Source organism: Grus americana, chromosome 5, assembly GCF_028858705.1.
Source record: "Grus americana isolate bGruAme1 chromosome 5, bGruAme1.mat, whole genome shotgun sequence".
Classification (NCBI taxonomy): Eukaryota; Metazoa; Chordata; class Aves; order Gruiformes; family Gruidae; genus Grus; species Grus americana.
Genome location: NC_072856.1, coordinates 1158442 through 2220139, shown reverse-complemented (window position 1 = coordinate 2220139; position 1061698 = coordinate 1158442). Strand labels below are relative to the sequence as shown.

General features: G+C 57.3%; 102 protein-coding genes, 3 non-coding genes and 1 pseudogene across 228 annotated transcripts in view; 56 read left to right on the top strand and 50 right to left on the bottom strand.

The window, feature by feature from the left end:
* The window catches only part of LOC129207014 (proto-oncogene Mas-like), a 3439-nt gene extending 1430 nt beyond the window's left edge, over positions 1 to 2009 (bottom strand). The window contains exons 1-2 of one of the 2 annotated variants that reach the window (XM_054827303.1): positions 1627 to 2009; positions 1 to 1086 (exon numbers count right to left, since the gene is read on the bottom strand). The exon at positions 1 to 1086 is cut by the window's left edge and continues 1430 nt beyond it. In XM_054827303.1, the coding sequence (XP_054683278.1) occupies positions 80 to 1048 (969 nt within the window). In that variant the 5' untranslated portion in view covers positions 1049 to 1086; positions 1627 to 2009 and the 3' untranslated portion in view covers positions 1 to 79. The remainder of the gene's footprint in view (positions 1087 to 1626) is intronic. The other variant, XM_054827302.1, reaches the window with a different exon arrangement.
* A 1660-nt stretch (positions 2010 to 3669) lies between these two features.
* Positions 3670 to 6316, bottom strand: LOC129207025 (proto-oncogene Mas-like). The gene is made up of 2 exons (XM_054827325.1): positions 5415 to 6316; positions 3670 to 4904 (listed from the first exon to the last, which is right to left on the bottom strand). Exon 2 carries the CDS (start codon positions 4876 to 4878, stop codon positions 3898 to 3900), a length of 981 nt encoding a protein of 326 aa, XP_054683300.1. The 5' UTR covers positions 4879 to 4904; positions 5415 to 6316; the 3' UTR covers positions 3670 to 3897.
* A 4583-nt stretch (positions 6317 to 10899) lies between these two features.
* Positions 10900 to 13052, top strand: LOC129207008 (mas-related G-protein coupled receptor member H-like). Of its 2 annotated transcripts, XM_054827291.1 has the most exons (3): positions 10900 to 11151; positions 11491 to 11911; positions 12147 to 13052. In XM_054827291.1, the coding sequence occupies exons 2-3, from the start codon at positions 11529 to 11531 to the stop codon at positions 12592 to 12594; spliced, it is 831 nt and encodes a 276-aa protein (XP_054683266.1). In that variant the 5' UTR covers positions 10900 to 11151; positions 11491 to 11528; the 3' UTR covers positions 12595 to 13052. The 2 variants fall into 2 exon arrangements, with proteins under 2 accessions (XP_054683266.1, XP_054683265.1); XM_054827290.1 differs by having other exon boundaries at positions 10915 to 11151; positions 11491 to 13052.
* A 2110-nt stretch (positions 13053 to 15162) lies between these two features.
* LOC129207542 (mas-related G-protein coupled receptor member H-like) lies at positions 15163 to 16656 on the bottom strand. The gene is made up of 2 exons (XM_054828632.1): positions 16528 to 16656; positions 15163 to 16252 (listed from the first exon to the last, which is right to left on the bottom strand). The coding sequence occupies exon 2, from the start codon at positions 16224 to 16226 to the stop codon at positions 15309 to 15311; it is 918 nt and encodes a 305-aa protein (XP_054684607.1). The 5' UTR covers positions 16227 to 16252; positions 16528 to 16656; the 3' UTR covers positions 15163 to 15308.
* A 1195-nt stretch (positions 16657 to 17851) lies between these two features.
* Positions 17852 to 21185, top strand: RHOD (ras homolog family member D). 2 transcript variants are annotated; one of them, XM_054828631.1, is made up of 5 exons: positions 17852 to 18951; positions 19601 to 19688; positions 19997 to 20106; positions 20235 to 20369; positions 20477 to 20644. In XM_054828631.1, exons 1-5 carry the CDS (start codon positions 18598 to 18600, stop codon positions 20642 to 20644), a joined length of 855 nt encoding a protein of 284 aa, XP_054684606.1. In that variant the 5' UTR covers positions 17852 to 18597. The 2 variants fall into 2 exon arrangements, with proteins under 2 accessions (XP_054684606.1, XP_054684605.1); XM_054828630.1 differs by having other exon boundaries at positions 20235 to 21185.
* Positions 21186 to 22737: 1552 nt separating this feature from the next.
* On the top strand, positions 22738 to 72617 carry KDM2A (lysine demethylase 2A). Of its 5 annotated transcripts, none has more exons than XM_054827604.1 (22): positions 22738 to 22822; positions 23232 to 23259; positions 24787 to 24891; positions 45424 to 45562; positions 46773 to 46851; positions 48250 to 48296; positions 48665 to 48843; positions 50499 to 50605; positions 51198 to 51291; positions 52967 to 53120; positions 54965 to 55080; positions 56193 to 56319; positions 57839 to 58257; positions 65140 to 65223; positions 67015 to 67281; positions 67482 to 67613; positions 67697 to 67786; positions 68696 to 69408; positions 70578 to 70741; positions 71083 to 71241; positions 71400 to 71615; positions 71751 to 72617. In XM_054827604.1, the coding sequence occupies exons 1-22, from the start codon at positions 22803 to 22805 to the stop codon at positions 71930 to 71932; spliced, it is 3621 nt and encodes a 1206-aa protein (XP_054683579.1). In that variant the 5' UTR covers positions 22738 to 22802; the 3' UTR covers positions 71933 to 72617. The 5 variants fall into 5 exon arrangements, with proteins under 5 accessions (XP_054683579.1, XP_054683580.1, XP_054683578.1 ...); XM_054827605.1 differs by having other exon boundaries at positions 22782 to 22822; positions 23235 to 23259; XM_054827603.1 differs by lacking the exons at positions 22738 to 22822; positions 23232 to 23259 and having other exon boundaries at positions 24670 to 24891.
* A 4170-nt stretch (positions 72618 to 76787) lies between these two features.
* Positions 76788 to 86855, top strand: GRK2 (G protein-coupled receptor kinase 2). 3 transcript variants are annotated; one of them, XM_054828284.1, is made up of 21 exons: positions 76788 to 77224; positions 78751 to 78827; positions 79506 to 79579; positions 79922 to 80023; positions 80265 to 80339; positions 80814 to 80875; positions 81171 to 81222; positions 81577 to 81668; positions 82036 to 82135; positions 82268 to 82346; positions 82484 to 82614; positions 82968 to 83062; positions 83139 to 83246; positions 83325 to 83391; positions 84086 to 84186; positions 84334 to 84400; positions 84484 to 84579; positions 84673 to 84835; positions 84942 to 85078; positions 85311 to 85424; positions 85689 to 86855. In XM_054828284.1, the coding sequence occupies exons 1-21, from the start codon at positions 77112 to 77114 to the stop codon at positions 85848 to 85850; spliced, it is 2067 nt and encodes a 688-aa protein (XP_054684259.1). In that variant the 5' UTR covers positions 76788 to 77111; the 3' UTR covers positions 85851 to 86855. The 3 variants fall into 3 exon arrangements, with proteins under 3 accessions (XP_054684259.1, XP_054684260.1, XP_054684261.1); XM_054828285.1 differs by having other exon boundaries at positions 76823 to 77224; positions 85314 to 85424; XM_054828286.1 differs by lacking the exon at positions 79506 to 79579 and having other exon boundaries at positions 77165 to 77224.
* Positions 86856 to 87900: 1045 nt separating this feature from the next.
* On the top strand, positions 87901 to 94179 carry ANKRD13D (ankyrin repeat domain 13D). 3 transcript variants are annotated; one of them, XR_008577324.1, is made up of 15 exons: positions 87901 to 88110; positions 88787 to 88922; positions 89012 to 89136; positions 89444 to 89489; positions 89577 to 89720; positions 90096 to 90285; positions 90483 to 90549; positions 90617 to 90698; positions 90971 to 91032; positions 91119 to 91249; positions 91529 to 91686; positions 91809 to 91927; positions 92732 to 92895; positions 93053 to 93132; positions 93494 to 93552. XR_008577324.1 is itself a non-coding variant. In XM_054827106.1 (15 exons), exons 1-15 carry the CDS (start codon positions 88021 to 88023, stop codon positions 93735 to 93737), a joined length of 1881 nt encoding a protein of 626 aa, XP_054683081.1. In that variant the 5' UTR covers positions 87905 to 88020; the 3' UTR covers positions 93738 to 94179. The 3 variants fall into 3 exon arrangements, 2 of the variants coding, with proteins under 2 accessions (XP_054683081.1, XP_054683082.1); XM_054827106.1 differs by having other exon boundaries at positions 87905 to 88110; positions 91766 to 91927; positions 93494 to 94179; XM_054827107.1 differs by lacking the exon at positions 87901 to 88110 and having other exon boundaries at positions 88786 to 88922; positions 89020 to 89136; positions 91766 to 91927; positions 93494 to 94179.
* Positions 94180 to 95136: 957 nt separating this feature from the next.
* On the top strand, positions 95137 to 101286 carry SSH3 (slingshot protein phosphatase 3). 3 transcript variants are annotated; one of them, XM_054827123.1, is made up of 14 exons: positions 95137 to 95241; positions 96094 to 96131; positions 96346 to 96511; positions 97005 to 97123; positions 97190 to 97261; positions 97376 to 97441; positions 97893 to 98081; positions 98452 to 98545; positions 98657 to 98785; positions 98859 to 98905; positions 99261 to 99407; positions 99860 to 100060; positions 100437 to 100692; positions 100778 to 101286. In XM_054827123.1, the coding sequence occupies exons 1-14, from the start codon at positions 95191 to 95193 to the stop codon at positions 101060 to 101062; spliced, it is 1860 nt and encodes a 619-aa protein (XP_054683098.1). In that variant the 5' UTR covers positions 95137 to 95190; the 3' UTR covers positions 101063 to 101286. The 3 variants fall into 3 exon arrangements, with proteins under 3 accessions (XP_054683098.1, XP_054683097.1, XP_054683099.1); XM_054827122.1 differs by having other exon boundaries at positions 96976 to 97123; positions 97190 to 97268; XM_054827124.1 differs by lacking the exons at positions 95137 to 95241; positions 96094 to 96131 and having other exon boundaries at positions 96361 to 96511; positions 97190 to 97268.
* Positions 101287 to 102991: 1705 nt separating this feature from the next.
* POLD4 (DNA polymerase delta 4, accessory subunit) lies at positions 102992 to 106608 on the bottom strand. Of its 2 annotated transcripts, none has more exons than XM_054828441.1 (4): positions 106508 to 106608; positions 105202 to 105437; positions 105016 to 105127; positions 102992 to 104887 (listed from the first exon to the last, which is right to left on the bottom strand). In XM_054828441.1, the coding sequence occupies exons 2-4, from the start codon at positions 105431 to 105433 to the stop codon at positions 104863 to 104865; spliced, it is 369 nt and encodes a 122-aa protein (XP_054684416.1). In that variant the 5' UTR covers positions 105434 to 105437; positions 106508 to 106608; the 3' UTR covers positions 102992 to 104862. The 2 variants fall into 2 exon arrangements, with proteins under 2 accessions (XP_054684416.1, XP_054684415.1); XM_054828440.1 differs by lacking the exon at positions 106508 to 106608 and adding an exon at positions 105732 to 106149.
* Positions 106112 to 108561, bottom strand: LOC129207472 (glycine N-acyltransferase-like protein 3). Its single transcript, XM_054828439.1, has 6 exons — positions 108431 to 108561; positions 108274 to 108355; positions 107589 to 107696; positions 107359 to 107479; positions 106693 to 106813; positions 106112 to 106616 (listed from the first exon to the last, which is right to left on the bottom strand). The coding sequence occupies exons 2-6, from the start codon at positions 108349 to 108351 to the stop codon at positions 106196 to 106198; spliced, it is 849 nt and encodes a 282-aa protein (XP_054684414.1). The 5' UTR covers positions 108352 to 108355; positions 108431 to 108561; the 3' UTR covers positions 106112 to 106195.
* A 221-nt stretch (positions 108562 to 108782) lies between these two features.
* LOC129207470 (glycine N-acyltransferase-like protein 3) lies at positions 108783 to 110460 on the top strand (annotated as a pseudogene).
* Positions 110461 to 110654: 194 nt separating this feature from the next.
* CLCF1 (cardiotrophin like cytokine factor 1) lies at positions 110655 to 121294 on the bottom strand. Of its 2 annotated transcripts, none has more exons than XM_054828437.1 (3): positions 121109 to 121294; positions 113706 to 113872; positions 110655 to 112220 (listed from the first exon to the last, which is right to left on the bottom strand). In XM_054828437.1, the coding sequence occupies exons 1-3, from the start codon at positions 121221 to 121223 to the stop codon at positions 111729 to 111731; spliced, it is 774 nt and encodes a 257-aa protein (XP_054684412.1). In that variant the 5' UTR covers positions 121224 to 121294; the 3' UTR covers positions 110655 to 111728. The 2 variants fall into 2 exon arrangements, with proteins under 2 accessions (XP_054684412.1, XP_054684413.1); XM_054828438.1 differs by lacking the exon at positions 121109 to 121294 and adding an exon at positions 120136 to 120540.
* A 1271-nt stretch (positions 121295 to 122565) lies between these two features.
* LOC129206704 (uncharacterized) lies at positions 122566 to 126198 on the bottom strand. Its single transcript, XM_054826406.1, has 5 exons — positions 126079 to 126198; positions 125613 to 125677; positions 125141 to 125226; positions 124067 to 124131; positions 122566 to 123509 (listed from the first exon to the last, which is right to left on the bottom strand). The coding sequence occupies exons 3-5, from the start codon at positions 125194 to 125196 to the stop codon at positions 122566 to 122568; spliced, it is 1065 nt and encodes a 354-aa protein (XP_054682381.1). The 5' UTR covers positions 125197 to 125226; positions 125613 to 125677; positions 126079 to 126198.
* A 306-nt stretch (positions 126199 to 126504) lies between these two features.
* RAD9A (RAD9 checkpoint clamp component A) lies at positions 126505 to 129652 on the top strand. 3 transcript variants are annotated; one of them, XM_054828341.1, is made up of 12 exons: positions 126754 to 126802; positions 127089 to 127181; positions 127280 to 127350; positions 127473 to 127607; positions 127729 to 127843; positions 127916 to 128015; positions 128223 to 128332; positions 128418 to 128524; positions 128601 to 128665; positions 128734 to 128835; positions 128960 to 129170; positions 129248 to 129652. In XM_054828341.1, the coding sequence occupies exons 2-12, from the start codon at positions 127148 to 127150 to the stop codon at positions 129344 to 129346; spliced, it is 1149 nt and encodes a 382-aa protein (XP_054684316.1). In that variant the 5' UTR covers positions 126754 to 126802; positions 127089 to 127147; the 3' UTR covers positions 129347 to 129652. The 3 variants fall into 3 exon arrangements, with proteins under 3 accessions (XP_054684317.1, XP_054684316.1, XP_054684315.1); XM_054828340.1 differs by lacking the exon at positions 126754 to 126802 and having other exon boundaries at positions 126960 to 127181; XM_054828342.1 differs by lacking the exons at positions 127089 to 127181; positions 127280 to 127350 and having other exon boundaries at positions 126505 to 126802.
* On the bottom strand, positions 129462 to 133138 carry PPP1CA (protein phosphatase 1 catalytic subunit alpha). The gene is made up of 7 exons (XM_054828343.1): positions 133056 to 133138; positions 131817 to 131948; positions 131386 to 131616; positions 130826 to 130930; positions 130453 to 130676; positions 130032 to 130166; positions 129462 to 129823 (listed from the first exon to the last, which is right to left on the bottom strand). The coding sequence occupies exons 1-7, from the start codon at positions 133108 to 133110 to the stop codon at positions 129713 to 129715; spliced, it is 993 nt and encodes a 330-aa protein (XP_054684318.1). The 5' UTR covers positions 133111 to 133138; the 3' UTR covers positions 129462 to 129712.
* Positions 133139 to 134831: 1693 nt separating this feature from the next.
* CARNS1 (carnosine synthase 1) lies at positions 134832 to 143258 on the top strand. Its single transcript, XM_054828879.1, has 10 exons — positions 134832 to 134874; positions 136825 to 136858; positions 137784 to 138015; positions 138308 to 138397; positions 138761 to 139248; positions 139618 to 139798; positions 140277 to 140362; positions 140947 to 141178; positions 141278 to 141549; positions 141766 to 143258. Exons 2-10 carry the CDS (start codon positions 136841 to 136843, stop codon positions 142990 to 142992), a joined length of 2826 nt encoding a protein of 941 aa, XP_054684854.1. The 5' UTR covers positions 134832 to 134874; positions 136825 to 136840; the 3' UTR covers positions 142993 to 143258.
* Positions 143259 to 145309: 2051 nt separating this feature from the next.
* Positions 145310 to 149461, top strand: RPS6KB2 (ribosomal protein S6 kinase B2). Of its 2 annotated transcripts, none has more exons than XM_054826932.1 (15): positions 145310 to 145432; positions 146223 to 146257; positions 146361 to 146481; positions 146592 to 146660; positions 146730 to 146877; positions 146964 to 147021; positions 147106 to 147206; positions 147294 to 147384; positions 147535 to 147625; positions 147787 to 147894; positions 147977 to 148039; positions 148129 to 148206; positions 148304 to 148411; positions 148572 to 148624; positions 148954 to 149461. In XM_054826932.1, exons 1-15 carry the CDS (start codon positions 145361 to 145363, stop codon positions 149120 to 149122), a joined length of 1365 nt encoding a protein of 454 aa, XP_054682907.1. In that variant the 5' UTR covers positions 145310 to 145360; the 3' UTR covers positions 149123 to 149461. The 2 variants fall into 2 exon arrangements, with proteins under 2 accessions (XP_054682907.1, XP_054682906.1); XM_054826931.1 differs by having other exon boundaries at positions 148512 to 148624.
* Positions 149462 to 149697: 236 nt separating this feature from the next.
* Positions 149698 to 151536, bottom strand: PTPRCAP (protein tyrosine phosphatase receptor type C associated protein). The gene is made up of 2 exons (XM_054828549.1): positions 151302 to 151536; positions 149698 to 150504 (listed from the first exon to the last, which is right to left on the bottom strand). The coding sequence occupies exons 1-2, from the start codon at positions 151302 to 151304 to the stop codon at positions 149878 to 149880; spliced, it is 630 nt and encodes a 209-aa protein (XP_054684524.1). The 5' UTR covers positions 151305 to 151536; the 3' UTR covers positions 149698 to 149877.
* Positions 151537 to 151969: 433 nt separating this feature from the next.
* On the bottom strand, positions 151970 to 156114 carry CORO1B (coronin 1B). Its single transcript, XM_054828547.1, has 11 exons — positions 156038 to 156114; positions 155232 to 155434; positions 155005 to 155127; positions 154768 to 154897; positions 154474 to 154655; positions 154182 to 154301; positions 154006 to 154110; positions 153775 to 153920; positions 153634 to 153691; positions 152948 to 153244; positions 151970 to 152616 (listed from the first exon to the last, which is right to left on the bottom strand). The coding sequence occupies exons 2-11, from the start codon at positions 155430 to 155432 to the stop codon at positions 152491 to 152493; spliced, it is 1488 nt and encodes a 495-aa protein (XP_054684522.1). The 5' UTR covers positions 155433 to 155434; positions 156038 to 156114; the 3' UTR covers positions 151970 to 152490.
* Positions 156115 to 156524: 410 nt separating this feature from the next.
* Positions 156525 to 158194, bottom strand: GPR152 (G protein-coupled receptor 152). Its single transcript, XM_054827804.1, has 2 exons — positions 158103 to 158194; positions 156525 to 157767 (listed from the first exon to the last, which is right to left on the bottom strand). Exon 2 carries the CDS (start codon positions 157749 to 157751, stop codon positions 156615 to 156617), a length of 1137 nt encoding a protein of 378 aa, XP_054683779.1. The 5' UTR covers positions 157752 to 157767; positions 158103 to 158194; the 3' UTR covers positions 156525 to 156614.
* Positions 158195 to 159036: 842 nt separating this feature from the next.
* LOC129207105 (calcium-binding protein 2-like) lies at positions 159037 to 162259 on the top strand. 2 transcript variants are annotated; one of them, XM_054827545.1, is made up of 6 exons: positions 159037 to 159490; positions 160502 to 160532; positions 160846 to 160989; positions 161086 to 161195; positions 161857 to 161980; positions 162104 to 162259. In XM_054827545.1, exons 1-6 carry the CDS (start codon positions 159242 to 159244, stop codon positions 162130 to 162132), a joined length of 687 nt encoding a protein of 228 aa, XP_054683520.1. In that variant the 5' UTR covers positions 159037 to 159241; the 3' UTR covers positions 162133 to 162259. The 2 variants fall into 2 exon arrangements, with proteins under 2 accessions (XP_054683520.1, XP_054683519.1); XM_054827544.1 differs by having other exon boundaries at positions 161833 to 161980.
* A 1166-nt stretch (positions 162260 to 163425) lies between these two features.
* On the bottom strand, positions 163426 to 163498 carry TRNAV-UAC (transfer RNA valine (anticodon UAC)). Its single transcript has one exon. It is a non-coding gene; the product is annotated as a tRNA-Val (tRNA).
* A 225-nt stretch (positions 163499 to 163723) lies between these two features.
* On the top strand, positions 163724 to 163808 carry TRNAR-UCU (transfer RNA arginine (anticodon UCU)). Its single transcript is given in 2 exon segments — positions 163724 to 163760; positions 163773 to 163808. It is a non-coding gene; the product is annotated as a tRNA-Arg (tRNA).
* Positions 163809 to 164346: 538 nt separating this feature from the next.
* On the top strand, positions 164347 to 164419 carry TRNAK-UUU (transfer RNA lysine (anticodon UUU)). The gene has a single exon. It is a non-coding gene; the product is annotated as a tRNA-Lys (tRNA).
* A 160-nt stretch (positions 164420 to 164579) lies between these two features.
* Positions 164580 to 171097, bottom strand: OSBP (oxysterol binding protein). Its single transcript, XM_054827055.1, has 14 exons — positions 170774 to 171097; positions 169471 to 169679; positions 168603 to 168850; positions 168305 to 168503; positions 167778 to 167880; positions 167638 to 167692; positions 167396 to 167527; positions 167068 to 167313; positions 166866 to 166986; positions 166617 to 166720; positions 166370 to 166465; positions 166092 to 166273; positions 165762 to 165982; positions 164580 to 165679 (listed from the first exon to the last, which is right to left on the bottom strand). Exons 1-14 carry the CDS (start codon positions 171085 to 171087, stop codon positions 165537 to 165539), a joined length of 2373 nt encoding a protein of 790 aa, XP_054683030.1. The 5' UTR covers positions 171088 to 171097; the 3' UTR covers positions 164580 to 165536.
* Positions 171098 to 171705: 608 nt separating this feature from the next.
* Positions 171706 to 181031, bottom strand: PATL1 (PAT1 homolog 1, processing body mRNA decay factor). Of its 2 annotated transcripts, none has more exons than XM_054827056.1 (19): positions 180934 to 181031; positions 180547 to 180658; positions 180233 to 180444; positions 180075 to 180152; positions 179157 to 179351; positions 178955 to 179056; positions 178554 to 178643; positions 178166 to 178377; positions 178004 to 178093; positions 177651 to 177834; positions 176660 to 176783; positions 176447 to 176544; positions 176297 to 176356; positions 175687 to 175835; positions 175058 to 175217; positions 174446 to 174601; positions 173668 to 173759; positions 172853 to 173002; positions 171706 to 172731 (listed from the first exon to the last, which is right to left on the bottom strand). In XM_054827056.1, exons 1-19 carry the CDS (start codon positions 180946 to 180948, stop codon positions 172710 to 172712), a joined length of 2301 nt encoding a protein of 766 aa, XP_054683031.1. In that variant the 5' UTR covers positions 180949 to 181031; the 3' UTR covers positions 171706 to 172709. The 2 variants fall into 2 exon arrangements, with proteins under 2 accessions (XP_054683031.1, XP_054683032.1); XM_054827057.1 differs by having other exon boundaries at positions 180075 to 180149.
* Positions 181032 to 182393: 1362 nt separating this feature from the next.
* On the top strand, positions 182394 to 190823 carry STX3 (syntaxin 3). 6 transcript variants are annotated; one of them, XM_054827063.1, is made up of 11 exons: positions 182394 to 182683; positions 184226 to 184306; positions 184393 to 184492; positions 184600 to 184674; positions 184824 to 184891; positions 185637 to 185745; positions 186083 to 186156; positions 186260 to 186394; positions 187442 to 187552; positions 189976 to 190084; positions 190320 to 190823. In XM_054827063.1, the coding sequence occupies exons 1-10, from the start codon at positions 182654 to 182656 to the stop codon at positions 190051 to 190053; spliced, it is 861 nt and encodes a 286-aa protein (XP_054683038.1). In that variant the 5' UTR covers positions 182394 to 182653; the 3' UTR covers positions 190054 to 190084; positions 190320 to 190823. The 6 variants fall into 6 exon arrangements, with proteins under 6 accessions (XP_054683038.1, XP_054683037.1, XP_054683036.1 ...); XM_054827062.1 differs by lacking the exons at positions 187442 to 187552; positions 189976 to 190084; positions 190320 to 190823 and adding exons at positions 187231 to 187341; positions 188019 to 188129; positions 188700 to 188835; XM_054827061.1 differs by lacking the exons at positions 187442 to 187552; positions 189976 to 190084; positions 190320 to 190823 and adding exons at positions 187231 to 187341; positions 188016 to 188129; positions 188700 to 188835.
* A 167-nt stretch (positions 190824 to 190990) lies between these two features.
* Positions 190991 to 192430, bottom strand: MRPL16 (mitochondrial ribosomal protein L16). The gene is made up of 4 exons (XM_054827065.1): positions 192297 to 192430; positions 191872 to 191937; positions 191591 to 191739; positions 190991 to 191485 (listed from the first exon to the last, which is right to left on the bottom strand). The coding sequence occupies exons 1-4, from the start codon at positions 192337 to 192339 to the stop codon at positions 191000 to 191002; spliced, it is 744 nt and encodes a 247-aa protein (XP_054683040.1). The 5' UTR covers positions 192340 to 192430; the 3' UTR covers positions 190991 to 190999.
* A 296-nt stretch (positions 192431 to 192726) lies between these two features.
* On the bottom strand, positions 192727 to 194961 carry CBLIF (cobalamin binding intrinsic factor). The gene is made up of 8 exons (XM_054827328.1): positions 194773 to 194961; positions 194458 to 194637; positions 194191 to 194334; positions 193945 to 194088; positions 193681 to 193856; positions 193147 to 193601; positions 192940 to 193058; positions 192727 to 192857 (listed from the first exon to the last, which is right to left on the bottom strand). Exons 1-8 carry the CDS (start codon positions 194843 to 194845, stop codon positions 192796 to 192798), a joined length of 1353 nt encoding a protein of 450 aa, XP_054683303.1. The 5' UTR covers positions 194846 to 194961; the 3' UTR covers positions 192727 to 192795.
* A 5119-nt stretch (positions 194962 to 200080) lies between these two features.
* On the top strand, positions 200081 to 202689 carry LOC129207178 (membrane-spanning 4-domains subfamily A member 12-like). Of its 6 annotated transcripts, none has more exons than XR_008577390.1 (7): positions 200100 to 200194; positions 200390 to 200509; positions 200623 to 200679; positions 200947 to 201078; positions 201635 to 201748; positions 201843 to 202040; positions 202274 to 202689. XR_008577390.1 is itself a non-coding variant. In XM_054827771.1 (7 exons), exons 1-7 carry the CDS (start codon positions 200105 to 200107, stop codon positions 202292 to 202294), a joined length of 618 nt encoding a protein of 205 aa, XP_054683746.1. In that variant the 5' UTR covers positions 200100 to 200104; the 3' UTR covers positions 202295 to 202689. The 6 variants fall into 6 exon arrangements, 4 of the variants coding, with proteins under 4 accessions (XP_054683749.1, XP_054683748.1, XP_054683746.1 ...); XR_008577391.1 differs by having other exon boundaries at positions 201642 to 201748; positions 201843 to 201926; positions 202274 to 202292; XM_054827771.1 differs by having other exon boundaries at positions 201843 to 201926.
* Positions 202690 to 210609: 7920 nt separating this feature from the next.
* LOC129207543 (membrane-spanning 4-domains subfamily A member 15-like) lies at positions 210610 to 212991 on the top strand. Its single transcript, XM_054828633.1, has 6 exons — positions 210610 to 210900; positions 211229 to 211348; positions 211596 to 211652; positions 212164 to 212319; positions 212473 to 212592; positions 212775 to 212991. Exons 1-6 carry the CDS (start codon positions 210730 to 210732, stop codon positions 212781 to 212783), a joined length of 633 nt encoding a protein of 210 aa, XP_054684608.1. The 5' UTR covers positions 210610 to 210729; the 3' UTR covers positions 212784 to 212991.
* A 276-nt stretch (positions 212992 to 213267) lies between these two features.
* On the top strand, positions 213268 to 215323 carry CCDC86 (coiled-coil domain containing 86). The gene is made up of 4 exons (XM_054828634.1): positions 213268 to 213498; positions 213916 to 214045; positions 214352 to 214426; positions 214896 to 215323. Exons 1-4 carry the CDS (start codon positions 213308 to 213310, stop codon positions 215013 to 215015), a joined length of 516 nt encoding a protein of 171 aa, XP_054684609.1. The 5' UTR covers positions 213268 to 213307; the 3' UTR covers positions 215016 to 215323.
* Positions 215324 to 216277: 954 nt separating this feature from the next.
* Positions 216278 to 218645, top strand: LOC129207046 (acyl-coenzyme A amino acid N-acyltransferase 2-like). 2 transcript variants are annotated; one of them, XM_054827351.1, is made up of 4 exons: positions 216278 to 216311; positions 216986 to 217456; positions 217591 to 217793; positions 218045 to 218645. In XM_054827351.1, exons 2-4 carry the CDS (start codon positions 216994 to 216996, stop codon positions 218630 to 218632), a joined length of 1254 nt encoding a protein of 417 aa, XP_054683326.1. In that variant the 5' UTR covers positions 216278 to 216311; positions 216986 to 216993; the 3' UTR covers positions 218633 to 218645. The 2 variants fall into 2 exon arrangements, with proteins under 2 accessions (XP_054683326.1, XP_054683327.1); XM_054827352.1 differs by lacking the exon at positions 216278 to 216311 and adding an exon at positions 216325 to 216400.
* A 1499-nt stretch (positions 218646 to 220144) lies between these two features.
* Positions 220145 to 224482, top strand: ZP1 (zona pellucida glycoprotein 1). Of its 2 annotated transcripts, XM_054827951.1 has the most exons (12): positions 220145 to 220338; positions 220602 to 220723; positions 220816 to 222037; positions 222209 to 222352; positions 222462 to 222646; positions 222745 to 222842; positions 223074 to 223201; positions 223279 to 223468; positions 223574 to 223724; positions 224031 to 224115; positions 224217 to 224338; positions 224417 to 224482. In XM_054827951.1, exons 1-11 carry the CDS (start codon positions 220179 to 220181, stop codon positions 224321 to 224323), a joined length of 2592 nt encoding a protein of 863 aa, XP_054683926.1. In that variant the 5' UTR covers positions 220145 to 220178; the 3' UTR covers positions 224324 to 224338; positions 224417 to 224482. The 2 variants fall into 2 exon arrangements, with proteins under 2 accessions (XP_054683926.1, XP_054683927.1); XM_054827952.1 differs by having other exon boundaries at positions 224217 to 224482.
* A 149-nt stretch (positions 224483 to 224631) lies between these two features.
* On the bottom strand, positions 224632 to 228922 carry PRPF19 (pre-mRNA processing factor 19). Its single transcript, XM_054827953.1, has 16 exons — positions 228781 to 228922; positions 228438 to 228587; positions 228209 to 228285; positions 227978 to 228119; positions 227777 to 227850; positions 227596 to 227658; positions 227448 to 227489; positions 227278 to 227352; positions 226935 to 227010; positions 226601 to 226710; positions 226279 to 226434; positions 226125 to 226194; positions 225879 to 225964; positions 225528 to 225698; positions 225244 to 225349; positions 224632 to 225105 (listed from the first exon to the last, which is right to left on the bottom strand). Exons 1-16 carry the CDS (start codon positions 228797 to 228799, stop codon positions 225008 to 225010), a joined length of 1515 nt encoding a protein of 504 aa, XP_054683928.1. The 5' UTR covers positions 228800 to 228922; the 3' UTR covers positions 224632 to 225007.
* Positions 228798 to 231546, top strand: TMEM109 (transmembrane protein 109). Its single transcript, XM_054826405.1, has 4 exons — positions 228798 to 229164; positions 229860 to 230104; positions 230272 to 230374; positions 230497 to 231546. The coding sequence occupies exons 1-4, from the start codon at positions 228798 to 228800 to the stop codon at positions 230865 to 230867; spliced, it is 1086 nt and encodes a 361-aa protein (XP_054682380.1). The 3' UTR covers positions 230868 to 231546.
* Positions 231547 to 232618: 1072 nt separating this feature from the next.
* Positions 232619 to 239593, top strand: TMEM132A (transmembrane protein 132A). The gene is made up of 11 exons (XM_054828615.1): positions 232619 to 232752; positions 233701 to 233915; positions 233990 to 234244; positions 234347 to 234720; positions 234819 to 234968; positions 235330 to 235522; positions 235619 to 235762; positions 235870 to 236072; positions 236429 to 236705; positions 237028 to 237219; positions 237328 to 239593. Exons 1-11 carry the CDS (start codon positions 232686 to 232688, stop codon positions 238453 to 238455), a joined length of 3198 nt encoding a protein of 1065 aa, XP_054684590.1. The 5' UTR covers positions 232619 to 232685; the 3' UTR covers positions 238456 to 239593.
* Positions 239594 to 239747: 154 nt separating this feature from the next.
* Positions 239748 to 242639, bottom strand: SLC15A3 (solute carrier family 15 member 3). Its single transcript, XM_054827396.1, has 8 exons — positions 242025 to 242639; positions 241371 to 241660; positions 241123 to 241282; positions 240927 to 241022; positions 240651 to 240819; positions 240414 to 240572; positions 240161 to 240319; positions 239748 to 240021 (listed from the first exon to the last, which is right to left on the bottom strand). The coding sequence occupies exons 1-8, from the start codon at positions 242562 to 242564 to the stop codon at positions 239867 to 239869; spliced, it is 1728 nt and encodes a 575-aa protein (XP_054683371.1). The 5' UTR covers positions 242565 to 242639; the 3' UTR covers positions 239748 to 239866.
* A 1592-nt stretch (positions 242640 to 244231) lies between these two features.
* On the top strand, positions 244232 to 250047 carry CD6 (CD6 molecule). 7 transcript variants are annotated; one of them, XM_054828167.1, is made up of 13 exons: positions 244232 to 244466; positions 245851 to 245928; positions 246739 to 246810; positions 246964 to 247272; positions 247388 to 247687; positions 247837 to 247905; positions 248037 to 248177; positions 248343 to 248471; positions 248564 to 248671; positions 248761 to 248841; positions 248969 to 249163; positions 249505 to 249603; positions 249734 to 250047. In XM_054828167.1, the coding sequence occupies exons 1-13, from the start codon at positions 244412 to 244414 to the stop codon at positions 249829 to 249831; spliced, it is 1734 nt and encodes a 577-aa protein (XP_054684142.1). In that variant the 5' UTR covers positions 244232 to 244411; the 3' UTR covers positions 249832 to 250047. The 7 variants fall into 7 exon arrangements, with proteins under 7 accessions (XP_054684142.1, XP_054684139.1, XP_054684143.1 ...); XM_054828164.1 differs by having other exon boundaries at positions 249439 to 249603; XM_054828168.1 differs by lacking the exon at positions 245851 to 245928 and having other exon boundaries at positions 249439 to 249603.
* Positions 250048 to 253376: 3329 nt separating this feature from the next.
* CD5 (CD5 molecule) lies at positions 253377 to 259086 on the top strand. 3 transcript variants are annotated; one of them, XM_054828177.1, is made up of 10 exons: positions 253377 to 253829; positions 254873 to 254911; positions 255270 to 255545; positions 255635 to 255697; positions 255963 to 256271; positions 257144 to 257428; positions 257687 to 257818; positions 258258 to 258311; positions 258660 to 258782; positions 258959 to 259086. In XM_054828177.1, exons 1-10 carry the CDS (start codon positions 253778 to 253780, stop codon positions 259042 to 259044), a joined length of 1419 nt encoding a protein of 472 aa, XP_054684152.1. In that variant the 5' UTR covers positions 253377 to 253777; the 3' UTR covers positions 259045 to 259086. The 3 variants fall into 3 exon arrangements, with proteins under 3 accessions (XP_054684152.1, XP_054684150.1, XP_054684151.1); XM_054828175.1 differs by having other exon boundaries at positions 258660 to 259029; XM_054828176.1 differs by lacking the exon at positions 254873 to 254911 and having other exon boundaries at positions 258660 to 259029.
* A 60-nt stretch (positions 259087 to 259146) lies between these two features.
* Positions 259147 to 266392, bottom strand: VPS37C (VPS37C subunit of ESCRT-I). Of its 3 annotated transcripts, XM_054828188.1 has the most exons (7): positions 266366 to 266392; positions 265822 to 266280; positions 264480 to 264588; positions 263501 to 263616; positions 263251 to 263422; positions 262777 to 262859; positions 259147 to 262516 (listed from the first exon to the last, which is right to left on the bottom strand). In XM_054828188.1, exons 4-7 carry the CDS (start codon positions 263591 to 263593, stop codon positions 261800 to 261802), a joined length of 1065 nt encoding a protein of 354 aa, XP_054684163.1. In that variant the 5' UTR covers positions 263594 to 263616; positions 264480 to 264588; positions 265822 to 266280; positions 266366 to 266392; the 3' UTR covers positions 259147 to 261799. The 3 variants fall into 3 exon arrangements, with proteins under 3 accessions (XP_054684163.1, XP_054684161.1, XP_054684162.1); XM_054828186.1 differs by lacking the exons at positions 265822 to 266280; positions 266366 to 266392 and adding an exon at positions 265531 to 265576; XM_054828187.1 differs by lacking the exons at positions 265822 to 266280; positions 266366 to 266392 and adding an exon at positions 264791 to 265362.
* Positions 266393 to 272661: 6269 nt separating this feature from the next.
* On the top strand, positions 272662 to 277101 carry LOC129207363 (pepsin A-like). The gene is made up of 10 exons (XM_054828185.1): positions 272662 to 272829; positions 273935 to 274128; positions 274461 to 274608; positions 275129 to 275246; positions 275441 to 275559; positions 275656 to 275855; positions 276104 to 276220; positions 276350 to 276488; positions 276621 to 276713; positions 276815 to 277101. Exons 2-10 carry the CDS (start codon positions 274073 to 274075, stop codon positions 276962 to 276964), a joined length of 1140 nt encoding a protein of 379 aa, XP_054684160.1. The 5' UTR covers positions 272662 to 272829; positions 273935 to 274072; the 3' UTR covers positions 276965 to 277101.
* Positions 277102 to 278249: 1148 nt separating this feature from the next.
* VWCE (von Willebrand factor C and EGF domains) lies at positions 278250 to 284142 on the bottom strand. Of its 6 annotated transcripts, none has more exons than XM_054828143.1 (20): positions 283958 to 284142; positions 283302 to 283396; positions 283126 to 283215; positions 282765 to 282893; positions 282549 to 282665; positions 282353 to 282469; positions 282014 to 282169; positions 281592 to 281917; positions 281429 to 281522; positions 281278 to 281360; positions 280959 to 281046; positions 280763 to 280848; positions 280498 to 280615; positions 279972 to 280057; positions 279683 to 279779; positions 279435 to 279517; positions 279164 to 279254; positions 278983 to 279065; positions 278772 to 278862; positions 278250 to 278652 (listed from the first exon to the last, which is right to left on the bottom strand). In XM_054828143.1, the coding sequence occupies exons 1-20, from the start codon at positions 284065 to 284067 to the stop codon at positions 278273 to 278275; spliced, it is 2520 nt and encodes an 839-aa protein (XP_054684118.1). In that variant the 5' UTR covers positions 284068 to 284142; the 3' UTR covers positions 278250 to 278272. The 6 variants fall into 6 exon arrangements, with proteins under 6 accessions (XP_054684118.1, XP_054684119.1, XP_054684120.1 ...); XM_054828144.1 differs by having other exon boundaries at positions 279683 to 279775; positions 279992 to 280057; XM_054828145.1 differs by having other exon boundaries at positions 282014 to 282142.
* Positions 284143 to 286504: 2362 nt separating this feature from the next.
* On the bottom strand, positions 286505 to 302722 carry DDB1 (damage specific DNA binding protein 1). The gene is made up of 27 exons (XM_054828117.1): positions 302523 to 302722; positions 301410 to 301558; positions 301175 to 301291; positions 299708 to 299929; positions 296645 to 296759; positions 296231 to 296328; positions 294725 to 294883; positions 294228 to 294311; positions 293935 to 294051; positions 293550 to 293652; positions 293329 to 293404; positions 293141 to 293249; positions 292787 to 292965; positions 292522 to 292685; positions 292325 to 292432; positions 291753 to 291960; positions 291553 to 291648; positions 291215 to 291326; positions 290552 to 290675; positions 290038 to 290202; positions 289550 to 289644; positions 289217 to 289387; positions 288664 to 288773; positions 288307 to 288476; positions 287863 to 287965; positions 287389 to 287512; positions 286505 to 287261 (listed from the first exon to the last, which is right to left on the bottom strand). Exons 1-27 carry the CDS (start codon positions 302581 to 302583, stop codon positions 287178 to 287180), a joined length of 3423 nt encoding a protein of 1140 aa, XP_054684092.1. The 5' UTR covers positions 302584 to 302722; the 3' UTR covers positions 286505 to 287177.
* Positions 302687 to 307314, top strand: TKFC (triokinase and FMN cyclase). Its single transcript, XM_054828171.1, has 18 exons — positions 302687 to 302796; positions 303316 to 303485; positions 303573 to 303762; positions 303837 to 303947; positions 304052 to 304233; positions 304326 to 304404; positions 304564 to 304653; positions 304790 to 304824; positions 304901 to 304985; positions 305066 to 305155; positions 305270 to 305386; positions 305586 to 305705; positions 305815 to 305952; positions 306331 to 306437; positions 306542 to 306645; positions 306736 to 306769; positions 306892 to 306981; positions 307057 to 307314. Exons 2-18 carry the CDS (start codon positions 303480 to 303482, stop codon positions 307207 to 307209), a joined length of 1731 nt encoding a protein of 576 aa, XP_054684146.1. The 5' UTR covers positions 302687 to 302796; positions 303316 to 303479; the 3' UTR covers positions 307210 to 307314.
* Positions 307315 to 307891: 577 nt separating this feature from the next.
* LOC129207373 (lysosomal membrane ascorbate-dependent ferrireductase CYB561A3) lies at positions 307892 to 311891 on the bottom strand. 4 transcript variants are annotated; one of them, XM_054828200.1, is made up of 6 exons: positions 311845 to 311891; positions 309626 to 309831; positions 309352 to 309560; positions 309118 to 309272; positions 308692 to 308844; positions 307892 to 308554 (listed from the first exon to the last, which is right to left on the bottom strand). In XM_054828200.1, the coding sequence occupies exons 2-6, from the start codon at positions 309807 to 309809 to the stop codon at positions 308434 to 308436; spliced, it is 822 nt and encodes a 273-aa protein (XP_054684175.1). In that variant the 5' UTR covers positions 309810 to 309831; positions 311845 to 311891; the 3' UTR covers positions 307892 to 308433. The 4 variants fall into 4 exon arrangements, with proteins under 4 accessions (XP_054684175.1, XP_054684173.1, XP_054684176.1 ...); XM_054828198.1 differs by lacking the exon at positions 311845 to 311891 and adding an exon at positions 311194 to 311335; XM_054828201.1 differs by lacking the exon at positions 311845 to 311891 and adding an exon at positions 311194 to 311333 and having other exon boundaries at positions 308692 to 308848.
* Positions 311354 to 314366, top strand: TMEM138 (transmembrane protein 138). Of its 3 annotated transcripts, none has more exons than XM_054828222.1 (5): positions 311354 to 311413; positions 312428 to 312663; positions 312743 to 312914; positions 313774 to 313849; positions 314090 to 314366. In XM_054828222.1, the coding sequence occupies exons 2-5, from the start codon at positions 312536 to 312538 to the stop codon at positions 314317 to 314319; spliced, it is 606 nt and encodes a 201-aa protein (XP_054684197.1). In that variant the 5' UTR covers positions 311354 to 311413; positions 312428 to 312535; the 3' UTR covers positions 314320 to 314366. The 3 variants fall into 3 exon arrangements, with proteins under 3 accessions (XP_054684197.1, XP_054684199.1, XP_054684198.1); XM_054828224.1 differs by having other exon boundaries at positions 313951 to 314235; XM_054828223.1 differs by having other exon boundaries at positions 311383 to 311436.
* A 327-nt stretch (positions 314367 to 314693) lies between these two features.
* Positions 314694 to 316033, top strand: TMEM216 (transmembrane protein 216). Of its 2 annotated transcripts, XM_054828229.1 has the most exons (6): positions 314694 to 314725; positions 314894 to 314995; positions 315116 to 315208; positions 315374 to 315575; positions 315662 to 315719; positions 315892 to 315945. In XM_054828229.1, exons 1-5 carry the CDS (start codon positions 314713 to 314715, stop codon positions 315675 to 315677), a joined length of 426 nt encoding a protein of 141 aa, XP_054684204.1. In that variant the 5' UTR covers positions 314694 to 314712; the 3' UTR covers positions 315678 to 315719; positions 315892 to 315945. The 2 variants fall into 2 exon arrangements, with proteins under 2 accessions (XP_054684204.1, XP_054684203.1); XM_054828228.1 differs by having other exon boundaries at positions 315662 to 316033.
* A 312-nt stretch (positions 316034 to 316345) lies between these two features.
* Positions 316346 to 327087, bottom strand: CPSF7 (cleavage and polyadenylation specific factor 7). Of its 2 annotated transcripts, none has more exons than XM_054828179.1 (10): positions 327057 to 327087; positions 326196 to 326314; positions 321716 to 321934; positions 321132 to 321235; positions 320641 to 320786; positions 318733 to 319141; positions 318510 to 318628; positions 318260 to 318428; positions 317957 to 318130; positions 316346 to 317842 (listed from the first exon to the last, which is right to left on the bottom strand). In XM_054828179.1, the coding sequence occupies exons 2-9, from the start codon at positions 326247 to 326249 to the stop codon at positions 317962 to 317964; spliced, it is 1389 nt and encodes a 462-aa protein (XP_054684154.1). In that variant the 5' UTR covers positions 326250 to 326314; positions 327057 to 327087; the 3' UTR covers positions 316346 to 317842; positions 317957 to 317961. The 2 variants fall into 2 exon arrangements, with proteins under 2 accessions (XP_054684154.1, XP_054684155.1); XM_054828180.1 differs by having other exon boundaries at positions 327018 to 327079.
* A 53-nt stretch (positions 327088 to 327140) lies between these two features.
* SDHAF2 (succinate dehydrogenase complex assembly factor 2) lies at positions 327141 to 329159 on the top strand. The gene is made up of 4 exons (XM_054828227.1): positions 327141 to 327243; positions 327636 to 327859; positions 328587 to 328696; positions 328867 to 329159. Exons 1-4 carry the CDS (start codon positions 327229 to 327231, stop codon positions 328995 to 328997), a joined length of 480 nt encoding a protein of 159 aa, XP_054684202.1. The 5' UTR covers positions 327141 to 327228; the 3' UTR covers positions 328998 to 329159.
* A 2954-nt stretch (positions 329160 to 332113) lies between these two features.
* Positions 332114 to 332974, top strand: LRRC10B (leucine rich repeat containing 10B). Its single transcript, XM_054828206.1, has one exon. The coding sequence runs from the start codon at positions 332114 to 332116 to the stop codon at positions 332972 to 332974; it is 861 nt and encodes a 286-aa protein (XP_054684181.1).
* A 6428-nt stretch (positions 332975 to 339402) lies between these two features.
* Positions 339403 to 369901, bottom strand: SYT7 (synaptotagmin 7). Of its 5 annotated transcripts, XM_054828155.1 has the most exons (13): positions 369606 to 369901; positions 357095 to 357198; positions 354824 to 354903; positions 353036 to 353167; positions 352226 to 352441; positions 348711 to 349079; positions 346664 to 346789; positions 343538 to 343673; positions 342746 to 343016; positions 342147 to 342316; positions 341548 to 341662; positions 341268 to 341467; positions 339403 to 339950 (listed from the first exon to the last, which is right to left on the bottom strand). In XM_054828155.1, exons 1-13 carry the CDS (start codon positions 369634 to 369636, stop codon positions 339846 to 339848), a joined length of 2055 nt encoding a protein of 684 aa, XP_054684130.1. In that variant the 5' UTR covers positions 369637 to 369901; the 3' UTR covers positions 339403 to 339845. The 5 variants fall into 5 exon arrangements, with proteins under 5 accessions (XP_054684130.1, XP_054684131.1, XP_054684132.1 ...); XM_054828156.1 differs by lacking the exon at positions 346664 to 346789; XM_054828157.1 differs by lacking the exons at positions 346664 to 346789; positions 348711 to 349079.
* An 18555-nt stretch (positions 369902 to 388456) lies between these two features.
* DAGLA (diacylglycerol lipase alpha) lies at positions 388457 to 467106 on the top strand. 8 transcript variants are annotated; one of them, XM_054828120.1, is made up of 27 exons: positions 390747 to 390763; positions 392558 to 392644; positions 392990 to 393211; positions 394271 to 394467; positions 406322 to 406453; positions 406725 to 406987; positions 413428 to 413499; positions 417428 to 417567; positions 427030 to 427168; positions 427694 to 427905; positions 430273 to 430374; positions 430943 to 431081; positions 434362 to 434449; positions 438737 to 438871; positions 439568 to 439645; positions 440868 to 440992; positions 442176 to 442332; positions 442660 to 442743; positions 442872 to 442949; positions 447080 to 447160; positions 449054 to 449196; positions 450732 to 450800; positions 451841 to 451913; positions 453010 to 453206; positions 453574 to 453703; positions 454395 to 454576; positions 456868 to 467106. In XM_054828120.1, the coding sequence occupies exons 9-27, from the start codon at positions 427074 to 427076 to the stop codon at positions 457793 to 457795; spliced, it is 3096 nt and encodes a 1031-aa protein (XP_054684095.1). In that variant the 5' UTR covers positions 390747 to 390763; positions 392558 to 392644; positions 392990 to 393211; positions 394271 to 394467; positions 406322 to 406453; positions 406725 to 406987; positions 413428 to 413499; positions 417428 to 417567; positions 427030 to 427073; the 3' UTR covers positions 457796 to 467106. The 8 variants fall into 8 exon arrangements, with proteins under 8 accessions (XP_054684094.1, XP_054684095.1, XP_054684098.1 ...); XM_054828119.1 differs by lacking the exons at positions 390747 to 390763; positions 406725 to 406987; positions 413428 to 413499 and adding an exon at positions 388457 to 388472; XM_054828121.1 differs by lacking the exons at positions 390747 to 390763; positions 392558 to 392644; positions 392990 to 393211; positions 394271 to 394467 and adding an exon at positions 395716 to 395822.
* Positions 467107 to 479227: 12121 nt separating this feature from the next.
* On the top strand, positions 479228 to 542284 carry MYRF (myelin regulatory factor). Of its 5 annotated transcripts, none has more exons than XM_054828111.1 (27): positions 479229 to 479526; positions 504648 to 504735; positions 505544 to 505870; positions 509330 to 509391; positions 514439 to 514739; positions 515242 to 515414; positions 515735 to 515858; positions 524589 to 524784; positions 525230 to 525306; positions 525582 to 525692; positions 526027 to 526117; positions 527683 to 527883; positions 528528 to 528636; positions 529077 to 529186; positions 530372 to 530532; positions 531039 to 531111; positions 531409 to 531497; positions 531675 to 531743; positions 532428 to 532508; positions 534310 to 534395; positions 534628 to 534789; positions 535576 to 535869; positions 536459 to 536546; positions 536885 to 536959; positions 537112 to 537214; positions 537799 to 537873; positions 538130 to 542284. In XM_054828111.1, exons 1-27 carry the CDS (start codon positions 479481 to 479483, stop codon positions 538214 to 538216), a joined length of 3459 nt encoding a protein of 1152 aa, XP_054684086.1. In that variant the 5' UTR covers positions 479229 to 479480; the 3' UTR covers positions 538217 to 542284. The 5 variants fall into 5 exon arrangements, with proteins under 5 accessions (XP_054684091.1, XP_054684086.1, XP_054684087.1 ...); XM_054828112.1 differs by lacking the exon at positions 479229 to 479526 and adding an exon at positions 493575 to 493758; XM_054828114.1 differs by lacking the exons at positions 479229 to 479526; positions 532428 to 532508 and adding an exon at positions 504233 to 504421 and having other exon boundaries at positions 535576 to 535681; positions 535781 to 535869.
* An 848-nt stretch (positions 542285 to 543132) lies between these two features.
* TMEM258 (transmembrane protein 258) lies at positions 543133 to 544249 on the bottom strand. The gene is made up of 4 exons (XM_054828243.1): positions 544181 to 544249; positions 543941 to 544050; positions 543667 to 543841; positions 543133 to 543279 (listed from the first exon to the last, which is right to left on the bottom strand). The coding sequence occupies exons 1-3, from the start codon at positions 544181 to 544183 to the stop codon at positions 543715 to 543717; spliced, it is 240 nt and encodes a 79-aa protein (XP_054684218.1). The 5' UTR covers positions 544184 to 544249; the 3' UTR covers positions 543133 to 543279; positions 543667 to 543714.
* A 97-nt stretch (positions 544250 to 544346) lies between these two features.
* On the top strand, positions 544347 to 547649 carry FEN1 (flap structure-specific endonuclease 1). The gene is made up of 2 exons (XM_054828184.1): positions 544347 to 544392; positions 545541 to 547649. The coding sequence occupies exon 2, from the start codon at positions 545542 to 545544 to the stop codon at positions 546682 to 546684; it is 1143 nt and encodes a 380-aa protein (XP_054684159.1). The 5' UTR covers positions 544347 to 544392; position 545541; the 3' UTR covers positions 546685 to 547649.
* Positions 547650 to 551901: 4252 nt separating this feature from the next.
* LOC129206702 (olfactory receptor 1052-like) lies at positions 551902 to 552870 on the top strand. The gene has a single exon (XM_054826404.1). The coding sequence runs from the start codon at positions 551902 to 551904 to the stop codon at positions 552868 to 552870; it is 969 nt and encodes a 322-aa protein (XP_054682379.1).
* Positions 552871 to 554915: 2045 nt separating this feature from the next.
* Positions 554916 to 557057, bottom strand: LOC129207371 (olfactory receptor 8I2-like). The gene is made up of 2 exons (XM_054828196.1): positions 556144 to 557057; positions 554916 to 554931 (listed from the first exon to the last, which is right to left on the bottom strand). The coding sequence occupies exons 1-2, from the start codon at positions 557055 to 557057 to the stop codon at positions 554916 to 554918; spliced, it is 930 nt and encodes a 309-aa protein (XP_054684171.1).
* A 3752-nt stretch (positions 557058 to 560809) lies between these two features.
* LOC129207385 (olfactory receptor 1020-like) lies at positions 560810 to 561811 on the bottom strand. Its single transcript, XM_054828230.1, has one exon. The coding sequence runs from the start codon at positions 561806 to 561808 to the stop codon at positions 560810 to 560812; it is 999 nt and encodes a 332-aa protein (XP_054684205.1). The 5' UTR covers positions 561809 to 561811.
* A 5460-nt stretch (positions 561812 to 567271) lies between these two features.
* Positions 567272 to 571790, bottom strand: LOC129207367 (olfactory receptor 1009-like). 3 transcript variants are annotated; one of them, XM_054828191.1, is made up of 2 exons: positions 571730 to 571790; positions 567272 to 568224 (listed from the first exon to the last, which is right to left on the bottom strand). In XM_054828191.1, the coding sequence occupies exon 2, from the start codon at positions 568208 to 568210 to the stop codon at positions 567272 to 567274; it is 939 nt and encodes a 312-aa protein (XP_054684166.1). In that variant the 5' UTR covers positions 568211 to 568224; positions 571730 to 571790. The 3 variants fall into 3 exon arrangements, with proteins under 3 accessions (XP_054684166.1, XP_054684167.1, XP_054684165.1); XM_054828192.1 differs by lacking the exon at positions 571730 to 571790 and adding an exon at positions 568639 to 568650 and having other exon boundaries at positions 567272 to 568198; XM_054828190.1 differs by lacking the exon at positions 571730 to 571790 and adding an exon at positions 568526 to 568541 and having other exon boundaries at positions 567272 to 568203.
* Positions 571791 to 573758: 1968 nt separating this feature from the next.
* LOC129206701 (olfactory receptor 1020-like) lies at positions 573759 to 574706 on the bottom strand. Its single transcript, XM_054826402.1, has one exon. It carries the CDS (start codon positions 574704 to 574706, stop codon positions 573759 to 573761), a length of 948 nt encoding a protein of 315 aa, XP_054682377.1.
* A 3735-nt stretch (positions 574707 to 578441) lies between these two features.
* LOC129206700 (olfactory receptor 1020-like) lies at positions 578442 to 584400 on the top strand. The gene is made up of 2 exons (XM_054826401.1): positions 578442 to 579335; positions 584284 to 584400. The coding sequence occupies exons 1-2, from the start codon at positions 578442 to 578444 to the stop codon at positions 584398 to 584400; spliced, it is 1011 nt and encodes a 336-aa protein (XP_054682376.1).
* LOC129207388 (olfactory receptor 1019-like) lies at positions 582397 to 583350 on the bottom strand. Its single transcript, XM_054828241.1, has one exon. The coding sequence runs from the start codon at positions 583321 to 583323 to the stop codon at positions 582397 to 582399; it is 927 nt and encodes a 308-aa protein (XP_054684216.1). The 5' UTR covers positions 583324 to 583350.
* Positions 584401 to 586645: 2245 nt separating the features above from the next.
* LOC129207356 (olfactory receptor 1019-like) lies at positions 586646 to 597456 on the bottom strand. Its single transcript, XM_054828174.1, has 2 exons — positions 596861 to 597456; positions 586646 to 587576 (listed from the first exon to the last, which is right to left on the bottom strand). The coding sequence occupies exons 1-2, from the start codon at positions 597454 to 597456 to the stop codon at positions 586646 to 586648; spliced, it is 1527 nt and encodes a 508-aa protein (XP_054684149.1).
* A 3904-nt stretch (positions 597457 to 601360) lies between these two features.
* Positions 601361 to 602371, bottom strand: LOC129207365 (olfactory receptor 1019-like). Its single transcript, XM_054828189.1, has one exon. The coding sequence runs from the start codon at positions 602369 to 602371 to the stop codon at positions 601361 to 601363; it is 1011 nt and encodes a 336-aa protein (XP_054684164.1).
* Positions 602372 to 609671: 7300 nt separating this feature from the next.
* Positions 609672 to 610586, bottom strand: LOC129207368 (olfactory receptor 5G3-like). Its single transcript, XM_054828194.1, has one exon. It carries the CDS (start codon positions 610584 to 610586, stop codon positions 609672 to 609674), a length of 915 nt encoding a protein of 304 aa, XP_054684169.1.
* Positions 610587 to 612659: 2073 nt separating this feature from the next.
* TBX10 (T-box transcription factor 10) lies at positions 612660 to 616256 on the top strand. Its single transcript, XM_054826400.1, has 8 exons — positions 612660 to 612702; positions 614790 to 614973; positions 615045 to 615146; positions 615227 to 615398; positions 615495 to 615650; positions 615721 to 615788; positions 615878 to 615966; positions 616021 to 616256. Exons 1-8 carry the CDS (start codon positions 612660 to 612662, stop codon positions 616254 to 616256), a joined length of 1050 nt encoding a protein of 349 aa, XP_054682375.1.
* A 77-nt stretch (positions 616257 to 616333) lies between these two features.
* TCIRG1 (T cell immune regulator 1, ATPase H+ transporting V0 subunit a3) lies at positions 616334 to 622903 on the bottom strand. 5 transcript variants are annotated; one of them, XM_054828150.1, is made up of 20 exons: positions 622869 to 622903; positions 622165 to 622338; positions 620882 to 620960; positions 620541 to 620770; positions 620347 to 620441; positions 620050 to 620176; positions 619885 to 619967; positions 619663 to 619756; positions 619369 to 619581; positions 618998 to 619148; positions 618780 to 618919; positions 618461 to 618618; positions 618296 to 618386; positions 618097 to 618215; positions 617724 to 617937; positions 617418 to 617534; positions 617229 to 617339; positions 616991 to 617111; positions 616720 to 616891; positions 616334 to 616625 (listed from the first exon to the last, which is right to left on the bottom strand). In XM_054828150.1, the coding sequence occupies exons 2-20, from the start codon at positions 622279 to 622281 to the stop codon at positions 616544 to 616546; spliced, it is 2514 nt and encodes an 837-aa protein (XP_054684125.1). In that variant the 5' UTR covers positions 622282 to 622338; positions 622869 to 622903; the 3' UTR covers positions 616334 to 616543. The 5 variants fall into 5 exon arrangements, with proteins under 5 accessions (XP_054684125.1, XP_054684127.1, XP_054684124.1 ...); XM_054828152.1 differs by having other exon boundaries at positions 622165 to 622309; positions 622869 to 622900; XM_054828149.1 differs by having other exon boundaries at positions 622796 to 622882.
* Positions 622904 to 623495: 592 nt separating this feature from the next.
* Positions 623496 to 625560, bottom strand: NDUFS8 (NADH:ubiquinone oxidoreductase core subunit S8). Of its 4 annotated transcripts, none has more exons than XM_054828217.1 (7): positions 625474 to 625560; positions 624712 to 624759; positions 624564 to 624626; positions 624372 to 624461; positions 624063 to 624235; positions 623832 to 623960; positions 623496 to 623733 (listed from the first exon to the last, which is right to left on the bottom strand). In XM_054828217.1, exons 2-7 carry the CDS (start codon positions 624749 to 624751, stop codon positions 623602 to 623604), a joined length of 627 nt encoding a protein of 208 aa, XP_054684192.1. In that variant the 5' UTR covers positions 624752 to 624759; positions 625474 to 625560; the 3' UTR covers positions 623496 to 623601. The 4 variants fall into 4 exon arrangements, with proteins under 4 accessions (XP_054684192.1, XP_054684195.1, XP_054684193.1 ...); XM_054828220.1 differs by having other exon boundaries at positions 624712 to 624762; positions 625474 to 625553; XM_054828218.1 differs by having other exon boundaries at positions 624712 to 624779; positions 625475 to 625521.
* A 55-nt stretch (positions 625561 to 625615) lies between these two features.
* Positions 625616 to 629193, bottom strand: LOC129206698 (aldehyde dehydrogenase family 3 member B1-like). Its single transcript, XM_054826399.1, has 9 exons — positions 629032 to 629193; positions 628195 to 628305; positions 628000 to 628120; positions 627743 to 627828; positions 627510 to 627591; positions 626992 to 627378; positions 626712 to 626878; positions 626413 to 626512; positions 625616 to 625998 (listed from the first exon to the last, which is right to left on the bottom strand). The coding sequence occupies exons 1-9, from the start codon at positions 629191 to 629193 to the stop codon at positions 625616 to 625618; spliced, it is 1599 nt and encodes a 532-aa protein (XP_054682374.1).
* LOC129207355 (aldehyde dehydrogenase family 3 member B1-like) lies at positions 628597 to 639438 on the bottom strand. Its single transcript, XM_054828173.1, has 10 exons — positions 639007 to 639438; positions 638669 to 638831; positions 635694 to 635804; positions 635449 to 635569; positions 635242 to 635327; positions 634907 to 634988; positions 634143 to 634529; positions 633739 to 633905; positions 633449 to 633548; positions 628597 to 630256 (listed from the first exon to the last, which is right to left on the bottom strand). Exons 1-10 carry the CDS (start codon positions 639150 to 639152, stop codon positions 630063 to 630065), a joined length of 1557 nt encoding a protein of 518 aa, XP_054684148.1. The 5' UTR covers positions 639153 to 639438; the 3' UTR covers positions 628597 to 630062.
* A 311-nt stretch (positions 639439 to 639749) lies between these two features.
* LOC129207351 (aldehyde dehydrogenase family 3 member B1-like) lies at positions 639750 to 648506 on the bottom strand. The gene is given in 12 exon segments (XM_054828160.1): positions 639750 to 640398; positions 642056 to 642155; positions 642373 to 642539; positions 642621 to 643007; positions 643343 to 643424; positions 643633 to 643718; positions 643871 to 643991; positions 644142 to 644252; positions 646868 to 647030; positions 647385 to 647578; positions 647581 to 647601; positions 648259 to 648506. Coding segments are annotated over 12 exon segments (1800 nt in total). The 5' UTR covers positions 648433 to 648506; the 3' UTR covers positions 639750 to 640204.
* A 2141-nt stretch (positions 648507 to 650647) lies between these two features.
* On the top strand, positions 650648 to 654101 carry UNC93B1 (unc-93 homolog B1, TLR signaling regulator). 2 transcript variants are annotated; one of them, XM_054828170.1, is made up of 12 exons: positions 650648 to 650680; positions 651070 to 651178; positions 651255 to 651396; positions 651493 to 651646; positions 651720 to 651881; positions 651953 to 652082; positions 652167 to 652260; positions 652362 to 652486; positions 652554 to 652736; positions 652819 to 653092; positions 653320 to 653438; positions 653554 to 654101. In XM_054828170.1, exons 2-12 carry the CDS (start codon positions 651095 to 651097, stop codon positions 653821 to 653823), a joined length of 1737 nt encoding a protein of 578 aa, XP_054684145.1. In that variant the 5' UTR covers positions 650648 to 650680; positions 651070 to 651094; the 3' UTR covers positions 653824 to 654101. The 2 variants fall into 2 exon arrangements, with proteins under 2 accessions (XP_054684145.1, XP_054684144.1); XM_054828169.1 differs by lacking the exon at positions 650648 to 650680 and adding an exon at positions 650730 to 650785.
* A 222-nt stretch (positions 654102 to 654323) lies between these two features.
* MAX (MYC associated factor X) lies at positions 654324 to 657549 on the top strand. 2 transcript variants are annotated; one of them, XM_054828226.1, is made up of 5 exons: positions 654324 to 654447; positions 654644 to 654670; positions 655627 to 655734; positions 656342 to 656465; positions 656555 to 657549. In XM_054828226.1, exons 1-5 carry the CDS (start codon positions 654412 to 654414, stop codon positions 656740 to 656742), a joined length of 483 nt encoding a protein of 160 aa, XP_054684201.1. In that variant the 5' UTR covers positions 654324 to 654411; the 3' UTR covers positions 656743 to 657549. The 2 variants fall into 2 exon arrangements, with proteins under 2 accessions (XP_054684201.1, XP_054684200.1); XM_054828225.1 differs by having other exon boundaries at positions 656336 to 656465.
* A 193-nt stretch (positions 657550 to 657742) lies between these two features.
* On the bottom strand, positions 657743 to 662214 carry FNTB (farnesyltransferase, CAAX box, beta). Its single transcript, XM_054828183.1, has 12 exons — positions 662064 to 662214; positions 661021 to 661085; positions 660726 to 660798; positions 660291 to 660382; positions 659701 to 659847; positions 659506 to 659589; positions 659314 to 659400; positions 659101 to 659230; positions 658831 to 658963; positions 658422 to 658533; positions 658229 to 658343; positions 657743 to 658110 (listed from the first exon to the last, which is right to left on the bottom strand). The coding sequence occupies exons 1-12, from the start codon at positions 662142 to 662144 to the stop codon at positions 658000 to 658002; spliced, it is 1230 nt and encodes a 409-aa protein (XP_054684158.1). The 5' UTR covers positions 662145 to 662214; the 3' UTR covers positions 657743 to 657999.
* Positions 662215 to 663719: 1505 nt separating this feature from the next.
* On the top strand, positions 663720 to 668284 carry RAB15 (RAB15, member RAS oncogene family). Of its 5 annotated transcripts, none has more exons than XM_054828212.1 (8): positions 663720 to 663947; positions 665439 to 665499; positions 665635 to 665695; positions 665786 to 665863; positions 665938 to 666027; positions 666490 to 666555; positions 666642 to 666849; positions 668159 to 668284. In XM_054828212.1, the coding sequence occupies exons 1-7, from the start codon at positions 663824 to 663826 to the stop codon at positions 666795 to 666797; spliced, it is 636 nt and encodes a 211-aa protein (XP_054684187.1). In that variant the 5' UTR covers positions 663720 to 663823; the 3' UTR covers positions 666798 to 666849; positions 668159 to 668284. The 5 variants fall into 5 exon arrangements, with proteins under 5 accessions (XP_054684187.1, XP_054684189.1, XP_054684188.1 ...); XM_054828214.1 differs by lacking the exon at positions 668159 to 668284 and adding an exon at positions 667725 to 667829; XM_054828213.1 differs by lacking the exon at positions 668159 to 668284 and adding an exon at positions 667287 to 667498.
* GPX2 (glutathione peroxidase 2) lies at positions 667719 to 668953 on the top strand. Its single transcript, XM_054828207.1, has 3 exons — positions 667719 to 667892; positions 667997 to 668329; positions 668429 to 668953. Exons 1-3 carry the CDS (start codon positions 667719 to 667721, stop codon positions 668777 to 668779), a joined length of 858 nt encoding a protein of 285 aa, XP_054684182.1. The 3' UTR covers positions 668780 to 668953.
* A 588-nt stretch (positions 668954 to 669541) lies between these two features.
* CHURC1 (churchill domain containing 1) lies at positions 669542 to 671509 on the bottom strand. The gene is made up of 5 exons (XM_054828242.1): positions 671397 to 671509; positions 671149 to 671284; positions 670620 to 670690; positions 669908 to 670005; positions 669542 to 669773 (listed from the first exon to the last, which is right to left on the bottom strand). Exons 1-4 carry the CDS (start codon positions 671433 to 671435, stop codon positions 669913 to 669915), a joined length of 339 nt encoding a protein of 112 aa, XP_054684217.1. The 5' UTR covers positions 671436 to 671509; the 3' UTR covers positions 669542 to 669773; positions 669908 to 669912.
* A 292-nt stretch (positions 671510 to 671801) lies between these two features.
* Positions 671802 to 691090, top strand: SPTB (spectrin beta, erythrocytic). 3 transcript variants are annotated; one of them, XM_054828103.1, is made up of 37 exons: positions 671802 to 671820; positions 673064 to 673147; positions 676532 to 676729; positions 676810 to 676961; positions 677166 to 677339; positions 677458 to 677549; positions 677631 to 677711; positions 677810 to 677925; positions 678129 to 678241; positions 678317 to 678504; positions 678587 to 678704; positions 679196 to 679354; positions 679430 to 679732; positions 679913 to 680063; positions 680155 to 681022; positions 681101 to 681238; positions 681321 to 682080; positions 682173 to 682375; positions 682460 to 682550; positions 682623 to 682769; positions 682894 to 683157; positions 683326 to 683541; positions 683628 to 683717; positions 683829 to 684104; positions 684890 to 685020; positions 685290 to 685494; positions 685581 to 685955; positions 686046 to 686290; positions 686368 to 686506; positions 686582 to 686666; positions 686770 to 686966; positions 687080 to 687189; positions 687550 to 687625; positions 689504 to 689673; positions 689755 to 689928; positions 690001 to 690043; positions 690519 to 691090. In XM_054828103.1, exons 3-37 carry the CDS (start codon positions 676582 to 676584, stop codon positions 690681 to 690683), a joined length of 6963 nt encoding a protein of 2320 aa, XP_054684078.1. In that variant the 5' UTR covers positions 671802 to 671820; positions 673064 to 673147; positions 676532 to 676581; the 3' UTR covers positions 690684 to 691090. The 3 variants fall into 3 exon arrangements, with proteins under 3 accessions (XP_054684078.1, XP_054684080.1, XP_054684079.1); XM_054828104.1 differs by lacking the exons at positions 671802 to 671820; positions 673064 to 673147 and adding an exon at positions 676365 to 676387; XM_054828105.1 differs by lacking the exons at positions 671802 to 671820; positions 687550 to 687625; positions 689504 to 689673; ... (1 more) ...; positions 690001 to 690043; positions 690519 to 691090 and adding an exon at positions 687663 to 687830 and having other exon boundaries at positions 672959 to 673147.
* A 69-nt stretch (positions 691091 to 691159) lies between these two features.
* Positions 691160 to 698401, bottom strand: PLEKHG3 (pleckstrin homology and RhoGEF domain containing G3). Its single transcript, XM_054828244.1, has 17 exons — positions 698048 to 698401; positions 697261 to 697586; positions 697057 to 697157; positions 696903 to 696972; positions 696777 to 696823; positions 696536 to 696686; positions 695973 to 696107; positions 695706 to 695888; positions 695530 to 695622; positions 695356 to 695442; positions 695200 to 695233; positions 695006 to 695116; positions 694801 to 694875; positions 694627 to 694665; positions 694498 to 694505; positions 694190 to 694384; positions 691160 to 693760 (listed from the first exon to the last, which is right to left on the bottom strand). The coding sequence occupies exons 1-17, from the start codon at positions 698217 to 698219 to the stop codon at positions 692156 to 692158; spliced, it is 3432 nt and encodes a 1143-aa protein (XP_054684219.1). The 5' UTR covers positions 698220 to 698401; the 3' UTR covers positions 691160 to 692155.
* Positions 698402 to 702603: 4202 nt separating this feature from the next.
* Positions 702604 to 729528, top strand: NUP160 (nucleoporin 160). Its single transcript, XM_054828106.1, has 35 exons — positions 702604 to 702827; positions 703018 to 703228; positions 704618 to 704840; positions 705070 to 705148; positions 705963 to 706077; positions 706815 to 706973; positions 707777 to 707854; positions 708081 to 708178; positions 708990 to 709074; positions 709536 to 709604; positions 710266 to 710349; positions 711242 to 711412; positions 711543 to 711642; positions 713282 to 713447; positions 714082 to 714197; positions 714301 to 714461; positions 715785 to 715918; positions 716250 to 716320; positions 717857 to 718016; positions 718679 to 718748; positions 721470 to 721568; positions 721890 to 722009; positions 722892 to 722987; positions 723099 to 723193; positions 723916 to 724012; positions 724099 to 724204; positions 724329 to 724489; positions 725009 to 725069; positions 725820 to 725930; positions 726742 to 726865; positions 727581 to 727682; positions 728010 to 728151; positions 728416 to 728541; positions 728805 to 728909; positions 729068 to 729528. The coding sequence occupies exons 1-35, from the start codon at positions 702625 to 702627 to the stop codon at positions 729152 to 729154; spliced, it is 4185 nt and encodes a 1394-aa protein (XP_054684081.1). The 5' UTR covers positions 702604 to 702624; the 3' UTR covers positions 729155 to 729528.
* A 656-nt stretch (positions 729529 to 730184) lies between these two features.
* On the top strand, positions 730185 to 742203 carry FNBP4 (formin binding protein 4). Of its 2 annotated transcripts, XM_054828126.1 has the most exons (17): positions 730185 to 730363; positions 730607 to 730687; positions 731845 to 731981; positions 732130 to 732319; positions 732527 to 732677; positions 732765 to 732885; positions 733143 to 733481; positions 733861 to 734071; positions 735878 to 735996; positions 738518 to 738622; positions 738934 to 739067; positions 739392 to 739489; positions 740047 to 740225; positions 740677 to 740907; positions 741043 to 741567; positions 741659 to 741816; positions 742027 to 742203. In XM_054828126.1, the coding sequence occupies exons 1-17, from the start codon at positions 730240 to 730242 to the stop codon at positions 742115 to 742117; spliced, it is 2994 nt and encodes a 997-aa protein (XP_054684101.1). In that variant the 5' UTR covers positions 730185 to 730239; the 3' UTR covers positions 742118 to 742203. The 2 variants fall into 2 exon arrangements, with proteins under 2 accessions (XP_054684101.1, XP_054684102.1); XM_054828127.1 differs by lacking the exon at positions 739392 to 739489 and having other exon boundaries at positions 740594 to 740907.
* A 267-nt stretch (positions 742204 to 742470) lies between these two features.
* AGBL2 (AGBL carboxypeptidase 2) lies at positions 742471 to 746534 on the top strand. The gene is given in 13 exon segments (XM_054828142.1): positions 742471 to 742617; positions 742689 to 742817; positions 743063 to 743239; positions 743325 to 743432; positions 743517 to 743667; positions 743744 to 744511; positions 744586 to 744748; positions 744875 to 745052; positions 745055 to 745200; positions 745284 to 745393; positions 745470 to 745536; positions 745652 to 745747; positions 745889 to 746534. Coding segments are annotated over 13 exon segments (2634 nt in total). The 5' UTR covers positions 742471 to 742487; the 3' UTR covers positions 746300 to 746534.
* Positions 746535 to 746691: 157 nt separating this feature from the next.
* Positions 746692 to 750186, top strand: MTCH2 (mitochondrial carrier 2). The gene is made up of 13 exons (XM_054828197.1): positions 746692 to 746892; positions 746979 to 747063; positions 747195 to 747301; positions 747459 to 747485; positions 747743 to 747796; positions 747939 to 747996; positions 748103 to 748154; positions 748250 to 748309; positions 748728 to 748821; positions 748972 to 749019; positions 749420 to 749487; positions 749808 to 749883; positions 749987 to 750186. Exons 1-13 carry the CDS (start codon positions 746806 to 746808, stop codon positions 750071 to 750073), a joined length of 903 nt encoding a protein of 300 aa, XP_054684172.1. The 5' UTR covers positions 746692 to 746805; the 3' UTR covers positions 750074 to 750186.
* Positions 750187 to 751570: 1384 nt separating this feature from the next.
* Positions 751571 to 753028, top strand: NUDT8 (nudix hydrolase 8). Of its 3 annotated transcripts, XM_054828210.1 has the most exons (4): positions 751571 to 751778; positions 751845 to 751977; positions 752263 to 752340; positions 752451 to 753027. In XM_054828210.1, exons 1-4 carry the CDS (start codon positions 751666 to 751668, stop codon positions 752703 to 752705), a joined length of 579 nt encoding a protein of 192 aa, XP_054684185.1. In that variant the 5' UTR covers positions 751571 to 751665; the 3' UTR covers positions 752706 to 753027. The 3 variants fall into 3 exon arrangements, with proteins under 3 accessions (XP_054684185.1, XP_054684184.1, XP_054684183.1); XM_054828209.1 differs by having other exon boundaries at positions 751571 to 751977; positions 752266 to 752340; positions 752451 to 753028; XM_054828208.1 differs by having other exon boundaries at positions 751571 to 751977.
* Positions 753029 to 753391: 363 nt separating this feature from the next.
* On the bottom strand, positions 753392 to 755852 carry NDUFV1 (NADH:ubiquinone oxidoreductase core subunit V1). Its single transcript, XM_054828182.1, has 10 exons — positions 755673 to 755852; positions 755501 to 755583; positions 755240 to 755410; positions 754972 to 755155; positions 754705 to 754894; positions 754325 to 754537; positions 754073 to 754239; positions 753920 to 754001; positions 753695 to 753840; positions 753392 to 753602 (listed from the first exon to the last, which is right to left on the bottom strand). The coding sequence occupies exons 1-10, from the start codon at positions 755724 to 755726 to the stop codon at positions 753519 to 753521; spliced, it is 1374 nt and encodes a 457-aa protein (XP_054684157.1). The 5' UTR covers positions 755727 to 755852; the 3' UTR covers positions 753392 to 753518.
* Positions 755853 to 755967: 115 nt separating this feature from the next.
* On the top strand, positions 755968 to 759182 carry CABP2 (calcium binding protein 2). 3 transcript variants are annotated; one of them, XM_054828204.1, is made up of 8 exons: positions 756447 to 756574; positions 756807 to 756976; positions 757078 to 757239; positions 757413 to 757443; positions 757544 to 757678; positions 757768 to 757877; positions 757963 to 758110; positions 758186 to 759182. In XM_054828204.1, exons 2-8 carry the CDS (start codon positions 756935 to 756937, stop codon positions 758209 to 758211), a joined length of 654 nt encoding a protein of 217 aa, XP_054684179.1. In that variant the 5' UTR covers positions 756447 to 756574; positions 756807 to 756934; the 3' UTR covers positions 758212 to 759182. The 3 variants fall into 3 exon arrangements, with proteins under 3 accessions (XP_054684178.1, XP_054684180.1, XP_054684179.1); XM_054828203.1 differs by lacking the exon at positions 756807 to 756976 and having other exon boundaries at positions 755968 to 756574; XM_054828205.1 differs by having other exon boundaries at positions 756441 to 757243.
* A 514-nt stretch (positions 759183 to 759696) lies between these two features.
* On the top strand, positions 759697 to 760782 carry CDK2AP2 (cyclin dependent kinase 2 associated protein 2). Its single transcript, XM_054828239.1, has 4 exons — positions 759697 to 760012; positions 760102 to 760202; positions 760292 to 760424; positions 760560 to 760782. Exons 1-4 carry the CDS (start codon positions 759922 to 759924, stop codon positions 760625 to 760627), a joined length of 393 nt encoding a protein of 130 aa, XP_054684214.1. The 5' UTR covers positions 759697 to 759921; the 3' UTR covers positions 760628 to 760782.
* A 273-nt stretch (positions 760783 to 761055) lies between these two features.
* Positions 761056 to 772390, top strand: PITPNM1 (phosphatidylinositol transfer protein membrane associated 1). 5 transcript variants are annotated; one of them, XM_054828108.1, is made up of 24 exons: positions 761056 to 761300; positions 761527 to 761622; positions 762078 to 762292; positions 762374 to 762495; positions 765004 to 765225; positions 765330 to 765644; positions 765855 to 765950; positions 766101 to 766208; positions 766318 to 766379; positions 766464 to 766708; positions 766971 to 767160; positions 767299 to 767406; positions 767542 to 767699; positions 767990 to 768168; positions 768594 to 768764; positions 768997 to 769146; positions 769229 to 769377; positions 769457 to 769567; positions 769801 to 769917; positions 770123 to 770271; positions 770379 to 770528; positions 770893 to 771076; positions 771366 to 771494; positions 771614 to 772390. In XM_054828108.1, the coding sequence occupies exons 2-24, from the start codon at positions 761545 to 761547 to the stop codon at positions 771878 to 771880; spliced, it is 3675 nt and encodes a 1224-aa protein (XP_054684083.1). In that variant the 5' UTR covers positions 761056 to 761300; positions 761527 to 761544; the 3' UTR covers positions 771881 to 772390. The 5 variants fall into 5 exon arrangements, 4 of the variants coding, with proteins under 4 accessions (XP_054684083.1, XP_054684084.1, XP_054684082.1 ...); XM_054828109.1 differs by lacking the exon at positions 761056 to 761300 and having other exon boundaries at positions 761392 to 761622; positions 771422 to 771494; XM_054828107.1 differs by lacking the exon at positions 761056 to 761300 and having other exon boundaries at positions 761394 to 761622.
* A 754-nt stretch (positions 772391 to 773144) lies between these two features.
* Positions 773145 to 775857, bottom strand: AIP (aryl hydrocarbon receptor interacting protein). Its single transcript, XM_054828178.1, has 6 exons — positions 775492 to 775857; positions 775194 to 775373; positions 774733 to 774921; positions 774371 to 774547; positions 774116 to 774257; positions 773145 to 773998 (listed from the first exon to the last, which is right to left on the bottom strand). Exons 1-6 carry the CDS (start codon positions 775588 to 775590, stop codon positions 773793 to 773795), a joined length of 993 nt encoding a protein of 330 aa, XP_054684153.1. The 5' UTR covers positions 775591 to 775857; the 3' UTR covers positions 773145 to 773792.
* An 826-nt stretch (positions 775858 to 776683) lies between these two features.
* Positions 776684 to 781863, top strand: LOC129206697 (antigen WC1.1-like). Its single transcript, XM_054826398.1, has 14 exons — positions 776684 to 776874; positions 777316 to 777449; positions 777536 to 777856; positions 777946 to 778263; positions 778341 to 778637; positions 778722 to 779036; positions 779232 to 779540; positions 779623 to 779931; positions 780038 to 780388; positions 780504 to 780647; positions 780729 to 780824; positions 780996 to 781079; positions 781352 to 781486; positions 781615 to 781863. Exons 1-14 carry the CDS (start codon positions 776684 to 776686, stop codon positions 781728 to 781730), a joined length of 3120 nt encoding a protein of 1039 aa, XP_054682373.1. The 3' UTR covers positions 781731 to 781863.
* Positions 781857 to 820793, bottom strand: LOC129207345 (NACHT, LRR and PYD domains-containing protein 12-like). Of its 7 annotated transcripts, none has more exons than XM_054828137.1 (9): positions 820776 to 820793; positions 820491 to 820595; positions 786999 to 787386; positions 784624 to 786325; positions 783933 to 784067; positions 783235 to 783405; positions 782839 to 783012; positions 782566 to 782736; positions 781857 to 782410 (listed from the first exon to the last, which is right to left on the bottom strand). In XM_054828137.1, the coding sequence occupies exons 3-9, from the start codon at positions 787105 to 787107 to the stop codon at positions 782158 to 782160; spliced, it is 2715 nt and encodes a 904-aa protein (XP_054684112.1). In that variant the 5' UTR covers positions 787108 to 787386; positions 820491 to 820595; positions 820776 to 820793; the 3' UTR covers positions 781857 to 782157. The 7 variants fall into 7 exon arrangements, with proteins under 7 accessions (XP_054684112.1, XP_054684115.1, XP_054684111.1 ...); XM_054828140.1 differs by lacking the exon at positions 820776 to 820793 and adding an exon at positions 819136 to 819214 and having other exon boundaries at positions 820491 to 820555; XM_054828136.1 differs by lacking the exon at positions 820776 to 820793 and having other exon boundaries at positions 786999 to 787438; positions 820491 to 820513.
* On the top strand, positions 789956 to 808498 carry LOC129206696 (soluble scavenger receptor cysteine-rich domain-containing protein SSC5D-like). Its single transcript, XM_054826397.1, has 26 exons — positions 789956 to 789989; positions 790726 to 791127; positions 791217 to 791534; positions 791612 to 791908; positions 791993 to 792307; positions 792503 to 792811; positions 792894 to 793202; positions 793309 to 793659; positions 793775 to 793918; positions 794000 to 794095; positions 794267 to 794757; positions 796077 to 796343; positions 798347 to 798427; positions 799325 to 799763; positions 804089 to 804409; positions 804499 to 804816; positions 804894 to 805190; positions 805281 to 805595; positions 805791 to 806099; positions 806182 to 806490; positions 806600 to 806950; positions 807066 to 807209; positions 807291 to 807386; positions 807558 to 807641; positions 807914 to 808048; positions 808177 to 808498. Exons 1-26 carry the CDS (start codon positions 789956 to 789958, stop codon positions 808290 to 808292), a joined length of 6648 nt encoding a protein of 2215 aa, XP_054682372.1. The 3' UTR covers positions 808293 to 808498.
* Positions 795123 to 800393, bottom strand: LOC129207344 (NACHT, LRR and PYD domains-containing protein 12-like). Its single transcript, XM_054828133.1, has 7 exons — positions 800270 to 800393; positions 797895 to 799596; positions 797204 to 797338; positions 796506 to 796676; positions 796110 to 796283; positions 795837 to 796007; positions 795123 to 795681 (listed from the first exon to the last, which is right to left on the bottom strand). Exons 1-7 carry the CDS (start codon positions 800376 to 800378, stop codon positions 795429 to 795431), a joined length of 2715 nt encoding a protein of 904 aa, XP_054684108.1. The 5' UTR covers positions 800379 to 800393; the 3' UTR covers positions 795123 to 795428.
* LOC129207343 (NACHT, LRR and PYD domains-containing protein 12-like) lies at positions 808424 to 814387 on the bottom strand. Of its 4 annotated transcripts, none has more exons than XM_054828130.1 (8): positions 814223 to 814387; positions 813562 to 813857; positions 811187 to 812888; positions 810496 to 810630; positions 809797 to 809967; positions 809401 to 809574; positions 809128 to 809298; positions 808424 to 808972 (listed from the first exon to the last, which is right to left on the bottom strand). In XM_054828130.1, the coding sequence occupies exons 2-8, from the start codon at positions 813668 to 813670 to the stop codon at positions 808720 to 808722; spliced, it is 2715 nt and encodes a 904-aa protein (XP_054684105.1). In that variant the 5' UTR covers positions 813671 to 813857; positions 814223 to 814387; the 3' UTR covers positions 808424 to 808719. The 4 variants fall into 4 exon arrangements, with proteins under 4 accessions (XP_054684105.1, XP_054684103.1, XP_054684106.1 ...); XM_054828131.1 differs by lacking the exon at positions 814223 to 814387 and having other exon boundaries at positions 808484 to 808972; positions 811187 to 811386; positions 811555 to 812888; positions 813562 to 814033; XM_054828128.1 differs by lacking the exon at positions 814223 to 814387 and having other exon boundaries at positions 813562 to 814032.
* On the top strand, positions 814641 to 842233 carry CEND1 (cell cycle exit and neuronal differentiation 1). Of its 7 annotated transcripts, none has more exons than XM_054828236.1 (2): positions 814641 to 814664; positions 832375 to 842233. In XM_054828236.1, exon 2 carries the CDS (start codon positions 832548 to 832550, stop codon positions 832938 to 832940), a length of 393 nt encoding a protein of 130 aa, XP_054684211.1. In that variant the 5' UTR covers positions 814641 to 814664; positions 832375 to 832547; the 3' UTR covers positions 832941 to 842233. The 7 variants fall into 7 exon arrangements, with proteins under 7 accessions (XP_054684211.1, XP_054684212.1, XP_054684206.1 ...); XM_054828237.1 differs by lacking the exon at positions 814641 to 814664 and adding an exon at positions 819066 to 819089; XM_054828231.1 differs by lacking the exon at positions 814641 to 814664 and adding an exon at positions 820214 to 820346.
* Positions 842234 to 845436: 3203 nt separating this feature from the next.
* On the top strand, positions 845437 to 866203 carry GATD1 (glutamine amidotransferase class 1 domain containing 1). 5 transcript variants are annotated; one of them, XR_008577275.1, is made up of 9 exons: positions 845437 to 845563; positions 846460 to 846536; positions 846920 to 847025; positions 847616 to 847723; positions 848336 to 848430; positions 849637 to 849730; positions 851556 to 851667; positions 860938 to 861109; positions 865946 to 866203. XR_008577275.1 is itself a non-coding variant. In XM_054826621.1 (8 exons), the coding sequence occupies exons 1-8, from the start codon at positions 845458 to 845460 to the stop codon at positions 860954 to 860956; spliced, it is 717 nt and encodes a 238-aa protein (XP_054682596.1). In that variant the 5' UTR covers positions 845437 to 845457; the 3' UTR covers positions 860957 to 861437. The 5 variants fall into 5 exon arrangements, 4 of the variants coding, with proteins under 4 accessions (XP_054682596.1, XP_054682598.1, XP_054682597.1 ...); XM_054826621.1 differs by lacking the exon at positions 865946 to 866203 and having other exon boundaries at positions 860938 to 861437; XM_054826623.1 differs by lacking the exons at positions 860938 to 861109; positions 865946 to 866203 and adding an exon at positions 852193 to 854846.
* On the bottom strand, positions 864169 to 871804 carry TALDO1 (transaldolase 1). The gene is made up of 8 exons (XM_054826620.1): positions 871579 to 871804; positions 868599 to 868722; positions 868013 to 868120; positions 867201 to 867332; positions 866582 to 866757; positions 866219 to 866416; positions 865022 to 865167; positions 864169 to 864401 (listed from the first exon to the last, which is right to left on the bottom strand). The coding sequence occupies exons 1-8, from the start codon at positions 871673 to 871675 to the stop codon at positions 864369 to 864371; spliced, it is 1014 nt and encodes a 337-aa protein (XP_054682595.1). The 5' UTR covers positions 871676 to 871804; the 3' UTR covers positions 864169 to 864368.
* A 1417-nt stretch (positions 871805 to 873221) lies between these two features.
* EPS8L2 (EPS8 like 2) lies at positions 873222 to 936590 on the bottom strand. Its single transcript, XM_054826234.1, has 21 exons — positions 936276 to 936590; positions 915599 to 915663; positions 914602 to 914657; positions 898260 to 898324; positions 894717 to 894878; positions 893670 to 893819; positions 893445 to 893524; positions 893168 to 893307; positions 890903 to 890982; positions 890295 to 890421; positions 889847 to 889935; positions 887678 to 887752; positions 886462 to 886610; positions 886164 to 886290; positions 885648 to 885763; positions 881824 to 881935; positions 880659 to 880766; positions 879065 to 879206; positions 876885 to 877068; positions 875872 to 876004; positions 873222 to 875537 (listed from the first exon to the last, which is right to left on the bottom strand). The coding sequence occupies exons 2-21, from the start codon at positions 915640 to 915642 to the stop codon at positions 875466 to 875468; spliced, it is 2211 nt and encodes a 736-aa protein (XP_054682209.1). The 5' UTR covers positions 915643 to 915663; positions 936276 to 936590; the 3' UTR covers positions 873222 to 875465.
* A 4269-nt stretch (positions 936591 to 940859) lies between these two features.
* On the bottom strand, positions 940860 to 948749 carry TMEM80 (transmembrane protein 80). Of its 6 annotated transcripts, none has more exons than XM_054826239.1 (6): positions 948667 to 948749; positions 946618 to 946789; positions 945460 to 945635; positions 944261 to 944333; positions 944055 to 944147; positions 940860 to 942762 (listed from the first exon to the last, which is right to left on the bottom strand). In XM_054826239.1, exons 4-6 carry the CDS (start codon positions 944331 to 944333, stop codon positions 942557 to 942559), a joined length of 372 nt encoding a protein of 123 aa, XP_054682214.1. In that variant the 5' UTR covers positions 945460 to 945635; positions 946618 to 946789; positions 948667 to 948749; the 3' UTR covers positions 940860 to 942556. The 6 variants fall into 6 exon arrangements, with proteins under 6 accessions (XP_054682214.1, XP_054682211.1, XP_054682215.1 ...); XM_054826236.1 differs by having other exon boundaries at positions 944261 to 944354; positions 945619 to 945635; positions 948667 to 948747; XM_054826240.1 differs by lacking the exon at positions 945460 to 945635.
* A 76-nt stretch (positions 948750 to 948825) lies between these two features.
* Positions 948826 to 972240, top strand: DEAF1 (DEAF1 transcription factor). Of its 3 annotated transcripts, none has more exons than XR_008577245.1 (13): positions 948826 to 949755; positions 950780 to 950877; positions 951281 to 951410; positions 952209 to 952355; positions 953162 to 953301; positions 954040 to 954105; positions 954984 to 955110; positions 956515 to 956643; positions 957403 to 957531; positions 961790 to 962040; positions 962934 to 963087; positions 969300 to 969365; positions 971075 to 971135. XR_008577245.1 is itself a non-coding variant. In XM_054826235.1 (13 exons), the coding sequence occupies exons 1-13, from the start codon at positions 949473 to 949475 to the stop codon at positions 971500 to 971502; spliced, it is 1761 nt and encodes a 586-aa protein (XP_054682210.1). In that variant the 5' UTR covers positions 948828 to 949472; the 3' UTR covers positions 971503 to 972240. The 3 variants fall into 3 exon arrangements, 1 of the variants encoding a protein (XP_054682210.1); XM_054826235.1 differs by lacking the exon at positions 962934 to 963087 and adding an exon at positions 971398 to 972240 and having other exon boundaries at positions 948828 to 949755; positions 971075 to 971164; XR_008577246.1 differs by lacking the exons at positions 969300 to 969365; positions 971075 to 971135 and adding an exon at positions 963322 to 969280.
* A 3563-nt stretch (positions 972241 to 975803) lies between these two features.
* DRD4 (dopamine receptor D4) lies at positions 975804 to 989452 on the bottom strand. Its single transcript, XM_054827259.1, has 4 exons — positions 989195 to 989452; positions 978398 to 978510; positions 976938 to 977485; positions 975804 to 976223 (listed from the first exon to the last, which is right to left on the bottom strand). Exons 1-4 carry the CDS (start codon positions 989450 to 989452, stop codon positions 976021 to 976023), a joined length of 1122 nt encoding a protein of 373 aa, XP_054683234.1. The 3' UTR covers positions 975804 to 976020.
* A 14564-nt stretch (positions 989453 to 1004016) lies between these two features.
* Positions 1004017 to 1007910, top strand: SCT (secretin). The gene is made up of 5 exons (XM_054826396.1): positions 1004017 to 1004105; positions 1005085 to 1005189; positions 1005466 to 1005570; positions 1006671 to 1006772; positions 1007799 to 1007910. Exons 1-5 carry the CDS (start codon positions 1004017 to 1004019, stop codon positions 1007908 to 1007910), a joined length of 513 nt encoding a protein of 170 aa, XP_054682371.1.
* Positions 1007911 to 1010105: 2195 nt separating this feature from the next.
* On the top strand, positions 1010106 to 1025619 carry CDHR5 (cadherin related family member 5). The gene is made up of 14 exons (XM_054828797.1): positions 1010106 to 1010297; positions 1010510 to 1010688; positions 1011603 to 1011653; positions 1011971 to 1012063; positions 1012189 to 1012284; positions 1013623 to 1013733; positions 1014096 to 1014272; positions 1014662 to 1014752; positions 1016316 to 1016413; positions 1017202 to 1017408; positions 1018453 to 1018569; positions 1019512 to 1019584; positions 1022071 to 1022222; positions 1023074 to 1025619. Exons 1-14 carry the CDS (start codon positions 1010219 to 1010221, stop codon positions 1023593 to 1023595), a joined length of 2046 nt encoding a protein of 681 aa, XP_054684772.1. The 5' UTR covers positions 1010106 to 1010218; the 3' UTR covers positions 1023596 to 1025619.
* A 7548-nt stretch (positions 1025620 to 1033167) lies between these two features.
* BUB1B (BUB1 mitotic checkpoint serine/threonine kinase B) lies at positions 1033168 to 1060965 on the top strand. 3 transcript variants are annotated; one of them, XM_054827886.1, is made up of 24 exons: positions 1033168 to 1033235; positions 1034188 to 1034350; positions 1035881 to 1035940; positions 1036185 to 1036329; positions 1037241 to 1037437; positions 1037540 to 1037718; positions 1037836 to 1038035; positions 1039941 to 1040035; positions 1042210 to 1042436; positions 1042718 to 1042830; positions 1044520 to 1044617; positions 1044906 to 1044958; positions 1045411 to 1045521; positions 1045756 to 1045840; positions 1046236 to 1046338; positions 1047539 to 1047825; positions 1048762 to 1048952; positions 1051025 to 1051171; positions 1051343 to 1051455; positions 1051742 to 1051903; positions 1052613 to 1052755; positions 1054265 to 1054436; positions 1054823 to 1054929; positions 1059017 to 1060965. In XM_054827886.1, the coding sequence occupies exons 2-24, from the start codon at positions 1034208 to 1034210 to the stop codon at positions 1059204 to 1059206; spliced, it is 3321 nt and encodes a 1106-aa protein (XP_054683861.1). In that variant the 5' UTR covers positions 1033168 to 1033235; positions 1034188 to 1034207; the 3' UTR covers positions 1059207 to 1060965. The 3 variants fall into 3 exon arrangements, with proteins under 3 accessions (XP_054683861.1, XP_054683860.1, XP_054683862.1); XM_054827885.1 differs by lacking the exon at positions 1033168 to 1033235 and adding an exon at positions 1033412 to 1033495; XM_054827887.1 differs by lacking the exon at positions 1033168 to 1033235 and adding an exon at positions 1033626 to 1033786.
* Positions 1060966 to 1061698: the final 733 nt, after the last annotated feature.

Below are 1061698 nucleotides of genomic sequence, written 5' to 3'. Positions count from 1 at the left end.
GCATCGTCCTTGTCTTACCCTGGCTCATGGGACGTCTCCGTCCCTAGGGCATCTTTTCTCAGAAAGGGGCTGCAGAGATTTAAACAACCGTTTCCATGGTGTTATTTCTGGGAGTTTCACTTCTATTTTGGGGCTCTGTTACGTCTTCAAAAGCCCTCTGGAAAGCAACCCTAACAGAGAGTGTGAACTTATCTGCGCAGCTCCCGGCCAAGAAGTAAATAACAGGGTTGATACTGCTGTTCACACAAGCGAATGGGAGAGAGGCGTCAAAGACAAAAACAGAAAAATCAAACAGTCTTAGCAAGAGCCAGTAACCAAAATCAGCAGTGAAGAAGGGGAAGCAGAAGACAGATAGCAGGACTACAACACAGAGCTTCCTTGGGGGATGTTGCCACGAACAGCACAAGACCCCGGCAAGAAGGGATAGACCGGAAAAAATCAGGGTAAGCACGCATAAGAGGTAGCTCAGGACGAAGACAATGAGCACCACAGGGCAGAAGTAGACGATCATGGTGAGCAGGAAGGAGAGGGCCCAGAGCAGGGCACATGCGAGCACTGGCAAGCGCCAGGAGCGGTGGCAGCAGCCGCGGGCCAGCAGGAGAATGGACAGAGACATCATGGCACTGAAGGCTGTCAGGAGGAAGACGCTGGCGGTGAAAGTGAAGAGGATGGTGATGTTCAACACAGCTGTCACACCCTGTGAGCCCAGCCTGTGACAAAAGCTCCCTGAGCTGTAAAATATCACAATGGCAATGGCGATGGAGAGGAGGAAGGTGAAGTTGGTGACGGCCAGGCTTAAGACGTAGACAGTGATGGGGTTCCTGCGGACATGGGAGCTGAGAAACCAGAGGACGGCTCCGTTCCCCACCAACCCGCAGAGGCAGATGAGCAGCGTGACAGGGACTGTGCTCAAGTGAGCAGCTTCACAGTCGGCCCAGTTGTAGTCATCGTCCTCATGCTTCAGCAGCCTGTGATGCCAACTCCTGTTGTATGCCATCCCACCAGGCTGGCTCCAGCTGGCAGTGCTGGTAGGGAACAACGTGCTCATTACAAAACCTCTGCTGCTGCTTCTTCCCCTTCACACAGCTGGAGAGATGAAAGGAAACAGAGACATGTCAGCAACTCTGCTGTCCCCCGCACTAGGCTTTTCAGATCTTTGCAGCCACGTCCCAGCTTCTACATGGAGGCACACAGAGAGAAATGAGGGACAGGAGAGATGGAAGACAAGATGTGGGGAGATGGGTATGACATGCCTGGCACAAGAGCATGTACAGAGGTGTAGCAAAAGCTAGGGAGATGCCTCCTTCCTGGCTTTGAAAAGAACAGATCTGGAGAAGGGAAATAATAAGATGAAAGGATTGTTCGTTGGGATGTCAAAGAGCAAGTGGGTTTGGGGTGGATGTGATAGAGGTTCTCAGGTGTCTAATATTATAGTTGATATTACTAAGCTGCTGGGTTCCTTCAGTGGGACACTCATTTCAGTATTCCCCTACCACCTTTTCCGACAATATTTATAGGTCTTAATATCCTAGAGACCACTATTGCCCAGTCAGATTTAGTGCAAATGCACCAACAAGTTCAAAACCAATGAGAGGAGGCATCAATTAGGCTGAAAAGACAACCCACCCAGAAAAGTCTGACCTTCTTTGTTCTCAGAGCCTGGATAACTTCACTGGAGCAGACGCTCTGCAGACTCACATCACGTCGCGCTCGCCAGCTGCTGCCTCCATGATGAGATCTTTGTGAGATTTCCTGGAATTATCACTTGGAAAACTGGACCGAAGCCTGCCTTGGTGAGCCTGTGCAGCGTCCAGCACGGGGTCTTTCTCGGGTCCTTTCACAAACCACTTTTCTCTGTGTTAGCCAAGCAGGTCCTGTCCTCAAGGCTTGCAAACGGGGAACTATTTCATCGCATTTGATAGTATCAGGGTTCTGGTTGTAATCTATTCTTGGCTTTGTACAGGAAATGACTAACAAAAAAGAGTCTTGGAAACTAGACCTATGGGAAAAGCAATTGTCTCCATGTCAGGTTCCTCTTTCGTTTCATTATAAAGCAACTCCATTCCTAAAATATTTGTGTCTCTGAACTGGCTTAACTTTTCTCCTATCGTTCCAGGGGTGTAAGATCCTGCACTATAAGCTTGGCGTTGCTCAAAAACCTCTATTTCTGATTCAGATCTAGGTTTGCCACTTGTATACCACAATTTCAGTGCTACATGACCTTCAATACACAGTTTCCAAGAGCATGCTACTACGTGCATCAAGGAGCTAACTGAATAATGAGATCTGTGCATGAACCAGAGCACAGGCAGAGAGCAGAGAGATGACTCAGGATTTCAGGAAAATCTTTTTTTTTTTTTTTTCCTAAGGAGAGGTGAATCAGTGCTTCTCACTTGGCTTTAGCCATCTAAAAGCGGTGGGTTTCATCTGAGTTGTCTTCTACACTCCCTTTGTAGTCAGTCAGCAACCTACAATGGTTTCCTCAGACAGGTCCATGCAGTTTTTAGAGAGTTGAAACTAAGTGAGATGATTCCTACCCACACTGACTGTGGTGAAGGTGGAATTCAAACAGCTCCTGTTGCATCTGGGAGCGAGGGGGTGCTCCTGCCGGGAACTGGCACGCCTGGGGACCCCAGGACCAAAACCGCCTCCTCTCTCCCTTGCCGATGCTGCGTTTGTGTCCCCAACTACGTCCCCTCACCAAGCAAACCCTTTCAAGTGCAAACAGAGTTCAAGTGCAAAAGAGTTACCCAGGGGTTTCTCAGCTTCTGCTTTTGTGGGCAACATCCTGAGCATGTTCACCTAAACTTTTGATTTCCAGCAAGATTTACAAACATCAGTTACTTGTTTGTTTCAGGGTTAAGTTTGTATGTGTTCAAAGGAAGCTACGTTCTGTAAATATTATGGCTCTGGTAGCAGTTGTTTATGTGTGTCAGGAAAGCTAATAAAACCATCTGGCAGGCAGAGCTCGACCTCCTGGAGCGATCATCTGTGAGAACTTTCCCCTCCTCTATTTCTGTCTCTTTTCTTGGGTCGGCCCTGGCAGTTTGCTCCACAGGCTCCTCCACCCAGTGCACAGAATTGCACTTTCCAGCGGCCGTCAGCCCCTAGCTGGCTGGCTGTCCGTCCTCTGACCAACCTGGCACGGTGCTGATCACCAGACAGTGCCTGTCCCTTCCTGCCTCCCCAGTTAAACCCCCTCGGCAGGGTGAAGGTTTGGCTGCTGACTGACACTGCCGGCTCCATCAGCCAGGCTGAGATGGGTTTTCTCTGCCAGACCGTGGTACAGGAGGGACGTCAAGCCGGAGGGAGCTGAAAACATCGCTTCTGTCCCTCACCATCACCTCCTCTGGTCTGGGGGCTTTTGAGGATCAAGGTAGTGAGTACTCAGTGCTTTGTATCAGGCACCAAGGTCCCAGAAGAGGGAAGAGGCAGGAAGAGCTGGGACATCTCCGTGCTGGGAAGCGGACAAAGTACAGATCGGGGGCCAGGAGTGTGACCGTGTTAACCCTGGAGAACAGAACAGATGAGGCAGGACCTTCTGGACCACGTTGTTTCAGCATTATAAACTCGTGGGCAGCGTGAGGGGACTGTCACAACTGTAATTTTGAGAATAAGCAAGGGCACCCCACGGAGCCAGCAAGGGAAGAAACCGCAATCACCAGTAAGTTACATGAAGGACGCTTTTATTAAAATAACTTAACAATAAGTTTGAGGTGGGAACCAGCCCTGCCCATGGAAATCTCACCAAGCGTGGCCGTGTCCTGGGGGACACACGACTGTCCACTACCGGTCCCGCTCACCCAGCTGGGCGAGGGCTCTGCTCCTACGGGTGCTGGCCCAGGGTGCAGAGGCAGGGCTGCCCCTCTCCAGGCACCAGTCTGCAGCCATAGGGGTTTAGGCAGCAATTCCCATCACAGGGGTCTCACCCACCTCTTGGGAATCTGCTCTATCTTCAAAGACCCTCTGAAGAGCCACTTTGACGGATCCCCTGAACCTGCATTTTCTGTAGCTCCCGACCAGGACGTAAATAATGGGATTCATGCTGCTGTTGACAGAGGCCAGCAACAGGCAGATCTCAAAGACAAAATTAATGTAGATAAAGTAGTTGAGGAAGATCTGGACACTGAGCGGGATGCCGAAGAGGAGGAAGAAGAAAACAGTGAGGAAGATGACAGTGTACAGCCTCACTTGATGGTGTTGCCAAGAGCTACGCCTAAGTTTGATGAAGAGTATCACGTTGGAAAGAACCATAAAGGGAATGAAAAAGAAGAAGTTGAGAAAGCACAAGGTTCCAAGAACCATCCAGCAGTGGTCAGAGTGCCCCAGGTCGCACACATAGTACACCAGCCCCGCAAGCACGCAGGCGAGGGCCCACAGCAGGCTGCACATGACGGCAGACAGGAGCTTCGGGCGGTGGCATCGGCACCAGAAGGGCCAGAGGACACCCAGACACCTCTCCACGCTGATGGCCGTGAGGAGATAGAGGCTGGTGCTGTACGTGAGCAGAACCATGGAGTGAAATAGCGGCAGCACCCGCAAAAGTTCTGGCTGAAAGCAGCTGAGCATGGGCATATGATATATTACAAGGAAAGCCGATGTGCAGAGGAGAAAGCAGGTGTCCGCAACGGCCAGGTTCAGGAGGTAGGCGGTGAAGGGGTTCCTCCCGATGCGGAAGCCGAGGAGCCAGAGGATGGCCCCGTTCCCCACCAGCCCACACAGGCAAATAAGCAGCGTGATGCTACCGGTGACGATTTCAGGGATGTGTTCTGCAAAGCACCTGGTCCCATTGTGTCCATCCCCATTGACCGTGCTCTCCATAGGCGCTGGGGACATTGTACGCCAGTCACGGATCGTGTTGTTGAGAAGTCGGTCCATCTTCCTCCTTTCTCTCTCGTGCTCAGCTGGAGAAAGGCAAGAGATGAAGGCAAAATTAGTGATTCTCAGTCCACAGTACTGTGAATGTCCCCTGGTTGTTCAGTCTTCCCCCCTCCTCCATGAGCTACAACATCTGCAACCCAGAGAACATAAGAACTGAGCAGAAAAAAAAGGAAAAAGGAAAAAGGGGAAAGGGGAAAGGGGAAAGGGGAGGAGAGGAGAGGAGAGGAGAGGAGAGGAGAGGAGAAGAAGAGAAGAGAAGAGAAGAGAAGAGAAGAGAAGAGAAGAGAAGAGAAGAGAAGAGAAGAGATCAAGAGAAATAGGAATAGGAGGGAAAAGCTTGGGCCCAGGGTGGCAGAAGAGAGACAGAGACCTGGAAGAGGGGTGGAGGAAGAAAGAAAAGACATGCAGAACCATTTACCCTTTAAGGACTGAAAGGGGCTGAGGAGGTGGATGGGAAGAATGGAAAGATCGAGGAAGAGCAGAGCTGCGTGCCCCAGCGACAGGAGCAGAGGTGAGCCCCAGACCCCTCTCACCAGGCACGGGGGGGTCCGGTGAGGGCAGAGTCCTGGCACAGCCTTGGTGTCCCAGAGCCACAAACTCCAGTCTTCTCTGTCAGGCTCGCATGTGAAATTTTACAAAGCTGCCACGCCAAAACCTTCCCAGATGAGATCTGGCCACCAGGAACAAGGTAACTCCATGATGAGGTTCCTCCTGCAGGCTCTGGTACCCTGTTTCTTCCTCAGCTGGACACCAAATGGGCCCTGGGACCAGAGTTGCAGGTTTCTGCGAAGGGGTGGGTGGCTGCGGGCACACAGACGTGCCAGCGCTTGGTCATCAGTTCTGACAGCAGCGGAAGCAGCTTTCCAAAGAGTCACCCTCACAGGACACATTGCAGACTGATCTGCTGGTTGCCTCAAAAGCTTCCTGTTTGCAAACCCACCATCGTGTTGAGCGTGAAATTACCGTCTTCCTTCTCATACGCTTCTTCTCTTCTGTGCCCGGCGGCAACGTCCCTGAGACGTTTTGCGGTTCCCATGTGTGCGAATGCCTCCTCTTTGCTGTCACACAGAAGCCACCAGCTCCCCACCCACCCAGGGAAACGCTCGCTGCCTGCCGGCTGTCACTTCCCCGCTTGCGAGAGCTGAGCTGGACGTCTCCATCGCCCCATGCCGCAGGGAGGGCGGGAGGGAAGCGGGACGGCGTGACGCACCCGGCCGGGCCCCGGGGACGACGCAGACCGCTGGACCAGCCCTCCTGTGATGCCAGCGGGCGGGCGGCTGCTCCATGCCCCCGTCCTCACGTCTCACCCCTGCTGAGGTTGCAGGATGCGGCGATGAGCCCTCGGAGGGGACCGTTGCTCACGAGTGATGTCTGCGGGGCAGGAGCTTCCTCCATGGCATCCTTTTTGGGGCCAGGGAGATCTGTCCCGCTTCCTTGTCTGCTGTACAGCAAATCTAAACAAACAGCCTGGAAGAAATCATTCGGAGATGTCCAGAGCAAGGGAAAGCAAACACAAACGGCTGGGAGAGCATCCATCCCATCCAGCCCCGGGCTGCGGTCCTGCCTGCACCTCCGTCCTAAATCCTGCCTGGCGGCAGGCAGAGGGATGGGGGGGTGCGGTGTGCTGGTGGGGTGCTCCGCTTCCCCTGCAACTTCCATCAAACGGAAAGAGAAATGATCCTGACGTCAGTTAACGGTCCTGATTTGGGGTGAAACCCGGGCTCCTCCAAATTCCTTAGTAAATGACATTTATTTAAATGATAATGAAACTGGACCGAAGGAGAGCTGCGATGTTTTAACCCGCCCCAACCGGTCCCAGCTCTTCAGCATCTCCGCACTGTTGCGCTTCTTTTTCTATTTAAAGGAAGGGTTCGACAGAAAATGAGATTCAAGGAGGGGGTGACTGAACCCCTAAGCAGGACGGTGAGAGCCCAGCCAAGCGTGAGGCAGAGGCTGCCGTGGGGACGGTTCATCCCGATGGCTGGAGAAATGTGCCCAGAAGTTATTTGGCTACGTTTCCCGATTGTTTGCAAATAATGTTACATGTTAAATGATGTTAATGTGATAAGTCAATAGCAAATAGTAAATAATAATTACTGCTAATAGTAAAGAGTAAATACTAAAATGTAGATGGTAAATAATAAAGTGTAGATGGTAGATAATAAACAATAAATAGTAAATAATAAATGATAAACAATAAATAACAATTAATGAGTAGCAAATAATAAATATGAATAGCAAATAACCAATAAATACAAACAACAGATAAATTAAGCTATAAATAAATAATAATAAATAACAGTTGTTGTTGTTGTTTTTATTATTAATGTGATCAATAATGTTGACGGCCGCTGCTTGGGGAAGCTCCCTCCTGCCAGGCACGGGGCCGGGCGACGCGGATCCCGACGGCAGCTCCTGGCCGGGGGTCCTGGCACACGCGAGGACACCCTGCGCGGTGACGACGACGACGATTACCGGACTGAGCGCCCGTTTCTTTATTTCACCTCGTGGCAGACCGAAATCTCTGCCTCTTCCTCAGGCTGGCAGTTAACAACTCCCACTGACGTGGCGACGGCTGCGCTGGGGACAAGGGTGACAAATTCCCTCACGCTGACGTTTTGGCATCGTTTGAAATGTTTCCGTTTCTTCTCTCTATGGTAAAAACGGGGAGAAGGGGGCGATATCGAGAAACAAACTCCCGGTCTTTATTTAAACCTGGGGTTTTGCCTGCTCCGAAGTCACGCAGTGCTCAGAAATCACTCCCACGAGTGAGCTCTTCTCATAACCGCTCGGGTTTTGCCCGGTTGCCCCCACAGAGAACCAATGCATTTCTTTTGGGCTGGGTTTCACCGGACAGCGCGGGTCATCGCCTCACGGCATCTCTTCTGCGCATCACCCCTTCCCTCCCAGGACCACCGCAGACAAGACTTGATCGACTTCTCCCTGGCAAACTCTCTGATTTGCTTTATCCCCTTTTTAGATCCCTGTGATCCCGGGGCGGGGGGGGGGAAACAAAAACCAAAACCAACAAAAAAAACCCGGCAGAAAGCAGAGTTGGAGACGGTCTTTTACCATCCCAGCTGGACAAAACACCAAACCACAGGAACATGTGTGCGAACTGGACTTAATTAATGGGCATTCCTCCGTCTGCAGCTTACGCTGGAGAGGACTCAAGCGGAGGAACTCATTTCCCAGCAGAAATTTCCCACCTTCTTCCAACCCACCCAGCAATCAAAGGGAACCCATACAATTATGAGAAATTAGAACGAAATTACAAACGGTTCTAACAGGGTAGTAACAGAAATATATATGATCGATAAAAAAGGGCAAGCCTTTCACCCAGGAGAGTTTAAATAGCCTAAGAAAAACTTAAAAATCTTAGTGATGAACTTCCAAGTGTCCCAGTGGTAACGACGCTGCCAAAGCTTGCAATAATTACCGCCGCCATCTCCGGTTTTCACTCCCTTTGCCCCAAATGTCCTTCCAACCACAAGTCTCCGAATTCCCCCTCGGCACCCTGCCAGCATCTGCTCTGGATGCGGAGGGAGCGGGCAGCATCCTTTGGGAAACCCCCTCCTGCCGGAGCAATGCGCTGGGCTGGCTGGGAATAGTCACCGCAGGCAACGCACCCCACCAGCTCTGCTGGGGAGGGGGGGGGCTTCTCCTTCAGCCCCTGCAAAAATCAACCCAAAAGTAGCTTTTTCATGCTAAAGCAATGTTAGGTTTAGGTAGAAAAAGACTTCTGCAGCTGCAGGGTGGGCTTCACTGTCCATCCTCCTCCTCCCAGGAAGGCAGAGCCTGCAGGCTCTGCACAGAACCCATCGCAGCATCCATAGCTCTCACCTCCCAGGAATTTGTTTGGGTTTTTTTTTTTTTCTCACTGAAACTCATCCAAATACGGTTCTGCTTTTATTTATTCTGCGACCAAGGGGTGATGCTGCCCACTTAAGGTCTGTTTTCTTAGGGTAAAAATAGACGTTTGGAGGAAAAAACTCTACGTGAGCTGCAAAATCTTACCGATTGGTGTTAATGACTCATCTCTGCCCCTGCAAGCACCGATGTCTGCGCTTGTAGGAGAGAAGGTGCCTACTGATACCGGAGCGATAAGGAAACCTCCTGACAACTCCTCCCCTGATTTTTTTTTTTTTTTTTTTTTTACTGATAATACTTTGTAGTTCGCACGCACGGCACAGCCTTGATTGAAAAGAAACGGCACAGATCCTTACGCATTTGCACAAGGAGGAAAGAAAAATCCAAAGGCACTACGTCACGAGAGAAAGGAGCTGGTCCCTCCAGCTCAGAGGATGTAACCCTGGCAATTAAGAATTGGCTTAAATTGCACAAAATGAGAGAATTTGGGGGTTTATGTAGAGGATGGTTCCCTGAGGTGTAAGAGCGGGTTAAACACTGTCACAGGTCGTGATATTCAGATTTAATTTTGCCATCTTTTGAAGAGGAGACAGAGGAAGGTGATGAAAAAAAGGAAGAGGGTGATGCACAGCAGCGTGAGACTTGGGGAGCTTTTGAGGTTTTGAAGTTAATTTAGCAAAATCCTGTGCTTTATTGTAAAAAAAAAGACTACAGAAAATCCCAACACACTAAATATTCAGCCTGAGCAGATTTCTGCTTCCTATGCACTTTATCAGGTAAACGAAGAGATTCAGGGAAAAAAAAAAAAAAAAAAAAAACCACTAAACAAAAAACAGAAGGCAGAAAACAGATTCTTATGATCCCCAGACGAACATCTCCATCTGCTTCACTAAATCTGATTGCAAAAAAATAGCCATTTCTTTATGAACTCCATGTACTGATTTGAAACGACAGCGCTGTTTTCAGCTGTCCTTCCCGTGTGCAGCAGGGAATTCCCAGGCTCCAGCCTGTTGTGATATATTTATCTATATTTTGCAGCTTGAGTGGTAGGAGGGAGGTGGATGTAAGCGTCGCTGAGCTGAAAGTGGGGTTGAGGGCAGCTCGGTTGCAGCCAGCCTGCCCAGGTAATTAGTGGCCGGGGAATAGAGGGCTTCCTCCCCGCTCCCGCAGGTCGGTATCGTGAAGCAACTCCAGTGCAACTCACAAGGACTCAGAACGTTATATTTAGCCTTAAAAGCAAAGCAAACAAACAGACAAAACCCAAAGATAAAAAAAAAAAAAAGAAAAAAAGGAGCCTTGAATTCAGCACACAGTAATCTCTTTGAGAGCAACCATGTAAGTTCTGAGAAACCGGCTGCATGCGCAGCACAGCAATTCGGTAAGGCAGCCGGAGGAGTTCGTTTCTGGATGTTTAAGATAGATACCTGAAGAATGAATGAGTGGGAGGTTTCATTCAGAAATCCTCGGGGCGCTGCCGATGCACGGTGCTACGGACACACACGCGTATGTGCCTGCTCCCAGGCCGTCCCCGTCCATCCCACCCCAGCCCAAAGCCCAGCAGCGCTGTCAGAGCCCGTGTTAGACTGACAAGAAATGTGAATTCCTGGCTCTGGTTTGAAGGTGTGCTCCCTTGGCCCGGGGGAGGTTTTGGCGACGATCTCCGTGCTATTCCCAGAAGAGGAGTTGCTTCTGAGAAACACCCAGCCGCCCCGCCAGCGCTGCCAGCATCACCAGTGCCGCCGGCATCACCAGTGCCGCCGGTATCACCAGTGCCGCCGGCATCGCCAGCACCGCCGGCACCGCCAGTATCGCACTGTCCTGCCGGAGGGGCGATGCCCCCCCGGGGATGCTGAGGGCTGGGGAGCTGTGCGATGGGTGGGAGGGAAATGAAGCATGGCAGAAAGCTGGCAGGAGAGGGAAGGCAGGCAGCGAGCAGGTGGGTGTCTGGGGAGGAGTGTTTCTAATCAGGAATAAATGGGGAGTCATTCACAAAATTCTTCTTGTGGAGCTTCTGGCAAAAGCCACTTCCTCCGTGGCAAAAAAAAAAAAAAGAAAAAAAAAAGAAAAAAAAAAGAGCAAGATAAATAAAAACAAGGAAGAGGAGCTCTGACGTAGCTGGAGTTACAAAACCACTCCAGGCTCCCCCGTGACCCCACTGCGGTGGGGGGAGCGGCACACACTGCCGAGGGGCGCGCTGGGGACAGAGCGCGGAGAGGGGCTGGTGGGACGGGAGCAGGGACCTCCTGGTGACCAGGGTACTTTCTTCTTCATGCAACTGTCCTGGGAGGATCCGATCAGGATATGGATCCCAAGGGAGCGTGAGATGCCAAGATACAGATGCTGATCTGCCCGAGCCAGCTGGAAAGACAACCCTCGCCTGCTGCTTCACCGAAGCTAACAGTTAAGTGCAACGTTTTCCTTCATCCCTACCCCACCTTCCTCTCCCCCAGCACCCACTGCCACCAGCTACGTTGCTCCCACCTTCCCCCGGGGACAGGCAGCGCTGTCCCCAGGTCCTCTCTCCGCTGCCCTGTGCTTGCCTTCTGCATCTCCTGGTGAACCTCCCTCTGCCTCCCCTCCCACCACCCTCTCCCACCCCCCAATGTCCACTGCTCCCCTCCCCAGCACGTCCCGCTTGCCCTCCACTGATGCCTTCCCAGCGCGAGGAGCTGGCGAGAGGCCGCACGGCTCAGCCCTGGCTTCTCCAAGCCACTAACTCCCCGTCCGCTCTGACCACAGCTGGGGAACACGTCCCACCGCCTGCCCAGCATCCATCCATGGAGGGGAACCACATGTCCCCACCTCCCGCACCACCTACACCGACCACCGATGGAGACGACTCGTGCAGGATAGAGGTCACCGACCTGGCCACAGACGGTGTCACGCTGCTCGTCTGCCTCTGCGGGCTGGTGGGGAACGGGGCCGTCCTATGGCTCCTCGGCTTCCGCATCCGCAGGAACCCCATCACCGTCTACATCCTCAACCTGGCCGTCGCCGACTTCACCTTCCTCCTCTTCATGGTCACCTCGGCCCTCCTCTACATGATGCAGAACATCTGCTCCACTGTTGTGTCCTTGATGTACCTGAGGTCGCTTTTCCTGCTCTCGCTGTTCTCCTACAACATGGGTCTGTACCTCCTGACGGCCATCAGCATCGAGAGGTGCGTGTCCATCCTCTGCCCGCTCTGGTACCACTGCCGCCGTCCCCAGTGCTTGTCGGCCTTGGTGTGTGCCCTGCTCTGGGCCCTCTCCATCGCCGTCATTGCTGCAGTGACTTCTCTGTGCCTGTTGCACGAGCACGAGCACTGCCAGATGGCTCTCATCTCCATGTACGTCCTCAACTTCCTCATCTTTGCCCCACTCATGGTCATTTCTAGCACAATTCTCTTCATTAAGGTCCAGTGTGGATCCCAGCAGCACCAACCCAAGAGGCTCTACATTGCTGTCTTCCTCACAGTCCTCTTCTTCCTCCTCCTCGCTCTTCCCCTCAGCATCTGGAATTTCCTGCAGCAGTTCAACTACACCAACGTGCCCTCCCAGATTGTTTTCCTGCTCGCCTGCATCAACAGCAGCATCAACCCCTTCATCTATTTCTTGGTGGGGAGCTGCTGGAGGCACTGCTCCTTGGTGTCCCTCCAGGTCGCCCTGCAGAGGGTCTTTGAGGGGCCGGAAGACAACATGGCATGCAGCAACAATACTACGATGGATGCGCTGGCCCCAGCCTGTTGAAGCCTTTCCACCTCTCTGCTTAAGGCCCCTGGGACAGTGGCTGAGGGTTTCCTTGAGTAACCAGATGAATAAATGTCTGCAGCATTTCCCCCGCCGTCACGCTCTCGCGGAGTAATTCTGCCCCCTGCAGAAGAGAAGAGCAGGGACATCGCCGAGGTCCATGCGGGGAGGGATGCTCTGCGGGGAGCATGCGGGAGCACGGCTTTCCTCCTCCCTGCCAGCCCACCGCACCTCCTACGGCACTATTCCCCCAAGGGGAACGTGCCCCAGAGGACCGTGTTCCTGAAAATCCCCTGCTTTTCGGGATGGGCATTGCCTTTGGGAAACTCTGACTCACGTTCGGGGTGGGGGAAAACCCGTTCGGTGTCCTAAGCCCCTCTCCCCATCCCGTGTCCCAGCCTGTGCAGCCCCTCTGAGCTCTGCTCCCCTCTTGCCTCCCGCAATGCCACGGGGGGGACCACTGCCCCTCACTAGGCTCTGCCGAGTCCCCCCAGCCGTCGTCCCCTCCCGCCGGTACCCGGTTCCTGTATCTCACTGCTGCCTGACACCAATAAACAGCATCATGCACCCCGAGCTGCCTTCGGTCCCTGTGCCAGCGCTCGTTGGCTTCGTCTGGGTCCTGCTGCCGGCCAGGGGGGCGGGTGGAGGGGGGGGAGACGCACACCCGACTTTTGCTCTCCGGAGCAAAAATGATGCCAACTGCCCACAGTTGGGACTGAGACGGCACACCCGGTGTGATGGGCCCAGGGGTGCAACGGTGCTCCCAGGCTGTTTTATTAATGCCACAGCAAGTATCTCCCCAAATATTTTTTTTATTATTTTGTGAGCCAGGTGAAGGGCTCTTCCTTCTGAAATTCTTCCTCTTCCCCGGCTTCCGCAGGCTGGAGCATTTCTCCTTTGTCAGCAGGCTAGGAGGGTGCAGCAGGAAGGAGAGGGGAAGTCCGTGGTCCCACCTTCCAGGAGCAGGGTGCCACGTCTGTTGGTCACCGCGGGCTCCACGGGGCGTCATTCACTTCCCTGTGGCTTTGCCAAGGTCTCAGCCGGTTGCAAAGTCTCCCGTCACAGCAATGGGGAGAGCTGTGGGTGTGAGAAAGATGGTGCCGGAGCCGGCAGCGGTGTGTCAGGCAGCTCCGGACCAAACACCATCATGTCGGGCCTCAGTTTCCCCCAGCGCCATCGCGGAGGCAGGAGGAAGGACCGTTGCCCATCCTCAGGCTGCCCTGGGGGACACCAGGCTGCTCGGTGCAGCCTCCTCCCGCACCGCCCCACGGGCACGTCTGGGGCTGGTGCTCCTCCTGTCCTGATGAGTGCGGACCCCCACCACATCCCACACCCCCCCGGCCAGCCCCACCGTGTCCTGCACCTTCCCGCCAGCCCCACCACATCCCACACCTCCCATGCCAACCAACCACGTCCCGCCCCCCCCATGCACCCCCACCACCTCCCACCACCCCCCCCCCCCCCCGCCAGCCCCACGCCTAAGGCTCCGGTGCCTCCATACGGGCTGCTCACCCCGGGACACCCCGAAAGGTTTGGGGGGGGCTGTTTCTTGGGGATACCCCCACTCCGCAGAGGTTCACCCCCGATGCCCCAACCCCCTGCAAGCCGCCCCCCCCCCCCCCCCCCCGCGATCGGCCGGAGAGGAACGAGAAGCGGCGGATGGAGCCAGCGGCGTTTATTGGGGCGGGAGGAGCGGGGCCGGGGCCGGGCAGGGCAGCGCAGCCCCGGCGGGAGGGACGGAGACTTTGCCGGGGTTTCCCGCAGGCAGCGCCCGAACCGGGGCGGGGGGAGACGGGGGCGCAGGAGCGGGGCTGTCGGGCACCGTCCGCCGGAGCCCCCGCACCGAGCCCCGGAGAGCCGCTGTCGCAGGGGCTGGGGCAGGAGGGGCAGGCGGCCCCCGGGAGGGGTTCCGGGGTTGTCCCCTCTGCTCTTCCCTCGCTGGAGGGCAGCAAAGCCCAGCGCTCCGCGCTCCGAGCCCGGGAGCGGGCGGCGGGACGGGGCACGGGCGGGATGGGGTGGGATTGGGAATAGGAATGGAGATGGGGTGGGGATGGGATGGGGATGGGGATGGGGATGGGGATGGGGATGGGATGGGGATGGGATGGGGATGGGAACGGGAATAGGGATAGGATGGGGATGGGGATGGGATGGGGATGGGATGGGGATGGGGATGGGAATGGGAATGGGATGGGGATGGGATGGGGATGGGGATGGGAACGGGAACGGGAATAGGGATAGGATGGGGATGGGATGGGGATGGGATGGGGATGGGAACGGGAATAGGGATAGGATGGGGAAGGGGATGGGATGGGGATGGGGATGGGGATGGGAATAGGAATGGGGATGGGGATAGGAATGGGAATGGGGATGGGGATGGAATGGGGATGGGATGGGGATGGGAACAGGAATGGGGATGGGGATGGGAATGGGGATGGGGATGGAGATGGGATGGGGAAGGGGATGGGATGGGGACAGGGATGGGATGGGGATGGGGACAGGGATGGGATGGGGATGTGAGTGGGATGGGGACAGGGATGGGATGGGATGGGGATGTGGATGGGATGTGGATGGAGATGGGATATGGATGGGATGGGGATGGGGATGAGGACGAGGATGGGGATGAGGACGGGGATGGGATGGGGATGGGACGGGGATGGAGATGGGGATGGGGATTGGGGATGGGATGGGGATGGAGACAGGGAATGCGGATAGGGAATGGGGAATGGGGAAGGGGTGCATCCCAACACACAGCCACAGGAAAGAGCAAGGGTGGGCAGCTGAGCATGAAGCCAGGGTGGGCGGCACGGCCGGTGTGATCACAGTGGCCTCTTAGCTGGAGATCGTGGTAACCCCCGTCTCTTCGAAGACCCTCCGGAAGGCAACCTGAAAGGACACCAAGGAGCAGTGCCTCCAGCAGCTCCCCACCAAGAAATAGATGAAGGGGTTGATGCTGCTGTTGATGCAGGCGAGCAGGAAAACAACCTGGGAGGGCACGTTGGTGTAGTTGAACTGCTGCAGGAAATTCCAGATGCTGAGGGGAACACCAAAGATGAGAAAGAAGAGGACCGTGAGGAAGATAACGATGTAGAGCTTCTTGGGCTGACGTCGCCTGGAGCCACACTGGACCTTAATGAACAGGATCACATTGGAAATGACCATGGGTGGGGCAAAGATGAGGAAGTTGAGGACGTACATGGAGATGAGAGCCATCTGGCAGTGCTCGTGCTCGTGCAACAGGCACAGAGAAGTCACTGCAGCAATGACGGCGATGGAGAGGGCCCAGAGCAGGGCACACACCAAGGCCGACAAGCACTGGGGACGGCGGCAGCGGTACCAGAGCGGGCAGAGGATGGACACGCACCTCTCGATGCTGATGGCCGTCAGGAGGTACAGACCCATGTTGTAGGAGAACAGCGAGAGCAGGAAAAGCGACCTCAGGTACATCAAGGACACAACAGTGGAGCAGGAGACGTTCTGCATCATGTAGAGGAGGGCCGAGGTGACCATGAAGAGGAGGAAGGTGAAGTCGGCAACGGCCAGGTTGAGGATGTAGACGGTGATGGGGTTCCTGCGGATGCGGAAGCCGAGGAGCCATAGGACGGCCCCGTTCCCCACCAGCCCGCAGAGGCAGACGAGCAGCGTGACACCGTCTGTGGCCAGGTCGGTGACCTCTATCCTGCACGAGTCGTCTCCATCGGTGGTCACCGTGGGTGATGTGGGCGGCAGGGATGTCTGGTTCAGCTCCATGGCGGGAGGTAGGATGTGGTCCCTGGCTGCGGTCAGAGCAGACGAGGGGTTAGCGGGACCCCAAAGGATGTGTCAGGGAGAGGGGGCCTGGTGATGTGGCACAGCAGGACTGGGCACGGGGGGTGATGGGAGGGATGGGGAGGCAGCTGCGTCACCAGTGATGGGCTGGGGGGGTGAGTGTGGAGGAGAGGTTGGCAGGGCCCCAAGGGAGGATGCACATGGGAGTGGTGAGAGGGGCTGCAGGGAGCTCTGGGGAGACGCGAGCAGGTCCCCGGGCTGGGCTCCGGTCCCGATCCCCTACCTTTCCAGGCAGCAGCCTGGGGCCGACCTGCCCGCACGTCCGAGTGGGGCACGCTCCCTCCCTCCGGCTCTCCTTGCCACAATCTTCTCAGATGAGGAGAACTTGGGGTCTCCGCATCCTCAGAAGACCCGAGCAGCCCGTCTCGCCTCCAAACAAAGCTGTTCTTTGGGGCGTTTCTGCAAGATCATGGGTCAGGTGGTAAGAGAGCACTGGGCAGTTTCAGAGACACAGGCTGCATCACGGAGCCTCTTCTCCTGTCAAATTTCTGTTGGTCTTGCGGGAAAGGAAATGTTTTGTTGGAGAGAATACCCCAGAGGATGACTACTGCAGCAGCTACATCTTGCTGTGAAAGAATCTCGATGCTTTTAGGATTCAACCTGATATCTCATTAGACTGGTAATTACCACCTTCCTAATTGTTTTATTGTGCTCCAGTCTCCTCCTCCCACCCTGCCCTGATGTTGGCATCCTTCTGAGTTCATTACTGCGTACATTTGCCTTCCAGCCTCCCGGCATGTGAATCGCCGCCGTCTCCCCTCCATCTTTGTCGTGCATCAGGCCTGGGTGGGAATTTGGTGTTTGAGCCATTGGTTCAGTCTCGCTCCGGCTGGTCCGGGGGCTGCAGTGCCGTCCCGGCCGGGCTGGTGCCCACCGAGGCAGCCGGGGGGGCCGGTGGCAGGAGAGAAGGGGATGCACCAGCCATGGGGCTGGGGGGAATGGCGGGGAACGGCACGCGTGATCCTCCCCGTCCCTCCCTGCGCCCCTATACCAGAAGCACCCGTTCACCCCTGCCGGGGCCTTGGGATGGCAGGGGAGGGCACCGACCAGAGGGGAGGGGGTCTTGGGGACCTCCAAGCTGGGATGTAGGGCCATGGTCTCTCCTTCCTCTCCAGAGTGGCACCGGCTGCCCTCTGTGTCCCCTCCGGCCACCGGACCTCCCCTCCGCGCTGGTAGGGGGGACACGGCCGGATGGTGGGCAAAGCACCCCCCGACACCGGGTGCCCTCTGCTCCTCCAGCAAGGGCAGAAAGCTGCTTCTTCGGCTCGTTAAGCCGGCTAATTGCCACTAGGACTGCTGACACCCCTGCCTGGCTCACCTGGGTGGCCGGTGCACCCACATGCGGGGCTCCCTGAGCCCAGGCATCACCCAGAAACACCCCACGTCCCAAATCCCTCATGTCTGAGCATCCTCTGAGCTCCCAGAGCCGGGCCAGGGAGGTCCCCATCCCAGAGGAGGTGGGCAAGGTCAATGTGGGGTCCATGCACGGCACTGTCTGGGCCCCTGGGAACAACGCCGGGCCGGCAAGTCCCCGAGCAAAGCGGGGTGTTGCTACCCGTCCCCGCCAGCGTGTCGGGGTCACCGGGAAAAGATCACGGGGTGGGGGCTGGCCGTGCCAGCCCGGTCCCACTGAGCTGGGTGCCAGGGATAGGGCTTCCCGGCAGGGCATGGCTCGGCACGGCACGGCAGGGCTGGGCGCAGCACAGCACATCATCACCTGGTGTGACGGAAGGGGATGTGGCACTGGCGGGGCGGGGGGGACGGAGCTGTGAGTCACCCCCCTCTTTCCCCGTGCCTCCCTCCGCCCTGGACTTTGCCTTCCATGGATGCTTGGGGCAATAAAACCCGGACTCCGGTGGGGCCGGAGCGTCGGGGAGGGCCCCCACCCGCAGCAGGCACTCAACGGTCAGGGGGCACACGCGTGTGTTTGTACGCACGAGGATGGGAGTGTGTGGGTGTGCGTAGGAGGGAGCTGTGAGAGTGCGAGGGGGAGCTGTGCAAGCATGCGTGTGTGTATGTGTGCATGTAGATGTGTGCAAGAGAACCTGCGTGGATGTGTGCAAGGAGGAGCCGGGTGTGCAAACAGGTGTGGGTGTGTGTGCAAAGGAGCCGCACATGTGGGATGGAGTCACATGTGCGTCTGTGTGGGCAACAGGCAGCTGTGCATGTGTGCGAGCAGGCGTGAGAGGGAGCGTTGCACACGCGTGCGGGAGGCAGAGGTGAGCAGCGTGTGCCACGCGTGCATCCGAACCCACCCGCAGAAGGGTCCCGGGCGCGCACAGGGAGCAACCCCATGCGTGTGCAAGGCGCCGTGTGCGTGAAAGAACGCCCGTGGGCACCCTGCCCGCCTGCCTGCGCTGCCCCGGCCGCCACCACCGGCACGGTCCCAGCCCTGACCGGCGCCGCGGGCGGGTCCGGCGGGCGGGGGCCGCACCCTGGGCCAGGCAGGTGCCTCCTGTCACCCTGTCCCCGTCACCGCCGAGGCCAGGCAGGCTCCGTGGCCCCGCCGGCCGCCCCCATGCAGCAGGAGTGTGGGGGACAGAGCCCGGGACCCCCCGAGGATGAGGTCAAGGCCGTCATCGTCGGGGATGGCGGCTGCGGGAAGACGTCTCTGCTGATGGCCTTCACCAGGAGGGACTTCCTCAAGGTACCGGCCTCCCTGTCCCCTGGGACCCCAGACCTGGTGGGACCCGGTCGTGAGTGGAGTCACTGTCCCCGAGCTGCCCCCCCCCCCCGCCAATGCAGACCTGGGGACGCTCCTGGGGGCGAAGGGCGGCGGACGCGGGACGGGACGGGCAGGGCAGCGGACGCGGGGTGGTTTGCGGCAGGACGTGGGGCTGGCGGGGCTGGGGCAGGGGGTGGCCCAGCTGGGGGCTGATGGGGGTCCAGGACGGCCCCCCCTCGGTGGGCGGACGGTCACCTCTGCCTTGCCTGGGGGGGCACGGGATGGGGAGCGGCGCCTGTCCCGCAGCGAGGGCACGTATGGGACCTGGGGGTGTGGGGAGGGGGGGCAGCCCACGGACACCCCAGAACCTCTCCCCCCCGCCCCCCCAGTCCCACCGGGGCATCCCGCCTGCCTGAGGCTGGGTGCTGCCCTGGGCTGGGGGGACAAAGAGCGTCCCCACCCCACCCGCCCCGCGGAGGCACCACCATCTCCTGCCTCCGTTTCCCTCTCTTGACCCCACGTACCTCCCCGTGCCCTGTCCTGCGCACACACCCCCACGGGGATCCCCTCCGCCGCTGCCCCCCCCCCGACGGTGTGACGTGTCTCACCCCCCCTCCCCATCCCCTGCCAGGCCTACACCCCCACCGTGTTCGAGAAGTACACGGCCTCCCTCCAGGTCGGCAGCAAACCGGTGAAGATCCACCTCTGGGACACTGCAGGTGGGACAGGAGGGGACAGGGCAGGCTGTCATACCCCACTCCCCCAGCCCGTGGGTTTCGGGGTGTCCCACACCCTGTGGGTCGTGCCTTGCAGGGGGGTCCCCATGCACTGACCGTGGGAGACGGGGGGGGTTAACCCACAGCCGGCCGGCCGCCGGTCCCGAGGATGTCACGCTCAGCAGCGCTGCGCTTCCGTCCCCAGAGCCCCATGGTGTCCCCAGGCTGGAGGGACAGGCATGGTCCCAGGCTGGGGGGGACCCAGCCCAGTAGGGAACTGGTGCATAATGGTCTGCTTTCCCACCTGGCAGGACAGGAAGACTATGACAGGCTTCGCCCGCTGTCCTACTCCAACACCAACGTTGTCCTCATCTGCTTTGATGTCACCAGCCCCAACAGCTACGACAACATCCTAACGAAGGTAACGCGGGGCGGGGGGGGGGGGCTGCCCCTGCCCTGCGTGTCCTCTTGTGGGAGGTGGCGTGGAGCCGGAGCTGCTGCCCGTCCCGTGTCCCCGTCCCCTGGGTGACGTGTGTCCCCCCCCCACAGTGGTACCCGGAGGTGAACCACTTCTGCAAGGGCATCCCGGTGCTGCTGGTGGGCTGCAAGACCGACCTGCGGCAGGACCAGGAGGTGCTGCACAAGCTGCAGGAGGGACGCCTGGAGCCCATCTCCTACCGGCAGGCAAGTGCCACCCCCCCCCCCCGCGATGGGCCGGGGATGCCCCCCAGCACGGGGCGGTGGGGGAGCCATGGCCCACAGGGGGGTCCTGACCCCACGGCTTCCCGCAGGGAGAGGCCATGGCCCGGCAGATCCACGCCGTGTCCTACTTGGAGTGCTCGGCCAGGTACCAGGAGAACATCGGGGACATCTTCACGGCGGCCTGCAGCGCAGCCTTCAGTGCCACCCACCGGCGCCGGCGCCGGAGGCAACGCAAGAGGGGCTGCGTGCTCTGCTGAGCCCCCCACCCCGACATAGCCCCTGGAACCTGCTGCTGTCCCCCGGGCTCGGCACAACGCCTCCGCTCCCGCCTGCCGCCAGACCTCCTCTGCCACCACCAGACCTCTGCTGCCACCGCTGCCACGCGCCTGTGTCGTCCCCCCCGCAAGCCGGCCCTGCGGGGATGGCGCTGCGCTCGCCGTGGGGTGCCAGCAGGAAAGCAAGAAACTGTCCCACCAGGGAACCCCGCGTCCAAGCATCCTCTGCCAGTCTGCCTGCACCCAGCCCCGCGGGCAGAGGGGGTATGGGGGCACAGAACTGCTTTTTTTTGGGGGGGGGGGTTGTCCCCCTTCCTGCTGACAGGCCGGCGAGGGAGGGGTGACACGGGGTGACTTTGATGCAGTTCTGCCATTAAAGCTCAACGCTCCTCAGCGCGGCACGGTCCCTGCGGGCAGGGGCAGCCCCGGCACGGCGCGGGGGAGACGGGGTGCTGCCATGGACCCTCTGCGGCCGGGCAGCCTCTGGGAGCGAGCCCCCTCCTGCTTTCTGCCTGGGGTGCGCGTATGCAGGTATATAGGAGTGTGCTGCGTGTATAGAGGTGCGTGCTGCGTGTATATAGGTGCATGCTGCGTGTATAGAGGTGCGTGCTGCGTGTATAGAGGTGTGTGCTGCGTGTATAGAGGTGCGTGCTGCACGTATAGAGGTGCGTGCTGCGTGTATATAGGTGCGTGCTGCGTGTATAGAGGTGTGTGCTGCGTGTATATAGGTGCGTGCTGCGTGTATAGAGGTGCGTGCTGCGTGTATATAGGTGCGTGCTGCACGTATAGAGGTGCGTGCTGCGTGTATAGAGGTGTGTGCTGCGTGTATAGAGGTGCGTGCTGCACGTATAGAGGTGTGTGCTGCGTGTATAGAGGTGCGTGCTGCACGTATAGAGGTGTGTGCTGCGTGTATAGAGGTGCGTGCTGCGTGTATAGAGGTGCGTGCTGCACGTATAGAGGTGTGTGCTGCGTGTATAGAGGTGCGTGTTGCACGTATAGAGGTGCGTGCTGCGTGTATAGAGGTGCGTGCTGCGTGTATAGAGGTGCGTGCTGCACGTATATAGGTGCGTGCTGCGTGTATAGAGGTGCGTGCTGCGTGTATAGAGGTGCGCATATGCATGTATAGAGGTGTGTGCTGCACGTATATAGGTGCGTGCTGCGTGTATAGAGGTGCGCGTATGCATGTATAGAGGTGCATGCTGCGTGTATATAGGTGCATGCTGCGTGTATATAGGTGCGTGCTGCGTGTATAGAGGCGTGCTGCGTGTATAGAGGTGCGTGTTGCATGTATAGAGGTGCATGCTGCATGTATATAGGTGTGTGCTGCGTGTATATGGTGCGTGCTGCGTGTATATAGGTGTGTGCTGCACGTATATAGGTGTGTGCTGCCTGCATGTATATGGTGCATGCTGTGTGTTTATGGTGCGTGCTGCACATATATAGGTGTGTGCTGCCTGCATGTCTATGGTGCGTGCTGCACATATCTAGGCGTGCCTGTGTGTGGGTGGTGCACATGTACCTCTGTGTTTACATGTCTGCATGTGCGTATGCGTGTTTATCTATGCAGGTGTCAGTGTGCGCGTGCGTATGTGTATGTATAGCTGTAGGTATATTTATAGACACATATATACGTGCGCTCTCGTGCACGTGTCCCCGTGTCTATGCATGTAGATCGCCATACGCGTGGCTGCGGGTGTGTACGGGTGTGCACGTGGGTGTGAAGCCCAGACGTGCCCAGGGGCGGCTGCAGGTGCCCACGCCGGTGGGTGTGCAGGCAGGGAACCCGGCAGCTGCCCACGGCGCTCCCCCCCCCCCCCGCGCCCACCGGGAGCATGCGGGGAGGGGGCGGGACCGAACGGGGCGGAGCCACGCGGGGGGGCGGAGCCAGTCCCCAGGCCGCGCGTGCGCGCTCGCTCCCGCTCCAGCGGGGCGGGGCCGCTGAGCTGCGTGCGCGCGCCCGCGCGGTGCCCCGGCGCCGAAACGGGACGGGCGGGGGGGGGTGGGGGGGGAAGGGGGTGCGCGGCGCATGCGCACGGCGGGCGGCGGGGGTGGCGGCGGGGGGGTCAGGGGAGGTTGCGGGCGGCGCAGGCGCAGTGCGGCGGCCGAGTCAGTGTGTATGTGAGACTCTGACGGGTTCAAAATGGCGGCGGCGGCTCCTGTGTGAGGAGGGGAACCGCGTCCCGGCCGGGGGGCGGCGGCGGCGGGGCACGGCGCGGCGGGTGGCGAAACCGCCGGCGGGCCCGGCACCCGGCGGCGGGGGGTGCGGCGAGGCGCAGCGGCGGCGGCGGCGGCGGTGGGGGGACGCGGCGCCGGGCGGACGCGGCGCCGGGCCGGGGAGCGGGGCCCGCGGGAGCGGGCAGCGGCCCGGGGCGGCCGGCGGGGCTGTCAGCGCCCGCTCACCGCGGCGGCCGCGCCGGGGGCGACGGGACGCGGGAGGGGGGGGGGCGGCGGGGCCGAGGGGGCGCGGGGCGACGCGACCGGCGGGCCGGGCCCGGGCCCGGGGCGCGATCGCTGCCTGACCCGGGGGTTCCTCCTCCGTCTCTTCTGTTTCTCCCCGTCTCGGCGCTAGAAGAGGACAAAGGCGCAGGAGAGACCTGGTGAGCCACTCGCTGGGGGCGGGGGGGGGGCCCGGCGCCGTCCCGCCGTCCCCGGCCGACCCTTAAGTTTCCGCGAGTCCCCTAGAGAGGGACCGGGCGGCGGGCGCCGGCCGTCGCCCCCGCCGGGTCGTGCCGCGGGCGGCGGGGCCGCTGCCCCGGCCGGGAGGGTGCGGGCGGGTCTCCTCTTCCTTGCGGCCCCCGGGAGGCCGGGCCGGGAAGTTGTTGGGCAGGGGGCGGCGGGGCGGGCGGCTCCCGGGGCCGGAGGGTGCCGGCTGACAGCTCCCCGGGGACTGACGTCCTGAGCGCCGTCCCAGGGCTTCCCCCGCCGCCGCTTTGTTCTGCCGGGCTGGGGTTGCCTGCCTGCCTCCCGCCCGCCCCGGCGGCGGGGGCGGGGAGGAGGGGGGGCGAGCCCGCGGCGGCGGGGCCGGGACGGGCCCGGGACGGGGCCTCTACCGCGGGGGTGGGCTGGGGCCGAGGGCTGGTTGAGCCGCGCCGGGCTGAGGGTTTACCCCGCGCTGTGGCAGCGGGTATTGCGAGCGGGCTGACTTGGTTGGTGTGTTGCACTCCGGTTGTCCGAGTGTTTATAAACAGAGTTTAACAAGTGTTAGCGAAATTGCCTCAGCTGAGCTGGGAAGCGCGGTCCTGAGCGGTACAGGCGGCAGGGATGGGGGAGATGCTAGCGGGGCTTGAGACGCTCTGCTGTCAAACCGGTGCTCGGAGGGTCGGGGAAGAGCAGGATGAACCAAGTTCTCTCCACGCTATGGTAGCGGTTCTGTAACACTACACGGTGTAGCAGGTTCCTTCCCGAAGGTCTGGCATAGGCATAGTCATGGGGATTAAGAGCTGCAGTGTACCTAGGCTTTGGTTTCTTCCTGTTCCTTTAAAAGAAAAAAAAAGTTTAGGTGCCATCTGACGCCTTGGGAGGTTTTCCCATGTTATTGTGTGGTGTCACAAGGTGGCAGATTTCGAGATCTGAACATGTAGGTCTTCTCAAGACAGGAGGTAGTCCCCTACCTGCAGCACCATACATAGGAGAGATCCCATATGCCTTCCCTGTTCATGGGAGATGTTCTGTACCTGTGTAGCTTCTCCCAAGTGCAGTATATCCAGAGGATGGAAATCGTGTTGTTTGGCGGAGTTGGTTCTCTAATACGTAATCTCCTGCTCTGGGGAAACCAGACTGCTCCCCAACTGCTGTTGAGTGTTTGATAGCAGCTTGCCTGTTTCATATCCCACTGTGGGCCAAATGAGCTGCTACTTGTGCTAGTAGTAGCGTGGAACAGAGGTCTTTTCCCAGTCTGAGACCTGCAGCTCATGTCATCTTACGGAACAGCTGGTAAAGTCATTTACCCTAGGTCATGCCTAAAGTTAGAATGGGAGCGTTAAAAGTTGAGGTGGGCTCATCCACTGTGTTCGCTTAGTTCTGCACAGTGGTATGGAATCGGCCTCAAAATGAGCAAGCAAAGGAGAGATGTAGGCGTCTTGTGTCTGTGTGCCCTGCTTCACACTTTCCCTCTGACTTCAAAGGAGGAAGAGGAGGAAGACAGCAGCCCTGGAGTGTCCTTTTCACTCTCTTCAGAAGAGTCGGAGATGGAGCCTGAGGAAGAAAGGATCCGTTACAGCCAAAGACTGGTCAGTATTGGCCCTTAACAATCAAATTCTGTTCTTGGTTCTGTTGCAACTGAAGAAAGAAAAGGCTTTTACTGGCAACAGGCTTAAACAACCCAAAAAAAGTGTTGTGGTGGATCACTGCAGCCTGCCCAGAAGCATTAGCTCAGCTGGCGGTGGGTTAGATGGCTTTCTTGGTCCTGTTTGTGTCACAGTGTTTGCCTTAATAAAGGGCACTTGGCTACTGAACTCTGGAAGAGGGGAGGGTTGGAGACTGAGTCCGGGTAAGACGCTTTGCAAAGCTGCTGGAGAGAAATGTGAAATGAGTGTCGGTGAAGTTTCTGGCACAGCAGGTTTTCTCCGTGTGTTTGTGACAAGCAGAGAAGCTGAAATACTGTGTGTTACCATTACGTTGGCCTGGACTTGATTTGAGTGTACTATGAAATCTGAGAAAACCAGCTTCACCTTCAAGCTCAAATTTACTTGTGCCTGTGCACACGTGCACGTGTCTCTTCCTGGTGTTTTCTTTTGGAGGAAACTGTAATTTGGCCCTGTCAGGAGCTCTGGCTTGTCTGATGTTTGCGCTGCTGTTCAAGGGACTGCACAAAGCAGTCTGGGAGTTGGGCCGTAACTGTGAGCAGTTTGGGAGCAGCTGCTCTGAGAGTCTGAGATGATATTCCTGGAGATCCCAGGGAAGGAAGGAAGCTGCTGTGTCTCCCGCAGGTCGGTTTCAAGTTGTTTTGAGGCAGTTGTAAACCCACTGGGAAGGGCGAGTGTCAACTCTGAGATAGCTGAAGCTGTGATAGAGTTCCTCTCCGAGTCACAGCAGCATGTGTACCCTCACCTTCAAGGTGCTGCCTGTAAAGGTAAATCCTTATCCTTTAATACTCTGAAATCATTTGGTGTGAGGCAGTGCGGTACTCAGTATTAAGCTTTGCCCTCGAGAGCGAGCAGTTCTTGTTGCTCTTTTGCTGCTGCTGGGTGCCTGGCCATAGAAAGGGTGCTGGGGAGTTGGAGCCAGTACGCACCTTGTAGGTGGCCTAGGGACAGAAATCCTCCAGCAAGAGTAGAAACAGTTATTTCAGCACTGGCCCTGTGGTGAAGGGGATACTGCGTAGGCTGTAGTTCATCCAAACACCTGGTTTACTGAAGGTGTGCTGCTTGGTGTCTATTCCATGTTTACTCTTTGCAGAGAGGATTCTCATACTGAATTATTTGGCGACAGGCATCTAGACTCTTATAGTCAGCCACCTTGGCCTGCTTCGGGAAACTGAAGTGACTCTGATTTGAAGTGGGTTTTAATCTTTTTTTCTGAGAGGATGCTTACCAAAAACCAAAACAAAAAAAACCCAAAAGCAAGCTGTAATAGATCTGTGGGCCCTTCAGGATGGCTTGTTTTCTCCCCCCAAGTGTTTTGGTGGATGCTTTAATTTGGCAATGCTGCCAAAAGCAGTAGTCCTGCCTCCTCTCTCATCCTGACGCACTTGTTCCCACAACTGCAGTATGCAGCTCATGGTGCTGGTTTGACTGGGGAGTGCCCGTTTCTATAGCCAGCAGTCAGGGGGGCAGGATGGCTTCTTGTGGAGGCAGTGCCAGCTTCAGAGTTTGGTTAAACTACGATCTTAGGTACATTTTGATCAGCTGCAGTAACCCAAAATAGCTGGACAAAGACAAGGCAGATGAAGGGGACTAGTGGCCAGGAACTTACCAGTTTAAAAATGCTTATAAACTCATAAATAAAAATTGTCAGGAAGAGTTGCTGTCCCAGTGTGGGTGACCTGGACTCCAGCAGAATGTGCTAAGCTGGATAAATGGCTGCACACTGAGCCACATGCTTAAGGGGTTTGGGAAGGCACATGGGCAGCAAGCAGAGGATGAGGCTCACCTTGGCTTTTGTGGACTCGTGGGCATGTTGTCTCTGCTGGCCTGCAGCCGAGAGGAGGAGGCGTGACCCCTGTGTGGTAGGTGAGGCTTACTTCATGCCTCCTGCTTCGCTTTTCCTGGGAACTTCCAGCTTGTTACGTTCTCTTGCTGTGTCAGTGATGCTCCCTTATTGAAGGACCTTTAAAAGATTTTTTTTTTTTTGAGATGCATACTTTCAAATGTGGGGAGCTGTTCTCTTAGCTAGTGTTTCTGGCCCTTGCAGAACAAGGGATCACGGGTGAATTATCCAGGAAGTCAAAAGTGCTGAATAGGACTTATTTGAATATCCTACTCCTGCATATGCCTTGGTCTTGGGAGTTGGTTTTAATATGCCTATATTAAAAAGTTTTAGGCAGTGAAACAGGTAGTTGGTAGTACAGTATGTTTCTGCTGCTGTAAGCTATGTTTCTTGTGTGTGACTGGGGATCAATGTGGGTGTGATAGCAAAAGAATAAATATATTTTTTAAAAAAATGAAAATCCAAATGTGATGGTAGTCCTACCAGCCAAACAACCTTGGCCAGAATAGTTTATAGTGGTGAAGGAGCTGAATTAATTACACGGGCAAGTAGCATGGTTTGATGGTACGAGTGGCCTGAGATGGCAAAAGAAGCTTCCTGTCTGATGTGTCAGGGTAATTAAACCAACAGCATCTTTTAACTGACTGGTTTCCATCAGGATGTAGAGGAAGTCTTGAGCGTTCTGTGTTATTTTATTTAGTGAGCGATACTGCTACCTTCCTCTGGTTCAACAAAAATTTGATCTGTGTACGTTTTCTGAATGGATTTGTCACTATTTGTGGAAGATCTGGGTTCTGAGGAGAAATTCACCTCTGCTTTGGATATAGCCACACTCCTACAAGAATTCTCTGCCAGTTCACACATTCCTGTGTAGTGTAATGACGCTTAGATTAGGTGGGTCGCACTGCTCTAACTGTCCTTGCTTCCTAGTTCAGGCTCTACATCCATGACTCCCAAGATTTTAAAAGCCTGGGTGAGTTGGTCTGGACGCAGAGATGTCCAAGGTGTCTTTGGGAGGATGTCTTGCACCCATCTAAAACAAAAAAAACCTGTGGAAGAAGCTTTGTCCCGGCAAGCTCTGGGAGGCTGACACAGGTAGGGGCAGGCAGCCTGTGAACGATGCCGCGTGAGCGGGGAAAGCGCGCACAGCAGCGGGTTAAGGGATGTCCATGGTCCTCACCCAGAGACTCATCTGGGCCTGCCTGCGCAGTGAGTAGTGGAGGATGGGACTTGTCAGGCACTGCAGAGTAGTTTTCTACTAAATCTGCGTATGTGGTGCTGCTCCTTGGCTCTATAGTGAGGCAGTACTTTGGGGATTGGTTTGAGGTGCTGGCTTTATAAGCTGTAGATGCGTGTTTTGCAGGCCCTTAATCAAGGAGCTGAAATGCTCTATTGTATCCTGTGGCCTGAGTGACAGTCCAGCCCTGGCACTAACAATGCTATGGTCCTTCTCTGAGGCTTGGAAGTCTTCCGCTGACTGTCACTGGGTGGTCGCCCCCAACCCCTGTCACACCAAGCTGCTCAGCTCCCCACGAGGAGGTCAAGGGCATGCTGGCACCTGGAGCACTGAGCCTGGACTACTTAAAGGCAGGAGCAGCAACATGAGCAGCTCCGGCTACGGCCTAACAGCTCTGGAGAAAAAGTTGAGTTGGTTTGATGCTGTGGTGCTCTGATACTCTGCCTGGTCCAGGCTGTCCAGCAGTTTCCTTGCGGAGCATGTTGTCTGCTTTGTGCCGCCTCAGTGCTCACCAGGATGTCCGTGAGGTGATCTGAGAGTCTGAGGAGAAACTGTTGCATGTATGTAACTTAATTTTTTTGGTAAGGTTAGATCTGTGTGGGGTCATCAGCAGGGAAGGAATGTCCTGGTGAATGTTTGGTAAGCTGGCTGGTACATCTCTGGAAACTGCTGCCAAAGGGGCTGTTTGACCCAACACTTTTCTAAAGATGTGCTTGGCGTGCCGGAGGTGAGGTGTGCGTGCCTCGCTGTCACAGCACTGAGTGCATGCGTGGTGCTCTGCTGAGGGAGGATTTCTCTCTTGCTCCAGTCTTCACTGCACATGAAGCTGCTTTACCTGTCCAGATCTGTGTGAATCTGTGGAGCTGCTGAAGGGCCCATCAGTGGGATGCAGGGCTGGTGTCTGCCTGCCTTTTTGCAGGGGAGTCATTGACTATTCGTGGGTGCTGTGGAAGTGTGAGGAAGTCTCGCCTTCTGTCTGCTCTGGGGCTAATTTTGTCAAGCCTTTACTGTGAACTGAGACTAGCAAGACTCTGTGAATTATGACTTGGGATTAGTGCATCACTGAAGTGGTGCTGTACACTTTCAGTGACAACACTCAGTGAAGGGCAGCAGTGTTGGATCACTTTGGAATGGCTTGGGGGAGCATAGCAGGAGGCTGCCATTCTCCTAACAACAAATCCAGCCTGTTGTGGTCTCTCTGCTGCTGTCAAGTCAGCAGTCTATATCTCAGGGTGTGGCTCCAAGTTAGGATTGCCCGTGTTGCAGAGCTGGTTTAAGAGGTTCTCTCCCTCCCTCTGTTAGTGCATTGGGAGCTGATGCCCCTGAGCTGAATGCTGCTTCAGGGAATTGTGGATCGTGCTCCGAGAGGGCAGGAGGGGGCATCCAATCCAAATTGTTGTCTGTGCTGGGTTAGTGAGCTAGCCGCCCCACCAGCAAACCTGACGAGACTAGAGAGGTGGCAGTCTGAGATGGGCAGACAGGGTGGGGTAGGAACCTCTTAAACTGGCTCTGCTGCTGGATAGAGCCTGCGGTGGAGCCTCACCCTCCCTCGGGGTGGTGGGTGCTCTCTGGGGTCGGGCACAGCTCCTGCTGAAGGTATTGTGGTGACCATCCCTGGCTGGGTGCAGTGGTACCCTTGGATTTGGGTGCTGAGGGTTGTGAAGGGAAATGGGCCTGTGGAGGAGGAGACGCATCCGCTGATAAATGCTCTGGGTGCATGAGCATATGGGAGATGAGGGGGGAGCCAGAGTATGAAATGCTGTCTCTCCCATCGCTTGGGGCAGTTCATGTCCTGCCTTAGCACTGTCCTGCCCTGCCCTCTGGTCAGATCCTTACGTGAAATTTGAGAGGAGGCCTCTGCCTGTCCTTACCAGCCAAAAACTGAGGCCTCTCCTGTAAACAGCAGTTAGCAAACCTGTCCTTACATGTTGGTGTCCACACTATCCCCTGGGCGAGAGTTCACATGAGCTTTACAGTATGTGGAGTCATCAGCTGAGGGATGAAGCTTGGGGAACGTGGAGGAAAAGGTTTCTCTTGCAGCCGTGTGTACTGTGGTGTGGAGCGGCACCAGCACACTCAGGTGTGCACGGCCTGTGCCTGAGGGGTGGCAAGGCTGGCTCTGACGGGTGTCCAGGGTCACAGTACCTCTAACCTTGTGGTTTCCAAGTTGTTCGTATCAGTGGTACCGAACCCCTTCAGCAGGATGGGGTGATGTCAAATGCAGGACACAACCCATGGGGTCAGGAATGCCCATGCACTTTGGTATCTACGTGACAGACTTGTGACAAAATTCCATCCCTTATCCTCACACCGCCAAGGGGATAGACAGCCTCAGAGCTGAGAGGGGAAGGTCAGCAGGGAGTGGGCTGCAGGCTGGCAGGACACAGCTTATGTCTGGTAAGATAGCAAAGAACAGGACGCAGCTGCTTGCCCTTCCTGTGTTGGTCAACCCTTGCTCTATCTTGAATGGCTCACACTATCCCAACAGTGGGATGCAACGAGTAATCCCTTCCCATCAGGTTCAGCCTGACTTCTTGTTTGTCCTCCTTGTGATGCCACATTAGATGTCCCTTGTGGTAAGGATCCCTTGCAGTTGCTGGTTTTTGTCATCCTCAGATCTTGGTGTGTTTGACAGAGGCCAGTCCTGCTGGATACTGGCTTTCCCAAGGCTGGTCCCATTCACTTGGGACTTGTACCTGTGTGCTGGGATGAGCCTACCAGTGTAGTTCCCTGCAGGTACTGAAGCATGGGATGAGAATCTGAGGGGTTGTACATCACCCCCCCATGAAACTTGACATTGGCAATCCCTTGCCCTGCCAAGTGATGTTCCCTCCTGTTGCCTGAAAGGGCTAGGAGTTTGTCTGCTAGAGCGCCCTGTGTGAAACCCTGCCTGGCCAAATGTCGCTCGTCTGCTGGACACACCTCAATTTCCTAGTCTAGACAGGACCAGTGCAAGTAAGGTAATTAATTTCTCCCACATGCCTCTGCCTCGAACTGAAGACACTACAAATGAGTCATTCCAAATGACCCAGGTGTAGTAATTGAGCTCTAAATAATTTAGGGACTGTTCAGATTTGATCTGGGCAGCTCTTTGGTGGAAGCTAGCAGCAACTGAAGGCTGTCCTTCGAAAGCTTTAGAAATCCCTGCGAGCATTTGGATCCTGAAAGATGCAAGAGCGTACTGGTCCCTGGGAGAACGTGTCCCTGAAACCAACTGGATGATGTTCAGTGTCAGCAGAGAAGAACGCAGGAGGTAAATATCTCTGCTGGTTTCTTACTGTCTCAAGCCTGGCTGTGTCTTGAGTGAAGCTGCAGTGAGCGAGCAGCCAGACAGTGCAGAAGCACTTGGAAGTTATTTGTGAGTTACCAAACAATATTTGCAAGTTGCATCTGTGTCTCCTGTTAATAAGCAGGGGTAGGTTTGCACAGGGTTATCCCAGCTGGAGGTGGTGTTAAGAAGTTAGGAGAGCAGCCCCATGCCCCCAGTACCTTTTTATTGTTGGCTAATTATGTCAGAAACCACCCAGACAGGGATCTACAGGTCACTGGCTGGGTTTTGGGGAGAAATGGCACATGCGGAATGGTGGCATGCTCAGAAGGTGAAGGAACAAGGTGGTGTGCTAACACTATCTTCTGAAAATGTATGAAGGGAAGCAGTTACTTCTCCTGAGGGTGAGATGTCTGGTGCTGCTCATGACAGAAGAGTGTTGCTGATTCCAGAGGAGGAAATGATGGGTGAGCTCTGAGTGGGTAGCCTGAGCTCTGGAAAGCTCAATATGCTGCTGGAGATGAGTTAATAGTTCACAGGCTTTCCTACACAATGCCTGACCTGCTTTTATTTGGATTGAAGAGGTTCAAGGCAAGTGGAAGATGAGGAGGAACGTGGCATACCACACTGAATCACTGCGCCTTGTCGTGCAGCTGTGGCAGAGGACAGTGCATCCGCAGCGTGATCCTGTGGCAGGAACTGGTTGGGGGCAGCTGCTGCACCGAAGTATGTACCTGTGTGCTCAGAGAACACTCGTCGTAGCTGAGCAGATCTGCCTTACTGGATGTCCTGCCTGTTCTTGGTCCTAGTGGAGAGGGAGACGAGAGTAGAGAAGGATTTTGCTTGGTTGCCTTGGGAAAAGCAAAAGAGCCAAGTGGAAGAGCAAGCCCCGTGGTAGGATGTCAGGGCCTATAATTAGATATCACAGATAGTAAGCTGTCAAGAGCGCTAGGAGGCAAGAAGGGTGGGGAGCATGTATCTCGGAACTGCAAGTGTTGCCTCCAGTTGGGTTGGAGAACCTGGGATCTCAGTTAAGTTTGATGTTCTTGGGGTGGGGGTCAGACAGAACAAACCTGTGCAGAGCCCTCCCACTGGGAGGGAGCAGTGGATAGGCGTGTGCTCCCATTTGGAAAATGGGATGCCACCATTTCAGCTGAAGTTAAAAAGCTATCTGTGACTGCACCTGTACAAATGTATCATCAAAAAGCCTGTCAATAAAATCTGAAACCAGCATCACAGCTATCTCCCTCCTTAGGTGGTCTCAAGCTAGTTGAGCTGCAGACTGAACTCTGTGCTTTACAAGTGTTTGTGCTGGTCCAGGCTCAATTCCTTTTTCTGGAGGGCTTAGGGTAGGATGTCAGCCTTTTGGGGGCTGTAGGGAACTTTGGTGTTCTTCCCTTTCCACAGTGGTCTGAACTCCCTGTGCTGCCCACCTTCAGGTACCTGCAGATCTCCCTTGGCAAGGATGCTAATGATTTTTGATTTTTTTTGAGGGTCAGGGAGTAGTGAGGGCATGTTCCCTCTCTAACTCACACCTCTCAGGTCAGTGCTGCCAAGTAGCAGCTCTAGGAGCAAAAGTTCTGCCACCTCCGTGCTGTATCTTGGGCAATTAGGAAACACTCTGTGCTGTGTCCCCCTCACCCAGCTAGAGGTAGCGTGCATGCTAACGGTTGCACCGCACTGGCTAATTTTCACTCGTTCTTGCTCATCTGTTGGGGAAATCACAGGGTCCAGGATGGCGTAATGAGAATGAATGTGAGCTGTTGTAGGTCACTGATGCTAGAAGAGCTCTGCTTATAAAGCCTGGAGCTTAATCTGGAGACACCAGAAGGGATGTGATGAACTAGAAGTTTTCTGTTTGCTGATCCTCCCTGTTTACATCTTTTCCCAGCTCCTAAGAACCAGGAGAGGAAGATGTGTATCTGTCGGCAGACGTTCCTTGCTGGCACTTGAGATGGTTCAGATAAACCAGGTGACAAAGTGTAGCCTGTGAATCCATGATGGGGGAGAGGAGATGGATCAGTTTGACAGGATTTCTCTGTGTTCTGTTTCAGCGCGTCCATGCTTGTGCATCTCTGTTGCTGTAGAAACAGTACCGGTAGTAAACAGCATGAGTTGGCTGTCCAGGGACTGTGAATCCCTGTGCAAATTCCAGGAACTTGAAGTGGAGGAGATTTTGGGCTGGGATCTGCCCGGGGTTGCAGGGTGGTAAGAAGAGACAGGTGGATTTCTGCTTGTGCAGCAGCAGTCTGACAGGGAGGTGTGTGCTCTCTGTAGTTCTTCCATCCGGGTCGGGTGCCTGGAAGGGTGCAAACCTTTGTGGCGCTGCATATGATGTGCTTGTGTGTGTGTGAGCGAGCTGGTGGCGGGGAGGACTGGCAATTTTTACTGCTGTCAACTAGAACAAGCCATATTGATAGTGAGGTGGTGAGTGGAGTGATAAACTTTCCTCCATGCACTACATTAAACACTAGTTGCTTTTTGTCTTTCCCTGGATCTTACATATTTTAGCTATCACACTGTACACTAACAAGAATTTTAATAAAGTTGCTCCACACACACCCCCCATACCGTTTTATGTTAAGGAAGAGGCTCTGGGGTCTAATCGTCATCTGTGGGTTTTGTTAGCGCTGGTCCTAAGGGTTGAGAACTGACTGCAGAATCATGCTGTCATGTCTTAGCCAGTCCTGACAGTTTGAGAAGAGGTCGCGTGATAAAAGGCACTGGGGGAAGGATCAGGACATTGCTTGATAGAACTGTTATCTAGAGAAGCAGATCCCAACCAGTGAGGCGCATTTTTGCTACAGATGAGATGTGGAGGGGATGGTCCTTTTTGATGTTTCCTCTTACCTTGTCTAACTTTTCATGAGGCAGTGGTGAAAGTCTGCAGGGTGAGAGAGAAGAGAGATGGTGCTGCAGAACTTGGAGAGGCAGCAAAGCAAATGCTGGAGGAACAATCAGAAGATGTAAGAGCAGAAAAGCCTGTATTTAACAAAAAAAAAAAAAAAGGCTAAGAGGCTGGCCTGTGCTTTTCAGTCCAAGAGTGCCCTGCTTCCTCCTTGCTTTCCCATGTACCCCGGCTCTCAGGAGCTGTAATCTTGGGATCGAGCTGAGGCAGCTGAAAGTGGAAAGGAAGGGGCTGGCAATGTCTGCTCCTTTAGGGTTAGGCTGCCTCAGTGTCTCTAATTCTCTGTGCATAAATATTTCCATGTGTCACTGAGCTCCTTTGCCCCATTTGGAGTAAGGAAGGGGCAAGTACTGGGCCTCTTGTGGAGCAAAGGGGAGGGAGTGGGTGCAGTGGTGGTGTAACAGTGCAGAGTACGGAGGAAATATTCTTCCTAGTAGATGGTTTCACACACTGTCCGTGTTCTTCCCAATGGCACTGGGTTGTTTTCCTTCTTCATAAGCATCCTGGGCCCTGTAACCTGCAATTCAGGCAGCCCGTTGCTATTCTCTTTAAAGGACAGCATCAGCTTAGCAGGAATTGCTGTACAACCCCCAAAACTTCCTGTGCTTTTGCTATCCGAGTACTCCTGTGGTCCAGCCTTGTTCAGTTTGTGCAATGGGATGGAACTAGCAACAGGTTTCTGCAGAGCTGGGTTGGGACACTGGGAAATTGGGAGGTTGAGCTCTTCCTCACTGAAAAATCCAAACTAGTCCTCTGAACTCCCAACGTGTTGTGGACAAAGAGGTGCTCTGCTGTCCCAAGAAGGAGTGAAGTCATGTAGTGTTGACCTACTAATGCTAGATCAGCTGCGCCTGTCTCGTGGCTCCATCTGTCCCTAGTTGCTGCTCTGCTGGGTCTCTGCCCACTGGTCTGTGTGGGCTAAGCAGCTTGGAGGTAAATGGTCCACTCTTTCCCCAGTGGAGAAAATGGGTTAAGTGCGTTTAATTTTCAAACCTGCCTTTTTGGAGAAGTTTGGTCTGCTTTGTTCCATTTGGGGGATGCTCTGTTGCCTTTGTATACAAAGCAAAAGGAGTAGCAGAGCTGGTAACGCTCATCTACCTGACCGCATAGCATGTGTGCTGGGGACTTCCTGGCAGGGAAAGGGCTCTCCACAGCAGGTTTTTTTCCTTGGATTCCTTCTGGTTTGGAAAGGGTGGGAGGTAATTAAAGGTGTTTGGAGGATTTGATGGGCCTTCATGAGCTTCTTCAAGCTGTCATAGAATCCAGGCAGGGTTTGTCCAGGTACCAGGGTGCTATGGCTGGTGGTGGGTATGGGCAGGCTGAGGGTGGTTAGTGCCATAAAAGCTGGTTGGGGCAGCGGCTGCATGTGAAATACGCTGCAGGTGGCTGGAGCGAGAAGCTGTATCCTTTCCTAGGAGCAGTGTTTCCTTATTGGGACTATTGCCAGACTCGCCCATCTGTGATCTGATCTAGCATGTTCCTCTGTCTCGTGGTGTTGCTGCTGCGGCTGGTCAGTGTGTGGTTTAGCGGCAGCTGCTGGAGTTCTCCTTGGCCCGTTGGTGCTGTCTCCCCACCTGCCTCTTTCAGCCTTGCTCCAATTCCCCAATTACTCCTTGTGTACATCCAAATTCGTAACCCAAAAGTGCAAACCAAAGTGTTCTCCCTGCTCATTCTGAAACACTGCCAGCCCTGCTCGTGATAGGAATCCCTCCTGGAGCTGTGAAGCCTGGAAGGGCTCCAGTTCTGCGTAAATTCCTGTTTACTCCTAGTGCTCTGAGTCTGTCTTTGTCCAGGAATGTGCAACCTGGGATATGCCAGTTCTGCTTTCCACATCCTGAGAGCAACAGGAGATGATGAGGGGCATTAAACCTGGGTTAAGCATGCTGGGTTAATTCTTTGGTCCCGGGCAGCAGAAGAGTTAGTTTAGTATGGCCATCTTATCCAGATAGTCATCATTGGTGGATGGGGCATGCAGAGCTGCTAAAATTAGCCACCTGCTAGCTTGTCCTAGCGTTGGGCTGGCCTCCAGGCTTGGAGGCAGATACGGCCACTGACAGGTTGTCCTGGATCTCTTGCTTGGGGGATTACGGCCTTCTCTTCAGATCCTACTGCAGGACCTCCTTCTAGCTGGATGAGTGAGGAGCCCAGGACTGCTTTATTGATTGTCTCTGGGGCACTGGCAGTTATTTGGCAAAGCAAACGGCTCTGCAGAGCCCAAATATTAACAGAATGACATGGGCCTGTCTCTGTAGGACCCTTTGTACCCCAAGGGTGACGCGAAGTGGTGTGGTTTAGTTATTGCTTCCCACGCTTGGGAGGAAGAGGAGCTGGGGAGAAACTGAAGTGATTGAAGGTGGAGAGGTGCAGAGGACAGAAACCTTGCTGCCTCTCTGCTGGCGGGGAAACACAAGTAACATGCTTGTGCGGACCAGAGCTTGGAGCCTAGGCCAGGAGCTGAGGTGGGAGGTGCAGGCTTGGAGGAGAGGAATATAGAAAGGAAAAGCTCTTGTGCTTAAGATAAGCAGTAACCCGGCAGCGTGCTGATTGGATGTCGTAATCTTTGTGCCTTGGTTCTTTACGCTGTATCTGGAAATACGTGTAAGGGAGTGTCTTCCCTGCATAGTCAGTTCTGGCATTGGCACCTGCTCTGTCCCATGGCGGCCTTGCTGCTTCCGTGCTTGTTTGTCCTCCTGCCAGGGGTTGCCTTTGCCTTATGCCTTCCTGGAGAAACGGGACCCTTTTCCACGGATATAATGGATCTCACGTGACCCTTGGGGGGTGGCTGTTAATTGCTGGCAGATCTCAGCACGGTGTTTTGGAGACTGAATTCTGGACACTGCTGTTTGCCATGGGTACTTGCTCAAGATTAAAACACCCATCAGCAAGTTTGGATGTTGAAGGTCTGGACTTATCTAGGAAAGAGCTATAGTTTTTTGCTGTAAAAGTATGTGAGAAGTTAAATTCATAAACTGAGGAGAGTTGAGCTTGTTGGTTTATTACCAATTTGGATACATTTCAGCAAAGTAAACCTACAAAGGGATGGGTGACAAGAAGGCACCCGGTGAGGAAGCTCAGTGGTGAGAGATCCACTGGTTAGTCAATCTGTTCTATACATATGCTGGGAGCCAGGTAGAAGTTATAATATCTGCAGTGAGGGGAGTTTGGAAGGAGAGAGTTCAGAAACAGGAGTGAAACTTGACTGTATTCTTCATGTCAACATCTTTCCTCTAAAGGAATAAGGGAGGGTTGTGGGAGGCTTCAAATCAGGCAAGCTGCTCTTGAAACCCAGCAGACAAAGGGGAGGAGGCACAGGGAGAGGAAAAACAAGTGGTGCTGTGGTCTCCTGAAGTAGAAAGAGCTGTGGCATATCAGGGGGAGGCTTCCTGGGGACTGGGGGATGGAGATTTTGGGAGATCAGGGAGGGAATGGCAGCAGACAGGACAGGAAGTGACTAAAATACTGTGGTGCTTGTTGGTTTCGCTCTGTAAATATGTGAGGCTCTTTCAGCGAAAGGACGGCTTGTTCTTTTTTCAAATGTGACCTTGTACTCGTTCTTCTCTCAAAAAAAAAAAAAAAAAACCCCACAGGAGAGTAGTCTTCTGGTTCTCTTCAGCCGACTGTCAGTTCCTTTGCCTTTAGAGGTAGCTGTGCTCCATCAAGGCAGCGCTTGCTGATGGAAAGAGGTGTCCAAGGAAGGGTTTTGAAGAGCACCGCTGTGGAGCTGCATGAGGTACTTCCCCTGGCATCTGTGGGAGAAGGAGACTGCAGGTGAAAGGATCAGAATAGAAAGGATAATACTGGAGCTGTCTGTAGGATTAATATTCGTGCTTCCTATTTCCTACATTAAGTGAATGGTACCCAAGAGGGCCAGAAATAAATGGTGAAGGACAGCTATCTTAGATGAGAATTGCTGGCTGGTGTTGGAGGATGAATAAACTGCCTTTATCTTGACCCTGCCTGACACAGAGAGAAAGGCTTTGGACTGTGTGTCTGTTCTTCCTTAGTAAAACTCTCATCAGGATGAAAAAATGCCCATATCCTAACACAGATCACAAAGATGGGGGGAAAAAAAGCAATAGTTAAATATCTCTGCGTAGTGCTGAGATTCTGACAGACATTTATATGTAATGTGCCTGACTTATTCCTTGCTTTGCTGGGGCTGAGCTTCATCTGGGACAATCACGGATGGCAGTTTTGGGGGTGTCTGCTGATCTTTCTGCAAGTAGCACGTCCCTGGCTGAACTGACAATTGACAGGGGGAAAACCTCCCGGTAGCTGAGCCACCCCCGGGAAGAAACGATTGTTAGTTGAAGAGCCAGGGCCGTGACTTGGTGGTGTGCTCTGGCGAGGCCTGCCTGGATGGGGGTGCAGAAGGAAGAGTTAGGAGGACTGTAGCAATTTGCTGGGCAGAGGTACTCAGCCAAAACCCAGCTGTGGGACAAAGGTAGGCAGCTCCTCCTGAGCAGAGATCAAACTTTGTTCTGTAGGAAGGATTTGTGCAGCGCTCTAAGTGTGTGCTAGTGGAAAGGTGACGTTGGCATCAGTGTGTCACGGCTTTGCGTGTCTCTTGCCCTTTGTAGGTATCACCTGTAGCCAGTTACTTAACCAGGTAGCAATTCCCTGCCATGGTGAGTGGGGATCAGAGCACATCGCCAAAGAAAGGGGTTTTGGAACGTCCCTGCACGAGCCCTGAACTTGTACGCTGACCACATCTGTCCTCGTACGGAGACCTGATTTGGGGAGCTAGGAAACCATGGTGTGTGTAACTGTGCCGTGAGGAAGCTGCAGACTCAGGAGGGGAAAACTCTGCTGCAGAGACTTGCCCAAAGTCCCAGCAGATGCTGCCTCTCCCAAAACGCGCGCTTGGAAGTGCAGAAGCCTTTCCTCCCTCCTGTCTGCTCTGCATGCACTGCAATATTGTTTTTCCCCACCCTCCCAAGACAACAATGACATGAAAGCGCTGTGGCCCCAGCTGAGTACACGAGAGGCGTTGTATAACTGATGGGAGCTATTTGTATTGTGGCAGCGCTTTTGGGTCCTCAGCCATGACTGGGATCCCATTCTCCTACATTCTGTGCAAATTAGGAGGCCAGACTCTTCCCTTGCCCACAGGAACAAGCGAAGCTGATCTGGCTGGGAGCGTGGAGCGGGTTTTGTGGCTGATGCTGTGCTGATGACAAGAGCATTAGACTTTGGAATTTGCTCAGCTGGAGGGGATGATCCTTTCCTTCCGTGTTCTGCGTCCCCATTTCCCCGTTGCAAAGGGATTAGAGTTTAAGGTGCTTCTGCCCATTTCCTTGTGTTTGCACCTTTGTGGTGTGGCTGCCTTCCATTTGCCTCAGAGGCTGTGCTGTGAACAAGATTAGGAAAAAGAGTCGGAATGTTTCTCTGGTCCCACAGTGCAGATCCATGGGTGGATCTAGCCGGAGTAAGGTGAAGTTTGTATTGCTGCTGTTTTGTGTAATGCGAGTCCACGGCAGGTTGGGCTGGTAGAGTGGCATCCTCTGAAACATGTTGTGTTTCTTTGGTCATAAAGCATCGAAGTTTGTTAGTGAGTGACCATATCATTTGTTGGGAGCAGGATCCATCCCCAAAACTGTAATTTGTGCTCAGGATTAACCAACACAAAGTGGTCTTGTGGCCCGAATGCCAAACTGAACAAATTTCAACTTTTCAGCACACTCAAAGGCCTGGCCTAAGCACTGGGGGAGGGCAGTTATTAGCATAACTGTTTTGGTTAAGTACATGGGTTTATTGTGCTCAAATAAAAGTGATGGAGGCAGGTTTACGCTGGTGGAGCTGGTTCCTGTTCCCCCAGGGGACTAGGCGAGGGACACAGCTGTGTGGCGCTGGAGCTGATCCAGTGGTTACCTCCTGCTGCAAGAGGAGAGGGTTCCTTCCTCTCCCAGTTTCCTCCCTCTGGTAGGTAATCATCAATCCCATCCATTAATTGCCCTAAAATGGTTGCAGACAATGCCAGTCTTCTCCTGGCTCAATGCTGTCCCACTTTAGCAAGTTTTAAGGTGTTCCCAGAGGAGTGACTGAGTGCTAGAGCTATCACCACGCAGGCAGCAGCAGTGACAGGGCACGGAGAGGGAGCTGGGAGGATGAGGAAGGGAGCAGAGGCTCCTCTGCAGAGCATCTCTAGCTCAGTCTGGGTCGTTCAGCCCTGGTGGGACTGCTTTTCTTGCTGGGACTGTACCCCCAGCATGAGTGCAGCATCCTTCTATGGCACCAGTGGGATCTGGATCAGGCCTGGCCATGCAGTCACATTTCTGTTAATTTAACTGGCCTGCACAATCCAGAGCCTGTGCTGGCTTGGTGCCACTTCCAGAAGGACAGACAATGCCTGATGTGGTGTGCAGTCTAGTAGGGCAGTAACTGTGTCCACTCCAGAAGCAAATCTTAAAGGGAGCTGTCAGACTGAGCTTGCGCTGGGTTAGTACTCAGTTGTGTGGCTGCAGCAGTCGTGGTCTGGGGGAAGCTCCCAAGGATGCTTATTCAGCCATGCTGTAGTTATACTTAAACCGTTTAAAACGTCTGTGCGTCGCCCTGTCTTTCCTGTCCGGGCAGCAGCTGTAGAAGAGTGCCTAGGAGCAAGCCAGCTAATGCCATCTGACGTTCCACCAGGATAAAGGAAATCTGAGCACGTCAGCCAGACGCCAGGGTCTCCGCGAGGTGATGACAGAGGAGGGGTTTTCCCAGTACATTGGTTAGCTACCTGCACGGTGCATTCGTGCTGTACCCTGCTGCTACCTGGTTTTTCAGGTTGCTGGTGTCCTTGGACAGGTGCTGTCAGCTGGCCTGCGCTGTTCTTTATTGTGAAAGATGTCTGCTTGAAACGGGATCGCAGCCGGTTATCACACCTCTGGCTGGAGCTGCATTCCAGCCCGGGTCTCCTGAGGTGAGAGGTTCGTGGTCAAATGGGACATGCCTGAGTTTGAGCCCAATGCAGTAACCTCTGTTGTGTAATTTAACTAGGAGCCCTGGAATACCATTCAGGATTCCAGCCTGGGAGCCAAATGTAAGTTATTAAGCGACTAGTTTGGATATAGCTGCCCCTTGCCAGCATTTAGCGTGCCAGACCTTTTTATCTTGTGAGGTTTTGTACCTAGGAAGGGGAAGTGAGCTGTTTTTCTCAAAACCTGCCAGCTAAAAGTGAGCATCTATAGCAGGTCAAAACCACGACCTTGTCCTGCAGTGTGCCACCACCCACCTGATTCCAAAGCAGGTGAGACCTGCAGACTACAGGGCCCAGCATCCTCTGCTTCATTATGCACATCCTCTCATCAACTTAACGACAGAGAACTGCCTGCTGGGGCTAGTAGTCTTAGGCCTTGTTTCCTAGGCTTGCCTGGGAATGGGTGTAGGTGAAAAGTTAGTCATGCGGGAAGGTTATTAGCGTGCTTGCCTGGACTAGGTGTGCCTTGAACTTCCCTGGTGTGATTTAGTAAGGAATAAGATATCTGCAAAATAATCTTAAATCTCCTGTAGTTTCTGTCCTTAAAACAGTAAGAGCTGTCAAAGGTGTCCCAGCAGGAATGACAACAGGCAGCTGATGTCTGACAGCAGCACAGGGCAGGATTTGAGACATGTTTAAGCTGGACAGGGTCTGCACAGCTAAGGGTCCAAACAAGCACTGTGACCTCTGCTTCTTTTTCTGAGAGTGCAGAACTATAAAGGGGAAGCTATAAATTGTGTTTCCTTGGTGTGTTTGCCCACGTGACCTAACCCTTCCACACCCTTGCGCAGCATTCTTCAGGGCAGAAGTGATTTGAAATGGTTCTGGGATGGGAATTGTTGTTGTCCAGCAAATGGGGTGGTTTGGGCTTCCCCCTTGCCTCCGGTGAAGGTGAGGAAGAGTCTGTGGGTGTACGTGGAGCTGGACCGGTTTCTTCTGTTGGACTCATGTGCTGGCCAGCCAGGAAAGCCCTGGGTTTGCATTCTGCCTGGCAGACCTCGGAGTGTGTTTTATCAGTGCTGTCCCTCCCTGGCTCGGGCAAACGCAGCAGCGAGCAGCACTTCCTGAAGCAGGCGCTGAGCTGGGCCGATTGGCGATGGGGAGAAGAGCGGGTGCTCTGGCACCCAGAGATGAGCGTGTCGCTGCCATTTGTGGGTGCTGTGCTGCCTGTGGGAGTTCAGCAAGGTCTGCCGTGGGTTAACAGGCGTATGGGAGCTGGTGGTGTAGCTTCCTGTCTCCCAAAGGTGGGGCCAGCACTGCTCTACCTGCCCATGCAGAGAGCCCAAGGGACCCAAACAAGGTCCTCAGTGAACAACAGCATGCCTGCTCCATCCTTCCTCACCATGGGCACCTTATGGTGCAGCCGTGCCAGGGCCATCTGGCTCCATCCCTCCTGGGCAACTGTTTTGGACTGTTTCAGACCACCAGCACAGAGGTGAGATGTGAGGCTTTGCGGTGGGAAGAGGCTCCGTTCCTCCCAGGAGCTGGAAGGCTGGCCCGGCCCCAGTTAGCTGCTGGATTTCAGCAGAAGGACGATGGATCCCAGAAGCTTGCTGAACTGGTGCTGGGGCCTGCCAGGGGAACCTGCGTTTGAAACAGGCCTTTCCCAAAACGCTGGGGCTTTTCAGCAAAAGCTGAGCATGAGGGTGTCTCTTGTGTGTCCCTAAATCCTGCGCCGCGCCCTCATTTCAAAACTGAGCACCACGCAGCGTTAACGGATTCAGTGATTTTTTTATTTTTTTTTTTCTAAGGGAAAGTGCTTTATAAGGTGGGCTCATCCTCTGATATAACGCAGCCAGGTACTCTTCTCCCAGTAATACCTCTGCATCTCTAACTTAAAGCTCTGGTGCATCTCCTGGAAGGAGCCGGTTTTGTTTTAAAGACAGAGTGACTGAGAATTTGGGATTTCCAGCCCTGGAATTGTGCTGGGAGCAGTAGGATGCATGGTCCTAGTGCCCGACAGCTGTTCCCAGCCAGTAGTTGGTGTGCACAGTCGGGCCCTAGCAGTGTGAAATTCAGTCTCCCAGGAGTATGTCGCTTGGGTTTATACAAATGTCTCCATAAAAGCCTACAAATAAAATTAGTTATATATTTGTATTGTTAAAAACAGTGAAAGAAAGTACTTCTGCCTGCTCTCCCTGTTTAGTGGGTGGCTTAGGATAAAGGACTGCAAACCCAAAACCCTTTTCCAACTTGTTTAATCATCGGGGGCATTCAGGCCCCTGGAGAACATTGATTTCAGGGCTGTTTCTGAGATGCCCCCATTCAGGCACAGCCTGTTGTTCCTGCCTTGCAGATGAGGTGTTTGTGCCCCTGTTGTGTTCAGGTTTCTGAGGGGGGAGGTTTGGAAAGCTAAGGAAAGTTAATGAGGTGTTAACAACGGGGAGAGGTAAGCTGCTCTACCTTGGTGTTAGGGAAACTACTTGATCACAGCCCTCTTGAAAGTGTGAGGCTGAAGTTATATGGCAGGGGGGATAGTCCCTGTTTTAAATGAGTGTCCTCCCATGCTCCTTGCACTACTTGAACTAATTAGTTTTAAAAGTATCTTTAAAGGGATTCCTTTCTCTTTCCCCCTCCCCCCACGCTGTTGAAATAGATAAGGCCAAAAAGAAGAGGGACAAGCAAAGCAATGTAGTGATCTGACTGATGGATGTAACTTGCTGGAAAGCATCCCGGGTGTGTTTAATTCAGTTTTGTCTGTGTGCTGGGCTGGGGGAGCAGGCAGGCCAGGGGTTAACGTGAGTGAGGCCAGGCAGGGCTGGGGCTAACTGCTCAGGGCAAAATAAACCCTCGCTCATTCAAGGGCTTTCACCGTCAAAGGTGGGCTTGTACCTCCTGGGACTTCATGTGGTTGGAGCAAGCCCTGCCTTACCCCTGGGTAAGGAAGACAGAGGTGAGCGGAGAGTGGCTTTGGGTGACGTCTGAGTCGGTGCTGAACTCCGGGGAGGAGATCTGCAGCTTCCTGCCATAGAGAGGGGAGTCCCAGGTGTGTGCCCTCACTTGGGAAAGGGCACTCTTGTCTTTTCCAGGAGACCCTAAAAGAAAGAAGAAATGAGCTATCAAACACGCACTGCTCCAGGCAGGGAGGTGTGCCGTGGCAGGAGGTGGTGCCAGGACTGTTGATGCACAGATGTGAGTGCCGGTCACCTCACCGGTGATGGAGAATTTCAGCATCACAGAGAGGTCCGTGGCTGGGACCAGTGGTGTTGCTGGGGATGTGATGCTGCTGTGCCTCCCTACTGCAGGCAGGTGCCAGCTTCCAGGCCCAGATGTGACAGTAGCTGCTGCATCACCTCCTGTCCCATCCTGTCCCTGGCTGGCTGCTGGCACAACAGTTGGTGTCACTGCTTTATAATGGGAGCGTCCCTAATTGGGGGAAGTCAGCTTGGCTAATTCAGACCAGGTTGACTTTTATCTGAGGGGATTTAGAGAGCATTCCCACGAACAGCTCTGCTGGAGCACTGCTGGCCTCTGGAGGGGTGGCTAACAGCTGGGGACAGTAATTTCTTCCAGATCCAGCAATGCTTGAGGAGGATGTCTGTCGGGAATCCCAGTACAGATGTACTTTTGAGATCCTTTAAGAAAAGGGTTACTTCCCCCCCACGCACACAAACAAGGGAATTAATCAACTTTTGTGTACAAGCATAGCCAAAGATGAAAACTTGAGAATTGTCTTCAGCATAAAACCCTTCCTTTATCAGCTGGTGTTCTGGTGGGGATTTAGATTCACAGATTTACCTCCAGTGCAGGAAATAATGATGCACCTGTAAAAATGGGAAACTGATTCTTTTTCCTTTGACCCAGTTATACTGAATGATCTCCCCTCCTCCTGTGTTTCTGTGTTAGCACTCGTTAGGAGTGAATTATCTGTCTCCCATACAGCCCAACTTGCACAAATCTGTTGGTTGTAGGAGGAGCAAATCTGATGTTTCAGTGGTATGTTTTGGATCCAGGACAGACATTGCCTAAATAGATCTTCTCTGGCTGGTCTCTCTTGAAAACTGATACCAACAGTGCTTTTTGAGCAAGAAACCTAGTGGATAATATAACTCAGTAATATAGGGTCTGTCTTCTCTGGGAGTAGAAGTGCATAGGCTTCCCAGGGATGACCTGCTGCAGGACAAGGGCTCCCCCAAAAGCCCTGGCTGAGCTCTGCTAGGTTGAGATGAGGCTCTGGGAAGGGAGCTGGTTCTTCTTCCTGGTCCATAACTCTTACCTTCCTTGTCTGTTCTTTCCTCAGCGTGGCACGATGAGGCGGCGTTATGAGGATGATGGCATCTCCGATGATGAAATTGAAGGGAAGAGGACATTTGACCTTGAGGAAAAGCTGTCCACTAACAAGTTTAACTCCACCTTCGTGGTCTTCATGGAAGGCAAAGGTTTGTGTTGGGACTGCTGTGCTGTGGTGTGTGCTACTGCTGTCGGTAACCAGACAGCTGCTGTGGTTGACCGCTTCTCCAGTGAGACATGATGTGTGAGATGACCTTTCCCTGAGCCTTTCGTAGAAAGCTAACAGTGATCGCAGTTGGATGTGCTCTTGTGCATCTGACTACACCCAAAGCCTCCCCGACTGCCAACTTGAAGGGCGATTACAAGGCAATTGTGGTGTTAATGAAATCCTTTCCCACTGTCCTGCGTTTTGCTGCCTTTTACTTTACATCTTTCTGTAAAGTTGGGAAAACTGTCTGCTGTTCACACCAGTTCTGTGCTTTCCTCCGCTGTATGCAAGTAAAGCGGTTTAACCCAAGTGATGCAGAGCAGGTGGGGGATGTTTCTACCTGCTCCCATGCGATTACAAGGCAGTCAGCAAGCAGCTTGAAGGCAATGTGGGGCATATCGGTAGAGGATCGGCTCAAGCCTGCTAAGCTCCCCTGCCCCAAGGGCTTGTAACAGGGAGTGTAGCGGGGAAATGGCGTGGAAGCTGCTCAGTCTGGAAGGCGATGAGCCAGTCTGCAGCACCACAGACTTGCTGGGACACATGGCAGCCAGGAACGAGAGGGTTCGCCTGGGTCAGCACCTGTAATTGCAGCCACATGTCTACTAGATGCTTAATTCAAAGACTATGTGGGATCTCTCCCCTTTCTTTCACCACACATACAGCTCATTGGGATGTCTTTTCACCGCACAGCCAGTGCAAACCTCATGAGGATTTACCGTGAGGGAGGAGCGTTTCTTCAAGGCCTCTCTTGCTTGGCTGTGAGCTTCTTAGGGAAGTGAGGACCAAAAACTGTGCTGTTCCCCTGTCTGGTGCAGCCTGTTGGAGCAAACATCTGCCTCCCTGGGGGGCCTGTCTGAGCCTTGTCAGCAACACGCACCATGCTGCTCACAGAACTGATGCAAAGGAGTTCCAAAATCTCCGAAGGGGTGTAGAAATAGCAAGGAACAGGGCTTTCTTTTGCTGGCTAGCTTTGCCACAGAGATATAAGGAGGTTCTCGGGCCCTGAACAACCTGATCTGAGTCTGAAGTTAGTTTGCTGGGAGCGGGGTTGAACTAGACATCTCCAGAGATCCTTTCTAACCTCAGTTTGTCTATAGTCCTCTGAAGGAATCTCTCCTAACACCTTCCTTCTTCTTTTCTCCCCGCACCAGACTTCACAGTTGAATACATCCAGCGGGGCGGCCTGAGAGACCCTCTCATCTTCAGGAGCTCTGATGGCCTGGGGATAAAGTAAGTGCCAGGGGCACAGGGCAATAGATGACTCTGGTCTGATTTCTTGCCTCTCCGCGTTGTGTGGGTTCTGATCCTGGTAGCTGGATCTGTGCTCTGCCAAGTTGGTATGACTGTGTCCCATCCACACTGTACTCTTCGTGCAGTGAGAAGAGAGAAGTATCTTCCACCTCAGTTATCCTGTTCTTACTAGTTTGCTTGGACTTAAAATGAGAGGACTGAATTGGCTGTAGGTGATCGCAGTCAGACCAAATGTCTGGAAAGTCCCGCTGCTGCTCTGATGCAACATCTGGCTGGGTTTCTTTCCTAGTAATATAGGCATCTATTGCCAGAGAGTCAAGCAATTTGTAGTATTTCTGGCATTTTCCAGAATTCCCACCTGATTTGCCCAACACAGTTACTTCTAACCTGCCATCCCTCTCTCTTGCTACAGTAAGTCAGTTAAGGTTTACAGCTTTGAGTCTAAAGCTGTACTGATGCAAGACTTTATGCTGGTTTATGATGTTCATATAAACATGCTATGGGGTGGTAGATGTAGTTTTAAGGCAAGTAATACTATGTCAAAACATTACAGCTGTCTTTTACAAAATTTAAAAAAAAGCTGATCTGATCCAGTGTTTCTGTTGGGTTGGGCTTTTTTTTTGGTTTTGATTAGTAGGAAAGTTAGAGGAATAAATTAGCCCTAGTAAACTTTGTCAGAGCCAATATCAGCAACACTGCTCTTAACTTCCTCACCTGGCTGTGAACGGATGGGCAACACCTCATCCAGTGCACGATGTACTGTACTGTGGTGAATTAAATAGGAAATTGTGCTGGGCTCAGTTTTAACTGCTGGGTGGTTTGGGAGAGCACAGATTTGATACTGAGAGTTACAGTGCGGGTGAAACTGGATTTCTCCTGAGTTTTTGGTTATTTCTCTGGGTCAAGAGCTGCTTGAATGGCTGCCTGCCCGTTCTGCCTGTGACAGCAGTGTTTGTACAGATAAGTATGCCAGTACAAACAGTTAGAGTAATTATGCTGTGTCAGTGAAATATACTGCTTGTACTGGTCTGGCTATGTCCTTTATTTTAGGATAATTCATAGGAGCAGTCTTTAAAATGAGAGCTAGGATTGCTTGCTTATTTGCCAGAAGCCGCTGTACGACAGCTCATGCTCTAGAGATGGTATATCTTATTCCTAAATCTGCTTCCCTTGCCAGAAGCTGGGCCCAGTGTTTCACTCCAGCACTCAGCCCAGACCTGTGCCCCCAGAGATCTAGTTGCGTGGTCTTCACCTGCACCCAAGAGGCAAAAAGAAGCACAATAGTATTTTCAGGGTGCCAGTGCTGGGGTTACAGGTGGGAAGGGTCTGCAAACAGAAGCACTTCGTGATTTTTTTAGCAAGGTGTTTGTCCTGCAGGATGCCAGATCCGGACTTCAGCGTGAATGATGTGCGGCTGTGTGTCGGTAAGTGTCCGGGGACCACAGTGCACCGCTGTTCTGCCCTGGGCTGGTAGGGAGGGATGGGGAGAGTCATCAGGTTTATCAGAGCTAGAGGTCTGGTTTTGTGGCTCCCCCAGTGTGCAGCTGGTGAAACCTGAGCTGTCCTTAGCCAGTGGGTCACAACTCTTACCTGCTTGAGGTGTCCGGTTTGACCTGAAGCAGCTTCTGTTTCAATGTGGGTACGGAAGAAGATGAAGTTATGGGAGAGGCCAAGACATCACGCTTGCATGGGTGGGTTTTTTGAGGAAGGATTTCATGTCTCCTGGAGTGTGTCTTCTGGGTGGTCCATTGTGCACAGGGACGGTTCCAGTGACGTCTGTCTGTTCTGGCAGGGAGCCGACGGATGGTGGATGTCATGGATGTGAACACGCAGAGGGATATCGAGATGTCCATGGCACAGTGGGCACGCTACTATGAAACACCGGAGGCTGAGCGGGAGAAACTTTACAATGTCATCAGCCTGGAGTTCAGCCACACCAAACTGGAGAACCTGGTGCAGAGACCTGCTACGGTGAGCGTGGTTCTTCTTCCACAGGAATGTCCTTTCCTTTGTACCTGTGGTCCTCTGTAGGCAAGGTACAGCCTGGAACTTGAATGTGGGAGGAGAGGGGCTGCTCCGTAACATGCATGGGCTCAGCCAGGGACGTCACTGCTGTGCTCTGGTAGCTGCTGGAGCTCATCCTGTGTCTGACTCGGACCTCATCTGCTACAGCTGATCTCACAGTCAGGCTGGGGCTGCCCAGCCTGTGCATCCCTCAGCTATAGTGACCATGGTCAAGTCCCTGGGGTGTCATTCTGCAGAGGGCTGACTTGTTCACTGGCTGTCAGCAATTAGAGAAATGGAAGTGACTGGCTGAGGAATAGAGTGAAGTAATCTGCTCCTGCTGGCTGGTGATCAAGAACAGGCACAGAGTTTGAACAAGCACCTGAGTTTGAATAGAGGTCAGATTTGCGCTCAGCCACGTGAGTGTTGGGGACAGGATGGGGACACTGGCTTCCAGCCTCTCCCAGTTAGCTGGATTTCACTGTCTACCAAGACTTTGGCTGTCATTCAGTCTTGGGCCTACCTTCCCTCAGTGCTGTGCACTGTGCTGCTCTGATGCTTGGTGCAGAGCCCTCTCCTGCATCCCACGGCAGTGATCAGCTCCGTAGTGGCTAAAGAGAGGTGCAGAGCAGAGGTGGTTTGCCATAGCGCATGGCCAGGTGTAAAACTCCAGCAGGGCCTAAATTGGACAGCAGAGCTCAGCAATGCTTGCTGCATTTTGAAAGATTAGCTAAAGCCGGGATGCTGGTTGAGCTTTTCCTTGGTGTTTGGAAACCATGGTCCCGTTAGAACAGCAACCCCTGTGTTCAGCTGGGACCCCAAAGGGTTGTGCAGCATGGCAGGGAGGTGCAAATTGCTGAAATCTTTGAGGGCGGAGGAGGCCAAGACTGGAGGTGTGCTGGAAGGGGGGCAGGAGGAAAGCTGGTCGCCCTTACTAAAGTGTGGAAGATGGGATGGACATCCTGAACTCCCTCTGCAGTTGATGGAGAGGAAGGGGCAGCTCTGTAGGGCCATTCACTTCTCTCTGTTAACTGTAGAGGGAGCCTGGACATCTCTACCTGTTCTGGCTGTCCTGAAGCTTAGCAAGTTGAATCCCACCCTAGCAGATGCTGCCCAGCATGTTTTTATGTAAGGCCAATGCATGGCAGTTTCTGTCTAGCCTCTGAGTAGAAGACCAGCATCCTGATACCATGCTTGAGATCTCACTGTGGTGTTTGCTGCTTGTGTGAATCCAGAGGCTCACTGTACAGCAACTGGCCCTAGAGTGCTTTGACATGTTGGGATTGCACCAGTGGCATCGGGAAGAATGCTGGCGTGGGGGGGACACCAAAAAGGGGATGTCATGGCCATTCAGCTAACACCAGGGCTTCCTTCCCTCCCTCCCTTGGTTCCATTGTTTGTTGTGGGTGTGTTGTGAGCTGGGCTGGCAGTCTGTGTGCAGCACCGCAGTGTCTTTGGTGGGCCAAGTGCAACCTGCATCTCACGAGTGCCCAGCTGTGTGTGAGCTGTGGGCTTACCAGGCAGGCAATAGGTGTTTTAGCTTCCAGAACAGCCTGAGGGTAGCAAAAGAGGTTACTGTGCCTCTTTCATCTCTATTCACGTCTCCCACCTTTCTGCTGTAGGTGGATTTGATTGACTGGGTTGATAACATGTGGCCCAGACACCTGAAGGAGAGTCAGACAGAATCTACGAATGCTATCCTGGAGATGCAGTATCCAAAGGTGCAGAAGTAAGTGACTTCCTGAGCTGTTCCAGTGGCAGCAGGCAGCAAAGCATCGCTTGGAAGAAAACTGCCTGAGGGAGAAGCAGTTTGTACTGAGGGGAAGTGGGAGGAACAGTCTGCTTTTTCAGTGGTTGACACCTGCAAGGACATTGCAGTTAGTTATTTAAACCCCTGCCAAACGCTGCGTGGAAGGGTAGTTGCGTGGCTTCTAGGAGCTCACTGCACTTTGGGGAAACTCTTGGTGTTCACCACCTTGAGACGTCTGAAGTCGGTTGAGCTGCTAGGCACTGTCCATCCTGCCCTGTAAGCCAGACTTGTGGCATGGGGATTTCTAGAGCTGCTGGGTGTGTAAGTAGAAAAGCTCTCCTCTTGGCTGGGCTATGTCTTTTTTGTGGGGATGTGACATAAATCCAAAGTGAGGTCTCCTGCAAACCACCACCTCCCTGCAGCTAAAGTGCTTAGAGCTGCAGTAATTGGCTTCTGGCACTGCTCTGAGCCACTGGCCTGGGTTTGGGCAGCCCACTCCCTTTGAATATGTTATATCTGCTCTAAAATGTGGATCACCGCTCATTTTCACCGTCATCTTGTTTTCCACCAGGTACTGTCTGATGAGTGTCAAGGGCTGCTACACAGATTTCCACGTGGACTTTGGTGGTACTTCTGTGTGGTACCACATCCACCGAGGGGGAAAGGTAGGAGAGCAGTCCCTGTTGGGACAAGTTACTGGTGCTTTAGGAAAGTGGCTTTTGGTCTCTTTGAACTGAAGGTTAGTGACAGGTCTTCACTACAAAACCCCTTGGGTGGTTTCTGGTGAGAAGTAGCTCTGAAACAGTGTCAGATCTGAGCTGCTTGTCTGGAGTCGCTTCCTGTAGCCAAGCTCAGGAAGACTGAGCCCCAGGCTCCATCGAGTTTGGTTACACCTTACAGGTGAGAATGTTGTATTTGTTGTCTTAGCTTTCAGAAAACAGATTTGTGATAGCCTGGGTGCTGTATCACTGAAGGAGCTAGCTAGTACTTGAACAATTAAGTCAGACACCCTAGCTAGCACTTCCGCTGCTGTAGAGAGCAGTCATGTTCAGAGCGTGACACCTAGTCAGTATGAAGTCCTTGCTGGGAAAACCTGCCCTCTGACTGCCGTTGGGTGTGTGTGGCTGCTGTCGTGTGATTCAGTCCATGCTTTAGCATTAACCACTATTACAGCATGGAAGAGCTTGCATTCAAGTTTTTGCTAGCTGCAGTTGTCAGCTCTACTGTAATCAAGGAAACTTTGCACTGCTGTCCAGGGAGGGTGGCAACGCAGACACTCATCATGGTACATTTGAATCAATGCAGTTGGAGCAGTAAAATCTGGTGGTAGCTTGGTTTAGTGGTATTAGGAAGAGCTGATGTGGAGGAAGGTATCCTGCAGTGCAGAATTTACCAAAGACAGGTCCCACCTCCTGCCCGGTGAAATGCACCTAGCTCCGAACTTAACCCCTGTGGGCAATTAGACCTCACTGCTTCTGATAAAAACCATCAGCCATCTAGGGCTGAATTCATCAAGGAGCCAGGAGGTAAGAAAGGCTGCCTGTGGTGGCTGGGAATCCCCTGAGAAAGAGCCTTGGACAGCGTCAGGATAGGGAGCTGTAGCTGCTGCGAGGGAACTGTCCAGCTGAAGGCGGCTGGATGGGCTCCCTGCACAGTCAGTAAAGGTGGATTGCTAGAAAAAACACCTCTTCTTCAGGACAAGTCCTGGGCAATTATTCCATCCTGTCTTTCTCCACTGACTTAGACTAGTTTCAGGGAAGGCAGCAAACTCTGCCCCACCTGAAGAATCCACCTTTCCTTGCAAAGGAGATGTAGCTGCCAGACTTCCCCAGTGATTCCAATGGTTTGTGGCTCCCCCAAAGGACAGGTTAAACATCTCTGAAGAGCCAGGTTGGGGATGGATATCTGCTTGCCACCTGTGTTGCATGGAGCCAGACAGGTGTAAATCTCTAGTTCAATTGTAGCTCTTACTAACATGGCAGAAATACGCAGGTAAATATCTCCTTTGTCTCTAATACTCTGGTGTCTTCAGTGGGCTTTGCATCTCTTGACACTCATGACGTAAATTATGCCTTACAGAGCATCCCAAGCTCAGTCTACCTGCGTTGCTCCATGCATCAGGTCAGGAAGGACCTTGTTCGGCAACTTGCCCTCTCAAACAGGAAAGCTGTTTAGGTCACTTTACTGGGAATTTCTGCAGGCTTGCATCCTCTGTGGATGGGGAGAGGAAGAGATTTAGATGTCTGGAGAGGGCACAGGGCAGGTTTGGAAGAAGCAGGGGGTAGTCAGTAGCTGTTAATTACGCGATGACTTACGTCCATGTGTTGTCTTTATCTGCAGATCTTCTGGCTGATCCCTCCTACGCCCCAGAACCTGGAGCTCTATGAAAACTGGCTTCTCTCAGGGAAGCAGGGAGACATTTTTCTTGGAGACAGAGTGTCAGAGTGCCAACGCATCGAGCTCAAGCAGGGCTACACATTTGTCATCCCCTCAGGTACTGCAGGGTGGGCAGGTGCATCCTGGTCTTTGCCAGGGTTGTGGCAAGAGGCTGAAACTCCTGGAACACAAGGAAAATCGGAACAGGCAGGATTTAGCTTCCTCCCTCATGAGTAACTGGGAGAGGGAGGTGCGATGTGACTCCATCCTCTTGTTTGCCAGCTCCCAAAACATGGCTGTCGTGGCACTGTGGATTCAGCCCAAGCGACAGGAAAGCTGTGACTGGCTTACATCAAGCTTGATCAATTATTAAAGGAGGTTTTCCCAGAGCCGGTCATGTTGACATGAGGAGCGGTGCACATTGAGGACAGAGGCTGGCCCAAGGCAGCACAGCTCCTCAGCTTCCAGGGTCGCTTGTGAAATCTCTGCAGAGTTATGTTCAAATTGCGAAGCGAGGAAGGGAGCTGGTGTGTGAGTTTAAGGAACAAGGTGACTGCTCTGGACATGAGGACAGACAATTGAAGTCTGAATGTACTGGAGATATAACTGGAAAGTATACAGCTAGAAGCAAGTGTTGGAAAACTCTGAAACCCGATAGGGAGCTGGAAGCAGTAACATGGAGAGACTGACAGGTAACTGCTTTGCAGAGGGCTTGGGTAAGGAGACTTTGAGGTTGGGAGTGGGAACACTCTCAAGAGTTAAGAGAAATCTTTAGCCTGACTTGGTTTAGCAAGCAGAATAATTGGAGGGCATCAGCAATGTCTTGCATGCACAGTTAGTACGGTGCTGTGCCAGAAAACAGTGAAGGCAGAAGAGACAAGGCAGGTGAAAAGCAGCTGAAGCTGGTTGTTTGCAAGGACTGGCTCACAGCCTTTTAGAACCTGCGATAGAGACCTGGGATGTCTGTAAAATGTTGTGCTTGCACTAGGGAATATTCCCTTGCAAGGAGGAAGATTGTTGCATCCTTTTGAAGGCTTCTAATAAAATTGTTGCATAAAAGTTGTGTCCATAAGACTGTCTCAGATGTCAAAGGCTACTGTAACCTGCTGTTTCATCTCCAACAGCAGCGCAGGAATAAGCTGTGTTGTAGTTTACAGCGGGACCAGGAACCGAAAACACCAGGGATTGCACAAGTACTCATTTGAGTCCTGTTATCATAACTGACGCTTCTTTTGAATTGAGTTGCCTGCCCTAAGGAAACCCATGCTGGAATTCCCAAAATGTTTGGCTTGGCTGGATTGCTTAGCTTTGGAGATAACAGAGCTGGGAGTTGAGTTACTTTGAGGGGTTTTTTTAATTGTTCAGACAGACTTTGGAAGACTGTTTTCCTTGTTGCTGGTGTTCTTAGGCCTAGCGCAATTAGAAAGCAACTTTGCAGAGACACCAGGATGACAAAAAGCTATGGACTGGAGGTGGACACAGGCACATGTGCCACCACAGGAGGATGCGAGGCCAGATTTGCAGGTGCATTTGAGTCCCCAAGTACAAGTCTGTCTCTAGCTCTTAGATGAGTCAAGTGAGTATTGAGTAATTCAGTAGTGATGCCTCAGAAGGGGTGGATATTGTTATGGTAATGCAGCAGTGTCTGTCCTCCTCAAAGAGCTGAGGTCTTTATGGTCCCGTTGTAGCCCCTCGCTGCTACTAGGGCTGGCTGATGTGACAAGGGGTCAGTAGCTAGTCTGTGTGTTTGCTGCTAACCTGGATGCAGGTGAAGGGTGCAAATGTCAGGATGAACTTAGCTGAGCAGTGTGAAGGCTGTGCAGATCTAGCAGTCCTGCTCTGAAGAGCGCAGTTTCTAAGAGATTGTAAAGGAATTGAATTAGTAGGGACTGGGCTGTCAGTTGTGACACCTTGACCTCACCTAGTTGCTCAGAGGGATTCTTCAAACTCTTTCTCTCCAAGGTTGGATCCATGCTGTGTACACTCCCATGGACACGCTGGTTTTTGGAGGCAACTTCTTACACAGTTTCAACATCCCTATGCAGCTCCGGATCTACAGCATCGAAGACCGCACGCGGGTAAGGACCTGCGGGAGAGCTGGGAGGACATGGCCTCCTGGGGTGGTGGGGAGGTTGCAGCCAGGAGCGGTGGTTGAGTCTCACCCTGTGAGCAGATTGTTCAAGCTCCAGTTGTCGGTAAGTGAGATGTCCTAGCCTGCTAAATGTCCAGGCAGGAACTTGGGCAGAGGGATGGCCTGCAGTGGGCACTAAGGCTTGTTATGTTCTTTTGTGCTGCCTGAAGAGGAAGGCAGCAACATGTCTGTGGGAGTGCATCCAGCGTGTTGCCTCTTCCCTTACCTGGCTGCCTTCTGCTGCTGCTTGGTGTTGATCTTAGACCTTGAGGTGGTCTAAGATGACTGAAACTAAAGGATTCCTAAGGTCTAGAGCAGAGAACGCTGTTGGCAAGTGGGTCTTCTTGCTTGCCTCTTGTGGAGATGTGGGTCCTGCAGTGCTCAGCTCCTGCAGAGAAGCCTCAGGACACGCCTGGCCTCTCCAAAGCAGTTCAGAGTGCTGCAGCAGGCAGGACCTGTAGGTTAGTGCTCCCATGTCATGCCATCATCCAGATCAGCTGAGACATAGGACAACAGAGTGTGTCCTGCTCCACCCCAGGAAGGTGTGAGGCAGGCAGCAGGGTCAGGGGCATCTTCTGCCTGCATGTGAATTGCCGGTGCTGATGTGACAGAGCCCCAGTAGCACTCTGCTGAATAGCTGAGCTGGTAACATCTGTCTTAATAGACTAACCCTTTCCCTCTGCACATACAAATACTGCTGTGCTGGGGCTTGAGAAGAGGGCTTGAACCATTATCTTCAACTGAAATCTTTTGTGGCATCTGCCACTTTTTTCCTTGTACTAATGAGAAGGAGATCTGGTGGGGAAGAGCTGCAACCCTAACAAAGAAGAATGGAAAGTGAGTAGTGCCTGGTCTCTGCTCTGCCTGGTGATAATATCCTTCTGCAAGGAGGAGAATTACATCAGGCTGCCAAAAGCATGAATGAAGCTGTTAAACATGTACATAGGTTTCCTGTCTCTCAGAAGGTGATCGCTCTGGTTTGAGGCAGCAGTATTGAGTTATCTCTGTGCAGCCCTGTGGTGAAGGAGGCCTAAGCAGATCCCCTTCCCTCTTTTGCAGGTCCCAAATAAGTTTCGTTATCCCTTCTATTACGAGATGTGTTGGTACGTGCTGGAGCGCTACGTCTACTGCATCACCAGCCGTTCGCATCTGACCAAGGACTTCCAGAAGGAATCGCTCAGCATGGGTAAGCCCCTTGCATGGGCTGTCCAGCCCTTGCTCCTTCCTCACCCGCATCGAAGCGGTTTCTTGCACCCTCCCGCTGGGGTACTGTCTGGCTCAGCAGTGCGGCGGGCAGGGCTGTGTGGGAAGAATTTGGGACCATCGCTTCCTCAATTTCACAAGGTGGTTTCTTTGGGTATTTCCTCTCTTTTCAGTTTGCTGTACTGAGCAGAGGGTATTGCCGACAAGCTGAAGGAGATGCAATTTATTTCTTTTCCTTTGAGCAAGAAGTCAAAACTAGCCAGACTTTTGCTTCCTCCTTTGCCTGTGCGACAGGCCAGGTTCCTTGCAGCTGCAAAACCAGCATACAAGTTCCTGGCCTTGCTGGTGCACGCAAAGCCTTTAACAGAAGAGGTGGAGGGAAGTTGCAGTAACCACCGCTGTGCTGTGGGCTGCAGGGCAGTAATGTTTTCTTGCTGATCAGGGCCTTCCTGCACACAGAGTTTAAAGTGCCATCAAGGGTTATGTGCAAGGGAGTGCAGGCAGTCTTTCGCAAAGGGAATGTTTGGCCTCCTCACAGCCAAGGCATGTGGGGCCTAAGCAAGAGGTGATTTCTTACCGAGACCCTTCCTCAGAGTGGGAGAGTGGTGGATAGCCTCCATCCAAGGCCCTTGAAGTAAATCTCTCTGCTCTCTCCTAAGAGGCTGTAAATGCTGACTCCCGGGTGCTTCTCCTTGCAGCCACAGCCTCTTTGGGACTTCGATTTCTGTCCAAGGGGCCCTAGCAGAGGGACACGGCTCCCAACTCTTGTCCTTTTCCTGTACCCCCCTTGAGATCTCCCTCAGCACTTGGTTTGGGAAGGGCTGTCACTGTTGTCGTCGTGCCTGGGGACCTCCAGTGCTTCCATTGCCTTTTCTCTACCACTGAGCAGTGTGAAGTGGGAACTAGCACAGAGAGCTAAAAGGAAGGGAGCAGGAGACGCTCCTTCCCTTTTACCATCAGGTAAGGGTGCTTTGCCATGCGCAATCAGGCTCAGAGACCTTGTGGTCATCTAGTAAGTCCATGTCCTTTCTCCCATCATGAAGGCAGGATCGAGGTCCCAGGTCACTCCCAGGATCAGATGGCTGGAGATCCCAAGTCCTCCAAAGCAAAGTCAGGTTGGACAGGGCTTTGAGCAACCTAAACTAGTGAAAGATGCCCCTGCCCATGGCAGGGGGTTGGACTAGATGATTTTTAAAGGTCCCTTCCAACCCAAACGATTCTATGAAATTCAGTCTAGGGTGTTGCTGTCTCCTCCTCTGGGCGATTTTTCCCATGTCCTGTGCCTCATCCTCCTACCAAAGGAGCCAGGAATGGGAAAGGTCTTTAGCTGTTCTTTTCTAGCCACTCTGTGCCCCATTGTTTCCTCTCTCCTTGTCCCCATGCGTATCTGTTGCTCTGGCACCTGTGGTAACTGGGGGGGGAATCCTCTAGAAACCAAACACCTCCTGCAAGTGATTGTCTGGCCACTGTGCTCTTCTCTCACTCTTTCTCCATCATGGCAGATATGGAGCTGAGCTCCTCAGACTCGGTAAACATGGAAGAGGAGGAGGAGGAGGAAGAAGAAGATGCAGCAGGGAAGGAACCCAGGCGACCAGTCACAAGACGGTCCATTCTCACCAGCCCCATAGCCAACGGTGCCAATGTGGACTATGATGAACTGGGCAAGAGCTGCCGGAGCAGCCTGCCGGGTCTGAAGAAGACCCCATCTATAGACTCTTCCGACTCCAGCCGGGGCTCTCAAAACGGCCAGGCCTGGGACCCCAACGGTGGCAGCCCACGCAAGAGCAGGAAGGTGCACCTGACGCAGTTTGAGCTGGAGGGGCTGCGCTGCCTCGTAGACAAACTGGAGTCGCTCCCTCTGCACAAGAAGTGCGTTCCTACCGGCATTGAGGATGAGGACGCCCTCATCGCTGATGTCAAGGTACGTAGGCGTGAGGGAGCCGCAAGTGCTGCCGTTCCTCGGGGCTGCCAGGGTGCATCTGCTTTCTTGCAGCATTGGAGGTGGAAAGGCGTTTTCCTATAGGGAAACTGCGCTTGACCCTGACTGTACCCCTGTCCTGAGGCAGGGGGGTGATGTGTCTGCAGGCTTGGTGTCCTCTTTGTTCTCTACACAAGGCTGATGTTGCACCAGCTGATGCTCAGGGACAAGCCCTGGCTTGGATTTTGGGTTGGGGCTAGCAGGAGCAGTAACTGCTCCCAGGCTGAGACTCCTCTGGGGACCCTCTGGGCCCTGTCTGGGTCCCTTATGGTTATCGGCGCAAGAGTGCTTGTTTGCGGTGCAGTTCGTTTCCCGTTCTGGCTGCGGACTCCTTGGGCTGCTGGACACTGTGACAGTTGGAGCCTTTTCCTTGCCCCGGGTGGATTTGGCCTTGTTTCTTTGGGTTGTTTGCACAGGATGTGACCTTAGGTTATAAAAGACTTTTCATTCCCCTCCCTGCGCTGCTTTACGCCCTGAGCTGTGTCTGCCAGACCTGTTGTGCTGACTCCATGAGCTTTGGTGTTTTAACACTGAAGTAAAAGTGTCAGCCTCGCTCTATTCCCCAGAAGTCCGTTTTAGTCCCTAAAACCACAATTCTCTTCTGCTCCCTTCCTTGCTGATCGTGATCTGTTCAGCTGCTTGTCTATACCGAAGCAGACATCCAGACACAGCCATGGGTGTATCCTGGTATTTGCCATCATGTTTCTTTTCCAAGCGCTGTCTCCTGATTATTTTTTCTTTTCTTGTGGGTCATTTGATAAATTCGGTGCTCTTCTGCATTTGGAGCAGAGGGTGCAGCTCTGGGGTTGCAGAGTGGACTGTCATTTGTAGGCCTAATCTCTCGTGGTGCGTGGCTGTGGGAGTGGGAATAGGTGCAATTCTGGTTTCCTGTGGCTTTTTCAAGTGCGCTGTGTGTGCCGTGGCCTACAGGTTCACAGTGCGTGTGTTTCTGAGCCACCGCGGACCATATGATGCTCTGGAGAAACTCACACTGAGCTGTGAGCGTAGTGTTTCACCCTTGGACTGAGAAAAGGACACCAGTGTCCTGCTTTGGGTGTTTTGAAGGCAGAGCATTCAATGTCATCGGTGTTCAGCTGGGTTTTGAGACCTGTTCAAAGGATTTGTTATGTTCTGGAGCTAATAGACCTGTGGCTTTGATGCGACCCACCAGCCCCTGTGTCCAGTTGTACCTCGCAGGTGAATCTGTGGGTGAAAGTCCCTGCAGTCTGGTCAGAGCCAACAGCTTCCCTGAAGGACTTGCTCCTTAGAGCTGGCTGTTCTCTGAGGTTCAGAAGTATCCTGAGCTGCAGGACTCTGTCCCTCAGGACCAGCAGCCTTCCAAGTAAAGCCTGTGCTACAGGGCATCCTCAAGTCATGAAGATCTGTAGCCATCAGACTGCAGTGGCTGGAGAAGATAGGACAAGTTTGTCAAACTACAGCAAACCTCTACTTTCAAAACTCGGATTTTCCTTAGGGGCAATGGAACTGGCAAGTGTAAGTAGGTTTATAAATCCTGAAAAGGGATAAGACATTCCTTGCTAAACCTTTTAACTGGTCTGCTCGCTGAAAAGCCTGATGAGTGAAGGTCTAATTTTCAATATCAACAGCTTGTATGGAGAGCACCTTACTTTTTTTTTTTTTTTTTTTTTTTTTTTTTTTAGGCAGGACAAGTTGTTACCAAGCTAGAGGTGGGAAGTGGCTATCCATGCATCTGTAACTCATGACGTGGGATACAGATCCTACTTCGGTCATGTCCCCTATGTAGGCTTCAGTATAACTCTCTCCTTTAACAGCTTTTGTGTTCTTGCACAACTGTAGCTGACTTTCCCAGAACACAGTCCTGGGTGTGTGTAAGCACAGCCCTTCCCTCCTCTGGTCTTGTTCTGATGCTCCTGCCTTCCCTTCCAGCTCTGAGGCATGATCCGTGTGGGATCCCTCATCCTGCACCACAGACCTGGATCCCTTCTGTTCATCCTCTGTTTCTGTGCTAGTAGAGAACTACAGCCTAATCCATTTTCAGTGACTTAAGCTAAAGAAAAAGTAGTACGTCCTCCACAGCATCTTAGCCTGACTCTGGGACCGTCAGTCTCCAGCAGGTATTCTTACCCTTACGTCACCAAGTGAGGTCATTAATGGACCTGGGATCTGGCCAGCAGGACTGTTGGGAAAGACCCACCCTAGACAAGCACAGAACCTAGGGGTTTTCAGCACTTGCCAACTTAGCTGCTGTCACTACGTAGCTGACTTCTAGTTAAGCAAACATTGCATTGTGGAAGGCTTTCGTGACTGTGGCCTGCGTGTTTGTTTGGTCTCTGTGCTCCCCAGGATCAGAATGTGGTGTTTTCTCCTCATAGAGCCTGGATGTGCAGGTAGTCACCTGGCACCTCGATCTGCCAGTCAGATCAAATGTCCCACCATGCTTTCTGCCACCTTCTGCTAACTAGTGTCCCCAGGCACAGACCAGGAGAATGCTGCCTTTCCCCACAGCCTCTTGTGTGGCGATCATGACTTCAGGATGCCTCTATGTTGGGTCATGTGGAGAAATAAGCTTCTGTTTACTGTCATGAATGGAGCCTGGAGCTGTGACATGGTGGGACATGACGCTTTGGATGTGACAAAGATATGCTTCCAGCTCCATAGCAGGAGGGATTGTCCGTCTGCTGAGACTTTGTAAACCCATCCTAGACAAGGCTGCATCAGGCGTCTTGAATGGGAAGAGCATGTTGGCACCTCTGCCTCTCCTTAACCGTTCTAAGCTTTGCTGTCTCCCTCAGAAAGCTCCTGGTGACACCACGTTGCTGCCTTCTAAACCAGTGACTAAGAGCTGCTCTCCACTGGCTTAAATGGGAGGGCCCACAGAAATCAAAAAGGTTTCTAGCACTGCCTCAGGAGAAGATCTGCCTTTGTGAAATGAGGTAGTGACACCTTGTAGAACTGATGTCTTCCTGAAAAATCTTCATTTGGTGATGCCTCCGTGCATGATCTGGATTGGGGTCATTGGAAAAATCATTGGCAAAGAGGGGAACTTCTGAGAGGTCCCATTGTCTTTTGAGTGCTTGCATCCATCACTTCTGACCCCTCTTGCGGTGCGCTGGTTTCCATCATTTAGGCTTCAGAGGAGCAGAATGGTTCACAAGGCTCTGGCTGTAGAGCTGTCAGACCTGCTCTTGGCTGACTTGTGGGGAGCTGAGCCCATGTTTGAACTATTCATTTGCTGCAGTGTCACCAAGCCCTGCGGCCTCGGTAACTGGCACAAACGGGTTATGTTTGGGCCCTGCGTGGAGGTGTTGGAGCACCAAGCATTGTAGAAACAAGAAAAGCCCCTCCCAGAAGTGCAGATCCTGTCTCCAGGACCTCATCTCTGGCACTGTCCATGTACCCAGCTCTGTGTTGCTTTGGGTCTCCCCGTGATCAGAGACATCTCACTCCTCTGTAAGCACATGTTACTCTCCTCGTCTGGTCCTCCTGTGGGTCACATCTGCCTGAAACATTCTCTGTGCCTCATGCTTTCCTTTCCCTGCCCCAGTAAATCTGCCAGCTGGAATCTGCTTTCCTAAGACAGCTTGTTTCTCCAGGTGCTCATGTGTAAGAGACGCAGCAAACATGTCAGCTTGCTGAAGCCCAGGGGGTGTAAAAGCGCTGCCAAGCACCCTTGGGAGGAGTGAGTGGTCTCGGGACACTCTACTCCCTTTCCGTGGCCGTGGGGAAGGTGGGCACAGTCCCCTGTTTGCTGCAGGGCAATGGGACATGGAGAGGACTTGGTGACGAACAGGGGCTGCTTCTAGCAGGGATGGATGAGGAAGGCCAGGGTGGATTGTGAGCTGTGCCGAAAGGTCCCCCTTGTTGGTGGGACGGCAGCACTGGCCACACTCGTGCCTGTGGATCAGATGAGACTAAACCACAGCATGAAGCGCAGAGCTGTGTGCAAAGTTCCCCTTCCCGTGCAAGTGCCAGCGGCGTGACATTCACGAGATGCCTGATGCTTCCATACTTGCTGCCCAAACGGGAGCTCTGCAGCCTGGAGCACACAGGGTCGAAGACTTCTCTGCCATCCTGCCTGACCAGGTGTCACCTTGGAGTGCCATCTGATGTGCTTGACCTTGGCAACGTGACGGAGGAGCCACCCTGCACATCCTCCACACCGGGCCAAACAACACTGCAAAGCTGGGCGTCCCCAGCGTGACGCAGACGGCGAGATCCATGGAGAGCCTGTGTCGGGGGCCCAGGGGTGTCGTCGGTGGTTCAGGTGGTGACAGTCTGGACCCAGGTGTCTGGTCGGTGTGGCCTAGTGGCTTCCTGGGCTCTCCAGGGGCAGGAGAGACAAAAGCTGAGGTTGCCTGTAGATGCTTTGGCTGCATCGGGTAGGCGTAGTTGCCGTTCTCCAGTGCTGCTTTGGAGAGCTTGTTTTATTTTAAGGGTTTCCTCCATTTTAATTGCGATGGTCTGTAGCCAGGTTGGGGGGGGTCTCAGGGAGCTGGGGCTGGTTGAGGAGGGGGAATCTTGCTTTGCTGGGTATGGGTTTGTCCCCCTCTAGTGGTTAGGTCACCGGTGGCTTTGGGACTACAGCTGCTCCCAAACTTGGCTGACGGGATGTTTGTCAGGGAAGGTTTGTGCATCCAGGTCGGGATGGTGCGGGTGTAGCCCCTGTAGCCCTCATGTTTTGGGCAGCTCATCCCCCTTTGCCTTGATGTAAAAGCCCTTCCTCCCTGCTCATGCCAGTGGTGTCTCCTAGATCCAGGTGGGTTCGGCTTCCAACACGAACCCCAAAAACCACTTTGGAGAAGACAAAAGAAAGGCGTCGTGGAGGCTGGGCGTGAGCAGGGCTGGCCAGGGCTCTCCACCGCGCTCTCCCCAGCCTGCCCTGGCCCTGGGGAGCCTGGCCCCGGTGTCTCCGATTGCAGTGGCGGAGGGAGGGAGGAAGGTGGGCCGCGCCGCCGGGGCCCCTGCGCCAATCCGTGCGGCGCCAGCCGCCCGTCCCGGCCCCTCCCGGCTCTGCAGCAGAACGGCTCTGCCCTCTGCTCGTTCGCTCGCTTTTTCTCTTCTGCCATCTTCCCGTTGCAAAGCATTGCTGGGAACCGCATGTGGGTGACGCAGCAGCATTGTTTCAGGCTCAGGAAGCTGCCGCTGCTGCCCAAGGGCTCGGGAGGAGCACGCGGCTGCCAGTGCGGCCGCCGGAGCCGGGGAGGAGCCAGGGGTGCTCGGGGTGGGGGGTGCGACTGCTCCCCCAGCCATGTCCCCGAAGACCAGGGGTCCAGCTCGGGTCCGCTCAGACTGAGCCAGCCCCTGGAGGTGTCTGGGGAGAGGGGGGGGGCCCCAGCCCTCGCAGTGCGGGCACCGAAACAAAGAGGGCTCGGCAAACTTCACCCTAGAGTCTCGGCAGCTCCAGAGGCGCAAGGTCAGGCAGCTGGCAACGCTCGCGGGATGGGGAGGGGACGCGGGGACGCTCTGGACCCAGCCAGGGTGGGAGGGACCACGGGGGGACCCCTGCTTCCCTGGAGGGGTCCCTGGCTGGTGCTTGGGCTCACCTCTCCCCTCCCCTTCCTTGGGGCGCGCTTGCCGGCGTGCCGAGTTCCTGCCGGCCGGGGGAAGCATGCGGTGTGTTAGCAGGATCCCCTCCGCCTTGTCCCCCCCCGGCCAGAGAATTGAGGGGTCAGAAGGGACAAGGGGGCTGTCACCCACCCCAGCTCCAGGCCAGATGCAGCCACGGGACCTGGGTGCCCCCCAGCCCCTTGCCCCCCCACCCAGCCCAAAGCATGCCTGAGCCACTGTCACTCCCCGTGGCGCCCCGGGTAGCGGGAGGGAGACTGTGTTTCCCTGCCCACACGCATGTGTGTGCGTGTGAGCCCCCAGCCCCTGACCTTTCCTTTCAGCGTGTGCTCATGGGAAGGCTGGCGGGGAGGTGGAAAGTCTGTAGGCAGCACGCTGTGCTGCTGGGGAGCGGAGAGGAGGCCACCGCTTCCTGCCTCCCGCAGCCGCCCCAGAAGGGTGGTGGAGTGCTGGGAAGCCGGGCTGGGGTTCACACCCAGGGAGCAGGCAGCCCCCCGAGGGGGACACCGGCTGGTCCCTGCCCTCGCCCTGCCTGGCAGCGGGAAGCACGGAGTGTAGGGATGCCGGCAGGAGGTTCCTGCCAGCGTAGCCATGGCAACGCCAAGTAAATAAAGCACCTTTGCAGTGGGCACATTCCGGGGGGGGAATGACCGTGGGGAGGGGGGCTGCGGTGGAGGGGTGTGGGGAGCGAGAGGGCTGAAACGGCCAGGCTGAGTGCAGGGAGCCCGCATCCGCTGAGAGTGAGGGTGCCTGTCGCGCCGTAGGGCAGCGTGCCCGTCCGGTTGGTGCCGAGGGATCTCTCATGGCAAAGTCAAAGCCAAACCCCGAGGCAGTGTGGGGGAGCAGCTCTTGGCTACCCGGCAGCTTGCGCCAGGCTACGGAGGGGATGCTGGGGCTGCACCCTCCTGCTACCCTGTGCTTGGGGAGGGTTGCAGATGAGGGGGCGATCCTCATGAATCCTCCTCCATAAATCCCCCTGGATTGCAAAAGCTTGGCGCTCTCCCCCTACCACCACACAGCGCGGGGGCCTCGGGGCTGAAACGCAGTTGATGAAAGCGCTCGTGCAGATCGACTCGACAGAGCTTGTCTGTCTAATGTGGGGAGGGATCGTCGCTTGCGGGCGTGGGTAGAGGAGGGCTCCTTCCCAGCCGTGTTTGAAGCATGCTGGCCTTGGCATCTGGTCGGAGCCTGCCTTGCTGGTGGGAGCCCTGTTTCACTCTGCTCACACCTGTGCTTTTTGTTTCTCCCTTTCCCCCCCACCCCAACTCTCTCCATTAGCTGCTGCTAGAAGAATACGCGAACAGCGACCCCAAACTGGCACTTACAGGCATCCCCATCGTCCAGTGGCCCAAGAGAGATAAGGTAGGAGCTGCGAGGAGGGGACATGGGTGGGTATTGCATGCAGTTGAGCTGGTAACTTGCCCTTGGCTGAGTCGCTGTCCACGACTGGAGTGCAGTGGCATCGCTTCCGTGTACCTGCCTCAGGAGGCCGAGCCGGCAGGCAGAAAGGGAGCATTGCAGAGGCACGCTGTGGGGCACAACCACCTCCACAGCACCGTGGGCAAACCTGTTTGCTGGCAGCGGTGGTCATCTCCCACCCTGCCGGTTACCCCAGCTCAGCCGCCGGGTGGTAACTGGGTCATCCCCAGCCGCTCTGCTCTTCAGCATTTCGGTCGTGCTCAGAGGAGAGGGAGCTTTGCTGTTGGTGGAAGGGCTGATCGTCTAAAGGGTGCTCTCCTGGCAGCTCTCCGGCTTGACGAGGTGGTCCTGGGTGGTGTGAGCAATGTTGTGTGTCAGGGGAATGTATGGCTATTGCGTTCCCTGGGAGATGAAGGTGTGGGGGTTAGTGATCAGCATCAACCCTGCCTGTTCAGTAGGCAGGCCAGCCCCTCACTGGTAGGTGAGCATGCCCCTTGGGTCCCTGCCCGTGCTGTAGCGTTGGCTCTTGCACCCTCAAGGAAGGCAGCTCCCTCCTGGGGGTCTCTACTGGCACATAGCAGCCAGCTTCTTAGGAAAGGGACCTTGCAGTGTGCCCCTGCCCTTCTTCCTCCAGCTATGCTTATAACCCAGGGCCCAAAGCTGGGCCAAGGCCCAGGCTGAACTCGCTGGGCAGATGGAGGTGAGGAGCAGCCTGCTGCTGGCCGGCCGGACTTCCCCTCTGCAGGCTGCCTTCCCACAGCTCCCGTAGGTCACTGCTTCCTTCCTGCCAGGAGACGGGCTCACGGGCAGGCGTATGGGAAGAGCATGACCCCATCACACTGGGAAGGGCGGGTAACACCCCGTCCGGAGACAAACAGGCCTCTCGGCTTGCCCTTTGGAGGTGCCTGTGCCTGCCTGCCCTGCCCAAGGGGATCCAGCGTGATTTGTTGGCCCTTGAGCAGCACAAGCATCTTGGGCAACTTTTCTGGGAGAAGAGACCTGGAGACGTCTGCACACTTTGGATGCAGCACTCAGCTGCTTGGCACATCCTCGACCCTGTCCTTGTACTGCATTTTTTGGGTGCCTGCCCTTCCCCAAGCCCATCAGCTGTGGTACAGGCAGCATCGCGGCCGGTCCCAGAAGGATGCTGCAGCCGGCGTGTTTGCTGTGAGGGCTGATGGGACACGTGGGGGCAGGTGTCTGCTGGAGAGCTGTGCCATCTCACCTGCGCTACAAACAGGGGTGCTCGGGTGTTCCCAGCACGCCTCGAGCTTGTGGGAAAGAATGACCAGAGCATTTGGGTTGGAGCTGAGCCCTGTCCCCTTGTGCAGCTGGCGGAGGGACCTGGGCAGCACAGAGAGAGGACGGCCTTTCTGGCAGCCTGGGTGGACTTTGTCATTCTTTGCCTCAGAAGGAAGGAGTGGCTGTTGTTGGAGCACCGCGATGCTTTTGGGACTCAGCAGCCCTTTTCAGACTCATTTCTGACTGTTGATGGGGGGCGGGAGGAAAGAGAGCTCTTCGTGTGGGGTGGCGAAGGCCAAGCTCGAGGAGAGCTGCCCGGGGCAGCGCCGATACAGGCGCCTTTGTCTGCAGAGAGGTGAGGGAGCGGGGCTGCTCTCCGGCATGTTATCTGAGGTCGCAGCGAGGGAGCTGGGGATCAGAGGCTTTCTGATCCAAGCTGAATGCAGCAGTTCACTTGTCTCACGCCACTCCCCTTTCTCTTTCTGTTGCCAGCTAAAGCTCCAGGCCAGGCTGAGGGTGCGCCTGCCCACCATCCCCATCACCAAGCCGCACACCATGAAGCCAACCCCCCGCCCGACACCCGTCAGGCCTACAGTCTCTCCCATCGTGTCGGGCGCCAGGCGGAGACGGGTGCGGTGCCGAAAATGCAAGGCTTGCATGCAGGGCGAGTGTGGCATGTGCCACTATTGCAGGGACATGAAGAAGTTTGGTGGGCCTGGCCGCATGAAGCAGTCCTGCGTCCTTCGGCAATGCTTAGCGGTGAGTCTGCGGCCTGATCCTTTTTTCAAAAGTCCGCTGCAGCCTGGCGGTAACTCTGTGTGGCCGATCAGGATCAGACAGAGGACGATGTTTGATTCTGGGGGGATAGTTGGCCCCTTCCCCGTGATTTGGGCAATGAGGTAGAGAGGGAGGAAGGCTGTCTCACCTTGCCCTGGTTTCACCCCTGCTTTCCTTTGTAGCCCAGGCTGCCTCACTCGGTCACGTGTGCACTTTGTGGGGAGGTGGATCAGAACGAGGACTCGCAGGACTTTGAGAAGAAGCTCATGGAGTGCTGTATCTGCAACGAGATTGTTCACCCTGGCTGCCTGCAGGTGAGCAGCACAGGCCCCGAGGGGCAGAGCGGGGGCTTGGCTGTGGGGAAGGACTGTTGCTGACTGTCCTCTTCCCTTTGCAGATGGATGGGGAAGGGTTGCTCAACGATGAGCTCCCAAACTGCTGGGAGTGCCCCAAATGCTACCAGGGTGACGACGCAGAGAAGGGCCAGGTAGGAGGCAAGCTGTGCTGTGGCAGGGCAGGACGTGTGTCCTCCACCCTACTGCATCCTGCTGAGGGGATGTTCAACCAGGGCGGGCTGCATGGGCGGGCTGGAGGGCAGGCAGGCACCAGTGCAATCCAGGGGACCAGGTGGGCAGCGACTAGTGAGAGCAGGGGTCACTGGGGGTACAGCGCTTGGGGGCCTGGCAGCATCCTGCCGCAGTCCGGGCCTGGTGCCCTGCAGGGGGGACAAGCTGACAGCCCCTTGCTCTCTGTCCCTGGCTCCCAGGGAGCCCGTCAGCAGGCCAAGGCCAGGTTCCTGCAGAAGCGGCAGGGGCAGCCAGGTTCCTCCACCAGGCAGCAAGCAGACTGCGTGCGGCGGCAGCTGGCCCGTTGGCGGCTGCCAGCGCTGCCCAGGACACCGGCCTACGTCTGCCGCATCGCCTGTAGGACCGTGCCAACTGCTGTGGATGGAAGTGCAGCAGCTAAGGCAAGCCAGGCGGTGGACAGCTGCTCTGGGGCACCTTGATCTTCTCCTGGGTGATGTGCATGCTTGGGATGCACATCTGCCTGGTTCCTGGGTCCCTCAGCACTTCAGGCAGATGTGATGAGCACCTCTGATCCCCACGGTGTCTTGTTCTGAGCTGTAATCCTGAGAGTTTCCGCTGCAAGGGACGGGGGACTGTTAGGCACGGAGGGGAAGCTGCCCCCAACCTCGAGGGACGCCCCTTTTGCAAAGCAAGAAGGAGAATGTTGGTTGCTGGTGTGGGTGGACTCTGGCCCTGGTAGTACTGGGCACTGCTGGTGCAGACCCTGCTGGCACCGTGCACGTTGGCCTGGGGAAGAGGAGAGGGCGGATGCACTCCCCAGGCCCGCTGCAGCTCCATCCCTGCTAACCTGCCGCCCCACTTCCTCACAGAAGCGGAAGGTGGAGGAGAGCGATGATGACACCGCGCAAGCCAAGGTGCTGCGGCCCCTGCGGAGTTGCGAGGAGCCCCTGACCCCCCCGCCCAACTCGCCCACCCCCATGCTGCAGCTGATCCACGACCCAGCGTCGCCACGAGGTGTGGTGACACGTTCATCCCCAGGAGCCGGCCCCAGCGACCACCACAGCGCCAGCAGAGACGAGCGCTTCAAGCGACGGCAGCTGCTGCGGCTCCAGGCCACCGAGCGAACCATGGTGCGGGAGAAAGAGAACAACCCCAGCGGCAAGAAGGAGCTGTCAGAGGTGGAGAAGGCCAAGCTGCACGGCTCCTACCTCACCGTGACGCTCCAGCGCCCCACCAAAGACGTCCACGGCACTTCTATCGTCCCCAAGCTGCAAGCCATCACAGCCTCCTCCACCAACCTGCAGCACTCTCCCCGAGTGGTTATGCGCCACGCACCCGCCAGGATGCCCCTGCGGGGCGGGGGGGAGGAGGAGGCAGCCGCCGAGGAGGATGAAGAGGAAGAAGAGGAGGAGGACGAGAACGCGGAGGAGGGGGGGGCGGCCCGGCTCAACGGCCGAGGGGGCCGGGCGCAAGAGGGCGAGGAGAGCTGGATGCAACGCGAGGTGTGGATGTCCGTCTTCCGCTACCTCACTCGCAGGGAGCTCTGCGAGTGCATGCGGGTGTGCAAGACCTGGTACAAGTGGTGAGTGTGGGGACGCGTGGCAGCGGGGGGGCACACAGCCAGGCCTGCCCACGTCCTGACCCCTGGGCCACGCTGAGCCTTGTGCCTGATGAGCAGCCAGAGGGGAAGGGGGAAGGGATCTCTCCTCCAGCCCCCTCAGTGCCCTCCCTTTGCTCCACACAGCTGGCACTTGCCAGGCAGCATTGCCCTCAGACCCGGTGGCCAGACCTGCTGGGTGCTGCTTCTGCCATACATGCAGGTCTCTGTTGTCCCTTCTACTGCCTTTCTCCTGTCCCCTCCATTTGGGAGATGGTGGCGGGCTGTGCTGTCCCCTGCCGTGTCCTTGCAAGGTGCCAATGCCCTTTCCTCACCCACCGCCCTGCGTGGTCCTTGCCCTTCCCAGCCACCCGTCCTGCCTCGGCCTCCCAGCAGGCAGGGGAGGGCAGACTGAGGCAGGGATGGGTTTGCTGGCTGGAACCGACTCGACTCGGGGGGTGGCAGGCCTGAAGACAATGCTGGCACTGGGACAGCTGTGGATGGAGGGCTTGGGAACAGACAGGGGACTGGAAACTGGGAGGTTTCTAACCTCCGAGCAGCGGGAATGGCACAATGGGAAAGGACTGGCCCGCTTTGATCGGTGGCTGGTGGGAATGGTGGGGTGTGGTGGCTGGAGGAGAGCGTCCCCTCACCTGCCACTGGTGTGGCATCTTCAGGGGCACAGCTCAGCTGCCATCGGGTCCTGGGTCTCCCCAGTCTGCCACAGGAGAGGAGGAGTTTGTGCCACCTCCAGGCTCTGTCGCAGCTCCCGGCGAAGCAGCGAGCGCTGCCGAGGCCGTGGGGTGGGACCAGGCTGAGTGTTTTGCCTGCTGGGAACAAGGATGCTTAAGATCTTTGCCCTGGTGGGAGGAGCACCCAGGAGGGGGCAAGCAGGCAGACAGCTGCGACTCAGTCTTGTTACGTGGCAGCAAAACCCAGCTGGGGCTGTTCTGGGCATTCCTGGGTGGCCGGACACCCTCAGCAACCTCCCTGCATGTTTGGGGAAACCTAGGGAAACCAGGCAGAGCAGCCTTGTTCTGTGGCTGGGGCCGTGCCAGGGCTGGGCTCCTCCCTGCAGCCAAGCGACCCATCAGCTGTCTCATATCCCAGGGGGTTCTTGGGGGCTCAACTTTCAGCCTTGTCCTCATCCCCAGGTGCTGTGACAAGAGATTGTGGACAAAGATAGATTTGAGCCGGTGCAAGTCTATCACCCCCCAGGCGCTGAGTGGCATCATCAAAAGACAGCCGGTCAGCCTCGACCTCAGCTGGACCAATATCTCAAAAAAACAGCTTACGTGGCTCGTCAACAGGCTGCCAGGTGAGCGTGGGCTGGGAAGGGGTCCCTACCTCTGCCACCAGCTTGCTCCAAGGCTTCCTGATGGCTGGACCACAGCGAGAGACAGGCTCTGCACCCTGGTACCTGTCAGCAGGAAAACTCCTAGGTGCCTGGATCCCATCACCCAGCAAGCAGCCGAGAGGGATGTGGTGTCCCGTGGCTGTGTGGTGACCTGTTCTTCAGAGAGCCCGGTTCCCTGTCCCACCCTGGGCAGGGAGGGGAGCTGCTTCCTCATGTGCCTGGAGAAAGGGTGTTGAGATCTGGGATGCCTCACAGCTGACCAAGCTCGTCTGACTTGTTATCTCTGTCCCATCTCCCGGCAGGCCTGAAAGACCTCATCTTAGCAGGCTGTTCCTGGTCTGCGGTCTGTGCTCTCAGTACCTCCAGCTGCCCCCTTCTCAGGACCCTCGATCTTCGGTGGGCAGTAGGAATCAAGGACCCTCAGATCCGGGACTTACTCACCCCTCCAACAGACAAACCCAGTAAGCTGTTGTCCAGGCTGCCATGGGGCAAGGCTGGGGCGGTGGTGACTGACGAGGATCCCCATGGGTCATGGGGACCTGGGTGCAACGCTGGACCCAGAATGCCCCGATGCAGCAGGGCGGATAGTCTGCGCTCAGCTTCTCCTCTCCCTTTACAGGTCAGGACAATCGCAGCAAACTCCGCAACATGATTGATTTCCGGCTCGCCGGCCTGGACATCACCGATGCCACGCTGCGGCTGATCATCCGCCATATGCCCCTGCTCTCCCGCCTCGACCTCAGCCACTGCAACCACCTTACGGACCAGTCGGCCAACCTCCTCACGGCCGTGGGCTCTTCCACGCGTAACTCCCTCACGGAGCTCAACATGGCAGGTGAGTACGCTGCTCTGGGTGGCCCAGGCTGGACTTGCTGCTCTAAAGTGGCTTCCTCCTCCCTGCCGGACATGGGAGCTCAGCTCCGGCTTTGCGGAGGCGTCAAAGCTCACTTTTCCTCTCATCTCCCCACAGGCTGCAATAAGCTGACGGACCAGGCCTTGCTTTACCTTCGTCGTATCTCCAACGTCACCCTAATCGACCTGCGAGGTTGCAAACAGATCACCCGCAAAGCCTGTGAGCACTTCATCTCGGACCTGTCCATCAACAGCCTCTACTGCCTGTCTGATGAGAAGCTGATCCAAAAAATCAGCTAGAGACCCTCCCCGGGGCAGACTGAGGAGAAGGAAAAGAGCCCATCCCACCCCTCTCGGAGAGCTGCTCCTCCACGTCCCCACCTTGCCCTCCGTGTCCTGCCGCTGCCTCCCACCTGACTCGGCAGGCAGGGCCGCTGCTGGCCTCACTCCACCGTCCTTCCTCCTCCTCCTCCCCCGGGACTTCTGCCGATGAAGATGTCCCGCCAGGCTGGCCAGTACCAGAGGAGGAACGGGCAAATGGCAGGGAGCCTCGGCCCGGAGGCTGGCCGCTCCCAAGGCGGAGGTTGTAATAAGAGATCTCTGTGCAGAGAAGTGGGGCACCCTCTTCCCCCAGCTTTTCCCCTCTTCCCCATCGTCTCCTTGCCTTGAAACACTTGTCACTTCCCCGTTAGCACAAAGCTTGAGGGTCAAGGTCTCGCCAAGGAATCGGGAGCAGAGCTGGAACAAAATGTACCCCTTTGTGCCACCACCAGCTCGTCGCTTGCCCCCCTTATGGTTTCCCTCGTCCGGCTGCAGGGGCTGTGATCAAACCCTCCCCTCCTCCCACCACTCATGCATCCAGGTGGCTCTTTCAGTAGCGAGGGCAGGAGCCCCGCAGCCAGGGTATCGCAGGTTCTCCGGCTGCAGGGCTGGCACATGCTGGCCAGGAGCAGGGGCTTTGCAGCCCGCTCTTCCCCCCCCCCCCCCCGGCCTGGGGAAGCGAGGCTGGGGGATGATCCGCTTCCGCTCTGGGGCAGCGCCAGCTTTCCTGGAGCGCCGTGTGTCCCGACGCAGCCCCGCACAGAGGTGATGGCCAGGGGCCGGGTGCCGGCTGGGAGCAGGGGAGAAACCACAGGTACATCAGAGCTCAGGGAGGACTCGGAAAGCATCAGCCAGGGGTGAGTGAGCACACGGAGGGACAGGAGCTGCCTCCTCTTCCTCCCCAGCTCCCTGCGCGCGGCCCGGCATCGTGAAGCACTCCAGGGCTGCCATGGCCGGAGGGGTGAAGGCTGCTCTGTCTGCCCAGGGTGCTGTTGGCCTGGGACCGAACTGGCACGAACGCCCCACTGCATTGTCCTCTCCTTCCCCCCCACACCCCCTTTTAGCTGCCGTTTTTTCCTTTGCAATGAATGGTCGGTCCAAAGAACCTCTCTCTAGGGCAGCAGAGAGCTTTTTGCACTTTAAAAAAAAAAAAAACACCAACAAAAAAACAACAAAAAACACAACAAAAAAAACCAACAAAAAAAAAAAAAAGGAAAAAAGGTTGGGATCTTCTTTTGGGTCACTATTTTATTTCCCTCCCTGCCCTGCCTGTGACCGGATGCTCCCCATCTCCCCTGGTGTCAGGACACCGCTCTCCCCAGCCCGGCCCCCTCCCTCGGCAGCGCGTACAGATAATAGCACAAACCAGCCCACCCCGCGTCCCCAGCCCCGGAGAGGACGGCCGAGGGGAAGGGGGGGTTCCTGCGGAGGGCAGCCCCCGCCGCCCCGCTGCTTCAGAAGCAATAAGGGAGGAGAAACGACCGCGGACCCTTCTGCCCAGGCGCAGGGGCCGGTGGCGCGTCCTTTCGCTCCCCAACTGGCGGAGAGGGATGCGAGGGGACGATTGCCACGGATGAATCCGGAGGGCTTTGAGCAGAAAACACCCCGGGCGAGAGGAAGAACCGGAGAGCCGGGCCCCCGGCCGCAACCGGGCGGTGGAGGCCTTCTGCCTTAGTCTCTCTTGTCGGTGGCTCCCGTGGAAAAAAAAACAAAACAAAAAACGTCGGAAGAATCAAAGCTTTTCTTTTTCCTTTGGATTGATTTTTGAGTTTTGCAATGAGAAAGAACAAAAAAAAAGAAAAACAAGAAAAAAAGAGAAAGAAAAAAAAAAAAAAGCTGGGGTAGAGCTTAGCCTGGAGCCAGGTGGGCGCAGGGTTCCCTTCGCTGTGCTCGGACCCTCCCTTGGGGCAAGCGGCCGAGCCGGGGGGCAACGAGCCCTTCCCCGGTATCCCCCACCGGCCGCAGAGACTCCGGCATCCGACCCTCGTCACGCCACCGGCCACCCCGGCCCTCAGCTGCGGGGCAGGGGGTGAAAATCCACAAGGAAGAAAAAAAAAAAAAAAAGAGAATTATATATATAAAAAAATCACTTAGTGATTTAAAAGCAACCCAGACTGCTCCCTAAAGACAACTCCTGCAAGAAAAATCAATATTGTTTAAAAGTTTGGTTGTGTTTTTGTTTTGTTTCAATTCTCCCCTTTCCCCCTACCCCCTCCTGGAGAAATATTGTAAATATATATTTTTTTGTTGGCGATTTAGAGTCCATCTCTGATGTTTGTGCTTTAAAAATTAAATGTAAGCATTAAGGGTAAAAGCAAACCAAGTCTTACGCTCTCTCAGTCGGTATGGTTTGGGTTGGGGGTTTCTTGTCTGGGGGCAGAGGGAGGGGAGCTAGTTGGCAATTTTTTTTTTTTGTTTCTTTTTTTTTGTTTGTTTTGGTTTTTTGTTTGGTTGGTTTGGTTTTCCTTTTTCTAAGCATTCTCCGATACTGGTTTTAGAGAGGATCTTTGCTCATAACATATTACCACAGGGATGGGAGAGATGTTGTGGGGGGAGGGAAGATACCAGCCTCTGAAGGGAAATATTTTGTTTCTTGGGGGTGGATTTTTGGAATAAAAAAAAAATTTGAAGAAAAACAAAACCCTGCGTCTCAGCTTTGCCCGTCGTTTGTCTGCAAGGGAAGCGGAGGGGACGAGGCCCCTCCTGTGCCCCCCATCCCCAGCACTGGGGCTTCCTCCGCCGCCCACGCTGCCACCAGAGAGGAAGCCTGGGGCACGGTCACGTGCGCCCTGAGCCCGGGGTGGCGGTGGCAGCTGTCCCCGTGTCCCCGTCATCTCCTGGGGGTGGTGGTGGGCAGCCATCCCCGCGTCCCGTCGCCTCCCGTCCTCCTCCTCCCTTGGGAAAACCGCTCCATCCCTATGGTCTCCGCAGCAGCCGCGTTTTTAGCGCAAGTTTCCCCCTTCCCCAGCTGACCCACCTCTGCGACCTCCCTGACGAGGAGCAGGCAGGGATCGCAGGCAGGGAGTGCAGGCAGCTCCCCCGCAGCCGGACCTGCCGGTACCTCGCGCAGTGTCGGGGCCGGCTCGGTGACTGGCTCCGCTTGGGACAGGCTTTATCTCCCCAGGCCGGGCAAGCCAGAGGCAATTCCTGCCTCCCCCAGCCGTGCCCAGGCCGGGCTCACACCCGCAGGGCCGGGCCGGCTTTCCGCAGGGATTTATTTCTGTCCCGTCCCCCCTGCCCCGGCAAGGCCGGGTTTAAAGGCTGGGAGGCCGCCGGGAGCAAAGCTGGGGCCGGGGCAGACTCGGTCAGCCACCCCAAAGGGCCGTGCCGGTCCCGCAGCTGCTCCAGGGCTGGCTCTGGGCCACAGGGCCACCGAGGTGACATTTACCGTCCCCCAGCCTCCTCTGCAGGGACGTCACGGTCCAGGCCCCCGCGACGGTTGGTGCTGTACCAACGGCAGCAAAACAAGCCCCCGGGCCGGGCCATTTGCATGTTGAGGCGCAGAGCTCGCTCTTCCGTGGGCGAACATCCTCCTCCACGGGTGGCTGAACCCACAGCCGCCCTCCCCACGCCTCGGCCCCGTCCGCCGGAGCATCACCGCGTGCCCACGCCGGCGACGCGACGCGCGCGGAGGCACCGGGGACCAAGCAAATCTCATCGCCCCGACCCGCCGCCCGTCCCCTCCGTGTGTCCCCTCCTGCCTGCGGTGCCACCAGAGCAGGGCGGCTGCCTCCATCGCCCGGCGCGGAGCCAGGGCAGCCGCCCCGCTGTGCGGCCTGCTCTCGACCCGGTTATTTTAAACTCCGTCTATTTATAGCCGCCCCTTTCCTGCCGAGCGCGCGGGCGCGTTGGCGAAGCGCCTCCTCGCCGCCCGGCTCCCACCCGCCGGGCTTCACCGCCGCGACGGTGCCCGGCCCGCATCCGGCAGCCGCCATGGCGCTGGTCCCTGCCCGCCCCTCTGCCCTCCCCCTGCCCCGTCACATGGCGGCGCGCACACGCGTGTGCACACACACACACAGACACAGACACGCGTGGTGCTGCAGGGCGCCACTGGCGTTGTCCTACGCGGTCACAGCCGGCGCCTCATGCGCGTGGTGTGACACATGGCGTGCCGCGCGCGGTGCCATGCACACGGTCACACCTGCTTGGTCACACGCACAGCGTTGTAAACTCGCACAGTGTCACACACCCACACGGGGTCATAGACACACACCGGGTCACACACCCACACGTGTCACACACCCACACGGGGTCACACACCCGCACGGGGTCACACACCCGCACGGGGTCACACACCCGCATGGGGTCACACACCTGCACCGTGTCACACACCCGCACCGGGTCACACACTCACAATGGGTCACACACTCACACCATGTCACACACTCACACGGGGTCACACACCCGCACCGTGTCACACACCCGCACCGGGTCACACACTCACACCATGTCACACACTCACACCGGGTCACACACCCGCACGGGGTCACACACCCACACCGTGTCACACACTCACACGGGGTCACACACCCACACCGGGTCACACACCCACACCATGTCACACACCCACACGGGGTCACACACCCACACCGGGTCACACACCCACACCGGGTCACACACCCACACGGGGTCACACACCCACACCGGGTCACTCACCCACACCATGTCACACACCCACACCGGGTCACACACCCACACGGGGTCACACACCCACACCGGGTCACTCACCCACACCGGGTCACACACTCACACAGTGTCACACACACAGTGTCACACTCGCTCGCCGGTGTCACGGCCACGCCCAGGTGGGCGGGGCGACGGGAAGGGCGGGGCGACCTCCGGGCCCCGCCCACGCTCCGTCCCGGGGCGGCACTGCCGCCTGTCACACACGTACGCGCACGGACACGCGCACGGACACGCGCACGGACAGGCGCTCCCCTCAGGCCGCCCTGCCCGCCCATGGCCCCCCGCCGCTGAGGCCGCGCCGCCGCCTGGGCCCTCCCCACGCCGGGCCGGGCCGGGCCGGGTCCGTCCCCGGTCCATTCCGGGTCCGCCCCCGGTTCCGGTTCCGGGTCCCGGTTCCGGTTCCGGGTCCGTCCGGGTCCGGTCCGGCGGCGGTGGGCGGTGGGGGCCGGTGGGGCCGGCGGCGCGGCGCAAGATGGCGGACCTGGAGGCGGTGTTGGCGGACGTGAGCTACCTGATGGCCATGGAGAAGAGCCGCGCCGCGCCCGCCGCCCGCGCCAGCAAGAGGATCCTCCTGCCCGAGCCCAGGTGAGGCCCCGCCGCTGCCGCCGCCCGCGGGCTGTCCGGCCGGCCGGCCGGCCCTGCGACCGCCCGCCCCGGCCCTGCCCCGGTTCCCCTTGTCCCGGCGCACCGCGGGCGCTGCCCCCGACCCGGCTCCCCGGCCGCGGCCCGGCCTTGGCTCCCGCGGTCGGGCAGGGCCAGGCGGGGCCACCGCGGCCCCGGCCCCGCTGCACCGGCCTCCCGGGCGCAGCCCGGCACACTCCTCCCGCTCAGCCGCCCCCGGCACGGCAGAGGCACGGCCACCGCCTCAGGCGGGCACGCTTGCCTGTGCACACACATGTCCCGTGCACACACATCTCCTGTACACGCACGCACACCCCTGTACGCATGTGTACACAGATGGGCGCAGGCACCCAGCCCGCGCACACCTGCCTGGGCGCACACACACACACGGACATCCTGCCTGGCGTGTGTACACACACAGACACGCTCTCCCCAGTACACGGTCACACCCAGCTGTGCGTGCCCTCTGTGTACACCCACTCACCAGGGCACACACCAGCCCTGCCAGGCACGCCCGCAGCTGCACCCGTGCCCTCCTGCAGCCGTGCGCTTGTGTATGTGCACATGTGTACACACGTGCAGAGTGCTGGGGGGCCTGCGTGCACACAACTCTGCTTGCACATGCACACACAGTGTACATCAGCACACGCAAGGGCTCCGCTGACACGCACAGGACCTCCGCCTTCCCTGTGCAGACACACACAGACACACACACGCGGAGTTGTGGTGCTCCCCGCTGCGCACGCCACCCCCGCGCCTGTGTCGCTGTCGTGCACGCACCCCCTCCTGCCCACGCAACCCGCTTCACAACTTCCCTTTGCACACCCAGCCTGCACCAGCCCTGCACACAGCCCAGCACACATGCAGGCACAGCCGGACCCGCACGGCACGGCACAGTGAGCGTGGCACGACACACCGCGTGGAGCACAACACGCCGCGTGGAGCACAACGTGGCACACAGCAGCACAACACGCCTTGCGCGGGGTGCAGGTGGCGCACAGCACAGCGCACAGGCACCCCGCACAGCCTGACGTGCACAACAGCCCAACACAACACCCGTAGCGCAGCCTGGCACACACCACCTGGCCCCCACACTCTCGGCACACACATAGCCCTGCACATGTGGGCACGTGCTGCCCCACTCCTCCCCAGGGAGCAGGAGGGGACCCAGGCATGCCACCCCAGTCCCCACCCTCACTGCCAGACCCAGGTCCCAGGCACCAGGGAGGCTTTTTTGGGGGTACCCTCCTCCCCAACCTCCCTTGGACCCCAGCACATGGGGCACCCTGTGCCTGACCCTTACTAAGGCCCAGCAGCGTGTCACACTTTGGGGGGGGGACACACGAGATGGGAGGACGTGCATGCCAACAGGGCTCGGGGATGCAGGAGGGGCAGGGGAAGGCATGCGGGGCACTGGGGGTGTCGGGAGCAGGGGGCTGCAGGAGGGCATGGGGCAGGTGGGGTGCTGAGCCCCTCCGGTGTCTCCCCAGCATCCGCAGCGTCATGCAGAAGTACCTGGAGGACCGGGGAGAGGTGACGTTTGACAAGATCTTCACGCAGAAGATCGGTGAGCTGGGGACACGGGGGCTGTGGGGGACACGGGGGGTGCACGCAGATGAGCACCTGCAAACAGGGACGCTCGTGTGCCTCACAAGTGCGGGTGGGCTGAGGGGCTGGATTGGTGACAGCCATGACAGCAGCAGAGGTCATGGCTGTTCCCCTCCGCCCCTGGCACAGCCTGGGGGAAGCGAGGGGGCTGGGCAGAGGTGCCTGGGGGCTGCGTGACACAACCCCCTGTGCCACGTTCCCCACCCCACGTCCCCCACCCTGTCACTTCCCCCAGCGCCGGCGCTAACCGTCCAGGGCAGGAAGCGCCTCTCACTTCCTCCCGCCGGCTCTGGCGGTTTCCGGGCACGTCCACCCCACAGCAGCCTGCTCCGCGGTGCCTGCCTGCACCCCTACCCCACTGCTCCCCCTCCACACCAACCTCCTCGCTACCCTATAGTGCCCCATAGCACCGCAGTGCTCCTCCCTGTGCAGCCAGTGTACTTGCCTCGCTATATCGCCCTGCCAAACCCTGGCCGGTCTCCTGCTTGTCACTTCCCCTTCCCCGAGCCTGGCACGGGGGTGGCCGTTGGGACAGGCAGGCCCAGGGGACATCCCTGTGCCCCTCGGCCTGGGCTATGGGGCACGCACTGCTGCTCTGGGGCAGGCACGTCTCACACCGTGGCTCTGTCCCTGCCAGGGTATCTGCTCTTCCGGGACTTCGCCTTTAACCAGGCAGAGGAGGCCAAACCCCTGATGGAGTTTTATGAGGAGGTGAGATGGGGAGACCCATCTGGACAGACCCCCATGGTCATTAGGAGCGTTGGGGGTGGGATTTGGTGCCCACAGATGTAGTACAAAGAGCATGCAGGGTACCCAAGGGAGACAGTGCCCAGGGGGCCAGGAGGTGACACTCCGGGTACCCAGGGGACATGGTAACCATCGGGTGCCTGTGGGACATGGTACCCAGAGGGGCTGGAGCCGTGGTTCCCGTGTACCAGGTTCCAGGGGCTGCCCAGGCTGCGCCTGTCCGGTGCGGGGTGAGGGCTGTGCCCTGGGGCAGCGCAGGCCTGGGGGCGGTGTGCCCCCGTGCCATGGGAGCTGTGCCCTTGCCAGATCAAGAAGTACGAGAAGCTGGACTCTGAGGAGGAGCGAACTGCCCGGAGCCGCCACATCTTTGACCATTACATCATGAAAGAGCTGCTGGCCTGCTCCCACGTGAGTGCTGTGCTGTGCAGGTGCTGTGCTGGCGCTACAGTGGGGTGAGGTCCCCAGAGCGGGTGGGAGGGATGTACCCCATGTTGCTGGCACCCAGTATCTTCAGGGGGAGCTCCAAAACCACCACCGACTCTCTTCTGGGAGCCACAGACCCAGCCCTGCCTGGCTCCCGTGGGACTGCCTTGTCCCTGTGCCCCCATCCCTTCTGCCCAGGGTGACACGGTCCCACCTTGCCCCACAGCCCTTCTCCAAGAGTGCCACGGAGCATGTCCAGAGCCACCTGAGCAAGAAGCAGGTGCCACCAGACCTCTTCCAGGTGGGCATCGCCCGGGACAGAGAGGGGGTCCCTGCCATCTCTGGTACTCGAAGGATTAATCCTTGCGGGGGGCTGGTGGTGACAGAGGCCCCTGGAGGTGGGGAGGGGTGTCTCAGAAGGTGTGGAGACCCCAAGGGATGGTGAGGGGGTCCCCAGCAGGTTGGGAGTGAGGGGGATTGTTGGGGGTCCCCATGGGGTGACTGGGGGATGGAAGTAACAGAGGGGCTCCCCAGAGGGTGGTGATTGGGACCCTGGGATGCAGAGATCCCCAGGGGTGGTGATGTTGGGGTCCCCAGAGACTCAGGTGACCTTGGGTGGCAGAAGCATCCCCAGGGGCCTGGCAGTGGCAGGGTGGCAGTGGGGATATGTGAAATCCCAAGGGTGGAGGAGACCTCACGTAATGATGGGACCCTGAGGGGTACGGGTGACCTGGGTGGCACTGGGGACCCAGCGCTGAGCCCTGTATCCCCCCAGCCCTACATTGAGGAGATCTGCCAGAACCTGCGTAGGGGCATCTTCCAGAAATTCATCGAGAGGTGAGATGGACGACAATCCCACAGGGATCAGGGTCTCCCAGCCCAGAGAGGGGCCAGGGGTCCCTTCTTAGATAGGAGCTCCGGGGGTGTTTGTCCCCAGACCAGGGACTCGGGGGGCTCTTCTCGTCCCCAGGTCTTGCCTGGGGTCTCTCTGTTCCCAGACGGGGGTCCCGGGGGGTGCTGCCTCCAGACAAGTCTCCAGACAAGTCCAAGGGGCCCTTTTGCCCTGAGATGGGTCTTGGGGGGGAGGTCTCTCCAGGGGCTCCACTCTTGCCCTCTCTGTGCTTCGTTGCAGTGACAAGTTCACACGGTTCTGCCAGTGGAAGAACGTGGAGCTGAACATCCATGTGAGCGGGGACCCCTGCGCCTCGGGGCACCCCGGGCACTTCCAGGGAGGGGAATGTGGGCACAGGGACAAAGCCACTGCCCCAGGGCTCACTGCCACTGGCACTCTCGGACGAGCACCCCGCAGGGGCACCCTCGCACACCCCCAGGGCTTTCGCTCACTCAGAGGTGGCTCTCCCTCACCTACCCACGCTCACGGGGGCATGTGGAGCGGCCTCTGTGTTCCTCACCCGAGGAAACTGAGGCAGGGTGTGGGACCCCCCACCACCACGGACACACGCAGCTCTTGGTACAGGGCAGGTGCTGCGGGACCCAGGTGTCCAGGCTCACCCCCACCTCCTTCTCGCCCCCTCCAGCTCACCATGAACGATTTCAGCGTTCACCGAATCATCGGCCGCGGCGGTTTCGGAGAAGTCTACGGCTGCCGGAAAGCGGATACAGGCAAAATGTAACGGGGGATGCACCGTCATGGGGGGGCCAGAGGGATCCGTCTGTGATGAGGGGGGCACTGGGGCTGTGGTGGTGGTCCCTGAGGGGGGATGTCCCAGAGGGCATCTGCAGTGGTGTTGCCGTGACGACAGATGTTGGGGGTTGCGGAAGTATTGCCATGGCTACGGGTCTCTGGAGGATACAGGGACGTCATGGCCGTGGGTGGTAGCTGGATGCGGTGATGTGGCCGTGGGTGCTGGTGGTGGAGGGACGCGACGGCATGGCTGCGGTCGGCAGGGCCGTGGCGACGTGGCGGTGGCACTGGAGGGACGTGGCGCCGTGGCCGTGGGCAGCAGCAGGACCCTGCGGGGATTCTTTACCCCCAGGTACGCCATGAAGTGTTTGGACAAGAAACGCATCAAGATGAAGCAGGGCGAGACCCTGGCCCTCAACGAGCGCATCATGCTGTCCCTCGTCAGCACCGGGGTGAGGGGACAAGGGACCGGGCAGAGCTAGCACCCTGGTTGCAGGCTGTGGTGTGGGCGAGGGGAGAGGGACAGTGATGGGGGGTGTCCCCGGGGCACCGCCAGCACTGCGTGACCCCGTCTCTCCCGCCAGGACTGCCCGTTCATCGTGTGCATGTCATATGCCTTCCACACACCCGACAAGCTCAGCTTCATCCTCGACCTCATGAATGGTGAGGCGCCCCGGTCCTGAGGGACCCCGGGTCTGATCCCTGGCTGGCCTGAGCCACGGGCTCAAAGCCCCCTTCCCGCACCATCCCTGGGGCGCAGAGGGCAGTGCCGGGGTGAGGACTGGTCCCTGTCGTCACAGGGGGAGACCTGCATTATCACCTGTCCCAGCACGGCGTCTTCTCGGAGGCAGAGATGAGGTTCTACGCAGCCGAGATCATCCTGGGCCTGGAGCACATGCACAGCCGCTTTGTGGTGTACCGCGACCTCAAGGTGACCAACCCCACGGGCACCCGCACCCCCAGGGGCATCCTCACAGGTGCCCAGAGGCCCCATTGGCATCCCCGGGCCCTGTAGAAACCCCCCCAAGACTGTGTGGGCACCCACAGGTATCACAGGCACCCACAGACCTCGCAGGAACCCCCTCAGACCCCATGGGTATCCTTGGGACCCCCACAGGCATCCTGAGACCTTGGGGAGCACTCGCAGACTCTATTGGTGCTTCCCGGTCCCACGGACACCCCCAGATCCCACAGAGCACCCCAGCCTGACCCATGTGGGCCCCCCCCCAGCCTCGCTGCCATGGGCAGCGCTTGAGCTCAAGGGCTGGCACGGTGTCTTGGCAGCCGGCAAACATCCTCCTGGACGAGTTTGGGCACGTCCGCATCTCAGACCTGGGCCTGGCCTGTGACTTCTCCAAGAAGAAGCCCCATGCCAGCGTGTGAGTGTGCCCACGTCCCTGCCCGCCCTGCCCGCCCGCCTGGCACGGCCCCTGACCCTGCTCTGTGCCCCCGCAGGGGCACCCATGGGTACATGGCTCCGGAGGTGCTGCAGAAAGGAGTGGCGTACGACAGCAGCGCCGACTGGTTCTCGCTGGGCTGCATGCTCTTCAAGCTGCTTCGGGGGTGAGCGTGCGGACGTGGGTGGGCACAGGCGGGCACAGGTGGGCACCACTGAGTTCCCTTCTCCCCTCCTGGCCGCAGGCACAGCCCCTTTCGGCAGCACAAGACGAAGGACAAGCACGAGATCGACCGTATGACCCTCACCATGGTGAGTTGGGGCACCCCGGCCTTTGCCCTGTGTGCCAGGGAGGGTGAAGCAGGTGTGGACAGGGCACGAGCACCCCCCGTGCTGCTGTGCCCCCCACCGTGCGCTGGCAGAGGCCTGGGGGGCACACGGGGTGTGGGTGGGGGGTCAGGGACAGCTGGTCCCTGAAGGTGAGCAGTACACAGAGTGTGTGTCCATGCCCACCTCTGCGTGCGTGTGCAAATGTGTGTGCAGAATGACAAGTGCATGTGTGCAAGTGGGAGTCTGCACGTGGGCGTGTTTGTGTTCACGCACGCCTGTCGGGGGGTAGGTTGCACACAGATGTGTTTGCAGCATCTGTGCTGTCCGTGCACACGCCTGTGGTGGTCACACCTGTGAGCCGCCGCACACTTGTGTGCCTGATGTGTGTGCACGCATCTCTGTGTATGTGCTTGCATGGGACTGGGTGTGCACATGCACGTTGCATGTGCGCCTGCCTGCATGTGCATGCATTGGTGTGCGCGCTCTGGTGCACAGGCATGTGTGAGTGTATGCATGCCGGGGTGTGTGCGCACACCTCCCCGTGTGTGTCAGTATTGTAGCCTGTGCACGTGCAGGTGTGCCTGTGTCTGTGCACACATGTGCCTCCCTGTCCCCGTACACACATGCTCTCAGTGCTTGTGTGCTCGCGGTGTGAGCAACCGTGTTTCTCCCGCAGGCCGTCGAGTTGCCGGACTCCTTCTCCCCCGAGCTGCGCTCCCTGCTCGAGGGGCTCCTGCAGCGAGACGTCAACCGGCGGCTGGGCTGCATGGGGCGCGGGTGAGTGCCGGCGGGCACCGTGGGCGCCAGGACGGTGCCCAGGGCTGGGGCGGAAGGCAGGCAGGGAAGGAGGGTGTGCTGGAGCGGCGCCCCGGACCCAGGGCTGCAGCCGGGAGCCTGCAGCGCTCACCCCACCTCACTCCCCAGGGCTCAGGAGGTGAAGGAGGAGCCCTTCTTCAAGGGCCTGGACTGGCAGATGGTTTTCCTGCAAAAGGTGAGGGACACAACTCCCCCAGCACAGGAAGGGGTACGGGGGCGCGGGCAGCCACCCCTCTAAAACCCCTTTCCCGCCTGCAGTACCCACCGCCCCTGATCCCGCCCCGCGGCGAGGTGAACGCAGCTGACGCCTTCGACATCGGCTCCTTCGACGAGGAGGACACAAAGGGCATCAAGGTACCAGGGCGGAGGGGGGCTGAGCGCAGTGGGGGGCTGTGGCGGCAGGCAGCCCCTCACCCGGCGATGCCTGCCTGCCTCCCTGCCCACCAGCTGCTGGAGAGCGACCAGGAGCTGTACCGCAACTTCCCGCTCACCATCTCGGAGCGGTGGCAGCAGGAGGTGACGGAGACCGTCTTCGAAGCCGTCAACGCTGACACCGACAAGCTGGAGGCTCGTAAGAAGGCCAAGAACAAACAGCTGGGCCACGAGGAGGGTGAGTGGGGCCGGGTGCCCCCCAGGTCCCCCCCTAACAACCCCCCCAGCTCTGTCTAGCCCGCTGGCCGTGCCACAGGCTGACCCTGCCTCTCCCCGCCACACAGAGTACGCCATGGGCAAGGACTGCATCATGCACGGGTACATGGCCAAGCTGGGCAACCCCTTCCTGACGCAGTGGCAGCGCCGCTACTTCTACCTCTTCCCCAACCGCCTCGAGTGGCGCGGGGAGGGCGAGTCGCCGGTAAGGCGGGCGAGGAGGGGGGCACAGGGCAGCACAGGGTGAGCACGGTGCTCAGCGGGCACACCTCCACGCTGGCAGACGTCAGGGTGTGCTGGGTGGTGCGGGGGGAAACGTGGGGTGAAGGATGTGCACAAGCAGGTGTGGCATTGTGAGGGGTTTGGGGGCATGCAGGGGGGGCTTGGGGGGACAAGGAGGTCTGGGGGCGAGGGCCGGGCTGAGCCTGTCCCCCCAGCAGTCCCTGCTCACCATGGAGGAGATCGACTCGGTGGAGGAGACACAGGTGAAGGAGCGCAAGTGCATCCTGCTCCGCATCCGTGGCGGCAAGCAGTTCGTGCTGCAGTGCGATGTGAGTGTGCGCTGGGTCACCCGCGCTGGCTGGCCACCATCCCCTGGGGGCACCGGCCACCCCTGACAGACACTAGCCACCTCCTGGCCACCTCCTGCTGGCCGCTAGCCCTGGACGTTTAGCCCTCCAAACCATCACAGGGCACAAATACAAAAGTTTGGGGTAACCCCACAGCCTTGGCACCCTGGGGAGCTCCCGACCACCCTGTACCCTGCCCCAGCACCCCGGGGAGCCCCGGCCTGACCCGTACCCTGCCCCACACAGAGCGACCCCGAGCTGGTGCAGTGGCGGAAGGAGCTGCGGGACGCCCAGCGCCAGGCCCAGCAGCTGCTGCAGCGGGTGCCGCGCATGCAGAACAAGCCCCGCTCGCCCGTGGTGGAGCTCAGCAAAGTGCCGTTCATCCAGCGCTCCGCCAACGGGCTCTGACCCCGCGCCGATGCGCCCGCGCACCCTCTTCCCCCTTCCCACCCCGCCTCTAATTTATTGGGTTGGGTTCCCGCGTGCCCCCGCTCCTTTTTGTCGTCCCCGGGCCAGGCGTTGGAGGACGCCCGGTGCCGGTCTCACCCGCTGGGTGCGGAGCGGGCACGGCTGTGGCATCGCTGTCCCAGCCCAGCCTCTGGCACAGAGCTGGCGCTGGGTACACGGCACAGCTCAGCACCTCTCCCCGGCGTCTTCCCCGATCCTCTACGAACTCTCCGGCTAAGATGAAGGCAGCCCCCGCGCCCCCTCTCCGTGCCCGCCCGCTTCGCCACGGCTGTGTGTGCCAAATGGGGCAGGTGGGTGCCCAGCTCCGGCCGGGCAGGGAACCGGCCAGCTCGTCTCACCCGTAGCCTTTGCCCACCTCCCTGCGAGCCGGAGCCGGCGTGCCCCGGCTCCGCTGTGCCCGTCGTGTGGGTGCCAAGTCCTTGGTCTGCGTGCGTGCGTGTGTGTGTGTGTGTGAGAGTGTGTGTGCCCGAGGGGACCCCCTGTAAATACTGTGCCATGGGTCCCCTGCACCTCCCGGCTGTGCCCCTCCTGCCACCCCCCTGGGTGAGAGGGGGGCACCCCCTGCTTCCCCCCAAGCTGCGGGGCAGCGGTGCCCAGTTGGGGGGCACGGGGTGGCTGAGGAGGAGGGTGCAGGTGGGGCCCCCCCCAAATCTGCCTCGTGTGACACTGGCCTCAGTCCCCAGCCGGTGGGTGTAGGGGCAGGGTGTCCCCCAGGGCCCCCACCCCCTGTCCCCCCCAGTCCCTGGCAGCATCTGTAAATATTGGTCTCCGGTTGGTCTGCTCCAGGGGCTGGAGGGGGGGCAGAGGGTGGCACCGGGCAGGGCTGGGGCCATTGATGAATGAGATTTTAATGAGCAGAGACGTGAGAATGCAAAAAAAAAAAAAAAACCAACAAAAAAGAGAAAATTAAAAAAAGAGTTTTTATAATAAAAACCTAGAAAAGCACCGTCCGGCTCCACCTCATTGCAGGGTGACAGAGATGTCCCTGTACCCACTTAGGGGCATCGTGCCCCAGGTCCCTGTCACCGCTGGGGATGTGGGCAGGGGGGGGCTGCCCGTGTGTGTCCGTGTTGTCATGTCGTCCCCCCCCAGCAGGCAGGGTGGCACTTTGGGGACGTTCAGGTGGGAGTTGTGCCCGTGCCCTGCGGGATAGTGGGGGTGCTGGGGGGTGAAAGCAGGGGGTCCCACCGCTGTCCCCCTGGGTGACCTTGGCTGTCGCCTTGCCCCGGGGCTGTGCAGGCAGCAACTCTCCTGCCCGCACCCCTCCTGCCCGCACCCCGCGCGGGCGGCACGTCCGGGGTGAGGCGCACCGGGCCGGTGTGTCGGCATTCCTGCGGCCCGGCCGGGCCCGGGGCTGGGGAGCGGCGGGGCCGGGGCCCCGGGAGACTCCCTGGGGCCTGATGAGAGGCTTGTGCCGCCGCCGCGGAACGGAGCAAAACAACTTCTCCTGCCCGGGGCGGGTGGGGGCAGCCCCAGCGCGGGGACCCGGGCCCCCGCAGCCCCCTTCCCCGGATTCCCCCGGGAGTCCCGGTGCTGCACGGGGCTGGGGACGGGACGGGGGTCCAGCCCGGAGCAGGGTGCACGGTGGTCCCGGGTACCTACTGCGGGGCTGAGGTCCACGGCGTGAAAGGGGAGGGGAGTCCCGGGGCCCCGCGGGGTACCCAGGAGGAGATGCCGGGGAGGGGGCAGCCCCCGGTACCGGGGCAGGTGCAGGGTAACGGGTGGCCGGCGCAGGGCGGGCCGCGGAGCCCCGGGGGCAGTCCCGGCGCGGATCAGGGAGGGGAGGGGACCCGGTGCCCGGGGCTCCCCGCTCGGTGCCGCCGGTACTTCTGGTCTCCGGTGCTCGGCGCAGGGTGCCGCGGGGGGGCGGTGGGGGGTGTCGTTGCCCTGCCGTGCCCCGGTACCGGTAACGGGGTCCTGCGCCCCGTCGTGCCCGTTGTCGGTTCCGGGTGCCGGTGCCCCGACCGCCGTGCCCGGTGCCGGCCCCGCCCCGCGCCGCCGCGCTGCGCCGCCGCCGCCGCCCCCGCGCGCAGCCATTGCGGGCAGGCCCGGCGCTGCGGCCCGTCCGCCCGCGCGCTGCCCGGCGCGGCCCCGGGGACATGGTGGCGGGATGGCCCGGCCCGCCGACACCTTCCCGCTGCACCGCCTCGTCTGGCACAACCGGCACCAGGCGCTGGACAGCGCCCTGCGCTCCGGCACGGTGGGCGCCGCCACCGGCAAACGGCACCGGCACCGGCACCGGCACCGGCACGGCGGGGGGGCACCGGCACCGAGAGCCCCCACCCACCGCCGGGCAGCGGGCGCAGCAGCGGGGCGGGAGGAGGGGGGGAGGCGCGGAGAGGGGAGCAGCGGGGACCCCGGCACTGGGAGCTGCGGGGAGGGGGGTTGGGATGTGAGGGGGTACCGGGAGCAGGGGAGGGGTGGGAGAACCGGGGACCCAGGGTGCGGGGACAGGGGGCTGGGCTGGGCTGGGGGCACTGGGGGAGGCTAGGGATAAGGGGGACTGGGAGCACTGGGGGGGCTGGTGGCTCTGGGACAGGGGTACTGGGATTATAAGGGACTGGGAGCACTGGAGACAGAGCGGGATTGGGAGACTGGAGGCGCTGGGAGCACTGGGGGGGCTGGGGGCACTGGGACGGGGATCGAGGTATCGGGACAGGGAGCACTGGGGGTATAATGGGGCTGGGGGCACTGGGACCGCGGGACTGGGGACAGGAGGACCTGGGGGCTTCAGGGACAAGGGGCACTGGGGGACGGGGACCCTGGGCCTTGGGAGCGTGGGGGCTGGAGGGATGGGAGCACGGGGAGCACTGGGGGGGGTGCGGGGTTCCTGGGGCACCCCAGGACGGCAGCAGTGACCCTGCCTGTCTGCGCAGCACGACGTGGAGCTGATGGACCCCCGCGGCCGGACCCCGCTGGAGCTGGCCGTGTCCCTGGGCCACCTGGAGTCGGTGCGGGTGCTGCTGCGGCACAACGCCAACGTGGGCCGGGAGAACGCCAACGGCTGGACGGGTACGCGGGCACCGGGGTCTTCTGCCGCCGGTGCCACCGGCGTGGGGGCACCATCACGGGTGCCTGGCTGACCCTGCCCCGTGTCCCAGTGCTGCAGGAGGCGGTGAGCACGGGGGACCCCGAGATGGTGCAGTTGGTGCTCCAGTACCGTGACTACCAGCGGGCGACGCGGCGGCTCGCCGGCATCCCCGAGCTGCTCAGCAAACTGCGCCGGGTACGGCTCTGCCCCGGGCAGGTGGCGGGTGGGCACCCTCCCAGCACTGGGGTCCCACTGGGAGAGAGGGGAGCCCCTGGACCCCCCCAAGTCTCCCCAGGGTCTCTGTCTCCTCCATGACCCCACTTTTCCCAGGGACCCCCTGCTTATCCTGCCAGGCCCCCACCAAACTCTCCCAGGTCCCCCTGATCCCTGCCCAGGACCCCAGTAGGGACCCCCATCCCTGCCCCCATTTCCCCAGGGACCCCCCCACTCCTCCAGCCCCCCGCATCCCCCAGCAACTCCGTCACCCCCTCGTTTCTTCCAGGCATCCGACTTCTACGTGGAGATGAAGTGGGAATTCACCAGCTGGGGTAAGCGGGGCCAGGGGGCCGCGGGGCCGGGGGCCAGAGAGGTGCCCCCCCCGCACCGTGCCGCTGACGGGGCGCGCGTGCCCGCAGTGCCGCTGGTCTCCAAGGTGTGCCCCAGCGACGTCTACCGCGTCTGGAAGCGGGGCGAGAGCCTGCGGGTTGACACCACGCTGCTGGGCTTCGAGCACATGACGTGGCAGCGCGGCCGCCGCAGCTACATCTTCAAGGGGGAAGGTCAGCTCCAGCTCCCGCGGGACACCCTGGGACCCCAGATACTCTCAGGGACCCTCCACTGACCCCAGGGATCCCTCCAGACCCCATACGCTATAAGTACTCCCCCATAAGGATCCGAGATCCCCTATAGGGACCCCGTGGGGACCCCATTTCCCCCTTCCAGCAGCGCTGGGGACCACCTCAGCCTCCACACATACCCTGCAGGGACCCCCAGTTCCCCACTGGGACCCGCAAGGCCCCCAGATAACCCTGAGATGTGGTGACCCCCAGGCTCGGGGGTGTCAGGGTGCCACGGGGTGCCAGATGTGGGTGCCTGGGGCAGATGTGGGTGCCGGGGCGGCCGCGGCGGGTGCTGACCCGCGTTCTCGTGCACAGACGAGGGAGCGGTGGTGATGGAGGTGGACCACGACAAGCAGGTGGTCTACACGGAGACGCTGGCCCTGGCCATGCATGAGCCCGACCTGCTGCTGGCGGCCATGCAGCCCTCGGAGGAGCACGTGGCCGGGCGGCTGACGTCCCCCATCGTCTCCACGCACCTCGACACCAGGAACATCGCCTTCGAGCGGTGGGCTGACACCCCGGGACGGTGCTGGGGGGCAAAGGGAGGGGAGGGGGGGGCCCGTGGTGGGTTAGTGGGAAGGGGCCGTGCGAGGGCTCGTGCAGGGAAACCGCACACAAAGGGGAAGGAAACGCTTGTGCAAGAGAGTGAGCGGCGTGCGAGGAGCCACCCCGGCGGGGGGCTGACGCCTTCTCCCTCCCCAGGAACAAGTCAGGGATCTGGGGCTGGCGCTCGGAGAAGATGGAGGTGGTCAGCGGCTACGAGGCCAAGGTGGGCGCAGGAGGGGATGGGGGCGACCCCCCCGGTGCCCAGCGGGGCTGACCCTGTCCCACGGCAGGTGTACAGCGCCAGCAACGTGGAGCTGGTCACCAAGACGAGGACGGAGCATCTCTCTGACCAGGACAAGTCACGCAGCAAAGGTGACAGCCCTGTCGGCCAATGAGGGAGCTTGCCTGCAGCTGGGACACGCCCCCTCCTGGTGCAAGGCCCGCCCCCTAGTGCAAGGTCCACCTCCTTCCTGGGTGGGACCTGTCAGGTGTGGGACAATGTGGGGTGTGACCCATCAGGTGTGGAACACCGTGGGTGCTGGGTGGGACCCATCCGGCGTGGGGCCCCGTGCGAGGTGTGACCCGGGGGGTGCCGTGCCCCCTGCCCGCACTACACCCCCGCACCCCCCGTCTCTCCCCGCCAGGCTCCAAGACCCCCTTCCACTCCTTCCTGGGCATCGCGCAGCAGCACGGCACCCACAACGGGGTGAGTGAGCGGGGCTGGGGGGGTCCCCGGGGTGTTGGGGGGTCCCCCCGGGGGGGCAGGGCTGAGCGGTGCCGGTGCCGCCGCAGGCGCCCGTGCTGCAGGCTGCCAGCCCCACCAACCCCACCGCCATCACCCCCGAGGAGTACTTCGACCCCCACTTCGACCTGGAGACCCGCAACATCGGGCGCCCCATCGAGATGTCCAGCAAGGTGCAGAGGTGAGGCCACCGCCCCTGCGTGACGCCGTCCCGGGGAACGTGGCGCCGGGATGGCAGGGAACCGATGCAGGGAGGTGACACGGCGCTGGGGGGGGGCAGGACCCCTGGGGACGGTGAGGTGGACCCCCAGGATGCGGCACCGGGGTGTAAGGACCTGTGGGGGGGGGGTGACACGGTCCCTGGGGACGCGGCACTGGGTGTCAGGACCCACGGTGGGGGGGGGGTCCCAGGGGATGTGGCACTGTTGGGGTCCCCGTGCCCATGCCGGTGCCCGGGCAGGTTCAAGGCGACGCTGTGGCTGTGCGAGCAGCACCCGCTGTCGCTGGCGGAGCAGGTGACGCCCATCATCGACCTCATGGCCATCTCCAACGCCCACTTTGCCAAACTGCGCGATTTCATCACCCTCAAGCTGCCCCCCGGCTTCCCCGTCAAAATCGGTGAGGGCAGGGCCGGAGGGGTGAGGTGGGGGGGGCAGGGGGCCTGTCCGGGGGGGGCCACTGACCCCTGTACCCCCAGAGATCCCCCTCTTCCACGTGCTCAACGCCCGCATCACCTTCAGCAACCTCTGCGGGTGCGACCAGCCCCTGGGCTCCGTGCGGGTCTGCGCCCCCACCCAGCCCCCCGGCACCCACCCCCCCAGCACCCAGCCCCCTGGCACCCAGCCCCCCGGCACCAGAGGTGAGGCTGGGGGAGGTGGGGGGCAGCGGGGGGCAACCTTGGCAGGGGATGGGGAGGGTGCCCTGGGGATGGGGGGGGTCCCAGGAGGGGGTAGGGGTCATCCCAGGGCTGGTGTCTGTGAGTGCGGGGTGCTGGGCAGTGGGGGGGATCCCTGGGCATAGGGTGCTGCTGGGTCCCTGAGGGGGGGGCCTGGGTACCACCAGGCTGCCCATGGGCACGGGGTGATGGGTGCTGCGGGGTGCCAGGGCCAAGAGGTGCCAGGGTCTGTGGGCACAGGGTGGCGTGGCCATGGGCTGGAGGTGCAGGGTGCTGTGGGGTGCTCAGGGGCACGGGACACCAATGGGTGTAGGGTGCTGTGGGGAGCTATGGGTGTGGGGAGCCCATGGGTGCTGTGGGATGCCATGGGGTGCCGTGGGGTGCTGTGGGTGTGGGGCGCCCATGGGTGCCGTGGGATGCCATGGGGTGCTGTGGGTGTGGGGCGCCCATGGGTGTTGTGGGATGCCATGGGGTGCCATGGGGTGCTGTGGGTGTGGGGTGCCCATGGGTGCTGTGGGATGCCATGGGGTGCCATGGGGTGCTGTGGGTGTGGGGTGCCCATGGGTGTTGTGGGATGCCATGGGGTGCCATGGGGTGCTGTGGGTGTGGGGTGCCCATGGGTGTTGTGGGATGCCATGGGGTGCTGTGGGTGTGGGGTGCCCATGGGTGCCGTGGGATGCCATGGGGTGCTGTGGGTGTAGGGCGCCCATGGGTGCTGTGGGATGCAGTGGGATGCTCACAGCACCCCACGGGCCGGCGGTGCGGCAGGCTGGCCCTTCCCGTGCGAGGTGGAGGCGGGGGTGTTCGAGGTGCCGGCGGGGTACACGGTGCTGGGCGCGGGGCGCAGTGAGCCCCTGCGGGACGAGGACGACGACCTGCTGCAGTTCGCCATCCAGCAGAGCCTGCTCGATGCTGGCACCGAGACCGACCAGGTAGGGCCACGCCCCCCCGCGGCTGACCACGCCCCCCCGCGGCTGACCACGCCCCCCGCGGCTGACCTCGCCCCCCCGCGGGCCAGGCCACACCCTTCTGCATTGGCCCCTCCCCCTGGGCGCAGGCCCCGCCCCTCAGCCCCGCCCCACCCCACAGGTGACCATCTGGGAGGCGCTGACCAACACCCGCCCGGGCAGCGACCCGCCCCCCTACGATGAAGACCTCCAATTGGAGCGGTGAGGCACCGCCTGCAGGGGCGGGGACTGAGCCTGCCCCACCCACCCCACCTGGGGCGGGGCCAAAGCGGGGGGGCGGCACCTTAGGAGTGTCAGGGGGGTGTGAGGCCCTGGGGGTGTGGCCCAGGGGAGGGGCTTCCTGATTGGGGGGGGCTTCCCACTCCCTGGAGGGTGAGGTCAATGTGGGTGGGGCTAACTGCAGGGGTGGGTGTGGCTAGCAGAGGGGTGGGGTGTGTGGAGAGGGGTGTGGTTCTCCAGCCCAGGGTGGAAGTGGGCGTGGCCAGTCGGGGTGGGGCATGGGTGGGGTGGGGGTGGGCGTGGCCTGTGCGAGGGGGCGTGGCCACAGCGGCTGTCCCCGCAGGGCCCTGCAGGAGAGCATGCTGCTGCAGGCCGGCCCCAGCGCCGACCCCCCGGCAACCGAGAGCCCCCCCGGGGCGGGTGGCGGCAGCGGCCCCCCGGTGCCCCCCGGCTACGGCAGCTTCGCGGAGCAGCTGCGGCTGGCCATGGCGCTCTCGGAGCGGGAGCAGGAGGAGCGGGAGCGGCGCCGGCGGGAGGAGGACGAGGAGCTCCAGCGCATCCTGCGTCTCTCCCTCACCGACAAGTAGCGCCGGGGCGCTCGGCACGGGGACAGGGACATCCCGCGTGTGGGGACACCCCACGCGGGGACAGGGACGCCCCAACCGGCACCGCCTCGCACAGGCACCGCCAGGCACAGCCTCGCGTGGGGACACCCTGGCGTGGGCGCCGTCCCGCACCGGGACACCCCGACTTGGGCACGGCCCTGCCTGGGGACCAGCTGGTGCCGGGGTGGCACCCCCCGTGCCGGGGACCCCCCTGATGTGGGCACAACCCCTGCACGGGGGGAATTGATCCAGGGATCCTCCTACCCCCGGGGATCCCCGATCCAGGGATCCTCTCCCGCCAGGCTCGAACCTCAGCCCAGGGACCCTGACCTGGGGACCCCCACCCCAGGGGGCTGCAGGGCCAGGCAGGGACCCCCAGGCCTCGTCCCTCGGGGGCAGTGGGGGGGCCCCAGATGTATGTACATATACATATACATATATATATATATATATATACACGGTTGTGTGCAGACTGTGCCTGGCGGGGTGATGGGTGGGATGGCCTGGGGGGCGGAGCCTGGGGAAAGGGGTGGAGCCTGCAGGAAGGGTGGGGCCCAGGTGATGGGGTGGTGCTGGTTGGGTTCCTCCCCTTGGGTCCCCCCAAATCTGGCCCTGTGCCCCCATTCCCCCCCTCCCCCGGGTTTAATTTATACTTCTTGGGGAGACCCCTGCCCAGGGAGGGGGTGCTGGGCTGGGGACCCACTGCTGAGCCACGGGGTGACAAGGGGCTCGGTGGGGGGGGTGTCCCAGGGTGGGAGGGGGTCCCCCAATCCTGGGGTGGGGGTGAGGGTTCCTGGGAGTCGGGGCGGGTTGGCACCCGCGGGGACACGGCCAAGGCACCCGGAGCGGTGCCGGGGTGAGGGGCTCCAGGGACGGGGGGATCCCAGGAACGGCTACCGGGGGGCTACCGGGCAAGTCCCCCTCCCGGGCCGGGCGGTCTGAGGGTTCCCCGTCCGGTGGTGCCGGGGCGGGGGGGTGTGCCGCTCCCGCTGCGGGCCGTGCCGTGCCGTGCCGTGCCGTGCCGGGGTGAGGGGCTCCAGGGACGGGGGGATCCCAGGAACGGCTACCGGGGGGCTACCGGGCAAGTCCCCCTCCCGGGCCGGGCGGTCTGAGGGTTCCCCGTCCGGTGGTGCCGGGGCGGGGGGGTGTGCCGCTCCCGCTGCGGGCCGTGCCGTGCCGTGCCGTGCCGTGCCGGGGTGAGGGGCTCCAGGGACGGGGGGATCCCAGGAACGGCTACCGGGGGGCTACCGGGCAAGTCCCCCTCCCGGGCCGGGCGGTCTGAGGGTTCCCCGTCCGGTGGTGCCGGGGCGGGGGGGTGTGCCGCTCCCGCTGCGGGCCGTGCCGTGCCGTGCCGTGCCGTGCCGTGCCGTGCCCGCTCCCGTCCGGGCGGGGCAGTGGCGGCGCTTCCTGGTGCGGCGGGGCGGCGCGGCGGGGCATGGCGCTGGTCACCGTGCGGCGGGCGGCGGGTTCCGCCGGGGGCCCCGCGGTGAGTGCGGGACGGGACCGGGGACCGGGACGGGCTCGGAACACCCCAGCGCCGGCGGCAGCTCGGCAGGGCCGGCCCGGAGGCCGCCGGGTGCTGCCGGGACGGGGAGAGGCTGCCGGCAGCGGGGGCGGGCGGGCGGTCCCGGCTCCCCGGGCGCTCCGGTAGGAAGCGTGGCTGCCCCGGGGGCTCGCGGCGGGGCCGGGGCGGGGGGGGGGGGTGCGGGCTGTCCCGGCTGCTCCCAGCGCCGGGGAGGGAAGGCTGCCCCGGTCGCTCCCGGTACAGGCTTAGCGCCGGTGCAGGTTACTGGGAGCCCAGTTGCTCCCAGCACACGTTGGGGTCTCCTCTGCTCCCGGCTGGGGGTTGCCCCGTAGTTGGGGGGGGAGGGGATGGGGGGGGGTGCGTATGGGCGGTTGTCCCCAGTTGTTCCCACTGTCCCCAGTGCTCCTAGTATCTTCGCTGTCCCAGTGGCTCCCAGTGCCCCTGCCTCCCCCCCGCCCCCAGTAACCGCAGGGCCTTATCAGGGTGCACAGCCCAGCTCCCCCCCCCCAGCGCACTTCCCCACTGGGCAGCACCCAGCCGGGGGGGGGGGGGGCACAGGGACAGGATCCCCCCTGGCATCCCAGGGCTGATCCCCAGGGATCTGCCTCCCCAGGGGGACCCCTCCCAGGGCCCCCACGCTCCCCCACAGTGGGGATGCCCCGTGCTGCCGGCGGGGTGGGTTTGGCAGGGTGTCCCTGACCCCCCAGTGCCAGGCAGAATGTGCCAGGGGGTGCTTGCCAGGCACCCCGGGCATGGTCCATGTCCCGGGGCATGCTCCCCCGGGGGCACTACCCCCCGACTTGTGCTTTGCAGAAGGAAGATGCACCCAGGCGCGGCCAGCTGCAGCGGCGGTGAGAAGGGGCTCCAAAGCCACGGGTTGGGGGGCACTGGGGTGGGGGGGGGGACACAGCTACCCCCTGAGGAGCATTTCCTTCCCCCGTGCTGTCCCAGCCCCCCAGTTCCCCCCCACCTCAGGGGAGCGCTCTGGGAGTACCCCAGCCACGAGGGCTAGGTCCTGCTGCGGGCTGGGCCCCACGTCCCGCTCAGGACCCTCCTGCCCCCCAGGCAGAGCTTCGTCATGGTCAAGGGGGCCGCCATGCTGCTGCCCGCGGAGGAGCCGCTGGTGGCCGAGCCCCCCCCAGCTGTGCCCCCCGGCCAGGCCCCGGGGCGGCAGGAGCAGCACCTGCAGCTCATGATGCAGCTGCTGCGCCCCCAGGATGCCATCCAGCTGGTAGGGGATGGGATGGGGATGGGGACGGGGACAGGAGTGGGGACGGGGACAGTGATGGCAGCGGGATGGGGATGGTGGCAGGGACAGGGATGGTGACAGGGATGGGATGGAGATGGAATGGGAAGGGGATGGAAGGGACAGGATGAGGATGGGATGGGATATGGATGGGGATGGGATGGGGACAGTGAAAGAGATGGAATGGGATGGGGATGGGGACAGGGATGGGGATGGGGACAGGAAGGGTATGGGGATGGGATGGGATGGGACAGGATGGGGTGAGGATGGGGATGTGATAGGATGGGATGAGGACAGGATGGGAACAGGACAGGACAGGATGAGCATGGGGGTGGAACGGGATGGGGACAGGATGGGGATGGGATACAGCCCAGCCTGCCCCGCAGTGTGCTTGATGCTCCTCCCCGGCACTGGGGGGCAGATCCCGCAGTGCTCACCCGGGGGTGCAGGGGGCACCCCTCATGCCTCCCACCCCCAGGCGGTGCGGCTGGAGTCAGCGCGGCCGCGGCGGGTGCGGTACCTGCTGGTGGTGCGGCCCGAGGAGGTGGGAGCCGAGGGGCAGACGGCGCTACTGGGTGTGGACTTCGCCCATGAGGGGTGAGCGGGGCGTTGGGGGGGGGTGCAGGGGGGGCGGCCGCACCCCCTGACCCCTGCCCGTCCCAGGGCCGCCCGCTGCACCCTGGGCATGGTGCTGCCCCTCTGGAGCGACACCCAGGTCTTCCTCGACGGCGATGGGTAAGGGGTAGGTGGGGCTGCTGGGAAGGAGAGGGGTTTATGAGGGTGGGGTTCACGGGATTAGCTGGGGCTGGGGTGCCCACCCTGACCCAAATGTCTCCCCATGGTGCCCAGGGGGTTCAGCGTGACGTCGGGGGGGCAGACCCGTATCTTCAAGCCCATCTCTGTCCAGACCATGTGGTGAGCGAACCCCGGGTGTGTCCATGGGCATGGGGGACGTGGGCACCACCGTGGGCACGGGGGATGTGGGTACCACTACAGTCATGGGGGACGTGGGCACCACCATGGGCACGGGGGACGAGGGCACCACCGTGGGCACAGGGGACGTGGGCACTGCCATGGGAGATGTGGACATCACCGTGGGCAAGGGGACGTGGGCACCATCATGGGCATGGAGGCTTGGGCACCACCACGGGTATCGCCAGGACACGGATGTATGGGCACCGCCACGGGCACCTGGGCACAGTCATGGGAACGGGGCCATGGTGGGGGGAGTTTGGGCACAGCCACAGGCCACCCAGCTGCATCCACCTGGGAGAGGGGAGGTGGCACCCACGTCTGGGGGTGCCCTGGGAAGGAGATGCGGGCAGTGCTGGGGCGGTGCGGTCGTGGCAGGGGTGGCGTGCGGCAGGGCCGTGCTGCAGGAGCTGCACCGCGCCTGTGAGGAGGCGTCCCGCGGCGGGCACATCCCCGGTGGCCCGGCGCTGGCCTGGGCCCGTGGCTACGCGTCGGCGCTGACCTCGGAACAGAGCTGCCTCAACGAGTGGCTGGCCATGGCCGACCTCGAGTCCGTGCGTCCCGCCTCGCCCCCGTCCCTCCGGTATGCCCCGCCCCTTGCCCCGCCCCCTTCAGCCTGCTGGCCAATGAAGCACTGCTGCTGGGCCAGGGAGCCTCAGGGTGGGGCAGTAGGGCGGGGCTTGTGGTAAAGGGGTGGAGCTATTGGGTGGGGCTGTGAGGGAGGGGCTCTGCTTGGAAGGAGGGGCTTGTGTTGGGGGCGGGGTCTGGGTTTAGGGTGTGGCTAATGGAGGGGGTGGGGTTTGTCTGGGCAGGGGTGGAGCTTCCAGTGTGGGGAGGGGCATGGGGAGGTGGGGCTTGCGCTTGGGGGTGGGGCTTGGGACTGAGGAGGCGGGGCCTGGGCAGGGCGGGGCAGGTGAGCGCCACCGCCGGTGACACAGTGCTGCGGGTGCCAGGCCGGCGGCGCCGGAGCTGTCGGAGCAGGCGGTTCGGGCGCTGCTGCGGGACGTGATGGCCACCGCCGACCTGGAGAGTGTCACCTCCAAGGAGGTGGGTGCCACCAGGCAGGGGCTCCCGGCGGGCCGAGGGCCCGGCTCGCAGGCAGGAGCGGGCAGGGGCAGGCAGGCAAAGGGCCGTCCCTCACCCCGCGGCGATGCCCAGGTGCGGGAGGAGCTGGAGCGGCGCACGGGGCACAGCCTGGCCCAGCACAAGGACTTCATCGACAACGAGATGCTGCTGGTGCTGGCGCAGATGGACCGTCCTTCCCGCGTCTTCCCACACCTCTACCTGGTGGGCAGCGGGGCGGGCAGGGCGGGCAGGGCAGGCAGGGCTGTCCCCACCCCTCACCGCTGCCACCACGCAGGGCTCCGAGTGGAACGCGGCCAACCTGGAGGAGCTGCAGCAGAACCGGTGAGCGTGGAGTGGCACGGGGTCATCTGGGGTGTCATGGTGGGGTGGCACGGGGTCATCATGGAGTGTCGTGGTAGTGCAGGTATGAGATCATCACGGTGGGTTGAGTATAGGATCGTCATGGGACTCCCATTGGCGTGAGCATAGGGTCATTGTGGCACACCCATGGGGGTGGGCATGGGTCTTTGTAAGGCACCCAGCAGGGTGGGCATGGGCTCATCGTGGGACACTTGGCAGGGTGGGTGCAGCAGGGCTGTGGCACGGCGGTGGGGTGGGCATGGGGCACTGTGGGGCACCCCACAGAGCACAGGCAGAGCCCCAACCCTGCGTGCCCACTGTCACCCCTGCACTGCAGGGTCACCCACATCCTGAACGTGGCGCGGGAGATCGACAACTTCTTCCCGGCGCTGTTCACCTACATGAACGTGCGGGTGTACGATGAGGAGACGGCCCAGCTCCTGCCCCATTGGAACGACACCTTCCTCTTCCTCTCCCGTGTCCGGTCAGTGGGGCCAGGGCAGCCCCGGGGCACAGGGGCACGGTGGGGTGGGGGCTATCGGGGGCACACAAGGAGGACATAGGGTATGGGGGGCACAGAGGGACAGGGGCAGGCTGGGGGGCACATGGGTGGGGGTGCATGGAGGGGTGTCTTGATGACTGAGATACCAAGGGGCACTGAGGCACTGGGAGCCCTGGGGACACTGGGAGCACTGGGAGCTGGGGAGCTCTGGGGCATTGGGTCTCTGGGGACACAGGGAGCCCTGGGAACTGGGGTCCCTGGGGACACTGGAAGCACTGGGGCACTGATACACTGGGGACAGTGGTAGCCCTGGGGGCAGGGGAGCCCTGGGGACATGGGGAGCCTTGGGGCACAGGGTGCCTGGGGACACCGGGGTGGCTGGGGACACATGGGGAGCACCAGGAGCTCGGTGGCAGCACGAGTGGGTGCCGCAGGGCCAGCGGTGGCCGGGCGCTGGTGCACTGCCGCATGGGGCTGAGCCGCTCGGCGGCTACGGTGCTGGCCTACGCCATGAAGGAGTTCGGGTGGCCCCTGGAACGGGCGCTGCGGCACGTCCGGCACTGCCGCCCCAGCGTCCTGCCCAACCCCGGATTCATGCGCCAGCTCGACTTCTACCAGGGCATCCTGCACGCCAGGTGGGCGGGGCAAGGGGTGGGGCAGGACATGCCCTGTGGGCAGGGTGGGTGGGGCATGGTATAACCACCCCCCTTTGGACAGGAGTGGGAGGGGCTTGTTGTGACCACACCCCCTTGGGCAGGGCAGGGTCTGCTTTCACCACGACCCCTTGGGCAGTGTGGGTGGGGCCTGCTGTGGCCACGCCCCTCTAGTTGCAGGTGGGTGGGGGTTCTATGGCCACGCCCTGATGGGGCAGGGTGGGCTTTGGTGGAGCTGCTGTGGCTGTGGGGGGCGGAGCCTGTGGGAGCCCTGCCCTGATTCAGAAGGGGTGTGGCTCCATGCGTGGGTGGGGCAGGGCAGGGGCGGGGCCAGCCGCTGATGGCAGGTGTGCGGCAGCCGGCACAGCAGCCTGTGGGAGCCCAAGGCGGCGGAGCAGGCGCCCCAGCCCGAGGAGGGCCCAGAGGCCGCCCCGGGGGACGAGGGGGGCCTGTCCCCTGCCCCCTCCCCGCAGCCCCCTGAGGAGGCGAGCAGGTCGGGACTGTTGGGGGCCTCCCGGCGCCCCCGCATCTCCCTCTGCGCCGTCATGCGGAGCATCAGCCAGATGGAGTCCCCCGAGCCCCCCGAGCTGCCAGTGGAGCCCTTCGCTGGGGAGGTGAGTGCAGGGCAGGGGCGGGGGGGGGGGGGGGCGGGCTGCGGGGTCACGGCGCTGGCTGAGCCCCCTTGTTCCCCTCCCACAGGTGTTCGCGGCTGCAGAGGCAGCGGGGGTGCCGGGGGTTGCCCCCCCAGGAGCACGGCCCTCCTCCCGGCCCCGCCGAGTGGTGCGCCAGGCCAGCCTGGATGGAGGCCCCGCCCCTACCTGTGACCACGCCCCCACAGACGACCCCACCCCAATTGCCACCAGTTGTGACTCCGCCCCTTCTTCCCATCCTGACCCTGCCCACTGCCCCACCCCTGCCTCTGACCCCACCCCTGGTGCTGACCCAGCCCCCCACCTCCCCTCTGCCCAGCCCACTGCCCCCTAACCAGGGGGCGGGGCTTGGGATGGAGCACCACTGCTGCCTTAGCAACATGGGGAAGGGGCGGAGCCTAGGCCCACTGGAGGCGTGGCCAGGGAGCCAGCACACCCCTCCCCCCAACACTGCCTGCACTTTGGGGGACCGAGGTGGCCCTGCCTCGACCCCCCACACACAGGGCCCTGCTGCCACCCCTCACTGCGCCAGCACTGAGAATAAAGAGTGGAAATGGCTGCCGCTAGCGTGGGTCCTGCGCAGGGGTGGCTTTGTGGGCAGTGGGGACAAGCGTGGGGCCTCCTGCGAGGCCTGGCCTGGCTGAGGCTCTGCTTGCCATCAGTAGGGGCCAGAGTAAACACATGGGCCGTAGGGCTGCACCCTCTGTGCGGGGAGGGGGAGGTGGGTGTAACCTCCTGCCCCCGGGACCCGGGTCAGACCGGGGCGGGAGTACTGGCGCCCCGCTGCCTGCCCCGCTGCCTGCCCTGTCGCCGCGCACCGGCAAGGCGGGCAGCACGAGGCTCCGGCGCCATCTTGTGCGGCGGACGATTACAATGCGCATGCGCCGTGGGGCGGAAACTACAACCCCCAGCGTCCCTTGCGTGCGGGGCGGGGTTCAGCGCATGCGTGCGGGACTCCTTCCTGGTTGCCATGGGAGCAGGGCGCAGGCCTTCCTCAGCCTCGGCGGCCTGGGCCGTGCCGTGGGACCGGGACCGGAACCGGAGGAGTGAAGCGGGGCAGGGAGCCGGCAGCCCGCTACGGCCGTAGCGCTGGAGCGGGCCAGGCGCTGGGGAGTCGGCAGGGGGGCCCTTGCCATGGCGCATCCCCAGTTCATCTACAGCGACTACTTCATGGTGTCGTTGCCACACACCGAGGCGGGAGCGGGGCTCAAGGAGCAGGAGGAGGCAGGGGCAGGCCGACGGGGGAGCAGCGGGAGCCAGGCCCTGTAGAGGCAGGAGCAGGACAGGGGCCTATGACTTCAGTGTGGTGGATGAGGGCACCTGCCAGACCTACCGCTGCGGCCCCACAGCATGGACACCTCTCCCCAAGCTCCATGAGTGCATGGCCTAGGCCTGCAGGTGAGGGCAGGAGGGAGGAAAGCCACAGACCAGGCAGCCTGGCGCTAATCAGCCTGACACCCAGGAGGGCAGAGCTGCAGGGCACAGCCTGCCCTGGGCTGCGAGGGCAGGGGTGTCAGCACAGATCAGGGATCTTCTTGAAGCTGGAAGAGCTGACGTGGAGCCCCACATGGAGCTAGAAGGTCGCCCATTGCCTCTGACTGCGAGGATGTGTGTTGAGGAAAGGTGTCCTGACCGGAGCCTGCTCTGAGGCTGTTTCTCTGGGGGGGTGTGTGGAATCCATCCCAGAGTCTTCCCCCCACCCACCCACCAGGCTGGGACTCAGCAGGTAGAGAGCTGCTGGAGTGTGGCCAGCAGAGCCCTTGCTGGCTTGCAGCCCACCAGGAATGACCCCCCCCTTGAGCAAGAACCTTGGACTGCTGGGCTCTGCCACCACCCTGATGTTTGCTCTGCTCCATCGGTCACATCTCTCAGCCATCACAGTGGAAGGGGTGATCACGGCAGAGGAGCTGGGCCCTGGGAGGAGGGGGGGAAGAGTGCTTCCAGCCTCTTCAGACCCCCTTCCCATGGGGGGACATGGGATAGAAGGGAGATACAGGCCATGGGATGGAACGAGGGGCTGCAGCACCACTGTGGGCTGTGCAGGGCATCCTGCCTGTGCTTTTGTAGGTGAGACAGGCCCTGTTTCGTCTTGGAGCCTTTCCTCACTTTGCCATGGGGTTAGGGCAGAAGCTCCTACGGCTGAACAATGCAATATGGAGGGCTCAGTACCTACTGTGTGAGTGAGCCCCCCACCCCATCCCACCCTGTCCCACGTGCCCCCCTCCCTGGTCCAGCTCTCCACCGCTCGATTGCAGACTTGGGATATAACCAATTCATTTTATTGATTAAGCAACAAATTGCTAGAGAGCTAATCAATTAAGTAATCAATAACCTGAATAATTAACAAACACGTCCTATTATTCATTTATGATTAAATGATTCTGCACACAGCAAAGCTACTAATTATGGCTCTTAATCTTAGGAATCCCACAGGACTGCTGCTGAATGACAGCTCCCACTTGTTCCTCCCCACCGCCTGGGAGGGGAAGGTCCCATCAGAGTCCCGATGGCCTGGGGGGGGGGGGGGCTGTGCCTGCCAGACTTGGCTCTGCAGGTCCACAGCACTACAATCCAGTCATCTGCACCCCTAATATCAGAAGTTCCCTCCCTGTGCTGACCTTTATCTGATTTTTATATCTTATTCCCCATTTTTCCATTTTGGGGCCCTTTTTGCTACCCTTCCACCTTCCTTTCTCCACCCATACAGCCTGCTTCTAATTAATTTTTTTTCCATGGATCCCAGTTTTGTTTCATCCATACCCAAATTCGATGTTTATGCTTTTACTACCTAAGTAACCTCAGCTTTACAAGGGATTCACCTGGTGTGGTGACCTAGGAGTAGGTGGCTTTGCTAACATCCAGCCATCCCTTTTCTCCCGAGCCCCGGGGTGCATTGGTGCCTGCCAAGGTGGCAGAGGCCAGGCGTAGGAGAGGAGAGCGGCAGAATCATCCCTCTTCCCTTCTCCCCACAGACGCAGAGAAGAGGAGAAATCCTGCCTGCAACTTTGTGATGCCGTTGGCCAGGGACAGGCAGGAGCACTGCGGTCTTGAGGTGAGCCCCCCCAGCCCCCCGACAAGACCACAGCTCCCGTGGGGTGCTTGTGGCATGTCACGCCGAGGGTGTCCACGTGGGACGAGGCAACGCCTCCTGAAGTTCATGGTCTGGGCTGGAGGCCGCAGGCGCTGAGCCCACCGCCCGCTCAGCAGCATTGTGGGTGGGCAGAGGTGCCCACCAGACACTCGTGGGGACAGCCCATGGCCCCCCTCCTGTCCCTTCAGCCTGCTGTGGGACATCCCATGTCCCTTCTCGTGTCCCCTCTCTGTCACGCTTGCTGGGGGGGCAGAGCTCTGCTGCTCTCCTGTCTTTCCCCACCCCACAGCTGTGGCTCACCTTTGGGGGAGCACCCTGACCTGGGGACCCCATCGTTCTCTCACCTTCCCCGTGGTAAGGACCAGTCCATCCCGCTGGCATGGGAGGGAGTGTGGCAGGCACAGGGTGCTGAGCCCATGCTGCATCCTGGTACATCCCTCTGCCACCCTGTGGGGGCCAGGGGCACCCATCCCTCCCGAGACCCCTGCCCTGTGTCCCTGGGGACTCTGTCCCAGGCCAGGTGCTGCCCCCGGTGCCAGAGCCATCTCCGGTGCCCACGGGGACAGCTGACCCCCCCTGCCGTGGGTCAGGCTCCCTGTGGCAGGGCAGGGGGGGGGCCTCTGGGGCAGGAGCACCCCCATAGTGAGGAGGGCTGTAGGCAAGGGTGATGCCTGTCTGCACCAGAACAAGGGGATCTGTGGGGCAGAGGGATTGCCATCTGCTCCGTGCTGGGGGGGGATCTGTGGGGCAGAGGACACTCTGTGGGGTGGGCATTAAACTCTGTGTGACTGGACAACCCGCCTGGCTCTGTCTGACGGGGGGGGATATGGTGCCCTGCCCTCCCTCAGTGCCCTGCAGCGGGGCTTCACCCCCCCGCCCCGGGTGCCCCACAGACAGCACACAGCAGCCCCCCTCCTTCACTCACACCAGCCTTTAATCCGCCCGGTGCCCCCCCGGGCTGCGGCACGGCTGCGGACAGGCCTGGGGGGCAGCAGACACTGTCCCCCCGCAACTTTCTTCCCTCCGGCGTGGGGTGCAGCGGCTCAGAGCGCGTACTCGTGCCAGAGGCTGTGGGGCACAGCGGGGGTCAGTGGGTGTCCGCTGCCCCCCACCCCTGCTCGGTGGGACGGATGCCGGCAGGGTGGGGGGCACTGAGAGAAGGAGGGGGTGCCCGGTGTCCCCCGTCCCACACCCACCTGTAGGTGACATCGGGGTTGTCCCGGTGCTCCAGGAGGGCGTCGCGCACGGGGTCCGGGGGGCTCAGCCCCAGCGCCTGCGCCCGCTCCCACCGCTGCAGGCGGGTGATACCTGCGGGAGGCCAGGGTCAGCGGGGCCGGGGGGACCCGGGGGGGTGGCTGGGGGGGGTGGCCGGGGGCTCTCACCGGTGCAGGGCCCGTACTCCCAAGCCAGGTCGAAGCGCCGCAGCATCTCCAGGAGGGTCTGGTCCAGCGGGGGCGGCGGGGGGCTCTCGTCGGGCGGGAGGGCGCGGGGCCGGGTCTGGGGGCAGCCCCTGCCCTTGTCCCTGCCCTTGACCCTGCCCTTGTCCCTGCCCGGGGTTCGCCCCGGTCGCCGTCGCCGCGGGAAGGAGTCGGTGATGCGCCGGGGCTGCTCCATGGCCCTGCGGGAGAGCGCGGCTGCGGCGGCGGCCCCGCGGCTACCGGGAACCGGGCGTCCGCCCGCCCCGCCCCGCCCCTGCTGGTCGCCGGGCGGAAGCGGCGGGGCCAGGCAGAGCTGGGGAGGGTCCCCGCCGCTGTCACCCCCATCTCGGCGGTCTCCATCAGCCCCGGTCTCTATCACCCCATGCACCGTCACCCCCGCGGTGGTCCCCGTCCCCCTGGGCACTGGCAACCCCCCCGGCTGTCCCTGTCACCCCCCGCGTCTGTCCCCATCACCCCCACAAGCCGTGACTCACGCCGTGCAGCCGTCACCCTCTGCCCCACGCAGCGCTCTGGCTGTCCCCCCTCCCCGGGAAGCACAGCCGGTGACCCACGGGTGCTGTGCCTGCCTGTCCCCACCCCCAGCCGTGGTGACACCGTCCCGGGGGGGGGACACACACACACACGGCAGGTGCCACCGGTGCAGATTTGCCTGAGGCTTTTCAGCCCTCCCTGGGGAGGCCGAGAATAGCCAAGGCAGGGCTGCGGTGCGTGTCCCGGCACAGAGGGATGGAGCGACTCCCCGGGGACGCAGCTGCATCCCTCGGCGGTGACACAGAGCCACCAAGCCGCGTCATGGCTGTAACGGCCAAGAAAACTGGTGCTGGAAGGAGACCCAACCCTATAGCAGCCATCAGAGAGTCCACAATGCTTTTTGATCTGGATTGGTTGTTCTTCCTTGCCCCACAGCCCTTTCCTGGGCAGGAACTGGGCAGGGGGCTCAGGGTCCGGCCCTGCCCAGGCCAGGGTTGTGCAGGATGAAGTGGCAAAGCCCAGGCAGTCGCTGGTGGCCCAGCTCCTCCTGCAGCCGCTGCATGGGCCGGTTGCCCGTGGCCGTGTGCCCGAAGGCGGGGAAGCCACGGGCCTGCGCCCGGCGAGCAGCTAGGGTCAGCACCGTTCGCATGTGGCCCCGCCGGCGGTGGGCGGGCAGGGTGTAGCCGTGGGTCCCGGTGCCGAAGGGGTCGGTCAGGGCCCAGCAGAGGGGCTGCCCGGCCCCATCCTGCAGGCAGAGGTTGGGGAAGCGCCCCAGCACCTCCGCCAGGTACCGCCGGCTGCGCGCGTTGCCCCCGTATGTCCACGTCTCGTTCAGCAGATCCACGTGTGCCGGGCTCAGCGAGCCCACCCGCACGTTGGGGTCCAGCCTGTGGCAAGGGTCGGCCATCAGCAGGGGCTGGCGGGGCTGCCCGCGCCGGGTCAGGGCGAGGTTGGGGGGCTCACCGGGGCTCGGGCAGGGTGCTGGGGTCGGGGTGCAGGTAGGTGTAGTACTCGGACACCTCCAGCTCGATGTTCTTGGTCCCCGCAATGGCCTGCGACACCGTGGCCACCCCCTCCTGCAGCCCTGGGGATGGTGCTGTCAGGGGTCCTGCTCCCCCAGTGCTCCTAATCCTGTCTCTGCCCCGCCCCCCATTCTGACCCCAGCACGCCAGTGTCCCCCCAGTGTCCCCAAGGGCACCCCACAACCCCAGTCTCCATCCCTAGTAGCCCTAGTCCTGCCCCTAGTGTGTCCAGCACCCCAATTCCTGCCCCCAGTGCCCCCCAGCACCCCCAAGTCCAACCACAATGGTTGGACCCTGCCCCTGGTGCCCCCACTAACCCCATCGCTGCCCCAGTGCTCCCCAAGTCGAGCCCCAGTACTCCCCAGTGACAGCACCCCTCAAACCCCTACCACCCAGTTGCCCACCCCAAGTCATGCCCCCAATGCTCCCCAGTGCCCCCAGCACCCAAATGCCTGCCCCCAGTGCACCCCAGCACCCCCAATTCCTTCCACCAGTACCACCCAATGCCTCCAGTTCCTCGCCGCCCCCCCCCATCACCAATGTCTCATGCTCCCAGTGTCCTCCCGATGCCCCCCAGGACTGCCCCCCCGCCCCGTCCCCAGGCCACCGAAGATGTGGAAGGCGGTGTCCCAGCGCAGGCAGCCGGGGGTCTCCAGCAGCGCCCGGTAGGCACCCACATCCCGGTAGAAAGCCGCGTGCATGTTCCGGTAGCAGTCATCCACCGGCATCTGCAGGGCACCCATGGGTGCCCTGAGCCCACCTGGCATGTGCCAGGGCACCGTGCCCCCACACACCCTGCGGTGTGTCCCCCCCATGCCCCACGTCCCCATGGGCCACCTCTCCGCTGCGCCGCGCCAGCACGGCGCCGAAGTGGGGCCACGAGTCCACCACGACTTCCAACTCCCCCGGGTTCCCCCGATTTATGTTCATCACGGCCCCGTGGACCTGCGGGGGAAAGGGGTCAGAGCTGGGGGGGGGGGCAGATTTAGGGGTTCCCCAGGGCTCCCCGAGCCGGCACAGCCCGGGCACACCCCACAGCACCCTGCCCTCCCCAGATAAACCACCCTCTCCCCATAGGGCTGGGTGGGGTGAAGGCAAGAGGGGGCGGTGCCTAAAGCCAGGCTGCCAGTAAGTGGGCGGGGTTAGGTGGAGTGGGGAGGGGCAAGCTGGAAGCCTGGAATTGGTTGCATTGCACGCTGCCTGGGCTGTGATTGGCTGGCTTGTATGGGGGGTCTGGGAGGGGATTGGCTGACTTGTGTGGACCTGGAAGGGGATTGGCTGGCTCAGAACCAAGCTGGTCTGGGATTGGCTGGGACAGAGTGCAACTGGGCTGGGATTGGCGGGCTTGGAGCCAGCCCTAGGTGCTGGTGATGCCCCAGAGCAGCCTGTCCTGGACTTGGGACACCCGGGGGGTGGCAGGCGGGGGGGGGAACACAGAGTGATATTGGGGTCCCTGGTGGGGTGAGAGTGGGGAGGTGACACTGGGGACAAGAGACAGGGGTGACCCCGGGGTCCCCGTCACCGGCAGGGCGAGGGGCAGGCTCCTCCGCAGGGCCCCCTCCAGGCGCTGCAGCTGCACCGGGCACGTCAGGATCAGCATGGTCCTGCTGAGAGACCCTACAATAACAAGGGGACAGGACCCCCCAGGTGGGGACCCCGTCCCCGTTGCCAGCACTCACCCCACAGCAGTCCTGGGGCCGTGGGTCCCGGGTGGCCGCGGGGCTGATGTCTGGGGACCGTGGGGCAGGCGGTGACACCAGCAGATCCCTGCTTCTGCGTGGCAGGCGGTGAAACCAGCAGGTCCCAGGGCCACCACCAGCCGTCACGGGCCAGCGAGTGTCCTCTGCCCGGGGGGTGGCCCATCACGGGAGCAGCGGGCAGGGTCCATCCCATCAGGCACCAGGCGCGGGGCCAGCTCTGCCCGTCCTGCTGACTCCTGGGGACACCCTGCCCCACAGCCCTGGGATCCTCGGTGTCACCACCTGCCCCACAGATCCTCGGTGTCACCGCCTGCCCCACGGCCACGGGGCCATGCTGATCCTGACGTGCCCGGGCCAGCTGCAGCGCCTGGAGGAGGCCCTGCGGAGGAGCCTGCCTGCTACCCTGCCAGTGATGGGGACCCCAGGGACCCCTCTGCCCCCACCTCCCTGACAGCGACCCTGGGGACCCCTGTCCCCTCCCTCCCCTCCATGCTGGTGATGGGGTCTCCAGGGTCCCCTGTGCCCTCCCCACCCAGTGCTACTGGTGACGGGGACCCCGGGGACCTCCATGCCCTCCCCTCCATCCCACCAGTCGCAGGGACTCTGGGGGCCCTGGGGACCCCTGTCCCTCCCCCCGCCACCATCCTGCTGGTGACAGGCACCCCGGGGTGCTCCCCACATATCCTGCCCCCCACACTGATGGAAGTTAGCAGGACCCAGGGCACAGCTGGGCACCGCAGGGGGTTGGGGGGGACCCGTCAGGCCCCCCCGTGTCCTGTCCCCCCCCAGCACTGATCCTGTCCTGCAGGTCCTGGGGGCTGTGATGACAGTGGCCCGGGGGGAACCCGGCCGCCCACGAGGTGCTGGTGGACTCCTGGCCCCATTTTGGCGTTGTCCTGACCCGCCTGCGCCCAGAGGTGATGCTCCAGGTGCCCCCCCACCCACCCTGGCAGCACCCCACACACCGTGGGGCCAGGGGGAAGGGGAGGGGGGACCCACGCTCAGATGCCGTGTGTCCCCCCCAGGAGCACGGAGACCCGGGGGACTTCTACACCAACCAGCTGACCGTGTACTACCGGGACGAGAGCGCCTGGCGGGCGCTGCTGGGGGGCACCGAGGCGGTGGGCTGGACCCGGGCCTTCCAGACGCAGGGTAAGCCTGGCATGGGACGGGGGGGGAGGTCCCGGACACCCCCTCCCCGCTGTGCCCCTGCCCGCGCTGATGACGCTGCCCCAGGGATGCAGGAAGGGATGTACGAAGCCGTGCGCGAGGCGGCCGATGCCAAGGGGCTGCGGATGGAGACGTACCGGTACCAGGCGCTGCTCAGCCCCCGGCCCCCCCGGCCCCGTGTGCAGTGAGTGCGGGGGCACCCAAGGACGCAGTGGCACCAGGGGTCCCGGTCACATCCCTGGGTGACACTGGGGGGGGGGTGTCCCCAAGCACATCCCCAGGTGCCATGGGGGGTCCCTGAGCACATCCCTGGGCGGCACAGGGGTCCCCAGTCACATCCCCAGGTGCAGCAGTTCCCCGGTGCCGTCCCTGCCGGGGGACGGGGTGCAGGTTCCCCCGTGTCCCCACCCCATCTCTGCGCTCTACCGCATTGCAGGGTGCCACCGGGACTGCGCCTGGCACCCGTGTCCCCGTCCCACGTCCCGCTGCTCAACGCCACGTGGGGTTTCGGGGGCAATGCCCGTAGCCAGCGGTTCCTGCTGGGGCTGGTGCGGGCGCTGCCCAGCGCCTGCCTGCTGGGACCCCCTGGGCGCCCCGTCCCCTGGATCCTGCTGGACCCCCTGGGCTGCCTAAGCCACAGTTACACGCTGCCCGCCTGGCGTGGGCAGGGCCTGAGCGGGGTGACGCTGGGTGCCCTGGGCCGGGAGCTGCACAACCGCGGTTTCCCCATCTACTGCGGGGTGCTGCCCCAAAACACCCCCTCGCAGCGAGCCGTCCGTGCAGTGGGCTTTCTGCCCCAGCCTGGCACCTTATACATGCTGGTGGTCACCCCCAGGTAGTGCCCGGGGAAGGGGGTAACCCCCCCTGGGATGGGGGTACCCTACGCTCAGGCCTGCAGGCAGGGAAGCCATGGCTGGGGGGGGGGATAAGGTGGGGTTACCTGCACCTGGGGAGTCCTGGCTTCCCACCCTGCCACCCCCCATACCGGGGCGGGGGGGGGGGGAACACCCCAACCCTCACACTGAGCTCTGGGCCAGCTACCCGTTCACCCTGGTCCCTACTGATGGCAGGCGCTGGCTCCTCGGGCCCCTCCGCCGTGTGGCACGGGCGGGCGGGGCAGGGGTGCTGGAGAAAGGCTTTTATTCGTTCATACAAGAATAGATCTTCTGCAATAAATACCCCAATAAATAACATCTCCAATAAATAAACACTCATAGACGCACCGGGACAGCGGCCCTGGGGCCCCGCCTCCAGCCCCGCCCACTGCAGCCCAGAGCCCCACCCCCTCAGGCCTGGTGGGCGGGGGGTCGCTAGGCAACCGTGGGAGAGGCGGGGCTTGGGCAACAGGGGGCGGAGCCTGTTGTGGGAAGGAGGCGGGGTTTGCGACACTGGCTGGTGAGCGGGGCTTATTGCCGTCCGGGGAGGGGTGGAGCCTATTGCTCCTGGGGCGGGGCTTGCTGCTGGGTGGGGCGGGGCTTAATCCTACGCTCTGGGGGATTGGTCCTTTCAGGGGTGGGCGGGGCTTGCACCCAGTCTGGAGCCCCCCGGAGGTGGGGCTTATTGCTGCCGTGGGGCAGGGGGAGGAGCCTGCTGCCCTCCCCAGCCCCACGGGTGTGGGGACGGTCCCGAGGGGATGGGGCACCCCGGTGGGGTGGGCACAGCATGGCCACGGGGACACCCTGGTGGCACCGGCCCCTGCCTCGAGGCACGGACGGTGGGGACGTGAGGTGGCTTCGGTGGCACTTTGGGGTCAGGAGCCCCATTTCTCAAGGCACGCTGGTGATGGAGGGGGGCGTGGGTGGCTTCGGTGGCACTTTGGGGTCAGAATCCCCGTCCCTTAAGGCACACTGGTGACAGAGGGGGGATGTGGGTGGCTTCGGTGGCACTTTGGGGCCAGGAGCCCCATCCCTTAAGGCACAGCGTGGTGATGGTGGGGCTGTGGGGTGGCGGTGGTGGCACTTTGGGTCAGCGGCCCCATCCCGCAAGGCACAGCGAGGTGGCGGTGGGGACGTGCGGTGGCCCGGCGAGGTGAGGAGCCCCATCCCTGTCCCGGTGAGGCGGGGGGGGGGTGTGTGTGTGGGAGGCGTCGGGGTGGTGGTGGGGGTGCTCAGAAGCCCCTCGCCTCCAGGCGCAGCGTGACCACAGCGGGCGGCACCTTCTTCTTGAGGCGGTTGAAGTCCTTGGCCGAACGCCACAGCCAGGTCTGCAGCTCCTTCAGCAGCCAGAAATCATCCATCTTCTTCAGAAAATCATTGGGGGCCACGGGGGTGCCGGGGGGTGCGGGGGGCCCGGCGGGCCCTGTGGGTAACGGGTAACCCAAGGAAGACATGACGCCGGCGATGCTGAGCACCAAACCTTGCAGACTGGAGCAGAAGTGACCGAGGCGGTGCCGCAGCTCGGCGGTACCCGCTTGCCCGTCCAGCGCCCGCAGGTAGCAGAGCAGCCGGCTGTAGGCGCGGTAGTTAGCGGCCAAGCGGGCGTTGTCGGTCAAGCCCCGCCACAGGTCCAAGTCCACCGTGGCGCTGGGCACCCGCTCGGCACGGGCCAGCCGCGGGGGGTTGAAGTCGGGCTCATTGAAGGGGGGGCCCAGGTAGTTCAGCTGCAAGGGGAGGGGGGAACGACACGGCTGTCAGGCATCGGGGGGTGCCACGGGGTAGGGGCTGCCCCCCTCATCCCGTTCCCCACATCCCAGGTTTTGGTGTCCCTGTGTTTGGACCTGCCCCCCTCCTCGTCCCAGGTCTCCATGTCCCCCTGCCCATCACGTCCCCCTTCCCGTCAGGCGCCCAGTCTCCATGCCCACCAGGCGGACATACCCATCGTGTCCCAGGTCTCCATGTCCCCCTGCACACCATGGCCCCTTGCCCATCACGTCCCCCTTCCCATCAGGTTCCCAGTCTCCGTGCCCCCCGCATCCCAGGTCTCCATGTCCCTGGGCACATTACATCCCCCTTCCCATCAGGTCCCCACGTCCCCCAGGTCTCCATGTCCCCCTGCCCACATCCCACGTCCCCGAGGTGGACATCCCCACCACGTCCCAGATCTCTCCATCTCCCACCCACGTCCCCAGCCTCCATGTCCCCGTCCCCATCATCCCCCCAGCGTCCCCATCCCTGGTCATCATGCCCACAGCTCCAGGCAGCAGACCTGGAGGCACCCACGGGTGGGGTGGAGCCCCCGCCCCCCCCCTCCCCTCGCACCCAGCCCCACGGCAGTGCCACTCTCGTCACCGCTTGGCACCCCACGTGCCGGCACCCCCAGCGCCGGGGGCATGTCAGGGCAGAGATGGGGAACCTCCGCGTGAGCCGGTGCTGCCGGCGGGCAGGGAGAGGCAGCTGCCTGCACCCCTGCCTGCACCCGGGGCGCAGGGCGGCTCCCCGGGCCCCTGCCCTCAGCCGATGAGACATTTCCTCGGCCCCCGGCACGGGTGTAGCCGGGCACGGCGGGGGGGGGGAGCCCCACAGCCCCCGGGGAGGGTGGGCAGCACCGGCACCGCTGGCGCTGGGCGAGGGCACGTGAGTGCAAACACGTCACTCGCAAGTGCACACGCGTGTCCAGGGAGACTGGCAGCGCTGGATGTGCCTTGTGTGTGCACGTGCACGCGTGTGTGCAGGCACGCGTGTGCGTAGGAACGCTGATGCACATGCGCGCGTGCGCAGGCACACCGATGCACACATATGTGCAGGCGCGCATGCATGCAGCCACACCGATGCGCACACACACACACACACTCACATGGATGTGCAGGCACGCGTCTGTGCAAGCACTCACACACATGGATGTGCAGGCATGCACACACGCAGGCACTCCGATGCACGCACACGTACGTGCAGGCATGCGTGCAGCCGCACTGATGCACACCTACACACATATGCATAGGCGCACGCACGCAGCCACGCGTCTACGTGCAGGCACACCAACGCACGCGTGTACACGCACACGTACGCAGGCAGAGGTGCGTGCAGCCACCCCGGCGCACCCCCAGGGAGCCGGGCACGGACAGGGGAACCCCCCCCCCCCCCCCGCGGTGCTGCGGGGCAGGGCAGGGGGGCAAGCGGGGGCACGGCGCGGGCAAGCTCCTACTCACGTAGGTACCGGCGAGGGTGCGGAGCTGGTGCTCCAGGTAGCGGGTCAGGTCGTAGGTCTTCTGGATGGACTGGCCGGCGCCCAGCTCCTCGGTGCAGTTCAGGGCGGGCAGCGCCGGCAGGTTGCAGAGCGCGGCGCACAGGAAGGTGAAGATCCCCCAAGAGTCTCCTGCGGGGACACGGCACCTCAGGGAGGGGGGAAACAAGGGGGTTTTGGGGGGGGGGACACAGACACGGGACACACACCTCCTCCCGCCCCTGGGCTTGGGATGGCAGGGACACCCCGGCTGCGGGCAGGATGCCCCGGCACCACGGGCCACCGCGTCCTTCGGTGCCGCCGAGCCCTCGGGGCCGCCGCCAGCCTCACCCCCGCGAGTGGGGAAACTGAGGCACGGAAGGGCTACGGGTAGTGGGGTCGAGGGGTGCCGGCAACAGGGCGGCTCAGCATCTTCGCCGGCACGGGGCGGCTCAGCATCCCCTGGCACAGGGCGGCTCGTGCCTTGGCACGGCCAGGGCGCTGCCGGTGCACCGGGGACCCCCCGCCAACTCCCGCCCGCGGGCTGCAGCAACAATCCTTTATATGGTCTGGAGCGAGCGCGGCTCGCTGCGCTCCCGCCGGGACGGCACGGCTGGGTTATATTTGGGCACGGCGACTCAGCCGCCACCAACGCCGGAGCAGGCTGGGCATCCCGCGGGGCTGCCGGCAGCCCTCGCCCCGGTGGGGACCCCCCCCGCCGCACCCCGCCGAGGGGGAACAGGGGGCGGGGGGGGTGGGGTGCGGGACGGGGACCCCGAGGGGTGGCCGGGGCGTGGGGGTGACCTTTGCCGAGGCTGCCGGAAACCGCCGGCCGGGTCCCCGTCATCGCTCCTGACGTCAGGGTGGCCTTACGAGCTCCGGCCTCGTTAGCCGGCGGTTGTGCAAAGGTCACAGCCCGCGGCCAGGATGCTCCCGGCCAACTGGCACCTCTCGGCACGCCGGAGCCGGGCTTCCCGGCAGCTCCTCCGGCGGGAGGACCCACCGCCGGCACGGCTCGTCACCGCGGGGCTCGGCAGGGCTCCCGGCGTGGGCAGCCCTCGTGGCAATCCCCCGGGGAGGCGAGGCCGGGGGGAGCCCCGCGGTGCCCTCGCACGTCACCGCTCCCCGTCACGAGCAACCGGGAGGTTTGGAAACCTGGAAGCGGCCAAGCGCCGGTGACGCACGAGGGTCCTCGGGGACGTCGTGGCTCCGGCCGTGCCAGCCCCACCGCAGCTGCCCCTGCACCCGCCAGCCCCCGCCGCGGGGAGATGCCCGGCTCCCAGCAGCGTTTGAGTGTGCAACTCCCCTGTGGGTGTGCAACACGCTGCTCACGTCTGTGATACACACCCTGCGAGTGTGCCACACGACACACACGCCAGCAATACACCCCCTGTGGTTGTGCAACACGTTGCTCACACTGGTGATACGCTCTGCAGGCGTGCAACACACAGCGCCATTGTACAGCGCATCACACAGGCCCGTGAAACACCACGCGTGCGCCCGATGGACCTTGCAGGTGTGCGACACCACACGGGTGTGCGATAACAGTGTGCAAGCGTGCAACATGCTGTGCACGGGTGTAAGACACTGTGCATGTGCATGATACACCGTGCAGGTGTGCAACACACCATGCAGGTACGTGACACGCCGTATAGGTGTGCCATACACCGTGCGGGAGTGTCACGTACCACACAGGCATGTGACACACCGTGCACGTGTGGGATACACCGTGCAAGCGCGTTGATGCACATTACGTCAGCGTGTGACACACCACGCATGCATGACACACTGTTTAAGTGTGCAACACACCATACAAGTGCATGACATGCCGTGCGTGTGTGTGCTGTGGCACGCACGTGTGACGCACCGCAGAGGTGTGTGACGCACCGTGCCCGTGCGTGACACGCGGCGCAAGCCAGCGCACACACACTGTGCGAGCTGGCGTGGGCGCCCCGACGTGCGGCCGTGCCCCACAGTGGGCACGTGCAGCCGCTTGCCCGTGGCCGGGTCCCGGCGTGTCGGCGCGTGGACCGTACCGCCATCCCGCCTTGCGTGCGTGCAAGCGCGTGTGGGACGGGCAGCAGGGGCAGGGCGGGGGGGGGGGGGACGGGGACCCCGCCACGGTGACTCACCCGCCCCCGGGTGTTTGCTTTGGCCGAGCCCCCGCACCGCTGGGCTGGCCGGACCCTCGCCCAGCACCGGCTCGAGTTTCCAACGCGGGATTTACACCAGCCCGGGCCCCGCCGCGGCCAAACCAAACACAGCCGGGGGAGCCGGGCCGGGGGGGGGGCGCGGGGCGGGGGGGGCCGGGGCTGGCCAGGGGAGGGATGGGGATGGAGCCGCCAGCAGCTCCCGGGCAGGTGGCTGGGCCACGGGGTGGAGGAGCGTGAGGATGAGGAGGAGGGAGGAAGGGCAGGGGCAGGTGCCCGGTGCACGGCCGATGGCCAGGAGATGGCGGGATGCACGGCACGGTGGCGGCACGGTGGCGGCCGTGGCACAGCCGCGGTCATGGCACAGCCACGCAGGTGGCCCAGCCGTGCCGGTGGCCGTGGCCCAGCCGTGCCGGGCGCCCCGTGGAGCAGCCACTCTCCCCTGCCCACCCCGGTCGCTGCAACTCGGGCAGAAAATGTCTGGGCACCGGCACAGACAATGGCGGCGGCGGCAGCCCGGCAGGGAGGAGGGAGGCGCGGGGCCGGCACAGCTGGATCCCGGTGACGTCGGAGAGGAAGAGCCCGAGGGTTTCAAAACCGGCCCTGGAGCCCGGCCAGGATGCTCCCAGCCCACGTAAGCAGCTCATGGCGTGGCTGCCCGGGGTCACCCGCTCGGTCCCGGGGGCAGCTGGCGAGCCGGGGCAGCCGGGGCCACGGGACCGGGCACCCCCCACCACCACCACCCTCGCCGGCTCCGTCAGGCAGCACCCCGGGGTACCCACGCTGCCGACGCCGAGGGGCTGTGGCAGGCGGCAGGACGCGCCGGCGGTGCCGCCAGCATCTCTCGCGCGCGTGGCGGAGGGGCCGTCGCTCGCCCGCCTTCGGCGGGATGCGTGCGGAGTCACGGGCACGCCGGCCGGACCCTTGCCCTCCCGCCAAGCCACCCACCCCCCCGCCAGCAGCGCAGGCGGCCGACGCCGGCCAGACCTCCCGGCCAGCGGCCGAGGCGGGAGCGCAGCCACGGTGCCGGGTGAGCTGTTCCCTGGGCATGCTGTGGGCAGAGCCGCCGAGGTCAGGAGCGACCACAAACCGCCCAGAGCCGCTTTCCCGAAACCCTCGTGCAAAGCGGTGCCCGGGGCGGGGGCGGCAGCCAGGAAGGGGGAACCCTCGCACCAGAGGCCCCCCCCCCCCACCTCCCCTTCCCCGGCAGCGTACGGAGCCGAGCCGGCCCCACGGCAGGAGCCGCCGTATCTGATGGGCCGGTGGCCAGCGGCGAGCGGAGCCCCATCCCACCCAGCGGCCCCATCCCCGGCACGGCGCTCGTGGGAGAGCCCAGCTCGGGAGGTCCCGTGGCGGCCAGGCACCGGCGGTGAGGACAACGTAGCCCTGCAGGCAGGGAGCAGGCAACGGGCAGTGGCCACCATCCCGGCTGCCTGCGACCCCGACCAGCAGCACTTAACCCTTCCCCGCACGCCATCACGGGGCGGTTTCGCAGCCCAAGGTGGCAGCCAGCCCCCACCCGCTGCTCCATGGGGCTGGGAGCGGGCGATGCCCATGGGCGCAAGGACAGACGGACACCTCCGTGTCCCCAGGCCAGTGGCACTTAACCCCGCTGTGGCCGGGGAGGTGACGCCGTGGCGTCGGGCAGGAGCAGTGGTGTGGAGCAGGAGGCGTGAGGATGCTCACGCTCCGTGTGTGCCCCGCACCCAGACATCAGCGGTCCCCGAGCACTGATGGGAGGGACACCCGCGTGTCCTTGCTCCCTGGAAGTGGCCACGGCCACCGCAGTGGGGTCTCCATCCCACCCCACCCCACCCCATCCCACGGGACACCACCTGCCCGCTCCCAGCCCACACCTCCATCCCAGCCCTCTCCTGGCTCTCAGCTCTGCCAGAGCCACCAAACACCCCCCCCCAAAGTGCTGCCTGCAGACCCTGCCTCGCCCCTGCCTGCGGCTCCCGGCGCCCACCATGCCCCGACTCTGCCGGGCCCCTTGTCCCCGCACGCTTTCCCGGCCAGCAAAGCCACTGCGCTGGGTGCGTGCGGGGCCGGGGAGCGGGTGGGTGCGCGGGGGGGGGGAGCACGGCCCCGCGTCCCCCCTCCCGCCCCGGCCCTGCCTGCACTCGCGGCGCTGAGTGTTTACATCCTGTCTCCTCCGTGTGTTTATAAATGCGGCCGCGCACGGGAGACTCCAGCGAGGCCGTAATTAGCCGGGCCTGGATTTCCCATCCGGCTCCAGCCAGCGGCACGATGGAAACACCCCCGCCGGCGAGGGGGGCGCAGGCCCCTAATCCCAACCAGACCCCGCCGCCCCGCACGCACACCCGGCCCGGCACGGCACCCACCGCCGCCGGCACCCATGAGCCATGCAACGCACCCCGGCTGCCTGCCCGCCCCGGTGCAGGTTGCAGAGCTGCGCAGCCCCCCCAGATCTGCGCAGCCCCCCCAGATCTGCACGCTGCCCACCACCAGCCCCCCCCCGGCACCCTCCCGGGTCTTTCACTGATGCCATCGCCGGCATCTCCCACCCAGCAGCTGCCACCGCACCGCGGGGACGCTGCCCGGCCAGGTTAGCGTGGGACTGGCAGCTCTGCACGGCCGTGCCCGCTCGGGACGGCCATGCCCTGGTGTCCCAGCCAGCCCCACGTCTCCCAGCACCCCAGCAAAGCCCAGGACACCTCCGTCACCCATGGGTCACGCACCACCCGGGGACACGGCACTGCTGGGCCGGCGGCTTGCCGGCACAAGCCAGGACGGCTGCCGCCCAGGTGTCCCGTCGGTGCCGGAGCGAGCACGTCCCCACGTGCTGATGCTCGGCAGATGGGCGAGGGACCACGGGCACCCTGTGCCGGGCAGAGGGGTGCCAGCCCCCAATGGCGCAGGGGGACGGGCACTGCCCCGGCAGTCGGGTAGGTAGGAGCGGTGCCGGGGGCGAGGCGGGGGGAAGGTGATTTATGGAGCTCCGTGCCACTTAGCAGGGCATAAATCTCCCCCCCCCAGCCCGGCCCTGTAAGCAGAACCCTCCGCATTTCCCTTCGGAGGCTGCTCGCGGGCTGCGCCTAATGCAGCCCAGATGTGCGCCGCCACCGTGCCCTCGCGCAGCCTGCTAAATAGGCACGGGGACACCGGTGCTGCCGAACGTCCCCAAGCCCTGACGGGGCCAGAAGGCTGGGTCGCCGCCGACCGGGGATGCCCCAAAACGGGGAGCGGGGAATGGGGCAGCTGGGGTTTTGCCCCCACGGCTCTTCCCGCTGTGCCAGGCTCGGCATCCCCTTTCCCTGCCTGTCCCGGCGCTGGCCGCAGGCCCCAGGGCCGGTTGTGCCATCGGCTCCACGGTCGCATCCATCAGCCCCGGTGGCGGGCAGGAAGGGGGAGAGGAAGGGGCGAGGGAGGGCGACGGAGCCGCCGTGGATCCCGGCCTCGCTTTTCCGGTTCCCCGGCGCTCGCCCCACTTTGCCCATCCTGCGTCACGCCAGCACCACGGGAGCTGGAGCCAAACCCGGTGTCGGCCTCGTGCTGCCCCGGTCCTGCCGGGTGGGAGCCCGGGGAGCCTCACGGCACCCACAGTTTGACCTTTTAAGGGTGTTTTCCAGCATTTTTCCCGTTCTTTCTGGGCGAGGAGCCCCCGACCCCGATGTGCCGTGGGGCCGACCAGCCCCCCAACCACCCCGGCTCTCCTGGGAGCCCCGAGGCGGCCGCTCAGGCTGGGGGAACAAAGCCGTCCCGCAGCCCCCGGGATGGTCCCCTCCAGAGAGCAACATTTCCCCTGCACCCCAAAATCCCGCTGCTGTCTCCCGGAGGAATCTCGGCCACTCTGGCAAAGGCGTTCCGAGGCAAACCCCAAAATCCAGCCCTTGGCAAGAAAAAAAAAAAAAAAAACCAACCAAAAACTCTTCCTGCCCCCCCCCCCAAATCCCGGCAACTTTCATTTTCCTCCCCTCTGTCAGTCCTGGGGTTTAATTCTCCGTGCTCAGCGGCGGTTCCCTCCCTGGTAATCACAAACATGCATGGAAAAGAGGGAACGAGAGAAAGGGAAAAAAAAAACAAAAAAACACACAAAAAAAAACCAAAACCAAAAACCAAAACCAAAACCTAGAGAGGGGAAAGTCTTAAATCAATCCCAAAGCCAGACAGACGTTTTAATCACATCAAATTAAAATCAGCAGTGGCTCGGAAAGGAGAAACCATGGCAGGCAGAGCGCAGGCAGAGCGCAGGCAGCCCCCCGCCCCGGCCCCGGCCGGCAGCACCCAGCGCCTCGGTCTTACCTGAGAGCTCCCCAGCAACATTTAGCATAGTCGGGGTGCAGGGTGGGATTGGGGGGGCGGAAGGCGCAGAGGGGGGGCGAGAGGAGCCCAAAGCGGGGGCTTGGCTCTTGCTCCGCGCCCCGAGCGGCCGGCCGAGCCCGCCTGCTCGCCTCTGCCCTGGCTCGCTTGCTCGCTTGCGCTCGGTCGGGGTTTGGGTTTTTTTTTTTGTTGGTTTTTTTTTTTGGTTGGGTTTTCTTTTTTCTTTTTCTTTTTCTTTTTTTTTTTTTTCCCTTCCCTCTCCCTATTTGTTTTGGTTTGTGTTTGCTTGGGTGTTAGGTGGAAAAAAAAGCTGTCGGGGTTGGGTGGGTTTTTGGTGTGTGAGTGTGTGCACAGTTCGCACCACGCTCCGGCTGCCTCGCTCGCCGCCTTTCCCCCTTCCACCTCCCTTGATTTGCTCTTTTGATTGGTGTCCAGGAATGCAAGAATATAAAAAAAAAAAAAAAAAAAGCGAGCTCGCATACACCCTCTCCAAGCTGCTGCCTCCCTTCTTTTCTTTTTTTTTTCTTTTTTTTTTTTTTTCAAAATTCAAGTGTTAAGCAGAACCAGGTTGCTTTCAAGAATGTATTTGATGCAGTTGTACACAAGAGCGGGCTCCATTCATTCCCTCCCTCTCCCCCGGCCTTTCCCCCCCACACCCCCCCCTTCCCCTCCCCATCCCCGGGGGTCCCGGCGCCGGGCAGAGGTGGGGAAGCTGGAGCCGAGCCCCGGCGCCGCGGAAGGCGGTGGGGAGGGAAGGGAAGGGGGTCCCCGGGGTGCTGCCGACCGGGCAAGAGGGGGGATCCCCCCCCCCAAAAAAAAATCTTTTCTCCCTCCTTTCGCCCCCCCCCCCCCCCGGCTCTGGCTCCCGCACGGCTTTTGTTAGTGGCAGCGGCGGGGCCGGTGCGGGGTCGGTGCGGGGATTGGGGGGGGCGTGGGGGGGTGGGATGTCTCCTACCTGCTCTCAGCTCCATGCGGGACAGACGCGGGGTCGGGGCGGTGGGTGCGTGGTTGGGGGTTCCCGGGCAGGGAGGCAGCGGTCCCGCACACCGGCCCGGGACTGCGGCTCCCATTTGCCGGTCGGAGCCCTCTCGCCTCTTCTCCTCCCGACGTGCAGAGCCGCCGCCGCACGCCGAGAGCCCGGTCCCCGAGGGGGGGGTCCGGGGAGGGGAGGTTGGGGGGGGGGGGGGAACGGGGCGAGGTGCGGCGGAGCGGCTCCTCTCGCCGCCCCGCAGCGGGGCCGGGGGGGTGTGGAGGGGGGGGGGGGCGTGGGGTGCCAGCCTGCCCCCCCCCCCCCGCGTGTCCCCCCCCCCCCCGCGTGTGTGTGTGTGTGTGTGTGTGTCCCCGCGGGCAGGGGCCGGGGCAGAGGAGAGGTGGAAGCGGGGAGGGGCGGATGGAGGGATGGGAAGGCGCAGAGACAGGCAGGCGGGCAGGCAGCGAGGGACGGCCGGTGCGAGGAGGGTGGCGGGACAGGCAGGCAGGAGGACAGGCAGGAGGACAGGCAGGCGGGCACAGCCAGCCCCGTCCTCTGCCGTTTGGCCGGCAAAGAGAAGGGGTCCCGGGGGAGCGCGGACCCCCCCGCCCCGGCTCGGCTCGGCTCGGCTGCCAGCGGCGGGGACGGGACGGGAGCGCGGGGACCCGCAGCGCCGCTGCCCCGCCGGGATGGCCCCGGGGCGGCGGCAGGTGAGCGGCCGGGAGCGGGGACGGCGGGGGGAGAGCGGCCGTCGGGGCCCCGCTCCCGGGTCCCGGCAGATCCGGAGCCCCCCTCGGAGCGGCGGCGGTGGCGGAGACGACTCAGCCCCGGTCCCGCCGCACCGGCTGTCGGGGGGAACCGGTGTCCCCGGTCCCGCGGGCTGCCCGAGCTCCTGATGCCCGCACCGACCACGGCCACGCGGGGACGGTGAGGGACCCCCTTCCCGCACACGCCCCCCCCCTCCAGCCCCAGTTCTCCCTCCTGCGGGGTGCGAGAACCAGCAGCCGCTTCCTTCCCAATTAAACCACCACCACCCCCCCCGTTAAGACGAACCCCCGACCCGGTGCCTGCGGGGACTTCGGCAATGACCGTGGCGTGTCTCATAACCCACGCGGGATGAGTGGGGTGGGTACCCGGGGCTCGGGCAAACCCCCCCCGGGGCCACGGGTGGTGTAAAAACCCAGCTGAGCCGCTGCTGGAGCCCGACATCCGCAGCAGAGCGTGTGGGGGGGGGGTGTGTGATCCCACAGCCAGACACACCCCCCCCAAACCCCTTCCCCTCGTGACCCACATCCACGAGTGGGTTGCTGCCACAGAGGCGAACGGCACATCTCCACAGCAGGCAGGGGAAGGCAGAGGGGGCTCTCTCGGCGGTGAGGGGAACGTCCTGGCCTGCGTTGGCTCCCCCGAAATAATAAAAAAAAAAAAAAAAAAAGCTTTGTTTAAAACAAAGGCGCTGGCCGGCCGGCGCTGCTCGGGAGCGCCAGGAGGTAACAGGCCGATTCGTTTCGGTTCCCGGCCCCGGCCAGGTCTGAGCCCTCCCGGCTCCTTCGCTGGCAGCAATCGCCTCTTCCCCGTTTTTTCCAGGGCACGGAACAGCAGGGCGCCCGCTCGGCGCACGCCGAAACCGGCCTTTTCCCCCCCAAATCCACAGGGATCCTCGGTGCCGAACACACTGGCCCCGGGTTTAGGGACCCCCCGTACAGATAAACCACGCACTGACACATGCTGCGGTGCTGCCGCGGCGATTTATTAGTTGGGAGCCAGAGATCCGGCGTTGAATTGGGGAGGAAGCACCCAAGGGATGCGCTCTGGGGTGGGGGGGCGGCTCTGGATCCCCCCCAGTTAAGATGGGGGATTTTCGGCACATTGCTCCAGCCCGGGCAATGCCACCGCTCACTCGCTGAAGGGAAGGCGACGCGGTGAGCCCTGAGGACCGGTAGCGTGCCACGGAAACAAGAAGGCTCCCCGGCACTCGCTCGGGGGGGGGGTGTGTGTGCCGCAGCCCCGAGGGGGAGGGTGGGGGATGCGGAGGTGACGGTGGGACAGCCCCCCGCGGCAGGACGGAGCTGCCCGGCTCCCCGGCAGCGTGCCAGAGGGGGTCTCCACCTCCACCCCTGCCCGCACAGCGTGGGGCCAGCGTCTCCGCTCAGCTCCCCCAGCCGCGGTGCAGGGTATCTGGTTTCCCCCCGAGCGAACAGCCCCCGCCGGCAGCGGGTGGGAAAAGCCGCTTTCGAGTCCCCCCGGGGGGGCTGTGGTTGCCAACCCGAGGGGGCCATCAAGTCCTGCCCGTCGCTGCCCTCTTCGCTCCCCAGAAGGCAGCGCCGAGGTCGTTTCTGGTGAGTTTTCCAGCTCCGCGGCCGCACAGCTCGCACTGGGCCAGCACCTGAGAGAGAAGAGGGGAGGAGGAGGAGGGTAACGCCACCAGTGGACGTGGCACAAGCCCCCCAGCCTGGCAGCAGAGCTGCAAGACTCCCTCCCCAGCCGGAGCCTTCCTCCCTGGCTGCCTCCCAGCTTCCCCAGCCCCATCTCCTCGGCCGGAGAGCCCCGCACCAGCCGGGGGATGCCGAGGTGGAGCCCCTGCACCCCCCACCCCGGGACGAGGGGAGCACGAGGCACAGGCAGGTCAGACCGCTGCAGAGCCCTGGCCAGGCATCCTCCTCCTCCTCCTCCTCCTCCTCCGCGTGCCCTGGTCACCAGCCCACAACGGCCCTGCGTGGGTGAGGCCGTGCCCCCCGCCGCCTTCGGGGACCACGTCACCGGCAGCGCCGTGGGCAGCTGACCTCACCTTCGTCCCAACCCGGTCAGCACGGGTCCCTCCGCCGGCGCCACTGCCGGCCCTGCCTCCCACTGCTGACCTTTGCGGCGGGCAGCTCGCCGCCTGCCCGTCCGCAGCCACGCCACGGCTCCTGCCCGCCCGCCCGCGGCCCCTCGCGCTCCTACCTGGCCCCTTCGTGACCACCAGCTCCGTCCTGGCGGCACCGATGTCCCGAGGCTGCACCAGAGCCCTGGCAGACAGAGGAAGAGAGACGAGGAGCTGCTCGGTGCCCTGGCAGAACCAGAAAGCCCGGCACCGGGGAGGGTTTTAGCCCCAAACCACCCACAGCCCCCCCCCGAGCTGCAGGCTGGGCAGGCAGGGCACCGTCCCGGCTCCTCGGTGGCATCGCTGGGGCGCAGGCAGGGGATGTCTCGGGGCACCGAACAGACGTTCGGCCCAGCGGTGGCGGGCGCCTGTCCCCTCCTGCTGGGCAGGGAGCAGGAGCCCAGCTGTGGCCGTCTGTCTCCCTGCGCTGCTGCCTGGGCGAGGGCACCACGCCATGTGCTCGGGACGCCGTGCCGGAAAGGAAGCCGTGGCTCTCGGGGGAATGGGCAGCCGCTGGCGGTGGGAGATGGCCCCAAGCCTGCTGGGTGGGAGGGGGCACCCAGGGATGGCAGGGAAGGTGACAGGGACGAGGGTCCTGGACCCCGAGGGGGTGTTGGGAGAGGCAGAGCGGGGGTGGGCTGAACCCGGGGGTGCCGGAGCCCCCCGAGGGCTGCCAGGCTCCTGCCCCCGGCCCGTATCCAGCCCGGTCCCCAGTGCCTCGTCAGCACTGGCTCAGGGCGGCCAGGGGAAGAGGGAGGGGTGCGCATGGCTTTGGCCACCGCTGAGGTGTGTGTGTCACGACCGCAGCCAGCTGCGTCCTATCCACAGCCCCATAAAACGCCGAGCCCCGAGGCCAGAGCCCCTCCTGGGGACGCCGGCTCCAGAGGAGCCCGGCTGCTGTTCAAGAGCTGGAACGGACACTCACACACAATCCCGTCCTCCTCCTCCTCCTCCTGGGAGGAAGGGGCCGGTAGCCAGTGCTCACCCCAGGGACAGAGCGAGGCAGATCCAGCCGACCTCGGGGGGCCGGACCCCAAGCCCAGGCCAAGGCAGGCCTGGGAGTCCCCCGAGCTCCCTGCCTGTGGTCCGAGCCCAGCCGCACACACGTGGCTTGGCCTGCAGAGCGGCCCTGCAAAGGCTGAAAGTTTGCCTACCTGGAGGGGACACGCTGCCGGGGGGCGTTGGATCTGAAATCCTGGACGCAGGGCATTCGGAGAGGCGCTGAGCACCAGCGGCACACCTGAGATGGAAAAGAGGGGGAGGAGAGGCCACGTGCTGGAGGACGGCAGCCGTGGGAAAGGGGCTCCACACACCCCCCCTCAGGTGCCAGCCCCACTCTGCAGGCTGCGCACTGGGGCCCCTCAGCTCGGGCTCCTCGGCCACCGAGCCCAGGAGGAGGGACTTGGGCAGCCGCTGATCCTGCCGCGGGCAGGAGCCTGCTGAAGGACCCCGCTGCGAGCGCGAGTCAAGTTCCTCGCAGCCAGATCCCCTGGCCTCCCTCGAGGCCCAAACCTGAGAGCCAGTCATTCTGGGCTGGCTGCCTGCATGAGGAAAGCGGTTTGGCTGAGCCCCCCCTCACCCAGCCTCCCCGGCGGGACCCCTTCCTCTCTTTTATTGCTTTCATACCCTTGCCCACCTCAGACACGGCGCTGGCCTTCCAGGGACGAGCTCCCCGCTTCCCACTGCAGTGCCTGCAGGATGGAGAGACTGTTAAGCGCTGCCAATCTCCACACCATCCCCGCTCGCCTGCGTGCGGCCACTGCCCGGGAGGCAGAGGCCCTCAGGCACGGGGCAGAGGTCCCCCAAACACCAGGCTCTCAGGAGGCACCAGAGCAGGGACGGCTCCACCAGCTACTGTGCACCCCTGTGTGGGTGCCCACCCAGCTCCGGGGAGCTGCAGCCCTTCCCAGCCCCACAGACATGGCCCACGGGTGGGCACTGGGGAGCACCGTGGGCAAGGGCTGGTGGCAGCAGCTTGATGGAGGGGGCTGAGCTGAAGGGAACGAGAAGAGAGGAGGAACCTCGTGGAGGGCAGCCCGACCCCGGGTGCCGCTGGGGGAGAAGGGGGAGCCAGGCGTGAGGGGACGCTCACCAGGGAGAAGGGGGCAGGGGAGCCCCAGCAGGATGCGTCCGGGGGGCAGGGGAGCAGGCACGGGGAGGCAGGCTGGGATCCCACGCAGAGCCGTGGTGCAGGATCGAGCTGCCAAAGCCGCTGGGGGGTGGCACAGGCCCCTCAGGGGACCCCGGAGGATCCTCCCGGGGGAGGGCCGGGGCCTGGCAGGCCGCAGGCAGGGCACAGACCCCGGGGAGAACCCAGGAACGAGTCAGGGAAGGACCCGGGGAACAGGCAGGCGGTCAGGCGGCAGGACGAGAGCCTGGAGACGGGACAAGGGCGGGCTGGGGCCCGGGGCCGGGCCGCGGAACACGAACGGGACCGGGCCAGGCCCCGAGAGCCGTCCTGAGGGGCGCACACCCGCCGCTCCGCCGTCGAAGCCCCATTGGCTGAGCCGTACGTCACTCCAACATCTGGCGGCGCCTGCGCTCTGCCGCCCAATAGCGAGCCACGGGGGGAGGGGGGGTGGGCCTGCCCGCGCGCGCGCCGCCGGGCGCCCGGAGCACGGGGAGGAACCGCCCTCGATCACGTGAGGCGAAGCCCGGCGCGAGAACGCCGGGTCGAGAACGCCGCCGAGCCGTCATGCTGCCGCGCCGACCAATCGGCCGGCGGCGTGGGCGGGACGGAGAGAGGCTCCTGCCCAATGGGAAGGCGTCTGGCGAGGGCGGTGCGGGAACGGGGAAGGTGCCGGCGCGGCGCGGAGGTGAAGCGGCCGGAACCACTGGGGGCTGGATAGGGAAGGGGGCGAGACCATTCCCGGGGCCGCTGGGGAGGCGGCACCACCGAGGGGCTCCGGGGCGGGGAGGGAAAACAGCTGCCGGGGCGGGAGGGGGAGTTCGGACGCGTCCATCGCGGCGGGGGGGGGGGTGGGGGGTGTGGGTAGGGCGGGGTGTACGGCGGTGAGGCCGGGCGCAACCATCTGGTGGGGGCGTGGCCTTGGGGGCGTGGCGGAGGGCGTGGCCTCAGCTCGGGGGGCGGGGCCCGGGCAGGCAGGCGCGAAGCCCCCACGTGCCCGCCGGGTCCCGGTGCCCAGCCCTGACCGCACGCCATGAAGTGCATCATCACTGGCGGCAACGTCAAAGGTGAGCGGGGACGGGGGGAGGGGATCACGGGGGGGGGCGTGGGGGGCACGGGGGTGCCCTGCCTCACCCCCCTCCTCCTCCTCACCCCCCCCCCCCAGTCCTCGGCCGAGCCGTGCACTCCCTGTCCCGCATCGGGGACGAGCTCTACCTGGAGCCCACCGAGAGCGGGGTACGGGGCACCGGGGTGGGGGGGGACTGGGAGCTGGGGGGGCCACCATGTGCCCCCCTCTGTCCCCGCTGAGGGGGACAGGCAGTGCCAACATGCTGTCGTCCCCCCCCCACCTCCTCCAGCTGTCCCTGCGCGCCGTCAACTCCTCGCGCTCCGCATTCGCCTCCTTCCTCTTCGCGCCCCTCTTCTTCCAGCTGTACGAGACGGGCGGCGCCCAGCCTGACAGAGAGCTCCTCCGATGCAAAGTCCTCATGAAGGTGCAGCACCCACTGCCAGCACCCTGCCTGGGCACCCCCAAAGCTCCCCGTTGCTCCGGGGGAGCGGGGGGTGGGGGGTCCGGGCACGGTGACCATCCCTGTATCCATCCCCTGCCCGCAGTCCTTCCTGGGTGTCTTCCGCTCGCTGCCCTCGCTGGAGAAGACGGTGGGGAGATGCCTCATCCTGCTCAAACCCCGGGCCAGCCGCCTCGTCGTGCAGCTCCACTGCAAGTACGGTGAGTGCCGGGCTGGGGGGGACACGCTGGCACTGCCGTCCTGCCCCGCTGAGCCGGTGCCCTCCCTGCCAGGCGTCACCAAGACCCACAACCTGACGTTCCAGGAGTGCGAGCGGCTGCAGGCCATCTTCGACACCCAGTGCTGCGCCAGCAGCCTCTGCGCCCCGGCACGGTGAGCGGGGACCGGCAGCAGCACAAGGAGGGGGGACGCTAGAGGGGACGTGGGGGGCAGGGGGGAATGGCAGGTAGAAGCTGGGGTGGCAAAGGGATGGGCAGGGGGCTGCAGAGGGGGATGAGGGCGGATGGAAGGAGGGACCCTGGCTGGTCCTGCGGGACCTGGGGGGGTTTGGGGTGCTCAGCCCACCCCCCATGCCTACAGGGTGCTGGCGGAGGCCGTGGTTCACTTCCCCCAGACACTGGCTGAGGTGACGCTGGAAGCCGGTCCCGGGGGCAAGATCAGCCTCCGAAACTATGTGGAGGATGAGGCAGGTGAGCCCTGCGGGGAGGGGGTGCCCATTCCCCGGCCTTGGGGTGCCAGCATGGCCCCCTCACCCACCTCCTCACCCCCCCCCAGAGCCGAGCAAAACAATGGTGACAGAGCTGTGGCTGGCCGAGGACGAGTTCCAGGCCGTAGCTGTGGTCCCGGGCTCCCGCATCACCTTCTGCCTCAAGGAATTTCGGGTGAGTTCCTGCCCAGGCTCCCCACCTCGAGCCCCTGTCACCCCCTGGCCCCCCTCAACCCCCCCTTTGTCCCCAGGGGCTGCTGACCTTCGCTGAGGCCTCCAACCTGCCCCTCACCATCCACTACGACGCGCCTGGCAGGTAAGAAGGGGCACCCTGGCCCCCCTGTGCCATCCCTGGCCCCCCCCTCAAGCCCTCTGTGCCCCCAGGCCGGTGATCTTCACCCTGGACGATGCCGTGCTGGAGGTGCACCTGGTGCTGGCCACCCTCTCAGACCCGGAAAGCGACTTGCAGCCCCCTGCGGCCAACGGGTAAGCGGAGCTTGTGTCGGCCTTGGGGGGTTTGACAATCCCAGCTCAGCCCTCCAGCTGCCATCAGTAGGGACCAGAGTGAACGGTCACCATTCTGCCCCTGCTTACTCGCTCTCTCCCCAAGTGTCTCCCACCTGCCCGGCCCGTCAGATGATTTTGGTGATGACCTCGAATCCTACATGATTGCCATGGAAACCAGTGCCTATGAGGGGGGCTCGGGGGTGCCCCCCAGCCCCACCTTCCCCCTGCGCACCCCAGGTCCAGCCAAAAGCGACCCAGAGGAGGAGGAAGAGGAGGAGGAAGGAGCCGTGCCAGGGACCCCCCCTCACAAAAAGGTCTGGGGTGGGCACGGGTGTGACTGGGGGCAGGGGCACGGGCACAGCCTCCTCCTCACCCCGACCTCTCCCCACAGTTTCGCTCGCTGTTTTTTGGCTCGGTGCTGACACCGGGGGGGCCCAGCCTGGCCCCCACCCAGGAGGTGCTGGCAGAGGACAGCGATGGCGAGTACTGAGACCCCCCCCAAAGGCGCGGAGCTGCCAGCATCCCACCCCTGCGGACCCCCCAGCCACCAGGACGGGCACCCCCCCAATCCAGCATCAGCCCCCAAACACAGGCACCCCCCCACGACCCATTACAAGTTTATTCCCAAAAAATCCTCCTGCCCCCCCCCCCACTCTCCACTGCCATCCCAGGGCTGGGCTCTGGGCTCCCCCCTCGCCCCGGCGGTCCCTGCCCTGGGGCTGGATTTGGTTTGGTGGAGCGTGGCGGGGGGAGGGGGCGGCAGGATCTTACAAATAAAAAATGAGTCGAAAGAAAAGCGACCTGATGCTGAGAGTGGGGGGACGGGCCCCAGCCGGGGAGGGGGGTGGCTCGTGGCTCATTTCTTGGCTTTGGCAGAGTTGCGGGGAGGGGTGACGGGGCGTCCCGCGGGGTTCAGCCCGCTGAACTGCCCGTATTTGCCCTTGTTCTTGTCGGCCGGCTTCAAAATCTGGGGGTGGGGAAAGGGATGAGTGGGGGTCTTGCACGCCGTGCCCCCTCCTGCCCCAGCTCCCTGCTCCCCCCTCCTGCCTTCAGGGTGGAGGCTCCCCCCAAACTCCGCTCTTCCTCCTGCCCCCCCCAGCCTCCCCTCCCCGCAGACCCCCCATGGTCACCACAGGCCTGCCCCCCCCACCCCGTGATGGCCCCCCCCAACCCACCTGAAATGAACACATAAGCGTTTCGTCCACGCTCATCATGGCGCCCGCGTTGTCGAACTCCCCGCAGTAGTTGGGCGCCGAGAAGAGGGTGACGAGCTGGCGCTTGGCAAAGAACTCGTAACCGTCCTCCACCACCTGCGTGGACGTTGGGGCCGGTGCTGAGCCGGGCACCCCCGGGGGGCGAATACCCACCCAGGGGTCCCGCCCACACAGTCCACACAAACCCCCCCCAACACCCCCAGGATCAAACATCCCCCTCAAGGAGGGCAAATACCTCTCCGGAAACGCCACCTGTACGAAGTGACGCAGCCCTAAGAGCAAATACTGCCCTACTGGGGGTATGAACGCCTGCCCCATACCCGACACCCACTGGGGACCCAAATCCCCCCACCCAGGGGTGCACCCGCGTGCCTGAGGGTACCTGGTGCGCCCGGCAGATGAGGTCCAGGTCGTGCTTGTGCAGGAACTTCGCCACCACCTCCGCCCCGAAGGTGAAGGAGACGCCGCGGTCATTCTCACCCCAGCCCTGTACGTCCTTGTCGGGGTCGGACCAGAGCAGGTCGCAGAGCAGACCCTGATCCGGCACGTCCGTGGGGCGCATGATCCGACGGATCTGCTCCATCGACTGCAGGTCGGGAGACAGCCCTGCAGGGACGGGGGACAGCGTCGGGTCCTGCCTATTCGGTAACAGCCCCCGTCCCCCCCTGGGGCACCCCCAAGGCACAGAGCTCCTGTCCCGTCCCCCCCCCCAGTCCCTGGTGGCTGCTTCCGCGAAGCCCCGGGGCCATGCCCACCTCCGTGGCAGCAGAAGATCTTTTCATCCACGATTGCAGCGATGGGCAAACAGTTGAAGCAATCAGTGAATGTCTTCCAGAGCTTGATGTTGTACCGCCGCTTGCCTGCAAAGCAGTGGGTGTGGGTGCCTGGTGCTGCCCCTTTGGGGGTACAGGGGCACGCGGGGGTCCCCATGAGCCCCCACACATGGGCTCGCACCCCCCTAGTGAAGCACTCGCGGCTGCCCAAAGGCCCACCAGTCCCAGCAGAGCTCTGGCTGCGCGGGGGCAATGCCATGGGGTGGCACTACGTCACGCAGGGGGTGTCCTCGGCGTGCAAACTCGTCGAAGAGGTTGGCGGGGGGGCACAGGGGTACAGAGGGGGCGTGGGACGCTCAATGTGGATGGTACAGGTTGGTTGTGGGTACGAGGGGGACACGGGGGTGGCAGAAGGACTCCCCCTGCTCACAGCAGCTGTAGATGGGGCTGGTGCAGGACAGCACAGGGACGACACCGGGTAAGGGGCGCGCGGGGATGGCAGAGGGGTTGTGGGGGGACATGGCCGCAGCCCAAGCACTCACACTCGTCATAAAAGCCATAGATGCGGTTGATGCTGGCGCACTCATGGTTGCCACGCAGCAGGAAGAAATTCTCGGGGTACTTGATCTTGTAGGCGAGCAGCAGGCAGATGGTCTCTAGCGACTGCTTGCCCCGGTCCACGTAGTCACCCAGGAACAGGTAGTTGCTCTCAGGGGGGAAGCCCCCGTACTCAAAGAGCCGCAGCAGGTCGTAGTACTGCCCGTGGATGTCACCTGGAGGGGGGGCACAGGGTGTACGTAGGACCCCAGCTCCCTACAGCCCCCCACGCCACCCTGCAGCAGGCCCCAGTGCTGCCCATCCACATCCCCGGGGAAGCACAGGGCCATGCTGGGATCCTCAGCCGGCCCCCATGCCCATTCCGGGGGCTCGCCCAGCCCGTGCCCGGCCAGCGCAGCACCCGGCCAGCCCTCACCACAGATCTTGAGAGGCGCCTCCAGCTCCAGCAGGATGGGCTGGCTGAGGAAGATCTCCCGTGACTTGAGGCACAGCCCCCGGATCTCGTTCTCCGTCAGCTGCACGTTCTTCCCCGGCCGCGACCCTTGGACTGGCCCCACCAGAGAGACAGGCATCAGGGACCCCACCAGCACCCCGCGCGCACCCCACGCAGGTGGGCAGGCATCAGGGCCATTGCACACCCCATGCCCATAGACTGGCAGGAGTGACGGACGAGAGGGATTTTGGGTGTCCCCCCAACCCAGAGAGGGTCCTGGCAGCCCTCAGGATGGGTGGGCATGGATCACCCCCTCTTCCAGAGCTAGGGGTTGTGGCAGGGCACCCCGAACCCAGATCCTTCCCCCACCCTGCTGCCTGCACCTCATGCCCCAACACACCGCTCACCCCCTAACGCTGCCCCCCCGCCCTATCCCAAATCCAGCAGCCCCCTTGCCAGCCCCCCACTCCCCTGATCCCCCAAACCCCCCAACACCCACCTCCCCAAACTTCCCTGCTGCTCCCCAAGCCTCCCAGCCCAACATCCAGGCTGCATCCCCTGCACAGCCCCCCAGCATCCAGGCCCAAAATCCCCAAGTCTACCTGCCCCCAACACACAGCCCCCACCCCTTCACATTCTCCAGCCCCCCCCCCACCCCCAAAGGCTCAGCTCCAGGATCTCCTCCCCCCCCCCTCGGGGTACCGGCCGCACCCCTCGGGGACCCCACCTGGCCCTACAAACCACTCCCCCAACTACCGCGGCCCAAGCCGCCCCCCATCTAGCCCGGGCCGGGGTTCGGGTGGGGGAGACCCAGGGTGACCAGCCGCTGCGGGGGCTGGAGGCTGTTGGGGGGGGCTGGGGCTGTTGGGGGGTGGGTAGAGGTTGCTGGGGGGGACAAGGCCGGTGCGGGGGCGGGGGGGGGCTAGAGGCCGTTAAGGGGGAACTGGGGCCATTGAGAGCGGCTGGAGGCCGTTAAAGGGGGTTTGGAGCCATTGGGGGGGGAATGGAGCTGTTGGGGGGGGGCTGGAGGCCGCTGGGGGGTCCCGAGGCCTTTGGGGGTCCCGAGACCGTTACAGCGAGGCCCGAGGCCGCTGGCGGGGCGGGGGGGGGGGAAAGGGGAAGGCGGAAGCCGTTGGGAGTTCCGAGGCCATTACGGAGGGGGGCCCGGAGCTGTTAGGGGTGCCGTGGGCGGGGGGGGCGGGGGGCGGCGGGTCCGCTCACCCTCCAGGAGGCGGCTGATGATGGAGTCGAGGTTGAGCTTCTCGGTGTCCGCCATGGCCGCCGGACGCTCCCGCCCCGCCCCTCGCGCCGCGCGCCCAGCGGGAGCGGCCGGCGGGGGCGGTGGGGCGGGGCGGGAGGCGCAGCGCCCCCTGCCGGTTCGGAGGAATCAGAGTGGTAGCGGACGGAGCGGGGAGGGGGGGCACCGGGGGCACCGGGACACGACGGGGTGGGGGGGGGGGCGGGGAGGGAGCAGGGGACACCCCGATACTGCCATCGGGGGTACGGGGACACCCCATTCCCGGTCTGGGGGAAACGCAGGCATGTCCGCCCGCGGCACAGCGACATGGGGACACCCGTGGCAGGGGGACACGGGGGACACCGGGGACCCGCATCCCGGTCCCGGGGCACGGGAGGGGGTCGGGGGGGGAGGGCAGGCCAGGAGGGGCCGGGGCAGATGGAGAGCCCGGGACTGGACTGTGAGGGGGCATGGGGTCGGGAGGACACGGGGGGACACGGGGGAACGCGGTGCCGGGCAGGGACCCGGTGCCCCCCCTTCCCCCCCCCCCCGTTTTGTTCCTGCTCCGGGCCCGTGGTGCCGCCGTTGTGAGCAGCACCGGGCTGTTGCTGGGAGGCTGTTGCCACCGGGGTGTCCCCAGGGGCACCCCAAAGCCTGGGCTCCCGCGGGCACCCTGGGCACGGCTCGGGGGGGGGCTCTGGGGACACGGTGCGGGGGGACACGGTGGGGGCTGAGCCCTGTTTGGGCCCCGGCTCGTGGATGGTGGCAGCGCCAGGCCTGGGAGGGAGGGAAGGGGTGCAGGCATCATGCCTGTCCCCCTGCCTGCACCCCTGCCTGCACTCCTGCCTGCAGCAGTCATTAATCAGTCCCCAAGGTGGGGGCCAGGTAAACAGGCGGCAGGGACAGATCGCGAGTGGCACCGGCACCGCCGCTACCCACACTGGGCTCTGCCGCGCCGTGCCGTGCCGTGCCACACTGTGCCACATGTGCTGTGCCATGCCGTGCTGCGCCACGCTGTGTCACATGTGCTGTGCCATGCTGTGCCATGCCGTGCCGTGCCGTGCCACACTGTGCCACATGTGCTGTGCCATGCCGTGCCATGCCGTGCCGTGCCACACTGTGCCGCGCCGTGCCGTGCCATGCTGTGCCATGCTTTGCCATGCCATGCCGTGCCACACTGTGCCACATGTGCTGTGCCATGCCATGCCATGCCATGCCATGCCGTGCCGTCCCGTCTGCCGTGCCATTCCCCACGTGTGATGCCATGCCATGCCGTGCCATCCCCCGTGTGCTGTGCCATGCCATGCCATGCCACGCCACGCTGTGCCGTGTCGTGCCGTGCCATGCCATTCCCCGTGTGCCGTGCCGTGCCATGCCGTGCCGTGCGGTCGGGAATAGCTCCCGGGGCGGGGGGACATTTCAGCCCTGACATTTCTGCTCCGCGGTGTCAGTTTTACAGCCGGCCCCGGGTGACCCCGCCGGGCTGTCCCCGTCCCCCGTCCCCGTCCCCGTCCCCTCTCCCGTGTCCCGTACGGTGCCACCCCGGCCCCGCCGCCCCCGGTCCCCGCCTCCCCGCTGCCCCCTTGTCCCGACACCCCAGTACCCCCCCGCCCCGAGCCTCCGCACCCTGCGCCCCCCCCCCCCCCGGGTCCCCCCGGCCCCGCCCCGCCCCTCCCCGGGGCCGCCCCGCCCGGGCAGGAGGCGCCGCCGCTACCGCCGGGACCGGGAGCGGGCACAGCCGCTGCACGGGGCGCGACAGCACCGGACACACCGACCGGCACCGCCACAGCCACCGCCACCGCCACCGCCGGTGGGTGCTGGCACGGGTGGGCGTGGAGGGGGCCCGTGGGGACGGGTGGTGCGTGGGTGTGGGTGCTTTTTTGGGGGGAGTGTGCGTGTGCACGCCCCGGGGGGGTGCTGGTGCTGGGAGGGGTGCAGGAGTAGCAGGAGGTCGGGATTGTGTGTGTGCACACGTGTGCGTACAACAGGGGCTGTGTGCGTGTGCACACGTGCGTATGTCTGCATGTGGGCACGCATGTTTGTGTGCATGTTTGTGTCTGGGTGCATGCACGCGTGTGCGCGTGTCTGCGTACGTGCATCTGTGTCTGCGTGTGTGCACGTGCGTGTGTGTGTGTGTCCATCCGTGTTTGCGTACATGCATGCATGTGTGCATGTCTGCACGTACGTGTGCATGTGCGTGTGCACGTGCGTGTGCATGCACATGCATGCGTGCATGTCTGCGTGTGTGCATGTGCACGCGTGCATGCACGCGTGTGTGCACAGAGCAGCGTGGCAGCGCAGGTGTGCAGGGCTGGGGGCACCCCGGGCTCGTGGGGCGGTTGTGGCCGTGGGGTGCGTGCCGGGGTGGGTGCGCACGGGACGGCTGTGCCAGGCGCAGCCGGGTGGCCGTGGGCGGCAGGGCGTGCAGGGCTCTGCGGTGCGGTGGCCGCGCTGGTGGCTCCGTGCCTGCCGGTGACGGTGACAGTGATGCCGTGGGCAGCTGGAGCTAAGCCGGGGGACGTGCGGCCTGGCAGCTCCACCATGCTGGGGAGAGGGAGACGAGGCGGGGGGGGGTGGTGGGGGGAGGCCGTGCCCAGCCTGGCCAGCTCAGGGACGGGGTGACGGGGGCACCCTGCCACACTGAGCCACCGCCCCAGGTCCCACCACGGCGGCGTGTCCCCACGGCGTCCCTACTGTCCCTTGCTGTCCCTAGGGACGGGGACAAGGCCAGGGGCAGGGGTGCAAGCCCTGGCTCGGGGCGAGGGTGCCAGCGCCTGGCGCGAGGTGCCTGTGCTTCCCCCCCCCCAATCCGTGGAGGGGACAATGGGGCTCTGTGCCGCCTGCTGTTGCCCGCTGCCTAATCCGGGGCACGGGGACGGGGGACGGGCACCCCGGGGTGGCACGGGGGGGTTTAAAGGCCAGAGCTGCCCAGTGTCCCTTGTGTCGGGCGTCCCCGAGCCCCGGTCCCCTGCGTGCTCTCAGGCCACGGCTCCCACCCCAAGGTACCCAGGGCAGGCGTGGGGGACACAGCTGGAGCAGCTTGGGGACCGCAGGGCCACCCCCCAGCTGGGGACGGGGGCTACACAGGGTGGTCCCCAGGCTAGGGGGGGGACAGGGACCCCTGTGGTTGTCCCATGTGTGGGTCTTGGGGGGTCCTTGTGCTGGCAGATGCTCACTGGTGGGCAGGGGACCGAGCCATGTGTCCCCCTACCCTGTCACTGGGTCCTGGCCACCCCAGAGGGACACCCCACGGGGCTGTAGGAGCTGGGCTGGGGGAGCCTGGGTGGGTGGCTGCAAGCAGGCACCGCTCAGCTCCGTGCCTCAGTTTCCCTCCATGCCCGGGTCTGCCAGGCACCCTGCTGGGAGCTGGGGCACCCCATGGGGGGGTGGGAGGGGTGGGGGGGGCGGGGAGGCCCCAGCTGCCTGGGTCCACACCCCCAGGGCACCTTGGCACCCTGGGGCAGGGGGTGCCCCCGGCTGTGCTGAGCTGGCGTGGGATTACACTAATCCCTGCTCGGGCTCAGCCGGAGCTGCCGGGGTCACCGGGGCTGGCACCGAGGGGACAACCGGGGGTCACCGGGGCTGGCACCAAGGGGTGCCCCAGAAAGGGTGCCTGGCCCCGGTGGGTGCTGCAGAAGGGGTGTCCTGGGCACTGTGGGGCTGGGGAGGGGGCTCCCTGGCTTTGGGTGGGGGTGGCCAGGGGGTGATGGGTCCCCGAGGAGCCCCGCTGACTCTGCCCCTCTGTTCCTTGCAGCCCCTTGTCACCAGGATGGTGAGTGACCCCCAGGTGTGGGGGGGGTCCGGGCGGAGGTGGGTGCCCCATCCCAGTGGGGCACAGCCCCGGTGGTGCCGGGCGCTGCCGTGGGGAAGCAGGCGGCGTGGCGCGCTGTGCCCACCCGCCGCGTGACCCCGCAGGGACAAGGGGACGCTTTGTCCGGGAGCTGGCAGCCCCGGCGGCTGGCACTGCCCCGCATCCCCGAGGTGGCGGCTCTGCGCCCGGCACCCGCAGCCCCCCAGCACCCTGACACCCCCACCCATGCGTGGGCAGAGGTGCCCTGTGCCCCGTGCCAGCCCCTGACCCCCACGGCTGCCCCAGCTCCCCCATGCCAACCCCTTGCCCCCATGTCCCCCATGCCAGCACCCTACCCCTATGCCCCCCCCCCGGTGTCTGCCTCGATGCCAGCCCCCTGCCAGCCCCTTAGTCCCGTGTCAGTCCCATGCCAGCCCCGTGCCAACCCGTTAGCCCCATGCCACCCCTGTGCCAGCCCTGTGCCAGCCCATTAGCCCCCTGCCAGCCCCTTAGCCCCCTGCCAGCCCCTTACTCCCGTGCCAATCCATTACCCCCGTGCCAGCCCCCTGCCAGCCCCTTAGCCCCCTGCCAGCCCCTTACTCCCGTGCCAATCCATTACCCCTGTGCCAGCCCCGTGCCAGCCCCTTAGCCCCCTGCCAGCCCCTTACTCCCGTGCCAATCCATTACCCCCGTGCCAGCCCCGTGCCAGCCCCTTATCCCCATGCCAACCTTGTGCCAGCCCCGTACCAGCGCCATGCCAGCCCCCTAGCCCCCCGCCAGCCCCTTAGCCCCACACCAGCCCCATGCCAACCCATTAGCCCCGTGCCAGCCCCATGCCAGCCCCTTACCCCCATGCCAACCCCTTAGCCCCATGCCAGCCCCATGCCTGCCAGGTGCCAGCCCCATCTCTGCCCCCCCCCAGCTCTCCATGGACCAGACCAGTGCGGAGCCGGCTCCGAGCCCGAAGGAGCAGGAGTGGGCAGGGCCGGAGGCGCTGTGCCCGGGCTGGCTGGAGGACGAGACCCCTGATGGCGAGGTGTCCGAGGACAGCGGGGACCCCGAATGTGCCACCCACGCCTACGAGCTGCTCCAGAGCGCCCTGCGCCAGGAGGGGCTGCCCCAAACGCTGGACCGATCCGCAGAGCCCCGCAAGGGTGGGGGGCACGGGGGAGGCTGGGATGGGGGGCACCGGGGCTCAGGGGGCTGGGAACTGGGGGTGGCAGGGACTGGGTGGTGATGGGGGGCATGGTGCCAGGCTGGGGACATGGGGGGTGGCAGGGACGAGGGGGCATGGGAGGGGCTGGGATGGGGGGCGGCAGGGACTGGGTGGTGATGGGGACATCGGGGGTGGCTGGGGACTGACAGCTGGGCTGGGGTGCCAGGGACAGGATGGCAACTGGGTCTGTCCCCCCGTCCCGGGGCTGTTAAGCCTTGCCTTGCTGGCAGGATTTGGCCCGCTGGACATGACCGTCTGCATCCTGGGCTCCCCCACCGCCTTCCTGCCCGTCCTGCTGGAGGGTGGCAGCCGCTGCCCAGGTGGGTACGGCCCCCCCTGTCCCTACCCGGGAACCCACAGCGGGTGCTCCCCACATCCCACCTGGCTGCTCCAACCCCGGGCCAAGGGGTCCCCCACACCCCCTTGTGTCTGTGGGACCCGGACTGGGAGGGAAACTGAGGCAGGGGATGCGGGTGGCACCAGCCCCCCCCGTGCCCCACATCTGCAGCCCCATTAACCCCAGTACAAACCAGTGCTGGCAGCAAATGCCGCCCCAGGGTGCCGGGGCAGCCGCAGCATCACTCCCCCCGTGCTCCCTCCCTGGGTGGGTGCCCCTTTGCCCCCCCCCACGGTGTCCCAGGGCAGGGGACCAGGGACAGCCGCTGCCCGCTGCCCACCCGCAGGTGCCATGGTGCTGTGCCTGTCACCCGCCTGGGCCAGCCGGGTGCCCTCGGAGACGTCCCCAGGTGCCTGGTCCCTGCTGCTCTCCCGGGGGGTCTCCTTCGAGGCGGGGGGCCACAGCGCCCTGGAGACCTTCGTGCCCCCCCGCCGGGCCAACTACGTGACGGGCACCTTTGTGGCGGGGGGCCCCGAGAGCGGCTGGGTGGGCGAGCTGGCCCGTGACCTCGACTGCCCCATGGGGGGCTCGGTCCCGCTTGCCCGACGGCTTGAGGACCCGCTGGTCACCCGCTGGGTGCTGGCGGCCCGTGCCAGCCTACCCGTGCCCCCCACCCTGGCCTTTGTCCTGGGGCCGGGGGGGCACCTGCCCGTGGACCCGGCGCCCCCCGGGGTGAGGCTGGTGCGGCTGGAGGACCCCCAGGGCCAGGAGAGCCTGGTGCAGGAGGAAGTGGGCGCCTTCCTGGGGGGCACCGCCATGGAACCCTACAGCCAGGTGGGCATGGGGGGACACGGGGGGGCACCCACGGGGCACGGCGGGAGGGGTCGGCAGGGATACGAAGGGCATCCATGGGGCACAAGGGCGGGGGGCACCCATGGGGCATGGTGAGGGGTGGGCAGGGACACGGGGGGACACAGCTGGGGCTCAAGGGTGGGGGGCACACATGGGGCATGGCGGGGTGTTCAGGGGCACCTGTGGGTCACACGTTTGTGGGGGTGTCACCGGTGACACGGGGTGGTGGGGTGGCTGTCGGGGTGGTGGTGGCACTGGGTGGCCCGGCGATGGGGTGGCACGGGGTGGCCCGGTGGCACGTGTAGGTGGTGGGGGCGGCCACGGTGTGGGGTGACACAGGGGTGTGCGCAGGTGGTGGTGCGGCCGGCGGGGTGGCGGTGGCGCGGGACGGGCGCCCGCAGCACCCACGGGAAGGCGGAGGGGGCGGCGGTGGCGCAAGCGGTGGGTGCCCGGCTCCGTGGGCTGCGGGAGGAGGACAGCGTCCTGCTGGAGGCCCTGGTGCCCACCGCCCACCTGCCCGTGCCCCCCCCACGTAAGGCCCCCGCCCTCGGGCGCCCACCACCCCGGGATGGGAGGGAAGGGCCCCCCGGGCTCCCCTGGGTCCCTGCAGCCGTGCTGGCCACGTGTCCACTCCCTGGGGGGGGGGGGGGGTGGCCACTGGGGCAACCAAACTCCTGGGCTACTGGGGCAGGGCATGAAGGTGCCACCACCCTGGACCCCCACGGTCCCCTGGGGTAGGGGTGGGGGGAAGGTGGCCACCCTGGACCCCCCCGGTGCCCTGGGGTGGGGGTGGTTGGTGGGGTGACCCCCTTTGACTCCCTACGGTCCCGTGGGGGTGGGGGGTGACAGTGGCCGTGCGGGTCCCCGCAGTCCCCCGGGGTCGGGGTGAGCTGGGGCGACCGCGGTCCAGCACGGGGTCCCAGCAGCCCACGGAGGGAACCGGGGGTGGGTCGGGCAGGGACCCCTGTCCCCGGGCGGCGGCCGTGCCTGCCCTGTCCCTCGCCCCCCAGGCAGCCCAGCCCCGCGGCTGCCCGTGGCCCTGCGCATCTGCACCCTCGTCTGCAGGTCCTGGGGGGACCGGCCCCAGCTCTGCCAGGTACGGCCCCCCCCTCGCCCCTTCCCACCCCCCCGGGACAGCGCACAGGCTCCTCCCCTTCGCCTGGGTGGGGCGTGGTGGGCGTGGCCGTGGGCATCCCCACCCGCGGGGGGGGGTGTCATGGCTGTGAGCGTCCCACCAGGCTGTGGGGTGGTGGCACATGTCCCCGTGCCATGGTGGCCCCGCATGTCCCCAAATGCTGGTGGCCATCCATGTCACCATACCTTGGTGGCCCTGTGTGTCCCCAGGCACTGGTGGCCATTGGTGTCCCCATGGCATGGTGGCCCTACATGTCCCCAGGCACTGGTGGCCATCCGTGTCCCCATGCCATGGTGGCCCTGTGTGTCTCCAGGCACTGGTGGCTGTCCATGTCCCCATACCCTGGTGGCCCCGCGTGTCCCCAGGCACTGGTGGAAGCCCATGTCCCGATGCTCTGGTGGCCCTACACATCCCCAGGCACTAGTGGCCATCCGTGTCCCCATGCCATGGTGGCCCTGCGCATCCCCAGATGCTGGTGGCCATCCATGTCCCCATGCCCTGGTGACAGCCCGCGTCCCCACGCCTGCATTGGCACATCCCCGCAGGTGGCGTGCGGCGTGGGGCGCGCCGAGGCACCGGTGCGGCACGGGGCGGCGCTGCCCCAGGGCCTGGACACCAGCCTGCAGCAGTGGGGGGTGGTGGCCCCCGGCCAGCGGCAGGCTCTGGCCACGCGGCTACAGGGGGCCGCCGAGGCCGCCATGGCCGCCCTCCTGGCCGCCGAAGCCGAGCTGAGCCCCCAGCAGCGTGGTGGCGCCCGCGCCCACACCGATCTCCTGGGTGAGTGCAGGGGGAGCAGCGCCGGTCCCCAGCGGCCGCCCCACGGCGGTGACATTGGCACCACGGTGCTGAGTGCGGCGTCCCCGTCCTCGTCCCCAGGTGTGGACTTCTTGCTGGCGTGCGTGGATGACACCCTGGAGCTGGTGGCCCTGTCCGCCAACAGCCAGCGGTGCCTGGAGACCTGCCTGCTGGCCGAGGGCATGGGGCGCGCCGTGGGGGAGCCCCCCGGTGACCTGCCCCGGCTGGTGGCTGAGGCCCTGCTGCACCGGGCGCAGCGTCACCTGGTCGAGGACAAGGACATCCTGCTCATTGGGGCCGGCGGCGTCAGCAAGAGTTTTGTCTGGGAGGCGGCGCGCGACTATGGCCTGAGGGTGAGGAGGCTGGGGTGCCGACTGGTGGGCACTGCCATCAGTAGGTTTCAGAGTGAACACTGGGTGGCACCCCGCACACAGCAGTCACACCGTAGCCGTGCCCACACCTCAGGCGGTCGCTCTGCTGTCCCAGTTGGTGTGGGGGGGTGGCAGAGCTGCGGGGCCAGGGTGGGTAACCCCCCCCACTGCCATGGTGACACCTCTCTGGGGACGCAGATCCACCTGGTGGAGTCGGACCCGGAGCACTTTGCGGCGGGGTTGGTGCAGACCTTCCTGCCCTATGACAGCCGGGAGCACCGGCGGGACGAGGAGCACGCGGAGCGCGTGACGGAGCTGGTACGCGCCCGGGGGCTGCGGCCCCACGCCTGCCTCTCCTACTGGGACGACTGCGTGGTGCTGGCGGCACTGGTGTGCCAGCGCCTGGGGCTCCGCGGCAGCCCGCCCGCCGCCATCCGCGTGGCCAAGCAGAAGAGCCGGACCCACCAGCACCTGCAGCGGTGCCGCCGGGGCCGCCCGCCGCCCGCCGCCTTCGCCGTGCCCTGCCGCCGGCTGCAGAGCCACGGGGATGTGGAACGGGCTGCCGGTGCCGTGCCCTTCCCCGCCGTGGCCAAACTGGAGTTCGGGGCGGGTGGCGTGGGCGTACGGTTGGTGGAGAGCGCCGGGCAGTGCCACGCGCACGCCGCCCGGCTCTGGCGTGACCTGCGGGACGACGCCGACCACCCGGGCATCGGGCTGGGCTGGGGCAACGCCATGCTGCTGATGGAGTACGTGCCGGGCACCGAGCACGACGTCGATTTGGTGGTCTTCGAGGGACGGCTGCTGGGCGCTTGGGTGTCCGACAACGGCCCCACGCGCCTGCCCGCTTTCCTGGAGACGGCCGCCTGCCTGCCCTCCTGCCTGCCCGCCGACCGGCAGGCGCAGCTGGTACGGGCAGCCCTGCAGTGCTGCCTGGCTTGCGGGCTGCGCGACGGCGTCTTCAACGTGGAGCTGAAGTTGGGTCCGGGCGGTCCCCGGCTGCTGGAGATCAACCCCCGCATGGGGGGCTTCTACCTACGCGACTGGATCCGGGAGGTCTACGGCCCCGACCTGCTGCTGGCGGCCGTGCTGGTGGCCCTGGGGCTACCGCCGGTGCTGCCCGCTCGCCCCGTGCCCCGCGCCCACCTGGCCGGCGTTATGTGCCTGGGCTCGGAGCACGGGCCGACCCTGGGGGGCGGCGGGGGGCTGGCGGCTCTGCGGGCGCTGCAGAGTCGAGGTCTCGTCCGCCTCAACCGCCTCTTCGAAGAGACGGCGGGGGCCGGGGAGTACGAGGAGCCCTGCCTGAGCGTGGCCTGCGGCGGGGCGACGCGGGCAGAGGCTTGCCTGCGCCTGCTGGGGCTCTGCCAGGCGCTGGGCATCGACTCGCCCCGGTACCCCGTGGAGCATTTCTTATCCCACTTCAAATAGCCCCGGGCAGGCAGCGGGGCCGGCGGGGACGCAGGGGGTGCAGGTACCGACCCGCTGTCCTGGCACCCCCCCCTCCCGCAGCCCCGCCGCCCCGGTCCCTGGCATCCCCCCGGCACCCCGTCCCGTGGCATCCCCCTGCTCCCCTGGACCCCAATCCCCTGCTCTGACACCCCATTCCCTAGCATCCCCCCCATCCTGGCATCCTCCCTACTCCCCCGCCACCCCCTCCATCATCCTGGCACCCCATCCCCTGGCACCCTCCCCATCCTGGCACCCCATCCCCTGGCACCCCATCCCCTGGTACCCCCGCCATCCTGGCACCCCATCCCCTGGCATCCCCCTGCCCTGGCATCCACCCCCTCCCCATCCTGGCACCCCATCCCCTCGCATCCCCCCCTACCCTGGCACCCCATCCCCTGGCACTCCACCCCCCCATCCTGACACCCCATCCCCTGGCACCCCATCCCCTGCTCCCCAACATCCCCCCTGGCATCCCCCCCTCCTCCCCTGTCCCCCCCCCTTGTCCCCCCCCTGCCCTGGCACCCCTGAACTCAGCCCCCAGTGTCCCCTGTCCCCACAGCTGGGGGGTCCAGTGCCCCTCCCATGCCAGGGGACACGAGGGGGGTGCTGACCCCCCAGCCCACCCCATGCCATCCCCAGGGCAGGGTCCCCTGTTAACGAACCTTTGCTAACGGGGGGGGTGAGGGCAGACACGACCCCCCCCCCCCGAGGCACCCAGGCCACCCCACCAGTGCAGCCTGGGGTGTGCTGGCACCCACCAGCACGGGGAGACCCTACAATAACAGACCTGCGTGGGGACACCCTGCAGTAATACACCTATGTGGGGAGACCCTACAATAACAAACCAGCGTGAGGGGGACCCTGCAAGAACAGAGCTGTGGCAGGGAGACCCTACAAAAACAAACCAGCGTGAGGGGGACCCCACAGTAAGAGACTTAGGTGGGGAGACCCTACAATAACACACCTTGAAAGGGAGACCCCACAATAACAAACTGACGTGGGGAGATCCTACAATAATAGACCTGCACAGGGAGACCCTACAATAACAAAGGAGCACCCAGGGATTCCCGGTGGTAGCAGAGCAGCTTCCCCCCCTGGGAAGAGATGGGGAGACCCTGTGATAAAGGGTGGTCACTGGGGAGACCCTACAATAACAAACCAGCCCCAGGGACCCTATATAACACCCAGGACCCTACAATAACACACAGCCCCTGTAGCCCCCATGACCCTACAATAACACCAGTGACCCTACAGTAACGCACAGCCCCTGTAGCCCCTGCGACCCTACAATAACACCAGTGACCCTACAATAACACCCAGCCCCTGTAGTGCCCCAGACCCTACAATAACACCAGTGACCCTACAATAACACACAGCCCCTGTAGCCCCTGCGACCCTAGAATAACACACAGCCCCTGTAGCTCCCACGACCCTACAATAACACTAGTGAGCCTACAATAACGCAGAGCCCCTGTAGCCCCCACGACCCTACAATAACACCAGTGACCCTACAATAACACACAGCCCCTGTAGCTCCCACGACCCTACAATAACACCAGTGACCCTACAATAACACACAGCCCCTGTAGCCCCCACGACCCTACAATAACACCAGTGACCCTACAATAACGCACAGCCCCTGTAGCCCCTGTGACCCTACAATAACACTAGTGACCCTACAATAACACCCAGCCCCTGTAGTGCCCCAGACCCTACAATAACACACAGCCCCTGTAGCCCCTGCGACCCTACAATAACACACAGCCCCTGTAGCCCCCGCGACCCTACAATGACACCAGTGACCCTACAATAACACGTAGCCCTCGCGACCCTACAATAACACACAGCCCCTGTGGCCCCCGCGACCCTACAATAACACCAGTGCCCTGCAGCAACACGCAGCCGTCTCGGCCCCACAGTACCACTAGTGCCCTACAAGCCCGCGTGGACCCCGAGCTGGGTCGGGGCGGGGTGGTGGCGGGGGGGGGGAAATCTCCGTCTCTTTCGGGGCGTTCCTCCCCCTTCAGCTGTCGTCACGGCGGCGCCGATGAGGTCACAGCGACGCGGCGGAGGCGGGGCAGCCCCGCAGCCCGGGGCCGAGCGGGGGGTGCCCAGTAAAGGCTGTGAGCGGCCGGCCTGGCTCTGTCGTTGTCCCTGCGCGTCCCCCGCCGCCGCCACCCCCCTCCGGGACCCCCGCGGGACTACAGCTCCCGGCGTGCCCCGCGGCGGGGATGCCGGGGGTCCCCCCCGGTGACGCGCGGGAGGGGCGGGGCCACCGGGGCGGGGCCACCGGGGAGGGGCGGGGCCACCGGGGCGGGTCCCTCCGGGGTCCCGGTGCGGCGCCGTCATGGCGGGGGTGTTCGACATCGACCTGGAGACCGAGGAGGGCAGCGACGGGGACGAGCCCGAGCTGGGCGCCGTGAGCCGCCACCGGGGCGGGGCGAGGGACCGGCACCGGGACCGGCTGGGGCGGGGATCGGGGACGGGAACCGGCTGGGGACCGGGGGGGGTGGGGAGGGCGGCACCGGGACTGGAGATGGGGGAGCGTGGACCGGGGATGGGGACGCGGCGACCGGGACAGGGACGGGGTCACTGGGACCGGCCGGGGACGGGGGACCGTGACGGGGGCGCGGATGGAGGCGGGCGGGGGGTGAGCGGCACCGGGACCCGGTGGGGACGGGGCGACCGAGGACAGCGGAGGGATGCGCCGGGGCCCGCGCGGTGCTGGGGACGGCGGGAGGGACGGGACGGACGGGCAGGAGGTTGGGCAGCTGAAGGAGGGGGGACCGGGACGGGCACCCCGGGGTCCTGCCGGTGGCGGGGCCGGGGGACAGCCAGGGGCCGGGGGTCCCGGTCCGGCTCCTCCCGCACGGCCGGGCAGAGGGAGGATCCCGCTGGGCAGGGCCCTGTCTCAGCCCAAAAACATCCGGCTGGGCCGGCGCACAGCACCTCTGCCTGCTGCGGGCACCCTGCCGCCTGCCTGCCTGCCTGCCTGCCCTGGGTCCCTGCCTGCTGCCTGCCTGCCTGCCCTGGGTCCCCTGCCTGCTGCCTGCCTGCCTGCCTGCCCTGTGTCCTCTGCCTGCTGCGGGTCCTCTGCCTGCAGTGGGGCTGCTGCCTGCTGCAGGCACCCTGCCTGCTGCCTGCTGCCATGGGTCCCCTGCCTGCCATGGGTCCCCTGCCCGCCACTGACTGTGGGTTCCCTCCCACAGGAGATGGAGCTGGAGCCCCGGGGGAACGGCCTGGAGTAAGTGGGGGGCCAGGCAGGGGGGGACAGGCAGGGAACAGGCAGGGGGGACAGGCAGGGAACAGGCAAGGGGTCCGTCCCCTCTCACCCGCTGTCCCCACAGGCCGGTGGGGCACTACGAGGAGATCGAGATCTCGGAGAGCAGCGTCAACAACGGCCCTGAGCACATCGGTCCCCACTGCTTCGAGCTGCTCCGCGTCCTGGGCAAGGGTGGCTACGGCAAGGTGGGGGGCACGGCACGCCGGGGCGGGGCGGGGGGGGCTTTGGGGTGCTCAGGGGGATCCGGTGCTGCCCGATGGCATCTCCAAACCAACCCCCTTCCCCGTTCTTCCAGGTGTTCCAGGTCCGCAAAGTGCAGGGCACCAACACGGGGAAGATCTTCGCCATGAAGGTCCTGAAGAAGGTAGCGCCGCCCCGGCCCCCCCGGACCATTCGGGGAGCCCCCCCCCCCAGCTCACCGCCTCCCCCCCAGGCCAAGATCGCCTGCAACGCCAAGGACACGGCGCACACCCGGGCCGAGAGGAACATCCTGGAGGCCGTCAAGCACCCCTTCATCGTTGACCTCATCTACGCCTTCCAGACGGGCGGCAAGCTCTACCTCATCCTGGAGTGCCTCAGCGGTAAGGGGAGGGGTTCAGGGGGGGACACACCAAGGTGGGGGGGCCAGGATGGCTCAGGGGGTCCCGCTTGGGGTGTCTTCTTGCAGGTGGAGAACTCTTCATGCAGCTGGAGCGGGAAGGCATCTTCCTGGAGGACACCGCCTGGTAGGGATGGGGAGAGGGGACATGGGGGGGGCAGGGGGGGGAGTGGGACCCCGATGCTGCTCACAGTCATCCCCACCCCCCAAGTTTCTACCTGAGCGAGATCACGCTGGCGCTGGGCCACCTGCATTCCCATGGCATCATCTACCGTGACCTCAAGCCGGAGAACATCATGCTCAACAGCCAAGGTAGGCTTGGGGATGGGGAGGGGGTTTGGGGGGGCACGGGGGGGGACTCTGGGGACGGTGCTGAGGCGCCCCCCCCATCTCCCTCAGGCCACATCAAACTGACGGACTTTGGGCTGTGCAAGGAGTCGATCCACGATGGGGCCGTCACCCACACCTTCTGCGGCACCATCGAGTACATGTGAGGCGGGTGCAGCATGGAGGAGGGGGGGACACACCACCCGCTTGTCCCTTGTCCTGGGCCCCCCCCCCCCCCGCCCTGCCCCCAGCTCAGGGCACACCTCCCCTGCACACACACACACCCCACACACACCCCCCGCCCCCCCCCCAGGGCCCCCGAGATCCTGGTGCGCAGCGGGCACAACCGGGCGGTGGACTGGTGGAGCCTGGGCGCCCTGATGTACGACATGCTCACAGGATCGGCAAGTCCCACTCCTGCTCTTTCCTCCCCGGGTGGGGGGGGGGTGGGGGGGTTGAAGAGGGTGGGGGGGTGGTCCCCGGGGGGGTGGGGGATCCCCACGGGGGTGATGCTGAGCCTTCCTCGCCCGCCCGGCTCTTCCTCGCCACCCGGTGCCTCTCGCAGCCCCCCTTCACCGCCGAGAACCGTAAGAAAACCATCGACAAGATCCTCAAGGGCAAGCTGGTGCTGCCGCCGTACCTGACGCCCGACGCGCGGGACCTGCTCAAGAAGGTACGGCACCCGCCCAACTTGTTTATGTAGGTCCTACCAAAACGCCATCTCACGCCCCTCTCCATCCCCCTTTCTCTTCCAGTTTCTCAAGAGAAACCCCAACCAACGGATTGGGGGGGGCCCGGGGGACGCGGCCGATGTGCAGGTACAGGCAGGGGCGGGCAGCGGGGTGGGTGGCAGGCGGACACTCCCCCCCCCCCCAGCCTGACACCCCCTCCCCACCGCTGCCTGCAGAAGCAGCCCTTCTTCCGCCACATCAACTGGGAGGACCTGCTGGCCCGCAGGCTGGACCCCCCCTTCAAACCCTGCCTGGTACGGCCGGGGTGGGGGGCAGAGGCAGGGCGGGCAGGGTGCGCGTTTTGGGGGGGTGGGGGCACCCACGGGAGCACCCACTGCCTGCCCCCCGCAGCAGTCGGAGGAGGACGTCAGCCAGTTCGACACCCGCTTCACCCGCCAGACGCCCGTCGACAGCCCGGATGACGCCGCCATCAGCGAAAGCGCCAACCAAGCCTTCCTGGTATGGGGTCTGGGGGGGGCAGCAGGCATCCCCCCCCTCTGGTGGGGTGGGGGGACCCAGCACCCACCGGTCCCTGCCCCTGACACCCCCCTGCCCGCAGGGCTTCACCTATGTGGCCCCCTCGGTGCTGGAGAGCATCAAGGAGGGGTTCTCCTTCCAGCCCAAGGTGCGCTCCCCCCGCCGCCTCAACAGCAGCCCCCGCACCCCTGTCAGGTACCCACGGGACCCCGGGGGGCACGGTGGGGCTGGGGGGGGCAGGGGGGCAGCGGGGTGGGTGCTGCGGGGCACAGCAGTGGGATGGAGATGGGGGGGTGCTTTGGGATGGGGGGGTGTTGGGAACGAGGGGACAGTGCTGGGGGTGCGGGGGGGGGTCAGGAGGATGGGGGGGCTTGATGCCCGTGGCACACGCTGGGGTTGGGGAAGGGGCTCTGTGGGCAGCACCCCCCCCCCCCGCCGCGGTGGGCAAGGGAAGCCCCTGGGGTGGGCAGCGGTGTGCCACGGGCAGGGGGTGCCCCCTCACCCCCCCATGTGTCCCCTCCCAGCCCCGTGAAGTTCTCCCCCTTCGAGGCGTTCAAGCCGGGGGCAGCGGGGGAGCCGATGGAGCTGGGGGCCAGCCTGCCCCCCCCGCCCGAGGGCACGGCCCCACTGCCCATCAAGACCTCCGTGGGGGCCAAGAAGCAGAAGGGGGGCCGGGGGCGGGTGCCCCGGTAGGGGGGGGGGGGGGGGGGGGGGGGATTGGGGGGGGGGGGAGCGTTACACGGGGGAGGACACCGGGTGCCGGTGGGGCCTGGTGCCCCCCCATGGGGTGGGGTGGGGGGCCCCCGCAATGCTGCTTCTGCTCTGGGCTGCCATGGGCACGGCCCCCCCCTCCCCAGCGCAGTCGTCCCCCCCCCCCCCATCATGGCCCCCTGCCCGCTTGCGCTGCTGTCAGGCGGGGGGTGTGGGGGGGGTGTTTGGGGGAGCGGGGCCCCCCCCAGGGTGTGGCCCCCTCCTGGGGTTAGGTGTGGGCCCGGCTGCTGGACATGTGCCAATTAAAAGACTTGATGAGGCCGTGGTGGTTCTGTGCTGGGGGTTACGGGGGCGGGGGGGAGATCGGCTGCCCCAGCAGGGTGGGGTGCAGGCTCCGCCCCCTGCACTGTGCCCCGCCCCTTATTCCCCACCCTTCCCCGGGCCCCGCCCCTTCCCCGGGCCCCGCCCCTTCCCCGGGCCCTGTCCCTTTCCTTTGGCCACACCCACTTTCCCCCGAAGCCACGCCCCCTCCGCCCCCTAACCCTGACAGCCGTAGCTGGGCAGAGCTGCTTTTTTATTGGCCAGTGCCCAGGCCTGTGCAGCCAGTCAGGAGCCTCCCCTGGGGCGGGCAGGCAGCGGACTGGGCCCTTCTGGGTGGGGCGGGGCGGTGAGGTCACAGGGCGGTGATGTCACGGGGCGGTGATGTCACAGGGTGGTGATGTCACAGGGCAGTGATGTCACAGGGCGGTGACGTTGGGCCGCGTGTCCCCCCACGCCGCGGTCCCCGAGAAGGCGTGGAGGTCGCTGAGCAGGGCCTCGGCGCTGCCCCCCGCCACCTGCCCCCCGCTCGGGGGGCTCTCCCCAACCTCCGGGGCTGCCTTGGCCTTGGCTTTGACCTCCTCCTCCTCCTCCTCCTCTCGCTCCTCCTCCTCCTCCTCTTCATCGTCATCTTCCCTCTGATTTTCCTCTTCCTCCTCCTCCTCCTCCTCCTCCTCATCCTGCGGCCGCTGGTCCTGGCTCCACGGCATCAGCTCTTCCTCCTCATCCCGGAGATCCGCCACCACCACCATCTCCCCGCCCTCGTGGCAGGGCTGCATGGCGAGGCCACCCCGTCCCCGTAGCTGGTACCAACGTCCCCGCAGCAGCGCCAGCACCCGGCGGCCCATGGGTCGGGGATGGTAGCGGCCGGACGAGACGCGGCAGAGATGGTGCCAGGCCACGGCCAACCCCACTACCAGGCAAAGCAGGAGCACCAACAGAGCCCCCACCGCCCGGTCGTTACGGCTCCCCACCGGTTCCCCCGCCGCCGCCAGCCCGGCCAACGCCAGCAGCACGGGTGCCGGCAGGCAGCGCCGCGCTCCAGCCTGCGGGTGAGGGCAACGGAGTCACCGCCATGCGCCTGGCACCCAGCCCGGTCCTTCCCAGCCCTGGGGTAGCCGCCCCATCCCGGAAAGTGGGGTAGGGCTGGGGCGAAGGGCAGCGGACCCTGGGGACGGGGCAGTGCCCCCCCCCGCCGGCGGTGCGTGCCGGGCAGGTGGCCAGCCGGCGCGGGGCCGGCCCTGTGACGGGAAGCTGCGGTTGGCAGGTGCCACAGCACCTGTGGGTGCTGGGGGAGAGGAGCAGGGTCCTGCCACCCCCGCACGGGGGGGTCAGCCCCCCCTTCCCCAGCTGCACAGCCCCACAGCACCCCTCACCCCTTCCCACAGTGCTGCAGCCCCATAGCACCCCCCCCAGCCATCGCTTCAGCCCCCCCCTTCCCCAGCCCCGCACCCACAGCCTCCACCCTGGGCCCCCAGCCCCACTGTGCCGCCCTCGCTTCCCCCTTACCCCCCTCAAAACCTGTCCCCCAGCTCCAGCAGCACCAAGCCCCATTGCCCCCCCCCCAGCCGTGCTGTGGGAGGGGGATCTGCCCCAGGGACCCACCACTGCTGTGGCCACCCCCCCGCTCCGTCTCAGCCCCTGCTGCAGCACCAGCTGCGGGGAACCACATTTGAATGAAGCACAGCCACCTCCTCCAGATTTAGCAGGGGAAACTGAGGCTGGAGAAATGCCTCCCCACCCCCCCTCCCCGCTCACTCCAATTCTGGGAGATGCCCCCCACCCGGTCCCCCCGGGTTCCAGAGGGCCCATCACCCATCCCATCTGTTTTTGGGGTGCTTACCATCAGCGGGTGCTGCCGGAGCGGGTCCTGGTGCTGCAGGCGCGAGCCGTGTTGGGGCCCCCCCCGGCGCTTCCTGTCCCTGTGCAGCGGATGTATCAGTGCGGGGGGAGGCGAGGTGCTGCACCCCCCTCGCCTACCTAAAATGCACCCAGGGCCCTGGAAACCCGGGGTGGCTGCCAGCCGTGGGGACCTGCTTTGCCCCCACCCTGAGCTGTCCCCCCACTCCTCACCATGACTGTGGGGTCACTGGTACCCCCACCCCATCCTGAGACCGCTGACCCCCCCCCCAAGGCTACACCCGGCTCTCTGGGGACCCCGAGGGGACCCCCTGCGCAGGGCGATGGGACACACGCGTACAGGGGTGCCCTGCCCCACGGCACAGTGCTGCTTTTGGGGGTGGGGGTAGGGAAATCCCCCTGGGGCACGAGCGGCCCCCGCCATGGCGCCCCGTTTCCTGCCTGAGGCGGGTGAGCTCGCACCCGAGCTCGCTCGCACCCGTGACCGCTGCGCCTTCCTGTCCCCTCCTTGTCCCCTGCAGCCATCAGAGCACCCTGGCCCCACAACGAGCCCCCCAACTCCATAGCAACCCCCCCTCCACGTAGCCCCCCCCCCCCCAAGCCAACCCCCCCCACGTCACCTCTGCCTCACCCAGCACTTTTCTTATAAAGTTCTTTATTTGGAGTGAAAATATAGTTTTTGACCCTGCACTGTAAGGGGTGGGGGACAACAGGGAGGGGGAAGAAGCCCCCAAAATATAAGGGGGACAATATTCCACGGTTGGGGGGGCAGATCGTGCCCCTGCCCCACAGGAAAGGGGGGGGAAGACCCCACCCCATGCGAGGAGAGGGGGTGCAGGGGGTAGTGTTTGATCCCAGGAGCAGCCCCCCAGCCCGAGGACATGGGAACGGGGAGGGGGCGAATGGTCCATGATTTGGGGGGGGGGGGGGCAGCACCCAGTAAGGCAATGGGGTTGAGGGGGGAGCTGCCAGAAGGGCGGCCAGCCCTCCCATGGGAGAAGGACCCGGCAGCGGAGGGGGGACCCCAGGGCGGGGTGGGAGGGCTCGGGGGACCCTGGGGCACAGGCATGGTCCCTGGCAGGTGGGAGGGGAGGGGGGTACCGGGGTGTGGGGGTGTGTCTGGCGGGGGGTGTCCCCGTCCACGGTGGTCCCTGAGGGGGGACGCGGGGTCCCTAGACGTGGCCGTTCTCGAGGCGGCTCAGCTGCTCCTCCAGGCGGGCGATGCGCTGGCCCTGCTCCGCCACCAGCGCCCGCAGCGCCGCCACCTCCTGCAGCACCTCCTCCAGCCGCCCGCCGCCCTGCGCGACACCGTCAGCCGCGCCCCGAGGGCCACGCCCCCCCGAGCCACGCCCGGCCCCACCTATGCAGACAACCCTGCCCGCAGCCCTGGCCCCACCCACAGACCCCATCCCACCCCCCGCCCCCTGCCCCACCCAACCTTAGACCCCACCCACCACCCGAGCATGGCCACACCCACCAATAGCCCCACCCACCTCCCCACCCTGGCCCCACCCAGCCATTGCCACGCCCACTCCAAAGACCCCACCCATTGCCCACCCTGCACCCCCTCCACAGCCACACCCACCTAGGCCCCGCCCACCCCAGAGGCCCCACCCACCCCAGCCATACCGTGGGTGCAGAGGGGCCGGTGCCCAGGGCCGGGGGGGCGCTGAGGCGGGCGGGGGCGGGCACGGCAGGGGGCGTGGGGGGCGGCGTGGTGGGGCCGGCGGCGGCGGCGGGGGGGCGGTTCTCGTGGAGGAGGGTGCGACGGTTCACCTTGAGATCCCGCTGCTTGCTGGGGACGTAGGCCTGCCGCAGGGACACCAGCACCGGCCCCGCCGTCCGGCCCGCCACCCACTCCTCCGCCTCCATCGCCGCCTCGGGGCCCGCCGTGTCGGGGTACAGGTCGTCCTGGAACAGATCAGACTGCGCCCCCCCACACGCAACGTCAGAGGGGTCAATGGGACCCTCCCAGGGATGCCCACGCAGACCCTATGGGGACCCCCACCCTGGCACCCCCCACAGACCCCATGGGGACCCCCACCCAGGCACCGTGTCCCACCCAGGGATGCCCACCCAGCCCCCATGGGGACCCCCACCCAACCTGATTGCAGACCCCCACACCCAGGCACCGTGTTCTACCCAGGGACCACCACTCTGCCACCATGTCCTGCCCAGGGACCCTCCGCAGCACCCACGGGGACCCCCACCCAGCCACCTTCCCCCTGCCAGGGACCCCGACCCTGCTGCCGTGCCCCGGGGCGGGGCGTCCCCGCCATCCCCACCACCCCACACCCCTTCCAGTCCCCACCGACCTTCCTTGGCACCGTCATGATGATGGGCTCACACTTGCGCTCGTGCAGCTTGTAGAACCTGCCGGGGGGAGCAGAGGGGGTCATGGTTGGGGAGGGACATGGGGGCCACCCCCTTGTCCCCCCTCATGTCCCTGTGCCCACCTGGCGATCTCGCACTTGCTGACGTCCAGCCCGCGCTTGGGCATCCAGCCCATGCCCCGCTGGGGCTCCTTGCTGGTGAAAGTGTTGAGGAAGTGGATGTAGGGTGGCTCCTCCGTGATCTCAAAGTACCGGATGCTCGAGTCACCCTGGGGACACGGCGTTTAACGGGGTTCACGGGTGTGGGAGCCGTTGGCGAGGGGTGGGGGGGTGGGGGGCACCGCCGGGCTGTACCTTGCCACAGACGTAGACCACGTTGGTGTCGGGGTCGTAGAAGGGCAGCAGAGCCCCGTTGCTGGAGTCCAGCTCCTGCAGCCCCATGGGCTCCTCCAGGTTCTCCTGCGGGGCAGCGCGTCAGCCCCTTGGGGCACCCCGACGTGGTCCCATGGGACCCCCGGGGTGCTCCTCACCGTGTCCCACAGCGCCAGCTGCCGCTCGCTCATACGGCTGAAACCGGTGGTGAAGATCTTGCCGTCGGCCAAGAAGATGGCCCGCATGGGCCGAGCCCCCTCGTGCGCCCGCTCCTTCTCCTGGGGAGGGGACGGGGGGGGTCACCAGCACAGACAGGGGCACCCAAGGGACACAGGACAGTGGGGAGCACCAGGGGACAAGGGCAGGGCTTGGGGGGGTCTCTCCCTGAGGACCAGGGCAGGATGGGGCGTTGGGGACAGGGGCAAGGTGACAGGTCCCCCGGGGACTCACGGCCACCACGGTGCCACGTCGGGGGTCGATGACGCGGACACTCTTGTCCTTGCAGGCGGTGCAGAAGCGGGCGCCGTCGCGGCTCCAGCTGACGCTGTAGATGAGGTCGGGGTGCAGCCCCTCCAGGCGGTACAGCTCCTCCGCCGTGCCCACGTTCCAGATCAGCACCACGTTGTCACAGCCTGGGCGAGAGCAGCGCACGCGCGTGTGTGTGTGGGGGGGGGGTCACCTCGGCCACGTGTCCCCCACCGAATCCCCGTCCCCCCGCCTCCCACCGCCGTGGCACTCCCGTACCTGCGCTCAGCAGGACGTTGCGGGCGGTGGGGTGCCAGGCGATGATGCCCACGCGCTTCGAGTGCCCCTCCAGTACCACCACCGGCTCCGTCAGCGGCTGGCTGAGCCCGTTCTCGGGGATCTGCCAGACCTGCCGGGGGCAGAGGGGGCAGTGGGCAAAAAGCGGGGGGGGTCCCTCGCCACGCTCCCGCCCCCCTCCCTGTGGGCCCCCTCCCCGCCGCCTGCCACCCCCCTCACCATGACGGTGCAGTCCTCCGAGCCGCTGGCGATGACGTGGTCGTTGTGGGGACACCAGTCGATGTCGAGGACGGGGCCCGTGTGCCCGCACACCGTGGGGTACGACTTGTCGATGCGCCCGGTCTGGGGACAAAGGGACAAAGCCGGGGTGGGGGTGGTGGTGCTGGGGGTCACCCACCAGCACGGACTCCCCTCCCGTGCCGGCACCCCGGTATCGTCACCGGTACCTTGTGCAGGGGCAGGACGAGGAAGGCGCCGCCGCCGCTGGCCTCCACGATGATGGCGACGAAGGAGGGGTTGACGGCGCAGAAGGTGCTGTCCCAAGTGACGCGGGAGACGCGGATGTCATCGTAGCACTGCTCCGTCTTCACCGGTTGCCCAAAAACGTGCCGGAATTTGCTCTGCCGCACCACCTTCCGAAACGACATGGCTGGGGCGCACCCCGTGCCGGGGTCAGCGCTGGGGGAACCCCAAAATGCGGGGCACAGCCAGGGACGGGGGAAGTGGCACAGAGCGCCCAGCTGTGGGCCGAGGGAATGAGGGTGCTCCCCGCCACCCCCCCCTCCCTCCGCCTCCCGATGGGTGACGGGGTGCTGGGGGGGGGGGGGGGGGGGGCTTGTCCTCATCCCCCGCCCCGGGTAAAGGGCGGCTCGGCCCCTCCCGGGAGCGGGAAGCCGGGGCTGCCCCGTGCCCGCCGGGCAGAGCAACCCCTCCCTGCCGTGCCCTGCCCACACACACGGGGATGTCCCTCCCGGGACGGGGACAGGGCTGTCCGCCTAGGCAGGGGGATGGGGACAGGAGGGTACAGCCCCGGCGGGACCGGGGCGAGGGGGACCGGGACGGGGGCCAAGGACGGGGCCGGGGATGGGGCCAAGGACGGGGCCGGCCCCTGGGCAGGAGGATGGGGGGGACCTCGGGGGACGGGGACGGTCGCTCTCGGTAAGGGTCCGGGTCCGGGTCCGGGTCAGTCCCCCCAGGCCGGGAGCCCAGGCTGCCGGTCCCGGGAGCCGGCAGGGCCCGTCCCCGCACTCACCGGCGGGCCGGGGCCGGGGCCGGGGCCGGTGGGAGCGGGCGGCGGCGCGCGGAGCCGGTAGCGGAGGCGGGAGGGGGCGGGGGCAGGAAGTGACCGGGACGGCCCCGCCCCGCCCCGCGCATGCGCCCCGCGCTCGGGGGGGAATTGGCGGGGGGGGGGGCGGAGCCCGGTACCGGGGGGCGCCGGGACACGTGGGGGCGGCGGGAGCCGCCACGGCACCGGGGGCAGCGGGGGCACCGCGAACCACTGCGGCACCGCGTGGGGCACGGTCACCCCGTGGGCACGGTCACTCCGTGGGGCAGGGTCCCGTGGGGCACGGTCACCCCGTGGGGCAGGGCCAGCACCTCGCGCGGTGGCCGTGCACAGGTCCCCCGTGGGCATCCACTGAGCCCGTCCAGCCCCACGCCGTGTCCCCGTGGGTGGCCGTGCCCCACTGACCCCCTGCCTGCGTGGGTGTGCACGGTGCTCGACCCACGCGTGGGGACCTCCCCAGGCGGGGGCACAGCGGGGACACGGGGGCACACCCAGCCCTGTGTGCCACCCCACAGCCGGGACGGGTGGGGATGGGGACGAGGGGTCACGGAGCTGCACGTGGGGACCCTGCGGGAGCAGGTGGCATGGGGGTCATGGGTGGCACGGGGGTCGTGGGTGGCACGGGGGTGACGGTGGTGAGTGGCACGGCAATGGTGGCAGCGGGTGGCACGGGGGTGGTGGCGGCAGGTGGCACGGGGGTGACGGTGGTGGGTGGCACGGCAATGGTGGCAGCGGGTGGCACGGGGGTGGTGGCGGCAGGTGGCACGGGGGTGACGGCGGCGGGTGACACGCAGGCGAGGACGGCCCGCGGCAGGCGTGTGAGGCGGTGGCAGGCGCGGGAGCCGAGCAGCAGGTACAGGCAGGGGTTGAGGCAGCTGCCGAGGTTGAAGGCCAGCCCCAGCAGGTAGAGCAGGTGGCCAGGGGGGCTGGGGGCCACCAGCTGCAGCAGCTGGGTGACCTGGAAGGGCAGATGCAGCACCACGTAGGCGCTCAGCGTGGCCACCACGATGCGCTGGAAACGGGTGGGCGGGCGGCCGCCTTGACCGTGCCGGCACCGGGCCAGCACCAGGGCGGCCCCGTGGCAAGCCACCACCACGCCGAAGGGCAGCAGCCCCTCCACCACCACCTCCAGCCAGCGCATCGGCACTTCCCAGCTCCCCCTCTCGCTACGGCACACCGCCACGCCGGGCAGCAGCTCTTCGGCCGACGACAGCGCCGCGTCCGGCACGCTGCAACAGCCCGCCACCAGCCAGGCGCCCACGCACAACGCCGCCGGTAAACGGGCCGGTCGCCGGCATCGGTACCAGAGCGGGGCGGCTACCAGCAGGCAACGGTCCAGGCTGATGGTTGCCAGCAAGAAGAGCCCGCTGTAGTAGCCCAAACCGTAGAGGAACTGGTGGAGGCGGCACAAGGGGGTGCCCAGCACCCACTGGTGACCGTGGGCCACCGACCAGATCTGCAGGACCGAGTTGGCGAGGAAGAGGAAGTCGGAGGAGGCCAGGCTGAGGATGAAGGCGGCCAGTCCCCGGCACCGCAGGCGCCAGCCCGTCAGCCAGAGGGTGAAGGCGTTGGCAGGGAGCCCCACGGCCGCGCAGGCCACCAGCAGCTGCCCGTCCCACGGCAGGGTGCCGGGGGGCGGCAGGGACAGGGTGGGGGGCGACGTGACGTTTGACGGCTCCATCGCCCAGGCTCCAGCACTGTGGGCAGCACGGGCGGTTCGGGATTGCGGGAAGGGGTGTCACCCCTTCCAGTGTCACCCCTTCCAGTGTCACCTCCTCCCGTGTCACCCCATCCTGCAGCACCACACCGTGACCCCCCCAGAGCTCCCTGACCCACCGCAGCGTGGCATTCTCCTGCCCCACCCTCATTTCGGGGTACCCCCCCATGCCTCCCATGGCCTGCGGCATCCCTGTCCCCCACTAGCTGTGCCACCCTGTGCCCACCCCGAGTCCATCGTGCCCCGGCTGAGCCCCGGGATACCCCACCACCCCCTGCCCCGGGGGTCCAGGGCAGTAAATAGTGTAGGACCTACCTTAATCGTTGGGAGAGCTCGGTTGGAGGCGGCGGGTGGGGGGTGCCTGGTTGTGGGGTGCCCTATATGCGCAAGCGGGTGGGAGGGGCTGCACTTTTGAAGCTCTGCCCACTATCCAGCCATCTGGGGGGCAGTGACCCCCCCAAAATCTCTCTCACACCCCCCCCCCCCCCCCGGCACTGATTCTGTGCCTGCGGGGAGCTCTGGGGGGACGACCCTGGGGGCTGGCCTCAGCCCTGCCTCAGTTTCCCCACCTGGCGTAGGGGTGGGCAGGGGGACCCTGCTGCCCGTGATCGGGCAGGGCAGCCGTTGCAGGCAGACTGGAAGCGATCCCGCTATCGCTGCTCAGCAATGGTGACGTGGGGCGGCGGGGGGGGGGCAGCCGTGGGGTAGGACACCCCCTTCTCACCAGCGGCCACCCAGTGCTGGCCCCCCACGGGGCAGCAGGTTGGGGGTCCCAGGGCAGCGGGGAGTCCCCCCGGGCAGGGATGCAGCCGTGGCCATGCCGGTGGGTGCGTGCGGGGGGCCGGTGTCCCCGCGATGGCATCTCCCCGATGGCATCGCCCCGTCATGCGCTGGCTTCCTGCTGCCACCCGCCCTGCAGCTGCTGAGCGGGGCCGATGGTATCGCGGGGACACGGGGGGGGGGGGGCCGGGGGCCTTCACCCGCCACGGCACCCACGGTTGTCACGGCTCTGCTGGGGGGGGGGAACGGGGCCCCGTGCTGGGGATGGGTGTCTGGGCTGGGGACACGGGGGGGGGGGGATGTGGGGTGCCAGTGTCAGGGACTTGGGGGGGTGCTGGAGACACGGGTGGTGGCCGTGGGGTGCCAGTGTCGGGGACGTGGGGGGGTGCCGGCGCAGGGACTCATAGGGTGACCCCGGGATGTCGCCGGGGACCCCACCGGTGTCTGGGGGTGCCGTGGCCGCGCGGCTCTGCCCCACGCGAGGCCGTGGAAGAGTGCCGGTGGCCGTTTCCTGTCGTTAATCACCGCTAATTGGCTTTGCCCTGCCCTGGTGCAGCGAGCCCGTGGGGGGGGGCACGTCGGGGCGAAAGAGGATTTCCCTGCCTCCTCCTTAAGGCTCGGCTGCCCCCGGGTCCCGCTCCCTGCTCCCTGCCTGCCCACTCGGCCACGGCCCCATGCCACGCACCCGGGGGGACAAGGGGACCCCCAAGGACACGGAGGCCCCAGGCAAGGGGAAAGGGGGGGAGGCGGGTGAGAAAACCCCCAAAGCCCCCGAAGACGGCGGCACCCCGGGTACCAAGAGCCCCGGCTCCGAGTCCCGGCACAGCAGCCACGGGCAGAAGAACAGCAAGAAGGGCCCCGGGGACCCCCACGCCGCCGCCGCCAAGACCTACTCCCCCTTCCTCAACACTGTCTTCGGCAAGGTGGGGACAGCCGGGCGGGGGCACCGGGGATGGAGGGGACACGGGGGGACAGGGTCAGGGGCACTCCGGGACCCCAGGGATGGAGGGGACACGGGGGCACAGGGACAGGGTCAGGGGCGCTCCAGGACCCCGGGGATGGAGGGGACACGGGGGCACAGGGACAGGGTCAGGGGTGCTCCGGGACCCCGGGGATGGAGGGGACACAGGGGCACAGGGACAGAGTCAGGGGCGCTCCAGGACCCCGGGGATGGAGGGGACACGGGGGCACAGGGACAGGGTCAGGGGTGCTCCGGGACCCCGGGGATGGAGGGGACACGGGGGCACAGGGACAGGGTCAGGGACGCTCCGGGACCCCAGGGATGGAGGGGACACGGGGGCACAGGGACAGGGTCAGGGACGCTCCGGGACCCCAGGGATGGAGGGGATGTAGGAGCAGTGAAGGTGGGGTTGGGGATGCTCTGCGGACCCCGGGGATGGAGGGGACGTGGGGGGCACAGGGACAGGGTCAGGGGCACTGCAGGACCCCGGGGATGGAGGGGACACGGAGCACTGGGGGGTGGTGTTGGGGACCCTCCGGGGTGCTGGGGATGGGGGGGACACCCAGGGGGACAGCCTGGGAAGGGGGAGCCGAGCCAGCAGTCCTCCTCGGGGGGGACACATGCTGTGCCCCCACCTCAACTCCAGGAGTATGGAGCACCCTCAGCAGCACCCATGGGTGCTGGGCAAATCCCATTCGGAGCCTGGGGGGTCCCAGGCTGGGGCAGCCCCGGGGTGGGTGGTAGGAGAGGGGGTTCGGGGGGACCAGGGCAGGGCGGGCAGGGGGCGCAGGCATGGGGCAGGGCAGGGCTTTGCCTCCAATCCCTCTAATCCCTCCCGCCGGAGTTAATTTTGGCCCACGCTTAACGAAGGTGACACCACGGTTTGCTGGGGGGGGGGGGGGGGGGGGGGGGGCGGGGAATTGGGGCTGAGCCGGGTCTGATTCTGCCCCCACCCCGTGTGTGCCCATCCCAGGAGCGGGAGCTGTCACCAGAGGAGCTGGATGGTGAGCAGGGGGGATCTGGGGGGGCACGGGGGGCTGGGGTGGGCCGTGAGCACGGGGGGCACGTGGTCATGGAGGGATCTGCCATGGGGCACAGCGCCCTGGGGACACGTGCCATGGAGGGGTCTACCATGGGGTGCAGTGCCAGGGGGACACGTGCCATGGAGGGGTCTACCATGGGGCGCAGTGCCAGGGGGCCACGTGCCACAGCACCGCATCCAGGGAGGGACCTGCTCTGGGGTGGCGTGGTGCCTGGGGGACCCCCCCCACGCCTGACGGTGTCCGTGTGCCGGCGTGTGCCCGCGTGTGCTGGCAGAGCTGCTGGATGCCTTCAAGGAGTTCGACACGGACCAGGACGGGTACATCAGCTACAAGGACCTGGGCGCCTGCATGCGCACCCTGGGGTACATGCCCACCGAGATGGAGCTCATCGAGATCTCCCAGCACATCAAGATGAGGAGTGAGCGTGGGGCTGGCTGCCATGGGGCTGGGGAGGGGGCCGGAGGGGCAGGGGACGGGGCGTGGGGCGCTGAGGTTGTCCCTTTCCCGCACGCAGTGGGTGGCCGCGTGGACTTCGAGGACTTTGTGCAGATGATGGGGCCGAAGTTGCGGGAGGAGACGGCCCACATGGTGGGCGTGAGGGAGCTCAAAATCGCCTTCCGTGAGGTACGGCCACCGCCACGGGGGGGACCACAGCTGTGAGGGTGACCACAGGCATGGAGGGGACAGCAACCTTGGAAAGGCCATGGTGGGGACAATGACCATGGGGTGACCACAGGCATGGCGGGGATGGTGACCATGGGAAGAGCATGGGGTGACCATGACTATGGAGGGATGGTGACCATGGGGGTGACCACAGGCATGGCAGGGACAGCGACCACAGGGAGACGATGAGGAGACCATAACCACTGGGGAACGGTGACCATGGTGGCGATCACGCTCATGGAGGGGATGATGACCATGGGAGGACCATGGGGTGACCATGACCATGGGGGTGACCACAGGCACAGAGGGGACAGCAACACTGGAAAGACCATGGTGGGGACAATGACCGTGGTGGTGACCACGCTCATGGAGGGGACGATGACCATGGGAAGATCATGGGGTGACCGTGACTGTGGAGGGACGTTGACCATGGAGGTGGCCAGAGGCACGGAGGGGACAATGACCTTGGGGAGACCATGACCATGGGGGGACAGTGACCATGGGGGTGACTACAAGAAGACCAGGGGGTGACCATGGGCCTGGATGGAGGGCGGTGGGGCCGGTGGGGAGGGTGACCCTCAACGTGCGGGTGCCGCAGTTCGATGTGAACGGGGACGGGGAGATCAGCAGCGCGGAGATGCGGGAGGCCATCGCGGCGCTGCTGGGGGAGCAGCTGAAGGCGCAGGAGGTGGATGAGATCCTGCAGGACGTGGACCTCAACGGGGACGGGCACGTGGATTTCGATGGTGAGGGCCCCCCGCCCCTGCTTTCCCTGCAGCCCCCCCATGCCTACGGCACGTGGCTGTGGGGGGGCTGCGAGGGGTGGCTCAGCTCCGGGTCCCCTCACGCCCTCCTCCCTCGCCCCGCAGAATTCGTTATGATGCTGTCATCCCGGTAACGACGCCTGGAGGCGGGAGGGGACCCCCCCTCAGCCGGCCCAACCTCTCTGCCAGCATTAGGGTTCAGAGTGAACAGCTGGAGCTGAGCCCGCAGCTGCAGACATGAGACACCCCCAACCCCCCAACCCCAAGACCCCCCGGGGGTGGCGGCAGGGCTGGGGGGGGGGGGCTGGGGGGACCCAATAAACTCCCTTGGTCAGCGCCGGAGGAAAGTGTCTGTGGTGGCTGGGAGGGGCCCCGGGGGGGACGTGGGGTGGCTCTGCCTGCAGGGTGGGGGGGGGGCACAGGCAGTGCCTGGGGGATGGGGGGGGCCCACGCGGGACAGGGACGGTGGCTGCTCCCCCCCCCCCCGCGGTGAGCTCGGTCACGGCACCCACGCAGCCGGTCCTGGGTGGGGGGGTGGGGAGCACGGGGAGAAGGGGGGGGCAGGCAGGGTGCAGGCAGGGCGCAGGCAGGGCGTGGGCAGGGTGCAGCAGGTTGCATGTAGGGTGCAGGCAGTGTGTGGGCAGGGTGCAGGCAGGGTGCAGCAGGTTGCATGTAGGGTGCAGGCAGGGCATGGGCAGGGTGCAGGCAGGGTGCAGCAGGTTGCATACAGGGTGCAGGCAGGGTGGTCTGTGCTCCTGCAGGCACGCAGTGCCAGGGGACCCCACTGAGGGACAGGCAGGGCTCAGGGGGTGCAGGCAGGGCTCAGCAGGTACAGGCAGGACTCAGTGGGTGCAGGCAGAACTCAAAGGGTGCAGGCAGGGCTCAGGGGGTGCAGGCAGGGCTCAAGGGATGCAGGCAGGGCAGGGCACCGGCTGCCAACCCGCGCTCTGCCATTGGCTGGATGATCTGACTTGCTGCAGCCAGCCGACCAATCAGCATCCCCAAGCCGGCTGGCCAATCAGCACACACCAATGAACGGGGGAAATAGCAACCCTCGGTGGTGTTTGCCCAAACGAACTGTCCAATCAGCATGAGGGAAGGCATAGGCTCGACCAATCAGCAGAGAGCAACGTGCTGGCCAATAAGCACACGTCTCCCGCGCCAGTTGGCCAATCAGCACGCGGGGGGCCCACGTGCCGTGGGGACAGGCAGGGCTGGGGCCCACGGAGGTGGGGGGACACGGACACGGCCGTGCCCTGCTCCCCCAAACCCGTGTCACCATGTCACCCCCTCGGGACCCCCCCCACCCGTGGATGTGCCCCCCTCGGGGGGTCCCCACCCACCCCACCCCCCTCGACTGGGTGACCCGCGCGGGTACCCCCCCGGTACAAAAGGGGGTCCCCAAAAAGCCACGTCAGGGCGTGGGGTGGCTCCACTGGGGCTCGAACCCAGGACCTTCTGCGTGTAAAGCAGACGTGATCACCCCTACACCATGGAGCCGGCTGGGGGGGAGCCCCCAGCCCCCCCAAATCCAGCAGGGGGGACCCGGGCGGGGGGGGGGGGGGGCACACACGGGGGACACCACCCCTCCCCTCCCCCCTGGTCCCCACCACGTTCAGCCCAGGGCTGAGCCCAGCCTGGGGCCAGGTCCCGGGACCACCGCGGGGTGCCCGTGTCCGTGGGGTGCCCCTGTCCGTGGGGGGTCTTGGGGGGGGGGCCGGGCGTGGCTCTGTGGCGCAAGGGAGAGCGCGTTGGACTTCTAACGGGGGCGGCAATTCAAAGGTTGTGGGTTCGAGTCCCACCAGAGTCGCTGCTTTTGCTGGGGGGGGGGACAACGACACACGGGGACCCCCAGAACAGACCCCCGTGGGCCAGCACGGGTGGTGGTGGTGGGGTGAGATAAGCCCCAAGGGCTGCAGGGTCAGCCCCAAAAGTTATGGGGTCACCTCTTGCAGTTAAACCTCCATGGACAAGTGTCCCTGTGGGTTTGACCTCACTTCTGGCCACCCGTGGGTCCCTTTTCTTGCAGGGGGGTGTGGGTGGGTGGGTGAAGTGCCCCATGGGCCTGAGGGGCATTTTGGGGGGGGGGGGGGCATGGGAGGTGTTGGGGGGACACAGAGGGTCCTGGGGCAGCAGGACCCAGGCAATGGGGACAAGGAGCCCTGTCCCCCGGTGCGGGGTGGGGGCAAGGTGGCACCTGAGGACCTCCAGGAACACGGGGTGGCCGTGGGGATCGGGGGGGGGGCACACAGTAACCCCACAGTGCTGCACATCCAGGAGGAGGAGGAGGAGGAGGAAGGCTGGGGAGCATGTGGCCCCCCCAGGCATCCCCCCCCCCACCAGGAGCTGCCCGGGTAGCTCAGTCGGCAGAGCATCAGACTTTTAATCTGAGGGTCCAGGGTTCAAGTCCCTGCTCGGGCGGTGCCACCCCCCCTTTTTGGGGTGCAGGACCACTGCAGGGGTTGGGTGAGCACTCAGCTTCCCCCAAAAGGGTCCCCAGGAGCAGAGGGTCCCCCAAGGATCAGACACACCACCCTCCACCACCCCCACCCCCCAAAAGCAGGCGCAGACAGGCTGGGGCATTCACAGATTTTAATTTAGTTGTTTTCCTGGAAGAAAAAAAAAAAAAAAAAAAGAAAAAAAGGCATCATACACCCCCACTTTTCAGGTTTTGGAGTGCAGAGACCCCCACAGCCTCCCCCCACAGCACAGCTCCTGGCCTCTGTAGTGTTTGGGGATGCAGGGGCCCCGGAGCTGGATGGGAGAGACCCACCCCTCCCCCAAAAAACCCAGGACCTCCCCCCCTTGTCCTAAACTTACAGGGAAGGCACCTCGAGGGGGAACCCCACGGCCGGGGGACACCCCGGGGGGGGGCCGGGGGACACCCCAGGGGTGCCGAGTGCCCACTCCCCTGGGGCACTGCAGAGCCACGGGCAGGAGGAGAATGGAACCCCGGTCTCTCTCTACATATATATAATATACACCTATAGAACAGGCTGCAGGGCAGAGCCTGCCCCCCCACCCCGCACCCCAATACCCTGGGGGCAAAGGGGAAATGAAAATGGGGAGAAGGGGGGGGGAAGAGACCAAGGCCAGCCTCGGGCTCGCCCCGCTGCGCCCGCCGCCAAGCAGAGCCGGCCCCTGCCCTCCCCGGGGGGCCATGCTGACCGCCCCCCCCGGGGGGGGCTGCCCAGGGCACTGTCGCTCCTGCAGCGGGGAAGGGGCCGTGGCCATGAACGAGTGTGGGATAACGGGGGGACCACCGAGCGGGCCTGGGGTGGGGGGGCCGTGCTGGCTCCCGCTCCCCACCCCGGCATCAAGGTCAGCGCGGATCGGCTAAGGCAACCCCGGCAGGCGAGCACAGCCGGCGCTCGTGGCGACGTGTAGGGACAGACGGGGCGGTTAAGACAGACGGACAGACAAGACGGGGCTGCGGCAAGCGCCGAACGGTGCCGACTCGGCGTAGCGGTTCTCCTGGCGAGCCGGCTGGCCTTCATTCACGCGCGCGTGTATGTGTGTGTGTGTCCCCCTCGCCGGCTCAGAAAATGTCCGGGCACAAGGTCCAGTCCTGCTTCTCTTTGCTCTCCCAGTAACCGCCCTTGTAGACGTGCGCCAGCTCCTGGGTGACGGGGTCTTTCTTGCGCTCGAACCAAAGCGGCTTGTAGGGGTCGCAGGGGGTACCTGGGGGGGCACAGGGAGGGGGGGGTGAGGGCCGCGGGGCCAGGGAGGGAGGGGGGTGGTGGCCATCGGGCCGCTTCCTTACCATCCTCGGTGGCCTTTGCGGCCTCGGCCTCGCGTCTCTTGCGGGAGATGCGTTGTTTTTCCTCCAGCCGCTGCTTCTCGGCGTTGGCTTCGTCCCAGCGGCCGTTTTCCATCAGGCGTTGGTCGGGGCGCTGGCGGCTGTCCGTGGGTGCCGTGCCGCTCTCCGGCGCGTTGAGCGTCAACGCCAGCTCCGAAAAGTAGTACATGTTCTCCGCGTACTTCCTACGCCAGGGGAAAAGGGACGGACACTCAGCTCCGCCACCGGTGGGATTCACACCCGCTCCCCCCCCTACCGGATTTTGGGACACCTCATCCCGTGTCCCCTACTCACGGGAGCGGGTTCCTCTTCCACAGCAGCACCCGGCTCTCCTCAGCCTCATGGGCTCTCTGCCGCCCCTCCGCTCCGTTGTCCCCGGCACCCAGCGTCACCTTGTAGCAGTCCATCTTCTCATCCCAGGTACCCAGCAGGACAAAATGCACCTTTCCCGTGGGGTCTGTCACCTCCCCGGTGACCTGCCGGGACAGGGGACAGCCTGAATCGGGACACCCAGGAGCCAGGGGCACCCCAGTGCGCCCCACGCCACCCTCCCAGCCTCCCCGCACCCCTACCTTCCTCGCCACGTCCCGCGAGAAGTAGCTGTAAGGAACGAACTTGAGGTTGCACTTATCGCCCGTCTTGTGATTAACGATCTCGATTTCACCCGACTGTGGAGGGAAGGAGGAAACGGTCAGATCCGGCCCACGGCCCTTTCCGCAGCGGCAGGGGAAACTGAGGCACGACGGGGGTTCCACGCCTCTGTACAGGACCGGCACAAAGGGTTCCCGGTGAGTCCCCGTCACCGGGGTTTCATCCCACCTGGTCTATCCAGAGTTTGCCCACGATGATGTTGTGCACGGTGGTGGTGACTTTTTTCCACGTGTAGTGGTTGCCAGAAGAGTGGAAGACGCAGTGGATGGTACCTGAGGGGGGGGGAAGTCACGCTAGGAACAATCCCCTGGCGCCTACCTGGCCCACGGAAACTCCGGTGATCCCAAACCTGCCCCGTTCCCACACGCAGCAGATATCCTCCCTCCTGCCCTCCATGCCTGGCACCGCGGAGCTCACCCAGAGGCATGATGGAGAGGTATTTGCCCCGAAACTTGCTGGTGATTTTAATTTCCTGGCGAAGCGTCCAACCGTGCTTGGAATCGGCGTGGTGGGCAGCGGCCGGCGGGTGGTGGCTCACCTGGCCGGGAGAGGGGACAAGTCAGTGTCGGCCGCCTCCCCGAGCGGGTCGGTGGGCCCGGAGGAGCGGGATCGGCGATACCTGCTCACAGAGGGAGCGGTAACCGTTCTCCTCCAGGCGATCCAGCTCAAAGGTTTCCCCCAGGAGGGGGTTGAAGGGCTTGCTGGTGCGGAAAACGGTGGTGGAGTAGGACGAGACGGTGAAGGCGGCCACGTAACACAACTGCTCCAGCGAACTCTCGCATTTGGCCGCCCGGTCGAGCAGTTCGTGGTACTCCAGGTCCTCCGTCAGGCGCTGCAGCATGGACAGGGGTTCGTTGAAGTTCACCTGTAGGGGAGAGAGAGGTAAGAGGGGGGGGAGGTCTCGGGGTGCCCACCCGCCAGCCCCGCCGGCCTGCGTCCCCACTCACTGGCATGGGGATCTTGGACAATTCCTTCCCGATGCAGTTCTTCATGATGCTCCAGAGGTTGAGGCTGTAGTTGGGTTTGTAGGGGATGTGCGTTCTCTTCTCCTTCTTGGTGTCTTCTACCTGGTGCTTGTACTGGGGGTGAGATAAGGGGGGCTGTGACCCCCCACCACGGGAACCGGGGCACCCCGCCAGCCCTGTCCCTCCACGGCACACGCTGCCGGCAGAAAACCCCCCCATCGTACCTGCTCATCCAGGCTGATGTCGCTGCTGGTGCCGCTGATGTTGCTGCCAGTGCGTCTGGTGGGGGGGGGAAGGAGAGGGGACAGTCAGTCCTGAGTGGGGCGTGGGGTGGGAGGGGGCAGCCCCACACCCCAACACTCACTTGTGGCCCATGTTCTCTGGCATGGCGATGATCTCCGGGGCGTCAAAGAACTCATTGTCATCGTCCTCGTCACTCAGGTCTCCTTTCGCAGGGCAGCACGGATCTGGGGGGGGGGGGGCAGGGGAGGGACACAGGGCAGCTGAGGCACTGAGTTCAAGATTTATCCCAATTTCCCGCAGCAGGACACTGGAGGGTCCCCCCATCACCCCAAGCCAGGCGAGGGGCCACACACCACCCCTGCTGTGCCAAGGGGGGCCAGAACAAAGCTCAGGAGGAGCCGGGGGGCAGAGCAAGGATGCGCGGGAGAGACCGGACAGAGCGATCGCTGGGGTCAGCGATGTGAAGGAAGCTGAGCCCGCCTCAGGGAAGGGGCTGGAAGCAGCTGGGGGTTACCCCGCGCACGGTGCTGTCAGCTTCCCCTATCCCTGTCCCGCACCGTCGGCCCCGTCTCACGCCGCTGCCGCTCACTTTCGCCCACAACCGGCCCCCAACACGCGGCGCAGGGGCTCCCAACGGCCCGGAGGTACCTTTGGCGGAGCCGCCGGTGCCGGATGTGCCGGCGGGCAGGACGGTAGCGCCACGGAAGGCCCTTTCCAGGTGGTTGTGCTGCTTGGCCAGCTGCTCCAATGTCTCCTCCAGCCGGATGCGCTGGTCCCGTTCGTGCTGCAGCGATTTCTGCCACTTCTTGCTGTGGGTCTGGGCCAGCATCAGAAAATCCCGGCAGGCCTGCGGGGAAACGGTGCCCCGTTAGCGCACGGTCTGTGTGAGGGGGTCACAGCCCCCCTGCGGGACCCCCCCTGCCCTGCCCTGCCCCACAGGACTCACGTTGATCATGGCGTTGGAGGTGATGCGGAAGAGGGTGGCTCGCTCGTTCACCTGCTTGATTTTCTCGGTGCTCTCGGCCGGCAGCCGGAGGGTCTCCAGCTCGCTGAGTGAACGTTGCAGGGCCGTGCCGTGCTTGGCGATGAGGTCATTGCAGGTGCTCAGATCCTCCACCTTGCTGGACAGGGTGCGCAGCGTGCTCTGCAGTTCCGTCTTGTCCGTCTGCGACACCGACTCATCACCAGAGTCATCTGCCAGCGGGAAGGGAACTTAGCGTGGCCCCGCGAGGCTGCCGGGACAGGCACAGCAGGAGGGCACCCCAAATCCCTGAGGGCTGGGAGCCGCACATGGGGTGCTCCTGGCCACCGCTACAGCATCCTGAACAGCAATGCCACGGCCACAGAGCACGGCAGGGAGCAGCAGCTCGGAGCAGATGGCCGATCTCCTGGCACACAAGCGGTCACGCTAGCAAGAAAGCGTGTGCCAAGGCTGCTGGTGGCTCCTCAAGCCGAAGCCGGGCAATGGGGAAGCCGGCTCTGCGTTGGCACGGCCGCAGCAGGCGCCTGGCATCCAAACCCCGCTCGGGGAGCAGCTGCCAGCATCCCGGGCCACGTGCTGCACCGCTGTCCCTGCACAGCACCCCAGCTGGGCAGGGGAGAGGGACGGGGAAAAGCAGGTTGCGTTTGATGATGAGCAAAGGGGCCTTGGGAACGGGAGGGAACGTGGGGGCAAAACAGCTCCTGGGCTCACAGAGCAGGACCCACATGGGTATAGCAGCGGGCTGACGCATGCTGCTGGGCCCCGGGGGGCTGGGGACACGCACACCAGCTCACATGGCGGCTGTGACGGCACCCCGGCACGAGGGTCCTACCTGATTCCTCCAGCATCTTCACGGCTTTGGCCTTGGCCAGCTCCAGCGCAGTGACCCAGCGCTGCCGCTCCACCTCCGAGCTGGCCTTCAGGTGGTAGGTCTGGGCTCCGCCGTTGGAGATGATGAAGTTACAGGAATCCTCCACGGTGATGTTGGCCGTAGCCAGGTTGATAGTGCCACGGCAGGTGTGACGCATCTCCGCCTTGGATCTGCACCGTGGGGAGGTGGGACAGGACCGCAGTGAGGGGACTGGAGATGCCCCATAGCCTGGAGGGGAGCCGAGACCTCGGGGCGGGGGGGGGGGGGAAGCTGTGGAGGGGCCTGGCATTCCCCCCCCCCCCCCCCCCCCCACAGGCAAGGCTATTAATAGGGCACCGGCTCCAGCCCCCGGCGGTTTTGCCAAGCAGCCGGCGTGGGGTTTCACCGCTGTTGCCAGAACGGGACAGAGACTGGCAGTGCTGCTTTGGGGGAAGAACGCAGGGAGGGGTCCGCAGCCCCCACCCCGGCTCCAGGCAGGGCTCAGCAGCGGCCTCGGGGCCCACGGTGCTCCCCTCGCGCTCCCCTCGGTGCCTCCAGCCCGGCCCGGGAGAAGGGTGAAGTCCCCAGCGTGGTTCGAGGCCGTGCCAGCCTGGCACACCCCTTCCACGTCACCGGGCCCGGGCTTGCCGGGTGAGGGAGCTGCCTGGGACACCCCCAGCCCGGCCCGGGGGCCAGGGCCTCCCCCCGCCCGCTGGGCTGTAACTGGAGCTGGCAGCTGCCTGCGGGCTCCGGTTCCCCCATGAATAATGGAGGGCTGGGGAGGGCCAGGGCCCCCACGGCCGGGCTCAGGTGTCCCCTCGGGGACCAGGCGGTAGCACAGTGCGGAGGGGGCTGGTAACGCCGCTGCCCCCTGCCCCTACCGAGCCGCCAGCCCGGTTCCCCCCGCCTCAGATCAGGGTCACGGGGGGGGGCGGCCCTCGGTGCCCCCCGGGAGGGGCCGCTCGGTGAGACACCGAGACCCGGCCAGGGGGAGGGGGGGAGCGGGCAGGGGAACCCCCTCCCGCAAACAGCCCCGGTACCAGGGCGGTGCCAGCCCTTCCCCTCCCCAACCGGTACCGGGGGCGACACCGAGGCCTCCCCGGTGTGGGGCTGGGGCGGGGGGGGGAACCACGCACACATCCCGCCCCCCCTCTCCGTGGCTTCGCGGTGGGAACAACGGGCCGGGCCCAAGGTCACGGGGGAGCCCCCCGCGGCGCAGGGAGGGGGCGAGGGGCAGTGGGGCCCGCCGGGGGCGACGAAACCGGGGCGGATCCCCGGTACGTACCGGTAGTAGCTGAGGAGCCCGTTGCTGAGCACGAACCAGCGGCGCTGGTAGCCCTTGATGTAGTTGGTCCATTTGAAGAGCCAGCCCTCACGCGCCGAACCGGACCCGGCACCGCCCGCTCCGGAACCGCCGCCCGCCGCCGCCGCCGCCGCCGCCGTTGCCGCGCCCGCCCCCGGGCCCGCCCCGCCACCCGCTGCCGGTGAAGGCAGGGCGGGGGCAGCACCGGACGCCGCGGGCAGGGCCATAGGGCCGGGCAGCGCTGCTGCCGCCACCGCCGGGCCGGGGCCCGCGGCCGCCGAGCGCAGCTCCGCCATCGCCGCCGCCACCACCCCCCCCCCCACCTCCCCGCCCCGCTAGCGTCACCCGCCCCGCCCCCGGCCGCGTCCCATTGGCGGCGACGGCCTCCGTGCGCACCGCCCCGAGGAGCGGATTGGTGCCGATACCAGCGCTGGGCGGTGCCTGCGGTCCCATTGGCTGCTAGCGCGCTTGCGCCGAAGACCGCGAGGCTGTGCGACCCTTCCCACGCTTTCTCACCGGTCCTTCGGTCCGTCTGTCCTCACTGACGTCAGGGCACGCTCGGCGTAGCGGTGACTCATCCCACGACCGAGGCTCCTCCCACTGCTCGAGCCGCCATTGGCCGAGACAGTACCCTGGCACGGGGCGGGAGGGGGGCGGTGACCTCTGACCTTTGACCGGTGCCGGTGGGGGGGGGGGGGGGGGAGCGAGGGCTGCTCCAGCGCCTCAAGGCCTCGGGCTGGGCCCGGGCCCCGGCAGGGCAGGGAGGGGGGCGAGGGCCGCGCTCCCCCGCAGCACCCAGGGCCGCAACCCTGCCCCCGGGACAGGGGGGCACCCCCTCAGGCACCCATGGGTGCTCGCTGAGGAGGGGGTGCCTGTGCCGCGTCCCCCTCAGAGAAGGAGAGGCCACACTCCCGGCAGTATACAATTCATCTTTATTTACAATACCCTATAAAAATGTAAATTTAGAAACTTTATTTTCATTAACCAGAAATCAAAAAAACCAAAAGAAAAAAAAAAAACCAAAAGAAAAAAAAGGGGGGGGAGGAAGCACAAAGAAAAAAAAAATAATAAATGAACTTTCCACTTGATCAGGCCGAGAAAAGTGGGGGGGGGCTGGGGAGCAGAGCCGGTTAATGCCAGGGAGGAGTTACTGGTTGTAAAATACCTACATGTGCAAATCTCTTTGTTTTTTTTTTTTTTTAAAAGCCAAAAAAAAAAAAAGGTAAAATTCCAACCCCACCGCATTCCCGAGGAGCAGAACAGCAGAATCCCCCTGGATTATTGGGAGGGCAGAGCACGGAGCTGCTGGGGAGCGGAAGGTGGGGGTGCAGGCGAGGAAAGGAGCCGACTGGCGGGAAGACAAGGCAAGTGTGCAAAAAAAATTAAAAAAAAAAAGATAAAACTGTGTGCGCGTGCACTCACGCTCGTGTGTACGGCCGGGGAAGGGCAGGGACGGGACCTCAGTGCTTGATGGGGGCTGGGGAAGGACCCGGGGGGGGGGGGGGGGGGGGGGGGGGGGGCAACCTACCACCCCATAAATGAAGCAGGGGGGTTTCTCCCAGCCCTGCAGCCCCCCCTTTCCAGGGCCAGCGGGGCGCTCGCCTTGCTCAGTAGTGTGCGTGTGTGTGTGGGGGGAGAAGCAGCAGCCGTTGTGGGGGGAGCGGAGGGGGCTGGGGGGCGTTCAGGCGCAGGAGGCAGACGCAGCATTTTGTGGGGGAGGGCGGGGAGCAGCCAAAAGAGCCCCCCCCACCCCCCCCAGCCAGGATCACGGGTGGGAGTCGCGCTTCCTGCCAGGCCGGGCGTCGGGGAGGGGGGTGGGGTGGGGTGTGTGTTCGGGGGGGAAGGAACCGCCTGCCCTCCATCCATCCGTCCATCCATCCATCCTCTGGGAACACTCCGGTGCCAGCGAGGAGCCCTCCTACCGGATCCCGTGCACTAAGCTGGTACCGGGGAACAACAGCGGAGGGGTCAGAGGACTCCCCTTGCCCCCGGTTTCCCCCTTTCCCGGTCCCCTCGCAGGACACGGCCAGGCTGAGGTGGGAGAAAAGGGTTGCCGCTTACTGCAATTTCGTCTCCAGCAGGTTCAGCTTCTGCTGGTCGACATAGCGAGAGAAGAGGGAGATCAGGTTCGAGGGGGTGGACACCGGTTTGGCCAAAGCCGCCTGAGGGATCCGCAGGAGCTCCCGGGTTGCCACGAGCATCAGCTCCGTCCTGCCGGAGAGGAGCACAGGAGAAAGGAAAGATAAGAGCTGTCACGTGCTCGGCGAGCCAGGGACTCTCCGACTCCCCTCTGGGGAACCCCGGGCTACGGTGCTGTGTCCCTGCGGGGTCCTGCCTGCGCTCGACAGCCTCACCGTGCCCCCTGCACCGAGACGCCCTGGCTGCTCTGCGGGGCCCACCGAGGACCGGCCTTCTCTCCCCACTCCGGCGCTTGTAACGCGGCGACGTGCCGTGGGCGCAGGAGCTTGCGGGGATGATTCGAGCCCCCGGGGCGGGGGACAGCGGTTAACGCCATATCACGCACCTTGTGCCACAGGCTAAGCGAGACTCAGTAATCTCGTATCTGCTCGGGCTAAAAGCGCTACAGCCGCTCAGCTGAGGCGTGACAGCTTCCCTGCGCCTCTGAGGGACTGGTCTCGACACGTCCCAAGCCATATCTACCGCCTTCTCCCTCTGCCTCGGGCCTGCCTTTCTCTCTTTCCTTCAGCACCGTGGCTGTTTCCAGTGCTGCTGCCGAGAGACCGTAATTAAACCTCTTTCTTCATCAATTCTGCCTCCCAAGTCCTTCAGACCCTGCACGGCGCAGCATCCGACCCCCCGACGGGCATCGCCGCCTCTCCCCCGAGCCCGAGGCATGGCCGAGGACGGGCGCTCACCACTGGTTGTCCTGCATTAGCTCCGTGTTGGCGTCCGAGCTCTGCAATTCCTCCCCGCGGCTCAAGATCAAGTACAGCAGGGACAGGCCGAACTGCGGAGAGAGACAGAGGAAGGGTGTCAGGGAGGAGATGTCCCACCAGTGTCATCACAAGCCACCGCTGGCTTCCTGGGGGCTGCCGTGCCTCATGAGGAAATCCCCGCAGTGGGGCACAGCGAGTTTTCCTCCCACCGCTCTTCCCCTCCGAGAATCACCTCTGCCTCCCAATCCTCCCACGGACCGGGAAGATCCCCGGCTGCTTTTGCAGCCCCCTGAGGAAGAGGAGGAGGCAGCTGTTTATGGGCCCAGGTCACGGCACGCATTGCGGATGGCTGCGCGAGCGACAAACGACTCCCTGCCCAGCTCAGAGGGACGTTTTCACAAACCCACCGCAGAGAAGCGGCCCTCCCGCGGGGATCTGCGGCCCAGCGGGACAGACGAGAGCGCGGGCTGTCAGACTGCAGCAGAGTCCCAGCCCAGCCAGCTAATTAATGTGCCAAACCCCCTCGTTAATCAGCAAGGGAAGGGGAGAACACCAGGAGCTGGCAGCCTGTGGTTCCCGTGTCATTCCTGCACCACGGCAGCATCCAGCTTTGCCATCCAGCGCCGGCAAGCTGCCGGAGAACTCGCTGCTTTCCCAATTTACGCCGAGACATCAGGAATTGCCGGGGTGGGAGGGATGAGACGGTCCCACCCGTGCCGGGGGGAGCAGAGCGAGGGAGAGGGGAGCAGGGGAGCACCTTGTTTTGGAGCACAGCAGTGAGGTGCAGGTTGGTGGGCGCCGACGCGGTCGCGCTCTGAGGTAGGTTCGTTAGCTGCTGCACAAGGCTGGTGACCGTCCCCAAGGGAAGGTGGTAGAGAACGTGCGAGAAGGGCCTCAACAGGCAGGGCAGCACCTGCGGAGAGAGGAGTTATTTTGCGGATGCTTCCATTTGTGTGGCCTATCTAAAAAACACGATTGCAGAAGACAGCTGAGAGCACGTCCCTCGGAAGACGCTGGCCTCTGCTCTCCATCTCTGGAAGATGGAGTCTCCCATTGTCACCCGATGAGTCAGAGACGCAGCCCTTCAGACAAGCGCTCGGCCAAGTGCCGGGCTCATTAAACAAAGGCACCGTTTATCAAAACCCCTCCCCGCTTCCTTCCCGGCGAAGCTGGGTTGTGCCGTGCCAGGAGCTCACAGCTCCTGCAGCCTCCCCAGGCGCCTCCGGCAGCCTCCCAGGGGAGGCAGAAACGACCGTCATTAAGGCCCACGATGTCATTTGCCGTCTTCCCCGCACAGGAGAGGAGATCTGGCTCCAGTTCCCTGCCTCACAGCGAGCGAGGAGGACCCCCCCAGCCCCTGGAACCTCACCTCGTCCTGAGCATCCTTCTTGATGAGGAAGGGCAGGTTTCTGGCCGTCGCCATGAGTACATCGGCCGCTTGCTCGGGTGACAAGAAGGGGAGGATCCGGGCAACGAGACGCTTCCCTTTCCGGATGCACATGATCTGCATGAAGTGGTCGTCGCTCAGCCTGTCAAGGAGGAGAAAAAGGTGCTGAACCTCAGCTAGGAGCACCCCGGGACACGCGGAGTCACTGAAATCCTGTGTCCTTTCCTTGCCCAGCTGTGCAGCGGAGGTTACAGGTCAGGCAAGAGGTGACAGACTGAAAAAGCAGGCACCCGGAGATGTGCCAGGGTACGGAGCTCCGGGCGGACACACGCTATTCCTAACACCCGACCAAGCTGCTGGGATGGAAGTTGTTATAGGATCATAACCACGGCGAGCGATCACGTGGGGAGGGGAAAATGCCAAAAAAAACAAATCGCAAGGAAAAGGAAAAAAAATAAAGGGTATTTCAGCCCCCAGTCCCCAACGCACCCCCAGAAGAGTTAATTTAACTCTTCTCTGGGTCCCTGGAAACCACCGTCAGCAGCTGCAAGCGCCCAGAGACTGTCTGAGCTCCCGAGAGCAACCGAGTCACAGACACCACCCCTGCTCACCTCTCCTGCCCAGGTGCCTTCCCCCTCAGATTGTCATACATATCACAGATCTTCTGCTTCCTCTCGCCCATCAGGGCCGGCCGCTCGCCCTCCAGGCTCAGGAGGTAGCGTCTCTCGTAGTCCTCCACGTCCAGGAGGAGGCTGTACGTCTGCGGGAGAGACGGCGATCACAGCAGGGCGCAGGGATCTGCTACGGGATCCGCAGAGATCCAGGACCCTCCCATCTCCTTTGCTGCTACAGGAACCGCGTCTCCTGGCCCAGATCACTTCAAAACCTCCTTCGGAGCCAGCGCGAGAGCGGACGGAGCGCCGAGGTGTTACTGCCTTACGGCTGCGGGTCCGCGACAGACCCTGCAAAGCCCGTCTGGGCTGGTTTGGGGCAGGGTGAAGGTATGGCCGGTTCCCAGCCCCAGCCTTTCTGCTCCAGGGCCGCCCCCTCTCCCGCAAGCAGGACCTCAGCTACCACAGAGCGCTGGTTTGTCCCCGGTTGGATGTCCGGAGGAATTCATCGGTACCGTGCCGCAGTCTCCCTGGCCCTTCCCTCGCCCCAGCCCGCCTCGTGCCCCACTGCAGACCTCCGAGGGCTGCGGTGGTCCCCCCTAAAACTCACCTTCTCAATCGTGACAAGGGTCTGGCGCCTCTTGTCTCGAACCTGCTTCTCCTTCGTCTCCTGCCGGGGAGGGACGACGAGTCAGGGCTGCGGGCAGCCTGCATGCCAGCCGCAGGGCCGCGTCGGAAGGGAGGCAGGGTCGGAACTCACGTCATCCTCGCTGCGGGAGGTCACCACCGCGTCGATCATCTTCCGGGGGTTGTTCACACTGGAGACCGTGAGTTTCCCCAGCGAGCCCTCAAACTGCACTGCAGGAAGGAGGGAGAAGGGAAGCAAAGGGAGTCAGTCCGGGCCCGACCCCACCTCACACCCCCCCCCTCCTTTTATCTCCGGCCCAGGCTGCGTGGGGAAAGGAATGCTTACCTGGCTTGTAGGCGTGCTCCAGCTTCGCCACCTGAGGCGTGATGAGTTTAGTGCGTTCCTTCTTGGGACCATCACCGTGGACTTCCTCCGCTGCTGACAACTTTTCCAGCTTCTGGAAGTAATTCTGAAGGAGGGAGAGGAGAGGTTGAGACCCCGGAAAAAACAGTTCTTCCCCCAGTACACGAGGGAACAATTGCATCCTCCTCTTTATCATCCCTCGAGATTACAGAGGTCGAGGTTCCTCCTCAACCCTCTCTTTCTCAATCCAAACAATGACGAATCGACTCTCCCTGTGAGGTCCCCAGCTCCCAATCCTTCCCAGCACACTCCAGTTACCACCATGCCTAAGCTGGGCAGCACGACGGATGGGACCTCCCACACCGGTGTTCACGCGCTCTTCCCATCCACCCAGGCCAATGTTCGCCTCTTTCGCAACGCCAGAGCTTTGTTGACTCATGTCCCGGCTGCGGCCACAACCAGTTCCTCTCCTCTACTGGGGACCAGCTCACCCACAGCTCTCGGAAAACCTCTGTCAACTGCAGAGCAGACGGATCTCCGCCGTCCGCACCTCTCCTTGCCAGCTCCCACCAGAGCCCAGACAACCAGCAGCGAGTGGACCGGACCCGTTTCACCTCCCGTATGGCTGACGACCGCCCCAGCCACGCTCCCAGCCACCCCACAAGCCCCGGTCCATTTTCTAAGCCAGGCGTCCGTCCTACGCAGCCGCGCCCTCCAAATCCATGCCACCAGCGTCCCCCAACATCTCCTCACCCCTGGAGATCTCGCCCAGAACCAGGAAAGCGGTTCTCCCCTTCCCTCGCACCCCATCCCTCTCTGCCTTCCTCCTCCAGCACGTTCCCTACGACTGGATCCAGGAACACTTCCCCCCGTTGCATCACTCCCGGCACTGGAATCCCCTTCCCACCCAACGCTACGCCGGGAAGACACCGGTCCCTTGGGGAGCATTAAGACGTTTCCCCCTCCCCGGTACCTGGTAGTAATAATCATCCAGGTAGGGATCAGTGCTCTGCAGCTGCATCATCTGGATCTTGGACACCCAGTCCTTCTCCCGCTGCAGCATGAGGTTGGCGTAGGGGTCTTTGCGCATCTGCTCCTGGTGGCTGCTCCGGTGGCCCCCTCGGTCCCCCACCGAGCCGTTGAGGCTCCGGTGCTGGCTGGCAGGAGGCAAGAAGGGCACCCGTGAGCAGACAGGAGCTACAGGAAGGGACAGAGAGCGGTGCACAGGCTAGCCCCGGCAGCACAACACCCACCCCGCAGCGGAGGGGCGATGCAACCCGCCCCAGGCAGCCCCTCTCCCAGCTCCGGCGCAGGGTCGGCACTCACTTTCGGTTCTGCTGTTGCCGTTGGTGAAGGAGCCGGCGGTGCTGGGGGTGCAAGTGGGTTGTGTCCGGCCGGAACATCTGGGGCTGGGGCCTGGGGAGAGCGGGAAGACTCAGAAGCGGCCGCAGAGAGCGGGCAGGCGGCTGGGAAAGGGACGGCACCTACCGCAGGCTCTGGAGGTGGGATCCGGGGCCCGGCGGGTGCTGCGGCTGCGAGGGAGGTGGAGCGGGGGGAGCCCCAAAGAAGGCACGAAACCCACTGGCCGGAGACATCATCTGCCCGACTCTGCCCTGGAGCAGCTTGGGATTGACAGAGGGGAGGGGGCTCCCAACCAGGCCTGAGACCCGGGCAAACTGGCTGGGGGACATTCGGCCGGCCTGGAAGGGCAGAGAAGGCACCCGAGTCAGCAGGGGAGGATTTGGGGGTAAAAGGGGGGTGGCTGCGTCTGGGACAGCCATAAAGAGCCAGCTCCCGCGGTCACCTGGAGAGAAAGGCAGGACCCTGCCCGCAGCGGGGGCCAGGAAAGCGCAGGGGGGAGCGAAGGGGGTTTTACCTGGGCTCCTCCGAGCAGCTGCGCTCTCTGCAGGTGGGTGAGGACGGGAGACACGCTGTGAGGAAACGGGTGGCCCAGGAGGGAGGAATTCTGGGGAAAGAGAAGGGAAGAGAGATCCCGGTCACAACCCCGGCACGGCTGACAGTGGGGAGACGTGACGCCGTTAAGACGAACCCCCGAGGTGCCCCGGGCAGGCTGGGACGGGCCAAGCTACGGATCTAGAGACAAGCCACTGCCCGGTTGTGCGTGACGGTGATGCGTCCAGCGCCATCGAGGCCCAGAGTTGCAGGTGGGAGGAAAGAAACGGGGCGTGGGGGGGTTCTGGGGAGGCTGGAAGACCTCCCAGCAACGGAGCTTTGGAGTCAGCACCCGCAAGGAAGGGGGCAGAGGGGGCTGCGTACCGGGACGTTGCAGAGCTGGTTGGGGGACATCCTCTCGCCGTAAGGAGCCGGGTAGCGCTGCTGCATGGTAGCTCGGATGTGGACAGGCTTCGGACAGAGGATCTAGGAAAAAGGAAGCAGCACGGTCACCCCGGCAGCTCCCCGGGGACCAGCCTGCGCCCTCTGAGCCACGAGAGGAGGCCTGGCAGGGGCGGACACGTACCTGCTGGTTGAAGTTGGGCACGGCAGCCTGCTTGGGAGGGGTGCCGATGGGGACAGCCCGCACGGGGGGGCTCCCGATGACAGGGGACGACGAACGCCGGGGCAGCGCCCGCTCAGAGGGGTCTCGCTCTTCCTCTCGAGCCTGAGGGGGTCTCTGAGGCAAAGCGTAGTCCAGCACGGACACTGATGGCATCTCCTGCAAGAGGAAGGGGAGAGAAAGCTCCTCCCAGGATAACAATCACTGACTGGGACGGGGAGGACCGGTAACGTGTGTCCCAGGGACGTTCCCAGGATGCGACAGCCACACCCTTCCTCCACCGCACTTCCCCGGGAGCCCCACGCAATGGCGGGGATTCCTGGGGACCCCCAGGCCCGCCCTGCGGAGCCCACGTCACTGCCAAGGCACCCGTTTGCAGTGACAGCACTGCCTGAGCACGGCGTGGGAACGCTCGGTGTCACCGCCGCGCAGGGTTCCCAGCCCTCCTTAGCCCTGCGGAGCCAGGAGAGGGCTGGCCGCGTGGCACGCTCCACTTGCACTTAAAAGCCTGAGTCTTAATTAAAACTGCAACAACAAAAAATCCTCTGCCTTGAGGCACTGACATTCCCAAACCCTGATGGGAGCCTCGATGTCTCCCAGACATCACCGGGATCAGCGATAACCCCCCGCCCCGGCTCTCCAGCCTCTGAGGTGGGACAGGGAGTGGTATCTAGGAGGGTCTAGGAACAAGGCAAACGGCAGCCACGCGGACCCAGCCGGAGGCGAGCAGAACGCCCCGCTGTCCCAGGCTGATCCGGAGATGCTCCCCAGCACCGATGAGCCTCCAGCGATACGGCACAACTCGCCCCTCAGCGCCCAGCTCACAGCTGCGGGGGCGTTAGGAAAACCACGACGGCTGCCGCTCGCATCCCAGCACCGTACCTGAGTGAGAAGCGGCCCCCGGATGCGCCGCAGGACGGCCGTACTGTCCCAGATACTGGAGTTCAACCCTCCAGGCTGCTAGAAAACAAACGGCGAGTCAGCATGGCGCTGCCGAGCCTGCGCCCACCCCGACTCCCCTCCCTCATCCCACTCCCGACCTGCGCAGGGGCCCGGGTCTGTACGGCCTGCATGATGGCGGGGTCCTCCAGCTCGCTGTCGATGACCAGCCTGGTCAGCCGCTCCGCCAGCGTGTCCTCGGGCTCGCCCAGCAGGTCCGCTTCCTCACCACCGGGTCCATCTTGCTCCCTGCTTGCCACCGGTTTGTCCTCCAGCTCCGCCAGCCGTTCGTGCGCCTCCTGCCAGTCGTCATCTGTGGGGGATACGCGGTGAAGGGGACGTGCACGGTACCGGGGGATGGAGGGGTTTGGGGGGCAGGGGGGTGTCTCGGGGCGGGGGTTTCACCCGCGCTCACCGACAGCCCCGGCTCCAAACGTATCATCGTTGAACTGGTCGATATCTTCATCTTCCTCCCCCAGGGCCTGGAAAGCATCTTCATCCTCATCCAACGGGCAGTCCTCCAGGGACTGGGAAAAGCGAAAACGGAGATCAGCACCGCTTTCCCACCCCCAGCCCGTTATACCTTCCCGGGACACGTTTCCCTCCACCGTGAGCCACACCGATCCCCAACACCGGCTCGCTTTTCCCACAGGCCCCACGGCAACGCGTCCTCATCGCGGGGGGGGGGGGGGGGAGCCCGCGGGGCGGGGGGGGGTGGGGGGGTGCGCCGGGCCGATACCGGCCCGGCGCACCCCCCCCCACCCCACCCCCCCCCGCCCCTCCGGGCCCCCTCCCCGCTCACCTGATACCGGAACATGGCGGCGGCGGCGGCGCCCACCGCCCGCAGGCTCCGCGCGGCCCGCTCAGGCCCCGGGCCCCGCCGCGCATGCGCCGCCGCGGGCGCACGCGCATGACGTCACCCACGCTCTTACCCCTCCCACCGCGGGAAAGGAGGAGGGGGTAAAGCGCATGCGCATAAGTAGGGCGAGATTGGGGGCGTGGACAGAGTTAGGCCACGCCCACTCGTGGAGCTTCAAGGCGTCGCTCCGCCCCCCCCGGGCTGTTCTTAAAGGGGCAGCGTCCCCTTTTCTCCCCGCGGGTTCTATCATTCATGGACGCGTGTGGGGCTTTACACGCGCACTGTTGCACACACCCAACGGTCGTACCTACCTGTCCCCTGCCTGCAGCTGTGTCCCCGGTTCTGTCCCCCAGCCGTGTCCCCCACCTGTCCCCCCATCCATCCCCGTGTCCCCCCACCCGTGTCCCCCCCACCCGTGTCCCCTGTCCCCAGTTGTGCCCCCTCACCCATGTCCCCTGTCCATAGCCATGTCCCCCAGCTGTGACCCATGGCCATGTCCTCCACCCGTATCCCCCACCCCCAGCCATGTCCCCCACCTGTCCCCCCATCCATCCCCGTGTCCCCCCACCCGTGTCCCCCCCACCCGTGTCCCCTGTCCATATCCATGTCCCCCAGCCGTGTCCCCCCAGCTGTGCCCCCAGCCATATCCATGTCCCCCAGCCATGTCCCCTCTCCCCCGCTGTGCCCCCCCCCAGCTGTGTCCCCATCCCCAGCCATGTCCCCTCTCCCCAGCTGTGCCCCCAGCCATATCCATGTCCCCCAGCCGTGTCCCCCCAGCTGTGACCCCTACCCATCACCATGTCCCCCAGCCATGTCCCCTCACTCGTGTCCCCTCTCCCCAGCCATGTCTCCCAGCTGTGCCCCCCCAGCTGTGTCCCCATCCCCAGCTGTGTCCCCAGCTGTGCCCCCAGCCATATCCATGTCCCCCAGCTGTGTCCCCTCTCCCCAGCCGTGCCCCCCCAGCTGTGTCCCCATCCCCAGCCATGTCCCCTCTCCCCAGCTGTGTCCCCATCCCCAGCTGTGTCCCCAGCTGTGCCCCAGCCATATCCATGTCCCCCAGCCATGTCCCCTCTCCCCAGCCGTGCCCCCCCCAGCTGTGTCCCCATCCCCAGCTGTGTCCCCAGCTGTGCCCCCCCCAGCCATATCCATGTCCCCCAGCCGTGTCCCCCCACTATGACCCCTACCCATATCCATGTCCCCCAGCTGTGTCCCCTCTCCCCAGCCGTTGCCCCGCTGCAGCCACCCATGGCAGGGTAGGACACGTTGTCGACGTGTGACCCCCGTTGGGGACCAGCTTCCTCCTCGCCTCCTCGCCTTGGCCACCCCACATCCGTCCCCGCCTCGCCGCAGCCTCCCCGGGGTGACCAGGGGCACCCACAGTCGTCGCCTTTAACGGAGCCGGTGTCCCCGGGTGTCCCAGGTGAAGGGTGGCTCCACCTCGTCCCTCCCCTCGGCGCCTTCCTGCCTTCCTTGTGCCTGTCACTGGGGATTAACGCAGGGACAGCCCCGGGCTTGGGGACAGGGACGGGGACAGGGCCACCAGCCACCTCCTCTGGATGTAGGAGGCCTCGGCCGGCTGGGGAGGACCGAGGGCGACATCCCCCATCGCTGCGGTGGGTGAGGACGGGGACCCCCCCGCGCCCCGCCAGCCCTTGGGGGCACCATGAAGGACCGGCTGGAGCAGCTCAAGGCGGTGAGAGACCCCCCCGCGGGGTGGAGAGGGGATGGGGGGGACACCTCGTGGGGTGGGGGGGTCCCCAGGGTGTCACGGGGATGGGGGGGTCCCTGAGACCCCACCCCATGGTGCATGGGGACGTCACGGGGGGGACCCGAGACCCAGGTCCGTGGTGGATGGGGACATCATGGGGATGGGTGTCACCAAGAGCCCACCCCACGGCGGATGGGGGTGTCATGGGGATGGGGGTCCCGGAGCACCCCCCCACGGCGGATGGGGGTGTCATGGGGATGGGGGTCCCGGAGCCCCCCCCCCACGGCGGATGGGGGTGTCATGGGGATGGGGGTCCCGGAGCGCCCCCCCCACGGCGGATGGGGGTGTCAAGGGGATGGGGAGCCCTGAACCCCACGGCAATGGGGGTGTCAGGTGGAAGGGACCAGCCGGGGGGGTCAGCCCTGTGAGTCGTTTGGGGGTGGGGAGGGTATTTTGGGGGGAGATCAACCCCCCAGACGAGGGCTGTCCCCCCCATGCTGTGGGGTGCAATGGGGAGACACCAGCCCCCACCCGGGCAGCGTGGGGCAGGGGCATCTGTCCCTTGGGGGGCCGGAAGCAGATGTGGGGTGCCCGTGGGGGCCAGCACCCCATCCTGTGCCCCACGCCTCGCCGCGCTCCCCGCTGCAATCGTCGCTTCCTCCTCCCTTTGCCCGCCCTGCCATGGGGCCCCGCTGCCCCCCGCTCCCTGGGGACCTCCCTCCCCCAATGTCACCCCCCCCCCTTGCCGTGGGGGGTCCCAGCAGCCCCCCAACCTGCACCCAGGCCCCGGCATGGGGCGGGCAGCCGTGGTGGGGAGGCTTGGCGGGGATTTAGCGGGGATTACGGAGCCATCAGATAAAACCCTTGGGAGGGAGGGAAGGGATTAATTTTATTTTTACTCCGGCAGGAGCAGGCGGGGGGGGTGGGGGTCCCCAGCCGGAGCCTGTCCCCCTCTCTGGGGACACCGCAGCCGGGCACCGGGTACCCCCCGGGGTGCTGGCGGAGCTGAATGGGGCGAGGGGAGACGGAGGGGCCGGGACTGGCACCCTGGGAAGGGACTGAGGCGGGAGCCTGTGGGCGGGGGGCCGGGCACGATGCCGCGGTGATGGGCGACAGCCGCCTTTGGGCCCCCGCCGAGCCCCGGCGCTGCTCAGACCTGCCGCAGGACGAAGGTCGGGGCCATAAAACCCTATCCCGTCCCCGTCCCCATCCCCATCCCCGTCCCTGTCCCCTCCCTCCGGCCAAGCCCAGCAATCCCTTAATTCCCTGGCCGTGTGTGGCCAGATGTGAGACAAACTCGTGTGTGTGTCGTCCCCCCCGCTGCAGATGTCCCCCCCGTGCCACCACGTCCCCGAGGCTGCTCCCGCCTCGTCCCCCCCCCCCCCCGACCCCGCAGAGCTGGGCTGGTTGGTGGCCACCCTGGCCCCGCGGGGTGGTGGTCACCCGGGGTGGGGGGGTGTCACCGGGGTCCTCGGGCGCAGGCAGGGTGGGTGCCACCCCTGAGCGCTGCCCGCCGTACCCCCGCAGAAGCAGGACGCGGACGATGACACCGAGGAGCTGGAGATCGCCGTCGACAACACGGCGTTCATGGACGAGTTCTTCTCGGAGGTGAGGGGGGGTCGGGTACGGGGCCGGGGGGTGCGGGGCTGCCTCCTAACCGCCCCCCCCCCCCCCGTCCTCCCCGGCTCGTCTAGATCGAGGAGACCCGGCAAAACATCGACAAGATCTCGGAGAACGTGGAGGAGGCCAAGAAGCTCTACAGCATCATCCTCTCGGCCCCCATCCCTGAGCAGAGTGAGTGTGGCGGCCGCGTTCCCCCCCCCCCCCGTCCAGGTCACGGGTCCCCTTCCCAGGGACGTTCCCACGGTGGCTTCCCCGTCTCACGTGCCGTGACCCCGCAGAGACCAAAGATGATCTGGAGCAGCTGACGGCGGAGATCAAGAAAATGGCCAACAGCGTCCGCAACAAGCTGAAGAGTGAGTGGCCGCGTCCCCACCGCTGTGTCACCCAGCCCCGTGGGTCCCCCTGACCCCGTGGGAAGGGCAGGGTGTGCTGGGGACACTGGGACCGCGGGGTCTGGTGGGTGGGGAAGGTCCCTGACGGGCTGGGGTCCGGCTCTCGCCAGGCATGGAGAGGAACATCGAGCAGGATGAGGCACGGTCCTCCGCCGACCTGCGGATACGCAAGTCCCAGGTGAGCTCCGGTCCCCGGGACCCGCTGCTGGGGCTGTCCCCACCCAGCACCCCCAGGTCCTGAGCACCCCATCCCACCGTCCCCCACGGGCTGGAGATGCGGCATGTCCCTGGTGTCCCCAGGTCTCCCACCTCTGTCCCCTGTCCCCAGCGGCACCCCGTCCCAGACACACCATGTCTGGGTGCTCCCAGGCTTCATGTCCCTCCGCCCCGTCCCCAGCGCTCCGTCCTGTCCCCCATGGGCTGGGACATGCCATATCTCGGGTCCCCCGGGTCTGTCCCCAGCCCCAGCACCTCATCTTGTCCCCTGGGCTGGGGCTGTGCCATGCCGGGGCTGTCCCCATTGTCACACCCCTGTCCTTGTTCCTGTCCCCTGGGGCTGGCAGGTGTGCTGCCTGGGGTGTCCCTGTCCCCTGGGGCTGGGACGCACCATGCTTGGGGTGTCCCCATTCCCACACCCGTGTCCTTGGTCCTGTCCCCTGGGAAAACGACCCATGGGGACATGCCATGCCTGGGGTGTCCCGTGTCCCCATCCCTGGGTCCTGTCCCCCGGGGCTGGGACATGCCATGCCCGGGGTGTCCCATGTCCCTGTCCCCATCCCTGGGTCCTGTCCTCTGGGGTTGGGACATGCCATGCCTGGGGTGTCCCGTGTCCCTGTCCCCATCCCTGGGTCCTGTGCCCCATGGGCTGGGGAGGTGCCATGCCCGGGGTGTCCCCAGCCCCACGTCCTTGTCCCCGTCCCCAGCACTCGGTCCTGTCCCGCAAGTTCGTTGACGTCATGACCAAATACAACGAGGCGCAGGTCGACTTCCGGGAGCGCAGCAAGGGCCGGATCCAGCGCCAGCTCGAGATCAGTGCGTGCCCCCTGCCCCGCAGGCCCCGCCCACCTCACCCGAGGGGCGGGGCCTGCTCCCACAGACCCGCCCCCTTTGGCAAAGTGGGTGGAGCCAGCCCAGACAGACCCCGCCCCCTTTGGCAAAGTGGGTGGAGCCAGCCCCTACAGACCCCGCCCCCTTTGGTGAAGTGGGTGGAGCCAGCCCCTACAGTCCCCGCCCCTTTGGTGAAGTGGGCGGAGCCAGCCCCTAAAAACCCCGCCCCCTGGCAAAGTGGGTGGAGTCAGGTCGTACAGACCCCGCCCCTTTGGTGGAGTGGGCGGGGCCTGTTCCCACCACCCGTGCCCCGTGCCTGCAGCCGGCAAGAACACGACGGACGAGGAACTGGAGGAGATGCTGGAGAGCGGGAACCCCTCCATCTTCACCTCGGGGGTGAGCGCCCGCCGCGCCACGGGGGGGGACGACAGCGGGGGCCGGGATCCCCCCCGCTGACGGTCTGTGTCCCACCCCCCCCCGTCTTCCCAATCCGTTGCAGATCATGGACTCGCAGATCTCGAAGCAGGCGCTGAGTGAGATCGAGGGGCGGCACAAGGACATCGTGCGGTTGGAGAGCAGCATCAAGGAGCTCCACGACATGTTCGTGGACATCGCCATGCTGGTGGAGAACCAGGTACGGGCTGCACGGGGACCAGCAGGGAACTGTGCACGGGGACCAGCAGGGAACTGTGCACGGGGACAAGCAGGGACCTGTGCACGGGGACCAGCAGGGAACTGTGCACAGGGATCAGCAGGGAACTGTGCACGAGGACGAGCAGGGACCTGTGCACAGGGACGAGCAGGGAACTGTGCACGGGGATCAGCAGGGAACTGTGCACAGGGACGAGCAGGGAACTGTGCACGGGGATCAGCAGGGAACTGTGCACAGGGACGAGCAGGGACCTGTGCACGAGGACGAGCAGGGAACTGTGCACGGGGACCAGCAGGGACCTGTGCACGAGGACGAGCAGGGACCTGTGCACGGGGATCAGCCAGGAACTGTGCACGAGGACGAGCAGGGACCTGTGCACGGGGATCAGCAGGGACCCACGCGTGAAGCCACGCAGGGAGCGGCACGCAGGGCTGCACAGGGCTCCGTGGGGACACAGGGTGGCACGGAGCCACGTGGGCACCCGCGCGGGGCCACGCAGGGCAGCACCGGCACCCGTGCAGGGGGACCCAGGCATGGAGCCACGCGGGGCTGGGTGGTGACTGGCACACCGGTCCCCGTGGGGCCACCCAGCACCCGAGGGGACCCCGGAGGGGGAGGGAAGGGCTGGCAGGGGTGCGCCCTGCGCCGCGGCGGTCCCGGCCCCTCTCTCAGCCCCTCTCTGTCCCCCCCATGCAATGCGAGGAGCCACTGTGTGCACCGGGGAAGGGTGAGTACCTGCGCCGCCGGGGCTGTGCCACGTGCCGTGGGGCCGTGTCACGGGGTCCCTGCTGAGCGTGTCCCCTCTCCCGTCCCCGCAGGGTGGGTTGCTGGATAACGTGGAGCAGTACGTGATGCACACGGCCGAGCACGTGGAGCAGGCGAACCAGCAGACCAAGAAGGCGCTCCAGTACCAGGGCCAGGCGCGCAAGGTGGGTGGGTGCCAGCACCCCTGGGTGCTCTCAGCGTGTGTGTGTCCCCCCCCCCCGTCTCTCTCTCTGCCTGTGCCCCGCTGCCCCCCGCGCCCCGTAGGGAGCCATGATCGACCGCATAGAGAACAACATGGACCAGTCCGTCGGCTTCGTGGAGCGAGCCGTGGCCGACACCAAAAAGGCCGTGAAGTACCAAAGTGAGGCCAGGAGGGTGAGACGGACTGACGGCTCCGGTGTCCCCCAGTGTCCCCTCCGCAGCCCCCGGCATTCCAGAGGCACCCCCGGTGTCCCCCTCTGTCCCTCAGCGTGCCTTCGCATCTCCCAGTGCCCCCAGTATCTCCCTGTATCCTCCAGTGGCCCCGCGAACCCCTCGTGTCCCCCAGCCACCCCCAGTGCTCCCCCAAATCACCCCAATAGCTTCCACTGGTCCCTGCTCCTCCCTTGTGACCTCCGTGGGGCTGGCAGCTCTGTCCCTCTCTGTCCCCCCTCCCCAGCCCTGAGCCCCCTTCCCACCCTCAGGTGTGATGAGCTGGTGAGGGCTCAGCCCCTCCTATCCACGTCTGCAGCATCTCTGACTTTTCTGGGCTCCTCTGCGCCCACCTCTGCCCTCCATGTGTCCCCCCCGCAACGGGGCAGGCGTAACCGGCCCCCGTCTCCCCTTTCGCCCCCTCCAGAAGATGCTGATTTTGGCGGCGGTAGTGGTGCTCTTGCTGGGGATAGTTGCCCTCATCATCGGGCTTTCCGTGGGACTAAACAAGAAATAGGTCCCGAGGCGGGGGCTGTGGTCTGTAAGTGTTTGGGGGGGGGGGGGGGCAGGGGAACCCCACCACGGGGCCACAGGACCCCGGAGGGCTCGGGGACGGTGAGCAAGCAGGGCTGGGCTGGCCCCGCCATCGTACCCTGCCCTGGCTGGGGTCTGCCTCTCCGGTGCTTCGGTTTCTGCTGCTGCCTTTGGGGCTGGGGGTGCTGGGCGCTGGGTGCCGGCTGGCGGCCTCGGGTCTGTGGTGCTCGGGGGTCTGCGGTGCTCAGGGCTCTGCGGTGCTCAGGGCTCTGCGGTGCTCAGGGCTCTGTGGTGCTCAGGGCTCTGCGGTGCTCAGGGCTCTGTGGTGCTCAGGGGTCTGCGGTGCTCAGGGGTCTGTGGTGCTCGGGGCTCTGTGGTGCTCAGGGGTCTGCGGTGCTCAGGGGTCTGCGGTACTCGGGGCTCTGTGGTGCCCAGGGGTCTGTGGTGCTCAGGGGTCTGGATTTCGGCTCCGTGCTTGGCTGTGCGTTCCCCGTGCCGGTCTGTGCCGTCCCCGCACGGCCCTGCTGCAGCCCCTCGTTCCCTTCCCCGCTGACGTCTCCCCCTTTCCCTCCTCCAGACGCTTCCGACTGTCCCAGCGGCGACGTCTCCCATGGGACCCTCTCCGGCACCGCGGCCTGGCCCCCCCTTCTCCCCGCTTCTCCCGGACTTGCTGCCCTCAGCCCCCACGTACCGGGTCCCCCCCCGGGCTCGGCACCGCTGCCTCTCCCTCCACCAAGGGACCCCCTTTGCCGGAGCGTTCTCCCCTGCCAGACCACTCCCTGCAGCCCCCGCTGTCCTGCCGGTCCCTGGGGGTCTGTCCTCCTTGTCTTTGTGTCCCCGACACGGGAAGGGGACAGGACTCAACTATTTATTTTCCCTTTGCTGATAAATCAACTTCTCCTGGTCCCCCATCTCTTGCTGGGGGCCGTGTCGGCACCGCAGGGGATGCGGCAGCCGGTGCCACGACCCCGGCGAGAGGAAACGAGGTGATTCGGTGGGGGGAGTCGAGGGCTGGACCCTCATGGGCGTCCCGGGAGGACGAGGGACAGGGACACGGTTAAGACAAGGGGTTTGGTGGCACCAGCAGCTGCCGGCAGGTCTGGCCACGCTTTGCTGTCTACCGTGCCGCGGCAGACGGAGCTGCCAGGGACCTTGTCCCCTCCTGGCCTTGATGTCCGCAGCTGGCGCGTCCCCCGACGCCGACCGCCCCGGCGCTGCGGGGAGCTGGGGCGGGAGGACGCGGCGGTTGCGGTTATTTAATTCCCGTGCCAATAAAGATCCCTGCTGATGCCCGCCCTGCGCCTCTCCTCTCCGCGCGCAACACGATGCCGGGGTGCTGCGGGGACAAGCGGGGTGCTGGCACCCCAGAAACCCGAAGCGGGGGGGCTGCTGCCCCCAGGCTGAGCACAGCTCTGGCTCAGCTTGCGGCAGCCGCAACATTGTGGCTGGGCTGGTGGCTTTGGCAGAGGACGTGGCGTCTGGGACCGGCCCCGGGTTTTGGGTGCTGTAGCGAAGCAGCCCCTCGGGGTGGAGATGTGACAGGGGAGCGTGGGGCTGGGGACACCCCAAAACCCCACGGACTCTGTCAGGCTGGGTCAGACCACCTTCCCCATCCCCCCGCGGTTTTGGGTAAGTCACAGCGATGGGGACGCGTCCCCCCGGTGCTTGGCCACTGTCCGAGGGTGACGCCGGCGCAGCCGCGTCCCGATGCTACACGCAACCAGCTCACACCTGTCCCGCTGCCTCCCCAGCCCCTCGGCCCCCTCCCCAGCCCCTGTCCCTGTCCCCCCGCCAGCCCCTGTCCCTGTCCCCTCTCCCCAGCTCCGTCTCACGTCCCCTCTCTCCCCGCGCAGAAGAAGATCATGATCATGATATGCTGCATCATCCTCGCCATCATCTTGGCTGCCAGCATTGGGAGCATCTTCGCCTGAGACCCCCACCCGCTGCCCTCCAGGTGACCAGGTGCATGGCGGGAAGGTGGCAGCGGGGGGTCCCCGGTACCCCCCTGCGCCCAGGGAACCGGCTCGGGTCTCAGCGGGGTCGAGCCGGGTGGGATTCCCTCCCCTTGGACTTGCCGACGCATCCGTAAGGCGCCGGCAGAGACCAGGCGGCCACGTCACGGAGGGATGGGGACAGCCGCAGCGGTGGGAGCCGCATCCCCTTCCTTGGCGGCCCCTCATCTTCCTCCCCGTTGCAGGTGGCCTTTCCCCCCTCCTGCCCCGCCGCCCGGATGATCCTGCCCGTGTCCACCTGCAGCTCCAACCATCGGAGAGACCCCGACCGCTGGTCTCAGGACCCTCTTGCCAAGCCCTCATCCCCGGAGCCTCGAGGACATCCCTCCGCCACAGCCCACGTGTCCCCGGAGGAGCGGAGACCACCTGCCCCGGCTCCCCCCTTCCCTCCCCACCGCCGGGCAAACGCCCCAAGGTCTCCCCTCGCTCCCCATCCTCAATTTGGCTGACGGTCGGTGGCCCCCACAAAAAGCGGCTCCCTCCTCAGTGGCACAGAGCGGCCGGAGGAACGGCGTTCCTCCCCGGGGCAGCGTGCGGGCGACGTAGAGGGCTCTGCCTTGCTCGGGGTGGAAGGAGAAGCCTCTCCCCTCGCTCGGAGCTCATCTGCGATGACTTCTCCGTCTCGCCGGCTCTTCGGATGTGCAGCTGCCCGCGCAAGAGCCCTCCTCCTGAATAAAGAGATCACCCACGCTCTGCTCCGGGGTGCTGCGCCGGGGAACGGGAACGGGGTGTCTCAGCGACGAGCCCTGACGCCGTCACCTCCGGGATGCTCCTGGCTCCGTATTCGCGCCTCTAAAAACCACAGCGGCCGTTGCAGGTTCTTGTGGGAAGGTTTAATGAAGGTGGCCCCCTCCCCAGCTGCTCGTTACACCCTGTGTTTCAGAAAAAATTTGCCCCAGTAGCGTCCCTTTAGCTGCAGGTCGTAGGGGCTGAGGTACTTGCGCATCCCCAGCATGTTGGAGGTGACGACGCGCTCGAAGGTCCAGGGGTTTTGGTTATTCAGCCTCTTCTCCTCCTCCTCCTGCCGCATCTCACGGAGGCCGTCGCGGCTGATGGGGACGGCGGGGAAGGGCAGTTTCTTGGCCACCTGCGTCAGGAAGGGTTTCACCTCCCCGAATTCGCAATGCCCGCCTACCTCCACCACCAGACGCCCGCTCTTCACCGCCGTCACGTAGTGATCGATGGGGCCCTTGCCGCCCCCCATGCGGTGTCCCAGGCTCTTCCGCGTCACCGGCTTGGAGGGGGCCGGCACGCGCCAGATGGCGAACATGGTCTTGGGGTTCATGCCGCGGCCGATGGTCAAACGGATCATCTCGAAGTGGCCCCAGTGGAGGTACCCGCCCCCCAAGGCCTGCGGGGAGAAGGAGGGGGCACCTCAGGAACCGTGGTTCCCCCCCCCACAAAACCCTTCGCGCACGCTCCAGCTGGGGGGGAGGCAGGTCCCCGGCCCGCTCACCAGGATCCCGTACTGTCCCTGGGTGAAGTCGGTGGCCTCCCGGGACGGGCCGCGGATGTCACGCAGCTGCCGAGGCTCCCGCCTGACCTTGGGCACCGCCGGCACCTTGTCCATGAACTTCAGCTTTGTCCTCTCTGGGAAGACGATACCTGCCCGGGGACGCGCGTGTGAGGGTCACCGGCCCCAGGACGCCCCGGTGGAGCGGGGCACAGGCGGCAGCAGATCGGGGGGTGCCCCCGCCATCCCCGGGAGAGGGTTCTCCCCTCGCGTGTCCCCCTTACCGCTGTAGTCCGGGGGCAGCACGTACTTCTTGAGGCCCGCCCGGGGGACGGTGACGCCGCCGGGACCTGGGGGACAGAACGGGGACTCAGAGCGCGGCCTGATGCACGGGGCGGGGGGCCTGGGGGCGGCCCCGCTTCCCGGGAGTGGCTCCGGCAGACTCGGAGAGACCCGCCCCGGATCCCAACATCCCCCCACGGCCACCACAGCCGTTCCGGGAGTCCCGGACCCCAACGCCTCTCGGTTCATACGGGAGGAGGCCCGGGCGTCCCGGTGCCAGAGCCCCCCCCCCCCCCAAGTCCCCGGCTCGTCCTCCGCCGGGACCCAGGCGCACGGGCACTCTCCCCCCACCACGACCGCCCCGAAGCCTCCCCGGGCGGTGAGCAGCCCCGGCGGCCCCGCGGAGCGGTGCCCGGGCTCCCCTGACCTCCTCCAGCCGGGAGCGGCCGCGGGAGCCGCCATCGCCACATCGCCGGGCCGCGCCGCCGTCAGCCCGGAAGTGCCCGTAGGACGCCGCCATCAGGTCCGGCTCTCAAAGCCGCCCGGCGAGGGACACGTCCGGTAAAGCGGTCCTTCCCTCCGGCGCACCCGGGGAAACGCGGAGGGGAACGTTAGTTCCGGGGGGGGGACCCATCCCAGCGGAATCCACCCCCCCCACCCGTGTCCCCCCACGATGTCGCCGGGCAGGACCCCCCCCCGCCCGGTGTCCCGTTGAGGCTCCAATACCCTCCCTGCAGCCTGCCCTGACCCTCTCCCTGAGGCCTCATCCCCACCAAGGGGCCCAGGCGCTGTGTCCCCGCGAGGGGCGGAGGTGGCGTGGATCATGGCCGCCTCAGACACACACACACACACAGAGCTCTGTGCTGCAAATGGCTCTTTATTGCCTTCATGGTGCACCCGGCCGGGCCTGGCGTCCCTCGGCGGCTTCAGTAGGTGCTGAAGACGGCCTGGATGTGCTCCCCGTCCTGCGGCTTGTAGGTCCCGACCCCTGCGGCGGAGGGACGGGCGTGAGGCCAGGGCGCCGCGGCCACCGGCACGGCCCGCCGTGTCCCCCACCCCGGGCTCCCCACCTTCCTGGAGGGCATCCCCGCTGCTGAGGAACTGCCAGTAGGTCCTGTCATCCGAGTTGGCGGCCAGCCCGTGGATGGAGATCACCATGGGGCCCCAGGATGTCTGCTCCGTCTGGAAGCTGCCAGGGAGGCGGGTGGGCTTGGGGCTCAGTGGGGGGACGCCATGGACCCCCCCCCCTTCTTCTCCCCGGCTCCTCCGGCTCTCACCTAAAGATGTTGGGTTTCTCCTTCTCCGCCACCTGCAGCACCTTGAGCAGCGTGGAGCCGCCCGGGACGCTCACCGAGATGGTGTAGTCAAAGTGGCTTCCCTGCAGCTTGTTGATGATGGAGTAGGACACTGTGATGGGTGCTGCCAGGACGGCGGCGTGGGTGCCCGGCACAGTGCCACGGGGACCGTCGTGGCTCTGGGCGGCAGCAGCCATACCTCTGTGAACCCCGGTTGTACCCAGCTCTGGGGTCAGGGGCAACTGCAGGCTCTGGGATGTGCCGGTGTTGGCGGCGCAGTCCAGGCCAGCCGCTTCCAGGTACGACTTGCCCACGAGGGCCGGCAGGACCTGGGCGATGGCCATGGGCTGCTGGTAGTTGTGGCCGTACACCACGGAGAAGGCCTGGGCACAGTCCCACTCCCGTGGGGCGTAAAACTTGCTCGTGGCCCCCAGCGCCTGCGGAGGAGGCAAGAGGTGGCGTGAGCAGAGTCGGGAGCGGGACCGGGTGGCCACGGTGCCGCAGCCCGCCCCGTACCTGCAGGGCCAGCCCCATGCTGTAGATGTTCCCGATCATGCCGTGCCCCTTCTCCTGCTCATCCAGGAAGCCGTTGGTCACCGTCGACAGTGCTTCCCGGAGCAGGTCCCGCACGTCGTGGAGATCCGTCTGGCTGTACGTGCACGCCAGCGCCATCACCGCCACAGCACGGGTGTCTGCGAGATCCCGGTGTCACCATCAGAGCTGCCGGGAGTGGGACGCTGCAAGCGAAGGGGAGGCGGCAGGGCCGGAGGGGTCCCTTACCCACGGAGAGGTGACTCTCGGGGCTCAGCATCTGCTTGGCCAGGACCACGGACGCTCCTTGGTAGCCACCTACCCCCGCCAGGCACAGGCCCAGGGCGTCCAGGCTCACGCTGTACAGGGTGGTCTTCGGGACGCCTTCTGCCTCTGCAAAATAAAGCACGGTGAGCTGACGGGGGGGGGGGGACGGGACCGGAGGGGGAGACATCTCCCCGGACACCTCGGGTCCTCCCTCCTGTGCCGGCGTACCCAGGCTGGCCATCTCCTCGTCTGTTTTTTGCTGCAGGACGTGGACCAGGTCGACGGTCTGCCCCAGCGCCTCGACACGCTGCGGGTCCTGGCAGGAGGAGAGGAGGGCGAGCACGTAGAGAGCCGCCTCTCCCGAGGTCATGTCTGCGGGGACGAGAAAACAACCGGGGAGTGCAAGGGGGGGTGCCAGGGCAGAGAAAGCCGGCGGTTCCAAATCTGCCGTACCGGGTCTGCCAGGACCGGTTGCACCCCCTCAGCCCTCCCTACCTTTCTGGGCTCTCTTCACGGCCTCCTCCTGTATCTGCTGGAGCAGCCACTTGCGGGCGTTGCTGGCGGTGGCCCCGGCCAAGTTCATGGCCAGCAGGACGCTGGGGTTCGGCAGCTCATTCTCCTGCACGGAATCCTCCAGGCGTTGCACCAATTTGGAGACCAGTTTTTGCGGGGCAACTGGAAGGAGAGGGGCCGGGCACACCGCTGGCACACCACGGGCACACCACGGGCACGCCGGGGACCCCGTGTCCCCTCCCGGCACCCCCTCGCAGGGTCACCGCTCTGTCTCCGGTGCGAGGGGCTGGCACTTACCGCAGTCGTGCGCGGCTGTGCTGCCCGCCAGGGCCAGCAGGACCCCGATGCTGAAAGCCACGCCGAGCATCATGTTGTCCTCGGGGCAAGCAGGTCCACGCAGGCCGGCAGAGTCCCGCGGACACTCGTCTCTCCCGGTGTCCTCTCCGCTTTTAACTGCTCCTGGTGCTCTTTTCCGGTCACCTGCCCCGGCACTGCCAAGCACCGCCGGCTTATCTGTGTGCCCAAGGGTGTATCGAACAGATTCGGAGGGTCACGGCCGTGGGGACAGTGATTTTTCCATCTGAGGTCACTGAAATATCAAGGGACCGGTTGTACCAGTTGAATATCCTGCGGGGCAGGATGGGATTCATTCCAGGGTGCTGAAGGAGCTGGCAGGTGTCACACGCACCCCCCCCAAAGCTCCTGGGTGGCCGGGAAGGTCCCCGGTGGCTGGAAGCTCTCCAGCCGTATCCAGTTTTACAAGAAGGGCTTGTACTTTCCAGGAAATGAGAGCTCTCTCAGTCTAACCTCCGTACCTGCAAAAACAATGGAGAAGGTCATCCTGGGTGCTAGTGAAAAATATTTAAAGGACAATGCCGTCGCCAGGCACGGTCAGCGCGGGTTGACGGAGAGAAAGTCCCGTCTAATCAATTTGATATCCTGCTACAATGAGGTCACCCGCCTCAGGGGTGATGGGAAGGCGCTGGATGTTGTTTTTCTGGATTTTAGTAAGGTTTTTGGTCCTGTCCCTCACAGCATCCTTCTGGACAAGGCGTCCAGCTGTGAGATGAGCAGGTACAGGGTGAGGAACTGTCTGGAGGGGGTGCGAAGGGGTGTAGGGGACGGGGGGAACATCTGGCTGGAGAGCAGTCACTGCAGTGGAACGCGCCGTTAGCAACTTTGCTGACAATACCGAACTGGGATCTTCTGTGCCTCAGTTTCCCCAGAGGCTCTGCAGTGGGAGGGTGCCCCAAGGACGTGCTCGTCACCCTGCGTGCGGGGACCAGCCTGCTTTTGGGGCGATGAGGGCACCTTCTCCATCATCCCCCTGCCCCAGGCAGGGACAGGGACCGGGACCGGGACAGGGACAGGGGCCGAGGGTCCCAGTTTGCGCCCTGGGAGGGGAAGAGCTCTGCAGAGCCGGGCCCCAGGTGGGTGCGAGGGGCTGGGCGGGGGCTGCAGGGACCACCCACCCTCCCATTGGGAGACCTCGTGGCCGCCGACCTTGGCCCAGGTGTAAAAGCCATCAGCTGGGGGCTACCCCTCCTCTTCCTCCTCCACCACAATGAAGGCTCTCAGGAGAAGGTGGTTTGTGCTCCTTCTTGCTGCCGTAGCCTGGGCGCAGGATGCCCTGGGTAAGGGGCTGGGGTTTTTTTGGAGGGGGGGTGCCCGGCTGCCAGCGGAGGAGGACTGCGGCCCCCTTTGCACCCCGGGCAGGGCAGGGCTGGAGGGGAAGCTGCCCCGAGCACCACGCTTGGGGTTGGAGCCAGGGGAAGCCCTGGGGTGGGTCCTGCACCCCCCCCATCTCCCCGTGGGGATACCTGAGGTGCCCTGGGGTGACAGCACCTATCTCCCTGTCCTCCCTGGGACTGTAAAGGCTAAAATGGGGGCACTCAAGGGGGTGTCTGTGCTGGGGGTAGCCTGGGGGTCCCTGGTGAGCTGGCTCAGCCCTCCCTCTCCTCTCCCTGCCGCAGTCTCGGTGACGTGTGGCCGCTCATGGCTCTCCGTGGCGGTGCCAGCCGGCCTCCTGGGGAGCCGCGTGGCTGGCGGGGAGCTGACGCTGGGGTCCGGCTGCGGGGTGACCGCCGTTGATGGGGACGGGTACCGGCTGGAGCACCCGCTGGTGGGCTGCGGGACCACCCTGGAGGTGAGGAACCGAGGTGGCCACGTGTCCCTGATGGAGCTGCTGCGGCAGCGTGAGCCTCCTCGGGGCGGGTGTGGGATGGAAGCGGGGGGACACCGTGTCCCACAGCGGGGGGGACGGCGTCAGGGCATCCCTGGCTGCGACTGCTGAAGCCCCTGTAGTTGGGAAGGCGCCTGTGCCATCGTTGTTGCTACACCCATGTGGTGGGTGACCCCTGGGTCCTGCCGTCCCATGGCGGGGGACCCCCAGCATCACCCACGGGCACAACAACCCCTTGTGTGAGGGTGGGAGCGCCGGTTAACGTGAGCGGGGCCATTACTGGTGACCTCAAACCTGGCTCTCGCCGGGTGCCGGGGAGTTTCCTGGCTCCTGGACACACAGCACCCTTCGCAGGGTGCTGGGGACAGGGAGGGGACACCCACCCTGAGCTAGGTGACACCTCCAGCCCCATGGCCACTCTTCCCCCAGCTCCTCCCGGACAGCATCCGCTACAGCAACGTCCTGCACTACCGTCCCTCGGCCCGGGGCCCCGTGGCTCGCGCCCGGCCCTTCTCCCTCCCCGTGGACTGTCGCTACCCCAGGTAAGCGGGGAGCCCCGTGGGCATGAGCCGTGGTGGGACCCCTCGGTGCCCATCCTGGGGTGTGTGTGTGGGGGGGTGCCTGCCTGCGGGGATGTGGCAGGCAGGGGTGCCCTGCCTGCCCTGGGAGCCTCCCCCCCCCCGCCCAAGCTCAGGGGTGCTGTCTGGCGCAGGACGGGCAGCGTTTCATCCGGGGCCGTCCAGCCCACCTGGGTCCCCTTCGGCTCCACCGTCGCCCACCGGAGACGCTTGCGCTTTGCCCTGGATGTGTATGACAGTGAGTGGGGGAGCCCCAGACCCCCTCATTCCCCTGTGTGTGGGGGGGTAATGGGTGGGGGGGGCACCCTCCTGCCTGGCCATGTCCCCCCCAGGTACCTGGTCCTCCCGCCTGCGCCAGCCCACCTATTCCCTGGGGGAGCTGATCAACATCGAGGCGTCGGTGGGTGCCCACCCCCGCCTGCCCCTGAGGGTCTTCGTGGACGAGTGCGTGGCCAGCCCGAGCGCCACGGCGCGGCTGAAATACGATGTCATCGCTGACAACGGGTGAGCGCTGGGGCTTGGATGCTGCCCCAAATTGCTGCTCTTCCTCCTCCCCAGGACCCTGCAGGGGGTGGCGGAGCCCGGGGTGGCGGCGGAGCCCGTCTCACCCCGTGTCCCATCCCGGTAGGTGCCTGCTGGATGGGCAGCTGGGTCGCTCCCGCTTCCTACCCCAGCGCGGAGACGGCTTCCTCCGCTTCCAGCTGGACACCTTCCTCTTCCCAAACGCCTCCGGCAGCCAGGTCTGTGCCGGGGTTGGGGGGTCTGGGGGTGCGGGGTGACACCCACCCACCGATGTGGGGTGGCTGGGGGGCGATGGGTGGGGAGCCGTGGGGCAGCTCAGGAGGTGCGGCAGGAGGATGCTTGTCCCTGCAGATCTATCTCCGCTGTCGCCTGAAGGCTGTGGCACGGGGGGCCGCCAGCACCCTCGGCAAGGCTTGTTCCTATGACCGTGTGGCGGCCGCCTGGCGCTCCCCGGACGGGGCCGACTGCTCGTGCTGCGGTTCTCCGGGCGGCTGTGGGGGCCGGCGGCGGCGCCGGCTGGCCGGTAGCGGAGGTAAGATGACCCCCTTGGTGGGATCCGTGAGCCCTACGGGGGATGCCGGTGCCCAGCGGTGCCTGACAGGGCTTCTCCTCGCAGGGCTGCTGGGGGAAGCCAGCGTCCGTCTGGGTCCCCTGGGGCTGCTCTCGGCTCTGCCCAGCTCCTCCCCGGACCCCACGGGGCTCCCCACGACGCTGGAGCCCGGCACAGCGCCGCCTCACCACCCCTCCGTCCCCGTGGTTCGGGGGGAGAAGAGGGACTCAGGTGAGTGCGAGCCCCCGCTGTGGTGTTGGGGGGTGACTGGGGTGACCCTGCTGTCCCCCCCTCATCTCGCCGTCTCTCCCTGCAGGGCCGGCTGTCCCCGGCACCACGCTGGCCATGGTGGCCATGTGCTCCATCCTTGCCGCTGTGAGCGTGGCCGGCTGCTACCGCTCGGTGCGGCATTACCGGAGTGGGCACCGAGTGGGGACCCCCGAGGCAGCGCTGGGGGAGCCCCATGCTGTGGCCATGGCCCCCACCGCAGCCAGCGCTGCCCGGGCCACCCCCGGGACCCCCCCTGCTCCTGCAGCCCCTGCCATCGTGTGAGCCTCCTTGTTTTAGAAATAAATCTGTGGCAGAAAAGCTGTGCCGGGTCAGCGTGGGAGGGGGCAGCGGTAGAGACCGCGTGCACCCTTGGGTGCTCAGGGTGAGTGGGTGGGGGGGATGTGACATGTCCCCAGTGTCCCTGTGTACCCTAAAGGGTCCCACTGGCCTCTCTGGGATGCTGCCGGACCACCCACGCCCCCCCACCATGCTGAGCCGTGCGGACCCTCGCCTGAACGGCCGCTCGCCACGTGGGCAGCGCCAGGCACAGGATGATGGCGGAGAGGTGACGCGGTGATGACAAGACCTTCTTGTCCCCTCCTGCACCCGGGGACCTTCCTGGGGCAGAGCCGGGCTGTCGCGCACCCCAGGCCCCCCCTTGCCTGGGGAAGGGGTGTCGAGGAGCTCCGCTCCCCACCGCCCGTGGGGATGGGGGGGTCCTGCCAAACCCCGTGTCCTGGCTGGGGGGGGGGGGGGGCGGGCAGCCCCCCGTGATGCTCCCTGCACCCCCGGCTCTGCAGGGAGGAGGCAGTTTGTGCCTAATGGCCCTTGATGGATCTTCCAGGAACTGGCTGCAGGGAGGCTTGGGGTTTTTTTCCTTGCTTGCTTTTTTTCTTTTCTTTTTTTTTTTTTTTTTTTTTAATTTTTTATTTCTATAAACACAGCTTGGTGCTGGGGGCTGCAAGCAGGGCTGGGGGGGGGGGGGGGGGGGGCAGCTCTCAGCAGGGCTTAGCTCAGCCAGGAGGTGTTTGTGGGGGGCTTTGGGGGCTTCTCCCCCCTTTCCTCACCTCCCTTTCCCGTGGGGGTGCAGTGGGGTCTAAGCATCTTTTCCCGTGGGTGCCCTGGACCCCTTTTCCTAATTCGAGGGGGGCAACACAGAGCAGCTTTCCCCCCCTCCCCATGAAGGGTGCCCCACTTTTCTCTCCCCACGGGGGCTGCACCCACGGGTGGGGTGGTTTTGGGGGGCTGCCTCTTCCCCCTGCTCCCCCCCCCCCCCCCAAATCTGCTCCGTGTCCCTCCGCCACTATCGACCCTGCGGGTTGGGGCAGCGGGGTTCACCCGTGGCTCTTCGCATCACGCGTGGGTTGGGCGGTGGCCGGGGATGCCGCAGCCTCTGACATCAATCGCTCTGCACCAATGGGCGCCTGCGGGGGGGGGGGGGGGGGCGGTTTCCACCGGGGACCGGGCTGCTCCGGGACCCGGGGGGGGTGGGGGGGTGGCGGGAGGGGGGCCCCCCCTGCTGCCTCCATGCCGGGGATGGGGAGCCTGCGGCTGGGCAGCCGCGCCGTGATGTACACGGCCGAGACCCTGCCCAAGGGCAAGAACCGAGTGATGGGGGTGAGTCGGGATGGGGGGGTTTGGGGGGGGGGGGGGGGCGGCTGGCACCCCTGGGAATATCTGCCCCCCTCCCCTCCTGCCTCATCCCCGAGGTTTCTGCTGCTCCCCCCCTCCCCGGGGGATGTCGCAGCTGGGGTCCCCCTCGGGGCGGTGGGGGTGAGTGGGTCCCGCTTCTCGCCCTGCCCCGTCCCGCAGACCATTCAGATCATGACCGGTTTCATGCACATCGGCTTCGGGATCGTCCTGACCACGCTCACCAACGTCTACACCTCCGTCTTCATCATCGGCGAGATCCCCTTCCTGGGCGGCGTGTCTGTGCGTAGCGCGGGGTCGGGGAGGGATGCCCGCCGGGGTCCCCGAAACTGTGTCCGTGGGTGGTTTGGGGGGCTGTGTGTGGCGGCTGACTGTCCCCTTCTCTCCCCGTGCAGTTCATCATCTCAGGCTGCCTCTCCATCGGGGCGGAGAAGAGCCCCACGGAGTGTGCGGTGAGTGTCCCCGGGGGGGGGTCCCCACAGCTGCCCCGTTTGCTGGAGGAGGGGGCGGGAGGGTGGGAGCAACTCAGCCCTGGGTGAAACCCGCGGGGGCAAAGCCGCGTTTGAAGCTCACGCCAGGGTTATTTCTGTCAACGAGCAATGGGAAGGAGGGAAGGAAAAAAAATAAATAATCCCTGACCCATGGCCGAGCCCCCAGGGTGGGGGTCCCCAGGGGCTTTGGGGTCTGACACCCGCCCCAAAGCCCCCCCGCGCCCGCAGGTGAAGGGCAGCCAGACCATGAACATCATCAGCGCCATCTTTGCGCTGCTGGGCATCGTTGCCTTCATCGTAGACCTCAACCTGAACGGGCTCTACCGCTCCGGCTTCGACTACTACAGCTATCTCGTCCTGGTAAGTGGGGGCACAGCCGGTCCCCCCCCCCAGCCTCCGCTTTCGGGGGAGCGGTGCCCGGGGCTGGCTGAGCCTGCCCAGATAGGGCTAAGCTTTTTGGGGACCCCCCCCCCATCCCCTTCTCCATCCCTCTGTCCCCTCTGGGGGGGTTGTCGTGCCTCCCCCCAGATGCTGCTGGGGCGGGGGGGGCTGTGCCGGGCCCCTCTGCAGGGTTCAGCCCTGTTGCTGTTTGGGAGCGGGGGAGCCCGTGCCCGGTGGCACCCCAAATGCTGGGGCCGTCTGCTGGCACGGCACCGTGCGCCCGACCTATTTTAGGCTGGTACCTCGGGAGATGACTCACGCCCTGCAAGCACCCGTTTCTCTCCGCGAGCCGTAAAAGCAGCGAGGCAGAGGGCTCCGAGCGAGACCTTGGCGCCCACGGAGCCAGGGCTGCGGTGCTTAGGATCGGTGGGAGACAGAGGAGGGGAACCCCAAAATCCTCGCCCCAAAACACAGGGTGGGGTCTACAGGTTTCCTCTTCCTGGGCGTTGCTGATGGGGCTTTCCCTGTCCTGGAGCTCGCAGGGAACGGGATTTCCATCGTGCTGCTCATCTTCACCATCCTGGAGTTCTGCATCGCCGTGGCCACCGCCAGCTTCTGGTGCCGGGCCACCCGCCTCAGCCCCAACGAGGTAGGGTGGGGGGGGCTGAGGGGGGTATGGGGGGTGAAAGGCAGCAGGGCTGGACCCCCAGCACCGTGTCCCCTCCCTCTTGTCCCCCCCCCAGGCCATGCTGATCGTGCCCAGCACCACGCAGGTGGACCTGGCGGTGCCGCTGGCTGACCTGCCGCAGCCGCCCAGCTACACCGAGGTGATCTACGACCCCAAAGAACAGCCCAGCTAGAAGCGGAGCCGGGGCTGGGCTGCCTCCCAGAAGCAGCATCCGTCCCCTGCCTGCATGACAGACCTCCTCCCGCTGCCACCGGTGCCTCCCACCCCATAACCCCCCCAGGAAAGCATGCCCCCCCCCCCCCATCCCCGGGGAGCACCCTGGCACCTCCGCCTCGCCGCACCCGGTGTCGCTCCAAGCGTGGGCGCGCACGGGAGGCGGAGGAGAGGCCGGAGACCCCATGGGGTGGTGGGTGCTGGGGGGCCACGCTGAGCCCCGTGTGTGTGTCCCCCCCCCCCAGAAGCAGCAGCTCTTGGGTTTCTTTGCAGCTGGCCACCCCCGAAGTCTAGCGAGGCGCTGGCCCTGAGGACGTCGGTGCGGGGTCCTGCCTCCACGCTCCCAAAAACCGTCCCCAGCCGGCTACAGCACCCTCCTCCCACTGCGCCGCAGGCTGGGGCATGCTGGCCCCCCCCTCCTGAAAGCCAGCCGGCACCCCGAATTTGTCCCCTCCCTGCCCGTCTCTGCGTTAGGCCTCAAAGAGGGGCTCTTCGCCTGCTGGCTGCTTTGGAGAAGGGGCTTCTCAGGGGAGCGGGGGGGGATTTCGGGACTTCCTGGGGTGTTTCTGCCTGTAAGTACCCAGCTGGCTGTGGGAGTCGGGGTTCGGGACCCCCTCGAGGTCTGGCGGCCCCGTAGCAGGTAGCTTATAGACGCCCCGACGTATGCCAGGAGCCGTGCGGGTGCTGGACCATCTACCTCGGCTGGCACCCCGCTGGCTTTATTTTCTCTTTGAAATAAACGCTCTGTCCAGCCCTGCGTCTCCTCGCTTTGGAGATTTCTCAGCGCGGGAGCTGCAAATCCCCCCTCCCAGAGCTGCTGGCCGTCGGGCAAGGGGCTCATTCCCCCCTGAATTCGGGGGTCTCCTCTGCCCATCACCCTCATCCCACTGCCGATGGTGAGATCCCCCTGGTACCTGCTCCCCTGCTAAGGAAACCCTAAATTCCACCCCCCCCCCCGTATCCACAGCGGCACGGCTCGCTATATTTAGCGCTGCCGGAGCAGCAGGTCAGCCGGCGGCGATGCCGGTGAGGGCAGCAGCTCCGTGTTCTTACACCAGCAGAGAAGCTGCCCCCCAAACCCCCCCCTCCCCGGGGCTGGGGCTGCTCCTTGGGGTGACACGGGGACACCGGTGGCACGTGCCCCCTGTTCCCACGAGGCTGCAAACGTGGCCGGGCGATCCCGTGTGATGGGAACGGAGCCGAGGGACCTGCTGGGTGTTCCCGAATCTCACCTGTACTGCCGCCCTTCCAAAATCACTCGGGTTTTGGCGGGGCGGGGGGGAGGAATTGAGCCCAAAGAGCTCTTGGGCCATTTCTAACCAGCAGAGAGGTTTGTTGGCTCCCGACGAGCTCGGTCCCGATTTCCCTCCGTAAGCACCCTGCGGCGGTGGGAACCCAACGAGGAGCAGGGCTGGGTGATGAGCATCCGGCAGCAGGAGAGCTCACGGAGCTCGGGACGGAGGTGAGGAAGGAAAGCCCGCCGAGGATTTTTTTTCAGAGGGGCTGGGAGCACCCTGGGGAGCTGTTGGCACCCCAAGGCGGGGGGGGTCTCCATCCTTGCTTGCTCCCTGGGGCATCCGTCCCCCTTGTTTGGGGACAGCGTCTGGCCCCAGAGCAGGGGCAGGGGGGGGCCTGTTTGAACCATCTCTTTATTTTCGGGTTAAATGTTTTCTGTCTTGTTTCCACAGCTTTCCACCCCCCTCCCTCCCTTCCCCTACCCTGACAGCGCTCACGCTGCTCAGCCAAAGCCTCATGGATTATTCACTCGCTGTCGGTTATTTCTGTTCCCAGCTCTGAAAAAATAATGAGCCGCTTCGGTAGAAAAAAGCCCCAGAGATTGGGGGAGCGGGATGAACAGCCTGTCTCTGCTTGCCCCGTCTTCATGGCCCATTACGCCTCCTCACCTGTAGCTCTGGAGCCTCCCAGCCCTGGGAGAGGGGGGGGGAACGACACCACCACGCAGCCCCTTCGCCCCCCCCAAACCAGGCTGGCGCATCCCTCTGCCTTTGCCCAGCATGGTGGGTCCCCTCCTTGCTCATCCTTTGCCAGCATCAGGCTTTTTTTTTTTTTTTGCTCCCCGCAAACCCGGAGCATCTCACCACCCCACGCTGAGCCACTGCTGGGTCGGGGTCAGCTTCTTGCTGCCAACTGGAAAACGTCCCTTCCCGTGAAATCGGGCAATTGGCACGACGATAACCCAGACCCCCTCGCTCTTTCAACCTAGGTTATCTTCCCGCAGCTTCCAAGGTTTTCTGCCGCTTCGCTGTATTTAGGAGCAGCTTCCTCTGGAAATGCAGAAATAGGTGGTTTAAGGCTCTGTGGAGAAGCATTTAATTTCTTTATGTGTTCTTCTATGCATTTGCAGCCCTGACCCCCCCTGGGGAGGAGCAGGTACCTCTCAGGGCTGGGGACAGCGGGTGGCAGGGACCAGAGAGGGTCCGGGGATGCGGCGGGGTGATGGGGAGGGACCCGCTCGGGGACGCATGGTGCTGGCGGGATGGCGGCGGTGACCGAAGGGCTGGAAAAAAGGTGACAACACCGGCAGGAGCAACGCTGGGGCAAAGGCTGGAGTGAGGACGGAGCCCGCCGGGGGCCGGGTACCCTGAGGGACGGCACGCTGAGTGCCCCACGGCCAGGGAGGAGATGCCACGCACCCCGGTGCTGCCTCTCTGCCGTGATGGGGAGGGCGGTGGGGGGGACCGGTGGAGCGGGGAGACCTCCATCCCTGGTGGCCTCTGGGCTCGGAGCTCCGTGTCTGGAAGCGGCTCTCGTTGATGGTGTCTGCCACAGCCGAAACCGTCCCCGAGGCAGAGGTGGGGAGCGCGGGACGAGCCCCTCTTGCTCGGCGGCACCGGCGCTGCTCGGAAAGCTTTGGCTCTCTTCCCCGGGGAGACACCCCCCGCCCCCCGTCACGCCGGACCCCCGCAACAGGCGCAGGGCCGACCTCCTGTGTGTCCCACTCCCTGCCCTGCGGCACCGGGGGATGCCCCCCTGCCTGCTCCTGGGGGTGGGCAGGGGCCAAGGGACCCCAGGGCTCCTCTTGGCAGCCCCCCCCCCCGGAGGGAAAAGACCCCTGGGGAGATGCGGGGGACAAGGCGCGGGGTGGCGGAGGGAAGGGCGGCTCTCGGGGGTCTGTGAAATGCTGGTGATGTGGGGGAGAGGAGCCGCTGGTGGAACGGGGCTGCTCTACACCCCTGGGTAAAGCTGGGGAGCGTCTGCACCCCAAATACCAGGTCTGGGTTCCATGTCTTGGAAAAGGGGGTCTAGGAAAGGGTGAGGAGGATGCCTGTGGGGGGCTGAGCGGGCGAGGGGTCTTCAGGATGGAGAAGATGGCTGGAGAGGAGAGCTGGGCGAGCACGCGGTGGTTCTCGGTCTCCGTGTGAAGTGTAGCAGCGAGGTGGCTGAGCTCAGTGCAGGAGGGGTCTCTGCACCCCCCGTCGAGGGAAACGGGGAGACTGGGACCCCTCCCAACAGTCCAGCCTCTCCGGCTCCATGGGGCGTCTGCACGGTAAGGGGAGAGGTCTCTTCTCCCGGGGTTTCCCTGGGGTGCAGCGGTGCTGAGTCCTGGCACCCCGGCTCCTCCGAGTGCCAAAATGTCCCAGGGTACGGGTGCTCGCTGGGGCTGGAGCTGGTTTTGGCATCCCACTGCTGGAGGACCCCTGTCCCCCAATGTGGGGGAGCTAGAAGTGGCACGTGGGTGTAGGCAACGGCCGCGGGGCTGCCCACGGAGCGGGGGGCTCGCTGTGCCTGCCGGAGCCCTGTGAGGGCTGGGGGAAGAGTTTGGGGGGGGGAATCACCGCGGTGGCCCAGAGGTGGTGGCTGTGGCCATGGACCGATGGCCTCGCAGCGGCTCTGTGGAGCGGGGCTCTGCCCATCGGCAGACCTGGCTCCCCCCCTCCTCCGAGCGCGTTCGCCACGTCGTGCCGGATGCGGAGAAGTGCCGTGGCCGTCCCCAGCCCTGCCCGCGGGGATGGCGTGACCCTGTGTCCCTCCCTGGGGACGGCAATGCCGGTCCCAGCCCTGTCCCTCCTGAGCTCCCCGCGGCCGGGCAGAAGCCAAAACCCACGGTGCCGTCCCGGTGGGCAGCGACCTCGGGGGTCTTGTGCCAACCCTGGCTCCGAGCAGGTCGCTCGGGGACGTGTCCCGTTGCCGGTGGTCCCACGCAGCCCAGGCCGCCACGGGGACTGGGGTGCTGGTGGGGGATCCCCCCCGGGTGCCATCGCCGCGGCAGGCGGCAGCTCCGGTGGGAGAGGAGGACTTTGAGGGGGCTTTCGGCGTAACCAGGCGGCGGACGGCAGGAGGGATGGGGGCAGCACCGGGGTCTGCAGGTAATAAACCCAACCGGGCGGTGGGGACGCTCGCCCTGCCAAAACCCCACCGCACGTCGGCGAAGCCTCGGAGATGTGCCGGAGCTTTTCTGCAGCGCCAGTTTTACTGGGGGGGGAACAGATTGAAGGCTGGAGCGTAGCGGGAAGGCAACGACGGACACGTCTGGGACAAGCTTTAGGAGCGATGCCGCTGCGCCCCAAATGTCACCGGTTATACCCTGCCTGGTGTAACCGGCCCCTGGCATCACCCGGGAGGGTGCGCTGCCCTTCGGAGGAGGGGTGGTTCAGGCTTTTACAGGAATTAATAAACCCCAAAACCTTCAGGGTGGTTTGACAGGGGTTTCACGGAACCAGACGCCGACTCCGCACGTGCCACGTGCGACAGCCCCTTGTTCGAGGGGTTTTCCACGGCGCAATCCCTGCTCCGAAAATTCATCTCCGATTGCCATTCCAGCTCCTTTCTCCCAATCTATTTCCCTCCCCGTTGCGTTTCCTCGGGGCGGCTGAATTCCCGAAGGTGCCAAAGAGAAGAAACATCCCACGGGCGCTGGAGCAGCCGTCTCGACCAGCCCTGCGCCACGATAAAGGGTAAGGATCACCCCAGCCCCCCGCCTGCCTCTGCCTGCTCCTGGCTCCAGCTTTCCTACGCCAGGATGGGTCACCACGGCGTTTAACACCCTCGGAGGAGGTTCCCTCCGTGGGATTTTGGGATACGGAGCAAGGATAACACAGACCGTGGTCCTGGGATGACAGAGCAGCGTGTTTCTGTCCCAGAAAACGTGGCTTTCTCGTTCTGGAAGCAGTATTATCCTAACAGCCCTGTGAGAAACAGAAACGTTTGGAGGCAAAGCAAAATGTTGGCTTTTGGTATTTTTATGGGGATATAAAGTTTTTCACAGGAAGCAGCAACTTTCTGTGCAAAGCATTTCTCCATCGCAATCTATTTTCTTTGGAAAAAAAAAAAACCCAAACCCCAAACCCCGAAGCAGGGCTTTTTGGGGTTGGAAAAGGACTTTTGGGTTCCACCAGGCTCGTAAACTTGTCCCGTGTGGGCGGGAGGGGATGCTGAACCCCCCCCGCCCTGAGCCTGAGCACCCAGCCAGGCTTCCCCCAGCCGTCCCGTGACATCCTAAGTGACATCAGATCGTTGTGCTGAAGCCGTCGACGTGGGAGTCCCCGGCCACCCGACCAGATTTCCAGCCGTGCCCGAAACAGCGTTCGTGGCGCCGACGTCTCGCCCGGCATCGCGCTCAGCCCGCGTACGAGCGGCTAACTCACCGAGCTCCCTCCCGGAGATTTAAAAGGAAGGATAATCAGCAAAGAAAAGATTTCCAGCTGTCAGGAGAGCAAAACTCAATCTAAAAAAAAAAATAAAAAAATCCAAGGAACGTGTTGTATATATCGGCAAAGCCAGAAATTCCTGCAAATAAAGGGCTGGAAAGCTCCACCGACCGGGCTTGCCGCTTCCCCACATCTGCTCAGCCAGACGCTTAAAAGCTTTACCTCCTCTGGCATCTGCTTCCAAAATAAATTGTAACATCCTACCTTGGGCTCCTGCCACCCCCAGCTGGACCTGGCTTTATTTAGAAAGGGAAAAGCACTTGGGTTTTTTTTTTTTGTGTGTGGGTTTTTTTTTTTTTTTTCCCCACGGATCCCTCGCTCGGAAACGGGATTTTGCTCGGCCACTTCACCAAACCCGGCTGCTGGGCCGTGGGCAGTCACGGTTGTTTCTGGCCGAAAGGCTGAAAAACTTCAGGAATGCTTTAGGAATCTGAAAATTTGGGAGGAAATCCACCGTAGCAGGCGGTTTCGGTTGGGAACACAAGCCATCGCTTATGCTGGAGGACGCCCTGCCCGGATAAAGGCTCAAGGGGGGATCCCAGCATTTCCACGGGTGCTAAAAGTGTTCCCTGACTCCCCCCCTCCTCGGGTGCTGCCGGGGCTGGAACGAGATCCCAGCCGGCGTGAGATTTGTTAGCATCGGGGTGTTGAGAGAGGCTCTCCCTCCGGAGAGACGCGCTGACGAGTTAGCAGGAGAAATGAAAGGCTAAGAGGCATCGGAGCGCGACGAACAGGCGCGGTTGAATCCTGTCCATCTCGGTTTTCCCTGGAAAGCCGTGGCGGCCAGTCGCAGCCCTTGACAAGGCCAAGCGCTCGCTCCAAAAAAAAAAAAAAAAAAAAAAATCCTCCCCGTTTCCCAAGGTGTGGGAGCGCTGGGAGGGCACAGACCAACTGTGCTCCTTCTCCTTCAAGGAGCTCGGGAAATGGTCGGGCTGTGAGGCCCCAAAATGGGACAGGGAAAGGGTGAGACCCTGCAGCCGCAGCTCGGCTCGCCTGGTGTCCTGCTCCTTCCTCTGCGGCACCATCCTGCTCCCGGGTGCGCGGCCATCGTCCCCCGTTTTTCTAGCCCACGTGGCAGGAATACAGAGCGAACCTTTGGAAAAAAAATCCCGGATAAACATAGGATCTGCGGGAATAACGTGGCCAGACGGCTTCGCTCCAGTGCAAACTCAAGAGCTGAGGACGTGGCCGTGCTGCTGGTCTCTCAGTTCTCCCAGGAGACACCGAGATGCGGCCGCTTTCCATCCCGTGCCGGGGTTTGGTACCACCGATCCCCTGGTTTTCCCCGGGACGGCCCGGGATGGGGGGGGGCTGCTGCCACTCACCCCTCGCAGGGGAGCACTGGAAACCTCTGCCGAGCTCTGGAAGATGCGTGCCTCCAAACCAGGCGTCTCAGCTCCCTCTAGGGCCAAAGGAAAGGAAAAGGCACTTCCAAAAGTTGTTCCACCTGCTTCTGAAGTTCCTTAAAAGTTCCTTAAAAGTTGCTTAAACGTTGCTTCTACCTCAGCCGGAACGGGGCCGTGGCGGAGCCCAGCCCTCCCTGGGTCTGCAGTGAGAGGCGCGGGCAGGGATGGGGGTGTTGGTGCCCCCGTGGTCACCAACGCGGTGTGACGCCAGCACTAGCTGCCTGCAGCCAAGCCCTCGGAGATGCCAGAACCCTGCACCTAAATATTCCCGTTCCACCAAGAAACAGCTCGGGTAAAGCCTCGCGCAGTGGTCGGACATCTTCCAAGGGAAGAAGAAGCCCAAGCGGGGTCCCGGAGCCGTGTCTGCCAGCCCCACGCCCTCCTCCTCGCTCCCCGTGTCCGGTCTCCCGGGTGGAGGTCGAGTCAAACCCCGTCCCGTTTGTCCCTCGTCCCTTCCGCAGCAGCAGCCCCTCCCTGGGAACGGGGGGGCTCCGTTCCTTTGTGCGATCCCGGAGCTGGAGCCCTCTGCAGCGCCCGGTGCTGGGGACATCACCGAGCACAGCAGAGGATGAGGGATGAGAGGGGACGGGACCAGCACCCAGTATCCTATCCCGCACCCATCCAACATCCAGGGAACCTGGGGGGTCCTCGCAGGCCAGCGTGGGGGACCCCGACCCTCCTGGCGAGCAGATGGGGACGGCGGCCACAAAGGAAATAGCTGTTTTCTGGCAAATGTGGAGACCGGTGGCCAGCGGATGGAGGAAGGGGCCCCCAAGCTTTGCCCCTCGGGAGCTCCTCGCCATGTGCGGTGGCTCCGTTCCCAGGCTGAGCTCTCATTTCCTATCGGAAACAACCGCATCTCCTTTCCCTTCGGCTCCCGCCGGACCTACGCTGGAGCCGTCCGGCACCGCACGCCGCGCTGCCGCCCCCCTCCCCGGCTCGCTGCTGCGGGTGGGCTGTCCTCACCGGGGACGGACCCGCAGGGTCGAGGCGCTTGTGAAGGAAGGAGAACTCCAAAGAAAATAAAAAGGCAATAAAGGAGCTGCCTTGGGACCTTTATAGACTGACGGGGTTTATAAAGTTTGTGCCACGTCCTGTTTCACTCCTTTCCCCCCCCCCCCCCCCCGTAAGGGAAGCTGCCAGGGCTGGGTGTCTCGTAGTGGCCCTAACGAGGGCGGCCAAATGAATCTCCAAGCACCTCATTAGGACGTCGCCAGCGCTGGCACGTGGCTAATTGCAGAGCTGACGCCCGAGGAAAGCATCCGCAACTGGGGATGGAGAGGATTTGCCCAAGACTGGGCAGGGGGATGTCTCCTCCTCGGAGCATCCCAAGGGATAAGTGTCCAACCCCTTTCCCAGGTTGCAGCGAAACCCTCGGAGGAGGTTCCAAGCGCCTCTCCCTTCCCTCCCCTTCCTCACCCTCCGCCTCGTGCCTGCAGGTGGGTGCGCGCGGGGTTTTTGCCACCCTCTCTCCCCTCCGTTGGCAAAGCCGCCTCGTTGAGCAAGAGCGACCCGATGAGATTTTCATGAACAAACTTCCTGCAGGGAGCAAAGGGCAGCGGGACCTCCTGGGGGGGTTCGGACAGCAAAGGCACTGCTAACGCGGCCGTGGGGAGGGGGAGGAGGAGGAAGAGGAAGAGGGCAAGCCCAGGCAATGGCAGCCACCACGGTGACCGATTCCGGAGGTGTGAGGATCATCACGGAGGTGATCCCGGCCACAGACCCCCGAGCGGCCCAGCTGACCTCCGGCTCCAGCCCTCCCGTGCCCGCCGTGACGTCGTTTCAAGTCAGAGGCTTCAGAAAGGCTCAGCCCAAGGCGCTGGGGGTGAGACGCGGCGTCCTGGGGGGAAAATGGGGCACCTCGGGGACAAAGCGGGGACCGAGCACCCCCAGGGACCATCCTGCTCGAGGTCCTCCTTGGCCGGGGCAGAGGCGGCGTTCGGGTCTGGCTCCCTTTGCTGGTTCACGCCAAGTGCCGGCACATCCAGCTGTCCCGAGTCCTTTCTCGGCACCAGGACGCAGTGTGACAGCGGGATCGGGGTGGGACGCGGCTGACAGCAACGGTGATATCCATCCTTTGCCGGTGCTGGCAGACAGGCAGCGCTTTGCGCCAAGAGTGACCGGGGGGATCCCTCTCCTCCGTCCTTCCCCAGACCATCCACATCTTTACCGGGATCATCCACATCTGCTTCGGGATCATCCTGACGGTGTCGGAGTACAGGACCCCTTCCCTCCCCGTGGCCAGCGGGGTCCTCTTCTGGCTCGGGCTCCTGGTAAGCAGGGACATGTCTGGCCATTGCCTCCTCACGAGGACAGGGGGATCTCAGTGGATTTGGGGCCAGATCCCCTGGTCACCAGGGTCTCCTCTTCCACCCAAATCTTCTGGCTGTCCCCTCTGGGTGTGCACGTGCGACCCCGAACACCAATCCGCAGCCAGAAGGGTGCTGTGACGTGTGGGATGGGTGACGGGGAGGGGTGCCTTGCTGCTGACACTCTCCTTCCTCTCCATTTTCTGAGCAGCTCGTGCTCTCAGGCTCTTTGCTGGTGGAAAGTGAGAAAAGAGATAACATCTTGCTGGTAAGGCGATCCCCCGCAGCCAGGCTGGGAAGGACAAAGCTTTATCCCTCTCGTTTTTTCTGCGAGTTCTGCCCCTTCCAGCGGCTGGTGGGACCCCTCCGCAGCCTGGATTCACCCTGTAGGGTCTGCAGTGAGGCGCCTAAAGTCTGTCTCACCCTTGGGAGGTGCCCAGTCCTCTCCCCATCGAGCAGAGGGTGGGCAATCCTTCATGCTTCGGGGCCTCCACGAGATGCTTGGGGCCTGGTGGAGTCACTCTCGGGTGACGGGGAGGAAAGATGTCATGGGAGGTGGCTGCCCTGGGTGGCTTCTCCAGGAGTAGATCTGGCCTGAGTTGGATAATCCAGCTTGGAGGTGCCCCTGCTTAGTCAGCTTGAAAAGAAAAACCCCAAACGGCCTCTCCTTCAGCTCTGGGGCATCTCAGAGCGGGTCTCCAGCCGGGTGGGCATCACATTGTCACCTGCACAGCTCCTGGTAGAAGGGACGGAGCTGCTGACATGAGGTGACCCACCAGGTAAAGATCTGCTGCGTTGTCAACATGGGGGTCATCCTGAGCACGCTGGTGGCCACCCTCCTCCACACCACAGCCATCACTCACAACATCCCCGGCTGTGACAACTACATGCCGTACCAGCTGAAAGCCGAGTGGTGCTTCAGTGCCGAGACCAAGGTAAAATCTCCCGGTTCTGCTCCGGCGATGGAGCCGAGCTTCCCGCCGCCACGCAGGACAAGCAAACAGGGCGGCTGTCACGCAGGACATGGGGGACGAGGGGTGCTGCCAACGAGCAGGACCCGCCGGGCCCTTCTGTTCTTCTCCTGGCAGATCCTGAGCAACGGGTTGGATTCCATGTTTGTCATCTTCTGCCTCCTGGAGTTCTGCGTGGCGGTGGCGGCTCTGGCCTTCGGTTACAACGCCGTCAGGCAGCACAACTACACGCGCATGGTGAGGGGGGCCGGGGACAGCGCGGGGCCCCGCCGCAGCCCACATCCCTGGGGAGACCTGAGGCGCTGGCTCCGGCGTTTCGACGGGACCGGGCCGGCATCGCCCACCCCCTTCTTTCCTGGCCCCCGGGGGTCTCCCCGCATGACCCCCAAAGCGGGATTTCCCCCTTTTTCTTCTCCCAGGTGCTGTAGCCGTGGCCAAGCCCGCAGCCGTCCCCTGGTAAGAGCCACCGCGCACCCCAGCCCTGCTGCAGCCAAGGTGCCGGAGCCCGGGGGGAGCCTCCCTGATGCCTGACGGTGGAGCCGACCCGAGCCCCCTCCGTGCCCCGGGCCCGGCCCCGAGGAGGAGGCCGCTGCCCTCTGTGGATTTGGCCATTAATAAAGGTCTTTCCCACCCAGACCAGGCCACGCGTCTCTCCGGGGCTCCCTCGGTTCGCACCGGGTAGGACTGGGATGGGGGGGGTGTGGAGGGCACCGGGCACCGGGCACAGGCCGCCGCGATGACGGGAGGATGGGCACCGGTACGGGTCTGCCCGGCACAAACATGGCGGCCTCCGCCAGGCGCCGTCGAGAAGACGAGAGGTGTTGCCCGACGCTAAAATGGCGGTCAGGGACTCGGCGTCGCCGCTCTTCCGCTCTGAGCATGCGCGCAGCAGTGGTGCGGCGCGTTTTTGACGTCATCGCACGGCGCCGTCGCGGAAGGGGCCGCGTGGAGGATGGAGGGGGAGTGCGGAGCGGCCCCGGGCCCCGAGGAGTCCGGCGGGGCCACCCCGGCCCCGGCTTCAGCCCCGGCCCCGGCTCGGCAGCGTCGGAAAGCCGCCAAGAAGCGCAAGGAGGCGGCGGTAGCAGCGATCCCGCGGGGCAGGCCCAAGTCGGGGCGGGTGTGGAAGGACCCCGGCAAGAAGAGGTGTGTGTGTGTGGGGGAGTGACACTCCAGGGCCCGGGGGGGTTCTGGGGGGGACAGGGCCGTTTTGGGGGTGGGTTGAGACGGGAGGGATGTGGGGTGGGCAGGGCGGCTTTGATGGGGCCGGGGGGGTGGTTCGTAGGGGGACCCTGAAGCTGTCCATAGACTTCAGGGGGGACACAGAGGGGAAAAGGCTGTTTTGGGGGGAGTCCTGAGCTGGGGGGGAAGGTTTGGAGGGGATGTCGAGGGGCTGGAGCTGCTGGGGGAGACTCTGGACTGGGGGAGGTTCATAGAGTTCTGGCCCGAGGAGTTTCTGGTGAGGGCCCAGAGAGGGTCAAGGCTGCGCAGGGTTTCTGAGAGCCGGGGGGGAGCTCGGCTTTGCCTCCCGTGGCTGCTGACACGGCCCGTCTGCCCGCTCAGGTTCTCACACATGATCCAGGACAAGGCCCTTCGCACCTCCTGGGCACGGAAGATGAAGGAGCGGCAGGAGAGGAAGCTCGTCCGGGACCTGGCACAGCAGCTGCAGGAAGGGAAGCGGAAAGAGCGAGAGGTAACGGGGCTCGGGAGCTGGGCCTGGGGTTCGGGACCCTGCAGGCAGCATCGCCCAGCCCCTCCATACCTGCTGTCTCCCTGGGACAGTGACCACGTTTGTGACAGCGGCACCCCATGGGGCAGGTTTGCTGTGCAGCCGGGGGTTCTGCTGTCCTGGCCCTCGGCCGGAGCTTCCCGCTCGTGCTGCCGTAGCCGTGCGGCTCCCTGACTGGCATCCGCACCAGCCGCCGGTCGATGCCGGTTTGGGTTTAATCCCCGAGGGAGGGAGGAACCTGCAGGGAATGTTTTTGTGCGGCTCCCGCAGGAGAAGAAGCGACGGCGGGAGGAGAATCTGAAGCGGCGTCTGGAGAATGAGCGGAAGGCAGAGATCGTCCAAGTGGTGAGTCCTCCTGGCTGGGGACGCTGCGGTGGCTTGGCAGACCCGGTGGCCTCCAGACCCTGGGCACTGGGGGTCCCAGTTCACTCCAGTTCCTCTCCCTGGCTCCTCCTTTGAAGGACACTGTGGGCAGCGCTGGGAGGATTGGGGAAGCCCAGCCAAGGGCAGCACCGGGAGGGTGTCTCCTCTACCAAGCAGGCTGCCGGTGTCCGGTGGGGTGTGTGTGTGGGGGACAGCTTCTCTTCCAAACTTGAGAAAACCAGAGAGGGGGTGACCCTGGGGATCACTGGTGACAGAGCAAGGGAAACTCGGCATCGACGGGGATCCAAGCACACTGGAGGAGCGCTCCACACGTGCGGAGGGGCCTGGCTCCGGCTGGGGTGGGAAGCTGGGAGCCCTGCCGTGCCCGGCCTGCCTGGCTCCCCCCCCGGCGCAGTTTCTGTGCCTGAAAGCCCCCTCCTCCTCTCCCCAGATCCGGAACCCGCTGAAACTCAAACGGGCAAAGAAGAAGCAGCTGCGGCGGGTGGAGAAGCGGGACACGCTGGCCCTGCTCCAGAAGACACCCGTGCGGCACAAAGCAGCCACGGAATGAGATGGGAAACGAGATACCGTGACGCCCAGCCCGGGCAGCTGGGGTTTCTGTGGGTCCTGCTCCTCTCCAGGGGTGTTTCCTCGGCTCGGCGGGCAGGAGCGGCTGCCCGGGCACCTTGGTGTTGGACAGAGAGCGGGACAGAGCTGGGGCGGGTTACGCGGCGCTGTGACCCGCAGCAACCAGCTGCTGGATTCCCCCCCCCCCACCGCCCCGTGAAGTCGGGGTGTTGCTGATGGCCGGGGGCTGGAAGGAGAACTGCTTCACTTGCCCAAATCTGCTTTTTCTTTATAAAAATGAATAGGAACAGACTCAGACTCGCCTCCAACAGCTCGGGGCGGGGGCAGGGGTGGGGGGTAGCGGCTCCATTTCAGGGCCTTCCCTCTGCCAAACTTGATCTCCCTCAGCCTTCCTGGGGTTGCAGAGCGCCGTGGCCCTTCGTCCCCTGAGGTTCCCCTTCCTCCAGGTGGGATCTCGCCTCCCTGGGACTGAGCCCCGGAGCCTGTCCTGAAGGGAGGGGACACATCTCCGCCGCGCTGTGGAGGCGGGAGGGCTTGCATGGTGCAGCACAACCTCCTGTCGCCCTTCGCTGGGGGGGGCTGGGAGGGGGGGGCCATAGCTGGAAGGAGGAGGCTCAGAGTGGGAAACCCACGCAAGATTTCTTCACCTTCCTGGTTTTTTTTTCTTGTTCTATAAACGCTCCTTTCTGCATTCCTGGGGAGGGCTGTGTCCGCAGCCTGCTGTGTGCCAAACCAGTGGAGCGGGAGGGGGGCCAGGGGTGTTGCTGGGAGGGGGGGAACACCAGGCTGCAGGGAGGATAAGCCCTTGCTTGTGGTGGGGAGCCCCGGCGTGGGGGGCACAGTGGGGCCAGGGCCCATGGACTTCATCCTGGGGTGCCAGCTGGGGCGGGGGGGGACGACAGGGGGGGACAGGGACGAGCTTGTGGCCCTGGGGGGAGCTGAGCCTGTCCCCTCCGAGGCAGCGTGAAGCACCGGGGTGGGTTAATCGCAGGGCACCCCAACGAGGTGGGGGGCAGAGCTCCCCATTGTCCCCACGGAGGGGGAACTTGGGGTGTTCTCCCCCCACACCCAGGGCATCCCGTGTCGAGGGGTGCTGCAGGCAAGGGGCGAGGGAGCTTTGGGGTGCAGGGGAGCCGTGGGGCGGCTGCCAGCCTGGCCGGGGTCATCGGGCAAGAGGGCTCTGCCCTCGCCGCTTCCTGGGTTAATGTTTGCCGAGGCGATATAAGAGCCCTGCCTCTCCCCGGAGCCGCAGCACCAGCCCAGCCCTTCTCCCAGCCGGGTAAGAGGGACTTTGGAGCCCATCATCGTGGCTTCAGGGCTTACCCAGGGCTTTGGTTGGAGGGGGCGACTGCTTTTTCCTGGCGCGGCGTACGTGGGCGAACTCGGCGTCTCTTCCCAGGGCTGGGCTGGGGCCAGCGTCTCGCCGGGCTCTGTGCCTGCTGCCGCGGCCTGCGGTGCCGAGGGGAGACAGGGGAATGGGGGGCTCAGAGCCCTTGGACCCCCCCTACCCCGACCCCCTACCCTGCTCCGGCCATGGGGTGCAGAGGAGGAAGATGGGGAGAGGGGACGGCGGGTGCTGGGGACGCCGGGGTTGGGGGGCAGAAGCAAAGGGGTGTCTCTGCAGGTGGCCCCGCTGCCGGGCAGGTTTTGGGGGGGGGCTGCGGGAGGGGGGGGTCGGGGCTGGGGAGGTGCCGGGGAGGGGCGCGGTGCTGCGCGTCCTTGGGGAGGGGACCGGGGAAGGAGGGATGCCAGCGGGACCGGCTGGGCTGCAAACCCCAACCCCGTGGCCCCTCGACACATCCCTGGGGCCAGTCCCCTGCGCCAGCCGGCGGTGGGCCACCAAGCAGCCCCCTCCCCGCTCGGGGGACACCCCACCGCGGTGTGGGGGGAGTGTGTGTGTGTGTCCCCAAGTGGAATGCTCGGGGGTGGGGTGACGCTCATCTCCGTCCCCAGGTTGCACCATGGCGGAGATAACGGTGACGCCGCAGTCCTCGCTGGCCGACCGGCCGGTGCAGGTGCAGGTGCGGGGACTGTCCCCGTCCCAGCTGGTCACCCTGCGGGCATCGCTGACGGACGAACAGGGCGAATGTTTCCAGGCGCGGGCTTTCTTCCGCGCCGACGCAGCGGGCGAGGTGGATCCTGGCCGCCACGCCGCCTTGGGTGGCAGCTATGCCGGCGTCTGGCCCATGGGGCTCTTCTGGTTCCTGCAGCCCGACACCCTCTTCCGACGTCTGGTCAAGCGGGACGTGGCCGGCAGCCCCTTCCTCGTCCGTCTGGAGGTCTTCGATGGCCTCCGCCTGGTCACCGGGCCCCAGGACCAGCCGCTGGCCTCCTGCGAGGCCGAGCGATGGTACATGGGGCCCGGCATGCAGCGGGTGCCCATCCGGGAGGGCAGGGTCCGCGGGGCCCTTTTCCTGCCGCCCGGTGAGCAGCGGGGCGCGGGGAACCCCGGGGATGCCCCGGGGCTGGGCAGGACCCCCCACCTCAGGGTGTGGGATGGCACCGGTGGGTCCTCTGCCCCCCCCATCCCCAGTGACGGTCTCTCTGGCTGCCCGCAGGACCGGGACCCTTCCCGGGGGTGATCGACCTGTTTGGGGGTGCAGGCGGCCTCATTGAGTTCCGCGCGGGGCTGTTGGCCAGCCGGGGCTTCGCGGTGCTGGCGTTGGCTTTCTTCGCCTACGACGACCTGCCCCGCGCCCTGACCCAGCTCGACCTGGAGTATTTCGAGGAGGCGGCTGAGCTGCTCCTCCGGCACCCCAAGGTGAGCAGGGATTTGCTGGGGACATCCTGGCCAGGGGAAAGTCCTGGTGACAAGGGACATCCTGATAAGTAAGATGTCCTGGGGATGTCCTGGTGACCATGGATGTCCCAGAGATGGGATGTCCTGGTGACTGTGGATGTCCTGGTGACCGTGGATGTCCCAGAGATGGGATGTCCTGGTGACTGGTGACATCCCGGTGATGTCCCGGTGAGCAGTGCTGCCAGCTGGCTCTTTCCCCCCCCTCCCTGCAGGTGCGAGGTCCCGGCCTGGGTGTCATCGGCGTCTCCAAAGGAGCAGAGGTGGCCCTGTCCATGGCCACCTTCCTCCCGCAGGTGGTGGCCACGGTGTGGATCAACGGCACGGCTTTCCTCCACGGCAACCCACTGATCTACAAGGACCTCCGCATCCCTCCCATCCCCTACTACACCGAGCGCGTGCTCTTCACGGAAGTGGGAGCTTTGGACAACTCGGCCATCTTCGCCGACCCCCGGGACCCCGCGTACAGCGCCTCGGCCATCCCGGCCGAGAAGATCCGGGGGAAGGTCCTCTTTGTGGTGGGGGAGGCCGACCGCAGCTTCAACAGCAAGCTCTTCGCCGAGCTGGCCATGGCACGGATGCCGCCGGAGAGTTGCCGTCTCCTTTCCTACCCCGGGGCCGGGCATTTGATCGAGCCCCCTGGCTCGCCCCTCTGCAGCATCTCCAGCATCCGGGGCACCCCCCGGCCGGTGGTGTGGGGGGGTGAAGCCCAATCCCACGCCAAGGCGCAGGAACACTCGTGGCAGGAGATTGTCCAGTTTTTGGAGCTTCACCTGGGTCCTGCCGCCACCATGAAGCTGTGACGGCTGCAGTGAAGTGGGGGGGGGGGGGGGGCGGCGGGGGGAAGGGGCTGGGTTGCCCCCCGGGCTCGTTGCCCCACTCAATAAATTGCACCCAGCCAGCCGGCGCTGCCTGGCCCTGCCTGCGCTGGAGCTGATATCGCTCTTGGATGAGGCCGTTAAAATTTTGGGGGGGGGGGGGGCTGAGGCCAAACCGTGAGCCGGGGTTTGGTGCCACGAGCCGGTGGGAGCTGGGGGGGTGGGTTTTGCCCCGGGAATGGCGAGGACAGCGGCTCCCGTGAGGCAGGAGGGGTGCGAACCCCCAAACTGCCGAGGCTGGCGCCTGGGCCGGGCTGGAGGATGGCAAACGGGCGGTCGGGCACGTTCACGCCCGGCACGTGCCGGGGCAGGGTGCAGGAGCCGGCCGTGACCGTCACACCGGCAAGGAGGAGGGAAGGGTGGGTGGAGGGGGGGGTGATTCGGTTTAGTCTGCAATAAAGATAAGGCCCAGAAGGGAAACTGTGGGAGAGGGAGGCAGAGGGAACCCACAAAGCGCTGTGCTCAGCAGCCACCGAGGGGACCAAGGTCCTTCCGCCCCATCCCGGGGCACCGGCGAAACTCGGCTCCGGCTTTGCCTCGTGCGCCATCATCGCGGTGGTTCCCCATCCTGCAGGGACCTCGGGGGACGAGCACCCCCCCCCGCCCCCCCCCCCCCGGCACAGCTGGCGGGTGCCCAGCACAGCTGGAGGGGGGAGACACGCCACGACCACCCCCGGGCAGCACCCAGCCAGGCAGGGGAGCGGGGTGCTGGTGAGCACCCCAGAGCAGAGGAAGGTGACGGCCAGGCCGGGTTTGGGGGGGGTGGCCTGGGGACCCCTGGCCCCACGCCGTGCTCAGGGCAGCAATCTCGATTCGCCGTTTGCAGGAACGGTTTCTCCCGACTCCTCGCCTCTGCGGGACAAAGTGCTCTTTGAAGGACTTTCGGTTCCAGCGGGGCAGAGCCGGGGGGAGCAGCCGCTGGACGGGGGGGGTGTGGGTGGATTTGGGGACAACTACCCTGTTCCTCGGCCCCCAGAGCTCCCTGGGGCCGTGCCGCAGAGCTTCCCCGGTCCCTCTGGGTCCCACGGCTGCCCGGCAGCCAGATGCCACCGCGGCCCTCACCGGCTCGTGGCAAACCCCAAGGCTGTGTGGCAAGTGGGGAGGTGGGCACGCGCTAGCCCCCTCCTCCCTCCCGGACAGCTCGGTCCAGCTGGGCATCCCGGCCGGTGCCGTCCCCATTCCCCGTTTGCAGGGACGGCGTCTCCTGTTGTGGGACAAAGCGTTTCTTTGAACAGTTTTTGGTTCCTCTCCGGTCACCCTGGCACAGCCACGGGACGTGACCGCAGGGCCGGGGGCAGCGAGGTCGCTGGCGGCAGGGGAGCGAGGAGCCCTGGGCAGGCACCGTCCCGGCACGGCCCCACCGGTCATCTGACCCCCCCCCCCCCCCCGCCTCCGCCGGGTATAAATCCGTGGTCCCCCCCGTGCCAAGCCAGGGAGAGCCCCGTGCTCCAACCCTGCTCGCTCAGCCGCCATGGGACGGAGCTTCTCCTTCCTCCTGCTGCTGCTCCTGCTGCCCCCGGGGCCGGGAGCCACCTTCTCGCTCCTGCGGTACCGCTACGACTGCGGGGACTACGGCATGCAGCTGCTGGCGTACCCCACGCGCGGCCGCACCGTCCGCTTCAAAGTCATGGGTGAGTGAGCTGGCGTGAGCCCCCCCCCAGTTCCCCTCGGGGTGTGCATGTGTGTGCCAGATTGCCCCGGTTTTACCCCAAAACCTGAGTTGTCCCGGGGTGCTGGTGCCCCGACGGGATGAGCCTGATGGCTTGAATGGGGTTTTTGGTGTGGGGCCGTGCTGCCCGGGAGGGTGTCTGTGCGCCCGCCTCCCCGGGGAGCATCACAGCACCCGGTTGTGCCACCTCACCCCCCCCATCCCGTGCCCACGGTGTCCCCGCAGACGAGTTCGGCACCCGCTTTGACGTGGCCAACTGCTCCATCTGCCTCCACTGGCTCAACACCGGGGCGGACGGCGCCGTCATCTTCTCCTCCGGCTACGATGGCTGCCACGTCCTGGTGAAGGTGAGGGTCCCGTCCCACCCGCGGTCCCTTCCCGGTGCCGGTGGGCCGGGGGGGTGGTGGTGGTGGTGACTGTCCCTCCCTCCCCGCCACAGGATGACCGCTACGTCCTGAGGGTGCAGCTGGAGGAGACGCTGCTCAGCGGGGTCCTGGCCGCCTCCTACGAAGTCAACATGACCTGTCCGCAGTCGAGCGACTACGAGACCCTCACGGACGGCAACGCGCACGCTGAGCACCGGGGCGACGGTGTCCGCCAGACCCAGGCTAACGTCCTCGTCCCCCTGTCCCAGCCTGGGCTCCTGCACCACGTGTCCCAGTCCTCCCTCACCCTCTCGGGACCCCAGCTCTCTCCCCAAGCCCACTCGGAGCAGGTTCACCCCGTGGCTCAGACCCAGCCGGTCCTGGTGCACCAACCCCAACCCAGCCTGGTTCGCCCGGGGCTTCAACCCCAACCTGGCCAGGCTCGCCCGGGGCTTCAGCCCCAGCCAGGCATCGTTCGCCCCATCGCCCAACCCCAGCGGGGCTTAATACGCCCGGGCGTGCAGCCCCCAGCCCAACTGGGGCTGCTGCGCCCAGGAGCTCAAACCCAACCGGGGCTTCTTCGTCCGGGGCTTCAGACCCAAAACCAGCCTGGGCTGGTGCACCCCGGAGCTCAAACCCAACCGGGGCTTCTTCGTCCGGGGGTTCAGACCCAAAACCAGCCTGGGCTGGTGCACCCTGGAGCTCAAATCCAACCGGGGCTTCTTCGTCCGGGGGTTCAGACCCAAAACCAGCCTGGGCTGGTGCACCCCGGAGCTCAAACCCAACCGGGGCATCTTCGCCCAGGGCTTGTGCCCCAAAACCAGCCTGGGCTGGTGCACCCCGGTGTCCAGTCTGGCTTAACGCATGCTGGTGCTCAAACTCAAGCGGGCTTCGTACGGCCGGGAGCTCAGCCCCAAAGCCAGCCGGGCTTAGCTCGCCCCAACCTTCAGACCCACTCCCAGGCTGGTCTCCTCCGCCCTGGGCTCCAGAACCAAGCTGGGCTGGTTCACCCCGGCTCCCAGTCCCAGTCCCAGTCCCAGCCAAGCCTGATGCGCCCGGCTCTCCAGAGCCAAGCCGGGCTGGTACACTCCGGCCATCACCGACCGGGTCTCGTGCACCCAGGAGTCCAGTCCCGACCGGGTTTGGTACGTCCTGGGCTTCAAGCTCAGCCCCAGCTGGGTCTGGTGCACCCAGGACTGCAGCCCCAAGCCCAGCCTGGCTTGCTGCGTCCTGGGCTTCAGTCCCAGCCCAGCCTGCTGCAATCCACGGCTCTCTTCTACTCCTCGGCAGGGGCAGGTAAACCAACGCGGTGGGATGGAGGGGCGAGGCCGGGGTTGGGTCCTCCCTGGTCCCCAGAGCGGCGGGTGACAGCGGCGAGGGGATGCTGGGGTGGGCAGGGCAGGGGGATGCTCAGGGCGATGCTCAGGGGGGGATGCTCAGGGCAGCATCCCCTTTCTGCCGCCCCAGGCACCCAGCTGACGCGGGAGCAGTGCCAGGTGGCGGCGGGGAGGATGCCCTGCGTGGCCCCGCAGGGTCGGGAGGCGTGCAAGCAGGCGGGCTGCTGCTACGATGACATGGACCGCGTCACGCCCTGCTATTACGGCAACACGGGTAGGACGCTCATCCCCGGGGACGCCTCGGCCAGCACCCGCCGGGGCGGAGAAGGGGAGCCGCAGGTCCCCGTTGCTCAGGCTGATGGAGTCGCTCCCTCGTGCCGCAGCCACCGTGCAGTGCCTGCTGGACGGGCATTTTGTGGTGGTGGTGCCGCGAGGCCACAGCACCCAGCCCTACAACCTGGACAGCGTGCGCCTCGCCAGCACCCAAGCCGGCTGCGAGCCCATCAGGGTGACGGAGACCTTCGTGATGTTCCACTTCCCCGTCACGCAGTGCGGCACCACTGTCCAGGTAGGGATGTGACCCCCCCCCCCACCTCCCCGAGACCCCCTCCCCAGCTGCTCAGAGCACGGGTGAGGACCCTGACCCCGCGTGCGTGTCCGCCCCAGGTGATCGAGGACCGGCTGGTCTATGAGAACCAGCTGATCTCCACCATTGACGTCCAGGGGTCCCCCCGCGGCTCCATCACGCGGGACAGCGTCTACATGTAAGGGGAGGGTGGGCGAAGCCGGGCAGAGAGCTGGGCCCCCCCTCAGCAAAACCCATCCTGCTCCCCCCTCTGCCTGCAGCACCCCGTCTCCCTGCTCCCACCGGTGCTCCGTGCCGGGACCGGGGACCCCTACAAGCACCCCAGGGGTGCTCACCCCTCCTTGGGCTGGGGGAGCAGGGGGGGATGTCCATGGCAGCCCCACGGCTCACCCCGCTCCGCTCCCTGCAGCCTCCAAGCTCGCTGCATCTACAACGCCAGCGACCTCCTGCCGCTCCGCATGGAGGTGGCCGTACCCCCCACAGCCACCCCCCTGGCCGTGCCGGGGCCGCTCGGGCTCCAGCTGCGCATCGCCACCGGTGAGCAGCCCACCCGCCGTCTCCCTCCCCACCGTCCCCCATTTTCAGCCCGCTCAGCTCCTCGCCCTTTCCCGCAGACAACAGTTACAGCTCCTACCACCCTGACGGCGACTACCCCTTGGTGAGGGTGCTGCGGGACCCCATCTACGTGGAGGTTCGCCTCCTGCAGAAGACGGACCCCAACCTGGTGCTGGTCCTGCACCACTGCTGGGCGTCCCCCAGCACCGACGCCGCGGCCGAGCCCCAGTGGCCCATCCTGGTGGACGGGTGAGCCGGGGAGGGGGACAGGACACACGCAGGAGGATGGAGAGGGACTGGAGGTGGGGGGCGGTGTCACCCGCATCAACTGAGGGTCCCCCTTTGCACGCCCAGGTGCCCCTTTGTGGGGGACAACTACAGGACGCAGCTCGTGCCCGTGGGACCGGCCTCGCCGCAGCTGCCCTTCCCCAGCCACTACCAGCGCTTCGTCATCTCCACCTTCACCTTCGTGGAGCCCCCCACCATGGCAGTGCTGGAGGGAGAGGTGAGGGGGGGCATCGCTCCAGGGGCTGCTCACGGGCTTCAGAGAGCCCCGGGGGTCCCCTTGAGCCCCCCGATGTTGGCAAGCCCTCATCCCAACACCCCCAAACTCCCCCCCCCCCCCCCAGCTGCCCGTGGTGCCGGCGCAGCGTTGCTGCCCCGTGCTGCCCTGCTCCCCCGTCTCGCTACGGGGAGCCCAGGCTGTTTGGGGTGCCCAGGCATGTGTGTGTGGGGGGGCTCCCTGGGGCACCTTCTCCAGGGACCCCCCAGCACCGCCGGCCTCTGACGCCGTCCCACCCGCGGCTTCCAGGTGTACATCTCCTGCAGCGCTTCCGTGTGCCACCTCGCCCAGCCCGAGCCCTGCCGGCCCTCATGCCAGCTCGGGGTGCCCTCACGTAAGTTGGGGTGCCGCCAGCTCCCCCCTGCCTCCTCGGCCGCGGCGGGGGGAACCTCCGCCTGTCCCGGCTTTCCACGCCAACCCCCTGCCCCTCCCCAGGAGCGCGTCGGTCTCTGGGGGACAAGGGGACAGCTGGAGCCAGGGGCACGGCCACCTCCCAGGGACGCGTCGTCTTCCCCAAGGTCCCCAAGCTGCGGCGAGGCTGAGCGCCAAGGTGCTGGGTGAGTGTCCCTCCGCTCCCGCACTGCCCCTTCGTCCCAGCTCTAACTAACTCTCCTCCTCCTCTTCCTCCTGCGCAGCTCCAGCCAGACACTGCCCGACATCTCTGGGCAAGCTGGAACAATAAAGCAGGGTTTATTGCCGGAGGCTGCGGTGGTGGTTTGTGTGGGGGACAGGAGGGAGGAGGAGGGTCCCCCAGAGCTGGCTGGGGGCTGCGACGTCCCCTGTCCCACCCTGCGCTGTCGGAGCCTCCTGGGTCCTTACCCCAGGGGGGAGAGGGGCTGGCACATAACACTACGGTGAATAGTTCTTTATTTCTTAATGAAACTAGATAACTGCTTACAAAACCTGCAGTCCTCGCCTCCCTCCCTCCACACATCCCCGCCGCAATCCCGGCCACAACCTTCCACCAGCGCCGGGGTTGGAGCCTTTTGTTCCATCAGTTACAATTGCAAAACAGAATCTAAAGCCAGAAAAAGACACAGACGAAACTGGAAAAGAAGAAAACTAAAACAACAAATCCACGAAGCACGGGGAAGGTGACACCCAACTTCCCCTCTGCCAAAAGCTACATCAGGGAAGCCCAGAGAAGTAACGAACCACTTCCCTCCCTCCCTCCTCCCCTCCCTCCCACCCCGACCCCCAGCGATACCCCGACCCCACGTCCGGGGCTACAGGCTGTAAAACTTCAGGCTCCGGTCCATGCCCGTTGAGGCGATGAACTTGGCGTGATGGCCGAAAGCCACCCCTGTGGTGAGGCCGCTGTGCTCTGCGGGAAGGGAAGACGGACCGCGGTTACGGCACGGGCAGAGCCGGTGCCGAGGAACACTCTGCACCCCACAGCTCGCTCCGCAGAGCAGGGAGAGCGTTTCCTCTCCCCCCCCTTTGCCCTCCCACAGCCCCCCACCTGTGAAGTGGAGGATTTCCGTCCACTGCTTGCAGATGTAGATCTGGACGTCCGTCCCGCCCAGGGCAAGGTAGGTGCCGCTCTGGTCGAAGATGAGAGACTTCACCTGCGGAGGGAGGAGGGGATCAGGCCCAGGAAGCTCCAAACAGCCTCTCGGGGTGCTGGGGGGGGCAGTGCCTCCGCATCAGGCTCCTCCAAAGTAGGGGAGCGCAGCCGGGAGCAGGACGAGGATGGTGGGCGCTGCCAGTCAGGCCATCGGGGGGAAAAAAAGGACGGTCACACACCTCAAAGTTATTGTCCAGCTGCAAGGTCTTGAAGTTCTTGAGCTTACGCAAGTCCCAGAGCTTGACAGAGGAATCGTCCGCTGCCGTGGCCAGGTAGTAGCCGTTCTCGGAGAAGGCGATGCTGGTGATGGGGCCCGAGTGCCCTGGGAAATTGGCCACGTTGGTGCGTTCCTGAGGATAAAGCAGTTGGAAATAGGCTGTCGGCGGGGAACCGCAGCTCAGCTCTGTTCATCGGTCTGCTTCAGAGTTAAAACAGGTGAAGAGAGACCGCGTTGCACCCGCAGCACCAAACCGAGCGCCCCCCAACACGTCACCTCCCCCCCATTCCTGCACACTCAGGGCCAGCCCTACCTTCAGATCCCAGATCTTGATTTGCGAGTCCATCGTTCCTGTTCCAAAAATGAGCCCGTCCGGGTGGAACTGGGCACAGGTGAGAGCTGCAGAGAGGCAGGGAGAGATTCAGAGGCTTGGGGAGACCCGACTTTTGTTAGCAGGCACCCCCCTAGAGTTCTTCCAAGCTCCAGGAGCCACGAGGGGCAGAAAAATCCCTTCTCTCCAGGCTCACAACAGCCCCTCCGGGGTGGGAAATATTCTTACCACAGCCAGAGCTCTCGTCCGTCACCTTGGTGAGGACGCGGCCTGTCTGGATATCTGAGAAAGCCCAGTACTGGAAGAGAGGAACAGCGTGTTGGGTCCAGCGGGGTGAGAAGCGGCAGAAGGGGGGGGTCTGTGGCCCGGGGACGGGTCTCACCTGGTCATCAGAAGAGCTGAGGAGGTAGTCGCCTGTCGCGTGGAGGCTCAGCCCCGTGACAGAGCCCTCGTGGGCACGGACAACCTGCACGCACGAGGCATTGGGCACAGACCAGATCCGGATAGTAGCATCGGGAGAAGCTGAGAACACCAAATCCTAGACAGGGACGAGGCAGGAAAGTCAATATCAAAAGACTTTTGATTCTTTGTATGACAGAGCTTCACCAGTCTGCGTGAGGTGGAGACCGCAGAAAAAGGCCAGAAAGGCCGATCTGGGGCAGCCTGGCTGCGAGGGAAGAGGCCGAACACGGGCCTGAGCGCACCTGAGACGGGTGGAAGACGACACTGGTAACCTTCTTGGAGTGCCCCTTGAGCGTCGCCAGGATCTGCTCCGAGCTCTTGTCAAAAACGATGACGTTCTTATCAGCCCCGCCTGAGAAACGAAGCAAGGAACGGTGAGAGACGGGAGTCTGTGGCCAACCAAGCCCAAGTCCACCCATCTTTCCTGGGAACCGCCGTCCTGAGCAGCTTTGCCACAAGGCCAGAGAATCCCTCGCGCCCCTCGTCCCACCTCTGTCCCCCAAAAGGGATCTGCTCCCAGGCAGCCGCGGGCGCTGACACCACGCAGACCCCAGCAAGCAGAGGTGGCTCCCTTACCGGTGAGGATCTTGTTGGTGTCGGAAGGACAGAGGTCCAAGGCAAGGATCCCCGGGATGCTGGCGCTGTGCAGCCCCTGCGCGAGGTAGGAGGACGCCAAATTAATGCCGCGAGCAAGAAAACGCCCCCGGAGGGAACTGAGAAGCCCTTGAGGGAGCCCGGCATGTTTCATTCCAACAGTGAGAGCCTGTGCAACAGCTACTCCAGCACCAGTCCCAGCTGGCACAGCGTCACAACCTTCTCCTTGCTCTGCCCAGCACCGAATCCGTCACTTATCGATGCTACGAAGAGCACGGGAGAAACCCCAACCCCCAGCCGCATGGGGGAGTTTTCAAGCACTCACCACATGCGAGGCGACCTGCCGGTACTTGCTGAGCTCCTCTGGCTTCACCAGCTCCTCCGGAACAGTCTTGCCTCTCTGCAAAAGGAAAATGGCGCAGAGATAAACATCAGCCTCTCTTGGGGAACGTCCCGGCTGCTGCGGTGTCTTTGGAGCGAAACAGGGCCACTTACCTTCTTACGCTCCGTGGTCAGCACCGTAGCTTTGTCTTGGAGCTGCAAAAGGAGAGAAGGGTGGTCAGAGACCGAGCGGGCTCCCATGGTGGGGAGGCCGGAGGAAGCTGCTGCTGAAGGCTGTAGCGGCCAAGCGAAGAGCTCTTACCTTCTGGATGATCTCAGGGGTCATGCCCGCAAGCTCTCCCAGATCCATGGACTCCCCAGCTCCCTGCGCGGGACAGAGAAAGGAGCTGGTTACAGCCAGAGAGGGAACACAGGGGAAACGAGGGGAGGTTGGCAGCGGGAGATCAATAGGAAAAGCGCCGAGATGGGCGGCGGGGACTCACCGCCACGTTTGGTTGGGAGGACGGCACCGTCTGGGGCACGATGAGGCCAGCCTGCGGCTTCAGGGTCGCCAAAGCTGCAGAGGCAGAGGAAGGCCGTGAGTTTATCAGGCGCCCGAAGGGGAAAGGAAACGGGGTCCTACCTGCTGCGGCTCCTCCCCAGCTCCCCCTCCCTGCCGCCCGCAGCCCCCCGCCCCACGTCACCTTCTCTGGCGGCGGTGACCTCCTTGGTGAGCCGAGCGATGACACGGCAAGCGGCGTCGTGCTGGTAGAGCGCGTGGGACAGCTCCTGGCGCGTAGTCTGCAGCTGCTGGCGGAGGGTGAAGCTGTGCAGCATGACGGCATCCTAGCGGGACGAGGCAGAGTCAGGCAGGGAAGCACGTTAAGCCCGGCGCAGGCAGCTGCCGGCGCTCAGCTCCGCTCCCCAGCACTCACCCACTCGTCCTGGAGAGCTTTCAGGATGGCCGGGATGCTCGTGGCAGATGGCGGCTTGGGTCGGATTGGGTGGGCGACTGCCAACGAGACAGCGCAAACGCATCAACCATGACCTTGACGCTCCTGTCGATGCCGCCCCGCTGCCTCTCCACCCCCCCCCGGCAACCCCAAAACCCCCGCTGCTTCCCCTGGGAATACCGGGACAACCCCCCGCCCCGCTCCCCGTTACCTTTGATGTCGATGAGCTGTTCCTCGGAGAGGGGCTGGTTGTTGACGGGGTCGGTACCATTCTCCGCGATGTATTTCTCGATCAACCGCCGCTCGTAGACGTGGTTGGAAACCGGGGAGACGCAGGGGTGCTCGGGCACCTCGTTGGAAACTGCGGCGGGAAGGGAGGGAGGGGAACGGGGGGTAACGGCACCGCTTTGGGCCTGGCGGGCCCTGCCGGCCACCGCCTCCCCGCCGAGCGCCAGGGACCCAACGGCCCGGTAACCCCACGGCCCGGTAACTTCACACACACACGCCCCCCCCCCCCCCCGCCCCGGGGCCTTCTCCGCCGCCTCCGCACTCACTAGAGCAGATGAGGGCCATGGCGGAAGCCGGGCGGCCGCGGCGCTCCTACTTGCGGCCCGCTCCGGTTCCGGTCTGCGGTTTACGGTTCTGGTTGTGGTTCCGGTTCCGGGCGGCGCGCACGGCCGCCGCGACGTATCCAACGGACTCACGCGGGCTCCGCGGCCGCCAACCGGAAACGGAAACGCTCCCGGCATGCACCGGCGGGAGGGAACGGCGCCTCCCGGCATGCCCCGCGCGCCGCCGCGGGACCACGCCCCCCACACCGCTTGGGAGGGGGGCGTGCCGCGTTGTCATAGCGACCGTGTCCCGGCATGCAACGGGCGCGCGCGGTGCCTCCGGACTACAGTTCCCGTCGTGCCCCGCGGCGGCGGGCGGCACGTTAGGTCTGTCCGCGCGCTCCGGCCCGCCCGGCTCCGCAGCGCCCCCAAGCGCCCCGGGGGGGGCCCGGGGGGGGGGATACACCAGGGTGGGGGGAGCGGGATTGGGGGGACCGGGATTGGGGGGGACGGGGGGGGGGCAGGATAGACGGGGGGGGTGTCCCGGGGTTGGGGGCACTCAGGGGGCTGGGGGGCTGGAAGGGGTACATCCCGCCGGGGGGCTGAGGGGGGGTCCCCAGCGAGGCGGGGGGGGGGTCACCCAGGGCACCCGGTGAGCTGGGGGGGGCTGGGAGCAGTGGGGTGCCCGCAGGGTCTCTGGGGGGGGGACAGCGATGGCTGCGGCCTGTCCCGGAGCACCCCGCTCCCTCCTCCAGGGCAGGGGGTGCCAGGGCCCCCCCTCGCCTGGCCCATGCCCTTGGCCATGGCGGGCGTCCCGGTCGGCTGACTCCCGTCCTGCGGGGAGCTGGGGCAGCTCAGCCGGGGAGGGGGCCGGGACTGGGCCCCACAGGCTCCCCTCCCGCTCGAGGGACCCCAAAGGGCGGTGGGGGGGGACGACCCCAGAGATGGTTCTGGGACGGTGCCATCGCTACAGCTTATGGCTGGCGGAGGAGGCCCCGGCACCGAGGGGGGAAGGCGTCAGCTGCTGGGGGGGGGCACTGGGGTCCCGCACTGCTCCCACCCTGCTCCCTCTCTCCCCACAGAGACCCCGGGGCTGGAGGCAGGACCCAAAATGGGGGGCGACGCGGGGCACCGGGCCTTGCTGGCCGTGCTGCTGTGGGTCCCCTTCCTCGCGGCGGCAGCGGGGGACCGGCCGGAGGACGGCCAGGACGGTTTCCAGGGCCGCGCCACCGCCGCCGCCGATGACCTGCTGTCGCGGCTGGGCCGAGCCGCCTGGGAGGCCCTGGAGAGCTGGGTGGGCCCCCAGCCCCTGCGCCTGGTGGTGGAGGTGAGGTCCCAGTCCTGCGGCGCACGAGGAAGCTGTTCCCTGGTGTCCCCTCCTGCCCCGCAGGGCAGGGACATGGGGTGCTGCGTCCCCCCCCAGTCCTTTTTCTGCGCGGTTCCCCCCCCCCGCCTCTGGCACGGCTGCCCCCCCAGCCCCATCTCTCTCCGCAGAGCCTCGCCGCCACCCTCTGGGTCGTGTCCTCAGGGATCTCGGCGGCCTTGACCACGCTCTGCAGGATCCTGGGGGATCTCCTGGCCGTGTCCGGCGTCAGCGGTGAGCCGGGGGGCCGGGAAACGGCAGCCGGCGGGGTGGGAAGCAGCTCAGCCGCGGGACGGGTTTGGCACCCGATGCCAACGCCGTGGCCGTGCCGTCAGTGACACCCGCCTCCCTCCCAGGGGACCGGTTGGTGCGTGCGGCGGCGCTGGGTCCCCGCGAGGTGCAACGGGTGCTGCTGTGGGGGCTGGTGGCCCTGGTGGGCTCCTGGCTACTGTCACGGCTACGGGGGCTGCTGCTGCCCGCGCTCCACTGGGTGAAACTCTGCTGCTTCCTGGGTGCCTTCCTCCACGTCGCGGCCTCCCAGGAGAGCCCCACGGTGCAGGCGGGGATGCTGCTGGGGCTGTGGGTGCTCTACGCCCTCCTGGGGCGCCTGGCGGGGCCCCCCAGCCCCATCACCCAGCTGGATACCGCCGTGCGCAGCCTGGAGTGGAAGGTGGAAGAACTGCGACGACGGCAAAAGTGGGGGGGCCCCCGTAACCGGGAGGAGTGAGCCCCCCCACACCCCCAACGGTGGACAGCCCGTCCCGCTGCACTGGCCCCAGCGCACCCCGTTGGCTTGGCTCCGTACCCCCAAGCATGCGCCTTCCCCCGCTGAGCCCGCACGGCCCTTCCTCTGCCCCCCAATGCTTCCCCACTTCTCCCTGGGGGCTTTGCTCCCGTTAGCCCCCCGTCCCAGGGGTGGACACCAGCCCAGGAGCCCCCCCCGTCCCGCTGGGGGCACAGAGGAAGGGCCCCCCCCCTCAGTGCGGCACCCCCAAAACTGGGGTCCCGCTCCCTGCGCACACGCCACAGTGCCTTCGCACGAGCCAAGAGTGCCTTCCCCCGGGGAGGGGGCGGGGGTCCTCCTATGGCCCTGGAGGCCCCCCTGTGCCCCCCCGAACCCCAAATCCAGGCCCGCCACGGAGGGGAGGACAGGACAGCACCCTGATCCCCACTCGCCCGGCCTGGCGGCGGTTGTGCCGGCTCTGCCAGCGGCTGGGCACACGGTGGGGAACCCGCTCCCTGCCCGGGGCGCCTCCCCAGCCCAAAACGGGGGCTCTGCTTGCACGGGGGGGGGTCACAGCCCCCCTCGGGGCCGGCAGCCGGGCCCTGCGCTCTTGGTCCTTGGATTTTAAGCTGCTTTTTAAATGGTTTTGATAAGTGTTTCTGAATAAACGTGGTTTCATCCCGGCCTGGCTCAGCTGTTCTCCCCACGGCGAAGGGGCACAGCGAGCAGCAAGCGTGGGGGCTCCCCTTGGGGGGTCCCTGCCCCCCCCCATTCAGGTTGGACAGACCTGGGGGAGCGAGTGGCTCGTTTGCGGGGTGCGAGGCGGGTGCTGTGCGTGTCCCTCTCCCTCTGTTTGCCGAGGAGAAGGAGGAGGGGGGTTTATCCATGCCGGGATCCGGCCCTTCTCCGTCCCCATGTCCCCATCGCCCTCCGGCCGTCCCTGCTGCCTTGCGCTGGCTGCTGTGCCCCCGGCCACGGCCGGCCTCCGCTCCCTCCCGTGTCCCCAGTCCCTCCCAGTGCCCTCCAGTGGGGGTGGCACAGGGGAGGATGGACACCAGTGGGGGTGAGAACCCCCTCCCTGCTCCGGGGGTGTCTCCACATGGCCCGTGGTGTGTCCTGGAGTGGGGATGGAGATGGGGAGCAGGGATGGGGAGCGGGATAGGGATGGGGATGGGGTGGGATGGGGAGTGGAATGGGAAGGGGGAGTGGGCATGGGGATGGGGAACAGGGATGAGGAGTAGGGATGGGGAACAGGGATGAGGAGTAGGGATGGGGAACAGGGATGAGGATGAGTGGGAATGGGGAGCAGGGATGAGGATGGGGAGCGGGATGGAAATGGGGAGCAGGGATGAAGATGAGGATGGGGATGAGTGGAATGAGGATGGGGATGGGGAGCAGGATGGGGACAGGGAGTGGGCTGGGAAGGGGGAGTGGGCATGGGGATGGGGAGTGGGGTACGGGAATGAGGATGAGTAGGGATGGGGAGCAGGAATGGGGAGCAAGGATGAGGATGAGGAGCGGGATGGGGAGTGGGATGAGGATGGGAAGCAGGATGGGAATGGGGAGTGAGGATGAGGATAGGGAGCAGGGATGAGGATGAGGATGAGGATGAGGATGAGGATGGGGATGAGGATGGGGATGGGGATGGGGACGGAGCGGTGCACGGCGCTGCGCAGGGCGGTCAGGGCCGGTGTTTAGGACCCGGCGGGACGAGGCGGCGCCGGTGCCGGTCCCGCCCCGGCCCCATTGTCTGGGCGCGGAGGCGGAGGGACGGGAACGGCGGCGCCGCTCGCACGGACGCGCCGCGGAGCCCTCCCGGCCATGGCCCCCGCACCGGCACCGGGGAGCCGGCTGGCGCTGCTGGCCGCCGCCCTGCTCTGCGCCTCAGGTGAGTGCGGCGGGGCACCGGCACCGGCACCGGGCAGCGCCGGCAGCCCCGAGCCGGGATCCGCACCCGATCGCGGGGGATCCCCGCCACCCCGCGTGGGATCCGCTCCCGCCGGGATCCCGCCATCCGGGGCGACCTGCCTCCCCGCATTCGGGATCGCCGGGATCCGCTCCCCTCCGCTCCCCCCCCCGCCCCCGCGATCCCCACGGGAGCCGCTCGCCCTCCACCGCCTGGGATCCCCCGCGACCCGGAGGGGATCCCCCCAGGAACGCGGGAGCCGCTGTGATCTCAGCGGGAATCCCCTCCCCATCCACACGGGATCCCGCTTCCCACGGGAACCCGCGATCCGCCTCGGTCCTCTCCTTCCCCCCCCCCCGGATCCCCCGCGATCTGCCCGGGGAGCTGCCCCCTCCCATGCCACGGGGGATCGAGTGGGATCTGTCTCCCGTGGGTAAGCTCTGCCCGGGCATCCTGGTGGGATCTGTTCCGTGCCCACGGGGATCCCTGTGATCCGGGTGCCCCGACCCTGGATCCCCCCACCCTGCGGGACCCAGCACCGCGTCCCTCTCCCCACGCCGCTGGCAAAGCCGGGCAGCCTGACGAGCGCCACTTCGTTAGCAGGGAGCAGGCAGGCCTCGGGGACCCCCAGCGCTGACCCTGGCACTAGTGGGGTGCCACGCCACCCTCCAGCACCCGCTCGCGGGGGACACGGCGGGCTGTGACGGTGCAGCATCACAAAAGGGGACACGGGGTGACCCTGTCTCCGAGGGGGGTGGGACGGCGGGGGGGGGGGGGAGGCTGTGCGGTGCCGAAGCCGGATTTCTTCTCGTGGCGCCAAGCTGGAGGCTCAGACGTGGAGGTGGGCGCAGAGACCCCCGCTCGCCGCCCCAGAGCAGCCCTTTCCCTCCACGGCCCCCGAGGCCGGTGACACGGCCCCTGTCCTTGCAGCGAGGGGCGACGGGGACCCCCCCGACCCCGTGTACCTACCGGCGGACCTGGAAGTGCTTGGCGTGCCCGAGTACTACCGGCTGCAGCGGGCAGACCAGGACCTGCCCGCCAACGCCTCCCTGCACGCCCGCACCGAGACCTACCTGCTGCTGCGGCACGGCTCTGCCGCGCAGCCCCTCGTCCAGGCCACCTACCCGCCCTTCAGCACCCGGCAGGTAAAATGGCCCCCGCCGCCCCCGCCGCCCCGGGGCAGCCTGTTTCCCCGCTACCCGTCCCTGTCTCTTTGCAGGAGGTGCCCACGGAGAGCCCCCCGGGGAGGGACGGCTCGGCAGCCTGGGCCATCCGTGCCGTCTCCCTCGAGAGTGCCGTGTCCCCGGCCGAGCCCTTCGCCCGCGTCCTCTTCCACCTGCAGGGTCCCGACTGGCTGCCTGGGCAGCGGGACCACCCCGGGGAGCGGGACCACCCCGGGGAGCGGGACCTACCCTGCGTCACCCTCCACGCACACCACCGGGGCCGGGTGGCCCGCGGGACCTGCCGCCTGCAGGTCAGTGCCACCCACCGGCACCGGAGCTCTCCCCCAGGGCCCCCCACCCCCTGCTCAGCACCCCCCCTGAGCTGGGGTGCCGCCGCTCTCCCCCCCCTCCAGGCACCCCTGGGCGTCTGCGTGGTGGAGCTGGAGATTCCCCCGCGCTGGTTCTCCCCAGCCCCGCGTAGCCGCCGCCGGGCAGCCGAGCCCCCCGGGCGCCCCGAGCCCCCCGAGCTGGCTGAGCTGCACTACGGCGTGGCGGGGCCGGGGGAGTGCGGCCGTGCCGGGGGCCGGGAGCGGAGCCGCGTCGGGGAGGCACCGTGGTACCTGGGCGCGCTGGAGCTGCGGGCGGCCGAGCCGGCACGGCGGCAGGAGGTACGGCTGGACGACAAGGTGCTGCTACGCGTGCCGGACGCCACGCTGCGCCCGGGGCAGCGCTTCACCGCCACCGTCACCCTGCGGCACAACTTCACCGCCGACCAGCTGACGCTCCGGTGAGACCCCCCCCCCGCCCAGGTGGGCGAGAGACCCCCGTGGAGAGTGGTGGGTGTTGGGGGGGGGGAACATTGCGTGACGGGGGATCTGCTGGCAGGATCAAGGCGAAGAAGGGGCTGCAGGTGGTGGCCGCCCGCCCCGGGTCCCCCACGGCCTGGACCGCCCAGCTGGAGCGCACCCGGGGCCCCAAGCACTCCACGGCTGTGGTGACATGCCGGCGGAGCGGGGATGCCCGCGGCGCCTGGAGGTAGGGACCCCCGGTACGGGAGGGGGCTTCTGCATGGGGGACCAGTGCAGCCCAGTAGTGCCCAGTCAGAGCAATGGGGACCTGCGCGTGACTCTGCCCCCATCCCAGTAAGACCCAGTCGGAGCAGTGGGACCTGTGCATTGCGCCGCTCCCATCCCAGTATGGCCCAGGGGGATCTGTGTGTTGCACTGTTCCCATCCCAGTATGGCCCGGGGGGATCTGTGCGTTGCAGTGCTCCCATCCCAGTAAGGCCCAGTCAGAGCAAGGGAACCTGTGTTTTGCACCGCTCCCATCCCAGTATGGCCCAGTGGGGGGGCTGGGGGGGCACGGGGCAGCCCCGACCCCCGTGCGGTGGGCGCAGGGTGGCCGACTCCGCCGCGTTCCTGCACCTGGACCTGGCGGTGGAGAACGGGACGGGGGGGCTGGCGCCGGCGCGGCCCCTCACCTGGCAGGTGGAGTACCCCGGCCAGGACCCCGAGGCCCAGAAGGACAAACTGGTGTGGGAGATCCAGGTGTCGGAGCGGGATGTCCGTGCCCTCGTCCCCCTGGTGCAGGTGGGTGCCCCCCACCCTGGCTCACTCCCCCCCCCCCCCTCGCCTCCGCTCCCCGGCCCCGTGGGGTCACGCGCTCAGCCCCGCTCTGCCCCGCAGGAGCTGGAGATTCTGAATACGGCCCCGCTGACGGGGGTCCCCCGCGCCGTGCCGGTGAAGCTGGTGGCGGTGGAAGCGGGGGGCGGCGTGGCCGAGCTCACCGAGCCGCCGGGCTGCGAGTCGGCCGACAAGCAGGTGCTGCAGGTGAGCGGGGCTCTCGGCGTCCCCCCGGCGTCCCCCACCACCAACCCGGCCCGGGGAGGGGGGGGTGCTGCCCGCTCCCCCCGCTCCTCTGCGTGCCCCCCACCCAGGTCTCGGATGCCTGTGATGTGGTGTTCGTGGGGGGCAAGGAGAGCCGGGGGGCACGGGGGGCGCGGGTGGACTTCTGGTCCCGACGCCTGCACGCCTCGCTGCGCTTCACCGTCTGGGCACCGCTGCTGCCCCTGCGCGTCCAGCTGGGCGACACCGCGCTGGAGCAAGTGCGGGGTTGGCGTCTGCCCGGCGGCCCCGAGAGGTGAGCCCGGTGCCCGGGGAAGGGGGGTGTCCCCGCCACTGCCCCCCGCCACTGCCCCCCGCCACTGCAGGAGGGAGCCGGGAGTGGGAGGGGGTGCTGAGCCCCGGCGCGCTTGTGACATGTACCCCTGCCCTGCTGAGCTCTGTGGCACTCGTGACATGTGTCCCTGCCTATTGAGCCCCACGGTGCTTGGGGCATGCACCCTTGCCCCACCGAACCCCATGGCACCCATGAGATGCACCCCCGCCGTGCCGAGCCCCCCGCGCGCTCGTGACACGTCCCCCCGTGGCACACACCTCGGCAGCCCCACTGAGCCCCACAGGGCCGGTGCCACCGGTGTGTCCCCCCACCCTCAGCGCCCCGGCGGAGGTGGAGGAGCCTGGGGAGGATGCCGAGCGGCGGGCGCGGGGCTGCCGGCCCCAGTACCAGCGGACGGCGGTGAGGGTCCTGGCACACTTCGTGGCCCACCCGCTCGACGGTGGCCGTCACCTCGCCTACCTGCCCGGCCCCGACTGGCTCCTGGATGTCACCCACCTGGTAGCCGGCCGGACCCGGGTGCAAGACCCCCGCGTGGCCTCGCTGGAGGGGGGGACCGTGGTGGTCGGCCGGGAGCCTGGGGTCACCTCCGTGGAGGTAGGTTTGGGGGCTCGCCTTTTGGGGAGGATGCGGGGGTTGGAGGGGGGGGTCCTGGGGGCAGAGGGGAGATGGGGGGTGCGGGGGAGTCCTGGGAGGGGGGTGGGGGCTGGAGAGGTGGAGGTAGGAGCCTGGAGGGGTTCTGGGGGCAGGGGGAGGGAGATGGGGGGCTGGAGGGGTCCTGGGGGCAGAGGAGAGCTGGGGGTGCAGGGGCTGGGGAGAGAGAAATGGGGGGCTGGGGGGCCAGGGCAGGGGTGGTAGAGGATGGAGACACAGAGACCGTGAAGTCTGGGGGCTCACAAGGTCCCCCCCGTGCCCTCAGGTCCGCTCCCCGCTCTCGGACTCCATCCTGGGGGAGCAGATGCTGGTGGTGTCGGAGGAGAAGGTGACGGTGACGGAGCTGCGTGCCCGGGTGGTGTCGGGGCTGTCCCTGACGCTGCGGGCAGAGCCGGGCCACCCCGCCGTGGTCACCGCCACCGCCCAGGGGACGGCCACCCTGCGTGCCCCCAAGCAGGTGAGATGGGCAGGGGGCTGATCTTGGGTGCTCGGGGAGGGTGGTGCCGGGGTGGTCCCCAGGTCCCCCGTGTCCCCATGGTGCCATCCCACCCGGCATCCCTGGCAGGAGGCGACGCTGACGGTCTGGCTGTCCTTCTCCGACCGCACGCTGGCCCCGCTGGAGCTCTACGGCTGGCAGGATACGGCGTTGACCGTGACCTCGCTGGACCCCTCCGTGGCCACCGTGGGGGTCTTGCCCGGGGTCCCCGCCGCCCGCCCGTGGGTGGTGGTGGAGGGGCCGGGGCGGGGGGCTCTGCTGCAGCTCAGCCTGCATCCCCCGGACGCCTGTCGCCGAGGCCGGCACCGGGCAGCCGCGCTGGCCACCGGCACCGCCTGGCTCGAGGTGGGGGCCAGCCGGCGCGCCCCCACCCCTGGCAGCCCCTGGCCCCGCGGCGGCCGTCCCCGGCCCAGCTCGCCCTTCCCGCGGGCAGAGGGGGCCATGTCCGGGGAGGCGGTGACGGTGGCCAGCGAGCCGCGGCGGAGGGACCCCGCCGGCGTGGGACCTGCCTCCACCAAGCTGCGGGGGCTGGGGTCTTCCTCAGAGGAGGAGGAGGAGGAGGAAGGCTATGGCCACAACCGCGCCGGCGGGGAGGAAGAAGAGGAGGATGAGATGGTGAAGGCTCCCGAGCGGGTGACCGACCTGGAGATCGGCATGTACGTCCTGCTGGGTGTCTTCTGCCTGGCCATCTTCATCTTCCTCGTCAACTGCATCTTCTTCGTCCTGCGGTACCAGCAGAAGGAGCTGCCGGATGCCGGCGCGGCCCCCTCGGCCCCCCAGCCCCACAACTGGGTCTGGCTGGGCACCGACCAGGAGGAGCTGAGCCGGCAACTGGACCGCCGGCAGCCCGAGCCCCCGGCCCCCGAGGCGGGCACTGAGGCCGGGCGCTGCTGCTGCGGGGTACCCCCGGGCACCGCGCCGGGCTCCGAAACGGGGGGTCCCCCCGGCACCGCGACGCCCGGGTCTCCCCTGCCCCGCAAGGAAGGGGGTACGCCGGGGGGCGGCCGGAGGAAGCGGGTGGAATTCGTCACCTTCGCACCCCCCCGGGTCCCTGAGGAGCCCCCCCAGCCCGCCCCCAACGTCCAGTCCATCCTGGTGGCCAGCGAGGATGACATCCGCTGGGTGTGCGAGGACATGGGGCTGCGGGACCCCGAGGAGCTCAGGAGCTACATGGAAAGGATCCGGGGCAGCTCCTGACCCCGGGGGGCTGCCCCCGGCCCCCCCAGCCCCGGGCAAACCAGTAAGGGACCGACCTCCTCCCCGTGCCGCCCCGGCCTCCTTCCCCTGCCTGCGGCGGGCTGTACCGCCCCTGGGGACCGCTGCCCGTCCTGCCTGGTGGCCCGAGCCCTGCCCCAGCGGGACCACCCAAGGGACCGGCCCCGGATCCCCGCAGAGTGTGTGTGGGGGGGTCTCCACTCAGCTCAGAGCATCCCCCTCCTCGGGGTCCGCAGCAGCCCCCCCCATACACCTCTCAGTGGCGTTGGGGAGGAAGCCGGGGTGTCCTTACTGCTTTGGGTCTCATTGCGACATTGTGTTCATAGTGATGATGATGATGATGAGTCCTGTGATCTGATCCCGGGGAGGGTCCCATGCCCCCCCGCCCCACGGGGAGGAGGGGGGGTGCGCACCCTCTCCCCCTTCACCCCGGCCACGCATCCGTTTTGTACGACTGGCATTTTCTACCCGTACCGCCCTGGGAAGGGGCTGCCACGAGGGGCTGTTATTTATGGAAGATTTTTAATTCTGACGTTGTTACAAAAATAAAATATTTAAAAAAGACAAGCAGTTGTCGTGTGTAACCCCCTTCCTCGCACCGTGGCGTCTGCTCCCACCACCGGGTACCGGCGGGTCGCATCCTGCCACCGTCCCAGGGCAGGGGCAGCAGGGATGGGGGATGACGGAGGCGCGGTGCTGGGGGCACCGCCACGGTGCTGTCGGCAGGGACCAGCTCTGCCAGGCACGGCTGAGCCCGCTGGGCTCGCGGGGACGGACATGTGCCCTTGACGTTGGCTCCACGTGGGGACAAACGTGGGAGCTGGTCACGGGAATGGCTCGGGGGCCGGTCCTGGCCCTGGCCCAGCCAGGGTGACCTTGGGGCAAGGGATCTCCTTCCTCCCCGTCCTGCCATGGGGAAAGGGCTGCCGCCCTCCTCCTCCTCCTCTGCCCGTCCAGCCCCATGCCCAGCACTGGGGCACAGCCCGTCCCTGCCTGGTCCCGGTCCCCCCCTCCATGGCCGGTCCCCGAGCCCCCCAAGCCCCGGCACAGTGTCTCTCCTGCAAGAGCAGCCGCAGGCAACGGGCCAGCAGGTCCCTTTATTCGGGGATGCCGTGGGGATGCCGTGGGGATGTCCACCCCTCCAGCCCTCCCCTAGCCCCCCAAACTCCCCCCGTGATCCCAAGACACCCCCAAATCACGAGAGCCCCCCGCACCCAGCAGGCTGCCCACGCTGGGCTGGCACCCACCCACCCTTCCCCGTCCCTTCCCATGGGGGCTCCAGCCATCCCCGCAGCTCCCCGAAAACCCACGGCACCACAGGGATGGGGTGACAGCCCTGGCTGCCCGGGGTCCATGTCCCTCCTGCCCCGCTGTCCCCAGGGTACCGCGTCAGTCATCCTCCATCCCCGTGCGGAGGGTGGGGGGCACCCGTCCGCGCCATCCGGCTCTGGTAGCGCCTGGAGATCCAGACGAAGAGCAGGCAGGTGATCGACTGGATCCCCGCCAGCAGGAAGAGGTAGTTATCCATGCGGCAGCTGTTGATGCTCCCTGCCAGCGGGAGGGTGGTCAGAGCCGGGGGGGGGGGGGTGTGGGGGGGGTGGGGGTGGTCCTCACGATCCCCCCCCGCCTTCCCCATGCCCCGCACCCCGTCCCCGCTGGCCACAAAGGGAGGTGACACATCGCTCACCGTAGTCCTCCGGGCAGCGCATCCACCCGTGGGTGGGCAGCGAGAGGAGGGTCAGCAGCCCCGACCCCAGCAGCGAGCCCACCCCGGAGATGAAGAAGAAGAGACCCATGACGGCTCCTTTCATGGACTTGGGGGCCTCGGTGTAGGCAAACTCCAGGCCTGCGGGAAAGCGGAGAGAACGTGGGGAAAGGTTTGAACCCTTCGGGGTTCCTCCGACATGCCGCGGGGCCGGGGAGAGGCGGGCAGCGCTCACCGGGGATGCCGGCAAAGAGCTCGCTGATGCCGATGAGCAGGTACTGGGGGACCTGCCACCAGACGGGCAGCGCGGCAGCCAGGTAGCGGTCCTTGCCGATGAGCTGCGGCACCATCTGGTTGCGGCGCACGTACTGCAATCGTTTCCGCTCCAGGATGCCTGCGGGATGCGGGCAGGGGGCTGAGCGCCCACCGAGACCCTGCCCGCGGCAGCATCCCACCCCAGCCCGGGTCCCACCTGCCGCGAGGATGGAGGCGAGGCCGAAGAACATGCCCACGGCCATCCGCTTGAGCGCCGAGGGCAGCAGCCTCCGCCTGGCCAGGAAGGGGTCAATGACGTGGTCCTTCAGGGGTACCAAGGCCAGCAAGACCACCACGTTGGCCAGGAGGAGCCAAGCATCTGGGAACTGCGGGGCAGAAGCGGGTCAAGCCCCAGCCCTCGCCCGCGGTGGGGAGCTCAGCACCTCATGGGACACCCCGGGTGCCACCCCAGCCCGTGCCCATCGGGTCTCACCGTGTAGTCCTGGAGGGTGCTGGCGTGGTCACGGCCGTGCTGGAAGATGCTGGGGATGTGGAGGTGCAGACCCTGCAGGTAATACGTCGACTGCATCTGAAAGGCAGTGGGACGGTGGCTCCACGGGCTCAGCTCCCGGACGGACTCACCGCCACCGGTGGTCCCTGCCCGGTGCAGAGCCCACCCCACACGTCACCTGGAAGTAGACCATCCAGTAAGGGATGAAGGTGAGCATCACGGGCAGGATCCAGGCCAGCACCTGGAAGTTGGCAAGGTCCTCTTCAGGTGAAGGGGCTCCGGGCTGGGCTCCGCTGTTGGGGAGAGGGTCCCTGGCGTCCCACCGGCGAGCGCTCAGCCTGGGGAGAGGGACAGCATGGGAAATGCCAGGGCTGGGAGGGCTCAGCACCCACGCCCCCCCCCCCCGCAGACCCCCACCCTTCTCACCTGGCCCCAGTGCCCCCCAGCCAGGCACAGCCACAGCTCTGCAGGGCCAACTTGATCATGGCAGAGACCTGGCTGCCCGTGGGGGGCTTTGTGACGAAGGTGGGGGTGGCCAGGAGGAAGATGAGGAGGGCCAAGGCCAGACAGGCGACGGGGATGAGGTAGCCGAGCAGAAAGCTGATGTTCTGCTGGACAAAGGCCACCACCAGCAGGGAGAAGACGGCCCCGATGTTGATGCTCCAGTAGAACCAGTTGAAGAAGCGCCGCGTGGCATCACCGCCCCGGTCCCTCACCTGCCGGCACGGAGGGACGGGCCCCGTGGCCGGCTCTCAGCCCCGGCAGCGCCGAACCTCAGCCCTGAACGCAGCACTTCTGCTTCACCCCCCGTCCCCCCCCACCCTCCCGCGTCCCCCCCGTGCCCCATCCCACCCATCACCTCCCAGCTTCCCTCCCTCCTTCCCCCAGCAAGGATATCCCAAGGGTCTCGAAGGGTTTGGAGGTGATCGGTGGGGTGCAACCACATCTCCTCCACCCCACGGGAGACTGTACCCCCCCACCTTGGCTCGGCACCCCACAGGTCCACGGCAGCCGGGCGCGAGGCGAGCACCCGGCCAGGAGGAGCCGGTTGGGAAGGGGCAGAGGGAGAAGGACGCTTACCTGGTCGGCGCCGAAGGAGGTGAGGTTGGCTCTGACGGAGCTGACGCCCAACGCCAAAAGCAAGAGACCGCCGTAGATGGTGGGGGCACAGTACTGCTCGGGGGGCTGCCCCCGGCACGTCCCACCGCCGTACCGAGAGCAGTTTCGGATGGTGTCGGCGAGTCGCTGCCCGCACACCGAGAGACGCCCGTCCAGCGTCGCGGTGACGGGCAGCAGGCACGCCGCCAGCAGGTACAGCGAGAAGCTGAGGACCACGGTGCCGTACTGACCCAGGTAGACGTCGGCCAGCCAGCCGCCGACGGGCGAGAGCAGGTAGGAAGCCCCCAGGAAGAGCAGGCAGGCACAGGATGCCTGGGTGCCCCCCCAGCCGAAGGTGCCGCCGGTGAGGTAGAGCACCAGGTTGGCCGTGACGCCGAAGAAAGCCACCCGCTCCAGACCCTCCACCGCCAGCACGGCCGCGCACGCTGCCCCGCGTCCCTTCAGGGGTGTCCCCCCCAGCAAGGGGCTCCGCTCCCCGCCGTCCCCCGTCTCCCCGGCCATGTCCCGTCCCGGAGCACCGTGACTCTCGGCGTCGGCTGCCAGCGGGCAGCGCGGCCAGGGGGACCCCGTCTCCCACCTCGCTCCCCTCTCTGCCCCCCGTGGCCCCTCTCGCCGGGTGGGCGTTCTCCGCTCCTGTCCCTCCCCATTCCTGCCGAGCAGACGCATCATATGATGGCTCGGAAATGAAAATCCCCGTCAGCCAGCGCGACTTCTCCTTCCTGGGGGCTTTCCCCGTGCTCCCCCCTCGGTCGGGGGCTTTACTCAACCCCCCCCCCACCCCGTCTCCCACCAGCCCAGCTGGGTCCTCGGCACCGAAGCCCCTCACTGAGGTTGGGGTCTCTCCCTGCTATGGGGGTGTCCGAGCCCCACGTGTGCCGGGGGATGTCGTGCGCCCACCAACACCCACCTGAGCCCCCCAGGGACGGCGCGAAGCCGGGCTGAGCCGAGCTCAGGGCTGCCACGCCGGCTGCTCCCCGGCACCCCCAAAATCTCTGACCAGGGAGCACACCCGGGGCGGGGGGGAAAGTTTGTTTTGCAGCCTGATTTCCTAAGGAAACGGGGCTGGGAGGGTGGCGTGTGCCTGTTTGCCTCTCGCACGCTGGTATTTTCCACCGGACTCAGCGGCGAGACAGGCAGCGCAAAGCTCTTAGGTTTCTGTAAGTTTGGGGGGAAAAAAAAAAAAATTAAAAAAAAAAAAATTAGTAGCTGAGAAAGGCAGGAAGTTCAGGGGAGTGAGCCAAAGGGCACGTACCCCCCCCCCCCAGCCCTCCGCACCCCCAAACTCCCACCCAGCCCACGCGAGTTTCAAGCCCCTCCAGCGTCCCCCAGCTCCCCCACGCCTGCGCACCCCCTCCCACCCACACAAGCCCCCGGGGGCTGCCCGGGGCAGGGGCAGAGCCCAAGGGCAGCGTCCCCCAGCCACAGCCCCCGGCATCTCCACGGCCCCCGGCCACCACGAGCCCGACCTGGCAGAGGGACCAGGGTTTTGGTGAACGCCACGATGACCAGCAGCCGGGCAAGGGAGGAGCCGGAGCCCGTGTTTTCGGCTGGGGTTGGGACCCGGCTTGTTCGTGATGCCCACGTCCCTGCTGCCGCCGGCCTCCCTCCTGCCGGGGCTTGGGGGGGGGGAGCCGGGCGGCACGTCTTTGGGGTCACCACGGCTTGTCCCCTGCAGGTTTCTCGTGCCACAGGGTGAAGGACCCTTCCATAAGCAGCGTGGGAAGGCGCCGGCCGTGTCACACCTGCCCGTGACCTCGCAAGCGTCCTCCTGCCCACATCGGCCCTGGAAAATGGGGGGGAGAAGGAGGGAGCCCCACGCTCTGCTCCATCACCCCGTGGGGGTCGCAGAGCTCGGGGGAGTCCGAGTCCCACCGTGTTGCCGGTGACGCTGTCCCACGTCCGTGACATGGTGGCACACCGGGAGCTGCAGCTCGTGGCTCCCGCAAGACCCGCATCTCGTGGGGCGGGGGGGGAGCTGAGCATCACCTGGGATGGGACCACCAGGTCCCCGTGGCTCCCGTCGCCCCAAGGGACGCCGCAGGCGCGTGGTGTGGTCCCCGAACGGACCCCACCTCCGCCCGACCCCCCGCTTCCCTCCCCCCCTCCCTCGAGCGTGCAGGATGGAGCCACCCCGCCGTTCTCCTCCGCCCCACAGTGCTGAGCTGGCTTCCTGCGCCCTTCAACCGCAAGCCGGGAGCCGAGAGCACGCAAGCGACAGGCAGCGCCGGGGCCGCATCCAAACCATGTCCCCGAGCCGCTGAGAGAGGCGGCGGGAGGACGGGACCACCCGACCCCCCCACCCCCTGCTCCCCACCCGCCATGGGGCTGCCCCACAGCCGCTGAGCAGGATGGAGGGGCTCTGCTTGCTCTTGGCGGCTCTCTTCGCCGCGGCGCCCGGACAAGGTACGTCAAGGTCCCCAACTTCTCCTTTCCCGTCCCTCTTTGCGTGCCGGGACCGCAGGACGACGGCTCTGCTGATTTCGGAGCTGGTTACCCCCTGCATCACCGGGCTGGGTCCCGCCGGCGCACACGGACGTTACCGGCGGTGGTTTGGCGCTGAGCGTGGGTGCTGTGCGAGCAGCTCTGCAAAGTCGAGCTTTTCTCCTTCCCGAGGCGCTCGCCATGGCCGGTCCGACCTCCGCCCCTCCTCGACGTGCCTCTCCCTGCCCGCTGGGAGCAAGGGAAGGGGGTCCCTGCTCGGGGGGGCTGCTGACGCTGGGGACCCTACGAGGGCTCTCGGGGCCATCCTGCCCGCCAGCTCCCACCCCCGCGGGGACAGGGCGATGCTCTGCCGGTGTTGGTGGGCACGGGCCAAAAACCCATCCTGCCTGCTTGTGTCACCTGGCATCACCCCGGGATGGTTTTTGGGGATGATGTTACCTGCTCCCCCCCCACCCCGCCGGCCCAGCAGGGTTTAGGGTGGTTTCACACCTGAAATGGCTGCCAGAAGCAACCTCGACGCCTCTGATCGACGGCGGAACGGTCGCCATCACCCTCATTTCCGCTAACGGCTCCTTCCCGCACCTTCGCCGACGTGCTGCCGGCTGCCTGCGCCCTGCCACCGTGCTCGAGGCACCGTGCTCCCCGACACCGGGACCCCCCCCCCACGGAGCGGCCCTTCCCCGACACGTCCCCCTCTCCTTAACTTTTCCTTTCGTATTTTTAACGCTAAGCCAGCACCCGACGCCTAAGGTGATGTTTTCCCGTGAAGCCCACCGGCTCCCCCAGGACACCCACCCAACGCACCCCACCAGCCCCCCCGCCCCCCCCCCCCCAAATAGCTATAGACGCCTCTCGCAGCGATCGATGGGGGCAAAGGCGGGAGCTGGCTCCATCAGCACGGCGGGTTGACGTGGCGATCGCGAAAAAGAGCCCATTTTTGGTCAAAAAGCATTATTGCAATTATCGCGTTATCGCGCCCCGCGCAGTCGGGGTAGAGAGGAAGTCGCGACTTCGGTGGCGGTGATGGCCGACGCACCTCGCCTCGCCCGTGGGGGTGAATTCTTCACCCCGAAGGTGCCAAATGGCGAATTTTTCCGGCGATAACCGTGGGAGCCCGGCGAGCGGCTGCCGACGCGCGTCGAGGCAAAAGGGACCAGAGAGAGGGGATGGGGAGGAGGGGATTGAGCCCCCGTGCCCCAAAACGACGCCGTGTCCTCGGGGCAACCTAAAATGAGAGCAGGCTGGCAGCGGCACCCACTCGCCTGTGGCACCCACTCGGGGTGGGGGGGCGGTGCAGGCAGGTGCGGGCAGCGGGCAGCGGGCAGCAGACCCTCTCCGTTGGCAGGGGCGGCGAGCCGGGATGCGGCAGCGTCGGCAGCAGCCCGGGTACACGACGGCCCCCCACGTTTCGGCTTTCCCACCGGTGAGTCGTGTCCCGGCATCGTCATATTTAGGGCCAGATTCTGCCTCCCCCGCCCTATGAGCAGACCCCACGGCAGGATTTGGCCCCGGGGTAGGTTCTCCCTCCCGGAGGGCTGATGTGAGGACATGGGGATTGAATTTTAGGGGTGCAAGAGAGCTGTGCCAACGTGGCCGGGGCTTGAGGGGGCTCCCTGCCGCTGCCGCCCATTTTGTGGCAGCCCAGGGGTGCCATTTTGGCCACCCTTCCCCAGAGCAGCATCGCTTTTTTGGGGGAGGGAACACTGGGGTGCACATCCCTGCACCCCTCCCCGTCTGCCCCCCACCCTCCCTGCCCTCCCCACGGCTGCGTGCCGGGGTGACGGCAGACCCGCGTCCCTCCGGTTTGCCACCTGGCAGCCGCCGAGCGCCCAGCCGCCGACACGGGGACGGCGAGGAGCCCGTTTCGCCTCCGGCGCCGGTGGCAGCCAGTCCGTCTGCTCCTCGCCGCGTCCCCGCACCTTGCCAGGAGAGCTGGGGCTGAGCCAAAAAAGTGGTGGTGGTGGTGGGGGGGGGCGGTTTTGGCTTGATACCCACTGCCCTCGCTCCTGGCTTTCACCTCGGCGGCTGCCAGCTCTCCGCTGGGCTCCGGGTGCGCGTCCGTCGGGTGGCCACGTCCGTCTGTCCGGCAGCCAGCGGCTCCATCCTCCCGCCACGCCGCTGCCTGCCCTGCTCGGAGGAGTCACCTGGCCCTGGGCAGGGGGACGGGGGCGGGGAACACGGGTGTCCTGGCGGGCTCAGCCCCTCATAGCCCCCTGCCCCTTCCTCCTTGCAGCCCCCGCAGAGCTGATGGCGTCTCCCAGCACCCCGGCGCACAACAGGACTGGAAACGTCTCGGCGGTACCAGGTGAGCGCGGGAGGGGCCAGGGACATCCTCGCACCCGCATTTCGGTGGGGAGGGGGGGACCCTGGGGGGCGACGGCATGCCATCCGTCTGCTGCCGCCACGCGGCACAGCGCCAGGGTCACCCCTCACCGCTTCCCCCCCGCCTCTCGCCCAGGTCCCGGCACGCTGCGGCTGGTCGGCGGCCGGAGCCGGTGCGAGGGCCGGGTGGAGATGGAGCAGGCGGGAGCCTGGGGCACGGTGTGCGACGACGCCTGGGACCTGGCCGACGCCGACGTCGTGTGCCGGCAACTTCGGTGCGGCCGAGCCGTGCGCATCCACGGCGCTGCCGCCTTCGGCCGGGGCAGCGGACCCATCCTCCGAGACGAGGTGGGATGCGAGGGGCACGAGGAACGTCTCTCGGACTGCCCGGCCGCGCCGGAGCACGACTGCAGCCACAAGGAAGATGCCGGCGTGGTGTGCTCAGGTGGGTCCGGCGTGCGCCGGGTCCGGCGGGAGTGAAGCAGGGTTTGGGATCAGGTGGGCAGCGACGTCAGGCAGGGTGCAGGCAGCGCATGCCCAGCTCCGGTCTCTGCCTGCAGAGCACCAGGAGTGGCGGCTCTCCGGGGGTCGGGACGGCTGCGCCGGCCGGGTCGAGGTTTTCTTCCGCGGCACGTGGAGCACGGTGTGCGACAGCACGTGGTACAAGCTGGAGGCGAGCGTGCTGTGCCGCACGCTGGGCTGTGGGGAACCCCTCCGGCAGCTCTCCTTCGGCCACACGCTGCCCGGCAGGATGCTCTACCAGTGCGAGAGCCAGCAGCCCTCGCTGGCCCACTGCCGCTGGACCTACAACAAATCGGCTCCCTGCCACCAGTCCCAGGCAGTCGGTGTGGTCTGCAATGGTACGTGACCCCCCCACACACCACCCCCGGCCTGGCCCCGTGGCTTTGGGGGGCTGACCGCCTGCTTGTGGCCATGGGGGTCCCCTGCAGATGAGCTACAGCCCGGCCCCCCCGCCCCGTCCCTTTCCCCCCCCCCCCCCCCCCGCCAGGCTCCCAGGGCTTGCAGACACCAACCCCGATGGCCACGGTGACACCGAGCAACGTCACGCTCCTGAGCGGTGAGTGTCCTGCAGACCCTCAGCCGTGACCGGGTTGGGGGGGGGCTGCAGGGAGCACCCAACTCGCCCCCCCCCTTACCTGGAGGAAGGACGCGCCAGGTGTCACGAGCTGTGTCTGTTCTCTGTCTCAGCTGACGGGGGCTCCCTGGCTGCGGGGGCGCAGTCCCCTCTGCACGTGTTCCTCTTCGTCCTCTGCCTGGTCCTAGCAGCGCTGCTCCTGCTTACCGTGCTGGCCTTCACCGCCGCCCTGCTGAGGGTGAGGAAGATGAGCGGTAAGGACCCCCCCGCGGGGGCATGGCAGGCTCTGGCCGCGGAGGGGGTGACGCTGCCAGCCCAGCCAGGGTCACCCCGCTCCCGGGGGTCGGCTCAGCTGCGGGAGTGGGATCGGCTGCACTGTGGAGCCGCTGAGCGGGCGCACCCCCCCTTTGTCCCTGCAGCCCACGCCGTGTCCTCCCTCGGGTTAGCCGCTCCGGTCCTGGTGACCCACAGCGCCCAGAGCCCCGACGTGCCCACCGGGATCTCCAACGACTACAGGGATATGCCCCCCAGCCTTCCCAAAGGACCAGGTAAGTCCGGCAGGTCACCGGCCCACCCCGGGGGCTGCGGGGCAGGATGTCCCGGCTGACGACGGCTGCCCCGTCCCCATCTTGCTCCCCAGACCCGCCGGTCACAGCCCGTCCCCCTGCCAAGGACTCCGACTCCGACTCCGACTACGAACACTACGACTTCAGCAGCAAGCCGCCCGTGGCCCTCTCCACCTTCTACAGTGAGCGTCCCACCCTGCCCCGGGACCCCCAACATCCTGCCCCGGGGTGCCCCGGGGTGCCCCCGCTGATGCCCCCCCCCTCCCTGCAGACTCGCTGCGCCGGCAGCCCGAGGAGCAGCTGGTCCCGCTGATGCCCAGCCAGGACGGGATGGAGCCGTTCCCTGCGGAGGGTACGACGTGAGGGGTGCCCGTCCCTCTGTCCTGCGGCACCGGCTGTCTGCCTGTCCCTCTGCCCGTGGGTGGGCGAGCGGCCATCCTGCCCCCCCCCGGGGCTGACCTGAGCCCTGTGCCCCGCAGTGCCGGCCAGGCTGGGTCCCCCGTCCCGCAGCAGGGCGAGCAGTTCCTGCACCTCCTCTTCCTCTGCCACCGAGCCCTATTGCAACGGCAGCGTGGACCCTCCGCACACCTGGGTCTGCCCACCGCCCCCCACCGATGGCACCCACCAGCACGCAGCACCCATCACCCACGGCTACACCGACTACCCCGGCACGGGTGGGCACCGCTGTGTGGTCCCAGGGACCAGAGCAGGGATGGGGACAGCCCTGGGGAGGGGAGCAGGGATGTAGAGACCCCAGGGATGGGAGTAGGGATGGGGACAGCCCTGGGGACAGGAATGGGGGGACCCCAGGGATGGGGACAGCCCCAGGGATGGGAATGGGGGGATCCCAGGGATGGGAGCAGGGATGGGGACAGCCCCGGGGACAGGAATGGGGGCGGAGGACCCCAAGGGATGGAAGGTGCCGGTAAGACACCCTGTTTCCCCCCAGCTCCCCCAGCAATGCCCTGCGTGCCCGTCCCAGCGCTCTCCCACCCCTGCGTACCTGTGTCTCCAGCAGACCCCGATCCCGCCGACAGCTCCAGCACCTCCTCGGGGGAGTGGTACGAGAACGTGCAGGGCATGGAGCCGCCCAGGGACCCGTCCCCGCACCCCGGTGAGGACCCCGCGCTGGCAGGGCAGGAGCAGGGTGGCACGGGGGGGGGTGTGTGCGGGGCTCCTCTGCCCGCTGCATCCTTCTCCTCCTGCTCCCTGCCCATCTGCCTGACGGTCTCTCTCCCTCGCAGGCTGGCCGGCTCCATCCTGTCCCCCAGGGGGACACGCACAGGACCCCACCTCCTCTGAGGGCAGCGACTACGATGACATCCAGGGCTCTGCCTACTGAGGCTGCCCGACCGCCACGGACAGAGGGGCATAGCAGGGGGGGACACGGCACCACGCGCGGCTGAGGACTCGCCATCCCGCTGCCGACGTCTCTTCTGGACTTCTCTGGCCGAGTCCTCCGTGCCGGGGCATGAGCACCGGTCCCGTCGGCAGCCGGGGGATGCTGTACGAGCTGCATGCTGAGCTGCATGCTGCCATTAAAAGCTTTTCCCAGCGGGTCGCCGTGTCCCTCGGCCATAGGGGTGGCTGGTCACCAGCCCCGCGGCGAGGTTGGGTCGCCAAGGGCTCCCTCCCGGTCGCCCGTGGGATAGCAAGGGATAGGTGACCCAAAGATGTCCCTTCCTGCCAGCACCGGGCGGGCGATGGCCAGCAGTCCCCAGGGAGGCGTGTGGTGGGGATGTGGGGCGGTGGTGGCCCACAGCCGTCCCCGACGCTCTGTGCCAATACAGCGATGGATACAGAGCCCCCCCACCCCGAGCTTCCCTGCACCCCACCATGCCACAGTCCTCCCCATCCCGGGGACACACTGGCCACCGTGCCCATGAAGCCTGGCTGGGGAGCTCGAGGGGTGCTGGCAGGGAAGGCACCGGGGTCCCATCCCAAGCACACCGCACGGTGCTGTATGGCGGTGCGGGGGGGGTCCCGGACCCTTCTCACCCCGGCCTGGGGCTGTGGGACAGACACCGATCCCTGAGGGGGGACGCAGCCCAGGGCAGGACCGTCCCCCTCGTGCAGAGCTCGGGGAGGGGGTACGGCCCCCGAGGGAGGAATACCCCCCTCCAGCATCCCCCGTGCCGGGGTGAAAGCCAGCATGGTGCCCGAGGGAAGCAGCGTCACCCTGCACCGGGCACAGCCTGGGGACAGGGACACTGGTGGGCTCACCCCTGGGGCTGGGACCCCCCCCCCCATCCCCCTGCCCTGGGGGGCTTCCCCGCAACCCGCGTGGCTCTTTCTACCGGCCAGCCAAACTCCGCGGCGCGTCTCCCACCCCGGCACCCACCCGTGGGTTTCCATCTCCCCGGGGTGTGCCGAGGTGGAGCCTCGGCGGAGGTTGGGGTTCAGACCCACCCCCGTGGAAAATTTGCCCCCTGCCACATCCTTCAGCTGTTTACCGAGGCGAGAGGCTCCGGCGCCCCGAACAAAGGGGCCACGCCGCAACAACGGAGGAAGCACCAAAATAGCAACAAAGCCCCAGACAAAGGGGAGAGGAGCGAGGCGAGAGCAAGGAACCGGCTGCTGCGAGCAGAGCGGGGACAGGAGCGGGCACGGGGATGGGCACGGGGGGTACCCCCAGCCGCCCTCCCGGCTCCCCGTGCCGGCGAGGCTGGGGAGGAGGTGATGGCAATGGCGGCCGCGGGGACCGCTTGGACCGTGGCACAGCCGGGCAGCGACCCGGGGGATGCCGATGCCCTGGGGGTACCGATGCCCTGGGGGTACCGATGCCCTCGGTGGGGGGGGGGATATAACCTGGTTCCCGTTGGGACATGGGGCGAAGGGCATCGTGTCATGTCCAGCCGCAAGACAGGTACATCGGTGCCAACCGTTTATTGGAGCTGCTGCTCCCGCACGGGGTGACAGGCGCTGGGAAATGCCACTTCCAGCATCGTTAGGATAACAGCGGCGCGCTGACAGCTGACAAGCCCATTCCTGCTCGCACCAAAGGCAGCTCCTGCCTCTTAAAAGGCTTCTCACGGGCAGGCAGCACGGCAGCACGTCCCAGCGCTCCCCCCCCACCCCAACCCCTCCGGAAAGATATGATAATCATCCTTATCTGTCACAGCACGCAGACGATGCTGAGCTGGCTCGCATCGCTGGCAGCAAGCAGGGATGCTCTAACCGAGCCACGGCACAAATCCTGCCGGCGGCATCTCAGGGCCTCCAGAGCCAGCCGCGGCTCGGAGGGGAGGTCCGGATCCCGGGCACCCCACGTCCATGGGGGTCAGGCACCCTTGGATAATGGGGAGGGGGGGAGGTGGACCTTTCCCTGGGATGTTTGAGGTCAATCACTGATCTCAGGTCGATTTGGGGTGCAAGGGGCTCAGCTCCTGCCCGTAGCTCCCCCGGGGCTGGCCCCGGTGCGGCCCCAGCTGAGTCCCATGGGAAGGGGGGGACTTGGATCCAAAAGCCGTACCAGCCCAGAGCCCGTGGGTGCGTGGGGGGCAGCACCAGGACCTCCAGCACCCCAGGAGGGGGTGGGAACAAGCGGAGGCTGCGGGGAGCAACCCACAGCCCCACGCTGCGGGGGCTCAGCGCTGCCCAGTGCAGGCAGGGGCAGGCAGCGGCCCCGTTCTGCCTGACCGAGGGGATGCGGAGGCTGCAAGAAGCCGAAGGAGCTGGGAGGGGATTGCCGAGCTGGGTTACCTCCGAGGATGCCAGGGCCTGGCTGGAGACGGTGGGGTCACGCTGCCGGCATCACCTGGCATCTCTGCCTGACCTCCCCGAGCATCTCTGCCCGACCCTGCCTGCGCCCGGCAGCCCGCAGCCACCCGCCACCCACCGCACCCAGCGAGCTTCCTCTTGAGTCATGGAAAATCTTCAACCCGGAGAGAGTTTTGGGGCAGGAAACTCCCAGGGGAGCTGAACCTCTGCTCTGGGGTTGGGGACCAGAGCATCCCATGGCTCCGGGCGGCAGCCCAGGGTGGTGGCAGCGGGAGGGGACGGGGGGGGTCTCCCAAACATCACAGAGCTGCCCAGGAAGCTCAGTCCCCCCAGCAGCACTCCCCAGGCACCAGCCAGGCGCTCTCCTTTCAGCAGAAACACCACCGGCTCAATGGAAAACATCTGCCTTCATTAGCATGCATGACCTGGATTTGGAGGAATTAATTAGGGCACGATCAATTAACGCCTCTCCTCTCCCCGGTCCATCGCCGCCTGTGCCCCACGTGCCCTTGCAGGGCTACACGGCGTCCCTGGGGTGCCAGCGACTGGCGAGAAGCAGGGACACGTCTGGATGAAACCTCCCCAATCCCCATCCCGCGGGGCCATCGCGGCGCTTCGGGTGCTGCCGTGGCCTGCGGGGCACGTGGCGGCTTGGCATGGCACGACGTGGCACGGCACGGCACGGCACGGCGGGCATCAGCTCCTTGGAGGAGCCGGACGGTGCGGGCAGCACCCGGCACGACACGTTTCCTGTCCCTCTGCAGCGATGCCGCTCGCCTCGACCGGTGACCGCAGGCGGCAGTGAGGGTAGTGGTGCACCCGGGGCGATGCCGGAGCGAGGCGGGAAGCGGCTGCGGGCATGTGGAAGCTATTTTTGGCAGGGACCGACGTTACGTGAGAGCGGCCGCAGGTCTCTCCGCAGCACCGAGGGTGGGATCTGGCCCTCGTGGGAGCTTGGGCTGTTGGGTTTGGTGGCCGTCACCGCTTTTCCCTGCTGCGATCCAGCGTGCCGGCTCCCAAAACCAGCAGAGAGCTGCCACCGGGGCTGAGGTTTCCCCCCGGTGGACGCTGCTGGGTCCAGCCACCCAGGAACCCCCCCCGTGCCCCCCAGCTCGTGTCCCCCAGCTCTCCTTTGGGTGCCATCTTCGGCACCCCGGGCTCTGACCCGGCCACTGGCAGGTTTGTGGGGACGCAAGGGAGAGCTGGGGGTCCGCCCCCCGGTACTGGGTATGTTCACCATCCCTCTGGGCTCACACCCTCTGCGGGGATGGGGGGGCTGCTGGGGGTACCCCGGGATGGGGAGGCGATGGGGGCCGAGCCCCCTGGGTTTCTCTCCCCATTGCTCTTGCTCTCGTGCTCAGCGGGACCTGGGGAGGCAGCTGCCACGCTGAGACTTCAAACGAGCGCAGACGTGACGCAGAAAAACCACAGAGGGAGGAAAAACAGCCTGTTCCTGCCTGTCCCCCCTCGCCTGCCTTCCCCGGGCCGGGTGGCAGAGGTGGCGGTGTCCCCGGCAGCCTCCTGCTCAGCCGCCAGCGCCGGGGCGGAAGAGGCGGCCGGCCGTGCCGATGGCAGCGTGGCAGCCTGTCCTGTACCTGCTGCTCTGGCTGGGGACGTGGGGTGAGTACGGCGGGGGGCTCAGCCCGGCGGGGGGGGTGCTGGGGCCGTGGCTGCTTTACCCGGGGGGCACCTGCCGTGCCGGCGGCTCCGGTGCCGGGGGAGCCCGGGGGGGACCCAGCTCGCCACAGCCTGGGGATCCCTAAAATCCCAAGGTGAAAACCCCCCGGTTTTCCTGCTGCCAGGCAGCTGGGCATGTTTTGGGGGGGCTCAGCCCCGTGCCCTTGGCCATGGGCTCGGCAGGGTCCCACGTGCCCACCCTGGGCGAGCCCCAAGCACGGGGGCTCAGGCCAGGCAGGGGGAGAGGGGCCGGTGACCAGCGACAAGGCTGCCGAGACCACACCGAACGCGGGCAACAAGGGGAGCGTGGGCACGCCCCGGCCGGAGCCACGCTCATCCGGTCGCCCCAACTCTGGGGGTGCCCAGGATGCTGGTCACACCCCGGCGGTGAGCCTACGGGTTTTGGGGGGCAGCCAGCCAGCTGCCCCTCCTCATTCCCTGCCAGCTCCCGCCGTCCCCAGCCGCCCCTTCGTCCACATGGCACAGCGGGCAGCCGCTCGGCACCGCCGCGGTGATGGTGGCACCATCCGCCGCTGCTTGGCCGCACCTTCCCACCGGTGACGATGCTAGCTAGTTAGCGGTAACGAGCGGGTAGCCTCGTCTGTCTTTTTTCAGCCATAATTCCCCACCCGCAGACGGACGGGCAGCCTGGCAGGCAGCGCTATGGCCGGTTGCATGGGGCCAGCCGGGGGGGGTCTGTCCCCACCGCTGAGTTTTGGGGACAGAAGTGTCCCCCCAGCATCACAGCCGGGTCGGTGCAGAATGTGGCACGACCAGGGAGCTCCTGGTCGCCATCGCCGGCTCCCTTCCACCGGCAGCATCTTTACCCTGACGAAAGGCTGACCTGGGCCCCCAAAATCGTCTTTCTCCCCCAAAATAACCGGCGACAGGCCAAGAGCCGGGAGCCGCTGCCGCAGGCTGGGGGGGTCCTGCCTCCCCCGGGGCGAGGAGCAGGACTGATGCCCCGTCCCCCCTCTCTCTTGCAGCCTTCCCCGGCCACGGAAGAGCCGCCCCGAGCCCTGGAGGTGAGCGTGCGTGGGGGCAGCGTCTCGGGGACCGCGCCGCAGCTTCGTTAGCAGCTCCTTGGCTGCGGCTTCGTTAGCGCGGCGGCTGCCGGAGCTGCCTCGGCCGGGAAGGCGGCTCTGCTGCATCGCGGGCTCCGTGCAGCCGGGTGTCCCAGCTCAGCCCCGCAAGCCTCCCGCCTGCCCGTGCAGCCCCCCAACACCCCGTTTCCTTCCTGCCCCGGCTGCCATCGTGGGGCACGCCGGTGCCGAGCGGCGTGCCGGGCTGCGGAGACGAGCCGGCAAGGGCTTTTCCAGCCCTGGGTGGAAAAACACGCCGCGAAGGGAAGGAAAGCCCCTAACGCCCGTGCTTTCCCCACAGAGCCCAGCCTGCAGCTCACCGGCAGCGGCTGCCGCTGCGCCGGGATACTGGAGGTGAAGTGGGAGGGCAAGTGGACCCGCGTGTGCCGGGACAGCGTGACCGAGTCCGGCGTGGATGGCATCTGCCAGCGCTTGGGCTGCGGCCCCCGCATCGTCCTCACCGGCGGGAAGGAGCCGCACGTGTCGACGCTGCGGTGCCTGGGGCCGGCGGCCACCGCGGTGGGGTGCGGCCGGGTGCTGGCAAACTGCACGGAGCACGCCGTCCTCACCTGCAGTGGTGAGCCTGGACCCCCACCCTGTCGTCCCCCCCCCGCCCCGTCCCCGGGGACCACCCGCCCCGACCCGGCCCCTCTCTTCTCATTTCAGAGCCAGTGGAAACCACCCCCGAGCCCCCGCCAGCACCCCCAACCACCACCACGGAGCCCCCCGGTAAGACCTCCATCCCTGCCCGGCCTCGGGCATGGCGGAGGGGAGCGGAGAGGCAACGGTCAAACCGGGGGTGGGGGGGGGCACACACGGCAAAGCAAACTTGCCCCCCGCCTTACGAGATAGCCACAGCTCATTAATAATGTTCGCAGCATCGACGGGGCAATTAAGCTTCAGATGTGGCGGGCTCGGGGACTTTCTGCTCAATAACGGAAAGAAACGTCACCCCGGTCTGTAACGAGATGCTTTTTCGCCCATCCCTCACCAGGACCCCCCAGGCTGCGGCTGGTGGACGGGGACTTTGTCTGCTCGGGCTTCGTGGAGCTGCACAGGCAGGGGCTGTGGGGGGCCGTGGCGGACAGCCTGGACATCTCACCGGGGCTGACCACCCGCATCTGCCAGGCTCTCGACTGCGGCTCCGCCATCGCCGACCACGGCCACGCCAAGCCGGAGCGGGAAAGCCACTTGCCGGTGCGGTGGGAGGTGGTGAAGCCCTGCGAGAGCCATCTGCTCCTCGACTGCTTCAACAAGACCCGCGCCTGGCAGGGGAAAGCGCCTGCCTTCATCATCTGCTCCGGTGAGAGCTTGCCCCGGCACGGCCCCTCTCCTTCCCCAGCTCCCCCCCGCTTGCCCCAGCCCCGGCTGGGTTTTCTCGGGGGCCACAGGCTGCTTTCCTCCGTGCGGAGGTGGGAGAGCCCCCCGGGGAAGGGGGGGGGGGGGCTGGATGCCCCGCTGCAGGCTGGCCGGGCGCCCCGCTGCAGGCTGGCCGGGCGGCTGAAGGCAACAAGCCCCGTCCCCGGCCGCCCCACGCACCCCATCCACCCACTCCCACTCTTCCTCTCCTGCGTGCGAAGGCAAAACAGGAAATCTCCCCGGTGCGCTCGGTTCCTGGCAGCGGCACCCCCAGCCCCGAGCTCTCAATGCAGCAGCGCTGCAAGTAGGAAAAGCCGGGGAGCGAGCGCGGCGCACAGCAAGCGCCAAGTTAGCACCCCGAAACCCGGCACAGCCGTGTGGGGCATCCCGGTGAAGGCCAGCACCCTGCTCGTCCACGCTTCCCGGGCGCTCGCCGTGAGCATCTCCCTGCCGCGAGCATCTCCCTGCGGAGCAGCTTGGTGCCGGCACCGCGGCATGGAGAGCCAAGTCGCGGGGCGAGGAGGCGGCTTGCTCCGGATCCTGCCATCTGCCCGGGCTTGGATGCTCGCCTGCGGGATTTGGGGGTTGAAGGGGCTGCACGGCAGCAGCTGGCAGAGCGGCCTTCCCCGCCGCGTTTCCCACGGGGACGGCTCAAAGCTCCTCAACGCGTGGCCCTGGTGCGGCTGAAGCCGCGCTGCCGTGAGCATCCCGGTGCCACGAGCAGGTCCTGGGGGAAGGAGGACGGCGCGCCGAGCCCCGTCAGCCACCTGCGATGTCTCCCCGTGGGTCTGACCCCTCTCTGCCTCTCTCCCCCAGGCTCCCAGCCCCAGGCCCTGCGGAGGTTGGCGGCCGGCCCCACGCCTTGCGAAGGGGACGTCGAGGTCTTTCACGAGGGCCAGTGGTGGGTGCTGTGCGACAGCTGGGTGCACCGAACCAAGTGGGGCGGGCAGCTATGCCAGGAGCTGCGGTGTGGGAACCTCTCCTCCAGCGCCGAGATCCGGGACCCCCGCTCGATGGGTGTCACCTGCAGGGCCCCCACCCTGCACCTCTGCTCCGCCAGCCTCGAGGCTCCCCGGACCTGCTCCCGGACCAGAGTCGTGTGTAAGCCGCCGCGCCGGGCTCGATCCCCGGGGAACCGTGGGGTACGAGCAGCGCTCCCAGTGCCAGGCGGCCCCGGCTGATCGCGGGAGCTGGGATTTCCACGCGTGAACGCCTGGGGAACGGGCAGAGGGTGCGAGTTTGGGGTAGGGGATGGGGAAAGCCTTGCCGGGGCTCCTCGAGCCGGGTGCTCAAGCTCCTGGTGTCAGCCTCCGCCTGGGCACAAGGGTCTCATCCGGTGACACCCGTCCTTCTCCCCAGGTCAGGACTCGAAGCCGCAGCCCACCAGCACGGCGCCTGGCACCATCGTGAGCATCTGCCTGGCCCTGCTTCTCTTCGGCATCCTTCTGCTCATCTGCGGCCCCCCTGCCTACAGGAGGCTGATGAAGAGAAGTAGGTGACGAGCTCTGCAGCCTCCCCTCCTCCTCCTCCTCTTCCTCCTCTGCCATCACCACGTGGCAGTTCAGGGCTGCCAGCTCCGTGCATCCATCCCCGCCGCTTCCCCCCAGCTCCTCGGGGGAGATGCAGATCCCCCCTGCCCCACCGTCCCCGAGCCTGCCCCACGCGGGGTGGGCACAGAGAGGGGGTGGCGAGGGGGGAGCGGGGTGCGCTGTGCGGGCTGCGGGGGGGGGGATTAGGCACCGAGGGGACACAAAAGAGCAGGCGGAGGGTCTCAGGGGACGGCGGGGGGATTACCGGGCAGGGGAGATTATTTGGGATGGCATATGGGGCCAGCGGGGGGGAGGCAGGCGGAGGGAGCGATGTTTGGGGCAGGGGCGTCAGGCAGGTCCTCGGAGAGATCCCCCTCCCACCGCCCGCCTCTGCCTTCCAGTCTCCAAGAAGAAGCAGCGCCAGTGGATCGGCCCCACGGGACTCAACCAGACGGGTGAGGAGCAGCGCGGCGGTGACACCCCCCCCTCCCTCCCCGTGGGGCTGGGTTTGGGGCTGGCTCGGGGGCCACTCGCCCCCAGACCGCAGCAGGGGCCGGCGGGTGGAGGTGCGAGCGGGCTCGTACCCAGCCCCGGCTCTCGCTTCCTGCCACCGCGTTGACTCATCGGCACGATATTAACTCAGCCGGGAGCACCGAACCCCGGCTCACGGCACAGGAGCGGGTCCCGATTTTACTCAGCCCCGTTCCACTCCGGGGCGGCGGGGTGGGTGCGTCGCCTCGAACCTGCTGCCGTACCCCCCGTCGCCCCCCGATCCTGACTCCTCTCCCACCACCTCTTTCCAGTTTCCTTCCACCGCAACAGCACCGTCACCCCGAGGCCGCGGGCGGAGGGGCACCGGGTGCAGGCTGGGGACAACGACTACGCTCAGCCCCCCCAGAAGAGCTCCTACCTCTCGCCTTACCCAGGTAAGCGCAGGAGGACGCCGGGGACGGCTCCTCCGTTCTCCCTTCCCGCACGCGCCGGTGGGGACGAACCACCCGGGGCAAAAGCGTCGCGGCAAGACTTTTGCCGACGCCGGGCGAGGGGCTGCGCCGGGACGTACCCCCAGCCGCCGTAATGAGCCACATCCATTCCCCTGCAGCCCTGGAAGGCGCGAGCAGAGCTTCCAACCCTCCGGACAACTCCTCCGACAGCGACTACGACCTGCACTCTGCCCGCAGAGTGTGACCCCCTCCCTCGGGCTGCCCTGGGCCCCAGAAGAGCCATCCCCCCCCCCCCCCCCCACCACCCAGCGCGGTCACGCACGCGACAGCAAAGCTGTACAACTGCTGAATTAGCGGCTTTTCTTGCATTTTTTGGCAAGCCACCTTGTTTCCTTCGTCAGCCACCTTCCCGCCCTGCAGGCAGAGGTGGGATGCGGCACAGGAAAGGTAAATTTTGAGCAAGCGGATCCGAGCAAGAGCCGTCCCTGCCTGTGGCGGGGGGTCGAACAAGATGATCTTTGAAGGTCTCTTCCAACCCAAACCCTCCCGTGACGAGGAACTGAACGAAGCTGACAGAAGAGATGACATAACCCGGCGCTGCTCACCCTGCCCGCATCCCTCCCAAACACGATGAGAGATCTCCAGGGTCGGGTTCCCCCCCAGCAGGAATCGGAGCCAAATCCACCCGTGCTCCTCCGCACCGCTCATACCGGGCACCGAGCACGCGTCGCTCAGCTCCGACCCAGCCCGGCTCGGCTTCGGCTGTGCCCCGGTACCCGAGCACCTTTCTGAGAAAGCTTCCTCTTGCTTTTGAGCCTCCCTTGTGGGAGAGTGCGAGGCGTTTTGTTTTTTTTTTTTTTTTAAGCTATTTGTATGAATCTAAGAGGCAGCTGTGTTGCAGCAGGCTTCGGATCTGCACTGAGAGCAGAGCAACCACGCTCGAACCTGTTCGGAGGGGGTTTGCTGGCTTCTCCGTCTCTCAAAACCGGGATAACCGCACTCCTCCTCCCACCCAGGCCGAAAGCGAAATCGGCCGCTGTCTGCCAAGCGCTGCGATACCGGAGGTGCTGAGCTTCGCGAGAAAGACTGCGAGACCCACGTCTGCCGGGTTCCCCGGAGAGTCTGCGAAGACGCGCGCTCGGCTGCATTCGCGTGGGATGGCGCAAGATTGGGGCAGACCTGTAAAGCACAGCGCAGACGTGAGCAGCACAGGGAGGGTAGAAATACTGAGAAAAAATCTGAGATATTTAATAAGTGATAACTGTTGTACTAAAATTGGGGGGTTTTTTTTCTAGTAATTATGTCTTGTTCTCTTCCTTCCAATGCTACCAGTGTTATCCCTCAGACCGTCTACTGTCCAGTCGGGGAGGGAAAACGCAGGACGGTGCCAGAGGGGAGAAACGGGCTGATGCAGAAGGGCCGCAGGCGAACGGGCCCCTTAGGAAAGATGAAAACGAGAGAGCAGGAAAGAGGAGTTGGAAGAAGATGGTCCTGCGAGGGGGTGAAAGGTTTTATTGACAAAAATCAAGAGGAAGTTGGTGTAAAGGCACCAGGAGGGCATCAAAAGATCAATAGAAAATGTCAGTTGGATGCCCCATCATTTCCGAAAGCAACCACTGCCGTGACCCCGCGTGCAATTCATCAAGTTTTATTACTGTAATTAACCAGATACGGAACTGTTTCCATCAAACCCCACAAGCAGTTGCCTTGTTCTAGTCCATTAGTAATTGTTCCTTACAAATAACTTACAGGGACGCAGGCAGGATTCGTAGGATAAAGTGCTGAGCAAAGCAAACCCCGTTTCCATTAGCTCGCTGCTCCCTCCCGTTACCTAGTGTTTCCTGAGAAGGGGGACGTGAGGAAGGCCGGAGCCCGTAGCACCCCAAAATAACCCACGGGAGAGGCTGGGGATACAGGAGGCTGCCGAGCCCCCGACGTTTCACAGAGCTGGGCGGGAGGCACCGATTCCCGCTCCTCCCTCAGACCCGAGACACGTGCCCCCAAAGCAGCAGCACCCCGAGACATGGTGCCAGCTCGGTTTACTTCAAAAGGACGGATAATATCTACGCGTTGAACTCTGGGGAGCTACCAGAGCCTCCGTGCCCTCGGAGAGACAGTGCACAGGCTGGGAAAGGCTCCTACGCTGGATGAGAAGCAGCGGTAAAGAGGTTTTTGCTCCCCGGTGAGGTGGGAGCACCCGAACCCGACAGAGTTGGGAAGCGCCTCTCCATCGGAGCACGCTGGTAATTTCACCGGGGGAAGCCTGACCCGACAGCCACGGCTGGGAACGGCTCGAGCAGAGCCTGCGCCAGCGTAAAAACACAGACAGATCTCAAGGTCTGGCTCAGCCGAGCGGCGAGCAAGCTGCTTCTCCCTGCCGCAAGCGGTTACGAATCATCCACAAGCCGGGCCGGCTCTGTCTCTCACTCCCAGGAGGATCCTTGGAAAGCAGCGAGCGTTTTGTATCAGAAATACTGTCAGAGATTCCCACCGTCTCTTTTAAACACCCCTGAAAAGGCTTAACATTACGATACTACATCCGTTACCCGTGTGGCAAACGACAGGCACACGCGGAGCGCTCTCGCTCACCCACGCACACTTGCGCACACACACACACACACACACGGTGGGGGGGTGGTCTGGCTCTCGGCGGCTGCAATCAGCGCACATCGTTCCCGCCGTACCCCAGCCGAGTAGTACCTAGATGACAACCTGGATGTCACGCCAGAGCCTGGACGAGCCGATTTGGAAGCCCACCAGCTTCAACCCACCAGCGATGATCGCAAATTCAACCTCGATCTGCAGCCTACGGGGGCAACGTCAGCCCATCCGACCCCCGTGGCCGCTACCTTATCCCACGTAATGCTTTCACGCCGATGGGTCGAAAAGCGATGCTCTCGCCTTCCTCTTCTTCCTCAGTCCACAAAAGGAGGGGGAAAAAAAAAAAAAAAAAAAAAAGAGGAGAGAGCAGCGGAGGACGCTTGCCCAGGAGTCCTGATTTAGTAGCCAGGCCAAGCGGGACGCTGAGGGTTTGGAGGTGGGGGGTACCCAAAGGGTGGGAGTGCTGCAGGAGGATATGGAGGTTGCGGGGGGATTGGGAAATTAGGGAGAGGAGGCTGGGTCGGGTAGGGGCACTGCGGTCTCCCTGCCCCAGGGGGGAAGTAGGGAGGGTAGCTGGGTTTGGGTGGTGGAGAAGGGTGAGAGGGAGGAAACGATGGGGGCTGAGGCGGGCCCCTGGACGGAGACCAGATGCCTCCCGAGGAGCTGGCACCCTGCGCCGGTGGGTATCCGGGACCTGGAGGAGGCTTATAGGGAAAAGCGGGCTGGGTGCTCGGCTGAGAGGAAGCAACATGTCCCGCGGTGACTGGGGAGCCAGAGAAAGGAGCAGGAGGGAGAGCTCCGTGGGCTGTGGGGCCGACCGGCATGTTTGGGGCTGGGCTGTAGGGCAACGGGAAGGAAGGAGCCCCCGAAGGGAAGGAAGGAGCCCCCGAAGGGAAGGGCTGTGGCTTCGGCGGGTCTGCGGGACCAGGTACGCGAGGAGGCGGCTGCTGCTGAGAGTCCCTGCCGGGCTCCTGCGACACTTCCGACTTCCTCAGTATCTCCTGCAGCTTTTCAACTCTGACCCGGCGCAAGTGGGACAACTTCCTCATCACGGAAAACTGCTCGAGAAACGTCTCCAGGGGCACCTCGCCCTCCAGGAACTTCTCGGCCATTTTCTGGAAGAGAAGACGGCCTTGGGTTCAACACTGCGTCCCTCTGGTCTTCTTCCCCAAGCCCAGCTTAGGATTTACGTCTCGCTCGCAGAGGACCATCGCACCGCGCACAAGCAAACAAAGGGCAATCCAATTTTTTGGAGCAAGAATGCCAAACTACAAAGAGATAATCCTCGATTTAAGGGATTAGGTTTGGGAGTGTAATTGCAAGTCTTCGAGGACTAATCACTTGAATTGCTAATGGATTTAAACCTTAAGCTCACCTCAGACTCCTCTTCGATTTTCTGGCTTTCCACCTGCAGGAGATCCAGCAAGGTCTGAGGATGCATTGCTGCCGAAAATTTCTCTGGAGAAACAGAGAGAGCAGCAGACGAAACGTTATACACAAAACGGGGCAAAACCATCAGCGCACGGTCCTGCTGCACGCTCAGAGGAGTGCCGTCCTGCCTTGGAAAATGCTGATGCAAGGAGAAAATCTGAAGAGGAAAGAACCTGAGACACTGCTGCACTAGAAGGGTTTTTCCTGGGACAGCATCCTTCATCTGTCCAACCGAGTTTGACCAGGAAACAGGAGAATATAGATTATTTTATATGCAGCAGAGTCCTTTCTGCCATCGCTCTAGAGAGTTTCTCTGCTCAGCACGGCCAAGGTAGGCAGAAGCAAAAGGGAAGGATGCTGTACTAACTACAGCCCACGTGACTCCGTCGGAAAGGTTGCAAGGTTTGCAAACGCTCACCCAGTTTTGCCTTTTGCTCTTTACACCGCTCAGCCAGCTTCTGCAGCTCTTCGTATTTGTTTGAGAGGTCCGTGCGTCCCGTTTCCAGTGGCGCCTGGAACTTCAGGTTCTGCTCGGCCAAGCTCCGGTTGGCAGCCAGGGCCATCTCCCTTTCCAGCTGCAGCTCCTGAACCTGCGGAAGGAGACGCGAGAGTCACCTCAGGCGAGGTGCTAACGAAGCCCAGCCCGCGTCGACGCCGTCCGCACGCACCTCCTGGGACTCCAGGGCCAGGCGCTCGATCTCCTCTGCATTCTCCTGCAGCTCCTGGAGCTCCTCCACTGTCCGGTTCCTCAGCGTGTCCATCCTTCCAGAGGAGCTGCAGACTCCTAGGACAAAGAAAGGAAGTCAAATCAAGACGAGGTTTTCTGAAGCCAACTGCAAATAGGTACTAATCCTATTAGGGATTTAAAACCAGCTTTGCTAAACTGCTTAAAAAAGCTACGCCGGAGAGGTTCCCCTGTGCAACACAGAATCTGTGAGACTGAGGGCAGAGTGAGAACGAAAACAGAAAATATCTACTCCTTCCTGCTTTGGCAACTGACTTTTTTTTCCTTTTCGCAGCATATTTGGAAGGATTACTTGCGTGTGCCAGATGGTTTTGTCAAGGAAACACCTACTCACAGCCACTCGATAGCAGGACGTCACCCTGACTCTCCAACTCCAGCTGGTTCTCACTCCGCCCTCCTGTTCCAGATTCCTGCTCTGCCGAGCAAACCTCCCGGCATCTGCTCGCGTCCGACCGTGCCCACGGTCACTGGTGGGACCACCGTCGCCACCCGTGTCTTCTGGCACTTCGTCACCGCCCCAATTTCCCGGCTTCCATCTCATTTGATGCGGGTTTTTTCTGTTTCTTTTACTAGCTACATGGTGCCATCGTTTCCCTCATTTATTGCTGCTACCCTTACAAAAAACCCTAAGTGATGGCGTTATTCCTACGTGGGGAACTTGATCTGATACTTGTGACATTAAAAATTCGTGAAATATCACTAAAATCAGGGAAATAATAGATTTTCTGTGCTACGCCCATGACTTATTCCAAATAATCCGGGCTGTCCGATAATATTTAGCAAATATCAGATGTTCGCATCACAGGTTTGAAAATGTGGGGTGCAATAACGCGGGAACGCACCAAAAACCAGGTGAGAGACACGGGAGCAGAGCACTCCTGCCGAGAGGGAAAGGGACATACCAAAGAGCTGACGGGGATTTCAGCGGCGTCCTAATTGCTCGTGGCTCTTCTACCTTTCACCTGGGCGAAACATCCCAAGAATATCGCTGTGGGAACGTTGCGTCAGCCTCTGCACGTAACACAGAATGATGAAGTTAAGGCTCAGGGTTACCAAATCTCTTCACCCAGGATCCAGCCAAACCCGTCCGAGTAACAACCACCTAAAAGCAGGGAAATTAACTCCCATACTAAGTACGTACGTACGTAAATTCATCACCCTGCAAACAGAAATAAACTTATGGGGGTTTTAAAACGTTATTAACGAGGCTCACAGAGTGTAAGAGGGAAAAGCGGTGAACGGGAAGGTCAATCCCCGCCGCCGTGGGGGCGCGGAGCTCACGGATGGTCTGTGGGAAGCGGCCCGATGGTCCCCAGGAGGGTGGAGGTGAAGAGCTGGGCATTGTCCCGGCTCCAGCCAGGCGCCAGCACGGGGCAGGGGCTCTCGCTTCACGGATTTTGTCGGTTTTTAGCAGCGTTCCGGTAAGACGCAGCCGGTGAAGCGACACTTTGCCTCTCCGAGGGGTGAAACGTTGGGGGACACCGGAGAGGGGCTGCCCACAGCCCGGTCATCGCCTCGCTGGTTTCCCGGTTAGGGAAAGCCCCTCCCTGCCCGGGGCCGCCCGCCCCAGCCCTCCCCGTCCCACCAGCCTGCGGGAGCACCGAGCGAGGCCCGCCCGGGCCACCCTCCAACCGGGACACGGCGGAGGCTGCTCCGCCAACACCGGGCCCGTCCCGGGGGAAGGAGGAGCGGGGGGGGAACGGCAACGAGAAGGCCGCGGCCCACGGAACGGGCGGAACGGGGCTCCCCCCGCCCCAAGCCCGGAGGTCCCGGCGGGTAACGGCTGCAATCGGTCACCGGAAGGGCCGGGGGCAGCGGCGGGTCGGACCAGCCTCCCCTCGCGAGACAGGAGGGGTGTGTGTGGGTGTGTGTGGGTGTGTGTGTGGGGTGGGGTGGGGGGGTGGGGGTGGGGGGGGCCGTTACCGGCTCCGTGCCCCCCCGGCCGGGACTCACCGCCGCGTAACCGGGACCCTCCCTCCGCCTCGCACTTCCGGCTTCCGGCGCAGGAGCGGAAGTGGGCGGTACCACCGCCAGGGCTGGGCGGGGCATCGCGCCGCCGCCATCTTGTGGCGGGCAGGCGGGCGGAGGGTGGTGCGGCCCGGGTGTGTGGGTCAGCGTTCCCCTGCAGGGAGGCGGTATTTTATAAATACCGTGTCTGGTTTTAATAAACACTGTATGTCTTTTTTAAATAAATACTACGTCTTTTCCTGCCGGTGTAGCTCTCCTTGAGCTTTCATGTCTTACCTGTTTGTGTCACGCAGGGCCTGCCTTGATGCTCGGGTACCTCCCCCAGTTCCTTTAGAATTGACTCCAACTGAGCTTTTCTTTTACGCTTAACCTAGGAGAATTGTCAGTCTGGTAAATTATTTAGTATTATTATTGATGCGTCTTGATCTGGTCTTCAACGCCACAGCAATTAACCTGGGTGCGGCCGGCAGCGACGTCGCCCGACTCCGGCCTGAGCGCTGCGAGCACCAGCTCTGTCAGCCCAGGGACAGTAAAGCAGGAGCTGCTCCTCCCGGCTGCCAGCAAACGCGTCTTCCCTCAGTCACCCTGCCCGCCATGGAGGTTTGGAGTGGTGAGAGCAGCTCTGCGGTTCTTTTGCGGCTTTATTCAAAATCTCCACGTGAGCCCTGAGCGGCAGCTGCTGCGTGGACAGTTTTGTCTTCACCATCTCGTTCAGAAAAGCGGAAAGCTGTAGAGCTGCAGACAAAAGATTAGGCGAGATTAATCATTATGACAAGAGTTAAAAGGGAGAGCATTACAACGAAGCTTAGCCGTCGCGTACAGAGCGGGCAGCTGGTTGAAATTCAGGCGTAGCGGGTTTGAGTTGGATTTACGGTGAGATTTAAAGCAGTTTCTGCCTTGTCACGACCTCATCAGCGTTGTTCTCCGCTGGCTGTCTCGTGCTGGGTAGCAGCTGGGGTTACAGGCACTCCAACGCCTGTCGTTTTCAGGTGACTTGGAATTCTGTTGGCTGTAATCCTGCTAAGTCCAGCCCTGTGAGAAATGAAAATTAAATTAAAACTTCTTTGACGGGTAAAGGGAGGGAGGCAAAGCAAGCGTGGCGAGGTAAGTGGCAGTAAAGGTGTGGTGGAGGATACAAGCTGATGGAAGTGGAAGAGAAGAGAGGCCAGAGAGGTAGAGAAGATGAGATAGTGGATACAGAGCGTTTAGCTGAGAGATCACTGTGCCAAGGCAGTGCGTACAGACCTCAGCAACGTGCCAAAAATTCATATAACGGTTGTTTTTTGTTTTCCAAGTGGCATAGCTGGAGCCAAGAGATAAAAGCAAATCGCTCTTGACTACCTGCCTTAGCTCTTCCTCGCGTGAAACAGGGAAGTTCCTGAGCAGCACGAGACAGAGGAAGCTCTGATCCCCTCGTGAAGCCACCCTTTGCTTTTCCACCCCTTCTTCCACCTTCCCGCAGGCGGGAGCAGGGCGAAGGATTGCGTTAGGATGGGGAAAAGCTCCGCGCTGCCGGATGAGACGGGTTGGAGGCGCTGAGGGGAGAGAGGAGCGCAAAGGAGAGGCTGGGGGCAAGGTCACTCAGCTGTTAAAGTGCCGCGATCCAGGCACATGTCTGAGGAAAGGCACCTCTCGTCCCTGCCGGAGACACACGCCACGTGAGGCTTGTTGACTATTGTATAAGAAATATGAGTCATAAGAATCCTAATAGGTACCCTACGGTTTAATCAAGGGCAATTTGTTCATAACGTGGCTGATAACAGGTCAAACCCCAATGTTAACTGCAAGAAAAGGGACTTGACTTTCCAAAGGGAGATCGATATTTTTGAGGCTTGTTTGAGAAGCAGTCTCCACGGACGCGGAAGGGCTGGAGCACGTTTAGTTAATTTATATTAAAGTGTAAGGACTGAATAGTGGATAAACTAAGTTGTGTTTGAATTTGTTCTTTGCAAAGAAGGAGGAAACCCAGAAGTATCCAGTTAAATGATAAAGCGTTACCAGCAATCAAAAATGTGATATATGAGTATTTTCTAGTTAAGGTTGAAGGATGTGCTCATTATCTGTTTATTATATTTATATATAATTTGAATAAGAGATGGTTTCAGCTGGTCATTACGATACATCACAGTTACTTTATCAAGTGAAAGACTCAAGGCTGAAATCCAACACACACCACGAGCCAAAATGACTGAAAATGGGTAAGCATTCAAATTACACCAAGTACCGAATTTCAAGTGTGCACCAGCCTGGGCTGTTCTGGCTCAACTGAGCGCCCGTGGCCATGGACAGAGCTGGCAGAAGGGAGTAACACGTTTTCGGTAAGGAGCATTCGGCTACAGAGCCAGCTTAGGTCAGTTTGAAGTCTTACTACCCCAAGGAAACGCAGCTGCAGTTCGGAAAGTGTTTCGGGGTGAAATGGAGACATTGCGGATTCTTTAGCGCAGCCGAAGTGGAAGGGTGGCGATGTAAGGCTGGAGAGCAAATTAACGCACAATCAGCCAAAGGTTAATAAACCCCCAAACCCCTCATGTGCAAAGGGGTTGATCTCGGCAATCCTGATCCTTTGTCACGTTTCACCTTTTGTTATTATCTGGCCAAGTTCATTTGCGGTTTTGGTTGAACATTCCTTCTGAGCCCAGGAGTCAAATGTGATTTGGAGCGTTTCCCGATAGAAGGGGAAAAACAACAAAAAAAATTGATAGTGCTGTTCTTTTTTTCTTTTAATGCTGTTTGTTTTCAAGACAATGTTTTCTGTGTTCCTCAGCCGAGCAGGATTCAGACGACAGAAGAGCCTTTCTCAGAATCCCACCCATCTTTTAACTGGGAGTTTATCAGCACCATTTCTTTCGGCTCTTCGCAGCACCGCGTCACAGACGTACCTCTGGCCGCAAACCAGTTCCCTTTCTACGCTTGCCCTTGCACAGCTAGGAAGCTTTGTGGTCCGCGTGGTCCAGCCACTATCTCAGCAGCCCAGTCGAGAAAATAACGTTCGCTCATTTAGCAACCACAGACCGAGGCCGCCAAAGGTGTTAGTCACCGTCCAGGATCACCCGCAGCAGGTAGCAAAAGCTGGAGCCTCAAACCGGACCTCCCTCCTCTCTGTTTTTGTGCCTTTCATCTGACAGTTGTGATAAAGCAACCGTGCGATGTACGATAATGCCTTTACGGGAAGGACAGGACTGGAAAACAAGTTTGCGTCCTTAATCTGCAGTTACCGAGATAAGGTATATCTCAGTAAGGTGATTTTTATTTTTTTCCGGGCTGAGCTTTTCAAGCCTGCGCAGATAAAGTTGGATAAGGCTGTTCCTGAGCTGAGTCAGCAAAGTCCTTTGCCTGAAAATTCATACACGGTCCTGTCTGGCCCGCAGGGTGAGCCCCGTGACAGTCAAACGCCGCACAAGTGATGTCGCCTGATCTCGTACAGTTCCCGTTGAGACTTCCCTTGGCCATCGGGATTAATCCTAGACCTTCCAGCCTCACGGCCATTGCGTTCCTCACGGGGATCCACACTCGGGGATTTATTTATTTGCCCCTCGGGGCCCGTCTTGGAGCCAGGGTAGCTTTTGGAGGTGCCCATCTCTTCCTGTTTGTGACCTAGATTGCTCAGGCAATCCCACCAGTTACCTCCAGCACGTCTCACCTCGCCTTCAGAACTGTCTCTTCGTGCACGGATTGCTGCCAATCACGGGAAGCGGCAAAGCATTAAAAAAAAAAAAAAACCAAAAAAAAAAAACCCCGTTCCTGCCGCCGGTCCTGCGCCGCCTCGGCGCTTCTCTGCGAGGGAAGGTCAAGGTCACCACCCAACTCTTCTGCCTTTGCAGTCAACCACAACCAGTTCAGCCACCAGCCGTCCTCCACCCACCAACCAGCCCACCCAGGGCTTTATCTTAGTGCTCCACGCGAGTCTTTTAACGCTTCCGCGGAACCCAAGCTTATCATGAGCCCAGGTAGAGCAACGCAGGGAATCAAATCCAGCCTTACTCAGGCATCGGGAACAACAGACATTGAAATCTTAACGTTTTTCTGGATGCAAATGTAACTCCCTGTCGGTTTTATTGAACAGGAATCCTAACCCAGCCGCAGCTGCATCAGCAACAGGCAAACCACAACTAAAAACCTCCAGATCCGTCCACTCGGGCTGGTCTTCATCTGCTTTTGGAGAACACGGCGGGGATCTCCGCATCGTTTGGTGCCCTCTGCCGCCAAGCAGAGCTACGGCAGAGCGGCCACCCTCTGCCACCCAGCCCAGGCACCCACCGCAGCCACTGCCTGCTCCCTGCCCTCCCTGACACGGCGGGGATGCAGCCGAGTTGCATTTCGAGCTCTTCGCACCTTGGTTTGGAGTTTTCTCAGGGTTCCCTGCTCCCTTTGGGGGCAAAGAGTAGATTTATATATGTATTTTTTTTTCTCTCTCCAGAATCCGGCACGTCTTGTTCCCTCTATTTCTCATCCCAGAGCGCGAGGCTGGAAGGACGTTAAGTGATAGACGGGTCACACCATGGCTGCCTCCAAACTCCGAGGGTCTGAGCTTCCCCAGAGGGCTCTAAAAACCTGTAATAATAAAGACCGAGGGAAACCTGAGGGGAAAAAGCTCGGGAAAGAGCCACGGCATCATGCTTTCACCAGCACGGGGAAGCTCAGTGCCATAGGAGAGGGCTGAAATCTGGCTGTCCTGCCCGGCAGCTGGCTTCGGCCGCCTCACCGCAGGGATCGGGGCCAAGAGCCAGGTTATCCTGGAGGGAGAGGACCCTTATCTCTGGAGCCACTACCTCTTCCAGCTCCGGAAGGGCCAAGCCCGTACGTTTCTGCAGCCAGACTGCCAGCAAAATCCTTCCCCGAAGAATCAGCCCTTGGAGATCGAAGGGAACGACGCCGCCAGGTCCGTGTTGAGAGCTGCGCAGAGCCCAGGGCCGGCGGCTTCGGGGTTTCTCACCTGAGAAGGTGTCTCCATAGCCCTAACAGAAAGTCATTTTGCACCCTCAGAGTGATTATTTTCCCCACATTTCTTTTGTTCTCGACTTTAATGGTGCTAAATATTTGTTCTGAGATTTTTCTGGTGCTGAATTCCACAACTTCCTCATTCTGCGTATAACGCTACAGCCAAAAACCAAATACCTGTCCGAACACGCGCGGTTTTTCAGTGGCTCCTAGTGATGGGATCTATTGACAGAAGAATCAAGTTCTATTTCCCTAACGTTACAAAACAACTTCCATTTCAGCCCAAACATCCTCTTTGCCCAGACAGAGGACTTGCCATGAGAGCACAGGTTAGTCCCTGCCCTCTGTGCTCAGGGAGGTTTATGTTGTGTCTGAATGTGCAAAAAAAAAAAAAATTTATATTCATAAACAGCTCCTGAAAAACTTGTCATTTTTGTTTTCTCTAATGTTTGGGGGAAAAAATGAACAAAAAACCCCCAAACAAGACTAGGCAGCCCCAAAGCAAAGGGGACCAGGTTGAAGTGAGGTGTGACAGCGAGTCCAGGCTTGAGTCCCCGCAGCCCAACTCGTTAACTTGCTCCGAAGGAAGAATTCAGGACATGAAATGTTGCTGCCCTTCAGCTTTCTGTTCCTCAGATTTCTCCGCTCGTTACCAAAACCGATGCAGGGTGAGCAGGAGGACACCTCGGAGGCAGCTCGTCCCTCCATCACCCCACCCTGAGCTCACACGTTCTGCTGAACAAATTTCCCACAAATAGAGGAAATTCCACCCCAGCATCACCGGGACCTCCATCGCTGCCGAGGAGAGCGGGCATCTCCCCCTCTTCATCGCTCCTTGCCCACACCCACCGGTTACCTCCTGTTCCCCGCTGTGGGGCTGGACCAAGGACCATCTCTACCTTCCGGCAGGACCTTCCTCTCCATCACAGGTTCTCTGGTGCTGGAGCTGCACCGACACGCACCTGCGGCTACCGGCTCTGCGGAGCTCTGGCCACCACCTCCTACAGCCCACGCCAGCTCCTGCAGACCTCCTACCACATTATCTTCCCCAGCATGGAACGCATGCCAAGGCCAGCGGCTCCCGAGCAGCCTCCCTGGAGGAAACCTCCCGTCTCAGTCCTCAGAAGATGAGCGGGTGGGAAGGTGTGAGCTTTGACAGCTCTCCAAACCACCCCCTTCCCCAAATGCTGCCGTTGAGGGGCCGGGCCATGCCTTCCACTAGCACCCAGGTGTGAGGAACCTTGCAAAGGGCTCCCAGCACAGAGCAATCAAGCAAGAACCAAGCAAACGAGCAAGCCTCAGCTCTGCATCTCCCTTATATACAAACAGGATTTGCAGCAGCTGTTCCTAATATCTGCAGCAGCCCGGGCAAATCACCTGGAGCATGTTGTCCCCATGGAGTAGCGAAACCCTCCGTGTGCTGTGGAGGAGGAGAACCTACAGATAAACGTTTTCCACGTTTGCAGCGAACCAGCCCCTTTGCTAAGGGCTGCTCCTTATCCGAGCTCCTACCCATCACCACGCGCCGTTGCCTTGCGCAGGGCCGGGAGAACGACGGAGTGAGCGTGAAGTTTGAGATGCTGTCATCCAATTTCTGGTATTTTTTTTTCTTTGTTGTTCAGAGCTACCCGCGGGCACCGGCTGGCTCCCGAGGCCGGTGGGGAACACCGTGCCAAGGCTCCGTGCAGGGTTTTCCGGCTGTGGCCAGACTTTCTGTTTTGGGGGTCAGCCAAAGACCTTCTTTCTCCTTTCCAGCCTCCTACCCCCAAACTGAACACATCACGCCTTCCTTTTTGCTCAGGGAGAATTAGGCGTTTCCTCCCTTTTCCCCCAACATCACCCATCGAATCCTACCTGGTTCTTACTCATTGCATTCCCCCAGTGTAATTTAGCTTCTATCTTCAATTCTTTTTATTATTCAGAGCTGGACTGAAACTGGTACCGAGGGGGAAAGCCAGCTCCAGCCCGTACAGTGCCTCTGGTCCCCAGCTCGTTGGCGCAGGGTCTGGTTTCATTTTCCTCCAAGCGCTGGACAAGGTGACCGTGCCAGCAGCCACATCTCAAGCACGTGTTGCTGTGACGGAGGCCCGGGACGCCTGGTCCAGCGCTGAGCACCGGTAACCTTGGCATTGTTCAACCAGCAGCATCCTGACCCGGTCTTTTCCTCCAGCTGGTCCCAGTTTCACCCCTCAGTTGGTCCCAGTTCCGCAGGCAGCCCTGAGAGAGGTGGAAGCGGATGAAGTCCCGGCACAAGAAGGACATGGAGCTGTTGGAGCGAGTCCAGAGGAGGCCACGGAGATGATCCGAGGGCTGGAGCACCTCTGCTATGGAGACAGGCTGAGAGAGGTAGGGTTGTTCAGCCTGGAGAAGAGAAGGCTCCGGGGAGACCTTAGAGCCCCTTCCAGTCCCTGCAGGGGCTCCAGGAAAGCTGGAGAGGGGCTGGTGCCAAGGGCAGGGAGTGACAGGCCAAGGGGAATGGCCTGAAGCTGCAGGAGGGGAGATGGAGATGGGATGTGAGGCAGAAATCCTTCCCCGTGAGGGTGCTGAGGCCCTGGCACAGGTTGCCCAGAGAAGCTGTGGCTGCCCCTGGCTCCCTGGCAGTGTTCAAGGCCAGGTTGGATGGGGCTTTGGGCAACCGGGGCTAGTGGAGGGTGTCCCTGCCCATGGCAGGGGTGGGACTGGGTGGGCTGTGAGGTCCCCTCCAACCCAAACCGTTCTATGGTTCTATGAGAGCCAGCCGGACGCCAGCAGTGCAGCTCCTGCACCGTGCTCAGCCCGGGGCAGGGGAGGCAGGCGGGGGGCTGCAGGCACCGGCTCGGCTCTGCCATGGTGGAGGACGGGGGCTTCCACCTCCCTGCACCGGGGCAGGCGGACGGAGACGCGCTGTGTTGAGCTAACAGGAGCCGGCATCCGTAACGGATAAAGCCGGTGAGGAACGACCGCGTTTGCCCCTTGGATGTTGGTGCAAGAGGAAGCAAATTCACCATCGTTACCAAACCCCCCCCCCGTGTCTGCCGCAGGGTTACGGCCAGCTGCAGCCCAGGTGGGGCTCGGTTGCCACCCATGGGTGGGCACCCCAAGGCAGGCTGGGGTGCTCAGGGGCAGCGGTGAGGGGCCACCAGCTGTCTCCAGCCCCCCCCCCCCCCAAAAAAAAAAGGGACGTGCTGCACCCTTGGGTGGTGGCTGCAGGAGGGGCCTGAGGCTGCACCCCCTGCAGACAGAAACTGGTCAGATGGGGGGGAAATGCCCAGAAACGGTCACAGCCAGCCCCGCGTCTCCCTCGCCGTGCCCTCCCAGTGCCCCCCCGCCTCGGGACACAGAATAACTGGAGGGTGCTTCTCTGCCAGCCCCAGCCCGCCGCAAGCATCCCTGCGCCCCAGCGTTCCACCCCAGGGAAGATGGAGAGCCCTCGGCTTGACGACATTGACCCCCCCCCTCTATCTTTCTTAAGGACGTTGTGATAACTGCCCCGGAGCCGTTTGCCTTTCTTATCGGAGACGCCAGCCAAACAACCGTGGCCGGGATATAAGGAGCCGGGCTGAGGCCAGTGGCGTACTCGGTGTGTCCCTTCGCCCGGCTCGCTGGCACCATGAAGCTGCTCCTGCTCCTCAGCTTGGTGGCCCTGGGCCACTGCCTTGTCACCAAGTGAGTACTGGGGTGTCGGGGTGCCTGCACAGCCGCTGCGGTCCTGAGAACCCCCAGCGCCCACGCTGAGGGAGGCAAACGGGGCGACTGCCCAGCTCCCGGCAGCGGGGATTGGGACACACACACACACACACAACCTGGACCTCCCCCCCCACCCCCCCAGCCATTGCCGTGGCTCCCCGCAGCGAGGACGGTCCCCGGGATCCCACGGGAGGGGCTGTGGGACGAGGCACAGGGCGAGCGCACAGTGGGGGGTACCCGCCTCCCCCCCCCGAGGCGTATCCCTGCCCGGCTCCCAGTGACGGCTGCCCCCCCTCTCCCCTGCACCCCAGAATCCCTCTGAGGAGGGTGAAGTCCCTGCGGCAGTCCCTGCGGGAGCACGGCTTGCTGGAGAGCTACCTGAAGCAGCACCCCTACAACCCAGCCGCCAAATACTTCTCCATCGGCGTCGCCAGCGAGCCCCTGGAGAACTACCTGGACGTGAGCACGGCGGGGCAGAGGGGCTGGCACCCGCAGGGCAGCCCACGGGGCTGCTGGCCCCTTACCTGGCCCACTAGCCGCTTACCTGGCCCACTAGCCCCTTAGCTGTCCTGCTAGCCCCTTACCCATTCCTCTAATCTGTTACCCATCTTGCTAGCCCCTTACCCATTTTTCTAACCCCTTACTGGTCTTGCTATCCATCCCACTAGCCCCTTACCCGTTCCCCTAACTCTGTACCCATTCTCCTAACCCCTTACCCATCCCACTAGCCCCTTACCCATTTTTCTAACCCCTTAACGATCTTGCTATCCATGCCACTAGCCCCTTACCCGTCCTGCTAGCCCCTTACCCATTTTTCTAGCCCCTTACCCATTTTTCTAGCCCCTTACCCATTTTTCTAGCCCCTTACCGATCTTGCTATCCATCCCGCTAGCCCCTTACCCGTTCCCCTAACCCTGTACCCATCCCATTAACCCCTTACCCGTCCCGCTAATCCCTTATACTCATCCCACTTTGACAGGACGAATACTTTGGCACCATCTTCATCGGTACCCCAGCCCAGGAATTCACCGTTGTCTTTGACACCGGCTCCTCCAACCTGTGGGTGCCCTCGGTGTACTGCTCCAGCCCTGCCTGCCGTAGGTGTCTGGCAGCCCCACGGTCGACCGGGCAAGGGGTGAAGGCAGGGGAAGCTCCAGGCTCTGCCAGTCCCCTGCCCTGCCCGGCTTCGGGAGTCCCTTGGGGACATCGGGCGATGGGGGAGGCACTGCAGGGTCATCCTTGGTCCCTGAGGACGGGACGGACCGTGACCGTCTCCCTCCCGTTCCCGCAGGCAGCCATAACCGCTTCAACCCAGCGTACTCCTTGACCTTCGTCAGCACCAACGACAGCCTCTTCATCGCTTATGGCACTGGCAGCATGACTGGCATCCTGGGCTACGACACCGTCACCGTAAGGCGGGGTGCACCCAGCCCCCCAATCCCACGGGAGTGGGGACACCGGGGCACCGTCCACCCAAACCAAGCCCCTCTCCCTCTCCCTGACCAGGTCGCGGGCATCGAGGTCATTAACCAGGTCTTTGGGCTGGCTGAGACCGAACCCGGCGATTTCTTCGACTACGTCCCCTTCGATGGCATCCTGGGGCTGGCTTTCCCGAGCATCGCCTCCTCCGGAGCCACCCCCGTCTTTGACAACATGATGATGGAAGGCCTCGTGGACGAGAACCTCTTCTCCGTCTACCTGAGCAAGTAAGCCCTGGCCAGAGCCGCCCAACCCCTGCCAAGGATTTTTCTCCCATTTCCCTCCCACCGGAGCTGGCTCCGGCACCATTCCCTGATGGCGTGACGCCCCGTGGCTCCTGGGGGACGTGGCTCGCCATTGCCGCCACGGACCCCAGCAGAGAAGGACGGCAGCAAAGCCCCCCCTCGGCGATGGCGCTGCCAGCGGAGCGGTGGTGGCGGGGTGGGACCTCCACCCGACGGCTCCCCCCTTGCAGGAACGGGCAGAGCGGCAGCTTTGTCCTCTTCGGCGCCATCGATCCCTTCTACACCACCAACGGCATCAACTGGATCCCCCTCTCTGCCGAGACCTACTGGCAGATTACCATGGACAGGTAGTCCCGGCGCAGCCCCCCACGCTCGGTGGCTCCCCGTGCCCCTGCCCCCCCGTCCCAGTCGATATTTTGGGAGGTGCGGCCCCTCGTCCCGCACCTGGGAGGCTCACCCCTCGCTTCTCCCCCCAGCGTCTCCGTTGGTGGGAAGCGCATCGCCTGCTCCTTCGGCTGCGAGGCCATCGTGGACACGGGCACCTCGCTGCTGGCCATGCCCAACAGTGCCGTCAGCACCATCCTGCGCATCCTGGGCGCCAGCTCCAACGGCGAGGTGAGGCTCCGGGGGAGCGCGCAGGGGCTTTGGGGCTCTGGGGGGTGCCCAGCTGGACCCTGGGGCTGCTCCATCGCTCCCCGGGGCACGTAGTCCCTCTGACCCCCCACCTGCCACCGTGTCCCCCGCTAGATCAACTGCAAGGCCGTCAACAAACTGCCCAGCATCATCTTCCGCATCAACGGCAAAGCCTTCCCCGTGCCGCCCAGGGCATACGTGATAGAGGTGAGCATCCTGCCGGGGAGGGGACTTTGGGGGGGGGGGGGGAGGAATTTGAGGGGGGTCCGGCAGCTGGTAACCACCATCCGCCACGTCCTCGGCTGCAGAGCGACGGGTACTGCATCCTCGGCTTCGAAGGCATGGACGTCCCCACCGAGTCGGGCGAGCTCTGGATCCTGGGGGACGTCTTCATCCGCGAATACTACGTGATCTTCAACAGGGCCAACAACACGGTGGGGCTGTCCCGGCTGTCCTGAGCGTGTCTCCGCGTTGGGGACAGGGACAGGCAGCTGCCCTGGCGTTCCCAGCCCGATGGCTGGCGGTGCTGGCCCTTGCCCGGCGCTCCCGTCCCCTCCTGCCACGGCCACCGAGCACAATAAAGCTGTGGAGAAGCCCCCGCTGTACCGCGTCTCTCGGGGAAGGGCTGGCACGGCCGCCCTGCCGCTGCCACCGTGGCCGTGGGCACGGACACCCGTGGGTGGGTGAGCAGACGGGGTGCCACCTGTAAGAGCCCCCGGCTGCCCGGGGCAGAGCCGTGCCGCCAACTGGGCGCCTGGGTGGGCTTTATCAGGGCAGCCGGTGAAGGTGGGTGCCCCAGGGTCGCTGCTTTTCACGTTCGGGTCCGGGGCGAATGGGTCCCATCCTGGCGCTGGGGGTGCTTTGTGCCGTTAATCGCCATCAATCCGTGCGGGACGCTGCCCGGATAACCCGCCGTGATGCTCCCTGGAGCCATGGACCTGTCTCGTCACCATCTCCCCGGGGCAGAGCCGTACTCTGGGAGCCCCTTCGCAGGGGCAGCGCCAGCCTCAGCACCTTCCGGATGTGCCCAAGGACCGGGCACTTCGCTCAGGTCAAGCCCCCGGAAAAATCTCAACCAGGAACAGCCAAAATCTGGTGCCAGCCCCCAGAAACCCCTCTCCCTCTGCTCAGCTCTGCTCCCTCAGGGTCTCCCTCCCGTCCCATCCCGGGGGGATGAACACCTCCGGCACTGCCCTCTTCATCCCGGGGGGGCCGCTCACCCCAAAATCCCCCCAGGGAAAGCCCCGCGGCTGGGTTCGGCACACCGGCGGGTGCAAGCAGGAGCAGGGGGACGGGGCATAAATACCAGGGTGACTTTATTGGTGGCAGGGAGGGCAGCTCGCCCCCTCCCCGTGCCAGGAGATGCGGGCAGCGCCCACCCCAGGGGTACGTGCCACAGCTGGGGGCTGGCACGGGACCCCCCAGCATCTTCCAGCCCCTCATCCTGCACCCAGCGAGCCGGGGAGGCGGGGGGGGTCCTACCCCGCAGTCCTGCCTCGGTGCGGCGGTGAGGGGCTGGGGGTCCCCGGCACCCCAAGAAAGAGGCAGTGCCCATGCACCCGTGGGAGCGGGGATGCTGTTGCCCACCCTGTTGGCTTGGCACCCCCGTCCCCAGCCACCCATCCCCGTGGGGGCCTGGTGGGCCAGACCTGCTGGTCCTGCAGACCCCCTCCTCCTCTCCTTCTTCATCCTCCTCCTCCTCCTCCTCCTCCTCCTCCTCCTCCTCCTCCTCCCCTCGTGCCAGGCACTCGTGTGACACCCGGACCCTAAGGAGCCACGTGCCCGCCGGGGCTCTCCCCGCTGGCCGGTGGCACGGCAGAGGGGTCCGCGTCCCCGGGGGGTCCCTGAGCCTCGGGGCTGGGGCTGCCAGTGGGAGCTGGGGGGGCTGCGGCCTCAGAGGGGGTGGCGGGGGGCAGAGTGGCTGCCGATGGGTGCCCGGAGGGGCTCAGCGTGGTCGGAGGGGGCTCCCCAGCCCCGGCACTCCCCGGTCTGGGGGCTGTGTTGGGGAGCAGGAGCTGGGCCAGGCGGTGGCGGGGGGGCCGGGTCGATGCTGGGGGGCTGGGGTACGGGGTGCCAGCAGGGGGGTCCTCGTGGGATGGGGACAGGGACAGGTCGCTGCTCTGCAGCAGGAGCCGGACATCTGTGGCTAACGGAGAGATGCGTGTGGTTAGCATCTGCCTCTCCCCCTGGACTGCCACCCCCCCACCCCCAAAAAACCTGCCAGACCCCGCCGCCGGCAGCCCGGAGCCCCGGCGTCCCCGTTACCTTGGCAGGGCGGGCAGCAGGCAGCGGGCAGCGCGGGGGGCTCTGCGCAGGAGTGGGGACACAGCCTCTTCTCACAGCTCACCTCCCCGAGCTGGCAGCGAGGGATGAAGGTGGGGATGAGCCATCCCCGCCATCTCCTCCCCCGTCCCCTCTGCCGTCCCGGACGCCCCGTGGGCACGAGCACCCCGGTGTCCTGGGGCACCCCGCTCACCTGGCAGGTGCAGCGGGTGCAGGGTTGTCCCTCGGGGGTGAAGGTCTGGCCGTTCGCCACCTTCCTACCCTGGTAGTTGCAGTCTGTGGGGAGCGAGGCAACGCTCAGCGTGTGGCGGGGGGCTCGGGCACCCCACTTCCCCCCCCCCAAACCCCCCCCCCGCCCCGATCCCGGCTCCTACCGTTACAGACGGGGCAGCACTCGCCCTCGGGGTGGAAGGGGTAGGTGCAGAAGATGGCACAGTCCACGGGCGAACAGGCCACCGAGCCCAGCTGCGAGAGACGGGAAAGACGCGCGAGGGCCGGGCGTTAGCGCCCGCCGGGGTGGGCTGGGGTAAAAGGGGGCAACCCCGAAACGCCCGGGAGCTTTTTCCTGCAACGGAGGAAAAAACTGGGGCTCAGCCCATGGGGCAGGAGCCGAAAACATCTCGCGGTCCCCGGCGCAGCCCTCACCAGGCAGATGCAGCTGAGACAGGGGTCCAGGGTGGAGGGGAAGGTCTCGTTGTTGTAGAAGATCCTTCCCATGTAGGTGCAGCCTGCGGGGAGGAGAGGGGCACTCGTGGTTCCCAGGTGGCTCGGGGACCCCCGGGAGATCTCTCTGCTCAAGCCCTGGCTTGCTGGATCTAGTCGTGCCCGGGCCCGCAGGCAGGGGACGTGGAGGAACCAGCACCCTTCCAAGAAGCACCCACCGCCCCCATCACCTGCCGAGCAGTCGGGGCAGCACTGCCCGGGGATGCGGATGGGGTAGGGACAGGTCTCCACGCAGTCCGTCCGCTTGCAGCTCACCGAGCCGTCTGCCTGCAGGGGAGAAGCACTTGACAGAGACCTCGGGCTGCCCAAAACCGCGGGGTTTAGAGCCCACGAAGCCGGGGAGGTGCCGGGGACCGCGGCCGCGAGCAGCCCAGCATCCCGAGGGAAGGAGGGGGACAGGAGCCGTGCGCCGGGGCAGGGGCAGGTAGGAGGAGTGAAGCAGAGCAGGTTCTCATTCACCTGGCAGATGCATAACTCACAGGGATCGCCCGGAGACCAGATCTGTCCGACGGGAAACTCCACCCCGTTGTCATCCACGAAACAACCTGGGGGAGACACGGAGGGGGGGACACGGGCACCCCCAGCCCGTCACCTCCTGGTGTCCGCACGCACTGCCGGACACGTGTGCCGTTCCCACCCTGCGCCCGCTCCCCACCTCCAAACCCCACGGCTGTGCAGCCCCCCAAAAGCCCTGCCAGTCCCTGGGCACCCCCACATCCAGCTCACCCCGCTTTCCCCTGCCCTCCCCATCCCCAGCTGTCCCCTTCGTCCTGTCCTCCTTGTCCCCAGCTGTCCCCCAAATCCCACCCTCCCCGTGCCCAGGAATCCCCCCACATCCCACCCTCCCCGTGCCCAGGAATCCCCCCGCATCCCACCCTCCCCATCCCCAGACGTCCTCTGCATCCTGTCCTCCCTGTCCCCCACCTGTCCCCCCCCATCCCGCCCTGCCCGTCCCCAGCTGTCCCCCCCCTCAGCGTGGGCTCACCGGCGGGGGCCGGGGGGTCCCGGCAGGTGAAGCAGCACTGCCCCGGGCCCAGGTGCCGCTGGTGCTGGGGGCAGTCCAGCACGGGGCAGGGGGCGAAGGAGCACTCCACCTCTCCGCCCTGGGGACACGGGGACGCGTCAACCTGCTGGCCCCGCAGCCAGCCCCGAGCAAAGGCTGGATCCCCCCCCAGCAGGATGGCCCTGGAGCAGCCCTGGGGACCCCCAGCCCTGGGGACCCCCCCCTCTCAGCCCCCCCCGGGACCTACCCGGCAGACGCAGATGGTGCAGTCGTCCCCGTCCAGGTTGAACCGGGTGCCGTGTGCGTACGTGCGGCCCCGAAAACTGCACTTTGCTGGGGAGGAGAGAGGCAGCGGGGTTGGGGGCGGGGAGCAAAGCACGGCCCCCAGCGAACCCCCACCCCAAACCCCCATTCCCAGGGGCTGGGGGTCCCGGGGGACCCACCTGGCTGGCAGGAGCAGCAGTCGGCCGGCGAGGCGCTGGGGCAGGAACCCGGGGGGCACTCGGGGGAGATGCAGGAGATGTTACCAGCCTACGGATGAGAACGCGGGGCTGTCGCGGAGCAGCCGGGGGACGACGCGCCCCTTTCCCCACCATGGGCGGACGGTGTCGGGGCACCATCCGCCCCAGCGCATCCCACTCCATCGCCCCGGAGGCGCGTCCCTGGGCTGAGCGGGGATGCGGAGGGATGCTGCCATCCATCCATCCATCCATCCATCCATCCATCCATCCATCCATCCTTCCCAGGACGGCACAGACTCACCAGGCAGACGCAGACGGTGCAGTTCCCATCGGATGGGGAGAAGACGTCGCCCTCGGCCCGGGCCACCCCCTCGTGCAGGCAGCCTGCAAGGCAGGCGGGTCAGGGGGGGCACCCCGGGCAGCGGGGCCAGGGGAGGGCGGCCAGGGCTCACCTGAGCAGCTGGGGCAGCAGCCCCCGGCTGGGGCGGGCAGCGGGTGGGAGCAGGTAACGGGGCAGCTCACGGCCTCGCAGAGCACTCGTCCCCCCTGCAAAGGGCACGCGCTGGCTCAGCCCCACGTCAGGCTGGTGCGGCGGGCAGAGGACAGGGCGCTTACCTGGCAGGCGCAGCTCCGGCACCCCGGCTCCGTCCAGCGAGCGCCGGGCTCCCGGGGAGCCCCCTGGTACCAGCAGCGAGGGGCCGATGGGGCGGAGGTACCGGGGGCTCCCGCTGCCCGCGGGGATGGCTCGGTGGCCGGGGATGCCGGGGCGGGAGAGGAGGAAGGGAGTTGGGTACCGGGAGCTGCGGCAGGGAGATGGGGCGAGGGGGAGCCCCTGGGGACCAGGAGGGGTCCCCCAGAGCCGGGAGGGAGCAGGACGAGGGTGGGCGGATGCTGCAGGGACTGCAGGATGGGTGATGGGGCCAGGATGGATTTGGGGTAGCCTAGGAAGGAAGGAAGAGGCGTCACTTAGGGCAAGCAGGCAGCCGGGGGTGTCCCGCTCCCCTCCCCAGCCCCGGCCCGCAGAAGGAGCTGGATACCTTCGCAGGAGACCCTGTCGCCGCTGAGCCGGTACCCGGGGCGGCAGGAGCAGAGGTAGCTGCCCGGCGTGTTGTGGCAGGCGTGCTGGCACGCTCGGCGCTCTCCCGGCCGCCGGCACTCGTTGACATCTGGGGGACGCGGGGACTCGTCAGTGCCTGGGCAGGGGGTGCTGCCCCCCGGGATACCGCTCAGGAGGGAGCCTGGTGCACCCGGCCGTCCCCTCCAGCGCGGCTCATGCGAGGAGGAGGACGAGGCGACAGCACCGTGCCGACAGCCGCCTCCGTCCCGTGGGCTTCGTGGCCCGGAGAGGGAAGAGGGGGCCGGGGCGCAGCGCTCACCCACGCAGGAGTGCCGGTTCCCGTGGAGGTGGTAGCCGGGCCGGCAGGAGCAGCGGTAGCTGCCGATGCTGTTCTTGCAGCGGTGCTGACATGGCGTGGCCAGGCACTCGTCCGTATCTAGGGGGCAGAGGCTGAGGGTCCGCAGCCCCGGCTGGCCCCCGCTCGCCCCCCGCCCGGCCCCCCGGCCCCCGCGCACCCTGGCAGCTGTGGCGGTCGGCGGAGAGCTGCATGCCGGGGCCGCACTCGCAGACGAAGCCGCCCTCGGTGTTGACGCAGAGACCCTCGCAGGCGGCGCTCAGGCACTCGTCGATGTCTGCGGGCGAGAGGGGAGAGCTGGAGATGGGGGGGGGGGGGCCACCGGGACCCCCACCCCCCCGCCCTGTCCCACTGGGACCTCCCCATCCCGGCTCACCGGTGCAGCGGACGCCGTTGGCTGTCTCCACCATGGAGAAGCCGAGGGGACAGACGCGGGCCACCTCCTGGCACCCGCCGTGGTTACAGGAGAGGTCGCAGCCGTACTCCCCGCACGTCCCCGGCAGCTCTGAAACACGGACGGGGGTCCACGGGACACCGATACACCCCCAGCGCCCACCCGCTCTCCCAGCCCAGCCCGGCTCTGTGCCGCAGCACCAGAGGGTCCGCACCCTGCCCTGGGGGCACCCCTACCCCTGCACTGGGGGGGGGGGGGATGCCGCAGGGAGAGGTGACAAGGAGCAACGTGCCCTGCCGGGAAAGCTCGAGGATCCCGGCTTTCGGCGTGACCGGGAGGGTACCTGGGCAGGTGATGCCCTGCTCTCCATCCGGGCACGAGCAGAGATTGGGAGCGATGCACAAGCCGCTGCCGCAGCCGAAGGAGCAGAGCGCTGCAGGGAGCGGGGACAGGCGGCCGTCAGGAGGGCAGGGACCCCCCCCCCCTCCCCAAACCCGCCCCCCCAGAGCCCGTACTCACGCAGGGTGCACTGCCCGCTGCCCGGAGACAGCATCCACCCGGGACAACATCCACTGCCGAAGCCCGAGAAGCAAACGTGGGGCCCCACGCGGCGCCTGCGCGAGGGAGGAGAGGCTGAGGCCACCCTGCCCCGAGCCCCCGGGGCAGAGAGCAAAGGTCCTGGGGGAGCTCCTCCAGCCGGCGGGGAGCCCTCCACCCCAGGAACGCGAGGACAGGGGGACGCACAGGAGCGGTGACGACGTGCCCGTGGCCACCCTATCCCCGGCAGCAGAGCACGGCATGGATGCAGGGGGAGGCAGGCACGGGGCGTACCGGGGTGCAGCGTGACCCCAAAACAAGGTAGGACAGAGGGAGAGGACCGTGCCCCAGCTCACCCAAACACCCCAGCGCACGGTAACGGGGGGGGAACGTCCCCCAGCGGGGCACGGGGAGCAGGGCACAGATGTGGGGAGCAGGACCCCTACGAGGGTCACGCGTCCCCTGGTCCCGGGCAGACGGAGGGACGCGTGGGGTGCCGGCCCCTCGGCCGGGATGGGAGACACGGCCGGAGCCCCGAAGGCAGCCGAGGGGGCGGACGGCCGGAGGTCGGCACGGCACGCTGCCGTCCCCAGGTGTTGCTGGGAGAGGGAGAAGGAAAAGAGGGGGAACCCGGCTACCTCTCCACGGCAAAGCTGGCCAGCTTCTTCCTCCCGGGGTACACCCTGCCCTGGCCGCCCGGGAGGAACAGGGACACACAGGCAGCCTGGAAGAGCAGCTCCACCAACATGACAGGCGGCTCCGGCCGGCGGCACGCTCCCAGCGCCTGCCTTCCTGCCTGCCTTCCTGCCTGCCTCGGCGGCACGGGGCGCCTACCGCATGCTGGCCCTTGGCCCTGCTCCTCCTCCCGCCCGCCGGGCCGGGAACAATGCGGGGGGTGGAGGGAGGCGAGAGCGGGGAGCGCTGCGGGGGGAAAGCCATCGGCACCCGGCTCTCCACCCACCCACCCACCCCGGAATGGGGGGACACGCTGGCCTGGGGATGCTCGCCACAAGACCGGCTCGCTTGGCCGGGGCGAGCGGCTCCATCCCGGTCGTCAGCGTGGTGGCTCTAGGATAGGGAAAGGGGGGGGGGTCCCCAACGCGGCGGGAAGCAGCAGCAAAAAGCGTCCCCCCTTCTCTCCTTTCCCACATCTGGCAAAGCTCCGGCATGGCCTCTCCCCACCCCTCCTCCTCCTCCTCCTCCTGGCGGCACTGGGCCGCCTTCCCAGCCCTGCACAGGGACCCACCAAAGAGGAGCACGCAGCAGATAAAGGGGCCAAAGTGGAGCCGGGACGGTGGGGTACACCCGGCGGGGAGAGGGGTGCGGGATGTTGCGGGGCACCCACACAGCTGCGGCACCCTACTCCGAGGCACGGGGTCACCCCCACGTGCAGCCAAACCCCCCCCCCGCCTTCCTCCCCGGCCCCTCGACCCTTCCCCGGGCTGGGGGCTGAAGCGAAGGTCGCAGGCAGGTAAATGATTTATACCAGGGAGCAAAGGGCTGGCGCTGCCGGCCCCCGGTTAGCGCAGAGACAGGGTCAATACCTGCAGCCTCACTGGAGAGGGACCGACCCGCAGCCTCCAGCCCCCCCCCCGAATGTGGATTGCCCCCCAAAAAACTACAGCCCTGCCCAAAGGTTGGGGTCACCCAGCACCAGGCACGAGCCTTCCCCTGCAGCATCACCCCCTGCCCGCTTAGAAATTAAAGGGGGGGTGTCCACATGCCAGCTCTAGGGGTGCAGACCCCCCCAGCAGCCATGGCTTGGGGGGAGCAAGGAAGCCCCTGCCCTGGGGGGATGTCACCCCAACCCTGGCTACCAGCTCCTGGTCCGGGGAAGCGGCTGGAGCACGGCCAGCGGCGCGGCATAAACACCCGGCTCTGCCCCGGCCAGCAGGAGACTGTTTGCACAAAAACCAGTCGGCACCAGCATCCCCAGTTTGGCTGGGGAACGACAGCGCCTACGGGAGCCGTGCAGAGCCGGGGGTGCTCCCCGCGACCCCCCAGTTTTAATGTGGGGGCCAAAGAAACAAGCAGCTCCGGGCAGGGGAATGCAGAACCCAAACACCCGAGCTAATAAAGCCCCTTGTCTGCTCGCAGCCAGCACGAACGCGTGGTCCAGGCTCGTTGCGAAGGGTCACAGCCCGCTTCCCTCAGTCCTCTCCGGGCAGAGACATGTCCAAATATAGCCTTCTCCCTGCGACCTCCTCCGAGAAACCAGGGCTTGCCCAACAGTTAAGAGATGTTAGCGGAAACTCGAGGATGCTTTCAGCACCAGCTCGCCTTTCAGGACGCTGCCCACCTCTTGCTGCTGCAGGGAGGGACGGATTTGGGGGAAAAAACCTGCGCTCTGATGCAAACTCGCCCAGGATGGGACGCGGGGGGCTCGCGGGATCTGACCACGGTGGGTTACGGACGGGGAATCGCACGCCGGGTGAGATCCGGGCTGGCTCGCGTCCGCAGCCAGGGGCAGCCCTTGGCTTGGACAATTTACAGCGTAAATAGACAAAGGGAGAGCGGGAGGATAATTATTAAACTGCAGCCACAAGCGGCTCCTGTGCCAACCCCTCTCCTGGGAGCGGCAGAGGGGCGCAGGACCTGAGAACACCAGGAACGAGCAGCCAGAGCGGGACGACGCAGCGACAAGAGGCTGAAAATAAAAAAAAAAAAAAAAAAAAAAATCAAGCCCCGATGCCCCAGCTCTGCAGGGGCAGACCCATGGCTCGCAAGGAAAGGGCCAGGGCTGCTCAAGAAGGGCCTCTGGCTCCCAGCCACTGCCCGGAGAGGCGTGAGCTCCAGGGCCGAGGTAACGCGCGGAGATGAGTTTCTTCCGAAGGGATGCATGCGGTCAAGGTACCCTCAAAAATTCGGCAGGGGTACTTGGCAACAGCGCTGCCAAGGCGTTTGTGCCAAGGCTGCGTCAGAGGTGAAACTGTCAAGTCAGAGAAAAGCTGTAAAAATGCATCCGGAAAACGGACACGCGTCCCAGCACCTGCGGATGGGCCTGCTGCCCGCCACACTGCCCTCGCCAACGCCAAGCACGAGACCGCGTTTCCACGAAGGGAACGCTTCCCGAAACTGCCCTGGCTTGGGAAGGGGGGGGTCACTGCGGCCGAGGACACGGCTCTGCACGGCGGGTACCAGCCCTGCAGCCACCCTGAGGACAACTCGGCATCAGGAGACAGACCTTTCCTCTCGGACTACTTTATTTGGTAAAACTCAGAAACCAACAACTGATGGAGCTTCCCAGAACTTCCCTCCCTGAGCGAGCCACAGATCCTGCGGAGAGAGAGAGGAGTGCGTCGTCCCGCTCAGCTTCATCGCCCAGATGTAGAGAAATCCTCCTCCTCCTCCATGCCGCACGGCTCACCAGCCCCAGATGATTCCTCCAGCCCTCGCCCTCACCCTAGAGGCAGCTTCCGCTTCCAAAAAAACCCACAAGGAATCAGAAAAAAAAAAAGAGAATCAAAAACAAAACCAAAACAAAAAAAAAAAGAAAAAGTAAAAGGTACTAAAGACAACAGTGAAGAGTGAATCCAGGCAAGGGCACCGCATCAGCCGAGCGCTACCGGTCGGTCACCGAGGGTGACCGGTGAAGCTCAGTCCTGGGTCAGCAGCCGAGTCCGCGGGATTCGTGAATCCGAGCAGGCGATGACACGGTGCCTGACCAAACACCCCCCCAAATCCCTAGCAAGCTGGCTTCCCTTTGGAGACTCCTTCCCCCACGTCCCCTCGGGCAAAGGCCGCCGGCGCCGCTGGTGTTCAGCGCGGCCGGGCCAGGGGTCCCCAAGCTGCAGGCGGGGAGAAAAGATTCCCTTGCTCTTTGTGGAGGAAGGCGCTAGGGAACGACCCTGAATCCTGCTAATGGATCCGGGTCAGCTCCTCCACGATCTTTATCAGGTCGTCTACGGTCGCCTCCCTCTTCATGCCGCTGCCATCATCGATCTGCAAGAAGAGAAAAAGGTGTCGGAGCACGGAGACATCAGTGGGTGGTGGAGAACGCTCCCAGACCATCACCTTGGGGGTCCCACCGCTAATTTGGAAGGGTCTAAGCTCACATCACCCATCTCACCTGCAAGTTTGCCACCACCTCCTGCATCTTGGGTCTGCTGATGTCCAGGAAGCTTTCGATCAGGTCACCGTCAATGAAGCCCGTAGCCGGTTCTGTCTTGCGTTCGGTGTGAAACGATCTCCAGGTGCCACCGTCAAGGAGCCAAATCCACACGGAATAACAGCAGCCTGACAACACTGCATCAGGAGGATGACAGAGTTTGGACTACGTTTTTAGGGCTACCACAAAGCCAGATTCATCCTCGAACCCTGCAAAATAGTCCTCTTTACCGCAGGCACCTTCTCTTCGAGCACAAAGCCCTGGGCACCTGGCAAACACACCGCCACCTTTCTCCAGCTGACGTACACTCCCACCGGAGCGTCCCAACAGAGATAAACCTCCAACACCCCACCCTGCGCCTGGCTCAGGTCAGATTCGCAAGCCAGCCCCCAGCATTGACCAGCCCAGGCTCCCAACTGCACCGCGAAAGGATATAAGGAGTGCTCAATCTTGCCCACGCTCTTGATGACTTTATTCAGCCTGTTCTGCATGTCCAGCAGGAGGTTGTACCAGCTCTCCGACAGCGAGGTCACCAGTCCTGCAAAGGGTAAAATGGAGACGAGGGTTCAGGGCTCAGGCCAGGGCGTCCCAGCGGCTCCCGGCATGCAGGGACCGGCAGGCTGCCAGGACTGGAGTTGTGCTGGAAGCTGGTGCCCGGGAGGGCTGGGAGAAGGAAGGAGTTGCAAAGAAAGGCAGAGTGTTTTCCTCTCCTGGAAGCAATGCAGAGAGAAAAAGCAGGTTGCTGAAGGGAGCAGGGCATGGAGTGTCACTTGTCTGGGGAACAGAGAACGGAGACACAAGGAAACCCCATCCCAGGTTCTGCAGCAGGGAAGCAGAGCTGTTACCCTCCCACTCAGGCTAGGGAACCCTGACCCTTACCGATCATGCCGTTGACTGTGCCGAAGAGAACCGAGCCCTGTGTTGGCGTGGATGTCTCACCCAGGTTCTGCATGACCAGAGACCCGTGACAGAAAACATTGACGAACTCTCCCAGGTGGGACAGTCCCACCTCCTGCAAATGCTGGCGCTCCTCATCGGTCGTGGCCGCGCTGAAACCCAAAGCACCCTGCTCAGTCTGCGCCGGGGTGATGCGAAAGCTCCCCCTGCTCCCACCTCGCTGTTCATGCTCCCCCCAGCTTTCCTGCCTCTGTGGCTGTAACGTGGAGGAGAGCCCAAGGCCCGATCACCCCATCCCGCCCGTCACGCACTGCCACGTTCTCCTCGCAGCCAGCTCACCTGTCCTTCTGGCACACAAACAAATTGAAAGCGTTCTCTGCTCCCAAGAAGTTGTCGTCGTCCAGGATCTCCACGGCACTCATCCAGTTTGGATTGAAGTCCCGGGCAATCTGGAAGGGGACAAGAGGAGAGGCAGCGTGCACAGATGGCCTGTCCACAGACTGTCTCAGCGCCTGGTTCATCCCCCAGCTACGCTGTGTTTGCTGACAGAGACGCAGCTACGGTGGCACCACGCCATTCCAACTGTACAACGGGCAGTCCAGATGGCAGCTCCCCACCCTGGCAGGCAGCAAGCACGCACCCAAAGCCTGCTCTTCTCAAGGCTGCTGACTCATTGCCCAGTTCCCTGGAAGCCTGGGGATCTGTCCCTCCAAAAACCACAGGGATCCATCTAAAAGCACGGCCAGGTGACACTGCTCTCATTGCCAGGGTCCTCTTCCCCCCCCCCCCCCCCCGCTTTTTAAACACTGTTCCCCCTGCCCAGAGCCTTTTGGAACAGGTAGCACGGACTCCCAGCACGCCTTCAACCAAGACTATTTAACAGCATTGATACCTCCTCGAAGTTTCCTTCCATAGGCTTGTACGCAAGGAGGAGGACGGACCGCATCAGATCTCCCACAAGGATGAAGTCTCCCTTGGTCTTCAGGTAGAGTGCCATGATGTTGTTGTAATGGTTGCACTCTGTGCGCAGCTCTTTCTCAGCTGTCCACTCGTACAGGCGCACCTGAAGGAAGGGACATAGGTCTGAGCCACCACGGACACCCTTGCCAGCCAGGGGACACTCCCCAACAGAGATCAGGGACCTGGCTGACATCCACACAGCTGGAGCAGCTTCCAGCTCTGAAACGCACTCCCAAAACAAGTCAGGGTCTTGCCAGAGTCGTACCGTGCTGTTGATGCTGGCTAACAGCTTCCCATTGAACTCCACCATGGAATACACAGCGCCCTTCACCTCCTTCTCAGCCAGGCTCTGCAGCTTCCCTGGAATAAACCCGTGCACCACCCGGTTATTTGCCCCACGTTCCCGAGGCTGGCGAGCCCCTGGGGTTCAGATGAGCTGCTCTAGACAACATTACTCCCCCTAGAAACTCTCTCAGAGGATTTGTGGGCAAGTAACACAGGAGTGACACAACAGCAGGGGCAGATGTGCTGAAAGCAAATCCCAGAATCTGGTTCTGGTGAGGGATTCTTGGGTTTCTCTAGGAGCTGGGGGGAAAGGGAACTCAGTGGGATGGTCTGCGGGCAGCTGACAGCAAGGCACTCGGGAAAAACTGGGCTTGCTACTGGGATGTGAGCTCTCTTGGGGCTGAGGAGCTCGCCTCTGATCTCCCTCAAGCAGCTGGATGTGGCCACGCGAGAAGACTTTGCTCTTACCGTCAGAGTAGTGGAAGACGACAATGCGTCCCTGTTTGGGCTCTGCCTCCTCGGGATACACCATGGCGGTGCCCACGATGAAGTAGGTGTTCGGATCCTTGCCAAGCTTGCAGGAGACCAGGCTGAGGGCGTACTCATTCTGCAGAAACTGGTGAGCGTGAAGCACTGCGCGGAGAGGGAAAGGCAGAAACAACTGGGTCCCACGCACCTCCACGTGTCAGCAGAGCAGCTTGCCTAGGACCAGCTGAAAACTTAAGATGCAGCCAAGGTAACTGCCTGGAGATCCCCTCCCCTATTTCCCACCACCACCTCATGCCTTCAAAAACCCGCTACGCCTTAAAGTTACGCCCTACGGCTGCTGCTCCTCTGGGAAAAACGCTTTGACTGAAGGAAACTAGCAAGAACACCGATCTTCACAAGTCTGGGAAGATCACAAGTCTCAACCACATGCTGATAGGCTTGTTTTGGAGGAGAAAATTGGACTAAGGGTATGGGCAGCATTTGGGACCGGTACCTTCGAAGGTGTGCTGATCTATGATGAGCAGGTTGTGCACCTCCACCTCTTCTCCGAAGGATGTCTCATGCGGTGCCGTGCTGCTGGAGAACAGCTTGCTGGTGCTCACGCTGCTGGACAGAGCCTAGGACACAGTAAGATTGGTCACGTCCTCGTGCTACTCATCATATCCCCACGTGGGCTAAGGCAACCAGGGACCAGAAGAATGAACAGGAGAGAAGGTGAAGTGAGGAGCTCCCTGGGCCCGAGTAAAGGGACACACTCCCTGCACCAGCAGAGACATGTGACATGCAGGACAGAGGCAGCGCTGCTGAGCAACAGCATTAATAGAAGACTTTCTGCAGTGTTGCGGTGTCCACCAGAGCTACTGCCCGAAAGGGACCTGTGCCTGCATCTCTGGGAGAAGGAAACCACTTGAGACCAGAGGCCTGCACGGGAGACTGAAGGAGCAGCACCCAAACCCAAAGGTGATCTGACAGAACAGCGAGCGTGCCGAGGAGATATCTTACCACCCCATCTCCTCCCAGGCTGCCAAAGGGAGAGCTTGCACTCAGAGCTTTGGAAGAGAAGATTTGTCAAAGAAAATCTGCATCAGGGTTTGGCCTGAGGAACTATGGTACCCACAGCCCAGAGCTCAGGGACGATCTAGCAGCTACCCCTCACCTGGGTGCTGGCGCTGGGTCTGAGCGCAGTGGTGCCCCCACTGGCATCCTGCACCTCGATCCGACTCGAGAGCACCCCGAAACACTGTGATACCTCCTGGTAGCAGATCTTCCTGCAGGACAAACAGAGCTGCGTGGGCAAGAGAACCAGGATAGGCCACTCCAAGGAGAGCACAGAGGCTCTGGGAGACAAGAGGCAGAGCTGCTCGCTTGCCAATTCAGTCTGCACGCTAATTGCGCCCACAACAGGAACGCTGGCTGCGAAGTCTCCCCCCAGCCTTGCTCCACGCAGCAGAGCTCGTGCCTTCGGGCCAGGCTCCCTCCCACTGCTCAGCTCACCTGGGCGATTCATAGAGGGGAACCGTGCGGATGTGCAGCTTCTGGATCTCGTCAATGGTGCCAATGGTCAAGGTGCTGTTATTGGCCAAGGCCAAGCTGTACGGGGCAAAAAAACCCCAAAACACCCATGAGAAATGGCGCTTGTAAGGTGGGTGGCACAGCAAAAACCTCGCGTCACACGAGGCGAGGTCCAGGCTCACCTGTCGGGGTACCCATCCGAGTTAAGGGGACACATGTAGTTCACCTCCTTCAGGTTGACGTTGGAGAAGACCAGTTTGTGGTTACTGCTGTAGATGACGGTGGGGCGGTCAGAGCAGGCAAACACGTTGGTGGTGGACAGAGAGCGGAAAGTCCTCAGGACGGTGGGCTGGGTCCCAAGGGTCACCTTCTTCCGGTCGCTCAGCAAACCTGCAGAAAAGGAACGCCGGCGTTGGGAACTGCCACAAAGGAGCTCGCAAGAGCAGGATGGCAGAGCGCAACGCGGCTGCAACACCTCCAGAAGAAACGAGGGTGGGTAAACGCATCCTGCTGTCAGCGTGGGAAGCAAAGGAATGGATGTAAGCATCGATCTGCTTTCTCCAGAGTCCGCTGGAGAAATCCACCGACTCCCAGTGCCCAGCAGCCAGTCCCACCTGAGCACGACCCCGTCACAGTGAGAAAGCAAGAAAAAGAGAGAGATCTCCAGAAGAATGAAAGGATGTCAAGCAAGTATGAGGGCACGAATCCAGCCACCTTCTCCAGCAGCCCGCTCAGTGCTGGGCCCTGTACTTACCAGTCTCGAGGCTGAGCCCGAAGTAGAACAGAGCTCCGTCCCCCAGGGCGCAGAGAAGGTAATGGCTGCTCTCGAAGGTCGTCATCAGGATGGAGCGAGGGATAATTTCTGCAGGGAGCCAGGAGAAGAGAACGCTGATGTGACTCACAACTCAGCCAGGCGAGTGACCGCTGCCAGCAGCCCCGAGAGAGTCCTACCTCCTCCCAGCATCTCTTTGTGCAGCAGTTCAAACGAAGGCAGCTTGAGGATGCGGGCAGAGATGTCAGTCCAAAGCCCGATTGCACACAGTGGGGACATGCCGTTGGTGTCCCCCAAAGGAGTGATGTCCAGGCAAGCAACTTCATGCTCCATTTCTGTGCAGCTGGCAGGAAAAAGAAACCGGAGAGAGGCGTCAGTCTTGAGCCCAAAGACGGGCAGCAGAGCCTGAGAGCCCTCGGGCCGGGACGAGAGATGAACACCCACCTGATCTGCCTGAGCTCCTGGGGTCGGATCTCCAGGTAATACAGGGCTCGTCCCACGGCCACCACTACCTGGTTACTGTTACAGGAAGCCACGCTGATGTTCTTTCCATTGGGCTCTTTCCACTCGCTCACCAGGGCTTTGGGCTCCTGACTAACCAGTCTCACGGAGGCAGAGGTGATCTGGGGAGAGAGAACATCTCCACTCAGAGCCAGAACAACACCTCCCTTCTGACATCGGTGCAGGGAAGTAAACTCTGCCCCTGATAAGCAGCACAGATCTAGGTTAGTCCCACAATCAATAAGGGCTGTAAGGTCACCATGAGACATATCTGCCTTTCCCTCGAACTGGCATTACCTGGATCAACTGCTGATGTGCCACATTGCCACAGAAGAAAGTCTGCTGATCATCCACAAACCCTGTGAGCTCTGTCTCTTCTACTTCCTCTCCATTTAACATAAGAACCCTGAACAGGAACGGGAACTCCGTTATCTCATGCCCCAACGTGTGGGTGAGAGCCTGGCTCAGCGTTAACCCCACCTCACCTGGTCTGGCCGACAAAGGACAGCACCAACGTATTGTCCGTTTCACGATGAGAGTCTGACCTCAGGGGCCACAAGCCTGCAACAAAGAGAGGTGACGTTTCCTCATGGCGAACATTCTGAAAGCTGCAGGGGGTGGCAAGCCCCCTGCCCCGCACCCCAACCTCAGTCTGTGCACACGACGTGTCCCCACCAAGTCCTCTCAGGCTGTGGCGCGCGCTCACCTTTAATCCCCGGCAAGTCAATGCTGGCGTGCTCGTGAATCCCAATTCCGTTCCGGATGATCCGCAGTGAACCCTCTTTAAACGCACCCGAGCATGTGACGAGCTGGAGGAAAAGCAGATGATCTTTACCAACCACTGCTGGGAAGCTTCCCCGCTCCTCCTTGTCGTGATGGGTTCAGGGGAAGATGAGGTATTCAAGAATTAGCCTCCCCACTCATATCACTCTTCAGTGCAAGACCTCAATACCATCCCTGCACCTGGATAAGACTTCGAGATCCTCCAATAAACTGTTTGTAGTCTTTTTCTTCCACGGACAACCCACGCATGCACCTGGCCGGCCCAGACATCCCCAGCACTGAGAAAAGCAAAGTGGAATCAACGCTACCTGCCCTTGGCCTTGTCTTTCCAGGTCCACCACACACATGTCAACGATGGGACCGAGGTTGGTGAAGGTCTCCATAGCCACTACGTAGGAGCCCTGCTCGTTGCTGTCCACGTTGAGCTATGAATAAACACAATTATTGGTTTTCAACCAGCCCAAGCAAGTGGAAAGGATGTAGGGTAGATAAGAAGAAAGGAAAATTTATCCACATACACCTCTCGAGGCCACGATGAAAATAAAGATGTACAAAACCCTGTCTGAAGACACAGCTAAGCCAGAAGGCGGCTGCCACCTACCTTCACAAGCTGGGAATCCCCAAGCCGAGAACCGACAAACACAACTCCGTTGTCCAGGTAGGTCAAGCACTCTGCAATGGATGTCTGGGAATTGAGAAGACACAGATGAAACACCACCGGCATGAAAAGGACTCTGCCACACCCCCACGAGCACCACATCTGTGCTGCATCCCAACGGGAAGATCCGAAGCACAAGAGGGAAATTTAATCCTTTTACAAAACCCACAGAGTGTCCGAACTTCTCCCAGGAACAGCACGCAAGCACTAGGCAAAAACCCGGGAAGATGGTGTAAACTTCCAAGTGCCCGCACAGGGAATTTCTCAGCACCCAACAGCTCAGAGCTGTGACAACTGTGAAACGTCACCCCACCCCGTGCTCCAGAAGAGCCGCAGTTCCTGCCACTCAGCCCTCAGCGGAGCACTTCCAGCCCGTACAGCCTCCCAGCCCTGCGGCAAAAAGCAACAGGGACCGCGCACGCGATGTGGCCAGGTCCTACCTCGCCGAGCAGTTCCACGCGCAGGTCCTTCAAGGTGACAGTGCCGTCCATCTGTTCCTCCTTCTCCAGGAGCAGCATGAAAAGTCGTCCTTCCATGTCCCCCAGCAAGTAACGGGACCCATTGGGATCCACGCGGTTGTGGCACACGATCGTACTTTGCTGCACGCAAAAGAGGAGGGAATTTTGGTCCCAAATGGGCATCTAGCAAGGACCACCTTCTACACACCAGAAGGGAACAACCACATCCTCAGCACACCAGCTGTAACCACAGCGGAGTCTCACTCCTCCTGCCTAGAGGGACAAGGGCTGAATTCGCCCTTCAATAAACTGTATCAGCAAACACAACCAGAATCTGCGGTCAAACGGTCTCGTTTTGCGTCACTAGGAATCGCCTCGCATTCCTAAATTAAACATGTCGCTAGCTTGTTCACAGCACAGGAAAGATGCCATTAGAAAGCCTGTCTTCCTAACACCGGGCCTTCTGCAGATGCAGGGATGCTATCTGGGACCTGCAGAGCCTGCTGCATCTCTGGACCCAAGCACTTGCAGGCGTTTTGCTCTGCGTGGCGGATGCTGCCTGCCCTGGTTTTGGTTTAAAAATCCTGATTTTGCAGATCTTCATTGTATGCAAACATCCCGCTGGCCTTGAGGACAGATGTGCCTGAGCTCTGCTTGCAGGTCAAGGCTCAGATCAGTGGTCCAGCATTCAGGCAACAATATTAGTATTTCTTTACCCAAGATTTATAGCTCTTTTCCAGCCCGTCATCATTTCCAGCTTAAAAGGATCTTTTGATCACAGCTGAAGCCCTCTGTCAGCCCCGAGTGGCACCTCAGCCGTGCCATTTCTGCTGCCTGCACCCTTTAAATGTGGGAACTGGCCCGTTCCTCTGACAAACCCCACAAGCTCAACTTCTGTCGCAAACTCTGTAAGTCTTTTTTTTTTTTTTTCCCACAAGTACCCCAATCATACATCAGTGGACTCAAGTCTCCAAGGGGCTCATTCGTATCTTTCACTGCCTGAAATGAAACCAGGCTCTGGCCTGGATCCATGCCCAAACCATGCACTACTTGCTAATTAATCCCTTTTTCTGGGGCCCAAACAAGATTTGAGCTTTACTGCACCATTTCCGAGCACTCCACGGAGAGCAGAGCCACATGCTGCAGTGCAAGCACACACTGCCACCAGTACCAGGATTACATACGTCCCTCAGTCCCCAAAAACACAGACCAGGCATTGTGTGAAACACCCCGCACTTGCCAAACCTCTGGGAGGTATCAAACTACACCTGGAGACAAGAGCAGTTTGAATTCTTGACTACAAGTAGCCCAACACCCTACCAGCACTCTGAGAGACGCCTGGGAAGGGAAGAATTACACGGGATGCGTTTCTAGATCTCTCTCGTTATGCCTTTTCTCCCCTGTCTAGTGAATGAGGGGAGTGAGAGAGCGGCTCTGGTGGGCACCTGGCCTCCAGCCAGGGTCAACCCACCACAGGTAGTCACTCACCTTGATGATAGGTGGGGCGATAGCTAGGTATTTATCTCCGTTGTGATAGGTAATAGACTCCTGCCCGATGATGATCGCGCCTCCAAAAGGCTCTGGCACTGCACAGGGGAGAAGACAAATGTCTTTTTAGAGAACCTGTACAGCAGGACTGAGGCATTCAGCCTTGAGAAAGAAATACAATCATAGAATGCCCTGAGTTGGAAGGGACCCATAAGGATCAGAGTCCAACTCCTGGCTCCACACAGGACCAGCCAAATCAGAGCATACGACTGAGCGCGTTATCCAGACGCTTCTTGAACTCAGTCAAGCTCGGTGCTGTGACCACTTCCCTGGGGAGCCTGTTCCAGTGCCCAGCCACCCACTCAGTGAAAAGCCTTACATGGGAGGGAAGATCTTTTACAAAGAAGGACTGACCTGCGATGACCATGGAGGCTTCAGCCTCTACGTTCTCCTGTTTCCAAGGACCTTTGTTAAACTCCTTCTCACGCAGGGACACCTCGTACGTCTTGACGTGACGACCCTGAGGGTCCTGAAAGAGAAGCCACACCACGTACAATGATGACAACCCCACGTGCGCAGCAACAGAGGCTCCCGAGGCAGAGCTGACGTGCAACCTGCGAAGCAAGGAGACTCTGAGGCTTCCCACCCTGCCCACGTCCTCTTCAGTCACTCTCAAACCGCACGTGCGTCTGAGCGTAACTTTATCCATATGTCGAACAACCTTTAAATAAATCCCTGTGCCAAAAAAGACTGAAAACTATTTGAGCGTTTTTATACAAGTAATTTTCTGGGACTCATATTCATCTGACGCATAGTTCTACAAATCTGGGCATGAGCAGCACTACGCAATATCGCCGCCGCCTCCAGCTCCAGGAAGGCGTTCAGGAATTCAGCTCTGCTGTAGCAGCGCAGGTGCTGGAGCAGCTGAGCTCCCCTCTCGATGCTCCTCAGGCCTTTCAGCCTGGTTTCCCGAGGAAACATAATCTGCTTGCCGAATAATCCCCCGACGGCTCTGCCATTCCAGTAATTCCTAGCCCAGTGGGTATTTTCAACCAAACCAGAGGTCTCCGAGGCGGTGAGTCCACGCAGGCTTCACCAAAATACGCAGTGGGTAGCCCCCAAATCAGCACCCCACTTCGGGAAAGGTGGTCTCTATGCTAACAAATGCTTGGAAACCCGCATGGGGAAAAGATGCATGAGCACCCAAAGCACAGAGAGGGCTTTGAACGTAACCCACTGACCAATTTCACATCTCAAAAGCTAAGACAAGGCTCTCAATCACAGGGAACCAGATTTCCTTAGTCACAACTTAAAAAGACCCGTTCATCTTTTTATTTATTATGCCTCACCGCTTTACAGATCCGAGTGAAAGCGTTTTTTGCCACCCTGTAGCCGTCAGTTCTGTAAACAAACGCTCGCAGGAAAGCTGGGCACCTCCTGGCTCACCCCGCGCAGCCTCTGCCGCTTGGCAAACATCCTCACTGACCGCACTCCAGAGCCCGAGGTCCTGGCGAGAGCCAGCGGTGCAGCACCGAGGGAAGCAAAGAGAAGTGCTGGCTGACAGAGAAGGGGAAGCCAGGAGGAAAAATAGCTCCACGGGGACGAGAAAGTTGAAGTGGGGCCGTTAAAATGGCAGAGGAGTCGTTAATGACATTTCTGGACCTTTTTACTCCACACCACAGCAACTCTCGAGTCTTTTTTATTTTATTTTTATGAACTTCCCCTTTTTGTGGTATCTTCCTCTGGTTTCAGAACTACATAACAATTATCTCAGACACTGCTATTCTATTCAGTCCAAATCCTGTGATAATGATTAATAAATTGAGAAGGAATCAAAGCAGCAGCTTGGAAACGTTCCCCTCTCCACACACACGCAAGTCAGACACCCAGGGACCAAAACAAAGCCAGAGTTTTATGTAAGGCCTAATGAGTCAGACAGAACTTACATCTCGCTCCTGCTACAAGGATAAAATTCATATTAACAGTGTTAGACATGGAACAAGCTATTAATTTGCTCTTTATTCATACAATACCTCTTTATAACGAATGGACTGCTAACAGATGTGCTCTGATTTAATCTGTAAAGATGCCAGATCTCCAGATAAGACTTTTTTTTAACTTGCTGACTGCACGGGGTAACCAAACTCCTCCGTTACGATGCTCTTAAGCACCGAGTGGAAACTGTCCAGACCCTGACACCGAGTTTAAGAATTTGTCCAAGTCGCCACCCCTCCCTGCCTCAGTTTCCCCAGCACGTAACAGCAACGGTACTAATCAAACTCCCGGGTACGCTCAGGGATCATGACTCCTTTCTCCCCTAAATAGGAGAAGGACGGCAGTGCTTTTTGTAAGAAAACAGTGCTTGTTCCCATGCATCACCAATAGCTGAAAATCCTTTGCTTTTTCAGGTAATCAGACCCCTCTCTGTTTTCTTCCTTTTTTTGTGCACACCATTAAATCTGTCACACGAGCGTCTGCGAGGCAGGCAGGATACGTGACGGCTGGGGACGCTTCCCAGAGAGCACGCTGACGTTTGTTCAGGTGACAAGGGAGAGCACCAGCTACCCACAGGGCAGGGGAAGAGCACTGTCCTGACCCGGGGGGAACCCACGCTGCCCTCCCAACCCCTGGTTACCTGGTGACAAAGTGATTCCCCGCCCCCCCCCCCCCCATCTTTGTTTGGGAACTGTCAGGGGGGGTTCAACAGCACCCACCTCTCTTGAAAATCATCATAATAATAGTGACTTTTGAATAGGGAATAATCAAGTCGCTGCTGCCACATGGTTAGTTTCTCTCACGCTGAGTTTGCCACTAAGAACTACGCTGAATTAAATTCACACCAGATCCTGTGCTGCCATCCCAGGAACTTTCAGTTCAGCCCAGGCTAGCCCCAACTTTGACAAAGCAAAGATAATCCCTCGCTCAGTCAGCACAGCAAAGGCTCTTTGGTTCAAAATATGCATTTAGAGAAGGACCTACAAACACCGCCTCTGGGACAGAGGACCCAGGCAACAGGAGACGTTATGTCCCCTCTTTATACGCCTGGTGTGGCTTCCCAAACAAGACATATTGACTTTTTTAAGGGAAAAGCTCAAGTGCCTGTAGGAAACAACCGACTTCAGCTCTAATCCACCTGCTCAGCGCTTGCTGGAAAGACCCACGGTCTCCTCCTGAGGGCTGGGCAAGGCAACGGTCCCATCTGAAGCATCAGCTGCCCAACTCTCCTGTGGGACAGCGTGGCTTCCTCCCTCCCAGAAATGGAAAAAAGCAGCACAAAGGAACATGGACTTTCCTTGGCTACACCATGAGCCTGCTGGAGCCAGAACTGCCTCTCACTCTACTCAAAGCACCGTTTTCCATTGGCTCCAGGACACTGCTGCTGCTCCAAACCCTTCAGAAGACCCTTTAGAGACCCTGGCCGGTGCACCAGCAATCTCCAGCACTCTCCGCCTGAGTCACCGATCGAGAACAAGGTACCTGGTAGACAAAGCAGATGGTCGGAGCCTGACAGCCGTACAGAAACTTCACATCGATGACTTGGAGCTCTTCCAGGCGGATGTTAAAAGCCTTTAACTCCTTGTTCTCCCGGTCCAGGGGAATGACCTTGAAGAGGCCGTCGTATAGCCGCAGGCCGATCATCCGGCACTCTGGGTCAATGATGCCAATTATGCCGGTCTCCGAGGGACGGCCGATGCGATCCTGAGTGAGAGATCCATGAAGAGGGGAAAGAGAAAGGGCAATTAGCGTCGGAAAAAGATCCCCGCGTGGGACTTGAGAAGAGTAGGTACGAGAGTTACCACCCCTCAGCCGAGGAACGACTCCCTGCACACCTCCCGACGGGTTTTAAAATACCATCTGGCAAGCCAAAGGCGATTTAGGCATCTCCTGCCTACAGCAGTAAGTCCTTTCCACCAGAGAGCCTGGCAGAGCTCCCACAGCACACAACCTCCCTCTCCCAGGCACCAGGAGCTCCAGGAACAACCCTGCAACTGGTTTTCCAATCCCAGCTCTCTACTCAATGACCTCAGAGAAGCCACATTCCGTCAGCGATAGTAAGCAGAGGTGCAGGACAGCAAAACGCTACTCTCCACTGCTGTGAAGCGCTTTGATCTACACGACCAAAAATCCCCCTCCAGAAATCCAGCTCCGTTATCGGCCTCCACAGACCCCTCAGCGTTACTCGACAGGGGCCGATATCAGCACTTCCATATGTCACGATGCAGAACCGTGGCACGGGAAGATTAAGTGCTTTTCCCCCCAAACACTCTTAAGATGTTCCTGACAGGACATGCCCACCTACATCTCCTGCCCGTAACCCTCTGCTCAGCTCCACCGACTGCAAGTCAGCGGAAGCTTGGCGCCTGGAAACAGATAAAGATATTTTGGCTTGACAGCTGATGGAAATCCTTTGGCTAATGACTAAGGTTAAGCCAAAGAGACATGTGGCTTTCTGACCTGCTCACAAGGCGTGTTTTTAATCCACTTCAGCCAGAACGATGGAGAACATCTATAATTATTAACAATATTGTATGGCCACGATGGTAAGAGTAACTTCAGCAGCCACGCTTCTGGTACGCAGCATGTGGAGACCGGTCACAAAATATTGGAGGAGTCATTTCCCAGGGAAAATTCTACCTTATGTTGAGTTTTGAGCACTGATTCTCTTTACAGTAGGAATACCTCAAATTAACCTTATTATTCTGCAAACTACTGCAAGAACATGGTTGTAGCTGCGTCCTCAGTCCCTGAGCCTGAATCGCTGCAGGCAAAAACTTCCAGAACTACCAGCAGCAGCAGGTGAACCATACCAGAGTCAGTGGTAAGCAAAGAATCATAAAAAACAAGGCAGAAACCCATCACCTCAGCGCGCCCTCGTCATTGGCAAAGTAAAACCATCCCTAAAAAAGGCAATTCATCCCTTCCACGAGCCACGGCTTCACTCACCTGCACGTTGCCGTGGGCACGGGTAATAATATCAATGCTGTCCCCGTTCTGTTTGTACTCGAGGATACAGGCGTTATACTTGGCTGTCAGGATGAACAACAAATCCTTGCTCTCCCCCTGTGAAAGCACAGCGGCGGCGTGTCTTCAGGAGGGCGTCAGAGCCAGCAGCCCCGGCGTGCCCACGCCTGCCCCCCTCCCCAGCTGGCGGGCAGCCCCCTCCCCGCTGCGCACCCACCTTCGGGCGGAAGAGCTCCATGACGGCGGTCTTGCCGTACATCCCCACCTCCTTGACGGGCCGCAGCCCCTCCGCTGTCACCACGTAGATCTCCAGTCGTGTGTTTTTGGCGATCAACAGGTTCAGATCCTCTGCTGAGGTGAAGTGCCCTGGAAAACGGAGAGAAGAAATCACTGTCGAGCCACAGAGAAGGGACAAGGCGGCACCTTGGGGTGCTCTCACTGAACAGCCTACAGCAGTCTGCCCATCCTGGGGAGTCTCACACCCTCGGACTGAGCACCAGCCTCCCTATGGCACCCCCCGGGCTGTGGCACCCCAAAACCCCAAGACCTTTTCCCTGTTGCCTTTCCTGAGCTCTGACTCCTCGCCTTTCCCCAGGGAACCCCCTTTCCACCACACCCCCACTCCAGAGCACACTGCAACACCCCAAAACACCTCACCATAAGGCAAGACACAGACATCACCACCACCTCTCCCTGCAGCACCCCAACCCTCTGCTGCCCTGGAACCCCCCCAGGAGCCCCACTTCACCCCCAGACACCAAAACCCCACTGAGCTCTCGCTTGGGCCCAGATCTCCCAGAGAACCCCCCCAGGAACCTCAGTACAACCCCAGTACTCCACGAACCTCAACGTGTCCCCAGTATCCCACAGCACTCCCTAAGAAATTCAAGACACCCCCAGGTCCCTCGATGCCCCCCAGCACCCCGACAAACCTTAAACCCCCCCCAGCTACCCCCGGTGCCCCACAACGTGCCTACAAACCTCAGGGCACCCCCAGTGCTCCCGCAGCCCCCCCACATCCCCTAGCACGCCCCAAGGCGCCTCAGAGCACTCACAGCCCCCCCTCCCCAGACCTCAGGGAACACTCTGTCCCCCCCCAAGCGCCCGGCACCCCCCCAGGGGCCCCAGCACCCCCCAGCCCCCCGGTGCCCCACTGACCCCCAGGAACCTCAACGTCCCTCCAGCCCCCCGGTGCCCCCCAGCACCTCCGTGCCCATCAAGCCCCTCAGTGTCCCGCAGCCCCCCATCACCCCCACAGGCCTCGCCGCCACCCCTCCCCGGCGCCACGACCGTTAGGCCGGGGGTCCTGACGCCGCCCTCCCGCCGGTACCGGTGACACAGCCGTTCACGGCCGTCGGCTTCTGCGCCGTCACGACGTAATTGTAGGACATGGCGGCGGCAGGCGGGGGTCGGCAGACCGGAGCAGGAGCAGGGCAAGGCCGGGGCAGGACGCGGCGCGCACCTGGAGCGGGGCCTGGCGCGGCCTCTCCGCCGCCGCCACCACCGCCCCTTCCGCCCGCCTCCACCGTGACGTCAGCGGAAGGAGGCCGCACGGGGCCGCTCTAGGCGGCCGGGAGGACCCGGAGGAGCAGACGAGAGGGCAGGTGGGGATGGGGGGATGCTCGGGGGTCCGTGCTTGGGGGGGGGGGGGAAGCTCTTCATTTGGGGGGTGCACCTCCTGGTACCCCCCCCACCCCGAGACGGGGTCCCCGCTGGGGAGGGCGTGCATCTACCCAGGTCCCACGCTGAGAGGAGGTCCCCGATGGTGGGGTGCATCCCCAAAGGGGGGTCCCTGCGGGGGGGGGGGGCACCCACCCTGGCCCCCCCTCTGCCCCAGGGGCAGTGCCCCCCCCTTTCCCCTCCTCCCCAGGAGGGGGTCCCCGCTGCTCAGGGGGATGCTCCCACCTTGGTCCCCCCCAGCCCAGGAGGGGATGACCCCCGGGGGTGCTCCCACCATGGCCCCCCCCACCCCTGGATGCGGTCCCTGCTTGGGGGGGTGCTCCCATCTTGGTCTCCCACCCCATCAGGGGGTCCCATCCCCCCCCCCCCCCACACACACACCCCAGGAGCTGGCGCCCGTTTGGGGATGACATTGAACCTGGCTCCCCCCCCTCTCCCATCAGACACCCCGTATCCTGCCGCGTCCCCCCCGCGGGACCCTGGCCGGGGGCCTGTCCCTGCTGGCAGTGGACCTTGCCCTCCCTCGGCCCCCGCTGCCTCCCGACAGACAGAGTTTGGACTCGGAGCTGAAAGCTGCACGGGATCCTCCGCCATCCCCACCACACGCATGGAGGTGAGCCCCGGGGCGACGGGGAGCCCCCAGCTGCCCCCCCACCCCCATGGGGTTGAGGTGTCATCCACCACCCCTCTGCGTCTCCAGGTCCCCAAGAAGCTGGTGAACTCGGTGGCGGGCTGTGCCGATGACGCGCTGGCAGGGCTGGTGGCCTGTAACCCCGGGCTGCGGCTACTGCAGGGACACCGGGTGGTCCTGCGCGCCGACCTGGCCGCCATCCGGGGCCGGGTGGCCCTGCTTTCTGGGGGGGGCTCCGGCCACGAGCCCGCCCACGCAGGTGAGCCCCCCGTCGCTGCCGCCACGGGTCGGTTGCCCCCGGCATGGCCCCGAGCACCCCGTCCCGCTCCGCAGGGTACATCGGGAAGGGCATGCTGACCGGTGTGGTGGCCGGCGCCGTCTTCACCTCTCCGGCCGTGGGCAGCATCCTGGCGGCCATCCGGGCGGTGACGCAGGCTGGCGCAGGTAGGGTGGTGCGGTGCGGTGGGGTGGGGGTCAGGGCTTCACCCCCTGTCGTGGCTTCACCGCCTGCCTCGCTGTTTCCCACTCCCCCCCCCGCCCCCATGCAGCCGGGACCCTCCTGATCGTGAAGAACTACACCGGGGACCGGCTGAACTTCGGGCTGGCACTGGAGCGGGCGCGGGCGGAGGGGACCGACGTGCGGATGGTGGTGGTGGGGGACGACTGCGCCTTCGCCGCCCCCAAGAAAGCTGGGCGCCGCGGGCTGTGCGGCACCGTCCTCGTACACAAGGTCTGTAGGGCCCCGCCGCGTCCCTGTGAGGACGCGGGAGGATTTTGGGGGACGGGGCCCGGTGGTCCCTCACCCACTGCTGCCCTTTGTAGGTGGCAGGGGCCCTGGCCGAGGCGGGGGCGAGCTTGAATGAGATCGTCGAGAAGGTGTCAGCAGCCACCAAAGCCATGGGTACGCGTGTGGGACCCCGTGCTGCACCCTGGAGACCCCTGGGGGTGCTGTGCCTTGTCCCCCAGCCCTGTCCCCCCCAGTCCCTCTTGGAATTTCACAGTCCTGGGGCAAATCAGAGTGTCCCCCCCAGGGCTTAACCCGTCTTCCCTCCCCACGCAGGTACGCTGGGCCTCAGCCTGTCCCCCTGCAGCGTCCCGGGGTCCAAGCCCACCTTCCAGCTGGCTGACGACGAGATGGAGCTGGGCCTGGGTGAGGAGCCATCCCCCATGTCCCCCCCCCCATCCCGGCAGGGGCTGAGTGCCCCCCCATCCCCCATGGTGGGGGCAGGCATTGCCCGGTGCGGGAGGTGCCCACAGCATGGGGTGATGCCCCCCCGTCTCCGCAGGGATCCACGGCGAGGCGGGTGTGTGCAGGATGAAGGTGAGTGGGACCTCACGTCCACCCCCACCTCCCGCTCCCCCTCAACCTGCCCTCACGGCCCCCCTGTGCCCCCCAGGTGCTGCCGGCAGACGAGGCGGTGGAGACGATGCTGGCGCACATGACGGACCCCTCCAGCGCCTCCCGCCTGCCCCTGAGCCCCGGTGAGCCCCCAACCCTCCGCAGAACCCTCCTGGCCCCCCCCCCCCCGGGCAGGGGTCTCACTCTGCCCCCTGTCCCGCAGGAGCCTCCGTGGTGCTGGTGGTGAACAACCTGGGCGGGCTGTCCTGCCTGGAGCTGGGCATCGTCGCTGGCGCGGCCGTACGCCGCCTGGGTGAGTGCAGGGGGGTCTTGGGGCACTATTCCCTGTCTCTGGCCCTTCTGCTCCTGAGGACCCTTCCTGCAACCCCCCCCCCCAACTCACAGACCCCCCTCCCCGTGCCCCCAGAGAGCCGAGGCATCCGCATCGCCCGGGCTTTGGTGGGCTCCTTCATGACGGCGCTGGAGATGGCCGGGGTCTCCCTCACCCTCATGCTGGTGGACGAGGAGCTCGTGGGGCTGATCGGTGAGTGCCTGCCGGTGGGGGTACAGCACGGGACGGGGGCGCAGGGGTCCCCAGGAGCTGGGTGACGGGACAGCCAGCACACTGGGTGAGCGGGGTGCCTGACCGCCTGCACAGGCAGCGCTGCCGGACACGCCGGTGAGGATCCAGCGGAGTCCCACCGAGCTGGCGCTCGCCTCTCTCTCACCTCTCGCTCCTCCAGATGCCGAGACCACGGCCATGGCTTGGCCCAACCTGGCTGCGGCACCGGCGACGAGCCAGAGACAGGAGGTGCCAGCACCGAAGGAGGGACCGGAGACCGTGCAGCATGAGACCAGCACGGGTACGGGCAATCCCGGGCAGCTCGAGTCCCCCAGGAGCTGTCAGCTCCCCGTGCCTCGGTTTCCCCATCTCCCCTGGGGATGGGCTGGGGTGATGTCTCCTCCCCACAGGGCCCGGCGTAGCGCGGGTGCAGCTGGTCCTGGAGCGGGTGTGCAGCACCCTGCTTGACATGCAGGACAAGCTCAACGAGCTGGACCGCGCGGCGGGTGACGGGGACTGCGGCCACACGCACGCCCGGGCTGCCCGAGGTGGGTGACGGGGGGGGCTATCGGACGGGGACTCGTGGGGACAGGGTACCCCAACCATCCCCTCCCAGGAGTGGGGTCCCCCCCGGGATATCCTTTCTCGTGGAGTGGGGAACCCCAAGCTGTCCTCTCCAGCTGAGGAGCAGGATCTGCCCCCGTTGCCCCTTCCTGGGGTCCCCACACCCTGGGAGCCACGGCCCCGAAATGTCTCTGCATCCAGCAGCCGCTCCCCCGAGGCACTGGGGGGCTGTCCCTGCTTGTCCCCAAGAGGGGCAGGGATCCCCAGGTGCCCAGTTAGGGGTCCCCAAGACCCAGTGGGTCGCCCCTGCCAGCCCACGCAGGGCCGAGGGGAGCATCCCAGCCTGTTCTCCCCCCCCACAGCCATCCAGGAGTGGGTGCGTGCCCGGCCCCCCCCGGCAGCCTCAGCCCAGCTCCTGTCCGCCCTGGCTGACCTGCTGCTGGAGAAGATGGGGGGCTCCTCCGGCGTGGTGAGTGCCGGGTAGGAGGAGGGGGTGCAGGTCTGGCTTGTCACCCCGTGGGACCCTGGTCGCCCCCCTCACCGCGGGCGGTGACGGTACCGGTGTCCCGGCAGCTCTACGGGCTGTTCCTGACGGCGGCTGCCCGGCCCCTGCACAACCGCAGCGATCTCCCGACGTGGGCCGACGCCATAGATGCCGGCGTCGAAGCCATGCAGCGGTGAGTGCTGCGGGCTGTGGGACCCCCGGGCCCTCTGTGAGACCCCCAATCCCTCTGCGGGACCCCGACAACCCCCCGTATCCTCCATAGGTACGGCGGAGCTGCGCCGGGGGACAGGACGATGGTGAGTGCCAGCGTCCCATCCTGGGGGGACACGGAGCAGAGTCACCCCGCTGCCTGCGAGCCCCGGGGGCTGCCAGCCTGGCCGCAGCCCTGGCTCTCAGCCGCCTTCCCCGTCTCTCCCAGCTGGACTCGCTGTGCGCCGCGGCACAGGCTCTGCACGCCCTGCGCAACCCCGGCGCGGACCTGCTGTCGGTGCTGGCCACCGCCGTGCAGGTACGGAGCGGGGGGAACACGGTGGGAATCGCACCTCCGGCCGCATCCTGAGCGCACCCCGTTTTTTCCCAGCAGAGCGCAGAGGCCGCTGCGGAGGCCACCAGGCAGATGGAGGCTGCGGCGGGCAGAGCCAGCTACATCAGCTCTGCCCGGCTGCTGCAGCCTGACCCCGGGGCGGTGGCGGTGGCGGCCGTGCTGCGAGCCGTGCTGGAGGGACTGCAGAGCTGAGGGGACGGCTGGCCCTCGGCCACCCCCCGCCGCGGCTCCAGCAGTGACGGGGGGACTTGGCGGCACATCCCACGTAACCCAAATAAACCTTTGTGGTCCTCCAAAGCTGGCCCAGAGCATCCATCCCCGGGAAAGGGAGGGGACGGCGGGGAGTGGGGGTGGTGGGGATGTGGATGGCTCCTCCAGGACGTGTCCCCAGGCGAAGGGGGACAGGAGCGGAGATCAGCCAGTCCTGTGCTCCAGCGTGAGCGTGACTGTGCTGGGGAGGAAGGAAGCTGCTGGGCTGGCCGCGACATGTCCTCGCTGCGGGGGGGGAACCACAGGGCTCACATGGCTCCAGGCACGGGGCCTGCAGGAGAATTGGGAAAGGGACAAAGAAGAACCAGGGGCTGGGGCAGAGCCAGCCCGGGGGGGGCCCTGAGCTGGGGAAAGGGCCTGGGGTGAGCAGGGAGACTGGCCGGCGGGAGCCCCGGCTGCCAGGGGAGCTCCAGCTACCAGCAGTGGGCAGGGAGGGTCTGTAGGAGCCAGGAGGACAAGCCGAGGCCCTCAGAGGGGACATGGGTCCCCAGGCAGCGTGGTTGGGCTCGGCCAGCACCAGGGACCTGCTCCTCGGGCACCCACCTCTCCCACCCTGGCTGCTGGGCGCCCCCCCTTGTTCCCAAGGACACGGATGCAGGAGCGCTGCAGAAGCCAGCGGTTTATTACATCTCCACAAATGCTCCAAGAGGCTGCTCAGCTGGTCCCACACCCACGGGGTGGAGGGAGGGGCACAGAGAGCCCGATGAAGGGCAGGGCGCGGTGTCAGGGTCCCCTCCATCCTTGCCACCCCGAGCTGTCCCCCACCGCACACGAGATGATCCCAGATTTGGGGGGCAGCGGCACGGACAGGCACAGGGATGCTCCTCCGGCGGTTTCTGACCCGATGAGGCTCTGCCAGCTCCGGCTGCTGCGTTGAGGGATAGCACTGCCGGGCCCGAGGAGGGCTCGAGGGCAACCAATTTGGCACGGAGCGAGGTCCAGGCGCAAGGGGCCAGCTGGACCCGGCAGGAACTGGCAAGCAGAGGCCCGAGGTCGCAGGCAGGAGCATCACGCTGCGACTGCCCTCATCCCACGGCAGGCAGGAGGCCAATGCTGGGCCACAGAAGAGGCGAAGAGATGTGCTCACCGCAGCAACGTCTCCGCCATGAGGGAGATGAGCCCGTTCCTCCCAGGGGCAGAGGAGCGTCAGGCGCAGGCAGCAGGAGCCCCCGGTGAGGCCAAGAGCAGGGCCGGCAGAGCAGGCAGGGGAGGGCAGGGAGAGACCTCGGCTGCTGCGCAGGCGTCAGCGCTCGGCGGTGAGCAGGGGCTGTGGAGGGAGCGTTGGTGAGCCCGGTGCCTGCACCCCCCAGCCTGGCCCCCCGCCCTGTCCCTCCCCAGGGGGGCTGTGGTGGGAGGCAGGTCCCCAGCTTGGCTCCCCAAAACCACCCGGCGTGTCCCCGCTACCTGGCGAGAGTCTGGGGAGTCGGCGTCAGGGCGCTTCCAGCTCGGCCTGGCCAGGGCGCCCAGCACCAGCACCCCGAAGAGGAGGATGAGGAGCCCCAGCGTGTTGGCAAAGACAGCCTCGGCCGGCAGGCGCTTGTACTCCGTCGTCCCGTTCTTCCTTGGGAGAAGAGGAGCCGAGAGCTTTCCTGGACGTGCCCAGCCTTCCCCTAAACCCACACATCCCCGTACGCACCCCGCAGCACGGAGCTGTGCAAACGAACCGCACACCTGGTGGTGGGGAATTGCTCACTTCCCTTCGCCGTCCCGTGCTCGGTTTCACTCGATGCCGCTTCTGGCATCGAGAGATCACGAACAGCCCAAACCTTTCCCTGCACCCCGAGCCTCCCTCCCTACAAGGGCTCTCCCCGCACCCGCCGCGACACTCACAGGCTGAAGAAAAGCTTCTCGTTGATGCCTGACATGCAGGAGGCCATGGACAGCATGAGGATGGTGGAACCAAAGAAGATGTGGACGGGCTTGTAGAGGGTGCGGAGCCAGGCAGGAGCCCAGGGCAGCAGGAAGGCGCTGAAGCCGGCCAGCCACTGCGGGAAGGGGAAGTGAGGGCGGGGGGCATGGCAAGGGGAGCCAGAGGGGATGTGGGGGGGCTTGGAAAGCACCTACCTGACAGGAGAAGAGCAGCACGGTGACCAGCCCCAGCCAGCTGTGCAGCGAGTACATGTTGGGCGTCCCGTGGTCATTGTGGAAGCGAAAAACGGCCACCAGCCCCAGGACGGCCAGGACAAAGGCTGCCAGGGCCAGGGTGCCGTGCAGCACCTTCCAGGGGAGCTTGGGGCCGCTCCAGGTGGGGGGCAGGCGGTACACCAGGGCCGCTGTTGGGCGAGAGGGTCAGGCAGGAGCCATGCCGGAGCCGCGCCGCCCCGCACGCCCTGCTCACCTGCGCCATACAGCACCACCATGCCCGTCACCATCAACACCGGGTGCCAGTTGAACGTCTGGGCGCTGCCGTCCAAGGCGAAGCCGCCTCGCCAGTGCTGGCACCAGGCGCTCACGAAAGCCACGCACACGAAGCCCAGGCCACCCAGGAGGATGCAGAAGGGCAGGAAGGGCAAATCCAGCATCTCCGCGACGGGATGGCGACACCTGGGGAAGAGCGAGACGCCTGCTCAGCCTCTGCCGGGGCTCTCCGCCTGCACCGGCTCTCGCCTGCGTGCAGACACCCCCAGGGAGGAGCCAGCCTGAAAGGGGAACCAGGCACCCTGAGGAAGGATGGCCCTGGGCCAGCTGCTGCCCGGCCACGGAAGGATGGAGCCGGCCAGCTGGGGACGTGCAGGGCAACACCGGCCCCTGCAGAACCAGGTTCCTGGGCAGCACCCCACTGTGTCGCCCTGGCATTGCTGCACCCCACCACCATGCCCAGGGGACAGCAGCAAGGGCGTCACAGGGGACCTAGGTGTCTCCTGTGACCCTGCACCTCCCCAAATCCCCGCTACGCTGTCCCCAGGGACCCACTAATCCGAGCCCCTCGCTCTCAGACACACTTACGCTCTCTCCATCCCCCCAGCACCCTCAAACCTGCACCCCAGCCCCCCTTCCACCTCCCTACCGGCACCCACGCTCCCTCTCAAACCCCCCTCAGCACCTTGTGCCCCCCCCCCAGCTGCACCCACAGCACAGGACTCACCCCAGCTGGATGCAGGGAGGTACCCCTGCACCCCCCCTGGCCTGGACCCCAGCAGCCCCAGCACCTCCGCTCCCTCCCACCTGCTCTGCACCAGCCCTCGCCCCACCTGCTCCACGGAGGTCTGGGGGGGACCCTTTGGCAACAGCCCCCCACACTGCCTGGGCTGGGCAGTGGGACCAGCAGGTCCCTGCGCTCGGGGTGCTGCCCTCAGCCCACGGGGCTCAAGCAGGTGACTGGCAGGAGCCGGGCTGCGCTCATTTGCCTGACGATTTGCATCTGCCTCCAGAAATAGATACTTATGCCTCCTCCCAGGGCGGGGGGACGGCCCTGTGGCCCCCGGATCAGCCACCCCACGGGACCGTGAGGCAGGAGGTGGGTTGGACGCAGTCCCAGCGCAGCACGGGGATCACGAGCTCAGCCACCCACTCGCTGAGGCCTTGCAGCGCTTGTCAGGGTGCTGAGCGGCCCCACGGCTCCCCTGGGCCTGGGGCCCAGCCCCACAGCTCTCCCAAAGCCTGGGCCCCACGGCTCCTCCCGGGGCCTGGGGTCTTGGGGCCTGGCCCCACGGCTCCCCCACAGCCGGGGCCCCGCAGTTCCCCCAGACCTGGTGACACCGGGCCTGGCACTACGGCTCCCGCAACACCGGGAACACAGGGCCCGGCCCTACGGCTTCCCCGGGCCTGGGGGGGGGGGGGGAGACACAGGGCCCGATCCCGGAACACAGGGCCTCACGGCTCCTCCCGGCCCTGAGAACACGGAGCCGGCCCCACGGCTCCCCCAGCCCCGGAGACACGGGGCCCGGCCTGGTCCCGGGGCCGTACCTCAGCCCCGCCGCCCCCTCGGCCTCGCCGGGCGCCTCCATGGCGGATGGCGCCGCTCTGGCCGCTCGCCTCGGTGGTGGCTCCCGCCCAAGCCTCCCGGGCCCGAGGCCAGCGAGAGTGGCGGCCAGAGCGGCCCCCGCACGGTTCCTCCAGCCGCGCGCTTCCGCCCCCGCCTCTGTGGTTGCGTTGTTGCCGTGGAGACGGAAGATGGCGGCGGCAGGTCAGCGCTAGGCCGCTCCCGGGGTGCGGAGGGTGGGGGACGCGGCGGGGACCACCGGCACACGCAGCCCCGGGGCACCGCGGGTTGTCTGTGCACCGGGGAGGAGGGGGAAGCTCTGGGGGAACCCCGATGGCGCTGCGGCCTCCTTAGGGGCTGGGGTCGGGGGGGGGAGTGGGGGGGCCGAGGGCTGCCTGGGGAGACAAGAGGGAGCCACGCACGGAGAGGACATCTGCGTGGTGGCTGTGGGAAGGGACCTGGGGGTGGCGTGGGACCTGGGGTGCGGGGATCTGCCCCCTTCCCCCCCCCCCCCGCCACATCCAGCCCCGTAGCTCCCCTTCAGAGCAGGAAGGCCCCAGCACAGCACTCTCCTGCCAGGACTTGGGGAACCCCCGTTCTCCTGGGCCCCCCTATCCCTCCAAGCACCACCTTACCTCCCTCCGTGTCACGTCCCTCCTTCCCCAGTGCTGCCGTGCTGCTGTCCCCAGGGCTGGCAGGAGGGCTGTGCCTCCTCGCTTGTCCCCAGACAGCCCCGCTCCCTCACCGTGTCCTCCACCCCCCTCTGACCAGCTGCCCCAGGCAGGGTGCGCAGTCCTGGGGTGGGGCAGAGAAGAGCGGTGCTGGGACAGGGCCTGCCCAAACCTGCCCCCATAGCGTGGCCTGCTCAGCATTGTCCATGGAGCCGGCTCCGTGGTTTAGGGTTTGTCCAGTGTGAGAGGTGTGAATAACCTGCCTGGATGCTGCTCCCTGGGACTCACGCGTCTCCCTCCTCCCTGAATTTCTTCACGTCTCTTTCCTGAGATTGGGGTGGCTGGAGGGTGGGAGGGAGAGATCGAACCTGAGCCCACTGTGTGGTGAGAGGGCCTACAGACCGGGGCAGAGCTTACAGCTTTGCATCAACGTGCTACAAACTGGCAGGAGCTGCTGTTGGTTTGACCTTGCTTTGGGTTTCCTGGCAGAGGTTGGTGAGGTGCAGGGGCGTAACGAAACAAAACGAAACCTCCGCTCCCCCTCCAGGTTGTGGCTGTAGGGAGAGGCGACGCTGAGCCCCTCAGCTCTGGACCATGAGCTCGCTCTGCCGCTGGGGATGCCGAGGCTGAAGGCTCCAATCCCTAGGGAAGGAAGATGCTCCAGACCAGCAACTACAGCCTGGTGCTGTTCCTGCAGTTCCTCCTGCTTTTCTATGACCTCTTTGTCAACTCCTTCTCAGAGCTGCTCCGCACGGCCCCCGCCGTCCAGCTCGTCCTCTTCATGTGAGCGCCGGGCGGGTGTAGCAGGGAGCGTGGTGGGGCGGAAGAGCTGGCGTCTCACCACCTCTCTCTCCTCCTGCAGCATCCAGGACATCGCTATTCTCTTCAATGTCATCATCATCTTCCTCATGTTCTTCAACACCTTCGTCTTCCAGGCTGGGCTGGTCAATCTCCTCTTCCACAAGTTCAAGGGGACCATCGTGCTGTCAGCGACCTACCTGGCGCTCAGCATCTCCTTCCACGTCTGGGTTATGGTAGGCTGGGGTGGGCTCGGGGCTGCCGGCTGAGGGCAGGCAGCACAGGCAGAGCTTCACCTGCCTTGCTGGCCACAACCCCCTGCTCCCTTCAGTCCCTCTCCCACGAGAGGAAGACCACGGTCTACAGCTCGGTGTCCCCCTGCAATGCCCTGCACAACGGCCCTTGTAGACATCAGGCCGGGAGGGAGCTGCCCAATCCCGGCCCTTTCCCTGTGGGAAATCCTCTTCCCCGGGGGAAGCCCAGCAGCGCTGTGCCGGCACAGATGCCCGCGCTGGAGTAATCCCCACTGAAGTCCGTGGCAGCAGCTCCTGGTTTACCCGGGATTAATCCCCAGCAAACGCCAACACTCAGAGCCTGGGGGCAGCCCCCTCCCCGCTGGTGTCAAGCAGCACCAAAGGCTGTCGGGGGTCCTGGCTCTGTCCAGGCGGCCTCTTCCCCTCCTCTCCCTCCTGTCCCCCTGTCCCAGCCCCCTGCCACCATCCGTCGGACTCTTGTCCTCCTCCCTCCAGCCTCTGGGCGAGGGTCCGCACCCACCGCGCTGGGCAGGGGTAGCGCTGGGGGCAGCCCCATGCCTGGGTACCCGAGCAGGCGGCCGCGCCGGCGCTGCCCACGCCATCCGGGCGGGGGATTGACGGGGATTTGCAGGGATCTGAAGCTGGAATAGGTCCTGTCTCGCTGTCTAAATCCCCTGAGCTGCTTAACCTTTGGGGTGGGGGGCTGCTCCCCCAGCTGGCAGCGTCACCCCGGGCCTGTTGCGAAACTGGCAGCGCAGCGGGCTGAGGGAGCCAGAGGTGCAGGGTGCTGCCCCCCAAAACTAACGCCGGGGTTATTCCTGGCTCCTGTCTGTCCGCTCAGAACCTGCGGTGGCGGGACTCCGGCCGCTTCGTGTGGACCGAAGGCCTGCAGACCCTTTTCGTTTTCCAGCGGCTGGGTAAGGGCTGGTGGTCGCAGGGTCCCTGGCGGGGTTCTCCCCCTTTCGGGGAGCCTGTGGGGGCAAAAGTGGGGTCCCCCTCACCCCCCTCCCTCCCGCAGCGGCCGTGCTCTACTGTTACTTCTACAAGAGGACGGCGGTGCACCTGGGCGACCCCCTCTTCTACCAGGACTCGCTCTGGCTGCGCAAGGAGTTTGCACAGTTCCGCGGCTGATGGCGACCCACCGTCTCTCCCCTCAGCTCCCCGGCAGCCCCCGCCATCTCTCTGCACCTCACGGGCCCCCTTGGGGACGGCTCCGGCTCCGGCTCAGCCACCTTCCTCCTCTTCCTCCTGGGAACCGGCGCTGGCACAACCCGTGTGGATGCTGGGATTCAGCGGGAGGCTTGCGGTGCGTCCCGGCTGTGCGATGGGAGGGTCCATCCCGGTGTCACGGCTTCTGTTGGGACTTGAGTGTTTTTGTAAACAGTAAAGAAATAAACCGGCTGCGTTTTCCAGAGGCTGTGGGGTGTCTGTGTGCCCCGGGGCCCCCCCCGGCTTTTCCTCCCGGTGATGGCGGCCGCCATCCTGGCAGCCTCACCCCAGCTCAGTGCTGCGCTTGTGGCAGAGGAACGGGGCTGTTCCCTCCTTGCAGCGAGGGACTCCCGACCCAACGCAGCACCGGAGGGGATGTAGGGAGAACCGGGGGGCAGCCGGGACCCCCCCGCCCGTCCGGTGCCACCGGCGCTCGGCCCGGTGCGGGACTCGAACCTGCGACTCAGCGGCCCAGTCCTCCAGAGCCATAGAGAGGGCGGAGGGAGCGGCCGAGCTCCTTCCCGCGCAGCGCTCCCGGGAGCGAGGGCGGCGGTTGCCATGGAGATGGAAGATGGCGCCCAGGAGTGAGTGCGGGGCCGCCACGGGTAACGGGGCCAGGGGGCAGCGGGGCGTGCGGTGGGACCGGGAGCAGGTTAAGGGGCAGCGGGGCCGGGATCGGGGTTTAACCGGGCGGGGAGCGGGGCTGGTGCCAGTCCGTGCCGCCCCCGCTCACGGCCGCCTTGCACCCGCAGGCCGCCAGCGCTCCTCGGCGCCGCTGCAAGTCCTGTTTTTCCTCAACGGGTGGTACAGCGCTACCTACTTCCTCCTGGAGGCCTTCGTCTTCGTGTACAAGGGTGAGCCCCCCGCCCCGCCCCCCCCCCTCCCCCGGCCTTCCCAGGGCGGCAGCCCCCTGCCCTGAGGCCCGGGGTACCTGTGGGTGCGGGCCCTGAGGGCGGCGGTGGCTGTGCCCGCAGTGCTGCTGCTGCCCTACCCCTTCACCAACCTGGTGCTGGACGTGGCGCTGCTCTTCCTCTACCTCGGCACTGAGGCCACTCGCATCTTCTTTGGTAAGTTCTGGGCTGGGAGCAGCATCCTCTGGGGTGACACGGGGCTCCAGAGCCCCCCCAGGAACTGCTGGGGTGCTGTTTACCATGTCCCCCCCCCACTGCAGAGTCCTGAGGGGCCCCACAGCCCCTGTAGAGGATCCCCCCCCCCAACCACATGCCCCACAGGGTCCAAGGGCAACCTGTGCCAGCGGAAGGTGCCGCTCTCCATCAGCCTGGCCCTGACCATCCCAGCGGCCGTGATGGCGGCCTATTACCTGCTGCTGCAGACCTATGCCCTGCGCCTGGAAGCCATCCTCAACGCCATCCTCCTGCTCTTCTACGCCGTGGAGCTGCTGCTAGGCGTCCTCGCGCTGGTCTCCTTCTCCAGGTACCTCCACGGCACGGTAGGAGCCGGTGCGGTGAGCTGCCAGGCCGGTTTGGTGCTGACACGTCTCTCTCTTTCCTTCTTCGCAGCGTGGATTCGTACTGAGGCCCCGCGCCACGCCAAAGGACCAGGCACAGAGCGGCACAGGTACGCGAGGCAGCAGGGAACCGGTGGCCCCAGTGCTGGCTCCATCTCCCAGCCCACAGCACCAGCCAGGCCCACAGCAGCAGGCAGCTCCTGCCCGCAGGCAGCTCCTGCCCACAGGCAGCCCCAGGCAGGGGAGATTGTCCACCCTGCCCGCTCTCTGCTTAACCTGCAGCACACACGAGCGACCTGCTGGGCAGCACCAATCCGCTGCCACCCAGAACACGGCCCCCGGGGCTTGTGACACGCAGGTCAGTTCAAGGTACGGAGAATTATTAATTTTTTTTTTCTACTGCCTTCTCAGAATTAATTCACTATTTTCCAATAAATACTTATTTTTAAGTGGTGCCTGGGCATGTGGCTTCCCCTGGGGCAGCGGGTTGGGCATGAAAACGCTCAGGAGCTTCCAACACCCAACCGCTGCGCCACAGTGCTGCCCTGAGCCGGCTTGAGGGGCGCAGGAGCCCCTCTAAGTGTTGGAGGATGATGAAGGTCAGGGCCGGTGGACCCAGAAGCACTAACAGTCCCCAAACTCTGCTCTTCCCTCCCACGCAGCGGCCTTAAACCCATTCCCACCCCACTCGTTACCTAAAAGATGATCGTAGGGAGGAAAACGCGACAGAAGAGTCCTAAAGCGCCGTGTAAAAGATTGACAACGTCATCAAGTTTATTACACAATTTCCAACCTATCAGAAAGACAAACAAATCTAGTCACTGCGAGCAGGAGGGGCAGCGCCTCGCTGGGTGGTTAATAGGGGTTTGCTCTGCACTTTTCCCCACTATTTTGGAAAGAAACTAAAAATTTGTGTCGTTAAGTAAAAAAACAGAACTCCCCCACCGAGCGCTTCCCCCCCACCGGCGCTCACCCGCTAAGCTGGCACCTCATGGTACTTTAACAAGATGGTTTTTTTTTTCCTTTTTTTTTTTTTTAAGTTTTTTTTTTTTCTATTTGTCATTTCAACCTAAAAAGACTTCCGGGAGCTGGGTTTCTCCTGTCCAGCAACAGTTCAGAGGGCAATGCTGCCCGGCTGGCAGCCCCAGGGGCTGGCACCCGCCCTGGAAGTCACCCTGTTGTCTCCTCAGCTCCCCCCGACCCTCCCGGGCTCTCCCTCTCCTGCCGGAGGGATCCGTGCGGGACCTCGCAGCCTGGAGAAGCACAGGGGATTGCTGGGGGGCCTCTCTGGGGCCACCCCCATCTCGCTACCGCCCGGCAAACCGCCGTACTGCCGGTTTGGAAAGGGACACGGCGGGGAAAGGGAGAGTCCCCAGCACCCACGGGGGACGGGCGGTCACCCTGAGGGCAGCAGGACGGGGAAGGGGGGGTGTCGCAGCCTGCCCTGCCACGCTCTGCCTCCTCCGCTTCCTCTAAAACAAGGAAGGTGCTGCGGGAGAGGCCAGCTCCGCACAGGGCCCGGCTGGCACTCGGAGCCGCCGTTTTGGGAGACGAGAGCGGAGGTGGCAATGCCACTGCGGGGAACGGCGGGGCAGAGGGAGGGAGTGACCCCCGGGCCCAGCTCCAGCAGCCCCCCCCATACTTTCTCCCCAGCACGCTGCTCCTGGGTGAGGGGGGGAAAACGGGTCTGCGAGGGGATTGGGGCGGGGACAGGGACTGCCGGGACAACGGGGACAGGAGTGTCCCCAAACGAGGCGAGAGGATGGTACGTGGCAGAAGAACCCCGTCTCGCTTCCGGTGACCCAGGCACGGGGAGCCGTGCACTTCCAAGCCCCCGTGTGGGGAGGGGTCCATCCCCTCCAGCCTCCCCAGAGAGGAAAGGGCTCACAAACCTCCCTCCATGGGGGAAAAAAAACAAACCAAAAAAAAAAAAAAAAAAGCACCATTTCTCTTTGGGTCCGAGTGTCCACGGAGCGGAGCAGGCGTTCCCCGGCTGCTCCCTGCCTCTTCCCGGGAAGCGGCGGTAGCGATGAGTGCGGGCAAGGGCTCAGGCCCCAAGGCCCCAAGGTGTCGGTGGGAGTCCCGCCGGGGCGCGGCATGGCTTTCCTCGGGTGCCCGGAGAGAGCTGGGGGTGGCAGGGAAAGGGACGGGGGGGGCGGAGAGGCCTCGGTCACGTAGTCCTGGTCGAGGTGAGGAGATACGAGTCCATTAAAAACCACTTACTGCCAAACTCCTGGGGGAGAGAGAGGAGCGGAGCGGTCAGAGCAGCACCCAGCACCCTTCCCACCACCCCCAAGGACCCCCCAGACTGCGCGGCACGCACGGCAGCACCCTGACACCCCCTCACCTGTCTCAGTGGTGCCGGTCCCTCTCTCTGTCCCTGTCCCGATGTCGCTCGTGCTCCCGGTTCCGCTCCTGGAAATAGTCCTCGTGCCGATCCTCGCTGTGGAGCAGGTCCCGGTGCCGCCGGCTGCTCTCGCGGGACCGGCTAGGAGAGCGCTCCCGAGATCGGTGTCTTTTCCTGGGGGAAAAAAAGAAGAAGAAAAAAAAAAAAAAAAAGGCTTTCAGTCACCTCTGGGGAGAATCTCGCCGGGGAGGGGACAGAATCAGGGTGCAATGAAGGGGCTCCAAGCCCCAGAGCCGTCGGTACCTGGAGGAGCTGCTGCTGGCGCTCGTGCTGTAGGACTTGGCTTCGATGCCATGCAGGCAGTCTTTGAGGGACGAGAGGAGGACGCGGCAGCGCTCGTCGTTGGCGACGCGGGACTGCTTGATGACGGCGATGGCCGTGAGGAGGGTCTCGATGGCGTCGCTGTAATCGCCTGGGGAAACGGAAAAGGGCTGAGGGGTGCAGGACCTGCCGTGGGATGGGGTGGGGGGGGACACAGACACGGGGACGTTACCTGCGCTGGCGCCGGACACCGCCTTGGAGATGGCGCTGCTGGAGATCGCCCGGTTCCTGTTCATGATCTCCTCAAACTCCACTTCGCTCACAGCGGGAGGCGGCGGGCCGAGCTCCCGGCTGCACAGGAGGGACACATGGGGGTCAGCGTAACGCGTCCGTCCGTCCCCCCCCACCCCAGATTTGGTACCCCCGTGCTCGCCCTCCTCTCCGCCCCATCTCACCTGCTGTGGTTGTAGGGTGCCATGGCCTTGCCGTAGGTGTCTGGTGGAGGACCCAGGGCCGCGTTGGGTGGGGGGAAGAAGGCAGGGTTGAGGTGCAGGGCAGGGGGGACAGCCCCCGGGGGCGGCACGGCCAGGTGGGGGGGCAGTCGAGGCGGCGGGGGCATGAGATGCTGGTAGTGGATGCCGGGCGGGGGCGGGGGGACACCGAAGCCGGAGGAGAGGGGCGGTGGGGGCGGCATCGGTGGCGGGGGCAGCCCCATGAGGGGAAGGGCAGCAGGGGGGCGGTTGAAAAAAGGCAGGACGGAGGGGGGTTTCTCCACGCGGGCAGGCGGCAAGGCGTTCTCCGTCGGCGTGGCACGGCCGTCCACCGAGTCCATGGAGTCTCGGGAGTGGGCCCTCGGCGGCACACCTGCAAGCGGTAGAGGAAAGAGCCATGAGCAGCAGCCGGAGGGCCTCCAGGTCTCGGAGACCTCCTCCTCCTCTTCCTCCCCACCCGCGGCAAGCGGCGCGAGGACAGTCCTCTCCCACAGCCCCGTGAGATTTGGCCTCGGGAGAGCTCAAGGTGCCCAGAGAAAGATCCAGCCAGCCAAACGTAGCCTCTGCTTCCACGTGCCTCGAAGAGGATACCGGCTGTCCAGCGAGACCCTGGCTGTCCACACGGTGCCCCGGGGACATTCGCTCTCGGACAGCGGGGCTCTGCAGAAGCCACCGAGCAAGCGGGTTACAGGGACAGAAGTGAAAAGCCACAAGAAACGGTGAGAGATCCCAAAGATATTAAACGACCCGGAGAGCCTGCGATCCATCCGCACGCGGGCTCGGAAAAGGCTGAGCCTGGAGGAACGGGAGGGGACAGAACCCAAGTGCTGACAGCAACGGAGCTGCTGGAGGAAGGAAAACTCGGTGCCCATCTGCCCTCAGAGAGATGGGCAGGAACCCCTGCTGTGTCCAAAGAGGCTTCGAGGATGAGACAGGAGAGGTATGATGGAGGACGCTGCCTCTGCCCGAACCCCTTGGGGGAGCGACGGCTCCCCGCCAGGCTTTGCCGCTCCAATGGCCGTCAAGGGTTCACGGGAGCTCAGCCGTGCTGACGGCGAGGCCCCCGGGGACAGGCTGAAACTCGGCCTCTCTGTGCCCGGCGGGGTGAGAGAAGGGAACACGCCCTGCTCTGCCGAAACGCAAGGGCAGGTCAGGACGTGGTCTAACAGCGTACAGCGCTGCCGAGCAGCGGATCACCGCGGGCACCGGAGCTGAAGGGACGGTGCGAAGGTCACAGCTACCCCACTGCAACTTGGCCAGGGCGCTTAGGAAAAAGGGGTTTCCTTACATGAAACGGGCCACGGGATCTACAATGACCACAGCTGGCCAAGACCTCCTCATACACGCTCCTGTGGCCAAGACAGTCCCTGCGGCTCCGCAGAGCCCCCCAGCACAGGGCTGGGGCGTCACATCGCTGCGGAGTGAGGCGAGGACCACCTATTGCCATTGTAGAAAGCCCACGGCCAGGCCCCAGCTGGAATACTGCGTCCAGTGTTGGGCACCTTACCTCCGCAGGGATGGACAAATTCTGGAGGAGATCCAGAGAAGAGCTACTAATAGATATGGAGGGTCTTAGCTATGTTGATAGCCTGAAGAGCTTAAGCCCATTCAGTTTGGAGAGGAGGAGGAGGAGGCTACGAGGGATCTTCGCAGTGTGTGAGCACCTAAAAAGGGGATCATAAAGACTCGGGTCAGGATCTAATCAGACTCAGCAGCAACAGGAAAAAAACCCCAGAGACTCCTGGCAGTGTTCCCCCCCGCCCCGAGGTCTCGGTGGGTTCGGCCTGACAGCTCTGCTGGGGGATCTGTGGGGCCCGCGGGAGCTGGCGTGGAGGCCCCCCCGACCCGCGGTGCGCCTCCACCTCAACTCACGTTTGCGAGCCTGCGCCTCGAACTGGGACAGGTTCTGCCGGGTTGCCAGCCTCACCTCCACCTTGTCTCCGTTGAGGATTTTGCCGGGCAGGAGCTCCAGGAGTTTGTGGACCGAGTTCTCAGAGGCAACCACCACCTCTGCGTACCTGCGGGGAAAGCCCAGCGGTCGGTCAGCCAGCAAGAGCCAGCCCCGAGCAGTTCACTCCCTGGGAGGGGATAGTGGGGACCTCCTGCCAAACCCCATGGGGCTCCATCCATCCCCGCTGGCAGAGGTCACCCAGCACCACCTCCCGCTGCCTTCCCTGGCAGCTGAACCCAGCTTGGTGTTGATGACCCACGTCTCCGCTTCACCGTCCCAGCTCCAGGCGGGCTCTGCATCACCTGTGCCAGCCAGAAAAAGCAGCGGCTGCCCCCCTAGCTCTCGCCGACGCACAGGACATGGCCACGAGGGCCTGGTTCCCCCATTCCCCCACAACCCCCTCGGCTCTCACCCTTTCGACTGGCCATTGGCTCGGTTCTCTGCAAACTTCAGCTCCACTACGTCGTAGACACCAACTGAGCGGATGGTCTGGATCAGCTGCTGGTCAGTCGTCCACTGAGGGGAAGGGGGAGAGGCCAGCGTCAGCTCACGCGGCCCCTCGCAGGGCCCTGGTTCCCCCCAGCTAACCCAGACTCAGGGTGCTCGAGTACAGACACCCTCAGAGCCCCTACGAGGAGTTTTAAATCAACCTCGAGTCCAGAACAGGCCCCGGGCGCGGCTACCAGAGGGGTCTCTGTTCTTCCCAGGACTGTCCCCGTATCCATCAACAGGAGAAGGGGACTCGCCCGCGCAGCCCCCAAGGAGGCAGAGCCAGGTGGATCCAAACCGGATCTGAAGCTCCTCAGGGCTACAAATCCCTTTTCCCCCCCTGCCGAGGATCACAAGGTCAAGCCCAGCTCGGGACACTGCATCAGCATGGAGCGAGGAGGAACAGCACCCCCAAAGAGCCCTGCAGCCCCTCGGGGCTTTCTCTGGAGGACCCAAACTGCCCACGCAGGTGATCTGGAGATCCCCTCCACAGCCGATCCAACTCACCCAGGAGAAGCTGCCCACGTAGACGGCGGCTCTCTTGTTGCGCAGCCCGCTGTACGTGTACAGGATGGCGGGAGATTTGCTGTTTGGCTTGGGGGACGGTTCCTGGCGGATTTCTGGGGGTGCCTCTGAGCTGCTGGTGCGGCTTTCGGGGGGCTGCGAGCTGGCTGCCAACACGTCGTCGTACAGATCCATCTGATCAGCATTACTGAACTCAGAGTCCTGCGAGGGGAGAGACCGTGAGCACCTCCGCAGAGGGGATGCCCCGGAGGGTGAAACCGCAGCTCGGAAGGGGACCTGGGGGCTGTTAAGAGCAGCTAGGAGGTGGTGAATCACTGCCACGAACGAACCATGGCAAACGGATCCAGTGCCCGTTATCTCTCACGAGCCAGCTCCTCTTTCCCAGAGCCCCGTCCCCTCCCCTCGGTGACGTGCCGCCACGGCGCATCCTCTTTCAGCACTTCATTTTTGCAAAGACAACTCCCCGCGCTTCCTCCCTGGCCCAGCGGACCCCTCGCAGCACCGCGCTGCTCTTCCCCACTACTCTGCTGCCCTGCAAGAACACGCGGTGCCCCAGGCTTACGGCCAGCCCTCGCTCGTGTAATCCACTGCAGCGTCTGGCTCTTCCTCCTGGGCAACGTGGAAATCCCTCTTGCACGTCTCCAGTCCGGCTCTCCGACTGGCCAAGCATCGACACAAGCCCCACAACAACAGGGTCGCTGTCTCCTTTCCCCAGCAATGAGGACTACCAGCGGCCTAAAGACAGGGCAACAGGCTCTGCTTTGCGATGCTTGACATGACCCTGGAGTATTCTTACACATAAGGAGGTGAAAAAAGAGAGGAATACTCCACAAAGCAGAGCCACGAGGCTTTACCCCACTGGCAACAGGCGCTGACTTGATTTTCCACCCCTCAAATTCAACTACAAGCCTTTTGCTTCTCCGTCGAGCACACGCCTTGTGTGAGCAGAGGACCGGCTCACTAGGACGTCAGCTGTCCTGAGCAACGGGGCAAGACGCAACTTGCCGCTCTGGGAGTTTACCGGGAAGAAGCTCACCTTTTGTGAGCGCGCGAGGGCAAGAGTTCAGCGGTGGAAAACCAAACGCCCTCAACGGACGAGCCTCTCGCTCCTCGGGTGGCACACCTTTCACAAGTCCAGCCTGGGGGTTGCACGCCCACCGTTCGAACCCTATTCGCCTCCGATACGTCACTGCAAACTCACTCGTTTTTGGGCCAGCAGAGCCCTCTTCAGGGTAGGAGCTACACGCGGATGCACGCATGCCATCTCCCCTCCCCTCGGCAGCGCAGACTTTCACGGCACAAACCAGCCACCGAGGAAGCTTCTGAGCTGCGAACTCAAGTGTCCTAAATCTGCCTTCCAATTCCCACTCTGTTCCGGGCTATATTTAATTTGGAGCGTACAGCAAGCGCTGTGTTTACTACGGATCTTCAGACTAATTGCTCACCCGGATTCAGCGTGCACCGAGCATCATTTCATGCTACAAATTACTACGTTAATACGTGTCCCACGGGAGCAACGCACAAGTCCCGTGCAGCACAAAAAACAGAGGTTCTGCTCCCAAATTTTTAATTCCAGGACTTCAAAGGTAGTTCAGACAACATCATCTGCTGGAGACAGCGTGAGGTGGTTAAATCCTCTACGCTGTGACGGTCAGGGAACCGCAGAGATAAAACACGGCTCTCTGTGAGCTCGGGAGAGAGACGGAAAAGGGTGCTCAGCACATGGCTTTCAAAGGGCCACGGAAATATAAAAATCAAACCATTTTCCCCCAGACACAACTTTTGATGGCAGCGTCCATTTCTAAGGCAAGCTGTAACTTTTGCATCAAGCTATTTCAGCTGCAAAGCTGATAAAAAGGTTACAAGAATTTCAACGGGGAGCAGTATTTTTGTACTCATTCTCAAAACAGCTCAACTGTTTGTTTAATCTGCCTCCCACACTCCTACCCCCACCAAGTGCCTTTGGCCACGGCCCAAGGCTGGAAGATTTCTGCCTGTAAAGTTTCAGAAAGTCGTGAACAAAAATAGGGAACTAGAGGAGAAATCACTCGGAAGGCCTCAGTTGTGCTGCGTGAGGGATGTTTCAGCTTGAGAGTTTTTAAAGATCCTCTGGGTTCGTTCCATTTTCAACGCTCTCCTTTAGAAACCAACAGCCTGACGGGAAGACGGTGTAAAAATACTCACAGCCCAAGTGCTCACAGTCCACTCTGCCGGTCTCTGCCCTTGGCGTCGCGCTGAATTTACAAACCGCCGCTCGAAACGCGTGGTAGTGAGAGGCTTCTCGCATCGCCCGCCGCCCAGGCGGCTAACACCTTCGCTGCCATTCACACCCCGACTCGGCGAACGCACTCCGAACCCAGCGTGATGCCTTGCAGGGCGCACGGGGATGGAGCCGGGCACCGTTGGCGGCAATTACCACGCGTGCTGCGGGATTTGGAACCACGCTGGTGTTGCTGGTGTGCCACAGGGACCACGGGGCAGCCAGGGCATCTTCCCACCGTGTTTTGATCCTACGCGCCGCATCACGCACAGATGAACTCTGGGTTTCCTCCTGCCGCCGCGCAGCCCCAGGCGAGCGAGACGCCGGAGTCGGCAGCCTTGATAATCACTTCCAGCTTTAAGAAGCCTCCGTCTACTCGGCTGTGTCAAAGGTCTTTTGTGTCCTGTCCCCCAAACCCTCCAGTTCAATCTCTCCGCGCTGATTCCCGCTGTGCAGCCAGGCTTGCTCCGTCCTCCTCTCAACTCCGCTTAACTTCTTTGCTCCCAAAGATCCCTGAGACTTGACCGAGACCAGACCAGACCCATCAGAGCCCCTCTCAGCTCCCCAGCAGACTTCCCCACGTCAGCTCAAGCCACTGCTTTTGTCAGCTTTCCTGCTCCAGGCCTCCCGAGGGCCGAGCCTTCGCGAAAAAGCCTACCTGCAGGCACAGGGAGCGCTGGCCCGTCTCCACAGAGCGCCCGCGAAACGGCGGCAGAATTCTCCTGTTAAGTCCTCCCACCTCTCTGTTACTCATCGCTCGTCCTCCGAGACGTTACAGACTTTCTAACTCACACCTGCTTCCCTTCGGTGTTCAGTGTAATCGCCGTAAATGAGGTTTTCTGGTTATTCTCTGCACTTCTAAACTTCAGCCCAGCCACCTCCAAGCGTTTTCTTCACCCACACCTTCCACCCTTATTCCCGAAGCTATCCAGCTCTCCGCTCTCAAGTCCAGGCACACCTAGTTCCCCATTCTGTTAAAAGCAAATCGCTTAAAAACATCCAAACTGAGGCCATTCCTAAGCCAGAGCAGTTCCGTTCGGTCCCAGCACAGTACTAGATAATTTAATACATGAGGAATTTGGTTTATTCCAGGGAATTTTTCTGGAAGGATGCAGGAAGTGGTATTTCAGAGTCGGGGGGTGTCTGGGCGGAAACGTTTCCTTGCAATTCACCTTTCGAGTGAGGTTCCTGTTATTTTGGCAACGTCACGGCCTGCTCGGACCCTGCCCTTCTCCAACGCAATTGCTTTCAGCGGAGAAATCCTGCTTCTTCCCAGGTGGCTGGAAAGCACCTCACAGTCCCCTCAGCTCCCAGGCTGTTAACACGGTTTCCACCATTTCGTTTTTCCCTCAAGGTCTAAGCCGCAGCGCATTCTCACCCGATAACCTCCTGCCCCCTCAGAACAAAGGATTTATCGCCCTCAGCTCCTCTTCAGCCCTCCGGAAGCTCACGGTGATTCCTTCCTCCGCGTGTTTTGCTTCCAGGTCGTGCAGCTTGCTCTCTACTGTGGACCAACGGGCTTTCCACGGTAGTTTTTAATCTTTGAACATCTGTGTTCACGCTTGCTCTCCCAGATCCCCAAAATCTTCAAAATCTGCTGCTGTAACAGCTACACATCCGCCTCCTTCTCCGTCATTTCTTCCTGCGAGTCCCAGAGAGCCCAGGGGTGTGTGAGGTGGCACACGGGCACCTCTCCAACCTCAGCGAGTCCCTGAACAGCTCCCTGCAGGTTCGGTGCTCCGGGTCCCCTCCCCGTGCAGTTCCCTGGCAGTCCCTCTTCCGCTTTGGATTTCTCCTCTCTCCGACCAGGCTACAGCCATCCCCTTCGATCCCTGCTCGTCACCGCCCTGGCAGACGTTCTGGTCCAAACCCTGCCTCCCCTTCCCAAACAGTTTGTGACCATCCACATGTCAAACCTCCGGTGAAACCTGCAGAAAGACCCTCTATTCACAGCTCGGGATGGCAACTGCCAGGATTTAGGAATGGTCCCAGCCCTCAGCGCCCCACAGGGACTCCTCCAGCGCTGCACCACCCTTTCCCGGGAACACCGGTTGCATCTTCTGCCTCCGCACCAGCTAGCGGGTACGTCCACTCTAACCGCTCCATCGCCTCGCTAACGAGTTGGCTGATGCAGGTTACGGCGTTCTCCCCCCAGAAAGGGGGATCTGCTCCCCCAGCCCCGCGCCCGGACGCGGCGCTCACCTGGTTGAACTCCTCGTCGGCGTAGATATCGATCAGATCCACTCCCTCGGACATATTTCCAGAGACGGGAGCAGGAGCCCGGGCTGGGACCGGGTCGGAGCAGGAAGACAAAAGGTGTACTGCAGCGGGGCGAGGGGGGGCAGGGGGTCAGCGAGGCACTGGGGACCCGCTCCGCATGCACCCCTCTAGTCCCCTCTGCCCCCCCTCCTCTCTCTAGAGGACTGTGACCCCCCCCCCCCCCCGAGAGGCCCACAGCCCCAGCCTGACACACTCCCCCCCGAGAGGCCCACAGCCCCAGCCTGACCCCTGCCCCCGGGGGCCGCAGCAGCCCCCCACCCGGGGACAATCCCACTCCGACCCCCCCTCCCCGTGGCCCTGTTTCCCCCCAGACCTGACCAACCCCTAGGGGCAACAACTCGCCTCAGGGGGCAACCGCAACCCGCCGCCTCCCGTTCCCGTTCCCCCCCGCCGCGGCTCACAGCCCCCCCCTACCCCAAACCCAGGGGCACCGACCCCCCCCGCCTCCCAGCGCCGAGGTCTCCGGGGGGGGGGGGAGGGGGGGAAACCTTACCGCTCCCCCCCACCCCACCGGCCCCCCCATCCCCGGCCCAGCGCCGCCGCCCCCCGGCCCAGCCCGACTCCCCCCCCTTCGCCAGGGGTAAGACCGCCATATCGGCCCGGCGCGGCCCGCCCCTGCCGAACGGCGGGGCCCGGGGCGGGGGGGGATGAGGGGAGGGGGCGGCGGGTCTCGGCCCCCCCAGCCCGCCCCGTCCCGCCCCGCCCCCCCCCAGCCCGTGCCCCCCCCCCGGCCCCGCCCGTTACCGCCAGCAGGCCCCGAGCGCGCGCGCCAACCGCGCTCACCGCCACCGCCACCGCCGCCACGCCACGCCCCTTCCGGTTTAAGTCACGCCCCTTCCGGCCCGCCCCGGTCGCCTTTCTCCCCGCCCCCTTTCTTGCCTTCCCGGGCCATAGAGTCGGGCCGCCCACTGTCACAGAGCGGCCCCGGCGCAGGCTAGAGGGGCCGTGCGGGGCCATGGCGGCGGGCAGGGTAAAGGGGGCGGTGGGAGCCTTTGGGGAACCAGGGCTCTGGGAGAGGCGGGGGAAGCGAGGGGGGACTGCGTGGGATGGGGGGCCCGGGGGCAGCAGGGCAGGGTGTGTGTGTGTGTGTGTGTGTGTGTGTGAGATGAGGGGGCCCAGAGGAGGATGTGTGGTATGGGGGGCCCGGGGGCAGCAGGGCCCCGGGGGGAACACTGTGAGATCAGGGGTCTGGAGGGGATTGGGGGGGGGGGTTAGGAGCAGCCGGGCCTGGGGTGCATGGGATGGGGGATCGTGGCCAGCAGGGTCTGGGGGGGGGCTGTGTGTGCGCTGGGGATCTCCCCGTCCCCGCTGTGCTGGGGCAGCCAGGCCTGATGTCCCCCGCGCTCTGTGTCCCTTCCACAGCTCTGCTCCCTGCCCGGACGGGCTCTGTGCCGGCACGTTTTGGGGCCCGTGAGCCTGCGGCGTGGCTACCGTGGGGACTCCCCGACGGACTCAGGGAAGGACATGCTGGAGATCCCCTTGCCCCCCTGGCAGGAGCGTCCCGACGAGCCGCTGGAGACCAAGAGAGCCCGGCTGCTGTACGAGAGCCGGAAGAGGGGGATGCTGGAGAACTGCATCCTGCTCAGGTGAGGTGCCAGCCCCCCGTCCTCCCTTCCAGCTTCTCAGCCACCCTCTGCCACTTGCCCATCTCCCTGCTGCCAGGGTGCCCAGGCTGCTCTGTCCTTCCCTGCAGTGCCCTGACAATTTGTCCCCTGCAGACAGGGATGGCGTGTACTTTACAGGAGAGATAACATCGGCCCTGGAGAGCTAAGGGAGAAGGGCCCTTCCAGCGTAGCTGCTGTGTAGTTCAGCTCCCTAAAGATGTCATAGGTTTTAATTAACAAGTGCCCCAAGCATTGCAGGGAGGAGTTTGGTGGCGTAGCGCACAGCCGTAATCCAAAATCCAAGGAGATGTGATGTTGCTTAGAGGATAGAAGGCAGACAGAAGGCTGAGCTGTTGGATAAATCATGGCAAGAGCTTCACTCGCATAGGATGCAGTGATCAGCGCTGCTGGTGGGCAGGATGGAGCAGAGATGGAGGCAGGTGGAGGCATGTGAGAGTTCTGGAGCCAAAATCCTTTGGGAAAGATGTCTGTAATTTCTGGGATGTGTGAATGAGGCAAGGCCAGTCAGGTTTCAGGGCTGAAGGAGTGGTTACAGAGAGCAGGCTGGGGCTTGAGGGGCGTCATTTTGGACCCAGTGTGTCTTCTGGCATCGTGTAGAGAGCTGGGTGCCAGCCATGTCTGGGAGCGTCATGCCAGCCTGGCTCTTCCTCCGGTCACCCACACTCATCCTCGTACGTCCTCTCTCCAGCCTCTTTGCAAAGGAGAACCTGAACCGCATGAGCGAGCAGCAGCTGAACCTCTACGATCGGCTCATCAACGAGCCCAGCAATGACTGGGACATTTACTACTGGGCCACAGGTACGGAGCAGCTGCCTGTCGCCCTGCCCGCTCTGACACCGGGGCACCGGCCAAGGCAGCGCGGTCACTTCGGGCCATGGGAGCTGGGCTTGGTGGGGTGAGCATGGTACTGGCTGCTTCGGGACAGGATGGAGCCATTCTCTTGCTGCCCTTTTCTATTTTTACTGCAGAAGCGAAGCCCACACCAGCCGAGTTTGAGAACGACGTGATGGCCATGCTGAGGGAGTTTGCCAAGAACAAGAAGAGGGAGCAGAGGCTGCGGCAGCCGGACCTGGAGTACCTCTTTGAGCCATCCCGCTGATGGCAGGGGGGTGCTGCCTTCTGGAGCAGAGGAGGGGCACGGGGCCCTGTGGAAACTGCTGCTGCTGCCCTCCCTGCGGCTCTCCTCCTCCAGCAGCGGCTCCCTTGGACTCTCAGGGCACGATGAATAAAGCCGTGGCTGCTAGCCCTGCTGCTCCTGCTGCCTCGTGGCAAACCGAGCTTGCTCTGGCACGCGCCGGCTCACTGCTGTCTCCAGCTCCCTTTGAAACCCTTTTTCTGGGGACACGGGGGGGTCCCCTCTGCAGGAGGTTGGAGCGGGGCACCCCACGGGACATCCTGCTCCCTGGTGCTCCCCACGTGTCACCGGGAGATGACGTCACTAATCCGCTTTTGCGGGGACATTCCACAGCCACCCCTGCCTCGGGACAGGCAGGGAGCTGCTCTGGCACAGCCCTGCCATGACGTCTGCCGGTCCGTTTGTCTGTCCCCGCACTAAGCCACGGTCCCTGCTGCAGGGCACGGTGGCCCATGGTAGGGGGTCCCAAAGGTCTCCCCAAACATTGTGGGGGGAGCTCATTCCCAGGGCTGAGCCCCCTCTCCCCGCTGTCACCCAGACCTGCCGCATTTCAGTCCCCACCGTGCTGTCACCGGCTACGTGTCCAACAACCACTCGGCCATCTCCCGTCTGCTCTGCCCGCGCAGCGCAGCAGAGGGGTAGGTACCCCCGCTGTGGGGGGGGATGGGACGGGGGGGCAAGTTTCGGGGCCACTTTGTCACAACCACACTGCCCTCCCCTGCCACAGCCGCTGCCAGGACACCGCCATGTCCACCACCACCGAGCACTTCAAACCCCTCTGGCTCCCCGATGGCCGGAGCCTCCTGCCCCGGCGCGTCTGCCAGCCGGGGAGCGGGTACCTCCAAGAGGGCTCCCGTTCCTGCTTCCACACCGGGGTGGCGAGGCCCCAGGGCCCCCCCAAATTATCCAACGAGCACAGCACCAGGAGCCACCGCACCGGCCCTGCCCAGCCAGGTAGGGGTTTGGGGGTGTCAATCCCAGAGCCAGCTGCAACCCCAGATTTTGGGGGTGTTGGAGACCCCCTGCCCTGCATCACCCACCCCAAAATGCAGGGGGACAGGTAGGGCCCCCAGGCTGTATCCAGCACCGTGACACCAGGTTGCAGGGCTGGGGACAGGGTGGCCCCCCCTTGCCCCATCTGCTCCCCGCAGATGTCCTGCGGAAGACGACCATCAGCACCAAGAAGCAGTCGGGCTTCACCAGGGCCACCTTGAGGAACGACAGCGTCCTGCCAGCCCTGCCAGGCCAGCCCGTGAGCCCCCACCCCACCGGGTCCCATGCCCCCCGCCAGCCCCCCACCCCTCCTGCACCCCACGGGATGCTTTTTCTCTCCCACAGCTCGGCGTTAGCATCACCACCACCGATTACCTGCCCTCTGTGCGCAGCTACGTAAGCAGGGTGAGGGGAGGGGGCTGCAAGGTGAGACTCCCGGCTGGCAGGACTGGGGCGCAGGCAGGGGACAGGCATGTCCCAGCCACCCCATCTCTATCCTCTGGCAGGGTGGCGAGATGCTCCCGGTGGGCTCCGAGAGAGGCAGCGGGTTCAGCCGGGAGGTGCCAGGCTGCCTGGGCACGGTGGTGAGCAGGACCCCGACCCGCTGCCTGTCCCCATGTGCCCTCCCTGTCCTCACCCGCCCTCCCCACACAGGGCTTGCCCATGGTGGGCCACCCCATCCCACTCATCTCCCGAGGGCTGCAGGCACCCCACGGGACCGAGGCCAGCCCACTGGCACAGCAGGGTGCTGGCAGGAAGGTGGGTGCAGGCACGGTCCCGTAGGACCGTGCACCCAACCCACCTCCATCCCCAGGAGCCGTTGGGGTTGACCACTAACCGCAGCCAGTACGTGACCCCCCACAGCACCAGGTGAGCTTGGGGTAACCCTGGGGGGGTGTGGGGTGCGTTATCCCGGGGTGGTGGTGGTGGGGGGTGTTCAGCCTCCCCACCCCATCTCTCCTGGGTTTTCCAGCCTGGTGTTGGCAGGGTCCAACCTGGACGGGGGCATCCAGCCTCAGCACCCCAGCGGCTTCAGCACCAACAGCCACCCCACCGGGCTGGAGTACATCACCGGGCACCCACCGGCGTGGCCCCCCCGGGGTGCAGCGGCACTACCTTGGGTCACCCCGGGGGTCCCAGCCTCAGCGGTAGCCCCCAGTTCTTCAGGGACCCCCCAAATCCCTGGGAGCACACAGCAATAAATCCCAAACCAGTCTTCCTGGGGATAGTGTCATTGTCACCCCTGCACCCCCCCAAGACCCCGTGGAGGGGGGTGGCTGCCAACAGCCCTCATTTTGGGGGCTGCCTGCACCCCAAAGGCTGGCAGGAAGATTTTGGGGGTGGGGGGGGTGCGGGGGGTGCTGCCTGGCCGGCAGCCGCTGGAGGGCTGTACGAGCCCGGCTTTCCAGCGCTGCCTGCGGGATGACACAGCTGATTTGCGGCAGGGAAAAACCAGGCAGGGCTGGCTGGGGAGGGGGGGACGGGCAGCGGGAGGAGGAGGAAAGAGACCCCCAGCCTGTCCGGCAGCACCCATCAGGGTGGGCAACCCTTGGGGTCTCCATCAAGCCCTCCCTGGCCACGGGGTGTGACGGGGCACCGCGGAGGGGTGGCCGTGCGGGGGGAGCCCTGCAGCATCTCCCTGGGGGTCCCGAGGGACGTGGGTGACCGCAGAACGACACAAACACCCCCCAGCCCAGCCCCCAGGGAGATGCTGACCCCAGGCTGCTGAAGAGGCAGGGCAGGCAGGGACGGGCAGGACAAGGGCTGCACCGTGGTGCTGCCGGGCAGGATGGGGCAGGGCAAGAAAAGTGTAAGGGCAGGGCGAGGGCGTGGCGGGGGACGGGCAGGGCAGCGCACAGGCAGCGCACAGGCAGCGCACAGGCAGCGCACAGGCAGCGCACAGGCAGCGCACAGGCAGCGCACAGGCAGCGCGCGGGTGGGACCAGAGGGGCGGGGCAGCCCGGTGGGCGTGGCCATCGCCCAGGTAGCCCCGAAGCGGGGCGTGTCCCCGCCGTCAGGCCACGCCCCTTCTCTCCCATTGGCTGCGGCGGGTTACCGTGACGACGGCGTTGGGCCCCGCTGCGGGGATGGGGAGCGGCGGCTCTGCGGGGCGCGGGACGCGGCTGGCGGCGGCCGAGGGCCCGGAGGGCGGCGAGCAGCGCCTGGAGGTGCGGGGCGGGCGGGTCCCGGCGGCCCTGTGGGCACAACGGGGGCTGCGGAAGCTTTACCTGAGCGGTGCGGGGTTACGGGAGGTACCGGCCGAGCTTGCGGCCCTGCGGCACCTCCGCACCCTGGCGCTGGACGGCAACGAGCTGCTGGAGGTGCCCGAGGCCCTGTGCCGCCTGCCCCGCCTGGCGCACCTCTACCTGGGCCGCAACGGGCTGCAGGGGCTGCCGCCCGCCTTCGCCCGCCTGCAGAGCCTGCGGTGCCTCTGGCTGGAGGGCAACTTCCTCGCCCGCTTCCCCCGCGCCCTCCTGCGCCTGCCCGACCTCCGCAGCCTCCAGCTGGGTGACAACCGCCTGGCCCGCCTGCCCGCAGGGCTGCCCCGCATGGCCGGGCTGCGGGGGCTCTGGCTCTACGGGAATCGCTTTGAGGAGTTCCCCCCTGTCCTGCTGCGCATGGCTCACCTCCGCGTCCTCGACCTGGACCGCAACCGCATCGCCCGCTTCCCCGACCTGGCCTGCCTCTCCGCCCTGCGTCTCCTCTCCTACGATCACAACCCCGTCCGGCAGCCGCCCCGCGTGGGGGATGCTGTCCGGCTGGTGGGCGATGGGGCGCAAGAATTCATGGAGGCGCGGCAAGAGCGCCTGCAGAGCCTCCAGCGCAAGGAGGAAGAGGAGGAGGAAGGCACCGAGGTTCCACCGGTGGCCCCTGGGGACAGCTCCCCATTGCTGGAAAATGGGGAGGGCAGCTTTGCAGCCCTGCCGGGCTCCCCAGGGGAAACATGAGCCACCACGCTGCAGCCGAACACCCACAGGGATGCACTGCAGAGGGATGAGGAGCCTCCACCGGGCTCCCAGGGACCACTGTCTCCCAGCTAGGGCTGCGGAAGAAGGAAGCTCACAGCCTCCACGCAAAGGAAAACAGCCGGTCCGAGGACCAGCAGCTCCCAGTCAGGACAGCAAAGAGCTGCTGCCTGGATCTGCAGGGTTCGTGGGTCACCACCGGGATCCACAAGCCCACCTTAGAGCATCCCACGTAACTGCAGGGTGCCTTGGGTGGGGGAGACGGCCCTCTGCCCTGACGGGTGACCCCACAGACCCCACTTGCCTGCTGGACAGGCCCTGGCAGGCAGCACAGTGCTGCTGAGAGCCAGGCGTCCCCACCATGCCTGCCCTCAAGCACGGGGACCTTCCTATCACGAATTGCAGCTGCCCCACCGCCTCCGTAGGTGGCCTTTGCTCCTGGTTCCGTGGGGCAGGACAGGAAAAAGCAACATCGTTTGCATCTGCTCCACACAGACCTCGTCACCCTGAAGAGCAGCAAGGTTTGAGAGCAACAGCACAGACCCCTTCTCACCCCTGAGAACCCCCGTCCTGCGGCTGGAATTGGGCTGGCAGGGGAGAGGGGGTCTCTGCCGGGCTCCTCCTGGCCATCAGGTTTGGGAAGGAGCCGATGGAAACCGCACCCGGGCACAAGTGCTGACTGTCTCAAGCCTGGAAAGGGTTTTGCCTCTGTACGGGAAGAGGAGCCCAAGCTCTGGCTGTGGCTGCCCCAAAACAGGCACCAAAACCGGGGCTGCCACCTCGTCCTTCCTCCCGCGCTCCGTTTGTACCAAACTCAAGCAATAAAAAAAAGCACAAACCCAAGAAAACCTGGCGTGAGAGAAAGGTGATGGGGCCCGTTCTCTGGGGGGCTGCGGCAGGGAAAGGAGCCGTTCAGGAGCCACGGGGGACACGGTGACGCATCCTGGTGCAAGACCACCAGCTCCTCTTATTTTTAACGTTCAAGGGAGTCCCATTTTCCTCAGCTGGTCCCCGAGCCACGCTCCCGCTCTCCACCAAACCATCCTGGTGTGGCAGAGAGCTCGGCCACACCGGCACCGAACGCTCCCGCCGAGGGCCGGAGCTTGCTGGAGGTTTCAGACCACGCATCCGCTTTTAATTGCGAGGGGTTTGGGCTTGGTAGCTGGGAGGCAGCCAGCGCTCCTGCCACATCCTCTCCTGTGCTCACAGGGCGGGTGCTGCCCGGCTTTTTCCACCCCCTTCACTTTGCGAGGGGAACCGCGACTATTTTAGACAACGACGCAGCATCCTCATCTGCGGGATGTGCAGGGCCTGTCAGTGCCCGGTAACTCCGGCACTCCATTTCCATCCCCAAAGGTGGATTTGGCAGGAGCTCAGCTCGCTCTTCCCCCTCGGATTGGGGTCTGCCCGTGGGGGCACGGGCTGTCGGTCCCTCTGGCCACCCAGGCAGCCGTCACCGTTGTGCCTTGTAGCGGGCAGAGCATCCCGGCACAGGGCACCCCCGGCACCCAGCCCCAGACATGGCACCCCGGGGTGCTGAGCGCAGCAGCGGATGGCTCCCAGCCCCCACGGGTGCACAGGGGTCACGCCATCAATCCGGGGCGCTGCTGCTTTGCCTGGGGAGACACTGCTGCTAATTAGCAGGTAATTATCCATCCTCCCCGCGGGGTGCTGGCCCTGGCAGGGACGGGCAGGACTCTGAGCCCCGGCTCTAAGCGAGATGCGCGTTTCTGCCTGGCGCAACCCGTCTGCCGCCACCAGCTCCGCGCAGACCCCGGTGTGCGCTCGGCAGGGCGAGGGGTGCAGGTGGCCCCGGGTGCCACCAGCCTGTCCCCGCAGCAGGGGCCGGATCCGGCAGCTCTGACACCTGGGGAGGGAGGTCCCTGCCTCCCTGCAGCCTTTTCCCATCGCCCCAGCCTTTCGCAGCCCTGGGTTTCGCACCCCAGCTGGAGAAAAGAGCTGGGTTGGGGTCCAGACGCCGCGCTCGCACAGCGCCCATGGCAATTTTCACGGTGACATGAGGGCCAGGAGCTGCTGCAGTCAGCGGAAACCTCACACGTTTCTGCTACACACAAGTATTTTGGGCATCGTCGAGCCCCAGCACCCGGCGAGGTGTGCGCGCAGTGCATCATCCATACGTCTGTCTCTATATATATCCCTGCCTACTCTCTCATCCCCGCGTACAACGGTTTGTGGCCTCACCGCAGCTGGGATCACGCTGCTATTTCCATCTGCTCCCACTGGCTGCAAACACAAAGGAACGGACTTGGGGGATCGCTGCGGCTCGGACCGGCTCCGTGCAACAGGAGCACTGGAATAACCGCATGGGGCCAAACGTATTTTTTTTTGGGGGGGGGGGGGGGCTCTGTTCAAAGATGTAGCATGATAAAAGAAACCTGCTCTGGTGTAACAGCCCAGGCAGCAGCCAGGCTCGGTGGCATCGATGCCGTCAGTAGCTTGTTACTGCCAAAATATCCAGGTTTGGCTCAGCTGGACACAAACCAGAGCCTGAACGGGTACAAGCAGCAGCGACCTGCCCTCAACCGGAATGCAGGAGGTGGCCAGGGGACCACCTTGTCCCCTGCTGTCCTCTGCTGCCACTGGTGACCTCCAACACCGCATCTCAGTGCCCGAAAGGCGGATCCAGAGGGATGCTGCCCTGGGCACGGGAGGACACAGCTCTCCCACCATCCCTGCGTTTGGAGTTTCTTTTATTTATTCAAGACCAGTGTTCAGTGAATTATTTAACGCAGCCACTCGAGCCAGCACCCCGGGCTCCCAGGCAGCCACGTGCCCCCTGCCTCGCCAACAGGCATCTGCCCGGGATACGGTTCCCACCTCTGTGTCCCCCCCCTGCCCCGAGCCGTATCCCGGTCCCTACCCATCACGTCACCTCCCGGGGACCAGCCCCAGCCCCTCAGCGCACCCCTGCCTGGAACACGCACTCACCCTTCAGGCACGGCTGCTGCCCACAGGGACCCGCTGGCTGCGTCACCCAGGGGCTGTCAGCATTGTCCCCTGGGGTGGGGGTCCCCAAAGCCACCATCGGGGGACCCCAAGTCCAGGCAGGTTCCTGCACCACTCCTAGGAGCCACCTCTGAGCACAACCACCGCTTGCAGCCACCGCACCTTAAGGAAGAGCTGCTTGTTAGGGCTGCTCTTAATGAATCCTCATTAATTGCCCTCATTAACTGCCCTCGTTAGCAGGCTCAGCCCTGCACCCTCGCAGGTTGGCCGGGTGGCTTTCCTTGTCCCCTCCCTTTGCAGGGACCCTTCAGATTGCTCCCCCCCGGCATGTGCCCCCTTCACCAGGGGGTCCTCGAGCACAGCCTGCTTGGGGGGCCCCAGTCCCTGTGCATGCAGGGGGGGGGTGCTCGGTGCTGGGGGGGTGCCTGGTGCTGAGGGGATGCTGGGGGGGGATGCTCGGTGCTGGGGGGGGATGCTCGGTGCTGGGGGGGGACGCTCGGTGCTGGGGGGGGACGCTCGGTGCTGGGGGGGAGATGCTCGGTGCTGGGGGGGCTGCTCGGTGCTGGGGGGGATGCTCGGTGCTGGGGGGGAGATGCTCGGTGCTGGGGGGGAGATGCTCGGTGCTGGGGGGGAGATGCTCGGTGCTGGAGGGAAGATGCTCGGTGCTGGGGGGGCTGCTCGGTGCTGGGGGGGCTGCTCGGTGCTGGGGGGGAGATGCTCAGTGCTGGGGGGGATGCTCAGCCAGGCGCAGGTGACACTGTGACCCCCGTCCCCACTCCAACCAGCGCTCGCTGCGGGCACAGCAGCCGGGGGACCACAGGAGCCGCCCCCCCCGTCCCCCCAGCCCAGAGATGAGGCACACTGGCAGTTACTGACTGTCCTTTATTACTGAGAACAGGGGCTGCCTCCAGAAAACGAGGGGCCCCGCTCCCCAAAAATAGGATTCTGCAAAGAAGGCGCCCCGACCCGCGCGCCCCGGCCCTCGCCCCCCAGCCTCCCCATGGTGCCAGCCCCGGCCTCTGCTGCCGCTATTAGAAAAGGGGGTGGCTGGCCACGGCCCCCCACGCAGCAAAGCCACCGGCAGCGGGGTGGCATCGCCAGCCAGGCATCCCCTTGCTCCAGCCGCTCGCCGGCCGGTCTGGGCTTTTTTATTTTTTTTTTTTTTTTTGTCTTTTTTTTTTAATCTTTTTTTTTTCTGGGTTTTTTTTTTTTTTTTTTTGTATTTTACACACCAGTTGGATGTTACCGTCACATGAAGAAGAGAGATACCTGAACAAGATAACGGCTAAGAGCTCTAGAGTTAAAAATGAACACACAAGCCCCGGGGAGCCGATTGCGGACAAGAAAACCCTCCCGGAGGAGCGGGGTGCCCGAGGGGCGACGGCGGGTGGGCACCCAGCTCGGCACAGCCCCGCCGGCGTCCGGGCTGGGGTGCCACCGGGGCTCGGGGTGGGGGGGAGCGGCCCAGCACGACCCACCGCGGTGCCCGGCTTTGGGGTACCCTGACCTCGCCACCCCTTGGCTCTGGACCCTTCCCCAGGCGTGTAAATCTCTTCTTTTATGTTAAAAAAAGAGAGAACATGATAAAAATACAAATGTCCCTAAAAGCATTATTATTACTGTAGTAGCAGTATTATGACTTCTCTCCAGATTGTCCAAAATTGTCTAAAGAGGGACTGTGGTGGCTGACGAACCCTCCCCGCTGCAGCCACGGTCCCGCTGCCACCGTGTCCCCCGGTGGCTTGTCCCCCCCCCGCCGTGTGCCCCCCGGGGTGGCAGAGATGTCCCCCTCGGCGGGAGAAGGAAAAAGCACCCCGGGGACTTTTTGGGGGGGGAGGTTCTGGTGAAGGGTCCCTCCGTGGAGAAACCCCATGGAGCACCTCGGGGGCTCAGCGGGTGCCCCCCCAGCAGCCCGGCGCGGTGGCACGGGGTGCACCGGGTGCCTGTACGTGGGCTGGGACACGCTGTGGCACAGGGACGACGGTGACAGGGTGAAACACTCTCATGCACCAAAACCGGGCTCCCCGCTGTACACAGCCCCCCCCCACCCCAGGGGACAGCCCGTGGCCTCAGGGGCACCCGTGGGGCGGCTCAGTGGCACCCTGCAGCGGGGTGTTCGGCGTCCTCCCTGCGGGCGCAGGAGGGACGAAGGGTGGCGGGTGCCGTGGGGGCAGCGGGGGGACCAGGAAGACTGAGGATGGGGGACCCCCGGCCAGGTGGGGCGGCTCCGTGCCGGTGGGCACCCGGCTGCCTTCGGGCTCGCTCCGGGTGCCCCCGCGCCCATGGGTGGCCGTGCCCTACCTGAGATGGCTGCGGAGGCGGCAGCACCCACCTCTCCCATCCGCTGGGAGGGCTCGGCCGGTGCCCCTCCGTTCCGAGGGAGCTGCGAGGCGGGGGGCTGACAGTGCCCCCACCCCGGCCGGCACGGAGGGGCTCCGCTTACCCGGCACGGGGGCCGGCGGGGCACCCCAGGAGCCCCCCACGAGGACACACGCACGCCGGCCACCTTGTGCCGATTCTGGCAGAGCAGCCGGACACCAAGAGCCCCCGGTGTCACCTGGTGGGGACAGGGACAGGCAGGGATGTGTCACATCACACCCAGCGCTGCTGCGGTCCTGCCAGGACCCACGTCCACCGCGGTGAGCCACCGCCAACCCCGCTAGCGCAGGGCGGTGGGGAGGACCCGCAGGGTACGACACCGCTGGGTCACCCCATCCGTCACCCCCCCAGGTGGGTCTGTCCCCGCTTTGGGGGGTGGGGGGTCCCTGTCCCGGTAGCCCCAGCCCTGGGAAACGGGCAGGGGTCCGGCACGGGCATCCCGGGAGGGGGATGGCAGGGACACACCGGCACCGCGGGGGGACACCGGCACCGCGGCGATGCTGCTGGCACCGCTCCTGCCAGGCTGGCCGGCCCAGGGAATGCCACCTCCCCGGGACAGGGACAATGGCGCTCGCTCCAGCCCTTATCCCCCAGGGACCCCAGCGCCGCGCACCGGGCTCATGGGGGTCCTGGGCCAGCCCGGCTGGAGGGGGATGCTCTGGGGAGGGGGGTACCGCTGGTCCCTCGCCCAGCCCTGCGGGGACGTGGCCGGGGTTGGAATAATGGGGGGAAGAGCGAGGGTGGGGGCAGGATGGGGGGGACCCCACATGGGGTGTGACCCCCAGGATGGGGTTCTCGACCTCCCGCTCCCACCGAGCCCGAAGACGGAGGTAAAGCATCGAACCCGGCTGAAGGCAGTGCGCAAATGAGCCCGCTTTGGCTAACGAACTGTGTCATGGCTTCCGATCCCAAGAGCCCGCGCCTGGCCCGGGGAAGGGGGCTGCCCGCTCCCCCCTGGGTGCCCCCCACCCTGTGCCAGCCCAGTGCGGCCGGGGGGCTCAGGGAGGGCGGCGGGGACTGGGGCAGGGCATGGGGGGCTCCGTGGCCCCGCTCGGGCGACGCTGACGGCTCGGAGAGGTTTTATTGAGCTGAAAGGGGAGGGGATGGAGGGGGGACCCTCTGGCACCCGCAGCCTGGCCCCCTGAAATAAGGGGGTGAGGCCGGGGAGGGGCAGAGGGGGTCCCAGGGACCGGGGCTGGAAGCACTCGCAGAAGTCCTGCCCAGTGGCGAGGATGGGGATGGGGACGGGGACGGGGGTCATCGCTTCTGGCACCCTTCTCGGCTGGGGGTTCTGGGCGGCTGCGTGACCCCCCCACGCCCCAGCACTGGGGAGAGGCAAAAGCGGGAGGTCGGGGCGGGGGGGGGGAGGCTCCGTCCCCCTCCTACCGCAGGGTCCCCGCGAGCCAGGCCGCTGTCCTGCCGGTCCCTCGGCTCCTTGCCGGGAGCCCCCCGGAAGGGTGACGGGTGCTGGGAAGGGGGGACCCCCAGCCCTGCTGTCCCGGGGTGCTCAGGCCTTCAGCTGGTGCCACTGTGCCACCGCTTGCCGGGGACGGGCGATCATGTCCTTCCAGTGCTTCACCTCCCCGGGGCCGCTCTTCCAGGACAGGTAGATCTGCGGGGACAGGCAGCCCTTGCACCCACCGCTCCGCTCCTGGCCCCTCCATCCCCATCCCGCTCCCTGGCGCTGCCGCCTTCGTCCCCGAACTCCTTCCCTCCCCGCTCCCCCCCGGCACGTGCCGCCGGCTGCCGGCATCGACCCCGGTTTCCACGCAGGGCCAGGCTATTTTTATCCATTGATTTTCCATACGGTGACGTGGAAAACCACACGTGCCAGCCCTGCCGGCAGCTGACAGCTCGGGGAGCCTGTGCCGCTTCTCCGGCTAAATGGATCGCCACGCCGGAGCGGGGGCTCGCTGCTAATTATGCAATTAAAAGTGATTCGATTGCGGGGCGGCCAGGGCGTGAAGGGCACGTTCCTCTCCTCCGGCTCCGCCGCCGGCAGCACCGCGACGCTCCCGCACCGCAACACTCCCGGCAGCTTTAACGCCAAGCATAGACATCATAGGCGCCGGCTGTCTGTCTGTCTGTCCGTCCACCCGGGCTGCTGGCTGGCGTCGGGCTCTGAGCGCAGCCGTGCCCGTGCCACCGGCGATGTCCCCTCCGGGCTGTGCCAATTCCAGGGACGCCGGCAACTCTGTCCCTGTCCGGCAGCCCACGGTTCCGAGCCGGTGCGGCCGCCCCCTCCCGGGTTTATCCTGATCTACGTGTTTGCTTGATTACAGTGCTGCATTTGGGGATCATCGACCCTCTGCGGTGAGCGGTAATAACGGAGATTACTGCACTCGTTTGTCATCGTTACCCTAACGAGCGGAGCGCTGGATGGATTTAACATAAATCAAATCGAGAAGGGATGAATTCCTCCATTCCCATCATTGGGAGGCGGTGGGTAATCCCGGCACGGGGACAGGGGCTGGGGTCCATCCCCAGCAGACCCCGGGGACCCCCAGCCGAGCCCCACGCCCCGTCCTTGCTCCCCCACAGCCGGTGCCACCGCGGGGGGACTCCGGCTCTACCCGGCGCTGCAGCACACGGGACCCATCGGGGACTTTGATTTTTGCCTCGCTCTAAATAGCCTTTCGGCAGGTTGAAGCTCACCCCGGCGCAGGCTGTGCCGCGGCATGGCGTGGCGGGAGGCGCGGGGCATTGCCACGCTGGATGGCGGCCACCGCATCGTCTTCCCACTTGTGCCGGGTGAGTCCTTGCCACCACGCGCTTTTGCCAGGACCGGAGACGGCCGGGAAAAGCCAGCGCGAGGGGCACCCGCCGCGCTCAGCCTTCTCCTCCGGCTTGAGATGGCACCAGGGACCCGGCTGTCCCCCAGCTGCCATCCCTCGGCAGGACACATTGCTGCCAATGCCGCGGGACCCACCTTGCCGATGACATCGTTGCGGCTCAGCCTGTCCTTGTCCATGACGGTGATGACGATGGTCGTCTCGCGCAGCCGCTCCGTGGGGATGTCGAAGGCGAAGGACTCGTTGAAGACAGGGTTCAGGCACCGCTTCATGACCACCGTCTTCTTCTTCTCCACCCGCTTGTCCTTGTACATCAGCCACACCTTCACGTAGGGGTCTGGGGGGACAGGAGCTGCCCTCAGTCCCGGCCCGGCATCGGGCAGCGATGCCCGACGTGGCGGGAGCCGGAGCTCGTACCTGACGTGCCCCCGATGTCCATGGCTTTGAGGTTACGCGCCTTGATGATGTTCACCACGATGGAGTTGGCGGAGGGGTTGTAGCACAGCGACAGCAGCAGTTCCCCACGGCTTCCCTGCGGGACACGCTGAGGCCATTAGGTGGGCAACCCCAAAAACACCCGCCCCTTGCCGTGGCACCCAAAGCCCCCATGTCCCGCCGTGGGAGCGGGGTGCTGGGACCCCTCAGAGATGTCCAAGGGTGGACTTTGGGGCTGCATGGATAATCAGGGCAGGAGGAAACGGGGCCATGCCCAGTGGGACATTTTCTGCTCTTCCTGAAGGCAGGAGAGAAAGAAAACTTTCATTTTAGATCTACCTGAAACAGCTATTTTTGACCCGAAATGAAACACTTGCTTTGGGCTACTTAGTGCCTTAATTTATAGATAAAGATTTGGGAAGAGAAACCTCCTCGTTGGACGTGGAACCTTCTCACAAAGCAGAAAACATCCCTGTTGGGGTAGCAAGAGGGTGGTGGTCGCATTGGGACACCACAGGGACGGGGGGTAGCGTCCCCTCAAGGACCGTCCCCAGGGGGTGCGAGGGGGACCAGGGCCTTACGCTGCCATCGCTGCACGGCTTCAGGTCCTTCCAGAAGGTCTGCATCTGGGTGAGGTCCACCTTGTTGAGGGGGATGGACACCTCCCCAATGGGGTCGTTGCGGCTGAAGCGGTCGTAGTCCAGGACCTGGAGGTACAGCACCCGCTGCACCACCTTCTCGTAGGGGAACCCTGTGCCACAGACGGAGGGGATGAGTAGCCGCCCCGGCCATGGCGAGCAGCGCCCGGTGCCAGTGCCGGTGCTGCCCTGCCTTGCCCGTGCTGATGGGGAGATGTTGGCACCAGGCAGTGGATGGAGAGCAGATGACAGCTCGGGGCACCTCTCGTAGCTTCAGGCCACCACGGTGGCTGGCAGCAGATTAATTGCCCTGCATGCACCCACCCACGGATGCCTGCTGGGGTGGGACGGAGCCCCCCCTCATGTCCCCTTTATGGGACGCAGAGCAAACACCTCCAACCTGGCCTTGACGACTTGGCCAACCCATCTCAGCACCCACAGCCACCACGTTGGCAGCTTGAGCTGAGCTGGGCCAGCCCAGGAGGGAGGACAGAGGGTCCCACAACCGCTCCGCTCTCACCCTGGTCCACCCCAGCCCCTACCTTCAAAGAGGAAGGTCTCGTTCCAGTGCGGGTTGAGGTTCTTCCGCTTCACCTTGGTCTCCAGCTTGTGCTTCTTGTCGGGGAGCAGGTAGATCTTGACAAAGGGGTCGCTGGTGCCGCTGAAGTCCTTGGCCGGCAGCTCCTGCGCCTTCATGATCTTGACGGTCAGGGTGGACTCCTGGAAGTTGTAGCCGACGCTGAACTGGATGCGGCCCAGGTTCTCCCGGCTGACGCCATCGTGGGCCTCGTCGTCCTCGGAGCCTGGGGAGAGCTGCGGCGGGGGGGAGAAGGGTGGTGAGTGCAGCGCCGGGGGGGGCCGGCGGGACCAGCGGCGGGGTCTGCACACCCCCAACCCCCCGTTTCGGCACCCCAACTCGCTTCACACCGACACCCGGCCCCCAGCCCCGCGAGCTGTCAGAGGGCATCAGCCTCTCCCCGGCTCCCCGCCACCGCCATCGCCTCGGATGACTCCTGGCTCCGCGCCACGCGGCCCGGGGACCGGGAGGGCCAATTAGCCAAATTCCTCCTGACAGCCCGTCCCTCATGTCTCCGGCAACGCTCCCTCGTGCCCGGCCCTGGTGGGGGGGGATGGCTGCGTCGCCTTGGCTGAGCCGGGGCCGTGCCGTCCACGGTGCCCAGCCGTGACGGGGACTTGGCAGAGCGGGCCGGGATGTGCCGGAGCGCTTGTGGCACAGGGAAGAGCTGGGGGAGCGTGAGGAAGATGCCCAGGTGGCACCCAGGGTGGGATGCCGTCCCTGGGGAGCCCGTCCCCAGCGCACCCCAGCCACCCACCATCAGCATCTCGCTGGTCAGGGAGTTGACCAGGTCGGAGACGGAGGAGCGCGGCTCCGTCTTGCGGTCAGACTCATCATGCGGTGGCTGCCCGGGCACCGGCGCCGTGTTCACCGCCTTGCCACCGGCCGGCAACCTGGGGAAAGAGAGGCTGTGCCTTAGGGGAGAGGGGCCGAGAGCCGAGGGCGAGACAGCGAGGGGCTCCCCCGGACCCCCTGTCCCGGCAGATGCTGCGCCTGGGCGGCACCAGCCCCCGACAGAGCCTGCCGACGGCACGGGATGCGGGCAGAGCCGAGCTGCAGGGATGCCCGGGGCTGTGCCGCCGGCAGCCGCGTGCCACCCGCTGCAGCCCACCAGCCTCCCCGCACAGAGGGGCCCCGGCCGGTGCGGGCAGCCGGCTTTGCCCGCGGTGCCGCCACGCAGGGCTGGGTGCCAGCCGGTGCCCCGGGACCTGCAGCACGTCATCACCTGGGAGCACGGCACCGAATCCCACGCTGCCCACGTGCCATCCCCAACGGCCGCAGAGCCCACGACGATGCCAGGGGCAACCGCCCGGCCCCGTGGCTACCCACTCCCTACCGGCACCCACGCACAGCCCCTTCCCACCCCGGCGCGGGGCCACGTACGTAGCCAACCCGCGGGTGCTTCGTGCCGCGGCGTGGGCTTGGTGCCCCCCGCTAACCGCCCCCCTTTCCTTCTGCCATCCAGCCCTCCCCGGTGCCCCGCAGCCAGGACCGCTGCCCCGGCTCGTCCCCGCACATTGTGGCGCTGGCGGCTGGGTCTCGGGGTGGGGGCCATGCCCCGGTGGCTCCCGGCTGGCTGCGGGACGGGGGGCTTGGTGCCAGGGGAGGGACCGGCCCGGCGGGAGGGTGGGCAGCCGGGAGCTGCGGCGGGCACACAGACAGAGCAGCGATGGAGGCGGGTGGGCACGCACCCGGGCCACGCTGCCACGATGCACGGGGACAACGGGGGACACAGGCACATGGCAGCAGGGACAGGGCAGCCCTGGGTGGCTCCCGCGGTGCGGACAGACCCAAGAGGGAGGAGATGCGCACACAGACAGGCACCCACGATGCGCCCCGCGCTCCCGCCCGCCACGGCTCCTGCCTGAGCCGAGACAACGGTGATAGACCAACAGACGGACCAACGGGCGTAGCACCGCCAGGACACGCGCGCCGTGGCGGGCAGCGCGCCGCTGGCACGGCCCCGGCGTCGTGGCGGGCTCAGCGGGCAAAGCCACAATGCATGCCACGAGATGCCCACCAACACGCCAAGCACACGCAGACAACACGCCGATGGAGACGCAGAGGGGAGACCTGGGGGCGATGGGGACGGAGGCACACGCAGCGGCACAGGGCGGCAGCCCTCTCGCACAACCACACACGCACGGCTCGCCCGCCCCAGCAGGACAGCACCCAGGGAGGACCGGAGAGCCCGAGGTAGCTGGGGAGGCAAAGTCAGGTTAAAAACAGAGCGAAAATGAAGGCGGAGGAGCCGGCGGCGGGGCCTGCTGGGAAAGGAGGTGCCGGTGAGGCCGTGGGTGCCGGGACGGTGGTGCGTGCCGGCGGAGGTCGCGGACAGCAAGAGAGAGAGAGAGAGCGGGAAAGAGCAAGAGAGAGGAGCAGCAGCATCGTCCACCGCCGGCCTGCCGGGAGGGAAGGGGGAAGAGAGGAGTGGGGCGATGGACGGAAGGAGAGCGGTTAGTCGCTGGGACAGGAGACACGCCGAGGTGCCGGGCTGGAGCCGCCGGGGACGGGCTGGAAGGAAGAAGCTGAGAAACGGGGATGGAGGAGACGTTTTGAGGCAGAAGAGCAGGCGGCCGGCAGTGCCCGGGGCGGGGTAGGCGAGAGCGGAGGGTGCCGGAAGCCGTCCCCTCCACCGGCCGAACCCCCCGTGTTCCGCGGGGCCCAGGGGGACAGGGAGCGGGGGGCAGATGGAGGTGGGGAGGCCATGCGTGCGCCAGGATGGGTCTTTCGCACCAGCGAGCCGGGGAGGGGGGGGAAGCGGGGAGCAGGGTCTTCCTGCGGCACAGCCACCCACCCCTCCCCGTGCCCGGCACCCAGCGTCCCCCGTCCCCTCGCCTGGCACGGGGCAGCCGGCACGGTACGGCACGGCGGCCGGTGCTCCCGGCAGGGACCGGCTGCGCAGCGCGATGCCGGGGAGGGAAGTGCTAAAAGATGGAGCGAAACCAAGCGGAGCAGGGTAAAAATAGCCGGTGGGCGAGAACGGTGCCAGTTCATTAACACGCCGAGCACGCGGGGAGGCAGCGCCCGCCGGCTTCACACCTCCTGCCCGCTCCAGAGGGGATCAACACCCCTCTCCCGGCAGCGTGGGGACCCCCTGCTCCTGCCAGCCCTCCCCAGTGCCCGCGGCTGGGCTCCGGTGCCGGTGCCACATGCGGTGCTGAGCCTCCAGCACCCCGGGAAGGCAGGGAGCAGCCGGAGGCGAGGGTCTGTGCCGCACGGCCGCGCGGCTTGCTTGGAGGAGAAAGGGGGGTAACGCGACGGTGTCCCCCCAGCCTGGGGCACTTGCTCTGCCGCCGGTCGGGCTGGAGCAAGGGCTGAGCACAGGCCACCGCAGGGATGTCCCCGCGTCCCCGGGGTGGGGGGGAGCTGCCCACCCCACAGCGGGCTGCAAACGGCCGCGCCGGGCTGGAGGTCGCGGCAGCGCGGCGCACGAGACATGCGTCGGGATGGGATGCGTCTCAGCTGCCGACGCGGCGGTGTCGGGGGGGACCCCACGAGCCTGGGCCCCCCCCCCCCCCTCGCCCCGCACCCCGTTCTCCTCCTGGCACAGGGGGTCTCCCCTGCCCCGCGCCCGAGCGTGTGCCCCCCCCCAGCATGCAGCCAGGGCGGGGGGGGGGTCCGGCAGCCGGGGATGGCAGGAGAGGGAGGGCAGGGAGGGAGGAGGAAGGGACGGGAGTCCTCTCAGTGCTGCTGCTCCGGAGGCAGAACCGCGGGTGCCGGCAGGAGAGAGCCGCAGATGTCACCGTGCCCGCTGGGCCACCCTGTGCCGCTCCAACCTTCGCGCTCCACGAGGCCAGCCTCCTCCTCCTCCTCCTCCTCCACCCTGGGTGAGGCCCTGGTCTCCTCCTCCTGCGGGGACTGCCCTCGTCCTCGCTCATACCTCTTGTCCCCCTGAGCGTTCGGCTGGTTCGGCTGCGTCCCAGCGGGTTGCAGGTCAGGGATATTGGCAAAGTCATCTTGCTCTGAGAGTCCCAAAACCAGGGATAACACCACCATCCGGCCTTCCCTGCCCAGGCGGCCCCGCAGGCGGCGGGAGAGAGAGAGAAAGAGAGAGGAGAACACAGCATCAGGCAGGGAACCGGCAGGAGTGACGGCACCCTGCGGTCCCCACGACGGCGAGGGGACCCCCCCCGACTCTGCCCGCCGGCCCCTGCGCAGGAGACGATGTCCAGGATGGGCGCAGAGGGCTGTGGGGAGAAAGGCGCCCGGTTTCGGTGAGCCCGGCACACGTGGGTACCGCCGCCATCCCTCTCCTCCGGCGGTCCGAGCAGGGAGGATGCCGAGGTCCTGCCGAGGGGGGGAGGAAGGCGCCCGGAGGGGCTGAGGACGAGGGACAGCGCGAAGGGAGCGAGGTCCCAGCGTCCTTCCCTGGAGGAGGAGATGGCGGTGCCACGGCCAAGGCTCTTTGCCCCCCTCCGGCGCCGTCGGCGCAAGCCTCCCCGGGGCCCGTAACCGCATTTACGCCGTGGCGCCGGGGAGGCAGGCGGGAGGGTAAACAGAATAAAGAGCAAAAGCAAAGTTAATGGCTTTGGAAAGCGGCGGTGGTAAATGGCAGCGGCTCCTCCGCGGGGAAACGGCACGCTGGCTCGGCACATCTCGGCTCTGCAGCTGCTCTCCCCCCCCCCCCAATTAAGGCTGGAACCAGCGCCGATGCTGGGTAAACAGGGAGGAACGTGACCCTCGGGATGGCTAATGAGCCGCATCTCGGCATCAGGAAGCCGGTAAATGGAGCTGGCGAGGAACCTCTCGGCAGGAGAGGGCAGAGCCGGCACGGCGCTGGGCAGGCAGAGCCGAGAGGGGCACTGACCGGCTGGTGCTGAGCGGGGAGGGGGGGGGTTGATGGCCGGTGGGGAGGGGACCCCCAGACAGGGCTGTGGGCAGCGACCCCGAGGTGTCTCTGCCTGCCCCAAGGAAGGTTCAACCCTCTCTGCAGGGCTGCCTGCGCAGGCAGGAACGGGGCGGGCAGCTGAACTCGGATCTCCTGGGACCCTTCCCACCTAACCCCGATGCAGAAGGTGCTGTGCTGACTCACGCAAGGGCAGGATCAGACCTGTGTCGTGTCCATCCCCCCCCAAACACAACCAGCTTGCGGGAGGCGCAGCCGGGACCCGAGCATCCCCTCTCACGGGGTGCCGGGGGGCAAACGGAGGCTGGCGGGGAGCGGGAGGACCCCGGGCAGGATGGAGGTGGCGGGGGGGGGACACGCACACGACGACACACCGGCTCTGCGGGGGAGCGACAACGTCATGTGCCGAGATACGGCGGCAGTGCGGGACTCAGATTAGTCCTCGGCGTTTGAGGTTTGAAAGCCAGCGCTGACACAGGAGATAGGGTTAAGCCAGATTAAAGATCACGCGGCTCCGGCAGCTCCAAGCAAGGCTGCCGCTGCGGCTCCCAGCCCGGGCGGAAGGCAGCCTGACCGGCAGCGATATCGGGGCCGAACAGACGGTCACCCCCGCACGGCAGCTACCGCCGGCACGGCTGCCCACCCCCCCCCCCCACCTCGTTGGGGCAATGTCACTCCCTGGGGACAACGCCGGTGGCCGTCCCATGGGCTGGAACATCCCTGCGCTCCCTGGGGACCGAAGGGGACCTGAGGACCCAGTGATGTGGTGGGTGATCCGCAGCAAAGCCATGGGGCAAAGCAAGTTGGGGGGAGCGCGTGAGACCCTCCCCTGAACCCCCAGGCTGGGCGAGCCACCCCTGTGCCCCGAGACGGGGCTGGAGGGGACCCCGCTCTTCCCATCGGCCGTGGGCAGCATTTCCCCAGGATGGTCCCAGCTGAGCGGCCGCACTGGGGTGAGCGAAGGAGAGGGCAGAGGAGAAAGCGATGGAGAGAGCGATGGAGAGAGCGATGGAGAGGGCGATGGAGAGTGATGATGGAGAGAGCGATGGAGAGCGATGGAGAGAGCAGAGCGCACACTTACAGGAAGGACTTCATGTCCAAGCCGCGGTTGCGGATTTGCCCCACCACGTGGTCCCAGCTGCCGGGATTGGAGCGGCTCCGACCGCCAGCCGTCCGATGCTTGGAGCCGGCGGCGATGCCCTGGCGCGCCTGGCCGCCACGGGAGCCCCGGGGGTTGGCGGCGCCGGCGGAGGAGCCGCTGTGGGCCTGGAGGTGGCCCAGGCTCTGGCTGGTGGTGGGCTGGCTGTGGTTGGCGCGCTGGTGCTGGCTGAGGGGCTGCTGCAGACTTTGCTGGCGCATGAGCGTGCGGGGCCTCTGGCATTTGGGGTCGCCTGCTGAGGTGGGGATATACTCAAGGGTAGTGGCTGTGGACAAGGTGGAGTCCTCGAAACTTAGGGAGAGGAAGGGCAGAGGAGAGGAGAGAAAGGAGAAGAAGGTGAAGGGGCAAAATTGGAGGAAGGAAAAGAAGAGAGTTAGAGAGAAGATGCCCCAGCGCAGGGAGCGCTCCGGCAGGGGCCAGCGGATGCAGCGACCGGTTCCTCTGCCTCTCGGCCGCGGCTCGGCCTCGCCAGCAGCACGGGGCTCTCGCGCCGCCGCCATCTCGCCCGGGCGCCGTCCCGGGCTGCCAAGGGGGCTCAGCCGCGGCACCGCGGTGCCTGGCCGGCTGGGTGCCCTCCCGCTCCTGGGGCTGCCGCGCAGCCGGCACCTTCCCAGCGCACCGGCCGACCTCGTCTGTGAGCTAATTAGGCTGCTGCATGAAGGCGAATCCCGTGGCGCCCGCTCACGTGCTGCCAGCCAGCCCGCCCCGTCCCCGTCCCCGTCCCTCCCAGCCCAGCACCCAGCCGCCGGCACCCTCGCCGCTGAGTCTCAGCATCCCCCGTCTTGGGGGACCATGCCGGCTGGGGGGGTCCCGTAGCGATGGAGGGGCTGAGTCCCCCCCGCGGCCGTGGCACGCCAGCAAGCCGGGCGTCCCCAGGGCCAAGCCAGGCTGGCAGCGGACAGGGACCCCGGGAATCCGGCCGCGCTCCCAGCCCCCCCCCGCTCACGGCGTGGGAGGTGACGGGGACACGGCCCCGGCGGGATGGGGAGCGGGGAGAAGCTTGGCCCTGGGCAGGCAGCCTTCGTCTGGCCGGCGGGGAGGGAAGAGCAGGCAAGAGGCCGGCGGGGGAAGCGGCGGTGCCTGTCGCTGGCCATGCAGCCGGCCCCGCGCCGGGGCGGCAGCACATGCGTGGCACGGCCCATGCAGCCGGGCAGAAGTCCTGGGCACGGCGCTGACGCCCACGGCAGCCTGCAAAGCTCGCGGCCACGAGACCGGGGGGTCCAGCCAGCCTGGTAAAAGCCCTCAGGGGTCCTCGATGCACAAGGTCAGGGCACCCCCCCGGACCACCGGGGAATCGCCTTCAGCAGCAGCCGATGACCTTACCCCGGTCCCTGCGCTGCCTGGGACCGGCCGGGCTGCCGGCTGAAACCGCGTGGTGAAGCTGTGCCGTCGTGCATTGCCAGCAGCAGGGGATAGAGAGGGAGAGGGAAAGGATAAATAGCTTAAAAAAAAAAAAAATAGAGGTGAAGAAAGAGCGAAAGGTGAGAGAAAGAGAGAGAGGAAGGAGGGAAGTTGAGAGGAGCGGAGAGCTGGGACGCATCCAGCCCCATGGCCGGGGCCGAAGGCACACGGGGCACTGCCCGGGCGCTGCACACCCCCCCCGCGCCTGCCGCCGACCTCCTTTCGCTTTCCTATCAAATCCTAAATTAGTTCAATTTACAACCTCTCAGTCACAGGAAACTAAATCTGGCTCCTCTCGGCCCAGCGCCAGCTGGAGGCGCGAGCTCCTGCCAGCACCGTGCCAGGCGGCAGCACGCCCTGCCCGCACACCCTGCCTGTACCTGCCCACGGTACCCCTGGTACCAGGGGAGGGGTACGGCAGCCGGAACCCCGGCATGGCCCTCGTGAACACCCCTGAACCCAAAAGCTCCGCGCAAAAAAAGATGCTGAAAGGCAGGATGCTTCACCGACGGCTTCCTCTGCCCCTGCCGCCTGGACCAGCCCAGCGCGCTGCTGCGGCAGCCGTCCGTCCATCCATCCATCCATCCATCCATCCATCCATCCATCCGTCATCCGGCTGTCCGGCTCCCAGCCCCTCCGGGCTCCAGAGCTACCAGCCAGGCCAGCAGAGCCCGGCCCCGCGCTGGCGCTGCCCCAACCGGCACGGCACGGCCACCGCCGCAGCCCGGCTGTGAGTCAGCGGGAGCGGAGGTGCCGAGCGGCGCGCGGGCGCGTGTCCACGGCTCTCGGCGCGGCAGCTGTGCGACGCCTTTTCTTAGCCAGCCTTCGCACGTCCCGACGGAGGAGCGCGGGTTCCCAGTGGGTTTCGTTTCGCCGCCGAGACTGGGTATGGCTGAAGGCTGCGCAGCTCCCCCCTCTTCCTCGCCTCTCCCTCTCGCCTCCCAGCAGCCGAGCCGGAGCACACCAGCATCGCGCCAAACGGGCGGCCGCGGCTCCAAACTGGGGGGACACACACCAATCTTTGGGGTTCCAGGAGGCATTTGGGATTTGCCCAAGGCGGCAGGACTGATCTTTCTCTTTCGAAAAGGTTTTCTCCCCACCGACAAGGCTGGAAGAAGCGGCGGGGATGAGGCACGCCAGCCCCGGGGAGCACCTTTGCCAATGCCACCGACCTCTCCGAAGGTGCCGGGGCCGCTGCCGGGACCCACCGGCTGTTCAACCAGCAGCACGGCGCTCGGGCTGCCGCGCAATCGGTGGCTGCTGCGTCCCGGCACGGGGAACCAGAGCAGAGACCAGAAATGTAGGACGGAGCCCACAGCCAGAGAAATCACCGCCATCTCCCCAAGCAGAGCTACGGTCACTGCCAGCAGCGGAGGGTCTTGCCGAGACCCCCACCCAGCCTGCCCGGGCCAGGAGCCCCGCAGAGCGTGCCGAAGCTCAGGTTTTCCCCTAAATCTGATCAACCGCTGGCTTTCCCCAACTCCCCCCCGGCATCGGGTGGTGGAGTCACAAGCGAGGTGCCGGCGCCGCGTCTCACGGCCGCGCCGTGGGTCAGGGAAGCGCCGCGGAGGGAAGAGGCCGGCGATGCCGCGTGCCATCCCCGACGGCCGCATCCCGGGGACGGGGACACGGGAGAGCAGCTCCCGCCTTTGGGCAATCGCCACGACGGTGCCCCCCGCCCCGGGGAGCCTCACCGGCAACGCTGAGCCGCTTCCCGCTGGCATCGGGCAAAGGCACCCTCGGCGATGGAAACGTGCCGGGGACAGCACCCAAAGGCGCTCCTCCTGCCCGGCTGGGGCTTGAGCCCTGCAGCCCCCTCCTCCGCTGCCCCCCGAGCCAAAACGCTGCCGAAACACCGCCAGGGACCTGGGCAGCTCCTCGCCTCCCTCGGCACGGTGGGCCGGGGGAATCTCTCGATGCCCCCCCCACCCTCGTCCAAGCGCAGCCCGCAGAGGGGAGCGGGCGCTCGGGCACGCTGGCGGCGGCGGGGGGGGTCCATGCCGGGGTGCCGTGCCGGACCGTGTGTGCTCACTCACTTGGACAGGCTGAGCTTCCCTGCGGCCAAGTGGCTCTGCACCGTGTGCCAGCGGCCTCGCGCCACCTTCCCCGCGCCGGGCTCGCTGTGGGCAGAGACGCTGCTCCTCATGCCGTCCTCGCCGAGCCGCTGCTTCTCCCCGGGGCGGCCGTCGCGCTCCCCCGCCAACCCCGCGGCGGCCGATGCCGTCAGCTTGGCCCCTGATAACAGAGAGCCACTGGGCCGGGCCGGCGGCCGGACCCCCCCAGACAGACACGGAGGGAGCCGGACGGACAGACGGACGGACAGACGGATGGGGGGGAGGGGAGGGAGCCGTTTGATAGGGGTGGGGGGGTTACGAGGGGAGGGGGAGAGAGCCGGAGGGGGACAGACGGACAAGAGACGGACAGACAGACAGAGAGAGAGAGAGAGACATCAGCACTGCAAAAGAAAAGGGGTCCTGGCCGGGGGGGAGAGGGTGCGCAGGGGCCTCGGCAAAACCATCCGAAATAAAGAGGGGAGGAGGGCGAGGGGCGGGGGTCCCGCTCGCCGGCAGCCCAGCCCCGGGGGGGACCCGTCCCCGCGCCGAGGGGGTGCCCCCAACGCGCAACCCCGTCCTGCGCCGCCGCGAGGTGTTGGGGGGGGGGGGACCTGCCGCAGCCCCGGCTGCCCCCGGGGGGAGCGGGAAGGAGGGGTTGCTCGTCTCCATGGGGCTGCCCATGGGGTGGCGTGCGGGGAACCCGGGAGGAGGAGGAGGAGGAGGAGGAGGAAGGCGAGTGGGTGCTGCCCAGATACTCACTACACGGAGCAAACCCGGTAAGGAGAGACTCACTTGAGGGAAAGCCGCGGATCACCGTACGGGGCGTAAGGTGAAATGTTTAGTATAAACTCCTTGGGAGGGTAGGAGCTCCATTTCTGCTGCACTGTGTTGTCATTGTTATTCCAAAAGTCTCTGTCTAGATCGCTACAGCGGCCGGAGACCAGGGGAGAAAGAAAAGGGAAATACAAGAGAGAGAAGCTGAATTCCTGTGAGAGGGAAGGAAAAGCAGCCCTCCACCCCCGGAGTGCCGGGATCCTGCGGAGAGAGACGGGGCGCGCGGCCGCCCACCCCTCGGACACCGACACACACACATACACACGCACGGACAGACGGACGGACGGATGGAGCGGGGCAGAGCTGCGGAGAGACAGGAGCGGGCGGCTCCGCCGGCTGGGAAGGAGAGAAGGATGGTGCGGGGTTAAAGAGGCACCGGCGAGCGCGGTGCCGGCGTTGCGTCCTCGGCACGCGTGTCTGTGCGTTGCTGGCACACGTGTCTGCGCGTCCTCGGCACGCGTGCCCGTGCGTCCTCGCCGCCTCAGCAGCCGGGTCCTGGAAGCGCACCGCTGCTTGGTTAACCGTGACGCTGCTGCGTGTTGGAGACCCCCCCCACACACCCCGGGTCCCCTCCTGCCGAACCAGCCCGCTGCCGGCACGGAGCCCGAACCTCCTGGCTCTGCCGAGCCACCCGCAGCGCCCCGCTGCCCGGCCCGAGCTGTGTGCCAGGGGCTGTGGAGCCGAGCAGCTCCCCGCCGGCGCTGGGGGACTGGAAAAGCCGCCGGTGCCCGGCCCTCGCGCCCCTCATCGATGCTCCGGGTTGAGCCCAGCTGCACGGACCCTGCGGGAGCTGGGGAGGGAGAGCCGTGTGTGCCACGCCGCGGGGAGGGGACGTGCCTCCCCCTGCAGTCCCAGCTGATGTGCCCAGGCGGAGGGGTGCCCGAGGTAGCACCGGACGCCTGCACCCCAAAACCAGCCCGGGCAGGAGGCCGGGCCAGCCCCGGGGGGAGGTTTGCCACAGCCTTATTCCAGGCAGGGGCTGTTTCCCTCCTGGTGGTCCCAAGAGCCCTGCGGGGTGCCAGGGGGTGCGGGGGGGCAGAACTGGAGCTCGGGTGCCCAGGAGAGCCCCCCGGCTGCCGACACCCCCACCTCACTCCCTACCCAGCGCGGTGAGACGGCAGGTTCGCGCCCCGGCTCTGCTCTCCTTTCCCCACCGCGTCCCCGAAGCCCGTGGTCTGCAGAGCCGTGCCAGTCGTGCCAGCAGCGGAGCCAGGGCCGGCTCCGTCGGCAAAGCAGGGCTCGGGCTCTGCGTCCCTGGGGACACCCATGCTGAGGTCCCCACGGCTCTGTCCGGTCATCCCCGCAGCTTGGTGGGCACCCAAGGGTGCTGGAGAGACCCACCAGCCCTCCCGGCCTCCCGGGACCATCCCATCCCGCAGGCAGGAGGAGCGGGCATCGGCGATGTTTCGGCACGACGGTGGGGACCACCCATCGCTTGGTCTCCGCGGCTGCCCTCGCCGCCCCCGGGACAGAGCCAGGCAAAGCAGCCGCTGCCAAACTCGCTCTGCCAAACCGCCCCTCCTCGATGGGAGCAGCGGGACGGCCACCTCTGTCCCCAAGGAGGGACCTCTCTGCTGCCGGGGGAGGGGGTGGCACTGATCCCCCCCGCCCCGACACCCACGACCGGGGGATGGCGTGTGGCAGAGGGCAGGGTGCTGAGCCGGCTGCGGCTGTGCCGGACCCGTGGGCAGAGAGGTTCCCAGCGCCGCAGCCCCCTGCCCCTCTCCCCCCGAGCCTGGCACCTACTTGATGGTTTTCTTTTCACTGCGGCCTCGGCTGGAGTCCGGAGTTCCCACAGTCTCCAGGGAAGTCTTGTAACGCTTACCCTGCGGAGAGGAGAGGAGAGGGGGGTCAGGGGGTGGCAGGGAGACCCCCACCGCACCGCAGAGTGTCGTGGCAGAGGACAGGGATGGGAGCTGCCGGGGCTGCACCTCCATCAGCTGCAGGGTTTCACCTGGATTTTGCCCTTTTCCCTTACAGCCTCCCAGTCGCCGGGCTCCATCCCACCGAGCCCGGCACCAAAACTCCCGACGCTTCATCCCCCAGAGCCGGCAAAGGCTCCGGGGTGACGCTGGCCTGGCCACCCTGGCTCCCGGGCACCGTCCCCAAGGGGCTGGAGGGTCCTGCATCGCCCCAAGGACAGAGCAGCAGCCCGCCGCCTCCGTACCCTTCCGCGGCCTCACCGGGGGAGGAGCGGGTAATTTTAGGATTAATTGAACCTGAATTAATTGAGTTTACCTTCCCCACCAAAAGGGAAGAGCTGCCACACGATAATGAAGCAGGCGCTCGCTCCTAACTGGGACTCGTAATCAGGGCACTTCACTCTGATTTCCGACGGCAGGTTCAGCGCGCTGCTCAGATCCAGGGCGGACAAGAGTGCAATTAATGCCAATTAGTGAACAATTAGGAGCGGAGGCTGCTCCACGCAGGTGCGGGGAGACTGAGGTGGTGGGGAGCAGCTGCCGGAGCAGGCTGGGGTTGCGGAGCAGCCCCCCCACCCCGGCGGCCCTGGACCTGGGAGCACGTGTCCTGCGGGAGCCAGCCCTTGCAGGCAGCCTGCCCGTGGAACAGGGAGTATTTCTCCCTTCTCCTTCTCCCCAGCTTCATCACCTCCGCACGGAGCCGTCTCCTTGGCAGTGCTGCCTCAAAGGACTCCCTGCACCCTCAGCACGGGTGTCCTTGGACAGGCACGGGCTAATCCTGCTGGGAGCTGCTGGGATGCCCGACACCCTTGGGTGCCTGTGGGCTAATCCTGCCGGGAGCTGCTGGGATGCCCGACACCCTTGGGTGCCCGTGGGCTGGATGGAGTCAGCCCTGAGCCCGGTGCTCAGCCATGTCCCCAGCTGGCCACGGCACAGGGCTCGTGGGGACACGGCAGCAGCGGCTGCTGGCCCGTGCTCCCCCGGCACTAGCCAGCCCGGCACTAGCCAGCCCGGCGGCCGCTCCAGCGGGTTTGGCCGTGGTTCCCGCGCAGCCGTTCCAGCCCCGTGCGCTGCGGAGGGCCGGCCGGGACGTGCCTTTTCATCCGCAGCCCGAACGCCTTCCCGGCCAATTTGTACTTGTTTGTTCCTCTGCCAGCTTCGTCCTTCAGCACAACCACCCCTTCTCCTCCCCGGCGCTTAACCCTCGCCACCTCCCTCTCCAGCTTGCCCATCCCTGGGCTTTGGAAGCCCCTTCACGCCCGCCTCCCCTCCCCGCACACCGCGGTGGTTCCCACGGCCCCCACGCTGCCTCGTCCCCGCCGGACCCCCTCTTCCCTTCTGGGGGAGCTCGGGGGGAGCCGCCGGCACGGCCGGGGTGGGCATCTCCCTCCCGGGAAGAGCCGCCGCCATCGCAGCACTTGACCCAGATTTGAATCTGATGGCGAAGGAAACGTGGCTGAGCACATGGCCGGATCCCGGTGTCGCGCTGCTCCGGGATGAGGAGGAGGAGGAGGAGGAGGAAGGACGCAGGGCAGGAGGGAGTGCTGTCCCAAGCCAAAGGCCCTCCCGCTGCAGTGGGGCTCGGGGAGGGAAGCCGGGTGCCCCGGGGGTGCTGGGGTGGGGGGCACAGCGGGTGGCGGGGCCGGCTCATGGCACCCGGCGCTGCCGGGGATGGGCTGGCCGCCTTCCCACGGGGCTCTTCCAGGCAGGAGCGTGCCCAGCAGGACAAGGGCCAGATCGTTACCGCTCATCGCAAATATATATATATATATGTATTTGGAAACTTCCCTTTATGCCGCACAAACGGTTTCGCCCAAACATTTAATTATCGCATCTCCTAAAGAGCAAAATAAAAGCTGCAGCCGGCACCCGCCGCAAACCGCTCTCAGCAACTGGCTCTGCCTGCCGGCAGCCTCGCTGCCCAGCCGCGCACCAGGCGCTGCCCCCCACCCTGCGGGACCCCCACCCCAGCCATCACGCAGGGGCAGACAGAGGCCGGGACCCACGTCCCAGCGCACCCCAGGACCCCGGGACGGGAGGGGTGTCCCGTGCCCACTCCCCACCCCGGGCACCCATCGGTCACGGGGACACTTACCAGTTTGCGCTGGCACCACTGGCAGATCCCGCAGAGGACGATGGTGACGCTAAGGCTGACGGTGATGATGGCTGAGACGAGGAGGACGTCGCGGGAGGGAGCCCCTGCGGAGGGGACAGGGAGGAGAGGGGGGGGTCAGCCCCGTGCCCGGGGGTGTCCCTGGCGTGGGCAGCACCCCAGCACCCTGCCCACAGCACCCGGGGAGAGCTGGGCAAGGACAGGGCGAGCAAAGAGGGGGACGTGGTCCAGCTAACAGGCTCCAACCCCATCACACGAAACACCCCGGCACGGTGGCCCCCCCGCCCCGCCGGCCCCTTCTGCTGGCCCTGGGCTGCCGGCGGGATGCCCTGGCCCCCACAGCCCCCCGGGAGCTCAGGCTGGGGCAGAGCAACGGCTTTAATCTCTGTCGGCACCGCGGGAGCGCCGGCGTGTCCGGCAAAGGTCGCAGCATCACCGCGTGCCTCCTGCGGCTCCCGCCACGCCGTCTCGGTACAGCGGCTGTTGTTTTGTGTTGCTTCCCCTTCCCTTTCCCCTTCCCCTTCCCCTTCCCCCTCCTAATCGCCAACCCTCCCCCTTGCCCATCTCTTCCCCTTCCTCTTTCCTCTTCCCCTTCCCCTTTCTCTTCCCCTTCCCCTTTCTCTTCCCCTTTCCCTCTTCCCCTTTCCTCTTCCCCTTTCCCTCTTCCCCTTTCCTCTTCCCCTTTCTCTCTTCCCCTTTCCTCTTCCCCTTTCTTCTTTCCCTTCCCCTTTCTTCTTTCCCTTCCCCTTTCCTCTTCCCCTTTCCCTCTTCCCCTTCCCCTTTCCTCTTCCCCTTCCCCCTTGCCTTTCTAATGCCTGTCCCTTCACCAGCCCCGTCCTTACAGCTTCCCCACCTCTTCCCCTTCCCCTTCCCCTTCCCCACCCCTTCCAGACAAACCATCCCCAGTTTCCTCGCCGGATCCGTGCCCTTTCATCGCCACCCCGCAGCCCCCCCCACCGTCGGGGTTCCCTCTTTGGGCCAGCCAAACCCCCACAGATTCACCCCAAACGGCAGCGCAGGCGCATGGCAGGGGCCGCTGGGGAGGGGTCGGGCAGCGAGCTCCTCTGTTCCCCCCCCAGCCTGGCCACGGGGACAACCTTGGGGACCCTAAAATTGGGGGTGGACCCCTTTGCTGCTCCAGCATCACCCCCCGTGAGCACCGGGGATGGTCACAGGGCCAGGCGGGCATCTCCCACCCACCCTGCTCCCACCCCACACCCAAGCAGCCCCGTGGGCAGGAAAACCCTTCGCCAGCCCCCGAGGGACCCGCCCTGCCTCCCCCCGCGACCCCCCCACCGGCACGGCGTGTCCCCGGCATCCGGCAGCCCCCGGCACAGCCGCCGAGCTCACGGCCACGCTGCCAGCAAGCGTGATGGTCCTGGCGCGGCGGGAGGATGACTACGGACCCGAGGTGCCTTGGGGGGGTCCAGTGGGACCCCCCAGCCCGGCCCAGCCCTGTCCCCCGGCAGGACCCCCCACCATGGCATCCCTGCGGGGACCCCGCAGCCAGCTCTGCGCCCCAGGAGCGGGACGGGCCGTCGTTCGTGCCACAGCCGGCGGTGGGAAGCGGCGAGGCCGGAGCAACCCGCCTGTAGCTGTACTGCAGTATAAATATTAAACAATAATCGTTAATAATTAATTCGCCCGCAGACCTTGTTATTGTAATGAAATTTGCCAGCGGCTCGGAGGCTGGGATGAGTCAGAGCGGCCTGGGCGGCCGCATCGGGGCTCTGGCATCCCCCCGGCACGCGGTGGGGTCCCCGGTGCCGCTGGCACCCCGTTCCCGCCCCGGCGTGCAGACGGGTGCTGAAGCGGCCGCAGCACCGGCAGCTCCGCGGCCTCCGGCGGAATGAAAAAGAGAAGCAAAGGGGACGGTGGCAATAAAGGGGAGTTTTATAAAAACCCCTTAGGCAGCCGCACGGCCGGCGCTGAGCCCCTGCCAGGGCAGGATGGAGGGGGCAGGAGGGCGGCGAAGTCGTTTCGGGAGGTTTCGGGGGACAGGGCCGGGGGGTCCCGGCTCCAGGGCCACGGGCAGCCCCCCGCCAGCCGCAGAGCCAGCCGGCACACGTGCTCCCTCCATCCCAACCCAGCGAGGGGGGCCCCTCCATCGCTCCTCGGTCACGAGGAGCCTGTGTATAAAACTCGCTTAGCAACTGTTGCCTAGGAGGGAATTTGGGACCAGCCCTTAATTTCAAACATTTATAAACCCCAGCTCGATAAGCTGCCGGGGGGATGTAAAGCAGCCGCGCCAGCGGGGAGGGCTGGGGCACCCCCCCCTTGGGATGCCCAGCTCTCAGCGGTGCGGGACCCCCCCGACCAGTTCAAGTTCGGCACGGGGGCTAACCGGGCAGGCTGGCGGGGCTAGGAATCGGGGTGAGCCCTCCTCTGCCCCCCCAAAACACCGGCTCACCCCCCCACCCCCCACCCCAGTGCTCCCCGCAGCCCTGATGCCTGCTTGGGGACACCGTGCCATGCCAAAAGCGGGGTGCTCTGCCTGGCTGCCGCGCGAGAGACACGTTAACGACCGCGGTGAGAGTGACCCCTGCCGTAACCCCTGCGGGCTTCAAGAGATGCTTCGGTCCTCGCGGGGTCAAGTTCATCCTCGGTGTAATCCGGCGAGAGGGAAATCAAAGGGGAGAAGGCGAGGGGAAGGGATGCGCGCTGCCTGCAGAGGTGCCGGCGTGGCACAAAGGAGGGATTATCCTGCTTAGGAAGAAAAAAAATCCAGCGCGGTGTCCGGACGCTGTCACCGAGGGGTCGGAGAGGGACGTTGGCGCGTGCCGGTTCCCACGCCCGGTACCTGCCCCTGCCCGAATTCCCCGTGCTTGTCCCCAGGGCTGGGGGAGAGATGCTGGCCCCCGGGCTGCTACCTCCCTCTGCGTGATTGAAATGACTCGTTTTCCAGGCAATTAGCACTGGTTAATTAGAGAAGCTGAGCTGAGTGGAGTTCCTGGCTTGTCCCCAGCCTTGGGTCCCTGCCGCAGGGCGCTGCGTGGGGTCCCGGCGCTGGCAGCATCGGCTCCCCGGTTGGGATGCTTGGCAGGGGGGTGCCATGGGGAGGGTGGCCCTGGGCACGGGGACACCGAGAGGCCGGAGGGGATGTGGGGAGCTGCGTGGCCGCGGCGTGCACAGGGACGCAGCCCTGAGAGCGGGTGACAAACGCGACGCTTGTTTATCGCCGCCTCTGCCCCCTCCTTCCCCGCCGCTCGCCATAAATCTCTTTGGGCTGCCGGCGCGGATACAGCCGGGAACGTGCAAGACGGTGGCGGGGGGACCTCAGCCCCACGCTTTGGGGGGGTCAACACCCCTGCCCTGGAGTCCCTGCAGCTGCATGTGTCCCCCCCAAATCACACCCGCCCTTCGCTGGTGCTGCCTCATCCCACGAGCACAGCGAGGGGCTGCTCCGCGTGCCGCAGCCCCCGCGTCCGCCCTTGGAGGACGTAAAGGGCTTGAAGCGCCATGGGGGCACCGGGGTTTGGGTCTCCCCGTCCCCTCGCGCCCGCTGGCGGAGCAGGGGATGGCCGCGGAGGCTGGGGGAAGGAAGGGGGCGGCAGGACGGCAGAGCCCCGCGGCTCTTTCATCAGTATTCAATGCCGCTTGATGGGATAAAATTCCACTTTTACAGCCGGTTATTGATGAGGGGATTACCTGCCTCGTTAGCAAAGCGGCTCTTCAGCGTGGGATTCGCGTGGCACCGTGTGAGCGGCAGCGCCGCTGGAGAGGGTCCCCATGGCAGGGGGGGGGAGAGGGTCCCCACGCCAGACACCCTCCTGCCGGCGTGCACCTCGCCACGGAGGACCCATGCGCTCGGCCAAGCGGGGGGCACCCCCGCCTCCGTGCCCGCAGCCCCCCGGGTGCCTGGGTGAGGGGGGCCGGCGGCAGCGATGGCAGCGTGCCGCCGCTCCTGCAGACGCGGGATTAGCTGCCTCCGGAGCACGAGCTTGCTCCGGCCTTTGTGGCTGTGAAAAAAACACTTCAAAACCCGACCCGAGCACAAGCGAGAGGCGCAGATATCCAAGAGGGATTATTCTGCTTTAAGCAGCGTGTAAGCCCAAGATCCTGTAAGATCGGCCCGGCGGAGGCAAGGCGCTTGCAGCGAGAACTGCTGATGCCAACGGATTCGACGTGAGGCTGAGCGCCGGCACCGGCGATGCACGGGGAGGTGACCCCCCGTGCCGGGGTGGCGGTGGGTGCCGGTGGCGTGGCAGAGCCGGGCGCCCCTGCACAGGCAGCTCAGCCTGCAGACACCCTGCGGTGCCCCAGCCCGCTCTCCGCTCCTCCCTGGCCTCGGTCCTCGTCTCGGTGGCTTTCTGCACTTCGGTGGCCCTGTTCATCTCGGTGGCTTTGGACATCTCAGTGGCTTTGGGCATCTCGGTGGCCCCACGCGTTGCGGTGGCTTCGCGCATCTCGATGGCTGTGCACATCTCGGTGGCTTTGCGTCTCGGTGGTTTTGCACGTCTCGGTTGCTGTGTGCAGCCCGGTGGCCCTGTGCACACTCAGCTCTCCAGGACAGACACCACTCGAGTCCGGCACAGCGGGACCCTCACGCTCAAGGGCAGCTACGCCCCCTTCCCCACCCCAATCGCCCCCCCCCATCTCCCTGTGCCCGTCCCGGCACTCAGACTTGACCGACAGCTCCCTCATCGCCCCCAACTCCCCACCGTGGCCCCGCACCGAAGCCCACGGCCCCGGAGCAGCACTTCCCGCCCCAGCACGCAGCAGCGCTGGGAGGGCAAAGCACCCACGAGGGGCACGCGGGTGAGGTTTCAGCTCCCGGCTGCTCTCCCAAGCGAAAGGCAGGACAGAGAGGCTGCGCATCTCTTCCACGGAGCGGCAAGCGGCCGAGGGCTTTGGACGAGCGGTGGGCTCAAGCTGATGGCATCTGCTGGCACCGGGGCTTTGGCCGACCTCTCCGCAGGTGGCCCAGCGAGGACGGCCCCGGCCAGGCTCTCAGGGCCATATTTTTGGGTGCAGAGCTGAAAATACGCAGCTTGGAGCAGGCACGGCATCTCCCCTGCAGCTGCTCGGTACTGCAGCCCCGTCTCCCCGAGCATCCTCCCACCCGCCCCGGCCCGGCGGCGAGACCCATGGATGCAAAGTACCCCGGGGGGAGAAATCAAAGCTGCGTGGAGCTCCCCCCCACCCCGGTCCCAGCCGCCCGCTGAGCTCTCTGGAAGCGGCGATCAAAGCCTCTCCCCGCAGCCGGCACGCCACAGCTCCACGCAGAGAAACTTCTCCGCGTGCCAAGACGCCTGCCGCCGCCGCCGCCGCCGAGCGGGTGCCCAGCGTGCCAACCCGCGCCGCTCGCCGCCTCGCCAAACCGGCAGCGGAAACGCGTGCGCGCCCGGGGAGGGGGGGGGAGCGGGAGAAGGTGCCAAGCGAGCGGCACTTCCCCACCACCACGTTTTGCCGCGAGCCATCGCCATGAGCCGCGGAGCCGGGGTGGGACGTGACGCCGAGCCCGAACGGGGATGACGGCGCTGGGGAGGGGATGGGGTAATGCTGCAGAGCGGGTGACGGGAGGGGGCCCGATCCTGCCCCGCATGGCATCAGAGCATCCCCTTGCGCCACGGGATGGCTGTGCCGTGGCGGAGGGCCGGCGGGGCGAGGAGCAAAGCGGCCGCCTTGCCACGCCGGGGCTTCCCAGATGCTGTTTGCCTGGCGCCAGGCCGTTAATTCCTCCTCTTCTCATCCTCCCACTCATTTGCTAGATATTTCCCAAACCTCTTATTTTTAGGTTGCAGCTGAAAAGCTGTGAATTTGCAGCTTTCGCTCCTGTGCAGGATCCCGAACGCAATGCGGGTGGGAGCGGGGCAGGACCGTGGCGGGGCTGCCCAGCGGACAGAGCAGCCGGGCGAAACCCGTGCCCTCGGCGCAGGCAGAGGGACAGCAGCCGGGCGTTGGGGGGGGGCTGCCAGGATGCGAAACCTCCGAGGGAGGGATGATGAGGGGGAACCATCCCTGGAAACAACGCGCCGGGCGTTTTGGGGCTGCTTTGAGCCAGGCTCGGTGTGCCACGAGGTCAGAGCTGACAAGCCGGAGGGCCGAGACGACGGGGTCCGGCGGTGCCGCCGTCCCGGGGCTGTCGGGGGCTGCGTGGGCGTGAGCTTCTCGGCGGGGGACGTCGGGAGCCCAGCAGCCGTCCCGCTGCCCCAGCGGGGTCCTGGCCTCAGGGGAGAGGACCAGTGCAGCGCCGCAGCTCAGCACCCCAGGCGTGCCCGGGGCGAGAGGGAAGGGAACGGGCGTCTGTTCTCCATCTGTGCATCTGTCTGTCTATCCGTGCGTCCCCCTCTCCAACACATCCATCAATCTCTCCATCCATCCATCCCTCGTACACATCTGCTTCTCCATCCAGCCATCTGTCCGTCCCCCGGAGCTGTCAATCTGTCCATCTCTGCCTCCCACACGCCGAGCTGCCTGCCCCGGGGGCTTTGCCTCCGGACTCACAGACCCTCACCGGGACGGTGCTCCCTCCTCCGCCGGGGACCCCCGGCTGGTGCCAGGCACCCAGCGCGCAGCACCCTGTGCGGGCACCTCTCCCCCGCTCCCGGTTCGGCTACGGCACCGGGGTTGTGCATCAGCCACACAGCCCTCCCCGAGGCCGGCGGGCACCGCGGCGGTGGGTGCACCAGCGCGGCAGGGTTCACCCTCCTGCCGTGGGCCGTGGCCACCGGGACGGGCTCAGCCCACGATTCCCCAGGGAGAGGCGAGCCAGGGCTCCCAGCACCCTGCGGCTGCTCTCAGCACCTGCCCCCGAATCAGCCCGCTCACGGGGAGAGGATGCTCAGGGCACCCAGCGCCCCGCCGAGCCCCCAGCCGGGCAGTGCTGCCCGCCAGCATCCCCCCTGCCCGCGCTCTCCCAGGACGTCGGCGGCTGCCGGTGCGCCGCAGCCGTGCCTCTGCCCTGCTCCGGTATGCAGCCGGCGCGCAGGCTGCATGCACGACATGTTCACGTGCCGCTCAGCGAAGCCGCAAGGCCCCAGGCGACGAGCACACGCGGCCGCCACCGGCCCCGCGGGGCAGAGCGGGACCCCGCGGCATCCTCGGGCGAGCCCCCCGCACCGCTCGGGGCTGCCACCCGTTCCCCCCCACCCCGGGGCGGCAGCAAGCAGGAACTCACGGTGGAGGGAGAATTTGGCAAGTGAAGGCGCTCCTTCTCCCGGTGCCGGGCTATTTTTGGCCGAGGATTTCCGGAGAGGCGTGTGGTTTCTCTGCCTAGTGGTCCCCACCGCATCTCTCCTCCCGAGGAGCGCCCGGACCCCCTGAGCCCCTGAGGACTTTGTGCCCCCACGTCCGAGTCCCACGGGGTTTCCATCCGTCGCCCTCCCCATTTCAAACCCAGCTCCCGACAGCCTCGCGATGCCCCCCGTTCCCCGGCGGGGCTGGCTTCTGCTCAGCCCCTGCTCCAGCTCATCCCTGCCCCAAAACACGAGCCCCACGGTCCTGGCCGTGCCCGTCCCCCGCAGCCCCCGGGCATCGCCCCCCACCCCAGCAGCAACCCCGACCCCACCTCACTGGGGCGCAGAAACCTCTCGCGGCGGCGGCGGCAGGCACGGAGGAGCAGGCTGGGCTCTCACGCCGGGCGGCACTGCCAGCTCTCACGCCGCCGCGCCGCCACCACCACTTAGCCTCTCGTCCCAGGGCCCTCCATCATTCCCGGGCACTTCGGGTGACAGCGGAAAAGAGGGAGGCAGAAAGCCAGAGGCTCCCGGGGAACAGGAGCGAGCAAGCTCCGCACGCCGTACCCAGCCCCCCCCCCGTGCTTCCCCAGCTCCCTGACCCCCCCGCAGCCACTGTCACCCGGCACCCACATTGACGCCGAGCTCTGTGGCCAGGAGGGCCACCGTGGGGACGGGAACCCCAAAGAGGACTCGGTGCCGGGGGAATGCTCGGCATCGGCCACAGTCCCCAAAGCGGGGGGCTGGCGGTGCTGGGGAAGGAAGAGGAGGGCCGGCGGAGAGCACAGGGGAAGATGGAGAAAAGCAGCTCGGAGAGGAGGAGAGAGGAGGCAGAGGAGGGGAATAAAGGGCTGAGGAAGGCCCCAGATGGAGGACTGGGGACACAGAGGTGTGGGCAGGTGCCTGGGGGACGTGGAACTGGTGAAAATGCTCCTGCGGACCCTGGTCCCTGGGCTGCATCCTCCAGCGACACACGCTGAGACCCTGGGGGAGTGGGGACGGCCACCCACGGGGGAGCGGCGACAGTCACCCATTGCCCCCCCCGCAGCCACCAGCGTCCCACAGACCCAGCTGGAGCGGAATCGCCGTGGCACCTTGTTTCAGGGGTGCCCGGAGCACCCCCAAAGTGCATCCTCGGGGCTGTCCCCACAGCGTCCCCCACTCGGGAGGGCAGGGAGAAGGGCTGCTGCGCTGTGCTGTCCCTCCGCTGCCGCCGCCCCGGCTCCATCTCCGTCAGCGCGATCGGTCGCTTCCCTTTCAAACCTCATTAACTCCCCCCAAGGTGACCCTCTCCCTCCTGCAGCAGGAGCTGCCCGGGGAACGACAGGCAGGGATGGGGTGCTCGCAGGGCACCCCGAGCTCGCCGGTAGGTACAGAGCACCCCCGCACCGCGGCCGGGCTGGCATCCACAGGGATGCAGGACCCATCGCTTGGCACGGCCCGACCCGCCGTCCCCCGAGCCCACCCTGGACCCATGCACGCATCCCAGTCCCCCAGTCGCAGCCCGGGGAGCCCGGTCCCCCACTCGGCCCCCGCTCGACGCTTTTGCTGCCACTCTGCCTTTGCACACAGTCCCTGTGCGTCGGCCCTGCCGGCGGCTCTTCGAAAACCCTTCCCCTGCTGAATCCATCTATAATAGATATTGTAGCTGAGCCCCCAGGGGCCGGGGGGTGGCAGCGATATTATCTGCATCTGTCTTCATTCCCCGCTCCCCCGCCCTTCCCCGGCAGGCTGAAAAGCCGCGAGATCAGGCGATGGAAAGCCGCCTCCAGCTCCTCTCCTGCTCCTTGGCGTGGAGGGGGGGGGATCAGGCAGACCTCCCAGCCGGACCCCCTGCCTGGCTGCAGCCCCCAGCCCTGTCTTTGCTGTCCCCCAGGCACGCGTGGGGCTGTGGGACATGCGTGTCACGCATCTGAGCGTGGGTCGTCCCCCCCCCGGGGCACGGGGAGGCTGAACGGCTTGGAGGTGGTAGGGAGAAAGCAAGAATAAGCAGGACCCCTCGGAGGGAGAGGGTGAGAGAGACCCCGGGTTGGGGTGGGGGGGCTCAGCACCTGCACGGACACCCCAGTGCCACGAGGGACGGGATGGAGCTGCCATGGGGGGGGGCGTGAGCGCTGGGGGACGAAGGGACAGGGTGAGGCTGCGGGGGATGCTCCAAGGTGCAAGCAGGAGCATCCCCCCCCGCTTGAGCCCGCTCCCGGCACAGCAGAGGGGCTGGGGGGCTGGCAGGGAGATGAACCCCAACCCCGAGCAGGATGGTGGTGCCGGAGGGGGGGCACTGGAGCTGCCAGCTCCGTGCCTGCACCGTGCGGGACGCGTGGCTGCAGCAGGTGCCTGGCTCCCAGCGAGGCCAGCCAGCCCGCGCGCTGCCAGCCGCCTGCCAGCCCGCCGCTCTTTGTCTGCCTTCCCCGGCTGTCGCGTTTCCCCCCCCCATCCTCCCAGCCGCTCCCCGCACACCCCGGCCTCCCGCCCGGCCCCCGCTTTGCTCCTCGGGGTATTTCAAGCTCATTTTGAATCCGGCTCTCGGCTTTTGTCCCAGCCCGGGGGACCTGCTCCCACAGCCCCCGGCTCTCGCCGCGCCAGCGCGCAGACCTCTCCATCGCCCGCCCTGAGACAGCGCTGGGGGAAAACAGGCAGCTGCCTGGTTATTGATTCACCACCTCCATCGGGGCCGCCGCGGCGCGGCTCTGCTCAGCGTGCTCTGGCCGGCCAGGAGGGACGGAGCCCGGGGAGGATGGGGATGTGGGGCAGGGGTGCCCAGGGCCCCCCAGTACCTGCTCGATGCACTGGGAAGATGAAGCAGTTGGGGTGCAATCGCCTCCCCGGAGAAGGGGTAGCTGGTGCCGGCAGCGGGGATGGGGATGGCGGGGAGGGGGGGGGTCTCGCATTGAAGCAGGGAGGAGGGAGCTGCCCGGTGTCCCCGCAGCCGGCGTGGGTGGCCCGGGGGACATCCGTCCCTGTGGCACAGAGGACACCTTTGTCTTCAAACCCAATCTCTGCTTCACTCTCGGCCACGGCTCTCCCGACACGTCACGGGACACGGGTAGCGCAGGCGATGGCCCTGCCAGCAGCGCGGCCCCCCGCGGCCCCCCAGCAAAGCCGCCCAGCCGGAGGGAGCTGCTTCGGGAAGCGCCTCAGCCCAGTCCCAATTTCCAACACCTCTCGCCAGCCAAGGCCAGGCTCCCTCAGGCATCTCCCACCCCAGACCTGGACCTCCCACCCCCAGCATCGCCTCTGAGCTCCACCTTGACCCCCAAAGCACGGCACAGACGGCGGCAAAGTTTCCCAAATTTCCCCATACGGCATCTTCCCCCGCCCTCGCCCATGAAACGCCGTCAGCGCCGGGGGCTGCGGCTGCTGCCCCCCGCACGATGACACAGAGCGGGGGGACGAGGCCGGTGCCGCCTCCGGCTGAAGGAGCTGGGCAGGGGTTCGTGGGGGCACGAGCGTTGCTTCACCCAGGGATGTGGCGTGGCAACCGCCCGGCTCTTGCCGAATCCAGCGGGGGTGGGAGCTGCCAGCACCCTCCCAGGCTCCTTCGGCAGGGGACAGACCCGGCGCCCGCGTGGCACCGCGGCCGAGCGGCGGCACAGGAGGAAAAGCAGGGGCAGGGGGAAACGGTGAATTTAGCAGACGGTGTCCCAGCACCGGCCGAGACCTGCTGGCACGGGTGTACACACCCCCGGCCCCACCACGGCACCCCACGGTCCCAGGCACCACGGCACAGCCACGGCCAGTGACGTGGGAAAACTCCCACGTGATGGGAGACCCAGCAGCCGGGGACCACGGGGCTTGGGGAGGGGGGAGAGGGGGTCTGCCCCCCCAAACCCCAGTAGCTCAGGCTCTGCCTTTTAACCTTGCAGCCTGCCGAGCAGCGCCGGCAGTGGCACAGGCAGCTGTCCGTGGCCCACCGAGCGCCAACGGGGATGTCCGGTGGGACCAAGGGGGCAAACCGGGGGCAGCTGGGAAGTTCGGAGGGGAAATAACGTGGGGTGCAAACCTTGGGCAGCGGGAGGCAAGGGCAGCCCCGCTGCGCTGCTGCCGGCAGAGACAGGTTGGCGTCCCCGCTCTGCCACCGACCCGCCGGGTGACCTTGGGCCAAGCGGTCGGCGGTGCCGTGCCACGCTCCCCTGCTCGCAGGGCATCCCCGTGGGGTGATGGGGACGGGGCGGCACGGGACCGAGCTGCTCCCGGACTGCAGTGGGAGGGAGCGCTCAGCCTCCGGGCAGGCGGAAACTTCACCTCGAAGGTGGCTTGTCTGGAGCTGCCAACTCCCGGGCAGCACTGACGCTGTCACCCGTGGCAGGTGACGGCGTGTCGCGGTCCCCAGCGCTGCCCCAACCTGCCGGCTCCCACAGGCCTGGCTTTGCCGAGCGCCTGCAGCTCGCCCCAGCGATACCGGCAGCACCCGCTCTCCCCGCATCGGTGCTCCCCCGCGTCCCCACCGGCACGTCCCCACGCCACCGCAGGACACGCTGTCCTTCTGCCCGCCGGTGGCCGCTCCCTGGGCCCCGGGACACCGCGAGCGAGGGCTGCCAGGCCCCGGTGAACCGCGTCGCACCGGCAGCATCCCTTTCCCCTCCGCACCGGCTGCCGGCAGCTTGGGCAGACCTCACCGGGCAGCTGCACGCCCAAAAACCTCCCCGGCAGCGTCCCAGATTCCTCGGTACGGGGCCGACCGATGCCTTCAGAGGATGAGCTCAGCAAAACCGCACCGGCCAAAGCCCCTTCCCCAGTCGCCCACCCCGGCAGGCGGAGGCGCAGCGGGACGGTGCTGGGGTCCAGGGTTGGGGGACCCCCAGAAGGATGGAGGGGGGGGAGCGATGAGGAGGGGGGTGATGCGCTGCCCACTGGATGCTTGTCCAGGTGCCGGCACCCAGCGGGGCTGGGGGCTCACCGGGGGGGGGCTGGGGCTTGCCCGGGTCCGGCTGCTGCCCCGGGAGGGGGTTGCTGACCCCGCGGGCTGCGGTGTTCCCGGTCGGGGGTCCGGGGCCGCCCGGGCTCCAGCAGCTCTGCAGGGCGGTGACTTATTTGAAAGCGGCGGCGGTGACTTTCTCCCCAAACTACCGGAACTCCCGACCGGCCACTCCGGCAGAGCCGCAGCCGGGGAGGCGAGGGGGGACCCGGGCAGCGGCGGATGGCGCGGGGAGGGGGCGGCCGGTGCGGACCGGTCCCTCCGGCGGGGCCGGGCAGGATGCAGCGGGCGGCGGCGCCGAGCCCCGGGTGTGCGTGTGCGTGTGTGTGTGTGTGTGTGCGTGTGTGCGTGTGTCCCGCCCCGGCTCCCCGGTGCTCGGCGCTGCGCACGGCGGGCTCACCTGCGCTGGCAGCCTCCGGGTGCAGGTACATGGTGGCGGGCGGCGGGGAGCGGCGGGGCGGCGGCTGCTGCCCGGCTCGGCGGGGCCGCGGCTACATCAGACGGCGGCGGCGGCGGGCGGCGGCGGGGCGGGCGCGGGGGCCGCGGGCGGTGGCGGCGGGGACCCGCATGCGGCGGCGGGGGCCGGCAGCCCCGCGGAGCCCGTGCTGCCCGCCCGCTGCCTGCCTGCCTGCCTGCCTGCCTGCCTGCCGGCGGGGTGCGCGCGTGTGTGTGCGTGTGTGTGCGTGTGTGTGTGTGTGCGCCCCGATCGCGCATCCACTTGCTGCTCGCTGCTGGCGGGAGAGGAAACTGCAGCCGCCGGGGAGGGGGGGAGGGAGGGATGGGGGGGTGAGGGGGGGGAGAGAGGGGGGCGTCGGGGCTGCGCTCACGGGGGGGGGATCGGTCCCGGCACGGCCACACACGGGGACACGCCCGGTCGCCGGTACGACCACGGAGGGGGACACGCGCGGGGTGCCACACGCGGTGACACACCCGCAGTCCCGCACGCGCGCACACGCGGTGCCGCACGCGCACCCGCGAACACGGATGGGTGCCGCGCGCGCGCCCGGCGGCACACGCGGGGACACACGCGCACACGCACACACACGCACGCACACACACACGCACACCCCCCTCACACTCCCCACATGCACGCACCCACGCACCGCACCCGCGCGGGGAGGACCGCGCGCACGTATGGCAACGACCGCGGGGCAGTGTGCGCGCACACGCGGGAACACAAGGGGCTTGCACACGCACGTGGGTAGCACAAGAGGACTGCACACGCCTGCACGCACACGGTGGCGTTCCCGGGGAAGCACAAGCACACGCCAGGCACCGCGCACACCCCCCCACACCCCCCCACACCCGCTGCCACACACGCCCCCATCCACACCCGCAGGTTCCCGCTTGCCCCGCTCCGCTATGATCCAGGCCGGGTTTTCCCGGTGCCGGGGCGCGGCGGCCGCTGCCGGGGCACTGCGGGCGCGGCGGCCGCTGCGGGCGGTGGAAAACCCGGCGCGGAATCTTGGAGCGGGTGCGAGCCGTGCACTGGCTCCCGCTCTCTCCCCCCGCAGCAAGCAAAGGCAATTTCTGCCCCGGCGTTTATTGCCTGTTTAACATTTCCTACAGAGATGCAGGCGAAGAGCAAATAAACGGGAGAGCTGCTCAGCGGAGCGGCTCCTGCACGCCCGGGGTGTGCAAACAGTGGGGCCTGCCAGGCACCCCCACCTCCCGCCGTGTCCGCGGGGTGCTGGCCTGGGAGTCCCCGGGGTGAGGAGGGAGCAGGACCGAGGAGGAGACCCCAAGATCTGGTGCGGGAGGTGCTCTCGGATGAAGGAAATGGGGCACGGGAGGATGACGGCGGCTGGGGGCTTTGCTCCCAGGATTGGGGGGTGTTGCCCGTTTCCCCTTTCTGCTGGGGTGAGGGGGCCACAGACCCACCCCAGCACAGGGCGATGGGGCTGGGACACTCGCCTGGATGGTCCAGGGCTTGTGAGAACCTCGAGGGGCAGAGCCCAACCCAGCCTTGCGGGATGGAGGGCATCAGGCGGAAGCTCTCTGGAGTCGTATTGGGCTGGGAAGAGCCAGAAAACCACCGTCGTGGTGGTTCAAAAGCTCTTGGGACTAAACCTCGACTTTCCTCACCCCCAGGCTGGGTATCGAGCAGGGAAGGAAGCAGGAAATATCTCCTCATAATAACGTTCAACACAGAAGAACCTGCGGAGGAAACCCAGAACCGGCAGGGAATGGATTTAGGGATGGGGCTGAGCCGGGGGGGCAAGCGAGACCCCCAGCGCTGGGGACTTCCCCGGCAGCGGGGTGCCGGCACTCAGCGCTGCCCACTCTGGCACGGCCACGTGGGTGATAAGGGACCCGGTCTCGTGCTCCTGACTCACGCCGCAGGCTCCTCGTAGCCCGTCCTGGCACGCCACTTGCCGCTCGCCTGGGGGCCAGGGGCTTCTCCCAGCCCCTCGGAGCTGGGCCAGCCACAGCCCGTCGTGGGGTCGGTGCCAGGAAAGCCGGTGCCCGCGCGCGGGCGGCAGCTGGTGCGGCTCGCTGGGGAACCGCGTGCCAGGCAAACTTCTGCACGTACACCCGGGAGAAGCTCTTCCAGCGAGGGGGCCGGGTGCCAGCCTGCTGCCGGCCCGCTGGGGCCACGGGCGGGCTGGGGAGGAGGGAGCAGCCCCGTGCCCCTCTCTGCTCGGGGGCCGGCAAAGCCTCCCAACGGGGACGTGTAGCTTTATCTTTAATTTTTTTTTAATTTTTTTTTTTTTTCCCCGCTTTGTGGGAACCTTCTCATTAAACCCTTGGCACAAACCCTTGCTTTCACTCTGCTTTTCTCCACTCGCTTCCCACACACTCTTCAGCAAGCTTTAAAATCCCCGTCCCCGCACGCACAGACATCCCGGCAGCACCGTAACCTCCCGCACCCACACAGCCGCGATCCGCCGCCGCCCGCCGTCACTTCCACCGGGGCCAAGTGGGTGTAAAACGTTGCTGACTCACGGCAGAGCCAGGCCCGGCGCCTCGCTCAGCACCACGCGTGAGCCTCCGCTGCCGGCCGGGCTCGTGCCGCGGGGCCAGCACCCGGCTTGGTGCTGAGCAGCACCCGGGGGTGCTTTTCCCTGCCCATCAGTCTGCAACGGAGGGAGAAAGTTGGCCAAAAGGTCGGGGAGGTGGCTGTGCGGGGAGGTGAACCCCAATTCACACTCGTCCTGCAGTCACCCCCATCACTACCTGCCTCCCTGCGGTGGGGACATGAGCTGCCCCCAGCCCTGTCCTCTCCAACCGTTCTCCCACCAGACGATCCCGCATGACCCTGCAAACCCCTGTCCCCCCCAAGCCCCTGTCCCCCCCCAAACCCCTGTCCACCCCAGATGCCTGCCCCCCAAACCTCTGGGCAACCTGAGCCCCTGCCATCCCAAATCCCTGGGTACCCTGAACCCCTGGGTAACTGAAACCCATCCCAACCCTCTGGGTACCCCAAATCCCTGGGCAGCTGGATTCCCCAAATCCCAAAGCCCTGGGCACCCCAAGCCCAGCCCAGCGTAGCCCCCCTGCTCTGGCCATGGGGCAGGGCGATGCTCCCGTGTCTCCAGCACAGTGCTGGGCTGTACCAGGGCAGCACCATGGGGACCACCGGTGTGCGTCCCCCCCCGCGAGGCTGACACGCTCCCACCCGCTCCCCAGCACTCATCTCGGGGAGCAGAGCAGCTCCAGCTTCCAACGTCGGCTGCAAACCTCGCTGGCAGCCTGGGGAAACCACGGCTCCTCCGCAGCCCCGAGCATCCTGCCCCGGTCCTTCCCCACGGCGCCAGCGCGGGCCCCGTGCCACGGCTCCCGCACGGCCGGAGCTCCACCAACTCAACCCAAATTTCTCCGGGAGATGCCGGCACGGGGCTCCCCGGCAAAGGCGGGTTCCACTGCCAAATTGCAGTTTTCAGTTCCCAGCCGCTTTGGCTTTCACGTTGTTCAGAAAAGAGTCATTATGCTCCTTTCTTCTCTCTTTTTTATTTTGTCGATGGGGAGAAAATGGGTTTTTCTTACTCTCCCTTCCCACCGAAGTGGAGAACCTTTTCTTTCTTTTTTTCCCCTCGCTCAAGCCTTTTATACAAATTAATCTTTGGGCTGAGGCCAAGCCTGGGGAAACTTCATCTAAAATGGTGAAAATTTCAGAGCCTAACGGGAGTAATTACAGGGGGTTAGAAAGCAAACTATTTCACAACTTTAACAAGAGCAGGCTGTGACCCGGCACTCGTTACAGCTAATAAAAATGTTAATGAACCGGCAGCAGCAACGGGGCTCTCCCATCGCTCCTTCTTCCTCCTCTGCCGGTCCTGGTCCTCCGGCCGGGGTGGAAGCGGAGCCCGACGCCGCGGCGCCGTGTTTGCCTTTCTGTGCAAACACGATGGGGGCAGAAGCGGTCGGGCGGCCGAGCGGGATCGGCGGCTACCAAGCTTGCAGGAGCGGCTCCCCGAGCGGTGTGCCGGCGGTGTGCCGGCGTGGGTGCCGGGAGAGCGCCGGTGGCCTCGGGGAGGCACGGGCTGTGCGTGCGCAGGAAGGCCAGCGGCAGAGATTCGCTCCGGGAGGATGCTCATCCTTTCGACGAGTTATTCCGGCGTATAAATGAGGCTGATCGACAAGCTCGCCAGCCCGTGTATGAGCAAAGCGCCCCGAACGTGGGCTGCGGCTCCCCAGGGAAGGCAGGTCAGCTGGAAACCCCCCCACAGGCGCCAGCGAAAACCTGAGGCCGCGGCAGACCCACTTTGCTTCGGGCGACACGGGCCGGGGCCAGTCTCCTCCTCGGTGCCGAGCCGTGCTTCTCGCCGGGAGGCTGGCGTGTGAATAATTGGGCCGGTGGCGACTGAACGCCCTGGCGTATATTTTAATTACCGAGAGAGCATCCGTCACGTGCCGCTCCCGCAGCGCAGCTGCTCGGCGCCACGTTTGCTCGGGGCTCAGAGGGAGATTTCCGTCGCGGCCGGCGCCGTTTGCCGCTGGCGCAGCCCGCCCGTTTGCTTTGCGTGACTCGTTACTGCCAGTTCAGCCCTTTGGGGGCCGCACGCTGCCGGACGCGAGGCTGCCGTGCCGCGCCGTACCACGCCACGCTGCGCCAAGCCACGCCAGCCACACCAGTGCAAAGAGACAGCGTGTCCCTGGGTGCAGCTCAGCGCAGGCAGAGGTGGCACTTTGATGCCCAAGGTGTGGTGGCTCTCCAAGAAGGCGTGTTGGTGATTTTAGGGTCATCAAACCATAGCCTGAAGTCATCAGGGCTCTGGATGGTGAGCTGGGAGGCTCCGGCACGGAGCGTGCCGGCTGTCGGGATACTGCCCATCCAGCCCCGGAGCTGCGCTCTCCGTCGGAGGAATTCATTACTGCTCCTCTCCCGGGCTGCAAACATTATTAAAAGAACAAAAGAAATACAACCAGAAACGTGAACGATAATTAACGTGCAATGCTGGAGACGGTGGCGTGGCTGGAGAGACACAAGCCGGGGTGGCCACGGTGCCGTTCCCCGCATCCTTGGGTCAACCTCACTGACCCTGAGCTGCTCTCCAGCACCCAGTGGGCCCCCCCACCCCAGGCTGTACCCCATATTCATGCCCCAACGCCCCTTTGGCCCCGGGCAGGTAAGCGGGCTGCAAGGGAGGATGAGCGAGAGAGAGAAGCTGTTGTGCCTGGAGGCTCCTAAACCCCTGCTGACCTCCTTGGCCTCATCCTGAGCATCCCTCGGTGCTGGCGGCTGCCAGCCCCCTTCTTGGGGAGGGGGTTTCCTCTGCTGCCTGGGGGATGTCGCATGTCCCCTCTCCTCCTGCCACCCCATCCCCACTCCTCGCTGCCACGCGGTCCCATGTGTTTATACACCTCGACTTCCCAGCTCCCCACCGCTTCTTGTCTCTTTGGGAGCAATTTTGGCTAAAAATGCTTCTGGCTAAGCTCTCCTTCCCCAGTGTTAGTGGGGGGGCTCAGGTGGGATTGAAACGTGAGGTTCCCCCCCTCCCCGTGCCGTGTCGGCATCCCCGCCTCCGCAGGGGTGCGCCGGGAGCACCGGCAGCTCCGGTACGGCGATGCGGGGAGCCAGGATGGTGCTTGGTGCCGTGGGGATGGCCAGCCTGGCTGCTGCCGGTGCAGGGAGAAGGGCTCTCGGCCCGCCGGCATCACCGGGGTGGCTGTAAAGCACCGAGGAAAGCAGGGAAAGGCGGCAGGTGGAGGCTGAAGGTCGCGGTTCGGACTTTGCCCGCGGCACCGCCGGGAGCAGCTGCTCAGCAGGTGAGCCGGGCGCTGAGGCTGCACCACGGGGCTGGGTTCCTCCCCACTGGCCCCGAGCCTGCAGCAGCCACGGGATGCAGGGAGACCCTCTAGATGCAGCGGTGCTCCAGGGGCCTCTGCGGCAGGTTTCGGCCAGGGCTGCGCGGGTTCTGCCCCCCAAAACCCCGCAGACGAGGTGGCTGGCTCGGGGCAGCCGCCTCAAGTCCACGCTTGTCCTTTCTGGCAGCCCAGAGCCAAAAGTCGTGCCGTGCCGGGGTCCTTCTCCGCAGCCGCACGTTTTCCTCTCCTTCTCCCTGCACCCCGCTCACGTCGGGCGGTGCCTCCTCTCGTTTGAGGTGCCATTAAATAAAGGGATAGAGGATTGCTCCAGCCCTCAGCCTGAAACGAAGGACGTGTGGTCACCCATCACGTCTCAGCCCCGTACCCGGGAGCGGGGGGCTGCTGTAAAATCCTGGGCGATGCCGGCATCCACCCGGGGCCCCGGGGACGGGGGGAGCGATGCGGCGGCCGCCCAGCAGCCATCGCCCGAGGAAGGCTTTCATCTTCTTGGCCCCGAGTTTGGAGTCAGGTTTCGATCGATGAAGAAGCGCTCGCTCCAGCCCTGCTGCCCTGACTCAGCAGGTCCCCGCTGCCCGGCTGGCCGGCAGGGCTGGGCACTGCGGTTGCGTCCGGGCGCCCGGCGGCTCCCAGAGTCCCCGGGGATGGCCGCTGAGCCTTTGGGTCCTGGCCGGGAGGGCTGGGTCCTCTGCAAGGGGTTCGGGAGTGATGAGCGCTCCCTCCGCCCGGGATGCTGTCCCCAGGGGAGCTGGGAACGGCGGCGGTGGAGCACAGGGAACTTTGCGGGGTTTCCGTCTGCGGTGGTCCCGCTCTGTGTGCCGGGCACTGCCGGGGGATGAGCCGTGCTGGGCTGAGGACACAGCCTGGGAGCAGTTTGCGGCAGCGTCGGGTCCCGCTCTTCCCTCTGGCCCCCACCCCAGGCCTGTTGAATCCCCATCCTCCCTCCCGCTGCTTTCAGAGCCCTTCAGGACCGGCCTCGGGTCATCTTTTTTTCATGAGCGCTGGAAGGTATTGCCGGTCGATGGCTGGGAAAGGCAGCACTGGAAAAAGATGCTGCCCTTGGGCAGGCTGGCCGGGGCAGAGCCACGCTGCTCCGCAACCGCTGCCCTTCCTGCCCGCCCCAAAGTGCTCCTGCGATGCCAGCGTGGGCCTGAGAGCTCACGCCGCGTCCGAAACAATAGCTCTCTGCGTTCTGATGTTCGTATAATTTGTGGTGCATGGCTCCATAATGAATGGTGACCTCTATTAGGCATGCTATTAGTCTCAACAGGAGTTCCTAAAGTACATCGCTGGGGGTTTTTTTGGTGGGTAGAAAGGCAGTCGGGTTCTGCCGAGTAACGGTACAATTAGGAACAAATCATTCCTGCGACTGCAGTCACTGACGGATCGGAGCCGGTGGGGACGGCTGGGGGTGATGCGCGGTTTCCCTTCCTGCGGCTGCAAGGGCAGGAGCGAGGTCGCATGGGACCGGTCGCTCTGCTGGAAAAATCTGATAGAGAGATAAAATGAAAGATCTGCCTGAAAATCAGAGAGATATAAAAGGGCTGGAGAGAGAAATCGTCGTTTCACTCATCACCCTGACTAGCAGCAGCTCCCCGGCTCTCTCCCATGCCTGGGCATCGCCTTGGACTCGCTGCCTCCCTGGACACGCTTTGGGGTGAGCCCTCCCTCCAAAGCCTCGTGAGATGTTCCAGCAGTGCCAAGGAACCCTCGCTTTGCCCTTGGCATCAAAGAAACCTCTTCTCAAGGCAGCAGCAGGATGGGCAGAAGCAGCCCTGAGAAGAGAAAGCTCCAGAGAAGACCCCGTCCAGAAAGACGTCTGCATCTGCGATCTATACGTGGTGGGGAGGGCGCGTGGGAAATTCATGCCGAGAGCGAGCCGGAGGAGCGTGGAAAGGCGACGGCAACAGGGCAGGGGTGATGATGCGTGGCCGAGTGCTGCCACATCCGCTTGTAAACCAAACATCTCTGTTTTGCTGCAGGTGTCAGAGCAAAGTCCGGGCCAGCTGGTGTCCCTGCGAGGGCTGGAGCAGATACGGCAGGAAAATCCTGCAGCGCCTGCCCGTGATGGATCCAGAAAGCCAGGGCCTCTGGGGCAGGGGGGAGCGGGGAGCGGGGAGGACGAAGGGGAGGGATCCCTGTCCCAGCTACGGGAAAAGCAAAGGTGGGAAATCAGCTTGAAAAATAGCCGTCCGTGGCGGAGCGTGCTCACTAATGCAAGCGCTTAGGAGAAAGGTCTCTAATAGCTGGCGAGCAATACGGGTTTATTAAGAACAGGTTGTGCCAAACCCCTCTAAAAGCCTCCGTAAAAGTAATCGGCGATGAAGGAGACAGGGGAGCACAGGGCAAAGCAGCTCCGCGCCTTCCAGCCGGGCGGAGGAGATGGGGGGGGACCCCAAGGGCAGCCAGGGCGGGCTTGGAGGGGACAGAGGGGGTGGCCGTGCCCCAGCAGAGGAGCTGATGGTCTCGTCCCTCCCTGGGGTGGGTGAAGGTATGGCAGAGGCAACCGGGCTTGGGACTGCTCTCTGCCAGGAGCCCCCGGGGCGGAGAGGAGGAGGGGGGCCGTGGCTTTGTGCCGCAGCTGAGCAGTCGGTGAGCGGAGATAACCGGTAATGAGGGGATTAGCAGTTATTAAATGGTAATGACCACGCTCAGAGCGATCGCGGGGAAGTGGACACTTCAGGGTGCGTTAATAACCTCTTGTCCCCGGCTGCGCCGCTGGCTGGGCAGTGTGGCTGTGGGGATGGCGTCCAGCCGGTGGGACCGGGTCAGCCAGGGGCTCCTGGCGCTGCAGGGACCTGTGGGAGCCCTCGCACCGCCTGCCAGCCTCGCTCATCCCGTGGGAGACCCTGAGCAGCCATCCGTCAGTCCTGCAGACCTGGCGAGGGACGGACGCACTCTGTCCTGCCTGCGACAGACCCCAGATGGGGTTGTGCCGCTGTGTCCCGCAGCCCTCCGAGGTCTCCTGCTCCCTGCTAGCCCCTGGACCAGTGCTCTCCGTCCTTCGCTGTTCCCCCAACCTAGCAGGGGACAGAGGCTTCACCCTGGAAGGGTGCACAGGGCACAGCACCAGAGAGCAAGATAGCAGCCCCTATCCCATCTGCTTTCTCCCCGACACCATCGCTAGACCTTCTGGCACCTGATTTTGCAGAGGGGGATGCACTTTGTGTCCTGCAGCTGGGGAGGGGGACGCTGGAGAAGGGTCCCTAGGACATGCTGGTTCTGCTCCGCACTCGCTCCCAGCACTCAGCCCTCACCCAAACCCACCAGCCGCCCCGGGAACACGACCCGTCGGGCAGGGAGAGCTCGCAGCAGCTCCCGCGCCACGCCAGAAGCCGAGCCGCTTGCCGGCGGATGTTGGGGCTGTTAACGCCCTGCATGCTTTCAGCAGCCTGCGGGGTTCCAGTATCACGCGCCACTGCCTGACACCGGTCCCCTCCTGTCCCCGCGGTCCCTGAGGCTGGCAGCAGATGTCCGGCACCGGGCCCCTCCGGCGTGCACCATGCGCTCCTTCACCCCGCAGCTCAGCCGGCGTGGAGAGCACCAGATGGGCCACCAGCGAGCGGCCCCGATGCTCCAGCGCAGCGCAGGAAAGCAATTCCCGGCACGGCGGGGAGCACCGGGCAAACGAACCCGCTCACGGCACCTCCTGCCCCCGCACGGCTGACCGAGCCCGATATCCCTGCGCGGATGGTGCGGGACCCGTTCCACGGCGCAGCAGGCTGCCTGAATTCCCAAAGAGGCTTTAAAAGGCAGCATCCGCCTGCCAGCACTGCTGAGCACCTGCTGCCTTCGCCTGGATGTGCGAGCCTTGAGCATATTTTGAGAACGGGCCATTTAATTGCCTAAATGTGGATTTGCAGCGCTTGAGCAGCGCCTACCGCTCTCTCCGGGTTCCCACCGAGAGCTGGGAAGGAGCAGGGGGGGTCCTGGGATCCCCCAGGCTCCAGGGCTGTTCCCACGGGGTGGGAGGGAAGCAGCAGCACTGTGGCCGGGGGGGGCGGCAGCAGAAGGATCTGCGACGGCTGCAGTTAGGGGCTGTATCACGAAGCAGAGGCAGGAGCTGGAGGAGGGCGCGGGATGGATTGGAACAGCGCGAGGGTTTGCCGTTTCCTGATTTCTGGGCTCTTGACTCCATGCACGGAAGGCACTTCAGGCTCGGATGTGCATGAGCTGGGGCAGCGCCAGCACTTAATTGGGCTCTGTTGTGTCTTGCCCTCATTAGTGGCAGCTCATCCTCATCAGAGGGGGGGGTTCTCCCTCCTTGGGCAGGGCTGGACTTGGGGCTGGTTTCTCCATCCAGGCGAAAGACATCCCTCCTGGCATGAAGGGAAGTGGGATTGGGTAAGGGACGGGATGGGACGGGACGGGATGGGAGGGGATGGGATGGGACGGGACGGGATGGTTAAAGTGCCTCTCTGAGGAACATCCAAGTGAGGTGTCTCCATCCATTACTGATGTTTTGGGGTTCCAAGTGTTCCTGCTCCCTTGTAGCCAGCAGAAACACACTCCAGGGCAGGTTATTCCTGCTGGGAGGTGCAGAGGGGAGCACTGGGGCTGAGCTCAGCCCTCCTGGGCTCTGGGGAGGGGGTGGCTCACCAGCCTGGGGGGCTGTGGGCAGGATCCCCACCCTGCCGTGGAGGCAGGAGGGGCTGGGTGGCTGAGGCCAGCCCACGGCCCCAGCCTGGCAGCTCCCGTGCCGGAGCTGGGAGCTGGCAGAGGGCTATGTGTGGGGAGCACCGCACAAGGCTCCTCTCCCCCTTCCTTCCATCCTCAGCACATACCGGGCTGGCATGGTGGGTCTCCCACCCCTCAGGAGCCACCATGGGCCCCGTCTTGCCCCGGGGAACTTCTCCCAGCGTGACTCAATTGCTGCTGCTTCCCCCAGCGGAGTCCCCATCCACGGCTGAGTGTCACCCGCTGACGCAAATCATCCCACCCCCCCCCAACGCCGGGTGCCGCATTTAGAAAGGTTTTATTGGCGGTGTCAGGGAGGAATCTGACGCCCCCGGCCACTGGTGGAGGGGCTGCCATCGTGCTCCCCGCCACCAGCCCCGGAAGGGACAGGCGTGCGAGCCTCTCTGCGTGGGGTGCCGTGGGGAGGAGGCAACCGGCCGTGGGGCAGCAGGGGGCCGCAGGGGGCTGTGGCCGCTCAGCCCTGTGACGGGGTGTCCCATCCTCTTCCGACCTTTTTGCTGGGCAGAGCACATGGTTTCTGCAGCCGTGCAGAGCTGCAGTGAGGGTGGTGGAGGGGCTGCTGTGAATAACATCCCCCAGGATGGCAAGGGAGGAGATGTGGGGACCCCAGGGGTGAGAGCGGAGCTAGGCACAGAGCCCACCCTGCCAGCCCCCGGGGTGCTGCAGCCTGGAGCCCTTCCAGCATCCCTGGAGCGCAGCCCTGGGGATGAGTGCGAAGGGCCGAGGTGAACCAGGAGCACCCGGAGCACCGGGATGCGATGGGAACACGAGGAACCCCAGGATGCACTAGGAGCAACAGGAGTACCGGGATGCACCGGGAGCACCGGGATCCCTGGGAGCACAGGGATGCACCAGGAGCACTGGGATCCCTGGGAGCACAGGGGTGTTCCAGGAGCACCGGGATCCCTGGGAGCACAGGGATGCACCGGGAGCACTGGGATCCCTGGGAGCATTGGGCAAAGGGGGAGCACCGGGATGCAGCGGGAACACCGGGATGCGCCGGGAGCACCGGGCGGCGGTGCGGTCTGAAAGCTCCTCCTCGTGGCTCCCGGGGAGAACTACCGGGCACCGGCGGCGGCCGCCGGGAGAGCCCTGGGGCCCGGGCCCGGGCCCGGCCGAGGAGCGAGGCGGCGGTGGGACGTGGGGTCACGGCACGGTGCATCCCTCCTGCCCCGCGGGGTCGCGGCCACAGCCCCGGGAAACGTGGGGTGATGGAGACCCCAGGAACGCGGCTGGGGCTGGCCCTGCAGCCACGCAGGATGGGACCACGGACGCATCCTGGCTCTGCAGCCGCGGGTACCCCGCCAGCGTGGGCCACTCTCTGCGCAGAGCCACCAGCCACCCCGAAAGAGCCCGGTGTGACACCGGGGTAGGGTTTCTGCCGGCTTCCAGGAAGGCATTAAGTTAATGCATGAAATACGATTTCAGGCCACGGTCCCTGGCTGGGTACAAGTGTGGGGAGCGAGGCAGGAACGCTGCGAGTGGAAAATCACTTCTGCTGCGAGCAGCAATTTCTTTTTTTTCCCCTTGCTGGCAAAGGTATTTAAAATAAGAGGGGGGAGAGGAGGAGCGGGAACAACTGGGACCCTCAGGGCAGCGTGCGGTCGCATTTGCAGAGCGCCGTGCCCCATTCCCTGCAACGTGGGGACACCCGAAGGGGCGGTGCCAAATTGCCAAATGCATCGTGTCCCCATCCCAGCAGGTTGTTGCTCTTCCATGGGAAATGCCCTTAAAGTGCATATTCCCAGCGCCAGCTGCAGGAATCCCTCTCTGCCGGTCCCCCATGGAGGGAGCAGGGCCCGGCAGTGCCGCAGGCGCAGCTGGCAGCAAGGGGAGAGGAGCAGGATAGGGTTGGAGTCATTTCGGGTGCTGGGACCCCGTGGTGGGGTTACACGTCCGCTCATCACCCTTTCCAGCTGATACAAGCAGGATGCGATGCTGACGGGATCGTACCCGACTCTGCTACCCGGCTTGCACGGGAAGGGGTGGCCGGTTCCCACGCAGGCAGAGCCGCCCCCCACGCTGTACCCTCCAGTTATAGATACACAAGGAAAAATCAATACCGGGCTGCAAAAAAAAGGCAGCTGCGAGTTACCTTTTATAGCAAGCTGTCCCATTTGCATCCTTCCTCAGCCCTGACCCAGGGAGACCGACCTCTGGCTAAATTAGCTGCGTCGTCCCGAGGGAAACGGTCTTTAAAAAGCAGCAGCCAAAGACGAGGAGGTGAGGCTGGCCGTGCTGGAATATTCCATCACAGCCACCCCTTCCCTTGCTCCTTGCTGCCCTAAGCTCGTGTTCCTTGCAGGGAGGTCGGGCTGGTCCCTGATGGCCTTGACCCCCTCCTGGAGCAGGGCCGGGTGGTGGGACAGGGTGGCTGCCAGCAGCCCTGGCCCCTCTTTCCCCTGGGATCATTTCCCAGAGCAGAGAAGGGATGTGGGCAGGAGCAGAGCCTGGCTAACCCTTCCCCAGGGCTGCTGTGGGGTGGCAGCCCCACATTGCAGCCCCCGTGTCGTGGGCTCAGGGAGGGGTACGAGCACCGCAGGGAGCAGGAGCAGCCCCCGGGAAGCGGGGAGAGGGAGGGAGGACTCTGCAGGTACAGCCCCGGGATGGAGAGGGGCTGGCCCTTCCCCCCCCCCCCCCCCCGAAATCCCACTTGTGCCCCACGGATTACAGAGGCACCGAGGCAGGGGAGCACAGCATATCTAGGTCACCGATGTGAGTGGCTAAATGAGCTCCCTCATTAGCTGCCTCTGTCTCTGCATTACACCTACGCGGGGGCCGGGGCGTGCAGAATCGGCCTCTGCCTTGACGAGGAGGGGATTTGGAAACACCTGAGTGGGAGGGAAAAATCAGATGCGCCCATTATCCCATTGAGACTGGAACAAGCTGAAAGGTGGGGAGCTAATGCCGGGGTGGCAGGGTGAGGGGGGCGAAGGCATGGCGTTGTCAGGGATGGACGGACAGATGGACGGACAGGGGGCAGCCAGAAGGCTCGTGTGTGTGCAGGCTGAGCGCAGGCTCCAGCATCTTCAAATTGCCCTCAGTTTGAGGATTCTCTGCCCTTGGTAGAAAGCTTTTCCTGCTCACAGCAGCGCGCTGGAGGCAGGGCTGAGCCCCAGCTGCCTTCACCACTTAGCCCCGGTGCTGTGCATCAGCCTCCCACCTGGAGCAGATGAGTGCTGGGCTGGGCTGCCCTGATAAAAGGGCAGGCAGGAGCTCTTTAGGGAGAGGGTGGTCTGATCTCTGCTACTCTTTGCTGTGTCTGCAGGGATGGCTGTACCACGGGGCTCTGCTGTGTCAGAGGAAGGTGAGTTACCTCCTGAAGCCTGTCTACAGCATGTGGCCCTGTGGGTGGACCAGGGCTTCTTCCTCCACCTTCTTCCCAAATAACTTTTTCCCCTTTTAGCACTGCCTGGCTGTGACTTGCACCAGTCTGAGGTGTGAGAGCAGCCCTGTGCCCTTTCTGGTTGAGCTGCTTGTAACCTGGTTGTTGGGTGTTAAACCCAGCTGTGTGGCCATAAAACCTTTTCCTGCTCTCATTTGATGCTTTTTGTGGCTGGACCCCAAATTACAGTCCTGGGCTGACTTGAGTCCTGCTGTAATCTCACCATAATGCACAAGTGGTGTGCTTGCCTGACCCTGGGAGGACGTGCTGCTCGTGCCCCAGCCAGGCTCTGGCTAGGAGAAGCAGCTGGCTGGCAGAGCCAGGGATGCTCCCTTGTGGGCTGGGAGAATCTGGCAGGGAGGTGCATCAGGATTGCTGGCTGATATGATCTGGAGTGCAACCGGCAGCAAGAGCACTTCTGAGGATGAGTCAGTGTCACTGATAACCCGGCTGGTGACCAGGCAAAAAAAACATTTCACGGAGAGACTCTGTTAAAGCTCTGCTTTGCACACAGGGCTGTGTCGGTGGCGTGATCCCCAGCTGCATGACTGCTCCAGGATGCAGACCCCGGGGGGGGGCTCACGACTGAAGCGTGCCCACACACCCCAACATCACGGTGAGGCTGTCCCAGCAGCAGTGAGAGCAGGAGCCCTCCCAGCTCCACGTGGTGTCACCTCGTGCCTGTGCCGAGCCCTGGGCTGGTGGCATTAAGCCTCTGGTGGAAGGACTTTGGGAAGCGCCGGCGGTGCCTGGGCCGTGCTCCGTGAACGGCTGTAGTACCGGCGTACTCGGGTGAGCGGGCAGCAACAGCAGGCAGCAACTGTGCGGTGCCGGGTGTGTGATCGGTGTCACCGCGAGCAGCTGAGGCCAGTACTTTTAGGATGAGTAATTACATCAGCCTAATTTTGAAAATCAGGCTCTTAACGTCTTGCCAAGCTCATTTGCAGGACAGCCCTGTCACAGTTGGAGTTGCTGTGCCAACATCCAGGCAGTTGGCAGCCGTGATGCCCGCACGTCCCTGGCCCCGTGCCCGCCAGAGGTGGACAGAGCACAACTGCCTGTCCCTCTGCCCCAAAAAAAGGCGGGGGGGGGGGGGCTTGCTGCCTGCTGCAGTGCCCTGTGCGGGAGGGGAAGGGGAAGGTGGTGCCCCCATTAGCTGCCAGGCAGCTGGTAGGGCTGAGCCGGAGGCAGAAGGGACAGAGGACGCTGAAGTCCTCGTGGGTGCAGGTTCTGGAGTGCATGGGCAGAGAAAGCAAAAGGCTTGGGATATGTCCTTTTTTTTTTTTAGCCTCTGTATTTACTGTTGTTCATGTCCTTGGTATTTTGGTGGTTGTAGGGTGAGGAGAAAGGCCTTGGAAAAAATACTTGAGTCTTTCTGTGCTTGAGTGAGCTCCGGATGTGCCTGAATGCCCAGCCACCTATGCCTGGGCTCTCCAGGGGCTTTCTGAAATATTTATTTGCTTTTAAGGCAGTTTTCTGCCAGTGAGAGGTGCTGTGTTAGCGTCACGGGGGAGGCTGGTTTTGACTGCCGATGTGGAGGCCGAGCACGGCTGTGGCCTTCAGCGATGGTGTGTCTCACCAGCTAGCAGGCTGCTGTGCTCACTGCGAACTTTGTGTCCTGCTTGGAAGTGGCCAAATCAGTCTGGCCTCGCTGCAGTGAGCGTGTGTCACACAAGTCACGCTGATTAGGTGGTGACGGGGCAAGGTTGTGCACGTGAGGCTTGTTCCCCTGTCTCCAGGGGCAGAGCAGAGCTGTAATCCCCCTGCCCTGGTTGCGGATGCTCCTCTCCATGCTCTACCACTCAACACCCAGGCATTCCTGCTCGCTGCTGCATGCCTGAACTTGAATTTGAGCTGCTGTCACACGGGCACAGAAGGGGCTGGCAAGGAGGGGGACTGTGTGTGCTCCTGGCAAGCCCCCTGTTGCCCTGATGTATGGGGACAAGATGTGCTGATGACTTCTCCTCCCTGACAGGACCACCAGGAGAGGACAAGCTGGAGAGTGGCCAGCCTGGGGACAGTCCATGGCATGCGAGCGGTGCTGATATAATATATCTTCTAGGCTTGTCTAAGCATCTGTTTGTTTGTGTGGGTTTATCTCAACAGCAGCCGTGGCAGTTTGGCACGCAATATGGTAGCTGCTGATATGTGCAGCTTCTTTGAACGTAGCTCCAAGATGTAGCTGCCTACACAGCCAGCTGAACGGTCTGGACGAGCGGCTCCGAGCTGGCACTCACACCTCTCCTCATCTCCCCTCCCTGCTACTGGCCCTGGTAATCCACAGTAGCCCAAAGCCATCTCACAGCAAAGCCAGAGAGCGATGGTGGCATGTCCTGTGTCCTGCCCCAGCAGTGGTGCATCCTCCCTTTGCTGAACATCAGCCTCCTCGAAATATCCGAGGATGTTTTCCGTAGTGCTGGCTGCTGTTTCTCCTGGCGCAGCTGCAGGTCTGCACGGCAGGGACGCAGAGGTGCTCTGTGTGGTGCTGAGGTGGCCGGAGCAAATTCTTCCTCCTCTGCTTGGCATCAGGAGCGGAACGATCCTGTGAAGTGGCTGATCTTGTCCCCGCTGCTCGGGACCCCCCCAGGGCTGTGTGTGTACGTGCAGGGACGTGGGCTTGCTTGGGAACCAGTGCCTGGTGAGGGTCCCAGGTGGGCGCTTGCTTACTGAACTGTTGAGATCTGCAGCTCCTTGTGGACCTTCTGGGGTGATTTCAAGTCCAAGAGGCGCCTGTGACAGTAATTTGGATGGCAGAGTCACGACTGCTGTCCCTAGAGCCCTCCCTTGCTTCACAAGTTTTACAGCATGCTGTGGTGGGCATGAGAGCTGCTGGGGAGGGGGGGCACAGGAGGCAGCGTGGTCCGGCTCGAGGGGAGCAGAGGTTCCCCAAACCCACAGCCCTGCCTGTTAGACCTCGCACCCCTCAAATCCCAGCACAGAGCCGCTCTGTTTGGCGTTACACAGCAGTGCGTGTCTCTTTGTGAGCTCTGCCGCCTTTGCTGCCGAGGTTGGGGTTTTTTTTCTTCTTTTTTCTTTTCAGCTCTTTCCTTCAGAGACTTGTTTATGGCCGTCAGGATTTGACAGACTCTTGGCACCTCTCCCACCCCCAGCGAATGACATGGTAGCAGAAACTCCCACCCTCTCCCCGCTTTCCCCTCGCCCTGCCGCTGCGGTTTGAGACCTGTTGGGAGGGCTGTCTTTGCAGGGAAATCAAGTCGGGGACTTTTAGAGCCAGAAAAGACCTGGCACAGGGATGACAGCAGCAGAAGCCAAAAGGCTCAGATGGTTTTAAATGTCAGGGAGAGGTGTAAATGTATCTGAGACAGCATGTCCAGGAGCTATGGTATTTTACAGACAGCCTGATCTCCAGAGCCAGCATCCCCTTGGCTTTCCCCTCTCTTGGAGCTGTGACTTTGCCCGGTCGCTGTCCCGGGGCTTGCTGTTGCGTGGCAGTGCTGTGACTTGCCCGTGGCGTACCCAGCCTGGGAGCGCGGGGATGGGGATGGTGTCTGTGGCCTCTTGAAGAGGAGCGGGATGAAGAGCTGGCGGGGGGGGGGGGAGCTCTTGATGAGCTGAAGTGCAAGTGCATCTTGTCTCCTGCTGCTTGTGTGACCTTTTTCATTCTGAGATGATCTAACCTGACGCTTGGAGGTGGAGGGAAAGGGGGAAGTGGTCATCTTGCTCTTGCTGCTGCGTGTTTGCCTGGTCTCCTCTGCCACCCCCCCAAAAAAAGAGTTTTAAGTCTCCAAGAGTCAGCAAGTTCTCTGTGCCAGCCATCTGTCCCATTTCCCTTAGCAACCATTCGTCCTTTTCTCCTTCATTAAGTATCTGAAGCAGATCCTGACTGTCAGACCCTCTCTCGTTTCCCTTTTTGCCTGTGTTTGGCTCTCTGGATCATCCCTCTTGCTTGTCACTGCACAGACTCCTTACCCAGGAACACGATGCCCTCCCACGCAGGGGACATGTCCGTGTCTGTGTTTTGACAGGCTCTGTGTTTGCTCACGTTCTGGGCGAGCTCTGGTTTCTGCGCCTGCCTGCTGGCTATTTCTTTCCAGCCTGATCTTTTCCAGTTCCTTTTCCTTCTCCTTCATCCTGATCCATGTGCTGCCTCCTCAGCCTGCGGTGTGTTTTTTGGGGCTGAGCAAGGACTGGCACTATTTATGTCCGCAGCACATCCGGGCTCTGACCCGCTGGGCTGCCTGTTGCAGGGTAAAGATTAAACAGTAATTCTTGGGGAAGAGGCTTTGGAGATCTGGAGCTGTGACATCTGTTAATTTGATAGCTGCTGTTTTGGCCGATGATGTGGGTACTGAACTAGTGACTTCCAGAACAAAATAGCTTAAATTACAGCAGCCGAGGGGAAATGTGAGCAGCTGGGGCTCAGGGTGGTTGCAGCACCCCACCTCTCAACGCTTGCACACCCATCGGCTCTGCTCTGTGTGGCCAACACAGCTGAGCAACTTCATTTCCAGCGTTGTCCGCTCAGACTCACCCTTCCTTGTGTTGTCTCTGCTCCCTGGCACGAGCCTGCAGAGGAATCCAGCACCCCTGGAGACGCAGCACCTCTGCTTAACAGCCCTGCTGCTTCACCCTTGCTGCTCACAGTCTGTTACCTCTTTCTGCTGTTTCCCTCTGCTGTGGTTTGACCCCAAGGTGCACGAGGAAGGATCAGCCTGGGTTTTGCTGCTCTTTTCCCCATCAGAAATGGGATGCAATACCTCAGCTGGGTTGATTTGTGCTTCTGGGGTAAGGATAAGGCTGTTGGCACACCATAAAACCAAAACCTGCCCCACATCTCTCGCTGTGGCACAGCAGGGCTCTGCCAGAGCAGAGATCCGCTGGGAGGTCGGCTGCCCTCTGCAAAACCAAGAGCATCTTGCAGACTCAAGGCACAGTGGTGACATCTCGGGTGCTGCTGTAAGTACCAAACAACCTGTATTTGAGGGAGGGAGGGAGCATGCGATGCTCTGCTGGGTTTCGTGGGCTTTACAAAAGGGAGCTGTTACCTGCAAGGGAAAACTGGGAATTCTCTGTAGGAGAATTATTCCAGGATATTGGTTTTCATAGCAACTTCTACTTTGCTCCTAGGCCCCTCTCCCATCTGCCGGATGTGATCCCAACACTTCTGTGCACTGCTTCGTGGAGGAACTATGCTTTAACTAATACTACGAGGAGGATTAGGATCTCAATGGGAAGCCCGGTCTCCGGGCGAGAGCAGAGACTCCCCCTCTGGCAGTTCAGAGCTGGGCTAAAGCCAAGTGGGTTAGAAAGGTCTTTGAGGTCCTGGAGAACTGAGGGATGGCTCTGCAGCCTGGTGTGAGGAGTGGGAAAAGAGCCAGGAGCAGAGCCAGAGAGGAATCCTTAATGTGAAACCTTCTGGTTCAGTACAACTGCCTCAGCCCTGCTAAGAATTGCCTCCAGAAGCGAGTGCAGGTTCCCGAGCAAGCAGAGAAGGGAGAGCATTTGGCCTAATGAAATTATCCAAGTGCCCTGGCTCCAGCTGCCGCTTTTTAATTGCATCTGACTGATGTCCAGAGATATGGCAAATGGGGAGGGGTGGCATCCTCTGCGCAGTGCCCATATCTGACAAGCGGTATTCGTGGCCCCTCCTGCTTCCTAGAGAGTCTGGGAGGCTGCAGGTGCTGCTCGGTGAGGAAGAGGCAGACTCGGTGCTCTCTTACAACCGCTTCTCTCTAGCACTGACAGGCACAACACAGCTGAACTGTAAACTTTCCTATCCTGCTGCAGTGATTTCTGTCACAGGAGGTTAGCAAGTTACTGACAATCAGGAAGCAGCTCGTTCTTGGTCACCCCATGGGCTGAATTCTCATGGTTTGGTATCTCGGCCAGCGTTCCTCTGCAGGGAAGCTGTGTTGATGCCACCTGACCGAGTCCCGCAGAGCCCTGGGAAAAGGCCAGCTCTCCTGCTTGTGGGGGTGAATGCATCCCACATCCCTAAAGCTCCTGTTAAAAAATCCTGATTCATTTTCTGGGCTAGAGCTTTCCTTCCAAATGAGGTTTTTAGCAAAGAGGATGGAGCCAAGGGCATTTGAAAGGTGGGCGGTGAGAAGTAAGAGAGCATGTAGGAATTTGGGGGGGGGTCAAGCAGATAAAATGCCATGTTATTGCACCTGAATTAGGCAGCGCTGTGATGAAGCAGGAGCCTCTGGGCTGCCAGCACTGTAAACGCAACATCGTGAGTTGGGTTGCCAGAATGGGGAGCTTGCGGGTTTGCGTTTTCCTCCCCACTGAGCCTTTAGGGTTCACTTCTATGCTTCCTTTTTTTTTTTTCCTGCAAAACCATGAGGCTTTACAATCCAAGGTGAAAATGCAAACTTCAGCACAGGGCAACACACGGTTTGCTGAGGATGAGGGGTTTGTCCGAGAGGGAGCGTGCAACAGAGCTGGAAGATGATGGCAAATGTAGCAACAGCCCAGAGCGCTGCTCTAACCACTCACCCGCTTGTCTCTGATGGAGAAGCCACCTGCAGCTACTGGGCAGGAAAAGGCCCTCAGCTTTGCTAAGCAGCCTCAGCAGCAGTGGGAGAACTCCAGTGAAATGTTATTTAATGTTCCTCTTCAGTGGAGATGGCTATTTACCAGTGAGAAATTTCTGGGCTGAAGAGTCACAGCTTGGGTAATGCTGGATAATGTCCTTGGGAGGGGGAAGCGCTGGCGGGATTTATAGCAAGTCTTTGAGGCTTGGCTTCCATAGTTAGATCTGGCACAAATTTAGAAAAGCAGCTGGAGGATGAGTTTGTGCTTGGAATCATTAGCAGCAAGGGCTGTGCTGAATTACCAAATGCAACCTGGGGGAGATATTGTTTCTGGGCTTTCTGTCAAGGCCAGTAAAATAAATTTACTATATGCCGAAAGCGAACCCACAGCACTGTAAAGGCATGTAGTGCCCTGGCTCCCTGCATGGGACATGGCTTGCAGAAGGGGAGGGATCCTGCAAAGCAGTGCCCGAGAAAGCAGCTTTGTGGCTGGAAATGTGGTCTCACCTGCTGAGGCAGAGCTTGGAAACCTCATGGCTGGGCAAAAGAAGCAGCTCACCAGTGCGCTGTCTCTGCTAGTGTGAAAGGAAAGAGCTGTGCCCAAGAGAAGGAGCTGGCCAGGAATATGCCAGCAGCGCCCTGCCCAGCTTGCCGGCAATGGGATGGTGATGGTCTGTCTCTTCACGTGCACGGCAGAGGTGTGCCACCCCCGTGAGTACAGAGTCCTGCCCTGCCTTTGGGTGGCACTTGAGCTCCCAGAGCCACCTGCAAACCCTGGCGTGTCAGGCTAGAGCCTGACTTTGTGCTTTCAGCTTGTCTCCAGAGCATCTGTCCCCAGGTTAGGCTGGCTGTGGCTGCAGAGGTCTCATCTCTGAAACAAGCCTTAGATTACAGTAGGAATTAACTCGTTTTAGGGGTTCAGACACACAGGGTGGGCCACGAGCGAATCCAGCCACTTGGGCTGCTCCATATTAGACCAGCCTCTCACCTTTCAAAAGGTGTGAATGGGGGCCAGGCACCCAGCTTGCATTGAGTGGGAGTTTGTGTTTGTCCCCAACGGGAACCAAGCACCTCTGCTGGGGGCCCTGACGGCAGTACCTGTGGAGTATTTGGATCAGCAGTATCCCTGCTTTGACTTGTGCAACAACCCGGGCTGTTACATGGGGGGTGCTGCTGGCTAGCTTAGCTGGAAATATGCCTGTAAAATGCTAGCGAGCTGTCTGTTAAACAGGAGGGGAGGTTGGGTGCAGAGTTCTGGACACGGTGTGGGGAGATGGGAGTGGAGGGGTGACTGTGCTTGGCCCGGCAGCGTGGTACCCCTCCAAGGTGTGTCCTGGTGCCTGGAGGAACTGTGGAAGGCTCTGACCCAATTAAGAAGAGATTTTTTTTTTTTTTGCAAACAGACTGAGCACAGGAGAAGCACCTTCATTAGGATAGTGATTTTTAGTTAAGACTTGAGTAATGCTGTTTGTCTGCAGCAGCTGGTCCTGCTGTGGGGGCATTAGCACCCGCTAGTCCCTGCCTCGAGAGCTGTACGGTGCCAGTGCAGGGGACAGGAGAGTGAGGAAGGAGTCTGGGATGAGGTGGCTTTGTGTGTTGGGATTACAGCCGCTTCTGTACAGGCATCAAGGCAGAGCAGGTTCCTGGGGAGATCTGATGGTGGATAATGACGGACCTGGGTAGCTGGTGTGTGTGGAGCTTCTAAGCCAAGCAGGATCAGCCCGAAGGCGCTGGTTTAGAAACACTTTGGTAGCAGGTGATGGAGGCTGATGGCTCTGGCTAATTGCAGGCAGGAGTAGTGCTGGGGAGTGAAGGAGAGCTGACAGGCAGGCTGGGGAGGCACAGCCACCACGGGCGCTGGAAGCAAACACAAGTGCTTCGCACTTGATGCAATGGAAATGGGGGACAGGGATCCCTCTTGCTTTGGTTTTTAAAAGCACTTCCCAAATTCCAGTTGTATCTGGCTTTGGCATCACCTCAAGGACGCTGTGTGGTGTTTCTCTGATTTGGTGGTACTTTTCTGTGGAAATATGGTTGGCTGATACTCCCGAGATGGTGGGTGAGGTACCGGGGTGTTTGCCTCTGAAGGGAATATTGGGGTAATGTTGTTCGTCTCTTGGTGGTGGTCTGTCCCCAGTGACCCTCCCTTTGAGAATTACAGAAACATTTGCCAATGTGCTTGTTGCGGTCACCCTGCTGAATTTAGCCATGTGAAATAGCAACCATCACCCAGAGGGTCCTCTGCAAGGGCTGGAGGGGCTGGTTTCTATCAGCACACTGCTCAGGCATCCTGTACCCTGTCACAAGCAGCAAAGCGATGGCTTTATTTCCCGATGCATGCGGTGGAAGAAGCTGTGGGATGGTCATTTGGTCGTGAGAGTTTGTGCTAATGCAAAAAGCGACCTCAAGGCAGTTTTAGCCTGCAAGGGAAGAGAGATGAACCTGGCACAATGCCTGCAGCTGCTGCAGGGGTGATGGGGTTCACCCTGGTTTGGTGTTTTGCAGGGCTTGGACAGGAGACGGGAGGCGGCTGGGTAGCCTGGATGCTTGAACCACTGTCAAGGAGACTGCTGTGCTCGCAGGAGATCCCGTGTAGGTTTGTTAATATCTTTTTCCTATGATTTTATTGTAATCCTCATGGAGCAGTTCAGGGAATCTGGCAGGGTTGAGATTGAGGAGGAGAGGGGATCGTTACCACAGGAGTAATGAAGTGTCTGGCTCTGACTGGGAGGCAAGCAGGAGCAGGATTAAGAGCAGTGAGATTGGATGTGCTGTGCTTGGGGGCGGTGGTAACTCAAACAAACTGAATAATAATAATAATTAAAAAAAGCTTCCCATGTACACAGCTATTTTTGGTAGCTGATGGCTCCTGAGTCTGTACATTTGAGCCTTGTTACTTTTCCCAGTTTCCTGCAGAGGGCTTTGTTTTGCTTTTAGGTTTAGGAGAATGTGATCCTTAACCCCTGAATCCCACTGGCTTTCTTCAGGACACCAAGATCAGCAAAGCCAGATGGGTTCTTCATCGATTGCATCCTTCCCGTGCGCTGCTGGCACGTTAGAGATCTCAGGAGCTTCCCCCAAGATCTGGACTTCTCACTTCTGGAGAGCTGATACCAGGGATTCCAAGGCCGTGGAGACAGATCAGCCTGTGTGGTTGAGGTATGACATGTTCTAGCTTAAAGATCACCCAGAGAATGTCCCCTGCCCTCGTGTTCCTGGGTTATTCTTCAGCCAAGCTTCACTGCACAGACTGCAGAACAGTCCAAGGGTGAGGAGGGATGGTAAGGGCCAGCAATTTATGAAGGCAGTGTTGCTGCTGAAGGTTTGATTGTGAAAGCCATGGTGGTGTGTCAGTGGAGGTGATCTCCTGATGGAGAGGTGATAAAGCAGGCTTGTTTCTGAGCTATCTGCTGTGATAACCCAGCTGATAGATGTCTCTGCTGTAACTCTGCTCTCCTACATCCCTCCTAAGATGTAGGACTCGTCACTGATGCACATACTTCTCCGCACCATTGCCCTGGGCACTCAAACCCAAACTCTTTCATTTTCCCCAGGTTGGGAAACTTGTAAGTTAACGTTTTTGCTCCAAAGGGTGTAGGTGGGGACTGGGTTCAGCAGGGTTAAAACGGGTCTCTGGTGGCTTAGCGAACATCCCATCTCTCTTATGATGCACTCCCATTAATGTCTTAATCAAGCAGCTTTTTTTTTTTCCTGGCAAGTATTTATTACCCCGAGTGCTCTGCCACCCGCCCTCGCATGCCGTGATGGAGGGCGATGCCCTTAGAGAGGGCAGAGACGCGGGATTTCTGAAGGGTGTTAAGTCCTTCCCTCAACACTTGAGGGAGTGTTAAGGAAACAGGCTTACACAAAACAAAATCCAAATTTGTTTGTAAATTGTGTTGCTGCCATATAGGAGCCTGGAAAGAAAGAACTGCCGCTAGCTGTGATGCGCTCTGTTGCTGGAGCGGTGCTATAAATATGGTCCAGCCCTTGCTAACTGGCAGTTCTTTTGTGGAGCTGAGTTAATACAGACGGCTGGGGCTGCTCGCAAGTAAAAGCCTGAGCTGGATGAGACTAATTTCTTGTGATGACTTGTGTATGTTAATTGGGTTGGTATGTACTCCATACCACCACTTGAAAATCTTGAATGGCTACTGATTGTATTTTCATTAATAAAATAGTCAGAGTTTTCCTGAGCTTCTTGCTTGTCTCCTCTAGGTTTCGGTGCTTCCAGGAGTGTCTGCCCTCTGCCTTGGCACCGCTCTGCTGAGAACGGTTTGTGCTGAAGGAAGCCCTTGGAAGTGCCACACGCGGGATAAAATGATTTGTCTAAATACTATATTTGGCACCAGCTTTTCATCTAAACCAGAGCCACTTTACACCTGTCTGCCAAGATAAAGGGACTTAAAATGAGCGTGAGTGATTTTTTTTTTTATGCTTGAGCGGTACACAAAGACCTCAGCATAAATGAATACCAGTGCTTCAAAGCTTTTGCTGAATGTTTTTCTACCACCTGTAGTACTGTCAAGCTATTTTATTTTCAAGGTACAGTGGTATCACTGAGCAGACCATTTGAAGGCTGTTCTATTTGCTTTAAGGAGGAATGGACAGATGGGTATATGCTGCTATCCCCTGCTGAAAGAGCTTAGCTGTTTTCTGGGACATGTATTCCTACCCACAGGAGACTTTTTTGCTACTTTTCTAGTCTTCTGCAGTAAGAGCATCTCAATTATGTCCTTGGCTGTTACTTCGGTACTTGCTATGTTGAGGTCACTGCTATGTCTGACCTGCTGCTGTCCTTCTTCCCACCCAAACGCCATAACCAGGGGAAGGCTGTTACGGCGTGTCCATCCTTACGAGGATTTTGTTGGTAAGTGTATGCAGGAGGGAATTGTGCTCGGATCACCTGAGAGCACCAGCCGTCTGGGCCACGGAGCTGTAAGTGGTTACAGACAGCAAAACCCTACTTCCATTTCAGTCAAGTTTGAAGCCTTTTGATTAAAAGGCAATTAAATTTCAAGCCCGGGGACACTGGAAGAGGTGTGCCAAGCGTGGACATGGGCTTGTAGCTGCCCTGGCAGGGTGTAGCGGAGCAGGGTCCTGGCCTGGGGAGGGTCTGTGAGGGAAGAGGCTTCCATGTTGTGCTGAGGGGTCCTTCTCAGGGAAGGAGAGTGCCAGGTATGGCCAGCTTCCCTCTGAAAAGCAGTGCCAGAGGTTTCCTGAGAGCAGTGGATGGCGTTGCTAGGGGGAATAAAGTTACTCTGATGCCCGGAGTGGGATTAAGGGGGGGGGGGGTGGTGTGTCCCTGGCTGTGGTGGGCAGTGGGAGGGAACGGGCTCCCTCAGGGGGCCCTGGGCTCCAAGTAGGGGAGGTTGTGAGCAGGCCCTGGCCGGGTTCGGGTCCCCCCGAGGTGGGGGCGAGGGCGGCCGGGCCAGGGGTGGCCCCGCGTTCCTCGCCGGTGGAGCCGCTCCCCTCAGCCCGCGGCGGAAAGGCCCGGCCTGCCCGCGCCGCCGCCTTGGGCCCGCCAGGGGGCGCCGCCGCCTCCCGTACTTAACGCTCTTCGCCCCCCCAACTCCGCTCCAGCCGTCGCCATGGTGACCGCTGGGTGCGTAGCGGCCCTTACGAAGCTGACGCAGTGGGCGGCCCGGCACGGGCGGGGGCGGCCCCTGCACGGGCGGAGGCGGTGTTAGAGAATCGGGGGGCCGCGAGGCCCCCGGGATGGAGGCGGTGGCGGCTCTGGGCCTGCGTCGCTGGCGGCGGCGGCAGAGAGGTGAGGGGAGGCGGGAGGGCGGCGGCGACCCCCCCACCCCCGCACCCTGGGTCGGCGGGGGCGGCCCCGGCGGAGGGGCTGGCAGCCCCCCCCCCACGCACCGGCGGGGCCTTCCCTGCGGTGGGAGAGCAGGTCCCCCCGGGCCGTGAGGGGAAGAGGCCGTCGCGGCAGGTGCGGGGCGAAGCGGGCGTTGGTGCGGGCTGGGGGTGCTCCCGGTGCTGTGTCCCCCGCCCCGGCGGCGCTTTGTTCTGTCCCACCCTGCTCGGGAGGCGGCTGGCAGGTGCGGGTGGGGTTGGCGGAGCTGTGCCCGGAGGGAACGTTTGCCTCCCGTGCCTGTGGGAAGACACCCGGCCGGCGGAGCGGGGACACCGCGGGTGGCTGTCTCCTTGCTGGAGGCGCAGCTTTCCCTTCCAGCAGGAGGGCCCCCTCACAATGTGGCCTGCACCCTATAGAAAGAGGCGGTCCTTTCCCCCAGAGAGATGCGAGGCAGCACATCAGGCTGTTGGTGGGGTCAGAATTGGGACCCAAGACCCCAGACCAAGCTGGCCATGGCTGTCAATGCTAGCCCAGTGTGGGAGATTGGATAGGTGTTGCTGTCTGATTGTACAGGGAGAAGCTGCTGGTGTGTAGAAGGTGGGTGTGACACATGGATTCTTTCAGCCTTTATTACTTCACCACAGGGACTGGTATCTGAAACAGTTAGGTAGCTCTAAAAGTTCTTCAGTGACATGGATCTGCCACAGTGGGTGATAAGCCCTGACCGTGGAAATCCTCAGTTAGGTCACAGAGACCTGCATGCTTGTAGAAGTAAAGAATGTATCACTCTGAGATCTTAGAGCTGGGATGTTGCCAGACTGCTCAGGCAGAATTCACGCTGTGCCTGTTCTGGGAATTGGTACCTGCCAGCGTGTTTGGAACAGGCTTCAGTGGCCACTTGGAATATAGGAATGGTGATTGCGGAGTCTGCAGGTCCTGATACACGGGATGGGACTTAGAGCCAGCTCCAGGTGGGAAACAGCATAGTGATTGCCAAAGACAGTATATACAGCTCCTGGGATGCTGGAATGTTTCTAAGTGTTGTGTACTGAAAGCAGCAAATCTCTGTTCGATGGATTAGCTAGTGTGTTAAAGGAAATGGTTCTGGGGGAAAAGTATAACCTCTGCCAAGGCGGGAAGGAGATTACTCGCCCACCAGGATAAAACCTTGTGTTACCTGGTGATGAGTTGCTACATCCCACTGACTGTCATTTTCTGGTTGAACAGGGCAAAGTGTCTGAGCTTGTGTGGTCAGGCTGAGTGTTTTTAAAATAGTCGTGGTTGGGAAATAACAAAATTGTAGGAAGTGGCTTTTGTAAAGACAGAGTCTTTAATCTCTGTTTTATGACACTGGCTTTGGTGAAATGTCTGAGGAAGTGTCTACACTGTTAAAGAGGTTAGTTTGTGATTGGAGAGGAAGGAATATCTATCGGGCAGGGGTGGAAAGCTTTCTAAAACATTATCTGGGTGAAGTTATTCGTTGTCCTAGCTGTTAGCTTTCTGCGTGATAAAAGTTGCATTGGGTTCTTAAAGCCGTTGATTAGATTACTGCTCAGTCCAGTGACCGTGTGTCAGTTTGTAGTGGACAGGCAGGCCAGTAATGGCTAATGGGGACGAGAAACTTGAACAGCACCTGCTATGTGGTAAATAATGCATATAGCCTGGAACCTCTGTAACCGCAGCACTTCAGAAAGAAGTAGGACAAATGGTCCCCTCTCATCCGTATTTAAAAACAGATTTAGGAGCTGCTGTTTCTGCTGTGTTATAAATAAAATGTTACTTCCTCTATAACATGCTATAGAGTCAGAATTAACGTACTTGAAGTATGTATGTTTGCTCGATAGCGCTGCCCTGTAAAACCAGATTTGATCAGAATTCCATTTTAGATCCTTTTGATTGCTATAGGCAAAATCAAATCAGAAGTCACAGAAACAGGGGTTGCTGTAAGTCCCTGACAGCTTAATCATTGTTGGGAAATGGGCAATGAGAAAGGCAAACTTCAGCGTACTGCGTCCACCCGTTCCTCTTCTAGAGTCCTAGGAAAGAGCAGTTGTGCAACAATATGAGCTGAGTGGTTGAAATTGAGAAATGTGCTGCTCCGAGAAGAAAAGTGGGAAGGATAAAAATATTCCCTCCAATGACAAAGTTATGTTAGAAAAAATTAGAAAAGAGAAACAGGGTAAACCAAAATACCTGTCAGTCTGTTTCATAACAAAATGAATGAATATAGATATCAGACTGTTTAAAAATCTTGAGGAGACTTGTCTTCAGCAGATACTCAGTGCATTTGCATTGTACTGAACTTTGGCAGAGCTTTACTTTTTATGAGACTTTATCAAAATTCCTATGAAGGCATAGTTGCAACAAAAAAAAAAATCTGCTCTGTATGTAGGAGCACAGATGTGCTTTCTGACTTTCGGTGGGAATATAAATGTCATGTTCCTTGTTCTATGTCTACAGAAGAGATTTTTATGTATCCCTTAAACTCTGCATACATCTAACCACAAACTGGAGACGTAAACTTGCAGTCCCTCTAGCTGCCCTTGAGAGACCCACTTGCAGGTTTTTCAGTCCCACCTGTCTTTGCTTCCTTCTTGTAAACCAGTTTGTCGTTCCCCGTGGGATCCGTGTGAATTGCCGTGTAGTCCGTGGGAAGTTCAGGCTGTGTGATGTGACCTTTAATCCTAGGGTGCTGAAGGTATGGATGTTTAATGGTGTTTTATAGTGCCAAGTGCAAAACCGGGCAGAGGGGTGTTGCCTGTGCAACCTCTTCTTAGAAGTGAATTAATTTTGAGTTAGCTCATGAAAACTAGGTCACTTTGGTTTCTGAGTTGCCATAAAATTGAACAGATTTGCAAATAAGATTATGCACCTCTTCTAAGCCTTTGTGACTTAGAAAACTCTCCTTAAAGCAACATAAATACCAATCATCTTGGGTTTTTGTGGGTCCCTTCCAGGCAAGGGCCAGCAAGCCAGAGACCTGTAGGAAATACAAGAGTGCTAACACTTGAGAGCGTGAACTCTGGCGTGCTCGGTCCGCTGCTCAGCTTTGAGCAGATAACAGCCGGTGAGGCTTTGAGTCATTCACAGGCCTGCCTACAATTTATTAAACTTCCTTGCAATTAAACCAGCAGTGATTCTGTTCTGTCTTCAGCCAGGGGAAGGATGTTTGAGACTTTTTTTTCCCTTGGGTAGCAAAGATTTAGTAATTTATATTTACCCTAGAATGAGCAGCTTTTATTTTGGGGAGTCTGCCTGCACCTTGCTTTTCCTCTGAGAAACCAGCATACTCTCCTTTTCAGCTTGCCGCCTAGGTAGCAGTAAATAATACTTGGTTAAAGCTAGCAGTCTCTCTGATTCTGACAGTGATCCAGCAGATGAATAAGTACATCCTGAGCTGGATTCGGCATTGGAGTTTGAGGAAGTTACATTTAAAGAGACAGCAATTGAAATGCTTGGAAGAGCAAAACTATTTTCATCTGCTTTTAGAGAGTTGTGGAGCTGGAGTTTTTAGAGAGCTGGGGGAAAGGCGGTTATGAAGGTGCCCTTTGTGCTATCAGGAGCGTGACAAATGGACTCCTTTGGGATCTATGGATAGCTTTGGGATGTTTATTCTTGCCAGAATAGGTTCTTGAGCAAATCAGACTTTTAACTTGAAGCTACTTTGTGCTGATATTTTCTTTATTTTGCACTGTACATACATGATATTGTTATAATTTAAGCATATGTCTGCCAGAACATACACAGCAAGTGTTTCACGGTGGTGGGAATTGTTGTGATGCTTCTAGTTAAAATGCCATTCCTTTGCTTTCAAGCTAACACTTTGTTTTCTGTATTTCTAAAGAGAAATCAGAGGGAAAAATCTTGGAAACTTACCAGGTGCAGTATCTGTCTAGCTTTGAACTTTTAAGACAGAAGAAACTGAAATTATTTTTCTCATTTTGATAGGAAAAGCTTGCCCACTGAAAAACTAAAATCAAATTACTGTGTATTTTAAGAGCACAAGTATAGCTGAGAGTTGATGGTCTGCTCATAGGGCACAGAAATAAACTCTAGAGTCTGCTCCCATTGTGCAACCATGTTGATCCTGCTTACTAGATCTCACTCTGCTTTCCAGTAATACAATTTAGGTTTTGTCTCCTACAGCAGCAATTGCTCTACAGATAATTCAGTAGTACAAGATGCTAAGCACTCTTATTCTGCTTGCTTGTTTAGGTGTGTGAGTTTAAGTCATGGTGCCTGGCATCTTGATCCTAAGTTCATTATAAAACTAAGTGTACATAAAAATGTATCCATAACTGATCTGTTAAAAAAGTCTAAAATAATGTGGACTATTTAAATAACTATTTGAACCATCATTACAAGCTTTAAAGAATTATAACGATGTATGTGAAAACTGATGGGTTCATATTTTAGAAGCAACATATAATGAAGTGGAATATCCTAATATAAAATGTATACAAAATTTGGGTTTAAATGCAAAGCATAATGCTGCTGTACCTTGTTGATTTTTGAATAAAAGGTAGAATTCCTACAGTGCTCTCTATTTTCAGTCATTTCTTCTTTTGTTTCATCCTTTTCTCTCCCCCTTTCAGTGAAAGGGGTGTGGGTCCCTTACCTTGTACACTGGATTTGTTTGAAAAGATGTCAGATGAAAAGGTTAAATAAAAACAGTTGCTGATTATTTTTTCTCTTCCTTGCAGCAAGAGTTAGAAAATCTGCATGGCAAGCAGAGACTGCTTGACTAAGAAGGAGTTTTGTCATGAGCTCTTAACCCCCCAGCTTCCAGTCTATCTGCTTTTACACGAATTCTCCTTTAACTGGACTCTTGCAGAGCCCTGGAAGTACTCCTTCCTCCTCCTCTGCTGGAGTTTCTGTCTCTCTTTGAGGAGTCCTGGCCTTCTGGTCTCCTTTGGGTTGACTAAAAATGTCTATGGAACTGCGTGAGAATTCAAGGGGTTTAGTTCTGTTCAAGCTATTAAATAAGTAGCCAGCCTGCCTTTGGTTCTTGCGTGTTCCCTTTGTGTGAAATTAAAACTACAAGTGGATTCCTCAGTGATGTCTTTGACCTTAATAAGAATTTCTCCCAAAAACAGGATATGAGATGCAATCTAGAGTCTTAAAAATCATGATTTTCCTTGTATTCTTCACTTCATCAGGCAAAGGTGCCATTCAGCAGGCAATGCTAAAAAACCCAGCTCAACTAACTTCTAGTAAGCTAATAATATACTAAATTGTCTCAGAGTTGTTTAAACTGATCTCATTTCCATAACCTTATGCGCAGATCTGCATTGCTGCATCAGCAGTAATCTGGTGGTGAAAAGCTCTCTCCTCGCCCATACCTGTGGAGGACTCCTGGTAGGGTTATCGTGGGAATCCTAGCTAAGCCCGTCGGCGTGGAGTTTGTGCCGAAGGTGTTATGTGTATTTTCTAAATAACTTCTTATGAAACAGCAGGCATGTGAGCTCCTTCCTGCAGATAAAGGATTGCACTGCTGCAGGGAACTTCCACTTTCTCTGAGTCTTCCTCAGAGTGAGAATGTTCTTTGCCCGAGAAAGCTGTCAGGGTATCTGTGTCAGTCCTGCCTCAGCACCCTGGTGTCTCTCGGGACATCAGCATTTTTAGGGGTGAGTAAGCACTGATGATCCCTTTCAGGAGTTTGTTCTCCCACCGTTGCTTATTTGATAGAATTTGGTGCTCTGTGACATGTGAGATGGGAAGATTTGCTTGGAGCATCTAAATGATGAGTGTCATATTATTGAAGAGCTTGAAGTCTTTGAATGAGAGCAGAGACTTGCTGATACTGAAATTGATTGTATGAGATTCTCCTCTTCTTGTGAAGACATGGTGAGATCATTTTAAACAATGCTTATGGTTACTAGGAGTAAGTAGCTAATTAATAAATATGAGAAGGCTACCTTAAATGAATAGGTGCTCTGAGCATTTGCCATGTCTTTTTTTCTTCTGTAGCATCTGTTTCTTCTTTGTGATTTGTTGGTCTAGAGGTATGATTATCAGCACAGACCTGAGATACTGAGTTTAGATCCAGACAGGCTTCTAGGCTGAGTCCTTATTCTTTTCTGAAGAACAATGAATGTGCAAATAAAATGGTGAATCCCTTAGGCCACCTTAAATAAAATTAAACTGGGTGATAGGAAGAAACAGGGAAATTCAGGACCTTGCTACTATAGTTTTATTGCAGTAAGTATAATAGAAATGGTGAGGGTGGTATGAAAAAAGCTCCAGTGCATTTCTACCCCAAAAGGTTTCCATTTGGATCTGTTATGCTGCTCCATGTCTGTTAGAAGCTGGAATTTACACAGCTCTGCATCTTTTAGAAAGAAGAATGAAATTTAATATTATGTCATGGCTTGTCTTTTCAGCACAGATCTGTGTAATGTGCTTGCTGGTGTTTACAGCCTTGATGTATTTTTGGAATATAAATTCCAGCTCAAAAGTCTGAGCTTCTGGAGGCTTGTCTTTCCCCCATGTGATCTGCCAAATGATCTTGCAAAATTGTGCTGTTATCTCTCAGGGGAAATTAACTATTTCACCTCCCATAAAATAAGAGCAAGTCAGATGCTTCTTGTGAGTTTGCAGCATCTCAGCCAGTTTGTGACTGTCCTGAATAAGTGAATCCTACCTTCTCGTGTTGTCTTGTGTATATACTGTATTTCTTGGTCAAATCAGGACCCCTTAAAGGTGTTCTTCATCGAAATTCAACCTAGTGCTGTCTAATAACTTCCCTTTATGCTTGGCTTGTCTTTGTCAGTGTCCAAAATGTATGTTCTTTCCTTTTTGAAACACAACTCTGATTTCGGTATTTGAAAATTCAGATGTAGTAAATGAAGTGAACTCAGTGCAACTCTCTGTCGCTAAGTGGTTCTGGAACAGTAAGTGTACCGCTTTGTTGCTTATCTGCTGTTGAACTCAAAATAAGACCTGTTTTAAAAGTGCACCAGCCTTCAAGAAGCTTCAGTCTCGGACCCTCTGGAAATGGCAGAGTTTTTTCTAGCCCTGTGGTCTGTCTCTTGTTCCAGGATATCCCTGCAAAGAGGATGGGTCCTTCCCTTTCAACAGTCCTGCATGTCTCCCTCTCAGCTAGATTTAACCTTTTAAACTACAGTACCCTTTTTGTGACTGTGTTCTGATTCAGCTGTTTGTCACCATCTCCATGGTATCCAAGCATCCGCTAATGACAACCGCCTCACTAAATGAGAGTATTCAGATATGAACCTCTGTATTTTTGCTTGGAGGGGAAACATGTGCCCTGATCCTGTCAGAGGAAGTTGAAAAAAGTTCCCATAAGTTATGTCCTTAAAATGAAGAAGCAGTAATTTGACTTCTCTCAAGTTCCTGCTGTAGTGGATGCTCTTTTTTTTCCCTGAATAGAATGAAGAATAATGGCAGATTTCTTTGAGACATTCTCTGTGTGCTGTAGGATTGCTCTTCCCCTCACCTTTGTCATTTTCACTTATTTTCTGGCAGAGAAAGAGCCTGCTCTTTCTTTTCAGCTCTTCCTTCCGAGGTTAATATGGGGCTAAAACTATTTGGCACGTGAATAATGAAGTGCATAGGAAGCAAGAGATGCTTTTCCTGAGATGTTATGTACATGTTCTAAAACCAGAAAGAGTAGAGCTTTCCTCGAACTTCAGTGACGTGAGAGGAGCGCAGGGCAAAATGCCACTGGGTAATTGCGGTATTAAAACACTTCATTCTGCAGGAATCCATGGGCTTCTTTCTCTCAAAGCCCTTTCTTCTCTAAATTTCATGCCTATTCCTGGTTCAGTATCTTGCTTTTGGAAAACACTTTAATCCTCATTGATTTATTTTTTTTTAAACAAAAAAGGAACACACTTTTTCCAGATCTGAGAGCAAACTCTTTTGAACACCTCAGGGGCCATAACTGAATTTAACTCCATAGGAAATGGGGCCGTCCACAAATGCAGTGTTGTTCTTCCAAATGTCACTGGCCTGGGAAGAGTCTGAGATAAAGAATTTTGCTGGTTGCATGTAACTATTAGTTTACCTTTATAGGATCCTAGCTCTCTTGGTGGGGAAGAGAATTTATTGAGTCTCTGAGGCTTTGTCTTTCTCTTGGATGAGGGTGGAGGAATTAGTACGGGCGGGTTTGGAGGTGGGAACCATGTAGGATGCTGCAGAAAATGCTCGTTCTTCTGTGAACGGGTGGCTGAGTAAGTGTGGTGCAAGCATGTGAAGTGCCTCATGGGAGCCTGCTGGTAATATTTAGAGTTTGTGAATTTGGAGTATGTGGTGTATGAGTTTGCATGCAAGCCCGAGAAGTATTGAGCATGTTTAATTTGCCCCAGTGAAGAGGGGGTGTGTGTAAGTTTGTTCAGGGAGGGGTGGGCAGAAAATCCATTGTGAGATGGGTAACAGATATTTGGGGAGTAGGCATACTTTGGCAGTTTCTATATAACCTAGTGTGCAAGTTTGCAGGACATGAACAACTCTAGCCATGCCCTTCACAGTGTAAAGAACCCGTATGTTGTGTCCCTGGTTCTACTGGTTCCTCGTGCTGGTCCTTGGAACAACTTGAAAGCCTCTGGTTACGAACTCTACGTTGCATCTGACCTTTATTCTTTGGGACATGCAGTGCCTGTTTTGTGATGAGTTACCCTGACCAGGTCCCCAAGGGGATGATATCACCATAGAAATAGCGATTATTTTTTTTTTTTTTACTTCTACTGGGAGAGGTAAAGAGCAGAGGAATTCAAGCCTGCTGCTGCATGCTGTTCTTTGTCTGACAGATTGTCACATCCTTCTTCTCCTGTGCTGCTTTGTGCATCTGGGCCTGCTGATGGAAGAGCTGGGGGTGGCTGGGTGAGGTTAAATGGATGTTTCAAGACAGTAGGCATTAGCAGAGAAATAAATTGATGAAGTGACTGGCATTGGGGACAAGAAAAGGAAATGAAGCCTTTGTGGGACTTGAACTTTTGACGCAATGTGAACTTAGAAGCCCGATAAGGACTTGCTGCTGTTCTGCATTTTGAGGTTATGCTGTAGAAGCTGGGGAGGTGAAGCAGCAGATCTGTTCTGAGGCTGCTTTTAATGACTCTGAACTCTAAAAAGTATTTCTTGAGTCAAGAGAGTGGAAGGAAATTCACTGTGTTTATTCTCTGAAATGAGTTTGTGTGCTAATATGAAGAGTTACATTACTTTTTAAAGTTACGTTACAGCTACTACTGGATGGACAGGGTGCTTTTGTTAGCTCCTTTGAGGTAAGTTGCCTGGGTAGGCTGAGGAAGAGGACAGAGTTGCCCAAGGGAACATGGAAGTCTCTCCAACACTGAGTATCCTGGGCTGTCCTTCTGAGCTACCTGAGCTAATTATTCTCTTAAAACAGTGCAATGTTGGGCAATGGACAAGTCAACATCCTTCATGCCCCTGGCTGCTGTTGTATTTATCTTGTGAAAAACTGGTTTTCCAGCTGCTCTGCTCATCTTTCTAGTTAACGCTCTTAATTTGTTATAAACAAAAAAAGATTTGAAAGCAGTACAATGGATGGGGCTTTAATTGAACAGAAGACAGCAAGGAGACAGAAAGCTCTAGTCTTGTTTCCCGCTTAAATGTGTTCATAAGGAATAAGGCCTTTCACTTGTATGATCGCAGCACTAGACGAGGAGGCCTGCTTTTTGGAAAATACCATAGCTTAACTGAATGGGAAGAAATCGCATTGGTTCCTGTTGCTGTAGCTGCAGGTCTCTTGCATTTTGTGTCACTGCTCTGTATATTGTGGCTGTGAAATTAAATCCTTTTGAGTGTAAAAGCACGAAAGGGTGTGGTTAAAGCAATCAGGAACCTTTTCACTTTAAATTACCTGACTGATGACATGAAAATCTAAATGTTAACATAGATTTGCTTTGCAAACCATTCAACTGTAAGTTACCTGGTGTTATGCCAAAACACTCCCTCTTGCCTAGCATGTGAACGTACAGCTCTTGAGCCCCTGGTCTAGACCTCAAGAGCTAAGCGCTCCTGAAGAAAGAGTAAGTTGAACTTTCAATTCTTTCAGCAGGCACCATTTCAGTAACATGCTTCATTTAATGTTAAAATTTCAGGAAGTTTTTTGGGTGGGGAGTGTGAGTGAACCCCCTTTTCTCTTCCTGTTCTGGACTACTTTCATCATTCCAGTGTGTCTGGGCTTGCAGCTTTTGCATTGACAGTACGAACTGCAATTGGTCTTATGCCTTTGCATCTGGAGGTGCGAGCCTCTCACTGTGGAGAAGGTGTGGTGCCAGAGGGTGGGATACTGGAGCTCCTGGTTGTCAGAGCCTGGAGAAGCAGGAGATCCTGTTTCCAGAAAATGTGTCCATTTGTTTCCTTGTACTTCAGATGAACATGCTGGTGTTTGCTCAACTGCCTTGCACCTGACTGCTGCCTCTGTGCAGGTGTTTTTCAAGAGTTTGCATTTCATAATGGAGTTTTTGTTTAAACTCTAGATTTTTGAAGAAAAAAAGTGACGGATGCCAATTAGGAGAGAGGAAAAGGGAGGAAGACATGATTATCCAGGACTCTGTGGCCAGGACTGTGTGGCTGCTGCTCCCTTTTTGTAGGGAGCAGGAGTAGAAGAGGTGAGAGAAGTGTTATCTTTATCTTTTCTTCAAATATGCATAGTGTTCCTGCTGCAGAGGAAGCAAGGCTACCAAGACTTCATTAGATATTTCTGCTATTGGAAAAGGAGATGAGGTTGGAAGCAGTTGTGGCTCTTACGTTCCTATGGGAACAGATAGGAGATGCAAGGGCTTGAATTCTCAACTATAAGGGGATTTGTCAAGAAAGGTGGGAAAAGGATTTAATTTCTGATTTGAGTGGGAAACTAATATTCATTCTCTCCCCAAATAGCTCCTGACTGCAAGTTTTCCTCTGCTGAAGAGGAGACAGGATTTTGTGCAGTGTCTCCCAGGCTGCTTCACCGCTCCATGGCCACAGAGTTAATTACATGTTGGACAATGAGATGCATGTGTCCACCCTGCTGCTGTTTTACCGACTCAGCAGTTCAGTGCTCTTTTTGTATGAAGAGGGGCAGCAAAAAGACCGCATGTGTCTGCTGGATGAGAATGCAAACGCAGCTCTATTCCACATAGCAGTGGTGCTTGTGGAGCAGGGTTAGTAACCCAGTCTGAATGAATGCTCCAGGCTAAACTATTTCTGAATCTGCTTTTACCACCTCATTTAAAGTAGATAAGATGTTCAGGGCAGAGACATCCGGTTTTGTTTCCACTGCACTGAGCTGCAGCCTGTTGTTAAAGCAGTTCCTAGGAAATGCAGGACTTTGCCCAGTCCTGTCTAGCATGTGTCTCTTCCTGGGGAGATCAGCCGATATGGTCTAAGTAGGTTCTCCTGGTTCAGAAAGGTTGGGTAGTGTAAGATTCATGGTATATCAAGGAAAACAGCTGCATTATGTGACCTAAGAGGAATTGCAGTCCTGAAGTTAGATTACTCTGAAAAATCAAAAAGGAAATGGCAAAAAGAAAGGACCTGGATTAATGAAGATGTTTAGGTTTCTAACAGTAAGTGTCTTGTTTCCAGCTAAATTAAGTGGAAAGCAGGCACCTGCCTGGGGTGGTGCCTTGCTGGCTCCTGGATGGGTGTGCTTCCTGGTCACCAGCAACAGCTTTTTTTTTTTTTAAAGGGAAGAAATCTGGTGGCTTATTTTATTTTAAATAGGATAACTGTCAAGTCTTCCCTACTCCCAAACCTATGGGTTTTCAATTAATTGGTAGTTGGCCATTAAATATGATACTTGCTTGGTACTTAAACTTCACTGTGCTTAGCGCAAATAATATCATTTTGTCATAGTCCGTATGTTTTCTGTGTTACCAACATTGTAAAATGCAATTTGAATTAAGATCACTTAGGTGTACAGAGAAGTTTAAGTGCTTCAGCTAAAGAATAGCTCTGCCTTCTTTGTAGCCTTTATATTGAGGGTGCTTACTGAAGACTTGGAACTATTTAGAGAACATGATTTCATCTTCCTCGTGGAGGGGGGAAAGCCCACCCTAGAAATGTGTGTGGGGGTTGGGCTTCTATTTTTGACTACAAAATCACAAAATCTTATCTCAGATCTCCCTAAAATTGAGATGTCAAAAAGTTGTAGGAACTTGAAAAATTGAATATTAGCTGTGTGCTTCTGGTACGTGGCTCTTGTGTTCTCGGAGATGGATAGCACAAAGGTCACTCTGCAGCCCTCGCTGGCAGCCTGGAGCAGGAACACGATGCCTGGTTGCTAGCAGCCGAGGGAGGGGTGTTAAAGTGAAAGCTCTTGCTGTCCTTGTTCAGTATCTTCAACTTCCAGTCTCCTAGTTGATGTGTTACTTCTGGATTCTTTGACTCTCATCCTTACAATGCTTTTGTTTTCTAAATCCTTTTCCAACTGAGTGGGTCAGAAAATAAGTTGTTGTACGTTTTGCCAGATTGGCAGCTGAATGGAGGTGAGGACACTTGAGCACTGTGGCCCAGATCCAGCCAAAAGTGAGCTGAGTGTGTAAGTCCTAGTAGGCCCATACCTACGTATGAATGTACATATGTATATACTCTCCTGTGACAGCCCGGAGAGGAGCCAGGGCAGAGGCTCTGCTTCTCTGCCTAGATTAATGGGGTTCCCCTGCCTGTTGTAGTGCTTCTGTGCTTGTGGAGAAGAGCCTTTGGTGGGGTGAAGGCTCCTGTGATGGGCCTGGGAGGAGCTGGATGGAGGGTGTTGTTTGGGTTCCCCCACTTGCTATTGTGCCTCTATGCTCCTGTGTGTGTAGATGAGCTTTTTATCCCATAACCTAACGCATTTCAGAGACCAGATTGTGTCTCTGCCCCTCCCCTGCTTCTTTCATGTACAGCTTATTGCTGGTGGAAATGCGTAATCTTTCCATTTTGCTGTGTTTCTCCTCCCTGGCTTATTAGGGTAAAGCATAGGGAGAGGAGGAGGGAGAGAGGGAAGAAGGTATGTGTAGGCTGCTGGTTTTAAATTACAACACCTACTTGTGGAAAGGGACTGGGGTCATTCTTGTGTCCTTCGTATACTTTTTTCCTTTTCTAGATTAACTTCAGTCTGGCAGCTGGAACACCTTTAAAGTTTCAGTGGTACCAGGAGAGATCATTAAATTGCTGGTGAATTATTCATAGTGTCATTCCGTCAGTATTCTTATTTCCTTACTCCAGAGTGATTGCTTTGGCGTATTGGTATCATTCATCCAGTTGAAGTAGGATACTGTGTGCTAGTGCATTCTCTTCTGCTGGACACTCTGATCCGAGCTGTGACTGAGTACAGTGGAGGATGGAAGAAGCCTGTGGACATTAGTTTTTTCCAGTTTAAAGAATGCTTGAATTCATTATGTGTGGGGCAACTCATTGCTCAAAACTGGATGCTGTAGCAGACTATACTTTCTGGGTCAGTCAGCTCTGCTGTTTTCCTCTTTGTAATGAAAATAAAATCATAATTAATCTGTGCAGCTTTCTGCCACATGATATATTGGATGCCGTGCATCCTAAAATATACAAAAAGATTAGTTGTTCATGTGTAAATAGTAACACTAATATGTATAAATAAGAGTTCTTCATTATCTTGCTTCCAATAACCTAATCGCTAACCAGTTCTGATAATGAATTCCCCACACAGTGAAAATACTGTGATAGTTTCATCAGGAACCCTTTTGTAATGCACCTTTTGATGTGAACTCCCCAGTGCTACAAGTTTCAAGGAAGGAATGCAGAAAAGTGAAGTGACTCGTGGACAGCTGGAGAGAGGTGAGGGCTTGACCAAGCCTGGATTCTTGAGGTCACCAAAATGTGAATGTCAGATGTTAGGGGCGTAGACTTTTCACTGGAGAATGTGTATTGCTTGTGCGGTGTGGGCAAGACTGTCAGCAAGAATGCTGTGAAGGTGTGTGAGAAGCTACCTGGCATCTAAATTCAATTGGTATGTGATCTGTTGTCGAGCACTCAGGAGATCCCCTTTTCAAAGAGATCGTGATTAGTCATATTTTGGAAAAAAATTGGAGCCATTGGACAAGACTCTTCTGTAGGTTTTGTCCTCGCATACGCTTGTACATACAGATGATCTCAGACTGTGGTTTGAGGATAACATAGCTTGCTAGTCCTGTGCGCTACGCTTGGTGGTCTGTGGGGTCTGTGCAGAGTTTGTCAAACAAAACATTTCTGCAAGAGCACAGGTATAATTCCTATAGTTCCTTTTCAAAAGGGCTGGGAACATTTTCCCACATTGCCCAGAAAAGAACTGTAGGAAATCGCAGCTTGAATATTTGTGCCTGTGTTCAGAACTGAAGTGACTGAGTGAAGAAATTGCGGGGGGGGGGGGAAGGGGGGGAGAAGGAGCACAGGATTATGGCGCAGAAGAGCTCAGACCTGGGCTAGGCTTATGCCTGATAGTTTAGGTGCTTGATTATGCCTTAATCAGCTGGGTTAATTGCAATATAATATTGCTCTGAGGCCTTTGAGCTCTAATCAAGGATGAAGATTTGAATCAAGTACTATAACTGAAAAAGATGAAATAAAGATTTTTTTTTTCCAAGCTTTGAAAATTCACTCGCAACAACAATAAAAGAATTAGTTACCAAACCTCAGATCTTGTGCTTGTGATCTCTTCCAAGATTATTATAACATTCTCACCAAGGACAGTTTCAGGGATTTACTTCTGAAGCCCAATTGAAAAGCTTTACACAGATGGACACTTAATGGTTAATTGTAATATAATTAAAGGAAAGGGAAAAAAGTCTACAACTGGATAAATCCTGCAGAAGGCATTGCCACAAAGGCACTAAATTTAATTACAGGGATAATGATGCATTGCCTACAGCATAAGAGGAAAAAGTACTTTCTCTTCTAACAGCCTAAAACTGTGTCGGCTCAGAGCCCATCACTTGTCCTGGAGTATATCTGAATAAACAGCTTTTTTTTTTTTTTCCTCCTTCTAATCCTGTTTGGATGATAAGTTCAAGTGTGAAGACTCATCTAGCTTTTGAAATTCTTATCTGCTAGACTAGAGGAAAGGTAGCTTCTAGTATAGAAATCCATTTAAAAATGCATCCTTTTCCAAACAGCTGTTGGAGTAGCAATCCTTTCCCTTTTCTGAGTATGAGCCTGCCTCTGTTAGTAAGTTCTCTGGACAAGATTTGGAGTCAACTTCTGTTCATTATCTTTCTAATTGACAGAAAAGTGAAATTCCTTTCTTTTGGTTTACAAAAACTGCTAAGTTATTGAGGTCTTAATTTTCCAATGGAAGTCAGTTTAGTCTGTAGAGAGATTTGAACTGGGACCTCCTGGCTTTTGTCCAGGATGTACAGCAGCCAAGTCCCAGAGCATTCATCTTCATGGCTCTTGTATTCGTACCTGGGAGCAGATAACAAGGCTTTGTATGGCTCTGAGGATGACCCTGCTGATTTTCTTCAGGAAATAAGACCTTTTTCTTGTTTGATTCAGGCAGGCATGGACTTCAATGATAGTTTTAGGAGGAGCACATTATGCCAGCCCACTCTCTTTTGAAAAGAGAATGGCACAACTGAGTCAACTTTGAAAATAGGATGCTTTTCTATTTCTGGAGGGTCTGTAGCTGGATGCCAGGCGAGCTGGGTGGCTGGGATGTTTTGTCTAGCAGATCTCTTCACGTGTCACTTGCTCACAGGTAAGATGGCTAGTCTTGTTTTTCTCCTTTGCAGTTCACTGGCACCAAACTGCTGTCATTTAGGTGGAGCTTGTACTTATATTTTGTCCACTTCTCTTTGGCAGAGAGAATATACCTAGCTCCTTTCCCAGTCCCTCTTTTGTGATATCTGATTCCTTTCATCTTATTTTCATGATTCTCCTTTCTATTTTGGTAACCATGGTTTTGATTTATGTTCCGAATAGTCTCCTGCTGCTTTTTGTTACCTCCTACCATAGTCCTAGCAGTCAGCAATGCCAGAGCTGGTGGACTCCTGTGTGTGGCTGGTTCATGTTTCCTGCACTCCATTAGCTTGGGGAAGAATTGTTCCTGATTTTTCTTTCAGTGTAACCAGTTGTTAGCCACAGAAACAGACAGTTGCAATCTGTGCTTTTCAGTTCATGTCTGTACAGCTGCTTGAAGCCAAGGAATACTTTTTTCAGGCTATTTCTACTGCTGCAGTTCTCCTTTTGTCACATGGGATGTCTGCTTCTGCCTCACCTCCTTTCACCTTGCTTTTGTCCATCTTTGCTAAACTCATTCTAGGTACAGAGCTGGATGGCCCAGAGGGTAGCGATGCTGTCCCTGTCATGACAGGCTTTTCTAGCTCCTACTGACATGTGCTTAGTGACTTCTCCAGCAGCCACTAATGAGAGAAAGGAAGGAGTATATGGAAACAAGGAGAATGGTGACAACAGGGAGAAAAATGTGTGTGTCTTTGTGAAAATATCAAGGCAAGCCTTGGGACAGGCTGGAAACACTTTGCTATTATTGAGGTCTTATACAATTAGCTACAAGCTGTGTCATGCATGCATTTGTATGAAGGAGTATATGGTAGTCCCCACAGTCTGCTTCATACAGCCCCTTCATGGAACCACCTTCTGGAGCCAGAGGAATGAAATGAGCACTAAATAGCTTATGTGATGTTCCTCTTAGAGGCCAAGGAAAGTCAGCTGAGAGGTATCCTGCAACTGGGATTTTGGAAGACCTGTAAGGTAGAGTAGAAAGATATGTGGTCAGTATATCAAGGAGACACCTGAAGAAAATGGGGAAGGGCTAATTAAGGAAATAAGTGTGAAAACTTGGACATGCTGTGAGAATTTGATGCATGGTACCCTGGTGGAAGACACGAATGTGTGGCTGTGCTACCTGTAACACTGAGTTTGTCAGACATTTGGAGAGCAGAGGATGAGATGTGGTCATTAGCTGTTCCAACTCCATAGTGATGAACCCACAGAGAAAAATAGGCAGAAGTAGTCTGTTAGCTCTGTGACAGAACAGGAAAAAGTTTGAGGAAATACGTATCAGAGTATGAGTATTTGCAGGACTCATAGCTGGAAGACTAGAGGACTATAGAACTTTAGGAGATCCTCTTCATTGAATTGTCTAAATAATTACTGAGCTAGAAACTGAATTCTCTATTTCTCTACAGGCTGTCTCTGGGAGCAGCAGGAAGGGATACTTGGTAGTGAAGGGTGGCTTGAGGTACGTGTACTGTGTCACTGTCAGGCAAGGCACAACCGTTGAGGGCCCGGAGGTTTTGTAGAGGAGCTACGCATGCAGATTATATGCACTATGTGTGTGCAGAAGGTGCTGTGCGCGGGTGTTACGGAGGAGGGATGTGTGTGCTGGTGTTTAGAAGTGTAGCTAATGGAGGGCTCTGAAGAGAAGGGCTTTTTAGCTCTGGGTTACAGAAAGATATATATATAAGGCTTAAATGTGACACAAGATCAGAGAAACCTGGGCTTGATTCATCCTTGCTTACATAAGCAAAATGAAAATAGGATTCCTGCCTTCTATCACACGCATGCAAATCTGAGCTTCAGAAAGAGTCTAGCTACTTCAGCTTGGCAGGATACAGCCCAGGATTTCAGTCTTATCTTGCTGTGTCACTAGGGAAGCACTGGATGGGCAAGAATTTCTAGGAAGAGGAAGCAGCAGATGGTCGTCTTGTCCCGGTGATCAATGGTATGTTGAGGTGTCTTTCTTGTGCCTCTTGCAACAGTGCTGCATGTGTGGTTATAGCATCTTTATCTGAAGCACCAGCTGGAGCAAGTGGCTAGAGGGAAAGCAAACTGTAAGTCACAGGGGAACTGCTCAGATTTGATTTCCACTGGGTCTGAATTTGGGACTTAATTTTCTAAACCAAGAGGGAGTTGGAGCTCCATGCACTGAACAGTTGGTGATTTTACATCTCGCAGGCATGCTGCACTCCTCAGTGATGTCCTCTGGGTTCCTAACAGACAAGCCTTTTGGGCTAGAGAACAGCTGTCAGCAGCTGGAAGGAAGAGCTCTGCTTGTCTCAAGATACTCCGGGGCATCTTAGCAACAAAAATGTGGAGAAATAAATGGAGGGCTGCAAAACAATGTAATCAAGGGAAGCCACCGAAAATGCAAAGACTGAAAAAGAAAAGGGAGTAAGAGAATGACAGAATAATGGGGGAGTTGGGTTGCCAGAGGAGAGAAAACATAAAATGTAAAGGATTGGGTGAAGAGACAAGGGAGGCTTTCAGAAAGCGATGTGCATACGTGTGCATGTGACAACAGGACTGCTCTGAGTGCAGGAAGGTGCCAGGACTCGCAGGTCTGGGACCATGCATTAGAGGAGCTGTGCGTAGAAGCACGGTGGTGTGCACATAACCGCGAAAGGAGGCTGCTGTTAAAGCTTGTGTGTGTACAGAGCAGCGCAGACTTCAGAGGGTCTCTGCGAGGTGACTGGGATTTGGGTTCCTGCAGCACTGAGCCCTGGAGGGTGTTATTTATAGCAGCAACCGCTGAGGCAGGAAAAGTTTGCTCAAGCTGTCATTTGTGTGAGCCAGAGAGCTGGAGTCTAGCTCTCCCTCCCTCCTGCTCTTGCTTTCTTCAGATTTTCACTGTAATTAGCAAGCTTTACATGAGCCGGGTCAGAGCTGGCAGCTTTCTTTAGAAGACTCTGTTCTCCAGGCAGGAATAAGGAAAGATTTTTTTTTTTCTTCTGGGAATACTTAGCCTGATCATTTGTTTTATTTCAAGGGCTGTTCTCATGCGCTGAGGTGGAAGCCACGAGATGGGAGGGACAGAACCACATTTCTTCTGAAGTTGCAGCAGCAGAAGCCAGCATCTGGAAATTCAGAGTTAGGCTTTAAATGTTCACTTTGAGCAACAGAAAAATCTTTTTAAGATTCTAATCTGTACTAATTTGGGCTGGTCTAGGATGAGAAAAGCATGTTAGTCAATACAAAGCTGTTCTGCTGTCATTTACCTTGAAAGCCTGTTTCCTTTAAAATCTGAAAAGCTTCCTTTTGAGTACCCAGAGTGATGGACTGAGAACAGCGGAGGGTCAGTGTACAGATACAGATGGTTAATATCAGTGTTTGTGACAGGCGGTGGCAATGCTCTGTTGTCACATGCTGTAAGGCCTCTTACAGTGTATATATGTAAGTGATATTATCCAAGTCAAGGAAAATTGTGAGCTGAAATTCACAATTTGTAGGATTTTAACAACTCTGTTTTTTACGCTGTGTGGGGTGTACATTAAAGGTAGCTACTGCCGCACTGATACTTGTGTTGGTAAAAATGCCTACCTTTGCCTGTGCATGTGTTCATGCATCCTGAACCACACACATACGCCCTTCAGCCCATAGAGCTCGTTACTTCAGTGTTTGATCTTTGCTTTGTTAATGCCCCAGGGTAAACATTCAAGTGAAAGTGGATATGCTCCGTGATATGGGCACGTGGCCTGGCCTGGTACCAAGAGAAGCCCTCCTCTGGAAAACAGCAGTCCTCTGGATGTTAGGAGATTATTAGACTTCACGAGATCTCGTTGGAAAACAATGGATTCAGGATTGTTTGGCTTATTTTTGAGGTTATTTCTGTGAAGTTGGAGTTATACTGAGGAGGGGGAATGATGGTGATAGAGTTAGGTTTCTAAATAGAATGCCATAAATATTGCTTTAAGTTCTGTTTTATTAATTGTGTTTGCAAGAATAACTTGCAGTGTATTATTAATTTTCAGTGAAGGTTCTAAGAAATCCAGAGTTGTGGGCAAGAAAAAGAAGAGATTCTGCTTAATAAGGTGCAAGACTGATGCTCTGAGGAGGAATAAGCTATTGGAAAGTGGTAACCTGGGGAAAGGTTTGGGGAGTAAGGGGAGAAGGCAGATATGTGCATTTGCACTAAAATACAGACATGGTATTTTCAGGGAAATCACAGCACTTGAGAATACTCCTGCTTTGAAATAACTGCTGCAGAATGAGGTGGGTCCCCTGAATAGCGTGTTGGTGTCTGTCTGCTGGGAGTTTCATTTGAACACTAGACGAAAATGAATCGGGGACCGTGGGGGACTGGTAGGAGAGGTGGACTTCTAGAACTTGATGGTTTTGGGGTGTTAGAAGATAGTCACACAACAGATTAACTGCATTTGTGGGGCTGACTGGGAATAGAGATGTGATAGGAGGAGTTGTGAGTTACAAGAAGTGAGCCTTAGTGGTGAATGACATGGAAAAGCAGCCAGAGCTTGAGTCATTTACAGTAACCTAGAGAGAGCTCTTAAATTCAGATTTCATCCTGGGTGATTTTAGGACATGACAGAATTTGCATGGCCTTTGGGGTGCATGACCTTGATGACCCAATCTTTTCAGTCTGATTTCTAGGAATGTAAGATACGGGCATGTCCTTGCCCAAAGTAAAGAATTTCAAGTAAAAGTAGCCATCTGAACCCAAATGGAGGCACAAGCCATCTGACAAGATCAGCAGATGCATTGTAGTGCAAATGTAAAAGAGACCAGAGAAACAACATAGGGGCTGGATGTCTGATTAGAAACAGAGCTGTCAGCCCAGGGTCCCATGATCAGGGATGTGATTGAGGGAAATGGCTGAAGTAAAGAGGCAGCACCAGTAAAATGAGAATAGATTGTATCCAAGTAGGATTTAGATTTTCTGAAGCCAATTTCCAACATAGTTGAGCCTGGCAGTTTTACATAGTTAGCATCCACACTTAATGATTACAAATGGTATTAAGAAAAAGTGCATTAGGGTGTAGTTTACCAAAGAGCTTGCCACATCACAGTGATTCTCAGCATTTTTGACTTGCAACTGGGCATATCTCTACCTAACCACTTAGTAATGGGATGTGAGAAAAGGAAAAACCACAGGGTAAGGTGTAGTGGGTTGTGAAGCAGAAAAAGCGGCACAATCTGTGAACCCTGGTGAGCAGAGGGTTGCAATGTGGAGTGAGAGGTCCTGAAATTTTGCATGTGCCCCTATTACTCCTGATTATATCCCCTTCAGTGCTAGGGAAGGAGGGAGAAGAGGCTCTCAATTCCTTAGCATCTTTCCCTTCCTGTATCAAGCAGTCCTTGGACGTGAGCAGAGCCAGCATTTCCTTCTCCTGTCCTGGCACTTGCCTGTTGAGGAAACCACTTCACAGCAATTCCCTTCACTCGGTAGCCTGGTGCTGCCTCTCCGCCGCTGAACGGGTGTGCTTCTGCTTGCTGGCACGCTTTTTGGGGAGGGGAGCAGGGAAGGATTGCCAAGGAATGTTGTTGACCGCACAGTTTTCCTGAGTTTGGCACTGATCTTCTGTTCTCCCACTTCTTTCGCTCTTCTCGTATTGGCAGCGGTGGTCCGTTTAGCTCCGGTAGAATGACTGGTGGCTTTCCCTGTGTGTGACTCATCTCCTAGGGAATTCCTGAAGCAATGAGTCAAGTTATTGGGAAAACTGTTTGCCCACTAGTGTAAACTAGGAAGCCAGGGAGCCTGCCTCTGGTGTTGTAGAGAGGTAATTTTTGGTTGTCTTCTCTCTTCCTAAAGGCAGGTCACTTCAAGATAAGCTGTAGCAGGGATGCATTGCTGCATATATTTTTTCACCTTTAAATATACTTCTGACTTTCTTTTTCTCCTGTTTTTTGTTTTTAAGGTGGCTGATCTGATAAGTATTCTGGGGTGGAGTAAACCCGACAGTTTTGAATTTGCCAGTATTGTAGTGAAAAATAGCTTGCTTAAAGAAATGAGGCGATCAGATTGGCACTGGTCAGCTACATCTGAAATACTCCTTTCGTAAGTACCGTTAACCACTTCATTCTGCCCTGGCTGACTTAATCCAGCCCTTGTTATTTTTACTATGACAAATTAATGGTTGTGTGGTTTATAGCCATGAATTAACAAATTTTGAATATAGCCATGGGATATTACAACAAAAACAAAGAACTTTGATCTCCAATCATTGTGTCCAGGAAAAATTAACTCTTGTACCACATAAGTGAGCGTGGGTTGACCAGGGTTGTTTGCATTGCCTGCTGATGCCAGTCATATTTGGAGTGCCCAGCTGCTCAGCATTTTTGGAAGTGAGGTGCTTGCTATATCTACAGACTTAGGCCAACTCATCCGAATGTTCTCTTTCCACATCATTTTCCTGCCCCATTCTAGTCAAGCTTTTCTTGTCGCTGGTTGCTGACTATTAAACATTAGCAGATTTTATTACCCTGTAGAACAGTAAGTTCTATTTAAAATACAAAATTAGTTTCACTTTTTAATACACTTTTTCCCCCTAGCAACTTGGACATTATTTTTGCTCAAGCTTGGAATCATCAGAAAGCTCAGATTGTGGGCTTTGCTAGCACAAAATGTAGGTGGTTGCAGATATGTCGGCATTGATACAACGATTGGGTGTTGTTTTTAACTAAATTAGTGTCAGCAGACTTGGATTGTGCTCCTTCTCCACTCCTAGGTTTTCATTGAAGTGGCTCATTTTAAGGTAAGCTTATCTGTTGACTTCTGTTGTTTCTTGACCAGTTATTCGTGAAGACTTTTAATTTTCTGTAGTCTGACAAGTTATGAAGCTTGGAGATAAATTGTGCTCCTGCTGAGGTCAAGAAAAAAAGTACTAGCAGTCTTGGAGGTGTAGGGTGAGGCTCCTTCTCATCTCAGAACATTATTCTTCCTTTAATTTGGGCAGTTGAAATGTCTCACGGTGATCACTGCCTTTATGTACCAAAATGAAGATGCTTTTAAGAGGAGAACTGTGCTTATCCCTACAAACTTCTTCCTTCTTTCTCATGGACAAATCCTGGCCTGTGGGGTATCCCAGCTTGGGAAAAAAAAAAAAAGGGAGGAGGGGAGACTTCAGATTCTGCTAGTTTTGTTTTTTGCTATTTACACACATCTTACTAACCACAACTAAGGCAGGCGGCACCCTTAGCAAATCCACCTACTAAGTGCAATTGCTGGAAACGTGTACCCTGCTCATGAGAGGGTGCTGAGAGTGCTGCCAGGATAGCGGCGTTCAGTTTGTGTGTCATGAAATAAACGGTCGTGCAGAGATGGTGAGGGGTGTCGGGATATCCTCCCAGAGGAAACTGTTGTGATCTACAGCGTTGTTGGTTTGTAGGATTACAAACAGGCTGTGAACTGATATCTGGATTAGAGGAGGCATATTCCAAAGTAGGGAATTTCTTCATTTTCTCTTTAATTCAGTGGCTCCCTTACCCTGTTTTTAACTAGTCCTTGTAAAGTTGTGAACCAAGTGCTGTGAGTAGTAGTGGTTTGGTATCAATTAACTCCACTTAAGACCTTTCCATACTCTTGCGCTAAAACCAATGGGATTTGCAAGATAATACTTTTTTTCCTGAAAACACCACCACTGTAGACAAGTCCGTGCCAAGCAGATACATTGGTTGTTGTGGTGTCTCTCTAATAAAAAATAATTGTTCAGACAATGTATTCAACTTTGCAGAGAATAGCTTTGTTCCTGAAGGTGGCAGTAGCATGGCTAGCCAGCCCTCCAAAAGCAAGTGAGGCATGGCCACAGGCCAACAATGAGAATTTTACCTGTTTTCCCCGTGCATATTGCATGTTTGTGCTACTCCATTGAATGGAGGCAAATGAATGTTGCCAACTTGCAGTGTATTTGTTGGTTTTTTCCATAATTGATCACTTTTTTCTTGTTAGACAGGGGAAAAGTACTAATCCTTGTAGTTGCAGAACAATGCTTGAAAACTTGAATCTTTTGTGTGCAGAACCCAAAAAATCTGACTTAAATATTTGAATGGTAGCATCTCTCTTTTGAAAAATACTTCTGAATTTTGACATCTCAGTGGCTTAAGACTACCTGGGATTATCAATATTATTGCTCAAGAGCAGGCAATATGTTGGTGCTGGATCCTTTGCGGTGTGTTGTGTGTGGCATTGTTCTATGGGAAAATAACCAGTTTGGAGTGAATAGCAAATGTGCTACTAAATCTTCTGCATTAATAGTAAGGTTTTGAGAGCTGATTTTTTTCCGCATGAAAGAAGAGACTGTTTAAGAAAAACTCTGATAAGAGGCTTTTGAAATTCGAGGGTATAAATTGCAAGGCTGCAAGGTTCAAGAAGGTAACAGGTAGGAGATTTTGTCTATGTTTGAAGATAATGTGGGACTCATGAGAGCTATTTCTACCCAAGGCAAGAGGTGTTTGGAGTAAGGGACGAAGGGGATGGATTTAAGCAAGGAGCACGCACTTAGAAAACATCTTGATATGTTTATGCTGCCTGAGGGAAAGGGGCTTTGTGAAGAAATATTAGGGAAGAATAAGCTGAGTTGAGCAAGTGTTGGGCCAACTGGCCAGTAGTCTGTTCTTGTGACTACCAATATATTCTTGTGACCATCACCATCGTGCTTCCAAGGATGTATCTATGCCAGCATTTATGATTTAAGCTGGTGGGTTGTACAGATAAGTTCTTGTCCCCTGGGTTTTGAAGGTCAGTTTATACTCCAAGATGTATTTTGGGTATTTGTGTCAGTGGGCAGTATTGTAGTTCCAGATCTAACCTAATCATATTAGCTCTGTAATGGTGACATTGTAGTGAGATGATTGTGGTGCAGTGGCCTTATCCTGGGGGAGCTGCATCTGAAATGTGCCAAGCCACAAGAGGCTTTTTGAACCTTTCCTTTCTCAGACCCGATAGCTTAGTCCCATGGCTCTGGCATTGACTCATTTTATTTCCTTCTCCTTGGAAAATGGGAGACTATAAAGGAGAATCTTAAAAGTAGATGTGAAATTGATATTCCAAAACTGAAGACCCCATCGATTTTTGCCAGTGTTCCCCACCCATGCTGAGCAGTTTGTGGCTTGGTTGTAAATATGGCTCTTAGCCGTTACACTAATGCATACAATAATCTTTAAAGTACAGATCTGTTCCCTTAATCATATTCAGTCATGCTAGAACTATCCTCACAACCTTCTAGCAGCTGCTGTGCCATCTCCCCCCAGGGAAGGAGCTTTCCCTGCAGTTCCTACAGGCATCGCTCACAATTGATATCTGCTGCTGCTTGTAAAAGGCAGCCCTGTCTTGGAAGGACTCATCTTCCTTTGGTGCTGTGTAATTTGTCCCCCACCTTATTTTATGAGCCTCTGTTCCGCATTTTGTGTTAAGTAGGTATTCCTCCCTCTCATAAGATGCTCTGAGATATTCCTACCCTGGAAGGGTGCTTTTTGAAGGTTTGGGTATTTTTTTCACCTGTCCTACTGCTTATTTCTTCTGTTTCTTGCTAATGGTTGTTACGGGTAAATTGTATGGGGGACATGTGCAGCAACGGACCTTGCTTTGTGTAGTTTGTATTGCATGCTGGGTGCTGCAGGAGGTGCTGGAGGAGAGATGGGTTTGTATGTGTGCAGACATAGGCAAGCAAATGCCTCTTAGCCAGCTTCAGGACATTTTGTATGGATGTAACTGCATCCCCTCTTCTCCCTGCAAGGGAAGAACAATTCCCAGATTGTGAGGAGCCAAGCTTAGAAAGAGCTCCATTTAAGGCCTTTAAAAATAGCTGGATGAGGACTGATGAAGTTTGATCCAAGTTCTAATTGATGATTTCCGTCAAGTACAGTAAGTGCTTGCAGAAAGGCATGTTGAATGGGAACAGGAGGTTTGTGTAAGCTGCAGCGGTGATGACCCAACCTGGGGTAGAAAGCCCATGTCCCATGTGGGACATCCTTTGAGGAAAGGAAGGATGTGGGGTTCAGATAGGGGGGTGACTTGAGGGGGCTGGAACCCTATCTGTTAGCGAAGTGATATTTTAGGGGAAGGGCTTATATTTTATGAACAAGGGGATGTTTAAGGGGCAGGAGCTGTGTGGTTAAACATGCTGAATGTCATTTTTGGTCACCCAAATTTGACAAATGTGGTTATTTTAATGCTGTTGGTTTTAGTTCAGTATAAAACCACTCTGGCATCTGCAAGAAGCACAGAGAGCTTCTATAGCTAATAAATAACTTCAGGAGGAGGAAATGCAGGTATACAGGCAAGGGACAGAACGTGCTTCTGTTGATAGAAGGACATGAGGAAGGTTGTGCAGTGCTGTGGAGGAGTTCGTGCAGTTGCTATGTTGTGTGGTAGAAGGCAGAAGGGCAGGTCTAGAGGACCTGCTGGCTGGAGTTAATCTGGTGGTGTTCAGACACTGTCCTGGGCCTGCCTGGGCTTCTCCGGTTCTTCTCTTGGGGCTTCTGACCCATGCTGCACCCCCAGGACAGGCATCTCTGGCGAAATGGTGGTTGTGCTGCCAGGGGGAAGGGAAGGTGCCTCTGCTGTGGCAGCACGGGCAAACAGAGGAGCAGACAATAACCCCCAAGGAAATGCTGCTGTTTGAGCTGCCGGGACACAAACATTGTTTTGTTTCCGTTTTCCAGATGGATTTTCCTAAGCAGCTTGAGCAGATGAGCTGTGAGAGCTGGCAGTCCTGGGCTATGACTTCTCAGCGGGACAGCAGATTGGGGCTGGGACGTTCCCTGGGAACGCGGTGGCATTTCATCCAGTACCGCAGGAGCGTGCCACTGGGAGGGTCAGTGTGCCAGTATGTGTAGCTGGATTTCTGTAGAACTGCAAAGGGCTTTGCCCTGTAGTGACTCCTGCAGCCATCTACAGACTGAGAAATCCCCTTTCTTTTGGGCTTCATGTAGCCCTAAGCAGTGAAGATGAAGTTCTGGTTGCTGGGCTTCGAACAGTTATTATTTTGAGGGAGTTTGGGTGAATAATACTGTGGAACTTTGGAGCTGAGGCAGAATTTGGGGAGACCAGCTGAAAGAGGGTGCTGACAGGTAGAGAACATAGATGAGATGGGATTGCTTTGTCATACGTGGGTCGTGTCAAGTTGCAAGCAGGTCACTGTCTCATGCTGAGGGGAAAGGTGAATGTATCGGGCTAGCAGGGCTTCCTCCTGCTAACGCTTCTCTGCAGACATCACCAGTGGTCTGTCAACGTGAGAAGAAACTGTTGGCACCAGTGGGTCCAATTTCAGTGCGGTGTTGACCTCCTGTCTTCTGCTTGACAGCAGGTAGTAATGGTCTGAACTGCAGGAGGTTGAGCGGGGACCAGGAGGAGGTTTTTGGGTGATAGAGGTGGGGATGCTGAGGGAGTCTGCAAGCCCTTGCAGAACCAGGGATAAGGAGATTCTGGGGAGGGTTTGCAGGGGGTTAGTGTGTTGCGCTGCGTGGGTGCAAATATGCCTCGGGTGTCTGCATGATGCTGTGAGCTTAAAGCAAATCCTGCTTGTGGATTTGGGTAGTGGGGAGTAGCTGGTTCTCTCTAGGGGTGTTAGTGTGGTGTGGGTGGTCTCCTGTGGTGCAAGATCTACGCACAGTCCTTTTCCTTCAGCTATGGCTGTGTTCAGCTTGTATTTACTTGTATACCTTCTTCTGAGGCTAATGTCAGACGTGATGGGATGTTGGATTAGACTAAATCTCCTAGGTTTAGCTGGAATGTTGTCTCGCTGTAGCATTTTTCTCCCTTGCTCTTTTCTCTAAGCCTTTCCCTACAGACAGCTAATTCTCCCCTTCCCCCACATCCTGTCATACCCCAGAGCATGTCACAAGGAATTAACGGCTGAAAAGGCCTGGGAGAGGCTGCTCCTCTGGAACAGTCTCTCCTTTCTGTGACCGAGGTGGCCCCCTCTGTGTGCCCCTTTTGTGTCCCATCCAATTCCCCTCCCCCTGACCATTCAGTCCATGCCAGAGGAGAGACCAGCGACCCTGAGCCTTCCCCAGCCCTCTTCCAGCATTGCTGCCTGATGCCATCCCCGCTGCAGCCGAGGGGCTTCCCTGTGCACAGCCGGAGCTCCGGGACGAGCCCGAATCCCTGCCACAGAGCTCCCGGTCCTGCTGGCTTCTTGGCGGCAAGAGGGAGGAGGTTTGTGCTGCTGTACTTGCTGCTGGAGGGTTTTCCTTCTCTCCCGTCTCCGTGCATCTCTGACAGCATCGCCTGCTCTCGCTCCCAGTCCTCCTTCCCACAATTCACATACAATCTCCTCAGAATAGGGATGATGTCACTTCCTTCCAGAGGGTGCTGGGGGTGTGAAAAGGGGGGAGTCACGACCCCTGGCTCCGTGGCTTTCAGCAGCCCCGATGAATAAATGAGGTTGCTGTCTTAGAGGGAGGGAGTTGCTCTGAAGATGATGCCCGGGCTCTGTCAGCAGGCAGTCACCACGCTGTCCTTCCCTTTGCCGAGTGGGATTTTCAATGGCTGCAAGAAGAGTTTGCTGTTCCCTCCTTTGCTTGTGATGTCTTTCTCTGTGGATATGCACTTTTCCTGAAATACCCTTACGGGACAGAAGAATGTGCAGCAGCTGGACCACATGCCATGTAAGATTTCTGCTTCCATAGATCTTTCTCTGATCTGAGGGGTCACGGTTTCTGGACTTTTTGCACACAAAGCTTGTGCCTGCATGTGCTTCTCCCTAATTTCAGTGTTGGGAGTTTGGGGCTTCTTGTGCTGGGCTTCAGGTTTCAGGGTCCTGGGGATTTTTCACTCTTTACAGCAATTTTAGGGGCAGTGCAAGGGGTTCTTGCTGTAACAAAACTAGGGGCAGTGATTTCAGGGCTGTTTGCACTCTGACCTTCCACTTTTCCTCCCAATTTCTCTGCTAGATCATATCTTTGTCTTAAAATGTAATTCCTGGGATCTGCTACCCTGGGATGAAGCCAAAGAGTCCTCATGCTCAGAGCTTTACTTTTTTTTTTTTGTGGGCTTTACAGTCTCAGGCCTTCTATCATCTCCCTCCTTTCCAAACTAGGGGCAAGGCCCCAGACCTCGTAACCTCATGGTTTCAATTTTCAATAGACAATCTTTGCAAATGAATTGAGACTCTTTCTGCGGTGCACCGGGAGCCTGGTAAGCATAGAGCTAGGAGTGACAGTCCCACAGTAAGTATTCTCGTGTGCGACAGCAAGTGACGGGCTGCTCTGCTCTGTCCCTGTCCGTTGCTGTGGATAAGGAATTCACATTAGATGTTTGCTGCTCTTGCCGATACCCTGCCTCTTAAACTGGCAGAGGGTGGCGAAAGCAGGCAGAGCACAACTGCTTGCGTCTGGAGAGGTGGAAGAATTGTGGAAAGTGCGTTGGCGGGATGCAGCCGTAAGCCGAGGGATGATGGGAACTGAGGTTTGAGCTCGGCTGGGAGGTGCTGCGGTGGCCGGAGGCAGAGTGAGCAAGCTGGAAAGTGTGTCCACATATACTGAGCAGGGTTAGCAATATTCAAGGCACAAGCGCTTCGTACGGGTGGCGTGTGACAGGCAAGCGGGTTATTCACAGCAAGGCTAGAAGAAGTTGCCAGATGGCCAGAGGAGCGAGCAGTTTGAAGGTAGAGCTGCAATGTACCAAGTGCTTTGATTATTATGTGCTAAGGAAGTGTGAATCCAAATGGTGTTGTAATTTCACATTTGCTTTGTTTGGGGAATAGAGCATTTCTTTCACCCAAGTGAGTAACGTACTGGAAGTGTGTCAGCCTGTTAACGATGGAATCTCCTGGAAAGTGTGAAAGATCTGTATAGGTTTTCAATAGTTGATGACTGAAATGGGTAGGATGGTCTAGCCCATCAGCTGTGGGTGTCGGTACAGGAGGGGAGACCCCTCTCTTCTGGGGCACAGTAGGAAAGTGATGTGGTAACCACACCTGACTGGTGAACAGGTTTTGGTAGGACGAGGCAGCTCCTGTTACTGCAGCAATTGGTGCTGTGACACAGTCTGTAGTCTGTCACAAAACCAACACTTGTGTCACTCTGAAGGTTCAAATTAGTTTAAATGTGACAGTGTCACTCGTCCCTTTTTTCCACCCAGAGCACTAAATTAGAGACATCATATACAAGTTTATTTTTTTTGCCTGGTGCCTGAGGTATGGCAGATGATATTCCCTCTGAAATGCTGTTGGAAATCCTGATTACATCATAAGTAACAAATGTGGACACTTTCATTTTTGCCTCTGTGAACCTAGCAGCAAATTACCAGATCAGTACAAAGAGTGGTCATTACTTTGGAGATGCAGCTTTGGAGTGACGTGGTCACTGCAGATCATGGATGGAGTGCATGAATGTGGAGATTGGGAGGTTAGTGGGGTTAGAAGTGCTGTGATTTGAGACTGGGATGCATCAGTTGGGAGAACGTGGCACACTTGAGATGGTGGCTCGGAGCAGAGAGACCCAGGCCAACGCGTGGTGTCCCCTGGGTTTAGGGTGTGGAAGAGAGGAACAGGAATGATTCCTGCAGTCAGGAGATCACTGGTGGCCATGGGCAGTTGGCATAGACATGATCTCAGAAACCAAAGGTTGCCAAAACCAAACAGAAGTCACAGTTGAAGTGTGCAGTACAAGAAATGCAGAAGGGGTGTGCTGCAGGAAGGGAACTGAGCCACTCTGAGGTGGTGGACTTGGACTGGAGCAGGCTGGAGTGTGTACAGCAGAACTGAAATGGTGTGGGAGAGCTGTGTTGGGAGGAGGTGTCTGGATAGCCCTGTGGAGTCTCGTGACTTATACCACTGCTGTTTCTTTTTATAAAGGGTTTGTGAGGCTTTAAAAATAGGAGTACAAACAAAATGTGGGGAGGAACAGCCAGCCCCTCAATCTTCGACCTTTTAATTGTTAGTGCCTGTCAGAACCAGCATGAACACAAAGGAGATGTGGAGCTGGCAGGGTGCTTCTGTGCAACTGATGGTTGACTGAGAGATCTCCTAGGAGCTTGCTGTCTCGGCTGTAAGTGCTTGCTGTTGGGAGCCAGTCGATAGCTTTCCCAGATGCTGCCACTAACTGCTAATGGGTATTTTGGCTTGCAGAGCCAAGTGAGGGAGGGAACTGTTGGGACAACAAGAGAGGAGGCTGGCAGCAGGTGTGCTGGTGGAAGAACATGGTAATAGGGCCTTCTTTAGAGTTGAGGTCAGTATAACCTGTCCAAAGCACCCCACGGTGACTGCTTACCAACATACAGCCCTAACAGGATTCCAAGTAATCTTGTGAAGTGGAGCTGGGCGAGTGGTGATTATGTTCAGTGAATTACACACCTGCTTCACCTAATACTTCCCACTCTTTAAACTGTATATTCCTCTCCTGTGCTCTCCTTCTTGAACATGCCATGCCCCCTGGTGCTGGAAGGAAGAAGCTCTGCCATCTTTGCTGTAAAATAGGATAGCTCTCAGGTGCAGCCCTTCTGCTGGTGTGGGCTTGTAGGGCTCTCCTGAGGCGGTTGAAGAGGGTCAGCAGCATCTTTGATTCTGTTCTTTTCCAGGAGGTGAGTGTCGTGCCTACTGAACTTTCTCAGACCCACTAGCCATGCCAGGGATTGTCGTGTTCCGCCGTCGCTGGTCTGTAGGCAGCGATGACCTGGTTTTGCCAGCCGTCTTCCTCTTCCTCCTGCATACCACCTGGTAAGTGAGAAAGGCAGAACGATGGTTTGAATTCTCCCATGAATTCTTTTTTGCTATTCCTGTTTCTTGCAGCTGTAATTCTTCCTGCGCTTATACATGCAGCTGGAAGGTTTGTTTGGGGCATTTCTGACAGAGACCAACCTATTTCCAGCTTCTGGTTCTTTGGATAAGTTCTAGTTCCGGTTCCAAAGAGGGAGCTCCCTGCATCATCCTCCAGTGCTACCCAAGGTTGTCCACTGGAGTTTGGGGCTGTGTTTCTATACAGGGGCTCAGGAAAAACAACTGGAGTGGCAGATCCCATGGGATAATGTGTCTTGCCACAGATATCAAATTGTTCTGACTGGGGTAGCAGGGCCTCTGGATGGCTTGTGGGGAGGAGATTTCTAGAACAAATTAATATTAGTTGTAAGTAGCTGCGGGGGACACTGAGGATCCTTGGTAGCTTTGTGAGGAGAGCAGGTGTGGGATATTACATGCAGCTTTCTTTGGCTTACTGCTGGTAACAAGCTGGTTTGTGACTGGCAGGTTTGTGATCCTCTCTGTGGTGCTCTTTGGGCTGGTGTACAACCCCAACGAGACCTGCTCGCTTAACCTGGTGGACCACGGCAGAGGCTACCTGGGCATCCTGATCAGTTGTATGATCGCAGAGGTGGCAATCATCTGGCTCAGCATGCGAGGCAGTATCCTGTACACAGAGCCCCGGGACTCGATGCAGTATGTGCTCTATGTCAGACTGGGTAAGAGGCAGCGGCCTGAGGCCTCCTAATGACTCAGCCTCCACACTGCCATCTGCTAGCGCAGAAGACTTCTCTCCCCACACCCTGACAAACACACAGCTTCTGAAAGACATCCAGATGGCCACTTGTATGTGATATGCATCTGAATACATCACATATACTGCACCCTGTCATTGCTGTAAGACTCTCATGCAATGCCCCAAATATCTTTCTAGCAAACCTTTAACTTGTCATCCTCATTGCGATGCAGGTACATCCTTTTCCTCTAACAAAATATGCTCCCCTTCTGTCTCGCAGCACAGATCTGCCACAGTGAGATGCATCTACACCTCTCCCTCACCTTTTTTCCACACGTTTTCCCATGATATAGGCATATGTCTGTGTAAATCATGGCAGTTCTTGCCCTGAGGCACGTGCATGTCCTTGCCTGTCATACAGACACTGAAGTCTACACCCACCTACCTCAAGACATACTCGACCTCTTGACTCACATGTGATGCATCTCTCCATCCAGCACAACCTGCACTTTGATACTCCACCTCCGGGCACCATGAGATAAATAGGTTTCCCACCTGCTCGCTGGTTGCATCCTCTCTCTTAGAGTGCATATTTGTCTTCCTAAAAACATTTCCTCTCCTCTCATTTCACCCACCAAGAACTAGATCAGAAAAGAAATTTTTCCTTGATCTCTCATTCAGGGCTTGCTTTCCCTTCTCTGTTCCATTGTCTTTCAGGTACAGAAACTTGATCAGATTTTTCTGTGCTGAGTGAAGACTTTAAGAGGGAAAAAAAAATCTTTTTTGGAGATGCGGAGTCAAGCTCATTCCAAACAAAGCATCTCATGTTTTTGCATCTCTGTTTTTCCTGCATTGTTTTCATGCAGAATTGGCTAAAATATGGGTAACCTTGCTTGAAAGCTCTGTCTGGGAGATATTTCCGCCTTTGAGAGCTAAGTGCAAATCATTAACATGAATAGCAAACAAATCTTTCTCTCCAGTTTCCCAGGCACGCTGCAGTCTCCCTAGGGAAGCACATAGAGCCTGACAGTTTGGGTAACACGGTGTTAAAACCAGACTAAATGGGGCAAGGGAGGTAGAGGGAATCCAAAAAGCCATTTTGCTGCCCAAGAAACATCCATTTTTCTTCCTTGTCTGCCTTAAACTACTCCATGTGGTCAGGATCTGTATTAACACTGTATCTTGGCTCTTGTATATCCTTGTTTTGTGGGGCTTTTTACTCCTAATGGCTTCATCAGTTTTGGTGATAGAAATAGGAGCGTGACCATTGTGTGGGCAAGGTCCATGTGACTGTCCCATTTTGCGCACGTGCTCTTTAGTGCATATGAATCTAGGGACAGAGTTCTCAGCCCTGCTACTGCTGCTCCTGTGCTGCAGCAGGTAATCTGAGGGGAGATGAGTCAAGATAGGCAAAGCCTAGCTCAGTTTAAGAACATCAGCTGGTCTAGCCCTGCTTCCTTGCCCACTGCTGTTGAAAACTATTTAGTATGTGGCTCTTTGAACTTGTCTTTCCAGGCTGGTGAGAGTCTGTAGTAAGCCACTTAAGGAAAGATACTGTGCCAACATGTAGGTAAGGAGGGTGGGTGGTTAGTCGGCTAGGCTGGAACATGAGTTCAGTCTCAGTTCCACCAAAGGTTTGCTAGGCATTGCTAAGTTAGCTCTTTGCCCTCTCCATACCTGATTGCCCACTTGTACTTCGGGGTTGTAACGCGTAGAGAAAATGTGAGGGCACTTCAGAGCAGTGTTTCCCAACTCTTTTTTTCTGGGGAGCCACTGTCACAGTTTTTTGTTCATTACCACAGTAACGTAAAACTGAGGAGCCAGTAAATGTCTCCTTAAGGACTGTGTCCTGGGAACAATTACTGGAATGACTGCAAAAGGTGGAGGTGTGAGAACATTTGCTAAGCGTAGTAAGCAGGATTAATCCTGGCTACACACTGCTATTTATTTCATATCTTTGATTCAGGTCAGCTGTCTGAGGTGGTTAAGACCTTGCTGCTGTTACATGGTGATTCTTGTTACCTATAGGGCGTCTTTCCACTGTGGTGGGCGGAAGGTATGGCTATCTGATTTACACCTCTGAAACAGCCGAGGGCACCCACAGCTCTGTGTGCGTGTGGTTCTTGTGTCGTTTAGGAGTAGTTAGCATTAGGGACACATTACATTTTTGCTTCATTTTCTTGAATATCACTTTCCAAAGCATTGGGGCCCAGTCCTGCAGTCATTTATTCTGTGCAACTGTCCTGCTAAAGAACCTGTCTTTGGGTTTCCTCTCCAGAAGACAAGGAGAGGCGGTTGTTAATCCTTAGGGAGATGCTGCTACTATCTATTGTGTTCCTTTTTGTTTCAGCTATCTTGGTGATTGAGTTTGTGTATGCTATTGTGGGCATCGTTTGGCTAACGCAGTACTACGCTTCCTGCAATGATATCACAGCAAAGAGTGTCACTTTGGGTATGTATTTGGAATGTGGTTTGTGTGCATTCCTGTGTTTGCGCAGATATCCTCTTGCCTTGGAGAGCTAATTCATTCATGCACGTGGGGATTGACTGTTGGAAGTGGATTGTAGCTGTAAATGTTATTGCTCAGAACAGTTGTTCTATTCATTTGTTTGTGCTGTCTGCACTGAGGCAAGAATTCGTGTTCCCATGGAAGGGTCTGGCTGGGGAGTCTGTAAGACCTGGTTCCCCTTCTTCAGTTCAAAATAGCTTTACTGTTTTCCTGGAACTCATTTCCAGTCTCCTGGTGGGGGTGATGCTAATGTTGCGGTCCCCCTAGATACTCAGTGAGTATTTAATGGCCTTCAGCATGGGCAATCTCCTAAAACGGCTGGAAAACCTAGCTGTGGTTTAGAAACCTTTCCAGAGGATTTCCTTTTGCTGCAGTTGGCTGCAAGAGTATTTGGGGTAACTGTCTGCCCTGCAGCAATGGAGAGGTGGGTCTGATGTGTGTGGCAAAAAGCAGGAAGCAATGCTGCTGAGATTTATGGGCAGAGCACCTGACTTCTCTTCTTCCTTGGCAGGAATGGTGGTGTGCAACTGGGTTGTCATCCTGAGCGTCTGCATCACTGTCCTGTGCGTCTTCGACCCGACAGGCCGGACCTTTGTCAAACTGCGTGCCACGAAGCGGAGACAGCGCAACCTGAGGACATACAACCTGCGGTAAAGCAGCATTTCTGGAAGGGTGCCCTTTGTTTTTTTTTTGTTCTTGACATTCTCCTTGCCTTGCTTGAGGGACCATTCAGCTTCGGGCGTTGCTTCCCTTTGCTGGCGATGGGTGATTTTTGGAAGAATGCAGCTCAGACTGTCAGGTGCTGTGTGTGGGCATCTGAAGCCAAAGGAGGCGAAGCAACGCAGTATCTGCCTGGATTGTACGTTAGTCACTGGATTTGTGAATTCTTCTGAGCCCCTTGAGCCGGTGCTGACCACACAGCTTGTTTGTCCATCCTGTAGCTGTGTTTTGCCTGGTAACAGTGAAGCAGTGCTTAGATTTTGCTTAGGTTGAGGCAGCATCTTCTTCCAAATCTCCTTCCTTCCTTTATTTTTTGTCTTCAAAATGCGACCTTTTGGCCTGAGATTTCTTGTTGTCTTGGCCAAGAAGCAGCAATTTCTTTTGTATTGGCAGTCAGATCTTTTAATTAAGAATTGATTGCATCTTTGAGCTGCCCAGATGGGCATATGAAAGTTCTTTTCACCAAGCAAGGCATTTTTCAGAAGTTTGTTTTTTCCAGTAGCAGGACAACACAAACAGGCTTTGTTTTCTTATGCAGTCTTGACATATGTAACTGTCAGCAAGGAATGTGGCTTTGTAGGACTTGAGGGCATTAGGCTTTGAATGCTAAAAAATGAAGCTTTTAAAAAATACTCTGCAAATTTTGCATTTCTCATTGGGAGCCTATATTCAAGAGGGTGTTTTGAATCCATGCTCTTCCAATGTCTGGAAATGGGACCTGTCAGATTGTTTTGAGGAAAACCCCAGACTTTTCTAAGGATCGTGTAGCAAGTTTAGTTTGAAGGAGCTATTTTTTAATTATTACTGCAGAATGCAGGACATTCTTCCTAACCTTTCCAATATGTTCGTAACACTAGCCTTGAATATTTGGCGTTAGTGCCTCGTTAACCTAATGGGTGCCACTACTACCTTGTGATCAGGATGTTCCCAGGGAGATGGGGATGAGAAGCTGTGATGCTACTGTGGATCCAGTACCCCACACTACATCAAAGCTGTTTGGCTCAATACAATATATTTCTGAAGGGAAACCGAGTGCCACAGGTTGCAAAGTTCGGGGGTTTTTTTTTTTTGACAGAGAACTTAATTTTGGGGTTTGTTTTGATTTACTTTTATCTCTCTTGTGAGGAGTTTTGAGATCCCAGACAACTGAGTGAAGGTATTTGTCCCTTGGGTCATGGCCAGGTTTTTCCCTCCAGGCCTGTAACATTTTTTTGAGAGCCTTGTGCCTGCTGTTTGCAGATTTCCACTCTATAAAGGGAGTGTTAACAGATGTTAACAAGCAAAATGCTGTGGGCTATGATGTGAAAGGGAAACATAAAATGTTGCTGTGTGTTCACTACTAAAGCAATTGTTTTCAAAGAATACATTTTGAAATTCTCTGCTTGCTTAAAGCAGTCCTTTGCAAAAAATACGTTATGAAATTCTCTGCCTCTTTCTGGATCGTGATCCTGTAAGATGCTGAGGGCTAGCCATTCCTATTGAAATCCCTCTGCGGTGATACATGCCTTCTGATATACAGCAGTAATTTCACCTTTGTATTATACTTAACCTGACCTGTATTTCCTCTGCCTTAACTCCTGAAAAAACTTGATTTGTTTGTCGCATTAAGGAGATGTGTAACTTTGGCTTCCTTGTTGTGGTAGTCTGCTGTAGCTATTGGACTCTGTTACGCAGTGGTTTTCCTTTACCAGTGGCATCGTGATGTGTGTGGGCTCTTATGTTCTTGCAGAGCTAAGGAAATAAAACAACAAAACCAAAGGCTCAGCTAATTGTGCTGAGGCTTTTCTAAGAAACTTGCTGTAGAGCTCATATGAAGCATGTGGAAGTTTGGTGTTAGGAAGAAAGAATTTGGGAAAAGTTGGAGTGAAAATAGCTCAGAGCACGCTTGCTTGTTCAACCCCCGCAGTGAAGTTGTGAAGTTCTTTGCATTGCTGCCCGAGTTCTTTGGCATTTGGGGGAGCAAACTGATTACTGCCAGCTCTGTCTTAGGACACTTGTACTCCTGTTCCTCTTTTGGAGTCTTCCTTGGAGGTTATGGATAATTGTTTTAAAATGCTCAGGAGTGAGTTGATGCATTGCCCTGAGGGATCTGCTCCTTTTGTTGCAGGCAAAAACTCCTTTACTAGCATCTTTTTCTTCCAGATGCAACCCACTTTGAGTTTTTCCTGATGTGATCCCCTGCCAGAAAATAGAAGTAGTCTTTTTTTGATAGGTCTGACCCGTGTTGAGTTAGTCTGTGTTCGCATTAAAAAAAAAAAAGACCCTGCATTAGAGGAGCTGTGGACTTTACGTATGCAGGTAGCTTGGTGCTCTGGCAAAGAATCACACAGTCACCTGCTTCAACGCTGCTAAGCCTGACTTGACCTAGGGATTGTTTGCTGGTATGCTAGTCAGAACTAAGGGACTGTCCCTGCAAAACGGAGGAACTAGGGCAAGCTTGCAACAGTGAACATGGCTATAGTTCACTTTAAACAGGGCTGTCCAATTAGCTAATTTTGAAGCTGAAATTGAAATGTCATATAAACCGAATGTGGGTTGAGCTAAACCTTCTGTATTCAGCCCTTTTCAACCTTTTCTAAATTGAAAGAGAACATTTAGCTTGCTTTCCTTTTTGTGATTAAAGTTACGCACTGTACTTGAATAAAGACTGCAAATTGTTTCAGTTCTGAGACTGTATTATGTTTAATAAATATTTTTTTCCAAATAAGCTATTTATTAGCAAAAATTGCACAGCTCCTCTCATACTAAGTGCTTGGGGTCTTTTGTACCATTCCCACCCCCTCGCCCCGAGGCAGAGTTTTTCCTACTGAGCAGTAGTACGTCCTAGCATGATGCAGCTGCCAAGTTACCAGCAGACCCTCCTTCCATCCAGAGTTCCAGGTGCTCTTGGACATCCAGCTTCTAGCAGATACCATAGAACAGCTTCGTTACAGCCATCCTGTTCAGGCAGGACACCACATATATAAATACAGAGGCTTGATCCTGGCCACAACGGCTGGATTATTGACCATCCTGTCCTAGAAAATGAGCTAAGTTGTTAATGTATACGTGGTCTCCTTGTCTCTGCTAGACCAGGATAAATAGAAGAATATGATTTAGCGCAAATTTTACAGGTGATAGTGTAGGATGCATGACTTTGGATCCTACTATTTGCTTGCAATCGTGTTGTCCTGCCTGTCCTGATGTGCGTACTCCACTCTTTACTTACAGACACCGCCTGGAAGAGGGGCAAGCCAGCAGCTGGACGCGCAGACTCAAAGTTTTTCTTTGCTGCACACGAACAAAAGACTCTCAGTCGGTAAGTACCCAGTATCTCCTGTCAGAGAGCAAGCTGTGTGTACGGCTGCTGATAGGTGGGACTGAGCAGAGCGTAGCGACACGGGGTTCCTGCTGTTAAGCCTGGACGATGTGTGTTCCATTTCACTGTGAGTATTCTTTGAGATCCGGAGGCACAAGAATCCAGTGAGCCTTGACAGCAGTGCATGCAAGGACTGGACATATGCCTTCCAAGGAGCAGCAAGCTGAGCTACCCTCAGATAGACCAGCCTTGAAATTTCATTGCATGTTGGTTCCTTTTCCTTGCTTTCAGCCCAAGTAGCCTGAATGAGCACCTGCAGGAGGGTACCTGGGTATTCCATGCAGAAATAGAAACTGATGTTTCCTTGTAGATGCAGATGGAACATTGCTGAGTAGGACAGTTGTCTTTTTCAAAATGGTCTTAACGCTCTGGTTTTGAGTATTACAGGATTCTCTCTGAATATAAAGTTAGTAGCACTGAAAAGCAATGTTGTCAGTGTTAAATTCTTCTCCTGAAGTTGTTCTTTACCTTGTTGTTGCAGTGAACTGGGATCATAATTTTAAGTGAAGATATCAGTGGAAGAAATATGTGCTTATCACTATGTTTAGATACAACATTTGACAGCACTTTGGTCAGCTTCGGTTTCCCTTTATCAGCCAGTTTGCTTAGGCAGTTTCTCCAATTTGCATCAGTCTCATACGCTTAAGAAGGAGAGATGCCTCTTTGAAAATGGGAACATGCAAATCAGAATCAGCAAAAGAATACTTCTGGATTTACTAACAGTGAAAAACTACTACTCAATCCATAGATTCACATGAAGATCACTGATTTGAAGTGTTCATGTGCTACAGTTTGGATTTTCCCTTGCTGTTACCTATCCAGCAGGGAAGGGTTAAGGGGCTTGGTACTGCTTCTGCAAAAGTTAGCAGGTTTGTGCTTTAGGGTGGTATTCAACAGGACTCCTGAGGGACCTGCTGGAGAAGTGAGTACTAAGGTGGAAAATTTTGCTGATGACTACAAGTTGGTCAGAATTATATTTGAGAACTCTTGAAGAACCAAGCAGAACCAGGGAATTGTTATCAAAGGTAGAAAAAAGTTGTAAAGAAAGATGAGGTGATGCATGCACATCTGAAGAAACAAATTACTTGCGTACTCTGGGCTCTGAATTAGTTACAACTTCTTGGGAAAAGAGCTAGGAGTTATCAAGGACACTTCAGCAATGACATCAGTGCACAGCAGTGGCCAAAAATCAGCAAAACGTTTAGCTTCAGTAGAAGGGCATAGAAAATGACAGGAAAACACCAAGGGACCAACCACATCAGTGATGTCCTCACTAAATATAGCCTGGTGTTTGGTCTCCTAAAAGATGCGGCAGAAAAAGGAGCATGTTGGAGGGGATATGAACTTCTACAGGAAGAGAAATGAGACTGGGATTTTAACCTCAAAAGGGAAAGTTATAATAAGATGAAGAGCTGCGTAAGGATAACGGAGAGTCAGGTGAAGGCTACCTGAACATTTGTTCATCACAGATGGCAACCAGTATGAATTAGATTAAAAGGGTTTGTTGCGAAGTGCTGTGTAGTTAACCGCAGGGTGCAGTTTCCGAAGTGTGGACGGCTGCAGGAATTGTCGTAGCCCCTTTGCAGAAATCCAGCGACGTGTACTGGCACGCTGACCCTCCCAGTGGCACGCTCCTGCGGTACTGGATGAAATGCCACCGCGTTCCCAGGGAACGTCCCAGCCCCAATCTGCTGTCCCGCTGAGAAGTCATAGCCCAGGACTGCCAGCTCTCACAGCTCATCTGCTCAAGCTGCTTAGGAAAATCCATCTGGAAAACGGAAACAAAACAATGTTTGTGTCCCGGCAGCTCAAACAGCAGCATTTCCTTGGGGGTTATTGTCTGCTCCTCTGTTTGCCCGTGCTGCCACAGCAGAGGCACCTTCCCTTCCCCCTGGCAGCACAACCACCATTTCGCCAGAGATGCCTGTCCTGGGGGTGCAGCATGGGTGCTGTCCTGGCAGGCATCCGAATGGCCTGGTTTCTGAACAGCTCTATTTTATTCAGGAATGCAAAATATTTCACTTTGTGTCAGGCTTTTTTTAACAAACTTTTCATTCTGCAGTGACTGTCTATTTCTACTTTTTTTTTTTTTTAGTTCAGGGTAAAAGCAGATACCAGAATCTCCAAATTCCTTGTACTACTGAATTTCCATTTTATATTCAGCTTGAGCAATTTCCAAGCTCTTTTCTTTGCAGAAACAAGCTCTGACTTTGTGTCCTGGCATGACAGTGTGTGGAATGAATGCGTATGTAATGGGTCAGAAATGAATCCATTGCTGTGTCTCCCATTTTTTTCGGAAAAAATGTTCTAGCAGAGGATCATCCTCCTCTGGGCTGGAAAACAGAGTTCTGCAGAGTGGACACGGCATCGGGCAAGAATCTGTTCTTATGGATCTGGAGTGAAGAAGTCCCAGAGCCCGCATGGTTTGTAGCAGAATACTACAATCAATCCTGTAGTATAATATCAGGTGCTCCAGCAAAAACTCTTCCTTTGGAACAGAACATACGTGTTGAACTTCCATTACAGCCTTTTTCTTTATTCGGAGTATTAAGAGGTGTTGCTGTCACTTTGGGTTAATGGGCATTCATTGTATTTTACTTCGAGGCTGTTTGCCTTTCTTATGTGCTTATAGGAACTGTGCTAAGATTTATGGGGTCAGTACTTCAAGGATACTGCGGTTGTAATGTTGGAGAGGTTAATGCCAGTCCATTTGCTCTTCAGAGGCACAGCTGGCATGGAAACCTGCACAGTTGGCACCTGAAACACCATTCTTTAATGGTGATTTAACTTGCTTTTGTAGGCAAGTGAAAAATGATAGAAAGTAATCTTGCACTCCAGGAGTCTGTCAGAGATAAAAGAATGTAGGTCATTTCCTGCAAGACTGCTAGGGAGAGTAGGGATTTACTTTCTTGCTTGTCAGAGAAGAGAGATGGAGAGATCCTGTCCTGAAGACCAGCCTTTCTTCAAGTGCTTTCTACAGACAAGACTGCAGTCGCATGGCTTTAGGTGCCATGTAAAGGATGCTATGACAATACAGGCTAAAAGCTTAGGATAAGGCTGTGCCAGATCCTGTTAGGAAAGGTTTAGTGATGTGAGGAGCCAAAATACTGACTGTGTACTGCGGCACTTGCTCAGTTCCACTTTTTGTTGATCCAACCTCTGGGTCACCCTTGTCTCTAAGCTTGCTGGTCTGAGCAACGGCCAGATCAGCATTCTCTCAGTCCAGCCCATCTCCAACCTCCCAAACCATTCTCACTTAAGGTTTTGGGGTTTTTTTTGTAATACAGAGCAAAAGGGAAAGTAACATTTCTCCTCAAAATACCTTTGTCACTCTGCTTCAGAGCCTTTGCTTGACCCTCTCAGGTCACTTCCACTTTTGTCCCTCCTGTGACGTCTTCCTTTTCTGGGTTTACTCACCTTCTCTTCTGGGCAGTCTGCATTAAATGGCCCAAATCTTTTCCCAGGATTTTCCTTTTTCAGGCTCTTTTGCCTGGATGGAATCAAAGATAAACTTGGAAAAGCCTGGTAACTTGGTCGGCTCCTTCAGTACCAAGAGCTGCTGTGTATAACACCTGCTTGTTGTGATTAACTCTGAAATGAGGTAGCAAAGAGTGGGGTGGGGAACAGTCAGCAGCTACAGTAACTTCAGTGGCAGGATGCGAAAGCTGTCACTTTCTCTGATGTGCCTGGGATGCTGAGGTCTGGGTTAAGCATGGGCCAAAATGATCCCAGGACGGAGTTACAGAATTGAGGAGGATGTTAAATAGGACAAAATCAGTGTTGGGTTTTTTCCCCTAAATAGCCTTTGTTCAAATGAAATTGCTTTTGAGGAGAAACGATGACTCTGAGATGACACTGGATTGGGAATTGGTTCTCATCTTGCTTCCTCTGTCTTATTTGCAATGTAGAGACGAAAACATTTCCTTTCTCTCCCTTCGTGTCTATTTTGATGTTGAGGTGGTCTGCTTGCCCACACATAAGCAGCCAGCATAGTACAAATTCAGTCACAGCGGAAGCCTCCAAGTGTGACTATGTAAAATAAATAAGAGATATTAATATGATTAGACCAGATACGGTGTTCCCTGAAGGAATGTTGTGGATGTTTTGGAGAGAGAGCTACAGAAATGAGGCCATTGCTGCCGCATTGGTTCTCATTCTGTGTCCTGTTTTGAGTCTCCCCACACCCAAACTCCTCCTCCTAAACTCTTCTCTCCCTGGATTTTGCAGGACGCCTACTCTGAAATCGCCTACCTTTTTGCTGAGTTTTTCCGAGACCTTGACATCGTCCCATCTGACATCATTGCAGGCCTGGTTCTTCTGCGCCAGCGACAGCGGGCAAAGCGCAACGCCGTGCTGGACGAGGTGGGTGGAGGGGGCCCGTCACCATGCACGGAGGAGGCAGTGGGTATCTCGCTTGGCCTCTGACTTAACCTGCTGCTCCTGTGACTCATTGCGTGAGAACTGCATGACTCTGCCCACCTCGTTTCTGTTGCGTGATGGGCTCTTGCCAGTCACCAAGCTGTAAAATAAAAATACAAACTTCTTTAGCAGCTTTTTCTGAGACTCCCAAAGGGCCCAACTGACACTGAGTCAAGCTTGTGAAGCCTTGTCATCTTCTCTAGGCAGGTGATGCCGACAGATTTAGCTCTTGACCCCAAAGGAGGTGGCAGGTATTTGAAAGTGAATGGGAAGATTACTCCTCCTGTACAGTGATGTGGAGAAGACTCTGGTATCTGAGTAAAGCTGCAGGAGGAACTTTAAGGACAAATTCCTAAATTCCCAACCCATTACTGGCATTGGGATTTAGGGTTTGTTAACCCAGTAGAAAATTGTTTGGGTGGTTTGAGGGGTTTCTTCATCCCCCACCAGAGATGGTGTTCAGACAGCAGTGATCAGATCAGGTAGAAATAAGAGCAGCAGAATTGGAACCAGTTGAAGACATGGGGATAATTGGAAGTATCTTTTCCCAGGTTACATAGTGCTTTTTGTTTCTCAGGTGTAGATTTTTTTGTCATGGTGTCACAGAGAAGAATTTTTATGTATGTTTGTGACTTACAGGCAAACAATGACATTTTAGCTTTTCTGTCTGGGATGCCGGTGACCCGGAACACAAAGTATCTGGATCTGAAAAATGCGGTAAGTTGCTGGACTGTGATCTTGCAAACTCACTGCGCTTCCCTGTATAGCCTGTTATTTTTTTCTTAGTGGCTTCTCTTATTCCTTTCTGCCCCTCTCTGGAATAATAATAATAAAAAAAAAGATTAGCACAACAGAACATAACAACTCTTGCTTGAGGTTTTTTATCTTTGGATCACTTTTAAAGCACTATCTGTCCTCCGCTTTGCGGGAAGTGGTAGTATTTCCCCTCAGATGGGGAAGGCAATGTGAGGTTTCTCTGAAGCCAGAGGTAGGAGTTGAGCGCTGCATCCAGGAGTGTCGTGCAGAGCTCTGTAAGGAAGTACCACCAGCAGAGCTCATGGAGCCCAGCAGGCAGGGCTCTGTCTTGATAAAGGCAGGGAGCTGCCTGGAGCAGGATGGAGCCTTTCTTCCTGGGGCTGATGGTCAGCAGTTCTCGGGATGGAAATGGCTGTGGTCTGTTCTGTGTGAACTAAGCTTGGCTTTTCCCCTGGCATGCCCTTTGTAGGGCAAACTCTGTTCACTCCACTTGATTAAATGATATTGCTGCAAGAGGGGCAAGACTGACCCAACCGCAGCATCTCTGACCAAGTGATTCTGCTATTAACCTGCTTGCAGCTGTGCTGTGTTTAATACTAACATCCTGCTTGTGTTCAGCATCTCTCTCCTTCTGAATAGGTGTGTGGGGAGAGATGTCAGCAGAGCTTATAGAAGACAGCGCTGAGGCATGTGGTCCCAGACTGGCTTTACGGTCCTCTCTGGGCATCTTCTGTATAGCCTGTGACTATGTGAAAGCAGTATATTTAGAGAGCTCATCTTCTTGGGACTTAAACTAGTTTATTTTCTCCTAAGTTGGGGTAGGGTGGGCCAAAACCTACAGAGGATGACCTTCCTTTGCAGCAGGGTGTTTGATACATGGAGGAGATTTTCTCTAGAACTACTGGTTTTGTTAAACAGCTAGCAGGGCCCCTCCACTCAGGAAAATAGGTATGGCTATACTGAGCTGTTCTTAGGAGGGGTTGGATCCTGCCCAGCATAACCAGCTTGCTCTCCTGCAGTCCCCTGGAAATACTGCTGGTGCTGTTCTGTTGGCACTGAGAGAGAAGGCTGACGCTCAGAAAGAAGGGTGCATGTGTCTAACTGTGATGGAAAAAGGGAAACAGTAGAAAAAACTCACAATCTAAGAGAACAAGGCCTTTAGTGAGTCTCTTGTTTCTTTCAGCAAGAGATGCAGCGGTACAAAGAGGTGTGTTACTACATGCTGTTTGCACTGGCTGCCTATGGCTGGCCCATATACCTGATGAGGAAGCCCACATGTGGACTCTGTCGCCTGGCCAGATCCTGCTCGTGAGTGGCCATCCTGCCTATCACTCTGCCTTCTGTTCTTTCCTTTTCCCTTCTTTCTCCCAGATTTAGAATTCTCCTTTCTTCCATCAGTTTGCTCTCTTCATCACCCCTCCATTTATTCTTCCTCATCTTTTCTTCTGCTTATTCCTCTTTTCCCTTCTCATGCTTTTCCTTTCCATCTCTCTGTAACTCTCTGCCTTCATACTCCAGTGTCTTTCAGTCTTTACAGTAGCTTAGCTGCTTCTCTTGTTAAATAAACCAGACTGCCCTATGCTCTCTCTTCTCCGGAGCACTAAGGATCATGCCAGTCCTGTGCAGTTTGAACAGGCAGCAGAAAGAACTCATCTGGCACAAGACTGCTTTCACACTGAGTCAAAATAACTGTCTTGGAGCTCAGAAATCAGATTTATCAGCAAGCCCAGATACGCAGGGAGCTGACATTTGGGTCTTTATTAAAGCATTGGCAAGACTTGGCCAGAGTTTGTGCTGTGTTCTCTCTGACTAATCGTTTTTCTGCCATGCTGTATAGTGCTCACCTCATGGTAGCAATGCTGTAGTTCAGTGCAGGATTGCATTGTTTTAAACGTTTGCTTTCAGCTGCTATAATGCTGTCATCAGATTCTCTTTGGGGTTGAGCTTTTTGCACTTATTCAGGCAGCTTCTGTGCTGAATATACTTCCTTTTGAGTCCTTTTTATTTGTGAAGTGTCTCATAAGGGAAAGAAGGACCAAAAAAAAAAAAAAATCTGTGCTTCTGTTTTTGTTCTGGAATGAATCTAGACCCATTTTACTTTTTTTTTTGTTATAAATAGATCTAGATCTCAGCAAATGCTACCTGCTTTGTGTGTTGAAACAACATGGGGCTGTGCTATGAAGCATAGCATCCTTTGAGGAGAGATCCCAGCCCCACTAGGCATTGATTCCTTGGGGTCTGGTTGCACTGTAGCTCTCTCTGGTGCTCAGAAGGAAAACTACATCTGATCCCAGTGCCCCTTTTTGGTCCTGAAAGATGACTTGTGTGCTGTTTTGTGCAAGAGCTCCTACAAGTGAAAGAAATCACTACTGCCAAGATGAGGCCAGCGTGGCATGCAGGGTCTGTCTTTCCCTTATCCCTAGGTGTTCCACTCTAAAGCCAATCTCTTCCATGTTCCTCTTTTCCTCAAAGTTATTTTTTAATTCTGCAGATGTTGCTGCCTCTGTCCTTCACGTCCCCGCTATGCACCAAGTGTCACTATTGAAGAGGATAATTGCTGTGGCTGCAATGCCATTGCCATCCGGCGTCACTTCTTGGATGAGAATATGACCTCAGTGGACATTGTTTACACATCTTGCCATGATGCAGTAAGGAGAATCTGCAACCCCCTTCGTATTTGGGGTGTGCTCCCAAGGCCCTTCCTAATGGGATTTACATGCTTCCAGGTGTAGTGGTACAAAGAAGGAAATTTAAGCCTTTTTTCCTGACCCTAGAGCTTCCCATCCTATCTCTCCATCAAGAAATTCTGCCACTTGGACAGAAATATTTGCTACTGCCAAAAAATCAGATCATTCAGAGGAGTCCTTACCCATAAGGCATAACCTGTCAGGCTGCTCTGCCTCCTTTGCCCTGAGCAGGAGAATAATTAAACAGGAATGTCTCACCTGATTTTTACAGTAGTGGATCTTTTCCAGGTTTATGAAACGCCTTTCTATGTGGCTGTGGACCACGATAAGAAGAAGGTGGTCATTAGTATCCGAGGAACTCTGTCTCCAAAAGTAAGTGTGCTGTGCAGTGACCTCACATACCCTTGGACACCCTGGTAGACTTTCAGGAGAGTCTGAGACCTTCCCGACTCACACGTGGTGTTTGATTTCCTGAAGCATGGTGACTGTTTTTCTTCCAGGATGCCCTGACTGACCTAACTGGGGATGCAGAGCGCCTTCCAGTTGAGGGGCACCATGGAACATGGCTGGGACACAAGGTTTGTTAAAAGAAAACAACCCCAAAACAAAAATCCCAACACCCCACCACTTCTTTTTCTGATATTTTGACTTTTTAATTATAGGTCCCAAAAAAGTGGTCTTAAAAGCACCTCAGGCAATTACGAAGGGTGTTAAATAATTGCAGTGAAATGGCTTTGAGATGTTAAAATAAAATCCTTAGTTGTAACTGTTAAAATCACTACGTCTGTAATTAAAAACCCCATACAATTAGTAAAAACCAAACTGTAAAAGGTATCTGTGGAGACCTAGAACAAGATTATTGGAGTCATTCAATTTACTTTTCCTTCCACTGACCTTTTCAGAATTTGCAATCAAACCCTGAGAACATGTTTTAAAATTCTGTTGCAAGGGGATAGGCATATTGAACCTCATAAAAGGATACTGGCAGCACTTGCATCTGTGTAATTAGACTGATGCTCCATGTTAGTGATCAGATCTGGGCTGACTAAATCAATTTACTATAGAGCTGACCTTTTGCCCCAGTCCAGCAAAGTAATGAGAAACATGCTGAGTTTTAAGATTATCAGGAATTTGGCAGCTTCTCAAGATGCGGTGCCAGGTTGGGAAAGAAAAATACAAACTGGAGGTTGTGTGTGGTGGAAGGGAGCTGCTGCTGGAAATGCTGCTGCTTGGGGAGACAAGATGCTGCTGATTATTCTGGGCCAGGTCCCTTCAGGGAGGGACGCTGAGCTCGTAAGTCCTTGGGAGCCATGAGCTGGGAGCTCCCGCATCACTTGTGATGTCCTGTCTGCATGCCAAACCTCTACTCTGTGCTTTGATGCTCTGCTTGAGGAAGTAGAGCATTAGGAGCTGATAGATAACGGCGTACTCAAATGCTTAGCTGGATATGGGTCTGACAAAGAAGCAGTTACCTAAGGAAGTGTTGTCTAGGCGCTTGGTGGTCTCCAAGTCTCCTAGAGTGGGTTTTTTGAAAACCAAGTTGTGTACCTGTTATTTGGCTAATGGCTGTTTCCTTAGTATCCCCCAAAATGAGAAAAATAATCACCCTGGCAATTACATAGGACGTGTTATGGAAGCATAGATAAATGAGGTAGTGTTTTGTCACATAACTGATATTTAGCTCTGTGAATCTTTGCTATTTGTTTAACACTTCTGAAGTGTTATGTCTACTGTCAATGATAACATCCCTTGTTTCTTGTACTAATTCATTTAGCTCAAAATGACTTTGCACAATCAGTGTGATCAACAGCTCATACAAAGAAAGAGAGGTTAAAAGGAAACCAAAGGGAAGACGTATTTGTTCTGAAATTTGTGCAGAGAAGCTAGTAATAGATCCTTGCAGAAGTTGGCTTTTCTTTTGATCTTGATGTGAAAATATTCATGTGCCAGCAGCTTATATGAAACATTATCAGATCATTCCCTTTGTTCTATATTGAGTTTTTATTTGGCCTTTGTGTTATTTCTTTTTTTTGATTATTGCTAGTACAGAAATATAGCTTTATCTTAAATTATTATCAGTATTAATCTTCAGACAATAATGTACTGTTGATTCCCGAGGGAAACTAATGAAGATAATAGAATTTAAAAATGTCTGTCTTAATGCATTTTTAATGTCCAGAAGTCAACTTTAATACAAAAATAAATGAAGTGTCTTGCTAACACTTACATTTAATTTGGAGAAAAGTACGTGGCCATTTGGGAGCTTCCTGTAAGTTGTTAGATTTCTGTTTTTTCTTGCTGACTCTGTCCTGCACACCCAGCAGGCTGGCATGGCCTGTAATCTCTGCCTGCGGAGCCCGCCCGTCACTGCACTTCACGCAGTGTTGATCAGACATCCTACAAATTAAACCTCTTGATGTTTACATGAGCCTTCTTATCACTCCACCAGTACCAAGCTGAAAGTGTTTGATTGCTTGGGTTGCTGTGAATGCCTCAGTTAAAATGTATAATAGGTCTCTGAGCTATTTTGGGTCAAAAAATCTAGCTGTAACTAAGGTGTATGGGTTAGCATGCCAAAAAAAAAGGGGGGGTTGTGAAAATCCCTAGGGGAGATTAACTGCAAAAAAAACCAAACCCCAAAACCCTAGCTTCGTAATTTTTGAAATAAAATCCACTGATTTTATAACAAAGTTAATTTAAAAATAATCATAAATCAAGGGCATGAATCCATACTTTATTCTGTAGAACTGGAATAGAACAAAACTACTAAAATGATGATGTTATGAAGGTTTGCTTCCTGGTGTTGAGCCAACTGAGATGACAAGAAGTAGCTGCTAGAAGGAAGCCCGGAAAGCTCAGCCATGATAACAGCTCTCACCAGTTTGATATGACAGTCAGCAATAGCAATAACTTTCAAGCTCTTTACCAAATAGACCCCCTCCGTGGGTTTTCACACACACCGTTCAAATAATCGCAGAGCAGTTTCGTGCCTTCAAGCTGCAAAGCAATACAGAATATTTCCATTTCATTTTCCCTAGATCTCCAATCTGTTTGATTATTTACCTGTGAGGTTTGAAAATTAAGCCCAGATAGTTTTATTTCTTTGAAACTTATGAAACCAGTGTCTGCTTTAATGGAAAGTCTAAATGTAATTTTGCAGCGATAAAAGTCTTATTCCATATTATTAAAATCACTGTCTATATTAGAATATACTGTAATTATCAAAAATATAGCTATAAGGCTGACTAACAGCCCATTAGTAACATCACCATGGATTTAGGTCATGCTTTTCAAAAATAGAATCCTAAATTCATGTTAGAAATTTATATAAGTAGTCTGCTGTTCACTTCTCATTAGAGCTGGAGGTAGAGACTCTTTTGAATGCGGTGGAAGCTGGCTAGCTGCTGAGAGATCTGCACACGGGCATGAAATATCATGGCATCGGCTTTTTGATAATGATGGCAGTGTTACTGATGGCCCATTCACAGGCTCAGCAGAATCACCTGTGTTCTGCTCTTGCTCTTCAGTAGTCAGCTTGGTTTTGATGGTGTGTTTGATATTGAGGACTTTGAAAATTCCACATTTCTTTGCTTTTTGAGAGGGCCACGAGTTCTTTTATCGCTCTGAGATTAAACAGTGCTCAATAATGTTCACTTTGTACTTAAACTGGTTTCAGGTAGGGGTGTGATGGGAAACAGCAAAGGAGATGATCTTCCCTGTTTTTTGGGCAATTATTACTCACCCAGTGTGAATTATTTGAGGTCTGTAATCGCCAAATTAGAAGTAGCTGATTTCTGTTTACCCATATTCACCCTGGACTACATCACTGTTTTTCAGCCTTTGTAGTTCAGGCTTGCTTATCACTGACTTTGTGACAGTTTAAGGCATAACCAAGAATTTATGCAACAGCCTAAATTCTAGTTGCTTGTTTATAACAGATCAACTGCATTTGTAATTATTGCACAGAGGGAGAAACGCTCCTCAGATGCAGCCATCAGCAGAGAAGGATGGATGTTTAGAACAGGACTATCTGCTTGTTTCCCATCTTCTTAGCTTCTAGTGAATAAAAACCTTTAATAATTTGTGATTAATGTCCTTTGACAGCTGAATCCCCTTAATAGTTGCTGCCTTCTCTAGTCATCAATAACTCTTCCTGTACAGATAGTGCTGCCACTTTTTCCCTCCAGTAGCGTCTCAGTGTTTGTATTATTTTCCCTGTTAGGCTAGTTCTTGCTTTTATTCATGTTCAGATTTAAATGGAAGAGTACAGCTTTGCAGTTAAGGCACTGATGTACAGAAAATCAAAGTTTGTTTCACCATTCTGCTGCAGGTCCCAATGTCTTCTGAGCTTCCAGATGCACAACCTTGTGTTTAAGTGGGTTGTTTTATATTTGTTGTTTGCTTTTTTTATTTCTAGACTTTGCACCATGAGCCCAGGAATAGGTCCTTTGAGTGTTACCTTAATTTAAGAACTGTCATTACTTCTAAACAGTTTGTGGCTCTGGTAATCGGTGAGCCAAGGCATCTGCCTAATGAAGTCTATTCCTAAATGTGGAGTAGAGTCAGTATTCTTTCTCAACCCCGACACGTGCTGTGTGGCATTCTAGAGCTCACGCAGCATTCGGGGCAGCTTGGTGGCTGCTAGATGTTTAGATCAGGGCTGATATGCAACCCTTTACATCCTGCTCTGGCTTCATGTTTCCCTCAGGGAATGGTGCTATCTGCTGAGTACATCAAGAAGAAACTGGAGCAAGAAATGGTGCTTTCTCAAGCTTTTGGACGAGACTTAGTGAGTATTAGGTTTCTTTTATTGTTGCAGGTTATACAGAAGATGAGATTTCCCTAAAACACTGGTTTTGGGGAAACCTTCATGCCCCTGAATCTGTTGTACTAATTTCTGAAATCTTCCTTCAATTCCTGTCCCTCTGGATTGCCAGACAGGCAACTAGTTACTCATTCCCCCAAGGCTTTTTTATCTTGAAACCACCGATACTGCAGAGCTCCTGATTTTTATTATTGTTTTTTTCTCCGGCAAAGCTGAGGCAGGAAGTCCCATTTGGTGGCAACGCAGGGCAGGGAACATTAAAAACAAATCAACAGGAACTAAAATCTCATCTCTATGGAGATTCTCTTTGGAGACAGCAATGGGATGCCATGCTGACTGTCTGTGTGCACACATTTTTTGTGATAGAGAGCTATCGGAGAACCCAAGAGAGGTGTTACGAAGCAGCTTACTTTAGTTTATATGTCAGTAATAGCAGAGTCTATGTCCCCGTTGGGGTGGCAACTTTGGAACTGCCGGATTCCCTGCTGTCAGACAGCTGTCCTTGTCTCATGCCCGAAGAGTCCCTTGGCCTGAGCGGTGCCCGTGGGGAAATTAGCAATAGCTCAAGGGAGAAAGAAAAGAGGGAGAAAAGCCTCAATGGTTCCGTGAAACCTGAGTGTCACCAGTCAATGTTGAAGCATCTGCCTCGTGATGTTTGGTAGATGTAAGGACAGATATGTTGGCATCAGACTACTTTGTCTGGTGCTTTATTGCTCTCTGCCCAGAAAGTGAAAATGGGTCTTGAGTGAGCTGTTACTCATGAGGATTTTTTCCTGATGTCCTACAGAGCTCAGTTGCCACCTTGACTGGTAAGGATATGGTGGTGTTCAGAGCTCTATACTTTGGTTGTCTCCTGTGCATGATAATAAACATCATATTCTGTTCTGTTTGAAGCTGGCTTTATGGTGGGTCCACCTTCTAATTGATGAAAATTGTGTAACTAGTTGGACCTGAGCTCAATTAATATGAGAGGGAGTAACTGGCTTGTGTGTAGAAGCTAAACTTTGAAGAATATCTGAACAAGTGGTATGGCCAAAATGTAAATGCCCTCTGAGGTCCTACCAAAGGTTCATGTGTAGGTTGTTTCGGACAGTTGCCAGCAGCAGATGTTTAGGGAAAAAGTATAACAAGTGAGGTGTATAAAGTCTTAATTCTCCCCCAGCATTCACCTCGCTGACTCTAACAGGCACGGCGGTGGCTTAGAGGTGGTCTTGAGGAGGAAAATGACACAAAGAGGAGATCTTTTGTTCTTGTATTTGTTCTGTGTGACTTGAGCAGTGGTCAGCTGTTGAGAGCATCTAGACTTAGAAGGCTACTGTTCAAACCGCTAGTTCAGATTTCTGTTTTTCAGCCTGCACAAGTGATAGGATTAATGAAACCAACTCATTTCTAGAACCAAGGAGACTGCAGATGTGTGAGCCTGGACTCGGATATTAAGCAGAAGCAAAACCTCCTATCAGATCCTAAATAACTCAAACCGCTTGTGTACATTTCCTTTTTGTTCTGACTTTATCCTTTTAGGAAAGATCCACTAGGTCAAGCACTGATTAGGGGATGTAGGAGAGAATGAATTCTAGCATCCCTTCAGAACAAGCAATGTTGCAGGGCAGGAATATGCTGGCACTGCCACTGTGACTTAGACTAAACAGTGTAAATCAGAACTCTTCTTCCATTTTAAAATCTAGCATACCCTCACTAGTTCCCACTGGTGGAGGAGCTGGTTAGCTGGAGTCTGGGGTGCTCATGTAAAGGAAGAAAACTCACAGCTGGGGAAGAGGACAGATTTTGGGGGTTTTGTGGACTTACCTTTCAGTGTGACCTCAATTTCTTGTTTTGTTTTTTTTTTTTTCTTTTCAGGGGAGAGGAACAAAACACTATGGCCTGATTGTGGTTGGTCATTCTCTAGGGGCTGGCACAGCTGCCATCCTGTCCTTCCTTTTGCGTCCGCAGTACCCATCGCTGAAGTGCTTTGCCTATTCTCCCCCAGGGGGGCTGCTGAGGTAGGTGTTGGGGCAGGAGGACCCGTGACAGGTGGGGTGTAGTTCTAGCTGAATCAGGTCTTGTCTGTGATGCTCTGAGGAGCAGTAAAAGACAACTCTCTGCCCTGAGAAGCATGCAGAAAAATGGAGAGCCAGTTTATAGGAGCTGAGGGCTGTCAGCAGCTTTTGCTCTGTGTGGTAGTTTGGAGTTAAGGTTTTGATGGCAGGTGACCACTCTCCCAAATACTCTAGTTTATGACTTAGTTGTCTGTGGCTATAGCTCTAATTTCACCCTGACTAGTGGAAAATGCAAGTTGAGTGGACAGGGTGTGATTTCCTTGTTCTCTGCACAGCACCAGTGTGTCCTTTTCCCCATCTGCTGCAAATAGATGTACAGTAAGGGAGATATTTGACCGAGTATAGATGTCTGCATCAGTTGATCTAGTTGTTTGGACTCCTTTTGCAGCTGACAAAGGAATTGGCACTTCTGGGGTGTGATTTCTGTCATTCTAGAGTGGCTGCCTAAAATAGGTTGGAGGGATTTGTGCTTCTTGGGTGCCTGTTTCCCTTGGCTGTAGGGGAATCGAGCGTAGCTGCCTCAGAGATGTCTGAAGAGAGGTATAGTTAATTCCTCCCACTGTAAATTGGAACAGACCTGCTGATCACATCATTTACATGGCAGCCAAACAAAAACATCCTGCTTGATTGCTGTGGAGGGAGATAAAGTCTTTGTAGTTGTGGCAGACATCATGGGGGCACTCGAAAGCAGGTACGGATTATCAGAAGCTTCTTGTGATATTACTGCATCGTGTTCCAGGAGCAGCCAAGGGTTTTAAACCATCTTGCTAATGAATCTGAGTACCGGCACGCTGCCATAGTAATCCCTGGTCTTCTGTAGCTATAAAGGAGTCATGCTAGAATGTTTCATGAGGGTTTTATAGTTTTCTGCTCAGAGCTTCCACTCCTGAGATCCTTTGCTCCCTCAACTGTTTCAGAGTTCAGGGAGGTGCCTCTGCCTGCCACACTTTTGTCGCACTGTGTGTCGTGCCCAGGATCATCTCTAGGTCAATGATGCAGCCTCTGCCTGTGATAACTGGTTCAGAAGGTATCTAGGAAGGTAGTTGATTGCAGAACCAGCTTATAGAGTGAAAGCCTTAATTCCCTCTTATCTTGGTACTCAGATTGCTGCAGAAAGTGGCCATCTTAGGTCTGCAGTGTTTTTCTAGTCTCAGGAGCATGGAATATCTTCTTCCTCTCTGCTGTCCTGGCCATTCTGAACTATTGGAAAATGACTCTGAGGCACTGAGAGTACTTCCTTTTTCAAGTATATTTAGAGCCATACGCAGAATAAAGTTGCTTGGGGCATGGCATGTGAATATCGAGCTTTTCTTTATCAAGGTGCAAATCCCAAAAGCCTTGAGCAGCATGGGTTGTGATTTTTATGGCCCTGGTTCACTGTTTAGTAACCTCTGACACCAGTGGTAAACTGGGAATGAAGTGCAGTTTGCCGCTAGCGAAACACTGTTTGCTTCTTCTTGGTCCTGTTTCTCTTCCAGTGAGGATGCCATGGAGTATTCAAAAGAGTTTGTGACTGCAGTCGTGCTTGGCAAAGATCTAGTGCCCAGGCAAGTTGAGAAGTGTCTGAATTTCTTGATGAGTGTCTGCTGTTCTATACCAGTCACCTGTTTTTATCAGAAACACCTAGATCATGTCTGTCTCCAGTTTCCTCATTTATCTGTCCTTGTATGCCTCTTACTTGTCTTCCTAGTTACCTGTATTGCTGCGTCTCTTACCTGGACCACCTATTTTGGTGTTTCACACACCTTTTTATAGGCATATCCCTCCCTGGCTCTCAGCTGCCTGTATGAAAGAAAAGGGTGAATATCCTCTCTCTGTAATTACACTAATTGTGGTATCTGACATGTTGATACCATCTTCCTGGTTGCCTCTTTACACTCTGCCCTGAACTGGCTGTGCTGTCATCTCATTTTGTACTGTTTGTCCCTGAATATCTATTCCATATCATCTCATGTCTCTGAACCAGCTCCATCATTTCTCGTGTCTTGGTGTTTTTCACCTCTCATCATCTCCTGGGGACATGTTCTGCTGGGCAGGGCGTTGGACTGGGAGCCAGACAACCTGGGTTTTACTTTTGTTTCTGCCCTGTTGTGTGACCTCAGATAAATGGTGACATTTCTGCCTGTACAATATAAGGCATGTAGAATTCAGTGGAGGGAAAGTACTAAATGGTATCGAATATGCCTTTTGGTAACCTGTATGACAAAATCTTGTGCATCCTGTAATCTCTTTAGAGGTGTCATATAGCTCTGTGCCACCTTTCTAATTTATTTGTTCCATGTCATCCTGTACTTGTTTTTTGCTCACTTGTTTCTGTGATTGCATCACCTCCCTCCTTATCTGTTCATTGACCTCTCTCATATCTGTGATCTGATCTGTATCTGCTGTTACATTTCCTACTTGTTTGTTGTCGCGATGGTTTCCGGTGGCCTCTTAACCCTGGTTATTGGTCCTGGACAATGCTACAACCCTCTCTAGTATCTTTTGTAGCATAGTTTCTTTTTCTTTTGCCCTTATGTCCCTGTATCCTGTTACCTGTGTGCTTTTCAATGCCCAGCTATTGTAAACACATTTTCCTCCTTTCCAGAATTGGTCTCTCTCAGCTGGAGGGATTTCGCCGGCAGCTCCTGGATGTTCTTCAAAGGAGTAACAAGCCAAAGGTAAGATTAACAGACACCTGAAGGTGAGTCTCTCAGCAGTGAAGGTAAACTATTAGTGTCACATAGCATTACTGCAGACTTCTCCTGCCCTCCAGGTCTCCTCAGGTCCACTGTGATGACTATTTCAGTAACCAGAGGAGTGATGGCAAGAGTTGGAAGGCAGCTAGAGAGGTCAGGGCAAAGGGCTGCGCTGTTTGCAGGCTGCGTAGTGACTCTGGCTCATGCACCATAAGTTTGCCATCTAAAATAACTGAGCAGGAAATTTTCTTGGATATCTGAGCCTGTTTTGAAGTCTGTGTTCCAACTGCAGCTTTTCTTGGCCAGTAACAAATGGTAAGGGGCTAGGAAGTACAAGTCATCTACTTACAGACACCCCTGTGTGTTGTCTGGGTGGTGCTGTTCTAGGATAAGCGGCCTGTTAATGTTTTGGAGGTAGGAAATGTGGAAAGTTGTTCCTCCCCACGCTTCTTTACCATTACACTGAGATGGAAAAAACATAAGACATGAAGATTTTTAGGGGTAAAATATTATAGAAATGACCTGTAGAGGGAGAAAACTGAGCTTATATTTATTTTTCTTGTTAGCATTCTTTGGGTTTTGTGTTTTGGCTTATGGGTTTTTTGGAGTATTTTTGTTAGGATTTCTTTTAGTGCATAAAGAAAGGCCTAAACAGAAGTTTTGTCTGTTTATGTTGTATAGTTTTTTGCTTATACATTATACATTTGTACATTAAGAATTCAGATTCCATCTACCTTGTTTATCCTGGAAAATATTAAGTTACCAGGTGGTGGACAAGCTGGTGCTTACTCTAGGTCCTTTTTTTGCTGGAGATTTTTGTATGGTTAAGGAAGGATGAGATGTTGCCGCTTCTAAGGTTAAAATTGGAAAAGGAAGAAACAGCTTTTCTGGGCAGGGTTATCTTTGTCTCTAGGTCTATTATTTAAGCGATCAAGGCACAAGATTTGTGGGTTTTTTCCTTTTCTGGTATTAGGTATTCAGGTTAAACCTACCGATAGCGTCTTGTGAGATGACTCTCTTCTTCCTTTGATGTTTTTCTCTTCTCAATATTCTCCCTCCTTTCTCTTGTGTCAAACAGTGGCGAATCATTGTGGGTGCTACAAAGTGCATACCCAAGTCAGAGCTCCCTGAAGAGACGGAAGAAAATTCAGTGACAAGTAATCGCCTCTGGACCCATCCCAGCGATCTGACTATCGCCCTCTCTGCAAGCACACCGCTTTACCCACCCGGCCGCATCATCCATGTGGTGCACAATCATCCCGCAGAGCAGTGCTGGTGAGTTTGTGCACGGCTCTGCAGCCAGCCCACGAGTCAGGGTGAAAATTTTCTTTTGGAAAAGACTCCCCAAGGCAGGAACCCATCTAGGAAGGAGGTGGTGATTTTCTTTTTTTCCTTGCTGTCTTACAGTGACAGTGATTGTGTCGGTGCTGTCAGAATAAAAAGATAGTCATGTCACTGTGGGCTAGCGCAGAGTTTTGCAATGGCAGTAGCATGTGTACTTTAACATCTTCTCCCTCTGTTTTTCCTCCTCTTTTTCTGTCTCTGCAACCTGCTGTCTCTTCCTTTTGCATGCCAAAATACTGGCCTGCTTTTTCATCCCCTGCTCCCTGTTTTCCCCTCTATATCCCAACTCCTCTTCCAGTTGCTGTGAGCAAGAGGATCCCACTTACTTTGCTATCTGGGGTGACAATAAGGCTTTTAATGAAGTGATCATCTCGCCGGCGATGTTGCACGAACACCTCCCATATGTGGTCATGGAAGGGCTCAACAAGGTAACGCAGAGAATTAGGATCGAGTGGCCATTAGGTGCCCAGATAAAACGAGTGTCTTGTCACAGGCCTTTATGTACCCAGGACAGCTGGCTGTTTAAATGTACAAGACCATTTACTTTGGAGGGGAGGAAGAAAGAAGATTGTGCTCTGGGCCGGTCACACACAGGCTATTAGAGTTGAATGTAATGAGGTCTGATCTCCATCCCAATACCCAGAGTCCCAGACTAGGTCCTCTTTCCAAACTTAATGTGAGGTTGGGCGTTTGGTTCCTTCTCTCAGAAGCTGCCTGTTACAGACTGCAGTTCAGGTGAAGTCCAGAAGTCCTCCACACTGCAACTGCAGCCCCTCTATTAGTCTGAGGGCTGATTTTGTTTATAAGTAATGGTTGTAGACTGGGTCTCCATCACTAAGCTGCAGTTCCTGGCCGTGGAGACTCAGCCAAGGCTCCTCTACCCTCCCAGTCTGAAGGTTGCTCCTCCCAGCACTGGATTCCCAGCAGGGCATTCTGACGGGATAGAGTATGTCAGAATTCATTGATGCTATCCTTTATCTCAAGATCTTGCCCTGTGTTTGTGGGAAGGCAGTGGTAAGAAACGGAGGCAAATCCAGCTGTTGGAAAGTCCTGAGCTGACAAAAGCAAAGCTTGCTGTCTCCGTTAAAGCATTACCGTTCCTCTGCTTGCCTTGAATAGGTCTTGGAGAATTACAACAAGGGGAAAACAGCTTTACTTTCTGCAGCCAAAGTGATGGTGAGTCCTACAGAAGTGGATCTCACCCCAGAGTTGATCTTCCAGAGCCAGCCCTTACCTAGTGGACCCTCAGTGCAAATTGGAACTGGAGCTGTAACAGTGGACAGAAGGAACAGCAGTACTAAGTAAGGATATATCTCTGGTTTCTTTGAAGGATTGTTGGCTTTAGGTGTGGGCCCTCTTTCTCTTGGGGCATTGTGATGGGTGTTTGTGGAAAGGATAGGTCCAAAGGCTGCCTTTGTGGGGCTTTTTCTTAGCTTCAGTGTGTCTTGTGTTGGGGGGCAAAAACCTTTGTGTTGCTCAAGAATCTGAGTGCGGCAAGGTCAGGAGAACCTAGAAGTTGAGAGTATGGAAGAAACTTCCTTTTCTCCTTATCTAGACAAATGGGGTTTTCCCTGAAACCGTAAAGGCAAAGCTTGCAGTCTCGCAGCCAAATTTCTGTTTTCCTGTGTGATTTATGTGCCCAGAGATAGCCTATATGGTGATTCTCAAAAGCAGAGCAGCAGTGAAACCCATAAGCTTTCTAGAAGATATGCATTTAAAGCTACTTTACGGTGTGACTTCTGTAATACTATAAATGGGACAATCTGGGAACACGGATGGAGGTGAGGGGAGAGCAGTTGGTGTCCTGTTTCTGAAGGAGAAGAGCAGGAAGCTCAGTCCAGTGGAATGCAGGCGTGGGGAAAAGGTGTGTTCTGAGCGCTGAAGGAGTTGTTTTCTGAAAGCTGGACCATCACTGACCACTGACATTAGTAGTCTTGCAAAGACCAAAAGGTGGAGGAACTTTGAGAAGGTACACAAAAGAGTAGTTTGGAGGCGAACTCATTCTTTGTGGCATACGTAAACAGCTTTCTTCCAGGAGCAAATGGCAGAGAGACTCCTTGCAAGGTTTTCAGATAACCTGAGGCATTGCAGGACCACAGACTTGCAAGAAGCAAAGAAAGTAAATATAAAAGTGTGGGCAAAGACTTATTTCAAAGTTTGAACACGTGACTTCCATCACAGCATTGCGTTTTTTAGGGCAAAGCTGCAGACAAAAGAGGGAAGATGAGAGAAGAAAGATGGTTTGTAGTCAGAGATATAGCAAATGGGAGTTGTGAGTTGAAACAGAAGACAGAGTTGTGGGTGGGAGAGGAATATTTCTTTGCAAGGGAAGCACTTTGGAGATTTTGGGTAGAGACACCCAACAAGAAGCTGTGCGCGTGTGGAAAGAGGCAGGGTGAGATGGTCTGTGCTGAGTGATGGACAGCTGGGTATCCTTGAGATAACATGAGTGAGATTTAAATTTAGAAGAAAGATAAGACAGCAAATAATATGAAAATGTTCTTGTCAGAGAGAGTGAATGGTCAGAGACAGTGGAGAGCTGCAGCCGTGATGGAAGAGCAGAACCAGGGATCGGCCCGTGTTTGTGAAGGCTACACAGTAAGACTGAGAAGATGAACTAGGTCAAGCAGCAGGGAGAGGAGCGGTGGTTTCTGTGCCATAGCCAGAGCAGACCCACGGACCTGCTTCCCTTACCTTAGAAGCCTTTCCCTGTACATCATGTCCTTTTGGCAGGTGCAGCAGTCCTCTCCCAAGCTCAGGCTCTTTTCCAGATGTTTCCTTAAGTTCTTGTCTTTAGGGCTCCTGCTTTGGCTGCAGCTAATCCCAGGCTTTGTGTGTGTCTGGTGTGAGGAGCTCCTTCCTGGTGTCCTTGACATAGTGTCTTTCTGGAGGAGCGTGCCTGGTCCTTTAAAGTCTTAGTGTGACCAGAGTCGTCTTAAAGATCTTGACCTGTCTTAAGCTGAGATAAATTGCTGCTTTTAACCTAAAATCTGCTACCTGAAATGGTAGTTGAATTGATCTTGGGCAATGCTTTAACAGCCTCCTGGCATTTGGGGTAGTAAGGTAGGGATTGCCAGCATGGAGAAGGAGGGGGAGACATGAGACTGGAGTGCTTCCAGAGTGTGAGAAGAAAGAGAAAGTAGGTTAGCCGTAGGCTAGTCCTTAGATATCTCTCGTCTCGATCCTCTCTAATACAGAGATGTCTGGGTGAGAGAGGGGTTTGTCTGCATGAGTGGAGACTGCAGCACGGTTGTGGGCGCTTCATTTAGAAGCGCTGCAAGTTTCATTGGGAGTAGCACCATGGTCCTAAGTGAAAATGGTGCTTGAGAGGGAAAACATTTAGCCAGGAGAAAAGGGAGAAAGGCAAGAACCTGAGTTTGCAGAGGGAGGAAACTGTACCTAATATTTTCAGCTGGGACTATGGAGAGATAAGAGGTTTCTTGCAGTCATGGATGGCTCTGGTTAGAGCAACAACACGTGCCCTCCGTGCATATGAGGAGCTCTGTGCCCAAGCCTTGCTTTGCCTGGCTGTTCTGGCAGCTTGCGGCTCTGTGGAGCGATGCAGCCTCACCTTGTTTGTTTCTCATTGCAGGAGCAAGTCCCATTCTGAAATTAGCTTGGAGGGGTTTTATGAGACAAAGCCACTTTCTCCTGTGCAGAAAGACCCCGTGGAGCTGCTGCTTCTGGATACAAAAGAACGTCTGTCTGTGGAGCTGCAGGACCGTCGTGCCCCTCTCGCGACCATGGAGAGCCTCTCGGACAATGAATCCATCTACAGCTTTGATTCAAGGCGCTCCTCTGGTTTTCGGAGCATCCGGGGCTCCCCCAGCCTCCATGCTGTCATGGAGAAGGATGAGACGCACTGCTTTTATATAGACCCTGTGATCCCCGAGGAGAATCCCTCCCTCAGCTCGCGGACAGAGCTGCTGGCTGCTGATAGCCTCTCCAAGCACTCCCAGGAGACTCAAGCCCCTGACAATGTGCTCAACAGCGGTGGCACTACCCCCCAGCGACGCTGCAGTGAGGAGGGAGCCAGCAGTGAGGGGGACCGTGTTTCCTTAGCCCCTCGTGAAGAGCTGTCCCTCCAGAATGGACGGCTCACTGATGTTCCCAGTCCCCAAGTACTGGAGTTTGCTGAGTTCATAGACAGCCTCTTTAATTTGGATAGCAAAAGCAGCTCCTTCCAGGACATCTACTGCATGATGGTGTCGGACAGCTCCAGTGACTTTGCAGAGATGCCCAAGTCTGTCAGTGATCAGGAGATCCTGTTGAGGGCACAATATGAACCCAATCTAGTCCCAAAGCCCCCGAGGTTGTTTGCAGGCTCAACAGATCCTTCGTCGGGCATCTCTGTCTCACCCTCTTTCCCCCTTAGTTCATCTGGAGAACTCATGGACATCACTCCCACGGGTGTGAGCAGCCAGGAGTGCCTGGCCACTGACAAAATCCGGACTTCCACCCCCTCTGGGCATGTAACCAGCCCAGCCAAGCAGGACGACCTCATGATTTCAGCCCTCTAGTGCAGGGTAAAGGGGTACGGCTCTGAGAGCTGATCCTGTAGGTTGAGTGCTGGGATAATACTTGGAGGAGGTGGTCATTGGGCAGTTCGGATTGGAGGAGACGGTTGGAAACATTCCTTCTGGGGTGACGCGGTGGTGGCACACTGGAGGATGGATTGTGCTCGAGTGCTGTGCTTGCAGCTGAGAAGAAGCGTTGCCTCCCAAGGCCTGCTACACGAAGAGGGTCTGAGTCACTACAGGTAGATGCCAGTTCCCTACCTCAGCCTGTCTCCATTTCAGAGGCAGATTCCTTGCCGCAGGGCACCTGCTGAGTTTGGGAGTGAGATACCCTGCTTCAGGGAATCCTCTGGGGTGAAGGGGGTGGATTCTCTGAAGCTCGAGGACTGGATAGAGAGAAGCAAGAGGGCCAGGCCAGATCACCCCCCTGGTACCATGTCAGTGGTTTTGGAAATGAGCGGATTGAGACTTTGGGCCCTATTGCACTACCATGTCGGATCTGGCCCAAGATCCAATTCGTCACACTTCCATGGGGATTGCTTTTGTAGGACACTCTCCTGTTTTAAAGCCATTGGGGCTGTATTCTCCCCAAATGCAGTCTCCCCTCCCCTGGCCAGGTGCAGCAAGATTGGGGCTGGCACTGTGCTTTCTCTCCCCTGAGTACTTCGGTGTTCAGTGACCACCAGGCTGCTTCTGAGAGGGAAGGACACTGTTCCGAAGAGCCAAAGCCCTCTGCGACATCCCTCCTTTGCCAGTAAGAGTTCTCCTGGATGTCACCATCATCACTTCTCAGTTCCCTGGACCGGTCTGAGCTGGCGACATTCCTGCAGGACTGACAGGATTCTCATCTCAGAGCTGCGTGGATGGATCAACTTCAAAATCTAACAGGCTTCTCAACATCCAGCATTGTTTGCCCGAATCCTGCAGAGCCTGGGAGCTTCTCCTGGACTCTGCTGGGTCCTCGCACTGCCTGTACGCAGTAATGGCAGATCAGTGCCGGCCTCTGTCATTGGCAGTTCAGGGAAAAGATGAACTTATACCAAGTATTGAAATATCTTGTATGTTTACAGAGCTGCTAAGCTTTTTGGAAGGTATTTATTAAGCAAACGGGGAGGCTTTTCCTAAGCAAAAAGCATGTTCATTCTCTCCTTCCTGTGCTGTTGCCTCTGGGGACTGAGGGGAGAGAGGATGGGCAGCTTTGATTGCAAGTCCCCTGCTTTTCGAGCGGATCGGAGCCTGGGGGGAGCTGCGTGCATCCCTTGCCCGCCCTCCCTCGTCCGTGTCTCAGTTGCACAACACCGCATTGCAAAGCTTGACCAAGTCGCTAGTAAAACTACCTGAGCACTGCTGTGCAGAGCCTCAGTGCCCGGAGGAGCCTGCTAGACCTATCCAGGCAGGCGCTTTCCAATGATGGGAGCGGGAGAGAAACTACCTATCTAGAAAGTTAAACATACTGTGACCTGTAGAAGGCCTTTAATTGACAAAACGCCTTCATATCAAAGCTCAGCAGAGTTACCAATCAGTGTCACTGGAGCTCTGTCCTCCCTCACTGGAAAAGAAATTCCTATTTCCACTTCCTTATGATCACAGAGATGTTATTGCCTTCCTTTCCGCTCTTTAGCTGTGATATTTCCATTGTGGGAGGATGCAGTGCTTCCCAGGAGCTTAGCTCATGACACATCCCTGGGCTCCTGTTATCCCTAGCCGCTAGCTGTGTTCATCGAGTAGTTTCTGGAAGCTCCAGGCGTGGGTCAGGGCTGTGCAAACAGAGCCTGAGTGGTATCAAATGCCATCGAGTCAGAACAGGAGCACTTTATAGCCAGTGTGCGTTGATGTAAATGACTTCAGGCGCACAGAAGAGAACTGGACTCTGTGTCTGAGTGCTGATCTCCCACTCAACAATTTAGCGTGGGATACCGTGTCCCCTGCTCCCTACAAATTACAGGGCCTTTAGAAGTGCAGGGGCTTTGTTCAACAGGCAGTAAAATATTGTCCCTGTGGTTTAGGTTCCAAAGGTGACCTTTTCTATACTGTCTTGAATTGGAGGGAAGAAGCCCCTCGGAATTCAAAGTAATTTATAAAAGAAAAATGCTTTTATTCTGAGCAACAAGAAGTTACTTTTTTCTTTGTAAGTCCTTCAGCAAAGAGCAGTGGTGTTCCCCTTGCTGAGAGCTTGTATGGTTCAGGATCTCTTGTAGAACAACTGCGTAAGGGCCATCAGCTCATCCGCTATTGCAGACCACAGGGTAAGGCTGAATTGCTGCACGCACCCAAGAAACATTAAAAAGGTGGTGTCCAGGAATACGCACAATAAACTGGGTAGTTTTGAGGGGGAGAGGGGAGCTGAAGTGTAGGGAGGCTGAGGCTAGCAGGCTAGCTTGCCTCCTGGTGCGGACTGCTGGCACGTGTTGATAGAGCGGGGGGGAAAAGGAGTTCATTTCTGCCTTTGCTTGTGGGCAGAAGATGGGTAGTAATAACACTTAGCACTTAGGCAGAGCTTTATATCTGCAAAGCACTTTACAAATGCAAATGAAAGAATCGTCTCTGTCCCTGGCAGTGAGGTGTTGGGAGATGGCTGTCTCTGAGACTAGGTGGAACTACTGCTGCCCTACCCGAGGGTGGTGGGGAGAGGTGACTCAAGGTGAGGAAGGTGGATTATCTCCCTCTTAAGGTAAAAGTTGTTTCAGTAATGACCTGATGTTTAATGGGTTGTGGTATTGCACTAAAGTCACTTCTGAGCTGGGCATACCTCTGCTGTGTCCTGGAAGATGCAATCGTTGTGCGTGACACTTTCCTTCTCTGTGCCATTGGAACTGTGTCCTGGGGGAACGGGGTTACCTTCCCCTGACTGGCTGTAGCAGGAAACAGCCTGGCATGCTGCATTTTTTTTTTTCCTTGTGCTCTCTGATTATTAGATGACTTCTGAGAAACCTGGGAATACCTAATGCTCGTGAACTGGGCTTGCCGTAGACCAAGGCAGTAAAGATGCAAAAGAGCCCTTTGAGTTTAGTTCTTGTTGTATCACATTACGGGTGATTCCTGTTCTCTGTTGTTCTCTCCTGATCAACAGATCTGTTCCCAGTCCTCACAAAGTAAATCCATGTTCTTTGCGTTATTTCTGCTTTAAAGGTCTCTCTGTCTTGATTCTCGTAGCTCCTTTGCCATAAAAGCATTTGGACAGGCTGATCTCCCATTTCATCCTGGAAGAGCACATCTGGAAAGTTAAAATAAATGCTAAGCCTGTAGCTACCTCCTTCATTTGTACTGCACACTATTGCCTGCTTTCTCTGCCCTCGCTCCGCTCTGATGTGCAGCTGTCTCTGGAAACATAAAGCATCTTCAGATTTCTTAATCTCTTGGCTTCTGGTTCCTACTCTTGAGCTTTGTGCCTTCTAATCTTTATATATTCCCTCGATGTTTGAATGGGGTGTCCCACCCCACGCGGAGGCAGATCCTTAAAATCCCCTCTAAGAGCTTTCGGTAGAGGAGTGGAGCCAAGGCCATGCAGTTCCTGAAAAGCAGCGAGTGGGCTTCGTGCACCTCAAAATTAAAGCGCGGTAAGCGAAACCCTCTACACCGAGGCGGCTTTGCCAAAGAGCCTAGCCAGGTTCTCAGCCCTGTCCGCCATCCCTTGGTGCGGCAGATTTCAGCTGACTCTGTAACCAGCACTCGCCGTCACACGCTTGTTCGTGATATTCGCAGCAGGCTGTAGCGGAATGTAATCCTGAAGGCCCGAGAGCTTCAGGGGCAGCGTGGGAGGCCCTTAACCAGGTGCGTGTTAAACTCCATCCAACAGCTTAGTTAGGAGCAGTCTCTGACCCTGCTGTGGATGCGCTCACAAGGTACAAAGGATTTGATACTGTTGTCCATTTTTGGGTGTATCCAAAGTGGAATAAAATAATCCTGTTGATAATATCCCAGTGGGTTTTGATCGTCAAGCCTTTAGCACATAATGTTGGCTGGCTGTAGTTCTGGAGGCTCTTCTGTGTCGGTAATAATTACTTTTATTGTTGCTTTAGTTGCAGCAGTGCCGAGAATTTAGACAGGATCCTGCTGTCCTGAGTGCGTACAAGTGCGGAACAGAAAGCAAGCCCTTCTCCAACACCTACCGTCACCCCTCTCCTTCTCTGGGGAGCTGCCCTCTCCATTTGGAACACGCCATTTTCTCCTAACACTGCCGCTTTCTAACCTTTCCTCTTTTCTTTGCTCCCTATTCCCGTCACCTAACCAAGAGCCACTTTATCTCTCTTCTTGGTTGCTCTGTCTCAGGATGATGGTGTCTTAGTCCACATCCTCGATAGCACCGCTTCAGCATGGGAAAGCCATTCCCCGTGATCTCACGATGACCCAAACCAGTTGATTGGGATTCCTGTCTTGATTCGCTTGTGAGAGCACTTCAGGCTATCTAGAAAGGTCAAAGTGTTGTCAACACCAAGAGGTTCTTTAGCTATCTCTAGCTTTTGCTTACCTGGTCTGTGGTCAGTATTTTCAGTTTTCATCCATAATTTCTGCAGTTTAAGAACTATTTTCAAAGAAAACAGGAGTTGTATAAGAGATTTTGCTCTCTGTAGAGGACTGAGATGGCAAAGCTGTTTGAGTGTAGATACACAAATCCAGTGACTCCCATTTCCGTACTTTTAGGACATTCTTGCTTAGAGTGCAATAATAATGCCAAACAGGATTTAGGTGGGAAGTAGGTTTTGCTGTCAACGAACAAGGGTGTGTAAGAAGGAAAAAGCACCGTGCGTGGGGATACCAGATTGGTGGGTGCTCCTTGGAGGGAGCCTGACTCGCTGCCGTGTCCTGTCTCTATCAGAAGAAACGGAACAGGGCTGAGCTGTATCAAGCACAGCAAACTGGATGAGTATGGCTTTACTTTTTCAAATATCTCCTAATAAGGTTTCCCTCTGCTCAGTTTGTAATCCGGGCCTAATTAAGAGGGGGTTTTAAACCTTCCCTTAATATCTTAAGTGATTTTTGTTTCTTTATCAAGCATATTTGAGTTTTCACTGCTCTAGGTTAACGTGGGTCCCAGTCTTAATGCTCTCTCTGTAAAGCTTTTCCATGTTTCTGGTTACTACTGCTTCCCACTTTTAAATTCTTTTTAATCCTTCCCGTATCCTGCTTTTAGACAGGGCGATGAGATTTATACGTGTTTGAGAGCATCCTGTTGATTTGTAAAATGGCCTTTTCTTAATATGTTCTTTATTCACTTAGACCTTTTTTCGGCTTTTTTATCTGCCCGCAGGCAAAGACCAATATTTTCATTCAATTGCCCACACAGATACCCAGTTTAATTTACAACTTGGGGCATATGAATAATCGGAATTATCCCTTGCAGTGGTGATTAGTTGGGGTTAATCATTGCTGAAATGCATGTGTTGATGTGGTTAGGGTTTGTCTTTTGCGGCTGTATCTCTACGGGGAAGCCTGGGAGAAGGAGCATCGGTTTTAGCTAGCCCAAAATATAGACGTGTTTTTGTTGTTTGCCATTGTATCAGCACCCTGTTACTTGCCCGTTTCCTAGGACAGCTGTTACACCTTTTTCGTAGCAAAACAGGATACATATTACCTATGCAAACTGTACTCGGGTTCCTCTGCGTGTTTTACAACCTGAACAAACGGGGGTTTAAATGTAGTGAAATTTGGAGTGTTTTAAAGTTTGGCTACTGAGCTACAAGCTCCTCCTTGTTTCTGCTGGTGAGCGGATGTCGCTGCGTGTACTCATCAGCGTTGCCCACGTCTAAATCCCAACCGGACCGTGACGCTGGAGGGCATTCTAGCCTACCCCATTGCGTTTCCACGCTCAACAGCAGCACTTCTGTCTGCCTTGGGAATCAGCTGGACTGGAGCTCTGCTCGGTGCTGGGTGACTTGCGTGTACCCGCTGCTGGGATGTTCCCTTCCCTGGCAGTCAGAGGACCTTCTGGCTTTGCAGCAAGGGTAGCGGTAGCATTTGATTTCTTTGGTTGCAACTACTGCCTACGGAGCATATTAAGCCACACAGGTCAGTAATTTCCTGATAAAGTGGTTTCTAAGTCTTTAAATGTAATGCAGAAACACTGGCAGACATGTAAAATAACCTCTGGTCCTCAACGAACCTAGCAGCTTTGCTTTTAGCTTAAAAGCTCCTTCAGCTTTCCTTCTCTGTACCGTTACATTTCCTTTCTGCTCAGACAGCTGAAGTCTGAGATGGCTTTTGCTGACAATCCTTCCATGCTGTCATGTGTTTGTCCTCCCTTCTGTTTAAATTCACCCCACTGAAGCTGGATTTTTGCTGAGAGCTGTTATTTAACTTACACTGCTGCCAGCAGACTCTCACAGAGCTTCTTGGCACTTTACAAAGTATACAGACAATCTTTGCGATCCTTCTAGTTTTCAAAGTTTCTCTTTCTACTTGGAAAAGTAGAGAGCGAGTAGATATTGTTAGCTAAGCGCTTCCTCGTTAGAGTTCTGTAGCAGCAAAAGTAACGAGTTACAGAAGTGCAGGGAAATAAAAGGGAAATGGATCAAATATTTAATGCACTGAACCTGAAAGCTCAGCGTAAAAGCCAAGACAGATTTATTGCAGATGGCTGTTGTTTCTTAGCTGTGAAATGTCAGCTTCTTCCCTGCTCGCGGTGTACGTGGTGCCCCTTTAGCCTGCCTCACGAAAGGGCGGGTTGGAAATTCGGCAGCAGTTCTGCACAGACTGCTCTGATGCCCTGGATGAAGGAATATATCGCTCTGAAGCATTGGAAAGCCCTGGCTGAATCGGACTTGTTGCACGTTCTTCTCGGGGCTTGTGCAGTACTGAACAGTACGCTGGCTTTAGGGAAGAACCGTATCTCTTGTGCCGAAGCTCCCTCTCATGGTGCTCCGCTGCCAAGATGGGTGAGCGTTCCATCTCTGGCGGACAACCTGAAACCTAAACCCTATTACGCTTGTAAACTCTGTGTCGTTAGAGTAGAGAAATGTTTTAGGAAGGAAATACTTCACTACAACAGTAGCCCGCTGTGCGGAGGGCGGCGTGTTCTGCAGAGCAGCAAGGCTGCTGGCTCCCTGGTGCGGCAGGAGTACTGCAAACTGCCCAGCTTCTCCTGCGCTTCTTTCTTGCCCCATCTTCCGCCCGTATCTGTGCTCAGCGCTTCCCTGAGAGCTGTTACGCTCTGTGCCGGAGGATGCTGCCAGCCTAAACTTAAGCTGCTTAAAGGCATGCACCCTGGAAATTCAAACTAATTGAGGAGAGAGCAATTCCTTGCAGTCCTAGAAAGCATCAGCTGTCTCCAAGCACTTAGCTGTCTGTTACCGTTGTTGCTTTCTTTTTTTGCTTCTTATCTTGAGTTCTTTGTACCTGTTGTGCCTTTGTTTTCCGTTGGCTCGAGGTCCAAGGCTCCTGCTTGGGCCCAGACTCCTGGCAGCTTCCTTTCCCACCTCTGCCCAACTGTCCCCAGCTGCCTCTGGTCGTATCCAAGTGCCAATAGCAAAGCCTGACCTGAGGCAGGCTGTTTCCTCGAACCCATGCCGCAGTTATCCTGCCAGCCTCCTCCGGTCTGGAACCTCATCCTCTGCAAAGCGAGTGTTTTCTGTGCAGCGGGAAGGGAAAACTTCCTACCGCTTCTTACCTTTGGCGTACGTGACCTCAGTCAGTGTTTTAACAGGTCTGTTCACGAGTAAAACTTCCTCTCAGGTCTATTCATGGGTAAAACTCTACCTATTCTTCAAGATCTGACTCTGGTTTTGCAAGAACTTATGCGGAAAGGGACTTAACGTATTCTGAACTGTCTGCTGCAGTTGTCACTTGCTGACATTTCTCTCACTGGCTCTGGAACAGCCATCTTCCAAAGGCAAGCTCTCTTTTTAGAGAGTTGGGCATTTTCATTGCTGTGTTTGAGACTTCTGACCTCACCACGTCATCCTGTGCTCTGTTTTTCACTTACTGAAGTTTTCTACCTGCGCAGTGTATCTGTATGACGAGGGAACCTCTATCTGACTACTTACTTATTTTTGCAAAATCATTACACACAGAGCAGCACAGGAGCAAGCCTTCATTTTGATTTTTTTTCAATTGACATTCCACTGCCCTGCTTTCCATCACGGGCTTTGTGCAGTTCCGATGGCTCAGAGTCAGAGGTACCCGGTGCACGTGGCAGAACAGGGATGAGGGAAGGGTCCAAAGCAGCGCGTGCATCACTCGGCACTCGGGCTGGCTCGGTGGCACGTGCCTGTACGGTCTGTCCCTCCTCGATGCACTACTTTGGGGACGTTGTGTGTGCAAAGCGATCGCATCGCGGTGTGTTTGCTAGACCGCTGCCACACGCCCCTTTTTGGGTCTTAACTCCTTTATCAGTATGTCCACAGCGCTTGCCGGTGGCCACTGGCTGGTGGCAAAGTGGCATCGTCTGCAGCTACTGTGGCTACAGCTTCCCAGCTTTCCCTCCGCAGCTGACAGAAGAGGCGATGCCCGGGGAATAGGCTCAGGCTTCTGTCCTAGTGATAACCTTAATTACTCATGTCAACACAGGGATTATTGGTGATGGGTTGTGCCTCCCTGCCCGTGCGCGCGGGGCAGCAGGAGCTGTAAGACCCCTTCCTTTGGCTCGGCTGTCCGCTCCGGTGTCCTGCTGCGATGGCCACCAGTCTGGCCTGTCCTCCCTTCCGGCTGTGAATGAGCGGAGACAGGGAGACCAGAGGGAGCTGGTGTGAAACTATTTCCTTTCTCATCTTTTTGTGCTTTTTAGTGCCAGCTGTGTTGGGTGGACCCCAGCTGGATGGTCTCTGTGGGACGGGAGCTGTCTGCTGGTGGGGGGCTCCACGCAGCAATGGCATACGCTAACTCCCTTGCCTCCCGCTCCTCTCTCCGACAGCGCCCACCGATGCCTCTATGGAAAAGCCCTTCTGCCTGTTTGTCACCTATCTCGCGTCACGTGCTGGGGCAGCTCGGAGTAGGGTACGTCTGAATTAACTCTTTCACCCTCAATTGCCTCTGTAGCTAAAGCCTTTTGCGTTTTAGGGGAGAAACAGCCCTTCTAGGGAGCTCTGAGCTGCTCTGACTGCTGCTTGGAGCACTTGCATATGCAATCGGGAGGGGAGACAGCACAGGATCCTGTGTCCCCGTGCTCAGCCGAGAGATCACTGCCTGTCCTGGGAATGCTGCCCTCCGAATCCCTGCTCCAAGCTGCCCCAGCATGAAGACTACAAGGAAACTAAAGCACTCCTCACGTGCCATTCTCATGTGACTTTTTGTACCTATGTATGAAAGATCCAAACTAATATTGCTGTAAAGAAAGATACAGATTAATATAGCATATTATATAAAGATATATGTATATAAAAGTTTCTGTATATTGTATGGCACTGTGTATAAAATGGATGTAGAAGCATGACTGGTGTATGTGACTGTTCCCAAGTCTGACCTGGCGAATGATAGTTGCGATTTGCCTGAGGTTATGTCCTAAAGGATTGTGCGTGAGTTTGAGAGTTGGAAGAAAACTGCACTGTGCTCTCTCATTGCAGAGGGACGAGGAATGTGGTCTTGGAAGGCTCTGGGAAACACTTTAGCTGCCACTGGGGCTGATCGTCACCGCGCTAGCTCTGTCCGTTCTGGATCTCAGGCTTTGGAGTGGGAAAAACACGGTGGGGAACATCTCTGTCCCTTGAGATCAGCTCGATGCTTCTATGCCCTGCCTTTCTGCGCGGCACCCTCTACCTCTGGCTTGGCCCCGCGCAGCCAAGGGTGGAAGCTGCAGGAGACCCAGCTCTGGCAATCTCTTTTCTTCAGTGGAAAAGAGAGTTAAGGAAGAAACTTGATGCTTTGATTTACCAAGTACTTGGATTCAACACGCCGTACAAAAAGAATTACATCGGCGCAAACAAAGGCAGTTATTACACGGGAGTCTGTGGAAGGGTGTGAGAAAGTGGTGGGGAGAGGAGGACTGAGTGCGAGCAAGAATAGCGTAGAAGTTTACTCCGTGGAAAAATAGCAAGGTGCTGGGATTCTTCTGCAAAGGAGGCGAGGTCTGTGGAGAGGATCTCGATGCCTGGTGCTGTTTAGAGATGACAAATGGCTATAGTAATTCAGATTCTGGAAAGGGGAAAGCAGGAGTTGTGGCTTACAGGGTCAGAGAGGAGGGGAATGAGGGGAGCCAGTGGAACAGGAGAGGAACAGGAGCTTTCTGACCAACCATGAGAAATACAGGCATGAAAAGGAATGCCGGGAAGAAAATAATCCTATTAATGGCTGCATGGAATAGTTTTTATGGTTGCTCCTGAAGAGGCTAAGTACTATCAGGGAATTAAGAGCTCAAAGGTGGCTCAACTACTGAGTTCCTATAAAAAGTGCTGGTATGTATAAGTGCCTGCCTGATGCTTTGGTTTTGTTTGGTGGTGTGTTTTTTTTTTTTTCCCTGCCCATAACTATATCAGTCTCATAAAAAGGATATTGTCTCTTCTGTAAACACTTCCTCTCGTGGGGAAAGAAAAACATAAAACTCTGGATATTACCCTTGTATAAACATAAAATAATCCACGCTTAGGAGTGACTGGTTTAATACACTTACTAAGGAGAAAAAATATATGAATGTGTACACAGCAGCCGTTGTGGGTGTTGCTTTAAAACCCGTTTTACTATTAAAAGCCTGAGCTAGGGATATGTAGCTGCTATTTCCAAGAAGACTCTCTGGCTGTAAGAGAAGTTTCCGGCTTATTGAGAAAAGTGATTCTCAACCCGTTGGCCATAAAGCATCCGGAACTACACCAGAAACCAAATTCTCAACCGATTGGTACGCCAGATTGATGCATTGCCGAGCAAGCAAAGCAAATGAGTGAAAACTAATGGAAATATGTAAGTAGTTAAAGCTGCGATCTAACTGTTAATTGCTTGTAAATGGAGAACGGCATTGCACAAACTAGTTCATGTGTTTGTTTTTGAGGCTGCTAGGTCGTTATTTCAGGTAGAAAAGAGAAAAAAGGTTAAGAAACAGTAATCGGAAGGTGATTGTACAGAGAAAGCATATTTAAAAAGATCATCTCACAAAAGGTTATTTAATTAGTCCATACCTTTTGGAAGAGGGAATGCTCAAGTCATTACATTACACAAAACCTTTCTTGACCAACTGATTATTTTTTTTGTTTTCTTGGAAACAATGTTAAGCTTAAGGGAAATAAAACCAATTTGTGTATGGAAGGATTTCTAGCTGGGTGGTGTCTCTAGCTCTCAGTGCTTTGGTGCAGGTTAATTTAGTGCTTTCAATTAGCAGTACAATAGAGAAAAATTCAATTAACACCACAATAGAGAAAATAGGGGTGCTACGTGCAATTACAGGGTGGTGCTCCCTTGTCTTAGAGGCCAGATTGGTACAAAGAGAGCAGGAGCCAGGTCAGTCCGCCTCAGCGTAAGGAAAAACTCAGAGAACCGTACAAGCGGAAGGGTGGCTCGTAGCGGTGTAGGAGAGGCAGAGCGTGGGTCAGAGCTCACAACAGGCTGCCGAGCTGCGTACAGAAGGATGGGACTTTGCTCTGAAACCCCTCGTGTGACAATACCCGGGCTCTCCCGACAGCATTTGAATTTCCCTGCCTTTTCAGCGATATCTGATGCTTCCTCATCTGGAAATGCGGAGGCTGACGCTTCCCTTCCCGCGGTTGATCGGCCGTGCTGCGGCAGAGGGTGCTGTGCCCGTGCTGGCGGTGCTTGCCTCCCTTGGGTGCTTCCCCTGTGCAGGGGTTCCCAGGGCTCAGCCAAGCACCCCGAGATTGAAACCGTGCTCTCTGCCTGCTCCCAGGGCTTGCTCTGCAGCTGGCGAGCGCAGGTCTGGGCAATAACGATAATAGATGGGGGGGGGGCTGGGGTCTGCGGGGGTCTCGCTGCTGGAGGGCCTCGGGCGGATGGGCACAAGCTCTGGGGGGTGCAGGAGGAACTCCTTTCCAACCTGCTCAAAAAGTTTTGGGACAATTTTTTTTTTTTTGTGCAAATGCTGCTCCCTCTGCCCCAGTTCTGAATCCCGGTGGTGCTGGTTTGAGCCCCTGTTCTTCTGACCGTGCTGGTCTCCCGTAACAAAGAGGTCTTCCAGAACGGGTGTCCCTTGCTGATGACTGTCCTTTATTCTTTTTTTTTTTTTTTTTTTTAAATCAATGGTGGTGTTCTCTCCATCTTGGGAACGAAGCTCTTGCAGTTAATGAATAACCAGCGAGAGATTTATCAGCGCAGTTCCCTTGCCAAGAGGAGATAACAGAATGAGCCCGCAGTGGTCCGCTTCCGCCTCCAGCGGTGTGGGAGCTACCTTAGGTGTGTACAGGGTGTTGGAGAAGGGCACGATCGCATCCTCTGCTCCCTTCCCCTCTCTGGGGGCTGATCCCAGAGGAAGCTTGCAGTCAGAGCAGGCCACCGCTGAGAGGGACTCTGTGAGGACAGATCTCCTTGGGCTGACCGAGCTCTGCCCGCCTTGTCTGCCTGGACTGACCCCTGCGGTCACGTTTTGTTGGTTCACGCCTGAAAGACCAAGGCGTTTGCGTGCGGGATGTGTTCTTGTACAAGCGCGTGCTCTTGCTGCTGCTGAGGGAGTACTGGTCTAGGGGGGGTTTCATGGAGGACGTCTTCCTCGGCTTTGATAGTCCATCGTGTCCACGAAGGCGCCTCTGCTCGTGGCGTTGACGTTTCTGTTCTGTGCTACGCAGCAGCACTTCGCACAGCCCGACTGGTCTCCTGCTTCAGCTGTGTGTCGATTTGAGACATCTTGCCCCCAAACTACTGGGGATGCCTCCGCTCGGCTTTTTTGCTGTGGTTTGGGTGCAAACAGAGCTCCTGGGAACGGGGGCTCTTCGCTAAGCATTTTTTTTTTTTTTTTTTTTGCACCTCCGGACTGAGGAGGAAGGCTCCCAGCAAGGACCCCCGGACCCCCAGTTTGCCTAGAAACTGGCAGGAGTTGCCTAAATCACGAGCGAGAGGCGGCCCAAGCAAGCAGCGTTTTGTTTAGGTGGCTGCACAACTTCCATTATGAAACGCCTGCGTTCCGCACAGCTGGCGGGGGGCTCCCAGAATAACCACGCTTGCCGAGGAGGGGAAGAATTGCAGCAGTGTTTGAGGCGAGGAGATGCTATCGCACAAAGCTGAAAGCTTTCGGGCAGCCTGGAGGGAAAGACCCGCAGAAAGGAAGGGAGGTTTAGTGGCGGGGGGAGCTGGGGGAAGAATTCAATGTACCGGGATTTCACAGGATTGCGTGCTGGTTGCTGGGCTGGCTGCCTCGGAGAGAGCTGTAGAGAAGGATGCTTGCTGTGTAAGGCCAAAGGAGGATGGAGAGTAAGGGCAAAGGGTCTTCGCGGTGGGAATATTTGTGTAAGTGCAAAACCGAGGGAAGAAATCAACTGGCCAGACTTGCGGTACAAACCCTGGTTCTGCAGTTGGCCTGTATTTAGGCTCCCTCGATCCAGTTCCGGCAGCACCGTTCAAGGGAGAATGAGCTGGAAGCGTCCGGGAGTCCGGAGAGTTGGCGGCACCCACCGATCCTTCGTGCAGCATCGCCTTGGTGCGTGAGCAGGGTGGGCTCGTCCTCAGCTGGGAAGTGCTGGAGGTACGGCGGGGGGCACCTCGTAACAGAGGCAAAGCGAAGCCCCTCCGCCCGGGGCGGCGATGGGTGCCCTCCCGAGGCCGTGCGGTTCGCTTCTGCGAGGCAGGCTGTTCCCGGGACACGGGCAGAGCAATCTCGGGATGTACCTTACACATCCCTGATAACCGTATCGGTGATGTCAAAGTTAACGAGGCCAACGACCCCGGAGCAAATGACGCTCTGCTTCGTACTGCACTAACGTTACCTCTCGCAGTCTCTTGGCGTTTGTCCTCAGACAAAGCCTAATTACGGGAACAGGAGGAAGGCACCGAGTTCAACAAAGGGAAGTTCGGTAGAGCGTAGTAACGAGAAACAGAGCAGCGTTAAGGCTCTCGGCCCTCCTGTCCTGCCTCTGCGTCAGCAGACGTGCCTCAAACACTTGTCCGTTTGAGCCATGCAGACCGCGGCGCTGCTCCTGCCTGAGGCCATCGGGTGAGGTAAGAACGGGATGGAATAACCGGAAAACCTTTCCGTAACCTCTTCCCAGCTGGCTCGCGCCCTGGGCCGCGCATCCTCTGCCCGATCACGGCTCTTCTGTACGCCCGCTGCGGCGTCTCGCTGGCAGATACCGCGGCGTAGGTCAAAATCTGACCCTCGCCTGCCTTTCTGCCCTTCAGACCGCAAAATAATCCCCTTCTCAGCCATGCTGATCAAAGAGACGATGCGTCAGCCTTTGGCTCGAGCCTCAAGGTGCTGCGTCCAACCTCAGTGAAACTTCCAAAAGGGTTTTCTCCATCCTAGCATCCTTCTCTGCACGCCGCTACGCTATATGTTCCCCGAAGGGATTTCAGTCTCAGATGTTGGCTAAAGTTGTTAGACGTCCTTATTTTCCCCCGCACAGGGTAAATTTAGCGGTAAGCCAGGCTGCCCTATGTTAAAGGGTGACACGGAGATACGTTCACCGTCAAATTCAGTGGGACCTGAACTGGACTCCATTATAAACTCACGTCAGAAGGAGGAAACACAGTTAAGAGCCCTCCCTGTGACACATGGCTGGCCCAGACCACGGTAAATACGTGGCGTAGTGCCGGTGGCATGACCTGGTCAGCCCGCGATGGGGGTCTGGCGTTTCTAAAGTCCCGTTGGCGCCTTTAGAAACTTCATCCTTGCATACGTGGGAAGAGAGAGAGAACGTTTTAGGAGGAGTGATAAAAGCCAGAGAGCGCTGTATAGAATAGCAGCTGGGGTTTGCAAATCAAGAAAGTAGGTGCTTTCTCTGGTGCCCTAGGAAGGAGGGAATCCTGGACTCTTCCGAGTACTAAATTCATTCTTCCTGCTCAGATAAATCAAGAAATATTGTGCTTGCATTGCCGCGATGGTCCTGCTTTAAAATCTGTAATTGTCTTTGCAGGTTTCTTTTGTTGGGACAAAAGTCGAAGCTGGTGATAGGTCTGAAGTGATAGCGCGTGTTGGATCGCTACGAAAGGGATTGAGGACCAGAGTGCAGTTGGTGGCTGACGGCATCTCGGAGGAGCGGCGTGCTGTATAGAACGCATCCTGCGTGCTTTACAAGTTTGAAGTGTTTGTCTGCGGGGTCTTTCCTAAACGCTGGCGCTTGTCTTGCAGCCCCAGAAATTCAGCTGTGGGCTTTATAAATTCTTTAACAATCTGATGAGCTCTTCCCATGCTCGCATGGGGATTTTTCCGTAGCGCCTTGAAGCAGTCGGCTTGTAAGACTTGCAAGCTCCCCAGCTCTGCCTGGCAGAATTAAGGGAATTAAGCAAACTCGGAGAATCCCCAGCCCTAGGCTTGGTTCTGACCCCCAACTTGCAATGGGACCCTCCCAAAATCAATCACAAAAAAAGGATTCGTTCCCAAATGTGGTCTCTGGTTTGGGCGCTCTGGCTTTAGCTACCAGCAGACGTTATGGTCTGTAAGCGTTGCGCTCTGTTTCCATGGACGGGAGTCAGCCAGAACCGCGGGAGCTGCTGTGAATGCTGAGGGTGGTTTGGAAGAGGTCTGGACTTGAATTGAAGGCCACCTTTGGAAAGCAGAGCCCTGAGCTCTGCCAGCTCTCACTAGATGAGCAGTGCTCACCTACCTCCTTGCAGAGGACAGGACCATCACTGCTAGATGGACCTTCTCACTCCCGAGGAAGAGGGTTCCTTTCCATACCTCAGCCCAGCTGCAGCGTGACCATAGCGGTCCACGAATAGCGATGGCTTCTTCTTGCTCCTGCTTGGCAGTAAAGGGGGACCTGCCCTTCTGGTGGCCTTGGTCAGTAGAGAACAGGGGTGTCCTGTTTGGCAGCAGGTTCTGGGAGGTGGTGGGCAGAAGGTGGAAGCCTGTAGAGAGGTGATCGTGGGAGAGCAGAGTGTTGCACAAGCTCAGCGTCGTGCGAGAGGCAGCTCGGTTGCCAGCTCGCTGGCTCACCTCATTGACTGCATTCCCATGGAGTTACTCATCCAAGCCGTAGTCTTCACTTGAAGGTTTTTGATCTCTCTGCGATCACCCTGAATTCACTGGCTGGCTCAAAGCAGCATTGTCGCACCAGATAAGAGCAACAGCTCTTCCCCAGGGAAGTCAGGTGGGGTCAAGGAGAGAAGTTTCTTTGTCCTGCGCAGCCAAATAACCAGGGAAATAAAGTTCTGCGCGGTCCCTGAGGCTGACTCGAGCCCTGTCTCTGTAGAGGCTGCACGGACCATGCCCAGATAAAATCTTTACGCAGCATCCTCTTCCTCACCCGAGTACCCAGTAGCCCTTCGTACACGTAACACGTAGAGGAGCCCATCCTCTAGCAGATGGGTTGTTTCCCCTGCCACCTACGCCGTCCTGCACCCTCCCCTGGGTCAGGCAGCTAGGACGGTCGCGGCGAGGGTGGCTGCCGGGTCACGCTCACGCTAACCCCGAGGACAAGTCCAAAGTCCCTCGCTGCAGCGTGCCGACGTCCCGGCGCGGCCGTCACCCCTGGGTGACTCCAGAGACGCTTGCCAGCTCGTGGAAGGGGACAACGGGAGCTGAGCAAGGGAACCGCTGCAGCGCGCTCCTGAGCGGCGACTCTTTTAACCCTCCCAGCGCCTGCGAAGAGCGAAGTTCTGCGCCGTAGGCGGTAATCGCTGATATTTGCTGTAATGGTGCCGTCGTTCTACAGCCCTCCCCTGCAGCGACAGCAGGCTGGCCGCGTTATGGTTCCTCTGCTTTTTAAACCCAGCGACTACAGCAACCTGTGAAAAATTCTAGGGGCCGCGTGTGCTGTCTTGTCTTCATTTTCAACCACATAAAACGTGGCTCAGTTCGGAGCGTTTATTTTGTTTGCAATTTTCTTATTTGCTTCTGCTTGCCTGAAGGCATGTTTTAAGGAAAAAAAAAAAAAAAAAACCAAAAAATCAGTCGGAGGGTTTGTCTCGTCTAAGATAATGGCTGTTTTTAGGATGTAGGTGCTACCACGTCCTGGCTGACATATTCAGAAGGCTCTGGATAGTTAAGGAGGGCGTCTAAATCCAGTTCATGTGGTCTGTGCGAACGTTTCAGTGCATCCCACGTGCCGCCGTACAAAACGTCGACAATATTGCTTAACTGTCCCTCTCTGAAATGCTGACGAGGCTGATTGGCGCAGTCTGAAGTTTGGGGAGGCAAAGCTGCGTGCACAGTGTGATGATTTTTTTTTTTTAATTTTTTTTTTTTTTTGGTAAGCCTGGTTCCCAAAGGATACCAGCCAGCTCCGGGGACTGAGGAAGGAGAACTGCTGGTGGACAACCACCTTTGACAGGTGTTTTTTTTTTTTTATTATAGTGAAATTCAGCAATACTTCTAGTAACTTGAGTGGTCTTTCGATCAGAATCAAAACTGATGTAGCCTTAACGTACTAAGCCAGTGGATACACGCACGCTCTGAGTATGTAACGCGTAAAGCATTAGTATGAGATACCAAGCGGTTCCAGCATCTCCAGCAGCGAAGCGGAGGCTTCTTCGGCATCCGGTGGTACGGTGGCAGCAGGAACAACCTTCCATCCCTCGACCCAAGCGCCATGCTCAGCTGAACCTCGCCTTAGCCGGGTCCACGGGCACGCGCCTGCGGCCCCCGCGCAGGGACTGAGGCGTCCGTGCTCGGAGCTGGGCAGGGAATGTACAAAGAGACTAAACCCTTTCTAACTGTGCCTGAGAAGCCCCACTGGGTGTTGGGGTGTGGGGAGGGACGGGGTGAGTGAGACTGCTGAATTTTTTTTGTTTTGTTTTGTTTTAAGCTGGACTTTGAAATTTAGCGCTGGAGGGAGCAACGGCCGCACCTTCCATGAGTAATATCCCTCCGCTCCCTTCTTGGCTCGCCCTCCCGACCAGCCACAACGGGATAGGGAGAGCGGTGTTTGCGGAGAGCGTGACCCCGAGGGGGGGAGCGCGGGGGTATCCGAGCGGGGAGACCCGGGGGACGGGGAGGGCTGGCAGGGATGGAGAGCGGAGGCAGCAGAAAGGAAATGCCGTGCCGTGATGGGGAATGGATTCCTGTCCCCTGGCGCTGCCCGCTACGCCGGATCAAAGTGAAACCTTTTCCCTTGTCTGGGTTCAGATCTCTCCAGTATCTCTTGGGGGTTGTACAAGTACAGAAATGCTGGAGTCTGAGCTCGCTGCAGGAGGGACCAGCTGCTCCTTCCCCTTTCGGGAAGGGACGCGTACGTCAGGGGCGCGTACGTCAGGGGCGCGTGCCCAACCTGTCTTTTCCCTTTAATTATGTCCAGTCAGGGACACAGCAGCGTTCCTTGGGACAGAGAGCTGAGCAGTACCCAGGGAGACGTGCACAAAGAAAAATAAGGTGAGAAGGACGCGGCCCGTCGATACCTTGCTTGATTTGGACACCAGGGAAGGAGCAGAGATGGGTGAACCAGCCCTGGGGGAGGCAGTTAGGTCCAAGTGGTTTGGGATCAGGAGACGCAGCTTGCGTTTCACCGGCTGCCTGCTGGGATTGGGACAGCCATGCGAACCTCTGCCTTCCCAGAGCGAAGCGACAGTAAGATCTCTGAATCGCTGGCGGATCTTACTCCTGTGATAACGGAGTGCTCGTGGTACCGCACAGGTGAAACCGGGATACCGCGGCCGTGTGCTGGGAACAAGCGCCTGGCTTAGCTTAACGCTGTTGTCCAAAGGCGCCAAGTTATTGGGTTGGATGGTCGCACTCAAAGAGTTGCGGTCAACAGCTCCACGTCCAAGTGGAGACCAGTGAGGAGCTGTGTTCTTCAGGGGTTGGTGTTGGGCCCAGCGCTGTTTAACGTTTTGTCGGCGACATGGAGAGTGGGATTGAGTGCGCCCTCAGCAAGTTTGCCGATGACACCGAGCTGTGTGGTGGGTCGACACGCTGGAGGGAAGGGATGCCATCCAGAGGGACCTGGACAGGCTGGAGAGGTGGGACCGTGTGAACTGCATGAAGTTCAACAAGGTCAAGTGCAAGGTCCTGCACGTGGGTAGAAGCAACCCCAAACACAACTACAGGCTGGGTGGAGAATGGATGGAGAGCAGCCCTGAGGAGAAGGACTTGGGGTGTTGGTTGATGAGAAGCTCAAAATGACCCGGCAATGCATGCTTGCAGCCCAGAAAGCCACCCGTGTCCTGGGCTGCGTGTCCAGCAGCGTGAGCAGCAGGTCGAGGGAGGGGATTCTGCCCCTCTGCTCTGCTCTGGTGAGACCCCCTGCAGTGCTGCGTCCAGCTCAGGGGTCCCCAGGACAAGAAGGACATGGAGCTGTTGGAGCCAGGCCAGAGGAGGCCATGGAGGTGATCCGAGGGCTGGAGCACCTCTGCTATGGAGACAGGCTGAGAGAGTTGGGGTTGTTCAGCCTGGAGAAGAGAAGGCTCCGGGGAGACCTTAGAGCCCCTTCCAGTCCCTGCAGGGGCTCCAGGAAAGCTGGAGAGGGGCTGGTGCCAAGGGCAGGGAGTGACAGGCCAAGGGGAATGGCCTGAAGCTGCAGGAGGGGAGATGGAGATGGGATGTGAGGCAGAAATCCTTCCCCGTGAGGGTGGTGATTCTGAAATTATTTCTGATGTTCTGTTCTTACTTCATAGCGCAGCTAACAGAAACGCGTGTTGTGGTTATGCTGCTCCCCCACGGTTCGTACCTGGAGTATTTATGGGGTCGGTGTGCTGGGGGTGGCAGTCAGTGTGGATCGCATCGTTAGTGGGTTGCTCTCAGAGCGCTTTTCACATCTCGTTAGTGGGACGCTCCGGGGCTGGGAGGGCTGGCTGGTCTGCACGCGGTCGCTGCAGAGGGTTACAAACCCGAGGCAGATGGGTCTCAGGGTCGTTTGCCTTTCGAATCTTTTGATCATCTTTGGACCCAGCTTTAGGGTCTAACGCAATAACAGGCAGAAACTTGTTCTCCTGCCAGCCTGGCCTGTTTACGGGTTCTCTTGCCGCCTTTGACGGTCACCGGTGAAGCGACCCAGAACAGCTTTGGCCTTCCCTTGTTGGTTTATTGCGCCCGAGCAGCTGAAGCTCCAACTCCCTCCTGCCGCTCCTGTAATTCAGTAGCCGTCTCTGAGATGCGTAGGTGATGCACCGTGGTCGCGAGAACAAGACTTAAAGTTGAGCAACGTCGCAGTGAACCATCAGGGATGTTCTGCAAGCGAGACCTGGCCGGGAGCGAGCAGAGACTCAAAGGGGGAGGCTTTCCCGTGCGCCGGTAAGCGCTGAGCTAGGTGCTCAGGTCCTATACGTGCCCGTGAGTGTCTTCTGCTGCGTTCTCAAGCAAAACTTGGGCGTCCAGGGCTGTCTGCTCACCGGGAGGTCTATTCCTGACATCTTCACGCAGGAGGTTCTTGCCGAGCAGCGATAGCGTGCCACTGGGAGGATGGGGAATGCAGGTTGGGGCTTGAATCCTTAGCTGGAGCGTTTAGTTCTGGGGGCTGATCTAACACGGCCTAACGTCTAACCTGGCACTGACCGGATTTAGGTCCGGACCAGCGCTCCGGCTCCCCAGCAAAAATACATTTTTGCTTCCGTCCCATGCAGCTTGCGCCCGAAGATGGGGGAGGTGAGCGTGTGCGCAGGAACAAGGGGCGTGGGGTAACAGAGAATAACAATTGTCTTAATGGAAAGAGAAGAGGGAGAGAGAGAAGAAAAAAGGGCTGTTGAGCTCTTTCTCTCCATCCCTGAAATAATAGACCTATTACTATCCCCAAACCTCGGCCCCCCTCCCCTCCCCAGAGAAGAATTGGTCACTGCACAGCTGTGTGAGCGAGAAAAATATATTTATATATATAAGAGAATCTGCCCTTCTGAATTGGTTTGTGGGGACGGACAAAACCTCATTGTGCGCTTTATCTGCCCAGAAGAGAATGGTCCCACAGTCTGTGGCTGGCAGGGGCTCTGCGTTTGGTTAACTGTGGTCAGATAACTGTAACTTCATTTAGATACTGTACTGTTATTTATTTTATTTTAGGCATTATTCTTGATTGTGGGCACATCTGGGGAAGAAAACACAACTGTCCCTTCCCCCCCAGCCCCGGTGCTGGAAGGATTTGGGTGGAGTTGGGGTTTTTTTTGGGGGGGGGGGGGGAGTGATTTATGGCTGGATTTGAGGGCGGGGGTTGGGTCCGGGGTTGGGGGGGGAATGTAATTTTGGGGGGGAACACCGGGTGTCGGGAGGGCAGGCGGGGAGATGATGCATGCCGTCTGGCGGGGGGGGGGGGGGGGAGCCCCGGGTACCGGGACGGGGCTCTCCCTGCCGGCGGGGGCGCGCGCTGCCCGGCGCGGCCGGCAAAGGGGCGGCGGGAAGAGGAGGAGGAGGAGGAGGAGGAGGAGGAGGAGGAGGAGGAGGAGGAGGAGCGGGGCCGGGGCACGGGAGGGCGGGCAGGCAGGCAGGCAGGCAGGCAGGGAGGGAGGAGCCCGTCGCGGCAGCCCAAGTTTGGGGGGCAGCGCTGGGCGGTGCGCGGCGGAGGCCGATGGGCAGCGGGCGGCAGCGCTCGGTGCCGGTACCGGCTCCGGGACCCCGCCGGAGAGGCGGAACGGGGCGCTGAGGGCGGCAGCAGCGTGTGGGGGGGTGTGGGGGGGTGTCACCTGCGGAGCGGGGAGCGCGGAGCGGAGCGGCCCGGTGTGTGGCACGGCCCGGCCTGGCCCGGCCCGGCCCGGCGGGATGCCCCCCTGCAGGCAGGGCCATTAGCCCGGCCGCCTGGTGCATGGCACAGCTATGGAGGTGGTGGACGAGACGGAAGCTCTGCAGCGGTTCTTCGAAGGTAAGGGGCTCCCTCCCCGCCGAGTCCCGCCGCGGCCCGGCCCAAGGCAGGGCACGGCAACCGGTTCGGGTGCGACATCCCCGGTGCACGGCGGGGCCCGAGCCGGAGGTCGCGGCACGCCGAGGGCCGGGGAGCGCGTCGCGTCCTACGTTGGGGCGTCCGCCACCGCCCCGGCGAGGACCTCGGCACGGCACTCGCCGGTCCTCGGAGCGGGCTCCCGGCAGCGGTTCCGCCGTAGGGATCGCAGACGTCGCCACGGGGCCGAAGCGCTGGCCGCCCTCTCTGCTCGCCGCAGGGCCGGTGGCCTCCGTACCTGGACGCGGCGTGTGGGAAGCAGGCTCGCTGCTGGGGGAATCGCTCCTCTCTCGTCGAGGAGATAGCCGATCCTAGATCGGGGCGTCCAGCAGCGGACCCCACGCCGTCTCCTGATCGGTGTCCGTAGGTCGGTGCCGTCCAGCCGGAGCCCGGACCCCTTTGGGCACCGCGTGTCTGCGGATCAGAGTCTCCTTCCCATCGGTGCAAACCAAAGGTGGTTTTTACTGAAACCAACGGTGGAAAAGCGATTGCAAAGAGAATTTGGCCTCGTGGTAGCTCAGGGGTTGGTAGGGCCGAACTGTGTGGCTGGGGAGGCGTTGGGACCCCTTTGTTTTCCCTCCTTTGGCTCGGCGTTTCTTCTCCCCGGTCTGGCTTTGTTGGCACGCTTCGCTCTTCCTTGTTGACAGCGTTGTCGCTTTTTCTTTCTCGCTCGTTGTCTTTGTTTCTCTCTTTGTGGTGCTGCGCCCCGCACCGCGTGCCCCTCGTTCTCTGGTGGGCCGTTGGCCAAGCGGAGGTTTCGGTTGCGTGGGCTGTGCACCTTGGCGTGAGCCCCTGGCACGGAAATACGCTGGTCGTGGGGGATCAACGCGCCCATCCTAGCGAGGCTCCGTTGCGTCAACGTGTCCCGTTGCCGGTGGCAGAGCTGGGACCTGTTGAGGTGGATCCCTGTCCACGGAGAAAGTAACTGGTTGCGCGGACGAGTCGGCTCTGGAGTTTGGATCCCCTCCAGAGTCCTCGTGCTGTGCTTCGGCAGCGGTGGGATCGGGCGGCGTGCTGCCTGCTCCGCTGAACTGCTCGCTCAGCGTCGCCTGGCGTGCTTGGGGTGGGAGGACTGTGTCCCTTCCGTTTCTTTGGCCGGTGGAAGGACTTAACCTGGGGAGGAAAGCGAAGATGTGCCACGAGCAGATGAACTTCTTGGGAGCGAACAGAGCCTCAAGCTGCTTACTTCTCACTTTCCTCTCTTCTGGTATCCGTGTGTGATGCCTCGGTAACGCGTCTCTTCTTCAAAGGAAAAAGCATCCCCTGTTTGCTCTAACCGTGACTCTGGATTCCCGGGAGCGACAGGATTAGCGAGGATGGGAAGCCTCGCCACGCGGGCTCTTATCGTGTGCTCCCAGACTCTGTTCTCCTCAGCCTTCAGGGGAGCTTGTTTTGGTTTTAGGGTTTCACTTGGTCCAATCTCCTAAATCCTGCCCACCCACCTCCTGTTCTCTGGGCACCGAGCACCTCCCTGGCATCCTGCACAGCCCGTGCTCAGCGCCCCGATGTTATTTACAGGCATTCGACTTCAAGTGTTTGTCTCTGTTTGTAGAAATGGGATTTTTCTCTCTCCCTCAGAGCATCTTTTTATAGGGTGCAGGGTTTCTTTGTCTGTCTTGTTCTTTCTGGGTGCTGTGGGTGATCCTGCTTGAGCAGGGGCTTGGACAACATGACCTCAAGAGGTCCCTGCCAACCCCAACCATTCTGGAATTCTTTCCCTCTTTTTTTCTTCCTCTTTCCCTTTTTTTTTTTTCCCCTTCTTTCCCTCTCTTTCTATCTTTCTCCTTTCAAACTAAAACCATCTTGTCCCTGTAAAAACCCAGAGTGAGGGAAACTGGGGCTGAAGGATATTTCTTAGCCTCTGCTATTTGCTTACTTGGAGAACTCCTTTTTTAGAACTTCTCCAAGCTTCATTTTTTTTCTTTTTTTTTTTTTTTTTTTGTGGAGCCCGACGTGGCTGTTTATTTCGTTTGGGCAGCTAGATCCCTTCGGCCGTGTTATTCAAGAGCATCTGTTACAACACAGTGTTTGAGGGGAAGAGGAGAAAGTTTTACCGCGAAGGATCGCTGCTCGGGTCAGTTCACGCAGCGAGGGAAGAAACAAGGTTCTTTCCTTTTGCGCACGCTTTACTCGTGGTGCTCTGAAGGAGTTTGCGGCCGAACTGATCCTCTGTTGTTTGGAAGCGGAGGTCAGTGCCTTAAATTGCTAGCTTTGCAGCACGGAGTCAGATTTGCCCTGGAATCTCGCTGTCCTGAAGGATTAATGGTTTCTGGGCATGTAATGTAGTGGTGAACAATTTACAGGAATAAATTCATTAGCAGAACTGATTCTTCGCTACCTCATCCCTTCTTTAAAAGGCGTCTGCTGCTTCCCTTCCTGGGGGGAGCACGTGCTCGAACCATGTTTTTCTCTTACCGTGAAATATTTTTTCTTCTCGCAGATCGCCTTCTCGCCAAGTGGAGATTTTACGCTAAGGGGATTTCTTCCTCTGCGCTGAAAACCCTGAAATAATTTGGGAATTCCTTTTCCTTTGCTCGGTTGTGATTTGCACGGGATCCGAGCCTGCTGTAAGCAACCCCGCCATATTTAAGAGTAATCCTCGTGTAGCGCTCGGTATTTCAAAGTGTCAGACGAGGATTAACCGGGCTCTTCTTGCAGACTTTTGGGGAGTGGGGGCTGTGCTGGCTGAGGTGTGGAAGAGAGTTGGTGTCTGTGCCGATTCCAAATCCTGGCGTTTGGCTGTCGCCGGCAACGGTGCGGCAGGTCGCAGAGCGGGGCTCGTTTCGGGGAGCGATTTGGGGTCCGATTGCCCCCCGCTCTGGTTTTCTCAGAGAACCTTTATTTTCATAAGGAGGGCTCTCGGTGTTTGCTTGGGCAGGATATCCGTATTTCCCTGGAATGCAGCTGCCTGCTCTTTGGGGGTGAGATCTGAGACATGGCGAGGACGGAGAAGCAGAAGAACGATGTGAAAAGGCTGGGGCTTTGCTCTGATGTTTGGGAAGGGACGAGGGAAAAGCAAACACGGCGTCTCAGAGGAGATGGGTCGGGCATCGCTTCACACCCTCCTGGGATGAAGATGCCGTGAGCGCGAGCCCGGCCGGCAGCGCGGCCTCTCAGAGTCCTCGAAGCGGGTCTGTCCCGCGTTAGGAAGATCATCGCTGCCCTGGTTTGTCTTAGCACGGCAGGAAAACGCGTTTGGTGGTGCCCAGGACCATCCTGCCGAGCAGAGCTTGGGCAGGCAGAGGGTGTGGGATGCTGGGGGTTCTGGCAGTGGAGGTAAAGGAGCTCGGTTTGGTCTTTCCATAGTGTTTACCCAGAGCATTTGTATTTTGTATCAAAGGAAAAGTAGGGAGTTGAAAGCGTCTGACCCTTGGCTGGCATCTTGCTAGAAACCTTACCTTCCTCCCTGCCTACCACTCGCGTAAGGGAAACAGTTACGACAGAGCTCAGCTATTCGGGATCCCTCTCTCTCTCGGCTAATTTATGAGATAAGAGGTTGTTAAAGAATGTATAGCGGGAAAGATGTGCAGAGCAGGGCTCGGGGGGCAGGGGAGTGGGCGGTTTGGCAGATGGCTGAATGGGGATAAGGCAAGAACCGGAGAAAGAACAGCCAGCGCTAAAAGTTTGGAGGGTTTTGGGTTGAGCTGTGGTTGGGACAGACAGCAGTTGGTTAAACAGAAAGGGCCAGATTTCAGCGAGGGCATGCCGGTCCTGTGAAACGAAGCAGCTCTTTACAATCCTTCCCCAAGCGCAAAGCGGCCGGAGCACTCGGAAACGCGTGTCTGTGCGCGCACCCTCATGGTGGGGTGAAGCATCCCTGAGCCGGAGGGGCTCTGCGGTGCCGGTGACCCCCCCCCCACCCCCGTGACTTACGGCTCGCTGGGGGTTCCCTGAACCACGGGGACAGTTTCAGTTTCTGCCAGGCAGGAGGATTGCAAAAAGGAGTCACGGAGGAGCAAGGGACTGCTTTGGACTCTTCCTGGCTGCTGCGGGGTGCAGAGGGGAGAGCAGTGGGTTCTCGCGGTTGAAGGCAGCAGTAGACCACAGAGGCTGTGGTGTCCGTCGTGGTGTTGGCCGGCAGGCAGACCCCCCCCCCAAACCAGGACAGCTGTATGGTTTTTAGGTACCTGGGCTTGGCATAGCAACGTGACTACGGCAGATCTCAGCATCTAGTTTCTTTTGAATTACATGAGAGGACGGCTTTTTTGGGAGCTGGGCTTCGTGCTCGCTGTTCACCTGCCCAGTGGCCGTCTCCCCCTGCATCCCCCAAACGCATCTTCGATCTCTGATGCCGTGCTGCGGAGAGCCTTTCCTGCACCGCTTGCACGGGAACGGGGGGGATGCTGTGGAGAACGAAAAGCGCGACGTGATCTTTGCCGCGCGTCGCTGCGGGTGCTCTGTGCCTCGACCCGGCTCTGGGGAGGAGCGGGGCTGGCGAAGCGGTGGCTTTGCAGGGTGACAGTCTCTCCGGGGCCTGGCTGGTGCGGTGGGGAAGGTAAGAGGCTTTGCGCGGAGCGCTTTGCTGGACGGAGTTAGCCCGTGACAGAATGGTCCTGGGGAACCTGGTACAGCACAAACACATGACCATCCCTCCTGGTAATCCCCTCGCAGACCCAAATCCCAGCGTTGTAGCAGCAGCCTCCCAGCCTCCTCCCTGGCCCTCCCATTCTTCCCTGGGGGAATAGAAAAACCAGCAGCAGCAGCCCTGGGACCTAGACAAGCTGAGCTAGGCAGCATGACGACAGAGGGGGAGAGCAGGGACGCGGCGGGAGCTTGACGTCTGCTCTCACCATGCTCAGGATGCGCTGGATCCGAGCAGGTAACAGCACAGATCCCCCAGCCCTTCCACGGCTCAGCTTGCTTTCCCCTCTGCCTCTCCATCTCTCTTTCCAGCGTGAGTATTTTCTGGTCCTCCTCTCCCTGCCCTCTTATTTCAAGCTTCCCCTGCCCACCCGACTCGGCGCCTGCCTCTGGTCAGCACGTGCCCTCAACAAGAGAGGCAACGTGAGGATGCTGGTGAGCCCGGCTCCATCCTGGGGCCTAAGCAGAGGAGGGAAGAGAGAAAAACGTTCCCTCGGGCTCATCTGCAGCGCTTGGCTGAGGCACGGGGGGAAGCTGCCACCTCCATCCCAGCAGGACCAGCAGCAGGAGGTTCCCAGAGTCTCCAGCCAAAGCCCTCATCCTCGTCCGCTCCTAAGGGCACGGCTAATCCGGAGCAGTCTGCCGCTTCCAACGTGGTCTTGCGACCCTTCTGGTACTTCTCTGGGGTCTGCCCTCTCTCCCCAGTTTCCCCAAAACTTCTTTTTCCCTGGATGAGAAAAGGACAGGAGACATCTAGATGGAGTAAGGCCAGAGAGCTGTTGGTAGGAGGGTGGATCCCTCAAGATGTCTGATAAGAGGTGGGTTGTGATTCAGAAAGAGCGACGTGAGCACACGCCCGCGGAGGCTCCGTCGGCGATGGAGAGAGGTACTTTGCCCGTGTTCTGGTTAATGTATCTTCCACGGGTTGGTGTCCTGGGAGCGATGCCTGGACACGGACCAGGAGGGGGTTTGGGAGGAGGGAGCAGGAAGAGGTGACCGTCGGGGCAGATTAGAAGGGAGTCGCGCTGGAGGTGTGACCGGGCTGATGGAAATGGGCTCCTTGGTGACTCAGAAATCCGGCTGACCCGCGCTGCTCCCTCTGCCTGGACTGGGATTGCGCAAGGGCTGATGCGTGCAAGGATGTGGGGAAGAGACGCCGGTCAAGAAGGAGCCTTGCTGGGGGGCCGGATGGGCAGGGTTTCCCTCTGCTCCCTCACCCTTTTCTGCTAGGGCAGAGCGTTCGCTCGGGCTGGCCGTCTGGGGCCAGGGTCATCCCAGCTGCAGTACGCGTGGAATAACCCGTCCCCTGGGCACGGGTGGGCTGGCGAGAGCTGGGCAGTGCCTGGGGAGGTGCAACCCCACCTGGGTGGTGCGTGGGGAAGTTGCTGTCTCCATTGGGCCTTCTGCCGCCTCGTCATAGTTCAGTGGTCTTCTCTTTGCTTTCTGCTTTCACCCCATGGGCGCTGAGGGAGAAATAAAACCAGAAGAGACCTTTCAAAGAAGGGAGAGGGATGGGGCCATGCTGTACTTGCTGCCTTCTGGTTAGGGTTCTCGTGGATTCCTCCCGCTGGGACGAGACCCGAGTGATCTGGAGCTGGGGGGGCCGCGCTAGGAGGGTGCCAGGCTGCGTGCCTGGGTGTCTGTCCTTCCTCTGCGCTGCCCAGACAGGGTCCTAGCCCATGGCTTGGCATCCCTCCAGTCTATCTCTGCCCAGGGATTTCCCTGCCTGCGGATAGCATTGCTCCGGTGGAGCTTGCTGGGTAACCCCCTTGCCTCTTTCCAGTAGCGTTGCTGATCGGACTTGGACTTTGCGCTCGCTGATAAGAACCCCAGTGAGCTAAATGTGTCTGAGGAATGATTAACTAGCGTGTGCGTTGCCAGAGGACAGGGGAGCAGCTGTGACTGGAGACACAAACAGGCTTGTGGCTTTTGGGCCCGAGCTGGTGCTTGCCAGATGCCCCTCCCGTGCAAGCAGCTCACGGGGCAGCATTCTTCGGGAGAGAGAACCCACGCCGTGGCCTCCTTGGTGCTCTCCAGGAGAGCACCGAGAGCTAGGGATGGACAGGGAGGGATGAGACTGTGTCAGATCGGCAGGGGAGGTGCAGAGTCCAAGGGAGGATACGGCCGCTGTGTTGGAAAAAGTAGAATTACTCTTAGAAGTAGAGGGTGGATTGTGCTGGACACCACACTTGGCTATCCGGTGGCTCCCACTTATGGTTTCATGGATATACCTTCTTATTCGTACCGACTGGCACACTTTGGCATACCCTTGCTTATCCTCCAGACCTTCCTGTCCCGTTGGCACCGTTTACCCCGCAGAGCAGGGACAGGGGACATCTTCTATCTGATTTGGTGGAGGTGGCCGGCGTGGTCAGCCCAGGACCCTGTGCTCCCCGACGTCTTCCAGCACACCCTGGAGCGCGTTCAAGGCATGTTTGAATGAAAGGCTTCCTTCCCGAGGGAAAATGTAACGTGATACTCAGGGTCCACCACTTATCTCGCTGAACTTTGTCTGTTTTGATGCAGTTACTCAAAATGGCGAAAGGGAGATCTGGGAGCGGGGCTGGGGAGAGGTGCCGGGTTTGTTGTGGAATGAGAGTGAACGCTTGCGGATTTTGCTGGCTTTTGGGGTGGTGGGGAGGAGGGCTGGTTGGAAAAGCCAAGGCTGGAGTTTTAAACGGCCTCGGTGTGCTCGGATCCGGGATTTGAGGGCTGAGGGTAGGGTGAACCAGGGGGAGCAGTCCTGGGGCTAGGGCCGGTGTGCAGGGCTGCAGGCAGCAGTGGGATCATTCCCTCTGGTTTCTCAGCCTCTCTGGCTTATCCTACATTTTCTTTTTCCCCCCACTCTTCCCTATCCCTCATCCCTTTTGCTCTACCCGGTCTTCTTTTCTTCAGCTGCTTTCGTCATTTGTTTGCAGCGTATTGAAGGAGATGTACTGAATTACGGCCGAAGGGATTGCAAACTGCATCAGTAGGAAGAGCAAAAAAAAAAAAAAAGCGGGGCTGTGATTGCAGACCAGTGTGTAGTGTGAATAGCGACTGAGCGGGCTAGCTGAAGCAGTGTGGGGTGGGACCTGAAGCGAAGAAGGAGCTGATAGGCACGTGCAACGCCAACAGCCGTGGTCTAGCTTTGGTGAGATCTCTGCTTTTTTAAAAAACAGTAATTAAAGACATTTTTGCTTGGACTGATTTTTTTTTTTTCTTATTATTATTATTTTGTGTAGAGTCTTTTGTCATCACCCCAACATCACAGCAGCATGTTATCCTGGGAAACTGGGAGTGCCAAATTGATCTGGAGAAGAAGATGGTAACTGGTGGGGAGGACGCAATGCAGAGGGCGTGGGGGTGGGCATGGGACAAGACTTGTGGACGGCACAGGTAGGGTTTCCAAAAGAGTTGGAAGCCTAATTCCCGCAAGCGGTCTGCTTTGATGGCAAGGACCACAGAGCGTGCTGAGCCGCTCTTGCTTGCAGCCTTGAGAAGCGGGCGTGATATAAAGAGTACGTTCAACTTAATTTGGAATACGAAGATTCGCTTAGTTTGTGTCTGACAATACTTATTCATCAACAACTATCATTTATTTTTAATCTCGTGCGCTGATTACACCTGACTGCTAGAAATCTAGGTAAACAGGAAACGGAACAACTTATCAGCCTGCTTGATCTTGGCTTATCTCGTCTGTTGTGACAAGCAATGGTTATGGACATTGATTCAATAAAGCACTAAAAAGTGCGCTTTGACTTTATTGGAAATGAAACACCTGCTTAAGTAAAGCAAAAGCTTAAAAACTGGGCATTATAAGGGCCATCAAACCATTTCATAGTTGGCTGCTCACTGATAATATAGTCAATGTTCCGCTCAGTGTAAGAACAGAAACGATCTTTTCCCTGATGAGGTCCCATCCAAATCAAACTCTGAAGTCAATGAGAAGTTCTGGGTAGGGGAGTAGGAGGACTTCTGTCCATCTCCCCTCCTTCCCTCCCATTTCTTTTGATTCAGTCTTTGGAAAGGGGTATTGGAATGGAGAGGTGGATGGTGATGAGTTTTCACATGCAGCATAGCGGAATGTGTAGTGAAGAGAGACGGGTGATAAATGATGGTTCAAAACTCAACTCGTTGGTGTTGAGGGGCTAAAGGGACACAAGAAACAACAATATGGGGACCTGCGGAGTTGAGGACAGGAATGAGAAGTTTGAGTGCTGGAGGTTGTGCGGGTGTGCAGGGGCTTGGGAAGAGGAACTGGTCAAAAGTCACCCCAATCCAACAGGATGGTCTTGTGGAACATCAGGGTTAGGGACCTTTCCTACTCCTCTGCTTTTAGATACAGGTACTGCGGCTCTGTCACACCCAGGAGGCATCTGTGGATGCAATAGATCATGGATACCACTGATAGAGATTTTTACTGAGTTTTTACCGTGAATTTTCAGCACAGTTTTTTCTTAATTTAGTCAAGGCACAAACTTGTAGGTGATCATGACATTGGACCAAGTTTGGCTTTGAAAGAGATGAGAAGGGTACCAGTCACAGCTGTGATGTGTAGTAAAGCTGATACCAGCCACCACAAATACCTACCAGCACTGGCCGTGTCAGGAGGACATAATGCGTAGGCTGGAATGCTTTCAGGTGGCTCTCAAGGAGAGAAGTAGTGGAATTTACTGGGCTTTTTTATTTAAACCCTCTTCTCTGCTGTTTTGGAAACCAAACCACACTGAGAGTGAGCTTTGAGAACTAGATAGTAGGAATGAGATGGAGAAAGTTGGTCTGATGTGTCCTTGGTTTGTGTTTTAAGATGCGGGTTGATCAGCCAGTGAGCAATCAATGTTGGCGAGTGAAAAGGGGACGCGAGCTCCCAGGTTGCTCCCTGGGGATAGTCACCGCCTGAAGAAGACTTGCAGAGGTCTCTGTTTTTGCAGAACTAAACCCCAAGTTTGTAGAAGTTGTTTCTTCTTTGATCAGCCCGTTGTTTAAATGGCTTGGGGTGGTGTTTGTTGGTTTAAGGCTTTTTGTCAGTGCAGGAGAGCCGCGTTCAATCTTCTTTTGCCGTTTCGCAAACTTTATGGCGCTCAATAAATCCAGAGGCTTTGTGTCGATGAGCAGTTGGGAAGTCTTATATTGTTAAGGTGTTTGTCCTCCTTGCTGGTTGAGTTGCAACCTCTTTGGACTGGCAGCGGGAGACAGGCCTGGCCCTGAAGTCTTTATGGTTCAGGTGAAGCGTGGAAGAGTGGAGAGATGAGCCCTCCCCACTTACGGAGGGAGCTAAGGACCACCTGGGATAAAGCCACCTCTCCGCTCTTCTTATCCCTGGCTGCTCCTCTTTTCTTGCGTGCTAATTTCATAAGGCCCAGGCAGTGGCAGTAAGTCTTTCAATAAAATTACCTTCTGATTTTCCTTGCTTTGACAGTATCGTTTCTTAAAATAAAGGTGCTTAACTGAGTTTCAGGTTAGAAGGAACTCTCCGATCTTCTAGCCTGGCCCATATAACAGCTTTGAGCAATGCAACCTCCCGCTGAAATTGTGGAGGAATAATAGGTTTGGTGGGGTTTTACTGCCACAGAGAATTTATCTATGAGATTGAGGTTAAGATCCTAGCTTTGCCAGGAGAACTGTGGGGCTTCTCATCACATGTGGTTGTGGGTTTGTGTTTCAACTGTAAAAAAAAAACCCCAAAACCCAACCAACCAACCAAAAACTCCATAGCTCTGGTTTGAGGCTTTTACAAGAAGGAATCTGTCCTGATGAACTGTGAGATACGGGTCAGTCTCTGCCCTTGGCTCAGCCCTGAGAGTCTGTGTGGGCTGAGGACTTCTCTGAGGGACTGGAGAAGTCAGAGAGACTTAGTGCGGATTGTCAGAAATTGTCAGGAATTCCTTTGTTTCTGTAGTAAGCTTTCTTAAAAAAAGCCAAAGGAACAAATAAAACAACAACAGAAGTTTCCGACAAGAGGATGGCGTACAGGTCCGTTAGCACCTGGGTCTGACTCGCTGGCTGGTCCCAGGACGGGTCTCTACGAAGGACAGTTGTGTGTCTGTCCTGGCAGAGGCTAGGTCTGCCAGCTTCTTCCAGCAGATCTTCAGGTCTGCGTGCTCTTTTCTCGAGGGATGAGCAGGGGTCTCCTCCAGACAAAACACTGCGCACGTCTGCAGATATGTTTCTGTTCTGGGCTGTGCCACCGTTTTACAGCACGGATCCGGGCAGTTCCCTGCTGCTTTGCCTGTGTCAGCCCTTTCTCTAACAGACTTGTACGGTTTTGGGGCACGATCCATCTCTTCCTTTCTTGTATCCGCGTAGCCCCTTGCACAAGCGACTACGCAAAAACAAGAGGCCGGTAAAGTTGGGAATTTCTTTCGCCCCGCGTGGGCAGAGGTGTCGCAGGGATCAGCGCCGCGGTTGTTCCGTACGTGTGGACTGTCCTTCTGGGAAAGAGTCCGCTCGGCAATCCCTTCCGGTGCGTGCCGGCGTGCGGGAAGAGGCGATGGGGGCGGCGTGGTGGCGGTACCTTGGACAGCAGTGCTGTCCTGGCAGGACCTTCTCCGGCCAGGAGGTCTGCTCCAAGCCCTAAGGACACGGCAGGGTCAGCCCCTGCACGACGGCTGCAGCCTGTTACCCGTTTGCTAGACGCAGTTGGGTGGAAGAGCTCCAGCAAGTTCACCGGAGCACCTGGAGAGAGGTGAGTCCCGTTTAATTCAGCTCTAGACCTAAGGCATAAGCGCCAACGTGCTTCGCTAGGGACGCGGCGTTGCTCTTCCCTTGCCTCGTGTGCGTCAGCAGACTTCTCGGAGGGACCCAGGAATCTGCAGAAGGGGAAAGTGACTTTTCCATCGTGGCAGACCCCAATCTGCATGACAAACCTCCAAAAGAAGCGGAGCGGGGGTCTGGCGGGGGACGAATCCTGGCTGCAGGGTACACTCGTGCTGTTCCAAAAGAAAGCGGGGAAACAAAGCTTAGGAAACTTCAGCAAAGTGGGCTGTGCTGTCTTGGGCGAGTTTTGGGTGGCTGAAACTCTTCTTGGCTCAGCTTTCTCCCCCAAAATTGGTCACAGTCACCACCACAGCAATTGCAGCCTTTTAGATCACCTTCCGTTCATAGCTCCCGGCGTTGGTCATAGGTAGTGTGGAATTGTCCTACAGCCTTTGGAGGGAGGTTAGCTCCAGAAGAAATGTTAGCTCTTCTGAGGTTAAGGAACGGTTTGTCACTTGTGTGTCAGCTTCCAAGGAAGCTCCTTTCACAACTGGGGCTGGCTGAAAGACTTGGGGCAAGGCATGAACCCAGCGTGCTGTGCTAGGAGGAGGTGTCTGGTGGGAGCGGGACGACGTCAGTGCTCTCCCTGCTCCCCTTCCATGGACAAACTCATGACTTATGGAGCTGAAGTATGGTGCTGTGAATTAATTTTGCTAATAGAACTCTCTTGGGAGGATCGGTGGACTACAGCGAGGATAAGGGAATAGGAAAATATTGTCAAAAGTGTTCCTAAACTGCCAAAAATCTTAAACCAGCTTCTAATCACTGAGTTACCTCTGAAACCTTTGTCTGTAACTCAGTGAGGTGGAGAACCTGAAGGACAGTCGAGCAGTGAGTGGGCCGTGGTCGTGGGTTTCTGCGCTGAGAAGGTTTGGTTTGTCTCCCTGAGCTTCTTGTATCTGTTGAGACACTGTCTGCTGCCTCTGCGTTGTGTTCAGTCCAGAGCACCGTGGGCTCCTCAACTAGGAGGCACCTCCAAGATACCCGAGAGGTAGAATTGCTCCTAGAGCATCTCTTTGAGGGTCTTTTTTTTTTTTTTTTTATAGTTTCCAAAAGATGGTGACCAGTAATGTTAATATTCATATTTATTGCAGGCCACGGGCCTGCCGTGGCTGTGCTTTGCAAGCATGGAGGAGCAGATGCTTTCCTAAAGCTTCTTGCGCATCCTGAGCGGCGTTATTTCCACCTTTTCCCAAGTCTCTCCAGTATTTCCACGCCCTCTTCCAGACAGACAGAGCTGGGCTGCCGATTCCAGCAGCGGTATGCAGAAAGGGAAATGCAGGACCGTTTCTCTGTTTTCTGCTCGATGGTCCCCTCGTGCACGGAGAACTCTGCAGTCACCGTCAGAGCTGCCGGCGCTGTGTCGAGGGCTTGCGCGGCCGAGGTTAGTCCTGAAAACCGGAGCCTTTCATTTAATATTTTTTTTTTTTTTTCCCCCAGCAGATCCCCAGCCTGTACGTGCTACTTTTGGGTGATTATCTTGCCTCTTGCTTTGTTTCTGTGCAGCGGACAGATTGCTGGCACTCACCGGGTGATTCAAGCGGCTCTGTAAGAATGAGGGGCTGGTTTTTTCCCCTCCTTTCTTTGCTCTCCCACCAATATGCGTGCCACCTTCCAGCTTTGCCAGTGGAGAACAGCAATAAAAACCATACCGAGTGGCTTTGGCCCGGGTGCCACCCCCTGGGAGTCTCTGCTAGTAACCCCTCTGCTCTTAGCCATTGTATTTTAGCTCTGTGTTTGATCTCTCCGGTGTTCTCCCTGTCCGTTCCACGCGGGAGAGGTTTCTAATCGGGATGTCGATGGGCTGATATTGGAACTGACAACGCGGAGCCCAGCAGACCTCGGGGTGTGTTGTCGCACAGGCACCTCGCTAACAAATCTACTCGGCAGCCTAAAGATGCTGGGGGTACCACAAGCATCGAGGGAGATGATGAAAAGTGGATTTTTGCAGAAAAGCCAGGCTTTCTGCTCCATTTCTGATAAAGTCAGCCCAAGCGCTGTGGTTCAACCCAGCCGGGGTTGTGGCCCTTGTTTTTGGGGAAAGCAAAAGGTGATGCATCTGAGGGAAAATAATTCCAAATGTAGATATTGAAAGGGAGAGAGAGACAGCCTCCCTGCCGTGACCGATGCTGCGGTGGCAATGGGAAGCACAAGCACGGGGACTGACGTGCACGGGCTGGGGACAGTCGCAGGAGAGAGATCACGTCGGGACGGGAGGAGTTGACCCGTGAGCAGCTGTGGTTAGAAGATAGCGAACGTCCCAGCCGTGAAATCCTCGTGCTGTTTAGCACAAGGGGCGCTGGCCGTGAGTGGAGATAAGGAGGGGAGCACTCGGGTCGGCTCGCAGGAGGGCAGCCGGGCTCGGAGGAGTGTGGGGCTGCAGCATCGTCTCCCGAATGGAAGCGATAAGTCCAGACGCGCGGGGCAGAGCCCCGAGGAGTGAGCTGGGTATGAATGACCTTATGCTGGCCTGGACAGAAGGCTCTAAGAGGTCTTTTAATCTATTGATCTAATGACTCATACAATTTGTGTAATTTCCTTGCCTTCCCGCTCTCCCCTCATAACTCGGCTCTTTGTCCCAGTTCTGGCTGGCAGCAAGACGGACTTGTTCGCTCGGGACCTCCACGCCGCTTTGCCCAGCAGGTGCCTTAAACCCACAGCAGCAGCAGCAGCAGCAGCAGCAGCAGCAGCAGCAGCAGCGTGTCATCTCTGCTCTGCTGGAAGGAGCTGGGTGAGCGGTGCCGGGAAGCAGCAGCAGCACCTACTGCCTGCTGTCCTCCGCGCTGGAGGGAAGACGGAGCGGAGGAGGGATGGCTCCCAGAGGTCTGCCTGGGCCAGGTACCAGGACAGGGCTTTCGATGTAGCTTGCAGGTCCCTGACCTTCCTCGTGCGTCCCTTCCGCGCTCGGTCCTTTGAGAGAAGGTCTTACCCGTCGTCATCCGTCCTCATGCTTCTGCCCCCGTAGCTCGAGCAGTGCAGCCCGGAGTTTATCTCGCTTCGGGCGCATCTCGCCCTTATTTCAGTCCCAGCGTTTGCCTCCGCTTGGCTAACGCGTGGAGACGACTCGTTCTGCGCATCACGAGCCCGAGGAGCTGTTCTGCCTGCGGGAATGTGTGCGGTCAGTGCCTCCCCGGGTCCGGGGTGACCTCCTCATCCTCTGCTCCGTCTGCTGCCCTCCCCACGCAGCGTCCTCGAGCAGCGTGCCAGGCACCTTCCCTCTTGGTTTGTGCCGCTCCAGACAGCACGCTGCTTTGAAGTGAGACCCAGAACACACAGAGAGCTTGCCGGGTGGATGGGATCCAAGCAGCACGTTTGGTATCTGATTTGTATTGTCTGGTAACTGTTTGCTAAATCCCTGGTGCAGGAACTATGTTCTGGTGCAGGAGACAGCTCAGTCAGAGAATGCAAACACCAACTTAGTACGTTATTTTTTTTTTTTAAAAAAAGAAACCTCAGTTTCAGTCTGAAAGCCTGTATGGAAATAGCCAGCATGGCAGTAATCCCTAGGGATTATATTTTTTTTTTTTTAAATAATTATTTCAATTGCATCGTTACTTGTTATTTATTGTGGGTGGCTAGAGAAGCTTAGCTCAGGAAAAAGCAAAGCATGAAGGTGACTGAGCTAGTCCACACGCACCTTGTTGAAAAATAGCTTTCTTGGAGCAGAGGGCTCTTTAGTCTGGTAGTTAAGAGTATGGAGATGCATCGTGCAAACTAAGATGAGGAACTAAAGGGTGGGAGTGGATTAGTGGGGCCCCTTCCTCAGGAGATGAATTAATCAGATGAAGCCTAATTCAGAATTGCATCTGTCCGAAGGATGTGTCCTCTACAGTGGGAAACTCTGGCTTTGGTGGGGGACACCTGAGTAAAATTCTGTGGTCTGCGTGATTCGGGGTTATAACGGTTGGTATCGTCTCAGGATGGATGAAATCAGAGAGAAGTAGCGTCCATCCCTCTCTCAGGAGCACCAGAACTCCCAAGCAGGGCACACCAGCTCGTGAATCAACCCCGAACAGCAGCCAAGCGGCAGAGCAGGAGGGATCTCGCCGGACCATTTACACCCAGCCTGCGGCGGCTGCGGGAGCGCCTGCGAACGCACCCTTCGTACCCCGCGGCTGCTGAGTAAGACTTAAACCGCTGAAGCAGGGTGCGTTGAATCTCTTCCTTGCTTCCTCCTTGGGGAAAGAAGCGACTGCCCTGTGCCTGTGTGCCTGACCGGTCCGCTTCTCTCGGTCGCGTTGCTCCGCTCTCGGACCCCGGGAAGTGGCCGCGGGGGCTTGGGAGGTTTGTGCCCCGTGTGCAGCAGAGGTAGATGAGGAACTAACTGCAGCGATGGAAGAGGAAACCCGACGACGTAAGAAGCTTTTGGTGCCCTTTGTGATTTTCGCGGGAGTCGATTCTGCAGCAAATCGTCTTGCAATGTCACGCCGAGAGCAAGCAAGCGCTGTACGGTTGCACGTCCCGGTGGTGTGAGAAGAAGGAAAAGCCCGATGACCTGACGCTCCTGCTTGTGAAAGTTCGGTGTCGGTTGCACAAAAGTACCGATGGCCCTCCCCAAGCCCTGGCGCAAGGCCCATCCAGATAAATCGCTCTGCTTTCTTACACTCAGCCTCCTCTGGAGACTGTCCAGACTGGACAGGAGAGACCTTGTTGCCTCCCAGTTAGAAGGGAGGAACGAGATGCCCGATCTGGACGCGGTGTTCCAGGCGATGCTTGGCTGCCTGTAGGTTTGTATTCTGTTGCTGTTTGATTATTAATCTTCCTGCCTGAGGATTGTTTTGTGCTGGGGGGTTTCCAGGAGAGGCAGCGCAGCTCCGAGTCCCGAATCCCCCATGTGTGTGGTGTGCACGTCTTCAGAATTGGGCTGCAAGTGATCTCCGGGGTGGCTCCTGAGTTTCCTAAGAGCCTTTCCAGGAGCCCCAAGCCCGGCAGTGTCGGTGGATGGCCGGGGACTACGTCCCTGGGCTCTCTCCGTGGCTGTAGCAGAGCAGCAGTGACATTGCTCAGCCGTCTGCTGCCAGCCTTGTTATGTCCCTGCGCCTCTCAGAGTCGTTATTGCCTCTCCCGGTCACCGCCGAGCATGGCAAGGAGCTGGGCGGCTGGGTCATAGTCTCTGCTTAATGCCAGTGTGTAGCTGGTAATAAATATTTTTATTTTTTTTTCCTCGTAGTGGCGATACGCTCTGGTAATAAGTCACACTGAAGAGAGTTTATGCTGTCACGATGGTGGCGGGGAGCTGATGCACATAGGTGTTACCCTATGGAAAAAGGTCACTCCTGTCCCCCAAAACTTGCAATCTAGGTAAAGGTAGTGGGCTGAAGAGAGGAGAACACACGGGGTTTCCCTGCCGGAGCAGAAGCTTTGGCTTAGGTCTCCTTTTTTTTTTTTTTTTTTTTTTCCCTCCCCTGTTTTTGACTGCTGCCCACTAAAGCCTGGTGAAGTGGGGGTGGCCACGTGGCCGGCGTGCCGTAATCCGGCTCAGGGCATGGCTGGAGGAGCTGGGCGCGCGGTGCTGCTCTGCCTCGGGTCAGGAGTGCCCGCAGCATGACGGAGCCTCAGCAGAAGGGATCCGGAGGCTGTGCTGGAAAGCCTTTCCCCGGTCCCATCTTCCTCCCGGGCTGGGGAACGGAGGTGCGAGGGGTGGCAGAGCCGGCCTCGTGCAGCGGTACCTCCCTGTCAGTCCCGGGCTCGGGAGATGCCAGATGAAGTGGCCTTCTCTGGTCCTGGTGTCCCCCCCCCGCCAACCCTCCAACACCCTCAGTCCGGAGAGGGAGATAAAGGCGTTGTCTTCTGCCTCTGCGGGACTCCAAACAAACAGGGCAATGTGCCCCCCTGGGCAGGCACCTTGGACCCCGCCAAATGGCGACGCTTGTGTGGGTGCTGCTGTTCCTGCCATCTTAGTGCATGAATGGACAAGCAGGGCATTGACGGCTGCGGGGACACACACAAACGCTCCACTGTGTCCCCTCTCACACCTTCCCCTCCTCCTCCTCGGCCCCGATGCCCAGAGGACAATGGCTCCATCCATGCCAAGGTTCACAGCTGGCAAGGGCGGAGGAGAGGCCAGGACAAGGGTGGAGAGCCGGAAGGAGAAGGGACGCAGGAGGGTCCGGAGGGATAACGGCTCGGCGAGGGAAAGGGCAAGGGGAGATGGGGAAATTCGAGAGGGGCTGGAAGAGGAGAAGGTGTTGAGAGGTGGCTGGTGGGGAGGCCAGAGAGAGCGGTAGGAAGGAGGGAGTAGGAAGAGGAGGGCTCAGGAAGGTTTGGGAGGAAGGACGGAGCTCGCTCGTCTCTTCTGTGTGGAGCTGCCCCTTCCCGCAGGGCTCCTGAGGGACCTGCTCATGCCCCGCCGTGGCACAGCGGGATGGCTCCTCCGGCTCCTCGCGCCTCTCCTGTCTTGGGATGTCTCTCACCGCACGCCTTGGCCTCCCCGAGGCCTGGGAGATGGAGAAGAGGGCGTTTTCTCTCTCTGTACTGCTATAGAGGGTATATATACTGGCTCATGTCCCCTTCCTGCTGGCACGGCAGGCGTAGCGACGCCGCACGGCAGGTACGGGAGTGAGGGTTGCTGGGGGCCTGAGCCAGGACACGTTAAATGGTTAGGGACGCTTTCCAGCTTATCCAAAGGCGCTTTTGTCAGCGTCGTTCTTCTGCGCACGTAAGGCGAGGAGTTGTGGGCCTGGGGGAGAGCAGAAGGGAGCCTTCCAGGGGACGTGGAGCCGGTGCTGCTGACGCTGGACACCGGGCTGCAGCCTGGCGATGGTGTGGTTGTTCCTCGTACCAGTGCTGGTCACTACTCTGAGTGGTTTGCCACTGGTGCTGGCTCGCTGTGCAGCCAGGTTGTTGCTCCGGGGGTCTTCCTGGCCGCCGGAGACCCTGGGACACTTTTTACTCACTATGGTAAATCTGGCGTCGTGGCTAAATCCCACCAGTCCCGTTTCTCCGTTCCTTCTGATGCGCTGCTTTCCCTGCATCCTGCCCGAGCTGGCATGGGATAGTTTCTCCGCTCAGCAACGAGGGGATTGCGGTGGGTTTACACGTGGGAGCAGGGATGGTGTCTGGGAGCTCGCAGAGAGCGAAAGAGAGCTGCCAGGGAGGAGGGGGTCGGAGCCCGTCGTGCTGGGTACGGTCTTGGCCTCTCCACAGAGAAGGTGTTGGGGGGAAGGTGTCCATGTTCAAAGCCCCTCTCAGTTGCTCCATTCGTTAGTTCCTTTCAAAGATGTGACACCCAAATTGGGCTCCCTGGAACCCACAGGTTCCGGGTAATGCCCAAATTCCCACGAACCCCCATCTCCTCAGCCCTGCCATTGGCGTTTTCCCCGGGATCTTGCCCCAGGACTCCCAGAGCTCAGCCGCGGCTGCGGTTCTGGTGTAACTTTGAATCTGGGGTTTTCTGCATGAAGGGAGGACGCGTGAGCTGCCACGTTGCTTTGAAGGAGCAGGGCTGGCCTTGGTGACGGGCTGGCGAGGGAACGTCCCCAGGCTGGGACGCAGGGTGGTGGCCGTACCTCTGCATTGACTGGGACAGTCCTGCCTTTTGCGATGGGAAGGGGCACGTGCTGCATTTGCACGTGCGCGGGAGAAGGGTGTCCTAGTGCGACTGAGACTGCTCGAGGACAGTGTTCCGCGTAGCTCCGTCGGCCTCGGATCAGGCCAAGGTCCCTGAAATCAAGCCGTTGACACCATGTCAAAGTTTCCCCCCCAGCAGCCCATGCAGACCCCAGCGGGCTGTCCTGGAGGGGGCCGACAGAAGACGATAGAGGGGTTGGCGTGAGGAGGGGCTCGCCCCATGGAGGAACCACGCTGCGGGTCAGGGAGGGGACCTGGGGGCCTCTTTCGGTGCCTCCGGCAGCCGGGGCTTCGCTCTGGGGTGGTCCCGGGAGCGCTTTGGGGGAGACGGAGAGGTCTGGCGCAGCGTCCCGCTCAGGTTACAGGAGCCACTTCTGCTGGGAGTGACTGGTTATCGTTACAGTCAGGTAATAAAGGGCATTAATTAAGAAGGAATGCTGGGCCAGTATCTGGGGGGGGGAGGCAGGGGCTGCGGGGTCGCCATCCCTCCCGATGGAGGGGATGTTTCCAGCCCTCCGTTCCCCATGGGCAGCCCAGGGTTGGAGCGACGGGGACGTCGTCCCCTCACGCAGGGAGCCGTGTCCCCGCGGCTGGCTCTCCCCAGCTGGCTGATGCCTGGCCCAGGTCTCTGGGCAAGGACAGGGTTTTGTCGTGGCCCCTCGCCGTGTCCCGCGGCAGGCGTGGGAGGGATGCCGTCCCCAGCCGGAGCGAAGCAGGGCTGTCGCGCTTGCTGCTCTTTGGGCTTCGCCCTGCGCGGCAGAGCCAGCCGGGCTCCTGGTGATGGGTCTGAAGCCGAGCGTCGGCCCCGCAGCTCCCCGGGCTTAGGCGGTGTTTGGTTAGCCAGCCATGGCATGGATTCCTCGTGCTCGCGGCCAGGCCGGCAGCCAATCCGCCAGGGCCAAAGGATAAACAGGGGAGGAAGCAGAAGGGGGTGCTGAGCAGCGTGAGGCCCCGGGAATGTGCCGATGCGGCAGCCCAGCCTGCCGATTGCACAACCCCTCTTGCACGGCCACGGGAACGTGCTCAGGGCCGCAACGGGGCTCTGCACCTCACTGCGGCACCAGCCGCCCCGGCGTAGCGTGCCGTGCCGTGCCGTGGGTAACGCCGTTGCCGTAGCAGGTAATGGCTGGTGGGCCTTCGTGCCCGGCAGTGTTTGGTGAGTTCAGCACCCGCTCCAGTTCTGGAGTGCCACCAGGAGAGGGGACACGGCACCTTGCCCTGTGGGACCAGCAGCCAGGGGCTCCTGGGATCTCCTGGTCCTGTTCCACCGTGCACCCGCTGGATATTTTGTTATCTGCTCCCTGTTCAGCAGTGGGGTTGTGCTCTGTGCCTCAGTTTCCCCATAAGCACCCTGGCTTAACGTGCTTCACGTAGGGATGGCGCCCGGGGGAGGCCCTTGGGCAGGTGGATCTGCTTTGCTGGTTGCAGTGACCAGCTGAAGGACCATCCCAATAGCTAGGGGTTCTCCAGCGTGCTCCAGCCGCCTGCGCCGTGCCACCGGCACCATGTCCACGAGCCTCCTCTCCCCGCCGTGCTGTGTCTGACGGCTCCCTGACCCGCTACGGACGCGAGCGAGCTGCGTGCCTTTTGCACCAGGTTTGCACGCAGCGGGGTGATGGATCTGGCCCGTCTGTAGGTCAAGAACTTCAAAGCAAAGGGCCGGTGCCACGATCTCCTGCAGGCTGCTCCCTCTCCTGGCTGTGCCGCTCGATTTGAAGGCAGCACAGCGGCGTTCCTCCAAAGCCCCGGGACCGCAGACGCTTGTCCCCATCCCGGCCGTGCTGGCAGCGGGGTTGGGAGGCTTGGCTGCCACGGTGCCGCTGGAACGCTCCTTGTCCCGTCTGAAGTGAACGCGGGGCAGCACTACAGCCGGTGACGCCTGCCGCGCTTCAGGCAAGTGTTTTGGAGAAACAGCCATACTTTCAGAGCAGCCCGTGGTGGAGGCCGTCATTTGTACCTCTCCATTTTGGGAACCAGGCAGGGCTGAGATGGCAGGGGATGGAAATGCGCGGCAGGGGGGCTTACCAGGGGCTGCGGCTTTCCGCTCGTCTTAACCGCAGCCGTCTTCTCGCCACCTTTCACAGCACTCGGGTCAGAGCACGGTGCTTCGTTTGTAATTCAAACCTGCAAACCCCCAGTGTGTCCCTGAAACCCAGAACAAAAATTCACCCTCTGGTACGTGGCTTCAGTGGGCTTGGCACAGCCTCTCCTCCTCCTCCTCCTCGTCACTGGTGTCCCCCCACCCTTCGCTGATGTTCCCCAGCCCCTGGGAAGGGTTGACCTCATTGTCATCTCCAGGTTCCCACATCTGGTTCTTGTTAGCAGATCCCAGGATGAAGTTCTTCAGCTCTCTCCCTTCCTCCCACCCCCAGGTGACCCAGGCAGGATTACGGGTGATTAGGAGACAGGCAGCAGAGCAAGGCTAGGTGGGGGAGGGACTGTTATAAATAGAAATACCATAAACATATCAGCCTATCACTCGAGGTAAATTCTGGTTTTAATCTCTCAGACCTGTAAATATGACGATTCACGGGGGCTAGATGCCGTTAACTCTTTCCGAACCCCATGGCTGGGTGCCCATCTCCGATGGGAAGCGGGATGTGGTGGAGCACCTGAAAATGGGATGGGGAGTGAGTCCTTGAGCCGAGAGGATGTCACCAGGAGGGACGAGCTCGAGCTGGCAGACCCCCGGTGTCAGAGCAGGGGCAGGGAGGAGACAGCAGCGCAGGAAGCACCTCCGTTTGGATGTCGATCGTGTTTGGAGGTTTGGGGAAAGCAGAGAAAACCAGTCCAAACATTGGGATTCCTGACATTCTCACACGTACGGGGGCCTCTGCTCGCCCGGCTCTGCTCACGAGGAGGGTGCTGTGGGTTTAACATCTTCTTGTTCTTCAGGCAAAGTTTACTTTTTTGGGGATCTCCTCAACCCTTTTGCGAGGGAAGGGTTAGAAAGCGGAGCGGATGGGAGGGGTGACATGGTGTGAGAGCGGGGTGGCAACGCGGGGGCCGAGAAGAGGAGAGGACGTAGGGACCTGGCAGGTTTGGGAGTTTCTTTGCAGCAGCGCTGGCTGCAGGAGTCGTGAAATAGAAGGTTGTCCTGGAAGAGTTTGCCCTGAGGAGTCTCCGTGTCTGCACAGGGAGGTCGGCGTGTTAGCTATGGCTGAACCACTCGGTCCTGGTGGCCTCCTGCCCTGGGATGTTCATCGTGCGCAGAGAGCACCATAAAGCTGGTTTGCAAGACGATGCTCTTTGGGCAGCTCTGCGGGTGCCTGCGGCACCTCTCCGGGCTTGCTGCTCTGGGATGGAAGGCAGAATTCATCCTGCAGAGCTTCGGGGACATCGGTGGGGTTACGGGTGACAAGAGCGCTCGCGTACTCTCTGGAGCGGGCACTGGTGCAGAGGCAGGGCTGTAGGCAGGAGATGCTCTGTGGGGATCGCTGCTGCTCTTCCCATAGGGAGAGGGCGAACACCAGCAGCACGGGCGAGCTCAGAGCTTCCCTGGGATCCTCTGGCTCTCATCTGCTGGGACAAGGAGATGCGGGAGTCTGTCTCGTGCGGAGCTGTGGGGGTGTTGAACTTCCCAGGGTCCCTCCTCGGTGGCTTCGGGCTTCCTCCTAATCCCCACTTTGGAGGGGGAGGGAGTGTTGTTAGTGCTATTAGGAGCTCGTGACTCTACGAAGTATTAGCTTTTAATTAATCACCTAAGCTGGCTTTTGGTAAGAGCCCGGCCTGTGTGGAAGCTACGGGCGGTGGGACGTTGCTCATGCAGGTTTGCCAGCGAGACCCGCTGCCCTGACATCCCAGTTTCATCGTAGCTGGGGCGAGTGCCTCTGTCCCCGAGCAGGGGACAATCCCTTATTTTTAGTGGGCAGCCCTTTCCCGTCACACATGCGCAGCCGGACCCCGCCGCGGCTGTTATCACGTCTCAACTCCACAGCACCCAAGCTGACGTACCTCTTGCATCACGGTGCTTATCTCACCCTTCGCCTGGGTCTCAGCTGAGGGCTCCTGAAGGTGACTTTTCAGACAAGGTAACAAAGAAATAGGAAAACCCAGCACGTCGCTGTCTATTGAGGGCCTCCTGTCCTTTCTGGATAGGTCCTGGGCTCCTCTTCTACCATGGAGAAGCTCCTGGAGTTTGGAGGTGTGAGGGAAAACCTCTGGGGTCAGACTTTTCTTGGACAGGCTCAGTAGCTTGTGGAAAGGCATCAAAATTAGTCAAGTGCCTTTTTTTTGCTGCTTTGAACCTGGGTCTCAACCCTGGAAGACAAGTTTTCTGATAGCTTTTGTGGCAGATGTTTGTCAAACACATCGTGTGATTGATAGTGCCGTCTCTTTGGCCAAGAGCGCGGCAGAGGAGAGGGGGGAGTGCTCTCACCCCCTGGCTGGAGGGTTTCAGCCGATGTTGAGGGGTCACAGTGGCCAAGGAGCGGCTGCTTGTACAAGAGGTGCCTCGGTAGAGTCACACGTGGTGCAGCAGGCTATAGCAGAGGTCCTCGGGGATGGGTGAGGGACACAAACACCCATGGTGTTGGCCATCGGTGAGCTCTTCCAGTCAACCATAACTCCAAGCAGGACAACGGCATGGTTGCTACCACGTCACTGCAACTTCAGGAGAAGACGTGACTATCACAAAGGAGCACCCCTGTGCTGACCTGGGGTCTACAACTATATAAGTGAGGTGCTGGCACAGCTCAGGACCTCGTAGGCTCTGCCTGCCCTGTCCTCTTCTTGCCACGATGCTAGCCTGGCAGCAGCATCGCCTGTCCCTGCTCCAGATGCATCCTTTCGTAGCAAGAGTTGGCATGGGAGAGCATCACCACCTTCTCCCCTGAGTGCCCGGGCTCTGCCGCAGAGGCACATGGTGCACAAAGGGTTAGGTGTCTCGCGAGCCAACGGCTACCCAGGTTTTTTCCCCTCTAGCCAGGGTTACTAAGGGAGAGATCCCTCCATCCGCGCACACACCCTGTCCGTTTGGCAGAATTCCTAGCTGGATTTATTTCTGCCGATTTGCTTGTCTTGGTATGAAAGGGATTTGCAGAGGGGCGAGCTGCAATTGGCCGGGGGGTGGGCTGAAACCCCCCGCGCTGGGTTTTGCGGTTCAGTGGTTGACCTTTCCCCAGCGCATGGTCTGCAGCGGGGAGGCGGGGGGTCAGGGTCTTCTCCTGGGCAAAGGGACGTCGTGCTTTAATGTGGGGCCGCGGGGTCTTTCAGGAAGGGACGTCTTCGTTATCTGAGCTCGGGGAGGTGTGTAAGGGGGGGGAGCTGGGCCTTCTCTTCCACTTTCTTGGCAGTGTCTTTGGCACCGAGGGTTGGCACCGACCCCAGAGGGCTGCAGACTCCCACTTCAGAGAGACAGATAAAGAAAGCGCTTTCTGTCAACAAAACCCGGTCCAGCTTCCCCAGAACAGAAGTGAGGAGGAGGAGCCCTCCGGGAGAAAGGAGAGGGAAGTCCACCGCTTGCCCGCGGAGGAGAGGAGAGGAGAGGAGAGGGAGGAGGGCTGCTGCGGGGTCGGGAGCTGATCCAGAGCTGTCATGGCAGCAGCAGAGAAATTCCAGCGTGTTCTGCAAAGCGGAGGCAAAGGTCCAAAGGGAAGGAAACCAGCTTTCCCAGAGCACCCCCGGAGCCCACGCTTGCAGCCGTGCCTCTGCAGGGATGGCTCTCTCCTGTGGCTGGCAAAGGGGAGCCCCTCCGTCAGCCCCGGCGAGGCCAGCGGCTCTTGCAGCTTCGCTGACAAAGCTGTTGCAGGCCACGTCAGCGCCAAGTTGGTGGTGGTGGTGGTTGGGCAAGACCTGGCTCTCGTGCTCCGTGGAGCCAAGTGTCTTGCATAGCTCAGGCCTGACCCCATGATCTCCCTTCTCCCACGTGTCCTGAGCCTGATCCCGGGAAGCCCGCGTGTCCCGCAGCCAGAGCACGTGTCCAACGTCCCAGGTAGTGTCACCACCCTGGCTTGTCCCACACACCTCGTCTCTGCCTGGTTTGACGCTGGGATGCGGGTGGGTATGGACAGACGGCTGTCTTCAAACCGAAGGATCTGCTGATCTTTTCAGATCAGTTTCTTGACTGTGCAGAGGTCTGGTGACGTTTCTGACCTGCAAAGCAAGGGCTTTTGGTGTCCTCCTCATGGCTCACGCTTCCACCTCCTCTCCCCTCACAGGCCACGACATTAATGGAGCTCTGGAACCGTCTAACATCGACACTAGCATCCTGGAAGAGTACATCAGCAAAGAGGACTCACCAGATATGTAAGTGCTTCCCTTGCTCCGCAGCAGGAACGGTGTTCGCTGTTGTTTTCTGTGGAGAGATGTTGAGCAATTTCCAGCCCTGCATTCTGAGGAATCGTTTAGAAATCACCGCGTACCCTGGCTGCGCCTCTGTCCGTCCTAGAGTCCCTCTTTATTGCTCTTTGCTCCCTCACTCATTTCCCGTTCTTCCTCCTGTCTCTTCTTGCCTTTGAGTTCCCCCAGTCTCTTCCATCTCTTCTCTTTCCCCTCCCGAGGGCACCACACAAGGCTTTTTTCCCTTAATTTGAGCAATGGGAAAGCCAAGCACCAGGAGCTCAGCGTGAAACATGAAATCCCCAGCGCAACACGAGCGTGGAGAAGGGAAGGGTCTCCCTGTGTGCACCGACGTTGGCCAAGAGGGGGGGAATCAGACCCGGATAGCAGCCAAGGTGATCTGGGCCGCAGGGTGGGAGCAGGATCTTTGGGACAAAGCGGCTTCCCTGTGCTAGGCTGTAAGCTGAAGCACGCTGAGCAGATCCTGCTGTCTCCTGCTATCTTCACGAGCTTTGAGGTTGGTGTCCTGGGCACTTCTGGCCTTTACAGCTCCACAGGTGGATTTTGTACCCTTGGGGTTGCATCACTCCCACCAGCTCAGGTGACTGACCTGCCTCCCTGTACGTTCCTGCCGGTGCCACCACAATGCTGCCTGTTTTGCTGTTTTCTGGGTGTCCCAGAGCACCCGAGTGGCTCATGTCCCCATGGCTGGGGAGGGGAGGGGTGGGCAGAAAGACCCGTCCCGCTGCTGAGGTTGTCCCCTTCTTTCTCTCAGCTGTTTCCCTGACATCCCTGCTTCAGCCAGCTATGCACACCCCCAGCCCTCCAGCTCAACCACCATCAACGCGCCTCTTGCCAGCTCCATCGCCAATGTGACCAACCCCGCTTCCAGCGGTTCCCTCCACCTTCCTCCCCCCGGCAGCCAGATCCCAATCCGGCACGGTCCTCTTCTGGCCAACCCTTGTGGACCCGGCTACGGTGCTCACCTCAACTGCAATAACAACAATGGCATGGTGGTCCCCAAGGGCTACCTTGGTGGCCACTGCCTAAACAACGTGGTCCCTCCAATCAAATCAGAGCCCAAGGCCTCCTACGCACCTGGGTAAGTGGGGTTGGGGTGGCAGAACAAGGGCAAATGGTGGGACAAGTGCTTCTCCAGGCTGGTGGGGCCTGGAGGGTTGATGTACTTTGTCCCACGGTGCCTTAACTGCTGGCAGCGTCAGTCTGTATTAAGCCCTTGCTTCACAGAGAGATGTTTTTTCACAAGTGTAGGTCCCGAAGTTTCTTCAGAGGTTGTTGGGTAGGTCTTGTCTGTATGCATTGAGTTAGAGAGGATCAGTAAATCCCCCATGTCTGCAGGCGGTGGCAGAGCCATCAGCTCTGGGTGACCAGGACATCTGTGCTGCACACCTAGAAGCGTGTGATGGGAGAATATTGTAGCATTGTATGATTTTTTTAAGAAGGAGAAGACACAGAATCAATTTGAACAAGACAAAATTTAGTCTCCAGGATGTTCCCATGACTGTCCCAGGGGAAGACGTTAACTAAATTGGGCAGAGAGAGGTATGTCTCTTGGCCTGGTGTTGCAGACGCTCCACTCAAGAAGAAAAAGATGGCATCTGCGCTGGATTCGTACTCCTTCGCAACGAGCTCTGGATGCAGACCTGTGAAGGGGAAGAGAATGACCGGGTTTTAGTATTGCTGATGGACTCAACTGGACAATTAGTCCTGGGAGGAGAAAAGATGTGGTTCCTGCTCTCTGGGGTAGCCTTGCCCAGAACAGGCAGGAAGGAAACAACCCTGCCATCTGCGGTGGCCAAAGGAGCCAGACAGAGACCACTTTTTTTTGGCAGGCGTGGCACGCTGAGCAGGTATGGCCCTACAGCGGTGTCTTGGGTAGGAGCCGGCATGCCTAAAGCTTTACTGCCTGGAGACCCAAAAGGAAGAACACATCTGGTCTCTTCCTCCTCGTGCACCTCTCTGGTCCATGCTGCTCTCTCCCAGGCATAGGGGAGTGAGAGAAGAAGATGATCTGAAGCTGGACAGATGAAAATCAAAGCGTGCAGCAGCATATTCATCAGCAAGAGGCCTTGGCAGTTGAAAATAGTCATACCACGAGGAGCTGTGCCGTGGTCTCCGTAGCACGGGTGACGGTGGCCCTGATGCGCTCTCTGCAGAGCCAATCTCTGTGCTTTCTCCAGTGGAGATGGTGGACGTAGAGGACAAGGAGGCCAGGACAGCCCCAGGACTGCTCATCTCTGCAAGCTCCTCTCTGGCTTTTCTCTCTCTGCCTCATGCCCTCTAGTGTTGCCAGCCAGTACGGCACGGCGATTCCCACATTTGGAAGCCTCCAGCACACTGAACTGATGATTCATCCATAGTGCAACTCCATCAGGATGAGTTTGGCCCTTTGGATGAACTTAGAAAGATCTTCCAGAAAGAGAGAATCTAAACAAAATCTGCCCTTACTTTATTCCCAGACCTTGCTGCGTACCCAGAAGACTACGTGCAGCTTAGGGGGAACCATGCCCAAAAGCATGATGAGATGCCATGTCACGTCCTGTTCTGCGCTCATCTGGCGTTCTCCAGGATGTGAGAGGTCATGAGTGAGGATCATAGCTTGCTGTTAGAGGTGGAGACCTTGGTTCGGATGCAGACGAACTGGGTCAGCTTTGATGGCAGCATTTCTTGGATATCTCAGAATGACTCTTCCCCGTTGTACTGGGCTTTTCCCAGAGGAGCAACGTCTCACACGTTGGATACCAACAAACCCTTCTCTTGGACCGGGCACATCCACGCCGCCTCCCTGTGTGAATTGTACAGTGTCCACCTTTCTGCTGCAAGGCCTTTTCCAGCTCCCAGGATTTCCTGAATTGTTATTGGCCAAAACTTGGCTTGCTGAGGCACAAATGCTGATAAATCCATAGGAGATATAGCACGAAGTCATGGCTGGCATGGCGAGGAGCCTGGAAATAAGGCTGGTGACAGGTGCTCATTGGTGGAAAGGTGCTACAAGTGAAGGTGGAGGATGAGGGAAGTATGGTGAGGGCTCTCGGTTGGGGTTACCCTACCTCATCCCTCTCCAGCTACTGCTGGGTACCACTTACCAGGAAGAACCCATTTACTGGGGCTTGGGCTCCCGTGGTGCAGGAAGGTCCTGGTGGGTGTCCTGGTTTGCAGCTGTAGTTGCGGGTGCCGTCAGGAGCGGAGTTTCGGAGAGGCGTGTGTGTGGTGTACAGCACCTTTCCTCCCCGCAGCCCTAAGAGCCTCGCTTGCTTTTTGGCCAGCTTTCGTCCAAGCAGCACTGGTTCATCTGGGATTATTCTGCAGCCACCAAGGTGATGGTGGAAGGTGGGGGAATGGAAAAGGATCCTCACTGAAAAGCCACTGGTGCTGAGGAACGAGGTGTCAGGAGATGGGGAGGAAACCAGCCGTGTTTGTCTTAGATGGAGCAGACTTTGCCGAAGTACCGGGCTGCTGAAACCTGCTGGGGCTTGCCGAGGCTGTGTGTCACTGGCGATGGAGCGGATGTGAATGGGCGGACAAGACTTCTCCTTGCCAAAAACCCTCACAGGCCACACGGCAAGCGCTAAGGTGAAGCGAGCCTTTCTCTAGAGCACAGGCAACCACTGCTCCAGCCACCACAGCCACCACGTCCCTGCCCATCTCTGCTGCAGCTTTGGCTCACAGTGACCGTGGCTCAGTCTAGCTGGAGCAGGGCTTCAACTTCTTCTGTGCACTCAATCTCCAAAATGTTGCTAGAAAAGAACCGATGTCTGAGACAAGCAAGTCCTTTACTTGTGCGCTAAGGTGGTGGAAATTTTACCCTGGCCTGAAGATGTGCGAAGCCCAAGCTTCTGTTGAGGAGGGACTGCGAAAAGAAAAATTGGTTCAAATGAATTTCCAAGGAGGTTCTTTGGAAATGGCTGAAGAGCCCAGCTGCCTGGGGTCTGCGCTGGAAGGATGCAGGAGCTAACCATCTCCCTGCAGCGCGTCTGGTCCCCAGTCCTGCCGTCCCCGAGCCGTGGGTGGGCTGGAGAAGGCAGCTGAGAGGTCCCCCCTGCTTTTATTTGGTTGCATTTATGCAGTCAGGGCCAAATCCTGCTCCTGGTGACGTTGGAGTAGAGCCAGGGCGATACAGCCAGCAGCTGTGGTGGTGCTCAGGTTCGTACAGGTCGCAAGGCAGAATCCATCCCGTGGGCTTCCCAGCCTTCGCTTTTGTGCGTCGGATCCCAGCTCCCGTCCCATTTACCCATGGCGAAGCACACGGTCTTTCTCTGGGGAACGGACATATTTCTGTTGGCTTCTTTTACCTGCAGGTCTCGTTGGCAGGGTCAGCAAAACGTCTGTCGCTGCTCCTGAGGTCCAGGGAACCGCCGTGGGGTGCGGGGTAGCAGTGACAGCTATGGCAGCCCCGAGTCGGGGTGATGGGCATCTGCTGCGGGAGCAGCTGGGATTTCCGATCGGAGCCTGGAGGGCGCTTTGGTCAAGCTGGACCTATCGGTTGTGCCGGGAGGTGGTTTGAAATGACCTTCCCTTCTCTTTCCCCATTGCTCTGCAGCACTTTACCCGACTCTCCCCCGGATTCTGGATCAGAAGCCTACTCCCCTCAGCAGGTGAATGGTAAGTGCTTAAAAGCGAGAGAGGAGGGGGGGAAAAAAAAATAATAATCCAAACCCCAAACCCAACATCCTCCCCCTCTTTGTTCTGTGAAAGTGGTTGGCTCTGAAATCTTTATCAGACGGGAGAAAACAGGCGGCTGCAATACGTGGGGAGATTATCAGTTAGTAAATATCCCTCGACTTTCGCCTATTGTTCTGCTGCTAGTCTTTGCAAGGGGGGAGAGCGAGCGAGAGAGGGAACGGGAGAGAAGGCAAGGTGGGAATCCACTTACACGGGGAGAGATCGGCGGTGTGGCTTGTCCCCGGGCAGGGTGGGATGTGGAGCCTGCGAGCCTCCTTGTCCTGCCCTCCGCCTCGGGTGAGCGAGAGGCAAGGAGTGTGAGCGCGTCCCTGAAATGGAGCCCGGCTCGGGGAGACAGAAATGAACCCGCCGTTCAGCAGTAAGTTCCTTCCCAGCCCTTCCCCCCCCTCCAGTGGGGCCAGCTGATCCTGGGGGGTCTTCTGCTCCCCCCTGCAAAGGGCAGAGAGAGTTGGGGGTGTCCCCCCCCAGGGGCAGGCAGGGTCACTGCCAGGCCCTCCTGGCTGCCCCTGGGGAAGCCACCGAGCGTTGTTTGGTTCCTCTGGTGACCTTCACTGCTCTTTGATGGAAGAAACTCCTTGATGAGGAAGGAAGGTTGCTTCTGGTCTCCCTTCCCCCTCGGCAGCAGCACCCTCTTCCCCAGGCTCCAGCCCAGTCCCCACCAGGAACAGCGCCTGCTCTTTTTTTTTTTTTTTTTTGATGGAAGAGGTCAAGAGTTCTGTTTATCTTGCTAAAAAAAATCCCTGGAATTCCTCCTGGCCCTTCCTTAAATATAACAAAGAGGCCGGGTTGCTCACCACGGGGAGAGCTGCTTTGACGTGCTGGCAGAGCAGCAGCACCTCTGCTTGGGGAGGAGAGGAGGCTCCGGAGAGCACCCGCAAAGCAGCTCCTTCCTCACCAGGGTCCGATCAGATTCCCAGACCTGTTTTTCCTCGGAGCTGGGAGCACAGAGCCATGGGTCCTGCGTTTGGCAAACGCATCAGCCCCGGTCCCAGCCGTGGTTAGGAGCCTGTGGAAATTGCGATGCGCTGTGGACACGGTGAAGGTGCAGCGAGGGCACGTTCTCAGACACTCGTGCACGGGTTGTCCCTTGAAAGCTGCGCGAGGCGTCCCAGCTCGTACCCGAGCCACCGGTGCCAAGGCTGACCGTGCCGCAGGGTCAGGACGTTCGCTTCAGATGTTGTAAAGACGCGTTTCTTGCAGTGTTTCACAGGGCAGGACGCGAGGCTCCTTTCCCCCAGCCCTGAAGCAGCTGTCCTCCTGTCCCTCTGGGGGGGCTCGGTCTCCGAGGGTTGTTCTGAGGCTGTTGGAAGCTGTGTCCGTCAGCGGGGCTGAGCGGTGCCAAAGCTGCCTGGCCGGTTGCGGTGTTGAGCCGTGCTAGTCTTTGCTCCGAGTTACGCAGGTGGAAGTTGAGGGCTTGTCAGGGCGGCAGGAGCAGAGCTGGGTAAGGGGGATGTCGTGCCCGGTACCACCACCACCTGGCTGAAAAGCAGAGAGATACTCTGTCCCAGGGATGTCACCTGCCAGCCCCGGCCATTGCAGGAAAGCAAGGCTGCTCGTTGGTCCTGATCCCCAAACTCCTGAGGACGGAGACCTCCCCTCCTCCCTGGAGCCCTGGTGCTTGGGCTGGGCTGTCCTGTGGCAGGTCCGGGAGGCAGGCTGGCCCGGGAGCAGGACCCTGCCTGCGAGCACGGGCAGAGGAATCCAGTTCGATGTGTGCTGGGAAAGGGCACCGAGAGACCTTGGTGGGCAGCAGAAAGCCTTTGAAAGGAGCGGAACGGGTGAACGGGTGGAAGCGGCCCCGTCCCGGCAGCCTTCCGTAGGAGGGCTCGGCGTAAATACATTTCACGTTTCCAGACCTTGCAACGGGAGGAGTTTTCTGATTCCTGGTCAGTGCTTTGGCCTCATTAGTCAACCACTGGCTGGTTGTTCTGAGACCAAAGTCCATCCAGGCCAGTGTCTGGCTCAAGGCTGGCTGGTGGCACCTGCTTCGGGGAGCAGCCTGGCAGAGACCCAGCAGACGATACCTCCCCTGCTGTCCCTCTCCACCTCCCCGTGCTCTGCAACAGCCTTGGCCAGTCCCTGGATGTGTTTTCTCCCTCCCGCAATTTACTGGTGCTTAATCAGATGTCCACAGCAGGGTGCGAAGAAGCTTCGTCTTGCACTTAAACCTCCTGCAAAGTCCCTGTCCCTTCCCAGCCCTCGGGTTCCTCGTACTCCGAGTGCCCCGGGAGCCAGCGCCTCAGTTCTGCGGGGACCTTGGTACCCTGTGGGGACACCTGAAGGGGCAGGGTAGTTGCAGACACGTCTCCAGCCGTTAGGCAAAGGCTGTGAAAACAGATGAGCTTGGTCCTGTTGAAGAAAAAGTCGGTGGAGGCTTATTTTGGAGGCTTTTGGAGTGATGTTGAGATCTTTGGTTTTAATGCGAGGATGGGGGGAAAGGACTTCTGCGCAGGAGAAATGTTGAACTTCCACACGAGGTTTCAGTTACCCGCTTCTCCGGGAGCTGCCTGTTAATGCCTCAAATTCCCCCTTGTCTATGTCCAGGATGTTCACTCCCATTTTCCTGGGAGATTTTCATGGGAAAAATTGTAAATTCTTTCAGGTCACACTTTTATCAGCGTGACATCTTCAGCGTGCACTGTTCTGAAAAGTTTCTCTCGCGTGTAAAATCTCGAGTATTGAGATTTGTCCGCGCACAGATTTTCTTGCGTAGAGCTGCTCGCAGTCTGCCAGCTCATTTCTCGTGTGTCTTGCACTAAAACTGGTGATCATCCTTTTAGTTCTCCTGTAGTTTTTTCACTGCGTTCCTTCACTTGCAGAATCTAGCTGTGAAAGGGTTTGATTTTGCTAAAGCAGCATGTTCCGGGTGAAAAGTTTCTTCTCTTTACAGTTTCTTTCTCCTCTTTACAGTTTCTTTCTCCTCTTTACAGCTTCCGCAGTGAGGATAGAGGAGCTGGCATAAGAGATTATTGCAATTCATTGGACTCAGACCTTTGCCTTCCACAAGCTCGCTCTTTTTTTAGGGTGCCTTAAAACATAAAAATAAGCTGCTGAAATGACGCCAACGCTGACTGGTCCCAGAAAGTTTGAGTAGGCTCTTAACCCTGTCAATTATGGCTGAGTTCTGATGAGAGCGGTGTTAAAACTTCACCCGTGAGGTCACTAGCGCGACCAGCGCTGTAGGCAATGCCGTACAAACACACCTGAGCTCAGAGAAGACAGAAATCGTGTCCTGCTCCGCCCGAGATGAGCGCTGAGCCTGTTCAAGTCTTGCCAGCACGCCAACTTTTTCACCGACGCGTGTGTTTTTCTTTAGTACAATTATTCACATTATTTCTTTCGGTCAAATCACTACTTTTTAGTCATTCTCGAGGCACGTTGGGTGAGATACAACACTTTTTGCTCTTGGCCTCCAAAAATGTTTTGATTCTGGTTAAAGCCCTCAGCTGAGCGCTGGCCTTGCTGTGCCTTGAGCAGCTGCAGAAAGGGGGACGGATTTGCGTGCCCCTCCGCACACCGAACGTTTCTTTCCATGGGGATAAAGTCAAATCGACCTTAATCGTGGCACGGCTTTAGCATCCAATTCCAAATAGAGGAGGAGAAAGGTAGGATCGCATTTGAATGTCCCTTTTTGTTTATTTAAATGTAGAGATCAAAGTCTCCTTCTGGTTTAAATTTAAAACCAAAACCAAGCAAGTGCCCCCCGCCCCCGAAATCCTCACCGGTGATGCTGAGGAGCTGGAGGTGTTCAGGTCATTCAGTCGTCTCTTCTCTAGTCATTCCCGTGCCTGTCTCTGCTCTTGTGTCCTTGCACGGTAGTGCTCTACCGTGGTGACAACCCTTCTTTGGTGCCTCTGGCACCCTGGTGTGGCCACCCTTGGGACATCTCTCTGCTGGGACTGTAGGGACCAGGCGACGCGCCGAGCCGGGACCCCCAGCTCTCTGCCCGGTGCTCTGGGGGATGAGTCCCAGCCTTGGCTTCTCCATCAGTGGGTGAGAGTCTGGTTTCTTGGCGGGGTGTTGTGGCCCACGGCTACCAGGAGCTCTGGCGTCGTGAAGTCGGTGGTCTTTGCCGCAAGAGCGCGTTGCTGGGCACTTTCCTTGGGCCGTGCCCTGAATCGGTAAAACGGGGCAAAGCTGAGGTGCTGTCTCTCCAGCTCTGCATTTCCAGGCACAGGCTTCAGAGCCTCTTGCTGACCGTTGGACCTTTGCCCCCGGCCGTGCTTTCTCGGTCCATGCAGTTCCTTGGTGCCGCAGGAATATTGTGATCGATGGATTTTCTCTTTGAAGGGAAATAACAAAGCTAACGCAAAAGCTGCCTGGGAATTTGTAAAGCCACGCTTTCACTGCAGAGCATCCACGCGAGATACCTAGCTGTCGCAAACAGCAGGAATGTTTGTGGGAATCTTCCCTGTTGTCCCTCAGCCTGAGGACCTGGTTGTCTTTTGAGTTTTGGTTCTTTGAGCTTCCAGATGCTGGGCCTTGCCTGCTTCCCTTGTGCTTCCCCCTTCCAGTCTCACCTCTTCTCGGAAGATGTACGGTACAAGGCACTTGGTTTCGTAGCGTTGCGTGTCCCTTTATGAGCTGCCCAGCCGAGGACCTCGCTGTCCCAAGATACCACGTGGACAGACCGTGCCTGAAGTTGACAGCCAAGGCTGCTGACGTTGAAAGGAAACACAGCTCTGGTTCTCCTGCTGGGGAACCCTGGGGGTGGCTGTGGGGTGCTGGGGCCATGAAGGAACCTGGGAGGAGAAGTCAGTGCAGGGCAAGGTGGCCATCGCAAGGCAGACGGGGCGGCTGAGGGGACACGGCCGCGCTGAGGCTACGCAGAAGAGGCAGGGAGGTACGGGTGCGTGAAGGTAACCAGGACGGTTCAGGGAGAGGGGAGTGCTGTGTCTGTGCTGGACCCGGGCTTTAGGACACACGGCGCGTGGTCTAACAGCTATTACTCTTTCTCTTTTTCAAGATCCTCACCTCCTTCGGACCATGACCCCCGAAAACATGTGCCACATGACTCCCCCTTCTCGCTTGGAGCACCCTCCGCCGCCGCCTCCACCTCCACCCCCCCACCTTCAGGGTCCCCCGCCGCCTCACCCGCACCAGCAGCAGCACGCCCCTCACTACCCCGGCCTGCAGCGGGACATGTACATGAAGGCCGAGCCCCTGATGCCACCGTACGGCATCGGGCAGGGCATGGCACCGGCCGACCTCCACCATGCCCAGCAGTCGCAGATGCTGCACCAGCTACTCCAGCAACACGGAGCAGAGTAAGGCCTCGGGGCGTTGGAGCTTTTTGGCGTTATTTGTGTGATTTGGGGAAGTGTGGGGGGGTGAGGGAACGGGAGCCGGAGGTTTGCGGAATGCACGAGCAAAGTTACTGGGTTTAATGGCAAGTTAAGGAGCGTGCCCTGGTTCTGCGGGAGCGAGCTGGGGAAGACATCGAGGTGGAGATGAGCACCTCGGTGGAGATGACCCAAAGCGTGGGGTAGGGGTTTGCAGCGCGTGGCTCGGGGTTGGGTGGTGGGGACAGACAAGAGGAAAGCAAAGCTGTGGCTCAGTGCACGCCTGGCACGGAGCGTGGCCGTCACGGGCGGCGTGGGCAGAGCCTTGCGGGAGAAGGTGGTGACAGTGCTGACAGTGGCTCCCTGCACGAAGGGCTTGGCTTTTACGTGAGATCCCAGCTTTCTCCTGGTCACGGGGCTATGGGGCTGTCACCTCCCCACCTCTTGCTTTCCCGCTCAGCCTTTGCTTTCCCGTGGGTCTCTGCAGCCTCCCGGTGCACCCTGCCAAGAAGCGGAAACACTCCGAGTCGCCCCCCAACACCCTCAACGCACAGATGCTCAACGGGCTGATAAAGCAGGAGCCAGGCATGGGGTCCGTGCCGCTCAACCCTGACAGAGTCCAAACCCCTCCCTGGCACCAGCCGGGACCCCTCTCACCAGGTACGTGGGTTTTATCCCCTCTTCTTCCCCTCCCCTTAATCCCCCCCAGCCTGCAGACCCCCCGCTGCCAGACGAGCACCCCGCTGGGCCAGGGTGCCAGGGAGGAGAGTATGTGGGCACCGCAGGGTGCCAGCTGGGTGCCCAGGAGGAGAGCAGGGCGGTGAGTTCATCCTGGCCCAAATCTCGTGCCCGTGGCAGCACCCTGGCAGTCAGGAGGCTTCGTGCTGACGGCACAGGTGACGCCAGTCGCTTCCTTGTGCTCTTTCCCCTCCGGACGCTCTGTCGGAGCGACTGAAATAGGTATTTTCCCCTCACCGCAGGCCTGATTCAAGATAACGACAGCTTGAACGGCTCCTACTTGGATCCCAACTACCAGTCTATAAAGTGGCAGCCACATCAACAGAACAAGTGGGCAACTCTGTACGACGCCAATTACAAAGAGCTGTGAGTAACTAACTCACCCACCTTTGAAGAAAGTCAGCTTCGCCTTTCGCGTATCGGTGGCAAGGGGCTGGGGTTGGGGGGATTGATACTCCCAAGATGGGACAAGGATCGTCCTGGGCTCCCCCTCGTCCTCTCCTATCACCTGCTGATCTCTGCTTGCCCGCGCAGAAGTGCAGGGCTGATGGAGGATTAAGAAACGGGGCTGGCACCGTAGGAGCCAGCAGAAGGCAGGTCGGCAGCTTTGGTGACAGTTCAGCAGCCGCTCAGACCTTGGTCTGCCGTGGAGGGTCGTATCGGCAAACACAGCCTTGCCCTGAGCGTGGTTTGGCCCAGCAGCGCCCTTTCCTCCTGTCCAGGCTTACCAAGGTCCTGGATTTTAAAATAAGTGTTAGGATTATACTAGACAATGCATAGCATGGATGACTGGAGGTAATCTAGAGCCACTTCAGCACAGCTCGAGAGCAGCAGAAAAAGGAGCCTGAGGAGGAGGAGGAGTGGGAGTGGTTGATGGGCAGAGGAGGAAAGGAGGAGAGAAAGAAGGGAAGAGGGAAGGGGTTGGGGTTGGGAAGCCAGGAGGGGCGGCGAGATGGCCGAGAGGCAAGGGGAGCGGGTGGAGAGGAAGGCTGGGGTGGGGGAGCAGAGTGGCTGGGTGGGGAGGTGGGCTGGTGGGGCTGCGCGGGGCTGGGGGGAGAGGCTGGGGCAGAGGAGGGTGGACAAGCTGCACAGGGAGAGAGGAGTGCTCAGGAGGAAACCGCTCTGGATCCTCCCTGCATTCCTCGGAGGTGACAGAGAGCTGGCAAGCAGCAGGCTGGGTTCCAGGAACCGCTCGCCGAGCGAACGAACCCCCCTGTTTCCCCTCCTCCTCTTTCTGCACAGCCAGCGGCTGCTCGGGGTCCTCTCGGGGGACACGGAGCCGGGGGTGCTGTGCCGTCTGCCGTACCAAATAACCCCAAGACTTATCACACCTTGCCTGGATGGCGCTCAGGATGGAGCCAAGGACCACAGGCGAGGCCGGTGGTGGAGGCAGAGTAGGATCCGTGACGTGCGGGGAGAATGCCGCTGCAAGCCCCAGCCCTCCTGCGCACAGCTCTCCTGCTCGGCCCCAGTCCTTGTACCGTGTTTAACTCGGACCTGGTGGTGCTGAGGCATGCTGTGTGGGGTTTCCCTGCGGAGAAGCGGCTGTCGGAGCTGGTTACTTCTTAGGTGACATCCTGTCATTGGTAAAGACTGTGTTTGTGGCTGTTTCCCCATCCGCAGCAGGAGAGAGGGTAATTTGGGGAGATGGTTACTTCTGGTTTACTGAACTGTTTCCATAAAGGAAGCAGCCCCCACCTTCAGGTGGAATATCAACACCCCGATTGACCTGTTCCTGTTGGGGGAAGGAAAATAAGGGAGAGGAATAGCAGGACAGTGTGGGATTTCTACCTTGAAAGGGTAGGCCGCATCCCTCACCAACAGCGGCGTGCTCTGGGCTACGGGCTGGGCTTTGCTCCTCTTCCCTCCCCGCTCATTTTCTCCGCTGCTTTGTACATCGGGACTCTGTAGTTTAGGCAATTTCCTGCAGTGTTTGTCTGCCTGGTAGTTTTAAATCCAAAGTGTAGCCTTGGATCCCCCCTTCCAGCGTATTTGGTAATCTGCTGAAGCGCGTGTCTCCTCTGCTTCATCTTTCAGTGTTTCTCCCGTGGCACGAAAGCTTTTCTTTAGGGTGCCGTGGCTTGGCACCCTTCCCAAGGGGCTGCCTTTGCCAAACCGTTTTCCCATGGCGTGAGAGCTACTTCTGGGAACTTGTGAGCAGCTCCAAAGTCCAGTCCCGCAGCCCTGCCCCTGCTCTCTGCCATCAGTTTGCTTTTCTGCAGCTCATAGGACGGGGAAAACCTGGCCATCTCTCGCTGAGCGCCTACGCGTTGCGGTCCCCGCTCCCGGGTTCCTGCTTTCCCGCGCAGGGCGGTGTTCGCAGGCGGCTCCCACCTCCTCCGAGCTCTGTCTGGACACGTCACCTCTATCACTTGGTTTCCAACCAGGGCTTGGGCGTCGCTGGGCAGTCGTGACTCTTCCATTTTCCCACCTTGACACCTTCAGCTTTTGCTGCTGTTCTTGCTTCTCCCAGGCTGTTTTTGGGCCAGTACTGCCTCCAGCTGTGAGCCTGGGTGTCTTTGCCCCATCTCAAACGAATTCTGAGAAGTGGAGGCGCCAGGAGAAGGAACCTCCCTTCTCTAACTTGGCAACAGCCTTGCAGTCCCTGGAGCGGCATCTCTTCCACCATCGATCTCCGCAGGGCTTTCATTTCGTGGCAGAAACACAAACGCACCTTGTGTAGTCAGGAGGGTCCAAAGAGCTCTGCGCGTCTTAGGAGCGGACCTTTCGCACGGCCTCGCTTTTCTCTCGGATGTAATGAGCCCCCCCTTTCTCCTTCCGTCTCGCTGTTTACCTGCCCTGGGTAAACGGTTTCTCATCCGAAACACGTCACAGCTCTTTCAGCTTGTCACGGACCGTTTGCAGGTGTTACAGTCCCTGTTCCAGAGATTTCCCGTGCGCCCTGGGATCATACAGGCAGACTGGCAGAGGCAAAAATACGTAATATTTTCTGCCGGGCACGGAGAAGTTGCAAACCACAGCTTTTAACTTCTGCAAACCCAACCCTGCTCTGCCATGTTCTTTGGATCTGTGCTTGGGATTGCTTGCCTAATACCTGCTTTTAGGATTTAGGGCGAAAGCCAGAGCAAACCTACTTCTGTGGCATTTAGGTCATCATCCCATTGTGTAATTAATAAATTCCTTTTAACTGACTTCACGTAGATTTTAGGAACCCACGTGCAGTTTGTTGTGGCGCTGGATTGGACCAGAATTAAGGGTTAAGGTCAAGGGTTGATCGATTGGTTTTTAGTTACGCGCTACCTCGGTGGACTCGTCCTCCTTTGCGGTGGGTTTGAGGCCAGGTAGCCCTCGGAGAGCCTGGGCGAGCTGAACCTACATCTCTTTCTAAACAAAAGATTGCTTAGTTCTCCTGATACAGCACTGCGCCGGAAAAGATCTGTGAGAAACACCAAAAGATCGGTCTTCCCTTCCTCCTTCTGTAATGGCAGTTTTTAGGTTGACTAATTCAAGTTTTAGCAGGTAGGAGTCTCCTCCTTCCTTTCTGCCTTTTGGGTGGACTCAGCAAATGCGCAGGCGTCTGCGTCTCTTAGAGATCCGTAATTTCAACAATTTAGTTTCCTCTGAGATCATAAAGCAAGGACCAGCCGTTCCCGGTCTGTTTTCTGCTGGAAGCTGTCCTCTAGTTTCTACATGCTGTTGAAGTTTCCTGCCCCTACAGGGACTGTATGGTTTTTTTTCCCCTCCTGTGATCCAGATGCCCACAACCTATTCACAGCCCCAGGAATTTGAATCATCTGAATCATCTAATTTTTTCCTACTCTTGTTCTTAAGAAAAGAGACCAGAAAGGTAGGTTAAGGAGGGAGACCGAGCCCTCAGGATGCCGCGGGCCCATAGCAAGCTGTTCAGGTTCTCACTACTCAAGAGCCTGTCAGTGTTTTAACAGCGATTGCTGCACGCAGAGAGCAGCTCTGTGCCCTGGTGACTTCTCCAAAGCCATCCCCGCAGATCCACCCTGCTCGCAGGCTCCACCCAGGGGAAGTTTTTTGGGCTTTCTAGTGCTTCCTCCTGTCCTGCCTCACAGAAAGCCAGGCCAGTGGTTAGTGCTGCACAGGAGAGACCCAGCTCTGCTCCTGCATCTAGGCGTGACGCTTTCCGTTGGGACGATTGCTTTGTCAGTACTTTATTTCATGTCTTTTTGAACCTATACAGAATAGTTTATGCTGGCGCCTATGGATTTATGGGTAACGTTCTGTGCTAAGTATAATCTTACACGGCAAAAAAATACAACTAAATGATATCCCGTGTTCTCCTCCTCTTGCACACACAAAATTAGGTCCCTTAGCATAGGATCGTAGAACCCTTTAGGTCTTGGAAAAGACCTTTAAGATCATCGAGTCCACTAGTAAGCATTGCTAGAAGGTTTTGTTCTTCAGAAGAGTTTCCTGCTACGGTTTGTGATGATCAATAGCCCAGTGAGAGTTTCTTCCAGCTTCTATCAGCACCGTTCAAGCCCATTTAACAGCTCTATTTCCTTACGCAGTGAGTGTAGCTGTCACATCAGATCATATTTGTATCTCGTGCCTGTGAATAAGTGGAAAATTTCACCTCTGTTCGGTCATTTTCCTGGCAGAAAGCTGCAGAGTAGGAGTCCTTCAACTCTTTCTCTTTTTCTGCTGTTCTGGGCTGTATCTTGGCTCCTTCTCAGCCATTGCCGTGGCTTGATGGGATGGGGACAGCACGGGGGGGGAATCTGAACCGATTCTGCAGTTCCTAAATAACTTTTCTGCCTTCTGAGAGACCTGTACAGGGAATTTTGTTGTGTGAATGGCAGCGGATTTCCCATCCCCAGGTGGGTGTGGAGAAAGGGAGCAGCCCCGCAGCAGCCCTCTCTGCCGGGAGAAGAGCAAAGGGAAGCCGGGCTCATCTGAACTACCCAGGTTTAGTTTTGGCACAGATTTCCTAGAATTCGGCTGGATTGAGGAAACGGAGGAAAGGGGAAGGAAGGGAAGGTCGCTGCATGGATTCAAGTGGAGATGCCCGTGTCTCTGTGTCTTGGCTTGCTGGGCTTGTGTCTCGGGCTTTGCTTATGTGGGCTGAGGAATCCGTGTTGGTTGAAGGAGACCGAAGTCTGTGGATTAGTTTTAGTGATAATATGTTTCTTCTTGGCCTTTTACACTGCTTTTGTGGTTTCAGCCTCACTGAACCTTCAAAAGGGTTAGCTGGTTTCCAGCGGCGGTGCCGAAGAGGCCTGGAACCAGGCAGTTCCCTAATTTACTCCTGGGAGCAGGAGTAATTCATCTCCGTGACAGCATGCTCTGATAAATGCCAGCAGGCTCCCTCCTCCCTCTCCCCATTTGTTTACAGTTTGAGGTAAGGCAGCTGGCGAAGGGCAGCGCAGCGCTCAACAGAAACGTTTCCATGCTGAGGCCAGACCCTCTCTGCTCTGACCCTGGGAACCGGGCTGGTGCCGTTCTCTTCCCATCGAGCAAACTGGTGCTCTCCGTGCGCTCTCCTCTGAAGCTCAGGTCTGCGGGCTAAACCTGAGCTTTCAGGCTTGCACTCCTTGGTTGGAAGACATGTCCTTATAAACGGCACCAAACCTGACCTTGCTGCAGATCCTGGATCTCACCAAAGGGATGGAGACCAGTGTGACCAGTGTGACCAGTGGTCCACTCCTGCCGGATGTGTTTTGGGTTAGCTGACACAGCGTGTTGGACCTGTTGGCCAGCTTGGCCAATCCCATGGTGATGTATCACTGAGGTCTTGCTCTCTTGTGCCGTGAGTGTATCTCAGGCAGCTGAAGGGACCACGTATGATGCTGAGCCCTGGACGCACCGGTGGGGTTGTGTTGGTCTAACGTGGACTGGGCGAGATGGCAGCGTCATGCTGCTCGGCTGTAGGTTCTTATCCTCCATCCTGGTGTTTGTATCTGGAAAAGAAACAAAGCACGGACTGCATGGAATTAGTGAGCGGTCCTTGAATTAGGGGGTCTCCAGATGTTGTGTCTTCTTAGGAGTGGTTGAGATGTTGGGGAACCTGGAAGGAAGGAGGAGAGAAATGGGGGAGATTTTTCTTCCAGAGAGGAAACAATTGAGGCATGGGAGCATCCCTCTGACAATCCTGCTCTCAGCCACAGACCCCCGTACAGTTCCCTTTTTGTCACATTTCTCCTTGCAGCGCCTTTCCCTTTGCTGTGCACTTTAATGCGGAGGGCGGGGGTGCTCCTTGCTCCTCTAAGTGTGGATGCCAGACGTGGCTGTGGGGAGTTTGTAACCTCTCACCCTCGCTCAGATCAGGAGAAACCTCCTCTCCTCTGATCCTGGCCGCCTAAGTCCTGCCTTAATCTGCTTTTGTCAGTGAGGGCATTTTGGCTAAAATAATCCATTTGACCCCAGACCTTTTATTCCTGACGCTTTGCCCTCTGACTCCTGCACTCTCCCTGGGAAAAGCCAGGATGGTTTTGGCTACCCCTGGGCTGTAGGCTTCTCAGCGCCTGGTGTCGTCCCTAATCCCAGGAACCGCTTCTGCCTCGGGGTCACCTGCCCTTCCTTCTCCCACCACCCCATTGATGGCAGCCATCCGTCCCGAGAGCGCATCTCAGGAGGGGCACGCTGCCCGAGGGCTGGTTGGTGACTCTGAGGTCTCCGTGGGTTAAGATGGAAGGGAGGATTTTTATTTTATAAGTGTCACCCTCAGGCGGTGATGTCCCCGTACCACGTGGCAGTGGGGGGGGGGGGTGTCATTTGCTGCTTCCTAGTGGGATTTACAACGTGAGGGTGAAAAAAAAACCAAACCCCAAAACACGGGAAGAGGAGATTCAGGGAACAGCCTGTCCTGCAAGGGGGGGTGATCTGAGAGCAGCTCCTTGGCTCAGCCAGAAGTGATGGGCTGAAGGCAGAGGGAGATCCCTGCCCCTCTGATACCTGGAAAGCAGCTTCTTGCCTCCGATCTAACCCGGCACGGGGATCCTGCTTGGGGGGGATGCACCGGCCACAGCCGTCGGGAAAACTCGGAGAGAAGGAGCCTCTGAGAAGGGGGCTCTGGAGGGACCAGAGGAAGGGGAGCCTGACTGCCTCCCTTCTCTCAACACGTGTGTTTAGCAGCCATCAGTTTGAATGACGTTAACCAGAGCGTGTTTTGGAAGCAGCTGTGGTTTGGAAGTTCAGTCAGTCCCTCCCTCTCCTCTGCGTTTCCTATATAAAAACCAGTGGGGAACACTCTGGGGGTCCTGGGCAGAGGTGGGTCTCGGTGAAAGCAATTGGGAAAGACACCAGCACCCCTGGGGTGAGCGTGGAGGGTGCTCGGGCCAGCCCAAGCCACGGCTCCCCAACGAGAAGAGCCAGATGGGGAATTTGGGGCTGAGGCTGGGAGGAGGGTGAGAGCACAGGAGAATTCCTCTCGTGCTTCTGGGCTAAGGCAGTGCTCTGCTCCCATCGTCTGGTTTGTGTTCGGGGCACGGCAGCCCCGGGTCCCTCGGGTACAAGAAATGAGTAGTAGTTGCTCATGGTCATCCCAGCATTATTCATCGCTGCCTGGAAACACCCGCAGGTTTCATCCACGTTAACCCTTCAAGTGTGCGTGGGGGGAGAACGGCTGTCTTCCCAGAAGAAAGGAGGTGGCCAGCCCGGGGACACTGGGGAACAAGAGTGACCCTTCTGTATTTCCTGCTTCCCGGAGACTGCTGCGGTCTGCCTCGCCCATCGCTGTCAGTCTGTCCACCTCCCCTCCCGTTGCTCTGGGCAGGATCCGTCCGTCTGTATTTGAGAACTGGAGGTGGAGGTCAGAGCTGGTTTGCTCTTGTGGAAGAGCGCTCTGTAATTTTTAAGCCTGATGTCAAAGGCTGAGCTCCTCTTTACCTCATCCATAGTTCTTTAATTAAAAACAATGAGATTTTTGGTGTTTCTGCTAGAACTGCTTGATGGGAAGGCATCTCCTTCCCCGCTGCGTAGGGCGGGCAGCGCCCCGGGGGCCCACCAGCCCAGGTCTGGGGTTTTGGATGATGAGAGAAAGGGGACTTGCTGCAAAGGCCACATATTTCCCTCATTCCCATGGTAACCAGCCCATTAAGGAGATGTAGATTAAACCTCCCCAGCTGGTGTGTGTTCATCGGGCAGCCAGGGCCCCCTCCTCCTCCTCCTCTGGACCTGCCCGCTGGGAGCTGGAAGCTTTCCGCAGCAGCCGGAGCAGGTGGTTGTGATTTCGGCAGGAATCCGGCACGCAGGCGGTACCGCCTGGTAGCAGGGCCAGCGCAGGTAACATCAGGAATGCAACGGGTGAAGCGAGCGGAGGTGTGGGACCCTCCCTCCCAGGTCAAACCGAGCTGCTTGTCCCAGCGAGAAGCTCTCAAGGGTCTGCTCCAGGCTTTGGGCAGGCTGTGGAGCTTGGTATCTCCAGTGTGCGTTGAGCCAGGGCTAAGCAGCTGTGCTTTTTAGGAGCAGCACTCGGAAAGGAGACCCTAGCCTGTTGTGGCTCGTATTATACTCTGTTTATAGTATTAGTACTATAGAGTAGCATATAGAAGGGTGGTTGTCCCAGCATCTTCATCAAATCCTAGTCATAGGAACCATATTTCTTTCCAGTTGAAGACCCACCTAAAGCAAAACTTGCACCTTCGAGGAGATACGGACCTTCTCTGCACTCTCACCCCTGCGCAGCAGGATGAGTTGCTGCGAGGGCTTGGGCAAGGTGTTGGGTTCATGTCAGGCAGTGCCCGCCTGTGCCGGTCAGCCCCGTGGGCACCGAGAGCAGCATCAGCGCGGGGCAGGAGGGACACCATCAGAGGCTGTGTCTTTTCCCCCAACACAACTCTCCTTCCCCTCCCACGTGCCTGCTGTGTCCCAGGATTATTTTGTGGCTGTATGTGTTGAGTAGAGGTGGCCTTCACAGTCTGCGTTGAGGTGGGGCCGTTTGTGAGACAGTCTCTGTTCAAGTGTGGTGGGACATGGAGGTGAGCTCCGCCATCCCGGTGGGGTGGTTCCTGTGCATCCGCACCCCGGGACGTGGCCATGTACCATGCCGTAAGGGCCCCTCGTTGCCTCTGCTTCTGGGTGTGCGGCTCATCCTTCTCCCCGCAAACGTGAGCCTCTGGAGGTGCGCGCAGGGCTCTGGTCTAACGCCTGCTGCCTTTTCCACAGCCCGATGCTCACGTACCGTGTCGATGCTGACAAGGGGTTCAACTTCTCAGTGGGTGACGATGCCTTTGTGTGCCAGAAGAAGAATCACTTCCAGGTCACGGTCTACATCGGCATGCTTGGAGATCCCAAGTATGTGAAGACCCCCGAGGGCCTGAAACCCTTAGAGTGCTTCTACCTGAAGCTGCACGGAGTGAAGGCAAGCGGGAGCTAAGGGCCAGCAGTGAATCCAGCAGGGAGAAGGGGCGCTGGGCAGGTGGCTGGGATCAGGCAACACCACATCTTCGTGCGCTAAGTCATGGAGGAGTGTGTAGGACAGTGCTGAAGGCCAGAACAAGGCAGATCTTGAAATATGAGTCCTAAGATGGACTCAGTCACTGCCTGGGTGTCTTCGGGGCTGCTTCTCACTCACCTTTGACTCCAGAGGCACTTTGGGAAGATCCTTTCACCCTCAACCCCCTTGGCAGGGGGGGCACCCATGCTTGGACAATGACCACACTCAAGTTGGGTGTTGCAGGTTGTTGTACTGCGCCATAGGAGGCTGGGCAGACAGCTGGCCCGTGCAGAGGCTGGGGAGAAGGCGGTGGGAAGGGGAAGGTCTCGGCTTTCTGCTCTTTATCACATGCCCAAATCTTTCTCTCCAGCTAGAGGCCTTGAACCAGTCGATCAATATCGAGCAGTCGCAGTCTGACCGCAGCAAACGGCCCTTCAACCCCGTCACGTGAGTATTGCCCGGGGTGCGTTCACGTGGGGAATAAGCAATAGCAGGGGGAAAGGGGCTGAGTTGGAGGTCTCAGGATAGTACTGCGGGTGTCACACTCTCCATTTTTTTCCTCTGTTTCCCACAGCAAAGTTTTCCTCCCTTTACATCCCCTCCTCTGCTCTGTGCCCAGTTCATAGACCTGCCTTGGTGGAGCAGGCCAGGAGATGGCCATTCCCCAGAGAACCTCCTCTCCAGCGGTATCCTCACTCGCTCCTCTGTTTTCCTTTCCTCAGGGTCAACCTGCCTCCAGAGCAGGTCACCAAAGTCACTGTGGGGCGGCTGCACTTCAGCGAGACCACAGCCAACAACATGCGGAAGAAAGGCAAACCCAACCCAGACCAGAGGTGAGGAGCACAGATGTCTTCTCCTAAGCTGTTCTGAGCACTCAAAGCCTGTGGATGTGCCAGTCCCTGGGTTGGGAAGTGTGGCTGGAGGGAGGGGGACATGGGGGGCAGGTCCTGAATTGGCCGTCCTTGTCTGTGTGGAGGAAAGGAGGAGTCTGCTGTGGCCACAAGAAGGTTCTCCCCCACTCTGTGAGGGGTTGGGGACAGTGTCTGTGCCCCACAGCACAAGGAGAAGGGACGTACCAAGCCCACCATGACAGCTTGGTGCCTCGGCCTCCAAGGGGAAGCGGACTCAGCGCAGGATGGCACCCTGATCTCTCTCTGCTCTTGGCAGGTATTTCATGCTGGTGGTGGCCTTGCAGGCACACGCGCAGAACCAGAACTACACGCTCGCAGCCCACATCTCTGAGCGCATCATTGTCAGAGTAAGTTCCTCTCTTTTCCCTCAGCCTGTGCAGGTGCCCCACAGTCCTTTGCTGGATGTCCTGGGCAATCCTACCTTCCTCTGGCTTTTCAGTGCTTTCCCCACCTTCTCCAAACTCTCACTGCCTTGTTTCCAGCTATCCCCGTCCGTGCCAGGGTTCTGGCTCCAGCCTTCCCACACCTCCTTAGTCAGAGCAGCCTCAGGGCATGAACGAACATGTTGCAGGACAGGGAAGGCATCCCATTCTCCCAAGACTGGACCAGCATCCAGGGTAGAGCTTTTGGAAGTGAGGGAACAGTGTTTTTGGGACTCTGCAGCAGGGACAAAGCCTCCAGGTGCAGGAAGACCAGGTAGCACCTTTTGCACGCGCTAAGGCAGCAGTGCTCAAATGCAGAGGAGCAGGAAGAGGTAGGCACAATCTCCAGACTTTCCCGGGGCTTTGTTAGAGCACTCAACTGTGGAACACGAGGACAGGGGGTAAAACACAAACAGAGGGACCCGAGTCTGCAGGCAAGTAAGTCCACGATGAATTATGCAGACTCCAGGGTGCCCAGCGCAGAACTGCAGGTCACGGAACCACAGCAGCAGGGCAGAACCCTGGGATTTGGGACCCAGGAGCAACACCCGTGTCACTTATGGTCTCCTCCTGCTGTCCCGTGTGGTTCTGGTTGGGGTTGTTGGAACAGCTCTGAAAGCTGAGATAACGGACAGCTCAGGAAAGCAAGGATATTCCTCCAGGGCGAGGAGCAGAGCAGCCATAGCCTCAGTTCCTGCGGAGAGAGGCTTAGACAGGGCCAGGAGAGGAATGCCAAGGCTGCCTCTGCTGTAAGGGCAGGCTGGGATCTGTTCCCAGGGCTGGCAGTGGATCCCCGCCGCTTCGCCTTGTGCTGCTGCGAAGCTCTGTCTCGCACCTCCGTGGCCTTGCTTGTCCTGCGCCGGCTCTGCCCTGCCTGTCCAGCTCCCTGCTGTCCCTCCCGCGAGGCTGGGGCTGCCACGGCTCAGCCCCGAGGTCTTCCCGAGGCTGTAATTCAGTGCGCTGCAGACTGGAGAGGGCATCCACACCAGGATCTTCTCACCTGGACTGTTCATCCTAAAAGCCCCCCTCCCACCGAGATGAACATGCCCCAGTTTCAGCTGAGATCTTCCCTGTCCCCGTTTCCCTTCTGTGGAGCAAGGACAGCGCTGCACCATCAGGGTGCTTCTGCTTATGCCAAGTTTTGTTTCGTAGCTGCTTCCCACTCAAACTAACGGGCACGGTGCTGCAGTATGGTGCCTGGCACTGTCCAGGCCACCGCAGCAGCTTGGGGCTGTCTGATGTCCGTCTGTTGCCCATGGCATCTCCTGCTGTATAGTCCCTCTGATGCCTGCGTGGAGGGATGGGTCTGTGGGGCTCTCCTGACATCCTCGCTCTGTCTACATCTCACAGAATCATAGAATCTTTAAGGTTGGAAAAGACCTCTAAGATCATCAAGTCCAACCACCAAGTGCTTCTGCTCAGCAGTGCCACGTTTGTCTCCTTGGTTTTGCTACTGCTGCTTTTCAGTCCCCACTTTCCTGTCTCTCCAGGCCTCCAACCCTGGCCAGTTTGAGAGCGACAGCGATGTCCTCTGGCAGCGGGCACAGCTCCCTGATACTGTTTTTCACCACGGCCGGGTTGGCATCAACACGGACCGCCCCGATGAAGCCCTCGTGGTCCATGGCAATGTGAAGGTCATGGGTTCGCTGATGCACCCTTCGGACGTGCGAGTGAAGGAGGACATCCAGGAGGTAAGAGCCAGGCAAACCAGGGTAGGTTTGGGGTGATGGGGGATCTGAAGAGGCACCGCAGAAAGTGTGAGTGTCCTTGAGCCTGTTTCAGCTGCTGATTTTGACACGGTCCTTATGGGCACCCTGAGCTCCTGTTGACCAGACGGGAAGTGCCTTAGAAGTCTGTCCGTCCCTGTCTGTCCCAAACACAGCCCGTCCACCGTGTCTTAGGGAATATTGACTCTTCCACGGTTAGCCAAAACTAGCAAATCCAGGTGTTACAAACCTGGAAAGAGGCAAGTATGTCAGATAGCTGAGAGGCTTGGCTCTGCTCTGAAGTCTTCTCGGCTGGATGTGCCTCTCCAGAAAAGCCAGGTACGGTCACGTCTCATTTTATGAGAACTGCCTCTGCCCTGTGCCTGGTTGTGCAATGGGACTCCATCTCCTCCTGGCTTCGCCACCCAAGGAACTGGCGGTTAACCCCAGTGCAAACGCTGTTTGTCCTCATGACTGATCTGAGCAGGGTTCGGGGCCGTCTCGTGAAGCACTGTCTCGCAAAGGGATTACCCTGAGCCGTAGTGGGTGTTGCTGCTTGGGGGCCAGAGTCATGGGAACTTAAGAAGCAGCACCCCGCTTAGGAGCTGCACGTGTCTGTTTTGTCCGAGGTGGACACCACAGAGCAGCTGAAGAGGATCTCCCGCATGCGGCTAGTACACTACAACTACAAGCCCGAGTTTGCGGCCACGGTGGGCATTGACAACACTTCTGAGACAGGTACGGGCCCTACGTCACACCGCGGTGACCTGTTCGCGTCTGCAGCGCTGCACCTCGCGTTCTGCAACCTACAGTGGCGTTTTGTTCGTGGTGCCAAGCTTCTCCGAGTACCCACCTCTCTCCAGGGGTACACAGGGAGCCTGGGCACGGGTGCACGCTGCAGCGGGGTGATGCCAATACCCCTGTCCACATAATTTGGGAACCAGCCTTGTCTGAACAGCCTCTGTTCTTCTGTTGCTGAGCCTGTATGGGCTGCCCAGACCATGGGGCCTCCAACGAGCTCTGCCTGGCCCTGTACGGGCTGGGGTGAGGGCAGGACAGCCCTTGTGTCCTCTGCAGTGAACAGGGTTCCTGCCAACAACCGCATGGGCCAGAGGAGAAGCTGTAGCAGGAGGAGCCCTGCCCAGACCACCTTGACCCACTGTGCTGTTTCCACGCAGGCGTCATTGCTCAGGAGGTAAAGGAGATCCTCCCCGAAGCTGTGAAGGACACTGGGGACCTGGTTTTTTCCAATGGGAAGACCCTCGAGAACTTCCTGGTGGTGAACAAGGTTGGTGGCAGGCAGGAGGGGCAGGGAGCCTGGGGGAGGCTGTTGAACCTGGCTCAAGGGAGTGGTGGAGCTGGAAATGGAAGAGGGGAAACTGTGATGCCTGGGAAATGCTTCTAGGCCAACACCACCCATATGAGTTTCAGACCTGGCTGCTCTTTCGGATGTCAGGAGCAGCCCTGGGTGGACGGCAGACATCAGCGGGGAGGAACTAGCCTGATGCTGGTGAAAGTTGGCAGCATCTCCCTCAGGAAGGGCTCCTTGTTGGCAGCTGCCTGTAGGGAGGCTCTTAGTCATAATCTCTCCCTTCTAGATAAGATAAGGCGGTTATGTCAGGATAACCCGGAGCACCCGGCTGCCTGACCTTTCCGTAACCTGTGGCAGCCCGTTTGCTGCTCTGGCCGTTGAGGGGACAGCCTCCCGTAGCACACACCGAGGGGACAGCCCCCCAGAGCTGCCAGCTCTCTCCTGCATCACCCTGTGCAGAGTAGGAATGGCCAGGACTGACCTTAGTGCCTTGGGTCTCCTTTGGGGAAGCCTAGAGCCCTGCTAGTGACATCACCAGCTAGCAGTAGCTATGACCGTGACCTTTTCTGTCCCATCTGCACATGGCCAGGCCGTTGCCATCCCATTGCCTCCTCCATGGGCCGCAGCCCAGCGTCAGCCCTCCAGCGGGAGCCGGTGCACGCTGCAGAACAGCCTGTCACGGCAAGCTGGGTGGGCTGCTCTAGCTGTCGGGTAATGCTGGAGCTGCAGAAGAACTCCCAGAGCTTGTGCTGTAGAGCAAGAGGCAGACTTGGAGGGCTGGGGAGGGACAGAGACAGGGGTAGGGGTGATGCCACAGCACCACCAGCAGTATGCAGGCTCCTGATTGGAGGTGAAGACTTTGTGTCTGTCCTTCGTGACTGAGAAAGACTCTGGATTAGCACCAGCAGGAGAGTTCTCTGGGATCCTGGGCCAACATTTATTGTTTTGGTTGGGTTTGAAGAGAGTATCTCTTGTTCTTGCATCCAGGGGCTGTAGAGATCTAGATGTGCCATGTTGGGTGATTCCCTACCCGCAGCGCTGGGTGTTGTGTCGCCTTTCCCCTGGGGCAGGGCATGGGAGAGCGGTCAAGAGCGGCCAGGTCCAGGGCAGGGGAGCAGGAGTGCCTCCACTTGCCGGGCCACTCAGACTGTTCCCCGGCAGGAACGCATCTTCATGGAGAACGTGGGAGCCGTGAAGGAGCTGTGCAAACTGACAGACAACCTGGAGACCCGCATCGATGAGCTGGAGAGGTGGAGTCACAAGCTGGCCAAGCTCAAGCGGCTGGACAGCATGAAGTCAACCGTGAGCTCTGGGGCATTCAGGTACGGGCATGCTGAGGGCACAGGAGCCAGAAGGGCTGTCTCCTTTTGAGCCCTGGCAGCTCTGAGTGACAGCTCGGTTTGGGAAAGGGGAGATGGGGAGGAGCGGTGGGGTGTTGGCGGTTGTCATTTGCCCTGGCGTAGATTCAAGCAGCTGAGATTGGGGAGACAGGTCTGGCATACACGTACCCACCTCCTGCTCTCAGACCAGCCCAAAAAAAATCCCACTAGGAAATTGTCTCTGCGTTTCCCTAGAGTAAATGAGTGGCTTTCTCAGGGCAAAGAGTTTCTTGTGCTTCCAAAAGCATCATGCTGACCCTGGCAGCTTATGCAGATTTTGGGGCAGAATTCAGGCTCTGGACCAGCACTGCACCTACCCACAACTAGAGTGACAAGGATACGTGACTGTCACACCACGCGGTTTCCTCCCCAAGCAGAGAATCACATTTTTTGCCTGGGAATTGCTGCTCCCTGCACAGCTCAGCTCCATTCCTCCTTTCTCCTTGCAGTCAAACAGGAAGCCAGTTCAGCCGCGCGGGAAGCATGCCCCACAAAAAGAGGCCCCACAAAGTAGCCAGCAAGGTAAGGGACCCGCTCCCAAAGGATCGGCGCTGTGCAGAGGGAGGTGGCCTGTCTGGGAATCGTCATCTGCGTGGTCCTCGTGTGTTTTCTTATACACGCTGCAGAGGGAGAACCCCTGTCTGCTCCCGTTTCCGTGATCTCTCCTTCCTTCTCGTCCATGCTTAATGAAGATGTTATCCGGCTTCTGCTCTGCAGAGGGTCAGGGCTCGCAGGGGAGCGGGACGAGAGCTTGGGATGGGCTGGGTGAGATCCGTGCGTAAGGAGTTCTGAGCCCATCTGGGGTTTTTTCTCTTGCAGTCACCGTCGGTTGTCCCGGAACAGGCCTGCATCAGCCAGCGCTTCCTGCAGGGCACCATCATTGCCCTGGTCATCATCATGGCATTCAGGTGAGAAGGTCTCTCCAGCTCGCCGGTGTGGCCCACACCATCCGTGGGGTGTGCAGTGAGGGGCTGTGGCCCTACGGCCCCTTTCACGGTCTGAAATCCCTCAGCAGCAGATCAGTGCCACGGCGCGTCCCTTGCCCCGCGCCCGTCCTCAGCCCGTACCTCTCTCTGTCTTTCCAGTGTGGTGTCCATGTCCACGCTCTACGTGCTGAGCTTGCGCAGTGAAGAGGACCTCGTGGATATCGATGGGTAGGTGCTTCTGGGCTCTGCGGGAGGGATGTGGCGACCGGGGCAGTCCGAAATACAAAAAGCAGCCGCCGCGGGGTTATTGACCACGGTTCCAGTGAGTCAAGCTGGAAAGCCCACCAAAAGCATCCGCACACCCGAGTCCGATGTCAGTTAAATTATCTCGAGCAAGAAGTGAGGAACAGAGAAGAAAAAGGCAATATCCTGTTGTTTGGCTGCTCACGTACCCACTCGTGACCGGTCTGAATGTTCTTTGGATGCCTCTTCAGCTGGACTTACAGAGCATCGTCCCACCCACTGCAGTGGGGCTGGACCAGTCTGTACTGGGCAAGGGTCCTCCTCTGCAAAGTGTCCTTAGAGCGGAGAGAGCCCCGAGGGAACGGCCCCGGCACGGCACACGGGCAGCCTGTGCTGGGCATTCGGTTCTGGCACACTTCACCCCTTCGGGAGCTCGCGTTACCGGATAATGAGTCTCTTTTTGTCTCTCTCTTTCCCCTGTCCTATTTCTGTCCCTCCCGTTCTGGTTACAACCTTTCATCCAACCCATTGTCCTTCCACTTTGTCTTTAATTTTCCCGTTCTTGTCTTTTCATTTCCATTATCTTCCATATCCTCTTTCGTCCCCTGCCATCCTCCTCATCTTCTACCGACCTGCCTTTTCCTCCCATCTCCCTTCGCTGCCCCATAGCTCTTTTGCTGTGCCCACTGCCTGTCTCCTGGCCCTCTTTCGGCACAGGGGTCCTGGGGTTCCGGTCGCTCTATGTCCACGGTATGTTACTGTTTCATTATACTGTTATTTAATTGCTGCATCCCTTCTCTCAATTCCTCCTCTTCCATCTGCAGCCCAGAAGACCAAGAATCTTAAGCAAAATCGAAAGCAAAAAAGAGATAGGAATACACTTCAGCAAGTGGGACTCCAGGAGGAAGGATTATGGACCCTGTCAGGAAGGGGAAATTAGGATTAGGAGATTGAAAAACCAATTAATCAAAGGCTAAATAAAGAAATTACATACTACAGGTAGAGCAGGAGCAGACAGTTCGAAAGGAGTGGAGGCAGTGTGTAAAACTGATGAAGGCTTTGAGGAATTAACCAAAAAGCTGTTCCGACCTTCTCTTCGTACGCGAGTAGCTTTATTGTGGAGGGTCACTCTCAAGTACAGGACAGGAAAAAAACCCAAACCTAAATTATTTCTTTTTATGAGCCATCACCGCTGGGAATGTTCGGAAAGGTACCGACACGGGGAAAGCTGGCTGAGTTACGCGTTAGGTGCAGACCTGTAAAGCACCTCGGTTAACGGGATCTGCAGGGCTGCTGCACAATCCCTCCCTTCCCATCGGCACCCTTTGAACAAAACACCGCATCAAGAGCGGAACAATTAGTTTGTTCTTTCGAGAACTCCGCATCAAAGTGGTTCGCAGGTGTAGCTATTAAAGAAGTAATTGCTTGTGGGATGCAAGATAAAGCCATGCATGGGGAGTGTTGAGGAACACGAGGGATAGAAGGTTTTTGGCTGGGATGAAGGTTAGCTCCAGAGGCTGGTGCCCACATTCCCTCCGGGAGACCGGCCTTGCGTCTCCTTTCACCAGGAAAAGAAACACGCGTAATAAGATAAGCCTTGCAGGTGACAAAGTGGGATTTTGATTTCTCTAAAGGAGTGAAAGCTCCGTTTATCTTTGAGAAACCTGGAGCAACACTAAAGGGACAGGCAAGACGAAGGTACAGGACAAGCAAAATGTGGGATAGATAAAACTGAACTGCTGCTATGCCTGGGCAGGCTCTGGACAAGTAAAATCTTGAATTAGGAGCTCGGTAAAAGAGATTCTGCTTGGTGGGCAGCTACGGTGCGTGAAGGCAAGAGCCTTGGTTTATCCCATACCTCCGTAGGCAGCAGCTGGTGCCCACAAGTGGTGTTGCTTTGGGCTTCTGTGCAGACGTGGGAGGAAACCAGCACCCGGCAGCGGTTCCTCCCCTTTCGCATCTGCCTTTCCCTCGGGAGACGCCCGCGGTGTCCTCAGCTCAGACCTTAGTAGCTTCAGTGAAACAACTGAAATGACGTGGGATGAATCTGGGTGGGATCGTGTGTGTTTCTGGAAAAACAAGGTGAGGAACGGTCTGGCTCCGAGAGATAAGGGGCACCTCCCTTAGGGAACGGGGAGTGCTTGGAGCCCATTATGGGACCAGAGCACATAAATCCACCGCAGAGATCACTGTTGGAAATAAATCCACTGAGTACACCCCGTTCCACAGTGAGCACCGAGGGAGCGTTGCTGGTGTCCTCTGAACCAGCTGGGACATCCCTGCCAGACGTGGGACCGCCACGCGATCTGCTGTGGCATTTCCTAGCTCTCCTTGCTGTCTTCATGGCTTGCGTGCCTCTCTCCTGCCTTTCCTTTCCCAGATCACTCCAGCCTTTGCTCCTCCTCACCCTCGCGCTCTCCACGTCTGCTCTTGCTCCGTGTGCCTGGTCCCATCGCCCCGCTCGCTGCTGCAGTCGCTTCTCTCTTCACGTACAAGTGACGCTGTTGTACCCTGCGGGAGAGGTTCTCACCCGGGTTTTCCTGCGTTTCAGGTCAAGCCAGAACTTTGATAAAACGCAGATGGTGCGATCCACAGCTGCGTCGGACGGAGCCAGTGGCGGGACCCCCGCGCACCACGGTAGGTCGCGGCGTGGCAGAGGGCCTGGCAGACGTGTACGATGGTGGGTTGTGGTGCACGGTGATGAACGTGGCCGCTCCTCCGTGCCAGGGGCTTGCTGGCACTGTGCTGTCTTCATGCTGGGAGGTCCTGGGGCTCTCGTTCTGTGGAAGGGGTGCTGGGGGCACTTGGGCTCCTGTTAGATGCCTCTCCCCTTGACTTACTCCCCGTGTTCCCGCTGTTTGCCCTGCAGTCACAGAGGACACGCATGACTTAGTCTCGGGCTTACCTGGTCACAGCGTGCTAGCCTGCTTCAGCCCGCCGTGTTTCTCCGTGTGCTGTTCTGCTGCTCCCACCAATGTCTCCTCTGTCGCCCTCTCTGAGACCAGCCCCACTCATGCCGCTAACCGGACAGGTAAGTACCAGCCCAGGCACCCAGGAGGTGCTGGAACAACGCCGAGGTGTGTCTGTCCCACCATTGCATCGCTTCGGATCCCCAGCCCCCCCCCTCACCTCCTGTCCTTCCTCTGCACGTTATGAAAAGGACGTGCAGCCTGTCCTTCAAAATGTGCCCGGTTTCCTCCGCACCCGCTGTCCGGGTTGAGACCCGCTCCTGGTTCAGACCCCCGCGATCGTGCTGCCAGGGGTCACTGGGGGCTGGAAGGTCTTTGGAGCTGCCTGCTTTGCCAGCACAAATCACGAGAGGCTACGCCGGGCTGGCCAGCGTGCCCGAGCAGCGGTACCTTGCAGTCTGACCTCATTCCTCCGTTTGCTCCGAGCAGGGCTCTGGCAGGCGGGAGGTGCGCTGCCTCTTGGTTGCCCAAGCAGGGCTTCTGCAAGCTCGCTTGCTCCATCGTCGTCGCTGTTGCAGGAGGAACAGCACCTCGGGCAGTCACCGCAGAGCCGTAACGCCCCCGGAGTCGTGCCTTAACCTTGCCTTAAACCCCGAGCACAGGGCTGCGTCCCCGCTTTGTCCCCGCAGCCTGCTCTAGCTTCCCTGTGCTGTGAGGGTCCTGCCAGCCCCTTCAGGCACAGAGGCTGGGAAGCCTCAGCGGCTCACGAGGGGAATTGGGGAGGTGACGCGGGGACAGGACGAAGCCAGAGCTGGTGGCTCTTCTCTCTGCACTGGCCTCGGAGGTCGGGAGTGCTGCCAGCTTCCCTCTGCCTCTCAGCATCACCTTTCTCTCCCTTTTCTTCCCAGACCAAAGTCAGACCTCACTCCTGCCGGTGACAAATATCAAAGCCAAATCCAGGGGCATCACCGGGAAAGCGACCTCCTACACCAAGTGGCCAAAGACGCCTGACAGGTCTCAGAGCTTCGGCAGCCCCAATGCCAGCCCCTCCTCCCCCTTCACCCACATCCAGGGCAAATCCAAGTACATCTCCAACCTCTCGCTCTCCCGCAGCAACTCCCCGCTGGGGCAAGCCCGGCAGCAGCGCAGCGTCAAGCAGCCGGTGAGCGAGCAGCCCCGCACAGAGGATCCCGGCACGGATGGTAGGTGGACCCTAATCTCCTTCCCTCCCTGCAGCAGCACCGTGACCCTGGGTTCTCTCCTGGGGTATCCTCAACCAGCTGGGTCTCGTCTGTCCTGCACAGCTCTCGCTCTGTCCCCATCCTGCAGCTTGTTTGGCCCCCAGCCCTCCCAGTACAGCCAGATTCAACCTCCAGCCCTGCCTGTCCTCCCTCATGCTGCCCCACGCTTTCTGGCCGTATTAGCCAGTTGCTAGTTCCCTTCTGAGGCCGCTGTACCGGCATCTCCGTTCTTACCCCCCATCTCGGCTTGCTCAGCCATTTCTAAGTGAGATCTAGAGGAGGAAATGCACGGATTCAGTCAGGCTGGCAGCACAGAGAGAGGAGTGGCGATGACCGGCCATTGGTACGGTCTGGGGCACCCCTTCTCCCGGCTCTCCGTGCCTGGACATGGTGTCAGCGCAGTCCTGCAGCAATCTGACCCCCTCTCTGATGGCAGGGTGATGAGGAAAGGTGGTCTCAGTGCCAGGCATCCCTTCTAGCCCATCTCGCTCAGGGTACCCCAGCTGCCATCCCTTTGCTGTTCCTAAATAACCTGTTCTCCCACCCACAGGGCCAAGCCCAGCGCTGTATTCCATCCGGATCGTGGAGATCAATATGGCCATCCAGTCCCAGCACTGCGCGGCCGCCGACGCGTGCAGGTGAGCGAGGCAACGCCGGCTGCAGCACTTTGGTGGCGGCAGCGCTGTGGGAGCTCCGGGGGCAGCGGCAGATGGGCAGCTCCCGGAGCTTTGGGCAGTTTTCTGCCATCACCCCAAGGCAGCCCGTGCTGCTCCTTGGGTAGAGGAGCTGAGGCTCCGAGTCCTTCGCTCAGAGTGCAGGAAGATCGCATTTGGTGATGAGCTCATCCTCGGGAACTAGCCTGGGAAGCCCTCCCCCCCAAAGTCTCAGCCCAACAGAGACTTTGGGTCGTGTCCCGGCCATCTCGCAGCCGCCTGAAATGCCGTGCTGAGGTCTAACGCTCGGTCTGTGTCCCTAGGACTGGAAACTTCACCTACCGCATCCCCGTCAACCAGCTCACAGCAGTCAACACCAACCTGACCCTGGAGATGAAGTGAGTGGGCAGGGTTCATCTCCGAGGTGTTTCGGTACCCCTGAAGTCGGCTGGATACTGTGCCATGTGGCCACGGCGTCTCCTGCCTGACCTGGGGAAGAGACGGCGGAGGCTGCTCCTGTCCGGGGTCTTACCGTGTCTTGTCTCCCCAGCTCCTCCTCCGCTGTGTCCATCTCCCTTTGTGGCCTTGTCTCCAGCGACCCTTGCCAGGATGCCGCAAGCACGAACAGCTCCACCGACGCCGCAGACGCACAGGTAGGGAAGGAGGGTGCGGCTCACAAAATCCAGACACCTTAAGCGTCATCCCAGCACAACGCCGAGCTCTACAGAAGGGACTACGGCAGCCTGGAGGGCAACACAGGAGTTCCTGGAGGAAATTCACGCCCAAACGTAGCCATACTCTGCACTGGCTAATGTCAGTGACCCTCAGACATCCCTGCCACCCCAACAGGGAGGGGTCTGTAAACCTGATGCGTGTGATCGCTCCTATGAAATCATCCCACCCGACCCCTCCGCGTGAGCCCCGGGACTGTGGGGAAAGGACCAGGCTGTCGGCTGCCCCGACGCGGCCTCATGAAATCCCTTCGGGGGGGGGGGTTTGCAGGTCTGCGTGCGCGGAGCCTGCATCAGGCTCTTCTCACCCTTGAGTGCCTCCTTGCCCCTCTCAGCCAGCCCAGCTCCGTTGCTGACCCTGGTGAGGCTGACCCGACAGCACAGAGTTGTGTGGTTCCTTGCCGGCGTCCTGGAGAACATCATCCCCTGGGAGAACATCCCCTGGGAGAACATCCCCTGACGCTCAGCCCCGATCTCATCCCAGCTATTCCGTTTTTCCTCCCCAGGAAACAACGCACCGTTGGCCTCTGGTGATGATGTCTTTCCAGGAGTTTACCTACCACTTCAGAGTAGCACAGCCGGTGAGTACCAGCAGCTCCTTCGTCCTTGCTCTTGTCCAGGGGTGAGCAGAAGGAGAGCCGTGGGACCACGGCAGGTTTAGCGGCCACATTGTGCAGAGAGCCTTCCACAGCCCTCCCATCCTGGCTGTTGCCTCCCCCAGTTACTTGGGTAGCGGGGGCATGATTTTTCCCTGCCCCAGCACATATTTCGTGCACAACCCCCCCCTCAGAGCACGCGTCCTGCCCGCTGTAAGCTCTTTTTCTCGCTCTCTCGCAGGGCCGAGCCAACTGCAGCACTGCTCCCGAGCAGATGGGACACCTTTTCACTGACTATTATTTTCAGTTTTACTGGCTCTGTGAGTGAGTCCTGGCAGCACCAGTGCCCTCTGGTTGGAGAGAGGAGGTGGACTGGTGACACTGGGGAGACTCCTGTACACCCTCCTCCACTAGCCCCCAGCCCCACCTTACCCCCGTCTCCGGCGTGGGGCTGGTTTGGTTGTGGCTGGTGACGCAGGCACTGAAGCCCAGCACACGCAGAACATCGGACCTGAGCCGCAGGAACACGACCAGCCCTGCGGTATCTCCTGGGTTCACCTCGCACCGACTCCCACCATCCCACGCCGCCCCAAACGTCTCTCTCCTTCCCTTATGGGGACGTTTGCGTCCTCCGTCGCTTCTCCCTCCCCTCGCAACACTGGATTTTAAAACATTACGCCGGACTGAAGGTGGACGGGTCTGCCACATCCCAGAGCACGGATGGGTGCTCCATCCTGTACTGGCCCAGCGGTCCCGGACGTGCCACATCGGTTCTTCACAACACTGGAATTGCTCAACACTGGAGCCCTTTCCAAGAGCGAAACGCTGGAGTTTGGCCTGGAAAGGAAGGCTGTGCCTGGACGTACTGGAAGTCGTACACTGGAGTCGCTGTTCCTTCTAGTTGGCCCAGGGCCATCCCCCGCAGCCCCACTCCACAGACCCCCCCGGAGACCCCCAGGACCCGCAAACGGACTGTCCTCTGTGGACAACAAGAGAAGGTGCAGCTTCAACGTTAGCCCTGTCTGTCCCCCTCCTCGCCGTACTCTAACTTCCACCGTATCCACGTCTGGCTGGATGAACTCAAGAACCCCACTAAAGCTGCTGCTGAGGCTGTGCCCAGGCCAAACCACGCGTGGGGACACTTGCCATCAACCCATGGGAGAAAAATTACCGTGAGTCACCTGCATTAAGTGTCGTGGGACCCGTATTGGGGGTTTTGGTTTGGTTTTTGGTTTTTTTTTTTTCATTTGGCAGCAGCGTGTGTGGAGCTGCCTGGTCGGCTCTCAAGTCAACGCGGTCACCTCTGCCCAGATGTGCCACAGAAACCACTGGCAAAGCCCGGTGTGCCCTGCAGAGCAAGGCTGGGTCTCCGGGGACGCGTGACGTGGCTTCAGCGCACCCCCTGGCTAACGGATCTCTGCCAGGCGCCGGAGAGGCTGGCGTCTCCCACAAAAGGGGGAACGGCAGCGACTGCGGGCTCTGGCTGTCGCTGTTCACGGACAGCAGTTATGTTGAGTGTATTTTGGGTATCTTACTGTTACAAGTTCTTAACTTGCTAAACTACTGAATTTATTTTTTTTTTTTTTTTAAGCTGTATAAAAATGGGTCTCTTAATTCTGTCCCTGTTGAGCTACGTGTGTCTCATAGGAAACCAAAGGGGGTCACTGCTGAGCTCCACGGGAAAGCTCGGCTGCTACGCCGGTGCTGGGACACGTCTGACCAGCGCACGCGTCCTCCTCCCCGTCCTGCTTCGGCACCTCTTGCTAAAGAAGGAGACGTCCACGTTCCTGGAGGCCGAGCCACCACCAGGTTCTTACGTCCAAGATGCGTTTCTCTAAAGAAACAGCAGCCACCGCTGGGGAAGGGCGGCGAGGGGGAAGCGCCGCTCAGCAGACCTGAAGCGCGCTCTAAAGCTGGCTTCAGAGCCGAGCTCACCTTGCCCCTTGCAGCCCCGGCACCGGGCATAGGCAACTCGAACCAAATCGGCTTTGGGAAGCTGCGTCAGGCTCCGGCTGCTGCGTTTTGTTGCCTTCAGCAGGGACAGATGCAGCAATCCCTTTGCCAGCTGCGAGCCGTGTCGTTACCAGCGCTGGGGAGCGCGCGGCTGGCGCTGCTGCTCCGGAGAAACAAGCTGCAAAGAGGTTTTGGGGTTTTTAATCCAGACAGAGAAGCGGTTCCTGCGCACATCTCGTGGGACCCTACGTGGCCTTCTCCCGCCAGTCTGGGGAGCGGTTTTATCTCCCGTCACCCATCTCAGAACTTCTTTCTGAGCCTGTCCCGACAAAGCAGCCGTAGCCCTGCGATGCCTGGCGACATCGCTAGCAGTCGGCATCTCTGCCACCAAAGGACCCAGCTTTATTATTTGCAGGGTGGTTTCAAGGGGAAGCCTTCACTCCTACCACATGCCTACAGGCAGCAGACGCTGAGCTATACGTTGGTGACGCTCTCCAGTTCCTGGAAATGTGCTGAAGCCTGGGTGGGCAGGAACCGGTGGGTGAGCTGGGGACTGCTGGGCAGCCAAGCAGGAGCGAAGCTGGGGACTACCCGACTTTGGGGAGCTCAGCAGGAAAGCGAGAGGTCCCAAGGCTTGGGAGCGCCTGCGCACAAACAGGTCAGCTCCACGCTCAGCAGGATTCTCTGCTTCTGCCTGCAATTGGGAAGGAAACCTTCCAACATAGCTCTCTGCAGAGGCCGCTCAGCGTTCTACCTTCCACCTGCCCTGAGGTTTTTTTTTTTTTTTTTTTTTTTTTTTGCTTGGCCTTAAACTGGGAAGTTACTTTTTTTTTGGCAGCTTTTATTCTCCACTTGGCAATCAGTGGCCCGGTCTGGCAAGTCCTTATCCAGGTGAGTGATGCCACGTGCTCTTCAACGTCTGCGCAGCCGAGAGGTAGCCTTCTCAGAGCTTCTTTTTTCCCTTGGATTGCCGAGCTGGGCTAAATGCCTGTGCGCTCGTTTAGCGCCTGAAGAGGTAACGGGCGATTTTTTGAGGTCAGAGCTGACAGCGCTGCCTGCATCACCACCGCCAATCCACCCCCTCGCTGCCCATCCCGGCTGAGCTCAGCCGAGACCCACGAGTACATCTCACCCCGCTGCGGGGAAAAAACAGTTCCTGGAGGGGAAGGAATCAATCAATCACTAGAAACGTGCTAGAAAGCGGTGGCCCAAGAGGAGCTGGAGTCTCTCGGGCGTCCCCGCGACACTTAGCCAGGGGATTTACGGGGCCCCTCGCAACCCAAGTGCCTAAGGGCTACGGAAGCATCTCTAGTGCCTTTTTTTCTGCTGACAGCACCGCACGAGGGAACGGTGGTTTCCCACCCGTGTGTAAAAATGCCGCGTGCCTCAAAAAAAAAAAAAAAAACCAAACCCCACAACGGTGGCCAGTTAGCTTAAGGACTGAGATGAGGCAACATCTTAAAAGTGCAAAGGCCAGCCCTACCCACCTACAGCTGTTTCACAGCAGAGCAGCGCCGGGCTGACAGCAATCCCTGGTCTCAAAAGAGGAGAGGGATTCAGAATGCATTTTTTTTTTTTTTTAGCGCCTTATAGCGCAAATAGCGTCTTTTGTTTTAACGTGTATCACAAAGCGTACGCCAGTTCCACCAGCCGCTGCGCAGCAAGGCAGAAACGAGCTCAAAAGGGGGTTGTAATTTTATTAAAGAGTCACGGGATTGCCTCTAAGCCCGCGGAAACGGCTGTTTGCATAGAGTCCCCCGCCCCAAGGTGTCTCTGCCCTAACTGAAGATGTGTTCCCCATCCCCAATCAGTAACAAGAGAGTTAACAATCAGGCCTTTCCCTGCACGGGACGGAGGGAGCTCTGAGCCAACGTCTCCAGCCATACATTTTGGGGGGAAAAAAAAAAATCCTCTCTTTCCGCTGGAAACCAAACGCTTCATCTCTCTAGACATTCTTAGCAGGAAGGAAGACGAGTGTGGAAATGAGGCCACTTGCCAAAGTTTGGCTGTTTCGGAGTTTGTTTCTAAAGCAAATTCACAACCATTCTGTCCTACTGTTAGAGCTTAAAGCCTGTAAATAGAGACTATGCCATCACTGCAAGAATTAAGAAAAAAGAAGAAAAAAAAAAGCAAAAGTAAAGCACTAATTTGTTTGGTTTAAATGTTGCTGTCACAGCTTTAATCACTGTATATTGCCAGCAAGTTTGTAGAGTTGCATTCTTAGCAGGTATTATTGATTATCGGTTTTTATTTGTGGGGAACAAACGTGGTTTCCCTCCTTTCTTTCTGATTTATATTTATATTTTGCTGAATTTGAGTGCTGAGTCTCCAGATTCCCCACTTTTTTTTTTTTGTTTGTTCGTTTGGCTTATTTAGACTTTGTTTTATGCTGGAGGTAAATATGCCCATATAAATAAATATATAAATACTGCTTTGTATCCAAGGACGGCTCCTCGCGCATTCCTCCCTTGCTATGAAATACCAACAGTCTTTCAGTTCAGTAGTTAGAAAACTGCTTCCCACAGGACAGAAGTATTGCTAATCAACAACGGTGGTGTTAATTAACGCGAGTTTCCAGACACATCCAATCAGGGTGAGAACATCCCCAGCCTCTGGCTGCTCCCTGCTCTGCACTGTGCTTTTCCACAGGTATCAAAAAGAGCTCTCGTCGCTCAGGGCCAGATCCGGAGGCATCCAAGAGCATCCGCAGAGGGAAAGCTTCCTTCCCAAGCAAGAAATCAGGGCTTTAAATCTCTAAGCTACCTGTTGAATTTCTTTGAAATCTAATTGCTTTGAAAGCTCTGCTATGAATTCAAAGCTACCTATAAAATTAGTTAAGCATGCTGTAAATGAACTCCTCTTTTAGAGACAAGGCAGTTAATTCACTATTTAACTGAAGGGCACATCCAGCTACAAGATGATTCTGTCCTGTACTTCTCAACCTCTCAACCATCAGCTTCACGAGGGGCCGCGAGCGCTGCCGAGGCACAAAGCTGCTGGCTCAGGATGAGAACTGGCCTTGCAGAAAGAGGGTGAGGGGACGCGATGGTACCGAAGGTCGAGGGATATAAAAGCAGGCTTAGGAAGAAGCAGGAAGCACTTATTTTCTAGAATCTAGCTGCGCTAGGGCACAAAGTGGCACTGAAACGCTTCTGGGCATACACAGCCGTGCATGTGCAAAATGTGAGGCTCGTCCCAAGGTATGCGGATCTTGTGCCGATATCAAACTGTTTTGGAAATGCCAGGTAAAAAAACCCCCAACTATCTAAAAGATAAACCACGAGTCCAAAGGCAGGTGCATCACGGAGCCAGTTTTATTCAGGTTTGGTTTGTTGTGCTGGCAGAAGTCACTTGACAGGAGCACGGTCCACACCTGATACGGGCTTTGTTGTTGAAGTATAAAAGAAATACAAAAAGAGGTTCTGCAGGGCTTCCCACCTAGAACCAAACAAGAGATGGAGGAGGTCAGTGAGACAACATTTCCCAGGGCTGGACTCTGCTGCTCCTAAAGCCACAGAGCAAAGGACAAGCCCCAGCACACACAATTCCCACCGCCTCAAACGGGGATGGACACCACTTCCGCCCACGGTTAAGCGCTGGGCACAGAAGCACCCTCCAGCTTAGTTACCCAAGGGCTCAGTGTAGCTGCGACGCGTAAGCCCAAACGCTGCCGCTGGGATGCCGAGGGCGCAGCCTTTTGCATATCCTAACTTTGTCCCTGAAGAAAGGCGGCTTTTGGAAAGCTCAGCCGTCACAGGGCCACATTTCCAAGACGCACCCCCCCATCCCAAAACATGCAGAGCGGTAAGGCCTCAGGGAGCTTACGGCCGTTGGGATGCACAGGGCGGTACCGGAGCTCCTCCGCCCGGGGCCTCAGACGTAGATACCGACCCACAGCAGCAGGAAGAGGACGCCGAAGCCCATGAAGAGTGAGGCCACCAGCGAGATCAACAGCTCCTTGTAGATGTCCCGCGTGTACTTGGTAGAAGTCACCTCGTAGCTGCAGCCCGGGGGTTAAGGGGATAACGGAGGCAGAGCGAGGTGAGGGGACCCCCCCCCCCGCCCGCTCCCCTACCCCCGCCTCCAGCCCCGGGGATACACGAAGAACCAGGCGGTGAAGAACATGCCGATGGCCAGCAGCACCACGGTGAGGTGCGGGAAGACGGCCGGGTTCACCGGGCTGGTGTATCTGCTCATCGCCTCCAGCTCCTGCGGGGACACGGCCAAGGTGAGCGGCACCGCTGGGAAACGGGACGGGGCTGGGCCGGGACCGGCTCCCGGCCCGAGTCCCGGATGCCAGTCGCGGCTCCCGGCCCCTGACCGCGGCCCCGGCCCTCACCATGTTGCCCAGGTCCCGGTTCCCGCTCCACTCCGACACGTCGCCTCCGCTCCCGCCGCTGCCCGCCCCTACCGGAAACGGAAGGGAGAGCTAGAGCGGGGCATGCCGGGATGGGTGGGCGGGGCGAGCGGGAGCCGCTCGCTATTGGCTGCGCCTGCTCCCGGCGGGCATTGCGGCGGAGCGCGGGAGCGGTGGCGGGATCCAGCTGCGGGGTAATGGCGGCTGGAGAGGCTGAGGGGGGCCCGGGGGGGATAATGGCGGCTGGAGAGGCTGAGGGGGGCCCGGGGGGGATAATGGCGGCTGGAGAGGCTGAGGGGGGTCCGGGAGGGGATAATGGCGGCTGGAGAGGCTGAGGGGGGCCCGGGGGGGATAATGGCGGCTGGAGAGGCTGAGGGGGGTCCGGGGGGGATAATGGCGGCTGGAGAGGCTGAGGGGGGCCCGGGAGGGGATAATGGCGGCTGGAGAGGCTGAGGGGGGTCCGGGAGGGGATAATGGCGGCTGGAGAGGCTGAGGGGGGCCCGGGGGGGGGGGGGATAATGGCGGCTGGAGAGGCTGAGGGGGGCCCGGGGGGGGGGGGATAATGGCGGCTGGAGAGGCTGAGGGGGGCCCGGGGGGGGTTAACGGCGGCTGGAGAGGCTGAGGGGGGCCCGGGGGGGGTTAACGGCGGCTGGAGAGGCTGAGGAGGGCCTGGGGAGGGGAATAATGGCGGCTGGGGAAGGTATCGGTGGCTGAGGCGGGCCTAGGGGGGAATAGTGGTGGCTGGGGGAGGCTGAGGCGAGAAGGGGGTGCATAATGGCGGCTGGGGCGGGTATCTGCGGGCCGGGAGAGGCCGCAGCGGAAAGGGAGGGTAACGGGGAGGCTGCGATGAGGAGAGGAGGATAATGGTGGGCCCGGAGGGAGGTCGGGAGAGACTGAGGTAGGAATAGAGGATTAATGGAAGAGGGGCAAGTAATGGCGTGCTTAAAGCAGGAAGAGGGGTTACTGGCAGGCCTGGGGAGGCTGTGGCCCGGAGAAGTAACGGTGGAGCTGGGAAACAGGGAGGTGGGAATGGGGGTGGGTAAGGCATGACAGGGAGAGGGGCTGAGGTAAGAAGAGGGGTAACAGTGGGCCTAGGCAGGGGGGATAATGGTACGCTGGGGAGGCTGAGGTGGGGGCGCAGTGGTGGGTAGGGGGATAATGGTGGGCTGAGGCCGCAGTCCATGGGGTACTGGTTTGCAGGGGAAGCAGCCACCTCCCTTTGGTCCCCCTGCTTGAGTGGTAGACCACCCCCACAGCCCAGCTGTTAACCCCTGGCTCCCCCCAGGACCGTGTGTATGTTTGTGCAGAGGCTGATCCCAGCATCTCCTTTTCTGTCCCTCAGGATGGGAATCCACGGCCTGGCCAAGCTTATTGCCGACGTGGCTCCCGGTGCCATCCGGGAGAATGACATCAAATCTTACTTCGGACGGAAGGTCGCTATAGATGCATCCATGAGCATCTACCAGTTCCTGATCGCCGTGCGGCAGGGAGCTGAAGTCCTTCAGAATGAGGAGGGCGAGACCACAAGCCACCTGATGGGCATGTTCTACCGGACCATCCGCATGGTGGAGAACGGCATCAAGCCGGTTTACGTCTTTGACGGCAAGCCCCCGCAGCTGAAATCGGGGGAGCTGGCAAAGCGGACTGAGCGGCGGGCTGAGGCCGAGAAACACCTGCAGGAGGCTCAGGAGGCTGGAGAGGAGAACAACATTGAGAAGTACAGCAAGAGGTTGGTCAAGGTGACCCAGCAGCACACTGATGAGTGCAAGAAGTTACTAACGCTGATGGGCATCCCCTACGTGGAGGCGCCGGGGGAGGCCGAAGCCAGCTGCGCTACCTTGGTGAAGGCTGGGAAGGTCTACGCAGCCGCCACGGAAGATATGGATTGCCTGACCTTCGGCAGTCCCGTACTGATGCGGCATCTTACTGCCAGCGAGACGAAGAAGCTGCCCATCCAGGAGTTCCACCTGAATCGCATTCTGCAGGATCTAGACCTGACCTGGGAACAGTTTGTGGATCTGTGTATCCTCCTGGGCTGCGACTACTGCGAGAGCATCCGCGGCATTGGGCCCAAGCGTGCCATCGAGCTCATCAAGGAGCACAAAACCATCGAGAAGATCGTTCAGCAGATAGACACCAAGAAGTACCCTCTGCCTGAGAACTGGTTGCACAAAGAGGCCCAGAAGCTCTTTCTAGAGCCTGATGTGGTCAACCCTGACGCTGTTGAGCTCAAGTGGACCGAGCCGAATGAAGAACAGCTCGTCCAATTCATGTGCGGAGAGAAACAGTTCAACGAAGAGCGGATCCGCAACGGGGTGAAAAGGCTGAGCAAAAGCCGTCAGGGCAGCACGCAGGGCCGGCTGGACGACTTCTTCAAGGTGACGGGCTCCATCACGTCAGCCAAGCGCAAAGAGCCGGAGACCAAGGGGTCAGTGAAGAAGAAAGCCAAGACCAACAATGCCACAAAGACCAAAAAAGGAAAATAGCCAGGCTGGCTGGCCACAAACCCCTGGGATTGGTTTTTTTTTTAATGCTCAACCAGGAATTTTAGGCTAATAACAAACGGTCGTCTTTCTGTCCTGCGTGTTAGTGCTAGGAAGGATGCTGCTAAAGTGCTTCCCAACAAAGGCTAGGTTAGTGAATCAGATAAACGTCTTCCTGCGCAGCAGTAGTAACGTGTGAGGAGAGCAGAGAGCTGGAAGCAGCGAGGGGGAGCTGGGGCCTGAGGACCCGGGGAGCTGCATTCAGCAGTTTAGCGGCAGAGTTCATTCGTTCAAGACATTTGCAGAGGAGGCCACAGGGATTGGAGGTGATACCCAGGCTGTGGAGATAAAGGGAGGTGCTGATCACAAACACTTTTTATTTTAAGAAATAAAAAGTTGAACAGCTAGACAGTGAACTGGGTACAAATGACAAAAAGATTTCTGTCTGACAATCCATCCAAAAAGAGGTAGGTGCAAGCAGCAGAGGCTGAAGGAGAAACCAGGAGGATGTGAATGGAAGGCAAGCTGGAATTGGGAAGGGGACTTGAAATAACGAGGGAAACTTCTCCCTGTAATGAGGATTGGGTATAGGTTCTTCCTTCCCTTACTGCAGTCGCTTTTCTTTGGTTGTAATCCCAATTCCAGCAAAGCTCTGCCCCGCTCTTAGTCCATAAACCGAGGATGAGCTGAGACTGCAGCTCTCCAAGCCTGAGTTTTGCTCCTAGGTTCTGTTTTATGTTTAAAAAAGGAAAAAAAAAAAAGTCAATAAACCTAGAATGGAAGCCTGTTCACTCCCTGATTTCACGAGGTATCCTTCCACGTTGTACACACAGAGACAGGTCCCAGGCTAAGAAGAAAAATGGTAGTGCCTCAGTTTTTTTCCCTTATTTTATTTTATTCTGTATTTTGCATAGTCTTGTCAAAGCAATGTGCTGAGTTTTGTTTTCGGAATAAAATTTCTACGCAAATACGATGTTTCTCATGCTCTGGAGGAGTGGTTTGAACCTTGTTGCTGAAGGCTACGCAGGTGAGGAAAAATCCCACTTCTAGAGGGAAACCTATTTGTAGGAACAGCCAACGAATCAAGCAGGGGCTTGAATACAGAAAATATGAGTTTTAATCCTGGTGTTGACAGTGGCTTTTTGGATGCTTTGTAGGCATCAAAGATCTTCAAAGATCTGTGGGTCAGCTTTCTCCCAGGTTCTAAAATAAGAAGTTGGGCTTGTTTCACAGGGGAATTCTATTCATGTTGCTAAATTAATCCTGATTTTTAAGGCACCTCAGGAATTTTCTTAACTGTAGTGTGAAGAACGGCAGCAGCACATGGAGCTTCTCACCTCGGGATGTCCTGCCTGGCCACAACTTGCCGTGCGTGTGGGAAGGGGCACCCGGAGCAGAGCACCCAAAACTTGCAAGTCTGCTGCTCTGATCTGGTTGTTCTCACAGGGTCTGGGCTTAACCTTAATCCCAAGCCTTGAACTGGAGATACTTTGGCACGACAAAGCCTGGATGCTTCGAACAAGGGCAGCTGTGGCCACTGTGCTTTGAGGTGGACATCTGTGTTTAGTGTAAGCAGCTTCTAAATGTATTTTATGATACACAGTAGACTATCTGCGTTTCAAATGATGACGATGCTAAACACATTTGAAAAGATAAGTATGTGCAGAAAGCTGTTGGTGAAAATGGATTGAAATACATTTTTCCTCTGATGTTGCTAAGATCCCTGTTACCTGGTGTTCACCTGGGAGTCAGAGGGGTTCAGACATTTTATCTACTCAATTTCATTACTTAATTATGCTATTATTTCATTTCAAAATGAAGTAAAGACAAAAAACTGGGATTGTGTTTTCTTGATGTGTATTCTCTTCAGTGTTTCAGTCCATAATTTGTCCTAACAGGAGCTTCTTAATTAAATATTCCTATTTTATCTGTGAACCCCTTCATTGTGAAAGGTGCAATGAAATGTTTTTGTGATGAGGGAATGAAAGGTCATTTTTTTTTTATATATATATATATATATATTTGGAAGAGTCAAGCAAATGCTTATAGCAAGGGAGTAACTAAGCAGCAGGAAAAAGAGACTGCAAACTTACTGCCTTCACCCCACCCCTGGTCTCCACAGCTGGTTGCAGAGTCCTCCAGCCTGCGCGCCTCTTGCTGAGCCGAACAGCGGTTAGTTTATCACGTCATTACAATGCCGAGAATAGCTCAGGGAATGAGACGAATGGTGAAACGTTTCTAGGGAAGTTTAACTGCCTTTTCACCTACCTTTCGGTTATTTAAAGGAACAATGTTAGGTTGCTGCCTACCATTTTGTCAAGGGATGCACACCAAAAGCAACCTTTAAATGAATATAATTGCCCTAACGAACCTCAGGTACAACCCGTTCCAAACCCTGGCCTCCCATTAAACATGACTTGCACACTCGTGGGGCTTCTTTCCCGCCTGTGCCTCAGCACAGATGAAAGTTTCTCCCTTTCCGCATCAGCGCTGAGCAGAGGAAGGTTAATGAGCTTCACGTGGTGGGGGCCGGGGCCCCAAGCCCAAACTTCTCCCAGACTCTTCTGAGAGTTTGTAATGATCCCCTCCGTGGCTGGCCTGAAGCTCTTTGCTTTCCCTCAGGGATCTTTAATCGATGAGGGTCAAAGCAGTAAATAAACGCAGAAGCTGTCCCCCTGCACGCGCCCTTTGGGACAGCATCGTCACCCACGCTGGTCAAAAGGCAGGTGCCACGCGCCGGTGGTTCTTGCTGCGCGTTACCTGGTCTCACTTCCAGTGTCCTATCCGCAAAGTGCCACCTCCCTCCTCTTGGGGCATCGGGGTAATCTGAAAACTGGAGGAAAACAACGTTTCTTCTTTCTGCCTTAGGACGATGCGTGCGTGTTGTCTGCGGATCACAGAAAGACGCAGCCGGATGCTGGCTAAGAACGACACAGGAAAGCGGGATTGTAGGCTCAGGCTTCAAACGTAGAGTAAGATTAAACCCCACAAGTTTACCGATTCAGGGAAAAGCTCCTTACCAGAATATACTTTAACTGTGTATTTTCCCTATGTCTGAATTTCCCGGCATTATCTTCAGGCTTTCCAAGTATGTGTCACCATCTTATTGTGATAAAACCTCCAAGAAAACATTTGAAAAGCTGCCCTTCTGCCCTGGACGTAGGTAAACTGAACAGGGAAGGCAGCTGGGAGACGAGAGCAGCACTGCGCTCTGCAGCGGCGCAGAAAGACCCGTAGCCTGGGAGTGTTAGGCAGGGCTCAGCCCGGGAGGAAACCTTCCTTGCTTTTTCCTCCAGGAAGAATAAAAACGCGCTGCAGAGCCTACAGCAACCTTCTGGCCACGCTGCAATATTAGTCTTCATTTGCAGACGGCGAGAGCTTGGTCCCAGCGGTAGGGTTGGGTGGATTCGTTACAGATTTTTGTATATGAGGATGTTTGGGTTCTCAAAATAATATTCACTGAGTGGAAGGGAAAAAGCAGCTGCAGCCAAAACCTGGAAATATCCTCCCAGCTATTCTGGTACATTGGAACCTCATAAATATTTGTAAAGTGAAAACTGTCTGTTACAGAAATAAAAGTAAGAATCTGGTTTTGTAGCAGGCAAGTGGAGCGCGGCGATGCCTCTCAAACGTGAGCGAACCGCCCTGATGGGAAGCGCTAAAACCGAGACCGAAGATTAAGTACCACGTTCCCTGCTCACCTGGGGCCTGAGCAGAACTGCCAGGCGTCACCCGCGCATCCTTCCCCGCTCCAGGACGGCGTGCTGCAAGAGGAACACCAGCCCGCTCTGGTTCGGTACGTCCAAAAAAAGGTCTTTAAAAAAAAAAAACAAACCAGGAGGCGGCTGAGCATTTGGTCCTGATATTGCAGAGAAACAGTTTATGCTCTCCCCCTGCTGCTGAAGGGGGGGGAATTGCAGGGATGATCCATGTGGAAGAGGTTTTAGTAATGTGGTGGCACACAGGTTTGCTTCGTGTAGCTCAGATTAAAGTCCTCTTTCCCTGCTGTTTATCTCAGGTCCCACTCCATCACCTGCCTGCCTTGTAGTTCATTCTTATTTTCACTACCAGGTCTTTTTTTTTTTTTTTTAAACCTTACATTTTTCTGTTCTAAACAAATATTTCCACCGCTTTTTATTGGTGTTATATTTAATTAATACCAGTAGCACCATTTATGCCAGAAGCAGGTAATTAAGGCGTATGAAGGATTCCTAACATCTGCTAAAAAGGGTGAGTAACTGGGACTGAAGGGGCTTGATTAGGAAAAAATACTGCGTGCAAGGTGTTGTGTGGTTTGAAAATGAAGGCACCAGTTTTCTTTCTGCTATATGGAGCCTTCTGATAAGCGATTATTATTTTTTTTCCTCCTAAATTTCCATGAATACAGCTAACAGCTTTTTGTTCCATCTATAACCCACTACGTCCAACTCATTTCTTAGTCTCACAATTGCAAAGAGCAGCCTGAAAATGCCTTCCTTCCCTACCTTGAGTAGAGAAAAAATTAAAACAACCCCTTATATCTGCTCCAGCTCAATCAAATGTAATAAATCCCTGTTTTGCCATGATTTGCTGTGCTGGGGGGGAGATATTTCCTTCTGTGCAGGAACCTGACCAGGAGTATGGACAGAAATGTGGCAGCTCAGCCTGTTCTTGTTATCCGGCACGGGATTTTCTGTCCCAGGCTGCCGAGGGACCCTCCCAAGTCTCTGGCAGGTCACTTGCCGAGTTGGTTTGGCGGCTGGGGATCCAGCAAAGCTGATCCGAGGGGGCACCGGCGCATTCGGGGCTCCCAGGGTCGTCCTCACTCAGGCGTATTCAGGCTTCTCATGGGGAAAGTTAAATCCCTTCCCCTTTTCTGCCTCCTGTTCTAAAGAAATGAGAGGAAGTTTGCAAATTCTTTGCCCCTTCTCCAGTTTTAAATAATTCAGTATTTTTTGTGGGTTTTTTTTTCTTCAAAAAAACCCCTAATTTTTTTAATCCAGCCTCGTGATTAAAGAGAATAAGGACAAAATACCATTTCTGAAAGGTTTGGAATGAGTTGCTCTGCCTGGGAGGATTTGCCGAGCACCTAAGCGCAGTTAGATGGTATCTCCAGTACCAAAGCTTTGCACTTTTAATGAAGGGTCTAAGAAAGCGCTTGCTGATAGCGGCGCCACGTGCTGCCGTTGCTCTTTCTCGCTTCGCTCCGTTTCTCCTCCTTCCAGCAGGCACACTGGTGACATGGCTCAAGGCAATCGCACCGTGGTGACCCACTTCATCCTCCTAGGACTGACGAGCGAGCCTAAGCTGCAGGCTCTTCTCTTCGTAATCTTCTTAATGATTTATCTCGTCACCCTGATGGGCAATCTCGGGCTGCTGACATTGATCAAGACAAGCCCCCGGCTGCACACTCCCATGTACTTCTTCCTCTGCAATCTGTCTGTTGTTGATCTTTGCTACTCCTCCGTCTTTTCTCCAAAGCTGCTTATTGGCTTCTTGGTGGAAAAGAAAACCATTTCTTACGCCGCCTGCTTTGCCCAGCATTTCTTCTTCCTTATGTTTGTGACCACAGAGGTGTTCTTGCTGGCTGTGATGGCATACGACCGCTACGTAGCCATTTGCAAGCCGCTGCTCTACGCTGTCTCCATGCCCAAGAGCGTCTGCGTTCAGCTGGTGGCCGGGTCGTACGTTGGGGGGATTCTGAACTCACTCATCCAAACGTGTTGCTTGCTGCCGTTGCCTTTTTGCGGACCCAGTGTCATCAACCATTACTTCTGCGACACTAACCCTCTGCTGAAGCTCACCTGCTCTGACGACCACCTCAATGAGCTTTTGCTTGTCACCTTCAACGGCACCATTTCCATGTCCGTGCTCTTCATCATCATCATCTCCTACGCGTACATCCTCTTCTCCATCCTGAGGATTAGGTCCACCGAAGGAAGGCACAAAGCCTTCTCCACCTGTGCCTCCCACCTCCTGACCGTTACCTTGTTCTACGTCCCCGCGGGGCTGAGCCACATGCAACCAGGCTCCAAGTACTCACTGGAGATGGAGAAAGTCACCGCCGTGTTTTACACTCTCATCGTCCCTATGCTCAACCCTCTGATCTACAGCTTGAGGAACAAGGAGGTCAAGGACGCGCTTAGAAAAACCACGGCAAATAACATTTGTGCGAGTTGCCTGCTGACCAAACTGACCCCAGTCGGTTGATAAAACTCCTGCTGCTTCTCGTTTTGAACAGTCTTAGGTCAGCCGTCGGGAGGGCTAAGGAACCATGTGTATTTACAGGAGCAGGTACAGCAAGTTTTAAGCATGCTTTAAAATCTGCAGGCACTCAACATTACCCAACGTCCTGTCATTACGGGCCTCTGATAAACTTTTCCTTGTCATCTTTTGTGGGAAATTATCCAATATCGTAGGAGGTGGTAAAAATAAGCTCGTAAGGGATTTCTCTCTTAAGCTTAGCTTCTTCAGAAGTTGCACTGATTCAAGCAGCGATTCCTCCAGAGGCAAGTTCAAGGAGGACTGGAGGTTTTTGGGGAAGTATATAAAAACCCACCACCTCACTTCAGGCCAACTACAAGGAGGGGAAAAAAAAAAAAAATACAAATCTCATTTGCTTCCAGGGGAATGTGCCATGGCAAGGAAGGGAGGGGAGATGGAGAGCCCTGAGCTGGCAGAGTATGAGAGCTGTGATCTGACATCAGGAAGATGCTAAATCATGGAGGGACCAGAACGTCCCAGCCTGGAGGCAGCATAGCTGCGTCTGTGCTGAAAAACCTCCGCTGCTTTGCCTCCTGACCCGGAGGGGACCCCCACCCGAGCAGCCGGGGTGTCCTGCTGAACTCCCAGGCACTCTCAGCCCTGGGGTTTGCCCGTCCAGCTCTGGTTTGTCTCTGCCTGTACCCGGCAGCGTAGCAGCGCTCCCAGCCACCCGCCTGGATCTCATCCTACACCTCGCTTCCTACAGCCGCGAGGCGCCTAGCTCAGCCAAACAAGCCTGTTCTGTGGGAGAGACCTGCATCTCACATCTGTTTCAGGAGGAGAAGCAGCAGCTGGGAGTGGTATTCCCCCCTGTTGGCAAGGAGTTCTTGTTGTGGCACGGTTGTAAATGATATTTGCTCCCCAAGACAGCCGTGTAGCTGAGAAGGTACCACCGAGGGATGCTGCAGAATCTCATGGTCTCCAAAGCAGAGACAACTGACTGCAACCTGTTAGAGACCTTGAGCAGTAAGGGCTGGGAGGCTGGGTCCCCGTAGAGAGAACTGTCATTTAATGTTAATTTGCACATGACTGCATCCAAGTTAGTCCAGACATTGGTTTTTTTCATAGCTAAAGATAAATACTCGTAGCACAATTTCTTTTAGATGACCATAGAAATCGTGACCTAAGCACACCCGCTGTGTTATTATACCAATAATCCAAACTTTTTTTTTTGTTCAGATGTAAGAGTCAAATTGTGGATACCCAATGTAGAGTAAAATAAAACCCCCCTGGAGCACAAAGCCGAGCAGAGTTCATTTTTCTTAAGAGGCAGACACAGAAAAAGGTGAGGGGGAGATCTTTATAACACCTACCTTCCATAAGAGCCTGCTTTATCCACAGCTTGGACACTAGAGGGTCTTGTCTCACGTCATTTGTGCTATTTGCACAACGCAACACGGCTCAGGGAGCAGCGAGGACCAGTTACTCCTAAGGGAAGGCAGACTGGGAGCTGAAGGAGGCCGTGACGTGGGGCATGGTCCCACAGCGCCCGAGCTCAGCAGCAGCTTCCATCGATAGCCCAGGGGAAACCGAGGGCCAAATTCAAGCCAGGGAAACTGAAGAATGGACCAGGACCAGACCAAGCACAACTCTGAAAGTGGTTAAAGACCCAGGGCTGAGCTTAAATAGTGCCCTGAGCCCTGGGCAGAGGGTGTGGGTGGAGGTCCCAGGTGATGCTGGCCATGGCAATTACCACGGTAATGTCACAGGGAGAAGAGATCTGGGTTTTTCCCCACCCAGTGCCCTAAACACAGCTGCAGCACCGCATCCAGCCTTCCCTGATGTATCCCTGTGCGCAGGGGATGGAAGGACGCAGCAGAAAGGAGCGATGGTTTCCTTTGCTGTGTGTTAACGATTCTTGTCCCTCCTCCTGAGTTATATAGAACAAGGCACTTCAGATGTCATGTTTCTCAGGGAAATTGTCCAAACGCCTCTACTTTTCATGAAAACTCCATCAGAAACTTTGATTAAAAGCTTTATAGCATTTCACTTCACGCCAGCTTAAAGCTGGTTTTAACCGGTTGCCATTGCAGTCATTCATTATTCATTAGAGATCTTTTAGGAAAACCACGGTTTACAAAGCTGCTTATTTTAAAATATAAAATTTATTCACTTTGTTGTTATGTAAGCTACATGTTCTTCCAGAAATTGTATAGTTCATTAAACATAAAAGGTGTGTCTCGATTAAATGTTAAAAATTCTTTGTCTACTGTTTTCAGTTGGACAGTAGAGCATCTTCCACCTCAGCCGTGCGATGACCTGGAGTCATAACTCAGTCCAATTGCCACACAAAGCATGGACCTATTACTGATCATCCAACAAGGAAAAGATCAGTAGGTGTAAAGACAACGCGTCCCAGAAAGATTTTGGTTGGGACACACTTCTGGCAACGTGCTAACGGATGTGTGCCCACGACAAGGCGTTAGCTCCGGGTCCCCGGAGCCAACGCCGCGGCTTTGTCCTTGCTGATGGTTCTTCTACAAATTGGCCAGAAACTGCATCTGAGGTCACAGCTGGACCTTCACCTGGATGGTGACATTCCACCCTGCTATCGCCGGGTCACTTTTACATTGGGTAAACGTACCCATCGTGGCAGGATCGCCTCCAGCAGTATCCTGCAAACCTCCTTAGCCCCTTCTTCTGCAGACAACTGCTATTGGCCGCTTGCAGCCTTTACGAAAGGCACCTCGCTGATGCCTGTCTCAGCAAAACCTTTGTAAGAGCAGATTTAATAACGCTCCTAGAAAAATTCAGAGGGTCTGGGCCACTTTGCAGCTCTCCGTATATCAGACTTTAACAGATCCTCAGTTCTTCAAGCTCATTTGGGAAAAAAGATTATCAGGAAGGCCATGGAAATATTAGCAATTGTTTGCCTGCGATTTGAGCATCCTTTTTGTGGGCAATGTTTTCATTTCACACAAATTAGGCACGAATCATCGTGGCACTGTTTCAGTTTTGCTAGGGAAGCATGGACAATTATTTTGATTAATTATTGAAGGCTTAACGCCACAATTAAAACAAACTGAAGTCGTTTGAAGCGAATGATTCGTTATGCTCGTTCTCCGTACCCTGTACGTGCTGTGCGATCTCCTTATCTGTAAGCAGACCAATAATGACCAATAATGCACATATTCCTCCGTTACCTCCCACGTACCGAAGAGCTGCAAATGCGCTTTTTTTCAAAGCCTGGCTAGATGCGGCACCAGCTTTCTCACCCACAGCCTCCTCAGGGCCCCCTTCACCTCCTTGTTCCTCAGGCTGTAGATGAGGGGGTTGAGGGCGGGGGTCAGGACGGTGTAGCACGCTGAAACCAGCTTTGCCTGATCCTGCGAGCACGCCTTGCCAACCTGGATGTAGGCGAGCGTCCCCGGCGTGTAGAAGATGGTGATGGCAGCCAGGTGGGACGTGCAGGTAGAGTAAGCTTTAAGCCTCCTCCCGGCCAAAGGGATCTGCAGGATGGTGTGGAGGATGTAGGTGTAGGAAACCAAGATCATCAGGACAGAGCCCACGGTGTTAAGCCCAGCGTGGGAAACCTGCAAGATCTCGTTTGCACGGGTGTCGGAGCAGGAGAGCTGCAGGAGGGTGGGCAGCTCGCAGAAGAAGTGGTTGATGCTCCTGGCTCGGCAGAAGGACAACCTCCCCGCCAGGACGGTGTGCACCAGGGAGGTGAGGAAGCCCGTGGTGTACACCAGCACCATCACGCCGTAGCAATGCGCCCTGGACATGATGGTGGCGTAAAACAGCGGCTTGCACACAGCCGTGTATCGGTCATAAGCCATCACCCCCAGGAGGAAGCACTCACAGATGATCAGAGCAAGGAGAAAATATATTTGGGCAAAGCAACCCAAAAAAGAGATGTGGCTTCTCCCCAGCAGGAAGGTCTCCAGTGCTTTTGGGACGATAGCAGAGGAAAGGCAAAAATCTATGAAAGATAAGTGGTTCAGGAAGAAATACATGGGGGTGTGCAGCTGGGGGTCGGCGTTGATTAGCAGGATCATCATCAGGTTCCCCAGCACCATTAAAATGTACAGGGATAAGAAAATTATGAATATGGTGGTTTGTAGCTCTGGGGCATCAGAGAAACCCGAGAGGATGAAGCCGGACAAAACAGTGAGGTTTTCTCCATCCATCATCTTTCTATAAGATGAATTTGCACAGAAATAAAATGAATCACTGAAATAAATCCCTAAGAGAGAAATACTGTGGAAACATCGGAGTTTAATCCATAAAGTAAATGCAATGGAAAATGCTGTATTTTTCAGAAAAAAATGCAAGGCAACGCTATTTCTGCCTTTAGCCCAAGCTTCAAAAGCAAAGAGGCGAAGGGGCTAATTACACACTCAGATATTAAAGGAGAATAATTTTGCCATTATTTATATGCATTGTACTAATGATATGCTAAGAAATATCAAAATGTTTATTCAAGTGTAAAAACTCAAATAAACACATTCCAAAATGTGGAAAACAGAAAAGATTCGGATTCTCACCATTGATTTCTGGAAATTTTAAGGATTTGTTTTGTTTTGTTTTGTTTTCAGACTGGGTCAGCGCTCTTCTGTGGCCTCATTAGTTCTGTTGCAGCCTTTTCATCACGAAACAAAGCTGTGCCCTTGATTTTTATTATTTTTTTAAAAAAATTTCTAAATTTACCTGCTTTAGAAGAAAAACGCCTGCATGTGTTGGGCCAGGGGTGGAGTGGAGTGATTGCAGTGAGCTGTCTATCACCAACTCGAATATCCACCTAATGGTTTTAAAATATATCATATACAAACCACGATTTTTAAAGCTTCAGCTTGGATATTCCCATCTCCCACACCCAGCCCCCCTGCAGATGAAGTCTCTGAAGGAAGATCTAGCTACAGATGTCTACCTCCCAGCTAAAATATCCCTTGATCAGCTGTAGCTGGGGGTCAGGTGCGTAGTTTTTTGGGGGTTTTTTTTTGTTGTTGTTGTTGTTTTTTCAAGCGAATCTCCTAGCCCCTGCTAGGGCACTTGGGTTCACGCCGTGGATGCTCTTGGAGAGCACGGATGGGCTTCCTTTAGCTGCAGCTGCACCAATACATCCCGGCCACGAAACAACATCCACTGCCCCAGAAGAAGCTGAATTAATAAAAATACAGAAGGCTGAAGTGAGTGCAGCGGGGAATTAAGTCCCAGCGCCACTCGTTTTACTCTACCGACCTCAGATCTTCTTGGTCAACGTTGCTTGGTAATGGAGATGTACTTGTAGCTCCATCCGGATGACGGGTACCCTTGAAGCATACATTTCTCTCTGGTGACAATAATTTTGTCACTGGGATTAAAGGGGTTGTGCCCTAGAGGTGCACGTTTCCATCCCACAGAGGAAACCTGTGGTCACCAGCTCACGTGTGAACTTCCAGCCCTGGAGAGGACAATCGTATCTTAAACAGCTTCAGGGTTAAGAACATGCTAAATATTTAAAAAAAAATAAATAAATTATTTTAAATAACAAAAATATTTAAAATCTTGCCAAGTACTTCTGAGCATGAGCCCGTGCCGCAGGACTTCACAGAGCAGGAACTTTTATTGTGAATTTTCTTCTCATCTGAACAGGAACGCAGGAAGCTGGCTGCTGTTCAGCCATACGAACAAAACGAAAGTATTAGTTAGGCTTTTTTTTTTGGGGGGGGGGGCTTGCCAATTGATCATTTGAATGCAGAAATTTAAAAAAAAAAATTACTACTGTAACATGAAATTAAAAAAAAATAAAAAAATCTGTTCCTTGTAACTTATTGTAACCAAATCCAGCAGCCACAAAAAGGGACCGGTGCACGTTTTTCGGGTGTTGATTAATACCAACATATTTTTTTTTTTTTGCCATACGACGTATACAAAGAGCTGAAGAGACAAACCGGTCGAGTCAGAGGGGAAGCGAAACATCGTGCGATGCGTTACGGGCTAAGGGACAACAGAGCAGCGAAGCACCGGGCTGAGTCTTCTGGTACCGCCGGCACTTAAGAGCCAGGCAGCCCGGCAAGGGCCACCCAGCTGGAAACATCAAACCCTCTCTTACCTGCTTGCTTCAAAGGCAAGGCGCTGGCCGACGCGGTGCCTGCAGCTCCTTGGGAAGCCCATCCGATGGGTGGGAGCCGTGGGAGATGCTCGGGAGCGGATTGCCCAGGCTGGCCGGCCAGGTGGGTTTTATGCCGGCTGAAGCGTTACCGCAGATGTTTGTGCAAGCCGCTCTCCCCCAGGACCCTCCTCCAGCTGGTAATTATTTTGCCCCGCTCAGCAAAAGCCCCTTTCAATTCCCCGCCTCCCCGAAACCTTTCTGGCTGCACCGACACCTCCGGACCAGCTCTGCTATAGGGACCTGCCCGAGCTGCCCGTGCCACCACCTGGTCTTGCAGAAAGACAAGTCTGAGGCAGTTTGCTCTTTATTTATCCAACTAGCGCAACCTTCTGTATTATTTAAAAAAAAAAAAAAAAAAGAAGCCCTTTACTACCAACAAAGAGATCTGATTGATGAGCTAACGTTGCGTTGAAGGATGTTGAAAACAAACCTAACGGAGCAGCCGGTCCGTGAATGGTTTGAGCGTGGCCATGAGGAATCCTCCCCAGCAGATATATTTATTTCCATACGCTTCACTGGTGTCTGCACAGCGCGCTCGGTGTACGCTCGAAAGCATCACACAGAATTAACTCAGATTTATTTTTTTTTTTTTTTTCTGATGGACCCCGAGTGCCGATGTTTCCTGAAAGCTTCTGCTAGAGGAAGAGATGTTATAAAACCCTTATTACAAATATTAAATGTTAACTTTGTCCCAGACATTTAGAAAACACAAAGGATGGGGCAGATGGAAGAGTATACCAAGCCATGAAGGAGTGGGGAAACAAGGTGGGAAAGTATTTCGATGGCTTTAGATATTTTTAACGTAGGTTTGTTTTTCTGCTGGAAGGCACCAGACTATTTGTCCTGGAGATGCACTGGAGGTGGAGTAGAAAAGGATTTCTCCGTGTTTTTTAATTTCTTTCTTCCCCATTCAGTACTGGGCTAAACCCAAGGCTTGTGAAATGGGGAAAGCAAAATAATGCAGGGGAAAAAAATAACCCTCGCTCAATTTTAGGACAAAAAAAAAAAAAAAGAGACTTCAAAGATTATTTAAAAAAAAATAGATGGAAAGCAAAATAATCCACTAAGGATACCTGCTTGGGTAGGGTGTGTGTCTGCAGGGTGAATAACGGAGCTTGAAATCCCAGATCCAGACAGCTCAGTACTGCACTTGCTCCATCTCCATCGTAAGGTGACCCCAGAACCACCAGCACCTTGGCTGATCAGGGCAAAGGAAGACCTAAAAAATCCTCCTTCCCACCACCACTCCGTCCCTTTACACGCCTAGTTAAATTCACGGCAGAGCAGAGGCTGAAATACGATTTGTCCCCATTTACCATGAATACGTCGATGACCGTCACAGCGTTATTTCACGCAACCTCACATCATGGCCTAGACCTAAAACTCCTGGACAATTCAGTTAACGTCCTCCTAATAGCAGGAACATCACCTGAGGACATTCATTAACATAAAACATGAGAGATCGGACACTGGCGGGTTTGACGTTGGCAGGGCAAAGCCACCACCTGCATTCTCCCTTTTGTTCTCTGAAGCCTGAAATTAAGTTGATTTTGGTTTTTTAATAATAATATTTAAATAATAAAGAATATTTACGTTAAGTCACATTTAACTAACATTTACTTTGGAGATAACTTTGTGCCCAACACATGGTCACTGTCAGGTCTCAGGCTACGGCCGGGGAAAGTCCTATCCTTCCTAGCGCAGCACATAGCCTTGATTCAAGGAGAAACGTGTTTTCCAGGTGTCCTGCTCCCAGGTGCATTTAGTCCCTGCTTCTTGAAGGTGCAATATCTAACCCTCCTCACCTCGGCAGGGTAGCCCTCTCCATTCAGCTGACCAGGAACCATGGATGGACAAGGAGGAGAGAACTCTACTTTTTACTTTCCTCATGGCGTTCTTCATATCTGTGTTTCTCAGGCTGTAGGTGAGCGGGTTCAGCATGGGAACTGCAACAGAATACAGCACGGAGACCACCTTGTCGTGCGCCAAGGAGTGTCTGGAGCTGGGGTGCAGGTACATGAAGAGGGAGCTGCCGTAGTACAAAGCGATGGAGACCAAGTGAGATGCACAAGTGGAGAAGGCTTTGTGCCAACCGGCCGTGGAGCGCATCTGCAAGATGGTGGAGAGGACCAACAAGTAGGAGATGAGGATGAAGACTGTGGTGCTTAGCACGTTGAACCCCACCACGGCAGAAACTGTCGCCTCGTTGACATGGGTGTCAGAGCAGGAGAGGGCTAGCAGCGGTGGTCCATCACAGAAGAAATGATTGATCCTCTTGGACCGGCAGAATGGGACACGAAATATGGAAACCGTGTGTATGGTGGAGCTGATCACGCCGGCTAAGTAGGCACCAGCCAACATCCCAACGCAAAGCCTCTGGGACATGACCACAGAGTAGAGCAGGGGGTTACAAATGGCATTGTAGCGATCATAAGCCATGGCAGCCAGCACGTAGCACTCGGCGGTGGCACAGGTCGCAAAGGAGAAGAGCTGAGTGGCACACCTAACGAAGGAAATTACCTTCTTCTCCACTAAAAAATTCAGCAAGGTTTGAGGGATGATGGTGGAGGAGTAGCAGACATCCAGGAGAGACAAGTGGCTTAGGAAGAAGTACATGGGGGTGTGTAGGCACGGATCGAGTCTGATTAATATAATTACTCCCAGATTTCCTATTAGAGTGACCACGTAGATGACAAGGAATAAGACAAAGCATATCACCTGCAGGTCATCTCGGTTTGTGAAGCCCAGGAGAATAAACTCGGATGCAAATGTGTAATTATCTTCAACCATATTGAACAGATAAGCAGTTCAGCTGCTTTATGTTTTTCAGATGGAAATGCTTAATATCATCTGTCAATAATGTTAAAAATGTCCATTTTTGTCTATCAGGCAGTTACACCGCTTTAAGTCAATATAAGGTAGATTCTCTTTGAGAGAGGAAAACCTCAAGGTCCCGAGGCCAATCTCCCCGTTCAGCCTTAGACAAGCGCATACACCACCAGCAACACGCTTGGAAGTGGGTGGATATTTTAAGACGAGGAAGGAGGGCAGCACCATGCCAGAATAAAGCGTAATTAAATTGCAGGGCTTTCTCATAGTTCCTCTCAAGCCATTGACACACGGAAGTCCATGGTTTTCACAATAACTCCTGGGAAAATGAAATTATTTCTCATCTTTTGAGTGCTCCCAGTCCAGTGTGGGTACGTGAGGAATAAATATCTGTTCCCTGTGTCCCAGGAAGGCCTCTTGTAGGGGAAAGCACCTGAAAATGTGACTTTCCTTAGTTTTTCCTCGTGTAGGATGGTGCAGTAACGAGAGCCAGGATTTGTCTCGCCTCACTTTGCTTTAGACACGATGCCTAACTTGGAGATAAAAGATGAATTCAGACTTGCTCTCTCTGCTCAGCAGGGAGAAATCAGCAGCCCCTAAAATCACACTCTACGACAGATAGAATAAATAAACATTGATTTTTTTTCCCGGATAACATTAATCATCGCTTGACAGAGTTACACCAGAGAGCAGCGCAGGAGTGCGTGCTGCCTGACAAACAGATCCACGCTTAAAAGTCATAATTATTTGATGACCCTTTGCTGAAGGGGTGAGGTTCACCTCCCGATCCAGACATCTCATTTCAGATGTCCTGTGAGCAACACGTCTGGTGTCCTGGAGTTATTAACGGGAATTTAGAGCTGCTTTTCACTGCCCACGTAGAGATGCCGGAGGCGAAGCAGCGTCTGAGACATCTGTGTGGCGCTGGAAGATGGGTTACAAATAATGAAAATTGAACTGTTTGGGTCTGGAGCTGAATCCTCCCCCAGAGGCACCATCCACCTGCCCAGATGCAGCCATCTACTGCCATTGGAGAATTGACCTGAATTTCACAATTAACAAAGGCTCACCCTTCCTTTTTCTTACTTGACAAGCCAACTGCTTTGTGTGGAGCGATCCAAGGTGTAGCTATGACCAGGATATACACCAGGAGATGTACGAGGCTTGTGCCATGCACCATAGCTGCCCGCTAGGAACCACATCTCCCTGCAGCTTGAAGACACTGCCTGGAAAGGTGATAAATTAAATAAAAAAAAACCCCATACCTTGCTGTCTTGGAGTAGATATTATTCATGCTGACGGCCAGGTGGTTGGTCCACGCTCTGCTAAATAACTGCTAGCAAAGCCCCAAATATTTATCCTTGTCCTCCTGGGGAAAGGAACTTCATTTGCGACACCTGCTTTCCTACTCAAATTCTGCAAGATCTTGCATCTCTTGGGCAAGCCAGTACAAGCCCTTCCAACAAGCAGCCTGTCGTTAGTGTTTCCCGAGATTTAACTCATGACGTTATGGATAGAAGAAAGACCAGCCGTTGCCAAGACCCTACAGCCCACCAAAGCCTTGCAGTGTGTCCTCCTGGTTAGAGAGCCATTAGCCTGCTCTCATGGTGGACGTCATCCTCAAAATCTCGGTGTGGGAACAAGGGGATGGTGCCAGATCTATAGAGATAAAAGGCACTCTTCGGCTAGATGGTGTTTTAAGACTCTTACAGCCCAAACTATCTAGCGAATGCAGAAAAGCCTCGTCAATGGGATGGTTTAAAACGTGAAGCAAAAGCACCCTGTGCTTACACCTCCACCATCCCTCTGGTATCTCAGGGCACAAGTCCTGGGGATCCTGCAGACGAAGCGGGATTTTTCCCAGCGGGGATGTCTTCTGCTCTTCTCTCAGGTCCGATCAAAGCGATTTTTATACTCACAGCCGCTCCCCACTCCAGCTGGAGAGGTCTGCCGTGTCTTCTCCCACACAACATCTACCCATGCTTCCAGAGCTTTGCCCTTCGCCGTACTCACAGAGCCGGGGGTAAAACAAGTCGGGGAATAACGTCTTGACCTCCGTGGAGCTGTCAGACCGAGCGAGGGTCAGCCCCTGCCAAGCCCAGAGGGGTCCTGAGACCCTCCACTGCCACGTCAAGATGTAGCCAACGGGGTTTTAAAATGAATGACACCAGAAGGTGTTATTTGAACAATACCGGCTCAAAAATGTTGCCTTTGATAGTTTCATACATCCTAAAAACAAACAAACAAACAAACAAACAAACAACTCCCAGGTATTTTATCACAATATCTGTGTTCAAAAACCTCTTATTTTTTTTCCACAGAGTGGCTCTTCTTGGAAGCGTTCAACCCTCGGAGCAGACTGCACATGACGAGCATCCAGCACTCCCTTTTTTCAGTTTTTGTTGATGTTTAGAATGGGGAAAAGAAAAAAAAAGCCTTATTTTTTCATTTTTATGTATCTGCCTTTATTTTCCAATCAGAAACTCTTCCCATACTTTTTCTCCCAAAGATGAGAGAGGGCTGCACCGGCTGCAGTTCCTTCCAGGAAAGGATAAAAGCCACCTCTTCATCTGCTCCAAAAAATAATTATTAAAAAAAAAAATAGTATGGAATTACCCTGGTTTTATCCACCTAGCACTCAGCGTTTCACAGCCAAGGGTGGGTTTCTTCCCCGTGATGGTGACCAGGATGAATCCACCACGCTCACCCAGGAACCGAGGAATTATATAGGCAGCCTCATCCATTTAATTCAGCATCCAGGAGCACTGGGGCATCTCACCTGGGATTATTTAGGTAGTGATGGACACGATTTACGTAAGTCAACAACAAAAAAATTCAATTCTTCGCCTGCATGGGATAAAAGTTTGGATCTCTCCGTATATTTTCATTTGCCTCTATTGTAAAATCTGGGATAGCTTTGTCAGGAGTGAAGCTGGGCTGTAGGGACCCGTTCTGAGACTGGATCTGTAGATCTATAGGAAACAACTGATGTTGGAGGTAATCATTTAAAATACCAGGAATTATCAAGTTGTGGATTAGCCCAGACTATTTAAAAGAAAAATGATTAAGGCAAAGTGAATTTGATAATCTAGATTTCATACAGCCTGAAGCCTAATACAAGAAATATTTTTCCTAATACAAGAACTGCATTAGGAAAAAAAAAAAATTAAAAAGTGAGGTTTAAAGCATCATTTCTAAACGCGAGGGGACCTTGGCCAGAAGCTTGTCCAAACATCCGACAGAGCCTGTTCGTTTTTAACAGGCTCGGGAGCTCAGCCGGTGCTGAGAAAAGAAATTATCTAAACAGGATCGGCCAACTCCAGAGGCGAGACGACGGTCTTGTTTTATTTATACGCTATTTCTCGGTTTCCTGAACACGGACGAGCCACTTTGCTACCCAAGACTTACAAGCACTTTAAAAAAAAAAAAAAAAAAAGAAGTTTTTATTGAAAATAAAAAGGAGCGGCTATTTCCAACATTGCCCAATAGATGGTGACGATGTATAAGAAATCCCGAGCAGCATTTTTCCAGCCACTTATTTAGCACCCCCCCCCTCGGGCACTCCCTTTCGATACCCGAAAGGCTGATATGGCCATTTTGCATCTTTCGGGGTAGACAACAGAGCACCATGGTACATAGAAGGGAACAAAAAAAAAAAAAGTAGTTGTTCACATATAAACAGGCGTGGGGTTTGTTCAGGAGGAGAGGAAATGTGACTTTTGAGAAGGAAAGGGGCATCTTAAGAACAGCTGTATTGGTACACTTGGCGTGCCTTGCCGTCAACAGGAAGAGTCAGCTTCGGGCTGGTAACTTTAGTATCAAGAAATAATAATAATAATAATAATAATAATAATAATAACAACAACAACAACAACAACAACAACAACAACAACGTATAATAACAATAAAGTACAACAATAAAGTACAACAATAAAGTACAACAATAAAGTACAACAATAATAAAGTATAATAATTATAATAATAAAATATACACATATATAACTATATAATGCTTATATTTATTATTATCGTTATTACTAAAAAAAAAAGAAGTTCTAGGTGCCGACCAGGGTGACAGCAGTGTTTGGGTTATTTTTCACCGGTTTAGGAAATATTTTTCCCATTATTGGCAGCACGGATCAGATCGACTGCAGGTGGAAAATCCTCCTCCAGGACCCGGCCAAGCCTCCTCCGTCCCAGACCATCATCTCCATGTCCCCTCCCAGAGGAGCTCGTTAGGGGGAACCGATGAGGGACAGCTCGTACCTCTGAGTGATGAACTGCTAAAGAAATAGAAAAGTTTTTTTGGGGTGTGTGGAGGGGGGGTTGTGGTTACTCGTCCCTCTGGTGGCATTGCATTTTCACAGCAACAAGTTCCTGCTCGGAATACAGTGAAAGGCGGCAGCTGTGATTTCTGGCAGGAGTTGCTTCTTGCATAAGAAATAAAAGACTGGGATTTTTTTTTATTACCCTCTTTTTTTTTTGTTTCAGGGTCTTTTTTTTCCTTTTTTTTTTTTTTTTTAATTCCTTTTCCCCACTGCCTCACGCCAAAGTGCAAACCTCTGGATGCAAACTCTACTGATAATATTATTGTCTTTGTTTTTTAACAAACCGCTGTGGGCATAAATTAGAAAACTAATTAGAGCTTTGTTTCAAGGCTTTGAAAGGCAGAAAAAAACCCCACCAAAACACGAAAGGAGAAAGGTGTATGGTTGCCTAAAAAGAAGTCACAAAGACCAATTTAAGCCTGCAATTGAACTCAGCAGCCTGGTTTCAAAGACAGACCTATTTAAGAATTTGTATTTCGTTCACCTGGTTTATTCACCGTATCCCATTACCCCCTAACATCACAACTTCAAAGTTTATCCATTTAGATCTTGTGTTTCCATCCTTCCTGGGAAGAGCTTTTCACAGGAGCTGCCTCCCAGCCCATAAATCACGGAGACCCCAAGTGCCCAATGCCGCCCGTTAAATTATTCGGTATTTCCCTGGTATAGACATTTTTCTACCCAAACCAACAATGGCACATCCCGCGCCCTTGCTTTACTGGGTGGGTATCACAGCTAAATTGAGGCTAGGGAGTGACAAGAAAAATCAGTAGCATAGGTGTGTTGGCGTACATACGCACTTAACGCAAGAATATATTGCCTTATATATAAATATATAGTATAATATACATGTAATATTGTATTTTTATATATATACACACACATATATGCCTATAACTTGCCTTTCATAGGACCAGAGACCTCCTAGATGTCCTTTCTGATCAAAAAACACTCTACATCCCAGTCAAAGCGGGGATGACTTCACAGCCACATCAGGTTGCTCATGGCCTCATCCAGGCAACTTTTGAATATCTCCACGGGTGGAGGCACCACAACCTCTGAGAGAAATCCTGTATGAGGTTTGATTGAGGAGGGTTCAGAGCCTGACTGTGATTCTTTCTGCCATTCTCCTCAGAGCATCCTTCACCTCCTGGTTCCTCAGGCTGTAGATGAGAGGGTTCAGCATGGGGATCACCACCGTGTAGAAGATGGAGATCACTTTGTCAGTGTTCAGGGCGTAACTAGAGCTGGGGCGTAAATACATGAAGATTGTCGTCCCATACAACATGGTCACTGCTGTCAGGTGGGACGCGCAGGTGGAGAAGGCTTTTTGCCTGCCTTCAGCTGAACGGATCCTCAGGATGGCAAAGGAGATGAAGATGTAGGAGACCAGGATGGTGGAGATGGTGCTGAGCTCAATGATGCCGGCCAAGGAGAAGAGGATCATCTCATTGATGTAGGTGCTGGCACAGGACAAAGCCAGGAGGGGAGGAACATCACAGAAGAAGTGGTTGATGACATTGGAGCTGCAGAAAGGCAGCCTGATGATGAAGGTCATCTGTATGACGGAGTTCAGGACACCCCCAATGTATGACCCCACCACCAGCCACATGCACAACCTCCGAGTCATAACAGAGGAATAGAGCAGGGGGTTACAGATGGCCACGTACCGGTCGTACGCCATGACGGCCAGCAGGAAACACTCAGTCGTCACGAAGATGATGTAGAAGGTGGCTTGGCCCATGCAGCCAACAAAGGAAATGGTCTTCCTCTCCAATAGGAAGTTCACCAAAGTCCTGGGGGCAATCACAGAGGAGAAGCAGATGTCAACAACGGAGAGGCTGCCAAGGAAGAAGTACATGGACGTGTGGAGGCGTGGGTCACCCCGGATGACTACGATTATCCCCACGTTGCCCAAAAGGGTGACGGTGTAGATGAGCAGCAACAGCACAAAGAGGGCTGCCTTCATCTCCGCTTGGTCACTCAGGCCCTCGAGTATAAACTCTGCCACCGAGGTCTGGTTCTGCGCTTCCATTCAGGGCTTCGCGTCTGAGGAAGGAGAGAGCCTTGAAAATACAGGACAGCGGGAGCCACGCCTTTATTTATCTGAGCTGAAATGGGATAACTTGATAACTTACACCCTGTGCAGCCGGGGCACCTGGGCCGTTCATTTCTAGGGATCTAGAGTGGGATGCACTGCACTGCAGCCATCTGCTCTGAGCTTGGCCTCTACAGTCCAAGGAAAGAGGAGGTCCCTTCAGAAGGGAGAGCACCCCAGCTTTCCCAAACACCTTCCCCGCCTGCAGCGAGTCGCTGCGGAGGGTCTCTCGCTTTCTGACTGTGGGCAGACCTTTGGGCAGGTTCATTCGTATCTCAGAATCCCACTTTGGTACCTACAGTTTGATGAGAACGATGGATATAGCAGCGCGTAGGGATTCAGGTGACACAGACCAAATCATCAGCTCTGCCCTTCACCTCCTGTGATTAAGTTTTTCCTCCCCGTTTGTTTCCTTTGCTTCCCATTTCGAACCGATCACGACAAGGTGCCCAGAACAAGAGAGCTCTGCTGATAATTGTCACAGTTGGGAGTAAATGTAAAAATATTGCAGCTTGCTTCCATCGCTTTTGGAAAAGACACGGTGGTAAAGAAAAGCATCCTTAATTTGTTGGGAGGTAGGGAGAGAGGAAGGGAGTTTTGCACAATCCTAAAACTCATTCAGGACACGAGGCGTTTAACATTACAGTCTCAGAAACCACGGGGAGATGAAATCAGGGAGACCATGAGCAAAATTTAGGACCAAAGCTGTTATTTTGCACTGGGGTGAGCGTCGACCCTTTCCTCAGCGCAATTTAGAGAACGTACAATTAAGAGACTAAACACCATAAACTGTCTTGATTTCCCCATGACACTCAGAGCAAAGGCATTAGGGTCCCCTGTGTAAAAAGCCGATGTGGGTTCAATAACCGATGAACCAGCCTCTCAACGAGCGAGCCCATCGCATCCCTGCGTATGGCTCCCCTCGCCACGGCAGACGCCGTGAGCCGCCACCGTACGCTGATGACTTTAATCACGCCTCGTGTTTCCAGAAGTGGACTGGGAGGTGAAAACTGCTTTGCAGAAGCGATCGAAGCGTCAGGAGATAGCTGCGAGTGTCTGTGAGTATTAAGAAGCCGTAACGCGCTGACTAAGCCCAGACAGAAGTGGGATCCATGATGCTGTCCCGGAATATAAAGTCACGCCTGGTGTCCTCCCCGGTGTGCGCAAACAGCAGCGTCCGACTGAATCGCACCTCATTTCCAGGTGAGAACAAGGTCTGGCTGAGAGCACCGGCCGAAGGCACGATGGAGGGGAATGGTCAAGGGTACAAAAAGAGCTGGACTGGGAATTCACTGTTTTAAGATGCCATCACCTTCTCAGAGGGAGCCTGATGGTAGGCACCTAGTTAAGCTGCTTGCCCTAGTGAAAGCGTGAAATACAGGTTTCTGTCCCTGATAACGTGAAGGTTCAGAATAAAACAATTAAATCTTTAGAGGATTAAAGATGAGAATCAAAGTCTTACCCCACCAGATGAGCACCAGGATCAGAAGACTGATTGAAGAACCATCCTCCATCAGCAGAATATTTCTTTATAGAAATACTCTTTACTTTTTAAAGTGGATATCACTTTATTTCAGGGTCAGTGGGTGGGTTAATCTTTCCTTGAGAACATTCTCCTCTCTTCTCCTCCTAGGCTCCTTAAACATACCATAAGCACCATGATTTCTGATCTTTTGGATTCAAAATACTGGAGTGCATCCCAGCAGAAATATTTCATCATCTTTAAGCAACACAGAGAAGCAAACCTTTACCTGGTGTAAATCAGAGCAGCCTCCCCAAAGATAATACTGCTATTTATTGGTTTCTACCAGAGCGGGGTAGTCCTAGCAGAGCTCACCTGGACCTTTTGGGAATGGTCACAACTACCCGTGGATGGGGGTCACCTCTTACCAGCTGCAAGGGCTCTTCCACTTTGGATGACCCTACAGGCTCAGGATGTCTGCATGGTAAATCTGGGGGACTAACCCTTGAAGCCATCCTCCTAGCTTCCAGACAAACAAGAATGTCTCTCCTGAGCCTTTGAGAGCCTCCTGCACATTTTCATCAGATGAAGTTCTTCACTTGCAGCAACGTGTTGCTTTTGCGTGTCTCTCTGCAGGTCTTTGTGGGCAACGGGCACCCCTCCTCAGGGAGCAAGGGTTTGTCGTGGTCTCTAAGAGAAGTGAATCTTGATCCTACACTGCTGGCTCCTTAATGAGAATCCATGAGCGTCACAACAGTCCAGCTGCTAATAAAGGCTTAGCTATGTATGCAGGAGGACGCTAAATCCTCTGCTAATTATTGTCACAAATATCGACAGCCTGTTACAGCACTTGGCAGCCTCAAGGGACAGAAAAGGTTAAGGGATCCAAATGAGCACAAGTTATTCTTCACAAGCTGCTCTGAAAATCAAGGGGGAGTGAGAAGGTGCATCCAAAGGGCAATTTACTCCAGGTATCTTAAACACCTAATGCAAACAGCTTAGGCTGTCATGATCAGCTCTGGATGGACACCTGGGGTTACAGGAGATGAAGGCTGACCCGAGCCTCCAGGCAATGAATGAGCCTGAAAGGCTTCCAGGCTACTGATGATTAAGAACAGGGAGGTCTATACAGGACCCACCTGTCAGAACATGATTGATAGACCATCCATTAAACCTTTTTACTACGCTCCAGATATTTCCAGGAATATCTCAGCTGCCCATTTGTTTTCCTCCCTTTTGCAGAGCACCAGGTCATTCCGCTGCTCCACCTCTACTGCAAGATCAAAACCATCTCATCACAGCCTGTTTTGAAAAGTGATGGTGCTAGTCCACTTTCCACGAATTTTTTTTTATTTATTTTTTTTTTACTAGCAGAACATCGATAGCATATTCATGGTAACTTGAGTGTAATTCGCCTCTGCACAATAGGCGCAATAGATACCAGCTTCTTTCAGTGTCTGGAACATTTTCAGGAGTTTTACAATTCACACCATTTCTTTCAGTATATCTGATTTTTCCCTTTAAATAATAGAGGCCCATGCTTTTAGATCAAACTGACAGCATGGATAGAGTCACCGTGCAAATAGCAGCTCATATTTGATCCATATATGGGATTTATTCATCTATCCATTGTCAACAACATTAACTGTAGACATGAGCCAACTGCCTGGGCTCTTTGCAGTCAGTAGAAATGAAGGTGGTGGTTCAGCTGTTCACATGTGGGGGTCCAGGACTATCTGAGACCCACCCTACACCTCTCCTGCCCCCCTAAAGCACACAAGACTCCCTACGTCTTATGCTGTATCTGCCAAACCTGTGTCCTACATCTTGGGTGGAATTAGATGGACCAATAGACTCAGTGGAGCGCAGAGAGGGGTTTGCCATGGCCAAAGGAGACACCCACACATGGTCATAGGAACAGGCAAGTTCTCCATCAGTATCACAGAGTCTAGAGGACTGGCTGAGATGGACACATGGGATGGGTTTGGGCTCACCTTGCTCCAGGTCAGCATGACATGGACCTACACATGAACTATAGGTGTCCCAGCTTCTCTTCCAGTCTTAACTCCAACGGTATGATTCAGTTGGCCAGAGTTGCCAGAGCCATCTGGCAGAAACGCCACAGGACTTAGAGGAACCCATGACCTTCTGGAGAAGCAGCTGGAGCCCAGCAGGAAACCTTCCACAGCACCAGAGACCAGAGCCAGCACAACCAACAACAGACCAGCACCTGCACCAGCAAACCCAACTATTGACAGAGAAGCACCATGCAGACAGCTGTGCTGACCCCAGACAAGTGTTTTGGTTGGGTGTAGCTCTACAAACAGCAATATTTTAACAGCAGGGTTTATGTTTGGGGGGTTTCTGTGCCAACACTCTCACTACGGATTCCCATTTGTTCCCACTTTATTCCCCATCCTCCAGGTACAACTCAAACCACCCTCTCTTTCCTGGAAAAAGTAAATAAAAACATGCCTTCCAGTTATTTCCAAAACAAACTTCTTTTGCTTCTTCCAAAAGAATGACAAAGGGAAAAACAATTTGTAGAAAGGAGTTACACAAAGGGCTACCTGGTCATTAGGTATAAACCTTTGAAATGTTTATCAGTAAATTCCTTCTCTCCCTTGTGTCAGCCATGCAGCTGTGTTGTGTCTTGCTACATCTAAGGGCATTTTTGGCCTATTAATTTTCCTCTTATAATGGAGGTAGAAATGAAAAGGAGTTGAAAATTAAAAACCCCATGGAAATAGCATATAAAGGGAAATCTGACCTGTAGAAGTGACATGACCCATAGGCTGGGTGGGTTTCAGTGCCCGTAAATTCAGATGTTGTGAAGTTAACCGTGTCAGAGTCATGCTACGTTTCCCATACGCGGCATTATGTCTTTATGCAACATAGTTCACCCAAACAGCTTCCCGTGTTTATTTGAACAAGAATCATGGTCTTTTGTTCCTGCTAGGCAGGGAGGCTAACATCAGAGTTAATGTTTACCTATTAAAATTCAAATTTGGCCAGTTAAATCCCATGGCTAACAGTCTTTCAGATACAGATAACTACATACTTTGAGAAACTTAGAGAAAAAATTAGAAATATCAGGTTTATTGCAACTAATGCACCATGGCTTTACTGTACATCCTTAAGTTTGAATGTATGTACTGAAAAATTCCACTTAACGGTACATTTAGGAACTGTCACTGTCCAATACTTGATGTTGTGTATTAATAAAAGCATTTATTCACTATAAAACACATTTTAAAGGATTAAAGTGCAGCAGAAAATTTTTAAAATACCTTTGAACATACTTTGATGGGACATTGTGGAAGAAGAGGATTCAGAGAAGTTCCTCTCAGTTTTCCCCATTTTCTGCAGCTTTAGGGAAACTTTTTCTCCTCTCCCATCGAAGCCTCCTGGGTCTGCTCCACGTGGTCTCCTGCATGCTCCCATCTGTCATGGGGATTACCTGGAACCACTGAAGTTCACCTTAAATTTGTAGATCCCATCTCATGGCTGGAAGAGGTACGGCGCTTTGTAGGGATGTAGTCCACTGCGCTGGTAAATAATGTCCAAACTGAATGAGAGGGTGACCACGAATAGGCCTAGACCAAAGATGAGAAGAAAATGGTCCAAGTCCTCAACAGAAATCTCAAACATGTTATTTTTACAGGGCTGAGCCTTGTCATCATATTTCCCTTCAAGAGAGAGGTGGCTTGGGGTTGCCTGAGGAATGGCAGGTCCATGAGAAAAGCCAGAACATGCTTGCCTCCAAATATTCAGAGACAGTCTGGCCATTTTAGCACGTTTCCTCACAAATCAACCCTTGGTGGTTCTTCAATGAGTACTTACTTCTCCTGTTATGAACTACACTACCTAGAGGCAAATGTATAACAAATTCAGCCCACATAGACAGAGCTGGACTACAAAATGGACAATAACATACAGAAGAATGATCACAGCTTCTCTCCGATTTCAATAAGACCCCCAAAACCAGACCCCATTCCCATCACTGCCTGAATGTCAAACCATTTACCACTTTAGGAGGGAAATAATTATCCTCCCCACTGCTCTCTTCAGTGTATTCTTCACCTCCTGGTTCCTCAGGCTGTAGATGAAGGGGTTCAGCATGGGGGTCACCACCGCATAAAAGACAGAAATGATTTTGTCCCTGCCCAGGGAGTAGCTGGAGATGGGCCGCAGGTACATGAAGAGAAGGGTCCCATAGAAGATGGTGACAACAACCAGGTGGGATGCACAGGTACCAAAAGCTTTGCGTTTGCCCAGCACAGAGCCCATCCCCAGGATGGTGAATAAGATGCAGCTGTAGGAGATGAGGATGACTGATATGGTGGCAACCACGTCAAAACCCCCAAGAGCAAGTACCAGCACTTCATTGAGGTGAGTATCAGAGCAGGCCAGTTTTGACAGTGGTGGCCCATCGCAGAAGAAGTGATCAATGACGTTGGGGCCGCAGAAGGACACTCTCAGCGCAAACCCTGTGAGTACCACCGAATTAAAAAACCCAATCACATAGGACCCGGCCAAGAGGGAAACGCAGACCTTCTGGGACATGACGATGGGGTAGTGCAGTGGGTTGCAGATGGCGACGTAGCGATCATACGCCATCACGGCCAGGAGGTAACACTCCACAGTTACAAAAGCAGTGTAGAAATACAGCTGTACGAAGCAGCCAGCGAAAGATATAGTCTTCCTTTCTGATGAGAGGTTCAGCAGCATTTTGGGTGTCACAACTGAGGAGTAGCACAGATCCAGGAAGGACAAGTTGCTGAGAAAGAAGTACATGGGGTTTTGAAGCTGGGAATCGAGCCAGACTACAGCAATGATGCCAAGGTTTCCCACCACGGTGATGACATACATGAGCAGGAAAACCACAAAGAGCTTAACTTGGAGGTCGAGGCGATCCGTGAACCCCTTGAAAACAAATTCTGTCACCGTGGTCCAGTTTTCCCAAGCCATCAGTGTGCGAGAGACTCCCAGCTCTCAGGCAGGGAGGCGATTTCCATGAGATCAGTTATGACAACCTAATACCTTGCTTAATTATTAGCGTTTTTTAATCCTGTGCTCTGTAGAGCAAACAGTGACTTCCCAAGTACTTCCAAGCAACTGATTAACATGCCAAATTCAGGTTAGAAAGTGGAACTTTTTTCCTAAAAAAAGGTTGTAACAATTGCATCTTGAACACAGACGTTTGAGAACAGTTTAAATGTGGCTCCACTTTCTCCATGAGAAATCCTCAGTCTGCTCATACCAGGCTGGAGAATACTTCGATTTCTTTTTTATTCCCTAGTCCAGTCCTCCGCTTGACCCTGAGGGCTCTCGCTGCCCTGTGCTCCTGCTTGCCACCAATTCCACCGCCTTCCCCCAAACAGTACCTGAGATGCCACTTCTGGTTTCCTGAGAAGATCCAGGTTTTTCAGTCTGAACTACTTTTGTGGCTGCCTCTATTGGTTTCTCCAAGGAAATCATTGAAAAGACAGAATCTGCACCTTTTTTTTTTCTGAGGAAAGCTAGAAAAGTAACAATACGGAAAATTAGACAGCATCCTATTAAATTCACTTGAAAATGTGTGTGCTCATCTCATAAATAGGACAAAATAATTAATATGTTCCCAAAAAGGGTTGTGCCTGGGGAGAGGGTAAACACAAGACATACTAAAGATTTCTTCCATACACATATATATTTGTCCCAGTATAACTCTTACGAGCAGGCAAGCTTATGTTTTCAAAGAGAAATGGCAATTTTTGCTCGAGACAATCACCACTACATTTCTTCGGCACTGCCTCTAATCAGATCTTTCTCACCTGTCTGCCCACCTGCATTGCACAGCATCATCACTGACTTAAGAAAAAACATGCTGTTCCACCTTTAGCTTGCTTTATAACTCAGAGCTTCAGGGAAACAAACTTATTCCAAGTCTCCTTTTCTTGTCCTGATTTTTAATTCTACATAGCGTGGCGTGTTTGTGTATGGCTGCATCTCCCAGAGGCTCTTGTCTTCACTATTTATTGCTTTCCAGCTTAGATGGTTGGGATAAGCCGCCAACAGCCTCATTGGGCACATCACCCCATGCCAATCACTTCTGGTTTTTCTCCCCTTCAGATGTAATTGGAAAATTCCCTTAGCGATTTCAAGAGTTAGAGGTCTGGAGCTATTACTGCCTTAACCCTTGAGATGGGTTGCCTTCTGGGAGCCAGAATACACCAAGACCAGAAACTGTTGTGAGATTACTGATAAACAGCATCTCCCAGAGACAGCATCTCAGCATCTTGTAACTATGGAAACACTCAAGCCAGAAAGATTTGCCAGTCTTTACTAAGCCTTAAAAATCATAAAGAATACTCTACCCATTTCCAAAACGAAACGTTGCCAACCTGCTGAAGACCATAATTCTAATATCAAATTAGGAAATGGAGAAGGTACTAAGGACCAGAGAATAATACTTGAATATAGCGTTAAATTTGTTACTCTATTTCCCTCATTGAGGATACCATCTCCCATGGTACCCACACAGGGACATGGTCTGGATGGAGAGAGACCACCAGAGGAGTGAGCACTGGCTGGGCTGTTGGGTACAGAGGGTGATGGGTTGGACTCTGCCTGGAGTCTGGGGGGTGCCACAGGAGTTTGTCCTCTTTAATCTCTTTAAATAGAGCCAATGGGGACACCATGGTGTGCAGGCCACCATCCCACAGTACCTGAGCAAGGTGAGTAGGGTAGACCCAGAGACCTGGGCCAAATTCAACCAAGACTCCAGACCATCAGGCAAGCTGGTGATGATGAGGCAGGTCCAAGGTCAAGCTAAGTCAATCTCCTGGTCAGGGTCAGGTCTGGCAATTACTAGGCAGGTCCACGAACACACAAAGGTGCAGCCCAAAGGAGTCCATAGGTGTGCATACCTATTGCTAAACCAGACACCAGCACTCCTCTAGCATAACCCAAGAGAAGAACAAGGTCCTTGGGCTGAGCTTAAATAGAGCTCATGGGCAAATGAGCAGAGGGTGGGGATGGAGGCCCCAGGTGAGGCTGCTCAGGGCCATTAAGGCCTATTAGTTCACTCTGGGAGAGATTAATCACTGTCTGAAGATGTCCATTTTTCACCATTGAATCTGGTGGAAGCCCAGAGTCACCAGCTCAGGTGTGGATATCCGGGCCATAGGTACCTAAATGAGGATAATCCCACCCTTGCTGGAAAACTGGGCTGTCTAGTGTCCACAGAGGGACATCAGCAGCTGCAGAGATGGAGTCAGTTGTGCTTAATGAACCATTTGAGGATCCTCCGAAAGATCTGAAATGTCTCTAAACCCATTTTCATTCTGTCAGCAAGGTCAGACCGAAACCTTTGCACGGTCCGCAAGTATCTCAGAAGCATCACACGAGCTGGTCATCGCTGCCGCTGTGTATCCATGCTCAGTGATGGTTCATCCACATGATGTCTTTCAGATACCTGAAGCAGCACGATGCCTTTCAGAACTGCATGTTGCTCTTTTTTTCTTTTTTTTTCTTTCCTTTTTTTTTTTTTTTTTTGAGCTGGTAAACCCTGCCATGAGGAGCCCTGGGGGCTTTCTCCCAGGGGAGCGTGAAGGACCGTATTTACAGCCCCGTCATCCACAAGCTCACCTATATCGGAGCTATTGGAAGGAGCACATCTCTCTTCACATCAGGTGGTTAATAGAGGATATGCAGACATGTAGATGTTCTCTGCTGCATCTGGGATAAACCCTCGGCTCCCATCACTCGATAGCAGCGAAGGCACAGGAGGATCCGTAACGCCAAGAGAAAGCAGAGCCTTGTCAGAGGTTAGGTAGTGGGCTTTCTTCTTCATGTCCTCTTTTTTTGGGCTCTGTCGGAAAACAGCCTTATCAAAGTAGGTTTTCTTTATAATAAGAGGGAGTAATGGCTTATGCAAATTGTTTTTCTTTTACTTTGGCAGCTAAAGCAAGATGAACTGCTTTATGCTAGCGTTAAATAGGAATGAGCCTTATTTTGTTATAAAGAAATGCAACATTTCAAATTGTCAGCAGAATATAGTCATTAACAAATCAGCCTTTGGAAACAGCACGCTTTATAATTAACTTGGTTTTCAAGTAAGCATCTTAACGCCCGCGGTTTTAGGATGCTTCAGCGTGCTGGAGTTCATAAAGGTATAAATCATGAATCTACCAATGTCGATTTTATTCATTATAAAAGATATATAATAATTCGATAAATGTGATTTGAAGGCTGGAATAATAATTGAAAGGCAAAGGAAAATGTCTGGAGGTCATTAACGTGTAATCTGTGACTTCACTGGGACTGTGACTTTCCCCAGGTTGATGTGCACTCCTACGAGGTTCCTCTGAGGTGTCTTCTGAAACAAATTTCTTTCAAAGTCGAAGTGAATAAAGATCTTTTTCTTTTCTTAAATCTGAAAGCACACGTGCTAGAACAAATCCATAGTTTAAAGTATCCAAGCACAGAAAAACAAAATTGCCGTTCGTATTGCTTCAACTCACTCCCTGTTCTTTTCTAAGTACCTCAACTGAAAAACAAAAAACATATACAATTTGGGTTTACAAAATATCATAGAATATACCAAAATGTGGCAGTTAAACTGGTGATTGATTGGAGTCAAATATGGTCCAAAAGTAAAACTCTATTTTTTTTATAATTTTGTATTTTTCTTCCTTTTGCCTCAGCAGGTAACACCTGGTCATGGGAGGAAATGAAACGCAGACTAAATTCATCCTCTTGGGAATTACAGAGAGTCCCCGTGTGCAGGCCTCTCTTTTTGGGTTGTTTCTATTGATTTACATCGTCACTTTGGTGGGGAACATTGGGATTATGGTCTTGGTTTGGGTGGTTCCCAGCCTCCGCACCGCCATGTACTTCTTCCTCACCCATTTTTCATTCACTGACGTCTGCTATTCCACGGTCATCTCCCCCGAAATGCTAGCAGACCTCTTATCGGAGAATAAAACCATTTCTTTTGCTGGCTGCGTGACGCAGTTCCACAGCTTTGCTTTCTTTGTGACGGCCGAGTGTCACCTTCTGGCTGTGATGGCCTACGACCGGCATGTTGCTATCTGCAACCCCCTGCTTTACGCAACGGTCATCTCCAGCCGCGTCTGCCGGCAGCTGGTAGCATCGTCCTACCTCATTGCCTTTCTCAGTGCCGTCATCTACACAGCCTGCACGTTTGGGTGTTCCTTCTGCGGACCCAACCAGATCAACCACTTCTTCTGCGACGCCAGCCCTGTGCTAAAGCTTGCATGCTCCGACACCCACAGCAACGAGATGGTCATCTTTGCCTTTGTGGCCATAAATGCGGTGGGCACGAGCGTGATCATTTTGCTCTCCTACATCTGTATCCTCCGCACGGTCCTGAGGATGCGCTCAGCATGGAGCAGGTCCAGAGCCTTCAACACCTGTGCCTCCCACTTGATAGCCGTTTCCTTGTTCTACGGGACAATATTCTTCATGTACCTACAACCTGCATCTAGCCACAGCAGCCTGGATAAGGTGGCCTCCATCTTCTACGCCGTGGTCACCCCCATGCTCAACCCGTTCATCTACAGCCTGAAGAACAAGGAGGTGAAGCGTGCTCTGGTGAAGTGCAGGAGAAGGATGTTAAACCTCGGTCAACATAAACGAGCTGTATCAGCTAGGAAATGAACAGTTTATCTTATGTGAGAAAGCCAGTGATGCGTTAAAGCAATTGGATTTTTTTCCCTAATCCTCACAGTTTTATGTAGGTTCTTCCACGGTTTCTGCACAACAGGGAATTACAGTATTTAGCCCTGAGAAATAGACCCCACAATCACATCTTCCTTGGAAGGAAACCAGACGTGGGACCCTCAAACTTTATTTCACTTTGCAGTTATCAGCCTGTAGGAAGAAGTTACCCTGAATTATTCCAGGACCCTCTTTCTCACAGAAAGTACGAATCATGGTTTTATTGATTTATAACATTTTTAACTGATAAATATGTATTTTTCTTGCAAAATGATTGACCTTATCCCTAAACTCCAATAAAATTCCTCACTGTTACCCACGAGTTACTTATTAAAGTTAAGCTGCTTGGGGTGGGAGGGAACATTTTGGAAGATTAAGTGTGTTTTAAAATTTGCTTGCTGAAAAAAAAAGTAAGATAAAAGGCTTGAAAAGATACAGCGCGTTTGTTTCTGACTTAAAAAACGAAAAAGCTGGTGGGAGTCAGGATCTCAAGCTATACCCTTGAATATCATGGGGAATCCCTCCCCAGGCTACACGCTTCAGCATACATCTTCACTTACAGGAAGAAAGTGTAGGCAATATAATTAAAAATACAGGACGATGAACTGTGCTGAAACTGCCCGGTGTTAAGGACAATTTCTGCATGGTGATAGCATCAAGGGGGGCTGCCATTCATTTTAAGTGATCTTTTACATTCCTCTGAAGTGCCATTTACTTAAGCGGTGAGACAAATGGAATTACACCGGGAGATATGCACCAGTCTCCCACGTCCAAATGCTCACGCTAAAGCACGCTATGAAAACCAAACGGCGTATTTCTTTTAAAAATTACGTGTGTGTCTAGTTTCCATAGTTGAAAGACAACCCTGAACATATAATCTATGGGTAGCTGATAGCTGTCTGGGTCTGAAAAAAGCCCCAAACCAGCAGTTCTGCAAATTACGGCTCGTTAAAGAATGGGGGATGTAAAGCATGGCACAGAAATAGCCACAACACTGAGGAGGGGCCGGGAACCCTTCATCTTTTACCTGGCAGGCACCTAAGAGAAAAAGCATCCTAATTTCTGCTCATCCTGATTAATCCCAAAGGGCATTTGCTGTTTCTTGAGCGCACACTCGTAAGCATTTGTGACGGGGTGCAATTCTGCAAATTCCTTGCAAAATTCAGCAAAGTTCAGGTTGGCTGGACAAGTTCAGCATTGGGTCTTCCTCCTCCTCACACACTTTATTTTGGTCGCCCCTCGCCTGTTTGGTTGCCCCTTGCTGCTCAGACACCTTCTGTCCTCAGAGTTACAGACCCGCGTGCCTCATCTGCAGCGGAGAGATGCTGCGGCAGAAAAATACCTTTTCCCTTAGCCGTTGTGAGTAGCGTGGGAATTGACTTGCATTTGGAAAGTAGATGGATGGTGAACAGTCCCTTTTGGGTGCTCTGGCACACAGCAGCGGGAGAGGAGATGTTGTCTTAGGTCTGGGGGGAAAGTGGCTTCCACCTGCAGCTGAATGAAGGAGCTGGAATCGATAGAATTAAAGGCTAAAGAGCTTGGCAAGACAGGGACTTCTGATATCAGATAGTTTCTTTCTTTTGAAACCTTCACCATACCTTGTTAGTCTTCCTTCTAGTTTGTTGGATATTTTTGCTTGTAGTATACCTATAGAAACATAGAACCATAGAAAGCCCAGGTCGGACCTCGAAAGATCATCTGGTCTAACCTTTCTTGAGAAAGGGAGCCTAGATGAGAAATGTAATATGTAGCACTCGTTGCTTGACGAATTACCCTACTCGGGGTGTCCTTATTTCCTCTTGTTTTTAATTAAGTTTCCAAAGCAGGGAAAAATCAAAATGCTCAAATGTTTACCCAGACTTGGTGTTATGTTCCTAAAAGAGACCTGGATTGCCATCGTCTTGTGTGTGGTGGATCCAGCTCAGTGAACTTCCAAGAGGAACTTCAGTCTAAAGTGCAGAGGCGGCAGAATTGTAAACTCCCGTGACATAACAGTCTTGGTTTTTTTGGAGATACTTTTTCCACTACGAGCATCATTGCGTTATTTTGCTTCGATCTTTGCCGAGAAGAGATCTACCAAATGTAGAAACCCGTGGCTGTAGACCCAAACTTCCTGCATTAAATACATAATAGAGATCCTCTCCATAAGTGGTTCTGACACCTCAAAAAGCAAGGAACTTTTTGGCAGGCAGAGCTGGAAATGTGCCTCTTTGCCCTCTGCTTCAGGTGCAGTCAGATCAGCCTGAACGTTTTGGGAAGAGAAAATCGGATGCTCTGTAGATCATGCAAAACCTGGCCCATATTGGCCTGAGCATTTAAGACTGTATGCATATAACCTAGCCTTACCTATCTGAAAATTAGTTACCAAATCTTTAGCTTTAGATACCTTATCTAGCTTTATCCTTTAGGTAATAGAGAGGACAGATATCTCAGAGCAGTGCCTGACATAGGTGAGAGAAATGGCGTTTTTTCCTGTAAAAAAAAAAAAAGGCATTTCATTAACTAATTTCATTAAATTTCCTGTACTTGCACAGGAAAGATTCATTGCCCTTTAACAATGAGGGAGCGAGGCCCTGAAAATAAAAAGAGGTCATAAGGCAGGTTTTAAGCTGTAAACTGGGAGACACTGATGGCTGTGGAAGAACATTTCGACAGGGCTATCGAGGAGCCTGGAGCTAATGTCCAGTGTACGTCTGAAAAGATCAAGAGGGAGGAAGAAAAAGCTACATGCGATAAAATACAGAAAATGAATCAGACCATCTGTGGTATCTGGTGACTGGCACAAGCCAGCAGTAGAAAGCAAGCAAGACTTGGACATGTTTCCAAACCAAATCTGGAAGTCTAAGTAATAGGGTGGGGAAACAAAAATCCTTGGCGTCAAGTGAAGCTACGGCATCCTCTATCACAAAACCAGCAGATAAATATCATGCCGAAGCTACTTCCACGTGACAAACTCCCTCAGGGCGTTCTTCACCTCCCTGTTCCTGAGGCTGTAGATCAGGGGGTTCAGCATGGGCACCACCAGCGAGTAAAACACAGCAAAGATCTTGTCCGTGCTCAGGGTGCTGCTGGACCTTGGTCGGAAGTTCAGGGCAAGGATAGACCCGTGGAAGATGGTGACTCCAGCCAGGTGAGAGGTGCAAGTGGAGAAGGCTTTGTGCCGACTCTCAGCAGAGCTGATCTTTGAGACGGCAGTGAGGATGAAGGCGTAGGAGACCAGGATGGCCAAGATGGTCACCATCTCCACCAGTCCCGCGAGGCCAAATATCATATGTCTGTTGACGTGGGTGTCAGAGCAGGAGAGCGCTAGAAGAGGTATGATTTCGCAGTAGAAATGGTCGACCTTCAGCCGGCAGAGAGGCTGGCTGAAGGTGAAGCTCGTGTGCACCAAAGAGTGCAGCAGGCCAAGCACGTACGAACCGGCCACCAGCAGGATGCAGACCGTGTGCGACATGATGGCCGGGTAAAGCAAAGGGTTGCAGATGGCCGTGTAGCGGTCGTATGCCATCGCGGCCAGAAGGAAGCACTCGGTAGTCCCAAAACCTATGAAAAAAAAAAGCTGGGTGGCACAGCCGGCTAGGGAGATTGTTTTCTTCTCTGTCAGAAAGTTCATTAATGTCCTCGGTGCCACCACCGATGAGTAGCAAGCATCTAGAAGAGATAAATTGCTGAGGAAAAAGTACATGGGTGATTGAAGTTGACTGCTGCTCCTGATCAGCACAACCATGCCCAGGTTCCCTGCCAGCGTGATGAAGTAAACGAGGAGGAACAGGACAAAGAGAGGCGCTTGTAGTCGTGGGTTGTCGGTCAGTCCCACAAGAGTCAACTCCGTAACTTGCTCGGTATGATTTTCTTCGGCCATCTTCTCCAAAAGCGCTGTAACTGATGTTCACAGAGCCATAACAAAAAAAATAAATTAATGGAGAGACGCAGCACCTCAACCCACCAGCAATCCCCAGTGCCTGTACCGGCTAATGCTCTCATTATCAGAGATTTGTTTAATTTTAAATCCACGCTCATCAGAAACAATTTGGCAAGACAGTGGAAATTTTATTTTGGTATCAGTTATTCTGCCAAGTGTTCAATTTTTCATTAATTCTGATACATATATATTTTTATCTATTGTACAGTCATAGCACATATCACATTTCAGTGTAACCCTCCTAAGTTCTAGTTAAAGAAAGGCTTCGGTGATTAGTACCTAAACAAGTTAGTTATATCGATAATGAAAACAGACTTTTCACAGAATTTGAACTAGAATATAACCTCTAGGTACAGTATTCCGACACGCAGCATCACGAGAGCAAATAGGATTTCTGATACATCTTTCTGCACCTGCAACTCTGCATCGATTTTTCTAAACCAACACCGAGTCTAACAACAACCTAACGACAAGCTCCGGCTGGGATCAAGTCTCTCAAACACCAGTGAAGTCCAGCCAGGGAAAGAAAAGCCCTAGAACGTCGGAAATGGTGCGGTGCCATCATCTGGGAGGAAAGAAACCATTAAAAAAAAAAGAAAAAAAAAAAAGAAAAAAAAGAAAAAAAAAGAAAAAAAGGAAAAAAAAAGAAAAAAGCACAATAAACTTTTGCCTTTATAACGTCTTTCTTTACACCTTCTCATTCTAAAATTCATACTTTGGAGTTTTAAATAGATGGAAATACACCAGTGCAGCCTGGCTTTTTATCACGGAAATCAGTGAGAAATGCGGAGCAGCCCTCCGCAGTGGTCCAGAAGCAGCCACTGTAACATAAAAATATATATATATATATATATTTAAAACAAACCAAGAAATTCGTTGGGTAAACTGGCCCACTTTTAGTCTAGGGTCATGGAAAATACTGTGCTGCTCGTCGGGTTCCTGCCGCTGGGACTAAATCTCTCCAGTGGAATGAGAATATCTTTCCCATCAGGAAAACCAGCGGGTAAATCAGTGTAAATCTGGCATTAATGAGTCTGGCTCGTATTCCTAAAGGAAAAATCGAATAAACGACGTACCGAGGCGATAGAAGCGCCTGGGGGTTGGCTGTATGTCAGAAAACTCGACCATTTCTTGACACAGCTATAGGGGCCAAAACCGCAGCAGAAAAACCCGTAGAATCACAAAATTACTCAAGCTGGGATTCCCCAGCGTTGCAGGGCGAAAGACACGTCGCAACCGGTGTTGCATCTGCTAACTGGTACGGCAACCTTCAGGACGCTCGCGTGCCGCGTGGTTTTCCTCCTTCTCTCGTCCTGCTGCTCTTGCGTGACGAGAACGGCCCCTCTGGGTTTGTCTAATAAAGGTACAACCCAGAACGATCGAATTCGTCTCCACAGACCTCACCTCTGAAGGAGGGACGCGTCCTCCTCCCCTCTGGCTTCCTGCAAGGGATTATATATAGCTTATATAGCATAGCATATATATAGCATATTCCGCAAGGATATTATACAGCCCCCTAAAGCTTCAGGTATAACAGAAATCAGGATGTCCTCTTTTCCTTACCAGCCAAGGTCTCGCTTCTTACTTCCTTCTCACTTCACGTTAATTCACGACGGATTGCGAGGACGTTCGTATGTTCAGTCCGTCCAGCTCGTCTGGTTCAATTGCTTTTGAACACTCTTGTCTCTAATCCACTGAGACTGCTGAGGTGCTTTTGTTGAGAAGTGGTTTGCAAACTTCCTTTGGGAGATATGCAATTATTTTTATATTCCTTTGTTATACATAAAGTTATATGTATGTATGTATGTATATGTATGTATGACAAAGGAATATTAAAATAAAATAAAATAAAATAAAATAAAATAACATAATGTAAAAAATAAAATAAAATAAAAAATAAATAAAATAAAATAACATAACATAAAAAATAAAATAAAATAACATAACATAAAAATAAAATAAAATAAAAATAAATAAAATAACATAACATAACATAAAAAATAAAATAAAATAAAATAAAATAAAATAAAAATAAATTTAATTTAATTTAATTAAATTTTAAAAAGACCTTACAAGTAGAGCGACTCACAAAGGCTTGGGCAGATTGTGTGGATTCATCTCATAATCCTAGATATCGATGACAAGCATACGTGCACACAGATCTCAATCGCTAGGAGACAGAGAGGCATTTCTGGGGTGCGATCCATGTGATTTGCTTTAGAGACTGGCCTTGCAACAAAGGGAATTACACATAGGGGTGCCGATTTCTTGAGGAGGGGTGAGGAAATATCAACTGGGCTGAAAATTTACTTGAGCAAGACCGTTGTTTATCCCAACTTGAAAGCTGTTTACTTGTATTTTTTACCTGAAGTTATATGTTTATTAATAGTATGACAGAGAGACTTTCAGGACATCGATGTCAATCTCCTTTCTGTAACGTCTTGGTGAATTATGCAGAAAGTCTATTTCTTAATCGGGTTTAAAGGGCTGGGAAATACAGCATCAATGGTTCGATAAATGTTGAAAGAGTCGTTATTGACCCAACGTGTGATTAAGTTATTTACATTTGCACACCATCTGAGAAGCAGCTTTAGGAACAGCAAAGTCGAGGCTCAAATTGCCCAGGGGTTTCAGGAAAATTAACACCGGCACTCGCTGTGACATCGGGAAGGACCAAACACCTTGAATTCAATCTGCAAATTCACTTGCAGGAGCCAAGGTTTTGGTGAAAAAGCCTTTCAGAGTGCCAAGCCCCAAGCCTCAGCTCGAGAAACTACAGCGAAGAGTTGTGTGGTTGGGTTATTAAGTGCTTATATGACGTCCTGTAGTCCTTCAGGTCTATCCCATTCTCAGCCAGCCCTGTAGGCAATGGGTTTCCCTGGAAAAGGGGTTTCTGACTCTTCTGGGTTGTCCTCTGAAGTTTAGCAATCTGGAAAGCTGTGCTCGGGGTAATCCAGGCTTTCTTTGCAGTTGTTGAACAGAGAAATGAGATGGACGGGATGAATCAAGCTGTGTGGAGGGGCTGCTCATTGTTCATTGACCGTTGGCGGTGCATGAGGTTGGGCTTCATCTCATCCACCTTCAACTATTCAGGAGTTACATGTCTAATCTGTGTCGGTTGCCTGAGCTCTCCTTATAATTAAGGGAGCTAAATTATAAATAAATTACCTAAATACACCTTCGTACAGACTGCAGTGCAATTCCGAGTCGCACTCAATAACAGCAATAAGGAAATATTCTCCCGGTCACCGGTTTCCTCCACTCACTGCCTTCTCCCAACCGCTCTTCTGAGGGCAGCCTTCACCTCCCTGTTCCTCAGGCTGTAGACCAAGGGGTTCAATGTGGGGGTCATGATGGTGTAAAACAACGTGGCCGTTTTGTTCTCATCCAACGCAAAGGCGGAGCTGGGGCGCAGGTACATGAATAAGATTGCCCCAAAAAACATGGTGACGACTGTCAGGTGGGAGGTACAAGTGGAGAAGGCTTTTCTCCTGCCCTCTGGAGAGCGGATCCTCAGGACAGTGGGGAGGATATAAGTATAGGAGACGAAGATGACGGTCATGGTGCTGAGAGAGTTTATGCTGACGAGAGCAAGGACGACCACCTCATAGGTGTGGGTGTCGGAGCAGGAGAGAGCTAAGAGCGGAGCAATGTCGCAGAAGTAGTGGTTGATAACATTGGAGTGGCAGAAGGAGAAAGTAAAGATGAAAGTGGTGTGTGTCACCGCATGCAAGACACCGACGGTGTAGGAACCAGCGACGAGCCACCAGCACATCCATCCGCACATGATGGTGGGGTACAGGAGGGGCTTGCAGATGGCCATGTACCTGTCATAGGCCATCACGGCCAGCAAGAGGCACTCGGTGACCCCAAAAACAACAAAGCAGCAGAGCTGGGTTGCACACCCCGAGAAGCCGATGGTTTTGTCCTCCGTCAAGATCTGTACCAGCATTTTGGGGAGGATGATGGAGGAATAGCAGATGTCGACAAAAGCCAAGTGGCCGAGGAAATAGTACATCGGGGTGTGAAGGTGAAAATCGGTCCTGATTAGTACAATTATCCCAAAGTTGCCCAAGAGGGTCACCGTATACATGGCCAGGAAAGCCAAGAAAACAGGGACCTGGAGATCCAGGCGGGTGGTCAGCCCCAAGAGAACGAACTCATGCACGTCAGTGTGATTGACAGGTGTCATTCTCTGTAACGCATTCAACCTGTGGGAGATAGGTGAAGTGGTAGACAATGATTTGGGCAGCTCAGCAGGACCCTCAGCTTCCTCAGTGTCACCAAAGGGAGGCAGAGCCCTTCCTACTGGAGAGTCATAAAATGTCAGCTGGACTATGGATAGCTCTCGGAAGAGCCAAGCCTCTATCCAGTGGCTTCAAAAGGATCCTAAACCCAAAACCTACTTGACAAGCTGAAGAGTGAGAAAGCCCACCTGGGTTTAGCTCAGCATTGCATCTCCTACGCAGCTTCCTATTTCTGCCTTCCTGGGGGCATTTAACACAGGAGGAAGGTCAGTACACTGGGCGTTTCTTAGTAATTTTTTGTTGTTGTTGTTAAATTAAGATATTTAATGCACTTTGTTTTTTCCTTAGTAAATGACAGGTACATTTTGAAAATAATTGGTTTTTTAAAAATACACCAACATGGAGCAATTCAACTTGCAGAAATACTTTTCCTGTCGACTTTCATTTCCCTTTGGAAAACAAAGCAGAGCGAAAGCGTGGGCATTTTTTCTTTTAAAGCTGAGATGCAAGCACACGGTTTCCAGTACACACAGTCTTGACAACGCCATAGGAAAGGAAATTCATGGTGGCACACTGGCGACGGGGAAAATAACATGGATGTAGAACCGAGGCCATACACGCAAACACAGGAGGAGCCGAGCAAGGCAGGGGGAGGAGATAACACAGCCTGTGCTGTGGGTAGCGAGCACCCTCTTGGCCATCAGGGCCATCCCTTGCCATTACAGTGGCACCTGTGGAAAGATCCAACACCCACATGTCTCCTTGTTTTATGTCATCTAAACTTTAAAGCAGAAGAATCGTCCTCCCATGTAGGATTCCTTCTGTTGTTCTCAGTCTCGTTGCTATAAATGAGATATCTTACACCTCTGGTCCTTTCTTTCCTCTATCTTACCACCTTCAAGTCCATCAGACAAAAAGGAAGGGGTGCTTACTTTAGCCCCATGATGTCCCTGCTGTCCCACCACCAGAACAGAAGATGCCCTCACCTTGGACATGACTTCTCCAACAAAACTCAGAACTTCAGTGTAGGTCCATGAAGCTCCTTCAGCAACTGGGATGAGTTTGGCTGCTCCTCCAGATGATGACCAAGGCCATAATTCATCTTCAAACGAATGCTGAGAGTGCTTTTTAGGACTTTCTTAAGAAAAGCTGCACTGAGGATGATTTGTTGCTGCACCTTCCAGAGGGCGGACAAGCCCCCTCTGTAGTTTTTAGCATTCAAGTGGTATTTATACTCATTTCTGTGACCTTGGAGGCATTCCAGTCCATGGAGAATAGATGCTTGACAACAAGCAAAATCCACCTGGAATATAAATTTCTTCATCTCCGGGCTCACTAATGAAGCCCAGGAACAATTAGCTTTGAGTATCTGGATTTAAGAAGATGTCTTCCCCCCTCTCCCATGATGAGGAGAGCGAATGGATGAAAAGCGAACATCTACATGATTCACCAAAAGCAAATCTCAATTTTTTTCCGCAGTCACTCCTGGTTATTATCTAACCTAGTCATATTTAACTTTCTCAAGAGTCTTTCCTAGTGCCATTTAAGCTGGATTTCGGCAATGCAAAGATATTTCTTGCATCCATTTCTGCCCTCGTGATCTCCTCTTGTTAGCACCCTCTTGCTCCAAAACCCACCCCAAATGTTGATCTTTGCCTTTGTTGGGTTTGTTAAGACAGTAATTGTCCCCCCCACTAAGTTTCTTATGGTTTTGTGGGGTTTTTTTTTTACCTTTGCTATGAGCATTGATGAGAAGAGCAAGGCAATAGCAATCACCTAAACTCAAATCAACAGCAGAACCGCAGTCTTACCTAAACAAAGCTCTTTTCACTGAGATCTGTCCACTGGGTCCAAGTGCCGTGACATGTATTATGTACAATACTGTGGTCTTGATGTATGGATTTATGAAACACTTTCCTATCTGCTTTCTCCAAGAAATTTAGTTTACAGAGCTGGTGGTCTCTCTGTATTTGCTGGAGTAGGTTACTACTTTCAGAACGTCCAACAGCTGCATTTCAGAGACCACTTATTCCTGCCGTTATTAGGGGGGATTACATTGTCTGTCCAGATGTGTATTTGTTTTGACAGTGAGAATTCAGAGGTGTTATAACCCCCCTCAGCCAAACTCTGCACGTACTCAGACTGCCCGGTGATAATCTCTCACCACCACCATCACCTCACAACCGCTGCCGATGGCGCCGTGGCTAAGAGGGATGCCTTCATCTAGTAAAATATATGAATATACAGAGAAAGGCACCAATTATTTTCAAAATGTTATGATAACTTTTCTCACGAGTAGGTCCTCTATTAACTTATATGGTAGACATTTTTCTTCAATATGATTTTTTGGGGCCAAAACCCTTAGCAGGCTGGGTACAGCCACTCCAGCCGTTGCATCCCTCTGGGATACAGGCAGCACTTAAGACCAGTTGAACATGACCAGCTCGTAATTTCCCCTTCTGAAGTCACTCTGCCTTCACCTGGCAGCAAACCCAACAAGGACTTACCTGATCTCCTATTCACAACTTACCTAAATGCCACCACGTGCCCAGCTTTTCAGCAGGATTTAAGTCTGAGTGGACAAGAGCAGCATTTTCTGGCAGGTGTCTAAGGAAGTTTCAAAAGTAGGAAAAGTATCATCAGCTTGAAATATTTAAGAAGTCTGCCAGACTGTGTCTGTATTATTGTTTTTACTCCCTATCTTTATTCCGTCCATTAAATCTTAGTGACTCAGAAAATAGATAAAAACGCAGTCTGTGCTCAAGTGCGCAACAATGCCAAAAATCCTCTAATGAATTTTAATTTAAAGGAATGCAGAAAGCAAAACCTACAACAACAACAACAACAAAAAGGTAGTGAGGGTTGTGTGACTTCTTTCCCTAAGATACCTGGCAGGTTTTGGACTCCAGCTGCCAAAAATTTGTCGTGAGAATGAGAGAAGACACCCAGACAAATTCATAAGCAGACTTTATGCTTGGCTGGGGCAGATCTTTCATGTTTGGAAACCAGCTGGTCCGCATGGGTTAACCGCAGTACGCAGCTCCTTCCAAATTTGCTCATAAGCTGTGCTTGAAGTTTAATTTCATTCCACCAAAATCTGTACAATTTCAACACTGACTCGATAAGCACTGAATTGCTCAAAAGGGAAAAAAAAAAAAAAATCCTAAGGCGTGAAATGAATCATTCATTGGCACGTGGTGCAGGGTCTGGTGCTAGTCATCATGGCCAGTCCCCTGGATTGGCGTGGGATTTCTCATTGTGCATCCCAGCCTGCAGGACTCCAGAAAGAAATGTCAAAATGAAATTGGAAACAACATCTTTTGAGAAATGAGAAGTTAATTATGGGGTTGTGGTGTTGGGGTTTTTTTTCTTTTCCAGATTATTTATAGCTACCTCAGTGCTTTTATTTTACATGCCGGCTTTTGAATCTGAGCATGATTTAGCTGAATGTTGTCATCTACAGGTGTAGACTTCTTCATCTGACCACTCTAGGAAGCAATTAACCTTGCTCCAAAATAAACACCCAGAATAGCTATCTGAATATTGCCTAAAAGTTTCCACTTCTCCTCGTTGACTGCAGAGTTCAAGTTACTCCCTGGACCAGGAAAAAGTGGTGTCTATTGTCTGCACCCTGGTGATCCCCATGCAGAGCCCCCTGATCCACAGCCTGAGGAACACGGAGGTGAAGGATGCTGTAGGGAGACTCCTAGGAAGAGTTCTTGTTTCCTCCTGGATTCAGACTGGTAAAAAGATACAATCAACTGAATGCAAATAACTTGGATGTTCTTGAGATTTCATCTTTGTTCTGCAGCTGTAGTGATGAAAATAATGAGCACAGGGACTAAAAGGTTCATGTAACATGGAAAACCATGGAAAGCTCTGAAAAAAATCTCTTTCTGGGGTGCAGGGAGTAACTCGGGGGATTTCTGGGGGGTGCACCACTGTGCAGCAACATTTTGTTCGGTGCAAAGGGCGTGATGAATAGCTGAACTACACACTTTGAGGACCGGGTCCTTAAGGAAACACAGAACAAAGACCATGAGTAAGTATTTCTGGGCAAAAAGGGCCAACAAGGGATACAGTGTCACAGGTAGCCAAGAAGATAAATCTTCAAGGGGATTTTTTTTTTTTTCCCCTTTCTTTGTCTCTTTATCTCTGCCCATCCCTTGTGTTACCTGGTGAGAAACATTAGAATCAACGTACGAGGCCAGATGAGAAAATCATCAAGCCGACTGCAGCACCTCTGAGAAGCAGCCAGCACCAGGAACACCTGGAGAGGGTCTTCACAAACCCGGCTGGAGCACGGGGGAAGTTGCAAGGAAGCAGCAGGACACAACTCATGTTCTGGTCTCCCTATGGAAGAGTCTATCACTTTCATTAGCTATAAAAGAGCTTAAATAATTAGTTTTTAGACTGACAATGTCAGGTGAGATGAATTCCAACTTCTGTAGGTGCAAGTGTGCCTGTACTCAGGTGTGCAAACACACGCGCACCCTGCACAACTGCAGCTTTCAGAATGTGCCAAAAAATAGAGATCTGTCCAGATACGCACAGTTGTAATTATAACTTTTAGGGCATACATCCAACCATTCAATATTTGCTCATGCAAAACAGAAAACTTAATGAGATGGTGCTTTTACTGGTAAGGCTCATGAAAACAAATTTAATGAAACCGGTTTGGTTTGTACCAGACGGCAAATCTACATGCATTTGTCGTCAACGTGTGTCTCCAGTTCCTCCACATGTACTTCAAATTAAGGAGTCTCCATGTGCGAGTAATTTAATGCAATGCTGAGACTGAGATTTCACATTCACAGAAGTCAGGGAATGCACAGTCAGCAAATACCTACAGAGATACACGTATACATACGTACATGTATATACCCACCCATATTTTCATATCCTGTTTCCTGTATACATTTTATTAAGAATTTAATCCATTGTATGCAATATATAGAAACTGCTGTGTTCACACCCGCATGCACAGCACCACGCACAGCGCGTGTATGTACGGATGTCCACGGCAAATGCAGTGTTCTGGTGCAGAGGAATGCCAGCAACATGGAAGCCCTTCTCTTAGCCGGTGTCCCCAGACCCCACACTGCAAATATCAAAGAGCCACCATGATCTGTGTCTCCAGCTCAGTCCCATTCCCCTGTCCATGGAGGAGAGGATCCACAGTTCGGTCACCAGCTTCATCCTCCTGGGGTTCACCACTGACCCAAAGCTGCAGCTTCTCTTGTTCATGGTGTTAAACTTAGCCTAGGTCACCATCCTCGTGGGCAACATCACCCTCATCAGCTCATACCCCAATGTACTTCTTCATGGGGTACTTGTCCTTCCTGGATCTCTGGTATTCCTCCATCTACAACCACAAGATCCTGCTGAACTGTGTCTCCGAGGACAAGAGCATCTCCTTCGCTGGGTGTACTGCTCAGCCCTTCATCTCCAGTGGCTTGTCCTACACTGAGTGCTGCCTGCTGGTGACAATGGCCTACAATCGGTACACAGCCATCTCCAACCCACTGCACTACGCTGCTGCCGTGTCCAAGAAGCTGTGCATGGGGCTGGTGGCTGCCTCCTACCTCAGTGGCTTTGCCAACTCCATTCTCATGACCAGCCGAACGTTCACCCTCAGCTTTTGTGATGCCAATGTCATCGATGACTTTTGAAACCTGCCCCTGCTGGTGAAGCTCTCCTGTGATGTGACAGACAGCTACCAGGTGCTCGTGTATTTCATTCTGACCTCCAACATCATTATTCCCTCCATGCTCATCCTCACATCCTATGCCTCCATCCTGGCTGCCGTCCTGAAGAAGTGTTTGGCCAAGGGGCAGCACAAAGCCTTCTCCACCTGTGCCACCCACCTCACCACCGTCATCCTCTTCCACGGCTCCATCCCCTTCCTTTATGTCCAGCACAGCTCCACATACATCCTGGGGAGGGACAAGGTGGTCTCTGTGTTTTACACAGTGGTGATCCCCATGCTGAACCCCTTCATCTACAATCTAAGGAACAAGGAGGTGAAGGAGACTGCTGAAGAGACACACAGCTTCTTAGCAGAAGAAAAGCAGGGATTACATCCCCAAAGATACATATAGCAAGAAGTGCACCTGGTTTTTCTTGTTTGTGTTTATATTTGTTGCTTTTCACAATAGATGCAGGAGGAAGCAACACAGGAGCATAAGCTCTTCTGATCCTGAAGTGCTTCCTGATGGACAGGAGATGTCACTGTGCAGACAGATCTCCCCTAGTTCCCACCTCTCCCCACATATAATTTAGATCTGTACTATCGGATGGGATCTTAGCAGTGGCTAGCCTGTAGCTTCTTCTTCTTCACCTGGTGCTTTATCTGGATTAAATAACCCTTACTTACACCAAACCAGCAGCTCAGGTGGAACACCGTGTGTCATGAATGTAACGTGCCTCTGCTCCCAAGCTGTCCCATTATTTCCTCACGATGCTGTATTGCATCACATAAACATACTTTCCATGATCCTGGACTATTTTCCCATTGGAAGAGCCAATGTTAAGAAGTGCGGAGGCATCTGGGGTTGAGTTCAGTTGCCTGAACGTAGGCTCTAACACCATGGAGATCCCCACAGGTCTTCCTCTGAGCTTTCAGATGCTGCTCCAGAGCGGCCCAACTCTTCTGAAGGTTGCATGGCATACATGCCAAGCACATGTCAACGTCCTTGGCACCTCAGGGTGGAGCAAATGGCACCAGATTTCTACGTAGAGGGCAATAGAACCCAGACCTGGCCTGGGGAATTTCACCGCATCTTGCTCCTTTCCTGCAACTTAAGCAAAAAGTTTCCAGCACCGCTTGTAGGAAAACATGCAAAAAAAGTGAAGCGGTTTCTTAGTTATTAAAGTACCTTTTTTCCCTTTATAAAGTTTTAGTCCAACTGAAAGGGAAAAAAAACCCCTCTTTTTATTATTATTATTAAGACTATTGTGAAGAGGGATTAGGTGGACCAAAGTAGACTAATTTCCTTCAAATTTAGATAAATAAAAGTTGAATGATTAAGTCTCCATTTGTGATCTATAAAGTGTTTCAATTTTTCTAGTTTTTGTTCAGACAAAGACTGCAGTTTAAAAAGCTTAAGTTTGAAGATCAGTTTAAGAATTTAAAAAAAAAAAAACAAAAAAAAACCCCACAAGCAAATCCATCCCAAGCTAATTAATGACAAGAAATTCAAGGTGTGAGGTGTCCTTGAGGAGGTCCAAAGGTGAGGAGAAATGCAACGAGCTTCCCTGGCTCCCTCTGCTAGAAGGTCAAAAGCTGGCAGGGACAAATCACCCCATTAGTGAGAACGACGGGAACTACATTATCTGCACACGTCACGAAGACAAGGATGTCCCTTTCTTTAATGAGAGTGTATGACCAAGCTTGTACCGGCACAGAGAGCCCTCCAGCAGGCCTGAGCTCCAGGCTCTCTCCATACAGGTGGTTATGGCTATTTCCATCGCAAGCGATGCTGCTCCCCTTCCCAGAGCAAGAAGTGCTCCTTGGGGAGCAACCGCTCTTCCAGAAGTTATCAGCCTAACAAGACCTTCTGGGGTTTACCAAGAAAGTTTCCTAATCGCTATGAAGGCTTCTCAGAGGGCTTGTAGTCAACTTGCCTCATTCTTCTTAACAAGCCATGAGAGACTAATTAGCAGGGGCTAACAAGAAAGAAACTTTCTTCTTTGTTAATGACAAAGTGAACTTCTACAGCTACCTTGCTTGTCAGAGCTAGTCCAGGCCCCAAAGCCGATGAGTTGGAGGGTCAGTGTGTCGGCATGTGACTGTGTTAAGGACAGTTGTGTGTGCCTGGATGGATGGAGAGCAATGCTCCTCCAGGTTTATCTGATTAACCCCTGAGGTTAAATTCCCACCTGCAGAGTAAGGTCCTTCTTCCTTGGTGGGATGATGCAGTGGCCTAGCAGCACCTTGAGCCTCTTCCTGAGGAGGTATAGTGTTGTGCTTGGTGGGACCACTGGTTGTGGTGGGAGCTTCTTCCATGCTGGTCTTGGGTCTGGTCAGGATCACTTCTGGGTGTTTTTACCCCATATTTGTTCCTTGTCAGCACTCTTTTCCCTCCTATGGGGTTAGCTATGCTATAACTGCTAAAGGGTGTTAGTTGTTCCCCTGTATCCTGTCATTTATTTTAGAGGGGAAAAACACACAATTGCTCAAAACTAAGCAAAAGCAGTTAATAATAATGTAACCCAAATAAGCTGACAATGCCAGGATAGGCAGCGGGGACCCGACTAGTGGGTAATTTTACCATTAGTCATAGAAGACGCCAGATGATAGCTTTCTGGTCCTTGAGCAAGTTGCAGGCACTGCAGAGGTTTCTCAGATAAGTTTGAAAATACAGCTGAGCGAAAATAAGTTGCAGAAAAGGCCTGATGGGCCTTGTTGCAGTGAATTGTTGTTTTGAAGCCCAGAGTCTATTGCTAGTACTGGGAACCCTAAATTACCTGACTCTTGCGTTCATCAGAAATGTGCCTATTATTTGATACGAAGAGAGCTCTGGTCATCATTGTCACGCTGAAAGCAATAGGTGTTTATTTGTTGTTGTTGCTCAAGACAACAGTGGTATGCATTCTTAAATGACAAAGGGTCAGATGGGCTTAAATTCCTGAAATTTAAATAATATCAGGCTGTAAGCACAAATAAAAGCAGCTAACGCATCCCTGAGACAGGTCAGTGAGTGGCCTCGTCCAAGAGGAGTTAATGACCCGGTATTTAGGAACAAGACAGAGGTTTACCAATACTTTTGTCCCCAGTAGCTCACAGGAGAGCACTGCTTCTTTTATACCATAGTAGCACAGAAATGGAAAGTATAAAGGTTGCTGAGAAGACCTCCCAATTCCTCTGAAGCACTAGGGAAAACTATTTTTCAGATCGACGTTTCCTCTCCATCACTCTCCCCAGCGCATCCTTCACCTCCTTGTTCCTCAGGCTGTAGATGAGGGGGTTCAGCATGGGGGTCACCACAGTGTAAAACACAGAGGCCACTTTGTCGAGGTCCTGGGAGTGCCTGGAGCTGGGCCGTGAGTACATGGATGCAGCAGATCCATAGAAGAGGGTCACGGCAGTCAGGTGGGATGCGCACGTGGAGAAAGCTTTGTGTTTGCCCGCGGCCGAGCGCATCCTCAGGATGGTGGCCAGGATGTAGGTGTAGGAGATGAGGATGGTCAGGTTGGTGACAAACAGGTTGAAGCCAACTACAATGAACATCATAATCTCATTGATGGTGGGATCCGTGCAAGAGATGGCGTAAAGCGGGGGCCCCTCACAGTAGAAGTGGTTGATGATGTTGGGACCACAGAAGGACAGCCGAAGCGCAAACCCTGTGTGGATGGTGGCATTCATGATCCCAGCGAGGTACGAGCCAGCTACCAGCAGCGCACAAACTCTGCTGGACATGGAGATGGCATAGAGCAGTGGGCTGCAGATGGCAACGTAGCGGTCGTACGCCATCACAGCCAAGAGGTAGCACTCGGTGGTGGCGAAGACCGCGTAGAAATAAAACTGTGAGAGGCACGCGGAATAAGAAATGGCCTTCCTTTCTGCTAGGAGGTCCGAGAGCAGTCTGGGGGTGATTGAGGAGGAATAGCAGATGTCTAGGAAGGACAGGCTGCTCAGGAAGAAGTACATGGGGGTGTGAAGCTGGGCATCCAGCCTGATTAACATGAGCATCCCCAGGTTTCCCAGCAGAGTGATCACGTAGATCACCAAGAAGACCATGAAGAGGACACCCTGGACATCCCCCTGCTCTGAGAACCCCCAGAGGACAAATTCAGCACTGGGAGTGTGGTTTCCTTTGGCCATCATCGTAACGCAGTTGCTGTAGGAAAGCAGAGATGCAGACAGAGTCAGCACGTCCCCCATTTCCCCACAAATGGACGTGAAAGATGTTTATCCTTATCGGGAAATACAAACCTCAGAGGCAGAAACCTGTTGAACAACATATTCAACGTTTGTCTCAAAACGCGTTTCAAAGCAAGCGAAGTGCATGATGGAATTTATTTCTATGGTTTTATTGGTTTGATAAAGTCACTTTGTAAATAGGAAGCATTATTCTACCTCCTGAAGAAGTTAAGTTTATTACTCATCAGATCCAAACAGATAACCACAGCAATTTATTCTAACATTGGAAATCAAAGTCTTCATTTAAAAGATTAAAAAAAACCCCAACTTTTCAGAAAACAGAAGGAGAAAAAACACTGGTGAGAGACAGAGACATCTTTAAAGATAATTTCCTTTAGGAGTTACAGAACAAATTAAAAAAAAAAAAAACTTCTAATGTCTTCCCTTTCTTCCTACAAAACTCTGAAATTGCTTGAAACAGGAGATTCAGTGCAAGTATTAACCCCCCTTTAAATATGGTGACATTCATGTCATTCTTGTGATGCCACTAAGTTGAGAAAGACAGCAGAAAGAATTTATAAAGGTCGGTACCGGTGGAAACCCCAGCAATGCTACGGTGCAGTTATAACTGGGGGGAGTAAGATGCTGATAATGCAGGGTGGGGTTTTGTGGTTTTTTGGTTTGTGGGGTTGTTTTTTTAAAAAAGGAGATAAAATTAAGTTCATGTCTTCTTAAAACAGAAGTTGGGAATAGTCACAGAAATTGCTCACTGAGGGTTTTTGAACTGTTAAAACAAGATACCAAATTATACCATTGGAAAGGACCCTTCTGCATGAGGAAAGTTCAACGCACGTGTCCTACCTTGACTTAGACGTGAGGCTCCCTTAAATCTGGATTTAGTCAAACAGATTTTTCATATTTCATTCCAGCATTAAAGTCAGCTGCAGAAACTTTCACGCCCCTCTAAAACGATTTGAAGTTGGCCAAATAACCCAGGCAGTGCTTCTATGCCGTGATCTTCACAGCAGAGCAAACAGGAGGACCGTCGGTGCGTGGTCTATTGTCTTCTTCGTGTAGAAGGTCTGAGACAAACCAGAACTCAAGGACAACAAGGGTTTGGGGTTTTTTTGCCAGCCTGATAACACGCCTCAGACCACCAACTCTTTGTAGAGCCACTTCATCACTTGTCCAAGCTACTGCCCTCTCCAGCTGCTGGGCAATAATTATGAATCCCGGTGATGTTAATTAAAATAACCAGCTGAGATTGAGGGGCTGCTGACCTCTGGCAGCGCTCATGTATCTCGGTCGGCTTTGCTCATAGCCGCAGCTAGTGGCTGCCTTAAGTTTGGAAGAGCAACTTATAAATGCCTGGGGTTTGCATGAGAAATCCTGACCTCGGGCGATTATTTTGTGTGAAAACAGGCTCCTGCCGAAAGTCCTCTCCTTGCAACGGACCAACTCTTTGTAGCGTTATTTAGTCTAAAACTCACCTGTCCGCTCACATCTCAGGGCCCTTTTTGGTTTATCAGAGATTAATATCTCCTAGACCAAAATTTCAGCTGAGAAATAAGCCCCAAAATTTCTCCTGGGATTGGTGTGAAAAGCAAGAATGATTTGCCAGTCGTGAAGGGCATCGATACCTGACCAAGAAATGCCGCCGTTTATAGGATTCTTTCATTAAAAGACCGAGGGTTTTGCTGCTGCCCTCCCGGGTGCGTCACGCAGGGAACTTCTCTTGGGAGATGATGACTTTGGGAACAGCCCTGTAAGGAGGAGACGTGCACGGATAAACACAATTAGTTTCAGAAAGTTAAATGCAAGCTTGAGTATCTTCTCCCACTTCTTTATATATATATATCTATACAAAATTCTATATAAAGAATCTATATATAAAGAATATATAAATAAATATTTTTATATATATAAAGAACATAATACATAAAGAATTTTATATATATAAATATGCCTCTTGGAATATATAATTTGTCTCTTGGAATAACATAGAATTAAAAAGAAATAGAGATTCAAGGATTAGGACGTGGCTCGGGATTTGGAGAAGTGTTTCAAATGCTATTGGGGAGGGAGGGAAAACTATTCAGAAACTTTTCTGCTGCAATTTGTTTTAACATTATCTGGGATATCCTGTTGTTCCAAAAACCCACAGAGTTGAATCCAGACATCTGTGAGAGTCACAGCTGGGTTTATGGAGAATTTTTTTTTTTTATTGCTCTTGAAAGAATAAAACAGTACTAGTGTCTGTAACCAGATCTAGGGAATTATTTCCTATCCATCCATGGAAAATATAAACCTTTTTTCAGGAAGTTAATGTCTGATATTAGTGACCTCTGTGTCAAAGTAAAAGCACGGCTCTGACACTGTCTTCATCCATTTTGCTTTCCTGTTCTTTCCCAAAATCGTTTTCTGGATGCTGAGCAGCTGTGCCCAGCTGAATTATAAATTATCGATGAAAAGCTGGTTTCAGCTTCTCGCTCTCGAGTGGGGTTTTTGAAGGACTCCAAAACATCAGCCTGGTGAGCTGAAGCTTTCCCCCCATAGATTAGAATACGCTTAATTTAATTAACATATTAATTAGTTAATTTATGTAAATTTATGTTTACATCAACTCCTCAGAATATGCCCTGAGCGTGACTGCTCTGTGCAAAATGCACATTTGCCGTGTAGCTGCGTCAGCCCTTTGCAGCCAAGCAGCAAGCGGAGAAAACCATGCGTTTTTTCCAGAAAAATTCACCTCACCCTGATGTGGGTGTTTAAAACAGACCAGATGAATCAAAGCCCCCAAATGCCTAGTTGTCTCCATAAGGGGAACCGATGGTGACTAATTCAGATGTGGAAGCCTACAATTAGATAGGATGACTCCTGGACCGAGATGACTCAACCCCTGAAATGTGGAAGCAGAAATTATTAATAAGAAATTAATATTTCCCGGAATGGAAAATAAACTTTGCCTGGATGGAGACACGTAAGTAGGAGCGGAGATGGTGGGGGAGTTTTGGCCAACGTTGAGAGTCTTGGAGTCATCCAATGAGTTGGGCATGTCTGAACACAACATATGGCCAGAAGCATGGAGGCTTTCTGTGTTGTCAACGGCAGATGACACCCTGGGAAAAGCCAGGACTGCTCAGACAATGTCATGAAAGACTGTTTCTGGCCAAGCTGAATGACTCCTTGTCACAGGGGATAAAACTCCACCCTGCTCTTAGGCAAAGGAGCGTGTGATTGGGGTGGCTCCAGGCTGGTAGATGTCCATGGGGGAGACCCATCCAGGAAAGCAAGATGCCCAGCACAAGTGGTCTGCAATATATATATATATTTTTTTATATATATATATATATATATGAAGCATGAGGACATGCTACTCCCCATAAAGACTATCTTTGGACGAACCAGAGAAAATAATAAATCAGGTTTATTGTACTAAAGCAAAACCTTAGGCAACTACTTAGAAAATGTGAAAACAAAGTTACGAAAGAGACTGTCCCTCTCCAACATATAGTCTTTATTTAGCTGGTCCCCTTCTGCTCTGAGCCACCTCTTTCAGGCCACAGAATTTAATGTTGTTGTAACATTGAGTAAATCCTCTTTGGTAAAAACTATCAACTGTGCATGTTCTAGAGCTGCTCATAAGTTCATTTACTCCAAAAGTTTTGCTGACGATATACGTGTGTTTAGGATTGCCTCTCTTTCCTGCATTCTGTCCTTCTTTCAGACATTGTAATTACAGGTAATACATTTTTCAAGGGACCCCAACATGGAATTAATTCATAATTCAAGCTCTGCAGCATTCGGCATGAGGTAGAGCATGTACATCTCACCAGATGCACAGAAATGTAGTGCCCTTCTTCTGTCAGGTGTCGGCCTTATTTCTTCTGCTCGCTCTGCTGTGGCAGGTGATATCTACTTTGGTTTGGTTAGAGCGGGACCTGTGGAAATACATGCAAGAGAGAAGCTTGTTCATAGCTTTTCTGAGGGTGCTCCTCACCTCCTTGTTCCTCAGGCTGTAGATGAAAGGGTTGAGCATGGGGGTCACCATGGTGTAGAAGATGGAGGCTGTTTTCCCTTGATCTGTGTGTTTGGAAAAGGGATGGAAATACAAGAAAGCCGCAGAACCGTAGAAGAGGACAACAGCCATGAGGTGGGAAGTGCAGGTGGAGAAGGCTTTGTGCCTGCCCTCTACAGAGCGGATGCTCCAGATGGTGAGCAGGATGCAAGTGTAGGAGACAATGATGGCCAAGACTGAGGTTGTTATGATGAAGCCAATGCATGTGGCCATCACCATCTCATTGAGCCAGGTGTCGGAGCACGAGAGTAGCAGGAGCGGTGGGATTTCACAGTAGAAATGATTGACAACATTTGGACCACAGAAAGAGAGTCGGAGGAGAGCGCTGGTGTGCACGAGGGCGTTCAGGCTCCCGGCAGCGTAGGAGCCCACCACCAGCTGGACACGGACCCCATGGGACATGGCAGCCAAGTAGTGCAGAGGCTCATGGATGGCTGCGTAGCGATCGTACGCCATGACGGCCAGAAGGATGGCTTCTGTGGTGCCGAATACTGCAAAGAAGAAAAACTGTGTGATGCAACCATTGAAAGAAATGACATTTCTCTCGGCAAGGAGGCCTGACAGGAGCTTCGGCATGATGGATGAAGAATAGCAGATGTCCAGGAAAGAGAGGTGGCTGAGGAAGAAGTACATGGGCACATGAAGCTGAGAGTTGGTCCTGATGAGGATGATCATCCCCAGGTTCCCCACCAGCGTGGTGATGTAGATGAGTAAAAATACCACAAAGAGCAGCTCCTGCAGGTCGGTGAAGCCCAGAAGGACAAATTCAGTCACACTTGAGTGGTTCCCCCCAGCCATTCTCCTGGCACCAAGACAAACAAACACGGGGAAAAGGTGAAATAATTTCTCCCAGCTCACAGGATTATGTAGTGCCTGAGGGTGACGCAGGACTTGGTGTCTCCTGGATCAATACACCCACTTATTGGGAGAAAAAAAATACGATAGCCAGCGGGCAGGTTGAAGATCCAAAATAATATATTGAAAAATAATATATTGACAAAATAATAGCCAATAGAACACAATATGGAAAAAAAATCTTAAAGCATAAATCTTAAAGATATTGCTGGCACATTACAGAAATAATTGGTCTTGCAAAAAACCTTGCAAATGATGTCTTCTCATGAATGTCAAATTCTTTACAATACGCAGGCATGTTTGGGAGGATTTCTTTCCCTTTGTTGTGGGGGTGTTCTTATTTAGGGACAAGTAAATACAATAATATTGTGCCTTCATTTGCCACATTAATTAGTGTTGCATTAAATAGATAACAGACTATGCTGGAGTGATTTTCTGACTCTGTAGTGATATGTTTGGATCGATTAAAATAAGACTAATACGACTAGCATACCTGATTGCAATTTCATTCAAGGGAAACCCCCCCACACCACCCCCTTCTAATCTGAATTATACTTGCATGTCATCTCCCTTACACCTCTCGGGTCTGCTAAAATCAGGAATTTTTATCCAGAATTTCAGTTAGGAATTAGGATTCAGACGTACTGGCGTACGCAATTTTTCCTTTAGGAGGGACCTTAATATCTTCAGTATTGCTTCATGGAGGGGTTCCTGCAGTTAAACAAGCCCTTCCCCATAAAAAATTATCTCGACCTCTCAAAATTTCACCCTCTCCCTGGTCAATGGCATCTCGAGTCATTCTCAGACAAATACTCACTGAAGTTAAAACACCAGCTCCATTGGTCTTTCCAAACCCAGGAAGGTTTCCCTACTGCAGCCTCCGACGTGGCTTGAAGATTTCTTACCCCAGTCCCACAGGACGAATTACCGAAGGGGCTCTGGGGCACCCAAAAACAGAGGGAACCTTCCCTGAAGAGCCTGCGGTAAACACTGAGATTTCTCTCTGAGGTTTGATGGGTGGGATCCCCAAGGCACATCAGAAATGATGCCTGCAGAACTTGAGCACTTTGAGTCGTGTACACAACGCTGTAATGAGGAGTGAAACACAAGGTAATGCATTTTTTTTTTGCTGAAGACTTGAATTTGAAAGATTTAATGTTTTTATTCTCCAGGAACATGGGAGGGGAAAAAAAAGCTGACTCTAAAGCATTAATTTAAGGAAATTACTGCTATCTACTTGCAATGATCAGTCAGATTAGTTTTCTTTTGTACTATGTATTTCCATAAAGCAGATGAGGAAATATTAAAGAAAAAGTGGATCAAAATGCAGATATCAATTTGCCATTCTGCTGTCATTTTCTTTTTTTTTTTCAAGATAAACTTGTCATTTTCCATTTCAATATGTTTTTACACCATTCCTCCCCGGGAGGCAGAGCCTCAGAGGAAGTCCCATGAGGAGCATTTCCATGGATGTAGCTCTCTGAAAGCCTGTCTCCATACATGTGTCAGGACAGTGAACTTAGGTGGCTCTCCTCTAGACATTTGCAATTAGGTGCATGAATTTCAAACAGTCCTTTTTCTTTTTTTTTTTTTTCTTTTCCCCCTGCTACCCATCTGCTAGTCACACACCTTGGTGTTCAGTATCATTATGATTTTACCTGGGATGTTTTTCTTCCTGTGTTCTTATTCATGGCTTAAAAAAAAAAAAGAAAAGAAAAAGAAAAAGAAAGACTGCTTCTCATGTTATTCACTAGAGATGACCTTAAAATATGTGTATTGTCTGTTTGAGAAATGAGTATTACTATTTATTCCCTTCTCACTTCCCTCTTTCTATCAGCCTTGCTGTCTGTTTTCTAGCAAAGCAAGATGACCGTTTCTTCAGGACAATTTCTCTTCTCCCATTGCCCTTCTCAAAGTAGCTTTTACTTCCCCATTCCTCCGGCTGTCGGTCAGAGGTTCATTGCAGAAAGTCCCCTGACCCGCTGCTAACGCTCTTCCCGGGCTGCTGCCAGACGTCTTTGCTGCAAGGACACATTGGTGGCTCATCTTCAACTTGGTGGCCACCACAACTTCCAAGGGCTTCTCTGCCGAGCTGCTCTCCAGCCTGTCCTGGTGCCTGGGGCAATTCTTCCTCATGGCCAGGACTCAGCATTTTCCCTTTTTGAAGTCTGTGTGATTCCCATCTGCCTGTTTTGGACAAAAAAAAAAAAAAAAAAAAATCTCCCTTTGAAAAGCCACTTTGCATCGTGTGCTTCAAAATTAAAATATCCCCAGGACAGATGGGTGCAGGCTGGAGAGCAGAACATTTACAACCACAACAGCTGGAGGTGAAACTCAGTTTTCTGCTGCATCAGATGTGTAATTCCCAAATCTGTAATGGTTTGTGCCCAAAGGGAAGGCAAAAAAAGTCTTGTACTGGTGAGGCTTCACCCTTTCTTTCTGATGATGTTACCTGTGGGACAGCCAAACCCATTTTAGCCATTTTCCATCTTTGTTTCCTCCCCAGACAACGGTACGGGGGCATCACTCCGTGGTGATGGAGTTCACTCTTGTGGGGTTCACCCACTGCCCAGAGCTGCAGGTCCTCCTCCTTGTGGTGTTCCTCATGATGTACGTTATCAACCTAGAAGTTGCTATCAAGTCTGGAAGAAATGGAAGGTACCAAAAAGTGGATGAACCCCGCATTGAGGTATGTTTGCAGTTTTGGAAGAATAGAAATGAAAGTGAAAGTACTAAATACAGAATAAAACCGAAGAACTGCTCCTGCTGCTTTCCATCACCGAGACAACTTTATCCTGCCCCATGCAGAGGTTTAAATCCAAGGGAGTGCATTGCTCTTTCAAGGCAAACATTGTGCAGAGCTCCTCCCATAGCATTCCATACTGCTGCTGCTATAAAATTTCCCTAATTTATTCAGTCATGAGGGACTGGAAGCCATGAGATGTGAGATAAATTGTCAGTGGAAATGCTCTTTTATTTATGCATTTATTTTTAACACCTGTTCTACCCATGATTAATGAAGGGCGGACACTAAGCTTATGTGCAGTCCAACAAATATTTAGAATTAATCTCTCTGTATTTTGTTACTACAGAAAAAAATGAGGCCAGCTTTGTTCTTTGCTCTTTTTCAGAAAAATTGTGTGGCTGTTTCACTATAACCCTCTGCTGCCGAGAGTATTGGGAAGTGAGATGCTGGGTGCTCGTGAAAGCAGGAAAGGAAACCAGTAGTGTGACTTGTAGAAAATAGCAGTCGATTGCAGCCAGGGTTATGCTAAATCACTTTAATGGCTTTCAATGGGTTCAGGAGATCCAACTGCAGTCGTTCACAGCCACCCTGGGCAGTGGGAAGGAGGTGGCCGCTGTTTCCCATTACTAACATCTCACGTGTTGGATGGCCATCTCCTCGTCCCCATTGATTTCCTTCTTCACCTCGGACGGCGTATACGTAACTGAGCACAGACGTTTAAAACACACGTTACATCTAACAGTATCCAAACCAGCCGTTCTCGGTGCCACCCCCGGTCTGTACAGTGTAAAACATCATCCATCCCACCGCAAATATCCAATTTTATCGCCCACAGAAGCGTCCCTTTCCCTGGGGTGTCTTGCTCAGATGCACGTGCTGACACTGCAGGCGTCTAAAGCCAGCTGAGGTTAGTCCTGCCCCGTGTGTGTCTCTGTCCTTGCTCAACCCAACCTTCCCCTTCTCCCTTTCCCCCTTCCTCAAGATGCGGAAAATGCAAATTTCTCTTTTCTTGGGCTCAAAATGTCTTTCTGAGCCATGAATGGTGGTAAAGGCAGACAGAGAGGAACTCACTGGTGTTTGAATAAGGTCTTCTTGTTTCTTCCATCAGGACCTCAGGAAGGTTTTTTTTTTGCTCCAGGGCAGGAACTGTGTCTAAAATAAGCTATTATAATATCTATAATGTAAAAGAGAGATACCTTGGACATCAATTTTAAAGGGAGTAAGGCCAGGCTTAGACTCTCCCTTTCATTCCAGTACCAAGGGAAACTGAAGGTAGGTGGGTTTCCAGCTAGCCTGGATAGAAAAGGGTTGTGGTTCAGGTTCCTGGCTCTTCCCATACATCTGGATTTCATGTGATGGAGAGGAGTCACCACCCCAGTGCAGGATCTACACATTTGAAGCCCAAGTCTTCAACTCCTTTTTAAATGAAGGGAAAAAAAAAACCAAAACATTTCTCTGTTTCTGTGCCTTTTTTACCCACCAGCTAGAGAAGACCTCCAGAATGGGATTCATTCCACCTTCTTTCAGATTCAGCTCAGATTAAGACCCAAATCTGAGTGTCTGTCGTTATAATTTTGCAAGCTAAAGTCTCATTATGACTAACATGACTCTGGCCAATGCACTCAGCAGAGTTTATCAATCTCTTCAGCTGGTGAAATGTAGGTGTCTGCCATCCAGTGAGACGCCCCAGATGCCACCGACCTACTTGACCAAGTCTTCCTTGGCCATCAAGGGAGCTGATGTACTCAGTCAATACATGGAGGTGACATGGTGTTTATTTAAAGTTAAGAAGATAAGTCCTTCCCCTAAAGACATTTGAGGTGATTCCCAACTCTAATCACTAAGTATCTAAAGAAGGGGAGGTGGCTCCTACCCCTGCAATACCAATATTTGCTCAGCTTTCAGTTTAAAACAGATTTGACTAGAACTAAGGCAGCTCCGCCTAAAAGCAGAGCCCCTTTGGAGGAGAGGACCCCAAAGCAATTGGCAGCTAATCAGCACGAATGCAAAATGAGATGCAAACCACATCATTGCCCGTTCCTCATGACCCACCAGGAAGGTAGGTTGCAAGGCTGGATGCTCCTTCTCCCCTCTGTAACTCTCCTCCTAGAACCACACGTGGTATTTCCCATCACTGTCATGGTCAGATGCTCGTTAGATGCAGCTAACCGCCGGTTTCCCCAAAATACAGCACGCGCCGCTTGCACACTGACCAAAACGCTTTCGGTTTTGAGAGCAGCAGCTCCAGCAGGAAGCTACGACAAGCAGAGCAACAGTGCTGTAGCCATGGACTTGTGTTTTTAAGACACTAAGAGCTCATATTCCCGTTTAAACACAGGGTGATGGTGAAGGCAAGACCAGGTGGACACAAAGTCATTGAGTATTGTTGTATTTTACATACAAATAATGGCTGTAGGTCACCGCAGCAAGAAGAGATGCTCTGGGACTGTAAATAAAACATTAAAAATAAGCTTGAATCTTTTATTTAAAGAAAAAAGAGTCAATCTTCCCTGCACTTAAACTAAACAACATCCTGAGGGTGACGGTCACAGAGGAGCACAAGTGTGGGAGAACAGCAGGAACAGAGGTCCCAGTTCCGTAGGTCCTGCTGAACACATCTGGAGACATGTGAGATGAGGAAGAGAGGGGAGCCTTCCTCGCTAGGGCTGTGTCCAGGCTCTCATCGTCATGAAAGGGGTAGTCTGCCTGTAGTGTGAAATAACTATGGCTAAGTGCAGTTTTGTAACCTATTTTGGGGATAAAGAAAGGCTAGGTGAAGGAATTAATAATGTCATCTTCTTTTTGACTTGGTGCCGCCAGTGCTCCGTGTGCTTCATATTGCGGATGAGGGTAAATCTGAGACTTTCTGTCGCGAATTTGCAACGTGCGAAATTCCAGGTAGAAACAAAGGGAGGGAAAAAAAGTCACTGCAAGGGTGGTCAGACACTGAAATAGGGGTCAGGGATGGTGTGAAACCTCTGCCCGGGGTGGTCCCCAAGGCTCAGCGGGACAACGGGGTCTGCGTTGGCCCTGGTTGGTGCGGGTGGCTGTACCGGAGACCTCCCGGGGTCCGTGCCGTGGTGGGGGGTCCAGCACAGCACCTCCTGGGCAGGTCGGCCCTGACGGCAACACAGCTGATAAGAGAGGAACGGGAGCGCAAACAGCCTGGGAGGACGTTTGTCCCTGGCTGACAGTGCCAGCCGGGCAGCCGACCGTTGGCCGGATTAAATAATAACCAGGGAGCTCTCAGGAAGCTTTGGGAACAAAGAAGGATTCAGCTGATTGACCTGTTAGTTGTGTGTCATTAATAAATCAGCAAACCGCTTTGATCCTGGCTTGATTTAATCCAACTGTGCAGCTTCTCCCTCCAACCCAAGGCATTGCACGTCTCCAGGGTAGCACTAAGGCTAAGCCATGGCTCCAGATTTCACCATGGTCCTCTGACAGAGGCTGCACGGGCTGAGGTAATACACAAATTGGAGTATTTTTGCTTTTTTCATGTATGTAACATTTGGGGACCACCTGGCAGGTCTCTCTGCAGGAAGGTGGCAGGAGAGACATCAAGGCAGGCGATGGCATCGGTCCGGGCTGGCGTGGGCTGCAAAATATCAGGTCTGAAGGAGAAGGCTGCTGAGCAACACCAGAGCTCCCATGATCTGTTCTGGTCAGGGTAGCATGGAGATCATGGCTTTTATTGCTGACAACAGAGACATGGAAAGCAAAGGTGGGGAGCAGTGGATGGGGGTTACTCAGTAGTACCTGCCCTTGGGGGGGGATTCATCACCACCGCATCTTAAAATGCTTTCAAAGTGCCTTCATTCACAATAGAGGTCACGTGAATACCGTATTTAACTTGAATTTTTAGCTGTCTAAAATTAAATGAGATGTATGGCACTGTTAACCATTTAATGAGCTTTGAATGTGAAAAATAAAAAAATATTTCCTGCATAGCGTGCCCGGTATTTGCTGTCATCTCTATTTTGCTAAAGGTGTTGCTGTCCTGAGGCCAGTTATTATGGCCCTTAATGCCTTTACAAAGCTGTCTTGAAGTGGAATTTGAGTTAGTGGGATAGTAGAATTCCCTCCCTGTTTATTCTGATTTGCTAAGCAAAAGGGAGAGCAACCCATGGCAAAGTTCATAATTCAAGTCTAGGCAATTGTAGAAATTTTTGCAATGTTCTCCTGGTTTAATTTGCCCTGATACATAGGACTGAATAAATGGTAAAGGGCAAAATTTAAAATGAGAAGTGCGTGCTTGTAGTTCTCTACCTGTGTCTTCGTTAGGTTAAATTAACTATTAAATATTACTATCAACGTTTGGAGAACTGAGTGAAATTATTGGTATTCTCAGATAATAATATTGAATCAGCCAGTGCATCAGGTAAGTCAAAGTGCAGAAGACCCCCAAAATGTTATCAATCTGAGATATTTAACAAAAATCTCATCATACCACCCACATCTCCATTCTATCTGGCTCTAAATTTACAACATTCAAGATCACTTTATTTTTGTGAGTCTCCTCAAAGCCTCCTTTACCTCCTTATTCCTCAGGCTGTAGATCAAGGGGTTCAGCATGGGAGTCACCACAGTGTAGAACACCGCAGTCCATTTATCTTCTTTTCTTGAGCTGTCTGAGCTGGGCTTTAAGTACATAAAAAGCGATGTCCCGTAGAAGATGCTCACAGTGGTGAGGTGGGAGGCACAGGTGGAGAAGGCTTTGCGCTTGCCCTCAGCTGAACTGATGCTCAGGATGGTGGAGATGATGGCCACGTAGGAGACCAGGACAACCAGGCTGCTGGACACACCAAATAAAGATGCCGAAGTTCTTAGGATAATGTGGCTGAGGGTGGTGTCGGAGGTCGAGAGTGATATCAGAGGGGAAATGTCACAGAAGAACAGGTCGATGACGCTGGAGCCACAGAAGGATAAATTGGACATGCCGATAGTCTGTCCCATGCCATTTGTCAACCCCATGAGATATGACCCAGTCACCAGCCGGAAACAGCATTTTGGGGACATGACAAGGGGATACACCAGGGGATGGCAAATGGCCATGTAACGGTCATACGCCATCGTAGCCAGCAGGAAGCATTCTGTCATCCCAAAAAGATCAAAAATGAACACCTGAGCCACGCACCCAGCATAAGTAATGCCCTTCTTCTCTGATATAAAGTCAACCAACATCTTAGGGGTGATGATGGTGGAAGAACAGAGGTCTACAAAAGCCAGGTTTCCCAGGAAATAATACATGGGGGAGTGGAGCTGAGGGCTGGCCCTGATTAATGCAATCATCCCAAGGTTCCCCAGGATGGTGACAAGAAACATCAGAAAGAGAGTGACCTGAGTCATCAGGTTGTCTGTGAACTCCGTTAAGCTGAACTCAGTCGCTTGGGTGCAATTGCTTTCTGCCATTAGTTGGACGCGTGCTTTCTGTGTGAACTCCTTGCTGGAGGTTTCTTCTACAACAGGCAGGTATCTCCCAGGTGGAAAACCCTCTCTCCAGCAGGACCTGCTCGGAGACAATCATACAAGATCTAAAGGAAGAGTGTAGGCACAGATCGATTAGAAACAGCTTGCCAAAAGTCATGTCACAACGCAGGTAAAGAAAACGGGGTGCTGCAAAAGCAAAGCTTTGCTCAAGCTGCAAAATGCCGTGGCACAGCGTGGTCCTCCGGATCACTTCTGGACGTTCAGCAATGACCTTCATGAGGAGCTGTAGGGAGGTTACACACCCGAGTAGCTTTACCTTGGTGCTGCGTTTCGTCCCCTGCGTTAGCGTTCAGTCTGAGACTTTGAGATCATCCAGCCCAACCTGAAACACAGAGAAACGCGGTACTTTTGCAGCGCAGAGTTGATTATTCATCCTCTCGTTGGCATTTGCCAACCACCCGCTTCTCCCCTCTTTGCTGGGACTCCTTCCTAACCATGAGACCTTGCACGAAGGTTTATATTGGTTTCCCTTCCCTCCTGATACACTGTTTTAGCTGTAAAAGCTTTTCCTGGGTCTTTAGCCTGTTCCTAGAGTCTTCAAATGGAAATGGGCATCCCCCAAAGCTGAGCAATCTCGCCTTGAAAATATTTTGGGGAAAAAAAAATAATCTTTTGGACCTGCCTCATCTCAGCAACGGTAAGCTCCCCAAATGTTCTTTACAGGAAAGCTTCTGGTCCTCATCCAGGAGCCCTTTATGGTCAATGAGGAGAGGAAGCCTCCCGAGTGTGCCCTCCACCAGGCTGATCTCCAGACCTGCCTTCTCAGCAGTTCTGTGGTGAGGACACAGGACAGCCAGCTCCCTGGTTTTGGTGGAAAGTCCAGAGTATCGTGAAGAACTGAAGCTTGGGACCCTGCAGGTAGGGCACGAGATGAAGATAGGAGCTGTTTCTTTCTTGCAAGAGAAAGCTACGGGAGGCGGCTGGCTCAGCACACGCTGTTCTTGCTCGTGAATCTGGTACAGGGAGCTCCAGCTTGGGCTGAAACACGATGTTCCTCACATCTCAGCGCTGTCTCCACTTCCCTCCTGATGCTCTTGGAGATGGATGTGAAGACGCCCCTGCCTGAAGCTCTGCAGGGGAGCTTGAAAATAAACCACCGTCAGCAAACACCCTTACTATTTCACATAATTTGGGGATTTGGGGACTGTGAATCTGAGCCCTGAGGGAGTGACAAAGCCCAAAGCACGTTGTTATCTTTTCTCTGCACTTCTTAGTTTGGAGAAGTGTACCCAGAAGAGATGACCTCAGCTTGAGTGAGCAACAGGGCTTTGGGCTCTCTTCAGAGCAAACCACAGAACAACGCCCCATCTTTCATGTCCACTTTTTGAGCATTTCAGAGACAGTTACAGCTCCACAAGTGCCGTGTTTGACATTACCATGCCAGGGAGCTGAGGAGGACGTTGCCAAAGGGGTGCTGTCCCACAGGAGCTGAGCCAGGGCACCACAATGAACCTTCTAACCTTCTTAAATTCCTTATACTCAAAGTTTGGCTGCAAGGAGGCAACAGAAGATCATGGTGACCTTACTAAAGTCACCTTGTTCTTCTTTTTGTCCACGCAGCCATCAATCCTCTCATCGCCCAAGGCACTCATGTTGGTCAGGCATGACTTACCCTTGGTGCATCCATGCTGGCTACCCACGGTCACCCTCCTGTCCTTCCTTTGCCTGGAGAGGGCTTCCAGGGGGATTTGCTTCTTAATCCCGCTGAGGACTGATGCAGCCAGCAGTCCTTGTGCCCTCCTTCTTGCTGATGATAGTCACCTTCTTCCACCCATCACGCTGGAAATGCACCAGCCATAGGGGAAAAATGAGAGCCTGAGGGAGAGGTGCCCAAAACTGGAAGGAAGGCGATGGGAAGGATCAGATGAGAAGCGTGATGAAGGGTTGAAAGGGATAACAAGAGAGGAAAAGGGCCTTTCTGGAGGGATGAAGGAAAGCTCTAGGGCTGGCCGTGTCTCTGGTGGCTCTGATGGAGGTTCCCAAGCCCAGTGGGAGATGTGGGGTATCTCCTTCTACAGCCTTTTCACACCCAGCAGAGGTGAGTGCCACGGGCAGCAGAAACTGCTTGCGGGATAAGGTCAGGCGTAGTTTGCAGGGTGGGAATTAGACGTGGAAAGCCCTGACCCACACCCTTGGCCGAGCACCGAGCACCGAGCGGGGCAGCAGGCTGAAACCTTCCAGAGCCAAACACAAAAGTAAATGTCACACGGGTTCCCTCCCTCTGCTCACGGCGAGGGAAAACTGTTGGAAGCGGGGTTGGGTTAGACATCGCCTCGGACACGGACAATCGGTGTTTTTACAGACTCGGAGCCAGAGGCTGCCCTTCCCTGACAGCACACCGCTGGGAGCAAACCCCCACGATCTGGGCAGCGGTTGGGGTTTGAAACCCTTCCAGCGCTGCATCCTCGCCTTTTCTTTTCTCTCCAGCAGAAAAATCAGCTGCAGGAGCTGCAGAACGCGGTGTGATGCCGTGGAGAAGCTCTGATCCTGCCCCGGGGCTGAGTCCCCTCCATCCTCCTCCTCGCTGTCAGCACTGCCTCTCGCACCTCCTCATCTCCCCGCTCGATACCGGCCCTGCGGCCACGGCCCGGCTGACAGCGGGAGATGAATGGGGCTGAGCCGGCACCGCGGGGCACGGGACACGTCTGGGGATGCGAGGGATGCGGGGGGCTTGGGGAGATGGTCTCTCCACGCTTTGCATCAGTCCCAGTCCCAAAACCCAGTGCTGCCCACGCAGCCCCCGTGGCCGCCCTGCAGCGTACGGGGGCCAAAGGGTTTTCTCGCCGTTACGACGGCCGCAGGAAGGATTTAAGCGCTGACCCCAAAGCAGAAGTGAAGGCTGAGCCCCGGTTTGGAGAAAACAGCCGGCTCTGTGCAAAGCCCCCGACGGGGAGGGGTTTCAGCCCTTGCTGAGTGCCACCATCACCTGGGTACTGCCGGGGACAGAAAGCCATCCGCATCCCTGCGGGGATGTCCCCTGTTCCCTCAGACCTGTCCCCAGAGCCCCAGCATCCCTCATCCCCCCGAATACGCTCCCATGCTGTGCAGTGAGATGGTGTCCACGGCCCCGCTGCAGCTCGGGGGGGAAGCGGGGGGGGAGCTCTGGGGTAGCCCCTCTGCTTCCCCCCCCCCACTCCCCACAGCCCCGGTGTCGGTCACCTCCCGTCACACGTCCCTCGCCCTGCGGCACCAGCCTGTCCCCATCCATCTCCCGCTGTCAGGCCAGCATCCAGCACGGCGATGGGAAGGGTGGGGTGGAGGGTGCTCAGCCCCGGGGCAGGACCGGGGGTCCCGGCTACCAGGGCAGAGACGGGACCAGCATTTGGGACGATGGGCGCAGGGGAGGGGGAACGCTTTCTTCCCCCCCGCCCCTGCTCCCCAAGCCGCAGAGGCTTTGCACGAGCAGCCGGCACATTGCGGATGCCTCAACACCTCGCCGTGCTTTTTAATACCGGGTGTTGACGGCGGGCTGTCGGCCGAGCCGACGGTGCGCCGGCGGCTGCCGCGTGCCGAGAGGGGCTTTGCCCAGGGGAGAGGGTCGGAGCAGCCCCCGTCTCCGCCCCCCCGCTCAGGTGTGTGACACGAAGGGGATGAGGATGCCCCAAGAGAGCTGTCCCTCCCCAGCCCAGGGTACCCCGAGATCTGGCTGGGGACCAGCGGTGGTCCCAGCAGTCCCAGGGCCACCGCTCACCTCCCGTCCATCATCATCACGTCAAGGCGCGAAGGCAGGTCGGGGAAGGGGGCTGTGCTCCAGCCCTGAGGACCGCTGCGGCTCCAGCCCCCGCGTCTCCACCCCCGAGCTGGGGCATAAAACCCCCGGCAGGCTGCGGGGGGACAGTCCGGCGCTGGCGCTGCGCTGGGAGGGGGCTTTGTTGGGGTCCCCACTGTCGCCGTGCCGCGGGACGGAGCCACGGACGCCTCCTGCCCACCCACTGCACCCATGGCAGGTAAAACCCACCCGCGGCAACGCTCCCCTGTACCCAGCGATGGGGTCCGGTGTTGTTTTTGGGGTGCGGCGGGTCACCCCACGGAGGGAGGATGCGATGGGGTGGCTGGTGGCGCACGGGGTCTGCTCCCACACCTGGGGTGCAGGATCACCCCCAACACCCCCTCATCCCTCTGCAGCCTTCCCGGGGGGGCCGGGCGAGGGACCCCCCTGCAGCACCAGCCTCGGGTGGGCAGGCGAGGGGCTGGGGACCAGCGGCAAGAACCGGCGCGTGTGCCACGCCGCAGCGCGGCTGGAGATGGGCAGCCTCTGGGAGGAGTTCAACCGCCTAGGCACCGAGATGATCGTCACCAAGGCGGGCAGGTCGGTACCGGAGCGGGACAGGGGGGCTGCCAGGGTGGGGGACACCCCCTTCCCACCCCCCCTCCCCACAGGAGGATGTTCCCCACCTTTCAGGTGAAGCTATCCGGGCTGGACCCGCTGGCCGACTACGTCCTGCTCATGGACTTCATCCCGCTGGATGACAAGAGATACAGGTGGGGATGGGGCGATGGGGATGCTGGGGAGGAGGGGGAGCAGATCCTGGCGGTGCTGAGCACCCCTCCCTGCCCCGCAGGTACGCCTTCCACAGCTCCTCCTGGCTGGCGGCGGGACGGGCCGACCCCGCAGCCCCCGGCCGCGTCCACTTCCACCCCGACTCCCCGGCCAAGGGGGCCCAGTGGATGCGGCAGATCGTCTCCTTCGACAAGCTCAAGCTGACCAACAACCTCCTGGACGACAACGGCCACGTGAGGACCTGTGGTGGGCGATGGGGTGGCGGGGGGGACGCACGATGCACCCCTGCATGGGGGGGTCCTGCCCACGTCCCCTCTCCCCCGTCCCAGATCATCCTCAACTCCATGCACCGCTACCAGCCCCGCTTCCACGTGGTCTTCGTGGACCCGCGGCGGGACAGCGAGCGCTTCGCCCACCAGAACTTCAAGTCCTTCAGCTTCCCCGAGACCCAGTTCATGGCAGTGACGGCTTACCAGAACCACCGGGTGAGCCCCGGGGCGGGGGGACATCGGCGTGCCCCCCCCAGGGACCCCCTGACCCCGCTCCCCTCCGCAGATCACCCAGCTGAAGATCGCCAGCAACCCCTTCGCCAAGGGCTTTCGGGATGGCGACCCCGAGCCGTGGTAAGGCCCCCCCACCCCTCAAACCCACCCCGATGCCACAATGAGGGGCTCCGTGCCACCCCCCCGAGCCCCCCCCATCTCTCTCGCAGGTGCGGGGTGGCCGCGGGGTCCCTGCTGGGTGCCGTGCCCCGCGCCCGGGCCACCGCGCTGCCCTCCCGCCCCGAGAAGCAGGAGAAAGGTAGGGGGGCTGGGGGGGGGGGTGACCCCCTCTTGCTGTCTCTCCCCCCCCCAGGGGCTCCTCACAGCCGTGGGGCACTGGCCACCGCCGTGTCCCCACAACCGGCCCCGCCGGTGGCTCCCCCCGGCTTCCCCGAGCTGCCCGCGCCCCCCTTCCAGCCCCTCGCCTGCCCCCCCGGTGTCTACGTGGGGGCCAAGCCCCGCACCCTGCCCTACCCCCTGCCCACCTTCCCCCCGCTCGGCACCTACGGCACCGCCGCGGCCCCCGCCTTCGGCTACGGGCAGCAGTGATGGGGTGGCACCCCCCTGCCCCCCCGGGACCCCCTACCCAGCCCGCGGCGGAGGGGACGGAGACGCAGAGCCGGGGACGAGCCACCGGGACGGCTTTATTTGCTGCCGAGGAGGGGACGGGGACAATGCCGCAGCCGGACCCCCGCTGCCCACCCTGGCCCTGGGGGTTTGGGGGGGGACACACACCCTGCCCCCCCCCGGCACCCTCCAGCCGAGCTCCCGGCAGCAGGGGGGGAGGGACTGGGTCCTGCCGACGCTCCGAGCCCCCCGGCATCCACGCGGCGCAGCTACTCCGAGGCGTCGGGCGCGAAGGCGAAGGGGCACAGCTTGTACCCCGCACCCACGTAAAACTTATTCTGAAATTCCACCCTGCCGAGGAGAGGGGCCGGTGAGGAGGGGCACTGGGAAGGGGGGGGGGGGGTTGGTCACCCCGTCCCACCGGCACCCCCTCAGCCGGGCTCACCAGTGCAGACGCAGGGCGTGGAGGAAGGCGGAGAGCCCCTCCATCACCAGCAGGATGGCCACGGTCAGCACGGCAAAGGCGGCGAAAACCGGCACCAGCACCACGCCGCCCACGTAGCTGAGCCGCACGAAGCCGTTGCGCATCACCATGGTCCACAGGACCTCCGACAGCTCTGGGGGGGGGGGGGGACAGGAGGAGGGGGGGGGGTGAGGCTCTGCCCGACCCCCATGGGGTGTGGGGGGGTGTGGGGGGGGCACACCAGGGGACTCACGGGCATGGGCCAGGCTAAGCGCCCAGAGCCGCAGGTAGGACGCGGTGTTGGAGACGCAGCCCAGGCAGTACTCGATGGTGTGGATCGCCTGGTGCATGAAGATCTCGGCGAAGTCCAAGTGCTGCGGGGACGGAGGGGACACGGGACATCGGAGGGGACACGGGCCATTGGAGGGGGGCACGGCTACCCCCACCCCACCACCCCCCAACCCTGAGCCCACCGGGCCAGTGTCCCTCACCTCGGCATCCGGGCTGTGCCCCCCACTCTCCACGTCCTCCTTGGTGGCGTTGACGGAGTTGCCGGCCTCCTGCCCCTCCAGCAGCGGCTCCTGCTCCCCCACGGCCGCCAGCTGCATGGGGACGGTGCTGGCGGTGAGACCCTGCTGCACGCCCCCGGCTGAGCCCCCCCGCCGTGACGCCAGCCTTACCGCAGGGCCGCCCATCCGCTGCGCGCGCCGCCGGCAGCACAGGTAGAGCGGTGTCCCCAGGAGCAGGACGGGCACCGACGCCAGCGCCAGCACCACCAGTGCGGTCTGCACCGGCACCTGCGGCACAGGGGCACCAATTCAGGGTCCCCTCCGGCACCGGGTACCCGAGCTGAGAACGGCCCTACTCGTGACGCAGGGGGAACCCCATCCCTGCTACGCCGACCCCCATGGGGCTCCCCGCTGCTCCCAGCCTGGGCAAAGAGAAGGGTCCCTGGGTGGGTGCCCCCCGTCTCGGTGGGGTGCTACCTGCCCCCGGTAGAGCGGGAGGTTGCCGGCGTTGGAGGTGAAGAGGAACATGTCGATGAAGTGGATGAGGATGCTGGGGGCCACCATGGAGTCGGCGGCGCTGAACTTGATCCACTTGTAGAAGATGAGGAAGACGAGGTAGCCGAAGAGCGCCAGGAGGAAAACCATCTCGGGCAGGAACTCCAGCACCAGCCGGTGCCGCTGCCGGAAGTGCCTGGGCAGGGGGACATGAGCCGGGTTCAGCCGAGCGTGGCGCGTCCCCACGTGTCCTGGGCTCCTCCCCAGCTGTAGGGGTACGGGACCCCACTCACCCACCCCACTGGGTCCAGCCCCAGTCCCCCCAGAGCCCACGGGCACAGCCATGGGGACTCACACGTGGTTGAAGATCCCCAGCATGATGCCAAAGCCCATGTGCACGATGCCCAGCACCACGGACATCTTCATCTTGAAGGAGTTGAGGAAGTTGAGGTGGTTGGTGGCCAAGCTCCAGATCTGTCGTAGCCAAGGTGGGTGAGACTCTGGGACACCCCACCGAGGATCCCACCCCATCCTCTCCCCCACGGGACACTCACTGGGTCAATCCCGAAAGGATAGGGCCCTTGGAAGACACCGGTGACATTGGGGTCCAGGGTGAGGGACGGGTGGGTGGCGAGGTAGTCAGAGCTGTGGGCAGAGCAAGGGGGTGTCAGTGCAGGCAGGGACCCGGGCAGGTTCACGGGGGGGCTGGGGAGTCCCACCTCCAAGAGGAGTGGTTGGCCATGGTGGCCACGCTCCAGGCAGAGGGGAAGATGACGGTGGCTTTGCTGAAGCACTCGTTGTAGATGAAGCCGGTGTAGATGGAGAAGGCCCCCATGAGCAGGATGAGGTAGCGCCCCTCGAAGAACGTCAGCCAGATCTGGTGGGGGCAAACACGGCTCCCACGTCCCGCACCACCTCCCCTGCCCCACGCTGTCCCCCTCCCACACCACCAGCCCCATCCCACACCTCCAAGCCCATCCCATGCCCCCAACCACATCCCACACCTCCACGCCCGGCCCCCCGCCGCGTCCCCCTCACCTCGTTGCTGGCCTGCCGCAGGCTGGGGCTGTTCTCGTACAGCACCATCCAGAGAGCAAAGAGGAACATGAGCAGCCCGTGCCCCACGTCCCCAAACATGATGGCGAAGATGAAGGGGAAGGTGATGATGGCGTAGGGCGCTGCAGGGGCACAGGGACCGTGTCACACGGGGTCTCCTCCACAGCCCTGGGCCGTGGCGGGGGGTCCGGGGTCCTTACCAGGGTTCACCTCCTGGTAGCTGGCCACCCCGTAGGCGTCCACGATGCTCTGGAAGCCGGCGGTGAACTTGTTGGTGCGGATGAGGGTGGGGGGGCTCTCCGAGGTGGGGATGCGCTGCACGAAGCACTCCACGCTCGAGCCGCTCTTGTACTGAGGGGGAAAACACCCGGCGCCTGACCCACGGCATCCCCCTGCCCGGCACCCACCCCACCATGGCAGGAGGACACAGGGACACCGAGCGACCTCTGGCAGGAGGACATGGGGACACCAAGCAACCCCACCACAAAGACATGGAGGCACCAAGCAAAACCTGGCACCAGGACATCAAGCAACCCCTGACATGAGGACACGGGGACACCAAGCAACCCACCGATCCTTGGCGCAGGGCATCCTGCACTTGGGTGAGGTCCCGCACGGGGCACCAGACCTCGGCGATGAGGCACTTCTCGGTGACGTCAAAGCTGCACTGGTTGAGGACGAGGTAGATGGCCTTCATCTTCTGCACCTGCACCCGCCAGGTGGGCAGTGCCAGCACCACCTTGTCCAGCACCTGCGCCAGGTACTGCTCCGTCTCCTCCAGCACCTGCGGGTGCCCCGCAGCGGGTCAGGGACGGGGGGGTGTCCCGGCGTGGCCCCCCAGTCCCCTCTATGGTGCCCAGCTCACCACGCTGAGGTCCTGGATCTGGCTGTGCAGCCCGCTCATGGTGTCCACCCGGCTGGCCTCGCTCTCTGGGTAGGGGTACACTTGGCAGTGGAAGCTGGGACAGACGGACGCCGCCGTGTCGGGGGGTGCCGGGGCTCCCCGGGGCGGCCCAGCCTGTCCCTGCGGGTCTTGCTAAATAAACCTCCGCGCGGCCGGACACGCTGTGCGGGGCTGCTGGCTCACCAGTCCGAGATCTTGCGGATCTTCTGCCCGATCTGCTCGCCCCAGTAGGAGATGAGGAAGATGACCCAGGTGATGCTCTCGCCCTGGGGACAGCGCAGCCCACGTCAGCCCTGACCGTCCCAGCCGCCCTTCCCTGCCAGCCTCCCACCCTGGTGCCCCACTCACCGTGGCCGGGTCCTCCATGGGCTCGGGCATCTCCACGAAGCTGGCCACCAGGTAGCCACGGCAGGCGCGCCACAGCAGCCGCTCGAAGGCGCTCACCCGCCACGGGTGAATGACGCCGGCCACGAAACTGCGGGGACACGGCGAGGGCGCTGGGACGGGCACGGCTCCGCTGCTGCCCCTGCCCCACGGCCAGGTCCCTGCCCCACGGCTTCTCCCCAGACCTCACCCCACGGCTACGCCCCACGGCCGCCCCACGGCCCCTCTCCAACCCCTGCCCCCCACGCCAGCCCCGCTCACTTGATCTTGCGGTCGAGGTGCTGATGCAGGGAGGGGTCGAGGATGGGCTCACGCTCCGAGAGCGCCCGGGGCCGCGGCGGGGAGCCCAGGGGGGCCTGCGGTGACGGGGAGCAGACATGAAGCAACGGGGGGAAGCGGGGCGCAGGGTGGCACCCCCGGGACGGCGGGTTCCCCCCCCCCCACTAGCGACCCACCGGCAGGCTGGTGAAGCGCTGGCCCTCGCGCAGGACGTGGAGGTACTGGCGCAGCTCCCGCAGGCGCCCGCGCAGCGAGGCACGGTTACGGCTGACCTCCCGCAGCTCCTGCGCCAACTGCTCCGACTGCTCCTGCACCCGCAGAGCTTCCCGTGCCAGCGGTGCCCGCGGGCTCTCGGGGCATGGCCCCAGCACCCGCCCGGCATCCCGCAGCTCCTGCTGCAGGAAGGCTGCGAGAGCCGTGGTCAGATGTGGGGGGCCATTGGGCGGGGGGGGGGGAGGGGGGTGTTACCCTCCAAGCAGCCCCCCCAAAGCCAGCCTCGTGCCCCCCCGGCACTCACTGAAGGTCTTCTCCATCTCCTCGCAGCGCCGCACCTCGCCCACGAAGCGCCGTTGGAAGGCACTCACCTTGGGGTTCAGCTGCCGGGAGGGGGGGGCACGGTCATGGTGCAGCCCCAGCGGGAGCTCGAGCATCCCAGGGGGGACAGGCAGCCCCAGCACCCCCGACCCAGCACCGTGCCACTGCCCCCAGTACGTGGGGCACCCCAAATCACCCACACTCACCTCCTGCACCCTCAGAACCCCAAAGCACCCAAATCCAGTCCCTTGCACCCATGGCACCCCAAATCATGTCCACACACTCCCCTGCGCCCAGTTCCCCACACCCATGGCACCCCAAGCTGATCACACCCACCCCCTGCACCCACCACACCCCAAACCACTCACCCCAACCCCACTGCACCCAGTTCCTGCACCCACCACACCCCAAACCCACTTGAGCCGGGTCCCCACACCCATGGCACCCAAGCCACCCACATCCACCCCCTGCACCCACAGCACCCCAAACCATCCAGACCAAACCCATGGCACCCCCAAACCACCTGCATGCACCCCCTGCACCCATGGTACCCCAAACCACCCACCCCAACCCCCCTGCACCCACAGCACCCAAACCACCCAGACCAAACTCCCCACACTCATTCCCCTCACCCACTGCACCCCAAACCCCCTGCACCCACAGCATCCCACGCCACCCAGATCAACCCCCCTGCACCCAGGGCACCCAAACACACCCAGACCAACGCTCTTGTACCTAGAACACCCCAAACACACCCATCCCAACCCCCCTGCACCCAGGGCACCCCAAACCACCCAACCTGGCTACCCCAAACCCGCTGTACCCACAGCATCCCCTCCCACCCACCCCAACCCTCCTGCACCCAGGGCACCCAAACCCACCCAGGCCAATCTCCCTGCACCCACAGCACCCCAGACCCACCCATCCCAACCCCCCTGCATCCATGGCACCCCAAACCCACCCAGGCCAATCTCCCTGCACCCACAGCACCCCAGACCCACCCAACCCCCCTGCATCCATGGCACCCCAAACAACCCAAACCCAACCGCTGCACCCACGGCACCCCAAACCACCTACCCCAAACCCGCCGTACCCACAGCATCCCATCCCACCCACCCCAAGCCCCCTGCACCCATGGCACCCAAACCCACCCAGACCAACCCCGCTGCACCCACGGCACCCCAAACCACCCGCACCCACCCAGCCCAAGCCCCCTGCACCCAGGGTACCCCACGCCACCCCCGCAGCCCCCCGTCCCCTACGTACGTCCCTGAACTCGAGCAGCCCCCGCTCGCCCAGCTCGCTGACGCAGCTGTAGGCCGAGGCGGACTGGAGGAAGAGCTGGGCCAGGCAAACCTCCTCGCTGCGGAACAGGGACCCCATGGTGCCCCCCGGGGACCCCGCTCCGGCCCTGGGGTGCAGAGGTGTGAGGGCACCCGCCTGGGGTGGGGTGGGGGGAGAGGGAAAGGGTGAGGGCTGGAGGGGCTGAGCCGGGGATAAGGGAGTCACCCTGAGCAGGGCAGGGGGGTTTTGGGGGGGGTCACCCTGGGGGTCCCGGGGGGCTGAGGCAGCGGAGCCGGGGTGTCCCCGCAGCCGTGGCCAGGGGGAAGTGACCCGCCCCGCTCACACGCGGCGTTTCCCAGCACCGGGTTTGCAAAATACTTTCCAGCTCCCCCCCCTTCCCCGCCCCGCTACACCCCCCCCACTTCCACCCCCCCCCCCCACCCGCCTCGTCCCGTCCAGCTGCATCTGAGTCAGGGCGTCGGGGCCACCGCATCCCCCGGGACCGCACCGGGCACCGGCCGCCCCCCCGACACCGAAGGGGAGGGGGGGGGGCTGCCCCGGACCTCCCCCGCTCCACGCAGGACCCATTCCCCGTCCCGTTCCCCCCCCCCACCGTGGGTGCTGCCCGGGCCCGGCCGAGGATCGGGGCCGCCCCCCCCGGGGTACAGCGGTGCCGCCGCCCCTACCCGGGAGCGCGGGGCCGCCCGGGCTCGGCACTTCCTCTTCCCCAGGAAGGGACCGGCCGCGGGGAGGGACCGGCCCGCCCGGCCCCGCCGCTCCCCGGGAACCCCCTTTCCCGGCCGCACGGAGCCGGGAGCGCATCCCCTGCCCCGGGCTGGGACACCCCCCACCCCCGCGGGGACCCGGGATCCCTCGGAGCCAGGACCCCCCCACCATCCCTCGAGGAGCACGGAAATGGAAACCGGAGCTAGAAGACCCTCAGCCGGTACCATCGGGACCCCCCTCCGTGGCTGCTCCGGGAACGACTCCCCCGCGGCCCCAGAGCCGGCTGCAGGCAGGGGCACCCCCTCCCTGGGAGAGGGGCAGGCACCCCCTGAACCCCCAACCTGCCTCACCCTGCAGGCTCCACCTCCCCTCCCCATCCCACACCTTTCCCTGCCACCGGCACCCCCCACCTTCCTGTGCCCCCACCCCGACGTGGGTGATGGCGTCCCCAGGACCCCTGTTCACCTCCCCAAGATGCAACCACGCACCCCTGGGCCCCCCCCACCCCGGGGCTGTACCCGCCCCAGGGGGTTCAACCCCTCCCCTGCCCCAGCACTGGAAAGGAAGAGACACAGAGAAAGCCGGAATTCTGGGTTAGGAAGGGGCCGGTGCCCCCAGCACGGGCGGGGGTGGCAGAACCCCCCCAGACCCTTTATTAGGGGAGCGGGGAGGGGATGTGGTGGCACCCGGCCGTCACCGGTACAGGTAATCGGCTTGGATGTTGGCCGCGATCTCGGCCTCCCACTTATCACCGTTGTTGAGCAGCTTCTCCTTGTTGTAAAGCAGCTCCTCGTGCGTCTCCGTCGAGAACTCGAAGTTGGGGCCCTGCCAGGGTGGGAGATGTTTGCCCTCAGGGCTCGCCAGACCCCCGCCGCCCTGGGCAGGGGGTCTCGCTGCCCTGCAGCTCTGCCTCCCCGGCTCACCTCCACGATGGCGTCCACGGGGCAGGCCTCCTGGCAGAACCCGCAGTAGATGCACTTGGTCATGTCGATGTCGTAACGCGTGGTGCGGCGGCTGCCGTCGGCTCGGGGCTCGGCCTCGATGGTGATCGCCTGCCACGGGACAACGGGGGGTAACGCCGTCAGCTCCCGCTCCAGGGAACGCGCAGTCCTCCGGAGTCAGAGGGAGGAGGATGAGGGTGAACGAAGGCTGACCTGTGCCGGGCAGATGGCCTCACAGAGCTTGCAGGCGATGCACCTCTCCTCCCCCGAGGGGTAGCGGCGCAGGGCATGCTCCCCACGGAAGCGCGGGCTCAGCGGGCCCTTCTCAAAGGGGTAGTTGATGGTGGCCGGCTCCCGGAAAAGGTAGCTGAGTGTCATGGCCAGGCCTGGAAGATGGAGAGGGAGTGGTTACGGCACGCTCAGGGGGGCTGGCACCCTGCAGACGGGCCAGGGACCGTGCATGGGGACGCTGAGAGCGGTTTGCTCCTCTCACGGAGGTGTCCAGCTGGCTCCAGGACTCACCTCGGAAGAGCTCGGTCCAGAGCAGGGTCTGGGCAGCCCGGTCGGTGATGGACCGCATGTCCATGGGCGGCTCCTGGACGTTGACATACTCTGCGGGGAGAGGGAAGCTGTGCCCACCCCGCGGGGAGGGGGTGTGCAGAGGCAGCCCCGGGGCGGGAGGGGAAGGATGGGGGGCAGCGTGCCCCTACTCACTGTAGGAGTCTCTAGGGACGGTGGTGCTGAGCGGGCGCAGGTAGCCCAGGGGGGCCGGCGGGCCTGGGGGAAGGGGAGAGAGAGGGGTTGGGGGGGGGGGTTCAGGTCGGGGAGAGGGGGGCAAGGGGGTGCCCGGCGTGGCCCTCACCTGTGCGGGCAGCCCGGTACAGCAAACGCAGCGTCGCCATGTCCGGTCCTGCTGTCAGCAGAGGGGCCCGGCCTGACACTTGCTGCCGGCCCAGCAGGTGGCTGGGGGGGGGGGCCTGGGCCCCGCCACTTCCCATAGGGGACCCAGGCATCCTGACCCCCAGCCCTCCCCTAGAAGAGACCCCCTAGCACCCCTCCTCCCACGAGGCATCCAGGTGTCCCCTCCCCACCAAGGGACCCAGGTGTCCTGACACCCCCCCAAGGGACCCAGGCGTCCTGTTCCTCCCCCCAGGGACCCAGATGTCCCCCCCCACCCCCAAAGGGACCCAGGCGTCCTGTTCCCCCTCCCCACTTCCCACACGGGACCCGGCTGTCCCCTCCAAGGGGCCCTGTCGCCCTGCCCCCCCCCCCGCACCCTTCCCGAGGGACCCAGGCAGGCTCCCCCACCCCATGGGACCCAAAAGCCTTGCCCCAGCCCCCCCCGCTCCCCAGCACCCAAGCGCCACCCCCCCCCCAGAGGCACCGAGCGGCCCTGACACCCCCCGGCCCACAAAGGCCTCAGGCACCCCGTGTGTGTGTGTGTCCGCCCGCGGGGGGGGGGGCAGGCGTCCGGGCCATCCTCTCTCCCTCAAACGGGATCTGAGGGCCACGACAAGCCACCATGGGCCACCACAGCGCTCCCCGGCCCCTCCCGAGGGCCCCTCCCGCCGCCCCGGGGCCGCCGGTCCCCCGGTCCGCCAGTCCCCCCCCCCCCCCCGCTCACCTCCCCCAAGGACCCAGGCGTCCTGACCCCTCGCCCGCCCCCGGAGCGCACTGCGCAGGCGCGAAGGGCAAGGACGCAGGCGCAGAACGGCGCCGAGGTCACGGGCTCGGGAGGGGGCGGGCCGCAGCGCTGTAGGTGGAGCCTAGGGGGAGGGAGGGCGGGGCAGACGGCGCCAGACTCGTTTTCGATTGGTCGGAGGCCGCTGGGGAAGGGAGGGTGGGGGGAAGATGGGGAGGAGATTCGTGGATTGGGCGGGGCGGCGGCGGAGCGGCGCGGCGATTGGTCGGGCGTGAGACGGCGGGGCGGGCTCGAAGCGTAGGCGGAAGCGGAAGTAGACGTTTATTGCGGCGGCGAGGCGCTTGGTCTCGGTGGTGGCGCGGAGCAGCGGGAGGCGGCTGGGGGCGTAGGGTGGGTAGCGTGGGGCGTTGAGGGCCTCCCGGCCGACCCCGCGGAGCAACGTGGATCGCGGGTGCGAGAAGGTCTCGAAGCTGAAGCGGCCGTGATAGCGGCCTAAACCGCCCTGCCCTGCGGAGCACCGTGGTTCAGAGCCCGGCATCGGCCTTGGCTCCGGGCCCGGGGAACCGGCGCTGGGTGTAGGCCCGGACGGAATTCAGAACAGGAACCGGGACTCCAAGGATGAGGGGTTTCAGCCCCCCTCTGACCCGCGGCACGGCCCCTGGAGGCGGGAGGGTCGGCACCGGGGCACCGGTACCGGCACGGCCCGGGAGGCGCTGGGTAGGGCGTCAGGGCCGGTACCGGGGACTCAGCCCCGGGGCAGCGGGGACCTACTCGGGGGACCCGGGGGGGTGGCAGCGCTGGAAGGGCTCTGGGCAGGGCCCCCCCCCCGCCCCCGGGAGCAGGCAGGGTCCCGGCCTTGCCGGTGCTGGGTACAGCAGGCAGGGGGGTCCCGGTGCTCCCCGTTCCTGGGGACGGACGTACCGATGCCTCTGAAGGGCAGGGTGGTGAGCGTCATGTGCATGATGGTGTCATTGGCACAGAAGCCGCCGCTGCTCGTCCGCTCCAGCACCCGGTTCACCACCTGGGGGGGAGTCAGGGCAGGGGGGTGCTGAGCACCCACTGGGCACCCGTCACCCTGCTGCCTGGGGTACACAGAGGGGGGGTGTCTCCTCCTGTGACCAGGGACGAGGCCAAAGAAGCAGTGCCCGTGGCCACTCGGACCCACGCGGCAGGATGTGACCCAGGCTGAGGAGGATGCTGCTCCCAGCCCAGCTCTGCACCTTCTTGCAGGAGGAGAAGACGTAGAGGGCCAGCGGCCGCTCCCGGGCGTTAATGAAGGCAATGGCGTCATCCACGCTGGCCACCGTGAGGATGGGCAGGATGGGCCCGAAGATCTCCTCCTGCATGACGGGGTCATCCTGCTGCACGTCCACCAGCACCGTGGGGGCTGCGGGGCGAGAGCCGAGCTGGGCTGGCTGGCTGGGTGTCACAAACCGCACCCAGCGGGACCCCCACCCTGTGCTTCCACCCTCCCGCCGGCCATACGTCCTGTGCCCTCACCGATGTAGCGCGCCTCTGCGTCCGTCTGTCCTCCAATGACCACAAGCCCGCTGCGCAGCAGAGCCTGCACCCGCCGGAACTGCTTGTCCCCCACGATGCGGCCGAAGTCGGGGGACTCCCGAGGGTTGGAGCCATAAAAATCAGTGATGGCCTTACGCAGGGCGGGCAGCAGCTTCTCCCGCATCTCCACGCTGCACAGCACGTAGTCGGGCGCGATGCAGGTCTGCCCCGCGTTGAAGAAGCGGCCCCAGGCCACCCACCGGGCCACATTCTGCACGTCGCAGGTGTCGGACACGTAGCAGGGGTTCTTGCCCCCCAGCTCCAGCGTCACGGGCGTCAGGTGCTTGGCAGCGGCTGTCATCACGATCCTCCCCACGGAGGGGCTGCCTGAGGGCAGGGGGAGCAGCATGAGCCTGGCGTGGTTAAGGTGTCCTCCCCCCCCACCCCGTGGATCCACACCAGGCTTGCTGGGGCAGCCCCACGCCTGGGATGGGATGGGGTGTCCCTGTGGGATGTACCGGTGAAGAAGATGTAGTCAAACTTGTTCTCCAGCAGTCTGGTGATTTCTTCCATGCTGGCGGTCACCACGGCAAAGCAGTCCTGTGACACGGGGGAGGCAGGGAGTGCGGCACCAGAGCCGGGCAGGAGCAGAGGGAGCGCGTGGGGGGGATGTGGCTCGGCCGAGCAGGTTTGGGACACGCGGGCAGGTGTCCCCGGAGAGAGAGGTGGCCGCAGCCGAGGGCTCTCCTACCTTGTCTAGGTACCTGGGCAGCGTCTCGGCCACTAACCTCTCCACATTCCTGCTGATCTCGGAGGGTTTCATGGCAACACAGTTACCTGCAGGACAGGAACTCCCTCCTGGTAAGGACCTTGCTCTTGGGGAGCCCCCAGTGCAGCCCCACAACCATCACCCCATTTCCACCCCATTTCCACCCCAGGGAGGACGCAGGACACCTCCAGTGAGGTCCTGGTACTTCCCAGCATAGCAGAGACACAGCCCAGCCTCACCAGCGGCGATGGCCCCGATGAGGGGCACCAGGAGGAGGTTGATGGGGTAGTTCCAGGGCCCGATGATGAGCACCACCCCGTACGGGTCCTTGCGGATGAAGGCCGAGTCCAGCTGCGTCGCCTGCAGAGGGAAGGATGGTGTGAGGGACATCCACCTCCCATCCCATGTGTCCCCAGCCAGCCACCACCCCGTACCCAGTTCTTCTCCACGTGCTCATCCTTCATCCAGGTGCCCAGGTTGTTGAGTGCGTGGTTGAGCTCGCTCCTGCAGATGGAGATCTCGGAGAGCTCCACTTCAAAGGGTGGCTGGGGGGACACAGGGGGTCGTCACAGCCACTGCCACAGGCACAGCCACGTGGCCACCCCATGATGGCTGGCCTCACACAGGTCACGGAGTCTCCTGGCAGCCGTAGCAGGATGCGACCGTCTCTGCTGGCACAGACTCCACCGGGAACGCCCCGTGGCCTTGGCAGTTGCAAGGATGGGTGGCACGGCCACGCCTCCGCCGTGCCACCCGCACGCCGCCATGCCACACCAGCAGGTTCCCGGGGCTCGGTAGAAGGTCATGGTTGAAGATGTGCATTTGGTATCTCAGAGCTTTGGCTACACCAGACACTGCTCTGGAGGTGGAGGTGGGAACGAGGGCCCCCGCTGCTGTTGGCAAAGGCTTCCCTGGAGCTGGTCCCTTCCATTTCTGTGCAGCTAGAGGGAGTTGCTGTACGGTTCTTCCCCATCCCCAGGGGCATCCCCAAAGGTTAAGCTGAAGATAACTATAAAAAACCAAAGGCCACTGCTCCCCAGGTGCAGTGGGCTGACTGTGGGCTGACCCTGGCCAGCAACCGAGCACCCACCCAGCCGTTTGCCACCGTCCCACAGCAGGATGGGGAGAGGCTCGGGAGAGCAAAAGCAAGAAAACCCAGGTGGAGACACAGACACTTTTATAAATGAAGGAAAGAGGGGTGGGGGGAGGAAATATCAAGTGATGGAGAGGGAACCGCTCCCTGCCGACTGCCCTGGCTGTGGTGGTCTCACCTTGCCCATGTCCGAGGCGGTGGCCTCCAAGATGTCCTGCTTCTTCTCATCCAAGAAACGTCCCAGGGCCTCCAGCTGGGCCACGCGGTACTCCATGGGCCGCGTCTTCCCCGAGAGCCAGGCTGCCCGCAGGCAGCTCACCAGCTCGGTGTGGGGATTCATCCTGAGAGGAGGCTCTGAGCCGTCCGGACCTGATCGTGGTGTGAAACTCCAGAGTTTGGGCTGGGCAACGCGGCTGACCGGCCGGTGCACAAAGCCACCCCTGTTCTCTTCAGCCCTTGCAAGCGAGTGGGGTTGGCCCAGCAGGGAATGTCCAACGCAGTTTTGTTCTTGAGAAACAGTTGGCTGGATTTTACCGACTTTATCTGTTTTCAAAGCTTGGGGTGGAGCCGGAGGAGAGGAGGAGCAATTGGGATGGAGCTACGGAGCCCAGAAACCCACCAGGACGGAGCCAAAGCAACCAGGATGGAGCAGAGGCGGGGCTCTGGAGGACAGCACACCCCAAAATTCTACGGGAGAAGGCTTCCCATCCCTGATGGCGCCTTACCTGTCCCCCTCTTCCAGACTCAGCTGCCAGGCCTGGCTCCAAGGTCTCCCTTCGATCTGCTGATGCCAGCCCGTGCGAGATAAGGGAGGGCAAACTGCAGGGCACGGGGCGGGGAAAGCTGGGGCCATCCCAGCCCAAGGATTTGGGAGGAAGACCTTGGTGTGGACCTTCTCGGGGCTGAGCCCCCCCCCAGCTAGGGGTGGGGGGTGTGGGCAGCAGGAGGTTAACCCCAGCATGGCCCTGGGGCTCCCCACCATAACCACGGGCAGGGTTTGCCCTCCCGCTGGTCCCACCCCTCCCTCAGTTGTCTCCTTCCTATTGGCCAGCGGCTCCATCCCGCGCCCTGATTGGCGGGTTGCCCTGCAGGCAGCGGGTGAGCAGGCAGGAGCGGGCAGGGAGGGAAGCACACAGGGTCGGCGCTTGCGGGGAAACAACTTTCATTGCGCGTGGACACCGGGACCGACGGCGTTACGGCAGGGGACGCTCAGAGCAGGGTGCAGGCGCCCTTGCGCTTCACCTCGGAGGCGGCCCGGACGATGCCCATCTTCTGCTGGCTGTAGGGCGGGTAGCGCAGGGCGTTGAGGGCCTCGCGGCCCATGCCACGGTGCAGGCAGCCGCGGCAGTGGGTGAAGGTGTCGAAGGTGAACTTGCCGTGGTACATCCCCAGGCCGCTGTTTCCTACAACACACAGCACAAGTCTTCGTTTGGTGGCTGGATCTGGCCATCGCTCACCCAACGTTTGGGTCAACGAGCCTGAAATTAAGCTCCCAGCTTCCCTCTCGAGGGTGGCACGGTGGAGGCGCTGGTGATGGAGACCACTTGGTGGACAGCACCGCGTCTTCATCCAGCTGCTTTCTAACACTAGGGTTGGCGGGGAGGGCTGGCTGTGGCCAAGCTTCCCCAGAAAGCTATCTAAAGACGACCATGGAGGTGGCCTGGCTGGACACCCAGATGGTGCTTGAGGGATGTTTGGAGGAGGAAGACCAGGCTGGGAGGAGGAAAGGTTTCCAACAACCCTCTCGTCAGTCTGGATTTCGCTGTTTCAGGTAACACGTTCAGCCCTGGTGCAAAGCTCATCACGTTAAACCAGGCTCGGAAAAGTGTTGATAGAATAAGAGTTTTGCAAAAGGTCATCTTCCCGATGGGAAGGACTGTTCCTTGGAGGATTTATGAGCTGAGGAAGTCAGGCGAAGGCTGGAGACTTTCATGTCATCCTGCTGTTTTGGGGAGAGGATCCAAAGTGCCCCCGCTTTGCTGGCGGATGGGAGAAGTGGAGTGGGGGGGACCAGGAGAGGCGGCGCATTCAGCGTGGCGTGGCAGAGAACAGGCAGTGAGAACGCTGGTCGCTGCCCTCCCATCCTCACCCTCCAGGGAGGAAGTGATCTTTTATACCAGCCTGAAACATGGACATCTTGTTTAACAGATGCCCTTGAGGGTGCTGGGCAATGTGTCCCCATCTCAATGGATGCTTAAACTGCTAAAACAGTAAAAAAACTTAATCTTGCTTCTGTATGTTCAACTCTTCCTTTGCAGGTGCTTCCTACATCCCCTCTCAAGTTTCTGTTCTCTTTTTCTTCTAATTCTGAACACTTTATTGATTAAAAAAAACCCAAAAAAAACCCCAACCTTTTTGATCACACAATCTTGCCTGGTGCCAGAGCGACTGGGAAGGGCGTCACTGACGATGTGATGTTGGAGTGGGCAACAGCAGCAAGATGGTCCCACCAGACGAGCTTCCCTACCACAAGGACACCCTCCAAAACCCGTCCCCTCTGTGCTGGCTCTAGCCCCGCTGCCGGCAAGACTCCAGGATGGAGAGCGGTGATGGTCAAGGTGGCTTTGGTGAGGATGTGACCCGTCTCCAAGGACGAGTGAAATGGCTGTGGGGAGGTGAAAGCTGGCTGGCCAGGAGGAAGCCCAGGAAAGCCAGGCAGGCTGGCAGAAAATAAGGAAATCTGTGCGCTCATAACCTACACGATAAACTTCTGTGAATCAGCTTGAGCTGGCCAGTCTTCCTGATAAAATGCAAATCCTGGTCAAGCTGATGAGTTATGTTTGGTATCTCACACGTCAGTAGCCCCAATGTGAAGGAAGGTCACTGGATGGCTCTTGGCCAGCTGCGTGCTTGAGTCTCCGGTGGAGAGTAGGAGCTGGTTTTCCACGGTAGTGAAGATCATCTGATCAAAAGTGGGTGTCTCCATCACGTAGACTCCTTCCTCTCCGAGGGAAGAGAGAAGCACTTCTGGACATGCTTTTTCAGCCTAAGTAAACATCCAGAACAGGCCAGAAGAAATGCAGCCCCAAAGTGCTGTTTCTGTCCACGAGCTGTGAAATGTCATGTCATGGGGGCATCGTAGTGACTAAAAGTTTCCCTTTACTGAACACATGGGACCCTTCTGGCTTAGCAAATCATCTGAGCTGGGAACAGACGGAGGCTGGAAGACTTTCTGGAAGAAATAGCGTGCGTGTTTGCCCTGTTCTTACGCTATCTGCATCGAGTTGTGGTGGAAGAATGCAGAACTAGTTGCAGCTTTGTTCTGAAGCCTTTAAAAGAATGAAAGGATTGTTTTCCAGCTGATGCTCTGGATAGGAAACATCCCATGGGAGCTCAGAATCGTATACATCATCTGAAACACGAGCGCTACACAACTTATAGCTGATATTAGAATCATAGGATCTTTTAGGTTGGAAAAGACCTTTAAGACCATCGAATCCAACTGTAAACCTAACTGCCAAGTCCACCACTACACCGTGCCCCTAGACACCGCGTCTACATGTCTTTTAAATACTTCCAGGGATGGTGATTCAAGCACTTCCCTGGGCAGCCTTAATTTCCTTGCTTCGCGTTGCATGATTGCTTGAATTCATCAAGTCTAAACCTAAAACCACTGCCTGGCAGTCGGTGTAGATATAGAGAAGACTGCGATACTGTGGGAAGCGGAGTGACAGCCTCCTCAGCTGCCTTTTTCCAGCAGGAATCTTCAGCAAAAGGTTCAGAACAAAATTTAGACTTTTTCAGGGTCTGCTGATTTACAGAAGCTTTGTGTGAAGCAACAGGGAGGACCATCGGAAATTGCACATATAAATAAATTTGCCTTAAAAATATCACCCTTGGGTGATTTGTTAGTTCTGAGATGGGACGATGGCAAGTGCTTGTAAAGTTTTAACCCTCATAGTATCTCTGCGATCCGGATCCCCTGCTGTTTACTCCTCAATGGTTTTATGCAATATGGGTCTTCAGGAGTTTACATAAAGGAACGTGTGTACATTTAGTAATTCATAGGAAATTTTGTTGTCTTCAGACCCAGAGTCCAGAATGGAGATCCATGAAAAACTGAAATTCTCAGTTCCTGAAAACTGTGGATAAGTGACAATTCCCAAGTTTTCTTCTGCAGAGAAAAGGGGTAGCACGGCAGCGGGATGGGTATGACAGGCTGGACGTTGGCACCCTACAGAGGCGCTGCATGTGGAAAGGAAGGTCTAGAGATGTTTCTGTGGTGGCCACATTCAAAATTCCCTACCTTTTAAACAAGACGTTTCCACATACATAGGGAACACTGTGCTTGGGATGGCAAGCACGGGGAGAAGAAACCTCACAGTGCTCCACACGTGTTCAGCAGAAACAGGGCTGCAAAGCCCGAGAGCTCAGCCATGGTGCGGAGAAGCAAAGGGCTTCTGGCGGGGTCCTATCTGGTGCAGAAGGATTTCCCTACAGACCACGGAGCCCTCTGGACCGGGGACCCAGGCCTGGGTGCCCCAACTCCCCTGAGACCCTTCCTCACCGTGGCCAGCATGGCTCAGGCTGCAGGGGTGGGATCACACCTGGCTCACGTTGGCCAGGGACAGGCAGGTTGGGGGATTTGGACCTACCGATCCCACCGAAGGGCAGCGAGGTCAACGTCACGTGCATCAGGGTGTCGTTGCCGCAGAAGCCACCGCTGCTTGTCCGCTCCAGGACCTGGTTCACCACCTGGGAGGGAAGCAGAGAAGGTGGACGTGGGTCTCAAACCCTGTTCCTCCTCCTCCAGCTGCAATCCTTCCCCCACAACCAGCGCTGTCTGGTCCAAAGAAAATTTTTGGAGCATGAACACGGCTGAATACACCTGCCAAGGAGCATGTGGCAAGCATTGCCCTGGCTTCACACAGCCCGTACACTATACCTTGTCATCGGAGGAGAAGGCATACACAACCAACGGCCGCTCACGGCTGTTGATAAAGTCAATGGCTTCGTCCATGTTGGCCACAATGACAATGGGTAAGATGGGGCCAAAGATCTCCTCCTGCATGATAGGATCAGAGGGCTGCAAGTCCACCAGCACCGTCGGAGCTGCAGAGGAAGAAAGCTGAAGGCATCAGCCATGCATAGAGGTTGGAGATGACACCTTGTTCATCTCCCCAAGACCCATACCTCCCCTAAGACAGGATGCCTTGCCAAACTCCCTGATTCCCATGCAAACCTTCCCTAAATGTCACTTCCATCTGGAACCTCCCTTCCAGTTGTGAGACCCACTCCAAAATCTACTCCATGCAAGGATGGAGACTTATGTGAAGTTCAAGTCCTCACCGATGTAGCGCTCCTTCTCGTCCGTCTGTCCTCCAATGACCACACGCCCGCTGCGCAGCAGCTTCTGCACCCGCTGGAAGTGCTTGTCCCCCACGATGCGGCCGAAGTCGGGGGACTCCCGAGGGTTGGAGCCATAAAAATCAGTGATGGCCTTACGCAGGGCGGGCAGCAGCTTCTCCCGCATCTCCACGCTGCACAGCACGTAGTCGGGCGCGATGCAGGTCTGCCCCACGTTGAAGAAGCGGCCCCAGGCCACCCGCTGGGCCACATTCTGCACGTCGCAGGTGTCGGACACGTAGCAGGGGTTCTTGCCCCCCAGCTCCAGCGTCACGGGTGTCAGGTGCTTGGCAGCGGCTGTCATCACGATCCTCCCCACGGAGGGGCTGCCTGAGGGCCAGGAAAAGATGCATCACAGTGAGGATCCCACCATGCTGCAGCCCATTCCATGGCCTTCACCTCATGGGGAGCCAGGGAAGACACGTCACGTTCCACTCCTATCCTGCACCCACCTTGATGTGCAGCACGTGGCTGAGCCCTCAGCTCCAGCACCCTCTCCAGCTCAACCCTGGCATCCCCCAGCTCAGTCATTACCAAACCCAGTTATGGCTATTACATCCCTGGACATGTTGGTGGCAGATCCTCCAACAGATCCCAACACCAGATCCCCAACACAAGCCCTGCCTTGTCAGCAGGTGGGGTGTCTGCTGGGAACCCCTCTTCCTCGCTGCACAAATGAGGGCTCTGCTCTGGCCCGTGGGACGTACCAGTGTAGAAGATGTAGTCAAACTTGTTCTCCAGCAGTCTGGTGGTCTCCTCCACGCCGGCGGTCACCACAGCAAAGCAGTCCTGCAACATAAGGGTCCCTGGTGTCAGCACCTGCCCAGGCCACTCTGTCCCCATCCCCACCAACAGCATCCCGGGCGTGTGGACACCGGCTGAGCGTGGAGGAAGGAGGTACGGTAGCACCTGAAACCAGGGATGGTGTGGCACTGGTGTGTGCATGGCAGGCACGGTGCTGGGAGGGCGCAGGGCACAGCTCGGTGTGCGCAAGGGGAGGGAACACCCCAGCCGTGAGACAAGGACAGGGAGAGCTTCTTACCTTGTCCAGGTAGGCGGGCAGAGCTTCAGCCACAAGTCTCTCTGTGTTCTTGGTCATCTCCGAGGGTTTGATAATGGCACAGTTACCTGGGGGAGATTGACAGGACATCAGAGCAGTGACATGGTGACAGCCAGCCCTGCCGGCACCCCAGCCGGGGGACGAAGTGCCCTTGCCTGGGCACAGCACCAGGGGACAGGTTCAGCTCACCGGCAGCGATGGCCCCGATGAGGGGCCCCAGCAGGAGGTGGATGGGGTAGTTCCATGGCGCGATAATGAGCACCACCCCGTACGGGTCCTTGCGGATGAAGGCCGAATCCAGCCGGGTCACCTGCGGGACTCCCACCACATCAGGAGTGCTTCATTGCACCACCACCTCCGTGCCCACATCCCTCCCATCTCTGCCTGGCAGGTGGGTCCTTCCCCCCCATCCTCTCCCTCATCTTCCCCCGTACCAGATTCCTGTCCACGTGCTCGTCCTTCATCCAGGTGCCCAGGTTGTTCAGGGTCTCGTGCAGCTCATTTTTGCAGAGGATGATCTCAGAGAATTCGGCTTCGAAGGGCGGCTGGGGACACAGAGCACCCTGCGTGTCAGCTCTCCATGCGCTGCAGCGCAGCAGCAGCCCTTAGCTCTACCCTGCATCTTTTTTTTTTTTTTTTACCCAGGATTTGGGGACCCTTTGTGTCCCGCGGTGGATGCGCACTTTGCTCTCACCCCCAAGCTGCACGGCACAGCCTGCCACGGGGAGGGGGGGAGCCCCACCGCATCTGCGGCGTTGGGCTTTGGTGAGCTCCGAAATCCCGTTGCGATATCACCGATATCACCGGTGACAGTAACCTGCCTGTGGCGGGGATTTCCCTGCTGGGGGCTCAGCTGAGGTTTGGGAAAATAAAGGATTTGAGGAGGAGAGGGGTCTGTGAAGGCAGCGGTGGTGTTTTGGGGAAGAAAGGGCTGGTCTGGCTATTGAGTCCTGTTTGGTCTGGAGACAAGAGCGTCCTGAGTCACGAACCCTTTTTCTATCACATTGTAACACCGGCACAAACGAAACGAGTGAGTTGATGGACTCCAGCAGGACGGGCTGTTTTGTTCAGGACCTGCCAGAGAGTAACTTGGGTAAGACTCTGCAAGGATTTAGCCCAATAAATAAAAGCTCAGAAGAGATCTAGGTGCAATTTCCTCAGCCATCCCCCTTCACCTGGCTTTGACTTTCCCACCATGGACGTGTCACCGGCATGGGAATAGTGTTGGTGCTGACGCCAGCAGCTCCTCACCTTCCATCGATGTTGAACCCCTCGATGTTCGTCCTACAGTTGGGTTTTCTCTCGCTCAGGAGTACGGTGGAAGGTGAGGTGTACTGGTGGGGAAGTGGCAGGATAAAACCAGCCAGTTCAAGATTTGGGAGGAAATATGGGAAAAAAGGGAATATCCAGATTTTGGAGCCTGTTTGTATGGGGGTTTTGGCAGAGTGAGCTGAGAAAGCGGGGAGGAGATCCACCACCGAGCCTAGGAAGGATGGAGAGCAGGAAGCAACGGCTGTCCTCAGCAGGGTGGGAGGAAGGACAGGCATGTGGAGGGGGAGTCCGAAGGATGGAGGCATTTGGGAGCGGTGCAGGCGTGTGGCTTGGCATGACATCGGGAGGAGAAGTGAAATCAAGAGAGAGGCTGGACTGCTCCTCCAGGGAAAGAGGAATGAGCAGACCACCACGTTGGATGTCTCTTCCGAGGAAAAGGGAACCTTGGGCAAAAGAGGAAGCATGGCCGACCCTAACAATAGCCGTCAGCCCTCTGCAGTGGGCGAGTGGGGTGTCACGGGTGGGCTGGAGCGGCCGGGCTGGTGCCGGGGGATGCAGCCCAGGCAGGAGCAGAGCCCTGCATGGGGCTTCCCGAGATGACGCCAGAAAAGACCAAGCCTGGTACCTCGCTGTAGAGTAGAAGAAAGAAGCAGCAGGGACCCAGCGACCAGGGAGGGTACTGCAGGAGGTGTCCAACGCATCCGCGAGAAGAGACGGGACAAACCGCAGGCAGAAGGTTCTTGGCCTCCCTCCTGTGACGCACAGATCGCGCTCTTGGTAAGGGAGCGGCAGTAGGTGTTTGGGTAGCTCGTTTTTCCTTTCACGGGAGTTGCGGCAGCTCGCGTTGCCGGGTGGCCGGCGCTGCCCGCAGTGCCACGGCAGCGAGTACAGAGCGCGCACACGGCACTCGCTGTGGACAGGAGGCAGCGCTGCTGGCTTCCAAAAATATTTGGAAGTGTCACGTGTATTTGCCCTGTTTCTGAGCATCCTTCAGTGAGCCTGAGCTGGACGGACCTCGGATCTCACTCGATGCACCGTCCTTGTGTCCGTGTATGAGCTGTGGGGGTTTACAAAGCCGTAGCTATCGCCGGTGGCTTGGGGATAACCCTCAGCAAGGTGCTGCTGACGCGGGCTTGGGGTGGGCAGGTGCAGAGGAATCCATGTGGTTAAAAAAAAAATTCATGACTGTATAACTGTGAAATAGTTAATAACTGCACTAACCAAGCTGTTAAATCCCAAATTTTAACCCCCGATGGCATAGTACTGTCTTGGGTTCATTGCCAGAGTTTTTCCATCTCAGATTTATTCCGTGGGTGAGAGCACACCTTGCCCTAACGGCATCAAGCGTTACCCTGCATCTCCTCCCAGCATGAGATCTGGCTGGAAAAATAGGAAAAATGATGTGGATCCCATCGATCCAGGCTGCGGTAAGGATGGGGAGGGTGTCCAAAGGGAAGTTGTGAGCTGGGATGGAGAAGTACAGATGATGAGCCCTGCGTGAGGCTCTGGCTGCGGGTGAATGAGTGGTACCAAAGGGAGAACTATCGGGCTGGGGGGGGGCTGGAGCTCTCTGGGGACTTATGGAGATGTGGGGGACAGGTCTGCTCTGCTTCTGGCTGTGGTGACCCTGACAGAGGCGGGAGGGAGCAAAGAGGCAGGGGACGATGCAAAGCTGGGGGGTCCGGGCTCTGAGAGCTGCAGCCTGGGTGAGCACCGAGAGAGGGGAGGGGATGATGTTTGGTGGAAAGCCCGAGGCAGGGAGCGTGCGGAAGGGGTGACGGGGGTTGGGGATGGACCTGACCAGAAAAGAGGTAAACTGAGGCCGATGGGTTTGGGAACTGAGGCCGATGGGTTTGGGAATGGTTAATTATGTCCGGACGCTCCCCACAGCCCCTCTCTGTCCACACTGAGGGCTCTGGAGGAGGTGGGCTGGGACGTGCTCCAGCTCGGTCTCCCCTTTGCTGCCTCCACACCACATCCACTGGCTCCAAGCCCAGGGCAGAGCCCAGCCAGGGAGGGAGCACCGAACGGGTGGGGAAGCTCCTCCGGGGCATCACATCAACCCTCGGCGTGAGGGCAGGAGCCGGCAGGGCTGCGGGCAGCCCCTCGGCATCCCTGGTGCCTGTTCCCCTCTCACCTTGCCCATGTCCGAGGCAGCGGCCTCCAAGATGTCCTGCTTCTTCTCTTCCAAGAAACGTCCCAGGGCCTCCAGCTGGGCCACGCGGTACTCCATGGGCCGCGTCTTCCCCGAGAGCCAGGCTGCCCGCAGGTGGCTCACCAGCCCGGCGTAGGGGTTCCCACTGCGGGGACGGGGATGTCAGAGGGATCCCAGCCCCATCCCAGCCCCTCGTGCTCCCCGTGCCGAGGGAGAGGAGCTCCATGTCACCCCAGCCCAACATCAAACCGGACCCCGGGGAGCGGGCAGGGTGTCCGGACCCCTCCTGCCTCCCCTCTGCCCTGGCCACACGCTCTCACCTTGCGACATCACCATCCATGCTCCCCGTCCCACCGCTGCCATAATCCTCAGGGGCTTTCCTGGCCCCACTGCCCGGGGGCTGCTGCCCGGGGGGCTCGAGGGGCTGCTGCATGCCGGGCTGCGGGAAGACACTGCCAGTCTGCATGGCCCCAAGGGAGCGGCACGGGGCGAGTTACGTCAGGGCTGCCCACGGGCTGGGCAGGCTGTCAGCAACCTCGCGTCGGTTGGGCTGTAAACCACAGGTTCCCCGCCCCAGCTAACGGCGTGCCTTACCCAGAGGAGCTGGTCTCGGGGAGCCTGGCCAGCACCCCAACACCGCAGCCAGGACCCTACCGAGCTCTGGGGCTGCCCATGGAGCTGGCAGGGTGCAGGCAGGGTTGCAGGCAGGCAGGCAGGCACCCCAGCCCCGCTCCCCCAGAGGAGGGAGGCTGTCAGCTTCCTGCTCTGCCCCTTGGCTGCCTGCCCCGCTGCGTGTCACCACTGGCTCTGCTCCAGCCCAAAGCACTTGGGATGCAAAACACACCCCAAGTCCAGCCCCAGGCACCTCACTGCCGCCGGGCACAGGGTGATGGAGCTGGGCACGACCCCAGCGGCGTGCGATGGTGTGGCTGAGGGCGTCAGTGTGATGGATGGGGACACTCAGGGTCTGGGCACCCACCTCCCGGGGCTCGGCGGCCAGATTCCTGCCTGGCACCCCCCAAGCCGGGCGACGGAGGCTCAAGACAAGAGCAGGCAGGAGAGTTCAATGCAAAGTCTTTACTACAGGCAGGGTTACACAGAGGAAAAAGCAACAGCCGGCACTGAGAGGAGGGGGAGAGAGGTTTATCCAGAAGGAAAGGTCTGTCTAGCAGGAGATGGGGCTAACTGCTGGTCCTCAGCTTCTCGAGGACTGTTATTTTGCTGGGAAGAGACGGACGGGGTGAGAAAAAGAACCTTTTGCCATTTCAGATGTGTCCTGGCAAACGATCCGGAGCAGAGGCAGCTGGGGAGGAGTGAACGTGCAGAGGAGATGTCCGTCCCCGCCATCCGACATGCATCAGGCAAAGGACGTGGCTCAGGGAACAGGCGACGGCGCCGAGGAGGGAGGAGGATGCCAGCCTCCCGGGAAGGGTGGGTTTATTCCCCCGGGGGGGGGCCCAGCCAGAAGTGTGTGTGTGTGTGTGTGTGTCCCACTCCGTGAGCGGTGCGGAGCGGCCCTCAAAGCAGGGTGCACATGCCCTTGCGCTTGATCTCGAAGGTGGCTGTCAGCAGCCCCAGCTTCTGCTGGCTGTAGGGCGGGTAGCGCAGGGCATTGAGGGCCTCCAGCCCCATGTTGCGGTGCAGGCAGCCACGGTGGTGGGTGAAGGTGTCGAAGGTGAACTTGCCGTGGTATTTCCCCAAGCCGCTGTTTCCTGCAACACACAGCACAAGTCCAAACTCGCTACGGGATTCTGCTGCTGCCCGCACACAAGGAAATCTTTACAGGCTTTTCTCATGCAAATGCTCCTGCTGCTGGGCAACACAGATGTGGTGGAGGAGCTCTCACCCTTTCCTGTGCCTCTTCCAGCTCTACGGCTACTTGGTCCAGCAAATCATTCTGCAGCTGACTATGGTTTGAGGGTCCAAGCGCATAATTTTTACTGGCCTATTTTTATCTACAGAAGCTTTGCTGGGTCTACGAGGCTCCATTTCCCTCTACAACCTCTGTGGTGCTCCACCATATCTACTACCCATGGTTAGGAGCTGCCAGCGTGGCCCCCACAAAGGTCAGCGTCTTCCTGGAGCTCTTAAAAACTATAGCTGCATTGGCAGCACCAGTTCTCCTGATTCCTGTGGCTGGTGTAAGCTTGAGGTTGCACATCGCAGTTAACAGCCCAATGACTTCACATCTGAGCTACTGTGGAAGCTTTGGCGAATGCCTTCTCACCCCGATGACTTCAGACCCCTCACCTGACCAGGCTGCTATAAAATGGCTTCACCCGATAATTTGAGGCAGTTTGTCTGAATCATTTCCATAAAGATAACTCACGGTATGGGAACCACCAAAAATTGTTCCCTGAGCCACAGTCAGGCGAGGAATTAATTGTGCTTTGCTGTTGTGGTGTCCTATTATGTCTGAATCAGCTGCCAGCCCCGACAGAGAAGCTGAGCACAGGCAGCATAAAACGGAGATATTTTTCCCAGAGAATATTCCGGGGAAGAGACCAGGAGTTTGGGAAAGTATTCTGGGGAAACGTCGTCAGAGGCTTCCTGTATTCCCGTGCTCTGCCCTGGGCAATGCTACAGCCAGGGCCCAGGGCTGGGCAAACCTCACTTTTCACCAGAGAAAACAATCGTCGTTGCCCCTGAGAGAGCAGGAACTCTTCCTCTTTGCTGAGGAGGATCTCCAAGTTACCATAAGCAGATTTTCCAGACATTTATAAGCATTTTCCTCCTACAATTTAGTCCTAAAAGGCAGAACGAATGTACAAGCCTGCTCCTGAGTGACGGTAAAGGCTCCACGCTGTCTGCAGGAGGGAGCTCACCTACCCAAGAAGCATAACGAGTTGGATGTGCTCCGAGACAAGGAGCAGGGTGACAGACCAAAGGGAGCAGCGCTTGAGGAGATCCCAGGTAAGCCTGAGCAAGGCAGGAACCCAGCCCTGGCACAAAATTCACTCATGGTGCCCATGCTGCTCAGAAATACCAGGGAAATAATCAAGCAGGACAGATTTCCCTACCTTTTAAACAAGACGTTTCCACATACATAGGGAACACTGTGCTTGGGATGGCAAGCACGGGGAGAAGAAACCTCACAGTGCTCCACACGTGTTCAGCAGAAACAGGGCTGCAAAGCCCGAGAGCTCAGCCATGGTGTGGAGAAGCAAAGGGCTTCTGGCGGGGTCCTATCTGGTGCAGAAGGATTTCCCTACAGACCACGGAGCCCTCTGGACCGGGGACCCAGGCCTGGGTGCCCCAACTCCCCTGAGACCCTTCCTCACCGTGGCCAGCATGGCTCAGGCTGCAGGGGTGGGATCACACCTGGCTCACGTTGGCCAGGGACAGGCAGGTTGGGGGATTTGGACCTACCGATCCCACCGAAGGGCAGCGAGGTCAACGTCACGTGCATCAGGGTGTCGTTGCCGCAGAAGCCACCGCTGCTTGTCCGCTCCAGGACCTGGTTCACCACCTGGGAGGGAAGCAGAGAAGGTGAATGTGAGTCTCATAGCTTGGCTCCATGGGCAGCGCCTGTCAAACATCACCCAACTCGTCCATCAGCGCCACGTGCCCAGAGCAGCTGGGCTCAAAAGACTTCAGAGCACGCCCTGGGGTGTCGGCAAGGTGGGCACTAACACTTCTGCCCCGTTTCCCTCACCCCGCCATTCTGGTCCACAGACCGCACACACCTTGCTGTCACAGGAGAAGGCGTAGATGGCCAACGGCCGCGGCCGCGCATTGATAAAGTCAATGGCTTCGTCCACGCTGGCCACAACAACGATGGGCAGGATGGGGCCGAAGATCTCCTCCTGCATGGCAGGATCAGAGGGCAGCACATCCGCCAGCACCGTGGGAGCTGCAGAGATGAGTTATGGCAACACATCACTCAGTGCACGGGCACAGGTGGTCCCACAAGCCCCAGGCCCCGTGCCCTCACCGATGTAGCGCTCCTTCTCATCCGTCTGTCCTCCGATGGCCACGCGTCCGCTGCACAGCAGCGCCCGGATGCGGCGGAACTGCTTGTCCCCCACGATGCGGCCGAAGTCGGGGGACTCCCGAGGGTTGGAGCCAAAAAACTCGGTGATGGCCTCACGCAGGGCGGGCATCAGCTTCTCCTGCATCTCCACGCTGCACAGCACGTAGTCGGGCGCGATGCAGGTCTGCCCCGCATTGAAGAAGCGGCCCCAGGCCACCCGCCGGGCCACATTCTGCACGTCGCAGGTGTCGGACACGTAGCAGGGGTTCTTGCCCCCCAGCTCCAGCGTCACGGGCGTCAGGTGCTTGGCAGCGGCTGTCATCACGATCCTCCCCACGGAGGGGCTGCCTGAGGGCAGGGAAGAGATGTGTCACGGCAGGGATCCCACCAGCTACGGCACAGGGATGGGGCACCCCGGGGAGCTGGGTCCAGGGTAAACGCCCCAAGTCCCACCAGACCCTCAGACACACACACTCCGCATCCTCCAACAGATCATGACACCAGAGCCCCAACACGAGCCCTGTTCGTTAGCGGGCAGGGAAGGGGGCCCTGTGCTTGCAGGCAAGCTGCCCACCGTCTCGCATCAATGGGCAGGGTGAGCCACAGCGGGGTGTCCGCTGGGAACCCCTCTTCCTCACTGCACAAAAACCAGGCAGGGCACTGCTCTGGCCCGTGGGACGTACCAGTGAAGAAGATGTAGTCAAACTTGTTCTCCAGCAGTCTGGTGGTCTCCTGCACGCCGGCGGTCACCACAGCAAAGCAGTCCTGCAACATAAGGGTCCCTGGTGTCAGCACCTGCCCAGGCCACTGTCCCCGTCCCCACCAGCAGCATCCTGGCCCGCTGGGCGTGTGGACACCAGCTGAGCATGGAGGAAGGAGGCAGATGAGACTGGGGATGGTGTGGTGCTGGTGTGTGCAAGGCAGGGTCGGGAACACCATGGCCCTGTGGTGTGGGACAGGGAGAGCTTCTTACATTGTCCAGGTAGCAGGTCAGCATTTCAGCAACAAGTCTCTCGGTGTTCTTGGTTGTCTCCGAGGGTTTGACAACGACACAGTTACCTGTGGGGAGATTGACAGGACATCAGAGCTGTGACATGGTGACAGCCAGCCCTTCCGGCACCCCAGCCGGGGGACGAGGCCCCCGGCCAGACCCCCTCACCGGTGCCCGGCACTGCCTGGATCCTCTGGGCCAGAGGACAGGTTCAGCTCACCGGCAGCGATGGCCCCGATGAGGGGCACCAGGAAGAGGTGGATGGGGTAGTTCCATGGCGCGATGATGAGCACCACCCCGTACGGGTCCTTGCGGATGAAGGCCGAGTCCAGCTGTGTCACCTGCGAGAAAGGCCACGATGTCGGTGTCGTTCCCACCGCCTCCTGCCCTGCCTCAGCCCCGCATGCAGCGCTGCCCCGCTCTGCTCCTCGCCACCTGTAATTCGTCTCCCCCTCTTCCCTTCCCAGGACAGCCCAGAGCTTCTGCCTTACCAGATTCTTGTCCACGTGCTCGTCCTTCATCCAGTGGCACAGGTTGTTCAGCGTGTCGTTGAGCTCGTTCTTGCAGAGGAGGATCTCGGTGAAGTAAGCCTCAAAGGACGGCTGGGGACAGACATCACATAAGCATCACCTCAACAGCAATCCCATCTCCTCCCCTTCCGCAGCAGACATCTCTCCCCTCTTTGGAGAAGCTATTAAGCAGAAGCTATTAAGCAGAAGTTGCTATCACTGCCTCCAGCCCCCAGGGAATCTCACAGTCCCTGAAATTTTATGAAAATAGGTATTTGGCCAGAGGAAAAAAACCCCAGTATTTTACATCTTCACAAATATTTAACAGCCTCTGGAGCTCAGCATTTGGGAACTGCTCACCTGGCAACAGAGCCCTGAGCCAAGCGGGAACCAAGCAATGTCACCGGAGCTCCAGGAGCTCCAGAAGAGCTGGTAGTGGTGTCAGATGCAGCCCCGTGCTGCCGACCTAGCATGGGACAGTGCTCTTGCACTGGTGCATTTGTGTCCCGACCACTTGGACACAAGAGCTGGAAGCAAAGCCCTGAGCTCCCTCCCACAGCCTGTGCACGAAAGCTGAACTTAAGACCTTGCTTTATTCAAAGAGAAATAGGAAGAAGGGCAACCACTTAATTAAACGCCTCGTGATGGAGCTTGGCTGAACACCACCAGGCTCCTGTCCCAGGCAGAACCCCCCCGTAGCTCCTGGGGCTCCTGCACTGAGCCGGCACACGGCTGGGAAAGGCAGGTCGGGTGAGACGCCCCAGTCGGGGAATTAAACAAACCCAGCAGGTTTCTGCCAGATAAACTGTCCCAACAGGCAATGACTAAATGGACAGTGACTCGGAAGTGGCGGCAGCATGTCAGAGCCAGGATCGCAGGAGCTGCCAAGGCATTTCCTGCATGCGGTGGGTCCCCTCTGCTACCGTAACCGCAGCCGGTGAAGCACAGCTCAGGACTGTTCTTGCAGGAGAAGTGTGAGGACACGAGAAGATAACAGCTCAGCAGGCTCACCAAAGCCCCTCCGTCACCCTGGAGAGCAGGAGGAGCAAAGCTCCTGCACTGTGAAGCCGTGTTTGCAAAGCGCGGTGGGCGCAGCTGTCTGACACCCTCCACCACAACGTCCTTTGGACTCCTCCAACCCAAAAACGTCCATTGCAGGGTGGATGGAGCCTTCCTCCATCGCTGCAGCAAAACACCACTTTGGGGTTGGAAAGTTTGGTTGCTGACTCCCATGCAGCAACCCCTCATGCTCCACCACCAAGCCCCACTCAAGAGACCTTCAGGTCCCCAAAACCACTCACGCGTGGACACGTGCCGCTGCCAGGATGCCAAGTTTCTCCTGGACATAAGAACTCAGCAGGCACATCGGATGTCTGGTGAAGCAACGGGGCCTCTCTCAGCCCAGGCTGACAGTTGCATCACTAGGAAGATGAGGAAATTGGTGGTGAAGATGGGCCATTAAGGGTTTCGATGGGACACGAAGGTTGTAAGATGGGAAATTAAGTCTGAGGTCATCCAAGTGCCTTCAATCATCAGTGGAGAGAAACCGGCATCCCTGGAGGTGAGGTACCCACCTCAGATACGTAAGACCAGATGAATTGTCCATCTAACTATGAAGGCCCGACTGCATAACAAGCATATTACTAGACAACCGGCTCTAATTACATACAATTAGGAGAGATGAAGGACGCACTTCGAGTGTTGATGCCTATCAACCCCTGGCTGAAGGTGAAGGCCCTCACCTCAAACAAACAAGGCAATTACGAGCCTGGGGAGATGTCAGGATGTTGAAACCCGTGTCTGAGGGCACGGCTGCTGCGCTGATGCACCCACAGACACGAGTCCTTTGGGTCCAAGTGCTACCACTACCAGATAAGACCAGTTATGCTGCACCGGGGCGAGCCATCCCTCCGAAAACATTTCCTAATGCCCCAGGGCCAAAGCGTGCGGTGGTCTGTTGGGCTGCAGCACACATCAGAAGGGAAAAAGAGGGAGAACGGGGTCCTGAAGCAACCAGGCAGAGAAGAGATGAGCTGAGACTGCTAGCACAGCCACGGCGGGGATGCTCCCACTTCCTTGACAGACTGTCCGGGAGCTGCCGGCGTGCCGCAATACCCGGACCCACATCCAGGTCCCCACCTGTGCCACCGCACGGCTCAGCACCGTGCCAGCAAAACCAGTCGCTGCGAGGCCGGTGAGCCGCTCCAGCCCTGAGCAGACCTGGGAGGAATGTGCAAGGCCAGCGTGTTGCACAACACTGGTAATCCCGGGTGCGACCGAGCTGGCGAGGAGCATGCCAGGACATCACCCTCTGCGGAGGTCACATGAAGCCACTGGGGACTCGCATGGGGCGGACGCGGTGGGTGAAGCTCAGTAGCACCAAGGTTGCCACCTCACATCGGCCAACGGGGGCTTTGCCCAGTTTAAGTGCACCAGGGATGGGGTTAGCGGCATCGAGCCCGCCCGGCAGCGCGGTCCCTACGCATGGTCCAGCTAACCCCAGCTGTGGAGAGCTCTGCAGGGACCCAGCACCTGTGGGTGTTTCACACCAGCCCTGGAGCACATCAAGGGGGTTGCAGAACCCCAGCGAGGGGACCCCTACGCCCAGAGCCCCACACTGGCACCCAGGAGGATGTAAGACCCAGACAAGGGGGTATGAAGGGCCCCAACGATGTGACCCTGATGGCCAGCACCCGTTCCCCTCTCACCTTGCCCATGTCCAAGGCGGTGGCCTCCAAGATGTCCTGCTTCTTCTCATCCAAGAAACGTCCCAGGGCCTCCAGCTGGGCCACACGGTACTCCATGGGCCGCGTCTTCCCTGAGAGCCAAGTTGCCCGCAGGTGGCTCACCAGCCCGGCGTAGGGGTTCCCGCTGCGGGGACAGGGATGTCAGAGGGATCCCAGCCTCGCCCCAGCCTCTCACACTCCCAGTGAGGATGGAGAGGAGCTCTATGTCACCCCAGTTCCACGTTGCCCCAACCCAGCATCAAACTGGACCCCTGGGGTCCCTGGGGAGAGGGCAGGGAGTCCACACACCTGAGGAAGGGCTCCTTGTGCCCCCTAAGTAGCACCATTCCCAACAGTCCCTTGTCTCCTCCCTTGAGCCACGCTGGGGTGTGGTGGCCCATGGACCCCAAACTCATCCCCCAGCATCCCGCATCAGCACCCCCTGCCCATTTCACCCCAACCATCCCGTCTCCCTTCTGCCCCGGCCCCTCGCTCTCACCATACGGGACTGCAGATCACCGGCCCCTTCCCGCTGCCTCCGCTGCCCCCGCTGCCTGCGCTGAACCCGGCGGCTTTCCCACCATCGCTGCCCACGGGGATGCACTTGCCGTAGCCTGGGGGCTGCTGCCCGGGGGGCTCGAGGGGCTGGTGCATGCCGAGCTGAGGGAAGGAGCTGCGGGAAGGAGCTGCCGGTCTCTACGGAGAGTGTGGTGGCCCTGGGGAGAGACACAGGGTGGGTTATGTCACAGCTGGAAGTGCTGGAGATGCCGGCTCGGCCCCGAGAGGAGTCACCCCGCAGCGAGACACCCGTGCCCCAAGCCGGCCGGGGCTGCCTGCGGCACCTTTGAAGGGTGGCTTGGTGCTCGGGGCTGTCCCGGCCACGGGCTGACTCAGCCCGGTGCGGCTGCCGGAGGCCCCGGTGCGTCCATCGGGAGATGCCTGGGATTCCCAGGCCCTCCCCACACTCCGGGATGGCCGCCAGCCGGCCATGGTCCTGCCCCAGACTGCCCTGCTGACATGGGGTCACCCCGCAGGGACCTAGGGGACCCCGGTGCAGGGCAGCGTCCCAGGCTGGGACCCCGGTGTGGGGCCGTGTGAGCCAGTGCCGGTACTGCTGCAGCCCAGCCCACCTTTGGGCACAGCATCACTCCATCAGCACACAAAGACAAGCCCAGAGCTGGGGGGCAGAACCATAGTCCCACATCTGCCCCCTCTCCATGCCCAATGCACCCACCCTTCCTCGAGGGAACCCACCCACCGTGGTGCTCAGTGCCCCACAGCCTCCACCGGCGTGGGGCTGGAGAAGCCTAGCCATGGGGCCAGCTGAGTGCTGCGCAGGGGGGGTCTGGTCCCTGGGGCCCCGAGGTGCCTACCTGGGGGGCTGAGTGGTGGCGAGAGAAGCGCGAGGCTGGGCTGGCACTGCCGAGGCTCAGGGTGCCCCTCCTAAATGCTGTGGGGCCAGCGGCCAGGCCCCATGGCCAGGGGCGGGCAGGACTGTGCCCCGCCTCCATGGGGCTGGCAGTGGGGAGATAGCACCCCACCTCCATGGGGCTGGCAATGGGGACAAGGCCTGGGATGGGATGGGACCTCCCCCATGGGATGATGGCACTGGGGAACTCCCATGGCCACCAAACCATCACCATGAACTTTGACCCATTGGGACCCCACAGATACTCCTCACTCTGCTCCCCTATGGGGGGACCCCATAGACACCCTTTACCTTGCTCTTTGGGACCACCTTGACCCACGGGGACTCCACAGACACCCCTCATGCGGCTCCCCAGGGGTACCTTGACCAACAGATAGCCCTCAGCCCGCTCCCCAGGGCCACCCTGACCCATGGGGACCCCACAGACGCCCCTCATCCCGCTCCCCAGGGCCGCCCTGACCCATAGGGACTCCACAGACACCCCTCATGCGGCTCCCCAGGGCCGCCCTGACCCATGGGGACCCTGCAGACCCCCCCAGATGGACCCCATGGGTCCCCCGTCTGTCCATAAGGCTGTCCACTTCCACTCCCACTCCCAGCTTACCCCGCGCCCGGCCCTGCCCACCATCACCGGTTCCTCCCACCCGGCATGGCAGCCTCCAACGCCACCGGCTCCCCGCACGCCCGCTCCCCGCCCGGCCCTAATTACCCCACTTCGTAAACAGGAAAGGCAGCAGCCCTGCCCCACGCACCCCACCACCACACCCAGGGCTCAGCCCCTACGGCCACACTCCCCAGGGACCCGCAGCAGCCCCCCAGGGAAGGGGGAATGGTTTCCCACCCCTGGCAGCACCCCAAATTGCCACCATGAGCTTGGCCATGATGCCCAGGGCAGTCCCAGGAGCCAGCCCTGGTTTTGAGGGGGGCACAGCCATCCCCAAGCAGCCCCTGCCTCTGTGGTGGATGCCACATGTCCACTGGAAAGACCTGCAAAGGACAGCAGTGCATCAGTACCTGGAGCGGGCTTGTGGGGTACCGGGGTCCCCTGCCCCAATTTGGGATGTGCCTGGGAAGGAGATGCTCCACACGGCCCCTGGGGATGGGGAAAACCGGGGGACCAGCTCTCCAACAGAATCACCAGAGCCTGAGCAGAGGTGGCTGCAGACCCGGGGATTGCTTGGAGATGGGGACCCAAATCAGCCCCGGGGGGACACACTGGGGGATTGCACCCACAGACAGCCTGCCTCGCTGCCCCCCCATCGCTTGGGTTTGGGGCCATGGACCCGCACCCCTGGGAGGGGCCCTTTCCCCCCGGCACCCCAGGGTGACTCCTCTTGCCCTTGCCCAGGGCAAGGGGGGAGCACAGGGCAGGTGTTGCTCCCTGGCAGCCCCCGCGGGCCCCAGCCCCAGGGCCACATCCTGCACCACTGCCATGTCCCCCAGTCCTGCGGGAGCCATGGCCTCAGCACCCTCCCCACGTGGTGCTGGCTGTTCCTCCACTGCATCTCAAGAATCCTCCACTACCGGCTAGGCCGGATCCTGCCCCGGCTCCCCGTGATGGAGATGTCACCCTCTCTGCCCTGCCCAGAGCTCTCCCCACCCTGCCCCGGGGCACCAGCACAGCACGGCCGAAGGCACCCCGGCATTGCCACGTGCCTGGGCGCCCTCCCGGCCCCGGGTTTTGGGTGACACAAGGACAGGCGTATACCCTGCCACCCCCCCAAACCATCCCTGCACCCCCAAACCGGGGTGTCCCCCCCCAGGGCACCCTGACACATCACTCGGGATGGGAAGGGGAAGCGAGAGCGGCAGGGCCCAGAGCAGGGCAGGCACCCAGCGCCACGGACCACCCTGAGCAGGCAGCACCCACACCAGGGTCTGCTGGGGGTGCTGGGGAACGAGGTGCTGTGCAGGGGGCAGAGTGGGGGCTGTGTGGGTTGGAGTGGATGATGTGCAAGTGGGGGGTGCAATGGGTGCTGTGCAGGAGGGTCAGGGTGCTGTCCAGGGGGGTGCATGTGCAATGGGTGTTGTGCAGGGGGGGGCAGGGGGCTGCACAGGTTGGGGTGCGATGGGTGCTGTGCGGGGGCGGGGGTCAGGATGCTGTGCAGGTTGGGGTGTGATGGGTGCTGTGCGGGGGGGGGGGGTCAGGATGCTGAGGACCGGCGCGGGCGGGGGGCAGCAGCAGCGCAGGCAGGTGAGGCCTGGGGTCCGGGGGTGCGGGATCGGGGGGGTGCGGGGTCCTGGGGGGGTGCGGGATCCTTGGGGGGGGGTGCGGGAGCGGCCCCTTTAAATGCCCCCGTCCCGCCCGCCCCGTCCGAAAGAGGAAGCGGCGCCCGCCCCGCCCCGGGCCGGCCCGCGCGGCTCCGGTACCGGGGAGCTCGGGGCTGGGGGGCACGGCCCGGGGGTGCTGGGCACGGGGGTGCCAAGCACATGGGTGCAGGGGCTGGGGTGCAGGGCGCAAGGTGCTGGAGGTAGGGGTGCAGGTATGTGAAGCACATGGGTGCAGGGTCGGGGGGTGCAGGGTCTCGGGGTACAGGACACGGGTGCAAAGCACATGGGTGCAGGGTCGGGGGGTGCAGGACATGGGTGCAGGGTCTCGGGGTACAGGACACGGGTGCAAAGCACACGGGTGCAAAGCACACGGGTGTAGGGTCGAGGGGTGCTGGGCACAGGGGTGCAGCTCTGGGGGTCCAAGACACATGGGTGCAGGGCTTGGGGGTGCTAACAGGGTCCTCCCACCTCTGACACCATTCAGGCCCGCCCCCCCCCCAGACACAGCGATGGAGAAAGACCCCAGCTGCTACCAGGATGCGGCCAAGATGGTGACGGGTGACGGGCTGGGCGCCGAGGGGATGGAGGCGCAGGTGAGGCCGGGGGGGACCCCTGGGGGCCAGGCCCATGGCAGCCGTCCCCAGGGCTGACGGCCAGGGTCACCCGCAGCTGGATGATTTCGTGGGTGCTCACCCCGACTACAACGAGGAGGAGGAGGAGCAGAAGTACTTCCGTCGCAAGCGCCTTGGTGTGATCAAGAACGTGCTGGCCGCCAGCCTGGCCGGCATGCTCACCTACGGTGTCTACCTGGGTACGGCCCTGCCCCTGCCCGGGGACCGCCCCCGCCACAGTGGAGGGGGTTTGGGGGACTCGGGGCGGGAGGTGACAGCTGCTGGATGCCCCCCAGGCCTGCTGGAGATGCAGCTGATCCTGCACTATGATGAGACCTACCGGGAGGTGAAGTACAGCAACATACAGCTGGAAGACATCGACCGCAAGGTGCTGATGGGCATCAACGTCACCCCCATCGTGGCACTGCTCTACACGCCTGTCCTCATCAGGTACGGCATCGCTCACGCTCCCCGCCGGCGTGTCGGCATGGGCGCCCACGCTTCTCCCTCCTCGCCCCGGCAGGTTTTTCGGTACCAAGTGGGCCATGTTCCTGGCGGTGGGCATCTACGCCCTCTTCGTCTCCAGCAACTACTGGGAGCGCTACTACACGCTGGTGCCCTCCGCTGTGGCCATCGGGGTGGCCATCGTGCCCCTCTGGGCTTCCATGGGCAACTACATCACGCGGTAGGCAACGGGGGTGGGAGGCGGGTGGGGGGGGGCCAAGGGGGCTCCAGCTGACTCGCCATGCCACGCAGGATGGCCCAGAAGTACTATGAGTACGTCAACTACAAGGAGGAGCACGTGCAGGAGCAGCAGCGTGCACCACGGGGTGCCTGCAACACCTACATCATCATCTTCCAGACCGTCTTCTACGCCTGCTTCCACGTGAGCGCCGGCGGGGCGCGTGGCACGGGTGGGGGACCGTGCTGGGCAGCCTGGTGCTGAGTGTCCCCCCCATGCGTCTTGCAGCTGAGCTTCGTCTGCGCTCAGATGCCCATGCTCTTCTTCCTCAACAACTACCTCTACCAGCTCAACCACACGCTCTTCGGGGTCAAGCACTGCGGTGAGCATGCAAGCACGGGACAGCGCGGTGGCGTGGGATGGCGCGGTGGCACGGGGACCTCCCGGTTGACTCTGAGCCGTGGTGTGTGCCCCCCCTGGCAGGGACCCTGAGCCACGGCACACTGCCTGGTTTCAACAAGACGGTGCTGCAGAGCCTGCCCCGCAGTGTCAACCTCATCATCGTGGAGAGTGCCCTGATGGCGGCTGCCTTCCTCGCCATGCTGGTGGTGAGTGCCGGGGCGGCAGGGGATGGGACAGGATGCTGGCGATGCCTCACGCACGGCTGTGCGGCAGGTCCTGGTGCTCTGCGGCTCAGCGTATCGGCCCACGGAGGAGATCGACCTGCGCAGTATCGGCTGGGGGAACATCTTCCAGCTGCCCTTCAAGCACATGCGGGACTACCGCCTGCGCTACCTCTTCCCCTTGTTCATCTACAGCGGCTTCGAGGTGCTCTTCATCTGCACTGGCTTCTCCCTGGTAGGGCGCGGGGACAGGGTGGGGGGGGTGACAGAGCAGGGATGGCCCCAGCCAGGCAACGCTGAACCTGTCCTTGTTGCAGAACTACGGTGTGTGCGCCCTGGGGCTGGAGAAGCTGGCGTACCTCCTCATGGCCTACGGCTTCTCCGCCTCAGCCTGCTCCAGCCTGGCCCTCTGCATGTTGCGCCTGCGGCGGCAGATCCCACTGTTGGCCGGAGCCCTTGTCCACGCCGCTCTCCTGGTCACCCTCTTCTGCTGGGCACCCGAGCCCCGGCACCTGGTCCAGGCGCCTCTGCTCTACACCATAGCTGTTCTCTGGGGTACAGGGAGTGCCCTCAACAAGACCAGCATTAGCAGTGAGTATTGGGAAGGTCCCTGTTCCCTGACACTGCCTCTCTTGTCCCATGGCACGGCCGGGTGGTCCCCAGCATCCTCTGGCACTGCAACCTGGTGGTCCCCAACTCCGTGGACCCACTGACAAGGAGCAGGACAGACCCGCTGCAGCTGGGTCCTGCTAACGGTGCCCCGAGAAGGGACGCTGGCATGGAAGGCAGATGCTGACAGCTGGTCTCCTGCCCCGCAGTCCTCCTGGGCATGCTGTACGAGGACAAGGAGCGCCAAGACTTCGTCTTCACCATCTACCACTGGTGGCAGGCCCTGGCGATCTTCACCGTCTACCTGTGGTCGGGGCTGCCCATGAAGGTAAGCGTGGCCGGGTGGGCAGCTGTCCCCACAGTGCCCCCCAGCTGGCTCCATCGCCGCCGAGGCTCAGTGGGAGTGCAGTGCCATGCTGATTCCTTGCTTTGCCCTCCCACAGGCCAAGCTTTCCATCATGCTGCTGACGCTGGTGGTGGCGATGGTGGCCTACTGCTGCATGGAGCGCAAGGTGGCACAGCACGTGGCCTACCGCCTGCCCCGCATCCCCCGCCCGCGTCACAAGATGCGCGGCTACCGCTACTTGGAGGAGGACGACTCTGATGAGACCGGCTCGGAGGGTGATGACGGCAAGGACGACAATGACGAGCACCCGGCGGAGTCCACCAGCGGGGACGAGCTGCCAAAAGATGACAGGGACCAGCTGGGTTAGAGACAACTTGTCCTACCCTGCTGCCGTGGTGCCCCACACTGCTCTCTGGACTTGAGGGGGGGTCCACAGCCCTTCCTGGAGCTGCCCAAACCCCCTGAGCCGGCATAACTTCCACAAGCTCCCCTCAGGCCAGGCCTGCAGACCCCCCTAGCCAGGCCCACGGCCCCTCAGGCCAGGCCTGCACCCCCCCCATCACCCCCTGAATACCACATCCAAACAGGCCCGGCCCCCCTTTTTCTCCCTTATGGCTCAATAAAAGCTCTCCCCTGCGCTCACAATGCCGCCGTACTCCGCCTTCGCGTCGTCGCGGCCTCGCCGCCTTCCATGAGGGGAAGGAGGTATGAGAGTCCCCGGGGGCGGGGACTACAACTCCCGGTGTGCACCGCGCTCCGGCGCGGTGCACACCGGGAGCTGTAGTCTCCGCCCAGGGGTAATCACCACCCAACCTCCCTTCCTGGACTCCCTCCCCCACAATCCCCCGCGCCAAGGAGGGAAGGGGGTGAGCGGTGACGTGTGCCGCCGGCGGCGCATGCGCGCTGCGGGCTGTTGTTGTGGCGGCGCGGCCCGCGGCTCACCCGGCCGGTAGCGATGAGCGACAACGATGACATCGAGGTGGAGAGCGACGTAAGTCGGCCCTCACCACCGGGACACACCCCTCCCGTTTCCCCCCTCCGGTACCCGCAGCGCTGGGGGAAGGGGTAGAGGCGGGTAACGTTTGGTTTCTTTCCTTCCTTCCCTCACGGCCCCGTTTCCCGGTGTCCGTCTCCACCCGCCATCCTCCTCTTCCTCTTCCTCCTCAACGCCGGCCCGGTCACCTCAGGAGGAGCAGCCGAGGTTTCAGTCCGCGGTACGTTGATGCCGTCTCCGGTACCGGGGAGCACGTGGGGGGCGAGGGGAGGGGGGAGTGCGCCTGCGCGGGGGGGGGGCGTGGGACCGTGGTTTTGGGGGGGGGGTTTGGGGGCGTCCGGGGGGGGCGGGGAATGTGTTTGGGGGAGGGGGAGTGTGGGGTTGTGGCTGTTGGGGGAAAGTGGGGGTCTCTCGGGGGGGGGTTATGTGTGGGGCTGTGTCTTTTTGGGGGGAGGAGATGTGGGGGTTGTGGTTTTTGGGGACATCTGTGGAGCTGTCTCTCTGAGGGGGGTGTCTCTGGGAGGGGGGGCGTGGGGGGCCAGATATGGGGAGTACATGGGGGGGTATGATGCATGGGGGTGTGTTTTTGGGGGGGACAGGTGGGGTCGTGTCTCTTGGCAGAGAGCAGATAGGGGCGACCTGTGCCAGGTTGTTTGGGGAGGGGGGGGCATGTTCTGGGGGCGCAGGACAGTGGGTTCGGAGGTGCTCCCCTCCCTTGGGGCCGTGCTGGGCCCCTGCTCCCCAGCTCTGTCCCCCCGTGACGGGGCTCAGGGCTGCCCCAGCAGCAGGAAGCTGCCCCGGGGGAAACCGAAAGCAACGGGAGCCGCCTCCTTCCCACGCCCTCGCACTGCCGCTGCGGTGGAACGGGAGGTGTCGCGGCGGAGGTGTCGCGGCGGAGGTGTCACAGCCACCGTGCTGCCCGGCCAAGGAGGGCTCAGGGGTTCAGCTGACCTCTCCCCGTCCCCAGCTCTGGGCACCTTGCCTGGAGCTGCCAGCACAGGGTTTTTGGGTGAACATTGGCAGCCCAGCTCCTCCTGCCACGGTCTCTGTGCCGGGCGAAGTGGGGTGGCTGCCGAAATGCCCGCCAGCCTGTGGGAGAGGGGAGCGGGTCAGGGTCTCCCCTGTGGTGCCATCCCCTCACCGGCTGCTCAGGCTCCGCTCTCCCTTCCCTCCCAGGCCGACAAACGGGCTCACCACAACGCGCTGGAGCGCAAACGCAGGGACCACATCAAGGACAGCTTCCACAGCCTGCGGGACTCCGTCCCCTCCCTCCAGGGAGAGAAGGTGAGTTTATGGAGCGTGCTGGGAGCCCACCCACGTGCCCACCCGAAGCCACGTCAGTGGGGCTGAGCCGCAGTTCCTTGCCTGCGGGGCTTGCCGAGTGGCATTCCTGGGGGTGGGTTGTGCACCCCAGTGCTGCCTGGTTTTTTTGGAAAAGCAGAGGGGGCAAATCCACCTGTTTGCAGCTGGATCTTCCGGGCTTGGCTGCAGGGCAGCTCTGTCCGCTTGGGACAGCGGCACTTTGCTCGGCGACCGCGCAAGCTGCGGTGGGGCTGTCGGCACCCTCGTGCGCAACAGCAGCTTCTCGTTTCGGGATGTGGCTGTGGGGGATGTTTCGGCAGGGGCCGGCTTTCTCAGCCGAGCACCATCAGTGCAGAAATGACCCTTCCCGGTGCTAGCGAAGCTCTGTGCCACCATGGGGGGGGTCCCCAGTTGGGTCCCCGGTGGGGACAAGAGCTGAGCTTCGGTTCGCTCGGTGTCGTCGGCACAGCAGAGCAACGGCAAAATCCTTTCTGCTGCGCTGCGGGTGGGACGGGGTAGACGAAACCCCGTCGGTAACCCCCGGGCTAGGTCTTTATCTCGCCTCTGTCTTTTCCCACTATTGCAACAGGCATCCCGGGCCCAAATCCTGGACAAAGCCACAGAGTACATCCAGTACATGCGCCGGAAAAACCACACGCACCAGCAGGACATCGACGACCTCAAGCGGCAGAACGCCCTCCTGGAGCAGCAAGGTGAACGGGGAAGGGGGGGTCCCGCGGGAGCCGGGGGTGACACGTGCACCAGAGCGAGCCCGGGGTGACGCGGTGGCCCTGCCTTGCAGTGCGCGCGCTGGAGAAGGCCCGGTCGAGCGCCCAGCTGCAGGCCAACTACCCCTCGACGGACAACAGCCTCTACACCAACCCCAAGGGCAGCACCATCTCCGCCTTCGACGGCGGCTCCGACTCCAGCTCCGATTCGGAGCCCGACGAGCCGCAGAGCAGGAAGAAGCTGCGCATGGAGGCCAGCTAGGCCCCCCCGCCGCCCCCCGCTGCTGTCGGCCGCCCGCCCGCCAGCTGCGTAAGGACTCTCTCTCCCTTCTCTCGTAGAGGCTCTCGGACTGCAGCTTCCCAGCCCTCCCCGGCCCTTTCCCCGCTCTAACCACAACGGCCCCGGGGGGAGCCGGCCAGGCAGGGCCTTGCAGCGCCCGCCCGACAGACTTGGGGGGATCCGGGGGCCGCGAGGAGATGGCCCCATCACCCTCCCACAACTAGCGAGCCCCTCTCCCTTCTGATTTTATATGAGCATTTCTATTTATACCCGGGGACCACAGCAGTCCTGAGCTAAAGGGCAAAGCTGTGCAGGAGCTGGGCAGCCCCCCCCCCCTCCCCGTGCCCCCTGAAAGGCCAGGCCCTGTGGGGAGCTGCGCCTGCTCTCCCCTCCCAAAAAAAAACGCTGGGGGGTCTCGCTATTTATTTTCTGCGTGTGCAATTCCACCTGCCCCCAGCGCCTGCGAGAGCCGGGGGGGGGCAGCGCCTGCACCCCCCCTCTTCACGGCCGGGCTGGGTGGTCTGCGTGTGCATCCTGCCCCCTCCTCCTTCCCTCCCTTGCCCCCCCCCCCACCCCGTGCCCCCCCCACGGCCCTTCCCCACCTCCGTGGCATTTTCTGAACTCTAGTGTCCCGTCCCTGCCCCGTAGGTGACCCCCCCATCCCTGTTTTGATGCCATTCATTCCATGGATCTAAGGTATGTTGTACATACTGCCCAGAGTTGTCTTGCAAGTTAAGGCTTCCCTTTACTATAAGACTATAAATAATAAAAAAAAAAACAAACTTATTTTATCCTTCCCCATGGTAGCCGCGTGTTCTTGGGGCAGGAGGAGAGGTGGCACCAGGGCAGCTTCCGGCGGGGGTTTGGAAACAGCCCCAGCTTGGTGCCACCTCCTGCCCCGTGGGTGTCCCCAGGGCCGCCGTCGGTGGCACAGAGGGGGGGTGGCAGCTACGTGCCCTCCCCGCGCACAGGAGACGGCAGGTGTCGGTTCTGGTTTATTGATGCCAAAAGCTCTGCCGCGTCCCGTGTCCCCCTCGGCCAGCTCGGCTCCTGCCAGGAGGTCAGCGGGGCGCCTGGCACAGCGGCAGCGGCGGGAGCTGGCGGCCACGGGCCAGGCCGGTTTTTGGTATTGCTAGCACCCTGAGGACCTCGCTCTGCCCGTCTGCGCCGAGACGCCGCGGTGGCTCCCTGCCGGCCCCGGGCAGGGCTGCTCCGCACAGTCCGGGGGCAGCAGGACCCCTAGTCGGCAGCAGCCGCCGGTTCCAGGCTGGGCACAGGCTGCTGCAAGAAATGCATCACTGCTCTCACCACCTTTTCCGGGGCGATGTTGTAGACGGGGTGCGTCGCCTGCTGTGAGAGAGGGAGAGAGGAGGTTAATGCCTTTCTTCTGGCATTGTGGAGGATGGGCAGAGGCCAGGCAGCTCAGCCCTGCCTGCCCAGGCAGCTCACGGCAATGCCCGGCACCTACCAGGCGGTTCTCGGGGACGCCCAGGACCACCTCGTGGTGGAGGTCGCCGCTGCCAAAGTGCTGGGCGATGGCCAACCCGCTCAGGCAGTAGCAGGTGTGGTAGAAATCTCGGGACCTGGTGGGGAGGATATTGGGGTGCTGAGTGGGGGTCCAGGGCACCAGGCAGCCCCCCCCACCCCGAGCTGGTACTCACTTGCCCGGCTTGTCGAGCAGCCCCCCGGCCGGGCACTGGCAGCAGAGCAGGATGTATTCCTGCAGCGCCGACTGGTCGAACATCCAGCGTGCCATGCTGAGCGCAGTGTCGCCTGGAGGGAGAAGCCGGTGAAATGCCTGAGGGGGCTGCGGGAAGGTGGCAAAACCCCCCCAGGGCTTTCCCAGGGAACTACCAAGGCATTTGCCCAGCAGACGGTCAAGTCTTGTTGCCAAAAAATCTATGACGAAGCTCGAATGCCCCCCGTGATTCAGCAGCCCCGCCACAGACAGGGACATGGGGACACCCGAGTTACTCCGCGCTTGGTTCCCTCGCTAAAACACCTTCACCCATCCCCGGGGATGCCGTTTGGGGGGCAGAGGAAGCCGGGAGCCCCCCGTGGCCAACTCACCCCTGGCGTGGAGGGCGCGGTGGAGCAGGGGCAGGAGGCCGGCTTGCCAGAACGAATAGCACCCATCCACCAGCTTGTTGCAGCGACCCTGGAAGCCGCCCTCGAAGCGCATCTGCCGGCCGGTCACCCAGTGCTGTGCGGGACAGACAGGAGCGGGTGCCAGTGCGAGGACAAGGACCTCCCCCCCAGCACCATGGGGCTGAGACACCCCCTGCCCGATGCCGGCAAGCACCAGGAGAGCTGAGGGGCCGCACGCGTAGTGCCACTCACCAGCAAGCTCCGGAGGTTCAGCAGATGTTCCTTCTTGAGGATGACCAAGGCCGCCACGCCGCAGAAGGTGTACCCGCCGTGGGCCTCCATGCCTGGCACCCCGCCGATGCCACCCTCCCAGTTCTGGCACCTGCGCGGGCGGCAGGGTCAGGACGGCCCCGACACGGGGGGCAGCCCCTAACCCCCAGCCGTCCCCGCGTGCACTGCTCTCACCTCGCTATCCATTCCGCCGTCCCGGCGAAGAGCGCGGGCGTGAGGATGTTGGTCAGCGAGGCCACGGAGGCGGCGCAGTAGGCGCTCCTGCGGAAGATGGGTGCTCAGGACCACGGCACCGGCCCCCCCCGCCATGGCACCCAGCCGGCTGGAAGCGCAGCAAAGCCATCCCCCCCGGCGGCGATCGCCCACCTGACGTCCACCTCGCCACCGACGTGCATGAGGAAGGAGCCATCGGGCTGCTTCAGCGAGTGCAGGTACTCCAGCAGCTTCTTCCTGCGAGAGCCAGCGGGCTGTGAGGGGGGGGCACGCATCCTGCCTCCCCCCGGCCCGGCGCCAGCTGGCCGAACCCTTCCCTTCCCCACACCGCCAGCGTGCCGGCCGTACCTGTCGATGACGCCGAACGCCTCCTCGGTGCCGATGATGCAGAGAGCGTTGACGGCAGCGTAGGTGGGGGCGAGGTGGGGGTGCTGGCCGGGGCCCCCCCCAAAGCCACCCTGGGGACTCTGGCAGCGGCTCAGGAACTGGCAGACACTGCGGGGGGGCAGGGGGAGAGTGAGAAGGGGGTCGGCGCTCACCTGTGGGGTGATATTTCCTACCGGGGGGAGGGAGACCCCTCCTCACCCCCCTCTGCAGCAGGGGCTCTGTGGTTCCTGTTGGGACGGGGCCAGCCCAGCCCCGTTAACCCCCGGTTCCCCCCCCCAAGGTCAAAGCCGGGGGTTATCTCTCTCCCCCATCTCCGTCCGTCACGAGATGCGGGAGCGTGAGGCGCTGGCCGGAAGAATAGGCGGCATTGACGGCCGCAGGGGAGACAAAGCGCTCCTTTGCTGCCGCCAGCGCGCGGGGACAGCGGGAGGTGGCATCTCCAGCATCACGCGGGTGGCCCGTGGGGCCTCTGGCTGCAGCCAGGTCCGCGGTGGGGGTCCCCAGGCTGCTGTTGCGGTCCCCCCAGCACTCGCCGCGCCAGTGTCACTTACTCAGAGGCGATGGACTGGGGAATGGGCTCGTCCAGCAGCTCCAAGCTGTGCAGGATCCAGTAGCAGAGCCAGGGGCGGCTGGCGTCCAGGCACTGCCGGGACCAGAGGGGACGGTCAGGGTGGCTGGGGAGCCGTGCGGGGTACGGGGGTGCAGGCAGGAGCAGGCAGAGCTCCTGCAGGAGAGGGTACAGGCAGGAGAACCCCCAGAGCTGCTGCTCTGGAGCATCACTGCGGGGACAAGCGTGACCCAAGGGGACACCAGGAACCTGCTGCCTCTGCCCCGGGGCTGGCAGTGACGGATTGGGGACGGCAAACGCCCGGTAACAACTCCAGCAGCAGCCCCGGGGCGAAGGGTTCACCCCAGCCGGAGGGCAGAGCAGAGAGCCGGCAGCTCCAGGGCAGGGCACCCGGCAGCACTGCTGGCATCGCGGGTACCTCGTAGGCTTCGGTCAGCTGCCGGAGGCCTCTCTTCAGGTAATGGAAGTGCTTCTCCCGCTGCAGGACGAATCTGGAAGACAGGCAGGGCAGGGCTCGGCAGGTAAAGCCCAGCCAAGAGGGGACACAAGCCGATGCCACCGCGTTCAGGGCTTGCGGCTGGCGGAAGGGGCAGGATCCCACCCCAGCGCCTGCAGGAGCGGCGGGTCCCTCGCTGTGGGTCTCGGGGGGTTATTTATTGATTGTTATTGAGAGTTTCTGCAGCTGGCGGGAACCGGCTGCCACAGGAACTTACTGCGAGGCGTGATGGTTCGTCTTGCAGGCGTCGAAGACCTCCTGCACGATGTCTTCCACCTTGGTCTGCCGCCGGCCGCGGCGCGGAGAGGGGGGGAAATAAAGACGACGGTGAGCTCTGGAGAGCAGCTCTGTCCTTCCCAAACACGGTCCTCCCCGAGCCCCCCGGCTCCCAGCCCGGCCGCGGAGGCTCCAGCCCCATCCCAAGGGTTTATCCAGCTCACGGCCGCTCCCGTTACCGGCGGCATCGTCTCGTCACCTTCTCCAGGAAAACCAAAGCGACCGAAAGCCGCTCGGTCCTGCAGAGCGGCTTAGCGGGAGCTGCCGAGGAGCTTTGCGCCCGGGGTTAGGCGGGGACTCGAGCACCGTCCGGCGTTGCTTTTCAAATGCAGCGGTTTTAAAGACGGAGTTTGGTTCATCCCGGGACCCCCAGGTAAAACACCGTGGTCTCCTCCCCCCCAGCTAACACCGGGACGGTGTGACCTGGGACTTGTGCCGCCGTCCCCTCGCTTTAGACTCGAGTTTAACGCGCAGCCCCCCCCGGCCCCGCAGCTGGCGCCGTCCCAACCCGGGGGAATCCTCCAGCCCCTCCAAAAATAACTAACTACATACAAAATACCCCGCGGTTTCGGCGGGGGGCGGCCCCGCAGCCTCCCGGGCAGGGGAGGGTTGGCCCGGGCAGCCCCATCCCCGGGCACCGCGTCCCGTATTGAGCAACCCGGCCTCGCCTGTGTCCCGGCAGGGCCCGGCCCGGGGCCCGGGGCAGCGTCGGCACCGCCGGAGCACGGCGGGGGAAGGGAGCGGGGGTCCGGCCGTACCCCAGCTGCCCCTCGCCCTGGGTGACGGTGTGCCACAGCCCCCCCCTCCCGCCCCCCCCAAAAAAAACCCCCGCGTGCCCGAGCTGCTGCAACAGGCAGGTGCGGGGCGGGGATCACCGGGCCCCGCGGCCCCCTCCCACCCCGCCCCACGCCTGGGCTGATTCCCTCACCCACGGCCCCACGGCAGGCCGGTGCGTGTGTGCGTCCCGGCCCCGCCGTCCCGCACCTGCTCGGCGGAGGTGGCGGTCCGCAGCCCGTCGTCCCGCAGCCGCCGCCGCCCGCCGGGAAGGGGGGAGGCTCCCGCCATGCTGCGGGCGGCTCGCGCCGGCGGGGGCAGCGGGACGACGGCGGCCGGGCGGGGACACAACGGCTCCGCCCCCGGCCCCGCCCCGCCGCTTTTCGCCCCGCCCCGCCGCCGCCCGGCTCAAACGCGCCTGCGCGGAGGAGCCTGTTGGGAGGGAGGGTGTCGCGTCACCGCGCCGTGACGTCATGCTGGGCTACCTGGCCGGGGCCTAGCACTGCACCGCACTATTGCATCATCGCAGCGCTGCGTTGCATCATCGCGCTACAGTGCTGCATCGTTGCGCTGCCGCGCTGCGTCGCATCATCATGCTATGGCGGTGCGTCGTCGCAGTGCAGCAGTGCGTTGCGTCGTCGTGCCATGGCGCTGCATTGTTGGACTGCTGTGCTGTGTTGCATCATCATGTTACAGCACTGCATCATTGCACTGGAGCGCAGCATCGCATCATCACGCTACAGCGCCGCATCATTGCACTGGAGCACAGCATCGCATCATCACAGCATCGCATCATCACATTACAGTGCCGCATCATTGCACTGGAGCACCGCATCGCATCATCGTGCTACAGCACTGCATCGTTGGACCGCAGTGCCACGTTGCATCATGACACTACGGCGCTGCATTGTCCCCCTGTGCCGCATCACGCCGTGCCCGCGTGCCGTGGCGCTGCCCCGCAGCAGGCTGTCCCTGCACGGCGGTGCACAGGTGCTACAGTGCCACCTCACTGCACCGCGTCACTGCATCGCTGCACGGCGTCTTTGCCACCACGCTGCCGTGCGCGTTGCTCCGCCGTGCCGTGCCGCTGTGCCGTGCCGCTGTGCCGTGCCGCTCTGCCTCAGGCAGCACTGGAGGGGCCGCGCTGCACCGCCCCGGCCTGCGCTGCCCCACTGCACCTTCATCTGCTGCGTGCTGCACCCCAGCGCCCAGCACCCACCCCAGCACCGCACCCCAGCACCCACTGCAGCTCCCACTGCAGCCCTGCCTGCGGGGCTGCCCTGCTCTGCCCCGGGGACCCTCCAGCCCCCTGCCCCGCTCTGGGTCCCTCAGCCTGGGGGATGTCCCTGTGGGGGTCCCCTGGTGCAGCTCCGTGTGTCACCCCAGGGTCCCCTGCTGCACCCCCGGCCGTTCCCCTCTGTGTCCCTCACTCTCTCCTTGGGGGGGTCCCTGGTGCGTCCCCAGATGTCCCCTCCCCACGTTCCCCAGTGCATCCCCCATGCGTCCCCCGGTGCCCCAGAGCATTCCCCGGTGTCCCTGCCTGTGTCCCCTGCCGCATCCCCCGTGTGCCTCACGGTGTCCCCAGAGCATCCCCCGGTGCATCCCCGCTGTGTCCCCGATGCCCCAGAGCATCCCCCGGTGTCCCCGCCGATCCCCCCTGATGCATCCCCCGTGTCTCCCCGCCCCCGTTCCCCAGAGCATCCCCCGGTGCATCCCCGATGTCTCCCCGGTGCTCCCTCCCCCGCATCCCCCGTATCCTCCTCCCGGTGCCCCGGACCATCCCCCGGTGCATCCCCCGTGTCCGCCCCCCCCCCCCCCGTTCCCCGGTGCATCCCCCTCGCCCGCCCCGCGCCCCGCCCCGGTGCCAGCCCGGCGCGGCGGCGGCGGCGGCGCAGCGCTCCCGCCCCCGGTAGCGGCGGCAGCGGCGCCCCCGGCCCGGCCCAGCCCAGCCCGGCCCGGCCCGGCCCGCCATGGCCAAGCAGTACGACGTGCTCTTCCGGCTGCTGCTGCTGGGGGACTCGGGCGTGGGCAAGACCTGCCTGCTCTGCCGCTTCACCGACAACCAGTTCCATCCCGCCCACATCTCCACCATCGGTACCGCCGCACCGGCACCGCCGCGGGGGGGGGGGAGAACGGGGAGCACCGGAGGGAGTCGGGGAACCGGGGAACTGGGAGCACTGGGGAACCCGCAGCACCGGGAAACCCTGGGCACAGAGGAGCCGTGGGCACCGGGAGCATCAGGGAAGCAGGGAGCCGTGGTACCGGGGAAACGGGATGCCGTTGGCAGCGGGGAACCGGGGAGCCGTGGGCACCGGGGAATGGGAAAACCGTGGGAACCGGGGAGCCGTGGCACTAGGGAACCGGGAGCACTGGGCAGCTGCAGCACCGGGGAACCGGGAAACTGTGGGCACCGGGGAGCCGTGGGCAGCGGGGAACGGGAAAACCGTGGGCAGCAGGGAGCCGGGAGCACCGGGAAGCCGCAGCACCGGGCAACCGAGAAACCGTGGGCACCGAGGAGCCACGGTACCGGGCAACAGCGGCACCGTGGGCACCAGGGAGCCGGGAGCACCAGGCAGCCGCAGCATGGGGGAATTGGGAAACCGGGGATACCGGGGAACCAGGCAACCGGGGAGCTGCAGCACCGGGAAACTGGGAGCACCGGGCAGCCGCGGCATGGGGGAACCGGGAAACTGGGAACACCGGGCAGCCGCACCACCAGGGAACCGGGAGCACTGGGGAGCCAGAGAACCGGGAGCAGTGGGGAGCCACGGCACTGAGGAACCGGGAAACCGGGGGCACCGGGCAGGCACAGCACTGGGGAACGGGGTCACTGGGCAGCCTCCGCACCGGGAAACAGAACACTGGGGAACCGCGGCACCGGGATACTGGGAGACTGTGGGCACCGGAGAGCCGCGGCACCGGGGAACTGGGAAACCACGGCCACCAGGGAGCTGTGGCACCGGGGAACCGGCAGCACCGGTAGCACTGGGGAGCTGGGGCAGTGGGAAACCAGGGGTACTGGGGAACCGGGGCACCGGGAGCACTGGACAGCCACAGCACCGGGTAACTGGGAAATGGAACACTGGGCAGCTGCAGCACCAGGAAACCATGAGCTCTGACTGGGGAGCTGCGGTACCAGGGAACTGGGAAACTGGGGTTACCGGGGAGCCACAGTACCAGGGAACGGGGTGCACTGGGCAGCCGCCGCAGCACTGGGGAACCGGGAAACCAGAGGCACCAGGGAGCTGCGGCGCTGGGCAACCAGGGGCACTGGGCAGCACCAGGAGCACCCTCCCGGCAGCGGGGCCGGGGCCAGCACCCGCGCAGTGACCCAGCACCGGGGCCGCTCGCCAGGCCTGGGACCGGCTGTGGGCACCGGCACCGGGCTGCTGCCAGGACACTGGGCCATGGCGGGGCTGCGGCTCCAGGCACGGGGTGGGCAGTGGGGTGGGCACAGGCGAGTTTGGCAGCACGGCATGGCTTGGGGTCGGCCAGGACAGGGTGAGGGGACCGGAGGGACAGGTGGCAGCAGCACTGGTGATGGGACACCGGGGCACCCTGTAACCTCTCCTGTGCCCATCCCAGGTGTCGACTTCAAGATGAAGACCATCGAAGTGGATGGCATTAAGGTGCGGATACAGATCTGGTGAGTGCTGGTGTAGGGGTGGGAGGGATTTGGGGGGGGGGGGTCCTGAACCCCGCTCCCTTCCGCAGGGTGGGGGCTGAGCCCTGACCAACTCGTGCCACGGTGGCGGCGCTGACCCGTTCTCCCTGACTGCAGGGACACAGCGGGGCAGGAGCGGTACCAGACCATCACGAAACAGTACTACCGGCGGGCGCAGGTACGGGGGGGTCCCTGACCCGGGGCGCAGGAGAGGGGAAACTGAGGCACGGGGCGGGGAGAGGAAAATGGCTGTCATCCCCCCCCGCAGGGCATCTTCCTGGTGTATGACATCGGCAGCGAGCGCTCCTACCAGCATATTGTAAAGTGGGCCAGCGACGTGGATGAGGTGAGGGTGCGAGGGAGGCTTGCGGGGGGAACCCCTCGTGGCGGGGGGGTCTCACGCCATCCCCTCCTCCCCAGTACGCGCCTGACGGCGTCCAGAAAATCCTTATCGGGAACAAGGCGGACGAGGAGCACAAGAGGCAAGTGGCCAGAGAGCAAGGGCTGCAGGTGAGCGGGGGCTGGCGTGCGCCCCCGGGGGGAGCCAGGCCCCCCCCCCCCCGCACCCCCAGCATGGCCAGAGCCCCCCTCTGCACTCCCCAGGAACCCCAAGAACCCTCCTGCAGCCCTGCCTGTGTCCAGGGACCCCGTGCACCCCAAGCATCCCCAGCGCTGCCCCCCCTTTCAGCATGGCCAGGGACCCCTAACCCCTCCATAACCCCCAGTGTATCCAGGGACCCCCAATCCCCCCCCACACCTCTAGTATGATCCCCTGCACCCCCAAAGCACCCAGTGCCCCCCACGGGGATGCTCCTACACCAGCCCCCCAGTGCCACCACGGGCAGCACAGCTCGTCTGTCTGTCCACGCCTGGCTGTGCACATGCCAGCGGGGGGGGGGGGGGCTGGTGTCATCCTGTATCCCCCCCCCCCCCCCAAAATCACGGTGCCGCCACCGGCCCCTCTCCCTGCAGCTGGCCAGGGAGTACGGGATGGACTTCTACGAGACCAGCGCCTGCAGCAACCTCAACATCAAGGAGGTGCGGGGAGGCTGGGGGGGGGGCTGGGGGGGGTTCCGAGGCGGGGCAAGAGAGGTCCCCCAGCTCACTCCCCTCCTCTCCCGCAGTCCTTCACGCGGCTGACGGAGCTGGTGCTGCAGGCGCACCGCAAGGAGCTGGAGGGGCTGCGGGCCCCCCCCCGTGCCCCCGCCCTGGCCCGCCTGGAGGAGGACGAGCAGCAGCCCCTGGGGAGCGAGGACAGCCCCAAAGCCTGCTGGTGTTGAAGCCTGGGCCCCCTCTGACCCCCCCCCGGGCTGTGCTGGGGGGGCACGGCGGGTACAGGACTGGGGCAGCCCCGATGGAGGGGGGGGTGGGGGGGGGCGACCCGGGACCCCACACAGGGATGGCAGGGGCCGGGCAGGCATCGCAGGGGTGCCCCCCACCCCGGCACCCATGCTCCCCCTCAGTGTGTGGGGTGGTGGTGGGGGGGTGTCGCGGGTGCCCTGTGCCTGTGGGGCCCCCTCCCCAGTTTTACACACGCACGCACGCACAGAGTTTGCAGAATAAAGGTGATGCTGGAGGCAGCAGGCGGCTCGTGTGCTGCCGGGGGGGGGGGGCGGCTGCGGGCATGGTGCCGTGCCGGTGGACAGCACCACGATGGCTGTGCCCCACTGGAGCCCCTGGCACCACCGGGCAGCTGGGCCACGGCAACCTGAGCGGTTATCAATAATTGAGGCTGCTCCGGGGCTGCCGGGATGGTGTCCCCTTTCCAGGCTGGGAGATGGGTCCGTGGGGCACCATGCCCATGGGGTGCCGTGCTGGGCTGCCGGCTCAGCTCCAGCTGCAGGAACACCCCCACGGGGATGCAGGAGCCCACCCCGGCAGGGACAGGACCATCGTGGTCAAACAGCTTGACGGCAGGCACCGGGATGCTGGTGGGCACCGGGATGCTGCTGGGTACCAGGATGCTGCCTGGCACCAGGATGGGCGGGTACCAGGGTGATGGTGGGCACCACAGCAGGTGGGTACCAGGATGGATGCTGGCACTGGGACCAGTGGGCACCAGGACTGGTGGACGCTGGGGGGAAGGCAAGCACAGGAGGCCCCAGGGGCGATGCCAAGGCAGCCCTAGGGAAGGAGATACGCTGGGGCACCCGTTCCTCCCCATCGCCCACCCGGGTCCGAGTCGCCCCCTCCTCTGCCCCATGCAGCCCCAGCTCCCGGAGTCCTGTTATTTCCTGACTCCCCGGGGTGTTCCCAGCCCTCGGGGACAGCCCGTGTCAGGCTGGAAGCGCCAAACCCCACAGCATCCCACGGCTTGCGGGCACGGGGAAGAGCGGTTGTGCCGTACCGCGCCGTGCCATGAATTATTGAGGCAGGTAGGGGCATCACCTCAGCCTCGCACCGCTCGCGCCCTCCCCTGCCTCTTCCTTCCCCCCTTGGGTGGGTGCCAACGGGTGGGACAGCTCCGGTTTCTGCCAAGTCACGTCAGGGCGAGGAGACCTTTGGAGCCAGCACATCACGTGGGTGCCAGGCAGCCCTTAAGGCTCGCCAACGGGTGCTCGGGGAAGGCAGACACGCGCCCGCAGCCATGACCGTCCCCATCGCCAAGTCCTTCTACGACCTGAGCGCCACCTCCTTGCAGGGGGAGAAGGTGGACTTCAACGTCTTCCGGGGCCGCGTGGTCCTCATCGAAAACGTGGCATCCCTCTGAGGCACCACGGTGCGGGATTACACCCAGCTCAACCAGCTGCAAGCCCGCTATCCCCGGCGGCTGGTCGTGCTGGGCTTCCCCTGCAACCAATTTGGCTACCAGGTAAGTCCCCGGGGGCCACCATGGTGCACAACACTGGGTGCGAGGAGGAGGGGAGAAAAAAACGCGGCACAGCCCCAGCTTCCGCCTTCCCTGCCACAGGAGAACGGCACCAACGAGGAGATCCTCAACAGCCTGAAGCACGTGCGGCCGGGGGGTGGCTTCGAGCCCAACTTCACCCTCTTCCAGAAGTGCCAGGTGAACGGGCAGGACACCCACCCCGTCTTCGCCTACCTGAAGGCTCACCTGCCCGCGCCGGCTGACGAGGCGCAACATCTGATGGCCGAGCCCCGTTTCGTCGTCTGGAGCCCGGTGCGGCGCTCTGACATCTCCTGGAACTTTGAGAAGTTCCTGGTGGGTCCTGAAGGGGAACCTTTCCGGCGCTACAGCCCCCGCATGCCCACCGCCCAGCTGGAGCCCGACATCCAGCGTCTCCTCAAACTGGCCAAGTAGCGCCGGCTCCGGCATCCCCCCCCCCCCCCCGCTGGCTGCCGACCCCTGGGATGGCCCCAGCTCTCCGCCGGGTGACAGCCCTCTCCGAAACCGCCGTAGGAGGGGGCTCGATGGGGGCAGAGGGCCGGGGCGATGGGGGCAGCGCGGGTTGGTGGCAATAAATGAGCCGGAGGGAGCGCACCCGCGTCCGCGTGGTTTGTGGGGGGCTGCCGGGGACAAGCCGTGGGGCAGGCAGGAGGAGGCAGCCCCGGGGTGCCAGATCCAGGAAACGGTGGTGCAGGGATGGAGCGGTGCCAGACTGGGAGCGCCGAGCTCCCCGCAGGCATCGCTGGGGCCGGCTGCCAACAGCAGCACCCCACCCCAGGGGAGTGATTTTTGGCAGCCGTGGCTCACCCAGCTTCCTCCTGCCCTAGAACATGCATCCCTGGCGGGGCAGGGCTGGGTTACACACCCCAGGGACACGGGCCCTGGGTGGGGGGGGGTGTGCAGTGACCCCACAGGAGCTCCACGCAGCCCCTGGGGACATGAAAATAACGATGTCACTTCTCAGCAGGGTTTGGGAGAGTGCTGGTGAGCAGGGTGGGCTCTGGGATGCTGGGAAAGGCCAGATCCACTACAGGGGGAGGAATCCCACAGGCTTCCAGGAAGGGAAACCACCCCCCGCCCCGATCCCCACATTGGACCCCAACACCCTTCACCAGTTACAGGGAGTCCAGGGGGGTGAAGCCCACCCTGAAAGCGCTCCTGTTTGCACCACCGAGCTGTAACACATCACATTTATTGCCCCCACGCACGAGGGCTCCTGAAGCAGGACAGGGCGGGCATCCCTTTGGGCCCCCTTTTGGGGTGACGACGTGCTAGCCCCCCCTTCATGTCTTCAGCACAAGGGGGGTTCGGGCTGCCGTGTTCCCCCCGTCCCCATGGCTGGGGTACTGCGGGCACGGCTGAGCTGCCACCGGGTGTGCAGGAGCATCTGGCGTCCGCCACATCCAGGCTGGAGATTTGGAGAAGAAAATCACGTTAAGGGACTGCGCTGTCCCCAGGGATCTCCCGGTGCCTCAGCTCTGCACGGTGGGGAGCGGGGAGGGAGGTCCTGGGGCACACAGGGACTCATGTCGAGAGACAAACCGGCTTCAGAAGAGTGGGGTCATCTGGCGGGGGTCGTCGGGCAGGATGCTGATGGAGTCCTCAGCCCGGCCGCAGAGCAGGCACAGCATGGTGTACTCCTGCGGCAGGACAGGAGGGGGGGCTGCCATGGCCGTGCTCTGCCACAGCCCCGCTCTGGGCACAGCCAGGGAAACCCGAGCCAGAGATGGCACCTGATCCTTGATTGCAATCAGACCTGGGGGGATCTCATTTCGTCCCCCGGGATGAGCCCCACCGGCTCCCCAGAGCCCATTTTCCAGCATTTAGCTGCCGAATAGGAAATGTGCCAGAGAGGAGGGCTGGGAGAGCTGCAGGGCCCGCCACCACGCAGCCACGTTTTGCTGCTCTGGGCCATGCACATCACTGACACTCCTACACAAGGGCTGCGCAGGAGGCGAGAGGTGAGCTGGGCTGCCCCCCACAAAGCAGGGACTAGTGCCAGGGGGCTCCAGGTAGCCCCAAGCGCAGGGATGCGGCTCCAGACCCTTCGAGGCTGGCACCACGGCTCGCCTCTGAAGCTGCCTGGCTCCCTCCTGCGGCTGCCAGGGCAGGCAGGAATCAGCAGGGCTGCCCACGGCAGGGTGGGTCTGGAAACTCGGTTGCAAAAGAACAGCCTGGGGCTCAGCTTAGGTCACCCCTGGAGCCGGAGAGGGGCTGCCGGAGGGGGGACAACAAGCCACTCCCCTGGGCATACCTGGTAGTCATCCACCACACTGAAGGTGTACTCGTGGCGTGCGATCAGGTGGTGGCAGTTCTTGCACAGGTCTGTGGGAGAGGACAGCGGGTTAAGGGGCTGAGGGACGCGGCTGTCCCTGGGGTATTCTCCCCCTACAATCCCCGCAGTCCCTTGGGGACAAGCCCCCACCCTCTGTGCCTGCCCTCATCCCCTGGGGCACGGACCCCCCAGTTCCCAGAGCGTCAAACCCAACTCCTCCCGGCCCAGCACCTAACCCCCATCAACGGCCATCAGCTCCCTGACACCCCCCTGCTCCCCAAGCCTTCAGATCCCCCCCGGGCATCACCTCCCCAGCCTCTGCCCCCCCAAGAGCACCAATCATCCCCAGCCCAGGACCCCACCCCCGCATCGGGCCCCCAAATCTTCCCTCCCCAAATTACCCCGCCACCCCCCAGCCCGAGCCCCAGGCCCCAACGGTCCCCCCAGCCCTCAGTCCCCCCCGTGCCCCTGGAAGGTTCCGCCCCTCCCCGGCCCCATCCCGTCGCACGGTCGTAGGTGACGATCTCGTCTTCGCCGTGCAGGCCGGCGGCGCGGTTGCCGAGCAGCACGAAATCCCGACGGCCGCACTGCGCGCACCCCACGAAGTTGAGGAGGAAGGAGCCGCCCTCCAAGCAGGTGGTTCCCTAAGGCAGCAGCACACGGCTGGGACCGGGACCGGGACCGGGACCGGGACCGGGACCGGGACCGGGACCGGCCCCCGCCCCGCCCCGCCCCGCCCCGCCCGGCGCGGCCTACCCGCTCCGGGTACTCGGTGCCCACACAGCCCCCGCACATCCCGCCGCCGCCGCCGCCGCCGCCGCCTCACAGATCTCGCGAGACTTCCGCCTTAGGGCGCGGCTTTAGGGCTGAAGGCGTGGTGTTGTTCGGAAGCCACGCCTTGTGGGCGTGGTTTTGAGCCTGGCGAGTGTATGTCCTCGCGCTGGGGAGGGCGGGGTTTGTGCGGGGAGGGCGGGGTCAGCTGCAGTCCCCGCCCCCTCCGGGGCGGAGTCACGGTGAGGCGGGTGCGGGCCGGGCTGTGCCCCCCCCCCCCCCCCAAACCGGAGCACCCCCTCCCGGGCTGGCCGCCGGCGAGGCTGCCTCGGGCGAGGCGGGATGGCCGGGACAGCAGCTGGGAGCCGGCCCCTGCGTTTCCCCGCGGGTGCAGCCCAGCGTTTGGGCGGTCAGTGCTGAGCTGGGGGAGGTCCTGAGGCTAGCTGGGGGCAAGCGGGGCTAATTGTGGGGGTGCCTGGGCTAGCTGGAGGCATCCAGGGCTAGCCAGGGGACACCTGGGGCTAGGTGGGGTACGCCTGAGCTAGTGGGGGGGGGGCACATGGCAGTGTCTGTGGAGTGCCTGTGGCTAGCTGGGGGACACCCAGGGCTAGCTTGGGGGGTGCCTGGGACTAGCTGAGGGACCCCCAGGGCTAGTCAGGGGTACTTGGGGAGAGCTGGGGGGCACCTGAGCTAGTGGGGTACAGGCAGGGCTACTTGGGGGACATCCAAGACTGGATGGAGGATGCCCAGGGCCAACTGAGGTGTACCCTGGACTAGCTGGGGGCATCCGGGACTAGTGGGGGGACACCTGAACTGCGGGGGGGGGGGCAGATGGCGGCATCTGCAGAGTCCTGGGACTAGCTGGGGGCCACCCAGGGCTAGCTGGGGGGTACCTGGGACTAGCTGATAGACCCCCAGGGCTAGCCAGGAGTGCCTGGGACTAGCCACGGGTACCTGGGGAGAGCTGGCGGACACCTGAGCAACATTTGAGCTAGTGGGGCACAGGCAGGGCTAGTGGGGGGCACACCTAAACCTGAGTGGGGGATGCCCGGGGCCAGCTGAGGTGCACCCTGGACTAGCCGGAGGGTGCCCGGGGCTGGCTGGGGGCATCCAGGACCAGCCAGAGGACATTCGGGGCTAGCTGGGGGTACTTGGGGCTAGCCAGAGGACATCCGGGGCTAGCTGGGAGCCACCTGAGCTTGCCGAGGGGGGGGGGGCAGATGGCAGCATCTGCAGAGTGCCTGGGGCTAGCTGGGGGCCACCCAGGGCTAGCTGGGGGCCGGGCGGAGGCTGGCTAGGGGGCCAGCCCGGGGGAGCAGCGGGGCCAGCCCGAGTGACCGGGAACCAGCGGGGGCTACCCAGAGCCTGGCTGGGGGTCTCGGGGGAGGGGGGGGGGGGGTAGGCAGCGGGACCGACCGGGGAGCCCCGCCCGTGGCAGCGGGTCGCTGCGCCGCTCCGCGCCCGGCAGGTGCCGGTGGCGGCGGCGGCCGGGGGGGGCCGCTGTGCTGCATTGCGGGGCGGGCGGCCCGTCCCCACCCGCCTCCGCCCGGCCCTCCCGGGGGGAGCGGGGCTATCTGGGCCGGGCAGCGCCGCTGGCCCCGGGCAGGAATGTCCCTGCGCGCCCGGATAATGTTATTTATATCGCAGCGCAGGGTGGCTCCGCTCTCCCCACCCCGCTCCGGTCCCGGCTCCGGCCCCGGGCCCGCCGCCGCTCGTCCGCCCGCCGCCCCGTGCAGGTGAGAGCCGCGGCCGCCCCGGGCAACGCCGCCCGGTACCGGGATGCGCCGCCCCCGGGGGAAGCGCGGGGGGAGGGGGGCACCGGGAGGCGCCGCTGCCCGGGGAGGAGTGGGGGGGGGGGGGGCACCGGGGCGCGCTGCCCGCCCCGGGGACACCGGGTTTGGGGTTCAGCCCCGAGCACCGGGAACGGTCCCGGGGGACTGCGGGCATGGAGCAAAGTTTGGCGGGGGCGCGGGGACCCCTCCGGGGGGGTTCAGCACCCCCTTTTCTCCCCGCGGCGGGGAGCCCGATGTCACCCCCCGTGTCCCCCGGGACTGCTGTCCCCGCGGGGGACGTGCGGCTGCCGGGAAGGACGGGGCGGACGAGCGGCGGTGACTTTCTGGGGACACCCTGGGGACGCGTTCCCTGGGGTGCCGACCCCGAGCGGGGTCCCCGCACCGGTCCTGGGCGCTCCCGGCATCACCGGGCATGTGCCTGCGGGACGTGGCGGGCGAGTCGGATCGGGAGGCGATGTGCAGTGGGTTTTGGCAGGGCACGTCACCCAGCCCGTTTCAACTACCAGTTTTTAGCAACTGGGGAAACTGGAGTTACTGGGAGGAGATTTCTGGCTGCTGTGCCCTTGGTCCCCCCTCGTCCCGGCACACCGGTGGAAGGATGCTCGTGGGCCAGGGGAACTCCTGCCTGCACCCCAGTAAGCTGGGGGACACCTGAGTCTGATTTCCCAGCTCCCCTTTCAGGGTGGCTTTTGCCTTTACAAATCTCCAGCTCCTGGAGTCAGGGGATTGTGGTGCTCTTCGCTCCGCTGGATTAAGCCAACGAGGAGCGTTTGAGGGGGTGGCAAGCAAAGGAGTTTCCTGCAGCCCTGGCGGGTGCCAGCATGGCCCCCTGAGGACTATTTTGCAGTTATCGGGTGTTTCTAGGGCCCTGGCTGGTGATTTTGGGGTGGGCAAGGAGGTACAGAGGGGCAGCTCCGAAGAAGGGAGCAGGGCTCGTCCCGTGCTGTGCGCAGGGGAGGCCTATTTATAGCCAAAAATGTCTGTGGAGTGTCAGCACGTGTGCGTGTCGCCGCTCGGTGCACTGGCGGGTTAGGTGACATGGGACAGTCCTGGCATGGCCGGCATCCGCACAGACTCCGGCCCTGGGGAAACCCAAACCTTCGCCCGCTGGGTGAGAGCGTGGCCGGGGAGCCGCAGCCGGAGCGGGGCATCGCCGGCCGGAGGAGCTGTGCCGTGCCGTGCCCAACAACCCCGTGCTGTGCCGAGCGGCCGTGTTGAGCAGGACCATCTGTTCCCGGCTCTGGCCGTGCGCCTGGGAGGCAGGCGGCTGTTGGGGGGCTGTGGGGATGCCCCCCAACTCCTGCCCCTTCCCAGTGGGGCTGGCTGCACCGGGAGCGTGGCTGACCGCTGGTTTGGTGGAGATGCAAAATAAAAGCGTTAATTGGTGAAAAGAAAGAGCTGAGGTGATGCCGGGCAGCGGGCACCCCAGGGACTCACCAGGCTGCAGGCGGAGGTGACGGGGCAGCTATTTTGGGGTGTCATTGGGGGACCTCAATGAGCTCTTGTGTGCTGGCAGCTGGTGTTTTGGCAGCACACCGTGGTGGTGAGGGCTGAGCCAGAGAAGAGGCTCAAGGGTGCCACGGGTGGCAGGCGCCAAACCGCTGCCCCGGCCACTCTCGGGGTGCAGGGGGGACGTCACCCACGCCCGGTGGGGGGACCTCGGCAGCGGCACGGTACCAGCCCCTCGCCGGGAAGTGCTGATTCACGGCGCCGAGCTGCCGGCCGGGGAAGGCGACGCTGTCCTGGCCCCGGCTGCAGGATGCTCGCGGCGGGGCCGGCACCCCGGCGCTCCCGTCTTTCCTCCGGCCGAGCGGGCGGCATGACAATCCCCGGGCGGCGGGTGCTGGCATGGCTCTGCCAGACGGGGCTGTTTGGAAGGAGCTGGTGCGGCAGAGGGAGATTTAAAGGATCGGCGAGCACCCGCGCTCGAAATGCATGCTGGCAGCTCCCTTGGGTCCCGCCGTGGCTCCCTTCAGTGCAATCTCCTCCTCCTCCTCCTCCTCCTCCTCGGATGCTCGCGGCCGTGGCCTCGCTGTTGTTGCGGTGGTGTGGGGGAGGCCCAGCCAGGGTCAAGGTCTCCCGCTGGGATGGCAGCGCTGGGCTGGAGCACGCCACAGAGTCCTCGCACAACTCTGCGCACCCAGCCCGTGCGCAGCACCCAGGCAGACCAACTGCGGTTCCTGTGGTGCTGGGGTGGGGGTCCCTAAATTTGGGCTTCCCCAGGGGTTTTCTGCTGCAGGACGGGAGACAGAGAGCACCGTGCCAGCGCAGAGCCGCAGCATGGAGGGCTGTGGGCCCCGCTCTTGCACGCTCCTGCATGCACTTGTGTGGCCTTGCACGCACTTGTGTGGCCTTGCACGCTTTCACACGCCTTCTTGCATGTATTCACGCATCCTTGTTTGCCCACGCACGCTACCGAATGTCCTTGCTCGCACATGCACGCTCATGCGTGCTTTTGCACGCTCCTTTCTGTCCTTGCACGTCCTGGCATGCTCTTGCGTGCAAGCCAGCTCCTGAGCCAAACCCCTGCCTGCGCGGCTGCGATTAGGGTGCAGAGATGGGGCCCAGCCCAGCCCTGCCGGCCCCGATAAAGCTCTCCCACCCACTGGCTGCCTCGGGGGTCCCTGGGGGCCGGGTGGCCAAGGGCTGTCGCGGCTCATGGGGACACCAGGGATTTGGGGGCGCCCGGGGTTTCCCCCAGCTGCGACCGCAGCCGAGGGTTCCCGGTGGCTCCGGGGTGCCGGGGGGGGGGGGTCCCAGCGAGGGTGCTGGCTATGGGGAGCCCCAGCCCGGCTCCCCGCACCCCTCGGGGGCCCCAGCAGCCTCCTCCCACCCAGCCCGGCCACCGACAGCTGCTCGCAGGCATTTTTAGATACCGGCCATGTCCTATCTGTGTCTCAAATGTCCCCGGGGGCAGGTGGCCCCCCCCGCCGGCAGCTGTCGCCCGCTTTCTGCCACGGGTGCCGGCAAAGCCCCTCCGCAGCGCAGGCGTCGGGGTGGGCGCAAGTAGCACCCGCTTCCCCGGGGGCACCCAAGGGTTGGGGGGACGCCCCTGGGGACCTGGCCCGGGATGCTGGGTGGGCAGGCAGGACTCGAGTGGGGAAGCACTGCCGTAAGTAGCCACCGGCACGGCTCGGCACAGCGTGTGCCGGCAGGGTGGGTCCCGGAGCGTGCAGCACCCAGGTACCCCCCAACACCTGGGTGGAGGCGAGGCTAAATCCCTCTGAGCAGCTTAACCAGCAGCTCTGAGCCGCAAATCCCCACGCGCGGCGGGGACGGCGAGCTGCCGCGGCGATGCCGATGCCCACGGCTCCCGCTCTCCCGCAGGGGCCTCTTGCCGGTAGCCGAAGGCCGCCCGGCCGGGGGACGCCGGGACCATGACCTCGGCGAACGACTACGAGCAGCTGGAGCTGCAGCAGCAGTACAGCCGCATCAATGTCCGCTGGGACGCCTCCGACGATGAGCTGGACAACGACAACAGCTCGGCGCGCCTCTTCGAGCGCTCCCGCATCAAAGCCCTGGCAGGTGAGGGACGGGTCTCGGGTCCCCTCGGTCCTCCTGGGTTGTCCCTGCCACCGGTGCCACCGTACCCGCTCTTGTTGCAGACGAGCGGGAAGCCGTACAGAAGAAAACCTTCACCAAGTGGGTGAATTCGCACTTGGCTCGTGTCACCTGCCGCATCTCAGACCTCTACATGGACCTCCGGGACGGGCGGGTGCTCATCAAGCTGCTGGAAGTGCTGTCAGGAGAGCTTCTGGTAGGACTCCCATCCAGCTGGAGACCCTGAGAGCTGAGCCATGCCATGCCATGCCAGCTCCGGTGCTCGACCAAGGCTGTTGACCTTGGCGCTGTCCAAGGCTCCACCAGGGTTGGGGTGGCAGTAGGGTCACGGGGGTGTCCCTGGGCAGGGGTGGGGGTGCCTGGCGTGGAGGGGAGGGTGCTGAGCACTGTCATGTCCCAGCCCAAGCCCACCAAGGGCCGGATGCGGATCCACTGCCTGGAGAACGTGGACAAGGCGCTGCAGTTCCTGAAGGAGCAGCGGGTGCACCTGGAGAACATGGGTTCCCACGACATTGTGGACGGCAACCACCGCCTCGTCCTCGGCCTCATCTGGACCATCATCCTCCGCTTCCAGGTGGGACTGGGTGGATGGGGCGCACCCTTCAGCTCGGCACCGAATGGCTTGTTCCCGAGCAGGAGCCCTCCTCTGTGGATGTCCTCCCTCAACCCCGGGATGTCCTTCTGTCCCCCAGATCCAGGACATCATCGTGCAGACGCAGGAGGGCCGGGAGACGCGCTCAGCCAGGGATGCGCTGCTGCTCTGGTGCCAGATGAAGACTGCGGGGTAGGTGGTGGGACCCGCACCCCACTGCGCCGGGGCCTGGGGATGCCCGGAGGGTGATGGTGATGCCCTGTCCCCATCCAGGTACCCCCACGTGAATGTCACCAACTTCACCTCGAGCTGGAAGGACGGGCTGGCTTTCAACGCCCTCATCCACAAGCACAGGTAGGCGGCATGGCGGTGGGCACTGGGAGATGCTGGGGTGGCAGTGGTGCTAGGGGATGTCCCACGGGTGTGTCACCACCTATGTCCTCTGTCCCCAGGCCCGAGCTGGTTGACTTCCAAAATCTGACCAAATCCAACGCCCGGCACAACCTGGAGCATGCATTCAGCGTGGCGGAGCGGCACCTGGGCATCACCCCGCTCCTCGACCCTGAAGGTGAGGCTGCCGCTGCTGATCCTCCTGCCTCAGTTTCCCCATTGCACCCTGGGATGTGCCCAGGCCCCACGGAGGGACAGAGAAGTTTCCACCTCGTGGAATGGGGGTCTGGGTGGGAGCAAGGGGGCACCTCGTGAGGCTGTGGTGGCCCATTGCCACTGGGGTGATGGTCAGGACTGATGCCTCTCGCTCACACCGGGCAGATGTGTTCACGGAGAACCCTGATGAGAAGTCCATCATCACCTATGTGGTGGCCTTCTACCACTACTTCTCCAAGATGAAGGTGCTGGAGGTGGAGGGCAGGCGTCTGGGCAAGGTAGGGGACGGTGTTGGGATGGGGGGTCGGTTCTAGTGAGCCGGACCCCCGTGCTCACCACCAGCCCCACCACAGGTCATCGAGCACGCCAAGGAGACGGAGCGGATGATCGAGGGCTATGGGGGGCTGGCCTCCGACCTGCTCACCTGGATCGAGCAGACCATCACCTTCCTCAACAGCCGCAGCTTCGCCAACTCGCTGGCCGGGGTGCAGCACCAGCTGCAAGCCTTCAGCACCTACCGTACTGTGGAGAAGCCCCCCAAGTAAGCGTCCCCAAGCCCCCGGTGCCCACGCAGTGATGGTGAGCACCCATGGGTGCCCCGGGCTGAGATCTCTCTGGGGCAGGTTTCAGGAGAAGGGCAACCTGGAGGTGCTGCTCTTCACCATCCAGTCGCGGATGCGAGCCAACAACCAGCGCGTCTACACCCCGCACGAGGGGCGCCTGGTCTCCGACATCAACCGGGTACGGAGCCTGTCCCGGCAGCTTGGCCATGTGCCATGCCGTGGGCAGCTCTTCCTTGTGTACCCCTGGGACTTTCCTCCCCAGGCTGTCCCAGGGCAGGTCAGGGATGTCCTGGGGCAGCTCGGATCCATCTCTTGGGGCAGTTCAGGTCCATCTCAAGGCAGATTGGGTCTGTTCTAGAGCGAGTTGGGTCCATCTCCTGGGGTAAGTTGGGTCTACCTCCTGGGGGCAGGTGGGGTCCATCCCAGAGCAGTTTGGGTCGATACTGGGATGGGTCCTAGGACAGGTTGTGTCCATGTCTGAAGGCAATTCAAATCCATCCTGGGACACATCGAGCCCATCCTGGGGCAGGTCAAGTCCATCCCAGGGCAGGCTGGGTTCCTCCAGCCACCCTCCCCTACCCATGAGGCACATTGGGGTTCACCAGCAGAACAAGACACAGAGAGGGGGGGACGTGGGTGCCACCCCCGTCCAGCACCGCCTTCCCCCAGGCCTGGGAGCAGCTGGAGAAAGCGGAACATGAGCGGGAGCTGGCGCTGCGTACCGAACTCATCCGGCAGGAGAAACTGGAGCAGCTGGCACGGCGCTTCGACCGCAAAGCGGCCATGCGGGAGGCCTGGCTGAGTGAGAACCAACGCCTGGTAGCCCAGGTGAGGTCGGGGACACCCACTCCAGGGACCGGGGTGCCTTGCCGAAACCTCACCGTGGGCTTTGTGCCGGGGCAGGACAACTTTGGCCATGACCTGCCAGCAGTGGAGGCAGCCAAGAAGAAGCATGAGGCCATTGAGACAGACACGGCCGCCTACAAAGAGCGGGTGCAGGCCATCGAGGCGGTGGCAAAGGAGCTGGAGGTGGAGGGCTACCACGACATCCAGCGCATCAACGGGCGCAAGGACAACATTCTGCGGCTCTGGGAGCAGCTCCTGGAGCTGCTGGCCGCCCGACGCCAACGCCTGGAGATGAACCTTGTCCTGCAGCACCTCTTCCAAGAGATGCTCCACAGCATTGACTGGATGGATGAGGTCAAGGTGAGCTGTGGGCGTTGGGTGCCACCATGACTTGGGTGCTTTGGTCCCACCGGGAAGAGCATTAGTGGGACCCCCTTGGAGAGGCAGATGAGATGCTGGGGTGCTGGCGGCAGCTTTTGGGTGGTGGTGGGTGCCCTCTGCCAGAACCAGTGGTGGGTGACGGCCAGGGCTCTCCTGCAGGTGCAGCTGGCATCACCCGAATCTGGGAAGCACCTTCTAGAGGCGGAGGAGCTGCTGCAGACCCACCGGATGCTGGAGGCTGACATGGCCCTGCAGGCGGAGAAGACGCGGGCCATCAGCGCCGCTGCCCTCCGTTTCGCCGATGCCGAGGGTAGGTGTGCCGGGATGCCTCGGGACCATGGCACGGCCAGGGGGAAGCCGGGACACCTCGCTGACGGGTGCTCGTGCTGCTCCCCGGCCAGGCTACCGTCCCTGCGACCCCAAAGTCATCCGGGACCGTGTGAGCCACCTGGAGCTGTGCCGGCGGGAGCTGCAGGCGCTGGTGGCCCGGAGGAGAGCCTTGCTGGAGCAATCCCGGTCCCTCTGGACCTGCCTGTGGGAGCTGGACGAGGCGGAGGGCTGGATCAAGGAGCAGGAGCAGCTCTACTCCTCCCTGGACTTTGGGAAGGACCTGCCAGGCGTGCTGCTGCTCCAGCGCCGACACGCTACCTTCGAGGCCGAGCTGCGGAGCCGGGGTGGCCGGCTGGAGCGGGCGCTGGCGGCGGGCGAGGGGCTGGCGGCGGCGGGCCAGGTGGCCGGTCGGCTACGGGAGCGGGGGGCGGCGGTGCGGGCGCTGTGGGCGCAGCTGGAGGAGCTGGCGGCTTTCCGCCGGCGTGGCTTGCGCGAGGCCGAGGGCTTCTTCCAGTTCCAGGCGGAGGCGGAGGAGCTGGCAGAAGGGCTGCGGGATGCTCGCCGGCGGGCGGCCGCCGAGGAGCTGGGCCAGGATGAATCCCGCACCCGCGCCTTGCTGCGGCAGCACCAGGAGCTGCTGGAGGAGATGGCGGCCGCCCAGGAGCAGCTGGACGGGCTGGCCCGGCAAGCTGAGGGCTTCCCCCCGGAGCTGCGAGCTGGCCCAGAGGCACAGAACCAGCTGGTGGCCCTGCGGGAGCTGCACGCCGAGGTGGCCGCCCTGGCCGAGCGACGGGGCCGCCAGCTGCAGGACGCCCTCGACCTCTACACCGTTTTTGGGGAGAGTGACGCCTGCCACCTCTGGATGGGGGCCAAGGAAACCTGGCTGGGGCAGCCGGAGGTCCCTCAGGCGCTGGAGGACCTGGACGTGGCACAGCACAGGTAGGGGCTCCCGCAGCGGCGGTGCTGCCGTGCCGTGTCCCGAGGTGTGGCCCGTTCTCAGCCCTGGCTTTCCCGCAGGCTGGACGGGCTGGAGCAGGAGATGGTCGCCGTGGCTTCCCAGATCGCCACCGTCAACCATGCAGCCGATGGCCTGCTGGCGAGCGGGCACCCCCGCAGCCCCCAGGTCCGGCAGTGCCGGGAGCAGCTCAATGAGAGGTACGGTGACGGGTGACACCGAGGCGGTCAGGCCAGTCCCCGCCGGCCGCGTCCCTCGCCGTCACCCGCCTCTGCCCTGCAGGTGGGACCGGTTCAGGGAGCTGGTGGCCGAGCGTCGCCGGGCGGTGGACTCGGCTCTGCGCCTCCTCAACTACCGCCTGGAGTGCGAGGAGACCCGGCAATGGCTGCAGAGCAAAGCCCAGGCGGTCAAGGCCACCGCTGAGCTCGGCAGGGACCTGGCCGGCGTCTTGGCCACCCAACGCAAGCTCTACGGCATCGAGCGGGAGCTGGCGGTCGCCGAGGACCGCCTGGCCGCCCTGCGCTCCCAGTCTGACCGCTTGGCCAAGGAACGGCCTGAGGTGGCCGGGGAGGCGGTCGAGCGGCTGTCGGCGGCGGCAGCCGCCTGGGAGGAGCTGCAAGAGGCTCTGGGGGAGCGAGCGGCCTCCCTGGGGGAAGCCGGGCAGCTCCGGCGCTTCCTGCAGGACCTGGATGACTTCCAGGCATGGCTCTTCGGGGCTCAGAAAGCCGTGGCGGCCGCTGACGAGATGCCCGCTTCTTTGGCTGAGGCGGAGGAGCTGCTACGGCAGCACGAGGCCGCCCGGCGGGACGCGGAAGGGCACGCGGACGCCTTCGCCGCCTTGGTGGAGGCGGGGGAGCGGGTGGTGGGGGAGCAGACGGACCCCCAGTACGAGGGGCTGCGGCAGCGCCTGCGCGGCGTGGAGGCCGGCTGGGCCGCCCTGGGTAGGATAGCGGACGCCCAGCACCGCTTCCTCGCCCAGTGCTACGGCTTCCAGGAGTTCCTCCGCGACACCAAGCAAGCGGAGATCCTCCTCACCAACCAGGTGGGTGCCCGAAGGGGGGGCCTGGGAGGGGTTCCCGGATCATGGGCACCCCGAAAAGGTGCTGACCCCCTGCCATGCCCCCCCCCCCCCAGGAGTACACGCTGGCACACCTGGAGCTGCCCACCACACTGGAGGGCTCGTCCGCCGCCCTGCGCCGCTTCCAGGACTTCCACGCCAGCATGCAGAGCACTGCCGAGAAGGTCCCTGAGGTGGTGGCCAGCGGCACCAAGCTGGTGGCCGAGGGGAACATCTTTGCCGAGAAGATCACCGAGAAGTGCCAGACCCTCCAGGACCGGTGAGTCCGGCAAGCGGCGGGCGGGCAGGCGGGCAGCGTGTGGGCAGCAGGGCTGATGCTGCCCATCTCTGGTCGCCCTGCCAGGCACGCGGCCGTCGTGGCCAAGGCGGAGGAGGCGGCGGGTTTGCTGCAGGACAACCACGAGCTGCAGACCTTCCTGCAGAGCTGCCGGGAGGTAGGCACGCGGCACGGCCGGTGGCACCGGGGGGGTCCCCGCCAGCCGAGCCCTGACACCCTTTGCTCGCAGCTCGATGCCTGGGTGGAGGAGAAGATGCTGACGGCCCAGGACACCTCCTACGGCGAAGCCCGCGGCCTCCACAGCAAATGGCAGAAGCACCAGGCGTTCATGGCCGAGCTGGCACCCAACCAGGGCTGGCTGGAGAAGATTGAGACGGTGGGTGCCGGCACTGGTGCCTGGGAGCCTCACCGCCCCCCCACTTCCCGGTTGGGTGGGAGGTCCCCGTGCAGGCGTGGAGCCGCGCCGCGGCGGCCGCCAACCTCTCGGGTGTTGCTGGCAGGAGGGGAAGGAGCTGGCGAGCCGCAAGCCGCAGTACGGCGAGGTGGTGGTGCGGCGGCTGGCCGAGCTGCGCGGGCGGTGGGACAGGCTGCGCGATGCCGCCGAGGAGAAGGGCCGGCGGCTCTTTGAGGCCGACCGCTCGGCGCTGTACGCCCGGAGCTACGGGGAGCTGGAGAGCTGGCTGGGACGGGCGGAGGAGGAGCTGCGTGCCGCTGAGCAGGCCAAGGACCTCACCGCCACCAACCTGCTGCTGAAGAGGCTGACGGTGGGTGATGGCGCTGCCGGCTGGGGAGGTGGAAGGGTGTTGGCACCTCGTCCTTTCCTTTGGGGTGGGGGGTCCGAGGTGCCGGGTCATGGCCCTGCATGGGGCTGGTCAGTGCCTTGGGGGTCCCCAGCCCAGATCTGTCCCCCCCACACGGCTTTGCCCCGCCAGAGGCTGGAAGAGCAAGTGGGAGCACGGATGAAGGAGCTGGAGGAGCTAGGGTGGCAGGGACCCCCCCCTGCCGGGGATGTGCCGGACACCGACGGACATGAGCAGAGGCTCCGGCAGCGGTTCCTCGACTTGCTGGAGCCGCTGGAGAGGAAGAGGAAGGAGCTGGAGACCGCCAAGGCCATGTACCAGCTCGGGAGGGATCTGGAGGATGAGATGGTGAGCGTCCTAGCCACGGTGGGGTCCAACGTGCTGGGGGCACCCATGGGTGCTGTGTGGTGCTCAGTGGGTGCTCTCGCCCACAGATGTGGGTGCAGGAGCGGCTGCCCCTGGTGAGGTCGACAGAGCACGGCACCGACCTGCCGAGCGTGCAGCGCCTGGCCAAGAGGAACGAGGTGAGCCTGGGCGCAGCGGTGGCACCCACCACCCCGGCCGGTCTCTTGGGGCCACCCATCCCATCCTACCCCATGGGCGAGCCCCGCCGTGACCGCCCACCCTGCCGGCAGACGCTGCAGAAGGAGCTGGCGGGCCATGCCCCCCGCCTGGCCGAGGTGCTGAGCCGGGGCGAGGCGGCGGTGAGCGGCGAGGAGCTGAGCCCGGAGCTGGAGGCGCGGGCGCGGGAGCTGCGGGGGCTGTGGGAGACGCTGCAGGCGGAGGCGGCCGCCCGGCACCGGCGCCTGCAGGAGGCCGGTGAAGCTCAGCAGTACTACCTGGACGCCGGCGAGGCCGAGGCCTGGGTCAGCGAGCAGGAGCTCTTCATGGGAGCCGAGGAGAAGCCGAAGGTGAGGGGTGGCTCTGCGTGATGCCCCGCATCTCGCGGGGGCTCTGTGCCGTGCTCTGCCGTGCTGGGACGTCCTGTGTCAACCCGGGCTGTGCCATGCTGTGCTGTTCAACGCCGTCCTGTACCGTCCTGTGTCGTGCCGTTACATGCCATGCCGTGCCGTTACATGCCATGCCGTGCCGTTACATGCCATGCCGTGCCGTTACGTGCCATGCCGTGCCGTTACGTGCCATGCCGTGCTGTTACGTGCCATGCCGTGCCGTTACGTGCCATGCCGTGCCGTTACCTGCCGTCCTGTGGCATGTCATGCCGTGCTATTACATGCCACGTCACACCGTGCTATAACACACTGTCCGTCCCACGCCACGTTGTGTCATTGCATGCCATGCCGTTACACGCCATCCCACGCTATGTTATGCCGTGCCGTTACGTGCCACGCCACCCCATGCCATGCCGTTATAGGTCATCCCACGCCGTGCCTTGTCGTTACGTGGCACACTGTGCCGTTACAGGACATCCTCTGCTTGGCGACGGCAATCCGTCCCACGCTATGCCATTACGCGCCGTCCCGTGCTGTGCCAAGCCGTGCCATTCGCACACCACCCCGTGTCATGCTATGTGTGCCACACCGTGCCATGCCGTGCCCCGCTGAGCTCACCGTTGCTCACCCTGCCGCACCGCGCGGAGGCAGGACGTGCCCACAGGGTGGGCGCCGGGGCTGGACCCCGGTCCCCGTCCCACGGCCGTGCTGGGTGCTGACGGGCGCTGGTGTCTGCCGTGGCGCAGGACGAGGAGAGCGGCTTGGTGATGCTGAAGAGACACGTCCGGCAGCAGCGGTCCATCGAGGACTACGGCCAGACCATCAAGGAGCTGGCAGGGAGGGCTCAGCAGCTGCTCTCCGCCGGCCACCCTGAGGGGTAGGTGCCACCGCCGCGCGTCCCCTGTCCCTTGGGACAGCCCTGTGCCCTCAGCGCCGGGGTGGGTGGTTTGGCCGGAGCTCCGGTGGCGTTGGCTGCCCCGGCTGGGTGGCATTGTCCCGGCTACATCGGGGAAGTGGTGACAGAGGGACGCGGGGAGCACGGAGTGGGTCCCTCCCCAAAAAACCCCCCAAGCTGGCAACACGGATGAGTCGGGGGCATCTTTTCCCGGGTGAGAACTGGGGTGTCTGTGTGCCGGGGCCGCGCAGGGAGCAGATCATCCGGCTGCAGGGCCAGGTGGACAAGCACTACGCGGGGCTGAAGGAGGCGGCCGAGGAGCGCCGCCGGCGCCTGGAGAACATGTCCCACCTCTTCCAGCTGAAGCGGGAGGTGGATGACCTGGAGCAGTGGATCGCCGAGCGCGACGTGGTCGCCTCCTCCCAGGAGATGGGGCAGGACCTGGACCACGTCACGGTGAGGGCGCCGGTGCCAAGGCGGGCACGATTGTGCCGGTGTCCGGTTTTGGGGGTGTAAACTTGACTCTTCTCTCCCCCGTGTAGCTCTTGCGGGAGAAGTTTCGGGAGTTTGCGCGGGAGACGGGCAACGTGGGGCAGGAACGCGTGGACCGGGTGAACCTGGCCATCGAGGACCTCATTGACGCAGGGCACGCTGAGGCGGCCACCATGGCCGAGTGGAAGGACGGGCTGAACGAGAGCTGGGCTGACCTCCTGGAGCTGATCGACACCCGCATGCAGCTCCTCGCCGCCTCCCACGACCTGCACAAATACTTCTACGACGGCGCCGAGCTGCTGGCCCTCATCACCGCCCGGCGCCAGGAGCTGCCCCAGGACCTGGGCGAGGACGCCGGCACGGTGGAGGCTTTCCACCGCATGCACAGCGCCTTCGAGCGTGACCTCCAGCTCCTGGAGGCGCAGGTGAGGCTGCACCCCGGAGCCGGCGGGGATGCCTGGCACTGCCGCTGCCAGCGCTCAGCATCCCGCACGCTCTCTTGTTCCACCGGGCAGGTGCAGCAGTTTCGGGAGACGGCAGCACGCCTGCAGACCGCCTACGCCGGGAAGGCGGCGGCCGGCATCCAGGAACAGGAGCAGGAGGTGGCGCGAGCCCTGCGGGCGCTGCTGGAGGCGTGCAGCGGGCGCCGGGCCCGGCTGGTGGACACGGCCGACAAGCATCGCTTCTTCGGCATGGCGCGGGACCTGCTCTCCTGGATGGAGAGCACCATCCGGCAGATCGAGACGCAGGAGAAACCCAGGTACGACTGCACCCAGCGCTGTTTGCTGGGACCCGGCACCGATGCCACCACCGACGCCGGCACCTCTCTGTTTCCAGGGACGTCTCCTCGGTGGAGCTTCTCATGAAATACCACCAGGGCATCAGGGCCGAGGTGGACGCCCGGAGCAAGAGCTTCACCACCTGCGTCGAGCTGGGCAAGAAGCTGCTGCAGCGCAAGCACCAGGACTCACCCGAGGTGAGGGCGGCCGGGGCTGGGGGAGCGGCGGGGATGGTGCCACCGGGGCCACCCCATGACGGTGTCCCCTCGCAGATCAAGGAGAAGCTGGTGGAGCTGGTGGAGAAGAGGAAGGCCATGATGGAAATGTGGGAGCAGCGCTGGGACCGGCTGCGGCTGCGTGAGTGCGCTGGCGGTGCCGGGGAGGACCGTGGCTCGGCGGGGGCAGGGGACACATGGGCAGTGGTGGCAGGGGGCTGAGCGCTGCCTGTCCCTGCCTGCAGTGCTGGAGGTGTGCCAGTTCTCCCGGGACGCCTCGGTGGCCGAGTCGTGGCTCATGGCGCAGGAGCCCTACCTGGCCAGCAGCGACTACGGGCAGACGGTGGACGCGGTGGAGAAGCTGCTCAAGCGGCACGAGGCTTTCGAGAAGTCCTCGGCCACCTGGGAGGAGCGCATCGCCGCCCTGAGGAAGCTGACGACGGTGAGGAAATCTCGGGATGGGGCACGGCCGGTCCTGCCTCACCTCTGCCTGCCCTGCCTCAGTTTCCCCACCCCATGCCAGCCCCTAAACGCCTTTGCTTCCTTCCCCGGCAGCTGGAGCTCCTGGGCGGGCGGACGCTGCGCGGGGGGCTGACACGGGACGAAGCGATGCGTGCCGACGCTCCCGACTACCGCCTGGATCTGGACGGGGAGCTGGAGGCCGGGTAAGAGACACCAGCACCGTCCCCAGGCGGCTGCGGCAGCATCTCGGGCAGGGGGCAGTCCTCAGCACCCGCCTGGCACACGAGCATCACTTCCAGCATCCCTCTTCTCAAAGCGTTAAGGGGTTTTTTAGCGATTTGCCCTTTCGGAGCAGTAAATGGATGCGGGCAAAGAGGAGAGGTGAAGGTGGAGCCCTGCCGTGCCGGGGCTTTCGTCCCTCTGCGGGGGGACAGGAGAGCAGCAGCCAGTCCCAGGTCCCTGCGGGACCATGGCTGCGTTTCCCCAGCGAGCTGGCTGGGATGGGAATTTTGGGGGTGCCCCGCTCTGCCGGGGATGCTGAGCGGGCTGCCTCCCTGCCGCAGGTCCGAGGAGGAGGAGAAGAGGAAGGGCGTGAGCATGCAGGACACCTCTCTGCCTGCCACCGATGGACCAGAGCTGGTCAGTTCTTGAGTTTGGCTTTCTCCTTCCCTGGCAGCAAAAAAGGCGTCCCCGCATGTCCCACAGGCTCCTGGCAGACCCCGCGACCGTGACCGTGGCGTGCCGACGGCTCCCCGCACCCCCAGCCCTTGCCTTGTTCCTTGCCTTGAGTTGAATAAATGCGAAGTGACCCCCAAAAAGGCCGGGCGGGCACGCGGGTGCTGCACCTTCCCCTTCTCCCTGGCTCCTGGGGCGGTCGGGTGTCCCTGCAGTGGCTCGGAGCACCCCACTCCCCGTCACCAGGCTCGGGCCAGCTGGCGGAAGCTGGCACCCATGGGTGCACGGGTGTCTCTGGGATCGGGGCAGTAGCCAGAGCTGGAGTGTCTGCCCTGGGGTGGGGTGATACCGGCCGCCATCCTCTGCTGTCGGCGAGGCTGCGTGTGTCCCAAGAGAAACCCACGGGGACCCCGCACGGCCACGTGGCGCCCGGCTTTTCGAGCACCCAGCCCTGGGAGCGCGGGGTCGGCTCTGCCCCGGCACGGAGGGGACATTGGGCGGAGCTGCCCACGGACACACGGCAACGGTGCTCCTGGCTGGCCGTGCCCACGTCAGCCACACAGCACGCGGCCCTTGGGGCGTCACCATCCCTTGGGCATCGTCACCCCATGGGGTGTCACCCTGTGAGGCATCGTCACCCCAAGAGACATCATCACTGTGTGGAGCATCGTCACCCTGCAAGACATCGTCACCCCTCGAGGCGTCACCCTGCAAGGCACGGTCACCCTGGGGACATCGCCACCCCGGGGACATCGTCACCCCATGTGCCAGTCACCTTGTGCTCGCTGCCAACCTCTCTGCTCCTCCTGCCTGCCCTGCCTCCTCGGGGACGGGATTGCTCTCTGGCTGCTCTGCCTGCTTGGGGACAGGAACCCTTTCTGCCTCTTCTGCCTGCCGGGGGACACGGGCATCTTCTGCCTCTTTGGGGACAAGATCACTTTCGCCTGCCTGGGGACAGGATCCCTGAGTACCTGCTTGGGGACAGGATCACTTCGGCCTGCTTGGGGACACGGGCATCTTCTGGCTCCTCAGGGACAGGGTCCCCCTCTGCCTGCTTGGGGACACGGCCGCTTTCGCCTGCTTGGGGACAGGAGTCCCTTCTGTCTGCTTGGGGACAAGACTGCTGCCTGCCCGCTGGGGTCACAAGCCTGCTCGGAGACACGGTCCCCTCCTGGTCCTCTCGGTGGGACACACCACGGGACCTCGACGTGCCCCCCGTGGTGCCGGCAGACGCAGCCGTGCGGGGCTGGGGCTGTCCCCGGATGCAGAAGGAGGGGACGGGCACCCCGGCATGGCCGTGCCCCGGCCCTGCACCCCCCCCAGCCGAGCCCCTCCTGTGGCACCCGCCTGCTGCCCCCCACGAGGGCGTCCCATCCGCCGAGGCCACAGCCCCTAATCAGACCCCATCTGCCCCCCGGCCACCCCCCGCCGTCCCCAAGCCCCCTGGGTGGGGGACACCACCAGGGTGGCTCCCAGGGCTGCCTGCCCAGCTCAGCTCAACCCCGTCACCCCAAATCGGGGCGGGGGGGCCGGTCAGCACCGCACTGACCCCGGGGTGCTGGTCCCAGCGCTGGACCATGGCCCAGCTGCTCTCTGGGGTCCTCCCAGTAGCCACCGCCTCCTGTGTGCCGGAGCTGGTGGGGTCGTTGGCACCTAGAGCCGGGGGTGACCCACCCCCGGTTGGCACCCACCGGCTTGGGGACCGTGAGTCCCCGCTGGGGTCACAGACCCAAGGTGCGGGGTGCCACCGTGGCGCGGACAGGAGGGGACGGGACCCCAGGATGTGGTTTTTGGCGGCGGGCGGCGACACCGCGGCATAACGGGGCTGTTGCTTTGCGGCAGCCGTCGCAGATGACGGGCGATGAGGAGCCGGCGTCGCCGAGCCCACGGCCGCTGCGGGAGGAGCCGGAGGAGCCGGCCACGCTGCCGGCCCGCGTCTGTAGCGTCCAGCTGGAGGGCTACCTCGGCCGCAAGCACGACCTGGAGGCAGCCACCAAACGGGCGTCCAACCGGTAGGCACGGCGGCAGTGGCGATGGCGGCAGTGCCGGGTGGCGTTGGCGTGCGCTGGGCTGACGGCGCGGTGTGGCGGCAGGTCGTGGAGCACGCGGTACTGCGTGCTGCGGGGCGGCCAGCTCGCCTTCTTCAAGGACGCCAAGAGCCGGGCGCTGGGGCTGCCCTGCCACGGCGAGGAGCCCCTGGGGCTGCGGGACGCCCTCTGCGAGGTGGCCGCCGGCTACAAGAAGAAGAAGCACGTCTTCAAACTCAGGTAAGGCCGCGGCGCGGCGCGGTACGGCGCGGGGTGACGCGTGCCTCGCTGGCATCTGCGCTCTGTCCCCAGGCTCAGCAACGGCAGCGAGTGGCTCTTCCACGGCAAGGATGAGGTGAGGGGCGTCCCGGGGGACCCAGGGTGGCTGGCGGTGCCCCGGGGGGGACACGGTGGGGCTGGGGATGCCCAAGGGGGACACAGGGTGGCCAGTGGTACCCAGGAGGACAGAGGGTGGCTGGCAGTTCCCAGGGGACACAGCGGGGACTAGCAGTGCCCGAGGGGGACGCAGGGGGTCCAGGAGTACCCACGGGGTGGCTGGCAGCACCCAAGGGTGCCAGTGGGACACAGGGTGGCTAGAGCCGCCCGGGGGGATAGAGGGGCGCCCAGGGGCACACGGGGTGGCCAGAGATGTCCAGGGGGACAGAGCGGGGCTGGTGGTTCCCAGGGGACACGGCGGGGGACAGGCGATGCCCAGGGGCACATGGGTGCCTGGGGAAGATGTGGGGCAGCTGCCATCACCCATGGGCACAGGGGGTGGCCGGGAAGGTGATGGGGGGGGGGGGGGTGCTGAGCTGGTGCTGTGCCCGCAGGAGGAGCTGCAGGCCTGGCTGCAGGGGCTGAGCACCGCCATAACCGAGTGCCGGAGCAGCCGGGGGAAGGCGCAGAGCCTGCCCCTGCCCGCAGCCCCCCCCGAGCACCCCCTGCCCCGCAAGGACAAGGAGAAACGGTTCAGCTTCTTTCCAAAAAAGAAATAACCGCCCCGGGGGGGGGACACACGACACCCTGCACCCCGGGGACCCGTCGTGCCGGCGGTGTTCACGGCCACGCGTGCATCGGGACCCGCGTGTGCGCGTACCTATAGGTACAGCCGGGGCCGTAGGGGCGGCTGCCAGGCTTCGCGCGTGTGCGGGAGCCGTACAGCCCGCGTACGGGCACGCGTGGGCGCACCCCTCACCGCTGCGAGTGCACACGTGGGCGCACATCTATGTATACGTATAGCGGCACATATACGAGCGTGCACACCCCGTGTGCGTTGAACACGTGCCTGTGTGCACATGTGTATATATATATATTTGTATTTATATATATACATACATTTCCATGCTTAAGGGTATGCACACACCTAGGTGGAGGTGAGCACAGATCTATACATACATCCCTGTGTGCGTGCCCCGTGTGCACACGCGTGGGCGTGTACGTGTACGTGCCCCTCCAGGCGTGTGCGCCCAGGGCTGCTCCCACGCACGGGGGTGTGCAGCAGCCCCGTGCACACACGTGTCCCTGCATGCACATGTGTGCACACGTGTGTCCCTGCATGCAGGTGCACCCACCCCTCTGCGCGCACGGCCACGGGTGTGCGTGCCCCACACGCGTGCATGCCCCCCCCACCCAGCACCCACGCAGGGGGCTGCCGCGGGTGCCCCCCCCCCCCCCAAAGCCATAACGTGTCCCCCCCAGCGTGTGGGTGCAGAGGGAGCAGCCCCGGCCCCCAACCAAAGAGCATCGGCACGGGGGACACCGCTTGCCACCACCCCGTGCCCCCGCCAGCACTGCCGGGGCGGGGGACCCCTCTGCACCCCACAGCCGGGCTGAGCTGCGCCGGGGGGAGCGCGGGCAACCAGAGAGGAACTTTTGGTTCAGTTTGGGTTTTTTTTCTAATAAAGACGTGAAAGCGAGCCGGGCGCAGTGCTGGGCGCCGGGGGGGGGGGTTGCGGGGTGCCCCTGCGGGCTGGGGGGCCATGGGGTGCCCCTGCTCCTGGGCAGGTTGAGGATCCCCAGGGTGCCCCTTCTTCCAGGTGAGCTGGGGGTCCATGGGGTGCCCCTTCTTCCAGACAAGTTGGAGAGTTCACAGGGTGCTCTTTCTCCTGGGTGAGCTGGGGCTTCGTGGGGTGCCCCTGCTCCCAGGGGGCTGCGGGGCCATGGGGTGCCCCTTCTCCTGGGCAGGTTCAGGGTCCCTAGGGTGCTTCTTCTCCCAAGCAACCTGGGGGGTCCATGGGGTGGTCCTTCTCCTGGGCAGGTTTGGCTTCCATGGGGTGTCCCTTTTTCAGGTAGGTTGGAGGTCCACAGGGTGCTCCTGCTCCTGGCTGAGCTGGGGGTCCGCGGGGTGCCCCTTCTCCCGGGCAGGTTGGAGGTCCGCGGGGTGCCCCTTCTCCCAGGCAGGTTGGAGGTCCACAGGGTGCTCCTTCCTTTGAGGGTCCGCGGGACACCCCTTCTCCCTGTCACCCACCTAGCTGGCAGCGTCGAGGGTCTGAAATTTCTGCCGCAGGTCCCTGACGAGGCCGTGGCGAGGGGGCTCAGGGGTGTCGGGGGGCTCGTGGCAGCGCCGCCGGTACTCCTCGGAGGCCTGGTAGGCTTTGCAGCGCTCCACCACCGCCTTCAAGCAGATCTTCTCCCGGGTGGTGGGTGAGCGGATCTGCACGTAGGCGGCGGGCTCGGCAGGGGCCGGCAGCCGCTCCAGCACCAGCACCCGCTGCCCGGGGCCCAGGGGGGCCTCCGCCGCCACCCACAACGCCCCGTCGCTGCCGTGCCGCACTGGTGCCATCCCGGGGGCGCCGGACCCCCCACCCGCTTCGGCGCTCCGGCTCCGGCCGCTGCCCCGCTCCTTCTCAGCTGGCCGGCCGCCCCGGCACGGCCCCTCGGGCGCAGAGCGGCTGCGGCTCACCGGCGGGGGCCGCGGGGCGCCGAAACGGGCACGAAGCTCCCGCACGTCAGGCCAGGTGAAGGGCTCGGCACCGCCAGGGCTCGGGGGGCTGCGGGGGGCGGCCGGGGAGGGCAATGCCACCGGTCCCCTGCCCTGTGGCACGGCCACCGAAGGGGTGCCAACACACGGGTCCCCCTCCTCTGGCTGTGCCAGGGCACGCCGGGCACCGGCGCGGCGGCTCTTGATGCGGAGGCTGTACTGCCGCGCCAGCTGGTACACCTTGGTGCCGGGGTGCGGGGGGGTCAGCGGCGGTGGACCGGCCGGCGGACCCTCGCCCGCGGCACCCAGGTCGTCCTCCTCCAGGATGAGCAGCGGCTCGGGGGGCTGCAGACCGTTCTCCCGGCACGGCTCCTCTGGCGACGCCTCGGGCTCCGCCGGCTGGGCGGGGGGCTCAGGGCTCACCGGGGGCCGGGGGAGGCCGTTGAGGCGGGAGACGGAGCTTCGCACCAGCCCCTTGGGGATGAAGGAGAGGCTCTCGCGGCGGCGGACGCTGAAGCCGGCGTCCCGGTTCTCGGCATGGCCGTAGTAGCTCTTGATCTTGTCGAGGAGCAGGCGGTCCCGGCTGGAGAGCAGCGACTCCCGGCGGGTTCCGGCGAAGGGCTCGGGTGAGGGGATGGCGCTGCGGGACCCCCCGGGTTCCCCGGCCTCGAGCGGGGGGCCGCCGTCCAGGCTGAGGGTGCTGCCGCTGCGGCTGGCCAGCCGTCCCCCCGGCCCCTCCAGCGCCAGGCTGCTGCGGCGGGAGAAGCTGCCGCCGCCGCCGAAGCGCTCGGCGATGACGCTGGCCTGGTCCAGCACTGAGGGTGGCAGGATGCTGCTGGCGGCTCCTTCTTCCTCCTCCTCCTCCTCCTCACTGCTCAGTCCCTGCAAATCCTCCGCGGCACGCTCCGGCTCCCCCTCCGCGCCGGGCAGCACCGGTGCCGGGGTCCCCGTTGAGGACGGGGCTTCGGGTGCCCCCGGCCCCTCGGGGTGCTCCCCGGTGCTGCCGGCCTGTGGAGGGGTGGGGGGGTGGGTGCTGGGTCCCTCGGGACCCCCAGGCAGGGGCTGTGGGGCCACACTGACCTTCTCGTAGCTCCCTGGCCCCCAGCTCCCCGGCCGCTTGGGTCCCTCGGGCACCAGTGGGTGCCCCCCAACCTGGGCGAGAGCAAATGTGGGTGTCATGGGCTGGAGGGGGGGGGCACTCGGCTGCTCCAAGCAGGACTGCTGCCGGAGGGGAGTCCCAGCCGAGCCGCGGCTGAGGACCACGCAGCAGCCCCAGGAGCATCACGGGGTGCCCTGAGAGTGATGGAGGGTGCCCTAGGAGTGACGTGGGGTGCTCTGGGAATGATACGGGGTGCCCTGCGAGTGACATGGGGTGCCCAAGGAGTGACGTGGGGTGCTCTGGGAACAATACGGGGTGCTCTGGGAGTGATGCTGATGCCCCAGGAGCTACGTAGGGTGCCCCCGGAGTTACGCAGGGTGTTCTGGAAGTGATGTGGGGTGCCCTGGGAGCGATGCAGGGTGCCGTGGGTAGCGCTACGCAGTGGGGGCCCTCCCTGGGGTCTGGGGGACTGGGGCAGGTACCTGCTCCTCCTGGGGCTCCACCGGCAGGTCCCCGGCCCCCCGCAGCTCCTCCTGGCAGTCCTTGCCCAAAGCCTCCTCCTCTTCCTCCTCCTCCTCCTCCTCTTCCTCCTCCACCACGCCCTCAGCCACCGCCCAGGCTCTGGGGTGCTGGGGGGGCTCCCCCACTTCCAGGAGAGCCCCATCGCTGCCAGCGTGCTACTCGGGGGGCGAACGCTGGGCTCAGCGCCCCATGCCCCCCCCCCCGGCAAGCAGCGTGCCAGGGCTGGGGGGCACGGGGCGCCCCAACCCACCCCGCACCCCGGCCTTACCTTGAGCCCTGCCAACCGGGAGAGAGAAACGTGGAGGTTAGAGGGGGGGCAGCACCCAAAATGCCACCCCACCCCGACCCTGGCCCCCCTCCACCCGCCCCGCCGGCGCCAGCGGCCGTGCCGGCTCACCTTGCTCGCCCAGCTGCCGCAGGATCTGCTTGGCAGGCTCTGCGGGGAGAAGCCGGGCGTCCAAATCTAGCGATGGTGCCATCGTCCCCGCATCCCCCAGCCCGTCCCAAACCCCACCAGCATCCCCAGCCCACCGCCCCAACTGGGGTCCCCGGTCCCCACCGCCATCCGTACCTGACTGCCTGCGCCCTGTGTGCCCGTGCGGCCGATCCGGAAGCGTCTCCACGCGGTCCCGGCACTGGAAGGGCTCTGCGGGGACAGGGACACCCATCGGCACCCGGCACCCACCGTCCTTGCGGGCATCGGTGCGACCCAGCCACGGCTTCGCCCCGGGGAAGGGCCGGCGGTGCTGGGGATGCCCGGGATGCGCGGCTCTCACCAGACTGCCGGCGGCCCTGGCGCAGCTCGGCGGCGTCGGCGTCGCCCAGGGGCTGGTAGGACCAGCTCTTCTTCAGGCGCTCGGGGCTGCAGCGGGGCAGGCGCGGGGGGTCTGCGGGCACAGGGGGTGACGCTGGGGGACGGGGGGCACAGGCGAGGGCAGGGAGGGGACCACGAGGCGCCGGCGGCACTCACAGAACAAGTCCATCTCCAGGATGGCTTCCTTAGCCTGCGACGGAGGGAGGATGGAGAGAGGCGGAGGGTGAAGCCGGGGTGCAGCTGCGCCCCCCCCGTCGCTGTGCGGGGGGTGACCCCGGTGCCAGCACGGTGCCCGTCCCCCTCTGCCCTCACCTTCTGGGGCACGATGGCGTGGTGGTTCTCCAGGATGAGCCGCTTGATGTGGTGGGTCCACACGCGCTTCTCCTCCACGCTCTTGGCCTGGAGGGGACCGGCAGGGTGGCGGGGTTGGGCGGTGGGGTCGGGCGGGGGGGTCCCTAGGGTGCCCCCCACCCCGTGCCCCCCTACCTGCAGGCTGTGCTGCTGCTTGCCGTGCTTGTAGTGAGCCAGGCTGAAGCAAAGCGAGTCCCGTGTGCTCTCGATCAGCATCAGCGAGGAGCACTGCGGGGAGAGGCCGTCAGCCCCCCATCCCCAGCTGCCCCCAGGGACCTCCCCCCCAGCCCCCCACCATCCCCAGCACCCACCGGGATGTGGCTCTTGTAGACGTAATGGTCGCCGCGGCGCTTGGTGATGAGGAGGGTCTTGTCGAAGAGGAAGACGGCGCGCTCGTGGCGCACCCGCTGCACCCGGAAGGTGCCCTCCAGCACCAGCTCCCCGTAGCTGGTCAGGTCCGGCCCCTTCCAGCCCAGCAGCAGCGACTGGATCTCCTGCACAGGTCCCCGGGGACGTCAGGCCACCCGCCGCCACGGCAGCTCCCGCCCGGTGCCACCCGCCGCGCCACCGGCACACACCTGCTGCCGGATGGCGTGCTCGTGCTTGCGCTTCATGTCGTTGATGTACCAGGCGACGCAGGTCATGGTGTCGATGGCCTCCAGCACCACCTCGTAGTCATCCCCAGACTTGTGCTCAAAGTGCTTGGCGATCTCCTGCCGGCAACGGACGCGGCGTCGGGGCTGCGCCGAGGGAGAGGCGGTGCCCGGTGCCGGGGCTGTGCCGTGCCGGGGGACCGGGCTGTGCCAGGTGCCTGTGCCGCGCCGGGCGTGTGCGCTGTGCCAGGGAAATGTGCCACGCCGGGTGCCCGTGCCGTGCCCAGGGCTGTGCCAAGCGCCTGCACCATGCCATGAGCTCATGCCGTGCCGGGTGCCCAGGCTGTGCCGGGTACCTGGACCGTGCCAGGAAACGTGCCGTGCCGGGTGCCCATGCCGTATCAGCTGCCTGAACTGTGCCAGGAACTCATTCTCTGCCACATCCCCGTGCCGTGCCAGGCACCCAGACCCTGCCAGGTGCCGGTACCCTGCCGGGTGCCGGTACCATGCCATGCCACGTGCCCGCACCGCACCGGGCGCCGGCTCACCTGGAGCAGCAGGTGGTACTTGAGGATCCTCTGGACGGGTTTGAGCAGGTAGGCGCCGAGGGGCAACGCGTGCCGCAGCCGCTCCTGGCACTCGCGGAGGAACCGGGCCTGCGGCTTGCTCCTCATGCACTCGGCCAGCGCTGCCACTGAGCTACGGGCAGGGAGCGGGCTCAGCCCCCTGCCCGCACCGCTGCCCGCACCCCTGCCCGCACCCCTGCCCGCCTGCGCCCCCTCCACTCACCTGGGGTAGTTGTTGCAGTACTGGGTGTAGATGGCAAACTCCTGGCTCTGCGGGCAGGGGGAGTGCGGTGAGAGCCCGGCACGGCCCCGCGCCCCCCCCGGTGCCCCCCGCCGTGCCCGCCCTTACCCGGGTGACGAAGCAGACAGCCACGGCCACGGGGTCGCTGGCGCAGCTCTCCAGGTTTTGCAGCAGGGTGCTAGGGGAGACAGAGGGGACGGGGTGACGGCAGTCCCCACCAGCCGCGGGACGGGGTGGCACTGGCGGCACCGGGAGCACCCACCTGCTCAGCTCGTAGATGTCCTCGATGTTGCCGAAAAGCGCGCTGACCTGCTCCGGCCGCAGCACCGGCTCCTCCGCGTCAATGATCTTGCCAAGGTAACCCTGCCGGGCACGCGCGGTTGGCGGCGGTGGCGGCATCGGTGCAACCGGCCGGGTCCCCCCCAAACCCCAGCCGAGGGATGCCGTGTCCCCCCCCGGCGCTCACCTCCACAATGCTGCGCAGGTCCCGGGCATAGGTGCGCTCCGACTCCACGATCTCCAGCACCACCCGCCCCAGGTAGCTGGGCTCGGTCCCGGGGCCACTGAAAGGTGCCAGGGGGTGCCCGCCACGGGCACCCAGCCACGGCCCCGGGGAAGCGTTGTTGTTGCTGTTGCGCAGCCCCTCGGACCACGGCTCGGCCCCGCCGCCGGCCGGCTCCTCCATGGCGCGGCCAGGCTCCGGCACCGGGCTCAGGGCAGGGTGCTGCAGGCAGGCGGGCACCGGCATGCCGGCATGCCCCGGCACCGGCACTGGTGGGGCACAGGGCAGGTCTGGGGGGGGAACGGTGTGGTTAGGGGGTGCGGAGATCCCCCAAGATCTGGGCAGTGTTTGGTGGTGAGGGGGGCTCACAGCCCCTCATGGTGAAGAGCCCCTGGGGTTGACCTGATGGCCAAACCCTCCAGGCAGTGGGGTGCCAGCACTCCCCAACCCCAAAAATCCCTGGCAACGGATCGGCTGAGGCAGGATACGGCCTGGACGGATCCTGGCACAGCCCACCAAGGCCTCCCGCCCGGGGAGGACCTCAAATTTGGGGGTGTTCCCCCTGCCTCTTACCCCAGAGCCGGGCGATGCGCCCCAGCAGCCGGTGGCCGTGCTCCCCCAGGAGTAGGTGCCCCAGCGGGACCTGCGCCATCGCCACACCGAGCCCCCACCCGCCGGCACCCTGTGCCGGGGCCGTGCGTCACCGCCGCGCCCGCAGGACACCTTCCCGGTGAGCTCAGCGCCGGCTCACCCTTCCGGATTGCCGGTGCCACCGGCCGCTCCCCTGCGGCACCAGGATCCTCCCCTGCCACTGAAACCGCTCGGTGCCACCGAAACCGCTCGGTGCCACCGACCCGATTGGGGCACCCAAAAACTGACTGCCGGCGGCAAAGCGTACCGGAGCAGTGAGAGTTCGCCGCCATGCTTTTTGGCAGAGGGACAGTTTGTGGCAGGGCACCGAGCGCGCTGACCCCAGCGGGCGAGCGGCCCCGGGGACGGTGACCTTCAGCCCAGCCACGTGCCGGCGGTGGGGGCCACCGGAGACCCTGGCACTGAGGGTGTCGGCACTGAACCGGTCAGGCCGGTTCCCGCCGGCTCCTCCCCGCAGCCGCCGTGCTGCATGGCCGCGCTCCCGCCGCCGCCCTCCCCATGGCTTTCCCGCGCAAGCCAGGAGCCCCCCCAAAAACCCACCGTGGTGCCCCCCCAAGCGGGACCCAGTCCCGCATCGCCAGGCTGTGCCGCAGCCCGGGTCCCCAGGTGCCAGCACAGCTGGCTCTGCCGTGGGGCACCCCCTCAGCACCGCAGCTCTGGGTGATTTGGGGAGCAGCCCCCCCCCCATCCTCACCCGTGACCGGGTCCCTGCCAGGGGACAAGAGGGGACACCCGGGTGGCATCGGGGGGGCAGACAGGGGCACGGCTCGCCCCCTGCCCGGCACGGGGGGGGATGGCGCCCCGGTGCCCATGGGGGGTCCCCCACGTGATGCCCGGCCAGGGATTTGCGGCCACTGCGGCTCGTCCCTGAAGGCCACCCCCGGCTGCCCTAATCCGCTCAGCGCGCCGGGATTACGGCGCCGGCCCCACGTCACAGGGACCGCGGCCACTCGCTTCAGCCCCTCGGCCACCGCCGTCCCGCCCCACCAGGCGGGGGGGGCTTTATCCTCTTACCCCCCAGTGCCGCCACGGTGGGCACGCGGCCGGCCAGAGCCCCCGGCTCCCGCCTGCTGCCTTCTCCGGGTGGGGATTAGCCCTGACCTTCACCCCCGGCGGGACGGGCTGCTCCCCCTGATCCCCCTGAGCTGGGGGCTGCCGGAGGCCCTGGGCACCCCGAGCCCCGAGCTGGATGCAGCCCCCAGGTGCTGCCGGCAGCACAGGCAAGGACGCTAGGGGGGTTACTGGCCGGCTCTGGCACAGTGGAACCCCAAAAACTCCCCAGCACGGGGAAACTGAGGCAGGGTCCGGGGCTGTTCTGAGCCACGGGTGCTGGCGCGAGGGAGGTGGGATTTTCTCCCCACCGTGGGATCGCCGTCCCCGTCGCGCATTCTTGCGTCCGAGACGGGGAGCAAGGCACGGCCCATGGTGCTTTCCCAGGGCCCCGGCACAGCACGGCACGGCAGGCTGGGAGAGGAGAGGGCGGGCAGTCCGGGGGTGCCGGGTCGGGCAGCCGGCCGAGCGGGGCCAGAGGAGGGCCAGCCCGGCGGAGCCATATAAGGGAAGGCGGTTCACCATTTCCAGGCGTTTTCCAGGATCCCAGCAGCCCTGAGAGTAGGGAAGGTCGCTGCCGGCTCCAGCCCAGCTGCCACGGCTCGGCACGACTGCGGCCGTCGCTCCCGGCCCCGGCTGGCACCACTGGTACCCGGCAGGCACAAGCTGGGTGCTGGCACTCCTGCCCGCAGCATCGTGGTGCCGCAGGTGGTCCGGCACGCCGGGGGTTCCCGCGCCACAGCCGGGTGACCCCGCACCCGGGGGGGACCGGAGCTCGCACCGGCGGTGTCGCGCTCCCGGGACGCGGCAGCTTCGACCCCGTGGGGCTGCCAAAGCCTCTTAGTGCCTGGCGCCCGTGGCGTCCTGCGTGGCTGGCAGCCACCTAATCCTGCCGGAGGGGTGCAGGGCACCCCCACTCCACAGGCAGCTGGGGGGTCCCAGTGCAGTACCCCCATCCCAGCCCCCGGCACACACCCAGGGATCTACCCCATGTGCCGCAGCCTCCGTCCCGCACCCCCAACCAGGCCGGGGTCCCCCCAGCCCCATGGCTGCCTGCCCCAGGCGTCTCCCAGCACCCCGGGACCCCCAGGACCCTGCCCTCCCCTGGGACCCATGGCCCTGCCCCATGGCTCAACAGGATCCTCCACCCCCACGCTCCCTCCAGCACCCACGGCTCCTGCCCCACTGGGACCCACAGCCCTGGGCACCATGGGACCCACCGCTGGCACCCCATAGGGACCCACAGCTCCTGTCCCACCGAGACACATGGTGCCGACCCCACTGGCACCCACAGTGCCGAGCACCCTGGGACCCACACCTCCCTGTCCCACCAGCACCCACAGCATTGGGCACTCCAGGCCCCACGGCTCCCGCCCCACCGGGACCCACGGATCCTGCTCCACAGGGATGCAATGGGTCCCACCCCACTGGCACCCACAGTGTTGGGCACCCCCATGACCCACGGCGCCTGCTCCACCAGGATCCACAGCTCCCACGCCACCACCGCCCACGGTGCTGGGCACCCACGGGACCCACAGCTACCGCCCCACCCGGGGACCCACGGCTCCTACTCCACCGGGACCGACATCTCCCGCTCCGCGGGGACCCACAGCTCCCTCCCCACGGGGATCCCGGACGCCGCGCACGCCGTGTCCCGCTCCCGCCGGCGCGCCCCGTCTCCGCGCGCCCCCGTTCCCGCCGCCGCCGCCCGCGCGCCCCGCACCGGACTCACCGCGCGCCGCCGCCGCCGCCGCCCCGGCCCGGCCGTGCCCGCAGGAAGCGGCGGGAGAGCCCCGGGGGCGGGGACTGCGGCCGCCCCGCCCGAGCCGCCGGGTTGCTCCGGCATCGCCCCGGCCCCCGCCCGCTCCCGGAGCCGCCCGGAGCCTCCCGGACACGGTCCCGGAGCGGTCCCGCGACAAGCCCCGGCGCCGTCCCGAGCACGGTCCCGGCACTGTCCCGGTACTGTCCCGGGACGATCCGGGCACAGTCTGGGCACGGTCCCGGTATGGTCCCGGCACTGTCCCGGGGTGCGCCTAGGCACGGCGTGGGGGGAGCCCGCACCCACTGGGGCACCCCGTGGGGTCCCTGCCCGTGGGGCCCTACCAAGCGGGCAGAGCCCCCGGGGTGCCACCGCCATGGGGTGGATGTGGGGTGCCACAAGTGAGACCCACCCCAGCGCCGGGGCAGCGCGGGTGCCCAGGGGTGGGGGACGCACCCGGTGTCCCCTCCATCGCCACGTCTGCCCCTTCCCTCACCTGCGCCCGGCTCCAGCCCCGGCACGGCCGAGCTCGGCCCCGGCACGGCACTGTCTCCCCAACACGGCTGCCACGACGCGTGAGCCCCAAAAGCCAGCTGGCACCAGCTCCCCACGGGTCCCACAGCGGCTCGGGGTGCTTCGAGCCCCCCAAATAAAGCAAGGGGGCAGCTGGCGCCCACGGCCCACATGCGGCACCCCAGCACCCCGTGGCACCTGCCGCCACCAGAATGGGGCCATTCTGCGGGCGGGCGGCCGGGCGCCTTGTGCCGCCAGCACCGGGCTCCGCTCAAAGGCAGGATTGTTCAGGGCTGGCTGCCCCCGGTGCGGCGTGCCCGGCCAGGCCCCCGGCACTGATGCCACGCAGCGTCACAGGGGGCACGGGTGGCATCGCCAGGCCAGTGGGACTCGGAGGGGTCCCCGCCGCCCTCGCCGGCACGCTAACACGTGCTCTGCCGGCGGCCCTGCGCCGGTGTGCCTGGCATGCACCGCGCTGTCCCCGGGGCACGGCCGTGCTGGCGGCTGCCGGCTCCTTCGCCGGGGCTGAGGCGTGGGGACCAGGCGGGTGCCGGAGGCTGGCACGGTGGGTGCCAGCAGCGCAGTGCCCGGCTGGGCAGGAGTGGGAAGGTGGCGCATCTGGCGGTGCGGGTGGCAGCACCCAGTGGGCCCTGGGGCGGTGGGTGCTGTCTGGGGGGACACACGTGGCGGCTGCAGTCCCCCTAACCCAGCCCCTGTCCCGTGCCCCTCTGCCCAGACCCCCTCTCCCCAACCTTCCTCCCCAATCCCCCCACCCTAGACCCCTCTCCCAGGACCCTCTCCCCTGTCCCTGTCCCCATGTCCCCTCCCTACACCCTGTCCCCCATCCCCAGACCCCCTGTCCCTATGTCCCCCTGTCTCCATGTCCCCTGTCACCTCCCCAAAACCCCCTTCCCTGTCCCCAGACCCCATGTCCCCCTGTCCCCATGTCCCCTCCCCAAACTCTCTTCCCTGTCCTCCTGTCCCCTCCCCAGACCCTCTCCCCTGTTCCCATGTTCTTATATCCCCCGTCCCCTCCCCAAATCCCTTCCCCTGTCCCCAGACCCCCTGTCCCCCATCCCCTCCCCAGACCCCCTGTCCCCTTGTCCCCAGACCCCCTGTCCCCCTCTCCCCTGTCCCCCCCTCCCCGTCCCCCTGTCCCCCCCTCCCCGTCCCCCTGTCCCCTCCCCAAACCCTCTCCCCCTCCCCTCACTCCCCTTCCCCACCTCTTCCCCCCGCCCGCCCACTAGGGGGCGCCGCAACACTCTTCCCCCATAGCCCCGCCCCCTTCCCGTCACCCTTCGCGCCTCCCTTCCCGTGATGCCCCGCGCGGGTGAGGCGGGAAGGCGGTGGGCAAGATGGCGGCGGGTTTAGCGGAGCGGAGTTGTCTGGAGCTGAGCGCGACGGTTCGGGGCCCACCGCGAAGGCCTCGGGAAGTGGTTTTTACCCCACCGGGGACGACTCCCCTCCCCGTCGGTCGTTATGGAGATAGCGCGGGTGGTTTCTGCTACCAGGAGAGCGCACAGCTGGCCGCCGCTACTAGGAATCGCTTCGTGCGCTGGTGAGTGCGGGCCCGGGGGGTAGGCCCAGCCGCGGAGGGGGGCCGGGGGCAGGCCCTAGGGCCTGCCCCCGGCCCCCCTCCGCGGCTGGGCCTACCCCCCGGGCCTGGTTGATCGTCCCCTGCTTTGGCCCGCCTCTCCGCCCCTGCTTGTCCCCGCCATCCTCACGCCTCCCCCGGTCTCTTCCCTCAGGACCACATCGGGAGACACAGTGGAGTTGGTGGAGGAATCTCTAGACGTTAACCTACTGAACAACGCTGTACGCCTCCACATCCAGGGTTGCCCGTTGCTACCGGGCGGTGTTCACCTCTGCGAGGTGCAGAATCACTTGGTTGTCCTGCTGATCACCGGGCAGACGGTGCATCGCCTGCTTCTGTCGCATCCCGCCCGCATGTACCGCAGTGTGAGTAACGGGGTGGCTTTTCCCTGCTTGGGTCAGCCACTTGCTTCGGTCTTTCCCCTCGAGAGCCCTCAGCGAAGCTGCTAAGTGCATTGCAAAATAGCAAAGGCCTTGGAGTGCTTCTCAGCACGGGCACAAAGTGCTGCTTCCCACCTGTACAGCTTTTGGCCATAATAGAGTTAATTTTCATCGTAGTAATTTGCGTGGTGCCATGTTTTGGATTTGTGACCAAAACAGTGTTGATAATACACTAATAATTTAGCTTTTGCTGAGCAGTGTTTGCACAGCCTTTTTTGTTTCCCGTTCTGCCCCCCACGTGAATAGATTTGGGGGTGTGCAGTGGTTTGGGAGGGGGCGCAACCAGGGAGATGACCAGAACTAATCAAAGGGATGTTTTTTGCTGTGTAAAATCATGCTCAGCAATAAGAGAGAAAAGAGGGTTTTAGGGTGGGTTAGCCATCTTTTGCTCAGGAACTGTCTGGGTGACGGTCGATCCAGCCTTTGTGTCCCTTGTTTTGTTTTCTTCTCTCTTCTGCTTGTCTCTCACTTATTAAGCAATTATTTTTATTTTATCTTAATGCCCAAGTTTTCTCACTTTTATTCTTCTTTTCCTCTTCCCTCATCAAGCAGCCACGTGCTGCTTCGCTGTTTCTCACTCCGGTCCCCAAACGAGCGGCTGGGGGTGGGCAGGAGGCTGGGAAGGGACACAGCCGGGACAGCTGATCCCAGCCAAGGGGATGGTCCCTGTGCTGTGACACTGGTGACACTGAGGGAATTGGGACACGTGACCATTGCTTGGGGGCTGGCTGGTGAGGGATTGCCTTGGCATCGCTTTGTTTGGTTTTATTTTCTTCACTTTCTTCTTTCCTTCGCTTATTAAACCATCTTGATTTTGATGCACAAGTTTTTGCTGCTCTTATTCTCCTGTGACTGATGAGAGTAACCTGCCAGCTGGGTCAGGCCACCACAACCGATCTGTTTCTCTGGTGGGGATTTGTACCCTGGGCTGGAACCCCCTGGTGTTTCTGGAGCCTGTCAGATTCTCCTCAGTTTTGGGACTCATTACCAGTATTTTGCTAAGAGCTGTCTTGGAGCAGCTGATGGACTGCGGGACTCCTTTGGGGGTGTTACAATATATGAGGGGGGGAGAAAGCGAGCATTCTGCTAGAAAATTGCAGGTTTTGCAATCCCGTTCCTATCTGCTCGTAAAGAGCAGTGGTCCTGGGTTAACAGTAAGGGAAACAGGAGCGGGACTGATGAGAGTTCTTACCAGAAAAATCCTTTTTATCAAGTAGCAGCGTCGCAGTTGCTGTTCCACAGGTGTCTGGCTATTTTTTCCGTGCCTTGTGTATGTGTGCTCAGGATTTGTACTCTGCCGTTTCCCTCCTCCAGGAGCTGATAACAGAGAGCCAAATGCAGTCCGTGTTTACAGATATCGGCAAAATCAACTTCAGAGATCCTTCGAATTACTACGTGATTCCCAGCGTGCCTGGCCTGGCATCTAATTCTGTCGCCTCGGCAGCGTGGCTCAGCAGCGAGGGGGAGGCTCTCTTCGCTCTGCCCTCTGCTTCGGGGGGGATCTTCGTCCTTAAGCTGCCTCCTCACGACGCGCCTGGTAAGGAGCGGGAACAGGCTGACTCCTTGCAAAACGCCGTTCAGCGTGGCATTCCCTCTCCTAGCTTTGAACTTTGCTTGAGATGGATTTTTGGCGTGTGTCGTACAAATTCACTCCACGCATTCAAAAGCTTTTTTACATCATGCCTGTGAAGCCCCTTGCTGGTGGCAGTAAATATTTTGTTAATGAGTGCTCAATGTATTCCTTAATATGGCTTTTATTTTGAAAGGAACGGTTTCACTTGTGGAATTGAAACAGAGCTCAGTGATGCAGCGTTTTCTTACCGGTTGGATGCCAACTGCCATCAGGTTAGTGCCCAGTGACGAATTAGTGGAATTAATTTTGTCTTTTTGATTCTCTCGCCTAGAGTTTCTAGCTGAAGTCAAAGACAGACAAGTCAGCATTTATAAATACTCTGCCAAAAAAGTTAACTGGGTCGCAGGACCTATCACAGTGCGGAAGTTGGGACTTGAACACTGGATTAGTTCATCTTAATGGGGTCCTGCTGATTCTGTGTGTCTGTGTCTACAAATATGTTATATCTAGTAATTGGCCTCGAAGGATTTGCCCAGGATGTGGCTCACTGCCAGCACAGATTAAGGATTACAACAGCTGTATGTTCTTGCCCTTGTTCTGAAATGTCAGGCTCGTTCCTGACTGGCAGAGGTTACGTGTAGATGACACGGACACTCTGTTTGCAGACTGGGCTCCGTGTTGGATTGTAATCGTTACAGTATCTTAGAGCGCACAACCAAATTCTAGGCCCTGTTACTTGGAAACGGGAGCGAGTTCCCCTGACACCCTGAATGATTTTGACCATCGGCGGTGCGTTGCTTGGGGCTGGTTGGATCCTTGCTTCCCTCTGGGTCCTTTGCCCGTGTTCCGCGAGCATTAGGCTGGGGCTGGGAAAGCCGGTGATGCGCTTTGGCTCTGCCAAAGCAGGTGAAGAACTGGGTGTTACTGCTGTGTTGGGCCCACACCGTCCTGCAACGCTGCTCGCTCCTCCTGGTCTCGCACCACTGATTTGTTTTTAAACGCAGTGCGATAGAAACCCTGTGCCTCGGATCTATGTGCTAGCTTTGATTTTCTTTTAAGCTGTTGAAATAAACTCTGTATTTTCAGAGGTGACTGTGGCCCATCGGACCTGCCTATCAGCCTCTCTGTTCACTGCCTAGATCACGATGCCTTTCTCTTTGCTCTCTGCCAGGACCATAAACTTCGGATGTGGTCCTATAAGGTGAGCGAGGCCTGAATTCGGGGGAACGGCATCTTCTGTCACCACTCAGGCGATAGCCTGAGGCTTAAGGAATAAAGGCTGGGTGGCTGGCGTAGATTTGATCTGCCATTAAATTGTGGCTGCAGCTTCTGCGTGCTGGGATTCAGGGCGATTTGTTGTGGCGTGTGTTTGTAACTGCGTTTGGAAAGCGGGTGGGTTTTCTCTACAGCAAAGCCTTGCGCGTAGGGTAAGAGGCAGTGTTAGGTTATTTACAAATGTACTGGAGTGTTCAGGAAGGCAGGCAGGAGCGTTTCAAGAGCTGAGGAGGCACGCCAAATGGATTTTCTAATGTTTTAGCAGCGATAAGAGCGTCTTTGTAACATGGCTCCTTGTCAACAAGAAGTTAATAAAAGCCTCTGCTCGCTGCATGCCACTTGCTCCAAATATCAGTGCCAAAGCTAATCGACCAGCACAACTGCTTTCACGGCTCATCTGCGCTGGAATGTGTGTGTGCATTACAGGAGGGAGGGGAAGGTTTATCGTACGTGCCTGGGCTCCGAAAGCCCGTGTGCTCGGTGGGAGAGGGCACAGGTGAGACGGGGAAAGCTTAACAGTGGTTCAGGTACACGTATGGATGCTTTGCTTACATCCTTTAGGGGAAGATCTGGGCAGACTGACCAGAAGGATGAGGGAGAAGGGCAGTTTCTCAGTCCTGAGTTTGTCCTCTGCTGCTTTCCTGATACCTTTATTTTGTGTAGGATCAAATGTGCCTGATGGTTGCAGATCTGCTGGAGTTCATGCCGGTCAGCAGGGACCTGCGGCTTGCAGCTGGGACTGGGCACCGACTGCGACTGGCCTTCTCCCAGTCCCTGGGGCTTTACCTCGGCGTGTACATGCATGCACCCAAGCGAGGGCAGGTATGGAGTGACGGGCCTTCCTCGCTGTGAATGTATCGTTCTTGGGCTACGTGGAAAATATATCATTCCCCCTTGGATTTGGGTCTGTAAGGCAAGAAATAGGGAAAAGTTTCATGTCTGACCCTGTGGAGAGAGCAGTACTTTCTGAATAAACAAACATTTTTATTTGCAAAGCACTGCAAGATGCATGTGCTCTTGCCTTGGGAGTGGAACTCCCTGTGTGACTAAGCTGATCTGTGCTAGTTCACTTGTTCACCTCCTGTTCTGGTAGGATCCCAAAAGCACGTATGTGCCGTGAGAAAAGGAAAGGTCCAAAAGGAGCTACAAGCATGGAAATACTGATAGTATATTTATGTAGGGCTCCTGGGACCGTGTGAACGCATCGTTGTGCGTTGCCAAATGTTGACTTCTGTAGAACTTCTGTTTCTTGCGGTGAATAATAAATTTAGCAGGACGGGAATGACGGCACAGAGTAGTCTCATCTGTTGGACAGCTTACCCTTTCCAGTCTCAGGGGGATTCACATGCGAAGTAGAAGCGAGTATCGCGACTTGTGCTGTCCCGCTAGTGCTCTGCTTGCCCTGGTGGGAACGCGCAGAACTTAGTTTGCAGCAAGTGACCTGAGGATTCAGGGCTTTTCGGGTCTGTGGTGTGATCAGCTCAGCCCTCCTGCCCTCAGCCCGTAGGGGTCTGGTAACTGTAGCATCCAACAAGGAGACGGACCGGAGAGAGGAGCTTCCCCGCAACATGCTGGTTATTAGCGTAGCTGTCCTTTAGCAAATTACTTACGAGATGTGTTTGTAGTTCTGTGTCTTCCAGCTGGTGAGCACCGAGAGCAACCGCTACAGCCTTGACCACATATCCTCCCTGTTCTCCTCGCAGGTGAGTGTTGGGGCCCGGCTGCCCCAGAGGGCACTGAGACAAGAGGGAGGATTGCTTCCTGGGAAATCAGAGGCCTGGACTTGTGGGGATTTAACTCTGAATAAAGGATTCTTACCAAAGCATAGTTAAATGATACGAGGGAATGTTTTCCTGCTGTTAACTACACTTGTCTCTCTGCTGTACTTGAATTTTTGATAAGAAGGTAAACATGCCCTCTCTTTCCTAGGAGACTCTCGTTGACTTTGCCTTAACCTCGACTGAGATCTGGGCGCTGTGGCACAACGAGGAGAACCAAACTGTTGTGAAATACATCAACTTTGAGCAGTGAGTTTCTGCACTGAATTGTTAGTGTTGATAGCCTTGCGGGGGTAGATGCTGCTCGTTAAAAGCACTGATCAAGCTCCTCGACTCTTCTCCTACCCTGCTTCGCTGACTGAAGTGTGCGGAGATGCAGCGGTACCCAGTTCTTCCTATTGCAGTGTTTGTGTCACGTGCACAACTGTGTCTTCCTGCAGTGCAGATTACATGGATTTCTTTTTTGTTCTTGTTTCGTTTTGCTTTATAGTAAAACGACAGCTCAGCTGCAGGAATGTGAAAAATGTAAAAAGCCGAGTGGCGGGCTTGCCAGGAGTGGAGTCTGCTGTGAGGGCTGTACTTCACCGACAGCTCCTTCAAAACATAACCAGCTGGTCCCTTCCAAGAAAGATGTTTTGAGGAGACCAGTGATGTGAAAGCATCAGCTCTATAAAGCTGAGGGGGCAGGCTTGGTGCACAACCAAACCAGGGAGTTAAATTCTGGGTAGAAAAATGCTGTGAGTGTGCACGTTTAGGCAGAAGAATCTACTGGTTGGTTTAAGAGTTGTTTGGTGACCACATGTGATAGGGAGAACGTCAATATAAATTAAGGAATCCGATCTGTTTTGTTAGCTCAGGGCTGGGAATGCTGCCGTTAAGCTCTCCTGTCGCTTGTCACTAGTGAAAGCTCCTCTGTTACCAGATCTAAGGGGCCATGGTTGTTCTAAAGTCTGTGATTGGTGGTGAAAATGTGACAGGTTTGGTTCAGGTGCCTGCTCCACAGTGTGCTGTGTTGGAGCACTGCAATGCAAAGCTGTTTCTGGTTTTATTTTTCTTCCAGAAATGTTGCGGGCCAGTGGAACCAGGTCTTTGTGCAGCCACTGCCTGAGGAGGAAGTGACGGTTCGACACGATCAGGACCCCAGGGTGAGCCGACTATAAAATAGCAACAAGAAGTGATGACGCTTCTCTGCCCAGGAGAACATTAAGATAGTTCAAGTGTACAAATTATATTGATACAGTCTTAAAATTACTCCAAATGAAAGGGGACGAGCCTTAGCCTCTATTACCACCGCATTAAAGCGCTAAGCATGGTTATCAAACCAGAAGCTGAGGGATGAGGGGAATTTCAAGTCAGCCAAGAGAGAACCTTGAGACATGTGAATAAACAAGATCTGGAGTGTGTGGAAAGGAGTGTTTGATCATGGGAACTGCTAAGGGGTTGGAAGGGGAGAGGCTGGAGCAGGGTCTGGGTGTGAACTGAAGCTGGAAAGGAATACAGATCCAGGGGATGAGCTTGAGAATGGGAGGGAAGAGCAGCAGCAGTGTCTTAAATGCTCTCCTCTTGACACGTGTTTCCTTAAATTGCAGTCTTCTTCTCTTTGCAGGAAACCTACCTGGAATATCTCTTCATGCCTGGCCGGTTCACAAATGCAGCTATCCAGAAGGCTTTACAGGTTAGTGAGAGGGCATTTGGTGCGCTCTCTGTTCAGCTCCTCCTTCCTGGCCTTTTAGATGTGAGGCAGTGGGATTCCTTGGAGCTTTTGGCGGGCATCAGTCTGCATGTGATAGTTTGTAGACCTGTCAGCAGTCACTGAACCAAGTCAGCGGCTGTTGTGCCGTACTTCAGCCAGTGTGTGCTGATGGCGGGAGGCAGAATGTGGTTTCCAGAAGATCTTTTCCGTTAGGATAGCAGGTTGCTGAGCTTGCTTTTCATTGCCCGCTGCTTTAGCCAGGTGAACGGAGACTCTCAGCCCACTGTAGTGCTGTTTCTCAGAACATACCTGCTCAGTTCTGGCTCTAGGACTGTGGAGGGCAGAGCAAGGCAACATGCGGTGCCTTTTCAGGAAAAATGGAAAAGCCAAAGTTCTGCTAACTCTGACCGTATTGATTCTTTGTGCTGTGACCTTACAGAGGCCTATAGCAACATAAAAAGAGTGAAGCTGGCAGTACATCAGTGTACCCCACATTTAGCAGCCAGTCATGTTTCTTAATGATTTCATCCCATGAAGTGCTGGCTGATGCTCTCATGTTTGCTTTACGTCACTAAATGCTGCTTGAACCTTGGGGAGACAGCTCTCTTGCTTTAAAGTAAAAGTTTACTTTGCTGCTTTTCAGATCTTTTCTCAAGGAACTGAGAGACACATGGATCTGACGTGGGATGAGTTAAAAAAGGAGGTTACCTTAGCCGTGGAAAGCGAGGTGAGGTTTATTTTATTTTTCCACATGATGTTTTCTTCTTACATCCATCGTATTCAGTACTGTGATGGTTTGGTGAAGTTAAATGAGGTGCAAAGTGACCCCAGGCTTTGTTTTGTCCTTTGTCTTTCCAAAGGAGTTACGTGACTTTTTTAAAAAGTACAAATCTTCATCCTTCCTGCCTGGCTTTTCCATTCCCTCTTCTTTTTTTGGAGTCCTTTCTTCTTTCCTGGTGTTCTCCTGCCTGTTCCCTGGACATGCTTTGCTGGTCACGCATCCCGCAGTGCCCATTCTTGGCTCCCTGTGCATGGGTGCTGGCCACCACCATGCAGGGCTGTTGCTTATTATTTTGGACACCAGAAGATAATCTGTTTAGGGGACCTATCTGAAAGATCAACTGGCTGTCCTTTTGGATCTGAATTTCCCCCATTTTATTCTACTTCTCCAGATTTCCCTCTGATATGTCTGATTCTCTAAGCCAGCAGTCCTTCCACCTGTGGTTCATCCTTGAGGCTGCTTAGACTGTTGCTAGAAACGTCACCAAAAAAGGCACTTTGTATCCTCTATAGCAGTCTTCATGCATGAGGTTTTTGAAGAGATCTGCAGTGCTGCCCTTGATATCATTGGTGCTGCTTTATCTAAGGTTGTGTAGAAATGGTTCTGGTGGGTTTGTTCCCCTTGCTGTTTGCTGTGTGATTCACTGCTGTGGGGAAAAAAAGCCTTACATTTTGATGATAAGGTGGCGGGGAAGAGAACCGTAACTGGTGTTTGTAAACCTTCACCATGTAAAGGTGTGACACTGGTCATGAGAGACAAGACAGCAGTGTGAACGCTACAATTTTTCTCTCTGGTTCCCTGCCTGTATTAACCTGAAGTCTTGTTTTGGTCCCACTAGTTCCAGGGCAGCGTGACAGAATATGAGTGTTCGCCAGAGGAGTTTTGGCAGCTGCAGGTGGAGTTCTGGTCCAAGTTCTATGCTTGCTGCCTTCAGTACCAAGAAGCGCTCTCACGGCCCCTGGCCCTGCACTTGAACCCCTACACCAACATGGTGTGCCTGCTGAAGAAGGTGAGGCTGAGCGGCAGCAGCTCTTTGGCCACTGCGGCCAAACTGAAGCCGTGATCTCCAGGGAGGAGTTTTTCTGACTGAGGTGTGGATTTGGAGAGCTCAGAGAAGGACTTTCTCCTCACATTTCTAGGGCTCCCTGTCTTTCCTGATGCCCTGCTCCTTGGTGGACCATCTCTATCTCCTCTCTAATGAGCACCTCCTGACTGAGGATGACGCTGCCATCTTTGATGGTAAGTGAGGAGACATGGAGTTCTTTCATTGTTGGAGGCTGAAACACTGCATGTCAGGGAAGTTCTGGGCAGAGGGCTGTGGGAGTTTCCATAGCGGCCTCTTGAAGTGCTCCTGCCTCCATAATTATCTACACGGAGGTAGTTTTCTTATTTTCGCATTTGTAGGGAGTTTTATTTTGTAAAACCTGCCATTGTGCTCAGCCACGAATTATAAAATAGCATCAAGGCTGCAAATCTGCTGTGACTCATTTTGGATAACTTAAAAAGGAAGAACCTTAGATTTCAGGCTGTGTGTTGCTGGGTGACAAGGACCTGTGTTGGTGGATCCTTTGCCCTTGTGGCCTTACAAACTACCTGTGTAGGCTGCGGTTAGCTGGTGCCTTCTTCATGCCAGCTCTCCGTGGGACGGATCTGCCAGGTTGGAGCTCAATTTGTGCTGGCAGGTCCCCAGTCCTGGTGGAGAGAGCGGGATGCAGCAGCTCGTGTTTCAGCGCACGTGGGTGACTCCCCCATACGAACCCTGCTTAACGTTATCTCGGCTGGGTGCTTGCTCGGCTTTGCCGTCCCTGTCGAGAGCTGCAAGATCTGCTCTGACTCGGTGCAAGCGGTTCTGTTTCATAGAATTCCCCAATCTGTGTCTTGCTACTGGAGTAAACAACTCCCTTCAAAGATTACAGAAGAGAAGGAAACTTGTGATCCTCTAAGCACCCTGGGCTCAACTGCCCGGTTCTGCAAACTTAGTTTTTAGTGAAATGTTTTTATATAAATGTTTTCGTGTAAGCTGTGGAGAGGAACTGTGCCCGTTCTCATCTCCGGGAAGTAAATACCAGCGTGCGCAAACGTTGTCATTAATATTGTCGCCACAGTGCCCTCTATGCTTTGCTGGTCATGGAATGACGTTTCACAGGAAAAAGGCAGTGGAAAATGTTCCCTAAGCTCCACTTTCATGCTCGAGTGATTTTTTTATATTTTTATAAAGAAGAATCCGTCATCCATTTGGTTGAGCTATTTCTGGATCTGAGGGAAGGAAAGCTGGAGGCCTGGGCTGGGTTTGGGAGGCTAGCAGTTCCTGCCCTGTCTGTTTCAAACTTCTCAAAAAAAAAAAAAAAAGTGACTTAATTTTAAAAACGCATACATAAAGGATTGCATTGCAAAGCAGTGATTTAAACCCTTGGTACTGGATTTTCAGATCACTTCTAAGAATGTGAAAATCCTCTCTCAGCTGTGAGAGGTGGTGCTGCAAACGGATAGCTGCTGTGAAGAGAGTGTGTTCTGCTCAGTAGAGCTAAGCCGAACCGTTTGCTCTGGGGTTTTTTTTTTTTTTGCTCTTATACTGCACTAATTATTTCCTTTCAACCTGTGGCTGGAGAAAATTCCTTGCAGGGAATGTCATTGTTTTATTGTTGCATCAGTATTTTTTACTTTTCAAATAGTAAAGCCCAAATCTTTCCCTTGTCAACTCCTATGTATTAATTTGGCTTCGTAGTTAACAGGGAAGGGTCAGTTTGACATGCGGGACTGAGACCAATCTGCTACTAGTAGTTTGCTGATAGAAGCTGAACTAACTGGGTTTTGAATGGTCCTCCCACCTTCGCTTTGAAATCTCTTGTAAATATACAGTTAGATTCTTTCATTACAGATTTGGAGATGTCTCGTGATGTTGTCTGTCTTGTCCAGTGCCTTCAACTGATCGGAGAATCAATTTCCATGGAAATGGCATTCATCATGGAAATGGCTTGCTTCCGCCTCCAGCCTCCAGAAAAGGCTGCAGAGCAGATCCTGGAGGACTTGATAGCTAATGACACGTAAGGAGATGTTTCTGCAGAAGCTCCCCTGCAGGGAGGCCCGGATGGCTGAGCAGGGATTGCCTGGAGCCGTCCTTGAATTGTCATCAAAGTGCATTTGGGATGTGCGGACTCTCCCTGTGCTGCAGGAGACTTTTCCAGGTCTCCTCAGAGACGGGGAGCTGTGGGTATTGATGACATTAGCAGGGTTTTCCATCCAGGACCCTCTTGCTGTAGCCTGGGGCTCTCCTGAAAAGATATTTTTGGGACTCTTAGATGAGAGAGAGCAGAAGAGAAACAAGTTCCTATTAGGTGATCATTGCAGTGTGGAAAGCAAGTGCCATCAGACGATAGGTAGAGGTCAGAGCCTTGGTCAAGCCATGTGGTTACTGGGCTCACCTCCTGAAATCATTCCCCTGTGGAATGCCAGCTATCCGACTGTTATTTCCTGGTAGCCTGGGGGAGTGCAATAAATAGACTGGTCCCTGCAGGCACTGTAATAAAACTCCAAGCCAGAAGAGGATTCCCTTCAAGAATGTCCAGGCTGATCAGATACGCTGAGAGAGGAGCGCTAAGGGAGGAAAGGGAGCCCTCTTGAGTTTAAAGCTCATGTGGCTTAGTATTAATATTATTATTAATTATCTTTACTTTCCAGGGAAAATGTGATGGAGGATATACACAGCAAACTGCAGGAGATCAGAAACCCCATCCATGCCATCGGAGTGCTCATCCGAGAGATGGACTACGAGACAGACACTGACATGGAAAGAGGTGAAATCTCTATGGCAGTGCGTTTGGGCTGGGAAAGCGGCGGCTCAGCAAGTGTTCTTGTCCGTCTGGTTCCTCCCCTTATCTTGGTGATTTTATCTTTCAGCTCATCATCTAAATATGCGCATGAACCTCACCCAGCTGTACGGTAGTGGTACCGCTGTCAACGTGGTTTGCTGGGGGGTGTGTAAGATTGCCACGATCCGTTTCCTGATCTGTCGGGACCTGTTGATCCTCCAACAGCTGTTGCTGCGGCTTGGAGATCCTGTGAGTACAGCCCTTGAAGCTACTGCTACGCTCTTTGAACTTTTGGATCTGGGGTTCTGCTGGTGCCAGACTGTGAGCTCTGTCTCTTCCCATAAAACACTGGAGGCTGTTTGAACTAGCCCAAGGCTTGGACAAGCCCTGTTCTCTCCTCCAGCCGCTTTTGTCGTTCTAAGCAAAGCAGTGGTGCGCTGCGCTCACACCCTAACTGTCTCTTTCCATGCTGAGCATCCAGGAAGCAGGAAGCAAAACCCTCTTTGCAGGAGGAGGGCATCGTTTCCAGCCTCCTGTCTGAAACGGCACTGCCTGAGCACGTACAGTTCTCCCATCTATTCCCCATCCCTCCCACACCACCATGCAGCCCAGCACGCAAATGATTGCAGCCTTGTTCTCTGGCAGCGCAGCACCTTTGCGTCACAGCAGCGGTGTGTACCCAAAGGCCGTGGTTTCATCCTCTGCGAGGCTGCTCCAGCCAGTGCAAACAGCCGCCGTGATGGCAGCTGTGTTTGTGGTCGTGGGGCTGGGCTGGGTCCGTCCCGTTGGCTGCATGGCTGCACAAGCGATGGTGCTGATGGTTTGGGTGGACGCAGGGGAGTGGCACAGGTCCCCAGACAAGAGGAGAGTTGTTTAAACCAACATTGTTTACCTGGAAACAATGCTTCAGTAGTTGCTTGGTTGAAAATAAATCCCCTTCTTCCTGGATAAGGTTGCCCTGGGAGCATTTAAAGCCCATTGCAAGGTGCCCTTCTGGAGCCAGGCTCTCTCAAGGCACGTGACCTGCTGCTTGCTTGATGACGAACTGCTGCTTTGCCACCTCAACGCGCTTGTGTCCTTCACAAGCACAGATTGCTTTTCCTCCCGTGTCACCTAGCCGTGCTGCTCTTGGCTGGAGCGTGCAGAGATGCAATGCCTGGGCAGCAGGACCGGGCCGCGAGGTGGTCTCTGCAGCAGAGCCGCGATTTCACTCTCAGCGCTGTTGTTACAGCAGTGCAAAGCACCTTTTTGGAGGTGCTGGTGTTTGCAGGCTAGAGAAGCGCTCAGAGCACACATAGTTTTGTTTGTTAAACTTTCCCCGTGGGGTCTGAGCCACCAGAATAGCTAACTCAGCCCTTGGTCCTGAGGCAACGCTGTAATTTGTGCCTGGGTTATTCTGGCACGTGCAAGAGTCCTGCTGGTCTCCTGGGTGGGTTGAGTTAACTGCTGGGCTACTCCTCACCTTGGTGTTGGCAGGAGGGACAAGCTGGGCCTGATAGAGACCTCACCGATTGCCCTTGTCCTGCCATCGCTCAGCCTCTTGGTGTGTCAGTCCCTGTGGTTTGCTTGCAGGTGGTTTTGGGAGGGGGACAGCTGTTCCAGTCTCAGCAGGACCTGCTGCACCGCACCTCTCCCCTGCTGCTGTCCTACTACCTGATCAGGTGGGCGAGCCAGCGCCTGGCGTCAGACGTCCCTGTCGACACGCTGTAAGTCTCTACTCTGTCCGTTCTGACTTTGAATGATTGTAGGTTCCTGCTAAATCCACCTGAAATGCCCTTCCTGGTATGAAAAGCTGGTGGTTGCAGTGGGAGTATCACTCTAGGAGTCAGGTTGTGCTGGGGAGGGTGGTTTTTTGGTTTTTTTTCTTCCATGCTTTGAGCTGACTCTTTGCCTTGTGCTAATTCTGCCGTGTGAGGTCTCGCTGTTCTGTGCGCTGTTGCCTTTTTCAGCAGTAGGAGTCACTTGAGTTGAACAATGAGCACAATTAAAGCAGGAGGCGTTTTGTTGTCTCTTCACTGATGGCTTTTTCTTCTCTAGGGAATCTAATCTGCAGCATCTCTCTGTGTTGGAGTTAGCAGACACCACTGCTCTAACACCGCATAGACTAGGTAAGGTGTCCGCAGTTCATCAGCTCTCGGTTTCTGTTATTTATACCTCTTACACTCTGCGTCTCTGCCACCCGAAGGAAATGCTTTACGCAGTGAGCTAATGGAGTGCCTGATTGAATGACCCTGCTTTAAGCGGAGATGTTTATCACGCTGTCCACCAAAAACCAACAACAACAATGAAGTACCTTGTAGCATTGGACTTGGACCAGAGATGTGGATCTTATTCTCAGCCTGAGAAGGATGGGAAGGCCTCGCTCAGCCAAACGTTATTAATTCTGGCCCCAGCAATATCAGCCAAGTTCATCTCTTGCTCTGCACGTTGTGGTGGCTGTACTGGGTCAGACCAGGTCTGCCCTGCTCGTTAGCCTTTATTTCACAGTGAGCAGGAGCAGCAGCTCGAGGAAGCAAGAGAATGTAGAAATACTTCCCCAAAACACGCTTGTGCTTCCAACGCTTTGCAGTTCAGACCTGAGTGTTGCTCACAGCCAGTGTCTCGAGGGGGAAATTGCAGCTGATAATTGGTTCGTGTTTTAAAAGTCTCGCTGCGAAGACGTATGCTTTGGGTTACTGTCTTGGGGGAGAAATCCTAATGTGGGAGGACGTAAGGCAACGTAATTAGGAGGATGCGTACCTTGAAGTGGTTACAGAGGGAGGTGTTGAGCAGGGTAGGGGAGAAAATGTGCAGGTAAGAGCCTGCTGTGACTAGTCTGCGTGGCACTTCGAGGCTGAGACGCTTCAGAGGGAGCTGAGAAAATCCGTGACAAACAGGCAGCGGTGCCACATGTGAAGGGCTGTGAGCTGGGGAAGAATTTCCTCCGCTTGCTGTCAGGCCTGGGGCATCTGTGCTCTTTGTAAGCAGGCTGCGATCTTCAGAGCCTGAACTCTCCCTGAATGAAAGTCTCGGTTCAGGAGGCAGTTCCCTCCACGTAAATGTCAGTGCATGAAAGCGAAATTGAAAACATCCTTTGTGTGTGCCAGTGTCGTGGGTTATTTCTTGGCCCGCTCATGAGGAAAGTCCTGTTTGGCCGCTGTGCTTCAGGAAAAATATGTGAAACGTGGGGAAGATAGAAAGGAGGTGGCAGCTTGGGGAGAGGCGTTAGAACAGTTAGCTAATGGGAGATTGGAGTGCTTAGGGTGCTGGAATGAGGGAGGGAGGCATTTGAGCAGAGCCAGATAGCCGAATCAGCACTCCCTCAGCCCTGCCCTGCAAAACACTCGGTCGTACTGGAAAGCTGCAGATGGGTTGTGAATAGTACAGCTAGAGAGAGAGCGCGGCCCTTTATTTTTTTTGTGGTCTAATTGAGTTGCAGTTAATAAACATTGCAGTACGTGGCTCTTTGATCTCCTGCTACTCCCTCTGACTTAACCAGACAGCAAGAGAAATCCAAAACCAACAAGTTTGAGTATTGAACGTGCTTATTGTTTTGCTCTGACTTAATCCCCGACGTTTGGGCTGATGAGCACAGCACGGTGTAGAAAGCCTGGGATCTCTGCTGCAGGCCCTCTTCTCAGTGTTTCTTTAACTTGTATTTTTAGTATCCGGCCCTCAAACAATTGTGGAGCTGTTCTTTCAGGAAGTGGCCAGAAAGCACATCATATCTCGACTCTTCTTGCAACCGAACACCTCTTTGGCTGAAACAAGTTTGAACTGGCCCCATCTCATTACCGCAATAGTGGCTGACTTTCTGCCGCTCCTGTATCCTTGGCCGTAAAACCACTCGCTCTCGCTGGGCTGTAACCAAGGGGAAGTTTTTGTGCAGCGTGGCAGTGCCAGAGCCCCTGGGCGAGTTGTGCGAGATCGCGCGGAGGCTGCGTTTTGCGTCCCAGCGATGAGGCTGGGAGTGTCAGTGGGACTGCGGGAGGAGGGCTGAGGTTAGCAGAGGGGTTTGGGTGGTGGGCTGCAGTGTGCATTTCCACCACTGAGCCTCGTACGGTTCCAAAATCAATGTCTTCCACACCCAAAGTTCAAAGACAAGTCTCCTGAACAAGTGACTGTTGTTAGTGTTAATGGGATTTGTGAGTATTTTAAGATTTCACAGAATCCGTCCTGTTTAGGTGCACAATAATGGATTTGAGTTTTTGACTTTAAGCCCCTGAGCTCTAGCAACTTGACTTGGCGAGGTGTGATGCTGGGAGATTTGGAAGGGTAACAAGATTTGGGCAGTTGTGGATTAGATGTACTAATGGTTTTGTTCTAATATGGATAAATCTTATTACAGAATAATGACTTGTATAAAGAGCAGCTTAATCTTCTCTCGTTTCCCCCCACAAACTGAGCGCCAGAGGTGTGCCGAGTTTCAGACTAGTTCTCCAAGCTCTCTGGACTGGATCGTCCTCTGTTCCTTAACCTCTGCTCAGATGGCCCAGCAATCCTGGCTTCCTCTTCCCCGAGTGCCTGATGGGGAGCTGTCAGTACACCCAACTGCAGGTGAGTGCTTCGCGCCGGCTCTCTCACAGAAGCTGAAAGGGGAAGAGCAGGAGCGAGTGCAATAGTCTCTTCCCACATGTGGGTGCAGGTCTGTGATTTGGCCGATGCAGAGGTGTAACGCAACGTGAGCTCCGTGCGCGACCGCCTTACCTCTGCTTAGAAAATGCTACCCAAAAAATCATCTTTCCAGTTGGAGTTTGTTCTGCTTTCCCCTAGTCGCTGCTCTCTGAGCTCAGATGTGAGCTAATCTCCCCAAGGATGCTCTGCTCCCACATCTCCCTTTTGGAGATGATGGGCTGGAAGTTTGTCCTGCAGATGAAATGGACTGAAAGGAACGATTCTTTTGGAGAATTGTTAGAAATCTCTCCTGTAATTATTGCAGTGTCAGCACAGTGAACAAACTGTAAGGTAGCAAATATCTTCCATCTTCCCCTTGCATCCCTCTCGTTCCCTGAGTGTCCGCCTCGACCTTTACTAACAGAAGGGCTTTTTGCTAAATATCTCCTACCTAGAAAATGCCACAGAGAGTTTGTTGAGGCATGATTCAAGACGGCAGTCTTACACATTTCCTCTTACCTGTTTTTGAGAAAATCCAGGCATAAGTGCTCAGGATTATTATATACCCTTTTCATGGAGCAGTTCAGTCTCTCAGGGCTTGTCTGACAGCGTGATAATGTGCGCAAGAAACGTCTTTGCGGAGCTTGTTTAAATATCACAGCAAGCCCGTAATGCAGTAGCTTGTTAGCTGATGCACCCGTAGCCTTTTCTGCGGTGCCGTTGCAAACAGATTGCCTGCGGGACTGGGGGGTTCAGAAGGCTGTCTTCAACCCAGCAGCAGACGTACCATTTCAGGAGGGCTCATCTATTTCTTAAATATCTTTACTAGTTAAAAAAAAAAGGTGTAAGGAACATCCGTCATCTTTCCCTCCCCAGCTGCGCTCCCAGCATCCTGGTAGCAGGGCAAGTGAACTACTTTTTGTCAGGTGTCTCTGTAGACTGCTATATTTCAGACCACTGTTTCTCCATCGTCTCTTCCCGTGCTCTTCAGGGGCTTGGTAGTTGTAGCTGCTTGTGCTCCAGTTCTGAACTGCACGATTTCTTGTCTGCAGCGCCATGTGATGCATTTCATTCCCCGGCTGATGTTGTTCCTCGAGGCATGCAGGGCTAGGCAGGCCGTTATTAGTGACATGGGGTTTTTTCTGTGCTTAGCAGAAGCTTTTATTCTCACAGTCACTTACACCTGGGGGCTGAATTGCCTTCTTTTGTGCTCACGTTGCTGCTGAGAAGAATGTCAAATCTGCAGAGCTTTTGAGCCAGGAAATGCCAGGATGGTTTTGGGCAGCATCGTTCTGCCTCCTGGCATATGTGCACTCTCGTGGCGCGAGCACGCTTTGAATTTCCTTGCATTGCTTTCGCCTCACTTGTGTCCCGCCTTGAGGAGATACAAGAGACTTTTATCTCTGCAGGAATGGGCTCTTCCTCCTCCCCGCTACCTTCTGTTACGCTTACTGATCCCAGTCAGTCACGTAAACTTGGATTAAGTGCATTGACCTCAGGGAGCTAACACCAGATTTGCTGCGAGCGTGAGCACGGTGACCCAAATAGAGGTGAAGATACAGGAAGCACCCTGCGAGTAACAGGCAGGCACAGAGAAGGTCTAGTGACCAAAGCACTGGCCTGGGATGAGGGCCAAACCTCTCCTTGTTGCTTTTTCTGTGTGACAAGCTGTTGAGCAAGCCTGGAGTGGGATTTATCTGTTGTAGCTGGCTAATCTGTGTGGTGAATCCGGGCTCAGAGGACTCGCCACGTGGCTTTTAGCTGACCTGTGGCTGGGGTAGGCGAGGCATGTGTGCTGGTGTGGTTACGCACTCACAAAGGTGCAGGTTGGCCGGTGAGACCTTAGCTTTACTGCCAGGTCCTGGCTTCTACTCCTTTCCTGCTGAGTCCCAGAGCCCTGATAGTGGGACATCTCTGCTTCTCCAAGTATGAGGAGCATACGCCACTCTCCCAGGCACTGGGGATGCCAGCTTTTGAGTTTTCGTCGTGCCTCCTAGCTGCTTCTTGATAGGTGATGACACTTTGCAGCCCTTATATTATCCCGACAGAGCAGGCACGGGGCCAGGTTGTGTCCTGTCACCCTGGCCAGCATCTGTGTTGTGGCTTTATTTGCTGTGTGTCCTTGGTGCCATCAGTGCTCCACCCCATGCCTGTCACTTTGTTGCTGTAATCCATGGCCTTCCTTGGCTGCTCTCCCTCTCCTGCCCTGCTGCTGCTCTTCTAATGCCTGCTTTGCCTCTTCTCCTGCTGCCTTCACACATGTGTGCTCCTGGTCAGGCTCTGTGCATGCCAGAGTAACCTTTCCTTTGTGGTTCCTTACTTCAGGTTTGCAGCGGTTGTAGAGAGCATCGTGTCTGATTTTGGGGGATGTTGGGTGCTGTTTCTGAGGCACTTCTTACAGACACTGGAGCTATTCAGAGCAGGTTGTTTCCTGGGAGCATGGTGGGGGGATGTCTCTCCATCTGTGCACCAAGGGGACATTGGGGCTGGGGAAACCAGCCCTCTAGCTGGAAGAGTGGGAAATTTTGTGAGCACTGCAGCTAAAAGGGCCACCAAAACAGTGCTTTAGTGTTAGAGACCTAACCCTTCTTCTGCTACTGGGTGCCTGCAGGTCACAAGCGAGTGCTGACCTGAATTGACACTCTGGTTCCTCCTCTCCTGTAGGAATACATTCGCCTGCTGCAGCCGTGGTGCCACGTGAACATGGGCTCCTGCTGCTTCATGATGGGCCAGTGCTACCTCGTCATGGGTGAGGGGCACAAGGTAAGGCCCTCATCTCCTGGCACTGCCTCCATCTGGGATCTGGGACGTTTTTCCTTGGGAAGGTGGAAATGCACAGGCAGGGCCAGCCTTGTTTCTGCTGTATAGGACAGGAAACTCTTTCTCAAGCTCTGCCTCCTTCGGGCAAAGAATGGGATTGGAGGGGGACGGTGGGATCTGTCCTTGGGGAAGTTCTCGTTAGTTTGGGGCCAGCAGGTCTCATACACTGGAGCTGGAATGGGCAGCACTATCCTCTCACCAGTACAGCAGGCTGGATCGATTCCCCAAGGGGCACATAGAAACTGTTTTCTGGTCTGCTTCTAGGCTTTGGACTGTTTCTGCCAAGCTGCGTCAGAGGTGGGAAGAGAAGAGTTCTTGGACAGGCTGATCCAGCCTGAGGAGGGTGAGATGGTCTCCACTCCGCGCCTGCAGTACTACAACAAGGTAGGGCTGAGCTGCCCCAGCATACACGGTCCTGACCAAGTAAATTGGCACCAAATCGTTCCACGCAGACACTGCTTGGAGAGAGAATTCCCGCTTGGTCCCTGACTTTGAGACTCAGGAAACATACTGGTTTTGAGGAGGTGAAACCTCAGTGTAGTCTGTTTACTTTCTTTGCAGGGGTGATGATGAGGTGACTACAGTGTGACAGCTAGGTACTTTCCACCTATTAGTCTCCTAATAGCAGAGGACTTTGTTATCCAGCAGAAAAAGGCAGGGTGGTATCCAGCCGCTGGAGGCAGAAGCCAGACATGTCCAGGCTAGATGTAAGATGCTGCTTAAGGGGAAGGTTATTAAGCTTTGAGGCAAATTAAAATTAATGTCTTTAAATTGAGATAGGATCTCTCTTCTTGCATAATATCTTAGTTTGGACAAGCTGCAAGCTTGGACCACGGTTTATTGTTAGAGATTCCCTGATTTGAAAATGCAGAAAACAGAAGGATTGTCAGGTGCCCTTGGAGAGGGAACTTCTCTCTCTAATACAGCTGCGTGCGTGCTTGAGGACAGGATCTCTGTCGCAGGGGTTCACTGTAACTGTCAATGCTAAAATGTTTCAGAAAACTCACATGTGCGGAGATGAATCCTCCAGAAAACCCGTAGCCTGGACCTGTTGTGCTGGGATCTGATTCAGATCTCTGTGACTTACCAAAATCTTGCCTTTTTAAAAAGTCTAATTGCTTAGAAACATCAGCAAAATCGTTTGACTGCTCTTCTGCTTAGTAGGGGCAGGAGTAGCTCTTAAAAACAAACAAACAAAACCCCCTCACCAACCCGACCCGTTCTTCAGCACTGCTGTAGCCAGTGCTAGAGTATTGTCTTCTCCAGGTTCTGCGCTTGTTGGACATGGTTGGTTTACCGGAGCTGGTCATCCAGCTGGCTACTCTGGCTATCATGGAATCGGCAGATGACTGGAGAAGCCAGGTACAGGTCGCTCCTTTTCCATGAAGATGTTTCTCCAGGGAGCTTAGATGGGACTTTGTTTTTAGATGTATAACTTAAAACATGCTGCTTTGTGCTCTTTGGTGTTTTCAGGCTACTTTGAGGACGTGCATCTTCAAACATCACTTGGATTTGGGACACAACAGTGAAGCATATGTAGCCTTAACGCAAAACCCAGATCCAAGCAGGTAGGTGACAGTTTTATGCCTTTATGCTCACTTGTCTCAGAGGTCCATGTACCAATTTTCCCATCAAACTGAAAGGAAGATTGCACTTTAGGGTAGGACATGGCTGCTGTGTTAAGAGGTTCTGGTTTAGCTTGTGTAAAGGTGTGTTTAAAAAGGCACATTTCATTTTTTGTAAGAAAAGTTGGGATCGGCACTACCTGAAAAGAGGAAGCGGTGGGAAGGAAATGAAGCTGATTCAGGGAAGAGCCAAAAAAATGGCTACAGAATTGCACGTGGCGTTGTATTTTGCAAACCTTTAGGAGTCCAGTCAGTTTAGTTTAATAAAGACTTGGGGTTGAATTGCAGTTTGAGTACCTTCTGGGAAATGATCTGGGCAGAGGAAGCTTCACCCTAGCAGAGGAGGATGTGATGACCAGGAACGGCTGGAATGGACGCTCAAAGGAGAAGTAGGAATGTGTTTTAATTGAGGCTGAAGAAAATCTTACCCAACAGGGCTGAGGGAGGGATACTGCCCTCCTGAGAGACCCTTGCAGAGAGGAGGATCTCTGCTGTCCAGGACCTTTGTTTCCAGCACAGGAGAAGTCTGAAGGGACTTCTTGGTTCTAAGCCAGAAAAAAACCTGCTGTGGAGCTTGTCACAAAGCGGCATGTTCATGTCTTAAAGCCTGCACCCTGGAGATGGGTTTGTTTCCGCTGCTCCAGAACGGGCTTCTCTCTCCGCAGGCAGCTGGACTGTCTGCGCCAGCTAGTGGTGGTTCTCTGCGAGCGTTCCCAGCTCCAGGACCTGGTGGAGTTCCCCTACGTGAACCTCCATAATGAGGTAATCGGCCTGTGCTGGGAGGATGGGAGGCACAACTGCTCTCTTTAAAGGGATTTTCGACCCATTTGAGCCTCTGTGTGCTGCAGGTTGTGGGGATCATCGAATCTCACGCTCGAGCGGTGGACCTGATGACCCACAATTACTACGAGCTGCTGTACGCTTTCCACATCTACCGCCATAACTACCGCAAGGGTAAAGCTTGGCGTGGGCACGTTGTAGCGTAACAGCCTGCCTGCCTGGGAAACTGCTTGCCCTATCCCTGCGGGGTGGCCTGTCCTGGGTCTTGGCTGATGTATTATTCCCCTTCCTTCCTCAGCTGGAACAGTGATGTTCGAATACGGCATGCGCCTGGGCAGGGAGGTGCGGACGCTCCGAGGGCTCCAGAAACAGGGAAACTGTTTCCTCGCCGCTATTAACTGCTTACGGTTGATCCGCCCGGAGTATGCCTGGATAGTGCAGCCAGCTTCTGGAGCTGTGGTAGGAAATGCTGAGCTTGCTACGGAGCCTCTGACCTGAGCTACTGACTCGGGGGACACTTACAGCTGTACATTAGGGAAGGAGCTTCCAAAATCCTTTCCGACATCGGTTCTATCCCTCACCCTCATGTCATTGCCCCTTTTTGGAGCAGGATGGAAGCAGGACAACTTTTGGGAGGGGGCTGGTGTATGTATGTGGGAATATATCAGCTTTTGTTGAAGACAGAGCAAATCTTTTTGGGGAATTTGAACAGCCGGAAAACCAGTCAAAAAGAGAATTACTGTAACGTGGTTTGTGTTTCAAATCTGTTTGTGGGGAGGTGGTGACCGTAGCCTGATCAGCTAATGCTGTGCCGTGTTTCTGATAGCCAGAGATAAATGTAACCTGACCTGCCAAGTGGTGGTATGGCTTTTCTGATTCAAATCAAGGCTTGAAATGGAGAGCTGGGGTTGCGTCGGGTTTTTGGGTTTTTTTGGAAACCAGGTGGGCATAAACCCTCTTTCTGCTTTTTCCTGAAAGTACGAACGCCCTGGAGCATCGCCGAAGAGAAGCCACGATGGGGAGTGCACAGCTGTTCCAAGTAAGTGCCCGGTCCTGGTGCTTCCTCTGACTGTTGTGTCCCCACAGCCTTTCCCCTGGCCTCGGAGCTCTGCTGCTCCCGTGTGAGCCGGGAGATGGCTCAGGGCAGCTCTCACCTCCGTCAGATCAATAATTTGGGGGATTTTAAGCTAGTTAACTCTTCCGGTGTTGGTGTCTCTCAGTTGCGATATGCGTGCACTCCTCTGCAGTTTGCTGTCTTGTCAGCGCTTTTGCTTTCAGTGGAAATAACTTGTAATTAAAAACAAAAAAAAGCCTTTGTGAGGCAATTTCTAGTTGTTCACGACTTTTGTTTGTGCTCTTGGAAACCCTGCTGACATAGTGAGTCTGTGCTGGTAACATCTCCACTCTGTGTCTACCAAAGCACAGGATGGTGGGGTCAGCTTAGACTCGTAATCCTCAGCATGATGGTAGAAAAATATAAGGTCAGGCATTTATTTTTAAAACAATTATTTCTGAATGAGCTCTTTTGTAGCATATGCTTGGCGGTCACAGCAGCAGCTGTTACCAAACATTAGAGAACATCTCTAATGGAGGAGGAATGGGAGGTTTGTCTCAAGGAGATAGGCACAGTTCAAGGTAGCAAGGAAGGGGCAGCAAAACCTGACCCCTCCTTTGGTGCTTTCTGTGGTACGACTCCTTTTAGGATGGCAGAGGGGTGTAGACATTTTGCACAGTGCCCCAGGAGCCCTTTTTTACAATGCTGAGAGCCCTTTGTGTCCATCTCTCACAGCAACTCACCAAATCGAGATCCTGGAGCTGGAGGATTTGGAGAGGGAGTGTGTGTTGGCCCGGATCCGGCTGACTCTGGTACAGCATGACCTGTCAACAGCGGCTGTGGCAGGTAAGAGGGATGCAGCGCGGCCACCTCTCGCTTCCCTTGAGGTTTGTGCTAGTTACAGCGCTTTCAGTTGTAGCTCCGCTGAGGAAGCAGCGATTTTGTTCTGACCCAGAGACAAAGCCAGGAGCTGGCAGGGACCATTCAATTCGCCTCCACAGTGTGAAATCTTGCTGGAAATTGCCCCCAGATGAAGTAGAATTAGAAAGCTCTAGAACAAAGCACTTGCTGCGAGGCTTAAATTATTGTCCTGGACAATCCTGCTTCATGACATGGTGTTAGCTTGTCAAAGTTGTTTCTCGCTGGGGAGCAGAAAGCTGTGACCCCCCCCTCCCCCCGACCCTTTAAGAATGTTCTGCCGCTCTCTGGTACGAGTTATGCAACATGTACACATTTTCCTCCTTTAAGTAGCAGGAGGAGATGACTTCCCAGTAAGGGATTGCAGGGAAAGGATCGAACAGCTGGTTTGAGGGCAAACTGGAGACGCAGGGAGCTGAGCGCCACAGTTTCATCTCACCTCCTGCCGCTGCCCCTCCTGCCTGCACTGGCGGAGCTGAGCAGATGCCTTGTTTGCTTGGATACAGGCCCACGGCGCCAGCGACAATGCTGTCCCCTCCCTACTCACCTAAACAGCGGCAGCATTTGGCTACGGGCCGTATGTTCCTGCCTGTGTCCCCTCCCCAGCTGGTGCATGATCAGGGACAGCTCCGTGGGTCGGTGAAGAGAAGTAATTCTCTCTGAGTTGTGCAGGGTTAGGCCCCAGTAAGCACTGGGGTGAGACTGGGAGAGGCGCTTACCTGGTCTTCCTTCCCTGCAGGCAACTCTACGCCCGAGGAAACGCTTGCTCTCCTGGTTCGGGCTGGCCTCTTTGACACCGCCGTCACTCTGTGCCAAACGTTCAAGCTGCCCTTGACGCCCATCTTTGAGGGACTCACTTTCAAGTAGGTAGCGAGCTTCTCCTCCCTGCCTCGGGTAACGCATGGCTGGAGAGACGTGCGCTGCGTGACGCTTGGCAGGGCACAGCTCGCAGCTCCCCAGGGTCAGAAGCCAGCGCTGTCCTGACCTGTCTGCTCGCCATGGCTGTTAACGCTGCGTACAGCCTCAGCAGCTGCTGGCATTGTGGTTTTGAGGGTGGAACTTGCTCTTCAGACCTGAAAAAGAAAAATAAGGGAGCCTTGCTGAGCAGGTCATGGAGGGGAGAGATTTCCCCATGACTTCGGGGAGAGAGCTGGCATCTGACAGCCTGAGTGGCTCTCAAAGAGCACTTGCTCTTCTGTCTGGTTTCTGTGCTCTCATGGCTCATCTCTGACCCCAGGATTCCTCTTCTCCTTGGCCTCTCCGTGTCTCCAGAAGATGCATTGTGCCTGCAGAGTTGTTCAGGAGCTCTGCTGCAACCTGTTCCTGCGGCTTGGATGCACAGAGGGCATCTCTTACCCAAGCTTGCTAACATCAGAGTCGCTATTAATTCCTCTCCAGCTCTTAGAGCAGCTTAGAAATCACTGTAATAGCCTTCTCTTCCTGCCAAGCCAGCTAATTCGTTGCTGTTGCTTGGGAATAGACCTGCAAGGGCTGGCTTTGATGCTGGCAGCCGTGGCAAGGCAGGGTGAAAGGGCTGGGCTCTGACAGCACCCATTTTTGCGCTGCTCTGTCTTCCAGGTGCATCAAGCTGCAGCTGGGAGGGGAGGCGGCGCAGGCAGAGGCCTGGGACTGGCTGGCAGCGAACCAGCTCTCCGCGCTGGTTACCACCAAGGAGTCCAGGTGGGTCCTTGTCCGTGGGGGAGAAGAGCGGAGCCACTCTTTACGAGGGTGGATCATTTCCAGAGACAAAAAGCCTTGCAGGAATCCGGAGGTTCATAAAAACCACTTCAAACAAATCTGCAGGACTGGGACATGGGGAGAGCCGTGCTTCCATGCTGTCACCGTGCTCTCCCCAGCCTGCTGTACGCAGCACACCCCACTTTGCTGGGCCTCGAGCACACGCGTTGAACCCGGGCAGTGGGACAGGTTCCCTGGAGCACGCTGTGGCCTGGCAGACAGCAGCAGGGGCTCCTGGCACAGGTTCCAAGGGGAAATATTGCCTTGCAGTGCCACAGATGAAGCCTGGCGGTTGCTGTCGTCCTATTTGGAGCATTACCCGTCCCAGAACAGCCTGTACCATCGTTGCGTCATCAACAAGCTCTTGGCGCACGGGATACCTCTGCCCAACTGGCTCATCAACAGCTACAAGGTGGGAACGGGGAGAGGGTGACTGCTCAGCGCATACTGCCTGCTGGCCAAAAAAAAAAACCCAGCTGTCCCAGAGCTGCCGGATCAACTTTGCTTCGCTGGGCACCTCCTTGTTGCAAGCTTTGCCCCACCTTCCCCTTCCCAGCTCTGGGAACTCATGCCGGATGCTTTGTGCCTGTTACTGAGGCTCGGAGCAGGTTCCTCTCAACATCGCGGCGGCTCCCAGCACCATTCCCTGGGCTGATGTTTCCCTCTCTGCTCGTAGAAAGTGGATGCTGCGGAGCTGCTGCGTCTCTATCTGAATTATGATCTGCTGGAGGAGGCTGTGGATCTGGTCCTGGAGTACGTAGACGCTGTGCTGGGCAAAGGGCACCAGTATTTTGGCATCGAGGTGAGCTCACCTGCAGCGTTGGGATGCGGTGGACTGTTCCTTGGGGCAGATCCCACTTGGGGTTTGGGTATCGTGCCCACAACTTGCGTGTGATGGTGCTTCCAGGAGAAATGGGTGTGGATAACGCACCCTGGAGGAGAAGGGGACCTCTCAGTGGGACGAGCAGGTGTTGGGACGCGGCGGTTGGGAGCTCTTCCTTGCCGTGGCTGCAGTGAGGAGTGTTTGCCATGAGCACAACACAAGGGTTCCTCTCCCCTCTACAGTTCCCGCTGTCCGCCACGGCCCCCATGGTGTGGCTGCCCTACACCGCCATCGACCAGCTGCTCCAGGCGCTGCGGGAGAGCACCGCCAACCAGTACAACGTCGTGGTAGGTACAGCTGCCCCGGGGAAAGGAACGGTGATGGCAAACACCCTGCGGGAGGGCCTGCTCCTGCCCCAGCGGAGGGAAAGCGGGAATGGGGTGCGGGACGGAGTGGGACAGGGTGGCAGCCCTCGTCTCTGATGCCTGCTGTGCCCCTCGCCCAGCTCTATCAGAAGCTGCATGACAAGATGGAGGACTACCAGCAGAAGGTCAGCGTGGCCACCCGGGATCGCCTGTACCGCCGCAACTAGCAGCAGCCCCGTGGCCCGGCCTCGGCCACCACCCGCAGGCCCCCATCCCCGCCCCAGGACGGTGCCTGCGTCAAGGTGACGTCCCCCGGAGCTGATGCCGTCCCACCCCGCGCTGGCTCAGCCGGTGGTGCTATTTTTACTCGTCATTTCCGTAAGGGTCCAGTTCGGGGAGGTGGAGTTGCACCTTCAGCGTGTCACCTCGCTGTCCCTGTCCCCTCTTGGGGGGTAGTCAGCAGTTAGCAGAGCACTGGGGTGCGACTGTCACCGCGGCGGTCCCCTTGCTCTCATCCTGTACCATATGCAGCAGGTTTTGGCGTTTCTTTTATTTATTGTTGTGTTTTTGGATGAACTTTAATAAAATCAAAGTGTTATTACAGGTCTGTGTCGGGATGGGTGGCCCCGGGAGCACAGCGGGGATTTCTGGGGGTCGAAGGGTGAAGCAGGTGGGGGCTGCAGGGCTCCTCTCCTTGCCCTCCTGCACATACAGCCCTTTTCTGTAGGGAACTCTCTATAGGACTATGCTATAGGGTAGTATGGAGCCAGGGACAGTGCTGTGCCATACTGCAGCGTGGAGCGATGGCTGAGGGGTGGCACCTTGCTACAGGGCCACGGGCCACGACTGTCCTATAGGGCCAGAGGGAGAGCTGGAGCTTAGGGGCGGCACTACGCTATAGGGCAGGATGGAGCTATAAGCTCCGTGGGTGGAGTGCTATAGGGTAAGACAGGACTATAAGCCCTTAGGAGTGGCACTATGCTATAGGATAGGGCTACGGCCCTGCAGGGCAGCACCACGCTATAGGGTAGGATGGACCTATATCCCAAGGGAGCACCGTGCTATAACGTAGGAGGGGGCTATAAGCTCGAGGGGCAGCACCATGCTATCTATAGGGCAGCACAGAGCTATAGGCAGGCGGGCGCTTATAGGCGAGGGGGCGTGGCGCTGCGCCCAGCCGGGGGCGGAGCCTTCTTCGCGCCCCGCCCCCGCGCTGTGACGCATTACGCACCTTCCCCCCCCCTCCCTCCCACCGCGCAGGCGCGGCCGCAGCCCTGAGGCGCCGTTCCCGCCGCCTCCGGCCTCCGCCGCCATGGGGAAGAAATCCCGCGCCGCGCCGGGCCGTCGGCCCATCCTTCAGCTTTCTCCTCCCGGTCCCCGCCGGGATGAGGCGGCGGTACCGTCGACTGAAGGGGCTGACTCGGGTTCCGAGCCGGGTAACGGCGGAAGGGGATGGGGTGGAAGCGGAGGGGGGGGGGGGCGCTTTGTTGGCGGGGCGCGGCCTTGTGGAGGCCTCGGCGCGGCCTCCTCGTAGCGCTGCGGCCTAGTGACGGTACAGGGGCCGGGGAAGGCGGGGAGGGGGGGGGGGCCGCGGGGCGTTCCGCCCCGCGGCCCCCCCCCCCCCCCCCCGCCTTCCCCGGCCTCCAGCCCCCCTGTATCTAACGGCTCTTCCCTCCCAGACGAGCCCGAAGCGGTGGCGGAGCCCCCCCGCAGCACGCCCAACCCGCCGCCCCCCACGCCCTCCGCCGTCAAGCCCACAGGTACGAGGTTTCTCGGGGAGAGACGAGATGTAAAACCCCCCCGCCTTAAAAAAAAAAAAAAAAAAAAAAAAATTATATGAGGGTGTGTCTCCCTGGTTTTTTTAGGGGATGAGCGTCCCCAAACGCATAATATTCCTAAAAAAAAAAACCAAAAATGGGGCAGGTTTGTCCTAATTGTGTTTTTTTGAAGGGGGCTGTGGTTGTTCCCCTCTCCTTCCGTCCTTTTGTATTTTTAAGGGGGGCTAATTATCCCCCTTCGAGTACTTTTTTTAAGGAGAGATAATTAACTCCTTCCTAAACTATTTCTTTTTAGGTCGTTGTTATCTCTCTTTTTTTGGGGGGGGAGTGATTGCTTCTACTTAAGAGGGGTTTTTTTGTTGTTGTTTTTTGGGTTTTTTTCATTATTGGGGTAGGATGATTATCCCATTTAAGTGCTTTGTATCTGGGGGATTGAGGTGATCTCCCCAATTCTTTTTGGGAGGGAGCAAGGTTATTGCCCCCACCTCACTTGAATTCAGAGGGTTGTATGATGTGGACCTTTCCCCTTTAGTGATTTATGAAGGGGATGTGATTTCTTGCCTTAAAAATTTGGGTTAGGAGATATGTTTCCGCTCAGTGTGGTTTTGTCTGGGGAGAGGAAGAAGTGATTTTCCTCCCCACTATTACTATTATTATGTATTATCAGTTCTTAAATACACTTAATACCAATAATAAGATACTGGTATTTTTGGAAGCGGTGACTCTGCTTTTTTTTTCTGAGATGGGTAATTGTGGTTTTTTCCTAGTGTTATTCTGTTGTTTTGCCTTTTTTTTCCCCAGAGAGGGTATTTTCCACTCTCAGTGTGGCTGGGGGACTGGTCTCCCCTGACTTTGGGGGTCGAGAGATGTCCTCGTGGATGTTTTGAGGAGGGAGGGACAGCGTTTATCCCTTGAACGCTTGCGGGACGGGGGTGCCCGCTCCCCCCAAGCCAGCCCTGCCGCTCCCCACAGGGCTGCTCCCCCCTCGCAGGATTAGCAGGGTGATGGTGGGGGGGTTAGATCCGCTTCCCCGTGGCAGCACAAGGAGCCCTGCTGCCCATGCTGGTGGCTCCAAGATGGGACGTGCTGTGCTGTGTCCCCCCTCGCTGAGGGTCTGCTGCTCCCCTCTCTCCAATCAGGAGGCTTGTGTCTGCTTGGTGCCTACGCAGACAGTGACGATGAGGAGGGCGAAACCCCGGAGAAGTCGTCCCGTTCTGCGGATGCAAACGGCAATAATTCGGCAGACATTGACAGCACGCTGGCAAACTTCCTGGCGGTTAGTGCAGCTCTGGGGAGCACAACGGGAGAGAGGGCGGAGGGGAGTTTCTCCTTCACAGGGAGGGGGGGTGGCAGAAAGAGGGTGGCTTCACGGTCCGAGACATTGTCAACTTCAAGTTCGCGTCAACACGATGTTGTTTTCACAGGAGATCGATGCCATCACGGCTCCTCCGCAGCCCACCGAGCCCTCTGCCGCCTCCTCGGCGCCGCCCCCCACGCCTCCCCGCCCGGAGCCCAAGGAGTCGGGCTCGGGCCAGTCCTCAGGCACCGCCAACGGCGCGAGCTCTGTGCCGGCCCCGGAGTGGCAGTACGACACCCAGTGCTCGCTGGCAGGAGGTGAGTGCTGAGTCTATCCTGGGCGGGGGGGAGGGGGGGGGGAGTGTTGCACCCATCTTGGGGGGGCTGCTGTCACCCACTTTGCTCCCTAACATGTTGACACCAGGGGAGGGGGGTGACAACAGCCTGGGGGACTGGTCCGGTTGGTGGTGGGGTACAGGTTCTGCGTGTCTTGTGGGTGACGGCCTGGCCTTTCTCTCCCGGCAGTGGGGGAGCTGGAGATGGGTGACTGGCAGGAGGTGTGGGACGAGAACACCGGCTGCTACTATTACTGGAACACCCAGAGCAACGAGGTGACCTGGGAGCTGCCGCAGTACCTGGCGACGCAGGTCCAGGGCCTGCAGCACTACCAGCACAGGTGGGTGAGACCCCCTGGCCCCATGAGGGGAGGTGCTGGGGCTTCGTCCCCAAGCCTGCCCTTCATCCCTCCCTTCTTCCTCTGCAGCACTGTGGCAGGCGCCAATGGCAGCTTCGTAGCGTCCGCCGAGCTGTACCCCCAGGAGAAGGGAGCTGCCCCGAGCAGCGTCGGCCGTGGAGCCAGCCTCACCAAGCGGGAGGTGAAGAAGGTCAGTCAGATGGGCTAAGCACCAGGTTTTGGTTGCCATAGGGGCTTGTAGGAGCCCCTTTAGGCTTCCTCGGCAGCAACTGGGTCGCTCTGCTCCATTCGCAGCCCGAAGAGGGGCCCTAGGAGCACGGGGCCGCCTGGGCTTCTTCCTCTGCGGGCTGCGGTCTCCTTCGCTGCTTGGGGAAGGTGTAGGGCTGGGGTGAGGGGGCAGGGAGTGACGGCTGCTGCCGTAAAGCTCACGCAGAGCTCAACCTGCAGGAAGTGAACGAAGGCGTGCAGGCCCTCTCCAACAGTGAGGAGGAGAAGAAGGGGGTGGCTGCAGCCCTTTTGGCACCGCTCCTGCCTGACGTGGTGAAGGAGGAAGAGGAGCGCTGGAGGAGAAAGGTGATCTGCAAAGAGGAGGTCGAGCCGCCTCCGGAAGAGGAGGCGAAAGCAGAAGAGGTGGCAGCTGCCCCCGAAGAGCCAGAGCCTGGCAGGGATCCCCTGGAAGACACGCTGCAGGAGGATCTGTGCAGCGTGGTGCAGTCGGGGGAGAGTGCTGAGGAAGAGGAAGAGCAAGACACCCTTGAGCTGGAGATGGTGCTGGAGAGAAAGAAGGTAAGAGGAAACATTTTTGTCATGGAAAATGGAAGCCACAAGTACAACCAAGGAATAGCTAGAAATAAACCGGGAGCAGCAGATGTTTGCATCTCTGTCCTGCCTCCTTTGGGAGAGTAACCCTGCGTTTCCTGTGCTACTCCTATATGGGCTTGGGCTCCGTATAGATCTGGGTGCTGATCGGCTGCAGTTTCACATGGACACTGCTGATGAGTCAGCAGCCGTTGGCAAACTCTTACTCCGTCTTTGCTACTGTTAACGTGGTGCCCTGATCAGAGCATCTGTTTGCTCTTCTTTCCCGGGTGACTCGTAACCACCACTGCTCTTTGGGGGAGGCTCAGGTCCCTGAAGTGTCACTTGCTGTCATGTCTCTTGGCAGGCAGAGCTGCGTGCCTTGGAGGAAGGCGATGGCAGCATTTCGGGCTCCAGCCCACTCTCTGACGGGAGCCAGTCGGCCTCGCAGGATGCAACCCGCAGGCTGGCCTCCAAGCGAGGGAAATGGAAACTGTTTGTCGGAGCTGCCAGCCCCGAATCCACGAGTCGAGGCTCCAGTAAAACAGGCCGGGAGAGCCCGGAAGCGGGAGAAGCAGGTAATTGGAAAGGCTCCCTTCAGAGGGAGGAGCGGGTATTTGGAAATACCGCCGCAGCCCTCTCCCACCGGGGTTTCCTTTCCCCGAAGATGCGTGGCGCGTAGAGGAGCCGGGACGGGCGGTGAGGTACGTGTGCCAGGCTGGGGACAGGCCCAGAGAGGTGGCCGTCACTGCTCTCACGTAGCTGAGCTCACAGGCTCAGGGCAGAGTGGGGATAAGCTGACGCTCTGCCAATTCTCTCCTTGATCCTATAATTAAAGAAAATAAACAGGAGAGTGCCGATGTTCAACGCTGTGTCAGGAAAATAAACAGGAGAGTGCCCATACTCAACACTTTACCAGGAGAAGGAACAAAGAGGCGTGATAACGGCTGCTTCATGCCCCACCACCTTCTGTTTTCCTGCCGACGTTATAAATCCTAACCGTGGTACGCGGGGAACTGTTACCTTCCTCTTTTAAAGTTCTGTTTCTGAGCTGCTCGGTAACGGTCACCAGATTTCAGACAGCCGAGGTGTTCCCCGAGAGCCACTCCGGCTTTGCACTTGTTGGTGCATAGGAAATGTAAGGCGGGACCTTGCTGCGAGGAAGAGCCGGTTCATGTAAGGGTTGTTTGGTACCCAGCGTGTGTTGCATACGTGACTCAAGCAACAGCCGCCCCTCGGCAGAGCTCGTATTCTTGTTAGCGCTCTGCTTTCCCGTGGTACAGCCATGGTCTTTCAGAGTCTGTTGTCAAATAGATATTAAGAGCAGTTCAGCAGATGTTGCAGAGCATCCCATAAATGTATTGCCTTGAGGAAATCAGGTGATTGCAGCTGTTAGCGCTCCCCTACAGCCTGCACTTTGCTGCCTGTTGTGGCTGTTACCTGTACTGACTCCCAGATGTGCTGGTCCCTCCCCGGCACAAGGCTTCAGGCCGGCTACCTGCCTCACGGCTGCCTCCCCTGTGGCACAGAAAGCTGAATGAGACGCAGCGCCTTTTCCCAGGAAAAACTGGTACAAAAGTGCCCCGAGCTGCATCCTGCTGAAGTGGGAGTCGGTGCCTGCCCCCAACCGGGGTTGATGTGGCCCTGATGCACGTCTGCTTCAGGCAGAGGGGTGATCTGGATGGCAGGCCTGGTGTTAAGTCAGCAATGTTGTTTGCCCAGGGTGGCTCTGAGGGATGGTTTTGCTGGAGGGCTTTCCCTTTGGGAAGCTGTTACTCTAAAATAACCTGTCAGGGCACACCAGGAATATGTGTGTGGGGTTTAGATTTTTTTTTTCCCCCCCGTGGACTTTTGGTAGGAATCCCTTGAAAAACTTCCCTCCCTGGAATTTGTTACTTGGACAGTGAATTAGTCACCTCTGTCCTGTGAAGCTGCTGAGGTGAAACCTTATGGCATTGACAACTTTTGCATTTCAGTCTTTGACAATTGTCTCAACTTATTTAATCCTTGATACCTTTTCTTGACAAATTATTAAAACTGCCGGAGTTTAATGCGTGCTGGACAGTTAGCTCTCTTCATGCTTCCTTTAACCGCCATGCTTAAGGCTCTTCCTCCTTCCCGCCCTTGTACTGGAGCAGCTGTAATTCTCTGCTTCCATGCTGTCCTTCTCGAAGGACCCCACCATCAAAACACAGAGGCAGTGACCCTCTCTTCTTTTTAATTTCAGGCTCTTGTCACCGGCTCCTGTAGGAAAGAGGCCCCGGCTCTTTCCTTGCCCTCTCCTGCAGCGGCTTTGGCTCCCTGGCACGGTGTCTCCAGCCGGCTGTTGGCAGCGCCGTGGCGGTGGTGGGAGAAGGGCTCACCTGTCATTTCTTCCTCTGCAGCGGCGAGCACAGAAGCAGCTGATGCAAATTCAGACAAAGAGGCAGAGTCTGAGGAGCCCCAGGAGAAAGCAAAAGCACAAGGGGCACCAAAAATAGAAGAGGAGGAGCAGGACCTAAAGGTACGGAGACGTAGAGCTGCGTGTTGTGTAGGGGATGTGGCTGGGCGCTCGGCAACTCCCCCAGGCCCCGGCCAGTTTGCTGCTCTCCCAGGGGCTCACCATGCCGCCGGCAGTGTGGAGGGACGGGCTGGCTCCCTCGGCCACGTTTGCCCAGGGGACGCCACCAGCCAGTGGGACACCTGAGCTTTGGGCTGCGGGTTTGGCCCAGCTGGCGTGACCTTGTCCGCTCCCCGTGCTCCCGGCGGGATGGCACTGTACGCCTGCCGAAGCTCTAACCCTTAGAGCCCAGCGCAGCTGCAAGAGCAGCTTGCCCTGGGAAAGAACGGCTGTGCGGGATTGGGGCAGCATCTCTGCAGCAGGAGCCAGCAGCAAAGGCTTGAAAGCCTTTAAAAAACCCCAGAACCTAAAAGAAAGGGGGTGTGTGGGGGATAAAGACCAAGCCCTGGGTCTTGTCATGAGAGAGCAAACAAACACTTTTGTCCTGACTTTCTTTTCACCGATAATGATATTACAGTCCTCTGGCACCTGCCTGTTCAGTCATCCCGTTTCCAGGCTGAAGACTCCTCGTCCGTAACCTCTCTGTGTCTGGAGGCTGCCAGTACCTGTCGCTCTGCCCTTCGCCCGGCATGGCTTTTTGAAGTTGTTAGATGCAAATTGGGGAAGCCCTGGGGATTTCTGCAGCATCGTGCTGATATTTTCTGTTCCGAGCATTGGTTTGCTCTTTTTGGCTGCAGCTGAACGCTTCCCAGAGCCCCTTCCTGCGCTGTAGTAGTGACGCGCGGAGCTACCGGCGCTGGGTGATAGTTACTCAGAGTTGTAGGGGAGATCTTTCCTATCTGTCCTTTTGATTCCCCAGTTGCTCGTTATCCTGAGATCTCCTGCGGCTTTAAATTTGGCTCCTGAGTAATTTTGTTTCATTAGCAAATGTTGTCACCTCCATGTGCCCAGATGGTTTACGGATGGGGAATCGCCGGCTCGCGGTAGAACCCCGATGGAAACCTGCAGCGAAAGCTGACCTCTGGTCCTGCACTTGTTTCCCACCGCTTAATCATTTTTCCAGTGTGACAGGGAAGGGCTTCATTATTGTCCTTGTGACAGATTCAGCATCTCCTGTAAAAGAACTCTTAACACAGTTTGGAGATGTGATGTTCCCTGCCCAAAACCACTGAGCCCTCCCTCAGTATAGCATCTACGTGAGGCTTGTCTGATTTTTTTTTTTTTAAATTTAATTTATTTGGAGAAAAAAAAAAAAAGCCTGCAGCAGGACCACGCTTGTTGGCTGCTGTGCCCCAGATGGCTGCCGAAAGCCTTTTAAGCTGTCACGTTTGCTGTCCCCTTTTCTCCTGGTACTGGCGGTGCTCTGTGACGGACTGTGTGCTGTAGCGTGGTGCTTTCCCATGCAGGATCGCTTTAGAGCTGTTGGAGGAATGCCATCTCCTCGGGTAATCGGTACCGTTTGCTTCATCGGTTTGGGGTAATCTCTCTTCTGCCAGCTCTCTGGTTTGCAGGAGATCCGGGTCCTCCGCTGCGAAGTCACCCTCTGCTCTGGAATCTTCCCTGGCTTCTCCGTAGCCACCTTAACATGGGAATTCATTTCCCTGCCTCAGGCTTCCCTAGCGCTGTTTGTCTGTCTGGCCCGTCCCCCTCTCTGGAGACAGACACTGCGTTGTCAGCTTTGGGGACCTTCCAAAGCCTCTTCTGAGGAGCGAAGGAAAAAAGACGTTTTTAGAGCCCTCCTTAAAGCAATCGTGATGCCGCTTGCAGGCGTCCACCCCGTTTCTGCTCTTGATTGCTTTCTGGCTTGTAGTTGCTTTTGTGCAGCCTCCTCGGTCGAGGATTGACACAGGGGAGCCCCGTGTCCCCACGCAGCGCCCAAATTGGAGGTTTGACTCCTGTGGGACGCTGGGGTTGAGTAACGGTGGTCGCTGTAGCTGGTCTGAATCCTAATGTAGATGCTGTCTCTGGGAGTACACCCAGAGCTGTTACCCCTCTCCTGTGCTTTCCAGCTTAGTTCCTCCGGAAAGCAGCGATTTTCAAAGTCTGAAATTATATCCTGGCCTGTTTCCTTTGGGAAACAGTTGAAGTATTCTATTTAACGCTTTCTGCCCTGGCGATAGCTCTGCTGTAACTCCAGAGCTGGGCCGCTGAAGTGAACTGAGCCCATACCCTCCTTTGGCCACTTTGGAGCGGTGATCACACTGGGAAGCGCTGGGGGCTGTGGCTGGGAGCAGGGAAGGGTCCGCACGAAGGAGTTGGGGGTTCGCTGGCACCTCCCGCAGCTATGGAGGAGGTCTTGTCCTGCCACCCCATGCCGACCCCTGGGGCGCAGGAAGTAGCAGGGCTTGATGGAGGGGGTGACAGGCGCAGACGTTCAGGGTGGCACGTCCCAGTCCTGCCAGGCCGAGGAGCCGCGGTCGGTCCCGAGTCCTGTTTGCCGGGGAAGGCCTCGAGCCATGAGGCCGCAGCAGCCCGGTGACGCTACCCGAGGGCAGCTCTTTACTCTCCCCTTTCTCCCTGGCAGTTTCAGATCGGAGAGCTGGCAAATACTCTGACTAGTAAATTGGAGTTCCTGGGCATCAACAGACAATCTATCTCCAACTTCCACATGTTGCTGTTGCAGACAGAGGTAACCGAGCCTTCGCCCCTCGCTCCGGCCTTCTGTTCCGAAGCGGATCAAATACTGTCCGCCGCTCGAGCGCCGAGGGCCGGTGCTGCGTGAACCTCGTGGCCGCGGCGGCACCGCACCGCGCGCCTGCCTGCCCGCCTCCTGCAGGGCCCTTCCTCCGTGGGGGGAGAGCATGGCTTTGCGCGGAGGCGGTGTCTTCCTCCTGGCCCCCCCGAGTCCCGTGCCGTAAGGGAACCTCCCGGACCTCGAGTCCTGTCCCGAGGGCCACTTGCAGCCTCCCTCAACGGCTTCCCCCGGTTCTTGCCCTCTAGACCCGCATTGCAGACTGGCGAGAAGGTGCTCTCAATGGAAACTACCTCAAACGCAAACTCCAAGACGCAGCCGAACAGCTAAAACAATACGAAATAAACGCCACCCCTAAAGGCTGGTCCTGCCACTGGGACAGGTACGCGCTCTCCTACCTTTCTCACCTTTCATCTCTGACATCTCAGACATGATTTGTGACCATCACCACCCGACGACGTGGCGCCGTCCCTCTCGGAGACTGAGAGCAGCTTCTGTTAGCAGTGCTGGGCAGGCAGAGAAACGTCCGGCACTCGCAGAGTTTGGGCCAGCCACCAAACTGGAGGATCCAAACGGAGTGCTCAGTGCTTTGAGACGGAGCTGATTCCCTGATCGGACAGAGCTGGTTTTCACTCTCGCGAGTGTAAAGCGCTGTGGAGGGCGGGCCTGGGGGGTCGCGCATGCGAGAGCTCTGTGAACTTTGCAGGATCTCTGGATCACCTCTTCTGACCAACAGCTCTGACAAAGGACAAACTTCAACTCATCGACGGAACGAAGAACAAGATTTCTGTCTCCTGCCAGCAGGTCAGACCCAAACATTTCTTTGTCTATTTGGCTTTCTTGATTAATTTTCCTTTGTTTGAAATCTTTGCTCTTTTGTTTTTCAGCTCCCAGATCCGCTCCCTCTCTCTAGCATTCACTGTGTGTTTGACACCAAGAGTATCATAAAAAGCGACCTCCACGCACCACGGGGTAGGGGGGCAGCCGCTTCTCTCCATTGGGCTGTTCCCCGGTGCCTCTTCTTGGAGGGCGACTTTCAGCCAAGGCGGCGGCTGAAAGTCCTGATGTTAGCGAGACGTCGCTCTGCTGCGCGCTGGCCTGCTTTCTCGGCCCTCCCCTCCCTCGGAGCGGGGGACTCGGGGCGACGTTCACGCAGCCAGCAATGCAAATAGCTTTGAGCGAGCCGGCTCGGGCCTTTCCTGCCTCTGTCCTCAAAGTTGTTTGTTGCGTTTGGGAGAGCGGCAGCCCCGCTGCAGAGGGTCTTCCCTGCGAGAGCACACCGCTGTCGTGGGCAGGCCCGCCTCGGAGTGTCGGTGGCGGGGAAGGGAATCTGAAGCCTCCTTCTCTTTCTTGTGATTTAGGGAGCATAGACGCTATTTCTATGTTAACGAGCGCTCAGGAGAGTCGCAATGGGAGTTCCCCGACGGGGAGGACGAAGAGGACGGACAGCGGACCACTGACAGAAAAGCCGACGGTCCTCCTAAACCACCTCCAAAAGACAAAGGAGAGCGCGCCGAGGAACCCGCCGAGCACTCCGCAGGTACAGCTTGGGGGTGAGAAGGGGGGAGTCGCTGCAGTTGGGGGGTCGAGGCCCTGAAGTGGGGTATTGCGAGGCCCCGCCAAGCACTAGAGCAGTACGCGGTGGTGCTGGCCTCCCTCCCCAAGGCGCTTTGCGGCAGCTTCAGCGAAGCTGGGATGAGCGCCGCTCCCGTGTCCGAGCTGTCCCCGTCAGTTTTAGGCATTGTGGCGGTGCTGGGGAAGGCGGTGTGCAGCTCATCGGTCGATCCCATGGCCTGAGCTCTGCCTGCCCGCTCCCAGGCAGGGCCCTGGCAGGGAGGCAGCAGGCAGGAGCAGGCAGCGCGGTCCGTAGCGTGGGTTTTCAAGCCTGTGTCAATATGTATTCTTCAGGCTCCCTTTGTAAAGAATCCTTCTCAGGCCAAGTTCCTGCTACGTCTCTCATGCCGCTCACTCCATTTTGGACTCTGCTTCAGTCCTCTGTCCCGGTCCTCCAACCTCCTTTGCCTTTGGAAATGCCTCCGCCGCCTCCGCCTCCACCGGACTCACCCCCGCCGCCGCCCCCACCGCCCCCGCCTCCCGGAGAAGACGGCGAGATCCAGGAAGTGGAGATGGAAGATGAGGGGGGCGAGGAGCCGCCTGCCCCAGGAACGGAGGAAGACGCTCCCCTGAAACCTCTCCTGCGCCCCGCTGCCAGCACCAGCCAGGTGAGCGGCAGTGCTGGACACCGGGGCTCGGCCAGTCCCACCACCCCGTGCAAGCGCAGGGAGGGGGCACTTACTCAGCCAGACCTGGGGGCCGTGTCCCTCCTGGATGGCACTCACCTTGGCACTCTCTTCCAGGGCGCTGTTGAACCGAGCCCGGCCCCGCTGCTCTCCACCAAGCCTCAGAAGAGGAAAGCTGTGGAGATGAGCCCGGGGCTGATGCAGCGAACAGCCACCATCGGCAGCTGCCCCGTCATCTACAGCCAGCCCCTGATGGCCGCCGGCAAGTACCAGCCTTCGGCCGTGCCCCTCGCCTCCCTGAGGCCACGCCAGCGGCTGCAGGGTGAGATCCAGGGCCGCCCCAACCTCCGCATCGCACCAGGCCACGCCGGCCCTCAGCCCGCTGCGCTGGGCCTGCAGTCTGGCTACCTGGGCGTCGCAGCGCCCGCCGCACCTTCCGTCATGAGCTACTCGGAGTGCGCTGCGCCCGTCAGCCTGGCCGCTGCTGCCGTGCAGCCAGCCCCGGCACGGGGAGCCCTGCCTGCTGCTGGCACCGCCGACCAGCCGCCTCCCCCACCACCCCCTCAGACGCCCCCGCCTCCCGCCCCCAAGGCACCACCACCACCTGAGAAGGAGAAGCCAAGGAAGGGGCGGAAGGACAAGGTAGGCAGGTTGTCTTGCACCGATCCCTCACTGGCGTGTCGGGCACCCTCTCCAGCTGCCCTCACCGTGGCCTTTTGTGTTTCTGGCACAGGGCAAGAAGGGCAAGACGAAGATGCCATCGCTGGTGAAGAAGTGGCAGAGCATCCAGCGGGAGCTGGACGAGGAGGAGAACTCCAGCTCCAGTGAGGAGGACCGGGAGACCACCGCCCAGCGGCGCATCGAGGAGTGGAAGCAGCAGCAGCTGATGAGGTAGGGGCCCTGGGAGGCTGTCCTGGCGCCAGCAGCCCTTCCCCGGCGGCACATTGCCCGGCTCAGCTCCTTCTGGGAGGGATGTTTCCTTGTCCTCTGTGAAGGCAGAGAGCGGGGATCCGCACGTCTGGCCCTGGGGGGACACGGGAGGGTGGTGGGGACCGTCGCGTTGTGCCGCCCGGGTGCTGACACCCCGTTCTGTCCCCGCAGTGGCATGGCAGAGAGGAACGCCAACTTTGAGGCGCTGCCGGAGGACTGGCGAGCGCGGCTGAAGCGGAGGAAAACCGCGTCGAGCACATGAGGCGCGCCGCACTCGTTTTTTACAGATGTACAGTTCAGAGCCCTTCACCACTTGACCGTTGTCCAATAAATTGTAGCAGTTTGGGATGTGCTGTCTGGTCAGGCGGGGGGCTGTCCCTGTCGCGGTGGCCGGAGGCCGGGTGGCAGCTTGGGGCCAGCGTGCGCGGTGGCCCTGGCTGGGGCTGGCGCTGTGGGGGGCCCTTTGTGTCCTGGGGCATCTGTCAGGATAACAAAATCCTTCTGGCTCATTTCCCAGCTCCGCTCCGGGACCGCCCTGTCCCTCCCCAGCGCTGGCTGGTTGCTCAGCAACCGCGTCCCGAGTTCCTGGCGCTGCCGGGACGGAGAAGGGCCGTGCCGGCCATCTTGCACCCATGCAGCCTTCAGGGCGCCCTGCTGCCCAGCTCAGGGAGGGGGTGCTGGGGGGGTTTGGCGGAGGGCTGGTCCCTGAGCCCTATGACAGCTTCATGCGCTGCCACCTGCGCTACTACGGCTACTTCCGAGGTGAGCCCCAGCCCCAGGGACGTGGCCCCTCGGCCCCTGGCCGTTTGGGCTGCAGCGGTGCTGTCCCCAAGGCCTGAAGACGGGTGGGCGGAAGAGCCCCGCGTCCCCAGGGGGTCCCTCTGAGCAACACGCCGCCGAGGCACCCAGCATGGGCAGCGCCGACCCCTGCTGCCTGCGGGGTCCTGGGCAGGAGCCGAGCCGTGAGTGAGATCCCCCCCTGCAGCCCCCCCAGCATGGCGGTCAGTGCTGCCCCAGGGCCTGGAGTAGTGTCCTGGGGTGGAGAGTGCAAGGGAGCCTCTCCCTGTCCCTCCCTTGGGGGTGGTGGGTGGTTTTGGGGGGTGTCCCCACCCCAACCCTCTAGCCTGGGCTCCCCCCCTTTGCTGGAGCCATGCGGTGGAGCCAGGAGCACAGCGGAGCCCCCCAGCCCCTCCCGGTCCCCTTGCAGCCCCTGGGGTGCTGGAGCCAGCCCCCCACCAGGACACGCTGGTCCCCTCACTGCGGCACCGCAGGTCCCTGGGTGAGCCGCGGGCTCTCTTCGCCCTTCCCTCGGCGCAGGGATCCCTGCCCGCTCCCCGCTGGCCTGTTGAGTGTGAAGTCATCAAGGAGACGATCGAGCACATTGGTGAGGGAGCACTCCGGCCATCTCCCCCTCCCTGCACTGGACCCCAGCCATGCCCACAGCACCCATCTCTGTCCCCCGCCCCCAGAGTGGGTCCCCCCTGAGCCAGAGCCCTTCTGCCAGCCCACGGGCCACGAGTGGGCCCCAGCCCCCCTCGGCAAGGAGCAGGGCACAGTCATCTACCACCTCAGCCCAGGTAACGGGGACCAGGCAGCACCCCTGGGTGCTCCCTCAGTCTCGCCAAGCCCCCATCACCGTCCCTCTGCGCTTCCCCCCACAGCACCCCAAGGCTCCTGCTTCACCCGCGCTCGGGTCGGGGGGGCCCCGGGCCCCCTCTCCTCACCGGCAGCCCCCTTGGAGGGTCCCCAGGACACCACGCTGCTCTTTGAATCCCGCTTCGAGAGCGGCAACCTCCAGAAAGCTGTCAAGGTGTAAGAGAGGAGCAGGGGGGTGAGGGGGAGCGGCGGTGGGGCCACAAGCCGCAGTGTGGCCCGTCCCACTGTGCAGAGGCCCCTACGAGTACGTGCTGACGCTGCGGCCGGACCTGTACACCACCAAGCACACCCAGTGGTTCTACTTCCGCGTCCAAAACACCCGGCGAGACCCTCTCTACTGCTTCACCATCGCCAATCTAGCGAAGCCCAAGAGCCTCTACAGCGACGGCATGCGCCCGCTGTTCTACTCCCAGCAGGACGCCCAGAGCCACGGCATCGGCTGGCGCCGGGTCGGGACCAACATCCGCTACTACCGGGGTGGCGGTGGGGAAGAGCCGACTGCCTTCTGCCTCTCCTGGACGATGCGCTTCCCCCACGACGGTGACACCTGCTTCTTCGCCCACTCCTACCCCTACACCTACTCTGACCTGCAGCGTTACCTGCGGGCGGTGGCGGGCGACCCGGTGCGCTCACAGTACTGCATGGTGCGGGCGCTGTGCCGCAGCCTGGCCGGTAACACCGTCTACCTGCTGACCATCACCAGCCCTGCCGGCACGGCAGCCAAACGGGCGGTGGTGCTGAGCGCCCGTGCACATCCCGGGGAGAGTGGCAGCTCCTGGGCCATGCAGGGCTTCCTCGACTTCCTCCTCAGCACCCACGCCGATGCCCGGCTCCTGCGCCGGCTCTTTGTCTTCAAGGTGGTGCCCATGCTCAACCCCGACGGGGTGGTGGTGGGCAACTCCCGCTGCTCCCTGGTGGGCCGCGACCCCAACAGGGCTTATGGGACGGCGCTCTGCGGCTCCTTTCCTGGCGTGTGGCACCTGCGGGCCATGGTCGAGAGGTGAGGTGGGGATACGGGGAGCCGGTGGGATGGTGCCGTTCCTGGTGCCGGTGGCCGTATCCTGATGCACGCAGGGTGCTGGCGGAGCGGGAGGTGGTGCTGTACTGCGACTTCCACGGACACAGCCGGAAGAACAATGTCTTCATGTACGGCTGTGATGGTGGCAGGGCTGGAGCCGAGTTGAGGCTGCATCAGCGCGTCTTCCCCCTGATGCTGAGCAAAAACGCCCCTGACAAGGTGGGATGCTTGGGAGCCGGGGAATGGTGTCTTTGCTGAGCTTCGCGGTGACAGCGGATGGTGTCCCTGTGGGGCCGGGGAGGGGGACACAGCCCCCCACCATGCTGACCCCAGGTCTGGCCCCAGTTCTCCTTCCCCAGCTGCAAGTTTAAGGTGCAGAAGAGCAAAGCGGGGACGGGCAGGGTCGTCATGTGGCGCATGGGCGTCTCCAACAGCTACACCATGGAGGCGGCCTTCGGTGGCTCCACGCTGGGTGAGGGGCCGCCGCGGGTGACGGTGTCAGGCGTGTCAGCAGGCGCGTGTTCCCTGGGTTGGGAAGCTGCCGCTTGTATTGTTGTCCCCTGTCCCCTCCAGGTGGGAGGAGCTCGCACTTCACCGTGGAGGATCTCAAGTCACTGGGCTACCACCTCTGCGACACCCTGCTCGACTTCTGCGACCCCGATCCCACCAAGGTGAAGCAGTGGCCGCAGTTCAAACCGTGGCACCCAGGCTGGTGCCATAGGGGGGCCGCGGCGACACTGGCTCCGTTCTGCAGTTCCAGCAGTGCCTGTCGGAGGTGGACGCGCTGCTGCGGCAGCGGCTGGGCCGGGAGCTGGGATCTGGTGGCAGCTGGAGCGACGTGTCCCCCTCGGAGCTCGAGTCCAGGTACATCCCGGCCACGCCGCCCTGCAGAGCCCCATGGTGCCGGCGGAGGTTGCAGGCAGTCGTCTCCCCCACACAGCACCAGCGGCTCTGACAGCTCCGTGTCTGACGAGCCCCCGGCCCATCTCCATGGCCCAGCCTGGCCGGTGAGTCCCCGGGTGCTGCCGCTTTTGGGGTGGGAGCAGGAGGGATGCAGTGCCGGGGAGGCGTGAGGTGTCGCGGGGTGCAGATACCCTGGCAATGCTTTGCCGTCCGGTGCAGCTGGAGCAACAGAGGAAGAAGCATCTGAGGAGCCGGAGAGCGAGGAATGCCCTGCGTCGGCCAAATGCCATCTACCAGAGCCATGCCAGCGTCCCAGTGAGTCTGGGCCGACGAGCATGGTCCTCCTGGTCTAGCGGGGACAGTCCTGTGTGGACACTTGTCCCTAGTGCTGTCCTAGCCTGGTGCCAGCACCCCTGGGGCTCCAAGGGGGTCTAACCCCTCTTCTGTGACCCCCAGGCCAGGCCAGGGCCCTCCAGGACCCGCAGGCAGCCGGCTCCCCTCAGCACCTCCAGGCGAGGCAGAACAGCAGGAGAGGAGCCCGGAGCCAGCTCCAGCGTGACCGTTCCTAGCAGAGCTGGAGCAGGGGCTGGCCGCCACGCCGCCATGGGGAGGTCTCAGCCGGACAGTGGCACAAGCACAGTGTCACGCCATCGGCTGTCGCTGACCACCTGCCACCCCAGTGTCACCGGTGATTCCTTACAGGACACAGCCCTGGGAGCCAAAACAGGGCTGTCCCGGCAGCAGGGTGGGCGGCGGGGTGGGCAGGTGGCCGCTACCCGCAGGCACAAGGTGCGTCCCCACCTCACCGCCCCTGGCAGGGCCTTGGCGCCCACCACCCGGCGCTGCTGCGCCTGTGCTCGGGATTAAAGGTGGTGCCGTGGCCGGGCCTCTGCGTGGTGACGCCTGGTTTTGTCACGCCGCCTGGCCCTGCAGTGCACAGCCCCGGGGGGTCACCCTGCACCGGGGTGGGGGACAGGGCCCCTGGCCTTCTCCTCGCTCCCCACCCCTCCGGCCTGCCCTGAAGCTGCTGGCCCCAGGCCCTGCAGGCTCCTTTGGTGTCACAGGCCCCATCGCCGTGATGTCACCTCAGGCCCGGTCGCCGTGACGTCACCTCAGGCCTGCAGGCCACAGCGAGGCCTCAGGCCCCGTGGGTGCCGCAGGCCCCGTTGCCATGGCGACGCCTCAGGCCCCTAGGCCGCATTGACGCCTCAGGCCCCGTCGCCACAGTGATAACCCCCCCCCGTCTCGTTGCCATGGCGACCCGGCGGGGACCACCCCTCCGGCCGGAAGCGAGCGGCAGGCGCGCCGGAAGTACCGGGGAGCGGAAGCGGCGGCGGCGGTGTCCTTCTGGGCCGTGACGCCGGGGCGGCACCATGGCGGACGCGGCCTCGCAGGTGCTGCTGGGCTCGGGGCTGACCGTGCTCTCGCAGCCCCTCATGTACGTGAAGGTGCTGGTGCAGGTAAGGGAGGGGGGCAGGTAACGGAGAGCAGGGGGGGGTAGGCACCGGGCCCGGTACCGGCTGCAGGCTGCCTGTCCCCGCTGCAGGTGGGGTACGAGCCGCTGCCGCCCACCCTGGGGAGGAACGTTTTCGGACGCCAGGTCTACCAATTGCCCGGTCTATTCGCTTATGGTGAGTCTGCCCTGGCGGTGTGGTTCCCCCGTGTCCCCCGTCCCGCGGGGCCGGTGGTTGCGTGGGGGGGGGGGGGGGTGTGGGGGTGTGTGCGTGTCCTGCGTGGCCTGACGGGTCCCCGCTGTCCCTAGCCAAGCACATCGTGAAGGTTGACGGAAGAGCGGGACTCTTCAAAGGCCTCGCCCCCCGCCTCTGCTCCAGCGCCATCGGCACCGTGGTGCACAGCAAAGTGCTGCAGGTACCGGGGAACGGGGTGGGGGGGGACTCAGCTGCTGGGAGCAGGGGATGTGGACACCCCACGTCTCGCCGCTTCGGCATTGGCGCGTCCCTGCAGCGCAGGCAAGACCCCCCCCATCCCCCCCCCCGGTGTGCTAACCCTGCCCTTTCCTCCGCAGCGGTACCAGGAAGCTGAGCAGGCTGAGGTAGGTGCGGGGGCCGCTTCCTCCGGGGAATCCTCCGTCTCTTCCTCCTTCCCCTGAGCCCCTGGGGCTGCAGGCAGAGGCAGCCCAGCATCGAGCACTGCCCCCGGGGAGAATCTCGGGGCGCAGAGGGCTCTGGCAGGGTGGGAGGGGGCTGCTGAGCCTGTGCTGGGGGGCCACAGGTCCTTTCGGGGGTGGTGGGGAGGGAGCGGTGTCTTTCGGGGGGCTGTTCCCTGTCTGATGCCTCTTTTCCTCTCCAGCCTGGAGCCAGCAAGAAGGAGCCTGTGTCCTCGCTGGAGCAGGTCCTCAAGGAGGTGAGGAAGAGGAGGACGAGGGTGCTGGCTCTGCTCGGGTGTGAGAGGGGCTCGCTATGACGCCAGACCGGGCTCTCTCTGCCTGCTGTGTCCCTGACACCCGCCCCAGGCCCCCTCCCCCTGACAGCCCGTTTCTCCCCAGACCTCCCGAGAGATGGTCGCTCGCTCTGCCGCCACGCTCATCACCCACCCCTTTCACGGTAGGTGCCTCTGCCCCCCCCGCAGCCGGTGCACGGGCCTGGTGACCAAGCTGATGGGTGCCCATCACCCCTGTGTCACCCCCGTGCCGCCTGTCTCTGCCCGCAGTGATCACCCTGCGCTGCATGGTGCAGTTCATCGGCCGGGAGACCAAGTACAGGTATGGGGCTGGGGGGGCCGGGGCTGCCACAGTGGGGGCTGCCTGCCCGCGGGACTCCTCTGACCGTGATGTTCTCCTCTTCCTCCTCGGCCCAGCGGGACACTAAGCGCCTTCACTACGATTTACCGAGAAGAGGGCATCCTGGGCTTCTTCGCGTGAGTGTCGTCCACTGGGGCCTTGGGGAAGGGGGGCAGCGGGGTCTTTCCCCCAAAATGTGTGGGCCTCGTTCGGGTGTTGCTCCTTGCTCTGCCCTCCCGTCTCACTGGGCTCGAGAAGCGCTGTGCCACTGCTAGGGCGCACGGTTTCCTGTTCTGCCCTCCCTGGGCGGGGGGGAATCTGGCAAGCCCCTGCCTCGTAGTCACCGGCCCTGGGTTGTGTGGGTGTCATCCAGCACCTGGGGACATTAAAACAGAGTGAAGGTGGAGTAACCCTTTCCCGGGAGGACCGTCTGGGGGTGTTTTGGGTCTCTCTAGCAGCTCCCCTCTGCGCCTGCGTCCTCTTGGAACTGCTTGTCTGAGCGTCCCTGCTCCTGGGGCGGGGAGTTGGATCCTCACCCGGGCTCTTCTCTTTCAGCGGCCTCATCCCCCGGCTCCTCGGGGACATCCTTTCGCTCTGGCTCTGCAACATGCTGGCTTACCTCATCAACACATACGCGCTGGAGAATGGGGTACGGGCTCTGTGCCCCGCGCAGGGGGCTGTGGGCGGTGCAATGGCGTGGGGGAGGGGGTCGGGGATGGTCCTGGGGGACAGGGGTGGCAGCTTTGGGGTGGCAGCATGGCTCTAGAGGGGGTCCAAGGTGCCTTTTCTCCTCCCCTAGGTCTCAACTATGGCTGAGATGAAGAGTTACTCGCAGGCAGTCACTGGAGTGAGTACAGCCCACGTGTGTACACCCGCGTGTGTGATGCTGTCTCCGTGTGGGGAGGGTGAAGAGAGTTGAATCCTCCTTCCCCCCGGGGAGGTGGTGTGTTCCTGTGATCCCGCCCGGGCTGGGGAGTGGAGCCGGGTGCTGCCCCCAGCTCCGGAGGGATCAGCCCGCAGGGAAAGGGACGCTCCGTGGAGGTGGTGTGTGACCCTGCACGCCCGCGGGCTCGCGCCCATGGCCTTGTCTCCGCGTAGCCTGGCCCTGCATGGAGCCTGTGGGAGAGGGCTCCCTCCTGGGGGTCCCTGGGGGTCTTTTGGAGTTTGTCCTTACCCCATGGAGGGAAGCGGGGGGATCCCTGCGGGGCTCCTGTGCCGCTGCCGAGCAGCCCTGCTCTCCCTTGCAGTTCTTCGCCAGCATGCTGACCTACCCCTTCGTGCTGGTCTCCAACCTGATGGCTGTCAATAACTGTGGGTGAGTCTGCTGCCGCCTCCTACCCCCCGGCAAGGGCGAGCCCGTGCCTGAAGGGGCTGTGTGGCTGCTGGCTGCCTCCCTCCGTGCCGGATCAGCTCCTGAAACCGTCTTTCCAAAGCTCCTGGTTGGCAAAGAGGTTTCCAATTCACTGTGGGGTTGATCCCTTGGTGGTGGTGGGGAGGTGTGGGGTGGGAGCCCAGCCTTGAAAGGGCCATTTTGGGGTTCAGCCCGGCGTGGGGCTGCAGAGGAGATGGCTCCTACCCCTCTGGGTTGGTCCTGGGTGGAAATAATTCCCTGTGGGTCTCCCCTCCCTTCCCCAGGCTGGCAGGGGGCCTCCTCCCCTACGCGCCCACCTATTCCTCCTGGCTGGACTGCTGGAGCCAGCTGCACAGGGAGGTGAGTGGCCGGAGCCGTGTGGGAGCCCTGTGGGGCCTGGGGGGGCCGCACCGGGGCTCGGGGCAGCCCTGACTCACCAGCAGTGGCCGTCTCCTCCTTCCAGGGCAACATGAGCCGAGGGAACAGCCTGTTTTTCCGCAAGGTGCCCGCAGGGAAGCGATACGTGTGGGAGGAGAGGAGGTTTCGCTGAAGCTGGAAGCGAGAGTGGAGTCAGGAAGCCAACGTTGGGCTCTGGAGGCAAAGAATTATGAGAGTGGTGATTTCTATACAGTTTTTTAAAATCATTTAATGCTGAGAGATGAAGGTGGATGTGTGAGAGTGTCTGTCGTGGGGCCAGGGGCTTCCTGGGGCGGCTGGCCCATCTGCGGCATTCCCTCCCCGATCTCTGGTGTTCCCTCCCCGATCCAACCGCCGAATACTGTCCCTGTATTCCCTTTTCATCAGCCCGGTGCCCGCACAGACGCCTGTAGGCGCAGTCGCCTGGGCTGAGCACCAGATCGGTCCCGTGAGATGTTGTCACGTCTGTTCCATCCCCACAGGCACTGGCCTCTCGTCTTTAGCCCAAAAGCCTGGGTGTTGCTGAGGCTGCCCAGTAAATCCGCCGGCAGAAATCCTTCCCACGGTTACACCTCTGGAGCCTTTTCCCGGCCTTGGGCCCAGTTAAGGCTGTTTCGACAGAGGAAATTCCCCCGTGAGCTAACGGTGCCCGGAACAATCACCCCCTTACAAATAACCGCTTGTTTTAAAGGCTGGCTGTACAAATGTCACAGGCGCTTGGGGAGTGACAGCCCCAACTACCCCAGGGGCTGCCCCCAGCCCGGGTGGGATTAGAGGCCGATTGTTAGTGGCTGGGGATAATTGCGGGGCGGTGGTGGCAGGGCCCTGGGAGGAGAGCGCTGCCCCAAGGCCTCGCGTGCCTCAGTTTCCCCTCCCTTGGGGCTGTAGTGGTGGGGGCAGAGATCAGATCCATCCCACCGTCGTCGTTCCCCGGGTGCAGCACCCGTGGGGGTGTTGCAGCACCCCCAGGCACGAGGGGAGGGGTGGCAGGGGTGTTGCACACCCCATCAGAGGGTTGTACACCCAGCAGGGGGGCTGCACACTCGGTGACAGGGTTGTGCAGCTGGGGGGAGGGGGGCTTGCACACCCAGCAGGGGCGTGGCACACCTGGTGGAAGGCTGCACAGCTGGAGAAGGGGCTGCACAGCTGGATGGAGAGTTGCACACCCACTGGCAGGGTTGCACAGCTGGAGCAGGGCTCGCACACCCGGCAGAGTTTATTGCACATGCAGGGGGGCGCAAAGCTGGGTGGTAGCTTGCACACCCGCCAGGGGTTGTTGCACACACGGTGGGGGGGGTTGTAAAGCCGGGAGGTGTGTTGCACACCTGGCGAGAGGGTTGCACACCTACTAGGGGCAGTTGCACACCTGGCGGGGGCTGTTACACGTGCAGTGGAAGGGTTCCACGGCTGGAGCAGGGCTTGCACACCCAGCAGTGGGGGGGTCGCACACCCGGCGGGGCTGTTCCCCAGCCCTTGGCGAAGGGCCGTGACTCCGCGGGGTGTCCGGGGAGGAGGCGGGGGGGGGGCGGGCGGACTCGGGGAGGCGGCACCGGGGGCGGCCGGTCCCGGACGTCCTCCCCGCCCTCCCGCCCTCCCTTCCGTGCCAGCGCCATGGCGGAGCCGGGTGCGGACGGCGGCGGGGGGTTCCTGAGCAGCGGGAGCGAGCGGCGGTGCCGGGCGCGGCTGGCGGAGGCGGCGGAGGCGGCGGGGCGGCGGGGGGGGGCGATGGCGGCGGCGGCGGCGGTGCTGGTGCCGCTGTGCTCGGTGCGCGGCCGCCCCGCTCTGCTCTTCACGCTGCGCTCCCGCCTCCTGGGCGGCCCCCACAGCGGCGATGTCAGGTACCGGCGGCGGGGAACGGGCACCGGGACCGGTCCGGCGCTGAACGGCGCCGTTGCCTCTTGCAGCTTTCCCGGGGGGCGGCGGGACCCGGCGGACGGCGACGCGGTGGCCACGGCGCTGCGGGAGACGCGGGAAGAGCTGGGGCTGGAGCTGGGAACCCCGAGCGTCTGGGGGCAGCTGCGGCCGCTGCCCGACCGGGTACCGGGCACCGGGGGGGAATGGGGGCGGGCGCCGGGGTGATGAGGACAGCGGGAGCGGGGGGGGGGGGTCGGGGGCTCGGAGCGGCTGGGGACGCCAAGGACGAGGGGTGACAAGGACGAGGCAGTGGGGACAAAGGGTGACGGGGACACGGGGCACCATGTGTAGAGGGTGTTGGGTGACAGGCGATGGGTGTCAGGGTGGGGCGCAGGGGGTCAGGGCGAGTGGGCAGCACTCTGGGGGGGGGTGTGTGTCACCCCCGTCCCTTGCTGACGCACCCTCCAGCAGGGACTGATGGTGGCTCCCGTCGTGGCCAACCTGGGGCCCCTGGAGGACTTGACGCTGACCCCCAACCCTGACGAGGTGGGTGACCCCGCGCTGGCCGGGGTGGGGGGGTGAGCACCCCCTTCCCCAGCTCCCCTGGTGACGCCGTGGCAGACGGCCCCGGCCACCCCTGGTGCCTGTTCTGGCAGGTGGAAGAGGTCTTCACCCTGCCCTTGGCTCACCTCCTGCGGGAGGAGAACCAGGGCTACACCCACTTCCGCACCGCCGGCCGCTATGGCTACACCCTGCCCGTCTTCCTCAACGGCCCCCATAAGGTCTGGGGGCTGACGGCCATCGTCACCGAGCTGACCCTGGAGCTGCTGGCGCCCGAACGTTACCGCAGGAAGACCCACGTGCCGGCCCGCAGCCCCTTGGCCCGGCGCCTCGAAGGGAGCTCGACCTGACACGGGGGGGGGGACAAGGTGGCCCCTGCCTGTCCCGGGCACAGGGTGGTGTATTTTTTTGGGGGAAGCATGGGACACACTGTACAGGCGGAGGGAGCTCTCCCTCGGCTGTGTACCTGTAGGTTGACCTTGCTGCACACACAGAGATGGGCGGGAGGGGGCTGCTGTGGGGAAACCACACTGACCCCCCCCCGCCATCGGTGCTGCTGTCGGGAAACCGCCCCCCCCCCCATGGGTGCTGCTGCCTGCCGGGATCCACGCGACAACGGCCGATGTCAGATACTGTGAGTTAGTAAAAAAGCCATGTTTTGAACCACGTGTGCCACAGCCTCCACGTCATGTCACAGGGCTGGTCCTCAGCACCAGCACCACAGGGTGGGGGGAGTGACCGCCATCCCGCAGCACAAGTATGGGCAGGAGCTGCCCTGGTGCTGCCGTGGCAGTGACAGGGAGCACAGTGTCACCGGAGAGGGACGTGTGGCCATGTAACACCCCGGCTGCTTGGTGGGGACTCTCACGGAAAGCCAGGATTTCCCCGCTGGGGGGTACCCAGACCTCGGCTGCATGATCCCCTGATCCCTGGGGATCCCCTGTCCAGGGAAGGCAGACCCAGAGCCCCTGGCAGTCCCTTCGCCCCATTTCACACCCACACGTACTCCTGCCCCCCCCTCCAGCAGAGAGGAGCCTGTGAGCACAGCAGTGTTTATTGAGGACCCCCCCAGCACAGCCCCCCCAGCTCCTGCCAGATGCCCCCCCGGAGCAGGAAACAGCACGGCCACCGCCGTGGGCAGCCCTCGCTCCTCCGCCGGCTCCTCACGCCGAGGCCGCTCGGGCTTTGGCCTCCTCGTAGCGCCGCATCCTCTCCTCCAGCTCGGGGCGGAAGTGGCGGATGAGACCCTATGCAGAGCAAACGGGATGTAGTTCACGTGGCGGGGGAAAAGCCACCGGCCACCCCCCAGACCCTGCTCCCGGCCCAAATCCCCCCCCACCTGCACAGGCCAGGCTGCGCCGTCACCCAGGGCGCAGATGGTGTGGCCCTCGATCTGCTTGCTGATCTCCCACAGCGCGTCGATCTCGGCCGCCTGCGCGTTGCCCTGCACGAATCGCGCCATGACCTTGTTCATCCAGTCGACGCCTGCGGGGGGAGGAAGGCTGTGAGGGGCCTGCGGCGCAGCCCCCCCACCCCACGGACCCCCACCCCGCCCTATGCTCACCTTCCCGGCACGGGGTGCACTGCCCACAGCTCTCGTGCTTGTAAAACTCAATGAGGCGAGCGATGGCTTTAATGACGTCAGTCTGGGGAGGGAGGGGAGGGTGAGGGCCCTGCCGCAGCACAGGGGTGCCGGGGGGGGAGGCTGCTCCCTTACCGATTTGTCCATGACGATGACGGCGGCCGTGCCAAGCCCGCTCTGCGCCTGCACCAGGGCATCGAAGTCCATCAGCACGGTCTCGCACACTGACTTGGGGAGCAGTGGCGTGGAGGAGCCCCCCGGGATGACGGCCAGCAGGTTGTCCCAGCCCCCACGGACACCCCCTGCCAGAGAGGGGGGGACAGGACGGGCTGAGCCGGGCCCAGCACCGGTCCGGCACGGCTCGGCGTGGCGTCTCGCGGTGCTTACCGGCGTGCTTCTCGATGAGCTCCTTCAGCGGCACCGACATCTCCTCCTCCACGGTGCAGGGGTTGTTGACGTGACCCGAGATGTTGAAGAGTTTCGTTCCCGAGTTGCGCTCCCGCCCGAAGCCGGCGAACCAGGCGCCGCCACGCCGGCAGATGGTGGGGGCCACCGCCACCGTCTCCACATTGGCCACCGTGGTGGGGCAGCCGAAGACACCTGGAAGCAACAGGAGCTCTCAACAGCTGCCTCGTCCCTGGGGCAGGACAGCGGCCTGGGGACAACTGCTTTTGTCTGGTGGCCACCATTTTCTCCCACTTTGGAGCAGCAGCCAGAAATGAAGGCTCGTGCTGCCGAAAGCAAAGTGGGGAGGGCCGGGGACGTACCCACGTCGGCGGGGAAGGGGGGCTTCAGGCGCGGCTTGCCCTGCTTGCCCTCGATGGACTCGATCAGCGCCGTCTCCTCCCCGCAGATGTATGCCCCAGCGCCCCGCACCACGAAGACGTCGAAGGCGTACCCTGAGCCGCAGGCGTCCTGCCCCAGCAGCCCGGCCTCGTAGGCCTCCCGGATGGCCACCTGCGGCGGGGAGTGATGGTGGGTCTGGGGGCTCCCGCTCCCCGCCGGCGGGGCCCCCCCGCACCCCCGCCGCTCACCTGCAGGTTGGAGGCCTCGTTGTAGAACTCACCGCGGATGTAGATGTAGGCGGCGCGGGCGCCCATGGCGCGTCCCGCCACCAGGCAGCCCTCCACCAGCTTGTGGGGGTCGTGGCGCATGATCTCCCGGTCCTTACAGGTGCCCGGCTCCCCCTCGTCCGCGTTCACCACCAGGTACTTGGGTCTGGGGGGGGGACGGGACCGGGCGGTGTCAGGACCGGGTTCCCCGCCGGGGAGGGAGCCACGGCGGCGCGGGTACGGGTCTCACCTGCCGTCCGGTGGTTTGTTCATGAAGCTCCACTTGAGGCCAGTGGGGAAACCGGCGCCGCCGCGGCCCCGCAGCCCCGAGGCCTTGATCTCGCCGAGGATCCAGTCCACCCCTTTGAGCAGGATCTCCTTCGTCTTGTACCAGTCGCCGCGGCGCAGGGCGCCCTGCAGCCTGCGGGCACGGCACGGCACGTCACGTCACGGCCGGTGGCACCGGGACGGGACACACCGGGACCCCCCTCCCCCCGCCCCCGGTACTCACCTCCAGTCGTGCCGCCCGTAGAGGTTGGTGAAGATCCGGTCCTCGTCTCGCAGCGACCCGAACTGCGTCTTCTTGGGCGCCGTCTGCGGGGACACACGGACTGAGCACCGGTGATACCGGTACCGGCGGGACCCGTGCCGGATCGCCCCGCCGCTCCCGCCCCCCCGCTCACCGAGAAGGAGGCGGCGGGCAGGCGCCGCAGCGCCAACAGCTGCCGGGCGGCCATGGCGGGGCGGGCACCGGCACCGGGACCACCGTCACCTTCAGGCGCCCCCGCAGCGTCGCGTCACCGGTGACATCAGCGGCGGGCGGTGCGGCGCAGCGGTGACGCGCCCGAGCGGGGCCGTAGCGGGGGGCGTGGCCATAGGGCGGGGCGGGGCTGGAGGGCGTGTCCGGCAGGAGAAGGCGTGGCCAGGCTGGCACCGCGCCCGCGCTGCCACGTGCCCCGTGCCCGGGCGCGGGTCGGGTTTCGGCGGCTGAAACCGGAGGCTCCGGGCCGCCCCCCCCGGCACCCCCCGGGGCGCCCCGCTCCGACCCCCCCCAGCGCCCCGGGGGGGGGGGCGCTGCACCGCGCCGCTCCGCCCCAGGCCCCTCGGTGGGCACGGCGGGTCCTGCTCTGCCCCAGCCGCTCCCCCGCCTGGGGCCACGTTCTCCCCCCCCCGTCGGCGGTGGCCTCGTCCCGGCGAGGGAGTGGGGTCGGGGAGAGCGCTGGGCCCGGGGGATCCGGTTTCCCTCCCGCCTGGCCGCGGGGGTGGTGAGAGGGAGCGGGGGGCCGGCAGTGAGCGGTGGGACGGGGCAGCGGGCAGCATGTTCTTCCTCTTCCGCGGGCCCCAGCGGCGGGGCACCGGCACCCCCGCACCCCCAGCCTGCCGGGGCACCTCCCGCCCCCGCAGTCCCGGCAAGCGTGGCGGCCGCTGCCTCCGCCAAGCCTCGCAGCTTGGGGGGCAGGGGGGTCCCGGCACCGCCGGCACCCTGGGGAGCCGGGGTCGGCCCAGCCAAGGCGGCGCATCCCCCCTGGAGTGTTGGCGGGCCACCAAGGAGCCAGGGCCCCAGCTGCCCCCCGCTTTCGGGCAGGTAACCGGCGGCAGGGGAGAGGGACCGGGGTACGGCAGGGTGCCAGGGGGCCCGAGTGACCCTGTGGGGAGGCTGGGGGGCCGGGGAACAGCTGGGCGGCTCCCCACATCTGGAGCAGGGCGGCCGAGCGGGGAATAATCCGGGGGATTATGCGTGTGCGCGGGCGCGGCGCCCCCCCCGCCTGCCCTGCATATCCCCAGATATTCCATAAAAACCTCAAATCCCCACGCAGCCACGGCCGCTATCGCACCCCCCCAGCCTTGGCCCCGGCTCGCACCGGCCAGGCGGCAGCCCCCAGGCCTGTGCCAGCTGGCCCCCCGGGGCCAGGCATGCCCTGCGGCGTGGGGGCGGCCCCCAGCCATGGGCAACTGCACCAAGACCCCTGAGCGGAGGCTCCCCAAGGTAAGGCCGGCCCGTGCCCACCCCGGGGGGCAGGAGGAGGGTGGGGGGGAGGCCCAGCTCACACCCCCACCCGTTGCCACTGACGCCCGCTGTGCCCGTAGGACGGGAAGCCACACTCCGGCGCCCCAGGCCCCAGCGCCGGGGACCCCGAGGAGGTGGCGGAGGCGGCGCAGTCTCCCCCGCTGCAGAGCTACTCGGTGCTGCAGGGGCTGGTGGGGCCGGCCTGCATCTTCCTGCGGCAGAGCATCGCCATCACCCAGCTGGTACGTGCCCACCCCCTCCCCGTGTACCATGCCTGACCGCCACAACAAGCACCGTGATGCCGGCTGGGACCCCACGGCCATCCGCGAGCTGACGGGGGATTTAGGGCAGGATCCCTGGGGGGATCCATGGGAGAAGGACCCCTCCTGTGGCTCTTCCCGCTTTCCTTTTCCAGGACCGAGAGCTGCGGCCCGAAGAGATCGAAGGTGAGGTCCTGTGCCCCCCCGGGGCCGGGGTGGGTGGGAGCGGACAGTGGGGCCGTGCGGTGGTGCCAAGGTGCCGGTGGTGATGCCGTGCTGTCCCCAGAACTGAAGCAGGCCTTCCGGGAGTTCGACAAGGACCGCGACGGGTACATCAGCTACAAGGACCTGGGCGAGTGCATGCGGACCATGGGCTACATGCCCACCGAGATGGAGCTCATCGAGCTGTCCCAGCAGATCAGTAAGTGGCAGGGCACGGGGGGGTACGTCTGCCCCACCAGCAGCTGGACCTGTCCCCCCCACCCCGGTGACACCCCACTTCTGCCGCAGCTGGGGGCAAGGTGGATTTTGATGATTTTGTGGAGCTGATGGGCCCCAAGATGCTGGCGGAGACAGCGGACATGATTGGAATCAAGGAGCTGCGTGATGCCTTCCGCGAGGTGAGGGGACGGGGGGACAGCCCGGGCGCGGGCAGGTTGCCGGCACGCCAAGGGCGGCTGTTGCCGACGGGTGCTTGCCGTGCAGTTCGACACCAACGGGGACGGGCAGATCAGCATGGCGGAGCTGCGGGAGGCCATGCGCAAGCTGCTGGGGCAGCAGCTCAACTACCGGGAGGTGGATGAGATCCTCAAGGACGTGGATCTCAACGGGGATGGCCTGGTGGACTTCGAAGGTAGGGGCTGGGGAGGGGGCTGGGAACATCTCTGGGAATATTTGGGATGTTCTGTACATATTCTCCTGCCGGCAGAGTTTGTGCGGATGATGTCACGCTGAGGGCAGTGCGTGCCAACATGGGACCCGGGCCCCTGCCGTGCCTTATGAAGAGGAGGGGGCTGTGGAGGAGACGCCTGGCTCTGGCTGCTGGGGCCACACGGGCGCAGCACAGGGCCCGAGCCCGGGGCAAGGCAAGGCCCTCGCTTCTTCAGCGCCGGAGGTGCTCAGACCTGCCCTCGGCTGTGCGCCTGCCTGGCCGCTGAGGTCCAACCACAGCGTGGGGCGCTGGGGCTGATGCTGGGCCCCTTTTTGGCGCAGACTCGGCCGGGCTTCGGCCACTCTCACCCTGCTCTCTGCTCTCTCCCGCACCTCGCCCCGCAGCGTCCCCCTTCCCAGCCTGACCTCACCCCACCCACTGTTCCCCAAAACCCAAACGAGCCGTTCCCCTGCCCTCCAGCTGCACCCCTGCCCTGCCGGCGCATCCCTCCAGCCTTCATCCTGACCCCCGTATCCAACACTGACCCCGCTCCCTCCACGCTGTGATTTTAGGGCTGACCCTACAGCGTAACCCACTGCCTGTCCCCCGTTACCGCAGTTTGAGCTCAGACCTACCCCAGACCCTGCTCTGTCCCACCCCGTGTGGGTGAGCCATCCCTCTGCTTCCCGGGCCAAGCTTGGAGCCGGTGCGGGCCCTCACGGATGCTCCATCTGACCCCCAGCACCGGGGACTCCTCGGGACCTCGGCGCCCTGGCCAGGACACCCTTGAGGAAAGAAGCTGGGAATTAAGCGTGAGGGTTCTCCACCCACGAGCGAGGGTGGGAAGGGGAGAGGCGTGCTGCGGGCAGGGCTGGCGTCGGCACACTGCTGGGGCAGGCTCCCCGCCCTGGACACGCTTTGGGGTTAATTTTTGCACCTCTGAGGTAAGGAAATCTGCTTCCGAGTTATGCTCCCCACTGGGGGGGGTCTGAATAAATTTCTTTTTTTTTTTTTTTTCAATCTTCACCCTTTTGAAATGAAAAACTGTCTCTACAGACTTGTTTGTCGTGATGTTGAGTTTCTACAGAATTCCCTCGCGACTGTTCCCCCCGCGGTTGTCCCCCACCGCCCGGTACCCCCACCGGGTGTAGCCACCGCCGTGTCTCCCGACGGCAGGAGCCCGGGCAAGTCCTGCCCGCCCGCCCAGGCTGCCAGGACCCCCTCACCTGCGCGGGCCCGGGGCCGTGGCGGCGGCACAGGCTCCTCCCGGCTCTCCTCAGCGGCGCGGCCTGCACGGCGGGGGGAAGCGGCCGAGGCCCGGTGGGGCCGCCTGGGCCGGTACCGGGGGGCTGCAGCGGCAGAGCCCCCCGCTCCCTTCCCGCCGCCGCCCCCCTGAGGGGATGAGGCGGCGGCGGCCGTTGGTCCCGCGGGGGGGAGGGGGCGGGGCCGACGCCGCGTGTCTCCACGGTGACGGGGAGGGGGGAGGTGCGCGGCGGCGCGATGACGTCGGCACGGCGTCGCGCGCAGGCGTCATCAAGGCGAGCGGCGGTGCCGGCGCGGGGGGGGGGGGGAGGCCGGGTCAGGCCAGGCCAGGCCGCGGCGGGTCCTGTGCAGCGGTACCGTGTCCGGAGCCGCCGCGCTCCGCTCTCCCCGGGTCGGGTCGTGGTCCGCGGGGCTGAGCTGAGCTGAGTCGCGGCGGGCAGCGGCGGTACAACCGGCGGGGCGAGCGCGGGGGCCGCCCACCGACCCCCGCCGCGCTCCAGGGATCCGGGAGCGGCGGGCGGCCGTCGGGAATGTCCTACAAGCCCATCGCTCCCGCCCCCGCTACCCCCGGAGCCGCCAGTGCCAGCCCCGCCCCGCCGGGGCCTGGGGCACCGCCCGCCGGTGAGAGCACCCCCCGGTAACCGCGGGGGACGGGGGGGGGGGTACCGGGGGAGGGGGGGGTGCAGCCGGTAAACTTCCGTTTCCCGCAGCCACGAGCGTCCCGTCGCCCTCCGGCTCCGTCCCCGGCGCCGCAGCCCCTTTCCGGCCCCTCTTCAATGACTTCGGGCCGCCGTCCATGGGCTACGTGCAGGTGAGGTGCGGGCCGGGGGCGGGCGGCGGGGCCGGGGGCGGCTCTCAGCTCCTCCGTCCGTCCGTGTCCCTCCTCCTCCCCCCCCGCAGGCGATGAAGCCCCCCGGGGCGCAGGGGTCACAGAGCACCTACACCGACCTGCTCTCCGTCATCGAGGAGATGGGGAAGGAGATCCGGCCCACCTACGCCGGCAGCAAGAGTGCCATGGAGCGGCTGAAGCGGGGTAGGGGCCGGAGGGGGGGTAACGGACACGGCACCGTGCGTGCCCGGGGGTCCCCTGCCCCACGGAGGGCTGGGGTGGGGGTGTGGAAACAGTGGGGGAGACTGATGTGGGGTGTCCCTCTGCTTCTCCCCGCAGGCATCATCCACGCCCGGGCGCTGGTCAGGGAGTGCCTGGCAGAGACAGAGCGAAACGCCCGCACGTAACGGCTGCTGTCACCCGGGACCCCCCCCGCCCCGGGACCCCCGGTGTCCCTGCCCCGCTGGCAGCGGGGGGGGGGGGGGCACCGTGCTGCCTGCGCCCGCTGCCCTCTCTGCTCTTTATAAATGCGTGTTTTTATAAATAAAGGACATAGTTGGGACTCTGCCTCCGGCCGTGTCCCTGCGGCGGGGGGGGTGGGGGGGGGTCTCGGTGGGGACACGGGGGAACCCTGCCTGGGGTGTGGGTGTCCGTGCCCCGGGGGCTGCAGCCGGTGACGGGGGCACTGGGGAAGGGCCGGGATGGGGAAGGGCTTGGAGCCGCGGGGGGGGTGGTGTGGGAGTGTGTGTGTGTGTCCCGGCGCTGTGGCCGGACAGAGAGGTGCAGGAATGAGCAAAACCGTCTTTTAAAAAAGCACTTTTTTTTTTTTTTTTTTTTTAAATTTAAACCCCCGTTTTTTTCCGAGCCCGGCGGTGGCGGCGCTCCTGCCCGTAGGGTTGGCCCCGGAAAATGGGGGGGGCGGCGCGGCGGGGCCGGTTCCGGCACACGCGGAGTGCCTGTGCAGCGGCGCTCGCCGCCTTCCTGTTTCTGACGTCACGCCCCCCCTCCCTACGTCACGGCCGTCTCCGTGGGAACGGGCTGTGATGTCACGAGCCGAGGGGCCGTTTCGGAGCAGCGCAGGTTCGGCGGGGCCGGGGCGCCGCGGGCGGAAGGGAGGGGGGAGCAGCGCCGGGGAGGGGGGGGGGCGAAGGGAGCCGAGCGGAGCCGAGCGGAGCCGAAGGCGGGCGGGCGGGGCTGAGCGGGCGGGGGGCGCGTTGCCATGGGAGCGGGGCGGGCCCGGGCGCTGAGCGGGCTGGGCCGAGCCGAGCTGGGCCGGGCCGGGCCGGGCTGACGGCCGCCCCCGCAGGCGCTGCCCCCCGCCGCCATGCTCATCAAGGAATACCACATCCTGCTGCCCATGAGCTTGGAGGAGTACCAGGTGGCCCAGCTCTACATGATCCAGGTGGGGATGGGGGGTGCAGGAGGCTGAGCGTGGGGGATACAGGGAGCTGAGCATGGGGTCTGGGGGGTGCAGGGGGCTGAGTATCGGGTCTGGGGGTGCAGGGGGCTGTGGGGCTGAGCATGGGGGGGTGCAGAGGGCTGGGGGGCTGAGCATGGGGGCTGGGGGGTGCAGGGGGTTGGGGGGGCTGAGCCTGCGGCATGCAGGGGGCCGTGGGGCTGAGCACGGAGCCTGGGGGGTGCGGGGGGCCTGAGGCTGACCCCAAGGATTTGGCAGGGTGTAGAGGTTTTGCTGAGGTTTGGTGGGTTTGAAGACACAGAGGTGGGGGGGTGTGGAAGGACAAAGGGAGGGGTACGAGTACCTGGGGGGCTGTGAGGTGCTGGGCTTTGGGGGCATGTGGGTCTCAGGGTTAGGGGGTGCTGGGGGGGCCCACGCTCACCTGGCAGCTCTCCCCACAGAAGAAGAGCCGGGAGGAGTCAAGCGGCGAGGGCAGCGGGGTGGAGATCCTGGCCAACCGGCCCTACAGTGACGGCCCCGGTGGCAGCGGCCAGTACACCCACAAGATCTACCACGTGGGCTCCCACATCCCCAGCTGGTTTCGGGCGCTGCTCCCCAAGGCTGCACTGCAGGTGGAAGAGGAGTCCTGGAACGCCTACCCCTACACCCGCACCAGGTGGGACCCGGCGGGGCCGTGGGGTGGGCTGCGGGGCCAGCCGTGCCACCAGGCTCAGCTCCGTCCCCATGCGTCCCCCAGATACACCTGCCCCTTCGTGGAGAAGTTCTCCATTGAGATCGAGACGTACTACCGGCCGGACGCGGGCCAGCAGACCAACGTCTTCAACCTGAGCGCGGCTGAGAAGAGGCAGAGGATTTTGGGTGCGTACAACCGCCGTGAGGTTGGCTCGGGGCGCTGGGCAGGACCCGATGCCTGCCGGGGTTCCCACGCGACACTCCCCGGGCTGGGTGCGTGGGTGTGCCGTGGCACCCGAGGGGTTCAGATTCCTTGATGGCTGCAGGGGCTCGGCTTCTGCAATGCACTCGGCTTTGCTCTCCTTGCTGGCCCTCGTGTTTTGGGGACAGCTGTGGGGGTACCCTGGCAGGGAAAGGTGCCTGTGCCCCGAGCTCCCTGCCCTGAGCTCCCCGCCTGCTCCCCTGGCAGCACTGCTAGACTAGAGTCTACGTTAAAGACGTTTTGGGGGGCAATTTTGTCCTCTGCCTTCTTCCCTTGCCTGTATATTTGTTTGCAGCTCTCCCTTTCCTGGTGCCAGCCTTCTCCTCTCTCCCTCCATGTCCCAGCCCTTTTTCCATGCAGCCTGGCACGGCTTTCCCTTCCCAGCCCCTCTCTGAGTGTACGTGGGAACCCGCACCAGGCTCCTGCAGGGCATTTCAGATCAGCTGGAGGTGGGGGCAGGGGGGAGCTGGAAAAGCGTGTCCCCATTTTCCCACCCCCTGCCCTGCTCCCCAGGGCTTTGCTCCAGATCGCTCTCTGGGTCCAGGCCCCCCCCGCTGCTTGCCAGGGGGACCGGTGGGCAGAGCCAGGAGCCCGGGGTGGGATTCCTCCCTCACTGGCAGGTTTGGCCCCGGCTGCTGCGGCCTCCCTTTCCCGGCGTTGTCGATCTGGTCGTTTTGGGTGCCGGAGTGCAGAGCGTGACGCGCTGCCTCTTAAAATGGAGGCCTAAAATAGGCACTCGGAGGAAATGATTCATCTGACCTATTTCTCTCATTGGATCTTGCGGCACCAGGGATGTCCGGCTGGGATGCCAGCAGCTTGGGCCAGGGGGGACAAATTCTGCCCCTGCTACCACCGGGCAGCAACCGGAGCTGAGTGGATAGCAGGCAGGACATGGCCCTGTGCCCACTGCCTGCTGCCCTGCCTGATTTCCCCCCCCCAGTGCCTGTCCTGTGGGCTTTCCACAGGGCATACTGCGTCTTGGGTGGCTGCTGCTGAGAATGGGGCCGAGGTGAGACCGGCCCCAACGCGGACCCTGCTGGGATTTTCTTTGCCAGCTCTCGCTCTCAGCCCGGTGTCCCGTAGCACCGACAGATTTAAACCCCATCTCACGTTTCAAAGGGCAGTGGAGCAAATGCCGCGATCTGGGCTGTCGGGGTGAACCGCAGGGATAACTGCCTCCTTGCCAATTTTCTCGCAGCGGTAAAAACAAACTGACCCGACAGGCGTTGCATGAGTGACGCTGCCGGGAGCTGTTTGGGGCTGGCAGGTCCGGTCCTGGTTCCTCGTTGCCGACTGTGGCGTGCCACCATCTGAGCTGCTCGGTCAACCCGATGGGCGCTGATTTAAGGGCTGGTGTTTGCCGCACAATTTGGACACCGTGGGCGCTGCTTTCCCACGTCGTGGTGTGTTTTGCAGGCTGGGGAGGTTTGGAGGGATTGCAGCACTTTGTGTTTCAGCTACTCACCACGGGAAAAGCCCCGCTTCAGAGCGCCTGCCCTGCAGCTGTCCCTTGCTTTCTGAGTCTGAAAAGTCCTTTTTTCCCCCTTTTTCTTTGCTCTGAGCTGGAGGAGGAGGCCAGCGGGCACCTTGGGGGCATCAACGAGGGCAAATAAATGCAAGGTCTGGCAGAGCCTGGGGACGGGCTGGAGGGACTGAGTGGGGATAGCTCTGTGGGAAGGTTCTGGGGGGCAGCGGGGTGCCCCGGGAACACCCAGGACCCCCCAAGACCAGGCTGGAGGGAGCTGGCCTGGAGCAGCCAAACTGCAGGAGACTTTGTGCAGGGTTGGATGGAATGGAATCGTGTTTTCCTGGGTGCATCTGTAAGCCCCCCTCCAGTTTTGGGGAGACCACCCTTCTATTTGGGGAGAGGGGGATGCTGCTATCGCACCCACCCACCTCAATGGGGGCTCCTCCCGGGTCGCGTGGTGATTTTGCTGTGCTCCGTGCCCTGTTAGTGAGGGATGCTCAGGTCTAGGGGGGGTGGCAGCTGGTGGGGCTCACCACCATGCCGAGCTGCTCGATCCAGCTGTCCTCGGCACCAGCCTCCGCGTCCCCCGGGGTCGCCGGGGCCGCTCTCCCAGCTGCCAAATCTCCTGGCTAATGCGCGTATGTGTGTCAGCCCTGGCTCTTCGCATGCTCCGTCGCCTCCGCGTCTCCCCCCGCAGCCCCCGGTGCCTCTCGCAGCCGCGCCGTGGTCCCCATGCAGGGATGGGATGTGTTCGGGTGCACCCACGTGTGCCTTTGGTGTTACAGCTGCAGGACAGAGAGCGTTTGCCACCAGCTGTTGGACGCACGGCTTGTGGGAGTAATTTGACGAGTCCCCCCTCCGATTTTTGTGCGTTTTCCCCCCTTTTTCTGCCCAAGAAAGGCTCCTGCCCGCCTGTGTCCCCTTGCCAAGCACTGCGGGGTGACGAGCGCTGTTTCCTCCGCAGACACCATTGATATTGTGCGTGACCCCATCTCCCCCGGGGAATACAAGCCCGAGGAGGACCCCAAGCTCTACCACTCGGCCAAGACGGGCCGGGGCCCGCTGGGGGACGACTGGCTGGAGGTGGCGGCTGGCGGGCCCCTGATGTGCGCCTACAAGCTCTGCAAGGTGGAGTTTCGCTACTGGGGGATGCAGTCCAAAATCGAGCAGTTCATCCACGACGTGGGTGAGTGCGGGGCAGCAGTGGTTCGGTGCTGCTAGGGGGGCAGATTTGGGGAGTCCCGGGGCTATGCCGGGCTCGTTCCCCGCCCCCCCACCTCCCCGTCGCAGGTTTGCGGAAGGTGATGCTGCGCGCCCATCGCCAGGCTTGGTGCTGGCAGGACGAGTGGACGGACCTGACGATGGAGGACATCCGGCAGCTGGAGGAGGAGACGGCGCGGATGCTGGCGCAGAAGATGGCCAAGTGCGGGGAGGCCGAGGAGCCCCCCACCGCTGGGCCCAGCCCTGAGGGGCGGCCGGAGCCGGGGGGTGCCAGCGGGCAGGAGGGGACCGAGGCACAGGGGGTGGCCGATGCCTCCCCTGACGATACCTTTGCCAAGCAGTGGTCCACCTCTTCCCGGTCCTCCTACTCTTCGCAGCATGGAGGTGAGAGACCGGGTCCTGCGTGGGTGGGATGGGGCCCCCCAAAGCCCCCGGCTGCTGCTGTTCTCCACAGGAGATGTGTTGGGGGACCCTCTTTTCCCTGGCCTGGGTCTCTCAGGGGGGCTCTGGGTGGAGGAACAAGGGGGAGCTGTGGGGCAGGAGCGGAGTCTCACTGCGGGGGGGCTCTGGGAGCTGACCCCATGCCGGCGGCAGGGGGGGTGTCTCCTCAGAGCCTCTCTGAGTGGCGGATGCAGAACATCGCCCGTGACTCCGAGAACAGCTCTGAAGAGGAGTTTTTTGATGCTCACGGTATGGCAGGGCAGCCCCATGGCTCAGTGTTTTGTTGGTGGGGGACAGGCACCAGCTTGGGGTGGGCTGGATGCTTGGGGGGGCTCTTGGGGTGTGGGTGTGGGCACATGGGTGCTCCCCCCACCCATGGCCCCCTCCCTGCCACTGCAGAGGACCTGTCCGACAGCGACGAGGTCTTTGCGAAGGAGATGACAAAGTGGAGCTCTAACGACTTCTTGGACACGCTGGAGCGGCCGGCAGAGCTGGACGAGGCGCTGGGTGAGTGCCGGGGGGGCTCCGGCCCCAAATGCCGGTGTGGGCATCCTGGGAGGGGGCCAACCCCCACCTGCACGCCCTGGCCGGGCTCAGTGGGGCTGTGTGTTCGCAGGGGACGGAGCCAGCGTTGCCAAGGCAGATGGCGAAGGATTGGGGGCATCTGGCTTCTCTGAGGTGTGTGTGCCGCTTGTCCCCTCCCTCGGGCTGTGCCCCCCCCCCCCGGCACGGGTGCCGACGGCAGCACTCTCCTTCCCGCAGGGCAGCTCGGCGGAGAGCGCGACGCAGGTGTGCCGGATCCACGCCCTCTTCCTCATCCTCCACAGCGGCAACATCCTGGACCAGGGAGCGGGCGAGCCAGGCTCCAAGCAGGCAGACGTGCAGACGTTGGCGGCCACCTTCGACGCCGTCACCCGCGTCCACTTCCCCGAGGCGCTGGGGCATGTGGCACTGCGCCTGGTGCCCTGCCCGCCCATCTGCGCCGCTGCCTACGCACTCGTCTCCAAGTACGGATGGCAGCGCTGCATGCCGGGGCTGTGTACCGTGCCGTGGGGCGAGGAGGTGGCTGTCCCCCGGGAAACAACCCCAGAGCTGTGGGAGGGGACCGGGGAGGTGGTGGCCTCAGAGAGGGGACTTTTCTTCTCCTGGGGTGGCATCTAGGACAAGGGATGGGGATAACTCATGGTGCAGCATCCTGGGATGAGCAAGTGCGGTGGGATGGGGACATGAGGGTGGCCCCGTTCATCCTCCCTGCCGTGTCCTCCTCAGGCTCAGCCCCTACAGCCACGACAGGGACAGCCTGTCCAGCAGCCAGGACCACATCCCGCTGGCAGCCCTCCCGCTGCTGGCCACCTCCTCGGGGAGCTACCAGCACGCTGTGGGTGCCGTCATCGCCCGTGCCAACCAGGCGTACAGCGCCTTCCTGCACTCTGGGGAGGGGGCCGGCTTCTGCGGCCAGGTGAGAGGGGATTTGGGGGAAGCTTTGCTCCGGGCTCCAGCTGGGGCTCAGCTTCACCGGGAAATGCTTTTTCCCCATGGAGAGGGCTTGGGGGCTCCATCCTTCCCCTCTCTCGGCATGGGTGCGTGCTGTCCGCAGGTCGTGCTGCTGGGGGACTGCGTCGGCGGCATCCTGGGCTTTGACGCGCTCTGCCAGAGCCGGGCGGGCTCGGGGGGCAGCCGCAGCAGCAGCCGTCGCGGCAGCCTGGTGAGTGCCAGCACCCCACCACCAGCCGGGGTTGGGGAGGGTGGGAAGGGGGTTCGCGCCCCTGGGTGCAGGGTCGGCAGGGGTGCCGGTGGTGGCTAAGCAGTGGCTGGGTGCTTGTGGCCTCTCCCCCTGCAGAGCATGGAGCCCATCTCCCCCGAGCTGTGCGGTGGCAGGGACCCGCTGGCTGACGGGGCGGACGGAGCAACGGGGTCGGGCCAGGCCAGCCCCGAGCTGGGGGCACAGCCGCCTTGCCGGGAGCAGGGGGACAGCCACCATCACAGCTCCTCATGCAGGTGAGAGCCAGGGGGACGGTCAGCAGCGCTGTGGCCCGTCCCCATGGGAATGCTGGTGATTTCCTGACTAATTCTGTGCTTTATGGAAAGGGCGAATTTCCCGTCTGCACCAGCCTGGGAAAGGAGCATTGCATGGGGGCATCCTGCCCCGGGGATGTCTTGCTGGAGCTCCCCTGCTTCCAGCAGCTCCTCCGGGTTAACGGGGCCGTGCCGGGCACAGCCTTGTCCCCGGGCTGGTGGGAGCGGGACGGCGCCGTCCCTCCCTATGCCCACTGGCCCCGCTGTCCCAGCCTGCAGGCCAGTGAGGCCCCGCTGGAAGCAGAGGCGCTGCGGAGCGGCACCGCGGCACTGGACGGGGCGGAGAGCACCGGCACCCGCCTCGACTTTAAGGTATCCGGCTTCTTCCTCTTTGGCTCCCCGCTGGGGCTGGTGCTCGCGCTGCGCAAGACCGTCATGCCCGCTCTGGATGGTGAGGACCCCCGCCAGCCGCGGTGCCAGCCCCTGACCCTCCCTGCGGGGCTCGAGCCCTTGTCCCCGAGTTGTGCTCCCCCTGCAAGCCTGAGCCCCCCGGGCTCTCCCCAAAGAGCCCCGCTTGGGTGTGAGCCCCTTGCACGCCCAGCCCTGGCTGCGCAGGTGTTGGCGCGTGCCCGAGCGTCCCCTTTCCCGCTCTATGCCAGCCCCAGCCTGTCCCCTGGCTGTCACCGGTGTCCTGGGTTTGCCCCCCTCCAAGTCTTTCCTCTTGCTGGATCCTGCTTTCTCCCTGCTGGGCTCCCAGCTCCCGGCTGTGCTGCCCTGTGCCCGCCAGCCCTCGTGCCCCATCCCCGCCGGGCTCCTCGCTGCGCAGGCTGAGCAGCCCTGACCCCCCCCATCTCTGCCCCCCCATCTCTGCCCCAGTGGCCCAGCTACGTCCCGCCTGCGAGCAGATCTACAACCTCTTCCATGCTGCTGACCCCTGCGCCTCTCGCCTGGAGCCCCTCCTGGCCAAGGCCTTCCACGCCGTCCCGCCGCTCAGCGTGCCCCGCTACCAGAAGTACCCCCTGGGCGACGGCACCTCCTCCTTGCTGGGTGAGCAGCCCCCGCGCCGGGCTGGTCCCGGGCACCCCGGGGTCTGTTACGGGCTCTGGTGTCATGCTGGGGTACCCAGAGCACCCATGGCACTGCAGGAGCCCGTCTGGGCTGGGGGGCAAAGCAATACGCAAGCTCTGCTCGCCCCTTTGGGGCTCTGCTGGAGGGGTGGTCCCAGGATGGTTGGTGTCCCCAGGGGGCTCTGGGTGTCCTCACTCGTCTCTCTCCGCAGCGGAGGCCCTGCAGATGCACTCTGCCCTGTTCCTGCCCGAGGTGGATATGGCTGCCCCCCCTACCCCCACCGGCAGCTTCGGGGGGTTCTGGAGGGGCAGTGAGCTGGGGGAGCCCCCCACTCCCGCCAGCACCAGCGAAGTCGTCAAGAGTAAGTGCCATCCCGTCCCATGCCGGCACCTCGGGGTGTACAAACAGGTCTGGGGACGGATTCATTCCGGCTCTCCCTGCAGTCCTGGAGCGCTGGTGGGGCCCGAAGCGCATCGACTACTCGCTGTACTGCCCCGATGCCCTGACCGCCTTCCCCACCATCACCCTGCCCCACCTCTTCCACGCCAGCTACTGGGAGTCCTCCGACGTGGTCGCCTTCATCCTGCGCCAGGTACAGCAGGCACGGCAGGGTGGGCGGCGCAGCTCGCCAGGGCCGGTGGAGGCTGAGCTGGGGCTGTGCCGTTCTGCAGGTGATGGAGAAGGAGGGGCCGCAGCCGGCAGAGAGCGAGGAGAGCTCTATCTACAGCCCCGCTATCCCCCGGGAGAAGTGGCAGCGCAAGCGCACCCAAGTGAAGATCCGGGTACATCCCCCACGGCCATCAGGAGCCCGACCCTTTGCCGGGGCAGTGCCGGGCTCCGGCCAACCCTGGGTGCCCGGGCAGACCCCAGCCATGGGGTGATGCAAATGGCATCTGCTAGGAAGATGCTGGGATGGTCCCGCAGCCCGGTGGGGCCCCTGTGCCACCTCAGGGGCTCCCTTGGGTGCCACTCGTGGTGCCAGCACCGGCTGCTGACTCCTCCCGTGTCCCTGCAGAATGTGACGGCCAACCACCGGGCCAGCGATGTGATCGTGTGCGAGGGCAAAGCACAGGTCCTCAGCGGGCGCTTCATGTACGGACCCCTGGACGTGGTGACGCTGACCGGGGAGAAGGTACCGCTGGGCTGGCGGCTGCTACACCATCAAACAGGGTGCGGGTGTCCAGGAGGGGGCACGGGGCCAGTGTCACCATGGCAAGGGAAGGGATGTGGTGAAGGGACTTTGTGGGGCGGAGGGAGAGGGTCATAAGGACTTGTAGGTTGGGGACGCGGCAGGATCTGGAGGTTCAGTCCATGCTCAGCCCTTTTCCCTCTCCTAGGTGGACATCTACATCATGACGCAGCCGCTGTCAGGGAAGTGGCTGTACTATGGCACCGAGGTGACGAGTGGCAGTGGGCGCCTGACCTTCACCATCCCTCCGGAGAAGGCTCTGGCCATCGGCATCTACCCCGTGCGCATGGTGGTCAGGTGAGATGCAGGCACGCGGTGCTGTCTCGGTTCCTCCTCCAGCCCTTTCGGCAGAGGTCCCTCGGTGACAAGAGCCAACGCCGAGCCTCCCCATTCTCCCATCCCAGGGGGGACCACAGCTATGCCGAGGCGTATCTGACGGTGGTGGCCCGGGGCACTGAGTCAGTCGTGTTCAGCATCGACGGCTCCTTCACCGCCAGCGTCTCCATCATGGGCAGCGACCCCAAAGTGCGGGCGGGGGCTGTCGACGTCGTACGGTAGGTGCCCTTCTCACGGTGGTGACAACCCGCTCCTCCTTTTGTGGTGCGGTGACAACCCAATTGGGGAAGTGGGGGCATCAGAGCGGGCTGTCATCCCGGGGTGAACCGGGGGATCTCCTGCCACCCCCTCACCCAGAGGGTTTTCACAGCATCTCTGTGCGTTCTGCTTCCAGTTTTGGTCCTGAAGCCTGCCATGATACCCCACGGCTCTGCTGTGCATTCAGCCTTCCTAAAATCCCTGGGGGGAGGAAAGTTTTGGAGGCAGCATCCCTGTCTGGTCTCTTGGGAGATACTCAGTGGCTTCCTGCCAGCAGGACTGTCCCCGCACAGGCTCCCGGCACCAACGCGTGTCCCCTCCTAGGCACTGGCAGGACTCGGGCTACATGATCATCTACGTGACGGGACGCCCCGACATGCAGAAGCATCGCGTGGTGGCCTGGCTCTCCCAGCACAACTTCCCCCACGGCGCCGTCTCCTTCTGCGACGGGCTCACCCATGACCCCCTGCGCCAGAAAGCCGCCTTCCTCCAGAGCCTGCGTACCGAGGTGGGGACGGGGACCCCGGTGGGGTGGGGACAGGGGGCCGATGGTGGTGGAGGGGTAGCGTGGGCTGTGCCGCAGCCCCTGCCCCTCCGTCCTGGGCAGGCACAAGATGCTCGGAGACGGACCACACTGCAATGGCAGAGTTGGCACTGACCCCCTGCCCTGGGACCCTGCTCCCTGCCCGCGGGTGTTGCAATCATCCCTTCTAAAGCGAGGGTGTCCCAATCTCCTGGGGACGGCTGTCCCTGCGGGAAGGGTCGCTCCCTGCCCTAACGCTCCTGTCCCCGGGCAGGCAGAGATCACCATCGTTGCCGGCTACGGCTCCACCAAGGATGTCTCCGTCTACAGCTCACTGGGGCTTGCGCCGGCACACATCTACATCGTGGGCCGGGCCGTCAAGAAGTTCCACAACCAGTGCCAGGTACGGTGGCGGGGCTGGGGACGGGAAGCGGCTGCAGGGGACAATTGCTGACCCAAGCAGGGCGGAGGGAGCGTGTGATGGCCAGGGCTGCCGGCTCAGGCTGTCCGTGCGTCCCGCAGTTCCTGTCCGAGGGCTACGTAGCCCACCTGGCCCAGCTGGAGGCGGCAGCCCTGGCCCACTCCCCCAAGGGACCCCCACGGCCCGTGCTGGGCAAAGGCACCTACGGCTGCCCGGCCCCCGTCGACTTCCTACGCAAGCAGAGCCAGCTCCTGCGGTCGCGGGGCTCCAGCCAGGTGGAGCGGGACGGGGGACCCCCACCGGCACCGCCTGGTCTGCCCCGGGCCAAGCCCCGCAGCGTCAGCCTGAAGCTGGAGGGTGAGGAGTGAGGGTGGTGCGGCCACCGTCCCCCCACTCCACCGCAGCCTTCATTTCCCAGCCAGGAGCACCTGGGGCCGGAACCCGCGATGGGTCCCCGAGCCGATAGGAAGGAGACGAGGGCGCTGGGTCCCCCGAGACCGCAGGCCCCCCAGGAGTCGACGCTCCAAGCCACCCCGGGGGCTGGAGTGATCCCCTCGAGGCTGAGCAACCCCGGGTCCCCCCTGCTGCCCCCCAGCTCTGCCTCCCCCCTGCTGCTCTGTCCCCCCGGGTCCTTCGGGGCTGCAGAGCTGCTGCTGGGCAGTGCCCGGGGGAGCTGGTGTGGTGCCTCCCAGGTCATCTGTCCCCAGGCAGCGTTGGGGGGCCATGGCTATGCCCCAGGGCAAGCGGCACCTCCCTGCTCCCCACCTATTTTATTTCCATTTGGTGTTGCCAGCCGCAGGGCAGGGGAAGGGCCGGGATTCAAAAGCGATTCCTCTGTTCTCTTCGTTTTGGTGTGAAATAAAGCGATGTAAAGACGAGGTGCCAGGGCCCGTCTGCTCTGTACCCACCCGGCCACGGATGCCAGCAAAGCCCTGGCCCTGGGGAGCCTTGGACCCAGGGACGCGGTGTCACGCAGAGAGGTGGCCTTGTGGCACAGCAGTTGGGTCATGAGCAATTTAGGACACGTCACGGGGGGTAAAGGACTCCATCCCCAGTGGGAAACACAGCCTGGGGCGTCTCCGGGCCGCACGGCTGTGCTCAGGTACGTGCTGATGCCGACATCAAACTGCGCATCGCACGAGTGGCTGAACCTTTTCCCCAAGAGGCCAGCCAGGGTGTTGGGGCAGGGACGGAGGGACCGCGGGGGCAGGACAAGAGAAGCCGCTGGCTTCAGCGAGCAGAGCAGGGCCAGGGCAGCTCAGCCACCCTGCCGTCACCTGTGGGCTCAGCCCTCACCCCGTGCCCACTCAGCTTTGAGCTCCTGCAGTGTGGGACTGGGGGGGGGGCACCCCCATGGCAACATCTGTGGGCATTAGAGCTGGTTTTACACCGTGAGCCCAGGACGGAGCCTGCTGGAGAGTCGTCTTGGCTCTACAGCGAAGTCATTTAGCAGCTGCAACACATCCATGACGTGGAACGCTTACCACAGCAAGTCAGGGCTGTTCTGCAGTGAGTTTGTATGGCCGCAGTGCCAGGGCTTGCCAGGCTCCCTCCCCCTGACCTGTTCCTGGCCTGCCTGTGACTTTGTTTTACCTTGTTTACCTCTTACAGCAATTTTTCTAAGTGACCAGGTGCCTGTGACCAGTTTTACTTCTGTTTATCTTGGCATAGCACGACCAGAGTTTCATATAGATAGCGGTAACAAGCAGTTATTCTATATAAAATATTTACGATGCTGACGTGATGATGTAGTATAGAGGAAACGCGGTCTTGGGATGATAGCAGCAGCCTTGAGAAGTGACGATGCAGGACGTGGCACAGAGTACAGGCATGAAGGGGTAAGAACCGGGGCACTGGAGCCCCCGCGGTCATAAACTGCTTGGCCAGCCCCAGGCGCCGTGGCTCAACCCAACATAAAGTATAAAAACATCAAACAAAAAAAAAATAAAAGCACTTGGCAGAGAGCAGCGGGCTTGAGCTTGTGTCACCCCATGCGTCCGTTCCCGGCGTGACGTTGAGCGTAGGCTAGAGGCTGGCAAGGAGCTTCACCTTTAGGCTGTGTGTCAGCCGTGCGCTGCGATCGCTATACACCACTTAATACTGCGACTTAAGTGCACCGCCGTGTCACCGGGCTGCGGCGAGCTCCTGGGTCACTTCAGATGACTTCAAATAAGTAAAACTTGTATTAAACATTAATAAACATCAATGTACATTCCACATGTGGAATATCTAAAAGAACCTGTTCAGAGAGCGTCGGGCTCTCCGGCGCGACTGTGGGCTCTACTGCGAGAAAATGCCCTTGAAGCGAATCTTGTCCTCGGCATCCTTCTCGCGTAGGCGGGCTTCCAGGCTCCGCAGCTCCTTGGAGACGACGGGGCGCAGCGAGGGGTCGAGGGCCAGCACTTTGGCAAAGTCAGCCTGCGCCTCTGCCACGTTCCACACCGCCGCGTGGGCCTTCCCTCGCTTGAAGTAGGCCTTGACGTTGTCTGCAGGGAGAGCGAGCTGCTGGACTGGCGGAGCGTTGGGGGGGGGGTGTCTCCCCGATACCCGCCCACCCCACTGGCACCCACTGCAGCCGGCTGGGCTGGCCCGCGGCTCCTTACCCTCGTACTTGTTGAGAATGGAGGAGCAGTGATCCAGCACCTCGTAGTACTCCTCGCACTGCAGCTTGCACTGGCAGTAATTTAACAGCAGGGGTGTGATCTTCTGGTCGAGCTCGATCCAGTCCGGAGAGCCCGGCTGCTCCTGCAGGATGAGATGGAGGTGGGGGGGAATGAGGGGAAGCTCCCAAGCCCTGCACAGCGGGAGGGATGTGGGGAGGTCCGAGTGCACCCCAGAGAGGGGCCAGGGAGCTCCACCTTCATCTGCAGGTTCTTGAGACAGGCGATGGCATCGTAGTATTTGGCAGCTGCCTCCTGCACCTTGCCCTGCCGGTACAGCTCGTTGCCTTCCTTGTGGATCAGAGGTACAGCCTGCAGCTTCTCCTCATCCGTCATGGCCCACGGGTCCTGCTGGTAAGAGCCGGGTGCCTCCACCTGCCGACACCCCAATGTGAGGGCAGAGCCTGGCTCCAGGCATGGGACAGAGCCCCAGCACCCTCCTGCCCGCGGCCTCAGCTGGGGTGCTGGTGGCCGTCCCCGAGCTCCCCCCCCAGCCAGGGGCTGGGAAGCGGGAGAGCCTCATCTGCCCCTCCCCACAGCGGCAAGAGCAGGTACCTCACCTTGAGCACTTCGATGTCGAAGATGAGGGGCTGGGGGTTCTTCTGGAGCTCGTCGAGGTCGGGGTAGCCCAGGGAGTAATGCTCGTGCAGCTGGGCGATGCTGCAGCAGTGCCGCTGCCCCTCCAGCGGGTCCTTCCCCGCCGCGATGTTGCGCAGGCTCTTGGACACCAGTGGGTAGAGCACCACGTGCTGTGGGACGGGGGGAGGCGGCGCTGGGCCGGGGTCGTGGCGGGGGGGGGGGGGGACGACGACGACACGGGACCGGGACCCTCCCGGCCTCGCACCGCGGGGGGGGGGGGGGGGAGCGCGCCACGCGTGTGCCCGTCGCAGGCCCCGCCCCCGAACGCAAACCACGCCCCCTGGGCGCTGACCACGCCCCCAAACGAGCACACCACGCCCCCCTCCGGTTCCGCTCCGCCCGCCGCCGCCGGCCCCGCCCCCTCCGCCCGCCCCCGCCCCACCTTGGCGTCGCAGCGGAAGCGGGCGCGCTCCCCGGGCCGCATGGTGCGCAGCGCCGCCTCCCACACCGGCAGCTTGAACTTCTTGCCGGCGATCAGCTCCATAGGCTTCCCCCGCGCCCGGCTGTCGTCCAGCGGCGTCTCCTCGTCCCCGCATCTCAGCGTCCGGTAGTGGAAGGTGGCCTGAAGGGGCGAAGTAGGCCGCGGCGTCACCATGGGGACGGTTAGGAGGGCAGCGCATGCGCGTCTCGCCCGTTCCCCCCCCCCCCCACGGCCCCGGAGGCGGTGGTGCGGCTCTGACCTTGGTGCCGTCGCGGAAGTCGGGCAGCGGCCCGGTGCCCTCCCGCAGCACTTCCTTGTACACGCCGTCCGCCCGCAGCTGCTCGACCTGCTGCGCCATCGTCCCCGCGCCGCGCCCCGCCTCGGCTCGGCTCGGCTGTCTCCGCAGCCACTCGGTTCTTTCCGGACCGACGCGGCCGCACGGCGGCGCCCCCTGTCGGCGGGGAGTGCGCCCCGCGGGGGGCGGTGGCTCCGGGCAGTGGGCGGGGCCAGCCCCGGGGCGGTGGCGGGTCCGGTTCCCGCCGTGCCCCGACCCCCCCGAGCGGTCCTTGAGGGCACACGGGCGGGATTCCAGAATAAAAATCTCCCGTGACGCTCGGCCTCCTCCATGGAAGGGCCCCGGGTGGGGCGGGGGGGCGCTCCCGGGGTGAGGGTCACCTCCCGCCCTTGGGGCAGGGAAGCCCTGTTGTCCCCTCCTGCCAGCCCCGGGCCGGGGGTTCTCCATCCCCGACGGCTCCTCGGGGGCCGTGTGCGGGCAGGAGGGACGGGCAGGCCGTGGCAGGTCCATGCGACGCCATCGGGGACATCCCGGGTGACACTGGCGTTGGGGTCGGCTCCGTGAGCCGTCCCGGGGTGATACGGGGACGTTTGCAGGTGGCGGGTCCCTGGTCCCTCACGGAGCCCGGCAGCACGTGGCGGTGCTGCCCGCGCTGCCTGCAGGTGTGCCCCCGCAGCCCCCCGCAGGGAGGAGGCGGTTCCCCCCCCCCACCCCCGCACGGTCGTGGTGCCACCAACGGCTGCCACCGCAGGTCGCTGGGCCCTGTCACCGCCATCGCGATTTGGGGCTGTTCCTGCGCTTTTGGTGGCTTTGCCCGGGGTTGCACAGCTGCAGCCTTTCGACATGAACCCGCCTGCCACATCGCCTCCTCCTCCTCGCCCTGCGCTGTGTCCCACCGCCCCGGCCAGGCAATGGCTGCCGGCACCTCTCGGTGACAACGGAGCCTGCCAGGTCCCGTGGCCATGGGTGACTCAGCCCTGTCCTTGTCCTCGTGTGCAACCGAGACCTCGAGGGAGCTCCTATTCCCTCCCACCTCCTGTGCCCATTGCTTTTTGCTGGTGCTCGGTCCTGGCTTACCCAGGCAGGTCCCCCCCTCCCCGGCACTGGGTCGGCTCCGTGCACCCGCCAGTGGCGTCACCGCGGGCAGATACTGGCGATGTCGGTAGCACTGCAGGTGGCCGGGGAGCCGCGTGCGGTCGATGCCGATGCCGGGTCCCCGTCTGGGGTGAAACCGCCTCCTTCCTGCCCGCGCTGCGAGGCGAGCGCGGGGACACGACTGCAGGCAGCGCCGCCATGTGCTGCCGGGCTCCGCGAGGGGCTGGGGATGTGCCACCTGCAAACAGCGCGGTGAGACGGGGGCTGCTTTGCTTTGATCCCCCCCGGGGGTCTCCGGGCACCCCCAGGGAGGGCAGCACCCCAAGGACGGGCGCCGACATGCCGAGATCTTTGGGCTTTGCCCTGTGCCAGTGCTGAGGGAGGCCCTGTGGAGGCTTTGGTAGGTTTTGGGGTGAATCCTGTTGCCATTGGGACCGGGCTCTTGCCGGGCGCTGGCAGCGGGGTCAGCCCCACGGGGGGACACGGCGGGGAAGGGCCCACGTGCCCCGTGCCGGCGGCAGATGCCTCGGGGGGGGGGCTGGCTCTCCCCGGGGACATCCGGGTGCCGACCCACTGTGGCGAGGTGCGTGACGCCAGAAGCGGAGCCAAGTCTCATATTTGGGCACGGAGCACGTTATTGGAGGCCGGGGCCCCGCCAGCCGGGAGATAACCCACCTGATAACGGCTCGAAAGGTGCTGCCGCCTCCATTGGCTCCCGGCTGCGGCGCTGCCTATATATCACCCGCCCCGCACCGGGGGGGTCTGGCTCGGCGAGATGGTGCCCGTCGGGGTGCTGGGGCTGCTCCTGTGCGTGCAGCTCTGCGGGGGTGAGCTCCCGGGGTGGGGGGCAGCCGTGGGGCAGGGGACACCCCGCTCCCAGCCCCGGGCTGGGTTCAGCACCCTCCCTCCGCAGGCACCGGGGAGCTGCGGCTGGTGGACGGCGGCGGGCGCTGTGCCGGCCGGGTGGAGGTGAAGCACAAGGGCGAGTGGGGCTCCGTCTGCGTCTACGACTTTGACTGGGATGCCAGATGGGCCACCGTGGTGTGCCGGTACCTGGGCTGTGGCCCGGTGGTCAGGTCGTCCCCCTACGCCCCGTTCGGGCAGGGCACCGGCCGGATTTGGCTCCAGCCCTTCTTCTGCCGGGGCGATGAGACGATGCTGCAGGAGTGTCCCAACTTCGGCTGGGGTCAGCACTTCTGTGGCCACAGCTGGGACGTGGGGGTGACCTGTGCAGGTGAGGGGAGGGGTGGCCGTGCAGGGACACCCGCCATGTGCCGGGGCATCCCCCAGCGGGGCTGAGGCCGTGCCGGTGCCCCGGTGCAGACGCGATGGAGCTGAGGCTGGTCGGCGGTGGGGGTCCCTGCGCCGGGAGGGTGGAGGTGAAGCTCCAGGGACGTTGGGGCTCGGTGGCGGACAACAGCTGGGACATGGAGGACGCCGAGGTGGTATGCCAGCAGCTGGGCTGTGGCTCGGCCGCCGGTGCCTATGCTGCCAGCGCCCGCTTCGGCAAAGGGGACGGCCCCATCAGCCTGGCTCTGATCGACTGCCGTGGGGACGAGACCGCCCTCTGGAACTGCGAGATCCGCGGCTGGGGACCCTACACCGGCCGTCATGAGTTCGACACCGCCGTCGTCTGCCAAGGTAGGAGCCAGGCGGCAGGGAGGGACGCGCCAGTCCCAGCACGTCCCCCACCACTGACCCTGTGGCTCTCCTGGCAGGGTTCACCCGGCTGGTCGGCAGCGCCAGCGCCTGCGCCGGGCGTCTGGAGGTGCGGCGTGGCCGAACCTGGACCAGCGTCTGCCAGGACCACGTGGACATCAAGGCCGCCCAGGTGGTGTGCCGGGAGCTGGGCTGTGGCACGGCGCTGGCCGTCCACGGCTGGTTTGAGGCGGGAACGGGGCCGCTCTGGGAGGGGGGGTTCGAGTGCACCGGCACCGAGCTCCTCCTCTCTGCCTGCGCCCAGCGGCAGCCCCGCGGCCAGGGCTGCACCGGCCATGCCGGCATCATCTGCTCCCGTAAGCCCTGGGGACACCGGGGGGGGGGTGCCGGGGGGTCCCCGTACCATCGTGTCCCCCCCTCCAACACCCTTTCTGCCGCAGCCTACACCGGTTTCCGGCTGGGGGACAACAGCTCGAGCTGCGCCGGGCGGGTGGAGGCGGAGGCGGGGGGGACGTGGGGGTCCGTCTGCGCCACCGACTGGGACCTGCCCGACGCCCACGTCCTCTGCCACCACCTCGGCTGCGGCCGCGCCGCCACCGTGCCCCCGGGAGGCTCCTTCGGCGTCGGGGACGGGCCGCTGCGGCGGGACATCTTCGGCTGCGACGGGAGCGAGCGGCACCCGGGCGAGTGCCCCACGGTGGTGCTGGGGGAGCCCCCCTGCCTCCCCGGCCACGCTGCCGCCGTCAACTGCTCAGGTCTGTATGGCACAGGCCGGGAAAAGCCTCGGGGGGCTTTTGGGACACCCTAAAAATGGGGAGCAGAGGACACAGGGCCATTTTGGGGCGAGGGAAGGGCCGAAGCGGCTCCACCATCCCCTCAGGGTGCCCTCCCCCCCCCCCCCCTCCCAGGGCTGGTGCCACGGCCCCACGGCGCTGCCGGGGATTTTGCAGGCGTTGCCGAGCCCCTGCGGCTGGCGGAGGGGGAGAGCCGGTGCAACGGGCGGCTGGAGGTCGCCGCAAGCCTCGGTGCCTGGGCCCGTGTGCCGGCGGGGCTGTGGGACGCCCGGGGTGGCGGCGTGGTGTGCCGGCAGCTGAGCTGCGGCATGCCGGAGAAGATCTACAGCGTGCCGGGCTCGGGCACCGCGGCGCTGCGGGGGCTGTGGTGCGCCGGCACCGAGGAGAGCGTGGCCCAGTGCAACGTCTCGGGGATGGCCGTCGTGCCGACCAGCAGCCCTGAAGAGGTGGCCATCGTCTGCTCGGGTGAGTGTCCCGGGAAGGGCCGTGGGGGGGGTGCCGGCACCCCGAGCAGCCGCCCCAGCCCGGTCCCCTCCGTGCCCCGCAGGCAGCCGGCGGGTGAGGCTGGCAGGCGGCCCCGGGCGCTGCGCCGGGCGAGTGGAGATCTACGGCAATGGCACCTGGGGCAGCGTCTGCCAGGACACCTGGGACCTCTCGGACGCCACGGTCGTCTGCCGCCAGCTGGGCTGCGGAACGGCTCTGGAGGAACCCAGGTCGGCTCGCTTCGGTCCCGGCACGGGGCCCCTGTGGCCGGATGCCGGTGGCTGCGCCGGGACGGAGGCGTCGCTCTGGGACTGCCCGGCCTTGGCACGGCACGTCTGCCGGCGCGGTGGCGGGGCGGTAGCCGTGTGCTCAGGTCAGTGCCGTGCGACCCCAGATCAGGGAGCGGGGGTGGGGGGGCCATCCCCCCGTGGGGGTCCCCGGCGCAGCCCTGCCGTGACCCCCCCCACCCCCCCTTGCAGAGCAGCTCTCCCTGCGGCTGGTGGGCGGCAGCACCCGCTGCAACGGGCACCTGGAGGTGCTCTACAACGGCACCTGGGGCCGCGTGTGCGCCAACGGCACCAGCCCCGCCACGGCCAGCGCCGTCTGCCGGCAGCTGGGCTGCGGGGACGGGGGCTGGCTGGTGGCCGCCCCTGCCCAGGACCCCGCGCCCGCCTGGCTGTCCTGGGTGGGCTGCGAGGAGGGGGCTCGCTGGCTCTGGCGGTGCCCGGCGGCACCCTGGCACCTGCAGGACTGCGGCCCCGACGGGGACGCCCACGTCACTTGTGACGAGGACAGCGGTGGCACGAGCGGGACCCCCACCCCATCCCCAGGTAGTCGCTGCCCCGACGGTGCCGCTCGCGCAGGCAGCTCGGCCTGTGGCGGCAGCCCCCCCCGCGCCGGGCTGGCCGGGGTCCCCCCCTCACGCCGCCGGCGACGTCCCCGCAGGTGTCCCCAGCAGCACCACCCCGGCGGCAGCGTCGGGGACCGCGTCGGTGCCCACGGTCCTGTGCGCGGTCCTGGGGACGCTGCTGTGCCTGGCCCTGGGCGCCCTGGCCGTGCAGGCGTGCCGTGCCCGGGCTCAGCGCCGAGGTGGGTGCCGGTGGGTGGGTGCCAGGGCAGAGCCGGTTTGGGGGTCCCAGGGCCCCGGCTGAGCGCTGCCCGTCATTTCAGGCCCCGACGGAGCCGCGGGCGCCATCTCTGACGCCATCTACGAGGAGCTGGACTACGCCCTGACGCCGGAGTACCAGGAGGTGCCCAGTCGCTCAGGTGGGTGCAGCCCCCCCGTGCCCGGTGGTTGCCCCGCGAAGAGCGGGGGGCTCTGTCCCACGGCCCCACCGCAGCACCGGGGCTGGGAGCCCTGGTCAGGGTGCGGGGACGTCCCTCTGCGGCAAGGGGCCGGCTCCGGCCACCCCCGCCACCCCGTCCTCCCCCCGCCAGGCTCCCTATCGGAGGGGTCGGGGACGAAGCTGCCGTATTACCCCAAGGACAGCGTGGAGCGGAGTGACCCCAAGGCAGCCCCAGGTAGGGGCAGAGGGGCAGGACCCCGGCGGGGAGCCCGGGGCAGAGGGGCCACGGCCAGGCGCTGGGGCACCGAGGGCACACAGCCCCCCCCAGCAGCGTGCAGCCAAGCATCCCCTTTCCCTGCCGATCGACCCCCCCCCCCGCTGCGGCTCTGGCCCAGAGCTTGCAGCCCCACTGCCACCGGGACGTCCCCAGTGGCACGTCCGGAGGCGGGGGGTGGCTCAGCCAGACCCCTGCCAGACCCCGCGGCTCACTCCCGTGCACCCCCCCAGACTCCCCTGCCCAGCACGGCCCCTCGCATTACTATGACGATGCCACGGCTGTGTCGCAAGAGTCCCCCGCTGCCAGCGCTGGGGACATCTCCGAGGGGGAGGCGCAGAGGAGCTGGGGCCGTGTCCCACCCGCAGGTAAGAGGGGCCAGAGCCGCCCTGTCCCCTGGAGAGCCACCTCCGGGGGGGGCTTGGCTGCGGTGGCGGGCAGGGAGCAGGCAGCAAATCCACGGGGGCTGCGGCAAGCCTTTGCTGCGTCCCCTAAGGTGGGAGCTGCCCCCCGCCAAGTCCCCCGGGAGCCGCGAGGGACCCCCCGGCACAGCCCCCGGGGAACGTGGACTACGACGATGTTGGCATCAGCACCCCGGGGACATCGCTGTGAGGATGCCCGGGTCACACACGTGCAGGGTGGTGGGGCTGTCCCCAAGATGGGGTGGCCTTGGCCACAGAGGAGGTCACATCTCCCTGCCCAGGGCCGCAGCACAGCAGCAAAACAGCTCCCGCAGGGTTGGGGTTTCTTTAGTATTCTTATTATTATTGCTCTTTCACTGGGAATTTCTCTTTTCTATTAAACCCTGAAACTAAAAAGCTTGGAGCCTCGCGTCCAGGGCTGGCACCTCGCTCCGGGGTACGTCAGCCATCCCTCGGGGCTGTGGGGCAGGAGCTGGACCCACAGACACAGCCCTGGGCATGGTGGGGACGGCGGAGGAAGGAGAAGGGCACGGGGGGGTGTCCTGGGACCCCCTGTCCCCCCACGCCTGGGGCAGGCTCCAACCCGGGGCGGCTTCCCCCACTTTGGCAGCACCGGGCTAGAACTGGCTCCGGCTGCTGCAAGGACCTCTCCTAAAGGGGGGGAGCCCTCTCCTAAAGGGGGGGAGCACCTTCCCGCCCCCCGGGTCCCCCACGCCGGGCAGGACCCCGCGGCGGAAGGGCAGCCGGGCCATGGCCCCCGCCTGCGGCACGTCCTGCTCGAGGAAGTACCCGATCTTCAGGTCGGGCTTCAGCGCCCGCACGGCAGCCAGCTCCCGCAGCGCCTCCTCGTTTAACCCAGGCGTGCTCAGTCTTTAAATTAAAAAGGAAGAGCAAAGGAGAAGAGCTGTTAAAGCCCACCCCCTGCTTTCCGGGACGCTGGGTATCCCCCTCCGCGTCCTGCGGCATCCGACCGCAAAACGCCGGCACGGGGATGCCGGGGATGGAAGGGGGACGTGCGGGCTTACCCCAGGGCCCGCAGCGAGCAGGCGGGATGCCGGAGCTGCTGGCAGAGGTGCAGGACGCCGTCAGCTCCCAGCTCGTTGTCGCTCAGGTCCAGGCAGGCGAGGCTGGGGCTCTCCACCAGCCAAGCGGCCAGGGCTCGGCAGCAGGCGCCCGTCAGCCGGCAGCTCCCCAACCTGCGCGACCAAGGCAAACGGGGACGCGGGCTTTGACCAGCCGGTTGGCGAGCCGCTCCGGGTGGGAAGGATGGAGCGCCGGCCGGCCCCGCGGCCCCTTACCGCAGCGTCTGCAGCCGGCAGGTGCGGCGCCGGAGCCCCTCGCACAGCAGCTGCACGCCGGCGTCACGCAGCCCCTCGCTGAAGGACAAATCCAGCTCTTCCAGGCACGGGCTGGTGCCCAGCGCGGCGGCGAGGTCCTCGCAGCAGGCGCTGGTGAGGCGGGAGTACCACAGCCTGCCGGGGACCGGCCGGCCGGAGCCTCAGGGCCAGCCCCCGCCGGGCCACCCCACCGCGGTGACGGTCCCCAGCCCGGTGTCGCCGCTTTCAAGCTCCTCGCCCTGGGAGAGTGGGGCAGAGGGACGACGCCACCCCAGAGGGACGGTTTTGGGGTAGCTCCCCAGCACCGCGCCCCAGCCCGCGGGTCTGGCCCCCCGTGGGGTGCCCGGGGCCACTCACCGCAGGACGCGCAGGCGGCAGCCGGGCTGCCGCAGCCCCTCGCACAGCAGGCGCACGCCGCCGTCGCTCAGCGTGCCGTCGCCCAGCTCCAGCCGGGCCAGGCTGGGGTGTTCGGCCAGCAGCGCCGCCAGCTCCGCGCAGCAGCTCTCCGACAGCCCGCACCACTGCAGCCTGCGGGGAGAGCCGCAGAGAACAGACGGGCTCATCACACCTGCCCCCAGCTGCCCAGCACTGCCACCTGGCCAATCAGCATGGAGGGACTGCACCCATTGGCCCACAGCGGGACCAATCAGCATGGAGGGACTGCACCCATTGGCCCACAGCGGGACCAATCAGCATGGAGGGACTGCACCCATTGACCCACAGCGGGACCAATCAGCATGGAGGGACTGCACCCATCCGCCCATCCCACAGCCAATCAGCATGGAGGGACCCCACCCATGCCCCAGCCAATCAGCAGGTGGGACCCCACCCACCACATGCTGGTGGTCCCCAGGCTGGGGTGGGCAGTGTGGCGGGTGCCAGTGCTCCCAGTGCTGCTCCCACCCCCTGTACAGCACCCACCTGCCTGCACCCCTCTGGTTTGGGTGCCCCCCACCCGTGCCCCAGAGCCAGCCGGGGTGACCAGGACCCGGCCTCGCACCCTCCCTGTGCCAGCAGCTGGGGTTTCGGTTCGGCGCCGAGCACCGGTCTCTTACCGGAGTGCCTGCAGGTCGCTGCCCGGGTGCCGCAGTGCCCGGCAGAGCGGGTGGATGGGGGAGTGCAGCTCCTCTCGCTGCCGCTCGGCGAGGACACGGGGATGGGGACGTCCTCCAGGTCCTGAGGCACCGGAGCTGCAGGGGGACAGGGCCCCGGGGGGCACGGGCAGCCCTCACCGGCGCTGGGAGCTCCCGGCTTCGACGCCGGCACAGCGCACCCCCGAAGGAGAGCGCGCCACCAGCTCCTCAGGAGGGACCTCCATGGCTTTGGAGATGCAAAGGATCACGAGCGTTACTGCTGGAGTTACCCCGCTCTCGGGCAAAGCTTGGGGCGTACTTGCCGTTTCAGCACCGGGGATCTGCCCTTCGCGTGCGAGAAGGGGGACGTGAAGCCAAACTGACCCCCGGGCGCAGATGGGCCCGTTCGGGCTGGGGAAGGTGAGTTGAGCTGCTCCGCCTCCACCAATCCCACCGCATGCAGCGGATGGAGGAGCCCACGTGATCCTTATTGTCCCACACTTCTCCCCAAGAAAAAGGCAAACGTCCCCCGCTGAGGAATTAAACCCGCAGTGAAAGGACAAGCTGGTCTTTGGGTGGAAGGAGCTGAAATGCCTCCAAACGCATCCTTTGCGTGGAGAAGGAGAATTCTTTGCGATTTTGGGTTGCTGGAGCAGGGAGGGGCAGTACTTACCGAGGCACCGAGGCATCCGGCTCCTCCCCGGGATCGTCCTGGTCGAAGGAGCATCCCCGGAGGGTGACGCAGCCCAGCTCAGCCCACTGCCTGATGCAGAAGGAAAGAGCCATTTGGTCGTACAGGGTCAACTTGACGTCCTGCAAGTCTATGTCGGTGAAACGACCCAACGCGCTTTGGACGAAGCTTTCCTCGTTCATCTCAAACAAAAAGTGGAAAGTGTCCAAGTCGGAAACCTTCGGCGCTTGGCTGGGATGGGAGATGCCTCTGTGCCTCCCCTGAAGCCACCTCAGCATAGCTTCCCTGGCTTGCGGTGAAATTCTGCACCCGATGATTTTGTCCGCATACTCTATTGATTTTTGGCTTACCAGACCAAACAGGAACCGCACCGTCAAGTTCAAATCCTTCCTGGACTTGCTAGAGCTTTCTAATAACGTATTTACGTCCTTCAGGAGAGCCCCCGCGTCACCGACCATTTCCTCGTTGTCCTCCAGGACGTAAAACATCGCTGCAAAGAACTCCTGGAGGTGCAGGTGAGTGAAGCTGTAGGTGTTCTCATGGTCTACGCCTTTCTTTGAGATCTTCTCATTGAGGAAGAGGGGGAGAAGGTCCGGCTGGTCCAAGCCACGGTCCTTGATGTCCTTCTCCTCAAAGAGGACCTTGTGCTTCCAGATGCCATCAGCGGCCAAGGAGCAGAGCTTGTGCAGGAACCGCTGGAGGTCCTGCGGGTCGTCCCTGCTTCTGCACTTCATTAACCGGGAGAGGTAACACATGCTCACCTGCGTGGTGGCTTTAGAGCACTCGACGAGGCTTTTCTTCTTGTGAAGCTCTTGTTCGAGGATGGTGCAGACAGTCCAGCTCATGACAGGGATGACGCACAAGCTGTAGAGGATCTCGTTGCCCCTGGCAAACCTGAAGGCCGCATCAGCTTCCCTGTAGTTCTCAAAATACCTGTGGAAATACTGCTCCCTCACGGCTGCCGAAAATCCCAGTATTTTGGCGTAATACGCGCCCTCCAGGCACCGCCCCAGGCTTTGAAGGGCTGTTGGCCTGGTGGTGATGAGCAAGGAGGACTTGGGGAGAACAGTCTTCTTCAACAAGCTCATCAGGGTGGTTTCCAGCGGCTTCACTTCTCTGGGGTCGGAGCTCAGCTCACGTGTGGGCTGAACCAAGGAAAGTCCCAGGGCCTCAAACCCATCAAAAATGAACAAGATCTTCTTCTGGTCATCCAGGATCTTCCCAATGGGCGTTTGCCTGTGAGGGCAGCACTTTGAGATGAGGTCTGCCACGCTCGCTTCCTTGGTGAAGGCAAGGTCTTTACAGTCTATGCAGAAGACGTAGTCAAACTGTGCGTAGAGGGTCCCTTCCACCCACTCCACCATCACCTTCCTGACCGTCATTGTCTTCCCCATCCCCGGGGCCCCCACCAGCACCACGACCTGCAGCGTTTGCCCATCTTCATCGAGTTTAAACAGCGTCTGCGCGGTGACGGTGACGGTGGCTGGTCCGTTGCCGACGTCGGCACATCCACGGCCAGCGCCCGCGGCTTCATGCTCACCTCCGCGCTTGCTCCAAGGTTTCCTGGCGACGGTCAGGTCGGTGTAGCGGCTGCTGACGGACAGGTTCTCCCCGAGACAGGAGTTCACATCTTTGTACCGGAGGAACTCCCGGGCCACGTGCTCTCTGTATTTCTGCTTGTACTCTGCACCGGCGAGAAGCAGAGTCAGTCCCCAGCGCAGCCGGATTCCCGAGGAGCTCCTAACCAGCCCAACCGCGCTCCTGACACGCCAACGGGACGCTTGGTTCAACGCTTTCCTAAGTCTGGCAGAGGCGATAAGGCCATCGGTCTGTGAGAATTTCGGGCCTCCGGTCAGTAGGGGGGTCCTTCTCTGCTACGTCCCCCCATCATCCTGATCCACCAACCCCTGTTTTAACCGCCCTGCAACGCCCATCCACCCTGGGAGCAGATGCAATTGCCCGGGGCCACCTGCAGCCTCCGTCCCGCTCTTGCTCGTGCCCCGGAGGCCACAGGCACCGTCCCCGGGCTCCCGGGGATGCCTGCGGCTCCAAGGCGTTACCCAACGTGAGCTCTGCAGAGATGCCCTGGATCCCCATCCCAGGAGGAGAGGATCTGCCCAGCTGCCGGCCAGGCGGTGCCGAGAGCTGCAGGCTCTTCTCCAGGAGAAGAGGGAGCCCGGCAGTAAGTGGGGAGAGCAAGAGGACAGCCCCCACGCTAACAGGATCACAGCGGGACGTCTTCACGTTCCCAGGCTCCCTGGGAAGCCAAAACCTGCTCTTACCGACTTGTGCCTGTCTCCAAGGACCCTCAAGGGGACAAGAGGCAAAGAAAAGCAAAACGTACGCTGGCTCCCTACCTTTCACCTTCTCATCCGGGAGTTTCTCAGCGAGGTCTCTCTGGTTCATCTCTTCGAACAACCCAATCGCTGCGTCCATCGCGGCGTCTTCGCTGTAGTTCTTGCCCATGCAGCTGATGAGCGCGCAAGGTTTGGCGGCCTTTGCCAGTGAATCCCTGGGGATATTCCGTCGTCCTTCTGCACGAACCTCCGATAACTTTGTCTTAAACTCCCAAAAGTCTTTAGGTGCGAGACCTTGGAGTGCTTGTAAGAGGACGGCTAATGGATGCTCTTCCCCTGCCGTGCCGGGATGTCACCTGAAAACACCAGCGGTTAGAAGTCCCGGCTGCACCACGGCAAGAGGTTTTGGAGCTGAGCGCCAAGTTTGTCCTGTACAGCGCGGTTCTTCCTGCGATGGAAAGACTGGGAACAGTCACCCCAGCTCCGCAAGGTCGGCAGGGCTGCAGGATCCCCCCCGGATGCGGCACAGGAGAGAGAAAAGCACCCAAAAAAGCATCGTGGGGGCTTCTAACCAGACTGGGAGCTGCAGCCCCTCAGGGCAGAGCCCCTCCGGCCCCGGGGACAGCCCGGTACCCCCCGCCCCACCTGGCCGGTTCCCCATCCCACCGTGCCCGCACCGTCCCTCGGCGCAGCGTGGCCGGCCGTGCCGCGATGCACTCACCGCACCGGGCGGCAGGATGGCGGGTGGCTGCCAGAAGGGCTGAGGCGCTGCCCGAAATCCCCGTCCCGCGCGCAGGCAGGGTTTCGCTTTTGAATGGCAGCCCAACATCCGGCACACCCTTCCTCCTTCCTCGCCGCGGGACGACTCGCCAGCCGGCCTCCATAAACCACGCGGGTGGGCAATTTCCTACCTGAAGGATTCCCGGCAACGAGCCCACAAGGAAGATGCTGGTTTTGGGGGGAAAAGGCGGCTTTAGGAAAGCGTGCTGATGCTCGCAGATGCCGCAGCCCCTCTGCTGCCTCTCGCCTCCCCGGTGCTGGCAGCTCACCCTCCTCCTAACAACAGGTTGTGGGTTCAACTGAAAAACCACCGAGCCCCCGAATTTCCAACCCTGCCAGAGAAAATGCGCTTTGCTCGGGGTCCCCAAGCCTTTTACTAGCTTGGTAAGAAAAGTCACGGAGCTGCCATCGCCGCCTCCTCCTCCTCCTCCTCCTTTGGGGTTCCTTATTTCTGCTGTCACTGTTCTCCTCCCCGTTTCGAATCTCCCGGGTCTTTAGGAGATAAGTGCCATCCCCCGGCTCCTCGGGAGCAGATCTGGCTGGAATTAGTTTCCTGTAAACCGGAGCTGAGGCGGCAGAGGAATAGGGGATGTTTGGGAAATGGTGATGGCAGAGGGGGAAAACCAAAACTGGATTACAGATGTTAAGGGCTCTGGAGAGCATTAAAGGAGGTAGCAGGAGATGCGACGAAGCGGGATGGGGTTTGCTGGAAGGAGCGATGCACAGCTCAGAGGAGCAGTAGCGGGAGAGCGCGATGCTCCTGCGTCTCTGCCGGCTCCCAGCTGGCCGAAGGCGGCGTCGGTAAGGAGGTTGGCTTCCAGCCGGCCCTGCCCGCACAAATGGGTGCCGGGTCCTGGGGGGTGACCCAGGAGACGTGAAGGTACCGGTGGGCGTTTGATGCGGCGGTGGAGATCCCCTTATTTTAGAAAGCGATTGGAAGGTGGAGGGTGGACTCGCATTAGATTTTTTTTTTTATGGTGAGATTTTCTTGTGTCAGCAGTACAGAAACCAGGCAAAGGCCGTTACAAAGGGTGAGAGGCCAGAGACAAGCTTTGATGGAGACAGGTACAGAATCCTGGGAAGAGCCCGTTATTAAAGAGTCCTTTTTAAAGAACCCAGCAATAAACCAAAGGCATGCTTCATCAATGACAGCAACCTGAAAAATAGTCCTCAGTGCTGCTACTAATAAAGCAGGAGAGCAAGTAGTGGGGAAACTATTTTTAAAAAAATAGAGTGAAGGCTCTTTTAGACATTATTAAGAGACAAACTCTCTAAGCAGAGCCCATCGCGTGCCTTTATCGCCTGCCATTGCCCACGCTGAAGCAGTGGGACCTGCCGGTCGCTCACACCCTAAAGCAGCCGCTGCTGCTCCGAGTGAAATCATTAAGGATTATTTTAAACAGGGTGTTTCTTGAGAAATTACAAACCCGTATCATTTTCCACTGCGGCCCATTAGAAAGGCCGATGGAAAACCCTGGCGAATGTTGGTGGAGTACTGCCAAAGAAAAGCATTCCCCGTGAGAACAGCTCCTACTTTAGCGAAGACGCCAGCGATTATCGCCAAGTTGCCAGCAAACAACAAGTGGGTTTCACTTCTAGATCCAACAGCTTCTTCGCCGTCCCGCTTATTGAAGAGTCAATTTTCAGATTTGCATTTCGAGAGAGGGAATAAACCTTTGCGCAGGTATCGCCGGGGCTTCACAACGTACCTGCGGGCACAGGCTCATGCCAGAAACTTGCTCAAACTGTTGTCTCCAGAGACTAGAGAAAAAAACATCTTACGTGGATGGTGTTGCAGCGACCGGAGCTACTGAAGAGGTGAGAGGTACCAAGTTTTAATATTAGTAGACCGAGCAGGAGCTGAAGCGCAAGCTGAGGTTAACTACGGGGAGTTTCAACTGGCAAGCCAGGAAGACCGATAGGTACAAGAGTGGTTAAAGCTTTGCAGGAAATACAGGCTTTGTCTGATCGCGCCCAGAAGGTCTGCAGCGTCCTTGCTGGACTCATTACAGCTCTTGAGATCTGGATCCACCCAGGCTGGGGATTCACAGTTGAAGCACTGCAAAAATGCTCCACAGTAAAAATAACCTAACGACCTTAGTGGGTTTATTCGCTCCCAGGATCAGCCTTGCGGGACAACAATTTGAGGAGAAGCAGCTAGACCTAGGTCCCCCCTCCCCGGCACCGGGTCGGCTCCGTGCAGCCGCCAGTGGCGTCACCGCGGGCAGATACTGGCGATGTCGGTAGCACTGCAGGTGGCCGGGGAGCCGCGTGCGGTCGATGCCGATGCCGGGTCCCCGTCTGGGGTGAAACCGCCTCCTTCCTGCCCGCGCTGCGAGGCGAGCGCGGGGACACGACTGCAGGCAGCGCCGCCATGTGCTGCCGGGCTCCGCGAGGGGCTGGGGATGTGCCACCTGCAAACAGCGCGGTGAGACGGGGGCTGCTTTGCTTTGATCCCCCCCCGGGGGTCTCCGGGCACCCCCAGGGAGGGCAGCACCCCAAGGACGGGCACCGACATGCCGAGATCTCTGGGCTTTGCCCTGTGCCGGTGCTGAGGGAGGCCCTGTGGAGGCTTTGGTAGGTTTTGGGGTGAATCCTGTTGCCATTGGGACCGGGCTCTTGCCGGGCGCTGGCAGCGGGGTCAGCCCCACGGGGAAACACGGCGGGGAAGGGCCCACGTGCCCCGTGCCGGCGGCAGATGCCTCGGGGGGGGCTGGCTCTCCCCGGGGACATCCGGGTGCCGACCCACTGTGGCGAGGTGCGTGACGCCAGAAGCGGAGCCAAGTCTCATATTTGGGCACGGAGCACGTTATTGGAGGCCGGGGCCCCGCCAGCCGGGAGATAACCCACCTGATAACGGCTCGAAAGGTGCTGCCGCCTCCATTGGCTCCCGGCTGCGGCGCTGCCTATATATCACCCGCCCCGCACCGGGGGGGTCTGGCTCGGCGAGATGGTGCCCGTCGGGGTGCTGGGGCTGCTCCTGTGCGTGCAGCTCTGCGGGGGTGAGCTCCCGGGGCGGGGGGCAGCCGTGGGGCAGGGGACACCCCGCTCCCAGCCCCGGGCTGGGTTCAGCACCCTCCCTCCGCAGGCACCGGGGAGCTGCGGCTGGTGGACGGCGGCGGGCGCTGTGCCGGCCGGGTGGAGGTGAAGCACAAGGGCGAGTGGGGCTCCGTCTGCGTCTACGACTACGACCGGGAAGCCAGATGGGCCACCGTGGTGTGCCGGTACCTGGGCTGTGGCCCGGTGGTCAGGTCGTCCCCCTACGCCCCGTTCGGGCAGGGCACCGGCCGGATTTGGCTCCAGCCCTTCTTCTGCCAGGGCGACGAGACGATGCTGCAGGAGTGTCCCAACTACGGCTGGGGTCAGCACTTCTGTGGCCACAGCTGGGACGTGGGGGTGACCTGTGCAGGTGAGGGGAGGGGTGGCCGTGCAGGGACACCCGCCATGTGCCGGGGCATCCCCCAGCGGGGCTGAGGCCGTGCCGGTGCCCCGGTGCAGACGCGATGGAGCTGAGGCTGGTCGGCGGCGGGGGTCCCTGCGCCGGGAGGGTGGAGGTGAAGCTCCAGGGACGCTGGGGCTCAGTGGCAGACACGAACTGGAACATGGAGGACGCCGAGGTGGTATGCCAGCAGCTGGGCTGCGGCTCGGCCGCCGGTGCCTATGCTGCCAGCGCCCGCTTCGGCAAAGGGGACGGCCCCATCAGCCTGGCTGTGATCGACTGCCGTGGGGACGAGACCGCCCTCTGGAACTGCGATATCCATGGCTGGGGACCCTATGGTGGCACTCACAGCTCTGACACCGCCGTCGTCTGCCAAGGTAGGAGCCAGGCGACAGGGAGGGACGCGCCAGTCCCGGCATGTCCCCCACCACTGACCCTGTGGCTCTCCTGGCAGGGTTCACCCGGCTGGTCGGCAGCGCCAGCGCCTGCGCCGGGCGTCTGGAGGTGCGGCGTGGCCGAACCTGGACCAGCGTCTGCCAGGACCACGTGGACATCAAGGCCGCCCAGGTGGTGTGCCGGGAGCTGGGCTGTGGCACGGCGCTGGCTGTCCACGGCTGGTTTGAGGCGGGAACGGGGCCGCTCTGGGAGGGGGGGTTCGAGTGCACCGGCACCGAGCTCCTCCTCTCTGCCTGCGCCCAGCGGCAGCCCCGCGGCCAGGGCTGCACCGGCCATGCCGGCATCATCTGCTCCCGTAAGCCCTGGGGACACCGGGGGGGGGGTGCCGGGGGGTCCCCGTACCATCGTGTCCCCCCCTCCAACACCCTTTCTGCCGCAGCCTACACCGGTTTCCGGCTGGGGGACAACAGCTCGAGCTGCGCCGGGCGGGTGGAGGCGGAGGCGGGGGGGACGTGGGGGTCCGTCTGCGCCACCGACTGGGACCTGCCCGACGCCCACGTCCTCTGCCACCACCTCGGCTGCGGCCGCGCCGCCACCGTGCCCCCGGGAGGCTCCTTCGGCGTCGGGGATGGGCCGCTGCGGCGGGACATCTTCGGCTGCGACGGGAGCGAGCGGCACCCAGGCGAGTGCCCCACGGTGGTGCTGGGGGAGCCCCCCTGCCTCCCCGGCCACGCTGCCGCCGTCAACTGCTCAGGTCTGTATGGCACAGGCCGGGAAAAGCCTCGGGGGGCTTTTGGGACACCCTAAAAATGGGGAGCAGAGGACACAGGGCCATTTTGGGGCGAGGGAAGGGCCGAAGCGGCTCCACCATCCCCTCAGGGTGCCCACCCCCCCCCCCCCCTCCCAGGGCTGGTGCCACGGCCCCACGGCGCTGCCGGGGATTTTGCAGGCGTTGCCGAGCCCCTGCGGCTGGCGGAGGGGGAGAGCCGGTGCGACGGGCGGCTGGAGGTCGCCGCAAGCCTCGGTGCCTGGGCCCGTGTGCCGGCGGGGCTGTGGGACGCCCGGGGTGGCGGCGTGGTGTGCCGGCAGCTGAGCTGCAGCATGCCGGAGAAGATCTACAGCGTGCCGGGCTCGGGCACCGCGGCGCTGCGGGGGCTGTGGTGCGCCGGCACCGAGGAGAGCGTGGCCCAGTGCAACGTCTCGGGGATGGCCGTCGTGCCGACCAGCAGCCCTGAAGAGGTGGCCATCGTCTGCTCGGGTGAGTGTCCCGGGAAGGGCCGTGGGGGGGGTGCCGGCACCCCGAGCAGCCGCCCCAGCCCGGTCCCCTCCGTGCCCCGCAGGCAGCCGGCGGGTGAGGCTGGCAGGCGGCCCCGGGCGCTGCGCCGGGCGAGTGGAGATCTACGGCAATGGCACCTGGGGCAGCGTCTGCCAGGACACCTGGGACCTCTCGGACGCCACGGTCGTCTGCCGCCAGCTGGGCTGCGGAACGGCTCTGGAGGAACCCAGGTCGGCTCGCTTCGGTCCCGGCACGGGGCCCCTGTGGCCGGATGCCGGTGGCTGCGCCGGGACGGAGGCGTCGCTCTGGGACTGCCCGGCCTTGGCACGGCACGTCTGCCGGCGCGGTGGCGGGGCGGTAGCCGTGTGCTCAGGTCAGTGCCGTGCGACCCCAGATCAGGGAGCGGGGGTGGGGGGGCCATCCCCCCGTGGGGGTCCCCGGCGCAGCCCTGCCGTGACCCCCCCCCCCCCCCCTTGCAGAGCAGCTCTCCCTGCGGCTGGTGGGCGGCAGCACCCGCTGCAACGGGCACCTGGAGGTGCTCTACAACGGCACCTGGGGCCGCGTGTGCGCCAACGGCACCAGCCCCGCCACGGCCAGCGCCGTCTGCCGGCAGCTGGGCTGCGGGGACGGGGGCTGGCTGGTGGCCGCCCCTGCCCAGGACCCCGCGCCCGCCTGGCTGTCCTGGGTGGGCTGCGAGGAGGGGGCTCGCTGGCTCTGGCGGTGCCCGGCGGCACCCTGGCACCTGCAGGACTGCGGCCCCGACGGGGACGCCCACGTCACTTGTGACGAGGACAGCGGTGGCACGAGCGGGACCCCCACCCCATCCCCAGGTAGTCGCTGCCCCGACGGTGCCGCTCGCGCAGGCAGCTCGGCCTGTGGCGGCAGCCCCCCCCGCGCCGGGCTGGCCGGGGTCCCCCCCTCACGCCGCCGGCGACGTCCCCGCAGGTGTCCCCAGCAGCACCACCCCGGCGGCAGCGTCGGGGACCGCGTCGGTGCCCACGGTCCTGTGCGCGGTCCTGGGGACGCTGCTGTGCCTGGCCCTGGGCGCCCTGGCCGTGCAGGCGTGCCGTGCCCGGGCTCAGCGCCGAGGTGGGTGCCGGTGGGTGGGTGCCAGGGCAGAGCCGGTTTGGGGGTCCCAGGGCCCCGGCTGAGCGCTGCCCGTCATTTCAGGCCCCGACGGAGCCGCGGGCGCCATCTCTGACGCCATCTACGAGGAGCTGGACTACGCCCTGACGCCGGAGTACCAGGAGGTGCCCAGTCGCTCAGGTGGGTGCAGCCCCCCCGTGCCCGGTGGTTGCCCCGCGAAGAGCGGGGGGCTCTGTCCCACGGCCCCACCGCAGCACCGGGGCTGGGAGCCCTGGTCAGGGTGTGGGGACGTCCCTCTGCGGCAAGGGGCCGGCTCCGGCCACCCCCGCCACCCCGTCCTCCCCCCGCCAGGCTCCCTATCGGAGGGGTCGGGGACGAAGCTGCCGTATTACCCCAAGGACAGCGTGGAGCGGAGTGACCCCAAGGCAGCCCCAGGTAGGGGCAGAGGGGCAGGACCCCGGCAGGGAGCCCGGGGGAGAGGGGCCACGGCCAGGCGCTGGGGCACCGAGGGCACACAGCCCCCCCCAGCAGCGTGCAGCCAAGCATCCCCTTTCCCTGCCGATCGACCCCCCCCCCCGCTGCGGCTCTGGCCCAGAGCTTGCAGCCCCAGTGCCACCGGGACGTCCCCAGTGGCACGTCCGGAGGCGGGGGGTGGCTCAGCCAGACCCCTGCCAGACCCCGCGGCTCACTCCCGTGCACCCCCCCAGACTCCCCTGCCCAGCACAGCCCCTCGCATTACTATGACGATGCCACGGCTGTGTCGCAAGAGTCCCCCGCTGCCAGCGCTGGGGACATCTCCGAGGGGGAGGCGCAGAGGAGCTGGGGCCGTGTCCCACCCGCAGGTAAGAGGGGCCAGAGCCGCCCTGTCCCCTGGAGAGCCACCTCCGGGGGGGGCTTGGCTGCGGTGGCGGGCAGGGAGCAGGCAGCAAATCCACGGGGGCTGCGGCAAGCCTTTGCTGCGTCCCCTAAGGTGGGAGCTGCCCCCCGCCAAGTCCCCCGGGAGCCGCGAGGGACCCCCCGGCACAGCCCCCGGGGACCGTGGACTACGACGATGTTGGCATCAGCACCCCGGGGACATCGCTGTGAGGATGCCCGGGTCACACACGTGCAGGGTGGTGGGGCTGTCCCCAAGATGGGGTGGCCTTGGCCACAGAGGAGGTCACATCTCCCTGCCCAGGGCCGCAGCACAGCAGCAAAACAGCTCCCGCAGGGTTGGGGTTTCTTTAGTATTCTTATTATTATTGCTCTTTCACTGGGAATTTCTCTTTTCTATTAAACCCTGAAACTAAAAAGCTTGGAGCCTCGCGTCCAGGGCTGGCACCTCGCTCCGGGGTACGTCAGCCATCCCTCGGGGCTGTGGGGCAGGAGCTGGACCCACAGACACAGCCCTGGGCACGGTGGGGACGGCGGAGGAAGGAGAAGGGCACGGGGGGGTGTCCTGGGACCCCCTGTCCCCCCGCGCCTGGGGCAGGCTCCAACCCGGGGCGGCTTCCCCCACTTTGGCAGCACCGGGCTAGAACTGGCTCCGGCTGCTGCAAGGACCTCTCCTAAAGGGGGGGAGCCCTCTCCTAAAGGGGGGGAGCACCTTCCCGCCCCCCGGGTCCCCCACGCCGGGCAGGACCCCGCGGCGGAAGGGCAGCCGGGCCATGGCCCCCGCCTGCGGCACGTCCTGCTCGAGGAAGTACCCGATCTTCAGGTCGGGCTTCAGCGCCCGCACGGCAGCCAGCTCCCGCAGCGCCTCCTCGTTTAACCCAGGCGTGCTCAGTCTTTAAATTAAAAAGGAAGAGCAAAGGAGAAGAGCTGTTAAAGCCCACCCCCTGCTTTCCGGGACGCTGGGTATCCCCCTCCGCGTCCTGCGGCATCCGACCGCAAAACGCCGGCACGGGGATGCCGGGGATGGAAGGGGGACGTGCGGGCTTACCCCAGGGCCCGCAGCGAGCAGGCGGGATGCCGGAGCTGCTGGCAGAGGTGCAGGACGCCGTCAGCTCCCAGCTCGTTGTCGCTCAGGTCCAGGCAGGCGAGGCTGGGGCTCTCCACCAGCCAAGCGGCCAGGGCTCGGCAGCAGGCGCCCGTCAGCCGGCAGCTCCCCAACCTGCGCGACCAAGGCAAACGGGGACGCGGGCTTTGACCAGCCGGTTGGCGAGCCGCTCCGGGTGGGAAGGATGGAGCGCCGGCCGGCCCCGCGGCCCCTTACCGCAGCGTCTGCAGCCGGCAGGTGCGGCGCCGGAGCCCCTCGCACAGCAGCTGCACGCCGGCGTCGCGCAGCCCCTCGCTGAAGGACAAATCCAGCTCTTCCAGGCACGGGCTGGTGCCCAGCGCGGCGGCGAGGTCCTCGCAGCAGGCGCTGGTGAGGCGGGAGTACCACAGCCTGCCGGGGACCGGCCGGCCGGAGCCTCAGGGCCAGCCCCCGCCGGGCCACCCCACCGCGGTGACGGTCCCCAGCCCGGTGTCGCCGCTTTCAAGCTCCTCGCCCTGGGAGAGTGGGGCAGAGGGACGACGCCACCCCAGAGGGACGGTTTTGGGGTAGCTCCCCAGCACCGCGCCCCAGCCCGCGGGTCTGGCCCCCCGTGGGGTGCCCGGGGCCACTCACCGCAGGACGCGCAGGCGGCAGCCGGGCTGCCGCAGCCCCTCGCACAGCAGGCGCACGCCGCCGTCGCTCAGCGTGCCGTCGCCCAGCTCCAGCCGGGCCAGGCTGGGGTGTTCGGCCAGCAGCGCCGCCAGCTCCGCGCAGCAGCTCTCCGACAGCCCGCACCACTGCAGCCTGCGGGGAGAGCCGCAGAGAACAGACGGGCTCATCACACCTGCCCCCAGCTGCCCAGCACTGCCACCTGGCCAATCAGCATGGAGGGACTGCACCCATTGGCCCACAGCGGGACCAATCAGCATGGAGGGACTGCACCCATTGGCCCACAGCGGGACCAATCAGCATGGAGGGACTGCACCCATTGACCCACAGCGGGACCAATCAGCATGGAGGGACTGCACCCATCCGCCCATCCCACAGCCAATCAGCATGGAGAGACCCCACCCATGCCCCAGCCAATCAGCAGGTGGGACCCCACCCACCACATGCTGGTGGTCCCCAGGCTGGGGTGGGCAGTGTGGCGGGTGCCAGTGCTCCCTGTGCTGCTCCCACCCCCTGTACAGCACCCACCCGCCTGCACCCCTCTGGTTTGGGTGCCCCCCACCCGTGCCCCAGAGCCAGCCGGGGTGACCAGGCCCCGGCCTCGCACCCTCCCTGTGCCAGCGGCTGCGGTTTCGGTTCGGCGCCGAGCACCGGTCTCTTACCGGAGTGCCTGCAGGTCGCTGCCCGGGTGCCGCAGGGCCTGGCAGAGCGGGTGGATGGGGGAGTGTAGCTCCTCTCGCTGCCGCTCGGCGAGGACACGGGGATGGGGATGTCCTCCAGGTCCTGAGGCACCGGAGCTGCAGGGGGACAGGGCCCCGGGGGGCACGGGCAGCCCTCACCGGCGCTGGGAGCTCCCGGCTTCGACGCCGGCACAGCGCACCCCCGAAGGAGAGCGCGCCACCAGCTCCTCAGGAGGGACCTCCATGGCTTTGGAGATGCAAAGGATCACGAGCGTTACTGCTGGAGTTACCCCGCTCTCGGGCAAAGCTTGGGGCGTACTTGCCGTTTCAGCACCGGGGATCTGCCCTTCGCGTGCGAGAAGGGGGACGTGAAGCCAAACTGACCCCCGGGCGCAGATGGGCCCGTTCGGGCTGGGGAAGGTGAGTTGAGCTGCTCCGCCTCCACCAATCCCACCGCATGCAGCGGATGGAGGAGCCCACGTGATCCTTATTGTCCCACACTTCTCCCCAAGAAAAAGGCAAACGTCCCCCGCTGAGGAATTAAACCCGCAGTGAAAGGACAAGCTGGTCTTTGGGTGGAAGGAGCTGAAATGCCTCCAAACGCATCCTTTGCGTGGAGAAGGAGAATTCTTTGCGATTTTGGGTTGCTGGAGCAGGGAGGGGCAGTACTTACCGAGGCACCGAGGCATCCGGCTCCTCCCCGGGATCGTCCTGGTCGAAGGAGCATCCCCGGAGGGTGACGCAGCCCAGCTCAGCCCACTGCCTGATGCAGAAGGAAAGAGCCATTTGGTCGTACAGGGTCAACTTGACGTCCTGCAAGTCTATGTCGGTGAAACGACCCAACGCGCTTTGGACGAAGCTTTCCTCGTTCATCTCAAACAAAAAGTGGAAAGTGTCCAAGTCGGAAACCTTCAGCGCTCGGCTGGGATGGGAGATGCCTCTGTGCCTCCCCTGAAGCCACCTCAGCATAGCTTCCCTGGCTTGCGGTGAAATTCTGCACCCGATGATTTTGTCCGCATACTCTATTGATTTTTGGCTTACCAGACCAAACAGGAACCGCACCGTCAAGTTCAAATCCTTCCTGGACTTGCTAGAGCTTTCTAATAACGTATTTACGTCCTTCAGGAGAGCCCCCGCGTCACCGACCATTTCCTCGTTGTCCTCCAGGACGTAAAACATCGCTGCAAAGAACTCCTGGAGGTGCAGGTGAGTGAAGCTGTAGGTGTTCTCATGGTCTACGCCTTTCTTTGAGATCTTCTCATTGAGGAAGAGGGGGAGAAGGTCCGGCTGGTCCAAGCCACGGTCCTTGATGTCCTTCTCCTCAAAGAGGACCTTGTGCTTCCAGATGCCATCAGCGGCCAAGGAGCAGAGCTTGTGCAGGAACCGCTGGAGGTCCTGCGGGTCGTCCCTGCTTCTGCACTTCATTAACCGGGAGAGGTAACACATGCTCACCTGCGTGGTGGCTTTAGAGCACTCGACGAGGCTTTTCTTCTTGTGAAGCTCTTGTTCGAGGATGGTGCAGACAGTCCAGCTCATGACAGGGATGACGCACAAGCTGTAGAGGATCTTGTTGCCCCTGGCAAACCTGAAGGCCGCATCAGCTTCCCTGTAGTTCTCAAAATACCTGTGGAAATACTGCTCCCTCACGGCTGCCGAAAATCCCAGTATTTCGGCGTAATACGCGCCCTCCAGGCACCGCCCCAGGCTTTGAAGGGCTGTTGGCCTGGTGGTGATGAGCAAGGAGGACTTGGGGAGAACAGTCTTCTTCAACAAGCTCATCAGGGTGGTTTCCAGCGGCTTCACTTCTCTGGGGTCGGAGCTCAGCTCACGTGTGGGCTGAACCAAGGAAAGTCCCAGGGCCTCAAACCCATCAAAAATGAACAAGATCTTCTTCTGGTCATCCAGGATCTTCCCAATGGGCGTTTGCCTGTGAGGGCAGCACTTTGAGATGAGGTCTGCCACGCTCGCTTCCTTGGTGAAGGCAAGGTCTTTACAGTCTATGCAGAAGACGTAGTCAAACTGTGCGTAGAGGGTCCCTTCCACCCACTCCACCATCACCTTCCTGACCGTCATTGTCTTCCCCATCCCCGGGGCCCCCACCAGCACCACGACCTGCAGCGTTTGCCCATCTTCATCGAGTTTAAACAGCGTCTGCGTGGTGACGGTGACGGTGGCTGGTCCGTTGCCGATGTCGGCACATCCACGGCCGGCGCCCGCGGCTTCATGCTCACCTCCGCGCTTGCTCCAAGGTTTCCTGGCGACGGTCAGGTCGGTGTAGCGGCTGCTGACGGACAGGTTCTCCCCGAGACAGGAGTTCACATCTTTGTACCGGAGGAACTCCCGGGCCACATGCTCTCTGTATTTCTGCTTGTACTCTGCACCGGCGAGAAGCAGAGTCAGTCCCCAGCGCAGCCGGATTCCCGAGGAGCTCCTAACCAGCCCAACCGCGCTCCTGACACGCCAACGGGACGCTTGGTTCAACGCTTTCCTAAGTCTGGCAGAGGCGATAAGGCCATCGGTCTGCGAGGATTTCGGGCCTCCGGTCAGTAGGGGGGTCCTTCTCTGCTACGTCCCCCCATCATCCTGATCCATCAACCCCTGTTTTAACCGCCCTGCAACGCCCATCCACCCTGGGAGCAGACGCAATTGCCCGGGGCCACCTGCGGCCTCCGTCCCGCTCTTGCTCGTGCCCCGGAGGCCACAGGCACCGTCCCCGGGCTCCCGGGGATGCCTGCGGCTCCAAGGCGTTACCCAACGTGAGCTCTGCAGAGATGCCCTGGATCCCCATCCCAGGAGGAGAGGATCTGCCCAGCTGCCGGCCAGGCGGTGCCGAGAGCTGCAGGCTCTTCTCCAGGAGAAGAGGGAGCCCGGCAGTAAGTGGGGAGAGCAAGAGGACAGCCCCCACGCTAACAGGATCACAGCGGGACGTCTTCACGTTCCCAGGCTCCCTGGGAAGCCAAAACCTGCTCTTACCGACTTGTGCCTGTCTCCAAGGACCCTCAAGGGGACAAGAGGCAAAGAAAAGCAAAACGTACGCTGGCTCCCTACCTTTCACCTTCTCATCCGGGAGTTTCTCAGCGAGGTCTCTCTGGTTCATCTCTTCGAACAACCCAATCGCTGCGTCCATCGCGGCGTCTTCGCTGTAGTTCTTGCCCATGCAGCTGATGAGCGCGCAAGGTTTGGTGGCCTTTGCCAGTGAATCCCTGGGGATATTCCGTCGTCCTTCTGCACGAACCTCCGATAACTTTGTCTTAAACTCCCAAAAGTCTTTAGGTGCGAGACCTTGGAGTGCTTGTAAGAGGACGGCTAATGGATGCTCTTCCCCTGCCGTGCCGGGATGTCACCTGAAAACACCAGCGGTTAGAAGTCCCGGCTGCACCACGGCAAGAGGTTTTGGAGCTGAGCGCCGAGTTTGTCCTGTACAGCGCGGTTCTTCCCGCGATGGAAAGACTGGGAACAGTCACCCCAGCTCCGCAAGGTTGGCAGGGCTGCAGGATCCCCCCCGGATGCGGCACAGGAGAGAGAAAAGCACCCAAAAAAGCATCGTGGGGGCTTCTAACCAGACTGGGAGCTGCAGCCCCTCAGGGCAGAGCCCCTCCGGCCCCGGGGACAGCCCGGTACCCCCTGCCCCACCTGGCCGGTTCCCCATCCCACCGTGCCCGCACCGTCCCTCGGCGCAGCGTGGCCGGCCGTGCCGCGATGCACTCACCGCACCGGGCGGCAGGATGGCGGGTGGCTGCCAGAAGGGCTGAGGCGCTGCCCGAAATCCCCGTCCCGCGCGCAGGCAGGGTTTCGCTTTTGAATGGCAGCCCAACATCCGGCACACCCTTCCTCCTTCCTCGCCGCGGGACGACTCGCCAGCCGGCCTCCATAAACCACGCGGGTGGGCAATTTCCTACCTGAAGGATTCCCGGCAACGAGCCCACAAGGAAGATGCTGGTTTTGGGGGGAAAAGGCGGCTTTAGGAAAGCGCGCTGATGCTCGCAGATGCGCAGCCCCTCTGCTGCCTCTCGCCTCCCCGGTGCTGGCAGCTCACCCTCCTCCTAACAACAGGTTGTGGGTTCAACTGAAAAACCACCGAGCCCCCGAATTTCCAACCCTGCCAGAGAAAATGCGCTTTGCTCGGGGTCCCCAAGCCTTTTACTAGCTTGGTAAGAAAAGTCACGGAGCTGCCATCGCCGCCTCCTCCTCCTCCTCCTCCTTTGGGGTTCCTTATTTCTGCTGTCACTGTTCTCCTCCCCGTTTCGAATCTCCCGGGTCTTTAGGAGATAAGTGCCATCCCCCGGCTCCTCGGGAGCAGATCTGGCTGGAATTAGTTTCCTGTAAACCGGAGCTGAGGCGGCAGAGGAATAGGGGATGTTTGGGAAATGGTGATGGCAGAGGGGGAAAACCAAAACTGGATTACAGATGTTAAGGGCTCTGGAGAGCATTAAAGGAGGTAGCAGGAGATGCGACGAAGCGGGATGGGGTTTGCTGGAAGGAGCGATGCACAGCTCAGAGGAGCAGTAGCGGGAGAGCGCGATGCTCCTGCGTCTCTGCCGGCTCCCAGCTGGCCGAAGGCGGCGTCGGTAAGGAGGTTGGCTTCCAGCCGGCCCTGCCCGCACAAATGGGTGCCGGGTCCTGGGGGGTGACCCAGGAGACGTGAAGGTACCGGTGGGCGTTTGATGCGGCGGTGGAGATCCCCTTATTTTAGAAAGCGATTGGAAGGTGGAGGGTGGACTCGCATTAGATTTTTTTTTTTATGGTGAGATTTTCTTGTGTCAGCAGTACAGAAACCAGGCAAAGGCCGTTACAAAGGGTGAGAGGCCAGAGACAAGCTTTGATGGAGACAGGTACAGAATCCTGGGAAGAGCCCGTTATTAAAGAGTCCTTTTTAAAGAACCCAGCAATAAACCAAAGGCATGCTTCATCAATGACAGCAACCTGAAAAATAGTCCTCAGTGCTGCTACTAATAAAGCAGGAGAGCAAGTAGTGGGGAAACTATTTTTAAAAAAATAGAGTGAAGGCTCTTTTAGACATCATTAAGAGACAAACTCTCTAAGCAGAGCCCATCGCGTGCCTTTATCGCCTGCCATTGCCCATGCTGAAGCAGTGGGACCTGCCGGTCGCTCACACCCTAAAGCAGCCGCTGCTGCTCCGAGTGAAATCATTAAGGATTATTTTAAACAGGGTGTTTCTTGAGAAATTACAAACCCGTATCATTTTCCACTGCGGCCCATTAGAAAGGCCGATGGAAAACCCTGGCGAATGTTGGTGGAGTACTGCCAAAGAAAAGCATTCCCCGTGAGAACAGCTCCTACTTTAGCGAAGACGCCAGCGATTATCGCCAAGTTGCCAGCAAACAACAAGTGGGTTTCACTTCTAGATCCAACAGCTTCTTCGCCGTCCCGCTTATTGAAGAGTCAATTTTCAGATTTGCATTTCGAGAGAGGGAATAAACCTTTGCGCAGGTATCGCCGGGGCTTCACAACGTACCTGCGGGCACAGGCTCATGCCAGAAACTTGCTCAAACTGTTGTCTCCAGAGACTAGAGAAAAAAACATCTTACGTGGATGGTGTTGCAGCGACCGGAGCTACTGAAGAGGTGAGAGGTACCAAGTTTTAATATTAGTAGACCGAGCAGGATTTGAAGTCGGCGCTGAAGCGCAAGCTGAGGTTAACTACGGGGAGTTTCAACTGGCAAGCCAGGAAGACCGATAGGTACAAGAGTGGTTAAAGCTTTGCAGGAAATACAGGCTTTGTCTGATCGCGCCCAGAAGGTCTGCAGCGTCCTTGCTGGACTCATTACAGCTCTTGAGATCTGGATCCACCCAGGCTGGGGATTCACAGTTGAAGCACTGCAAAAATGCTCCACAGTAATAATAACCTAACGACCTTAGTGGGTTTATTCGCTCCCAGGATCAGCCTTGCGGGACAACAATTTGAGGAGAAGCAGCTAGACCTAGGTCCCCCCTCCCCGGCACCGGGTCGGCTCCGTGCAGCCGCCAGTGGCGTCACCGCGGGCAGATACTGGCGATGTCGGTAGCACTGCAGGTGGCCGGGGAGCCGCGTGCGGTCGATGCCGATGCCGGGTCCCCGTCTGGGGTGAAACCGCCTCCTTCCTGCCCGCACTGCGAGGCGAGCGCGGGGACACGACTGCAGGCAGCGCCGCCATGTGCTGCCGGGCTCCGCGAGGGGCTGGGGATGTGCCACCTGCAAACAGCGCGGTGAGACGGGGGCTGCTTTGCTTTGATCCCCCCCCGGGGGTCTCCGGGCACCCCCAGGGAGGGCAGCACCCCAAGGACGGGCACCGACATGCCGAGATCTCTGGGCTTTGCCCTGTGCCGGTGCTGAGGGAGGCCCTGTGGAGGCTTTGGTAGGTTTTGGGGTGAATCCTGTTGCCATTGGGACCGGGCTCTTGCCGGGCGCTGGCAGCGGGGTCAGCCCCACGGGGAAACACGGCGGGGAAGGGCCCACGTGCCCCGTGCCGGCGGCAGATGCCTCGGGGGGGGCTGGCTCTCCCCGGGGACATCCGGGTGCCGACCCACTGTGGCGAGGTGCGTGACGCCAGAAGCGGAGCCAAGTCTCATATTTGGGCACGGAGCACGTTATTGGAGGCCGGGGCCCCGCCAGCCGGGAGATAACCCACCTGATAACGGCTCGAAAGGTGCTGCCGCCTCCATTGGCTCCCGGCTGCGGCGCTGCCTATATATCACCCGCCCCGCACCGGGGGGGTCTGGCTCGGCGAGATGGTGCCCGTCGGGGTGCTGGGGCTGCTCCTGTGCGTGCAGCTCTGCGGGGGTGAGCTCCCGGGGTGGGGGGCAGCTGTGGGGCAGGGGACACCCCGCTCCCAGCCCCGGGCTGGGTTCAGCACCCTCCCTCCGCAGGCACCGGGGAGCTGCGGCTGGTGGACGGCGGCGGGCGCTGTGCCGGCCGGGTGGAGGTGAAGCACGAGGGCGAGTGGGGCTCCGTCTGCGCCTATGACTACGACCGGGAAGCCAGATGGGCCACCGTGGTGTGCCGGTACCTGGGCTGTGGCCCGGTGGTCAGGTCGTCCCCCTACGCCCCGTTCGGGCAGGGCACCGGCCGGATTTGGCTCCAGCCCTTCTTCTGCCAGGGCGACGAGACGATGCTGCAGGAGTGTCCCAACTACGGCTGGGGTCAGCACTTCTGTGGCCACAGCTGGGACGTGGGGGTGACCTGTGCAGGTGAGGGGAGGGGTGGCCGTGCAGGGACACCCGCCATGTGCCGGGGCATCCCCCAGCGGGGCTGAGGCCGTGCCGGTGCCCCGGTGCAGACGCGATGGAGCTGAGGCTGGTCGGCGGCGGGGGTCCCTGCGCCGGGAGGGTGGAGGTGAAGCTCCAGGGACGCTGGGGCTCAGTGGCAGACACGAACTGGAACATGGAGGACGCCGAGGTGGTATGCCAGCACCTGGGCTGTGGCTCGGCCACCGGTGCCTATGCTGCCAGCGCCCGCTTCGGCAAAGGGGACGGCCCCATCAGCCTGGCTGTGATCGACTGCCGTGGGGACGAGACCGCCCTCTGGAACTGCGATATCCATGGCTGGGGACCCTATGGTGGCACTCACAGCTCTGACACCGCCGTCGTCTGCCAAGGTAGGAGCCAGGCGGCAGGGAGGGACGCGCCAGTCCCGGCATGTCCCCCACCACTGACCCTGTGGCTCTCCTGGCAGGGTTCACCCGGCTGGTCGGCAGCGCCAGCGCCTGCGCCGGGCGTCTGGAGGTGCGGCGTGGCCGAACCTGGACCAGCGTCTGCCAGGACCACGTGGACATCAAGGCCGCCCAGGTGGTGTGCCGGGAGCTGGGCTGTGGCACGGCGCTGGCCGTCCACGGCTGGTTTGAGGCGGGAACGGGGCCGCTCTGGGAGGGGGGGTTCGAGTGCACCGGCACCGAGCTCCTCCTCTCTGCCTGCGCCCAGCGGCAGCCCCGCGGCCAGGGCTGCACCGGCCATGCCGGCATCATCTGCTCCCGTAAGCCCTGGGGACACCGGGGGGGGGGTGCCGGGGGGTCCCCGTACCATCGTGTGTGTGTCCCCCCTCCCAACACCCTTTCTGCCGCAGCCTACACCGGTTTCCGGCTGGGGGACAACAGCTCGAGCTGCGCCGGGCGGGTGGAGGCGGAGGCGGGGGGGACGTGGGGGTCCGTCTGCGCCACCGACTGGGACCTGCCCGACGCCCACGTCCTCTGCCACCACCTCGGCTGCGGCCGCGCCGCCACCGTGCCCCCGGGAGGCTCCTTCGGCGTCGGGGACGGGCCGCTGCGGCGGGACATCTTCGGCTGCGACGGGAGCGAGCGGCACCCGGGCGAGTGCCCCACGGTGGTGCTGGGGGAGCCCCCCTGCCTCCCCGGCCACGCTGCCGCCGTCAACTGCTCAGGTCTGTATGGCACAGGCCGGGAAAAGCCTCGGGGGGCTTTTGGGACACCCTAAAAATGGGGAGCAGAGGACACAGGGCCATTTTGGGGCGAGGGAAGGGCCGAAGCGGCTCCACCATCCCCTCAGGGTGCCCTCCCCCCCCCCCCCCTCCCAGGCCTGGTGCCACGGCCCCACGGCGCTGCCGGGGATTTTGCAGGCGTTGCCGAGCCCCTGCGGCTGGCGGAGGGGGAGAGCCGGTGCGACGGGCGGCTGGAGGTCGCCGCAAGCCTCGGTGCCTGGGCCCGTGTGCCGGCGGGGCTGTGGGACGCCCGGGGTGGCGGCGTGGTGTGCCGGCAGCTGAGCTGCGGCATGCCGGAGAAGATCTACAGCGTGCCGGGCTCGGGCACCGCGGCGCTGCGGGGGCTGTGGTGCGCCGGCACCGAGGAGAGCGTGGCCCAGTGCAACGTCTCGGGGATGGCCGTCGTGCCGACCAGCAGCCCTGAAGAGGTGGCCATCGTCTGCTCGGGTGAGTGTCCCGGGAAGGGCCGTGGGGGGGGTGCCGGCACCCCGAGCAGCCGCCCCAGCCCGGTCCCCTCCGTGCCCCGCAGGCAGCCGGCGGGTGAGGCTGGCAGGCGGCCCCGGGCGCTGCGCCGGGCGAGTGGAGATCTACGGCAATGGCACCTGGGGCAGCGTCTGCCAGGACACCTGGGACCTCTCGGACGCCACGGTCGTCTGCCGCCAGCTGGGCTGCGGAACGGCTCTGGAGGAACCCAGGTCGGCTCGCTTCGGTCCCGGCACGGGGCCCCTGTGGCCGGATGCCGGTGGCTGCGCCGGGACGGAGGCGTCGCTCTGGGACTGCCCGGCCTTGGCACGGCACGTCTGCCGGCGCGGTGGCGGGGCGGTAGCCGTGTGCTCAGGTCAGTGCCGTGCGACCCCAGATCAGGGAGCGGGGGTGGGGGGGCCATCCCCCCGTGGGGGTCCCCGGCGCAGCCCTGCCGTGAACGCCCCCCCCCCCCCCCCTTGCAGAGCAGCTCTCCCTGCGGCTGGTGGGCGGCAGCACCCGCTGCAACGGGCACCTGGAGGTGCTCTACAACGGCACCTGGGGCCGCGTGTGCGCCAACGGCACCAGCCCCGCCACGGCCAGCGCCGTCTGCCGGCAGCTGGGCTGCGGGGACGGGGGCTGGCTGGTGGCCGCCCCTGCCCAGGACCCCGCGCCCGCCTGGCTGTCCTGGGTGGGCTGCGAGGAGGGGGCTCGCTGGCTCTGGCGGTGCCCGGTGGCACCCTGGCACCTGCAGGACTGCGGCCCCGACGGGGACGCCCACGTCACTTGTGACGAGGACAGCGGTGGCACGAGCGGGACCCCCACCCCATCCCCAGGTAGTCGCTGCCCCGACGGTGCCGCTCGCGCAGGCAGCTCGGCCTGTGGCGGCAGCCCCCCCCGCGCCGGGCTGGCCGGGGTCCCCCCCTCACGCCGCCGGCGACGTCCCCGCAGGTGTCCCCAGCAGCACCACCCCGGCGGCAGCGTCGGGGACCGCGTCGGTGCCCACGGTCCTGTGCGCGGTCCTGGGGACGCTGCTGTGCCTGGCCCTGGGCGCCCTGGCCGTGCAGGCGTGCCGTGCCCGGGCTCAGCGCCGAGGTGGGTGCCGGTGGGTGGGTGCCAGGGCAGAGCCGGTTTGGGGGTCCCAGGGCCCCGGCTGAGCGCTGCCCGTCATTTCAGGCCCCGACGGAGCCGTGGGCGCCATCTCTGACGCCATCTACGAGGAGCTGGACTACGCCCTGACGCCGGAGTACCAGGAGGTGCCCAGTCGCTCAGGTGGGTGCAGCCCCCCCGTGCCCGGTGGTTGCCCCACGAAGAGCGGGGGGCTCTGTCCCACGGCCCCACCGCAGCACCGGGGCTGGGAGCCCTGGTCAGGGTGCGGGGACGTCCCTCTGCGGCAAGGGGCCGGCTCCGGCCACCCCCGCCACCCCGTCCTCCCCCCGCCAGGCTCCCTATCGGAGGGGTCGGGGACGAAGCTGCCGTATTACCCCAAGGACAGCGTGGAGCGGAGTGACCCCAAGGCAGCCCCAGGTAGGGGCAGAGGGGCAGGACCCCGGCGGGGAGCCCGGGGGAGAGGGGCCACGGCCAGGCGCTGGGGCACCGAGGGCACACAGCCCCCCCCAGCAGCGTGCAGCCAAGCATCCCCTTTCCCTGCCGATCGACCCCCCCCCCCGCTGCGGCTCTGGCCCAGAGCTTGCAGCCCCACTGCCACCGGGACGTCCCCAGTGGCATGTCCGGAGGCGGGGGGTGGCTCAGCCAGACCCCTGCCAGACCCCGCGGCTCACTCCCGTGCACCCCCCCAGACTCCCCTGCCCAGCACGGCCCCTCGCATTACTATGACGATGCCACGGCTGTGTCGCAAGAGTCCCCCGCTGCCAGCGCTGGGGACATCTCCGAGGGGGAGGCGCAGAGGAGCTGGGGCCGTGTCCCACCCGCAGGTAAGAGGGGCCAGAGCCGCCCTGTCCCCTGGAGAGCCACCTCTGGGGGGGGCTTGGCTGCGGTGGCGGGCAGGGAGCAGGCAGCAAATCCACGGGGGCTGCGGCAAGCCTTTGCTGCGTCCCCTAAGGTGGGAGCTGCCCCCCGCCAAGTCCCCCGGGAGCCGCGAGGGACCCCCCGGCACAGCCCCCGGGGACCGTGGACTACGACGATGTTGGCATCAGCACCCCGGGGACATCGCTGTGAGGATGCCCGGGTCACACACGTGCAGGGTGGTGGGGCTGTCCCCAAGATGGGGTGGCCTTGGCCACAGAGGAGGTCACATCTCCCTGCCCAGGGCCGCAGCACAGCAGCAAAACAGCTCCCGCAGGGTTGGGGTTTCTTTAGTATTCTTATTATTATTGCTCTTTCACTGGGAATTTCTCTTTTCTATTAAACCCTGAAACTAAAAAGCTTGGAGCCTCGTGTCCAGGGCTGGCACCTCGCTCCGGGGTACGTCAGCCATCCCTCGGGGCTGTGGGGCAGGAGCTGGACCCACAGACACAGCCCTGGGCACGGTGGGGACGGCGGAGGAAGGAGAAGGGCACGGGGGGGTGTCCTGGGACCCCCTGTCCCCCCGCGCCTGGGGCAGGCTCCAACCCGGGGCGGCTTCCCCCACTTTGGCAGCACCGGGCTAGAACTGGCTCCGGCTGCTGCAAGGACCTCTCCTAAAGGGGGGGAGCCCTCTCCTAAAGGGGGGGAGCACCTTCCCGCCCCCCGGGTCCCCCACGCCGGGCAGGACCCCGCGGCGGAAGGGCAGCCGGGCCATGGCCCCCGCCTGCAGCACGTCCTGCTCGAGGAAGTACCCGATCTTCAGGTCGGGCTTCAGCGCCCGCACGGCAGCCAGCTCCCGCAGCGCCTCCTCGTTTAACCCAGGCGTGCTCAGTCTTTAAATTAAAAAGGAAGAGCAAAGGAGAAGAGCTGTTAAAGCCCACCCCCTGCTTTCCGGGACGCTGGGTATCCCCCTCCGCGTCCTGCGGCATCCGACCGCAAAACGCCGGCACGGGGATGCCGGGGATGGAAGGGGGACGTGCGGGCTTACCCCAGGGCCCGCAGCGAGCAGGCGGGATGCCGGAGCTGCTGGCAGAGGTGCAGGACGCCGTCAGCTCCCAGCTCGTTGTCGCTCAGGTCCAGGCAGGCGAGGCTGGGGCTCTCCACCAGCCAAGCGGCCAGGGCTCGGCAGCAGGCGCCCGTCAGCCGGCAGCTCCCCAACCTGCGCGACCAAGGCAAACGGGGACGCGGGCTTTGACCAGCCAGTTGGCGAGCCGCTCCGGGTGGGAAGGATGGAGCGCCGGCCGGCCCCGCGGCCCCTTACCGCAGCGTCTGCAGCCGGCAGGTGCGGCGCCGGAGCCCCTCGCACAGCAGCTGCACGCCGGCGTCGCGCAGCCCCTCGCTGAAGGACAAATCCAGCTCTTCCAGGCACGGGCTGGTGCCCAGCGCGGCGGCGAGGTCCTCGCAGCAGGCGCTGGTGAGGCGGGAGTACCACAGCCTGCCGGGGACCGGCCGGCCGGAGCCTCAGGGCCAGCCCCCGCCGGGCCACCCCACCGCGGTGACGGTCCCCAGCCCGGTGTCGCCGCTTTCAAGCTCCTCGCCCTGGGAGAGTGGGGCAGAGGGACGACGCCACCCCAGAGGGACGGTTTTGGGGTAGCTCCCCAGCACCGCGCCCCAGCCCGCGGGTCTGGCCCCCCGTGGGGTGCCCGGGGCCACTCACCGCAGGACGCGCAGGCGGCAGCCGGGCTGCCGCAGCCCCTCGCACAGCAGGCGCACGCCGCCGTCGCTCAGCGTGCCGTCGCCCAGCTCCAGCCGGGCCAGGCTGGGGTGTTCGGCCAGCAGCGCCGCCAGCTCCGCGCAGCAGCTCTCCGACAGCCCGCACCACTGCAGCCTGCGGGGAGAGCCGCAGAGAACAGACGGGCTCATCACACCTGCCCCCAGCTGCCCAGCACTGCCACCTGGCCAATCAGCATGGAGGGACTGCACCCATTGGCCCACAGCGGGACCAATCAGCATGGAGGGACTGCACCCATTGGCCCACAGCGGGACCAATCAGCATGGAGGGACTGCACCCATTGACCCACAGCGGGACCAATCAGCATGGAGGGACTGCACCCATCCGCCCATCCCACAGCCAATCAGCATGGAGAGACCCCACCCATGCCCCAGCCAATCAGCAGGTGGGACCCCACCCACCACATGCTGGTGGTCCCCAGGCTGGGGTGGGCAGTGTGGGGGGGTGCCAGTGCTCCCTGTGCTGCTCCCACCCCCTGTACAGCACCCACCCGCCTGCACCCCTCTGGTTTGGGTGCCCCCCACCCGTGCCCCAGAGCCAGCCGGGGTGACCAGGACCCGGCCTCGCACCCTCCCTGTGCCAGCGGCTGCGGTTTCGGTTCGGCGCCGAGCACCGGTCTCTTACCGGAGTGCCTGCAGGTCGCTGCCCGGGTGCCGCAGGGCCTGGCAGAGCGGGTGGATGGGGGAGTGCAGCTCCTCTCGCTGCCGCTCGGCGAGGACACGGGGATGGGGACGTCCTCCAGGTCCTGAGGCACCGGAGCTGCAGGGGGACAGGGCCCCGGGGGGCACGGGCAGCCCTCACCGGCGCTGGGAGCTCCCGGCTTCGACGCCGGCACAGCGCACCCCCGAAGGAGAGCGCGCCACCAGCTCCTCAGGAGGGACCTCCATGGCTTTGGAGATGCAAAGGATCACGAGCGTTACTGCTGGAGTTACCCCGCTCTCGGGCAAAGCTTGGGGCGTACTTGCCGTTTCAGCACCGGGGATCTGCCCTTCGCGTGCGAGAAGGGGGACGTGAAGCCAAACTGACCCCCGGGCGCAGATGGGCCCGTTCGGGCTGGGGAAGGTGAGTTGAGCTGCTCCGCCTCCACCAATCCCACCGCATGCAGCGGATGGAGGAGCCCACGTGATCCTTATTGTCCCACACTTCTCCCCAAGAAAAAGGCAAACGTCCCCCGCTGAGGAATTAAACCCGCAGTGAAAGGACAAGCTGGTCTTTGGGTGGAAGGAGCTGAAATGCCTCCAAACGCATCCTTTGCGTGGAGAAGGAGAATTCTTTGCGATTTTGGGTTGCTGGAGCAGGGAGGGGCAGTACTTACCGAGGCACTGAGGCATCCGGCTCCTCCCCGGGATCGTCCTGGTCGAAGGAGCATCCCCGGAGGGTGACGCAGCCCAGCTCAGCCCACTGCCTGATGCAGAAGGAAAGAGCCATTTGGTCGTACAGGGTCAACTTGACGTCCTGCAAGTCTACGTCGGTGAAACGACCCAACGCGCTTTGGACGAAGCTTTCCTCGTTCATCTCAAACAAAAAGTGGAAAGTGTCCAAGTCGGAAACCTTCGGCGCTTGGCTGGGATGGGAGATGCCTCTGTGCCTCCCCTGAAGCCACCTCAGCATAGCTTCCCTGGCTTGCGGTGAAATTCTGCACCCGATGATTTTGTCCGCATACTCTATTGATTTTTGGCTTACCAGACCAAACAGGAACCGCACCGTCAAGTTCAAATCCTTCCTGGACTTGCTAGAGCTTTCTAATAACGTATTTACGTCCTTCAGGAGAGCCCCCGCGTCACCGACCATTTCCTCGTTGTCCTCCAGGACGTAAAACATCGCTGCAAAGAACTCCTGGAGGTGCAGGTGAGTGAAGCTGTAGGTGTTCTCATGGTCTACGCCTTTCTTTGAGATCTTCTCATTGAGGAAGAGGGGGAGAAGGTCCGGCTGGTCCAAGCCACGGTCCTTGATGTCCTTCTCCTCAAAGAGGACCTTGTGCTTCCAGATGCCATCAGCGGCCAAGGAGCAGAGCTTGTGCAGGAACCGCTGGAGGTCCTGCGGGTCGTCCCTGCTTCTGCACTTCATTAACCGGGAGAGGTAACACATGCTCACCTGCGTGGTGGCTTTAGAGCACTCGACGAGGCTTTTCTTCTTGTGAAGCTCTTGTTCGAGGATGGTGCAGACGGTCCAGCTCATGACAGGGATGACGCACAAGCTGTAGAGGATCTCGTTGCCCCTGGCAAACCTGAAGGCCGCATCAGCTTCCCTGTAGTTCTCAAAATACCTGTGGAAATACTGCTCCCTCACGGCTGCCGAAAATCCCAGTATTTCGGCGTAATACGCGCCCTCCAGGCACCGCCCCAGGCTTTGAAGGGCTGTTGGCCTGGTGGTGATGAGCAAGGAGGACTTGGGGAGAACAGTCTTCTTCAACAAGCTCATCAGGGTGGTTTCCAGCGGCTTCACTTCTCTGGGGTCGGAGCTCAGCTCACGTGTGGGCTGAACCAAGGAAAGTCCCAGGGCCTCAAACCCATCAAAAATGAACAAGATCTTCTTCTGGTCATCCAGGATCTTCCCAATGGGCGTTTGCCTGTGAGGGCAGCACTTTGAGATGAGGTCTGCCACGCTCGCTTCCTTGGTGAAGGCAAGGTCTTTACAGTCTATGCAGAAGACGTAGTCAAACTGTGCGTAGAGGGTCCCTTCCACCCACTCCACCATCACCTTCCTGACCGTCATTGTCTTCCCCATCCCCGGGGCCCCCACCAGCACCACGACCTGCAGCGTTTGCCCATCTTCATCGAGTTTAAACAGCGTCTGCGCGGTGACGGTGACGGTGGCTGGTCCGTTGCCGATGTCGGCACATCCACGGCCGGCGCCCGCGGCTTCATGCTCACCTCCGCGCTTGCTCCAAGGTTTCCTGGCGACGGTCAGGTCGGTGTAGCGGCTGCTGACGGACAGGTTCTCCCCGAGACAGGAGTTCACATCTTTGTACCGGAGGAACTCCCGGGCCACGTGCTCTCTGTATTTCTGCTTGTACTCTGCACTGGCGAGAAGCAGAGTCAGTCCCCAGCGCAGCCGGATTCCCGAGGAGCTCCTAACCAGCCCAACCGCGCTCCTGACACGCCAACGGGACGCTTGGTTCAACGCTTTCCTAAGTCTGGCAGAGGCGATAAGGCCATCGGTCTGCGAGGATTTCGGGCCTCCGGTCAGTAGGGGGGTCCTTCTCTGCTACGTCCCCCCATCATCCTGATCCATCAACCCCTGTTTTAACCGCCCTGCAACGCCCATCCACCCTGGGAGCAGACGCAATTGCCCGGGGCCACCTGCGGCCTCCGTCCCGCTCTTGCTCGTGCCCCGGAGGCCACAGGCACCGTCCCCGGGCTCCCGGGGATGCCTGCGGCTCCAAGGCGTTACCCAACGTGAGCTCTGCAGAGATGCCCTGGATCCCCATCCCAGGAGGAGAGGATCTGCCCAGCTGCCGGCCAGGCGGTGCCGAGAGCTGCAGGCTCTTCTCCAGGAGAAGAGGGAGCCCGGCAGTAAGTGGGGAGAGCAAGAGGACAGCCCCCACGCTAACAGGATCACAGCGGGACGTCTTCACGTTCCCAGGCTCCCTGGGAAGCCAAAACCTGCTCTTACCGACTTGTGCCTGTCTCCAAGGACCCTCAAGGGGACAAGAGGCAAAGAAAAGCAAAACGTACGCTGGCTCCCTACCTTTCACCTTCTCATCCGGGAGTTTCTCAGCGAGGTCTCTCTGGTTCATCTCTTCGAACAACCCAATCGCTGCGTCCATCGCGGCGTCTTCGCTGTAGTTCTTGCCCATGCAGCTGATGAGCGCGCAAGGTTTGGCGGCCTTTGCCAGTGAATCCCTGGGGATATTCCGTCGTCCTTCTGCACGAACCTCCGATAACTTTGTCTTAAACTCCCAAAAGTCTTTAGGTGCGAGACCTTGGAGTGCTTGTAAGAGGACGGCTAATGGATGCTCTTCCCCTGCCGTGCCGGGATGTCACCTGAAAACACCAGCGGTTAGAAGTCCCGGCTGCACCACGGCAAGAGGTTTTGGAGCTGAGCGCCGAGTTTGTCCTGTACAGCGCGGTTCTTCCCGCGATGGAAAGACTGGGAACAGTCACCCCAGCTCCGCAAGGTTGGCAGGGCTGCAGGATCCCCCCCGGATGCGGCACAGGAGAGAGAAAAGCACCCAAAAAAGCATCGTGGGGGCTTCTAACCAGACTGGGAGCTGCAGCCCCTCAGGGCAGAGCCCCTCCGGCCCCGGGGACAGCCCGGTACCCCCTGCCCCACCTGGCCGGTTCCCCATCCCACCGTGCCCGCACCGTCCCTCGGCGCAGCGTGGCCGGCCGTGCCGCGATGCACTCACCGCACCGGGCGGCAGGATGGCGGGTGGCTGCCAGAAGGGCTGAGGCGCTGCCCGAAATCCCCGTCCCGCGCGCAGGCAGGGTTTCGCTTTTGAATGGCAGCCCAACATCCGGCACACCCTTCCTCCTTCCTCGCCGCGGGACGACTCGCCAGCCGGCCTCCATAAACCACGCAGGTGGGCAATTTCCTACCTGAAGGATTCCCGGCAACGAGCCCACAAGGAAGATGCTGGTTTTGGGGGGAAAAGGCGGCTTTAGGAAAGCGCGCTGATGCTCGCAGATGCGCAGCCCCTCTGCTGCCTCTCGCCTCCCCGGTGCTGGCAGCTCACCCTCCTCCTAACAACAGGTTGTGGGTTCAACTGAAAAACCACCGAGCCCCCGAATTTCCAACCCTGCCAGAGAAAATGCGCTTTGCTCGGGGTCCCCAAGCCTTTTACTAGCTTGGTAAGAAAAGTCACGGAGCTGCCATCGCCGCCTCCTCCTCCTCCTCCTCCTTTGGGGTTCCTTATTTCTGCTGTCACTGTTCTCCTCCCCGTTTCGAATCTCCCGGGTCTTTAGGAGATAAGTGCCATCCCCCGGCTCCTCGGGAGCAGATCTGGCTGGAATTAGTTTCCTGTAAACCGGAGCTGAGGCGGCAGAGGAATAGGGGATGTTTGGGAAATGGTGATGGCAGAGGGGGAAAACCAAAACTGGATTACAGATGTTAAGGGCTCTGGAGAGCATTAAAGGAGGTATCAGGAGATGCGACGAAGCGGGATGGGGTTTGCTGGAAGGAGCGATGCACAGCTCAGAGGAGCAGTAGCGGGAGAGCGCGATGCTCCTGCGTCTCTGCCGGCTCCCAGCTGGCCGAAGGCGGCGTCGGTAAGGAGGTTGGCTTCCAGCCGGCCCTGCCCGCACAAATGGGTGCCGGGTCCTGGGGGGTGACCCAGGAGACGTGAAGGTACCGGTGGGCGTTTGATGCGGCGGTGGAGATCCCCTTATTTTAGAAAGCGATTGGAAGGTGGAGGGTGGACTCGCATTAGATTTTTTTTTTTATGGTGAGATTTTCTTGTGTCAGCAGTACAGAAACCAGGCAAAGGCCGTTACAAAGGGTGAGAGGCCAGAGACAAGCTTTGATGGAGACAGGTACAGAATCCTGGGAAGAGCCCGTTATTAAAGAGTCCTTTTTAAAGAACCCAGCAATAAACCAAAGGCATGCTTCATCAATGACAGCAACCTGAAAAATAGTCCTCAGTGCTGCTACTAATAAAGCAGGAGAGCAAGTAGTGGGGAAACTATTTTTAAAAAAATAGAGTGAAGGCTCTTTTAGACATCATTAAGAGACAAACTCTCTAAGCAGAGCCCATCGCGTGCCTTTATTAACATAATCATTGTCCACAAAGAAATAAAATACTGGAGGTACAGCTGGAGAAGGGATAGAAAGCATGATGGGTGACGAAGAAAATGAGATTTCTTTTACAAGCTCAGAAGGACAGTGGGAAGAAAATCTATGTAATGCATGGTAAAGCACATGGGAAGCCTGAAAACAATAGTGAGAAACGCCCTGTTGTGGTCTTGCTTAGCTTGGTCTAACAACTTAAAGCAATAATAATAATAATAATAATAACAACAAGAACTTGGGGTCCAAGAATAAAACCTGTTACAGCTCTCAGGGGAGCCCAGAGAATTACAGCTCTTGAGATCTGGATCCACCCAGGCTGGGGACTCACAGTTGAAGCACTGCAAAAATGCTCTACAATAATAATACTCTAACGACCTTAGTGGGTTTATTCGCTCCCAGGATCAGCCTTGCGGGACAATAATTTGAGGAGAAGCAGCTAGACCTAGTGAGAGACACCGAATCCTGTAACGGTCCCTCAAGCAAGCGTGTAAGTATAGGAGGGATTTGCAAAGGGGGTAGGGGAGGAAATCAAACGAGAAAGGAAAAAAGTGTTTGAAAAAGATGGAGAATTCAGCCCTAGCAGTATTTGATTAGTTAAAGGCTGAAAGAATAAAGCATATATATATAAATGTATCAAGTATAACCTTGCTGATGCTAAAGGCAAACATTTTTGCTAACTGGAAATCATAGGGGGAGATGAAGACGTGCCCTCACTGTCAGGCTATGGGGAGGTGTATGGAAAACACTTTTTAAAGGACAAACTCTCATAGAAATACTGCTCTGTACCTCTTAATACACCCTGCTGTTCAGTTAATTGCATTTATGTGCTTGCAAAATTTTATTAATGATAATTGCAATATGGTATAAAGCTAGACTGCTTGTAAGTAAATATTATTATTGCAGAGCTAGCTAATTACGTGAGCTATGAGTGAGAGCTAACAATAGCATAAAGAAACTTAGCATTGCCAGGAGGAGAGCGTCAGACCGGCCTCTGCTGGGTGAGGGCGGGGGGCTGAGCCCGGCAGGGGCTGCGCCGGGTGGGCACTGCTGGATCAGGGCGAGGGGATGGACCAGACTCGGGGTGCACCTGGGGAGCTGGGTCAGGAGATGGAGCCAGAGACGGGACGAGGGACAAAGCCACAGCAGAGCTGGGAGGTCCCTGCAAGAGATGCGACCAGGAATAAGATTCTTCCTGGAGTCAAGACTGGAGAAGGGGGTACGAGATCCATCCTGGAGGCAAGCTGAAGGGTACCTCTGAGGGGGTGAGGTGCCTCCAGCGTGGAGCTGGAGCCCGTGCAGGAGGCAGGGCTGAAGACAGGCTCCCCTGCACCACTCCTCACCCTGGGACTGAGAGCCCAGGGCTGAGCTTCGACAGAGCCCCCGGCAGTGGGTGGGCAGGTCCCAGGTGAGGCCGGTCAGGGCTTCGAGGTTATTAATGCCCCTCGGGGGCAGGTGGGCTTCTGCTTTCCCTGCCAGGGCTTTCCGTGCGGGGCGCTAAGCCGGTGCTTCGGCTGCTGCACCCCCAAACCCACCTTTGGCTGCTGCAAGCTGCTCCCCCATGAGCAATGTCCTTCGTCCTGCTTCCCTGGAGTGCAGAGGTAAGGAGAGATGGCCGCTGCCCGAGCAGCCACAGGGTTTTGCTGCTGTGGAGCCTTTTCCTCCCTCTCCGGTCCCGGGTGGGTTGTGGTTGGGGTGCCAGGGGAGGAGAGAGGCTCCTGGGGGGAGGGTTTTGGTGCCCAGGGGTGCAATGAGTGGGAGCCTGCTCTCTGACCTGCTCTCCTGCTTTTCAAGCCCCGGTTTATGAACAGGGAATCTGCGTGTTGGTTGGGATGGGGTAAACCCGTCCTGGGGGGGAGAAGGGGACCGGGACCGAGGCACGGGGGGATTCGGCTGCTGGGGCCGCTGACTGCCTGTGACTTGTGTGGGGCTGGCCTTGGAACCAGGCACGGCGGAGAAAAAAAGATATTTCAGGGTGTGTGCTTAGCAAAGCTGGCTTTGAGGGGAGCTGGGAAAGGGGGAAAGGATGTTCTAAGGCGCGTTGGGGAGTTTAAGGAAGGGGAAAAGCAGAGTCCTCGCTGCCAGCGCCTTGGCAAGCTGATGGCACGTGGTGCGGGTGCTGTGGCAAGGGACAATGGGCCACCGAGGGCAGGGGGCTGTGCTGGGGCAGGGCAGAGCTCACCGGGAGATGATTTGACCCCAACAATGTCCGCTCAGGGTTTCGCAGCCCCCAAAACGAGCCTGGCTCGGTGGCACCGCGGGCTGAGCTGTATCTCTCTAGCTCAGTTTCCCTGCTCGCAGCCTGCCCTCATCCTGTCCCTCCTGCCCGCAGGACATCGAATCAGTCTGGGAACAACTGTTTCTCCCTGAAAGCGCGGGGCACACCACGCTCCTTCCCAAGGATGCTGCTGCCACCGAGCCCCCTCCCCGCCCCAGCAGGGCTTGCAGGGGGGGTCCCCAGGAGCCGGGGCCGTTCCTACCCCTGCTAACTCATCCTGGGCTACGCTGCGAGCCGAGAGGGAGAAGGAAAAACCGGCAGCGCGGTTTCTAAAGGTTTCCCTCTCCATTTGACCTTGAAGAAGCTGTTTTTGCCTTGCTGTGCCTTGATCTGAATTGCTGCTTGCTGCGCCGGTGCTTGGCTCTCTCCCATGCCGCGTTGGGGGGGGATGTGACCCACTTGCTGCAGGGGACCCCTCCCGGCACTGGGTGCCAGGGGATTCCTGAGTGCTGCTCTCCTGGCTTCTCCCTCTCCCCGCAACGGGGGCGGTGAGTTTATTTGTTTCACAGCTCCTTTCCTTTGCTTCCCTTTTTTTTTTTTTCCCTATATTGCTAAAAACACATTTAAAATTCAAAACCCGATGTATATAATACAGATTCAAAAAGTCTCAGGTGTATGAATGCATCCTGTGGGGCTGTTTATCTCCGAAGGCAGAGGCAGCACGTGTGAATGCAAGGAAATCGCAGCCGGAACCCGCTGGCCTCAGCTCATCCAGGCTCTGGGGATGGGAGCTGGTGATTTCTGCTTGCAGGAGGCTCCCTCCTCCCTCCTGCAATGCTGAGGGGAGGCGCAGGGGCCGAGGATATTTCTGCCTGATGTAGAAGAAGTGGCAAAAAATGTTTTCATGAGTCCTGGGAGCAGCGGTTTGGGTGTCTCCCCCACAGTAAATCACAGGTTTTCACAAGCTTTGCAGAAATGTCGCCCCTCTCTGCTGCTGTCGATAGATCAGCAGGCTTGGGAGGCGTCAGAAGGGGGAAGCAGCTGAATTTTTCTTTACAGTAGGATTTAAGCAGCCTGAGTGTTTTTAAGCATGCTGGTGTAGGTGACGCGCACACTGGCTTGGCTCTTGTGGGCAGTTTGGCAGAGCCGGAGAAGGTCAAGGAAGAAAATACTGATTTTTCTCCGGAGTTTCTGCCCTACTGCACCAACTCTGGGGCTGAGCCGTCGCTTGGCTGCTGTTTAGGGGAGGGAGGAAAACACAGTGGCCACAGAAGTGAGTTATTCTGCGAGTGGCTAGGCTGAGAAAATTGGTTTCTTACGGATTTCTGGGTATAGTCTCCTGAAGGTGTCTATACTTTCTATGGAATTGTATGAAGCTGGTCAGTGGGTCCCAAGTAACTGTATGGGGGAAGATGGGCAAGCGTCAGAGAGTCCCTATTTCCTGAGAAAATGGGGCTAAAAGAGCTCTAGACAGTCCCAGGACCTGGCTGCACTTTGGGCTACAAGCAGGATTTGACCCGAGTGCTGTGGATTTGAGACCCGTGCCTGGCCGGAGGAGGTGAGGCTGTGCCGGGGAGGGCTGTTTGCTTTAACCCAACGTACCGCTGCGGCGAAGGAGGGGGCTGCGTGCCTGGCACAGCCCGGCTGGATGTCTGACAGCGCTCCGCAGCGGGGCACGGGCTGCGTGCCCAGCTCCGAGCCGGCCGTGGGCTGCCCGCAATCCCTCACAGACCTTGCGGGACTTTCCTAAGGGGAAGCAGAAGGGAAGCGGAGCTGGTGCAAAACTACCCCAAGACGCAGCGTTTTAGTTCCCTCCCTCCACCGTGCAGAGCTTCTCCTTGGCGAGACAGATTGCAGCCCCTTGATGCGCTGCTGGGGCATCGTCACGCTCAGAAATCCCTTATCCTGGGGCGGGGGGAGCCCCATATTCCTTTTTTCTCTTGTATATTGTCTTGGGTTTGGCTGGGATAGAGTTAATTTTCTCCCTAGCAACGGGTATAGTGCTGTGCTTTGGATTTAGTGTGAGAATGATGTTCCACGACTCTACACACAAGCATCCCAATTCATCAGGCTGGCTCCCTCCCATTTTCCCCAGTATGTTCCCCCCAGCTTTGTGACTACGTTCACCACGATCGCTGCAAACCCAGGCAGGCTTTGGAGGAGCAAGCGAGCGAAGCAGGCGGCAGAGGGGGGGGCTCTGTGCTGCAGGGACAGCCCTGAATTGCCGAGCCGGCAAGCCACGGCTAAGCCCCAAATAACAGGGGACGTGGAGATGGAGCTGCCCTGTTGCCCCCCCACCCCCCAGCATCCTGTCCCGTTCCCCACCCCACCCCCCCCCAGTCCCAGCCCTTCCCTCCGGATTGGAGCGCTGTCCCCCCGCCCCCCCCCCCCATTCTCCATCTTTATGCAGTCTGCAGAGGTGCATTGTGGGAAACTCCCAAGTTCCCCCCCCCACCTTCCTCCCTCCCTCCCTCCTCTCTGCGCAAGAGCCAGCTCCCAAGGTGTGAGTTGTGCAGCCGGAGGACAGAAGGTAAGGGCTGCCGCTTTCCTCCACGCGTGCCGGCACCTGGGGGGGGCGAGGGGGGCAGAGCTGCCGGGGGACCCTAGCTATCGGCGGGGACACGCGCGGCGTTCGTACCCGGGGTGACGTAGCGAAATAGAGACGCAGATCTACCTGCTCAAGGTGAGTGTCTGCCTCCTTGCAGCTGCCTGCGATGAAGGCCGGGGGCCGCCATGCCGGCGGGTTGGGGAGCGAGAGCGCCTGCCCACGCGCTTCTCCCTGTTCAGAGGCAACGGTGCTTTTCTTAACCCAAACCAACGAGCACAGGGAGGATGGCCGTCCCCAAGCAGCTCCCTTCCCACCCCAGCTCCCCTCTTCTGCTCCCTGAAGGTCAGGCAGCCAGAGAAGGCATTTCCGCAAATGCAAGCGCGTGGGAGCCTGCCTGCTGCCTGCCTGTACCTGCGATCTCCTCCGCTGCCTTTGTGGGATGTGCTGGGATCCGAGCTGGGCTGCCCGCTCCTGGCTTCAGCGAGGGGGACGCATAACTCCGGGATGGAGACGGTGGCGGGGGGGGGGGGGGTTGTGATGCCACAGAAGCGCTCTGGAGGCAGAACGGCTCCGAGCAGGGAGAAGCGGAGTCGGCCATGTGCCGGAAACAGGGCTGCTGGGAGGGAGGAGGGGAAGCAGCATCCCCAGCTGAAACCTTGCAGCCTTGGCAGGAAAGCCTGTACACCTCCCTGGAAGGTTCCGATCAGGTTTCCAGCTGCGTTTCCTCTCCCATCTGCATGGGCGGTGGTATTTGTTTTCCCTTCGCTCTGCCTGGATGGGTTTAATTGCTGTCAGTGCCGAAGCGGAGCAGGCACTGGCAGGAGCAGGCAGGCTTGCTGGCTTCGCCTTTCCCAAGGAAGGAGCTGGGGGTTTGTTCTGTTAGGTGGCGGAGCTTCGATATCAAAGGGGTATCTTTTGATATGGCCCCCGCTTTGTGCTGGGAAGGAGCTCACAAAGGGGAATCTGCCCAAAAAAGACCAAAATGGAGAGAGATGACAGAGGCAATGCTGCCTGTTCTAAGCTATGGGGAGAAGATCGCACCAAATGAGCGGGAGGGAGGAGGAGGAGGAGGACGACACCGGACCAGGGCTCCTCTTTCAAGGTGTGTGCTTCCAGGGATGAAATCCACGGGGAGGGGAGATGTCTCGGGCTTTTCAGTCTGATGTCCTGCCTCTCGGCGTCTGTCCACGCCCTGTGTGTTTGCAGGGACCTGTTGATTTGGTCCCTGCTCCTGCTTAGTTCTCTGTGACCATCTGGTAGCTTCTGATGGGGTTGGGGGTGGGAAGGAAGAGGAATTTTATTCCTAAGACGAGGTCAGCCCGGCAAAACTTTGGCATTGGGGTAACGGGAGGAAGCCCTCGCCATGGCTGCCCTGTTTTCCTGGGTGGGGCTTGGGCAGGATGCTGTCAGGAGGGAGGATGGACTACACCGGATTGAGCTTCCAGCTCAGCTCTGACCTCCAAAAGTCTGACCTTCACAGGTTTGACCTTCAGCATTTTCCATCTTTCCTTTCTCACAGCGCCCAACGCCAGCCGCTAACCCAGTGATGTTGTAGCAGGATGGGGGGGGTGGGTGGGTGTGGGGGAAATATCCAGAATTCTCCTAAATGCAGATATTCATCCTCCCGCACCCATCCCCTCTGCTGGCAGGCTGCTGGGACCGGGCACCGGCGAGCGCTCTGGCACGCTCTCCCCATCCTTGGTTGGGCGTGGGGACAGACGGACGGGCAGAGGGGAGGGATGGAGCTCTCTGAGCAAGCGTTTCTGTGCTGGAGGAGCTTTGGCCATCCTTCCCCAGATCCTTCCCTCCCTTTCTGCAGGGAAGGAGAGCGCTCTGGTTTTGCCGCACAAGGTAAGCGATGGGTTTTACCCCGGAGCGTGCCAGGAGCTTCCCTGGAAGGTCACTGCCTTGCGCTGAATTGGCCCCTCGTCAGCCTGCGGTGGCTTCTTCCATTTCAGCTGCAAGGCAACGGTTTTCAGGCGGATGCCCTGCGGATCTGCGCGCTGTCGGATTTGGGACCTGGCTCTGCACGTGCAGAATTGCCTCCGTAATCTTTTACTGGCCGCAGCTGAGCCACGAAGGGGGGGTGATGCCATGAAAGCCTGGTGCAATCCCGCATCGGGCAGAAGGGATGGGTTTAGGATGCCCGTAAGCTGAAGAGGGCTGTTAAATTTGCTGCTGTTTACTGCAGTGGTTGGGGCTATTTTACAGATATTTATTTATCAGAGATAACCCTCATCTTTTTTTTTTTTTTTTTTTTTTTTCTTGTGGATATTGAATTTGAGAGATGTGGGACCCACTGACTGTCACGGCCTTAAAAGCATCGATCTGTTAAAAAGGCAATCAGCCTTCTGCGTCTGGGTACCAGCTCCTGGCTGCTCGGGGAGCAGCACCCCAAACTGGAACCCTCTGGGTTAAGGCGGTTTCCCAAGGGCTGGCAGGCTCAGCAGAAAGAGCAGGGCTTTGGCAGAGAGGAGCACCAAGAGGAGGCAGAAAGCTCTGCCACGTTATTCCCGAGGCGGCGGCGCTGAGCGGAGAACCGAGACCTGCCCCGTGGCCCCAGCCTGGGCCTTAGGGTGGATGTTATGGGGAATGGCTTATCTATTCCTTGGGGAGACCCAAGAGTTTTGGGGTGACAGCAGCTCTCTGGGAAGGCAGCTGGGCAGAGCCGAAAGCAGCGTGGGCCTCCGGGTGATGGAGGAGGGGGTGCCAATGCGGAGCTCGAGAGGGCAATATTGGGCTGCAACAGGAGGCTGCTGGGCCAGCTTCTGCTGCGGCTTTTAGCTCTGGTGGTCTCCCCTCTGGTCTCAGAGGAGGTGCCAGCCTGTCCCCAGGAAGGGGTGTGCAACCTGTCGGTGCAGCAACTTGTCCCCAGTGCCACAGAGTTGCTGGCGTGGAACCGCTGGCGCTGGGAGGGCTGGAAAAAAGTCACAAAGAAACACGACGAGTGTGTTTGCAAAACGCCGAGCGTGGCAAAAGCCAAGCCCAGGGTGGGATGCGGGGGTGGCACAGCGGTCTGGGATGCAGGATGCACCCAGGTGTACGTCCCTGCCTGCGAGACATCACGCTCGTGGGTTAAAGCTTTGTGGTTCGTGGTGCTGGCTGCGCGCCTTCCACCGCGTCTTCCGAATCGTTCCCCACTGAAGCTACTCCAGTGCTTCCACCCGGTGTCCTGCCAAACAGCTGCGTGGGGAAAAAGTCATCCTGGCTGAAAACCCTTTCCTTTGTCCCCCTAAATTTCTGTCTTGGGGTGAGTGATGCTCAGTCCTGTCAGGGAGAGCCTTAAGATCTAACACCTCATGATTTTTGAAGGGTAAAAGCTATGATCTTGTTTCACTAAAAAAAAAAAAAAGGAACCATAAAGTGGAAAACCAGTATTTGCTTCTGTTTGAGGGGGGCTCAAACCCAGGATTAAAGCTAGGACAGAGCATAGCAAAGTGAGATGCTCTGAAAATGTTTCAGTTACGACAGTCGCCCTTCGGGGACCCGTGCACGGCGTTACAAGCCCGAGAAGCCAGGCTTTGCAGCAGAAGGCTATTTCCAACCTGATCCCAGCAAAGTATTTTCAGATTCTCTCTTATTCTAGAAAGAGCTTTGCCGTAAACTGTGGCTGGAGCGCAGCCGGTCCAGCCGCATCACGAGGCATCGCTTGAGCGGGTGACGGGGCAGGTCGTACAGCCTCGCCGGGTGTGACTTCTGCTGACAGCCGGTCAGGTCCGTGCCGGGTGTAACTACAGACGTCGCTCAGAGCACGCGATTGGCGCCGCTGGAGAGACTGAGGCAAAATCTTCTATTTTCCCCAGGCTATTTTGGGAATGCTTTCCTGATTTCTGCCGGGTTTTGGGGCAGCTGGGGAGCCGAGGCACGAGAAAGGGGTTTGGGTCAGGTTTGCGTCGGCGCCAGGCAGCGCGGCGTCTGGGTGATGAGCTGCGCCTTTGGGACCCTGCGTGGTGAGCACCGATGGAGGGGGGGAAGGAGCGGGCTTGGTTGGGGTTTTTTGGCAGCAGCCTGTATATTTTTAACAGAGTCGCGGGCAAAAAGCTGAACGGAGCTGCAAGGGCTTTTCGGCCCGCGTTGCCGGAGAGAAATGGCTGGGCTCGTGCCCGCGCGGTGCCCTGCGAGGAGCTTCTGCAGGTGGTGCAGCAGGAAACGTGCAACGGGTGCTCGCCGTGGGTCTGCCGAGGGGCAGGGTGAAACAGCACCAAGCTGTTCTTCCCCCAGCGCTGCAGGTTTGAGGGCAGAGGCAGTCGGTTTACCATTTCTCATGGCTCTTATTGCTTTATTTTCACATAGGGTGAGAGAAGATAACGGAAGAAAAACACAGAGTGGGGGGGGGGTTTGCCATGTAGGTGGCTGCGTACGGGCAGAGTGCCTGAACGGTGCAGGGTAGAGCTGTGGTTTGGGTTTAAAAAACGAAGAACAGAAGGAAAGCCGGTGGCAGGAGTACGGCGCGTGTCTCTGCAACGTCGCCTCCGTCTCTCAGAATAAAATGTCTGCCACGTCCATCCCAGCGAGATCTTTGGGGTCAGGACAAGCGTGGCTTGCCGATGTGACGCTTGGCTTGGACATCATCTCCTGTAGAAAGAGGCCATTTAGCCTTTTTCTGGGCTCGTGCCGGTGCGGAGCATCTCAGGGCTGGCTGCGGGGCTCCGAAATGCTGCGTCACCCGCGCGGGGGGCTGTGGCAGAGCGGCCCCTGGAGAGGACGCTGGCATCTGCGTCGCGAGCCAGGACGTTGCCCCATCTCTGCGGGGTTGCGGTGTCCCGCCGGGGTGCCCAGGGTCTGCACCCCACAGCCGTGCCCTTTGCAGGCGTCAGGCAAAGCCCGTTTCGCCGGGCTGCGGGAGCCCGTCCCGTTCCCGCATCTCGCCTTGGCGCCAGGTGTGTATCGGACCGCTGATGCGTCACCCGGGCTAGCAGAGAGGTGACGCGTCACAGTGGTGCAGGGAGCGAGGGGTAGCATCCTGCCAGGCTGGCCGTGCTCTGGCGGTGATGGTTGCGGTTTTGGTCATCGCCGGCACCGCCGGACCGGTGACGGGAGCGCTGGGTGTCGGTGCAGCCGCAGCAGTGACGCAGCCGTGGAGCGGAGGCTTTGCTGGCAAATCTCCCCCTGTGGCAGCGATTTGAAGCCGTTGCCGCCGCCCGTTAAAACACTTTCAGCATCTGACGCTCTCCAAATCAAGATTCAAAGGGTTTGTTTGAGAGGGAAACGTTTAATCCAGGGCTGGGGGGAGGGATGTGGGGAGCAGCAAACAACAGATTGGGAGAAGGATTCATAAATCTCTCATCAGCGTTTGCTGTAACGTTGGTGCTGCTGTCTCCCAGGCTTGGCTTTGGGAGGGCTGGCCGAGGCAGGAGTCTCCCTGCACAGCCCGGCCCTGGTGCGCTGAGGCTGTTTCAAAAGCATCGATGACAAGCGACTCCCGCTATCGTTGTGCTTGCGTTGTGTTTTATCACATTTGCTGGGCACTGCGTCAGGAGCGGGGGGGGGGGGGGGGGGGGGGGGGCCAAAATAGACCGTAAGGGAGCTAAAAATCCTCCTTGGGGAGCTGCCCACGGCAACGGAACGAACACAAGCTCCTTACGTAAAGCTGTTTTAATATTTATGGTAATACCGAGAGGCGTTGCATTACCTCATCTGTCTTCGCGGCACTTCTTGGAGCTGGAGGAAAAGGCTTAGTCACACTACTCCGCTCTGGCTTCTCTCAGGTGCTTGCCCGGCATCTCACCGCCTTTAACGTGTTTGTTCCCCCAGCAGCTCAGAGAGGGGCAGAAGCGCTGCTTGTCCCCGTGGGAAGCGAGGAGCTGAAGCACTGGGAAACAAAATCTGCTGCTCGGTTGGAGCAGGAGGCTGGGATGGGGCAGGGGACTGAACCCAAATCCTTCCAGCCCTTGTGCGTCACTGCCCCGTACGGCAGATGGGCTTGACTGCCACCTATTTCTTCTTTTGCCATAAAATGACAAGTGGCACTGAACCGGCATTGCCCTGTGGCCAGTAACCTCAGACCTCTTTGGCTACCTCTCCTCAGCATGTCGTGAACTCACCTTAGCCGTGTCCTCCAGCTGTGAACCTCCTCTGACCACTCTTTGACGGTAACAGTCCGTATGACCATGCTGTCTTCCATCTGAGGGTCTCGCGTGGGTGGGTTCAGCCCCCTGTATCGCATAGATTCAATTTTCACGAGGTGCTGGAGAGAGTTTGCGACGTGCGAAGGTCACATAGGAAGCCTGTGGCAGCACTTGATCCCCCCAGTAACACCCCCAATTTCTAACAGCCTGGTCCCAGTCGCTTCAGCTCCAAGCTGCCTTACCTCCTGTAGTCACAACGCTGCTGCTTTTTTGGGTTTTTCTCTTTCCCTTTTCAGGAAGTTATTTATTTTTCAGGTGCCTCTTTGAAGTGGCCAAATTCTAATTTGGCAGACTGCCGCAGGAGCAAAATCTGCAGATTTCAGTTTAAAATTACCTGCTCGTCACCTACCAGCTGGTGCTGGCGCCTGGATCTGTGATGGTAATTCAACGCTGTGAGCCGGTCTGGGCAGGTGCAAATTGCGCTCACCAGAGGGAAGCTGTCTGAGAAGACGGCCGTTTTCTGTCCCTTAGAAAGCTAGATTGGGCTTAAACGACCAAATGCGAGTGCGCCAGCTGAGACTTACAGAACCCGCTGACGGACCCGAAATTAATTGGTATTCAGCGTGCGTTCTTCCTCCATGACACTGAAAACCTTTCACTGTGATGGTGTAAGAGCAATTCACTGAAGAATATGATGAGGAACATGTTGGTTCAAAGGTTTAAAGTCCTCCCTTAGCTTCGGGAAGGAGGGGCTGGGTCCAGAGAGGTACAAGCCATCTCCTCCAGCGCTGCTGAGCGCTTTCAACTCTCACTGACTTCCAGCTATGGCATTTCGAAGGGAATGGAGAGCAGGCTTGGTCGCTTACCTCATCTCCTTGCAGATGACCCGTCCCCAAGCCGTGGGAGTTAAGGTGACTGCTACCACGCCTGGCTCAAGCAACGCGGAGTTGCGGGACGGTCTTTGCCATGGTCCAGCTGCTTGGGGGCTGGTAGTGGAGGTGAGGCTGGCAGAAGCGTTAATGCTTCCCGAGTAATAGGGACGCGTTTAATTCTCTGCCCAAAAGCCAACACGGGCCGTGCTACGTAAGAGAACGGGGCTTTGGTAGTTAGAGCTCTCCTCTTCGCCCCAAAAAGGCAAACCTTCGTGCCTTTTTTTTTTTTTCCCAGACGGGTGGGAATGACAAGTGAAGGGGGGGTTAAGGAAGAAGATTTGAGGATATATAAGGTCTTTCTTGCCATCTCGGGCTCTTTCTGCACAGCATTGCTACAGGTCAGACGTGGTCAGTAGCTGTTTGAGACGGATGTTGTCATCTGGAGGACACCTGGAGCGTGAGGATGGACTTGTGTTGCAAGTATAACTTCAGATACGTGACCCCACTGTCTTGGTTGAATTCTTCCTTGCTGACAGCCTGTGGCAGCTGAGGACCCGCTGGAAACGGTCTGCTTTTCACGGAGGAGGGGAAAACCCTCTGTGCGAGCCTGCGCTCAGCACTGCTGTGACCCTACGCACGTCTGTAGCCCAGACCCCACGCCGAGCAGCTGCTCGGTCTTGCAAAGATGCTGTTTTTTCCTTGAAACAACGCGGGGAAGATTGTAGGGCTCGGGGCTGGTCTCTGCAGAGGGAAGAGGACCTTCTAACGGTGATGTGCTACGGTAAAGCTAGCAATGACTCATCCGCTCCATTCGGTGCAGGATTGATGCAGCTTTCCTCTGCGCACGCAGGAGACAGATGAATAGATGTATTTGCTAATTTGGGGGGGGGGGGTGGTTTGAGACGTTAAAGGTGCCCTTCAGGAGCCGAGGAAAGCCGTTCCTTACGTCGGCCCTGTTGCTTCGGCTGGGGCCAGCTTGTTGCGCTGGTGAGTCTGCGCCGACCTTGAGAGCTGCCACCAGCAGAAGCATCCCGGGAGGGCTGCGGCGTTTGTGTGCCGCGTCCTGCAGCAGCAGGGATTTGGAGAGGAGTTCTTTTCCTTTTTCTCCTTGATCACTGGTTTCGCGATCTCTGCTCCCTCTTCCCAGCCTGGGAAAGAGCTGGTTAGCTGCTGGCAAGTGAAAGCCTCCCTGAAAAGGCACGGTTTGATAAACGAAGAAATAGCATGGGGGGAAATGAAGCTTCTTTCTCACAAAACCTTGTTCTCAAGTGCTGCTGTGTGGGAGGCAGAGGGGGAGCTGGAAGGGGGTGGAATGGGTAGACAGGCAGAGACAGCAACTGAGGAGGAGAGGAAAGGGAGGAATAAATAGACGAGGAGCTGTAAAGAAGAAAGCAAAGGTGGAGAAATAGGCCATTAGAGAAAAACTTTGAGTGATGGAATGAGGGAAGAGGAGACAAAGGGCTGGGGAACAAACCCTCACAGCTGTACGTGCAGGCGTAGTTTTTGAAAATGAGGAAAGCACCTTTCGTCTCGGTCTGTGGCACACGGAGGTGCTTAAAGATGAGCACGCGTCCTCGAAAGCACAGGACTGGATTAGGGAAAGGAGAGCGAAAGGAAAGAGGGGATGATACCCAAGGTGGGGAGTCTGCTTGGGAGAGGTGGCTAATAACACACACAGAAGGGGGTTAAGTGCTGTGATGGGAGAGGACATGCTGCTGCGTGAGCACCCTGGGTCTGGAGGAGGAGGAGGACAGCGTGGATGGCTGCAAGCCAGCACGATGCTAACCCAGCCAGGGATGCTGGCAGCTGCGCTACAGCTGGTGGGGCAGGAAGGGTGCTTGAGCGTCACGGGCGCAGGGTTTGACAGCATCAGCTCAAGTGAGCCAGAGGGTCTGGAGCGGTGCTGGGCAACTCCGTGGCTAGTTCCAGGGGTGGAAAACCACTGACAGAAAGCGCTTTCACCTGGACACTTAAGAACTGCTGATATTGATTTTCGGCTTAGTTTGGTTTCTACATCTTTTAAAAACCTTTTCTAATCTGCGTGAGGGGCTTGCATTGCTTTTAGTGGAAACTCACTTAGAAATCAAGCAATTCTTTAATGAGCTGTTTGTAGCGCTGCGGGACAGGGCTCCACGGCACAGCGTGGGCTCTGAGCAAAACCAGCTTTCCTGCTTCCAGGAATCTGGAAACCAGATCTGATCAATGAGGAGCGTCAACGAGAGAGGATGTGGTAAACTGAGGTACCTGGGCCGTGCAAAGTCCCCATTTCTCAGCAGAGGCCAGCTTCCCCCTCCACGATTTATTTACCCCTACCATTTCCATAGGCTGCATAGCCTATTTATGGATTTTATATGGATTTCTAACCCATAGGCTTTCCTAGGGAAAGCAGCAAAAGTTTAATGCGTGGTTCATATACTATAACTGCGCAAATACTAGAGAACGTGTGAGTAGCCCAGCTAATTGATATCAAGGCGACTAAGCAGGTAATTTAATATTTATGACATGATGAATCTGACTCTCTCTGCTTTAACCTCTAAGCCTGCTTCAGTCTTGGGCTCCACTTACCTCTGGTACAATGATGTCACAAAGAAAGAGTAAAACAAGGATAAATTGCTCCCAAACCAGAAGAGTAGAGTCCTGTGAGAGTGTGCAGCCTCAGCCCTGGATCTGCATAGGACTTCTCCTGAGCAGAGCAGTAGGAATGCTCTTTGGAGGCAGTAGGAAGGAAAAGGTGAGGCAGGTGGTATCTACAGAAATACCACAAAATGAGCAAGGAGAGGGAAATATTCTTACACTTGACCAGGACCGTATGTTTATTTGCCAAGCCACAGAGAAGATCTGAAGCTTGGGGAGCATCTGGGATTGTGTTTGTGCGGTACAAGGTGCCCACGTGTATGATACAGCTTCAGCGGAGCACGAGGGGAGAGCGGTGGTGTTTGGGTTTCCAAAACGGTTTAAAATCACAGACTCAGAAATGTAAGTATTGCTCAGCTGCGGTCGAAGAGGCCAAGCTCCTTTACACCCAAAGTAGATCTGACCCATGTAGAGCTGCTAGGGGAATTTGATTGCTGGTTTTTAAACAAGTGAAGGGCCGGCTTGATGTTTATTCCCTCGAAGGAGCTTGGAGCTAGACCGAATAGAAAATCTTAGGGAAGAGTAGCAGCTACCCTGCTTAATGCTGGACATGAAACCCTGGGGGCAGATTATCTGCCTCTCGCTTGTCAATGCTTTATTTCAAAACTGGCCAGCTTGGATCATCTAATGCCTTTTGGAGCCTTCAGGCTCCATCTCAGCAAATACTACCCAGCTAAAATTCATCCTCTCTAAGGGAGGTGTGTAAGGTAGGTCTGTGAGAAGCCTTCTAGAAGTGCCTGTCCCATCTCCGTGCGACAGGAGGAGCTCAGACTGCTCTCCTAGGCTGGCTGCCAACCTTTCAGGCAGCCTTTTCAGTGTATTTCATGTCTGGTGCAGCACGTGAGCTCTGGACTTCCATGATTTTGGTGCTGCAGGTGCCTTGGTCAACTCCAGTTGACGGGTGTTGGAGAAGACTGGCCATCAAACAATGGCTTACAAGGGAGAGCAGGAGAAGGGGGTAGCTTCTATCTTACATCAAGCCGTAAGCTGTTGCCCAGCTATGCTCTGGACCCAAACACAGCATTTCTATGAGTAGGTTTCCTCCAGGCCAGTGTTTCTGCCTAGGTGGAGATTAAAACACCGTGTTCGTTAGCCTGTTTCCCAGCAGAGGCAGCAGCGCAGACCATTGCTGCAACCGCAGGACCTTCTCCCTGTCATTAAAGGAGTGAGTTGCACGCTGAGCCACGTTGGAAGAAACATCTATCTGCAGAGGTTTTTGAGGAGCCTCTTGATTTCTAAATCCAGACAGCTAATAAGCTCGTATTTCACTTAGCGGGCAGAAAGCTCTCGGCAGGCTCCTGGCAGCGCTGAAGGTCAGCAGGGAGGCAATGAAGCAGGAGACTCGGATCCGACGGCTGCCTCCTGTTTACTTGCTATTTCCCAAGCTCGAAGTTGACGTGGTGCTGCACCGTCGGAGACCCGACGGCAAGCTGCCCAGCGGCCCTCTCTCCTCCCCTCCCGTTGTGCAGAGGTGTAGCCATGGGAGCTCCATCTCCCGGCTCACCCTGCCCTGCGAGGCTTGCTGGGGTGATGGTTTTGCTGTGTTTTTATCACCTTTTGAAGCCCGCTTTGTCCGTTTGCTGAATTCTCTGGATGCAGCCATGCTTTTCCCTGCTTTCATCAGTTCCCTGGGGAGAAATGGCTCCAGCTAATCTCCTGCAGTACAGCTGCTATCCTGCTCAGCTCCGTAGGCAAGCCCAGCTAACCACTGCAAGGAGGAGACAGGAGCAAGATCTCTCAGTCACCGAGAGATCCAGCTTTACAGTAAATTCATGCAGTTGCACTGGAGTCAATACACTGGCTTGCACCAGCTGAGGACGTGGTTCTTGCCTTATTTTGCTGTAGCTCCGCCAGAAATGCTGACAGCAATAATCCTTGTAGCTCTGATACCTATAACTGAGGAACTAAGCCTGTTTGGTTTTTTTTTTTCTGCAGTATTTATCTGGATGGAGAGTATCACACAAGATCACATATTAACTGCTTTCTAAATTTGAGATAATACTGCAAAAAGAAGGGTAGAGGGTGAGATACAAGCGGGGAAGAGCTATCGATCCACTTTCCCAGCGAACAAAATGTTCTCTCCTTACCCAGGAGGAAGGGAGCTGTGAGGAGCAAATGAAAAGTACGATTTATTTGGTTGGACATGAGTATATCTCGTCACTGACAAATGGCGTCACATACATGGCCAGGATGGACTTGTCTTGATTGCACGCAGAGCAGAGTTGTGGCAGCCATTAGATGATAGTCCAACTTGTTTGATGTTTTTGCAGGTACAGGCACTGTAGTAGATGCTTTGAGTACAGCTCACAGTTACTAAAGGACGAGCCAACAGTTTTCCAGTTTTGTCTTCTGTCCTCCTTCATTCCTCCCAGGTAGAACGGCACTGGCTTGCTCTGTCCTTTCACTCACCTCTTATTGCTCTGCTTTCTCTTCCAGGTGCTGTATCATGTCCAGATAGGACACCGCCAGCGTGAGAATCATCCCCAGACAACCACTCCAAGGGGCTGAGCTCAGGTGGCTCCTCTGCTTCCTCCAGCAGCCGGGCGAAGGAGAAGAGCTGGGATTGCCCCGCGCGTGGCATCCAGTCGCTACCCGCAGCACTCATAGGGATGGATTCCAAAGGCAATGTCCGAAGCGGAAACAAACCCGACGTCAAGGCTCCTAGCTCCGGAAAGCCAGAAAAGCCCAACCCTGGTCCTGCCACAAATGCAGACAAGAAGGAGATCCCCAAAGAGCAGCCTGCTCCTGCCTCTGCCACCAAGAAGGCAGGCGGCGATGCTGCCGTCGTGAACAACCACAGCAACCTGAAACCCAGCCCCGCTGCAACGGAGACACAAGAGGCCACCGGCCAGTCCCCTGACTCTGACCACAAGGGAAACAGCTCCGAGGAGTCGCCAGGCAGCATCTTCGACAACATGAAGCCCTTGATCATCATCGGAGGAGTGGCGGTGGCTGCGCTCGCTGTGATTGTGGGAGTGGCGTTCCTAGCCCGGAAAAAATGAAGACCGAGACGGGGTGGGGATGAGAAACCGAACCCAGCTGTACAGCTCCTTTTGAGACAAATGCATGCAGAAAAATTCTATACATATCTATATATATATAGAGCGAGCTAGATAGGTCAACAACAAACACCAACTGCAACTCCAAGAGTCTTGTTCAAGACAACTGTGCCAGTTTGACCCAGTGTGGGTAACTCCATGCACTCAGTGTGTTCTTTCATGTAATATATCTTGGCTTATACCACTGTGTATAGATTACAGCTTCTCCTGATCGGTGTAAATGACGGTGTCCCCTCCCCTCCTGTCCTCCCTGGGAGACACCCCCACCTCTCTTGCAGTCCCCTGTTTTCAAGTCCAAAGCGTTCTACGTCCCATCCAGAGTCCCCGCTTTGTGTTTTGGTTTCTGTTTGGTTTGTTTTTAAGTTGGGTTGTGGTAAAGAAGATGTAAAGGGAGACGGAGCCTAGTGCTAAGACCCAGTTTGCCCGTCACTGTGGTGTTGGGCTGGTGTTTATCCAGCACCCCCGGGGAAGCGCTGGGCAAATGCAGGCAAAAGCTGCTCCTTGACCCAAAGAGCAAAGTGTGATCTCTAGTAGGTGTCTTGTGTACCTGCTGCTCGTCAACCTACTTTTTAAAAACCCACCTCAAAAGAGAAAACAGGCTGGCTGTAGCTGGAGGCAGAGACTGCAGCGTGATAGAGCTGAGTGTGCAACTTGGGACATCACACCAAGGGGTTTTTTTGTCTTGAGCAGAGCGGCCGTACCGTGACCAACAGCGCAGCTACCAGCGCGTGGAGATTCCTGGCCGACTTCAGGCAGACAGCAACTGCCATCTGCTTGGTTTCGTGCACGTTGGCAGGCAGCCTTCAGGATCCCATGGCTCGCCAAGGTCGTATGGGCAGCATTTCGGGATAGAGAGACTTTGTTTTGGATCTAGTATTTCCTAAAGTTAGGCTGGGCTTTGCAGGATGCTGTGGCCTCAGCCCAAACTCCCTGGAGGTCAGTTGGACTCTTTCTCTTCATTTATTTGGGATTCGGATCAGGCCTTTCACCTGCTTTTTCTCCCCACTGAAGGCTATGGTGTCTCAGTATGTGAGAAGGTAGAAGCGGAGACATGATCTGGTTTTAGGGGCAGAGAAGACCTGGGATCCCATGAGAATAAGACTGATCTGCTTTATACCAGGGAAACCCTGTTCAAGGGCCCTGGAAGTCTGTCCGGGGGAGGGAGTAGCGGGGATTTGTGACTCCTCCAAGCTTTGGAAAGGGAAGCAAATTCCCAGTCCTGGGGAACAGCCTGGTTTCATCGGTGAGAACCTCGGCGCTGAAGCCAGACTTTGTGAAGGGGAGAAGGAAGGCAGGTGATGAGAGAGGGTGTTCAGCGCGTTGGCCGATGCCTTTCCCCTAACACCAAGAGGTGGCCAGATCTCCTTTTTCTGAAAGTTTCCGTTAGACTACTCTGGGCTGCTGCACTACTGCAAAAAAAAGTGTCTTACAAAAAAGACCTTATAATTTTGTTTTTAAATTAGGTCAGAGATTAGGTGGGGTAAGAACCACAGAGTGTCTGGAGCTCAGCAGCAGTTGCAGTCAATGGGCAGGGTTTTGGAGTGATGATTAGCAAGAGGCTGGGACAAAGCAGGGCGAGCTCAGTTAAAGAGCCGAAGTTGTACATCTTTAACTGAGCCTGGATGTCTAAATTCAGTGGGTACAGGGCCGGAGAAAGGTGTACTGCCTTTGCACTCTGCTTCAGGCACGATTACTGGGTAGGATGGTGGGTGTGTATAACCTGATCTGGCAATTCTTCTCTCGGCTCATGTCTGTCTTATTGACCTCCAAATTGGGTCTGCTGAATGCGTACGGCTTCCCTAAACAAAAGGTCTTTTGCTGCAGCCCGGCCGTTCCTATGGTGAGATTTGCCATCCTCTTTTCCCCAAGGCTCATAAACTATTCCAAAGGCGCACAGCCTCTGGGACATTCAGACGCCGTCTTCTGATGAACAACAGGCTCGTGCAGCTGAAGTTTAACGTCTACCTCTAGCTTGACCAGTGGAGACGGGGCGAGGAGGGGGGTGTTGGGTTCACAGTGGGTTTTGGAATGAGTGCTACAGCCCTAGCAGCTTAAAGCACTCTCTGCCCGTATTGCGCATGTCTCGTAGTAGCAGTACGTCACTCGCAGCCTGGAGAATTTTGTCAGGTTGAAGCAGAAGAGCCCGTGGCGGGGTGGTTCTGTGACGCCACCTTTGTCTAGAGAAGTGATTTCCCCTCGTCCTGTTTTGCAGATGTTCAGAGGTTATTTTTTTGGGGGGGAAAGGGGAAGGCAAACAATAGCAAAGGAATAGTAAAGGTATTTGGAAAGCAGAGTTGTGAGAGAATATAGCTCAGACACGGTTCCAGCACGGCTCCCCTGCAGTGACTGCAGCTGAGCTTTGCAAGGGGCTGCCGCATCTACACGAAGAGCCTGGGAGTGCTGCAGAGCCCCAGACCCTGACCGTGCCCTGGGCACAGCCTCTTGCAACCCTGGGGAGAGACCCCATTCCATGCCAGCTCCCCTGCTCCTGCTCGCACCCCAAACAGTGCATTCTAGTTCCCACGAGGGAAATTTGGATGCACAAGCCAGGAGCAAGCTGCGGTGCAGTCCTGCCAGGAGCCTGATCTCCGTGGCTGGGATGCCCGTGCCTGCTGGGTTCGGAGTAACGTATCCACGCCACCGGGCTCTGGATGCGGGGATGGCTGTTACTGGGCTCCCCTTCCCTCACATCTCTGAAGTGCAAAGCTCTTGGCTTGGGGGAATTTTGCTTACGTTGCTCATGAGGAAGGGAAATCGGCCACCCCTGCTCTGATTCGTGTTTTGCCAAAGTAGGGTGGTGATTTTTCAGACAGTCACTTCTGTTTGCAGGTGGGAGGCCTGTCTTCGAGAGATGCTTGTCCCTGTCCTGTCTGTTCCCTCTCTGTCCTGGCATATGATTATTTTTTTTTAGCAGTGTGTGGCACCATTACAGATATAGCATCTATCTATTCTGTCCTGCCCAGCATAGATAGGTACAGGGGGAGGAAAAGGAAACACCTGCTTCATTTGAGTCTTCTATTTTACTTTCAAAAGTGGGTTTTTTTTTTTTCCTTAACCTTTGGCAACAGAAGAGGGGGGGAAAACAGTTCTCAGCCAACATGGGCCTTAACCATTTCTGTCCCCCTCCCTGCCCTTAGAGCACTCAGGTGCAAGGTCAGTGATTTCATCCAGAAACGCCGCAGGGATGGTGATGGGACCGCAGCACATCGTCTGGGTACGGACCCACGTGCGGTGGACGTGGTACGTCCTGTGCTAGAAGGGATTTTCCCCTTCCTGTGATCGCTTCCCATTGCTGTCTGGTCTCCAGATTTACTACCTGGAACCCACCTCTTTGGCGGTCTGGTTTGGGAAACACCCGTGTTTGTGTGTGTATGTGTAGAGACACCACCCTGCCTTGAAGAATATTCTGTGTATGTATGTATACGTACATATATGTTTATATTACTGCAGTCTGGGGGCGGGGGCAGAACCAAATCAACCTGGAGGTGACCCTTCGTTTGTTCCCCTGCATTCACACAAAGTGTCCGTGATGTCTTTTTTGTGCCGTTCGCATCATGCCATGCAGCACCTGAATTCCTTTTCGGTCCTGGTTTCTTCTCAGCGCAAAGAATGTATGGCTAGTGAACTGCTGAATGTACGGTGTGCCCGTTGTGCTAGAAGCTCAGACTTACTGTTCCCCTCCCTGGATAGTCGTGTGGGCTACTCGCTTTAAAATAAGGCACTTTTAGATTATACTGAACTCTACAAGTCTGTGTTGTAGCGCTTTTTGAAGTGTGGGTCTAGTGTTGATTTGAGTCGGGTAGATCAAGCGTAGATGCCACACAAGCTCCTAAGCACGCAGCTGGGGCAATGCACTTCATGCAGATAACATCCTTTTAGCAAACACCTCCTGATCTGCCTTAATGTGCCAGGCTGTGCAGTGGTTTCATTTTGAGGAAAAAAAAAAAAAAAAAACAGACAAAAAAACACAAACAAAATTGTCCAGCGAGAACTAGGCTGACAAGAGCAAATTCATCTCTCTCAGAATCGAAGCAAGATTGGAACCAAATTTGTCGAAGCAGAAGGCTTAAATGACTGAACTCGCTGTGCTAAATAAATAGCTGTCTTTTCTCGTACTGAGCACATGCCGTTATTTGCTTGATGTTATTCTTTGTGTGGTGTTTGTGATATGAAGTCCTTTAGTGATATCTCCGTGGGGAGAATGAATTAATGCTTAAAACTGATCAGATTCTGTGCTTGGGATTTGAAGAGATCTAGATTGCTAGTTTACTCTTGTGATAAAGTCTATAAATTATAAATTTGCAAACCTGACTTCAGACATTGTAGCTTATCGCTAAAACTATAGATTCAGTTACTATACCTGATCTCAATCTATTTTTAAGGAGCCGTAAGTTTTAGTTGAATATAAAGATGTCATTACGCTGTCTTGGACAGCTTGGTAGAAGGTTTTTGATGCTTCTAGCTTTAAGAAAAGTGAAATGGATTACACTTCTGCTGCTTTTTCTACCAATTTAACAGGCTACGGATAAGTCCCATTATTCCTAGCAGTTCTGCAGTAGGAAGCAAATAAATCTGGAAGCCAAAGGATAACGTAGCAGCGTTTTCAGGAGGGTAAGGATGCATTCTTGCAGGTGCTGTTCACCTCTCGGGCTCACGCTTAAAGCACTGAACAGTCGCTTGCCCTGAAGCACTTCTTACCTCCGTTAGGTTGTGTGATAAATTAAAAATGGCTTTGTCTCTGCTGACTCAAAGTTTAGGGGTTGATCCATAGGCTGCTGAAAACAAGGGGAATTTTTCCATTGGCTTCACTATGCTCTGATCAGGCTTTTGAGATCTTACTGGCACCAGGGATATGATTGCAGGTCGCTGTAAAATCATCTCAATGGCATGTTGGTTTTGGTTTTTATTTTTTGTGGTTTTTTTTTTTTTTTTAAACTGACAAAAATATTCCTTAGTCTTTCTGCTGAGTGTAAGGAAAGTCTTCTCTGGTATTAACTGAGGCAGCCATGCTTATACCTACATTAATATTTGTGTATAAACAACAATGGAGCAAAAAAACCCAAACCCAAACCCAGTTAGTGAGAGGAAAGGATTTCTGCCTTAAAAATTTTCCTTCCTTTCCTGGAAATGCCACTGGGGTTTAGAAATCAGCATCCTTCTAACCGTTCTTAGAATGGGTTGAAAATAACAGCCCTGAAGATTTGAGAGAAAAAACATTCTTCAAGAAACAAAGCAAAAAAAGGAAGGCAATGGAAAAAATGTAATTGAAAGGTGAAATTCCTGGAATTTCAATCAGCTCTACAGAAAGCTTCAAGTCAGAGCTTCTGCGAGGGTACAAGAAACAGTACAGAGAAAAAAGCACATGACATCGTTATCTCCACGGTTTTGGTAAGGACACATTAACTTTTATACCCTATCCACATATATTTTTTTTTTTCTTGAACAAAAGCAAACCCGACCAACTCTGCCATGCGAATTAACCTTTGCTAACTGACTTTTCCAAATTATTTTTTGCTGGCTCTGTTCAATGTTAAAGGGTTACTGAAGCAAGAAAAAAGACCTGAAGTTTTCTACAACCAACTTTGTACGATTAAGGGGAGCTACAAGTTTACGATTTGGGCATTTTGAAGAGCCGCGCTCTCTTTTCACATGCCATGAAAAGGACTGAAAATCCAACGTACTCGCGCTTTGATCCTCTTAGGATGTGATTTCATGCTAGAGCAGGGATGCTGGTTCCCTTCCCAAGCCGTGTAGCAGCTTACTGCAGTCTCATTCCCTACACCGCAGAGCCGGGAGCCATCTCCTAAGCTAGGAAAAGCCACATCACATCTTTTGTCATAAACTGCCTGCGGTTCGGCTTTACAGGTTGGGCGCCTCCCTTCATGAAGGGAATCGGCTCTGACCTGGATAATATAAATTCAGTCTATAAGTTAGTTAAATTCTCAGCGCAGGAGGCTGGAATTGGGATATTTCCTGATACTTACAGCAGAGGTATTTGGTCCTTTGCTGTTTCAGAGAGAAATCCTCTGATGCTGAAGATCTGACCTGGGCTGCCGGCACATTTTAGGTCTTATGAGCGGCACTTGACTGAGAGCTCCACCGCAGAAAGCGATGAAGCCTGTGCAGCAATCTCCTGGGCCAGGGGCTGCGGGGCCACCCACGTACTTCAGGATTTGTGCTCTGTGGGTTACGAAGAAGCCAGGGGAGGGTGATGTGGTCTATCATTCTTTTTAAAACCTCTGCTGTCCTCATTCAGTTGGAGATTAGTTCTCTCCTGAAGTTTATCTACTCGAAGTATTACTTAATCATTAATGGGAAGTTATTCTTTGCTCTTTGCCCTTAATGCTACTTAAAAAATAAGGTGTCTTAGCTGTCAGGGTGAATAGGTGGCAAAAAAAAAAGAGGGTACTTAATCTAGGTTCATCAAACTGAAGATAGCTATACAGAAAGTTGATGTCCTTGAGCTAGATTATCTCAAATTCAGCAGCCCAGATGATGAGCCAAGGTGCTATTGAGGGTGCTGGAAGGTAACTGAGACATGGGCTGGGAACGTGCCCACGTGCCATTCGGCTGGGCTGGCTGGGTCTGTTCAATGCCACTTTTCTTAGGCTTTTTATTGCATCTTGCTGTGCTTCGCTCAGATCATGTTCCCTTGATTGACTGGCCCTGGGGAGTTAAATCTGTTGAGCAAACGGGTTTCAGGATGACTTTTTTCCTCTTCCTTTTTAGAGCATCAGTCCAGCCCTGTGCCCTGCTTTCCTTTTTAATGCCCAAATTCCTAGGCTGTCTGCTCATGCCAGATCTTCAACTGCTACACGCTATGGGGCTCCATTGGTTAGTTAATTGTTTGTACTTTACTGCTTCTTTGGCTACTGTGATGTATTCCCTTTCCTTTCCCTGCTTTCTTCCCAGGCAGCTCTGCAGGTGTAGCCTCTCCACAGCTAGGCAGAAACCCTGCCTGAAGGCAGGGGCAGGTTTTTGGGTAGCCCCCCTCAGAAGATAGAGGCAAATGTTCAGCCACTGAGCACCTAAGGGGAATGCAGAGACTGCGTGGCACGGCAGGGAATGTGTGAAGTTTTCATCTGCTGGGTCTGAGATTGCAAGATGCTGAGGGCTCTTGTCCGCCACTGGAGCCCAGCAGATGAGACCGCAGCTGGAAGGTCCCTTCCTTGTCCTTGCTCCTCCATGTCAGTAAGTCACTCTGTGGCCACAAGCTCTGCTCAGGATTGAAGCCTGCCTGCCAGTCAGGTGTGAGGTGTTCCGGCTGCTCTAGAGATGCTGACACAGCACGAGCATGCACTGCACTTGGCTGAAGCTGGTGCTTCTGCGCTCCTCCAGTTGTTGGAGCGCCAAAAATGCAGGTGGAGAAGAGAGGTTCTCAAGCTGAAGTCAATGACCTGCATTTCTGCTGGCCTCGAAGAATCGGCTCACGTGCCGGGGCATGCTGCAGGACTGAGGGCACAGAACACTGCAAGGATTTTTCCATTTGCACGAGCTGCTCAGGCGTTACCATGTGATAAATAACACAAGGCTGCTGGGCGTCGAAAATGCACATCCCGTTGCACTAACCGTGATAATAAGCTGATACCCGCGACCTGCAAGTGCTGTGACAGATCACAGGCGCTGGCTTTCCGAATGCACGGGTTCAGCTCTACCCTGTGCTCGCTGCTTTGTGAAGCGTGTGCTCTGTTCGGGTCCTCTGACATGCAGTACCTGGGGACTCTTGCTCTCTGCTCTTTGATACTACGCTCTTCAAATTAAATAGTTTTTTTTTTTTGTTTTCCTGAAAAATATAACTTGGGGTAAATGGGATTTGGACCCACATGTCACTCTTGCTCTTTCCTCTTTCGGTTGCTCCCAGCTTGAAATTCACAGACCATTCCATTCTTTTTTCATTTCTCACAATGCCAAGCCCCAGGGCAGCACACCAAGAATAGTTACAGGCTCGTTCTGTCTGTGCGTGACGGTACCAACGCTCCCAGCAGGAAGAGAGGACTCTTTTTAATCATCTTTGCAACAGTGAGGACCTGCATTGTATCCCTGGTTTTGCCACAGCAGCTTCAAGCAGTCAAGTTTCTGGGGCACTTTGCTAAGAACAAGGGTGCCATACAATTTTGTCATGTTAAAACTAAACCAACAAGCAAATAATTTGGCTTTACTAAGTTTTGAGCAGCCCTTCTTAAACCTGGTGCCTTTTCCTGAGTCACTGGTTAGGACCCTTTCAATCAAAATCTTTAAAAGGTGCAATCTCAACTCTCCAGTGAAAACCAACTCTCTTCTAGTGGTAGGTGCAGGTTGTTTACAAACTTGTGGAGAAACTAAAATTGTAGAAAGGGAACTCGAAGGTCAGATTACAGGGGATTTTTTTTTTTTTCTGGTTTGCTTGGATTCTGTTACTTTTCCAGGGACTGACCCAAAGCCCTCAGAAATCAAAGGGAAAGCTCAAACACCAGTAGCGGGCAAATGCCTGCTGCTACCTTGGAAACCACAGGCATCTTTCCGATGACATCGGTGGGTTTTAGGTCAGCCCCTGAACGTGTTTTTCTGAATGATAGTAATTTTCAGAGTGACACCTTGATTTCTTCCCTGTACAAACAGACCTGCTTGTCACTTACACATATTTACCTGTGTTCAACATACAGGTTTGGGGTTTTGTTTTTTTTTTTGGCTTTCAGAAACAATATGCTGCTAGACACATTTCCTGGAGGGAAATGGACACCTACCTACACACAAAGCTATACAGCTAATTTATACCTTGTTGAATTTATAATCTTGTCTATGCTTCTATGGACACTTTGTATGGGCTGCAGCTCAAATCCTAAAATAGTCAAGAATTTTTCCTTTCCCATATAGTATTCTATTTACTTTGACTTTAAAAAAAAAAGCGTATAAATGCAATAATGCAGGTAGACTAGAAATACTAGATTGAAAATTAAAGTAGTTTAGCTTGTCCCATTGTGACTGACAGTGTTGTACGACACCCAACGCTGTACCCTAACATTTTTCAGGCTTTCTACGTAGCTGAATCTAGTATTAGCTTTGAAAACCCATTGTATGAGTGGTGGGTGGATGGGTTGGAAACGTGTGCTCTCTACACGCTGTATGTTACTCACATCAGAAGCTGTATGGCCACTCCATATGCTGTGAAACTGTAAATGATTCCCAATACACCTGTAACTCTTACCCGGATTGTGAGAAATAAACTATATATAGAGATATATATACACACACAGATATATTGTATAATTCCTCATGTGAGCATCCTTGTGTATGTGGGGGTGTGAGTGAAGATGGCTGTTCTCCCTCTCACTCCTTGCTCATGTTTGTGTTTCCTGCAGGCTCAGTATTTCCTAGGACTAGTGATCCCAGTGAGGACTGTAAGAAAAGGCAGTCCCTGCCCCAAAGAAACTCCAGCCTGCCCGAGGACAGCAGGCAAAGGAAGATTATCATTGTTCCCATGTGGGAACTAAAGCGTAGAAGTAGAGAGCGCCACAGAGGAAACCTTTCTGGTCCCGATGATCCCCTGTCCTGCAGGCTGGTCTCCCGGCTCCGCTGCACTCTCCCCTGCCAAATTAGGGTGTTGCTCTGATTTGCTTGGTTTTAGCTTTAAGTTGGCCCTGGAGCAGCCATCCTCATGAGGAGTAAAGCATCCCCTGTCCATGGGGGTGCCCACACATCGGTGTGAGCCAGGGATTCCCGCCGACCTGCCGGAGGGGAGAGGGTTTCGGCAGTACATGTCACTGCGAAGAGTTGCCATCAGGTTACACCAGCCCCAAACAGGGTCTCTGCAGAAATCTGCAGGTTTTTGGAAATGAATCTCTTAAGGACTGGGAAGACAAATATTGTAAACCCCTTGGGGTCAGGAAAAAGGGGCGGCCTTTAGTTGCAAAAGCCTCGACTATCTGAGATTTTTGCTGCAGAAACATAGCCGAGGACTCAAGTTTTAGCTTGTCTTAATATTCCTAAGAGCAGGAGCGCAAATAAATTCTTCTTTTCTGAGTCTGAACCCTGAATCTGAGAGGCTGGGATGGGAGGATGCCTGGCCCCCCCCTGCCCCCAGTTAGGGTGTGCGAAATAGCACGTGCATCGGGCCAGAGGCTATGTTTACAGTTATCTTGAACTATGCGCTGCTTTTCCCTGCTCCCTTCTGCTCTAGCCATCATTTAGCCCCAGAAAATGCCAAATCACTGCACTTTAAATGGGAAACACTGTGGTTCTGTTTTACCAGACCGGATTGGAAGAGGAAGTACTCGGCTGACTTAACATAACCGTAACATCCAGGCTCTAGCAAAACCAACAGTCTGTGTGAAGTAGCAAATAATTTATATCGTCCTTGTCATCCTGTGCCAGTCCTAGTTACTACTCGGGCTTGCTAACCTCCCCAGTTAAGCAGAGAGCGGCTGCAAACCTCATCTGCTGCTTGGTGGAAAAGATTTCAGCAGAAGACCATTTGCAAAATCAAGCTCTGGCCACACTGCGGCATTGGCAATGAGTAATGCAGATCAAGTATTAAGACATCGCTGTATAATTTATTAATCTCCCAGCACCTGAGCACTCTCACATGCATTTTTTTCAATGTCTTCACCTTAAATCCTTGTAAAGTCCTCTCATGCTTTTGGGCAGTCTAGGGAGGATGGGAAGAGCTGATGGAGCAGGATTTGAGGCAGCAGTTTGCTTTCTGCTCTTGGATATAGAAAAAAAAAACCCACTGGGTTCACAAGCGAGGAATAAGGAACATTAATGCGATGCTCCACGCTGTAAAGGCTTAGGCTGCTGGAGTGGCACTAAGTCCCCCGCACGGTAGCTAACCTAAATAGTGAATGATACGATTTGTGGGGTTTTTTTCTTAAAAAATCATTTTCTGGTAGCTAAACTGGAACAAAGCGAGAGGAACATCCAGGTGTCTCCGCAGTTAACCAGCCTACGGTTTCAGAACGCGCTTTTGGAGAGAAAAGGAGACTGACGGACAGACGATTGAAGAGATGGACAAGCAGAGAGCCTGATGGCATAAGCTACATTTCCTTTAGGAAGCCAGGCTAGAAATTAGGTCCTTTCAAATAAATAAACAAAAATAATGGCAGCATTGTACTGTCTTCATTCTGTATCTATCATTTTATAATGGCATTGTCTCTTTGTAATACACTAGCAACCATCAAGAGATAAACCTATTAACATAGATGAAAAACACAAATCCAGAAATTGAACAAGGTTTACAAAAATTACTTTTCCTCTGGTGAGCCACAGAGCCAAAAGCAATGACACCTGCAACAAATGAGCATTTTTCTTGAAGAATAATGGCTGATTAAAGATTAAGAGCGTACACAAAGGAGGCAGTCTGGACCAGACATGAAGGAAGGGAAGGACAGCTTCAGGAAGGTTTGGATGACTTTATTTAGTTTGCAATTCTGTTGCTCATTCCAGTGGCTCCAGGAAATCACCCAGTTCTTCATCCACATTTTTCACCCATCTTTTTTTTTTTTTTTCAGCAAACCACTCTGACAGATCCCGTGTTCATCTTGTACCATCCCACATAACATAATTAGTTGTGGCTTCCTCAGGGATGCAAAAGAGCAGACCGTATGTCTGTCCCTCCACAACACCCTGGAGGTTATTCATCCAAAGGTCAGAGGTATCAAGAGCAAAACCTGAGAGATAACTTCAAATAACTTAAAATCAACTTAAGCCAATAACAGCTTAAGCCAGTAACTTAAAACCAGCTTGGGTTTATCAAAAGAGTTTTGTTCCTCCTTATCTCATGTGCCAGAGACACATCACCAGCACAATATACCACGATCCGTGTGGCTTGCACTTCACGGGAAGGTTTCTGCTGTTCCCTTGGCTCAGGAGGGACTTTGTGTCCTTAGAACAAAGAGGTTTGAAACCCAGCGCTGCAGCTGGATGCGGCCTCTCAGCCAGGTGTTGAAAATTAGCTGGCATATTGACATTAATACCTGCTTTTTCATTTCCAATCCACAACATGGTGTCACAGACTTCCCCTTCTCTAAAGTGGGGTGGTGCCTATAATAAGTCTTCAGTGCTTCAGTCCTACTGGGTATCAGCATCAATTTGATGAGGAAAAAAATATAAAAAACCCCAAACAATCAAAGCCCAACGTAAAACTTGATGAGGAAAACAGCCATACTGCTAGAGCAGAGCTTGGACAGAGCCGCTAAAGACACCACCACGCTGACTATGAAGACGAAACAAAGCGCGGCGGCAGCTGCACGGTAGCGGGGGGAGGCAGGTGGGCCGTGTTACCGGGTGATCCGCCGGGATGCCCTGAGGGGTTAAAAGGCACCGCGGCCCCACAGGCCCCCTGTGGCCGTCCCGCTCCCGCCCCGCTCCCTCACCGCTTCCCCTCAGGCACCACCGCCGCGCGCTTCGCCCAACGGCCGCCGCCGGCGGCGCGCGCGTGCGTGTCCCCCGGTCTCCCCGCACTGCGCATGCGCGGCACGGCCGCATGAGGAGACGGCCGCCGCCGCCGCCGGGCCCCGCCGCGCTCCGCGCCATGTCGGACCGGCTCGGCAAGCCCACCTGCCTCATCGTCGCCAGCGCCGCCGCCGCGGGTGAGACGCTCTCGGGGGAAAACCCCAACCTCGCCGGGCCCCGCTCCTCCCTTCGGTGTGCGGGCTCCTCTGGCCTGCGGGTGCCGTGTCCGTCCGTCGTCCCCCCCCCCCAACCTCGGGGTGTAGCAGCCGCGCTGTGTGGCCGGTCCTCTGCTTGCGGGGCCCTTTGCACACTCATCGGTGTTGTGTCCCGCGCTTTACACGCGCGGCCATGCTGTGGTCGTGTCGCCCTGCGCCCCCGGCTGCGCCGTGCACGGGTGTCCCCATCTTCAGGCCCCGTTCTGTCACGCGTGTGTCTGCACTACAGCTCGCACAGCTGTGCCGTGCGTTTTCAGGCGTGCACCTCAGCTGTGTGTGTGTAAGTCACCGCAGCTGAGCTGTGCGGGCATGCATGCATGCTCTCTGCACGGGTGTGTACACCCGCTGCTCCTGCTTGGGCACCTGTGTTGTGTGTGTGCGCAGGTGTGCTTGCTGTCCTTAAATGCTCATCTGCGATGCACACCTGCCTGCGTGTGTCTCTGTGCACAGCTGTGCTGTTGAATACCTGCTGGTTTTGCCCTCTGCGCGTACCTGCTGCTGAGCACGCGTGCAGCTGAGCTGCGCTTGCATGTGTGGCTGGAGGAAGCCACGTTCCCTTGGCTTTTCCCTCTGCCTTCCCTGTAACCCCTCGACCCGGACAAGCAGAATCTCTTCATCGTGTGTTTCTCAATAGCTAGCTCACCTATAGTGAAAACTGTGAATTTCTTGCATCTTAAAATAACTCCCTGAAATTATTGAGAGCTTTTAAGATGAGCAAAAAGACCCCAAGCTTGTGTACTTTGCTAGGTAAAATGAGCTAGTGTGGCTGGGGTTAAAATATAATTTGTTTCCTTAAGTTGTTGGACTCTGTGTTTCAGGTGTGTCAGCCCAGTCCTTCCTTCATTGCTTTACACTGACCAGCTCTGCTTTCAATCTGCAAGTTGCCACTCCTGGGGTAAGTAAAAATGAGTGGTTACCGTGATTTCAGTCTGAAACCAATTGATAGCTCAATTGACAAGAGAGAATTACACTAAACTTTTTTGAAAGGTGGTTTTTTTTGCTTTACAGATTAAGGGACTTTTTTAAATTCTGTTTTCTTAATATTGAACTGAATGCACGCTTCCTGTAATATGGTTCTGAACTTCTCTGTCCAGTATCTGTTACCCACAAAGAGTGGAGGGAGAACTCTTAGAAGAACTACTTCAGTGGGGAAAAATGGAAAACTTCAGGTTTTTGAGAGCTAAAGTCTCTCAAAATCCCACATAGTTGTTCTTCAAAAATGTAGCGGATGCCTGTGCAGTGATACTCACCACCGTCTTTGAACCACGTTTTCCCTAGGGGAAGCCAATTGATTTTGTGGATGTGAACGAGAGCAACGTGCGCTGGATACAGGACTTTCGTATGAAATCGTATGCGAACCCTGCCAAGTTGGAGTCGATTGATGGTAAGGGCTTTACTGTTGGCCAGTGTGTCACCTCCATTTATTAGGGAAACAGATGCTTCTTAGTGTTAGGTCTTTAGGGAAGAATGACAGAGAAAAGGCATAAAACTTGTGTTTTAAGAGGAGGCTGTGGCAACTATAGTTGCTATTTTTTAATTTAAGAGGAAGTCCTGGCAACTACAGTTGTTACTTTCTTACTTATCTTGGATTGGTAATTCTCTCATTATATATACATACATGCACAGTATATATATTCACTCTCTTGTGTATACATACATGCTACATATTGGTTTTTTTAATAAATATTTTGCTAAAGTAGAAGCTAGCAGACATAATGGTTTTACACTTTGCCTGGGTAAGAATGTCTCATTAAAAATGTTTATTCTTTGTCCTAAAAAAGATCTTTTTCTCTACTTCACATACATCTTTTAGTTTCTTTAGTTCATTCAGTCAATACAGCTTTTGACTGACTTTGTGGTACTGTCTTAATTTTGTCAAATCTGAAATGGATTTATGGTCCATAAATCCCTCTTTTTTTTTTTTTTTGTTTGTTACTTGTATTACAATTAATTTATTCCTTTCTTCTTTACTAGGTGCTAGATACCATGCATTGCTGATTCCAAACTGCCCCGGGGCTATGACTGACCTTGCAAACAGTGGGTACCTGGCTAAGATATTGCAGCACTTCAGCACTGAGAACAGTAGGTGACATCATTAGAGATTTTGTTAAATTAAATAGTACTACCGTACTGTTCATGTAAGACTGTTCCCTTGCAATGACTTAAAAACATTTACCTAATTTAAGAGCATTCAGAACTGGAAAGAGCTGCTTTAGAGAAATGTATCTTCTCTTAAAAATTATGCTCTTGATGTAAATGTAGATTTAAAAAAAAAAAATCTAACTTTTCAATGCTTGTGTCAGAAGAGGGTTCTCTGCCTTACAGTGAGACAGAAATGGCCCTCTCCAAGTCAGCAGGATTCAAGGTTCAGAGCCAAATGTGGAATGTTTTTTAAGGCTATAGTTAATCAAGGCTTGTTTGTGTGCTTATTTACCATTTGAGTATGTATTTTTCTCTGACTGGTGCTGTCTCTGGACTTAGGGTTAATGTTGAGTAACTCTTTGCAAGACTGGGGCAATTCTTGTTGTAGAGTGCAGCAGAAACCTTTGCAGCCAAAAAGCATGTAAATAGCGCAGTATAATTTTATTGCAGGAAGGCAATGTGCTGTAACACAAAACCTCATTAACACTCATCTGTGTTTTGGCTATTTGAAGATGCTCACAACTGCTCAAATATCCTTTGATTTTTCTCTAGAGCCTATCTGTGCGGTTGGACACGGAGTTGCAGCTTTGTGTTGTGCCACCAATGAGGATAAATCCTGGGTGTTTCAGGGATACAGCCTCACAGGGGTAGGTTGAGCTTTTTCCTGGCTTTTGCTGGTTGGGGGCTTTTTGCTCTGTAGGGGCCTGTAATTTCAGGTGATGGTGTTGGTGTTTCTGGTCTTATCTGAGAACTTCCTACAAATACAAGTCATCAGTTTGGTACCCTTGGTTTAAGTGCAAGATGTGGAGAGTTGTCATGGGCAAGGAGGCCCAGCAGAGTGCATGAAGGGAGTGTCTCACTTCAGTTACGTGGAGAGCGTCTTCCTTCCAATTTTTCCATAAAATTTCCACTGAATCAATGAAATGCTGGAAATGACTGCTGCGGCTCTTTGGGCTCATAGTTGAGGGCTTTTAAGAATTACCTTTCTTGGTTTCATGAATGCTGGAGGTAAGTTCTATTTCTCAAGGTGCTCTTTCATTTTAAAAGGTAATGGAAGTTTTAGGAAAAAGGCTGTTTGTACAAACTGGCTTGCAATTCAAAAAGTAGCCAAATACTGCTGATGTTTTGTTTTAACGTACAGTCATATCTCTGACCTCGCAGACCATTTATATGGCAGTCGTACTTGTGTGCCAAGGTGATGCAGACCTGTGTAGTATGACTTCTAGGGTTGAAAGTTACATGCAGGGTTTAGAAATTAAGTGTATGGGACCCACAAAAGCTATCAGTATCCTGATGTGCTTGTATTTGGCATTACAATTCATGATAAAATATTTTAAGGCATAATATGGCCTAGCTATAGTTGCTATGGAAACCATAACATTCAGTTTCCTCCTCTGCATATAAAACCTGAACTAAGTACTCTTTTAATTTTTTCTTCATTTAAGCTGTTTCCCACATGCATTCCAAAGCAGAGTACCGTTATTTGGACTCTGCAAGTGGCGCAGCATTTGTGTCCAAATGTTTGTCCAACAGCTAAGCAGATCTGCACTTCTATGAAGTTAACTGCACGCACATTGTTCTGTGTCCAGTTGATGTGCAGAAACTGCTTGGTGGTGTTCTTTCTCTGTATTTAACTCACATAAGAATGTTCTGTTCGCTCCCTATGGAAAATCCATAGAAGCTGCTTGTGGTTGTTTGGTTTTATGCTTCACTTCTGTTTCATTTCCTGTATGCAGTTGGGAGAATTGTAGGGGGGACAGAAAAATAAATTGCAGATGGAAGTATATGTTGGTTTTGCTTGGCTTTTTTTAATAAAAAGCAAACCAGACTCATTTCCTTTTGATCTTTTTCAGCCCTCTGTGTACGAACTAGTAAGGCAGCCTAATTTTGCCAGTTTGTCCATTATCGTGGAAGATTTTGTGAAAGATTCTGGAGCTACATTTAGTGGTATGTCACTCTCCTGTTGTCCAGCACTTCACATTTTGTGGCTGTGTTGTGGAAATGAATGTTTGTGTGTCAATTTTACACAGCTGAGCAGGACTCTGACAGGATCTCTCCCCTTGCATTCCCATTTCATGGATATAAATACCCTAGTGGATTAGGAACGATGAGTGTTTTAAGAATAAGTGCTGCAAAATACTGTGTGTGGGGAAGCGGGCAGTACAGTATAGCACACTGATTTCCGTGGCTGTCCATGCATATTATTTTACCCTGTTATAAATGTGAGGTTGCTTGTCCTGCTGTGAAGGAAGAACTTGTACCACGGGGAAGGGTGCATGCAGGAGAGATGTCATGCTGGGGAATGTCTGTGTGTCCTTGCGGCAGGGTGGGGAGCTTGTGTTCTGCTGGGAGAGGTTAAGTGCTGGATTTTTGGGGGTGTCTTTCATTCAAACAAATGCTTCATTATTTAAAGCTGGAGGCACTATACTGAATGTCTTTCGTTGCTCTGATTAGTTGTCTTTTACCATCAAGTATTCACTCGTATCTAGATCTGGTTTTGTAGTATTTTTTGTTTTGTTACTAGTAATTTCATGAATTATTATTATTAGTCAAAATGTAGAAGTTTGACTTTTGAAATGCAAAATCTGAAGTTTTGTCCTGTGTGAGAAACTAAAACCATTAAAGCACAAAAATGTCACTCTTTTCCTAGAGTATTTCTGGATATGTAGGGAAAAGTCTCATTTTCCTTTACATGCTGCATTCTTGCAGTACTGAAGAGCTACAGGGAGAATTAAATAATAAGCTACAAATGGCTGTCTTCAGTTGCAGCTGTTGTTCAGTCTGCTGTTTTGTTAGGTGATATTTCAGAATATGTCCTTAAAGAGAACAATGAGATATCTGTGGTATTTAAGTCATTCTTTAGCAGAATAGTGCCACCCATTGAACAAATACAATTTGAAGTGGCTGGATTAAAGATTACATATGTGACATGGATAGGAAACAGAACCAGGCTCCTAATGCCATGCATTTGTCTTTCGCTAAGAAGTGCCACCCTATTACCAAATTGCTGTATATTCTTTGCTTAATCCTCTTCATCCCTGCTGCTGTCAGCTTGTTTGTGTGTTTAAATGGCATCTTCATGCTTTTCGAATGAGCTGCTGCCGCCACCTTCTGCATAATGGGTTCAGTACTGACAGTTTAAAAGCTGATGTCTCAGTGGTACCTGTTATGTCCTGAATGCTTGGTTGCAAATTAAGCAAGAAAAGCATGTGAGATTTGGAGGCATTTAGCCCATGTTTAGACAGTGGCTGGGAGAGGGGGAATGTTAGAGTTGTTCATTACTGACAAAATAATGGTTCTATCTGGAATGAAGTGACTTTACCGGTTGGAGTACTGAACAATTGCTGGCAGAGAGTAACATGTCAGGCTATTATAACTGGCCAGAAAATACGTATTTTCCTGCAGGCTCTTTGTAGCAAGGTGATTACAACTTTGTCTTAAGAGGAGTTTATATTGTATTGCAGGGTAATTACAACTTTAAAATACATACTCTGAGGCTTTTATTATGAAAATCTCTTTGATATATGCACTTTACCCATCTGGTGTTAATTGAATTAAGGGATCAGTCCTGCTGTCCTTTCAGAGGACTTTCTAGTGAGACTGGGGGCTCAAGATTGTCCCTGTCTGGGGTTATAGATCAACATGTTGGTCACCCAGCAAATCTAGCTGGTTAAAATAGTTATCTTCTGCATTAGTTCCACTAGAGATGTGATACTGAAACTGAAGTCATGCCCGCTAACACAATGCTTGTTGCTTTTTCTCCTGTATTCAGCCAGCAGTCCAGATGCTGTACACGTTGTGCTGGACAGGCACCTGGTGACAGGACAGAATGAGAATTCCACTCTTCCTGCGGTCCAAAATCTTCTTATTCTTTGCAATGTCAGGTAAGGCAATGTGGGAGACAAGAACTAGGAATGGGTATTGATGAGCATCCCTTAAGTTCAGGAATATTGTCCTGCAAAAGAATTTTTTTCCTGTGGTTAACTGCTGAATTGTGTAACATCTTTGATCTAATTATCCAATTGGTTATGTGGTAAAAAACATTTGTGATTATTAAAAATAAATAAGGTAAAATGTGTTGGGAAATGCACAGCTGTCTATCAGGACTAGTAAAGTAAAATGCAGAATAGGCTTCACTAAACATCTCAAGAGAAACATCTTTTGTGTCGTTCTTTGTGCTTTGGCAAGTTAGCAATTTAGTCAGCTATGTTTTAGGATTCTGGGAATGAACAGATTTAATTTCTTTGGTAATGGCTTGGCTGTTTGACTGTCTTTCATCTTGTCAGATAGAAGAACACATATAAATAACCTCAAAAATCTTCTTTTGTTCAGGTGAATGTGTATTAGAAGTCCTTTCCTGGCTGTGGACTAACAGGTCGTGTCATGTTTGGATGTGTTTCATTCAGCAGGAAATGAAGGAGCAGGTCTCTTTGCAAATAGGATGGATGAAGAGCCAGCAGGCTAAGGATTTTCTTATCTGTTAACTGGATAAAACATCCCTTTGAATTTCTGTCCTGGACTATGAAGTGACTGTGACAGTGAAGTGGCAATGTCAGGTTTTGCATGTATAGAATGAATGAAGCTTGTGAATAAGAAAATTTCGAAGTGCCTCGCACTTCAGAAGCAACTATGAAACCACCTTGCGTTTTTGTTGCTACATCTTTTTTTCACTGCTTCTCTCTAAACCCTTAATTTACAGATGTGGAGAACTGTTTTTTTAAAAAAAGTTGGTGCTATGAATACAAATTGCTGAAGACCTTGCTCTAGGTTGATGTTACACTGATTGTTAGTAAGTCTGCCCCCAAGAGCACTTGGAACTCTGAACCATCTGGTGTTTGTTTCAAATATCAAAATCCGCACCTAGAGCAAAATGCAATTTCAGATGTGTTCTCACCTTTCTTTTGGTAGGTCACAAAGTTACTGTTGGAACTCTAAATGTGTCAGGGACACTTGGATATGTTTGGAATAGCTAAACTCTGAATAAAGCAGGACCAGTTGTTTGAAGGTGGCTTGAAAGCTCACTGTGGTGATACCGTTAGCATAATGTGCCCTTGTTTTCTTCCTTGCTTGTTCATGTTATTGGACTACTTATGTTTAAAAAGCTTGCTCAGCTGTTTTTAAATGGTATTCTAACTGGTTGTCCTTCTTTGTGGTGCTTATGTTACGATTTTTGTTCTGTTTGAAATGTTTGAAATATTTCTCTGTGGCAAGTACATTGTGGCTATGTCTTGCTGGAATTTTATGGACAAAGAAAGAAAAAAATGTAGGCAGCTAGTGTGGATAACCTCTTCTGAGGAACCAACTATATGATGAAATCTGGCCTTCTCTTTCCTTTTGAGCAGCAGATGTGGCTTGAAATTGAGCATGGAAAGGAATAATCAGACTGAGAATATTTTTAGCTGTTGCAAGCTCAAGCATAGTAAATCTGTGGGAAAGTAGACAGATTAACATTTTTTCCTTCACTCTTGGAACTGAGGGAAACAATTCTGCAGTACTCTGAGGGAAAGAACCTTTGTGGTTGCTTTTTTCCTCTTTACAGGTTAATACATTATATTGGTTATAACTGGGCATCAAGCAGGGTAATTTTATGTCTTCTCTGTAGAAATTCAATTTTTTTAGTTCTGCCTCAAGAATTCAGTATGATTTAAAAAGATAATCTGCTGTGGGATTTGTTGAGTCTTTTGCTGTTATATTCTGGAGCCCAGCTTACAGATTTTAGGCTTTGATAGAAATTGGAACTTGAAATTAAAATTGGGCTTTGATAGAAATTAAACTATCAAATAGTTTTGATAGCTTAAATCCTTATTCCTGACAAGTCATCTTAGAGATTTGTTGACCTCCGTTACCATCAGGACATACTTGCCATCTGGATTTCTAGTGGGCTGTCTGCTGAAATGATGTGGAAAGCTTTTGCATTTGAACTGCAATAGTATTTGAAATTTGAGTAACTTTGTGTTGAATGCTGTGCACCTACAACAGGGAGATGCTCTCTGCCACGAAAGCTTTATTTAAATAAAGTAAAGCTTTATGCCCTAGACTCCACTGATTACCTGAGCAGGGAGCTTAGGGGGGCTGGAGTCAGGTATTTGGGGTCCTGGAGGAGGTGGGTGCAATTGATGTGGCTTCTGAGGTGAGGGAACTTTGTCACACCTGACTGCAGCTGCAAAGCAAAGTCTCATTTCTGAAGTGGGAGTCTGAGAGGCTACAAGTCCGTATTACCTTTGAGACTGTGCTTCCATGTGACTTTGTCAAAATCGCAACACCTTTCATTGCCTGCCTGTAAAAATAGAGTATTGCTGTCTGCCCTGTGTCCTGTTTTCATTCCTTAATTGTGAAGTTCTGTCCAGGCTCATCGATAAGCTGCCAGGTGAACAAACAGTATTCAGACCGCTACAGGCTTTGATCAATTCTCTGTTGTACCATTTTTCCTTATTATGTGGCAGCCAGGACCTGTTGGAACTGCTCTGTACCTGTATCGGAAAGCACACTGATGTACAAAGGCCTTTAGATTTTTGTAACACTTCCTTGTTCTTCCCATATGGGAGCAGATAAAGAGGAGTTACTGTGTGTATCTTCATTCTTGCACATCACTTGCCCATTTCTATTTCCTCTTGCATCTAAAATGTACCCAGCGGTGAAGCTGCTGTTGCAAAACAGAGGGAGAATTGAATGATCCAGCAGAAAGTGGCTGGAGAGGTGATGTGTGCCTACAGCTTTCTGATGGGGGGGATGAGAAGAATGCTGGCTGTGTGGATGTGGCCCAGCTTCTAGCAGCAAAGCAAAATGACTTTGGTAAAACAACCCCCTCTCTCATGTGGATATGGGCTAGCATTGTGTCATCTTTAGAATTATGCTGACAAAATGTGAGCAATTAGTGATGATAACTCTCATAAGTTCTCCTACAGTATAACCAATTTTAGTTGAGGATTGGAAAAAATTATTCTAAAACTGTAGGAAAAGATCAAATTTAAGTAGAAGCTGTTTAATGTCATGCCAATACTTTCTGGAAAGTTTTTGTCTCGGGATGTTATGTCAGTGGATTAAAATGTGAAGGCAGTATCCATAATTTTTGCTTGTTATTGTTTGGCTTATTTTTCTTTGATATGCATACAGAATTAATTGCATGCTTAGTCAAGAATGATATGAAAGGTCATAAGCTCTCTATGTAAGTTTTCATTTAGTTCTTCATTTTGGAAAAGCTTTCAATACAGCAGTAAATCTCTCCACAAAAATTTTCAGCAACATGTCAGGCTATTTCTGTTACTCCTATTTATTTTGAAACTAAAAGCAGCAGGGTTCAAGTACAGGCTTCAAAGGCAACAGCATGTCTATAGCGTGGGGTATTAGAGTGTACTCCTCCACTTTAGTAAGAAAAGTTAATTTGAATGTAAAGATACACGTTTATGATCCATCTAGTGATGTGGGTTAGAAAGCACGTGGAACTGACTTGAGCTGTTAAGAAGTTGGCTAGAGGCAATATCAGGAGTCCTCAAAATCCGCCAGTTCTTGACATGCTCACTTGGCATGTTCTGCAGTGGGATGGCTTTCCCTGCTACCTGGCTTGAGTGTAGCAATTTGAACACTGCAGAGAGGATAAGCTTTTGGCAATGCTTGCAAATATTTGGTGTTTCACTGTCTTTGATCAATTGTTTATAGAGGATTCTGGCATTTCAACCACATGACAGGCCCTTTTGTCCCAAAGTCTGAAACTGCTTCTCAGACAAACTGAAAGCTTCAAATTCTGGACGTTTTCAACCCACACAAATTCTGATTGTTTCAGTGTTGCACTCTGGAGTGCTTGGTGATTTGATCGTAGGAATGTAACCAGCCAGGCTTATTTCCTTAGAAATCTGTCTGTTCTTGGTAACATCCATGCTGATTTTTTTTATTTAGGAAACAACACATGTGAAGTGTTACATCTTGTCTGGGCTTAATGCATGGGAGCATATTCTGTATTGTCCTCTGATGGTCTTATGGGCAGACATTGAAGTATCTGTTAGAAGCATCAGAGTGCCTCTGCAATACCTGAAGCAGAAACACTTGTGGGATGAATCCACAGGCACAAGAGGCTTTCCTAGAGGAATTATCCCTAGGATGATCTTTGCAGCAGTTGGCTCACAGCTGTAAAAGAAACATTCCTGTATTGCACCCTCACGAAGGATTTCTTCAACAAGACAACACATATCACTCTGCATCCCAGCACCACACTCACCACTAAAACTCTGTAGTTGGTCCCTGCAGGGAAGAAAGGAAAGGTAGAGAACATCTTTAAGGTAACAGGAGCCTCTACTGGCAGTTTTACATGTAAGTTGTTTTGAGCATCCCTCTTCACACTTAAAATATTTGCAAACTGATGCAGCAGTTGAAGTGAGCCCCAAGACCTGCTTGTGGGTGTGATCTGAATTTTGGTACTTTCTACATTTTAATTCAATTTAAGTTTTGGCTGTAGCAATAACTGAAATATCTTTCTAGTTTGACAAACCTAATGTTTACAGGGCAAAAGAGTTTGTGACATGAAAGGTGATGAGGAATGGCCAAATCCCCAACAGCTTGGGCTCTGATTGCGAGTCCTCTGTGCTACTGTACCTCTCCCATAGCTCGCTAATGTTGCTGCAGTCAGCAGAGGTAGCTTAGATCCTCTGAATCCAGAGAAGGTGTCAGAGACAACTTAGGCAAACTCAGCTTTTTCTCATGAGAGGCAGTGTTGTCTCTTCAGAATGCTTAAAGCATTTGCCTGTTTTGAAGGATCACTTACAGGATGTTTGTACTCAGTCCTTGTCGCCATCTGCAGCTAATGGTTCTTAGTCATACTAGCATTCTGTTAGTATATGAAAATGTTAAATAAGATTCTCTTCTGGAGCTTCCACAGTATAACCTTTTAAAAAATAAAAAAATTGAACCTTCTGCTTTATTTATCTTAGGTGCTGTGTGATAAGCTCTGCCATTGGATTCTGGGTATCAGTGTCTTTCTGTTTAAACTGACTCCTGTTCAGTTGCTGATGGAACAGCACTTCTGGCTTTGTACAGGGTTGTCTACTTCCCTTAGTGTGGACTACTGTGAGCTCCCTCGTAGGCTGTTGCATCACACAGTGACAACTAACCGTGAATCATTGTGCTTTGCTTGTGTGCTTGCCCTAAACAACAGCAGTGAGCCAAATGGGGTAATTCCAGTAGGACTGAGTCCCACAGTAAGAAATTACCCGGCTGCTGCATCTGTCACACCACTGTCCCAGAAGGCTCCACCCAGTGTGGTGTGTCCTCTAGCGCTGGAGTATTCTCTACAGGAAAATGTTTAATGCTAGCAAGAGACAGAAGGAGCCTTCGGTCTGTAGGACATTTCATTTCAGCTTGAGGGTCAGCGTGTTCCCTCGGTTCCCCTGTCTGGGACCTCCATGTTGTCCCCTAGGATATAGAAGACAGTGCCAAAGGTGACCTGTCACTCTGCTGGGACTAGGCAGCTGGGAGCACTGGGGCACTGCTTTCTCCTCTGTGATGCCAATGCATCAAAACAAGTATCAGAATAAATGGAAATGACTCTTTGATCCTGATTTGCTTTAAAATTTCAAATAGTACCTATCAGATATTGTCTGCCTTGTTTAATGTAGTCTGTAATGGCCTGTGGTTGCATTTGATAGTTATACCTGAATCTCTAAGGACTCATTTTAAAGTGAAATTCTGCGTTGGGAGGCTGAAAATAAATGAATGTATTTACTATGTCAGTTTTGTGGACCCTAGTGGCTGTTTTCCCGACAGCTCTGCTCTCCTTTTGCACCCTTGTTTCAAGAATACACAGGAGGTACTGGGAGCAACTGTCAAAAGCAGCTGCATGTCTTGTGTCGTGGAATGCAAGAGGGAGCTGAAAGAGGAATGAAAAGCTTTTTTCTTTTTTTTTCTCTTCCCCCTTCCCCTCCTAGCTTAGCACGTTTGCATAGAGCTGGATGATGAAATGAGACCTGCTGCCCCAAGGGAAGGTTGATAACCTTGCATTTGTGCTCGGCAGTTAACTGCTGCTCTATGGATCTTGGAAGGGAAGAGGTGCTGTGGGATGTTGCAGCCTCCCCACAAGGTGGTGGTACTGCTCTAGCCAGACCTTCGCCTTCCTCCTCAGCCACCTGCCAACTTCATTCCAAACGCAAAGTGCAAAAAGGTTACTTTTCCTCTTGCCGATTCCTGATGAAGGACCTGCTACTTCTGTGTACCTCTGTTGGGTGGGCTGCAGCTGAAAGAGGGAAAACCCGGGACACCACCCGGGGCTACAGTAGCACAAAATGCACATTAACGCAGAGTGATGTACTGAGCTGTGCTGGATGCAAGCTATGCCTGTGGCTGCCTAGTAATCTGTGGCTGTAGGGTCTGCTCTGCCATGTTCCTTCTGTTCTTAGGATGAGGGCAGCATGGTTAGAAATCTTTCTTGTCATGAAAGCTGCAATCCTTTCTCATCTCCTAGTACCTCTGCATTATTGCTACCCTTAAGAATTATCCCTCCTCAGCATTAGCTGTTACTAAACCCTCTTTCTCCTCAAAGGTGTCCCTTTTGCAGTTTTCCTTTGCATAAAGCCAAGGGCCAACCCTGAATTGTAGCATGTTCTTTCAAGTTGTTAATTTCTAATCTTGAACAACTGAGTGAAATTCAAAATAGGTGTGTTAGAGGGGAGTTTGAGCCTGTGGAGTTGCTCTGGTCTCTTGATCTCCTAGATCAAACACCAGCAATATAAACTGGAGTTGTGTATCCCTGGGAATAAGAGACAGGAGTTGTACTGCTTGGGTGCTGCAGAGGTGAAGCTGAATTCCTGATGCTGTGCAGGTGGTGCGTGATCAGTCCCTTTCTGGGCTCAGTCTGAGCATGCTGCTGGAGCTGGTTTGGTCACCTTCCTCTTGTGTTGGCAGATATCGCTGTAAAGGAAACCTCTTCATGTGATGGGAGGCTAATCTTTTCCCTGTTGTCTGGGGTTGGGCTGAGAAATGCAGGTCTTCTGATCCCCAAAAAGCAGTCTTCACTGGCTTTTCCACTGAAAACAAAGCACAAAGGGTGTTTTCTGAGGGCTGTTCCCTTTGCTCTGTGGAGATCTTCCTCAACAGCGGCTGGCCACAGTTGGAGGCAGGACGCTATGCTAAGTGGAGCTACAGTCTGACTGATTTGGCTGTGCTTGAGAAGGAGCAAGAGAGATGCATATTGCTTAGGTTATATTGAAGCCTGAGCCATTGTTCATAGTTATTAATAACAAGAAGATTTCTATTTCAGCTATTTTAATAAGTCCCAGGAACCTGTAGTTGACCTAGTAGAGGCTGACTTTTTTTTCCCCAAGCCATGGCACTATTTTATTATATAAAAGCAGGCTTTTGTGATTCTATTTTTTTTTTTGCTTCTACACAAATCATGTGACAAAACAACTGAATGTCCTTGGGGATACATTTGCCTGTTAAAGTGAACTGCAGAGGAACAGAGCTCAGAGCCTTCCTTCATTTTGCTCCTGAAGCATCGTATGGATCTCCTGCATCTAAAACTCGGCTGCCAGGGTCACTGTTTGCCTTGGGAAATCCTCAGCTCTTAGTTCCATGAGGCATGTCCCTTCCAGGCCCATTGCGTCATACGTCAGAGCACAGCCTTCCTGAACCAGAAGGAAGACAGATGTCAGTTGGGAAACCAGGAGAGCCTGAGGACCCTGCCTCAAAGAGTTAGCTTTCACAAATACAGATGAAAAGGATTTTACTTGCCAACAAAGGTATGCAATACAGAAAACAAATAATAATGCAGTACGGGCGTAGCAAACTCATGAGCTATGTGAAATGAAATTTATGCAAAACTTACAAACAGAGAATGAAAAGAGAAACAACAGTAAAAAGGAGAATAGTAGTGTTCTTCCAGACAATTGTTAGTGTTGATCTAAGGAGAAATTATCTAGGACAAAACCTATCTGGTATACCTCAGTTTCCAGGTGGGTTTGGGTATCCTCGGGGGAATCCTCAACATGTATATTGGTACAAGGAGAGAGAGGAATGGTTGTGCTGCCAAATCTCTGTTCTACTATGTTCCAGTATAAAAGTAGATAAACCCGTATAAAATAATTGGGCAGAATCATATCATAAGGTGAAAGTGATATTCCATGGCTCCTCAGAGCTCAGCAGTTTCTTCACACCTTTGCCCTTTGACTGGCTGCTTTACCTGGCTTGTCCCTCCAAAACTTCCTGATCCTTTTACTTCCACATAAGCTACAGTAAAGCTCAGTTGATCTGAGCTGCCAGTGAATTAATAGTTACTTGTATAGACTTAAACTACCAATTGTATCTAATCCTATTCTAACAGTTATCATCTGCTATTTCCTATATTATCTCATACTAAATATTATCTATAGGTCTATTCATGCTGCATGGTAGATGTGAAACTGTGAGCCATGTGCTTTGATTTCAATCCCCAATGCCTTAAGCCTTGCCATGGGCTGGAGCAGTGGTTTGTGGGGCTCAGCCTCGTTGCAGAGCCCTGTTTGGCATCAGGATGAGAGCAGGGGACCCCGAGCCTGGCCAGTTCTGGCAAGGGACAGCCCTGACGTGCTGCTGAAGTGTTGGGTGCTGGCAGTTGGGTGTCTCTTCAGTGCAAGGACTGTATTTTTTTCATACATCTGTGTGAGGAGCCCTTACAATGAGGCTCTTGGCTCCTACCTATGTGCCCTAAGGAAGAATAATAAAATGTGTCATAGGGAGACCAGAGCTGAACTTGGGATTACCTATCTTCTATTTTTTTAATTAATTTGCTAGAAATTGCTCTTTTGTGTTGAACACATTTGCTACAGCTTTCTGCTGAATATGACAAACTTTTTTTAGCCAAGAAGCAAAATCACTGAAATTGGTTATTTGACATTTTCTGTTTGAAACATATCGAATATATATTTTTAAAGGCTGCAGAAAAAGCCAGGAGACAAAATGTTGCATTTGACCCCAAATAAAAGGTATTTCGGCTTTTTACTTCCATTTATCCTGCTTCTTCTAAGTCCCCCTGGGGGTTTGTTTTCTTAATTATATTTCTGCCACTGACTTCCCTGCCTGAGAATTACAATGAAAATAAGAGTTCAAAATGTCTGATTAGATCACTTGCTGAGCTTTGAATACAGCTTGCTGCTGCTGGAGGCTCTATTTTAAAGAATGCTTTTCTCTTGCAGGAATACTCCGGGCCTCTGATATGTGCTAACATCTCTGACAGCAGGCACTACTTGCACAGAAACTTATGGGATCCCGCTGCGTCGGCAAGACCCACATGTATGCAGAGATACAGCACTGTTTCCTCTTAGAATTTGGGAATGGAGGATGGCAAGAGCATCGTTTTCCAGCCTGGTATGCCAGCGGACTCATGGGGTGTATTTGTGGGAGGTATCCGTGAACTCGGATGTGGGCTTGCCTGAGGGTGGCCTTGCCACCATTGCTTGCCCATGTGTTATTGGAATAGTTGCTCAGCTGTGTTGGTTTCTTTCTGATTGAGAAAGCTCCAGAACAAAGAGGCTTTGGGGAAAGTGAAAGGGCAGCAATTTGTCAGACAGACCTTGCCTCAAAAAGACCAGTCCAGCACGCCTGTCACTTTGAGGTACCAGTTACCCATGTGGCAGGAAGGAGGTGGGTACCCTCTTTGAAGACTTCCCTGTGCTCTCATCCCGTGAGGGTTCATCTCTGTCACTGACAGGGCGTTTGTCCTAGTAATCATAAATGAAAATCCAGGATGTGAGACATGATATAAAATGACATGTACACGATGGCATTTGCATTTTGAAGTCTATTGGTGTGTACTAGCAACCTGCGTAGGGGCTTTGATTAAGCAATGGGTCCGTAATGCCACATGCTTGGAGAAGTCTAAGGAGTCTCTGTTGGACTTCTACTATAGTAAGATGGAAAGATGCAAAATAGGTTAAATTGAGAAGGGTTCTCTTCTCATGGGAGGCTTCCAGGCTAAAAGAGGATCCCATGTATGAGGTGCACAGGGAATGTGCTTCCCAAGGGCAGCAGGATTATCCACAAAGACCAGGCACCTTTCAGGCATTTCCTGAGCTATTTGGTAGCCACAGAGATCAAGGACACAGCTTTCAGATGGGAATGACTTGGATTGCTGAGTGAAGTGCAGGATGGAGGGGTCTGGCAGGTGAGCTTATGCTGATGGCTTCCATCTGTGGACCAAAGTAGCTGCTTCTTCCCCTCTGGGCTATTTAAGGGCCTGGAGTCAGCCTTTGCACAGAGGTCTTTGGACTCTAATTGGCACAACTCACACAACCTCAGTGGGGAACAGGAAGCTGGCAGTTTGCCAGGCCTGTGATGTTGTTAAATTGTAAATGAGAAAGGATCTGCATTGCAGATCAGCAGAAGAGTCAGGAGAGCTGTCTGTGGTCATTACCAAAAGGCAGGCTAAAGATTCACAGATGGTGGAGGTGGTTTGGTTAGTGGTTGTGTCCGTGCATCTTCATGGTGCTAGAGGAGAGTGCTAGGGAGGCAGAAGTGTCAGGGGAAAAAAAACAAACAAACAAACAAAAAAAACAACTCTGTGGGACACTTGGTAGGACTGAGGAGAAGATGAAAGCAGCTCTCAGGTGAATGAGTTTAGATTTCTTTTTTGTAAAAAGCAGCTTGCCAGAGATGACTCAAAATGTTATAGTGTGATGCTGCACCTGGACATGTGGGTCATGCTTGTCTATGTAAGGGGTTGGCATCTTTGGGAGCTGGGTATCAGTCACTTGCTGACCTGTGCTGTGATGCTGTGTGTGCAAAAAGCAAATTTGCTAGTAATGGGGAAAGAACCATTTTTCAGGCAGCCTGAAAGGACAGCAACAGTCCACCTGCAGAATGCAAGTCAGAGGATGACCTTGGATTCCTTTGATTGTTGTCTACTTCTAGTTCTGTTTGAAAGGACTGCATCTTCAGAAACATGTGGGTTCCCCACTGATATTTCAGTGACAGCTAACACTTCTGTTTCTGAAGAGTTACATACAAAATGGTAGAGACCTTTAGGGGAATTTAAACTGATGCCACTTGGCTGAATTCAGTGGAGTGTTCACCACGTGTGGCTTAGCAAGTCTTCATGAGAAGGCCTAATACAGAAGTCCTGTGGAACAGAATACTCTGCAAGAAAAGTGGGAGAAAAGGAACTGGATTGCAAAGGGAAAAGGGATAATAGCTTTAAACTGAAAGAGGGGCAATTTAGATTAGATATGAGGAAGAAATTCTTCCCTGTGAGGGTGCTGAGGCCCTGGCACAGGTTGCCCAGAGAAGCTGTGGCTGCCCCTGGCTCCCTGGCAGTGTTCAAGGCCAGGCTGGATGGGGCTTTGGGCAACTGGGGCTAGTGGAGGGTGTCCCTGCCCATGGCGGGGGGGTGGAACTAGATGGGCTGTGAGGTCCCTTCCAACCCAAACCGTTTTGTGATTCTGTGATTTTTTGGAGCAGGATTAATCCCTAGATAACCACCATCCTTTTGAAAGGAAGGGAACAAGGTCACCTCCCTCTGCTTGCCTTCTAGCCTGGCCTGCTTCTCACTGTTACCTACACCTGTAGAGCAGAGGGGTCTACATCAGTCCTCTGAGGTGGCTTCATCTCCCTTAGAAAGCTAGTTTGGTCTTAAATGACCAACCTGCTTAGAACTGCAGAGTCATTTAGGTTGGAAAGGACCTTTCAGATCAAGTCCAATTGTTAACCTCACACTGCTAAGCCCACCACTAACCCATGTCCCAGCACCACATCTACACATCTTTTAAATACCTCCAGGAATGGTGACTCTGCCCAGGGAAGTGGTTGCCTGTTCCAGCACTTAACCCTTTTAGTGAAAAAAAATTTTCCTAATATCCACTGTAAACCTCCTCTGGCACATTGTGAAGCCATTTCCTCTTGTCCTATTGCTTGTTCTTGTCTACTCTTGATGGAACTGGACCTATATAAACTAATAAGAGATATATTTAATTAGTCTTAATGAAATACAGCACAAAATCATGCACCCCAACTTAATAGAAAGCCCTGTAATTGGTAAGTTCTGCATTAGGATTAGGTCATTCCTGGGGAAGGCTCTTCCTCTTTCACAAAAGCAGCAGTTTAAGGACAATGAGGAAAGGAGAGGGTGATAAAACTTTAAAAAATAAGTCACCTCGGCTGCTGCCTTGGCTGCAGAAAGAGGAGAGGAAGAAACCAGAGCCTAGTTGGTTTTGTGTGTGTATATATATGTCTCATAAGAGTACTTGTGGGTTTTGTACCAAGGCAGGCTTTTGAAATTCTTTAGTCACAGTAAAAGTGTGAAAGACAAACCAGCTTTCTTAATGTGTTAGGACTGTAGACTTAATTAGGAATTTAATACAAAAAGTTAAAAAATGAAAATATTGATGTCAGGTATCTCCTGCAGCAGTGAAATGAACATGTTACAAGAAGAGTCTGTGTTAATTTGCATGTATTGACAAGTGCCACAAAAATTTGAAATTCTATTTGTCCCTTTGCAAATTGATAAAAAAGCATGATACAGAAATCTATCCATACAAAGCATAAGACTTTTACAGGTAAGACATTTGTACATCCATTTAACCTCAGGTGATCCACTCATTCAACCTTGACCACTCAGAAAACTCTGGTTTTTCTACTTTCCATTTTCAGCACTGAACATTCGCTCCTAGAAAGAGAGAAGTAAACAAACAGCAGTGAGTAAGAGTTTGGGAACTGTGCTTTAGCAATGCAGGGTTAAGTCACTATTAAGTATACTTGGTGTGTATTTTTCCCCCCAAAACACACTGTTCAGCTCATCCAATTTCAAAGACTCTCCATAAACTTGACAGAAGACTTTCACATGGCCTGGCAGTACTCAGCATATCTCTTCTTGGTGCCTCCTAGTGCCAAGTACAAGTATGACTTATTTCCAGCTCACTATCTGAAGATTATTTACTGGTCTTGCAGCACTGCTGACAGCTAATGAGTTTAGAATTAGACTTTTCACTTTGACAGTAGTGTTATCTTGATTAGCTGCCAGTCTAAACACTGCCTTGGGCCTCCAACAGCAGGTGTGGCCCTATACATCTGGCATGAATTCTTTCTTGAGATGCAGTGAAGTTTACTAAGTTCACTTAATTTAGGTGGCCAGTTTGCTAGCTGCCTGTCCTACATAACGTGTACTGCCTGTGTAAAAACCTGATCAGACTTGCTTACAGGTTCCTAATCCTTAGCTATACTGAAGGAACTGCAGGTTAGCTGCAGGAACATGAGAGGTGGCAGGAGGCAGTGTGATGTAACATCTACCTTTAACATCCTCTCCAGTTTAACTGCATCTGCAGCAAATTTTCTGATCCCATCAGATAGTTTCTCCACAGCCATTTGGTCTTCATTATGGTGCCAGCGGAATGCCTTCTCATCCAGGTGGATCTTCTCAAGCTCACAGGCCTGAGCTGTGCAAGGGGAATTGAAAAAAGAAACAAAACCATAATTATTAAATACAACAGGCTTCCTAAAACAGTCTCAAGATTCTGACTATCTCCAGCTGTTGAAAAACATCTACCACCACTTCCAATATGACTCGCTACAGAAGCAGGCTTTGGGATGCAAGACTGAAAGTGCTCCTGATCTGGTTTCAGGGGGAAGTAGGCTAGATAATCAGTTTCTCTTAAGATACAGTATTTATATGTATGCCATTATCTCGTATCTGCCTCTGAATGGTACGGTACTTTCAGGCCTATTATCAAGAATTATGCAACAGTCCTACTGCAGTGAGATGTTCTAAGCAAGTATGTTGAACAATTAGTCTTTGATTATTTGGCAGTACCTAACAAAAGCTCAATTGATAACGTGCCTCTAGGCCAGCCAGCAGCCTGTAAGCAGCAACCCAGGACTACAGCTGGGCATAAATCTCATTTTCTGAGCTGTAAAGTAGCATGTTAATAAGGCTACAGAAGAGCAAGAGTAGTGCAATGGGAACACACATTCAAAACCATCGTGGCATGGTATTGCTAGATCAAATCACTTAGTCTTGCACATTATTGATTTCTAGAGTTTGTGGAGGGAAAACATACTTTTTGGTAGGTCTGGAGCTACTTGCATCACCAATACAATATTAACAGAAGATTAAACTTATGGCATCTTTTGGCATCTTTGCTAATATTCAGTAAAATTTCATCCCCAAAAGCATATGAAATAGAAAGTTCTTCTGTCTGCTCTCCACCCTCTCAGGAGGAGGTACACAGGATTCAAGCACACTCAAATCCATCTCAATTCCAGTTTGTGAACGTGGTGGGACCCAAGACCCTAAAGAAGCAACTATGTGTGTCAGCAACTGTAGCAGAACTGTTGTAATGAGGCCACAGGATTTCCCTGAGATAGGGGTGAAGACTTATCCTTAAAGCAGAGTAGAAGCAAGCACCGCAGAGCTGAGCGGAACCACATATACTTAACATCCAGGAAAGGGAGACTGAGCAAGTCCATATTACACAGAAGTGGACTTACCCTCTTTTACACTGAGCATGGGAGTCAACTTGACATAGTCTTTGCTGAGCTCTGCCAAAAGCTTGGGTGAAATGGTGAGATAGTCACAGCCTGTAAGCGCTTTTATTTCTCCCGTATTTCGAAACGAAGCACCCATTACGATAGTTTTGTAGCCAAACTTTTTGTAGTAGTTATAGATCTTGGTGACGCTCTTCACTCCTAAAAAGAAGAAATCAGCAACTTTCAGAATAGGTCATTTGAGGTACAAATGATGATTTAGAACATGCTCAAACCCAGCATTTTTTCATAAATCTTATGAGAGTGAACTGTAGGTTAAATGAGTAGCTATTGTATTTTTAAAAATATGTTAAAAGGAAAGCTTACCTGGATCCTCTGAAGGCTCGTAGGTTTTCTTATCTCCATTTGCAACATACCAATCCAGGATACGTCCTACGAATGGGGAAATCAGAGTAACTCCAGCTTCAGCACAGGCAACTGCCTGAGCAAAGGAGAACAGCAAGGTCATGTTGCAGGAAATCCCATGCTCTGCTTCCAGAACCCTGCAGATACAGGCTGGCTTAAAACACCAGTTTGCTCACCTACTGAATTTGTATTCTAGTAACAAACAAGCTAGTAAGTTAAAACTACTGAATTTCTTGAGTTAAAACCGTACCACATTCCTAATTTAAAGTTTTAAGCTAACAGCAAGTGTTTTGCACTGCCAGACTCTGCTTTATTTAATGCTGTTCCTTGAACCAAATGCAGACAACTTAGCATGATATTTCAGGAAACTCTGTGGCCTGGCCCTTGTATGAACAAATTTTTCCTCTTTCAACAGAAAGCTGTAGCAGAGCACCTTGCTTGCCAGCTGTAGCCCTGGTAACAGATTTCCTGGTGCAGTGCTTTCAAAGCAATTATTGTAAGTGGGGAATGCATTTGTCAGGTGCCTGTGAACAGGCAGAAGCATGTTATGAATCAGCCTATAAGGTACGGAAATACTCACTTGCCAGCCTGGATTCCTTCCCATGTTGAAGAGAGCTTTATGAGAATACGATCTTTACCAATTCCTGCTTCCTTATAAAGGTCAATGAGGCGCCTGGCCCTTTGAATCATGCCTTCCTTATCAAAGGACAACCTTTGAAACAAGAGCAGGACTGCTTAAAACTGACTTTTTAAAAAAATGTTTTCCTCCCCAAGCCCGACTGAAAAACATTGTCTGTTTTAGCAGCTTGTATATGCCAGCAGCAGGTTTTTGTTCTCAGAGATACTTCCAGGATTATGAGCCCACCAAGTATTTGCATGACAGCACTGCTACTCTTGGATTCAGAGGATCCAGAGCTCAAGACAGCTTTCCTTGAGAAAGTTATAGACTAAAAAGTTTTCTTCAAGTTTTTCATAATGAATGCAGAAGCTGAGCATTAGAAGTGAATTAACAAGGAGTAGGTTAACAGAGAAATCCTAGGCAAGTCTTGAAATAAACTGTTAAAACAGATCTCTCAGTAAACTGAGAAGACCTTATCACACTGAAGAGTGACCAAAACTCTAATTGTACTGGAAACATGAGGTTTCCCTTGCTTAAGGAACAAGATGATTACAAAAATCCAAGCTCAGTATTACTTGTTTTCATAAAATTGTCACCAAGTTCTAATCAAGCATACTAAGTAAAATCTATGCTCTCAATTAAACAAATATTAACAATATAGATCACTAAGACTAGCAAGAGTTTGTTTAGTCAAGAACATCTTTCTCTGTCTTGCATCATGTCTCTTTTGTATGTACAAATACCCAGGGTAACCCAGAGGAAGAAGAGCAAACCTTGCATCTACTTCTGTGGAGACACGGCCAGGTATCCTCTTCAGTATTTCAGCTCCAAATAATACAAAAAGCTTGTCACAGGCATTTTTGATCTGTTCCTCTTCTGACCTGAAAACCACAAAGAGCAAAATCATTTTTATGGGGGGGGGGGGAAAAGTGCATTCCCACCTTGCTGTGGATTTGAAGATCAAACTTCACAATCCATTTAACATTAAATTCCAGAGTTCAAACAGCCACTTGTGCTCTGCTTCATGTTGATGTTCTGCCTTCCATGCACACCACCAGCAGTATTAACCTTCGGACACTTTCCTATAATGCTGTCAACTCAAGAGTGTTTTCCTGAGCAGTCCTAGAAGGCCACATGTGAACTGGTAAACGGAGATGCACTTCAAAGCACATCCAAAACCTGCACAAGAAATTTTTCTTTAAGGGTTGAGGCTTTTCAGGGCAGGAGATACACCTACGGGTACGTACTGGGGTTTTCCCCTCATATTGCTAGTCATGCTAAATGCCACTTGTATAAATAAGGCAACTTAAATATAGATCTACTGAGATTAAAAAACCCAAAACAACCCTCTTTACTTACCCACCAAGTTTTTTGCCGTAGGCAACAGCATCATCCACAAGTTCCTGGTAAGCTGGCATCTGAGCAGCAGCTAGTATCAGAGATGGGTTTGTGGTGGCATCTAGGGGCTTGTACTCATCAATTGCTAGGGAAATAAAAATAGCCTGTTTAAAAAATAATCAGCAGGCCAGAGCAATTAAAAGGATTTTGCTCAGATATGTCAGAATGTAAACACAGCTGTAGGATAGTGGCATTCATGGCAGAGTGGGCTTGCGCACAATGATGTTTAAATACCACTGCCTTAAAGCTGGTTTGTGCCAGAAGTACCAGAACAAGGTTAACAGAGCCACAGTAATAAATACAGCAAAGTTTACTCACTACTATAGACATTGCCCCCCCAAAAAAAACCGTTGTAGAAGTGACAGATGAAGTGGTACTCATTTTCAACTTCTCCTATCATATCGTGTTCACCAGCATAGCTGAATTCCAGGAATCACAGGAGGAAGTAAAGACAAGGAGATCTTTCTTCCCTTCTAGCAGTTAGGTGTTTGGCTTTTTGTTTGTCTGCAACTCTTAGAACCAGAGCAGGAGAAGAACTCATCTGTTAGGCTCTAGCAACTTTTCTTACTGCATTTTGAAACTTTTTCAGAGAGCTGCAGACCATTTCCTAGTATCTGTTCTTGTGACTTCCTTGTACTACCAGCCTTCCTTCCTTCCAGCAGCTATGTGAACCTCTGGCTTACCTTAAGCCCTGGTCTACACCTATTTCAAGCGATGCCAACTGTTTACCGGAGTGGGCTGTGACCGTGCATTGTCTGGCCCTAATCACAGGGGAGCTGCCTGACTCAGCAAACAGGGGAGAGCCTCTGCAGGTCCTTCAGCCCTTTCTGCTTACAAGCTCCCTCATTAACACAGCTACATGTCAAGAATAACAAATTATTTATTACCAGCTCATTTTCCTCAGGGTTTTTGCACAGGGAGAAAATGCCAAGCTAGAGAGTGCAACTTTATTTTGCAGTCGTGGAAGAAAATAAGTATTGTTTGTCCATAGCTCCCTCCTAGGCAATGACTGTGATCCCAGAGCAAGTCCGTTTCATACAAAGAAGCCCTTCAAAACACTTCATGTGGGTACTGCTTCAAATAAAGCAGTACACCAATGAAACCCGGTTGTGAAGCATACACACGATTGCAAAGAGCTGTATTTTGATAAGAGTTTATTACTTCTTTCCAGCCTTGCAGCATTTGAAGACTTTTATAAGTCTGGCAATGTGCATTAAGTAACCTCAGCAAGCAGCCTGTGTTTCAGCTGTGCAGTACAAGCCTTTGGTGGGGCATCCGGGACCATCGTGCCACCTTTCCTCATCGCGAGCACAAAGCAAGCTGGGCAAAAGAGCGAGCAAATCCTGGTCCGGCTTAGTTAAACAGCAAGCCTAGCGCAGCTACTGAAGAGGCCACCACTATTTAGTGCGGGCACTGCTTCAGGAGCTATTCAAACCCACGTCCTTTCCTACGCACCACCGCACGGACACGCTTATCTAAACTGAACCGGCGAGTGGCGTTAGCAACAACAGCACCAGTTTGATGCTTGAACATCAACTTGAAGGGAGAGGGAGTCTGATCTTGACTGTAGCCTCATTTGGGCTGTAAGAAAGACCCGCAGGTGACACAGGCAGCCAGAGATCAATTGCAAAACTGTTTTAAGGAGCTTGTTAGAACTTCCCAGCGGACAGTACTCGGCCTCCTTGCTGCCACCCATACACAAACACCCCCTTGGCCATCACAGGGACTTTTTTCTATTATGCTTTTTTGAAGCTAAGGTAGGCAGTGTAATGTTTTAAATGCATACCGCTGTGCGCTCTTCATCTGAAGTTTACTAATACATTTGGCAGTTGCTGTTTATGCTTGTTTATTCATCACCTATAGGATTAGGTAAGCAGCACACAGATTACCGCAGGCCTCGGTGACGGCAGGACAGGGTTCAAGAAGTGTTGCTCTATGCAAAGCCAGAGGCGCTCAGGGATTTTTCCGCTCCGATGTGCGGAGAAAGGTGCATGTCTGTGCAGGTGCTCCAGCAGCGACAGCTTCGGAACAAGTGGCTTTATAATGCAACGCCACCTCCCTTCCTTGGAAGGGAGCATGCTTGCTCATTCTCATGAGATAAGGGGAACAAAAGCACTCTTGCATTATTTTCTTTGCTTCAAAACTGCTTTGCTTCCACCATTTGAAAAAAAAAAAACCCAACCCAACCCAAATCTACCTCGGCTATTGGAAAACCCAACTTTGTTGGCCCCACAGAGCTCAGCTTGTCGAGTCTGGCACTTAGGAGCAGCAGGTGGAGTTGGACGTCGGGGGTTGCGCACACTCTAGGTCAAACCGGGGGGAAAAGAAGCCGCCGGGCGCTCCCGCAGACGCAGCACCCGGGCTGGGCCGGGCCCGGCAGCTGCCCGCTCGGAGGCCCGGGGCCAGGCACCGCGCACGGCAGGAGGAGCGGCGGTGACCGGCGGCGGCTGCCCGGGCGCTGAGGGACTCGGTGGGGCGAGCGGAGCTGCGGCAGGGACGGCGGCGGTCACCGCACCGGCAGTCCTTCCGACCCCGGCCGGGAGCACACCGGGTGCCACGACTCCCCCGCGGCGCGGACAGCGGATCCCCGGGGAAGCCATGGGCACCACGCAGCACCGTCTCTTCCAGCCCGGACCTCCGGGATGCCCTTGGCGGAAACCGGGGCGTCCCCGGGCTGGGCGGCTCTGCCCGCGCCGAAGCCCCCCCCCGCCCCACGTTAGGTAACGGCGCCTTTCCCAACGCCGGCCTTGCGCAACGCGCCGCGACCGGCACCGAGCGGCCGCGGCCCCGCCGCCTCCCGGGCGCACGGCGATCCCCCCCCCCGCCGCCGGGGTGGTTCGGTCGCCCCTTCGGCCGGGCGCGCCCACTCTCCGCGGAGGGCGGGGGGGGGGGGAAAGAAGTGCGGTGACAGAGCCCCCCCCCAGCCCCCCCCGCCTCTCACCGTTGAAGTCCCCGGTGTCGGCCACCACGGTGGTGTGGTGCTTGAGCTGGTCCAGCACCGACTCCATCTTCTGCCGTTTCACGGGGGACACCGACATAATCCACGGGGTAGGGGGGGCTCGCGCCGCCTATAAGGAACCCTGCGTGCCCGGAGGGGAACCGGCCTGCGCGCGCACCCGCCGCTCGCTCGTGCCCGACACCCGCCGCCCGCGGGGAGGGGCGCGTCGCCCGCCCGCCGCCAATCGCATCTCAGGAGGGAGGCGGAGAGCCAATCAGAAGCGCGGGGGGCAAGACGGACGCGGCTGGGAGGAGGCGGGGCAGGACGTGGGGTGAAGGAAGTTTCTGATTGGGTGGCTTGGCGGCTCGTCAGTGCCGGGGGACGGTCACCTTGGCGACGGGGGATGCGCCTGCCCCTGCCCGCCATTGCCCCGAGCGGGGGCCGCTGCCCCGGAGGGCCGGGGCCGAGGGGACCCTCCAGTCCCCGGGAGCTCCCGTGGGGCCTCCTCACGTCCGGTCACGGCGCCCGAGCCACCCCCCAGACATCCATCCCTCTCGGGCCCGCGGGGCCTCTCCGGGACAGGGCTCCGCCGGTGACATAAGATGGCGGCGGGAGGGTTGGGGAGGGTGAGGCCTTCGCCTCGTTTAGCAGCCTGGAGGAAAGCCTCGCAGCCGTGCCACGCCTGCGTTAACCCGTTTCCTCCCTCGCTGTGGTGTCCAGGCTCACCACAGCCTGTCAGGGCTCCAGCCCCGCTGCCGTGCTGGAGGAGCTCCCCTGACCCGGCAAGGCAGGCGTGCTTGGGCACCTACGGCTCCCTAGGCTTCATTTCAGCTCTAGGGAAGGCGATCCCGTTAACGTGGTTGTGCTTCTGAAGCAGGGAATGGGACTTGGCTGGAAATGCTGCAGAAGCAGCTGCTTGGCCTTCAAATAGAGGCTCTTTGGATTGTGCCTTTCCCCTCGTTTTGTCTTGGCTTGCTTCGATGGTGGAAGCTGCCACAGTAATTTCCCTTCCTGATATACAAGAATACGCTTTTGTACAACCTTCTCATGCTTTGTCCAGCCCAAAGAGAAGATCATGGAAAGAGGCGTTGTAGTTAAGTCCTGCTTGAATTCCGTGGCTGTGCAGGAAACGTGTTCTCATTGTCTCCAGAGCGCTTTGCCAAGGAGTAAGAAAGAGCCTCCCTCGTATGTCCCTTCCCTTCTCTTTGTTCTCGGCCCTGCACTACCTGGCATCGGCCAGGGTCGGGCAGTTTCAGCTTAGCACGCAATGCAGTCTTGGACAGTGCCTGTGTGTGTAAACGCTGGTGTGTTGTCTCAGTTGTGTGTTCCAGAGGTACGAGAGATTTGTTCTCCAAGATGACGAGCAAGGGGATGTTCTGGATTCAGCTGGTAGCTTTCCCGGCATTCGATTACTATCATAAGTGGGATTTTCACCTACCCCTGTTTTTAGATATGAATATCAAAGCCATGACATCCTCCCTTTTGAATGGCAGTCCCCCAGAAACAAAAGGAAACATGCGGTTTCAGATACTCTGCTGTGTACCTTAGACACAGAGTCACAAGTCATTAGAAAAAGCAGCCTTTATCGATGTTTTTTGTGTCCTCTTGCTTTCATTTATATCCAAGTGAAAGAGGCAGAGATGGAGTTATAAGTATAACTTAACTATTTTAATAAATCTTATACAGTGCATGGTTATATAATTTTATCCTTCGTTCAATTACATTAATGTACAGTACATTATAGCATTATCTGCAGGCAGTACAAATAGATGCACAGCTCAGGCATATGGAAATTTTTAAAAGTGCCTTCTGCAATAAGGTCTACTAATATATTTATTTTATGAAATGCTCCCGTGGCTCTCGGCTTTACAGAACTGTCATGTATGGTTCTATTATAATCCCAAGTAACTGTAATTCTGTGCAATTTGTTTTCCTTTATACCCAAAGACAAGAACGGTGGTGTGTTTTCTAGCTCACTGTTTGTTTTCATTTTCATTTCGGAAATTATTTAGCCTCCTGTGCTTCTAATACCAATGGTTTGCCAGTGTTCACGCCTGCTTCCCATCTCCACCCTAATCCGGAGCCAGGGCTTCTCAGGAGGATTGTCCTCTTCATCCCTCCCTGACAAGGTGAGTGCCCTTTGCAAATTCCAGCCACTGTGGCAAACCAGCAGGGTTGTGACTAAAGCCATGATCCTCCTCCGTAAGTTCCCTGCCTGCACCCTAATTCTGCTGGTGCTAACAATGTCCTATTTCGAGATTAAGAAAATATATCATCCATTAGAAACATTTTTTTGGAAGAAGAAAGCCAAAATTGAGAGGCGTATCAGTAGTCTCAGATTTAGACACGTGTTCCCCAGCCGCTGCTTTACAGCTCTACAGCTTTTTCCATTAAATGTGCAAGGATGGGCCCAAATTATGCAAAGACTTAGGCTGGTGCTTAACCTTTCAAGGAGGTGGGACCATTCACAGGACGTAAAGGAAAGCGCAGGTGTAAGTCTTTGTGGAGTCTGGGCCTCAATTCCCATTCAACCAAAGTTAAGGAGTGCGAATGAGAGAGAAAGACAAAGGCCTGTCAGCAGTTCTTGTAGATGTGTTTGCTTTACTGCCTTCCTAGTGAGTTGGTCTGTAAGTAAAATATAGATATAAATACAGCGTGTGCCAAACTTGCTGTGGATGGGAAATCTACTATATGCTTGCTTTTAAAACTTTGAGTGAATTATTGATGCGTAATCACTTAATTATGTCTCTAGGGAAAGGGATTTTTTCCTCATCCTTGTTTATAGATTGTAAGACTGAGGGGGTATTTCACTAGAGAGATATATACATATGCACATAACATTATTAAGAAAAAGAGGAAGTGAAGAACAACAGCCTCTACTAAATTATTTTTTTTTTTTTCTCGTGGTTATTGATTGTGTATTAAAACAGCCTTTCCAAGTGTACTTTTGTTTCTTAGATGTTTAGGAAGCATTTCAGATTACTGTTTGCAATGAAAATGTGAAGGTGGGGATGAGTGGCGCACGCCCTGGGAAGGGCTTTGGGTGCGACTGGTTTGGGAAGGAACCGTAGGGGCTTATCGTCTCCTTGTTTGAGGCCTGGCTTTGGCAATACCACAACTTTCTGCTGCAGGATCAGTGCCAAGGTGAAGGGCTGATCAGGCTGAGCTCACCCATTTGCTGATTCAAATCGCTTCAGTTGTCACTTGGATCCTGCTGGTTCTTATGCAATGAAAGCCCATTTTCCCTGTTCAAAGACAGCACTAACCGGTACGTGTATTTAAGGAAGCAGCCAGGCCTAGGTAATGTGTGTTGCAATTCTAGCCTCATCCAACGAGGGGGCATGGGGGGGACAGAAGGAGGACAGTGAATTGTCCCAGGGCCATTGCTAGTGGGCTGCAGTGGATATCTGCCACAGAGAAGGAAATGAAAAGTGGGAGAAAAGACCTATTTCCGTGGTCCAGACTCGAAACATGCAAGCTGGCTTGTTCTGCGCTGTGTGCCATGCCCTCTCTTCCCAAGCCACCCTGGCGAGGGGGTTGGGAGCAGGTACAGCCCTTGGAGAAAAGCTTTGTGGGGTCTTTTTTGCTTTGTTGTACATTCAGACACGTGTGAATTCTGATCTGCCCTGATCGCATGCACATAAAATTTCAGTATAAAATATATAGTTATAAAAAAAAAAATACTCATGCAATATTAAAACACCTTTCCCAATGGGACATGGTCTTATTGTCTACCCTTATTAACAGTGTTCAAGAAATTGTCGCTTTGATGGCAATTACACCCCGCTAAGCGTGGAGCACTGCTGTCTCTTGTCTGGACTGGGGCTCATTGCTTTCATTCCCTTTTTCTGCACTACTATGACTAATAGCTGAAATAAAGCAGATAGATTTTAATTAGCGGAATCAATCCTTTCCTGGCGACGCTTCATGATTTCTTGGAGCTCTGACTCGCCTCTGCTTTTCTAGAATGGAAACAAAACAGAAAGTTTGAATTTTAACTTCAAGCTGTAGTTAAATTATAATGCTTAACTAATGCTGTAAGAGTGGAGCTAGTTTCAAAGGGATGAGTGATACCAGTAAGAAGGCAGATTCGTTAGTGGAGACAGGGTGATCTGCCTTACACATTTGGGGCCTTTTTGCTTAAAAGACTTATCAGCATTTTTAGGTGGTGTGGTTTTTTGGTTGTTTGTTGGTTTTTTTTTAAATTGCATTTCTTAGAATGTCTGTTTAATGGGATATCTGACACTGCTGGTAGAGACACCCATTCAGGTAGGAGTTGTCCAGAAAGCCACTTACCTCCAGTTGGTTTTTCTCCACTGTGATTTTACTGTATACTCTGTTTCCCTCATCCCCACACACTTTCTTCAGCTCCTCTCTGTTGAGGGAGAAGAGCTGAGCTCCAGTAAGGATGCCAAGGTGTTCCACTGTCCTGGGAAGACACAAAGGGAGGAGATGATAATTGTGCTACGTGTGGCCTCTTGCCAAAGGAGCGTAGTCCGAGATAAAAGGGCTAGGAGCAGCTGCCGTGCAGCCCCTGCACCAGGACTCTGTCACATGCAAGGCCCTGGGGCTGTGCCAAGGGGGCAGCTCTTCGGTAACCCACGCTCTTGGCAGGGATGAGGAGCGGGTGAAGCCAGCATCACCCTGCCATCCAGTGTGTACCCAGCCCCATGGGTATTGCAGTGATTTCACCCCAGTTGCATCACATTTGGGGAGCAATCCTGGAGCTACTCTTAGCTCGCTGGGCAGAGTGTGAGTTGTAACTTGTAACCCTTGACCACGTGTAGTTTTGGTCCTTCCCTGGTGGCTGGGAAGATTTGCTAGCCCTGGCTGAGGGTCTGGCTCTTCCTCAGGGATACTTTATGACAGCTTCTCCGGAGAGGGGCAGTCATCTGGAATTTGCATTTCAGGCCATGGGTTTAGTTAGTTAATTAGTTATTTTTCTCTAAGTTCAGCAGTCTGAACTGGCTAACTGCGGCCAGACAAGCACTGGTGGTAGGACATTGCACAGCGTTTGGCTGTGAGTTGTGTGGAGTAACAAGACCGTTTCTTTATTTGCAGCTACTCATTAGGTCTTTTGCTGCACTGTAAGACAAGGTTTATTAGTGTGTAAGAAAGAAAGGGAGTAAGTTTGGGCTCTGTGCTGGTTATATAGCCTAGATTTAACATGATTAAAATCTAATTTGCAACACAGGCTCTATAAGTAAATACAAGTGACTTGTAATCCAGTTGAAATGTTGCAAGCTGCCTCCCCCACTCCTTTTTAATTGCAGGATGAGTATTTCATATGGTAGTAAAGCAGATCTTACTCTTTGGTGAATGCCTTTGCCTCCAGCCAAGCTTTGACTTCTTCAGTGCTGGATTCGAAGGTGAGGGGCACAAAAACTTGCTGAGGCTTTTCTACTTTGAAATTCCTGTGGGGAGGCTGAATTTTATTGTTTGTGATCTTCTTTAGCAACTCATCATTCAGCTCGTCCATTTGATGAATAAGTTCTAGGGAAACAAGGCACAAGGTAAAGAGTAGGGAATGAAATCAAGTCTTCAGTCACAAATCCTATGAAATTAATGTGTTTGCTGGGAAAATGAGAGCTCGTATCTGCAGAGGCACTTGCTTTTAGCCAGCAGGAGCAAAACTACCCATCAATCTGCTTGGAAATTTCTTGTTCAGAAGCACTTATTGGGGGAAAAGTGTGCTGCATTTGGCAAAATGAGAACATTTTGGTAAGAACACATTAATTTTGTGTGACTGGTGTCTGCAGCAGGTGCTGGTAAGGACCTATATTTTCACCTATTTTATATACAAATTTATATTGGGATTGATGTTATTTCTCGTGTTGCTAACTTATCCTGTCCATCACACCTCATTCAAAGGACATAAAATCCTGAAACACCGACCAGCAGAAGTTTGCTCAAGGGTGTAAAACCTGATCTGGCGATGCCTTTTCTTCCACCGGTGCTGCCAGGTGGTGACAAGGGCCAGGGTCTCTTTTCCCTGGTGTCTGGTGTTGCTGTCGTTTTTTTGCTTTAGTTTGTCATCTTCCTGTTTTTGAGCTACTTACTTCCCTTTGGGCCATTGAAATAAGGAAATTGCCCTGCAGGAGGGAGGGGAAAAAACCTAGACCATGTGAGACAGCAGAGGTCAGGGAGGCCTGACTATCTCTTTCTGAGAGCAAGGTTCCCATTTTTCTGTGCCCCTGTGTTGCCATTTATTTTCTTCCTGTTGCCCCTTTGCTTTCACCTGATGTGGAAGTCCAATTCTGTGAGTACCTACAATTAGAGTCTTGTGTTTGAGCTGTAGCCCTGCTCCCTCTACTTTTCAGTCCTCTCTGCTACTTCTAATAAGTTGCTGATCCAAGTCATAGAATCATAGAATGGTTTGGGTTGGAAGGGACCTCAAAGATCATCTAGTTCCAACCCCCCTGCCACGGGACCAGTCCTCAGAACTCCAGCTTTTGCTGTGCAGCTAAATAGAAGCGGCAGGAAGCATGAACTGGGAGTGAGCAGCGCACTCATAAAACTCCAGTGACACATCAACCAGTATCACTTTTTCCATGAAACTCCTGAAGACTGTGGAGAATAACTCAGTGTTATTAATAGATACATATCCATGATGGTTGTATTACGGGGCTTTCCCTTGTCCCCAAAGGGCTCCTGCTTCCGGGAGTCCGTGGTAGCGGAACAGGGGATGAACCCCGGTTGCGGCCTCAAGGAGAGAGCTTGCTACAAGTGTATGCAGGGTGTGATAAGGGGGTGAAGTGAGCAGGGCTCCTGGTCTTTGTCGTGCTCTGTGACCCCACGCAGCATGTGCAGGGTGAGGGAGTGATCTGAATCTTGTATTTGGCAGATCTGCTGGCTGGGATGTCTCTGAAACCACACGAAGGCACGGACCAAGTGGGCACTGCATGTGTGGTGGGAGACAAGAGCAAAGGAAGCGAGAGAAAGGGATTGCCCTGAATGTAGGTGGTTGCTTAGACACACTTAAACCTTTTGGCGGGGAAAGGAAACTCTCTCCTTGGGAGGAGGAGGAAGGTCAAGCTGGAAGGAGGGTTACGGTGATCACCTTTTCGCCCTGCTTGTCCCAGGCTGCCTGAGAGCCCGTGATGTGAGTCAGGGAGCTCCCCAGAGCTGCTCTGTTGGCTGTTGTACTACCTGGAACCTCCTCTCTACATCTCCAAAACCACTGCTGGTCTATTGCTTATCACTAAAAGGTGCGGTCCCTCCTTGTGCAGGGCCTTAGGAGAGGGAACACACACTTGTGTAGGTCTGGCTACATGCACACAATAACCAAAAGTAGTGGACAGTCCATTATGGTGAAAGTAAAGAAAGAAAGGAAACCACCAGCACAGAGAGCAAAAGCACGCGCTCACAGAAACTTCTCGATTAATTCCCGAAAGGCAAAGCCATGGTGCCATGCTCTCTGGCTGCCTGAGGCTGCCACGTGTGGTGTAAAAGGTGCCCAGATGCTGGGAGCGTGGTGTGTGACACGTACGTTCTTTGGCGTCCTGGGGAGAGTTGCGCGATAACATTTCACTTCCCCATTTATCCCCAGCGTAGCTGGCAGGTAGCTTGTGAGTTGGGCTGGATGGTCCATATCCCCTGGGGCTCAGGTCTCCTTTGTACCTCTGGTTAGACTAGGTGATAAGAAAGAAAGAAAAAATGTGTAAGAATTTTTTTGCCATTCTTAATTTTCTTCAACTTTTTGCCCTCCACCCACAACAGCAAATTGAGGGACAGATTGCTGTGTTCTCCCGATGCTGATCTGGGGCCACTCAGCTGAGGCTGATGGGACCTCAGGGGGAGCTGTATGGGGGAAGTTCATCTCTGGGGTTTCACGGCAATGAACAGAACCCAAACCAGAGGTGGAAGACTGTGTGAAGGCATTTACACCCCTGGAAAACATGTCACACTCATCACACAGGGAGATGTCATGTTCTATGCTTGCTTACAACTGCTGTGGATGACTGCTCTCACATCCGTGACTCGGCTATGCAGAAATTGCGGCTTATAGGGCTTCCTTGGAGATGGAGAGCAAGGGAAGCAAAAGGATTTTTATATGAAGTAAACAAAGAGAAATCCCATTTGAAGCTAAAGCATCACTGCTCTAGTAACTGGATGTTAAGTGGGACCACTGCCAAGTGCCTGGAGCAGTCTGGAAAGAGTTTTTTGACATGTTCTTGATTAAACAGGGCTTTTGTCCAGAGGCCTGCTGGGGCACTTTTTGCTTTACCCAAGCTGTGAAATACTAAGTGAGGAAGCAATTCCATGCTGCCTTAGGGCATTTAGAGCTCTCCAGCTCCAGGTTTTTTCAATGCAAGGTGCTTGAGAACAATATTCACTTAATACTCGCTTAGATGGTATTTCCATCTGCCTCCACTCCAGTAACTTGTTCCTGCTGCTGAACTGAACTGGATGAGGGAACTGCCTGTCTTTAGTTCAACCCCCAACAAAAATCTCAGTGTTTTTGTGCCAAAATTTGCTTTTACAGCCACATTAGCTCTTTCATCCTGTCGACAGCCCAGCCCTGAAAGCAGCAGGGTTTTGCCTCAGAGGAGGTGGTAAACCATAGGCTGAGAAGTACGTGGGGTTGGGGGAAGGTGCTGCCTAAAGGTGGAACTCTTTCAAGCCATCCGTTTGGTGACACCTCAGTGCGAGACCTTGTCTGTTGGGACAACAAGTCGTGGTGCTAGGCTCGGGGTGGGCATCCTTTTGAGCTAGGGTCTCACTTCACAGCAGCCTGCTGCCTGTAGCACAGGACTCAGCCTTCGCCTGTCCTGTAACCCTGCCTGCCAGGTGCCGCGGGCAGCAGGCATCGTGCTTGGCATCTCGGAGCGGGAGGACAGCATGAGGCTTCTGCATGGGTGGGAAGGATAGACCTTGTCTGGGGAGGAGGAAGGCAAAATGTGAGAGTTTTATCATAGGAGACTCGGGAATCTCCAGGATCCTGGTTTGTCTACTTGGGAGGGTTCATCCTGACTTGTGCACAGCATCCTAAGAAATCCAGGGAGGTCTAATTACAGGATTATTCCCAGAGGCTGATTATGCCCTGCAGCTGGCTACCAGTTAAACATCACCTGACTACAGACCTGTTCGAGCTCTTCCAGTTTCACCACGTCCAGGATGTTATAAGGAACGTAACCAGCCTGCCCGCTCCGGTTGAGCAACTTCCACCACTGCTTATTATCTTCCAACACCTGAGAGAGGGGAAAAAACCCACATTTGCTAGTGAGAACATCAGACTTCTGGCATGCATGAATGGCATAACGTGGAAATAAACTGCACGGTAGCGTGAAGTTGTCGGAGTAACATCACTGAGGCCAGGAGCTGGCAAAGAGAACTATTGCACTTGTTTGCAATTCAGGACTGAAGTCTTTCCTGAAAAGCATCAGAACTTCTCCTAGTGATGAACAGGAGAGCATCTCTGGGGGAAAACAGACCTGGAGTGCAGCAGAACTCATAGTTCCTACTTCATTTGCCTATTTCTCCATTTTCTTTTTTTTTTTTTTTCAGTGACCGAGTCTATGTTGTCTTTGTGCATTAAAAAAAAATAAATCAAGAGTGACTCCTGCCAAAGATGCCAGAGTGTTATCATATAACTTGTGTTACATCATAACACATAACATAATCACATCATAACCACGATGTGGCAAGGAGATTGCCTCTTGCTGAGATATCTCACCTGCCCCCTGCTTCTTTCAGCAGGCTTGTTTTTACCCAGAACTGTGATTTTTTATTTAGCTTATTTTTAAAGTAATCGCCCCGAAAGGATGAGCTTTGCTGGCAAGACCCACAGATGTTTCTCATTCCAGCTACATTTTGAACAGAAGTCTCTTTCTCAAGTCATAGATCTGTTAGCATGTACACCAAGTCATGTCCTACATTCTCCAGCTGCCAAGAGAAAGGTTATGAAAAAGGACATTTTAATAGAAAATAATTCCTTGGGGGGCTGGGAATGGTAATAATGAACATATGCCCAGCAAGTGGGTGAGCAGTGTATTACAGTGACTTGTTTTTCTTCCTCCTCATTGCTAATTAAGATGTGACTGATGTGTTTCAGCTGTGCAAATGACCCAATGAATAGTCAGCCTGCTCCAGCTCAGCTGTAAAGCTTTAGATTTGAGCAAAGCCTTGTGTTACTGCTCAGAAAGCACCAAGCAAAAATGAGTTGGCATTTGCCAGTATGTTGCAATCTCCCTGCTGTTCCTGGAAAGGGGAGGAGGGCGCACCTCTTCCCTGAGCATCTTCGCTTACCTCCAGGATCTCATCCTTAAGCACTGAGAGCTCATTGGCATTTCGCGCAGTGAAATCGTAGCGGATTTTGGCATATCTCTTCGGCAGAGGCATTCCCTGTGCCTCAAAATTCCTGCAGGAGAAAAAAAAAAAAGAGGAGTTTTAATGGAGACCCATCTAATAATCAGGGCAATGTAAGTTCACTGGCAAAGAGGAGCAGTGAAGACTGTGCCAGTGCAGGGAGAGAGGCAATTGTGTTTGTGTTAGGAGAGGGCTGTGCCTCATTGCTGCTCTATTTTGAGGAAGATTTTCACCCCTTGTTTTAGTGAAACACCCTGTGTTTGGGGAAAAAAAACAAACCCAAGCTGTAGGGCTGTTTGGTCAGTGGTCTTCATCAAGGACCATGAAGCTGCTGCTTTTGGGGTGAAAGACAAGATTTCTTCCCCTGTGAGTTGGTCCTTTGCTGCAGCAAGGAGTGGGGAGACTGACAAAGCACAGACAAAATGCTCTGATTGCACCTCTTGTGAAAAGAAGTGTGAACCCCGCATGTCCTGGTAAGTGGAAACATCTGCCCTGTATGCTAGATCAGGGGAAAAGCAAGCATCAGTGTGGGGGAAAGGGTGTTGAAAATGTCCATAGATAGATCTGACTGGAAATCTGTGGTTTTTTTCACCAGGCAATGCTGAGCTACTGGAGCAGAATTCTGCGGGTGAGTTTGAACATTTCTATTCTAAGATTTTTTTGCATTTTGGGGGAAGAGGAATGTGTTTTAAGTATTTTGCTTGGGAATTTCTGACACAAGGATATATGGCTTTCAATGTTGAACTGGCTTTTCATTTGGAGAGAGAGACAAAAAATAAGTATTGGTAGATTGTCGAAAATGGAAAATGGTGGAAAAGTGGAATGAAAGATTTCCTTTGACCCAAACTGAAATGGTTTATTTTTTCATTTTTTTTTTTGCCTCGCTTAGGAAAATTTTGCAGATCTCATCTTTTTCTTCTGTTAAGATGGGTGTAGTGTTATTTTTTTAATTCCAAAAATGTTTGCAGTATGGGAAAACTGTCTTGCCTTGTTGTGTAAGGGCAGGTAGGAACTCTTTTAATGCACCTTCTATAGATCTTCCTGCGTATGACTTGCAACTGGCACAGCCACCCGATGCAGAAGGTTCCTGGGTGCCATATTCATAGTGGGCACGCCAACGGGGATCGGGTTCTCCTCCGGTTTGTGCGAAGTTCTGTGTAAGTCAGTGAAGCCAGCGCTTCCAGCACTGTACTAGCAACTATGGGGCTTAGCCTGATGTGTTTCCACTGCCGGGTCCTTGGTTTTTGGTCAACGATTTTAAATCTATGATCTGTGGAAACTCGGCTCTCTGCAGACTGCTGCTGAGGCATCTGTAAAACCTGACTTTGAAAAGCAACCCCATTAGGCTTAGTTCCAGTTCATTTTACTGTCTTCATTAGGTAACTTTTGGTGGTCTGAAAAAGGTTGAAACCACCGGTTCAGTGGTTTGATGATATGCCTGTGGCTGTAGCGTTGTCTTTAGTTCGCTTGATTTGGGACAACTCTTGGTTTAGTTACAGCCGTGTGCAATATATAAGTTGTAAGTCTGCGGTGGGGGAGAGATTGGAGCAAACCGGCAGATTGAACCTACCAGCCCAGAAAGGGAGTGGTGGCCTTACCCAGCAGTGCCCTGAGGGCAGGGAGGGCGAGGAAAGGCCGAGTTAGGTAGAAATTACTTCTTTTTGTAGCATTCCAGAAGGTAAATGAGTGTACAAGGGAGGAGGTGAGGCTGGAGGAGTTTGAGGCTAATGTGTACTTTGCATGCACCTAGGTTTACACAAGCGACCTTTGCTGATTATTGCGATATTGCTCGGGGCTTTCATGACACTTCTCTGCAGCCAAAAGCTCTGGTGTAAATAGCAATACTGATGCATGGGTATTTTTCTTAATATAGGGTCTCGTGGTTAGAAAACTAGTTCAAACTACTCTGAAAAAACATGAAATATCTCTGTCCCAGGACTGTGATCTTGGCAAACGTCTGGGTAGACTTGGCTGATGTCTGCTCTGGACTGAAGAAGATGTCTAAGCACATTCTCAGTTTTAGCATCTGCTTCAGTGCCATTACCTCTGATGTTTTTTCTTAAACATTATCCATAAGGAACACTTGCTGTTGACAGTCTGAAAGGTAGGTAAAAAGGTACAACACCTATCCCAGGAGAAAACAGATCCTCACCTTCGCTCACACTGTAGTTAGACTGGGTGGTGTCTCAGGGAAACCATCGCCTTGGTAAAAAGGCACGCTGTTAATTCGTATTCCAGGACTCAATGCTACCATTTATAGTTTGCCAGTGCTCAGACTAACAGATGAAATGTTTCCTTACATGCATTATGTACCAGTCACTAAGGATAGACTTAAATGTTCTCATGTAAACTAAGTTCTCCTTATTTTTCATAACCTCACTGAGAAAAATGGAATTGGAGAAAAGAGTTTGTTGCCATAATTCTTTCCCTGCTCAACACTGCATCTGTACCGTTTTATGGACCCACCAGGACCTTTTGATGGGGTGAATGGGAAGAATAAGTTATTTTGCTGATATAATTAGTTTTAAGGTATTTTGCTGTGAATTTGAGCTTTGTGGTAGTAGTAGAGCTTCTAAATCTTTTAGATTAGAACATAAATCCATGAAAAAACAGTCTGGCTTGAATTTTCTCCCAGTCTACAGCTGGCTACAGAAAAGTGCTTTGCTGGGTCTGGACTTCCAGCCTTTAAAGATTTGAAGTTGATCGCTTTGCAGTGATTTGACGTGAAGTTGAGTATTGCAGAGAATTAATTTGCAATTTGGGAAGTTTGTTGAAACTCGGACATCTCGGGAAAATTTCAAAGGCATAAGCCCGTGTAAACAAACAAGCAGATGAAAAGCCTCTAAACTTTGACTTATGAAAATACTTTCATAAAGATTTTATACCAGTGAGTACCTGGTGATAGAAAACTAGCAGCGAGGCAGAGTGTTTGGTTAACTTGTGAAAGAGCCATCTTTCCCTGGGAAAAAAGCCTGAGGCAAAGGGCTGGCCTGGTTGGTGCTGGGTTGGGAGCTGAACTTCCCAAGACCCCTGAGGAAAGGGAAGGAGGTTTTTTTTTTTTTTTTCCCCATTTTCTGGATTTATCTGATCAAGAAGAGTTGTCTGAAGTCACCCTCCTGTCAGTTTCCTGATGGGAAACACATTCTCCTTTTATTCAGCCTCTAATAAATGCTTTTCTCTTCGGCTGTGACTAAAAGCAGAAGGAGGACCTGCTGCCTCCTGTGAAACGAAACAGCACTGCCTCAGTTAAAACGTTTTCTGTGCAGCACTGCTGAGGTCAGGCTGTTCTTTCACAGCGCTGCGTTTTTCAGCAGCAGAAAGCTTGCATGTGCTCACGCTTTAGTACAGATTCCTCCTATAAGCAGGTTCTTTCTGTGCAAGCTGTTGTGGCTTTAGGATGAATGGAGAGACACTGACTTCTCTAAATGTATGCAGAACAAAAGTGCAGCGCAGCGTCTTTGGCACATGATCCTGAATGTCACTTTGGTGGGCTGATGTTACGAAAATAGACATACTGATTGGTGGAAAAGACATGTAACCCATTTCTTTGTAGACCTGCTGGTGATTAAAACGCAAGCAACGTTTACATGAATCATCCCTCATCTGATCTTTGAGTTCTCTTGATCTTGTTAACAAGTCTGAATTAATAATGGCAGGGAGTTATCTACCAGGATGCCAAAACATCCTGGTGTCACGATGTGTTGCAGTGGGTGCTTATGAGGTTCCAAGGTGGGAGCCGAGGCGCCGTGGTGCCGATACGTTACCTATTTACGTGCTGAGTTACGTTCTGTTTAAAGGCATCCACAGCTTGTGTCTGGTCGGCGGTCTGGCCGCGCTTGAGTGAGGAGTTACGGTAAGGATATCCATTGGCTGATGATAGCTGGAGAGGTAAAAACGGAGCGGGTGTTACCAGGAAAGGGGAAAGCTGTATCGGAGAAAAGGACAGTGATAGCGGTAGGTGAATCATGGCCTGGAAGTTTTTGGTCAGGATGGGGTGCACACCAAAGAAATGTTCTTCAGGCAAACCTGTGTCAATGGGGCTCAGTTATGGTACCGTATCCTGTTTCCTGGAGGTGAGGCTGATTATTGCTGCCCTTTTCTGGCCTTATTTGATTTCTTTTTTTTTAAACTGGAGTGACCAGATCCAACTGAGTTTTTAGCCGACTCAAAGCACGCACAGTGGTTACACACCACTGCAAAGTCCACAGATCCATCTCTTGCTCTGAAAAAGGGGGAGGGAGGGGAAAAGAAGAGGGGATGATGGGGGGTGCAGGACTAACCTCCTCTTGCAAGTGTCCGATGTCTATTTCCCAGGGAGCGCCGCGGAAGATTTCTATGGGCGGTTCCCAGCCATTGCGGAATTTGGGGATGTAGGTGGGGATGTTTGCTTCTCGGGGCCATTCAGCTCTAGGAGAGGAAGTGGGGAATATGTGGTGAGATTCACAAGGAACACGACTCTGCAAGCACGTCAGGGAGGAGCAGGGGCATCCTTGACCCTCTCTTGCTACACAATCAAGCATCCTGTCTGCCTTTCTCAAGAGCTTGGGGAACCTGGTGAGGTGGCAGCTCTGTCCTCACCTGGATCTGGTCCACGCCTCTCCCAGGGAGTCCCAGAGGTTTATCTCTTTCGGTGTCAGGTGTCCTCTGAGGAAATCTGTGGCGTCTTTAGACAGAAGTGGGCTGACGACAGACCTGGCAAGCTCAGGGCCACCACAGCTACTGATGATCTGGATTACACATGAACACACACAAATATGAGAGATTTTGCAGGAAATGTTCAAAATACCAAACCAGCACACACACAAAGGAACAGAAATCAAAGACAGAAAATTCAGTGGCTCTGATCCTTTGAGGTCTCTATGCCTGCCTGCTCCAAAGGAAGCCAGTGTACCCTCCATGGTGAGTACCTCTAAACCCAGGCAAATTCACATTAGACTTGCACTTCCAAAGTTCTCCTCTATGCCTTCATATGTAAGGGTGAGGTTTCACAACACAGATGAACTAAATGGTTTGCTGCCACCTAAAAGGGACGCTGTATTCCCTCAGCATCCCCTTAGTACTATCAGTGCAGTGCAAGGATAATAGATTGGCAGATTTTATTAAGAAAAAGCAATTGGAAAAACAAGGCAAATAGTTCTTGACTAAGTTCTCCAAGGTATTAAATGAAAGCCAGAGGGCAAGCCCTCATGCCAAGGGATGGCCTGACTCCTGTTGGCAGCAGCTAATCCTTAGGTCAGCTCAGTTGTCTCGAGAAACATCAACCTTAATCTTTGAGGAAGACTGGACAGTTCAGAGGAACACAAAAATTTTTCTACTGGAGTCAAAGCAAGGTCTGATGTAGAAATTAGCTATTAGAGTCAGGATACATTGCAAGCTGGCACTTTAAAAAAATGGAAAATCACTTGGTATTTCTGCGTCCCTTCTGGCTTCGTATTCAAGTTGGGATTTCTGCTTCGTATTTTCAGTGCAAATATTGAACCATGTTTGCTTGACGGTGAGATCAGGCAGATTCCCAATAGGAACCGTAGCTGGCTTGCGCTTTTGTTCACAGTAAGTCTTTGTTAATGGGCAGGAAAGTTTCATATTTGCTAGGGTTTGTGTATTTACTTCAAGCTGGAAGTCAGATCAGAGGCCAGAAACACCGGCACTGTTGCTTCTAGACTTTACTGAGAAAGCTTTAGCCAGTTGTGAGCGTTCTTCTCACTCTTCTTGCATAATCTAGCCACGTGTAAGTGCGAAAGCAACATTAGGAATAAAAAGTGAGTTCACAGTGAAACCTGTCAATAAAGTTTACCAGTTCCAATGGCCCAAATAGGAAATGCACCAACTCTGAAGCGCTGGGGTTCTGGATGTGCTTTCTCAGTTTGGCCTGAAAAGAGAAAAGAAACCCAGTTTAACCCTAACCTGGTTTTGCCTTCTCTTTTCTGTCACATGGAGGGGTTGTTGCTGACTGATACTTGCTGCAGTTAATAACACAGCCTAAAAAGTAAGGAAACTTTCAACAGAGCACCTGAAATCAGGGAAGAAGAGCAAGTGATTGGGGAGTAGGAATCATTTGGTTTTAGATCATTTTTATTTTGTGCCCATTTCTAAAGGTGTTGAATTTCAGGAGGGGTGGCGTACTTACTCTGTTAAATCAGTCCCTTTGAGGCTACTTTGAGCAGAAGTTAAAACCTTGGCTTATTTTGAAAGTCTTAGTGAGGAAGGGCCAGGACTATTGCTTCTGGCTCTCGCAAAGTTGAAAATCCCACTTGTTCCCATGAATGAAAACAACAGAGCAAGCGCATTGTGGGGTCCCTTGGCAAATTGCTGACAAGGAAAAATCTCCACCGAGGTCTTGCCTGCAGCACCTAGAGCTGCCCTGGTCACTTGAAATGCTGGTATTTGGAGCAGACGGTGGTGGGGCGGAGGAGCAAACGCTTAGGATTACTTTAGTGTAAGAATTGCATTTCATTAACGGCAATCAGTTAAGCTGTGGTGAGAAACCACTTCAGTTTGTGCTTCCTTTCATCTCCTTGTGTCCTGTGCTACTGGCATTGCTGCAATGGAAAATAGGCTCCCTCCTCCTTACCAAAATGCAAAGCGTTTTAAATGCTGGTGATTAAACATCAATGTGGAGTGGAAAGTGTGAAATAACCGATGGCAACATGGTGACTAAATGAAATGGTGCTTCACATGAGAGCAATGCTGGGGCAGACACGGCTGAGCTCGGGGGCTGTGTGCCAGAGCATTTGCACGGATCCACAGCTGGTAAAGGCCACGTTGCACGATTGGCAGCGGCCAGGGTAGGACGCTAACTGCAGTGCAGGCCTGTGCTGTTGCTAAGGGTTTGCCTGACCATGCTGACTGCACTATGTTTATCCCAGCTGGGTCAGCAGTCAGATTTCTGGGATTTCCTTATGCTTGGAGCATCCTCAGCTGGTTCTTCAGGGAAGTTAACATCCCGCAGTGGATGCGTGGCGTAGCCTCAGTGGAGTGCCTGATTGGTGATTGCTGGCCAGAGCTGCCACCTGCAAGACTCAGTTCTGATCCTGAGCAGGCAAAACTTATCCATATTTGCTTCTAAAAGAAAAGGTTGGAGCTTGGTGTCCTGCATTAAGGTTGTTTACAGTCTCTGTGGTTTCCTTACTAATAACTTCTCAGGGAAGATCTTGTTAGGATGTGTTCGCTGGGCAAGTTTGGTCAGAACTGACAGAATTTCCTTCTGGCTCGTTACCCTCCTGGTCTTGCATACTTCACTAAGTGGAGCTGGCACCATTGGGAGCATCTTTACGCTCCTGCTTTTCATCCCCTTCTTAAGACGGCAGCTCCTCCAAGGGAGAAGGAGAGAAGCCAGGAACCTCAGGGCAGTGGGGACACCAGTTATTGTTAACCAGAGACTTTCCAGGCCCCTGGCTGAGGCAGCTTTACAGCTGCTCTGTAGGCAAAATCGGATGAGAATAATTTAAAGGAGATAAGACTTCTTTTTATTTATTTTTTTTTTAATATTTGCAGTCCTCCATTTTATGCTTTGTAGAGGTAACGGGGACCAGAGCTCTCACAAAACTACCCAGACTTTTAAAGACCACAAGCAGAAGCAAATAGCTAGAGTGGGGATGTCTCGATAAGCCTTTGCAGAGCTATCAGCAAGGTGAGCATGGCAGCTCTTGGTGCTCTCAGCTCACAGCTTCACAAGTGCTTTAAGTTGGGTCTGTATGTGAAAAGAGATCTGGGCATTGCACAGGCCCTGGCTGCTCAGGCTCATCCTGGACTTTACGCTTCTAGTTTCAGTTTAACAGCTTGGGCCAAGAACCCTGCACAAGCTTGGTACTACGTTTGTTCTGGATTCTGAAGAATCTGGAATTCACCCCTTTGTCCCTTCCTAGTGTTTTCAGTTCAAATTTCACTTTAAATGCTTACTACTGTGACATATGGGGAAAAAGCCCTGTCACTGCATGAGATGTAAATACCCTCTGTGTCTTACCAAGAGGTTAAAAGCCAGTTTGGTTTTCTGGAAGCAGTCGATGAACTCGGCCTCGCTTGGGGGTCTTGCTCGAAGAGTCAGCATGCCCTCTTTTGCGAGAAGGTGGAAAGAAAGACACTTTAATTAGGGCATCCCTTTTCAGGAAAGTTTTATCTTGCTAGCATGCAGAAGACAGAGCAATAATGGGTGTCGAGACTAGAACTACTTAAAATCAAGGGTTCAAGAAAAGCCAAAAGTCTTTCTCTGTGTTGGATGCTTCACTAGGTTCTGTGTGGTCTACAAAAGGTCTGCACAGACCAGGAGCACCTTCTAGACTGGTGTAGCTGCTGTTGGGTCCGTAGCTGTGCTGCTGCATCAGTCTGGCCTTGCTAGGATGTGAGCTGAGGTCTCCTCCCAACCCTCATCCGTGCCCCCACGTCCCCCTTTTGTTCTAGCTGCTGCACTGTACCTGCTGGCCCTTTCTTCTTGTTCTTCTTCCCTTTCTTCCTTTGGTTGAGCTGTTTGAATGCCTCTGCAGCCTTCTGAAGCCTGGCGACAAACACTTCAATGTCATCCAGAGTGCAGTTCAGGATTTGCTGTCAGGACAGAAATGCAATGATCCAAGGTGAGAGCGAGCCCAAACTGCACGCAGCTGGGAAGCCCCAATCCCAGAGCGTGCCATTTCCTGGAAGAATGCACAGGGATGGGAATCTGGGCATGAAATTAAGCTGAATTCATCACTTTCCAACAGAAAGCTGTGCCTGGTTGTGTGCTGTATGTATCAATGTGACGAGTAACCCCTGCTAATGGACATCTGGAAAATAACCCCAGGACTGGACTGTGGGCCGGGGAGGAGCAGACCTTCTGAAATCAGCAGAGCTACCTCAGGTCAGAGGAGATTGTAACTGACCCAGTGATGGAGCTTTGCTTTTGGTCACCTTCTCTTTATGAACAGTAGATATCAGTTTAGCAATGAATAGACTATGCCTAAAACATCTGCTCATGGAGGAGCCCCTTGCTTCCTCCCTCTCTTCTCCCTCCCCTGCCTATTGACTGTGCACCATTCTTGTTACCAACCGTTTCTTTTTCAATCTTCTGTGCTAAGACGGCTCGGGACTCTTCGTGGTCATGAGAGCCAGAGCCTCGTCGTTCATAGTCTGCAAACAAAAGAGGGAGAGAAAAATGTTTTTACTATTGGAGGTTGCAAATAGGCTCCATTAAATGCAAGGACCCATGGGATGGTAACTCCTAGCTTGGTGGTTTATTCTGGGTTATGAGAGCACCTCGGGAGATCACAAAGAGCAGAAGGTGATCAAAGGTGCCGATTAATCTTCCAAGGGTCACAGCACCTGCCTGCCAATCCTGCATTGATACGCTGCCTGCTTTCAAATATAAGCAGCGAATGAATCGTGAAGAGCGGCCAGCTGTCAGCTGCTGGCAGAGACCTGCAGGCCCTGGTCTCCAGATGCTGTGAGTCACTAACTCCTTTGCCTTTGATGCATCTCAGCTGAGTGACGCCTGCAGAGGAGCTGAAGAGCCACCGCGCATTGCAGAGCACTCCACGTGTGTGTAAAGTGCAATTAGAGTAACTCCCACCCTCGTCTAACCCCCAGCTCTTCGCAGGAGCCTTCCTTGTCCCAGAGGTACCAGTTTAACTAAATAATAGTTGAGAAAGAAGACATAAGACTGGGAAGTGAATGCACGTGTCGCTTGCTAGAAAGCAGCACGCCAGGAATTCTGCATGACTGATGGTTAGGCAGGCTTATGCACAAATCAGCATTTTTGTACAAACTCGTGTGCAGTCTCTCAAGTGTTTTTAATGAGTATTAAAATAAATCCTCCTGCAATAAAAAAAAATCCACGGGTACCTCCCAGCTTCCAGAAGACAGACACTCAGTGAAGGGGTGATATTTCAGCATGAGCAATTGCTGGCTGGCCTCTTGTGCAAAGAACAGCGTGTCAGCTCAGTGAAGCGGGGTTTGAAAGGGCCGGCACAGCAGGTGTCTGAGCAGCAGGATTTATAAAGTGGGAGAACTGAGGAGGCAGTTCTGGCAAAGGACCGTGAAAAATGTACGTCATCTCTAAGTGTTAAGATGAGGTGATTAGTTTTGACAGGTTTTGTAGCAAAAGCAGTAAGGCGTGTTTCAAAGGAGAAGCGATCTCGGCAAACAGGCATCATCCAAGGTTTTCTCCTGTCACCTGCTTTCATGCCAGGCTCTGTGTTCTCAGATCCAGAAATCCTGCCTGGGTAAATGCCCAGCTCTGCTGATGTAAGCAATGCACTTAAAGCTTTATGCTAAGTATTCTGGGAAGGGCAGAGTTAAAGATGGCCATTTCATTAAAAACTGCTGGGCATCACAGTATAGATGTGTATATATATGGACCATATACATGGTCCAGCTCTGAACTATAGCTCTTATTTTTATTCTGCAAACCTGGACCTGAAATAGGCTCTCTGTTCAGGAGGCTAGAGCAGCTGCTTGGCTTCAGATCTCATCCCAGGGAAATGAGTGTTTTCTCTCCTTAGCTGGTGTTTTGAGTTTCTTATAGTATCCTGATTACGTTTTCCTTGAATCTAGAAATTAATCCTAAGAGGAGGTGGTAAAATAGGCAGTGATAAAAAGGCATAAAGTTTATTCGTCATTTTAGTCAATTGGAGCTTTTGTCAGAGAAAGAGCTTATTTCTGTTACCAGGAGCTTATTTCTGTTACTTCTTTCTCCAAAGAGGAAGACAATTTTTTTCAAGCCATCTCAAACGGGCTGAACTCAGGATGGTTTTGGAAAAAGATTTTAGATTAGCGCATGAGAGAAGTGAGTTCAGATCTGCATTTCCACACTCGACTCTAGGAGAATTCATGCAAACCCCTTGATTTCTGAGGGTGAAATCTCAGCTCCTGTGAAGGAAATTGCCTTTCTGAGCAGGTCTGTCTTGTCTGTACATTTTAACATCACCGGTGCCTGGTCCAAACTGCATGTGATGGCTCAGTTTTATGAGGGGCTTTCACCTCTTTCAGGAATTTCAGTATCCCCAAAATACAGGTGTCGTTATAAGGAGTTTCTTGGAGCTCTGATTTATTGAGCTGCCATTGAGAAGATGCGTACTGCTAGCCCAGAGCGTAGAAATGTTTGCTGCAACCCAATTTTTGTGGCATTCATAAAGCACGGCCAGAGATGCAACAAAATGTTGTGCCTTTGGTACGTGTCTGTGTTAGAAAGTAACGCAGTGAAAAGACACTCGTCTTCGTCGTGTCCCAGCAATACAGGGACTGAAATGACCACAGGCCAGGCTGTGGCTAATGAGTCCCCTGTCCCCAGGACAGACTTGCTGAGTGCTCCCAGTACCTGAGTCGTGCTGGGAAGGGGGTGCTACCCGGTTCCTGTTCATCCCTGAGCCTCGCATGTCGTGCTGGATCGGGATGGGAGCTGGCCCTTGCAGCGGTGGGAGGATGGATTGTCTCTGCTTGATCTTTTCTTGGTTTGCTCTGCAAGAGAAACAACACAGAACAACCTTGTCAGTGTTCCTGAGAGACTGGTGAGCAAACACACCATTGCGAATGGGGCTTTTCTTTTTTTTTTTTTTTTTTTTTCTTTACTCCCAGCCGTATCCTGCAGTACTTACTTGAGTGTCTGTGGCCGTATCTTCTTCCCGTGCTTGTGGTCTGCCAGGGCACTTTCTATGTCCTCGTGAATCATCTCCGCCTCAAAGATAAAACAGAGATGTTCTTAAGGGCTTTGCTTTGGAAAGGATTGAGGGCTCTAAGTGGGCAAAGAGAGAAGGGGCTGGCAGAGAGCTAGGAGCGTATTTTGCTCTCTGTTTCACACCTGTGAGGAGGGCTCTGCTCACCTCCACCTCATCGCAGTTGAAGAAGTGAATGTCAGGTTTGTGCTGCTCTGAGTCCTGACACACCAGGAGGAGGATGGAGGAATAGCGCATCTGGTTCAGCACCGTTTGGCAGTGCTGGACTGTCGGCAGAGGGAAGTCTTCCAGCTCCTCCTGGAAGAGAAAGAGGAAGGGGTCAGGCAGTGGGGAACTGTTGAACTGACGGATAACGGTCCTGCGTCTGGACTCCTGGGATCCCTGTCTGAGGAGAGACACCTGGCAGAGCTTATGCTTCTCAGCAGTTGTTTGCTGGGTTTGCAGAGGGGCAGTGGCTTGGGACTGCGGAGTAGGAGAGAGGTGGATGGCAAACAGAGGTGAGCTCTTCTGCGTCCTGAACATGGGGCCTAGCGTGAGACTTAACAACTTGAGCTCTGTTGCTCACCATCTTATTGCTGGGCTCTACCTGCATCAGTACAATGTCTTGCATCTCAGCAGAGCACTGGGAGAAAAGATGCTTTCTGTGAGGGCTTGCCCTCCCACTGTCTCCTTGGATGACCTTGGACAAATACTCTTTAGTTTCTCATTGCTAAAACCAGGGCAGCACCATCCCTCTCTCACTCTGGCTGCTCTTTCCCCTCAGATTAGGTGCCCTGTGTGCACATACGTGTCTCACTCGTCAAAATGGGGCACTGTTCTCAGGCAGGTGATCCTGCCTGTTATTTAAATGCAAGTAAGATGTCCTTCCTTCTCTGTTTATGCTTTATGCAGATTTCTGTGGACCTGTAAGTCTGCATCGCTCCCACAGAAAGCAATTCTACTGTTGGCCTGAAGCACATCTCAAGGTATCTTTCGCCTGGAGTATCTGTGCTCTGGAGCTGTGAATAAATCATCCCACACCTACCTGCCCTTTGAATTCGAGTCAGCCAGCCCCTGCACACGCAGGAGTGAATTTTGGTAGTGATTTGCCCTTGTTTGGGTTCCTTAGAAATGGCTCTCCCAGGCTGAATGGGAAGGGCATGCGCTGCACCCCATACGTCAACCTGTGGGTAGCTCTTGCAGAGCTCCGGGTACCTGTGACTCGCAGTCCAGCAAGCGGATGGACTTGTCGTTCACTTGCAGCAGCATCTCCTGTGTCCAGATCTTCTCTTTTGAGTTGAGCAAGATGAGTTTTCGAATAGCATCGTCCACCGTCACGATGGACTCGCTCTTGTCCATGATGAATGTGGCCAAGTGCTGAAGTTGGGAGGAAAGGAGGAGAAAACAGGTGAAAAAGCTTTGTTGTGTGTACTGTGAATCAGCGGTGAAACCATCTCTAAAGGCTTGAACTACTGTTTATCTGCTCTGTAGAGCACAGGCATGAAAGAGTCACTGCAGAAAGTGTACATTCCGGTTGTTGTTACCAGCCTGTCTGTGGTGGCGAAAGATTAGGGTTTCGTAATGCTGCGAGGGTTTTCATAACGAGTTTCACCACTTGCATATTTATCTCATCATATGCTGATTCTAGCAGCTCTGGCCCCTGTCCAGCAACACATGTTTGCAAATGCTTTGTACACACGAGTTAGTCCCCTGGCTTTTCTGAAACTGGCTTGGAAGTTTAAATTTGGTAAATAAGCTTCACTTGTCAAGCTAAAAGCACTCGCATTTTGCTCTTCTTGTGTAGCAGATCTCCCTGCGTGGAATTTGTCCCAGGCAAAGAGCTCACACAAGCCACGGCCAAATGTTAGTCCTGTGTGCCGAGGTGGGATCCACACGATGTATGGGCTTCGGCCAGGTCCTCTGCCACGGGCAATTCAACAGGCAGCCGTTGTTGCAATCGGCTCCAGACAAGGTGGATGCAGCAGGAAAGGCTCAAGATTTAAAGCATGGGTAGCCCTGACAAGCAGAAAAGACTGAGTCTTTAAACACGATGGTCGATGGTGGGAATTAGGGGTGGAGAGGATTTGTGGTGATCAATTGTTGTTAAGGTGGTGGTTGGATAATTCACAAAGACTGGAAAGAGCAGCGGAGAGGATAAACGCTGCCGAGTGCAAGACCCAGTCCTGTGTCCATAAAGCAAAGGTATTGGGTGAGGCACTGTCTAGATAAAACTCCTGGCAGGCATTTGAGCTGAAAGCTGAGATTAGCCATGCGATCAGATATCAGAAACGTGCTCAGGTATACGTTACTGTAATTGTAAAATAGCGCACAAAAAAGTATTTGCAAAGTCAATATTATCTGTGCAGGGGTGACAAACCCTCTGCTTTCTGAGTAGTGAAGAGAATTGGTTTATACCCGATGACGGGCATTCTTATCTGTTCTATTATTTTAACTGTCAGGTTTACAATCTTCATAAATTCCTTTGTGGTTTACTTTAAGTTTCATGGAGGGGAAAGATACCTGTCTAACTCAGACTCATTAGAACATTTTTTCTTTTCCTTTTTTTTTTTAAGATACTGGTGGAGTGGGAGAAGCTTGCTGCTGTCTTTGACTTAGCTCATTAAAACCCCTTTTCACCCAGATGGATATTCAAACATAGTAGCTTTTGTAAGAATAGGCAATGACTTGTCCACTACTAAACTTTGATCAGCTTATGGATTACTTCAGAGGGTGTAAAATACCTCTTGTGAAGAAACCTCTTCCTACCTTGCTGCCTGCCACTGAAATCCTGTTTGCCTTGGTCAAAGTTCAAAGTAGAGACTCGCAAATGGGTGGCATATAGCATAATTGATGAAGAATTCATGTACGTGTCACTGTTTAAAGTCCTTTCTCTGCTTCCATGAGTGACTTTATTTGGTAGGAGTCGCTGATGGGGGTGGTTGGCAGGGCCATGGACGGGGCGGCTGGCTGTTGGGTTAGTTTTTCTGATGGAAACCAGGGCCTCTTTCCAAACAAGCATTTTTAAAAGTCTAAATTTAATTTTAAACAACTGAACAGGCTCCTTTATTTCTAACTGTGTACTTAAGCTCTCTGCTGCACTGGGGTCTTAAACCAGAGAAGAGAGTGCCCTGTCTACTAAATATGAACCTCCTAAAGCATTTTCCTTTCTCGCCTTGCCCAGTTTTCAGCGATGAATGGTCCAGCTGGGCTCAGACGGGCATCTCTGTTCCTGCGGTGTGGAGGCCACTGGCCTGCACCGGCGCGTTGTGTTCCAGGAATCGCCGGGCTTGGGGTGGCCAGGCTGGCTCCTCTTTTTTAAGTGGATGGGAGATGAATTCGGCTTAATGCCTGTCGTGGCTGAAGGGTTTTGAATTATTCGAGAGGACAGAGTAGCTGAGGGGGAGCGGAAAGATGATAGGCGATGTGGTCTCTGTTTGGGCCGGTGCGTTCCTGTAACCGTCACGGGAACCCTGCTCTCAGCGTGTCTGTCCGTGCTGATCAAGAAGGCTTTGAAGCCTGGGGTGATGAGAGGGACAACAGCTTCTCCGTTTCCCGTTTCCTTGTACAGAATTTCCCTTGACTTGTTAACATGTCTGTCCCCCCCCCCCGCCCCATTCTCCTCTCTCCAGTTACTCAACACTTTAATTTGCTGAAACTTGATTATTCAGAAAGGAAATAAATTTCTGATAAATGATGGTTTTGTATGCCGTTTTCAATTTAAATTTAAAGTGGAAAAGAGATCCATATGTAATTAAACCAACTTCATATTCTTTAATCATCATTTTTGTCCTTCCTTCTCATCAGCCATTTCCCATCTGCAGGCTGTAATGACACAAAGTGTCCGGCTGAATGACTGATTAGTGCTGGCTCCGCAGCAAGTCCCTGAGATGGTGACCTCCCAGATACATGTTCACACCTCATAGCAGGAGGAAATGTCCCCAAACACTGGTCCTTGGTGTAGCCCAGCAAGGGAAGGGGGACAAAAGCCTTTGGTGTAGGTCAGCACGCTGGGCACGCAGAAGCGGCGACCGGTCTCTGTTTCTCTGCCCAGCCCCAAAGCAGTCTGTCTGACGTGGGCATCTCTCCCGCTCTTCAGTTGAAAGAAATGTGTGGGATCCAAGGGAGGGACAGTTAAATGGTCAGGGATGGGCTGTGTCATGCAATGTGGGAGAAGCCATCAGAGTCTGGACCCGGCTTTGTTATGGGGTTTGAGCATGATTCAGAGTTGGAAAGCTCTTTGTAGCCTTGTGGGAGGATCTGTGAGCTGTACCAGAGTTTATTTGCTTGGACTTTCAAATAATGTCCTACCATAATGGAACAACTGCTGCTCTCCAAAGCAAATAGCTGGAGGAGTAGCAGAGGAATAGAAGATGGCAGGAGAGCTGGTATTTTTAGACCACACCATGGTGACCCACAGCTCAAGGAGGAAAATTACAGCAGATGGGTACGTCTGAAAGTGTGTCCTACAGTGCAGGAGCTAGAAATAGGGAGTGGACCTAGCTGGGTGGGAGGCTCAGGAGACAAGTTTATCTACAGGCATTGGGGAGCCAGGAACTGAAGAAGAGAAACACAAGGTTTCAAGCAGCTTTTGCTGTTTGCCTCTCCCAGGGTGTGAAGAGCGATACTTGCTTATTGTAAGAAGGTACCCAACCCCTTTCTGGCCTCATGAAGGTCCAGGACAAACGAAACACATGGCGTTACCAGCATCTATCGCTGCCTTTGGCCTTTCAGCCCCTTAACATTTGACTGCGTACTCACCTGTACGTGGTACTGTGAAGTCTCATGCATGATGACGTTGGAGTTGGAGTATTTTTTCCTTTGTTCTGAAAAAAAAAAAAAAAGAAAAAACCAAGCCATCATTGTAGTGGCTGTTTATCAGTATAATCATGGGCTGAGTATTACAGCTCTCATGATGGGGTGCTACAGTTGTTCTCATAGTCTCTGAGCTTCCAGCTTCAATTGGAGTATTGGGAATAATAGGAGATATTAAATTTGTTACAAGGATTGGTGAATCCGGTATGTAGGGTCCACATTCACGTTGTATCCCTTAATGCTGCTGATAAGTGGATTCCTGGAGGTCAGCACCATTTGTGGAGGAAATTAAACCTAGTGTAAGGGAAAGCCCCAGACAACACATGATGAGGGAAGCTCTTGGAAGAGGGCTGGGGAGGTGAGGAGTGCCTTCAGAAGGCTGGCAGAACGCTGTGATATGTATGTGGCAACCACGCCCCACCAGCTTGGACATAACAACCCTTTGACTTGTCCTCCAGAAGAAACCCTCTGAGCTATTGTGACGCTTTGAGTTTGCTTTTTTGCATTTCCCGGCACGCCGCAGCGAAGGGTTGTAGTTACAGATAGGAAGGGCTGCAGGGATCAGGGCCAGCCAGTCAGGACCTGAGCTGCTCATACGCTATTTTTATGAGGCAACAACTCTTCATTACTTCCTGCTCTTCTTACTGGAAAGTGGCAGTAAAGAGCAACTGGGGAAAAATTGCTTGGAATTTCATGAGACTATTGAATATAATCCTCTAAGAATTTACCCTGCTAGCTCTTACTTCTCTTTAATTGGTACTTGTCCAGGGATTCCTTATAATTACTTCCTTATAAATACATAATACTGAATGAGAGAGGAGTAACCATCCAGGCCCAGAGTGATCTGGGAGCATCCAAACTGAAAACATCTTCCTCGCCAGCAGAGGACCTCCTCTGATCTGCAATGGCAGTTTTATATGTTTCCACCCTTCTTCGAGCCTGTGTTAGAATATCCTGTCTGCTGTAGCAACTGTCACAACCAAGGGGATTTCATAACGCAGCAAACGTTAGGGCTCCTTGTGTTTTAAAGAAGTATATATTCATCTTAGTTTATTTGTGGTTTGCTGCAAAGTTCTCTTTAATGTCTTCTCTGGGATGTTGGCTTCTCTCTTTGTTTTCCCGTTTTCTTTGAACACGGAACATGTGGTCTCATTTAACAAATTTCACATTAAAGAGGCTGGTACCGAGAAGATGAATATCCTTGTAGGAACTCATTTGGGCGGTTTCCAGTTTTTTTGGTTAAGTGGTGCAAGACCCAGGTAAAACTTTTCAAAATGTTTCTTTAGTTTATCTTTTTAGTAGCGTGTCACATCTTAATTGAAAAATGCTCCCCGAAGATTTAAAATAAATACTGGTAATATTTTTGATTGCTGAAAATTAAAGTTTTCCTTGCAATTGAAGGAAGGTGACTTTTTTTTTTTTTAAATAAAAAAGATAGAAAACTGAAGATAAGCCCATTTCAAAGTGCAGACAGTGGAATGAAGTGAGCATAAAGCCTTGAAAGGGCAGGGCAGTAATGGGAAGGGGCTGGAGGTGGGAAGGAGCTCTGGGAAGGAGCAGGGTCTGCTGGCGCGTAGTGACCGTCCTGCGATGCCCCTGGAAGGTGTCTGCCCGTGTGGACGGGCTACGGGCAGCCAGGGCTCGGGTCACCCCTTCAGCTGATAATTTGAGACAGAGGATAGCAGCCTAAGGGAGGTGCTGGTGCTGCAGCTCCTCCCTAGGGACACCCTGGTTTCTTTGACTTTTCCTTTTGCTGTCCTCTGCAATTGCACGTGTTTTGCATCCTTCCAGCTTGTTCCGCAGGACAAATACCTGCCTGTGCACTGAGTTCTTCCCTGGTTTGCTTCTGTGCAAATCTTTTCCCTTCTGGGTAAGTGAGCACGGCTCGAGCGGTAGTTCTGGCTTTACCACTGCTACTGTCTTGCCTTTTTTATTTTCCTCTGCCCCTTGCATAGAAGAGAAGTGACTGTTTCCTCTCTGCTGCTGCTACTGTTGTGCTATCGAAGTTACTCTCCTGTTTGGTTCCCCACGTGCAGTATGGCCCAATATCCCTCAGCGTTGCTTTCCTGCTCTTGGTTGTGAGGCACAACTCACTTTTGCTACCCAGGCCCAAGGAGTGAGCAACGTGGGCTCGCTTAGAGCAGTCACCCAGGTTCTCCCTGCACCCTGGCCACCTTCAGCAGGGACCGGAGCAGGCTGCGGCTTGACGGGTGTGCATTGCCATGAAAGAAGGAAGAGTGATGAGTGTGGATGATAGGAGCAGGGAACAGTGCCTGGGCTGCTTTGTGGTGTTTGCACATTTGTTAACAGACTCCTCCTTAACAGATTCTTTACAAGCGTATCTTATCGTGGTTGCTGTGGGAGTGACAGCGGGGGGGACTCCAAGCTAATGGTCAGGGACAGGAGATGGGGTACGTGGAGTGCACAGCTCCTCACCCTGTGGGGCTCCTGCCTCGGGTCTGTGTGTGGGAAGAGGCCCAGCAAGCGGGACAGAGGGGTACAGGGCACCCACGGAAGGGAAAGCTGTCATGGTCAACACAAGTAGTGACTGAGGCAGCGCTGCTCTGACAGCCTTTTCCTTCTCTTCTGACTACGTCCCAGCAAAAATGCTCTCTGACTGCTTCACCCCAAGGAAGCGCAGTCCCCTGGTTGCTCCCAAGCCATGGAGTTGTTTTCTATGAGATCTACTAAGCTTGTCCTTTGCATCTTCTCCAAAGCTACCAGGAATCACTGAGACTCCTGCAAATGGACATCTCCTGTTGCTGCTCCACACTAGTTCAAACCGTGCCTCCTGTCCGTCCCTTTCCCTGAGCTCGCTTGAGTGAACTTGTCCCACAAACAGTTGTATGGGGACTGCAGAGAGGTCAGAGGACTGCAGCAAAGGGACGGAGAAGTGAGGGTCAGGATTGGAAGGGATGGCAGTTCCTGAAGCTGGTGATAGCAATGGAGAAGATGCACGCTGTAATTCAGTGTCACGTGTTGGCTCGGGGGTAATTTGCCAACTCTGACGTGTGTTCTCCTTTAAGCCTTGCATGCAGGACAGTGCTAGCAAGGAGAAAATGCAGCGAACAGAGCATCCTGCTGTGACAAAAGCAGAAAACAACCCTCAAAGCACCAGTTGGGAGCTTTAGCTTAGTCCTGGGGGTGTCCTTGTATGCACTTCTCACCTGAGCAGCTGTTATTTAAACCTCCTGCCAGTAGGTCCTGTGCAAAGGAAGGAGAAGCTGGCCTGAAACTGCCGCTTTCCCAGGGAGATGCAGGAGTTAAAATATCGTATAGGCACATGCCTCCTTGGCACTGATCGCCAGGATTTCTGCAAATGTCCTTCCTCACGAGTGTGCGTGTCCCTGCGTGTAGCATGCAGCTTCATGCCCGGATTTTTCCTGCCTAGAACAGGATAGGATTTCGAGCCAGCCCATCCAGCCCTGAATGCTCCTGTTTCAGGTTACTTCGATTTAGCTCACACCTCGTGGGAATTTGGGGTTTCTTTGGCTGTCCTAAAATCAGAGAGGTGGTGGGGAGGGCAGTTAGAAACTGGTTACGGTTGAACAAGCTCAAACCTCTCAGGTATATTAGACTGCGGGTCTTTCGCCCTGTTTTCTTGCAAAGCGTCTGTCAGGTGCTCTCGCTCTGGTGACCTGCCCTGGTCTGGGGCTGCGAGATGCTGGTCAGGCACAAGGGACGGCGGAGTTGGGATTGGGGCTGGGCCCACGAGCAGCTTTGCAGCATGCTTTTGCTTTGGATTCCACCTCGTTTGTGTGAACCTTTTCCCCAGTGTCCCCTTGCATCTCCGTTACGCTTTTATTTCTGCTTTGGCTTCCGTGGAGGGAGGACGAGCGTGTCCCTGAGCTGAGCTCGGGCTCAGCGGGCATTGCCAGCAGGTGTCTCTCCAGAACAAGCACTGGCCCAAAGGGCTGCTTGTCTTGAGATTTACCTTGGGGTTTTCACCTTTTTCCTTGGCCAGCAGAGAAGGGCTCTGACGTTGAGCTCCTCTGGGTACTTCTCTGAAGGCACTGGGCTGAGCGTGGGTAGCAAACCTGTCTGTGGCTGCAGGAGCATGTTAAACCTACAGAGATGGCCCAGAGACAATGAATGTGAAAAGATGCTGCTGCTTTCATTTGGAGCCTGACAAGGGCTGATAGAAGCAGATTTCAAGCTGATTTCTAATGCTTTTTAACACTTTTCTAACACTCTTTAAGCCCGAGGCGTGCCATCAGCTTGGCAGGACACCCAACTACTTTGCACTTTGTATCTCTGTGCTTGTGACTGCAAACGCAGCAGTGTGCTTTGCCTCTGCGGCTAATTCCTGGTAGCCCTGAAGTGGCTGCAAGTAGAAACGATTTATTGGTGGGCATGCTGGCAGAGGCGTTAATGGAGACTGCAGGTCTCGGAGCTGATGCCTTTTACACCACCAGCACCGACTCAGAGGTGGAGTGAGGATATTTTGGGGACAAGACCTCAGACACCGAGCACGGCTTCCTGCTCATCCATTAGCTTCCAGAGTGACCTTGAGTAAATTAATTAATATTTCAGCACGGCCACTTCCCACCTTAGGCTTGCATTGAAGGGTCAATGGCATTTTCTGTTTGCTGTGTGTTTTAATTGTAGTGTGCCCTACTTCAAATGTGGGGCAAGGTCTGGAAGAGGGCACACTGCGAGACGCACCGCAGGGATTTGTGTCTGATGTGAGTAACTTTTTTTTCTCTCAGTAACCTCAATTTCCTCAGCAAGCATTTCTCATGTAAATAGATGACACTAATGGAAATGAGAACACCGCGTCTGTGTGGGATAGAGACAAATTTGGATTTTAAGACATCCCAACCCCTCCTTTTTAGAAGGGAGTGGAAGAGGCTGAAGTGGTCGGTCTAGTAACAAAGGGGTTTTACATTGGGATGGGCAAATGTCTCCAGCCCTGAAAGGAAGGGTGCAGAGCCACGTCAGGAGCTGGTAATGCCCGAGGGGAAGGTACACTGGAGGGATGGGGTTTCCAGAGGGGGGCTGGCATAGGACTGTGTTTCTGGTAGAACAGCCTACTAGACTGTAGGCTGGCTTTCTGGTAGGAGAACCAGACTGGCCTTCTAGTAGGAGAACAGCCCATGGAGCTGCAGCGATGGTCAGGTCTGCGGCTGGTTGCCTACAGACTTTCTGGGGTCCTCTCTGATGTCTTTGCCCCATCCTCCAAGCTCAAAGAAGCTGCACGTGTCACAGTCAGGGGAGGTATGAGCATGTACTGCTGAGAAAATATTTGTAGAAGCCCTTGGAAATCTTGGGGACCTGTTGAAACCTCAGAGCTCTGCATAGCCCCTGCTCCCCATTGCCTGTGCTCAGAGTTAAGCTCGGTCAGCGGGGCCAAAGACCCCTTTAGCCCTTTGCAGCCTTTTCCAGGACAGAAGCAAGCCCCAGGGCAGGGAGAAATGCAGATGTTCCCCCTCCCTCTGTTGATTCTCCCTGGAGGCATTTCTGCATTACCTTTAAAAGTCGCAGAACTAGAACAAAGTGCCTCTATTTTGTTTCAGGATGCCATTCAAGTGACGTCCCAGAAGCTGCCCAGGGTGAGGAAGGGGGTGTTTCTGCATATTCTCTTTCCTGTCCCTTTTTTAAGACTGCTGCTTGTTCCTTCTCCTGAAATCCCTTCTGTCTCATTGGCTTCTACCTGGTCCCCACGCCCATGGAAACTTTTTTTTGTGTTTCCTCCTGGCATCTGCAAATACAACCACATGGCCTGAAAACAGCCAGGCTTTCCGAGGACAGCAGGGTGCCAGAACACTGAAATCTCCTTCTTTCCCAGCATTTAGTTTTGGTTTAATCACAGGGAGAAGTAAAGATCCAGGCTGCAAATCACAAAATGGTCAGTCATAGGCTGCATCTATCTGAGAAGCATGGGTGCTTTAAAAACAAAAAAACCCCGTTTTTTTGTTTGTTACTTCAAAGCAATGTGGTGAAACACTGCAGACCTTTCTGTAGATGTATAATTATTTGCCTTAGCTTAAATCTGGCTCTGATCGTGCTGGGCTGATCCAAATATGCCACGCACAGAATGATGCCTGTGGGGAGATCTGTGGCTGTTTGACTCTGTGGATCAAGGGGGATCTTTGATGTGGGCCAGAAAAGTCTTCAGAAGACAAGTCGCGTGTCCTGGGTAGCTCCCGCACTGCCCTTCTGCACAGCCCTGTCCCTCTATCTGCTTAATTTTGTATGAACGAACACTGGCACGTTAGCAGCAGCAGCTAATTTCCTCCCGGTTTATCTGACACCTCTCCTACTAGGACACTTTGCATTTCTACAGCGTCTTGCAATAGAGAAGACCCGAGCACTGTAACATGTTATCCAACCTGTACCCTGGCCCCAGGAGGTGGAGAACTTGCATAATCCCCATGCAATAAATATTACAGGAATATAGCGATGATTTCCCCCAAATTAGATGGCAGCTGCTCTCAGAGCTTAGACACCATCTGCACCTCTGTTTAAAAGATTTCTCTTCTGCTGTGCCTTTTAGAGGCTGTAGCGGTGGAGGGCTCTTTGGATATAACATGGGATGGGCTGCAAAGGGCAAGGAGAGCTCCAGGGCTGCGGCACTCATACAGCGAACATCTGAAGGTGATAAAAGCTGGCGTGAGCCCACAGTGACCACCACTATACTTTTTCCCTTCTGTCTGCCAAGAGAGCCAAAGAGATGGGAAAACAATACAGCTTTGTCCCTTGCTTTTGGTGTCTGGCAACCAAAAAGCCCTCATAGCATGGGGATTGTGTCTCGTCTGGAGGAAGGTGGCTGCCGCGATGCACTGCTGTGGCCTAAAGAGCAATGATGGGTAATTCACAGTCGCGCCGTTCCTCAGCCCAAACCCTTGTACGAATGGCATGGGTCATGCAGAAATTTTTTAATTACTTTAGCGTGGGACTTGCACACACTATGGTAAATTGTCTCATCTCTTTTACCTCTAAGGATTGGACCCAGTGAACCCTAAGACACACCTTTCAGGGTAAAAAACACCCTAGAAATGGTTCTTTAACTGAAATCAGTTCAGTTGTTCAGTCCTTTCCTAACCAGCTAGCTTTAATCTTGCCCCATACCCAGAGGTGTGGGGAAAACTGCAAAGCCGTTCTCTGAAGAATGTTATCTGTCGCCAATATCTTACGGACAAACAGTGCTGTGGGAATGATGGTTCCCACTGGCACCGGTGGCCACATGAGGAAATGGAAAAAGCTCAGACCGCTGCAGAGGTAACAAGGTGGATTTTACCCAAGGGCTCAAAACTGGGTGCCGTGCTGAAATCCCCGTGATGAGGCTAAAATCTTGGCTGGAAGGGAGAGCATCCTGTTTGCCTTTATGTTAAGAAGTGGAAGGGATGAAAGAGAGTAATAAATGGGGGGGGGCGTGCGGAAAGCAGGATTGATGCACATCCTGGAGGGACAGGGTTATCAGCTTGGTCCAGGAAGCCAAACCGCATCTTTCGTGCCAAGTTCCCTACCCGTTTCCATGCAACACCCTTTTTTGCAGGGAGTTAGGACGTGGCCTTCAGCCCGAGGGACTGTGTGCACAAGAGATCAGCTAGCGGGATAAATTCTGCCTGCTGGGACCAGCTTAGAGCTGAAAGACCTTGGTTAAAGTCTGCAGAGACGTAGAGTAGTGCAAAGGAGGGCAGAAGCAGCCTTGTTTCTTCTCGTGCATGGCCTCTGCCAGGCCATCTGGGCAGAGCATCCCCAGTACAAGGTACTGGCGGTACCAAGTATGGGAGAAAGGGGTTAAGGGTAGGGGTAAGACACCCAATGGGTGCCTGGGCTTGGGCCCTGCCTCTGCTGCCACCTCCCACATGGTCTGAATATTCACAGGGGCACCCACAGCCTAGGGAGGAGGGAGACGGGCTCCTCTGGGGCTCGGCTTACCAGGCCCTGAAGCAGAGAGCCAAAAGCTGTTAGCTGAGAGGTATGCCAAAAGCAGCTCTGGCTGCCGACGCCGCTGGGGTACAGCTGTGTGACCATACAGCTCCATGCAGAAGACGCTTGTGCCTCTGCATGTGGGGTAAACGGGCCGAACGGGGTGTGTTCCCACCAGACTCTGCTTTTCCCAGGTTGTTACTGGGTTACAGCGGGTTTTTTCTGCTCTCCTTGCATTTTCTTAAGGGCTTGCGGTGCTACACTGAGCTGCATGGGGTTGCAGGCTGCTGCAGCAGGATCCCAAAGCTCAGTCCCAAGATACCATCTCTTTCCATCCATTTACATGCTAAAGTGCTCAAAACAAAAAACTCGCCAGTACTCGTGCTGTACGAAGGGGCCAAAGTCAGCTGTGGTGTAAGCAGGTGCCTCTGTAACAAATGCAGCCAGTTACAGCAGAGCTGCAAAGGCCCCCGCCTCCCCTCTGAGCACATCCTTCTCTGGTTAATTAGCGAGTTTTATCACACGGGAGCCTCCCTGTCTCTCCCTGCATTTGTTTTGAGCTGTCACTGGGCAGAAGGCACAGCAGAAAACACGGGGGAAGGACAAGTCATACGTGAAACTCTGTAAGGAACCAAAGAGGCATCCGATTGGGTTTGTTTTCATTGGCAGGACCAGACCAAGGACCTCTCCTTGATGCCCTGCATGGCACTTACAGACCTCCCTGGCCTCCGCGCCCGTTGGAACAGCCTAAGGAAAGTCCTGGCTGTTGCCTTTTGGAGCTTGCCAATTCTTTATATTATCTGTACATTATCTAGCAGCACGCACGCTGTTTATAGTAACCTACCAGTGTAGCATGAGCTAGTCTTTGTGCCAAACCAACAGGTCAGGACACAGCCCTCCGGAGGAGAAAGAGAGCAGCAAATGCCTCTGTATGCTAATGGCAGTGATGCAAATATGCCGGGCCTGCGTTGTAAAGCAGCCTTATGAACCAGCATCCATTCCCAGGACCTGAGCACGGGGCCAGATCTGATCTGGCAGTCTGACCGTGCATCTGCGGGAAGCGCAGCTCTGCCGATCCAACAGGTTCCCGCTTCCTCGCCGAGTGGGAGGATGCTCCAGGTTCTGCAGGGTTAGCCAAGGATCTGGTTTCAGGCACTGCACAGACCTGCCGTGTCTGAGCTCCTGACACGGAGGCATCTGCGGGTCTGTACCTTGTGTCTGCTGTTGTAGAGCCTTCCCTGCTCGGGGGTCCCCGTGGCCGGCCGGCACAGGGAGAGCTCCGCTTTTGGAAGCATCTTATGAAGCATCAAGCTCCCTGGTTTTCCTGTTAGCTCCGTGGTACTTTCTGAACTGCCAAAGCTTGTCCGTATCGGTGGCTGCGACGCTGGGAATCTTTGCACGGGGCAGCTATTGCTCATGGGTGGCGCGTTAGTGCGTGATCTGGAAGCTCTAGAATGAAAAGGCTCTCATTGAGGTTGGGGGCAGCCAGAGGTATGAATGGTCTGTGGCAGCAGGGAGCCGCTTTACTGATAGCGCGGCGGCAGCTGCTAGTAGGTGTCACGAGGCTGAATTCCTCCTCGGCACGCTTAATATTTGCCGCTGGCTCAGCCCCAAGTGCTCACATTCCTCTTTTATTAGCTGAAGACACAACCCACTCTAGAAGAGCAAATAAAAACCTGACCCACCTCCTGGGTTGTGCAAGGCCTGAGTACATCAAGAAACACTGTGTGTTTGTGTCGGGCATGCCAAGGAGCAGGCGGTATGTACAGTACCACACTGTCTGCTGGGCAGGCACCCGGGAGCTGCTCAGCGGAGGATAATCAGGGTATTGAGGAGCTGCAGGGGAAGCTCCTGGGTAGAGCTGTTTCTTTTTTCCTTTACTAGAGCTGGAAGAAATATTGCCAAATTATTTTTCACCAAACAATCCAAAATGTTGTTTTCTGAACTTCCCATAGCTGGTAATGATGTTTTTTGAATGTCAGAATACATATAGTAAGATTGGGGGAACCTTGATTTAATTAAGTGAACTGATGAATTTGCTTTACTTGAGGACCAAAAACACTCAGAATGAAAAGTTCCCCCTTTTTTTGGTTGTTATTAACTAACAAGCTTTTGTTCCTAATGTACTCGGCCATACCCAACAACCCATTTCCATTTAAGCAAATGTTCCTCTGAGCAAGCTCTGAGCAGTTACTCCACGCAGGGAGAGAACTCGCCCTCAGCAGTGCTGAAGCGGCAAAGAAAAAAGACGGCTGGGGTCACCAAGCAGGCGCTGCGGCATCGGAGGTGGCAGCTCCCTCTCTGCAGCCCCCCCCACCCCGTCGCTAACCCCCCGTCCCAAAGATCCTGCGGCGCAGACGCGAGGGCTGCAGGGTGACGAGGCAGCTCTGCGGCCAGGGCTGAGCCCAGCCAACTCGCATTTCCAGCCAGCAGCACCCAGAGCAGAGCCTGCTCCTCCCAGTAGCTCCAGTCAGGGCTGAGCTGAGCCTACACGTTCCCCGTCTTACCCACCGCTGGGTTTTCATCTGTGGGAACCAACAGGAATGTTGGCTTCCTATTTTTCTTCCAGCCCTGTTTCCAGTTGGAGTATTAAATTTCCCAGGCTTTGAATAAAAGGGTCACCTGCAAGGCAGTGTCAGGGAGGAGCCGGGGTAATCTGAAGCTGGAATCTCGGGTGGGAAAGGGGATGTGAAGAAAGAAGCTGAAATGGCACTGAGGGAGCAGTGGGGGAGGACAAGGGAGTTATTCAAGATGGGGAATTAATGTCTCGGGTGCTGCTCTGACTCAGACCTGCCCAAGGCTTTCTTGTGGTGGCCTGGGGAAGCAAATGGCAATAGCGCGTGGGAAAACTGCGCTGCCTTTCACCCCCCTTCTGCAGGGGGGCTTTGGCTCCCTGTTACTGTCCCCTTGCACTGGACAAACGTGTCCAGGGGCGCTCACTCCTCTGGGCAGCTTTCGGTCTGTCCCGGCAAAGGGCAGGGGAAAGCAGTGCCCTAGGGTGCAGTGTGTCGGCCGTGGTCGTGTAGCTGGTTGGAGACAGACACAGCCGTGTGTCCGTCTGCCCTGTCCTCTGGAGGTCTTGGGCAAGCAGAGCAGGTCCCTTGGGAGGAGCGGGATGCGCAGGAGACACTGGACCTGGGAAAATCTCTGTTGGGTCAGCACTGGTTCCCTCGGACCCCTGTCATTTCCCAAATGGGAATCTGCAGGGCAGTTTGAGGGAAGTGGTTCCTCCTCTCTACGACAAGGAGTCTTGATCTTTGCTGGATCTCAGACTTTCTTTCCTGTGGGATGACAGCTTTAAAGGAAACGGCGGTTCAGTCAGTCGGGTGGGAAGTTGCTTTACCCAGAATCGCAGCCTCGCTGCTTTACTGATGGGAAGGCAGGCCTGCTTCAGGGCATGGGCTGGGCTCAGCTGAGCCAGCCGTGCCTAAACCAAACACTCAGCCTTCCCGCCGAACTATCGAACCTCAGGAACCGTCTCCATGAATGCCAGTGCTTTCCATTTTTAGCTTCTGCTAAAAAACACAGAGGGTGTATCTGCATCTGAGGGGCATGCCGGCGAGTGGCACCGTTCAGACGCGTCCCAGATCCTCTTGGGTTAAGGCATGTGTACAGTCCTCTCGACCTGACCGCGTAGTTGAGCATGCTCGGTTTCTAGCCACCACTCTTGTATCTTACAGACAATGCCAGTGTGTGTTAAATCTGCACACAAACCCTCCTCTAGATGGCTGTGGGGAAGGAAGAGCACCTCCGTGCTCCCGTTGATAACTCTGTGACTGCCACCTGCCTCCAGCTGAAATAGTGAGCAAGCTCATGGTTTGGGCATGCAGTAACTAATAGTAAATAACGACCCTTTTGTTGGTCATACAGCCAAGTCATCAGTAGTAAACGCACATTTACAGTGCAGCTATAGGGAAAGCAAGCCTGTCTTGAGTCAATGTTTCCGTCTCTCTGCTCTTGGGGCTGTTCTTGACTTGGCACAACTCTTGTCTGTGATGGGTATCGCATAGCCGCACCCCCAAGGCCCGGCTTCATGCTGTGCTCACCCAGGGTGTGGGAGAGCCGGCGCAAGGAATTACAGTCAAGGGGCTGGTGAGTCTCATCTCAGAGACCTCCCCACGTGGCCGGGGGCTGGAGGCCCCGTTGGGAGACAAGGGAGGTCTCTGGAGACCCCCAGGAGCTGGTTTGTGACCATTAAACGTAATTTACTCCTTGACTATCAGTGTATTCTGCCTAGCCAGGGCCAGCACCCTCTGCCAAGCCTCCGCTGGTGGCTCCTGGGTGCAGCCGGCGCCGGTGGAGCCTCCTCTCCCCGCGGCTCCCCAGGCAGATGATACCTGTCCAGGGCCATGGCGGGCAGGCAGGAACGGCTCTTCTCTTTGTGTTAGTGCCCCGTGTCCTGTTACAGCGCTGAAGCCCGTCTTGGGTTACGGGGGCAGTGTCAAGTGACCGTGCCTCGCCGGCTGCTGCTGCTCAGCACCACGTTTCTCCAGCCTAACTCGTGCTACTGGCAGTTTCTCTTGCTCCAAAATCCCTTTTCCAGCCCTGTACCCTGACAAGTTTTGGGCTGATACCCAGAAATCAGTGTGTCAAAGTTGGGGTGGGCAGGTTGGAGCCAAGTGGTTGGGTCTTACGGGTTTGGATGCGAGACGAGCGCTGCCCTCCTGCCAGGCTGGTGTCTCGCACCTCTGCGGTGCATCTCTGCCTCCCACCTCTCTGCTCTGCGGCCCTGCGGGTTTCGGGTCTGCCAGGCACTTCTGTGCCCCAGCACTTGACGTGAGGGGCAAAGACACCCAAAGGAGCTGGCGAGGGGTGCTGGAAAGCGGCTGAGTGCCGCAGGGACAGGCACGGTAGCCAAACACAAACGGGCTGCTCTGAAGGCTGCTGCAGAGCCATTTCCCTTCCCACAGCCTCACGAGAAACCCACTGTAAGCATTAAGCTGCCCTCGACTCTGCAGCTTCTCATGGTTACGCTGCCTAATCCGTCCCGAGAGCCAGCGCTGTCTGATCAGCCGTGAAAGCAGCTTAGGTGAACGCCTGCAGAATCCCCCTGGGTGTCACCACAGAAAGGGGTGGCAGAAGCCTGCAGTGGGAAGCACTCTGCAGAAACGCTTCCTTCCAGCCCTTCCCTTGGCCTCTGCCGGTGCCACACTGGTTTCTCCTCCACAGGCTTTCATCTAGGCTCAGAACAGACACCAGTAAGCGGAGAAGCAGCTTAATTTATTTATGGTATGCATTAACATTTATTCAGCTGGTTGCTGTGCATTGAGTAAGGTGGCAACTTGATAGGTGCCAGCCATTCCCCCTGCTGCTGGTGGAGCTGGGGCTCGCACTGTGCAGGCAACCACAGACTCTTCCAGAACGTGGTGCTGAGCAAATGTGATGCTGGTTTGGTAAGGGGGGAGGAGAGGATGAGTATCCTGCTCGCATGACAGCCGGGAAGCTCCACCGAGGGCAGCTGAGCATCTAGAAAGTGCATCCAACTCTGATCAACTCTGGTAGGGATTGAGCTGGGGGAAGATATCTCAGGGCTTTAAGGCAATTTCTTTGCAGAATTCCCTGGTGACCTTCCCCCCACATCACCAGCCGTGAGGCTGTCCCCTGTGCAGACCTACGTGGCCCTGCGAGTTTCACACCATGACCTTGAACCCCTCAGAACAGATTCCCCCCACCTCTGTCATCCGGCTGACTTTGTGCACAGCCTGGAGCTGCTGCTCTGCCTCAGCCTCACCACGATGCTTTTAACTATCACTCTCCAGCGTCTCACCTGGGGTGGCTTTAATACCTCCAGTAGGTCCCTGTTGATACCGGGACCCCAGATAGCACTCGTGTCCCTGGCACCCCTCTCGTCTCAGGCCAGGAAGGAAGGCTCAGGCTGGGTTAGCATTTAGAGCCCGAGTACCTGAGCTAATGGTTCAGTACATGCCCTCCTTCCTCCCATACCTGCTCTGTGGTGAGAGGCACTCTACTGTAGAAAAAACATCTTAAGAAAGCTAAAACCAAGGCCTCGTTCACCTAGGAATAATATTTAGGCACCTGCGTGCATTGGAGCATCTGTGTACATTACCTAGCGAGCTTTAAATGCAGCAGATATCTGTGTGCTGTGAATTTGGGAGTCGTTGCACTCGTTTCTTTGGAGACCTGGCAGCGTACACAGGCTGAGGGTCCAGCCTGATTACACTGGAGAAAAATGGAGATATGAAAAATCTTGTAAGCTCTGAATGTCCCTTAGCAGCATCGTAATCAAATAATCAAGGCCAGCTCAGCTTGATGTGATTTGTTTCATTATGAAACTTAATTCTCCCTGGAATTTTAGTTCTTGCCTGCCCTCCACCCCCAAATGTGCTAGCTCACAGCAGAAATTAATGTTAGGGGAGGGAGGATCCGAGTGCCAAGGGGGCCCAGACATTTAAATATTGGTTTAACACATGCTGAGTGTCCTTTGATAAAGGCATGCTGAATTAGCGGGGCGGTTTCAAGTTCTGCCAGGCAAAAACCCCGTGGATGTACTCGCGCAGTGCTGGGCTGCGCCAGCCAACAGCCGCTGGTGTATGCAGTAAATTCTTGCAAACCTCATACTGCGCTTCAGAGGTGGCAGGGAAATAACGGGCAGCGGATTTACTCCTCTTGAGGATTTGGCCCATGGACTTATGGTCCTCATTTAGTGTTTGCTGGAATGTGGTCGGAGAGGTCCCATCCCTGGTGAAATTTGCTTTTGGGGTGTGTCCATGCAAAAAAAAAATTAAAAGGTGTAGCTTGGTGTCGAAAATGACTTATTTGAGAAACTGTGTTTGTTTTAAAGGCAGTTTGCAGCCTTTCCCTTTGCTAGCTTTTGTGGTGGAGGATTATGGGGTGGTCCCTACTCGCCACGCCAAGGCACCAAGGCAGCCTTGCGCTCACGCTGAGATCCCACCCTGAAACCCTGATAATTCGGAGCCCTGGCTGCCTCCATCCGTGGGTGTTAACCTGCGCATCTGCCCTGCTTCCAACACAGTTGTCAGCTCTCGTTTTCATTTTTCCAGGTCTCTGTATGGCTCTCTATTTACCTTGTAACTATAATCTTTCTGCCCCTGATCAGATCTGCAGCAGCTTTCAGTGCACAGCCAAAGAAACGATGCCGTTAGAGGTCGGAGCTCATCTGAACTAGCAGTCCTGTGTGCAGAGTAGAGCAGCACCCAAACATTTCCACGCCTCATCCTCTTGCTTCTTCCTGGGCTTATCCCATGTCCTTTCGTCTCCAGATAAGTGACTGACAAGTGTCTGGAGGCTCAAGCCTCCACTTGGCACCTGCCCATTGTGCAGCATCGAGGCCACAAATAGCCCTGGCCAGTAACACCAAATTTTTGTCCTACCTTTATTCCCATGTTTCACTTCTTTGCGGCTAATTGGAGTTAACAATGACTTTAATACTTCATCCACAAGGTACAGCCCCAGCCTTCCCACCAGCACCCACTTCTCCCCAGGCCAAGACGGGTCACTCGTGGGACACTGCTCCAGGCCACTCCACACTGATAAACCTCCAGGCAAAACCGTTCAGCAACCGAAGTCACTTCCCAGGTACAAGCACAGCCACCCTCACCTCGTAACCGCAAAAGGAGATTTCTGATCAAATATAAACTCTCCCACAAGGGGCATGCACAGCCTGTTTGTATCCAATGAAAGCATCAACCAGGCAAATTGGCAGCTCTCAAATGGGAGAGTTTGCAGGCTTGGACTCCCTGAAAGCTGCTTGTGTTCCCCCAGACAAACCCCCATCTTTTTATCCCGGGAGTAACTGAGAGAGGTGACTTCTCACACGACTTTCTGCTTGTCCTGCCTACGTCACGGGCCAAGTCTTCTCCTGGGATACGTTAAGAGAGCTGCTAAGATCAGGAATAACTGTCATTGATACCCAAGTGTTCTGTACTGCTCTTCACCTGGTGACTCACTGGCTCCTCTGGAGCTGGAGTGGTTTATAAACAAGCTGCAGATCAGGCTCTGCACAAGCACCATCCTGCCAATTCCCTCTGCTTCCCCAGAGCCAAAGGGCACTGAGTTTTCATGGTTCACTGAGTAGTTAAAAGAGGATAATCATTAACCCGCTGAGGACAGTCTTTCTTTTGTTAGGCCCTTTATCGGGTTATCTTGCTAACATAACTGGAGAGGATCTGGGTGATGGGAGGGGGCGAGGGGAAGCAATGTTCTGCGTAGCTTGTCTGTTCTCACAAAATCACAGCTCTCCCCAGGGTGGGAGGCGGTGGCACAGGGATAAGGTGCATTTTGCTGCCATGTCAGGCCAGCCTGTTGTGTATGGAGGTCTGGATTCACCTGGCTTTGATTGAGTCCCAACCTGAAACTCTCCAACAGCTGCGTCCAGGTCTCCAGAGATGCCTTTGCTATAGGAAACCTTAGATGTGTCTGTGGCACGACTTACCGTACAGGTCCTTTGCACTCAGCTTGGAGGCTCCGTCCGCTCTGCCCATGCTGCCACTGAAAAAGAAAGAAGGTACAAATAAGCCATCAGCTCCCAGATCTTTTTAACATCTGCTTTCACACTGAGCTCACACAATAATCAGCACAGCAGCCCTGCAGCTCTCCCGAGAGGGACCAGCCCTGCCCTCCTCATCACGTCCGTCAGACACGAACGAGTCCAAATTACCAGGCAAAGCATTTGCTTGTGCCGGCGCACAAAAATTAAGATCCCTTATGAATGGACCCTTTTGAGATGTACTCCTTGAAGGCAGGTGCTCAGATGTGGAACATATCCCATGTCGAAATGTGGAAGGATGTAATTGTGTGTAAACATTTGAGTTCTGGGATGTCAGGTCTCTAGGCATGGGTTACATCCCCTGTAGAGCCACCCTCCCGTTCCTGGGTTGTGCGTAGGAGTGCACAGCCAGGAGATAATTGTGTTTTCTCCGTCTCAGGCCTGGCAGGGGAGGATCCAAGCGGGACCTCAGGGTTTCAGGTGCTGTGGTTAGGCTGTCCTGCACGGTGCAGTGAGCCAGGGGGTGGCCGGTGGCTCCTTTCTGCTCTGTCGCCATGTCCCCTGAGGGCAGGCGGTGGTACGTGGTGCTCATACACCTACACCCTGCTCTCACCAGGAAGGTGGGGGAGAGCTGGTGGCTCTAGCTTCATCAGGAAGGTGCCACGGGCTGCCGTAGCCCCCAAGCCGCAGGTAGAGAGGCTCCTGGTGTTCCTCTCCTCTCCCCACATCTAATGCGGCATTACCAAGCCATAGCGCGCAGGGCACGTCAGGGGTGAGGCGGGGATGCTGGCTACGGCCACAGCTTGTCAGGTGCCCAGGAAGGCTGAAACAAGCGCCAGGGACTTGGGGGGAAATGGGACCCCTCGGAGCATCCCCCTGGGTGGTAGGAAGGAGTGGTGGTGCCAGCCGCGAGACAGAGGAAGCCCACCACAGAGATCCTTACTTTGATGAGCCAGGGTTGCTGCTGAGGGATCCCTTGAGACTCATGTCGCTTCGCAGGACGGGCAACTGCAGGAAGCAGAGGAGACGGGGTTAGCAATGAGAAAACCCGCTATCAGATGATTTATCTGTGTGCGTGCTCTGACTTGGGGTCTCCAAGCAGCAGGGTGGGCAGATGAGAGCAGTCAGGTTAGCACGGCCAGGTTTCCTTGCCGCTCTCTGCCTCGTGGCTCAGACACCTCTCACAGCTCTGCCCTGGGCTGAAGATGACACATCCCAGGATGCCTTTCCGAAACCTGTTTTCCCCCCCTCCCCTCTCGCCCGTCCCTTCCCGGCACACCCCGACTTTGTGGTATTTCAGCACGTCTTTTTCTAGCAAAGCAGCCCTGCCTGCAGCTTAGTAGGGACCGATGTGGCCTTTGCCTCTATGGTCTGTCAGAAGCCATTAAAAACACGCGGATCCCTGTGGCCACGTACTCACGACTGTAAATGTCCTGAGTCATTTTTCATGCCCGTAGTGCCATTATCTTTTGTTACGTGGCAATTTTAAGCTCTGTACCAGCTGTTAAACTATCCTTACCATGGTATTGCCCGCGTAGAGAAAAGTGAGATAATTGTGAGTGCTGCTTCCCTGGCAGCATAAGGATGGAGAAAAATGTACTGTGATGGCTAAGTGCCTGGTGAGAGGCAGACAGGCTCAGTTCACAGATTTTTTTCCCTCCTCTTTCAGATGAGAATTATAAATAATGTGAGAAAAGATGTGAGAGAGATCCAGGCACTGTTCTGAGAGCAGAACGGCAAGGGGGAAAAAAAAAAAAAAAAAGAAGGGAAAACAAGGTATAATAAAACTTCAGGGGACGCTTTGTATTGGCATCCCAGACGTTCACGTCTGCTCTAGTGTCTGAGTTGAAGGAAAGCCAAGACAAAGTCTTTGAAGTTTTTTATTCAGTGCTGAAAAGCTCAGGGGGCAGCTGCCTGCGCGCTGGGCACTCAGCCCTCTGCTTCGTCTGGGTCCGACCCCGCGCACCTCACTCTAAGGTGGTCAGAATTCAAAGGTATGGCTTTAAAATACTCATCCTTGGCCTGAAGGAAGAAATCAGTCAGTGTCTTCAGTGGGATTTCCTGCGAGGGGACCTTTGAACGTGCTTGGTGTGTGCCGTGGGGCTGCTGTGACAGCCATCCCCGGCAGGCAGCGGTTTTTCTTAACGGAGCTTAGGCTGAATTGTGTGTGATCCCGGGGGAATGCTTCGGAGTCATCCCTGGCACCTGGGATTCCCCCTCTGGAGGCTGACTATCTGTGCTGCAGGGCTTGCTGTATCATCAGCACAGCTGCCCTAGATTCCTTACGTATGCGTTTTTATTCCTCGTGTTGGAAACGCTCGTTCGTGCTGTTTTGCTCCGTGTGTTTCACCCTGAGGTGAGGGCAGATGCAGAGTTTTCTCCCTGATGGTAACAAAACTGCTTATCAGTTGGAGGGGTATATTTTGTGGAGATCCAGCTCTCCGTGTGAAGCACGCGGCTTGTGTGATGCTGCACGACACAACAGCATCCCGCTGACAGCATTGCACAGCCACACGCGCGCATGTACGCACGGACCGTATGGGGGACCCCGGCACGTTTTGGGCTCAGCCTTACGGCTTTCAGCCAGCTTTGTGCCACAGTAATACTCCTCGGCACTGAGACGCTGCTAGAAATTACTTTGAAGTGCGTTTTGTAGACAGTATACTAAATTCTCCCTTTTTCATCTCTTTTGTGGTTGATACTAAAGCCCATGCGCGCACACACAGATATAAATTCATATACATGTTAGAATAGAAACTTGGTGTTCTGCCAGCCCCCCTGAGTGTAATAAAACCCGTCCCTGTGCCCAAGCTTGGGTGCCTGTGAATTTTTCCTCTGTTAATAGCTGTCTGCTGGTTTCCTTTTACAGTCCTCAAACTGTTCCTATCTCCTGGATCTCTTGTGCATTAGCATAAGATACCTAGAAAAGGGAACGTGCTCTAATAAACCCGGCTCTGGTCTGTTTACTTTACACCATCTGATCACTTTAGTCCTGTGGCTGATGATCATAGGAATGTTTCTGCATGTTAATGTAATATTTCTGGCTCCCTTTCACTTACTGCCCCAGGCCTGTGTCCTTAATGGAATGAAATCCAGGTTACTCCAGCGCGTAAGTGGCGCTGAGTTTGGTCCGTGGAGTTCAGAGCTTGCTCCCAGGCCACAGCTGTGAAACAGCCAGAGGAACCAGGGACGCAGCCAAGGTCACCCTAGTTTTTGTTTCTCCTTCATGAGCTTTGACCAAAAGGCAAACTCTGGGGATCTGCTCCTGCTGTTAGAGGAACCCGTCTGGTCGAACGCTGTGTGGCTGCCAGAGGAGCGGACCCCGTGGCAATGGCAGAGGTTGCTCCTCAGCTTCGTGCGTGACATGGGACCAGCCACAAAATGAGCCAATTCTTTGTCTCGTGGTAGTTAATAAAAGGACTGGCGGGATAAGCCGGGCTCCCTACCATGTACTTGGGCTAGTGGAAACACCACCAGACCCTGCAGGCGTCCGAATGACTTGCCAACGCGCCGCTGGAAATGTGCAGCGGGAACACCCACCTCCCACGAAACAGCAGAAAAATTTTGCGCTGCTCGCCATCCCATTTACACCCTGACGCTCCAAAAGTCTTCCGCCTGGCCGAGCGGAAGCTGTAATGCGTTAGCACCGCTGACATTTCAGCGAGGGGCTGATTATAAATCGCTCCTTCCAACACGTCCGATTGAGTGATCCCTGGTTTGTAACGCAGTAAACCCCAGCGTCCCCCCTGCCTTCGCCCAGCGCCGTCGGAAGGTCGTCCTCCCTCCCGGGGTGCCTGCATCCCAACGAGGCCGTGACACTGGAGGCGATGCGAGCGCCTGCCAAGTCAGCAGGTCCTTATCCTGCCGGGCTCCCTTCTTTTTATTTATTCATGCTATTTTCATTGTTTAACCTTTGCCTAGCTCTTACCGCTGCATTAAGGGCCATGTCTGTGTTCAAACATGTGTTAATCGAAATGAGGGTGTGGTGTGATGCTGGCCAAGTTAAAGCAGGACAGAGCCTCATGCCAGAGCTTTTAATTAATTAAGTTTAAATTGCCTGATATTAATTGAATCCTAGCGGGCAGACTGGGGCGGGGGGCACATTCCTGAGGGGTTGGAGACTTTATAATGATTTTGCTAAATCGAGAGACAACTGGACTTGAATAAGCTGAAGAAAGGGCTGAGAGTACTTCACCTCCAAATGTGGATGGAGCCAAAGATAAGACGGGAGAGACGAGGTGAGGCTGTGGCTAAGCGGCTGCCTTTCCCCAGGTTCCCCCACCCCACACCCCATGGGGGCATCTCTAAGAGCTCCAACAGTCTGCAACCTCTGATGTGTGTGTTGTCTTCTCCCCACTGTTGTTTCAGCTGCGGCCCACGCTTCCCCCGATTCGAGGGTTCCTGATCTCCCTCTTATCTCCCTGCAGGGTGCGGCTGCTTTCTCCTCCTTCCCCAGCGGGGCGAGCACGCATGGGGAGGGAAGCGAGAGGCGAATTTAGCCGTGCAGGGGTTGCCTTTGACTCAGCCTTACCAAATCCAGTTTGGAGACCATTACCCAGTCTTTGGATGGTGCAGGGCAGTGTTTCTCTGTGGCTGGCCAAGCAAGCTAGCTAAGTCTTGCACCCGAGGTGGTGTTTAACGGGATGGGGGCTCCAGCAGCTAAGCCAGGCTCAAATTCCGGTCATGGGGACAGACAGCAGTGCTACGCTTCTGCTGGGGGGACTTATGGGGAAGCTTTAACTGCCTGGCTAAAGCTTGGCACCGTGACCTGTCCCAGGCCAGGAGATCTCATGATCTGAAACAGAGGGCCTTAGGGAGGCCAGCAGAAGTCAGCGCTGAAGGACATGGAGGTGGGTGAAGTCATATTGTACTTTAAAGCGAAGGAAATCTCGCTCCCTGACTTTCCGGGCAGCCTTATCCTTGGAGGTCAAATATCCTCCTGAAGACACACAGAGTCATGACAGGAGCCTGACGTTGTTGTCTCTGCTAATTTTCTGTAATTTTATAGCAAATGGAAGCGGGCCATACATTGTTTTGACTTTCTTTGAGTCTCTTTGAAGAGGGAGCTGCAACGTTGCAAGGGTGGAGAAGCTATATGGGAGGGGAAAGAATAATAGCTCTCTCTTCTCTTTGGGCTGATTGCTGCTATTGTCGTACATTATTTTTACTAGGTGTACTTCTCCCTTGTCTGCTGTGGTCATACATTTTTGTTCTTATAGCACATGGAAAGGGATTGTGAAAATTTCTGGACTTTGGGTGAAAATTGGACAACTTGAAAATGTTAAATACTAGTGTCTGTTTTAGGGCAATTATTATTATTATTATTATCATCACTGTTAATAGCAGAATCTAGTGTCTGTGAGTGTTTTCCATCATGGGTCTAAGAGTACCTTCAAGAGTGTGATCAGGTAGAGTGGGCTGGAGAAGCTTTGTTGGTATCAGAGGCTGTTAGAATACGTGATTGTAGCAGCAGCGAAATGCTGAGCAAAACACAACTTTTGCTGGAACAACAGTAGAAAAGTATGGCATAAACCCCAAAATCTTAAAAATTGACAAGCCACCTAGAAGTAATAATACGGTTTTCCTAGCATGGTCTAACCCATTTCTAACAGATCTTGTCTTTGTTTCCATCAGTCATCCCCCTGATATCTGCCTGGTGTGACAGGACTTCCGAATTCCCCACAAGCTAGTACTGAAACACGTTCTCCTACCTGGAGCTGTGGTAGCGATACTGGATACTGATAGTTTAACCAATGTGTCACAAAAAGGGGTTAAATAAGGTTTGATGTCTGCAGCCTAAAGCGTTTTTTGACTGGGTTGGACCCCCTGGAATGATGCCAACCTGCAAAGTGGTCCTTTACGCCCCGTCAAGTCAACCCAAAGGTGGTGGTGGGGAACGGCTTCATTGAAGCGCTCGAGGAGGGCGAGGGAAGTGTCTGCACCAAGGAGGTGACCGGGCTTGGGCACTGGTGAAATCCGTGTGATGGAAACGCTGCCGGGGGTGCTGCCTGGGGTGGGGGGGGGGCAGGTAGAACGAGGGTGCTGCTGTCTCTGCAGGTAGCCTCTGCCAACTGGATGGGTCAGGCAGGAATGCTAGATTAGCAAAAGCCTCGGCACGTAACATAAAGCGTCAGAAACATTAGCTGGCGACCACGTGATGTTATCTTTTAAACTTCCCAGGACAACAAAGCGCCGTCTGTTAGGGTTGCTGAGGGTTTTCAGAAGGGAACATCACGCTGGCGAAAGTGGTTTGACTGTCCCGCAAAGCTGAGCCTGCTTGTACCCACACAAAAGCAAAGGGAGCAGAGGCACCATGCTACGTGTGTCCTGCGCTGTTTGTGCTCCAGACGGCCCCTGAGAGTATCCCACCAGCTCCCGTGGTCTGTCCTGCCCGCTGTAATCATGTTGAAGGGGCTGGCAGATAGGCAAGGCTACAATCCCACAGCAGTCTGCTCAAAACAGCTTTTGGGTGTTGGTGAGGCACTGGGATCTGCGTGCTCAGTGCTCCTCATGTGGCACCAAGAGATCTAAATTCACACGATCTGGTTTAGATGGACCCTGGGAGCCCATGGCAGACCTGAGAACTTAACCTGGGTCTCCAGTGTCCTAATGATGAAACCACCCTTCTCCTGCTTGAAGTTGCTTTTCTGAACCTGCCAGTAAGGATGCCTGTCAGGGCTCACCGAAAGAAAGTCAGACCTGCTCGGTAGGGTCTCTACTGAGAACATGCTCTCATAAAGAAAATCATCTTTGGCTTAGTCAGAAAGCATCAAGGGAAACCCAACTGCAGAACAAAGAGGCTGACAGCCAAATAAATGCTGCTGCTGCTGCTCCTTTGAAAAAGCAAGCAAGCAAAGATCTCGTCCCATCTTAAGACTGAAATTTCCAAACCCTTTCTTTGCAAATCAGGCCTTGCAAATCATGGTGGTTCAGTGGGACCAAGTCGGAACTTTGTGACTGTTTTAACCTGTTGGTGGTGATTCCTGCTTTGAAAAGGGGCACACATCCAACCGATATTTCTCAGAGAGTCTGGTCACCCTAGGAGTCCCCATTCTTATCTGCATTGTTTGAGATGTCTTTACAGTGCCCCAAGTTTTGGAAAGTCGTGAGTCCTGTTGTTCTCTCCTCCCTCCTCCCCTCCCTCCCACCCATGGCACCCTTTCAAGTTATCTTTACGGTGATGGAGCCACTCGAGATCACAGGTCGCTTTGGGAAGACGCTAGCCCCTGTGGAAGAGGTGAGCGTGAACGCGTGTGTAGTTTCAGGGTGCGCATGGCGTGTAGCATGTTACACCTGATAGAGTCATAGGTGGTGCGTACAACCAGCTCGGTGTCTGGGAGAAACACTCCCTGATTTTTCACATTGTGGAGATTCTTCAGAAGACAAGCACCTGGATAAATATAACCCAGCCCAACAGGTCAGCGTAGGTCCGAGCAGAGAAGAACCAAGCGTTCTTCAGCCTCCATGGGAGAAGCGGCAGCAGCTCTTTTAGGCTGAGGCGACCCAGATCTACAGCCCCCCCCTCCACCAGCTTTGATGGACCCCGATTGCCAGTTTTTGTTTAAGAGTCCCTCCATCCTTACGTGCTGTGCCTTTCCACGCTGTGTGCTGCAGAGCACCAGGATAAGATTTTACCCATCACTGAGGTTCACACCCAAGGAAGCTGTGCCTTGTTCACTCACCTCCTCAGGAACAGTAATTTGTGCTTAACACATATTTCCTGGGAAAATGTTTAGGCAGACTTCCTGGCACGGAGAGGGGAACACCCACACGCTTGGCCGGCAGCTGGGCTTGGCATGAGCGGTCCCTGGGAGACCACCCAGCCCTGCTAGATTGCAGGAGAGATTTGGAGGCAGTGCGTCTGCTGCCTTTACTATTGATCCCCCCCGGAGCTGAAATGGGGGCTTGGGACTTAATGCTCAGAACCACAAACTGATACCACGGAGCAAAAGTGCCAATATTTACAAATTCCTGATCCCAGATTCACAACCTACCTAGAGAGGGCATGGGAAGTGACCCCCCCGTCCCCCCAAACACACAGAGACATGTGCGCGCGTGCCTGGCTCTTTCCAGTCTGTATGTGATACCCAGACAGACCCCAGTTTCGGGCCAGGTCAGGAGTCCAGTCAGCGCTGGAGGCTCTCGGTGCCCGCAGAGGTCGGTGTGGCAGAGGAAGGCTCTGCAGGCTAGTTGAACCAAACTGGGAGCTTTTCTATTCCTGCCAGAAAGTAAAACCTTCCTGCAAGAAATACAACCGAAAGCAAGTCTAGACAGTGCCTTGCTCTATAAATACCCTGGGAAAACGCACAAATAGCCACAATCTCTAAGATCTTGGGGAAAAAACTGGAAGCTGACTCCACTACCCCTCTGAAAGACCTGTTTGCAGAGTCCCTGTGCTGAGTCACAGCTCCTGAATTTACACTTTTCCTCTCTGTTGGAGGAATCCCACAGGAGCCGGGTGGAGGAAAAACACGGAGCAGGTTTGGGCTTGCTGTGTGTCTGCTGAGCCCGTTTCTCGCCGGGGTACCAAGCTAGCTAAGCATTATCTATGCTTGGGCTGCAGTTTAGCAAGCTTGAGAACCAGGCCCAGAAATAGCATGCCAAATATTAATAGATGCTTTTGGAAAGATGGAAGGAGGCAGATGAGCGCACCTCGTATAAAAGCTGATTAAATGGTTTAAACTAAAAGACCCCAGTTTAAAACTCCCAAACGGGAGAAAGTGTAATGTGACTCGCTTGCGTTCCCCAGGAAGAAAACCCACCGTGACGTGTTCCCTAGGCTTCCCGGGAAGAGTGTTGTGGGGAATTCTGTAGCTTTTTCCTCTGTCCCGTTTTCATTTGTACCCACACCTCCTGTGAGCACAGCCCTGCGAGGGGGAGAAAGGAGCGGTGGGAGGCTGGTGCCGGCCGTGGGACCAGGACACAAGGGGAAGGCTGGAGGGCCCCAGACATCACGTGCCGGTGCTGGCCGGACCCGTGGGCGTAGCATGCCTGGTACCCAGAAAGTTTGCTGAAGAAATGCGCTGGCAGTTGCCATGCTGAAGGTTTCTCTGCTCTGCATCCTTATTCAACTCCCCCAGCAAAAAAACGATCCCCTTTTCTAGTCTGGTGCTAGACTCCGGGCGCTGGATCACCGTCAGCAAGGGGGCTATAGCTGTGATTTTTAGACGGATTTGACGCTAGTCTCTGTTGATGAAGGGATCCTTTTTATTTTCTCTGTGTAGAAATCAGGACTCGGACGTCAGGCCAGTAAAAATAGGGAGTGACTCTGCGTGCGTGTGTGTCATGTTCCAGAGCAGGACGGATAACGGCCCAAGGCGCTGCCCTGTTTTGCTCCAGCCCAGCCTGAAGGAGGGCATTGAATCGCCTCCGTGGTCGGGTGAAACACCAAAGCCCTGTGCGTAACTGGCAGCGCGCTCCTGTCTCCTGGCTGCGAGCGCCGACTCCCCGAGCTGTTCCTCGTGTGCACCTCACTGTATAGTGAGAATCTCTCTCATTTCCCTTATGGCTTTTCCCGGCTCGAAGGCATTTGTGAAACAGCTGGGAGACTCAGCAGAAGGCTGGCACCGGTGGGGCAGGATGGGGCTGGGGATGGAGAAGGTGTAAGGTTTCCTCTGTGTCCCTGCTGGTTCCCGCAGTGATGCTAAGGCTCTGACTGAGGGCACAGCAAAGCGTTCTTCAGGGCGGTCACATCCCTGCTGGAAAGGCGGTGGTGTGTTTATGCAAAGCACTCGTAGCAAAACTGCTTCTTCCAGAAGCTTTAGAGCTTTCTGGTTCAACCACCAGCTGCCACGTCTGCCCTGACAACACACTGGTAATACCTGGGTGGTCCTTGCTGGTCTCCAAAGGGTATCAGACATTTATTGCCACCTGTGGCCATATAGGTAGGTAAGAGATTGGCCTTTGCTGTCACGACAGCTTTGAGCTAATCACTGAATTGCCTTAATTGTTCATTAAATGATTGCTGTAATGTGCAATTGCACTGTGACCCCACTTCATATTAATACTGCGTGATCCTTCCAAGCTAGCCTCAGCAGTCCTAGTGTGTTACTGCTTGTACAGGAGACCAGTAAAAATAAATAAAAATACAAAAAATATTTGGCAGGCCGATTCATTTTCCACAGTACTTCCCAGCAAAGGCCTTAGCCCCAGGAGGACCGTGATACTTAAACCTGAACAGCACTTGCCTGGCTAGTGCCAGCCCAAACGGGGCTGAAATGCTTCCAGGAAAGAGGACAGGGGGGAATGGCTGGTCCTCAACCAACCCTCAGGAGGGGCAGAAGGAGTTTTGTTTGGAAATGGGCTCCTCCGTGCTGACTGGGTAACGAGCAAGACAGAGGCATTGAGATCAATGGGACGTTTCCACCACCTCCTCCTCAAGGAAGGGCATTTTTGGTCACTCCCCGAACCGCTGATTCACTTATCTGGCAGAAATTCAGGCATGCAGCAGGACAGTCAGTGTGCCAAGAGCTTTTTCTCCATCAGAGGAAAGGTTGTTATTAGGCTGAGAGCCACTTTTGGGGCCGTGTTTAGCTTCAGTGTGTCTCCAGCATGGTCATCGTGAAGTCTCTGGGGTTGCAGCGAGGTGCAGAACATGATGGGTAAATCTGAACCAAGAAATACTTCTCTCCCTGCGTAGGAAGCTCACACCATGGCATCCTTCCCCAAAGAAAGGCTGCAGCCTGTCTCCCTCTGCCCATACCAGCGAGTAGCTATTTCACTCTGCTCCCTACTCCCTTTCCAAACGTCTGCCTGCAGGAGTTGGGGAAGCTAATGCATCAATAATTTTCATTTCCTGCTGCAAAACTCGCCCTGGGGTTTTTGCTGGGAGGGTGGGGCAGAAGATTTGAGGGAGGAGATTAATCTCTTGAAAATCACATTTGATGTTTAAGGCTTTTCCAGCCTTCTTAGGCTAATCACGCCAACATTCGTTGCCATCTCTTCCCACCCCATTTTGTGCTTCCTACTCATATCCTGCCTGTGTATTTTTGGCCACTTGCTAACAATTCATTTGAGCTCAAACTTGGCACACGGGAGCTCGGCTCTGCGGGGAAAACAAGCTGACATCAGTTTAACCAGCTCGGTGACCTGGTGGCAACCACGCTGCCAGAGACGTGGCAGGGTTGGGGTCAGCTTTTGGTGCGGCAGGGGATGGGTGTGTTTCTTACAGGGTATGTCCAGACCCCCGAAATGCACCCGGGGCTCCGACCAGGCACCGTTCCTTTGGTGCTGCCCAAGGGATGCAGGCGACAGCCACTTCTCCCAAGCGCTGTGAGCACCGGGGGTCAGCGGGGTCTTGTTCGGGGGCTGCTGCTGGTTTCCTCGACCCTATTTTCCCAGATTGTGCTGAGACGTTCAGCTCGCGTGGTGGGAGCCAGAGCAGGAGCGCAGGCAGCCAGACCTGGGCCCAGCCTGCGCGATGGAAATCAATGTCCGTGCTGGCAGACCATGGCTCGTCCCTGGGGAGACTTTGCTGGTGTGCCACGGAGCTCCTCTCGCGGGGCATTGGCACCAGCTGTGGATGCAGCTTGGATCAGCAAGGGTGTATCATCCACCTGGCTTGGGGGAGCGGGCTGTGCTGCTGAGGGTGGCAATAAGCAAAAAACATCCATGCAGCAGCACTTGGGCATTTTTTAGTAGCAGTCTAAGCTAGCTTTTTTCTTTCTGTTGTTGGTATTTTTATATATATGTCACGATAGATAAAACTCTATATGGAAAATTGTGATTTATCACTACCCGGTCATCCCTGAAAGGCAGAAATAGGAGTTCATCAAAATGTACTTTTCCTGTCAGTCATTTATTTGTTTTACCTGCAAAAAGCTGGGATTTTTGGATTCCCACAGAGTCCCCATAGGAACTGTAATGTTGACTGCTGATGCGAAACATGTTCCGTTGCAAAATATTTAACCAAACTTTCATGCCCAGCTGAGGATAGCCTTGCTCTGTCTTTGGATTCAGAAGACAAGATGCACAGTCACAGAAAGCAGTGAGGGGAAGAGAACCAGGCGTTATTCTCAAAAGCCCTATGCAGGAAACTCGCCCCTTTCTTCAGACACAAACTGCACACCAGATTTCAGCTCACCGGTCTGACAAAGTTCTCCTGTGTCTCCTTCAGCACGTCCTTTGGACTTTGAGGGCTCTGCTCCCATCAGTGAAAGGGCACTAAAAAATTTACAGCCTCAAAAGAGGAATACACCAACAACTAGAAGGGGATGAGCTACCGTGGGTTGGAGGAGGGGAGCAGTGCAGGTGCCTAAGCTGGAAAGAGCAGCGGACACAAGTGCAGCTGATCCAAGTGGGCTCGTTCATCGTCTGCTCGCTTTAACCTCTTTTTAAGCCACTCGTCTTGCTGTCCTGTGTGTGGCTCTTGACCGAGCTGGAGCATTTGGAGCCTTCTGTCAGCAAAGTCTGCTAGAGAGGTTCCTTGTGTTAACCCTCGGGGATGCCGTTAGATACAACAGTCTGGTAGTTCCTGGTTTTAAACTCCTGTTTGATTTTTCGCTTTGAAACCTGGGCTAAAGACAACCAAATGGTTCTGATTCTCTCCCAGCAACTTGCACCGTGCCGTGACAAGTTACAGCCTTGGTTCCAGGAGCAGCTTCGGCACTTCCCACCCTCCTGCTGTCCCTGGCCACCGCCTCGCCCCCAGCACCTCTGCGTGGGAGCATTCCAACCAGAGCAGGAACCGATGGGGCCTGAACCCCATTCCCCCCACATGTACATTTTTTTTATTTTTTTTTTTAACTCTCTGCTTTATTTTCCAGCCAGATCAGCTCCAGAAGCTCCTCGCAGCCCAGCCCCACGAGCCCTAGTGCTGGCACAGCAAAGGAGCGTCACAGAGCGCGAGCAGCTGGGAATGGCTGGCGCCAGCATCGCTGCCAACGGTGGACACCCCCCTCTGTGTGCAGGTAAGCCCTGGGCTTTTACAGGCTGCGATCTCAGCTCGGTTCGCTTCCCGTGTTCGGGTTTTCAGTAAAGCTACTGAGCTCTGTGGATGAGGCCAGCAGGAGGGGATTTTGCAGAATGAACGGCCAGTTACACAGTAACCAGAACAGTCCCATGAGACATCGTTCCAAAACAAAACAAACAAAAAAAAAATGTTCCCTTTGCCTTTTGTTTCATTTAGAATAGAAGGATGTGTGAGGCTGGGTTTATCAGAAGCATTTAAATGGCAGTTTCTAATCTTACGGTGCAGAAATGTTTTAACAATCTTGCTGCAAAAAAAGAAGAATTAATCTCCTGCAAGGGCCAGGAGGAAAATGCACAATTGGTCCCTGCAGCGGAGACCTGGGCTGCGTCTGTGAGGGCAGTCTGTCAGCTGGGCTGCGAGACACCAGGAGGGATTACGGGGCTGGGAAGGGGAGAGAAGAGCTTCCTGCAGTGTCCTAAGGAGGGAAGGTTTCGCTTAGGCACTCCTGCATGCCCAGAGGGGCTTGGCACAGGGATTTCCAGTCCCGAAAAGCTAAAGCTTTGCAGGGAGACACGAAGCAGATGCTTTCTGCTGCAGGAACCTCAGCACTGTGGGGCAGGTTGCCCAGAGAGGTTGTGCCGTCTCCGTTCTCGGGGATTTTCAAGAGCGGACTGAGTAAAGCCCTGTGCAATCTGTTCTGATTCCAGAGCTGACCCTGCTTTGGGTCGGACTGGAGACCTCCTGAGGTCCCTTCTGGCCTGAACGACCCTGTGGACCTCAAAGAGGAGAGGGGGAAGGAGCACTTTTTATGCCAGGTGGGCAAGCTGTGTTTGCAGGGATGGCACACGGTCGTGCCAACACAGGCCACGTGGATTCTCCTGCAGGCAAAGGAGGAGGCAGGGGTGGTGTTTACCACAACCTGTGGTTTAAAACCAGTGAGCTCTCCTCACTGGACTGACTGTCTGTAGGGTACGCTGATCCTTAAATGAGCCGCAGGTTTATGGGTCACCTCTGGAGGAAGGAGAGGTTTGCAGAAGCAGGGTTGTGTCTAAACAGGCACGTGAAGAACCTGGCATATTCTGGGAAGGTCGTTTTGAAGGAAGGGGCAGGTGGCCCCGAGAGCACAGGAGTACACATGGTTTTGAGAGGGACAGGCAGCCTCTGACTGAATAGAAAAACCAAAGCCATTTGTCCTCCACCTCAGCAAACAGCAGCTTTCCTGACAGCAGAGGTGCAACCCTGGTAGCCAGCCCTCCTGCGCAGTTCTCCTTCAACCATAGATAAATATATGTACATGTCATTTTTAGCCCTTTCAGTAATTCCCCTTCCTGGCCCAGCTCTGGCGGGGACGCAGCCCTCCTGCCCACAGCTGTCTGCGAGAGGATGTTGCCAACCTTTCATGAAGATGCTCTTTCAGCGTATGCAGCCCTGGTGCGTCTCGGTTGGTGGGGCTACCGTAAAGTGCTATTCCTGGTGCTCCTCAGTCCTGCCCTGTGGGACTAACTGTTGGCAGGAGATCAGTGTGGACCTGCTGCTCAGGTGGATGTCGTGAGCTAACCGAGTCCCTCTTTTAGCTCGAGTCATTGGGGGACAGGATTCTGAGAGAAGAGGACCTGAGTGCCAGTCACCCGTGCGGTGCTGGAGAGGAGCACGGCGTCTGCGAGCATCTTGGCAGCGATATGCACGTGTCTTGGCAAGGACCGATCACCTTGGAGTCGGCGTCACACACTGCGCTCCAGGGAAAATACTGGGAACTGCCAAGGGTTGTGACAGCCCAGGTTTGTCCCGCAGTCTTCCCCACTGCTTTAGATCGCTCTTCTAACCTTTGACCGTTCGCTCACAAGGTCTTGGCAGGCAGGGAGCAGAGAGCAGGAGTGTCTCTGGGCTTGTGCCAGCTGTGGAGCAGATGTTCTGGAGACCTGTCTGGTCTGGTTTGCATGTGACTGTGGCAGGCAGGCTTTCACCGCTCAGCTTGTTTCGTTCAGCCACCCTCGGTCCTCACTTCCTGGCTGTGATTAAACTTGCATGACATTTCCTCCCGCTGAGCAGTCGCTGGGGCTGGAGGTCCTCTCCACCCTCCCACCCTCCCTTTTGGCTCAGAGGAGGCAGAGACAGCTGCCTGGACGTGGCGTAGTCCATCACCTCTCCCATCAACCGTGCTCAGTTCCTGCTCGGGCGGCAGGTTGGGAGCACACACATGGCTGTAGTGCAGGTGGATGCCCAGAGGAGAGGACAAGAACGGGACAGACACACAGGGAGCCTCTCTGCAAAGTTTCCCAGCCTCCAGCAGTGGGATTTAAGAGCTCTCAGTACCCTTTTTCATCCCTGAATTTGTCCAACTGCATTTGGCCAACACGTGCGTAAACTCTTGACATCCTGAATGGCCTGTGGCAAGATGCTCCGCAGCTCTGCACGGTGTGCTCAGCCATCTCCTTTTGTTCATGCTGCACTTGCCAGCTGCCGGTTTCATGGGATGCCCCCCAGCTCTGTTGTCAGTAAACAACTGATCCCGTATTCACTGTCTCCATGCCAGGAGCGGTATCGCAGATCTCAAGGAGAGCAGCGCCTCAGCTGTCTCTCTTCCAAGCTGAAGAGTGGTGGAAGTTTCGTAACTGAAGTCATGTATGTGGGGGCCCTTCCTTCTTTATTTTTAAGCTCAGAGCAGATGCAGCAGTGCAGAGGAGCAGTGGGATAAGGGTGCTTCCATGTCAAGAGGATTGCTCAGGCGGCTGATGGCCCGACCACACCTAGGGTGTTACCTGCTCATGCTGGCAAAGACCAGCAGTGAGCACAGCGCTGGTACATTTACGCTCAGTTTATCCTGTTGAACCTGCTCCTGCCTAGTTTAGCTGCAGCTTTTCTGGCATTTATTTTTTTTCAGCTGTGAAATATCAACTTTTTTTCCAAGCAGTAGCAACTCACAGCAACAAACCTGACAGTCCTACGGATCTGCCGTTAACTCTGGGAGCCCTTCATGTCACATCCTCCCATCCTGCCCCTTCTATTGCAAAAAAGGGGGAAAACAATCCAACCCAACATACTCCCCACATTATTCACATCCAGCCTACTCTGGCTTCATTTGTGTGCCTGGCTGGAGTGAGCATGTGCCTGGATGCTGGACTGGACCCTGCCTTCACCAGGTTCTTTGCTATCGGAACGCTGCAGGGCCAGCTGGAGAACGCTGACTTACGCCGTTTGGGAATGAGCCCTTTGATTTCAGCAGGGCATATTGCTGTTTCCCTAGCTCAGGTGTCCTGTTCTCCTCGTACAATTTGGAAGGGTTTGTGTTCTCGGGTGTTGGAAAAATAGAGGCAAATCGGCAATGCGCCTGCCTGCGTGGCCAGGTCCCAAGCCCATCTGGAGATCATCTAGAGATGCTGGCGTGCAGGTGCCTGGTGGTACAAGTCTCCTTCCCCTGCCAGCCGAGGGACACGACTCTCTTCTTATGTGGATCTGAGTGTGGATCAAGCCCATTGAAGTCCATCTAATTCCAATCAGAGGATTTGCTTGGGTGCAGCCTGCGACACACACTCTCCATCACAGAAGTCCTGCCTGTGTCAGATATTAAGGGCTGGAATCTCAGCAAGGGACAATCTGCAAAACTCTATTCTGGTCAGCGTACATCGACCGAGGAGCCACCCCCTACTACCTAACCTTCCACCAGGCAAGCAACATTCACGCCTGCACAGGCTACCTGGATACACGTTACTGCTCTTCTTTCTTCAAGGAGCTTTGAAAGTCCCGTATCTCAACCTAGGAGCAATGCCAAGAGCATCAGGCACTGAAAACAAGACAAACTGCCTTGCTGTGTGAAAGTCAGTGTTACAGATTAACCTGCGGAGATGGCCAGAGACAAGTCCATTCGCTTCTTCCCCAGAGGAAAGCATGAATATCTTTCTAGGGAACAGAGAGGTTTTAATTAGCGCTCCCTTCTGCATAAAGCCCGGCTCTCCTACTCTGTCTCCTCAGATGAACACAGCTATAATTAAGAGGCAGCGGTGTCAGGAATGAGAGCAGGCTCCAGCCTGTGATTTATTAAGGGGTGTCATGGGTGCAATTACCTTTCTCTCTTCTCCTCTCCCCAGTGGTGTTATAAGGTGAATTTACTGATGAAAGGAGTGTCTCAGGCTCAGGCAAACGGACGCCTCAGTGTTTATCTACAGCACAGACAGAGCAAAGGCAGAGTCGCTGCTTTTTCCTCCATGTAGTTACCACCGAAAGCCTCAAACCTGACTTGGAGGACTTTGTGTGCACAAGTCACAGTTCTGGCCTAAGCCCCAACCCTCTGTGACCGCCTGTGAGCAACACCTGGACCGAGGGCAGCGCCCGCCAGCGCCCGGCGTTAACAAGCATCTCCTGCCAGCAGCGGCAGGCGAGGAGTGACCCCGAAGGAGTCCTGATGGCGGTAATGAGGAGTGAGCGGCAGACCAGGACAAGCCACTTGCATTGCCGACAGCAATGAGGTGGGTCAGGGTTTGGGTTTTGCTTCGCATTTCTCGGTGCGGGAATGCAGGGGAGCCCACGGCTTTGGGTGGCAGCTCTAGTTCTCCTGGCAGCCAATACCTCGAACGCACAAAGAGGTCAGAGCTATCTCAGCTCCCAGATAATTCCCACTTCTCATCGTCTTCAGCGAGAGGAAAGTTAAGTGTAAACAGTCTGGGGGAGGATGATGTTGACTTGGACCGTGCCTGTTCGCTTGATCTTAATTGCCGTCCTGCCAGCGGCAGTATTTCACTTTCTGAATGATGCAGCGATGGCGAGCATTACTGCTGGGTGGCTGAACTTTGGTTTATTGCCATTCAGATGGCCTGCACTTTACCTTCGCAGGATATAAAAATCTGGACGGGTTGAGACTGATAAGACAGAAGGGGGCGGGGAGAAAGAGGAAGCAGGAAGAATGAAATTCAGAGAAATGCTTTTGGTCTTCTCCCTCAGCGGAACCTCGGTGGCAGTGAGGACATTGCAGTAAACGTGCTCCCCTTGGGAGCAACGGGGGAATGGGAACAAGGGCCGGGCTCTCCTGGGAATTGCAGTGCAGGTGAATGGGGAAGATCTCCAAACTGGTCCAGCGCTCAGCTACACACCCTTCCCTCCCTTCTTAATTGCAATTCCTCTTGATTTATCTGGATTACCAGGAAATAAACCAGGGCTCTTTTGGTTAGCCCCCCTGGCATCGTGCATTTCAATTTGCAGGCGGCACCGTCCCCAGCCCGGGAGAAAGGAAGCATCTCGCTGCCTTGGGGAAGGACGAGCTCTCGCCTTGTGTGCAGAGGTGCCTTGTTCGTGTGGGAGCAGCGCAACGACACCAATGTGTGGGATCAGCTGTCTCCGGGACCCCCTTCCACTCTTGACAGTGATTTGATGCAGGGAAAATAAATATTTTAGGGATGGGTGACAGCATACTTTTTCCCTGAGCTCGCCAGTTCAAACCCGCTGCAAGCAGACAGAGTTGCTGTTCGCAGCCTCCCCGCCGCGTGAAAATCCTTAACGCTCCTCTCTGCCCTAACCCTGATGGATGAAAAGCTGCGTGGTCTTGTGGGCAGGTGGAGATCCAGGAGCCAAATTGTGATCTCGGACTTCCTGGGTCTCCTTGGATCTCGTCTCCTGCGTCACTCAGGCGTTGTACAGTGCCTGGCACCGTTTCTGATGGGGCAAGGACTCTTCTGTAACACAGCTGGATGAGCAGGAGGGTTTCCGGAGGTACCACCCTTCCCCTCCCGTTGAGTGGGAGGCTTTGAATACCTCCTGGGCAGGCAGGCGGGCATTTTTCTGGGCAGCTGCTGAACCTTGGCCAAAGCAGGGTGGCTCAGGAGGCCGTGCTGGCAGAGTCTGCTCCTAGATCTGCCGCGTGCTGCGTGCGTGCTGTTGTTCCAGCAGACACCCTGCTGCTGATAAAGCTTTCCCACCGCCGTGCGGGAAACCATCTCTCTCACTCTGAGAAGTCTGTGGACTTTCTCTGGCAGTTTTGCTTGGAGGACACTAGGGAAGGCTCATAAGGCTTGAGTATTTTTAGAGGATGATTAATTTTATTGCCAACCAGATCAAACTCATAGGCTAAAGGCCGTGCACAAACATCTGCCATGGAGTTAGAGCAGTTCTGCTGACTGCTGTTACGTAAAGTAGACATGAGGCCAGACTTCAGCCCCGCAGAGGAGAAAACCGCTGAATCTTCATCAAACCCGCAAACCTGCCCTGACCTGGCACTTCGAGGAAGACCATGGGATGGAAGAGAGGAAGCAAGCAGAGAGCGTGACGGAGACGCAGCTCCAAAGCAGCACCCCAGGATCCAGCCCTCTGGGAATAATACTCCGAGGCTCCCCACGCACTCAGACTTTGCACCCGGACTTATTTTATATGGATGTTTCTCAAGCCCACACAAGCCAACGCATATATTCTCCCCGTTTCACTCCTTCCTTTGTCTGCCACAAGGACTGAAACCTCCTGAGTCCTTTAGTGCATTACGGTCTCTTCTGAATCTCTCTCACTTCCAGTCCGAATGACCCTAGGAAAAGTACTCTGTTTTCCAGCACGTTCAAAGCCATCTCATCAAGGGTCAGATGCTAACGAGCATCTGGCAGATCTGGCCCCGAGGCCATCCCCTGGCAGGGTCCCCTCCCCTGGACGCGCAGCCCGGTCACTCCCCCGGAGCGGAGCTGGGTTCCTCCCGTGCGATGCAACCCGTCCTCGGCTCTTCGGGCCCTTGGCCGCAGCGGGACAGCCTGACACAATGGTGGCTGCTGTTAGCGTCACTGCAGACGGCATCTTCTCCGCAATGCACCTGCGTGCACGCGAGCAAGCTGCCACCCGACTCGGCAAGCTGCTCCTGCATCCACAGGAGTCGGGCAGACGGAGCCCCAAAAGCAAGGATCTGTGGGACCTATTTCACCAGGCTCGCGGCCGGGTTTTGTCACTGCGACTGACGGTGAATTGTTTGCAGTCAACAAAGGTGGGCACCGAAGAAGAGAGTCTGTCTGCCTCCGTGCTACGGAGCCCGTGGCCCAGAAGACATTTCCTCCTCGTGTCATGCAGCAGTCACCTCTGCTTTGGTGTCTTTGCCCACCCTCACGCTGGGTGGTGACTGGCAGAGGGGCAGAAAGCCAAGGAGTGAAAGCTTGGCTTGGCAAACTGCTTGGCAAACAGGTGTGTGTGCAGTGTGCACCGTCCTTCACAGCTGTTCCCTTCCCCGGGACTTCACCAACATCCACTTCAATGATGCCGGCGCTCAACTTTTTCTCTGGTGCCTGAAAACACCCCCAGCCCCTCTGTGCTCTGTCGGTAGGTGACAAACCCACCCTGCCCTGCAGAGCACAGCAGAGCGGATCCTGCACTGGACAGGTCCCTACACGTGCCGGAGGGCTGGGATCCAGCCAAAAGAGCACCAGGTCCTCGGCCAGCCTGGCTGCCTAACGCTTCAGTGGCGGAAACCAGCGGCTGGTACGAGCCAGGCTCGGCCGCAGCGGGGATCGAGCTGTTGGTGTTTGGGATAACACCAATTTAAGCCTCAGTTTTAAACAGGGCGAAGCAATGACCTTTGCCACCCGCAGACACGTTCCCACAGTGGATCCCAAGTCCTGTTTTAAAGGGCTCCTCGATTCAATACCGCTGCCTGCCCTTTCCGTGTGCGACGGACTAATTTTGCTGCCTGACCAAGTGAAAACTCGATCACTCAACTGAACGGAGCCAGGAATGTGCTACTGCGTGTGGCAGTCGTGGGTGAAACCCTGCGTGGGTCCCTGCTTCGGCCAGCCAGGCTGTTGTGTCTCAGCCGGGGGCTGAGCCTGTTGCTGTCATTTCTTTAACTCAGAAAAAGTCCTTTTTTAGGGGCAGATCCCACCAAAGCTCTCAGTCGAGCAACCACCGACGGATCCGATCCCTGTTACAGCGCTCGCTTCGCGCAGCGTCTCAGAGCAGCCCAGCAGCGCAAGCGTTACTCCCCATTGCCCTAATTACAGCAGGGCGACCACCGTATTTTACTACCGCGTTGTCTCACAATTATTTCCACTATTTAAAAATATTGTCAGTCAAATCATTCGTCCCTGAGCCTTGTCCTCGGTGGAGTTTGCAATGGCATTTTACAGGGAAATAAGTGAAAGGGGACAGGATTGCTGCGCTCCAGCTCGTTAACGCAGACGAGAGCTCACGGGGAGCCGGAGCTGTCAGGCGAGGAACCGGGGCAGCTCCGAGCGAGCCGTCCCTCCGTTTTGAAATAGGGTGATGACTCTTGCCAAGGTCACGGGCAGGGAGAGCTCACCCACGGAGAGCGGCAGCTCATGAGGTGCCCGGTGGGGTATGGCAAAAACTCTCTCCGCACGCGTTCCGAAAGGAGGAAACCCCGAGGCTTGCAAACAAACAGCTGCTCAAAACTCCCGTCTCCAGACTTCATTAGGAACAACAATTAAAAAAAAAGCCCCGTTCTGTGCCAGACGGACATTTTGCTGCCAAGAAAGTGCCACCTACTGGATCTGGCCTGGCGGGGACGTGCAAGAACGGGAAACAAACCCCAAAAATATAACGCTGGAAAAATGACTATTTTCTCTCTTTAACACCCCCCCCCCCCATCTATGCGCTGACAGTTATCCCAGCCGCAGCCCCCCGACCAGTCACGCTCCCTCCAGAGCTGAATCAACCAGACTTTTGAAGTAGACAAATGTTTGGGGGGGGGGGGGGCAGGGGGAATGTGAAGTTTTAGGGTTTGCGAGCAGGGACTTACCGGTGCTGAGAAGCTGCTCTTGTCTCCCGCAGTTCCCTCGGCTCCCGTGCGTCCTCTCCCAGTTAGCCGTGCCCTCCTAGTTAAATCCTGCTGCCATTCTCCGGCAGCTAAGCTCCCTCTGCCTCCCTGCACGGCGCTTTGCCTGCGAGCCTCGTGCCCCAGCCCAAGCGATGGAGGGGAGAGCGAGGCAGAGCCCACCCGGCACCCCAGCCTGGGGGTCCCCGTGCCGCTGGCTTCCCTCTGCCCTTTCGTCCCGGTGCCGCTCGCCCCGGTTGTCTGAGAGCAGGTGACAGAGGTTTCTTGGCAGAGGAGAGAGGAGGGGAGGGATGTGGAGGCAGCGAGAGGTGGAGCTGGGACCCAGAGCAACAGGTTACTGTATAACTAGGAGCCGGTGGCTCCGGCGAACCGGCTGCATCCCCGCAAGGCGCGGGGGCGGCTGGGGCCTTCGCCCACTCCCCGGTGCAAGGGGACCAAAACCCGAGCCGAGGTGCTGCCTGGGAGGGATGTGTTAAACTTCAGGTTCTTTTTGCCCCAGAACATTTCGTACCCAAGGGGGAGGTCGAAGGCGGCGAGGGGCAGCAAAGGAGTGCTTGGAGCTGGGTTTTCCATTGCCGGTGAGGGAGGGGACACGCTGCCCGACCTCCTCGCTGGGGGAACAAGGCACCTTTTGTGCAGCCCGGTGCTCTCCTCCGCAGCTCCGCACTGGCTCGCGGGTTGTTTGCCTCCAGCTTTGCTCCTGCCTGCTCCTGCCCGCTCGCTCTGCCCTGACGTCTGCAGCGGGGCAAGGTGCCGTGCGAGGGCAAGACATCCTCTCTCTCCAGGCCCCTGAAGCAGTCGTGGGTGAGGAGCAGAGCCCGATTCGGGGTACCCCGCACCGTGGCACTGTGCTCCTTAGGGTTACGCGGCCATAAAGCCCTTTGTCTTGCGCTGGCGGGAGGTAGTGGGGCCTGGCCATGCCACACATCTCTGGCCCCGCACGCCAGCCCCTGGCGCTGGGCAAAGGTAAAACGTAGCTTTGGCAGAGCCGTGCTGGGGTTATGGCGGGGAGAGGGGAGCGATTGCTGAGCGCGCTGTCGGGAGGAACCGAGGTGAAGCATTGCCGTGGCGCTGGAGGGGAGTCAAGGGCTCACTGGCCTTGGGCGTCGGGCAAAGGCTTTGGCATCAGCACGGTGCAGCCTGAGCAGGGCTTGCTCCTCGGCAGGAGATGCTCCTCGTCGGCCCTGCTTGGGTGACCACTGTACACAGCACCCCATTGTTACTCACGCGTGTGTGCCTGTGCGGTGTGTGCCAGAGAGAAACTGTACGTGACCCTTCTGGCCATCGCAGGGAGCATTCCCGTGCCGCTGCAGTACCGTGTCAGCTCTCCCCTGTGGGCATCCAGGCTCTGTTATCGGTGTTGGCAGGTGTGAGACCACCGTCCCCTTTTCACCAGGGCCCCAGGTGGGGCACAGAGAAACCAAGAGCCACTTCTTGCTGGAGTAGCAGAGGTAGGACTTGAGCTTCAGCCCTCGCGTTGTGGCCGGTGTCGGTCCCATGCTCTCGGGAGAGGATTTCTTTAGAAGCCCAAATCTCATCACATAATCTCTTGTTGCTCCTTTCTTGCTCTTCAAAAGCCAGAGGGAAATTTGAAAAGATGGCAAGGCTGCTCCCAAGTTTCTGTGGCCAGACTGCGGAGAGGATGTTTGAGTTGTGCTTGGGGTCTGCACACTGTCAGCTCAGCCCTGCAGACCCTGTGGGGGGGGTCTAGAGGGACCTTGACCTCTGGGAAACGGTCTCTTGCGTGGGCAGACTTGTGACTTTCGAAGCATACCTGGTTTCATTTGTCTCGACATTTAACATTTTTTGAAGTGATGGGATCAGCTCATGAGCTGATCGTTAAACTGGAAAATATCGGCCGAATGCATAGGTCTTACAGACATGTCTGGGGCAGTGTGGGACCCACCTGGTTAGCTAGTCCTCTTGGAAAAATGAGGCTTTTGAGAGCATTTATTGAATGTGCATCACCACCGTCCCCACCGTCCCACGATGTGTGTTGAACCCATGGCACGTGCATGCTGTAGACGCCCCTTGTCGCCGGCCCTGAGGAAGAAATAACCGCAACTCTGACTCTAGAGAAAGAAATAAGAAAATGCTTCCACCACGGGACACAGGTCTGGAGGAAGCCCAGTGTCCTTAACTCGGCACTTGTCAAGTTCCCTGCCGCCGTGGTTTTCTTTGGTGCCTGCCGTGCTATGGGGGCTAGCGCTCGGCTTGCTGCCTGGCCCGTGTCCAGACACCGAGCGGGGAACCGCCCCCGGTGAGTTATGGTGGGAGGAATGCCGCCGGGTGAGCTGGGCGGGCGGGGGGAGAGCCAGTTCCCCGCATGACAGCTACGATTTCAGCGGCTCGGTTTTGACAGAATGACCTCTTCCGTCACGGGGGAACGTGAACCGATACTCGGTATGGTGCACCCGCCCAGCGCCCCGTCATCCTCCTCGCCGCGATGTCGCTGAGATCCCAGGGGTTCTCGGTACAGGACGCGCCGTGAAAGCGTGGCCGGCCCTGGGAGAAGCAGCATTTAGAGAATGCCGGCCACACCGCCAGGCAGGGGAAGGGATGTCGTTCAACAGGAGGGAAACACGGCGGGAACGTCCGCTGTGCCCAGCGAGCTGTGCCAGCTGAAAGGTTTTGTGCGGAAGATCCCTTCCCCTGAGATGCAGTGGGACCGGCTGGGCTGGGCTGGGCTGGCCTTCCCGGGACGCAAACTGGGATGTGGAAGGATTCTGTTGGAGAAGCCATTTATTGGTTAAGACACAGACTGCTCGCTATCCGGCAGCCTCGGCTCCACATTCACGATGAAGATAGGCACAGCGGGCTACCGTGAGGTGCTGCGCTCCGTAGGACATCTCTGCCTGCGGAGCAGAGGAGGGAGCTTTTCCCCTGGGCAGGGAAGAAACCACAAGGGAGTTTCTTACATCTTCCCTGCAACAGCTGACGCTGGTCGCAGCAGGGCAGAGGAATCAGCTGGACGGGAATTACCCCGCTCTGCCGACTTGGTGCCCAGATGTGGAACCAAACGAGCGTCCTCGGTCTTGATCCTTCGGCCACGGCTCGAAGCCATTCAGTGCTGTGACAAAGACGGCGCTCGCTGGGGGACCGTACCGCCGGTCTGCACGTTGTTTTGTCTGCTGAGGAACGCAAAATAAGCCGTGGACCAACAGACCCTATCTCTCAGAGTATCTCCAAGCCTGAAATCCCAGGAGGCTAACTTGCCTCTCGGGATCAGCCTTTTAAATCAGGTTGGCGGCAGACACCCCTGTGATGGCTTCAGAACAAAGACTTCTTCCTTGCAGAGTAAACAACACCCAAACCAAGCTCCTCAAAATATGTGTTCCTCTAAATTTTTAATGCCGTTTTCATCCAACTTGCTCGTCCTGTTTCAGAAGGGCTGGGCCTCGTAATTAAAAGCTCTGGCAATCTTATGTCTGGCAAATGTCATCAATGGCTTCGCTATGCTGTGCCCTGGCTTCTAAGACAGTGGGAACGGTTTGGAAAGGAGCTCCTGATTAAAGAAACTCTCTGAGGTCAGGTCTCGATTCACTTTGGATCTTTGTGCCAGCTCGGCGTGGAGAGAAGCTGCCATGAAATCGGGGTTACCAGCATAACTGACAAGTCCCATTCAAAGCCTGGAAATACCCGAGACGAAGGAATTGTCTGAAGCTTTCAGACCTCTTCATCCTTCTGGACTCACCACAGAGCGAAGGGCTGTCAGCAGCACAAGTACCCCACTGTCTGCTCATCTCATCAGAAAAAAAAACCAAACCTTCATGGACAATTTTATCTTAAACTGAAAACAGAAACAGAGCTGTCCTGCCCTTCCGAGGGCACAAACCCAGGGTGGTGCCAGCTGACCCCAGCAAGCACCGACAGCCGTCCGGCACGCCGTGACCAGCCGGCAAGCCATCAGGCAAAGTTTATCTTTATTATCAGATGCGTATATTTACCCCACTGCTGACTGCCAGCAAGCATTGTCACTCTCTGCCGAGTTTTGGTTTTCATCTAGCTGATGGTTAGGGAGCAAAGGATTCACCACCTTTGATACATACATATATATATATATATATAAAAAAAAACCACACTGGTTTGTAAAACTTGAGGAGGGGGCTGCACTACTCTGTGGCCCAGCAGAGCGTCCCATACTTGTACTGAACGCTAATTAACACCTTCATCAGCACCGGTTTTGAGGGCTGTTTTCTGCATGGATCAGGCCAGGGATCCGGTTTTATGGTGCAGCATCACAAACGGTCGTAGGACCCGTAGGGGGTGGTGATCTGTGGTGGGGTCTAACACCTCGGGGTAGGAACACCTTCCGCTAGTGTTACTGGCGTCTCCTGAATCTACAGCCTGGGTCTCTGCTGCGTCCAGTTGTGCTACTAGTTTGTATTTATTTTGTTTGTAGTGCGCACCACGAGAAGGAAGGGAGGTAAAGCGCAGAGGCTGCGACTTGAACTTAATGTGTGTGACCCCGTCTGCCATGCCGCCTACGGTCAGGTAAGAAAAAACGCCACTTCGCAATATTTCCTTTAAAACCTATCAGACGTTCTATTGCCAGACCTTTGTGTAAGGCAGGTGCAAATACCAGGAAAAAATTGTGCTTTTATTTGTACACAGAGGGAAGGGGGTTTTGCTCAGTATGCATTCGTCATTAATGGGGCAGACACAGCTCGGTGTGTTTGTCGCTTCTTGTGACAAGTATGTGACGAGCACATTCCGTTACGCCAAGCAAATCCGGAAGGACGAACGGGTGGGTGTTGATTCACGTGGATTAAGCACGGCAACATTTGGTCGTTCAATTTCCTGGCTGCTCCTTAGCACCCAGCGTCGTCTTCACGTGCGCAGCCTTGCTCCCGCTGATAACAAAGGGTGCTTTGTGCCGCTGACGTGACAGGATCTGGCCCAGGAGGATTCGTGCCGATGGGCATGTTTTGATTGTGACTGCTGGCGTGAGGTGGACAGGAGCTGGTGTTACCTGGCATCAGCGGGGTCTCCCCCAGGTGTGTCCGAGGGATGAAACGGGGCCCTTCACAGGAACTTTGGCGTCTTTTGTTCCCTTCTACACCCCGGGAAGGAAGACAGCAGCGTGGCTGAAGCAATGCAGGGCCTGCGCCACGGTATCTTCGGCCCCCAGCTACTGCAAATCAGCGCAGAGCTCAGGCGCAGGAGAACGGCCAGTTTTGCACGCATCCAGTCTCGCCCAAGTCTTCCTCGGTGTAGCTTAGCTCTAGCCTAGGATCTGAACAAGATGCTCTACATTTCAAACGCTTCTTAGATCTAATACATTATTTATTTGAATAAATACAAAAATAGGAAATTTTGAATACAAAACCTGCTTGTACAAAACCCCCACAAATTACCCAAGCTTTACATTAATACATATGTATTTCTGATACAGTAAAAAAATCTGAAATTGCACACAGTTCTTCAGTTAAAAGACAACGTAGTAATTTCTGCAGAATTGTGGAAATAAACACATTTAACACCAAACAGAAACAGACCTGACAACATTCTGTTGGACTTTTAAACTGGACAGAAGGACGAGTGAATGGTGAATGTTCATGCTTAATTTAAGGCCGTGGTTTTTAAGCCAACATACCCTCACACTACTGCCTTTGGCCTCTGCGTCAGCAAGAACCGGCTGCCCAAATCCCACAGCTCGGCTCTCCGGGGATGTGCAAAACTCAATTCAACTCTCTCCCACCGGGATAAATCAGGAACTGCCCTACTAAAGTCAGGGAAATTACCACTGGGGTCTGAAAACCCAAATGAGAGCAGGAGAGAAACTGTGCCCTCGAACACGAACATGTACGTGGTACGGCAGAAATGAGTCCGTACGATATTGGCCTGATTCGTTTCTGTGTCACTTTGGTTGTACGTTGCTGCTGTGCCATGAAAACTCACATCATCTCAACAGCACGTAGCGAGATGATGCACTGGCTACTATTCTGTGTGAGGAATGAGTATTTGGTACGGATCCCTGATGAATACCAGAGCATTCAGCGTTTTCGCTGACTCATCTCTTGCCCTTGCCCATAAATAAGCTAACTGGTGAGATAGTGTAACACAGCTGCTAGACAGGACATTTGACCTGCCATTGTGGGAGAGCTCTGCGTCTCAAAAATTTGTACTTTAAGCAGAAGAAAGTTTTACAGGATTTTTATATGCAAAAGAATTAAATATTTCAAATATAAACCCACTCTTTTATAGAAGAAACGTGTTGAAAACGTGTTGCAAACTGCTAGGGTTTAGCTGACAAAAGCAGCAATGGCTATGACCTTTAGCACTGACTCAAGCCCGTAGGTGAAGAGAAGAACAGCGTTTATAATGACGTCTGCTTGCAGCACGTAAGTTTGCCACACCAGGAAATACACCGACAGAATCATACTTCCAACTGTGATCGCAAGACTGAGCCCTAATGGAGCCTCTTCTTCTGTCAGGTTACCCTTTGAACCTCGAAGGAAACAAAAAGCTGGTATGAGTCTTTGATTTCATCTGACAAGATCACAAAGTGTAAGTCTAGAGTACTCCTGTTCAAAAAAGACTCGAGTTCTCACAGCTCAGAGGACAGTGAAACCCTGGTGTGAATCAAGGCTCTGTCAATAAAGGGAAGATCAAACCCGAACACCAACGGACAATCCACTTTGTGCTGACTAAAGTTAATCTAAGTAAAGAGCGACACTCAAAGTCGCAACGCCTACCTTTTCTTACCACAGATCATCGGTTCCGAAGCTGCAACCATTTTGATTGCTCAGCTCCTTAGTCAACCATCAAAACCTCCCCCCCCGTGCCCCCGGTCCTGCACTTAGCGTCACTTGGTGACTGAGCTGCACACCTCACAGCATCCACTCCTCATTTAAAAATCTTACGCAATATAGAATCTTCCGTGTTCCCTGCTCATCTATTCCTGCTTCAAATTACTATCATTGTGGAGAAGCTGCACTTGTTTCTTCCTTGCATCTTATTTCCAAGCTAGTCTCAGTACATTTTGCTGTTTAACTACATTAGACTTGAAACTCGCTTTGTTATTCATCCACCAGGCTCCAAACAAACATATGCAGAGAGCTTTAAGGCAGCAGGCTGAATTCACCCCTACAGCAAGTCAGCTGAATTCAAAAGCATAAATGTCTTAGGAATATCGAGCGCAGATTTTAACAGTAACTTTTTTTAAAAGAAAAAAGGACTTTATGAAGTTTTAGCGAGCTCTGGACAGGGGTTGGGGGCCCTTTCCGCTGTTCTGGCTTAGTGGAATGCACATGTTGGAACTGGGTTGTGTCTTCAGGAGTGAAAGGAAAAGGTGCAGTCGCGGTGGCAGCCAGACGCTGCTCGGGGACGTCCTTAGCATTACCCGTTCCACAAGGCTCTGGCCATTTGGTTACTCATGTACGTTGCTGGAGCAGTTGAACGGAGCTGTATCGCCTCAGCGAATGGAAATCTCTGTGTTTCAACATGTTCATTCTCACAAGTCATGCTCACTTGTACGCAGCATTCCAGCTGTCCCAGTTATACTGCTTTCTGACGACCCATGGCATTATAGATTATATTTCACACGAGAGCAAATTCTGTTTGACCCTCTGGCCAAACCTATTGATCAGTCAGATAAAGTTTAATGACATAAATGAACAACAGTCTCCAAACATCTGCTAGTCTGCTAAACTGGCATGTTTTGACACACACTCAATTTCAGAATGATTAATGTTTAAAGATTCTGTTCCACTGAAAAGGCACGGTGATAACATGACATACCCAAGTATAATCGGAGCACTTCAAGAATGGCCATAATGAAAAGCAAGGCAAGATCAGGAGCCAAAAAATCATCTGGATAACTGAAAACTTGACCTGTAGAATAAAAGGGTGTAAATAAGCCAGGAAAACACAGTAGGCATACTGACAAGCCACAACTGTACCGTAAGCACACAGCCTACTTCTGTGTTACAATACATACAACTTACTTTTATAAACAATCATTGCAAGAGTAGCCAGGAAGTAAAAGATGTAATAAATCCCATTTACATAAAATAGCATCTGCAAAGGAACAGATGACAGCTGATAACTCTTGTCAAGGATTTCTCATAGCAATGAGGTGGGATCCATTTCATAAAATCGCCATTTCCCAGTAACCTCAAAATATACCGCTCTGCCTTTTTATACTAAATGGTTCCACTCTGACTGGCCTACTGGTAGGGTTCAGAAAGTAACTTGAGATTGCAAACACCAGGAGCTGGGATAAAAGCTTGCTGTTTCAGGTTTGCCTTTAGTTCCTTTTTTTAAAAAAGTTGCATTTGGTATGTAGCAGGGTGTTTGTTAGTCTCAGGAAACGAGGGGGCCGGTGCGTGTGTACGTTTCCCCAGACAACTTGGATACCTGTTAGTCAGCCTTAAGCAAGTTGACAGAGGGTTGGCAGACTCCGATACATCAAATTCTGGTAACTTTTTTAAAATAGGTGGCTCTGTGAAGCCGACAGGCCCTATTACTGCCCACATGGTGGAAAGTCTGAAAGCTGTGCTCAGTCATTGTTAGGTGTCCGAGAAAGGCCGTGAGCTCAGCTTTGAGATGGAAATTTGTAACAAACAGCCTTTCTCAAATCCTCCGAGTATCTCCAAGCAGGGACCTCATCCCAGGCATCTTTTAGAGGAACTGCCCATCCAGTTTGTGAAGAGAGCACCCACCCACATGCGGTGGATGTATTCCAGTTCCCAGAGCAGCTCATTTTATTAAAACAGAACCAGGTTTTTGTGTTTTTCCAGTTGAAGGAAGGTGGAGCAAAAAATTACTAAAGAGGTTCTAAGCATGGAAATCTCTGAAGCCAAGGGTGTCTCCTCTTCAGAGGTTAGATCTTGGCAGGAGTAAAGGTGAATTAACATGAGAGAAGAGGAAGTAATACTGAAAGCTGCTTTTACTACCTCTTGTCAGCTGTGTCAGCTGTCTGTGAGGTGTGCAGCATGGGGCTAGGGACCGTCAGTCCACAAATCCAGTTGTTAGCCTTGGCCTTCTAAGGAAATGAGAGTTAGGTGACCATAAACCGTGGCTGCCAGCCCTCGGTCAAGACTGCAGGGTGGGTTTGAAGGGGTTTTGGTGTGAGCAGGGCCAAATCGCAGCTAAACCCCAGCTAATGCTGCTAAAACGTCTTCCCCTGGAGGAAATGCGTTACCAGTTTTGCTTCACGTGGATGGTGCCGATGATGGAAAACTCAAAGGCTAACACAAAAATAGCATTGTGCAGATTTATTAGGCAGGAAGACGTGAGTGTGTTTCAGCCAGTCTTCCTGAAGATTCCCGCACGTGAGGGATGAAAGATACAAAAAGGATACAACTGATGAAGTTCTTCCTTTCCGTTGAGAAGGAAAAAATAAAGAGAAGAAAATAAGTCTAAATATTTACCAAAAGTGGTGCAGAAACATTCAAACAACTGATGTTACCAGAGAGGTCAAGAATGCTTGCAGATTTTTTTTTTCTTCCAGTTCTCTGGAGGATTTACTATTTTCTCAGATCATGCAGTTCAGGTTCCAAAACTAACTTCTCAGATACATGAATTCTAAAGTAATTTGGGGGAAATCCCTGTTGTGAAAAGCCACTTTCACCAAGGAACCCATCTCTTTCAAAACATAAAGTAGTACCCAGGCACTCCCTAGAACTTGTTGATCTTGCCCTTTCACAGCAGATGACATTCATCCCCTCTAACTATGCAGGAACAAGGGAAACATGCAAGGGAACCAGAATGTACCATTTGTTTTTATATTGTGAGAAAACGTTCGGGTAGAACGCAGGGCTCCCCCGTTCCTCTAAATAACATCCTTCCAAACCGGTTCCCTTCAAAAGCAAAGTCGTTCTATGTAAAACTTTAATACATTCTGATCATCCACAGAAATCATACAAAGTATTTTCTATAAGCTAACCAATATATTTTACTTTTTTCTTTTTTTTTCCCTGCAAAACCACAGATAAAGTTCCCTTGCAACGCAATGGCACTGATCTACTAAAGTACCTCTTAAGTAACTCGTTAATATTCTTAGCCTCTTTCAGACACATGAGGAATTGAAACGTTATGATCTCCATTTCAGAGAGCAAAACTGTCTGTGAAGGGGAATTCCATCCATCTTCTCAGAGACATCTCATTATCATCAAATCAGTGGGACATACTCACCTCACCATCTTCATCCCTGGGCTTCTTGAGGTTAATGTCCTCATCACCTAATAGTTTTATGCAGTTGGGCCCAAATTAATCCCCACTAACTTTAGGCACCTAATTAAGGTATCCAATTTGGGAACGCAGTGGAAATAGGCAAGCAATTTTAGAAGGTGATTCATACCGTCTCTGATGTGAAATGCCTCCTGGACGTGCTTCATCTCTCCTCTCCTCTCTCTGAACAGGGACTACAGGCTCCTAACAGACTCGTCCCTTCACTTAGCCAAAACGCGTTTTGATGAATGCTTTATTTCTTTCTGCAGGATGGTTTCATTACACGTCTTGTTCTGCAGTGACTAATGGTTAAAGATGTGTTTGTATTTATACCCTCGCACCAAAGTAACACCTTGTGTCAAGACGATGTGCTTCCTTTCTTGCACAGCAATAAGGAGATGTCTCCATTTTAAAGTTATTTTAGACTGTGAAGTGGGATGTTCATTTGACATACCACAACTGCATGTGCAGACATGTTATTATTCCGGAAGAGGTGTCCGGATATAGAACTTCTTCTGTTTAACTAAGCTCTAATGGTGCAGCCTCATCCATGCTGGGTAGCTATGCTGCCGTGATGCCAGCGGTATAATTAGAGTACAACGATTTTACCGTACAGGCAATCTCTAGAGAATTCCCTAATGGCAGTTCCCCAACTTTATTCTTAAACTTTTTTTTTTTAAAACCTTTTCCACAAGAGGGCACTGACCACATTCCTGCATCCGTTCTGAGGATGGGTTTGATAGCCACTATTCTTTAGAACATGCTGCCTCCCCCCGAGTGACAGGGGACATTTCACATGGCTTAAACATTTAAACACCACAACACGCCTGTGAAAGGGATACTGCAGGTAAGTAGTAATCATTATGCCAGATGAATATATAATTTCATGTATAACAGCAGGCTGCTAATCCCAACATTCCGTGATTGTCTCACTGCTAGGATTAATGAAGTCTGCATTGCTGCTGGGGGATTTTTAAATTGAAGGTGAGTGTTTTGGCACAGGGGATGGGGGGAAAGTACACAAACTTGCAGCAGCAGGTACAGCATTCTGCTAAGGGGGACATTTGCATTAGTGAGACCTGGCGCGGTGACTTTCCACTGCGTGCAGGCTGGTACCTGATTTCTGCCTATTTGAAAGCTTGTATGGTCCAGAAGAAAACAAAGCGTAACGCCACTTGTTTCCAGCTCAATAAATTCTTACATGCAGGAGGGTAACTCCCAGGCAACAAGGTATTTGCACCTGGGATGAGTGCGGATTGTGAGCGGGAGCCTTTCCAAGCCGCTTGCGTTCCCAGCCTGACTCTTGGGAGCGCAGCAGCCATCCCTTCATCCGTCCATGGCGCAGGCTGGAGTCCCTCTGCACGTACGCACGCCTCCACTGCAAGTCCTGCGCTTGGACAGCCCTTTAACCAAACCCTGCTGACTTTCCCGGGCTACAGACTGCACTCCGGTTAAGTGTCTTATACAACAAAAGCCCGTCTGCTTATTCAGGCCGCTATTGATTTTAGAAACGATTGTGATGCCATGCATGCTTACTTCAGGTAGAACATGGCCCATTTTCTAAAAAACTGGGGTTTTTTTTAATGCCAAAACTATATTAAAAGCATGCAGCAGCTATAGTTCATGTTACCCAGTGCACATCACCACACAAACTTGGGTTTAGGACTTTGACAAATGCCAGTTGTTCCAGCCAAAACCAGCTTTGTGTACCTGGGGCTGAATTTATATTTTGGGGGAAGCCTTTGACCTCTTTGCAGTAAGTGGAAATGAATAATTTTGACCACACTAATGAAGAATTTTTTTTTTCTCTGAATCCCAGCGGTGCATAATTGGAAACAAAGACTTGAATTTTCAAGCGGCGTCACTCGGCCTCAGGAAAGCGATTTCCCTGCGGATAAAGGTGCTCCTCAGCCGCAAAAGCGCCAAGCCCCTGCTCACCCTGACACAGGGTCGGGATTTACCTCAGCGTGTCAGGGCTGTCGCGATATGGCTATCGGGCTGGGCTCGGCGCTTAGGCCTAGCTCGACCTCGGCCTCCCGCCTCGCTCTCGTCGCGTCCCCCGGCCTGGGGCGGCGAGAGGTAACCTCTAACACAGTGGGAAACAGGCCTCCCCCGTCACCCTCCGCCCCGCCGGGACACGGGGGAAAGGGCTGTCGGTACGGACGGCAACGGCGCTCACCTCGCCTCACAACGGCCATCTTGGCGCCCCTCCCCCGCCAGTCCTCCAGCGTCCCGGCAGCCTCTGCGCCGCGACCGTTCGTCCGCGAGCGTCTGGGAGGAGCTCGCTGCCCTCTCCCCGCCCCCCCTGCCTTCGGGTACGATCGGAGCGCTCGGCCCGGTTCGGTCGCTTTCGGGCGGATTCGGGCACTGCCCGTTCGGGCTTCTCCGTTCGGGCCGGCGAAGGGGAATTCGGGCGCGATCGGAGAGGACTCGGCACAGCTCGGCTTTCCTCGCGCCCGTCTCACCCGCCTTCGGGCGCGATCGGAAAAGACTCGAGCGAGCTCGGGATTCTTCGACCCTCTGGGCCGGACCGCTCGGGGACTCGGCCCTGTTCGGGCGGGCTCGGCTTCCCCACCCGATCTGTCAGGTATCGCTTCGGGCCGCGTTTCTACGGACTCGGCCGGGCTCGGCTGCGTCCTGCCTTGGGATTGGCCAGCCGGCAGGAAACGCGGGCCCCGCTCGTCGGGAACCATCAATCGCCTTCGAACGAGGCCTGGAAAGACTCGGGACACTTCGGGCACCATCGGAAGCGGTTCGGAAGCGCTCGATTCCGCCCGGGGAACACGTTCGGAAGGGCTCGGGCGAGCTCGGCACCGCTCGGCGACCCGCCGAAAAGCGCTCGAGTGACCTCGGAGGACCGGGCCCCCCCACCCGGCGGCCCCCGCCCCCCCCCCCCCCCGCCGGACCCTCCTCAGCGGCGTTCGCGGGGGGAGCGGCGGGTGTTGGGGCCCGCTCGCCGGGCTCGGCTCCCCCCGCCCGCCTCGGATGGAGGACGCCGACTCGGCGGCGAAACAGCTGGGCTTAGCGGAGGCGGCGGCAGTGGCGGCGGCAGCCGCAGTGGCGGCGGCCGCGGAAGGACCCGAGCAGCAGCAGCAGCAGCCGCCGCAAGCGGCAGCCTCGGAGTCGGAGGCGGAGCCCGAGGAGGAGGAGGAGGAGGAGGCGGCGGCGCAGGTGACGGCGGTGACGGTGATGGCGACAGATGCCGAGCACATCGAGATGGGAGCCGAGCCCCTGCCGAGCGCCGACGAGGCCGCCGCCGCCTTCGCAGGTCAGGGCGGGCGGAGTGCGCATGCGCAGCTCCCCTCAGCCCCGGCGGCAGCGCCCGCCCGTCCCGGCCGCTCTGGCTGGGGGCTCCGGCGCGCCGTGACTGTTCCCCGCTCCCTCGGCCCCCACAGCCACCGCTGCTGCTCGGCTCCGCCGGGGCTGGAGCCGGCAAGCCCGGCCGTTGGCCCCCGGGCCCTCTCCCTGCAGCCTTGCCGCCTTTGCGGCGTTCAGATGCAGCCATTTACCTCAGGGGGTGCAGTGAGGAAAGGGCAGCGGCCAGCTGGGGCTTGAGTCACTCCCACACACTTAGAAAATCGCACTCTCACACGACACGCACGTCAAAGTAAAATGAGTAAGAGCCGCTTTTGTGGATCTGAAATTACTTTGACCCTGTGTCCCATTAACAAAGTGCCCTGAAACATGCAGATTTTTGAAGGCAAGCTCCGATACGCAGAAAATTTCAGAGCCCTTCGTACCTAGATTGGTATCTCCATGTCAGCTTCTGTGTGTTTTTTTCACTCTTACCCCATGTGTAGTAGCAAAAGCCGCCTGGTTTTAGCTAGGCAGTCAAATATGAGATATATATATATATATATAAAATAGAAACATTTGGCTGTAAGTTTGGATAGTTTTTAACTGGACCAAGTGTACAGGTAATGGCACCCTAGAAATTAATATGTGGCAGAGGGAGAGTCAATTGTTCTCTTGACGGTTGCCAGTCACCCTGCTTTTCATATAAAGCATCACAGTTTGGGCATTTTTTAAGTACAGATGCAATATTCATTTTTCCCTTAGTTCATCACATGCTGATAACTACTGTTTTGCTCTCAAAGATGTTAAAGCATGTTCAATCCAAAGCTTAATATAAATGACAATGTATTTATAACAACTTAAAGGTGTCCTGAAAAATAAAATTAATAGGCAGGAAGAAGGAAATGCAATTTTTTATTTTTTTTTTAATATTTAGCTGTGTTTCAGGCTCTCTGGTTGCAGCAGAATACTAACTTCATGTCTGCTTTACATTTCAGAAGTCACCACAGTGACAGTAGCCAACGTTGGTGCCTCCGCAGACAATGTTTTCACTACATCTGTGGCAAACGCAGCTTCAATTTCAGGACACGTGTTGGTAAGTCTGTCCTTTCATTTGAGGGCCTTAGCAAAGTCCTGCATACCGTCTTAGTGTAAACGAAGAGCTTGGTTTGTGTTCAAGCAGTAGTAAGGTCAACGATAACGTGTTCATTGCAGCATAAAGACTTTAAGCCACAAAACCATTAGCTGGGGGACATACTGGTTTTCCTTCATCACTTGGAGAGTTTTTTTATCTTTCCACTCCCATATACTCATTCTGTAATGGAACTGATGACCTGGAACATGTAACCTTTGACTTTGGTTGGCTAAAACCTCAAAACCTAACCTAATAACCACCATACTGATTGGTGGTTTAGGGTACCTTTGAGAAGATTTGGGGGAATACTAAAATACATTGGTATTTTAATTCTATCAATTTAAACTCTTTATTTCTTCTATAGTCTGGGAGAACGGCCCTCCAAATTGGGGACAGCTTGAATACTGAAAAAGCCACTCTCATAGTGGTTCACACAGACGGCAGCATTGTAGAGACCACAGGGTTGAAGGGGCCATCAGCACCTCTCACACCAGGTATAAGGCAATCTGTTTTTGAAGTGTCATTCTCCCTGAGGGGTTGCTTTTTCTCCACTTTAATTGTGTTTCTAGGATTAAAAAACATGAAGTGCATAATATTATGCAGTTGCCTTACAAGGATCGTTTGTCCCCTCTTCACATGGTACTTCTTGTATTTCTTGGGAGTAAAATACTTATTTGTTTTGTTTTTTTTCCCTGTCAGAAATATATTTCATTTTCTTATTCTTTGCCCTAGCCCTTGCAAATAAGCTTGAAAAATCTTGCCCTGCTGCTGGGCTGTCACATGTCTCTCTACACCCATCCCACCCCCAGAGGCAGATGGATCATTCTAATATCGATAATAAAAATATGAGTCTCCTAGTTCCACACATGGGTTCTTTTCAAAGGGTCCTTGAATCCATTCGGGCCGCTTGCTGATATTTAAATGTCACGATAGCTGGTGTCTTAATTGTGAAGTTCACGGCTGCTTGGCAGTTTCTTCCTGCCCACAAGATGGCATGGCAAACCTGCAGTGGTCTCAAACACGGTACAGGATTGGCCTCTGGGAAGATCCAGCCAGCTGCTTACACCACTCCAGGTTACAACCTCAGTGTTTAATGCTGTTGTTTTCAGTCAATTTTAGAATGTTCAAGCTGACTTTTTTTGTGCTGCACTGTGTAACTCATGTTGCCGTGGAGAGGTGTCAGCTGCTTCAGTTACCCACTTGACACTGTTGCCCCAGCCGAGCTGAGCATGTGAAGGTATAGCCAGTGTGCTTTTTGGTTGCTGTCACCTTTCTTTTCTTTTTTTCCAAAGGACCGCAATCTCCTCCTACCCCATTAACATCTGTCCAAGAAAAAACTGGAACCAAGTATAACTGGGACCCATCTGTCTATGAGAACGAGCTCCCGGTGAGGTGCCGGAATATCAGTGGCATTCTGTATAAAAACAGACTCGGCTCAGGTAACAATGACCTTCTGGGGTGAGGAAGTGCGACAGCACTTGGTGCACTCTGCTTTTTATCAGGATACTTTTAAGGGCTGATCATGAGGAAAAAAAGTTTCCTAGCCAGCCTAGTCCCTTCGGTATTACTATTCTCTTCTGTTTTGCTCTTTCTTGTCAGGCTTTTTAACTTTTTTCTTAAATCTGTGAAGATATGAGCTGCCGTGCAGTGAGTCTCCCCAGTAATAGGTTGACTCCTTTTTGTCTGAGAAGTAGACCTGTGTTTCTACAAAGTTCTAAAGAATCCCCGCTGGAACGGAAAATAGACAGCTTGTCTCCTAATGGGACTCCTTAGCTGCCTTAGCCTCTCCCCTTCTCTTTTATCTCTGTGGGAAAGCTGGAGAAGCAGCAGCAAAAATTGTCCACAAGCCTGACTGCACAGCCCAGCGCTCACTTCGTGGATACAGAGTTTTCTTCATGACCAGAAGGATTAGAAAATTCAGTGCAAATTAAGGAACGGCTTAAATTCATGGTGTTTATCCAAGAAAGACTTGTCTTTCTTGTGGATGAGTAATTTTTTCTAGCCTTGTGATGCATTGATGAGGCCCAAAGTTGGAGCTCTCTAAACACGCACAGTCATTATTACAGCGAAGATAATACATAGGCATGGTTATCCTAGGGTGATGAGAAGTAGCGGATGGGCATATTGATGATTGCTATAGATTAACTGCTGTTTTGTCCAGCAATTTCAGTATTTACTTCTTTAGAAAAGTGGCAAAAGGATTCTTAACCATGACTAACGATTCCTTTCTTCTATTTTATTTCAGGAGGCCGTGGTAGGTGCATTAAGCAAGGGGACAACTGGTACAGCCCCACTGAATTTGAAGCTATGGCGGGACGAGCCAGCAGCAAAGACTGGAAGAGGAGCATCCGCTATGCTGGAAGGCCACTGCAGTGCCTTATTCACGTAAGGTTAAGTTTGCTTCCTCCTTTCTGCTGGAAGGGGCAGGTAGAGTCAGGGCAGAGTCTGCCCACGCTGCAGTCCAAGCCATGTGCGCTGCCTCAGCAGAGTTATGTGCGACGGTGCCGTGGGGCAACTCGGAAGCAACATTTTGATTTGGTTGAGAATCGGCGATGTGAGAAGAATTTTTCTAGATGTGTTTTCAAATAACATGATATGAATCTTGCTTGTACTTGAAAAGAGGTTACAATTTGTGCAGGATGAAGCCCAGCCTTGAGCTGTGTTTTGCAGAAATTGAGAAGTAAGCTCTCACCCATGATACTGTAATTCAATATCCTGATCTGCTTAATTCTGTTTGCCTGACAAACATATTCTTCACTTGCACCATTTATTGAGTATTGCTTTGGGTCCTTTATTTCCTGTAGTGTCCAGGAGTCTCATGGAGAATTTGGCATTGCCGTTAGGTTGACAGTTGATTTCTGCTTGGGCAGAAACTTTATAAAAGTCTCAAATTCACATATCCTTGCCTTTTGGTTTGAAAATTGTTTGTTCTTCCTTCACTCCCCTCCCACCCGCTCACCCCATCATCATGACGCAGGAGAGCTGGCCTGTCCGTTGCTGTGTAGGGTCCCTGGGAAGGAGTGGGTACGTCTCTCTGGGAGTGTCCGAATCTCTTTGCAGAATACGGTTGTGCTCTCAGTGGTTTTGGTGACTAACGCTGAACTAGTAATCTTCTAATTTCAGGACGGGATATTAAATCCTCATGCTGCCTCTTGTACTTGTGCTGCCTGCTGCGACGACATGACTTTGGTGAGTTGTAGGGGTTATATCCGTTAGTTTAAGAACAATTAATCAGTCAAGCTGCCACAGGCAGTTGTGAGTGTCCTAGAAATGTTCATGCGCACTGTGGTTGCAGCATGCTTTGTCCATGCCTGTTCCTTAACAGATAAGGAACTGCTACCACTATTGCCTAGCAGCTTCAGGAAAACTGGGTGATACTTAGTGCATTTTTTTTCTTTTTTGTCTTTTCTAAATAACATATCTATGTAAAATGCCTTTTGGCGATGTCAAAGCTATTTGTGATTTTTGACTCAAATTTCACAATTTTTTGAGTTGGAAAAAATGTTTTTGTAAGGAAGTAATGTAATACTCTGTGTTGGATCCATATTTTCATATTAAAGTGCTTGGTTGGTTGGTTGGTTTGGTTTGTTGTTTATTTGTTTAAAAAATTATGTTAAAGTTCTGAAAGCAGAAGTCTTTAGCTTGACTTGAAGTAGTGTTTTGTATTTCTTTTCTGCTATGAACTGGATGATTTGCTTGTTTTCTAGACCTGAAACTAACTGCTTTCTGTCTTCCTTTCACTCTTGTTCTGTTTTCTTCCACCATCTTGGCCAGCAGTCAATTATTTGCCCAGTCCTGCTCCTTAAATAATAGTGGGAAGAGGCTGAATCTGTCCCTCTTCAGCTGGAGGGAGCTGAGTGTAACTTCTCTTTCACGGAATTCTTTTGGTTTGGAAAAGTAGGAATTTTTTGATCAGTTGTTGCAAACCACACGCCTTCCATGGGAATATGTGCTGCTTGACCTTAGCTGCATCTGGAAGGATGAGAGTAAATCCAAAGTCCCCAAAGAGATGCCTCACCTAATGCCTTTTCCTTTTTTTTTTTTTTTTTTTGGTGTGTTTTGCCTAGAGTGGCCCTGTACGACTCTTTGTACCGTATAAAAGGCGGAAAAAAGAAAATGAAATGCCTGCAACTCCAGTGAAGAAGGATTGCCCCAAAAACATCACTCTGCTTCCTGCCACAGCTGCTACTACATGTAGGTTCTTTGATAAAAATTGCTTTCCTGTTTTTTGATGAGGAATTGCCACACTAGATATTTTATGTCTATCAGTGGCCTCATGGAATTAGCCAACTGAGAAAAATGTCTTTTTTTTTTTTTTTGCCACTTCCTTTTCATTGGATAGATCTATTGGCTCAGTGTCTTTAGCTAATTTCACTTCCTATTTTGTAGAGACTAGCACAGTATTGCCACATCAGGACTGCAAATTGAGTAGGAAAAAGTGCAGCTCTAGACCTCCAGGAGACTTGGTTTTAAGCATCTTAACATCCTTTTGCAGTGAGCAGTAGGTTTCAAGTTTTGTTCCGAGAGAGGTCTGGATTCTGTTTCCCCCCCCGCTCCCTGCTCTCTCAGCCTGGCAGTGAAGGGGCAGTTGTGGCGTCCTGGCCCTGATGGGTTGGTGGGTTTTTCACAAATGACAACGGAGAAATTTCCTCCTGTTGAAATTAGGTGGAGGGCAAGGCTGGCCCTTGTCTGCTCTGCTGGAAATCCCCGTTCCAGCCCCTGTGCTTGGATTTTGTCCTATAGAAGCTGGTGGGGGATACAGAGTAAGATTTGTGCTATTTCTTGAAATACATAGAAAAGTAAGCTCTAAGCAGCTGGAATGAAATTCACAGCCTGAAAGTTGTTAATGAAAGAGGCAGAAGGTGACGCTTTCATCTGCAAATTCCTCTCTAACATTCAGGACACGCTTTGTTACTTACTGTTTTTGATTGTCAAACCATCTGTGTGAGAAAAGAAATTAATTTGCAAGCTCATCCAGCTCACACATTCCCAGTCACATTCATGTGTCCTCCTGCTCTCATCACACGAGCATCATCTGGATGGTAACATTACACAGTGAATTGAGGAGGAAGCAACAGAAATCTAAAAAAGAACAGCCAAAAGCAAGATTAGATTGCCAGCAACAGCAGGAAGAGAAATACACAAGGATTCTGTGGAGTTGTTTTGTTTGGTTTTTTTATGTCGCTTTAAGTAGTAAGATCCACTCTTGCTAAAGTTGTAATAAACCAGGATCAGCCAGAAGCTGACGGGTTTTGTAGCCCCGCTGGACCTTTCTGGTAGGTGTTAGGTTTTTGCTCATTGAAGAATTGAAAAAGTGGTGATTTGGGAGGCAGTATGTTGTAAGTGAACATTTTGGCCTCGTACACCCAGAGAATAAACAGAGGCCTGCAGGAGGCCAGCAGTGCCTTCAGAAGCCAAACGGGGCTTTTATTCCCCTTTCCAATTGTATTGGCCATACGTGTGATCCAAATGTGGGTATCACAGGCCGTTTACTGATCTGTGAGTTCTCTGGATGATTCAGAACAGGGATATCAACAGCTAAACAGCCAAGGCCTCTGCACCGAGTGTTAATTATGAAAGTACTTCTAATATTTCCAGTCACCGTGACTCCTTCTGGACAGATCACTACCTCCGGTGCTCTGACATTTGACCGTGCATCGACAGTGGAAGCCACCGCAATTATCTCGGAAAGTCCGTCCCAGGGTGATGTTTTCACTGGAGCTGCGGGTAAGAGTTCAGGTGTATCTGCTAGACATCTGTGAGAAGGAGAAAAAAAAGGTTTGGATGCCCACTGCTATAGGAAGAAGCATTTTGAATGCTGCACGAGGGATTTATTTTGCAAGAGCTTACAGAGAGACTGTACATAACCCACTGTCCTTCCTTTGAAAAGATTTCAGCAGCTTGAAATCTTACCAGTTGCACAAAAGAAGTTAGAAGTTTTGTCCAGATGTTGCAGCTGCTAATTTACACTTCTGGTGATTTCTAATGTTTTATGTCATCTCTCTCATTTTTTTTCACTCTTCCTTCGTCCTAAAATACTACTAAAAAACCCCAAACTAGCTGAGTGTTGAAACTAAGTGAAAAATGCTGAAAAATGCTAGAGTAAATCAAACAAACCATAAATGCATGACATGTATTTCAGTTTGATTCATACCTGGGGTTGTGAGCTCTGCTGAGGGAGCTATCCTGCTCTGAGAACCACAGTTTGAAGTCCCCTGATTATTGTAAATATATAGATGTGTGGGAGGGGAGCCAGCAGTAACCTTTGCTTTAAAAGTGGAAGCAGAGAATGGTGAAATCAGTACAAGGTTGCCTTGCTTGCTAACTGTGTAAGATCATGCTACTGTTTCTCATTTGCAACCCTTGGGGTTATCATAGAGTGTAGGAACTTGTATAAAATGTAAAAATAATATGGGTGAAAGAGGCGTAAGAAGCGCCTGACAGCTGCGTGATACAGTGATTGATATTGCCGTTGTTGTTCTGCAGTTCAAGATACCAATGTCCAGCAGCCTTGCCGGGTCAGTCACCCAGAACCTCACTATCCAAGTTACCAGGACAACTGTCAGATTTCACCTTTTCCTGAAGCTGCACTGCCAACATCTCATCCCAAAATTGGTAAGTGTTATGTCCGTCATGTGAGACACAGCAGCGCTTGAATTTACTTTCTAGTCTTCTTTCTCAGCAAAGGTAAAGATTGAGGCAGAAAAATAAACTTTGCTCTGTTGTGCTTATGAATTTTGCGGTTATTAAGATTTGGACAAGCATGTTTTGCACTCTGTGGAAAGTTTTTCACTCCATTATTGAGAACTTTGATTTGTTGGTTTCTACCAGAGGAAGTTATTGTGATCCTGTGTCCTAAATCATCTTGCAGTCAGTCCCCTGCCTTTCCTAAGGCTTTTGTGACCACTTGGCCACTGTGGCTAAACATTTATTTAGTGTTTGATCTGAGGAGACCATCCCCTTTAAAATTATGTCGCAGAATCTTTTCTAAAAATTCTTCCATCTCTTTATGTATCCACTGATACATGCTGGAGGCAGTTTTGGGCAGGTTTGGTGTGCTGCTCTTGCATCCAATGTCAGTTTTCATCCCTTAACACTGACGTTTGCGCTGGAATGGTAGGTGCTGGTTACCCAGTGCCAGTGAGACCCTCCCCTGTTGTGCTCACATAGACGGGAGTAAAAAAAAAAGACAAAACAGTATGAAAAATGACACATGCAAATCAACCCTTTAGGGTTTGATAGGATGAGTTAAATTGATTATCAAATATCTCTTCAAATGTAATTATATTATGTAAACTTAACAACCTTTCATTTGGGGAGCTGGCTGATAAATTAAGTGAACTACAATGTTGTTTGAGTGTTGCCTGTGCTGATAGACTGGAAGTGTTGAAGAAACTGGAACTGCAAACTTGATGTGTTGTTCTTGCTTTATGTGTTTTTATCAAGCCTGGACAAGAGATACAGCTGGGAACAGTCTGCCACTGGCTGGCTGATGGATTAGGCGATTTATAGGCCTTTAACTTCTCTAATTTCTACGATTCTGTGAAATTACTCTGATACTTACTGATCTCGCTGACACAGAGGAGCTGTAAGACAGGCAGGTGTTGATCTCTGCTAGTGTTCTCTCAGACATTGAGAAAAGATCATGTAACATGTTGTATTCTTTGTGCAGTCTGAAGGCTTTATTTTTTAAAGCCTGTGTTCTCTCTTCTGTATGACCTTTTACTTATTTGCAGCACAGTGCGTTCCTGCTCTGTCCAGAATGAAATCTGGTTGGTGGTTTTAAGTCTTAGTCAGATCTTGATGTTACTAATTAAACATTGATTTTTTTTTTTTTTTAACCGGTGAATACTTTTTCTTGACTGATATACCTATGCCAAGATGAGGAATCGGAAGTAATTCCTGTTAGATAAGTTATCAAATGCCACGCGGGGATAAATATTGTGCTGGAAATGTAGCAGCAGGAAAGGCTCTTCTGCAAACAGCTACTGATAAAAGACCGGTTTATCTCTTACTCATATCTAAGTGCAAATAGTTCTATGCCAGTCATGTGCAAATTGATTGAAATTACTGTTTTAATTAAGGGCCATTGAGTGTAAAATGTCGGTTTACCTGTGTGGTGAACTTGCAATGCTGTCAGAAAAGGTTGCACATCTAACATGCCGTGACCTGCAGTACCGTGGGGTTCGAGACTTGCTCTCTCTCTCTGCAAATCTCTGCTGGATTCTTTCAGCTTTTGCTGCTTGCACGAAAAACTACCAGATATGACTTGAAAAGGGTTAAAGCATTAACGCGCTTAAATTAATTGCTGTCTTGGAAGATATCCAGTGTTCAATGCGGTCTTGCAAGAAGTCTTGTTTGTCTGCAGATGCTTCACTAAGGAGAGGTTCAGTGTGAGTAGACCTGCTGGGATTGCAGCCTGGTACAGAAAGGTGTGTTGGCCTGTTGCTGTTCAGGACAGTAATTACAGTTGAATTTTTTCAGGGCAGTATTTACATTTGAATTTTAAGTACCATTTGAAGTGTAGTCAAGGTTTTTTTCCTCAATGGGGGGGTCTACTGGGCTGTGCAGTTTGCTATTCTGCATCCCATCCTTCAGCGAGAGAGGCTTGAGGCTCGTTTCTGCCTTTCTTTTTGGAGCCACCTTAGACAGCGTGCCAGTATCTGCGATGCCATCCAAAATGGATTGCGATGGGAGACCGGTAATAAAGTAAGTGAGAATAAAGTGCATTTCAGACACTCCAACCTCTACGTTTAGTTCAAGAACTTCCCATTTAGTAAATTTATTAACTCTGGTTTCAAGGAAAAGACTCTGGCTCCAGTAACGGTCCATTTTAATGAAAAGAATGGTCAGTACCCAGCAGTGGCATCTCTGCTGCCTGCAGCTGTCTGCAGGGCACTCCCTTGTAGTGCTGCAGATGCTCAAGGACATTATCTGTGCATTATCTTCAGTAGCATCAGCAGTATGGGAGCTGGGAGACAAGCTGCTTGGCAGAGGCGCTAGAGGTGTGAAAATTAAATGCTTCTAAAAGGAAAGCAGACACTGGCGGGATGGGAACAGGATTTAAATGATGCAGCCCTTCTGAAGTTGTATTCCCGGCTGTGTTAAATGTTTCTCTGAAGGCAATAGCATCTATCAGTTGGAATGGTCCTGCGTTTATGATGTGAACGTGTCACTCACTATTTAAAAATCAAGGAAGCTAATTGGCTTTTGGAACCTGGAATACTAACAGCTCTTCTATTAGTAGATTTTGGGGTAATAAGACTGCACAGCCTCAAAGTTGGTGGTGCCCTCTTTTTCTCTAGTGAACAATTTAGTTAGGAATTTAGAGGTAGATGTGAATGTCTTGCATTTAATTTTATGGCAGATGGAGAGTATTTATGGCAGAGTTAGAGTTAAATTTTGGAAAAGTAAAGCCAGATAACATTTGTTCCTGGAAATGTTGCCTGAGGTGAGCTTACACTGTATATTGTTGGGATCCTGGATCTAGATTTAATTTCCTCACACTCTGGTCTCCCAGTGTACACTGCAAGCCCAGTGATGTGAAAAGTAGGTGTTTTAGTGACACAGTAACTGCTGGTTTTGAAACATTTGCAGAAGTAAGGCTAAGACAGACCTTGTTTTTCCAGGACTTCAATTTTCTAACACAGGCTTCGGGAAAGGGAGGACTGCAGAGCTTCGATAATTGAGGGGGTTAGAGGCAAGTTCAAGGAAAGTGTGATTAGGTTACAATAGTGGGAGTTTAGCTTCGTTCTGGTGGCTTCCTACAAACTGCAGTTACTGTTAAGATTGTGGCTAGGATATGAAAAAGTAAAGGCTGCAACAGCTCAATAATTGTTTGGTTTGTTTGGAGGTTTTTTCTTCTTTTAATGCCCCTTGGAGTATGTTTAGAAGTAGTGCTGGGCTTCTATGTTTTTGTATTTCATTTCATACCTATAGCATTCTAGTTTATACAAGAGTGAAGGGCCGTTTTCAAGAAGGAAATTTCTTGTCCAACACAGGAAATGTAAAGCAGATGTCAGGAGATGTTAGTGTCTGAAGCTAGAACTTCCATCTGGACTGTATACATTTACTCTCATCTTTGGGATTGGGCAAGGAGAGGTTTCAGAGCTGCAAGGAGCATTGCTGTTCAGAATGCCTAGGATATTTGAAACAGATACATATAGATCTGAATACCTGTTATTAAAATCAGTGGTCTTTTAGTGTGAGATGTGTATTTTTATTGCCACACTTTGTTTTATGAGTAGGATGCAGGATGAAGGGGTCCAAAGAAATGACAATTGTTGAGGGTTTTTTTAAAGGGCTTCCCAACCAGTGGTTTTGGAATGTTTGTAATACTTGTAATTTTGAGGTGATGATAACTGTCTTGTTTTTATTCCAGTCTTGGGCCAGAGTTATGGTTAAGATCAGAATTCAGGGAGTGCAGGGGATCAGTGACCTGAGAATTGACACTTTTGGGTCACTGAAGGACTTATTACAACCTTAGGTAGTGACAGTTAATGGAAACATGAGGTGGAACATTGTGATGACAGTGGCAGTGGAGTCTCTGGGAATGCTGCTTTCACTGCCTAATTGTGCCTATCTGCAGCAATGCTAGGAGATGTTAATTCCTTCCCAGAGTAAATAGGGTCAGGAGTACATGTTCTTCTGGCCTATGTGTTTTAGAGAACGCCCCAAGGGCTTGTTCTGCACAGACAGATTCTGTGCATTGTGGGTCAGCAAAAACAGCCAGATTGCACATTCTTGCAGACTGTATTAAATAAAAAAACCCCACAAACAAACAAACAAACAAAACCACCCACAAACCCCCCCCATTTTATGGAAATGAAATGCCCTAATTCTATATATTTTCTTTTTCTTTCTTTATATTCAGTGTTAACCTCTCTCCCTGCCCTGGCGGTGCCCCCCACGACCCCCACCAAAGCCATATCCCCTTCGGTGGTGAATGGGCTGGAGGTGACGGAGCAGCGGAGCTGGCTGTACTTGGAAGAGATGGTCAATTCATTGCTCAACACCGCCCAGCAGCTGAAGACTCTCATTGAACAGGCCAAACAGGCCAGCTCCTCTTTCCGCGAGGCTGCTGTCACACAAGCAAAAATCCAAGCTGATGTGGAGAGGAAAGAGGTAATTATGCTAGGGGAGGTGAGCTGACTCAGCCAAGGGCATCGTTTTGGCTGAGTGATGAACAGAGTAGTATTTCACTGGTTGTCACTGGCTGTAACAGTGGTAGCCCTTAGAAATTGTTTCTCAGTGTCTTGAGAGCGGTATTACCAAGAGAAATGTTTCTGAGTTATTCGTATTATGGGGAAAGGAATAGAGTGCTCTGGGATTCCAAGAGCTGTGGGTAGCAGGCTAGTAATACAAACTAGTGTTACGAGTCCTGAGCTCTCCCATAAGCCATCCTTAAATTTATGAGATGTGGACGCTGAATCCTGGTATAGGAAAGATGGTGAGTGTTCAGCTGTGCGGTGGCTGCTTGCTTTATGTCAGGTGAGCGGGGCTATCAAAGAGGTTTTTGATGGCCCAAAGAGGCAGAGGGATAAAAAGAACAGCAAGCTGCAGAGTTTATGGGCAAGATAAGCAGTAAAATTTAGAGGTGTCTTGCTGAGCATTGTGCGAGCAAAGTCCTGTGGTAAGACTGCAAGGCTGGTGGGCATTACCAGAGTACTGGCTTGTACCCAGTGGCCCTTCTCTCCTCTGTAAGGGATTATCTGCAAGGACTGCCCTGTTCTCCCTGCTTTTCTTCTCTTTAATTGATGCATGGTAGGGACCCTGGATTCTTCTTAACACCAGCTCATGCATGCACCCCGAATTTGGCTCCATGCACTGCTGAATGCGTTCCCCTTCTCCCGCAGATCCACAGCCGCTGGTGTGGACTTGAGGGAGAGAGGTGGGGGGCAATGTACTGTGAAACTGGTGGCGTTGTCGGTAGCTGATGAACTCCCTTCCTGTACACCACACTATCTGCTGTTGCCATCGGCGTTATTGCTAACGTCAGCTTTCCACTGAATTCATAGGCACGAGTGTGCAGCAAGAGACCTTGAAGAAATGTGTGTGGGAAGACTTTGCTGAGAACTGAGAACCCCTATGACAGTCCTTGCAGCGTCTTTGATATTCTTTGCCACGTTGTCTCTGCTAAACTCTTCTGTACGCTGCATCCTTGATGTGCAGGTGTGTGATATGTTGAGAGTCTAATTCTTCCCTGCCTTCCGCCTGGGCAGAATGGGTATTCATGCTGCTGTCCAGGTTTGGGCCATCTGCTGCTAAAATGCTGTGTAGAGCGTGGGATACCGAGAAATTGGAAGCTTTGACACAGTTTAGAGATGAACATCTGACTTTTTTTAACTTCGCTCTCTGCTCTTTTTCCAGTTTATGTGCTGTCTTCCCTTCTGTTTATCTTTACAGTGGTTTCTGGAACGGTTGTTCAGAGTCCATTCCTCTCACCCTCTGATCCAAATCCAGCCCACTTCAGTGGACTTCTAGTTTCTTCTTGCCCCAGGAATGGGAGTTAAAATCACTCCTGTATATTGATTAAAGTGTTGACTTTACAAGGCAAGGATGAGCACGTGTGTGTTTCCAGAGGAAGCCCCTTTCCCAGTAACTACTGAATGCCCAGTTATACAACTTGTGTGTCTTACCGTTCTTATCATGTAACGGGTACCTCAACAGTTCTGTATTTTGATAAAAACACTTGCTCACAGTGGTATTTTTTTAATATCCAAATAACAATTCTCAAGCTTGCGGCTGTGTGCTAGCTTCTGGAACCATCTGGGCGATATCGCAAGTACCTATTTCTGAATTTCTTCTAGTGAATTCCATATTTGGAAAAAACTCTGGGTTTCTGGGTACAGGGCTGGCATTGGAAGTAATTACAATAAATGTCAAATAATTGGCTGTCTACTTTTGTGTTGGTCAAAAGTGCTTTTCCAATTTCATGAATGTTTCCCTGATTTGTTACACAACTCTCTTTCCCACCCTAAGTATGTGTGTGGTCAAACTGCTTTTTTTGACAGTTAAGATACATAAGAGCGAGAAAGAGGTGTCTGCCTTCCTACCTTGGTGTTGATTTTTGCTGGAAAGGAAGCAGGTGCTTTATCACCCCTTTGTGTTTGTTACACTGAATGAACTTCCAAGGGCTAACAAACGGGGGAACCTTCTCGCCACCTCCTCCATTTGCACGAGCGGGGATGGTGAATGCAGCAGTGTGGGCAGTTCTCTGCGGGAGAGCCACCAGTTTGCCAAATTTCTGTGCTGCAGTACGTTCCTAGGTATTTAGAAGTGAAAGATTGTGTCATTGTATCAGAGCTGCGGAGCAGAGGCTGTACAACAGATTAAATTATAATAGAGCTGTAGACTCAGCTCTTCCTGGAAGAGTGACTTAATACATAGCAGGATTAAAGAAATCTGTTAGGAGCAGGCTGGTTCCCAACTGGATGCACAAACTTCATTGCCGTGACTGTAACTAACGCGTATCTTCAGTTTTCACAGCGGTGCAGAGCTATTCCTCCAGTTTAATGTTCCAGCTCTTGAGGCTGTTGAGTTCAAGCACTTTTGGTCTTGTAACTGTCCGTATCCCTGACCGTATCGCTCTGTCACCCATACTGAACAGGGAGAGGGCCTCTGCCTTCCGACAAGAGCAAGACAGAGCGCTTGGGATAGCACTGTCTTTACCTGCCCTTTAGAGGAAATCTGAAGTGGCCTCGAGTTTAAGCAGAGTAGAGGAGAAGTGGCATGAACAGCAAACACATAGGAAAACTTATTTGTGTGCTAGTTTTGTTTCAGTCTTCCTAGAGAGCAATAAATTAAGCATGAAGAATTTTTAATTACGGTTTATATGCCTTGTACGTTGCAAATCACTCACTATATTGTGTTTCACTTATTATACTTATTGTTTAATGAGCTTTGGAGTTCATTAAATATCACAAATGAGCCATTCTGCTTCCATATTGCAGCACTTTAGTTGACTTAGCTTTAAATACCAGAAGTTGTCCTCTATTCTGAGCAGTGGTAAGTGCTTGTGGGATTTACAGAGCTCTGAACTGTGAAAGCCAGGCTTTTGCTCTGAGTTTCCTTTGAGCAGGGGAGGCGTTTGTGCTGCCTGTCCACTTACGTTCTTATCTGTGAAGTCAAAGAGCGGACATCACTGTTTCATTCTGGTCACACTTGCTAATGGTATTATCCAGGACTATTCAAAGGAGTCTTAGGAATACATTATTCCCCTCGTTTGTATCGTTTTGAAGGTGGAAATGCCAACATCAGAGACGAATTGTGGTAGGAAGGGGATCTGCTAAATGTAGCGAGTGGAAACCATAAAAAATTATAAGTGCAGCATAAATTAGAAGCATCTACAGTCACGTTTCTTCCTTAAGATGGCATGTCTAATCTGAATTTTTCATGAGGATTGGATCCGTAATTGCAGTTCCAAACACATGGCGATACCTAGAGTCCTTAAAAACAACAGGGGGGCTGGACTGGGAAATGCTGAGCGTTTAGGCATCAGGCTGTACAGTAGTGCAATATAAATGCCAGTCTTCATAGGCAGTTAGAGAAAATATGGAAAAATGCACTTGTCTTCCCTCTTTTCTCATGTCTGACATGAGGTTTTTTTCACTCTGCCTCCCTGCTGGTACGATTACAGCCATAGAATGCCCTGTGGCAGGGTCTGGTGACATTCTTGGCTGTTCTAAAGAAACTATAGGTCAGATTCCCAGTGCTGGAGCTAAAGGCTTCACCAACAGAGCTTTTCTTGCACATAATTTTGTAATTTGGAACTCCTCGTGTGCACTCTGTTGCGATCTTTGTCCTTTTTTGGTAAATTTGTTTAAGGTTTGTGGCTTGCTGGGCAAATTTCAAGACTGAGGATCTCTTCCAAATTTTGTTTCCATCTTCGCCACGGGTTATTTTGATGCCCCTGGGTAAGTCCTAGGCCTCTCTGGGCTTCAGAGCCTGCTCTTTGAAATAAGGATAATGCTTCCTTCACAGAGGCCTTGCATACTAGTTTGAAAAGTGACAGGATCTCTGGGTAAAAGGCTGTGTAAAAAAGCGTTAACCTTCTAAGTCCTAGAAATAAGGACAATTTGTAAACCCGAAATCTACAATTGCAGCATTTATGAGAATACCTATTTTGCAATCATGTCTTTTGAAACAAAATTGTTCTAGAGTCTAAGAAAGCAGTTAAAAATACCTTTCCTGTTGTGTATGCTGTCTGCAGTATCTCATGTGCCTGATGAGAACTCCATAATTAATAAGCAGAGCCCTCCAGAGTTAGTTTCAGGCCTGAAGCTGTTTAAGAAACGGTGATGGCCATAAGCCTTGTGCTTTCTGTGTGTAAACGGGCACATGTGCAGCTGGTGCTCAGCTTGCGCACAGCTTTGTAGTGGCAAACATCAAATACAAGTTACCTTTATGTTGCACAGAAGTCCTGGGGAATGACATTCTGAAAGAAAAGCAAACTGTAAACCCTCCAGGTCAGCGTTTATATTAACTTCTAAAATGTGTCATGCTTATTGCAAGAAAATATCAAAATATTTGTAAGTTTTTTCTGAATTGCAGCATTTTGCACGGGATTCATTACATACAACTGCTCTGTCAGAACTTCATACAGCGGTTAAGAGAAAGTTCTCCGCTGTTAATTAGCTTGTGACTGAGTGTATCTGATCCTTTGGTTACTCTCTGAATGTTGGGTTTACTGCATTTTTTGATTTAGGGAAAAACATTTAGGAAGAGAGTAAGTGGGGCAACGAAGGCTCAGTGTCTCGTACAAGAGATATTTGACAACTTGCAGGACTGGCCCAAAAGGAATGGATTAAAGACAGCACTTTACACAGAGGTCTGCGTGCTTTGGCAATGTAATTTTTCTGAGTGTGCATTAAGCCATCGTTTATATCAGATAAACTTTAGGAGGGGTAGAATACATGAACTCACCAAATTCTGCGTCAGAAGACATTGCTGGAAGATAATAAAGATATTCAGGAAATGCGTTAAACAGTTTTTCTGTATAAATTTAAAAAGAATCGGTGTTGAAATCTGACCAGTGTTTTAATTTAAATAGCCTTCTTTGTGTAATGCAGTGATGCCTTCAGAGCCCAGCCCATTTGAAAACAAGGTGGAAGATTAAATCAGCTAACAGCTGGACCATCTAAATTCTTTTTTAGAAAGATTAAAACAGTTCAGGGCTAGAGAGTATGAAATTAACCTAAAAAGGGTCAGGCATTTAAGAAATGTAGCTCTAGTAAGCAAATCATGTTTGTGTACTCCCGAGCAGCAGTGAAAACAGTTGAGAATTGGAGGTTATCAGTTTTCTGGAGCTGGTTTTTTGAGAGATCTGGTTGTGTCTGGCTTGATCCTCCCTCTTATCACACCTTTCCCTTCTCCATAGTTTCTGAATGGCTCCAATTCTTCACACCATGGGCTGTGCAGAACCAGAGGACTCACTGTGCAGACAGATAAAAAGGAGACAGAAGGAGGTTAAACGTGTGGTTTCCATCAGCAGGTTTCGGGGGCTGAGAGCAGAGGTGGAGGAGCTGCTGTGGCTCAGACCAGGACAGAGGTGGCTGGGCTTCCTCTTGATCTCTTTCTCATTGGCGATCTCCCTGGGAAACAGGATTAGCCGCACTTGCAGAGGATGAGGTGGCGTCTGGTGGTGGGAAAGGTTTTAATTCTGGAGCTGCAGCACTTTTGCAGAACCAGAATTCGGTGCGTTCAGCCCTGGCGCTGTCTCTGCTGTTGCGGAGGGGATGGTGCCAGCTGGGATTATGTGCGCAAAGGTTTTCAAGCTGGGTTGAAATGCCAGCTCACCGCACGCTTTGGCATCTGTATTCCCACTTTCTTCACTAAAACGAAGTTTAGAAACATTACGCAGTTTTCCTAGCCCAGTACTCTTAACGTGGGTCATCTGTCTTTCGGTTAACAATGGAAAACTAATTTTAACCTTTTCTGAAGAATCCACAGTTTCCTGCCAGCCCGGTTCTCTGCCTGTGTGCAGAGTGGCAGAGGGCAGAGGCTGCAGCACGAGGCGTTGAGTCCCATCTTCTCCACAACCGGTGCTCACCGATGTTCATAATTCTCTCAAGACTTATGGTCATTTTCTTCCTGAGACATGGCAGGATTGATTCTTACACCTGAGGCCACATCTCAAGCTTGCCGGTGTATTCCCTGTCTTCACAAGAATGCTTGTGGCTTGGACACAATTTTGGTTTTCAAAATGGTACTTTTGAAATGTCCGTACACATGATGCCCACTTTGCCCATGCAGTACTGGAAGCACTGGGGATGCCGTGCGTGTGTCCTGTCTTGCTAATTAGCCTGGTCTCACCTCTTCATCAAATAATGGCAGAACCCAATCACACCCCTTGCAGTGGTTTCCCTGCCGCCTCCTTCATCTCCCTGGAGTTTTTTATTTTGAATTTGTGTCATGGTAATATAAAGGTTTTGAAGGTTGTGATTTCACAGGAGAATAAATACTGTGATGTCAGGTCATAGAGACACTTGTAAATTAAGCCTTTAATCTCCTTATATGTTGGGTCATAGTCACCCCTGGATAAACCTGCTTTGCCTGAAGGTGGGGGTTTGGCTTTTTTCTTGCTTTTTAACTGTTCCAAATAAATTTAAGTCAGGGTTAGCACACAAGCCAGGATCGGTTTGGAATTCCTTTGGTTTAGGACTCCTGTCTCAGCAGCATTGGCTGCTGAGCGTGGCAAGGCAGTAGGTGGAGTGGCACCTGGTTGGACTGAACTGGTTTGGAGTAAATCTGCAACACACCCAAAGTGTGCTTTAAAAGTCACCTCCAGAGGACTGCTTAATTCAAAAACTGTTTGAAAACCCTTTTATGTCTATTAAAAGGAGGAATAATGGTTATGGTTGATGCTGTTTCTAAAGCCTTGGGTGTGTTCATTTTGTCTGTAGTTTTTTTCCTAATCCATTCTGTTGGGCTATGCCATCCCCCCAGACTCCTTTTGCGTGTTAGTGGATTAGGATCACTGGACTTGGCCCAAAATTTGGCCCAAGAAGGTGGTACTTGGCCCTATTACCTTGGCATTTTCCTCCTGTTTCCTTTGCTAACTTCTTAGGTACTCGTGTGGTGAGAAGGAATGCTTGGCTGGATGGAGTGGGGAGAGTGGGGTTTGAGTAAATGCTGTACTTAACTGGCAGTTTGTCACCTCGGGCCGTTTTCTCACAGGCTTCTTCATCTGTCTCCACGTAAGGTCATCGTGTCCCTCTCTTAGAAGGGAGGAGCGAGGGTCCCCTCTGTCCTCTTGCAACTGCAGTTTTGGGCTTGACAGAAGCAAGCTCAGTGTCAGGGCTCTCCGTACAGAGCACCCCGTTCAACCCCTCACGTCATATTCTGGCTGTGAAATGACAAGTCTGCTGTATTTTTCCTTGCAGCAATATCAGAACCAGTTATTTCAACAAACAGATGATGTGGATGGGAAAACAGAAATCATCATCAAGGTAAGCTGGGGGTGTCTCATATTTTATGAAGAGCCTTTTGTTCTTGTTCCATTTAAAGATGCAGATTTTCATCATTGCTACAGAAGTCATGTATTCTATGTCTGGCCTTGCCTTCTGGCAGAGATCTGAGCTTTCCCTAGCAGGACTAATGCTCTGTTCGAGCAGAATGTGTCCCTTTTCCCAAGCCTTCCAGGTTTTCACAGTCCTTTATTGTCATCTGGCCAGGTTAATCAATCTCACTCACCTCTGAGTAATGGTATTGCTGCTTTTCAGAGCTGCGTGATTCCCTCTGGCTTTTGGAATGGGAGTATGAGTTGAGTTAGTTCAGGACCCATGATTTAACCCTTACAGCGGTATCTGCTATTCAGTAGTCCTTCTAAGATCTCCAGGTACAAGCGCACACACTGTGTATTTTCAACATTTTCCAATACTGTACAGGTTATGAATAGCCTCAACCAAGTGTGCCTTTGGGACAGGCTTTGCAAGTCCCAAAGAGCAGCTTTAAGCCCCTTTTTGGTGGCCTGAACCCCTGGCTGTACATCAGGAATACAAATATAGCTCAGTCACACCAATTGTTAATTGTAGGTACATTGGTAAGATGTGAGCAGATGGTGTGATGAACTCGGTGTTAATCAGGGCGCTGATTGTTAGGTTGGTTGTGCTCAGAAGAGAAGGAGCTGGTGGGACTAAAGATGCCTGTGTCGAGCACCGCTTTCACAGCCGAGAAACGCTTCCTGTCACAGCCTCACACTGCTGCTCTGACGTGCTAATGATTTGTCAGTAATTTGATGAGTTGGAAACGGAATGCTCTGTGAAGTGCTTATTTTTGTGGTAGTTCAATGATATTTCCACCTAAATATACAGGTTATGTTAATTGATGTCACTGATACAAGATTAAAGTGATAGACACAAAAATATTCTTTAAAAACCAGGTGTGATTTTTCATCCATGTATCGTATCTCGTCTTACTTCTAGGTTTAAGTCCTTGCTCCTGTTACAGCCTTCTTAATTTTACTCCTCTGTCTTCTGTTTCCCTGTTTGGACACTGCTTATGTAGTCGTGCTGCTGACTGGCAAAGGCATAAGCCTGCTCAGCCCGTGGGAGCAGATCCCTTTTCCCTCTAAAAACAGGGAAAGATTAAACCAAAGGGTCCCATCCTTATTCCGACTCCTGTTGTCCTTCCTCAGACCCTCACTCAGACATATGCAGGATTAGAAACCAAACAAACCCACCAACCAAATCTGCCTTTTAAAGTTTTAAATTTATAGTCTGTACACTGCTGTTTGAACATACCTGCCCTTGGTTAGGACTGGCTCCTGCTGAAGCCTGCAGTAACCTGGCTGTGGTTGGTAAGATACATGACCTACATGGAGGGAGACACCTCTGTGCTACTGTGGACAGATTTCCATGACCTCACCCACAGTTTTGAGGGGCTTCTGGCCCACCAGAAAGGAAAACAGAGGTACATTTTGGTTTCCAAAGTGATCCCTGCTAACATGGCGAGGAGAGCGGGTCTCTGAAGACATGTCCAGAAGCCACTGGGGCCGTTTGGTTTGTGTTCCTGGGTTGTGGATATATTGGGAAACAGAGGCCTTACCACTGCTCCTGCATTATGTTGTGTTACACTGTATTACGCTTACATACAACAACAGGTGACCTCCCTGCTGTTGTTCTCTCTGACGTGGTCGCTTTGCCGTCCATTTTCACAGCAATCCTGCGTCAACTGCGGTCGTGAGGCAACGAACGAGTGTACGGGATGCCACAAAGTCAACTACTGCTCCACTTTCTGCCAGCGGAAGGTATAAGCTTGTTTGTGAGTTACAGATTCAGTCATCTGGAGAGGGCTGCGTGACCCTGGGGAGAGTCACACAGCTCTCCGTGTCCAAGGGGACATCTGCCCATGCCTGTAGCTGGTGTCTGCACTGGAATAGTGGAGACAAGGGGAGAGCTTGAAGTGCTTGTCAGTAACTGATGCCATGAGATTCCCCCTGTATTTCCCTTCATGGCCTTTCCATCTGCTCTTCCCTCACAGGACTGGAAGGACCACCAGCATATCTGCGGCCAGTCGGCCACAGTGACGGTGCAAGCCGATGAGGTGCACGTCACGGACAGTGTCATGGAGAAGGTCACCGTCTGAGCACACCTACCTCTTTAACCGTTCACGAACAACGTGGTGCGGCCGGCTGGATCGGCAACCTGGCATGAACGGTCTGTCCTTTACAAACCACACTCCTCTCACTAGCGAACTCATTTTTGAAAGACTTTTTGATACTGTGACAGCATTTGCCTATTCCTGATCCTCTTCCAAAACTTTGAATAATACAGAGACTGTGAAAACCTCATCTGGAAAAAACAGACCCCACCTAACTGCAGCCTAGCAGCTGGGAGCCACCTTCAGCTTAAGTAAGCTTTGACTTTGCCAGACTGGAACCTCCACCATGTGGATTACAGCAATCTCATCATCTCTCTTGAGATGGATCTAAAGCAGGTGCTGCAATGAGATTTGCCAGTGTTTCCTTCTCCCTGTGCCTCCCTACCTCTTGTTTGAAAAAAAAAGAAACGAACCTTCATTCGGGTTTTTTTTTTTTTTTAATTTAATTGCCTTGAAAAAGTCAGTACAAGTTCTTAGTTTGCCATCGGAAGGACTTTTTTTTTTTTTTCCTGTGTTCCGTATGTGCTGGGCAAATTTGGAACACGTTGGAGCTTCTGCACTTGAATATAAGTGAAAAATAACATGTTGTTAAATAAAATGCAGTGAAAGCATGAGTGTGCCCGGCGGTACTGTTTAATTCCCACGGCAGCGCTTTAAAGTACTGATAAATGCAGCAAGCGGCTGAGTTAGTGCAGCTGCCAAACTCAGCCACCCGGCCAAAATCAGAGCTTATCAAACCCAAAGTGAGAGCTGTCCTGTCATTGCGGTTTAGTAGCTACTAATTAAAGAAGCGGTGCAGTTATTTGCTTCATTCACTGCAACAAACTAATTTATTAATGTACTTCTTTAATAATTTAGGCTAATCAGATGTCTTTATTCGTGTTTGAAGATTAATGCCCCAGGCTGGAGGAGTCAGTGGACACGCACACCTCTCTGGTGGTTTTTTTTAGCTGTGAGCATAACAACTGTGAGGGGTTACTTGTCCGTCTGGTTATTCACTCCAATTTAGTATTGAGCGAGGAGGATTATTGTTTAGCTTGTACTCCAAGAGGGCTCACCTCTGAATCACAGCATCCTGAATGCTGTCAAAAGGAGAAAATTCTATCCAGAGCTGCAGGAAGGTAAATGGAGAAAAACATGATGGAAAATACTGAAGTCTTGCAGTAGCAGTTTCTGACAAGTCCATTCCTTCCTCTGTGAATCTCAGAGGTCTTGTTACGTTACACTCCTGGTGTTACAAGGGGACGGAACCTGGTTTATCATCTCTCACAGCATTCGCTGCACTGCTGAGCGCTCTTTTCAGAAGTGCCCGTCCGTAGGGCTTCCCTGCAGCAGCAGCTGCTGAGAGGCAGCAGATGGGACCTTTCCCTGGAGGGCGGGTGACGGGTTGGTGGCCGTTGATGGATGTCACCTTCCAGCTGTTCACTGGAAAAGTTGTTCCTCCCAGTGTAGGGCTTAGTGGGTGACACAGGCAGCCTCGCTGACAGGAGGGACCGTTGCCCACCAAGGGTGAGGAGTTGGCGTCGGCAGAGGGAAGGCAGCAGCCTGCCGGCCTCCTCCGAAGGAAACTGTTCTCTGGAGGAAAGCCAAGCAGGAACTGAAGCAGGATGAGAACTGAAATTAGACGTGTAAGGCTCCTGGGAAGGAAAGACCAGGCAATTCTTTAAATTCCCATAGCAGAATGCTCACTCCTGCTTCCCAGAGTACTACTTCAGTATTTGTAATGGTGTCTTCTCACAGTTAAATTATGATTGCCTGTTTTGTAAAGCTTAAAGACCATTAGTTAATTGAAAAGACAGTCGTAATTGAGCCCACAGTACTGTGGCTAATTTACAGGGTTTCTTGCCTCCGTCTGTTGCCCATTAAGGTTCTGACTACATGGAATGGCGCAGAATGTTGAACATCCGGCGCTGCCATTGGGCCACACCACCGGTTCGTTTTTGGCGACCTGCCTCAGCAGCACCCTCGAGTAGGCACAAAGCTCTCGGCACGGCGCTGCGGTGGAGGTCTGTGCGTGCTCCAGATCCGTGAGCTGGTCATTCAGCCGTTGGCCGCTGTGGCCAGGCCAGCCCAGGGAAGGGCAGGCAACAAGCAGTGCTGCTGCTTCGGTCCGAGCCCCCTTAGCGTGGGTGCTGTGCTCAGAGAAGGCTGCCAAGCCACAGTCAATCTGTGGGTGAGTAGCTCCTCAAATAAACGAGGGCGAGACAGCAGCGTCTCGCATTAGAACGCAGCGAAGGTTGGCTCTCAAGTGGCACCTTTGGAGTGCTAATGCTGCCACTCGCAATGCCAAACGCAGCTTTCAGCTGGAAAATAATAGTTTTCGTTGGCTCACCTTGCATTCTCCACAGAGAACCGTCCCTGGATGGTGCTGCTGGTTTGAGAAACAGAGTTCTGCGCGGATTCAAGGACAAGTGCAGCTACGGGAAGAGGTGAGCTGAGATACCAGGTGCTTGAGCTTGTCGGGTCTCCTGCTCGTGTGGGCGACTGGGCAGCAGGGGAGCGAATCCTCCACCAGCCTCACTGCAGAGTTTGTGGCCGAGTACAGCTGAGCCTTGGTCACTGTCTGCGGTTTGGCTTTGCTGAATCTTGTAGGGGGAAAGAAAAATTGGAAGAGTGGGGCAACTTTCCTAAATGACGAAATTGTAGGTATGAGTCACCTTTAATTAATTAAAGCTCTCAGGGAGCTCCCCAACAGAGCCCTGCTATCTGGGGCAGCTGTGCCTCAACACAGCGGCAAACCACAAATCCTCGAAAATTTACAGCATAATTATGTGGGAATTTAATATGTTTATTTGTTGATGATAAATTGAGTGAGCAACTGTTAGTCAAAGAAAAGCTTCAGACCTTCCTGCAGTACTTTTTTCCTTTTGTTTCTAAGCAGACAAAGTACCCCTCAGAAAGCAACAACCCTATACAAAAATCATTACTCGAGATTCCCGTTTTGTGCAATAATCATTTTCTTCCCCCACCCCCCCCGAGCCTCGGAGAACAGCAGCAGCAGCTCCTCTGGCTGCCCGTGGTGTTGCCGTGCTCAGGTTTACCAAAAGGTATACAGGATTTTTTTCCTGCAGGCTGGAAATGGTTCCTGGCAGGTACTGTACGGTTTGGTAAGGAATTCTGGAGAACTAGCCATAACATCATTTCTTTATTGACCCATCATTGGATGGGTAAATCTAAAATTACTACTAGGCAGCTGCATGTGCTCTTACAAGGACCTTACGACTCTCATCCTTACCAGTCTTGCATGCTCCGTGCCCCAGCAGCCTGAGCGCAGACTGTCACCCAAGCAGGGAAAATACAACAATTAGCAAAGCAAAGAGGCTGTTCTGGGAGCTGGTAACGAGGTGGCTGGGAGCTGTCGGTCGTGCTTGGCACTCCTCGTCAGCCTGGCAGGGATGAGCGATACCCGACTTTTAGTGCGTTGGAAAGGCGGCTGCACTGGAAGCTGTGGGATTACGGAGCAGTGCCACCCCAGACACTTCAGATGTCTCCAGATCTCGGCCAAATTTGGGCGTTTCTCAGCTAGGGCCAGCCCTCCTGCCCCCAGGGGTAGGAATACTGGGCAGGGCCGATTTGTCTGGGGTTTTTGTAAGACCTTAATGTCGCCTTGTCAAATATGAGTAAAATCAGTCTTTGGATTTAAAATACTGAAGAGTAAGGGGAGAGGAGGAGGTTGCACAGGTAGCTAGACCCTGATCTGGCACGTGAACAGCTGGGAGATGAGTTTAACAGCCTCGTTCCCCCCAGACTCCTCTCCGTGTTACCCCCCCGGCCCCGGTGACGCCACCCCAGCAGCCAGAAGAGGCCGTGGCAGGCCCACAGCCGGCTGAAAGCAGCTCAAGCAGCACCCAGGGCACGTCCCAGAGTGTTTCAGCAGGGCTCGATTTTGCCCTGGACTCACCAGCTTGGTTTGTCCTCATGGTTTAAATCATAGGAACTGGTGGAGACGGGCCGTGGCCAGGCTGGGCTGCAGCCAGGGAGGGCTGCGTTCAGCCACCTCCTTCAGTAACGCTTCTTGAGGCAGAGCGGGGAGGATTCCACCTCCCAGGGGTGAGAGCAGGGAATTCGTCTGCGACTCTCAGGGCCAGAGCAGCTGCACGCTTCAAGGCTCTCCTGCCTCCCCAGACACGGCGGGGATGAGGGCTGTTTGGCTTTGCTTAGTGACAGTTAAGCGAAGCCCAAACCAGACAAAGCACCTAAATCCAAAGCACGAGCTGTTCCCGAGAACCATCTCTGCCGTCTTGTGGTGTCTCTCACTGCGCCAAGTGTTAAAAAGTGGCTACGCCTGCAGCTTCCAGTGGCGAGAGTGTCCGAGCTGCATCCACTGGTGCTCACCTGCGACTCCCAGTTACAAAGAGCTGGGAACCAGCATCCTTCAGCTGCCATCTCTCCTCCTTCCCTCCTCCCCAACAAAGACAGCAGACCGTAGGCAGAAATAGATCTTTAATGAACTATACAAAAAAACCAGCCCGGTCATTCCTTCTCCTCCCAGTTCCGGTGGGCTCAGCAGAAGAGGTGCAAGACTTTGCGGAAGAAGTTCCTGAACTCCGCGTTGAAAACGGTGTAAATGATGGGGTTGAGAGCGCTGTTGACGTAACCCAGCCAAGTAACAGTGCTGGTGACTTGAGTGGGAATGGTGCAGGACTTGCAGAGCGCCCTGGTAATGTGAACCACAAAAAAAGGTGTCCAGCAGAAGAGGAAAGCACCTGCCAGAAGGACATTAAAGAGAGAAAGTGATGTGAATGTTAAAAAGGGTTTAATTTAACAAACAAGACTGGAGACAGCTCAGAGTGCTTAGGGGAAAAGCAGCAGATGTGCTGACATGTAGATCTGGGCTTACGCTCTGGCAAAAAATTTAGGATGTCTTTCTCGTCCTAAACATTGATGAAAAGTCTAAGTTATGTATCGTTTTGGATTCATATTTAGGATATCAGGAGTCACAGGTTTACCTTGAAGAAAAGGCTGGATTATAAACACCGTACATATGTTCTTTCCCAAGGGTGGTGGTTGTTGGCACTACTCTGGCCCAAAGGGATGCGGAGATTTTCACTGGATAAACATCCTCTCACGAGAGATGGGTACGGCAGGTCTTAAGCCACAACCAGGCTGTTCCGCAGGAACCAGGGGAAGGTGGGTGTTAAAACGAGCCCACGCGTGATGGAGAGGGAGGAGGACCAAAGCCATGGCACTGGGGACGTGGAACAAGAGGGAGGTGGCTTTCATCCCACCCCCACCTTCTCCAGCAGGGATGAAGCATGGGTCTGTGTGACATCTCTCATCGTGCCCGTGCCTGGGCAGTTTGGCTCCTGGCAGCAGGGTCGGCAAAGCGCGCGTTCCCTTCGCCGGGTTCAGACCAGCCCTGCCAGACTGGACCCAGCACGCTGCCCACCCTTCCCCAGCCACCACCGGCTGCTACTCACCGACGACGACAGGCAGCACCCGCATGGCCTTCCGCTCCCGGCCGTTGATCTTGGCCCGCTTCCGACTGTGTCCTGGGTGTGGGTACTTGAGGTGTGGGTAGGAGACAGTCTGGATCCCATTGTTCATCACATAGTCCCCAGGGTGGTCAGAGCGAGTGTAAGGGTTGCACTCCTCCGGCTCCAGTCCGGTCTGCTCTCTCTCAATGAAGGTTGAGGGGTGATACAGCTTCCTGTTGGCCCCGTAGATGCTGCCCCTCAGCTTGGCTTTCCTGGCTTCTTCCCAACGCTTGAGTCCTTGGAACATGGCGCAGTAGAGCACCAGCATGACGGGGCAAGGGATGAAGAAGGAGCAGATGGAGGAGTACACGATGTAGTTGTCATCCTCCAGCTGACACAAGCTGGGGTCCCGGTTTGGGACGTTGTTGAGGCCAAATATGACTGGGGATGCTACAGCAAAGGCGAATATCCAGGTGGTGGATATAAGGATCAACTGCCGCAGGTCGATTTGTCGCCGGTTGTAGTTCAGTGGGATTGAAACGGCGATAAACCTGCCAATACAGGTCCCAGGTGAGTCAGTCCTAGTATGGTGGTGTCACCACTGGTAACATCACAGAATCACACAGCAGTTTGGGTTGGAAGGGACCTCACAGCCCATCCAGTGCCACCCCGGGCCATGGGCAGGGACACCCTCCACTCACCCAGGTTGCCCAAAGCCCCATCCAACCTGGCCTTGAACACTGCCAGGGAGCCAGGGGCAGCCACAGCTTCTCTGGGCACCCTGTGCCAGGGCCTCAGCACCCTCACAGGGAAGGATTTCTGCCTCACATCCCATCTCCATCTCCCCTCCTGCAGCTTCAGGCCATTCCCCTTGGCCTGTCACTCCCTGCCCTTGGCACCAGCCCCTCTCCAGCTTTCCTGGAGCCCCTGCAGGGACTGGAAGGGGCTCTAAGGTCTCCCTGGAGCCTTCTCTTCTCCAGGCTGAACAACCCCAACTCTCTCAGCCTGTCTCCAGAGCAGAGGTGCTCCAGCCCTCGGATCACCTCCATGGCCTCCTCTTGACCTGATTAACAGCTCCATGTCCTTCTTGTCCTGGGGACCCCAGAGCTGGGCTCCAGGTGGGGTGTCAGAAGTGAGTGGTCCCATAGTCACTTGCTACTACCCTTCCCCCTGTTAATTTACTCACGTAGCCAAGCCTGGGCTACAAGCTCCCCCTCAGAAGAGCACCCAAGGGGACAGCTCTGGCCTCCTCACACAACTGTGCTTCCAGCTTGGCCACCACAAGGGTCCTGATGGGACACAACGCTGGTGATGGGGGAGGACGGGAGGGCAGAACACCGTCCTTATGGGAGAACAGGATCCGGCCTCCCTGCGTGGGACCCTGGTAAGGGCAGGTATGGCAGCAGCTTGATGCCAGGACACAGCGCTCCTTCCTCTGGCACGAGGAGGAGGAAGGCACTTACCGATCCACGCTGATAGCACAGAGGTTGAAGATGGAAGCCGTGCACAGCATCACGTCCATGGTCATCAGGGCGTCGCACAGCACCGTGCTGAGGGACCACACGCCTCCCTGGAACTGAAAAGATCCCCGTGGTCAGCAGATGCCACGTCCCACTGCCTTTAAAAACGACACGAAACAGCTCCGCGCCTGGGCGCCTCAGCCACTCACATTCTCCCCCAAACAAGCGGCCTGCCGTCGAGCAGTCCTGCCCGTGAAGTAGCTCACAGCTTGCCTGGGGCTTCGGGTTCTGGCCCGGCTGGAGAATCGAGCCCCCAGCCCCTCAGCGCTGCCAAGCGGGTCGTGCAGGGCGGAATAACGGGCACAGGGCTGCCTCGGGTTAGTGCAGAGGCTCAGAACCCCCAAATTCAAACTCACCACCCCAAAATCTCCCCAGAAAGGCAGGGTGGGCACAGCATCGCTAGCTGCCGGTCAGCAAGGAAGCAAGGAGAAGCTCTTCCGCAAGTGACGGAGCGCAAAGCCCCTATTCCATTTTTCAGAGGACGTGAACGGTTTCAGCGCGTTACACGCGTGGTTCATTCTGTCACGCTAAGCACAAGGCCAGCCTCGCGAGTCCGCGTTCAGGCTGGTCAGGTGGAATCTCTTGTTCGCTCTCCCTACAATTGCAGGGCACGGCAGGAGCGCTGCCGGCGCGAGGACGTGACCGGACGCGCGTCATTGGGCCGTATTACTTCAAAGCGTTGACTCTGCTATACAAAAGGTACCTGTTAAAAAATCTACGCTACTGTATCCCAAATAATACTTGGGGAAAAAAAAACCCCAACAAAGCCAGCAAATGCCCAAGGGTTTGCGGTTGATCAATAGCAGCTTGTGGAACAGGAACGTTTGCTCAGCAGCGTGCTGTGAACCCGGCTGCTGGGAAATGGGAATGGCAGGAAAAGCTCAAAGAGCACAGAAATAAGTCAGGATTCGTTAAACCCTCCAGCACGTGGCACCAAACGCGTGTCCAGACCCTCTGGCATCCAAAGCTGATGCGCCGAGCGTCGGCTTCCTCTCCTCGCACCAGTGCAGCTGCCTCTAGGACGAGACCACGAACAGAATTTTTATAAAAATTCTCATTTTAGTACCACAAGAGAGGGTGCCTTCTTGTTTTTCCCTGACAGCAAAAGAGGGGCTCAAAGCCCCGCTCAGCTCAAGCTCAGCCCCTCCATCCTCGTTTAGCAGCTGAGAGGAAAAGCTCCCTCGTTCCCGCGCATCAGACGCGTGCAAAGCTCCGTCACCCCAGCCCCCGGTGAGCGGTCTGCCAGCGCTGACTCCACATTAAATGCTTGTAAAACCCGCTCGTTTCCAGGCACGCCAAACCGAGCCTCCCGCGCAGCTGAAACAGGAGCTAAAGGCACTTTCAGATCCAACGCCGTCCTCCCATCACGACCGGCACGTCCAGTGCGGTGGAGCACCTTAGAGCAGGGGCTGGGAGTCAGGGGGCTGCCAGAGGCTCCTTACACCTCCGCTACGGGCACCCCAGACGCTGATTTACGGCCGGGTCCCCTCTCAGCCAGCGGCACCGCCGGCACCGCCCGCGCCTGACAACGGCAAGAAGGGCAGCGACGGCTTCAGCTGGCGCGGCCACCGCAAACTGCTGGCAGAAGGTCCTTCCTTCCAACCGAGCGCTCCTCTCGCCCGGTTGTAAACCCAGCCGATTGTTGTAGCGTTGAAGCGCTTTTTAGGCTGACGCGGAAAAAGTGTCCGCTCGAGCCCGGCCCTGCTCCCCGCCGACGTGCCGTTATTGCCATGAGCTTGGGCAGCGCAGACACCCGTCAGCACGCTCGCACAGGCAAACCTCGATGGCTCAATGGGCTGGTCCTAATATAATAGAATGATAATATAATAGAATGATAATATAATAGAATGATAATATAATAGAATGATAATATAATACAATATAATAAATATTTATAATAAACACTCATAGTGGGCACATATAGAGGCTTTGAAATGTTTTTCTATAATATATATTATATATCAATGCCATATATAACATTTTGTACATTATCTATAATTTATCCGTATATTTCCATATATGTAACGTATGTATATTTATAAGTTAGATTTACAGTTATTATATTTATTAGTAAAAATTAGATTGTATAGAAATAAATATGAATATAAAATGCCCCTGGGACTTGGCAAAATATCAAACACTATATATACTCTTACTATTATAAAAATATATATAATATTACTATAAGCTATATATTGCTACATGTAATATATATAATTTACTATACATTTTTACCTATATATAATGTGCTATATAAAAATTATTTTTTATATATATTATTTTTATTAAAGTCCCAGGGACTTTATTTTATCTACATGTAATATATTTTTATCCATATCATTTATCAATGTATTCATACGACACGTTATACAGTGAATTAATATATAACAATATAATACAAAATATATATATGTTGGCACAGGGCCGCAAAGCTGAGGAGCACGCCCCCCTGCCACCGCGTTCCCAGGTTAGCTCTGGAATAAGCACCTTGGTACCAGAAAAATAGCGACCATCGGGGCGGGGGGGGGCAGTTGTGACAAAAAGAGAGCGGGGACCCCAAGAAAAAAACAAAAAAAAAGTAATTCAGCATCTTAGGAGAGGGAGTGAAACGCCTGGCACCGGGGACGGCGGCGGAGGTGCCAAGGGTGGGGAGAGGAGTTCAACCCCTGCGCCAGCGCAAAGTGAGGAGCGACGCGACGAAGCCAAGAAGAGAAATAATTATCCCGTCGCTGTATTGGGTTCTCAGCCAGGAGCAGCAGGGAAACGGGCTTTCGTTTGGTCTGAGAAACCCCCAAGACAGGCACCCAGAGCAGCAGCGCCGCTCACCGAGGCACGCGGCCGACGTACGGCACGGGACGCCTGCGTTCCCGCTCCTGCTCCACAGCTGCTCTCCCGTCTCTCTCCGAAGTAAACCTATAGTAGTCGTCAGCCAGCGCTCACGCAGTCTTAACTTCGCCGGCCTTGGGCGCGGTTCGGGAAGTGGGTATAGATTAGTTCACGTATAGATGCTAAACAATAGGTTCGGGGTTTGGCCATCCCAGCGCAGCAAACGGAGCCACGGGGGTAACGCTCTCCACGAGCAGAAACCCCGCCAGGACCAGGGGCCGGGCAGCTCCGCGAGGATTAATATCAGACGGTAACGATGTCACGCACAGGATTATAATTAGTGGAGCTGTAAAGCCAAAGCAGACTCTGAAGAAACTGTTTGGCTATTTTTACATAGCCATCTCCTTGAGAGGTAGCCCGAACCCTCCAGGGCAGGGCTGGATTCGGAGCCGAAGGCTTCACTCAGCCTTTTCCCTAGCACAGACCAGCCACCCCAAACTCAACCGGGGAGCCGAATCAGCCCTCAAATTGTTGCCAAGTTCACCGGGATCCGGACAAGTTCAGTTCAGATTATAAGTGAGAAAATTTGATTTTGGGCTACAGTTTTCAAAACCTGTTTGTGATTCCGGGGAACGAATTGATTCTGAAAAGGACGAGAGCTCTCAGGCTGCAGCCCCCTCTGCCGTGAGATTCCAGCTGGGCGCTCAGAAAATGCTACAAACTCTTCCCTTTCCCCACCAGCCCCCAAGACCTGACTTTGGGGAAAGCGCTGGGTGAGGACAACATGTCATCACACCACGTTTCTCGCTCGCCCACCTTAGCAAAATGTGCCAAGAACTTCTCTGATGGGAGAGTGACTTTGGATTAGAGGCACAGCTGGCTTGGCTGGCTCCTGTGATTAAGTGGTACCTAATTACAAGAGGCTGCAGAAGATTAGCCCATCAAGGTACACAGTGTAAAGCTTGAGGGATCATAAACAGCTCAAGCTGCCTTTAAGAAGTGCTCCAGAGCAACTCCCCTTCCATCGGCGGTTTTTGCATTCTCCGCTCTTTTTCAGCGCGAGGCCCCTTGTTTTTCTCCGGCGACGGACGCTCAGTAGTGCTGGTGCTGAGAAGGCGCAGAAAAACAGCAGGGTGAGCTGCCTCCCGTCACAGAGCAAAGCTGCCAGAATAACCCTGTGATCCACCGTACCCGCTACAGCTTTTCGAAGGCTGGCGGCGTGCTCTGCACCGCTCCGGTAAGAAATTAGGCTGAGCCTTAAAGGGGTTAACGTGGTTCCCTTAGAACCGCCACACGCGAACGCTCCAGGCATCGCTTCTTGGGAGAAGATGGAAAACTGTGCGAGGGTGGCAGGGAGCGTCACGCTCTGCCCCTTGCCCTGCGCTTCGTGGCAGCCAAGGAGGGTTCAGGGAAGGTGATAACGATCGCCCCTCGGGACGCAAGACAAACCCCTTCCAAAGAGGCGTTCCAGGTGCAGACTGGCTGCCGGTTCACCCGCCCAAGCTTGGCGACGCCGGTGAATTCACCCGCAGCCACTGCGGTCTCTCACAAGACACCAACATCTCACTACAAACTGCGTTTAGGTTCCGGATCATCCACCGCGCGCAGAGGAGGAACGGATCCAGCTGCTTCTTACACAGAATACAAACAGCTTATGGAAAAGATTTTACAGGAGGGAGGGAGACAGACTTGACTCCTCCAACACGTCGCAGGCTGCTTCCAAGCTCCGGTCATTCTGATGTCCCTGTTCCTAAGCACTGCCGATGATGTAAGAAAAAAAAAAATCTGCCTTCTTGCAAACAAGCCTGATGCCAGAAGAGCTCTTAGGCTGCCAGCGCCCCTGAGGGCGTGAGCCAGGACAGGACCGAAGGTTTTAGTCTTATTTCCCGTGATAACAGCTCTTGCCTCAGTCCTGCCGCTTGCTTCCGCACGGCGCCGCGTCTCAGACGCGTACCCGCCTCTCTCGCCAGCCCTGCAAACGGGCGCGTTAAGAAGCAGAGCGCACAAAGTGATCGTTTGGTCTTCGGTGGTGATGGCATCTGAAGTAAGGTACCAGGCGGCAGCAGCCTGGGTGGCGAATTAGGAGATGCCCAGCTGCATTTCCGAACAAGCAGGTGCCTGCCCTCAGCGAGGCCACGGCTCAAGCACGGAGAGACTGACGGTGCAAATCCCCAGAGCCCAGGCCTGCCGAGAAGGCTGGGACACCACATCAGAAGAGTAATAATCCTTGCAAGCGGGCAAAGTCCAGCATCGGAGTCAAAGAACTGTCCGAGTGCCCAGAAGAAGCTGACTCTGGGCCGTTCTTCGTGAGCTGGGACTGCGGCGTCCCCCAGAAGACACGACAGCCTGCGAGGGGAGAGCAAGGAGAGGGAGTGGGACCCAAGGCAAAGGTGGCCTTATGTCTGCTCTGAGGACCTTTCTTGGCTTAAATCATTGAGGTCAAGGTTCTTCAGACATGAGGAGCAAGTCTGGTCATCCACCTGAAATACTATGAGGGCCCAAAATTCAAAGGCACCGTCCTGCATTGAGAAATAAACCCCTTAGCGTTAGCACCGGTGGATAACTGCTGGCCTGCGTCGCCTCCCCAGTGTGCTGCGCGGCTCGGACATCAGCCAGGCCTAGAAGAACATCTATTTCCACTAAAGCCGTAAGATTCCAGGAAAGACCCATCTGAAATACTGCTGCAAAAAAAGGATGGCGTGCATTCACAGAAAAGGCGGAGGGCAGAGCTCGGGTCTCTCGGCAGAAGAGCCGCATCGCAGGCAGACGACGCGCTGCAAACAAGAGCTGTTTCTGTACCGGTGGTGCACCGACACCCTGGAAGTTTGATGGGGAACGGCAGCATCCCCGCCAAGAAAACAGCTCGTGCAATTAGCACTGGCTGCTCTACGGCTCCGAGGATCCGCGAGGCAGCGCCAGCTGGAGAGACCCCCCCTTCCCCGACCTGCGGGAGCCGGGCGAACGTGCAGATCTGCTAAAACTGTTTCCTCTTTTTCGTAATCAATTACACAGATCTTAGCGGCAAAGATGTTTACATAACCCTGCCGCCTGACGCGGCTCTGGCCAGCGCCTTCCTGGATCAGACCTGTCTCGCGGCTCTGGCACTCGGCGCGGATTAAGGAGAGCCGACGCGAGGGCGGCGTGCGGAGCGAGGCAGGTAGGAGGTACGCTCCGCAGCAGAGCCCGCGGGTGGAAGTCGTGCAGCCCGCTGCCTGCCCTAATTGCTGGGAATGCCTGCGGTTAATGAGGACCACGTACACCGCTGCTGGGCTCCTGCCGCCGTCGGTCTTTGGGCAGGGGAAGCAGTCAAACATGAAGGCAAGCCCGTGCAGCCGCGCAGCTCCCTCCGTGCAGGTTTCTGGTGGGTAAAGCCCCTCAGAGCCCGACGATATTCCGCAGTGCCTCCACGGCACCTCGTAGCTCCCCTCACCGTCTCGGGAGCAACAGCCCTCATTTCAGTGCTGTCAGTGCTCCAGGCGCGCTCTGGTCTCCCCTCGCACAGAAGCAGGGCTTTGCTCCTGGGGAGTTATTGTGGACCCCCGGGAGTGCCCCGGGCCACCTCCTTTCCTTCCCCCTTGCTTCCCATCATCCTTGCCTTACCGGCGCTGGATTGCTAGGAGAGCAGAACTTCACGCTCCCACCAGACAAAGCCACCGCAGAGGAGCGGTCTGCCTTCCCCATGGATTTTTACCTCTTCCCCATCACGCTGCTAAGAGCTGAGATTCCAGAGCAAGCTGGAAGGTAAGCGCCTGCTGCGTGTCCGGGCAGCCTGCTGCGTGGTAAGTAACAACCGGCAAACACCGGAACGTGTCTTTGTTCCATGTTCGAACAAGGTCAGTGGAGAGTCTGGACACATCTGCGTCCCCACGCCGTGATTCGGCGTACGACTGCCTGTGAACACGCCGATCCTTGCACGTTGGCTCAGTCAGCCTGGGTAGCAGCTAACAAGACAAACGGCAAACAGCACTAATCCACCTCCATCCAAACCAGCGCTCCAAAGAGAATGGGGAATGATGGGGGTACAGAAGTTCACCTGGTTTTCTTTAAAGATGGTGTTTTTCTGCAAAAGAGAAACTGGCTGTAAACACCGCCGGGTCAGGAATTCACTGCACGTCCACAGTCTCGGGAGCTGGTCACTTTGGAAACAAGATGCTTTAAGCCAGTGGAAAGCTGACGTTTCTTCCCTTCCCATCCATCGGATGCTTCTTGGTTACATCAGGTCGTGGAGGATCAGAACTGACAAATGACAGCAACATTTGGATTTACAGAAGACCAGCTTCGTCACATCAGTTTTAACGCCCCAAGCGTTAACTTGAGCTGCTAAGGTAGGTAAATTTGACAGGACAAATTAATGAAGAAAGAAATACAGCCTGAAGAACCCCCAGCAATGCACAATGAACACGAGAGAGAGATTTAGGACAGGGCAGGACTCAGGAGAAAACGTCCATCTCGCACAGAGAAGGCTGGGCTGTGGGGAGAAGAAGTCTACGGGCTTTCCTGCTCACCCCATGGCTCCACTTCCATGGGAGATGCCAACTTCCTACACCACTGGCCTTTTTCCAAAGTTCGTTCTCTCCGCCAAGGGCTGTCCATGTTTATATGCGTTGAGGGAGCCCAGCGCAACAGGACGGCAACTGGCCAGGAGCAGTAGCCACCATCTCCTGCTCACCATCAGAAAGCCATCGCCCCTCCGTGGTGCCTCTCCCAGAAGCTGGACGAGTGAGGACAGGACTGGAGGAGGTTTGCGTTAGACGGCCCCATTCCCTGCCCTTCTGCCAAGCTCCAGTTCCAGTCAAGACTGCAGCGACTGTGAAACGGTACAGAAAAGCCAACGGTTGTGACCGCACACCAACGTCCTCTCTGTCCAGCACCCGCTTTCAGCAATCCTCCAACCTGCAGGTACAAACACGGGACGCCGAGAGAACTGACACACGCTTTGGCTTCCTCCGGCCGAGACCTCTGAATCCTCACCGCGGACTAAGAGTTTAGCGGTGACAAAAAGTTATGCCGGCTCTTTCGGAAGTACAAAAGGAGAGTATGCGTCAACAAATGCTGCTAATGCATCTTTAAGCTTTCTTAACAACCAGAAATAACCGTCAAGCTCAAGGCCTCTCCCACTGTGCCCGTGCTGCTGTGAACAGCAGCAGAGGATGATCCAGCCACCTCCCACAGGAAGCAATCCCGTTGCCACTGAAGCTTGTGGGAGAGCTCTTGTTTTGTGGGGATGTCAGATGTCACCTCGAAAATTTCAGTCCCTCCAGCTGTTTTCTAAAGCCCTGACTGGGAGGGATGTTTCCAAAAACCTAACACAAGAAGCCATCCCGCAGGAAAAATGACCAAGCTTCTCCTGCTGAATTGAGGAAGCCGTCAGAGTTTATAGTTCTGTTCCTGCTAAAGCAGCAGCAAAAAAAGACCCTCTCAGCTGGTTTTCAAGTTTTCCAATAAGCCCTGAAAGACCACCCTTACTCTGTCAGGAGCTGTACTAAAGTTAAAAAAACCCTCAACCGAACAAAAAACCCCAGAGCAAGAATAAAGGTGGAACTGAACGGTCAGGACTGTCCATGCCTTATGTTCAGTGGCTAAACGCAATGGTGCAGAACGCAAGCTGAAATCCAGCTGGTTTTCAACAGCAGCAATCGCTGTACTATGCACCCCCCGGCCGAGCGGCTGATTCTGATCTACAGCTTTCACTTTTGCCTCAAAGAAAAGAGAAAGGAAAAAAAAAAAAAAAAAAAGACCGCCGAGCGGGAGGAGTGCAGATCCTGGTGCGTGCTCTTCCTACAGCATCTCTTGCGTCTCTGAGAGCCTGCCCCGTTGCAGGAGCTGCAGAAGTTGAGGGAAAAGACAATTCTGCAATACGCCACCCTCGTTCCCTGTTGTTTAACATCCTGGGTGCAGAGCCATGGAAGAATTACACCACAGAACTGATGTTTATGAACAGCTATGTCAGTGAACACACAAAGTACCATCGCTGCCAAGGCGCAGGCTGGACAGCCCAGGTTTTTAAAGCTCATACAGGGCTGAACACCCGTTGCCTGAGCATCCAGGATCTGTGGGATGTCTGTGCTACCCAAGGAAAGCCCCGCAATGCTCGTGCCCAGCTGGAAGCATTTTCAGAGGTATGTTAACTAGCATTTTACATATGCCAGCAAAACTCAAGCCTCCAGGCTAAAAGAAACCACGCTGGTGCACGTGTCTGCCCACAGAATTGGGAACTGGAGGCATGGAGACACAACAGAAAGAGCGAGGGGAAAAAAAAAAGGTAATTCCAAATAGCAAAAAGTAGCTGAGAAGAATGATGGAGACAGAGGCTTTCTAACCACCAAAACTGGGTTAACGAGGGAAAAGCAAAGCCACCAAAACCAAACAGCATGGAGGTGCCCCTGTCAGTGCAATGGAAAGGGAGAAGGGAATCTAATGCTCCTGTTCTTCAGAGGTTCTTCTTATGGGTCCCCAGCCGAACCTGTCCCTCCAGAATACCTCTGCCTCCACCGAGGTCACAATGTCCTGTAAAATCCCAGGACCAGGTAGAGAGGCTAAAAGCATCCTAAGCTCTAATCCGCAGCCTTCCTTGCATAAGAAAGTATACGCCCATCGCAGCCAGGCGCTGAGCGGCAGCCCTGCCACGGGAGAGAAGGGGAGATGCTAAGGCTCTTGCGTTAGCCTTCAAGGACGGGAACGCCATTGGGTCTCAGTGACGGGGACACCCCTTTCACGCCCCGAGGAAGCACTGAAGCCACCACCTTACAAACCACGTGCTATCAGAAAACACAAGGTTCGGCTGACACCCCCCAGACCCCAGCTTGCTGGGGGCGTTCACCGCGCACAAGGCTGCATCCTGGCGCTCTCCACATCTGGAAAGAAGAGGAGGACTCTTTCTCCCACACCAGCAGCTACCACAAGGGCAGGTGCAGAGAACCCGTTACTTTGGTCTGTGGGCGCTTTCCTCCAGCTGAGCAGGGAAAGAGCCGCGGGCTGGTACTAAGGGCAGGCTCTAGCGAGCCTCCTCGCTCCAGTCCCACAAATCCCCCCACAATCACCAGGCACCATCAATCCCCTGGCAGTCCATTTATCTCCCTTTTACAGAGAGAGATGCAAAACCACTCAACCTCAGGAGCTCCTGTTTTTTCTTTCCCTCAGCTGTCACAGCCTTGGAAGCGAACGTGTTTTGGAGGTGAACAGAAAGCCTGACCCAAAGTCCCCCAGGGTGGCTCTCCATGGCCATCGTCACATCATCAGGCCTGTGCGAACCAGAGCAGTCCTGCCAGGAGGATCCCTGAGCAAGCTGGCCAAAGCCACCCTGATGTAGGGCGACCAAATCCCATCTGGCTCCCTAAAAAGACGCCTTCCCCTACTCAACTTGACATGGCAACCCGTTTCCTGGTAAAGATCTCCCTTATCACCCAAACCTCCTCGCCTTACGCAAGACAGAGCACGGCACAGGAGCTCCCCGTCCCTTCCTAACCGTTTGCTGATGGCAACCTGGGAAGCGTGCAACGCAAGGGCTCTGCAGAGCTGTTGACCCGGCCCGGGACAGACACCCCGGTGCAAATAACGGTGATTTTGCAGCTCGGCAATTGTCCGGAGGACGGAGGGGAGCCCACAAACCTGCCCCGAGCCACCTGCTGCTGCCGTGGCTCGCTGTCCCGCGGCGGTTTTGTGCTGCCACGGGAGACTCGGGGGGGGGGGGGGGAAGAGCGCGGCGGTGTGACAGCGGCACAAGGGTCCCTGCAGCGGAGCAGGAGGGCAGGGGCTGCCCGAGGGGCTGGGCGGCAGCGGCGCTCCCGGACCGGGGGGATGGAGGTGGGCGACGATCGACACTTGGTCTCTTGCGGATCCCACCCGCAGCCCCGTACCGTGCAGGATGCCCGGGCACCAAAGGCACAACCCCCCCCCCCCCCGTCCCAGCCTCACCTCGGAGTAGACGTAGAGGGGCAGGACGAGGAGGGCGAGCAGCAGGTCGGCGACGGCGAGGCTGACGATGAAGTAGTTGGTGGTGGTCTTCAGCGCCCGCTCCGTGCAGACGCTCAGGCAGACCAGCCCGTTGCCTCCCACGATGAGCAGGATGAGGACGATGCCCAGCACCAGGGCGGCGATGTTGTGGCCTCCCGGCGGCGGCGGCGGCAGCCCGGTACCGTTGCAGGGCGCGGCCCCGGTGCTGCCGTTCCCCATGGCGCCGCGGCGCTGCCCCGGCAGCCCGGAGCATGGGAGCTTCCCTCGCCGCGGGCGCCCGGCTCAGCTCCCGCCGCCGCCAGCCGTGGCCCAGCCCCGGGCAGCAGCGGACCGGCCGGCCCCAAACTTTCCGCGGAGCGGGGAGGAGCCTCCGCCCGGCTCCGGCCCCCGCGGCTCCAACTGGGTCACCAAGCGGCTTAGGGGGCGGCGGGGAGAGGGAGGGGGGAGGCTCTCGGTGTCCCGTCCCCGTTCCGCCCCCGCCGAGCCCCCGGGGGAGCTGCCGCCGCGGGGGACCCCCAGCCGGCCCGTCGTGGTGGTACCCGGAGCCCCGGAGGAGCCCCCCCCCCCCGCCTTGGGGATGCTCTTCGTGGGCCCGACCCCTGCCTGTCTTCCCCTGGCCGAGGAGAGTGCTGTCAGTCCGGGCCTTTACCGGGAGGGGGGAAATAAAAAAAAAAAAAATCCGGCGATTAAAGCCTTGCCCTTCACCGCCTAACTTACACCAGCCTTACTGAGTCTCCTCCTCCCAGGATTAGGCTCCGCGTTGCTTCTTGAGCAGGAGGAAAAGAACAATTGTGCACTGACACAGCTAAAATTTCTTCTTTGATCAGCCACCCTCCTGCAGGTACAGCAGCTATCGGTTGGTGTTCCGTATTCCGTGCTTCCCGCCCCAAAGCAGCCGTCGGTCGCTCCATGAGTGGTAAAGAAACAGCACATTTCCTTCAAAGCTAAAAATGACAGTAAACCCAAAAGACTTTGCAATGGCATGTTTTACAATTGGCTTGTTTGAGGGGTTTTTTCCTTCGGTTTTATGTTTTGTTCTTTTGTTTGGGCTTATGATTTGCTTGACTTTTTTGACGGCACATGTTGGGCCATGGGGTGACTCCTATTGTAAAAGTGGCATAGTAGGAAGATAAAACCCAAGGACTGGGTCTCCTGCAGTGAGGTTTCTGTACATTGGACATAACGTCCTCCTTGGCGTGAGCCTGACCAGACGTATGTGACTCAGAACTAGCAGAGGCGCTGGCCCTGCAGGCGCTGTATTGCAATTGTTGTGGGAGATCAAAGGACTCTTGGCTGGACTCTCACAAAGCTACACGAGAGGGGGGAAAAAAAAAAAAAAACAACAGGTAAGCAAGTGTTTATGGTAGAAGATTGCTTTAAGTCAGCCTGACCTGAAGATATTTTCCCCAGGAGACTCAATGCAGTAATGTAAATCAGTGCTGTTAGCTTTGTTCTCCAAGAGCATTTGAAGGACTGTAAGGTCTCCAGAAGTCCAAAAAAAAATGGCAAACACTGCCTATTTTTAAATGGAGAGCGAGACAAAAAATGAGAGCACTAAAGAGCAACCTGAGTCACTCCAATCCCTAGAAAGTATCAGAGCTTCTTTGTTTCCGTGCTAGGCCTACCAGCACTTGTAGATATGGGGAGAAATAGTAAATATCACCTATCTCAACTTTAGCTCTAGCTGCAGTCTCACATGGCATTCTCTTAAGCAATGTAAGAGGAAAGACTAGGTGAAATTATTACAAGTTGGGTGAATAACTAGAAAATTGTATTCCAAGATCTGTGCAGAATCTGGTAATATTTAGCATCTACATCATTGACCTGAGTGACGGTCCAGAGTCCACTAATTAAATTTGAAGCTACTACCAAGACAGGAGAGGCTGCGAGCGTCTTGGAGCACAGAGTAAGAATTCAAAATGGTCTTGTGAAGTTGGAGAAACTGTTTGGCAAATGCAGGATGCAATTCAAAAGGAATGTTGTGTCTATCCTGTGCTTGGGTGGGAATACTCAACTGCAGAAATGCAGGATTGAGGAAGCAACCTGATAGGCAGTGGGTGTGGGAGCAAAGGTGGTGTAGCAGGTCACAAGCTGGACCTGGGGGCTAAGCTGTCTTACTGTTGAAAATGAGAGGAAAAAAAAGTATAATAATAATAATAATAATAATAATAAGGATAATGCAGTTTGTGAGATACCTGTGCACTTGCAGTCTCAGGCAGCCTTTGCTATTGGTCACACTCAGAGTTACTTTTCACAATATTTGTCATAATTATGTCAACTAAAATAAGGGACTTCGGTTACAATTCCCAGAGGTAGGGTTTAGGATGGCGTTTCTCGTTCCCTGGAACAAACACTTCCCCGCTGCAATGCTGCCAGCGGCAAGGCAGACGCTGCAGGTGCTTGGTCCTGACACCGCTTACTGCACTTTTTTTTTTTATTGATTAACGACTGGGGCAACTGGTGTGGGGAACTGGGTGCCCCTACCTGACCCCTTGGGACGTGCCCCCCGCCCTGCTGAAGGCACGTCGCGCAGCTGGACGCGAGCTCGGTGCGGGCTGGCAGAGCTGGAGCCTGCGGCTCAGGAAGGACGGGGGAGCTGGCACCCCCCATTTCTAGCCCAGATGGCTTGGGAGATGCGGGACCTGGTCCAGACTCGGTGGGCACCTTTCCAGCTGTGCTACCGAGCTTCAGACCAGCCGTTAAGGGCCAGCGAACCCTTCCGATCAGCCTGGTGGTATTCGTGGAAGGCAGTGGGGAGAGAAGGCGTAGCAGGAAAGGATCGTTTACACTACACAGAGGGGGAAAAATACATTATTGGCAGCTTTTTATAAGAGGAGAAGCTTCTCAGAGCTGTTTATAGGCTCCAGCTATCAGAGTTTCATCTAATCTATTAACAGACTTGTGGAAGAAATCCTCTCTCCAATCCCCCACCCTCGCTCCCCCCAATTCCCCTACTCTTTTTTGAGAAAGGACATGATTAACCCTCAGTCTGGGCAGCACGGACAGGCAGAGCCCTGTTTTCAGCCGTGGGGACACGGCCAGATCCGGGTACCGTCCTTTCCCGAGTGGATTAGCAGCAGTTGCTCCACAGTCCGCTTTACCCAGCTGCCTCGGGCTCCACGATTGCACACAGGAGGAGGAGGAAATTACCTTGGTTTAAGCACCTCGCTGGCAATCGGGCTCGCCAAACGCTGTCTCCAGCGGCGTGGCTTCCGAGTCTTTTCTAAAGCCAGCAAGAATGCCATCCCGTTAGTAGCCGCTGAGTTGTACTACCCCTCTCTCCCATCCCCGATGTAGGTTTGCCGTCGATCCCGATGCCCGCAGGTTTGGCTAGTCGTCTCCCTCTTTGACGTGCACTTACGCCAGTCTGCAAAGACCACGCTCAGTCCTGCACAGCACAGCAGAGATGCATCCATCTGCTCCGAACGGGACCAGGTCTTTCTCCAGGTCTGGCGCTCTCAGCCACCAGCCCTGGAGCGGGGACTCACACGCCTTCGGCTCTGCCTGTATTTCTGCTTTCCGTCGGGAACTGTTCGTGTGGGACTCGGGCGGACACAAGCGTGGTTGCACATCCATCAGGTTAAAGGAGAGCTCATTTATGTTGAAACTACCTGAGCAGCAGAGAGCAGGATCGAATTGTGACTGTGTCCCACAGGGATTAATGCCATTTATCTAATCCGTTTTAACAGTTAATTTATATTCATTATCTTGATTTTCCCTGTGGTTTAGTGCAGAATGACTCGTAATTCTGAGTGTGGAAGCCCTTATTCCAGACTAACAGTGCCTTAATCCTAAACTAGTTTAATCCTGGAGTGGATTAAACTAATGTGAAATAAGGCTTTTGACTTCCAAAAAAGAGCAGCCATGCAAAGCACTAATTAGGACAGCTCTTCCATCGCAAACTCGCAGGCTACAGTAATCCTTGCTCACTGTCGCCGAGTCGCACGGTTCCTCTGCGCCTGCCTGCTGCTGCTCTGCCTGTAGCGCATCCCTTGGTAGATGCCTTTTTTTTTTTTCCTGTTGGCAGGTATAAGCATTAGACACGATCCCTTTCTTGGACAAGAGGAACTGTCCTCCCAGCAGAGGAGAAGGAAGGTCTGTAATACATCAACGTAGCCAAAGAAGCCATCTCGTGTCGCTGCAAGAAAGAAAAGATGACAAAGGACAGAGTGATTTGTCACCCTCGTGGAAAGCAAGAAGAGTTATATGTCAAAGTGATGGACAGTGAATGTTTAAGAGCATTTTTGGAGAGTGTCTGATGCGGTCAGTGGTTTTGAAGAACCCTTTTTGGCTTGGATGCGCAGTGTCCCGGTCCCCCCGTCACGCTGTGACAGCCTGCTGCCTCGGGGCAGGCGGGTGGAGGGGCTGTGAACGCCACCCCCAGCTGCTCTTTTTGTCAGAAAAAATGTTTTATTCTGTCCTACGTAGGTGCTATGAAGGACACGAGGTATGAACAGCAACACCTTCTGCCGGCATGGACACCCCAGCCTCACATAAGACTGTGCCTCAGTTTCCCCCTTACAACTGGCAGACCGGTCCCACAGCCACGCCATCAAGGAAAGGTCTGGCCACGCACCGGCGATGGAGTCTCTCTGTAAACCCCTACCAGCGCTTGTCAAATACGGGGAAAAGAGCGGTACCCAGTAGCTCCCAGGACCTCTGCCTTTCCTCTGTGCCACGCATCTGCGACCGCAGCCTGCAGCACGCGAAGGCTTTGCCGGCGAGCGCAATGTCACTGTCGCTGCCCTCCAGCCACCTACAACCTCCGCTGCCCGCGACAGCCCACGGCAGCACCAGGAGAGCACCCATTTCTTATGCGAACCAACCAAACGGTGGGAGAACCGCCTCTTCGGTCTGGTTTGGAGTGCGTTTTAAAAGAAACTCAGGAAAATGAGCAGTGTGGTTGGTTTTCGGTAAGACTCTGCTTGCCGCAGGTGGCTGCGGTGGAGCTGGTCCCCACCAGGCAGCCCAGGAGCCGGGAGGGGTCCCCCAGAGCCTGCCCCAGGACGAGTTAGCGGAGGGTCCGATTGCGAGCGCGTTCCAAGGATCAGGACGGTCACAAAGTGAGCCATCTGCCAGAGCCTCCCAAAAGACACCGACCTTTTATCACTGTAGTTTTCCCACACTTGAGGCGCTGAATTTTTAAATAGAAAAGGAGAACAAAGCCACCTGCCAGAGTTTCGGCGCAGATGTGCCTCGACTCAGCTGTTGCATAGTGCCCCGATAGCTGGGCAGGAGACCAGGGGGCTGTCTTCAGGTTCAGAACAAAGGGACGAGAAGAAAGAGCTTTTAAGGCCAATCCTGTTCCTTTTATTCGACATATTTAGCTGAGCAATTCTCTGTGACAGTATCATCCGCAGCAAAGCCGTCCCGCTTTACAGCTGCCTGTAATGCGTTTCCGAGAAAAGAGAAGGGAGGCAGCGCCCTGCCTTTCAGGTTAACCTTTGCGAGAGAGGGACGAGCACGGCACGGCTCTCCTGGCTTTCCAGGCTCCCCGAGTCCCCCTCCAATAAGCTGCAGGGGCTTATGTACACACCGAATAGATCTTCTGACATTTAACATTCTGGCAAGTTATGATAAATCCATGTAAGATGTAAAAACTCATGGATTTTTTTTTTTTAATGGTGATTAGCTGCGGGGATGAAAGTACGGAGAAAATAGCTGGATTTTCTGGCTCTGTTAGCTTAAAGTCAAACTGGATGTTTTGGTGGATGCCTGCTTTCAGACTGAGCCACATAATTGATCCCACGCAGGGGTAACCTGGTGAAATACGAGGGTTTGTGTCATAGGGCAGATCAAATTAATATACTTCAGGAGCCTCTCCTGGTTTTAAAACACCAGTGAGCTTATTAGAGCCACTTATTATGAAAAACCTCCTGGGGAGGAGGAGAAGTGCAAGGCGACACAGGCAGGGAAAGGCATGCCAGTGAGCAGCAAGCACCGGTAAGTGCACCTCCTTCCACCCGCATCTTCAGAGAGCCTGTTCTCGGTCACCTGGAAGGGACGGCCCTTCAGGTCCCTGCCAGAGTCCACAGAGGGATGCAGCCGAAAGGAAGCCCAAGCAGCTGTGAGGAGCTGCTGTGCTCATCGCTGGCACTGCACATCTGGAACAGCTGGGCCAAGCCTGCCTGCCAGCCACGACACAGAGCATGTCGTCCTTATAATTAAAATTAATTCCCCGAAGTGCTTTCTCCTCTTCCCCAGACACAGCAAACAGCTGGAGGCTGAGATTACGGACGCCGATGCCAATTAGAGCTGTGATAAGGCCGGACGCGTGGGGAGCGTTAGCGCGCAGCTCTGCTTGGAGAGACGGCGCTTGGAGCTCCGCTGCGTCGAGGTACAAGGGCAATTCCAGCCAGGCAGAGGGCGATGCTGGGCCAGGAGGATGGCCAGAGCGGTCCTGTCCCATCATGTCCCCGCAGTGGTACGTGTTGTCGCTGTTGTCCCATCCAGGCATCCCACGCTTGGGATGGGGACTACCTGGGGACAGGCAGAGTGCGCCCGCTTTGGGGCTCCTCGAAGGGGATTTGGAAGAAGACCCGTAGGGTGTAAAAAAACCAGCAGGTGATTGATGGGGGCGGCAGCTTGTCTTTGCAGGTTTTGAAAAAGCTCTTTGTGCTTCCGTGGTGACAGAGAGACAGCCGCAATACGCACGCGGGTTGGGAAACAGAGTTCCCCTCCTCCCCTCAAACCTAGCCTGTACCCCGAGCCTGGCTTTTGCTTTTCTGGGTGACAGTGCCAGCCGTGGTAAAGCCAACCCTTGTTTCTCTCTACCGTGTCCATTCCCAAGCAGGGAGGAGGATTTGCTCGCAGGAGGGAATTGCCTCGCAGGAATCCTTCCGAACTGAAGGCTGTCTCCTGCCTGCGCCGGGGAGCAGGCTCTGCAGGATGAGCCTGGCTCAGCCCCAGCATCCCCAGGCAGAGCACCGCTAGGGAGGCTGGCTTGCACCCTTGGGGGACCCTCTGGCGTAGCACCCATCCCTGCTCCAGAGCTGGGGGATAAGGGATGTTCTGGCTTGCTCCCAAAGTGCCTCTCCATCCCATCCCATCCCATGGGGAGCCACGGCACCCTGCCAGCACCCCAGGTACCACCCACGCACCAATCCAGTACTTTTCCCCTTTCTTTTCCCAATTCTTAGCAAAATGTTTCAAGCGTGTTGGTTTTTTTTTTTTCCAGAAAGAATATTGGGTGTTTTTCTTAATCTCTTCTTTCAAAAGAGCTGGGGTTTACTGCAGATTTCACCCAAGGATTCGGCTAGAAGCAGGTACAACTGCAGGTCACAATCTAGCACGGCCCAGAGCTCCTAACACAAAGGTTTTGCTGTCCTTGGCCCTGGGTAGTGCTGCCAACCATGGAGATAACTACCGTGTCCAGCATCTTCCTTTCAGACCTCAGAGCAAGTGGGCACACTTTCAGCAATGTGACATTTTATGCTTTTAGCCCTCGCTTTTTAACTTTCTTCTTAGAAAGGTGCCATACGTTGCGGCAAAACACAACGGGTCTCCCGCCTGCCTTGTTGGACTCCGCTGCCCCGCCGCACAACGCAGAGGAGGGACGTAGCGATCCAAGCCAACCCAAGGGCAGCTCAGGAGCTGAGCACCGCATAGACACAGAGAGAGGGCACCACGCACCTCCCAGACCCTGTGGTTGATCTGCCCCTTGCCAAATCACGTGCTGCCACGGAGGGGTGTGTAGCCCCAAGGACGGGGCTCTCCCATTCCAAGGCTGGGACTTGAATGAACCCCAGGTATCTCGTCGCACTGGGCATGGGGACGTGCACGCTCCCTGCCTGCTCACAGAGGGAGCGTGACAGAGCGTGACAGAGCCCTTCTGCACACACGGGCACTGGGGAGCCAGCAAAACAGAGAGCAAACAGGGCTTTTCCCTCTGTCCTGCACACTGCTTTAAGCATGAACCTCCAAAAGGGACCATGAGGGGCTGGCATGCTTCTGTGACACTGGGTTTGTTCCAAGACAAGGATTGCTCCCTACCCTGTTCAGAGTGTGGGAAAACTAACTGAGCCCACCGTGGGGCTTGGGAGGGGGCAGGTGTTTCTCTGAGGTCCCCCAGCCGTACAGGACTGTGATTTTCCTTCTCCCATGCCCACCCACCGCTGCCCCTGCTCACCTCTTCCTCCCATCCCACCCCACTCCTTCCTCTTGTAGCCAAAATTACAAAATCAGGTGGTAAAGATTAAAACCACTCCTGAAACCATCCTGTGCAAGAAAGGAGCATTTAGAAGGCTAAATCCTCCAATCCCCTTATTCCACTTAGGGCCCTTTCTCCTACAGACCTGGGAGTGGTGCAAGAAAATGTCTCCAGTCTGCTCTCAGTAGATAGCAGCGTCACGGTGAGCTCCTCGGCATGGGGAGGGCTCACCTGCAAACGTACAAGAGCAAATCCCCACTACACACATGGGCTCACACACACATACATAATAAGAAAGAAAAAAAAAAAAAAAAAGACTGGGGGAGGTAGAAGTTCCTGAATCCCCTGTAAGCTGATTAGAGGGTACTTTACTTTTACGTAGGAAGGATTTAGCCATGCGGTTCCTAGTACCATCTGACCTCAATAAACTCCCATGCCATCGGCGGCGCTGCCGTTGGATGGACCCAGCCTCTGCCCGGGTTCCTCGAAGGTCACCTGCACCTAGACAGCTTCATCAGGACTTGTGACACCATTGCTGGACATGTGTGGTGGATGAGATGGTCCTTCTCCAACCTTCTCAGCCTGTCTTGACCCTTGGGCACTTAGCCATCTCAAAGCCACGGACCTCAAAGAGAGCAGCGCAGAGGTTGTAGGAGCGTTTTTGGGATGCGCATTTTGGCCAACCAAGGTGTCTCCATGAAAAAGAGCAGCCCCAGCAGACCCTGAGTTGTGGTACCACAGCTGGGGTCTGGACAGTGGACAATCTGGTAAGGGATGCTACCTTGTAAGGGTTGCCCTGGATGAACAGCAACCCCAAAGGCTGGATGAGCTTTCCTGGCCCAAGGCAGGAGCAACAATGTCCACATGACACTGTAGCAGCATTTATCCAGCCTGTTCTTAAAGCTCTCTGGAGATGGACTCTGAATGCATCCACACCGCTCCTCTGCCCAGAAGGTCTTTTCTGATCTCCTGTATCAATTTCTTTGAGGTGCGAATGGGAATGTCTCCCCTTCAAAACTCAGAATGACCCCCCAGAGCTTTGTACGCTGATTTTTCAGAGTCTGCCTGCGTCCTTCGTGTGGTGTGGGGTCAGGATACTGAGCTTTATGATGAAACCCTCTCTTCTTCAAAATGCAGTTTCTTGCGTCTTTTCCTCCAACCTAGAAAAACACCAGGCTCGCGTGCTCTCCTTCAATATTGCCAAATTTGGGGCTAATACATTTAACGTAGTTATGAGATGCTGCGTTTCACACTGTGGGTTTGGTCACCTCTCCCACTGTAAAGAGGAGAAAGAAGACCTTCCTCTACGCCCCTCTCAGCTCTGCTGCCTTTGGGTCGGGTTGTACGCGCTAGGCGTTAGGCACCCTTTAATGCACAGCCTCGGCGTCGAAGTGGGGGTGGCCCCTCTGTTTCACAACCTTTGCTCACTGCCACGCACGAGGGTGTTCCCAGCCAGCACCGTGGCTGCCGTGAATAGCCCTTGCACCCGTGGCCGCTGGATTTACTTAATGCAGCTCACCGCAGGTCTCTCCACGTGGCGCATGTCAGTGGGCGTCAAGCCTAAGTACAAGTGACTGCGCGAAGATCCCGGTGGCTTTACACGTCCTCGGGACGGCTCACCTCCTGCTCTGGGATGGTCCCAAGGCTCACAGACCCCTGCTCCCTCCTGCCCCGGGGCGTCTCTCCCTGCCCTCTTCAAGGAGCGTTGATGCACGGCCTCAGCGCTCCTTGGGGTGACCCGGTTGCGGCACTTTGCTATACGTCCCGTGGAACAGCGTTATGTCCCATAAACGGGTAAGTCACTGGCGGCTTGCGGCAACGCTCGGCTCAGCCCTGACTCCTTGCGGCTTGGGGTCTGATAGCTGCGCAAGGAGCAGGGATCAGATGAGGGCACCTTTTATCATTCCAAGATCCTTCGTCATTCTTAGAGTCAACGAGGGGAGCGTTTCTCTGCGATGACGCGGCACATGGATGATGGGTCAGGTTGCAGTGACTAAGGGACGCTTTACCGATGCTTTGTGCCTGCTGACTGCAGGCAAGGGGAACCTCCGCTCCCACAAACGGAGACTGGGAAAAGCAAGGTGCACATTCACAAAGCTCCATTCAGCTGATACTGCTAAGCAGCATTATTTATCACTCCTGCTCCCGTGATGTCTCCTGATGAGAGTTTGATGTTAATTCTGGTTAAAGGAGAATCAGATGTTGTTTCAGGACTGGGGATTTTGTTTGGGCTCTGGTTTATTTAGGTATAAATTTCAGCTTGCAAAAGCTTCTGAGATTCCTTGCATGGTCCATGCCTCAGGAACCGCATTTCAGCTCAAGCCCGTGGTTGTCACCTGCATGATGCTGCAGCAGTGCTGGGCACGGCCGCACACTTTTCTACCCCATCACCTTTGCTGCAAGGCAAATCCAATTTTTGTTGCAAAGTAGATAAATCAGGTTACTTAATTCCCGTTCTTCCAGTCCCCAGCAGCTTTTACTCTCCTGTTACTCACCCTCTGCTGCCACCACGGGGCCACTTCGTCATTGCAGCCTCTTATGAGACACGCTTAGATCCTCATAGCAAACTGAGTTTTCCCCAGAGCTTGGGGTACTTCGGACCCATTGAGGCTATTTGCAAAGGAAAGGAAATCACATTAGTCTTTTTTAGCTCCCTGTATGTTGTTTAGCCTTTTTTTTGATAAACTTTTTTCCTTCCTTGCCTTGCTCCTATGTGGTCTTTCTCAGTCATAGATGTTTGGCAACGCCACGAGCCCAAGCCGAAGCTGGCCACCACCGATGCAGACATAAAATATGAATACAGAAGAATGTGAAGATTTAAATGCAAAGAACAAAAATAATCTCAGATGTCACTGGGGGCTCCCACAGCAGGGCTGGGTGCCCAGAAGAGCTTTCGGCTGCCACGGGAGAAGGATGGGACTCAACGCATCCACACCTGGTTGTATAGAGAGGGAATGCACGGATCGAGGCCGTAACGCTCCAGCAAGTTGTGTCAGAGTGCTGGTGGGAGGGCTGCAGGAGCAGCGCCAGCCCAAGCGCAGCTGAAGAACGCAGTCGTTACAGGAAGGAGAGGAAAAGGCTCTGCAAGTGCCTGGACGTGTGTGTGTGCAGGACTGGCCCGCGCTGCCCCAAAGGAGGAACCGGGCTCCCCTGCCCAACCGGTGGCCCTGGCACCTCTCGGTCCTCCAGTCCTGGAACGGGACCTGGAATGTCCCGGCTGTTTCTCCCCCTCCCTTTTGCAGGGCTCCGGCTGCAGCCCGCAGTCACGTGCCGTCATGCCGAGGCTTGCTGCTCGTCGGTGCGCGGGTTGTTCTTCCGAGGGAAAGATGACGGGGAAAATCATGTCCCTCCCAGCCCACGGGGACACCCTCTGCTTTTCCAAAGAAAAAAAGACAAGTAGACAAGAAAAAGCGTAATATAGCTCCTATTTCTCCAGTTGGAAAATAAGATTTACTTATAACGATTAATCCTTCCTAGCTACTTTATACAGCATAAGGAAGGAAAGAAAGGGTGTAATCCTATTTTCTCCCTCCATTTCCATGTCACCTTTAATAACAGTATTTGAGAGCAACCAGCTCTGTACCCCAGCAAAGGCAGGGAATATATTCAGGATGTTTTCTGTGCATGTGTAAGTATGCTTCTTTCTTTGAAGCTGTGATACAGCCTGTTCTCAGCAGACCCTTCCCAGACGTGGCTGTGAAACCACAGCTTGAAAGGCGTCGTCCCCCCCATGCAAAAGTCAGCCCTCCTCCTACTGATCAGACAATGTTTTCCCCCCAAAAAAGCGACACGTTGTTTAGGCAAATCGCCTGTACACATGTACGCTCACCAACTCTTCCTGGCAAACAAAACCCAAGCCAGAATTAAAAAAATGACAGAAGATTAAGCTCCTATCAAGAGATAATTAAAGCCAGGAGGAGAGATAATGATGACAATCATAATGAATCAATTGGTACAGGGATGTTTGCCCAAGGAATTGCTGTCATTATACACAGAAGCGGGAATTATTACACATCAGCAGAAATACAGTCCATGGAATTGCTGCGAATGACTCGATCAGGTTTAGAGAGTAATTAAAAGGACATTCCAGCCTGGATGCGTTATCTGCTGTTAATCATGATTACTCATATTCCTATCTTTACCCAAATAATTGCTTCTGATAAGGGCTGCACATTTATAGAGGGCCATGGAGAGGAGTGGGCCAGTGGTGCATCGAAGCCGTGAGACAGCTGAGAGCCCGGAGTGACCACGGTTCGGTGAGTACCGCTGCGCTGGCACGGCCAGGCTGGACGGGCTGCCTCCTCCTCTCTTTCAATTTTCAGGTGGTGGATTTCAGGCCTCCGTGACGCTTTGCTGAGCCATTGCCACGAGGCCATCCACCTCCTGCACAGCAACGCTCGTGTTATGCAGGGTTCTCCTCCTCCAGAGCCCAGGGAGCGGCTGGACCAGATGGCTTCCAGCAATACGTGGTCTTCAGCTTTAGGCAGAGCACAACGGAGCAAGGAGGTGCGCACGCTGGCTGCGTACCAGCCTTTTCTGGAAGCTCTCCTAGCGGTACTGCTCCTGCAGGGTGATGGGAGCCTTGATTAGCAAAGCCTTTGGGTGCAATCTGACATTTCGGCGGTAGGATTTGTCTGCTGGAAAGGTCTGAGATGCTCCCAGGTCCTGGGCTGGCTACCGAGCCACTTCTTTCAGCTAAAGGTCCCAGCTCGCTGAGGAGTTTGCACTTCTTGAAAGCCAGCTTCAGTGGGGAGGGCAATAAAAACCTTAGAAGTATCTTAAGAAGGGTAAACAGCTCTACTGTGATCACACTGAAGATCTACCTCCACGCTGGGGTCCGACGGATTAAAAACCCCAATGCAATACATCGTTATTGATACACAGGAGAAGTTCCCCAACAGCTATTACCGTTCCTGGCAACTTCAGCAAGCAAATACGATCTGCACAGGAAGACAAATTTAGGTCCAGAAAGGGAAAAGACAAGTTGATTGGCAGCTAGAAAGGTTATGAAGAGAGGGGGAACTCTGGAGCTAGGGATGGGGTTTAAAATGGGCTCTGAAACGTGGTGTTCCAAGACAAACGCCAGCGCAGGGTTGGCAAGGGGAGGCCAGAATGCGGGGGGGGATCCTGGCCGGGGGTGAAGGCATTGCGTGGCAGGCATTGTACGGCCCAAGGACAGGCTCGGCGTCCGGGTTTCCCTTCCCTGAAGCGTGGTGTGCTCTGGTTCTGGTGGCTGTTTCTTCTCTTTCACATCCCTCGGCTGGGAAGCAGTACTGTGGCGTCTCCTCTGTTGGGACTCCGATAAGGAACTGATCTTTGAAATGTCCTTGTTTTACTTATTCCATCCCCCTCAAAGCCACATCAGGCAGGGAAACACAACACTAAAGCATCAGAAGTGTGTGTGAGATGAAGCTTATGGCTCCTTCGTCATGCAGAACCTCTCACCTCTCTGCTCCGCGACCCCATGAAATATCTGTGCTGTGGCTTGCGGCGAATCAATTTCTGTGGCAATCCCCCGCTCTTGTCCTTCCTCCTCTCGCCTCTTCTCATCTTGCAGTATCTCCAGAGCGGCAAACAGTCCCCGAAGGGTGGCTAGAAAGTGTTCAGGAAACTCTGACAGCTCTTTAATGCTCTTTGTACTGTCTAGTTTGAGACCGGAATAAAACCAAAGTGGGAGACTTTGCTTTTGGCTTAGCGAGTACTGTCTGAGAGTTTCCAGGACAGCGACTGAGGAAGCAAGGTTTGCTTCTCCGCAGGGGGAAGGCAGGCGTGTGATGAATTACAGATATGGCTCCTCTCTAATCCTTGGGGAAACGTGGGCACCCTCTTCTAAAGGCACGTACGCATCTCTGCAGGCACGGCGCTGCAAAAAGAGCCTGGAAATAAAAAGGGAAAACATGCAATGGCTTGTGATAAACAAAATGTGCTTTTCTTTTCTTTTTATTTCAGTAAGAAAACAAAATAGGAGGCTCAGCTGCTACTGCAAATGTGTGTTATTTCTTTTTTCCTTCTGGAAAGATCAGAGGATAGACAGATACCGGCATGCACAGGAGCCCTTCCCTTCCCCTGGGTGTAGATGAACTTTTATTTGGCACCTGCCTTTTTTTTTGTCTGAAAAAACCCGAACAGATTTCTCTGGGCATCCTTTAGGTATACTCATAACTGTCCCTGCAGGATGTTTTCGTGGGTGCTTTAATCCCTCTCCCTGAAGACTCAGCTCTCAGAGACTTACAGCAGAAGGGGGTTTATTCCACGGTGCTGTGCTGCTGAGGGGTTAACTCACATGGTTCCTGCCTGCGTACCCAAGGCACACGAGCCCGGCTCACAGCAACACTCCGGTGCAAACCTCAGCTCACACAGCCAGCCTCAGACCCACGCTCCGGGACTGCGTCGTGGTGGGATAACAGCTACACACAACTTCCAACTGACTGGCAACATGAATGATTTGAATTGTTCATCTTTTGTAGTTTAAAGAAATGCTATCTTTGCTGGCAGGAATTCCTACCTAATTTAGTTACTGTGATGTTATTTGTACAGCAATGTCTTCTGTGGGGCATGTGAACCGTACCGGACAACGACCAAGGTCATTTGTTCTGCTGCTCATAAAACCTTCTGCTTTAATTCAGGAGAGAACATGGTTTCCCTGATGACCGGTCTGTGGCAACTAATTATTCCCTTGATTGTCTTATCACATTTCTCAGCATCTCTTCCATCCCGGGAGAGGTAAGCACTTCTTGTGCCTCTGCTTCCTTTTTCTCCATGGCTTTTTGTTCAAAAAGCCCGCTAGCTATAAAGTCAGCCTTTTATCTTCCCTCCAGAACTTGCAGCTCCTTGGCTCTTGGGGTTTTTTTTCTTCTAGAAATTGATTTAGTTAAATGAGTGCAAATGGCATAAATATTTTTTCTTGCTTAAGAGTGGAAACATTGATTTGACTTAATTCGGGAGAAAAATCAGGACCCCCCCAAACAGATCAAACTACAGTAAAAAAGACACTCTTGAGTCTGCTTTCCTGCTAGGTAATTACACAGGCTGATAGAGGTGGAAGGTTCTGTTTCCGATAGCCTAGTCCCATGAAAGCATAATAAAAAATAGTCAATCTTGTAAGCTGAGCAGTTCACAATCTTGTGCGTAAGACTTCGGCAGGGCTGTCTGTCCTCCCGCTTGTGCGGGGGCAATGAAAGCACAGAGAGGCTAAAGGGCTGAGGCTGGAGGAGGACAGAGCTGAGACGCCCTTGCAGTCCTTCCATGGTTTAATAGCTCTGGTTGAACCTCCCTGAGGCTCTGAGCCCTTCTTTTAATGGCTTGTCCATCGGTCACCTGCGAGGGCTGGTCTTTGGTGCCACCACCGTTATCTACCTGTTCCTCAGGGTTTGTGTAGCTGGGTGTTCAATTTACCACTCCTCCAGTCTCTTGTCCTTCTCTTTTGTGCTGAATCGGTGTTAACCTCTCGTTCCCATACCCTTACGGTAAGGTGATTACATTAGTAAGAAGCAAGTGCAGGTAGTTTTTCTGTGTGATGGTTAACAAAGGTATTCATTTTAAACTCCTGTAAGATTTGCCCTTTTTTGGTGAAACTTTGCCAAATTGGCATAAATTCTTGCCCGTCTTTCTTTGGGACCCTCTTTCCTGGTTTTAAATGTCCATTCTTCTTTGGTCTTAAGCCCATGGCTTTGCACCTCTTCTTTCTCTTCTAACCTCCCAGGACTGTGAGACACGCCGATGGGCTCTTCCACAGTGAGCTCAGCAAGATGAATGGCAACGCCTACGTGCGGCAGCTAGTCAAACACCTGGTGGGCCTCAAGGAGAGGTAAGGACCAGCCAAAACCACCCTCCTGGGACATGGACGTCTCAGGCGGGAGATGGGATCCCAGCAATGAGGGGGATGCCCATGGGGCTGAGCTGTCTCCAGCTCCAGAGCCAGCCTGAGCACTGGAAGATGCCCAAGATGAGAGGAGACAGAAAAGAAGGGGAGGGATATGGGGCTCCTTGATGGTGGGAAGAGAGAAATCTCTGCGGCTTGTGATAAGCCCCACATCACGTGGCCGGGAGGAGCGGCCGCTGTACCGTGGTTTCCCTGCCGCAGGTCCCAGAGGCACTCCGATGGACTGTTTACCAGTGAGTACAGCAAGATGAGAGGAAACGCTCAGGTTCAGAAATTAATTCAAAATCTCATGGGCCGCAAGCGCAGGTAAGAGCTCTGCTTCCTGGGGAATGGGAAGGCAGCTTGGGGCACGCAGGCTGCAGGGAGGCAGGTCTCAGCTCCAAGGAAAGGGGGGTGGCATCACCAGTGGTTTGGGGAACTCTGGGCTGGGGCTTGGTCCTGTCCTGTGCCTGAAGCTGCTGTGCAATAGTGGCAGAGCAGGACACAAACCTTCTCACTGAGGCCGTTTCCAAGCATAAAACAACACTGTCTATTGCATATGCACATCAAGCTTAATCCATAGGACACAAACCTTTTTGTATCAGATCACAGCCCGGGATGTTTTGTTTGCATTTTGATTTAGCCTTCTGGGGAAAGTTGTAGGCGATTTACCTACTTCAAATAAAGTACCTGAGAAACCGTTTGTAGGGAAATGGGCTCCGTAACAGAATGAGGAGGACCTCTGGGTTTCATAGTCCCCATCCAGGGCTCTGACTGCCAAACCGGGTGGGCTTTAGACATAATCGTATATACGGCCAATACGGGGTCTTTCATCCAGCCGAAATACGGGGTCACCAGCTCCCACTGAAGCCACGTGTATGAGCACATCACCATGTGGCGCACTGTGATGCAGCTCACAGCTGCTGCTGCCCTTGCCGCCGGTACGTTATGAAGGGACAACGTTGCCTGGAGAGGTTTCCTTCAAGCCTCGTCCTTCCTTCAAGGCAGAGACGTAGCACATTGAATCCTTCCCATCTGTTCATGAGCTCTGATATTTTCTGGGGCACGCACCGCTAACAAAATCCTGGCAGACGCAGTAGATTTTTAATTTCCAAATGCTGGGAGAAGGTATATATCCATGGGTGGAAGGACATGCCGGTACTGGGTAATGAGGCATGGTGCAAGTGCATATTAAAACCTGTCCCTTTGCCAGCCAGAAAGCATCCGAGCCTGATTTGAAGAGGATACTTCTTCTTCTTCCTGCACAACGACGGTGACAGTCAGCAGGTCAACAGAGCATGGACCATGGGGCAGGTCGCTGGAGGAGTGAACCTGCCTTCCAGACAGCAGTGCTGCTTACACTATTTGTGCATTTTTGGGTTTGGTTTTTTTTTTTAATGATTATTAATTTTCTTTATCTGAACCAGCTCCTCAGGCCCAGTCAACACAGATGTGCAGGGGAGAGAGGAAGAAAACACCCATGAGGAACTTTGCTTTATGTGGTTGTACCAGAGCTTTCTAAACACCAGGTAGGTGGGACAGATTTGTCACCTCTACGGCCCTGATCACCAAAGTGTTGAAGCCGAAAGAGGACTTCTAGTAACTTGTAAAAGCCCAGATTTTGCCTCAAGCGCAGAAGCCTGATGTAATGCAGCAGATCAGAAGGGCTCATTTTGGTATCCTCAAAAAATCCTCAAAAAGGGGAAGGGCGGAAGATTTATTGAACTGTCCATATGTAATAATCACCTCTGCCTCATCCCCCACCAGCTTGTGAGGCCTCGGGGACGGTCATTGCTGAATTGCAGCCCTCGTCACACAGTTTTGTACCTCCTGTCGTTCTGCCAGCAACCACGCTCCCAGGGGTGGTTTGCAGAGCCGGAAAAGCAAATGCTTCCGTCTAACTGCAAGGCGGCACGCGGCTGCGTGCAATCTCCATTCCTGTGCCTACGTTCACACTAATCTCTGTTTCTTACCTGCCAAGCCCACCTGGCACTCAGTTTTACCTGACCTAAAGCAAAGCTGGCATTGAGCTAAGAAATGCCATATAAAAGCCAGTTATTAAAAATAACAAAACCCAGGGAAATGACAGAATACCTTTCTTCTAATCACAGAGTTGACATCCTGGACTGAAACAGTTGTTCCTCCCTGATCTAACAGTTAGAATAGAAAGCCTTTGCTCTCCTGTCTGGAGTCAGTTACTGATTCAAACACACACCTCAGGACGGGCTGTCCCAGCATCTGGACATCGTCTCTTCCTAGAGACCAACCACCTTCACTTAGACATCTCACTGTCAAATCGCTAAAAAGAGGAGGAATAAGCTGGTCCTTCGTACCTCTTGTCCCCATTGCCCAGAATAACTGGGGATGATAACACCACCAGGCTTGCCTGTGCATCTGTGGGGTGCCTGGCTGCAGGCAGCCACGATCTGGGTCCCTCTATCCTACATCTGCTCCTTGGGGTCATCTTTGAATTCTACAAGGTGGCTTTGTCACCCTTCCTGCAGTCCGTGCCCCCAGAAATAACAAACTATCACTCATCTCTTCCCTTCCAACAGCCGCTCAGACAGTGATGCCAGGGAAGCTGCTGCAATTACCAGCCAGTACGTTTGCCCCATCTCTAAGCAGCTGGCTGCAGACGTGAAGGAAGATGCACAAACTTTCGACTGAAGGTGACGGGAAAGAAACGGTCAAGGAGATGGTTTTGCATGTATATAGCCTTGAAAATAAACAAGGAAACTATTGAATTTGCTTAGGAAAAACTCTTGAGATCAGTAAATAATAAAAAAAAATTCTGGAAAAGAGCCAAAACCCAATAAAACCTCTTAGATTATCAAGAGTGAAATATATGTCAGTGTGAACTGGTCAGTAGATGGAGCCTGAATGAAGCACATCACTTCCACTTTGTGGCAGCGTCTGAAGTCAAATAAAGGTTTGTTGGCTACGCCTGTGCTTTGGCTGCTCTCTGGGAAACAGCAATCAGGGTGGTACCGTTCCGAGGTGCTGGAACGTGGGGGATGCAGGGTTGGGCGGAGAAGTGTTTTACCAGGCTTCCCCCACGCGCGGCGTGTTGGGACTAGCAGGAGTCCCTGGCCACATCTTCCGTGGCTGGGACTCAGCACTGCCCACGGTGCAACTGTGCATCAGGGCCTCCGTTTAGCAGAAACTTAGCAGGCGCTAGATTTTATTGCAAAGAAATATACTGAGAGCTACACAACATAGATACACACCGTAAATATCGTTTCCACTCCGTTCTGCCCTTGTATTTACTGGCCCAGCTCTCTCATTGCCACTAAACTCAAAGGTCCACTGGGAGGAATTTGTTCCCCTGTTTAATGAGGTTCACGTGTTATCCCTGCACCACGCTGCCTGGCCGATTCCCTCCTCTGATAGAACAGCAACTCCACCTTTCCTGTAAAACCAACGGATTTTGACGAGCAGCTCTAAAATAAGGCATCTTCAGCTGCCACCGTGCGTGCCTACGGCAGAGCTGCTCGGTCCATCCTGCACCATTACTTTTCACCCTTTATGATGCACCTGACATCTGCAAAGAAGGTAGTCCATCAAACGTTCACCTGAGCCCCCGTTCCCTTACTGGGACGCTGAAATGCTGTGCTCACGGACCTTGGCATTTGTTTATTTTGGTCCATAGGAAATCTCTGCTAGGAAAGAGACCTCTTGGAGGACGTTTGGAAGGACTGTTGACAGTCTGCATTTGATTAAGCCACTAATGGCCATCTGGCTAAAATGCAGCACCTGAGAACTTTCTGAAATCAACTGGGATTTTAAAAGGAGCACTGAGAGCAGCTGATCCCTTTCTCCTCCTCCTACATGGTAGGCAAGTTGAAAACAATGGCGTTTCTTTGCACAAGCAGCCAAACACCTCACCGGGTGATGTTTGGCTTGGAAAACTTTACTCAGAAAAAGACTGGACAAGGCAGCAGAATATCATGCTCTTGAGGCTTTGGAAGCTGCTGAGATGTAAACAACTGGAGCCTGGACGGAGATTCAGGTGAGCATCCTTACAAAGAGCCACTGCTGGCCACTGGTAGAAGGAGACACGCGCTGTCCCTACAAGGTTGCTGGGCAATCACTGGGCTGCAGCGGAGCCCAGTCCCTGTCTCTGGATCCACTCCGCTCACCTTGCGAGGGTACTGTAGGGTGGCTGGGAATAACAAGAGTGTCTCAGAAACATAACTCATCGTCTCAACCTACGCAGCGCCTACCGCCTTCCTTTACCATCCAGACAAAAGAGCAGCCAGGATGGCTTTGTCTTCGCTGAAACCTTTGCCTTTTCCAGAAATGATAATAAGACGTTCCAGAGCTGGCTTTTAATTTTTTTTTTTTAAGAAATCTGTTTTTCAGGAGCAACATGAGAGACTGCAACTAGAAGAGAGAAAATGTAAGTCATGGGGCAGAGAGCAAAACCTGTTATAAAAGGGAATGTGGGCCATGCAGAAAAAACCTGGCTAAAATAAATAAGGTGTAGGGGATATAGCAGCATCACTATGCCTTTTTCCAGGAAATGATCTGACCACAACAGACCCTATCTCTGACCCATCAGAAACACAAATTTGCCCACTTCCTCCCCACTGGGAGAGGCTGGAGTATACAGAGAGCTTCCCAAGTGTCAGCCCTTGTCCTTCTGCCTGCTCATCTCGGGGGAATTGGCTCTGAATTCTGAAATGCTTCAAATATATCCTTGTTACTACAGGGAGTTTAGGACAGGAAAGGCCCAGGAACAAAGTAGAAACAGGAATTTATGCGTTATCATGTTCCGTGACTGGTAAATACGTTTCAATAAGTCATCCAATGAGGCAAAGAGGCAAAGGTTGAACTGCAGTAATCCACTCCAGCCAGCCAATGCTTTTTGCCTTCATGAAGCGGTGAACGCAGAAGACGGCACCTGGAGAAACGGGGAGAGAAGAGGATCGGCTTAATCGGCAACAGGGAATTCTTCAACGCCTGGCAGCTCACCATGGCTGTTTCTCACTGGCTCCTCGCTTCTGGGCTCTTTCTGCTGCCCTTCACAACCCAGGTTTCAGCGCAGCAACGAGGTAAGCTCTTGCAGGAGGTCCGCAAAGGAGTAACCCCCACAGCAGCAGCTTGCACCATAGGTGGGAGATGTTTCCACTCTTACTCTGAAACAGCTTCGTTCAATGACGTTCTCTCCAATGGCATCCAGAGGGGTCTCGGGTCTCATTTCTCACCCAACTCTGTCCCAGTATGAATCCCTGGGCAATTTTGTCTCATTTGTGTGTTTCTCCAGGATGTTCTGTCAGTAATAGCCAACCAAGTGTTTATGAAAATAACCCTCTTGGCTACGTGGTGACCACTATCCATGTGGAACCAAACTTCACTGTAATCATTGATCCTGCTTCCCCCGATGTCAGTTTTTTCACTATACAGGGCTCCGAGCTGCAGCTGAAGCAAAGCGTGGACTACGAGGTAAGCCTTTAGCTGGCAGGCTCTTTGGGTGAGATGGATAATGCTGGGGTGCAATGAGTTTCAACTTGGGGTCTTGGACTTCCAGGGATTCCTAACCTGTTTCTAAAGGATCTAGGAAATAACTTTGAAAAATAAGCTTATTTCCGTTGGGTTCTTGCTCAGTGCTTGGGAGGTCAGTCCTTCCACAAGCGGAGCATAGGGAGGAAGGGGATGCACGGTATGCCTGCTGTCACCCTCCTTCAAGGAGTCTGTGTGAATTAAAGCCAGGGCAAGTTTTAAAACCCCAAAGGTGACAAGTGCAGTGTTCAGAGCTCTCCAGGACTCACGTAAAATGATCCCTGGTTGCCTGTAGGAAACACAGCTCTGAGCAGTGAGGTGATCTTGTGTGAAGCATAAAGGCAGTATAAAAGGTCAGTGCGTTCAGTTAGGTTGCTGCTAAATTATTTTACCTTCCCAGAGCGTTTTGTACACAGCCACAAGCTTCCTTAAGCTGCCTTCCCCCTACTGTAAAAACCCACATTTATTTGAGCGAAGAACGGCAGAGTTAATGCCCTGCAGGCAACACTGTGCTTGCTGCATGGTACGTTTGTTTCATTCAATTTAAAAAGAAATCTGTTTGAATTCACCTAAAGTGCGAGAAAATGGCCAATTAGCTCTGCCGACACGTTACGGGAATCACAGGCAGGGGAGCCAGAAGATCGGTCTGCTTTGAGTCCATCCTAAACAAGATCCCAGCGCTGATTGACGGATGGCTGTAAAGGAAAGAAAGGAAAAGTTAGATACGCCTGAAAACCAGATAAAGCCCAGCAGCATTTCCGATTCAGCGATGCGTGCATTTCTCTCGTGTACTTTAGAAAGAGTTAGTACGTTTTGGCTTGTTTCTACAACGGCTGGGGTTTTGTTTTTGCGTGCAGACCGATCCTTTGCTGCTGGTGTACCTGATCTGCCAGGACGCTGCTGGGCAGGTGAGTGCTCTTCCACGCGCCCAGCCCCGCGACGCCGTTCTGCGGGGCAGCACGCGCTTCCCTCTGCTCCTCCTAGTCCCAGACCGGGATGAGGGGCTGTCCTTTTCTTTGCGGACATACGCACCCCTCTCACAGTCAAAGAGTGCCCAAGGCTCTGGGAACAAACCCACAACCCCCACGCGCTGCAGGCTGGCTGCAAACCCCAGCCCCATCCAGCCCCCATCCAGCTGTGCTCCTTGCACCGTCCCTTCTGGTCAGGATCAGCCCCTAACAGCCTTATTTTTGTCTTTGGTTCTCTCGCTTTACCCTTTCTGCAGAGCGATTCTTTAGAAATTCTTGTGACCATTCTCAATATGAACGATAACAGCCCAGAGTTTAAGCAGATGAATCTCACCGAAGTTGTTCCCGAGGTAAGCGTTCTACAGAAGCGAAGAGGACGCTGGGTCACCCAGTGCTGTGGGACCAAGGAAGGGTCAGCAGGGAGAAGTCTTCAGCCCATTTCACAGAGAGAATAACCACAGCGACTTTGTTTCAGGACGCAAAAGTGAATGCAACCATTGTAGCCCGTGAAGATTTAAGCGCTAGCGATGCTGACCTGGACACCATATTTTATGAACTCACAACAGTGTCGGTGAGCATCTTTGTTCTTTGGGGGGAAAAAAATGGTAGCTCTGGAGAAGTCTTTGTGTTTAACTCAGGAAAGTCCCAGCTTTGAGGCTAAGGTCACTGTGTTGCATTCAGTTCTCTGACGGCTTCTGGAAGAAGTACGTCTTTTGTACAAAACATGGGTCTGGTTAGCAGAACAGAGCAATCAACATTGCAGGTATTGAATTCTTTTACTGCTCACATTTTTATTACACTGTACAGATTAAACTTTCATCTAGGACATTCTGAGCCGTAGGATCCAGGGAAGTCTCGGTCTGTAAACCTATCGGGAGAGACCTTTGTACCTCCCAGAGCTCAGAATTGTGCTGAGTCGGAGATGGAAAGGAGGAGTTATTGTCCTGTTTGCTGACAGCGTCCGTGCCGTGCGGAGATAAACATGAGCTGCCGGAGATCACATGCAAAGCCTTTGGCAAAGCCAAAGGCAGGCTCCGCTTTCTCCAGGTCCCAGTTTAGCGCCTTAGTTTATTTGCTTTTAAGGGATTTGCTTGGAAACATGGGAAATGAATTGTATGCGCAGTTAAATTGATGCCAGCTTAGAGTGCTGGAAACTAAAAAGAAAAAAAAAAAAGTAAATTCGAGAGAAAACCAGAATGTATATTTACATTTTTAAAGTGTTGTGGAGTGAACCGGCAGTGTCTGATGTGCTGCCTCTGTAACCCCAGGGATTTTGAAGGGTTGTGCACAGAAACCACAAGGTTTTAAATTTCAGCTCTGAGACCGGATTTTGCACTCACATTGGTGTAAATCCAGAAGGATTTAGAAATTCAGAGGAATTCTAGTCAAGACATAAGATTAAAGGAGAACCGAAGCAAGTGCAGAAGTAAAATGCAACATATGTTATTGCAGTTTGACTTTACAGTTGCTTCCAAAGTTCAGCCGTGCTAGGCTAAGGCAAGCGAGCTCGCCAGCTCTCAGAGGCTGAGCCATCTTTGATATGTTTTGTGTGTGGACGTGAGATTGCTTGGCTGTCGTGGACCCAAAATCAAGGATTGTTGGCAACCTGTTGAGTGTAGGAAATAAATGAGGTAAAAGATTTCATCCAGTACCTGCTGAGCAGGTAGGCAGGCAAAGCAGGGGATCTTGGAGAAGAAAACTCACCGGAAGGTGAACAAACCTTTCTGACAAGCCAGGCAAGCCCAGTGTGCCATGCCAAAGCTGGAACAGATCTGGCATTCTCGCACTGCCCCCCGCCCGGGTCCCCAGGATTAAAGGTCTCATTGGGACGACAAAGGCAGCAACAAGCAGTAGTTCGAACGTGTCTGTGACTGAGTCTGCTAGTAGGGTTCTTCCTTTCCTCCCACAGGGCACAGAAGGTTATTTTGCCATAAAAGGAGTTAATAACCCAGAAATTTATTTACAAAAAGCATTGGACTACGCGAAGTTTAATTTGACAACGTTGGTCTTGTATGCAACGGTAAGTTCTTCAGGAGGAACAAAATGCCTTGTTTGCCCCCATCTCTCAGCTGAAGGGTAAGTCTCAACGGCAGATCTCTGGGATGGCGGGGGGGAGGGTGGATACTGGGGGGGGGGGGTGTCAATCTGGAGCAGCCTTCCACCCTCCATAATTACACAGCAACTGTGCCCAGCCTTGCATTCAGTCCACCTCTGTCAGCAGAAGGAGATAATTCACTGCTTTAGCTAATGCCATGTAAACTGCTAAGCCTTAGACAGAACGGAGTTGCAACAGCTAAAAGACCCTGGGCCACTGGCTTTTGCAGATGGGTTCTTTTGGCAATAAGACTTGCATCTCATGGGTATGCTTTGCCTTTGGTACAGGACAGGCCTGTGGGCAGCACCGACATCACCAACACAGCTACTGCAACAATAAACATACTTATCAAACAAGCTGACACCAAATCACCCTGGTTCCAACCCTGCAACTTCATTAACGCGGACAAGAGCATTTGCATCAGCAGCCCCTACGCTGGGAGGGTCAATATCTCCGAGATGTCGGTAAGCAGGCACTGCCAAACAGTATCCTTGATGCTATTCTCAAACAATATCCAGATGCTACTCCCAGTGTGCAGTGCCTAATAATTTCCATAAGCTCGTGCTGATCTCTAGTCACGCAGATGATTCAGCGTGACGGGGAGCCTTCATCCTGGAAAGAGGAGGTTCCCCCGCCCCAAGCAGCACTGCTTGTCCTCACTCCTGCAGCACATCGCAGAAGAGGTGGGAGCTGGAAAACCCCCTGCTCTAGGCTGTCTCACTTCCACCCTGTTACAGCCACTTCCCAGCAATAAATGCCATTCTGCCCAGAGAAACCCACCAGAGCTACGCTGGGACGGGAGAACGTGGGAAACGCGGAGCGCGGTATGTCATGCTTTGCCTTGTTATTGCAGACGGAACCACTCATCCTAGAGCCGGGACCTATCTATGCTATTGATCCTGACTACACTTTAAACGAAAAAATCCTGTACAGTATTGTTGGTGGTGAGTAGAAGTTGTCCCCTTCCACGAACTGCACTGCTCGTACGTCCCCTACGTTATGGGCCAAGAGGAGATGCCCTCCATGGCACTTGAGAGTTGAGGGCCTGGGGATGTGCCCCTCTCTGCCACAGAAACATAACTAGATCCACAGAACGGTGTGGATTAAGTAGAAGAAACAGAGAGGAGGAAAAAGAGAATTACAGTCCCACAAACCAATCTCCACGAAATCTGTTTCAGAAGGACTTTGGTTTTTTGGGAGGTGAGACATGTTTTATCTTGAAGTTTTTAGACTTGATTTTGCCAGTCTGCTCACACCACTTTCAGTCTTTGAGCTGAACCTAAAATTCCCACATCAGCAGCATCATTTTCATGCATTGCCAAGAATTATGGTTTTATTCCCCAGAACACTGCCACTGTCTAATATGCCCTGGTTTAGTCTTGATTTTGAAAAGATTACTTGAATACAGTCAGCTGATTGCCCAATCATTGACTGGGCCATTTATTTCATTCAAAGGATTTTTTTTTTTAAACAATAGTGGGGTTTTGAATAACTATCAAGGCAAGGGATCATATTGGGCAGATGAAGTGATCACTTGTTCATCTCCCTTTACCTTACCTCATGGCACCACATCTGTGAATATCCTTCTGATAAGAAATACATTAACCAACCTTAAATTCCACCGGCATTTTGGATGCAGCGTGGCATCCCTACCCCACAGGCAGTAGGGAACCCCAGACTGGGGGGGGGTCCTTGTCTAAATACAGCCCACAGTGTCTCTGAGTGAGGAAGAGAACTAAACATTTTGCTTATATTTTAACATATATCCAACACAGATGCTTTTACGATGCAAACCCGGATTAGAGATGTAGGAAGCTGATTTCTACCCCTACATCAATACAAGAAGGTTTATGTGTCTAGGCTCTTTTTGTAGTCAGCAGAAAGAAATAAGCATTTCCAGGGCAGAAGGCAGCTCATGTTGAGGCCAGTGCTCACAGTAAGTCAGATAAATCATGCACTGAGATGCCATTTTTTATTCACAATATAGGTAACGAGGTCAGCTAGAGATGTCTTCCCTTTAGATGCCTAGAACTATTCCGGATGAATCCCCACCCAACTTTTCTTTGTAGATTGGCTTCTTGCCTTTAAAATAGGAATAATCCTTCCTTTATCTCTCCTGAAGTGCAGTTTGAGTTCAGCTGGGGTTTGGGATCAGATTAGGGTTAAACCGGAGACTTCAGTCCTCAAATTGCAGCGGAGTCTCTAGGCTCTCGCCATTTAGCAGAATTTAAGCTGGCTGTATCTGGGCCTAGGCACTGGAAATGCGAAGCTTTGCTGTCCTACCTCATCTAGTGGAGTTTCATGCACGTCTTCTCAATGCTTTTTGTCTGTTGAGTCCCTCTGAATCCCTCGCCAGCGCTCCCAGCCACTGGAGCAGCCAGGCAGGCAAGGAAAACAGCATTGTGCCCTGGGGATATTGGCAACGAGACGTGAAAAAATGAGTCAATGAGCTCCAGGTCGCTTTATGAAGGTATCTGATGGTTGGACGGTCTTTCCGTTTTCTTTAGGGAATGCAGACGACGTATTCTCAGTGGATGCAGACACAGGGAATCTAACTATGAACAAAGCAGTAACTTCCCCAGACTCGTACCTATTGCAAGTGATGGTAAGTCTGATGACATCGCAGACAACAATCCAGCATAGCTGGCGTTTCAGAAAGCAGCAGTCTTGGTGGGACAGGAGTCAATTACATTAATAACGAAAGCTAACTTGGTTACACAATTTCTTTTGGAAGGGTCTAGTATTTGACCAGTGTCTTATACCAACTTATATGCAAAGCTCTTGCAGAAGTTGAGGCATTGTCCTTTGTGTGTGGGTTGCAACATCAAAGCAAATTAACTGAATGGGGACATCCCGCTGAGCTGAAAGTATGGAGGAGCATAAGTGGAAGGCTTTCTTTAGGCATGACTGGAGCTTGTGTTACAGGAGTTAATGTAACTCAATCCTAGAGACTAATTCCTCTCTTGGTACAGCTCAAGAGGAGAGGAGGGAGTTGAAAAGCACTCCCTGCACATACATACCCAGGAGGATGTGGACCCTCAGGCAGTACCTGAACTGACCCAAACCTTCATGAAGACGAGGAGACTCTGCCTGCTAGCGCTGGAATCTCACTGCTTTGTACTGGAGCACGGCCATTTGTCCAGACATGGCCCTTATGGAGGGTCATATCTAGATTTTGGGGCTAGACCAAGACTCTGTGGAGGGCCAATGGCAGAAGCAAGCTAAAACACAAGGACTCCAAACCATAAGGCCACCTCTGACAGGCCTTGCTCAAAGCTCACTGAAAATGATGGAAAGAATCCTGTGGGTTGCAATGGGCTTCAGATCAAGCTTATCCTTTTATGTCTCATCACTAACAGGAAAAGGCTAGCATCTCTCTCTCTTTCCCTCCAGGCCACCCAGGTCAACAACATACAGAAATACTCCATAGCCAGTGTAGAGATTAAGGTCATCAATAAAAGTGATTATGCACCATACTTTGAGACCAAGATCTACAACGGGACGGTATTTGTTGGTCTGGCCCCAAGAAGCTTTGTCTTCCAAGCTGGGGATCCTTCAAGCCCCCTCATAATAACAGCAGTGGATGATGACTTCCCTAATGTAAGAAACTGAAAATGCACTGCGTTCTTTCTCGCTGCTTCAGGCTTAAAGCAGGATCAGAAAACATGAGGAAGGGGAGGTGGGGAGAGGCAAACGCATGTTTTCCTCTAGTGTTCCATACTGTATTTCCCTGGAAATTCCACATAGATCAGAACCGCTTATGGTGTGATGTAATGTGGAGAAGCTGCTGGACTCCTCTCTTCCAAAAGCCAATCCCACCCAGATCTATGTAGATGGGCTGATCCACTGCACAACAGCACACTGAGTAAAGCCCAGGGCTAGCAAATACTGAATTAGGGCTGGGTGAAATGTTTCCTTGAAGAGTTTGGGGTGGCAGGAACCCAGGTGGAGGTGTCCTCTCCCTACCAGGTCAAGGAGAGCGACTTGTGGGCTGGCCTGGGAAGAGGAGTCGGTCCAAAGACAACAGACTAGCGAGGACTTGCAGTCCTGGACGGGAAATTATTTTACCTTCTCCCTATAAGGACTCATTTTGAGAGCGCCATTCTCAAACAACATACTGGGAGAAGAAAAGGGGAAGAGACTTACTGTCCAGCCATTCCCATCCTGCCCTATTAAAGAAAAAAGTGCTAGTTTTATTGATGCCAAGGGTTCCATAACAAGACTGGGAACCTAGTAGAGGTATAACAGCCTAGACAAAGGAAAAAATTGTGCATACCTCAGCACAAGTGTTATTCTCAATGTACATCCCCCTTTGGCGCTGTATTAAAGGCAGAACTGATCAAATTTACGAGGTCCCTTGCATAGATGTGTTTTGCTTGGGCAAACACTAAGGTACCAACACAAGCTGGGTAAGACTTGGTATTTTTTTTTGAGGCAACACTTTTAGGATACATTCTTGAACTCTGAGCAACAGGGTGAACACATTGGAGTTCAGCCTTTTTCACCACCTCAGTCTAGATTTATTTATTGCGCTATATACCTGCTCATACTTCAGGCGTATTTGACAAGTCCTGCCAATGAGTTGTTACGAAGATGCACGCAAAGCGCAGCGTGGTTTAATCATTCACTCTTCTGGCTTTTCAGAAGGTCAACCCGAACATTGAGTACTACATAAAAAACAGCACCGATTTCATTGCAACCAAAGATGGACTCATCCTGACAAACGTGGTGCTACAGTCACCAGGAATGGTAACCATCGAGGTAGGGCAACTTTCTTCATTTCTTGCTGGGGTCGTGGAAGGAAGGGGTAGTTTTTAGTAGAGAAAGAGAAAGGTGGAATTCCATTTGGTACGGTATATAATGAAAGGACAGTCCTTTGCTCAACCATTTGTATCATAAATGTATAGGGGTGCAGGCAGATGAAGTGATTGCAAATTTACTCTGTGTGATACAGGCTATATCTGGTGCTGGCTGTAAAATTGTTTCTCCAGTTCTATGGAAAATATCATTAGAAACAAGCAAAAAGCTGGGGAGATTTTAGGAGCCCCTCTCCCACACTCTGATTCTGATTAACAAAAAAAGGAGGGTGAGCAAGTGGGTAGGAAGTTGATGTGTGAGTAGGGGTGGGGTATGATTGCTGGCATATACCCCAGCTCTAAAGGCTATAGCCCCAAACTTGGAAATCCTTTGGTAAGCCCCGTACTCTTTTTGCTCAGGTCAGAGGAAGCAGTTAATAACTTTAGAGTAGCTAATAACCAGAGTTAACTTCTGAGAAGCTAAACGTTCACTTTATCCATCTGCCTGCCAGTGACAACTGGCTCCCCAAGACTTGCCTAGCACAATGCCATCCCCACGGACCTATCTGAACCAGCTTGACTATAGCGTTGGTTTAGCTACACGAGCAGGGCAGAGGCAGGTGCCAACGCGTGCTGCTGCCTGTCCCACGCCACCTCATGATCTGTGTACAGAACCACACTGCAAAGCTGTACACAAACCATGCACCTGGTTCTGGCCCAGGACAGGGACTCTTCAGAGCTCCTCTTCCTCTGTGACCAGATTGTCCAGCTACAACGCAGGGATATGGTGAGGACGTAGTGAGGATATGGACTAGGTACTTTGTCCACAAAGGGCCCACCACATACCTTGAGAGAGGGATGGAGGTCTAGGAAGTCCCTAAGATATCTTTTTCCCATGTTCATATAGGCTGTTGGAAAAGATACGGTGAGCATGCAGGAGGCGAGCACTGTAATCGTGGTGCAGGTCATCCTTGCTGCAGGTAGGCTTGGGTGTCTGTTTTCTGCTTTGTGGAGATGACTGGGGAGTCTTTTCCACTTCTGTGGGCAAACGGGTCACCTGCTGAAGTCTTTGGACCAGGGCTGAGGCCAACTCCATACCTACAGGAGGTTCTGTGGTGGCTATAAGAGAGAAAACGCTCCAGCAACATCCTCATGATGTGGTCACCACATGCTTCAAACAGCCTCCTGGGACTTTAAGTGGTGCTGTGCATTGTGGTGTCCTTTCTTGTTATTCCAAAGCTAAATCTGGAGTTGCTTCATGCTGTTTTGTGGATCAGAAATAGCCCAGGATGTCTTATCGTGGCAAAGGAGGATTGCCCTGACGCCTTGGTACATTACTGCTCCTTTTTAGCCAAAAGGATAGAAAACTGCAACACTATTTCCTGCAGAGCAGACAGAAGTTGGCACACCCCCACGAAGCCAGGCTTCCTCATGAGCCAAGGCATTTTCTACTCAGGTCAAGTTCCTATACTCCAGGATTTTAAGGTCTGAGCAGGAGAAATGACCCATGAGAAATAAGATAGACACGAGACTACACACATAACCCTCCAGCTATCTCTTGGCTTTGTTGATGTAAAAGGAGCTTACACTTCCATACTTCCTAGAAATGGCTCTGAAATAGATCTTAGAAATCAGTTAGATTTGAAGCTTCTGATGTTTCTTATGCTTTGGATTAAGATGAACCAATATCATGCGTTTTCGCATCAGGATAGGCAGGTGATGCCCAGGCTCTGTTGGTTTCTACGCGATGGTATGTGATTGAAGTTCCCGGTTGGGCTCTTCCGTTACTTCACACTCCGAACCACGACCATCGTGGGGATTTCTGGAGGGGGGAGGAGAAAAAAAAAAAAAGTGGGCTCCTGGTTATAAATTTGGATTCTCTAAAGGTAGTGTCACTTCACAACTAAAACCACTGGCTGCGTAACAACTACCTAAACTCAGCTTAAGGGCAGAGTCCAGCTCAGCAGAAAGCTAGTTCAGGCATCAGTACGCAGAGCTACAAACGCTCCAAACAGATGTACCAATGCTTCTACGCAACTTTTAAATAGAATAGCCCTTGCTGTTTAAACCCCACAAAATAATGAAGCTGGTGACGGTGTAAAAAAGGAGATTGAAGCCACGCTGAATGGCTGGGAGCCTGTAAGAGGAATTGTGCTTTATTCTGTACTATAGCCAGCACCCAGGAGTGGCCCCAACGGAGCTGAGGTTACCGCTTGCCCAGCTGACCTGTTGGATATTTAACCCTCAGCTCTAAGAGGTGGTGGTAAGGAATGTGCACGCAGCGGGTTGGAGAGTGCTTTACTGGAATTCCAATAACCAGGGAGAAATTAGTCATTTTTAATATACTCTCCTTCTGGGAAGTGATAACTGTACCTTGGCCTCTGGTTTCCGAGACGCCGGTTCTGGAGCCAGCTCACATGGATGTCAGTGAGTCATTGCACCGAGCTGAGCTAGCTTTCACTGCGTACGGCACAGGGCAGGAGGAGATAAGTGGTGGAGTTTCACATCAGCTCTGTGGGCTGTGGCTCCCTAGGAGACATGAGTAAGAAGCAAAAATTCACTGATGGCCTAAACCCTCGCTACGTATTAATGATAAACTGAGGGTGAGATCAAATGTGGAGGGAATACTCAAAGTCCATAACATGTCGTAAACAGGTCAGCAAGAGAACAAAACTGTGTTTCATTAATAATTATACTTTATACTCACTAATTTACACTACAAAATGAAACTGGAAAACTTAAAGAATTCCCCTGACAACAACAAGCAAAGCCGATTAACCCTGAGGAAATCACTGTCTGTCCACTCTGATGTCGGTCTCCGTACAAATACGTTTACACTGACCGGCGGCTGAAAGCAGAAGCCGCTCCTGGGAAGGCTGGTGTATATCGCTACAAAAGGGCTTCCTGTCCTGAGGACCTTCTAATGCTTTTTCTATTTCCTATTATGCTTTTCTTATTTCTTATTTTAATGTGCTCATCAGTATCAGAGGTGATAAATCAGTTATAGTTCTGGATTAAAGGAAGCTTTGCATTTTCACGCACGTAGGTACAAGCGTACCTCACTTTTGCATGCTGGTGTAAATGGGTGAAGTAGGAAAGCAAAAGATCCACATAGCTCTACTCCACGTAACATCTGCTTGCCTAATACAGCCACGTATAATTAACTTAGCTAAATCATGGGGTAAAAGTCATTGTCCTGCAAATGGGTGCTACTTCCACTTCAAGCAACTTATTGGAAGTTATAATATTCTGTGAGTGGTCACCTTAAAAAAAAAACCCTCTGCTTTTAGTACGCCAAACAAATGGCCTTCCGTGACATTAAATATATCACCGTCACATTCTGCAGCACAGGATGCTGCTTTGCTTGTCAAAAATTGGTTGGAGCTTCTCCCACAACGAAATGTTGTGTTAAAAAAGCTAGCTGCTATTTTTTAGGCTTTCTAACACTGGTTTGTTTTTCTTGTAGCTGTAACCCCCTCTGATAAGATATACACTGCTCAGGATATGGCTATCTTAGGTGGCACGTTAGCAGCACTGCTATTAATTGCCTTACTCTTCCTTGGAGTGATGATATACAAACGGTATGGAAAACCCGTCAAATACCTGATAAGGAAAAGGGTAAGTGCCTTGTTTGTACCTGAATTTCTTAGAGTTTTTAGGCTTTAAAGTGTGGACGGGCTGTCTAAATACTACACGTTTGTGTGAAGGTGATGAATCACTCCTGAGACGCTGTTTGCAAAGGCAGCATCGCTTCGGTGGTGTTTGCTCTTCTGCCCCCTGAGGCTGGAGCTGTGTGGTAGATGATGACCAGACGTGGTAAGGAGAGGACCACAGCTCCACGGAGTACAACAGTTAGGATGAACGTGACGCGTACCACCGGCAGTTTCTGAAAGCCATGTGTCTGTTCATCCTCTAGTCAGTGGAGAGAAAGGTCCCTTCGTATCCGATCCTAAAGCCTGGGCTTAGACAGTTATCTGCGCCTCCGCTATTTACCTTGGGCTCGTTCGAGTCCCTGGCAGTCTGGGTGCTCTGAAGTTTAGGGTGTAATTCATCTGACCGGCTGTTGGTCTCTGCCCTAGCATGGGACTGTCAGGAGCCCACACTCCACTGGCAACCACCTGAGTCCAGAGCACCCAGCTCAGGTGGATAACAAGAGTCCTTCACCCTGGCTGAGGTAAATCCCGCTCCGGAGTAATACCCCAAATGGATGGGTACAAATCAGCGTACATCGCTGGTGCTCAGCCCTCCTGGAAAACTTGCCCGTGTTTATCTAAAAAAAATCCAGAACAGAAGTCCATAAAAGAAATAGCTGTTCTAGGGAACTGTACCTTTCCCAGGCTTCAGATAGGTCTAACTGCAGAACAAGGTGAAGATTTCCTGAGCAGGAGCTCAGCCACTTCAGCCAGCCCCATCCTCCCCCCTGTTTCTTTTCCTTTCACCATGATCACAAGATGTCTCTCCTCCTGTAGTTCTCCAAGGAAATCTCTCAGGCTTACCAGAACCAATCTTACAATCAAGATGAACACCCAGATGTGAGCACCCAACAGCATGAGACGTCAGAAAGTGGCAATGTCCAGTCGATGACACATGTGCTAGAGCAGCCAGCACTTTCCTTACCCTCTTCCAATGCAGAAGTAGTTCATAGCCTCTCAAAGGCTTCTATAGCTTCCACCATCACCTTTGCCCAGGAAGAGAAAGAGAAAGAAGTGGGAGAAGAGAAAGAGGAAGAAGAGGAAGAAGAAACTGAGCCTGAGAAAGAAGTGAAGTCTATCCTCAAGACAGACAGGCATGTGGCAGATGATGGCTACAAAGCCGTGTGGTTTAAGACCGATGTGGATCCAGATGCTGGAGAGAGGGTTGAAGTGATTGAAAACAATGCAGCAGATGATGACGGTGACAGTGACCAAGATCTGCAGAAGAATGAGGAGGATGAGAAAGAAGATTATGACGAGGACGATCACCACAGCGGGTTGGGAGTGTCCCTTGCCTGAGGGAGCTCATCACCCCCAGCTGCAGAAGTGACAGTCAACATGTCTCGCGCAGATGCAGTGACAGAAGATGACAATGGCATATAATGAAAATAGACCTGCACTCTCCCCCCAAAAATGAAGGAGTCTCAGCTGCTTTGCTGACGTGAAGCCCATCTTTCTGCTCACGGGGGAGGAACTGGACTGCAGGAGGTTGCCTGTCCTCCGTGTCTGAATGCAGAGATTAAAGCCGGCAGAGATTACAGCTAATTCAACCCTTGAAATATCACTTAGGATTTTTGGGGGGTGGGGGAACACATGTCTCCACCTTCCTGCCTGTTCCCCCGGGGTCCCTCACCTCCCATTTCCCCAACTGGCTCCAGGTACAGCAGAGATGTAGCCAAACTGACTTTGAAGCAGTTAGCCCAGCTCACGGTAGCAATTCAGTTCCACAGCCCAGCGTTCCTCTCCTCTCGGTGAGTCAATAAGCCAGCACTGACGGCGTGGCTGTTCCCTTTGGGGTGTCACAGTTTGACGCCAGGGTGTGAGCCAGCGCAAGGCACCCTCACCCTGCAGTCGCTCGTACGGCTGTATCCAGGGGCTCCCTTCAGGGCTTGGCTCTGCTCGCCGCCGTGCCGTGCTCCCGGCCCGAGCGGCTGTGGCGTGTGCCACTGTGGTCCTCGTCCTGCCAGCAGCCGGGAGTTTACAAGCCCAGGAGCTGCTGTTGCCTCTTTCACCGGCAAGCAAGGACTGATCACACGTTCTTTCCTGGAGGACTTTGTCATCAATTTTTCTATGCCATAAAACCGCTAGTTGTGCGGTACTGCTTTAGCTGTCTGGCTCCTAGCTGTCAGCAAAAAGAAGAGCTCCTGCCTACAAAGTGCCGGAGGTGTTGGCGGCTCTCTGGACTTTGGCAGCGAGGGGGGGTATCATTCCAGGGGTGCTGGCTGTGGGGTCCCATCGTTTCCCTTGCCCAACAGGGCTCAGGGTGTCCCTTTTACCATTGCTGCTGAGGGTGGGGGTCAGCATTGTCTCCAAGTGTCTGTTCCTCTCTTGCCTCAGCTGCCAAGCCTTTCGCACACCACCTTTCTCCACTCATGAGGAGCCCAGCAGGCTCTTTTGCTGGTAAAATACCATCTTTGAAGCTTCTCCTAGAGCCAAGATGCAGCCTGAGAGCAGAGGTGGTTCACTGAGAGCACGTAGCTCTGCTGTGCTCGGTTTGTGAGCCCAGGCTCTGGCTGGAAAGCCTGCTGACCTCTGGATTGACTTCATCGTGTGACATCATAGCGTGTTGGACCCCTACTCCCTCTTCTTGCAGCAATATTGTCTTCAGTTTTATGGTCCTGCCATAAAGGCCCAATTCAGCCAAGTGAGCAGTCCGTTTCCAGGCAGCATGGGGAAGGGAGGGCTTTGATGCTCTGGTCTAGATTTACACCTCCCACCCCTTCCCCTGCCTGGCAATCAAAATCTGGGCTGATTCCCACTGGCTGGGAATATGGCTGTGTGCATTTGCATCTTCTGATCTAGCAGCACAAAATTTGTGCTGGTGCTGGTTTTCTCATTTTAGGGCTAGCTACAGGGCTGACGTGGGCTGTTGAGTGTTTAATTTCCAGTAAGAAGCTCAGGAGTGTCCAGGCAGGGATGCAGCAGAAGGAGCTTGGGTCACTTCCTCAGCACAACAGCACAGGATTGCACCATGAGAAGTCTCCTGGTAAAGAAGCAAAGCCAGTAAATAATTCTGCCTTTTCCCTACAAGCCAATCTCCACGTTGCTGCCATTGCTCCAGATAAGCCCTGGAGAGAGAGAAAGCAAAGCACGGCTGCTGGGATCCGCACGTACACCAAAGCACGAGGAGGCTTTTATCCTCTTGGTCCATACGTTATTTCTGGACATCTCCCTGCCCGGGTTTTGCAGGGCTCGGTTCTGCTCTCCTTTCTCTGAGGAGAGCTGCCCTCGCTGTGTGGACGTCAGGAGCTGCGCTTCTGCTGAAGGTGGAGATTGAGATGTGGAAAGCCTTCCTCCGTACTGCAATAAAGCTAGCTGCCCAGAAGTTATCAGTGCGCTTTGTCTGATAACGGAGGGCGGGGAGCGTGTCCTTTGTTTGCCATGTAAACATTTCCCATCTGTGCTGGGCTTGGCTGGGGTAGAGTTAATTTTCTTCAGAGTAGCTGGTGTGGGGCTGGGTTTTGGGTTTGTGCTGAAAACAGCGCTGATAACACAGGGGTGTTTTTGTTCCTGTTGAGCAGTGCTTACGCAGAGCCAAGGGCTCTTCTGCTCCCCACCCCACCGGCGAGTGGCTGGGGGTGCACGAGGAGCTGGAGGGGACACAGCGGGACAGCTGACCCCAAGTGACCCAAGGGATATCCCGTACCATATGACGTCACGCTCAGCAAATAAAGCCGGGGAAGAAGAAGGAAGTTCGGAGTGACGGCGTTTGTCGTCCCAAGTCACGGTTATGCGTGATGGAGCCCTGCTGCCCTGGGGACGGCTGAACGCCTGCCAGCCGTGGGGAGCGGGGAATGAGTGCCTTGGTTTGCTCTGCCTGCGCGCGCAGCTTTTGCTTTCCCCATTGAACTGTCTTTATCTCAAACCCTGAGTTTTACCTTTTTTTTTTTTTTTTTCCCCCTGATTCTCTTCCCCATCCCGCTGGCGTGGGGGAGTGAGCGACTGGCTGTGTGGTTGTTTCAGCTGCCTGCCGGGTTAAACCACGACACCGTGGGAACTCTCCGGTAGTTGCTAATCGCTGCCCAACACCTTCAGCCACCAGCAAGGGTGAGGACTGCTGATGGGCGGGCAAAGCTGGAGTGTTCCTACTCTGACCCCCCTCCAGGCATTTGCTTTTTTCACCTCTGGCTAAAGATCCAAAAATGAGCCACTGGCTTGCTGTGCACCAAGAACCAGCTTTTACTATGGCTCTGTGGCGCTAAGCACCCGCTGGTTAGGGATGGTTCTGGCGCTGCAGGATTGTGACCCAGGTCAGGGACATAACCCAGCTTACGCGGAGCAAGGGATGATCTCTGTGGAAGCCAAGCAGAAAGCTGAACTAAGCAGCAGACGTGGTACAAATGCAGCAGTGAGCGGTCCCTGTCAGATGGGCAAGGGGAACAGACACAGCGCTGTGCTTTCTAACCCACGTGGCTGTGGGAAGAGACTGGAAAGCACAGAGGAGGTTTGAGAGAAGGAACGAAGTGCAGATAAAAGCAACCGGATGTTCACCAGACCCTCTGCCCTTCCCGCAATTGGGGCCAGCGGTTATCAGAACCCAGTTATTGTTACCCACGGCTCTGCTACGCGGGTTGCAACTGGTCATTCCTGCCTCAGTGCATCAATAAGGAGCTTTGAATTATTTTAAGGCATAATGACCCGAAAGGTGACTGACTGGCATTGGGCAAGAGAACTGATTGTCAGATCCCATCTGCCTTGAATGAACCAGGAAAAACATTTTTGATAGAAATACTGACTCAGACCTGGTTCCTGAAAGCCAGGGACAGGGGACAGGCGCAGCCCTGGTGCGGTTGGATATTTGCAGTTAGGGGGTGCCAGGCTGGTACCTAGAGCAGCATGGTGAATTTGGCCCCACCAGCTGTGACCAAAGATGATGCCACCACAGTGATGAAGGGGGACACACATATGCACCCACAATTCCCCTAGACCAGCTGCCCCTGAGCATGCTACAGCAGAAGTACGTCTCTCAAAGCCGGCGAAAGCCAGGCCTGCAAAGTCCAGGCAGGGAAGATGCTCCTCCACCTCCCTGGGTGGTCGGAATAGCAGCTATGGGTGCCAGCGACGGTGGGCAAGAGCTGGGTTGGTGGTCTGTGCAAATGCGTTTGACCAGTTCCCCCCAGTTTGAGCAGCAATGCTCAGTGGAGTGGCTGCCACGAGGGGCAGTAGGTCACCTGAAGAAAATCCCCTTATCCAACGTGCCCGGGGGAACATTTCCCTCTCACTCCCCACACCAGTACCCCGAGCTGCAATTTCCCTAAACAAGCAGCTGCTGTTTCCCCCTCATCTCCTGCAGCATTTTGCTAGCCTCAGGATTATTAGAGGCACAACCTTCCTTTCACTTTTACATTTGGAGACTATATTCCTGTGGACTATCCTTCTCTAACTCTTCTTTCCACAGACCTGGAGAAAGGAAAAAAAATCCCTTTTTGCTTGTCCAGAAGACTCTGTCATGATCCCTGTGACCGACGACTGAACGGAACAGTTTCCAGCAGAAGGCAGTTCGTGTCGGCTGACACAGCATAGCTGCTCCATTTCCCTCGTGGCTGTGCCGTATGGGATGTATTCCTGTCCGCTGGCACGCTGTTGTCAGTCTGTCTTCCCTCTGGTGCTGGGTTCTTTGGGCTTCTGGGCACTTGCGCTAGCACACTGATTTATGAGCTCCGTCAATTTGCACTCCGTCGGTGCTTCCCCTTCCCCTCGCTGGCGTGCTTCTCACGCTTTTGGCCTTTTGTGTTGGCACGCTGCTTGAATCCAGGCACCCTCCGGCTGCAATTTGTTGGCTGTTGGTGCTCTGGCGTCTCTCCGCTGGCGTGCAATGGAAATCCCGTCAGCGTGCCGCTCGCCTGCCAGGCTGCCTCTTGGCAGCTCGTTCCTCTGCAGCCCCAGCTGCTCCCCCCCAACCCCGCAAGCTTTTGTGTTCTTGTTCTTTTATCCTGCAAAATTCGTACTGGAAATACCCAGAAGTTTGCGCTCGTTAAGACAAAAGTTAAACTGCAGCATCCAGAAGGGAAAAAGCGTGTTCAAATAGTGCCATCCCACGGAGAGCAAAGGCATCTGTCCTCAGTTCTGCACAGCTTGAATGGGAAAGCAGAAAGTGAAAGTGCTTCTGCCAGCTCCTTCCTGCGCCCGACCCTTGCTGCAGAGCCTGGTGGTGAACTGGGGTGTACTGGGGTGCCCTGTCAGCAGGAAGGTTTCGCTGACCCCCCCTCTCTTGGGATAACAGCCCCCCCAAAGACAGCATGTGTTTGCAGAACCCAATCACGATTTGCACAGCGAGCGTACGAATTACGGGGCTGGCTGCAGTCCCGGAACGAGGGTGCGGAGATGCCACCAGTGCCGTGACTTCACCGATGGGCCATATCAGAAGATCTCACTGGGCTTGACAGGGAGAGGGAAGTGTGGCTCCTGGTCCTCGTTATGCCATTTTTGAGGTACCGAAGCCAGGGTTGCCAGGGCTAGGATGGTGCTGAGAGAGGGGGGGCAGAGGGAGGTTGGGGGCCGTCTTCCTTTGCCCGCGCCTGGATGGGCAGGAGAGACCAAGGGAAAATGTTCTTGAGCCATCACTTATGGTGCTGACCCTCACCCCACCTCCTGTTTCTGAACTTGGGTCTCAAAAGAGGTTCTGGGTACATTTTTCTTTGGTTCTCTCTGTTGTAGTGATGCCCAAGGCAGAGCTCAGCCTTTTCCAGCTATTGCCTGGGAAAGCCTCCAGGTCCCATGTTCTTGTCTCCTGTCTTGGGCCCTGACAGCATTTATGGTTTAAAAAAATCACTAGAACTGGATCAAAAAATAGCAATGACTGTGAAAAATGGCAAACAAAACCATTTTTATCTTACTTCTAATGTGCTATGGCTATTTCTGATTTCTTTGGATTTTTTTAATGGATATAATATATACAACAAAGAAAATTATTTATTTTAAAGAGGAAGAGCCTTTTTCCCCTTTCAATCTTACATTATTTTTTGAAAGGAAATGAAGAATAATGTGAAAGGGAACAAGAAGAAGATGTTACATTTTAAGTTCAAGTCCATCTGAGATTACAGTAAATCTGGTTGGATTTGTTTGTTTAGGCTGGGAAGATTGATTGACTTTTTGCATTATTGTACAACAATCATGTTCATTTATAAATATTTGTATAAGAAAGAAAAATATACTATGTGATAGAAATGATTTTACAAAATTGTTTGGATCAGTCGGAAGACTTTTGATAAAGCAAAGTAACAAAAAGCGTTTCAGTAAGCTTTTAAATAAATAGCATAGGTTCAGATGTGAACATTATGAGGAGCACTATGGCTTTTCTGAGACAGGTATAAAGTCCCACGCACTGGTTTCTACATGGACCCTTTTCTGTGCAGGACTGCAAAGCCTTTAAGTGCTTAAGCTGAAGCGGGTTTTGATGGTAAAAAAGCATCTAAGTACCTTTAAAAGCTCATCCTTAAACTCCAAAGACGTTCAAATGTTTTTGAAAGTTTAACTCTACAGGTAGATTTAAGAAAACTCTTTCACCCCATCCACAATCAAGCTCTGATTTTTATTTCTGTACCAGCTTAGAATAATGTTTAATATCTGTAATGCAGATCTATGAAAAGCCAAATCTGGTTTTTGACGTGGGCTTTGCAGATGACTGCCTTTCTTGGCTGACTATTTCATCTGACTGTTTTAGTGATGCAGACATCCAGTCTCACTGATAGATGGAAACCACTAAGGTACAAATTACACAGAACTAGGAACCTTCAATGCTTACTTGCTGGAGTTAAAAACTAAGCCAAAAAAGAACCCTAAACTCTAATCACCTTCCTGCAGTTTTTCTCCATAGGTTCAAAACATTGTCCCACAAACTCACATTGATATTAGCTAAAAGACACAGGAGCAGGAGTGAAAAACTGTCACATAGCTTGCATTATGAAAAGAAGCATTAATTCAAGAATCTGGATTATCTAAATTTCTGTCAGACTTAAAATAAACTAACATCCTACATGCAATGTGGGAATCTGGCTCAGAGAAGTTCTTTTTTTCTTTCCTTCTAATGCAATGCCAGTTCTAAGATCTTCGAAAAAATGTGTTGCGATGTAAGATGTGAAATTATTCTCAGATTTCTTTTCCCTGCAACAGCCCAGATAACACTTTGTGATCTAAGGCACACCACCATGCAGGGTACAATTCTAAGGAATTTTGGTCCACCGTTAGTATAACCCTGGCTTAACAGGGTAGGAAAATATGCTCGCAGTTGTCAACAAATCTGCAGGGGGAGAAATAGCAGTTTCAGTGTGACACTGGTACATCTGGATTTGAGCTTTCAGATGGAAGCTGAAAGGAGAGTGAAGTGCAGCTCAGAGATGACCCAGCTGCCGAGGGAGATGATGTTCATGAGGTTTCTGAGCTTTGAGCACCCTCTTCTGGAGTTACACACCCCCAAGACGTGGCCATTTCAGAGTCATTCTTCGCCCCTCCAGAGAAAAGAAGCAAGGTCCCTTCTTGGCTGCCAGGGAAAACTGTAAAGCGGACTTGAAATCAGCAGACATAAGCAGGGAATTTGAAATACCAAGTACAATACAGACATTTTACCTCCAGGAAGTAACAGAAACAAACAAAAAAATATTCCCAGGGGTCTGAAAACTCATTTCTGCTAGCCCAAATTCTGTCCCCATTTAGAATGGAATAACCTCATGGATTTCATCAAGTCTTCATTGCCGTAGCCGACAGCAAGTGCATCCTTTTGCCTTTTTTGCCCCCCCCCCCCCCCGAGAAAACTGCCATTGGTACATGGCTAATTAGAGTGCAGGGGACACTTCTTGGTTTAGCTTTGAAGGGATGGAAGATAACTGGAGACCTATTCTCTTTGTATGTAGGAGAGCAGAACTATCGAGCATTTACCTGAATCAGTAATGAACCCTGATCTCTTCAATCACATAATCCAGAGAAAATTATTCTTGATCTCAAAGAACAACTTCCAAATGATAGTCAACTGTAGAAGACCCGTTTTAACCTGATTTGCCTTGGATATACAGTGTCTGTAGCTCCAAAAGGGATTCTTTTTCCTTTAAAAAAGTCAATTCAATTTTATTCTGGTTTGTACAATTTATTTTTGCATTAGTTGGTTACTAAGTCCTCATAAAAGTAGAACTGACCTTAGCAGACCTGTAAATGGAAACTTAAAGAAATGGGATCAACTCCATCGCATGGACTTTAAGCAAATCATGGCCTTTTCATAAATACATATTTTATCCAATCAATAAAAAACAAATCAGTCCACCAAACAGGTTTAAAGGAACAGATGTGGAACTATAATAAAAACCGAGGCTGCAGAAATGACCTGTGGAGAGCAGTGACCCAGCAGTAATACTTAGATAGAAATTGCATTTCGGAGAGTACAGTTGTGTCTTTCGCTCCTAAAAGAGGGAACAATCCAAACGATGGTGATGGTTCCGGCAGAAGAGGCAGTGGCTGACGCAGAGTGAAAACTAGCACAAAGATTTGGCGGGGGTGGGAAATCTGCATTCCTCGACTGAAACTGCCTGTTCTTTCCCTATGTGAAACATTATCTATCTGTATGCATTCATTATGTATTTTATTGTAGGATAAGTATGTTAACTGTTCAGCTATCGAAGTAACAGATTTATTAGGGGGATATTAGGTCATATATATCCCTTTTAGGTATGCCATGAATTTCTACCCATGTGGTGAAGAAGCAATCACCCATCAATGACACGATCCCAGTTTGCCCTGAATACAAACACCTTTTGTTAAAAAAAAAACCCAGCAACAAAACAACACGAATATCAGGCTGTGATTATCCTTCATGGTTACTTTGTGTACTTGCACTCACGAGAGGATTCCTGCCTTTTATTGGTATCATACAAATGCTATGCAATATCTAAACAGTGAAGGGTGACTATTACTATCTGTGAGTATGAAAGTTTCATAACTCACAGCACCACAAATGCCTTCAGAGTCTGTGAGTTATTAAGGTCAGTTGTGAAGAAAAAAATAACTTTTTACTCATGAAATATTCCATTTGCTTTATGAGAAATAGTATTTTTTTTATTGATCAGTTTTCCAATAGCAGAGAGCTAATCTATATTACTCACAGGAAATGTCTGTCCATGTCTAAGGCAACGTGGTGGGGTTTTTTTCGGTTTTTGCAGATATAGAATGCAGAAGGGACCAAGACATCTGTACATTTAAGACCCTGAAGACATCAGATTTTATTTAGATCTCAACTTTCACTGAGAGAGAGGTAAACAACTAGCCCTAACTCATTTCAGTTAGCCTGCAGAACACAAGCCAGTGCTGAAGAACAACTTAAAACAAGCGTGGGGAGTTGCAGAGCTCTTCAGCCCCCTTAGGAGGTTGCAGCCAGAGGACGTGGCTGTACCACGTAAATAACGGCAGAGCAGAAGAGTTTGGTCTCTCGCCGCACGACCTTGCGCTGGCACTGGAAGCTGTATAGCAGTGTATTACTGCAGCCCCTTGGGCTAATTAGTTCCCTCTTGCAATTCTGTAGGAGAAAAGGCAATTAACGGGGCCAAGCATCGCAGTAACACAGCCATACCACCTCTGGGCCACGCTGGGCCAGGGCCTTGGCACTGCACGGCTTCTCCGGGGCCACTCTGGGGAGCTCAGACACGGCGTTGTGTTTGCCAGCGATACCTGAAAAGGGAGGTTTTCTGAGGTAACAAAGCTAGCTGCGTGCCCAAAAGGGGAGCGCTCCCCTCAGAGGAAAGAACAGAATTATTTTTCCCATTTTTTGGCAGAGAAATAACTGGAGAGATCAGCAGCCTCCGGCCGCCAGCAGCGCCACTGCCAGGCCTGATCAGCAGAGCTGAGCAAGGGAAACGATGGGAACACCTGCGAGCGGGAAAAGGAGGAGCCGCGAATGTTCCTTGTGGTGACAGCTGCCTTTTAGATGAGATTAACTAGAAGATCATTAATTATAAGAGTAATTATGTATCTCTCCCTGCCGGCACGCGGCGGCGCGAACCGCCTGAGGGAAACTCTCTTTCCCATGATGCAGCGGTGCGGCCGGGCCGGCTGGGGGCGGAACCAACCCCGTAGGGCGTGGCGAAGGGATGGCCAATGGGGAGGCGGCTGGCGGCGGCCAATGGGGAGGCGGCTGGCGGCGGTTGGCGTTTGAATTTTGAAGGGGGCTGAGGCGAGTTTGCCGTTACGGCTCGTGCGGACCTGGGGCGGCTGTGCTTGGTGCGTGTGGTGGGGGGCTCTGGCCGCGGCGCGGGCTGAGGGGAGTTTTCCTCTTCCTTCCCCTTCTCTCCTCTTCCCTCCGGCCAGGAGAGCGTGGGGTCTCTTATCCCGGCGTGAGGAGCGGGGGGTGCGTCCCGGGGACGAGCCGCCATTGTGGAGCCGGGGAGGCCGCTCGCTTGCACGCGGCGGGGCAGGGTCTCCACCGCACCCCTCGTTCCCTCCCGGCGTCGCCTCACCGCAGGGAGAGGGGGGTCGAGACTCGCCTGTCCTACCAGCCTGCTACAGCTACTCGTAGGTGAAGAGTCCCCAGAGGGGCCTGACTCGGTTTACCGTGCTGCCGAGGCTCCCCTCGGCCGGAGTTCGCCGCTCGCCAGCCTCAGAGAGGGTGGTAATCTGGGGGGAAGAAGGGAGCACGCAGGTGGGGAGGGAAACACCTTAACCTTAGCAGCCTTTCCTGCTAGCATCACCAGCCAGAGATTCTTGATTGTAAAGAAGTGCTTAGCTCTTGTTTAACGTAAGTTCCACGGAGGGGAATTAATGCCTAATTCCCTCTAAAAGTTGGGGACCTAAATGGTGGTGCTTATGGCTACACAGTGTGTGGTGAATCGGCTACTGACAGCCAGATCTGTCAGGTTTCAGATTAATATCCTACCTAATGAATCAATTCCTTAATGTTTTTGTTGTTAACACAGAGTTTAAAGGAGAGGCTGTCATGTCACAGGACTGCAACGATGAGTGGGAGCTGAGCAAAGAGAATGTGCAGCCCCTCCGGCAGGGACGTGTCATGTCCACCTTGCAGGAAGCACTGGCTCAGCAGGAGACCTCCATCCACACTGCTGTTCAGCTCAAAAAACAGTGAGCAATGTTTTCACTTGTTCTTTCCCCTTATCTTCCTGCCCCCTCGTTGGTTTTTCTATGTCTTATTTAACTGTACTAATCCCGTAAGCGTTAAAAAGAGCATAAAAGTTTAGTAACTGATGTCTGTGCTACTATCACACTTAAGGTATTTAGGGTCACTTGCTGCGGGTGCTGTACAGTATAGACTACTGCTTTTAGGTTTGCAATGGAGCATTTAAACAGCAAATGCTAGGGAGGTTCGGTTGTGTTTTTAAACATACTCATTAAAAAAGATACATAAAGGTTACAAGGAGGACAGCTTTTTTTGTCTTTCCTGCAACAATGTATTGAAGTAGGGTATATCTTAGGAGGTAAATACTTTCTACTGTCCTCATGTAGGCAATATACAGGTATCTCTGTATGTCTTCTCTGGATTGCAAAGACACCCAAGTGGGTCTGTCTTGCATACTGTATTCCACAGATCTGTGTGACTTCAAGGGGCATCTGGTGTCCCAAACCTATTCAGTTACATTTCTGCTGCCTGATCCTCAAATTTGCATGCCCTGTGAAGGCCAAGTTGACTTTGTGAAGAGTCAGCATATTGTGTTTGTACTGTGTTGTCAGACTTGGAAGCACTGGTGCTTGTCATGCTGAACCATCTGGGTGATTTCATATGAGGTCAGCAGGGTCTATGAGCACCTGCCCAGTACTTACAGAACCAGTGCTTATCAGCTGGATCTGCGTTTTTTCATGGAAATCCATGGAATTGAGGGTTTATCCAACTTGACTCATTATGTTTGTGAGGTGTTATGTTTGAACAGAGCTTTCCAAGAACAAAGGACTGCCTGGGGAGCTCTACAGGATCTGGACTTGATGATCTTAAAGGTCTTTTCCAACCTGAATGTTTCTATAAGTTACAGCCACTGCTAAACACAAGCTAATGTCTACCTCAGTCTGCAAGGTGGTTTTCTTGATGTGCTGCCTGAGGATGAAGTCATGTTGTAGGGATGAAAAATGAGACAAGATAATGACTGTCAGTGTGGACACTTAGATGTGTCTTCACTGAGCTCTCTGGTGCAGTTCTGTAGTTGTCTGATCATCAGGCTTTTCCATCATCCTGTGTGTGTATTCCAACCTCCTCCTATACTTAAATAAGGGACATTTCATGCAAAAACTTCCCAATATATCTGTCTGCAAATAACTCTTCATAACAGAACAAGCATTCTGTCAAGGGAGACCATATAAGCTTTGGGGTAGTAGAAAATCTTGGAAATATCCTTTGGAAAGATGCATATCTGTTCTTGTTAAATAATGATACCTTTCCCAGTGCTTTCATTTTGAAGAAGAGTGCAAAAGCTTATTTATTTGATTCTTCTGGTCTCAGTAAAATCTCAAGTCTAAATATACGTTAACTTAGCCTTTTTTTTTATAGACGTACAAAAGGGTATGAGTGAGAGTGAAGGTCTTAGTTTACAGTGCAGAAAACATCCTTACAGTTACACAAATGTATTTATTGGATGGATAATGATTTTTTTTTTTTTTTTTTAGGGAGTTTGAATCAGAAATCCGATTTTACTCTGGAGACGATCCCCTGGATGTCTGGGACCGGTAAGTTTCCTTTTATTTCAGAAGAAAGAATAGAAAGGTCAGATATCTTTGTAAAATCTTGGGAAAAATATTCTAATTTAATAAGAAACTCATTAAAAGGTAAATTCTATAACAGGTTTTTTTGAGTAATATGTTGTGTTTCTGTACTATGCCTAATTTTTTTTGTAAATCTCCTTACGTTGTACAGAAACAGAAGCCTTGTATCTTATTCAGAACTGACTTCCTATGAATGTTCCATTTCCAGGTACATCAAGTGGACAGAGCAAACCTTCCCCCAAGGTGGAAAGGAGAGTAATCTTGCAGCAATATTGGAAAGGGCAGTGAAAGCACTCAATGAACAGCAGCGATACTACAAAGATCCCCGCTATCTTAATCTCTGGCTCAAGTTTGTGAGTGTTTTGTGAATGCCTTGGGTGCTGCTTTTTCTTGGTTCTTGTCATGTCATTTACACACAGTTAAGCTGATTTTTGTAAAAACAGAGTCAAAGAATATGTTGTACAACTGGTGCAATATTAGAAGTATCTCTCTGCAAATGTGTTACCTACTCTTAAATTCCACTTCTCATTTTTAATAGGGTCTTCAGACCTTTTTTAGGATCATTCAGTTCAGACAGCTACAAACTCCATAAGTTTTGTTTTGGAAAAGCTAATTTGAATGAGTAGAGCTTGATTATTTATTTAAGGAGAAAAGAAAGTGATTAAAGATACATTTGAGGTGTTATATCTGTCCTACCAGTTATTTTAATTTCTAACTGTCTTGTATCCACATCCTACGTTTAAGTAAAACCAAGCTGAGTTTGGTCTGGTCTTGCCCTGTCTCTCCATTCATATAGTTTTTGTTGTTCTTGTCGTCTTAAGCAGCTTTTGTCCAGGCTTAGCTTCCTGAGCTGATTTACCAGTTCAAAAACTGATAAGAAATATGTTGTCTTTTATCTAAAGTTAAAATAACTATTGTCAGGAATACTAATATGACATAGTTCAATCAATGAATTATCTCAGATAAAAAAAAAAAAATCTAAGAAATGACTGACTTGAAATATGTAGGCTAGAATTAAGGGATTGGTAATAATATTGACAAATATATACATGCAGTCAGAGGTTTTTCTCATTCTTCTATTGAATTCCTTTCCTTTACATTGCGCACTGTGACATGATATAATTAATCGTATATCCTGGCCTTAGAGCTGTTCCTGTAAGACTCATATTGCAATCAATGGGATGCCTTATGCATCAAAACTCAGACATCAACTTGGAATCCTTTGTAGTCCAATGCAATTACTGAAGTACTTTGGTTGTTTCAGGGGAATTGTTGTAACGAGCCCTTGGATCTGTACAGTTACCTACACAGCCAGGAAATTGGCACAACACTGGCACTACTCTACATCACATGGGCAGAAGTACTTGAGGCTAGAGGAAGTTTTAAGAAAGCAGATCTGATATTCCAGGAGGGTCTTCAGCGCAAGGCTGAGCCTTTGGACAAACTCCAATCCCATCACAGGTAAGCTTCCAGCTAAAGGGAAGAATTTAGAGTAGTCTTATGTGCTTCAGTGGATACCTGCTACAGTGACACTTATGCCGACTTCTCCAATATTTTTCTCAGGCAGTTTCAGACCCGTGTTTCTCGGCAGACGCTACTGGGGCTCGAGGAAACTCCTGATGAAAAAGATATTGATCTTCTGGGAGCTGCAGAACCTCAGAGAAGCTCATTGGCAGATCTAAAAGGCAGGGGGAAGAAAAAAGTGAGAGCCCCAATTAGTCGTGTAGGAGACGCACTTAAAGGTACATTCAGTTGCTGAAACCATATATTATTGCCAGAGTTACATCTTTTTTGTTGTGGAATTTGCACTTGAGTGTGATAGTTTAAAGGTTAATTTGCATAAATGTTTTTGCTTGTAGCCACAAACCAAAGCAGAAGCTTCCAGACTCTAACTTCTCAGCAGCTTTCAAACAATCTGGGTTTTGCTGTCTTTGATGAAAATTCAGCCTCAGCTTCTGGACCTGAGATTCCTGTACTTACACCACAGCCATGGACAGCACCTCCAGCTCCGAGGGCCAAGGAGAATGAACTCAGCGCAGGGCCTTGGAACTCTGGCAGGGTAAGGAGTCTCAAAATGGACTGGGGAAAAAAGGAGAAGGTGTGTTATAAGCTGATCACAACTTCTGATCCCTCAGACAAATGTTGTGGTCTTTTTCCCTTACCTGGGGTTTGTGTCTATCTGTAACTACAGATCTTCCTAGTTTCTTTCTAAAGAGTCTCTGGCTATGTGTAACGTACTCAAGTTTAGCAAGCTGATCTTTCCAGAATAAGTTTAAAAAAACTCTAGAGAGTTCTTAAATCAAGAAATTATAATTCTTGCCAACCAGAAAAATTGGTTGAGACCAAATTGTTTAGAGGGCAGAAAAGGAATATAAGAGGGAAACCACTAGCCAAAGAAAGGGAGGTAAGCCAGGCATTAGTTAATTCTGTAAGAAAGAAGAGCAAGTGTTAAATTGATATCATACAGTACAACATGAAGGAAGAACTTGTTGCCTGTCTTCTTATGAAAATAAGGCATGTACAGCATTCTGCAAGTCTGTTTTGAAGTGTCTGTGAGGAAAACAGAGTGGAGATCAAAAGAATTGAAGAACTACTGTATCAATGGAATATTTATCCTGATAATATAGGGAAGCTTGCCAGTAGATGAAAAAAGGATGACAAAGTAGGTTCCAATGGTTTAAACTAATGCTGCAGATGTGAAAAGAAGCAGCTGTGCTACAGGTGTTTAACCTGTTGTAGAGAAATGATCCAAGACATTATCTGAAGGAAATTAATCCTATGAAATCAAATTTGTTTCATAAGTTCTTAGATAAGGCCTGGTGTTACCCTCTTCTTTGTAGATTAGAGAGGAAGACTAGAAAGTGATCAGATGATAAAAATATTTTAGACTTCTCAATATAGAAGTCCTTACGAGTGAAGCTTAGAAACAAAAACTAGGATGAGGGGAGGGAAGTAAATGGGCTGAAATTCATGGAAACTAGGAAGAATTACTGTCAGATACGAAGCTATTTAAGTGAGTGGAAAAGTTCAGTAAATCACAGGTTTAATTTAGCTGAGAAGAACGAGGAGGAAGAATTAATGTAAAACAAACAGTTGCCTTGCTTTGGGCTGCTTAACACATTCTGGTCCCCAAATGCTTCTGTATTCTTTTAATGTCTGTCCTTAGAGTTCCCCCTTTTGTGAAATTTGTTAGATTTAATTAAAAAAAGAGTAAAAATGCAACTAACAGAAGAGTACAAGGATGTTTTATTCACCTTCAGCAAAGTGTGGTGCTCATTCTGGCTTGTATTACAGTGAAAGAATAATCTTTTGTGAACACTTTGACGTATTAAAACCTGCACAGAGGAAAAAGGCTTCTCTTTTATTGCTGGTGTGAGGATGGTTAAGTAAACAGTTCAAAAAATGGTAGAAAAGAGAAGTCATGGGGAATTTCAAGTAGACAGATAAAAGTAGAATGTTGTCAGACTAAATTCCATCTGTGTTCTCTTAAATAATGGACCCCAGAAGCAGTTAAGGGATTTTTGTGGTGTTGGAATGGTCTGTGAGAGGAAAATTGAGAAGTCTGGAGGTTCTTGGTGGGCAGCAGAAGGAATGCTATCATAGAATTGGGACAGTCTTGGCTGAAAAATGAGGACTTTAGCATTTTTGGAAAACAAACAAGAAGAGCAACCAGAATACCCAGCTTGACCAGCATTCCCTCAGAACAACAGAAACTAGGTACTGATGAGGACACATATGAGGAGTCTCAGGTACTAGTGCTCAGCTGATGGTCTGTAACTGTTTATGTATAGGAATGGAATTAATCTTGTAAATTAAACTTGGAAAAATCTATCAGGTTTAATTTTTTTATATAAGAAAAACTACAAATGAGCCAAACACTGGGAACAGGGAGAGTCAGAGTATAGAGGAATGAGAGTCTAAAAATGAATCTTCAAGCTCTTAACATTGACTTTTCCTTCCTCAGCGTCCTCGCAGCAGTGCAAATTCTGGTATAGAAGTGCCCTGCCCACTGCCCAGTTTCACCCCGTATGTGGAAGAGTCAGCTCAGCAACAAGTCATGTGAGTCTTCGGTTTGAAATGGGGATTGCATTTGATGTTATCAAAGCTGCTTCGTAAGATTCTGACTTGTTTTGCCGAGTAGCCAAACCTCTAGATCTAAAAGAATTTAAAAATCTGTCAACCTGGAAGCTCTTTGTGCTTTAGCTTGATGGCAGAGGCTTCAGTGGGGGATGCATATGGGCATGGGAAGTATTTGACTATTGCTGCTCATTATGTGGGAGCCTATGTTATATTTATATATGGTAATTAGTTTAATAGCTTAACTCAGTGTGCTTACACAAAAACAGTGTTAACTCTCTTAGGATGCTGTTTGCTATGAAAGCAATTGAGACAGGTTCATTGCTGTTTTCCTTTATCTTGGGAACTCTGTGCTCAATCTATCTGGAGTTTTATTCTGAAACAAGCTATCAAAGTTTCCATGACAACAGTGTTGCTTAGGTCACGGAGGAGTATGCTGTTTTGCCTGAAATTACCTTCCTGCTATTACAGTGCTCACTGAAATGCTGATAAATCCCAGGAGATGGGGTTGTTCTGTTTTGTTAGAGCAGAGGAAAATGCGTTATTTTGCAACGCTGCTTACCATTCTTTTTCTGTGGCTAATGATGGCCATAGAATACATAGACTGTTCCTAAGAGAGATGTGGAAAAGAATGTTTGATATTACAGCCATCTTCCTTGGCTCTGAATTGCATGTAATCAAAGAATGCTGAAAGGTGCCTAACAGCATGGACTTTTCCTGTGCGTTTTGTGTGTTGCATGTGGACTGCAGAATAGCTCTGACCAAGGATGTAACGTAATTTAGTTTAAGAATATATAAAAAAATAAGTTTCTGTCTAAGCTGTAAGACTTTCTTGCTCCTGAAAGTCAGTGATGCCATAGAATTAAATCTCCTAACATGCTGGTGTCTCAGATGAAGACTTAGTATTTACAGAAGGCAGCATCTTTTTATACTAGGGAAAAGGAAGGAGTGGGTGGGAACTGAACATCATGCTAAATTAGCTGCAAGCAACTTGAACAGAGAATTTTTACATAGTATTATACTGCGTAGCTGAAAGTTTAAAAGCAGGTGGATTTTCTTCTGCCTTTGAGTCCATTTCCTCATGATGCCAGGGTTGTTAACCAAATAAATCCTGAAAGTGTTGTGTTGAAACTGTGTAAGCGTGATACAAATCATGCCATCAGTTGTCATCTGGAGATGTGGGTAAAAGAACCCTGTAGTGATCTTGGTAATAAGCCCTCACCCTCTCAAAAAAGCTTTAAAGAAGCCCCAACCATTAGGAGGACCTTTTTGCCTCAATCCCCCAAATAGTTTTAGGGTTTTCAGTCCGTTCACGTGCAAAACAAACCAGATGTGTTGGAACTGTGCACTGTGTTTTCTTTCGAACTAGCTATTTACCCAGACCACAGTTAACACATTTTCTTTTTTTAAGGTTGGTTTCAGATCGTCTTTTATTGAGGTACAGATAATTGCTGGAGTCATGTGGATTACTGGTATCTGTACCACAAATTCTGGTTCCTCTCTCCTGAAATTAGCATGTGGCACTTTCAGAAAGCACTTTGAAACGAAGAAATTGACTGCTGCTGACTCCTTTCACTGTACAGTGATGGGCTTTTGTTTGTTTGTTTTGTAATGGGGCACTTCATTTCTGACACTCAGCTTGCAAAACATTCTCCTTGAGCAATCTTCCCTTTTATTGCATCTTAAATCTTCCCTTTTCTTCTTAATGTAAAGGTGCAATCTAGTCAAGATCTTCCATTTTTAAGTCCTGCTGATTCTCCCCCTCCCCTTTTTCCTCCCAGATAAACTCTGTTTTGTAGGATGATTATGGACTTGTCACCTGTGGTCACACAGATCGATGGAGCTAAAGTAAACATAGATCCTGCTCCTGAATGCACAGCAATTCAGAGTACCGGAAGAATTTTATTTGCTCTTGACTGGACATTATTAACACTTTGTTTTGGTGGTTTGTTTTTTCTTTTTGATTACACAGATCTGAGTTGGTATGCTTGCCTCTTATGTGCTATCATTCCATTTTTCTTGTTTGTTTTTTCTATCAACAGAAGAGAATGTCTTTATTCTACAATTAGATTCTGAAGTTAGCCATTTTCTCTCCTGTGCTTGCTTTTCTGTGTTACAGTGAAGTACATCAAAGTAATAACTGCATGGTTTTTCAGGACTCCCTGCAAAATTGAACCCAGCATAAACCGTGTTTTAAGTGCTCGCAAACCTGAGAAAGAGGAGGACCCGCTACAGCGAGTGCAAAATCATCAGCAGGATACTCAAGAAAAGAAGGAGGTGGTGATGTACTGCAAAGATAAAGTTTATGCTGGAGTTGAAGAATTTTCTTTGGAAGAGATCCGAGCTGAAATCTACAGAAAGAAAGCAAAAAAGAAAACTGAAGGTATGCTTCAAAATGGGATGACATAAGACTTTCTGAGACAGAATCATAAAATTATACTTACCAGCATACAGCTGTCTGTTATTGCAGCTGCTTTTCTTTTTCTACTGGAATAGTTATTTCACTGCTCTGAGGTATAGGGAAAGTAACCTGTCTGACAAATTTACACATGAGCTGTGAAACAAGGAAAGATGACCAGAAGTTTTAGCCCTTTGAAAAATAATTTAGACTGTAGCCACAGATTGTGAAATATGCATTGTGCCATATAAGCTTTTCTTCCTTAGAGGAGATGCAGGCCATAGCACAGAAGAAGGAAGAAATACAAAGGAAAATTGAGGAGCTGGAGAAGAAATTAAAGAAGAAAGATGACGACAAGCAGCAACAACTGCGTGAGCAGGTATTGTCCATCTTTAACTGTTCTTTTACAAATAGCTACTATTTTAAGTAAAAGTACCAAAGGAGGAACAATATCTAATATATTTCTCTTCGGCTAACACTTCTTAAACTTTTTTGAAAGGATGCTTCAGTCTATTGTACACATACATCACCAGTAAATAAATGCTCAGAGAAGTATTTCTTTTCTTTTCCCCAACTTGTCCCCAAGCCATATCCTTTCACTATAGGAATGTAAATCAAAGACTTCAAGTTTTGTAGTGTTACTTTACAAGTATTATGAAGTTATTTAACAATCAGACAAGATACCTTAGTGCTAAAGTATAAACTTCTAATTTTTTTTAAGTAAAGTTATACCAAAGCTTAAGAGTAAATTGATTTTTCTTAAGGTCTGTTCATGTGGGGTTTCCTCTTATATAGAGGATTTGTAATGCAAAAGAAGACAGGAGAAGCTGGAACTAGGGAAAGAAGTGAAGGGTGGCAAAGTGGTGTGGGCTAACCCCGGTAGGCAACTAAGCACCACACACCTGCTTGCTCACTCCCTTTCAGTGGAATGGGGAGAGAATTGGAAGGGTAAAAGTGAGAAAACTCATGGGTTGAGATAAGGACAGTTCAATAGGTAAACCAAAAGCTCTGCACACAAGCAAAGCAAAACAATAAATTCATTTACTACTTCCCATTGGCAGCCAGATGTTTAGCAGTTTCCAGGAAAGCAGGGCCTCATCATGCATAACGGTTACTTGCTATAATTCTGAATGTTCCCCCCCTTCCTGCAGATTTTATTGCTGAGTATGATGCAATATGGTATGGGATATCCTTTTGGTCAGTTGGCGTCAGCCATCCAAGCTGTGTCCCCCCTCAGTTTGTGTGCCCCCAGTCTATTTGCTGGTGGGGCAGCATCAAGAACAGAAGACCTTGATGCTGCATAAGCACTGTTCAGCAACAGCTAAAACACCAGTGTGTTATCAACATTGTTTTGGTCAAAAATCCAAAACATAGCACAGCTACTATGAAGAAAATTAACTCTATCCCAGCCAAGACCGGTACACAAAGCCATAGCTGATTCATCTCCAAGTTTTATAGACAGTAGTATGCTTTATTATGTATTAGAATTTTTTTCCTTCTCTATGCAGACCAATCTTGAGCAGAGTATCTTTCAAGCAAGTATACTTTGGTCTGTCATTGCTCGGTAGTGTTTAAACCCTAGTTTTCTGATAGGTTGCAAATAACAAGTAAAAGTTAATTATTTTAAAGCTTTTCTTTTCCTGACTTCATCAGTTGGGCTGATAAAGTATGTTCTCTCTCTCTCTTTCCACCCTCCTTCCCCATTTCTAAAACACTGCCATAGTAGTAAATAGTTTAAATAATGAAATACAAAGTGTTGTAAATTTGATGTAAGCTATGTAACTATGTACATACGTTTTTAATAGTTGCAGTATAACTAAAATCTCCTGTGAAAGTTAGATATGGCTGCAAAGAGTAAAATTAAGCATTTTAACTACACTAAGCAATAAGAATGGACTTTTTTTTTTCAGACAAGTTAGTTAAGTACAAATAAAAATGGCTAAAGACAACTATTAATCCATCAGAGACTGTAATGACCTACACAGGATTATCATAGTGTTCTTGGAACCTTGTTGCATGGCTTGTGACTCCATCACTGTAGAACCAAAATGCAGTTTTGTTTCCACAGCCAACAGAGATAACAGAAGCTTCACCACCTTTGGCACTGCAAGGATTTACTTTTTCTAGTGCAACAGAAGTTGAAGGGAAACAGCCTCAATTGCAAAGGTAGTATAGGCTCTTCTTTGCCAGCAATGAGAAATGGGGATAATTAATTATGAGTACCATGGACCACTAACAGATTGCCTGTTTCCACAGGCAGAATGGCGTATACCCCTAGGCATCAGCCTGTATCCAGGATCTGTAATCTGTCTATATAGTTTTAATTATTTGTCTGAAGGATCTTAACTTCTTACAAGCAGCGTATGTCAGCTTGGCTTGCCTTTTTTACAAAGTTTACTTAAGTTTTGTGAAAGTGTGTAACATGTAAGAAACAAGTTTGTAACTCTTTCACAGTGAATTCCAGGTCTCTGAAGATACTCAGCTACATAAACAATCTGGTTTTGAGGGTAAGTATGTAAATTTTTTACCATTATGGAGAAGGTTGTGTTAAAGGGAAGTGTTTTGCATGGATAGCAAGACTGCAACAAACTAAAACCAAAAATCTAGTGGATTAGGAGAATGAAAATGAGAATGCGCTATAGTAGTGCCTTTAACCTTTACTCAGCAAAAGACTGAGCATCTGAGGTCTGAGAACTGTCACTATTTGAAAGGACTTTAAAGCAGAAGAGCTTTTTTCTTTTAATAGCTGAAGAGCTTTCTTCACACTTTCATATATGCAGATTTAACTAAAATTGGTAAAAGAGTTTAACACTAACATTTACTATCTTAAGTCCTTTTTCCTCAAAGGATTTGGTAGAGGAATACAGTCAGAAATTATATATTCAGTTTTGTTGTTGGGAAGAGAGCGTGCTGAAGAAATTTCCTTTTGACCCAAATTGACTACTGTTACTGTTGACAGAGGTTATCCAGTCTCTCGATGTATGCCCAGATACACAAAGGGGAAATGTGTTTTTAGACTCTGAGGATGAACAGGAGCAACAGAGAGATGAGGCCAGCCTTGGAAAAAAAGGTACAAATTCTGAAGCATATTCAGAAAAGAGCAAGCTAGCTAAAAGGTGGTAAAAGGGTGGCTCATTAAAGAGAGAAAACCAAGCCTTTTTTAATGGGTTTCTTTAAGTGTCAGTTCTTTAATTTTTTTGCTAGGACTGGTATTTTTAAGACTATTAAATGTTTTTAGTAGCATTGGATACGCTGTTGTGGAAAAACTGTTGATATAATAGACCCTCTTGGTTTTTCTTTACAGATGTAGATCTCCTTCCCCCACCAGGTCCTGCTACGTTTTTCTCCATATTTGATGAATCCTCTACTTTGGCAAATCAGAATATAAGGTAGAATTATTCAAGACCTAAATTTCAGAGGGAGGGAAAACTGAAGGATCAAACCACTTTCTGTAGCAGCTGAAACACAGTACTGTTTCTTGTATGGATGTGGAGTGGGGTTTTTTTCGTGTTTATATTTGTATTTTTTGTTTTATTTCATTACTCTACTTGGGAAGTCGATGGGGAAATACTCTCCTGTTGTTCCTCCTCAATCTAGAACTATTTAAGCTGTTATACAGCTCTCCAGAATGAAGAACATTTATATATATTGCAGTTTACTGGTAGTTCTGTAGTAGAAAGTGGTAGATTGAAATTGTCAGTAGACTTAAACTCTTGAGAGGAATCTCTGCTGAAGATTGGAAGCTACTCTAATACATATTTAATGGAATGTGACTTTATCTTAGTTGTTCTGCAGATCACACACAGAAAAGTGCCCGGCGCCCTCTTGCTGTTCGTAAACCTTCAGATTCCCTAACTGCAAAGGAAAACATACCACCAGAAGCCTGTGTAAGGGAACAGTTTACCCCATAGCAGATTTCCTGTCAAGGAGAAACCAACAGAGAATGTCCTACTGTTGAACTGAGTGAGATTGGCTGGCCTGACCTGATGTGCGATAAGCCAGGATTCTAAACTTCTGTTTGGCGTGGCAATACTTGAATTGGGTGGTGTTAAGATTACATCGGAAATTTCATGGTTTTATTAGGCTTTAAGGTGGGCAATATGGAGATGATGGTAAGGAGTCTTCCAAATTTTAAGCAACTGATTAGCGGCCAGGATTACTTATGCTGAAACTTTAAAAAGTTTGTGTGATGAAGAGTTGTACTCTTGAATGCTGCCTCCTGTTCCATCCACTTTCTTGCCAGGCATGCAGACGAGAATCTCTGCTCCTGTGTTCCTCACCCAAAGTACCATACACTTGACTCCCTTAAACCTTTGTATCTTGTTTCCTAAGCTACAGGTCTTTATGTGGCCATTTTGCAGATGTTTGTAAGGCATTCAATAGAGGTGGTAGTTGCTGTGTCATTAAAGGACTTAGTTACTGCATGCCACAATAGACCTTTAGACTAGTTGAGTGAGAGGACTTTATTCTGAGCTGAGAAGGATTTTATGTACAGCTATGATATGAAATGCTTAGCAGGGTTAAGTAATTAATGGTTCATGGCAGCTATCCTTTCTAGTGGGAAGAATATATGCAAATATATTACAATTAAGGTTCAACTACTCAGTTTGAATGAGCAATGTAAGTAGAGTAGAAAACTGTCAGATTCATGTTGGAAGGTGGTGGGGTGGACGAGAGGGAAGAGAAAAATGTTCTTCATACTGATAAGGTGAGGGATAATTGTGGGACTAGCATGACTAAAGGAAAGCATCACCTGGAACATAAAAGGGATCAAGATAGTGGAGAAATAACACTATGCATGGGAGGTAATTATTCTAGTTTAAAAATTCAATGAGCAAATTTTATCATTGTACTTATAGATAAACCAAAAAAAGGTAAAAACTTAGTATGACATACTTAGCAAATGTCACAGGCAATTACTATGCATGTGTTTTGTTCCTGGAAGGAAGTTAATTTTGAAGCACATCTTGACAGAACTTTTGAATTTCCCAACTGGCAGGAGGGGTAGAGAGCAGATTTTAAAGAAGTAAAAGTCGGTAGATTTTATGTCAAACTTTTTTTTAATTGTCTCATCCTACTTTTGTCAGGATGAGCTGAATGGAATTGAACCTTTGACTGAAGATGCAATTGTGACAGGCTCCTACAAGAACAAAACCCTTTGTGCCAACCCGGAAGACACGTGTGACTTTGTTAGGGCTGCCCATCTGGCCTCAACGCCCTTTCATGGGGTAGTAGCTCAGAGAGTCCCAGTTCCTGTTTTTTCACAGAGTGTCCTGAAGGAAGACTGTCCAGAATCAAAGAGTGCACCTCTGAATCAGGAAACACTGGTTTGTGAGGGAGCGTACAATGAAGCTCTCTGTGTAAATAAACTGAGGTAATTAACAGCAAAGCATTTAAAGCCCCTTTTGCTGTGTGTCTTTGGTTGTGGTTTTACTATTCTGTTTCTTCAGAAACATTTTTCTGAAGGGATCAGAATAGACTAAAGACGGCCATTTCTCTAGCTCAAGGTCCATTTTGCCTCGAGCACATTTAAGAGGTAATAGCAAACCCACTTGCTTTTCAGGATTACTGCTGCAGGATTTAACTCTGTGCTTTTTCTACCACATAACTTGCAAAGAAATTCATAAGCACAGTCTGTCTTTGTAACCAGAGATTAAAAGTAGAATCATTGGTTCCTTTTATGCTCGTATGCTTCTGCAGTTATTTTAGTATATAAAATGCATTTGGTGATTATGGCTTAGATTTCTTCTACAGAGGAGAAAAGCTAGAGAGAAGAAAAATAACTGGCAAACAACCTCCTGGTTCTTATTATAAAGAAAAAAGCATCTGTTGTATGGGGTTTTCTTAATTTAGAACAGAGTTTGATTTGCTAGCTGTTAGTATATAAACATGTAGACCATGCTGCAGGTGTTTGTTTACTTGGCAATGTCCCTGGGAAACCGTGCTGATTATAATTAGGAAGAGCAAGAGTTATTTCCCACCCAACCCTCCACTGCTTTAAAAGCACTATAGGTCTGCGTTTTGGTAGCTAGGGGAGTAATATACATTCAGTATGTCTTCTGTTGTAGCAGTGATATTTAATGGAAGAGAAGATAAAATTCATCTGCAGACTAAGATTCTGAGTCTAAACAATCATTGAAGCTAAAATGAAGCTCTGGCATAACTATTGGTTTTGCACTAGGGCTGGGAAAGGACTACTTTAACATAAAGTAGTCTGGGAGTGCACAGTATCCTTCCATAGTCACTAGGCTGGCATTGTCTAGACACCGTATCTTCTGAAAGTCTGAATCCTTGATGACTTTATTTACAGCCCGATCATGGAAGCAAGCCTGGAAGATACTCGCTCGTCAGGTTCTTCTGTCTCCTCAGGATCTTCTCTTTCCTCTGTTACACAAATATCTACTATTAAATACCTGCATATCCCTGAGAAACTGGAACTTGCTCAGAGCTTGCCTGCTGAAACGGTTACTGATGCTGGAGGTATCAGTGAAAACATATCCGGTTAGTACTAAACTGAGTTTCACTCACAACAAATCGCTTGCGGCTGACGCCAAACTGTGGTGCTTTCCTGTGTTTCCTACGTTCTGCTCTGCTTTCTGTGTATTTCCTGTTATTTTGACTTGTGACTAAACTTGTGTCACCCTTGTCAGAAGTTGTGGTGAGGTATACAGTATGGCATACTTGTCAGCATCCAAAAGACATAAATATTAAGGCGATGGAGAAGTTATTTAAGGTAATAAAGCAGGGAATATGTAGGAGTAATGAGGTCAAATTCTGAAATGGAAAATTCTGTGGATGGTAGTGGGAACTTCTAAGACAGTTTTGTTTTGTTTTTTCTTGATTTTTTTTTCTCTCTCTAATCATACTGTGTGTTTTCCTTACATGCTGAATATGAATTTTAAATCTAGTGAAAGTTGCATAATTTTGGTTTTAAATTTGCACTCTTAACTTTGCTGGAAACCATTGTGCTGCTTCACAGTATGTTTCTTTTTCCTACTGAAGGCAAACAATACTGTTAATTAAATAGTTTATTTTTTTTCTTCTAGCCAAAGACCTTTGTTTCCGTTATAAATTTTTATATTACGGTTAAGACGGGAATAGTCACAAAAAGCCTTCAAAATCTGGCCTGTAGAATTAGGTTTGTGTTGAGTGATGGTTTTCAAGGTGCTTAACCTGTTTTAACTCCTTTGATTTTAGTTTATGATACATTAATTAGAATTGTGTATCTGAAAATTCTCTGTGTATCTACTCTAGAGATACATTGTTATTGTGTGTCTGCAGACTATTTTATGATGAAGCATGCTCCGGGCCTGCATGAAAACACAATTGGGAGAAGAGTGTTGTCACTGAAATAGCTGAAATATTTTGGATAGATCTTACACTCATTTTTTTATTGTATGTGCTACTCTTTAGAGCAAGATGCAGAATCTTTACAGATTCTTTTCAGCAAAAGAAGGCATTTGTTCAGAAGTTTTAATGGTCCTTTCTTAAACTTCTGATCATTCCCATTGCATTTTTTTCTTGCTTTACTGTACATCTCCCTAGAACTGCAGTTTTTAACCTGGATGTAGTAATTCTACTGAGGACTCCTTAATGCTGCATAGAGCAGAAAAATTACTTCAGATGTCTCGGTTTACTCCTGTAAAATACGCCATTAAATGTCATAGGTTTGTAACGGTAAAATACTGGAATGCCTATTTTGCCTTCAATCTACAAAGCTTCCTGGATCTGCTTTCACAGAGTTTCTTCCTGACCAAAATCTTACTGCAATGCTTTTCAAATAAATATGACAGTAGGTAATGATACTCTGATTCATACCGTTGTACTGTGAAAGCTTAAAATGTTGTCACCCATTACTAGTCATCTTTGGGAGCCATCTAGTTCTGCTGTGTTTTATTCTGCCTGATCATTTGAGATCAACACTTTTCAGGCTACCTTGGTTTTGTACAGATGAGCTCATCTATTGAATGAGTTTTCTCTCTGTCCTGTTATGTAGGAAAATAAACCGACCTACATATAATTATATTGTGTGTCTTCCAGGAAATACAAGTCGTTAAATTCTTAATATTGTAGTGAGCAGCAGAGCTGGAGTCCAACTTTGTTTTTCTTTTCTTAGATAAAACTCCTGCTGTATTCAAAGGAGTAAATTTCAATAAAACCCTTCATTTAAAAATCACAAACTGGTTGCTTAATCTGGTCATATATTTAAAAAAAAGAGTATTAATTTGCAAAATGAGTTTGAATTCTGCTGTGACTGAGCAGACATGCCTAATCTAATTCAGAGCTTTGTCTCTTGTGAAAGATACATTTTACATGATGCTACAGTAGAATCATTGAGACTTCATGATGAGAGAGTCTGTGAGGTAGTTTCAAAGATGAGTGTTATATTCAGTTCACAGAACAAGAAACTATTTGAAAGAGATTAATGGACTTGCGGAAAGGTGATGCACTAAATCAGTATGCAGACAGAAGGCTTCCAATATTCAGGTTGCTTTTTCTTGACAGGTACAATCAAGTCACAGAGACTCAACACCTAGTTTCAGCTCATCTGTTTCTGTTACTTGTCTTCCTAGGTGATGATGTAACTCAACTTTTGTGGAGCGCTGAACAGCGTAAAAAGCTTTTAGATCCTATGCCAGAATCACTGACTGCCTCTCCAGATTTTCATTTGGAGTCTGGCGCTCTGCCTGTCATGGAGCTTGAAAAAGACGTTGAGCTAGGTAGGTATGCCAGATACTCTACTGTGTAAGGGGTCTATTTATGTTCTAATTGGTTTGAAATATGCTTCATATTCACCCTCACTAGTTTTGTGGTGTAGATGGGGAATAACTCAAATAGCCTGGGTACGTATCTTTGCTGTGACAGCTCATGAATGTAAACTTTCATAACAGGAAATGAGACTTACTGTATCAAATGGGAATATTGGACCAATGAAGAATACAAGATGTTTTTTGCCATTCCAGCTAACTTTCCCCAGTTGGATGCAAAGGGATTTGCAGTAAAGGTAACACACATGATAGTTATTATACAAGAAGTGTGAAATGTTAAAATCTCCTCAGCCAATATAAAGTAAAATGTAGTAAATTTGGTTTTAATTTCTGAATTCTGTGCATGAAGTTTGCTACTTCAAGTCCTCTTTCTAACTGTTGATTAGAGTAAAAGTTTCTGACTGTGGAAAATGTCTTCCTTGGTAAAGTGGGGAGGAAAAAAAGAGGAGGAGAATAATATGAAGATGAGCAATTTTAGCTTTATTCCAAAAATAAATGTTCTTCTTATGTACCTTTTTGTAGGTGTATTCTCAGCCTGTGCCTTGGGATTTTTATATCACACTTCAGTTACAGGAGCGTTTGAATACCGATTTTGACCAAAGCTTCAGTGAGAATTGCAGCTGTTACTTGTATCAAGATGGCTGCGCTATTTTGCACAGGGATATAAATCACTTCACGCTTGGGGTCAGTACAAATAAACAGTGTACAATTGTAGAAGACACAAACTCTTGCATGGGTACCATTAGTGAGTTTTGCTTGTCTTCAGCAATGAGCATAATGACAGCTTCACATGTTTAATCCTGCAACCTAGATCCTATGTTTTCTGTTTTATCCATACAAATTAGGACTGTCCATTAGAGGTGGTTTCTCATTCCTAGATACTGTGCTTCTCAGACAAACTTGAACCAATTTTTCACATTTTCTTTATTCATGAGTGATAAATGACCTGACCCAAGAACCACGTGTTACTCCACAACAAAGTTTGCATCTAAAACTCTTGTTTAACTTGGCATCTTTCAATGAGTTCCAGTCTTCCAGTCTGCTATAGCAAGGTCATAGCATTTAGTGTCTTGCTGAAGGATTTACATATTAAAGGCTTGTAAGTGCATTTGGAATCGTTACATATAAATATGATACAAATGAAATAGTTTTTTCAGTCTTCAGTTTCCGCCTCCTGATCTTCTGTTCACTTCTGAATAATAGTGTTTCCTAAGAGCTCATGGTTCTTTTAATTCTGGCTGGGCTGATCATGGACAAAATCTGATTATACTTGAATTGAGGGTAGGACTGTTATGTCTGTACAGACGAGTAGGGGAATAAAGGTGAGCTATAAATATTTCACTTAATCTAAAGTAGAATGGCGTATAGATACATGTTTGTTTCCTTTTTTCAGGATGTTATTCGTGGCTGTAAGTCCATCACAGAGGAAGTTATCCTACTGGTTGTTTATAATCTTCTGGGTGTGGTAGAGAAGCTCCACAAAGCAGAGATTGTCCATGGAGATCTGAGTCCAGAGGTGTTCTTTCTGGGAGACAGGTTTGTCTCTTTGTACAAATATGAGAGGATATATAATACTCAGTCTCAGCTACAGTCTTGTGCTTTTGTAATTTTTCATCTTTAGTTGGGATACCGATATTGCAGTCCAGTTTATTTAGGCTACAGTGTATTCTGAAAATAGTGAAAACGCTTCAGGAATAAACCTTTCTTTTGTTTGTTTCTATAGAAATAGTATACAATGATGTTGTAAAACTTTGCAGAAACATTTTGTTTAGTATATTGCTTGTGTTGTCAAGTTTCTACTTTACCAATGTACTGGACAGCTAACTGAGTATTGGTAAATAACTTGCCTTCTGGTTGTCTGTATCTGAAAACCAGGAAATTAGAAGACAAAGGACGAGTGGGACTGGAATATGCAGACATTCTCTTAAACAGATTGCACAGCTTCCGCTACAGGCCAGCTTGTAACTTGATGCACAGATCTAGTTTTCTTCTTTAAGCTCTTTCCCATATTATGTTAACAAAGTCACATTTCCCTTGAAATGTGATCTGTGAACTAAGCGTGGGAAGATAGTAACTTTGGAATGTCTAATGATTCACATTTAATTCCACTAGAAGAAAATTGCTGAGGCTGTTCTTAGTCTTCACTGATATGTTAAAAATAGCTATTAACTTTAAATGTATTTTCAACCTACACTCATCTAACATGCAAACCCTCCCAATATATTTTATTATAATTTACTTAGAATTATTTTATTTATAGAATTTATTTATAAATCACATGCATGTACTACTGAATAGTTTCTTCACACACCCCAATGGATTGTCTTGCACATCCCTTAGGGTGCGTGCATCTCATTTTGGAAGTCACTGATCTAACAGTGGCTTGATGACTTGGATATCTCCTGCTGGATTTCTCTGTGGTGAATACAAACCAAACTGCCAAAAAGTTGGGATAATGGTGGAATTTTTTAGATAGCAAAAACTATCCTACGACAAGTACATAGTCTGAGTTACAAAATATGCCTATAACATAAATGTAAAAAAGAAGAATAGTAGTGAGAAGTGTGATCTGTTTATATTGTTGGCCTGGCAGTACAGTCATCTATACAGATACTCCTAACTGCACTTTCTGTTTGTCTTCCCTAATGTGTAGACTAGGAAAGACTTTTAAAAATATTATGAAGCTTAATTCTTTCTTGTATAAAGTATTCTGAGGTCTTGAAGGAGAGGGAGAAGTGCCAAACATTACGCTATTTTCCCATTCTACCAACTGTGTTTCAGATAAGTGTGACAAATATCAAGACAGCGTCATCCTTAATTCTGTGGTGTTTCCCATGGCTTACTCTGGAGAAACCAGTATCATGTCTAAGCTTCAGGTGGCCAGCTGGTTTCCCATCCAGGGGATGTCCTTTCAGCAGTAGTTCTTAAGCTAACCATCAGAGGGGAGCATTGACATAGCTGAGGCTTACCTTCACTGCACTGTTAAATTACATTTAAAAAAAGCTTGTTGGATTGTCTTATGCTTCATTTACTTCTTCTGCTCAGGATCTGCGATCCATTTGCTAATGATGAGATGACAAGAGCTCTGAAGATAGTCGATTTCTCTCACAGTCTAGATTTGAGATTACAGTCTCAAGTAAGTTTGCCCAACAGCTTTCCAGTATCTCAGACCCCTCATGGACAACAGCTTCTGGCAAAAAGTTCTCTTCCTTATCAGGTGAGTATTTATTTAGCAATACATCTTAGTTTCTGTGTTTCCTTTGCAAAATCTCCATTTTTCTTAAGTTATATTTTGCAAACTCTGTGGAAAACTCTGATCAATAAATACCATATAAAGAGAATTTATCACCTGATTAAATCTTTGGCATTAAGTAAAGGGACTAGCAGCGCTATCGAGTACCTGTGACTACTGTATTTATTTAGGAACCTACAAGAAGACCAGAATTTTACCTTTTGAAGTTTTCTTGCTTAGCAGGTCTCTGGAGGATTCTGATTCAAAGGCCAGTTCAGACTTAAATGTGTAAAAGCACCAATAGTAGAAATCTGTAGTGGATTGCAGAGATTGACAGAAGGTGAACTTTCTCATGTTTGTTGTGATTGCAGGTAGACTTGGTTGGCATTGCAGATATAGTCCATTTGATGCTGTTTGGGGATCATGTCCAGGTCTATCAAGAGAATTCCATCTGGAAAATCAGCCAAAACATATCAAAGTAAGTCCTTTTGCAGAGGAGGCTGCTGGGAAAGAACAGACTTCTAACTTCCTTCGCTTTTTTTACAATGGCACCACCTTCAAAGCTTAGAACACAGAACTTAGTGGTGTTGCCAAAAGCATTTGTTCTGTGGGAATTTAAATTTTGAAGCTACTAGACTTGTTCATTGCATAGTAGTCTTAGTGCTGTGTAGGAGACAATTTTAAACTCAATACAAGCCTAACAGTCCAGTTAGGATTATTTTGCTTTTTCTGTCCTTTCAGACCAGACTATTTTAGTCTCTTCACTTGATAGACTAAGCTTGGAGAAGTTTATAAGTGGGCGGGTGGTGAGGAGGAAAATTACGTGAGCTTGTTGCTTTAGAAATGGAGATTATTTGGGTTTTCTGCCTCTTTCAATCTAGGCTCTATTGGAGGGCTACTAAGATGCTCATGCCAGGGTTCTGTCTGTAACAGTTGCAGAAGCAGTATACATACACAAGAAGGAAAATAATTTAAAATTATAATTTAAGATGCATCTGCAAGCAGCTTCTTTTTGGAAGCTGCTGTTTGTCCTCAGGTATTAATTTCTACTGCTCTCTTTTAGCCACATGTTTTGGCTATAAGACTACTCTGCTTTCATCTACCCTTTGTTTGTTCTTAGACTAACCACTTGTTCACTTTGTTAGTCACATCCTGCAGAATTTTATGCCTTATCATTTCATAAGGATTTACCAGAGCACTCTGCTCATGACAGAAATTACTTGACACTGCATTCAGGATTGTGGTATATTAGCTACACTCATTGTGTGGGTATCTTTCTGTAACTATTGCTTTAAGAAAACCTACTACCACTGTGGGAGTTGTCCAGTTCCCTAGCAACCTGCATTACTTATACCTCCTAGTTTGTTGTATTCAACCACTGGAAAAAAATCTCATCTTAAAGTGTGTACAGGGGAAAAATGCTTTTTTCTTTACTGGACGTGTATCTTTTTCTACTAGTGATACCAGTAGTTACCACGCTATAGCAGGCTTCTGTGGAGTACTCACTATGCATGCCATAGTGTACCTCATAGCTCTTGTTTTTTCTTTAGAGGCTCAACTTGCAAGACTAGGCTGTGAAGAGCAGAATCACCAAGGGTGATTGTTCTCTGAAGAGATGAATATCAATGATGTATAGCTTGGCAGTAAACACATATCTTATACCACCTTTGTTTCAGAAATACTAAAAAAAAAAAGGCAACTCAATCATTGGAGGAGACTGGCTTTTTCTCTCTGCTGACAGATACTCTAACATTACATCTCTTTGAACTAAGTAAATCTGACCTGCTCTGAAAAAAAGGAATGCTGTATATTAATTTCTTTCAGACCATGATCTGTTTTTTACAAAATTCTGTTGGGATAGAGGGACAGATTTCTGATAAGTGTTTCCTTTTAATTTTTTTTATTATTTAACTTTTTAATTCTACAAGAGATCGAATTGAGCTACTGCAGATGAAGCCACACAAGGCCTGAGTTGAGAAGGCAGGGACAGGGTGGTGGGGACCTCATGAGGATGTGGGTATGGGAAAACCAGCAATAACTGTCTGGATAACTGGAGCAGGAGGAGCTGAGCAGCAGGTCTGAATTTGGAAGGATAGGGCTGGCTCTCAGAGGAGTTAGAGGGGAGGGGTCAATTGGCAAGGAATTTCAATCAAAGCCAGGGACTTTGGATTGAAAGAATTAGGATTCTGGGTAGAGGTAGAACTTGGAGGGAGACTTGAATAGAAGGGGAGTGAGAGCTGTGAAGGGCTAGAGGAGACTAAGGAGGAAGAAGGTAAAGCCTGGGTATGAGTTTGGTGTAGCTGGAACTGGCTCATCGCTTGCTTGGGTACATCAGTTTATAACTCTGCTGTGGAGTTGGGAGCACAAATAAGGAATTTCCATTTTCCATCCTGTCTTTACTTTGCTTCTGAAAGTGTGATAGACTTCTTATTCATCTTCTATACTTATTTTTCAATATCGAGAATTCCAAGAAATGTTTGTGTAAATGCTTTAGTTACATGTTATACTGAAGTCTTATATCAACAGTGTAAACAGGGCATTTCATTATGTGTGAATAAGAAATCTGCATAGAATCTTTTATTTTCCATTCACATGTAGATCTTTTAGTGTCTGGCTCTTATTAATTGATGATATTTCCTCCAGTCCATTTGAAGCTTTCAATAAATTCTTAAGTAATCTCTGACAAGCAAGTCTACTGCTGCAGGGAATCTTCACCCATCAGAAGGGGCTGCACAGTTAAGCGCTTCCCTATGTGAAGAGTCAGCTGATGGATATTCATCTTGCACTTTATCCTTTGAATACAGCCACGCATGGCCCTGACACTTGCAACAACCAGGATTCTTTTTCCTGTTGCTTTTAGTAATTTTACTTTTCTTTTATAAGGATCATGTTACTTCTGTCCTTTCTGCTAAAAGTTCTATAAGTCACTTGGAAAGTGGGGTTCTTTGTTTGTTTCTTTGGGGGTTGGTTTGAGTTTGGGGTTTTTCTGGAGGGTTATATTGACAAGACAGCCTTCCTCAGAGAATGTTCTGACAATTTAGGCAGTAAGAAATGAAAGAAGATTTCTTACTGGAAGGCGGACTGGTATTAAAAGCAACAACCATGATCTCCTTGTCTTAGAAATCCTTTAAAAAAGAACTGAATTATTTCTGAGTATTAAACAAATTTAAAGATAGTGGAATGACTGGGAGAGCCACTAATTTTACTACCAGTTCAACAAAATACCAAAGCAGCAGGGACTTGCAAGGCAAAGCACAAAATTGTTGTCCTAAGGCCAACAGCATTCAATAAAGCAGAACCCACTTAAAAGGTGACAGAATGAATGCAAAACACTTAAACGTTGTAGTAAAGACTTCTGGAAAGGTAGAATGTGAATTCTGATCAAGTTTCTTTTTTCATCTTTGAGCATTGCTATAAAGTTGAGAGCCTGTTTTACAGGGAAGGGGGTTTTAGCATGTTACCATTGTTAAATAATGGATTTGGAGATTTTTCAGTTCCAGGAGGGTTTATAGTTTTTCTATTTTCACTACACTATTTTAGGAAACTTTACCTGTGCAGGCTTATGTGAGGTCGTATGTAGAAGCTGTATTTGAATTTTTAGGACTATTTTTGTTATTCATAACTCCTTAGACATCCTTACCAACATGTAACCTCCTCTGCTATGTCTCTTACTTGTCTAAGTCCATGAAGAAAATGGCCTCAACTCTTGCACATTTTTTTTGCTAGGTTCTGTATGACTTCATTATTTTAGCAAATAGTGTGATAGTACAGACCAGATTCCTTCTGAGACTATGGCTGCTGCTCTTTTGTGAGTCACATAAAGCAGAGGCAGATAATTTGTTCAAAAGCCAATGTAACTCCTAGCTTGAGGGAGAAAAGTGCTTCAGTAGTCAGAAGCAGTGCGGTCTATGGACTTCAGTGCAAGACTGAAGAACAAAGGGTTAGCTCTGATATCAGTTTTCTGACATTTTAATGAGTCATTTAACCTTTTTTATTCATGTTGTGTGGGCATATCTGTGAGAGAGGGGATTTATTACTATTAATTGTCTTTGAAATGTTAGCTACATGAGAACTTTGGCAGATGGAAGGCCTGGAAAAAAGAAAGTAAAACTTTTTTTTTTCCTTTAATATTGACCTGTGAACTTAACTTGCAAATGGGAGAATAAGACTTACCTCTACCCCTTACTCATGAAAGGAATCTGCCAACTTTGTTGGGTCAAAGAATGCTCTTGATAATTCCTTTAATTGAAAATTGCCGTGGTTCAGTGTGAATGGTGATAGTGGCCAGATACACTAGAAGAGGTAACACTGAAATTAGTGCTTTCAATAGATCATGGAACAGCCTGTCTAGTTACTATCTAGAAGGCTGCTGGAGAAAGAGAAAGGGACCCACATGTATAAACTTAATACATTCCTAGTTTTCTTCTACATTTACTCATGTGAGTGAAACTATGATTTCAGAACTGGTTTTCCCAGGGCATTTAGTGCTCAATGTAAATGGCAATCTTGACAGACATGTTGTGTGTGCACACTGTTTCACTGAAAACTGCTCTGTTTTGTTTTAGGACTGTTGACAGTGATTTCTGGAGTAAACTTTTTGGGAGAATTCTGAACGCAGATGGTAAGTCCACAGTGCCTCTGCTGAGGGAGTTAAGAGAGGAAATAAGTGACATGTTTGACAGCTGTTTCCAAGAACGTCTTTGTGAATCCTTAGCTGCAATGGGAGAAACTTTCCTCTTGGAGAACTTTCTGTGACTGCATAGAGGACAAATGCATTCTGTATTATAGAGAGGAATTTGTTGTTAACTTCTTATTTATTTTTTTCCAAATGTAAGCATGAGCAGTGATTGTAGTTGTTTCTGCAATACTTCACATGGACTTGCTAAAGAATGTTGTTGTTGCATCAGTTCATAGGTAACCTCCTAAGCCTGCTATGTGAGCTAGTCTGTGTCCGAGCAGTTTGCCAGAGAAAATTGTCGTAACTGCCCCTTTTTGTGTAGCTCCTTAAAAAAGTATTTAATACCTAGTTCACACTGCAGTCTCTGAAGCATCCTTGTCCTATGTTTAGTTGGTCTTTTAACCAGTGTTTCATCAATAAAGTTGTATTTTGATAGCAACTCTGCCATATTAAACACTACTGTCAGATGGTTTCAAAAGACTTGATTTAGCATCCACACTGGAGTGCTGCTGCCTGACTGGGAACTGTTTGTGGCTGCTAGATACAAAAGCCCCTCATCTGGTGGCAGCTTTCACAACCACACGGGACTGCCTGGACACTTGAACACAACTTGAATGATTCTACTTGCAATGGGCTCTCATAGATGATTGTCATAAGAAAATGTAGATGGAGTCGTGAGTGAAAAAGATGCATATTTGTATTTTTGCTTCTCAACGCAAGTGTTTACTTTTGCAAGCGCTGGAGTTACTGACTGGATTCACCATCTTTCAGAAATCTCACTGAAGTCTATATTTGCCGTATGCGCTGAAGTGCGTGCAGGTTTTTGTGGATAGATATTTGTGTTAACCTTTTATGATACCGTATTATTGAAACCACTGCAAAGGCTTGTATTCATTTTATTCAAGAGAACAGAATTTACAGGATCCGGACCCAAGATGCCATATACCTTAAGTGTAGAAGAACTTCTCAGACTTAAGTTTTATCATAACTAGAAAATTATTGAAACTCCCCTCCTCCCCAATGTTGTAAAGTAAGAAACGTTTAGCAATGGCATTACAGACTTGTCCATAAGAAATAAATGAGCAAAATAGCGAAGAGGAACTGGCAGCTATAAAATGAAAGAGCAACTCTCTCTGCTGCTGCTTGTTCCATGTTCTGCTCCGCTGGATCTCTGCTTTTCTTCTACACAGGCTAGTCTCTGCCTGCCCTCTCCTGTGAGTTGATTCCACCAATATGTAACAGGAGCTCAGGGAGGTCTTTCAGACATCCCCGTTGTCTCTCTGTTCAAGTTTTGTTCTTCAAGCAACTGGGTGCAATCATGATCCATTACGTTCCTTGGACTTTCTTTCATGCACTCTTATTCATACAATAAACTAATTAAAATTTGCAATGGCTCAGATTCCATCATCCTATTTTGTAGTGATAACCTCACTAGGACTTCTAGGCCTGGGCATCAGACAGAATTTCACCTTACCCCCTTCTTGTCATCTTGGCCTCTGCAGGTGCCTCTTTTCCTCTGAAGAGATTGGGGAAATATGATCTCCAAGCGTCTTGTGAACAAGACTGGTCTCCTATTTTGTGACTGGTCTATTACAATCCTGGCCTGTGATGTCTCAGAGTGCATCTGTCTTTTACACAATGATTCAAAAAGGGATGCTTAGGAAAAACTTGCCTAAGGTTGTGGAGGCAGGACGCTTCCTTTGAAAGAAAACAACCAAAACCCACAGCATGGTTTCATGCCTGCTAATGTGTGCTTAATAACAGGGTAAATAGGTTTGATCGTGTTTAGTTACCAGAAAGTAATACCATTGGCATCTGGCGAGGAAGGTGCCAGCTTGACTAACGCTTCCTGGGGAAATGCCACACACTCGAAATCTTATGCATCCTTTCTACTTGTCTTTGGTTCTTCTGTATCTGATGCCAAAACATCGAACTCTTATTAAAATAAAATAAAGGTTAATTTGCTGAAGTAAACTGCTCTAAAAATTTTCAGCTGAATGACATTTCCATATTATAGTTGGTGGATATAACAAGTTGTGAGATGTTTGTCAATATGAATGTTAGTTAAACAAAGTGCCTACTGAATGTGGCAACTCTGTGGTTAAATTTCAGAGTTGGAAGAGCTCTATTGTAAATGTAGGAGATGACAGAATTGTAGAAGATATGCTATTTCAATGTCCTTGAAAATCAATTCTTAGAAAAAAGATCTTCTAATATATTTTTTTAACTTGTAAAATGGAACAAATTTCATATAGCTGAGAGAAGAAAAAATATATCTATGATGTCTGAGACGTTGCTATTCTTCCTTAGCCTGCTTTCCATTTGAACACAAAATTGTTTTATTACCTGGAGATACAGTAACAATATCTTGCTCTTTGGCTACTGTGTCAGTAGTAAATTTTCTTCACTGAAATTACTAATTAGATACTATTCAAGTGCAGTCTAACGCTATGCATAATACTACACTTGGAATAATATTATTGTCCAGATGATGCTTTTTCTCCTACCTGGGTAACCTGCAGTTAGAAAGTTATTTCTTTTTCTTAATGCACAGCTTATTCCCCTGCTT

Excerpts from the sequence above, each read along its gene's own strand:
- LOC129207025 (XM_054827325.1), bottom strand. The coding sequence starts at position 4,878 with ATGGACCGACTTCTCAACAACACGATCCGTGACTGGCGTACAATGTCC.
- LOC129207008 (XM_054827290.1), top strand. The coding sequence starts at position 11,529 with ATGGAGGGGAACCACATGTCCCCACCTCCCGCACCACCTACACCGACC.
- LOC129207542 (XM_054828632.1), bottom strand. The coding sequence starts at position 16,226 with ATGGAGCTGAACCAGACATCCCTGCCGCCCACATCACCCACGGTGACC.
- RHOD (XM_054828630.1), top strand. The coding sequence starts at position 18,598 with ATGCGTGTGCAAGGCGCCGTGTGCGTGAAAGAACGCCCGTGGGCACCC. Across the intron at positions 18,952-19,600 it reads CCAGGAGGGACTTCCTCAAG|GCCTACACCCCCACCGTGTT; the intron begins GTACCGGCCTCC and ends ATCCCCTGCCAG. Across the intron at positions 19,689-19,996 it reads CCACCTCTGGGACACTGCAG|GACAGGAAGACTATGACAGG; the intron begins GTGGGACAGGAG and ends CCCACCTGGCAG.
- KDM2A (XM_054827603.1), top strand. The coding sequence starts at position 24,712 with ATGAGCAAGCAAAGGAGAGATGTAGGCGTCTTGTGTCTGTGTGCCCTG. Across the intron at positions 65,224-67,014 it reads AGTGGCCCAAGAGAGATAAG|CTAAAGCTCCAGGCCAGGCT; the intron begins GTAGGAGCTGCG and ends TTCTGTTGCCAG. Across the intron at positions 67,282-67,481 it reads TCCTTCGGCAATGCTTAGCG|CCCAGGCTGCCTCACTCGGT; the intron begins GTGAGTCTGCGG and ends TTTCCTTTGTAG.
- GRK2 (XM_054828284.1), top strand. The coding sequence starts at position 77,112 with ATGGCGGACCTGGAGGCGGTGTTGGCGGACGTGAGCTACCTGATGGCC. Across the intron at positions 78,828-79,505 it reads GATCTTCACGCAGAAGATCG|GGTATCTGCTCTTCCGGGAC; the intron begins GTGAGCTGGGGA and ends TGTCCCTGCCAG. Across the intron at positions 82,615-82,967 it reads TGGTGTACCGCGACCTCAAG|CCGGCAAACATCCTCCTGGA; the intron begins GTGACCAACCCC and ends GTGTCTTGGCAG.
- ANKRD13D (XM_054827106.1), top strand. The coding sequence starts at position 88,021 with ATGGCCCGGCCCGCCGACACCTTCCCGCTGCACCGCCTCGTCTGGCAC. Across the intron at positions 90,286-90,482 it reads AGGAACATCGCCTTCGAGCG|GAACAAGTCAGGGATCTGGG; the intron begins GTGGGCTGACAC and ends CTCCCTCCCCAG. Across the intron at positions 91,687-91,765 it reads CGGCTTCCCCGTCAAAATCG|AGATCCCCCTCTTCCACGTG; the intron begins GTGAGGGCAGGG and ends CTGTACCCCCAG.
- SSH3 (XM_054827122.1), top strand. The coding sequence starts at position 95,191 with ATGGCGCTGGTCACCGTGCGGCGGGCGGCGGGTTCCGCCGGGGGCCCC. Across the intron at positions 96,512-96,975 it reads CCCAGGATGCCATCCAGCTG|GGGGCACCCCTCATGCCTCC; the intron begins GTAGGGGATGGG and ends CCGGGGGTGCAG. Across the intron at positions 97,442-97,892 it reads ATCTCTGTCCAGACCATGTG|GGCCGTGCTGCAGGAGCTGC; the intron begins GTGAGCGAACCC and ends GGCGTGCGGCAG.
- POLD4 (XM_054828440.1), bottom strand. The coding sequence starts at position 106,015 with ATGCAGCTGCGTCCCCGGGGAGTCGCTCCATCCCTCTGTGCCGGGACA. Across the intron at positions 105,128-105,201 it reads GGAGTACGGGCCCTGCACCG|GTATCACCCGCCTGCAGCGG; the intron begins GTGAGAGCCCCC and ends GGCCTCCCGCAG. Across the intron at positions 104,888-105,015 it reads AACCCCGATGTCACCTACAG|CCTCTGGCACGAGTACGCGC; the intron begins GTGGGTGTGGGA and ends TGTGCCCCACAG.
- LOC129207472 (XM_054828439.1), bottom strand. The coding sequence starts at position 108,351 with ATGCTGATCCTGACGTGCCCGGTGCAGCTGCAGCGCCTGGAGGGGGCC. Across the intron at positions 107,480-107,588 it reads TGGCGCGGCGCAGCGGAGAG|ATGCCGGTGGATGACTGCTA; the intron begins GTGGCCCATGGG and ends GGTGCCCTGCAG. Across the intron at positions 106,617-106,692 it reads AGCACCCTGCCCGAGCCCCG|GCTGGACCCCAACGTGCGGG; the intron begins GTGAGCCCCCCA and ends CCCTTGCCACAG.
- CLCF1 (XM_054828437.1), bottom strand. The coding sequence starts at position 121,223 with ATGGGAGCCGCAGTCCCGGGCCGGTGTGCGGGACCGCTGCCTCCCTGC. Across the intron at positions 113,873-121,108 it reads CCGCATGGAGCTGAGAGCAG|GAGACTCTTGGGGGATCTTC; the intron begins GTAGGAGACATC and ends GTGTCCCCGCAG. Across the intron at positions 112,221-113,705 it reads GCACCCTCGCCGGTACCTAC|CTGAACTACCTGGGCCCCCC; the intron begins GTGAGTAGGAGC and ends CTCCCCTTGCAG.
- LOC129206704 (XM_054826406.1), bottom strand. The coding sequence starts at position 125,196 with ATGCCCTGCGTCCAGGATTTCAGATCCAACGCCCCCCGGCAGCGTGTC. Across the intron at positions 124,132-125,140 it reads CGGCAGCGTGTCCCCTCCAG|GGCTCTGGTGCAGCCTCGGG; the intron begins GTAGGCAAACTT and ends TCTGTCTGCCAG. Across the intron at positions 123,510-124,066 it reads GGTGGTCACGAAGGGGCCAG|GTGCTGGCCCAGTGCGAGCT; the intron begins GTAGGAGCGCGA and ends CTTCTCTCTCAG.
- RAD9A (XM_054828341.1), top strand. The coding sequence starts at position 127,148 with ATGAAGTGCATCATCACTGGCGGCAACGTCAAAG. Across the intron at positions 127,182-127,279 it reads CACTGGCGGCAACGTCAAAG|TCCTCGGCCGAGCCGTGCAC; the intron begins GTGAGCGGGGAC and ends CCCCCCCCCCAG. Across the intron at positions 128,016-128,222 it reads AGCCTCTGCGCCCCGGCACG|GGTGCTGGCGGAGGCCGTGG; the intron begins GTGAGCGGGGAC and ends CCATGCCTACAG.
- PPP1CA (XM_054828343.1), bottom strand. The coding sequence starts at position 133,110 with ATGGCGGACACCGAGAAGCTCAACCTCGACTCCATCATCAGCCGCCTC. Across the intron at positions 131,949-133,055 it reads CATCAGCCGCCTCCTGGAGG|TCCAAGGGTCGCGGCCGGGG; the intron begins GTGAGCGGACCC and ends TGGTGGGGCCAG. Across the intron at positions 130,677-130,825 it reads GATCTTCTGCTGCCACGGAG|GGCTGTCTCCCGACCTGCAG; the intron begins GTGGGCATGGCC and ends CCGTCCCTGCAG.
- CARNS1 (XM_054828879.1), top strand. Across the intron at positions 139,249-139,617 it reads CCATGGAACCCTACAGCCAG|GTGGTGGTGCGGCCGGCGGG; the intron begins GTGGGCATGGGG and ends GGGTGTGCGCAG. Across the intron at positions 141,550-141,765 it reads CGCGCGACTATGGCCTGAGG|ATCCACCTGGTGGAGTCGGA; the intron begins GTGAGGAGGCTG and ends CTGGGGACGCAG.
- RPS6KB2 (XM_054826931.1), top strand. The coding sequence starts at position 145,361 with ATGGCGGGGGTGTTCGACATCGACCTGGAGACCGAGGAGGGCAGCGAC. Across the intron at positions 146,661-146,729 it reads CCATGAAGGTCCTGAAGAAG|GCCAAGATCGCCTGCAACGC; the intron begins GTAGCGCCGCCC and ends CCTCCCCCCCAG. Across the intron at positions 147,626-147,786 it reads ACGACATGCTCACAGGATCG|CCCCCCTTCACCGCCGAGAA; the intron begins GCAAGTCCCACT and ends TGCCTCTCGCAG.
- CORO1B (XM_054828547.1), bottom strand. The coding sequence starts at position 155,432 with ATGTCGTTTCGGAAGGTGGTGCGGCAGAGCAAATTCCGGCACGTTTTT. Across the intron at positions 154,898-155,004 it reads CGGAGGACTGCACCGTCATG|GTCTGGCAGATCCCCGAGAA; the intron begins GTGAGGGGGGTG and ends TGCCCCCGGCAG. Across the intron at positions 153,245-153,633 it reads TCATGACGGTGCCAAGGAAG|TCTGATCTGTTCCAGGACGA; the intron begins GTCGGTGGGGAC and ends GGGGGGGCGCAG.
- GPR152 (XM_054827804.1), bottom strand. The coding sequence starts at position 157,751 with ATGGAGCCGTCAAACGTCACGTCGCCCCCCACCCTGTCCCTGCCGCCC.
- LOC129207105 (XM_054827544.1), top strand. The coding sequence starts at position 159,242 with ATGCCACGCACCCGGGGGGACAAGGGGACCCCCAAGGACACGGAGGCC. Across the intron at positions 159,491-160,501 it reads TCAACACTGTCTTCGGCAAG|GAGCGGGAGCTGTCACCAGA; the intron begins GTGGGGACAGCC and ends TGCCCATCCCAG. Across the intron at positions 160,533-160,845 it reads GTCACCAGAGGAGCTGGATG|AGCTGCTGGATGCCTTCAAG; the intron begins GTGAGCAGGGGG and ends GTGTGCTGGCAG.
- OSBP (XM_054827055.1), bottom strand. The coding sequence starts at position 171,087 with ATGGCGGAGCTGCGCTCGGCGGCCGCGGGCCCCGGCCCGGCGGTGGCG. Across the intron at positions 168,851-169,470 it reads GAAGATGCTGGAGGAATCAG|ATGACTCTGGTGATGAGTCG; the intron begins GTAGGACCCTCG and ends TCCCGCTGGCAG. Across the intron at positions 167,881-168,304 it reads CACCGGCGGCTCCGCCAAAG|ATCCGTGCTGCCCTGCGAAA; the intron begins GTACCTCCGGGC and ends CCCCCCCCCCAG.
- PATL1 (XM_054827056.1), bottom strand. Across the intron at positions 180,153-180,232 it reads AGACCCGGGCCCCTGCGCAG|CAGCCTGGAGGGTTGAACTC; the intron begins GTCGGGAGTGGG and ends TTTGTTTTCTAG. Across the intron at positions 176,357-176,446 it reads CCTCCCGCAGCGAGGATGAC|GAGACGAAGGAGAAGCAGGT; the intron begins GTGAGTTCCGAC and ends CCTCCCCGGCAG.
- STX3 (XM_054827064.1), top strand. The coding sequence starts at position 182,654 with ATGAAGGACCGGCTGGAGCAGCTCAAGGCG. Across the intron at positions 184,675-184,823 it reads CGTCCGCAACAAGCTGAAGA|GCATGGAGAGGAACATCGAG; the intron begins GTGAGTGGCCGC and ends GGCTCTCGCCAG. Across the intron at positions 184,892-185,636 it reads TGCGGATACGCAAGTCCCAG|CACTCGGTCCTGTCCCGCAA; the intron begins GTGAGCTCCGGT and ends CCCCGTCCCCAG.
- MRPL16 (XM_054827065.1), bottom strand. The coding sequence starts at position 192,339 with ATGTGGCGATGGCGGCTCCCGCGGCCGCTCCCGGCTGGAGGAG. Across the intron at positions 191,938-192,296 it reads GCCGCTCCCGGCTGGAGGAG|GTCCCGGCGGCGTCACCGTC; the intron begins GTCAGGGGAGCC and ends TCTGTCCCCCAG. Across the intron at positions 191,740-191,871 it reads GCTGCCCCCGGACTACAGCG|GTATCGTCTTCCCAGAGAGG; the intron begins GTAAGGGGGACA and ends GTCCCCGGGCAG.
- CBLIF (XM_054827328.1), bottom strand. The coding sequence starts at position 194,845 with ATGATGCTCGGCGTGGCTTTCAGCATCGGGGTCCTGCTGGCCCTGGCG. Across the intron at positions 193,857-193,944 it reads CGAGAGTCACCTCTCCGTGG|ACACCCGTGCTGTGGCGGTG; the intron begins GTAAGGGACCCC and ends GGGATCTCGCAG. Across the intron at positions 192,858-192,939 it reads CGGGGATGCCCTCCAGGAAG|GGGTCGGGACCTACAAGCCG; the intron begins GTGGGGAGCCCG and ends CCTCCGCCGCAG.
- LOC129207178 (XM_054827774.1), top strand. The coding sequence starts at position 200,105 with ATGCCGGGGATGGGGAGCCTGCGGCTGGGCAGCCGCGCCGTGATGTAC. Across the intron at positions 200,510-200,622 it reads CCTTCCTGGGCGGCGTGTCT|TTCATCATCTCAGGCTGCCT; the intron begins GTGCGTAGCGCG and ends CTCCCCGTGCAG. Across the intron at positions 200,680-200,946 it reads AGAGCCCCACGGAGTGTGCG|GTGAAGGGCAGCCAGACCAT; the intron begins GTGAGTGTCCCC and ends CCGCGCCCGCAG.
- LOC129207543 (XM_054828633.1), top strand. The coding sequence starts at position 210,730 with ATGGCAGCCACCACGGTGACCGATTCCGGAGGTGTGAGGATCATCACG. Across the intron at positions 210,901-211,228 it reads CTCAGCCCAAGGCGCTGGGG|ACCATCCACATCTTTACCGG; the intron begins GTGAGACGCGGC and ends GTCCTTCCCCAG. Across the intron at positions 212,320-212,472 it reads GCTTCAGTGCCGAGACCAAG|ATCCTGAGCAACGGGTTGGA; the intron begins GTAAAATCTCCC and ends TTCTCCTGGCAG.
- CCDC86 (XM_054828634.1), top strand. The coding sequence starts at position 213,308 with ATGGAGGGGGAGTGCGGAGCGGCCCCGGGCCCCGAGGAGTCCGGCGGG. Across the intron at positions 213,499-213,915 it reads AAGGACCCCGGCAAGAAGAG|GTTCTCACACATGATCCAGG; the intron begins GTGTGTGTGTGT and ends CTGCCCGCTCAG. Across the intron at positions 214,427-214,895 it reads AGGCAGAGATCGTCCAAGTG|ATCCGGAACCCGCTGAAACT; the intron begins GTGAGTCCTCCT and ends TCCTCTCCCCAG.
- LOC129207046 (XM_054827351.1), top strand. The coding sequence starts at position 216,994 with ATGGCGGAGATAACGGTGACGCCGCAGTCCTCGCTGGCCGACCGGCCG. Across the intron at positions 217,457-217,590 it reads GGCCCTTTTCCTGCCGCCCG|GACCGGGACCCTTCCCGGGG; the intron begins GTGAGCAGCGGG and ends GGCTGCCCGCAG. Across the intron at positions 217,794-218,044 it reads TGCTCCTCCGGCACCCCAAG|GTGCGAGGTCCCGGCCTGGG; the intron begins GTGAGCAGGGAT and ends CCCTCCCTGCAG.
- ZP1 (XM_054827951.1), top strand. The coding sequence starts at position 220,179 with ATGGGACGGAGCTTCTCCTTCCTCCTGCTGCTGCTCCTGCTGCCCCCG. Across the intron at positions 220,339-220,601 it reads CGTCCGCTTCAAAGTCATGG|ACGAGTTCGGCACCCGCTTT; the intron begins GTGAGTGAGCTG and ends GTGTCCCCGCAG. Across the intron at positions 223,725-224,030 it reads TGGCAGTGCTGGAGGGAGAG|GTGTACATCTCCTGCAGCGC; the intron begins GTGAGGGGGGGC and ends CGCGGCTTCCAG.
- TMEM109 (XM_054826405.1), top strand. The coding sequence starts at position 228,798 with ATGGCGGAAGCCGGGCGGCCGCGGCGCTCCTACTTGCGGCCCGCTCCG. Across the intron at positions 230,105-230,271 it reads CCCTGCGCCTGGTGGTGGAG|AGCCTCGCCGCCACCCTCTG; the intron begins GTGAGGTCCCAG and ends CTCTCTCCGCAG. Across the intron at positions 230,375-230,496 it reads GGCCGTGTCCGGCGTCAGCG|GGGACCGGTTGGTGCGTGCG; the intron begins GTGAGCCGGGGG and ends CCTCCCTCCCAG.
- PRPF19 (XM_054827953.1), bottom strand. Across the intron at positions 227,851-227,977 it reads GGTCACCGCCGCCAGAGAAG|CTTTGGCGACCCTGAAGCCG; the intron begins GTGACGTGGGGC and ends CTGCCTCTGCAG. Across the intron at positions 226,435-226,600 it reads TCGTCTTCCACCCGTCTCAG|GATTTGGTGTTCTCAGCTTC; the intron begins GTGCGCTCAGGC and ends GTCCCTGTCTAG.
- TMEM132A (XM_054828615.1), top strand. The coding sequence starts at position 232,686 with ATGGCCCCCGCACCGGCACCGGGGAGCCGGCTGGCGCTGCTGGCCGCC. Across the intron at positions 235,763-235,869 it reads CCGACAAGCAGGTGCTGCAG|GTCTCGGATGCCTGTGATGT; the intron begins GTGAGCGGGGCT and ends CCCCCCACCCAG. Across the intron at positions 236,706-237,027 it reads CTGGGGTCACCTCCGTGGAG|GTCCGCTCCCCGCTCTCGGA; the intron begins GTAGGTTTGGGG and ends CCGTGCCCTCAG.
- SLC15A3 (XM_054827396.1), bottom strand. The coding sequence starts at position 242,564 with ATGGCCGGGGAGACGGGGGACGGCGGGGAGCGGAGCCCCTTGCTGGGG. Across the intron at positions 241,023-241,122 it reads ACTGGATGGTCTACTTCCAG|ATGCAGTCGACGTATTACCT; the intron begins GTGACGTGTGGG and ends ACTGCCTTTCAG. Across the intron at positions 240,820-240,926 it reads GCACCCTCCAGGACTACACG|TTCCCAGATGCTTGGCTCCT; the intron begins GTGAGACCCGAT and ends TCTGCCCCGCAG.
- CD6 (XM_054828161.1), top strand. The coding sequence starts at position 245,736 with ATGAGAGCAGGCTGGCAGCGGCACCCACTCGCCTGTGGCACCCACTCG. Across the intron at positions 245,929-246,738 it reads ACGTTTCGGCTTTCCCACCG|CCCCCGCAGAGCTGATGGCG; the intron begins GTGAGTCGTGTC and ends TCCTCCTTGCAG. Across the intron at positions 247,273-247,387 it reads TGCCGGCGTGGTGTGCTCAG|AGCACCAGGAGTGGCGGCTC; the intron begins GTGGGTCCGGCG and ends CTCTGCCTGCAG.
- CD5 (XM_054828175.1), top strand. The coding sequence starts at position 253,778 with ATGGCAGCGTGGCAGCCTGTCCTGTACCTGCTGCTCTGGCTGGGGACG. Across the intron at positions 254,912-255,269 it reads AGCCGCCCCGAGCCCTGGAG|AGCCCAGCCTGCAGCTCACC; the intron begins GTGAGCGTGCGT and ends CTTTCCCCACAG. Across the intron at positions 258,312-258,659 it reads CACGGGACTCAACCAGACGG|TTTCCTTCCACCGCAACAGC; the intron begins GTGAGGAGCAGC and ends ACCTCTTTCCAG.
- VPS37C (XM_054828188.1), bottom strand. The coding sequence starts at position 263,593 with ATGGACACGCTGAGGAACCGGACAGTGGAGGAGCTCCAGGAGCTGCAG. Across the intron at positions 263,423-263,500 it reads TGGCCCTGGAGTCCCAGGAG|GTTCAGGAGCTGCAGCTGGA; the intron begins GTGCGTGCGGAC and ends CTCCTTCCGCAG. Across the intron at positions 262,860-263,250 it reads AGAGCAAAAGGCAAAACTGG|AGAAATTTTCGGCAGCAATG; the intron begins GTGAGCGTTTGC and ends CTGTTTCTCCAG.
- LOC129207363 (XM_054828185.1), top strand. The coding sequence starts at position 274,073 with ATGAAGCTGCTCCTGCTCCTCAGCTTGGTGGCCCTGGGCCACTGCCTT. Across the intron at positions 275,560-275,655 it reads TGGGCTACGACACCGTCACC|GTCGCGGGCATCGAGGTCAT; the intron begins GTAAGGCGGGGT and ends CTCCCTGACCAG. Across the intron at positions 276,221-276,349 it reads TGGCAGATTACCATGGACAG|CGTCTCCGTTGGTGGGAAGC; the intron begins GTAGTCCCGGCG and ends TTCTCCCCCCAG.
- VWCE (XM_054828143.1), bottom strand. The coding sequence starts at position 284,067 with ATGTTGGTGGAGCTGCTCTTCCAGGCTGCCTGTGTGTCCCTGTTCCTC. Across the intron at positions 282,894-283,125 it reads GCAGGGCATCACCTGCCCAG|AGCTGCCGGGGACGTGCGGG; the intron begins GTACCCTCCCGG and ends TCCGTGTTTCAG. Across the intron at positions 278,653-278,771 it reads CTGCTGCCCGCCCTGCCAAG|CCACAGATGTCCGGCTCCTG; the intron begins GTAACGGGGACG and ends TCTCTCCGTTAG.
- DDB1 (XM_054828117.1), bottom strand. The coding sequence starts at position 302,583 with ATGTCCTACAATTACGTCGTGACGGCGCAGAAGCCGACGGCCGTGAAC. Across the intron at positions 289,645-290,037 it reads CGTCTTCCACTACTCTGACG|GGAAGCTGCAGAGCCTGGCT; the intron begins GTAAGAGCAAAG and ends GGTTTATTCCAG. Across the intron at positions 288,774-289,216 it reads TGGAAGGAAACTTCGAGGAG|ATTGCCCGGGACTTCAATCC; the intron begins GTATCAATGCTG and ends GTCCCCTTCCAG.
- TKFC (XM_054828171.1), top strand. Across the intron at positions 305,156-305,269 it reads CGCGGCCGTACGCCGCCTGG|AGAGCCGAGGCATCCGCATC; the intron begins GTGAGTGCAGGG and ends CCGTGCCCCCAG. Across the intron at positions 306,438-306,541 it reads TGGGGGGCTCCTCCGGCGTG|CTCTACGGGCTGTTCCTGAC; the intron begins GTGAGTGCCGGG and ends GTGTCCCGGCAG.
- LOC129207373 (XM_054828198.1), bottom strand. The coding sequence starts at position 311,234 with ATGGAGGCGCCCGGCGAGGCCGAGGGGGCGGCGGGGCTGAG. Across the intron at positions 309,561-309,625 it reads GGTGGTGCTGTATGGCGCAG|CGGCCCTGGTGTACCGCCTG; the intron begins GTGAGCAGGGCG and ends CTCGCCCAACAG. Across the intron at positions 309,273-309,351 it reads TGCTGCTCTTCTCCTGTCAG|TGGCTGGCCGGCTTCAGCGC; the intron begins GTAGGTGCTTTC and ends CCCTTCCCGCAG.
- TMEM138 (XM_054828222.1), top strand. The coding sequence starts at position 312,536 with ATGCTCCAGACCAGCAACTACAGCCTGGTGCTGTTCCTGCAGTTCCTC. Across the intron at positions 312,915-313,773 it reads CCTTCCACGTCTGGGTTATG|AACCTGCGGTGGCGGGACTC; the intron begins GTAGGCTGGGGT and ends CTGTCCGCTCAG. Across the intron at positions 313,850-314,089 it reads TTTCGTTTTCCAGCGGCTGG|CTCCCCGGCAGCCCCCGCCA; the intron begins GTAAGGGCTGGT and ends CTCTCCCCTCAG.
- TMEM216 (XM_054828228.1), top strand. Across the intron at positions 314,996-315,115 it reads CTTCGTCTTCGTGTACAAGG|TGCTGCTGCTGCCCTACCCC; the intron begins GTGAGCCCCCCG and ends CTGTGCCCGCAG. Across the intron at positions 315,209-315,373 it reads GGCCACTCGCATCTTCTTTG|GGTCCAAGGGCAACCTGTGC; the intron begins GTAAGTTCTGGG and ends CATGCCCCACAG.
- CPSF7 (XM_054828179.1), bottom strand. The coding sequence starts at position 326,249 with ATGTCCGAGGGAGTGGATCTGATCGATATCTACGCCGACGAGGAGTTC. Across the intron at positions 319,142-320,640 it reads CGAGGCGCAGGCTCGCAAAC|GTGTGCCGCCGAGGGCCCAC; the intron begins GTGAGTTGAGGT and ends TACCGCTTGCAG. Across the intron at positions 318,131-318,259 it reads GCCAGCAGCAGCTCCTCCAG|GAAAAGACACCGATCTCGGG; the intron begins GTACCGACGGCT and ends TTTTTCCCCCAG.
- SDHAF2 (XM_054828227.1), top strand. Across the intron at positions 327,860-328,586 it reads GAGAACTGCATCCTGCTCAG|CCTCTTTGCAAAGGAGAACC; the intron begins GTGAGGTGCCAG and ends TCCTCTCTCCAG. Across the intron at positions 328,697-328,866 it reads CATTTACTACTGGGCCACAG|AAGCGAAGCCCACACCAGCC; the intron begins GTACGGAGCAGC and ends TTTTTACTGCAG.
- LRRC10B (XM_054828206.1), top strand. The coding sequence starts at position 332,114 with ATGGGGAGCGGCGGCTCTGCGGGGCGCGGGACGCGGCTGGCGGCGGCC.
- SYT7 (XM_054828155.1), bottom strand. The coding sequence starts at position 369,636 with ATGTACCTGCACCCGGAGGCTGCCAGCGCAG. Across the intron at positions 357,199-369,605 it reads CCCGGAGGCTGCCAGCGCAG|GGGCTCCCTCCCGCGACGTC; the intron begins GTGAGCCCGCCG and ends TCCCCTCCGCAG. Across the intron at positions 352,442-353,035 it reads GATCCGCGGCTTTCCCTCAA|TGGCTCTCTGTTATCAGGGG; the intron begins GTGAGTCTCTCC and ends GGCCCGGCCCAG.
- DAGLA (XM_054828119.1), top strand. The coding sequence starts at position 427,074 with ATGCCAGGGATTGTCGTGTTCCGCCGTCGCTGGTCTGTAGGCAGCGAT. Across the intron at positions 442,744-442,871 it reads GAGGAACTCTGTCTCCAAAA|GATGCCCTGACTGACCTAAC; the intron begins GTAAGTGTGCTG and ends TTTTTCTTCCAG. Across the intron at positions 449,197-450,731 it reads CCCCCAGGGGGGCTGCTGAG|TGAGGATGCCATGGAGTATT; the intron begins GTAGGTGTTGGG and ends TTTCTCTTCCAG.
- MYRF (XM_054828111.1), top strand. The coding sequence starts at position 479,481 with ATGGAGGTGGTGGACGAGACGGAAGCTCTGCAGCGGTTCTTCGAAG. Across the intron at positions 509,392-514,438 it reads CTCCCCTCAGCAGGTGAATG|ATCCTCACCTCCTTCGGACC; the intron begins GTAAGTGCTTAA and ends CTCTTTTTCAAG. Across the intron at positions 531,744-532,427 it reads GACCTCGTGGATATCGATGG|CTCTTTTGCTGTGCCCACTG; the intron begins GTAGGTGCTTCT and ends GCTGCCCCATAG.
- TMEM258 (XM_054828243.1), bottom strand. Across the intron at positions 543,842-543,940 it reads TTCACCGCCTGGTTCTTCGT|CTACGAGGTGACTTCTACCA; the intron begins GTATCCCCGGGG and ends CCCGGGCTGCAG.
- FEN1 (XM_054828184.1), top strand. The coding sequence starts at position 545,542 with ATGGGAATCCACGGCCTGGCCAAGCTTATTGCCGACGTGGCTCCCGGT.
- LOC129206702 (XM_054826404.1), top strand. The coding sequence starts at position 551,902 with ATGGCTCAAGGCAATCGCACCGTGGTGACCCACTTCATCCTCCTAGGA.
- LOC129207371 (XM_054828196.1), bottom strand. The coding sequence starts at position 557,057 with ATGATGGATGGAGAAAACCTCACTGTTTTGTCCGGCTTCATCCTCTCG.
- LOC129207385 (XM_054828230.1), bottom strand. The coding sequence starts at position 561,808 with ATGGTTGAAGATAATTACACATTTGCATCCGAGTTTATTCTCCTGGGC.
- LOC129206701 (XM_054826402.1), bottom strand. The coding sequence starts at position 574,706 with ATGGCTTGGGAAAACTGGACCACGGTGACAGAATTTGTTTTCAAGGGG.
- LOC129206700 (XM_054826401.1), top strand. The coding sequence starts at position 578,442 with ATGGGAGGAAATGAAACGCAGACTAAATTCATCCTCTTGGGAATTACA. Across the intron at positions 579,336-584,283 it reads AGGAGGTGAAGCGTGCTCTG|TCTAGGGTCATGGAAAATAC; the intron begins GTGAAGTGCAGG and ends GCCCACTTTTAG.
- LOC129207388 (XM_054828241.1), bottom strand. The coding sequence starts at position 583,323 with ATGGCCGAAGAAAATCATACCGAGCAAGTTACGGAGTTGACTCTTGTG.
- LOC129207356 (XM_054828174.1), bottom strand. The coding sequence starts at position 597,456 with ATGGCCAAAGGAAACCACACTCCCAGTGCTGAATTTGTCCTCTGGGGG. Across the intron at positions 587,577-596,860 it reads ACCATCAATGAGATTATGAT|AATGACACCTGTCAATCACA; the intron begins GTTCATTGTAGT and ends TGCGTTACAGAG.
- LOC129207365 (XM_054828189.1), bottom strand. The coding sequence starts at position 602,371 with ATGGCTGGGGGGAACCACTCAAGTGTGACTGAATTTGTCCTTCTGGGC.
- LOC129207368 (XM_054828194.1), bottom strand. The coding sequence starts at position 610,586 with ATGGCAGAAAGCAATTGCACCCAAGCGACTGAGTTCAGCTTAACGGAG.
- TBX10 (XM_054826400.1), top strand. The coding sequence starts at position 612,660 with ATGTGGGGTATCTCCTTCTACAGCCTTTTCACACCCAGCAGAG. Across the intron at positions 612,703-614,789 it reads CCTTTTCACACCCAGCAGAG|CCTTCCCGGGGGGGCCGGGC; the intron begins GTGAGTGCCACG and ends ATCCCTCTGCAG. Across the intron at positions 615,967-616,020 it reads CCCCGAGAAGCAGGAGAAAG|GGGCTCCTCACAGCCGTGGG; the intron begins GTAGGGGGGCTG and ends TCCCCCCCCCAG.
- TCIRG1 (XM_054828150.1), bottom strand. The coding sequence starts at position 622,281 with ATGGGGTCCCTGTTCCGCAGCGAGGAGGTTTGCCTGGCCCAGCTCTTC. Across the intron at positions 620,771-620,881 it reads GGAGATGGAGAAGACCTTCA|CCTTCCTGCAGCAGGAGCTG; the intron begins GTGAGTGCCGGG and ends CGGCTCTCGCAG. Across the intron at positions 617,340-617,417 it reads AGCGGATGGGCGGCCCTGCG|CTGGCGGCCGTGGGGGAGCA; the intron begins GTAAGGCTGGCG and ends GTCCCCATGCAG.
- NDUFS8 (XM_054828217.1), bottom strand. The coding sequence starts at position 624,751 with ATGGCGACGCTGCGTTTGCTGTACCGGGCTGCCCGCACAG. Across the intron at positions 624,462-624,563 it reads CGTCCCTAGAGACTCCTACA|AGTATGTCAACGTCCAGGAG; the intron begins GTGAGTAGGGGC and ends CTCTCCCCGCAG. Across the intron at positions 623,734-623,831 it reads CCGTGGACGCCATCGTGGAG|GGCCCCAACTTCGAGTTCTC; the intron begins GTGAGCCGGGGA and ends CCACCCTGGCAG.
- LOC129206698 (XM_054826399.1), bottom strand. The coding sequence starts at position 629,193 with ATGAATCCCCACACCGAGCTGGTGAGCTGCCTGCGGGCAGCCTGGCTC. Across the intron at positions 628,121-628,194 it reads AGCACGTGGAGAAGAACTGG|GCGACGCAGCTGGACTCGGC; the intron begins GTACGGGGTGGT and ends TTCCCTCTGCAG. Across the intron at positions 625,999-626,412 it reads CCTGCCCTTCAGAGGCATCG|GGCAGGGCGGTTTAGGCCGC; the intron begins GTACGTCCGTCC and ends GGTGCTCCGCAG.
- LOC129207355 (XM_054828173.1), bottom strand. The coding sequence starts at position 639,152 with ATGCAGACTGGCAGTGTCTTCCCGCAGCCCGGCATGCAGCAGCCCCTC. Across the intron at positions 635,328-635,448 it reads CATCGGGGCCATCGCTGCCG|GTAACTGTGCCATTATCAAA; the intron begins GTGAGCTGAACC and ends AATCTCCCCCAG. Across the intron at positions 634,530-634,906 it reads TGACTACATCTTCTACACTG|GCAGCCCCTCCGTGGGGAGG; the intron begins GTACGTCCCACG and ends CCTGGCCCTCAG.
- UNC93B1 (XM_054828169.1), top strand. The coding sequence starts at position 650,745 with ATGGGTGCAGGGGCTGGGGTGCAGGGCGCAAGGTGCTGGAG. Across the intron at positions 651,647-651,719 it reads TACACGCCTGTCCTCATCAG|GTTTTTCGGTACCAAGTGGG; the intron begins GTACGGCATCGC and ends TCGCCCCGGCAG. Across the intron at positions 652,261-652,361 it reads CTTCGGGGTCAAGCACTGCG|GGACCCTGAGCCACGGCACA; the intron begins GTGAGCATGCAA and ends CCCCCCTGGCAG.
- MAX (XM_054828225.1), top strand. The coding sequence starts at position 654,412 with ATGAGCGACAACGATGACATCGAGGTGGAGAGCGAC. Across the intron at positions 654,448-654,643 it reads ACATCGAGGTGGAGAGCGAC|GAGGAGCAGCCGAGGTTTCA; the intron begins GTAAGTCGGCCC and ends CGGTCACCTCAG. Across the intron at positions 654,671-655,626 it reads AGCCGAGGTTTCAGTCCGCG|GCCGACAAACGGGCTCACCA; the intron begins GTACGTTGATGC and ends CTTCCCTCCCAG.
- FNTB (XM_054828183.1), bottom strand. The coding sequence starts at position 662,144 with ATGGCGGGAGCCTCCCCCCTTCCCGGCGGGCGGCGGCGGCTGCGGGAC. Across the intron at positions 660,799-661,020 it reads ACGAACCATCACGCCTCGCA|ATTCGTCCTGCAGCGGGAGA; the intron begins GTAAGTTCCTGT and ends CCTGTCTTCCAG. Across the intron at positions 658,344-658,421 it reads CTGCTCGACAAGCCGGGCAA|GTCCCGAGATTTCTACCACA; the intron begins GTGAGTACCAGC and ends CCTCCCCACCAG.
- RAB15 (XM_054828212.1), top strand. The coding sequence starts at position 663,824 with ATGGCCAAGCAGTACGACGTGCTCTTCCGGCTGCTGCTGCTGGGGGAC. Across the intron at positions 663,948-665,438 it reads CGCCCACATCTCCACCATCG|GTGTCGACTTCAAGATGAAG; the intron begins GTACCGCCGCAC and ends TGCCCATCCCAG. Across the intron at positions 665,500-665,634 it reads AAGGTGCGGATACAGATCTG|GGACACAGCGGGGCAGGAGC; the intron begins GTGAGTGCTGGT and ends CCCTGACTGCAG.
- CHURC1 (XM_054828242.1), bottom strand. The coding sequence starts at position 671,435 with ATGTGCGGGGGCTGTGTGGGCACCGAGTACCCGGAGCGG. Across the intron at positions 671,285-671,396 it reads GCACCGAGTACCCGGAGCGG|GGAACCACCTGCTTGGAGGG; the intron begins GTAGGCCGCGCC and ends CTGCTGCCTTAG. Across the intron at positions 670,691-671,148 it reads CGAGATCGTCACCTACGACC|ACCTGTGCAAGAACTGCCAC; the intron begins GTGCGACGGGAT and ends CCTCTCCCACAG.
- SPTB (XM_054828103.1), top strand. The coding sequence starts at position 676,582 with ATGACCTCGGCGAACGACTACGAGCAGCTGGAGCTGCAGCAGCAGTAC. Across the intron at positions 687,190-687,549 it reads GACGGGGAGCTGGAGGCCGG|GTCCGAGGAGGAGGAGAAGA; the intron begins GTAAGAGACACC and ends TCCCTGCCGCAG. Across the intron at positions 690,044-690,518 it reads TCTTCCACGGCAAGGATGAG|GAGGAGCTGCAGGCCTGGCT; the intron begins GTGAGGGGCGTC and ends CTGTGCCCGCAG.
- PLEKHG3 (XM_054828244.1), bottom strand. The coding sequence starts at position 698,219 with ATGGCGGCGAACTCTCACTGCTCCGGTACGCTTTGCCGCCGGCAGTCA. Across the intron at positions 697,587-698,047 it reads GGCACCGGCAATCCGGAAGG|ACCTGCCCTGTGCCCCACCA; the intron begins GTGAGCCGGCGC and ends TTCCCCCCCCAG. Across the intron at positions 695,889-695,972 it reads AGCACGCCATCCGGCAGCAG|GAGATCCAGTCGCTGCTGCT; the intron begins GTGTGTGCCGGT and ends GGACCTGTGCAG.
- NUP160 (XM_054828106.1), top strand. The coding sequence starts at position 702,625 with ATGGCGGCGGGTTTAGCGGAGCGGAGTTGTCTGGAGCTGAGCGCGACG. Across the intron at positions 715,919-716,249 it reads GACGTCCCTGTCGACACGCT|GGAATCTAATCTGCAGCATC; the intron begins GTAAGTCTCTAC and ends TTTCTTCTCTAG. Across the intron at positions 727,683-728,009 it reads GTTACCACCAAGGAGTCCAG|TGCCACAGATGAAGCCTGGC; the intron begins GTGGGTCCTTGT and ends ATTGCCTTGCAG.
- FNBP4 (XM_054828126.1), top strand. The coding sequence starts at position 730,240 with ATGGGGAAGAAATCCCGCGCCGCGCCGGGCCGTCGGCCCATCCTTCAG. Across the intron at positions 732,320-732,526 it reads CCAGTGCTCGCTGGCAGGAG|TGGGGGAGCTGGAGATGGGT; the intron begins GTGAGTGCTGAG and ends CTCTCCCGGCAG. Across the intron at positions 738,623-738,933 it reads TGTTGCTGTTGCAGACAGAG|ACCCGCATTGCAGACTGGCG; the intron begins GTAACCGAGCCT and ends CTTGCCCTCTAG.
- MTCH2 (XM_054828197.1), top strand. The coding sequence starts at position 746,806 with ATGGCGGACGCGGCCTCGCAGGTGCTGCTGGGCTCGGGGCTGACCGTG. Across the intron at positions 747,797-747,938 it reads TGGAGCAGGTCCTCAAGGAG|ACCTCCCGAGAGATGGTCGC; the intron begins GTGAGGAAGAGG and ends GTTTCTCCCCAG. Across the intron at positions 748,155-748,249 it reads GGCCGGGAGACCAAGTACAG|CGGGACACTAAGCGCCTTCA; the intron begins GTATGGGGCTGG and ends TCCTCGGCCCAG.
- NUDT8 (XM_054828208.1), top strand. The coding sequence starts at position 751,666 with ATGGCGGCGGCGGCGGCGGTGCTGGTGCCGCTGTGCTCGGTGCGCGGC. Across the intron at positions 751,978-752,262 it reads TGCGGCCGCTGCCCGACCGG|CAGGGACTGATGGTGGCTCC; the intron begins GTACCGGGCACC and ends CGCACCCTCCAG. Across the intron at positions 752,341-752,450 it reads TGACCCCCAACCCTGACGAG|GTGGAAGAGGTCTTCACCCT; the intron begins GTGGGTGACCCC and ends CTGTTCTGGCAG.
- NDUFV1 (XM_054828182.1), bottom strand. The coding sequence starts at position 755,726 with ATGGCCGCCCGGCAGCTGTTGGCGCTGCGGCGCCTGCCCGCCGCCTCC. Across the intron at positions 754,538-754,704 it reads CCCCTTCCCCGCCGACGTGG|GTGTCTTCGGCTGCCCCACC; the intron begins GTACGTCCCCGG and ends TGTTGCTTCCAG. Across the intron at positions 753,603-753,694 it reads GCGCAGCCTGGCCTGTGCAG|GGTCTCATCCGCCACTTCCG; the intron begins GTGGGGGGGGAT and ends TGCTCTGCATAG.
- CABP2 (XM_054828203.1), top strand. The coding sequence starts at position 756,308 with ATGTTCTTCCTCTTCCGCGGGCCCCAGCGGCGGGGCACCGGCACCCCC. Across the intron at positions 757,444-757,543 it reads GCGGCCCGAAGAGATCGAAG|AACTGAAGCAGGCCTTCCGG; the intron begins GTGAGGTCCTGT and ends TGCTGTCCCCAG. Across the intron at positions 757,878-757,962 it reads TGCGTGATGCCTTCCGCGAG|TTCGACACCAACGGGGACGG; the intron begins GTGAGGGGACGG and ends CTTGCCGTGCAG.
- CDK2AP2 (XM_054828239.1), top strand. The coding sequence starts at position 759,922 with ATGTCCTACAAGCCCATCGCTCCCGCCCCCGCTACCCCCGGAGCCGCC. Across the intron at positions 760,203-760,291 it reads CGTCCATGGGCTACGTGCAG|GCGATGAAGCCCCCCGGGGC; the intron begins GTGAGGTGCGGG and ends CCCCCCCCGCAG. Across the intron at positions 760,425-760,559 it reads CATGGAGCGGCTGAAGCGGG|GCATCATCCACGCCCGGGCG; the intron begins GTAGGGGCCGGA and ends TTCTCCCCGCAG.
- PITPNM1 (XM_054828108.1), top strand. The coding sequence starts at position 761,545 with ATGCTCATCAAGGAATACCACATCCTGCTGCCCATGAGCTTGGAGGAG. Across the intron at positions 767,700-767,989 it reads CATCACAGCTCCTCATGCAG|CCTGCAGGCCAGTGAGGCCC; the intron begins GTGAGAGCCAGG and ends CCGCTGTCCCAG. Across the intron at positions 769,378-769,456 it reads TCGCCTTCATCCTGCGCCAG|GTGATGGAGAAGGAGGGGCC; the intron begins GTACAGCAGGCA and ends GCCGTTCTGCAG.
- AIP (XM_054828178.1), bottom strand. The coding sequence starts at position 775,590 with ATGGCGCAGCAGGTCGAGCAGCTGCGGGCGGACGGCGTGTACAAGGAA. Across the intron at positions 775,374-775,491 it reads ACTTCCGCGACGGCACCAAG|GCCACCTTCCACTACCGGAC; the intron begins GTCAGAGCCGCA and ends TCGCCCCTTCAG. Across the intron at positions 774,258-774,370 it reads TCAAGAACCTGCAGATGAAG|GAGCAGCCGGGCTCTCCGGA; the intron begins GTGGAGCTCCCT and ends CTCATCCTGCAG.
- LOC129206697 (XM_054826398.1), top strand. The coding sequence starts at position 776,684 with ATGTCGGTAGCACTGCAGGTGGCCGGGGAGCCGCGTGCGGTCGATGCC. Across the intron at positions 779,932-780,037 it reads GGCGGTAGCCGTGTGCTCAG|AGCAGCTCTCCCTGCGGCTG; the intron begins GTCAGTGCCGTG and ends CCCCCCTTGCAG. Across the intron at positions 780,825-780,995 it reads GGAGGTGCCCAGTCGCTCAG|GCTCCCTATCGGAGGGGTCG; the intron begins GTGGGTGCAGCC and ends TCCCCCCGCCAG.
- LOC129207345 (XM_054828137.1), bottom strand. The coding sequence starts at position 787,107 with ATGGGCAAGAACTACAGCGAAGACGCCGCGATGGACGCAGCGATTGGG. Across the intron at positions 784,068-784,623 it reads CCGGATGCCTCGGTGCCTCG|CTCCGGTGCCTCAGGACCTG; the intron begins GTAAGTACTGCC and ends GTCCCCCTGCAG. Across the intron at positions 782,737-782,838 it reads TGCCGGCTGCAGACGCTGCG|GTTGGGGAGCTGCCGGCTGA; the intron begins GTAAGGGGCCGC and ends TTGGTCGCGCAG.
- LOC129206696 (XM_054826397.1), top strand. The coding sequence starts at position 789,956 with ATGTCGGTAGCACTGCAGGTGGCCGGGGAGCCGC. Across the intron at positions 789,990-790,725 it reads GCAGGTGGCCGGGGAGCCGC|CTCCCGGGGCGGGGGGCAGC; the intron begins GTGCGGTCGATG and ends TGCGGGGGTGAG. Across the intron at positions 806,491-806,599 it reads GGCGGTAGCCGTGTGCTCAG|AGCAGCTCTCCCTGCGGCTG; the intron begins GTCAGTGCCGTG and ends CCCCCCTTGCAG.
- LOC129207344 (XM_054828133.1), bottom strand. The coding sequence starts at position 800,378 with ATGGGCAAGAACTACAGCGAAGACGCCGCGATGGACGCAGCGATTGGG. Across the intron at positions 799,597-800,269 it reads CCCGGATGAGAAGGTGAAAG|AGTACAAGCAGAAATACAGA; the intron begins GTAGGGAGCCAG and ends TCGCCGGTGCAG. Across the intron at positions 795,682-795,836 it reads TGCTCGCTGCGGGCCCTGGG|ACTGAGCACGCCTGGGTTAA; the intron begins GTAAGCCCGCAC and ends TTTAATTTAAAG.
- LOC129207343 (XM_054828130.1), bottom strand. The coding sequence starts at position 813,670 with ATGGGCAAGAACTACAGCGAAGACGCCGCGATGGACGCAGCGATTGGG. Across the intron at positions 812,889-813,561 it reads CCCGGATGAGAAGGTGAAAG|AGTACAAGCAGAAATACAGA; the intron begins GTAGGGAGCCAG and ends TCGCCAGTGCAG. Across the intron at positions 809,575-809,796 it reads TGCCGCCTGCGCGTCCTGCG|GCTGTGGTACTCCCGCCTCA; the intron begins GTGAGTGGCCCC and ends GGTCCCCGGCAG.
- CEND1 (XM_054828236.1), top strand. The coding sequence starts at position 832,548 with ATGGATTCCAAAGGCAATGTCCGAAGCGGAAACAAACCCGACGTCAAG.
- GATD1 (XM_054826621.1), top strand. The coding sequence starts at position 845,458 with ATGAGGAGACGGCCGCCGCCGCCGCCGGGCCCCGCCGCGCTCCGCGCC. Across the intron at positions 847,724-848,335 it reads GCACTTCAGCACTGAGAACA|AGCCTATCTGTGCGGTTGGA; the intron begins GTAGGTGACATC and ends ATTTTTCTCTAG. Across the intron at positions 849,731-851,555 it reads TTCTGGAGCTACATTTAGTG|CCAGCAGTCCAGATGCTGTA; the intron begins GTATGTCACTCT and ends TCCTGTATTCAG.
- TALDO1 (XM_054826620.1), bottom strand. The coding sequence starts at position 871,675 with ATGTCGGTGTCCCCCGTGAAACGGCAGAAGATGGAGTCGGTGCTGGAC. Across the intron at positions 866,417-866,581 it reads CGAGCCTTCAGAGGATCCAG|GAGTGAAGAGCGTCACCAAG; the intron begins GTAAGCTTTCCT and ends TCTTCTTTTTAG. Across the intron at positions 864,402-865,021 it reads AACTGGAGAGGATGTTAAAG|GAGCGAATGTTCAGTGCTGA; the intron begins GTAGATGTTACA and ends CTCTCTTTCTAG.
- EPS8L2 (XM_054826234.1), bottom strand. The coding sequence starts at position 915,642 with ATGAGTCTCAAGGGATCCCTCAGCAGCAACCCTGGCTCATCAAA. Across the intron at positions 893,525-893,669 it reads TCAACTGCGATGAGGTGGAG|GCGGAGATGATTCACGAGGA; the intron begins GTGAGCAGAGCC and ends TTTATCTTTGAG. Across the intron at positions 875,538-875,871 it reads TGGAGAAAAACCAACTGGAG|AAAAGCAGAGGCGAGTCAGA; the intron begins GTAAGTGGCTTT and ends TTTCCATTCTAG.
- TMEM80 (XM_054826236.1), bottom strand. The coding sequence starts at position 946,654 with ATGAAGCACGTCCAGGAGGCATTTCACATCAGAGACG. Across the intron at positions 944,148-944,260 it reads TGCAATGATTGTTTATAAAA|GTCAAGTTTTCAGTTATCCA; the intron begins GTAAGTTGTATG and ends TTTATTCTACAG. Across the intron at positions 942,763-944,054 it reads AGTGCTCCGATTATACTTGG|GTTCAAAGGGTAACCTGACA; the intron begins GTATGTCATGTT and ends GTTTCCTTCGAG.
- DEAF1 (XM_054826235.1), top strand. The coding sequence starts at position 949,473 with ATGGAGGACGCCGACTCGGCGGCGAAACAGCTGGGCTTAGCGGAGGCG. Across the intron at positions 950,878-951,280 it reads CAATTTCAGGACACGTGTTG|TCTGGGAGAACGGCCCTCCA; the intron begins GTAAGTCTGTCC and ends TTTCTTCTATAG. Across the intron at positions 969,366-971,074 it reads AAACAGAAATCATCATCAAG|CAATCCTGCGTCAACTGCGG; the intron begins GTAAGCTGGGGG and ends CCATTTTCACAG.
- DRD4 (XM_054827259.1), bottom strand. The coding sequence starts at position 989,452 with ATGGGGAACGGCAGCACCGGGGCCGCGCCCTGCAACGGTACCGGGCTG. Across the intron at positions 978,511-989,194 it reads CCCTCTACGTCTACTCCGAG|TTCCAGGGAGGCGTGTGGTC; the intron begins GTGAGGCTGGGA and ends GGATCTTTTCAG. Across the intron at positions 977,486-978,397 it reads TGTGCTATCAGCGTGGATCG|GTTTATCGCCGTTTCAATCC; the intron begins GTAAGTGCCTTC and ends CTGTATTGGCAG.
- SCT (XM_054826396.1), top strand. The coding sequence starts at position 1,004,017 with ATGGTTTCCCTGATGACCGGTCTGTGGCAACTAATTATTCCCTTGATT. Across the intron at positions 1,005,571-1,006,670 it reads CTCATGGGCCGCAAGCGCAG|CTCCTCAGGCCCAGTCAACA; the intron begins GTAAGAGCTCTG and ends TATCTGAACCAG. Across the intron at positions 1,006,773-1,007,798 it reads CAGAGCTTTCTAAACACCAG|CCGCTCAGACAGTGATGCCA; the intron begins GTAGGTGGGACA and ends CCCTTCCAACAG.
- CDHR5 (XM_054828797.1), top strand. The coding sequence starts at position 1,010,219 with ATGGCTGTTTCTCACTGGCTCCTCGCTTCTGGGCTCTTTCTGCTGCCC. Across the intron at positions 1,013,734-1,014,095 it reads CGTTGGTCTTGTATGCAACG|GACAGGCCTGTGGGCAGCAC; the intron begins GTAAGTTCTTCA and ends CCTTTGGTACAG. Across the intron at positions 1,018,570-1,019,511 it reads CAGGAATGGTAACCATCGAG|GCTGTTGGAAAAGATACGGT; the intron begins GTAGGGCAACTT and ends ATGTTCATATAG.
- BUB1B (XM_054827886.1), top strand. The coding sequence starts at position 1,034,208 with ATGTCACAGGACTGCAACGATGAGTGGGAGCTGAGCAAAGAGAATGTG. Across the intron at positions 1,045,841-1,046,235 it reads TTGGCAAATCAGAATATAAG|TTGTTCTGCAGATCACACAC; the intron begins GTAGAATTATTC and ends ACTTTATCTTAG. Across the intron at positions 1,046,339-1,047,538 it reads ACATACCACCAGAAGCCTGT|GATGAGCTGAATGGAATTGA; the intron begins GTAAGGGAACAG and ends TACTTTTGTCAG.